General features: G+C 38.1%; 5 protein-coding genes across 13 annotated transcripts; all 5 read left to right on the top strand.

Moving 5' to 3' along the window:
• Positions 1-22,696: 22,696 nt before the first annotated feature.
• RAB32 (RAB32, member RAS oncogene family) lies at positions 22,697-43,814 on the top strand. The gene is made up of 3 exons (XM_021527018.2): positions 22,697-23,116; positions 39,841-40,118; positions 42,277-43,814. The coding sequence occupies exons 1-3, from the start codon at positions 22,888-22,890 to the stop codon at positions 42,424-42,426; spliced, it is 657 nt and encodes a 218-aa protein (XP_021382693.1). The 5' UTR covers positions 22,697-22,887; the 3' UTR covers positions 42,427-43,814.
• A 6,512-nt stretch (positions 43,815-50,326) lies between these two features.
• ADGB (androglobin) lies at positions 50,327-147,415 on the top strand. Its single transcript, XM_021527019.2, has 34 exons — positions 50,327-50,449; positions 62,525-62,669; positions 65,630-65,722; positions 67,878-67,949; positions 69,284-69,472; positions 72,126-72,265; positions 73,519-73,605; positions 75,473-75,684; positions 85,868-85,950; positions 88,266-88,443; positions 89,181-89,271; positions 91,898-92,042; positions 98,673-98,718; positions 100,243-100,408; positions 102,260-102,323; positions 103,932-104,034; positions 105,148-105,280; positions 106,760-106,874; positions 108,299-108,466; positions 110,424-110,562; positions 115,832-116,020; positions 117,366-117,459; positions 119,030-119,164; positions 119,991-120,144; positions 123,212-123,399; positions 124,898-125,082; positions 130,019-130,215; positions 131,370-131,481; positions 138,125-138,234; positions 139,764-139,919; positions 141,754-141,862; positions 143,946-144,033; positions 145,197-145,380; positions 146,998-147,415. Exons 1-34 carry the CDS (start codon positions 50,403-50,405, stop codon positions 147,145-147,147), a joined length of 4,467 nt encoding a protein of 1,488 aa, XP_021382694.1. The 5' UTR covers positions 50,327-50,402; the 3' UTR covers positions 147,148-147,415.
• Positions 147,416-288,427: 141,012 nt separating this feature from the next.
• Positions 288,428-395,490, top strand: STXBP5 (syntaxin binding protein 5). Of its 5 annotated transcripts, XM_021527026.2 has the most exons (28): positions 288,428-288,649; positions 290,437-290,534; positions 316,215-316,296; positions 317,081-317,181; positions 328,907-329,041; positions 330,128-330,191; positions 332,568-332,651; positions 341,503-341,626; positions 342,683-342,761; positions 348,616-348,770; positions 349,796-349,868; positions 351,974-352,121; positions 352,358-352,425; positions 353,450-353,490; positions 354,339-354,559; positions 356,091-356,269; positions 358,058-358,183; positions 358,665-358,816; positions 366,015-366,080; positions 369,468-369,527; positions 369,624-369,671; positions 376,463-376,513; positions 380,655-380,894; positions 382,879-383,242; positions 385,630-385,795; positions 386,559-386,670; positions 388,782-389,002; positions 389,695-395,490. In XM_021527026.2, exons 1-28 carry the CDS (start codon positions 288,497-288,499, stop codon positions 389,734-389,736), a joined length of 3,453 nt encoding a protein of 1,150 aa, XP_021382701.1. In that variant the 5' UTR covers positions 288,428-288,496; the 3' UTR covers positions 389,737-395,490. The 5 variants fall into 5 exon arrangements, with proteins under 5 accessions (XP_021382701.1, XP_021382698.1, XP_021382696.1 ...); XM_021527023.2 differs by lacking the exons at positions 369,468-369,527; positions 369,624-369,671 and having other exon boundaries at positions 366,018-366,080; XM_021527021.2 differs by lacking the exons at positions 369,468-369,527; positions 369,624-369,671.
• Positions 395,491-427,392: 31,902 nt separating this feature from the next.
• On the top strand, positions 427,393-953,781 carry LOC110468846 (SAM and SH3 domain-containing protein 1). Of its 4 annotated transcripts, none has more exons than XM_021527028.3 (20): positions 427,393-428,014; positions 855,559-855,687; positions 892,128-892,178; positions 892,298-892,347; positions 903,831-903,871; positions 905,141-905,218; positions 906,469-906,581; positions 908,159-908,260; positions 922,202-922,334; positions 926,345-927,180; positions 930,701-930,772; positions 933,171-933,314; positions 935,455-935,590; positions 936,476-936,645; positions 937,725-937,934; positions 938,609-938,759; positions 941,188-941,301; positions 946,932-948,070; positions 948,622-948,753; positions 949,563-953,781. In XM_021527028.3, exons 1-20 carry the CDS (start codon positions 427,565-427,567, stop codon positions 949,821-949,823), a joined length of 4,512 nt encoding a protein of 1,503 aa, XP_021382703.2. In that variant the 5' UTR covers positions 427,393-427,564; the 3' UTR covers positions 949,824-953,781. The 4 variants fall into 4 exon arrangements, with proteins under 4 accessions (XP_021382703.2, XP_021382702.2, XP_021382705.2 ...); XM_021527027.3 differs by having other exon boundaries at positions 905,132-905,218; XM_021527030.3 differs by having other exon boundaries at positions 427,399-428,014; positions 905,132-905,218; positions 926,345-926,691.
• A 38,194-nt stretch (positions 953,782-991,975) lies between these two features.
• UST (uronyl 2-sulfotransferase) lies at positions 991,976-1,141,082 on the top strand. Of its 2 annotated transcripts, XM_021527031.3 has the most exons (9): positions 991,976-992,431; positions 1,047,008-1,047,051; positions 1,063,513-1,063,668; positions 1,070,290-1,070,369; positions 1,082,359-1,082,439; positions 1,085,699-1,085,852; positions 1,108,733-1,108,830; positions 1,110,952-1,111,109; positions 1,136,969-1,141,082. In XM_021527031.3, exons 1-9 carry the CDS (start codon positions 992,176-992,178, stop codon positions 1,137,250-1,137,252), a joined length of 1,311 nt encoding a protein of 436 aa, XP_021382706.1. In that variant the 5' UTR covers positions 991,976-992,175; the 3' UTR covers positions 1,137,253-1,141,082. The 2 variants fall into 2 exon arrangements, with proteins under 2 accessions (XP_021382706.1, XP_021382708.1); XM_021527033.3 differs by lacking the exon at positions 1,082,359-1,082,439 and having other exon boundaries at positions 991,982-992,431.
• The last annotated feature ends 472 nt before the right edge of the window (positions 1,141,083-1,141,554 follow it).

The following is a 1,141,554-nucleotide window of genomic DNA, read 5'->3' as shown; positions in this document are numbered from 1 at the left end:
GTTACTACTTTTGGAGATTAGCTTAGAACTGCTGAAACACCCAGCTACTGTTCATTGTATTTCCAAACTGCTGTGTGAACCTGATGGTGAGATACTGAGCCTAAAAGTTGCATAATAGTAGAAAGAAATAAACTTTCATTCTCTTTTTAGAGTAAAAAGTGAATTTTAAATTATTTATGTCATTTGGATGAAATAATTCAAAACCCTTTTGTCAAAAAAAAAAATATTAGTACCATATATTTTAATGCTAGAATAAGTGAAGGCAAAGTGTGCTTTAATTATGTGCTGTAATCTGGACCACAATTAAATCATTCCATTTTTAATTTAGCCACACCACTGTTTTGGTTTAGATTAAAACAAGAAAAGAAAAAAAACCCTCAACCAAACAATCAAAAAGCCACAAAACAAGCAAAAAAGAAATTAGCTCCTGTTAGATAGACAATTCTTCACCGGAGGATGGACAAAGGCAGAGATCTCACTGTGTTGTTTATAAGGAACTTAAATCTAAGCTGAAAAAAGAAGCTGTCAAAAGCTTTTGTGCTACTGATGTCAGCTCAACAGACTGCAGTATTAATAAGCAAATGTCACAGATCAAAGCATACAGTTACAGTGACATTTGAACTACCATTTTATTAATGGCATCATTAATGGTATTCTTTGAAAGGCAATTCCAAACACAGGCACAGGAATAATTCAAGACATTATTTTAAAAGCACAGGGTGGTAAATCATGATTATTTTTTTTTAATAGAAAGAAGGCCATTAGTTTTTGCACACAATCTACTTTGGTAGGACTACTTGGAGGAATCCACAGTCTGAGTTTGTCCGTGCTAATGTTTTTAATGATGTTTCTCCCATCTATGTTACCCCAAAAGACAATTTCTTCTGGAGTTTGGAAGTTGGCTTTTCAGAATCACAGCAACATTCCAGTAAGGACAAAGGCTTTTGCAGGTGAGAAGGCAGCACAGTATTACAGAGATCTCCTTGCAGATGAGCCTCTCTGATGGGAGGTTGAGAGGTTGCTGTGGCTTTGATCTTGTTTCTTCCCAAGTGCACAAAGTTTACCAATACTGCAATCAGGCTGCAATCAGGCTGTTTGTAAAATGCACCAAACGTGACAAGGACAATTGTTGGGTCCAAGTGCCTGGCAGCAAGCATCAGGAAGGGGTGAGGCTTCTACAGCTCCAACTCCATGTACGCTGCTGTAGACAGAAGCCCCAGTGGCTACAAGGATGCTAAAGAGAATAAATCAGGTCTAACACCTGATCCTGAATCATACTGGAACAGCACAGCTCAAACATCTGCAGTTAAAATTTCTTATTCTCCAACACAGGCTTGTCATACTTGTATTACATTTGGGGATAACTCCTGTCCCATGATGGTATTTGACCAACACCGAGGTCACCATGGCTGGGGAACTCCTCACAGGCATATACCAAAAAACAAGATACCATCTTCCTTAATTTTGCTTTTACAAGAAAAAATATGAACAAATACGAAGTTCCTTAGTCCTTGATATTGGTTGGTTGGAGACGGATAAACTTAAGAAATGCAAAAATGTGTATGTTAGAGAAACACAGAACTGGACTTGAATGGTGGTGGGAGCACGATTCTCTTCAATTTTCTGGGTATTTTAGTGCCATGCACAAACAGAAGTTTTATTCTGCTCAATCACTGGCATTTTTTAGAGCATACAGGACAATAGGTATCAGCTGCAGCAAAAAATTCAATGAAAGCTTGCTGGAAGCCACAGCAGATAGAAACACCAATCCATAGATTAGCATTTCAGTGTTATTATCCTTCAGGCTGTGCAGATGGTGGTTTGCCTAGTGCCTGCTCTTTTCAGGCACTGGCCCTAATTTCAGGCACTATACATGCCTTATCTCATTTGCATCATTTTAATTTAAAACAATAGTCTTTAAATTTTACAATATTTTCAAGCTCAAAGGTGCCAGAATGACCTGCATAGTGTCAGACATCTGGAGAAAAATACAGACAGAATCTGGAAGTGCTATAGATTATGCTTATTCAAGCTCCAGATTTCCAGTCCTCTCTGGTTTAAAACTGTCTTCTCTCCCCAGAGGAGGTATATATTTCAGTGCACTTCCATGCTTCTGAAACTACTGTTGGCAAGAGCAAAGATGATTGGAGGAATTGGGTTACTGATCTTGGTACTTAATGGGTGCTGTGACCTACACTACACAGGACCAGTCTTGTTCATCAGATACTCTTCTACACGGAGAGCCTGAAAATATTTTTATGGAGCTTATTATGATGATTTATTTTTGTTGACACTACAGGATTTCAAAGTCTGCCAAGAGGTTGAAGTCCTGGAAATTGTGGCTAGTTTGATATGAAGCTCCTGCACTCAAGAGACATTGGATATTAAAGAGGGAGGCAGGTGCAGGAAACAAAGTTTGGCATGACAGATGATCCATCACATGTGGCAGGGATAGCAAATGGCAGTGCCAAGAGAGCAGCAGCACCCAGCAGCTGTGGATGGGCTATGCACAGGCCAGCCTGCATCAACCTGCTGTCAAGGAAAAACAGCTCTCAGAAACTTCTGATTTCCCTTGGGCTTGGATGAAATGCTCATCATGGCCCTCCTTGAGGTTAGTGCAGAAAACAATTCTTCTTTGTCTGTTTTCCCCCTCTATTAGAACCCTGGTTACTGAGAATTTTAGACTTTCTGTGCTGACAGGCACTGACCCCCAAGAGAACGCTGCTTTTGACCTGAGGCCGTGGAGAAGGCTTCCAAAATTGAATGACAGAACTGGGATTATGAGTGTGTAGTTTGAATAGAAGTGTGGAATATCACATTATGGAAAACTTAGAGTTTAGGTTTTAGAATACAGTAATATATATATATATATATATATATATATATCTCAAGATCTCAAGATGGAGGTCTTAGGGCAGTGTCTAGTCCTTCTTCACCTTCTTCTTCATGGGTTTGGATCGTATTGTGTAATGGGATAAAAAATTCTGCATTGCAGGCCATGGGCTATTGGGTTAAAAGTAAAAATAATTTAGATGTCCTTTCTTAATTGGACAGTTTATCCTTAAAAGGCCTTGTAGAGAGATAGATACACCTCCATTTTTAATTTGTTGGAGTGAAATGCTGTATAAGTCATGGTTTGTGAGACTGTAATATAGATCAGAACTAATAAACATCCTAGTCCAAACAAGAAATACCATCTCACACATTTAATCCCAACCTTGGCAAGAAAGAACCAAAGAATTCACACCCCTGCCCTTTAACTCCCCAGGGAAGAGTTCTCATCACTACAGTGTAGTTTTCAGTCCACACATGAAATCACAGCCAACTTCTGTGCTGGGTGTGATGGTGAGACCTTAGCCCATGCCTGTGATTGCACCTGGAGGCAGGTACACAGCAGCATTATCAAGAAGTGGCCAGATTGGAATGTGTTTTGCCCTCCTGGGAAGCACAGCCATTAACACCCTGCCCTGTTCCTGTGAGCATACCAGAAGGCAAGGCTAGGGGGAAGACTGGAGATTTGTATACCCTTCTGCATAAGTAGCTGTAAATTTTCAGCTAGAAGGAGCACTGCCAGCAGTATTTTTACTTTCTACAGAGTAATTACTAGTCCTACTTTGTATAGTGCTCTATTACTTTTCCAAAAGGTGAAGACCAAATACAAACAGACACTGCAGTGTGTTCAAGGGTTCCTCTTCAGTGGATATTAGGAGCTGCTCATGGAAAGCATTGCCAGAGAGGTTTTCATGTTGAATGACTCCACGAGGTATGTGGGTGAAAAACGCAGCATCCAGTGCATAATTCTGGCTACCTCCTTCCTTCTGAGCCATATGATGCACCAGGCTGCGTCACTCAGTGCAGAACAAGTTCAAGTCACAGAAGACCAATAACAATAGGTAGAAATATCTCTCTATTTTTTAACTCTAGTCACTTAGAAAGTGAACATTTAATTTTTTTTTAATACAAAGTATCAAGGTCCTGATAAGTCTTTGGCTGTGACTCACCTTGAAGTACAAAATAATACAAGAAAGCTTCATTTAAGGTCCTGTTCTGAATCTTCTGAATCAAGAGGTTCTCCAATCCATTATGTTGCCTGTACTTATATTGTCTGACAATTAGTAATATTGTAATATTATACTGATTTTGAACAGAAAAAACACTGTAGGTGCTACTACTTTCTCATGAAATTTTCTTCAAAACAGAAATATTGATTTCTTAGAGTTTTAACTCCTTAGTTTCCAACCAAAACTAAAATACCTTCTCAGTCATTTCTGTCTAAAAGTTACTATTACTGAGTTTCAGGTAATGCAGTATAAGCCTTAAAATTTGCAGGAAAACCAGAGTTGTAAGACAGTCTTGGAGCCCAGGGTTAGTATGGCACTGGTACTACATTTAGCTCCCAGCTCTGAAATTTATTTACTCTTCAAAAATAAGCATGCCTTTTCTTCAAATATATTCAATTGGAGTTCATATCCATGTTAAAAACACATACAGGTTTAACAATTTTGCTTTTTGTTCCAAGAGAGAAAGGCAAACAGAAATACTTAGAGGAAAAAAAAGCCAAACAAACCCAACCCCAAAGCATTTTATGTAATCTTTTTCAGGAAACCCCTCATCCTCTAAGTGCCAGTACTTTTTTAAACGTTCTGATGGTTAAATCATTTGACTTTTTGATTTAAAAGTCCTTTACCTAAGTTTCCTTCTAATCAATTTTCTAAGTACTCAGAACCCTCAAAATGGGATTTTTAAAATCTTTTTTACATTAGTATTTTTCCAGAAAAAAAATTTCAATTTATCCAACCTGAAATGAATTGAAAATCCAGTTTAGTACTGTTTGCTCTGTTGATAACTGACTTTGTGCAAGTAACGTCACCTGGTGTTTAGTTTACCTTCTATCAAATGAGAACAAGAATTCTTCATAATCCCGTTTCTCTTTCTGTCTCTTGGGTGGAGAAACTCCACTGTGCCCTGGGATCCCATGGAATGTCCATCCTCCAAGTGCTGTTGTACTTAATATAATAATAAATTTAATAACACTGAAGTAGAACCAAACAGTTTTTCTCTTGCCTAATATTTATATCCATGATCAAGTGTTTTCAGAGTGTTTCTCAGTATGTTTAAAACTGAGTCTAGCTTTCATTTTGCTCTTATGAGGCTCATTCCAGATTAAAACTACTTTATTTTGACCTTATTTTCATAATTACATTAATGTTTGTCATGTTCACTTTTATTAAACTGAATTAAGTCTTGACATTATTAAATTGTGATTCCCTTAGGTTAGGAGAGAGGAATGAAATGGCATGCAAATATTTCCCTATTGAACTGACTTATTTTTGCTCAGAGCTGTATTATTTCTTTTAATCACTTTCCAGTGATTAAAAAAAAACAGTTCCTTAGTATCATTCATACCTGTAAGATTTAGCATTCAGCTTCTTAAAAATAAAACCAGCAACATTCCAAAAGCACCAGAATGTATTTATACATGGTACTCACCTGAAAATACATGAGGGCTGCCTGGCCTTGAACACTGTGATCATCCCATGGCTACAACCCATGGTTCTGTCCTTCTCCTAAATTTTCTTCAGACCTGCACTGCAAACTCTGTTACATCACTGTAGCTTTTTGCAAACTCATCCATTCCTATGTGAATGGGTCAGGCTGATAACATCTCGGCTGTAAGTGCTGTATTTGTTTACTTCCTGAGTTCCAATTCTTCGGGATGTTCATTGCAAATTCCTGATCATTTTTAGACTAAAATGCATTTTGTGAGTTCTCAGTAGGATATGCACAGTATGTTGCAAAATAAGCTCCAAAAATGGAAGGGATGTTGCTGGGTGACCTTAATCATTAAGTGAATCAAAATGCCTGTGTAAAAACTGATGAGGGTTACTTGGTACACAATTTGTCTTTGGTCATGATCCAAAGCTTATTTAGCTCAGTGCTCAGTGCAAAGACTGCCTACATAGGATTTAGATTATAGTTTGCATCTCCATTAAATCCTTTCAGCCACTCTCCTCTTTCAGACAATCTGAGCTTCATTTATGTGATACTTGTTTCTTGTCATGTCTTAGCTCCCCTTTCGCTTTGAAGTGCCTGTGGCACGTTGTATCCTTATCCTCTTAATAAAATATTCTTCTTGTGTTTTCCAAGTCCAGGAGATATTTTTTAAATAAAAAGAAGGGCCCAAATATTTATTCTCACTGTAAGTTTTATGCAATTTTATTCAAAACGTTTAAGTAATCCTAGAGTCGAAACCAAAGGCAATGAATGACCTGATATAGCTCTCTGACTCTCATCTTGTGTGGTGCAGCCCCACTGGAGAAATGCCTTCTTGAGGTTTGGAGCTCTTTGCTGCACTGACTCCAGCTCCTGCCTCATTCCCACTGGGGCAGCTGCTTTGGCTCCTCAGAGCTCCTCTCCAGGTGTGCAGGGCAGAGGCAGCTGAGTTTATCCCCCTCATCCCTTGGGAGTGGGGTGGCAAAGATCTCCTGCTTGCACTACAGAGACTCTACTGCTGTAACTAATTTGCATTGTAGATGTCAGCAGGCTAGGGAGAACTGGGGTAATATTATAAATAAGAATGATCACGGCGCTTTGCTCAGAATTGACAAATAGGTGAGAAAAACTTATCAGAACAGATGGCTTGATGCATACCAAAAATACTTCTGAGCACGTGATTGGATGACAATCCTTATTGTTTCACAAACCCATATTTTGATGGCAGAAACGATACCAAAATTTTTGAATTGTGAACAAGGCTTTTTCTGCAAAGTTCCTGAGTGGAAACAGCATATATGAATAGCTTCCCTGTAGGTCTTGTTGTGTCAGCCACACAGATAACAAGTGGAGCTGACAAAAGCTGCCATCCTTCTATACAGTTATATCTGCCAAGGGGGCCTGGTTGCACAGCGTTACCCAGTAAGGGGACACAGGTCTGCAGCACTAGCTGACACCACTACCCTGCACAGCTCATGCTACACCTACCCCCCAAAGAAGCAGTGCTCAGTTGGACACAGCCTCACGATTCTGATCCAGCTTTAACCTTAAGAGTGCACTGTAAAAGTTAAGTCAGCCTGTAAAAACCGCAAACAGAATAGATAAGTAATTTTCAGAATAATTGTGAAGTATTTGTTCTGACAGCTATGAAAATAGGCCTTATCCCTTAAGAAGTGAAATAATTTGTTCAAATGCTCTGCTCAGGCACTTCTACCTGAGAGCTGTTTAGCCCAGCAATTGCTGACCTTGCACCAAGAGAAGATCCTTGTCCTATTTTAGTCAATGACAAGAATGTCAGGGAGGCACAATAATAGGAAAGAGCTCCATTAATCAAACAGAAGTCATGGTGTCTTCCCTTTCTCATAAAAACTGCTGTGCAAATAGAGTCAAAATAGTGATAGGAAGAAACCATAGGACAAGAAACACTTTTTGTCTGATGTGTACAATAGGAAATGATAAATGTGTTGGTTTTGCTAATGATTTGGTTTTGTTACAGTTGGCCATAAAAGCAGAATCTTCTCTGGAGATCTTGTGTCTTTTTGAGTGTGGGTGGAGATATCTCTTTGTCTAAATTGTCAGCAAATCAGAAAAAGTATCTGAACTTTGTACTTAAAATATCTCAAAATTGTCTAAAAAAGATAAAACTGTCATAATATTTTCAGGAGAAAGGATGGTCAAGATGGGAGACAACTGGAGTATGATTACAGTTACAATTGTTTTCTATGTGAACATCATTTTGCTCTTGGGGGGAAAAGAATCACAGAAATGAGAGGTCTATAAAATACTATCTAATTTCCTATATTTCATAATTCTTAGGCACAAGTCTGCTTTCACATCTTTCGGAATTTTTAAAAATTATCACGGCCTTACAGTTATAACATTAAAAATTATTAGCAATATTATGACTCTCCTTATCTGTCTCTTGACTACAGTTCAACAGCTAGACATGCACATAAACTTAGAACACAAGTAATGAAGTGACAATATGCTATGATAATATAAATTATAATTAGATATGTCATTGCTGCTTCAATCTTCTGTGAGTTGGGTCATAGTGAAAAGATGCCAAATTACTGGAAAGAAATGTGACATTGTGAATGGAAAATTATCATAACCCAGCATTACAGTGGACTTCAAAAAGGGTGAGAAACCTCTCTGAGAACAAGGGCCTTGAGCCATAAAAGTAACATTGCATTATGCCTCTGCAATCAGACAAGGTATCATTATGTAGCATATGCAGTTTTAAATTAAGAATAAGGATTATCACTCTTTGGATTTAAGGGAGTAATTGATTCATTCAAATAACTACACATTTTAACAAGTTAAATGAGGAAATGCGATTGGTTTACAGAGAACTGGAATGTGAGAAAAAATTTACACTTCTATATACTTCTTGTGCCTTATAAAATTCATCTTACTGGGGTCATTATTAAATACAAGTAGATCCTTGCAGACCTGTTTTTAATTTACAAGTGTCAAAGCTGAGGGACATGGTGTACAAGCAAGAGCTTGCAGAGTAGAAATGAATGATTGCATGATGAAACCAGATCCACTGGTGTGAAGTTTCTTATCTGCACAGTCTGTTCACTACATTTCACAGCAGCCCTACAATTCAAGAAACTCCTTGTCAAGCAAAGAATACATTAAGCAATGTTTGCAGCTCAACAAGAGAAGTCATTCCTAGTCATGCTTGTCCTTCCTAGAAGAAAGGGGAACAAAAAAGAAAGGACAGCCACATACTGTTCATTATCTGTAGAAAGGGTTTGTTTCACTGCAAACAGGGAGAGCTGTCCCAGAACAAGCTAGGAGCATGTCATGCTGTGTGGAAATGTTCTCAAATGCTTCCATGCCTATTGCACGATTTTTCTTGAAGCAATATGCTCCTTTAATTATTTGGGAACATTTTGTCTTTTCCCTTGTTAATATTATATTCATGAGCACAATTCACCCAAGGAAGTGAGGTTTTATTCATTTGTGAAATACAAACCAAAACAAAAGAGATTAACAGACCATATTCCTCAGGTTAGAATAATTTTATAATTCTGCTCAACTTGCCCATCAGCCTTGTTTAAGTTGTGAAGTTCATAGTGTAGGACAATTGCCTTCCTTGGTGCCTTCTCTATGTGCAAGTAGGCTGCAAACTCTTGGGGTTTACAATTACAGTAATTTCCCCTTGTAATTGCAAGTATTTCCACTGCTGTAAGGGGCTTCTCCACTCTGTGAAGTGTGTGGGGGTCATTAAAGAGATTTAATCATATGCCACACATATGCTAACATCTCTGCTTTCAGTCTTTATACACAGGCTGCATGAACTTAAAATCCAACTATTTAGGCATTTAATTTTGGGACTCTTTAAAATACTGTACCAGTTACCAGAAGCTCACAGATGATTGTTCTCACTGCTGTTCAGAGTTCTCACAGAGAGAGGATGCAAAATGGAAAACCCTGGTGTAATACAGTGATAACTTAGGGCAGGTAGAGAAGGTGAGCAGTCATCTAAACTTCGAGCAGTGTCTAATGGCACAAGAAACACCAAATTCTCTGGATAATTCAGTGGTGTGTTTTGATCATCATGAACTATTTGAAGTGAACATAGGATGAGACAGACAGCAAAAGCACATGCTAGTCAGTGCTGAAGTGGGAGGAGATCCACCAGACTTCACTGCATGTGTTTCACAAGTGGACTTGTTCTGGTGTTTGCCAACCTCCACCAAAGGCCAGTTTCTCCACATGCAACCACATTACCCACAAATGCCCACAGATCAAAGCACATAGGATGTAGTTTTAAAAGTCATCTGAAAATTCTATGGGGCATATACCACATCAAGCCCCATTAACTGCTTCCAAAAAGATGAAGGTTTGGCTAACTAGCAATAAATGCATATTCTAGACGAGCCAAATAAATGGATCTATTTTCTAAAATTCCTTTAAAAAATATGCCCTCCACAACATACTGAGGAGGGTATTTTAGCAAAAGAATGGACAATCAACATGAATTCATCATACAGCAATTATCATAGGATATACTACCTTTATTCTTTAACAAGTTTAACTGAGCTAAATTATATTAACCAAGAGGCGTATTTTGTCAGAAAATCTAAAGAAATTGCATGACCTCAGGCACTGGTATGAAAGTGCTCAGCTTTTAGTTTCTAGACTTTTCAAACCAATTTATGTACTTTTTTGTGTCTAAAACATATTAGCACTCTATTGTCTAATTTAAGAACATGACAGTTGAAAGAAAATTATTTTGATTTACCTATCCAAACATTTTCTCCTGCTATTATCCCTCAAATATCTGAGCAGACTTCATCTAAAAGAGACTGAAAGCACAAAACCTTGTATATATCTGTGAGTATTTTTGCCTTCCCAGAACTAGCAACACTTCTCTTGTTGAACATTGCTTTTTTCTTTTGTAGGAAATAGAAATTGCTCATGATTTACCAAGGATAGTCTATGTGTTTACAAGGACTGCATGTTCATCTGCCCATCCACCCTTCAAATACCAGGCATTGAACAAGTTCATTCATTTCAGTCATACATAGCCAGCCTTAATTAAGTTCTAATAACCTTCAGAGAAGTAAGGAACCAGATTTTTGCTACGTGCCCAAATCCCACCATAGGAAAGCAGATGGAAGGGTCCATCCCACATTCAGCTGGGCAGCAGTGTTCCAGTTCATAAGTTCTGGCCTGACAATTGTCCCGAGTGTAGCTCCCTGCCATCCCTAGCACAGGTGGTGTCTTCCCCAGTGGGTACACTAAAGAAGGCATCAGGAAGAAATACGGGTTTTGAAGTAAGAAGAAGGAAGCATTAGGACAACAAAAATACACAATTTCATCCCGTTTCATCATTCCACTGAAAAGCGTATTTAAATGAAGAATTTGCTTTTGTTGCTTCAGGCATAGAGCCACTGTATGTATTTGGGGTTTTATCTTCTGGTTGAGCTTTTTAAGATAACCAGTGCTGTGATGATGGTGAACAGGCACGATGAATGCTCAAAACTGCAAAGCCAATGAAAGCCAAGGCTGCTCAGTACTTCCTGGAGGAAAATGGTTTCACCCAGGAGAATGAGCACTGGATTGGGTCCCAAATTCCAGTTCTGCCATTGGCTTCCTGTTTGGCCTCCAGAGAGGATTTTCTTCCACTTTCATGTACATCAAATGGAGATAATGATGCATTTCTTCTCATAGCAGCCATATGATCATTAAGGTTCATGATTAATTTGGACACCGTTGCACTCTAGTATGCTCTGGAAAGGATCATGAGGAAAAAAATAATTCTGCACTCATTCCATGGTGTAGACACTAGTTAAGCAACAAGGATAAAAACAGTGAACAGATGCTGTATTTTCTAAGCATACTGCACTACAATTAATGGAGCTGGGAACAGGGAAAGAATACAGTTGTGCCATTAAGGACTGGCACGTATATGGTGCCAAATTAAAGCTGGAGGGACAGCCTCATTTCTGAAATGTCATAATTTTGAATGCTTGGCTTTTTAAGTAGAACATTATTTCTTAACTAAGCAAAAGCATGGTTTCAGCTACTTGTACTGTTCAAAAAAGTCCACTGAAAAATACCCATCAAAGTGACAGCATGTGGTTAGAATTCATGCTATGTAGAATGGGCAGTGGTTTCTGGCATATTAAACAAAGAACTTAAGAGACCACTGGCTGATGTGTGTTTAAATCCAGCAAATGAGGGGCATGGAAGAAATTCCCACTCCTGGAGGTGCCGAATCTGTGCAGGTAACCTGTAGTCTTTCCTCTCTCAGCAGTCATTTGAGAGACCACTGGAACATGTTAGCTCTGAGGCATGAGTCTAAACTTTCCTACACTAACTCATATGTTTGACACTAAGCATAATTTAAGTACTGTGTTCGATTGAAACTGATTTTTGTCAGCCTTGTAGTTTTCCAAAACTACTGGATTTTCTGCAGGCCTTATCCCTTTATAGATATGTCTTTGCTGTTATTGAGAGATATAAACTAAAAAAAAACATTGAAAATAAAATCACGACTCTTGAAATACATTATTGGTTTTAAAAAAATCAAAATTGCTGTTATTCACATTCCTCAGATTTCAAATACCTTGACTAACTTTCTGAGAATACACAGAATAGTAGGTCATCTGGGGGAAGAAAGACTTGAGACTTCTTTGAAGTAGTTTATGGGAGGCTGCTGGAAGAAATTTTTTCATTTAGGAGAAAAAGAAAAAAAAAGAAAGCTTGGTTGGCATCCACATATGTCACGTGACAAGCTGCTTTTTGAAAAGACTGTTTATGGTTGTTAAAACTTTATACACATCTGAGAACCAATTTTGATAAAAAAGCTCTGTGATCTTTAGCACACATGCAATCCCATGTAAGACAGAAAGTGTTTGCTAGGCCCAGCAAAAGGAAGGAATATCAACTGTAGCTTTGGGATATGTTAAATAAATACTTTCAGTTAGAAATTGAACTTCTAAATATGCAATCTGTAACTCTCTGTTCTGTAAGTGATTTACCTTCTGCCAAGAAATGGATTCTCTGGCGTTTTGCATCTATGACAGAAAGAAACTGAAAAAGTAGCTCAGAAGAGATGTATCCTGAGCGCGTCCTGAGGAAGAAAATGTCCTTCATCTGGAAGTTATATGTGAAGAACTTAGTATGTCTTTCACAGAGACAAATCACTGACTCAGAGCTACAACAGCTTTGTAAAGGGGTGGCTTTGCTTTTGTGGTCCACAATTCTTCATCCCATTGAATTTGCTGTGTGAATGTTTGAGGCAGGGTTAATATTTGAGAACTGTCTCTATGACAAAAACAAATAGACACCCTTAAATTTGTTGAGATCAACACCATTAGTTACGGGATTAGATTAAACAAACAAGGAACAAACTGCAGACTACACAATTTCTGAAAGAGTCAGGTACATTTTGTTTCTATAAATTAAATGACAGACTAACAAATAGTGTCTGTAAACTTATAAGGTATCTTAAAAAGATGTTTAGAGAAGTTACATTTCTTCAGTAGAATGTCTCGCCAGGAGAAAGTAGGAGAAAAAAATGAAAAAGAGACATTGAAGAAACAAAAATAGGTACTGATAGAAAATCAGCACTTCATTTTAGACTACAACAATTTTCATCATTACTGGACTGCAAGATATCTGTGCTGAATTAGTTGCTTTTGAATGATATAAAGTGTACAGCCTGAAAATATAATCTCTGACATAAACAGACTGTTCACAAAAAAGGTACTTGGAAGTAGAAAGATTTGGTACATAACTCATGTTACCATGGTGAGGTGGAAAGCAAGATAAAGATTGTAACTGTGCTCCACTTGGAAGAACAATACTGAATCTAAATATGCAACTCAGTGGCAGTTTTATGTACTCTTTTGGCAGTACTTTGAAAACTATCTAATAATAATATTGATATCAGACATTAAACCCTTTCCTTGCTCATGGAATTGGCAACATTTATATTCTAATTTTCAGCTTGTTATTCAGCTTGCAAAAAACATTTCCAAATATATTGATCTGATACAAGTGTGGGTCATTATTTTCTTTAATTAGTTCAGCTCTCTAGACATGGATCCTAATGGATTTTAAAAAAACCAAGCAAAAACCAGTGAAACTGGGCTTTTAAAACATTACATATGGACAAGTACAAAATTATTTACCAACAAAACCACCTGCAGCTACCTTTTCGAAGGGCATTTCAAAAGCATTAAACACAGATGTTCAGTTGCTGGGATTTATGCCTAGAGTGACGTGTTTATTTCCTTTTATGTTCAGTTTAGAGGTGTGTAGGCTCCATAGAATAGAGGCTGATGGAATAAAGTTGCGGCTTAACAAGATCCAACTGACAGCAGTTTATGACTGTTGCTAAAAATGCAGAAAACAGGCAGCGGTTGTTTAGATGGCCGCCACAAATAAAAGTAAAATTATGCAAAAATGATAAATAACTAGCAAAAAGAAGCTGTGTGTATGTAGAACAGCAGTACAGTGATGAAAACAGGCACTGAGCCAGGAGTCATACCAGTCTGAAGGACAAGAATGTCTTGGGAGCTGACCAGAGCAAGCATAGATAAGCTATTGTCCTTGTCCCTCAGCTGATCAGCCAGCTGGCAAAAGTGCTCAGACCCCACTCCCTGGCTGCCAGCTCTTCGTGGACTGAGTGGTGCTGCTCCTCAGGAAGCTCCTGGCAAAAAAGGCACATACAGCCAGGGGCAGGTTAAGAACTGGAACACCATGATGGAATACACACTCAAGAAAGAAAATGGCTTCAATAGCACTCTAATCCTGCTTACAAACCAATTAAAAAAATAAAAGAGAAAAAAAAAACAAACAAGCAGAGCTTTTCTCAATGAATGATGAATCTAAAGATTTTTTTTGTCTGCAAACACATGTAAAGTGATTAGGCGTTAAACCCAGCTTCATTCTCACACAGGCATAGTAGTCACACATTGTCTTCCAAATATATTATTTCCATACGTTTCCTTAAGAAATGATGACTGAAAAAACCCACTATTTTGTTTAGCAAAATACATTCTAATTAATTATTTATCAAATAAAATTTGACACAGATTGAGCCTGACAGATTTTTTTTGTTTGTGGGTTTTTTTTTTGTTTTGTTTTGTTTTTTGGCTTAGGGGTTTTTGTTTGTTTATTTGTTTTGTTTTGTTTGGTTTTTGTATGGTTGAGAGCAAGGCTATAAAACCATGGTCCAAATACCTACAGAAAAGAAGAGCCATGAGGATAAGACAATACAGAATTGCAGAAGGAGCTACAAGCTTTCTCAGTAATGAAGACTGGGAATCTCCATTATTGTTCTTTAGCCTGCTTGAAACCTAAGCAAACCTTATCCATGCCAGGTGTCTGCCCCAGGCTGAAAAGCTCTAAAACCTGTCAACAAGACCTGTTCAACCATTTCTCAATAATAAACTACTGGGTGGTGGGGGGCGGGGGGGGAGTGACTGTCCCAAGCCAAAGATCAAAAGCCTTTAGACTGGAAAGGTTTCAACTCCTGTCCTTCGCAGTAGGATATTGAAAATTGACAAAGGTTAGCATGCATCAAACTTCCTGTATCATTAAAAAACCCTTTCAAATTGGTCAGGTTTTGGAAACCTCAGCTCAAACATAAATTTTAACAACTCACAGTTAAAGCCAGTTGTAAGAAAGACACTTAGTTGCAATGTAAATTCCAACACAATCTGCACGCAAATATATACTGTTCTATACTTTGATCATAATACAGCTTGCTCCATTACATGGCTTCATGTTTAAGCCACACAGCAGCATTGAGGTCGACAAAAATGCATAAGTATGTTTGTTTATTTTGTTAGAGAACCTTGCCCTTTTGAATGTGAAGAGAGAGAGAAAAGGGCATTTCAATGTCTTCTATCATTGCTGTGCAATTGTGCAGCAAAGAAGGCAGTGGCAAACATCTATATTTTCAGCTGAACATGTAATGAGTGAATAAACATGATGCATATTTAAGTCTACATGCATATTAGCTGTATTTCCAGGTCTGCTGTAATAGTTATCTTTTCCATTCCGTGTCCCACCGTAAAAAATAAGAAGCTGGCTGCATGTGATGAAGTTCATGCAAAGGAGTGAACTATAGAAGGTGCAGAGGATAGGATGAGTCATGATGACTGAATTTCTCTTGCCTAAGTGTGTGAGCAGAATGGGGACTTACTACAGCAGTTTACAAAAGGTCATAGAATGCTTTTTGTTTCAGTTTTCCTACTTTGCTCCCCATGAAAGATGCAATAAATGCTGTTGCTTTAAAGGATTGATACAAATTAAATAAATTTTAGTGATTTAAAATTAAATGTGTCAATCAATATGGATTAATTATACACAATAGTGTATGTTTATTATACACAATAGTGTCTGGTTGTCACTCATCACTCTAAACTCTATGTAATTTGGTATCTATGTTTCCAAGTCATATCTTCAGTCACATTTCTGTAGCTACAGATATTATTCAGTGTGATACAGGAAAAGTACAGTTTTAAACCAAGATAAGCTAAGAATGATAAGGATTTTTAGTTAAGAGTGACACAAAACAATATGGTGGGATATCAAACATAAATAGTAATTTCTAGTGCCTTTCAGTACTTCAGTCTCAGAACAATTTAAAACATTTAAAACATACAAAAAATGCTTTCCTAGGGCAGCTTATGTCTGGGTAGTGCCTACTGCAGAGTCCACCCATGCCCAGCTGGAGATGCTACAGTTTGCTGCTGATTGAGTAAATCCTCTCATCTCTCTCCACCTTCATACTCATGACCTTTATGCAGTGCTGTAGATGCTAAGAGTTAATCATCACCACACAGATAATTGCCTCATCTTCCATGCTGATGAGAGATCAAAACAACCCTAACATTATGGAAGAGATCAGGTAGAGTCAGGTGGATGGAAAGTAAGGGCTTTGCATGGAAGAACCTGTTTCCTTCATAGCACATGGCTTGGGAGTACTGAGAAGAATGGAGGGCATAGCTACTGAATGTGGGAAAAGTTGTTGGGGGAATAAATGTCCACACACAAGCTAGAGTGAACAGCTAGCAAAGGAAGAAAGCTTATCATAATAATCCCCTCAGTATTTAAATAACTATTCCATCTTGCTTATCTGAATTCCAGTCAATGGCTGTCCTCCCACCTGGCCCAGTCTTCAGATTTGCAACAATGCTCTGGAAGTATTTACCTATTTTGCCACAAATCTGCCTGCCAACAACACACTGGGGGCTCATTGCACTGGTTCAATACTAGAGTACTGAACTACTATCTTCTTTAGAGTGCTCATAATGAAGGCAAAGAATTTAGCATTCTCATATGTAAAGAGGAAAAAAAATATTTGCAGTGGAAACAATTCAAAATCTGTTTATTTCAGTCTATTATCTATGCAGATAGAGAGTTACCAAAAGAAGTCAGGAAAGCAATCAGCATATTTGTAGCACTTTCACTACAGCTTGCTCCTGCTTTATGTGTTGCAGACACAGGCAGATGATGAGACAGTTTCTCAGCCACTCAGTGCCATAGCAGTATGGTATCCATTCAACTTCCTGATAATTGAAAAGGCACAAAAGACTTTTCAAAAAAACAGAAGTAACAATAAAATGGATATGGCCCAGAAATTGGGTAACAGGAAGCCTGCAAGTGGGGAACAAGTAAGCTTGATAGCTACGTGAAAATGGTATTCCAGGTCCATCATTTACCTACATAGATTACATGTGAGAAAGACTATCTCATCCCGTGTGCAAGACCATCAGGCCTCATTAAGGAGACTTCTGCCTGCTGATCATCAGGGACTCTCTCCAGGAGTTTGCCAGCAAATGTCACTGTTTGACATGGCCTCTTCATGGCTGGTTTCTCTTACTCCTCTAGACAGAAGGACTCTTCCATTACTTCACTTTTTTGCACCATTATTTTACAGGCTTTAAATAAAAATCAGTATTTATTTTTCTGGATTTTCCAACATATATTTATGGTTGTCTAATAATAGTTTTGCATGCATGCATCCAAGATATATTTTACAACAGTATCTGTATTTCTCCAACTACATTGTTTGAGTATGAGTAGAACTCTCCTATATGCTGAAAATGTTTCACAAGTCCAAGCCTGCATCACTCAGTTAAGTTTGTGGTCGGGAGACAAGAGTGTGTCATAGTGTCTGGCAGGAAACAAAGCCCCAGGCAGGCTTAATACTATCACATAATCTTAGATTTTTGTTCATGGATGCTCTCATACAGCGGATGGCATACAGTGGGCAAAAGTTAGGCATGCATTTGTAGACTGTAAACTCATATATAACTTTCAATTACTATTAATTCAATCAATAATTGTGTATTAATTATACACAATTAATTGTGTATATGCTTTGTTGTCCAGTGTTTTACTTGACCATAGAAGATTTTTCCAAAATATCCCCAGCCTTCCATTCCTGCTTTGGTCTCCACTCTATGTTACTAACACTAAAAGCAGTACTGTGGGACATTTCCCTCAAAATCCACTGTTAAATAAAAGCATTCAGTCATCTGTGCTGCTCCAGCAGAACGCTCTGGCTGTGATCATGGTATTCATGTACAATGTGGATTTATTTTCCCCTTGACTTCTGGGAAACACTACATGGAGCAGAGGAAGTGCTCTGTGCCTCCTCCATCAGATCAAGGAAGCACACAGACAACAGAGCGTGCAAACCTGCTCAGTCATAGTCTCCAAGCAGCTCTGCATCCTCATACACACAGGCAAATTGTCCATGTGTCATACATCCCACTTTTTCAGCCACTCACACCATCCCTTCAGCTATGAATTTGACTTCTAATGTAACTGCAGAGTAAGTTAAATGCATCCCTCCGCTTCAGGCAAGAATGTGCCTCTTTTAGCTTTCCCTGGTCTAACTGGCTGAACCTGCTGCTGGTCCCTTTCTCACCACTGGCTGACAAGTAGAAACATGAAAAATCTCCCATTCACTTCAGAGAGGAAAAAGCTCAGAAGAATAGGAAAGTGAGTATGAAAGAAAGAAATTGTAAAAAAAAAGGTAAAAAGTGAAAGGCCTGAACTGAGGTCAGGAGAAAAATAACATTAATGGGAAAAGAAATAAAAATACAGGAGGAACAAAAACAAAGAAAAAGAAGGCAAAAAGAAAAGTTATTAACGAATCACAAGAATTACAAGAATTGAAGCTGGTATGATGAAAATAGAAGCTGGATAAGGCAAAAATGGTGTGTAGAGGAAGCGGAGGAGAGACTAACATGGGAAAGATTAGAAGAAGCAGTTTTTCCTTTTGAAGGAAGAGAGATACAAAAGCCACTCCAGATCAGAAAAAAAAGGAAGCTAAAGTGCTGTCTTACAAGCTAAACTATTTCACCAGTTCATTGTGTAATGATCATGAGGTTATTAAAATTTCTGTAGCATTTCCAGTGGCCAGCCAGTTCCTTAAATCCAGCTGCTGTTGGAAGCCAGTGTTCTGACATGTGGATAAACATAATTTAGCAAAGGAAGCCGGTGGCTGGTCAGCCACTGGTTGCAACAAACAGCAACAGTAAAAAAAAAAATCAGACTAAACTTCAGCCTTTAGGATGAGAGGGTACCAAAAGCCTGTTTTGTAAGATACACATTTCTCTTCCTCATTCCTCAGACCTCCAGTGCAGAGAAAGGAAAAAGAAAAAAAAAAAAAAAAACCCCACCAAAACCAAAGAGCTTTTATTTTGTATTAGAGCTTTTATTTTGTATTTGAAATATGAAGCACTCATCTTATTTAAAGGCAACCAACCAGATAAGCTAGGTAAAATGGCCAAAAATAACCCTTTCCTGGTCTCCCAGTGCAGGCAACTGAAGGTAAAATGTAATGTTTTTGTCCAAATTATTGTAGCATAATGTCAATAGCCCTTGTTCAATAGAGTGTTTTTGCTGACATTCAAGTGATCAAGGGAAGTCAGTTTAAAAATGAGAAATATACGTAAAAGACCAAGTGACACAGAAATTAAGCTCACAATATGAAGATTAGGTGGATGTTGATTATATTTTATTCTATAACCTCATGCATGACTGATTGCTCTGCCCCGGAGATACTGGACTATAAATGACTGAATTTTTCCAAGCTTTTTCACACAGGTATCTGCCAGCTTGATGAAAATTAATATTAATGAAATTAAGGCAAATTATTAGTTCAGGCAAGATCTACTGCTATACGTTTGGCATTATGTAATGTAATCAGTACTGATTAAACTATTAATCATGGCAAATTATCAGTCACATTTTGCCCTTGGTTTTTTATACTGACTCCTCTGTGAACAGATCATGACTTTCATTGACTTCTTTGGTTTTAATATTGGTTCTAGTCACTCCAAATCAGTATGTGAAAAAAAAAAAATTAAATTACAGGCTTCTTTTTTTGTTGATATAAAACTGAAGTATCCCCAAGTACTTGTATTCAGTTTACTACTAGTAGTACAGTTAGTAATACCTCACTTAGTTGATATGATAACTCTATCCCAACCAGAACCAGAATATGTCTTGCCTTGCCTGTTAAAAAAAAAAAAAAAAAAAAAAAAAAAAAAAAAAAAAGAAGGAATGGAGGAAGTAATGGAATTAATTTGTATAGCGTCAACGAATTTTTATGACATGTAAAACAAAAAGGGTAGTAGGCAGGCCTACAAATGGTAATAAATACCTACAATTTTGCTCCCATCTTTGCAAGGGAAAACGATTTATCTAATGTTATGAGAGGCCTGCAGTCAACATACAAGCATTCCACAACTGGTATATATTTACAGAATGTGCCTATTAATCAATTAATACAACTCTTCCAGAAGGTAGGAAAGTAATGTAATTACTGAAAACAAGTGCGGAATAAAAGCTCAAAGACTCCATCTAGGCCTGTGGAACAAGGCCTCTGCATCCATCCTAACCCCCAGCCACCCTTAGATGAGCTTGTGACAATTCATTTCCAACCCAGTATGGTTTTTGCAAGACGAAGGAAAACTCTGGCACCTATCTGGAGAGAAATTTCAGTGCATGCCAGCCAAATTCCCTCTCTGAATGGATGATTGTGACGAAACACACCTCAGTCTATATATAGCTAGAGAGGTTTACCAGAACCCATAGTGGTTAAAGTACCTGTACCTGAAATAATATTGTCTCACATCTGATTTCAACTGCCTGGATAAAGACAGTGTCACTTGCTTGTCTCATCTCTTGATAGGAACCTAGGCTGCCCTGTGCCTCCCTCCATCAAGAAAAAAAAAATTAGTTTCTAAGTTACAGTCTTCCCCCAGTTTATATTCTGGTATTATTACTGCTGGGCAAGTAAATATTAATTACAGCAATTGTCATGGAGTTAATATAGCATGACAAATTAACAAATTTACCACACCAAAATCCCCAAACACAATTTTTCTCCAAGAATGCTGTCTTTTCTTGCCTTATTTTGCAAAACAGCTCTTCTTTTTACCTACTCACATCTACATTGCATGTACCATCTTTGTGTGGCATGGAAATATGCATTCTCAAAAATCCACCTGAAGATATCTGGATCATTTTACTGAAGCCACTAATTTAAAGCATTGTAAAGAAATTAGCATGTGCAAAAAACTGTTACAGTATCAGGAGCAATTGAGGATGGTTTGACAGATGTTACCATATATTTTAAGTGCTACTTTCCCACTGGGGGCATCCCTTCACTACTCAGATCTTCCCTTGGGTTATCAGCCTCTGTATACACAGGCTGTCCAGACAACCAGGTAACATTTCCCATTTGGGGTGGTTGCCATTGCTCTCCACCACAAAATAGTTTTGTTTAGGTATTTACATGATAAATGAACATTACATAATGGAGACATTACCACACAACTTCATCCACTTGTTACTGGCACAGACACCTGGGGTTGTGTGTTTAATTTGGCGAGTATGTTAGCAAAGATTTTTTTTTTTTTTTCCCAGTACCTGTAATTAGCACATATGGTCCTCAGATCAGGAAACTTGTTGTATGTTCTTCTCTAACAACGCGTCTGTTTCAGAGAGGCTGTGAATGCTCCATCCCTGGACCTGGCTTTGAGCAATCTGGTCTAGTGGAAGGTGTCCCTGCCCATGTCAGGGGAGTTGGGACTAGCATGATCTGTAAGGTTCCTTCCAACCCAAACCATTCCACGATTCTATGCCTAGGATAATTTTTAAAGCAATCAGAAAATAATAAAAATATTTTATTAGATCAATTTAGCTACAGGAAAGAACCAAATTTAGATGTAGGTGTTTGATGGCAATCCTGCAGTTAAGAAGGCGATTTCTTCCCTCATTACCCGAGCCTTTTCCGCAGAGCAGCCACCGCTGCGTCACTGCTGTCGGCTGGCTGCGGCCCCGTGTGCCCCGCCGGGCCCGGCTCGGCTCAGCACGGCCCGGCCCGCACTGCCGGCCCCGTGTGCCCCGCCGGGCCCGGCTCAGCTCGGCCCGGCCCGGCCCGCACTGCCGGCCCCGTGTGCCCCGCCGGGCTCAGCTCGGCCCGGCCCGGCCCGCACTGCCGGCCCCGTGTGCCCCGCCGGGCCCGGCTCAGCACGGCCCGGCCCGCACTGCCGGCCCCGTGTGCCCCGCCGGGCCCGGCTCAGCACGGCCCGGCCCGGCCCGCACTGCCGGCCCCGTGTGCCCCGCCGGGCTCGGCTCAGCTCGGCCCGGCCCGCACGCAGCCCTAGGCCGCAGGGCAGGGCCTGCGGGAGCGGGAGGTGGGCAGGGCGCAGCACCCTGCACCTACAGCTCCCCAGGCTGGCCCCTGGGAATGGAGACGGAACGGGCACGGGCCGCTGGCAGCCTCCCATCGCCACTCATCCTGATACGGCCCTTCGTCCCTCTCTTGGCCGGACGGTGCGGAGAAAACCCGGGCGCTTTCAGAGACTTCACCGGGACAAAACTTCTCTGCCGCCACCACCACCGCTGGAAGCCAAGTACCAAAGAATGGCACCGACAGAGTTCACACTTTCCCAACCCGAGCCCTCTTCTGACGCTCAGTCCCCGCTGCCGCCACCTCGCGCTAGCCGGCGCTCCCAGCTGCGGGGGGACTCCCCCCGCCCTGGCCCTGGCCCTTTCCCTTTTCCATTCCTATTCCCACTTTCCACCCGGTGTCCCGGAGCGGCGGGGCGGGCCGGTTCCTCTCCCCGCCCCTCCCGCCGCCCTCCGCCGGCCGCTATAAGCCCGCGGAGTTTCCGCGTCCTGTGACTGCAGTCAGGTGGTGGCTGAGGTTCCCCGCTCCTCCCGCCCGCCGTCCCGCTCGGTCTTTCCCCGCCCGGCGAGGGCCGGCCCTGCGGGGAGCCGGCTGGGGAAAGTTGGAGGAAAGTTGTTGGCTGGGAAAGTTTAGAAGCGGGAGAGCCGCGGCCCCGGCAGCCCGGCCTCTCCGCCGCACTCCACGGGAGGGAGGGAGGGATGGCCGGCGGGGAAGGAGCGGGCAGCGGCGTGCCGGAGTGCCGGGAGCACCTGTTCAAAGTGCTGGTGATCGGGGAGCTAGGCGTGGGCAAAACCAGCATTATCAAGCGCTACGTGCACCAGCTCTTCTCCCAGCACTACCGGGCCACCATCGGCGTGGATTTCGCTCTCAAAGTCATCAACTGGGACAGCAAGACCCTGGTGCGGCTGCAGCTCTGGGATATCGCAGGTACGGGACGGGACGGGCGGGCTGCTCCGGGCAGGGTGCGCCCGGCCGGCGCTGGGAGCCCGGCTGTCGGGGGCCTGGCGCACTCCCTCTGGGGAAGAAAGCGTGTTTGGGCTGGGAAATCTTTCTCTTCTTGTTTTTCGTCTCACCCCTGTTATAAGCAACCTCTCATTCTTACCTTTGAGCGGTACGTAGAGGGAGGTCTTGATGTGGGAGTAAAATTTTTCACTTTTTGCAGGCTTTGTGTTCTCCCGTTAGCAGACTTTGTGCGGCTCTTTGCTTGGCCCAGGGTTTTACAGCAGTCCTCGAGCAGCTGCTTTACTCTCATTGCTGAATCCAGGGTTCCTGCTCATACTGCTCTTCCTGCCCTGCTTGTTTGAGTGGTGGGTGGCCTTGGTTATGGCTGCTGCTGGAATTAATTCAGAGTTCTGGCTCTGTAATGCATCTAATGCACCATGCCTTACAGGTTTAATGTAACTCAAACAGCTAAAATTGTCCTCAAAGGAAGAATGCTTAAACTTTGCATGCCTGGAGTCACCTGGTTAATTTAAAAGTAGTTTTCATCCCTGCTGCATTGAGTGAGGGAATGGAACTTCTGTTATGCTTAGTTTTATATTTAAATCACAAGTTTGTGTATTAGACACATACTTAGGGCACATGGAAGCAGAAAAGGCCTGTCTACTTGTCCAAACCACGCATTATTCCTTTCCTTTCAAACCTGTTCTTCAGCATCTCTTGTTCCCAAGACTCCAGCTGTATACCTTACCACAGTTAAATTTTCTTATGCTTTGGTGTCAAATGCCACAGAACAATCTCTTGTTTTGCCATGGTCTCATAAGAAGTCTGTCCCTCAGCTCTATAATCACCTTGGTTAGTATTGCATTTCTAGTGTTGTGTGTGCAACGCAGGCGTTAGCCTGCAACTCTCCTTATACCCTATCTCCTTGGATCTGAAAAAGCAGACTTTATTTCAAATGCTAGTTTAAACTTACACTACTGGAAGACACAAGGGAAAAAACCCCATAGTTATTGTTTCCATAAACTTTATGCTTATCAGTGGAAGCTCAAAAATGAGGAAGTGTGACATGTGGCTGCTGTAGCCCTGTGACAGACCAGCTGTACCTCAGCTTCTGGTGGTCTTGCTCTAAAACGCTTCAAATATGACTCCTCAAACTGAAAAGCCTTCTTAGTGCCATATACTGAAATACAGCATGGATCTTTCTGTTGCTGGCCTGTAGGGCAAATGAAAATATTTTCTAATTGCTGTTTCAAAGAGTGAGTAAGATGTTGGCAAGCTTTCTCTTCTGATCTGTTCCTTTTGTGAATCAGTTCTAACTTTCTGTGACTCAACAGTATCAGCACAAACTACTGCAATCCTCTGGGTATATTTAGCCAGCCTGGGGTTCCAAAGATTGAAGAGGGGAGGCTATTGGCATCCTGGGGTTTGGCAGGCTGCCATCCTTGTGTTTGACTTTTCAGCCCTTCATTGCTCAGACTTGGGTAGGCTCTGTGCTTTGCCAATGCAATCTGTTTCAACAGGATAGGTGGAAACTTAGCTTTAACTTGTCACAAAGTTTGGACAGAACCTATTTACATCTTGGGAAGTTCTATTAATACATCCATGCATTAATGTAATGATCCAGAAGACAATATTTTTCACTCTTGATTTTTGCCCTTGGAGTGTTTTTGACACTGCTAGCTGTAGACTAAGTTAAGAACTGCTGATAAATCCCTGTAAACTTGTGGTAAATTGGTTGAAGAATTAAATTGATTAAGAATTAAAATTTTTCCTGTCACTGAAATATTTTTCCTATTTTATAAGGCTTTTCTATGAAACCCCTTACTAGTCTTTTCCTAGCAGAAATGAAAAAGGAAGACACAACTGTTCTGCAGTTTGCACTCCAAACTCTTAATCTAATCTACTAGTTTAGAGTATTCTGTTTCCAAAGGGCTGGGGGGGGGGGGGGGGTCTTGCCCAGTGAAAAAAAAAAGACCCAGAAGAGAAGTAATCTTGATGAACTTTGATTGGGTTGTGCTTAGCCAGCAACAATTTGGGCTCCTATAGCACTTGACATCTGAGAGTTAATTAGTAAAATAAAAAAATGTTTTATTATCAGTAAGGGTATTTGATGGTCTTAAAGCTGCTCAAGTCTTCAACCTGGGAGTGTATTCTGCAGCTGTTCATGCGTACAATTAGGAATATTTTTAAATACCTGAGGATGTTAACAGATTTATAGTGAAGCTATTAGTTAAAGAACCAGGTTGAAGATGCTTCTATAATCATAGATAACATTCTCTAAAGCACTTTATTGAAGTGTAGCAGTGTCTGAGCATGTGATAGTCATTCCTTTTTAACTCATCAGTCCAGCTGTCTACTGGCTTTCAACAGCTCATAGATAATTTTGCCTGCTGGTGTGTGCAGACAAACGGCTTTAGATCTCTTGAAGAGATCTGAATCTTATGGTAAGTAATGTTACATGTGACTTCCCTGCAAGCAATGTAGTGCTGGCATTCTGAATGTATTCTGATGCATTTAAAAAGGCTGTTGAATTAAAGTCTAACCCTTAAGCATAGAAGGGGATGTTATTTTCACTAGATCAAAGCTTGTACGTAACAGTTCATCATAAGAAGCTTTCTTTGAAGAGCTGGGTGATGCAAACTAAGGTTTTGTACCTAAGTCAATGACAAGAACTGACCCTGTAGCTTGTGCATCAGCCAAAGATCATAATGCATATACTATGCTGGCTTCTGATGTGATTGTAGGGAAAGTGATGAATGTTGTGCTGTTTATTGCAATGCAATAGGCTACTGGATGACTTCAAATTCTTGTGCTAGCTGAGATGGTTTTGGTTTTTTTTTGTGATTAGATAATTCTGTCAAATAGAGCATGACCGTGTTACACTGCTTATGCTTTTTATTTTTCCTGCTGAAAGTAGCCTTCTTGTTATGAGGCAAAAAGTGATGCAAATTCTTGCAGAAGCATCAAAGGGGAAGGGATGTAAAATAAGGAAGAGGGAGGAGGGTTACTGTTGTGCCTAGATGTTTGTATTTCAGAGATAGTCAGGTGTTTTAGTTTTTAGACACCGGTTGTAACTTAAATAAAGGCAATGAAAAAGGTTGAGAGTAAGACTGATCAGTCACTGTCAAATCACCTTGGTTACAGCATACAGAAAGAAGGTGAACAGATTATATGTGTGTTTATGCAGGAACTTTAGCTGCCCTGCCCTTAGGTATCATTCTTTTTTTTTTTTTTTTTTTTTTTTTTTGGCTGGCTTTTGTGGTTTGCTATTTTTTTATTATTTTGATGTGTGAAGTAATGAAAAGTTATCTTTCTGGATAAATTCTGAAAGTGTTAAAACATTGATCAAAAGGCATAAATGATAAAATAAATAGAATGTAAGAATGAGTCATTGTGGTAAAGAGATGCAAAACAAAGAAATCTTAATGATAGGGGAGTGTTTTTACAGTCTATTTCCAAACAGTAGAGATTCTTACTTGAGGAGTATGCTGTTTTAGTGAGCACTGCACTGACCACAGCTTGCTCAGGAGGTGTGTATGGCATATTGATGGTGTGCATGGCATATTGATGAAGCTGTCAGGTAATATTGAATGAGTGCTTAAAGGATTTTCAGTATCATAGAAACTTTTGAGCTAATCTAGTAAAACCAGCAACTGTGTTAGTTGCTGCTTTTGTGCTCATGGTGACTACCACTGTCACTCACATCAGCCTGTATGAAGTGCAGTTTGCTGGAGAGCAGGAGTGGTAAAGATCATAGATTGTGGCTTGAGTTTTGCTTCTCATGAAGAATGTCACTAATGGCAACTGGTAGATGAATTTGATTTTAAAGCTTTTTTTGAGGAATTCTGGATTAACATTGGTGTAATAGCATTTTGCCTCTAGGATTTTATTAGAATTTCTTAGTATAAATATTTAGTAAAACTGACATAATGCTCTAACTGGCAGAGTATGGCTATGAAGTTGGCCAAACAGAAGAGGAATCATTGTACTTTGGTACTGTAAACATGCTCTACAGGCGTTCAAGAGTTTAATGATAAGCATCATGTGCGTGTAAGTTTGTTACTAAAATCTTGCCGTGTCTCCTTGAGAGGAACTGAACTGTAGCTTGTTATAAGTATATACAAGTCCCCAAGAGGATGAAGAAATCAGATGAAGTATTTTGGTTAAGTACTAAGTTAAGGAAGAGCTGAAATAACTCTTTTGTATGAAGACAAGCGAGTGTTAAGATTTGTGAGTTGATGTTAAGAGCAAGGTAACTTTCTAAATAACTTTTAGGCTTATCTACAGGAGGCCATGAGAAATGGGACAGAGTACAGGAAACCATGGATATGGTTGACTTTCAAAGGCATTCAGGCAGTTATAGTATGTGAAAACTAGTTTCAAGCAGCTCTGTATTCCAGTTAGTCTGTGCTTGTGCTGCTGGCATGTCATAGAGGCTGCCGAGCTGCTTCTGTTACTGGGGCATTTACTTGTGTCTTGAATTATGGACTGATTTTATTTTTCTAAATAAGGTCTGAAGCAAGTGTTAAGTGATGCTAATACATCACTGAAAGTCTATAGGAAAACAACCAGAAAACTTTTGCTGTTCCTTATCCCTACCAGTGCCAGAGGCATGTGTGCTTCAGTTGCTTTGCAGAGAAGTCTCTCCTAAGTATGGAGAATTTGGAAGCAGTAGTCTCTAAAAGTAGTTAAGGTGTTCTTGTAACAACATGTCCTTAGCCACAATGCATGTTGAAGGGATTAAAATGGCAACTCTTGCAAAGAAACTATGAAAAAATTGCTTAGCTGTGTGCCTGTTACAAGTGAGCATAAGGTGGAGGCAAGACGATCCAGACATAACCTGCCCTCAAATGTGGGTTTTTTCTTCTCACCACTATAAATATTCTTAATGAGTGAAGGATGTACATATAAATAACCATATCAGAAATGGATGAGAACTTGAAGCTCAGAGTTTTTTCAGAAACTTGTAAGTTTTCTGAGGCTGTTTCCTAATTGGTATGGTGATGGAGGTTCCAGGAGCAACCTTGAGGTGGAGATAAGGAGTGCTATCATTTTGTTTACAGCTGAGGCAGGTCAGAAAGCTCTCAGTCAGGGCTGGGGAATCTTCTATGTGATTATGTCAGCAGACTCATGGAGATATGAAAGACTTAATTTCTGACTGCTTCCTGTGAATACATGTTTAAATATGAATCTCATGAGAAGAAATTTACTTAAGGATCGTGCTTACTGGAAACATGTAAAACTAGCAGATAAAGTTTGGGGAAGGGAAGTAGAAGGCCTGCTCACAGGTTTTGAACAGAGAGGCAAGAAACAGAATTGAAGGTGCACTTTGTTTCCTTCTGGAAACCATGCCTCTGTGGGAAATCTTGTGTGGGTGTCCTTTCTTATGACTTTGCTGGAATAGCTAGATTGGGGTTATGAGCTTTCACTTCAGAATGACTTGTTGTGCTTGGAACTCTACAGCTATATATATATATCCAAGTAAGTGCTGAATGTGTTAAACTTGGGGTTTTGGTGTTTTTCCAGCTCTCAAGACGTATCTGAATACAAACAGATTCTGCATGATTTCTTTTTTTGGAATCCAGTTTAAATACACTTTTAATGAAATGTTATCAAGGTATGAGGTATGATTGTTGGTCTAATGAAGAAATTTCCACATCTTATCAGTGGGGTACCAAAGCATTCATAGTAGCAAAGATTATTTTGCTTAGTACTATGTTATGTAACCCCTCAAAGTCCTGTATATGTTATCTTGGACTAAGCCTATCACCCTTGTGCTGATTGAATTCCATAAGCATATGGAAAATGCTACTGTCTTGATGTTTGTGTTGTAAGGTAATCTAGTATGGTAATTTTGATTATGCAAGGCAGGACTGGTCAGTTAAATGGGAGAATTGAGACATATGTTCTTTGAATGTATTAGAAATGAGCTTAGAATTTCCTCATATGGCATTTCAAGGTGTTTTGTGTTTAAGGGGTTAAAGATGTGATCCTAAACAACGACCCGGTCTAGTACAGGCTTAAAATAAAGTTCAGTGTATTTCTCTTACAGGTACTTTTAATTTGTGTCAACAATGGAAATGCACTTCATGCTTGAGCATCTGTTCAGTATGGAATAGATGGTGCTTCAGCCTTATTTTTTAAACATGTCACAAAGCTGTTGCTCAGCAGTTTTGTGCTTCCTACAAGATGACAATAAAAACTTTTTCCTAGTACTCTAATATAGAGAATAAAGGATGGCTGAATGGGTATACATCAAATAGACAGGGGAAATCTAACTTAAAGGCAAACAATACCTAAATTCTTATGTGCAATACAGTAGACAGGAGGAAAAATAGTTCAAAATAGAAAAATAAAAAATAGAGCTCAACAGAACTAATTTTCAGATTAGTTTGTAGAATGGGAAAGCCTTACAGAAGCAATAATCATACATGGGTCACCCACTTTTCTGAAGGCAAGTATTAAATTCCTGCTCTTCATATAATACTGACTCAGGTAGGCAGAAATTAAGCTGGTTTGACAAGTCAAGCACATTGCCCTTCAAAGACAAACTGGGACAGACAATATAGAATATACACTTTTCTCTTGATGTATGGCATTCACATGAATGTAAATCTAGCTTTATCAGCTCTCCTTGCAGCTTGAATCTTGGTGCTTAACCTTATTTACATCTCCACCTTGCCTCTTACCACCTTGGTTTCCTTTAGGTGCACATTAGGAACAGGGTGTTACCAAAGTGCATATCCACAAGTACAATTTGAGTTGGCAAGTGCTATAAAGGGGTAATTCTCAACTTAGGACATAAAGCAAAGAAAATAATATTAGCTGACTTGTTCCAGAAGAGGTATTAGCATGCTGTAAAAATTAGATTCTTCCTCTCAGTGGTGAGTGAAATCACTGGATTCAGTCTCACAGCTGTCAGACATACCCTCCAATGAATTCTAGTGTTAACCATTGCTTTGCTGTTGTAGTCTGCTGTAAATGGTTCCCTCCAAATACTTGCTTCAGAGGTTCAGAAGTGTGATATGCCATGTTAGAAAGAAGTGATTTGCAGGAAGGGAATGTCTAGTTATATTTTTGCATGTAAATATAGGAATATCTCTTGTGAAATTCCTGCAGATGTTAAAGCTAGCATGACCAGCAGTAAGTAGTGACAACAAAGCACAGAATGTTTCACGAGCTACTGTGGTACAATGGTCAATATTCAAAGATCTCTTCTGGCTATGGAGACACAAAAAGAGGATAAATGGAGTGTGATTATGCTTTGAGAAATGGAGGGATTTCAGGGCTTTATAGAGCTTGCTTAGAAATAAATGTCTTAACTGTCTAGGGAAGGCTGGCAAACTCTCAGTAGCAGTGACTTCTGCATTAGCAGGTAATGAAAACAAATATTCCTTATTGTATGGATTTTAGCAGCTTTTCAAATAATAGGTTGAGAGGTAGTCTCTGATTGTTACTGCAAACAGCTTATGGGAATCTATTCTTTAAATGCTCCCAGGTGAAGAGTGCTGGGGTGGAGCAAAGTGGCAGCAATTTGATACAAAATTCCAGTCACACACAATGTGCCATGACACATTGACCGTTTTAGAGATTAACATTTTTTCAGTCTCATGATAAAGTTGTTCTGGAGACAAACTGACTTCAGAATTGTTCTACTGTGTGCTGTGAAATGCTGTAGTACCATGCAGCATCACTGTGAAGTACACAGTGCAGTTCTGGCTGTAGGGCAGCACACCAAAGGATATGGATCAGAGGGTGGCAGGTACAAAATAGCTTAACTCTGGCTATTTAAGACTTACTTGTTTGGGTAAGTCTTGTTAAAGCAAGGTGGAAGTACCAATTCATGCTGTTGCTGGCACTAATTGGACTATGTCAACTCCTTTGAATACTAATGCAGGGGAATTGTTCTATACATGCTGCATTTGACAGCTAGTTAGAGATTGTTTAGCTTGGTTGCACTCTGATTTTCTGGAGATTGAAATCTAATGCTTAAACAGGGACTTTGTCTCTCACTTGCTGTTTAGCAAAGATGCAAAAAAAAGAAAAATAGGTGGATTCTTACACAAACATGACTTGTCATACTGCTGCATAAAACACACACACAATGTTGGACAAAACTCATTGAACTCTTAAGCCAGTTGTTGGCTCTCCTTAAAGACAGACCAGTAAGCTGTTGAAATCAGTTTGGACAATTAAGTAATTAGATTAGCCCAAGACTACAGGCAGCAATAAAAAGTTTGTCTTGCTGTAAAATTCCCAGTGAGGGCTGTGCAATTATCTGAGTGAATTTTTTTTGTATTTGTGGGAAGAATGGTATGCCTTTTCTATTAGGTTGGTAGAAGTAATCATAGCTCCTGGTGGAAATCTGGTGTCTACTTTCAGAACTTGCCATCTCTGTGCTCTTGGTGTTTCAGAGGTAGTGAACAGACTGTCCTGTGTTTAATGATGGCAAATAGTGAATGGAAGGACTAGTCATTGATTTTGAAGTTTCATGTAGTTAACAAATTATTAGGTTAGAAACTGGCTGGGTTGGGAAATGGAACTTTAAAGCAAACTCCTCCTAACATTTCAGAATGAAATAGTGACTTCTTTAAACATGTGAAAATACGTTGTGATATGATCTAAATAATCAAAATACTGCTGCACTTAGGCTGATATTTGTTAGTAACTTTTCAATGGCTACAGAGTCTCCATACTCTGTCTGTACAGTATATTGTCAATGCCATACCTCTGGCACTGCATTGTTCAACAGAACTGCTTCAACTGCACCCTGCAGCTTTCTAATATAGATATAAACAGGGGGTGAAAGGTGGTCTCAGAATAAAGTGTGAGTCAGTTGAACGGGGATTAACTGTCTTTTGCCCTGAAGACTGTTCTGAAGCATTTGGGAAAGGGTTAGTGTTTGGAAGAGGTCCATCCAGTGGTCAGTTAACTTACCTATACCACCCTTAGTAAGAAAGCTCACTAGCAGTTATAATTGTCTGAGGCTGCTTTTGTCTGTTAGAAACTCTAAGTACTATAGTCAGTGAAGCTATTTTTAGTCTCATACAGGAAGATATAATATTCTAGTAATTTTCACTTCCTAGCCTGTCTGTGTTTATCACCAGAACCACAAATACCACTTTTTCATAGTGGTGGAAAATAGATGTCAAGCTGGATGTTTTTTAACACTTAGAGGTTTCTAATATCTGCTAGAGCTGCTAATATCATAGAATCACAGAATGGCTTGGGCTGTAAGGAACCTTAAAGATCATCCAGCTCCAACTCTGCTGCCATGGGACTCTAGACCATAGGTTTTCAGAGCCCCACCCAACCTGGCCTTTAAACATTTCCAGGGATGGGGCATCCAGAGCTTCTTTGGGCAACCTGTTCTGGTGCCTCACCACCATTATAGTGAAGAATTTCTTCCTAATATCTTACCTAAACCTACTCTTAGTTTAAAACCATTTCCCTTTGTCCTGACAGTACATGCTCTTGTAAATAGCCTCTCTCTGTCTTTCTCTCCCTTTAGGTACTGGAAGGCCTCAGGTCACCCTGAAGCCTTTTCTTCAGGCTGAACAATCCCAACTCTCTCAGCCTGCCTTCATAGGAGAGGTGCTCCAGCGCTCTGATAATCTTCATGGCCTGCCTCTGGACTCACTCCAGCAGGTCCATGTCCTTACACTGGGGATCCCAGAGCTGGATAGCACACTCCATTTGGAGTCTCACAAAGGCAGAGCAGAGGGGCAGAGTGAACCTCCCTTGCCTTGCTGACCATGCTGCTTTGGATGTAGCCCAGGATACTAGTGATTCTTCTGGGCTGCAGGTGCACATTGCTGGGTCATGTCCAGCCTCTCTACCAGCACCCATTAGTCCTTCTTGGCCCAGGTGCTCTCATTCTGTTCATTCTCCAGCCTGTGCTGGGATCCCAACCCAGCTGCAGCACCTTGTGCTTGGTCTTGGACCTCACGAGATCCCCATGTGCCCACTTCTCAAGTTTGTGCAGGTCCTTCTGGATGGCATCCCATCCTTCAGATGTGTCAGCTGCACCATTTAGCTTGATGTCATCTGCAAATTTGTCTGTCATTAAATAAATGCATAGTTCAACACCTCCGTGGTTTTAATATATGGCAACTTTACACTTACAGCTTAAATAAATAAGACTGGGGAGTGGGGAGCCATCTGGTATTAACAGTCTTGGAGCCTGTCTACTCTTAATCTATGGCTACTATCTGTGGGGGAAAAAACAGGTAGACACACTTGAATGTGAGCTGTAATATTGATAATGGCTTGGTTAACCTACTTCTTGCGGAGTAACAGATCCAGTCTAATTAGGTAATACAGTTCTGGAATAAGATGTGGTGGTTTGGGGAGATGGGGGATAGCTGTCAGCAGTGGTAACTTGCCAGTTACATGTTTATATATCTCTCTAAAAAGGAACTTCAGTCACACCTGACCCTAGTAATGCTAAAATGTACATTAGATGTCTGGAGAGCTGGGAGATTCATTCTCGGGGCAGTTCTGGATATTTGCTGTATTGTGCCAAACATCCAGCTGGCATCCAAAGTGTGGTCTTTTCCTGTTTGTGGCTCTTGAAGGGCCCAGGTGAGTTTTGAAAGTGACAGTAGTTCTAAGTCAATTAGAGGCTTGAACTATGTTCCCAGCCATTTTAGGTGGGGATTTAGCTTAAATCTATCACACTGAACTACAGTAACTTCACTGAGAATTGGAATTGTAAATATGGAATTGTCACTCAGGTGCTCCTGAAAAAAAAACTTGCACTTGTTGTTCAGTTGGTCTTTTTTACCATCTACATTGAATAAAAGCACAAGTGTCTCATGGTCCTGGAAATTGATTCAATCAAATTAGTTGTAGAGTTTGGCACTGAAGTTTGAAGGCTGGAACTGTGCCTGCATGCTGGTCAGTAAAGTCAGAGTAGTTGATAGCAAGAACCTAAGAGCCATAGTGTTGGCAGTCAGAGTTAGTCTGACTGTCCTTGCATTTTGGTATGAGTGACTATTAATGGTCATGGTAAGTAGTTGTTATAAGAAGGCTTCTCACAGTGCAAGGAGATTTTAAAGTATTTCCAGACTAAAAAAATGGTTTATTACAATTGGTCACTAAAGCTTACTAAGCATTACATGATGCCTGTGATCACTAGCAGGAAGCTGCTTCTATGCATTTTGAGCTAAATGAATTTGGTTCACTAAATCTGTTGGTCATCTTGTCTACTACTGCAGTTATTGATGGATAGTTTTTTGTGTTGGTTTTATAGGTTAAACTTTTCCTGTGTGACTTATTCCTTCTTTCTGTTGAATTTTAACTGCCTTTTCAACTATTTGAATTCTCATCTTCAGTGTTCTGAAGGACAAAATTGATGAGAGATCTTTGACTCTATTAATAAACTGAGGGCTTTTTTATATTCTTCAGACTTCTGGCAACTCTATTATTTGGTCCAGGAAAAAGCTGCCTAGTTTCATTGTCATGGTCTTCTAGTTAATAGTAAACAGCCTGGGAGCAAAACTCTTCAGCTAGTTGTACACTGACTTCTGGGTGACTGCAGTCTAGACTATATATCTGCAGGTTAAGGTTTTTAACGTAGAACTGCCAAACTCATAAAAATCATATTGAGCTCTGGATACCCATTAAGCTGATTATCCTGTTAAAGATGGCTTGAACTAACATGGCTTTAATGAAAAAACTACTTGTTCATTTTTGTGATTGTCAAACATTTATAACCCTTAGTCATCTATGTCTTCCTCATTAATGACACAGCTTCTGGAGGACTCCAGAATTGTTAATCTCATCTGAAAGAAAAACTTGGAAGAACTTTGTCCAGTTGTCTCACTGTTCTTGATGAGCTATTAAGGTTTTAAGTGCAACTAACACAATTATCTTTTGTGTGGCTTCAGATAAGGTAAAGCTTAGATTTTTACAAGGTAGGGGAACTCTTGCTATGCTGTTGGTATTGACAGGGATAAACCAACATTTACCTTCATAGCCAAAAAGAATAGCTGGGGAAACTTCTTCTAGATGGGCTCTTTTACTCTAAGTTCTTGTTAGTTGATATAAACTGCCTATTAACTCATTAATATAATAAGTGGTCTGGGGGAAGGAAGCTTTATAAACTCACTGTGACTATCCTGCAGTCATTTGTACATTCAAATTGTTTTTCTAGTCCCAATTCTCATCTTGTATGAGGGGTGACAAGTTGAAATAATACGAGTGTAGGGTATCTTTTTTGCTAAATATATGCAAGGACTGCTACAATGGTAAGTCATACTGCTGTAATAAACAGGACACTAGTGCTTCTCCCTTACACTGGGAAAGACTACTGTAGAAACTCTTTAAAATGTACTTCAAGGCAAGGTTACAATGATAACTTATATTTTGAAGTAGAGGACAAATATAAAGCTTCTAGTGCTAAGCCTTAAATTACAGCCTGTAATTTATTTCATGTAGTTTTTAACTTGCTTTTCCACCTCCATTACAATGTAAGCTGGGGAGTGAGAATAGCTCCCAAGTTCTAGTGCGGTTTTAAACTCAACTCTATTCCTGTGGTGCTGCTGTAGGGAAGTGGATTAGTTCCTGATGCATGTCATTGTGCAAATTAAGGCTGTTGCAATTACTGGAAAATATGGTGGCAATAGGTGCTGAGTCATTTCAATATGAAAACTGGTTAGAGCATGCAGAACTTTGCATTACATTAAGTCACTTCCATACCTCCAAATTAAACTTCTGATCCCTGTGACTGTCCTGTATCTTAGCTCCTCACTTACACCTGAACTGCTAAAAAAACAAACTATACTTAAGTGGTACCATCAGATTTATGCCTAGTTGCTGGACCTACCAGAATGATAAATCTTGTGATGTCCTTTCTACACTGCTGTATTAAGCAATTAGTTATCTTCCTGATCTCTTCTTTCTAAGATTATACACACTGGGGATTTTAAGTCTAGTTTAATCTGATCATTTTTAACCTTTTTCTTCTCTGTGGATATGATCCATTTTCTGTACTGCTCAACACTATTGTCACATATGGAGAAATGACTATAGCAAATATCTTGCTGGACAGAGGATGGGGCATTACGAATCTCTGAACTGTGCATGGCAGAAGTTGAGACATTTAGTTTTAAGCATAAAGAGAAATTTGTTCAGCCTTGAGAATTTGGAGGCTTAGTATATTCTAGTTTGATTTTTCTGCATGAGGGTTTGTGGGTTTGGTCTGGTTTTTTTTTTTTGTTGGTTTTTTTTTTTTTTTTTTTGCAAGCAGAAAAACGCTTGCAAAAACTGTCTGAAATTTCTGTTAAATTTTCAAAAGGTTGTCTAGAATGCTCTGTGTCCTAAACAAGAAAGTCAGCATGTGCTTTGTCAGAAATGACATGATTGTAAAGGAAGTCCACTCAGTTTAAACTGAATTATTTTCCTGCCTCATGCTGTATACTGTTTAGCAAACAATACTCTTACCTCCTGGGTAGGCCATATTTTATTGCTTCTGTCGTTGTCTGAAATACAGTATATCCATCTTCACTAGGCTCCAGACAGAATGAAAGAGCAGTTGTAAGGTAGTATTCAGGTCAGGTTTGTTGTTAGTGGATGTGAATTCTAGAGGTGAAAACAGCTCTGTAAGACTCTGGTTTGGGTTACTCTAGAAACAGGAAGCACTCGTATTGAGTGGTATTTGACATATTAAAAGGCATTGATCTCTAAGGATCCAATGCTGTTGAGCATGTGTGTGTTTAAGGGTAAGAGATAGCAAATCTTCCTAATATAAAGCCTTAAACTAGTAAGTAAAAATAGAAGTTTTCGTGCTAATAGTAATAGGCATGTCAGTTTTCTACTTTCACCCAAATGAAAACTATGAAAGAATATGTATTGATGTTTTTTTTTTAAGTCTAAAACTCATACTGCAAGAGAGATAAGAGTTGCTGGAAATAAGAGTTAAATGATTGTTGTGGACAGCCAAAGCCCATGGTTTGTACTGTGGCTGCTATAGAATACCAAGCAATATACAGTTCCATGCTGGCTTCCATTCCTAACAGGACTGCTATAGGAGGCTCGTATGGCCACCTTGTCAACTGTTTTTGTATTTATAGCTTTTTTTTGGATGGGAGAGCAATAGGCAAGAAGGGATTCAGTTAATGATAATGTCCTTCACTGTGCTCAGTGATTGCAGCCTTGTTCATGTACAGCATGCACAGCTATCTGAGAAGTGGTAACTGTTCAGATGACCTTTTCTGCAATTCCTAAGTAACTTAGTTTTCATATATAGTGATCATGCTCTGTCTACTCCTTCTGGTAACAATCTAGCAACCCTTCCTACAACTAATCAATACAACTTATTTTTCTTATGTAAATGTTCATCAAGTGTTTAGAAAAACAGCCTTAAAGTAAAACTTGGAAGCCTTCCAGTCTCCAGCCACTGAATAGTGAGGACTACTGGGACTATTTCCCCTGCTGCTTCCGATTCATGTTCAGTCTCATGTAAATAACAGCAAGTGGTGTTCAATTCTGGACCATTTCAGGGCTGAATTGAAGAACTCTTTCTGTAGAAGACTGAGGTTAGTACAGGGCATTGTAGACCTTGAGATTACGCTGTTTGTTTTATGGGGCTGTCCTTTAGTGTGAAGGGATATCTCCCTGTATTGTATACTGGAGTCAGTGCTTTAGCATAGTCCAAGGTGTTCCCATGTGGCAGGAACTGGTGGTGAAACTGCCAGCTAAACAAATGGGGAAGCTGAGAAGGAGCTTTCAAAACTTGTGTGGTGCCCTATGCAGTGACTGGCTTAAGGTAACTAAATTTGACTGTGTAGAACTCCATTAAAAAACTTAACCAAAACTCCCAAACTCGAAATCCCTACATTCTAAGAGTAAAGCTTCTTTAAATGTGACATTACTGACATGCATTAGTAGTAAAAGCCTTCTGATCTAACTTCCCTAATGGTATTTGCGTAGTGGAAACAGTGGTCAGTGGTATGGTTTATAGTAAGGCTATTCTAAAAATCTCTTTTAGGCATAGAAGTCCAGCCTAGGGAGACAATGTGGATTACTTGTGTACTCTGTTTAGGAGAATTGTATTAGCAGTATGACTTTTCCAGAGGCATAGTCACAGAGATGCAGGCTTGGTGCCTGACTTGTTGCATGTCGTTAAAGTCCATGGCATAAATGCTGCTTCTAAACTTGAGTTTGGAGTATGGAGATAAGAGCTTTCTTTTTGGATCCTGTTTGTTCTTATACAGGATGATAAGCCAGTAGTGGGAAAAAAATCTCTGTAAAGTGTAATCTCTGTTCTGAAGTATATGCTGGGTAGTAATGCTGTTTTCTGCAGCATTATAATTTAAAATGAATGGACAGAAATAAAGCAGCTTTTTTATAGTTTTTTTGATCTTTAATGTGGCTGCTGTTTTCAGACCATTCTAGCAGCTGCTTAGGCAACCTTTTCTGTAACTGTCTGTAGGGAATGAGCTAATCATACTATGAATTACTGACATTAAAATGAGGCAAGTGAGCTGGAAAAGCACACTGCTGAGCGGGATCTCTTGTCAACTTCATTGGCAAGAGATTGAATGGTGGATTGAATGTTGGTTTCTTTATGAGAAGGTGATAACACACCCAATTCTCCTTGTATTTTTGTCCTTGCTAATTAAAGGTGGACTTGAATGTTTATAAACAGAGGACAACTAGATTTCCAAATACAGCTCTTCCTTTATCTTCTTAAAACTCATATGCACAGAAAGATAAAAGCTCAAGTGATGATACACTGTAAAACTAAATCATAGAGTTCAGGGACTGCTTTTCCCAGTGAAGACTGCCAAACAAAGCAGGAAGCTATTTTAGTAGCCCAGGCTTTCCAAACAATGTGCAAGGACTTGATACTGCTAGACGTGCACAAATGTAAACATACCATGATGTCTGACTTTTCAAACAGAAGAAAAAGTGAACTGGCACACTCTATATTTCAAGTATTCTGGCTAAAGTAGTTGTACTTAATAAGAAAAGGCTTTGATTTTTTGCTGCTTATGGGCAATTGATTTTTTTCCTGGATTTTTGCTGTGAATAATTGTACTCTTAACAGTTCTTGTTTTATATCCTGGGATTGCTGTAGAACTTCTATAGTTGAAAATTAATCCAGAGTAAATCTTAGACTTGAAAAAATTAAGTCAAAGTTAACAGATTTAGCCAGAACTGTTAAGCTAGCAGCTTCTTTTGAACTTGTCCCTAAGGAAAAAATCTGTAATATAGTTGACTTCTTCAGAAGATGCTTTGAAGCCTTGAAGCTTGCAAAACCCCTTGTTGCTCACTGTTCAGCAAACAGCGGAGTTTAAGTCTCAAGCTGAAGCAACTAGATTAAGATACAAGCCTTAATATTCTTTGATGAAATAATGATTTGTGTATGGCTGTGCTGGTAGTGTTTTTAGGCATTACTTCTCAAAGAACTCTACTCAATAAATAAGTTGACTATATCAGTATATAAGTTGAGCTCTTTTTAAGAAAAAATCCAAGTGGTAGTTGGAACTGCAAACTACTTTAAGCATCTGATTTGTCATATGTATAGTATACATAATAGCTGTTATAATGAACTTATATGAGATAGAGGAGGCAGTGTTTTATGCTCTAGGTGCCAGACCCAAATGCCAAACTTGTATGGGTTAAGCTGGTACACTAATCCATTTACACTGAATACAGTTTATGCTTCAATATAAATCTACTGTGACTGTCCTCTCTTTCAGGCCAGGAGCGCTTTGGAAATATGACCAGAGTATACTACAAAGAGGCAGTTGGTGCTTTTGTGGTCTTTGATGTCACAAGAGGTTCCACTTTTGAAGCTGTTTCAAAATGGAAGCATGATTTGGACAGTAAAGTACTACTTCCCAATGGCAGCCCCATCCCTGCTGTTCTCCTTGCAAACAAGTGTGACCAGAAGAAAGATGGCAGCCAGAATCCCTCTCAAATGGACCAGTTCTGCAGAGAAGGTGGCTTTGTTGGATGGTTTGAAACCTCTGCCAAGGTGAGCTTAATAGAAAAATATTTTTAGTCTCTTGAATATTGGCATAAGAAGGATGAATATAATCATGTAGGAAATAGGTCTATCAGGTATAGGAAGTAGTAGTCAGATTTGTGGTAGCAAAATTTCAAGTGATGTGCAGGCTAGCTTCATTCCTGAAGAAGATGAGGCATATTTGGTTTAGATTAAAAATGATCTCAGATTCACAGTGGATTGAAACGATCTGGAAACCTTGATTATCAGAGTTTGATAAGCTTTTTCATCTTGCATGCATGAGGATCAGTCGTTCTTTAGATGTTAATACTACTAAATGCTGATCAAGCTCCCCAAAAATATACAGGTCATCTTTAGGTGTGGGTTTTTAAATTGCATTTTATGTTATCACTGTTTTATGTAGGAAACAGCAAGATTTCAAGTGACGAAGCTATTTGCTTACTCATTACTGCCTACCCACAGTGGTGCTAAAGCACTTTTCTATTTTATCAGGCAATGTCAAGACTGAACGGGAGAAAAAATCTGGTATAGTAATTTAAGAAAGGCAGCTGCTCTGTTCAGTTAACTTTGAGTAATTTCATGTATGGTATAGTTTTATTCTACAGGCATTTTATCATTGCACAGATTAAACTGGCAGCAGCTTAGCTGGAAGTGAAACCAAATAGTTCTTTAAAGCCCAACTTATTCTTAAAATGAAGGACTCCTCTAGATGAAGACAGTGTGGCTGACAGACCAGATTACAGGTCTGGCTGGTAAATCCTTTATAAAGTAAGATAAGCCTCCAGATCCCACTTTTCCCTTGTCTTGCCTACTTCCTTGAGCTGCTGCTGAAGTGTTAAACAATGATGTTTAGGCAATTCTTAAAAGGCAAAGAATCTCTAAGAAAACGATAAGAAGCAAAAGTAATAAGTTGCTCTTTGTTTACTTTAAGAGAAGGATACACAGGCAAAGGAATTAGTTAAATTAGCTAACAGTTTGTTTGCATTTGAAAAGATATTTCCAAACTCACCCATCTGTTACTAAAAACTCTTTTTAAGGCTCTTTATAATCAAAAAGAATACCAAGAGTCTGCTTTGGTAAAAGTCTTCCCCAAACCTTTACCTGCCTGTATTACGGCTATGTATAAACAGCATTATGGCTTAAAAATAAATGCCAGTAATATTGGGAAAAAATCTAATGGGAAATTCTAGTGACAAGGTGCATTTTAGGTAGTATTTAAGACAGGACAATGTAAAACAAGGTTCTTGCTGCAGAGAAAATTCCAGGCAATAAGTTCTAGCTTGGGTATTAATTGACTTGTTTAGAACTCTGCATTGTAGTTGAAATAGCAAAAATTTAGGACAACTGTTGTTTTCTAAGCATACCAAAACAGTTTATGGCTTTAAGTCCTGCCCACTTGTATATCCTATTAATCTGCTTTTGCCCTTCCGTTGGAAGGGACAATTGGATCTTCAGTCATCAGTAATATATTGGGTTGATATTTCCTTTGGAAGCGAAGATGAGCAATTCCAACCATGGCAGCCCTGTGCTACCAGATGGCCCAGCCAGGTCAAACCTGTGGCCAGAAACTCCTTGGCACTAGGACAGGTTGGACCCTCAAAAACTGGGATATTGTGGCAAAGTACATCTCTAAGTGTCCTGCAAACTTACATTATTTAGGGTGTATGGGAAGGGAATTCTCAAAGTATGCACAAGAATATATAGAGTAGCTACATGAGGCCCTTGGAAATAGTTATGATTTTGAGGATCATGGAGAAGATCCTCTTACTTAAAATAAGTGCATCCAAATTCCATCAGAAACAGAAAAAGACTCCAAAAGGTAGGATGATACAGCAGATGATGTAATTGCCTAGGATCTTTCCTGATGCAGAAATGCATTTAGGCATTTGTCAGTCTTTCAAATGCAGGTGACATTCATTCCCCTGACTGCCTATTAGATTAGAATCAGATTTCAGCTTGTAATACAGATTAATAATTTTGTCTCCAACCTTTCTGCTAACTTGAAAAAAAAAATGCGAGTAATGACTTCTTGCATTTAAACTGTGTTCTGCTGATGAGACTGAAGAATTATTTTCTTTTTGGATAGCTTTAGGAAAGTGTGACTGTTAATAGGAATGTGTGACTGTTTCAAAAAGATCACTGACTTCCTTGCTTTCAACATTTTTAGGACAACATCAACATAGATGAAGCTGCTCGATTCTTGGTGGAAAACATCCTTGCCAATTACAAAACCTTTCCTAATGAAGAGAATGATGTGGGGAAACCAAAACTGGACCTAGACCCATTGAAAGCAGAGAGTAAATCACAGTGCTGCTAATGCTACCACCGTTCAGTAGATGTGATGGGATGAGCAGCAGGACTTCGCTTTAAATCCAAATGCTGCTATGGTGCTGCGTTGTGACAATCCATATGGGGTGTCTGGTACTCTCTGAATTGGTGACTTGTTTGGGTGTTTACATATTCTTGTTTAGCATAAAACTGAGTATCTTGTGAGTTATTCCACTTGCTCGAGTGTCTGCATCTAATTCTGATTAGTGTCTTGTTACTTGAGAACATAAGGTAGTGTTTACACTCCTAAAAGGAACAGAGACAACATTCAGTGTCTAGTTTGCTTCTAGGACATATGCTGCATTCCAAATAGGACTCACTTTTAGGTGAATAGACTCTTTCAGCTTTAAAGTAAACTTTTCCTTTGTCACCATTTATGTCCCACTTGAGCCTTCTCACCAGCACAATTGTCTCTATTTATTATCTCCACTGTGAGGATCTGTCTCCTTTCTAGTTCTCCTGGATCAAGACGTCCCAGAAATCTTGAAGAGACCCATGAAAGATGGGCGGTATCTTTCCTAGTGTGATCACTAAGAATGAATGGAGTAGATGTCTTTCACCACTGAGTAAAAGCAAGATGGTTGTTACTGTGTTTAACAGGGGAAAGACATGGTTATGGAGATACTAATAAAAATGCATCTCCAGAAATTTAAGGCTGAATATTTTCAGCTAATACTTTACATATGAAACACATTAATGAATACTGTTTTACTGCTGGCACATAGTTATGGTAACCTCACCCCTATGCACATCCAGAAATAAACATCTAGTAACTTTTTCATGCACTAACACTGAAAACTTTACCAAGAGTATGAAAGGTAAATATTTTACTGTCCTATGATGATGAACTTGCTTCTTTTTTTTTCTGTCTAGAGATGGTTCCAAATACCATGAGCAAGGAGAGAGGTCTTGAGGGAAATAGCTTTCTTGGTTCATGCTAGTCTGTCAACCTTTCTGCCCCAAGCTCTGTCTTTGTCAGTTTTAGAACTCTTTTGACTGCTTTGAACTAATACTAGTTTGTAACTGTATAGTGAGATACTTATGTTTCTTTGTTGTAACACTCATGTATTATTGGCAGCAAATGAAGTTCAAAAGGATTAGAGATGGTTCTTGAATGTATTCTGGAACTCTGGTTCTGATTGGCTCAAAGGCTTTGAAGCTCCTCTTATCTTAGGATTTCTTCTGTCCTGGTACCTCATCGCTGTTGACTTCTGAAGTCTTACCTTGCTGGGTTTGATGGTGCTGATGTTTAGGTAAACATCAGAATTAGGTATATGCAGGATTTGATATACTTTAATCTGTATTGAGATTTATTAGGCTGTCTTTTTTTCTAAAGAGTAACATACTTTTTAAGAGTTAAATAAATATATTTGGGCATCTTTTGTGTGTTGGTGTGTGCTTTTGAGAACATGAATACTCAAATATTTTGTACCCTATACGCAAATGCTTTTGCTGACATTTGAAAATGACTTTATCTTCTAGTATGTGCTATGTTAAAGAATTATTTAAAATTACCACAGTAAGGCTTGACCTAAACTAAAACTGGGTTTATTAAGCTTAGGATCGTAAGATAATTCAGATGAAAGGGATCTTAGGATGTCTTCTAAGCCAGTGTTTTTCTCCAAGCAAGGTCATAGCACCATGCTTAGATGTTCATGTGGTCTGAACTTGGCCTCAAACCATGGAGACTGTATGGCCCTGGGAAAGTTGTTTCAATGCCTGACTTTCCTTGAGAGTTGAAACTATCACAATTGTCCTATTCAATCACTTGAACAACTCCATTTTGACTGTAAACTCACTTTTGATGTTTAATCTCCACTGTCTTTTTTTCAACTTTAATTAAAGCTGCACAAATGTAAATGCCAATTTTACCTCCATGTGCAGTTTCACTAGCTGATTTATTTTTTTTTCAACAGCAGAATGGAGACCAAACTCAAGTTTTGTGACTGCCTGAATGCATGAATCTCATCTGGGTCCTGTCACTGACAATGTAATCCTATGCAGGTTATTTTCAAGAATGTCTAAACTTTTGCTTGAAAAGTTACTGCTGCTATATTTAAGCAGTTTCCTTATTTTGTTCATAGCTTCTTCTAAACCTCTGCATGAATGTAGAAAGCACAGAACTCTAAAATTGGTGGAATGTACTGGTTTTGATACAGGTTGTCATTATTGAGGCCAATAGTATAAAACTACCTGCAGGATGTAGTCTTTTTTTTAAATCTTCTATCACTTGTCTGAGGAAAAGAATTGGCACTTTTAATAGAATGGTAGTCTTGCTTTGTGCTACAAACTGTATTCTCACTATCCCTCTGTGGAGAGGGAACATTGTGGTATTTAAGACTTGAGTAGGTGGATTGGGAAAGCTGATCCAGTCAGAGCAAGACAACTGTAAGAAAAGACTGGCCTGAGGAAGGAAATGGTAGTGTCTCCCTGGTAGAGGGAAATGGAACTGCAGTTCATGGAGAAGTGTATAAGTTATGTAAACTAGTCATGAAGCCCTATCCTAATTAACCCAAAAACCTTATGGAAGGAACCTACTGTGGAGCAGTTAATGGAGCCCAGGGGAAGAACTCACATTGGAGAAGTTTCTGGAGGATTGTGTCCCATGGGAAGGGCCCCATGCTAGAGCAGGAGAAATGTGGAGTCCTCCCTTGAGAAGGATGGAGCAACAGAGACCAGTATGTGATGAACTGGCTGCAAACGCCCATTTCCCATACCCCTGCACCACTGGGTGGAAGAGGTAGAGAAAATTGTGGGTAAAGTCAAGCTCAAGAAGGGAGGAGTTGGGAGAAGTGTTTTTAAGATTTAGTTTTTATTTCTGATTATCCTAATCCGATTTGATTTGTAGTAAACTAATTTACCTCAGTCTAGTCTGTTTACCCATGAGAGTACTTGTGAGTTATCACTGCCTATTCTTACCTCAACCCAAAAGCCTTTTGTTATATTTCCATTCTTCCATACAGCTGAGAGGGGAGTGATAGAGTGGCTTTGGTTGTGTCATGGTTTAGCACCTGCTATCCAGCCAGGGTCAACCCACCACACAGGAAAACTACTTTGCTTGAAACTTAAAGAATTGTTGTTTTTGATGGCCCTTTGCCACAAGATCCCCAAAATCACTGCTTTCTTGTATTTTATAGTTTAAGGAGCAAGAATTTTCCATCAGAATGTCTTCCAGGATGCCATTTCATTTTATTGGGTTATTGTTTTAAGCACAATTAGATCAGATAACTTGTAGCTGAAATGGATGGGATGGCACTTAGTATATGGATGATGGCATAAGTATGACAACAATTTGTGTAATTTTTGAGTTTCAGAAGTTACAGACTGTTATAGATTTTTTTTTGCTATTTAGAGAAGACAATATATTTTTATTTGGTTAAAACAAGTTACAAGACATCTTACATCAATTAGATGTAAGATACCTTGTTTCTAACTTTTCATTAAGAATGTTAATCATGTTTCTATTAAAACATATTTATCCAGCAATCTTATGTTTTGCATTTTTCAACTAGTCTGCTTTTTGCTTTTAGTCTGCATATGCAACTGCAACCACACTTAAAACACACTGAAGTGAATTACTGTTAAAAGGGCTTTGCTGTGATTAACAGTGTGCCTTTACTTAGAACAAGACGACATAACTTTTTTAATCTCCTGCAAAAATCTTACATTCTTAATTATAAAAAGAATGTAAAAATGAAAATAAGTAAAACAGTGTACTAAGAGATTTAATAGGTTGTGCAGTCCTGTAGTTTACACTACATTAAGATTGTGTATTCTCAATTTAAAAACAAATGCCCTTCTGTCCCTCAGGCTACTGCCACAATTTCATTGTATCATTTTAGCCAAATATATAGAATTTTCTAAAGAGGTAATACTACTTCCTCTGTCCATATCTAAATTTTGTAACAGTTCCAATAGTTTAGAGAATCAGTTGTCTTATTTAATTCCAGATTTCAGATAGGGTTTTCACACTCTATCAAACCCAGAAAGCCTTTCCTTTTGATGTAGAAAGATACTCCTGTATCATCGAATGTAAATTTACAAAAGAAAGCCAATGGCTCTGCATGATTCTCTGAGGCACTTTGATTTTCCTCTGCTGCCTGCTCTTGGGGCATACTGTTATATCCCTATAGAAACAGGGGTTAGAGTGTTAATTAGACTGAAGAGATGATCCAAGTTGAGGTGATCCTCAGTTCACACTTTTACCTAAATAGGTGCCCTGAGCAGACTTGATGGTATTGCTGTATTTAAATTGGACTTGAACAACTGCTTGAAATTTAACAGAATGTTTTGGGTCTGTGTTTCTCCAAAATGAGATTATAGCATGACAATGTGATGGAACGGTGCTCTAGCAAATAAAGAACTTGAAAATAAAAAAGGTAAGTGGAAATAGTAACATAGGATTCTGATGAACCCCACCTTTCTGACACTGTGTCAAATTCAAGAGAGGCTGGAATGTTGGAAAAACCATGTCCCTGACAAAATCAGATGAGACATATTACCATAAGGTATTTTTGAAATGGCATTGTAGCCCTGTGCTTTGGCAAAAACAATTTTCTATTATGCATCTGGCTGTGGTTTTTTCCCCCTACTTTGTCTTATTCTATCAGTTTACCCAAAAAAAACTCTCATAATCCATTTTACTCCCTGGCCTCATGTTAAAGACTTAACAGACTAAAGCTGCCTGTATAGTTTCAGTCCATCTATTTGAGGATGGTTTTGCTCAAATTCAGTTCCCTGGCCTATGTCACCTCAGTGACTGTTCCTGACTCAGTGCACAGACTGCTCCTCCCAGGCTTTATCACATACTGCAGTGTTTTCATTTTCTCAGGCATTACTGTTCATCATTCACAATTGTTCTTTTTTTGATCACCCTTCACTCTTTTCCTGATATTCACTGCCTGCTCTTAATGAAATGCCAGTGCACTGCTGTCATCCTCTGTTCACTATTTCCCACTGACCTGTACTTTTCTTACATCTCTTCCACCTGCTCTTTCACTTAACAAACAGATAAAAGAGAGTATTGGAAGTTAAAGGGTAGTGGGGTTTCTTTATCTGTTAAGAGCATTCATTTCAGAAACTAGATTTTCCTATCAGTTGATAAAAAGACATGGGGAAAAAGTCTCAAAAATGCAACACCAAAATCCTTTCATCTTGTGACTGTTGCACCCTCATGCATGAAAATGAAGCATCTCTTTTTACAGAAGCCTCTAGCTGATTTTGACCTTAACCTGTTTTTTTCGTGGAAAACTTCTCAGAACCACAGAATAGATAAGGTTGAAAGTGGTCTTGAAGGATTGTGTAGTCTTACACCTGTGCTTAGACTTTCAGCAGGTTGCTCGTGGTTTGAAAAAAGCTCCACAGTCTTGTTGGAAAACCTGTTCAGTGTTTGACCACCTTCACAGTACTTAAAAATAAAATTTTGTTTTTAAGAGAAATTTCTTGTATTTAAATTCTCACATTGATTCTAATCCTGTCACTTGGCATCTCTGAGATGAATGAGTGTCTTTAGCATACTCATCAGTTATTCTAGACATTCTGCTTTGCCCCAGTCCCACACTTCTCTTGAGGCAAAAGCTTTTACTCTTGTTCTTAAGTCCTTGTGCCCTCTGTAAAATCAGAGGAGACTTAAGTATGAGTTCCAAGACCCTTGAGGGCTTTTCATAGTGTTTCTGTTCAGTTACACTTTTTCTATTCTCTCCAACTACTATGCGTTGCTGTAAAAAAGTACAAAATACTTAAGATTAAAAGGCTGCATTCCTGCAAGTGACTTGTATGTGCTGTAGCTGTTGCTGTGATGCTTTCAGGGGAAAACAAATAAGCTGGTGTTTTCAATGGTACCTTAGAAGAATGATGACCAGAAGGTCATCCATCCATTGCTAATCAGTACGTCCTTAGTATTTATTTAGTGACATCTCAATGGGTTCCCAATACTTGTTTTGTTGTCCTGTGCATTTTCTGTCAGGCTGCTTCTACCCTAACAATTTCTTCCCTGCAGGGAGTGTCTGTCAGATATACTTCATGGCTCAAGACATTAGGGCAGTGAAACAGCTGATGTGACCTTACAGATTCTTTGCCAGTTAGAAAACTATCTGGTTTGAAATTCAGATTAATTTCTCTTTCCAAACAAGCTGTCCTTGTCATTGCTGTTAGGTTATGGAATTCTAAATGAACTTCTTGCATAAATAAAAAGATGTAACTTGATGGATGTTAAACTTGGGATCTCTTTTTTCCTTCACAAAACACCTAGATACCTGCTTTTAATGCCATCACTCTTAGCAAATAAATTTAATGTAGGATTTTAAGGTAAAGGTCAGGTCCATTCTGAACTTCCTATGTAGTAACTGTCATTTAACAGAGCAAAGAATTAAAGGCTCTGTACTTAAATATGCTTTTCTGATTTCTTTTCTGATTTCTGTTCTTCCTCCTCTACCACCCCAAAATGTTTACAGACCCAGGTACTCAAACTTCAGTTACTTTTATGTTGTCATTCACCTAAGTGTATTATGGAAGTTTTATTTGCTGGGATGCTGCAAAACTCGTTGGTCATCTGCATTGGGATCAAAAAGGAAGATTTCCTACTATGAAAACTATCATAAGTGCCTCTTACATTTATACGTATCTTTCATAGTTACTTTACCATAGTATTTTGTCTGTCCAGTAAGTATAGGAAAGTAAAAGAGATTCAGAGGGATAGAAAGTCTGTAATTTCCATTGTGTTTTTATCTGCATTCTGTGTCACAAACTGAATCCTGTCTCCCATCTACAAGTTTGCATCAGCATCCAGCAAGGGTTTGAGGTGAGCAACACTGTGCTGGTACTGAAGAGGTGTAGCCAGATGTTTAAACTCATCTCTTTCTCTCCTATTTTCATCTGTTTGCCTGAATCAATATTTGATAGCATAACTGTATGAAGAGAAGACCAGCTGTTCAGTTTATAAAGAGATAAATAAAATTGAAATGTTTACTTGGCTCTCAAGTGAGAAGTGTCCCAAAGTACCTTGTTTAAAATGGATGCTCTTGGACATAACGCCAAAGGAAATGCCAAGCTGTGGAAGAATTCTGCCCTTTAAAATTTATGAGTGTGTATCTGGCTGCCTGTCATCTCAATATAAATAAAGATCTGAAATTGTCTAAAACAAGCCTCTAGATGTAGCAACCTCTGCCTATTTTTCCTCCTATTTTTAATCCGCTCATGCCCTCTGCAATTTGACAAATATATTTTCATTGGTTTTTATATTTGAAAAATCTTGAATAAGAATAAGCAAAGTATATTCTATTTTATTAAGGATTTTTCATCATTCACTACAACTATCTGCTGAATTCAAAACCAGCAGACTAATGCTAATTTAATCTGACCTTGGTAGAACAGCATTCACTTTGGTAATGATGGGCTTCATAGCAGGAGTTAGTTAATTGCCTCAATCTGAAATTAAAAAGAAAATAAAGAGTTGCATCATCTAGCTTAAAAATTTCTCTAGGCTGCCAGGGCAGAGCTGACTCGTAGTCAAGTTCCATCGACTAAGGCCTCCATGTCCCTTCCTGCACTGCTGCTGTCCAGCCTGTTTCCCAGTCCGTCCAGGGTTGCTCTGTCCCAGGTACAGAACCCAGCAGTGGTCTTGGGCAAACTTCCTACAAGTGGTGATGGCCCGGTCCCCTCACTTGTCCAGGTCTCTCTGTCTTCGATGGAGTCGACAGCATTTCACAACTGGTTATCACCGGCCAGCAGGCAAACTACGTTCTTTGGACGGATTCCTGAAGCTGCCACACAAAGCGGTATCTGTTACCCTCGAAACCAGGCTTCTGCTCGCAAAGCCCTCCCCGCCGTTCCTCGGGCTCCCCGAGCCCGAAGCGGGCAGGGCAGGCCGAGCGCAGGGCGCCGTGGCCGGGCCGGGCCCTCGCCCCTCAGCCGCCCGCGGCCCCTCCCGCGGGTCGCCCGGCAACGCGGCGGCACCGACCCGCGGCCATGGCCTCCAAGGCGAGCAAGAAGAAGGAGCTCCCCTCCTCCAAAACGTGAGAGCCGCGGGACAGAGGGAGGGCGGCGCAGGAGCATGGCAGCCCCGCCGGCCGGCCCGGAGACGGCGCCGTGCCCGGCCTGCGCTGCTGCGGCCGGCCGGGAGCTTCCCCCGAGCCTTCCGTGCGCCGTGCGGGCAAACAGCTTGTGCTGAGAAAGTTCACTTGGGTGCTTCGCTAAAAGTGCTTTCTGAAGCCGAGGCGGGGTTTGGTTGTTCTTGCGGTTCTGTTTGTTTGTTCAGACTGGGGGCGCAGCTCGTGTGGAAGTTGCGCTCCCTCCCTGTGCGGCCCTTGGCGCGCTCCTGGCGGTAGCGCCTTCCTGCCCTGGCACGCAGACCTCGGACCTTGCGCACAGCAAGGACAACGAAGCCTTCGGCTGCTGCTCGGGACCTACCAGAAGTTAAGAGCTCACTGGAATGATTTTGAGTTTAAAATCACTGTCAACCAGGACAATAATTTTGAGAATGGGGGCGCTTTATTTTCATTAGGAAGAGGAACCAAACTAGCTGCAATTTTGGAGACAAAATGATTAATGACGGCTATAGCACATCAGTTTTCCTTACAGAAAGGAAAGAAAATTCCCAATGTCTGGAAGGTTTGCTTTATGTTATGAGGAATCTAAGGAAAGCAAGTATGATAAAGAAAAGAATTCTTCCTATTAATTTCTTTAATACTTCTGTGTAAGTAGCATCTCTTGAGTTATTTTTAAATTATTTTCTATTTGCTGGGTGTTTAGTGTGAATTTGTATATTTCTGTGTAAATGTCTATTTCTTCCTGAAAAGACAAATAAATAGAGAACATTGACATTCACTGTCACTGTTTTGACTTTTGAGTTCTGTTTATATAATGTTAGCAGCTTTCTCATTCTAATGTAAGCCTGAATGCATGGTGCTGTCAGGACTCAAATGAAAAAGCTATCTCATGTATGTGCTTATGGCCCTTTTCTTTCTGCCATACATGAAGGTTTCAGTTATATCACTTATTTGTCTCCTTAAGTCAATTTCAAATGCCCCTTTGTGCTTATTTCATATCTAATTACACAGCCTTTACTACACAGTAGTTTCTTATATTTTCATGTTTCTACTTTATATTTCACACCTTGATTCCCATTTTGCTACCTTTTCTGTTGCAGGCTGCCAGTATCTAGTTCCTTCTCCTCACTGCACCCTTTGCTTAGTAACTCTGTTGTTCTTGTTTTGGCCAGGGAAGTGGTCATAGCATCAAGCCTGAGAGAGTTCAAGAAGTATTTGGACACCATTCCTGGGCACATGGAGTGACTCTTGGGGTGTCCTGTGCAGGGCCAGGAGTTGGACTTTGATGATCCTAGTGGAATCCAACTCAGAATATTCTCTGATTCTCTTTGATGTCTGTGTTCATTCTGTTCAGGATGTTTATGAGGCAGAGACAATTACTGTAAAAATTTTGTGTAAATCTATGAAAACTTAAGTAATGTAACTATTCCTGTATTTGAAAGAGAAATGGATATTCTCAGCCTGCCTGAGAAAATGTTGCCTTGTAAGTTTAATATTCTGTTGTGATTGTAAGATAGATTTTCTGTTTTATTTTAGAACGAAGCTTGCAGTTGCAAGGACAAAAAATGTGAAAAATACTTTGTCTTTTGACTAATACTGTCCTCCTGATAGTAAATGTGACTTGTTTTTTATATGTCTCTAATGATCAAAATACTAACTAGAAGTAATATAAAAAGGAAGAAGACTAATTTTTCTTTAATCAATTTGTAAAAAAAATCCTGAAATCTGTCAGTGCTTACCAAAAAGAATTAGTGTTACAGTTTCATCCGTTGTGGATAAAATTAATGCAGAAATCCTCTGAGAGTAATGTGTACAAACATCTGTGCAATATATTTTGATCACCTTTAAATAACTTTTCTCAATTTCTAGTGAAATCAGGCTTCTTTTTTTTTTTTCCTCACAAGTGGTTAGAACAGTCAGGACATCTGCACTTTGCAAAATTAATCAGGATTATGGGTGGATATATTGCATTGTTAGAGTGGGACCTCAGAAACATATGGAGAAGGCAAGAGAATTCCTCTGGACTTGCTAGCCAGACTTCCGTTGGGTCTCTGCAGGATATTCCATTGGGTCTCTCTTCATTATTGCTTTCTAATTAGATAGCAATTCCCTCAGGAGCTAGGCAGCTGCTGGAGATGATGGCCTGAAGAGCTCAAAAGAGCTGCAGCCCTTACAGCTTTTCTTAATTGTACCATTAGAGGCTACTGAGACTCTGATCTTTCCCAGGTTTCAACAGCTATGGTGAATAGGATTTGATGTCTTTCGTGGCACTGGAAGAGATTCTGGGTGGTAAGAATGGATAATGAACTAAAATGTTTTTAAATTAATTTGATGAAGCTCTATGCCATCAAGGCCAATCTTCTGAATTAAACCGTCAGCGTCTATCTCAATTAGGGTTTGGGCTATTAGGGACAAAAGTAAGGAGTTAATGGTCAGTGCTAAGAGAGGCAAGTGATTTAGGGGTAATTGTGGCACAGACAGAGGTCACCAATGTATATAGAGGAAAGCGAGATCCATGCTGGAGTTCTTATTAAAGAGGTCACTAACTAATATTTACTGCTGATATATCCTTAAGGACCAACAGAGACAGGCTGAAGCTGCACTGACTGGAAAAAAATATTTTTTTTAGCTGTGTGCCTAGTTGATTGCAATGAGTAGCAGGTTGCTGCACCAATGCCTAGGATTTTATAATATTTGTTATTAAGATTAAAGGATGGGACAATAAGAGCAGAAAAAATAGTGGCATTGCTAGTTCATTTTCAATTCCTGTATGCCTAGAATAAGGTCTCAGCCTGGCTTGTGATTGAGGTTTTAGCCACTGCTAGCATGTGTTCTTTAGTTTGGTAGTTTAGAGGATATAGACTGACCAGATTAATTTTTTGATGTTTTGGGCTTTTTAGATAGGCTGACAATTGAGAATAGTAAGAACTCATGACTTGTGGGTAAGAGCATGGTAATTGAACTTGAAGCTTTTAGTGGACCTCTCATGTTGGTTAATATAAGTTTTAATGGGCACTAAAAATTTATGTGGAATCTGTGAACAAGCCTTCTGAAAATAAACCCATTGTATAGCAACTACATCAATCTTGGAAGTGCTTGAGCAGTATTCTTAAAAATACTTAGGGACTGTGAAAGTATTTGACAAATATCCTAGATATGCCTTTATACTCTTTGCATAAAGGTTTTCAGTTGCGGTATTGTTTGAGACAAGGTGTTGGCCTACAGTTCACCCATTCTCTCACTCAGTACTCCTGTGCTCTTGTTTGTGGTCCAAGGGGGTAGCCCAGTGGTACATCTTTGACTTGCAACATATATTACAACATGTTTTATTTGAGAGAAGGGCTTGTTGTATTACAGTAGAAGCTGCTTTGGAGGTGCTTATGCTTGTTTTTGGCTGTGCATGAGCTACAGTCAGAGTTGAGTGTGGCTTTGAGGTTGTAACCAACTTCTGCTAGAGACTTGAAACAGAGTGAATGTTTTGGACAAAAGACATTGAGGATACTAGCCCTGATTTTGCATTTATTTGATTAGGTGTGGGATTTTTTGTGGTTAATTCTGCCCAATTTATTGGAAACTCCATTGTTTTTAAAATTATAATTTGTTTCAAATGCTGTGATTTAACCCCATCTGGCAGCTCTGACCCACACTTCTTGCTAGCTCATCCCTAGCAGGATGAGGGCAGGAATCTGGGTAAAAATGCAAAAACTTGTGGGTTGAGATAAAGGCAGTTTAATAGGTAATCAACAGAGCAAGAAAAATAATCCATTCACTGCTTCTCATGGATGGGCAGGTGTGCAGCCATCCCCCATGAAAGGAGGGCTTTATCACATGTAACGCTGACTTGGGAAGACCAATGTCATCACTGAATGTCTTCTACATCCTTCTTCTTCCCCCAGCTTTTATTGGTCAGCATGACAACATATGGTAAGGAAAGTCTTTGGTTCGCTGGGGTCAGGTGTCTGGGCTAAATCCCCTCTGGTTCCTTCTTGTGCACCCCCAGCCTCCGTGCTGGCAGAGCCGTGTGAAAGCAGAAAAGGCATTGACTCTGTGTAGTCATTGCTCAGCAACAACTGAATTATCGCTGCGTTATCGACACTGTTTCCATCACAAAATTAAAACATATCCCCCCTACAAGGGGCTCTTCTGTCTCAAACAGCTCAGTTCGGATCCTTTCTAGCCAAAGCCAGTTAAGGCTTCACAAGATTCTGTGAGTGGTGTATCTTGAGCTACAGCAGTTGTTCATCTCCAGTTGCAGCTACTGTCCTGACAAAACTGAGGATGTTTTGGGATCATGGTCTCCTTTAGCGTGCTGGTAATTGCAATCCAAAGATAAACAATTGTTTTGGTTTGAATGCCTGTCTGCAGCCTTTTGGAAGGCATTTCCTGGTCTCTCAAATAATTTAGGCACAACATAAATCAGTGGTGGCCCAGGATTCCAGGACATCCAGCTGCATAACTGAAGGGAGAAGTATCTATGTACCTTAAAATTTAACCATCTGAAATGCCAAGCAAGCGATGCCATCCTGCACATAAGTACTTTCTCCAGTCATAGCAGTGTTAGTGAATAAATGTGTTGTGATCTTAGGTTCATGATTGTTCTTCAGAAGTTATTTATTGCATCATTGACCCTCTGCAAGCTCTACTACTGTGCTATTGTGTTAATACATCAATCTAACCTGACTAAAGCTAGACATGTTCCTGAAGATTTTGCATTGTCTTTCTTAAGCTTGAAAGAACCACTTTTCATTTATTGTTTTTATTGTCTATTTGTTTTGTAATTAACTAATATTTTTGAGGGCAGTAATTTTGTTAATATCACAAAAAAAATTCTAAATTAGACCTAGAATTTCTGAGGAGAAAAATGAAGCTCTTTCTTTCAGTGCCTGTGCTTCATTTATCAAAATTTTTCAGTGTATATACACAGTACAACTTGGCACAACTTTTTACTCCCTTTAACTTTTAGCTTTCTTTTTAGTTTCATGCTTTGTGGTGAGATAATTTTTTTTCCCCCAGGTAAATATGAGAAGCATACTAGAGTAGCATATAAGCTGACCAATAAGTTTAATTTTTTTTTAAACTAGATTGCATATTAATTAGGAAATTATGTATTCAAATTAATTTTCCCAGTTAATTCTAATTAAAACAAGGAACCCCTGAGAGCTCAGCTTATTTGATCTGTAGATTTCAACCTTCATAGACTCATGGGCATGAAAATGTTAAGTAATTTTCTAGTGGCAATATCACATAAATGCTGTACTCCCTACTGATTTTAGTTTTAGATTTTTATTTCCATGAAACTCAAAGTGCTGTCAGAGAATATTACAGGCAAACACTCCATGAGCCCTTGGTTGGAGACTGTACAATCAGACTCTGCAAGAGGAACTTTGAATTCTATTCTGATGAACAGTGTAAGGAACAGTATGATGGAGAAAAGCAGCTTTCAGCAGAACTGCATAGCAGAAAATGTACTGTCAAAAGAAAAATACTAATAATTGTGCTTTGGAACTAGAAAGCATTCTTAAAGTATAGTGTTAGAGACTCTGTTTGCCAGGGGTTATTAATCTATTTAAGCAGAATGGTCTTTACTTCTGTGAGCTCTCTGTAACCACCATGGAAGATATAGGATTTCCTAACTTTCTGAATGCATGCAAAGTGCTTTTTAAATTAGTTGGCCTAAATCCTCAGAAATACTGGCATGCTCTGCCATGCAGAGACTTCTAGCTCTTGGTTAATTGTTCAGGTGCCATATGGAAGGCACAAGAGGCTTTTACAGAAGCCAACAAAGAAGCAATGCCATGCAGTTCATATTCTTCTACTTGATACTTGAGTATCAGACTTTAGTGTCAAAAGCAGTCCTCGTAGCATACTTACAGCTGGGTCTAAGGTCAGCTTATAACCTTATAATGCCTATTCATTTGCTGCTGGTTGGAAGAAGAGCACATTGATCAGACAGAAATTTGATCTTCAAATTGGATGTAGATGTTACTTGCTGTGACTTGGTGGAAAATGCAAGATGTGGCTTGAACCCCTTGTTGTCTGTGGCAGTCTGTTCACTTCACTTGTCACCACCACATTTTGAAGCCAGTTAACCTCGAAGGATTTGGACCAGCTCACAATCCCACCTGGAGCACAACTCAGAGTCTTGGTTATCTCCAAGATAACCATCTTGGAAGAATCTGTCAGAGATCACTTCTTTTGGGATTAGTACCTGAAAATGACAGGAAAAGACATTATTCTTTTCCAGGCTCTTGCTATGACATTATCTGGGTATTGGTATATTATATTTTCCACCAGTAACGTTGCATAGAAAGCCCACCTCTGTAGGCTGTTTTTGTTTCTGTACATTATAAGGGCTCATTTAAGAGCTAGATAATATAATGTTTCTGCCTTGGAATTAATTTCTCTTGGAATTAATTTTCAATGTTCTACTCTTGGGAATGTAATTAAAAAAAATAAGTTTGAAGGATATCTTTTAAAGGTTTAAGTGACCTCCAGTGTGGTGGAACATGAAAGGCTGTCAAATGAATGTCCTCCATGCAATCTGATACCTTCCATTCTTAAGAATGTTTTTCAAATAAGTAAAGGTATTTTTCTCCATTCTGTATTAAAAGCTTTTTTATAGCAGATCTTTGGCTCCATAGAATCGGGAGCAGAGAATTTTCACAACAGCTGTCTCACAGCACAGAAAATGGTAAGCTGAGTTTTCTGGCATTACTCTTGCCGACTACAGGGTCTTGGTCTGCCATTTGAAAGCAGCACATACATTATATTATTTCTCAAGTATTTAATGCACCTGATTTTACTTCTGCCTTTGAGCAGTTTACAAATGGTAGTTTGTGCAATAGAAACTATTCTTCCTGGAATGCAAAAATTGAAGGATCAGGTCCAAACTTCTAACATTGTACCTGAGCTTGCTATGAGCATGAAGGTTGAATTTTACAGGAATTCCTGCAAAAAAAAGAAAAAAAAATGTTTTGCTTTACGTAGATTTTGTCACACAAGATAAAACAAATCCACTGTGATGTATATTAAGTATTCAGTTGCTTATCTGTCTATATGTCACCAGTTTTTTTAATACATCTTCATTTTTTTCCCATAATGCATGGCAAAAGTCTATTTCTTGGTTCAGTGTTTAATTTATATTCAATTTCTGACTTCAAGTTTTTATATAGCAAAAACGTTTATTAGGGATAAATGGATCAAAACAGTAGAAGATACTAAATTTTAGCTGGAATTCTAAAATCAGAATTCAGATAAGAATTCAGACAGTATTTTTAGGGCAACAAATGGAATCAGGCTGAAAACAAGGAGAGCAAACAAAAAAAAAAAGTTTTAAAACGTACAGGGCTTTTAAACTACTATTTTCTATTAATTTTTCTTTCAAATAATGTCCAAGGCATGCTACTGTGTAAAATTTGCACAAGGGATTTGGCATTTAGGGGTTCTCTTCCTCCTAGAATCTGGAAAGCAAACCAAGAAGGAATAACTTGGTTTCCATTAATGTGAAGGCAAATAAAAGTAAGAAAACGTGGACTTCTAGCTGGCAAAGCTAAATGTGAGGCTAGGTAATCATCTCTCTTAGCAAATGTGTGTGTGCCTTCAAAAGAGGCTCGTTCTTGACAAGTTAGTGAGGTCTGTTAGTAGTTTGTCTGACACCTACAGGGACATCAGCTGTGTTTAGAAATGAGAGCACCACACTTGGAAGCAGTGACCATTACAGATGCCTTTAAAAATGGTATGTCTATTAAGAATAATCAGTTGGTGTTCCTCTTTTCTGTCTATCATCACTTTACTTTTCCAGTTTGAACTTGCTTCACATAGAAAGTTCTCTGTCCTTTTTGGGGAAGAAATCTTACCCCAGTACATAAAAATGAAATGACAATAAAACCTGTTGTCGTAGGCTTTTGCAAGCAACTGTGATTGCAGCATAGATGGTTTACAATTGTTTGTTCTGTTCATTGTACCTGAACTGCATCCATGGCTTGGGTCTCCCCAAACATGAGAGCTCTGAGCACATAGACTATTTACTTCTGCAGAGAGTCCTATAAGTTTTGGCTTCAGTATCCAAGATAAGACTAATGGCAAGGTATTGTAAACAACTCATTAATATTTTGGTTTTATTTTGTAATTGCTGCTGACTATGCCAATATTAAGAAGGAAACTGTATTACCTTATTAGCTGCTTATTAAATCATCTGATTGTGACACATTCTGTTAGTTTGTCTTCTGAAGAATGGCACTAGGTATGAAAAAAAAGAGCATATAATTTTGCACAGAGTTACTGATACTTGGCCAAACTTTCTTGTATCCTTTAGAGATTCTTATGAACTTGAGTGTTACCATGGTTTCTGCTCTGGGTTTCTAAGATATTCAGATGCTACTTTTTAAAAATCATTTCAGTGATTATAGTTTAAAAGAACTTTCTGCTATAAATAAGTTCTTCAAAGGAGTCTTTTGTCTTTGAGGTTGAAAGAGACTAGATAAAAACTTAAGTAGCTTCCCTGCAGCGCAGATTTGGAGAAAAAGTTGAAGGATCTGTTTGTTCTGTGCCTCTTTTTCCTAATATAAAAGTTTTACTGAGGACAGAAGTTTTTTTATGACTGTTCAAACAATCCACAGAAAGAGACACTTTTTTTTTTTACTGCCTCTTGGTGTCTTCATGATTTCTAAAAAATTACAAAATTATTGTTGTCTGATCCAGAATGACATGATTATTGGGAAAGGAAGGTCGGAGTAGCTATGCTACTTGAAAGTACCTACCAATACTTCTGTAATTCTTGACAAGACTCCCTTCAGTGTTGTTGGGTTCCCTCTCTAAGGAATGGTCATGGATCACTTACAATTAGATTTATCTGTTTTAGGAAGAAAATATTTGCTTCCTAGACTCCATTAACCAAGATGACAAGATCTTGCTTGCAGAATGTGGTAGTGCATATGTCTGCAGACTAAATGACTGTATTACTTGAGAGCACATTTCCAGTGGGCTTGTTTCCTGTCTCTGTATTAAATCTGAAGCCTCTGAAAAACTTAGGTTGCAATCTGTCTGCTTTTTCCTGTTGTGCTTGTCTATCATGCCGTCCCTTCTTTCCTCTATATCAATTATACCAGTATCCTTGGAGAAGCTGCTTTAAGGGTCAGAGGTGAATTATACCAACTTCATGGTTATTTCATTTGGCAATTAATTCTTCCTTTTTCTTCTTAGGGTTTAGCACAGGATTAAAAAGAAGTCTGCCAGTGAGTTGGTTTTTAAAAATACTGTTGCACAATGAACCCATCCAGCCTGAGCATAAAATAGCAGTAATTTACATTGTCCTTGTATCTTACAGTTCATTTCAAAGAATTCTCAGTTTATTATTCAATTCTTGTAATAGAGGAACTTCTTAATAGCATTACTCAACTGCAGTATTTTAATTAATTCAGCTGTCTTTTTTTCATTTATTACTATTTATTACTTATATTTGGAGACTAATTAAGTTGCAGTTATTTTTGAATTTTCCAGGTCTTATTGAATTATCCTTTTTGAGAAGCAGTAGCATTAGACTTCCACAACTTAGTTTAGGCATCTCAATCATAGGGACCATTGTTTCCATGTCTTCCACATTGTTAATGCTGAGGGTATTCTGTTACATCAAAGTGTGTGGAAAGTGATTTTCTGTCTTAGTGTGATAGTAAGCTAAGTAAGTAAGTCTTCCATATCTCACTGCTACATTTTGAAATTATGCATTTTTAAATCTGCTATTGTCCCAAAGCACTGAGAAATCTTATAGCAAGAAATGAGGAAAGGCTCTGAGTAATATGGTATAGTGGAAGGTGTCCCTCCCTACTCATGGCAGGAGGGGTGGAACTGGATGAGCTCTAAGGTCCCTTGCAACCCAAAACATTCTGTGGTTCTACAAATTATTGCAATTATAATTAATTTTATTTGTGAATGGAGTCAGAATATCTTTATATTGTTACCAGTAATTGAAATTTCCATGCTTCTCTATAAACATGTAGAAGAGAAAATGCAGATTTAGAAGTAGAAAAAAGATATTAAAAAAAGAAGAGTATTCCTTAAATATTTAAAATTGATATATATGCCATTTGTATTTCATCTGAAGTAAGAAAGACGTACAAAAAATGATAATTTTAACTTATAATTTTTTACTATGTTTTAGAAACTGCCAGGAATCATATTTAAATCACTGTTTGAAGTATTCAGATTTCAAAATATCACAAATGTTGAATCTGTTGATACAGCCAGTGCTTAGTTTTTCATTGTTCTTCATGCATGCAGTTAGCACAGATGCAGCAGATTCTTTGAAACAATTGGAAATGATACAGAGAAACTGATAAACACCTCAGAGTTTTTCAATTGCTTGTTAAATATTATTGAATACAGAATGAAGCATCATTTGAGTCTTTAAGAAAACACTAGAGAAAATATTGTGCCATTAATGTAAGATCAAATGTAATAAGAGTCAATTTACAGATTACTGAGGTGACAAAGATGAAAATATTTTAAAGCTAGGTATCACTCAACAGAATACATCTTCCAGTTAGAGAAGTAGAGGCAATGTTTGGGTGGTTTTTGCACAGCAGAAGGCACAGATGGTATTGAATTTTAACAGCTGTCTTCCATTAAGAGTTACTGGTAGTGTGGATGAAAGTAGTTAATGTCTAGACAGTGAGAAATCTTTATTTTTACCCATGTCTTTGTCCTTGCTATTGCTAAAGTATTATGGAATTATAGAAAAGCATTGATTGAAGGGTGCGTCTGGGAGCCATTTAGTCAAATTCCTTCTCAAGCAGGAGCAGTTTACATCAGATTGCCAGATCCATGTCTATTTGAGTTTAAAGTGTCTCCTTAAGTGCTGCCCAGCTCCTTCCTCTATTGTGGGTAATGCTTCACTCCCACAGACTCTGTAAATAGACTCTTGAACTGGGGAGAGCCAAATTTGCCAACAAAACCCAAGACACAAAAAGACATTCAGTATCTTGGCCTTTCTCGTGTTTGTCACTGTTCCCTGCCCCACTGAGCAGCAGACATGCGCTTCCTTATTTGCCTTTGCTGCCAATGTAGTTATGGGAGCATTTTATCTTGTCCTTAACATCCTTTGGTTATTTCTACTCCAGGTGAGCTTTTGCTTTTGTAGTTTCACTGCTCTACACTTGAGCAATGCCTCTGTTTCCCCAAGTGACTTGTCCCTGCTTCCACCTTCTGAGTGATGGAGCTTAATAGGATTTTCCGGTGTCATTTGCTAAACATTTTCCTCAGTCAGACTATTCATTTAAGTAGTCTGTGATTGACTTTGGAACGTAGTTACACATTTTATTGCATTTATATATAGGAACATTGGATGAATATTGTAGCTAATTCAGTTTTTCAGCCCTTTGTATGCACTGGAAAGATGAAGGTGCACTAGTGCTACTTTGTGGCTGTGAACATATTGTGTATTAGTCTTGTGAAAATCCTTTCAGCCTCAGCAAAATTATTGCCAGGATTGTAAAACCCAAGAGAAAGTAGTGAGAGTGCTGGTAGCACAAGAGCCCTGAGAATAAAACTGCCTGGAGACAGCACTGGCTGGTCTAGCAGCTTACAGATGCCTAGAAGTGGGAGTCCTTTTCCCCAGGGCACCTTTAATCCATGGCAAGCTCCTTCTGGTTATCCAAAGAGAATAGATCAGGAAAAATTAAAGAACACCTTCAGATGGGTGAGTGAGTTGAACTGAGTGATGAATGCTAGGAGAGAAAGGAGAACCATGTGGCTTGAAGCAGGGGAAAAGAAGAGGGAAGAAACTGTCCTTAAATTCTGTTTTTGTGCTTCAGCTACCCAATTTACTTCACAGAAGTATAAATGCATTAAATATTTTGTTTGTTTATACCTAATAACAAGCAGTTTCTAAGATAGGTTTGCTTATCTTAGTGATGAAAAGTTAACATAATTAAAACCATTAAAATTCCTATTACATTAAAAAATAATATTTTATAAGATAAAATAGTTTCTATTACCCTTGTCTAATAATGCTGTTCATTTTTATTTATGCTATTGTGTGTTTTCTAGGCCATCTGTGCTTTCCAGTGTAGCTGCTTCTGACAAGAAGTGTAGATTTCCTATTTGGCCAGAATGGAATGAAGCAGATATCAATGCAGAAAAATGGGATGCTGGAAAAGCTGGAAAAGAAAAACCTGGAAAAGGTCAAATTTCAGTAAGTTGTGTAACATGTATTATATCCACTTCATTTTTTGTGCTTGTATTTAATAGAGTATTTGTCACAACTTCAAAATAACGTGTTACTGATAAATATATTTATTTTCAATCATGTATTTTCAATATGTTTAAATAGTTCCCTACTAAACTACAGTAATAAACTAGAAGTATTGTGTATTGTTTATTTGCTGCTTTTAAAATGAATTGTTAACATATCTGTGTGCATTAATGTGCGTACATTAGTGGTTTAATAAAAATACAACCTTCAAATCTATTTCATGGCATAACTAAAAATGGGGATGTGGGAACTGTTGTAGTATGTCAGAGCACTGCACACTCGTCAGGGCACTGCAGTTTCTGTGGACTCAAAAGGTTTGATGCATCCATCTTTTTTATGGCAGAAATGGATGTTGAAGTAGTTTCTTTTGTACACTGCAGTTTCTGGACATATGAACCACTGTCTGCAGTTCTAGATGTAGAGAATGATTTGAGGGAATATTGTCATTTTGCAGAAAGTAAGCACCTGCCAGTTGTTGAAAAATTCCTGTTTTCCAACTTCGGAATGAATTAAAAATCTCACGGATTTTTACTCCTTCACACTGGTTATTATTGCAGAATGTATGGGTCTTCTATACAGAAAAATGGTAAACTTATTTATTAAAAAAATTCTTAAACTCAGCATCTTAGATTGAAATTTAAAATACATTAAATACCATGATTTATCACCTGTTTTATATGCAAATTCTGCATTGTTAATATATTTCTTCTGAATGTGTTCTTATGTACTATGTTTATGTTTCCATATATATTTCTAGATTATTTTTTTCTTATCCTAAGGTTGACTATATTATACTTCTATGCGGCCAAAGTATTGTTTTGAGAGAAGGTATGCATTCTGTACTGAAGACTGTCATTAACTTGTCAAGTAAATAATTTTCCTTTGTGTCCTTCTTCTGTTCCTTTGCCACTTTTGGTGTCTTTGGGCTGTACTCAGCACATATCTAGCACTAATTTGTCAGGTCTACCAGACATTAGTATTATCATACATAAACTTCAAATTAACTATATATGAAAATGTTCTATTTTAGCACAGGAGATGTTCTGAGTTGTTTATTGGACTCTTCAGTTCTTCAGCAACAGGCTGTATGAAACATTGCTCCTTTTACATCTTTAAAGGAATTATATCCCAGTCACAGCAGATGAATTTGCAGATCTAAAGTATTGTGCAACATGACCTCTTAATCCAAGCAGGTAGCCAGAATTCAACATTGTATAGGTTATTTCAGTTGGAAACAAAATTAGCAATGTCATCTACAACCTTGAAGTACACTTGGAATACAAATACAAACAGTCCTATTTTCTTGTGTGGACAAAGAAATCAACCTGATCTCTTTCCTTGTCACACTTAAAGTCTTTTACCAACCACCCATACACAATGCCTACTCTTAGAGCTGTGCACTGTCTTTCTGAGATTATGCATTTGACCTTTCTTTGTCTCTTGGGCTCATTTCTTCCATGTCCTTCCTGTGGAACTTTTGGTTGAGCATGAGCCCCTAAGACTTGGCACTCATCTCTTAGAGCCACCTTAAATAAAAGATAAGTTATACTTGATTTTTTCAGACAAGTTTAGCTAGACCTATAATCTTCTTCAGAGCATTTTTTGTACTAGTAAGCTGAAGAAAGGTTTTAGCTTTCCAGGTGTGGGTTTTTGTGGGGTTTTTTTGTTGTTTTTTTTTTTACTTTGCATGGTGTCATGCCATTCCTGTCTACCTCCTTTCTCTGGTTTATCTAGTGTCTAAGAGCTAAACTTTTCTGTTATGCTGGGAAGTCAGAGTTGGATGTTGCTGAAAGCAGAATATAAACTCTGTTAGTACAGTTTTATGTGGCTCAGGCTTCAAGGAATTCTTTAGGCTTTCAGAAAAAAAAAAAATAGTACTCCTAAAGCATTCCTTCCCTACCCTCCCTCCCGGCTTATCTTTTTTCCTTCAGGTACTGAAATAGCTTGTTGCAGATTATTATGTTGAAGGAACTTACATAATGAAAGAAAAACAATAAAAAATGTGGGGAAAAGGTTATTTGGGAGTATTTGATTTGTATTTATTTTTTTATGTTTTTGTGATGTACTTTGTTTTGCCTTCCTTTAGTCATTAAGAACTCAGAGTATCATAGATTATTGTTCCTGGCAATTCCTTTCTCTCATCTGTAGAAGACAGAGTGCATTGTAGACTGTGAAACACTCACAAATGTATAATATGCCTAGAAGCTGTTGAAAATCTAGGCACAAATAAAAGGCATTAACCATGTAACTGATTAGCTTCTCAGTCAGCACAACCTGTATCAGAGGCATGTCCTCATCACACATCTTTCCAGTAAGTAAACAGATATCACATATCCTGATGCCTTCTGTGCACATGGAGGAGCATCACTTCAAAAATGCAAGTTTGAAAACTGTATGAGCCTCTCTTTGTCATGGGCTAATGCAAGCTGTATAATTATAGGTCTCTTTGGATTCTATAGCAGAGCTAAATGCATGGAAAATGTTTTATTTGTGTCTTAATACTTGCTTTATATACTTTCAGTCTTCACATTAAAAAGCTATAGAAATAAGTGAGTTAGAAAAAGTACATACTTGGTACAAGAGTAACGGACTTAAAAATTTAAGGTTTTTTTGGATATTTTTCTGAAAGGGGGAAAGAAAAATAATCATTTCATACAGACCTCTTAGAAAAAGTGCAGACCATATAAACTTCTCTGGACACTGGAGGTGGCTTTTGTGCTGCATCTTCACCTGGGGCTTTGGACTCCTTGTTCAGTTGTATATACTATTAGTTCTTTTTTATGCTCTTTTGCTTCTTAAGTGATTATCCTGTGAACAATATATTATTTTAAATCTCATGGAAGATACAATACTGTAATTATTAAAAGTGGTCAATTTTTGTTCATGCATATTTTGTGTAGCCTGGATTTGATGATCCTGATGGGAAAATAAAGTTGCCAGCATCCTTAAAAGTGCATTCATGGAAACGTCCACAAGAGTTTTTAACAAAAGAGGTAAGAAACAAGCAAGGTCATGATGAAAAAATGCTAATTTCCTAGCTTGTAAAAAGTAGAATGAAATTAGCAGAGGAAGTTAGTTCAGCAGGTAAAAGCCACTTGACCACTCAGTCAGTCCTGTCCTGGAGACTGGTGTACATGAGGGCTCAGTGACACGTGTGACAGCTCACCTGTGCTGCACACACACCTGGGCCCAGGGTGAGCTCGCACAGCTGAGGGTGATGGATGAGCCTGCAGGCATCTCCTGCTCCTTACTGGCAATTATATCACCTGCATCACCTTGACTTTATGTAACCACAGCAGCAAGTTCTTCAACTTCCTTTCCTTTTACAGCAGAAATTGTGAGCAGATTTATTTTCTTGTAAGAATATCGCTTCATAACTTGAATTGTATCATGAGTCAGCAAAACCAAAATGGGTGGGATCTGCACAGAATGCTGCATAGATGAATCAGAGGACATAAGATTACCTATACTAATTGCATTCTTTATGGTTACCTGTAATAACAGCATTCTCAATGATACTATACAGAACCTGAGATTTAATTATTAATTAAATTTATTAATGGGATAAGACCACCATGGACCAGCACTTCCTGGTGCAAAACATCGCATCTGCTTCACTTTTGGACTCCCATGTTCTTTTGGAAGACAACTGGACAGAGAGATGCCTTTCGGTTTTTAGAGATGTCTTCTATTCCTCTATTCTCTATAATTTAAAAATTACTGTCATGGCAGAAAAAATTCTGCATGTTCCACCTGAGCAGGTGTCTGAAGTATTCATATTTATCATGAAACCATGAACTGACTTCACCAGAACTACACTTCAACTATCATATTTTTCTCAGTTACACAGAGTACATGTCTTTGACAGTACTTGTCGGCAAGGTAACCATAACATTTTAAAATTGTGCATAGCTGTTAATCAGTTTCATTTTAAAATTAATTGCAGAGAAAATAAACAGCCTCCCATTTCAAAGATTAGTGTTCTCCAATCCTGTTACTAATCTAATGGTTTACATTATTTACTTCAGATCAAATACTGAAATTTTAAAGCACTTGGACCACCCTTCCAACTGTTTCAGGCTCATCCATCAGTTTTCCTTTTGTCAGCTTGTCAGTTACATTTTTTATTAAATAGACACTAAACAGATCTAAGTTTAATTTTTAATGGAGGGAGAGGGAGAGGTCAGAGAAGTAATTGACAAGACCAAAAGATTGGATAGGAAACACTGCACAAACTGAGTGGAGGTATCTGAAAGATGAGGGTAAGAGAGCTGGCAGCACAGAAAGTCATGGAAACATGTATCTATATTAAGAATAGCATTTAAAATCTATCTCTGGAATACTATGAAAAACGCATTTGTTTTCTTTAGGACCTGATTAAAACTTTGATGCTTCTTTTGGTCTAATATATTTTGAATCAACAAACATGAATACCAGCGATTTTATATAAAAATTAATGTAAATGTCAAGCAATGAAAGGCTATTAAGAATTATTTGTTACCTGATATAATTTTAAGTAAAAAAGAAGGCATAAGCAAGCCAATAGTGTGGTAAGCAAAGAATCAAGCAACAAACACCAATATGTGATGAGAGGCACAGATACATTTGGTTCAATAAACTGCAATCCCAGTGTGTTATTACTAAACTGCTTACAAAAAGGAAATGTGCTGTACAAGAAGAAAGTAGTCATGAACACAATGTAATGCAGCCAAATGTTTGATAAAGTTGCTGTTCAGACAATATTACTATCTGACCATGAGCAAATAAATCCCTGTGAGCCCTGGTGGGTGGCTAAGGGAAACTCAAAGTATAAGACAATGTTATGACCATAATTTAAATGCAGAACTGCAAGTATCTTAAGAAATTGAGGGCATCTCAATTTACTTATATGATTATTCAATTTGATGCTCTTTAAATATCCTTATAAAAATAATAATCATTGTTTAAGAATTTTGAACCTACATTTTAAGGAAGTTTTCTTAAGAAATACCAAGCCATCTACAAGATGATTACTTCTAGTTTTCAAATGTGTAATGGATGTTTGCCAGATGTCCACGATTTGCATGGTCATTGCAGTTGAATGCTAATGTTAATGTAATATTTTCCAGATAATTTAGTTATGTACTTAACTAATTTATTTTCTACTAGGTTCCTGTGGTAGTCCAAAATGAAACCTCGTTTGACCTTGTTTCAGCAAATGAGCACATATTTTGCTGTGAGGTAGGTGGAAATAAATTCACGTCCCTTTAAAAAAATTATTTTATTTTTATCATCCTTTAACTTTTTGAATTTCACGCCAAATTCGTACAAAGAAGAAATAAGTTATGAGAAAAATTTTAAGTGGAAAATGAATGAAGGGATAAAGTGGCAAGAAATTATCTATATTATTACAATTTTATGTTTACCTTTTTTGGAATTTAAAAAATCAGTGATGGTGGGAGGTTTTCCAAACTTTATATATATATATATAAAAATTTATATATATATATATATATATATATATATATATATATATGTATATATATATATATATATATATGTGCAGTCTCTGAACTAAGGTAATTACTACTGGATAATATTGTATAGAGTAAATAAAGGCTGTATTAGAAAAGATTTATATATTTTATTCAAATTTTCTGGATGTCCTAGTGGACCTGCATGTGTGTGCAAATGTCTTTGATCCAGACAGTCTTTTTCATTTCTCCAGAGCTGAATAAAGGTTTACTGAATTTCTGCAGGTCATGGGAAAATATATGCCAGGCAGAACCAAGGCATCTGAGTGCCTCACTGAATGTAATATTACTTAATAATTTCTATTTCATTTGGTATGTCAATGTAAATTTAAAATTCAGCACCAGAGATACAAGGGAGGAAACACCAGAATACAGGTCATGTCAATTTTTAAGTCTGGAAAACTACTAATTTATTTTAGGACGAGTTTCTTAGTATATCCATAGAACCACTAATTAATTTTAGGGCAAGTTTCTTGTAGTAAAAGCTTTCTTTCATTCCAGCATATATAAATCCTTGTAACAGTTTGGTAATACTTGTGAAAGTATGGCATACATCATAAATCTGCATATTATAAAAACACATCATAAAACATGATTAGTTAAAGCTCTTATTTTAAGAATTAAAAATTTCTAAGTACATTTAATAATTTAGGATTTCTTTTACTGAGTACAAATAATGGCTATTTAAGGGAATAATGACTTTTAGCAGCTGGCTTTTAAAAAGCAATTAAACAAGTGACAACTCACAAGTCCTGTAATATAATTTATTTTAAGATCATATTTCTTAGTTTGTCTTTGTTAAATGATGAATACCTTTATTTATACTGTGCCTTTACTTAATTTCACAAAACCTTGTGTAGATAGGTATTGTAATAATTTTAAGGTAAGTTGTAACAGTGAAATTCATTTTTCCATTAAACCATAGCTATATTTTTATGTCACTTTTTTATTTACAACAGCATCTGTTTTATTCTTTGAGATTATAACCTGACGTTTTTTTCAAAATGTGTTACTTGAAAAGAATTTTTTTCTCTTTTTTAGCTGATGAGATGGATTGTAAGTGAAATCTATGCTGTCTGGAGGATATCTAATGAAAATTCCTTAAATAGTGAAACACCCACACTTGTTTGGAAACCTTGGGAACACATTTATGCCTTATGTAAAGCTACCGATGACCACATGCCACTGTACAATAAATTTGGAAAATATGTATTGAAACTTTATTGGATGGTGAGTAGTTTCCCCCCAACAATATAAAAATATGATGCAGCTAGCATGACAAATTTTAATGATTACTGGACATGCATTTTATTATTGAAAATACATAGATTTTTAGGAGTAGAAAAACTGACAAATTGATTGAATGCTTGTTAATTAAAATAGCTCTTACAGTTCATGTGATTTTTGTACAACTTGTGGCCTGATAAAAGTGTTATTACTTGCAAAGGCAATATTTTTGTAGTTTTTTAGGTTTGATGCAAATGCTTAGTAGAGTCAGACATGTGGCCCACACCTCTGGTGTATTAGGTTAAAGTATTTTTTTTTTTATATTTAAGTAATTCAGTTGTCTGACTTTACAAAGCTATTTGTCTCTAAGTGTATTTAAAGATAGTTAGATACTTCAAGTGTGAGGACCATTTTCCGAAGTGGTACTGGTAAAACTGAAACATCCCAAGGATTTCTAAAGATAACAGATAATAATTTCTTAACACATTTGGTAGTCAATAGGGAACACTTAATTGCATATTGAACCTCATTTTAATAAAGAAATAGTAACATATAAAAGAATTAAAAGTTATCTAAAAATTATCTATGTTGTTGGAGTTATTTTAGTTACATTTGCCTTTTGGAAACAGAAAATGTCACAGCATGCTGAGACATATAACTAACCCTACAAAACTTCCAGTAGCCCAAAGTTGAAAACATTTTTAGACAGTGAGTTGGAAACAAAAGCTTGAAAGTGACCTTCTCTGTAAGGGCGACACTTATCTGATTTGCATGCATGTGCTTTCCTCACTCCTTACTACTGCCTTCACTTGTGGAATAACTTATATTCATACAGAAATGAGTTGCATGAGTTTGAGAAGGCATAAATTGTGTTGTCCAAGTTCCTCAGCAGAGGACATTATTCTGTATGTGAAGTCATGTGGTAAAAGAGTACATTTCAAAGCATATCCAAGAGTTACACATGTGCTTCATTTTCTTTGTCACTTTTGTCACTTTTTGTTACATTCTTTGTGTTTTTTTGGGTTTTTTGTTTGTTTGGTTTGTTTTGTTGGTTTTTTTTTTGTTTGGGCCTGTGTGTTTATTCATTTTTTTTCCCTCTAGTATACAGCTGTATTTCATGGAAAGAAAGACAGGCAAAAAAGAGGGTCACCTTTTGGAAGATTAAACAAAATATACAAACAAGGAAAGATAAATATCAGAAGAGATAGAGGAGGAAGATATTTCATAGGAGAAAGTAGAAAAATAAATTAAAAAGAGGGCAAAAGGTGGAATTGTAATGAACTGATTTCACTAATGTTCTGCATTGAATCCTGAAGGCATTTTTGTGCACAACATCAAACCTGTGTATAATAATTTTTTTTACATAACTGACATATAACTTCTGTCCCATGTTCTACTTTCACTTTGCATTCCTGAGGTTTATTGAACTTGTTCCTGTAGTTATTTTTTTCTCACTTTTTTCCCTCTATAGATCTGCCCCACTATTTTAATTTTGTTTTAATATTTTTTTGTTTCTTTTCCTTTACTTATCAGCTTGTTTTGTTCTCCCTAGTGAATTTCAGCACTTATTGGAAGAGGAGATGAATATGTGATCATATCCCTGACTAGGTCCTTTTAAAACTAGGGAAGTTTAAATATTTTGTTTTGGTTGTCACAAAATGGTTCTTATCCTAGAAAATATTAGTTTATTTTATGCTTTTTGAATATCTTTGACCTCTGGCCTAAATTTGTTTTCTCCTTAGACCTATAGAATTCATAGCATTAATCAGCTGCAATTTCAGATTGAATCCATAGTTTAGTTACAAAAAGAGAACAATTATTTTGCACTCTCTGATAACACATGGTGAACACTTCAGTGATTTTGTCATTCTTCATCATTTTGTGGGCGAATTAACAGAAGTAATTGCTATTGGCCCACCTGTTTTCTATTATATCTCATCACTAGGACAGAGAGTTTTATTTGGAAAATGGTAGACAAGAGTATTTTGTGTAATATAAGCTCAGTTTACTAATTAAGTATCTGGTATTGGAGATAGCAGTACTTTGTCTTATCTGTTTGTTTCTGATCCTGGAAATTCAGCAATTTAAAAATTTTTCCTTTTTTTTTTTTTTTTTTACATTTGATCATTTTGTGTTGTTTAGTATAGTGTCTTGTGAAGTACTGTTGTAATGCTTAACAGGAGACTGGAGCCAGTCAATATCCCAGGTAGTTTTTGGGAAGCAAGGGGGCCTGTTTATATCACAAGTATTTCCCATACTGATATCTAAAGAGACATTTAAAAAGCTGCTATCTTAGTTAAGCCTTTTTTTAATCATTAGTGTTTCTCAGGCATCTGTCGTGGCAACTGAAGAAAGGGTACTGAATGCATGCACATGATGTACTACACATATGAGATGAAGTATATTTGGAAATAGCAGCAATTAGATTAATCTCTGGAACAAATAAGTCAGAGCAGTAATAAAATGGAATGAATGCTGTTTCCATGTTTCTCATAGATTATGTGAGAACTTTTTTTAAAGCCATCTGTGATGTAGATCAAGTTACTGTAGAATTGGATTCTTGAGAAAGCATTAAAAGTTCTCTTATGTACTTTTCAATTGCCAGCCCACAAACTAATTTTTTTCTTTCTGCTTTTCTCCCCTTCTCCTGTCACAGGGATGCTGGAGAAAGATCATTGTGGATGACACTATGCCATTCAGTGAAGAGGAGAATTTGTTATTACCAGCTACAACTTGTCAAAAGGAACTTTGGCCGATGTTGCTGTCCAAAGCTATAATTAAGTTAGCAAATACTAGGTATGTTTTGTCATCTCACTTTTGGTTTGTTTAGTGAAGTCACATGGTAACAGCAAAAAGTTGATTTAGTATACGTAGTAAATATATTTTGCTGAATTTTTGTAATGACAGTTATACACTCACAAAAGCTGACGGTGTAATTCAGTAAAACAAAATCTTCTATAGCTACAGAAGGCACAGGGTTTCATTTTCAGATGTGTCTGTAAATTTATTCACAGAAAACTTACAAAAAATTGGAGTATTCTCATTTTCTCTTAATTTGTTTGACATTATTCTTGAAAACTTCACATGTGGCTTTCTGCTAACAAAAGCACCTGTGAACTGTTAATTATTGTGAGCCTTGACCAGTATTGACTCAAACAATATTGAAAGTAGAGTTTTATGAGCTGCTTTTGATATCTTTGCTACAGTTGTGCTGTTCTGTACAGTGATCTACTTCCCTGGAACTGACCAGAAAAGTAGATGGTGGCCTACAATGCAGTAATTGACAATTATGGCTACAGGTTCCTATGAGATGAGGAATGAACACCAAGAATTTAAATGAATAAGTTTGAAAAAATAATTGAAAATACACACAGGATAGTGAAGCTTCCCTGTTCTTGTCATATCAAGTTATGTTTGTCAGAAGAGTCATCTAAAGTATGTTGACCAGGCTAAGGAGTTGCTGAGAGGCGCCTGTTAGGAAACTGCAGGAATGTGATTGACATACTGCATTTCTGCAGAGCACAAGGGTTAGCCATACAAGTGCTGGCTTCTGCCTTGGTCCTCTCAGGAAACTTCTCCAGAGCAGCAGACTGTCAGTTTGAAAGAGTGAACTTTGCTAGAGTGGAAGTGAACCAGCTAGAGTGAACCAGCTTGTTCAGAATAACCTGGGAGCTGGAGAAGCTGCTTAGGAAATGGAAGCTCTAGAATCATAGCCCTGTTTTAGCACAAGGGATTTCAAACCCAATCTCCAGCCCTGCAAATGTGTGCAAGTATACATAGTATGCTTGCTAGCAAAGTTAAAAAAAAAAAGCCATTGTACCAGAGGAAGCACTAAAATAATGGACTAAAATAATTGACTCTTTAGGGGAGTAGTCAGCAGCAGTTTGGAAAACTCCTAAAATTGCAAGTAATGACCTGTTTTTCATCAGACTATTCTGTGTATGATCTTATTCCTTATTACATGGTCTTATTACAGAAAGCAATGTAGACTACGGAGTTTACTGTAGTTGGTGACACTGTAATTGTAAAAAGTCTGCTTTGTCTTATAGTATACATGAAACTGGAAAAAGAGAGATGGAGGAATTTACAGTTCTACAAACACTGACTGGATGGATACCAGAAGTTATTCCTCTCCAGTAAGTTCTTTTATTTAACAATTTATGTGTTAGTTGTTTAATATTTAATTCTGTAAGGCATTATGAAAAATAAAGCTGAGCCCTAAAAGTCCTTCACCATAAATTTTGGAAAGTGAATGGTTATAGTTCAGGCACCTGGGACATGTACCTTTGAGAAATTCAATTTTATTGTGTTTTTCTTTGTAAGTCATACAGTTTCTTGTAAAGCTATTTATCATGCTGATGCCTCTTCTTTATAAAATTAATTTAACTAATATTAAACAGCATGAGGAAAACAAGGTTAGGGAAATCTATGTTTCATTTAGTATGCAGTTTTAAAATGTCTGCTGATAATGAATTTATATCTGAATATACCATAGGAAGCACATGTTATGGATTTGGAAGTAATCAATGTCAGCTAGTATGGTGTTTCCATCCTTTAAATTGTGACAGTTAGCAGACTTCTAGTTTCAATCAAAAATAGTGTTTCCTACCTACAATAACATTTTTCTTGTTTCTTGTGTGTTTTATGTTCATTTTGTATTTTTAAAGAAAGGCATTCTGACTCCTCAGCTTGACATTCTTTTTACTAAATTAATTACCCAGACACTGATACTAAATATTTTGACCTTTGTTTTCAATTACACCTTTTTGCCTTTTGATAGATACATTCAAATGAATATATGGATAACAAATAGTTATGTTTATATATAATTTGCTTAGATGTAGTTGTTTATTTATAACATATTTTGCTAATAAATAATTTCAGTCAAAGAATATTTTATTTAATTTTCAGTATTTTTTCTATCTCAAGTAATGCTTGCAATTTAGGTTTTTGATATATTTGTGTCCTACAGTAGTTGTATGTAGTTCATGGACTTAAAAATCTTAGTGTCATACTATGACACGAAATAACACACACATGCTCACTAGATGTAAAAGAGGGAAAAAAGAGTAAAAGGAGGGAACTTTATTTTTGACCTCGCAAATTCTAAAAGTGACAGTGGATTGGAGGATGAAATTGCTACCTCTCCAACTACACTAGTCAAACTAGCAGTCTACAAATTCTTTCTTCTTACAAAGAAGAATGCAAAACAATTATTATTTACATGACAGTGCGTGAGAACTCCAGTACAAATATGTAAACATCAAAAGGTATAAAAAACTTCTAGAAGAACTTTGAAACTTTTAAACAAACAAAGTGACAAAGTAGCCTAAATTTTTATTTCTTTCTACAGTTAGTTTTACAATTTCAACAGAAAAAAACGGTATTTACATACTACAAATACATTTTATCATGGAATAGGAGAATGTGAATACTACAGAGTTTTGGAATAGTAGTATAAGATTACTTCAGCTCATTTTACAATCACTTATTCTATTTTTTAACAAAAAGTTGAATGCAGTTAGCTGCATGAAACACATTCATGACTCTTTTTGAGATTATTTCTGGAATCACTGAGTTTCTGTGGAAAACAAACATGACTGCAACTGTTACATTATATCAAAAACTTTCCAGTTTGGAAGTACCTTTGAGAAGCTTTTTAATATACAGAGATAGAATCACAATATTATATGGTGTAGTTGTAAAGTGGTCTGAAAGTTTCTTTGCCACAACTTGTATCTGCTAAAAATCTTGAGAAAGGACGCTTTATTTGCATACTTCTCTAACCACCATCTCTTTTTTTATGGGTCTTTCCATAAGCTGTCTTAACAAATATTTCTGATACAGAGTGTGTTTTATCTACTAAAATAACCCAGTAGCATTTTTAGAGTTGGACTGTCAGTTGTGGTATAGTGCTGTCTAAACGAAAATCACACTTTCATCTCTTATTGGAAATATCCCTATGTCCATAACTGACATATACATTTATGTTTTCTCTTAAAGGCCTGAATACTTGGACAAAGTTTGGGGTCTTTTGAAAGAGATTGTGCCAGAATTCAAGTTTCCAGAGAGGAAGGCCCCAGAACTTGAGATTACTCAGGATGACACAAAAACTGAAGAGAGCAGAGACTCAGAGTTAAAAAGTGTAGGTTCATCTGTGAGTAAGCTGCCAGATACAACTGAGACAGCAGAGACAGCCAATAATGTTAGCAAAGGTCTGTAATTTTACATAGTCTGATCTTTGTAGGCCAAGCATAAATAATGTTAACATCATCTCTGTTTCAAATAAGTGTATTTTGCATATATTGTCACATGCAACTCTGTGGGTTTGTTGTTTCACCAAACATGTTGCAATGATATACATTAAAAATACTTTTGTTTTAGCTATAGATCTCACGAGAAGCAGTACTAGTCTTTTATTTTATAAAAATAGCTTCACTTTCTGTCAGAGATTTTTTCAGCTCCATGTCATTTCTCTAAAGTCTGGTTCCTTGCAGAGAGATACCAATCAGGTTACAGTTTCTCCAAATGCAACACTGCTCTGACCATCAGTTAATTATACATTTAATAATGGGTGTTGTAAAGTGTTATTACCTACAGAGTTATGACAAATATGTTCTAATATCTACCTTAATTTTTATTTATTGCAACTTTTATTTTATGCTATTAGGTATAGGCAATAATTTTCTTTAAGAGCTGCTAATCCTATTTACATTTAAATTTAAAAATTTAGATTTAGAAACTTGTCTGTTCTGGTAGATTATTCCTCATTATTTTTATTTGCAACTGAGTTTTCTTAATTACTGCTTTCAGCTTGAAGACATGGGTGCAAGTTTACAACACTTCTCATGCCTTTGGAGAGTAAAAAATCAGATGCTAAAATTTCTATTTCTTCCTAGATTTTTGGAAAAATCACTGACTTCCTCGCTTTGAATCCCTAATATTATGTCCCAATGTCTAAAGTGTTATAAAAGTCTTAGAAGTTACCTGGCTGAGGTAGTATTCTCTCTTCTTAGGAAATCCTGCTATCATTTTGACCCAGCCATCAGTGTGGTAGATATTTCAGAGTCTGCAGTGGACATGTCACTGGGAACAGCAATGTTGTTCATCCAACAGGGTGCTGTCATTTTTTTCCCTGAAAACAAAGTAAATGTAATCCTGCCTAAGACTTATAAATTAATTAGTAACTGAAATAGCTAAGAATCAGGGAACCACTGTGTCCAATACAGCTCTGTAATCTACAACTCTGAGGCTAAAAGTTTTGTTGAGATGTTCTGTTGATGTTTGGGATTAATGTTTGGATGACACAAAGCCATCCATGTCACCATGAGAGACAAGGACCTGAGGATCCTGGTGGGCAGCAAGCTGTCCCTGATTCAGCAGTGTGCCTGGGGGTCAAGAAAGCCGATGATGTTCTGGGATACATTAGGAAGAGCATTCCCATCAGGTCGAGGGAGCTGATCCTGCCCCTTTACTCAGTCTGCATCTGGAATGCTGTGTCCAGACCTGGACTCTTCAGCAGATTACAGACGTGGAGCTCCTGGGTGAGTCCAGCAGAGAGGGCAGTGAAGATGATTAGGAGACTGGAACATGTCTAACGAGGCAAGGCTGAGGAAGCTGGATCTGTTCAGCTTTGTGAAGAGACAACTGAGAGGAGACCTCATCAATATGTCTTAAGTGTCTAAAAGATGGGTTCCAAGAAGATGAAACCAGGCTCTGCTCCATGGTGCTGAACAATATGAGGAGAGGCAATGGGCAGAAACTGGTGCACAAGAAAATCCACCTGAACATGAGGAAGAACTTTACTGTGTGAGTGACCTAGCAGGAACACATTGCCCGGAGAGGTTTTCCCTCACTGGGAATGGCTTTAAACTGGAGATATTCAAGAACTGCCTGGATGCAATCCTGTGCCATGTGCTGGTGGAGCAGGGAGGTCAGTCCAGATTGGACCACTGTGATTCTGTGAAGCTCTATTGTGCAGTTGACACAAAGGAAGGAAGGAATGCCATCCAAAAGGACTTGGACAAACTTGAGAATTGGACCCGTGATAATCTAATGGGGTTCAGAAAGTCAAAGTGCAAGGTGCTGCGCCTGGATTGAAACAATCTGAAGCATGAGTACAGACTGGAAAAAGAACTGAGAGCTGCCCTGTGGAGAAGAACATGGGCAGTCTGGTGGACAAGAGGCAGTACATGAGCCAGCAGCATGTTCTCACAGCCCAGAAAGGCATTTGTATCCTAGGCTGCATCCAAAGCAGTGTGGCCAGCAGGATGAGGAAGGTGAGTCTCCCCCTCTGCTCTGCTCTTCTGAGACCCGAAACTGGAGTGAAGCATCCAGCTCTGGGGTCCCAGCACAAGAAAGACATCGACCTGTTGGAACGAGTCCTGAGGAGGGCCACTAAAATGATCAGAGGGCTGGAGAACCTTTCCTATGAAGGCAGTCAGAAAGCTGGGATTGTTCAGCCTAGAGAAGAGAAGGCTTTGGAGAGATCTTAGAGCACTTTCCAGTACTTAAAGGGGGCTTACCAGAGAGCTGGAGTGGGACTTTTTGCAAGGGCATGTAGTCATAGAACAAGAGTGAATAGCTTTAAAGTCACAGAGAGCAGATTTAGATTGAGTATTGGAAGGAAATTCTTTCTCACAATAGAGAGCTCCTGACACAGATTCCTCAAAGTTCTGGTTGCCCAGTTTGTGGAAGAGGTCAAGGCCAGGATGGGACTTTGAGCAACCTGCTCTAATGGAAGGTCTCCCTGAACACATCAGGGGAGTTGGAACTAGATGATCTTCAAGGTCCTTTCCAACCCAAGCCATTCCATGATTCTATGATTTTTTTTAAAATGCATTTAAGAAGTCTTTTCCTGTAGTCCAAGTTCTAAGACTTCAAATAATGTTTGGTCTGTGGGAGAGGTTCTACTTCCATGTCCATTGGGAATCTATACATTGTCCATGTGAATTGTTTTCTTTGTAATTGCTGATGCATGAGAGCAAGGACATGAAGAAAATATTTGGCACAGTGCCAGAAATACAATGATTTGTTACATTGTAGTAAGGACATAAAAGTTTTGCAGTAACTCAAAGGTGGAACTGAAGCCTTTCTGGCTCCTTCTCAGTAAATCTTCATTTACATCCTAAGGACTACTTTTAATTTTTTATTTATTTTATATTTATTTTAATTAAATTATATTAGTTTTTTATTATATCTCAACCCTTGACTTTAAAGAGTTTGTGGTTGATTGTTTTTAAAATTTATCTAAAATCTTATTAAAGCATTTATACTGTATGACATTTGATGATTGAAAGTTTTTATCTGAGGAAGAAAAATATTTAACCTTTATTTTGCTTAATAGAAAAAGCAGAGCAGAAAAAAGTAGGAAAGAAAAAAAAAGGAAGAGAGAAAGAAAAAGGCAAGGGAGCAGAAAAGCTGGCAAAAGCCCAAGGCCTTCAGGACTTAACTAAAAGTAAGTCCTGTTGTTTTGAAGCTAAAAATACAGACAAGAGTTATATGTAAAGTAAAAGGCTTTGCTTTTATTTGGTTTTGAACTTAACTGGGGGGAGGTTGTATTTACTTTTTTTGGTTTAAATCATAGTAGTTATTTATAGCTCACATTATATACTGAAGTCATTCTAACCTAATCTGCAACATAGATTAAAAATAGTATATTGCAGTATTTTCCTTTAGTGGCAAACTGCCTTACAGTTGTTCTGTGTTTAAAAAAACATTAATCCTTCCTCTTTTGTAATTTATTTGTTTAATATCTACTTTATACACAAAATTGCAATTGGAAAAATCAGAAACGCTTCTTTGTCAAAGGGCAGGGGAGCCGGGGGGGAGGCAGAAATATTTGATAGAATTCACTCCATGATGTAAATCTAAATTTTTTAAAATCTTTGTCCACGAAATACATAGTGGTGAATTTGATTCCTGTATTGATATATTCATAAGAGCATAAAAATTAAGTAAATTCTTGCTTTGTGCATTTATATTTAATGTTAAAAGCAAACAAACAAAAAAACTCAAGAAAATAAATTTTAAACAAATTACAAATAAATCTTAATCAGACAGCTAAACAACCAACCAAGATATTTCAAATTTATTAGCATAAACTATAGAAGATCTTCAGAAATGTACAACAAGTTTATATGCTCTTGGCTTTGCTTATGTTTGGATACATGTGGCATTTCCATGTGACTAGCAGCAAAAGCCACTTATTAACTGGAATAATTTGCAGTTGTAAATCAATAGGTGAGAATATGTAGAACATCTTCCCTAAAGGAAATAACTGCAAAGCAGAAATGAAATTTACTACATAAATGGCATTCCTGCTTCTTGATTTGAATAATTGGCATTCCTGCTTCTTGATTTAAATAATTTTAAACTACAGCAAACTAAGATTGTGGTTTGTCATCAGCAAATATATTTCTTTAAATTCCTACCTTACATACCACTAAATTAGTTAAACAGCAGTAAATTTTAAAATATATTGCAGGAATGTAGTTTGCTTTAGTGTAACTGTGGAATAGGAAATGAGGTGTTTCATGTGAATATAAGTAAAGTGACTAACTAGTACTCAAGCATGTGATGGAGAAAAGAAAGCACAAGGGAAGCAAAAGGATCTAAGGTATGCATTCTAGAAAGTGTGCAAAATGAGTGAAAGCGCATTAAAAAACAGAGGCAGTGCTTCTATGTGATAAGTGACATGATATTTAGATCTTTATCCTGCCACTTAAAGCACAATCATTGTTTTTTTTCTGAAAGCCAATTAGTGTCCTGTGAAGAGGTTTTTTAGAAATATTATTAATTCAGGTCTCAAGTACACTGATCAGAGAACTATTTTATCCTAAGTTTGAACCAAAAATGACTAGGGAGAAGAGGTAGGTATCTCTATAGTAATAAAGCAAATTTAAAATTATTAGAATGAAAGGGAAAAAAAAGGGAATTGGAAGTTTGATGTAATACTGAATTATGATGCATTTTTGTTGTGAGAGTGTAGCCAAAAGAGGGAAATCTTGCAAGCTTTATAAGACACACGGTCTGCAGAGTGGCCCAGGACAGCAGAACCATTGTTGTGCATAAAATAGCATCTGAAACTAGGTCTTGATTCAAAGTCAGAGTCCAGAGGTAGTAGTTGTAAAATGTTTCTGAATTGATCTGGTGGAATTTTGTAACAGTGACTTTACTTAATGCAGCAATACTTTTTTCTTTTTTTTTTTTTTTTTCATTTTAAGTAATGTGAAAACTGTTTCATTTCCAGCATGATAAAAGTGCTTACTTCCCTTCTGCAAGTTTTCACTCTGCCTGTTGACTGTTAACTTCAAGGGATTTTTTCTTCTTGTCATAAATATTGACTGTTTCTAAAGAGATACTCAACTACTCCAGATATTATTTATATTTGACTTTTAAAATGGCAAAACTTTCTGTATTTGTTGCATTGTATATTCATGGCCTTGTTATTCATGACACATTGAAGTACCAGTTACTTCTAAGTACTTGGAAACTTCTCTTACAGGCTTTTGATTTTGTGTGGGCTGTAGTGTTGTGGTGAATTGATGCTGTCAGCTAAGCCACCACCTGGTCACTCCCCACAGTGGGATGGGGCAGAGAATGAGGACTGAATCATTTGTCCACCCTCAGTGTTCTTGCTGGGGTAGTGGAGTGAGAAACAGAGGATTTATTGGTGTGTGGCTCAGCTCAGCAGTCACTGACATACTCGTATGTTACCCCAGTGTTTTGGTGATGTATCTAAAACAGCACCACAAAGGCTGCCCTGATGAAAGTTCAAACCTGGCCTGCTCCAGTATAAACATATGCAGATCTGAACTACTTGCACAGTCAGACCAATGCCTGCTGCACCCCACAAAAACAGTATGAGTAGCAGGATCATTGAAGCATTGAACTTGTTTCTCTATTCATCCAGTTGTGTGCATCCAGCTGAATAACAAGCCTTTGATATGGTCAGTCTGAACCTTTCTGGAGAGCAACCAACTTTGTCTTTGATAAAGGACTTCTCTGACTGACTTTTGATCTGACTTTATCAGTCACCAGGCTTTGGGAAGTTTTGGCAGACAATTCATATGTTTCTACTGTACTTTTCCACTCAGCAGCTTTTTCTTCTGGTAACAGACCTTTCATACTTACGGTATCCCTCTGTTTTATGAGCAGTTATTACACTGAAATGATATGATGTGAGATGAGGGTGCAAAGTGACACAGCGTCCCAGGCAGGTGCACAGCAGAGCTGCTTTATTGTAAAAAACAGGCCTTTTTTATGCAGTCAGGCCTTTATAAGATTTAAATCATAAAAAATATATATACTTTTAAATTATAAGAAACATAATTCAACCAACCACCACACACCACGATGTGAACACGCGATGGTGATGTACCTTGTTTTTCTGCCTCTAACTTAGCTGAGTCACTTTCCCGTAGTCCTTTTCTGCTTAGCCAAAGTAGCAGGCCTGAGCCATGATTTTACAGGGCCTTCCCTTTGTAAGGTTTTACCTATATGCAGCAAGGTACTCAATCACCTTGTTCCTATGAAGAATCACTGCTTTGCTTGCATTTAGGTTTCCAAACTACTATGTCTCTTAATAATTTCTGAACTGCTGCAAAGGGAACACTATTCCATTTGAAAGGGTACTAGCTAGGAATTTGGAAGTTTGTTCTACAAATCAACTATGTGTTTTGCTAATCTCATTGTACCTTGATAAAAATTCTGTAATTAAAGACAATATTTTCTATGTCACAGAAGTGTTGAGATTATTATTATACTTAGAAGTTTTTGAAGTCAAACAAGTAGATCTGTAATCATCTGAGTCAATGAGATAAAAGTCACATAACTGTAATGTTATTATAATTTTATTTTTACCTATTCAAGAGTTTTCATTTGCAAGATGGATTGAAGCCTAATGTTTTGCTTTTTGAAGTGCATATCATTATTCTGTGATATTTATGTCACTTCTGAAGAGCACACAGGTTATTTTTCTGAAAACTCAAGAATACCTTCCAGTATGCAAAGCTAATCTGTGTCTATCACAGGCAACAGAAGTTAACATCTGAGCTGCACACCTCATGGTCAGGATATTGGGTTGGAAGTGACCTTAAAGATCATCTAGTTCCAACCCTCTGCCATGGGCAGGAACATCTTCCACTAAGCCAGAGTTCTCACAGCCTTCCCCATGCAGCCTGGCCTGGAAAACATACAGGGATGGGGCATCCATAGCTTCTCTGAGCAACCTATTCTGGTGCTTCAACATCCTCACAGTAAAGAATTTTCTTTCTACATCTAAACCTGCCCTCTTTCAGAGGGGTCAATTAAAACAATTGCCCCTTGTTCTATCACCCCATGGCCTGAAGTATCTCTCTTCAGCTTTTTTGTAAGCCCCTCTTTAGATACTGGAAGGCTACTGTAAGATCTCCCTGGAGCCTTCTCTAGTTAAGGCTTAACAACACAGACTTTTCCAGCCCTTCTTCACAGGAGAGGTTCTCCAGCCTTCACATCACATTTGTGGTCCTCATCTGGAATCATTAGTCCTTGAAAAGTTATACTACACCATCAGCTCTTGTTTGATAGATAAATACTTAGTAGAAACATTAAGAGAGAGAAAATTATTTGCAAATCATATGTAAAACACATGATAAACAAATAAAAATGGTTAAGATCTATTAAAACCAACAATTTTAATTCCTGGCCTTTTTAAGGGATTGAATATGTATTTTACATGGATCAATTAAAATCTCTCCCTTCTTGAAGAGACTGAAGCATTTTTTTTTTGGTTGTTTTAGTGCTCATTCTCTGTAAGTGAATTTGCAAAGCTGCAAGTGTGAAATATAAGTACCTACATGGATTCAGAATTTTTTAACAAAGCACTCCAGAATTCTTATATCCACACTGATGGATAGAAATAATAGACTTTGCTGAATCTGTTTTGTTATACTGTGTATTATAACATTTTTCATCTAAGTGCAATTTTATAAAGGCTATCATTTTTAACTAGTTTCCCCAAATGCTGAATCCACACCTATCATCATTATACTTGGTGCCAAATAATTTTCATACATTGTTCCTCATTTTTTGTACAGTGAAAAAAGATCAAATAATATGTAATTTTTAAAGCTGCTGGTATAATGTACTACTGTTGTAATAGTATTATTAAAGTGGATATGATGTGTCTGGTTAATCATTTGCATGCTCTAAAATTTGTTCATTGCTGTTTATTGTCTGCCTTGCAGACATTTTATTTCACAACCCATCTGTACTGAATATGACAGCTTTACATTCCACCTGGTATTTGATGAAATACTTTTATTTCAGAAATACTTCTCACATGCAATGAGATTGGTATGCCTTATGGCACATACTGTTCTGTAATGTGCAGGACATCATAGCTAATATCGCTGTGTTTGTAGCAAATCAGATATATTGGTAAGAAATTAACGTTAACTATAGCCTTGCTTTTGAATAAGTTGAAACCCACACCTAACACAAGAGCTGTGGTTAACATAGGACTCACAAGCATGCAGTGAGAAAAATTAAGAATCCATTGGAAAGTAAGTCTTACTTGCCTTTAGCTTATATTTAATTTGGTAATTGAATTCCTGGAAGAATATATAAGATGCAAAGATATACTTTGAGAATAAAATATTGCATGCCCTCTAAATAAATAGAGTTTAGGTCTGAAAAATCATATTTTCCAGATACTTGCCTATTTATATGCAGATAGCTTTGTTTTATTTCACTTCACAGAAAATACCTATTAGTGCAACTTCCAGTTGAATATTTATTAGATGGGGATGGGATTTGTTAGATGGGGATAGAATCATAGAATCATTTAGGTTTGAAAAGACCTCTAAGTTCATTGAATCCAGCTGTTAACCTGTATTGCCAAGCCTACCACTAAACCACATTCCTCAGTACCACATCTACATATCTTTTAAATACCTCTTGGAATGATGGCTCAGCCACTTCCTTGGGCAGCGTGTTCCAATAATTAACAACTATTCTTTGAAGAATTTTTTCCTAAAAAACATTCTGCTGAAAAACAGTTGTCGCAACCTGTGTACTGAAATCTTGTCTCTGAGTTTTCTGAGATGACTAAGGTAAAGTAGAAAGAAGTAGATACCTTTCTTTTTTTTGATGTCTTTTTATTAAAACCAGAGATGTATATTTCAAGTTTTATGTTTTAGACTTTTAATTTCCCTTCAGCATGAACAGACTATTAGACATCCTTGTCTTCTTTTCATGATTCTTAGCAGTGGCTTGTGGGAGTATGGATTCTGAGAGAATAGAGACAGTGCTGAAGGCAATCTTGCCCCTGAGGAGTTGCAGCTGTACCAATTACAAAAGAGTAGGAACAGCCTTGCCTTTAATATGTCACAGCTGTGTCCAGTAAGGATGGGTGTTATAAAAGAGTGGCTCAGCTGGTTGAGAGAGAGTTGGAGTCACTTGGCTGTGCTGCTGTGAGGAGAAAGGGTCGGGCAGCTGTGCAGAAGGAAGAGAAAAGGATTCAGTGTTGTGAGAAGTCAGAGAGAAGGTATGAAAGTCTTACAGTAAGATAATAAACTAACAATGAGTGCTCCCATCCACTGTTGATTGGTGCCAAGCACCAGCACCAACAACTGGTAGCCTGTATGGGGATGAGTTCTGACAGTGGCTTCTTTCACAGATAAGAGTAGGAGATGATTATATGTTTGCCTAGTGTAACAGATTTCTGGGGTTAACAAAGTGCATTTGCCCCTTTTTATATTCCTTGCCTATAGCAAAATTACATGCAAACATGCTTCTATAAGGTATGTGGAATAAGAGCTTCATTCCTTCTGAGGCAGCTATTGTTATCTCTATTTTTTCATCTGCTTGACAAAAGTGCAGTAACCAGGCACTCAAGTTACTTATCTCAATCTTCAAATGTCTTGGCAGCAGTGGTCAGAGCTCTGGCTTTGGAGACTTTTGTTAGCAAGGTCAAGTATTGCCTTTACTGGTGAGAAGTGTTTAGCTAGTACTGACCAATCAGAAGGTTTTTACTTCATCTACACAGATTATGTGTATTGTTTTCTTTATGCTAGTATCTCCTGGTTTTAAAATTTTGAAGTAAAACAAAAAAATAATGTTGAAAGGTACCTCGCTATCTCTCATCTGTCATATTTTTAAATTGTATTTTCTGTCACTCATTTATGAAAAATAAGTAAATTATTTGTGCTGTTGATGATTTAAATGAGGTGTTTTTTTCCATCAGTGGCTTATTTTCAAAGTGCATTACAATGAGCTCCTCTTTTGAGTAAAATAACAGACAAAGAAAATAGTAATAAAAATAAGACAGAGAAAGCACAATAATGTAGTGTGAGCTACAGCTATGTTTTTTTACTCTGTACCATGTTCTAAAGCATTTTGATGTTTTCTGTGTAGAAACCCAGCCAGAAATGGTTGTGTATGCTGGCTGTATACCGCTTCATTTGTTTGAAGAGGACATTTTTTTATTAACACAAATGGTAAGTTCTGTGCTCTCAGGACAGGAAAGCATTACTTATTTTGTTATCAGAGTGTTTAATTTTATTGCAACAATATTGTAACAAAAATAATGCAGTTAGCACAGTGAAACAGTCACTAGATGATGACTGTCAGTTAAATTTATATTTTGGTACTTCTGTGTTCTGAACATGCATTTCACTGCCAAAGCCTGCTGATTTTACTGAGTTTTCCTCCACATTCTTCAGGATTCCAGAAGCTGAAGTCTCATAGGAGAGACTAGATATGGACTAGAAAATGTATCATGATGAGATACTTCCAAATGGAAAGTCTAATTATTTTAAGGACTAGTTGAAAAACAAGATTCCCTGTGTGTTGTTTGTTGTTATATAAGAAATAGTCTGTTTATATCTATTTCTGACATCAGTGTTGTAACTGGTAAAAGCAGCTAGAAAAAGTGTAGCGCTTAATGCAGCTGGGGTAAAAAGAGCACTTAAATTTCCACTTTGTCACTCACACTCCTCAGAAAGCTTTTTATAATGCCAGAGCAGGCTTTCTTGAGTTGATTATTAATTAGGTTTATTTTTTTTTTGGTACATTTAAATTAAATTTTATCATAGTTAGATCATTACATTTTAAGCTGCCTTCTCAGGAAACTGGTAAGCTTCATAGAGAAACTTCCAGAAATGTTTTGCAGGTGTTATGCTTTAGTGCACTTAATTCTTGCACTATTTTTTTTAAATTGTGCTGTGTAATTTATGCAATTTTGAATATTAACATGTTATCTGTAATATTATTTTAATTTATTTTAATTAAGGTTTTAGCAATATTGTCTTTTTGCTAATAATAAGTAACACTAGTCATCAAAAGGCAAGTGGAAGTGGGGACATGGGCTTTTATCTTTCCTGCCACCTAACATCCTGAGTCTTAAACTTGACTACAGTCTGTTGGGATATAGAGATTACTGAAAAAGAGGTATGGCAGACCAAATAAGATGAGACAGATGTATCTATATGTCTAAACTAGTATTTTAGCAGAGACTTGATCGAAAAATGGAATTTGACAGAAGTTAAATATAGAAGTGTAGAGGATTTCTTATGGATAAACCCCCACCATTTTCAAGCTGTATTAAAGGGCTGAGGAAAATGACACTGATTGAAATAAAGTTTAGAAAATTAATTCACTGGGGTAAGAGTTGCTCCCTAAACTGGGAGAAAATGTTGTCATTCACTGCAGTTGTGCCAGAATTTTTCTCCCAGATTTTTGCAGTATCCATTTTATCTTTACTTTCTAGTATGGATTTCCTTGGATTGTGGTGGCTTGAATTTGTCTTAGTTTACTCAAATAAAATGAAAAAAAAAAAAAATCAGTAATTGTGTCATACAAGTGTGTACTATACTCAATAGCTAAATTCTCTTTTATGACACCTAACTGGTTATCTTCAAAATCCTTTTCAATCTTGGATGTTTTAACTGGCATTTTTAATTTAAATCATTCTTCACTCTTCAACTAACTGACATCCACAACATTGTTCTCTACAGAGTTCATAAATACAGAGCCAAAGGAACATTTTTAAAATTAGCAGAAGTGATATGAGACTTGCTGAGGAGTATGTTAAAGAAATAAGTTACTGTTGATTTATTTAGCATGTGTGCTTTTAAAATTAAAAGGATGGTCTAACTACTGTTTTTTTTAATCTTGTAACAGATGTTTCAGTTGAGATGTTAAGTACTAGACCATTATTATTTTAGTGGGAAGAGCACCACTCGATGTCCACATGTAAAATTGTTACTAAGTCTGTTGCGAAGGGCTTTGGTATACAGGTCAACTGAACTGTCTTTAATATGTTTTATAAATGATCCATCAAATAAAAATCTTAGTTTTAGTGATGTGTTGGTTCAAAACAATACATTATGGAGTTTTTACTAGGTATCTAAATGACCAATTGATTTTAGGATTCTTCCACTTTATAAATTCAGCATGAAGTAAGGACTTTTTTCCCTAAGAAAGTGTTTTTAAGTATGATTATTTAAAAGAAAGTATTGTGCCTATTGCTTTCTTACGTATTCATTGTATGTTATGGTTATATAAGTAAGTTAAAAGTAAGTGATGAATCTATTATAAAAAGTAAAATGCATGTAAACACCAAAGTATAATTCTTGTGCTGAATATCAAATTCTGATCATGTTTTAGGATAGTTTTTCCAGGTGGACTATATTAATTTCATTTGTTATGCAAGCTATTAGATTCCTTTGTGTGCATACTGTTCTTGTGTGTTAGACAGGCATAAGGAGAAATAAGATCTGACCCAGTCAGGTTATCCTTCTGTGTTCCATAGGCTGATTCTTCAGAGAAGATGAGGCAATATGGGCTTTCCCATATACACAACCATCCTGTCCTGATTACTAGAACTAGGTCCTGTCCTCTTGTAGCACCTCCAGAACCACCACCACCACTTCCACCTTGGAAGCTTTTCCGTCTGAAAAAGCAAGTTGTTGTGACATCTGAACCCCAAGGTCTGTCTACTAAAAACTGCAAAATAAATTTGTAATTACATTGTAATTATTTCAGGACTGTACTTATCATCTGTTAGCTCAATTTCAATTGAACTCAATTTTGTATTACTTCCTCTTAGCCATATTTCCTATATGCTTTGCGAAATGTCTTAATTTATGTTGAGAAAAGCACTATAGTGGAGCAGATGAAGAGGGCATGTTATCAGAGTAATACAGAAGCTCTCTGATGCAGAACCATGAAAGCTTCTGAATACCTTTTAAAAATTTAAAGTATGTGACTAGTCCTGCTGCATCAACTCGTGGTTGTAGAGTAATTTTTTTTCTAGGGTTGTCTGTACTGCATAGTGGAGTTAGATTATATGAGATAGCTTGAGCATGAAAGTGTTACAGGCAGGCTTGCAAAGTATACTGGGATGAGAAATAGAGGAAATTGGCAAAGGCAAAAAGTGCTGTCATAGTTGTTTTGAGCTAACCTGGCCAACCTTATATGTAAATTAGGCACAACTAATTTGCAGGCCACTACTTTGCGAGCTGTGGATCAGAGTGTAAAGCATTTATTTTTTCATGATATGTCACCTGGAACCACCCCTGTTTTTTCTGTTCCATTCAAGTGCATGGGCATAATACTTGGAAAATTATTTAGGGGTGATTAATCCTATTTAGAAATTATTTCTCAACAATAATAGTATTAAATACTTTTATGAATGAAAATATTTAACAACTTGCTTTTTTCCCAGAGCCTGTGGTAGAGAAACCTGAAAAATATGTTGAGATCGCTAGCCTATTTTTTAAATACAAATTGGATATTATCAAAATTCCAACAGACATGTAAGTATATAATGTTGTTTCAGCATTAGCATTGTGAAAGTACAATGGCTTATCTTTACTTGTGTCACAAGGAAAAACTGCTTAGATCATGTCTGAAGCACATCAGGACAAAGCATTCTGTTGATGTTTTGGTGTCACATAATTGAAGAGCTATCAGTGAACTGTAAATTTAGGACCAATATTGGCAATATAACAGCTAAGTTTTTATACTAGATGCTTATAAAATGCTAATAAACACCTAAAAACTTCTGAACACCTTCCTGCAGCTAATCCCGAGAAGTTCTAATTGGGCACACAGATGCATATATATGCAATTATACTTACCCTCCATATATATGCAATTATACATTGAGGCTTACAAACACTTCCTGTTTTGGAAGTGCAGCACACACTTCCTGTTGGAGGTGTGAGTCTCTGGGCTTAGCTGTTTCTCCCTACATTCTCTTCATGACTGCACTGAGAAAGCTTCCTAGGGGGTGGACATGCCCACGTGTCCCCACTTGTCACAGCCAGTACACCTAGGCAGATGCACTTCTCAGGGCTTCCAACACTGGAGGACAGACAGTGGTGTCAGGCAAAGACACGGTACAATATTCTCTACCCAGTGGGTCCAAAGATGTATGATTTCTGCTAGATTACTTCTGCCAGAAATAAGAATATTCTATCAAGTATTTCAAATTTTTCCTCAAACTACTTGTCATTTTTTCATTCTAACACATAACAAGGAAATAATTGACTAGCCAGTCAGTATTTTCATGGGCATCTCAACTTTGATATGGAACATGTAATGTTTATGAATAAAAGAGGCTGTTCTCTGTTCATGATTGTTATTACAACAGGCCTCAGAGTGTAGATGAAGCAGCTTATGGTCAAAACACAGCTTTATATAAACACCTTGTGTTAAAGACTGTTCGGAAGTCCTATAAGACCTTGAAAACCAAAGTCTTTATATAGGGTGTCTTAGAAGTTTCAGAAATTGTTGTATTTATGACTTCTAGTCAATCTTCCATGTTCAGCATAATACTTGCTTCTTGACAACAAAAGATTACCATAAAATGTATCAGAGCTGTGGTTTTTTTTCCACAGGACACTTCTGTTTCAGCTTATGATGTGAACAGTCAGACAAGTTCTAGAATTATTAGTACTGTATTTTATTCTGATTTGGCTTCTGTCACAAAGAATTGAATGTATCTTATTACCCAGTGTACACCAAAAGGTTTATGTCATTTTGGAAATGATTTTCCTGAGACTTGAATCCAAAAATAGGTTGCGAATTGTTGGAGATCTTTGTATTTTCTTGGGGTGTGTACACTTTTTGTTGAGTACATCTCTAAATAAACTGACTAAATGACATATGTGGCAGGTTCTATATTTTTATCATCATAATTGGATGGACAGCTAATAAACCCATTTGATATTTTAAATTTTTTTGTACAGCAGCATTTGTCCATGGGTGACATGATCTTAAAATATTCTGGGAGTGTAATTGTTTTGCTGATACAGCTGCATTTTGTTAGTTAAAAGTACTTAAATTACTACTTGTTTTCAAGCAGTAGGAGTAGAAATACATTATAATGCTCTAAGCAATTAACAGGCTATCAAAGTAATGAGAGATTTTATAATGAAGATGTTGAAGTATTTGCACTTTAACAGATTTTATATTGTTTTTTCATATTTGATAGATTGCTTCATAGTCAACCCGTTTGAGGAAGGATAGTTTATTCAATATGCTAAGTTTCCATGACAATTAGCTACTTTAATCTTTGTGATTTAATTATTAGGCAGTAGCAAAAAACATATAGCAGGTATTAACATTTTGTTCAAATAATATAGCTGTGTAAATGAGATAAGGGAGTTAGATACACAGTTGGGACCGAAAGTTTTTAATCTCTTCCTTTTCTTCTAATAAATTATTTTGAAATGCTGAAATGCAAGATAATTTTGCCTGTTACTGCAAAAGATCTTGATCTTTCATTATCTCAGCCTTTAGAAAGTGGGCTAGATAACACATGTTTAGATTTTAATTTGTTCTTTATTGCTGTAATAGCGCAATTACATACTTAAGTCTAATTAGCATGTATGCAAAATTGTTTTGGTCTTGTTCTTCATTTAACAAGCAAAGAGTTACTTATATTTCCTTCAGTTTTTACTCCTGCCTCTAGTGAAGTCAGCAACAAAGCTTTCTTTTGCTAGTACCAGAATAGGCCTGCATAGGTTTCCTTGGTTATCCTGTGTTTTAGGTAGCTATGGAGACCCATTTTGAGGGAAAAGACAAAAAGTATTCTGATACAAAACACTTTAATTTTTTGCCTTACCTCCATTAAGTAGTATTTTTTTCTTGTCTAGGGGTCATAGTAATTTATTAACTTCTGACATTGTCTAGTTTTCAGCTGGCTTGGGTTTTGCTTTTTTGAGGGCTAGTTAAGAGGTCATTCTATCAAAAGTGTGTGTAGTGCCAAGCCAGTAATGACAAGAAATATATGAAGATATGGATTCTGTGCTTCCCTAGGAATCTTTCAAAATAAAGGAGACACAAATTAACTATTCTGTAAAGAATAGTTATGAAGACTGTCATTTGAAATAAAATATATGGATTGAAATATTTCCATTCTCTTTTATTATTTAGCTGCTTTCCACAGTCTATCCTCAAAAAAGGATTTAAGCCTATATCCCGTCTTACTACTGTTACTGAAACTGATGAAAATGAAAGTGGCAGTAATGGGGATATGAATCAAAATGGGAGACACTCAAATGCAGAAGATTATTCTAAGGTAATATTTCTATTTTTTTAACTTGACCTAGTTTTATATTACAGAGATTGAAAGACAAAATAGAAACTATTTAAGACTGAAATATGTTTTCAAAAGCATTTTAGAAAGCTTTTTCCCTTGCTATTTAAGTAACTTCCCTACCCTTTCAATTTTATAATTATATTGATGTGCATTGGGTGGGAAATCTTTCTTAATACCTTATCTTTATTTTTTATGATTTTCACTCACATTATGAAAGTTCTGTTGCTAACACTGTCATGGTTTTGCTCTTTAAAATCCTTTTGATGAGAGTATCTTAAAAAGATAGTCTGCAGTGTTTTAAATAAATCTTTGTTTATATTATGAATGGTTTTTTTTGACTGTCATGCAAGATGTACCTAGTCATGTGACTAGAAAAATGTAAACTTTATTTACACATGCCTTAAAAAGTCATCCTCATTTAGGACTGAATAGAAAGACTTCTGGCTAGATCTGGAAAAAGTGGCAGAGCTTCTCTGCTCAGTCGGCCTGCTCTTAAATTTCAGAAGCCCTGGATTCTAAAGGAATCTTCAGCTATGATTTAGACTCTCAGGCTTCCTGTGCAACTCTCTGAGGGAATGACATTCCTCCAAACAAGTTCACTAGATACAGCACTGACTACAAGTTGGCTCAAATAGTATAAGCCAATGCTAGTTATTAGGTAGAAGTCTCCACTGTAATTTTCCAAGATAGATAAGATTTATTTTACCTAAGTTTAATTAAACATTACCAGGATGACTTTGGGAAGTTGTAATTACTGGTTTTTGTAATACTTTTTTTTTCCTTGATTCTGTTTTTAAATTGGAGTGCGTATATGATGCCAAAGTCTGCTTTTAGATAATTTTTTAAAAAATGCTCTTCTAATATTTAATCTTACATGTTTAATAGAGAAAAAAATGATACTTTCAAAGACCTTCTGAACAATATATTTAATGAAAAATATTTCATATAGGGAAATAATTGGCAAAATAGAGAGATAAATACTCACTTAAAAAGAAACAGAGCTCTCCTCAAGTTATTTAATTTGCTCGACACCTACAAAAAAACTCAATGTGGCAGTGCCAGCATCTCTTGAATTTCATTCTTACTGCAGCAAACACTACTCAGAAGACCATTTGAAAGCATTTCTCTTTTGGCTTTATATTTTTAAATGAATAGGAAATAATTTTCTGTGTAATTTTTGGAGTGTCTACTTTTTCTCTGCACAGTACACTCATACCATTTTTATATTTCAGGTCTAAATGAATACTGTGTGTTTAGATAATGTACATGTGTGGATATCCTTAGTGGATTTAATGATTTTAAAATAAGGCAATTCTGCAGTGAAGAATACTTTACAATAGAATATATCTATGACCTGTGATTCTGTGATATATTTAGCTCTTCAGTATATTGTGTGAATTTTATAAACAATAATTTAGTACATCACCTTTAAAATACTTTTAATAATGGCATAATACAAAAATCATTACAAAAAGCAGCAGGGTAAAAAGGAGCTGTAAGTATGTCTTGACTTGGGACAAATTTGGAAGAAAGCTTCTGAAATTAGGTCCCTCTAGAAAGCAAATTGAAGTGGCCCCTCCTTCCCCCTAGTTTGGGAAGGATTTTCTTGGAGAAAAGTGGAAAAAACTGTTTATTTAACAAGCAAAGTATTCAAAAACATGAAAAAATCAAATAATATTGAAGAATGGAACCTCTTGCTGTTCTGAAGAGATGGCAAATTCAGAAAGTCCTTTTTGTGGGCTGTAGGTCAGCTTGCTCAGTCTCTTATCAGTGTCTCCTGCTCTGGAAAATACTGCGTCCCAGGCCCCAGTGGGCCACAGTGTGAGCTTCCAATATTTTTTCTAAATTTTCAGTCCAGAACAAATTTGAACAGTTCCAAAAAGTCCCAACAACCTACAGTCCAAAAAAGTCTCTGCTTCAGCTAGCAAAAAAAACTAACTAAAAGCAAAAGAAAGCTTTCTCTCACTGTCCATGCTGCAAACAACCAAAAGAAAGAATGCACCAAAAGAGAGAATGTGAACCATCAAGTGCAATTTCTGCAAACTATGCGCTTCTTCTCTCCCCACCTTCACTCTGGAACCAATCTTAAAAGTGCAAAACATAACATCCAACATAAACAGAACGGACATTTAGAAAAACAAGCATCAGAAAACCACCCTCAAAGTAGCATCCTATAGTGTGTAATAATTATTGTTTTCATTACTTCAGCTTCTAGGTGTACAAATACAGATTTGACTAGTTGCAAATTAATAGAAGCTTATGTACTGGAAGCATCAAAGGAGTGTGAAACAACCCTTAGATTTTTCTCCCCTAGTCCAAGAGTGCTTTAGAAGGTAGATCACAGTAGGACATACAGTCAAGGAGAGACAAGGGTGAGTATGAAAATACTTGAGAGAGACACTGATAAAGCAGGAGTTGTTGGAAGAAGATGTGAATGAGATGTAGGCAGAGGGCAATCTGATTCAGACATGAAATTTAAGAAGTTATGAACAGCTAATTGACTTGTACATGTACTTTACTTTTTTCCCTTAATTTAAACCTCAGTTGAAAAATGCTGTGCCTGTTAATAGCTAAAGTATGCAAGTAGAACTTCATTTTTACAGATTGGAAAAGAAAATGCTTTTTACTTGGAGGACAATCTTTTTTTCCACATTAAATCTTTTTTTTACGTTAAATCTTTCATCAACAAAATTATGTGGATACCTCTGGAAAACTCATAAAGAAAGAGCTTGCTTTCTGTAGTTTGAAAACTTGATATAATAATATATGCTTTTTAAAAACAAGTAAATTAGTGATTAAAAAGTAAACACGGAAAGAGAAACTTTGATATTCCAAATTCACTATATTATATATTTTTAGAATTTTGTATTGCAATATACTAAATGTGAATAACTTTTCCTCCATTTTAAACTGTATGATTACTAGTCAGGAGACATTGGTTTTAAAACCTTTGATACAGATTTGGTAGATCCTTGGGATACAGCAGTTGTATGCTTTAAGCTGACTGAAATTCAGTCAACTGCTGTGCCAGACGCTCGAAGTTTTTACTGGCGTATTTTAATTTGCTCCAATGTAAACTGCGTGAAGTAATGTTACTGAATATCTGATTTGCTGTTTCTAAGGTCTGTTGTCACAGAAACAGAGACTAGTGATACATGAAAGACAAAATTCTAGGAGCTGGATGTACTTTGTTTGAAAAATATGAAGCTGAAAGTATCTGTCATGTCTTCAAAGTATCATGCTAAAAAGTAGCAATGCTTCATTATTGAATTTTTCAAATTTTTTTCTTTTTTTTTTTTTTCCTTTCTCATTTGCTGATTTTATGGTCCTGGAAGCATTTGCATTAGAGAAAAATATTTTAAAATATATAATTTTGGCAGTTAAATTGATCTTGAACCACTGTTTTTAAGAATATGCATTTTGTTAATTTTTTGCTTAAAAACTCAATAACATCGGGTCAAATTCTTATATTGAGAGGTTCTCTTTTAATTCTTGTTCAATAGAAAGTAATTTAGGAAGTGTAGGACATATTGAAATACATGTGAAAGTACATTGTGTCCAGGAAAAAAAAACAAAACTGTCATCACATATAAGTTGCACAGTCTTGCAGATTTCTGCAACAGTAATTTTGTCAAACACTTCTGAGAAAAAGATGATCCTGGAGTAGATAGATGTTTCCTTGCAGATCTGCCATTTTGCCTATGGAATTTTCAGTCGGATTTGCCATTCATTGAAGGAAGTATTTCTCCCAGAATCTGTGTGCATCATTCCATGTTCACAGCTGGACCTAAGTATTGTCTAATTTATTTCTTTACAAGGTGCTGTGGCAGCAGAGCTGACTTTTCAGGCAATGTGTGCTCATTAAGAAGGAAAAATAAGTTTATTTTCTCTTTGTGTGCCATTGTCTTAGGTGCAGTACATGAGGCAATAGTATAATAGAATGAGAACTTGACACTCCAGTTGTCTCCAAGTCAGTGAAGATTAGGTAGATGAACACATCCTGTACCATTCAAAAAGCAGACAGCTTTTGACTGTGTTATGTTTGTGCTCCAAAAACTGAGTAAATGAGCCTATGGGATTCTCTATACAGCTGTGGTTAGACTGGTTTCATAGCTCTGACTGCATAAAGTTACTAATCATCCAGATTTTCCAGGGCGCATTCTCCTTCTTGACTGGGAATTCTGTTGATGCAGTTTTTGAGGATTTTCTGTATTTCTCCATGCTTTCCTGCTGCCAACTGTTACTACTGACAAAGTAGCTGTGTATTAAGCTACCTCATGTTCATACTAGAAGTGTGGATCATGTGTACTGTCCATGAGCAGCATATTGGGCAAAAAGTGCTAGATTTGTTGTACAGGTGTTGTAGTCTCCAGGGCTTATACAGTAGATCTCATACTTTTTATACTTTGGATATTCCCAGGATTTCTGAGAATAAACTCAATAAATTGTACAACTGACATCTGTTTGGTAAGTCCCGTGACTCCCACAAGAAATTTGGCAACATTGGAATCTTGAAAGTTGTAGGCTCACATGGAGAAACATGACAGCTCTGTGCATGTACTTCCAAAGTCACAGTTTAAAGGGAAGGGATAGTCCATGTGATTTTTCAGATTCATATGCTGAGACATGACTCTCAATGTGACAAGTGATCACAGCTTGACTTATTCTGTGTGTACAGAATTCTGCAAACAGAATGTATTTCAGTACATGGGTATTTGCGAGATTCTATGGTGTCCTTTTCAGCTCATAGAAAACCAAGAAATTAAGATTATAAATAACTGTCTAATGCAATATATTTCAATTACTAAATTCTTAATCCAAGTGTTAACAATTTCAGCAGTGTCTTAATTTTTCTCTTAATTGTTCTTAATTTTAGATCCATCCCCAGCTTTGACTCAAGAACATTAAAAAAAAAAAACCAAAAGCCCATAACAGATTTGGAATAGAATTTCAGATTTGTGCTGTGCAAAAGTACGACTTTCAAATTTCCATAATAAACAATATTATAGTTAAATTATGTGTATTAAATTATTTGCCACTTTTAGTTTTGGGATAGAGACTCTTAAATTTGTATTTTGTTTCCTCAGCTCTTTCCTTTGTTAATTCAGAGAATATCAAACACCTAAAATTTTGCCAGAGGTGAGATTCCTGAGCCTGTTCCCATGTCCTGAGCCCATAGAAATTCTGTAAAATGCTCCAGGAAGACTTTTACATAGGAAGCCATAAGTTTTTCCTCTAAGGAAGCATTCACAGGTCCCTTCACATAATGTATGCAGGGTAGTCTGTAATAGGAGGGTTGAGGCAGACCCGGATTTCCAGCACAATCACTTTGTGCAAGATTTAGGTACTGTTGTGACCTGCCATCCAGGTCACAAATTATGTCTAAATTATGTCAGTCTGCCCTTTATAATGTATTTCTTGGTTGTATTGAAAAAGCATAAAAGCTCCAAGTCAGCAAGCTCCCATAGCTCCTCTTTGAAATGCAGAACAGAAAATCACTCTGTGTGTCCAGCTGCTGGCCAGGTCAATGCTACCAGCTTCAGCATCAGCATCTTTAAAACACAAAAATATATAAGGGTATGCATGAGGAGTGGGGAGAAGGGTGACAAATCTAGGTAAAGGGAGACCTGGGATGAAAGGAAGCTTGCAAATTTGTTTGTAATAGGTTTTTTAGGCTTTAATATTTGTCTTTGCAAAGGCAAAGCTAGTCCAGCTAAGCCATTAATTGTACCATATTCAAATAGGAAGTAAACTGGAAACTGTGCAATCTCTTTCTCCTGCCCAACCTCACAAAATATAAAAAAATAGAGGTGGAAGTGACTTTCAGTGTACGTGATATTGCAGACAAGAGGGCAGTCCAGAAGGAAGGATGACTAGGCACACATTTTTAAATCAAAGATTTTAATCTCTCAAAAACAAGGACCCTGTCTTTGTAAATTTAATGAGTGGACTTTCTGAAAAGCAGGCTAACTTCATTTGAACTTCAAGCATCACCAGCTATATTGCATTAATATTCAGCAATTCTAGCTTGGAACTGGGGTTGACCAGGATAAAGTTGTTTGCCAGAAGCATTAAAAAAAGAGGTTACTTTTTATTTATACAGTGATAGAAAACAAAAGATGTGATTATAATAAAGGATGCTGTTGCTAATCACAGTTGTGTACTGTCACTTGCACAGCAAGAAACGCTTGTTGGAAAAGGAGTCCTCTATAATTTTTTCAAGAATGGAAACAAAAAAAATGGAATTGATTGTAGGATATGAACATTACTTCTTAGAATAAAACTTACTTTATTGTCAAAAACCAGTAATATCAATTGTTTTAATAGTGAAGTGGTAGGTATATGAAACAGCTTTTATCTCACATTGCAGATGACATATACTTCTCTAGAGAAACATCAGTCTGCCTGTTGCTGATATGTATGTATTATGATAAAATTTGCTACTTTTATTTTTCATTTGAAAACCTAGCCCAAGCTGATGATAACTTACCAGCTTGTTTCTCTGTCTGTGGAAGAACTGCCCCAAAATCATATATTTTCTCTAACAAAATAATGCAAGATTATAATCACCATAATTGTGTTTTCTTGTTTTATTTTTTCACTGTGTAGGAGACCATTCCCTTGTTGCAACAAAATGCAGAGGTACCCAGTAAAGGTAAGTGTGTGTAAAGTTAACAGTGAGAGTTTTGCCAGTCCCATGTTGTATGGTGTCCATGTTAATCCTCATGTACATGTATCAGCAGTCTTACTTATTTGTGGGTGTTAGTTTTACAGAAAAATGTTTCAAAGAACTGTTATAGCATGTATAATTATGGAGAGTAAAATCTTCAGTTTGGTGTTCAAAAAAATTCAAACACTTCTCTTAAGTTACTCTCAGGGAAAATGCAGTGGATTTGGTACAGAGAGCGCTTTTTTAATAACTGTGAATGATAGTATTTTTTTTTTTTTCCTGAAAAATGGCACAAAAAGAAAGATAACCAAAAAACAGCTTTCATTTTAATGCATGTTCCTTTGAAATGTGTTTTACATCACTATTTGAAAGGTATTCAAAAATGTTTTGAAACTAATACCTTGTTTTTTATATTACTTTGAATGTTTGAAGGATTTGGTCAGAAAAAAAAGAGGATCTTAAAAATAAGAGCACTATGGTTGTTTTACTGGAAACCTAATACCTATGCTAACTTAAATTGAAGAGAAAGTGTAGATTTTCTAGCTTTCAGGTAGTTTTTCTATAGTTGAAAGAAAGGAAAGAGACCTTTCCTTATATTGCATTTCTTTCAGTTCTTGAAAAATAGATGCAAACTATTTTATTTTAGAGCCACACATTAGTTCTGTATTAGTGATAATTAAATATTACAAAGCACATTTAAATATAAATTATGTATGTTTCTAATAGCTTTCTCATTTGTTATATCTTATGTTTGAATATAACCTCATCTTTTTTCCTCGACAAGCATTCTGTTGAGCTATTTTCTTCTTTTTCGGTCAGGTCAAACATTTTTAGTAACTGTTTATATGAATCTTAGAATAAATGCAGAAAAAGTTATATTACAACACAAAGTCATTGAGTGATTGCAAAATCTGTCTACATATGTCCATGTTTATATTTTGATATGAGTCTGATTTTAATTCTGATTTTCCTCCAAGAAAATTAATGCAATTTAGTTCAAATCTGTTTCTGTTTAGAAGTAGTTGGACTGACTTGTGTGAGTAGCATCATAGGGGTACTAAGTACCAGAGGCAACCCTAGGCCTTTGTGTCCTCCAATTTATCTGTATTTTTTTCTGATACTTCCTTATTCACCTTTCACTGAATGAGAGCTTTGGACAAGGGGATGTATTTTTCTTTATAGAGCTGAATTTAGGTTTGCAGAAATCATATGTTTGTACACCTAACAAGCTGATATTGAAGATTCTAGGGCAAGTTCAATATGTGGCAGTTTATTGAGGCAGACTACTTGAGCAGCTACAGATGCAAACCCTAAATTTCCATATAGAGTTGCTTCTGTCACCATTTGAGCTCTTTAGGTTAGTGTGATAGCTTTTAGTTTTAAACTGTATGCACAATAACTGATGTATGGATAATTTTCTAGTAATTTTAGGATAATTTTTAAGAATGATACTACTTTAAATTGCATATTGTCACTGTATTGGCTCTGTGTGTCTTTTTGTCTTTGCAGAAAAACCTGACAATATCAGTATAGATACAAAACAAATATCAAAAAGAGCTGATACGGGTAAGAAGAGCAAGACAGGGACTAAATCAAAGGATGAAACAGCATCAGAGAATATTTCAGTTTCCAGGGAAACCTGGATTACCTTTGAAGACTTCTGCATTTGTTTCCAGTAAGGAATAGAGTGTTTGGGTTTTATTCCATACAATATACTGTATAACAATGGTAAAATTCAAAACACTGCTTTATAAAAATTGTATCTTCTTAACAGATCTGCTTTGTCTATCCTGCCTTTCAGGGTGGCTTCAAGGCTACTCTTCAGATCAGATATACTGTCCCTGTTGACAGTGAGTCTGTGGCAGCAGCCCTGCTCTGTGCCTTGGGTGTGTCCTCCAGAATACAGTGGAGAACACAACCACCAGCTCCATAAAGCAACTGTCAGACTGTCGCTGGGGTGGAAGATTGTAGGTCATGGAGTGTTGTGAGCATTAACCCACGAGGCACTGCAGGCACAGTCTGCATCAAGACAACACATTTCTAAACAAAACAAAAAAGAAAATTGTTGAAATCTGTTGCTATCAGCATAGCTTTGCTTGATCAACTAGATGTTTTGTCTCACTCCCTTTTCAATATAATTCCAAGGCATTTATGTCTCTGAAAACATAAAAAAATCTAGTGTACTTGTAGCATCATATCTTCAGCTTCTGTCTTTCAGATTTAAGGAGCCTGGTACAATACATATCCTTTAGAGAATCTAAGATTGCTGAGGGAAGTAATTTTAGCAGGGAAAATTCACTCAGCTCTTTTCTTGTTCGAATTTGTAACTGAGATTTCATTGCAAAGCTTCTATTTTCATAAAGAAGTGTTTAGACTCTACTCACTCCCTAAAGGAGCATGTATAACTTTCACACCAGCCAGCAGTACAGGAACTTTAGGAATAAAAAGTCATAGATCACTTGAGGCCTTGTTAAGATTTTAGGTAGTCCTAGGTTCAGGAAGATAGAACATTCAGAAACAAAAAGAATCACAAGCCATTTAGTTTTCTTTAAAAGTCTTGTGCACATACAGAGAATGTGAAATATGAACTTTCCATCTTATTAGCCAAATGTTAAAGTATTGTTGACCTTTTGTAGACCAGTATTAATATTAATTAAGGCAAAAAGCATTTGTCAGTTACTTATCTCTAAATGAGTGAGAGTTTGTTTTCACAGTCAACTGGTAAGGTAGCTGTTAACAGAGCATCTTCATTGACCATTGAAGAATTTATCCCTCAGAAGAAATTAGGCACCTATAATTTTCATTTTATCTGTCTGTTCGGCTGAAAGCTTTTCCTTCTCTGTCATGCCTGCCTCTCAGATACATTGAACATATAAAGCATGTTCATAGTTCATATCAACTTTGAGGAGTAGTATTTTAGTCATTGTAGGAATTGCTATGTCAGCAGCAGATCGGGATCCCAGTGGAGTTTCTGAGTAATCACAACATTGGTTCAGATCTGATTCCACCCTCAGTTAAAGCTGAAGCCATTTATGTCTCTCTTGGTGAAATCAAAATTGGAAAATTTTTTTGTCAGAAACTATATAGCTTTCTGAAGGTCTACAAACAGCAGAGAACTTAAAAAAAATCATAACATATATAAAACAGTCCATCTTTCAGTTATACTTTGTATGAAACTTAATCGCAGTGATTTTTATGTGGGCATGGATGTTTTAGAGTAGTATTAGCATTTTACCCTTTACAGATTGAAAATAAACAAATTAGTGGCCTGACCTCCAATGGAAGAGTGTAGAAATGCAGTAAATACATGAATTAATTTCAGCTGCTTTCTCTGGAGATTAATTTTATTCACCTGTTTTATGACTAAGTGTTGAACCGTTTTTTGAGAAGTAGATGTGATTGACTTGTGAAAGTAAAATTAATGACTTCTGCTATGAAATAGGCATTTATCTAAACTATGTAATTTCTACTGATAGTTTTCTTACAGTCATATATATCTTATATTTCAATTCTTTATCCTTCTTAGGAACCTGTATGTTTTCCACAAGCCACATACATATGCCTATAATTATCAGAAGACAAGTTTTACGGTAAATGATTGTATTGTGCTTTTTTTCCTCAAACTGTTACATAATTAGATAATACATATATCCTAAAGGATATTGATAGAGCATATAGAACTGCTATTACTGAAAAATAATAATGCAGAAAGATTTCTGTAGTCAATACAAATGTATGTTTGCAAGCAAATATTCAGCATTATATATGTGTGTTTAAGAAAAGGAAAAATTCTGTGGAATGCTAATGCACGATAACAAAAAAATGGCTTATGTAAAGAAAAATGATAGAGAATTGGATCTCCAACCACTCTTTATTTTGATTTAGAATAACCTTTTAACAACTTGGTGTCTAAATTGAATTTAATGATGATTCAGCTACAGAATCTGCTGTTCAGTTCTCCTTCATCTTCCCCTGTTACCTAAAACCCAAATTGTGAGTCTGTTTAGCATAACACTCCATTTTCTCTGTAGATGCCAAGTCCTTTTGCTATTTACAGCATCCTGGTGTGGGGATTTAGAAATACTCTTTAGTTACATTTGAATAATGGAATTTCTCTAAACCTGCCATTAGTTCACATTATCAGAGGTTATTCAACATGCTTGAATATCCTGTCCCAGCTCTTACTTTATAGTGTATCTGAAGGGTAATTGTAGGGTACCAAAGTGTAAATTCCAGGCATGAAGTTCATGTAAAATCCTGTACTGAGAAGGTTAACTACATGGATTAATGCTCCATAATTGCAGTACACCTGCAATTTCCCACCTCTCAGTAATCACATCACAAGAAGTGTTCCTAATGACTGCAAGATATACTTTTGTAAGCCATAATCAGCATTAAGATTGTGTAAGCCTGTGTGCTCTTGTGCCAAAAAAAACCCTAACCCTTTGCTGTAAAACTGTTTTAATTTCTAACATTGAAAGAGATGATATGCTTACAGTATTAGGTAAATTCTGTATCATGCATATAAAATAACATTTTTTCATATTATGATAGGAAGATAAATATACAAAAAAAAAAAAAAAAAAGGATTTATGTAACTCTGGAATATCCAGGAAGACCTTTAATAGTTCTGAAGAAAGCTCATTCACCCTTAGATTTTGAAGAATTACTAGGAAAAATACAATCATTTTACAGCTTCTAATATTAGCATAGGAATAATGTATTAAGAGAGAAAGATCTTGTCCTCATAGAGATTTGTAGGAGAAAAACGCCTTTATAAGGGAGGATCACTCATATCTACAAATTCAGAGTATTTACGTCATTCAAGCTTTCTGTAATTAATTAGAATCAGAAAGTTGCAGCAAAACCCAAAATTATTGGTATTCTGTTAATTGTTATTTGACAAGTAAAAGTACTGCATTTAGGTACATATGATCAGTATAAAAGTAGATATATTCTAATGCAAAAAAAGTTCTGTTTCCTTTTATCTCATAACTGAACACTATTATACCTGCAGCATGAAGCTTTGGGTTTGAATGACATGTTTGAAATTTGGAAGAAGTAGCGACAATTAATTGCTTACTTCCCATACCATAGCTCAGGTCACCATATCCAAAATCTTAGTTCTACTTTGTATGAAGCCAGTTGGGACAGCATTTAATGCAAATGAATGAACAAACGACCATTTTTCTATACAGTCTTCTGATGAGGAAGTCTTCTATTATTTACTTGTGGACAGTCTGATGCCCATTGAAATCCTGGTTAGCTTTTCTGCGTTAGTACGCTGGAATGTTACTGAAGGTAAGGCCAACACACAAAAGTACATGTCAGTGTTGTATTTTCCCATTCTTGAATATGTTTGTGTTGTTGTGTTTATCTGTTGTGTACTTGGGCACAGTTTGAGAGTTTAGCAATAGTTGGAAATAGTCAAATTGGTCTTAAGAAATATGCTGATATTCAAGCAATACTTCACCATTATTTCATATTGATGATGAACATTTTCATGAAAGAATCCTTCCCTTTTCTGTTTATTGTGATTTGCTGGAAGTTTTTAATCTGTATATTTCTGGAATGGATTTCCTTGTGTTTCTTATGTTTCTTTTCTACAAATTCCAGTCTTGCAAGCTACTTTATGCCTTAGCTGATCATCATGCAGCAAAACCAGCAATATAACAAAAGTAAATTTCTGAAATTATTTTTAAACTGGTACACAACAAGCTCTCAACCACCTTTAAGTTGTCTTTTCAAGACCTAACAACTTCAATGATTTAAATATTAATCCTTTCTATGTCATTAAAAACATAGAATGGTATTCAGGAGAGTTATGGCATTTTATGGTAGTTGGCTTAGGTTAATCAGATATTTAAACACTTGACATGGATGTGATTTAATGCATCTGGAGTAGAATAGAGAGAACCAAAAGAATGCTTTAAAAAAACAAACTGAACATTCTGTTAAAATAATTAAACTGTAAGCTATAAATGTAAATAAATATAATTTTAATGGCTATTTACTTAATTTGCATGTGGTCAGAAAGGATTGGTTTGGAGTTTTACAACAGCCTTAAGTGACTTTGAAGATGTCTGATGTGATACCTTAAGTTTTAATAAATACCTACTTTATTTCTTTAATACTGTCTAGCCTCTGTTCTAGGTAGCCTCTCAAGGCAGCAGATGTATACATCTCGGTAACATATTTTATAACCATTATTTTCTAGCAAATAGTACAAATGAGTCATGCTTTGTATCAGCAATGCATTTTAAGTGACTGATCTGATTTTTTCTGTGTTAGGAAAACCTAAATGAATATTTTAATGACTGTGAAGTAGCTACAGATTCTGCATAGATGTGTCTGAATGTTATTCACCCTCCCCATATTATGTGGGCTGTGCTTTGTTTTGTTTTCTTAACCTAGGTGCTAAAGAAGAATGTCCAACAGGTGTGCTGAGGGTTGAATATTTCTCTTGGAAATCTGTGACTCCTGGAGAACTTGTGTTAAAGATGCGTACATCTGCAACCAAAGCTACTGTGGTAAATCTTCCTGTTGGGTATGTGTGAGGCTTCATTTCTGTCCTGACTCTTTAGTTAAGGCTTGAAATGATTGTTTACACAGTAACCCAGTAAGATTTTATTTCCTAAAACATAAGTTTTGGGAATATCAGACTGCTGGATAGCTAGGATTTGGTAAGACTGCCAAATTACTGTGAATTTACCAACACTTCTATAAAAATTCTGAGTTCTTTACCCTTACTTAGGGGCTTTTAACAAGAAAAATCACACTGACTTGCTAAAAAATAGATATAAATTCCTACAAATTCCTACTTAAAAGTGTTTCTAACTAGAATGATTTGAAATGTTCCCTGGAATAGCAAGAAAAATAGCATTTTTACTGGAACTGTAAAAGCATGATCATACCATAGGTGGTTTCAATGCTTCTTGAAAAAGGATTTAAGAAATATGACAGGAGAAATTCTAACATTATCCATTAAGTCTTGCATATCTTCCCATTCATGTATTAATATGATTTTTTTTCTCTTTGTATGTAACTCTAAATATTTAGTGTGAGGCATTGGCCGATTATTTAAAAACAGAAATAGATAAAAAGAGGCCTTGATATGTTATTTTCTGAAAAGCTTTCTAGGGAAACCAGGAAAACAGTATCTTCATGTCACGTCATAAGCATAATATTCCTGTCTTATTAACTGAGGCCTTCTACTTTCTCAGAAAGAGAAAATCATCAGTTAAAATTCAAAGAGGTGAAGCAAAATGTACTTTTACAAAATTGAGTAAGATGATAAATAAATAGACATAGAAAGAAAATACCCCAGCTCTAGCATCCTGAAATTAAATCAAAGATCTTTAATATTGCTCTTTATTTGTTTAGATTCAGAATAAAACTGGAGTAGTTATTATTATGTTTATAGACATTCACATCTAGTTCTGGATTCCCACATATTTCCTCAGTGTAGTTTCTAAAATCTGTATCTCTCTGTACTGTAAGGGGGCCAAAAATATATATCTTTTTGCATCAGTAAATTTCAAAGCTAACAGAGATACAGAGATAATTTGAGATCAGCTCAAATTTATAAACTTCCCACCTTTGATTCTCTTTACTCCAGTCAGAGACAAGAGGCTTTCAGTCAGATTTAATTTATACAAGGTGTGGGAAACAAATGGGCTTATTGACCACTTCCCCACTTCATTCAAAAAGAAGTCACTTGGGAAGAATGGAAGGCATTCTCTTCCCACTGTCAGTGGCTAAGGAGCATTTAAATTTCAGTTGAAAGAAGATGTAATTAAAAACTACCAGTATGTCTGGGGGGCATGAACTCTTCTTTCTTACTCTTGCTGCTAGATCTCTAGTTAACGCATTGAAGCTGTGGCCTGGATAAGTGGCTTCACCTAAATACAATTCTGACAATGATACTACCAATGTGTGAAAGGAAAAGCTTAAGAACTGTTGCAATTTAAAAAAAAAAAAAAAAAAAAAAAAAAGAAAAGTTCTTTGGGTTTTTTCTTGATTTTAGGCGACACATCCTGCTCTTCACAGTAATTTGTCCCATAGGGCACCACATTCAGCTGTGTACCATGGTGCCATGTGTCTTTGGAGAAGAGGATGCTGTGATACCAGCTCTTCAGAAGGTATGCATAATGCCTAATCAAACATGGTAGTAGTTTTTCTGACTACTAATTAAAGTAAACTAGTATTGGATTTCCATTTAGAGGTATTCTATTCAATGGTATAGTATTAATTTTTAATATTAAACTGGTAAGGGCATAAAAGATATTGTTTTACAGCACAATAGGTACTGGATGCATATTGCAAAAATTCTTACATAAATATGTAAGTTAAAATTGGGTAGTATTGTGATTTACATAGAAGTACAGCATAAAATGTGGAAAATGCTCTTGTTGAAATATATGTCAGGGTAGGGTATAACTCAGTCTTTGAGGCAGGTCATAAAATACATGTATAAATATTAACTAATATTAAAAAATACCTGCCTGTTTGAATAAAACCTCACATCAGTGAAGTATGTTTGATCCCATGAGATCGCATATTACTCACCAGGTCCGAGAGCAGCTTTTATTTATAAAATGAGCAATTTAATCAAACTTCTCATAGCTGAGATAAGAAGCCCAGGGGAGAATTTACTACAGCTTTTTTTGTTCCTTGTCTGTAGTCCAGACAGACACCGCTGTCATCCATATTTTCCAAGTTACTCTAGCAAGCAGTAGGCCCAAATAGTTGTTGAAGTCCCTGAGGGGAGGGAATATATTTTCTAGAGAACATTAATGCAAAAACGTTTTAAAAGATGAGTGTAACAATAAATGTATATAGTAGTGTAGATTCTATGTTCTGAGAATAGAACACTAAAACAGCTTGTGCAAATTTATCACATTTATTGTGGTAAAGAAGTTGAAATATTTTGAATGATGCAACTTCTTATATCTTGTGGCTGTACTGTCCCCTTACTGTCAATTTTTGGATGAAAAGCTATTTCTCATAAAGGAAATCAGAATTTTTTCCTTGGGTTTTCCATATACTTCTTTTTGAAACAACTTCTCTGCAGGCTGTCATTTACAGGAAAGCATCCACATTCTTGCATAGAAATCCTGATGAAGAATGATGCTTTAGGCAGTATATATTTCACCATTGCTTTCAGCAGACTACTAATACTAATTTGGCCTTACATAACAGAAGATGCTGAGGACTTCAGCTGTCACTATTATCACTGCAGTAGAAAATCTCTATATGGATCTTATTTTTGATTAAATTTCTTAGGACTAATGGTATAGGAAAAATAAAACAATGACTAGATATATCTTATGGTGCCTATTATTTATTTCACTGGCTAAAATCAGTGTGAAGTTGATATGCTTTTGAATATCAGAGACATAATAGATTTTACAGTTTGTAATATTAAGAACAACTGAATGAATTCCAAAAGTTTTATACTTAATCACAGAACAAAAGCTTGTATTCTGTCATGGCCTAGAAAGAAAACCAAAGAAAGTCTTAAAGCGATCTTTCTCACAATGGTTGCTTTTTTCTCTTTCCTCAGGAGAGCTCTCGATTTATAGAACAGGCTACAACTATCCTGAGAGCTGTTGGAAATGTGATAAATAATTACAGCAGTAAGGATGAGCTTCCTAAAGCCTTGAAGGAATTGGAAGTAGCTTATTGTCCTCCTGGGCTCCATGATAGTAAAACAGCTGAAGAAAACAGAAAGGTGAGCAAATAGTTTGAACGAACATGTATCTAAAAGCTACAGAAGCTGGATAACTGCTTAACACTGTCATTATCCTCTTCAAAACAATGCCTGTGCACTTAACAAGGACCACCTGCATGCTGTGAATATGGCATTCATTGTAAAGTGTAACCCCAAATGACATAACTTGCGACTGTATAATAATTATATTCTTTTAAGAAGAAAAATTTCAGTGCGCACAGAGTAGCAGATTCTAAATTGAGTCTATTTTTGTCAATCTAGTTTAGCATACTTTGGGGCAGAAAGCATGAGCTGTGTTTATATTACAATTTCATTTTGAATTTGAAAGATACTTCCTGAAATGCAGAAAAGTCTAATGGTTGCTTTCTATGCCTAATGTTGATGAAACAGGAAAACATTATTACAGCTTGTCTTTCTGAAGGCAGTAATGAGTTCTTTTGTTCACAGTATTCCAAGTTGGATTTCTCTGTTTCTTGAAACTACAGCATTCTTATTCAACTTTTTTGCTCTCTGCGAGCAATAAATTAAAGATACATGATGAAAACATTACACTTTTCTGATAGATATCTATGCTATAGCTTTCCAGTACTGTAAAAAGATAGCAACAAACCATTTTTGTAGAAGATACACGATTTTTTATGTGTATGCAAATTTTGATCATATTGCTATAATTTGATTTTTCTAGTCAGTATTCTATATATTCCAGATTATTTTTATCAAAGTACTAGAAAGCTCATGCAGTTTAGACTTTTTGTGTGTAGTTTAGAATACTGGAAAGAAAAAAGTGTTTAATATTTTTATAATCACTGAAATTAAAAATTACAACACTAGCACTTTTATACATGGGCTGGACACCAGCTCAAATTCACCAAAATAACAGAATTAATGAACAATTATTACAGGTGTATGACTCATGAAGGAGATAATTTACATACTAAGTCCACCAGGAAGAAAAAATTTTTTGAACTCAGGAATGGCATAAACAAATTTTAAATGTATATGCTCATGTGAAATATGTGCAAAACTTTGAGACCTTAAGAAAAATTCTGTAGTCATAAACACACATATTCCTTAATTTCTCCCCATCTAAGAAGACCAACGTATAGCTGAAAAAGAATAAAAAGACAGAAATTAGATAAATGAGAGGCACTGAGTGCCAGTGATTCAGGGATGAAAATATGGAAATTACCTGTCTTTAATACAAACTGTGAAAAATTGTTCTGAATACCAGAAAGGATCTACTATATTCTGTCTTCCCTAGTTTTACAATTTTAAAAATAAAGGACATGTTTATTAGTATTAAAATACATAAAATATGTTTCTGGAAAGCAGAAAAATCTGAAACCAAGGGCAAGGAAATAGAAAAATCTTGTCTTTTCCAGTAAGTTGTTAGTATGTTCTTTAACTCAGATTAAGAAGCAAGCTCTGTAAAGCACGCTCTAAAATTCCCATCTACTAGGAACGGGGGAGGAAAAGACTGGATTTCTGCCCTTTGAAGAAAAACAATTTGTCAAAGCATAAAAACAAAGCCAAATCTTCCCATGCTGTGGCACTTCCTAATCTCAAAAGGATTCCCAGTCCTTTCCTGTCTCTACTCTGAAACCTTGAGTTTAGAACTCCCATTGTCATTATAGCAATTATAATATGTTCTGTCCTCTGGTATGAGCCCATCAACCCCCTACACATAAACTAGGATGTTTCTGGGTGATGAACACACTGTAAAATGAATCCTATTTTATTATTTTTATAAGCCAGGCATGAAACAGGTGTTCTTTCTGTTGTTGTCTTGAAGCATTATAGTTCTGCAATTGGGATTAATTTTCAGATACAGTATTTGTTAGAGGAAGTTAAAGACTTCATTTATACATGGTAAGAGAAGAGGGGAAGCAGTTTTTGCAATAATAATGAGAAGCAATATAAATCATTCTTTGAATGCTTTTCTTCTTTCTGATTTTAGGCTTTCAATAATGCATTTTGGTGTTTGATCAAGTATGTATTAGACAAGAAGGATCTTTACAGATATAAATTTGCCTTCAGGTCCTTTACTTTGGATTTTAAAGACACTGATATTTCTGGGGATGACACTGTGTTTTCAGGTAATGTATTGATGTTGGTAATCGCCAACTCTTCTCTGTTTTTGTTTCTTCTTGTTTAAGTAGGCACAGTTAATTTTTAAGCCTTAGAGTTTTACTGTTGGCAGGACCTCTAAGGCTTATCTCAGAATAGAAATGACCCTTTTGTTTGTTACAAAAAGTCAGTATTGCAAGACATTAACACACATCTGCATTTTTTTACCTGTTGTACTGCATCTCATCACTTTCATTCAAATTTTCAGCTGAAAAGACAGTAAATGCCTATATTGTTAAGAAAATGAGAGTGAATGGAGACTCAAGTTAGTAGCTTCATTGAAAGTTCAGCTTTTTCTTAGTGTTGGGTTGAGAGCTTTTTGTTTGTTTTTTGGGGGAGGGGTATTTAAATTTTTGTTGTCTTGCTTGTTTTTTGAGTTTGTTATTTGGGTAGTTGTTGTGTTGCCTAGCTAATTGGCTGGCAAGTCATACCCATGTAGTGCCGACTACTTCTTCTCCTGCCTGTGGTCAGGATGTGCTGTGTGCCTGAGTATACTCTGGGAGGAACCATTGGAAGGCCAACATATTTATTACAAGCAGAGATAATTCTCTTCCCACTGTTTCTTTGCTTCATTTTTTTATGCAGGCTGGAGTTTTACAGTTAGAATTAAGTTTGCCTAGCAATCAAATATATGGCTCTTTTCCATTTTAGGACTTACCTTTCAGTCTCTGTAACATTTTAACCTATTAATGTTGGCATTTAATTTACCAATAAAAGCCTTATGTATATGGTTTCATATCACAACAGAAAAATAATTTATTTGATTGGTGGGATGAGACATGATCACCATTTTAAGGCTTTTTATGGGGACTTAGCTTTTTCTTTGTCTATTGTGAACTTATAGAATAAAGTGTTTTTACTTGATCAAACAAAATGAAACTAACTTTCTTTTGATTAGTCAGTTTATTCTGGAAAATTAGTATAAAAAACTGAATTCAAATGTAAACAAATATCTTTATTGACAGAATGTTGTAATACTTTTGTCCTTTTAAGAAAACACTTATAAGCATGTATACTCGTCTCTCTTTACTAGGAACTTTCCTCTGAATCTGAAGGTTATTCTTCCTGTGAGACGTCAGGTACTTTTCAGAGAATTGCATCCCATGACAAGAGTATGTTGCAAGGGTCAGCATATTGACATTTATCAAACCACTTAAAGTAAACAACACCTGTCACATTTTTAAAATATGACTGTGCTCCTGATTTCTGCTTTCCAAAAAAAGCCCCTTAAACACTTGTCAGCATTAGAAGACATTTTTTAAATAGATTTGAATAATTAGCACAGTTGACAGGTTGTAGCAAAAATCTCATATAATTACTAAAGTATAAGATCCACTGTGACAGAATAGTTTTTAGGAGTTGGGCAGTGAATCAAAAAAGTGGAATAAATATATGTAAAAAGAAAGTTCTGTTTCAGTTTTGTTTCTTCCAGTGTCCAATATATCCTTTTAAATTATTTGCTTTTCTAAAATTAAATTACAAGAGCTTCCTATTGCACTGGAAAGGTAAATGTTTCCCTTTTGTTTTATTGATATTGGACATTTTTTGACCTTTATTGGACATTTTGCCCTGCTTAATAAAGGTTTCTTTGGAGTAAATGAATGCTTTTGTTCAGGTTCCATCCAGAAACCTAAAGAAATAAAGAATAAAACCAAGTGAATTGTCAGGGAAAAAGAGGTAGGTAACAGGAAATACCAGTTGAAAACTGCATTCTAGAAAGGCCTCGAAGGATTGGCATCAGCTGAATGCCCTGCCCCCACATTAGCACTGCTGCATTGCTAGGGTAGTTGCTCAGGACCTGAGGTTATAATCCTTTGGAACCTAACAGACATCAATGTAAACTACCATAACTGATGAATGAAATATTTTTGTCATCTGGGTCTGCAAGTATATCAGGTCAAATATGAGCTTTTTTATTTGGAAACAGCACCTCCATTTTATATTGGCATATTAATTTTCCACTGTTTGCTGAATTAATCTCAAGATTTAGCATGGGCAAGGATATTATGATTTACTGCAGTTAGTCATCATGCCTACAAAGGTTTCTGAGAAGTCATCTTGAAAATGATCTAGTCATATTTATTTGACTGCCACGTATCATCCATCCCCAAGGAGCAATTAGTAGAAGAGCTACAAGAAACAAGTGGAAGACTGTGCCATGTGAACATATGAAAACAAACATGGAAGTATCTGGAGCTGAGTGCTTTCCCATAGCATGGCTCTTCTTTGCATTCTGGGAGGAGAGTGAATAAAGTTCTGCCCTGCAGAACTTTGGGCAATCATGAGGTACTGAATTTACAGAGGTATGTGATGTTTCCTGGGAAAGGAAGCATATCAGGATGCTGGCCTGCCCTCTGTTGCACATGTTCTTTGTTTACCTTGTCCTAGTTTCATTGGGCCCAATAGTGAGCCAGTGGAGGTCTGTGGTCCTGATTTTCAAGAGTCTCAATGACTTAACAGTTATTTAGACACATTTCAGGGGCTAAATTATTTTCTCATGGATAAATTCCAACTTTGAAGTTGGAAGTGGAGTGCCTTTTTGTGTACAGTTCTCTTAAAATCTTCTGGTCTGAAATTCTATCTAGAATTCAAGCTGTTCTTGATAAGTTTATCTTGACTGTGAAACTGTATTTGGAAAGTCCTGCTCAGTTTTTTTTCCGAACAAGCTTCTCTCTCCTCCAGAAACATAGATTAAGATGATTGATTATACAGTTGTGTTGTGTTGCATTGTGTGACTGAAAAGAGAATTCTGAACATTTGTTTTTTCTTGCACTTTAGATTTGAACTTGACTTCCAGTAAGTGGGGAGGAAGGGTTTGACATTATTTGGTTGAATATGTAAAATGCCTCTTGAGTACATGGAAAATACTCCTTTTTAAAAAAAAAATATTCCTGCATTGCCTTCAGGAACTGCAGTGATTTTATGGTGAACAGTGTCTAGCTAGGCTGCTTTGAAAGCTTTAGTTTTATTACTAGCACAGTGTCTTCTGATTAACAGCTAAGGTATGTCAGAGATTTTTGACAAATCTGTTTGCAATTATAATGTCAAATTTGAAGCATCCATTAGTTCAATAGTGATGGACTTACAGCATTCACTATTTCAAGATTGATTCAAAGCACTTCACAGTATACATTTCTCTGCTTATAAGAAAAAATATTAAGAAATGTTAAGTAGAAAAAGCTTTGAAAGATCAGAAAATTTAATTAAGACCTCATTTTGTCTTAAATGTTGCAAAGAAAATATTTTTGTTCTTATAACATTGTTTAAAAAATTTAGATCAAGAAAAACCTCCTTAGGAATATTTACTTTAGGAATATAAATACTCAAATGTTTGGGTTTTGGCCTGATCTGTGGTAACTTTTGACAGTTTCTATAAATTAGAATTTATTTTTGTGTGATATTCCATACAAATTTTTTATATTTCTGTTTTCAGAAACAGCTTAACATTTAACTAACTTTCTGTATATCCATATATTCTTTCTCCTCACAAATGAAATGTTTTATTTCTAGAGTTATAGGTATTTACTTCTAGTTATAGAGCATGCCAGTGGATGAAGTTTTTAGCTGGTTCACAGGGCAACACCATACCAATTCTTTTTGTATTTACTTTTCTGTTTTATTGATTCCTGCTCCATTTTAGGATATTGTTACCTAGGAGGTCAATCTGTGTATATGTGTGTTCACAGTTATACAATTGTTACTTTATAATACATTATTTTGCTGTATATGAGGAATTTAGGCTCTGCTGCAGAACTAATTTTTCTGAGCCAAAGCACGAGCTGAAAATCAAAGTCTATTTCCCTTCCATGAAGACAGTGATTAGTGGGTCAGAAGTCATCTTGCCACTGGGTTATTTAATTGTAAACTAGACAAGTTTGTAGATCGAACAAATTAATTTTGAAGTGTGTTACAGTGATGAATGAATGGGAGAACCAAAACCTTTCCAGAGATGCACAGACAGAACACATCTTAGAACATGTTAAATTCCAGTTAGATATTAGGAAAACTTTTTTCACTATGAGACCAGTCAAAAATTGGAAAAGAATGCTGCATTGTTATGGATGTATTAAAAAATGGACTGGACGTTTATTCAAGAGCAGGAGAAACCTGTTCTAAATTGATCGGGCTTTGGATGTGGGATTGGACCAGATGACCTTCAGTGGTCCACTCAAGTCTGTGTTATTCTGTGATTGAGTATATGTGTCTGTTTTATAAAAGTGGTTTTGCCATTCATATTGTTGACTTTTAATGTGTTTTCTAATGAAGTGGGGTTGTGTAATCTTCCAGTCCCCAAGCAATAAAGAGGCTTTCTAGGATTTGGAAATGCAATACTGACGAGAAATGATGGTTTGAGAACACAACCAGATTTAGCAATATTGAGTAAAAGTGATTGATTGAAATGTGTGATCTGGCTGATGAAAGCAATATTTTAAGATAGCTTGTTTGCCTGCAATGCTGTCTACATTTCTCAAGCAAATTCCTCTTCTTTTTGTTTATTGGTACTTCCTTTTGCAGCATTGTTTCCTTCCTATCACACTGTCTTGCTTCCTTTTTTTCGTATGTGTGCAGTCCCAAACTACCCCTCTGGCACTGGTCCCTGGGAGTGTTGCTCCCCAAACCCTTCCCTACGTCCTGGTGCTGATGGCTCCCAGGATGCTAATTTCTAGGCAACAGTGCCTTCAAAGACTTCTTTGCTAACCTGTCAATACCCACTGATTTCTGTTGCACTTTGAAACTCCTTGGTAACATAAAGTCAGATAAATGAACTCTCCCTTTATCATAGAATTTACTCTTATTCTGTAGCTCCTTTGTGAGGGTTAAGCAAAATGTTTTGAACAACACTGGTGTTGAAATTATTAGTTAATAAAATTATCAGATTGAGAGAAAAAAGTAATCAAAATCTTGTGAAGCTCTTTTAAGCTGTGCACAGAGTCAGGCTTTAGTGTATCAAATCCTCTTGGTTCATGTTTGGAAGAACATTTCGAAATTACGGTAGGAGATGTGATTTTTAAAAATGTCCTGCAGTAGCTGTCCATGGAGAGAAAAATTAAATTATTTTATGTTTGTAATTAGCAAAGTAGCTGGCATTTTGACTTTGTGTAATTATACAATATATTTTCTCCAACTTATGGTAAGAAAAAATTGCAAGAGTGATATTTTCATCATAGAAGATTTATGCTTGAAATCTGTCTCTTGCTGGTTTGTTTTTATTTTTTTTTCTTTTTAAATTTGTTACAGGCAGCAACAGGACTTCCAGCTTTGTTGATGTTACTCATTCTTCCAATCCTTCAGAGAGCAGTGAGGAGAAATCCCTTAGTAGTTGTGAGAATCAAACTCCCACATCTGAAGAAGAGGCAGCAGCTCTGAAAATTCAAGCCATCTGGCGAGGGACCTATATTAGGAAAATATTGAAGAGCAGAGAACCAGGTGTGTCATTTAAAAATGCCTTTCAAAAATGTTTCATACTTCATCTTATTAAAATCTTCACTGTAAAGAGTTTTTTACTAATTAATATCTAGGCAAAATTAACTGGAAGTAATGAAATAGAACTTGTAATTCTCTTAAGTACACCTAACCACCCAAGTTAGCACATATGATACGAAAAAGTATCTGAAAGATATACCTGCCTAGATTTGCATAGATACTAAACCAGAATTTTTATTAACATAGATTTAGGTCAGAGCTGGGCTAAATGTTAGGGTTTTTTTTCTGGAAATGTAAAGGAAATCATAAAAGCATAAAAGAACCTAAGTATTGTAATGAGTAATCAGTGGAACACACACAGTATCAGTGTAAATCTGTCTTCCAAAGACACTATACTGACACTATCCATCATTCTTGTGCATATAGATAGAGGAATCTTGCATAGCAGTTCAGGACTTGTAGCATATTTCCTATTCAGCAATTGTATTATCTCAACTGGAATACTGTGTCCAAGTGCAGTGTCCACTGTCCAGGAAGAAATAGAGATAACAACCACAAAATTCTGAGTGGAGTTGTAAGGATTGGGATTAAATATAGGCCCTGTACTTACAGGTTCTTAGTTTGTAATTTCAGAAAAACCAGATTAGAAAAGACTTTGCTATGATTTTAAGTGTCTTTAGGCTGATATCAAAAGGTTAACAAGAATATCTTTAGTCTGAGATTCCAAGTTTGTTGCTTGAATCCAGACACATTCAAGTTAGCAAAGTGACATTTATTTTTAAAAGGATAAGGTATGTACTGGAATAAACCAAGCTTTGTATTGTTCTACTGAAAACTTGAAAATTAGTCTAAGTCTTCATTGGTATTCTGTGTAGAGAAGCAGACACCTTGAGATGACAACACATCCTGTTATGTGAGGTATCCAACAAGGATGGAGTGAATTACCCATTGGAGCTGCCTAATTCTTTTCCTGTTAGCTACACAGATAGTTTAGGTGCACCCCTATTCCCTTCCTGGTATCTGCAGATGAAAGCTTCTGGGACTTAAATAGCATATTCTCTGAGGACAGAGATTGCCAAATATCACTACATGTTATAGAGAAAAAAATGTAAATTGGAGAAAATATTGATCACATAATTTTTGCGAGAAGTACAAAGATGGTGATGAATGGAATATACTCTGTCAAAGAAAAAGACATTTTCAGCTCAGTGAGACTTCTCCAAAACTCCTAATAAATAAGGCAATTTACTTGTGCAAGTGATTTTTTTCAGAAGTATTTGGCAGGTGTAAATTTAGAACAATAACAAAATTGGATGTTACATTTTATAACTTATTTTATTATCTCTAGGTACAAAAGAAAACACTGATGTTGAAGAAACTTTGGAAAACCTGTGGACTATGATTGAGTTAAATTTTGAACAGTGTGCTGTAACATTGTTAAGGTAATCATGGAATAAATCAAACTATTTTATTTCAGGCAGTTGTCATAAACTGTTTTTTCACAAAATAAGCATGGTAAAGAGCATTATTAGTGTCAAAATTGCAAAACCTGATGGAAGGGCTTAAATGTTTTTTACTAAATATATGCTCTGTATACTAAATATATGAAGCATATAGTAAATATATGCTGTGCTTTATTCTGTGTACCCTATATGAGTAAAATATAATTTTTAGATATGTTACCAATTTTTTCTGATTTTTTTAAATCTAAAATATTACCTTTGGCATGTATTTAATTTTTTTAGTATTTGGTAGGCTGATTCCATAAGTATAGAACTGATTCATTAGTTAAGCAGCTAACCACCTGATTTAAGGAATCTTTTTGATTTGTGCTATCTGTTAAGCAATCTTGATTGACAGTAGAAAGAAGATAACTTTACTATGTAATTGTACACAGTTTATCATCTCAATAGGGACTTTTTTGTTGCACTTGCTTGAAGTAGGTGCATTTCTAGGTAGTAGAAATGTAGTAGGTGTATTTGTATGCTTTCCCTGATATTTTATTACAGTTTTTGGAAAGATGACTATTCTAATTTCAGCAGTGTTCATTAAGTAATTTGCAAGCCTAATACTCTCTGGGAATCACATATTTCCATTAAGTCCTCAAAAAAACTTCCTGCAAGTGTTCACACAACTGATCTAGCAATAAATCACTTCTTCCAGGGGTGAGAAGTGAAAACTGGCAGTAATTACTGCCTGTGGGTATAAATCCTCATTCCTTATAACCAGCATTTTGAGCAACACTCACACCAGGTATAATTTCATTTCACCTTTTAGTGAAAAATCTTGTAAAGCCCCTGTGTACATTGATGGGATCATGACTCTGCAACCACAGCCTTGTTACAAATATTAGCCATCTATTTTATATTTGTCGCATTTCTACATCAGCAAAGATGAGATGCAGTTTTTAGCCTGCCTTCAGACTTATAAAACTTATGGGGTTCATAGGCAGTGTCCTGAGGGATACATTTGAGTGTTAAAATCATGCTAATGTGCTTGTGCTTTTTTTTTAAACAGCTAACAGATTTCCATTTAACATAAAAATCTAGCACTTTGGCCAATAAGTTTTGCTTTTATTCCTTTGTTCCAAAAAGTTTTAAAACTAAATGAAGAATGTTAATCTCCTAATGATTCCACAGCTTTAAGATGACAACTTACTATAAAGTGAAGATATGCTAACTGATACTCATTTTAAAAAATGAAAAAGTAAGAGGTACAATTTTGTAGAAGCCATAACATCTTGGGATATTAGAAGCAGCTGTAGTCACAGGTAGGCTGATGGATAGAAATAAGTGTATATATTTATCATGAGGTCTGAAAGAACTGATCCCTCCACAATTTTTTTTAAGTGTGAACAACTACTAGAGATACATTAGTAACACATTTTATGTTGTTTTGCATTCATGCACAAAGTAGTGCTCTTCATGATCAGCATAAGTAGAAGTTAGTGTATATATATATATACACCATCATGATTAGATTGAAGTATTTATCTTGTTTTCTGATTTCCAGAGGAATATTTAAAAGAAATTGTAATTCAGTTGAAATGTTTCCTTGTTATGAAGATGAATGGTGTAAGATGTATTTCACTGAATATGAAGTAACATATGCTGATCAACCACCAAATGCCTGGTTTCTGGTTTTCAGGTGAGTTTCACAGAGCCCTTTAGAACTCTTATGGGGGGAGTAGTAAAACACTGTTTTTTCACTAACCTGCTTAAAAACCTGTCTGCTTTCCTTAAATTCTGGCATGTGCTTGTTCTGGCTTGTGCTGGAATAGAGTTCATTTTCTTCTTAATTTCTTCTTCATTTTCTTCCTAGTAGTTGGTAGAGTGCAGTGTATTTGGATTTAGTGTGATAACAATATTGATAACACACTCATGTTTTGGTTGTTGAGTGCATACCCCAAGCAAAGGACTTTTCAGTGTCTCACACTCTGGCAATGAGGAGGTGCACAAAAATCTGGGAGGAATCACAGCCAGCACAGCTGTCCTGAAGTGACCAAAGGGATGTTCCATACCAGAGAATGTCACATTTGGTGTATAAACTGGGGGATGATTACCTGAAAGAGGGCTGATCACTGCTCAGGAACAGGCTGGGCATTGGTCAGTGGGTGGACACCAGTTGTATTGATCATCATTCATTTCTTTTTTTACTGCCTCTGCTTCTGTTTCTTTTGTTACTGTTCTGGTTCTGTTATGCCTCTCCCTCTCCTAATTGTTAAAAATATTCATACTACTAGAATATTTATTAGTATATTTTTTTTCTGTTGTTAAACTGTTATTAACACAAGATTTATATTTTCTTTCCGATTCTTTCCCTCAGGTAGGTTGAATGTGGGGAGTGAGTGAGCAGCTGCATTGTACTTAATTGCTGGCTGGGGTTAAACCATGGCAATATTCTTTGCTTTGTATTGCACATATCCTTTTATTTGGGAAGCTAATTATGATATAATTTAATTTTTATTTTTTAGAGAAATATTTATTGTCCCAGAAGACATGTTTATATTGACAAAGGTGTTTACCACTATCCCTTCCTGCAGACTTCATGTTCTTGATAATGACACACAGGAGGAAATTCCACATGTCTTTTTCAAAGTGACACCTCATGTTTTTCCCAAAAACAAGGTAAATGCAAGAAGTTGTTGTGAAAAGTGTAATTTTAAAAATAATAACAAATGCCCAAATTCTGTGAAGATTTTTAACTATGTCATAGTGTTCTACTTAAAAGCACACTCCTGTAAGCAAGTTTGAACAGAGACCGTCAGTGATCTACTGTGTTGAATATTTATTAGTCAACTTTTGATTATTCTCTCCTCTGTACTCTTTCCAGCTGCTGTTGTTTTGGGTTGTTTTTTTTTTCCTGTTCATCCTGCATAACACTGAGCACAGTAAACTTTGTACCAGTGTTTAACTTGTGGTCATAAAATTTTGCATAAGGAACTATAAGGACATGTATTTTCTAGGGTACAGCACAGTAGCCTCAATGATTCTGTCAATTACTAATGAAAGAGGCCCTTTTCATGGGTTTACTGCTCTTCCCTATTAAAGAATTCCTCTTTTAAACCCACAGTTTTACTACTATTTGCTAAACTAATGGTTGATATTTTGTAATATTAAATGTGTTTATAGCAGTAAAGAGTGATTTTTAGAGTATTAAAGCAGAATTGTGCAGGTATGCTGTATTTTTCTACTTGTTCTTAATGCAATTCTCAGTCACTGAGCTCTTGAGTTTCTCATTAAATATATAACCTTATGCTTTACAATTTAGATTGTTTCTTCCCATTTCCAAATAGTTGATTATTGTTTCAGTGGATCTGCACATGCTTTTGAAAGCTCTATTGATGCTTTAACAAGACATTTGTAATTAGCAAACACAATGGTATTACTTTAATCTGTTACATTTTTTTTGTAACAGTATTTTGTAAAAAATAGTCAACAATGTAGTACATCAAGCAAGAAATTATTCAGTATGCATGAATTCTGAAAGTTCAGTATTATTACATAAAAAGTAATTTAAAAATAAAAATACAACTACCAGTTCTGCTTCCAAACTATGACTCAGCAATTTACAACAGAAATAAAAAGGAATCCTGTCAACAGATACTGTTACTCTGCTTCAGAGACACTTCTGGAACACATTAAAATTCATTTCAGAATGATTGTCAATGAAGATAAAATCTGCACACTAGCAATAATGTCTGTCTTCTTTTTGCAGACTTTACAACTTTGATGGAAACTGGGTACTTGATAGCATTATTTGGATATTTTGGGTTGCATTAAAATTTTTTTCTGTGGTTTTTTTTCTACTCTGGATATAGTTGAAATTGTTTTAGTTATTGGGGTTTTTTTGGTTTGTTGTTTTTTTTTTTTTATTCTACTCTATTATTTACAAGTCTTTAGAACAGATTGTAGAAAAGGATAGAGATAAGCACTCAAGCTTCAGCTGACCTACATAGATAAAAGTTTAAGAAATCATCACTACCACCATATATAGTCTAGAAAATAGAAGTCTGTTTGAGCAAGGACACTGCTCAGTTATTTCTCTTGACTAGACATAGAAGGACATAAGGGATTCATCTTACTTTGCCATAAAGTTAATTTCGGTGGTATATTAGAAAACAGTCCTTTCTGATTCTAGAGACAGTGAATTGTAACAGGGTATCTAAGTAAGTAGTGAAACCTTTTGAAGGTTATTTACAAGAAAGACATAAATTTAATGTTGACATCTGTTTTCTTATTTCTCAGTAGTGACTTGATCCTCCCACCAGACACAAAATTCAGTTATTGTGCTTTCTAGTTGCTTGTAGTATTTACAAAGTGCTCACTCAAACTTTTGGTCCCAAGTCTGAATTTTCTGAATATTTTTAGTGAACATTACGATTGTATAACATTAGCTTTATAGATTGGTATCAAAGAGAAATGGTGTGAATTTGTTCTTCTCATGCATCCCATGCTGTCAAAAAGCAGTTGAATATCTAGCTAAATCCTTCTCTGATTCCAGGTATACTTGATAGGAACAGAGAGCCTTGTGAGTCTGTGCTTAACTAGATGTTTAAATAAGTGAGTTCTCCTGAATGGTTACTCTGAGTGGTTGCTATTACCTTGTGGTGATTAAAGGTTGTAAAGTGCCTTACTGCTACAGTTGCACAAATTGGAATAATGAATAATTTATTTTACTTTCATTCTAAATATTCAGTATTCATGGAGCCACAGCCCTGGATTATTGGATACTTCTGAAATCACAACCCTATTTATTATAAGGATTTTTCAACAAAGCTCTTTTTGCTGATAAATGATGATTTCTTTAAATGCAATTTAGAAGAGGACTGAAAGAAATAGAGCCTTTCAAAGAATTTTCATTTGGACTATTTCTGTGGTGGAACATGAAATTTTAATATTTGAAATAGGGAGTTATTAGGGCTAGTTAGACTACATGAAAAAGGGACTTAATTCTGAGTTCCCCTGCAACATTACACGTGGCCATTTCACTCCTTATATCTCTTTTTCTTGCCTCTGCCTTTCAAGTAATCACATTCACATTGCCTTCATTTCCACAAATACAAATTAATCAAAGTTTGAATTTTTTATGTTAAATCCTAGCTCCTCATATACCTGTTCTCAGGATTCATGAAGAGCACCTAAATCTGCATCAGCCTTATTAATTGTGTCACATTTTTTTACTTGAATTTTCTAATACTAGAAATATTTTTTCTTAATATATTAAGAAAAATAAGATTAATGTAGTGTCATTTCATGATTCGTCTGCAGTAGCATTATTAAATTAGGGTAGATGTTAATTTGAAGACTGAAGTAATCTGATCTCTAAATTTCCACACAGCAAACTCATCTGCTCCTACTTTCACACTGCCTAAGCATGAAAGGAGCATTTTAAATCATCAAATAATTTGGTTAGAAAATTACTTTTGTTGTATCTGTCCCTAAAAACACCTGCCAGCTTTCCAGTTGGATGAAATTGGGTTTGACTTGCCATGTAACTTTTTGCCAAATATAAATTACTAAAATAAGAGGTGCTCCATAAGTTAGAATAGACTGGAGTTATAAGATTCTTGCTGATGAAGGACATCTTATTATATCAATAAGTGTAATGGATAAAGAGTATGTTGCATGTAGTCTCAGAGTGCCTTTTGAGTCGTGTTACTGCCATGTAAAAATGACTTTTTTCCCTTTTCAGAAAGGATACACTTTTGTGGCTGAAGCCCACACTGGTGACCAAGCTGTGGCAGGTGGCAAATGGAAGCTCCGCTTCATCAGCTCCCACAGTGCCCTTCCAGTTCTCTCTCGTGCAGCTGTAAATAATGCCTTTTCTACTCTGCAGTTTAAGGAGTATTACATACCCAACAAAGAGTTCCTACTCTTTAGGTATATATTGAGAGAAGAATGAATAAATTCTGGGTTTTATATCGGTCATCCCTACCAGGAAAATATGTTCTTTCCTCTTTCTTCAAAGGGGAGAAAATTGATGCAAATATCTGAATGTTATGGGCTACCTAATTAACATTTGATTGTAAGTGTTATTTCAGAAATATTGCCACTATTTAATGAAGAACAGGTGTGAAGTACACAGACTGTAACTTTAAAATCAAAATTCAGTATTTTGCATTTCTGTAAGCTCTGTCTTATCTATATCCCATTTATTGAAATTCCATAATACTTTTGGGGAATAAACATATATTAAAACACTTTTTTCCCCTAATATATTAGACCAATTTCCATCTTACAGTATTGGCAAAAAAAAAATTATTTATGTTTTGTTTTAGCATGCTGATTCTTTTAGGAGAATATATTTAACAAACGTGATTTAGTTTTTATTAATCCTTTTTAATTAATTAAAGTTCATTAAAATCCATTCTGAGTTCAGAACTTACCATTCCTAAATTGCTATACTTAAGTTTTTACACAAAGACCTACACATTACACTAAAACAGGCCCTGTGCTTAGAGCTGATTGAATGTGTATATTTTCAAGGCTAATTCTAAAACATTTTCTCTTGATTCCTGAAAGCTTTTTCAATATTTCAAACCAACAGATTATTCTTAGAATACAAGTCTCTTTAAGAGAAGGAAGCAGTTTCAATATAATCAAAGAAAGCATGTAATGGAAACAAAACAAATGAACTAAAATTTTGTAAGCACTCTCTTGATGATTTTCATTCTTTTCCCTCTCCTGATATTACCAATCTTAAAAAAAAATTATGTATTTTTAGCTCCAAATATGCTGAAGTCAAGGTGATGAATTTTTTTGTCTGTTTTCATTTCTTTGCTTGTTTGGTGAGATTAGTCATAACAATTTGAATTTATGGACAAAAATCATACAATACATAAATCAATGGGTTACAGCGTAGCAACTATTGAACTATTTTAACATAACAATTATTTGAATTTTGTCCTCAGAATCTAATTCAACTGGTTTTTAATGCCACAGTCTTTTAAGCTGACCAAAGTAGCTACTGCTATCAAAGGAGATATCCCTTCCTTTTTGAAAGCAAATAATGCTTTTTTTCCCCTCAGGTACTTTAGTAATGATACAGTTCCTTAATCTGACTAAAGATATTCAACAAAAAAAAGGACAGTAGGCAGTCAAATGTCTATTTGGACATTTTATAAGGCAATGCAAAAAAAAAAAAAAAAGAAATAGCTGGACCACCCCATTTTTCAGCAGCAGCACTTGCTTTTTTCTGTTGATTCACTGCATTAAACTTCACTACAGGAAACTTAGCCATCAGATTCCAGGAAAACAGTTGATTTGTAACTCAATTTTAAGTGTTTGCTTCCAGTTCAGCACAACATTTAGGTACTTTGATAAAAAGAATGATCAGGTATAGTTGATTATATTGCTATAATTTTTTCCTCCTCTTTAGGTATTTTGTAAAGGTCAGAGCACCACATACTGCTACATTGCAGGTACAAACCTCTAATTCAGATGTGCTCATTAAACTACAAGTCCTAGATAATGAGAAGGAAATTACAAGTATCATTGGAAAGGGCAATGCAGTCATCCCAGTTTTTAATTTCTGGAGTAATCAATCACTTCTGAGCTCCCAGTGTAAGTATTGTATGCCATATTTAATAATTTTATTCAGTTCAGGATATACATTCTTACAGTAACTGTAGATAATCATGGAAAATACTATTTTTCCCTGCTCTTTTCATTAATTAATTTCACTGTTCAAAACCAATAAGTACAATTGAATGAGGTACATAATTCTTAGACATATTTTCAACAATGGACCCTGTAGTGCTCAGGTAATTTTAAACAAAAAATTAAGTACCATCTGCCTGTCTCCATTGTACTTCTTTTATACATAATAGATTTTAGAGGCAACTGCCATGCCATCTTCTTTGATAATCTACATTTGTTTTCCTGTTTTCTATATGTTTCACTTCTAAATCAAATTATTCCATTTCATTTGTGTGCTATTTTGAATTGTTCATTATACTTGTGTTTTAGTTTTACAATTAATTCTTCATAAGAATTACAAGTTTGCTAAAATAAATAGATGTTTATAAGACAACAAGTCTGCTACTGTACTCCCCAGCAAGACCACTATGCACAAGTTATATAAGATAGGAAAGTCTTCAGTCCTTCTATGAAAACTTGTAAATAATAAGTTTCTATAAATCTGAGTTTGCCTATTTGAGCATATTGAGAACCCAAGGCAAAGACAAATTGTTCAAATACTGGATTATTGCTTTGCTAAAGCCCAAAATAGCGTTATATTTCTTCTTCTCACCTTAACTGTTTTAAACTCTGGAGTTTCCAAAAATGATCCTTTAGCATAATGTGCAATATGAAATTCCAATGCTTTATGGGAAAAAATAATTAATTTAATAATATTTATGAAACAGCTTGGTTCTGTCTCAACTGCATCTTGTTATTACCAGAAATATATAAAAATATTTTAGTCCTATGGAGACCATGCTCTTAAAATGTCATTCATCCAATGAAAACATTAGGTTTTTAAAGGCAGGCAGAGAAAACCTGTCATGATTCTGAGTTACCAAGATAATCAGTAGCTATTTTTGGTTAATGGTTTTGGGATGTGGAAGTGGTCTAGTAAACTTAATGGTAGACTGGTGGAAATAGAAAGAGGAAAGTATAAAATATCTCAGCTTAGGATCAACATAACAGTAATGGCAATAAGTTGCCAAGTTACTCCATGTAAAGTGAAGGAGAAACTATCTCCTTGCAAAGGTGATAGTCTGAAGACTGAAATAAGATAAAAGGCACAATCAAGACAGAGAAGAGAAATGGATTCCACCAAATGCTGAAAGGGATAGGATGGGGCAAAATAACTAGAAGTGGTGTTTTGCTTTTGCCAGTCTACCAGGAGACACATGTGAGAAATTTGCAAAATATCCTCAGAAATCAGACACAAACATTCTAGCTCTAATGTGCAATGATACAAATAATTTCTGCTAATTTAAAATTATTTTAATCCACTTTGGATTATTTGGTGAAATGCCTGATACATTAAACTGATTGAAAATTGGAAGGTTTTTGAATCAGGGTCTATTTAGCAGTGGTAGCCCTAAAATCCTGTTATGATTTTAGGCCATATTTGAAGTTGAAATGAATATTCTGATGCTCATCAAATGTGTGTGAGTATATAGAGAGTTGCCATTTGGGGTGAATGATTATGAAGCTGTTACTGTTTACTATTATATTTTTACCATACTGGACCAACAGGTCTTAACACTGAAGTTCTTTTCCTATTAATATGCATCCTGTATATCACAAAGATACTTTGTGTAGAATCTTTCATAGTGTCCAAATTAAATGAAAATATTGTGAAATACTCTCATATTGGTTCTACTGAGTGTATTGTATTACCCAGTCTACTGAGTGTCTCTAGGTTCAGTAGGCATTTGATCTATGGCATTGTAAAAGCATGTTTCTTTGGTCAAAAGTGTTTTATGGCCTGTACAATAACAGTATAGAAACACTCAGAAATACTGATTCCAAGTTCTGGTGAAGATTTGTACAGCTGACAATCAATGCAACAAGATTACTTCTGTAACTAGTTCTTTGTTCTTTAAAAAAATGTGTTTTCTCAGAATAAGAATAAACAAAACACTGCTATACTATACCACTGGCACAAATCTTGTTAGTTAAGCCACATACAATTCCTAAATTTGACACTTATTCACTACCACACATGTTCTGCCTCTCAGGGCAGATCACTGTGTTGCCAGAATTCTCTTAAGTGATGTTGTTGCACAACCATCACAAATAAAACATCATCTCCCTGCCCACCCACGAACTGTTAATTCATCTCCAGTCACAGCTGTTCTATTAATGTCTTTTACGGCTCAAAAACTATATTAAACCAACTGATTTTGAATACATTTACCTCTTCTGAGATGTAGCATATTACTTGGACCTTGAGCATTTCCTTGACGATAAAGGACTTAGATATTGACACGGAGGTTGCAACCACTGTTTGTTTTGTTGATACAAGCACAGCAGTTGCCTAAGTACAGATGGGCAAGTGAATACTCACAATCCTTTTATTTTCCACAGTAACAGTCTCATACAATCCTGTTAAGAAGTATAAAAATATCTTTCAGATATTTGTTTGAATATGGAAGTGAGGTAGAAGTTTCTTCTATGCAGAACTTAGGAAAACCAAGAGTGACATATAGTTTTGTATGTAGTAAGACAAAAACTTAGTGTTCCAGCTCCACCTGGTGACCATTGCGAAAATTATTGGCTACGTCTGTATTTTGGGGAGCTTTTCCAAGGGATCTTTCCTGCAAAGGAAGAAGATTGACTCTTATGGGGGATTCCACCATTCTGAGAGGAATTATCTACATGGCAGGATTTTCCTCTGGGAAAATCTTAATAGAATTGTTCAATACTCAAGCTCTTCAGGATTAGGAGAGAGAGAAGAGGAGAATAGTGATGTATTCATGAAAACCAGTTGTAGCCTAAGGAATTCAACCTCCCTTGAACGCTACCTGTCTTGCTCGGTAGAGGTAAGGTTCTGCAGAGGGCAGTGCACATCTCCTAAAGCCCCACACACATCCTGGAGTAGAGTTCACCCCTCTCTTGAGTCTGAGTGAGTGTATCTAGGTGGCCTCACTGCTTTAATGCTACCCTTTTGTAAATTAGATCCACTGGCCCTTGCTAACCATGCTCAGACAGGCACTGAAGATCATTCTTGACTTGAAATCTTTATGCAAATATTGCAAATGGTAACCTAAAGGCAATTTGTGCCAATTAGAAAATGTCTTTATGTAGTTATTCTTCCATCTGGAATGCAAATTGTTTCTTTGAAACAGGTTTCTTACATATATCTATTATTCAAGACTCGGATCTGTGGATATTGATTCTTATTCATCCAAATGCACTTCTATTGAGTGAAAGCCTCATGATTTTGGTTCCTTCTGGTGAAAGACCTAGTAATCTAACCACTATGAGCTACATCTACTCTCACCTTCACAGCATGGGATGTTAACTGATACCTAGAAAGCTCAGCAGCAGCTGAGTGAGAAACTATTCCACAGTTACAGGCTGGCTTAGGCATACCTTTTACAAAATAACAGCCAGAGAGTTGCAGCACCCTAGAAATGGTTTAGAAGAAACCCAGTATTGTCTTCCCTCACATTTCTCTCACAGGCTTCCTGGCCACAGGGACAGCAATAGGGTGTTAAAGATTCTGAATGCAATGCACAAGTGCAACTCAGAACTTGTGATTAGGAGTTTGAGACCTCTTTAAGAGACCATCTCTGCAAGGTCTTACTTTGATTTTCTGACTTCTGCTTTTCTTAGGAACAGGAAGCACTGGCTTATTCAGAGGAAAGAGGCAATAGGAAATAATCCATGACATTTGGCTTTCATAAGAAACAATATTTCCTGGTTCCGTTTGAGTTTCTAGGGGCAAACTTAACCTCTAATTGGGCATTTATTTTTTGACACACCAGCATTAAATTTGTTGAATCTGATGTCTAATAGTCCTGCCACCTCCTGTGAATTTCCTGGATGTTTCATTAACATGCATGTAAGGGTGTATTTTTCCTTCAAAGTATTGCAGTGATGCAGTATCATTCTTTTTTAATACAATGAACCCTGGGAGGAGTAAAGCCTCTTGTCCACAGTGAAGTCAGAATAATATCGTTTTCCCAGCTGATGGTCCAGTGTAACACAGGTGATCTTTAGTGTAATACAAGTGAAACTACTTCCCCAGAGGTGTTATTCTTTATCCTTATTCAATTTTCTATGAGATGTTCACTTTTAGGGTACCTTTTTACTTCCTCTGTAGACATGCAGGCAAAATAACACATTTCAATGGCATTAAAAATGAAAACAAATTTATATTTTCTGAGTTAATATTTCTGTGCCAGGCCTTCTTTAGAACATTCTGGTTTTCACAGTTTTTCCACATAACATCTTCCTTAGGTGACAGTTATGTACATTGATAAAGGATAGATCACAAATAGTTTTATATCTCCTTTCAAGACTGGGTCTTTTTCAGCTCACGTTAGCTATGATCTTTGTTTCAGGTTGGCACAACGAGATAGGATACTTCTGTAAGGGTATGCAGTGTCAAAACTGTGGCCAATTCCCCTCTTCCCTTCACCCACTTTTACACAATTTATTAAATTAGGTTAGCTACAAAGGGATCCCACACAAGACTCTCTGTATTTTGTAGTGTATAGCATGGAGCTGTGATGGTTAGTGCAGGAAAGAAGTATGGGTTTTGAGGGGAGAAATTATATGCTTTATTAACAGTAACAACAGTCATGTATACACAGTCTTAAATTTCTCATTATTTCCTTTGAAGATATTTTTGATTTGCATGTGAAATGAAATCATGGTAGTATTTGGAATAAACATGATTTTAATTGGAAGCTTGTGAGTATAGTCCAGTATGAGAAAATGGACAATGTTAATTCTTTCTGATACTTTCTGAGAATATCTGTTTACCTCATACCAGTAATTCATAGAATTTCAGGATGTTTTTTTTGTCATATTGCAGTAAAAAACCTACAGATTATTCAGAGGAGCACAGTGAAGGGATTGGAAACTGAACAATTAAAAAAAGGAAGTAGTAATTCACCAAAGGACAGCAAAACTTCTTCCAAGACAGACCTGGTACAAGAATGCTCAGTGATATTAATAGATGAATCTTCAGTCTCAGAAAGCTTTGAAAATAATGTTGGAAGTCCACAACAAGTAAGAGTTTGTTAATCACTGGGATTTGGGAAGAAAAAAAAAGAAAACAAACAGTGAAAGGGTTATTGTTAATTCATTTGGTACATGTGGAAAGATCTTTTATCCTGGGGTAAAATCCAAAATTAAGATTTTTGATAGCTTTTGAATGAGGTGATGAAAAAAGGACAATATACATGTATGAATGACTAAATAACTAGAGGGTTTCATATCGAGGTGATTTACTCTAAGTGTTCTTCATTTGGCAAATCCAATACAAGTATAGCATAACTTGCTCATAAAGATCAAAAATTGCCAGACATGAAATTAAAGTTTTGATGCTTCAATATGAGCTTTCTTTGAAATATATTATAGAAGATCATCTGTAATAGTTTTCAAAGAGAAACACCTATTTCCAGTCAGCTGCAAGCTTTAGTAATAGACACATAATATCTTCTACTCAAGCCAAGTTTATGAGAGGCTAATGTCAAACCATTGTTTTTTCTTGATGCCATTTAGTATTGTTTATTTTAGAGAAATTGAGTATACTTTCTGAAATAGTTCTTGTTTTACATCTCCACATGTTTTTCTGCTGTGATTTTTTTCTTGATAGTTGAGTTCAATTGCAACAAAATAAAGAAAACAAAAATTATTGAGAAATAAACTCCAAAGTTATTTCTTTTGACTCAAAACTGGCCTTAGAACTTTGGAAAACAGTTTCTAAATATAACGATTTCCAATTCAGTTTAGACAATGTTTAAAACAGCCCATGGACCCTGTCACCTGTACCTCAAATGAAGGCATTATTGAGTGCTAGTACAAGGGACCAAAGCCCTGTAGAAAGTCTTAAAATCAAAGACAAAAGTCTTTGTTTTAGTACATGGCATACATAGGGAAGTTACATGGAAATCTTACAGGAATGTAGCTCCTTATTGTGTAGTCCAGTTTAGTTTTACTTGATAAACACATGAGTAATTGTTTAACTTCACAGGAATTAAAATAAGATCTGTGGAATTAACATTAATTTTTTAAGCTTCTTGTGAATGCTTATGTGCAAGCTTGTAAATTAATGATGTATTTTATTTGCTGAATTCAATAGCTGGCACTTTACTAACCTGCAGGTCTTGAATGCTTGCTGCAATTGTTACGACTTCAGCATGTTGCATTTTCTTTCACAGTCTCACCAGTATTCAATAGAGGCATTTGTGTTGCATGATAGTTGGCCACTCACTGAGAGTGAGTCTTTACTTGTTCAGGAACTGAAAGAAATGCAGAAAGATGAAATTAAAGGTAGGTTGATCTAAGTAGATATTTAGTCAAATGTATCATGTTACTGATAAAAAAAAAAATATTGCTCCAAGCAAATTTTCTGTCACTGAGTGAAATAACAAGGCAACAAAACTTTTTGTTTTGTAATTCTTAGAAATGAAGTTTGCATGAATCTACATCTTCAGTTCACAAAATACAAGGAAATCAGAATACACTGCAAGACTAATGATTTTAGGGCTCAGCTTTAGGCAGAGATCTGGAACAGAAAAATGCCTGCTGATAATTTAAGAAAATGCATTGAACAAGAAGCAGGGGAAAGGCCTGGTTTGGGAAATGTATTCCTTCTGTACTGTTTGGAGAAGATTTTAGCAAGAGAAAAAAACTAGGAAAGCTCCCAAGTACAGTCTGTATATCTAAGTCATATAGAAGGGGACAGAAATTACAAAAGGTTTTTGATTTTTCACAGATTATTATAGCATTTATTCTTAGGAGCAGTAAAAACCAATCCCAAGATATATGAGAATCCTAGTCACTATTCTGTAAATTAGATCAATGTCTTGTATTTGCATCTTCTTTTATCAGCAAATTTGGCAAAAATTATTTAGATCTTTATTATGTTCAAGTTTGTCCCTCCAGACCCAAGAGCCTGAGAGAGACAAGGCTCTGCCACTGCACATTCCCAGGTCCAGCTGTTTGTGAGGCTGAAGATGTAATCCCACCAAGCATGTGCACATAGACACACATACACACGATGTGTATGTGTGTGTATACACATACATACACATTGCCAGCTACAAGATCTCAGACAGACACTCGGAGCACAAATACAAACAGCACCAGCTTCTTTATCTTGCTTTTTCCTCTTGGGCTGGAAAGAATGGAAGTTCCTTGGATAGGTTGTACATTTCTAAAAAGGTGGATCTTTCCACAATCTGCACTTAGACACCTAATGTGCCCAGTAGCTTGCCTCTGCATCCCCTACGAGCTGAGAGGCTGCAGCCCTGCTCCACCTGCTGGTGCAGAACATCACACACACATGCAGCTGATTCTCCTGTGTTCTCAGCCCTAGGTTTCTGCAGAACCGAAAATATTACTACCCATCATTCAGTAGATTTTCGTTAATATTAAAGTTCTATGACTCAATTTTTAAAAGAAGCAATAAGAAGTTATTTGCTTCCTCATATGCATACACTTGCTAATACTCAAAAATTTATTTAGGATGTTTTGGGTTTTATTCACTAGTGGTATGTCTCACTTTTTATTCTATTTACATGTTTCTTTTTAAATGTCTGGTCAAGTATTTTTTTCTGTAATTCCTAGTACTCTGGACTGAACTTCAATTCGGCAGCAGTAATTGCTGATGGATAATTTTAAATGTCTTGAGTTTGGGATATATGCAATATTGGAAACTTTTCATTATTTCTTCAGTTTTATTACACAACTTTAAAAATACGTATCTTCTTGATTTACTGTAGTCTTTAGTCAATTTCAGTAGCATTTGAGGAGCTATGTCATGTAGGCTTACAGGCTTGTACGCAGCTCTTTCAATGATTTCACCTGCTTGGATTTTGTTGTGTTCTTCACAATATCATCTTTTCTTCTCAGCATTCATTCTCTTCATTTTCCCTGTCAGACTGCTTCTCACAACAGACATTCTGTTACATCCTCTTACACTTCTGAGTTGGCTACATAGTGACAGCTTACACTTGACAATATCCTTTTATACGGCTTCAGTGTGGTCTGTAAAACTGCAGGTCAAATGAGGTCACTTATTCTCTTAAGTTTCTTCACTAGTTCTCAGCTCACGTTGCTGAACCTTGTCAGTGTCGTGAGTGTTCTCATGCTGAATTCAAGGTAGCAGTACTCTGGTTCATAGCTCCCCTTCTCCATGCTAATTGATGCTCATCAAAAATGCTTAAGCTACAGTCAATGATAACAAGCATATTTTTTTCTTGGGATTATTTTAAAATGGTGTAAATACAATAATTTTTAAATGGTGTAATTTTTGTGCCCTCTCATAAATTCTGCCTTTCAAAGTAACCAAATCCATTTCGCAGTTTTTATTAACTGAGTGTTTCTGTTTATACAAGGATACCAGATTGCCTAGGCCACCAACAAATTTAAACACAACTTATAGAAAAAAGTTTAAAACCAATACTCATTTAATATTTAGTGTGTTATTTTTGTATCCCTATTAACAGCAATATTTATCTGAAGTGCTTACTATAGTTAAGTATTTTGGGGGAAAGCTCAAATGTTTATTTCTTCTTGATTGTGACCTAGTCTTAAATAATTTTGAAAACTGACCTTTACCATTTTAAAATTGGTGACACAAGTTGTCAAACACAAAATTCATATAATAATAATAATATTGGTATGTAACCAAAAAGGTATTGTTTCACCACGTGATTTTTAAGAATGCTGAACTGAGCCAGGTTAAAAATTTATGTGAAAAGTTTTCTCCTTTTCAAATATCTCTTTTTCATCTAAACCAACACTGCCATCTAGAGTTAATTTTGTGTTAAAGCTAATTTATCACACCAAAAGCATATTTCAACTTTGTATTAAGTTCTACTAAAATCTTTTAAACTAGTCTCCCTTTAAATTAAGACCCATACTACTATACTCTTGATATTCACCAATATTATAAATACTTATTTAGAACATTTTTGAAGACAGTAAATTCTCTGCTATACAGATGCTATGATAATTTGGTATTTCTTGATGTTTACACTTGTAAAAACAACTGTGTTAGCAAAAGTTACTTTGTGAATAATACTTAAGTCATATTTATTATATATGAAATCCCATTAAATGTTTAATTAAAGAGCACACTGCACAAACAAAACATTAAAAAGGCATTAGGCAGGAAAACCTAAGTACACAGAAATTAGGAAGTTCCATGTAGTTTATTTATACTTCATTTATGTCTTCATTCTTTCCTCTCTTTCTTTATCCCTTTTTTGTTTTTTTTTTTTGTTTTTTTTTTGTTGTTGTTGTTTGTTTGGGTTTTTTTGTTTGTTTGTTTTTTGGTTGGTTTTTTTTTTGTAGTTTTTTGTTGTTTTTGTTGTTTTTGGTTTTTGGGGGGTTTTTTGCCTCTTTCTTCTGAGAACTGTTATGGAGCAAGTCTACAATGGAAAAAAGACTTAAAAATGTAAGCTCAAGATTCTTGTGTAAAGGGGAAATAATTAGCAGGCAATCTTGCAGCTGCTAATACCATTTTCATTTGCTTGATTGTGTGAACAAAATAATTTTGAGGTTCATTTTGCATATAGGATTTTTGGCTATTATTTTTTTGGGTTCTTTGGTTTTATTTTTCTTGTGGTAAGATCATCAGTTTTATTGTGCAACTGTCACAGCCCCGAGCTGAATCATCACTGTGTTCTGAATGCTGACTGCAGCACGTATTTTACGTAGTGCCTTAAATTACCTTGGGAGTGTAAGCTGTTGGTGAGGGCTGTCTATGCAACTGGGAAAGCAGGAGAAGATAGAGTGCCCAGCCCAGATAGTAGAGGTAGGTTTGAAAAGGCAGGACAGGCAATATGCTTTGGAATATCCCTTTTTATCCTCCAGAGCGGTGAAAGTTTCTCCCACAGATTTTATTTTCCCACAGGAGGACTTGCTGGTTCATGCCAAGGAGAATATTCCATGGGACGTTTAACAGGATGTTCAGATCCCACTCTCTCTTTCACTTTCCCAGCTTGCCTGTCGGTAGTGATTAATCACTTGCCTGGTGTTCAGTGAACAATTAGTTCACAGAGGATACATGATGGTCCTCTAGATCTCTAAGCCACACCTTAACCCCACACTACTACTGCAACCACATTATTGGTTTGCTTCTATCCTGGTGTGATTTTTCTGTGACTTTAGTGTCTGGGTGAGCCCAGCTTTGGAAAGATTTTTGATGTTGCCATCTGTCAGGAATCCTTCTGAGGGTCCAGTCAAAGAAGGAAAAGCAACATCTGAAACTTTTTTTAATGACATCAGAAAGTTCCTTATGGGGCAACGTACAATCATTACTACCAACTACTGACTAATCCCACTAAATGCTCAGAGCCTATTTCAGATAGCAATAGCATGATATCTTCTCAAAGACAGCTTCAAAAGACTCCTCTGTATTATACCTATGAATACCATAGATTCTATGTAATTTAAATTTCATAAATCAGGAGTAGCTAAATTGCCTAAAAAAGAGAACTGATATATCTCAATCTGAAGCTGAGTTTCAGCTAGGAATCATTTGGTGCAATTGTTGAACTTGTCATAGACAGGATATCAGACTGGATGATCACTTGGGTCCCATTTGGCATTAGACTCAATTTTTGTATAAATAATTGAAAAGCAGTAGAGAAGCTAATTTTAAAGTTGCTGTCAGCTGTGTGTCATCAATGCGAGCCCATGTGATGACCAAGCTTTTCTTGGTGCCACACAAATATGAAAACTGCCACTGAGAGTTTGTGACAATTGATGCACAAGCTATGAGCTGGAATGGCCTTTTACTTTCTGTATCATCTGCTTGCCTTTCTTACCACATCCCATTCAAAGCATTTGCCTGGCTTTGCCCTTAGAAAAGCCCTGAGCTGCTGTTCACATGTCCCTTTGAATCAGAGTGGGTAGCATGCCAAAATGCAGTCATTGCCCCCTCCAGACATTTCTGGAAGTCGGTCCCTAAACTGGGGATACTGCTTGCTCTGCTGAGGAAATGGGAAGGGCTGGGGGAACCAGCACAGTGCAGTACATGGGAGAGCTTGGAGATCTCAACTAAATCTTGCACTAAGCCTTCATATCTGGAGTTAAAGCAGATTACCTCATTCTAGCCCCTGTCATTTTTTGTGCTTGCTTATTCTTTACTAACTTATCAGGGTATTCTATAAGTTCAGAGCATCAAAATCTTATAATTCAGAGTCACAAAATATTTCTAGAAACCAGACAAAGCTTATAGTATCCCATTATATAAAAAGTTTTTGTCTGGGATAATTTAGCTAACTATACTGAATGTCTTTGAGTGTTTGTGTAAACAACAAATAATTTATCTCTAAAAATTAATTATACCTTGAATAATGCATGCACACCAGCCTGATTTAAGGTGTTAGTATGTAATGATAATATGAAAATAAAGGGAAAGTCATTTATGCAATCATTTTATAACTTTGAATTATGTCATCACTGTTTTATATTTGCATTTCCTGTGGAGTTGTTTTAGTATATTCAATATTTGTGGAGACCACCTTAATTTTTTGCTTTCATTAATTAATATAGCAGCACTGAACTAATTTAAGCCTTACACTTCGGTGTAAAAAGTCACTGGACATGTTTTAAGTAGCATGAGGAGATAAGAATAATACCATTTCTAGACAAACATATGTATGATATATGATGTAATACAGTTATATACAATATATATGTATTGTATGCGGAGCTATATGTGAGTTATAAATATGTTTCTATATAATTAATATTTACAACTTTATGTATCCATGTAACCTCAGCCATGACAATGCAGATCTCATCCAAAGTTCATTAATTGTGCAGTACGATGATTTGTCCTCAGTGGAAAGAAATTGGAAAAGCACGAAGTGATAGATATCACCCTTAAAAGCATTAAGTGAAAGATATCTTATTATCATCAGACTGTGAAACAGTCACTCATATCAACATTTTCTGAGAGAAATCCCCTGTTTTACCATACTGGGTAAATCTAGGTTTTCAGCACTTCTCTCAATGTTTCAGGCAATAGGAAGGTGGAAGGAAATGGAGATTTCAGACTCAGGTTTTAAATCTTTCTCATAGTGTTTTGGATTCATCCCTGGTTGTTTAAACTGACACATTCTTTATGCTATTAAAGTTATATGCTCTTACATGCTTTATTTGTTAATTTATTTTAAAAACAATATGACATGGAAGAAGTCTTGTTTACAGCTCTCACCAGCTAAGACATTGCAAAATAACTGTTGCAAATGTCAATTCTCAGTATCATTAATTCAAACATATACATATATTTTGATAATATAGTTATTTTAAAATGTTCTCAGATAGTTCTGACAATGACAATTTTGCATTTCTTAAATATGCATTGAGTCTGAAACATGTTTCTTTGTTTTAACTTCCTTGCATTTTTATGGGGTGCTCTAGACAGTCTTAGGATGTGAGATGAGAACATTGACTTTACCAGTTTTGAGCTTCTTACTGTCCATAGCAAACACTTTGCATAACAAACACTGACAGAGGTTGTATAAGACTGTAGAAGGGAAATGAGAGTCAGGCTGTGATTCTGTGCATTGCAGTCTTTATGCTGACCAATACACAAAGTAGCAATGCTGGCAGGCACTGTGGAAAACTCTCAATTAAGCCCTAGCTAAAGTGTTATTTAGGACAAATAAGGCTGTCACAATGTGTTCACTTTGTAAGTATGTTTTTAAAAGTTGTTTGGTCCTCATACTCTTTTCTTGGTAGTACTTGAAATGTCAACTAATTAACTGGCTTTCCTTGTCTCTCTGTATGGCTGTTTTGTGCTGTTATTCCACCCTGGGTTTTATATGGAGAACTATATGTATGGATAATAATGACATTATCTAAATCATAATGCATTATAACTACATTTGAGTAATACACAGGAGAAAGTATGAGGAGCACAGCTTTCCCCTAATTCTTACTTCTTTCCAAGTCAAAAAGATTGCAAATATTCCAAAATCAACCAGAAGATCAAAAGACAAAGCATTTGAGAAGATAGAAAAAGAAAAGTTCTGGACAGAAAGTCCATCACTTGAATCTCAGGTGAGAACAAAGCCAAAGCCTTGATTTATTGAATGTACCATCCTTGCACTGAATATAGAGATATTCTCAGGTCTGCAAATCAGTACTGCTATGTCTTCTAACATCCCTTGTATTTCTCTATACCCTGCTTTGCCACCTTTTTAGCTTAGCACTTGAGAAATGTTGAATTAAGATTTTTGAATGTAAAATATGTACATCCTGGGTTTAGAAGTACAATTTGTTCATTTCTTTGTTTATGTATAAAGGAAAAACTGGTTGTTCCTTTTGTTGGTGTAGTTTCTGTCTCTGCTAAAAGCTTACTAAATTCCAAGAATTCACCATGTTTGTGTCCCATTAATCCTTCATTGTAGTGGCTTTCATGGGTTCCTAGAGAGATGAAATAAGTCTTCCACTGTAGTCAGTTCCTGTCTCATATATCACAATTTTCATTAGCATGCAGACATACAGTGGCAGAAAAAGCGGTGTGTACTTGCTTACTTGGAAGTTCTTGTCTCCTGGGGTGAATCCATGTGAGTGTTCTGTGGCTGTCTGAAAAGCTATTGCCAGCCTTTATGCTGTAAAAGGAATAATTGACATTATTGGTTGCAAACGGATTAATGGAAAGCAATGAAGGAACCGACAGCTTCTTGCTTAATGGCATTGCTTTTGCTGGGAATTTTGCTGCCTCATGGTGTTTAGTTTAAGCAAAGAGCCATGGAGGTTTTCATTAAGAAATCTCTAGTGATTTTTTCAGTTGAGTAACCTTGCTGCACAGCAGACTTCCCTGTGATTCATATCCACACCTAATTATACAGAGCTCTGGAACAGTGCCTTATACTAGAGGTGCTGGGATGATGGTTCTTGGGAGTCCACACTGAAACAAACAGATACAAGTTTTGAGATGGAGCCCTCACAGAAAGAGAAGATGTTCACCTTTAGTTTTAAACAAGAGCTGAACTCTTAACCCTAGTTCTAAGTCTTAGGCGTAAAGCTTCTTCAGATGATATGTTTTCCTGAAACATGCAGCACAATATCTCATTTCTTGGTCAGGCATCAGAATAGTGTACTAGTCATCAGGCCCTACTTACCCTGTGACTTTGGAGAAGCTATGCATTAAAGGGTTTTAGAGACTGGGAAGTGCTTGGGAGAGAACCTTATAAAACAGAGCAAGGTTTATTTCTGTACAAAAAATCCCACTTGAATATAATAAGGCTTCTAGTGGGAGGAGAGGAGATAAAACAATTGCATGAAAAAATCACACAAAGAACACTTGTTCAGACAAACTGTTCAGAAGAACTGGGAATGTGGAACATGCTGCATGGGGGTAGGGGAAAACATGTAAACAAAACACCTCAAAGAGCTTCCAGGCATTGCAAGATAATTGTTCTTTCCTTTGGCAGCCTCTGTTTGTGTCATAATGCATATCAGAGTCTGTCATTGTACAATGTATATTGGTCAGAAAAATCACCAGTATACAAAAACATGACTTCACCCTAAAGACTGATAATAGATGTATACAAGTGACTACACTATGTCTATGATACTTTCAGCCAGGAGATTCAGACACACCCTACTGGATTTTACGCATAGTTAGTGACCAGAAAGAGGCAGACTTTCTGGAGGTGAAAAAGGACACCCGGCGAGTAGATGAGATCAGAGCCATGAAAGAAGCATGGGAGTCTGCGGAGCCAGGGAGAGCTGTCAAGGTAATATCAGAGTGTTATGTCTGCTGTGATGTTTCTTCACAGGTTCCAGGAGTTGTTGTAATGGTAGAGCAGTTGCCACAACAGAAACCTGCCTTCATAGGGCTGATAGCTTCACTCCTCTGGAAGACAGGAAATTTTAAAGTTTAAAGAATTAAAAGTGATTATGTGCTTGAATTCTGGGTAGGAATCCAGATCATCTAGATCAGGCTTCTGTAGATCACTGAGACTTTAGATTCTACTTTACAAAACATAGAGAAGTTTCTCCTTAGAAAGCCCACTACCTCTACACATTTGCAAAACTGCTACTTGTGACAAGTTTAATGTTTAGCATTAACAGATTCTGTCGAGAAATACACTGCTATAAACATGCCAAAAATTATTTCTTCTGAAGAACTGGCACCTGGTCATATCAATACCCAAATTGTCCCTTGCAGCCAGGATTCCAAATTCAGTCTGCATTGCAGGTTTCTCAAGAGCCTGTAACACTCTCAGAACAAATTCACAGTTTTGGAGAAGCAATACTGATCTAGTTGCTAGGTACATCTGGGTGCTTTTGACGTGACATATGCTTGAGATGGAAAAATAATACATGTTCTTTCTAGCAAAGCAAAAAGTGCAGTGTTGATTCAGAATTGGAAGCATCATTACCAAAGAAAAATAAAAGAACCAAGTGCAGTCTTCAAACTCACCTGACAGTCATCCTCTGTCACCACCAATACCATTGTCCATTAAGGGATGTTCAGCCAGAATCCCAAAGCTTAGATATTTGGGGGTTTTAATATTATCTTTCAGAAATGAACCTCAGACATGAGCATCCCCATTTACACTCTCAGATTTTCTCAGTTCTTTTCAGTGTGTTCAAAGCTCAAAACTTTTCCTGACACTACTCCATTAAATTCTGAACTCAGGAGAAAATGCTACTCTGCAGCTTTGATTAGTTTTGCTGAGACTGAAAATGCAAGTACAGCCTCCTAAAAGTTAGCTGGAAATGAATTCCCTTTGATTTGTGAAGGCTCTTCAGAATCTGGTTCTATCACCATTATCTTTTTTAATCAGAAAATCAATTGAATTGCAACTACAGGGTTCCACTTTTGAAGCCCCTTAGGGCTTTTTTTGTGACTCTTTTTTGAACAGCTGTCGTTGAGAAAATTGCAGCCACAACAGAATATGCTAAAATAAGGTCCAAATTGGGGATATGCTATTAAGAAGCTTTCCCTCTTCTTTCTTCTTGACAACCCTGGCCCAATGTCTGCCTACTCCAGGGGTTACAGACCCTGTAACTCTGGAAATTGAGTGCCTGACTCCAGGCTGACCAAAAGCCAAAGGGTTTCTCTGTCCATTCTGGCAATGACAGCCCTTAAGAGAACTCCAAGAGGAGTCAAAGTCACCTTCTGAAAAGACAGAAGTGCTGATGTCTGGTTTTGGCAGCAAAGGTAATTGAGTCTGAAAGGGTTTGCATCCAAAGGTCCCATTTTTCAAGAGGAAGTCTGAATCATCAGGCTATAGGAGCTCCTAGAATGTGCATTAGCCATACATGCAGCTATACAGCTTTTGTTTTATTTTTACTCCCAATACTATTGTAAACTGTGCAGAGATCAGTGATTTCCCAGCATTTCATTGGACAGTGATCTTTAGTATAAGTGTGCAAAGTCTCATGACTGATTCAGTGGGGCCGTGGCATCTTTTCTGATTCCAGCACCAGGCAGACTTGCCCATTGCACCCTGGTGTTAGGTCTTATTGAAGACTGATCAAATCCTACTTTTGAAAATTCTTAGAGATTTAAAATATGCAATAAAAGTTTTGTTATCTGGATTATAAAATTTTGATCTGCAGGCTTTTCAGGAACGTGTGCATTTTATTAATAAGTATGCTGTGAGAGAATCAGAGGAACCCACAGCTGCGGCTGAGACTGCTGACTTAACACCTAGTTCAAGAGAAGCAGGTAAGAGTACAACTCTCTGTGTTTTCTGTTTACCATGTTCCACTCCTTAGGAAAGTACCTTCTGCATTAAATACTGGTAGTAGATAGATAGATCAGCCCCAATAAAGGTGTCCAAATGTGCGATGGCAGGCTTGCTCTCTATCTCCTTTATATTTCAATTGTTCCATTGCTGTATTTCCAGACACAGATACAGCCTCACAGCTCTTGGAGGCTGCCAAGTTACCCTTAAGCAAACTTCAGGTAGCCCTTCTGTAGTAGAATTCTAACCCTAAGTAAATCTGAAATGTTTGGGAGTTTAGTGGAAAATACCTTCTTCCTCAGTTCCAAGTATCAGTTAATTAGTGTAGAAATGCTAAAAAAGTGTTTAGCAGCTAAAATAGCATGTCAGTAAGAGACTAATACACCTGAAGTGCATGTTCATGGAAACTATTAATGTAGAGTGGTCTGGAAGTGAGGTGTCAAAAACTGCATATTGAGTAGCATCAGTTACCTGGAAGCTTCCATCAGTGCTAATTTTATTTAGTGATTACAACTTCTGTGGATTCTTCATATGTATTCCCTGACAATTTCTTTACTCTGATGAAAAGTTGAACTGGGTACAAGACTTCAGGCAGTTTGTTGTTTGTTTTTTGTTTGTTTGTTTGTTTTGCTTTGTTTTTTTCTTTTGTGATTATCCTGAGATCAGGCCATCACAGAAAGGAAAGAATACTTCCTGGTCTGATTGTTATAATATCTGGTCAAGATTCATGTGCAGTGGAACTAGAACCTGTGACCAGTGCTTAACTATAGATCAGTATTTTTCCATCCCAGTAAGTAATCTTCTCAGGAAAGATTCAGATTCAGAAATTAAAGTAGAATTAATCCTCACCTAATGCTTTTATCACAGGATTGGTTACTTGAAACAATATTGTTTCCTCAAAGTTACTGGCTAAAGGGATGTAACCAGTAAGGAAAATTAATGGTTGTCCACCAAGAGCTTTGTTCCAAATTAAGCATTTAGAATCTAATATAATGTCTTAGGAAGTAAAGACTGACACCCCAATGACTTTAAATTGTTGTGGTTCTATTCCACAGAGTGCAGCATTTGGCAATGATGAGATTGAACATTTCTGTAATATGCAGTATTTTTGTAATCTGGAGAGTACTGTTCTAATGGGTAGTGAGTAAGGCACTTTGAAAGATCCAAGTCACTCTTTCAGACCAGCAGAGAAGGCTGATGTATTTTCTATATATAGACAATAAAATATATAAATAGTAATTATTTTAATACTCAGAAACCTCTTCCTATTTCTCATGAGAAAAGTACAGTAATATTTTTAACGTAATTCAATTGGTTACTGCTCTAAGTAAGGTAATAAAAGAGTTTTTATAAAAGAAAACTAGTGCAGTCATCATTAAATCTCATCAAATTTCACACGTTTTTTCAGCACATTGAGAGAAATTGAAAGAAGGAAGCATTGAACTAATGACAAAGCAGCTCAGCCCATTGCCATAATTAATGGTAATTAATTATGGTGTAATTATACTGCAAGAATGCTACAATAAAATACCGCATGGTTATTTTCCATGTGGCTAAAAAAATAGTCTAAGATTTCAGAATACCAGTTTTACTATGTCATGGTTTTTCTTTAAATTGGTATTTCTTAAATTAAATCTTCTCCCCGAAAGGGAATATAATTTTTTTAAACTACAGCCAGGACTGGAGAATCATATTTCTATTGATTTTTTTAAAACAAAAGAATATGATATCCAGAAGTTGTTTTGTGTTTTTTGTTTTAGGCACTGCAAAGTCGATGTTCTTGCTTAGATTTACTGACTTTCTTGAGTAGAGGGGATTTTGCTTAAATACACATATTAGCTTCATTCTAATATATGTGGGTTTTTAATAGCATCTTTGATTCTGTCCTAAATGTTGGAAATAAAAGGGCAGAAATATTATGTCCTCTCCAGCCCCTATTCTCTTTTAATAATGTATTTTGCTTAGCCAAAGGAAGAAAAAATCTATGTAAGAATTTAGGTGGAGCTCCCTAGCATAACCACATAACCAGTTTAATCTGTTTAATTTTATATTTTCTTACCACAGGAAAGCAAACACCACAAACAGCTATTGACTCAAGATTAAAAACACAGCAAAAAAAATGGGAGCTTATAGACCTTAGTCCTTACATGAGGTAAGAAATTATGCCCTAACATAATAAATGTCAAAGGTGTTGAATCACTGTGCTGCATGTAATAAGTATCTGACATAAACATTTGAAGAAAATGAGCATTCAGGCAAACATGCTTATTTGTCTTCTTGAAAAGAGCATCTGGAATACAGGGTATTATGATTTGGAAGGGACCCACAGGGATCATCAAGTCCTACTCTTCAGTGAATGGCCCATACAGGGATAGATCCTACAAGCTTGGTGTTACCAGCACCATACTCTAACCAACTGAGCCAATCCCAGGGTCATAAAAAAATTGTCAGGATGTTATGCAGGTTTAAAATACCATATTTAACAAATGCACTTCAGGTAATAATAGTTTATAGCTGAAATAACTGTACTAATTACATTTATTATTCAAAAGAATTATATTCATTATTACAAGTGTTGACGTGAACTTATTGAGCTAATTTAAATGCACCTCCTTGTTTGCTGTGCTGCAGCTATAACCCACTTCATGCTGATGTCCATTTGTATTCAGTGTGGCAGTTTTGCATTTCATTGATCTTCAAAAGCCTTCAAAAATGCTGAAAAATATGCTCAAATTTAATTTTAAATTGAGAAGGAAATTGGTACATACTGTTTTAAACTATTCACTGAAGTGAATAGTTTAAAACAGTATGGCAGAAATATGGTAAAGTACCTTCCACAAGCTTAAATCTTGTAAGTATTTAATTTGTCTTCAACTCCTTGACTTTCATACTACTCATTTAGGACAAAATACAAAAGTATATTATCCGCTTATCTGCCATTATGCCAAAACCAGAAAAGCCCCTAAAAGATAAATTGCATTTGTCTCAATTATAGTATCAAAAACTTCTGAAAATATTTCTTGCAAATTAGAAGTGTCACATGTAAGAGTTTTTCATATGCTCGAAAATGAGCATGATTTTACAAACAGATTTAAAATAGACACTCAAGTATAAGAAGACCTGGTCTTAGGAATGTATTTTCTTATTGTTGCTATATAGAAGCAGAGGAAAAGTGACTCTTTACCCATATCCAAACATATGATGGTGATGTTGTCAAATATAAGCCAAATACTTGCAAATAAATACCAAGCAAAATAGACAACAACCAAAACTGGATTTGATATGAGACAAATATCTGGTTTGTATTTCTTTCAGAAAAACAATGCCTGAACCTGTGCTGAGAGATGAGTCTATCATTCAACAGCAACAGATACATAAAGAAGAAAAATTCAACCATTTTAGACAACTTTCCATGCTGGCTTTGGAACAAAAACAAAAAGAAGAAAATGACAGAATTTTATTGAAGCAAAATATACTTGAAATGTATGAGAACCTGCAGGTATGTTTTCAAGATTGCTTTCCAGTTAACTGCTGCTGTGATGTCTGCCACTAGTCTGAATATCCTGATCAACCATTAACAAACCTTTTGTATTCAGTACTAGAGATTAGAAGCAATGAACAAGCTTGAAATTTCACTTGGGCAAAGGTTGAAACTAAAAGTTCTAAATTAAAAAAATAGTACTGCATTACATCCTTAATATGATATTATTTTTTGATACACTCTCTGCAAAAACACTATTGTATCACCATAAAAAGATGGTTAAAAGTCAGAAAAAACTGACCATAAACTGATACACATGACCAGATGCTTATTAGGTAAAGCATCTCCAGTCTGGCTATTTTTTTTTTGTTGTTGTTATAAAAATGTATACAGCTTTTGAAAAGTAATAAACAATTACACAGGGGGATAAGTTGTTCTTAATGTGTCTCAGAAAAGTTAGAGAACGCAATTTTCTTGGAATATGCATGATGCCAGCAAATGAAGAATTAATACTATTAAACCTCAAAAAAACATGTTTGTAAATAATACATGTGAAAGCATTAGTGTAGGATCCATTGTGAGGATTAGCTCAGCCAAAGCACTGCACATGAAATTGGTACAAGTATCATACCAAATTGGCTTAACTGTTGAACATCAACAGGAACAAAATTGTTACAGTGGTGATACAATAACCACTATCAATCTGCTGGTGACTATTCAGTGCTCTTAAAACTGGATAAGAGTCAAAAAAATAATTTTACAACAAATCAACCTATTTGCAGAAATCATAATTGAAAACATCTCCTTAGCTAGTTCCCAGATAGTCTGATTTGTATTACTCAACTACAGGTCAGCAAGGAGGTGCAGTTCTCCAGCAGTGGCTGACCCTAATAAGGATGCCAGTCCAGGTTTTCAGATGTTGTTATGATTCTGGATGCCTAACATACTGTATATTAGAAGGGCAAATTTTTCACAAGAGTAGATCCTTGACTCTTTCTAGAAAGTATTTCCATTAAAAGTGTTTCACAGTATGAATTTAAAATGAGATTTATTTGTGAATATGCACACTCTGTTGATAAGCACTTTTGCCGTCCTTTCATCTGTAGACCAGAAAGAACTATATACAGATTTCCAGATATCCCCATTTTTCAGGATGGAAATGGAAAGGGAAAAGTTTTCAGAGGTGTCAAAGTCCCACTTGCTCCAAGTCTCATTAAAGGCCATTATGATTTAGGCTCCTTTACCCTCTTAAAAGGCTACAACTCCTAAGCCATTCCAGCATTTCTGACACCTAGTTTTTAACAGACTTGTTTAAGACTGCAAAGCAAACCAGTAACTGAAAAGGGACTACGGACTACATCCAGATAGGTAACTACTCTGTTGCCCTATTCTTCTTTCACACAACTAGCTTATTATGCCAGCAGTTTAGAAAGGATTTTCACCTCTTCTTCATGGTGAAAAGATTGATATATAGCTGTTTCTTTTGAGAAATCAATAAACATCCATGTAAAAAGGAGAGTTGCTCTCCTTGTATTTAGTCACAAAGTGAAACAGAACAGGAAGGATGCAGTTGCTTGTGGTGAAATCAAGACTGATGTGTTGAGCAGGGCAGTATTGCTGTTTGCTTTTGGCTAGGCATCCTTGGATGAAGCCCGAGGCAGAGTTTACAGCATTCGGGAAGCATACAGAAATCAGCTGCTGGAGGCTGAGCGTAGAAAAGAAGAAGAACTGGCAGCTCAGGAAGCAGCCCTGCAAGCAGAGCGAAAGAAAAAGAAAAAACGGTAAAGGTTTAGCGAAAAAAAGTGTAGTTGCTATCACTTGTGAATTGTATTTAACAGTTTGAAAAAGGAAGTTCATATGCAAAGATGAAAAAAAATGTTCATTATTTTCAAGTACTTTTTGCAACTATATCACATTTTATCTCTTTGCCTGTGGATAGAGAAAAAAATTATCTTGTATTCTACAAAGCTACTCACTACTATTAAAGTTTTTATGCTTTGCTAGAATAACTTTGCAATAAAATTCATATTCCATTCCGACTCTTCTCCCAAAACTCTAGTGTCTTTTGTCTTTTTTTTTTCAATCAAATCAAAACCAGTCAAGAATGAGAGTTGAAATAGTGAATGCAACATGACAGTTTTGAAAGTCATTTGACCTGGCTCCTTAAGTGAATGACAATTTGTGGAGTTTATCATTATTAAATAGTGGCAAACCACACTTTTCATATGCTGGCATCGGAAGGCTTAACAAAGCCTGATGGAGTAGGCTTACAATCTATCTATGTACTGTAATATTTTTCCCTTCCATCATTCTCTTAAAGTGTTTTGGAATCTCACAGTAAGTCTCTGTAGTAACAAACTCATGACACAATTTTCCAAGGCTTGTTAAACACTCCTTAAACCCCTATTATTCTCTTTGTTTCTCCTTCCTAAAATGTATTTTGCCCATGCTGATTCTGCTCAAATGACTAATTACAATAGACTCCCAACTGAAATTTAAAACTATTTCTTAAAAGTAAACCAGTGTGTGAATGAAGTAGCAATCACAGGCTTTTTACTCAAATGGTGAAATACTTCCTCTAAGCTCTTGTTTCCATTATCACAAAATTCCTGTGTTTGTCATTAGGTCATCAAACACACAAAAAGCTAACATCACATGCTGCTTCTCTATCCATCTTTTTTTCCCAAAAAAAAAAAAAAAAACACTCAGAAGTTATCACTATTACTGGAACACAATGATCAGACTGTTACAATTGTGAAAACTCTCTAGAACAGGCAGGTGTTCTAAATTACTTATTTTCCATGTATGTAGTCACAATCAGAAGATTGGAAAGTTAAACTAAGTATATCTTCTATACCTGAAATATGTTGAGGATGACCAAGAGCATTTAATTATCTAGGCAAGGCAGGAAACTATGAGACTCACCAATTTAATGTAAGTAAGTCACAAGAAATGTTATTCTTTGCATTTCTGGCCGTTGGTACTGGCTAACCATTGTCTTTGAAACTAGTCTTTTCTCTGCATCTTAATGACCAGATGCTTAGCTTCTGCTCACCTCTGTTTTATCCATACCTCACTATTTGGCTTGAACTTGACTCAATCTTCTGTCAGTTCTATGACATATGTGCCTTGTACCTCATCACACCTACACACCTGCTGCAATGCCAGTGCTTCCATTCAACCTCCTTCCTCCCATACATCATAAACTAAACTAAACTAAGTAGCTTGAGTTTTTGTCTTTGAAAAGGACAGATTGAAACCGGAGGCCTAAAACTACACTGGTGATTCTTATTCCAAAGAGCAGGAGCCAAGTTTTGACTTGACCAATACAGGTTGCAAATAAAAAGCCTGTCAGTCATTTGCTATAATTGGTCTTTGTACTCTCTATTTTGGAATATGGGATATACTGCTTCATAATATTCCATCTTGTTTCCATGGCAATAGCACGTGTTGGTTGTCTTCTTATGTGAATCTCTAATGAGCTTCTGTAGAGGAGGATCAAGTTGAAGTTCTGTTCTTCATGTCACTGCAAGCACCATAATGACATTGTTGTAAAAATCAATCCAGCTCCAAAAGCCAGCATTATCAATATCTAAATGTCAAAAATTAATATAATAACCTTCATGATCACAATGTGTCCCCACATGTAATCAGCTGTCAACTGACTTAAATTCAAGCACAGTGTATTCAGATCTACGTTATCAAATCTTGCTCTGATGTTAAACATAATTCTAAGTTTCATAATTTTCTTGAAGGGTAATGTGGCATCGTGGAAATCTGCTGTGTGATTTGTGAATGTCTCAATTGGCTCTTTTATCATTTCAGCAACGCAGATATGATGAGGGTGTGAATAACTGTCACACTGTTTAATTGCATGTACTTCGGAGTGTGTAATGTTTTAAGAGAAGCACAGTAACAGTTTTACTAAATCCCTGTGCATGTTCCAGAAGAACAAAATATTCACTTACCTCAGTGGAGCCTGGAAGAGAAAATGCCTTGTTTGGATTGTGTCAAAGAATATACATACATTGGACCAGAAACAGATGACATTTCATATGCATCAGTTTTACGCCAACAAAACAGCTTTTTCTACATGGTGCACTATATTACAGGCTAAGTTAGTGGGAAAAGATGTACAAAAACTTAAACAAAACTATTTCAAAACAGCCATTTTCAGTAAGTTCAAGAGCCATGGTGTTTAGCATTTTACTATAAGGAAAACAAGAATGGTACATTGTGTTTTAATTGATAGGATTTTTGCCTCAAGTTTGTAAACCAGGCTGCTCAATAGTCAAATTATGTGTTCACAAGGGTAAAACATGTTTATTCTTTTACACTGTAGGAGTAACACAATTTTTAAGCACCGTAACTTTATAATATTTACTGTAATGAAAGTACTGGACTTTGGATAGTCATGAGTCCTGCTTATACTTAGCTCAGCCATAGTGGGCCAGACTCAGTTGGGGCATAAGGACAACCCTGAAATTATGCACATGCAAGAACTTCAGCAAAGGACTCACACATGGAGTCAAGCACTTTACAGAACAGAACAGAGAGGGCAAGCTTTTCTGGATCAAGACACAATTGCCTTATCTTTCATGGTGAAATTCATTTTGGAGGTGTAATAGCAGAATGGCTGCATCAAAGCCTACTATACCAGGTATCTGGTGGCATCACACCACAAAAGAGGTTTGAGGGAGTGGGAGTAGGGACCTTCTAATATTTCTTAGAGAAAATAATCTCTGAATGTTGGCACAGTTCGTCACTTACACAGCCTCTCATTTTTCATTCATGAAAAGACTCTGGGTATGAAAAACAGCACATACATTTATATTAATCTTGAAAAGTTGCAGTTTAACTTCTTCCCTGAAATTTCAAGTCTGACTCCAGAAGAAGAGTCTAGCAGCCATTTCTTTACTTAGATAAACAGAATTTGGTAACTCAGCAGTTCAAAAATCCAGATCTGGGTCTGGCAGAAGATTGTGTGCTTCTTAGAGACAGTCTCCAATATAATAATAAGGATTTATTTTTTTATGATTCCCCCACATCTTTAAGTACCTCCAACTCATAAATAAAATACAAAGCTGATTCCACTCTCTGCCCTTAAAACACTTTTGAAGAGTCTGTTAGTATCTAAATATCAAAAAGAAGAAATTTCAAGAAGCAGCACAGTGGCACATGAGAGACAAGCCTGGTTTTCTTCCTGTGAACCAGTTATGCAGTTTGAAACACCTAGTGAGCTCAGAGTTTAAAGTAATACTGGAAATGTTTTACAAATCTACTTGGTGGTTGGCTGGAATTTTGAATATTGATTTAGAATTTTCTTAGAGCAGAGAGCATCTTTTAGCATCTCATTAAGGTTGATATACATTTTTTGTGTGGTAAAACTAAAAGAAGTTGCTTATTGTACTCTTCCCTGACACTCATTTCTCTTTCAGCTGAAGTGTAGCCAATTATACAAAGGAAAAATGTCACTATTCAGTAGAAATTTGTAAAAGTTTGGATGGAAGCTAAAAAAGTCACAGAAGAATGAAAACATGTTAGATTTCATTGTGAATAATCCCTAAAGAATTTATCAGAGTTTGATTTTTTTTTACTTTACATTTTAGGAAAAATGGTAGATTCACAGTGTGGTGCAGATAGCAGAGAAAGAAAAAAAGTCTTTGACCTGATAATTCTATTTAATGGGGATTAAGTCCATTAGGACTTATTCACTTGTAATAATTCTTTGTAGGTGTGTTCTACTAAGCTTTAGCAGTTTTCACTGCTTGATCCTTTTCTTTTGACTAGCTATTCTGAATTAGAAAGGATCTTTTCCATTAAAATATGTATCTACAGTTACTTTTAAAGGCAAGTAGCTTCATTAATCTTCATATTACTTGTCCCATCTGCTTTGCTTTAATTTGGCTGGCATTTACACAGTGAGTTACAGACCAAAAAGCAGACCAAGCCTCTTCCGTGTTGCCTTGCTACTGAGACCAGCAATGTGCTGTGAAACCAGGCTCAGTTCTGAGCTTCCAGTCTGCTCACCCCAGCAAAGTGCAATTTACCCACTCTTTAAGGTCTAATTTTAATTCAAGGAAGACAGAATTTATGCACATGCACAGCATTTCCCCTCCAAAAGGCAAGAAAAATGTCTACATATTTTGTCTGGCAGAAAACATAAGAGAACAGCTTTGCATAATCACATGGCAGTTTGCAGAAGAAATCTCACTCTCAGAGCCCTTTTTTCCTCTCATTCATTTCTTGAATCAGTCCTAATAGATTCGGAGTCCAGGTCATATTTTAATGATTTAAATATTCTTATTTTCAGAAAAACAAGACGCTGTTGTCCTCCATCTCAAAAGAGGACAAAGACAGTAGAGAAGTATGAAGCCAGGAAAAGAAAGGAAACAATTTGCATTGTATGAAGTGAGACAACAGCACAAAAGGAAGGTGCAGTGAAGACACCATTAGCCACAATAAGAAGAAATATTTGCTGGGGGGAATGGGGGGACATTGTTAGATAGGACTCAGATACTTTGATCTGTGTGGCATCAAGAATGTGGTTAGGGTCAGTGGTTCAGGGACTGGCAGGCTATTCTGAAAATGAGATCACGTACAGGCCCAAGTGTAGCCAGGACTTGTCACTTTGGGTCAGATCTCGGTGCATGCTTCTCTCTGAGAGCTGAGCCTCCCTGCCCAACACATGGCTTTCCCTCAAAAGGTAAGCCCTAAAATGCTCATTCTTCCATGGGTACATGTGAGGTGCTTCCTTGCACATGGCAGCCCTGTGGGCACAGCACAATCCATGGAAAATAATACCCAGGCTTGTCTACTCTCAGCCTGAGAAAGCTGGATTCCATGGGTGTGGGCCCACAGGCAGGACATTAGAGATGTATTTCCCAGACACCATGGGGGACCCATTCTCACCAGACCCATGCTCACCAGACCAAGCATAGGGCAAGAGAGATCCTGGCTCAGTGTATAAGACAGCTCATTTTAAAGCTGGAATATACAAGGAGGGGATAGGGCAGCTGCATGTTCATGGACTTCTGTAAGGTTTGACTTGCTAATATCATATATGTGAAGTGTCTTGCTAAAAGGAGATTACTGTTTTGCAGCCTTAGTGTGCTAGATTTGATTTCCATCCAATGTCTGGACATTCTACTCATGGCAAAAGCCAGTAGATGTCAGCTACAGACAGGTACAGAGGCAGTCCAAACACTCAGCAGTGGCACAGCTAGGAGCAATCAGAACTACATCAGACATACAGAAAGCAGAAAGTGCCTCAAGGGGCACAAAGGGACAGTAAAAAAAAATCTGTCCTTCCTCTTCTATACTCCACTCCTTCATCTTTAAGGCCACAATTATTATGGGTTTGTTTGTTTGTTTGTTTTTACTACAGAGAAACCTTGACTTGGTTCTGGAGACTATTGTTGCACAGGTTGGAATCACACATCCAAAAACCCAGGAAAGACAAACTGCTCCACCCATAGTCCACCAGAGCAGACAAAGGAATTAAAGCCTTTATATCACAGGACTTTATATACCCCATAAAAATTTTACTCTTGGGAACTGGAGAAAGATAAGGGACTAAATATTAGCCATGAGTGCCTATAGCTATGTTTGTACTATTCTTTCTAATACCACAAAAATGTGGCATAAGAGAATGTGAGGTTCAGTTAATGCAGGACTGAGAAACTTCCTCTTAGTCTTGGTAGAGTGACTCTCACAGCAAATCATCAAAAGCATTAGGAAAAGCAAGGAAATGCTTTTCTATTGTTCTAGTGCAACATGTGAGTTTCCTAAAAGCACATTTCTTAGACTTGATTAAATGGCTTTCACTTGAACTATTCAGAGTTATGATTTTAAAAGACTTCTTTGGAAACTTAGGTTTTTCAAGTGGTTTCTTTTTTTCTCTCATATATATTACTGGCTTAGCACATTGCAGCTGTGATGTAGCAGATGGAAACTGTTTTGATAATTGATGCTCTGAAGCACCATATGCATAGACTGAAATATTTAAGTTCTGTTTAGCGTGTTTGTCTGTCTATGTCCATATCTGCTTTCTCCTAGAGACTCTGATTTGTTTACCACAAAACAACAACAAAAAATCTGGAAACATGGCTAAGTGAGAAGAATGTAGAACTCTGTGGTACCATTTAAAAACTGGATGCAGAGACAAGTCCATATGAAGTCATTCTCTTTTCAGTCTTCTCACTAAACTTAGCATGAGCTGGAGGTCTGTTATTGTCCCCCACCTATCTAGCAGCACATGTGTGTTGAGTATATAATTCCTATAATTCAACATACAGCCAGCACTGGTACGACAGTTGGCATGCAGTGCAGAGCAATTGCAAATCAAGTGCGAGACATTTCATAGATTAAGTCCCTGCTCAGTGACATTCAGCAGGAGATTTGCAAGAGACCAGGAGTTCACCAGTGGGATGCAGCAGGCAGAACATTGTGAGATAGCACAGATAGCACTCTTGGCAGTCCAGTTAAGTACTTTGCTTTCAGATTCAACACAATGCAATCTCCTTGTTCCATCCTTTTTTACAGGTTCCACTGTATTCATTGCTGCTTTCATACTGTCACCTTGCTAGCAGTGTAATTGTATGGGGAATAATATGGAAATTAACTTAAATAGAAACATACAAAAATGTTGTGCCACAGTATTTTCTTTTTAATTTTATTTTTATTTATTTAATAAAAAATAGTGCAGATAGTATAGAGGATACGCCTAACTCCAGACATCCAAATCTGGAGGCTGAGTCATTCAGTCACTTTTAAAAATTCATAATTATGATTGTTTCCTGGTGGAATTTTTAAAACGCGATGTGAATCGTGTCTCTGCGAACAGGTAATACACGCTGCGAATATCTTACGACAGCACTCGGCTGTTTCCACTGTGACGGCCCGGGGCCGCCATTCCCTCCCGGCCGGGCCCGCCAGGGGGCGCTGCGGGGCCGCTCCTGCTCCTTCCCTCCCGGCCGCTCCCAGCGCTGCCCCTGCACCGCACCGGGACGGCGGCACTGCTGGGCTGCTCCTTCCCTCCCGGCCGCTCCCAGCGCTGCCCCTGCACCTCACTGCTGGGCTGCTCCTTCCCTCCCGGCCGCTCCCAGCGCTGCCCCTGCACCGCACCGGGACGGCGGCACTGCTGGGCTGCTCCTTCCCTCCCGGCCGCTCCCAGCGCTGCCCCTGCACCGCACCGGGATGGAGGCACTGCTGGGCTGCTCCTTCCCTCCCGGCCGCTCCCAGCGCTGCCCCTGCACCGCACCGGGACGGAGGCACTGCTGGGCTGCTCCTTCCCTCCCGGCCGCTCCCAGCGCTGCCCCTGCACCGCACCGGGACGGAGGCACTGCTGGGCTGCTCCTTCCCTCCCGGCCGCTCCCAGCGCTGCCCCTGCAGCGCACCGGGACGGCGGCACTGCTGGGCTGCTCCTTCCCGGGCAGCCCGGGGGGAGCGCCTGCTCCCAGCTGTGCCCTGGGGCTGAACACGGGCACTCAGCAGCTCCCGCTGCAGGAGAGAAGTGCTGAATTCTCGCTGACCGGGCTAATTTCCGAGAGGCTGGAGGCAAGGATAGCTGGGTTTTTTTTGTTTTGTTTTGTTTTGTTGTTGTTGTTTTAGTCTTTTCTTTCCCCCATAGCGAAATGTGTACTCAGTTTTGAGTAGCGCTATAAATAAAGTAAAAAATAATAACTGGGAGGCACTGGGTCTGCAGCATAACAAAGCCCCGTGATTTCATCTGGGCCCTGCAGAGCTCTGCCCCGTCTGCCCCTGTTCGGCTGGAAAGAGAAGGCATCTGTGTGACCGGAAGGATTTCGTGTGTCCGTCAGCCCCGCTGCCCGCTCCGGGCGAACCGCAGCCGGCCCCGGCCGAGCCCTCCTGCTGCCGGCCCCGGCAATGCGGCCGCTGGCTTGTCCGCCTGAGCTGCCTTAAGCCCCAGAGCCCCTGGAGGCTTTTCCGCTTTTTGTTTAGAGGGTTTGTCTGCGGGCCAGCTGATGGCTAAACTCGGCTGACCTTCCTCTCCCAGCGAGGCTGACGCCGGTGCACGGTATCGATCTCACTGCGGTACGGGAGGTGCAGCCAAAGCACCGAGAGGCACTCACCTCGTACAGTGTAGCACAGTGAACTTTCAGAAAGTAAAAGTGCTTGCTCAGGAGATTGATAATCAAAAACACCCGCTGTCCATTGTGCCTCTTGACATTCATTGTGCTGCAGCTGTGACTTGTTTTATTGACTCGTTATAGGGACGTAATGCATTGGGAAGTTAGAAACTTGCAAAGGGAAGTATCTGCTGTCCCATAAATTGTCCCTCTAATTTTGTAACACATTACATTTAAAGGCAGGTCATAATGTTCCCAATCAGTTACCAAAAGGTAGGTCTCTAACTAAAAATTGCTTGAGTGAAGAGCTGAGGAACTTGCATCAAATTTGAGCACTGAAAATCAGGCCAGTTTGAATTAACTGCTCATGGAGCCTAGCCCTGAAAACACGGTCTGCTGTCACCAAGTACAACGCTTACCTTTTGAAACAGATCCAGGGAATGAACAAGCATAAAAATATTCCAGATAACTTCAGGGTGCTATTCAGTGATACTGGCCCTGCCTGTTCCACTAAGAGGCCTGACACAGCGCAAGTGCCATCACCAATGGATATGCATCTGCTTGACTCTGGACAGGTTCTTCAGCTAGGACCAAATCCACACTCTGCTTGTTGTACAAGAGGAAAATGGGGGATTGGGATGAGCAAGAGTCAGTTTTTTCCCCTCCAAGTATTCTTGCATGGACTGAGTAGGTAACTGTACAGGTAAGCTGAATCATAATGGGGGCTGCTTAGATTTTGTGATTGGCCTTTTCCTCCCATTTATAAATCTTATACATATTAGTTTCATAATTTCTTTCAGGAAATGTTTGAGCTGCAGCATTGAAAGCTGCAGCAAATATTTGTTTTGTTTATTGCTTATTTTTCAAATGTCATCATGCACCAGAGGTCTGCAGGAGCTCATCACTTCCCAGGGACAAGAAGACTGCAAGAACCTTCTGATGTGGAACAGTCTGTGCAGTTTTCTGCCTACAAAAACTTTTTTCCCTGTATGTGGGCAAAAAGACAGAATATCACAGAAATTAAAAAACAGATTGAAGCTCTCATTGTGTTTAAGCTGCAGTATATATTAGGATATGGCATTTGTCTAATGATGAGTCTTATGGCTGAGGTGTTAAAAAAGAATTAGTCTAGGCAATTTAGCCACCAGACTGCTATTGATATAGCAAGCTGATTGACTTTGCAAGTCTCCAATTACAATCCATGCTATAATGATGATTATACTTCTGCATGGAGCACTACTGAGCCTCCAGTTTTGACTCATAGCAGATTCCCACTGAAGTCAGCAGGAGCTGTGCTTGAGATGGGGCTTTCACAGGCAGCACTGTTTGTCCAAAAGTAAACAAGCTGTTCCTGTAAATTGCTTCCTCAAAATGGACAGTTTTCTCCTAGGTATGGTCACAGCTCTGTTCAGGCACACAGCTTGTGCTTTGTTCTGACACGGGAGCAAAGTCAGGTTTCAGGCATTGGTAGTCTGGTATGTCTTCAGACTTGTCCAGCACTGTTCAAGTCTTTTAAATTTTACAAGTCTTAGAGGCTCCATCCAATAATTCATTATCAAGAATACCCTGCTTGCCTGTAAATAGTATTCTCATTAGTTTTTGTGCAGACAAGTAAAATGTATTTAATTGATTTCATCATGATTAGAAGAAGGTAAGTAGATTTATGCAAGAGGAGTAAATAATCAGTTTCATGTGGAAAGCTTACATGAGAAAAATCTATCTTCATCTCCTACCTTATTACACACTCAGGAAAACTCTACATATTGATTTTAAGTGAAGTTGTTGATTGTCTGGCCAGCACTACAAGTGAGGAAAGAGACTTGGGAAGCAGATTTCCATTTTTGTAGAAAAAGAGGAAGCAAAGGCCATAAACTGGGAAACAGCAAAATTCATAAGACTATAATTGTTCATGTTAAGATGCACAATTTGAGGAGAAGATTGTGTTAGGAAGTTTCTGTAAAGGCTAGCTTGCAGAGAAATTACCCCTATTGTCTTGATAATCACTTTCTAAGCCATAAAAAACTCCCATCTGTCAAGCAGATCTGTTGAAGTACAGTCCTGTGGGATTCTGCATGACACTACTGTAGAAGTTGATCAGAGGGTGATGTAGGGCTGCCATCTCAGGCTGTGTTTGAATGTTCTATTTTCTTATTTCTGGGAGGAATAGGAGCTTCACCCCTTTGGTATTTGTCTGGTAATCAAAGAGCAGATGTCAGAAGTATATGGACATTTCTTCATGGAGAGTTCTCAGAAATGTAATTACAGCTGTCCTTAAACACCATGTTCTGTATTTCCCCATGTCCTGTATAGTGCTCTGCTACATGATGGCTGTGTAACCTAAAGCCATACTAGCATTTTAATCTTGAGCTTTTTATTACTGGCTCTTTTAATCTCAGGCTTTTTTTTTTTTTTTCTTTCTTTTTTTTTTTTTTTTTTTTTTTTACTGTCTTGCCTTTCCAAAATTTGCATTATCAGATACTTATAATCAATTGCCTAAGCAGAATGAAGAGTATCACTCAGAAAGTTCTCCATCATCATGGTGGCTACAGTGTGTTACCCTGTGGTATTTGGGCACTTGTAAACAGGAATGATTTCTGTCTCCTGAGAGGGCTGGGACACAAGGAGCTGTCCTGGTTTTGCAGAGAGTTTAATTTGGGTATTGGCCATAACACCAGATAAGCCCTGTGGCTTTTTTTAAAGTGGTGTTAGGAGTGAGGCACAGCCTGGCCATGGTTTCATAGCGAGTTTGGGGTCTTGCAGTACCTGGGCCTTGAGCCCATGATGCTTTTGACAACCAGCTCAATGCATTCTCTTGCTAATCCACAGCCATGCTTCACAAGGCAGTAGGAGAAGCCCTCTCACTGAGCACTTGTTAGCTTGCTTCTTTTGGGAGGGAAACTGAAATTTCAAAAGTTGAGTCATCATTTTTTCTCTACCTTACTTTTGCAAAATAATAAGGTGCAACCACTTGCAATTAATCAGGCAGTGACTGTGTCTGAGGGACTCAGGGAGCTCCCACCTGGAGCCAGGTTAATCTGTTCTCAAAATTTTGTGACCTGCAGCCACAGTAGGGGTGGCAGGAGCCTTTTGAAGAGACAGGAGTGTCATCTAGTGGTGAAACAAACCCACTCAATCTCACCCCAAGGGCCACCACCTGCCACCTTCCAAACAGAGCACTGGGTAACACATTTTCTTTCTGCCACACTTCAACAGTCTAATGCAGAATGCATGAAGTAATGCTTCTTTTATCTTTCACCCTTGTGGGATTTCTATTATGCAGACTAATGGAAAATAATATGAGCCCATAGCTAACCAGGCAGCAGACACTAATGGCTCTCCAACTGAGGTTCTTCTGTCCCTGTGATGGAATACAGGGATGGTGTGGATACAGGTGGTCCCTGTTCTCCTTGGAAACAGGGACCACCAGCTCCCCAGGAATTGAGAATTTTACAGCTTTATTTACTAGTATTGTGTGATGCGTCCACTGAAGGAATGGACATTTGCGTTATAGAGTAGATTTTTTCCCCCAAACTCTTTTGCCTTCTTTCACACATAAATCCAGATTTATTAGTGAAGCAGAGCATAAACCTTGTATTTCTCTTGTAGTTGGTCAGATAGGAAAGGAGAAACATCTTCTCACCAGAAGCATCACTAGCAGGGACAGGGAAGATACAGGGACAGGTGGCTGAGCTGGTAACAAAGCGGAGAGGAGAAATCCTGGCTGGTTATGTACAATTTTCCTGATGTGACTTCCTGGCAGTTCATCACAGTAACTGTAATGGAACAAACCCAGCTCGAGGTGTTGTGCAGGTCTTCTGAAGGAAAACAGATATTGAATCTAGTCAGCTAGAACTGATAATGTAAAATTACTGCCACTCATTTCTCAGTACACATTTTCCAATGCAGAGCTAGAAACCCACCTTTTTTTGGAACAAAGGGGGATTCACCATTTTTACAGCTGATGCCGAGGCTTAAGAAAAATCCCCAGTGCTTCCCAGTTGATTAGGGGCTGGTGGATGGAGGATGTGGAGCTACCCAGCCTTGGAGCAGTGGGCAGTAAAAATCTGAGGATCTAGTCGAGGGAGTCTAAGGGCATGCCTTGTTTTTCAAATGGTTCTTCATTTCCCACCATTTCCTGCTAGAGTAGGCCTTGGGTAGTCATGGCATGTAGGTTTTGTGATCCTAAGGGTGAATACACAGGAAAAAAAAAAAAAAAAAAAAAAAAAAAAAAAAAAACACACACACAAAAAAAACCCAAACCAAACCAAACAAACAAACAAAAAAAACAAACAAAAAAAACCCAACCAACAGACAAAAAGCCTAATAAAAGGCACTGAATCCCCTTGCAAAGCTGGCGGCTGGCTGTGTGACAGGGCACTGGGCAGGGCCCGGATCAGCCAGGTAGTCAGGGGCTCCTGGCAAGCCGAGGGCAGCGAAGCATATGGGTCTTTTCCCTGTGTCGCTCTGCGCCCGGAGCCACCGAGGGAAGGGGCTCGGGAGCCGCCAGCTCTCGCTCTTTGCCAGCCCGTCAGCTCCCAATCCTGCTTCCCGGGAAAGCGCACCCGGCGGCGCTCTCATTTGTCAGCCCGCCTGCGTCAGCGCTAATACCGAGCTCAGCTGCTCAGCATCCCAGCTGATAACGTCGCGGGAGGAATTAGGCAAGGCATGCCGGTAGGAGGGAGAGAGAGGGCTTGAGGGAGAGTAATCACAGGCACAGTGATGGGAAATAAATGAGATCAGAGAAAAAACAACCCTCAAACAGACTATTCTCAGGCTAGAAGGGAGTGTAGTTTTAGGAGATGGGGTTGTTTCAGTCCCAGCTGTGGGGAGCCACGGGATAGTCCAGGTCTCCCTGGGATTTCAGCAGGGTTTGCTTCATGGCTAAAATAAGGGAGTTGCCACAGGGCACTTGGCGTTCAGCTGAGTCGCAAAAAAACTAAATGGGTGGGCTGAGAGGCTGGGTTGTCCTCTTGTCCACAGATGAGATATGGGAAGAGGCAGGGGAGGGCTCACAAATGCTGCCTTTTCTGCATGGGTGCTGTGCAGGATTTCCCTCTTCAGAGAAAAGCAAAAGGGTTTTGCTCAAACAGCTTCTGCCACAGATTCGGAGCATTCTTTCCCCATGAAAACAGTGCTAATAAGAAGAGGCCATGCCACAGTCTGATGAAACCCAGGGAGGCCCTGGACATGCAAGCAGCCCCATTCACTGCACGACAGCCAGCTGGAGTCCACTTCCCAATATCTCCCTCGACAGCAGACAGAGCAGAGTGCTCTGTTGAAAGAAGGCATATGTTTAATCAGTTCCTGTGGTACTGTAAAACTCAAATTTAATTTGAATTTTTTAAATACACCTTGGCATTTTAACTACTGCTGGCAGTAGTTTTATACTCCTTCTGGTTATTTCTCTACAGAATATATCTCTTTCCACTGAAATTCAGTAAATCTTTTGAAAACACTGCGGCAAGGTCAAGGATGTTTTGCAAAATCTTTGTCTGTGTAACCTAAATGGACCTGGCAACAGAACAGATTGTGCTGTGAACTTGGGGAAAAAGGTGAAATAGCTAATCCCCATCAGATTTGCTCTTTGTATGTGGCAGTAAATTCAGGGTGACTGTCTGTCTCCATATCCTGTGTGGCATCTGAAGTTACAGTCCCTGGATTGTCTGGTTTTCTGTACCTTGTAGCTGCTTGGTTCTCCCAAAAAGCCACAAAGGGACCCTTGAAGGAAAGTTGTGTATCCAGAGCAGGAGACCACAGAGACACAGACTAGAATTCTCAGCTTAGAAAGCTGCCTTTCATGGGCACCAGAGAAGAAACAAGTATCACAGTGCAGAATGAGCTTTTTTTTAATGAATGTTGTGTCATAACTAGCACATCTAGAACCAAATACTGTAATAATTTATGCCCATGTGTTGCTTTTTTTGTGTGTGTGTGTGCATGTGATTAGTTTTGGACATGCATTTTTCCATATCTCCAGAAGTTCAACAAATTTCAGAGGCAAATTATTATTTACCAATTGAAAAATTACTTTCTCACACTTTTTATTTTCCTTTTTCTTCTTGCTAACTGGCCTCCAAGAGAAACACCATTAGAGTGATGCTGGAATCAAAAGTTTTAGCTAAGATTTTCAGAGTGACAAAGGGAGAATTGTCAAGGGAAAGGTGTCTGTCTATCTGGCCTCAAAAGGTAAGCCCAAAAAGGAGATATCTTGGTGATTGAATTCTTGGCCGGTGGTTACATTTGGAGGTTCAATTGCCATGATGGCGAAGTCTCCCTCAACATGTTATTTTTGCTTGACACCCAAATTAAATTACATTTAATTTCACATTCTTCCACAAAAGTTATTCCATATTGTGCCTTTCCTTTTGAAAAATGCCTAGGCTAGGCAGGCATTGATTGCTAACAAGCCCAAGAAGAAAAGTCTAGATGACACAAGTTAAAAAAAAATACGTGAAGGGATGATAGTTTTGGCAGAAAACACTTCATGGCCCCTGAGTGAAAATCATAAGCTATCACCTGTCAGCTAGCTGATAAATCACCAGATCAGAGCAAGTCTGATTATTCCACTTCTAAAAATATTATTGTAATTTTCACATAGTTTATTAATCCTCTGTAATTGATTAATTAACCACAGGGTTATCCAGAGACTTAATTCACCATATAACACTCCACTTCCCCTCCAGGAATTCAGCACATGCAGGTGCTTCTAAAGAAGCTGTAACCAGCAGCTCACAGATGGAGCAGGCTCTGGTGCCGCAGGAAAGGATTTCATGGCAGGCTGGTCCTAATATCAAGAGTTAGTTGAGGCTTAATGGTAACCTTACCCCTCCTCAATACAAAGCTGGGGTCCCTCTGGCTCAGAAGGAACTCTTTTCTAAATATTTCCTTGTTCTGCTCCTGCTCTGCTTCTCACATGCTGCATCCCTGCTCTGCTCCACACAGTGATGTGCCAGCCAGGAGGGAGAACCCCTCTAGGACCTCTGCCCTCTCCTTACCTCAGAAAAGCTTAGTTCTTGGACAAGTTAGGGCATTCCATGGAATCTGGACCTTAGCAGGAGAAAGCTGAATGGAGAGAGTAAGTGAGGCCTGGTGAAAGGAACACATGAGAATAAGACTTGCCTCAGGCCAGCAGGAAATACAAAGTGACCTCAGAAGCTTCTGCATTGACATCAGGGTATTTTTTGGGCTGAATAAAAAAAACCAGCTCTAGGTTAGCTTCTGTGAATAAAGAGATTGAGACTGGAATTGAATGATGAGAGACTATTGATGAGGGAAGAAAATGACTGGCTACAGGCTGAAAGTCTGAAAAAAACCCCACACTTTTTCAGAACAGATGTGAGATGAGACGTGAAGAGCCTGGTATAGCATCCACAAAGACTGAAGCAAAGCCTACCAAAAGGAATGCAGTAATGATGGGACCATGTCCCATTCTCTGTGTCATAGAATGAAGATGTCTGACAGTAACCAGCACAGGGGCTTCTGCTCACAGGGAACAGGTTAGGCTGGGTTGTGTTTGGGCTTTCCATCCCAGTGGCTGGGGACAGCTAATAGTCTTGTCCCTTTCTAAAGAAACTTCAATTGCTTAAATATCCTGAAGTGCAAAACTTCTTGAAACCTGTGCATTACATCTTTCCTGCCTGTGGCATCTCATGAGAATCAATGCTTACAGGTCTAACTGGTGTCCAGATTTAGATGAGTGGATAAGTTTATGAGTTGTCTACCATATTTGCTCCTTACTGAAAGCTATTTATTCTCATTTTATAATACCAGCTAGAGGCCAGGAAAATCAGATTCTGTATATTTCTGAGTATATATCTACATAAACACATAGAATAAACTGTATTGAAAATATACAAGGTTAAAGACTAAGAGAAAAGAAGTGTTATCTGCATTTTATAGATGGAGTGCTGAAGGAAGAGATGACATGAGTTTCAGGTCATACTCAATGTCTGTGATAGATCAGGAAACTCAGTTTTAAGAAGACCATCCTTCCTTCATGGAATGGAAAGAAGAGAGCTAATACACACAGGAAAGATGGGGTTGTACCTTCTGTAGTGTATTTGTAATGTTAAACTATCCTTAATTCCCTGCATGAGACAGTCCCCTGTTTTTTCTTCATTTTGCATTCAGTAGTCTATAGCAGGAAGTGTGACACTTGATTTTATTTTTTTAAATATCTTCATTATTGCAGAAAATCTTCAATAAATCATGCTTGGAAGCTTCTGGGAAGTTTGCAAAACCAAGCCCTACTCAGCTCCAGGCATTTGTACATGACGCATACACTCATCAGTGCTCACTGCTGTTGTTTCTCTGCCAATCACCTTACCCAATGTGAAGATGTGTCACAACACTGAGCAAGCATGGAAACAGCCACTTTAATCAACCATATTTTCCCCATATGGTAACTTTCCTTTACCATAGTAGTCCAGCTTTCACACAGATTTTAGAGAGAAAGTTTACAAGCAATAAAAATTAACAGCCAGTATATATGCAACAAACAAATCAACATCCCCCCCCTCTCTATAGTGTGTGCCTGAGTGGATCTAATACAAACTAAACTGTGACTAAACTGTGATTGCATTTTCATGAGATATTTTGCCTAAAGATGTGCAGTGTACACAGCCCATGATTCATTCCAGTGAGAACCAGACCAGGGATGACAGGAAGTTCCAAGGACAAGCACAGAGAAACAGTCATAACAGAAGAGGAAAGCCACACAATGATTGTGTTGCCATGCCCTTAGAGCAGTAACAGGGCAGGGCATTGAGTGCCTTCATTCCCATGTGCCTGTGAAGAACTTCACTGACTCTCTTCATCTTCACCTATTCTTCCCCATAAAGAGAAGAAAGGCCAGAGTAATGTGTGGAATAGTTCACGTTTCCTAACACCCTCTCTGTCTCAGATTGCCTCACAGTTAGAGCTCCTGATCCTCCTCCACACACACCTGAAGGACAGTTCTGGAATGCACGTCTTTCCCAGAAGTCTCACTAGAGCTGAGGAGCAGGTACCTTGCTAGAATTAATCCTCACAGCTGTCTGGTTCATGTGTTGTTAATATAAGCACATAATTTCCACTGGCATAGATTAGGAGTATTAATGGCAACAGAACAATGAACGTCTGTGCAATCAGAATTTGACGTCTTGTATTTGTCATGCCCCCAAATAGCTTGTTTCCAAATTATAGAACAGTTGTGTGGTGAATGGAATTGGGCTGTGATAATTTGTATGTATGAACGATATTTTAAGACCCACTTGTTTTTCATCTCGTTCAAACACTGCCAGGGTGGATGTTGAGTGGATGGAGGAGCATACATACATTCTGTTTCAGAGAGGCTTTTCTTCTCATCCTGCAGTGTGGCTGAGGGATCTGTCTCTCCTCTGGGTATTCATTTTCAGTAAGACTTGGAAAGGAGAAAACAAACCAAACACAGCACAGCATCTGAGGACATAATGTTTTCAGAGTTGGCTGGCAGTGGTAGTCTGTTGTTCTGTCAAAACAAAGATGATGTGACAGATCTGCCTGTGAGTCTTTGCCCAGATTTCTCATTCCTTCCTTTCACTTGCCCTTCTCTTTTTCCATCAGCAGCATCACCTCAATCAAATTTGTTAAAGGAAGTGAGGGATATTATCTCAGAGATACTAAGTTCCTTCAGTTTTTGCAAAAATCAGAAAGAGACCCTGCTTGAGCCCACACTGGGGAGCAGCCAGTCATTACATAAACAGCTCCCAGGTGCTTCAGTAATTTGCTGCTTTTTGTCCAATGCTTTTCTGCTCTTTGCCCTTGAGAGGTCAAACACCAGTGTTGCCAGTGGGATGGAGTGGGACACAGGAAGTGTGTGGAGGGACTACAGGAGTGCTGGATGCAGGAGGTAGAGCTCTGCAGCAGGGGTAGAACTGGAGCTGAGAACTTGGAAGCACTTCACATTGGGCTGAGGATGTGTACAGTATGTGTGAGTATGGCTCCTAAGGTTGGTGAAAAGAGGAGGGAATCCAGAGGAAAAAACCTTTCCTATGATATTAACTGATCTTTTTTTTTTTTTTTTTTCATTAGAGTGAATTAAAAGCAGTAAATCTAACTAGGTGTTTCATAATTTATGCTTCACATAAACAGTTGTTTCTAGTGAGTGCAATGCAAATATATTTTAAGAGAAATGAAAGAGAAGAGGAGGAAATATCTAAGGCTCAAAACCAAGGAAAGATATGTATCTACATTTAAAATGTTCTCAATTTTCAATTCTTTATTCAACCATTTAACTGTTTGCTTTGATAACATACATTTGGCTAATTGGCATAATTTTCTTGGTTAGTAAGAGTGAAAGGTGATCTCAGACTAAGTTAAGAGATGCTTTGCAGCCTGGGGTGATTCCATGATAAGGTGAGCTTGCAGTAGCTACTGTGCAACTTGTATTTTTGGTTTAGTGGGGACAGGAGAGTACTGTCTCATCTTAGGTGCTTGGCCAGTTTTGAGAGCTAGTGGTATTTAATGCCAAGTCAGTAGAGAGGAATGTCTTATGAGCAAATGCAAATAATTATCTCCAAGCATGAGAGCAGTAGGAAAATAAATATGACCATAGGAAATATTTATGGTCCATGATTGGAATAGTGTAAATATGCAGAAAGCAATAGTTATTATGGCCAGAGTAGTCAGGGGATACCTGACACCAGTCTGTGGGAACCTAAACTTTCCTAGTTCCATACTGGATGGAATTCCTCATTCTAGCAAAATTTGCTGTCATGGTGACTGCACTGTTCCATTGTATAGTGACCAGAGGGTGTGAAGACAGTAAAAAGTAACTAAAATAAATTCTTAATTTACAAGCTTTCCTGGTAGGCATTTACAGTTTTCTTCAATGTACTGAAATACACAATGTTGTTAAATTCAAAAATAAAATAAATTGACAAATTTGACTTAAACAATTTCATCTCTATTCTTCTCTGAAGACCAGTATGCAGTGTATATGTGATCCAATATGAACTTCATGAATAGAAATTTAATTGCCAGCATATTATCATTTGAGACTTTTCTTCATCCTGGAATATTTCAGCATTAATCTTTGCAGCCTAGCTCTGCACAGCCAAGATGCTGATTGAAGAATGCCCTTTAAACAGCTCTTCCAAAAACAGTGGAATGTGTCCAGTGATCCTCTCCTGCAATTCCAACTGCACACTCAAAATGTCAGGACATTTCAGATCTGCCTTTTCCTGTGTGCCTGTGTTGCTGGTGGTGATGGTGGTGGTTTAGGTCAGCTGAAGCAGTTGTGCTATATCTGCACAGAGGAAACCACAGCATTTTTGCAGAGCAAGCGTGCGCCAGGAAGTTGTCTTATATTGTGTTCTGGCATTAACTCCTACATTTTCCCATTCACTTCTCTGATACAATTTTGTTTTAAAGCAATCTAACAAAAAACAGGCTTCCTGAAAACTGATAACCTTTTTCTTGCACTTTTGACAGTAGTGGTGCTGTGCTGTTCCAGCTTGGCTGATCGGCACGATCTTCATTAACTGCTAACCTTTCCAATGATATCAAGGGGAGACAGTAGTTTTTCTTTTCCTGATGAAAAGGATTTCTGAGGGCTACTGGAGTGCTGACGTTCTCATACTCTAAACCCTTTTTTCTGGTGATTTTCTTTCTCTTTTCTTTTTTACCTGGTGGCTGATGTCAGGGTTGAGAGTAGCTGACATTTTGGGATGACAAGCACCCCACCCAACATGATTACCCACTAGTATCAATTCACACAGGGCCTCAGATTATTCTAAAGATTAACCAACTAAATAGGAGTAGTAGGGGTGATTATCACATAAGTAACTGGCTCTTTTATAAATAAACCATTTGTCCTAAGATCTGTTAATTAACTTTCAAGACTGAAAGATGAATAAATGCCTTAGTCTCCAGGGGCCAGAAAGATAAATTTTGCTCATAATACTACAAATCCTATATGAATCCCGACTTCAATTTTTTAACCTCATGAGTTTTGTGTTTCTCCCTTGAATTTGCCCTGGTGCTTGACCTTTGAGGAGACACACAACAGCTGATGGGAGTTTAGAGCTGCCTGTTTGCAAAGTCCTTTTCTTGTAGGATGCAATTTCAAGTCCACCTATTTCACAAAACTCCTGAGTCATCCCATGGCTGTGTGTCTGTCTGTCTGCAGTATTCAACCAAAGCGTTGTGAATTCACAAGTGCTCAGACTCAGTTTTGGAGCTTACCCAAATACTTGCACTGGGCAAAATATTTCTTGACTTTTCTGTGGAGAATAAAGCCTGCAGGTTGGCCACCACTTTTTCATTGTCTGGCCAATTTTGGCCAAATTTTCTGGAAACATGAAGGTCACAAAATTATCATTGTCCTATGATTTCAGCAATTGTCAGTCACAGAGTTGTTTGAACTGCTTACTGAAGGTACAACGTTCTAGCAAGGGAAGATGAGTTTAGTTTTCTTTTGTATTAGTTCATTCTACTCATAAGCCAATTAATTAAGAAGGAAGACATTAAGTCACAGTAACTTTTCATCTCAAGTCTTATTACATGCCACATGCCTGTCCTTCACATAGTTGTCACTCCAAAGTCAAATCCTATAACTCTCCCATCTTGCTTTGAAGCATGGGCTGAAAATGAGGCCTCTGCAGAGGTTTCAGTATACGAAGGTTCACCATGTTGCCATTATGTATTTCCCTTGGATCCAAGTGGTAAAAAGTACAGCAAGTGTAGAGTCTGTTGCCTTTGCTTAACTTTTGTGTTTCCTGAGCCTTTATCAGAACAGCCATCAGCCTTTCACCTTTTTCATGAGGTTCTATGAAAATTGGTTCAGTCAGCTGCATGTGCAATTCTTCCTGTGGTTTTAGAAACAGAAGCAGTGGAGCAACATTTAATTTGCAGCTTCTTCTTCTTAACCTCAAAGGGAAAAGGTGGTAACTGTTAATTGCATCACAGCATGCATGTGCTGGCAAGCCCAGTTTGCTCTGACTCCAGGTGTCCTGGGACCACCAAACCTAATCAAACCATATTCTAAGCACCATGTGTGCAAACCTAAGCCCAAACCACACTGCACAACGTCTATGTTTATTGTTCCTGTGGACTTGGAGGCAAAAAATCGTTAACCATCTCTCAGAGCTCCTGGCTATTGCACACAGATATATAAGATTGCAGGAGTGCTGATATATGTTCACTGGTGAGGGCAATCACATGCTGAAGATATGTTTGTGGCAGTTCTTTCAGAAAGAGCTTGAAACTGTCCAGAGCAGCCATGTTGCAAGAAATAGGCTGCAAAATCTGTTTTTGAGGCACCATTTTTTTATTCTGAAGTCATACTGGACCTCAGGGATTTTTGTTTTTTAGAGATTTGGTCTTTTTTGTTATCTAATTCTGGATGCAGTGTGAACAGTGGCTAGGTGGTTTTGTGTGAAACGCTGCAAGGGCAAGATTCCAGGGTGAATTCTTCAAGGTTACAAACTCTTGTTTCTGCCAGGAGTGACCATTCTCCTTTCTCCCCTTCCCTCCTCCCTTTTCCCTGCTCATTCCTTGCCAAGACTAAAGCTGTCACTGTGTGAGGTAAGAGCTCTAAAGCTCTGTGCTGTTTTAGAGCATCTCACAGGGAAGCTGTGATGATGGAAGTACAATGAAAATTGGGTATATTCTAATTAACCTTGGGAATATTGCCATCAGGAATGCAGAGTATTCCCCTGGAAAAGTTGCTTTTAAGTGGCTTGATTTTGTGTTTGTCCATGAAGCTGTTAGCAGACCACATAACAGCTTTGGGGAAAGCTTGTGAAGACTGTTCTACTGTTGAGTAGGCTTCCATCAGAAAAGGAAGGCTGGGAAGTCAGCTCGGGTGCTGAGAGGCAGTCTGTTTCATTTAGGAAATACAGCAAACAACCTTATAGGGGAGCAAAAGAAATGGAAAAATACCAACAGGGCTCTCTGTTTAATGGCTCAAAAGCTTAAGGGCACTTCACCCAGCAATACCAAGCAATTCTAGATTGATGATTCCCTAATCATCACACACAATTTTTTTGCACCAGAACAAATATAAATCCTACTGCCATGCACAGCAACAGAATCTGGTAAACTATTTTAGTCTAGCTACAAAACTAATCTGAAACAGACTGACAACAGACAATAATAAGGTGTAACCCTGGAGCTTTACTGCTGTTCATTATTTTTTTATTAGTGAGTTCAGAACCTCTTCTGTGTAAGCTGGAAATGTCCATTTCAAACAGCATTGCAGGGTGATGTGGGGCATTTTCCTGGACTGTGTTGCCTGCCTTAGAGGCTTGTATTTAAAATGAGTTTCTCCTTTCCCCCTCGCCCCTTTCCAAACCTAGAGTTAATTTGTTCCCACACCTCAGTTTGTGTGAACAGATGCCTCCATCTCTGAGCTCACAATTGCTGGCTGGGAAGTGATTCAGCTACTAAACAGTTGTAAGAGAGCAGGCAAATAATCATTGGGTATTGCTGACATCTGAAAAAATAATCTTGTGTTCATGACTTTGCTAGCAAATGAAAAGGGACAAAGAGGCCCAAGCAGCCTTGGAGAACACCTCTATCTGAATTGAAGTTGCCTGTAGCAAGGAGCTGTTCTTGCCAGTTCCTTGCTACAGACAACTTCAGATGCAGCTATGTTCTAAGGATGAGCCCCTCAGCATGCAGCACTGGACCTGACCAGCTGGACAACAGCCCCACATGGACAATTCTGACATACAGAGCAGGAAGAGCACTGAAAGAACAGGGTCACTTTGGTAGCTATGGAGGTTTCCTCCATGTCTTCCCACCATTATCTTCTATCTTGCCTACAGTTCTCAGCTGGGAAGTTTGACTTATAAAGGAGCATTGCAGGCTCCATGGATGGTCACTGTAATGGCTAATAGATGGAGCCACAAGAGATGTGGGGATGTGGTATTCCTGCACCTGGGGGAGGTACTGCAAAGCACCACATGCTGCCTTCAGAGCAGCCAAGCTTTGCTACAGAAGATGCTATGAAGAAACAAGAACAAACAAAAACCCCCAAATTCGTGGGTTGCAATGAGCCAACAGAGGGTTGCAAATGTTTGTGACTCACTTTCTTCTTTTTTTTTTTAATCTCCACAATAAGCCATTTATTTTTATAGTCTTGAATAATTTTTTTTTCCTTTGCATGCAGTAAATACACTTGATTTATCTTGAATGTTGAGAAGTTTCTTAGTCAAAGTAGCTGAAATAGCTTTTCACAATTTATTAATCATTGGAGCTGCATATTTTTCCCTTTTGATTAAATTGTGTTCAGTTTCACAAATAGAAATTTGGAAATTTAATTCACATGGGGGTATTAGCAAAGAATATCAGTTTGGCAATATTTTGTATTGTTAATGTGAAGTGTAAAAGGATGAATGCAGCAAACAGCCAAAAAAAACCCAAAAAACTTGTACTAGAACAATAGCACCTCTGCAGCATATTGACTGCAGACGTGTCTGTTGTATTCTCTCCATTACAGAATATTTTGTAATATTCTGTTAAAAAATAGACAATTTTTGTGTGCCACAATATAAGTAAATAAAGCTATTAGAGATTACTGAGAAGAGGACAAGAAAAATGGTGAAGGGTCCTTAGGGGAAGCCTTATGAGGAACAGCTTGGTTTGTTCAGCTTGGACAAGAGGAGACTGAGGGGAGACCTCATTACAGTTTCCTCACAAGGGCAAGTGAAAGGGCAGACACTGATCTCTTCTCTGTGCTGGCCAATGATCGGGCCAGAAGAAACGGCCTGAAGCTATGCCAAGGGAATTTTAGATTGGATGTTAGGAAAATGTTCTTCACCCAGAGGTTGGTTGTGCACTGGAACAGGCTCCTCAGGGAAGTGGTCGTGGCACCAAGCCTAACAGAATTCAATGAGCATTTGGACAATACTCCCAGGAACATGGTGTGACTTTTTGTGCTGTCCAGTACAAGGCCAGGAGCTGGACTCAAGGACCTTTGTGGGTCCCTTCCAACTCAGGATATTCCATGATTCTATAATTCCTGTTACTAGTTTAGGAATCTGTGGTCCTCTCAGGCTGATAAATCTAAATTACAGCCAGTCATCAAAATAAAAATAATGAACACAGACTGTAGATCTAGTCCTAAATTTATTTATCTCTAGATAGGCAAAACTATGATCCAGCATCAAAGTACTAATGTGTGATGGAACTGAAACCTCACATCTAAGCCTCTCCAGACCTCCAGACATTAGTGTTCTTACATGGTGTGTGTGAAGTGACCACAACTTTGGAAGGAAATTCCAAGATCCACTCCTGGGTACAGGTGAGGCTTTCCAGGTGAGGATTGTATGCTTCATACGATTTGTCTGCTTTGAAGATCCAAATCTATCATATGGATATTACAGCTGACTTGTTTACTAAGCACTTTTTTGCCTCCACATGGAGAAATGGATTGGCATAGATGTTATTCTGCTATACAGGTTCAACAGAAAATTTCTCACTGTGCAGAGACAGTACTGGGTATTGCCACTCTTATTGTAGATAAGTATCTACACAAGAGCCTGTTTCATATGGCATTGTAGCACAACTACATTGATTTCATTCTTTGTGCACAGCAGCCAATTGCTGTTCTGTCATCAAGTTAACAGGAGGTCCACAGGGTTCTATTTCTGGTTTAAAAAGGAGTATTAGCTTTCAGGTGATTATTAGTTTTCATAATGGTAAAATCCCCTCTATAATTCATTCAAGGAAAAAAATATTTCAACAAGTAGAAATTATTATCATTACCATTACCAAATGATTGTGAGTGCTCACCAGTTTCTTGCTCATATAAATAATATACAATGATGTTCTGCAAGCCAACTTTGAACGAGGTGAATTAACAGAAGGAGACGTGAACATTTTACTACTATGAGCAAGTAAGTGGACTCCTATGAAAATTACAATAGAAAGAATGTTTTGCAAGGATAAAATGTTGTGCTTAAGGGAGCATTGAAGCTCCTTGACATAAAAGTACTTCAAGTAGAAAGAGTTTTCTGCCAGGAATTAAAAGAGGGTAGGTCAATTAACAAGTGTTTAACTCTGTCATCCTCTCAAAATTTATAGAAAATATAATTAGGAAAGAGAGGCATAATATACTCATCACAAAAATGAAGATGTTGTGATAGGCTCCATGCACTGACAAAGTCCTTGGAAGCCTCTGTGGGTACGTGGCCAGCCTCTGGGGCACACACTGAACCTTACATGTACAAATGTAGCTGTAAAAGCCACCTTCACACGTGGCCCACACATACTCCTACATGGTCCCAGGGTCACTGCTGAATAATAAAGAGCAGGATGATGTATATATGTCTCATGAATAAATCTGGAGTGAATTTTAGCAAAGTTCTGCATTCCTGGGAGGAACTCCAGAACCATTCTCCTGGATGTATCGCAGATCAGCTGAGGTGCCCTGCCACAGTTCCCAGCATGACCAGTATCTATCATATGGTCGTGTGGGCAGAACTGGATTCTACCCACTACTTCCTGCTGAACAGAACTCATTTCCTGGCCTGGCAGTCCAGCCTGGATCTTTGAAGTGCCAGCACAAAAGACATCTTGAGCAGCATCTTGTCACAGACGACATAATTATAACTGTATTAAATTCACAGGTTGCAACAGTGGATATGCAGGAGAACAGAATTATAAATCAAAATTAATTTGAAAAATTTGGTGAATTGAAGACTTACTTCAAAATGGCATAGAATGTGGAAGACTAAGGTGGACAAATGCAGAAACACAGGAATGTATATGAATTGCATAAATATCAGCTTTCCAGGGTTGAATTCCGTTAGCAATTTCAGAAGGAAGACCAGCAGTCAGAAAGATCACATTGAAAAGAAAATAGCATATTGCAGGTTGGGGTGTACACTGGAGCACAGCCTGAAAGGAACATTAAAAGTAACTCTTGACTGGACTGGAAGTGGATGTTCAAGTAAGATTTACTCAACTGGGCCTCTTCAAGCATCAAACCCCTCCTTCCTCTCCTGTTTGAAAGAGCAATATAGATGTTGAGTAAAACTTGTAAATTGGGATGAATTCTGTAAACAGCAAACAGTACCAAGAAGGGCCAAAGTGAAGCCAAAGATCATGCTATGGACTCATTTACCAGCAAAATTATTATGACAGCTCAATCAACCTCCCAAGTTCACTTTTCCAGTCTGAAAGGAAAAGCAGACATCCTCCTTTCCTGTTTCCAGATGGAAGCAGCAATATACACATATGAATGTTGGTCTGATGTCAGTTTTGCTTGCCTATGCTTGCGTGAAGAAATTCGGGAACTCTCATTGGCTTGAGTGGAGCAGACCCAGAAGACATTACTGTATAAACCCTGTTCAGCATATTTGCAAGATACTGTGTACAGCTACAAAGACCTCTCTTCAATGGGAGTATTAATTTCAGTCTTCTTTTATTTAATTAGTTCATATAAACTAACAGCATCTCAGTGAGGGCTCCAAAACCTCTGCCAAAGTCTTCAGTGAAATCCCTCCTTGGCAGACATAAGTCTCAGAAATTTGTTTTTATTTACCTCTCCATACTAACCTCTAGCATTGCTATGATTCTTATAATCTCAGAATTTGACTTATCACACAAAACCAACACTGTACAAGCCCAAAACTTCTTAATCTTGGTGGTAGATTTTGTATGAAGTTTTTGCTTCTTATTTTCTGCATTTTTTTCTCAGCATTTTAATTTACATATACTTAGCCCATCCAAGCTTTGTCATATTTATACAAAAGAAAAATTACATAAGTAAATCTGCCTTTAAGTAAATCTGTCTTTATTGGTTTTTCTGCCGGTTTGGGTCTAGTAAATAATATGATGTTATGATAATATTTTAAAATTGGTTATAGTATTATATAGTGATGTCAGCCCCACAGCAAAGGTCATTGTAGTGTAAAAACTGTTTTTTCTACTCAGTCATCTGGAGTGGTAGGAAAGGAACATCTGGGAAGGAGCAAATCACATGTGTTTTTTTCAACCAGCCCACTTCACAATAGCAATATCCAGCTGAAAAGCAAGTTCTGGACTGCTGAGAAATATGTGATAAAAAATAATTTGCAGGAGGTTTTAGGTTGACTTACCAGGTCTTGTATCTATACTGTTTTACTGTTTACCCACACTAGGATTTTTTTTTTTTTTTTTTTTTTTTGCCCTCTTACCTTGCATTTTACTTAGGCATTCATTTTGAGCATCTTTTGTATGAAAAGCGCTGTAGTGAAGAGAGTGGTGGACAAAAAGCTTTACCTTGAAAAGATCAAGGATGATACAGTGTGAAATAATTTTCCTTATTTAAAAGGAATGCTCAATGAAGCACATTTTGATTGAAAGAAAAATTAACCACTATCTTAAAAATCATAATAATAGCAGCTAATAGGCCTGAATGTGAAGAAGACTATGACCAGGAGACTGGTACCTAAATGGATCCATTGGCATTAGTCACTGTTATGTTGGATCCATTGGGGCCAGTGTTTGGGATTTAGGCTCCTGAGGCTAGCAGACCCAGTGCACATAACAACTAGGATATTTTATCTTTTTTTTTTTTTTTTTCTATAAATCAACAGCTTCTCTCCCAAATAGCTGGAGCTCAGACACTCCAGCTTTGAGTTTTTCTGTAACCCTCAAGGGTACTGCTTCCATCTGGAAGGTTAGGCTCTCAGTTCAACAGGCCCAGATAATAACTTAGAGAGGAGGCAAATCAGGGAGAGCTATGCAAAGTTTTCTGATGCTTTGTGCAATATTGTAAAGTAATCCAAATATCCCAAAGACGTCAGAGCAATATTTAATAAAACACTGCTGTCTCTCAGGTCCATAGGAAAACCGCTGAGATTCCCTGGCTTCAGAAGTCATCCTGAAAATTATTTTTGCCCCAGAATCCTATAAAATGATTAAAAAAAAAACCCCTAAAAACAGCTGTTTTATATGAAAGGATATTGGATTTTGGTAAAATTTATTGCTTAATTATATGATATGGAATCCTCCCAATATGGTTATAGTGGGAGTCAGCAGATGGCACTGTTACTCATAGTGATAAAACTTCTTTTTTTTACAGCTGTGCAAAAGTTGCTACGCTATTGAGAAGTTCTGCATTGCTGCTCATTTTCTAATAAAATGTCCTTGGCTAAAAACTAGGCACTGGCTCCCCACCTCACCTTATCAAACCAAAGAAAATACTCGAGATGGATCTGGCCTTACAGAAGTGTCATATTCCCAAGAAAGGGGGTTATTTGCATGTTCTCTGAGTACCTCAGCTGAAAACAAGGACTAAGTAAAGGGAATAGTGATCCCTGTCAGGACTTGTCTGCTGGGAAGTTGATGCTTTCAAGGATATGGTGCATGAGCCATATGGAGTCATTCTTGGAGGCCATGAGCACTAATGGAGATGGCAAAGGGGGTAGTTGTGGTAGAGCTGAGGCACATTAAAGGACACCAAGAAGGCCTTGGAAACGAGACTCGTGAGCAAAAAACTGTGGGAGCACTTGAAAACTCAAGGATTGAAACAAAGGTAGAGAGCATGGCAGGGGCAGCAAGACTGGAAGTGTACCCAAAGGTAAGGCCATGGGGCACTCAGTGATGATTATTCATTCCCTGGAAAGACTCAGCACCTCTCAGGAGATTTCTGGTCCAGTCTGAACTATTTACCACACTGAAGCTATGGATGGAAAGAAGCAGTGCATAACACCCAGTAATTTTCTCGATAATTGCATCTGTCTTCATTAAGGTTTCTTTTTTCTCCTATGAGTCTTGTAAAACCTCTGTGAACAAATTTCACTTGTCAATATTTCATTGGTGTTTCTGGCTTCTGTCATTAAAATTGTGACATCATGTACTTCAATCTGTCTGTTAATGATGAGCAGACACATGGATACAGACACAGAGACACTTTTCTTCTCAGAATTACTGTTCCTAAAATAAAAAGGACTTTACTATTTGACTGAGACAGCATGATGCATAAATCATAAGCAGGGCCCGTACCTGGTGAGGACAAAAACTGGATTATAAGAGTCTCACTGGGATGTTCCCATCTGTCTTCAATTCTTTTTACATGCAAATCCACAGTGATCCAGGTCCCACCAGAGACCATTTGAAATTCAGCCACAGCTGAGCCAAGAGCAGGGAATTCCAGGTGGAGGCAGAAGGAGAGTTAATAGGTCTCCTTCTTCCTCTCCTTTCTCATTTAAAAAATATGTGTCTTGCTGTGTTCCTGCTTCTGTCAGTTAATGTCAACATCCCATCCACAAGATACAATACAGAGTCTCTATGCCCTGTGGAAATTTGGAGAATGCATTCTTGCATCAGTCTTCACAAAGTGCTCACAACTGGGTAAGTTTATAGGCAATTAAGAAGCACAGTGTTCTAAAAATAACAGCCTATTTATAGTCTGTTTATAAACTATTGTGCTGCTGCCATAGTGGTTGTAGTTTTCTCTAGTTTGCAAGACATAGTATATGGAGTTTTTTTCTTAAAAAAAAAAGAGTTAATAAGGGCTTCTATAATAGTTGACTGGGTTAATGTTATGCTTTAGGCTCTTGATTTACTTAGATTATGCAGCCAAATTGTTTGTCAGTTTAAAATTTACTAAATCAAAAGGACTAAAAATTACTTTTAAAAATGCAGGAGGAGCAGAGGCTATATTCTCAATCTGCTTACAAATATCTATTGCTTGCTTGTGTCATCTGTTCTAGTTGCCTGCTTTAATCAATATTTGCACCATCATTGATTAGGGCAATAGTAGACAGTAGGAAAAACTGGTAACATAGACTGAGTTGCAGTACACAAAAGGAAAGAAAAACTAGAGTGTGTAACAGACTTCTATTTCTGTTCATGGGTTTCTGCAGCCAAATTAATATTTTCTTACATTGCCTTCTCTGTAAAATTTCCTTTAACTACTGGCTGAATTAATAAGTGAAAACTCCATCCAGGTCATGAAGGAGTGGGAACTGGATTCTAGAGAGCTCCCTATTTAGAGATTACAAAATTATATGAGTAACACTGCTGAACAATGTGCTGAGCATATGTTCAATATGAGCTGCAAGACTGAAGACCTGCTAAAATCATTTGGAAACAAGTCACTTGCATGGCTTCCTTCATAGGCCTTTAGGCAATTATATATTTAAACTCTCAGCATCTCTAGCTTCTATTTCAATGAGCAAAGGGCCACAAAAGAAATCCTTTTAAAATCTTATTCAGTCAATGTCCAGTTCTGGGTTTTTATTCCTGTTGAATTTTGGTAGGTTCAATAATTTTGGTTGAAAGAAATGCAGTCCACTGGTGCATAAAAGAAGAGGCTGGAGAGGTAGGGGCAAAACAGACATTTTTATAGTGAAGTATTATTATAGATAATGATTTTTGTAATCATTTGGATGAAAATTGTAAGGTAACGATGATTAAACCTTTAAGTCTATGTTTTGAACCCAGTTTAAAAAAGAAAGGCATCACCTCATCTAGCAGCCATTTGTTGTCATGTGGTGTATTATGAATTTGGAGACCACTTTTCTTGGTATGTTTTTTTTCTTGTACTTCATTGTTTAGGCTTTGTAAGGGTTTCATTGATAGGACCCAGCTCAGGTAGTTATTTGGCCTTTTACTATAGCTGCTGTTTATGGAGCAGTATCTGGAGGAATATCTGCTTTCAGGACAGGAGGAATGGCTGCATTACTTCAATGAAAAACTACTAATTTTTGGATGTTTTGCTGGGCAATAAAGAGTTGGGATGTGTTATCAGCAAGGCTTTGTCTGGGTTTGTATCAGATTTTTTCTGGGTTAATATGAATTGTTCATGGCGAAAGACAACTTGCAATTTAAAGGGGAGTTCTTAAACCATCTTGCCTTCTCCTCCCAGAATTTTTTGGTTTGGAAAAAGCCTCTAATACTATCAAGTCTAACCATTAACTCCTCACTGCCTAATCTATCACTAAGCCATATTCCTAAGCACCGCATTTTTCAAACACCTCCAGGGTGACTCAACAATTACCCTGGGCAGCCTGTTCCAGTGCTTGACAGCCCTTTTGGTGAAGAAATTTTTTCATAATATCCAATCTAAACTCCTGCTGGTGCAACTCAATGCAATTTACTCTTGTCCTATTGCTTGTTAGTTGGGAGAAGAGACATAATATGTATAAAAATGATTATTTAAGACCTCAAGACAAATCTTTCTGATGCAAGAAGATACAGCTGTGAATCCAGTCTTTCAGCTGCAAGGGTTGCCTCTGCACTGAGCAATACCTGCTTGTCTGAGCAGTCTCAGTTAGGAAGTTGAACAGGGCTGGTGATTTGGAACTTGGTTTTACTGTTCTCCAACATCCCTGGACAGCACACTGCAGCTGGTGGGAGTGGAAGTGTCACATAATGCCAGGATGACTGCTGTCTCCTAGCCAGGGAGTAGTTTCTGGCAAGGTTCTGGGACACCACAGAAATGCAGGATGCAGCTCTCTATGTGAAGTGTGAAGACCTAGGTCTAGGATATGCAAAAGCTGGGGCAAACCTTTATGGTTCTCCAGAGAGACTATTTTTGTCAAAGATGTGCTGACAGAGACATCTGTTTAAGAACTGGTAGCCCTTTTTACAGGCCTGGCATGGGATTTGTCTTCTGTCAACACCTCTGATGGGGATTTCAAAGATGTCATTATTTGGAACCAAGCAAAGTAGAGGGCTAGCTCATCCAAGGAGATGGCCTTTCTGACTAAATCAGCCAGATCTCTCACAGAGGTATTCTGTAAATTTAGGATAAAGGCACAGGGCTTCACTGCCATTTTGGTTCTTTTGCAATACAGCCCCTTTCCTTCTAGGGAAGGTTTGTTCACAGCCATTCTGTTTGGCACAGCCTTTTATTATCAGATTCTTGAAAACCTCAGCCTAAAGGCAGGTGGTCCTAAATCACTTCTTTTCTACTGAAATATTTAAGGATTATTTTAAACAAAAGCCTTAGCTTATAGTGTGTTTTATAGTAGAGGCAAACAGGAAAGCTGTCCCAGGCCATATTTTGCTGTAGTGCCCTGAGTGGTTAGTCTGTCTGTGTAATTTCAGAACTGCTGATTTATTTCCAGGCTTTGAAACTAGTGACCCCAATGTGGCCCTTTTCTAACCTGAGGAACATTTTTTTAATGGTATGTAGACAAATGACATGTTAATGTAAATCATCAGACATAAACTAGAGTTAATCTGATTAGCTTCATGGAAGGCAAAACAAGCAAATTCCTTCAAGGCTGTTCCTCCAGTCCAGACTCCAGTCAGAGCCCCTTTCTGGAGCTACTGTCAGTAATGGTCAGAAAATCATTGTGCTTCAGCATGGGGAGTGTAACAGCTTACAGGAGCAATGCCTGGCCCATTGCTCCACAGTCTAAACCAGTGCACAAGGACAGTGCCAGAGCACTTGCCAGACCTCTCTCCTTCTCCATTATTGCTTTTGAGTTGGGGCATGTGCAGAATCCAGTGAGGCAGAAATATCACCACTTCTTCCTCTCAACGCTTTTTCCCTCTGGGGCAGCTTGTTAATGTGGGGGGAAGGGAGGATGTGGGGGACTGGAAATTAAGCCTGTGAGTCATTCGGGGGAAGTTCATTACAGGTCACAAGGCTGTATACCCAGACTGAAAAGGGCTGCTTGCTTGCTGATGAAAGAATCTCTCATCGCTGGGGTTAACCTACACAGTAACGTGGAATTCTGTAGTTGCACAGGAGATTATGGTACAGAAGCTGTGTTTCTGAAATCAGATTAAAAACTGGTGTAGGGTGCAGTAAAAACATGGGATTGGTAATTTGCCTTAGAGACATGGATAACTGGATAGCTAAGTATTTGATTAAGAACTACATTTTGGAGAAGAGGAAAAAACTCCCAAGTAATTAACATCTAGTAGAGTGCTCTTCTTCTAATTGCTGGGTGTATATATTAGCTACCAGTGAAGAAAATACTTGCAGCTAATTGTGATAAATCTGTCTTTGGAATATAATCAATTAAAGTAATTTAAATTTAAGCAATCTAAGACTGGACCTTGGCTCCAGGTATCAAATCCCTTTTCCATATGCCTTTAGGTTGTTGTAATTTAATCTTCCAGGGTGTATGTGATTTACCAGGCAAGAATACCTATACTTTTATTGATATCTTAACTATTAATGTAGGCTATCGTTCATACTCTTCTGAAAACAAAATGCATGCAGTATATTCATGTGTGAACAGAAGAATGCTTTTTTCACTCTTCTACAACCATCCATGTTTGAAATGATGGAAAAATATACAGGAAAAGTAAAGAAGATAAAACTTTGAGGTTACTGTTTTGGAGTAAGTATTCCTGCCAGATGAATCAGAATTCAAGCTGCTGCTCACTTTGCAATGCCAAATGAAAGTCAAGTATCAGCCTCACTGATGTGAGAGAGTAGACCGGACTGGACTGAAATATCTTGGCAAAAAACTGAGGTGGACTTGTTTAGTTGTACACGACCATCCCATAATCTTTCTGAGCTTTCCTTCAAGAGGTACCAAAGATACTGTAAACCAAAGACAGAGCAAGAAAAAAGGCATACAGGGTCACTGCCTACAGTTTTTAATAATGAAAAATAGTTTGAATTGTCTACTATCCATCTTCCATAGCCTGCAGTTACCTTGGGTAGAGCATTAAGTATTTATCTGTGAACTTTAGAGTTCTGCCTGGACAGTATGATGATGCCCTGAAAGGAAACAGGTTGTTTTTTTTTTTTTTTCTTATTACTTCACATAAAATTCTTGTGAATTAGCTAGGGAAATGTGGTCTTTAAGAAACTGGGTTGGATGAAAAAATTGTTATCTCCAGGAAAGCTGCTCTCTGGATGTGGTTATCAATGTTAGAGCCTCAAAATTGAAGGAGATATGAGTTGGATCCTTTTATAAAAGGGTGCTTTCTTGTTTTGTTGGTTTAGTTTGTTTTTTACATAGCACAAATTAATAATATGACTTCAACAGTTCAAAAATAGAGCAAAAACCTCTGAGTTCATGGAGCATTTTGCATGGTGAATTTAATTACAGCAACAGAGGTAGAGATTGGGTTCTAGGAAAAAAACCTTAACTCCAAACAACAACCTAAAAGTAAAGGTAATGAGGTATATTCTTAGACCTCAGAAGCTGAGAAGGTCTTTAAGAACAGATTGGACAAACATTAATCAGAAATGACAAGACTGAAGCTGAACCTGGGCACACACTGTGCCACTTCATAGAGTCCTTTCTAACCATTCCTTGTATTGTGCTATAACTTATGATAAAGTTTACATTTGAAAAGTGCCCCACACATACTGCCTTCATGGAAAGGCTAACTTCTAAATGGCTGAACCTGAAGTGAGGTCTTTTTCTCCTAAGAAATTGAAAAATACTAAATTGATAATGATGTACTGAGTCATTCTTTCCACTGCACCCTCAAATTACATGCTTGCATCTGTCAGCCATATGCCATTCCAGTCTTTCCTGTCTTGATTTCATTAATAGCACTGGGCCAAACCAGGCAGAATTCCTGTTTGTGTAGGCAGGTGGCCTCTCTCATTAGTATCTTCTTGCTTTCTGTTTTAGTGAGTATAGCCCCAATAATATGACATTTTGAAATCACATACTTCGTTAATAGATGTAACTTAGAGTTAGTTCCTAGATGGCAGAAATAAAAATGTCCTCTTTATTTTCAGTTCCCTGCTTCTTGCACTTGCAGGTACCCCATTTTTGTTGTATTTTTCCTGAGTTGCTTGTTCTTCACCTCATCCCATACAGTGGGACTGCTAATCTTAGGAGAAGCTTTGTAATACTGACGGTGATTTTATCTGACATGAATATGAACTGTATGCTTTGTCTGGAAATAATTATGCTACTGAATTGATCCTCTACTGAAGTGATGGCTTGACCTCCCAACTCTGAGTTGTTCCCTTAGAATGCTGTGGGACACATGTGGGAGGCTGTTTTTGTAAGGCTGGATGACAGTTCAGAGATATGGGATGTAATTGTTCTCTGGCAAAAAAAAAAAAATCTCAGTAGGATAGATATGCCAAAAAACCTTTGATATGCTTTAATGAAAAGACACCTAAATGTCTGCTGCTGTGCCCAGAAAGCATTTGGAAGATAAAGCCCAGACCCTCTAATACAGATAAGTGACTTGGATATGATTGCAGATATGGGACTGGGGATGGGAATAGTTTTGTTTGAATTGGTGAATTTTATCCCAATTTTATCACCTTGCTAAGAAGGTATTCTGATGGGGTTAATTCTTAATCTTCCTTCTAAGTGCTTCTCAAGCTTTTCTCTGTGCCCATAATTATCATCTGGAAACCCTCAGACTGCCTTGTGAAAACCCTTGTGATTCAGGTGGGTAGTCAGGAATTGCCCCTCTGGTGCTGCGAGCTGTGGGGGGTGGACCAGCTACCACTATGTTTCTGGTTCTTAAATACTTGGGAAGTGCTGAGAAGAGGTAAAAGGACAAAAATCTTGACATGTACAAAAAGAAAAATGGTGCACTGCTGCAAAAAAAGTGGTAAAATGAGGAAGTTATTTATATTTATAATATTGTTCAGAGGTCCAAGACATGCTACCCCAAGACACTTTCTCCACCAGTGAAAATAAAGGGTCTGGGTCTACTGAATGTCATTTATCACAGAGGACTCCAAGTTAGTGGGGTTTTTTTTCTTGTTTATGTTTAAATTGTCTTGTTTACTGAAGGAGCTGCTTTTTCCAAAACTATGGTTTCCCTGACCTGTCTTAACGTTCAGCATAGTTCTGTGGTTTTATAGTCTCTTCACATTAACTTTACAGTAAAGTTAATGTGATAGAATGACATTGTGCCAGAATCTCTCAACATTTTTTTTATTTAAAAAAGCATATTCAAAACCACAAAACAAACCATATTGCTCTCAAAAGAAAGGGGACATTCAATCATTTCAAGACTCATTCAACTGATATGGAGGTGAGTTGTTTGCTTTAGGAGTGTATTTTGAAAAGACCCAGTCCCCACTTAAAGCAATTTTTTATATCCCTTCTCAGTCCTTAGTTTCACCACTGAAAATGCTTTTTCCTGGCATCAATATTGGCTAAGAGAGATTTACAGTTTTTTCCCAGAACCGAGTAGATATTTGGCCCACCTAAGTCTTTATTTACATACCGACTGCTTCTGATTTGGGAGTCTTTAGGCTCTTTGGGAGGAAATGTTATTATTTTTTTCTATTTATATCTCAATTTTATTTTTATCTCAGGTTTTATTCATCTTTATCCAGGGCTGTTTTGCAGGAAGAAAATGTTGACTTTAAATTTCTGTTTGTTGCAGGAACACACTTTAAAAATCCCCTTAACAGCAAATGCCAGTTCCTTTGAAATTATATTTCCCAACTGTTGTTTAATTTCCAAAAGAAGTAAAACCTCCAAAGACACATAAAAAGGTTCTAATTCTTTTATCATAGCTAACAGACTTTGACATCTGATGAAATGTGGTCAATTCTATTTGAATCAGTACCATTTCAGCATTTCTACTTAATATAACCAAACTGACAGAAAAGTTATTTGCTGGTGGAGATGATAGATATAATCTTTTTTTTTTTTTTTCCCATTGAAAAAAATAATCTACAAAAAGTCTCCTTTCTCTCTGAGAATAGAAGATGCAGAATAGGGTGTAAAGGCTGCCCTGAGATTGGCCAGGCTGGCTCTGGTGTGGGAAGGCATTGACTGACGTGTATTCTTCAGGTCTGAAGCAGCGGAGAGAAAACAAATAACATAATCCAAGGTGTATACTTGTATATGTGCAAAACAGTACCTCTGGCAGAAAAATACTTCCCTTGGATTCTCTGCTCACAAGGTTAGGAAGAGGCTTTGTGGGGCTGTCTTGCTATCTTGATGTGAGTCCCTGGATTCTGTTTTAGGTATGGACCCCTAGCCTTTGACAGCTCTTGGTGCTCTTCTTTGCTGCAGGGAAGAGGGAGGGAATGGACTTGCTTGGAGCAGATTGCTCATGGCATTGGAATGAGCTGCTGGAGTGAGGTCTTGCCTACAGGTGGGATTATATTATTTGTATACACTGACATATGTTGGAAGTGGATAAACCACTTTTACTTGGGCTAGTGTCACTTGTACAAATGCCTACAATGCTATCATTTAAAAGCAAGCCACTACTATTACTATACTATTTCTGAGCTACCTCAAAAAGTATGGATTTTCTGTGACTTAGCCAGAATATTTGTATTCAAGTGCTATGTAAGAGGGTCTTTCATCATAAACAAGTAAATGCCAGACTAAATCATGTAAGAATTGCAGAAAGTTCAACGCTCATAATGGCCTCATATGCTCAGAAACTGAGTTATTTTAATTGGATGGAGTTTCCTAAGAGGAGAGAACAGGAGAGATAAAGAATCTCAGCTGAACTAGCATTGAGTCAATGCCCAAGTGGCTTGAATAGGCACTCAGATAATGGTGTCAGAAACAAGGGAAAGATTTCTAGCATCCTCTAATGAGATAAGAAAAAAATTGTACCATCTTCACACAGAATCTAAGCTAGTTATTTTTTAAGGAGAAATAAAGTTTTATTGGGATGGCTTTTGTCTCAGTTTGTATCTGGAGACCATATGTACTTCTTTCCTTCAGCTGTTTAGTGTTAAGTTGGTGGTGTGTGATGATATTCCTGAAGTTATTTGATTAACTTGGAATGAACTCATCTTGCTGCCCTTTCTTCTATTTATGGAAATACCTATGTTATTTTTTCATTGCAAAGTAGCCAAAAGAAATATTAATAACATAAAGATTTCTGTCTCCATCACAGCTGGGTCAAATCTGTCACCAAAACCACTAGAGAATGTACATCAGAATGTACACTTTTGCTCACCCCCAGCTTCTCACTGGCTTTGAAGGAGTCACACATTCTGCAAAAGGGATTTCTAGAGGAGGGTGACAGGGATACTAGACAGTTCCCCTGAATCATTAGATCCTGTAAGGCTCAGCTCTAACCAGGGGAAATGCACTTCAAAGTGCTGGGACTGGAGATCTCTTGTCTTTTTCTTACATACCACTGACTTACTGTTCACAGCTGTCTCCTGAAGGGGGTGGGAGCTGTGCATCCAGCCCTTCCCTGGCCACACAAGCTTTGGATACACAGCACGTGTCTTGTGCAGTGTACAGTCTCAGTTAAAACTTTTTTCCCCTTTGTAAGTTAGAGACAAGGGCAAGACAGAAATTTCACTCATAAGCATAGGGGGAGTAGGCTGCATACATCTATATAGGTTACTGTCAAGTTCTGTACATGCTACCTCAAGTGCAAGGGGCAGTAGGAAATTGAAAACATTGTTAACTGAATAGATATTCATCCTAGAAACATGGCTTCCTAGTACTTCATGTCTATAAAGACTGGAATATTCCTGAAATTTTCCAGCTTTTCTAGCATTTGCATAGGCAACACAGACAATGAAAAAAATTGGTCTTGTTTCATATAACCATAGCTTCTTCTCCACAGGGGAGGCTGCAGATGATGAAGCAATGTGGAAAAGAGGATTTCAAGAGGAGCATTACATGTGGGAAAGGCTTCTGCCCTTAAAGCAGTTGAAGACCAAAGTGTTCAAGCAATAGGGCTTGCCAGGATACTAAGGCAGGAAGCTAAGAGAAAAATCTGTGGGATGGAAATTGCAACAGTGTAATGAATCTGATTCATGGCATGAAAGAATTTTAACCATCTCCTTCCCACATGCATTTCCCTCCTCCTCCCTCCACTCTCTCTTTTCTTTGTGGAAAAATCATGTCTTCTCCTTTGATCTCAGACTAGAATATCCATGTGCAAACTGGCCTGGCAAGGGTCCCTGGAACATCTTTGGTTTAGAATTGTTCTCTGTGAGGCTTTGTGTGGTGCTATTTGGTAGGCCAGTGGTAACAACAGTATAAACCATCACATCCCCGTTCCCAGGAACAGTCTCGAGGATCAACAATTAACAAGGACAGACAGCACTGGTATTTAATTTCTAAGATTCTTTGCTGAGTGTTCCTGGGGAGCTGCAGTGAAATGACAGAAGCTCTACTGATATCTAGCAACCAAAAATCTGATTGTCAATTGCCAAGAGGAAACTGCAGTGAAAGAGATTCCTTTCAAGAGATTCCTCTTATTTTAAAATCTCTTCATCTGTTACGTGCCTGGTTTTGTAGAGATGGTATTCAAATTAATGATACCTCTGCCTTGAAAGCTGTTGGGTTTCATAAACAGTATTTGTTATCAAATCCAGATAAACTGCTATTCTAGATCTGCAGTTCAGATGTATCTGAATTAATCTGGAAGTGAGGTGCCATGCATCTTAATATGACAATAGAAAAAAGACTACAGGTCAGACTAGGGATTGGCTAACTATCCTAGCTACTATAGTGTCCACAAATGGAGGCATGTGGGAAAGTGAGGAGTGGGAGCACAGGTAATCCTGAATATTCTCCCAGGTACAGCTATTATTTTCTTAAGGAATGTTGTAAAATGAACATTTATCCACTTGTTTGCTTGCAACCTGGCTCCAAATTGTTTTCTTTAATGCTTCATTTGTTTTATTGGCAATGAGGGCAAACTAGTGATGCCTTTTTAACCCGTTCATGAGCATCATGATTTTGTACACCTCTACCATAACCTGCTTTTGTCATCTCTTTCTGTGGCTGAGCTGTCCAGTCCTCATGTTCATGATCTTGGTTGCTTTCCAACTCTGAATCTGTTCCAGGCTCCCAAGAGAGATATGGAGATTGCACTCATGATCTTGTAATACTCATGAACCAAATAAGCCTTGGCATTACGTAGGTAATTTTTTTTTTTCTGTTTATCACTTAGTAGTGCCTAAACTTTAAGTTTTTAAGCACTGCAAAGAAATGAGCTGGTGTGTTCATGGAACTTCCTATTACATTTATATAGTTATATGCTGTGTTTCTATTTCTGTCATAGTCTCAAGATACCACTTGTGAGTGGTAATGGTCAGCAAAATTGTAAGAACCATCATTTACATGTGAAGCTGGAATTTGCTTTGTCTTCTGTGCATCCTTTATTATCACCTACACTGAATTTCCTCTGCTCCTTTATTGTCCACTCAGCTCTTTGACCCTGCTGTTTTTCTGTTGGCCCTCATTCTTAATAACTTAATATTAACAAAATAGTAACACTTCCTCTCTCCATTTCTCACCCTCTCTAGCACATTCATCCTTTATGCTGTACTTGCTTGTTTTTACCACTTCAGTTAGATATCCTTTTGGAAATTGAAGTAGTCATTTTCAGCTTTATGAGACTTATCTACAGAATTTCTTGCCCCCCTCAAAATATAGTTTTGCCAGGCATAATTTTTCTTCAAAACCCTATTGACTCCTGGAATTGATCATTGAGATTACTATTATTTCTGCTTTTTTTTTTTTTTTTTAAAGTTGCCATTTACTTGCCCACTACAGGCCAAGAGGCTTGAAGTTTCCTTGAAACTTTTTGTTAAAAAATGACATCACATTTTTCGTGGTCCTCTCATACTGATGCAATGAGAGGCTGCACACTATCCTTGGCAATTCAGTTATTTCATCCTTGAGTTCTTTTAAAGCTCTTGGGTGAATACCATCTGGACCTGGCAATTTGTTAAATTCATTTTCTGAATTTGTTTCATAACTTATTCTACAGTTACTTCAATTTCAGACAGCTCCTCTGAGTCACTAATTTAAAAACAAATTCCCTCAAAAGACCCCCAACAAACTTATTTGTTCTGGGAACATAGGAATCTTCCCATCTTCTCCCAGAGAGAAAAGCTGTGCAAGAAATTACATCTTATCTTCATACATTTCTGTTCTTGCATTATTATCAATTGACTTTGCAATCAATCTATATATTTGTGGATGTATTACTTTTATCAATTGTGCTTTGAAACATTTTTGTGTGTGGGAAGATGGATTGTGAGACAATAGAGATAGTGGCCCTGAGGAGTTGCAGCTGTACTAATTACCAAAGTGTAGGGACAGCCTTGGCTTTAATATGTCACAGCTGTGTCCAGTAAGGATGGGTGTTATAAACGAGTGGCTCAGCTGGTTGAGAGAGAGTTGGAGTCACTTGGCTGTGCTGCTGTGAGGAGAAAGGGTCGGGCAGCTGTGTGGAAGGAAGAGAAAAGGAGTCAGTGTTGTGAGAACTGCCCATGAGAACTCACAGGGAGAAGGTACGAAAGTTTTACAGTAAGATAATAAATTAACAGTGGCAGTTCCCATCCACTGTCAATTGGTGCCAAGCACCAACACCAACCATTGGTGACCCATATGGAGATGGATCCCAACACTGTGTTTAAGTTTTAGTCTGTAGGAGTTCATGTTCTTTTATTCTGTTCATTTGGACACACATCTTCCACTTTCAAAGGGCTGCCTCTATTAAAGTATCAGGAAGCAATATTGAACAATTTCTGTTCCCATTCTCAAAGATTTCTCTGTAAATGCTATTTATTGCCCCCTTGCTTTCAATATTGTGGATTTACACAGCTTTTCCTGTGTAGATTTGATTCTTGTCTTAACCAAGTTTTTCTTTAATTTTACAAAGAGTTGTGGCTTTCTGCAAATAATATTTTCTGCCGTGAGGAAGGATTTTCTTTTTTTCAGCTCTGGGCGATTGGGTCAGGGATTCCTTGTTTATTTACCTGGAAGCTTATTTTAGATATCAGCTACAGCTATGCATGCACTTATTGTGCATAATGGACACCTCCATGTGCTCACTGAACACTGAAAAAAACTACAGAAAAAATAAACCAGAAAACCTCCACATATATGTATATACATGCATTTTATATATATATGAAATATACATACACAAGAATGAAAGGGAAATTGTGTTGTGTTCTGAATCTGTAGCAGCATGTGAAATGTGCTGCCTAATTTTGGATCACTTTTATGACTTCATATAGTAGAGGTCCCAATGTGCTTGTTCCATAATCTTTTACATTTTTTTCCTGTAAATCTCTCTCACTGGGTTGCAGTGACTGTAGTGAACAGTTCAGATGGCTTATAGTTGCTAAGCACCAAGCAGGTCTTTAGTAGGAGGGAAAAGATAAGTGTGCAAATTTAAATATACACAAGAAATTTTATTGATCCCTGACTGCATCATTTGCTTTAAAATGATTTGATTTGGTCATTCTAAATCTGCCTTTTGCTTCCTTTGGTTGCATATGGCATGGCTTGGAGCATATTTTTACAGGGATCTTAACATAAAGCTAAGGTGACTCAGAGAGGCTTCCTCCTTATAAATTAACAATTTTTATCAGTTACTAAGAAACATAAGCAATATTATCTGCTGGTAGCGGCTCTCTGCATGTGGGCATCCTGAAATATTGACATCATTTGAACCATAGGGGTTCTGTGCAATTACATTTTTAAGGCTGATTAAAACACTAGCAGAGTTGCATGTTAGTTTTAAATGTTATTAATAAAAGGAATTAGAACCTCTCATTGTATGTCTGCCTTCCTGTTGCTGTGAGTCCAATTGATTTCTGGGCACATCCTTGTGTACTATACATTTATCCATGTCTTCTGGGAAAGATGAGGAAAATGCTTAGTAATGAGATGGATAAAGGAAGACATGTTGCTACCTTCCTCGTGATGACAGGTTTTATATCTGTGCTGCTTTTTCCATCACAGAAGTGATGTTTTGGGTATGTAATGTAAGTAATGCTTTAATTCTACTGGCCCACTGCAGTGAGCTTTGAATCCTATCTGTGCACTGAAAGTGGTCAGAATGCATCACCAAAAATATCAAAAAAGATTCACTTGTCATCACACACTTTTTTCCCATTTGTTTAAAATTCAGATTGTGTTAAAAGGCTTATGCTGAAGAAGGTCGAAAGACAATTTGGTTGTGATAAGGTTGGGGCATTTTAGCTCAATTTTATCTAGCAATCTCGTCTCTTACACTCAATGTTAAAAGTTCTATTTTAGCATTTGATCCAGCCTTTAATGCCATGTTGTGCTGTGACCAGAATAGTAGGCAGGGTGTCAAGCAGAGGACACCCGCTGCAGGCACCCCTCTGAGAGCAGTGCCAAGCCAAAGCAAATATGCCTGAGTCCCTCCAGCTACTTCTGTCATCTGAGAAGAAGGAAGATGATTGTTCCCTGTAAATATGTCTTGACACAATATGACCAGCACTTCCATGTGCATACACTATGTTATATAAAACAGTCTTTAGACATTCATAAGGATCTTTGCAATCATTGTCATATTTTCTTTTCCTTGATCAGATGTTGATTTACAAGGTCTTTCTGATCTTTTTCAGTAGTGGCAGAATCATAATTTAATTTTTCTTTTGGGTTCTAATTTTAATACCAGCATAAATGCTATTGCAAATAATAGTTTATTTTTCAGTGAGGTTGTTTAATTTTGTGTTGCACACTTTAATGTCTTGCAGCTGTTGATAGACCAGTGAGAAACTGCAATAACGTTTTCAGCCTCTTGAGTAAGACTTTTAGTAAGATTAAATTTGCCTGCTTATTTCTAAGAAGCACTACATATGGTGAAATAAGATTTATTTCACCTGAACCTTGCTCTCTGAAATAAGTCTAGGTGAGTTGGCTTGGACATATGTAGCTGATGCAGACAGGAAAGTTCTTTTGACACGTGAGCTCTCCCATGCACAGAGCCTGCCTCCTTTGGATGTGACAGATTGTCCTGTGGAGCAGGCTTTGTTTTTTCATTGGCCACATATCCAGTTCATAAATGGCTTTATGATTGGTTCATAAAATCAGAAGTGTAGTTGAAGGATTAGGACTTCAGCATCCTCTGATAGTATTAATCTAGGCAGATGTATCAAAAGATCTCTACTTTCATTTGCTAGCAAGCGATACTCTTTGCTCAGGTGTGGGGTAATGCTGTAGTACTTTTTTACCTTTCATCCATGCAAAAACAGTGCTACCCACTGCTCTCAATGTGAAATCCACAACAGACTTCCTTATAAGCTGCATTTTGTTGTGTCAGCCTTATTAACTAGCAAACAGTTATTTTCTGAATATGTCTCTCTGTGTTAATATGCCTGGCTTCTTTAAACACCTGTGAGCTTTCCTGGTGCATGACTGTACCATTTTTCTCTTTCTAAAATGCTGAATTGCTTCTGAAAGAAGGTTCTTCTCTCCAAATGAATGGTATTTCTGAAGCAATAACTTACAGTTTGAGTATTTGTTTACTTGACTTACTAAGAAACACTTTTTGCCCTTACAAAGGAGTGACAGCGTTCAGAGACAAATGGAAAATATGGGAGGCACTCCAAACCTCGTATAAACTGAAGCAATCTCTCAAAATGTGGGGGCTGCTTCTTGGGGAAATAAGGTCAAAGGCACTTCATATCCTTTTGGAGGTACTCTGGAAATAAAAAACTAAGGGCACCTTAGGGAGTCACAGTCTCACCTTGTCTGCCATCTAAGCCTCCCACACAAATGCATTCTGATATTGAATGACACTGCAATGTTAGTACTTGATAGTTTGCTATAACAATTGTTTTTTTGTCTCCTTTCCCTATATTTCTCAAGTTATTCTATGGTTAAATCATTGCTTTATGGCTGTTGCTGAAGTTAAATTGCAGCGAATAAGCTTTGAGGTTAAAAGGGAAGGAGACAGAACATATCCAACATTTTTTTGTAACTTAAATCTCTTTATGCAGAAATATGAAAATATTTTTGGCCAACTATGTATAATATCCCAGCAGGGATTTCAGTACTCAAAGTGATTCCTGCTTCCCTCTTGATTTGGCACTAATATGTCCTTTAGAAAGGCCTGTGAACATCTGAAAGATGAAGAAAGTATTCTTCAGCACCTGCCAGCTTTGGAGTTTGTTGCTAGCTGGGGCTTGAAATGGTAGCAGAAGAAAGGAATCGTTAGCAGAAAACGCTTGCTACTTTGAGTTTGTTGTTTGTTTCCTCCTTCTGCATTTTAATAATCTCAGCTATGGAACAAATTACCATTTCCAAGTAGTTCTGTCTGGTCAGGGCTGGAATGTCTGAGTGTGCTGAAACTGAGGTTAAAAGCACCACCACCAAAACCCAGGACACACTGTCCATAATCTGCTTTTGTACACAGCCATCTCAGAAATTAGGCAAATTAAATGGTGAGAAACCTCAAAAGCAGAAATGATGTGAGTTAAATTACTGTGCAACAGATGATATAATTTTGTGCACAAGTACTGTCTGCAAGACGTGTCTAGCTAGTAGGATGATTTGTGTTTTTAACCAAGTTGCTCTGAATTACAAAGAAAATATTGTTGACAAATTATCACTATTGAATTTCTGAGAGAGGCATTTTCAGTTGCAAGTGATAATTATAAAATATAACTATACTTATTATAAGTTGCATGTAAATAAATTGTATTTCAACTGCAACTCAAGTTGCTCTTTCAAGATTATTATTATTAAGTATGAAGAATGAGGCAGATCTGAAAAGAAAATAGACTTTATGAACCAACAATAAAATTCTGAATTATATTTCAAAATTTCAATTTTAACTAAATAATTAGTGTCCCAGGTGCATCACAGTTGAGAAGAGAAAAGAGGTTTTGTAGTAAAGACCTTTAATTTTCCATAAACTGCTTGATATATTAGATAGGAATAAAATTTGGCCCATTTAATAACTTTTAACAAGTTATTTGGAGGGTCTTGCTTGAAAAGGGTGAGCAATATTTGCTGGTCTGAGTCCAGATACAGTATACAGCTAATTAACTTCACAGAACACCCAGTCACAAAATAACTTTTACATCAGCGTCTAAATGCACATTGTATTTAATATGCACACTGGAAATATGTAGTCTGAGGGAAATTAAGAGGTAGGGAAGCAATACACTTTCAGAGTTTTGGGCTCCTCGATCTCTCTAATGAAACAAGAAACAGCCAGTTTTCTGGAGTGAATATAATAGGAACATTTTTAGTTTAGGGGTAGAAGAAACATATGCCCATCAGCCAGGTATGTGTTTTTTCCCCAGATGTCTTTTAAATTAATAACTAAAACGGCCTCCTTCTGCCTACAGTTACCTACTGAAGCAGTCTGGCACATAAGTGTGTTTCCCATGTTTGCGTCCATGAGGGAATTGCTTGCCACAGGCTCTATATTTTTCATTGCTGCACTGAAAGCAGGGCTGATCACTCCAGTGATGCATTGCTGCCGCTGTGATGCATGGCAGTGCAGCAGCACCTCCAGTCAAACTGCCTCCTGGCCTGTAAAAGCAGCTCCAAAGCCATTTGTTCCAAGGCAATGTCATGAAGTTGTACAAAGAGTCTGATTGCTACCAGGGCCCTTGCTTTCTAGGGAAATATTTTTCTTGGAAAACTTAAAATCATAAACCCACTAAGGTTGGAAAAGACCTCCAAGAGGGCCTAATCTAGTCCTTAACTCAGCATTGCCAAGTCTATCACTAAACCATATCCACACCCTCACAACATTTGAACACTCCCAGGGGTGGTGGATCTATCACTTCCTTGGGCAGCCCCACTGCTTGTTTATTGTGTCTGTGAAGAAGCAGTAGTTTCTTATAATATCCAGTCTAAACTCTGTCTGGTGCCACTTGAGGCCCTTTCTCCTTGTCCTATTGTTTGTTACCTGGCAGAAAAGACCAAACTCTACCTCACTACAACCTCCTTTCAGGGAATTGTAGATTGCAACTTGTAACTCGTAGCACTTGTCTTCATCCTTTGACCAGCTTAGGGTCCCTATTAAATAACATCAGTCTGTGGTCCTGGAAGGCCCTGGCACAGCTGCTCTCTGATAGAGACAAGAGGACCTGAAAGACATAAAAAAAAACTGTACAGAGACACATAGGTGTTCTGTCTGTCATCAGCTATAGCTGTGATCTGGTGGAATGCACCTTATTGATTTCAAGCAACAGGTTCTATGTTGCCTAATGCAACAGCCTTCTCTTTGATTTTTCTTTTTTTGTGTCCAAAAACTTTCAGAAGTGGCCACAGACAAGTTCTGTTACCCAGTTTAGAGGGTGTGAGGAGCCCAAGCCAAGAGAATTTGTTTTAAGAAATGCACAGGAAAAAAAATTACTAAGTACGTTTTTTCAGTAATATTTTGAAGTTGGCTCATTTCTACTGAACATAATCACACACTGCATACTACTTTTCTCACTTTTAGGGAAGAGAGCAACTTTCTTTTTTTGTCATATTGAGCTCTGATTTGTCCTAGTTTAACTTCCTTTATTGGGGAAATATAGATATATAGCATATATAACTATGGTACTGTGTCAGGGTACTGAATATCCTTGAGTTTCACTTCTGGAAAAGAAGTAGTGCAAGCACCCTATTGTGTTTCTGAGTGTACTTTTAAAATTATGCACAAGTTAATATATTTTTAATAAATCTTTTTAAATACTTATGGAATTTTTTTTTCAAATTAATTATAAATTGAAATAGATAACCATGTGTTCTCAATATGACAAAAAACAGTGAAATGTGCAGATGAATTAGAACATTTTAATGTAGAACTCTACAAAGATGCTTTTGTAGCTTAAGTTTTTTCCTGGGTGGCTCAGTATATACAGAATCAGACTTTGTTCAGCTGGCAAGGCCTTGCTTTTAATCCATTAAAGAGAGGCAATGCTTAGCTCTTCTTGTATTTGAGCCTTCTAGATCCTGTGTTCTCACACTAAAATATTTTTTCCTGATTGGAAGCAATCTGGGAGTTTGCTGGGATTAGCACTAGGACTTTGAGTTCCCAAGCTGATTTTTTGAGCTAAAGTTCAGCACAGCTTCAGTCTTTGTGTTAGCCAGTGCACAGAAGATTGGAGAGTCTGTGCAGGGTGTCTGTCTGGGTTGGATTTCTGTTCCCACTTTACTTACTCTTTTTTTTTTGTAACTCTTGCTCTATGCAAAATGCCATACATAAATGTATTTGTCCAAAGGCTAGCTGAAGTTAAGAGTTGACTTTGTCTTGCCTAGTTAAAGTCAAGAGGTAGACAGCTGGTGAAATCCTGACCCAGATGAAGATAATGGTTGTTTTACTGTTGACATGGAGAGACAACATGTTCTTTCACCAGGCTGTAGCACAGAAAGGGATATCTGTGTAAGAGACAGAGTACAGATGAATGTGCTGAGATGTGCTGTCTACTGGTAGTAAGCAATATAAGCAGCCCAACAGCCAATATTAACAACTGTCCTCTCTATCTAGAAAGAAAGGGGGTTAAGGGGAATTGGGGTTTCTTTTTTTAGGAGTTTTTAGGTTTATATAACCAGTTTAATTCTTCACTAATTTTGCTTCAGTTGGTACAAACAGTACACCAGTCCTCATTCCTCAGGGTCTCCACTTTACTTTTCTTGTTAAGCCAATTACAGATGAAATTAATACGTGTATAGCTTTGGTAGTCCTACATGTTGTATTAAACTGAGGCAGTGATGAATGATCCACAGCTCGTTTGCAGGGCCATATAGACATACAGGGTTCCTTTTCTCTTTATTTGCCAAAAAATTTTAAGGCTTGGTCCTTCAGTCTAAAAAGCAAAAGCAATTGGAAAAGCTTCAACTTCTGTCTAGTCCACTGGGCAACAGAAATAGATATTCAATTGCCCTCCACAGAAAGGTTTTTATAAGATGGACTGATCTTTAATGCTCCCGTCTCTGAGGGAATGCACTGACATCAGGCTGATGGAGAGGGTACCTGCAGTAGTGATTTTCTGCACAAGCACGTCATGCTTCCTTCTTCCAAAGTTCAAAAACAAGGACAGGACTCGTGAATTAAGGCCTCTAGAATATTTCATTCTTCCTGTATTACATGGCACATCTCCTTGGTTTCCTTTTGTCAAATTCAATTGAGGAAAATAGCAAGTTCCTAAAAGCTAATGTTACAACTGAAAAAAATTAAATACTTTTTTTTGTGAGAGAGACTTATTTAAAGATAAGCAATTCCTTTTTCAGTCAGAAAGTAGGTGAAGAGTATCCTCTGTTCCTCTTAAATTCACAGAGAACATATTGAGCTATAAAATCTTTCATAAGAATTTCTGGACTATCTGTCTATTTTTCTTCCTCTGGAGTACCCATTCTTCTCCCACTTATCTTCATAAACAGAAGAAAAATATTCTTAAAGAAGATGGTAAAATGCAACAATGTAATATGTGTGTTATTTTGGAAATGTGTGCATTGTAATTGATAGATGTGATTCTAAATGAACAGCAGTATGATGTTATCACATAAGTCACTCCTGCAAGCTAAATTCCATTGCTATTCATGAAACTCTGACATGAGTTCAGAAACCATTTTTATTTTAAGACTATGTGCACCTGTGCAAGACCACCTAGGAAATCAGTCATACACTCAAATACCTCTTAGTATGCAATGATGTTACAGCTCTCTGCAGATGTATTGCAAGTATTCAAAGGGCTACAAAAGTACCTGTACACAAATTTGACTTCCTCCAGCAGAGAGAAACATTTGCAGTACCCCTAGGCACTCCTTGAGGCACTCCAGACTGTTTTACTACTGCACTTCCTTGTGGGGTGAGGTTCCCAGCAGAATTTCAATTGTGCTTAGCTAAACACCTTTGCCATCTCTCCTGCCACTTATTACTACAAAGGTGTGCTGGTTGTAAACTCTCCATGTAGGGGCTGGATAGCTGTGTCAGTAATTGAAGACTAAATGGCTGGCATAGCTTCAGAGCAGCTGTATATTCAGGATTTAGAGGTTTTAATGATCTTTTTCTGATTCTGCAAAGTGCACTGCCTTGAGAGAGCTGGGTGCTAGCATGATGTACACATGCACCATTTTTATAAAATCTTTTTTTAGGGTTTATGGTAATATTTTTGTTACAGTTCTCACTGTAGTGATACACCAGAAAAGAACACCATACAAATATGCAATGTCCTGCTACCCTTGTACACTGATTTTGTCTTATATTTTATGGTTTCTGTTTAATTTTTTTTTTTTTAATAAAAAAAAGGCAGGGAAGAAGAATTGCAATCTGTTGAAGGGGACTTATCTATGAATTTGCAACCAAAATTTGAATGTGGTAGGACTCTGCATCTATTCAAGAAGAGTAAAAGAGGGGGTTGAAATCCTGTTTTTAAAAATAACTGGTTTATGTTTGCACTAACCCAAAAAGAGGTTGGATATTACAACTGTGTTACAACAGCAATATCAATGCTGAGGACTTCTGCAAGAAAAGTCCTGTTAGTTGCTGTGGATGGTATATAGACTTCCTTGTGCATTAGGACTTTCATAAAGCACAGATTATTTCCAGTTAAACTGAGGAGTTGTCTAGCCCTCCCACCCCTCCAAGAGTGTGGAGGAGAAGAAATTACTGTTTTCACACTCCACTTAGAAAAGAAATTCCAGCTAATATATGTTAATGTTAAAGAATATGGCTACTATGCATTGCAAATTTGATTTCTATAGACAGCTATGCTACACAAAGGAATATTCTAAAATGAGACCAATATGCAATCCTTAACAAATACTGAGGTGGATAGAAAGAGGAGGGCAACTGAGAACACAGCAAGTTGCTAATGATATCCTTCAAATAAGTAATTTACATGCCAACCCTGTAGTTATGTCCTCAGTCATACAGTATAGGTCTCTGAGGGGAAAGAACAGAAATAAATTGTGTTTTGCATCACTTGGCATCTCAGTATAATCAAAGCCCCAGATCCAGGTGAGTATGCTATTGAATTGGAAAGTATTCTTATCTTTTCCTAAAAACATCTTTTCACATGTATCAACTTTGCAGTCCTTGTTCTGCTGCTTAAGCTCTGCTGCTAAGCTACAGGAGAAATCAAAAGCTCAGTTCAAACCAGATGTGATCATAAATGGCAGTGATTCCAGGATTTTTGTGAAACTTGCAGCAATGGGATTAGAAGAAAAGTCTGAATTTGATAAGTGCTGCTGAGAGGCAAACTACTTGAGCTCCACATGAGAGGCAGGGGTCAGAATTTTCAGTCATGATGCATGTAAATTGGAAAGTAGATGCTACTCTATGACTTTCAGACATTTCTGAGAAGCCTGGCTTCCTAAAATGTTTACTCATGTCGACTGTGCTGTTTTGTTCTCTGTGTGTGCTGATGATAATTTTTACATCTGTATATTAAATCAGTACAACTTGTCTGAGTTCTAGGTGTAAAGGAGCTCTTTCAGTATCTGTGAGTGACTGAAGAAAATTCTCTCTTTTTCTTCTCCTAATTTCTTCCTCTTGAAATCTGGGTAATTTAAAGTTGGATGGGTTAGAGTTTGCCAAGTCAATGCTTTTTTTTTGATTGTATGCTTGCTTTCAGTGTTGCTGAGCTCCTGACCTTCTATATTGCCAGTAAAGTTTGGGTTTTTAACCTCTTGGGAACTTCTGAATCACCCCAGGGAAAAGTAGCCTCTTTTAAATAAATTCACCAAGTGACGACCAGGGCTTTACAGTATGTTTTTGTTTTCAATGTGCTCCTGAGATTTAAGCACTGGTTTAACTTGCCTTTAATTATTGTTTTAAACACCTTTCTGATTAGAAGTTTGACTCTGATCTGGCCCATTTCAGTTCTATTCTGCACTATCCTCTACAACTGGTAGTTTGTACAACTTGTACTGCCTTGCACAACCATATGCCAGACCACGAAGCTGAAACTTGGTTCCAGGACCCAACCTTGATATTAGTTACTCACTTTCATGACAACTTAGTAAAATGTGCATGACAAATATATCTATTCAGCAAGTTTACCTTGAAGGGGGCTAGAGGTAGAAATTCTATATTATCCTGTTACAGTGAGCTCATGGGCACTCTATTTCCCCTTCCCCAAAACCCTGTAACTCTGATCAAAATAATCCTAAACCCCCCTTCCTGCCCCAACAGGGTTAGTGGAGAGCTAAAAAAACCCACCCTGTCCAAAGTCTATATAGACCCCTGACATTTCCTATTCATCCTCTTTTGCCCTGCTCTCCACATGGACATCACAGAATAAAGAGAGCTGAACCAACATATATTGGGGTAAGAGCCTCTTTTAGAAATCTTTGCCATCTCCTGATATTCCTCCCCTCACAGCCTAAGACCTCTGAGCTAGCCTAGGATATTTAGGGGGCTGTGCAAGGGGGGGAACGTTATTATCCCTTATTTTTGTTGATACTCTTATGTTTTACACCTACAGCATCATTCACTGACTTTTTCTCCTGATGACTATGTGTAATGGCCAGCAACTCTCTCATAATTGCAGGACTATTGATAGCTTGCAATTTAAAAAAAAATTAGTTTTATAAACCTCAAGTCTTCCAGATGTAATTTTTCCTCAAGCTTGCAAGTTATGGTATGTACCATGTAAATGAATAACCAAGAAGCAGAAGGAGTATTGGCATTTGACCTTACTGTGACCTTAGGGATTGACCGTATTTTCTTTCTCTATTTAAATTGCCCCAGTGCATTAAAAATAATAGCAGTCCTGTTCAAATCAGATGTGACTCAGAGCCCAGATATACATAATCTGTCACAGGACTACTGCTAAATAACTTAATTCCTGTACAGCTGTAACTTTGTACTATTCCCTCTGCTGCTTCTCTACCCTGGAAAGCCTCAGCAACAGTGACTTGGGCTCCAGAAGAGTGTCTCTGCTTCTGCCACTGAGCACTACCACCAAGCTCAAAGAGGAGAAACTTCTCCACAGGAAACTGAAGTCTTGTCAGTTGCCCCAACTTTCCAGTCCTTCAAAGAGTGCTTTATGTTCTTGGTATCTTGCTGTAAGTCAGGTTCTTGTCCTGTTTTTAATAGCTAGAAATACAAGAGTTTTTTCCATACTACGGGGCACCTGAGGAAAATTACCCTTCCTGCCATGTAGCCCCACAGAGAATAGCAATGGTTAGAGCTCTGAAACATTTTCTGACCCAAAGTGCACTCCCAGGAATACCTGGGATACTCACAACTGATCATAACTTATCCTGCACCCTTTGACCAAGACTCAATCTCTCTTTGTTACTGAGTATGTTCAGAAAGTCGTGTCCTTCCCGTCGAAATATAAAAGGTCATTAAACTGTACCAACACTAGTTCTCAATACCAAACCCTGTAGGCTCTGCAGAGTTCAGTACTAGTTTATATTTTTAGATAGAGAAAGCAAAGCTAAATTTTGCTTTCACAAGTATATGCACCCTGCTGCTGCTGTAGGAAAAGAATGGGGAGGCAGGGGCTTAGAGAGGAGCAGGGCTGGGATGGAAGGTGGCTGTGAGAGGTCCTGGGGAATCTAGTCCTACTTCTTCCAAGGCTGAATGAGGAAAGGATGTGGGAAGGGGAGTTGACTATTGCCATGGTCCCCAGCAACAGCCCATTGTTGCACATGCCCTGAGCCTTTCCTTGGCAATGGAGGGTATGCCAGCCCTTCTGCCCATTGCAATGGCAATGCAGGCAGTGAATGGCAAGCTGCTTTGCCACTCCAGCAGCCTGTTGTCTGGAGAACTGTCCTCATCTGATAGCCAGAGATGTGACGTCTTACTGTGGACAGAGCCACTGTGCAGCAGATGAAGGCAGAGCTCAGCTCCAGCCATTCCTGAACAGCCTGGGATCTGTTCAGATCTGCTAAAGTTGCAAAATTTGAACCTCCATCTCAGAAAAATGTGTCTAGCAGATAAACATGTTTTTAGTTAAACACTGTGGTACTCTCCAGCTGTTTCTTTCTTTTTATTTTTTTAACATAAAAAAAAAGATTCACCTTTTTGTTGATTGATCAGTTCACCAGATTCTGTCCCTTTAGCAGATGTGTTTTGAAACACAAAGTAATTAATGGGACATTTGTCATTGGGTATCCCTGGGGTAGACATAACTGGAGATCTTTTGCTCCTCCTCTGTGGTGACAGTATTTCCAATGAACAGTGTATTTGCCTGTTTGCCAAAGCTTCTCTCTTCTTGTCTTTTCCCACACTTGGAGTAGAGCCATGCTCAGGGTCAGATGTCTGAATCTGCAGGCCTACTTTCAATTTCAACAGCAGTCAGAACTCAGCTTCATTAATAATTCAGGTTTTTTCTTCTGTTAGGAAATTAAGAGCTTTTCCTCACTAATCTTTAAAGATATTTTAGTCAATTTTATCAACTTTTTCATATTCTTCTATGTGGCAGTACCATTTCTGAAGGTTTTGTATTCTATAGCTTTCACTTTGAGGACCCTTTTAATAATGTATTATGCAATGTGATCTTCCCTATTGAGTGTCTGCTTTTTCCCCCGCATCCTCTCTTGAGACACAAATATGTTTAGGAAGTTTCTTATTTCAGAAGGAAAATTCTTCTCTGAAATAAAGGAAAATGTTCAGTTATGTTTTAGGGGTGTATTTTAGATTTACTTCAATACTTGGTACTTAATCCTTGAAGTACCATGTGACTGTGCTCTAGAAGACCAAGTTTGAGATGTACGTGCTATTTGGCTTGGAAACAAGTTTGTTTTGTGGGATTTTTGTTGTTGTGTTGATGTTGTTGTTGTTTTGTTGTTGTTTTTGGTTTGATTTTGTTTGGGGTTTTTTTTAAGTCCATTTCAGAATAAATGTGTTGTCCAGTTTCAGACTGGTCCTTCATCAGTTTAATGTGACAGCTTTATAAGGTACAAAGACAGAATTTCTGCTGCGACATCCCCAATCTTTAATAATTTATGAAGACTTGTCATGCCGTTTGGCTTTCTTTGACATTCTGTGCCTTTATTTAAGCTAAATTTAAGCTGGACAAATTAAAAAATCTTAGGAGCCCAGGAAGAATTAGTTCCAAGGTAAACATACTGTCCAGATGCATAAAATGTTTGGATATTACTTCGTTGAAGGCTTACATTCAGCTGACCTAACACAGAATGACATACTGGCACTTCTTTCTCACTGACATCTTGTTCCCAAGAATCTGATTCCTTTCATTTTAAATAGTTTCTGACATGGCCACTGAGAAAGCTCTAAAAGCTGAATGTCGCTGGTAGTGGCACTGAGGTGCTATGTCCACTGGCATTTTTGGGAACCTGAGAGAATAGCTTTGCAAAGGATGAGTGCTCCATTCACCACAGTGCCCTCTCCCAGTGTTATAAATGCCAGCCTCCTAACGTGCTCCTTCTCTGAGTGTATGGAAAAGTCCTGGTAGGGAAAATTCTGCCCTTCTGCAAAGATGGCTGTCTGCAGCAGCGGTACAGCAATGCTTTTCCTGACCATCGCAGTGAGAAGTGGCTATTCCACACTTGGAAACAATCAGATCTTTCTCCTTTTCCATCACTTCTACTTGATATCCATGCCTTAAAGCAGAAGATTTAGCTATCCATCCTGAAATGAACTAGCTTGCTCTGTGGAATGACATTCACTTGTGCAATTTCTCTTACTCCAGACTGCAAGGTCATCCATTTTTGCCAATACAAGTGTCTAACCCTATTACATCTCCGTAATGCCTCCCAACTTCACAGCATTGCTAACTTCACCAGCATGCTCCAAGCACTAACAAGAATATTATGTAAGATGAGACCAAATGACCAACTGCTGACAAGCTGCACACCTTTTTTTCCTTCCTTCCAGCTTTGTGCCCTTTTCCAAACCACTGTCTTTAGCCCATTTCCTGCAGTTTATGATTCTCACAGGTATTCCCTATCTTCTCCAGTTTAATAATTACCTATGTGGTAATAATTTAAATATTTTCTGATGTTAGATCAACCATATCTTTCCCTGTGTGAATACTAATTATATCAGCAGAGAAGAAAATCTGTCTAATCTGATCTAACACTGGCAAATCCACATTGTGTCCTGTCCTGTTTGCTATTCCCTAATTCCTTCCATGTTTATAAAATTATTTTCTTTAAAATCCAGTTTATTTTTGGTAAAAGCACAGCAAAATTGCTGCCAACATATTTTATGGTACCTATATTAGATTAAAGGCATTGTGCTATTCTCCAGTCAGATAACACTGCTGGCTCTCACTACCCATGTAAATTTGGCATACTGCCCATTGCTTTCCCCAAATCTCTGGGGTGTGAGTTGTCCTGTGGCTTCCTCTCAAGTGCATCACTTTCTCAAGTATTTTACTTGTACCTGGCTTGAGGGTATTTCATGTGTATACACCAAGTGTCCCATCCTTTCTTTTTCTTAACAAAAATTTGAAGTAGTTCTAGTATTTCGGGACCATAGTTGAAATGCCTTCATCCTGAATGTCCTTCTGTGACAGGGTGTATGGGCTCTGTAAGGGCTCAGGACAGCAGCTCCCCCTTGTAGGCACTGAGGCAGCTGAAGGAAGGATTCCCAGCTGGTGGTTTTCGATAGCATGTCATGGGGAAAAATACCAGAGGAAACTGGATTCTGTCAAAATTCAGTGAAAGCCTTTACAGGTGGAGGAGATTCTCATTCTCAGCTCCAGGCTGAATTAAGGCATTGAACCCAAACCCTGGCATCCACTGCTGCTCTTACCCAATTTTGAAGGTGTATCTGTGGCCAACATTGGTAGGCAGCAAGAGCCAATATGCTGACCTTTCCTAGCCTTAAACATAGGAAGGTGATAAAGAAGAAAAAAGTAAATTTGTTTTAAAGAAGAAAAGCATTTCAGGACAGTGTCTGTTCAAAATGGGACCACGCTCCCAGTACTAAAAGTGATTTCAGCATTTACTATAAAAGGCAAGGCCTAAAGCAAGGGGCTCATGGTCTGAGCAGGAGCGTTCCCATCAATGATGCTGTGGCGTCGCTGGGTTCTTTCTTGAGCAGGGATGTCCCCCCATGTTCCATGTTCCAGGTGGGGCAGCACAAATTCACTGGGTCAGATGCCCCTTTTTATCCTGTTTTATGTCACTCTGGATTGGTCTCTGTTTAGATCCTTTCATTTGCATGAAGGCTTAAGGTGCTCGACTGGCCCATTACAGTTCTGTCCAGACTGGCTTGTTTCGCCTGGGGGGCATGATGCAGTTTACTTAGGTGTATTATGGTATGTTGAGTACTGTATTTCTTATAACTACCCTTTTAACTCTTTTACAATATAGCATCCAAACTAATAATACATGCTTAACAATTATCAACTATTTTACAACAGTTTCTAACATATTTTTAATGCTGTCTGTTTTGGAATATGCCACTGTGTCTTTGTGGCAGTCTCAATGAGAGGCAGTAGATGCATCTGGGCCAGTCAAAATAAGTCTGCATTTCATTTTCTTTCCACAGTTGCATAAACAAAAGCTGAAATCTGTTCCAGCATATAACCAGCAGGGACTGTATCTTTTCTGGTGCTCTGAAGTCACACTAAGACAGGCCCAGTTCTGGGCAATGGTCTGCAGTGTTTCAGGGTGAAAAGCTTTATATGAGTATGGCAAGGTACATTGAGAAAGCTGTAAAACCTACTTCAGATTGAATAATCTGATACATAAATTGAGCTCTTAGGCTACCCGTTATCTACTTAAAATTACAAATGTAAATTTCTTTCTACAAACAGAAGTTGAGATTTTTTGGACCAATGTCTTGGGGTAGAAGGATGTGGGGAGCAAACAATCTCTCTCACATCCTCCTGGGAGCGCAAGACTGGGCTCCTTTTTAATCAAAACGAGCACCAGCAGTGTGAATTCTTTATAATGATACTGCAAGCACAACCAAAGGACCCCTAGGCTCCTCCTGCAAACCTCTCCTTTGCAGAAGCAAAAAGCTTCAGTGTCACAGTAGCATGATATACAAGACAATAAGCACAGATTGCTCTGTTGATCTGCTGTGTCCCTTGCCTGAGGGGATCGTGTTGCAATTGTTTAAGAGCCTAATTGCAGTACTAAAATGTAATTCAGGGTGGGCAGTGAAGACTGACTTTATTATAAAAAGTAAATTAAAAACAGAATGGAAAAAACCCCAAACAGTAGCACAGAGTCCAGGAAGGGGACCGAAGTTGTGAAGGGTATCACCTTACTTCTCTAACACTTGAGACTGATTTATAAGACTACAGTTAGGAATAAAATCTAGTTCCACATGGAGAACTATGATTTTACCTAATAAAAATTGGTCATACAATTTTATTTTTTTAACCTGGATCTAGAATACAAGAGGAAAAGGAAAGCATATGCATTCTTTCATGGGCAGACATCTGAATAGCAAGAATTCAGTGTTTTCAGTGCATACAAAGACTCTCAGCCATCACCTTCAAAATAAATTTGCTCCCAAAGCAGTTTGACTAACTTTGGGGCCTGCAGAACACAAAATGACTTGTTTTAATGTTGAGTCAAAAAATCAAGATTTAGAATAGATGCTGAATAACAAAATGCTAACAGAGTGACCTTTTTGTCAGAAGTTTTGAGAGCTTATGCTTCTTGACTGGGCAGACTGGACAATCAGAACACTTTTTCACTGGAGAAAACTGGAATTAAAAATTTAATGGGAGTGGCAAAAGACTGCATTCCTGCATGGTACAGGCACACAAGAACAAATTTGCAAAGGAGTGATCAGTGGTATAAGATTGTGAGAGGTTTTCTGAATTTAGGGGGAAAAAACATTCAGTGGACTTGAAATTTCTAGGCCAAACTGAACTCTGATATGGTAGAGAAATATTTTTTTTGCTAATCTTCTGCAAGGGTTTAATATATCAGTGCTTAACAAGAAATCTCACCTACACTTTGACCTATGAGATCTTGTCTTTGTGATTGTGAAAGTAAAATAATCCACAAGAGGTAATACAAGAGGTGTAGATGCAAGATTTGTGTCACAACAATTATGCACATGTAAGTACAGAGCAGGAGGGGTGAGCAGGATGAATACTGTCAGTCCAACTTGTCCAGAGGAAAGGTTTCCTTGATAAAGCAGAGCAACTTCATTTTTAGTTTCAAATCATAATATTGCAGTATTCAAAATCTCAAACATCTTGACTTTCTGTCTGATATATTTAATTAAGATTTCTTCTCCTAATGTTCTGCATGGTTCATTCTTTTTGTGGCCTTTTTTTTACTTGTCATCAGTGTTTCTGCTGAATGGTGATCAAGTAAGGTAGAAACATTTTGTTGGAGATAGATGGAAAATAGATTTTTTCCATTGTGTGATGAAAGGGGCACTTGGCTCCTTCTGGTCCATAGCACCTCAGAAGGCAACCTGCCAATATTAGGTCTCTTTCATGTGCTACAACAAACAGCAGCTCTAGGAGAAATATTATTATCTCAGCTTTCAATAAGCTTTTTAGTCTATGCTGTGTTTTTAGAGTCTAGTATGAAAACTCAAAAACTTGCATAAAAACTAAGCTATTATCAGCAATTCTTCTCAGTCATAAACCACAGTTCTTCCCAGAAACAAATTGCTGCAGACTTGGTCAAGCTTCACTGAAATTTAGCCCAGTCTTTTCATCAAGCTGTGGCTCCTGGTGAATCACAGCTGAACTGTGGAGCTGTGCTAGGGCTGCCAGGCACAGACAAGACAGCTTTGGAGATGCAGTGCTTTATCTGTTACTGAGCATGTGCTCAATTGACTCTAAAAATTGATTGAAAAATGTTATTTCCAAATAGACTAAAGGAAGTTGTGTCAACAGCTACTGTGAATAAGATCAGGAGAGATTTCTGGTAAGATTTGTCCCAAGCAGCCCCATTTGGAGGCAGATGTTAAAAGGGGTTTTCAAACCCTGAGCAAGTACAGATGGCAAGGCAGTGTCGTTCATAGCAAACTGCTGCTTTGGCTGAGCCCCTTTTTGAGGATTAGTTGGGAAAGGATGTACATGCAGGTGTCTTATAAAAGCAGACTTTCAGAGCTGTGGAGACATCTGGCTTTACATTCACAGGAAAATTATGGCTGGATTTGTTTTCCTGACTTGCAGTAACCCAGATCACATGTACAAGGTGAGCGAGTGTGCACAGGGGCAATGTTACACTGTGTATATACGTAAGAGATTTGGCTTCTGAGTATACAAATACAGGGTGCTGATGAGTGCTTGAGGAGGAAGGTACTTTTTGTTATTTAAATTTTAATATATTAGTTACTAGACTTTGTATTTTAAAAAAGGGATGTCATTTTTCTCTGGAGTCTGTGAGTTGCTCAGTGTCATTAGGATGTCTATAGCCCTGGCATTAAAATGACATCTCTTTTATCTCCAACTCTTTGATTCTGCAAAAAATGTATTTGCCCTAATGTGCTGTTTTGAAAAGCTGGGGCTGCATTATAAAGCATATTCATAAATATTAAGTTTCAGAAAATAAAGTATTTCCCTTGACACTATCAGGATTTAAAAGAGTTTAGCAACTCTTTTTCATTCAGAAAAAAACCAAAAGTATAGCTTTGTTGTTAATTGACCTATATTTCACACACCTTTATTTCCAAAAGTTGACAAAGGCAATGTGCTCTTGAAGCTGATAGGAGCTTGTACTGGAATTAGGCTTAAACTTTTTGTGGTGGTCCTCTTTCCAGAGGTTTTGAAGATCAAATAACACCGATAAAAATGCACATTGAAAGAGTTGGTGTGATAGGCTGCAGATTTAAAGAGGAGGAACAAATTCTAGTATTTATTACTGACAGGTTGTAAAATATCCTAGTTAATGTCCACAAGTAAACAAACAAATAAAAACCTTCATTTTCCTTAGCCAAGACATGATCTACCTAAAACAGCAGGGAAACTGTAAGATTTCTTTGTTGGTAGTAAAGGCAGAGAGAGAAAATCAGAAGTGCACAGTGAACCAAATATTGTGAAATCTTAAAAAAACCCAGTTTAGCTGTAGTCCAGAAATTAATCTACCTTATTTCTATGGCCTATAGGGCTCATATTTTAACCTGACCTAAAGATCTTGGATATGTATCCAAATATTTGCAAGTTTATCTCAAATATAAGTAAGTTTAAGCTCAACTTTTTCATTTTTATCTTGTTTTTTTTGTATCTCTGATTCAATCTAACTTAGCTTTTTCAGTATAGTAGTAGTCTCCATCCTTTACCAATATCCCATTTTCTTGAAAATGCCATTGGTTTCAGGTGGTGTTATGATCGTGAGATTTCTGACCTGCATATATAGTGAAAACATAATAGAGTAAGGAAGAGCATCTGCATCCCAAACAAGATCCATGCTCTCCTGATGGTGTGTCTAGCTGCAGAACTGAACTCAGCATATGTGAGGATGGGCTGTCTCCTAAGGTCAACACTCCCTGACAGCCTGGGGAAAAAATCCCAACTGCAGAATCATTCATGTCCAGGAAACAACAGCCTATGCTGTTAATTGCTGTTTTAGCTAGTTGGGAGTACAAGTCTTGTTTTACAGAATGAATTTAGACCTCAATGATTCGCTGCTGAGCTCCCTCTCTCAAGGTGGCACAGTCTGTCCATGGGCTCTGGGCTGATAACGTGTAAATAAGGTATGGCAGTGAAACCTCTAAAGACACATAAATTAATTGAACCAGGGCTTCTACAGCCTTAAAAGCAGTTACAGGTGGGAACTGGAGAAATGTCAAAAATAAGGAATCATATAAACAATGTGCTTGAATGAATTACATTCTACATTTTGGATTTTTCTATCTGGTGTAATTGTACTGTGTCATGAAATTGAGCTTGTGCTGTGAGAGCAGAAATACCTTGGGGTCTGTTTTTTGAGAAAATTTTGCATTTACGTTTAATATCTCTGTCTTCAAATGTAGGTTTTATGGAAAGTATGTCTTGATTTTAAAACTTATTTACCGCCAATTTCATTAAAACCCTGCCATCCAATAAAATCAGGTTTGTTTGCACCGAGGTTTTTTAGCCAGTTTTAGAAACTAAGTAAAAATTAAACATGTTTAGGTAGCAAAGAGTTGTTTGTTTGTTTTAATTTCAGCTTTTTAATGATATTTGTTTTCTAAAGCTCTCTTCCCCTTCCCCACCACAACCCACATGGACTGCTGTATTCATACATTGCTGCTAGTCACCTAAGGGAGACTAACTTTCCATAGAACAAGTCATGAAAGGAATACCAACCCGATGATGAAGGGAAAAACGAGTTTTTGAGAAAGAAGGTAATGCTGAAATGAGCAGTCTGCAGGTTGTCAAGTACCTCTGGCCTCTTCCAAGTGTGTGGAGCCCTGAATTCCTCACACTCAAGTGAAATGTCTTCTAAATGGACACGCTATTTTCTTTAGCCTTTTTTCAACAGTATTTTCTGTTTTGAGGGTGGTTTGGGGTTTGTTTGCTTATTTTTTCTTTGTTTCTGGGGTTTTTAAAATAAAATTTAAGTGAAATGCTCTCAATCTGGAAGAGAACATAGGATGCATGAATGTGCAGAAGGCTGCAGACTGATGTTATTAAGAAGCCATACTATATCACATGATTTGTTGTTTTGATGTGTTAAGTTAAAAACTAAATTCTCCTCCCCCTACTAAGTATTCCAGTCTAAGAATAAAACAAAGATCCACTAATTAAGACAACAAATAAGGAAAAGATAAAAAGGATAGTCAAGGAGAGAAATTTGATTTAATTATCAATCACAGATGAATATTAAAATAAAACGTGTGGGTAAAACCTGCTGGCAAGTTGAGTCTCAGATGCAAATATACTGGGAGTTTGCTTTGCCAGCCTGTTTTCGCTCATTAGGCACTTCCTTCTTAAATATGGAGCAATGCCTATTCATCAAAGAGAATAGCTATATTCTTGCTTAGAAGTACACATTCATTTTGATACCATGATGAGTTGTGAATACTCCAAATCATAATTTCTTTTTATTCCCTTAAAAATGCATGTTACAAAGCTTGGTTTATTACCAGGAAAGGTTTTCAAGTTATTTTTCATTTCAAACAAAAGGGAAAACATTTTATATTCAGAATTGACTGTAACTGAGTGTTCTCTAGCAAACTTTCTGAGGACATCTGCAGACATTCAGTGTGTTGACATAACGAAAAAAAAAAAAAGAAGCTGGGAATTTAAATTGGATCAAATTTAAAGATGCATGTGTGTATATTGAACACTATAAAAATACTTCTATTTTGGTGTGAACAGGTGAATGGTTAGTTAATGGTTACTGAAAGCATGATTGAGGTGGATCCAGAATTATTTAAAAGATCATTAAGCTGTGACCCAGAGGACACTTTATTCAAAATATAAATCTCTTCTGCATTCAGAGCTCAAGGGGTGACAGATATCTGGCACTGGGAGCACTGTGTCCTCTGCTCCCTGGTAAGGGCTTCTCCTGTCTCACCTCACCACTTCATCATTCAGATGACCTAGAGGAAAGTGGCTGTTCTTCCAAATCTGGTGCCATATTCCAGGTGTTTTCAAGACAAATCCATGAAAGCATCATAGCTGATAGCAGATCACAGTGTCTGCTGAAAAGACTGATTTCCTGACAAGGATTTTCTCACCCTTGGAAAAAGCATATTCCATAGGAAAAACATAATATTTCTAGTGTTCTTTTTCAATTGTCTTTCTCAGTCCATCTAGATCCCAGCTCTGACTCACATTCAGTTCTGCTTTAATGCTTGGAAGTCTTGAGTTCTTGAATCTTGAGTGCTTGAAACTCTTTGATCTCTTAGAAGGACACACTTCCCAGATAACAACAACATAGGAATAAAACTGGGAAAATAGCCATAGTCATCAAGCTGTTCTGGATAACTGTTTTTTCACCAGGTCACTCATAACAGGAGACTGTGTTTCTGATGCAGCCCACCAGCCACATCTTTGAGTTTCTACCTCTGCATCTGACACAAATATAAATGAGAGAATGTTTCTTAAGAGTACTTCAGCTGAAATAATCCTCTCCAATCCCATACTGGATCATGCTTTTCAATAAGATTAACTCAGGAAATTAGTTTTATTTCTTCTCCTAGCTTCAGCAGGAAAATTCCACTCAGTTTTGGGGTTGGCTTAAGTCTACAAATGCTTACTGAAAAAAAAAAAAAGTATGAGTTACTCAGATAAAAGTCTCTTCAAGCAGATGTTGGATCTTTCCTTCTTGCTGATATCTGGAATTCTGTGTGTGTCTCAACAAGTGCAGGAGGCCTCCTATTCCTTCAGTGTGCTGTTGGTTTGGTGTCAACTACAATGCTTCTCTGTACGAGATTGTGATGGGAGTAAAGGACACTGGTTTCTCTGACACTGAATTGTAAGGTACAGCTGGGAAAAAAAAAGTTTGTAGGGGTAAGGATAGTACAGATTTCTGATTTCTCTTCTGGTCCCTAAACTCTTATGAGGTCATTTAACATCCAAGATCAGGAGCCAGCAGTAACATGGTCTCTGCTGAACCTCTGGAGTCAGCAGAATGTGATCCTCCTCTGGCTGATGGTGTGAGCAGCATTTGACTGTCTGGAGAAGGATGCCATGCCAGTGCAGCCCTGAGCGTGGCCCTGCTGAGCCAGAGGATGAGCAGAGCCCTTTCCTGCAGGGTGGCCAGGGCCGCCCTGCCTGGGCAGTGCCCATGGGGCGGTGCAGTCAAGCATATACCATGGATAGGGATCAGATGCCCATCCACCTCTTCAAGAGCTGCTTTTCTAAAGTTAGTTTATGTGTCTGAAGGGAAGAATTGCTGTGCTATTTGCTACTCTGGAGCCTGCCACATGGGAGTGGTGTCATGAGCTCTGGCTTATTTAATGCTCTGCCGTTGTGTGTCTCCTGCTGCTCCCCGACTGGAACTTGCAGGAGAGTTGGCCAATGACAAATATCCAGCAAAGGCTTAGCAATATTTGTCTCACAATATTAGCAAGGGGAAAGACTTTCTGCTGTCTCATGCTCATAGGTCATGCCCTTTCTCCAGAAAACTGCCAAAAGGAGAAATTGGGAAAATGTTGAGGAAAGAGGAGAGAATGAAAGAGATGTGAATCAGTGATAAATCTCTGGAGTGGTACAAGATTTCTCTAAGTTATATTCTCTAGGTATTTGGCTATTCTGTCTTATTTTTGGCATGATACAGCTTCAAAAATTTCCAATGGCTTTTAAAATTCTCTCACAGAAATTGTGCCTAATATTTCTGAGCTACTGGCTCCCTGCCCTCTGCTTTGCTGAGTTGACTGCAGGAAAAATTGCTTCTCCAGGCAGTGACCGCCAGCCCACTGCCCCAGGAGCAGTGGTGCCTCAGAGCTGGTTTATGGCACTTGGCAGGGAATGTCATGCCTCCCAGGTCCTGCTGGTCCTCCACATGTACAGGCAGCATAGCTGAAGAGGAAACCTTCTTCATGTCTCAGTGCACAGGCAGCACTAGATGCCAAATTAACAAGCCTTGATGTCAGCATTGTCAAAATGCCTATGAAAAGAATAAGTTTAAATAGGCTGCTGATCCCACTGTTACAAATGGATGTGGCGGTTTTGATGAGTCCTTGTCTTTTGCAAAGGGCTCTGGCAGCAGCCAGGAGCTTTATTGAGGCAGCCAGCACCCCAAAACCCAAGTTCTCATTCACAAGTTCTTTAATAATGGCTGATTCAATCTATTATAGAATGAATTTTTGATTTCATAGATAGAAAACTAAAATAAGACTTAAAACAAGCTAATACTAAGCAGGAATAAGGGTAAAAAGAGAAAATAATAGTAGGTTCATACAGTGTGGGGTTAAAGATACCTATCAATGTTACTGCTAGCCAAGAAATAATATAACACAGGATTCAATGTATTTTACAATCCAACTAGTGGTGGGTCACTGAGATTCTTTCCCTCAATCCCCAGGGCAGTAACCATGGATTTGTGTCCAAACTCCAGGAAGAAGTCTCAAACATTTTTAGGGTGTGTGTTTGTAAAAGGCTTCTGTCTCTGTGATATTTCGTGTGTCTTTTATAGTTTATAAAGCAGCGTCTCTTAGTCAAGAATATTTCTTTTATCTCTTCTCATATCAGATCTCCAGACTAAGATATTGATTCTTAGCTGAGGCCTGAGCCCTTTTGGCACCAGAGAAGGCTCCTTGCTGGGCCTTCCAGCCTGGGTTATCTCTTTATTCACCAACTATCTGTGGTAGAGAGGAGGGGAAACAGTCCTGCCACAACCACAAAGAAAATGTCATAAAGTCTATTTGTGCCACCCAGTTAAACAAGAACATGCTGTGTCTTCTGCCCTTTGACACCTCTTACAGCACAAACTTTGTCTCTGTAGCTGGGGTGGTATCTCTGTGTTTGGGGACTGTAGAGCTATACTATTCCAGATACTCAGGGCCAGCGTGTCTAGTGAAACTTTCACAGGGACAGCAAGAGAGAAAGGAATGGCAGCGTGGAAAAGCCAGCTGGCTGCTCGCTGATGTTGTCAGCCATCTGCAATCACACAAAAGCTTTACTAGGGTTTAACATAAGAAATGATAGTACACAGCCATATCTGTGTAGGGCAAAGTGAGGAAACAAACCTGGAGAAAGAATAATTCAACTTCTTGAAGATTTTATTTCCTCCAGCTAGTAGCTCTCCTGCCAAAATCAAAGTGCAACCTGCAATGTCAGAGCTGCATTCTCAGCACTGAACATTGCAGCAGGGTGCTATTATTTGGGGTGGCCCGGGGAAGATGGGATATGGGCACAGCCAAAATGTGTACTTCTGTTCCTGCATGCTGTGTGCAGCCACAGCATTCAGACTGTGCTGTGGCCAGCATGGCAGTATGGAAAGACAGGTCCTGTGCCAAAGAGCTTAAGATTTTATTTATGCAGGAAGTGGAAGGAGGAGAGGAAAAAACAGACTTTGTTTCAGAAGTTTGCTAAAATTAGAGCTCTGGTATAGAACTGTAGGAGTGAGATCTTAATGCAAACAAGTTTTAAATATTCAAAATGTATTTAAAGGTTTTCTGGATACCTGGCTTCCTGAGAAGGGGTAAGTATTTACAGTGGGGTAAGCCAAAATTCCTTAATGTGACAAGTAATGAATGCAGAAACGCTGGCATCCCAGATAATTGTTTTATTTCACAAATTTTCACTTATTTACAAAGATGTGGATTAAAATACACCATATTCTTCAAAACATATAAGCAATGTTTTAAAATGGTTCTCACTGGTTTTAGAAAGGGATTGTGGGTTTTTAACTAGAGATAACAAGTCAGTTCATGAACATCAGGGAGGAAAATATTTCAGTCTTGACAAACAACAACAAAATGCCTCAAACTTAAATCCACAGGACCTGAACTTTAAACTCGTATCAGACCTAAAGCAGCAAATCCAACATTTGATGTAGGATGTAAGCCAAGCCAGCAGCCTGCTGAGCTGATGCCCTGCCTGGAGGGGAGGCCAGTGGTGCTCATGCCATGTATAATACAGGCCAAGCAGGCTACAGGCTTCAAAATGGGTAGAATGCACTAACCTGGAGCAAATCAGACCACAGAGCTTTGCACCAGTTTGTCAAGCTCTTACTAGAATCTTCCTACAGAGTATCAGAAGCAGGTTGACTCCCAGCCACAAAATCAGAGCTTGCTGTGTATGTGGCTTGCATGGTAAAAGGGCTGTTGGCTACTCAGCTGATGGGGAAGCAGTAGAGCAGGAAGATACTTCATTAAATAGTTTAAAAAGAAAAATCTTCAAGTATTAAAGTTGAAAAAATATATGAAAGCAAAATAAGTATGAACACAACGTGCAACCCATTTAAAGCTCAGTATAGCTCCATGACTGTTTTTAGAATAGAACTTTCTCTTCTGCAGCTGCAGAGGAACCAGTTTGCTGCCTCTGCATCAGAGCGCAGCTGGGAAGAAGAAATCACTCTTACTGTGGGTGCCAGCTTGCATAGGAGCAAGGCCTATGTCTTACAGCCCATTTACATACCCTCTTCTGCATTTGGTCATTTTTCAGAAGAGTTCAGCCTTTTGCTGGGAGCCACAGCTACAGGGCAGCCCTATAACCTGCATACCTATAGATCCCCTTTGGCAAGCGTGGTCTGAGAGGCTCAGTGTGTGTGTGTGCAGGGGATCAGAGACTTTTACCTAAGTAAAACACAAGGTTAGTTAGATGGAACTGTGACACAGTTATAGATGTATGGGCACACTGCTCCACAGAGTTATCACCCCAAACTTCTCTGAATTCTGTGTCACAGCCAAGGTTCACTTTACTTGTGCCTCCTACAGGGATCTTATTTTCAGAATTTCTATGTCCACTGCAAATGGTTTTTGGAAGTCTGGATCTTTTTAACAGTTGTAACTGAGCCCAGAGTAGCTCTCTACAACTACCTGAAAGGAGCTTCTAGTGAGGTGGGAGTCAGCCTCCTGCCAGGGAACAAGTGAGAGGACCAGCTGAAATGGTCTCAAGCTGCAACATAGGAGGTTTGGATTTGACATTAGAAACCATTTCTTCATTTAAAGAGTGGTCAGGGAAGTGGTGCAATCACTGTCCCTGGGAGTGTTCAAAAAGTCTGTGGAAGTGGCTCTCATGGATGTGGTTCAGTGGTGCACTTGGAAGTGCTGGGTAACCAGCTGGACTTGATCTTAGGAGTCTTATCCTAACTCAATGATCCTGTCACTCTATAAAATGACATAATATTTGCTCAGTCTCAAATAAAAGCACCAGAAACAGGTTCCTGGGAAAAATCCTTAGTCCCTAATCTTAATCCTACCCATAGTCTTGTATCTGTTTTCCTCTAAAATCTGTGGCTCTAGTATGGCTTTATTGTTAGAGCCAAAAATAATTAATTTATCTTTAGATTAAAGAGAAAACAGAACTCACTGAAAGCAGAAAAAAAAAAGTAGTTTACAGAAGACCTGGCTAAGATTTAAAAGTCAGTATTTACCCCTTCAGGTAATTGCAGAAATTTGCAGTTTAATTTAGATGGAGACATCAGGGCACAAGTGCAGCTGCTGAGTGCCTCTTAAGGGAGTGTTTTTAAGGTAACAGCTTCTCTTTTCCCCCTCCTTCACTAAGAGAAACCACACACAAGACAAGAAGAAAATTATTTGGTATTTTTTCACTAGTTGTTTGATGCTTTAAAAGCTCAAGGTAGAGTATTTCTTGTTAGATGTACCAATAACAGCAAAATTTTTAAATTAGCTTATGTTCTCTCCATGCTTTTAAAATATCTGCTCAAGTGCTTTTGATGTTTTGCAATATTTCACGGAATCCAAAACCTGAGAAGGTTAGAATTGACATACTTATTGGCTTGTGCTTTCTTTCTGCTGCAGAAGGGATAATTTAAGACTCAAAAGATGGTGAAAGGTTTTCATTTGGAAAATACTTGTATAGAAAACAAGTCACAGAAGAGACGCTGAACAGACAGGATTAAAGGACATGCAGGATTGCTCATAAATGCTATTTAAAAGATCGTGATAACAGACTAATTAAAAGAGCAGTGAAGTGTTAAAGGATTATGTAGTCTAAAACTAAAAAATAATTATTGATTTAAAAAAAGAGGAGAAAGAAAAACATATTACTTCTTGTACAGGAAGAGGAGAGTCTTTCAAATAGTAACTGAATAAAAGTGACATTTTTATTTCTATATTTGCCACATGGTAATGCTTGGTGACTTCCAAACACACGGCACCCACCAAAAAAAACTGAACCTAAAACACTTTTACCAGCTTCCCAGCCTGGGTAAACATTGCTTCTGCTTACTCTTCTTCAAAGCAGTAAGGATGTAGTCCAGGTCATCAGTTGTCTTCCATATCCAATTTCCAATCCTTTCCCACCTCCTATATCTCATGGTGTGTGCACATATGGCATCTCTAATTCTCACTTAATTGCATTCATCTTAAGTGCTGAGAAAATAATGTTCTACCTAAAGGTAGAAGAAGATGGACCTTCAGTATTTGTTTTAATTTGTTGTGAAATCAGAGCCGTACTGTGCTGGCTGGTACTTGAGTTGATGCGATTTTTAATGAAATGATAGTGATGGTTGTTTGCAAAAGAAGAGCTGGTGTTTTTTCTAAGGTCAAACCAAATCAATGTTATCTATTCAAACGAGAAAATTACAGATTATGGGGCAGTTCACTTGCCCAGATTTTCTACATGTATATCCCTGGATTATCTAAGTTCTTCCAGTGCCTTCCTATTCAAAATTTAGTTATTTCCCTTGCTTCTGGCCTGTGTTTTCCAAGATCCCTACTATTTCTTCAGTACAATTTCTATTGGGACTTCAGCTTTAAAATCAATCTGTGTTAGAAATACAGAATCTTTACTTGATATTGGCTTTCTCTGAGACATTAATCTATGAAAAATTCCAGCAATAACTTTAGACTTTTAATATTTCTTCTCTTTTTGTCTGGGTCAAAAACATTGCAGAGAAAAATCACCACTTGAACATTATCTTGAACATTTATCATGTAAGTTAGAAGAGCTCAGAGCAATTGAGAAAACATGTCTTTCTTCAAAAAAAAATTTTTACTAAAGAAGTACAACTGCACAAAATGTAAAAAAAAAATTTAAACAGAAAACAGAGGAATTTGAAGTCCTTCTCTAAAATCCAATTTAAAAGGAGACTTAATTATGTAATTTCTCACAAAGCTGATTCTTTGGATGGCTGAATAGCTGGAAGTGTAACCCAGCTTGTTCCCCTGATGCTTCATACCTCAGGGTGTTACTTACAAAAAAGCAGACTCTTTTTTTTCTCTTTGCAGCAAGTAGCTATAAATGACAGATTTTCAACAATAGCAAAAGCACTTGTCTCCCTCACTAGTTTGATTTCAGACAACCTGGATGCTGGGAAGAAGTCAGTGACTATATATGTGTATTCATGTGAAGTGAGAGTATATTCCTCATCTCTATAGCGGAAAGACACCTCAACTTATGATGCAAGTTTTGTGTCCACTCCCAACCAGCTACTTTCTTCATGACACTCTTGGGTTGGCTGTGGCCACTAGTAGAAGATGAGTTCAACAAAATGCTGGCAATAATTTACTCTCAGAGTTTATTTTAGGTCAAGTTCATGATTTTGTAGAAACTGCAGTTTTCACAGTACTGGTCTGGGGGCTAAAAATAAAGAAAAATCTCAAATAGGCAAAACCATCTCAATAAATGTGGATATAGCTTTATTGGAAGGGTGGTGGAAAACCTGATATCTAACATTCCATGGTTCACTTTATCATGCTGCAAAGGCAGGGGAAACAAGAAGATTACCATCTTAATCTGAAGTTATGGTGTTGTATCACAGTGGTGCTGCAGACAGCTGATCTCATGGTTGTGTCTCACAGGCTTGTGCGGTGGGGGCAGAAACCTTGGCACACAGGAGGGAAGATATTGTGAGTCCTCTGCATGAGGACTGTTTGCATTCCTTTCTGACTCACGGAGCCAGTTACCTTGATGTAATTAAAAGATAAAGCTACTTTATAGTGGCCAGGAAAATCTGGCCCTTGACCTAGAGCTATTCCCTGGGTGCAGTAACATGAACAACATAAGGCTTGGTTTTCAGCCACTGAGGCCAGGCCAAGACTTTCCAACCTTTGCTCACCTTGGTCTGTAACTGCTGAGCTCGGCACCCGGCTTCAGCTTTGCAAAGTTCAAGAGGAAGTTTAGATCTGACATTTTGGTTTGGATGTATTGTGAAAAGGAAGTCTGATTTTGAATGTTAAGAGTGGTCCAGCCAGCTATAGAAACACTGACTGTTCAGCTCGTAGTACTTGTCATTTCCATATGCTCTGAGTTTTAGCCAACTACTGAAAAAACAAAAACAAAAAAAATAGGCTCAGTGCCATACGAAATAGGTTTGGCAGCAGATTAGATGTTCATTAAATCTAAATCATTTACCTGGGTTCTTAGACCTATAGGCTTGTGGCAGAAATTAGAGAATGAAGGAAAAATCCCACTATGTTTCTCCAGGCTTGACTTCTTTTTATTTTCCATTTAGCAGGGCTTCATGATAGAGCTAACAAGGTGATATCACTCTGCTAGATAAACTAATTTAGATTCTCACCAGAAAGCTGGCAGTGAGAACCAAGGAAGAGAAAAAACTGCAGGAGGAGTGAGAAGGCCACCATCTGCACAGAGAGGTGGCAATTGCCAACTGGGCCCAGCGCTAAAGGATGGAGAGGAGGAGAGGATGACCAGTGTTACGTGTGCTTGGCTTTTGTTGTTTTCCTAGTTACAGAGGAGACATGCCCAGCATTTCAAAATTGCTGAAGGTGCTAGGAGAGAAGATGGAGAACCTGGTACTGCAAGCAGAAGCCTGGGGTACAGTTGTCTGGAGTACAGTTTTTGGTGTCTAAAGATGCATGTCGCAAAGAATTACAGCTCCAGTAATTACAGTCCTGTCCTTCTCACGGTATTTCTTTTGGAGAGTTGGAGGGTTTAATCTTGAGAAAATATTGAAGAAAGAATTGTTTCCTCATGCTTAGCTTTCATCAATTTGTTATCTGTCACTTTTATCAAAGCAGTATTTTCCTAGTCTGGAGAATTCAAGATTGTGATGATGTATAAGAAACACCGGAGTCTTTTCTCTGTATAACCCCATTCAGTCACTAGGAATTTGGTTTCAGCTGGAGACCGTTGCATCTTCAGTTCAGACACAGGCTGTTTCAGAAGAAATGCAGACTGTGCTCTCCCACAGAGTATTTACTTTCAGCTTCTTTTGTTGTTCCTTTTTATGCAAAATAAGTATTTTTGAATGTAAATACAAGATTAGGACTTGTACATGGAAAATGTGATTAGTGAGTGTGCGCCTACTAGCATGCGTATTATTTTCATTAATCAGTGGTGACAGTCATTTTGTTTTCATGGTTTTTGGCAATCCATTTGCTCTATTCTGAGAAACTCAGTACCTAAGGAGTTTGCTGGAAAACAGAATTTTGTGAGAAGATGCTGGAAAAACACATTCTTTCAACTATCTAAATGCTGTCACTGACAGTTACTCTCACATTATAAGCAAACCATGTGTGAAAGCTCAACATAAACCCACCCTATCCTCCTGTTTTGTCTGGTGAAGGCTCAAAGAGGTATATTGCACATATTTCAAGTTTTATTTCTCAGCTCCCTAAGCATTTTGATGTCCTTTAATAGCAAAAAAATAGCAAATATGTCCTTTATTTTGATGTCCTTTAATAGCAAAAAAAAATAGCAAAAATGATGTCCTTTAATAGCAAAAAAAAAAAAAAAAATGGCAGTTATTTAGCCTATTGCCACTTTTAAGCTAAGGCTTGTTTCTTGCTAGGGAGACATCCCTGACTGGATGGCTGCATCATTTGGCTCTTGGCCTAAATAAGCATACATATGACTGATGTGTCAGGGGTAGTTTTCTTCCTGATGAAAACCAGCTGTTTGAGAGTACTGCCTTTTCATCTCCTCTTGATAATGTTAAGCACAGATGTTCAATCCAGATGTAGCCATCCAAAAGATATTCCAGGTCATCCACCTAGGTTCTTACCATAAAACATTCAGGCACTGGTACAGAGTAATATGTTCAGCCTTTTTCTCTTCCCACCAACTAAGGAGATATGTACATGGCAAGATCAGATATCTAATTTTAACATGGCTAACTATAAGTGAGGTGATTCTTTTTTAGAGTGAACAGTTTAGTTCATTCTTAAAGTAGTAGTTTTAGTAGTAGCTGACATGTAGCCTTTCATTCCGTTTCCTACCCAGCTGGGATAGCTGAAAAGTCATATAGGGTTAAAACTGCGAAGAGACTCACCTTTGGTTTTCCATGGCCATTTGAAATCAAAGTCTTGAATCTGGTGCTTAAGATGAAAAAGCCTTGGATTACTTCTCTTCCAAGGGGCAGATGGCACTCTGGTGGATGTTTCTAATAGCTTCAGCATTGAGCTACAAATAGGAAATACTTCAGACAAAAGTTTGTATCTTAATTCTTTACCATGTTCTGAATCATGTAGAGCTTCATTTTGTGTAGCCCTCCAGGTGTTACTTGGACCACTTGGCCAGGTGATCTGGAGTACCAAGTCACTTCCCATAGCTGGAAGCCTAAAAGGCTCAGGAGGCATAATTCTTTTTCATTTAAAACATCCATCCCCAAGAGAGTCCTACCAATATAAACTAAGCCAGGCAGGTATTATTCATTCATTATTTGATGAAAAATAATTATTAACAGGTTTTAGGGCAAAATATTTGAGGTATTGCTTTGAGATTTTGAAAGCTTGAATGTGCTCTTGCTGCCCAGTGAATTCATATCTGTATGCTGCAGGGCCATGTTTGAAAGTCAGGACTGAGAGTTTTAACTGACATCCAGTGGTTGGGAGGTTTTGTGTATCCCAAGACTAGAGACAGCAACTCCAATCTGAATATCTGAATTACCCTTGCTACTGGATGGAATGAATATGTATGTGTTCATATCATGAGAAAGGGATACTCAGTATTATTCTCTCCTTTCTTTCTCTGTAGCTTTAAACAACTCTGAAGCTTCCAAAACTTCCAAAACTTTTTTTTTTTTTTTTTTTTTTTTTTTTTGTTATTGTTGTTGTTGAGGTCAAATCTACTTCTGTATATGTTTTCTGCAGAATGTGTTGAGGGTGGCTGTTAGGTCTGGTTTGCTGTGGCCAAGAAGCATTTAAATTGAGGAGACTGTCCAATTTGGGGATTTAAATAAATTTGCTGAGCCAGTGAGGTAAAGAACTTTCTCTGGAGCTAAAAAGCAACAGAGCTCCAGGGAACTGATCAGTGAGAATGAAAAAAAAACTAATTTCTCAAAGATCTAAGAAAGAAATTTGAGGAGCACCATTGGGACTCTAGGAGTCTAGAACAGACTAGTCACTCAACACAGACTTGTTCCTTTAGCTCCCTAACACCATCTAAGTATTAGGAGAATAAATTCTTGAAGTGGTGAGTTTTAAGTTCTGCAACAGTGGGAGCCACATAAGCACTCAAGAAATAAATAAAATAAAGAAAGAGAAGTCTCAAGCCCTGACTTTACCCACTCTCAGAACTGTTTTATCATATAAGGTATATAATTTATTACAGTTTTGAATTACTTTTCTGCTATAAGGGTAGAATTTTTTTTCTAAATCCAAAGTGGTTTTTGGCACCACACACATATTGAGGCCTTCTTGCGCTTTGGAAGAGGAACAATAAAAGTGGCAGAGACAGCATAACAAAAAGAATAAAGCAAACAATTTCTTATTGTTTGTCCCTTAATCTAATATTTTGTTCAGATTCCCTCCTCATTCTACCTGTAATATACTTATAAAGTTTAAGACAGAAGAATAATACTATGCTGCATTTCATAGCCTCCTGAGAGGAGTGGGCAATCTATTCCCTTTTCTTGCTTTAAATATATTTATCTCATACTATTTCACCATGCCACAAAGGAAATGCTATTTCATTCAGGTCATATGTTTCAGTCTCTCTTCCTTTTTATTTTGTAACTTTGTACCAGATGTCAGTGTTACTGCCAGAGCCAGACTCAGTTTTCTCAACAGTCTTTCTTTGAATGTTCCTAGTCCAAAAATTTATCTATTCTCATGGTTCAGAGTCTGAATCTGTGACCTTCTGGCTGGCTAGCTGTTCTCCTTATACAAGGAATCATTCATACCTAAGTGCTTACAAGTCCAACACAGCCCCAGTGCCCCAAGTCTGCTCAGCCTTCCATGACCACCTTGATCTTGTTGAATATGGCCAGCCTTGCTTAATTCTCTGTTCTTGCCAAGACTACCAATATGGAACTGATCAAAAACAACCTTTTGAAACCTCTTGTCTTCCAGAGACAGCTCAGTTATTAAGTGGAATTTTTTCTGCAACAAGACCTACCTTTATCCAACTTTTAATTTACAAAGCACTGTTGCTGTAAAGCAATTTGAATGAGCATTTCTCACCAGCATTTCTCAACAAAAACCAAGAAGGTTTTTTTAATGAGTTCATGGCAAGTGCTCTGGGCACATAGATAACGACTGCATCTCACTGGATAGCTGCCCTTAGCCTTGTTAATTCCTTCTCTCCTTAATGATTTTCCCTCATGTTCCCAGCCCGGATACAAAGAGAAAAATTCCAAAGCCACTAGTATGTTCAGATACAAGTACCCCAGTACTTACTGTGATTCTGTGCTTCCTCCTTGTAGGCAGGACCAAATTCACCTTTGGTGTAATTTTATCACTGTCAATGGAGTTCCATAATAAATGATTTTCAGGCAATTCCCAGTGGACAGCTCAGCAGGAGCTTACATTGATTAAGCTGCTGATTCCCAAAGATGCCTCTGTTACTTTTTAGGAGAAAAGCTGGAAAGAGGAGTTTTAATTTTTCAGTATGGTGTTCCCAGAAAGTATTTTCCCTCTGAGTGGATAATAAAATAGCTTTAAAATGTACAAAAAGAGACATAAACTGCATGCAGTCTCTTTTTATTGGGTTGCCATTACTGTTGAGAAGCTGTAAAAGACTGGGGATGTGATTGAGTTGATAATGTTATTGAGCTTCTCTGACAAGGGTATACCCATCAATAACTCCTGTTACTATATTTTTATGTTCTCCAAAAATAGCTGCTTGTTTGCCTTATGGGTTATTTTTTTCCCTCAGAAACAGTTCCCTGTAAGGAATAATTAATTTTAGTTAATACATTACAGAACTCCTTGAAGCTTCTCTGAATAGGTTTAGAAGGTATCATAAGTTGTTCTCTCTCCATTTCCTTTATTCATAATCTATTGCATTATGTATGGAAAAGGAGAAAACTTCCATGCTGGTGTGGAACTCAGTAAGGGAGTCTGGGGTTGACCCATGAGTCAGGAATTAACATAAAATAGGAACTGCCTGTGCAGGAACTGCCTCCTCTCACCTGATGATTTCAGGACTTTTACCAGGGCCAGTGGAGGAGATTTAGGAACCCTTTGGCTCATTCTGGCACAGAGAAAGAGATCACCGTCAAACTCAGAACACATATGAGAACAAACAAGTAGGCATATAGAAAACAAAACATGGATTAATCTCATTTCAAACAGCAACACCAGCTCTCATCAGGAATGTTCTCTGGAGATTGATATCTGCTAGCATTTAATGAGCCAAGTACAATGTGAGCCATTAACTCCTCCTGGCTGCTTCTCGGCTCCCCGGGAAATGTCCTACACCTCACTCGTAACTGTTCAATTATACCCACATTGCTGGGTTCTGCAGCCTTGCTGTGACATCACATTTCAAACAGCTGTGTCTGGCAGCCACTAAATAAAAGGCTGCATCCCATTTCAGAAGCCCGTGCAGAGAGAGGGACATGGGGGCTGGTTGATGATCAGCTGTGCTCAGTCCTGCACGCCCTGGCTTTCCATCAGAGCAGAGCTTACTGACAGCTTCAAGTGGAGAGGAAAGAAAGCAGCAGTCATGTTGACCTCTTGGTTTAGCTGGGGACAGGGATTAAGCCCATGGAAATTAGGAGCCTCCTCCAAACATCTGCCCTGCAGAGCATGACAGCTTGGGTCAGTGGTTTCCATGCAGAGTTGCACAGGAACCTGACTAGATGCATTGCATAGGTAAATCTGATTTCTCATTTTGGTATTTAAAGCTTCATCTTTCATACTTCCTATGAATCGGGTGTAGAAACTGCAGAGTGAATCTGCTAGCAAAAGCGTTGCATTGTGAAACCTTTTTCATAAGGTTTAATCACAAGATCACTGTAATGTCAGAATACTATGTAACTATATTATGTGTATGTAGCAGCTCCTTTATTATTTAAATGCACAGTAAATCAAAGTGATAAAAGTTGAGATGAATGTTTTCATGGCAGAAAATTGAAATGAAAAGCCTCATTTTTCAAATGGGAGAAGTCCAAATGAATCAACTCTGTCATTCTTTCCTTGAAATGTGTCAATTTTAATAGAACTGTCTCTTTAGTGGAAACATTATTCTGTCAGGAAATTTTCCAACCAGTCATATACCCAGCAGCAATTGGTAAAAATGGCAGCACTGGCTTTGAAGGCTGTCCCGGTAGCCCAGGGCAGTCTGGCCAGTGAGGCAGGCAGGAACCTCCTTTGCCTGTGAGGAGCTGCTGCTGCTGATCCCATGTGAGGGTGTGGGCACATCCTCCTGCCAGCCATGGTGGTGGTGCCTGCTCCTGCTGCACAGCTGCTTGCAGAGTCCTCAGTTTCCCTCCTTCACCACCTTGCAGCTAAGAAATGCATCATTTCTTGCAGTGTCTCATATCAAAATGCAAATACTCCTCTTTCAGTCAGAATGGCAAACCATGACATCTCAAGGATTCACATCCTACTCAACTGCTCAAATCTAAAGGGGTAGCTAGATAGGCACATTCTTATTGCATGGAATTTTTTATCTGAGTTTTTGTGAAGGTGAATTTGTAACATTCTCTTAATTAGGTATATTAAGTGGAACGAGTCAGCATTAAATACATTAATATTTAATTCCCTGGGGGAAAATGGATGAAGTTTTGAGGAGTCACAAGCAGATGGGACACTAAAAATTAAGAGTTTGCAAAGCAGATGGCTCTTTGTTGGCTTTTAAGGGACACTCTTAAAAAAATCCTAATAATGCCATGACATTTAAACTAACCTTCATCCACTGAGAGCTACATATGCAAGCACAGCAAATAATATCAAATTAAAATCTCAAACTGTCTCTTGTTTTCATGGATAACTTTGAATGTCCATGGGGACTCATAAAATATCTGGAAGTATCTAGCTCAGGGAACTAGTCTGGAAAGTTTTATCCTGGTTACTGATTGTGAATCAAGGTACAGTACTGTATCTTTAACACCTATTACATTCTTATTAGGCATTTTTGTTAGCTAGGTTTAATCAGAAAAGCTGTTCTGCAAGATGTCTGTTGTACAGGATCTACTTTTTAAAATTAAAAACTAAATAAGGTTTCTTTTCCTCAATGTAGATTTGAGGTTATATGTTCAACTGGAATTGTGACTTGCAAGCTCTAGAAACAACAGTATGTGTGTGAAATTAAAAATAAATTTATTTAATTTAAAAGCATCATGTTACGAGCAACATCTGTAGAGTGAATTCCAGACAGTCTCAAAATAGACTTTTGATCTTCTGTTCTCATTCACTGCAAAGTGAGAGGCTGTTGCTACAGCAGAATGCAAATCAAGAAGGCAGTCTATTTATCTGTACCAAACTTTGTAAACCTTAAAATCCACACGTACTCCTAAATCCTGTGCTCAGCTCATAAAAAGTAATCCTTAAGAATTCAGGAAGTTAGTTAAAAGGCATGAAGAGCAATGGTGCTGGGTGAGAGCACATGGCTGTGACCCTTGTGGAGCAGCGTCAGGGCTGAGCTCTCCCTTCCAGCTCTGTGCGGTGGTGGCAGTGCAGTCAGTGCCTGCGCTCATCCTGCCAGGGAGAGGGGCAGCTGGGCTGCATTCAGGCAGCGTTTTCCTTACACATCTCCAAGGCCAAACAGCTCTGCCTTCCTGACAGAAGATGCTTTTAAGGGATAGTTCTGGTAGATCTGTCTCCTTTTTCTATCCAGGATTTACCCTGGACTGGCCTTGCAGTATTCTCTGCCTTCGTTTGTCCCTGAGGCCAAGCTGAACAGAGTGCCTAGAAGGATGCAGTGGAGCTCAGAGCAAGCCTCACAGCTGAGGTCTTACCCAGTTGATCTCCGTGTTCTGCATTATGTTCATTTTTATTGTTAGCATTTATTTATTGTAGTTTTCTCAAAGAGGGTTTGCATGAACTGCAGTGGCATCCTCAACAGGAGTAGCTAGGAAATGTCCATTGCCTTTTGAATGTAAAGTGCTTTGTAATCTGCTCTCCAGAAAAAAATAAAGTCAGAGCCACAATGGCTCCTTCAGCAGTGATTCCAGGAAAGCTTTCTCTGCATAGCTGTCCTTCAGCATTCTTTCCTGCAAAAGACAACAAGAAGCTTCTGCCGTCCTTGGACTTCTAATGCATAAATTGTGCTCCGCTGTTATACTTTGCAAGCTCCAGCAGCAAGGTTCCCAGACCATAATCCAAAACAACTCCGCATAAGTGCTAATGAGGGTCATGTAGACAAACCTTTACTTTCTGCATGTTAAACTTACCCTGAAGGACAATTTCCAAGACTTTAAAACATCAGTGAAATGGGGAAGGAGAAATATTAAGACTCCAGTGACTCCAATGTCAGTGCCTTCTGGCCAGTTTCGTTACTTCCATTTTATTCCTTGCCACTGATCCTTAAACAGAATTTATAGTTGTTCACTTTACACTTGCCTTTTCACAGGGTCACAGATGTATCCATGCAGAATGAGTACTCTTATGAAGCCATAGGATATAAATGCTGTGGGAAAAAGAGCTCCAGGTTAAAAAAAAAAAAAAAAAAAAAAAAAAAGATAAAATCTCCTGGGACAAAAAAAAAAAAAGCTTCTGTTATCTACTGTATAAAACACCCCAAAGGGACTAAGTTTTCATTTTTGCATACATTATGGGGCTAGCTTTGTGATCAGTATTGCCACACATCCAATGTCATCCTTAGTAACAACACAGCTTCTCAGAAAGAATCTCAAGTTTATGGAGGAGAAGTTACACTTGCCACTGAGCTGGCAGAATATCATCTGCTATTTGTGTATAAAGATCACATCTTTCCATGCCATGAAAAATCATACGGAGCCCCAGGAGTGCCATACATAAAGTGAGGCAACACAACACACACACACACACACACTGTCCCAGTATGATATTTGACAAAACTTCATAAACAATAATTATACTTCACCCTGTTACTGTGACTCCTTCAAGTGCCGCTTCACTGGTGGTGTGATATCAAAGAAGCTTCTTACCTCACTTGATTGTGTTTATGTGTCAGATACAATGAGGTATCATTGTTGATGCACCCTTTCAGTGAACTCTTTTCTCAGGTCAGAGGTCTGTTTTCTATTGTGAGTGCCCTGAATGCCAATACTGGTCCAGTATGGTCGTATGTGAAATTCAGCTGTGCTGGGTTGGCCCTGGATGCATGCCAGATGCCAACCAAAGCCATTTGTATTGCTCTCCCTCCTCAGCTGGATAGAGGAAATTAAAAATAGAACTAAACATTCATGGGTTAAAATAAGGACAGGAGTCCTTATTTTCCACTCACCAGTTACCATCACAGGCAAACAGACTTGACTTGGGGAAAAAATTAATTCATTACCAATTAAATTAGAGTAGGACAATGAGAAATAAAATAAAATCTTGAAAACACCTTTCTCCAACACCTCCCTTCTTCCCAGACTCAAATTCACTCACAGTTCTCTTTACCTCTTCCCTCCACTGGAGCACAGGGGAATGGGATTTACGGTCACTTCATCACACATTGTTTCTGCAGCTCTTTCCTCCTCATAAGGAGGACTCCTTACACTCTTCTCCATTCCAGTATGAAGTCACTCCCATGAGATACAGGGATACAGTCTTCCATGAACTTTTCCAACATGAGTCCTTACCATAGGCTGCAATTCTTTGTGAACTTCTCTAGAGTGGGTCCCCTGCAGGGTCATAAGTCCTGTCAGAAAACCTGCTTCATTGTGGGCTCCTCTCTCCATGGTGTCACAGGTCCTGCCTGGAGCCTGCTTCCCAAGAAGCCACAGCCTCCTTTGGGGATCCACCTGCTGTAGCATGGGGTCCTCCAAAGATTTCATGTGGGTCTCTGTTTCACTGTAGACCCCCATGGGCTGCAGGGTGACAGCCTGCATGACCATGGTCTGCACCACAGGCTGCAGGGGAATCTCAGTTTTGGTGTCTGGAGCACCTCCTGCTCCTCCTTCTGCACTGACTTTGGTGCCTGCAGAGCTGCTCCTCTCACAGACCCTCACTCCTCTCTTCTCCAGCTGCACTTGCTTTTCACAGTAACTTCTTTCTCCTTTAATATCTTACCCCAGCAGTGCTGCTGCCATGGGCTCAGCCCTGGCCAGCTGGCATTGACTTCTCTGGACACAGAGGAAGCTTCTGGCAGCTTCTCACAGAAGTCACTCCTGTAACCCACATTTGCCGAAACCTTTCCACACAAACCAAATACACCAGCCTCTTACTGTCTAACCTGATGAGCCAGGGAAACTTTGCTGACAGGAAGCAGGGCTATGTATGTACTTTCTGTGAGGAGATTACGTAGTGTCTGCAATACCTTCTGCAAAGAAAACTTATACAGACCAGAAATGAAGAGGTTCTCACTGATTTCACTGTGTTCTTAAGGATTGGGAACATGAATTTTTTCATTCAAATTGGCTGAGGGATTTCAAAATTTTCAGAACTTCAGCCTTCAAAATGAAAGATAACAAAGTAATTACCCAAGGAAACTAGCACTACAAAATTATCTTACTCAATAGAACAGTAGTTCTTATGTGATCTCTGTTAACTTTTGTCATTGTCTTTCTGAGAAACAGAGTTTAGTGTGACACTAGCCATGTTACCTACTTATCGCCACAACATAGCTGGGTGTCAATGGGTAGAAAATTAAAAAAAAAATTACCATCTCATTTTGAGGAATTATGAAAAAGTATCTGTTTAAACTGGTCTTGATTTTAAGAAGTAAAATATAGGGCTTTGTCTTTCCTCCCTTAACTCCTGCATATCCTTTGGTCAGCATTGTGACTAGAATTAGAAATGTCAGTGCAACATCAAAAAGATGTTAGGCACACAGGTCCTGTCTCAGCTGGAGCTGTTTCAACTGAAGTATGGGGAGACCCTTTGGAAATCACAGTTTAACTACAAGTTTTACTACAATAGTCTAAGGAATGGAGAAAATAGGAGACACGCTTTAAAAGATGCCCACTGCACTTTAGGTAAGATTACTAAAGTGAAGCACCCAGTCTTCTCAAAGGAATAGTACGTGAAACCATCCAAACATTTGTCCTTAGGAAATTTCAGCTCTTTTCTCTTTTTTTTTTAATAGCTCAAGAACCTGTAGATGTGAAACAGCCACATGCTGTAGTACTTTAAGTGGGGGAACTGGAACTTCTTGAAATTTTTTCTCATTTCTTTCACAATCAGCAGAGGGTTGCAAATTCAAAGGCTGACACCTCTGCTGATACACTTGCTAGATACCAAACAGTTGCCAGTTTGTTTCAAGGACACAGAAATTGCTGGCTTACAGTAAGAGAGCTGCACACAACTTAATCAATAGCTCCTCTGCACAAATATTTACCCATTTGAAAGTGGTGTTTTTCACTAACTAGAGAATATACTGAAGAAAAAAATGCTTTGTATATATTTTAGAATAATTTATTAGCTAATTGTAAGATATTTTTAGGGTTTCTTTCATAACATGATAGTTGGATGAAAACCAAAATGCACAGAAAATGCATGGACATAATTCCAAATAAATAAACTTCCTCTATAACCTATAAGATACCTCTCAGACATCTGAAATTTCTCCTGAAAAATATCAGATTTCCTTCAGTACTTGCTTAGCTAGAGGAATTAGCGTGGCATTTGAAGACCTTTATGGCAGTAGGTAAAAAACTTACAAACCATGTAAGGTTTGCAGCTTCTCTTTGCTTTGTGTTTGCACTGATCACATGAACAGCAGAGAGTTTGTTTATGATCCTAAAAGAAATAGCTACTATTATATGTAATTCTTCCTGAATGAGTCTTCTCTATCGGCATATTTTTTTCTGCCTAAAAAGCTCTATTTTAGGATTCTCATTTGTAAAAGCAATGCAATAATGGGAAAGCTATCATCAGAGCTATACCATGATTCACAGCTAAGAGTTACACTTCAACTGATGGTCATTATTACTGCAGAGGACACAAATTACTTTCAGCTTGAGCTTAGGCTTGCTAGACTGACAGAACACAGTTAAAAGGAAGTCTCTGAGAGGAGGAGATAAAACCTTTACTAATAGCTGTTAAAAATTAACTTTCCTGAAAATATAAAACTTAAGAAATGTAAAAAATTCTGAGTCAAATTCTTGTCTCTGAGAAACAAAATTATTACCGATGGGCTAATTTTTTTCTGCTGCTTATTCCTCTCACACACCTCAGTCTGTAACACTGCAGTCATTTGCTGTGGTGATGATGGTGCCATGGAGAGCAATGACAACAGTTGACAAATTAGGCATGGAAGAGGATAACTGAAGCAATATTCTTGTTTTTATCACTTTGATTCACTTGCAGCCCTGAAACTGGGCAAATAGCTAGTTAATGTAATATCCTCTGCTTACCTTGGCTTCCTTAAATTGCTCCCTATTTCATCATGTCTTAATGTTGGCTTGCATATCCAAATCTTCTTATGGATGTCTTGTCACCACAGGCACAAAACAGATCTCTAAATCTTTGCATGACAAGAGTATTTTTTCTTTTGCAGAAACCATTCCATCTTCTTTGCCAGTTTCCTCTCTACAACAGGTCTCTCCTTGGTTCTAAAGCTACACCAGAGATGAAGTTTTCCCTTATTTCCTCTATGACCTTTCGAAAATTTGCTACCTGTCCTCTCCACAAGCACAGATAAATTTCTTGTTCCTATGCTGTGACCAGAAGGCTACAGCAACAATCCTTTTCCTGGCTTGTCAGTACTGTCTTGAGGAAGGCAGAGGTGTTGCTTTCACTGGTAGAATGAACTATCCATCTAAAAAGAAATTTTAGCAGCATTACTTGTCACTTTGACTATAATCCACTACAAACAATTTCTCTTTCTTTGCTGTGAAATACCTGCCTAGACTATCCTCTTATTTCTGTTGTTGACTGCCTCCTCACCTCTGCCAGCAATATCAGTTTTCTTGTGCTCTCCTCTCGTGTAAGAGGAAACCTCCAAAAATTCCCCTCCTTCAAAACAATCTCTGGTCCTAATAAAAATAAAAAAACATTTGCTTGTTAAAATTCAGGTAGCAGACAAGCTGGGGTTGCTTTGTTTCAGCAGTAGTATTGAGTCATCCTTATCTCCCTGTTCCCCCTCCTCACTCAGTGCATTTTTGGTTACCAGCACAACACAGGTTTTGAACTGCTCTGTGAGGTAGGTAGATACTCTGCCTTTTAGGCAGGCCCACAATCTGGATTATTTTTTGCCAGCTGCCTCAATGCAATAACAGAAATAACATGTTACATGTGAGACTTGCATTTATACGCTTGTCAGTCTAATTGGCACCTTCAACAGCCACCATAATTTACATTAAAATAGCTGATACAGAACAAATTCCTGTTTTACATTAAACATCTAGCAAACATAGGCATGAGGGCTCAGCCACAGTCATAGGAAAGCTATTGATGAAGCAATGTTTCATGGTGTTTGGTATGTTCATTATTACACAGTGTGAGGAATCTAGGGAGTTGCATAGATACTCTTGAGACAGCAGCTCTGCAGTAAGGAGTTTTTCTAGTTAGAAAGGCAAAGAGAAAATCAAATTAACAAACTTTACATGGGAGATGGTTACTGTTCAAAAAAATTCTCCTTCCTAAATGAAAAGGCAGTCTTTTCCTCACAGCCTAGTGCAGCTTGTAAGACCAGATGGGAAATCATCAGTTCCTCCCCAAAAAGGGTTCCCTGAGCTGGCCCAGTACTTTCTAAGGTTTCATGTCAGCAGGACTTCATGCCCCTGAGCACACAAAAAAACCGAGGCTGGGGTCCTTCAGGAAACCCATTCATTTCTCATTTCCCTGTTGTTTGAGAAGAGACAGGTCCATGTGAGGAGTCACATTTAGTGTCTGAGATACTGCACTTCATGATGTGGGCACTGCTTGTCCTGGCTGCCACTGCTGAGGAATGCTGGTGCATTCCTTTTGAACAGAGGTATTCAATATTTCTGAACTGGCTGCTTTTCACATCCCCATGAACTGATAGGTTTAGAAATATATTTTTTAAATAAGCTTTTTATGACAATGTGTGAACTCAGAGCCAAGTGAAAGCTTGCTATTCAAAAGCCATTCTGAAAGGAGAAAGTATATGCATAGCTGCATAAGAAGTGTTTGCAATTAAAAGAAGACCTCATGAGAAATGAGATCTATAATGTGAGCTCATAAACTCAATATACTACCAGCATTTGTACAATTTGTCCTGGATGTGTTGGGTTTTTGAGTAGTGTGAAAAAACACCATATTTTTTTCTTCTGATCCAGTGTTATAATCTCACACACACTTCTTGCAAGTCATATAAAACAATACAACCACTTTTCTCCACAGGCTAATGTGTATTGTCCTCATCTTTCCACCTCCTAATTTAATGCTCTCCCTAAAAGTTTTCTGATCCTGCTTGACCTTCATCTCACAGTTAACACCCCTTCTCAACCAACTTTACAGCCAGCTTCCAGAATCTAGTTCAGACACAGTCTGGGTCCTTGCTCCTCTGCCACACATTCATCTCTGCATGCATCAGTTCAGATTTTCCATTCCTCCGCTTCAGTGGAATTCAGTTATGTTTAATTGAGTTACCCCTGACATCCTCCAGTGATAGAGAAGAGACCTGGCCAACCATCTTTGTTTTGTCAACTCTAATTCTCAGTTACAGTTTTATAACAACTCTGATGTCCAATTCACTGCCTGTTTCAGGGCAGGGCTGGACAAAGCTCAGTTTGAATGGAAACAAGTACGCAACTGGCATATTAAACCAGTCCCTGGAGTCTCTGGCAGAGCACCCGCCCCCATCGAGCTGGAAGCTGTTCCAGCACCCAAAAGACTCTGCACTGAAGGGCATCCAGTTAAAATAGACAAAAAGAATGGCTGCAGGGAAAGTGGTAACATAACAAGGATGTGTAACTGAGGAAATGCTGATTTACCAGACTGATGTAGAAGAATAAGGAACATCTACCATTAAGGTTTGACTCTGTGCCTCTTCTCATAACTCATAAAGAGTACTCCTCTTTCCATCCACAAGGTCATTTTAAAAACTTATTTCTTCTCCATTCTTTTTTGCTTTTTTTATTTTTCCCCAGCTCAACAAGGTTAGAGATGGCCAGTTCATTACCCAGTGCAAGGCTCACTGTCCCTGTTGAAGTCAACAAGGGCACACTGGTACACACACACACCTCCATCATGTTGAGCCTGATGGCTTATATTTCCAGGAAATGAAGGGTTATAGAAAACGTAAGGATTTCTCAAGATTTTATGGACACTTAAGATAGCATTTGATAAGTTCCTGTTTTCTGAGAACATTCTAAGTGCTGTCAGTAAAACAGTATGGGAAAAATAAAAGCAGACAATCTTTTGCCTCTTAAATTATCAGAACAAAACTAGGCAACTGATGTAGGAAATACGGATTTGTATACATGTTAACTGAGAAATTAAAATGGCTGATAAATTTTTTTGAAGACACTATTAATTCCTCATCACATAACAGTATGTCAGAAAACCTTTTGCTGCATATGTGTGTTTTTAAGGATTAGCTTAAGTTCTTGCTTTTTAATGCAAGCAAGTATAAAGGTAGTTTGTATTTTATTGCGTTGCCATTATTCATTGTATTTTATTTGGTATCTTTATTTTATTGGGAATTTATTGTTAAAGTTTTGAGTATATTATGCTTTTTGAAAGGGAAGAAGTAGCTGCCTACTATTCCACAATAAACAGATGTAAAACATAGGCACCAATAAAAGCACATTGGTGTTTTAGTAAGCAGCTGGATGTGATATCAGGAGCAGAGGTTCAAGCTAAATAAATTTGATTTTTTAAATGAGAGATGAAAAATAATCCTTCAAAAAGTAAGACATAAATTTGGTAAAATATATGTCTAAACACATCTTTGCAACCATACCAACCATTGTAAAGCAAAGAGACTGTATCAAAATTTCTTAAGCCTGCATTTCCCTGGCATGCTCTGAAAGCATGGCAAAAAGCAAAGCTGATGGGAAACATTCCTGAAAATGTCAAATTCCAATTTTCTTACATTTGTGTTATCTTGTTCTAGGGAATGCTGTGATCTCTTTCGCTCCCCTGGTGCTGCTGTTTGTGCATATATTTAATGTTATTCTTCTGAACACTCTCATCAAATTCTCTAAAATTGATCAGAATTTTAAAAGGGAACATAATCCTACACTGCAGGATTTGCAGTGTACTTTACTTCTTCAGTCCTAAACTACAGCTATAAATTTTCTAGACTTTACCTTAAGTAGTATTCTTCCAATCCCTTGCAAGATCTTGAAACTTTGCAAGATTAGGGGGAAAAAAGAATAATTTACAGGTATTTTGGAGCCTTTATTTTTTTAAAATAAAGCATAATCAAAGCTGAATATTATCTTTCTCATCTAAATTTGCCTCTGCGTACCTCTAGACCTCAATATTCCTTGACAACTTCTAGTTAGAAGACAATATTTTCTGTTGCTTCATTTATGAAATGTTTGAAGAAACAAAACCTGTCTGGTGAAAAATTAGATTGAGATGTTGATATATTTAGTAAATCATTGCTTCTGAAAACTTGTACTTCTTATTCTGTTTTACACTTTTCTGTGTACAAAAATCATGTCATGCTGGTAAATGCTGCCCAAGAATTCTCCCTGCCCAAACTCCTGATTGTTTCCATTTGATGGTTTGGTTTTTATGTTTGCTTTTTGGTTTTTTGGGGGTTTTTTATGTCTTCTATTAATACTTAAGAGGAAATACTACATATTCCTTATAAGAAGATATTTTATGCAGAACACTCCATATTAAGTGTTTTGATTTGTTATTTGATCTATGAACTGATGGACCTTGCAAGAATCACAACCCCTCCCTTTTTTTTTATATTGATCGTGTAACTGAACCTCACTTTATTTTTCTTTAAAAAAAAATAAGTAAAACAGGGAGAAGCACAAAATCTATCTTCTCATCAGAGTTTTCTAATTTCACAAGAATTAAAATGGCACAATTTCCAAGAGATATCTGGGGTTTTTTTTAATCAAAACCTTTCCTGATCTTTTTCCTGTATCTGCACAGGCACCAGAATTTGTAATCCATTGACCCATGAATTCGCACAAACTGAAAAATTCAACTTTTGTTATTAATCTGGGCTCAAAAATGAAAATAACTTGATAACTTTAATGACCTAATGCAGGAACTGCAATATATATGATCATATAGGTGTGCTCCAGGTAGTTTTAATCCCTAACAATTGAGTGATTGTGTACTTTATCCTGGATAGTACTAATAATATTATTATACTTTTAAAAATAGGTAACAGATATATCATCATATATATTAATAGAATTACCAGCATGCTGTTATGCTGAGATGACATATTCTTAGGTTGGGCAGAGGTACAGATTAATGTTTATTCATAGGAGGGCAGCTATTTAATAGAAAACTCTAACAATGAAAAAATACTTGATGAGTGTTTTTAAAAATACTTTAAAAAATAATTAATGAGGCAGCACTGGTGTGAAAATCTGTCTGATGTCAGCCATAAGACATCAAAGCAGTTAAATATGTGCATAGCTGATAATCGCTGGAACACTACTTCCTAGGAAGTATGTTCCTTGAAGAACAGATTATCCATTCTTTGCCTTCAGTTTGCATTACATTGACATAACTTGCATTATAGAAAATAAAATAAGCCCTAGCAAGCAGCAGAGACCCATGTTAATCTAATAGATCATGATATAAAATTGTGGCTTCTTATTAATTATTTTAGTATGGCTAAAACCCTGTTCCTGTGTTCTAGACCTTTGAAGAGCATGTTATCTTCATCTTTGCCTGTTCTTAAAATTTTCACATATATTTGAGCTAAAAAAAAAAAAATTAAAATTGCATTGCATTTCTAAGTAAATGCATTGCTCATCCTCCTTAAAATGGGGCCCTCATTTCCTATGTCAGCTACTTCCTTCTCTATTTCTTTATGAAATGCAGCCTCAGCCTTGCTCCCATCCAGCCCACATAGACCACTGAGATTTTCCTGTGCTCACCATCCCTGGCCTTCCATTCCCTATCTAATCAAACCACGCTGTTTGATTTCCTTCTGTAAGACTGCTGATACCCATCCTGGTCATATGCACTTATTCTCATTTCTTATGAAAATGCCAGCCTACACTTCTCTTATTAACCTTCAAACACAGAGGCTTTCTGTTTCTGGCACATTTCATACTCTGAAAGAAAGGTCCATGATTAATCACAAGGCTACCAAAATTTGTTTTTTTTTTTTTCCCTATCTTCCCTATAATTTTCCTTTATTACAATGCCTATAGACTTTGGACAACAGTATGTTTAGATCATATTTTGATCAGTAAGTACTATTTCCTGATTCTTTCTTAGCCTTTTCACTTAGCCTAAGCTTTTACAGAGGGAGAGGATAGCTTTTGGTCCCTACTGTGCCACGTACAATGGGTCTTTGTCCATGAATTAGGCATCTAAATGGTATAATATTCTGAATAGTAACTTTTATTCCCTATGAGGAGGTCACTACCCATGAAGCAGACATATAAACAGGATTCTAGAAGCTTGAATAAGAAGAAATGTGTTCTAGGTAATTTTCATGTTAAAGCCTCAAGGAAGCAGCGTGGTTGACTTTTGTACTGGGATTTCCCATTGTACTTCTTAATGCCCAAGGAAGCTCTTCACATCAAGCTTTAGTTTGTCTTGTTGTGTAAAAACTGCTGACTGCTTCAGGCTAAGATTAGAAAAACCATGTAGAAAATAATTATGTAAAAAATATTATAGAAAGTTTGTTTAATCCTATAAGTTGATCACTATCTTACATGCCGAAGCACAAATGTTCAAAAATACTAATTTTCTCAAACAAAAAACAATTATTATGTGCATGATTATAATTCTGGAGATTTTAAAGGGAATGATAAGTAAAACGAAACAAAACAAAAAACCTGGAAACATTTTTTTTTATACATTTCTTTATTTTCTCCCATTTCCTCTCAAAGTAAAAACCCAAGACATGAAATACTGACTTTGGAACAGAGATTAGGAAATAAGAAGGACATTAATTACCATCAAAGAAGCAGGTGTAATGGCAAAAAACAGTAGTATTAAGTTGGAAAACCCAGTAAGTTAAAGATGAAATATATTCATTACATGAATAGTTGTTGCTACTATCTGCAACAAAGGAGAAAAGTACCCAAGGCAATGATGCCTTAGTCAGTCTTGCAAAAATGAAGGTTTTACCTTTCTTTTCTATAAGTGAATGGAATGCATCATGGAAAAGCCTTAGAGTGTATAGTAATAAAAAGAAATGGCTCCACGAATGAACTCTGTGGCACTAGAAGGCAAATAGAGCAATTACTATGTCTAAGGGATGACAAATACAAAATGTCAGCATATGTGCAGAAATAAAAGGTCATGAAAAATGACAAATAAAAGACACATGTTTTCTGTGAAAAGATATTCTAAGTCAAAGCTAAAAATCTTTATTTAAAGACACTTCCACAAGAAGAGTATGTTATTTATATCATCCACAGTATATGTCCTAATTCTCTCACTGTAGTATCAGTTAAGAGAAGCTATGGAGATATAAAATATTAAGTGTAAACTTACATCCTTTTGAAAAACACTCAAGCATGAAGAAACATCTTCATATACAATATGAAAAACATATTCATATATGATAAAGATTTTATTTGAATGAAAGCAAATAATTAAAAAAAAGAAAGAAATCTCTAAGGCCACTTTTTTAGCAATAACTTCAGAAGTGCTGACAGCTCTTGAACTTTTTCATGCCAATAATCTTTCTCTCTTTAATTTTGTTTTTGGTTTTCCAAACATTAAGTTTCTTCTCTTGTTTGACTAACATGTGTGTGTAACCTAGCCACATATGATGTCATTTTAAGTGTTACACCACTAAGATAAGACCAGCTAAGGGACTTCCTGAGCTAAAGATCTTATCTTTGACTATATCATAAAATCTGATAACTCTCTGCAGAGAAGTGGCAATAGAACTTCTTCACACTGCAATAAATTAATGTGGCCAGTGTTATTTGTTTTTCAGATACTTGTAATAGAAGCATATTTTGCTTTTGAGATTCCTGGCAGTGTAAGGTGGCGTTCAGAGGTCTGGTATCTAAATGCTCTGGGCTGCCTCTCTGCTTACTCACCACACCAAGATCTGGCACTGAACTTACCTCAGCAAAATGCTGTGGCCTTGCTCAGGGAAATAAGGGACTTCAGACATGCTGTTTCATTTTTCATAACAAAAAAGAAGTCTAAGAGCTCTCATTTAAAGAAACACTACCCAAACAGAGATTATCCAAACTCCAAGATCATTGTTGATAGAAAGAAGATAAATTACCTTATATTGAAGGTGTGTGCTTTTCTTATTAATACGTTGTACCAGGGTCAATCCTGAATCCTACTAGAAACAGGTCCCTGAATCTTCTTGAGGGTATCTTGCAAACACAGATGAGAGGGAAAGAATGCACCAAGAATGACTGGGGCCACTGAATGCCAGCATCTTGTTCTAATTCATGCACACTGATGTACATCTAGACATTCTCATTACCCAGTGGCAAAAATTTCACCCTTTGAATCACTGAGGAGCTGTCATCACCTTCTACCAGCACTAGGAGGTGTTGAACACCTGACTGAAAGACACCATGTGAGCAAGGAAGAAATCATTGTATAATCAAGGTGTTCCTTAAAAATAAAGTGTCCTAGTCAAATAGTTCCTGACTAAATATTTAAAGAGACTAAATATTTAAAGACAATCTGTTATTAAGAGAAACATTAATGCAATTTGTTGTTCTACTATGCTGTCTTGGGAGAGAATTTAATAATCAAATATCCAAATGTTGTTCCATTAAGAAAAATGCATATTTATACTTGACAAATTTTATTTGATAATTTAATGTTAATGTTATGGCTTATTGACAGTTTAGCTAATGCCTCTTGCATCTTCCCTGCAATTGTTTGACAACATTGCCTTATGACTTCCCTGAGCTGTCAAACACGCTGAATCGAGATCTTCACATGAGTGCACATGAATGGTTCAGTAGCTTCTGTGCACAGCAAAGCCAGAATGATGAAACACAGAAACAGAGTTAGAGGCACAGATAACCAAACTCAATTACTCCACATAGTTTTCACTCTGTTGACTCTGGAAATTTTAATTGTTTTCAATCACAAACAAGACAAAGGTCAACATGAACGTGAATCATACTGTGTCATGTGGTTCTTGCAGACTTACAAACAGGTTTGTCAGCATTTCTGGCAAACAGCAGCTGCAGGGTGATACCAAATGTTTTACGTCTAAAGCTCATTAGTTGTTCCTTTGCTTTACAAAAATAGAAATCGGTGCATGCTATAAACAGGAAGCTCTGAACTTAAACTGTACATCACACTCAGCTATCTTCTCTTGAAATGTCTCCTCAGGTAAGGCCACTAACACAGTGATCGATTTAAATTACAGAATGAGAAAGTAGGTTAGTTACAAAGAAAATGGATATATTCCTCATAGCAAGAATTGGTCTGCCTGGTGGTTTACTTGTAAATAAAATGTAGCAACAAGGAATGAGGAAAGACACACAAATGTATATAGGTTAGGAACAAAGATTTCTTATACTTTCTATATCATTGCCTTCATTTTCAAAGCATTCTTCCACTTCTAACTACAATGAATATTTTTTTTCATAAATCAAATTTTCAATAAATAATCAAATGAGTGAATGAGATAGATTGAAAAAAGAGAGATCAGATATGCTGTCAAAAATTAAATTCCTGTTGGGAACTGCTTAGAAGGACAATGTCCCTGTTTCTTTAACTTTCTGTGTTTGCTGATTACAGAAATAATTGTTTTAGTTGTTGACACATACAAGGGCTTGTCACACCTCACAATTTATAACCATTTGATTTTTTTCCCTTTGGCATTGTTTGTACACAGTGTAGCCAGAATGACTAAAAGCTAATGTATGCTCTTCTGAAAGTTTTATTTGGGTTACAAATATATCTTAGGCCTGATTTGCTCAAAAGCTATATGCACAAATAGATCAATGACACAGGATCCTGAATTATGAAATACCAGAAATTCTTCCAAGATGCCAAAGGAGTGTTCACTTTCTGGCTTGCTCAAGATAGAAGCAGGATGATCTGGAGGCAAGGCAATGCGATAATTAAATGGGCATTGCCCAGCAGGAATGGACACAGCCAAGCCGTCCACTGTACATCCTTCTAAGCTCCTGAAAAAAAACTGCAAATAAAAAGATTGCCCAACTCTAAGCCGGTGATGACCCACTTCTGACTAACAGACAGGAAAGGGAATTCTTTTTTGTAGCCACATGGATCTTCAAAGCTGGAAAAACTGGGGAAGATTGCCCCTCTCTCCCTGCCACTGCCAAAATATCAAGAGAAATGACAATGTACATCAGGGCCCAGATTCTGCCAAGATACCTTCTCTTCAGTGATGTCAGGAAAATCACAGTGAATCAGAACACAGAAAATCACGTGCAAAATTTAAGAATAACAATTCCTGTGCCAATCCTTGTGGACGGCAGGAGGAAATATCAGGAGGTACTAATTTGCCTGTGCAGACCTTAGCAATGATTGATTTGACACCATCTCAGTGCTCCTGTGAAAGTCCCCTCAGGGAGTGGGTAGGAAGTGGGTGCAATAGACACTGCCATGATTTCAGTGTGTGATATCTGAGCAGTGTCCATCACCTCTACCTCAAACCCTCATAAGCTTTAATGCAATTACTCTCTAGTGCTGCTCTCAGGACATATAATGCTGCTGCTCTTATTTATTTGTGCAGAAAGTGATGTATTGGAAGGCTCAGATCTACATATTTAGATACTTAATTCCAATTAGCTTCATTTAAAAAAACCCAATCAGTAGGATACAGGTATCTTTATAGATTCCAGGATTTTGTTGAAACAGTTTATCTATGGGTACCAAAAGGGCTAATGGGATCAGGAGAACTGAACCTTATTTCATGCCCTATTTTCAGATCTAGTCTGGTTGGTTATTTCCTGTATCTCAATATTTAATCTCCTTGTAAGGAAATCTGTATTTAGTGTCATAAGTGGAGATGAAGTTATTTACTGACTGTAAAGTCAGTACACCACCTAGCCTGAGAGAATTTGTACAAAGCTATTATTAACCTAGGTGTCTAACTGCATCTTTTTATTAGTTTCTGGCATATGTGTCCTAGCATGTGCTTATGTTACTTTACCTCTCTCCATTTCAAAACCTATGAACTGTAATGAAACTAACTTTGTGTTTGAATGAATCTTTAGCACAGAAGTGTAGTTCAGCAACACAGAGAAACCTTCTGAATCCTTTTTTTTTTTCTTCTTTTGACATATGCAAAGCCTGCTGTTAATCTGCTTGTCCTCATGATACAAGGAACTCCATGAAGGCTTATTTGTGGTTGACTGCTGTGAAAAAGTGTTCGTACAGATGAATGGGAACACGTCAGAAAACTGTAGTAGTTTTTGGCTACTACAGTTTTGTTTCACCTTCTGAGTTACCTCTGATGTAGTTGGCATTCTTAGTTTTGCTGTCAGTGCTGCTCATGAGACTGTTCAAAGAGAATTACTTTACTATTACTATAATTGCTTTTCATTTGGATTGCTCATGACTTTATCCAAATTCCTCAAAATCGACCAGTAGTGTTCAATGAATGTTTACTGGCTAGAATTTGGAATGACAACTTCCCTTTTATTCAGTGTGTTGTCCTGGGTACACCTGAGTTGCTGAGCTGCTGAGATGCTTTGGCTGACATCATAATGTGTACTTTATTGTAGGAGCAATAGGCTACTAGGACAGTATCAGCCTTCAGTGTAATGAAAGACTGTTTTTGTACTGGAGAGCAACACCATTTTCTTTTCCCATCCATAAATTCTCAGATTAATTCAGTCTGCATCATGCAGCTCCAGACTACTCTGTCTTTCAGCCCCAGGCCTTTGCCAGATGACTGAAAAGATAGAAGCCATCTGTAAAATCTGTATCTCTGTGCAAACTTCCTTAAGACTGGAGCCATTCAGATCTGAGGCTTTGATTTGCATGACACACTTCTGAGTGTTGACATTTGGCTGTGTCAAAAACACAAGTTAAGCCAGCCCAGATCTTTCCTCTCCACCTGTTTGTACAAAGCTGCCAAGCAGAAAAATTAAATGCTTATATTATTAAATAAGGAAGCCTGTTAAAACTCCTGGGCTGTTGAATTCTGCAGTTAGTTTTTATTTAATTGGTTCTATAAAAATGGTTACTAGAATCTCTTATCAAAGCTGGGTCTCTGTTCAAGGATATTGAGAAAACACTACTAAATCTGGCTTCTCTTTTGGAATACAGAATTACAGAACAGCAGAGGTTGGAAGACAAGGCTGGAGCTCATCCAGTCCTGTCACTGCAGCTCTGTGGTGGGGTCATGTCTAATGCAAATAAGGGTCTCCTGAGCAGCCCTAACCTGTGGTGTCACTTGGACCAAAAGCTTGGAGACAGGGATTGGGTAGCATTACTGCAGACTATGTTCAGAGCTCACTATGTTCTGCTGTGTCTGAAATTCTGGGGCAGGCTGTGCCTCTACTGTTTGTCCAATTTTAGGCCATTACATCTTTTTTACAGCACTAAAAAGAGCAGCACACAAGAGCATAATGGGATAACAGTTAGAAATATAAGGAAGGAGAAGGAGGGTAGGAGGATAGTGACTCTGGCTTTGAACAGAGGAAACAAATTACAATCAGCAGATGGGGAAACATCTCTGTCAATCTCTGGCAGCTTGGGGTGACACTGACCTCCCCCTGCCCCATCACATTAGGGAAAACAAATCAAACTGTTTATGGTTAAGAAGGCAACAGAAGTGATCAAGCACCTCCCAGTATGTGCCAAACAGTAGGCACAGCTGTATGTGCATGGCTAGACTGCTTCCTCTGCAGAGAAAATCAAATGGCATTTGTTCAGCTCCAACTGGGCTGGTATTTCATATATCACTTTCAACTCTTTTTAATCTTCAATCTATTGGCTGTGTTTTCCTCCAAAATAATGAGGAAACCTGCTGAGGAGCCACAGAACACGCAAGAGCTGGGGGAGAGAACAGCACAGCCCCAGGCTCACTGTAATGGCACTTTAATGGGACCTCGAGGGATGTGTACTTAAAGTGGTTGGGGGACCCCTTAGAGTGTAAATTCTTATTTCCCTCGGAGAAACTGCACTTTATAACATTAAGAGAATTACAGGGACTTACTGCTATGCTTCCTCAGTCATTATTTCACAGATGTTCATGCACTAAGCATCAAATCATGTTCAAAATCATGGGCTTTGGGACAAAGAAGCAGAATTTAGCACAGTTCGTCATTTGAAAAACCTTTCCTGGAATTTGGAAAGCAAATCCTTGCTACCTGCTTTCTAAGAGGGGGTCCTTTTCCTTCAGTTGGCCTGGGTCTAATTTTTTAAATACTGCTTCTGTTAAATCATCCCTGTTCAAACACCTTTTCTCCCTCCTTAAAGGTTAAGCTACATAGAGCCTATAACACATTACAGTTTGTCTCAGAAATGTTAAACTCAGTGTCTCAGTTCTCAAGATTAGGTGGCACAAGGCCAGTGTAAATTCATTCCTGCAGTGGATTCCTCTTTCACTTGAAAAGTAACAAATCCTGCTAAAAAAATATCACAAGGAGCAGTGCAACATTTGGAAGCAGGAGAGCCTGTGAAGAGGCAGCACTGCCCTCTGTATGACATTCATATATACAGTGGAAATATGTTATATGCTGATATTTTCTTTGAGGGATTAGACAGAGAAAGAAATGGTGGAGAAATTGGAATGAATTAGATTATGTTTTTGTGATAAGAAGATAATCTTGGAAATAATAGTTCTCTCATTGATTGAAAGGGGGACTACACAGGGACAAGGGTGGGAAGAAAGCTCTTGCAACGGAACACATCTCAGGAATCTGGGAGCATTTTGCATGACAGCCTAAGGAGGAAGAAAATATTTCTTAGCCCTGCAATAAAAAACTTTGCCCAGAAAAGAAACCAGCTGTTTCTGGTATTCCCCCATCCAGTACCACTGGCACTGGTATCCTGAAAGCTGTCTTGTCTTGCTCTTTTCTACTAGACATGCAAATCCTGGGGCCAAGCAGAATCTGGGTCTTACTTTTCCACTGCAAGAACTTGACAGATATTTTGTTCTTCTTTTTCCATCCACTTTCTAGATGTAATTTCAGAGCTATTTATCTATTCAGGATTAACTCTCTGTCTTCTGTCTGTAAATCAACATTGAGCTCCATCTTCTTATTCTTTTAATTAATGCTTGTTTACTGACCAGTATATTCAGAGAAATTTTACAAAAGACTGCTGCTGCATGGCAAATCAAGCTAATGAGCAGTGGTGGGAAGGGTTATTAGCAAACTGGGGGACACTGCCTTCTTTATTCCTTTATTACATTTTATATGTCTCATTTGTTATAAAAGAGCATTGCAGAAAATCTTAGAGAAATGGAAAGAAAGAATCAGAAAATACAGCTACCATCCCTAACTATCTGAATGGCCAGAGCATACATAGGAGAATACATTTATTTTCCCAGGCCAGCTTAGCTACAGGCTACTTTCAGCATCCTTTTTCCTTCTGGATGCACAGCTTTGATGCTGTCTACAAGGAGCGCCTGGAGAAAAAGTTGTTTATGCCAGATTAGAAGAGGAGGAAATAAGAGAAGAGGAGGGAGGGAAGAGAACCTAGGCTCATCTGCACTCTGCGGCTGCCTCAGTCTCTGCTCTCAACTCACTGGTTCCTGATTTTCTGCCACTTAAAAGATTTTTGCTCATTTTGGTTATCACCCATCCAGCAGTTGCCTTTACATTCCTAGCTGCCATCCACAACCTCAGCATCCCACTTGACCCTGTTGCTTGTGTAACTCACAAACCACTACACTCCTCCTGGGTGGCATCTACCTTCCTACTTTCACCCTAAATCCCAAACACCATCAATGTACCCTAGTCCCCACCCCAGAGACTACTCACAGCACCAGCTGATGCCTCATCTTTGGCCTGGTGACAGGTGAGTGCTGAATATGGGTGAAAAATCCAAGTTGCATTGTACAGTCTGACACCAGATGTTGGAATACCTGAGAGAGGCTAAGTCTTAGCTTAATAAATTTCATTTTAAGGAGATCTGTGCTTGTGAAACATGAACTCTGAGTGGGTCTCACCAGCAAAACATCTTTTGCTGGGCTGCATCTCAGAAGGCCTGGCCAGACAGCTGCAAAACCTCACTTTGAGGTAAAAAGTATTACTGCTGAGGGTCAGTAATAAATGCTGATCTATTGAGTTAGTTTAGCCCAGGCTGAGATGTGGAGGAGCAGTGCATGGAGAAACAGGGTATTTTTCTGGCAGAGGAGGACGGGAAACTCTGAGGGCAGAAAAGTGACTTTAAGCTGAGTCGCAGGGTCTTGGGGCATCCCACCAGAATCTCGGGGGGTTGTTTGCTAATTTGCATAACGAGACTCAAGGTGATTTGCAGAAACTGAGCTCATGTCACAATCTGATGTGTAGTAAAGCACAATGGGTGTAGGTCAGTGTGACACAGCACTCCTGCATTTCAGTACTGTCCCACAAAACTTATTCAACAGAAATGAAAATAAAAGCCACAATTACAGGAAGCATGCAATGACTCTGAAGAGGACTTCAGGTCACTGATGAACTGGACATGTGGGTTCAGCATTCTGATATGATCACCTCAGTTCTGGGAGGAATAAAAGGGAAATATTAAGCAGCACAGCTGACATAATTCTTTCACTGTATTCCTCATTTGTGCAGGCACTGCTAGAATGCTTAGTCCAAATTTGGCATTACAGATCAAACACTACACAGAGAAATTGAGAGATCAGAGCAATGAGCAACATGCAGAAGCAGCTCCTGGAGACAAAAAGTGAAAGAACTCAATGTATTTAGCTTACAGAAATAAACAGTGACTTGGTTACAGTCTGTAAGTACAAGAATAAAGAACTGTGGTTACAAGGTCTCTGAAGTTTAGCAGACAAATGAATAACAAAGTCCTGAATGGATGATGAATCCAGATAAGTTCATGAACCTTCAGAAAAAAAGCAGAAATTTTAATACAAAAGATAATTAACAGTTAAACAAAGTTTTGTATTTTGCAGTGGATCCTCTGTCCACTTGGAAAAAGTTTAGTCATTGTCAGACACTCTTCTAATAATGGCTTCAGTGCAAGCAGGAATTAATTCAGCTCCAGATTCTGTTACAGATAAGGTCATGAAAGGACATTGATCAATTTTAATACCGAGATTAACGAACATATATTCATCCCGTAGACTCTGGGGTGTACAGTTTTAACATCTGGGCTTAAAAGACCAAGATTCTCAGCAATTCTTCCCTAAAATTCCCTGGCAATTTAGTGAGATGTTCTCTAGAGGAGCTTGAGCCATATTATCAGGTGATTTTCTGAAGGATAAAACATTACTCAGAAAATCAAATTTTCCTCAAAACCTCGGAGGAGAAAAGATGGTGAGAGCTATTTAAGGCTCTTCTGCTACCACATGTCACACGTTGTGACGCACTCTATCAATGTGGTTACACAACACCGCCACCTCCTCAGACACAGCCGCCTTTCTATGGAGGGCCTCTGCCCGCCCGGCCACTCCCTGGCCCCCCACTATGCCAAAAGCAAAGGAAGAAAACTCTGCTGATACCTGTCAAACCCATCAATTGTGAAGCAATGATGCATTCTTCTCTTCCTACAGCCTTCTTGCCTTACTTTGGCACATAAAACCCATGCTGTGACCAAAACACAATTGCTATTTTATTTGTATTAATTATTTACTGACATTTGATTTGGAGTTCTATGGAAGTACTAAAGGATACTGGCATTGAGAGAATCTATCCAGCAGTCGTTCCATCTCCTGGCACTGGAGCATGAAGCTATAGAGAGAAGGGAAATAAGCTGCACATCCAGTTTTGTATACAGCCCTTCTGCAGCCTCTCACTCCTGAGCAGCCCAGGTGAACCACTGAGGCTGTTCCTTCTGTGGCAAAGCTGGAGGGCCCCGAAATGCTCTTTTGCAGCAGTATTTTAGTCAACATAAAAAACATCAAAAATTAAATTATGACTATGATAGCTAGCAGAAACTAGATAGAAAATCATGCAAGTAATTTAACAGGAATATTTTGGCTGGTTTTTGACTGAATGAAGAGCACTAAGCTTAAAATATGTACTGATGTGGTTATGATTTAGTTTTTTAAATGTTCCCAGGCTTTAGAGATAAGCATGTGTTTACATAATAAGCTATTGGCATGAATATGAATGTATGTATATGTGTATATATATATATATATATATATATATATATATATATATATATGCAACAAATAAGGCTACATAAGGCTAGCAGGAATCTCAAGCGATGGTTGCCCAATGCTTTCCAGAATAGGATCATGCCTTGAAGCATTTATGGTTGTGTCACTTTTTTTTTCCTTGAAACTATATTATAGTGTGGGTGTCTCATTTTGAATGAACTTCTAGTGGGAGGGAAAAACAAAGATCAGCTATTTCTGACCTTGAGACTAAAGGAAAATATTTTGTTCTACCATTTTTAAAGTACACATTCAAGCATTTCCTGAAGCAACTTAGACAACCTTGTGGTCCTTTGATGAGGGAGCAAATCAGGAGGAAAGGATCTGTCCCTTGGGTAAACTCTGCCTAAATAGAAATCAAAATACTTTCAAGATATGCATGTTCAACACACAATGAGGATCCCAGCTAAACACCCCCACCATTCTGTCACACTGAGAATAAACCAACTTGGGAGTCTCAGGAAAAGAGATGTGATGAGCCATGGGAATAAAGGACTCATGGGAATACGAGGAACTGAAAGCAGCTGTCTCTGCTTTCATGTCCAGCCACCAAAGACAAACATGACCTGACCCATGTGCATATGAAGGGAGATCAAATGAACATTAAATCTAAGTTTATAGGTGGCTGGATCAAAGGAATCTTGAATTAACTTTGAGGACTAAGTTAAAGTCTCATAAGTAACATTAGTTGTAATACTGAGTTTCCAAATTTACCATTCTCTGGAGAAAGGAAAAAACACTGAACTGGGAAATTTTATTTGTAACAGAATATCAAAGACTCTTTCAAATATCTTATCTTTAATTTACTTAAATTTTTAATCTGCTCTCTGCACAGACCAAAGGGAGAGGAATAGTCCACAATTATTTTGATAATTCAAACCCAAGAATGCCTTCCAAGGCAAGCTGTATTTTCTTTCTAAAACAGCTTCACATAAAAATCTCTTTCCTTCTCCTTTACAAAATACAAGTACAGCAAACTTTTCCAGAAACAAAGATCAAATGTGGTACTCAGATCTGTGCCCTCTGGGATTAGTCATGTTTTCAGAAGCTGCTAAGAGCTTTCCACCCTTCTAAGTTGGCAGGAACCCAAAGCACACAGGAACCTGCAGTAAGTTCCCAGTTTAAAACTGCGCAGGACTGCTTCTGTTTGGATGTCTGAGAGCAGTACACTGATCTTTGCTTCAAATAAAATTTTCCAATCTCTTAACTTTGCAGAATCACAGAATGGTTGAGACTAGAATCGACTTCTGAACTTTTCACTTGATCCAACTACCTCCTTCTCAAGCACTGTCACTTAGAGCCAGCTGCCCAGGATCAGGTCCAGATGGCTTTTTGGTGTGTCTCACAATGGAGAATTTACAACCTCATTGCTGACTGTGGCAGCACTCAGGCACCCTCACTGTGAAAAAGTGTTTCCTGAGGGAACTTACTGTACGTCAGTCCCTGTCCACTGTCCCTAGTACTGTCACTGATGAAAAGCCCACGGCTCCATTTTGCATCCTTCCTTCAGGTGTTTATGTCCTCTGGAAATAACTTTCCAATCCTTCTCTTCTTAGACTAAACAGTCCCAGAGTTCTCGGCTTTTCCTCATATGTGAGATTGTTGATCTCTTTATCATCTACATGGCTGTACATTGGACTTTCTCCAGTATGTCCATGTCTGTCTTGTACTGAAGAGCCCAGAACTGGAAAGAGTGCTCTAAGTGTGTGGCCTCTCCAGTGCTGAGTAGATGGGAAGTTTATTATTGCCACTTGCTGGCAATAATTTCTCTAATTGAGGATACTCTTAGACTTCTGTCCCACAAGGGTGCATTGCTTGCTCACATTCAACCTGGTGTTCACCAGAACCCCTAGGCCATTTTCTTCTAAGCTGCTTTCCAGCTGATTGTCTTCCAGCATGGGGTGGTTCTTCCCCAGGTGCAGGACTTTGCATTTTTCCCTGTTGAATTTAATGAATTTAATAATTTCTGTTGGCTCACTTCTCCAGCCTGTCAAGGTTCCTTTGGATGGTGGGACAACCTGCTGGTATATCAGCCATTATGCCCAGTTTTGTGTCATTGAGAAACTTTCTGAGGGCAAGCTGTCCCACCATCTAGGTCACTGATGAAGATATTGAACATGACTGAACTTAGTACTGACCCCTGGGATACATCAATATTTACTGGCCACTGATGTTTCCCCCGCTCTCAGCCCCCTAAATTATCAGGCTAGCTCTGAGGCTTTGAGGGGAGGAATATCAGGAGATGGCAAAGATTTCCAAAAGAGGCTCTTACCCCGATATATGTTGGTTCAGCTCTCTTTATTCTGTGATGTCCATGGGGGGAGCGGGGCAAAAGAGAATGAACAGGAAATGTCAGGGGTTTATCTAGGCTTTGGACAGGGAGAGCTTCTCTGGCTCTCCGCCAACCCTGTCAGGGCAGGAAGGAGGGGTCCAGGGTTATCTTGATCAGAGTCACAGGGTCCCGGGAAAGGGGGAACAGAATGCCCATGAGCACAATGTAACACCTCCCCTTTATTTGTTAAACAAGGTTACAGGAATTCACTGGGCTCGATTCAACCCTGAGTATGGGTTTCCCACCACCTACAGTTGGTGGCATAGTCAGGCCTCCTCAGGTTAGCCAGCCCTATGTGGTTGACTTCTGAGGTAGAAGGTATGAGACCCTTGATAACTTTGAAAATCAAGTGTCGCAGGATCCAGAATGCCAAGGTTACAAGGAACAAAATAACAAGGAGTAACAAAATTGATCTAACAATAGATGTCCACCATCCCGTGAATCCCCAGCCCTTAAACAGTTCTGTAAACCAATCCTTGGATTCTTGCCTCACTTGTCCAATCAGGCTGTTCATGCTTCGAAGGGCAGCATGGATGTTTGGAGCTTTTGAAGTCAGGTCCATGCAACAAAGTCCTTTGAATTCCTTGCATTCATGTCCATGCAGTAACAAAAGGAAATCTATCGCAGCACAATTTTGCAGCATGGCCTGTCTGGTAATTTCCTTGTCTTCTAGGAGGGAGCTGATGGCAGCAGATGTTAAGTTTGCCTGTTTGACTACCCAGCACTCTAGGTGGCCCAATTCACCTGGAGTTTTGGCTACTGTGACCCACGGAAGAAACAGGGACACAGCAACTCTTTTTGACTTGGCCCAATGAAAAATATCTGAGTTACAATTTGGGTCCAGATTGTCTGCACTCCTCTTTTGAATTTTGTTTGGCGATTTGTTTCTATGTGTCCATTCACCAATTAGAGTTTAGTTGGGTGTCAATACAGACAGCCTCCCAATTGTACATGGCCCTCCTAAAAGCCAAAACTGAATTCCTGCCCATGCTCTATCTCCACAAATTACAAACAATCCCTTAGGGAGACCTCTGGGACTGGAGTGAGATGGATCGTCTGCCCCAATATGGCTCGTGTTCTGACACCACCTCCTTGCAGTGAGCTCCCCACTATGTTGTTTTTGAATGTGGTATTCGTCAGTGTTAGAAGGTTTTGGGAGCACAGCAAAGGGTACACAGTAAGCTGCAGAAGAGGAACCCAATAGCTCTAACTTTTGGGGTTCCTGAGCCATCCTGGGCAAACCCCGCAATCACTCCTCTATGGATTCCAGGATCACCCCAGCTTGCTTCTGATCTTTGTGTGGTCGAGGGGTGTATGACTCTGGGATTTCGTTGGACCTATGTTTGTTCAGGCCTGTGGACAAACAAATGTTTTCCTGCTGTAGTTTCTGTGCCAGGGTCACCCATATGTTTTGACGTGGCTGAGGGATGATCCATGCAGCTGCCTGATTGTTGAGCATTAGCAGGATGATGACTTGGATGGGGTTCATCACAGGGTTGAGTGGGAGGTAGGTTTTCTCTAAAAGGGAAAAACAAACATTTTGAGAACATGTTAAGGTTTCTGTTTCTGCCGGAAGGAATTCACGCTTAGGAACATTCCTCTTCTTCTATCCAGCGGTGTCTTCTCTTAGAAGCATCAGCTACTTGCTTCCTGTCCCCTTTTGTCTGACCTGGATTCTTGGGGACAAAAGGTTTCACCCACTTCTGGGGAATCCACCAAGGGCCTGAGGGAGCAGCTACACACTCATAGCCTGATCATTCAGTTAGTTTTCAGCTCACTGTTGTTCATCCAGCAGCTTGTCTATAAGGGTCTTATAGGAAACAGGCTTAAGTACCTTACTGACATCCAGGTATACAATATCTACTGCTTTCCCCTCATCCACCAGGCCAGCCATTTCTTCATAGAAGCTTATCAGTTTGGTCAAGCACTTACCCTTGGTGAAGCCATGCTGACTGCTGCTGATTTTTCTATTCTTAATATGCCCAGAAATGCTTTCCAAAATAAGCTGATCCATTCTGCCAAGGGACTGAGGTGGGGTTGATTAGCCTGTAGTTCCTTGGTTTCTCCTTCTCTCCCTTTTTGAAGATAGGGATGGCATTTTCTTTCCTCCAGTCTTAAGAAACTTCTTCTGGTCACCATATCTCATTATAGATTATTGCCTTGCAATAAACTCTGGCAGCCCCCTCACTGTTCATGAGTGCACCCTATCAGTGCCCATGGATTTATGCTTGCTTAAATATTCCCTGAACCAATCTTTTTCCACCAAGGGCACAACTTTCTTCCACCAGCCTTTCTTCCTTGTCTGTGGGAACTGGAATTCCTGAAGGTCAGTCTTGCTAGTAATGACTAAAGCAAGGAAAGCATTTAGTACTTCAGCCTTGTCCCACACTCTGCATAATCAGGTCCCCCATCTCATTGAGTAATAGGTCCACATTTTCTCTAGTCTTCCTTCTGTCACCTGTTTATAGAAACCCTTCTTGTGCCTTTCACATCCCTGGCCAGTTTTAATTCCATTTCACTTTCCTAACTTCATCATAAATAACCTTACAGAATGGTGGAAAGAAAACACTGTTGTTTTGACATTCTTGTATGATTCTCTGTAGCACCATGGCCTGGTAACAGACTTTGTGAAAGCAATTCTAAATATGAACGCCCCATTCTCACACAAGAAATGTGAGCTTTTAATAAAAAAGGTCATGTCCATCCATATTTCACAGCATAATTTGAAAACTTTCTGTATGGAAATGAATGCTCAGAATTTCACCCAATAGGTACCTCTCTCATTTTTAGCAACACATCCTATTTAATTTTGGAAAAAAATATCCTCTCCAATAATCTTTATATGGTGAAGTGGAGGTAACAAATGGCCATACAAGCCAACTCAGCAAGTGGGGCCTTTGCCCTTGTTGTTTTTCCTTTTGCAAGAGAAAGCAAATCAAGCTACAAGGATATGCTGTGAGCATTGTGTCATTCACACCATTTTGGCCATGGTTAGCACACAGAGGGTAAGGAGGTCCGGGCAGATCGTATTTGCTGACTCACGAACAAGTTACGTTGAGGTTTGTTTTGGCATTGATGATATTTGCAAAACCAGTCAGATAGTTTCATATTTATTGGTGGCTAAAAACACCCTTCACATGTTATCAGCAGATAAATGGAAAACTGAGCCAAACACTTAAGGTAAGTTTGGTCTTGGAGACCCAAGTCATTCGCCACTTAAAAATTCTACAACTTTGTCTACTGGAGGCTGTACATCAGCCTGCAGACTAAAGTATTCATAGATACATGTGTTTGACATAGGAGATATGGTCTAACAAACTTTGAAAATTATTCAGTTCAGTAAACAGGTTCAGCTCAGCTGAAAAAGAGTAAAATCAAGCAAGATTGCTTCTGACCAGCTCTAATACTGCTTGCCTTCCCAGAACAATTTCTTTCTTTATTCTTCTCTAAAATAGTGATTTTATTGATTTAGAGATTTGTTCAGACAGACCTGTACATGTTATTTGAGTGAGCAAGCAGGCTGGGATCTCTGGGACTCTGGAAACAATAAAAAGAAAGGTTTAGTTGATAAAGGGAAAGAAATTAAGTGTGAGAATCTTGAAGAGCATATATCAGTGATACACCCATAGTAACATTTAGCTTTTCTCAGTACATTTTCTTATGCTTTAATTCCTCAAGTCACTTGAGGGAAGTAAGAGCAGGGAAGGGAAAGAGGTAGGATGTGTCTAGCTGTGACCGTATTAACCTTAAAGTGTACACCTCCCTGATTTGGTCCTCTTTTCAAGATTTTTGCTTGATAGAAGTCTATGGAAGTTCACTTCTGCAGTGAAACCAGCTGCACTTAGGACAGAAAAATTACTGTGGGGATAAATTGGAACCCAAAGAGAAGATACTGTAGGTTGCCCTTAAGAGTGTAACAGCTGGGAATGCTGAGATCCTGATTGCCATACTATGGCATAAACTAAAATAAATGAAGTGTCCAACTAGTTAAGAAGCAATTAAGAAGCAATGTTTAAATTGTCTGTGGTTAGAAGCACAAGCCAGCAAGGGGAACTCCTCTATTTTTAAATAGTTCCTAAATGTTTGGTGCAGTCCTTCTGCCAATTAAAGCAGATAGAAGCATGCACTTCTAGCCTGGCAGAGTAAGGTGTGAGTTGTCCACCTAGTTTAGCACCACTGGGATCTAGAAGGGTGTCATGGCCACCCTTTCATGTCATGGCCAGAAATGAAGGGAAAGGACTCAAAACTGTGTTTGTCACTGTAGGGCAGGGAAGACTGGCATCTTACACTGTATGTTCACAATGATGAAGTCAAAGAAGGGAGGAAGCAAAAGCTGGTGTCAATGCAAGGGCAAGCAAAAGGGTCGAGAGGACTGCTAAATGCAGCAACACATCCTGGCTGAACATCTCAGCAGGGAAAAAAAAGCAGCCTTCAAACTCTCCCTTAGCATCATGAAAGCAGAAATTTACTGCAATAACCAAAGTGTAACTTATCCAAGAATCACAGTCTGTCCCCCTTTTTGGTAATATGACACTTCACAGCGTCAGGCACTGCAAACTATAAGAAGGCTTTGTGGACCTCTGCAGATATTATGCAAATGTACAAAACTCCATATTAATCAACCTGGCAGTACAGCCACACACAAGCAAACAAACAAAAACAACAACAACAAAAAAACCCACTTAAAAAGCAAACTAATCTAGAAAAACTGACCAGATTTAAAAAATAAAGTGGCTACACACTCAGTGGAAAGGTTTCATCATGTTCACATAAGATTTGCACTACATAAAACTTCCTAAGATTATGTAACTTGAGGAAAAGACAAGGGTTAAATTCCCTTATTGCTGAAAGTTGACCTTTTTTATTTTTTTTAGTACTTTAAATTTTCCTTGAGTTTTCAAGCTGTGTTGAGAGGACAATTAAGGTACTCAAGTGTAGCCATTTTTATTAGCTGCTTATCCCATACACTTGTGTAAACAAGAGGGCAGAAAGCCCTGCTCTAGGAGACATCCCATATGGACACAGCTCCTGCTGCAAACTGCCACATAAAGGAGGTTTTCTCTCCATTAACTCTAAGGAAAGCTGAGAAACACAGGCTGGCTGTTTAGGTGAGTGGTTTCTAATATTTTGGGTGTGAAAAGAATATAAATACTAGGAGAATATGGGAGAAGAAGAGAGTTTTTTTTTGAAGGAAGAGTAAATGGGAGAATTTCTTTGGGTTTTTTTTCCCATTCTCTGACAGGCAAAATAGGAAATCTTGCTAACAGCAGTGACACAACAAAGTATAATCTTGACTTTTAACTAAAGGACTGTCTGCTATAAAGGAGTGTTTGAATAATTAAGAACTTATTTCAGGGTATGCTGAGTCATGGCCTGTGTTAATCATGAACTATGAAACCATCAGAGGGTCATATTGGAAATGAAATCTTGATAGAGTTTAGCTCTTCCTGGCCTTATTGTTTCTACAGCACTGTTTGATGAACCTGTTTAATACTGTGAGGTATGTTACATCTGCATAAGTGCCTGCAGTGGGATATGTTTCTCAGGCTCTCCAGATTCAAGTTTTCCCACTCAGCATGCAAACCTCTCCTGCTTTTCATCAAACATGTCCAAGTTACAACTCTTAAGATTTCACTCTTAAGTAATAAGGACAAGGGCTTTATCAGGGTACTCAGAAATGGTATTTGTTCTGTGGTGTTAATTCTCCAACTTGTTTGGGAGCTAGGTTTTTTTCCAACCCAGAAAAAATATTTACTTAAAACCTCAAGCACAGCTGGGTAGGGCTCTTCCTTCAAATTACAGTGATTCGCCCTCAGAGAATTTATGTAAATCTTTGTAAATAAACTTTAAAAGTCCTGCTCTGGAGTATCCATTTTATTCTCATAGAACACACAATTATATTAAAAAAAAAAATTAAAACCTCACCAAATCACTTCTAAAACAACATAAATCAATCCACAATAAATGGGACAAGTTTATTCCTTTCTAAAGGGCAAATCTTTGGCTTTTGTAAATAGCTATAACATGCAAGTTTTCAGAATGTACCAGTTTATCCTAGCCAGCCAACTGTTTTCAAAATCTGAATGTTCTGAGCCATACATTTAAATTTCATGTATTTTGAATAAGTATTTAATTACCATGTTTCAAGTTCAGTTTAGAGGATTGCTGGAAAACCTGCAAAAATTGCCAGTTGTTGGGCTGGGTTTGGTCAACATTAAATTAATGTAATGTTTCATGGCACATGAAGTAAAGCATGCATAAAACCGATGGAGCAGGTTTTGTTTTATGTAGGAACAAGGGAATCTGTTCTGGAAATAATCCCATTCAGGAAGTACAAATATCTTCATTATTAATCTGCAGTCAATGAATCACTTTCAAAGGTCATAAGCCTTCCTATAAGGTGTTAGTGTTCTCCTCAGCCTCATTTTTCCCATTATTTTTTGTTCTTCTCTTTACTGTACCTAGATTTTTTATTTCTAAAGGGATCTCTTCACAGTTCCTTTCACCTTTCATTGAATCTATAAATATATGTTCCTAGAGAACTATACTACCTTCTTCCTTTTCTTGGTGTTAATACACTGTGTATGTACAAATGGAGGTGAGGTTTTTATTCTGCCAAAAAATAACTACTATTCCTAGACACAACTAAACAATCAATTGGTTTGATCTATTGGTAATGATTACTTATATTTAATCAAATATAAGCTGATTACTTGCAAGTGCCAGTTTTATTCCTTTCATTATTAGCTTCTCAGTCCAGTCTAATACTTTAAGGGAAAAACAATTTATTTCTGATTGGCCACATTTCTGCTGTGACCATCTGAAACGTGAACAGAACAAGTGTGCTCCTAGAGGAAGGAAGCTTTGTAAACTTCTCTGTAGTCTGCTTTAAGACACCAAATCTTTATTTAATCAGCATCTTTATCACTCTTCCCAGAGGAAAATTATCTGAACTGCCTTTTGAGAACCCTTTTTACAAGTGTCAAAGGTCATCTCTACCAAAGTCATAACTTCACCTGGGGTTTGCCAGATAGTAAAATCATTAGTGACCTTTCCTAAGTGCAATGCTCCTTCTGTGGCTTCTGGGTTCATGAAGCAATTAGTCAATGAAAAGATGTTCTGGTTGGTGAGTTGTATTCATTAAAATCTTTGTCATTAGGTCCCATCATTTTTGGGGAAATTTTTTTCTCTGACTTCGCTCAGCTCAAAAGTGAATGTTTTATAAAATTTGATAAAATTCCACTTGGTCTTTCTTGAGTGAGCTCAGCATAGGAAAAATTATCTTTACTCATTAAATTTGTTAAGTGTTTCTTTTCCAGGCAACCAAAAAAAGCCAGCCTCAAAGAAACACAAAATGCCCAAATCAAAAACAAGTCAGTCCTTACAGATGACTGTTTTAACTTGTTTAAATTGGAGTATATCTCTTCTCTAAAACAAAAAAAAAAAAAAAGGGAAAAAATAGTTGAAGGGCAGTAAATACGTAATAGCATAACACAAACAGTGCATACCAATGATGAGGATCCATGCCACAAGATCTAGAACTCTGCTCAATGACATCTGTTTATCTATGTGTGGTGTGTTACATACATGCAAACTTGAATCCTTGCCACATGTGACTGAAAAGCGCAATCAATTAATCATAATTTGTAAACTCATTGCAAAGCCTCTCTTCAGCAGTGTCAGATCCATTTTACAAGAACAAGGAGTGGCACAAGCCAGCCATAGTAATGTAGTAACAACTACTTGAATTTAGGTGCTCTATCATTATAAAGGTTTTTGTATGAAGCTGCTGATGCCTTGGTAAAATCTTGGAGAGTGTAAATGGTGTCTTGTTATATATAGCTTCTAAATCATATTTCAGACCTTGTGGTTAGGTATCACCAGATCACACAAGCAGGACTAATCATATCACAGGTAATCTGCCAATTGTCTGATCCCAAATTTTGATGGTACTATCAGGTTTGCATTAAACCTCATTTTAATTATAGTTTCAACTGATTGTATGTGGACATGATGAATAAGGATGCAGAAATGGCTGGCTCACAATGCCTGATCTCAGTTCTAGGCATGGCATATTCAAACCAGGGAATGCTACTTGTGCCAGCTGGTATATGGTTTCAGAATAATAATGATTTTTATGTTTGTTTTCAAGGGAAAGATCAATTTCTGTTCTTTGTTTCTGCTTAAAACCAGACAATCCTAGTAAAGCCTGGAGAGGCTTGTGGAACTCTCTGATCTCCATTAGTTTTGGGCTCTGCATTTGGTAACTGACAAACATCTCCCTCCCAGTTTTGCCCAGTAACTTGCAGGTCACCTTGGCTTACAGGTCCCTCAGTTACCTCCATGCTTGTAGCTACCCAGCAATAATGCACCCAGCCTTTATTCACAGTGAGAATCCCACAGAGATGTAGACATAAAGCATAAATGTTCCCATGATAATCAGGGGCATACAGAAGGGCATATTTTTAAAAAGGGACTTAGACTTAATAGTGGCTCAATATCTGTAAGGGTTTGGAGCTTGTTGTTGTTTGTTTGAGTTGTGTAGGGACCTTTGTAGCTTCCTCTCCTGTAAGTCATTGCCATAAACATGAACTTCATCATGTTGTAATGACACAGGTTTACCTGGAGACTCTCCCATTTCCAGAATGAACCAATTAAAGATAAGCTGAATATATTGCAGTAATCTGTTCCTGTTCCTGGCTAATGTCAGAGAGTAACACAGCTGCTTTATGAATTTTTAATTTGTTCCTTTTTATTTCAGGCTTTATATTTCTGAAGTAGAGGGTGGGATTTTGGAATTTCAATGAATGCTTGCATCCAGTTGTGATTTGGACCCGATTTCATTTCATAACTGTAAATCTAAAGATGTTAGTGATTCTCCGGCCATAGGTCTTTAATTGATGGCCACATTCTGTATGTGATTTGGAATATTAATCTTCAAGGAGCTTATATGTAATATGGGGTATTTAAAAGAACAATACTCACAGTCCTCTGATATAAGGGCTTTTTATGGTTACACAGAACTGCCATCTGAAACACCAAGCTCAAAAATCATAGCTGTTTATTGTATCTGGGAGCTGTGAAATTGCTGAACATATAAACTTTTGATTTTCTTAAGAATGCATGGTGAGGAATAGTATGTACCTCTTAAGGTTAAATTGGTTGCAATAGACATGAAAGAGTAATTTTCAAAGCTAGTGGAATTATGAACATTAGGAAACTGGAATAAACAGCCCACAATATTGAAATGAGAATGCAATACTTTACAAATTGTCCTGAGATGACCCAACACACAAGCAGAGCCATTATGTTTTATCTTCTCATATGTGACATTTAGATAAAAAATTATGACCTTGATTTTTTTCTCTTATGTGTTTCCTCTTGCACTTGTAGATGAGAGTTGGAAGGTGTTCTTGTGTGAGAGCTACAGGGCTGAACATAAGTATCTAAAAATATTGTTGAAGAAGTAAAGGTCTTTCAGACAAATTATTAATAGTCTATTTTGGTTAAAATGAAGAAAGTGATCTCATATCTGTCAAAAAAAAAATCTTTTACTGAAGTAAGAGGTACCACGATTCAGACAGGCAAAATAACTTAATTATTATTAGAAAGCCATTTATATTTAAAAGTAAATAAGATATAAATAGCAGTGACAGTATGTAACATACTTGTGTCTGCAAAGATGGCAATTATGTTGCAACAAGTGAATACATTATTATGGAAAGAAATATGATGAAAGTGAGAAAAGAATATATCTGTAAAAAAACAGAAATTTTCCAAAGTTCAATCATAAGACTTCTTTTGCTCCAGTATATTTCTAAAAAAACATTATTAATCAATGGAAATCTTCATGAATTTAAACCAAAACAAATGGTAAAATATACTCAAAATCAAATGGAAAACTATATAAAACATATACTAACAACATCCTGTAATTAGACCAATTCCATCTGTAGGACTTTTTGTTTGTTTGTTTGTTTTTTTTCTCCACAAAATGCAGGAAAATTAGTTACTTTCCATAGTTTTACAGAGGCCAGAAGCTAAGGGGGGAAAAGTAATGAATGAGTAACGAACATAACAAAGCAAAATTTTAAAGTTTTTCAGGGTGAGGCCTCTGAGCAGCCTGATCTAGCTGAATATGCCCCTGATCATTAGACCAGAAGTCCTGTAAAGGTTCCTTCCAACCCAGACTATTCCACAATTGAACATGATGTTACACTGAAATTTGTGGGAATCCAATTTTTTCCTGTTAATCAGTTTCTGAGTATTTTTCAAATAATTGCAAGTTTTAAGGTTTACTTTGGGGAGCTATTGCTAAGTTTAATGTTCTTTTACTGTGAATAACATCACTTAGCTCCTGCCAAACTCTCCATAGCAATCTGTTGGCATTTTGTTATATTCTTCTCCATGCAAAACCTTGTTCAATTATTTCAACAGAGTACAGCCCTTCAATACACATCATGCTGCAGAAAGTTAACTCCTCACAAAAATTATTATTTCTCTTAAATATGCTTTTTTTTGGGTGTTCTTCCATCTGTTTCTCACATTTATGTCCTATATACATCTAAGCTATTTTACATACTGCTAGCGATGTCTAAACCTTGGTTATACAAACTAGTGACTTCAAGTTACATCAACTGAACATGCTTGAAACATTGTTTTCATATCAACACAACTTTACTTTGGAGGTGACTCATTAAAATTTCAGGTAGCAAAACTATTCTGTTACCCAGTTCATATAGCTTGATCAAAAAATTCATAGCTTTTTCTCTGTTTTCCTGACCAACTCCACCTTCTTTTGATTTTTTTTTTTTTAGGTGGATCTGCATGTTGTACCAGATTTTTCCCTGTGTATTTTGTTGCAAGGCAAACATCAAAAAATATAATAGAAATAAGCATGATACAATCTATATCTTATTTTCATCTGATTTCAGAAAACACATCCTTGGTCATAACATGTATTTATCTGAGTCTGGAGTAGATGTACTGGGATGATGCATAATTGCCTACTCTGGTGGCTTTTATACCTTGGTTGTCAGAGGGAAGCCAGTGTGTAACACACCTCGAATCTGCTCCTGTCTGTTCCTAAACAGTATCCAGCATTACTGAGCAATTCCACTCTGTACATCTTTGGCAAACAGAAAGAATTTATTGTAGGTAACAATATTATTTCCTCAACTCCTTTAAAAAAACCTAAAACCAAAATCAAATCACTTTTTTTTTAGGTTTCAGAATTATTGCACACACGGATTTGGTTTATTTCAATGAACATATTCATCAAAGGGCAAAGAATTTTTGTTGAGAGATATTTTCCATTTTGCAAAGTTATTTTTTTTGCCACCTGTATCTGAAAATGCACAAAAATGCTTCCTAAGCCCCTGGCTCTTAGGCATATTAACCATGAAGCGTCAGAGCATGCCATGTTAGTGAAGAAAAATTTGCTTTGACCAAGTGCAGGATTCTGTTTCTAACAGGCTGTAACTCAAGCAAATTGAAGCTGTTTTTCACTCAGTTTCAGCTTATAATATCTCTCCATTACAGATGTTCAAAATAACACCCGTTCCTTTTTATTTTTAATGATAAAAATCTGTCCGTTTTCCCATGCTCACGTTCTGAAATAAATTTCTGATCAAACATGTTAAAAATTCCTTTTGGGTGGAAACCAAGTAAGTAATATTCCTGCCAAAAGTTGATTTTTTTTTTGGTTTTCTGAGTTTGAGAATAATTGAATAAAAAGGAAAATCATTCTGTTTCCCCCATCAAAGATTTATTTGGGAGTATGATCAAATAACAGGCTAGCGTGATAAAGTGAGGTATGTGCCCATTAAAAAAAGAGGTGGAATTAAATGTAAGCTATTATCAAAGTATAATTGTAACACAGTGTTAAAAGTTGCTAAATCTCTTGTCAGGGAGTGTCACCCATCCTGCAGACATCTGCACAAAACGTTCCGAATTTTGCACTACCTGCCTATTCAACACTTATATGCAAACACAGTGAAATTCATAAAAGCAAAATAATTCTCCTTTAGTTCTTGTGAAAAGTTTAGCAAGGCAAAATTGACTTGATAAGTACCCAGAAGTATTTAATTTTCAAATACATATTTCTGTTTTAAATTCCCTTTTGGGGGTTAAAGAGGAGGTGAAAGTTGAGAGGTGATAGCTGAAAAATGTACTGACTATAGTGGTGCTAATTAGTAACTTTTGTTCTGGTCTATCTGTTGGCAAATTCATAAATCCTCTGAAACAAAGTCTACACAAAGACTAACAGTTTTAAAAAGAATTCAGAGTAGAAGAATTCTACATGAACCTCCACCCAGAGAGCACAAAGGTACTTCTCAACATGTAGGTTGTACCTATGTACACAGATGCCCTTAGCAGACCCACACTTACACTGAAGTGTTATGAACTTCATGGCAAAGTAAAGCTGGTGTTTAACATTTTATGGAAACAGACTCCAGTGTTAGACACAAAAAGAAAACCACACTAAATATCCCAGACCCAACTCCCCCCAATCTTAGTAGATAAGGCTTTCCTGCTTTCAGGTGATGTAAAGAATTCTGAACATTTCTAGTCCCACTCATACTGCCCTGCCAGGTAGCAGAGACTGTATCATGCCTGAATGGTGACTAATGGAGTATTTCTGCTACAAATCCAGACTAGGTTAGGGTTGGTACATTGTGAGCTTGCTGAATTTAGCTTTTTGTGGCGTCAGAACTTATGAGTAGCTTCACCCATCCTTACTTTGAGTACTTCCCCACTGGCTGTGCAGATTCATGTGTAGAAGAACTTTTTGAATCAGTTAAGGCTGAGTAAGTATGACATCCATGCAGAGAAAACTCTTGAAAGGAAGAAAATGTCAGATTATGGAACTCCTCTTAAAGGCACCTCAGTGCCCACACAACACATTTCCACTGGCATGAGTAGACTTCACACCTCCCCACAAAACTTCCTTCTGCCTCCCAAATATAAGGGATCCCATCCAGCTAATTAATTTCACACTATAGAACCCCCACACTGTAAGCCTGGCTCAACACTGGGTATTTCATAAAGTTAGTAAGGTCAAAATTATGTGAATGAGATTTTTAAATAAAGAGGCGATGGGGGTGTTCAAATTTTATTATGATTCAAATTTGTAGTTCTGAACTGTCCAACTGACAACAATTTTTTTACATTTTTTTTTAATAGAAGAACACAGATCTATTTCTAATTCTATATTTCAGACTACCAGTTTGGAGTAAATGTTCTGCATTCATGTAACAGGTGATATAGCAGAACAGTTGGTCCAAAGTTTAAATGAGCATAAGTAGTAACTGAGGAATTATTAGGCTAAGAATATGAATTGAAACATGATGGATAAACACTATGGGTGATGTTTAAAAAGGATAAAGATACTACTTGGTTTCTGCTGACTTACTTTTGACATTATCTGCTGCTTAATGAGAAAAAAAACATTTAATGTCATTTGATAAGGCAGCCAGTTCCTGTCTTTCATACACTACTCTGCAGTATTACTACTTATTTGTGCTACCTGATATCTGAATATGAAGCAATACTTTATAAAAGCACCTGGTCACATATATTCTGCCTAGAGTAGGTAGCTTACATGAATTTTGAATGAAAATGAGAAATAGAGTAAGCAGTAATGAAATTTTAATCACAGTTGCCTGAATATTTCTGTTGTTTTGTAGGCAAACCGGTTCTTTAGATTCATATTAGCACAACTATTTAGGATCTTCTGCGTACAGAGAGACGCCAGGGATAACTACAGATTTAAAAAATCATTCAAAAAGACACTTTTGCAAACCACCCTCATTTCAATAGCTTTGAAATTCTGGTTGCTTCTTTTTGTCTGAATTGTGGCAACATTCTTAGTTGATAAAGGCAGAAAGGTCAAAGGTGAAGTCCTTGTTAGGACTGTCTTTTAAAGGTGTTTTTTTTTTTTTAAGTTTTAATTGCTTGTTTGGTTTACCACTAACAGTCTGGGGAGTAGTTTCTATATTATATATCTAATTTCAACATCAACTGATATTTGTTAGAGTTCAGGTATTCTGGGCCAATCCCTACCAAACCAGGTAAGCCAGAATAGTTGCAAAAGCATCATCCAGAAAGTGCCTGTAGCAGTTCCATGTGACTTCAGTAATCTTTAGTAATAGGAAAGTTTAGAATTCCTGATAAAATGAGAGTTTTTATTTTTCCTTCAGTGACTGGAACCATGCAAATGCTACTCAAAATTGAGTTTTCTTACCAAATTTATGTGATCTTTATAAGCCTATGGAAGCAACACCTAAGAAAATTAACATTGATATTAAATCTTTCTTCCTCCAACAAAGTCCTATGCACCATCCATGCTGCTATTGACATACATTTTTAAGGTCTGACAAATATGTTGAGTCAAGACTGTTTGTTCACCACAGGTACAACTGACACAATAATGAGGAGTGCCAGTTTAAACAAGTATACCACACCCTCCACATCAAGGGTAAAGCCCAGATCCATCAGGGTTAATCCTTCTAATGTTTCAATTATAATGTTCTTTGTTTCAAAGTGTTTAGACTTTCTGTTTCGCTTAAAACAATGTATTAGTGTCACAATACCTGAAATATGCATTGGACGTAGCCATCATCATACAGGCATTCATTAATATAAATTTAAACTTCTCTTGGTGTCACATTTAATTGTCATTTGTCTCATCTCTGAAATTCCCACCTAAATAAAACTCCTCCAGTAGCTGCTGAGACTTCTGTTAAAATAACTGTACCAAAAATGGATAGACAATCATAATTAGCACAAAATTTGTTTGTAGAAAGCCATAGTTGATTTTTGATATTACTAATGCAGTGTTAGAATGCTTAAATCTTCTGCTGTTTACTGATGGCTCTTGTGCACTGTCTGATCTTTATAGTCTCATATGTAAAAGAAGGTGAAAATAGTTGTTATTATTTGGAGAGTGCGAAAGAGATACACAAATGATAAAAGGTACAAGTTGCCTGATATCTTTGTATCTGGTGTATTGTGCATATGCTCTTTGCACATACATATGAGCATCCACACAAATGCTTTGTTCCCTTATCTGCAATCTAGCAGTGATTTTCTTTCCCTCTTCTGGAAATCTACTGTTTTATAATGATTCTCATAGTGTCTAGTGTTTCTCTGAAATTTAGTCACCTTGTATTACCAAATAATATATGCAACTCTTCTTATTTTAACAAACCTGATCCTTGCATCTGGAAAAAAAAAACAAAACAAAACCAAAACAAAAAAAACCCAAAACAAAACAAAAAAAAAAAAAAAAAAAAAAAAAAAAAAAAACAAATCAAAACAACAACAACAACAACAAAAAAAAAACAAACAAAAAACAAACAAACAAAAAAAAACCCAACCTAAGCAACCACTTCTCTAAGACTTTCAAAAGCATACTTCAAGGTTCAAAACATGGACTTTGAAAACAAGGAATGAAATTTATCCTCATCCACTTACAAGGAATGTAGGGAAAGCTGATGTTTTAGAACTCTGTTTATCAGAACAGTAAAGCGCATAATTTAGCAGTAGGCACAAGCAACACATATGTTGAGTGCTTCAGTTTAGGTGCATGATTTTTGATCAATCAACATTAGTGTATGAATGGACACTTGCTCTAAAATACAAAGAAAAATAGTGAAGCAAATAATTCCTGCAGCTTCCCACTTTGCTATTCACTCATAAGAGAACTAGTTCAGGGGGTTAGTTTGTGTGTTTGGAAAAAGCTGGACTAACTAGCACACTTAACAGCTGTTTCTGACAACAGGGAAGCCACTTAGGCGATTTATATTTGCAATGTTGTTTACATGTGGGAATAATACTCCAGAGCACAGTATGTGAGCTAAGGAAAGCAAACATACACCCAATTTGTAAACCTTTAATACGCTTGTTTTACCACAAAAATAGATTTGTAATTAGTTCCCAGGGGTTCTGGTACAATAAGATGAAGTCTAATTTCATACAAGATGAACAGAAGATTGTTGCTTCAGCTGAGAATTGGACAAGCATGCCAAGAACAATAAAATGAATGAGAGTCTTCCTACATGTTTGAATGGCTTTACATCAGAATAAATAGCATGAAATTGAGAGTGGCTGACAAGCCTGACACAGATATAGAGCTGTATCACCAGACCAGAGGATTTTTTTGTCCTGTCCTCAGTATCTGAGGTTGCTGTGTTCACATAAGCCTACATTTTTTACCAGCTAAACAAGACAGGATGTCTGTTGAACTGTTCTGAGAGAGAGAGAAGCAAAGAAAGAAGTCCTAAAACATAAGAAAGCTTTAGATAAAAAAAAAAAAAAAACATTATGGTATAAAATGCCCTTTGATTCAGTCTTACTGGATCCAGACTAAAGATACTGTTTTGTAAAAATTTATTAATGATATCATGAATTACAGTCATCCCCACATGACTGTTAATATAAACAAAACACAAAAAAAAAAGCAGGCTTGCAAAATTAGTTCAAAATCACAACACAAAGTGCTGAGGCTCTGCACACATAAATTACATTTAAATATTTAAAGCAATTTTAACAACTCAAAACTGAGTGAAAATCAGAAACTTCAATCTTCATGAGTATATTTGGTATAAGAAAATGTCTGTGTGGAAGAGCTTGAAGCTTTTTCTGCCATAGGCATTAAAGACAGTTACAGTTTTGGGTTTTTTTTTGTTTAATTTAGATGATCATCACAGATGTTTCAGAGCTAAATTGTCTTTTTTTGTTGGCAGTATAGGCATGGTCTCATTACATCCTTCTCCCTCTCATCAACAGCTTTAGACATTCAGATGCAATTTTGAGAAACTTGAAGAAAACCATGAAGTTTCTTTTATTTTGCGATATTCATAATGAGCTCCTAGAAGGAGCCTCTTCAGCAACTTCCCTTGGGAAAATATTCCTTGTATGTATAGATAACATATTCAAAATATATGAGATATGTATTTCAAAATATACCTGATTCCTATTTCTGCAATGTCTAATACAGAATTTGATGACCTTTTCTACCCCCAAAAAATGTAATATAGATTTTTATCTAAATCTATATGATGTTTTATTGTTATTACATGCATATAATATATATAATATATATTATATATATTTTGAAGCAAATTAGTTACTTTCAGTTTCTCTGTGCAAAGTAGTTTAATTATTATCAGTTCTGTAATGAATCCCTCTCTTCCTACTGCTTTATTTTTAATGAATTATTTTGGTGTATATTACTATTTCTTAATCTGGCTTTCAAATTTATGGCATGGATGTAAGCTCTCAAACTAAGTCCTGTTTGTTTCTTTACCTCCTGTGGTAATGGACCCCTCCTACAGATGGGACACAGGGACAAAGATTTCCCAAACATGACCAGAACATTTTTACAGCAAGGTCTCTAGCCCTATCACGTCTATGCAGTTGGTGGTGTTTAATTTCAGAATGGATGTGTTCTTTACTTCTTGTTACTTGGTTGGTGAGAAGAGAATGTCTTGTACTAGTTTAATCAAGAAAGATTATTATATAACATCTGTCAGATTGACTTGTACCATATGGGCCCTAGGCCATCTTCTGTAAGAGAACTTACAGAGACATCTCAAAATGTCTGTGAAAATAGAGCATATTTTTAGAATTGTAGAATACCTCCTACACTGCCAAATGAACCTGTCAAAAGCGCATCTTGATTTCTTCAGCTCTAACAACTCATGCTTGTTTGCAGTAATGATATTTATTGAACAGAAGTGGGTGGTAGGGGTTTTTTGTATCTGCTTTTGCAGGTGTGAAATTAACAGTATGGAAGAATTTTTAGGAGGGTTTTTTTTTTTTTTTTTTGGTGGAGGGAGTGTTTTTCTAGAAGTTCAGAAGTGATATCTATTTTAATTTTACACGTGAGGAGGAAAGCTAAAAGAGACCAAGTAATGAGAAGAGGAAAACAAAAAGTAACAAAATAAATGAAAAGCATTTACAGAATCCAGTGTTGTTGACAGGATCCAAACACAAAGATTACACACACATACTTAACCCTATTCCTGGTCCAAAACAGTAAGAAGTAAAATTTTGATACAGTAATGCTCAGTTCTGGGGTGGCAAAATGCCATTTTGGCATGGAGCTACTAGAGCTGGTTTGAGAAGAGTGAGGGAAATAGGCAGTAGGAATGAAATTCACCTATCAGGGTTAAAGGGTCCCCAGGGATGCAGTGCAGACTGGAAGAAGAGGATTTGAGAATCTGGATATGTTTTATTTACCTGGCTAGTGGTCTTTGAAGGATAGTGCACTCCTAGCCTACTTATTATGGTAAGCATGGAATCTCCTATTGTTGAACAGGAAGGTGTTCTATCTAGCTCCGAAGAAGAAAGTAATCAAGCAGTTGGCTGCTAAAATCATGGCTGTTGGGATATGGGAGATAATGAAGAAGCCCAAGCATAATTAAGAGCAAACATAGATGAGGTTATAAAGAAAAGGAGAGTGAAGGTCCAGAAATTATTCTAAAGTGGGTGCTGTCATAAGACTAGCAGCAATCTGGGTCTTTCATTAAGTGATGTGTTGATGGAAGACCATTTTGTCTGGATGTATGCACTCACACCTTTCTATTGAGAATCTCAGTGTAAGGTGGGAAAGCATAATTCACATCTTGTAAAGGCATCACCCTATCAGCGGTCTACAAAAATGTTTCTTGTCCTGCAGTCACCTGGCTATTCTCAGATATCTATCAATTCTGGAAACCTACATTCATCGAGAACTAGATTTTTAAAGGCAGTAAGGGCAGGACTGTAGATGCTTACCAGCACCATGCATGTACTGGTGTAAAGAGCCACTGCTCAGTCATTAGTAACCCTCCCAGATACCTGGAGGGGAGCTACAGCACACAAGGAGGGGAGTGCACGAGTCTGAGCTCTGCCAAATGAGCTGGTATGACAATATGGTGTAGCACATGTGCCAGCATGTTGGTTTAGCCTCAGGAAGCAGCCTGCCTGTGAAAGGAAGCCAACGTGCAAGAACTAATATGCTTTACATCTCAGCAGGCCCAATGAGTTTGGGATGACACTGTGCTGATACGACTACAGTGTAGACCATGCTCCTTTTTGCACTATGGATAATTTTTCTCCATCCACTGGCATCTGTTTCCACCTAACATTCCAGCTGCTCAGAGCCTAAGTTCAAGGCACAGCTCTGAAGGTGCTAAAGGATTTTAAGTTAGTAGAGAGAGCATTCTTCAGGGCACACCTGGTACCTGTGATAAATCACATCTACCCTTGTATTTTGGCACAAAATCTCATTCTGAGGCGTTACACTAGGCACAAGCATGGCAGCTCTCCAGTGTCATGTAGTTCTGAGTAGGAATATGGAAAATTCCATTAATAAGCAGATGTACCAACACTTGCTCCAAGAATGCATGTCTGGATAGATGGATGCTGAAGGGTGGGCAGAAAGAAGGAAACCTGTAACCTTGGTAAGTGCAACTGGGAGTTGTTTGAGATTATGATGCTTATTGCCTCTGCTGACTGTACCTCTCCATGTAGCTACCCAAGTAATTCAGTCTGTTTAAGGCAAAGTCAGCTTCAGGGACTAGAAATACTTACACTGTGTTTCATCAGTTCTTACCCAAGAACCAGTAACTAACAGTTGAGCAACTTTCTGAATTGTGTCCTAATGCGACAGACCATGTTTGTTTGAGAGTGATGCCCTCAAACATTGGCCTTAAATCACTGGCACTTAGCACTGAAATGCAGTGTGGGAGAAACATTCTCAATTCAGGCAGCACTCTCCCTTGAGAGGCTGCAATAAAAACCTGAAGGGTGGTCCCTGCAACTTCCAGGATAGGTCTTCCCCCACTTTGGGAGTGCTTACTGCCATCTTCTAGAGCAAACATTGAGGAGCCACGTGATTAAGTGCTTGCCATCAGGAAGTAAATTTAGGCAAGAGTTCATGCAGCTGAAGCTACCAGAACACTCTGGACTGAAGCAGCAGCAGCAGACCATTGACTCAGAGAAAATAATGGAGAGTTAGTTTAGGATGCTACTGCATCAAAGCTGTAATTCCCTGAAAGCAAAGGATCATTTAGCCTGTGCTAAATACACGTTTGGCTGCAAACAACACTGCCATGACCTCTAAATTACTGAGTGAGCTGATAATATTTTAAGATGCTTTTAGAAGTGGTCCTGGTGCAGCTGCCAGAGGGTAGAAGGACAGCATGACTCCCATCAAAACATGTCTGAGAGGCACAGTTAGAACAGCATATCTCTGTGAGATGCCGCATGGAAAGCAAGAGGAATTCAGCTGCTGGTCACAAGCTACTAAGGACTCAGAGACCCCACCCAAACTTCCCCCAGCACAACTTACACTGCTGTAACTGTTCCCACATTTGATCTTCATGCATGTACCATTTGGTTAAAACTCTCTTCAACATTTTCTTTGGGGCTAAGGGACTTCACCTTTGTTTGTCACTGATATGTCTTTGATGTATAACCTACCCTCTGTTACAAAATGACATTTATGAGTTCTGCATATGTCCTAGCTTTCAGGAAATTTACATAATGTAGATTTTTGGATTTGAGCTCAATAGGGATGTGCAAATTGATTAATATGTGATACATGTATCAGGACCCATGGCTCCTGCCTTGGCAAATTAAGCAAGCAATCCATCCTGTGCACAGCATGCTACTTGCTAAAATCTATCAAAAATCCATCACCTTAGTGGAAAGGTGTTGTGCCACTGAAAAAAGCAGTCTTGTATAAAATCACCTAAAAATCTGATCCCTATTTCCTGTCACTCAAAGAACACGAGTGGTAGTGCAGGCAGTGGTTCCTAAGGTGTGTTTTTTTAAAAGCACTTAAGAGACCATGGCTGGCATAACTGGTTGCACGTAGGCAAGAGCTCTACATACCTGAGCTTCCACTGCAGATGTCCTTGGCCATTACACAGTGCAACAGGAGATAGCAGATATAACAGCTGATGGGAAATGTGCCCTCCTTTCAGAGGGCCTAATGTCAATTTTGCATTGATCCTCAGAGAAAGAAGAGATTGGTCGGAAGCCTACAGTGCTCAGATGAAGCAGCATCACAATGCTAACATGTGACATGTGCTCAGAATAACATATGCTGCTTCTTAGCAGAGATTTGTAGCTTGGATACAATGCCATGCTCATATGGCCATGTGTTTGCCAGAGAACTTGGAGTACAGGCAAAAGTCATTCAAATACCTGCCACTTAGCCAAACAGGCTAAAGTTACTTCATAAATTTTTGTTGCAGATATATGCAGATATATGGAATTTGGTGCATCTGCATAGTTTCATTAAAGACAAAGACAACATCTGCTTTGAACTTAGCAGAAAGAAAATATTGCTGGCTATGCCAACTCTGAAAACCTAATAGCAGCTTTTGAAGGCTGTTGTTGCCTTTGAGGTAGCATTCCAAAAGACAGGTTATTGACTGATAGGCAATTACAATATTTTGATTTATTTTCACAAGGAAGATTTGAATACAAATATAAATATTGCCAAAGCGAATTGCATAAATGGCAGACTGCTTATATAACTCTGGATATGTGTCATAGGCAAGCATTTATAGAAATTCAGCAAGTTTCCTTCATTAAGTACAGATTAATTCTCGCTGATCTCTAGCTTCATCTGCTTCAGATCCAACTGAAAATGAGTCTGCAAAAATGCATATTTTCTCATGTCAGTTTGAAAGCTTCTGAACTATTGATCAAACAAATTTGGAAGATCTTAAAACAAGCAGTGAAGGGAAAACAATCACGTGTATTTCTTGAGCATAAATTGGCAGGAGGGAAAGGTCATTCCATTGACAGGCTGCAAACAAAGGGCACTTCTTTTTCTGGCAGCTGGAAACAAAAGTCAACATTCTCTCAGAAGTGTAATATTTGTGAGCTCAAAAATACATTAAAACAGCAGGAAAAAGTCAAAAAATGGCTCAACCTGTCCAAGAAACAGAAGATATACCCTGTGCCTATTGTCCCCACTTTTTCTGCTTCAATGTCTCCCACAAGAATGGTGAGGCATCTGCCAAGTAAAATTAAGAGAGGAAAAACACCAAACTGAGCAGCCAAATACCTTTAATCTGTCGGCTACCAGTACGTAACTTCCTTGGTAACCAACCACTTAAGATAAGAACAGGAGGCTACTAAAAAAATGTGGGTATCCTGAAATAATGGTATTTGCAAACAAGACATAGCTTTGAGAAATTGAGCTCATAGCACATATTACACCTCTTGTTTTAGGCTAAAGGCCTGATGAATGCCAACACTCCATCCATTAGTATTTTGACTATTTTCCTTACAGACATGTGTGCAAAAAAAATTATGACCTTTTAAAATTTGCTCAAGACAAACAACTTATTAGTTTTGTAGTGATAATGGGTTTAGTGTCTAAAATGTGTCTATCAAAAGCACACAATGCTGAATGATGTCTTAGGGAATTTTATTAGGCTTGGCAGTGGCCTGTGGTAAGACTGTGTCTATATTTACTGAGATCATCTTGACTATTATGTTGCATAAGTTAAAAAAATATTTGCTCTGCAATAGCATTAAAAATAATTATTGTCAAAGATTGGCTTTTGCTGCTTTAGAGGTAAATATAAGGATATTTGCATTCATTCTCCTAAGTGGAACAGACACTGAAACTTCTTGTTTTTCAACAGCCTAATATTAACACTTACTAGGTTCAGCTTTTGATAGCTCTATTCTATTATTTATTGTGGGCACTACTTCAGCTGTGTTCTCTGCTTTTAGTCAGCTACATCATATCAACTTTTGTACAGTATACATTTCTTAGCTTTGTCACAGCTCCAATAAGACAATAGGAGAATGAAACAGGTTTTACACTGTCAATAATCAAAACACTTATTCAATTTTCCTTATGTACTGTGTGATTAAAATAGTATAATTAGAGACAAACGAACTATTTCTGTTATACTTAGGGTGCCAAGGGGGTGGTCCATTATCATGGTATGTGAGACAGTAAAACACCAGTCTTGGTTTTCTCCTCTCTAAAGCAGTATTTGCTTTGTTGCTAATTAGAAAAGTATTTTTCATCTATAAATCTGGCAAATTTTAGTTAAAAAAAACACAGATGGTCAATAGACACGGAATTCTAATTTTCAGAACAGTATCAACAAAGTTGAACACAAGCCTTGCAAATATTGCAAATGCAATATTTTTTAAAAAAGTATTTTTTTACATTAATATCAAGAGGCACCAGTTTTCTAAAGTTCACATTATCTTTTTAAAAAGTGCATATTCCTAATATTTTATGTAAGGAAGTTTTTTTAAGCAGAAATGTTTCTTTTTTATGTTACTCTCAGCTGCAGATAAGTGAAGTACAATTTCCAGTGCAGAGACTGCAACAACTACCTCACCAGTCTCTTGGTATATTTGGGAAAGTAAAACTCAGATTTGGGAGGCTGTCCACCCCTCAAAATCTACTCATTTCCTTACCAGCTTCAAGATCAAACCAAGGAACCTCTAAAGACTAACAAGAAAGTTTTCTGTAAATTTGGTTCTACCCATAAGTCTTCTGAGATTCTTTCACTGGGCAGGATATTAAAGACTCAGTCCAAGTTAAGGTTAATACATCATTTGTCACACAGAGAGTTTCTATTAAAAATTTCAGACCTACATCATTATGCACCATCTCACCATCATTAAATATGTTCTTCATGGCTGACTAAAGTTAGCAAAGACACACTAATAATCAGAGAGATATTACTGCTGAGAATTGTTAATGCCTCCTTTCATACAGACCATGCTCAAGCATGCAATAATTCTATCTTCCTCTCAGCTCCCTTTGACTACCAACAGCTTCACAAATCATTGTCCTGCCTGGTACCCATTCCCTGCAGAGAGGTGTCTCAAATGATGTTAGAAGGCTAAGTATAGACACCTATAGAGACTTCATTTTATTTTATCTTAATCAGACTGTACAGACTAACAGAATATTAGGCTTAGTGGAAGGTGTTCTCGCAGCAAGAATCAGAAGTAATTGTCCTGATTTTTTTGGGTCTTCACAGCATTGACTGCAATGCATGTCTGGCTTATACAGGTGTATTTCAGGGATTTCGCTTTGATAGGGGATTCCAGATGGCTAGAGAATTTATTTGTTCTTTGAACTCTCCCCAGGAGAACTCCCTGTACTCTCTTTTGACCCTTCTCATTTGATGTGTTACACAAAAAACTCAAGAGGATTCCTACTTTCATAGTGGGTTTAAGCTCTTCAATGCTTTTTCTTTAAACACAAAATCTCACTTTTTCATTCCTTTGCCAGATCTGAGAGCAAAGGACAGTTCAGTCCAAAAGATAAATTTGTGGTAGAAAAGAATATGGGGAAGTAAATTTTTTTTTTTTTTTTTGGCCTGTCCTTTGACAGCACTATAACCTAAACACTGAGTTTTACTTGCAGGGTGAGTTGCTTTTAAGATGTCATTCTGATATGAGTGAAGCCCTGAGCAATCTAGAAGAACTCTAAGGCAATTGATTAGTGACAGCTGTAGACTTCAGTCAACACATCTATCAAAAACCAAGTTTTTTGTCTCTGATTAGGGATTTTATAGTTTGTGCCACTCTAGTATCTCTAGTATCTGAAAAATGATGGAGTAACTCCTGTTTTATATCTGTGTGGAATTCAGTCATACCCAGTGGCAGGAATTTCTTATGTGAGTTATCCTACCATTGGGAAGTGCAGCACTTACAGGCCTGAATCTCCTACCTCCAGGGCATGATCCTCTGATTTTTCAGATTAGCATTTGATTCACTCCTTTCCTTCTTATTTTGATTACTAATCCCCACAATAAAAACATTCACCCTATGTGTGTGTGTATATATATATATATATATATATATATATATATATATATATATATATATAACACTGCATACATACATACATACATACATATTTATATAAAAAGCAAAGCATTTGCTTGCTTAGATACAAATAGTTCAAGGGTAAATTTCTTTGCAATGTTTTGGTGTGAAAAAAAGCATTGTGATAATTTGAAAACTTGTAAGTGAAATAACCACTACAGTGCTCACTCTCAAATCTCAACATAGCACAAAAACTCAAATATGCTGTTAAAATTATGGATCTGAATGGTCATGCTAAGTCTGTAATTCAGTAAAGGATATTTAAATACCCATATATATGTTCAGTGGTCTGTAAACAGCTTTTAAATTTAAAAGTGTGCGTCCTTCATAACTCCCTCCAATCCTGAAACAGTGCAAATATTTCACAGAAACAGACATTTCTTTGTACACACTGAAAATTTCTCCTAAAGATACCCAGGCATAAGTGCTGCTTGAATTTCAAGTGTCTTCCAGGATTCTTGTCCAAATATTCCTAAGTTTTTAAAGGTCAGATAAAGTGTTTGCGCAATATATATAATTTTAACATGATTTGTCAAACACATATAAACAATACAGGGGTTTTTTCTAATTTATGTTACTTAAAAAGTGATGAATTGTCCCATTCCTATTGTTTAGACGATGGCAAATTCTTGTTCCAAAATATGAAGGGAAATACCATAAATCAGGGAATTCCTAACAATAAAGAGATCTAGATACTTGTAAGTATTGTAAACAAAAAGAAACTCAGCCATAAGTAAATAAGCTATGACAAAATAAATAAAAGTTGCTTTACTTGGGAGTAGAACAGCAATTTACAAATGGAATTAATTCAGTGGTCCATATACTCATGTCTGGCAGCAGACAATACTGGACAGGAGGTTAGGAAGAAACTTCCAAAATGAAGAAATGCAACTCATCCCTCAGTAGAAGCAATTCTTTCCCTACTCCAGCAAAATTCTGATAAATTTGGTCATGAGTATCTATATGCAATATTTTTCAAAGTTGTCGCCTAATTATCAGCGGATGTGCTTTTTATTCATCCAAATATCTTCAAAAATCTTTCACAGCTCTTGGCTGATCAATTTTTTTTCCCATTAAATTACACCCCTTCATTTGGTATCGTTTAAGAGATACAGCCTGTTGTCAATTTTTAATTTGTTAGCTGTTAATTCAGTATTTTCCAATTTTTTATTTTCCATTTTTATACTATTTTTGTATATTTTTATGCACATCCCCTTCATATAACCCCTCATAACTATCTCTTTTTCACTACTATTTGTATATAGCTAATGCCTCCTTGATTCATCTCTTTCCTCAGTGACGTAGACTTATTCTCCGATATTTTACAATTCTCCTAAACAAGTCAGTTTCCTTACCTATTTTCATTTCACAATAGTGTTTAGAATGATAAAGTTCACTTTCAGTCCAATATGCATTAATATTGTCTAGAAATTTAAAAATAGATTAATTGATTTGCCATTACCAAGCATAGCATCTCCCTGAGATTTCTACAGGCATAAAGTGGTAATCCAAAATATGAAAATAAATATTCATATTTTTATTTGAAATTTTCCCACTGTATATATTAATTTACAAGCATTTTATTTTACTATTCATATGGCTCTTTTTAGTTTTGTGAAGTCTTCTGACTAGTTATCTTGCCTAGATGCCACGTCTTTTCAAGATCATAAATAAATATATATAAATGTACATATTAATCATATGCTGAAATATTTTGTTAACATTATTATTGTTTTGAAGTTGCTACTTATATCTGAGGGTTATTTTACTTTCATTTTTTGTCTTTTACACATGTCTACTCAATTAATTTTTTTTACATAATAGCTGATTGGATGGACATTGCTAGAGACTAAATAGAACACACAAAATTTTCCTTTATCTTTGACAATCTACATTTCACTAAATTGTTCCGGACAGTAAATCAGGGGAGGGTTATTCACTTTATTTGTAGAGGGGTTTTTCTCTGTTAAATTCTTCACCCTGAAGTTGCTCTCAGCGTAAAGTCAAGAAAGCAAATGTTCTTAAGAGTAACCTCAGACATGTAAAATAGTTCTTATGTGCACAAAGATACTTCAGAAAGAAAGAGTGCTCTTCTTTTCTCTCAAAACAATCACCTGTGATGTTTAAGTTTTCCATGTATAAAGTATATAAATTCAGATCGATTATTTTAATTTCTGTTAGGTTTTTTTGGATTTTGGTTGGTTTTCTTGGGTTTTGTAGTTGTTGTGGGTTTTTGGTTTTTGTTGTGGTTGTTTTTGGTTTTTTTTGCTACAGCCTGTGCTCTGTGTTGGGAAGGAAAAGAAATTGATACACTATGAAAAAAGTGATAATTATATGTAATACAACACACAACGCCCCCATTTTTTCTCTATTTTAAAGCCTAGCTTAGGTCAAGGACTTCTAAACTAGAGTAATAAAGTGAAGAGTTGAGGGGTTTGTGTTGAATAAGACTAACTGAAAAAAACCATTAAAATATAGGGCTGTGGAGGGTTATATAGTCCTTTGCATAGTTCTCACTCATGGAATACTGAGCAGTAGAGGTCAGCTGAAGTACTCACAGTTCCACATTCAAACAGGAAGAAGACCTCCACCAAAGGATCTTCAGTTTTGGGATGTGTTTCTTAATCCACTGGAACTGGAAGTCATTGACCTCCAGATCACACTATTTTTTACCCACTTGCATACTTTGTGTTATGCAAGAGAAATATCCATCTTGTTCTGACTGGAGAGAGTGGGGTATCTAAACCCTGTTTAAAGTTGCATATTTATTGCACAGGCATTACAGGATGCTCAAAAATTACTTCAGAAACTAAATATTAGGTTGTGGTAGATTAATATAATTTTAAAAATGTATGCAAAGCAAAGAAAAATCTTGCTTTCATCTATTTATCCTCTTCTTTTAATATTTAAGCATGAAAATACATTAACATAATTTGTTACTATTAAATTTTAGAATGTTTTACTTCTACTGGACATAAATTTCACTGCTTGAACTCTCCTATGGGTTTTGGGCAGCAAGAGTTCTATGGGGGAAATCTGTTTAAACAACACTGCTATTTATGTATTTACTTACTCTATGTACATTCACAGAAGAAATATTTCTCTCTGCTTTCAGCTTAATGAAAGCTTTTCTTTTATTTTTTTACACAAAGTCCTATTTCTTCACTAAATTAAATTTACAATTTTCACAAAATAGGTATTGTCACAAATATTATCATTTTCTGCTGAAGTGAAAGGCATATTTCTTTGATCATACCTCCTCTTGTACAGAAATACAGCAGCGGATATGTGCAACCGACTCTCCACCTCAAAGAAAACTACCAAAGGGAAGATTTTTACTGCTCACATAATTCTCTGTAGAGTCTGAGAGAAAACAATCTGCATATGACATATGAGAGTTACAGTGCTGAATGCAGAACTCAATAGCAGTAATACGGACCTACGCAGATCATAATAGGGAGATAAACTTCTTATTCCACTTAATCATTTACTTAGTTCAAAGACACCATGCTTTCAAAAGGTATGAGGAACAAAGCATGATTCCTCAGCATTAAGTGAACAGTTTCATATACAGGGGGGTTTAAGGCAATGTTTGTTAATGCTTATATGTTCCATTTCAGCAGAGCTGAAGTTACTTTATGATAAAAGCCTAATATGCTTGTTTTTTTTTTCTGGGAGGACACCTTTTCAATACATCTGTCAACACCTTAAGGCTCCAAAGTCACAGGCATTAAGAATCCGTTTCTTAGATATATACTTCACTAAATTTATGCTTAAACAGGAATAATTCTTTGAAAATACTATTCAGTAGCCTCAGATCTTGATTCTAAAAAACTGTGTTTACTGTGGGATCAGCAAGACAGACAAAAGTATTTCAAAGTACTTACTGAAAGATAGAGCAGCCTCATGGATCTTCCATGTGGTAGCTCTAAGGAATTCCTGAAATTCAGTTTGTCCAGGAGTGTCTCCAAACCTGAATGGCATATCCAGGAGCAAGATGGAAGACACAAATATATATATGCTGATATATGGAGAATATATCAGCAAAATGTAGATACAGAGTAAGAAAATAACTCACTGACACTTGATATAATGATTATTTATGGGATACACCTTTATCTTCAAAAAAAATTGCTTTTGCTGGACTTCTAGACAAAAATATTAATGACCTATAAAGATAAGACATAAGACTTCTCTTCAGATATGAATTGCTACTCTAGATGTAGGCATAAAACTGCCAGAGCTGTGGGAGCACTCCCAGCCCTGACTGTCCCTGCCAGCCTCCAGGGCTTCCCATGACACAGGACCCATGTCAGCACCTGGAGTCATTGACTCCTGCCCCAGAAATGTTGCAGCGAGGCCATTCTGCAGCTCGCCATGTCCCAGCCCAGCCTTGACACATCCCCATGGAGGTTCCCTATGGTGTCCAGGTTTTGGGCTGTCCCAGGGCCTCATGACTGCCTTCTCCTGGCTGGTGGATGTCTCACACCCTGGTTTCCAGGCTGTGCCAGTGGACTCCCTCCCATAAGCAGCCACCAACGACCCACAGAGCCACCAGCCCTCACACCAGCCCTGACTACATGTTAAACAATCTTTACAATGAAACCTTCATGTTCCAGAGTTAGTGCAGTTCAGTATTTATTATCACAGAAAAACATTGGGTTGGAAGGGAATTCAAAGATCATGTAGTTCTAACCACTCTGTCATGGACAGACACCTTCCACTAGACCAGGCTGCTCAAAGCCCTGACCATCTTGGTCTGGAATACTTTTAGGGATGGGAAATAGAGGGATATTAGTTAGGCTGGAGTGTTTTTCAAAAGCTCAGCTGCCATTTTTGCCTTAAAACCTTCAGAATGTAAGTAAGGAGCACTCAGGCTCCACCAGGAGAAAGCGTCCTGAGGAGAAGGACTGAGGGAGTGGGGCTGGCCATGGAGAGGGAAAACAGATCTCCATTTCCTAGCTGGGAGACAGAGCTGTGGGTAGCCTCAGGCTGTGCCAGCAGCCTCTGATTCCTCTAGACACACCTCAACATTGTCCCAGGGAAGTAACATGTAAGGAGAGAGATGCAAATCTAATGCAAATTAAAGGTCTCCTACTGCAGATTGTAATTTAGGCACAGCTGCACGCAGCAGTACAGGCTGTACCACAGACTTGCACAGCTAAACCAGCACCACTCGCCTTGTGTGCGTATCTCAATTTCCAGTTGCTAAAATTAAGGCAACCTTTTTTCCCATTAACCTATCAGTTGTGCCTAAGGAAGGGGGGCAGGGCTGTGCCAAGTTTTTCTCCCAGTGTTACTCAGGAAACATCTTCTCAAACTGAGCATCTACATGGTAATGAACTATATAAAAGAGGTATAATTCATAAATGTTGGCTATTCCTAACTGACGCTGGAACCAGTCTGACTGGAGTGCTACAGCAGAAAGGATGCTGACTCACAGGGAGATTTGAAGGAGCAGATATTAATGACTTCTTACACACCTTGCCTGAAGTAAAGCTGAAAACTTTGATAATACATTAAGTTGCTGAACCCAATCTCAGCAATAGCTCTGAATTTTAGTCATGGCAATGTCATGCACTATGGAGCTTGCTGAGCTGATCTAGTTAAAGTTCACAATTTACTTTAGACTTCAACTCAGTCCCCTACTTCAAAGGTGGTCAAAGTTCAATTGACTCAATTAGGACTTCAAAAAGTCTTAGACTAAGTGACCAGCTGGATCTAAAATCAACTCAAGAAGATCACTGATTAGTAATGTCCTGGGACAGACCCTAAAATGTTTAAAGGATGGGAGAAATGAGAATTGTCAGGATCACTGACTTTAATAAATTGGAATCTGTTCTGCATACTCTAGGCTTCTCCTACCCATTTACCTTGTTACCTGTTTACTTTCTCTGAAACAACTATTTACCTTGTTAATTTCAGATTATTATGTTGTTCTTAAATTGGAGCACACTAGCATTTTCTTTGAAATGTCTCAGCTGATCTTGCATCTCACCTCCTATCTCACCAGTTGGGAAGGAGGGGGGAAGATGCGGGAAGATGCAGGAAGAGGCATATGAAGTTCAGAGCATACTATAATGCATGTTAGAATGCTCATACTTTTATGGTGAATGTTTTAATTGTCTTGAAATCTAAAATTTTCTCACAAGATGGAGCTAATAATAAAATTTAGTTATGCATCTGATGTTATTATACTGAAGAAGGGTTTACAATCACAGAAAAATGGTCACATGGATAAAAATAACTGTTTTTAAAAAAATGAAAGCCTAAAATTAAATGAAGCATTGATGCATTTTGAATCTTCTAGCTTCAGCATTGTTAAAGGGATTGTCCACTTGCTTGCATGCTTGGCTTTGCGGTTTTTGTAATTCACCACTTTTAATTTAAAGCCAAAAGAGAAAGTACCAGTGAAATAGTAGCCATTTTTAACAATGGCCTAATGTTTCTGTAGTCTTAGTACTTGTCTAATTTGTTAAACTACTGTACAACAGACCTTCCAACTAATGCATTGCAATTAGAATGACAGTAAAAAAAAAAAAAGATTTTTTTTCTTGTTTGACAATCACTTTAAAATTATTTGCTGATGAAAGATCTCGCCTGAAATGCTATACTTCACACAAAGTACTGCATATAAACAGATCACTGCATTTGAAAGATATTGCACCACTATAATTCTGTTTTCAGAATGGATAAATTTGTTTTGTCCATCATATTTTAGCTTTAATTCATTTAGTACAAAATAAACCTTCCTTACTTGGCAGACACTCATACTTCATCTTAATTTGGCTACTTTATAAAGCTTTTGTTGATTTCACTTCTAATACTTTGCTGTCTTTTAATGGAGACAGATTGTAATTTATATTTACTTCATACAGGACATAAAATAGCACTGTAATAAGAAGCATTTGTAATATACTTGACTGAAAACTATAAAATGTGTATGATAAATCCATATGAAACAATATTCATTATTCAGTAAAGTATTGGCCCATATTTTTCCTGATGGGTAATAGCCTTAAGTTTTTAAAAACCTGTTCTGACTACTATTGTATATCTGAGGTTTTAATACTGACTTAGGCCTGCTATTAATGTAAAACCTAGAAAATCGAAATGCAGCACATGGAATGTGAAATTGTAATTTTATTTTGTAATAAAGCAAAAAAAAAAAAAAAAAAAAAAAACAAAACCCAAAAAAACAAAACAAAACAAAACAGAACAAAAAAAATCCCCCAGAGGTTAAAGAATCTCCATCCTAGGAGGCATGCAAAAATTAGACATGACTGTAAGCAACATGCTCTGACTTTGAAGTTGCATTGAATTTATGACTTGAGTAGACCAGTGGACCGGATGATCCCCAGAGATCCCTTCTTGCCTCAGTTATTCTGTGCTAATATGACTCTGCATTAATATGTCTCAAATATCCATGAGAATAGATGGAATTACAGAAGCAATATGATAGAAGGCAAGTAATGATACTGGTAATGAGCATGTCATCCTGTCAGTGGAGTAAACCATGTCTTCTCATGATGTAGCTTAATCTTATACGTACTGTTAAGAAGGTGCCCAGATTGAATTGAAGGAAACATCAGGTTAATTACTTGTTGAAGCGATTGCATAAATCATGTAAAAATTATAAATTCCTCTGTATAATTTTTTGTAATTTTGCATAGATCATGATAAAATTAGAAGTTCCTTAGTATAATTATTTGTAATTTTGCTTTGGCATCTAAAGGCCTACAACACGTTAAGCAAACCTAAATGTTGAATATGTGTATTACCTGCTCCTCCTGTAAATCTTGACCATCCACTAACACTACCTGAGTAATGATTTTCCTAAAAACATAGAGACTGAAACCCCTTCAGTTTGAGATAAATATTATGAAATCAACTCATACACACACAAAAAAAATCCATAAAAGCTATAATTAGTAAGGAATGGAATAAACTGACAAAGGGTCAGATTCAAAGTATAACAGATGTGAATTCTATGGGCCTAAGTACAACACTTCAATAATAAGTAACACGGGTATTTTCATTAGATGCAGTAAATTTTAGTGCACAGTTTAATAGCTGACACTGCCTTAGTCTGGTGCAGCATGACAGTGGTGGGACAAAGGTGCAAAGAAGCACATGAAATACTAAGAACACTGCACAACCTCCTTCTAATGTTTCCATTGTGCAGTGCTGCTGTCATTCCTCCTGTTTGCCTTATGTACTCTCCCTTGCTCGTACATCGCAGCTGCTCCCCTCTTGCCACTGCTAATGGCCAGCAGTCAGACACCCACAGTGCACAACTGGCAACAATTCTTCCAACTCTTCCAAGACATCCATGCCTTTCTTCTGCCATGCTATAGCTCTGCACAACAGCTACATGGGCACTTGTATATTATTTGCTGTGCTGGTTGCATAGATCCGTGCTACAGAGCCCTGCTAATTCAGATTTCAACAACCCATGAATGCACCTGTCATTCTATTTGCTGAGCCAAGCTGAACATGCAGGAATGTTGGTGCAGACTCTGCAGCAGCAGGTGTCTCTCTGTCATGTATATCCATACAGCCTGATGGCATCCTTATATACGTGCTAGTCATGCTGTTCCATGGCTCTTTTATTATGGATGCCCCATGATCTGTGTGCCTGCCAAGGACCACATAGGCTTCCAGATGTAGAAATTTATCATATCAGTGTAGGCATGGTCCATCAGGATATTTCTGAAATTGGTGAATTTACAAACAGTAGACAGTTCACCTCCAGCTGTGGTTCTGGCGAGCACTAGCATAGCTTTTTCTTCCTGGAGCTGACCAGCCAACGGACACATGCTCTTAGTTTCTGTCTTGTTTATGGCTTATTCAAACCAAGCTGCATAAAATGCAAAAAACTCATTTGCAGCTGGAATCCTCCTTAGGATTCATCACCAGTGAAGATTATTGTGGGGAAAAAAATCACAGAGGTTTGTTTGGCAACAGCTCTAAGTCTAGAAAGCTTGAGCAGTTTCCCAGCAGGCAGGAAAGATTCCAAAACTTACTTGGAGCTGTGGTTACACTGCCCTGTCCAATACATTTGAGTAGAACAATCTGAGTAAGATTAGTCCAGAAATGTTTCCAAGTTTCTTTCTATTTAAGGCAAGAAAATGTTTGGCTAGGGCTCAGTCGATCCTGACTGCAGTGACTAAGCACCTTAAGAAGTTCTCAGGAAAGCTAAGCGTGCTTCTTAGACTTCAAAGTCTGGATTGACTGACTTTCAAAAGCTTTAGTGCTGTTAGAGGCCAAGCAGGGATCTTGAGGTCACTTCTGATGATCCATTTCTCATATGCGCCGAGTATTGCAATAATTACCAAAACATTTGCAGGGTGTGCAAATCCCCTGCAGCCTTCTCTGGACACAACCAGTAATGCTTTTGAGGTTCACGTACAAACTGATGACAAACACCGTATGTGGACCTTTCACTTCATTACCTACCCACTGCTCTTGATTATTCCAACACATTGTAGAATACACTATAATTGGGTGGGCTTTTACTCATTCTGGCTCATGTGGGACTACAATCATTCCTTTCTTCTTCAAGATAACACTGGTGATACATCAGTCCACAAATACAAACAACCAAGCTCCCCAAAAACCAACCAGGAAGGCTCATAAGCACAGCAATAACTGCACCCTAGAGTCATCTGTGAAGTTATTGTGAATATCTTGAGGCAAAAGACCCAACAAGTCTGACCTACACTAACTAATGTTCTGTGGGCACTGATACATAAAACACTTAATGCCCCATTGTCTCAGACACCTATTAGGACCAGTGGCTGTTTATGTGGTATCTGTAGAATATCAATCAAGAAATGAGGAAGTGATCCCTCCTCTCATTTTCTAGCAGCCTTAGATAATGAGATCAGTAAGAAATGACAGAAAAGGGAACCATGTGGATTCATTTGATAGCAGGGATTTCCACAGCACTGCTGGGGGCCTAATAAACTTGTGAACATTTTACACTGGCTCTGTCCCAGCTGGACTCTGTCATAATTGAGTACAACAGTGTTGCACACTAGTTGGGTCTGACTACTTCTTGCCCAGCTCTGCAAGATTCTGGACTTTGTACTGGGGTACAAAACTGGCAAGTTATTTCTGACATTGGAGGTCAGAACATCTGAGTGGGCAGCATGAAGGAAGTTAAGCAGAATGGTCTTGTTTGTAAAACAGGATGTGGTTATTGTGTAAGTGCTAGAGGGTCCAAAGAAGCTCTCAATTACAGCACCTAAACCCTGAGGGATGAAGAGGATATTTACTGAACTATAATATTAAAAGGCCTTTTATTGTCCAACTCATGTCCCAGTGAAATCAACAATTTTTTTCACTAATTTGCTGGAGAAAATTAAAAAAAAAAAAATTTACAGGAAAAGTTGAAGTCCCAGACAGCATTGATTCCTTGAATGGCATCAACCTGAAAGCATGAGGGAGAGGAACTAGGGTTGGTCCAACCTAGTGCACATTGTATCACTTGCCTCAATGTATCAATACAAGGTTGCAATAATGAATGAGGTGCCCCTCTTAGGTGCTAATAATATAAACTGAAAATCAAATCCAAGCTTTCCTCTAAAAATATACAGTCCAAATAAAGAATGCATTCATAGACAAAGTATATAGAAGGTAAGAAAAAGAAAGAGACTGTAGTATGCAAAAAGATAGCTTTTAATGTCCTTAAATTCATCACCCAGTTTTGAGGGGGCTGTTGCTGTGATTAATATTCCTATAAAAAATCAGGTTAGTTGCACTATCAAAGTTGTATCTAGGAGTGTTTGCAGAGCTTGGCCCAAAACATATTGAACTGAAAGACTCAAAGGGACTATAACTTACATTCTTAAAGTTGTATGTGTACCCTTCTTTTCCCTGTAACAGCTTATATTTACCATTCAAACATGGCCAAGATCTACCAGTTTTCTTCCCAGTTCAGTGTGTTACAATAAGAATGTGGGAATAGATGGGAAAATAGACATTACTTCTGTAACTTATACACAGCTAAAATATGTTACAGATAATTAGACATGCTGAAACTGCACATATTTATCTCTTAAAATTAAGTTGATTTTCACCTAAGGTATTTACTGAACCTTATTTAAGTATACTTCTTTCTTTTTCCTAGGACTTTTGTTATCTTTGGAAGCATTCTTTCACATTTTACCAAGATGATTTCAGGAAATGTCAAACATTTCTGTCCTAGTAACAGAAGGAACAACGCTCTAAGTTCACTTTGCAAGAATATGTGGACTGTCTTGGTTTCTTTCAAAGGCTTGTAGATCATATACCTGCTAGCTATACAGCTAAATTAAACTATAAATTAACAAGAACTTACAGGTCTAAGAAGAATTTGTGGGATTTTTACTTCTGAGGTTTTTTACTTCTGGCTGCATTATAGCGATTCTGCTGCATTCCGATTACATTCATCCCTCAGTGCACTACAACGGACACTGGGCTAACACAGCGTGCCTGGCCACCAGGCTGGAAACACCACCTGAAAGGAGCATTTTCCAGTGTGCAGAGCCTTTTACTGCTAAGGCATTCGTGCTGAGGCTAGGAAATGTAAGCCATCATCTTGATTCACATCTCTACAAGTTTTCCCTCCAAAAGAGATTAATCAGTTTATTTTAGCTGAAAAGAAATTCAATAATGAGTCACAAATAATTATGACCTTCCTGAACAAAGTAACATGACAGAGACGAATAATATCTACTGCCTGACCAGGGACTAGATAATACCAAACTACAACCTAGCAGTAAAAGAAAAATAAAAGCAAATACAGAATACTGTAGAACAGGGGCTATCAGAAGGAAACGTTTGGCTCTGTGCCACATGTTTAAATTGGTTTTGCAGCCGTAAAAATGAATGGAAGCACCTTCGTAACCCCGGCGCTCGCGGCGCGACGCCAGGGCTGGTCGTGACTCTGCCGGGCGGTGTTGGGCAGCTCGGCCGCAGCCCTCTGTCCAGCCGCACAGCGAGCGCTCCCGGGCCGGGGCCGCAGAACCAGCAGGGCGCTCGGGCTGAGCGATACGGGGGGATCGCACACTTCCTCTGCCTTCGCCCGCAGCCCCGCCGCCGCTCCGCGCTGTCCCGGCCCCGCCGCCGGACCGCCAGCGCTGCTCCGGCCGCGGTCCGCACCAGCTCCGCCGCCCGGGACGAGCCGCAGCCGCGGGGATCTTCCGCGGGGAGCCACGCGCGGCGCCCGGCTCCGCCGCAGCTGTCGAGCGCCTCCGGCGCCGCGCCGGCGGCAGGGACGGCGCTGCCCGCGGCAGCCTCTGGCCGCCGCCACCTGTTACCTGCCGCAGCCGCCGCCCTGCCGGAGCGCAGCGCTCGGGCCCGGCCGCCCCGCCGCGCCCCGCACGCCGCCCCGGCCCCCGCACGGCGCGGCGGGGGGGCAGCGGCTCCGCCACATCCGGGCGCCGCCGCCCTCAGCGCGCATGAGCGGCCGCCCCGCCGCTACCGGGCCGGGCGCCGCGGTATCGCCGACGCCGCTCCTCCTCCCCGGGGCGCTGCGCTCCGCGGTGTCAGGCAAGGGGGAGCGACCGAGAGGCGGGGGAGGCTCCCTGCGCGGCAGGAGGAGGAGGATGGTTGTGGGGGCGGGCAGCGGTAGGCGCTGGCAGCAGCCGGGAGAAGCCCCGCTGGTGGCTGGCTGGCGGCACACGCAGCCGTGAGGAGGAGGCGGACGGTGCTGAGCCCAGCCGAGCCGCGGGCGGGCGGCTGCCGCTGCCGCGGGGGGAGAGGCTGCGGCGGCGGGAGGGGACCGGCACACGCACGCGGACGGGTGACAGCGGCGGCCGCCACGATGTGAGGGGATGAGCGGGGGGCGCGGGGGCTCCGCGGGGAGCAGAGGCGAGGCGGGGCAGCCCGCACAGCCCCGGCGGCGGGAGGGGCGGGGCCAGCTGGGCCCGGGGCGAGCCGCGTTCCCCGGCGGGCAGGGCGCGGGGCGGCCGCGGGCGGCGAGCGTGGGACCGGCGGTGGCGGCGCTCGGTGGGCTGACCGACTCCTGTTTGCTTGGCTCCAGTCTCCGTCTCCGAGCCCGCGGGCCTCGATGACAAGCGCCCCTGCGCTGCCGGACTGACGCCTCGCCGCCCTCCCCGCGGACGAGGAGGAGCGCGGCGCCCCCGACCGCGGGCCGCCCCTGCACCGCCCTCCCCGGCGGGGGCTCGTCTGCCGCCTGCGGGGCGGGCGGCGCGGCGGTGACAGCGCGGCGGCGGCGAGGCCGGGGCAGCGGGAGCGCCGCCGCCGAGGACCATGAGGAAATTTAACATCAGGAAGGTGCTGGACGGCCTGACGGCGGTCTCTGCCGTCGCTTCGGCGTCGTCCGCCGCGCAGCAGCAGCAGGCGGGGAACCGGGAGACCGAAATCCAGGAGACGCTCCAGTCCGAGCACTTCCAGCTCTGCAAGGTGAATGAATGCTGCAGCCCCGAGCCGGCGGGCGGCCGGGGAAGGGGGCGCGCCGCCGCGATGGGCGCTGCGGGCTTTGCTCCTCCGTACCGACCCCGCCGAGCCTGCCCGCCGCTCCTGTTTACTTGTTTGGATTGATGATTTCGGGGGCGAAGACGGGAAGAAAGCGGTGGGTGTAGCTGTACAGGTCTTGCTGGATTTCTTTAGTCGTCTTTCTTGGAGAGTTTCGGGGTTTATCTTCGTCTAGGCTCTTGCATGCGAGTAATCCTGACAGTGTTCACTAAGGCTTCGTGGAAGGAAGGAGTTGATGGATGGGGGAAGGAGTGATGCTTAGCTGTAGTGCATATCTGATTATCGCGGCGTTTGAGTAGAAACCTCTGCTAATGGGCCCGAAGGACAGGGAAGCTGGCCCTCTGCATTATTTGGAAATCACTTATCCTGCTCCTTTACGCCTGAAAAAGGCTTTCGATGTTTGTGGTGGTTTCATTGCAGTGTGTTGCCAAGTTGGTGATGCTACGTATCTAGATACGAAGTTCCCGTTTATTTATTTGCTTGTGTGTGATACAATAACTGCTGTTTGTGTCTGCACACTTCAGAAAATGATGCAGCGAATTAACCAGCAGCTGTATCAAGAGGAATATAAACTGATTGGAATATCAATACTCATTTTTATCTTTGTGGTTCACTCATGGCCTAGCTTGACATGGATGAGCTTGTTTATGGACTGTCCTCGGTTTTTTTGTGTATTGCAGGCATCTCTGCTGCTTTCAGGAATTGGTCATGAAGGATATGGAGAAGAGCAGAGCTGTTGCCAGTTAGACTTTATTCAGTTGTGGAATACAGGGAGTTGTGGGGTATGCCTGCAACTTCAGTGAAGTACAAGGAGTATATCAGAAGTTTGCTCTGTGTTTATGAGGTCCTGAAATACCTCTGCTTTAAACTAAAGCCTTAGACATGGAAAAGCTGGCATTTATATGGCTTAGGATGCATGCATTTAGAATGGAAGTAAGAACAGGTGACACTTGTATTATGTTCTCTCTGATTAATTGCAGCCTGAGAAGTTTAATGGAGTCATTGCTTGGTCAATTACCAGATTAGTCTTGGCTAACCAAGAAAGCTAAATGTGCCAATAGTTCCATATTAAGAAAGAATCCCATGGCTGGGGGGGCGTTTGCTGTTGTTCAATGAGGTGTTTTTTGGTTTGGTCAATTTTGGGGCTGCCTGTTCTCTTTGAGGGAAGTAGAGGCTGAGAGATTGGTTCTGTCAAGCTCAAGTTCATATTTTTTTCTTTACTGAGCTGAGAGAGGTTGCACTGTCATGTTGGGTCTGTTGGATTGAAATTTGAGTGATTCTCAGAAAAGCAAGTTTATAATAGTTCTGATGATTAGTCTGGCTTTATTGCCAAATTTGCTAGGAGCATCTCAGATTTTAATAGTTTAGTGTCTTTCTTAGAGCAGAATATAAGATTACTCAGGGAATGAGGTAGATGAAAAAATGAAATGCTGAGTTGATAACAGTCTTTACACAGAAGAAATTTAAGATTCAAATTAAGTTTCAGAAAGTCTGACTGTCACTTGATGCTCGAAGATGAATGAGTAATTATGACTTACTTTTGTAACTGGTTTGTATAAAGCAGGTGATTTTCTCAGTCTGTGATTAAATTACTTTATAGTTCATTTTAAAATTGTAATTAACACTGAATCCTGTTCTCTAACATACAGTCTTGATTCTGTTTATTTTTGCTATCCTGCTTGACCCATTGTTACTGCACTGCTGTGACTTGTTAGACGGTACGTCACGGTTTCCCCTATCAACCTTCAGCCTTGGCATTTGATCCGGTTCAGAAAATACTGGCCATTGGGACTCAGACTGGAGCACTAAGGCTGTATCCTTTTGTATTCTGAAGTGGATTTAGTGCACCTCACACAGGTGATGTCTTGATTCAGCTTATTGAACCATTCAGAAGTCTGGTGGGAACCAGGTATGCAGGGGGGGAGAAAACCAGCAAACTCTCTTTGCTGTTGGTGGGTGGCTTGGCTGTTCTAGTTGTTCTTTGTGTCAGTTTAAGTTGTGTATATGATGTGAGGTATGGCTGCTCAGTTGCCATTATCTCAAGGTAATAGATAAGTTTTGTAGAGGGTTACTAGTGTGCTGACAATTTACAGCAGCTGACTGCAAATCTAAAGAGAGACAGGGGCTGAGCTCTGTTTTGTTGTGCTGCTCTGTCCTCTGGGTGTTTAAACATTCTATCTATGCTGCTTGGTGAGGTGGTGTTTGTTTGGTTTTTTTGTGGGGTTTTTGGTTGGGCTTTTGTTGGCTGGTGGGCTTGTTCTTAAGATAAACTTTGTAATGCTCTAGTGACCTGCTCCTACTTCCGTGTTGCCAAATGAGGGTTTCAAGTGGCACAGTAAAAGGTACAGGGATTGTATCTTGCTAAAAGCTTCCAAGTGACAGAGAGAAGCAGAATGAATTTGTGAAGTAAAGCACTAGTAACTACCCTGCTCCTTCTTGTTCACTAAAAAGTGAACTACCCATATGTTTATTGCCATATGGTACCACAGCCATATGCTACTATCCAAGCCATGTAACAACATATGTGTTTAAACTTTTATTTTTAAAAGGAGGTGTCCTGTAGATTCTTTAATCCACACTGCTGTTGTCAGAACCTTGACTTGTCAGCATAAGAGAATGAATTGACTTCTTTGTTGTCCTGAAATTGACTGAATTCTAAACATTATGGGGAAGGTTTAGGGCCATCTTGCTAGAGAAATTGACTTAATCCTCTTTGAACATAGGTAAATCTAACAATTTTCTTTGGTGTTTATATTAGTCTCCAAGTAGACCTTTTTTGTTTCTTTCTGGTATATCACTACTCTTTCTATAAGGTTAATTGCCATAAGAGGATTGACTTTTAAAAGTTGAAAAACTACAATTAGAAAACGAGTTTTCTGTTATGAACTCTCCAGATTTTTTAACTCGGAGCATGAGGAATAGGGGTAATAATGCAATATTCTTAATGTCATATTTAAAATCACACTTAATTTAATACATTTTCTTTTTTAAGTGGTTATAGAATTGACTTAAATTAAGAGTGAACTGTGTGTGGGTGGTGTTAATTACTCTCATATTGGTAGAATAGACGAGAAAGCAAAAAGAGACATAGAAATAAGAACTTGGTTTGGAGGAACAGAAGAGATCAAAATGTATTGTTTAGACCTTACTCATCTGTAATTTTGGGGAACATGATGTTGCAGTTTGGATAATGATGACTCAACAAAACCTATTTCTGGGCACTCATCCATGGCTACACACACCTGTGAATTCATGGAGTGTGAATTGCTTTCTAAATAATTGAGAGAGGTATTACAAACTTGTTTGGGAAGAAAGCATTACTGTGACAAAATGACAGAAAATGTGTTTTCTAGAGGAAGGGAAGAAGTTTCATACAGAGCCTGAAATGTTAGTGCTCCTCTAACTTGATGAAGATCAATATGCTTGGTACTTTGATACAGCTCTTGCTTCTTGGAAGAATGGGTTAAAAGCCCTTAGCTGATAGAGTAGCCCTGTAACCAGACAACACTGCAGAATTTGCATCCCCTGTGATTATCTCCTCATTGTGATGGAGGAATGCAGGCAGAAGGAATAGACTCAGACATATTCCCAATGTAAAAGCAGCCTCTTACTTTCTGCTGGTTTGAGAGAGTGGGTAAGAGTGAGGCTTGCAAGAAGTGCTTATTTCATTCTGTTGCTCAAAGATAGAGCCAACCCTCAGGATGCTTTGCCTGCTAAGGTTTTTATGAATAATAAATTACGTGCAAGGATTCATTAAAGTGGGATCCACTTACTCTTTAAAGCTGCAAAAATGTTTTCAATTGAAATGAGCTATGGACTTGAAAGACTGAGTGTCAGTAAAGTGTTATTCATTGAAAAATTATAAAAGTGCAATGGAAGTCAGTCCTAATTTTTTTCTGTGTTCATGTTGTGAGAGTAGAAGTAAAGGAATGATAGTGTTTCTTTCATTGCCTACCAGCAAATGGGAGGTGGATATTAGTGTTTTCCTTGTGTCTTCAAGTATGGGTACATGTTTTTGTGCTTTCTGTTGAAAGTAATCTGAGGGACGGGGAAACAAGTTTGAGGGTTTCTTGGAAAGGGTATTAAAAGTAAAATGTTCTTAAATCAAGAATGTTACAGTCCTGATTTGGCTTTGGACTATTTATCAGACTCTTTACAGAGATTCTCTATATTTGATCAGTCTTCAAATTTGGTATTTGAAATTCCGAACCAGTATTGTTCAGAACAGGTAAATGTGAGGAGTTTTCTAAATCACACTCATATCTTAGTCTTCTTTATGAGGCCTCTTAACCACTACTAGAAGAACAGAGTGGCTTCTTATAGACAAGTACTAAATGTTTGCAGTACTATTAAAATGATTTGTAAAAGTGGAACTGAAGATTTTTCTGAAGAACCAAAATCTTGTTACAAATATATTGCCAGTTCAATGATGTTGTCTTTCTTTATCTTAATGGATAAATATACTTAAACATCAACACTGTATTGAATTCCCTAAATCCACAAAGTAATTGTAAAAATGGAAGTACCTAAATTATAGGCGTCATCTTGAACTGATGGGATTAGAAGTAGAATTACTACTCTCTTAATATTTTTTGCCTCTAGGTTTGATAGGTATAGTTGGTAACATAGTATGCCAGAGGGGCAGCTTTGCCATTCTATGCCCACAAGCAGCAGTTTTAAGAGGGAAAGATGTCTGTAAAAATACTAGGAAGAGACTGCTTTTAGTGTTAAATTTTAACCTTATGAGTCCTGAAAGTTAGTTTGGGGTTATTCACTGGTTTAACTTGAGCAGTATATCCCTCCTTTTTATTAATTTTAAACAGCTTGATTAGTTACTGAGAAACATTTCTAACTCTTATTTATCTAGGAGATTTAAAACCAAGATTTTTGGAGGCAGACAGATCCTTAATTAGAGAAGCATTTCCCGACCCCAAAAAGAACATTTTTAGCAATTAATAACAAAAGTTCTGTTCTCAGCTATGAACAACAGCTTGGTTACTTTATGGTGTATAAGGAAAAGTTAAAAAGTGTGTAGCTTAGAAACCTTGAGCCACTTGAAGTGACCCTCTTCCTGACACTAAGATGTTAAGAGCAGTTAAGCTGCTGAATTCTGTTTTCTCTGTTGCAGGGGAAATTGAGGGATGAGGGAGACACAAGGGCAGAAGCACTGTGCTGAGTGACATAAAATCTCAAATGATTTCTCACAAGTAGTGGCACTTACCTGGACATGCTGGTCCAGTTGTTCCTCTGAGTTTGTGGTGTGGTGTGGTTTATTGCAGCTGATTGAGGGGTGTGTGTGTGTCTTGGCTGGTGGCCTGCTTGGCTCTTTTGTGGCAATTCTGCCTCAGGCTCCCTCTCCTCTGTCCTGGATTTTTGTGGATGTGATCCCCACAGGGAGCAATTGTGCTCACTATTGATTTCAAACTGCTATGGTCAGTGTAAGCTGCTGGTGGCCTTTTCTGTCACTGCAGGTCAGTATCTTTGGTTTTCTCCATACTTGAAGGGATTTAGCTGCTGTTACCAGGGTGGCTTTCACCTCTTGATCTACTGTTCCAACATGTGAGATATCAAGTAGCTAAAAATTCATCTATGCTTTGCTTCTTTTCTGTGCATATCTGAATTATTGCAGTAGGAGATATAGTCCTTAGTCTTAAGAAAGCTTTGTGCATAATTGGCTGTGCTTTGTTTTCCCAGCAGATATCAAAACCTTCTAATGAGTTCAGTTTATCTACTCATAGTTTAACTCTATGTAATTGGTTAGACTTTACCCCATGATGTCCTGACAGTGCTCAGTGTCATAAGTAATAGCCCTGCTTCTGTGCTCTTCATTGCTTTTGCTCTTCTACTTAGAAGGGTCTCTGGAAGCCTAATGTGATCTGAACAGGGGCATGTGTAAACTCTGAAAGGGCTAGAGAAAGATATATTGAGCTTTTTCAGGATTTTTTTGCCTTTAGAATGGTGTTTCCTCAGAAGTTTTAAGTTCAGGGCTCTGTACAATTAATAATAATAGGTGGGTTTTTTAATTTGCTTTTACAAGGTAGGATAATCTTTTAAGGTAAAGCATAAATCTTTGAAGCTAAAGCAGAAATATAATACTGTAACATTAATTCTCCTGGTCCCTGCTGTTTAACTGTTCCATCTTAAATAAGTTTCTTTATTTTTCTGCACTTTAATTTTTCTATAGCAAAACTAGGACAATATATCAAATTAGATGTTTTGTGATAGTCTCCCAACATAAATACAATATCTACTGGTGCTTTGTGCCTTAAAAATATGCATTTGCAGCATGAAGTTCAGCCTCTCTCTTGCTAGAGGGAGTTCTAGAAAGGAAGACCATTTTCCCTAGAAATAATTGAGAATGTAGGGAATAAGAGTAAGTGCTGCACCTTTCACACAGACCAAATTGTGCCTCCCACACTTTATTCCCAAGCAGAATAGGTTATTTAATTAAAGTTTGGCTTTTTTTTTTTTTTTTTTTTTTTTTCCCTCTTGCAAACCAAGTTCACAGGAAGGAGAAAAATTCATCATTCCATCATTAAAAATCTGAATATTCCAATCAACTTGAATGTCAGTATCTGTTAATTTCCCCACAGTCTTTTCTGCACTAAAATATAGCTTATGCAAGCAAATGGATGAAGTTTTTATGTGTTTGGAGTGTATAAGGCTTGTTTTCTGGATTTCCATCATCCAGCCTTTTTGAGAATTCACTTTTTTTAAATAGCTATAAAGCCTGCATAAGTGGTTCCATGCAGTCAGTTTCTCATGAAGTTCTTGTTGCAGTATCTGGATAGCTTTGCTGTAGATGTATACTACAAAATTCAAGCAATTTGGTAAATTCTCTGAAGCTCTAACAAAATAGTACTTCCAAGTTGTGATGTGATTATAGCCATTAAAATTATTTATCCTTTTTATCATTCAGACTTTGCAAGGCTGATTTTGCTCCTTATGAAAATATCACCTTGAGATATTTGTGCCTTGGGGTTTTTGCTTTTGGGTATTTTTTTATTGAAGTAGTCCTATACTTGTTCTTTCTTCTCTATAGTAGCTCTACACTGGCAGCAGAACAGTGACTGGAGTTGTTTAGAATATGCAAAGATATCAGTTTTTTAAACAACTGAGCATGCAACTGATGTTGGCACATCTTCAAGTGGGATGCTGAACCAGATGAAGCTGGGTGATCCTTTCTAACCTAAATTACTCTGTAATTCTGTTAATTCTGTGAACACACCAAATTTGAACCAAATTCTTTCATGGATGGTCAGGGTCTTTTGACATTTGTACACTAAAGAAAATGGTCTCAACCCTTGTCACTGGTGTTCTGGACTTTGAACAAATATGCCTGTTTTGGGAAGAGTACTTTGTAACGCTATTAAAAATATTTCAGTAGTGTCATGTCAGAGACACACTGATTATTTATTATTCCTAAAATGTTTATTGTCTATCTTGCCACTCAGTTCACACAGAGTAGTTCAAACAGGAAAACTACTTTGCTTAAAGCATATGTTAATCTTGTCACCTTTCCGTTTCTTGTAGCACTACTGCATTTCTTGTCATATCATCCAGCATTTTGTTCACATGGCTGTTGTTATCTTAGTGAAAAATTCACATCCTCTAAATGAAGAAAATCAGCTACTTTTGGATGTTCTGAAATGAAATAGGGTCAAAATGGCATCGTGAGGCATGTATCTCCTAAAAGTGCATGGAATTAAAACAACTGAGTCCTACACAGAGAAAGCTTTGACTGAATTCTATATAATAAATAGGATGGTGTTATTTTTAAATCTGTGGTTTTACTTGTTGGGAAACTTAGTGTGCTGGTTTTGGCTGGAGTAAAGTTAGTTTTCTTCACAGTAGCTGGTATGAGGCTGTGTTTTGGATTTGTGCTGGAAACAGTTGTGATAATGTGGGGATGTTTTCCTTATTGCTGAGCAGGGTTTATACAGAGCCAAGGCCTTTTCTGCCTCTCACCCCACTCTACCAATGGAGCAGCCTGGGTGAGCACAAGTAGTTGGGAGGGCACATAACCCAGGACAGCTGACCCAAAGGATATTCTATGCCATATGGTGTCATTTTCAGGATATAAAGCTGGAAGAAAAAGGAGGAAAGGGTGTTTGAAGTGATGGCATTAGCCTTCGCAAGTCACTGTTACACATGATGGAGCCCTTCTTTCCTGGAGGTGGCTCCAGCCCACCCACAGGAAACAGTGAATGAATTCCTTGTTTTGCCTTGCTCGTATGCTAGGTGGTTTTTGCTTTGTCCGTTAAACATTTTTTATCTCAAACTGTGAATTTTCTCTATTTTCCAATTTTATTTCCCCATCTCACTGGAGGCAGTGAGCAAGTGTCTATGTGGAGCCTAGTTGCCAGATGAGGTTAAACAGCAACAATCCTTTTTTACACCCTCATGTGCAGCTCAAAGGATTTGAGATATTGGCAGGTTTGACTGGAATATGCTAGATTGAATTTATAGCTGTACTTGCTGATTAGCCATTAATTGGCAGGTGCTTGTCAGGAGCCTTGCTTGCCTGACTGTCCATTAGAGTCCAGTGCTCATTAGTGGCTGGTTTTCGCTCTGGCTGCTGCTGTGCTGCTTTATCACCTGGCTGTGCTGTGCCTGGGAACGCTGTGATAACAGCAGCGGGATGTGCCGGGCTGGCTGTGGCCAGGGACTCGCTGTGTGCCTGTGCTGCTGTGAACTTCAGTCAAAGGGACCTGACCCAGGCATGCATCCACGTGGGAGCAGGGGGATCTGTGTCAGTCAGGACAGTCTGGAAGTGGCTGTGGCTGTGTCAGTGCAGCAGCAGGAATACCTCTGAAGGGATGGAGGCCCGGGAATAAGTCTGTGCTGCAGCAGGCAGATACTGACACATTGGTGCCTGTGGTTAAGTCCATGCTGGAGCACCTGAAAGCGTGTGGCCATGGATAATCCCACATGAGAGCAGATATTCCCCTGGAAGGACTGCAGCCATGGGTAAAGCCATGTTAGAGCAGGCTTATCTCTGAAAGGACTGTGGGTAGGGCCATGCTGTAGCAAATGTGGCTGTGAGGAAGCAGCATGTCTTTCATTTGGGAGCATTATTGCATATACTTTGATTTTACTAATGCAACTTCTCTTAGTAATTCCTTTTGTTATAGAATACCTGAAGTATAACTGTATTGAAACTCATACTATAATCTACAAAAATTTACGATGAAAACTTCCCTCTAGGTATTTTACTGACAGAGCAGAAACTTAATGGATACAGCCTTACAGCTTCAAACTTGCTGGGTCATGGTGAACCCAGGCAAGGAGATATTTGAAAAGAGAGCAAAGTTTGTAAGGCTGCAGGTTACTGGGTTACTGTAGCACTAGCATATTTGTTTCCTTGTACCACTTTGCTATTTGTGAAGCACGGAGGTGATACATGTATCTTGTGACCTGATGAGGTTAGGCTAAACTGTAAGAGGACATTGGATGGCTGGAGCCCAGTTTAGGCTTTCAGACTTGTGGTACGCTGCTCAATTCACTAAGATCTTAATTTGGCATTTTACTAGATTTGTTCTTTCTTGATCATTGTGGAATGGCTTTTAGAACTGAAGTAGCATTATTTCTGCAGGAGATGACATAAGCAGTTTTAGTCAAGTCACATTTGGAAGAGTAGAAGCAGCTTAAGATTTGAGATGTGATAAAGGAAGCATGAAGGCACAAATCAAGGTTGCAAACCCTTCCTTACAAAACTTTGTTTGGCAGAAATTTTGTAACTGCATTAGACTTCTAAGTGTCTAGGTCCCATTGTTGTACAAAGGATTCAAAAGGCAAAAGTAAGTATTCTTACACTATAAATTTAAGGTGACTAGAAGTTGGCCTATCCATATAGAACCTCAGTGAGAAACAGAATAAAACTTGCAAAGTGTTACATTCAATATGAAGATAAAAAGAACTGCAGGATGTGGATTTTGGGAACAGTTCACTTTACCCTTGATCTTAGCTATCTGGTAGTGGTTTTACATTTTGAAAAATATTGGAGCACCTAATGGTTTTGAGAGAGTTAATACTGTGGTAGGTCTTTAATCTGTTGGATCTTCCTTCTTCCTCTTCCTGCTCTCAATGTGCCTATCTTAAAATGTACCATCAAACTGATCATAGTTTTTTTGAAAAATTGTGGTTCTTGATCCTGCTAAGTTCATCTTGTTAAGTAGACAAGACTGTTTTCCCAGAGATGTAGTTCTTTGTAGTAATTTCTTTGCCAGCCTGAAGAATAGGTTTGTGTTACTTTTAAGGCAAAACTGCACTGCTTACCCACTGCCTGTGTGCTGTCTGCCAGCAACTTTTGGAGTTCCCTTGTTTTGCTGACACATAAGTTTCAGTTGTAATTGGTACTTGAATGCCAGTCAAGTGCAGCCTCGTAGAATTCCTGATAACTCAGTGACCCCATTCATGTCAACGCTTCTATCGTAAGCACTGGGTAGTTGTACAGTTTACGTGTTTATCAAAGGAAGCACTACATTACTACCACTGTTGACTTTCAGTGCAAATACAGGTGATTGTCTAATGACATAATCTGTATCTCTGTCAGTGGTATTTGTATCACTAAATTTAGACACATTAAAATAATGAAGGTCTTGGAAACAGCTGAAATAGAAATATTTTGGAAGAGGACTGATAGAGTGGTATAATGCCTTATTTAGTAAATTTCTAAAATATGTAGCAGTTCTGTTAGCCTCTGGGGACTCATACTGATTCCTTGTGATTTTTACAATGTGTTCATGAAATTACTTTTTCTGTGGCTGTTGTTTAGTTCTGGAACAATGATGTTCAGTTTAAGACTGACACAAATGAGAACCATTTTGTCGTCCCCTTAAAAATCTCTCATTTTAAGAAATTCTAAAACTAGCTTTGTGTCAAGATCTGCACAACTGGATGATACCTTTGGTCTGTGTACTACTTATTTTACCTTCTTCACTTTGTGCAATGATTCAGTGTATTTTGAATCCCTAAGCTTTGCTTAAACAAAAAATCTGGTCATTGATAATGCTCATATTGAGGCAACTATATCAATTGCTGAATTAAGTTTGATTTTAATATTGTATTAGTAATTTTTTTTTTCAATATCAGGAGTAGGACCTGCATAGTCTTCTATCTGTAGTCTTAGCATTCTTAATGCTAAGATTTAATAGTTCTAAACTTACAGAATTTTTACTTGAAAGTTTTGAGATTTTTTTTTTTTCAGTTACTTACAGGTATTCTAAGTATTATAAACAATGAATATTATATTCTAAATTAATTCTATTTCAAGTACCAAGAATAGTGCAAGTAGGTGAAACTAGAAATGTGTGTCTGCAAGTGTAGAAAACAAAGTGCTTTTCAGGAATGCTAGGTTCACAGAATCACAGAATGGGTAAAGTTGGATGTTAGCACAGAAGGTCATCTAACACGTCCCCCCCAACTCAAACAGACCCTGTTAAAGCACATGACTCAGGATTGTGTCCAGATGGCTTCTTCAAAACATAAAACCAGAAGTTTTTATAATAATAATGATGCAGATTTTTGTAATACTAGGAAAAGGGCACTCCAAAATGTTGCAGTTTGCCAAATCAATTATTTGATTGCTTTTGTACAAAAAGGAGTTTACAGCTTGTTAGAAATAAGTCAAGGCTGCTTTATTTGCTGGTTTTACTAAATTAATTTAGTTTCATGAACACCTTAAAAAAGGTAGTAGCAAAACCTGATTTATGTTTAGAAAACCTGAAGTTTAATTTTCTTCTAGGATTGATATAATAGTTCACAGTATGTCTTTAGCCTGTCCCCCTCAAGCCACACAGTGCTCTCTCAAGCAGTGCTGCTGGAGAATGGAGGCTAGGTTCTCCACCAAGAAGGCTGTAGGTTAAACTTGCCCTTTTCTGAGGTATGTCTCACAGAATCTCCAAGAATTAATTGTCATTTCTTGTTGTATATTGTTGTGTACACTCCACAGGAATCTAACTTTGGAACTTTGTAAGCCAGGGAACTAAAGAGAGGGTGCGGATCCAAACGAAGCAATATGTTTGTACTTCTGCTTAGTGAGCTATTATTTTATTTTGTGTGATTCATATTATTTAAGCAGGGGTTTGTATTTTTTAGCCTCTTGAAGCGGCTGTCTGGTTTATATTCTGTATGTGTACAAGTAACCTTATTAGACTTTTGGTTCACATAATAATGATAAATGTAACATTTCAGGAGTAGCCAACTAAAGAGGTAATCCAGCTGGTGTCCAATGTTTTTGATAAGTTTCTGCTACAGGCCCTCCCTCTTTCCCAACTAGTAACAATGATTCCTTGTCAGTAGCAGCAGATGGACCTATTTGCATTTTGCAACTTGCTCATTAGGGAAAAAGATGGAATACTAATTTTTTTTGTGATCACTTAATGTTAAATTGATAGTATTAGCGTGCCTGTCTTAGTTTTTTAGCATATGTTCTATCCAGTCATACTACCTTGTTAAACAGAGCAGATGTTCATCCTCACAGTTGAAAAGCATTCTTAACTGGACTTTGTAATGTTGATGTTAGAGGTACAGTTACTAAGCTTTAGTGATGCTTATTAATATGGAGAACGGACTGCGAAACAATAACTTGCCTGGTGTTCCCTTTTATATGTGTTCCAAATCTGCTGTAAGATTTCTTCTACAGCCACCCCTGAAAGTCAGATGCAAAGGAAAGTCACCAAAAAAAAAAAAAGTAAAATAAATAAAGCTGGCATGGTGAATATCCCCTCATTCTTTTCAATGGAAAATACAGCCTTTTAGAAAATCCTGGTGAGTTATTAACACCAGGAAGGAGAGAGAGATCAGGTAACCTACATGTCGAAAGCAATGTTAGTAATTGCTTGTTAGTCAGGTGCCCCTGTTTTCATAAGGGCTGCTGGTCAAAGGAAATACAGCTCAAGTAGCAGCCAATGACAAAGAATATTATCATTTTCTTAAACTTCTCTATCTTTAGTTAAAAAAAACCCCAGAACTAAACAATGGTATAGGTCCACATTATTTTTTTTCCAATTACCCTCAGTATATACATCTGCTTAGGATGTGACTGTTATACCTGTTTTCTTACAGACCTGCTCCATGAAAGTATTGTGAATATAGTCTTAGTTATGTTAATAATCAAAGAGTTAATAGAAAAAAAAAAAGAAAAAAAAATTATTTATACATATTTTAGAGGAGAGGCAGCAGGAGTTAACTTGTACAATCCTGTTCCTTACCTGAGTAGCAAAGGACGAAAACTACATTTGAATTCTGCCAGTTTAAAAGAATTTTTTTTTTCTTTTTATTTCCCCTATGAATGCTCTGCCAGTAATTTCCAGATCAAATAAATGGTGTTCTGGATTTAAGGGGGAAAAAAAAGTAGGGAGGAAGTGGCATTTTCCAAATTAACTTTATTGACTTTTGATGATCTGTTCTTTCTGTTGGCAATTCCCAGTCAGAGAAGCAGCACATCAGATAATGCTGACAGTGAAGTTTGGTTTCAAAATATTTAGCAACTGCAATTTTATATCATAGCATATGACCAGAAGCACATCTTCATTTCAACTCAGTACTTCATATTGTTACCATTTTTTGTACACAACTTATAATTTTCTTAGCTTTTCCTCTTTCCTTGTTAGTAAGGAAACATCTTTGCTACTAAAGCTGAAAATTGTGATGCCTGAACAGTTGATGGAAATGTATTAATGGAATGGCAAAAAGTAAAATGCCGAGACTGCTGAAGTGGTGTAGTGGTGAGTTTATCAAGGAAGCTGTTGTGCAGATGGGAGTGTGATGATCACGCTGTGATCTGAGGATGTTCTCTGCCTTCAGTTTTTTGTTTGCAGCAGAAGTTACTGTTGCAATGAGAACACAGTGGTGGGCAAATTCAGAAAAAAAATGCCCTTGAGGAAGTTTTGAAGGAGAAATGCTACTCTATGCCATTACCCAGTGGTGTGTGCTACCAGAGTAACTGTAACCAATTTGACAAAGAAGATGCTTGCTGTTTTCATATACTGAGTAATGGACTGGCGTGTCTAGGAGTGTAATCTCACTTGTTCTAGAAGGACTCATACAAAGAAATAATCCTTGCAAAATATTTCTGAAATTGTATTTCATGTCAAACTTGAATTATGCTGGCTTTGATTACAATACAGGTAAAATATTAAAAAGCATAGTTTGAAAGCTTTTTCCTCATAGTTCATTCTACAAAAATACCACCCTAAAAGTTTCAAAATACCAGAGGATTCTCTACCTGTCTTTATTTGCTATAGTACAGACAATAATTGTAAATTATACAACTGTAGTTAATTTGGGGGAAGTTCACTTATGATGAAATTATGATGTGCATACTTGTTAGCATTGTCTTAGTGTTTTAATGGATAATATGTAAAGATGATCAGTGTAAGTACATTCTGTATGAATGATACTGAAGTGCTATAAATATATAATTTTTAGCTCCTAACAACAACTTTTAAACATATTTAGCAGTCTGAAGTATCTTAGTAGCTCAGTAGCTCACAGCTATCATTTGGTATATTATATCTCTGGCTGTCTTTTTTTTTTTAAATGACTACTAATAAATGCTTTCAGTGAACTAATTTTCTTGATGTTTGACTGGAATACATGTCTATCATGGTGGTTTTTAGAAAAATAGGTTTCATCCTGGATCTTTGCAACGGGCCACTAATTAATATTTCTTCCATCATTTCTATTCAAGGAGATTATTTTGCTTGTTTTAAAGTTGCTGTTTTTTCTTATTAGAAATTGTTGGATAATAGAAATAATTTCTACTTTTCCTTCAAAATCTCATCTTTAGATTTTTCAGCACCTTTGTGTAACTGGTTTCTTTTTTTCAGAAAACAATTCTTAAAAAACCACTTATATTAGTTTTTCAGGTGTGCTTTATAGTATAGTGCTTTTCCTAGTAGAATTAATTATAGCCTTTGACCATTAATAGTTTCCAGGAATGTAACTATTCTACATCTCTGGTGATCTGGGGTGAATGATTTAACTCTTTTTTCTGTGCTTCAGGAGGATCCAGTTTGTGCATGGATGTGGTTTATGTGGCGGGGTAAGGCTTAACTGTGTTGAAATGTTTTTGTCCTGACAGTGAATTTGAAGACCACTAGTTCTCTGCAGACTCATGAAGTTTAGGGAGTTGAGCAGACTGAGTGTGAGGGAAAAATGAGTTGTGTTAGAACTTTAGGTTGCAGTGCTTCATGTATGAGTTGGGAACTTTTATAGTCCTTTGTTGCAAAAGAAGTAGGGATGCTTTGCAGGTGAAACACTCAGATTTGCAGCATTTCAAGGAACTAAAATGAATCTCCATGCAGTTTACTGGAAAAGGTTTCTTAGCTTTTTCTCTTAATACGTATGTGACTTGAATTTTGTTCTGGTAGAGTACTTTACCATCAAGAAGTTTAATGCTCTTCTTGGTTGTTTTTTTTTTGTTTGTTTGTTTGTTTGTTTGTTTTTAATTCACACAGAACTATTGGACACTGTAAATATACAATGGGATTATTTGTTCCTCTTTCATTGCCATTCTGCTATGCTGACATTTGAAAGAAGAAATAAACTTTAAACAGTATCTTGTAAAAATAGTATATTCATCAAACTTTTCTAGTGAAATCTTGGAAACAGCAGTTTTCCCCCATGTTTTTTTCTTTTTCTCTAGTAAATGTTTGAGGGGCACCTTAGGTGACTTGTCTGACACATATCAGCTCAGATGTTCCAGCTTATATTTGAGCCTCATGTGTTTTTTCTTCCTCACCATGCAGAGCATGCATAAAACTTCCACAGTTTGCAATTTCTAGTGAGTTGTAGCTGGCTGACAATGAAATCTGTTTTCCTCTCAGATTTTTGATGGAAGGTATATTATAGAAGTAAGTTTCTAAAATTAATTAATTTCATTTTCCCTATTGCTTAGTAGAAAATGCTTCTGACACTCAAAACATTAAACCAAGTATTTGGTCAAAAAAACAGTAAACACTGAACTACACTGCATAAATGAAGGTTCTGACTCAAAGCAGGTCTGAATTTATCTGGGTTTGGTGCTTAGAAACTCTCTTAAGGTTGGGTGAAATGTCCTGCTCCAGAAAATGCTTTTCTTTTGTGTGAGCCCTTGAATATTTTCATGTTATGGCATTTCTGAAGTGCTCTTTTTCACAGCTGGAAACTTCTATTGAGAAGGTAGGAAGCCCTGTCTATTTGACAGGGCTATCTGTAACTACAGGCTTTAACATTAAAACCTCAATAAAGCTCTGGACTGTGGTTATCATTTGCCTCAAACAGCAAGTGATTTTTTTTTTTTCCTCCTTTTTTAAATTTTCTGTATAGGGTAGTACTGTGACTTGTGGTCATGATAGAGGTTACTTTTTTGGAATGTCCATAATTGGTTTTATCTTTTAGCTGAACAGCAGCCATTTCACTTTCTACTAAGTGGTTCTTGTGTAACTATGTTGCTGAAGGTTCCAGTGAGAACCAAATTGCCTGAAAAAGAGTTAAAACTTCCTTAGCTTTGTACTTTAACAACAGTCACTTTGTAGGTAATAATTTTGAGGAATCTGGCTGTATTTTTCTTCTAGCATATTTTGTGCTATCTTGCTCATGACATTGCCTTCTCTTTACCATGATAAAAAAAGTGAGAGGAACTTTGGAAATGTGAATGTGTTCTCTTGGTATTTGGGCAGCAGGGTGGTAGTGAAGGAGATGGAAGTGCTTTTTGGAAAGGAAAGCCTCTACTGTTTCTGCAGCTTTTCCTTTACTATGCAGAAAGTGCGCGTAAATGCTCAAGTTTCTTTACAAACCCAAAGCCCTGAACCTTTCCTTGATCCTAATCAGTCAGAGATCTTACTATAAACTTTCAGTGATTGTATTTCTTATTAAGACTGTTTTATGATGAAGAAATATTGGTAGATATTTCTGTTAAGTTGCAGGATTGTGGAAGAAACTAGAAAGTTCTGAGCAGCATCAGTAGGCCCTCTGTGTCATTGAGAGGCTCAAAGCAATAATTTGCTGTATATGGCACTTCTTTAAGTTCCTTTGGAACTGGAATGGTTTCAGTTATATGAAGTGAGTTGTAATATATGGACATCTATAATTTTGGATACTTTTATCTAGAGGAAACACAGACATCTTCACTGTCAAACTTGCTACCGTATGACTCAATCTTGTAGTGCTATTACATGTGTGTCGTAACTCTTGAAGCGCTTCCTGTGGCTATACAGAGCTTGTATTTTAGGACACTGAGGTAATGCTTTGGACAGGATATTGGCCTAATCTGGCTTTTTCCCCTTCTTTCCATCTTCCTTTCTCCACTTTTCAGCTTCATGTTTTCATGAAATTTATTGAAAAGTATTAGCTGAAGATTTCTTTCACTTCAGTAAAAGTTGATTGAAATAATTCTTCGAGACTTAGATTATTTGTTTCATCTGCTAGTAAACCAAACATTCTTGTAATAGCAGGGCAGATAAACACTGCCTGAAGTATCAGACATCTCTTGGAATCTGACAAGCCCTGGAAGTAAAGCGAATAATGGGGAGATTCTCTAAAGTATCAGAAAAAAAAAAAAAATCACTAAGGCTACAGTCACAAGGTAATACCTTCCCTCCATCTTGTAGTTAAAGCACCTACTAGGAAAAACTGCAGGAAAGATGTACAGGAGAAGTGTCTTGGACTGTGCCTTTTCTGTTGATGATTTGTATTCCATCTTGTTGTTGTCTTAAACTGGGCTTTGGGTTCTTGGAAATCCCATAACTCTGAATTTTCCCTTTTCAGCACTAAGAAAAACCATTGGGTTTCTAAAACTCACAGCTTGTGCAAAAACAGTAGCTCTGTATTTGTACTCCTGTGGGAACTCCTGGGCACTGTCCAGTGGTGAATTTCTTGGGGCTTAGGAAAGGACCCATCTGAAGTCCTCAAGTTCACTGAGAAAGAAGCCAACTACAGGATTTAATTTAGCACTTGCAACAGATTTTACGAGAAGAGTTAAAATGGAATGGGTGGAGTTATTTTTAGGGCTATGGTTATTATTATACTTAATAATATTGAAGATGCATGTTTTAATGCAAGTTTTTAAAATCTGGCAATTTCACTATCTTCCTGATAGTGACCACTTATCCTTTTTGACACTTAAAAAAATTAGGCTGAATAATACAAAGCATTTACAATTGATGTTGAGCTAGTGCATTAAATTTTAAAAATAAATTACCATCATGGATTTGAGGAAATGTGAATTAAGGTTGCATAAGCAACTTCTAGGGACAATGTCAACTTTTTAATATTATGTGTCAAATTGGATTGCTGGTAAATACAAACCGTAAAAATACTACTTTTTGCAACACTGGTATGCAGCTATTTTTGTGGTGTGAAGCGGAGCTCTGTATAATAGCAGAAATGCCTCATCAAAATAGCTAAGTAAAATTGCAGCTATTTCCACAAAACAGTGATTTATTTTAATGTTTTAGCATGTATTTTCCCATGTTCTATGAAAAACATGAAAAAATCAAGGCACTCTAATGAACAAGCATTGGTTTTTGAATATTTAAAATAAGAGTTCTAGCTCCATGGTACCTCTTGTTTATGTGAGGACATAGTTTCCTCTCAACTTTTGTGGAATAGTGCCATCTACTGAATTTTTGGAATTGTACCTTGGTTTTCATTTTTGGTGGTAATTTTGAGCAAACCTATAAAATGGTCACTACTATTTTGATAACAGTGAAATAATAAGTTTCTCAGTCTTTTGGTGATACACAAAACTAAAAGTTATTCTGAAGTGGAACCTGAGGAGGTTTAAGGTAAGATAAAGTGAAAAACAGTCTTAGAGTTACAAAATACTTAAAGTAGCAATTAAAGGATAGCTGTGATTGCTCACACTTGAGGCTAATTTTAGCAATTTTTTAGTGTCATTTTGAATGACACTATTTAAGAAGTCTCTACTTCTGCTTTGAGCAGATGAGGGAAATTTTGTCCCAAGACCCATTTATTCCATTATGTTTGAACTATTAAGGTTTAGAGACTGCTAGCTGCAATACTTAAAAAGCAATAGCAGGTTTTTTGTGATGCTGTGCCTGTGAACATTACATGGGATATTTGGAAGGTGTTTCAGCTTGTCTGTCCCTAGGCTCATAGCTGAAAGACTGCTATGAATCTGGGGACAGATTGTTCTATCAATTTGGTACAGACAGAAGAGGTAAACTTGCACCTGCCACCTGGATTTGGGATCTAAGTTTCTCCATCTTGCCTAGGCCATGGAAGTGTTGGTATTTGTAATCCTTGACTTGCTTAGTGTTTCAACAAGTGACTTTGCTGGTAACTACTTCAAAAAGCTGTGTAAGCAGAAACATAGTATATCTGTGTCACTGTTTTGATTAAACTTCCAGTGATTAAACTTCAGAAGCAGAAGAGGAAGTTATTTCCATCATTACTACAATGCAAAATGGTGTGGGAAGTAGAAGGGTAGATACCTCTTCCAAAAGTCAAGTGTTAACTGTGTCCAAAAGAAGGAGCTGATATCAGTACTGAGAGAGAAACTACAGCAATGTCTGGGGGAGAAATTCATAGATGTGACCAACTTTCATTTTAATTTGAGATCTTCTAGAAAACCTCTTCCTATGCCTAGGTCACCTGCTTTTTCTGCTGCCTTAATCAAAGCAAGTGAGTACAAGTGGCTGCATGAAGAGTGGTTGCAATACCTGTGGTCTTATTTTAAATAACCCCTAATGGTGTAAAGGGTTGATGAGGTACAAGTAAAATTGCTCAGGAGACTACACTCACTGCTATGAAGTTTGTGGGGAGAGGATTAGAGAATGGGCATATGTGTGAACAAAGTTGAGATAGAATGACTGGTGATTACAGTTGGTCTTCTGTAACTTCTATCCAATGGCTGGTGATGTGGAAATAACTGAAGAGAGTTTGCTTGCCAGACAAGAGTTAAGGGAACTATTTTAGGTCATGCTGTGTGAATGAAGAGAGATTTTTGGACCTAGCAAAATGATTTACAGTCAGAAATAGGTGATGACAGACAATAATTGATTGGGCAAGGGTTGGCTATGTTCTTTGAAAACGTTAAATTGTCCTTTTATTAGATAATATCCAAGGTTATTTATGGTTTCATAAGCTAAATTAAATAGTATATAATTCAGTTAGCATCTAGTTCTAGAACATTACACCTGTTAATGCTGCTCTTGGCAATGTTTGTACAAAATATCTGGACTCTGAGAGGAGACACCATTCTTAATCAAGTATACCTCAGTTCTAGGCACATGGAATGCCTCTGTCTTTATTCTTGGCCAAGAAGCTATGCATGTAAAGAGGAAAAGCCTGATGAATTATTAATATTCTGATATAGTATGTAATAACATTGAAATTTGACTTGAAACTAAACTGGATTAAATGGGTGACACATGAGAAGGTCTTGGAAGCATGCAATAGAATACAAAGGTTTTACATGTTAATATTGATGAAGTTCTTAAAAAATAATTATTTCCTGGATTTACTCTTACATATGCAGCCTTTGGAAAAACTTTACTGAATTAGCAGTTACCACCAATTTCACTGTGTCTTGTATAGTCATAGAAATCAGTATTTCTGATTTCCTACCTTTGTGTTCTCTTCCATCCCACCCAGAAAAAGTACAGGATTAGTCAGCTTCTTTTGCATTATTAGTGCTGAAGTAGAGGTCTTAGACTAAAGGAGTACAACCTGTATCAGAATGCAAAGTAAGTAAAATCAAGGAAAGCTTGTAGCCTTTTTAGTTTTTTTCTTGTTTGGTCTAAATTTGGTTTTACCTCTTCATTTAATAGCATGCTTTGCCATCTGTGAGTTGTGCATATAGAAACTTAGCAATAAAACCAATCTCTTTCCTTGTTTAATTTTCAGTTATGTGGGGTTTTTTGGTTTTTTGTCTTTTTAATCCTGTTTCCATTTGTACTGCTCGATTACATCTTGTTCCAATAAACAATTGCCTCTCCCTGGCAGCTCTGAGAAAATTCTGTGAAATACAGCCTTTAAAGAAAATTTGCTGGCACTTTTCATATTTGCTTGGGAAATGCTGTATTTGTGCATATTTATGTAAGCAATTTTGAAGTTTAAGAAAGTGCTTTGGCCCCTGTCTGTTGTTAAAAAGTGAATTCTACTTAAGTTACTGCTCCCTACCTGTTCCCTATCAGTTTACATGCAAACTAGTTCAGGCATTGTTTAGTTTTAAAATACAAAACTCATGCAAATTGAGAAAAAAAAGGGTGGGTTTGTACTTTAAAATTTTACAACTACTTTATATAAAACCCATGTAACCAACTTTTGCTGAGATCTGTAGACTTTGGTACTTTTGAAAACAGCTCCTTTTTATTAGTCCGAGATGGTTTTCTTTGCAAGCTAACATGGAATCATTTGGCTTCTAGTGTTTAAAGGAGCTGAGCATTGTTCTATACACAAAGTGAATACTTCAGGAAGCTGATCTGTACTTATGCAGGGATGAACATTATTGGTAGCTGATTTGGAAGTGAGAAATTCAACTTGCAGCCAGTTGTTTAGTCACCACTTCACTTGAAGTTCTAAAACAATAGCAAACAGCAGTAGTAGTTTGCGGTATGCTGTTAAGCTACTATGATATTTGTAATAGGATCTAATATCAATTTTTTAAATGTTGTACCTGTTATTGCCCTCGCTTGCTCCTTATCCTCCCCCTGCCACAAAAAGAACAAATTATATATTATCTTATTTGGTAGTGGTCAAAGTGTATATTCTCAAAAGCATTTGACTGTAGTACTTTCTGACTCTTTGAATAACTCTTTCTTGCTAAATAACTGTGTCTTGACAGATTGTTCTTTGAGATGGTTGCTGTAGATTATGTATGTGAAAGTAATAGTATTCATTAGATTTTGTGAGATAGTGTTGCATTTTTAGAATTTTTAATTATTCAGGGTCTCATTAAGGGGGAAAGTACTACACATACATAACTGTAGTAAAATATGCAAGTATATTATGCAGTCTTGGAGAGCTGTATGCTGTGGAGCGGTATATATAAGAATACATTGAGTAATCTATTGGTTTTAGTGTTTTGTATGCAATTCAAATCAGTGGTTTGCGTCTTTCTCTAGTCAATGATCTTTTTTGTCAAAATTGTCAACTATTTAAGGACTTCTAGGTGTTACTGCTATAGTTTTGAGAAAAATCTAGGAATGAATATTAAAATCTGCTGCAGTTTCAGATTTGTCTTAATACTTGTGAGCTATTGTAACAATGGCAAATCTGATACCTGGTCTGTCTTTGCTGTATTATCAAGACTTTTTATCACAGTGTAAAAAAGAAAAGATGCAAATATCTGTGTGGTGATAGTTTGGAAAATAAATTATAAATGTGTGTGTATACCTCAGGGTAACCAGCCCCCTGAGCTGAAAGACAGGGACAGGAAGCAGAATCCTGTAATCCAGGATGAAGTAGTGACCTCCCGAGCTGTTTAGGCACTCGTAAGTCTATGGGACTGGATGGGATTCAGCCAAGTGTACTGAGGGAGCTGGCAGAGGAGCTCACACAGCTGCCCTCCATCATTTATCATCAGTCCTGGCTACCCAGGAAGGTCGACTAGAGCTTGGCCAATGTGGCGTCCATCCACAAGAAGGGCCAGAAGAAGGATCTGGGAAACTACAGGCCTGTTAGTCTGACCATGCTGTCCAGGAAGGTTCTGGAACAGGTGGAGTGTGATCACATGGCACTCACAGGAAAGCCAAGAGGTCAAGCCCAGCCAGTGTGAGTTTAGGAAATCTGGTGACATGCATGAGGGGCAAGACTGTGGATGGTGTCTGGCTGGACTTTAGTAAAGCCTCTGTTTCCCATAGCATTCTTCTGGAGAAGCTGGCTGCCTGTGGGTTGGACAGGTGGATTCTTTGCTGGGTTAAAAACTGCCTGGATGGCCAGACTAGAGGGTGGTGGTGAATGGTGTCGTGTCCAGTTGATGTTCAGCCACACGTGCTCAGGGCTCAGTGTTGTGGCCAGTTCTGTTTTATATCTTTACTCATGATTTGAGTGAGGGGATCGAGTGCACCCTCAGTGAGTTGACACTTAAGTTGGATGGGAATGTTGATCTGGTGGAGGGTGGGAAGTCTCTGCAGAGGAATCTGGACAGGCTGAATCAATGTACCGAGGCCAATGCTATGAGGTTCAACAAGGCCGAGTGCCAGGGCTCGCACTTCAGTCACAACAGCCCCGTGCAGTGCCAAAGGCTTGGGAATAGTGGCTGGAAAGCTGTCCAGTGGGAAAGGACGTGGGGGTGTTTTGTGACAGTCAACTGAACATCAGCCGGTGTGTGGCCAGGAATGCAAATGGCATCCTGACCTGTATCAGCAACAGTGCAGCCATCAGGGCCAGGGCAGTGACCGTCCCCCTGTACTCAGCGCTGGTGAGACCACACCTCAAATGCTGTTCAGGGACCCAAAACTGAACATTTTTGGGACCCTCATTACAGGGGCATTGAGGTGTTAGGAGCATGTCGAGAGCAGGGCAGCGGAGCTGGTGAAGGGTCTGTAGCACAAGTGCTGCGATGAGCAGCTCAGGGAGCTGAGTGTTTACCCTGGGGAAAAGGAGGCTCAGGGACCTAGGAGACCCTACCATTTTCCATAACTGCCTGGAAGGAGGCTATAGCCAGGTGAGGGTCAGCCTCTTCTTCCAGGCAATTCATGAAAGGACAAGAGAGCATAGCCTCAAGCTGTGCCAGAGGAGGCTTAGTTTCGATATCAGAAAAAAAATCTATCATGGAAAAGGTTGTTAAACCTTTGGAATTGTTAAACTATTGGAATGAGGTTCCCAGGGAGGCAGTGGCATCACTATCTCTGGAGGTGTTCAGGAAAAGACTGGATTTAGAGCCATATTCTAGTTGATAAGGTGGTGGTTGGTCAAAGGTTGGACTTGATTAACTTAGAGGTCTTTTTAAATCTAAATGATTCTGTGATTTTTTTGATGACTGCCTTATGTTAAGGGTTGAATTGATATCTACAGAGTTTGGAATGTCTTTTATGTCAGATGTGAAGAAGTTGTCCCTGGGAGTCCCTAGGTCTACTTAGAGTAACTAAAGAGTTAAAAAAAAAAAAAAGATTGGTCTTCTCTGACTTTCATTAACATTATGGAATTAATGTTCTCTGTCAAAAGTGATTTCTAAGGGTGGATTGTCACTGAGTTGCTACTATGTAGCTAAGCTATAATAATGGTAATAACTTTAATAAAGAGTATTTTTAAGGAGACAACTTGCATATTGCTAAAAGAAATTCTTGAAGTGGAAGCTTAGGTCTGAAGATTGTTTGAAAAAATACCTTTAGGAAATGTTGCTTTTTCTCATAAATTGAAGTGAATTTAGTCTTATGTGATATTAAGGTCATATTGTGGTTTCCTTGTGTATTACCTGTACTTCTAGCAGTCATGAAAATGAGCACTAATGCTAGGACATGAGAATGTTAACTTTTTCTTCTCTCAGGCACAGCTGTTGTCTCTTGTTTTCTCAAGAAATATGGAATGAAGACAAATACTAGTGTTTTCCAGGGTTAATTTCCAAATGGCAGTGGGGAACATGGGAGCAATATTCAAAGGTACAGTTTAGAAGCTATTAATTTATCCAATTTGTTAATATTTTGAGTTGGGGATGAAGCAGGAATAGAATAAGCTGCTTGGAATTGAAGAAGCAGGGATGGGTCTTTGATTAGAAAATTGCTCAGAGCAGAGTATTTCCTCTAGAGCTACCCAAAGTCTTTGGTAGTGAGTTTTTCCTGTCTACAAAATTAAAATGCTTTGCTCGTCTTGTCATTATTCATTATAATTTTTGCCTGTTTTGGGAACGATGATGTAGTAGATGATCACTGCTTAGTACAGTGAGCTCTCTTGCCTAAAGCACACATACACAAGTGCAGTGGATTTGGGCAAACTGCATTCCCTGGGCTGCTGCCTGTTTTGTGTGGTTGAGAAATGCTTCACATGTAGCAGGCATGTATTATCCTTCTACAGTCAGTCTTTGTGACGTGCTTTTTCAATTCAGCATACCCCGCAAAACTGGGAGGCTTTGCATTGCTTTAGAAAAGAAGATTAATGCTGGTTAGAAGGATGACATTAATTTGAGATGAGAAGAATAATTTTAGCTACTAGGTGAAAAAGTGAAGATGACATAATCCTTGAGTAAAGGAACTAAATAAGACTAGCTGCAAGGACTATTTTTTTTTTTAATTTTTAATGACAGCAAGCACTACAGAAGAGGCCAAGCTATTTTCACATCTGGATGTGAGGTTTCCACTAATTTGTCAAAGAGAGATTTTCTCTGAGTATTTAAAACTTGGGTAATCTTACTCCTAGTGCTGCATATTTACTGATTTCTTGAAAATGGTTCAGGTGTCCTGGAAAAGGGGGAAGAATTTTTTGTTTAAGGAAACATAGAAACATTCCTAATAATGAAATTTTTATTGACTACTTATTACAGTGCTTCCAGAAATAATAGCATCAGAAGTGCTTGCAGAAAGCATCTGAGGAATAGAATTTGAAGTAAGAAGTAACTTGAGCAGTCTATGGACTTGTTTTTCTGGGTCATATTCCTCTTATTTTGAAGCAAGGTAGCTTTAGAGTCTTAATTTGAAATAAACTCTGGGTTTAAAAACAAGGTTTGCATTTAATTATGTTGGAAAATGTTCCAGGGAGGGGCTGGGAAAAGCTTTTATTAGAAAACTACCTGTGTCAGTGAAGATAAACAAGTTTTAAAATTCAATTCCTGAAAGCATTTGAATTTCACATTTGAAAATAATTTTTGTGTACTTGTGCAAATAATGATTAATTCAAGTAAATGCAGATGTGTGAGCAGGGCCAAAGGCAATCATCTCTGAAACTTATGTTATTTCTTGTGGAGTTTTTCAGTCTGGCAATTTCTGTAGTCATCCATAGTTAATGTAAAAGCAACGACTTCACATTTAAAATATTCTGAGTTTGTGTAGGAAGGTATCGTTCATGGGGACAACACCCCCTCCACTCTTTGTTTTCTAAGCTATAAATTGTGACTGGAATACAGACAACTTTGTAAAAAAACTTATTTGTAAGAATTTAAAATAAAAGCAAAAAACCAGCTGAGGCTCACTGACTCTTTAAGTCTTTCCATGGCAGAGTAAAATTAAATTACTAATTCTGTTCGGGAAAAAAGCTGGTATTAAGTTTGGTGGATTATTCAACATCTGTCTAGTGTATATCTCACCACTTAGCTGGATGTTATGCAGGTTCATTAGTCTAGAAGAATGTGATTCAAGTTTAAAAGTTAAATATAGCAGTGTGTTGGGGCAGACTTCTCCCTGCTGTGGTTGTACTTTATTTTACCAACTTAGAGGCTGAGCAGGAGATGTGTTTGAGTTTTGATTTGCATGCAGCCTAATAGTCTTTTCAGCCTTTCAACTGTCTGTTCCATGAATGCACATGTTTTTTAAGGGTGCACATATTATCTGCTTTGGTTTTGTTCAGCAATTTATCAGTAAATGGAAATTGCAGAATGGGTAAGAATTGTACTGTTTTATTAATTTTTAGTATATACTGAGAGAAAAAAAATGTACATATATTCCTGTTTTGCATAAAGCTTTGGAATAATTTATTTTCTTCCTAAAGCTAAGGTGCTTCTTTAAAACAAGAAGTGTTCAGCACTGACAAATTATAGTCCAGAAACCCTGGGCGCACAATGATGGTGAAATACTGACCAGCTTGCTTAATTCCTCTTATTTCTTCTTGATCTCCTAGATTTTGGAGAACTTAATTTTGTATCAGAAGCAGGTGCAGAACCACATTTAAAATACAGAATGTTTGCAACTAAAAAGTGAGTTAAGTATGGAAAAGTGAAATAATCTGTTTTGCTGCAACTTCCATCAGTATTTGTTGTGGAAGGGCAGGACTGATACATGTGTGAGAGTGAAAAGGAGCAAGCTTTTGCTATCTCATAGCTGGTGTGAATCCAGAAAGTCTTGATACAGAGATCCTGAAAATTTACATTGTACATAATTTCCTATTGACTCCTCCATATTTTGACTACTGATGTTCTCTGTCACAGGAAATTTTTTTTTTTTTAACATGCCTTGCATTTTTCAGCTCTTTTCATGCTTAAGTTATGTTTAAATGGAGAGAAAGATCCTTTGGCATTTGGAAAATGTAATAATTTGTTTATGATGCTTATTTAGATTAACTTCCTTTAACTCTAGTCCTGATATTTAACATTGTTAAAGTAACTGCTTTGTCATTCTTCAAGTTCTTAATGGTGACGAATCCCTTAAATCTCTGTAAGTTAAGCACTTACACATATTTGTTGTATTTCAAGGTAGGCCTTTTAATTTCTTTGTGTTACTTTGTGGCATTTATAAATTGCTGTTTTGGTAACTATTCAGCTCTGTGTGGTAAGATATGTTGAGCACACTAGCTAGAAACAGGATGTTAGCCTATGTGAAAGTGAAAATGTTGGTTATGCTGTGTGTTTTGTTTGTTACATGCAACAATTATTCCTTAATGGTACTAATTCCAGCTTTGGTCGGCCAGGAGTTGAATGCTACTGTCAACATGACAGTGGAGCTGCAGTAATCCAACTTCAGTTCCTGATTAATGAGGTTAGTAAAATGATTTATGTGTAATTCAGGGAAAATATGGAGCACATTTTCTTTAATTTTTCATTAAGCAAGCATTAAAATTAGCTGATAAAAGTGATGTAACACAAATAGCAAACTGTAATAACAATTATAATTTTTTTTTCTAGTTTTGGAAAATGCTTGACTAACTCTTGAAAAATATCTTTATCACTAGAGTACTGTTTTGCTGTAAGCAAGGACTAGGAATATCTTTTTGTGTCCTTGAACATTGCAAGTTATGCCTGTAAGTGGTGAAGTACTTTTTCAAAAGTACTACCAATTTCAGTAGGTAGTTAATTTTATTTTGATAGAGTTACTTAGACATGAACTGAATAATGTTGCCTCAGTTTCAGATGTGTGTTTCTAGCGATGTAGGAGCTGAGATCTGACAGCAGTGCTGTTCTTGAGCTAGGGACAGGTTTTTAGATGGATCTTGCTAGCTTTATCAGCACCCAGATGTCAGCAGTTCATTCCCTGATTTCTCTGCAGAGATGGACATAAGGAAACTAATGAGCACACACTGAAAGAAGCTACTTCCCCATCACCTCTCAGTATAACACTGAACCAAACTTGAGTGAGGTGAACAAGTGATCACATCACTTATCTCATTCCTACTACTTAGAACTTATCTGTGCTGTGGTGCTGATGCACATGCTTACACATTTTTTTAATCCTGGTAATAAATATATAATGTATTTCCACTGTGATGCTACACTGTTCCTAGGGCTATGAAAACAAGTTGACTAAAACGTTTTTGTTCTCCTAGGGAGCTCTTGTGAGTGCCTTGGCTGATGACACCTTACACCTGTGGAACTTGCGCCAGAAGAGGCCGGCTATTCTTCATTCACTCAAATTTAACCGGGAACGGTAGGGATTGGTCATTATTGCAGTGCCCCTTATACTGCATGCTACTCTAAGATCAGATCTTATTGGTGCGGTCCAAGTCATAACTTGGTTTACAATTGAAACTGGGTTTACACTGTATTTGAGTTTCAACCTGTGTGGCTCCAAAGTAGTTGTGAATAAGACACACTGGTGGCCTTAACTGAGATGCCTTTTCTATCACGTTGTGTTGCATTGCTGAACATCAATTTTCATATCTTTAAAATGTGGAGGGACAGAATATTTTGAATGGATGTCTTCAGAGGAATTCTGGAACAAGAGAAATTGTATATACCAATGAGACAACCAGGAAATCTGGTTCAATTTTTTACCTGTGATCTTTTCTCCCTCGATGGCAAAGCAGAATTCTGCAGTGTTAGAGCTCTTGTTTGTATCAGAGTAGCTGAAAACCACTTGTATTTTGACTAAAAATTTTTATACTCAAGTAATAGAATTGTAAGCAAGCTAGAGAGAGAGATTTAAAATTACATTTCTAAAACTCAGTTGACTAAATTTCTGAAAAACATGTCCTTTGTTTTAAAAGCAAGCATTCCTTTCCTTTTAGGAGGTATTCCTTCTTTTCCATTATATGTAAAGTCTCAGCTGGAATGCTGTGTTTGCCTTTGAACAGTATGAATTAGAGATGGACTGCTTGGGGAGCTCAGAGGATGTTAGCAAAAACACAGAATAATCTGTCACTTGTATTTCTTTTGAATAGTGCAGGAGGTAATACATTTTAAGTGATAGCAATAGAAAAAGTTAAATACCTATGTAATACGTTCTAATGTAGTGTCATACAAAGTGCTAAATAAACTGTTGGGTGGGTGAACTGCTAACTTTTTAGTTTTAAAGAGCAGGTTATGAACAAATTCATCAGGAACAATATAAATGCAGATTAGTGGGGTTTCTTTGTATAGAGGATTAAGTGATTCTAAGTCCCTTTTGAAATTATTTCGATGATCACTGTGCATAAAATCTGACGTGGGCCTGTAGGAATAGGACAAAGGTTAATGACTTTAAAGTAAAAGAGGGTAGATTTAGATTGGATATTGAAAGAAATCATTCACTGTGAGTGTGGTGAGACACTGTAACTGATTGCCCAGAAAAGTAGTGGGTGCCTCATCCCTGGAAGTGCTCTAGAACAGGTTGGATGGGGCTTTGCTCAACTATTTACTGAAAGATGTCCCTGCCCACAGCAGGTGAGTTGGACTAGGTGACCTTTAATGACCCCTTCAGGCCCAGACAATTCTGTGATTCTGAGCTGTTATACAGAAAACAGAAAGCTTTGTTGACAGAGGCAAATTCTCTGCCCCAAAAAAGTGGCAGTGTTCCTTTATGCAACATAGAAATCAAATGCAGGTAAATGCAATATATAACCACTAATTTAATGAGGATTGTCCAAGTGTAAGAGATACAATAGTGTGTCCAAACTTAATTTCCTACTTCTTTTTTTTCAGTGACTCTTCTCTTACTTGCAGTGTCTACTTAAGTGCCAGTGTAAACTTAGGGTTTGTATCCTGAAACCACACTTGAAAATGAGCTTCTTACTAGTGCATTAAAACAGATATCTGAGGAGGTGATTCTGATTGTGGGTGAATCGCTTGTAGGCTGGCTTAAAGTTTCAGATGCGTGGGTATCTTTGGATAAACAAAGTGAAAGTTTTTGACTATCCTTTTTCTGTAAATATCATTATGTCAGTAGCAAAATCCATCACAGAGAGTTGAGTAGGGGTAGAAAGGAGTCTCGGTCACTGATGTTTCTTCAGTGGCTCACTTAGTTACTAATCCTGTCTTGCCAAGGTAGGTAATGAGAACACCATGAGTGGTGTAAGGATAGCTTGAGGCAATGGCTTATTCTTCCAGCAATTTTAATTTTAAAATATCTATTTTAATGACATATAAAAGCAGCCAGAACAGTTAAGATTCCCAAATCTGTGCCTTGTCATACAACTTAGGTCATGCTGGATGATTGTTAAGTGTTATCAAATACTCTGTTTTCTTTTGAATAAAATACAACTTTATAAAATAACATGTAATTTCATTATCAGGCGACTATTTTGATTTGAACTTGAACTGCAAAAAAATCACTGTTGAATAATTCTAAATAGAGGCCTTTATAGCACTCAATTATTTGTAATTCATTATACCTAGTAGTTTCAATATGCTGTACGAATCCTAAGTAAATGGGCTTTCCTTAGGTCAGTTTTATGTATATTAACAACTAAGTTTATTGAGGAGAGTGTTCATGATGTAAGTTAGTTATGCAAAATCCATTCTGTCAGGCCTTTCTGGAAATGTGTCAGAGGGCTTTGGAGGTCTTTGGTGGTTTTAATCCCACCCTATAATCCATGCCCACTTCCTGCCACTCATTCCTGCATTGTACTATATTGTGTTCTTCCTAAAGGAAAAGTGCCTCTCTATCTCCACTTGACCCCCCTTCTCCAGCCAAACCTTATTCTTTCTCATGGTGTGTTAATACCAATAGTCCTTGGATTACCATCAATTCTTGTCTGTTGGTAATAACAGTCCTTGGCTGGCTCCACAACCATCCAGTTATCTGTGTTTGAGACATACACATTAGCCCCTTATGTTGTGGGAATCAAGAGCTCAAAGGGATCTCACTGTGGACTGCTGTTTATAGGCTGGTTAGACAATGGGTTTTAATACACATTAGTCCCTTATAGTCAGGAGCTCAAAAGGATCTCACTTTGGACCACTGTTTATCGGGTAGCAAGAGAGTGGGCTGTAGTTGTAATAATTTTCCATCCTGGCCAATTTGTGTTGGCAATTTTCTTTGACTGTTCAACAACAAAAATATTATTCCACTTGCATTATTATTCCACTTGCATTGTTATTAAAAAAAAAAAAAAATCCAAGGCTGTGTGTTAAAAGCAGATGCTCATTAGACACCTGTTAGTTCCTGGGAACAGACAGTGTTTCTGATAAGCTCAAGGGGAGTTTAGTCCAAGTGGAGTTCATCAAGGCTGGGGTCCTGGGTTTCCTGGGTGGCAGAGGCATGCAGCACCAAAACCCATACCACAACTAAAGTCAGCTCCTCTCAGCCTCTACGTTTTCAAGTCATGAAACTGTTATAAACCTGGGGATTAAGATCTGTTCATAAGGTAAACTAACTTCTCAAACAGGACTTATTTGAAGTATTTTGTACACTACAGAATACTTCCTTATATATACAGACTTATAACTGTCTTCTCTAATGTTAATTTGCCAGTTTGTGAAGGGAGATTAAATATCTTGGAACTCATTATATGACTGAAGCAATGATTGTAGTGGCATCAGTATTTGCTATAGGACTCTGTTGAGGGGAAGGTTTAAAATTATTTAACTGACTGAGTTTCCCTGAAGTGTGTTGAAATTGCAGAAAAACAGTATTTGTGTCTTATGTAACAGGAATTGAACTTTACTGTCACAGGCAAATTTTAATTCAGATTTTGTTTCTAAATAACAATTTTATATGTAAGGTTTACATTTGATCTAAAAAGTTATCTTGAGTATAGAAAGCTAACTGTGGCAGTTACCCAGTTACTCGTTACCCAGATGAAAGGATTTTCTTAGTTTTGAAAACTATTCTTTAACTGTGTTTAAAAAAAATGAATTAAAAAAATAAAGTGATAAGGCTATGACTTCATTAATTAATTATGTAGCCTTCTGGCACAGCCTTTTAACAGCTCTGCCTAAATCCCTTCTTTTAGTCATGTGGAAGAACCACTGCCCAATGTCTAAAACATAATTTCTAGATTTCTTATTTTTTTATCCTGTTGATAATTTAATTTTGTTACCTTACTTTCAGGTGTTTTAAACATCTTAAGATACAAACCCCAGAGCTAGCTTGTTTGTAAATGCTTCTGTTGTGTGTTTAAATATTTTGTAAAATTATCTGAAAATTTGAATTTTAAATCTGTAAATTGTTTCAGAATGCAGTCTCTAGTATATGACAGGAGAGTGATGTGAAGTCTTGCTTTTCTACTCACTACTTTTAAAAACAGGGAGTAGTGAGAAAGAGCTGATTGTTTTTAATATAACTCTATGCCATTACAGGCTTTGTTCTCATACATGGAAAATGTCTTTGGATAACTTATATCAATCTTAGATTTGAGCAAAGCATTTCTTTAAAAGCAGTAGCCAAGAGTTCTGAAAGATGCTGCTTTCTTTTGAATCATTAAATTAGTAAAGAAACTGTAGATAACAAACTGGCCATTAATGGATTCATAGCTCCTGACTGCCTATTGTAGCAGTGATGGTTAGTAATTTGAAGCAGGAATTGGTGAGGTTTTAGATGTCTAACAAATCGGCTAGCTGAAGTTACTGACAGATGTCAAAAGCTCAGTGCAAAACAAGCTAGTTTAAGTTTTTTAGCCTTCTGTTTGCTGCACTTGTGGAAGTTTTGCAGCTGCCTTATGTTCTAGTTATCAAGCAAGAGTTAGCAGATGGTAGACCAATGTCATGCTTGGCCACTGTTCCTTGACTGTGGGAAGCGGTGTGTAGAGGCCAGGACAAAAATGCATAGTGATGTGGAACAGTTGTTTGTTGACTTGTCATGCAAAAGTGTTTAAATACTACCTCTTTTCAGAATGCATAATTCAGTGTGTGAACTTAATATTTCAGGTTTTGTACTTCTCTAAGATGACTTCAGTCAATCACTATCTATTTCCTTTGCCACCTACATATCTAAGTATCTTAAATACAAGATTATGTGTTAACAAATAATGCAGAATTGATGTCAAACTTGCTTTAACTCAGTAATAAATATAAATGCTTCACTAGGGTAAGTCTGAAATAAGTGTAGTTAAAACATTTTATTAGAGTAAATATTGAAAGCATGTTGTAAGATAGATACATACATAACTAATCTGGCTTTAGTTTCCTGCAATGCAGAAACTGTTAAACTTGATGCTGATCTAAGGTGTGAAATGTCAGTCATGCCAGGGACAAGACAGGGACTTTGACAGATCCTGTTTGAGAGGGTGGAGTGACAGACTAACTTGACTGAAAAAAGAAAAAAGTAGCATGGAATGACAAATTTGAGGCCCATTTGCCAGCCAAAGGAAACCAGCTTTGTATACACGTATGAAAAATTTGTTTCATTAGCCAAGACTTGCATCCTTCCTGAGTTGACATTCCCTGTTCTAATGCCAAAAGAAAGTTTGTCTTTATGGTAAGTCACAAAGCAAGAATGGCATAATAATAGACCTGAGTGTTTTGTGCAAGTGCTCTGCATATCAATCTCTGAATGCTTGATAGCAGTTTAATTTTTAATATGTCAACTTCTGTACTGTGGGATTTAAATAGTTTTCCTCAACATGAAACTGCATAATTCAGCGTTACAAAATTATACTTAAAATATCTTTAGCTTTGTATCCTGTTGTAAACATCAGCTTTAGCATTGTGTTTGTCTATGGAGAGTGGAAAATCCCGCTTCTATTTACTTATTAATAATAAGGTTTTAAACTTCTGTTGGCACATATGTTATCTTGTTAGAGAATGTAACTTTGTACTCAGCCTGTGCCTTAGCAGACTTGGGAGTTTTCTTTCACCTTGAATTTATGAACTGGCCAATTCTGCCACTTTGTGGATAACATAAGGATATACAGGTTGTCTTGCCTGTGAGAGCAGGTGGTGACAGACACCACCTGACTTTCTTCAGAGTGAGAGGCAATGATCACCAGGTCTCCTTGCCTTGATTGTGTTGTGTAAAGACTTTTACCTAGTGAGCTTAAAATTTTAACTCAGTGGTGATTCACTAGGGCATGTAATTAGAAGGAATTTGATCTTGTTTCAAGAAACTCGCAGAAGAAAATTAACATATTGGCTGTCTGGATTTGTTATATATGTGAGTGTTTCTTTCACAAGCAGCAAACTGCTTTGAAAAATATTTCCTTGAGGCCATGCATGCATGCATAGTGCCACGTGTCAGTGTGGCTGATGGAACTGTAGTTGCGTCAGCTGCCTTCTTCTGCCTTTAGCACTGAGGCAGAACCAAAATGCCATGTCCTGTCACTCAGAAATTTAAAATTTAGGAGAAATGGTTTTTAAATTGCCTCAGTTGCCCTGTTAGCTATACTTTTTACACCAACTTCCACAGTGATATGAGGCATATAATGGCCAACTGCCACGTTCTCGGGCAGAATTTGATCTCTAGCCTTTAAGTTCTGCCTAAATGACAGGCTTCTCCATCAGTGATAGGAATAATTTTTCTGCCTCATGTGGTACATTTCTGATATAGCCATTTTTTTTCTGCAGTTTGAGTTTGTGACTCCCTGCATGCCTTTTGAGGCAACTGATTCGAAAACTAAGATAATTTTTCAGTATTGAAAGAATTTACACTAAACACTCAAAAAATCTGAAACCTTCTTATTGCTGATGCGATAATAGCTGATGCAATACCCTGCAATATAGAACTCTGAACTTTTGGTGTGTCTGACATGCCAATGGTTACTTTTTGTGTTGTCCCAAGATAGTTGAGTATCTTGCTCTGACACTAGGCTTTACTCCATCTTGACACCCCTGGTGTCCACCACAACTCAGATACTGAACACAGGTGTTTCTGAGCTGCCTGAAGAGGCAGCAATTCCAGTCAATGGATTTGGGGAAGCACCATTTGGAGTACTTTTGAGGGATGTAAATGGAAATGAAGTACCTGGTTCACTTCCTATGATATTCTGCATTTACCCACATGTTCTTTTGGTGGAACATTTTTGGGATACATTGAAGAGGATTTCTTCCTCTGCTTATACCTTCTGGTCTTTGAGGTCTTTTGTACAGGTAGATGTTCTAAGCTTATTGATGTTATCAGATGTGGAAAAAGACACTTTTGCAGCAGTCAGGAAGTATAAAAGCTACTCATTGCTTCCATCAGAATGTCATTTTGACACTGGCTTTTGACTTTTAAAGTCCATGGAGGACTTTGACAAGAGTCTGTGGATTTGGAGTCTACACCAATATCAGAATTAAACTTCTCAGCTTCTGAATTTTACATGGTGCTATCTCACACATGGAAGTTTGAGGATAAAGGTGTGTAGAATACAGCTTTGATAGCTTAATCTTTTGCTTTTATTTTGCCTATACAATAATGATCTGAGCAGCTGTATACTTACAGTTACTGCAGATCTATAATGAATGCCTGAGGCACTAGAAATATTTTAGTGACTTAACAATAAAACCTGTTATCAGTGTTTGTCATACTTCAAAGTATTTGTCAGTGTGCTTTGTTAAAGCAGTGAAAAATTCTGAAGAATGCTTAATGCTTCATAATGCAGTAGACTAGGAAAAGGTAAAGATTAATTTAGAGGATTTCTGCTGTCATAGTAATATAGGTAAGTTAACAGTCTGCCATTTTTCCTTAGTATTTCCTCTTAAAAACTAATTCTTTGAATAATGTTGTTTTCTCTAATATTTCTGTAATTAAATTCCTGTAGGGAGTATCATCACTTGCTGAATTAATTGTTTTAATATATGTTGTGAAACAGCAGCAATTAAGATTTATTTAAATATATTTGACAGATTATCAGAAAAGACACATGGTCTGCAGTTAAGAAAGGGAATGCTTTCAGCAGGTTAACAAACAACTTAATGAAGAATATCCTGTAATTTCTAAGACTTTAGGATAAGAAATATCGTAAATTAATTTTAATTAATGTAAGAACAGTAAATATTTTATCATTGTTTTTCCGTGTGGGTGTGTCACTTGTTTTTCTGTATATAATTTTGTATTCTTGAAATATTGGTTCAACTTTTACAACCTGACTTTGTAAGAAAGAAAAATCTTGGGTTTGTATTTTTTTTTTTTTTTTTTTTTGAGGGGTGGAGAGGGAACAGCTTTGCAAATATGTGTGGTAAGGATGAAGATTTTGTGCTTACAGTAAATTACAGCTACAGGAGAATTTAAAACTACCCTGACTGCTTTGGGGTTGTATAACAGTGCCTCATTTTAGTGATGATGTTAGTTTTTACTAAAATCTTGCTGTGGATTTCATGTTGAAAAAATAAATCTCCTTAAAGCATTTTTTTTCTATAAAGGGATCTTTCTCTTTTTGAAGATATGAGAAAGTGAAATATTTGAAATGACATGCTGTGCCCTGTACTGGTTTATGCTAAAACTTTGGTCTGTTTCACAAAACGTACTACGCTTACTGAGGGAGCTGAAATTGCCTTGGAGACAACATGAGGAATGTGTTGTGCCATGAAAGAGCTGCCTGAAAAAGCCTTTCTGTGGCTGCTGCCGCCGACAATCCCAGGCCGTCCCTTTAGATGTACAAAACTGAACGATTTTAAATCATAGATGCTTCTATTTTAGTATTTTTGGGCAGAATGGCTTGCTACAGGAGAAAAGTATGACAGTCTGCTTTTGACTGCTACATTGTTTTTGGGCAGCTGGGGTTTGTGTGCAAGAAAGACAAGTACAAAATTTTTTCATTTGTCTTCTTTTTGATGTGTTCTCAACAATTGATTACATTTTCCACTTCTATATACATATCCATTCACAAATGGTACGGAGAGAGGGGGAAGACTGCTTGAGTTGTAGAAATGGCTAGAGGATTATATGGCCAGTTCTGCTTCTGTTGATCTTAAAATACATTATGGATGAAGCATATTCTAATCTTGTGGCAAAAAGATAGATTTCTGAAAGAAAAATCTTCATTTTTCAGAACAAAAATATACTGTCTATGGCCAAGTGTCAAATAAGCAGGTATTGCATCACTACCAAGAAGACTCTAACCTTTTGTTTCCATCCTCTGAAAGGAGTTTGAATCCCTTCAATCATCAATCCAATTCTCACCAGAACTAACAAGCCTCCTCAGGCCATTCAGATGGTCGTAGCTTCACTGAGTTTTAGTTTTTAAGAGGGCTGTAACACTTCCCAAGCTGTTTAAAGTATATGTAGCTTAAGGTGAAGCCTTAATTAGGTGGAGGGAAGCTCAGTGCATGAACTTTGATGTTGGAAATATTATTCTGTAAATTTTCTTTAAAAAATGCAGTTATCGGAAGTAAGTCATTAAGTCAAAATATAGTGGAGTTTCTGAAAGTTGGAAGACATACAAATTTCTATTAAAAAATAAATTAGTACTTTTTTTTAATTTGCAAATGGAGTAACCTTTACTACATTCAGGGTGAAATGTCTTATAGCAAGATCAGCATGCCATTCCTTTTGGATTTAACTAGTTTTTCTGAGAAATAAAACATCTAGGAATAGTTTTTTAGTTTATAGAAAAATCACACAAGTCTGTTTGTAGAAGAATGGTAAAATACTTTGAAGAATAAAGTTATGAATTCTGTTATGTGCCTATTCTTTCAATTTTGAAATCTTCAACCTCCTGTGGTTGAGAGTTTGTAAATATTTTATTAAGCTATTTGCTCTCTTTGTTTACTTTTATCATGGAATCAGTTACTGTTAGCTAACTCTTGAAAAAATTGATCTCGGTTGCACAAAGGAGACAGTAAATTGAATATCCCTGCATATTCAAGAAAAGTATCAAGAATATTGAGGAGATTATTTAAATGTTACCCTTGGGCTATAACAGTCGGACGTAAAGGCCAAACTTATTTTACCCACTTTAAATGATGTGAAATAGATTGGTTTTCAAAACGAAGTGTTGGACAACTGTAATTAACAATATTAACTTGCTAATCAAGACAAGCCTATAACCCTGCTACTGATTATTTTTTCTGGCTGCTAGGCCATGATTTTGGATCCAACTGATTTCGTTGCCAGCTGCTTCTGGCATGTGGAGTGCTGGCACAAAAAGCTGCTGTGCTATTGCAGAGTGCTGAAGGTTTATGTTTATCTTTGCATACAGTAGCTGCCTGCCTAGGAAGAATGTTTATCATGTATGTGATTTAGCTTCCACCAAAATCCTTTTTTTTAAAGGATGTTGGGAAAACACAAGGTTTCAACCTGTGATTGCAGATTAGTGTGCTTTGTTAAATGTGCTACAACCTCTGCAAGTTGAGTTGGAAGGGCATTTTAAATCATGTATGTAGTATTTTGTTTCTGTCAAAAATCAATGAAAAAGTTAGTGCAGCCTTTTGGTATAAATATTCAAGTAAAAGAAATTGAGTTGGAAAGCAGATAGATGAGGTATTTGCTTGAGCGAAGTCCACTTCCTAAATAGGAAGATAGAAGTGAAAAAACCCCAAGACGGTACACTTCTGCATCTAGGTAGCATCACTACAGAAGTTTTAACTTTTGAAACCTGAAAAGTAACATCTCTTCAGCCACAGCAGTTTCTCTCTTTGCTGCTGTTAGCTTTTCCTTTCAGCTCAAGTTGGTGTGCATATGCAGCATCTAATGCAAAGGATCTAAAGCTGTTCTTTGCATAAACACTTAACAGGCTTGTGAAGTGATGCAATGGATTTGGCAATAAGCAACCCACTTGGGAGAAAACAAGAACATAAAAAATTGTGAAGCTAAGGATTAGAGCTGACAGAACAAATTCTTGTTGAATAATTGTTTTACCTTATCAGTAAAGCATTTATGAAAGCCCATGTTTGATAGCGGAGTAATTTGGCAATTTCTTTCAATGTCAGGCCCTGTCAGATTAAAATGGTTTAGTTTCCAGAAAGTTTCTAGACTCCAATTTCGAGTTAGCATTCTGTCAGTTTGTACAGATATTATTTCCTTATCTTGAAGAAATAGTCAACAGTAATCAGGACCCAAGGGTGCAGAAATAATCGGGTTTTCAAATGCTAGTATTTGGGCTGGAGATACAGTCAAAGAGGAGTCCTCTGCTGCTACATACCAGTTGTTAGCTGTTGAGTCTTGTGCAGGTACACCCTTCTAGCAGAAGAAAAAACTAAAAGACAGAAAATTAAAACATGATTGAAGTAAAGCTACAGCCTGAAATTTAAACTACTTTTAAAATTAGTTTTATAATTGTTTAGGATTATTCTAAGGTTTGCTCTTTAGGCATTAATTTGAATTACATGTGAACTTATGTGGGTCTCAGATTCAGTCAAAGAAAGAAACTGAGAGTTTCGAGCCAGGCAAAAGCCTGGGAAAGAGCTAGGAAAGAATGTAAATAATTCTTTATCTTTCTTGTTTTTCGCATTGTTTATAGTCAAGTTCTATCAATATGCGTTAAGCACTCTGTACCAATGGTGGTGGGTTGTTTTCGCTTCAGAACCAATGGATTTGATCCTTGTGAAGCTCTATATAAAAGAGTGGTGTATTTTGAATAAATTGGAGTTTTACTCTCACAACCTTCTGAATCAGTCTTCTCATTCCCGTCCTGCCTCGACAGCGACAACCTTACTTTTCTTGAGTTATATCTTTTGTCTGTCTCCTTACTTGAAATCATCCTTATCTGCACATGAAAATTCTAAAATCCTTTGTTCTTTAAAACTTGAAAGTAGATAGATTCCAAAGGGAGATTTATAGACTCTAAGAGTATTGTATTTTAAGTTTGACATGATAGCAATAAAATGCATTCAATAATTTTTAAAGTTGACTGTAATTTTTTTTAATGATTTATGAGTTTTAGAATAACTTGCTTTCTATTTCTTTATTCAGCCTAAGTTTCTACTTTGTTTATCTCTTACTTTGGTCACGTATTGACTTTTCTACATTACCTCAAACTTGTCTTATATATTCCTATTTTCCTATTGCCTTATTTCTGCCTTTTGGTAGCATAAACCCTGCAGTGTATGATAACAAAAATACAGTTTTTTAATACCTTTTTGATGGCTTTCTCTTCCAGGATAACATTTTGTCACCTGCCTTTCCAAAGCAAATGGCTATATGTGGGCACTGAAAGAGGAAACATTCACATTGTCAATGTGGAATCATTTACTCTCTCAGGCTATGTCATCATGTGGAATAAAGCCATTGAACTGTGAGTTTAACCAATTTTTGTCACTGGAGGGGAGGGAACAGCAATGTGCCAGATGTTAACATCTGTTGCAGGTATATCATTGTTATCTAGAGAGGCCTCCATATTCATCTTACTGCACTACATACATTATCAAACTGCATATTCATGTAGATATTTTTATTTTCAAGCATTTCAAGTGCTAATGTTAATATATGTTTCTGCCTTTTATAGCAGTATTTTATCATAGTTCCTGGGATAGACATGGAAATAGACAAAATAGTATAGAAATAGATGTAAAAATCACTATGTGTGGGGATAAAACAGAAGAAAAAATAATAAGCATTAAAATATGGTGTGGCTGGTACTTGGACAGACATGTCACTTCTACAGTTGAGGATTAAAGACCAAAGTGTAAAGATAATGCAATTTTTAAGAGGGCTGATATATTCTGAGTTGGAAGTGACTTTCTGAAATGCAGATTTAAATAAGTCTATTCCAAGACCAAGATACATTTTATAGCTATTGTCACTGCATCTCCTTTTTTCAATGTTAAAATTGTATGTACAAATATTGTGATTTGTGGGGGAAAGATGTAGTTGTGTGCTGCTTTTTCTTGTGCTGGTGTTTTTTTTCCCAGTACATCTTCTTTTAAAAATGCATGAAGTCCATCACTTGCCAAAGGGTGTTAAAGCAAACACAGTTCTTTATTAGTCTTTCTTCAATAGCAAGAAGTCCACATAAAGTGTTAATTCTGTATTATTGCAACAATGGCAATCTTGGGCAGTTTATTAATAATGTCAAAACCCTTATGCCAGTGTAAAAGTGAACATTTTATCCTACAGTGTCAATTCATGTTTGAAGCAAATGGTATTTTTATGTTGTCGATAGGCAGTAAATTAGTCTTTCCTTAAGACAGAAACTAAGTGTCTACAAACAGACATAGTATTTACGGGCTTGAAGATAAAAGTAAAAGTAACTCCATTTTGAAATGTCACAGCTTGCTTCTATGGCGTCTGTATCTGCAGAATGTGTGTTACTTCAAATCATTTTGAGATACCATTTAGGGCAGGGGACAATTTTTTTTAAATGGGAATATTTCTTTTTTAGGTCATCCAAGTCTCACCCAGGACCTGTTGTCCACATTAGTGACAATCCAATGGATGAAGGAAAGGTAGGATATTTTAAAGACTCTTCAATACGTTATTTTCACAGCAAGACTTTTCTAAAGAATAGATAGCACTGCTATTTAAGGAAGGATTAAGTATATAAGGACAACAAAGGCTTTAAGCCCTGAAAGTATCACAAAGCAAAGTACAGCTGTGAATGTAGGATACATTAATGGAATTAATCATCTTGTTATTAGAAGCATTTGAGAACACAGATAAAAATGATTAGCAGCAAAACTTTTGGAAATAAAAGCAAAGATTTTTACTTATTATGATAAAAATTAAAATGTTAGCAAAAAGCCCATCAATCATAACTAGAGTGCTTAAAGTGTGATGCAGATTAATTTCACTTTATCATGCTCTTGTGTGCTATTTCACAACTTTAAAATGCTTATTTATATAGCATAGTTATATAGAATACCATGTATACTTAGTCTTTAGATTAACTAATCTGAGGGTTTTGTGCAATTTGACATCTAACTCATACTCCCATATTAGGCAATTTAGTATAATCACTAGGTGTTGTTTGCTGATGAAACTGGCCTACAGAAAAACAAGATATTTCAGAAAAGTAAACCAAAATATGTGAGAAGGATCTATGTATTAGACTATTTTTTCATTCTTATGAGATAGTGTTAACATAATCATCTGTTCATCTTAACAAGAAGTTTTTACAGTGCGTGTTGTTGAAGCCCTTGCAAGACAAGAGTCCTTGTCCTGTGACATACCATTTTGCTTACTAGTGCTCTGCATATGCTGGAGAAATATTTTTTGTCTACTCTGTTTTTCAACAGTAGTAGATTAAATTGGAGAGAGGAAATGATCTATTGTCTTAGCAGTGGTTTGAAAGCTTTAGCTAGTTATCAGCTTGTATCCTAAACACTTGAGGTTTCAGTCCAGCAGAGAATTTAATGAGTAGAGGTTTTTTCATTAGTATGGTGCTCACTGCAGTAAGTGCGTAACTAATGGGTTTCTCTGTAGAATTAGGTTTGAATCACATTCCAGACTTATGGACTCTAGTATATGAATGCAATGAAGCTGTTGTAATTTCAGGAAATACAAGTGATCAATTTATTTTGATGTATTCCACCCCTCATCTAATTATTGTCAATTAAAGTTTAAAAATGACTGGTTTTAGTCATCAGGCTGTCAATCACTGTTTTGAAATCTTGACCTTATGCTTTTCTTATTTCTCGTAAGAAAAACATTACTAAAAAAATCCTGTGTAGTTGCAAAAGTCACCCATGTATGCACTCTTAAAATTTGTTCATGCTTTTAGCTTTCTAATCATGGTGGTTTTTCTACTGTTTTAAGTTAAAATAGAAACATTATAATATATGACATATAATAGGCAAGATAATTGAAAATAATAGTATACACAATGTTCATAGGAAAAATTGAATATTCACTTTTACTAGATTAAACATGTCTAATATTTATGATATTTTAGTGCTGTTTAGCACTGAAAGAGATTAAATATTTTATTTGTAAGCTTGTAGGAGATCTGTTATTTTTGTACTGGAGAGAACTGTGCACCTTGAAAATCTTAACATGCTGAAAAGACTGTCCAGGCAAAACCTCTAGGTCGGGCACTCAATTATTACTACTGCCTTGTGTTGGACATGGTTGTTTGTTTTTTTTTCCATTAAGAGTGGTAGCACTTAAGATAGGAGACCAAAACATTTAGATACTCAACAATGTGTTAGACCAACTATTATGAGCAATTTGAGTCTTCAGTCCCTGCAGTAAAGGTTTAAACTCACTTCTTGCAAAAAGATTATTTGGAAAATTGTCTGGTTTAATTTATCTAGTTTTCCTCCTATGAACAAATAATGTTTCTGGAGTTCCTTCAGTCTGTTATCTCAATTGTGATTAACTTCTGGAGAAACCTCATAGTACATGGTTTCTTTACAGACAATGAATTCTTAGTGAGAACTTCAGGGGGAATATTGTATTCTTCCAGCAAATTTAAGCAGAATGAATTCCAGTGAGGAGAATGCACAATGAAGTTCTCCTTTTCAACACCCCTTATTTTCACTCAAGATGGAATGCACATAGCAAGGGTTAATACAGTGATTTCCAAGGAAATAGCTATGATTTTTCCTCAAAGTGATTTCCAAGGAAACTTCAGAAGGATGCTTTCATTTATTTCTGATTTTGCGTGAATGTCCATTATGTTTTCTGGAACTTGAGGACAACAAGTGCAAAGTAAACCTTTCTAACACTGAGGCCTTTGCTGCTTTAATTTTTGTTTTTGTAACTACTTGCAGTTACTATATGTACTATTATGCTGCATATCTTTTGGGACAAGAACCTCAGGCATTGCGAATGATATCATTTTGATTTTCCTTATAAAGAATTAATGTATCTTCTTAATGCAGCTTCTGATTGGCTTTGAATCTGGGACGGTGGTATTATGGGACCTGAAGTCAAAGAAGGCAGATTACAGATATACACATGATGAGGTAACCTTTTTCATCTGCAGTACTTACTCTGAGGATATAATTCACTACTCAAATAGTGACTTTTATTATTTTTTAATCTCCTGCTTCTGTTATCAGTGGATCAATAAGTAGGTCACTTGGAAATTGCAAATACTGGAAATTTTCTCTAAAAGAACAGTAGGGCTTGGATAATAAACTTCAGACCAAATAACTTCACTGAGTTTAAGTTTGTGAAGTAATGAATGGTGGCATGGATTGGATTTCTTCACTAAGCTTTTAGATCTTTTTTCTGTTAATCGTGTGACTTTCACCTCTCTTAAGGGTTTAAATTGAAACAAGATGGTTTAGCAATTTGTGTAATTTGGAATCTCTCACATATTCTGGGAACTGGGAGATGAAAGTGCAGGGGGAAAAACTACTAAATAGTCTCATTACAACATTTCTCTAACCACCTTTTCTCTGTAGAATAAGATCAAGATAAAGATAATTATCTTTGAAATAAAACTTCATGAGGTTTAAGAAAAACAATGGCATTAAGTGACATTCATTTCTTTAAAACTTGTTTCTTGAGAGAATAGACTTTTTGATCAACTGAGATTAACAAAAATGAGTCAACATAATATGCAAGTAGATGTATTTAATATAAAATAATACAAAATTGGTCTTGATTACATTTTGTTGACTGTAAAATGGCTTTGTCATTGTTCAGTATCAGCTTTAGTTTTTTGTGGGGGGAGGGGGGCGGAGTTGTTGGGTTTTTTTGCTGGCAGCTCTGGCTCAGTACTTGTACTTGTGTGTATTCTACCAATCCTTGCTTGGAGGAGGAGGCTCTGAAGTAGTCTAACACTTAGATCATCAGAAATGTCCATATAAGCTGCAGAGTGTGGTATGCAAAGAACAATTTTTCTCCCTTCCGTTTTCATTGCATGAACCCTTTATATTTTATTTTCATGAATTTACTCATGTCTTTATCATCTTTTTCTTCCTAGACCTCTTACTTGTTGTGTTCTTCTCTAATCTTTTTATCCATTTTGTTTTGATTTTGTTTTGTAAAACAGAAATACAGCAGTATAGTATTTATGAAGATGTGGGCATGCTGGATTTATCATGTGGAATACTTGTCTTTGGCCTTGTTTTCTTTTTCTCTTGATCTTGGATTAGCCTTTTGATGCTGCAAGCATAAAGCAGATGCTTCCTTGAAACAACCAACTATAAAACCAGAGACTTGTACTTCAGGTGTTACTTGTCAGGTCGAAGTCCTGACATTTAGGCATTGTTTTTCATTGACATAGCTGGACAGGAAAAATTAAAGTCTTTCTGCAGTTTTTCACTGAAATCCTGGTTTCTGCTTTGAGTGTGGTTTGGTACTGTCAGCAGACTTTACCATCTTAATATTTTTGTTCTAATTTTCCAAGTTGCTTATGAATAAACTGAGCAGATGATATCCCTGCGGATCTCATCTACCATTTAGCTTCATCCATGAACTAATCAATTAGTGCCAGCCTGTCTTTATTCTAGATTCCTTTACTTCCTTAAACAGTTATTTTTTTGTTCAAAGATATCTAATCTGTTTAGTTTTAGCTTCCTTTGAGATGCATTGTTCAAGGACTTTGAAAATATTTTAGACAGTCTAAATGGTGTTTCCATGAACTTAATGCCTGTTACCATTCTTGGAGATTTGACTATAATTACCTCTCACAAAAATAATGTTGACTACTTTTATCTGATGTGTTATACTCATCCATACGTCAATTAACTGTCTTTATTAAAATTTTGTTGCAGTTTCTAGAAACTTACCTAAAGTAGACACCATGCTGCTTATTCTGTTTTTTGGTTTTTTTTTATTATTTTGTGGTCCATCTATTTAAAAATTGACTTTTAATATCTGTCTCAGTAATTTTGGAACAAATTCTGACTTGAGAGGCTGCAGAGATCAGTAAGTAATTCAGGTGTTGCATCTTTTGATTTTCTTTAGGATTTAGAATTGAATGCTTCTAGGTGTCCAATATGAGTTTTTTTGATTGCAGAAGAGGTAATGAAATATCTCAGGTCAGACCCTTGGTAAAGAAATGTGTTTATCATAACTTGGGAATGGTTAGGAAGGGAAGAGAAAAAAAAAATTACGATCTGGTAGTGTAGTGGTTTCCTTGCTCAGGGAGTGCTCACCCAGAACACTCAGAGTGGAACACTGGAGCATTGCCTTGTCTCAAGAGATCTCTGTCTCTGGGTACTGTGACGCAGAGCAAAGAAAGTTCTTTGCTATTTTGTTTCCCGCTAACAAACCATGTGAATTTGGACATTTCTGTGCAGAAAATCTTTCTAGCTAGTTTCTTGTTGATTCCTAGTTTCATGGTGTTGTTAGAGAACTTTTTTCACGCACTGACGGTAGGGGCTGTGTTCCATCATGAACATGTGTGCCAACCTACCCTCAAGGGACAGGGAGCATCTAATGTCACAACATGCTTCACCTCTTCTCTCACCGAGTGTAATGCATGTGACATTCTGCCTGGTAGCAGGAGCAGGATTTTAAGCCTCAGGATTTATATGCTTGGTTCTCTGCTTGTTCTTGATGAGAGCTCTTCTGAGTGTGGAGTTGACAACCAGTAAGAAGAGAGCTACTTAGTCCAATCTTGTCAGTCCTGCCATCTTAGTGGGTGGCTAGGCTTCTGCAGGCATCATGAGCAGGGTGGCCAGGACATTGATACCATAAAGAACATTTGCTAGAAACTTTGCCATTGGTTTGGTTTCCTCCTCTCTCATCACTTTGTAGCTGATATTATTCTTAAAGCGTGCAACTTGAAGGTCTGTGTAGTCTTTTGATGCAACTTTCTTAACTCAAAACTTCAAATGTGTGCGGGATCCAAATGTCATCCTTTCTTCCTTAGCTGAGGAACATCATAATGAGGGTCAAAATCCCTGTGTGTCCAGAGGTCTGTGGAAAGATACCTGTTATTTCCTGAGGGAAGATGTTCAATCCAATTATATGGGTTTGTAGCTTCCTGCTTGATTTCATTTCAAATGGCCTGACCTTTAGGAGGCTTTCCTGAAGTAAGTTCCTATGTTGTGGTAGGGCAGTCTCATTTGTTGCCTGAAAGCCAGGTTAATGGAATACTGTGCACACTTTCTTCCTGTCTGAACACGTGTGCCTTCCCAGCACCTGGGCTAGTAGCTGCAGCACAAGAACACTAGGACACTCACCCCAAGGACAGGAGCAGGTAGGTAACATTAACCATGGCTGGGAGATGCAGCTCTAGGTCATGATTAGAATATGCCAGCTGATTGCTGGCATATTCTTCCCTCCAGAACATTCTCTTTACACAAAAATTCAGATAATTCAGCTATAATTTATACTTTACCTTTCTATATTATTAATTAAATCCTTAATTTAAAGAAGTGTATATTTTTTACTATAACAGTAATATTTTGAATATTTGGAATTAGTTAAAATAATGCACAAATGTAACATTCTTTTTCAGAGAATTTGGAGGAAATGATTTGTACATAGTGGAACTGCAGCTCTGAATCGACTTTTATTTAGAAAATTTCTTTGAAACCCTGTACTCTAAACATCCCTTTTGTCTTGGGCAGGCTCAATTAAACAGTAAAACTCAATTCCTTTTCCACCATTCTTAAGCCTTTTTTATGCAGACATTGGGGATTTAAGGAAAATAAGCTGTGCGTTTGTTATGTGAAATGCAGTTTATATTGCAGTCATTTCCTAACCTTTATGTTCATGAAAGAAATTAAACAAATTTCTCAAGTATTGCTTTTTCCTAAAAAACAGACCCCTGTTCCCTCAACTGTAACTTCTGAAAACTAAAGCTGGTTTTATAATCAAGTCCCTTCTTCAAGTAATATTTTGTTTGTTCTGATGTCAAGTAAGCTTTGACAGCATTAACTAGAATGCATTATAGATGGCTATTTTTAGACTCAGTGTTCTGGTACATGGTTGAGTGTAACAGATTATTTTAGAGCATTAAAAACATGTCAAAGTAGCTTGTGGAATTAAGAGGACAGGGCAAAGAGAAACAACTCTGTTATGCGACTTGCAAGAAACCAAAGTGTGTCAATGTATTTCATTTCATCGAAACAATCTTCATTTAAATCTCATTAGTTACATTTTTTTGCTTATTTTCTTCTTTTCACAGAATTTTTTTCATTTCCTTAGGTTGTTTACAAGAGAGTTAACATAAGTACTCCCAAACTTTAAAATACTTTCTTTGTATATTTTGGTGAACTGGTAAAAAAGGAGTCAGTATCATCATCCATTCATGTTTAAGCAAAAATGCTACCCCTATCCATTATTAAAGAACTGTCATAATAAGGCTGTGAAATCTGGATAAGATATGCTAAATAACCAGTCTAGTTTGCAGAATACCTAATCATGGACTTTGCCAGTCACAACAGTGTATTTCAAGCTCAATTAATGTCACAAGAGAACAAAGGATCATTGAGAAATCCAAAGAATAATGAAATGACTTATCAAGGTCTCCAGTGCATTCCATATTTTCAGTAGTCTAAATTCAGTGTTAAAAAGCTGGGTTAAAAAATTTGTCTTGAAAACAGAGTAAACTGCTTACATTAATAATTTTTGTGTCTACATCATTGAAATCCTCCATGCACTGCTCTGGTTTTCGCTGGAACAGCTTTAATTTTCTTTCTAGTACCTGCCAAAGAGCTGTGTGTTTAGATTCACTATGAAAAACTTTGATAACACACTGATGTTTTAGTTGTGCTGAGTACTTTTTAAAATTGTAATTATTATACTGTTCTTACTTCAACTCATGAGTTGTACCATTTTTTCTGATTCTACCCCGCATCCCTCTGGTGAGTGAGCAGCTGTGTGGTGCTGCTGGCTGGGGTTAAACCATGACAGATGAGAAGAGTGATCTCAAAATGTTCCAAAATCATATGCATGTAATCAGCTGTAGGGCTAAAATAGGTCTGTATGAATTTAAAGGAATGGAATTGTTTATACCAGTATTTAATGAATTAAAACAGCTAAATTCCCCTTGTGGAAAAACACCATAAAAGCTTCAGTCTTTATTGATGAACTTGTGTCTTAAATTGCAAGTCTGCATTTAAATTAATTTTTGTACCTCTTAAAAGTACCAAGAACTAAGTTATTTCTAGGGATATTTGCAAGCTATTGCAGAAGTAAAAATAAATTTCATTAAATGTTTTTAAGTATGCAATAATCTCTTGAAAAGCTAGTGATCTACTTAAGATATTTCTGTGGGAGTCTCGCATATAAATGCTTTTAAATTTGTTCCTCAGACATTTTTGGATTATTTGTGATTGCAAAGTCTTCCTCAGTTAACTGCTGCATTTGCTGCAAAAGTGTTTCTGTCTTAAAATTGGGTATACTCACCTTCTGTGCAGGCAGCATTGCAGTAATTTTTCCACATGGGATCATCTTTCTGGAACAGATAGGGAATTGATTTTGTGTTTGTGTACATATTGTCTCTACATAAAACTGGGGGATGGTTTCTACGATTTCTAATAAAGTTTATGCATATGTAGGAAAGCATGGTCAATTGTGTTGTTAGTCAAAAAAGTAAGATTCAATTCCCCACTCCCCCAGAAAATGTATCAGAAGTTTTGAAACAAACTTCCATAGAGTCCAGAACGGGTACCTGAAATTTGAATTCAAGTTAAGAGGATAGTAGGAATACTTATAATAAGAAACCTTCAGTGGTAATTTATTAAATATAAAGTTTTATCTAGGTAAAGTTGGTTGCATTTTTATTAGAGTTCTTTCTGTTTGAGTTCCTGTAAAGATTCCCTGTATTTGGGTCATGTTCATAAACAGAGGGACTCAGAATAAGGTTAGGACTCTGTTTACCTGTGCAGACAACTCCAATTATGGATATAAATGCCTTAAATGTAACAACAATCCTCTGTGATACTTGGGTATGATCTTGTTATAAGGGGTTACTTTCTGGTCCCATATGACCAAAAAATATTTGAGACACAGATATGTACCAGCTGATACAAACATACTGCTGCATTATGGTATAAAAAAGAAAACAGGTAGTTTTAATCATGATGAGAATTAAGATTAAAACAGAGTTTTATTCTGCATCAGTAAGTTTTATGTAAAATATTAGAATATAAATATACTACTCCTAGTGGCTCTTTACTGTCTTATAAGATTTGTGTAGTTTTGCAGACTCAGTGGATTCTGCTTCATTTTTCTATTTTATGCATTCCTCCAAATTCCAGCACTAATATTAACTCTGGAAAAAATGTCAAAACTTTTTTGCTCTTGTGTATAGAGATGTTTTTTTCAGATACTGGTTTCATTTGGGAGATTGAGACTCTTGCTAGTCAACAACTAGTGCTATCAGCTAACTACTACTACTTAAGGTTATTGTACTCTTCATTATAACTGTCTTGACACTAGACTAGCTTGTTGTGTACCTTGAGATAGTGCTGCAGTTACTTGTGGAATTAGCTTTTATTTTTTTAGGCTTACAAGAATTTGTGAATTGTGTAATAGCAAAGGATATTACTCTATACAAAATTTTATCATACCCAGCCCACAGAGTTGTTAGCTGGATTATTTTAAAAAACATAAAGTATATATTTCAGTTACATCTTGAAGAATATTTAGCTGCATCACTAGATATAACAAGTGACTAAAGAGACTGAAACTAGGTAGTAAATAGCCATAAAGCCAAAAGGCTCATTGTTCTCTTTCAGAGTGGTTTTTATAACCTCCATGTTCCTTGCAGAGAGAGCAGTCATCCTTCTCCTTTGTGCTCAGATATTTTTATCTTCTTAAGCATTAATGCTGTTTTAATAGTTGCAAGTTGTTGCATTTCCCTTCAATCAACAGTCTTTTTCAAGAAAAAGAAGAAGTGATCATTTCTTAGATTTATTTTTCGTTCCTTTTATGAAGCTTGCTTTCTTACTAGTTCTTAAGACCTATTTCTACATAAATGTGGATCAGTTTCATTTACACTATGGGCTGCCTACTGTAGTCAGGGTTAGATTTCATATGGGAGATTATGTAAAATGTACTGATTATATTGTATTGCTATGCCTGCTGTAGACGTTTATTTTGTCAGTGATGAGCTTTTTTAAATGCAACCTTCTCTTTACTGAGTCTCAAAATTGTTGATCCCTTGCTTTATTTGGTATAATATTGGTAAATAAAAATCCAATATTTTTGCAAGATTTCTTTTATAATACCAGTTTTTTCTATCTAAAAATTTATTTGACAGGCAGAATGAGCAAGAGTGTTTCACTTTGTTAGTAGGAGACACCATGTGAAGCATGTAGATTTGTTTCGGAGCTACATGTGTAGATGTGATACTGGTACACAGAATCTGTCTTTTAAAAATCTATAATGATTCCACAATACATAGGGAACAATATTAAATTTCACAAAGAAATGCTAAACTTAATCTGTAGTTTACATATATCCAGATGTTATATTAATTTATATTGGGGAAATTTTTACTGGAGACTATAGACTCATGCAGCATAGCCATTTTCTTCTGTCATTTAAGCTCTGGATTCTCCCATTCAGTTTGCTGTAAACTGTCTTGTCTCTCTGTATAACTTCATGAAATATGAAGACCTCATGTGTGTATAATCAGTTTGAGCAATGCTCACTTGCATCTGTCTTGAGATGTGCTCTTCACCCAGTAATTACTGCTTTAGCTGTCATTGCTGGTTACAGTTTGCTACTGCTCATACAGCCAGGTTTCCTCACAGAGGAAATCCCAAAATCCCTGCAGAGCTGGAGTGAGTGTAAGCCCTTCTTACAGACAGAATCACCATTGAAGGTATCCACTGAGGGTATCAGTTTTTACTTATTCAGCACCTGCTTTTCTATTTCACCTAGAGTAATGTCTTCATCATAAAATTTACCTTTTCAGTAATACCAAAGCTCTGTGTTTCTTGCCATTAATAGTGCCTTTTGCACCTTCTGGGAGGTAGAGAAATACTTTCAGGTTTCATTATTTACTCATGCTGTCATGCTATAACTAGAATTTCCTTGAATATCACCTAATGCTTTCAGAATATCTACATGTACTAACAGAGTTGCTGGGAGCAGAAATGACACCAGTCTTCTCTTGCTACGTAATATTTTTGTCTTATTTATATTCTTTGCATCATTCTTTACTTTCCTCTTGCCTGAAGGCAGCAACTAGATTTTATTTACTTAGCTATTTTCTGCAGCTTTTATGAGGCATGTTCTATTGTTCAATTCCTAATTTTAGCAATCTAGAGATGATTTTGTATTTATGGAAATATTTATGAGTAGATTCCTTTGCTTTCCTGCACCTCGAAGCTGTCATTGCAATATTAGAACATCCAGGCTAATACTTTGCTTTCATCATCATAATTTCAAAAAAGTTTTGTTACTTCAATTCTTGCTTTATGGAAGTTTTGACCCAATGCTTGCCTCTTATGCACATCCACATAAACATCTCAAAACAATATGTAATACTTAAACTTAATAATCTCATCCCATGTTTTTTGTCTGGACAGTATATTTTTCCCAATACTGAAAAATTTTGGTTAGCAAGCTTTAAATAAGTGCTTGCAGTTATTCTGTTCATGCTAGCCTTCATGGAAGAATACTTCAATACTATGCTGAAGAGGATGAGTTCCCACCTTGCTTTCCCCTAAACAGGTCACTACAGTGAAGCCAGTATTTTTGATGGGTCAAGTGTCTGAAAGTGCTAGTTATGTAAGGAAAAGTTGACATGGGTAAATTAGGACATAATAGGGATAGGTATTATTTAATTAGTAATTTTTCTAATTGCCATTTTCTGTTTAATGTCATTGAGGAAGGTGTAATAATAAAATGATAATTAGATACATGACTTATGTTGTTCTGCTTTTTCTTGCATAGGCTATCCACTCTGTGGCTTGGCATCATGAAGGAAAACAATTCATTTGTAGTCACTCAGATGGTACCTTGACCATATGGAATGTAAAATCTCCTACCAAACCATTCCAGACAATCACTCCACATGGTAAGATGAAAATGGTTACCCACTGCACTTGACAGCTCTTAAATCATAGAGAACTTGTTTTTAATACATGCCAAAAGCATGTATTAAAATGCACTTGCAATGCAGTAAAAATCTTTCTCAGTCATGCCAGTTTCTCATAGATATCACTTGAAAAATCTTTATGAAATAAGAATCCAAATCAATGGATAAGAATCCAAATCAGCTTTCTCTAATTCTCTAAATTTTGAGCTTGTCGTTCACACAATGCCACTGATCTCAGAATTAACTAATGCATATTTTTCAAGACTTGGTTTTTGCTCATATTACAGTCCCATATATTGTTTAAAATACATATGAGCAAGTACCTATTTTATGTATAAATGTGTAGATTACCACATAGATTTTAGAAAGGGTTTGTAACAGAACAAGAATAACATCTAGTAAGATGTCCCCACTTCTGAGAGGTCTTGCATTAATGTTCATCTAGGAAATTAACATTACTTGTTTTGTTCTTCTGCGAATTATACTGCTGCTCTTCAAGTAAATTGTACACAAATGCCAGGCTTACATGCTGTGCTTGTCTCTATTTAATGTCTTAGCAACTTATTTACTTAAGATTTTTAAATGTGTCTGTATCAGTGAGGTAATTGAACAGTTGAGACAGGGCAGGCTTTTCATGCTCAATTGAAGACTTAGCCTTAAGAATAAGACTCAGGATAAAGCTCACTTTACGTTTAAGCTGACCAATTTTAATTGCAAACGGGTAGACACAACATAAATTTTAAATCTCTTAGTGCTACTTGAAACAGCACTTTAGGGGAGGATTATACATTTGAAAACAAATTTTCTACAGTAGTCAGGTTTAGAGTTGTTCCTTTTCCTAAACCTTCTAAGTTGGTGTGTTGAGAGCTTTAACAAAATTTTAATTATATTATTCCAAGGCATACTCTATAACTGTCAAAGTTGTTGAATATATGTTGTGTGAATTTTACACTTCTCAAGCTGCACAGTGAACTTCATTACTTGCCATAATGTTACGGAACTGCAAGATTAACACAGGAACATCATTTACTTTAGGAAAGCAGCTGAAGGATGGAAAGAAGCCAGAACCCTGCAAACCTATCCTTAAGGTGGAATATAAAACAACTAGAGCTGGGTAAGACTTGTTTTGTATACAAAATGAACATGAGTGCAACACTCTGGGAATGGACTTTGTTTCCCAGTTGTTGGGGTGCATATTCTAATGGTACAGCTCTATTTTAGCTTTGATAAATCAAATACTGATGAATAAAATACAAAAATTTGGGTGAATGAATTACTGTATACAAAACAATGATGCTGCTAATGCATTATCTACAATCTTCTTTCATGCTACTAAAACTTGTATGTGTTTTTGCTCAATTTTTTGAGACTTGTGGCTGATAAACCACAGAAGACACAGACATGATAAATTGATCTTTGACAAACGGTATCCCAAATTGAATAGTCTTAATTTTGAATACATCTTTCTCCCCCACAAAATGTTATTAACAGAAGTTTTTCTAGTAGTGTGCAGTAATTTCTGCAGTGAAATATTCCTAAATATGCACATTGACAATGTAACAAAGCAGTTATTGCAACAAGAGGCTCAGATGGAATTACAAGATTTATAGAGCAGCATGCTTTGTTACCAAGACTGTGATTAGGATGGATGGATTTCCTGAACTGTGTGGAATTTCTTTCCTTTATGGTTCTAAAGTGTTTGAGTTAAAAGTGCAACATAAAGATAAAATATTCATGGAAATCTGTTTGGCTATTCGCAAAAGCTGATTTTTTTGTTTGTTTGTTTTCTTTTATATTTGGGAGGGTTTGTGTACCATTTTTATTTGCTTTTCAGGCATTCAAATCTGTAGAAGATGGTTAATTAAATTATACAGTACAGTATTGTGTTTATATACTCATCACTGGCTTTAGGTGTTTTTATTTTCTGCTAAAAATGAGGTAAATAGAAGCTTAAAACTGCTGCTAGCTCCCAGTTTTATAAAAATATCATCATCTGCAAAGCTATATTTTACTTGCAAAAGTCTACATCTATCTGCATAATCCTTTCTCAACTGAAATATCAAAAGCTGATCTAAAGAGAAGTAATCAAAAAATCTCAGCTTCAGCAAGTTACAATTTCTGCAATCAAAAGCTTTCTTTTATTATGAACAGTTACTCTGAAGGAGACAGTTTGGAGCTTGTTCTGTGACATAGTATTACAATGTGAAAATAACTTGACTCTTCACATAGTTTAAGGAGGAGTTTATTCTAGTATAATCTGTAATTATTCCTGGTGGTTTGGGGAAGCTACATTTTCCTGATTTGGCTTTTTTTTTTTTTTTTCTGTTGCACCTCTCACTTTCTAGTGTTTATCCAAACTGAATGTTTTGATACATTTTGATTTATTCTTCTCTCTAATGTTTTCTGTCATCGTTGTACTATTAATCTACAATTATTGATAACCCTTCCTGAACTTTAAGTGAGAGATGGAAAAAAAAAACCTGCAACAATCAAAACATCACCAGGCTGCACTATGGTAGAGAAGCAGAGCACTGGAAATCTTCTTTCATTTAGTACTATGTATACTTCAGGTTGCACTTCAATTTTCAGTTTCACTTGTAATCTTACAAGAATTTTAAGGCAAGACAGAACTATCCTTCAATACCTAAATTTTTGTTAAATTTTCTATTTATTTGTTTAAGTATATGCAAGATAAGATTTTAACTTTTATCTAAAGTGCTGTCATTTTTTTATTCATGGTTTAATGTCTGTAGCACAGAGGAGAATCATTTCTGGACAGGACAAAATTTTTCAGGTTACTGAAACAATGTAAAAAGCATATCAAATGAATTTTCTATAGCAGTTCACTATAGCTGTACTTTAAAAACAAATTATAAAAATCAGAAGAAAACAAAACAAAGCAAAAAAGCTTACATTTAAGAGATACTATTTAATGCTTAAGTTATATTTCAGATCTTTATTAGGAATAAATGTTCACTATTTCCATGCTCTATTTTGAACATCTTTCTGTCACTCCTTTTTTGTGTCTCCCTTATCTATCTAGAGTGCTCAAGTATCTATGTCTGCTTCAGTATCTCCTCCAGTGGAAAAGTTTCCACTGAAAAGTTTCATTGATATGATCTGAACTGGTTGGTTTTTTTTACTGCTTCTAGTAAGCAGTAAAATTGGTTTTGGGGAAAAGGGGTCCAGAACCATGCAGAAGGAAGGACCATAACCAATGGCAACTTATATTCAGGGCTACAGACACTATTCTTTTTACTGTTGCAGCTGTTATTAATTCCTTCTTGCTTTTTTTCCCTGCATTTTGTTTTCCATATTGTAAAACTGGGGTCAGGACAAAAGGAGGACATGAGGCTGTTCCTGGGTTTTATGGGCTGGCTATTTATTTGCTAACTTTGAGGGGTTTTCTCTTACTTTTTGGTTGGTTTGGTTTTTAAATTTACTGCAAATATTGCAAAAGGTGAAGTGTCCCGAGCCAAAGTAATTTATCCTACAACAAGAGTATGTCTGTAGCTTTATTTCTGGGAGAAAAGTAACTATCGATGAATAAGGGGTGAAAAAGGTACATTCTTTGTATATTTCTAGTACAAAGTGGCATCATTTTGCAATCTCAGAGTATAATGTCACTGTACTGCAGCCACTCTTCATCTAAAATGCTTCATCCTTTTCAGAAGCACTGAATTTCAAAGGTAGCTTACATTTTGAGCTTTCTGAACTGGTTCATATATTGCTATTTATGAATACTTTTTCTGTCTAAAGTGAATCTAGAGGCACTATCAAGCTTCCTTGTGCCACTCCCTACCCCTCCAGATTCAGTCCTTCTTGATGCCACTTTCCATGCAGGCAGGTTCAGTGCCCTACAGTATTTACCCTGGTTGGTATTAGAATTATGGTAAAATTGCCTGTATCTAATAGAAATTAAAGCTCCAAAGTCTCCATGTAAAACTTAATTCAGAAGGGTTTTGTCTTGGTAGTTGATGCAGCTGTCATTGACTGTCTGAGTCATCTTAGTGAGATGGTGGTGTGTGATGGGGATCCCGAGGTTACATTAGTGATGATGCCTCCCACTAAGGAAAAGTTGTTAATCTGTTCGTTTAGTTTGAATAGTGCTATTTTCTTGTGACAGCTTATTGGTTTAAAACCACACTTCCAAAATAAATTCATAGTTTTATCTTCACTACTAATTCAGGACTTCAAGTATTAAGATAAACTAACTCTTGAAGTCTTCCCCATCTTCATACTAGGATTAATTTCTCCACAGATTTATTCATGGTTTGAAAAGTAAGCCAGATGGTACCAATGACCTGATTTTTCTGTATACCTATCTCTCACACATCTGAATTGTCAGAAGCTAGCTCACACTTGACAGTTTACTTCTAAAATTGAACAGAAATATCCTCCTGGGTTGTGAGCCACTCAACTCTTAATTGCATTATGTTTTCATACATTGCAAGACCTAATCCTGTGTTTTCTTAAATTTTTTTCAATGACCTCCTGCCCCCTTTTTATAGTCGATTTCATATAGTATTCTCCAGGTGATTGTACATATTTCATTGATGAGAAAATTCATATAAGGGGATTACTTGCAGACCTGCTGAAGCTGAACTGTTTCAAAGAATCTCTGTATGAGAAGCTGCTAAAAATGCTATAAAGCAATTCTCTAAGACCTAACTCCTGTGTTTTTTAAATATCTTCCATTCTTTCAGGTAGGTAAACTGTAATTAGCAAAGTTGAATCAGTCTCATCTATTATATAAAGTACAAATCTTCTAAATTTTTTATTTTAAATTATGTATTTCTAATTGATGTGCACTAACCTTTTAATATATATCACAGTTGAAGTGCAACACTTTAATTAGAAAATGCACAGTTTGCATTCATGGTAAATCTGTGGTTTCATGAAAATATGAAAAATTCATACACAAACTTTTAGTGGCCTTTCTGGCAGACTCAAGTCAGGTTTAATCTTTGATTAATTTGTGGAAAATCTGTGTGACAGATCAGTGTTCTCTATTTGTAGCTCTTCAATTCCTTGCATCTGGCAGGCCTGCCCAAAGCAGTTTGATTACCTTGAGAAATAAAACCTGGAGAAGCTGACATACAATTGTCACTGTGATGTATGAAAATTAAAAATTGTTATTTGTTACTTTGTTACTGTCAGTTGATCCCAGTGAATGTGCAAATCTGATAGCTACTACAAATTGTCCTGGCAGCATTATTGTTTAAAAAACCTGATGATTTCTTTGGACAAAAAAATACTGCAGTAAATCATTCCAATACAATGAGACCTCACCAGTACTTTTCTCTTCACTGACATCCTGAAAAATACCAGACTAAGTTCAAGTGTATAACTTCCTTGAAATTTCTTCATGGACCTGACCATAAAAGATTGTGTGAAGTTTCAATATGAAGAGCTGAGATTAAATTAAGACTCAGAGAAAACTTAATTCTCTTCTAGAGATGCATTCTGGGGTACTGTTGGAGGCAAGATATTGAACTTGATGGACCCATAGTCTGATTTATGGCCGTTCCTTTGAGGTCTCTTCCTCAGTCAGCAGTGCTCCTTGGTCCTATCAAATCTTTGGTCATCAATCTTTCTGGATGATCAAGCAGATTGTGAAACACTTGTAGAAGCTGGAGGCTTATCTCAGTCTGCTTTGCCTTCAAGTGCTACAAACACAAAGTACATTTCAGCCAAGTCTTAGACTCATGAACTGCAGCGTGTTCATAAACCAAACCCCTAATATAGAGCTTTCAAGAATTCAGACGTATCTAGTCTCACTTTGTGTTTCAAATACCAGCTATGAAAAGCCATTTAGACAGTATGGAGAAGATGGTATTATAGGAAAGGATTAAAAAAAAAGGTTTCCTCTCTTTTTACAATATATAAGGATGGGGTTTTTGTCTGTAGAAATTTTCCCCAAATACTGATATACTAGCTACTTCCAAGGAAGATGCAAATTAAGGGTAGAATTTCTACTGAAAGTGAGCATAAAAGTAGATCAGAGGGAACTGATAGATATGCAAAGTGCCTATTTTTCCTTCAGAGATATAATGTGAAATTTCAGGCAATAGTCAGTAATGAGTAACATTTATTTTTTGAGTTGCATACTTACAGTCAGTCTACTCTTATAAAAGGATTATGTCCTATTTGAAATTAAAATGAATGATTCTTGACAATCAGGAAATAAGAAAATACCTGGTAAAATGAACATATATACTTAATCTTGTTTTTCAATAAATTAAATAGTAAACTGTACATTATGTGCATATTGGAAATATATGGATATATTTAAAAGTATGTTGCTGCAAAGGCTTTTTAAAAAGTTTCAAGGGAATCTTTTAATTTCTTCTCAAGACCAGAAGAAATATCTCTGCTTTGCTCTACTTGGCTGTTTGATTTTACAGTAAGAATAGTGTATGACAAAGTAGTTTCTTGAATTTTGCGCATGGTGGTAGGGGGAAAAATAGATAAAACATCTAGACTAAATGTGTGATGTTACTTAAAAGATGTTATGTCTTAAAAGCTTAGCAAGCAGTTGGTTGCGTCTCCAACAGTCATATTACTGTGCAGCAAGTACATGGGACTGTTTCTTCCTGATTTTGCTGGGGTGCTTTATGTATGGACAAATAGGACTGTTGGCAAATCTGAATCTGCAATTCAGTAGAAAAGAAACAACTCTAAAGTAATACAAATTTTTCTAAGAATATCTCATCTTGCCAGGAAGTTTTAAAGGCTGATTAAGTCAACAAAATGCTTGGAGGAGATGTCTGACTTAAACATGAGTTAGAATAAGATTTGAAATACATACCCAAGCTGTATATTTCATGAGAGCTGGTTTGCATTATTTTCATTCTATCTCTGCTTAATGATATTTCATTGAACTTTATCATAAGGTTGCAAAACCTGACCAGTCTCTTTTAGCATGTTATCCTGCCTTGATCCTAAATGCTTCTGCTTTATTCCAGGGAGCCTTTCATCATTCTCTCAGGAGGCTTGTCATATGACACTGTAGGAAGAAGACCCTGTTTAACAGTCATGCATGGGAAAAGTACTGCTGTGCTAGAAATGGATTATTCTATTGTTGATTTTCTAACCCTGTGTGAAACACCTTATCCTAATGGTAGGCTCTGTAAAGATTTTTCTCTGTACCTTGACTTCTTATCTTTGGAGTTTTATCCCAGCAGAATATTCTTTACTATTGTCTTTCTGTTTTATCTCTGGGGATCAGACTGCAGCAGCAACATCTGTTATCCCTATTGTCTGAAGTATGGTTTACTTGCCAAAACATGAATAGAATAGTTCATTATAAAGCCAATTTTGCATCTAGAAAAAAAGCCAATTACTCATAGCATGTTTCTTTCTTTTTAATCTCAAAAGCATGTGCAGAATAAAAGCATTACAACTTTAAGCTGTAGTTACTGGAGCAGATGTGTGCATCTCTGGATATTTGGGCACGTAAAGCTTTTCCAGTCAGTGCTAAACCATGAGCAGCATTCTTGTATTATTTTAAGCTTTTAGTGGCTTTATTCATTCCAATACTTAGATTTCATCACTAGCCTGTAATCTCTCTTCTGCAGCAAGGAATTTCTTACCATAGTTTAGGTAGTTATCTCAGACTTATAGTATTCTATTGCTGATGATTCCAATGGTTTTAGCTATCAGCTTCCATCAGAGTATATTAAACTGCTTAGCTTGGAATTTGAGATCTGGCTGAAAGAAGGCAATTTAAACTTTGGAAACTTTTCCAGGTTTCTTATTTTACTGTTAAGTCAGCTGTCTTTTGAGCCATTTTGTAAGCAAGTAAAACTTAAACCCCACTGAATATGAGAAAATGCAGTTTAGGGGTGGGAGGATGTTACTCAGAAATTGGCTCTTTCACTCATATCACCTACTTACAGAATTTACTCTGCATGCTCCTTTTTCTGTTATTTGAGCTGTTGAGAATATTGAATAAAAGAACATGATTTTTACAAACTTAACTTGGATGATTCAGGAGTCTGTGTGTATAAAATATCTTCAAAAACTATAGTAATTTAAGTGGCTTTCTAATCTGAGCTGCCAGAGTGCAAGCACTGATTCCATTCTTGAGGCTGTACATGCATGGGCTCCATTTACCACTAGGTAACATTTTGTTGTTGTTTTCAGACTTTCAGGAACCGTATGCTGTAGTTGTTCTCCTAGAAAAGGACTTAGTACTGATTGACCTTGCACAAAATGGGTAAGAATTTTCTGTAGCCTTTTCAATCACTGGCTGCAGTAATCAGCTTACTGTTCTGCTTTAAAGCTTTTTAGTCTAACCTAATACCTCAGAAAATAACATTTTGAATATTAAATATAAAATTTGTGCAAATGAACTGAAAATCCTGTTATATCAACCTTTTTCAAGTTAATGGAGTAGAGTATCATGTGACTTTTTCCAGGCTTGACTGACTGACCAAAATTATTTATAGATCACTTCTGCTTTTTAAGTATCACAGTTTATTTTCAAATTGATTCCTTAGTGTTGTGAGGGGAGTTTGAAGTTTTGGGGAGCCTCCAGTTTTGAGGAAGAAAGCACAGAAAAGAACTGATCAGATGACCCAAGTAATATTGGCTGTTGTCATCATTTAAATATTTGCTGATCTTATTGCCAAATAAATTACTACCTGTATTGTTTAAAGTAACTCCATACGGATGCAATAATATATATAAAATTTGAATGATAACATCTACTCTCTGATTTACATCTGTGGTAAGAAATTGCTTAAAAGGAGTGTGCTATTGCAGTATTCACAAATAATATCTGCCTAAAACCTTGAGTCGCCTTGTTGCTCTGTCCGTGGAGTAGTCCATACACTGTTACCAGTGGTGATTAAAAATTCTAGACACTATAGTTTTTTTTTTTTAATGAAGGGTATTGCAATTTGTATAGGCAGTAAAAACTAGCTGTTAAGGGATCAGGAGCAAAGGAACTAGGTAAGACCTTAGTACTGTTCCTGATTAAAAATCTCCAATGGTCAATGGAGAAAAATCCTTGTGGAGAACATTCTTCTAAGGCAAAACAAACACCTGTTAATATTTGTCCTCAAAGTCAATGGTGACCCCTTAGATAATGAAGACTATATGGAATTTGGAAGAAGGTCAAGTTTTGTCCTAATATCTCTGCAGCTATTGAACAATTTCATTTATGTTTTCCAAATGTTACCTGGCTATATGCTGTTATCCAAAACTTGTTTCTGATATATCAATAGCATGAAGTGTCAGCATTTATATTTAGTTTGAAGTGCCTGAAATTTGAAGTTATATTAAAGCTTATTCTATTTCATACTAAAAGATCGTCAGCAGTTTATGTTTTTACAATGGTCTTTGTTGTGATTGACTTGCAAACTATTAGCTGTTTGACACCTGAAAAAGAAATAAAATTAATGCAAAAAAATCTACAGACTTCTTTTTACCTTGTGTTCTCAATGATTTGACATATTTTGTTAAGCCTCTTCTGCATGTAATTTTTAAAATATATTTGTAGCTTTCCATATAGCCCTGTATAAAGTTCCAGATGAATGTTTTCATCTGTTTTTAATTTTTCCTTTAGATGGGTTGAGAAGCTGTGTCTTTTCACCTCCACCAAGAAAGGGGAGATAAAACATATAGCAAAAAAATATAAAATGTATAGCATGCATTTCTCTGGAGATAAATATTCTTTGAACACAGATACATTTACCTCTGTTAATATTATTGACTTTTTTCCTCATTAAGCCTCTGTCACTTTTCAGACGGAGGTAGTGGTGGGAAGCATGTTTGTATTTGTTCTTCTAATTGGTAACTGAGTGTTGCTATCTGTAATTTTCAGAAAGTGATCCTGGAGTTACAAGTAGATTAAGCAAAATTTGTCCATGCAAAATGCTGGATAACTTTCTGTTTTAGTACAGTGTGTTAATACAAAGTGAGATGGGAGTCTTCCTGTCTTTATCCCTAGAAGAATAGACTGAAGAGTTAGAAATAAATTCATATCTCCATGTTGCTACAGCTGAGACTTGGCAGCTTAATTTTTTCCACAGGCCACTAAATTTGTAAGCTTGAAAATATAAAGCAGCAGGGAATGCTAGTGTTCTAGAAAAACTCTAAAAACTGTACAAACTTTAGAGTCCATGTAGTGTACTACACTATCTTTATAATGTACTGGATGAGCAGTAAAGTTGTCTAGTGTATTTGTTCATAGTCTAATTTGATATTTTTCTCTGTACAAAAAGAATGCCAGCTTAGTCCTTAGTGTTTTACTTGTATTCTGCACTTAAAAAAAAGGTTTTCCCTAGATTAACAGTTAACCTTTTTCTTCTTTTAAAGGTACCCTATATTTGAGAATCCCTATCCTTTGACTATACATGAGTCTCCAGTTACCTGTTGTGAATATTTTGCTGATTGTCCAGTGGATCTCATACCTGCACTCTATTCAGTTGGTGCTCGACAGAAACGTCAAGGTTACAGTAAGAAGGTACAATATCTACTATACCCGTTTGCATTTTAACATGCTGGGAATCACAAGCTCTAAATAACAAGAGTGGCCATAATAAGACCAAAACTTCACCTGACTCAGCCTGCCTTTGACAGTGGCTAAGAGCAGGGGAGGATGGATCTAGGTGGCTAATGTCTGGGGAGGATCTGCAGTAATTTCCCTTAACTTTGCACTGTATGATATGTTCTTCCTCAGTGTATTTGTTAATCTTTCAGGAATGGCCTATCAGTGGAGGCAACTGGGGTGTGATCACTCAGAGCTATTCAGAGATAATTATTACAGGGTAAGTGATACCATAGTTTACTAATAACTTCCTTAGCTCATTAAGTAGAAATGTAAATTTTTTGTTTCTCTTTTAAAACATTGTTTTGTATGAGTGGTTTGAGTGATTCATAAAATTGTGATCACAAGACTTGTTCTTGGCATAATCTCCTTGATGTGTGACTGAGAAAGTGAAGCAGAAAGTGGAAGGGAAGGTAGCAACAAAATGATAGCAGGTGTTTCAAAAGGCATTTTATTATGATGATGATAATGTGGTATTGTGATTACATGTACTTACTATCAAAGTATCTTGGATCAAAATAATCTTTTTTTCTTTTATTTTTGCTAAATACTTGAGTATTGTTTTAAAGCATGGTACTCCGTTAAGTAGTTCAGTTCTCAAAGAGAAGCCAATTTTTTATCTCAAAAAGGACAAGCAAATACTTAAATCTGATCATTTTGAGACTGATCTTTTTAATAGTACTGTAAGGAACATAAGTGAAATTTAATTTATAACTGTTCAGTGTATCACTGAAAGTGAGAGGACCACTAAAGTGGTTTTAGAACAGTCCATTAGCCCTAATCAGGATTACTGTTACCTTGTACTACACATTGCGGAGACTTTGAGACAGTCGTGAAAAAATATAGTCATCTGATTCTCAAACTCAAGGCTAAATAAATAAGTTAGGTGACTCATTAACAGTGGGATTCTATATATTTAGGCATCATCTTTATAAGTGCTGCTCCTAATATAGGGCATCTTTCAAAAAACAGTGCATGGTAAGGTATGCCTCATTATTTAAAATGGTAAGTGAATATGTTACTGTGGGATCATCAGGAAGTTAGCTTCTAAATGGTTTTCTAGTCCCTTTTTGTCCAAAGTGATTGGAGCACATGTTGGTAAAATATCGGCTTTTAATAAATTGTGAAAATAAAGTGTCACTAAAAAGACTAATAAAAATAGAATGTTAACTGTGTACTTTCCCATAGAGGTCAAGCATTCCAACTAATGATTTCATCATCTTATATTTTTTAATATTTCATAGGCATGCTGATGGATCAATCAAGTTTTGGGATGCATCAGCAAGTAAGTTTTCAGTAGAGATTTTTCCCGTGCAGTTTTAAATTTTTCCTCTTCAGTGAAAGGGTCAATTACATCTGATATTAGACACAAGTCACAGTGAAAAATGCAGCAAGAATTCAAAGTGGAAACGATTGCACAAAGTTAGATATTTGAATTGCTCTAGTTGGAACTAACCTTACTCTTGGTACTTAAAAGCTGTTTAAAGCAGTCTTGGAATCGTCATCAGTTGTCTTTCAAAACTTGTGGAAAACTGGTGAGATTCCAAAAGGCTAAGGCATGTGTGGTTGTGGGAGGAAACAGATGCAATGTATATGTTTAAAAGCTGGGAGGAGGACTGTTTGAAGTGTTACAGATCTTTAATTTCGGTTTGGAGTGGGAGTGGAACCTGGGAGAGGGGGGTGGGTAAGTCAAACCTGCTTGATTGTATGCTTAAAAATTCTGTTCAGCATAGATCTGTCAAAAGGAGATTCTGTTACTTAGTTTCTTTCTAAAACAGGTAAATAAACATGTTAAGGGAGAAATTGCAAGTATCCTCATTTTGATTAAAAATCTTGTGAGTCTTTCTAATATGACCGTCTTACTGATGAACTAGGGAAATGTGATCCAGATAAAATTGATGAAATATGGAAGAGAAGAAGGGATGCTGTAATTTAGGTTTTACTAATGTTGTGATTAGTATTTATTGCAGTAATTTGGGCCATTGATAGGATGCCTGTGAAGTTTGAAATCAGCATGAAGATAATTGAAAGAAAATCTAACACAGAATTAAAATTCCAGTTGAGAAGGATACACTTCAAGAATTAGCTATGTGTTTAGGTCAAAACTAATCTTTCTCTTTTGCTTTGTTCTAGTAACGCTGCAAGTACTCTATAAGCTAAAAACAGCCAAAGTATTTGAAAAATCACGGAATAAAGATGACAGGCCAAACACAGATATAGTAGATGAAGATCCATATGCTATTCAGATCATCTCATGGTGTCCAGAAAGTAGAATGCTGTGCATAGCTGGAGTTTCTGCACATGTCATTATTTATAGGTTCAGCAAGCAGGAAGTGACGACGGAAGTCATTCCGGTAAAGAGTTATGACCATTTTGCAACTTTGTAGGATTTAGCTATAATAAGACTGTTCTAGCAATTTCTTTTTTTTTTTTTTTTTTTTTTTTTTTTTGTCTTTAATTATAAAATGAAATGGACAAAAATAATTGACTCAAAACAGAGATGTAGGTTTTTGGAGAGAAAGTAATTAATTATGAAATTCAACAAAAGTAAACATTGCACACCAAAATATTGGTTTTCGGCGACTTTTCGAGGTTTTGGGGCCGATAATCCTTCTTTGGTGTATCAAAACAAATAGTGGATCAAAACTTGGCTGTATCAAAGGTAAAATAATAACAGAAGTGAATGAGCTATAGAGTTGAAGAATTGCAAAACTTTTGGGGAGTTGGTCCCTTGAGTCCTCATAATTACCATCTGTCCTGTCAAAACTTCTGCACTATGCAGAGCTAGAAGAGGAAAAAATGTGCCAAACATGCCCTGAAATCTGTTAACTTTGCTGTGTCACTGTTTTATTCTGTATAAGATACAATGATTCTATTGCAAGAAGAGTAAGTTGAGACGTTTCTTGTTAAATCAGAAACACACTTGTGAATTTATTTAATTGAATGTGTTAACTAAAACCTAACATTTAATTATAAAGTATTGCCTGTTCTAAGTGTTAATTGTAGTGTAGTTGGTTTTTTTCCTCTCACCTCCTTCCTCCAATACACACATACACACCATCCCCTCCCTATTCTGCTCACTTGTAAGTTGTAGTTTAAAGACCTGAGGTGTGGGGCTTTTTTTTGTGTGTGGTTTTTTGAATGTACAAATACATTCCCTTCTTACGGAATAGGTTTCTTTCTAACCAATTTTTGTTAATCAACCCCAATTAAGGTAGTCTTCAGTACTCTTCAATGTTTTAAAAATACTATATAGTTCTATGTTCTATAGTCTATGAGTTAAATTCTGTTTTGCAGATGATAATAACACACTTGAAAACTTCCTTTATACTGCACTGCAGTTACTTGTGATGTTATTACAGATCCTGGAGAAGGAAATCTAAAGTCATTATGAAAGCACAGTTCTTTAAAATGTATGATCCAGTTCAACACAACATCAAACATTGAACTAAGTCACCATGTGTACAGAATTGCATCAGCAAAAGTTTAGCTGTCTGTGTGGCTTTAGCTCTGTTTTATGATTCCTGAAGTACATAAACCAAGTCATATTCATAACTGAGAATGTATTTCAGCAGAATGATAATTAAATGGGTCCAGTATTTAATTTCTTTTGCTATTAAGAAGCAAACTTTTAAAAATTGGGAAATACATTAGTCATTCAAGTTCTAACAGTCTTCAGATACTCAGTCTTTAATAGTATGACTGTATTTCTGAAAACTACATTTGTTTTTGGTACACTGCTTATTAAACTGTTATCTTTCAAAAGATGGAAAAATTTTGGATGTCACTTTTATTACTAATACCCTCAGTTGCATTTCATTGATTTCATATTCAATGTTTTGAAAGACAGACTTGACAGGTATTTTTCTTTCCTTTCATAAACAGATGCTGGAAATACGTCTCCTATATGAAATAAATGATATTGAAACTCCAGACGGTGAGCAGGTGCCACCTGTACCAACTCCAGGCACAGGTTCCAATCCCCAGTCCATTGTTCCTCAGTCTCATCCATCTACTAGTAGCAGTTCATCTGATGGACTTCGTGATAATGTCCCATGTTTAAAGTAAGTATATTCTGTTACACTTTCAGTGTCTGAAACATTGCAAGAATATGTGATTTAGAGTATATGTACTTTGATATTGTTACAAATATGTCATTGCTGGTGAAAATGTGTTATCTTGTAGAGCAAAGTTTTCCAAATATCGGAAATTTGAGCTCTGTTTTAAGAAATAATTATTGTAATACTATTTTTTTTAAATTTCTAAAGCTGACTTAAAAAATCCTTGCCTTCTGATTTACCTTATTTTAGGAAAATATGGCATAGATGTTAGTATAGCTGTAGATGATTGTGCCTTAGAGCAAACAGTTTTTAATAGCAGCAGTTCAGTCACTTTGCTATTTTACTGTCCTTGAAATGAATAGGAAAATTAATGTTTTGTGGCTCTCTTTAACTTTAGACCAAGTATGTCTGAATATGTTTCATTTATTAGTTTTGCAGCACCTTAAGTTTTAGAAGTAAATCAGAAGTGAAAATTCTTACAGATAGCTAGCTGAATGCTAATTCTTTAGGTTTATAAATATATATATTTTTTGAAAATCCTCCAGGGGAAGGACTGCATATTGGAAAGAGAATTAATTAAATGTCCCTTTTTCATGGATTTTCACTTTGCATGATGCCTAATAGTGCAGGTCTTTGACAAGTTTTTTGATCTTTTTAAATTGTGAATTTTTTCTGCCAGCTTCTTTGTGTGAGTTTTTAACCATTTAGAGAAATTAGTTAAGAAAGTCTGTCTTTTTTTACTCTCCTACAAGAGTGCATTATGTGACTTATGAGATGTGACTTTTTCTAACAGAATGTAAGGAATATGTAATATATATCTAGAGATATAAAGCTAAGTATATACTTTGTTTCCTGAAGTTTAAGATTCCCAACTTGGGTTTTTATTCTTTGAGTGCATCCATCCAGAAAACAATTCTGATAGGGATGCTTTATTTGGGTAAGAGTTTTCAAATTGTATTGATTATACTGAGTTGGAGAGGTGTATTTCTGATGGAAACTCATCTAAGTAGAAAAACTGAAAATAGAATAATAGAATAGAAAATAGAATATTAATATATAAAACAGAAATTCTAGACCTATGTAAAATATTGTTAGACCAAAATATCCATTAATGAGAATAAATGGGTAAAATAAGTGGAGTTCAGGAAACAGGAGCTTGTTCTACATAACATTTTTTCGTGTAAAAAAAAAATGTATAAGTGTATTTGTCAGCATGCAAAAAAAGTCTTTACAGGAATTTCAATTTCCCCAGTCCTAGCTTCATTGCATACAATTGGTCTACCATTGCAGTAATTGACTTGTTTTCATTTTGGTTTTGCCATATCATCAGCTTTTTATTTGCATTTACCTCAATATATTATGCTTCTGTTTCCCTTTTCATTGTGCTTATTCCATGTAAACCTCTTACCCCCTTCCCTTCTCTAAATCAGAGTTGTTTTGGAAACTCTGAAAAAAAAAAGAGGTAGCACTTTTTTTAGACATTGACTGAACACCTGTATCTTTTCAAGGAAATGCAGCATAATAGTGTTGTTATGGCTTGTTCTGAGGTTGGAAAAAAATGAAACATATGTGGTCATTGTTCAATTAGTTTTCAATTAGGTAGTGAATCAAAATAAGTGAATTCCCATTTTTAATGTGGCTTTTTCTTCTGGTTGCTCTTATTTGCTTTTGATCATAGTTTTTATCATTTTCCAACATTTTAAAATCCAGTATGGTATAGAATTTAATGAACTCTGATCCCATAAAGAAAAATGGAGACAATGGAGACACCATGTTTTGTTTACTTTGCAGAGTTAAAAATTCTCCTCTCAAGCAGTCTCCAGGCTACCAAATCGAGCTTGTTATACAGCTGGTGTGGGTGAGTGGAGAACCTCCTCAACAGATAACCAGCTTAGCCATCAACTCAGCATATGGCCTGTAAGTATATCCTACACAGTTCTTTCTTTCATTATTCCATCAAAGTGGTCTAAAACAATCCATTAAAATTAAGTCTTCTGTGTGTGTTCACATGAACTGCACAGCAACATAGAGGTAATCAGTTGTTTGTGCTTCTGAGAAGAATTCCTTTTGGGTCATGGCAGATACTGATGGTGCTAACAGCAGAGGCAAATCAGCATCATTCTTTTTCACCTGGCACTGTACAGCCAAGAGTGTCACTTAAGACTCTGTGTCAGGTTGGCAAGGTCACTGACAGTGGTCTGTTCTACTTGACACCATATTTTTACAAGAGGACAATTAATCAATACTGGATTCTAAAATACAAATATATAAATAAATACAATCTAGGATAATTCCTAAAAATTAGGAAGTATTAAGTGCTGAACTGCAAAAAATAGTTGTGTGAAACATTACCAACATTTAATTAGCATTGTCTTTCCTTTAACTTCTCTTTTTCCAGAGTAGTTTTTGGAAACTGTAATGGTATTGCCATGGTTGATTACCTCCAGAAGACAGTGCTCTTAAATCTAGGCACTATTGAACTGTATGGCTCCAATGATCCCTACCGCAGGGAGCCACGGTCTCCCCGAAAAGCTCGGCAACCATCTGGAGGTGAGTAACCTAAAACATATTTTAAGCTCAGAAGAAAAGCATGATTGGTCATCTTGTCTTTGTGTGTGCTCTTTGAATACAAACATTCTTCACTGTGGTTTTCATTCTTCTTGATCTGTTACTAGTGTCACTACTGCAGCTTTGTTAATTCATCTTTCCTTAAAAATTGTTGCGTAGTGGAATGTACTGATTGCTTTATACTATTACTTATTTTTCAGTGTAATGTGTATTTTAAGAAAAAAATATAACTTTACAATGGATTTATGCAGTTTACAAGAATTTGCACGGCATGACGAAATATCCTGATATTTCTGATAAACCTAGTACCCACATGTTTGTATAAATCCATTAATGTTTGCAGATAGCCTGAGTGTTTGCTGAGATCTTGTGGCTTCCTGTTTTAAAATTTGATTAGAAATGTCCCTCATGAGCTAAATCATGTTATGTTGTTAATACTGTTATGTTATGCTTGAGAGGAAACCTTTGATTGAAATGAACAAAATAAACTTCTACATACACACCAGTAAAATAAATCTCTTTGAAATAGAAAAAAAGGACTTTGATTTTAAAATATGCTGAAGAGTGTTCTTTTTCAGCTAAAATGAAAATAACTTTTTGATCAAAATGCGAAGCTTTTTGTAACCAAAAGAAAATATAGTGTTTTAAAATTTTCTTCTCCCTTATGTGTCATGGATACTCCTAAGTTATTTCAGAAAACAGCAGAAGACATAATAATAAACTGTTGAAAAAAACCCTTCCTCATGATTGAGTGTTAATTTCTTTAAGAGATCCATAGTAAAGTCCTTGTAAGTTCTTCAGGTGATATTTTATTAAAATTGAAATGGATGTTCTGGGAGGTGTTTTAGTTAAATGAATGGTTTGAAAAATATCCAGTTAACATCAGTCAGCTTATTTCAACTGAGGAATTGGATCTAAAAATCATTCACGTAGAGCAGAGCATAGACAGTCAGTATCCTGTCAGATAAAATATTTTCTTTTATGATATAAGCTGTTAGAGAAAGAAATAACTTTAATGTTTGACTGTGTTAATTTGTCCTGGGAGTAAAGGTCTTAAATTCTGCCTCATGCATATAGATTATAAACTGCCTTTTGGAGCTTTAAACTTCACTTGCCTTTGTTTTCTTAACTGTTGTTATTTTAATCCAGTAAATTGGATTCACATACCTCTGTGGTCCAGCTATGTCTATAAGTTGTTCATGATGAAAGTCCTTTTTGCTCATTAACACAACTGTTTTATGAAGTCATATTTTTTCATCTTAACTTCTGGTACTAACAATCTGCATGGCAATGGCATTTTAATAATCTGGTTGTAGAAGTTACTTGGCTGGCTTTTCTGTCTCAAATGTACTGTTAGTGTCTCCGTCTTTCCTTTTCTCATTGCTTCATGAAGGTATGCTGACTGTGGCTTCTTGCATGTGCGGCCTTTCTAACTTATATTCAGAGTCTGTGAAAAAGCTTCGCACCTCTTATATAAGTAAGTCATCTCATAGCATTCAAATATTGTTTGAGCATCTGAAGTTGATTTTTTTTGTTTTCTTCACTCACCATAATTAATTTTCTTTAGTTCTATTTAAGTAGTTGTTTTACTTATAGAGCCTGATTTCAATCCGTCCTGCATCCATTGTATTTCTCATTCATGATATCTTTAAAAAAAATTTAAAGGAAAAAAGCAACCATAATAGTCTCTGTATTTTGTGGTTTTAAATAAATAAATCTCAAAATCAAAAAGAGATCCTATCTCAGAATTTGCTGATGTTTATACAGCTAAGATCTTACTCACAAATACAGTTATTTTACTAGAAACTTTCCTTGTTTGGTTCCCTTTCTGGCAGAAAAAGCTTCAGAAGTCCAGAGTTAGAGTATTAGTAGCAATGATAAGAATAGACATTGTGATTGCAGAGAGATTATTCTTCTAAAAGTGAAAAGTTACTTTTACAAAAATGTTGTTTATAGGGATTAAGAGGTATTTGTGAACAGCCCTGTTCAGTTCCCAAGCAGTTTTGAAGTTCAGGTATCTGTGTGAAAAAGATAAGCCATCAGAACCATGAATTGCCTGAGAGAGTCTGACTTATTACATCATTCACAGCATCCAAGAATCTGGAGAATGTAAAGCTTATTTTTTAAAAGCAGAGTATCGTTCCTTTTCTTAGGATACCAGTTTTCTCCAGCCATCAGGCAGAGGTAGGTAATCTCAGCCTTTTTTTAAATGAAGTAGAGCAGGTTAAGCTACTGTATAAATGGAATTTAAAAAGAAAAACAACAAATGAACATAACTGCAAAACAAACTTGAAATTGTGGTCCATGTCTTAGTTCTGCTATTTCTTTTCCCCCAACATGAAAAAAAAAATACATCTCAGAGGATAGTCTCAGTTGCCAAATACTGCTTTGTCTATAGCCTTTCCTCCTCTACTGTCATGGCAGAAAGGGAGCTAGGCATAAAATAAATGCCTCCACCTTAAGATGATACAGAACTGAAAACCAGGATCTGGTGCTGATTGATTATTGTTTTGAAAAAAAGAAAAAGATGGGTAGAAATCCTCAAGCTAGTGAATATTGTAAAGGTGAATTTATTTGGACTATTTTATTTAGGAATAAGTTTAAACAAGTTTTGTACCCAAGAGTTAATTTCATAACCATGTAATTCTCTGTTTACCATCCTGACAGTATCTGGGTTAAATGGAGCTACAGTCATTTTAAAAACTGAAAATAATATCTTTAGTTATCATTTAACATTTCTCATTATTTTTAGTTCTTTCAGTGTATGTGTTGCCCAAACTTCAATAATTGCTTCAATAATTTTCCACAAATAATGAGTCTGTTACATTTAAGTACTACCCTTCGATTTATTTATGGGATTGGAACTATATAAGATAGTAAGAACACTTGGATTTTGCATTCTCCCTTTCTTGGACATTCACTTTCTGCATTTAGTGTTTACAAAAATGCAAGGAGCTTATGCTTCCTTGTTTTTGCTTTGAAAGACATGCCTTCATTGAATCTCTATCTTGAAAACATTTCTATTTTAATACTTCAAAATTATTTTTATTTATGAATAAGATATTTTCAATGGCTGTATTACTAATAATCTTCAGGGAGTAATAGTACTTAATATTTAAATCTTCCTAGAAAAAGTAGTTTTCTATCTAATGCAATTGGTTTAGAAAATTCCTATTCTTTGAGACAACAACAGTGTATTTAAGGAAAAAAAAAATCTTATTAGCTTACATATGCATTCAGGCAGCCTGCAACAGAGCAGCATATTGCTATTGTGCATTCAACCACGTCCAGAAAAGGCAGGAAGGATTGGTCCTTCCTCATTAAAAACCTGGATATTCTGTATGTTTCAGCATAAAGTATCAATTCAATAGAGTATCAGTAACTGTCAACGTACTTAAGATTTAGTAAATGGTATGTCCTTAATCAAACAATTAAAAGTTTACGAAGGCATCTTTTAAAAAATTTCATAGAGTAAGAGTTACGTATCTTCTAAAATATGAATGGAAACGTGAGCTTTTTTTCCCTTCTCTTGTGTTGCAAGAATATGATGTATTTCTCTGTCATCTTATTTTTTCTACTCAGAAAAGAAATTCAGATTCCCGTCTTAAAGCAGCATCTATTTAGAAACAAGGCTCTCTACACTAGCTAGACTGTAAAATGTCATTTCAGGCTAGCTCTACAGATACAAGCTCCCAGTTGGGATCGTGTTTTGGAATTTATCAGTGATTCATACCAGGTATACTACTCACATGTTTTGGGTGGCAATTTATAGTTTGTGAAGCATGCAGTATATGTGTTTTGTTAAGGCCTGCCAGACAGTGTCATCAGGTGTTTGTCAAGGTTAAAAGAAAAATCAACGTTTGCCTTTAGAGTCTAATAGTGAGGGGGGAGGGTCTAGAAAATCAACTTTGGCCATGTGCCCAAAGACATGAAATGCGTAAGTGAAAGGTTATGGTGCGATGACATGATGGAGGCTTACACTGTTAGGCGACATTTCCTTGATATACTCTTTGCTAAATAAGGCAGGAGTCATTAAATCAGTACTGATAAAAAGAAAGAGACAGGTCATAATTTGATAATGAAACACCAAGACTTATATAGCTGTTATTTCTTCCTACTTAGTTCCATAAGTTCACAGAGAACATGAATCATAACTCTTTTTTTGCAAATTACATTTGGTGAGAGTTACAAGATTTCATGTGACTTTTTGATTAGTGCAATTTAGAACAACTCTTTAAAAGTTAGGATTTCTTAGTTCTACCAGAGACAGTTTAGGTTTCTGACAAAACTGAAGCAGTACTTACATGCATGTGACTTTATTTAAAGTTTTTACTTTACATCAAAAAGCTTTTTGACAGTAATCTATGAGTTATTCAAGAAGTGGGGTTGAGACAAACTGGAAAAAAATATATGCCCACAACTCTTCTGGAGTTGCTTGGTCATTTTTTTTCCCCTTCCTCCTTCATGCACTATTTGAATTTTTATCTTAAATGTCATGATACCAACATCAGCTGTGACTGACATCAGCCAAGGCTGAAACTGTATCAGAAAGTTTGGTTGTTGGGCTTGGGGATCTTTTTTTGATCCTGTTTTTCAGCTTGTTTTTAATTCTAAGTTTTATATCATATCAAGTTACTTTTAGTTATAATTTTTAATTTTTTTTTTCCATTTTCTTGTAAAGTTGTAGGTACTTCTCAGATGTCTGTTTAAAGCTTGTGCAAAAAACTAACTCTCATGAAAATTTATATATCAGTTAATTTCAGGTGTAGTTCTGTGGAGCTTTTAATGCAGCCTGGTAATGATGTCTTTAATGACATTCTTTGATTTTTGGCAGTTTGGAGAGTTTTTCATTTTCTTGCTTCTAGAGTTTGCAGAGGTAAACTAAAAGCTTATTAAAAGGTCAGTTGTACATATATTAGTGTTATAGAAGGATACAGTTTTTGTATTTCTGAAACAGAAAGTCTTAGATCAATTTTCTACTGAATTTTTCCAGGAGAGCTGTCTTGCTGCCAGTGCTTCCATCAGGATATCTGGGGTTTTAAGATGAATAGCAAGTTTCTTCAGCTTGGTCATGAGCAGAGCCTCCTAGTTCACAAAATTAGATCATTCTTGTTATACTCTGCTTGGTTTAATTACCAATACAATAATAGCTAAAATTACTTTTCATCTATTCCTGTTCTTTTTCTCTCTGAAGTAATGGCAGTAATGGCTATGAACAGATAGCCAAGCTTTATATTCTATAATGATTACCATAATGCACACTTATTCATATTAATTAAGATGTATATTAATCAAAGTATAGCATTGAGAGTTCCTACAATGAATTCAAGTGTGCAGGTGTCTTCATGCTTGGCTAAAGATCATTGCTGTCAATTAATGAATTTTCATAGGAGAACTAGTACAAGAAGTTAAACTCATCCTTTGGAGGTAAAGAATTAATCTTTATTGGAAAAGAGGAAATTGTGTTCCCGAACTGCATGTGTGAATTTGTTTAGTTTGGCTCCTGAGAGGGCAACTACTTCTAAGAGCACAATATGGGTTTATCCTCCCAGCACAACTATCATCTGAAACTTGTATTGCTTGTTATGAAAGCAACTTTAGAATTTTTCAGAAATCTTTTTAAATAATCCTGTCTAGGTCAAAACATTTAGTCTCCCATGCCTGTTTAAAATTCTGATGTAAAGCTCTGATTATCCCGTAGTGTTAATTGATTTACTGACAGATGATTAAATAAATTGCTCTTTTCTTTCTTCTGTGTAGTGGAAAGATATAGCTTCCACCTGGAATTTCATTTGACATTTTAGAATTTAAATTGGGTCATTTGCCAATTCTAGTCATTGAGTTTTGGGGTTTAAGTTATTCATGCTCTTAGTAATTTTAAAAGAGACTATTTTGGATAAATGGAATTGTTAATCTAACATACTTTCAATGTGTTCCACATTGCTATGTTATTTCAGGAGAACCTTTTTTCCCTGTAAACTATTAACTTCTGGTTTAATGTTTGGAAATTTTAAAGCTTTGGTGTAGATGGAGTAGAGCTGTTGTATTTTTTTTTTTTGACAGATATGTACAGGTGGCACTTGTGAATGTGTAGTGTGCAATTGTATAGACAGGCTTTTCATGTGATACCTTTCTTGCTTTAGCCATTACCATTGCCCCGCAAACTTTTTGAATATTGGAAATATTTGTGTGCACGCAAAACTCTGTAATTTTAGCAAATATTTCTTAGCTATTACTGTTACATGCTTGTTTGCCTTGGTATCACATAATGAAATTTCTGTAGGAAAGCTTCATGATATAAACCTGAAATGTATTACTAACCTTAAAATATCAACAAAATGTGCTTCTCTTAATTGTGGGCAGTCCTGACAGCAATTTCTTGTCAAAAAAAAAAAAAAAAAAAAAAAAAAAAAAAAAAAATTTCTTGTATACTTTTAGATTATTTAATGGAATAATATTTAGGACCATTTTGAGGCAGCTTCCATCTTTTGCATCTGATTGTGTATAACTAGGTTTTAGTTCCTTCACTGGAATGAAAGGAATTAGCTTTCAGATGTTAACATACTGCAGTTTTTTCAAACTGATCAGATTTGATGATGTAAGAAATTTAGTTAAATTCCTCCATGCAAGGGAGAGCACCTATCTAAACACCCCAAGACCTGAATTCTCTAAGTGACACCAATAAGGAGTTTTTATGGAAAATTAACTTGGCAATACAAATTGGCAAATACAAGGCATATCACTGCAGCAGTGGAAAAGTAGTTTGAAAAAAGGCACTGTAGTTTCACATATCATGTGCTTGTAATCTTCAAGACCCTCTTTTATATTATTTTCTTTCACAATTACATTTTTAATTTAACTCTGATTTTTTTAAAAAGAAATTGTGTCTAGGCTTAATATGTACCTGTAGCATGTAAATAATTAACTGTTTTGATAAGTTTGTCTAGCTGAAAGTATAGAAGTTTTCACTGAAATTTATTGATTATATTTTGCAAAGAAAACTTTAGTAGTATGAAGTGACTCTACAGTTACTGTGGATAATGTCAAAAAATGTAGTATGTAACAGAAATTCTGTCACAACTGGCTTGTTTGTCTCTAATAAGAAATGAAGTTCCTGACTGCAGTGGAAGTAAAAATAAAGTGGGAACTGTATTTATAATACACTGTTGTTGTGTTTCAGCAGGTCTTTGTGATATAAATGAAGGTACAGTGGTGCCAGAAGACCGCTGCAAGTCACCCACGTCAGGTAATCATAACTTTCCCTGATATTCAGCTTCTTCTTTTCCCAGAAGATGGCATGCATGAAGTTAACACTTACTAGTTAAGTAATTATATAAGACCTGTTGTCCTCTCACAAACTTGTGGAACTGTCATAAATTTTGCTATCTTGCACAACTACATTTTTAAAACAAGCTGACTTAAGAGATGCAATAGGAATATGTCATAAAGATTGTTGAAGAGAGAATAGACTGAAATATTTATGCTTCAGGGAATATACTGCACAATGGAATTTTGAAGCATTGACAAGAGATGCACAAATTCCTGTAATTGTTCATGTGATTGTGTTTTGTATTCCTCAAAAGTGGTAGAGATTATTTCTGAGCAAATTTACTTCTGCTTCCTCATAAGTGGCAAATTACTATTTTTTCTGTGGATCAGAGGTCTTCAGACACCACCATCCTAAGAAAGTAGGAGTTCCTTACTTAATATGCCTCCTCTTGCACCCTTTTTCCTTTTTCCTTTTTCCTTTTTTATTTTTTTTTTTCATTTTCCAATTGCTACTGCTGTATGTGAATATTTTAAATGAAACCTTCAAGATTTATTATTTTCATGTAGGCTAGTTGAGGCTATAACCATGTAAAAATTTAATAATGCATGTCAATGTATAGAGTGAATAGTTTTTGTAGTAGCTAAAAATTGTCACTTATGTTTATTTATTGATCTGAGAACTTTTAAAGATGTCATTTTGTTTCATTCAAAACTACTCAAGGTTAAAGGACTCAACTGCAGATTTAAATGAAGAACATAAAGTAGTATGTAGTGTAAAATGTTAATTAAGATGGGAGTCTAAAGATAGGTTCCTTTTCTATTGTAGCCTGGATCTTTCAAAGTCAAATTGAAAGTGTAACAAACCAAAACATTGTTTTTTAGCACTAGTGGAAATTTTAACATAAATTTTAATTTCTAATTTGACAATTGTCTTTTGATGTTCCTTTTAAATTGTGCAAAACACTCCTCTAGATCAATGTTATTTTCATTTTTGCTTGTTCTTCTTAGAGTAAATTTGATTTATTTAAAATTAAAACAAAACCTAGCTGTGAGTTTTAATTAAAAGACATACCCAAAGATGTGATTTCATGACAAATCTGTGTTGCTAAGTATTGGCATGCTGAAGTCATCAACTTCAGTATAGTTTATAATGAAAGCTTTATTTATAATGAAAGCTTTTTTTTATGTTGTTGAGAATAAGGTGCATGTTTCCTATTTCATTTCTACATATTGAGACCAATGCCTGTAAACAATTTGCTGTGCATTGCTGCAGGTGCAGTAAATCCTTTGTCTGTCAAGGTTGAGCAGAGTTATCAATTCACTATGGTATTTAATTTTGACCCCACTTAAAAAGTCTGGGCTAAATCTAGGTTCTGGAACACTGCTATAAAATGTCTGCAATTAACAGCTAATGAATCATAACCTTTAATGTGTATCATTTTTTCCCCCTGCTCCAGAATCACGCAAATGTTAGCCCAAACAACTCCTAACTTATGCCACTTAAAGCACTGTGTCATTTAAATAAGAGCATTCTTTCATAACGGGGTGTTGAAGTGGAGTAATACTCAATTCACCACTTCTGCAACAGTGCAATTAAGGCAACTCCAAAGATAAAAATTAAGGTTTACGGAAAACTCCTAAATTTAACAATTGGCTTCCCCTACCTTCCTCCTGCCTGCTTGAGTGTGAGCTGAAGAAGGTTAAAAAATAATGCCTAAAGTATTAAAAATAGTGAATGGACAAAAGCTGGAGGGGGAATGTAACCAGTGCATTAGAAACTTTTAGTAGCAAGACTGGACTGTGCCTTGCTTCCTGTGATTCTGTCCTCTGCTCTCAGTGAATGAGATTAAGCTTGTGGTAGACTTCTCAACTTTTCTTTTGAAAAAAATCTTGGATGCACCACCCTGGTATGGAAATAATTTGTTAATGTTTGTGAAGAGAGAAGAACTGTAATTCTTTAGGTTTGGTTTGAGTTTTGTATCTTTTCTGGGCAAAAGCACAAGACTGGAAACAAGCTTGAAAGTGGCATTTATCTTTCAGAGGTAAGAGAGGGCCTTTTTGAGAAATTTGCTGCAGAATATTGGCAAGCTTGAGAAGAAGGATGTAGACAAAATTTAAGGAAACTTTTTGCAGTCTAGGGGCTTTCTAGTTAAGTAGAAAATACACAAACACAAAATGTTAGTGTGTTACTAGCTCTAAGATTAGAGGATGGGATTGGCAATTGAATGCCTCATTGGCATTCATTGCTACAATGTAATCTGTGAAAGACACCAGTCAGTGTTTGGACTGAAGTCTGCAATTGCTGAAATCCACCTTTCCATGTCCACGTAAAGCGAAGTGGAAGGTAACTTCCATTAGGCTTCCTCCGGTGGGTGGCTATATAGCTGAGAGGATTGTGAAAGGGACTGCCTGCCTATGCAAGTTAGGAGAGTGTCCTACAGTTTCACTTACACAGAACTGTAGAAATACTGTGAAAATGCAGGAGGAATAGTCTTACCTCCTGCTTTTTCTATAGATGTCAAGCAGTAAATAGGCTTAGACTCTGGGAGCGTTTATCTGACCAAAAAGATTGTACAGCATTTAAACTGTCAAGTTTTTGTCTTCAGAAACGCCAAAATGCTTGTGTTCTAGTCTGGTTTTACACTTCCACAATATAAAATCCAATTAAATTTTAAATTTTTTTAGATTAATTGTTTTAATTTCCTGGCAATGTTTTAATTTCATGACAGTAGTAAGCCTGAAGTTGTGGTCTCTTGCTAAGATCAGATTTTCAGGGTTGGGATACAAAAAAATCCAGGTGGCACAATTGGCTCAGAGTTGTCTGCAGAGTAGTTGAAGAATTGTGGTCCAATAATAATTTACTGCACTGGAAAAACAAAAAACCAAACAGATTTATAGGACTTGTGTTTATTGTTACAGCTGTGTTTTGTGAATCATAACTTAGGCTAATTTCTGTGTCTGGAGCAATGATTAGTAGAGCCATTTAGTTATTCAGCGTAAACATTTGCTCAATGTGGTCATTATTTCTAGCAATAAACTCACTGCAATGTGGAGTGTTGTACCTTGCATTATAATTTCTGTGGCTAATTCCAATATGCCGGAATTGTGTATAAAGTAATTTGTACTTTATAATATCTAATACAGCTACAGATATCAATATCAGTATTTGATATTTTTGATATTTTATTTATATCTTTGTTAAACTCAGATCCTGTATATAATATTGTATAATATATGTATACATATATTGTGTAATATATGTATACTTTAAGTGTATACATTGATTTTTGTGTCAAAGATATATCGCCTTCATTCATGTCAAATGTATATCCATTTCATTATGTCTTCACTTGTTCACTTGTAGGTTCTGGTTCACCAAACAATTCTGATGATGAACAAAAATTGAATAATTTTATAGAAAAGGGTACAGTATTTTTCTTTTCTTTAGTCTTATTTTTTCTTTAGTTCACCTTTTGATACACTTAGGTTGATTTTTTTTTTATTATAATACTATTTACAGTGAAGACCAAAAGCAGAAAGTTTTCCAAGATGGTAACCAATGACATAGGTAGGAACTAGAAAAAAAATCTACTCTTTCTAATTCAGTGGCTTAATCTATGCAGCACTAACCCAGCAGCAAAAAAACAGGCAAAATAACAGTCCAATTTCAATGCATTCCATTATTAATTCTTTCATTCTTTATGCTAATTGGTAATTCTATGGTCTGCTTAAAAAAAAAAGAATCAAGGATTTTGGTGATTCAAATTCTCTGATTTTGCAGTTGCACTTCTCTGTTTTTCTGGATGGGTGAAATTCTGTTACATAGTAAGAGTTCAGTCTATGCAAGTCACAACATGATTCCACTGCTTTTGCGAACGTGCGCTGGTTTTGGGAACGTATGGCTGATGCCATTTCTTTTTTATATGTTGTATTCATAGCCAAATGGTCAGATTTTCACATGGCTATGGTCAGGAATGAGGTGCTATCAAAGTTACATTTATTTATTTGGAAGAAGACTGGCTTGTATATATAAAGTATTCCCTACTTCTGTTCCAGGACTCTCTTTACTTTCTGCGTCCAACAATGACGCAATACCCTACCAGCTCTAGACTTGTGTCTTAATTTGGCAACAAAATTGCCTTGGGATATGTTGTATGCAGGTAGATTGAACACTTTCATGGCTGAAATGAAAATAACTCTGCTTCTGACAACTGGCTCATTAAATACATGAAAGCAAGAGGCTGTATGATTTAGCTTTGGGAAAGGGACTCCTCTTCCTTAACTGGGATATGGTTACTTTGATTGCAGAATCATTTTGCTAATGTTTGTTTTGTTTTCATTCAGCAAATTAGTATATCATTGTAGGATAATTTCATTTTATCTCTTCAGTCAGTTTAGGTTGAAATTATATAGTAAAACTGGTTGCTAAGCTACTATATCACAGGTTGTGTGGAAGCCTAGCTTGAGACAAGGGAGAAAGATATTTCTTTTCCTGAAGTCTCCTCTTGGTTTTTCTGTTTGGCAATTTAAATTTTATCCTAAAATATTAGTCCCTTTCATCATAATTCAGTATTTGAGGCAAAGAATAATTCAAAATTGAGGGAGACAAACAGGAGTATGACAATTTAATCCTTGAAATCCTTGATACTGAGGTACAGAATGAGAAAGTACTCCTCAAGGATTTCAAGTAATCTTTGAAATTTGAAGTACAGAATGAGAAAGTACTGTATATATTTTTGCTCAATGTTGAGACCTTCTTTCAGTGGCATCAGAAATGGCAGGGAAAATTAATTTTGGGGCAGCGAAAATCTGAATATGTCAAGAAAGCAAATGGCTGTCAATAATACATTACATGAATTCATCTGTAATTAAAAAAGAAATTAGTGTCTTTTACATGAGCATTAATTCCCCTAAAGGAATTTCAGGGTAACTGGAACCTAATGTTCAGGTTGAGAAAAACAACACCTAATCTTGTGCATGTTATATTAATGTCTTTTGAGGTAATGTTTCCCTTTTGTCTCTTTTGAACATAAAACACATTGTCTTGTGCAAAACTCATGGAAAATTTGACTGTGACCTCTTCCTTTTTTTTTTTTTTTTCACTTCTTTTCAAAGAGTTATGTTAGAGCATTAATAAAGTATGCCAATGAGGATTCTGTAGAGCCATTCACAGCTGTTTCAGCTGGAAGCCTTTCAACTGAAAGTATTAGGAATGTTTTCCACTGCTAAAAAAAGCAAAACATTTACTTATAAGCAATGCATTCTTCAGGGTGTAAGTTAGACTGTGATTTGTGTAATTTGCACAGTTTATTGGAAGCTTAAAGATGATTATTTATTTTGCATTTTCCTGAATTTGAGTGGTTTGCTGCGCACTGAATGTGGTTGTTTTGCTACCATGTTTAATATAGCTTATCTGACATGCTCATTCTAGCTCTTTCTGAACCTACTTTTAAGCTCTTTCATGTAAATAAAACACCTTTCCTGTGTTAATAGTTGCATGTTTTTGCTTTTCATTGTTTTAAACTGAATTGATAACCAAAGGTGCATGGATGATGAGTTTTGTGAAATATGTCACTGTCATCAACAACATCCTGTTGTATGAAACAAATTATTTGCCATCAACTGTGTTCTCAGGGACGAATTTGATGTATTTGATGTATTTGGCATGGTTATAGCTCTCTGCACTGGTACACAGAGCAGTCAGCTCAAGTTCTTTCCATTGCTTGTCAATGTGTAAAATACAACCTGCTAAATGTGGTGCAAAACAGAATTACATTCATTTCCATTGGCAACTTCAGTTGCTGTTAATATCACTCCTGTGTTTGCCACATGGGAGCAAGAAGCAAGGGAATGCTGCTAGCAAAGTGTGATGTAATTTCATTTCAGTGGTAGGGCTGCAAGGTGGTAACGTCACACACACAATTATAAACATGAAGCCATTTTCAATGTATCACTTTATTTCATTGTCATTTCTGCAGATTTCTGCAAAACGATATGCAAATGCTTCATGCACCAACATTTAGATCAGTTGGTCTGGTTTGTTGTCTTCTAAATACACAACTGTGAATGCTCTGTGTTAAGGAATGGATAGTAAATCAAGTTAAAGACCTGTTGTGAATGTGTTGCTTTTGGGTCATGTTTCCCTTTTGTTTGCATCAAAGATAAACCTCGAAAAAATCATAGTTAATTGTTTCCTTGGAGATGTTCAGATAGTTGATTTAACTAAGCATTTCTAGAAATTTTAGGAAGTACTGTGGCCATTATTGAATCCAGCCCATTCTCTCATAAATGTCACATACTTGAAGGTATTAACAATATGCTGTGAAGTAATATGAAGGAATATACTAAATGTAAATGAATTTACAGAAAGAAGAATTGGTAGGAAGTACTTATTTTCAAAGGCTGTGTCATTTTTATAGAAAGACACTGGGATTCAGCTCCAGTGGAAGCAAAATCTTCAGCTTTTTTACTCATAATTTGGTTAATTAAGTATTTGGCATGAAGAGATACAGATGGTTACATATTATAGCTGCAAATTGTGTTGGAAGTGAAGATGAAGCAACCATTTCTGGAAAAGTCTTTAGTAAATGTGCCTGCAAAATATGGTAGATTTTAAAACCTTTTTAACTATTCTAGTAGCATGTGTCAAATAATTCTCAGGAAAATTTGTCTTATTTATTTCCTGCACTTTACAAATTTAAAAATAATTGCAAAGACTATTAGTAAACAGACCTAAGCAGAGCAGATTTAGTTCCAAACTTTTGTGATCCCTGCTGTTAGTACTGACAGAGGTTTCTCACATTTCTTATATTCTAAGTGTGTATCTAAATTTTTCAAACATTGCTATAATAATTGAATGCTACACCTGTTTTCATTGAATCAAATTTTAAGATGTTTATAATAAGTTCTTATTTGCCCCAGTGTCAAAGACAATTTATTTTAATGTGTTTTTAATACTTTGATCTAATTTTCGATGTATCCAAGTACATGTTTTCTTACAGTTTCTTGTGAAATAGTTTTATTATTCTCATGTGAATTTTAGAGAATTCAACATTAGTTAATTGGTAATGTAAATATTTCACTTTGTGTAGCTGTCAGATATAGAATAATTAGGGAGCTTTGGTGTCTCTAAAAAATTCTAAGCTGCTTAGTTATTTCTCATGTGATGTTATATGAAATAGGCTTCATGAGTTGTTCTCTTGGTTGTCAAAGCTCCAAGATACATGTCTTTTATAATCTTTAGAATTTTATTTTAAAATAAAAGGAATGAAGGAGAAGTCACTGTATAGCTTTCAAACTGATGTGCTATACATTTTAAAGTATCAACTCAGGATAACTCACTGCAAATGACATGTAACTGTTGCTTCTAAGCTAAAGCTTCCTATTGAGAAGCCTTCTCAGGCTTCAGGTTTTCTTCATCAAATTGAAGGTTGTTCCTTCTGTACTGACACTTAACATGCTATGGAAAGAAAGTCTTTCATATTTTAACACCTACCTTCCCAAGCCTGACCTGAGAGAAATCTCCAAGAATTCCTGAGTTTGGACAGTTCTCTAATATGATACCTAATTATATATATTGACAGAACGTGTGTGCACCTATGTATTACTCTAGGTTTTCTAATATAGGTAAATATTAAATGCAGGGCTAAACCCAGGCAAAACAGTCACTGTTGCCTTGAGCAGCCTTTGCCAGGAGGAGCACAACAGCTCCCAGATCCCTCTCTCTGGGCTGTAAATGCTGCAGCATCCACCACCCCCAAGGGAGATACTGAACTCTGGTATGACAGCTACTACTTGAAGTCAGCCACGTGCAGCAGGAGCAGTCAGCATCACCTCTGCCCTGTTGCACAGCTGGAGTGAAAAGCCTGACACTGAGATCTCTCTCTGTAGAGCTCCATCCTGTATCTTCCATTTTTCTGATTTATATCTTTTGCTTTGTACAGGGTATCTAGCATGTTGCTGGTTTTTATCTGAGGCATAAAAAACCCTGAATTTATAAAAAAATTTAAAATTTAAGCCAATGTGAATGCAAGCAGGGTTTAGTTTTTTTTATACTGAGTAATTAATGTTAGTTAAAAAGGGCTTAGTTGGTGAAATATTCCTATTTTCTTACTGCATATTTAGGCGGTTTTTTGTTTAAACACAAGATGGCACTATTGCTGTTGGAATAGGTTCTTATTTCTCATTTACATTTGAATTATTGAGGTTTCTGACACATTAACATATGTTTTGAAACGTTGGGGTTTTTTTGCATAGCACAGTAATTCACAATTTCCAGTAATTATATCCTTTTTAACAATTCTTGTATCCTCTTGTCCTATTAATGAGGCATAGTTCAGTGTATGTTGAAAATTGTCTGACAAATTTGTTTTATCTTACCAGCCTAGTTCACACAGCTGGCCTTTCACTAAGGAACAAAAAGCTAAAACTGGATTGGCTCTCAGAATCCAACACATTTGCCTATACTTGCTATTACATGTTATATTATCTGTGACTTTCAAATTTTTTTTGTCAGTTTTCTCCCAGTTGTTAAGATTGTGCCAAATGTTTCTATTTGAAAAGCCAAGAGTGACTATACTGGTCTTCAATTAGTTAAATAGGTTATTTACACATGGTGAAAGCTGTTAGAAGCCAAAAATAGCTCCAGTTATTTTCTGAGTATATACTTGAGGCTTTGTTCAGTATCTCAGCTCTTACTATTTAAATGTCTAACAGAAAAAAAAAAACAAATGTTTTGAGGAATGCCCATCTTGTAATTCACCATTCCAGATGAGATTTCATGATCACTCTGGAAGCTGATTTAAGTTCAAGCTGATAGTAAAAAGAGGGCCTCCTTGTCATTAGTGCTGTTGTGTACCCTGGTGTTCTGTTCTTCCTGTCTCTGAGCTCTGATCTGAAATAGGAGTTGATCTTGTTTGGAAGCAACCCTTGGCAGAAACCTCATTTAGATGAGTTTTGACCTCACCATTAAGTTAGGTATTTGCCAGTGCTAAAGCAAGGATGAGGGTAGAAAACATGTAGTCAGGCTGCCTTTTTCAGTTTCAGCCTGCACTAAAATAGGTGATTAGCATTTCTGCCTGAGAGTAAGTAATTTCAGTTTAATTCAAGCATACTTTTAACATTGACACATAAAGGAAATTAGAAGATTATTTCAGGAGTCTTGTATTCAAATTTTTATGATGTATGACAGGAATAAAACTGTTCAACTATTCAGATAACTAGAATTTGCAATATTGATGAGCATAATTGATGATACAGTGAAGTATTTCACTTTTGGAAGGAGTGGAACTAACTTTAAGTCACATTCTTCAGGATATGTAGAAATTGGAATGATTTCCATTAAAGTGATAATTAGAATGAGGTAACTCCAATTTTAACAGAGAAAAGCAGGATTCAGGCTGCTTTGAGTGGGATACATTACAAGGTACTCATAGAATTATGAGGCTAAGCTCAGTACCTACTTTATGAAAAGAAGTATTACCCATGCAGGATCATAAAGAATTTAATGATACATCAAAGCTGAACCATGTGGCTGGGAAATAAATTTAGAGTGTAGTCCTGATCTAGCAGATGATCTGTATCAAAATTTTTTTCTCCAGTAATTATAGAAAGCAAGATGGAAGTGGTATGTATGCCTACTAGTTTGTGGTGGTTTTTGTAGTAGCATTTGTTTGTATTGTACTGCAGTTTAAACAGACTGCAAGATTTCCATTCCTATAAAAAGAATTTCTAAGTCAAGAGTTAGTTGAAGTGCTTTTTTTCACTTGAGCAGTATTATAAAAATCTTTCTGTTTTTTTGAATGTGTTGCAAGCATTTGTATGCTGCTGATTTTATCATTATTCTCTGTAATGTCTTCATTCTTCCCAGGTTGTGGATTTTCTCTCAGGTGATTAGCTTTTTACACATGTGTATTAATTTTAGAGTTATTTCAAATTCTTTTTTTTTCGATTTTAAATGTCCCAGGTTTGATTAGAAAGTAGGGTATAAGAAAGGGGGTGGGATCTTAAGTTTTTGTAACTGTAAGAATCAGTGCACATCCTTGCAATTCTGACTTCTCACCTGAGGAGTTAAAACTTGAGGTTGAGCCAAAGCCAAGTTCATCCAATCCATTAAGTCCTGCCTGAAGAGAAATCAAGCTCAGGAAAAGTCATAAGATGCTGTATTTAGGGGTTTTGCTGTCTTCCATGACCTAGTTTGCACCCCTCACTTGAGGAAGCGTGTCTCTGCTTTAGTGGAAATCCTTTAAAGTACCTCAATGAATGTAATAAATTATATATTAAATATTGGAAAAGAAGCAAATAAGGACCAGCAAAATTATGCTTATTCTTTTTAAAAAAAAGATATACTTCACTTTTCAGCAAAGATGTCCAGGAAGCTAAGTTTGCCAACTGAGTTAAAGCCTGATTTAGGTAAGTTTATATAGTTGATTTTATTTTTACTAAAACTGAATGTGAGTATGTTACAGTAAGAGGTCTAAATTATGTAAGCTATCATTACTTTATGTTGCATTTATCTGAAGTGTAGAAATAAAATTTTAATTCCACTCTTTTTGGGGACTCTCAGGCACAAAATGTCATTGCTGTCATCATAAGGTAAGCCTGCAATTCCTGTATATGGCTTATCACACTTTGATAATAATTTTTAGGTATCTGTCACTCATTTTATCAGTCATGCTGTGATAGCAAAAGCATGAATAAGCAGACAGCTTATTAGGAAAACTGCTGCCGGTTTAGGACCATCTGATACACTTTAAATTGAAAAATGAAATATCTTAACAGGATATGTTGAGGTGCTGCCAGCAAATAGTTTGGTATAGTTTAATAAATGTTAATTGTCTTGTGACCACACTCTCTAAAGTAAAGCAATATACAGCTGTTTGGATGGATGACCAGTCTGAGAATTTATTTTTCTTGAAAACACACAGTAACTTTTAAAATAAGGATCAGTTCAGTTGTGAGGTCTGTAGTACTAAAGATCATTGTGTTGCCTAACTAAAACAATGTACAAATGAGTCGCTTGGGGTTTTTTAAATACTTTGACTGCCAGCTGTTAGATCAGATCCAGCTCCTCTGACTTCTTCTCTGAAGATGATGGGGGACAACTGCAGACCTACAGTAATAAATGCAGGTGGCTTCTGCCTGCCACAGCTTGTTCCTCTCTCTGCAGCAGAGTTGCTACCATCAGCCCAGCAGAAGACAGCCAGGATCAGATAGCAGCTGTAGCACTGTGTGTTTGCCAGGTGCTGCTGCTGTCGACAAGGGGACAAGTCCGTGGCACTGGGATATTCTGAAACTGAGCTGGACCACCCTGATTTACAATTACAGCTTGCCCCTCTCGGAGAAATGTTAAGTTGGAAGCAATTCTCAGATGTTCTTTATCCAAGGATTGGCAAGGATCCTTTGGCAGGGATACAGATATTTTGACAATTTAACCTCTGATCTATTCATGAGCCTCCAATAAAAAAGCTTTTTAGAAATATACCAGACAAAGTTTCAATGCTGTATAGTCTAATTAAACAGATTTCCTGTTATTTAATCCAACTTCCTTGCTTCCATGTTAACTTTTTCTTGTCTTTTCCATGATAAACAGGGATAACATGTACTCCCTATCTTTTTTAGTCATTTTTTTATGCTGTTGAAATCTGTCATCATATCTCTAATTTCATTTTTACAGATTTTTTTTTTTTCATTACAGAATTCAGTTTCTTCTTTAGGTTATGTTACCTAAACCTGATGTAGCTTCTGTTAATCTCACATGGAATTGGAATTTTTCCTCATCTTTCTAAGCTCACTGTCTGGAACTAGAGTAATTTGACCATGGCCGTGTTAGCACAGAAGAGCTGAAGAATTTGATGACTCTCTTCAATATATTTCTGTGGTTCCATGCTATGTTTACTAATGGTTTAGGGATAATTTTGGTGTAGGGTGAATTTCATACTTGGCAAACTGGAACACATTTATACTTAAGTATCAACCAATTATAATTCTACTGTTTTACTCACAGTTCTTTGATGGCAATAAGTACTTGGAAGTGTTACTCTTTCCTAATGAAGGGTGGTGAAAAGTGAATGGTGAAAGTTTTTTTCAGCATTTTCCAATCTTGAAAGTGTTGCAGTGTTTTCTACATCACTTAATATTTGCTGTTTCTTCTACTGAAAAAATGGAAGGGATTTTTTGTCACATCATTTCTGATAAACACATAAAATAGTTTGTACCTTCTGAATTTTAATAGCCTTTGACTGGTTTTGACTTTGCATGTATGTGAATATATGTGCTTAGAAATCTCATTTTGTTCTGTGTAAAATTATTCTAGATCTTCAGGTCTGTAAATCACTTCCTTAAGCAGTTACATTTAATTTTCCTCCTATCTTTTCTCATAGTGATATACCTTTTGCATAGTGTTCTTCAGTGTTGGCTTGCTTGTGTTTTTGTCACTTATGTGGCCATATCTACTGGCTGTAGGAGACTACTGAAATGCTTTTCTCCTAAATTCATTACCCTTATCATTGTCTCTTGTTTCTTTCCATGGCTTCTTGAAACCTACTCTTCCATGATCTTGTTCTTTCAAATTAATTTTCTGTCTTTAGATCTTTAACCAGCTCCTTTTCCTCTCTGACTAGATAAAATCCAAACTATGTGTTTCTGTATTTATTCTCCACTTTCTAAAACAGAAGTTATCTTGATCATACCCTTGCTTGCATTATACCATTGCTTTTCAATGTTCTAATCCAGTGATTAAGATGCTACTGCCACTAGGTTCTGTTTCTTGCTTTACTTCCTCAAAAGAGCCTCATCTTTCCATCCTTCTGGTGGTGTGTAGTGACTCATCTGCTGTTTCTTCCTCTTCATCTAAATCAAATCCATTTACAAACTTCTTTCTTGACTTGAGGATATATAGTATGCACTAAAGCAATTAAACCTTTAACCCTCTGTTCTCTTTTCTGAATGGATTGTCCACTCTCAAAAATGTCCATATGTCTGACAGGTTAGTTTTAATTGGTTTTCTCCTGTCCATTCCAATGCTTTGGAATTTGTACACATGCTCTTCAAATCAAATAGGTAGAACACACAAATGCACATGTAAAGCTATGCTTATTGGAGTTACTGTATGATTGATTATATTCAGACTGATTAATCCATGTTGAAGTTGAAAAAAATCATTAAATTAAAAAAACAATTGAAACCGTTGGAAAAAACTATTAAACCATTCAAGCCTGAAAAAAAATAAGTATCATAAGAGGTGGTGGTCATTAGAATACTTATAAAAACAAATTATTGTTTTCATTGTTTTACACTGGATTTATTTTTTTTAATGTGAAAACTTAGTATGTCAACATCTGATTGATTTACTTCCTATAATTCTTGTTTCATATTTGACAGCTAAAATTCAACAGGACAATTTTTTTTTTCTATCCTTGTTGGAATAAGGCAACTCCTGAGAAGATTCACTGTTTGTGTTAAGTGGATGTGTGTATTTAGTCAGTTGAAATCTAGTATGTATGCTTTCCAAATGCATGTTAGACATTCTTTGTAGAAAGACAATAATAATTTAATGAAACTAACATAGTAGTAGTTCCAAATAGTACATGGTTGAATGTTGTTCTTTAGCTCTTAATCCTGCTTTAAAATGTCAATTTCATCTATACCCTACTCAAAAGATTTTTTGAGTTATTTTTTTAAAAAAATAATATAAATTGCATACAACTTTTGCTGGTGAGGGCTGTCTTGTGCTAAATTTTGCAGTTACAAAATAAGAAAGTACAGCATTAATTTGTGAATGCATAGATAAATTCAGTGTCTGCTGATGTATCAGGTACTGCCACACCTACAGATAGCATACAGCAAGAGTGGAGCAGTACATTTACTTTTGCTAACATTAGAATTCACTTGTTGATAAACAAGTGAGCAAGACATTCAGAAGAGCTTTAGTGCTATTACTGGCACTATGCTACAGCGTTCCCAGTGGAAATCTTCAGCTTTGCATAGCATACCAAGTGGCATTTGGTAGCATTTGTTTTCCTCTTACTAAAAGATTGGGGGTGTGTAAATAGCCTGTTAGATCTCCTGCACACAGTTTCATAAAGTGGAACAATACTGTGAGTCACTACAGGTTCCATGATATCATGCTGTGCAGATGTCACTGCATTAGTAGAACAGTTATATCTTCCTGAGATTAGTTAACTGTGTTCCATGGGAGCCAATATTTTTTCATCTGCTCAATCAGCTCATTGGCAGGGAGGTTTGTAATTCAACCTTTTAAAGGAGTACCACTTGATGACTATTATTGTCTGGCTCTAGAAAACAGAAATATGCCTTAAAATTGTTTGTGATAACTACCTAATGGCAACCTCTGCAACAAATATTGGGTGCTTTGCTTAAGAAACAGCTGGAAATTGGGGAATAAGGAATAATAGGAAGAATAGGGCTACAAAAATAAAAAAAATCAATAGCATTATAGTTAGTATACAGTTGATGCTAAAGAACAAGAAAAAAAAATCTCTTAATCCCTCCAATTTGCCATTCTTTTTAATTAATACTGATTTATTTTCAGATGTCAAAGACAACTCTTTCAGTCGATCCCGGAGTTCTAGTGTAACTAGCATTGATAAAGAGTCCCGCGAGGCAATATCAGCTCTTCACTTTTGTGAGACTTTCACAAGAAAGGCCGACACATCGCCTTCCCCATGCCTGTGGGTTGGGACCACGCTGGGTACAGTGCTTGTCATTGTACTGAACTTACCCCCAGGAGGAGAGCAAAGACTTCTTCAGCCAGTAATTGTTTCTCCTAGTGGTATGTACAAAACAGACAGGCTAAAGTAGACTTTGATAAAGTATTGTTGTTGTTCTTAATATTTTTTTAAGAAACTGTTTGGGGTTTTCTTTTCAATTATTAATTAATTAAAAATATATATTATGTTTATTTAGCTAGTAAGTTTAACAAGCTAGATTGGTTACTTTGTTACCAGAATTTCTCAACGTGGAAAAGTGGAGAGTACAATTTCATAAAATATAGCTTCAGTGTTTACAATGTTTGCAGTTGTTAAACAGAGATAGCAGAAGAAATGAATAGTATCACATGCACAGTTTGTTACTGTTTTTCAGTCATGAGGTAAGAATCAATCAGATTTCCTGCAGCTAGAAAAGGGAATGTAAACTAAGTCTGTAAATTGAACAACTGGCTTGAAATAGTAATGATAAATACGTTCATTTGGATTGCTGTGTAAGGCCTTGTATCTTGTTTTTCTGATGCAGCAACTGATTTTGTTGTAATTATGTATTAATGGTTTATTGGATAGACTGTTAGTCATAGATTGAGCTTTCCTTCTACCCCTGTCTCATGCAGAACATGCTGCTCTAGTCTATTTTGCTAAACAGATGTTATTAAACATAGAAATTGCAATGCTATTTGATTGGAGGAATGATGAGGAGTGGACATCTATGTGGGAATCCAGGACATCCTTCTGGCTGCCCTGGATATCTCAATACCCTGGCAGGGGGCTCGGAGACCCTGGCATGTTGTCAGAAACATCTGTGGCTTCGATTTTAGCCCATGGAAAAAACTGCCAACTTAGTATGAGGAATTACAAGCCACAAGGGTTTGAGTAGTGTGGTAGTTAAATTAACACAGGGTGAAAAAGTAGAATTTTGGCGTTCTTAGAATGGAGTAGAAGGGGACAAGATGGAGGGATTTGGGCGTGTCCTGACTTTCTTCTCTTTCTTCTTGTCCTCCATGTCTTGCTGTGATGGTGACACTTTTCTATTGTTTTAAGGTAGAGACAAACTAACATAAATGATAGATATTGGCACATTATTGTAAACATAGTACATGTAGTTTTTGATATAAAATGTAAACACTGCCCTAGGGGGCAGGCAGAATGCTGTGAAGAACTTGCTAGAAGGAGCTCAGCAGGTCAGAGAAAGCATGTTATAGATGAGGAAAAATAACCTTGAGAAGCCAACCCTACGCATTCAGACTTCTTTGGCCGTGTGGGCTGGGAAACAAGGACTTCTACATTCTTGGGGTCACCTTGACACTCTGACCGCAAGAATCTAGACCATATATGAGATTTGTGCCCACTGGATGAGGTATTGGCAGCAGTGGTCAGATTTGGTAACATTTGGTCATAAAGACAATGCTGCAGGCTAGGCAGTTGTGTTTCCCCTTTGGATCTGCAGCATAATCTTAAAAATATACTGCTTTATATTTTGTACTTAGCAAATGTTCATGTTGTGTGAGTGAATTAAAGTAAAATAAAATTTATTTGCTTAAGGTCTGGCTTACAGAGACAGTGATTTGAACAGTAAGGAGGGAAAACTTTCATTTCAAGCTAGAGAAGTGGATTCAAGTGTGAGCTGCAGGGGAGTAATAAAAAAAATGCATGTTTGTTTCTAAACCAGTTGAAGGAAAAAGTGGTGCTTGCTTTTGACTAGTAACATTTATTGTTGATATTAAACATACTGTGTACTCATCAGGAGAGAATGAGTTGTATGTGAGACACTGAACTTAAATACAAATATATATTTCCCTTGAAGTTAATGAAAGAGTATGCACCCACTTTACCCTTGAAAACTGGTTTAACATTTTCCTGATTACATTTGTGCTTCATTGGTTTTTAGATAAATGACGAAGGTTGCTGTACATCTGTTTTGCTAGGGCGGCAAACTGAAGTTCTTGTGTTCTTTCCACTCTCCTAGCTTCTTAAAGGAATATTTTGTAGCTTGAAAAGCAATTTAGGAGAGCTGTTTTAGAAATGTGCTCAACTACTCTTTCCTAGGAACCATCCTGAGGCTAAAAGGGGCAATCTTGAGAATGGCTTTTTTGGACACCACAGGATCTTTGGTCCCACCAGCACATGAAACCTGGAGAGAACACTATGAAGATAAAGATGAAAAAGAAAAAACAAAAAAGCGACGACCTGTTTCAGTGTCCCCTTCTTCCTCTCAGGAAATCAGTGAAAACCAATATGCAGTGATATGTTCAGAAAAGCAAGCAAAAGTTATCTCACTGCCATCCCAGAACTGTATTTATAAGCAAAATATAACAGAGACTTCTTTTGTTCTTCGTGGAGACATAGTGTCGTTGAGTAACAGTATCTGCCTTGCATGTTTTTGTGCCAATGGACATATTATGACTTTTAGGTAAGACCTGCTTGATAGTAACTTAAATATAGAGAGAAATAGGCTTCTGCTATACAGAAAGGTTTCTTTTCCACAGGATGATGAATTTTTTAAAATATTACGTTCACTAAGGGTTGATGATTCTCTAACACTTGAGCCTGAATAATTTTGATTTCACATTCCTATTAGTTATGTCTTTAACAAATGAGTTTACCACTTTTGCTCAAGCTACGCTGCTTCAACAAAGGTGATATAGGTCCATGACCTTAAGTTTGTCTAAAAGTTGAATTTACTTCCTGATGGAGAAAACTGCATTGAATCAGACCTTTAGTTTGTACCTGACCAGAACTCTGGCTGGTTTGCTGCAGCTATTTGCATCACACTTATGCCTCAGTATTTTCTTGTGTAGCTTGCTTGTGTCTTAAATGCCTTAAACTCAGGCTAGGAAGATCAACTACTAGCGGTTGTATAGTAATAAGTCATCTAAAGTAAGGGATTTAAGTTATGAGTTTAAACATGTGTAGTAGTAGTAGTGTTTAAATTTACTTACAGGTCACCTATGTCATTTCCATGTCCTTTATGTTAAATATTTCCAAGTGCTGTTTTATTCTGAACCAGCAGTCTGTATATATACTTGCCCCTGCAGTTTAGTTGTGGCCTGATGATAAGACAAATGTGGAACATGGCCCTATAACATAATGCCAGTAAAGTTCCTGAAAGATAATTTTAATCTTGCCAAAAGAAGCTTTCAGCCTAGAAGATTCTGTAGAAAATATTTCTTTAGGAAGTTGTTAGGAGTAAAACTAAAACTAATATAATTGAAACTTGTTTTTTAGTTGTAGTATGTAAGTCTGTAACTCCATATCCCATGTTTTATGCATTCTAAACATCTCTCCACAATGCTGCTCACCTTGCAGGGCAAACAGTATTGTTTTTCCTAATTAAAACTAAACTTAGTAATGTTTAGATACCATATGTTGAAACAAATCCTGTCTTCTTCAGGATTCACCTTGTTCTCTAATAACTCTACATATGTGCTAAATTATAAATGCTAAGTTTTTACCTTGTGTGGGGAAGTTGGACTCCATTGTAAGCATGAATTGCTGCTGGGGATGGACCTTATGTGCAGTTAATGTAAAGTTGTCAGAGCACTGTATCATACCCAAGATGCCCTATAACTATTGATATAGATTCAGATAGGACTTAGTAATAAACAAATCTGTAACAGAAACAATGAAAATGCTCTCGTTGAGGTCATGCTTGTCCTATCTAATCAAATGTTTTTGTATTTTAAAGCTGTAAGAAGTTTTGTGGTCCCATTGATCTGAAGAAAAACACTTCCCTGTTACTGACTCTTACGAGTGTTTTTAAATTAGATACATGCATGGCAGAGGTGTCATATCTGGGTGATATGTTTGCAAGAGAATATTGCTTTTTATTTCTTTTAAAACTTGCCTCCAAAGGCAATCTCAGTATCAAGCAAAAAAAGAAAAAGAAAAACAATGTAAGGCAGCCTAATACTGTTGTGGTTACTGCATCTTTCTTTGGTTTTAATTTCAAGTTGCCCCTTTGCTGCTTTTTTAGTGTCTAGTATTAATAACCTTATGTGGATGGTATCTGCAGCAGAAGCTAACAACTTTTGTAGTTTTTTTTAGAAGAACTTCACAGGGGGTGTTTGAGAACAGTGGTTTATTTTGGGCTCTACTTGTCAAGAAATTAGGTGTTTTGTCCCGTTAAGGGAATACAACGTTTGGTAGGAGAATACTGTTCTAGCCTAAGTGTTCTGTCTGTTCTTCAGTAGATTGATACAGTAAGTTCTGCAGTTACATGTGCAGAATCAGACAATATAAGGTAAGCAGACTTTGCTGTAAGAGGACTTTCTCTCCAACATCTAGTCAGAGAAGAAAGTGGGACTTAATTCATAAGATTGTTTGAGGCTACTGTATTCTGCTTTCCTTTGACAGAACACTCATATTTCTAGATTTTCTCAAGGAGAGATCTTTTAGAGTTGTATTTTTAGTCAAGGAGAAATTATTAACCTGAGAGAAGAGACAGGATGTTTAATTATAAACTATTGGTAGATACTTATCAGAGTACCTTGGTAATTATTAAACAATGCCTAATTCATTAAATACTGAATTTGTGGTTTATATGCTCAGACTATCATTTTAAAAGATGCTTTTAAATGCATCTGTGATGCTGATGTTTAAATTTCACTTTTGAGGTGCTGCCTTGAAAAATATGATGTTTTGAGTTTCTGTAATGTCATTAAATGGCACCTTTTTATGTGGTACTCATGCAGATGGTGAAGAGAAAAAAAATATGTATTGCAGTTTAAAAATTAGTCATTTGATCAATAGGAGACATTTCTGCTATATTTAATGGGCTTTTAAATTCCTTTCCTTAAGTTTGCCAAGTTTAAGGCCATTGTTGGATGTATATTACCTGCCACTCACCAATATGCGGATAGCCAGAACATTCTGCTTCACTGATAATGGACAAGCACTCTATCTTGTCTCACCAACTGAAATACAGAGGCTCACCTACAGCCAAGAAACGTGTGAAAATCTTCAGGTAATGAACTCTTTTAAAAATATCACTTTTTTTCTTAGATACATTCTGAGCTGAGCATTTAGGCTTTCGTGCTTTGATATTTTTTTCCCTTTTGTTCTCCTTCACTCTAGAGTCTGATTCTGAATGAATCACTTCTACCTAAAATTTTTGGTTTATCCATTCTGTCATAGCTGAATCTGTTTCTTGCTTAATTTCTTTTTGATCAACAAGAAATTTCCTCCTTTAACATGGAGTTAAAATTCCCTTGATCAGTTGACACTGGGGGAGGTGTGTGCTGATACAAATGGGGAATGCCAACTTAGGATATTTGAAGAAAGCTATTATGTTTCAGGGGTATAAACAGCTTGAAAAAGTCTCAGTTATGCTTTGGGTTGGTAGTTGTATAGAATAAGAAAATAGCAGAGTTGCAGGCTCTACTTTCATACTACTATGTGGATATAAATATTTGTAGATGCAGTTTCAATAGAACAAATTCAGGAGTCTTGCCCTAGCTGTTGAGAGGCAAATAAGCTTTACTTGAATGTATTTCTTTGCTTCTGAATTCCATGAGCTCTAAGCTTGCAACCATCAAAAGCAGATGGTTTGGACAAATTTATTGATATGTTTTTACTTTTTTATTTCCTACATCACCTTGCAAAGACAGATGCCCATTAAAGCATATTTATTTTGAAATTCAAATCCATTAAATAAATCCTGAAAGTAAAAGAATACTCCATTCTTATTAATAATTTATGCCTTGTTATGTCTCTTTTTCATTGCAAAGGAAATGTTGGGTGAACTCTTCACTCTTGTAGAAACACCAGAAGCACCAAACAGGGGGTTCTTCAAAGGCCTGTTTGGAGGTGGGGCACAGTCACTTGACAGAGAAGAACTCTGTAAGTTACTATTAATTGTTATTTTTCTGGTATTTCTTCCCAAGGAAGCTAGTGATCCTTGGTAAATGTATTACCTGTGTTCATGGAACATTGCCTTAGTGAAGAGGAGTAAAATAGGGAGCGACAAATATTTTTTTCTTAGATTTTTTGTGTTGCACACCTTACCAACAAGATCAGGAAATCTTGGTATGTTTTCTTTTTTCACAGGTTCTTTTAGCTCATTTATTCAGCAGTAGATGAATTGTCCCATTTCTTGTTTTATAATCTTATTTTTATTCATCTTTATGAAGCATGTAACACTGACCATGATTCTATTTATACTGGTGAACTGAAAGGCACTGCTTTTGGACAATTCTATTCTGGACAGTGAGAAAATTAAAATTGCTCTCTACTTCAGTTATATGCCAGATTTTCCTTATTTTGTGTGTGCAGAGATGCCTTAGAAATGACAGCAAGGGCAGAACTGTATGATATTTCAATTCACTCTTCTGTTTATAGGACAGTAAAATTCAGATTTGGCAAAAAATTTCATTGTACTTTAATTTTCTTGTTGTTTTCTTGACTACATTTTTTTTTTTACTGTGGTGGCTTTAAGCACTTTAATATATTTAAGGAAAATAGCTTCCATTTATTTATTTAGGTATTTGCTAGATCTAACATCATATTATGCAAGCTTCTTTTTAAGAACGTTTTTCTTATTAATGTGAAATGTATCTGTCAAAATGGACAAGGTGCCTTGCCAATCCTTGCTTTTATGGTGGTTCTTTTGATTTCTACAGAATAGAGCTCAGACTTCATTACTTGTGCCTGTACATTTTGAGCAAATATCAGATATTTAGATATTTAGAGGTCACTTTTTGTGCCAAAGGTTCCTTTTTGGATGTTTATATATATATATATATATATATGTATATGCAATACTATGGAAGGTTGGTTAAGTATTCCAGTAGAGAAATTTATGTACACAAATTATAATTTAATATGAATGAGAAAGTTTCTAAAGTTGCACGGTAATTTTTCTCTATCTCTTTATATCACGTCAAGTTTCCACCATTAAGTTTTGGCTTGAATCTTTAGAAGGAAAATAGTATTGAATGGAAGAAAAAAATCCTAGCTTAACAGAGACTTCAATGAAAATTCAAAAGACATTTGAGACTATTTTTAAAGTAGCTATATTTACCATGAGGGTCACAGCAGAATCTGTAATAAGTGAAATAATTTCTCTTATTTTGGGAATTCACAGAAAGATATTTATGCTACTAATTTAAATGTATATTATTCTTAATAGAAGCATAAAATCCTATCAGAGAGTCTTGAAATACTGCATCAAAATGTACTTAACCAACTAATATTATTTTTCCTAGAGGTAAAAAAAGGAAGATATTCAAACAATATTTCACTGTTTAAAACAAATACTCAGATTTCTGTAGTCTGTACAATTCTGCTTGAGATTGTCAAGATTGAACTGGGTGACTGATGTCTTATTAAGAGCAAAGTTAATGTAGTCAGTGCCATCACTGGAGTCTGGACCTGTTCACCTGACCACCATTTGTGCTGATTTATTCTTACAGCCATACTTTTTGTGGGTTTTTTTGTAAGGTTTTTACCATAGTGGCAGCATTGACACCTAATCTTCAGGTGTCTGCATGTAAAATTGAACTTCCATCAAAAGAAACTTCTGCTGGCTGCCTTACATATCAGCAAAGCACTTCCAGAACTAACCACAACTTTTCAATATTTCATTACCTTGCTTTGTCTGTTGAAATCAAAACATATTCCTCATGAAATAAGCTATATTGTGCTGGTGAAGTGTTTTTTTAACAATTCTTTTAATGAACATCAGAATTTTAATTTCACACTTGAGCTTGAAGAGCTTACAGTTTTATAAGCTACTTGGAAACTTGAAAATATGTTTGAATGTCTCACTTCTAATGAAGAAACAACTGCTAATATAGAGTAGTGAGTGTTGCTCATAGTCATACCAAGAATAAGCTGTTTGGTCTCCATGCAAAGAAATTGCACCTCTATATAAACTAGTTTCAGTGATATTTATGTCACAATGTTAGAAAAACTTACTATTCTGTATTTGCTGCTTTTACAAATGTTTCCAGTTGGAGAATCAGCATCTGGGAAGGCATCAAGGAGTCTTGCCCAGCATATTCCGGGACCTGGGGGTATTGAAGGTGTCAAAGGAGCAGCGTCTGGTGTAGTTGGTGAACTGGCACGAGCCCGGTTGGCACTGGATGAAAGAGGACAAAAACTGGGAGAACTGGAAGAAAAAACTGCAGCTATGCTTTATAGTGCTGATTCTTTCTCAAAACACGCTCATGAGGTGAGTATGTTAAACTGACCTGTTTGTCAAATAAATGCCAATTGTACAAGTGATTGAGTTCTGCAAAGGCATGTTAGAGGTATCTAAAGGGCATGCAGTATCATTGATAAAGGATACTCCCCTTTCATCCATCACTTGTCACTCCTAACAATTAAGTACTCATCGTAAGCAGCCTTGTCTCATGGCACATTGCTCTAGAGCATGCAGTCTGCTGGAATGACACGTAAGCTTCTAAATGTGCAACTCAATCCCCATTACTGAAAAAAATTACTTATTGTCACTGAATTAATAAGAAGAGTAATGCTTTATGTCAGATTCCTGCTGTCCTTAAGAAACATCCAGTTGTATGCAAACCCTCTGAGTGTGGCTTCGTTTTTTTCCGTCAGTGACTACCACAGAATGGCTGTTCTCATCTGTTTTCATTCTGACTTCTTTCCACACCCTAAACTCCTGTGCAACCTCTCCATTCTCTCAATAATGTCTTTTTCTGAGGCTAGATCACCAGCAATGATGCTACCATTAGAAAATTCATTATGCTAAACACACAGTGTCAGTGATGTTTGTGACTTTGAGAAGCCTTGCTAAAATCCTTCTTTCTCATGCTTCTTTGTAAGCATATTATTTGTTTGTGTCATTGTACATTTTGGTACATTACAGAAACAGTAATTAGATTTTTTTTTTTGTTTTTTTAGATGATGTTGAAGTACAAAGACAAGAAGTGGTACCAATTCTGATGATTCTCATCAATCACATCTGTTTAATTTTGTCCTGATGAAAAAATCTTGTTTTTTCATTAATTTTGGCAGGACCACTGGAATTTAAAGGAGTATTCACCATCAGATACTGTTGTTTCCTAGCACAAATGACACACTGTTTTACCTCAGTCCTGGCTTTAACTGAGGAGCTTTATATCTAAGAAACACACATACAAAAAAAGAAACTTGAGTGTTTCTTAGCTGTTGGTTAGCATAAAGTTGGAACAGAGAAGGAAACTGGAACATGTGAAAAAGAGAAAAAAGAGAATAAAAGGAAATTGTGGTGAGATGGGCAGGGGCAATGCAGGGTCAATCCTGTGTTAGTATTTCATATGCCAAAAGTTTTTGTGCTATTGTAATTGCTGCCAGTGTTATACCCTCCTGTAAGGAGAGGTAATAAATCAGGGGTCCAAGAGCTGGAATCAAGCTGTTTGTCTTGCTGGACAGTAGCTGACTTAAAATTACCCTCTGTAGGACTTGCTATATTTGCCATTATTGTTGAAGAAGAGTTGAAATTTCCTGTCATTTCTTTCATTTAAAAAGCGGGAAGCTTGGAAGATTTCTTATTGAAAATTGTATACATAGTTGACCTGTGCATAGTCTTTTCTTGGACCCCTGATCTAGTATTCTTGTATTCACATCATATTCTGTGACGTGCAAAACAAAAGAATACGTAATTTTTGCATTAAAAAGTCAAGTGAATAATATGACTGGAATGTGTCATGCTGGGAGTTTTCGTTTGTGTTCTGGCCGTGCAATGTGAAATGTGGTAACATCTTCCTTGTGGTAAAAAATTCTTCAACTTCTGTTCGGTTAAATATTATTTTTGCCAAAAATAGTTATTGGTTCAGGTTGTGTAACATTGAGAATTGGCTGTGGGTTCCATTCATGCTGTGACTTTTTATAAATGTTTAACAGAATGTATCTTTACAGCCATTAATTAAAATAGCTGGGATAGTTTTGCTCAAGACTTAAGTTCTAGATGCCCCTTTAGTCCTTTACTAGGAAATCAGCTAACCTTGGACTCAGGTTTTCAAACTTTTACACACCATGGAGATGCTGATGCATGAATAATGGCAAGCAAGCATCTAATACTTAATAATTGTCAGTATGTTATTTAGCAAATCTCTAAGTTCTGCCAGTAGTGCTATTTTACAAGTACTTGTCTCAGCCCCACGCAACCGTAAAGGCACTTGTCCTAAAGTTTGGATTTAGTCTCTAAAGCAGTGCTTTCATTGTAAGCAGTGGTAAAGTGTGCATAAAAACTTCAGGAATTGCTGAAATAATGTTTTTTTTTTTTTGGGTGAGGTAAATAATACAGCTGAGCTAACTTGTTAATGGCTACTGCACGAAAGCTATATCAGAGTGAATGACCAGGGCTCTTTTTTGAAAGAGAAGATTCCTTAAAATAAATGCTTGCATTTCTAAAATTCCTTTAGACCTTTTTCCTCAAAATAAGAATAACTATTGACTGGTCTTGTTTTATAAAAGGGAGTACTTAGAAGCTGATATGTCTACATTGTCTGAAATTAATCACTTAGATTTGCTTCTCCAAGCATTGCATTTTGTGTACTTTTTTCACAAACTTTCTAAATGTTCCCAGAGCAAAACCTTGATTATATTTGTATTGTGAAGTGATGTTGCATATAAGGCAACCTTACAAAAAACCTCAAATATGCAAAGTATTTAAATTACTTATGATTCTTGAATCACTTTTCAAATGAGAGGCAAATATGTCTGGACTTTGAAGCACAAACTGATAAATTTTCTTACTTTAGGTACAGCAACATTTTAAAAAGACAATTGAATTGTGTTGCCAGTTAGAGGGCATGCCCTACTATGCCCACTGCTCAAAGGACTTAAAAATAAGAATATGACAATTCAAACAAGCAGTATTATGGTTTCTTGATAGCTCTGTCCCATAGCTACTGAGGCAATGTTTACTTGAGTTACCTAACTTAGTTTGTCATGCAATGTTAATGTTTGCCTCTGCATGTTAATTTATTTTTAGTGTCTAATTAATGCCTATTTAACACCATTTTGTGAGACATCCAGGTAGAAGAAAACAAGATAAACCACTACCCATACCACATGCAAAAAAGCCCACCCTAGCTGACACTTGTCCCCTTCCTTGTCTCACATTTCTAAATTGAATTGATTCATTTTATTTGACCTGCTGAAGATAAAGTACATTTCAGGGCAACAGAATCCTGGGGAATTAATCTGGGCAGGCTCTGGGGGAGAGGATTGCAAAGGTATTCTTCAACAAATTATGGTATCATTCAATGGAAGATGACCTTGACTTGAAAGGAAAGCATATTTTTGTCATCAAGATGCATTTGATAACCACCAGCAAGCAAAATAATAAGAGGCAATGAGAGACCATCTGGCCGTACCAGAAGAATAGTGGCTTATTTGGTGTTACAGAATCTATCATAGTTGAATCTCTCCTGGTGCTTATGTTCAGGGCATGCTACTAGATAGGAAGACTAATGACATGGTTGCTTATGAGATAAATGCACAAATGGTTCTTGTTCAATAAAAGGGGCTATGTAAAATTTTAGTCTAAAATGTTACTTTTTCCTTCCCAGTGGAAGGAAGGCTATCACACACACATCATTGCATCTTATTGTGCTATTGGTGGTGCACATTTTGTACAGCAAAGTGTATTGAAATCCTTGCAGGGAAGCACCCCTGGTTTTTTCACTAGCAATTTAGTTATGTGACATTTTTTAGAGTGTCTGGAAAACTATAAAATACAATTGAGCTTTTTTTTAATGAAAGTAAGAAACTACCTGCTGCTACCTATCTGTTTATATGTAGTGTGTCTCATTAGGAACTGTAAACTGAAGAAGCTTTTCTTCACCTTAGTCCTGCCAAATTGTAACTTTTGAATCCTGGTATGTGTAAATATGTGTGTATTCCAGATCAGTCTGAAAGTGTTATACCACAGGCATCTCCAGTGATTTGTTCTTCAGCAAACAGTCAGTTATAAAGTAGAGTATTATATAGCTGTGTTCCTTGTCTGTCTTTATGCAAAGTTTTTGTGCCTGAGGTGGTACTTGCATGGCAGGTGATTGGAAAGCTACATCCAAAGGAGGATTTTTGGAAGCAAGTTCATTTTCTTTTTTTTTCCTTTAAGTTTTCCTATATTTTTCCTTTCTGTGTTTTGCTTTTGGTGTATTGTTTTTTTTTGTTTTCTTGGGTTGTTTTTTTTTTTTTTAATTTTGTTTGGTTTCAGTGGTGTTTTAGTTTGGGTTTTTTTTTGGAGGGGTGGGAATTTTTGTTTGGTGGTGGTGTTGGTTTTTTTTCTTTTTTTTTTTTTCTTTTTTGCTTAATTAATGGCACTGATCTTACCTGGACTTTTAAACTTGAATTTTTCCTGCACTTTAATTCAATCATGATATTTTATTCCTTAATTTTGTTTCTGCATTTGTGCAGTTCAGGTTCATTATTTGTATATAAACACAAGTTCAATAAAGACTTTAGAACAGATTACTTTCAGGCACCTTTGCTAATTATGTGATTTATTTAGAATGTGTGTTTTCTTAGCAAAATATGTATATACAATATAGAATCTAACGAAAGGCACGTATTCTGTGTCAGCGTTCAGTTTATAAATTACTGCAACACTTTCACATTTGTTACTAGATAATACAAAAGAAATCTGTTATATTTATACATACTGCTTAAGAATATACTTTTAGTTTTAAATAATTTTTATATGTACACTTCTACCTTTAATTTTAAGAAGACTTATGTTCAATTTTTAAGTCAAAGTACTTAAAGTATGTATATTATCCATAGAAGTTGTTTTAAGCTTATGAATACATTCATATCTCATATCGAGATGATACAATTACTAAGCAATTAAAACAAATAGCCCATTTTGCTTTGCAGAAAATAATGAGTTATTTTTACCTCCCATTATGAACATCCTTGAACAATTCTCCAAGTATGAAGCAAGAAGATAGGGAACTAGCCTAATATTAACATTTTCTCAATAGCTGCAGTCCATGGCTGACTGGTTTTCTATGGTTTGGGTTTTTTTCTGGTACACACAAGAGACTTTTTTCAGCTCTATTTCTTAGACTTTTAAAATTCTCCAAAACTGAAGTGAGGTTTGTCCAATAAACATTTTCTTTGAGTAATCTGTGTAGTTTGATTATACATCAACTCTTCACACATAAATCAGGGTTGGTTTTTATGTGGGTTTGTTCTGTTGGGGTTCTTTGTGTCTGAAACATGTGTTGGAAAACTTAAGAGTCTGTGGCTGAAGTGCCCTTTACTTTCTGCTTGTGGTTTAACATGTCTGGGCAGGCACTGACTGCAGAATCTGGTGTGGGAGGGAAGGACTGCGGTGCCTTGCCTCCCTCTCTAGGTAGAAGGGCAACTTGTCACTTGAATCTTCTCTCATGCCAACCAATTTCCTGGGTAATTGATTTGAGTCTTTTTGGGTGGATGTTGATAACTTTGCTACTACCACAAAATCTTCAAATAATCTGTAGACAGAAATTAACGATGCATGAGGGGTGGAAGTGAACAGAAACGGGGAAAAAGGGTGTCGTGTAGGTGAATCAGTTAAACCAGTTTTACCTCAGTTTTCATTGAAAAGCTGACCTAGGCCAGTTTCTTCTTCTTAAGCCCATTATAAAGATGTGCTGTATATCTACCTTATTACTGTTTTAAGTTCAATGAGTGTACTGTTTCTGGGTTCTTCTACACCTTGTAAAGTTTACACTTAAAGATGTAGGCATGAATTTTTAAAAAGTGGAGAAAAAGGAAAAATATAAATGAGGCAGAAGCACCAAACAATCAAATGAAAGATGTCAATCAGTATTTCTTTCAGTAGTTCCATGTGCGCCTAGAAATGTTTAAGCTAACTTACAGCTGCAGGTTAGTTTGACGCTTTTATTTCTTTCTGTTAGTACCTAAATTCCATATTACCAGGCAAATAACTAGAAGTTAAACTGTTTCAATTGAAAACATGTAAGAAGTTGTATGTGGATTACCACTACCATTCAGTCATAGGTGATGGAAAGGGAGAGGGGTGGGAACATGTTTTAAATATTCCCTTTTAAAACAGAATTGTAAATAAGCAGTACTGTGTTATTTTAGACCTGAGCTCTGCTATCTGTAGTGGTTAGAACTAGGAAAACATGCTGCTTTCTAGTTATGCTGCTGTTTCATTGTACCAACACCATGGGGGAAAAAAAATACATCCGTAAATTTTTCTAACATTGCCCACACCTGGGTAAGCATGCTTGATGTGTAGCAGTTCTCGTTTCTGTATATGTTAGTGTGTACGTGTGTGTTTTCTTTTTCCCTTATGTTCATTGCAACTTATTCTTCAGTTAAGTCTTGCTGAGCCCCACTAGCTCTTCCGAGGATGATTACTGGAATATGCATTTTTAGGTAGGGTTGCAAATCCATCTGTCTACAAATATAGTTTCATATGAACTGCAAATTGTACTGTTACAAACTCAACTATGTTAGATTGCATAGAGTTATTTTACTTACATGTACTTGGACTATGTCATCATAATGAGGTTAAAAAATTAAGTATGGAATATTTTTGTAAATAAAAATACCTGTGCAGCTGGTATTTTAAACTTAAAATGTATTATACATTAATGTTTCAGAAAAAAATGTTCATATATGTGTATATGAATGTGTCATTATGCTGAAGGGCTCTTGATCGGGCAAAATAAACTATTCAACTCTCTCCTGAAATGAGTGTAGCTTACTCCTTTTCTTCCTGAGCAGTTGTTTTTCTGCCGACTGGAGCAGCAGGAGGGTGTGAATTGTGCTTTATAGCAAGCAGAGCAGCCAGTCTGGCTGATGAGGAGTAGCCCCGAGAGGTGTGAAATGGTTCATCTGCAGTGATGTCCCCAAGCATGTCTAAAAATGTTCTGAAATGTGTATACTGATGGTGACAATGTGAAGTCCTGTTATCTTTTTAAGTTACCAGAAGAGTTAAGGGCGTTCATTGTACAGACTCAGTAAAGCAAAGTATTTTCTGTAGCTGCATTTTGTCACTTAAATGAAGAATCCAGTGTGTAAGGGGAGAAGAAATGAAACTGGTATTTTTTTCTTTGCTATGTTTACAGTACAGCAGATGGATTATTTTCTTGGATTGAGGTGCAGCTTTGCCACAGAGCAGTTTCTAGCTTGCAGTCTTATTAAATATGCTGTCTTTTGCTGTTGGGGAGAGCTTTGTAAACATGCTCTCAATTGTGGGTAAATAATGAACCCAAAGAGAGGCTTGGACAGTAAATCTGAGAAGTGAAATTGCTGTACCTTGGAGAAATTTTTGGAATCTCTTGATGTCAAATAGCAAAATATTTCACTGTTGGTTGTTTTAGTATGTGAGAATACAGATTCATCTGTAAGTCTGCTAGTTCCAGACTTCTTGGTTGTTTTTTCTTTAAAATTGATGGTTACACATAATGAACTGGAAGCTCTGCAGTGCATGGAGTTATAAAAAGAGTAATGCATTGGAATGAAAAAATGGTTTTATCTTCAGTTTAATTGGATTCAATATATTTGGAGCTGCCAGACTGCCTTCAGCTACTCACTAGGTCTGGTAATCTCCAATAAAAGTAAAAAAGCTACAGAAGTAGCTCCCTCCTATGGGTGCTGTAGGACTGTACAGACTAATGGACTGACAAGAGAGGATGGCCAGAGTGAGGTTGCAAAGTGAAGCATTTTCATCTAGTGAAACTCAGGATTTGATGACACCCATATAAAAAACATGGTTCCTTCGCACATCATGTGTTTCAACAATTTTGGTGCCAATGTACTGTAAATTAAATGCATTTAAGACCTACAGACATGATTATATGCCCATCAGCACTTTTCTTACCTGATTTTTTTAATTGGGAATTTTCATGCAGGCAGGGTCACTGAACCAGCCCCTCCTTGTTGCCCACTGGGCTGGGGGTGCTTGGGACTTGCCTGCTCTCTCCTGCTGCCTTGCACACCTGCACTGCTCCCTTGGGCTCGGGTCAGCCGAGCGAGAGGCGCTGTCTGCGTCCTCTTGCAGGAAGCATCCCTGCCTGGGCTGAGGAACTGGGATGTTTTCCCCCATAGTCCTGCACTGAGGTAAATCCACAAGAGCAGGATGGCCACTTTCTCACCTCCTAGTTTGCTGGTTAATTTTTCTCAATGTGTAATTAATATTTTCTCAGTGAGGGCTTGGGGGCTTGCATATGCGTCTCATTATAGTAGCAGAGCTCTGCTCACTTGCTGTAGCAAACAGCTTTCTGCATTTGCCAGCCACAGGCTTATGCACAGGCTGCTCAGGAGTAAGCTGAACCCATCCCCACTGCCCCTGCTGAGACCTGGGGAACGTTCCTTTAACCTCAAACACTCCTTTAGAGCTGTTTGGTTCCAGCACTGCTCAGAAGGGCTGATAGAGGACTCTAACAAAGCCACGGTCAAGATAAAAATGGAAAGGTTGAGGTGTTTTGGAGCAGGTAACAGCATTTTTGTATCTTGCTGCAGTCTCAGTGTGAGCAGGACTTGTTAGAGAGTTGAGTGTTTGAAGGGGTTTGTAATCAAAATGTCAGACTGTGCTTATGTTTTGATAAGTTTATGAACTCTTTTGCCTAATTAAGCAGGCATAATGAGAAATTTGATATAATTCTTGTTTCTGTGGTGCAAGACACTCCTGGAAAAAATAATGTGGAATGCAGTCTCCCGTGACAGAGTGAATAGAAAACAATTTCAAGCTGGTATCCCCTGTGCAGCTGCAGCTCTCTTACCACCACTTGAGTTAAGTACTTTTTTCCTGAGTGTTAGTGTCACCTACTGACTGTGGTGCATTTTCTTCCAGGATCTCCAAGGACACAGCAGAGTGGTCTGAGGTCTCATGAGACTTCTCTTCCTGAGAGTTGCTGTCTTCAGACTGAGTATGCATGTCTGTTGTTCAAAATATACATCAGAACCTAATATTAATTTGTAGAAGGAAGAACTGTTGTGTTTTTCTTTTTTAAATATGAAAGGGTTAGAAAAAGGACTAATCAAGGTCATTACATCATGGTTTCTTTTTAATATGCTCAAAAGTCAATTCTAGCTGTGAATTTAGAGGCCCTTTGCCTCCTATTTTATCTTTAGCAGAGCAGTTACTGGTTGGGTTTGAGAGTTCCCAACCACTTCACAGATTTTTTTTTTTTTTTTTCAAAAACATTCTAGAAATTAGCTCCTACTGTTATAGTTAAACCTCCTTAGAAAACTTTTTTTTACACATTTTAAAATATAATTTGTAGTCAGAGTAGGATCCATGGAAGTTGCATTGACTTCTAGAGCTTTCCCTCATTTTTAAAAGGCTAGTAGTTGGTTTGGCTCTATGTCTGACATGCAATTCCTTGCTCTTTTTAGGATTCTTCTGTAAGCAGCTTCTTTCTCTCCAGTAGACTAGTTTTGCTGCATGAACCAGTTTTGGTAAGTAGCCTGGGGATTGGAGTCACCAATGCAAACTTCCTCCAGGTAAAAAAAACTGAAGAATGCCTAAATATGGCTGGGCTTATGAGGCTCTGGCACCAGTATCACAACTACTTCAAAGTATTCAGCAGATTGTGGCATAAGGGACAATAGAAAAATCTCTTCATGTGCCCTCCGCAGGGAACAGAGGAGTTCTTGGGATTTTGTATCATGTTGGAGCTGGGGACTATTGCATCTGAGGCCTTTGGCTATTTCAGTATATTTCAACAGTAGGAGTAGGGATGGCTGAAGTGGATGCAGAGTTTAGTGAGCATTGTAACTCAGACCATCAAGATGTCTTTCAAAGTATAAAGTGACAGAAACTGGCCATGTCCCACATCCTAGAGACAAAATTTCAAGCCTGAAAACCTCACTCCTTTTGATTTCACCTGGGGAAAAGGCAAAGCTTGTGTGAATAATGGTGGTTTGCTCTAATCCCTCACTGGACTGATGGGAAGCAATTGCCTAATTTTTTTCCTGTAGGCGTTAAAGGAATTGCTTAATATTTGCACTATAAGCAATGAGGGTGTCATTTGTTCTGTCAGAGCGTGTGAGTTGCATGTCTTGCTTTATCACGGAGCTACTATTGTTGGTCTACTACCTGATTGTTCCAGGCAATGTAAAACCATGGGAAATACATGAATCTGAGCCTGTGGTCCCATAGGCTTCAGCTTGGTAAAAGAATTTGTAGCATAGCTCAGAGAGGCAAGGAGGCAGAAAAAAGTAAGAGGCTTGAGCTGGTTGCACAGCACCAATTCTCTTCTTGGCACGTTTTTGCAGCTATTGTTCCAAAGAAAGTCTTTAAGAATGTGTTTTAAATGAGAAAAAATGATGGTTTGTGCATTTACAAGGGGTTGCTCCCTAACATAAACAACATAGAAAAAGAGAAGTTGGGCTGTTTGAAAAATCCAACCAGAAGTGGTAGTGTTTGGCATAATTTACTGATCATGGGAGACCTGGCATCACACTGAAGGAGCAATGATAGCTCTGGAGGGGACAGGGTCCTGAGAGGGCAATGGATATGGAGACAAGCTGCTTGCATTTGCTGCATTTGAGGGAAGGCAGCACAGGGGGAGACTACAGGTCTGACAGCCAGCTCTGAACTTACCTGTGTGGCTGTGTTTTGTAGGATGGTGTTTGTCAGATCTGAAAGAAAGCACCTAAGTGAGTGTTGGCATGGAGCTTTGTCCTGGGGATGTATGCAACAGGATTTGCTTTAGAAGAGGGTTACAATAAAGGTCCCACAAGGCAGCAGGTAGCCTCATTGTGAGCAGCTGGAAACAATGCCTGAGGAGACACCTGCTTGACCAGAGGACCCATGTTATCCCAGGCATTACTTCACATATGGACACTATCAGACATGGGCCATGTGTTTCTAATCACATCTGGAGCCAACCTGTGTGACAGCCCAGGAGTGACTGGCCTCAAATTTGTCTGGCAGCCAGGATGAGGAGAACACTGACCCAAACCTCTTCTGTTGGTGGTGAGAAACTGAGAGCCAGAGTCTGACATTGCAGCCTTGTCGCCTGGCTAGAGACCAGAATCTCTGTCCCCCTCAAAGTGATGCCAGTGGGTTCTTGTCCTTTGTAGATGATTACAACAGGTAATCAGAATTAATTACAGGGGTAATCAGAATTAATCACCTCACAGGGAGGTGACTCAGGTACCCCTTGTGTTGTCCTGCTGGCTTCTCTGACTCTGACACTGGGGTTCTGACCCCTGAGATCTTCTGAGGTGGCTGTGAACTGAATATGAATATACAGCCTTTGATTTTTACAGTTCTTTTTCTTTAAGAAAAGACCCCTACCCCTACTGCTCAAGGCCAAATTAACTGGAAGTGTTTCTTAATATAAGAAGATTTGCAGCTTACTTTAGTGAACTGATATGTGGCCACATCTGTCCAAAGAGCACTGCAGATGCAAACACCCTCTGGTGCAAAGAAATTGATTTGCAGAGCACACTTTCTTTTGGCCTCACAGTTGCTGTTCTGCATGTGTGCCATGCCTTGAACATGACACAGGAGCAGATTTTTTCATTGATTCCTTCCCAGAGTTTTCAGTCAAGTGTCACATTTTGGCTAAAGACTTGTGAGACAGGGCTTTCGTGGGCATGCCAGGTTTCTGAGCTTCACTGCCACGTCTCTGTGAATGGGATCTGCAACAGCCTTACAGACTCAGCAGTGAATGTGCCCTGTAATAATAAGTCCCGTTGTTCTCAGGCACCAGATGGCTATTCATGGGATGAGTAGTGGTAATATTGCAAGTTAACAAGCAAAGAGTCATCCCCTTCCCATCATTACCACCCATCCTGCTCTGGAGTGAAATAAAAGCCCTTCCTGCTCCATAGTTTTAATTAAAAGCTGTGCTGGTACGTTATAAGGCATCAAGAATGACTGAAATTGCACACTCCTCTCCTCCTACATGGGATGATTTACTGCATAGGAAATAGGAAGTTGTATATCTTCCAAACAGCATTATCCTTTGCTCCTCTGCACACGGGAGTAATGCAGTAACTCGTATATGCTGTAGTAGAACTTCCCATTAAAAGTTCCTGTGTCACTAAAATATGAGTCTCTAGAAACTTCCACTTTGATCGAGTCACTTGAACACTTGAAAGATTCACGCACTCAGTTACTTTTTATATTAACTCTTCCTACCACTGTGTAAGGTACAGCAAAGCAAAAACTTGTGTTCCCTTTTTTTTTTTTTTTTTTTTTTTTTTTTTTTTTTTTTTGATGTATCAGCATGGCAGCTCACTGGGGAGGGTTTTCCTTGCATTCTGTGCCAGAGAAACAAATGCCACTGAGCTACAGGAGTGGAGGTTGTAGGAGAGGAAGATTTCTCCAAGACTGCCTTTTCACTAGCAGCCATCATTTTCCCATCAGGTGCATGAAGAAGATGCTGCTATACCATGAGGTGGAGAAATGAGAGGCAGCAGGATGGGATGTGTAGAGTTTGGGGTTTTGCAGGACTGTTGTCCCTGTGCTTTACCCCCTCCCATGTGAGGTGACCCCTGGGGCTGGGCAGGATGCACATATGGGGACAAGGGACTGGGTTACACAGGAAGGGAGTATTTGGAGAGACCTGGGCTCAGGAACAGAATTTATATTGCCGTAGGGGCTGGGCAGGGTTCTAGCCAGATCTGCTGGAGCCCAGGCAGGGTGCAGCTATATTTTGGACAAGTGAGGGATGGGAAGAAGAAAAGCTTATGGATTGCCACCACAGGAGTGCTGTGTGCAGCTGATTAATTCAAAGGTGGAGAGGATGGGCCAAGGATGGCAGGAAGAAAAAGGTTTGTGTAGGGAGAGTCTTTGCTCCAATGGCTTGCTGGGATCCAGTGTCGTGTTTACCAAACACTGGGCATCCCTGGATACTGTGAGATGTGGTCTGGCTTCTCTGACTCCCCCACCTCATGCTATTACCCTTCCATTTAAATTTGTTCTCTAACAGCAGAGTACAAGAGGGACCAGCTATGCACACAGCCTTTCACCTCTCTTAAGTTCTGAGAAAATCTCTCCAGGACAAGAAGAGTAGTACCAGTCTGTGGGTCACCCAAAATTTGACTGAATCAAACACTTGGGTATGCTGCACCCTGTATAATCCTACTCACCCCTAACTTGTGCTTGCCAGGAAAATCTTGTTTCTCAGAGGATGCTTTACACAGACTTGTGATTCCTGCCTACCTGGAGGGGACCAAGAGGCAAAGCAAGAGGAAAAAATTACCCCTAAATACATAATGAAAGCAACAGTGTTTGTTTTTTTTACATAGGTCTGATGGCAATTAAGTGAACCTTGGGTCATTTAGCAATTATTATGGTTGATCAATAGCACTTGAAAAATTATGGGACCAAGTTCCTGTGCAAGACAAAGCTGTATCAGATAGCAACCTTTGCCATATTGCAAAAACTCTGATACAACCATCCCAGTTTTTTCTGGAACTAAAAAAATCGGCTTTCAGCTGTCAAAAACACAGTGGGGTACTAGGATGCTTGCTGGTCTGGATTCAGAGACATCAGTTTTCTCAGGAGTTTTTTTAAAATAAAAACAAAATGCCTTAACTTAGTCTGCTATTATAAAATGTCATTGTGTGTATATTACAGATTTTGCTATAGTCTAACAGTCAATTTTTTCCATATGAGTGCATGCTTTTGGCTGGGAAAACTATTATCTGAATATAATAGCTTTCTTTTCAAGCCAAAAGCTAACTATGGAAGGCACAGCCAACTGAAAAGAGAAACACTGCATTATTTCAGTTTTTGTAAAACTGCTCTTATTTCTGACAGTGGTTTTGCTGAAGACAGTGGTTTTGCAGAAAAGATGCAATCTTTTAAAATAGACCACAAATAATGGCTAAAAACTGAATTGGAAGCAGAATAAATAGAGACAATTAATTCAATTGGAAAAGGATAATTTTCATTCTGATTACCCATGGTAGCACAGAATTATCACTTAATGCCATTACAAGACTGTAGGATAAGGAAAAAATCATAGAATTCATTTGATAAATGGTACAATGCATGTGCTATTCACTTCAATCTGTCAGTAATTATTCTCCACTATGCTACACAAAAATATTCCCTTCCAGTTTGAACACAGTTTCAAAAGCCTTATTAGGAACTTTGAAACATATATGTGGGTGATGTTCCATCCTCTCCATGTGTGTTTGTGTCTTTCTGCCTTCACCTTCCAAACAAATAATTGGAAATTCTTGGTTCGCAAGTATTTCATATGTCCCCTCTACATTCTGAAATACTTTGCTGAGGCTATTCCTCAAAATTCAAACAAATCTTGCTGCTTCCCCTCATCCAGCTAATTTTCCAAGCTAAACAACAGTTAATTAATTTTTTGTCATCCTACTGTTCTGGACACATTTCATTCCTACCAGCAGCTGCCAAATGAAGTTCCCTGTAAGTGGCAGCTGTCACGCAAAATTGGGTCTGGAGGAAAGTCTGTGCTGTGCTCTGCTGGGAGGACCCAGGGGTGCGAGCAGCACGTGATGCTGTGTTGGTTTCACACTGCAATGCTGATGTCCCCTGGACATTGCAAGAATGCCTTTTAAACAAAAGTCCTCAATTCTATTGGTAGGGTCTTCATTTTCTGTTTTAAAGCATCACTGTCTAAAACCTTTATTTCACTGTAATACTGATCTTCCCCATGCTGACTGGTTTCTGCCAGACCAAACACTCTTCAGGACTCAGCATTTCTGCCATGGGGTGTGGGCGTGATGGTACAAGTGGGATGCTTTTCTCATTCTAGCGGCTGATGACCAGAGAATGAATCAGAATTTGGAGGAGATTGCTTCTAGTGTGATGTGAAATTTAAGAGAAATTTTAAATTGAAGTTTGAGTTCAAAAATAATTTGCTCAGCATAGGCAGCTAGACAGTATATACACATAACATTTGTTTTTTCTGAGAAACTGGCATAAAGACCCAGTTTGAAACCCTCAGTACATGTGAATTAAACAGTATTGAGAAATCGATTTGAGAAATCATATAAACAACGGTACCTTAAAAAAAATAAAAGTAAGTAGTAATTTCTAACTGGTTCAGCAGTGTGCTCCTAAAAATATTCTGTTAGATGGCTGAAAACTTTTCAAGCCTGCCTTTCAGCTTATCTCTCATCTTTATAGACTCTGGAAAGGCATGTTAGTCTCCAGGCGATGAATATGATTTGTTTACCCAAAGAGTCCCTGAAATCACAAAGCAGCATTACTGTATGTTATTAAAAGATAAAAAATGTATTACTGTCAGGTGAAGGGTCAATGTCAAATCCTTGTTATATCAGGCAAACTCAGATTTAAAGCTGAAGCTGTCTTGAAGATGCTCAATTGAAAGTGTCATATTCAGCAAAAATATCTCATGATACCTCATTGTTTCCTATGTCTGGGTCCATCTAGTGTTGTCAGGAGAGAAATATCACCCTAACATGCAGCTGCCTGTCAATTTACTTCCCTGGATATTTGCAATAAATTACAAATTGTATGGCAACAACAAAAAAAAATGTTAGAGAAATGCCATTCTTACAGTGTGTGAGCCCAGGCAGCAGGAGAGGAGAGCTGAAAGGCCTTGCTGGAGTCTTTGTCTCTTTCTAGCTTCAAGAGGTGGTTCTGTACTGAAAGAAGACTTTAAAAAGGACATTGGTATGTACTGTATCTCAAGGGGAAGAGGCAATAAAAGTACTTTCTGTCAAACAGCTAAGCAGATATGACTGGATATTGTAAGAAGTCACTCAGTCAGAAATCAGAAGTAATTTTTACATAGCTGCATTCTAGAAAAAATATCCTCTAAGTTTTGACTGCAGGACTCAATCAAGTCTTGTGTATGTCTTTTCATTCCATTTTACATGGAGCCTTCTTCATAAAGGTTGCTATAATGCATTTTGTGGAAACCATGATTATAATCTGCATAATTATTCTTGCCCTGGGAAATTTTAAAAAATATATAGGAAGTCTGGTTGAAGTAGTGATAGTTACAGTGATGTAATGAAGGTGAAGTAGCACAACTGTAACTCTTTTTTCAGAGACTAAACCATAATGCCTCTTGAACTGGGAAGGGGGCAGCTCACAGAGCAGTGAGTTAAGACCATGAGGCAACTTGTCCTTTCAGATAAATTATTGGAATCTATCACTTTGCAGTGAGGTTCTCTGAGGCAATTTAGGTAACTTTGTTTGACATGCATCTCAAAATAGTAATGGTAACAATAAACTACATAGAAAACAATTTACTCTGTTTCTTACAATTATTCTGTCAATACTGCAGTGACCCCATTAACCAGCCACATGCATTAGCAAAATCCAGCATTTCAGCTAAGAATAAATGTGAGAATAACAATGTGTAAATGGGTTCATTCTAAATCTAACAGCCAGTTGAAAATCCTATAAAGTTTTTATCAAGCATATAGATTCATCTAAATGGACAAGGTTCTTACTTATTTTTCCCCTATAGAAAAAGATGAGGTCCTTAAATCCAATGCCCTTTGCATAAAAGCCTTGAATTTGTATTACAAATCTTAGCTACTGGAAACTACCTTTGTATTGACATTTTTCTGACAGCAGAGGATCAACTATTTAAAGTGCCTAATTTATTATTGCTCACATGCAAACAATTTCACTCTTGCAGAATGAACAAGTGTAAATAATTACTTATGCATTCCTGTCAGAAGATGCCCTTGAATTTTTCTCCCCACTTAGCGAGGCCATTGACCCATCAGGTATTTCTCTGGCAGTTGCTCCAAACAAAAAAAAAATTGATGTCTTTCAGCACCTTGGATATGATACTGTATAACATCAGCAGTTTATGACAAGCCCTGTTCTCAAAAGATTTTGCTGAAACAGGAGTTCTGCTGCCTTTCCATACGAGCAATACTCATTGATGCATTTCTGCCACGAGCAGCTACTGTGGGTGTTAACAAATCACATTTTGTCCCCTGGGACAAAAGTGGAGTTTGTATCATGTTTCATTCTTGCTTCTGTCTACTCAGATATTTTATTTGGGTTGCAGATCCCATTTACTAACACAGTAACAGACCATGTTCTCACAAAGCTGCTTGTGCTTTTATTCCAGTGACCCTATGTAACCCCAGGTTCATTTCTATGTTTTGTGCGTTATGGTAGAGCTCCTTGGCCAGTAGAAGATGTACAGGGTGTAGATTTATTAATGCCATCTGTGAAATAGCAACTTGTTAGTTTCAATTCAATTAGAACATTAGAAAAGTTTTAGAAGTTTCCCTTCGAGAACAGATGCAACAGAGTGTGATTATTTCAAACTCTTCAAGTTGTACGACAGCAAATTGTGAAGACAATGAGGAAAATGTGTGCTAGTCAATTTTAGTGTGGTCTTTGAAATATTTGGGTGTATAAGAATCATTCTGGAGTTTGCCTGCTAGCACTCCTCTGTACACCAGCAAAAGAACCAGTGAATGCTAAAGAAAACCCAGAGCAGTACATACTTAGGGTCTGGCTCCATCTTATGCTGGAATCTGGAGTTATAAAGCAGTTAGAAGCAGATCCTCAATAAGCTCTGAAATAAGTGGAAATCATGTCATGCTTACCTTTAAAATTTTGCTTCTTTGCACCTTTCCAGAAGCACTTAAGCACCATTTTTTTCCTGAGAAAGCTGTGAACCTGTGGGGTTGAGCATTGCTTTCGGGTACCTATCCATATGCTTGGGTATTTACATCTTGGTATCACCAAGATTCCTGCCTGTGGAGGTATGACCTCATTGAATCACAACAGGCATCACAGCTGATAACTACTTGAACAATCTCCCTGATGCACCAACAAGCAGCAGCAGCCCTCTTGTGCTAGAGATGTCCCGTTTTCATTGCTTGGGATCATTCATAATCCCATGGCATTTTTCATTAAATATCTCAGCCTGCAATTTAATTGCAAGCCTAAGTTGCTCTTTGAAATCGTAGCTGAAGATGGTTTGGTGATGCTGAGGCGAGAAGGCAGGCATGGAGGAGGGGAGCAGGGAAGAAGGGCTGGACCCCAGTTAGGTGGCAATGGCAGGGCCACTATCAGCTCAGCCCAGCTCCTCCCCCACCAGTCAAGGACAATACAGCCCATGCCACTCTTGTCTGGATTTACTCCCTGTTGTGATAAATTATTGTCATTATAAACAAAGAAAAAAATTTTAAACTGCAATAAATTAAGCAAAAGCAAAGTCAGAACTTTTTTTCATAAACAAATTCCAGCACTGATGCTTTGTAGCTTCCAGTCCTTTTGTTTCTCTGGATTTGAGTCATTATATTAAGTCTTCATGTCAAGCAAAGCAATTGTTTGTGACCGCTGTGAAAATGACTGTACTGGCACTTGATATTTTAATAAATGCTTTCCCTGCATTTCAGAGCAAGATCTCCGTGATGTGGTGCTATAAATGCTGTACTCTGCTGGAGTTTACACCCCTGGTAGGAGCAACCCTGAAAAATGTAGTTTCCCCCCAGTGTAAGTAAAATTTGTAAACCCATAGTGTTATGTGGGGTCTCATACAGCTGCTTTGCACTTCATATTCACAAGCCAAAAGCTGAATGTGGTGGTTGCATGAGGAGGGTTTTTTCCTTTTTTTGTCTTCAAAGTGGTATGGTGGTCATACTGTTTCCTCTTGCTTTCCATCTGTGAAACTACTTCAGATTTCTGCAAAACAGAGACTGGCAGACTGGATCCACTTTACTTCATCCATGACCCTTCTTGTCACATTCACCAGAGAAGTCTCTTTTGTGCCAGGCTGAAGGGTTTGCAGTCCTGATCAATTTCTGTTCCTGTGACCTGTGTGCCATTCCCAACCTTGCATACTATTTATTTAGCTTATAATTACCCATTCAGCTTTTAGGAGTATACATCTGTAGCTTGGACCTTCACTTGTTCTAAATAGAACAAATTTAAGAGAGTTTGCATGGAAGGGAAAGCCATTTTGATAGAGCAACAGTGTCTGCTCTCCATTTTCTATCAAACTTTACCCACTATCTGTTAATCCAGAAAAAGAGCTTGCAGGTTTTATATTTACCATTTCCATTTTCTTTGCTTTTAGAATTTTTTAGAAATTTCTAGAAAATTAAGTAAATGATGGCATAGAGACACATGGAAAATCCACTTTAGGCTACAGAGATCTGCGGGCAGATGGGTCAGCATGGCTTATTCTGAAGGAAATCCTTAGAGGGTAAAAATACCAGCTTAAAACAAATAAGTGAGTTTTTTTTCCTTTCAAATGTTGAACAGAAATGCAGAGAGCTATGTTAGGAAGCTGTATTTTAGGTGTTAAATTATGCTAGCCCTTTATCTTTTATGCATATAAGATTTGTGTATTTTATGCTAACCTGAAACATGGCAAACAGATCAGAATAGATTGGATTCCTAGCTTGAAAAGTGAAAATGTAAGCCACTTAAGGCAAAATAGATTTGCTTTATATGAGTGTTGTAAAAGCAACTCTGGTTGCAAGGCAGACCTTTTCTCCTTGCCCCTGTTCCCACACAGCAGGTTTTCAGACAATGCATCCCCATCACTGCTCCCCAGCCCACCCCAGTGTCCTGGCTGGCCTCTGGGCACTGCAGACCCCGGGCAGAGCAGTCTGTCCCCATCACTCCTGTCCTGTTGCTCCTTTTGCCCTACAGCACCTCTCAGACATGCACTCGTCTCTCTGTGCTAGGAGAAGCCTAGAAGGTCCAGACAGGTTCCTATTAACCCTGCTTTGCTGATTGTCCCCAGTTTCCCAGCATCTGTATCCTTGCCAGGCATTGCCCTCTTGGACAATCTGCTCTCTCTCTGCTCTCCTGCCCTGTCACTCTTTTATTGTTTCTGCCAATCCAACTTTCTTCAGATCCTGCTATATTCAGGTTTTGTCTCTCATTCTAAAGTCTGGCATTGACTTCCCAGCCCCAGCTAATCCTCCTGAATCAATACTTTTCTGCCTGAAAATAAACAATCCTTGATAACCATTTGCAGAACTGAATAGAAAAGGTTTCGAAATTTGATTTTCACTAATTCCCTCAGTGTTCTCTAACTTAAAATACCATGAAGAGGGGTATACCACGAAGGCTCACTCTGAAATCAGGAGCCTGCCTTTTACCAGAACCTGTTGCCAGGTATAAAGTGCTCTTCTCCCTCCTCCACCCCACAACTTTGCACAGCCCCAGTGATGGGTGTAGGCTGAGCCCCATGAAAATCTGATTTTTATCTGCTTTAATAATTGCTCCGTGCGGCTGTGTCACTTCAGTCACCAAGCTGTAAAATTGCTTTTGTTATTTATGTTGTAAAAGCACTTTGAGTGCAGCCTCAGCAGGGCTTTCTGTACTAGATGGTTGTTTGTTTTTTCCTCCGGTTTTGCCTTTGACTTGCAATTTATTGATTGAGGTCCTTACACAGGTGACTAAAATCCCAGCACCTCCCAGAACTATGCAGAGCGTGGAAAAGTTTCATTTTATTCTTTCTTCAGACAAGAGGTCAAAAAATTGGCCTGTGTATTTATTTCTGAATATGGCAAATGTTTTAGTCATCTCAGTGTCATTTTGTAGTGAGCTACAAACCTCAAACCCCTGGACCAGCTGAGAGGAAACAAAGCATAGGTGGTCCCTCAGTGCTACTGCACAGAGCTGAGTGCCCACTGTTCTGATCCAGCTACAGAGCCCAATACCAAAACCCAAATTTGGACTCTAGAGACACAAATTAGAACTTGTTCACAAAATAACATGAATCAAACCTTTCCTTTGATTTGTAGTTACATATAGAATTGCTAAAGACAGAACTGGGATGATAGTGCTTTGATAACCTGTGCTGCTTAGCACGTGTCCTTTGGTCAGCAATGCTTTTCTTGTTGCAAACAATTTACATTCATACATCAAAGTTTCAATTTAAAACAGCATTTATCACTCAGCAGCCTGAATTCAAGAGGAAAATTGCTGCTGCCTTTCCAGCTGTCAGTTGGATCACAAAAGTGTCATCCTCCTTTCTATCAAACTCTCCCATGAGACTCTTTCAAAGCCTGAAGAATATCTTTAGAATTTTGATGGACAAGTAAAGCACTAATGTAATTTCTTTCCATATCATATATTTACCAAATATCATAGAGTCATATTTTATAAGGGTTAAGCATTTTTTGTTTCTATCACAAATTATGAGTTTTTTCAGAAAAAAAAGCAAAAACTGTTTACAGTCTACTATTGAATTTCACATTCCTGAGAGCAGGATAATCACAGAAAAGGATTTTTTTTCATTCATTGTTTAAAAGTCCCTTGACTGTTCATGCTTCTCCATTGTTTTCCACCAGGGATGAAACATACCTGAAGGCCAGGCTCAGAGGCTAGGATCTTTTTAAAAACCCAGTGAGGGTTTGTTTTTTTTTTTGGTGTTTAGAATACCAAAATGTGTGACCACAAAGATAATTACTGGTTTGTACTGCAAGGTAGCATCCATTACTGTTTTCTTGTTTTGGGGTTCGGGTTTTTTCATGACATACAGAGCCTCTCAGATCTCTCTGTCTATACACTTAACCTTCCAATAGGAATTCAGATTTTCCTTTGGTCTGGGTCATGAATAAAATAGTCTTAGGAATGTAGAGCAGGCTCTGGCCATCCTCTGAGTATTGTCTTTTCTTTCAGACTTTAAGGCTCTGGTCAGTAAATTACCTGGCTATTGCTTGCTCTTTCAAAAGTCCAGCAAATCTTAGTGCAGGGAGTGTTAGAGTCCTTGGATTAAAGAAAAAACCTGAGCTAGAAGAAAATAGGATGGGGCTGTTAAGGTGAATAGGAAAATACTGATGGTGACAATGGCAAAAGTCAGGCCATAGCTGCCTTTAAGGTAGATGATTTGATATGTAAATTCTTCACTTGGCTGAGAAAGGCAAGGAGAGAGGGGAAAAAAATGCACTGGAAATTATAGTCAATTATGGATAAAATGAAAATTTGTTTTGACATTTTTTCTGCATTTTTGTTTAACCACTAAACTGTCCTGAAGTTGTGTCTCACATGCTGTTCAATTTTTCAGGATTAGAATGTGGCTTGTTCTTGTCAATGTCCTTGGTGCAAAAGTTTCTCTCACGAATCTCAGTGCTTTCTCTCTTGTAAGTATTTAATGGGCTTTTTGTATGCTTTTTGAAGTTGAGTGACCTTGTGCCACTCACAGTCTTCAAAGGAATGTGAACTGATGACAGTGAAAAGGCCATACTTTGGGCCATGACTTCATTTTGGAGATCTGGTATTGCTGCCGTGAGTTAAGCACAAGCAGCAATGCTGAAGCCTCCTTCCCCTGGCCTTCCTCATCATAGAGAAACAGCTGTGACTTCAGAAAACAGCCAACACCAGATATTAATTCACATTTCAGGAGTTTAATTTCAAATAATTCCATGAGCAGTGTTCCAGGATAGTCTCTACCTTTGTGAGCTCCATCCATTTAATTTCTTCATTCTCAGCACTAATCCATGTGAATGGCAGATGACACAGAGACCTTGCAGTAGTCTTGTTGCTCCAGTTGTTTCTACTTAATCAGTCATGAAAATCAGCCTTGGGGTAAAATTTTCCACATTTCTCACCTTCTAAGCTTGAACTAGCTCTTTGTCATTTTACCTCCAGTATTAACAAAGTTTCTACAGAGAAAGAAACTGAAATCAAAACAAAGCGGAAAAACAAAGGACTGCACTAACCTACCTTGGAAAACAAAGAATAGTTGGACAAGGACAAGCCAACAGTGGTATGATTCTCCTCTGCTCCAAAAGAAGTACTTGGGATATTGATCTCCTGAGACTTAGTTTGCCCTGACACTGGAGGAAAAGAAAATCTCTAAATTCTATGAAAATACACCTGGAAACTCAATCATTATTCCTTACTTTATTTGTTTCTGTGAAAATAGTTCTGGTTGACAGCATACATTGCAGTAGAAATCATCTTGACAGGTTGTAGGCAATGGGGGGGTTTCACAAGAGTCAATGGCTCTGTCAAGATGTAGTCAGTATTATGAAAGCTACTTTTCCATGGTACTCTGACCCTGCTTCCTCTTGCTGCCTTTCAAAATACAGACCTGCATGTAAATCTGTGTTGGGTTTGATTCTTTTTGTTGGTTTTGGTGGGTTTTTTTGTTTGGATGGAGTTTTTTGTTTGTTTGTTTTGCGGGGTTTTTGTTGTTGTTTTAGTTAGGGTTTTGTTGGTTTGTTTTGTTTTGTTTTCTTTTCTTTTTTTTGTTTGTTTGTTTTTTGGGTTTTTTTTGTTTTGTTGTTTTGGTTTTTTTTTATCAGCTGTGCAGATTGAAGATTATGTCACTGCTGCTGATATTCTAATCCTCTGGACTGGAATCTTCGAAAGAGCTTGGGTGCACAATTTTTACCTTACAGTATTTCAAACCACTTCTATGGCTCACTTAAACAGAGCCCCTACCTGCAACTTCCACTCCCTTGTTGGCAGTAGACTCTTGTCATCCAGTCACAGTACTTAAAAGAATTTGAAGTAAACAGCAGACTTTGTTAGTAAATATAATAAATATCCCATTAAAAAAAGAAAGTAAGATCTATCTGTTTTGTCACTGTCTATGGAATGAGAGCTCATAAGTCCCCTCTTCCTTGTCACCATGCAAGCTTCCCAGAGAATAAATGCCTTATAAAGACTGCAATAAGTTTGAGTAAAATGCATTGTATTTAAGCAGGGTAAATCCTTAAAAATAATTTTAATTACATAAATTTGTACTTTTGAAGAAATGATTGTCTCTTATTCTGTTTCTTAGTTATGCATCAGCAGCACCAAAGTGCTCTGTGATACTCTGAAAACTCCTGAGTAAGGTTATTTTTCTTTTAGCTCTTCCTCTTAGCCACTCACACAAGACCCTGTTCTTCCTTGTACCCAATATGAATTTTTAAGCCTGTTTTCCAAATCTCTTCTGACCAAGCTAACTCTGGGTTAGCACGTTGTGAGGAGTGGGGAGTGGCTGACTGCTATCACAGCTTTTTAAATGCAAATATGCAAATGACCTTCACTTTGTCCTTCTTCAAATGCCTCTAAGCATAGCATGAATTTCCCCCAATATTTAGACTGCTAATACCACCACTTTCTCCAAATCTCTAATTAGTATTTGCTTCTGTGTTGGTGCCTGCTGGAATTAATTGATATTTGTTAGATGCTGAAGGGCAGGAACATATGGTGCCACCTTGTGTGCTGTGCTGATCTATATGAAACCCTGCTGCTGTGACTGCTGAGTCAGTTCTTTCCTTTTCTCAGCAAAGGCAATAGCTTCAGGACTGACAAGTAGAGAAGGTGAAAGCATTTAACCCATCGCCTGAGCAATGTGGCTGCAGCTGCATAATAGTAATAGCTGCAAAATAGTAATAGATACTGGTAGTGAGAAACACTCAGTGTTAAATACCTGCTTTTCAGGCTACACCCAAGTCGGAAAGGCTGCTTTGAAATAGATTGATTTGGTCCCCGGGAAGAACTCCAACATGCAGATGAAGTACATTGATGTATTTCTGTAACACTTTTCTTTTTTAAAAATTTTATTTAATCTTATTTTTTTTGACCAGAAGGAAAACAACTCATGTGCTCCAAGGCTGCACTGCAATGCCCACCAAGCGGTTGCTAATCCCTACCAAGTTTATCAAAATTTATCCTGGCTATGAATTACTGGGTCTTCTCCCACAAAGCATGTCTCAGTGCTGCACAGGAGCCCAGCTCAGGAATACATTATCCTGGTTTCTATGTTTTGAAGAGATGGAAGAGGGTACAGTGGCTTTATGTAGAAGGCAAATATTATCCGACACTGTATGTGGGCAGTGAGGTGTGAGCAGAAGAGCCACACAGCTCAGAGGCAGGAGGGGCTTCCAGAACCACTGAGCCATTTTTATTCCTGCCCCATGACAGGTGAACAAAGTCTGAGCTGCTCAAGCTCCTTCATGACTGACAGGGGCCAGGTGCCACTTCTGCACTGCAGTGATCCATAGCACAGCTCTGCTCCCCAGCAGTCTGCCACGGAGCACAGGGCACACATCCCTCCTCAGGAAGCTTTGCCCTTGGAGGGATCCTTGCCCTGCTGCATCCCCCAGGCAGGGATGCTGTACATCATTAGGCAAATGGATTTTCTTAGAAAGCAAGGGCTGGATTATGAATCTACTGATGTGCTGCTGTAGGATTAAGGGATCTGGTTTTGTACTGCACTTACTGTGGGTGTTTGTTTTCTTTTAGTTTGTTTGTTTGTGTTTTGGTGGGGGTTCTTTGTTTTTTTTTTTTTCTAAACCATCCTATTCAGGAATAAGTGTTAGTGGTATATGTAGAGTGTATCACAGGCTTCCCAACTCCTTTGTTCACTTTCTTTCCTTCAGAATAAATAAACTGAAAATACACTGAAAAACCCTAAAAGAAAATGGAAAAACCAAGTGTGCCACCAAACCTAAAACAAAAACTAACTTCCCTTTGCAAACACGGTGGTTCCTGGAAATGAGAGGTACTGAAGAACTAAATGGGCCATAGCTTTTGGCATTGATTTGCTACAGTTTGCTCCCAGGGCTTCAGCAGATTATAGTACCAGGGAATTAGTGCAGAGCTGGGGAGGTAATTTAGCTTTGTTATTCCTAACCCATCCAGTTTAATCCCTTCTTAAAGAGAAGAAATGCATTGAATAAAAGTTTTTTTGGTTTAAAGCTGACCAATTTATTGAGGGGTTTTCGGGGTTTCTTTTTGGTTTTTTGTTGTATTCTGGGTTTGTGGGTTTTTTATGGACTTAACTACAGACTAATAGAAAGTTCCATCCACATTTTTCTCAGCTGAGGAAAAACACAAGTGGCTACATTTACAGACAGAGGAAGGTGCTGTTAAGGCAAACATTCAATTTGCTGCCGAGAGGCTGCGAATCATAGCTCACAAAGCAATACACACAGAGTTTTTATTCTGTTGCAGAAATACTGGGGTGAATTTGTTGCCTGGAAGAAATTAGATGCAGTGAGATAGTGCAAAATGCTTTAATTTGTTCCTTGCTGACATAATGTGTTTTGGATAGCTTTCCATTATATTACCCTAAACAGCTGGACATTGGAGTTGATTGGATTTTTTCAAATTTTCATAATTAATATAGTGGAGTTTTTCTGAGGGAATGGTATTTCTAGCATAGCAAAGGCTTATTTTGTTTTCCTTATTTCACTCTCATTTATCTTCACATCTCTCTCACTGACTTTTTATTTCAGCACCTTTTGCTTTTCATGGGTCTTTAGTTCCGTTAAACATCCAGTGCTAATTAGACTCTGTTGTCTAGACTGTACCAAACACTTCACTCAAAATCAAAGAGCATTTAATTAGTTAGTCTACAGGTTACACCCTATCTTGCAACATTAACACAAATGAACAGTTGAAATGCTTGTTACAGCCTAGCAAAAATGGAAAAAAAAGCTTCTTATAATGGCAATCAAGATTTTAATTTCGTTATTGATGAAGGCAGGCATGACAAGTCCCTGTTACTCAGATGACTGTCAGGCTGTTTGTGGTGGAGGGAAGGCAGGGAAGCAGTAATATTTATTTCTATCCTTTCCCAGGAGCAGCTACACAGATAGAGCCCCTTCTCTGTGCTGAGCACCCATGGGGTGAAGCCACATGGTGGCTTTGGCTTAGCAAAGCCTGCCATGACCATGGGCAGGATCCTCTGGGTATTTATTCTGGCATTCAAATGGGGAGCAATGAAGTCAGAAGCAATGGCTAATATAGTCATATCTTACTGTTTGCAATGACTACAATAATGGAATGCAAACTGTGTCCTGGGATGCTTCAAGAGGTTGAGGGAGGTGATTCTGCCTCTCTATTCTGCTTTGCTGTGATGCTACCTGCACTGCTGGCAGTGCAAAATTTACTAACGTTTACTAAAATTCCAGATCACCAAAGCAAGTGGTTTTGTGAAAATCTTATCTTTCTTTCTTGAAAAAAAAAACCAAAAAAACCCAAACAAACAAACAAAAAAAAAAAGGAAAGAAAAGAAAAGGAACTCCTCCTCACTCTAAGCTGCCCCTGCAAAAAACAGCTGTCACACAAAATCATATGAATGACATCAAATGTCAGACATAGTTCATGATTTCTGAATATTCTGGATTGAAAACAAAATGGTGGCTACAGAGGTAAAGGATAGTGAGCATTTTACTGAAGGAATTAAATCTCAAGTAATTACTATTCAACTGCTCAAAACTATGAATAATTATCTGTGGTCTGAGTGTTACATTGAAAAAATGGAGATGGCTGAACAGAGCCAAAAACTTAATCTGAAAGTGCTTTAAATCTGTATGATTTCTGTAAAGCTAGGAGAAAAATATCTGCTGAAGAGAGTGAAGAATTGTTCTCAAAGCAGTACAGGCTAGTGACCAGCAATGTTTTCCAGGTATGCTTTTCCCCTCCTTCCTTCTTTCTTCAATAACAATCATCTAGCAGCATTCAAAAAGGAAATTACTTGAGGTTCAGAGTCGGCCTCTATTTTGCAAGATATTTAAGTGTCTGTTGAAGTCAAACTCACCAAATTAGCTTCTTCTCGCAGATGGATTTACGTAAGTCATCTTTTCTAAGAAAACTTGTGCTGAAATATGCAGAACTGCTCAAGATGTACTTGAGATAATTTGCTGATGGTATTGGTTAGGCAGTGCAATCTACAAGAGCTAGTTCTGCAACTAAAAAGGAAAATAAAATTAACTAAACTATCAGGTTACCCCTTCAAAAACTTGAGAAAATTTTTTTGATAGAGAAAATAACAGAAGCAAAACAGAATTGGATTTATAATGCCCAACTCATTTTAGTGAGCTTCAGAATGCTATACTTCAGTCACTTGCTTTGGTTCACTAGCATTGCTATTAACAGCGGCAGATGCATTTGTAGTGCCCCTGCAAAAATTATATTGGCATTACCAGTTTCTAAACATTATTATCATCTTTACAGTGCTCTGCTGTCAAGAATGATTGCTGCAAGACCTCTCTCTTGTTTATTCTAGCAGTAAAAACCTGATGAAATAAGGAAAATAAGGAAGCTTTAACTTTCTTCCTTATGAAATTAAAATCTTCAAAATTAAGCTGAGCTGTACACTGAAAAAAATAGTATATAGTTGTGCTCAGTGTGTTCCTTTGTTTGTTTGTTTGTTTGTTTTCCTGTAATAAGATCTTGCTACAGCAAACTTTTTATACAATTACATGAAATGCAAATAGGGAGGGACCGCATATACTGCTGCTTTCTCTGCATAACAATTTCCAGTGGATGTACAATGCCATGAGTATAAGATGTCTGCCACTTCGAGGGGAAGGTAAGTAAATAAAGCAAAATGTCCTTGTTTTTATATATTTTAGCATATAAACCAGCATGTGTGACAGGCAGTTGTGACATGTTAACAGATATGTCTTTAAACAGCTATCAGAATTAGCACTTTAGAGGCCACATCTTTGACTGACAACTGCAGCAATGTTTTAGGGGTGTTACATCTCAGGGGCACTGTGGAGACTGTTGGAACACTGGCTAGATTAGAAAATACTAAAAGAGCAGTATTGAATATTTTCAGTTTGCAGTGTAAGAAGACACATTTTTCTATTTGTACTTCAGGCAGGGGCAAAATGAAGATAATATGGTGTTCTACCTTTAGCTCTGAAAACCCCCAGCACCATTGGTCTGGCATCCATAAACACTGTTAAATGTTATACACCTCATTTAGGAGTGAGACAGTGTTCAGATTTAGTTTACTCTGGAAATTCAGTGATGACTTCTAGCATAGCAAAGGTTTATCTACATGCTTTGTGCAAAATGCTCTTAAAATTTTACCTAACATTTTTTTATTAAATTAATTATGTATTAAAATTTATATTAATGAGGGTTAAGGTTGAATTACTAGGCAGAACACAGAGACATGCATGTCCCACTTCTACAGTTTTCTTTGATCTCATTGATAGGATCTCCCATTTTGTATTCCTTATCTAATTCCCAAGAAACTTTGGCATCTCTCTTGCTCTTACTTCAAAAATGTGCCAATTCCAATGATCCTCCTACAGTTACAGTAGACAGGTGGTGGGTAGCTCAACACAGCAGTGACTAAGGGAGAAAATATCCATGAAATAAGGACTTTAGAGTTTAAAAGCTCTGATTGAAAATATCCATAGATGCCAACTATCCTTTCCTGAAAGTAAAAGAGCTCATTTGTGTGAAATGGGATTTTGTTAAAAGCTTGTAACACAAAACCCATGAACCCTTTACTGAAGGTAGGGCATTTTGCCTGAGCTGGAGCTGATGAAGTTTCCTTTGGTTTGATTTTTGTGGCTGTAAGAGAAGTGATTTTTTAATTGTGAAAAGACAGGGAATTTCCACAACCAGAAAGGTAGACTACAGATTGCCTCATACACCTATTGACTGGCATCATTAGAAAGAGTTGGCTTTTCTACATCTTCTGGAAAAAGGAAAAAGTTCTTCATTACAGCACATCTCCTCAGGATACTTCTGACACTTCAGCTAACCAGCCTGAACCAATTATAGTTTTTTAAGGCTAAGACTGGTCAGAGTCAAAGATGCATTATCTCCTACTTGATCTTCAACTCGGCTTGAATGAAAGAGGAATTGCCCTAATATTTGATTAATTCAGTGTAAGATAATTCATGATTTTGTTAGCTTTAGATTAAACCTTGACTCTCAATTCCAAATCAGAGTCTTGAACTTAGAGGACACAGATTGATCTGTCTCAAATCACTAGCAGGATTGCAGAGGCTTGTTAGATGGAAAGGTGGGTGTGTTTCATGACGTACTTTGGACTCCTGTTCTCTGAAACATCTGAATTGAGGTTTTGGTTGACATCAGCAACAACTGTCTTCCAGGCTGTATGACTGCTGTTCTTACCATAAGAGTTACCACAAAGATAACTAACTGGTCCTCCCAAATTCTACTCTGGTAAGAGAATTTAACTGCACAGAATCTGGGAGCACAGAAATGTCCCTGGTCCTCCAAGCTGAGTTACAGCCTTTCTAGGATATTTTAAAACCAGAGCTATAAGCTTAAAATTGTGTCTTCTGAATGTCACAACCTGAAATGACAAGAAGAATCAGAATGTTGACAAATGCCAAGGTGTTGTCAATGACGCCATTTCTGGGCTAGGTTTGACCCATGTCTAGATAGAGTTGGTGTCACAGCTTGGATTATCTCATGTGCAGCCCCTTTCCACTTCCACAACACTTCTATATTGCATACTCAACTGAAATGGGTGACATGTGAAAGTCTACAGATGCTCGGAAGGAAAGAAAACATCCCTCATCCCCCCCACCAACACTTCTAGAGTTAAAAAGCATCAGTGATTTGTATATATGGTATTTTTTGAATTTGAAAGTTATTTGCTTTATAATTAATTTTCCTCTTGTCTTATCCCACCAGAGGTGCAGAGGTTAACTCTCAGATCTGTCTTTCTTTCTGCAGGCAAGGTCTCAACCCCTCTATTCCTCTTCCTGGATTCACTTGAAATATAAACTGATAATTAAAGATGATGATGGTTCACGCTGTTGAAAGTGTTTGTATGTTAATGGAAACTGCATGCATGCTATTGAGAAATGAAGGCCCAGGAATACAAAGTTTAAAAACTTCTGTTGAGTTACTGGCTGTTGAATAAAGAATTAAATTCTGTGACGTCAAAAATATAAAATGGATGTGTTCTCTGGAGACAAAACCCATCATATCCATTTTGTATTTACAGAAAAACTCCAGGTTCTTTTAGTTGTCATGACTCAGAGGAAGACTAAACCCAAATTACTTCTTCCTTTTTCTTACTCATATTTCTAATTATACTGTGGTATCAACTTTTGCAGAAATATGTGTGGTGTAAATGAACTTATATGACTGTGAGAACTCTTGTTTGGTAATTCCCTGACCTTATTATATTCTGCTAGCCTTGTGTTTATCCATCTAAGAAGTTAAAACCCCACAGATGCACCAGATGTGTCTGCTTGTGTCAGGAAGATCCAGGGTATCAGCTGCAGGAAGGCTGGAATCAACACTGACATAATGAAGAGCTGGTGGCGTGTGGTGCAGTGGAGGCAAGGAGGGTGTGATGGGTTGGGCTCCTGTGATGTGTGATTGACTCCTGACATATCAAGGAATATCGGAATTAGTCCCAGACAGAAAAAAAAAAAAAAAAAAAAAAAGATCATTGAAAGGCAGGAGATGAGATGCAGTGCTGTCTTTTGGGACACCTAGTTGAATGACTGACAAAAATCTATTGTGTATAGAGGGGTGAGCATGACTAAAAGGTCTCAGAGCATCTATTTTGACAGGATGATTAATTTCTCATTACTCATCCAGAATGGGGATGTCTGAGGGGAATTAGGGAAATATTTGATTCTTTCAAAGATTGATTAGTTGGAGAAAAGCTTTTGCACAAATCCAAACATTTTATTCTATCTTTGTTTTGAAATGGCACAGAGGAAGCTTTCTGATTTTTTGGTGGAGTTCTTCACAGTCTTTGCAGTATCAGAACTCTTTATTTCAAAGCCAGGAGCCAAATCCTTAGCTATTTCAAATGATCTAACATACAAAGCTCATGTTTTCATGCCAGCTGGCTCTTTCTCTTCCTCCAGAACTTATGGTACTGCTGATGTGATGGATTTGGGTCCATAAGACAACAAATCCTGACTGCTAACCTGCAGTACTGCTTCACTCCAGTAATTTTTACCTGATAGCCACCTGGGTAATAATGTTACCTTCTTCCTCTGAGGAAGCATTTTAAGTTCAATGACCTTCAAGACATAGAATAAGTATTTGCTTCTTTGCTCTTGCTGATTTCTACCTTGCACCACTCCTGCTTTAAGACCTTGTGTTTGAAGGACCATTCAGGAAGTTCTGGTGTTTGTAACATCTACAGTAGCTGAACTTAAGAGAGAAAGGCAAAGCTAGGATAGTGTTTTCACCCTTCACAAAAACCATACATAGTAATAGCCATGGTGAATCAGATGTGAAGCCTCTCTAGCTCAATATTTTGTCTAGGTAGCAGGTGCCTAAGTAAAACATAAGTACATGGACAAGGGAAATGTTACAAGGAAATTTTCCCACTTAACTGTTTTTATTGGAAGTGTAGGGGGAAAGAATTAGATCTGGAAACAGCAAGAGGAGGAGAAAATAACTGAAAGTGAGAAGTGTGAACAAAATAGCTATTCAGAAGGGATGTTGTAAAGGAAAAGGGGAGGAATTGCAGAAATAGGAGATGGTGAAATAACACAGTCCATGAGGCAGAGAGAACTGCAGAAAATTGCTGTGGATAATAGATATGGAGGAAGGATGGAAGAATGGAGCAGCTGGAGAAAGAGCCCATAGAATAAGGGAACCTGAGCACATATCAGTGGGTAATAGAAACAGCCAGTCTCTACTATCAGCAATGTACCTAACAGAAAGAAGTTTAAGGGCACAGTTGTATAGCATATTTCCTTTAGAGAGTGAGTTTTGAGTAATTTTGAAAATCTCATTATTTTCTATCTTCCCCTAAATGCTTTCTAAATCTGGGCCTTTGTGTGTATGTTGCTGAAGAGGGCCAGAGTAAAAACAAACATGGGACAAACTAGGACCTGTCTGTCACAGGGCAGCTTTGATGAAACTCTGTAGGGTGAATGGGTGACACTGCTCTGGGAGCACACACAGAAGGCTCAGCAGGTCTGACCTGAATGGCAGGGGTCTTTCTCTGGTATCCACCAGGGCCAGGATACTACCTTGAGATCTTAGGACACCAGAGGACCCTTTTGGAAGGGAGAGGATAATTTCTTGAGGGTTGAAGGGTTCTACTCTTCCCTGGCATATGGTCCCTCTTCCACAGGAATTACAGCTGGTAATCACAGCTAGTGCCACAAGAATTAGGACAAGTTGCACAGGCTAGTTAGAAATGATTGATTCATTTCTGCCTATTTTATTAAATCCTTTTCTTCCCTTTGGTTTCCTGGAAACCAGGTGTTTGATGTTTGTGAATTTTCACAACATATTTGTTTAAGCATGTGGCTGTACTGACTGTGAGTTCAATCTTGTTAGGCATCAGCCAATGCTTTAAATTAAAATTGTGTCTTACAAAGAATCTCTTCTTGATAAAGAAGAGTAAGTAGAACTTAATAGAAAAAAAGAAACAGAAATAAATTACCAAGAGAGCAAAGCTTTAAGCTTTTTCTTCATTATGATTTCCAGACAGTATCACATGGAAGCTCTAGATTTTAAATTGTGAGGGTGTAAATATTTATTAGTTTTCTATCCACCATGCTGATATTCAGCTCGTATTTGTAGGGATTTCCACAACTTATGGAGTAGTAAAATGCAACTATTAGTAATAATTTAGGATTTCTTATATTTATCAACAATAAAGAGTTCACTTAAAGAGCATTTAGTGTGAAGCAAAATGTTTTGAGTTCAGGTAAAATTCAACCATATCAGCACTACCTTCTGGCTCAAAGCTAGTAGCAGTGAGAGCTGGTCAGTGTTTTATGTTTGTAAAGACAAACCCACCTTGAATTATTATAGGGAACCATTGCTTTATGAAAATAGGTGTCTGTCAGCAGCTGGTAAAATAGTCACAAAATCTTTGTTTTCATTTAGGATAATTTTGTTTTCTTTCAGGATAGAATATTTGTTACAAAAAGGCAAAGAAAGTAAAATTTGTTCAAGCCCATTTATCTTCTCATGGACTGTGACATCAAATATAAAGTGTTTGAAGCTGACTGGTGAATGGAGAATTTGCTTGTTTGTTGAAGAAGCTGGGCTGTTATACATTTTATTTCTGTTGCTAAGAAAAATAGGATTACTTTTAGACTGAATTGTTACAGAACTTGTTCTGATGAAATCCATTTCATTAAAAAGAGAACTGAAATTAATGCCTGTAAATTTTTATGGGAAAGGAGAGTCACAGTAAATAAAATAACTGTTCTGTTTCAAATGCACTCTCAAATCCAAATTAATTTTATATTCATAACAAAGAAAAATGGATATTTCATCAGCTAGATCCTTTCACATTCCCTGTTGTATAGTCTCAGTGAGTATTATTACAAACATAGTGAGTAAATTTAGAGAGGGGTCATTTTTTGGTATATTTTAAAGCTTCCTTTATAATTAAAACATTGCTTTGTTTATATAAAATTCTAAGTGATGGATCTGTTTTGTAAACAGTTCTATTTCTACATTTAAATTTCACATAATTTCCTGATTGTAATGGTCTCATTAGTCTTCTTTTTTTGTTTGTCTTTTCTGTGATAAAACTTTTACTTACATAACTCACAAACATGTTTTCAAGTTTTTGCCTGCTGACAAAATATGAGAAGAGGCTAGAAGAATTTGGTTTGTTTATCTTAGAGATGAAAAGGCAAAGGGAATCAGACTGCAATCTTTCACTGCTTGTGGGGAAAGCCATGGAGAAGACAGAGCCAAACCATTATTAGAAGTGCTCAGCAAAAGGACATGAGACAAAGGTCACAATTGCTTTGACCAGACAAGAGGAAGAAATTCTTCATGGTGAGAGTAGGTCAGTACTGGAAGAGACCACCCAGAAAGACTTGGGAACCTCCATGCCTGTGGATTTTCAGAAGTCAATGGGGCAAACCCGTCTGCAACCTGATCAGAGTTTGCAATTACGTCTGCTCTGAGTGGGGTATAGGACTAGGTGATTCCCAGGGGTCCTTCCAAACTAATTTTTCTAAATCTTCTATGAAAGAGCACTTTAAATAATGGCCATCTGATTTTTTAATGAGGAAAAGTCAATTGTCAATCTCCAGAACACTTAATAGATAGTACTTTCCATTAGAGTTAGTACAGCTGTGGGAATTGACATGATGCATGCCAGTTTTTGAAGTTCTAAGTTTATTTCTCTGCAGAGTTTACATGGCCAAATATTCCTTTAGACACTGAGTTATGTTGCTATCTGTGTTTTAGGATTAACAGTTCGAGTAACACATTGGATACATTCAAACTTTCTCTCACAGTCATTGTTATTTTCTTCTGGACTCTGGCAATGTATACCACATACAGTCAAATAATGGCAACATTTTACACACAAGTATAAATAGATCTATTTACCTGAACCTGGTCACCTTATTTACCTTAGCCTGTTTCTGTAAACATTTGCCATTGTGTATGAGGAGTTCTAGTGAATTATTCACCTTGTGCTCTAGTGGAAACCCTAAAGAAATATTGTAGAGTCTGGTTCTATTCTTTTTTAAAAAGCATAGAAATATTAGCTTCCACTTGTTCATTGCACGTTATTCTTTGCGACATAATCATGGGATACTCGTTCTGTGTGTGAATCTGAGTTACCTGCTCTACCTGAATACCTTCACAAATATCTTGATGGATATTTGTGAAGGTGTTCAGACAGACAAGTGAATATCAGATGAATGATATTCATTGATCCTATGAATGTGAGTAGTCAGATGTAAATGTTTGTGTTCTTGTCTAGGTTATTTTCAATCATCAAATATGAGTGCATGACTTAAAACACTGATCAGTAGTTAGCTATCCAGAGCAAATGTTGTAATTCTTCCTTAATGTGTCAAAAATAAAATAAATCTTGAATGTAGAAAAAATAAACAACCGTAAGTGTTCGTGTTCCTGAATAATATCACTGCAGTTAATAAAAAGCACATAAAGGAGTTTTTCAAACTGAGTTTGTTGTTACCAATCAAAACATTCCTCTATTTTCTGCTCTGCCACTTCTTGACCTGCTTCTTTCTTTACTCTTGAATTACCTTCCCAACATGTTGACTACCCTGCCCCTTATTTGGTGTTTTCTGGGAACTCCTTGAGTATGTATTCCACCTTGGCAATGGGAGCGTCAGTGACAATGATGAACCCTGAGGAATATTCCTTCTAACTACCCACCCAAATCTCATATAAGTCCTCACAAAGACTTGTCACAGATTTCTCTGTGGGGTTGAGCTGAGGTAGACCAGTCTTTTGTTTCCTGGACTTCTGATTGTTTTTCTTTTTTAAATTGTTGTTTATTTTTGTGTTTCAAAGTCTGATAAAACTTTACTATATTTGCTGACAGGTGACTTAATTTTGTGAAACCAAAATCAGTGTGAAACAACCAGGGTTTCACAATGTTGCAACCTTGCCAGCCTCCACAGTCCCATGGGAATGCACCACTTCTCCTGCCGCCCCATCAGAAGGGTCTTGCCCTTTCACCAAGCACATCCAAATTGTAACATATGCAATATCTTAAAAGCCTTTCAAGACCCTTCCAAAATGCAAACATAAAAATGATATAATTCAGTATGTATTGTCAAAAAGACCCATGCACAGGGCGCCTGCATCAGTCAGTTTTTCCTGCCTCTCATACCATCAGCTGCAGCCCCAGATCAGAGAACCTCCTTGATAGTTTTGCTGGTGCTGTCAGTCTTTCACCAGGTCTGTGAAGAGAAGATAATTGCTGCATCAATCTGTCTCTGGGCTGAGAAGAGAGTTTGACATATTATGTGGTCTGGAAGGAAAATAAGATTCAGGAGAAAGAAAAAAAAAAAAAAAAAAAGAAGGATGGAAGGAGATTTTAAAAGCATTAAAATGCTTTTCCTCCTTTCCTCCTTCTTTAGCAGATGAACCAGTGGTTCCTAGGTTTTATACACAGAGGTTACATTTTAACTGCTGGTAGGTAGCTGACCTTTCCAAAACACCTTTCAGTGCAGTGCTTTCTGTGAGAACGCCGCTGTGCTGCGCAATCCTGTGCCGTGCTACACGAAGCCTGAGGATAAATGTGCACCTAACTCTGCTCAAAAAAATCCTCCAGGAGAGCCGGTACGAATAACGCCCCCTGCCAAATTACAGAAGTGGAGGAGGGTGCCCCTCCTCTGACACGCCTGTGCTGCGGGAGGCTGGTGAGTGCCCTACCGCCGGTCCCCAGCTCCCCCCAGCCGGCATGAGGAGCGATCTTCGCAGGAAAGCAAGCTTCAAGCATTTAAAACGAGAATGGCAGGGTGTGCCGCCTCAGCCCCGGGGGTCGGCGAGGGCAGCCGGGCCGGGCCGGGCCGGCGGCGCTCCCCGCGGCGGCCTGGCGGGGGCGCTGCGAGCCCGGCGTTCGCGCTCAGCGGCCCCGGGCGGCCCCGGCGGCGCGGGGGGAGCGGGGCCGGCGCCTCCCGCCCGCGCCGCCGCTTCCCGGGGCAGCGCCGCTTCCCGGGGCAGCGCCGCTTCCCGGGGCAGCGCCGCTTCCCGGGGCAGCGCCGCTTCCCGGGGCAGCGCCGCTTCCCGGGGCAGCGCCGCTTCCCGGGGCAGCGCCGCTTCCCGGGGCAGCGCCGCTTCCCGGGGCAGCGCCGCTTCCCGGGGCAGCGCCGCTCTGCGTCCCTCCGACCACGAAGGGTCCCCCTTCCACCGCGAAGGGCCCGCGGGGCAGCCAACGCCGCCGTCGGTCCGGCTATCCCAAGGGCGCTGGGGGCAGCTCCCCGGGCCGTGCCCCCTCGGCGTTCCCTTGCCGCGGGGAAAACGGGGAGGGCAAGCCCAGCGGAGAGCCCGCGGAGCGGTGGCAGTCCCGGGCCGCTGCCCTGCCAGGCTGCCCTGCCCCCCGGGCCGGCTGCACGCCGCCTCCCCGCGCCCCCGGCGGGTCGGGCTGGGCAGGCGAGAGGCCGGCGGCAGAGACCGCGGCTGCCGGCAGGGAAAGTTGGAAAGGCCTGGGGGAGAGCCGGGGCAGGGGGCTGGCAGCGGGGTGACGGGCGCGGAGGAGGAGCGGGGAGAAGCCGCACCGGGAGGAGCCGGGGGAGATCTGCGGGCGGCGCATCAGGCGCCTCCGGGGTAGAGGAGAGGGAGGACGCGGGCAGGGAGCGCCGCTCCGGGTACCGGTGGCCGAGAAGGGAGAGCTCCGCCGGCATACGGGGAAGGCGGGGGCAGCGTCGCTGACCTGCCGCAGATCGGCTCATCCGCCGCCCCCGGAGGATGCACGAAGCGCCGGCCGCCCGCACGGCCCCGCCGCCGCCGCCTCCTTCCCAGGGCGGCAGCGGGCAGCGGCGGGAGCGCCAGCAGAGATAGGGGGACGCGGGGAAAGTTGTGCGGGCCGGGCGGAGGACTGCGTGCCCCGCTGGGGCAGGAGGGCACCGCCGGCATCAGCGCGGAGAAAGTGGGGCTGGAAAGCAGTTTCTGGTCGCACTGCCAGCGAAGCGCATTTAACCAGCATTACGGGGATGAAGGGAAACTGGGAAAGTAACTCAGAAAAGTGAGTGGGATTTTTTTTTTTCCCCCCTCCCTCTATTTTGCTCCTAATCCGAAAAGAGCCGCTTAAAAGGAAAGCAAAAGCTTCCGTGTGCGCCCGCTGCTGGGAGAGGCACGGGAGAGGAGGGCACTCCACACCGGCACCCCTGCCCACGCTGGGCGAGGGTGCGGGTTCCTGCGCTCGACTCTTCCCCGGCACCATCGTGTACCAAAGCAGCTACTTGTAGTAAACAGATTCATCATACAACAGAGCGCAGGAAGGTGAGACAGAAGCAGAAACAGAAACTAACACTGAAAGGAAGAAAGCAAAAAAAAAAAAACCCAAAAAACCAAGAAACCCCAAAAAGACAGCGACTGCGAATTACTTCCAGAGAAAGTGGGTGGATGTTGTGCAGCAGCGACCTGGGATTTTAGGGGATGCACCCTTATAATTTGCATCTCTCCAGTCCGAGCTTCCCTTCTCCGGTGGCAGAAAGCGGCTGTACTCGGTACAAGAGGAGGAATAAGCAGGAGGGGTTCGATCAGCAGTGCTTGCGGTGCCCTACTGATCTGTTTTAAGGATATTTTTTTTTTTTTCTTTTCCTAGTGGATGTTTTCTTGACCTTGATTTTGAGACCTCTTGCTTGCATCGCAGTTTTTGTGGCTTTATGTCCTCTGGGGAGAAGTGGAAAGGGGGAGGCTGGCTTCAGTGCTGAAAGTTGCAATCGTTATTATTTTGGAGCCGGTATGAGCACCAACATAGTCTACGAGTGGCTGAAGACCCTGCAGCTACCCCAGTACGCGGAGTCCTTCGTCGATAATGGCTACGACGACCTGGAGGTCTGCAAGCAGATCGGCGACCCGGACCTGGATGCCATCGGCGTGGCCGTGCCCCACCACCGGCGCCGAATCCACGAAGCCGTGCGGCGGCTGAAGGAGGCGGACGAGAGGGCGGCGGGGCTCTACTTCACCCTGGAGCCGCCGCCGCCCGCCCCCGCCGGGCGCTGCCCCCGCCGGGCGGGGGGGCCGGAGGAGCCGCGGCGGGGGGCGGCCCCCAGGACCCGGCCCGGCGGGCGGCGGGGGGCGGCCGGCGCCGGGGGGCTGGTCGCGTACCCCAGGCTCAAGCTGAAGATCATGATCCGGGACAAGCTCATCCGCGACGGCATCAACCTGAGTAAACCGCCCTACTCCAACAAGGTAAGAGGGTCCCCGCCGGCCGCCACCCCAGGAGGAGTCGTGGCTGTCGGGTGTGGAGGAGTAGTGGGGCGGCTGGGCTGGAGACTGGGGGTCCAGCACGGCCTGGTCCTGCCCTCTGCCATGTACCGGTGCTGAGTTTCTCCAGTTGTGCAGTGGCGTTTTGGAGGGGAATATGATAGGCAAGGTGTGAAGAGTAGTGGGGTCAACAAAGGTGAGATCCACCAGCGCTTTTTGACACTGCTGGTATGGCATGATGCTGTGTTTTGTTTTTTCCTCCTTTTTTTTTTTTTTTTTCATTAACTGTTTCTTTTAATGTCGTTTAGTTTGAGGTGGGAAAGTGGAAATTGACAGGTTGGTCTTAATGGTTTGCACATTTCTTTGTCTTTTCTGTGAAACTTTTCCATTGTGTCCAAGAGGGATGGCTTCGCTCATCTTTTGCTAGTGGTCCTGTTTTAGTCAGTTTCTGTTGGTGAAATGGCTCCTGAAATAAGTGGTCATCTGGCTGGAGGAAGAACTCCAGCAGCTGAATCTAACTGTTGCCTGGATTTATTTGCTGGAATATGGTAGTGACTGGTGAATGTCAAAACTATTCATCAGGCTCCAGCACAGGTCAATCAGTCTCCAGGATGCACAGCCTGCTGAAGGACCATCTGAAGGATACATCTTAGTAGAGTCCATTCCAGCCTCAATGTTTATGTAATTCTTACCTTTTGAAAAGGTTATAATGTAAGATTCATCTGTTTTGGAAATTTGAATTTGTTTTGTCTGAAATTTTTGGTAGGTTTCCTGCTGAAAATGTAATATGCAGAATAAGTAAAACAATAGAATAAAATGAATAATACCATGGAGAAGAAAATTATTTGTGAGAGAAACTAAGGTATTATAATGCATGGGGGGTTAAGAGTTCAAGATTAAGTTCTTCAGAGTAGTTTGATGACCCAAGTTGCCTATATTTTCTTCAATGATTTGAAGTCTCATTTTTCAGAAAGACTGAGCAGTTCATGTTGTCCTTCAACTTGTGACTGCTTTTTCTCTCTGAAATGCTTATAAATGTAAGGAAGTATGGTGATGGGGAGGGCTGCAAGTCTGGGTTTAGAGAAATTTGAGGAATTAAAATTGAGAACATATCTACTGTCACAGACATGGCTGTGAGGATAATGGGTAAAATTCAACTTGGATAACATTGTGAAGGTGCAATAAAACTGCAAATTTCAGTATTCCAATTTTTTAACATCTCGGTGACAGAGGCCCATAGTCACTTCTCAAGTACAGCACAATTATCTGGTCTGGGATATTTATTTGTTCCCTTTTCCTGAACTTCTGGCTGAGGACATGGTAAGAGATATTATGTCAAATTTAAGATTTGTGAACATATAGTCTAAGTACAGCACCTCCCAAAAGTTACTGTATCAATTTGTGGAGATTCTTTTCCCTCCATGGTTTGGAGTAACACACGATTATATTGAAATTACCATTACATGTCTGATATAAAAGAAATTCCATGGAAGTTGTGGCTTGTCAATGTAGCTGCACCACATTACCACCTCCATAGTTATGTTTCATTTTTTCCATTTGACTTTGTGTGTGTTCTTAGTTACCAATTCAGTCTTTCCAAGTGGATCATCTGCCTTATCTCTGTGGTATTTTAAAGTTGTGTAGAAGTGGCACTTTGGGACATGGTTTGGTGGCAGAATTGGCAGTGCTGGGTAATGGATGGACTCAGTGGTCTTAAAGGTCTTTTCCAACTTAAATGATTGTATGATACTCTTCCACGGGAATTGTAAAATTTATAAGATGTCAGCATATGACATCAAGGCAATTCAAATCCCTGGCATTGATTTCTTCTTTAGCTCACTTTATTTTAATTTGATGGGCCTGATAATGCAGATTAACTGTCAGGACAAGCTTGACTTAAACAGAAAGCATCACTCAGCTTTAATTTTTTTTAAATCTACATGTAATATTTTGAAAGACAAAGAGAAACAAAGTTTACTTTCCTAGTTTTATTTCAGGCTGTAGTGTCAATGTATTTATTTTGGATAATGAATGCATATAACATCATGTTTTACAGTAAGAGAAAAAACTTTTCTCACTTCACATTGTAGCATGTTGTAAGAAAACATAAAGCTGGCAAGATTTGAGTATCTGTTGCTCAACATGCATTATTCTGAATGCCACCCACTATAGTAATATATTTCCAAAATGGCTTAAAGTGAATAGCAAAAGATCACGTCACTGTGCATTATTCATTGGATGTTGTTTAAAGCAAGAAAGATGAAATACTGTGTTTTTGCATCTGGGAAAGAGCCATATTATAGCAGTGTCTCTAAAAAAAAAAAGCCAACAAGACCTAAAAAAGCTAACAAAGCCAAACTTTAGAAATTTTTTTTTGTGGGTATAATTTAAACATTAGAATTTTATATAGAATATACAGCATATGTAGAATATACAGGCTTCTTCATGTCAAAAGAAATTGAATGTATTTTCTGCAGCACACAGGATTGAAGAAACAACTTGAAGTTTATGTCATGTTTTTTTGTACACATTTACCACTCATCCTTGTCATGTGGACATTCTGGAGTGAGGCACTAGACCACTGACCTATTTGATATCTATTTGCATTTCTGGTTGTGCTGAGCTGCATACTAGTCTTCCACTCCCATGGTTTACATGGAGGATGCCATCTTTTCTTCTTAATATCTACACATAGAAATTAGTATCTATAAAAGGAGGAGCCTTCTGATGTGTATGTGTGTTTATGTGTACATATGTATATGCATTTCACTTGCTTCCTGAGGAGTACTTCTTGGACTCAATTAAGAAGTTCTCAAGCAAGATTTGGTGTTTTATTTTAAAACATCCCTGAGGACTGGAAGTGTTGCTCCTCTGGCTTCTTCAGAGTCTTTTGCTAGCTGGCTGAGCTGTAAACATGTCAGAAGATCAAAAATTAATATTGTATGTGGCTGTGGAGATGTTAAAAGCATCCTTTTGCTGTCTTTCCTTTTTGTTGTAGTTTCAAATGAAAGGTGGAACAACAGAGCGGGCAGAATAGACATCTATTGCTATGGTAAATTTTAGTTTAACTTAGTTTGCAGTCAGCAGAAATGGCTAACAGCTACTTAGCAGAGCTTAATATAAATCCCTTAAAAGATGTGCAGACTTGGAATTGAAGCCATGTGTGTGGGTGATTTCAGACATAGAGAATTATCATAAGCCATCTTGATTATTTCCATGGAGAATTTTAATGTGGCCTCACCTCCTTATATTGTATCCTATGTGTATTTCAGGTAAGCCAAGGAACATAACTGTAACTGAGGAGAACTCCAAAGGAGTCAGATTTTGTTCCATGTTGATAATGCTCCATAGTACTCAAAGCTTTATGTTTTACTGTTTTCACCAAGCTTGCTATTGCTAGGAATCCCACATGTCTAAGAAACTTCTTGTGGAGGTGATGGGATTTAAGGCCCATCAAACAAGAGCCCATGGCCAAGTGAAACATCTTGTCACCTTGAAACAATTAGCTGCTCAAAGAAATTATCTTTGATGGTTATAATTCTGTCGTTAATTAGCACGTGAATTATGTGCAGTGTAGAAAGACATTTCACAGTCTTTTGCCCCTGGAAGTTTTGGGAAATGAATTGATGGCAGAAGGAAACCAAAATGAGCAGACGCCCTGCATTACAGTGAAGATAAATGCAGGAAAACACAGAACTGATCTGAGCCAACAGGATCTGAGATGTATAGCCATTAACTCCACACAAAACCACTTCTTTCTTTGGCGGGCTTATTCCAAAATGGATAATGTCCATGCTGGGTTTGAGAAGGAGTAAAGTCACTGTGGAAGAGAGAGCAGAGGAGCATTAAATTTTGTCAATAAAAAGACAAGTAGGGTACCTTGTTGTGGAACATGCCAAGAGAAATTTAGTACTCTATTTATCTTGAATATAGATTAAGTGACATTTAATAGTTTACTGTAATTTAATTATTATTTCTAATTTAAATTAATGGCCTGACCTATTTCTTGAAGAACTTTATTCCATTTTTCATCTGCATAGAATTGCAAGTACATTAAAAACATACATGTTAAATCTCCCACACCAATTAAGATTATTTGCTTAGCCTCAGTAAAGTCATAGTCATGGAGATTTCAATATTTATTAGAGAGAATAAAACTGTAGTGTGACATATGCACATGTACGTGACCTCATTGTCACTCACTGTGCTTTTCATGATTATCAGCATGCTTGGAAAACAAACACTAAAAATTCAGATGCATGAGATCATAATCTCAAGAGTTCAAGCAGATGTAGAAAAGTAAAATGTCAGATCCAAGTGAGTATCTGCTTAAACACCCAAACACATTCTTTTTAAGTTATGTGCTGATAATATAGCACAGATTTGTGGTTCTGATTAAGTCTTTGTTTAATCCTTGCCACTACAAAATGAGGAATATTTCACGTAAATTAAATTGTCAGAGGTAAAGCCAGCAATACTGCTTTGAAATACACTGGTTCAAGCTGGAGCTGGATAATGTACTTTAGATATAGACAGAAGTGAATTCAGCAAATTAAAAACTGTTCTTAAAATATTGTGCTTTGAAGAAATGTACACTCACCTGTACTGCAATTAAACATGAACCTTTTTCTAAAGACCTGGCTGTTTTAGAATAACTGCATCAACTCTGATTAGCAGAGCGTTCTCAAATATGCCTTGGGGAAAGCTGCCTATTGACAGAAGTACTAGTGCATTAAGTAGTAACAATATTTTCATGGCAATAAATTAGCAAAGCTACAGGCAATGTTCAGGAAGTGAAAAGGTATTTTATATAGATACCACAGAATTTACCTTTTACTTCACAATTCTGTTTTCTTTTAAAGAAAATGTAGCACCTCATATATTTGGCAGCTGTTTCAAAGTCCCAGTTTATCAAACTCATAAAAACAACTGGGAAAGATCTTCCAATAAGCCCATTAAAGCAAAATGCTGCAGAATGTGAACAATACAGTACTATATTGTATTTGCATTTGAATTGTTCATGAATATTTTAAAGTGTATTCAATCTCCCCTGGAAATGTTGAATGCCAATCTTCATGGATTTAATTATTTTTCAGTTAAGAGGGAAGGCAGATCTCATTCAGGTACATTACAGGTGGCATCCTGATAGAAGACAGTATCAAGTCCACAGCTTTCTTGCCCTCTTTCAACAATTGTGTTAAGAGTAATTCTGAGCTCTGATCGTGGTGTGGGCTGGCAGAGGACCTGTGTGGGACTGAACAGCTGCCCTGCAAGGGGAATCCTTCCTACATCCTCCACAAGGCTCTAAGTTTGAAGGAAAGGCTAAACTTAAAGGTTCCTGGCAAAAGAGAAATGCCTAGCCTCTAGTAGTTCCTTGAGGGCTTTTTCCTCCCCACAAAGGACTTTATTCAGTCAGAGTTCTGTAGTGCAGAGCTGATTTTTCCCCACCTACTGTGAGGTTTTATGTAAATACTGCACCTCAAGAGAGACACTACCAGTGATGTGACAAAAATCTGTCTACCAATTTCACTTCCACACACTGATAACCTGTCTTGTTTTAAGTAAGCTTGGTGATCATGTCTTTTTGAAACATAAATGCATTTTAAGAAAAATATTTATCTTGATAACCCTACCCCCATAGCTTCTGCCTCTGCTATATGTATGATGTAGATATATACAACTACACACGTGGAATACAAAAAAAACCCCAAGATAATTTCTCACCAAAGAAGTAATCTTGTGAGCCATGTTTCTAGTTTCCGTATTACCAATATTCAATGTCTCACATATCCCATAAAATGGGCAGCTGTGTCCCTGATTTCTGAAATGGAATTGAATAGTTGGTTTAAAGTCATGACAGATTTTAGACAGATGAGGCACTGGGACCACTTGTCTATTGCCTTAGGATTAAGAGTCAAGTTCCTTACATGTAAGTAACAGAAAAGTGATCAAGTGATCACCTGGCTGCATGACGATTAGTTATGCCTGTTAATTCTCTGTGTTAGTTATACCCTGTGTGCATATGTCATTCTGGAGGGTCCCTATCCACTAAGGTGTATAGATCCATACATAGCCTGAAACATACTGAAAACCATTACAGAGTTTTTGAAAAGTGCAGCAGAGAGGTTTGAATTGACAGGAATACTATTATTTTAGATTAGGAATAAATTTATTATATTACTTACAGGAACTTGCTTACTGGTTTGAGACTCTTCTCCAGCAGAAGAGAAAGGAATGTGTTAATACTAGAATGTAGGTTCAACATTTGAATTTCTTGCTTTGTCAGTTTGAATGAGCCCCTCTGCTTGGTGTTTGACAAAGCTATCTGTTCAATCTCTTTGTCTAGGCTAATATGACATCTCGTATTGATGTGCTTATCTTGACAAATGTGGTGGCTTGTGTACTCTGCAGGAATTGTCTTTTATTAAAAGAGCACAACACGGCTATGTTTAGCACTGCCACGTTATTTTGGGAATGGCTGTGCAGCAGGAAGGGGAGAATCGGGTGAACCTTCCATGACACTGGCAGTCTGTGAGCCCAGCCGGCCCAAAGCTGTCTCCAGTGACTCATCCAGCCTCTCCAGTTTGTTACTTGCAGATATAGTAAAAAAACTTTTCTTATGATTTTACAAAACAAAGAGAAGTGGCGTGTCATGTGAAACACAAGTAGAAGAGTCTTCAAACAGTATCTCATCTTAATTCTCACAAACTCAGCAACATGGGAATGACAGTGATTCATGTCTCTCATGGGAGCCTTGTTCTTCCAGTTGGTCTCATTCCCAGCAAAGTCAGTGGGGGTTTTGCCAGGGATTTCATTTGTTGCTGCTTTTTGAGTGAGATATTCAAATTGATATCAGCCAACAAGCATACCTTTACAGGCTCTAATTGTGGTGGCGGATAAGAACAGGATTACATGAGTTTAGAATGGTAAATACAACAGTAACATGAAAATAAAAATCAGAACTTTTCAGAGCTTTAAGTATCATCATAAGCAGCTCAAATAGTAGCGAGGCAGACTTTTGAACATAGATCTTATGGGTCTGTGCTAGAATAAATATGTGGTAAATATCCGCTGAAATCTCCACTAATGTGCATTGGTTGGAGATAAGATAGTTGTTTACAGCTGTCCCCTCAGTAACTTAAAATCAGAGAGAAATAGCAATAATATATGGCAAATAAACCTTATAGGCAGGTACAAATGTATGTCTTCTACACATTTGGGTTTTTTCACAGAATAATTGCATTGGTTTTGAGGAAACACACCCTGATGCAGGCATGTGGTGTTATCACTGCATATGGTGTCAATCTTTTGGGGAAATTAAGTCTGGTTCTGAAGTCTGTGCCTCATAAATACACAGTAAACTAGGCCTGGTTAAGAAAAGGGCTAAAAGGCTGGGGAAAGAACACTTGCCTTTCAATCAGGGGCTAAGGAAAGCTTGTACTGTTTTTTTTTTCCCAGAGTTAGTTAAGTGGCCACTTGGCCATGCTTTCACATGCACAGAAGGAAATATTTTTATTATGAGAAAAAGGCATTGAGAACTTCAGTGGCTGAGATCTGGAAATAGGCTATTCATGCTGTGAAGAAGGCCAAAAGCCAGTATAAACCAAAAACTTAGTAAGTATATTCCACAGAGGAAAAAACAAAACAACCTCCAGAAAAAACTAGGAGTGTGTGCCATTTTTGCATCAGTGCCCTTAGTTTTTGGGTCAAGATGCTGGAAGTGGAACCTCTGCACTAGCAAGCTCCTGTCCTTGGGACTCCACATTTACCAGCCCTGCTGTCCCACAGCCTTCTGTGTACCCTGGAGCTACACATTCCCTAACTTCTACTAAATTATCTCCCCAAAGTCTGCCTCAAGATACACTATCTTCTTTCCTAAAAACAATCTCTTTGGTCTTCCTAAAATTTTTTTCTCCTAACCTATATTCTGTATGAGTTTCAGTCCATTGCCTTCTCTTGCTGCCCAGTGTCTCAGGCTGCTATTTGGATCCATCTCTCTCTTCCCTTTTGTTCTATTGAGAAGAGAAACTTTCTCTTCCACTCAGGAGAGTGGAGCAATCACTTCTCTGCCCATTGCGCTCAGTGTCCCTAGCTGATTCCCCCCTGACTTACACAGGTGGCTGAAACCAGATTGTTCTCATAAAATGGAAGTCTAAACTTTGATGTTAAAAAAGTCAATCTTGAAACTGCCACAAGCAGCAGTCATCCAAAGTCCCTCCAGCCCCAGTTTTGTGGCAGAAAGAAGGGACTGATCTAGGAAAAGGAGGATGTATAATAGCTTTTGAACTGCTGTATGATTTGGTCTTTTTGAAGCAGGACTCAATGTATTTTTAAAGAAATAAGTTGTAACCTCAATACAAAATGCCTTCAATGCAAAAATTTTGAAAGGCTTTTCTTTTTGCATAATTTTCTAGTTCTAATACTATGATCATAATAATTGCTTCTAATTGCAGCACCTCTGAGTTCTTGTCCCGTTGTTTTTTGTTTGCAAAAATGTTTTTCCTGAGCTTTTATTTAAACCTTTTCTACTTATAACTGCTTGTATTGTACTGCATTAAAAAATTTTTGTACAAATGCATCTGTGACTTCTTTTTTACCTTCTAGTTAAGCTTTCCTCTAAATATTCAGCTATTAGTTTAGCAGAGGTTTTTCTGCAGTTAGGGATTTAAAAGTACCAGAATAAAGAATCATCAAGACAATCACAGGTTTTCATACGCTAGTGCCTAAGGTAAAGATTTCAACGAAAATATAAGGGTAAATGTCTATTTCAGCCTCTGAGTCTGCATTCTTTCTCATATCAAACGTCAGAAGGGAATCTCATTTTAACACACTAACCTGTGGAAACTAATGGTGGAAATTGAAATTGCTAACCCAAAAGATTTGTTCCTTTTAAGGTATTAACACTTAAAAGAGGAGAAAACACAAAACAAGGGAAAGGAACTCAAAGAAGAGTAATTTTGATTTAACCTCATATTTTCATGTGAAGAAAATTTATTGAACTTACATGTGATAATTCTAAATAAAATTTTGCCAAGAGGGTGTTTCAGAGAGAGCATTTTCACATGCACTTAGTATTTGCACAGTGTTAAAAATAATGCTCTGTAGTTTGTAGAGTAGGATGGAGCAAGAGGAAGTTTGACAAGAATACCACTAGCTGTTTTTTGTCCAGCTCTAAAAATTACACACAGTAGGGACATACTTCATAGAGCCAATGATTAGGAGTGATAAAATGTGTATATGTCATTGCCAGTAATGTTGAAACCAAACATACTCCCTGGTCACTCATTTTATACCTCTTCAAGAAGCAACATTTGTATCCCTAGCAAAGGTTAAGGCAAAATTCTTCAATATTTCTCAGGCTTGTGGTCTAAAAACTCCTAGTTTGAAACAATATTGAAAAATTCTCTTTTCAGGTCCTGATGCAATAGTTCCTCAGGAAATTTTTTTGTTCTCTTTGATAGAAAGGCATGCATGTGCCATCAAGGGAAGGGATGGGAGCTTATTTGCTATCAGGCAACAATGGGAATCAGCTGAGCCAGGCTTGCTCCTAAATGCTTCCAGGCTGGTGGCCTCAGTGCTCATTTACCTCTATAAATATGAGTAGCACTGCACAACCTTGAGCCATGTGGAGGTATTTTTTTAAGGGAGTTCTGCCTGCAGTGACTCTGGTTATAGGTAAGTTTTATGCATGCTATTGAAAGCAGGGATTATCATAATAAGAGGCGGTCTGAATCTCTTGTGGAGGTTGTTTTATGCTGATACTCTTGCAAGTATGTACTGGTTTGGGTGTTGTGCTTTTTATAAAACTTTGTATTGCTTATGAAATTGGGTTGTTTTCCTTTGAGTCTTCGGTAGCAGGTGTAATTTCATCTCTATGAGAAGTTGTAAAGAACTGATGCATTTCCCTAAGGAACTATTTCATCATACAGCTGGAAACACACTTAAAAGAGAATTTTTATTCTTTACTTATGTATGTTAAAAATAACTGCTTATGCAACCACTGGGTTCATTAAGTCAAATCCTATGGTGTCTGTCGGGAAATAAGCTGTTGCTGTATATCCTTCCTCTTTATGTGTGTGATGTGTTTGGAAAAAGCATGGTTTTGTTTAGGTTTTTATAGAACTTGTTTTATAGACCTCTCAGTGCCTGAAATTGATGTAATAGCTAATATTATTGATCCTATTTTGGAAAATAAGGCAGAAATTCCTTTGTGCTGAGTGTGTTTCTTCCTACAGGGACAAAGAAATTAGTATCATCTTCTCAATAATAAATAGCAGCTTTGTACTTACAGTGAATATGAATTAAATTCAAGGTGAAGGTAGTAAAGGAATTTCTAGAACTTATTGTTCTTTTCTTCTCCTTGTATCACTTGTCATGTTTGCAATGGAAAAGTGTCTTTCTCTAATTTGATTTTGCTATACAACTAGACAAGAACAATTTGGCACTTTTACTTAGCACATTCTGACTTTAAAATATTCCTTTTTTTGTTTTTTTTTTTTTTTTTTTTGATAGTTTGTGCAGTATGACCATATGCTTCATGTACTTGGTAGTTTTTAATGTCATAGATATTTAATTGAAAGTGTGCATGTGTTATTTCTAGGGAAGTGCTAGCTTTGGTTTGTGTTCAAATCAATAACGGTACCTAAATTCTGCTCTGAACTTTTAGAATTGGCATCCGAAAAATGACTTTTAGAGTGACTCGGATGTTCTCACTAGCACCTTACTACTTTATACAGCCCCTCCCAGAACTTATGTGTTCTTTGGTAGTTGTTTTTTTTTTCTTTCTGCTGCCCTTTTTTTTCTGTTCCTTCTCTTTTTGACCTCTCTTCCTTTATTTTAGTATGTATTTGTCTTGCCAAGTGTTCCATTTACCAAAAAAAACAAAAAGCTCTAATTTTCTCTAGGCTCTTTCAGATAGCTACTTGATTAGTAAATATCTATTAGTGGTTATGTTTATCTCCTGGAAAATAATATGCTAACAGAGAAATATTTATGGCTTTAATATTTCATGGGTTTAGGGGCATTTATGAATATTTTAAAAGAATTACAAAAACCCTTAAAACTAATACCTGAACAAACTACAGAATTGAATTTTTGTCTTGCTGTACTTTCTTGTGGTCTGCTCATTAGCTGCTTGAAGGTGAGACCAGTAAAATATGTAATTATATGTTGCTGGGTAAATCGCTCTTTGATAGAAGAAGAAATATCTACAGTATAAGTGTTATCAGTTATCTTTTCTATAGTAGGGTTTTCAAATTAAAAACATATTTGCAGTAGATTCTGTCAGGTTTGTAGGCTGTGGCCATTACTCTTATCATGTGATGGGAAATTTTGCTATTGATTTTGTTGAGAATGAACTGAGGGTTTTTCCAAGGAGCTACAACTGTGCTTTCAATTGTACTAAATAAAAAAATGTAACCATTATGGTTTCTGGTTGAAATCTTGCCTAGATTTAAATGGTTTTTAAAACATATTTTTATTAGCTGCTATTTTCACAAGCTGGAAAAGTCCTTTCTCCTTGGAATCAGCTGCTGAGATTGTGGGTGCCCCTCCTCCCCACACCTAATGCTGTCAGTCAAATGCTGTTAAATAAATCTGTACTCCTTTTTTTCTGCTTATTTGCTTCTTTTTCACTCTCACCAAACCACCCCCTCCCCCCAGTGCCCACTCACCCCTTTTCTTTTTCCAGTTTAGAGGCCCTTAAGTTGTGGCCTGTCAAGCAGTCTGGTGAATTTCTGGATGGTTTTCCATTTTTTCAGCTTTAAGTTCAGGAATAGAAAGTGTTGTCAATAAGAATGAGATTTTTTTTTTTTTGGTACATTAAAAATATTGAGAAGTCAAGAAGTGGAATAAATTGATAATTGCATTATAATTATCTACTGATGCCATATATCTCTTTCAAAAGCATTTTTAACCTATTTAAGGAGAAGAATAATTTTAATTATTGGTGCCTTACTAGACTTAAACTGCTTGGGAGGAGCAAAACTTGGAAAAACGGTATGAGCTATAGTAAAGAAACTGCAAGAAAGCTAGGCTGAGGAAAGAAGGGTTTTTGCATTGTGAGTTTGTATCATGCTGTTCTGGAACTTTATGCCCCAACCACGAGATCATTCCAACTTTGGTGAAGGGGTGGAATTTGTTTGGATATGGGTAGATTGGTTTGCTTTTGTGTCTGGTGGAAAATTTCCTAAAGGTGGAAATTTTGCCGACATTGTAATTAGTTTCCTGTTCTTTTTTTAATTTAAAGTTGTGTGCAGAGGAGTTGTTGGCTGTCTGCCCATGTGCTCCCTTCCCTTGCTTGATCTTCAGAATCTATGGTTTCTGCTCTCTCTTCTCATAAATACACACATTTTTCAGACCTGTTAGCCCATTGCTTGTGCTCATGTAGACCATCAGCCTGGGAAAAAAAAGGCCTGAAAGGGTATGCTAGTAATACCCGAAGGACGTTTTCTTTCTATATCCCCAAAACTATGTATAAAGAATATTTAAACCCTGGCTTTCCAAATACTGTCAGCATCTTTTAAATACAAGAAAAAATTGGAAAAGAAAAGCATTTTTTTTCAGAGGTTCATGTTTAAATCACAGCTCTGGATGTTGTTTAGACAGCTTGCAGCTGAAGAATGTTTCTTGCAGTTTTTTATAAGCTTCTTTTTTTCCCCTGTACAAATAAGTGGTAATGCTGCATGGAAATGTGTATTTCTAAGTACCTGAAAAAGTTGCTGTTTTCCATGTGTTCCCTTTCAATGTATCTAAGATTTGACCAAGTGGATGTTGCCTGAGTTGTAAAAATAATTCTGTTTATGTGACGTCAGATCTACACAGGAAGCTAAATGTCCTTCTGCTGTTCAGCTAATTGGTAGCACTAACCCTTGGAAGTTTGTGTGACTGAAATACTTGTCCAATACCTCTGAGTAGAGGTGACATACTGCTAAGTATTTTTTTCCTCAATTGTAAGCTGTATTTTGAAACTGGTGATTGACAAGCAGTAGTATAACTTTCCAAAGGTCACATTACTGGTGATAATAATCTTGGCTATTAATTGTTTGACAGCTAAGCTGTCTTTGCTGTTATATTTTTTTCCTGACTCTTTCATGCAACAGTTTTAGCTTGTTAGTTCATGCCATGTCTGCCCTGTTCATGGAGAATAAAGGTTTTTGTCTTGTCTTCTGGTGACAAGCTTTAGCTGCCCAAGGGTGTTACTGAGTTCTACCTAAAAGTGTCTGCTTAACTAATAAAGATGGTTCATTAATTCTTTGTTTAGGTTTTACTTGCTAGGTCAATCCTAGTTCTTTGAAGTTGGTCCCCTCCCTTGCTGGACTGAAGGGCTCTGGCTGTTGGATCCCACTGGGGCCTTGCTGGTGTTGGGCATAACTCTTTGCAGTTGACAATTTGGTCTGTTTACCCCCATATGGCTGTTACCCTTTTCTAATGTTGTAATTCTGTGGATTCATACCTTGCATCCACAATGACCCTGATACCTTGGGTTGCAGAGCCAGAGGTTTATTTTACATCACTGGTGTATGCAATGCTTTGTCGTTAGTTGTATTTTCTTGGTGTTGTCCCTGATGAATAACACTCCTGTAGTTACCAGGCTCTCCCTCCAGTGTAAGCCATTTGGGAGTCTAAGCCTGTTGTTCTGTACACTAATGCTCTATCCAGTTGAATGTGGCCTACTGATATAAAAAGTAATTCTCTTTCTCTACCCAAATCAGCACTAAAACCAGTGATTATTCCTGTAATGAGGATAGCCCCCCACAAAACTTTTCTTGATCTCTTTTTATGTTTGTAAAAATACATTTTCCACATATTTTATACTCATTTGTTATTTTAATTTATACTGTGCTTCTCTACTCCAAATGTCTAGTGAAACAAAATCAAAAGATATAATGAAGTTAATTTCTGGCATTTGCTTATTTCCTTTTTTGTGGTAATTTTTTGTCTAGTATACAAAAATAGTTTGAGTTGACATAATCAATTCTAGACAAGTCTAAGTTAACTGTTTAACATCTTGCCACTTTTTGATTAATGAAACAGAAGCATTTTTATGTGGGAGGATTAATAAGTGTTCTCTGTACAGCATAAAAATCTTGTTCCAACAATACGCATTTGTTTCAACCTTCTGTTATCTTTGTTTCCCCAGAAAGTTACAGCTCTTGGTCACTTACACCACCAGTTTTGGGCAAGGGTAGCATGTTTTCTTGCTGAGCAGCAGACCATCTCCTTGTATGCAGTCTCCATTTCCCCCCATGCTGTGATCATAAACCCAGCCTTGTAGGTGAGCGCCTCTGCACGGTTGTTAACCCCTACATGGATGAGAGTGTCTGTCAGAGACACCTGTGTGTCCTCTGTGTTTCATCTCCTGCTGGTTTTCTGGTGGGTAGAGGGAACTGAGGGTAACTTTGTTCTCCACTTTATACACTTTATTCCTGAGCGGGATTAGCCGGTAGGTGCTACAGGAATATGTGTGTGCAAAAGCAGAGTCTGCAAAGGATTTGTCCATAGTATCGTGAAATGTTGCACAGTAATTTAGCCAGGGGAAGGGATACGCTGCTGAAAGAAATCAAGTTCATTGGAAAGCCCTGGACAGTTCAAATGCACAGGCAAGAGAAAAGAAAGCCAAAAATGTCATTCTTGTTTCCTCAAGCCTTAGTAATCGAAGGGATAAATGAAAAAAATCCCCATGCACACATCTCTGTAGTGCTGTATATCTTAGTCCCTACTTGTATAATCAGCAGATCTTCTGTTTAATGCAGTGGGAGTCCATGTAGTGTCTTTGAATGTTGTCTGCATTATTATCCTAATGGACTGAATATGTTTTGATTCACAAATGCTGATCTTAATAAGAAGGGGACAAGAGGCAGCATAGTGGAGATTTTTTTGTGCTAATTGCTGAACCACACATTCATCTACTTTTGTGAACTTTGGTGTTTTCAACAGTTTATTTTTAAATAGCAAACATTCTTAAATAATACTGATGTTACCCACTTTCATCACAAAATTGCTGAAAACAAGCAGTTCAACATATTGCTTTTAGGGGAAACATTTTGCAGTTGCTCCTAGCCTGGAGCTTTGAGGAAATTAGGAAATCACTTAGAGGAAGTTATAAATCTGTGTAAAGGGGCTTTTAGATTAAAGAATACTTTTTCAACCATGACTGTGGCTTATAGTAGGATGCTGTAGAATAGAATGTATAATCTGATTGTGTAGAAATTACTGTGTTGAAGTTGGGGGATGTAGGGGTGAGTAGGGAGGGAAGGGAAAGAAAGGTTGATGAGAGGAAAGGAAAAGAAGGAAAAGAAAAGGCAAAGTGTAGTTTTTACCTTGTTTTCCTAAAATTCTATCCCTGGAGGTTCTGCAGGGAGGATCTGCAAGTTGTCTCTTACTGTTTTTTTTTGTTGTTTTTGGTTTTTTTTTTTTTTGTTTGTTTTTTTTGTGGTGTCATTGAGGAAAACCCTCACCAGAATAAAAGGCAATTTTTATTGTGCACTGAAATACACTTCAGTTGAAGCAGACTATGACATCAGTATGTAGGTGTGGAGGAATCTTTCTGTCTTAGGAACTGGTTTATTCCTATCAGTCACCCTAAAAGAAGCTCTGCAAGCTCCTCAAAAGTGCTTTTTCAGTTTTTTAAAATAGAAGCTGTCTTCTAATTTTCAGCCTGCATTTATTGAGAATTTGGTTTTTATGTTTTAAAAAATATGAATGACCTTTTTAAGTTTAAGTAGGTTATTGTGTAACAATAGAATGACCCAGACACAGTGCCCTGTGCATATTCTCCAACATGGGTGTATCTCCTTGCATAAAGAGATTAATTGCAACAATAGTCCCCATTTGAGGGATAGCCCAGACTTGCAGCACAGTAAGAGCAGGTGTATCTTTTCAATGCCTTTATTCTGCTGGCTGAAAAAAGGCAAGCTCTCCTGCTCTCTCCTTGTTCAAATAGCCCACAACCACAAATACTCCGATATTCCTTTCCTGCTAACCCCATTTAAGTTTGAATGTGGTTTTGTTTCAGAATTTTTAATCTGGTATTTTATGAAATGTCTAGCTAGCATACACTTTCATATCTCTAGAAACATTCAAGTCTTTTTCTGTTATGAGGTATTTAATTTTTCTGATTTCCTTTCCACCTCTCCTTAAAAAGCATACATTTCTAGAAGCCAATTTTCTTTTTACTACTGAGGAAAAGCAGGAGATTGCTCAAGTAATGTTTAAGCATTTTCTTTTGTTTCCTGGCTTTTGTCTTGTTTTCTTTTTAAAATGATATACAGTGTTTTACTACTTTGTGGAATATTCTTGGACGGTGCTGTAGGGGGTAAGTTATCCCAGGTGTTACAAATTGTGTCTTGAAGTTTTAATTGCAGATCCAAACTGTGTGTATACCACTGCTGACATTTTCAGTTTTTGCTTCTAACACTTAGAACAGAGGGTTTTTTTTTAATTAGTGAGTTTGGTAGCCACATATATTACATAAACAAGCAGGGGTGCCAAATCTGGTTCTTGATGTTCTTAAATTTTATTTATATATCGCAAGGCAACTACTACAATCCCTGCCCCTACTGGTTTCTTAGATAAAATAAATGTTTGTAAAGTCAATTTTGCAGGGCTGCAATTTTTGGCAACAAAATAATTTTGAATACTGGTAAGGGAATTTATGGATTTAAATTAAAGTTTGTAGTATATCATAATTCTAGTTTTATACCCTGTGCAGTTCAGTGTTTTGGATTTTTAATGGGCATAGAGCAGTAATCATAAAAGTGATTCAAAATGCACCCAGTAATTACAGAGATTTGCTGTTGCTTTTGCATTAAAATGATTATGATTTACAATCAACAAAATTGCAGTCTGTGGTTTTACTTCAGATACTCATGCTATTACACTGCTTATTAGTTATGGTCAGTGATTTAGAGCTTAAGAGCTACACATTAGAAAGCTGTAAAAATTAGTTATTTTTAATAGATAATAACAGTAAATTTCAAAAAGACTTTATATGAGTTATTAGTTATATTAATCTTGTATATTAAAGAATATACATGTAGTCCTTTGTATCTCCTTTTGTTGCTGGAAATTAACTACAGCTAAAATGACTTAGATGGACTGCAGTAGCCAGTCACATACATATGCATATGGATTTTTTCCGCTCTTTCTATTGTGGCCTAAGAATTTAAGGTTAGCTACCAGCTGCCTTTCTTTGGCATGTAAAGCAAGTAGTTTTCTAGCCCCTTCCCATAATACCCTAAATGCCTATCTAGGTATATATGAGTTATTGGAAAGGTAGCTAATATACTGAAGTTCTGAGCACTTAAAATCATACAGAAAGAAGGAAGAGCTATTTTATTTGCAAATTATTTTAGAATGCCTTGTGAATAGAACAAGTACTTAGAGTTTTGCTCACGCTTCTTTCTGTCTATTTTCTCGCTTTTCTGTATACTTTTTCGTACTTTCATACATCAAAACTCAAGAAAAGGCAACTACCCTTAAGTAGTATTAGTTGAATGGACCCTACAAGTAAAATAATGACTGTTTACAGGAGCATGTAGTGACAGGTTGAGGGCAAATGGCTTCAAACTGAAAGTGAGTAGGTTAAGATGAGATATTATTCTTTGTCTTTAATTCTTCTTTAGGAAGAATCTTAATTACTTCTTTAATTCTTTACTGTGAGGGTGGTGAGGCACTGTAAACCATTGCCCAGAGAGGCGTATCCCTAACCCCAGGAAGTGTTTCAGGCAGGTTAGATGGAAACCTCTGAGCAACCTGGTTTAGGAGAAACCTGGAAAGGTGTCCCTGTCAGTGGAGTTGGAACAAGATGGTCTTTAAGATCCTTTCTGACCTAAACCACTCTAAGATTCTGAGTTAGGCTTTGGGAACTCTGAGTTAAAGCTGTTATAATAATAACATGTTTCTTGAAATAATTCTTGAGTGTTAGCATAGAGAGCACTTTTCTGTTGTTAAACTTGAATTTTAACTAATAAGATAGAGATCAGGTACATTAGCAGTCAATTCACAATGTAAAACATGCTGCTATAGTTACTGATTATATACCTGTTAGTTAGGAATAGTGAATGAAAAACTCAAAACTAGAGAGGTTTCTGAAATTTTGAATGACAGTGGTTTGTTTCTACATGCTCTCATGCAGGGCCTTTATTATCTTTGACCAATAGTATTGCAAGAATAAATGTAGTATTTTATCTTGTGTATTATGTGCAATTCTACTGAATACAACCGTTGAATTAACATTTGTATTAATATCACTGATGTAAAATGTTCTTAAGAATGGTCTTTAGAAATTTTCCATATTAAGCTTCTTCATCAAAAAGTGGGTTTTGAAGTGCAACAGATATCAACTCTGTTGCTTTGGTTTCTTTGGGTTATGCACACTCTGGCAGATACTCTCCATCATGGCACCTTGTTTAGTGGTTAGGATAGTGTGAGACAGTGCATTGGGAATTAAAAATAGCAAGATTTTATCTTTATGCTTTTCTTAAGCACTTAAGTATTTGTAAAATCAAGCAGGAGAGATGCCAAGCAAAATTGAACCTGAAAAATTTTTTTTCACCAGTCTATTTGTATTTAGAGATTTTTTTGATTAATGAAGTGTTCCATTTATATTATGCCATTTTGAGTGAACTTTTGATTTCCATGCTCCCTGCAGAATCTCTCTGATCTGTAAAGCCTCATCTGTTCATTTCTCCTCCTCAGTTCCTTAACTGGAGGATCTGTGAATCCCTAGCTGGTATCCATCCCCAGTTTCTGCAGCTGATGTCTGATATATTTGTGAAGCCCAGATGGGTGTCTAGGGTGTAGCCAAAACTCCAGTGTTTGAAGCCCAGAAATTGTCAGGATGAGTTGGAGTTTGCCTAGGAGCCATTTATTGTGTAACCTTATAGCTGCTCAGTGAGATTGCATTCTTGCATGACTAGAGATGCTTTTTGCCAAATTAGATTTTAACTACTGTACTTTCACTGCATTAGTTGAAGTAGTCTGTATTAGAATAAGGCCCTCATTTTATAAGAAATTTAAACAAAGCCCCAAACCCAACCTTTTTATTAGGCTGTTAATTTAAATGTCTACTGCCTTCATCTTATCTAAGCACAGACACACACACAAAACTCCTCTTTGTGTCCTTTGAGAAGGGTTAGTTTTGATTTGGATAAATCCTGTGATGTGAGCAAGTCCATGGTCATGTGAAGCTGGGTGGCATATGGAGATGAGGACATAAGTGATGGGGAATTGACACATGCCTCTTTACAGTCAGAGTTTGACTCTGCCTCACTGTTCTGTGTGACCCTCTGTCCTCTGCACTGGAGATTCATGTTTTGTGAGCAGGGTTATTTTAGCTAAGTATTAACTGGGAGGGGTAGTGAGTGATGTTTGAGTAGCCAAAGACCCTAACAGAGTCCTTTGCTCAAACAAGCTTTTCTGCCATTTGTCAAGGGAATTCAGACTTGCCTGTTTAATAATAGCTCTGTATTTGTGAAAATAAAACTGTTGGGTAGTTTATTTTTTGATGATTATTACAGTAGATTGTGTTGGATGGGTTAATACTTGATGCTAGTAATTCAGTGGTTTCTCTGTTTAGATTCTCTTTTCCATGTAATACAGGAAGGACAAAAAAACTAAGACCTTAAGTTTCCACGAAGTCTGTAAAGCACAAACATCTGCTGGAGTCATGAACTGTGTATTGACTGTGTTTGGTAACAGGGCAAAGGCAGCTGATCATGATCATCCTTCTCTTAATTACTTTGTCAAATGTCACTATAGTTCCATGTAGGGAAAAGAAGCATTTCCTTAATGAAAAGAAAATAAGATAAATAGCAAGCAAAAAATGAAATAGGCCGGTAGTATGCATACTGCAGCTCTTAGTTTTGTTTAATCATAATTTTCAATTGTCATGTTAAATTCTTTCTTGCAAAGATCTCAGTACCTTTTTTCTCTACCAAAATATAGAGTCTCTAGTTTTAGTTTTACAGGCTGTTGGCCTTTTACCCTGCTAGTAACCCTAAGTGAATGTAGGTCAGAGTTTAAATTTGGCTGTTTCTTTTGATGCTTATTTTCTCTAGCCTTATACTTATCCACCAAATATTAATATTTTTTAGAAGGTTCTTAGTGTTTTTATGGAGCAAGATGAGAAGGAGGTATACTTTGTAAATGTGAGTGTCCATTTTACATTCTGGTAAGCCAGATTTCAGATTAATCTATCACTTGAAGCTCAGCCTAGCAATAGAAATTACATTTGAGGCCTTTGGACCTTCATGTGACAGTAGTAATCTGTAGTTAATATTTATGTTAGCAAAATCAAAGATGATGTTAATGCATATTTAACCCTGAAATACTTTTACATATTCAATCCCTTTTGGAGTAGAATATAATGTAAAAAGTGTATTATATCCTGTTAATTCTATTTTGATTTTTTAGCTTGTGAAGCTTGAATAAGGAATTTGTGGTCTAAAAAACCAAGACAGACTCATGACTTTTTCTACAGTCATGATCTCTGCCTGTTCAAAGGGAAAGTGACATTGTTTCAGGTTAAAGCTAACTAGATTATTAGCAGTATTAGTACAATTCAGACTTGGGTGTTAATTCTGAAATTCTGCTAGGAGTGTTCTGGACATCAAGCCACATAGGTAGATGGACAAGTTACACTTCCACTGTCCTGGAGCTGAGCTTAGTCTTTTCGATTTGTTAAATAATGTTGAGTCCCCTGAGCATTTCTCTCTGTGGGAGTATGACAGCAATAGTTTCCTGTGCAAAACAACCCACTACAGCTGTTTCCTAATACTTACTATAAAAGTGTCTGTGTGCCTTAAGTCATGTTTTATGTTAGCCTTTTAAAATGAAATATTCTAATACCAGCTGCATTTACATACATTAGCTGAAGCTGCCTAATTAGCTTGCTTAATTAGCATAATTAGCTAAGTCTTCATTGTTCTGTAGAGGTAGACTGCTGGGTAAGCCTTTGGGCTCAAAAATAGTATTTAAAGTACTTGGACTAAACTAGGGTAGACAGGGATGAACTGACTGCTTTTAAGATTAATCTTGGAAGTAGTAAAAGATGATATGGAAACTACTGAAGGTACAGGTGGGTTTAGTCTGTATGTATAAAGGAGATCCTTGAGTCTGCTAGGATGTAGAGATCTCTAATATAAATACTTAAATGAACCTTATATGAACAGTTTTCCTTGGGGCAAATACAGAACATGAGTTTGAACTGTGTTGCAGTGACTGTATATAAGATTGTTGGGATTGTTTAATGAAATTTATCAAAAAAGGTCAAGTCACTTTTATCTTCTTTTTACATTAACAATTCCATATGGGAAACTTTTAGGTTAGGCCTGCAAATGACTTTCAGGACACTGGAGATTGCCAGCAGTGAAAGCTGCCACATTCATCTCTGTTTTGGACATCTGGGCAGTGTCAGTTGGCTGGTGGTAGAGCAGCATCTTGTCTCTGTCTGAGAGCAGCACACCTGCACTGTTGGTGTGCTTGCACCTGCAGCCTGAGGCTGTGTTGGGCTTCCAGGTCCTTTCACATCAAATCCACGTGCAATACAGGCAAACAATGTGCTGCCATCAAGAAGCGTGTGCTGATTTTCTCAGGCTGTCGAAGTGACTGGTGCTTACTTCTAGGTCAGGTTGCTTCTGTAGGGATGTAGCTGTATTCTGTCTATGTATTTGCATGGCAACAGTGTATAGGGTTGGGATTTTTGCTTGAGGGGCGGGGTTTCCTGCCCATGTCACAGAACTTTAGCAGAGTCAGTGCAGAGTTGAATTTGGAATGTTTGTCTTGTGTGGCTTTTTTTAATGCTTAAAAAAATAGTAGCAGATGAACAATATCAAGTAAAACAAATAGCGATTTATGTTGTAGATACTGTAAATTTTAGGGTATGATGTACAGTAAATCAGTTTCACAAAATAGATTTATAGAGTCTAAGAAAAATAAGCCACTTCGTTATTTGCTTTGGGATAATTATTTTGGGTATAATAATGAACTGCATTACAGCCATACCTTCTGTTTCTTATTGAATCAGAATTTTAATTTCTTTGTCCTTGAATGACTTTTGTAATAGACCTTTATATTAATGTTTTGTAATGATGTGATTAAGTAAGAGACAGGATAGCTCATGTCATTTTTTTCCTTACTGTTTTCCCTCTTGATACATTGCAAATGATCTGAACATTTTTGAGGCTTTATTGTATGTTTCATAGCATGCGGTACCAAAGTGTGCAATGCCCTACAACAGCAACCAAAATATCAAGGCTTGTATGGTGGAGATGTGAAAGGGAGATAAGGCATTTTGATTACTTAGAAGTTCTAAAATATTATTAAATGAGGGAAATCGAACAATAAAGAGAACACGTGAAATGGCAGCAGCTGGCATGGACTTGCATAATTCCAAGTGTGATTGGGATCACGATAATTGCGTTATTAATGCCTTGTGTGTTGGTTCCTACAGCAATAGTGCTATCACTTGTCTGTGAAGCAGCATATATCAGACACTTTATTTCAGTGATTAGCCTAAACATAATTGTGAAAGGTGCACATTTGGGGACTCGGATCCAAACACTTGTGACTGATCAGTCCTAGAACTAAGCTAAGCTTCAGTACTGAATATATTCTTTCTAAATTGTGACCATTTTAAATAAATGGGAATATTGTTTTACTGTGCAAGCATTTCCTTCACCAGCACCTCTTGTTTCAGAAAACACTGTGGATTAATGATGAGTGTGTAGTAGGGGCCATATGGATGGGAGAAGTAGTGTTGAAAGCCAGATTAATTTATTATAATCAGCTTGTGTCTGGAACAGGTGAGGTAAATCATTAGTTGCCAAGGACATCTCATGAGTGTGAATAGAAGCAATACATTAACTGAGGAAAAGGCAGGCCAGAACTTTATTCTCTCGTTCCAAGTATAAAGGAGCAGAATGGTACAAACAGGACACTGTGCCTTACAAGGACTAGAGAAAATGTTTTGGGGTTTGTTGTTGTGGCAAATGTATATTGCTGTGAATGGCTATGTGTTATTTGTTTTGCTACTTGTCACTGATAGGTAAATGAGCTCTTTTGAGTTTGCATCTTGCATTCTTTTTGCAGGGCTTTTTTGCTTCTGACTATAATCCCAGAGCTTCAGAATCATCTGGCTTCCCTTTCTGTTTTAGAACCCGTTATACTTACTTGGATGGTAATGCCGGTTCCATTTTTTTATGACAATATTTTAGGGAAGCAGTATTTTTATTAAGTATGTGAGGTATTATTTTTAAAGTGTTTTGGTTTATCACAAAAAAACAGCAGTCATAGTGCTTAAACAAGAACTTAAGTGGTCGCGTAGAATAGAGTACTTTAATTTGAAGTACAGACTTGTTTAAATTGTGTGGTGTTTTAGGGCTTGTTTTGTCTCTACCCCCTAGGGATATAGTGATACTCTTTTTTGGAAAGTTGAAGTGATAGTTTGACTTTGGGGGAGAAAAAAAAGTAAGTTGATGTAAGACTTGCAAGATGAGGAATGTGGGAGATGGAAGTAAGGGATATTATGGGGTGGAGGCCATGCAGAAGAGTCATTACAAGTTTGTTCTTTGTCTTTTGGAAACTAGGAAGGCAATGTAGCAGAGTAAAGACAACACATAGAAAGATGACTGTGCTGGAAGTATAGGTTAGGATAGCCATCCTATGCTCAAGTACAAAACCTTGTGTGTGTGAGTATGGTGGCTTTTGGGGAAAGTTGGTTTCATATTATAGGGAATAAATAAATATTATTGTTTAATAATAAATATAGTCTGTCATATACACTGATAGTTATTGTTGAATGTTTGAATAGTAGCTAAATGCTGGTAGATAAGAAAGTTACTTGCTTTAGGTAACTGGGATCTTCCAAAGCCCATCTACATTTTCCCTGTTTATACCCTTATGTTTTGTATATCAGTATTCATGGAATATCATGGAATCCTATATCATGGAATGCCAAGACCCAAAATAAACTTGGGTCTTGGCATTCCATGACAGGTTGCCTGTCTGCTGACAGCCTATACATGTGAGGTTGTCCCTCTGCTGAAAACCTAATTTCCTAATGATCAGAATTTGTTGCAGTTGATTGCTTTCAGAGCTCTTTTTATTCTGTGATGAGTAAGAGCAACCTTTATCCCCATCATCTTCCTTCACGTGCTCAAAGCTAGGACTCGACTGCAGCAGTGTGCACAATGCATCACACAGTTTGCATAGAACTGTTCTTGTTACATTCTTACAACTCAGAGCAGACCTTGACTGCTGCATGGGAACTAAAATGTTGAGATTGCATACTGCAGATTTTAGCAGCATTACAGGTGATAGTGCTAACTGTGTTTTTTTTTTTGGTACCATCAGTCTTCAGTATGTGATGTGCAGAAAATATCTACATGTTGCTTGTGTTTATCTTGATCATTTCAAGAGTGAGAATGTCTAGTTTCGTAATACCAGTTTTGAAACTTCATTGCAGATGCTTCTTGACATGCTAGGAAGGGTTTCAGCCCAGCCTAGGAATGGTGCCTCTCAAGATTTCCATTTGTCCAGACAAGATGACAACCTTTCCTTCTTCAGGAGAATGTTTGGCCTGGGTTCTTGGGCCCTCTTGTTTCCAGCCCTTGCTCTTTCTGTGTAGGTTGGTGTGCTTGGGAGAGAAACTATGTTCTGGGTCTCTTTGGCCTTCAAAGAAATCTGTGTGGAGATAAGACAGCAGAGAATTGCATCAATTGTTGAAGAGCCCTGATACTGGAATAACTCTGTTTAGCAAATTTGTTGTTGTAGAAGGGGGAGATTTTTTTCTTAACATAATAGTCATTTTCAGTCTCTTTTGCCTCTTCTCTAATAGCCTATTAAGGCATCCAGATGACTGAATTAATAAATAACGTGCATCTTCCTCCTGCTTTGCATACTAATCTAGTTCTCTGCAACTGCTGTGTCCAGTAGGCAGTTGTGATTGGCTCTGAGGGTTTTTCTAAACTACTTAGATCTCCTCTGAACTGCTCAGCTGGTGCTTTCCTGCTGCAGTGGAAGTGAGGAAATGTAATCCCTGATTGGTGTTGAGGAGCTGCAGTCCTGCTGCGGGCTCTGTCATTAGTCTTCCTCTTCTTCTTGAAATCCAAGGCTTTCTTTCGTAGAGGTAAAATATCAATGATTGGAATGCATGTACAGCAGTGTAGAGAGGGTAACATATGAAACAAGTAATTTTCTGATGATGAATTCAAGAAATATGATCTGTCACAGATGGTGAAGGACTGTAACAGAGATAAATAGATGCAGTTTAATTTGATAGTAAAAACACCAAAAAAGCTTGACAATAGCAGACTTGGTTGAACCCTTTGTTGCCATGTAAGTGAAAAAGCAAAACATTTGAAAGTGAAAATTCTTTAATGAGTGTTAAAAACTGATAATAGGAAGGTTTACTGAAGTGGACATATTTGGTTGTTTGTTTGAAATTTTAATTTATCTTTAATTTAAAAGACACTGAGGTGTTCCACCTTTAAACAGTTGATGGACTACGTTTGAATTCCTGGAGCTGGAGTCAAAACAGATACACAGCTGCAATTGAATGGGATGCTTCATATGTTTTTGTTTGGGTAGTTGTGGGGTTTTATGTATTTTTAATCAGCTTTACACTACTTCGGTTCCAGGACTTCACAGATAGCACAAGACTATTCTTTACGTCATGTATTGGTTTTCCAACTAGAAGCAGGGGGTTTTAAATGATTTAAATGATAAGAAATTTTGGAGGATGGTAGAATGAGAAATTGGAGGTTAAAGTGGACCAAGCTATGCTGTTCATGAAATAATGTGGGGATGGAGGGGGGGGAGAAATGCATGCTGTTCTGACCTTGAACCAAGTGATCAATATAAAGAGGCAAGTGTAATTAAAAAAAAAAAATCCAAATAAATTAAAAAAATTCTGAAACTCCAAGATTAGTCAATGCATAATTATTGTGGGCAAATGTTTTATTGCAGTATGTATTAGATAATGTCTTCTAATTTAGGTATGCCAAGTACAGCTGACAGTGAGTGTTTTGGGAGACTACTGGCAAAAAACTTATTTGCAACCTAATGGAGATCTGAATTTATTATTTAATACCTCTGTATCACCCACTTAGCCTACAGGATTTATGACCTGAGGTGTCAGGCTAAATACTAACAGTATTTAGTTTGGTACTGAGTGTTGATATTTGTTAGTGAGAATTATCCTTATGCCAGGTTATCTTGTGCTGCTGTCTTGAGGAGCCCTTGGGCTAGTCATCTGAATGGGCAAGATGAAGTTTGAAAGAGAAAAATTTGTGAAAGGTGGAGCTTAACTGGGACTGGATTTTCCAGGTTGATTGCCGGTCTTTAAAGCTCTGCTGAAAAAGGGAAATGGGGAACTTTGTCTTAGCAACTCCTGACCTTGGTTCAGCAGCCTTGTAGTCTTGTTGGGAGAATCTTCTTTTTGGCAGATTGCAAATGTATGAAGCCTAATGGCTTCATACACTGGGGGAATATAGTCTGCACTTAGTCTTCTGGTGCTGTCATTGTACCAAGTGATGGAATTTTGTGTTTTGCTTGGAGTATCTTGCTGAAGCAATACAAGAATTTTCCTGTTTTCCCCTTTTTGTGTAGGAAGGAGTAGAAGTGACAGCTGGATGAGCTGGCTGGCAGCCTCCCAATATAAACTCTCAGTGACAAAGGAAATGTAAAATTTGGAGTGTTATATAAATTATTTTCAGTGATAGAATAACCTGAGCATAAATGAAATAATAATTTTAAAAATATGCTTTTGTTATATTTATATTTAGCAAAGGCTTGGTAATATCTCCCCAAAGATAAGAACACAGTAATTCTGCAAATCATAATTACCAACCACTTTCTTCTGTGCTAGTTGGCTTTTTCTGTTTGTTATTTTAAGTAATGTTGTTGCTCAATGTCAATTTTTTCAAGTTAGTGTTTAATATTCCACCAATTTGATTTTAATAGGAGTTGAGAAAGGGGCAGTTCATAGTAATAAGTTTTTTTGTTTTCTAGCTAGTGCAGTTGTATTTCCCTAGAAGAAGAATATGTACAGATTTAAATTAGTATGTGCTTAAACTGAAGTATGAGATTTTTTTATTTAAGAAAGCTATAGCTGATTTTTAGAATAAATTAATCACTTTCTGTCAAAATGGTTTTTTGATAATGGGGAACAATTATTTTAGTAGGGTTTTGGGTTTTATCTGTATTATCTCAGCAGTGATACTCTCAAGGCTGTCGGAATACTTTTTAATACTGCATGTGATAAATTTTTTTGTTCCTTAAATCTTAGTTTCTGTAATCTCTTGACCTAGATGCCTACTTAGTGAACTGAAAAATAAAAGTACTTGATTATGTAGAGATCTTCATCAGTACATTTCAAGTGTTTTACAATGGAAATAAGTACCATTTTACAGGTGATGAAACTTATGTGTAATAGCAAATTAAATCACCTGAATGTGCTCATTATTAGTTGAAGATCTTGAAATAAACCACAATATTCCTGTGCTGCTCTATTTTCTTTTCAGTAAGAAAATACTTTCTTGTGCAGACAGGTTATTTTTCCTTGGAAATAATAGATGGCAGTCACTGATAATAGTAACAAGTATCATACATGTGTGTAGGTAGTGCTATATATAGAGCATGCCTATACATGGCTCCTTGCAAACACCAAATATTCTAACACTCTGTGAAGTTATATTTTATTATATATTGTAAGGATCATTAATAGTCCTAATTATCTACAATCCTAATATAATTTTTGAATTTAATTTGGCAAAGCTGTCTTTATTCCAAAGACAGAATCAATCTGTATAGTTTAAAAGATTGAGGGGTAAAAAAGGGAGATTTAGTTTATTGCATAAAGTGAGTTTGCTTTCTTCCATAAAGTTTTGCTGTTTTGGGCTTTTTTTTAAAGTTTGGTTGTTTTTGGTTTCCAGCATAGCTCAAAGGATGAAATTACAAAGTGGGATTAAAACTTTTTCTATCTTTATCATAAATGCCCCATATACATATATTGGATTTATTACAGCTGGAATAGAATGTTTCCATGGTATATACTTTGCTGATCCATCGTTGTATTGCATCTGCTTTTCCTGTGAGTGAGATTGTCCTGCTGATACTCATTGTTAATTACAATTTGATGTAAATACAGATCTCTAGTGTTTTGATATAAACAGACCTTTCACTCTTGGGTGTTGTACTTGTCTGTTTTCCATACAATAATCCTTGAGTTAATTATTTTGTGTGAGACTGACCCTCATGTGTGTTGGGGAACCTTCTATGCTTTGTAACATTCAGAAACATGCTTATATTTTTCATATTAAATCCCTAATGAAATCGATGCCGAGTGCTTTTTTTTTTTGGGAGGGGTGGGGGTGAGTTTGTTGATGGAGGTCTTTTTGGGGTTTTTTTGAGTGCACAGATTCTGTGGTGATGTTGAGAGGAGCTTCAAAATACCATGTCGGCAAAAGGCATCAGATATATATTGTTCTGCACTAGAGCTAAGTAGTACATTAAGTGGAAGAATAATCCAAACCAGACCTCCCTGTTTCTGACCTTGGAAGTGACAGATACAACTTGGAAACATCACAACTTGACAGAGTGGATTTTCTATTCACCAAATCTTGTGATGTGAAAACGACAGTGGGCTCAAAACTTGTAGGTCATGTGTGTAAAATGGATAAAGCAACTGTTCCTGACATAGCAAATCAGGAACTTTTAAAACAGCAGAAATTGTCTGTTCACATGCCTGTTCTAAAACCCCTTTCCCATTGCAGCTGCTGCTGCTAGGAACAGATTAGATAACTGAGTGGTCTAAACCACTGAAACATATTTCCTCTGCAACAAATGATCTGTTTGCTTTGTGCAAAAATCCTCTCACTGACCTAATGACTATTATTCCTGCTCATGTTTGTGGAGTACTGTTCATCGAGTTCTCCAAATCCAAGCATAAGCCTCTGCCTTGATGAGTTCAAGAGCTCAGGCCTCTCTTGTTCATATCTCCTGCCTTTGTGTTCTTTATTCTCTGCTGTAGAAAACTGAGTCAAAGTAGGTCTTGCTCCATCCCTCCCAAAACATTTTTTAGTAATCTACTATATAAGATTATCTTCAAGGGAGAACATCAGGACTTTTTTTTTTTTTTTTGATATTTCACTTGCATGTTTTAAAGTCAAAAAATGCAATATGTGCTGTAAATAACAGGTATTTGTTGAAAAGTATTACTTGTCATAATTTGACTTTTGTCTCTCAATTTCAGCTTTATATAGAATACTGGTGTTTGGTATATACTTTAATGTTTATTCTTTGTCAAATAATTTTTCTACTAAAGGTTGCCCAGTGGTTTTTAGTTTGGCATGGAAAACTACAGTGTCTTTTTAGAATTTGTATTTAAAACACTGATCTATTTTTTCTATTTATTCCACTTTATTTTTCTTAGTTAAATGTTTTAATACCTATTTTTCTTTTCTAAAAATTGCTTAAGCAGTAGTTTGAAAAGATGCATGAGTAAAATTCTCTGTGTAATCTGTCTAGCATTTTGTGGTTTCACTACACAATTTAGTTGGACACAAAATCAATTAATAACAGCCTCATGGTTAACATACTGGCACCATCAGACAGTTATGTGAAGTGTGACTTCTTTTTTTAGCATAATGAAAATAATATTGGATAAAAATATGCTTCTAATGTATCCGAGTAGGCTTTGAAATAAAATGATGTGGTCTATAGACAGAACTTACGTTCCTTATGGAAAGGCAAAAATTAAAGTCTAGAATAGGAATACTTCAGAATGTTGATTGCTTTTAATAGTAAGACCAAGAGGTGATCCTGGGTTTTGGAACATAAAAGGTAATTGTCAAAATGTCTTTGTATCACTGGCAAAAGAGTGTCTCCTAATTTCATCTATGTCTCTGTACTCTTTGTGGAATCCTAGAATAGTTTGGGTTGGAAGAAACCTTAAAGATCATCCAGTTGTGCCCCCCTGCCTCCCACCCTGCCATGGGTATGGCCACTTTCCGCTGGACCAGATTCCTCAGTACCCTGTATAGCCTGGCCGTGAGCATCTCGAGGATGAGGCATCCACAGCTTCTCTGCGCAGCCTGTTCCAGAGCCTTGCCAGCTTCATAGTAAACAATTTCTTCCTAACATCCAATCTAAACCTACTCTTTGGAGCCATTCCCCCTTGCCTTGTCACTCTATGCCCTTATATAAAGTCTCTCTTCAGCTCTTTTGTAGGCCCGCTTTAGGAATTAAATGGCTGCAAAAAGGTTTCCCTGGAGCTTTCTTTTCTCTGGCTGAACAGCCTCAACTCTGTTTTTCCTCTCAGGAGATGTGCTTCAGCCCTCTATTTCATCTTTGAGGTCCTCCTCTGGACCTGGAAATCTTTATCATATTACAAACTTAGGCCGAGTTCTCTGGCATAGCAGGTTGAAGCAGAGACTTATGTGCCATTTAAACTATGCGTACGGCTCTTAGTAAGATTTTTCTTGGTGACTGGATGTTAGGTGAAATTGAAGCTTACAGGGACTGCTGAGGGCCTTCTCCCCAGCCCCCCTCCTGGTTCTGGCCCTGACTCCCCCTTCTCACCTCCCCCAGAAAGGTTGGGGGAGATGCGCCTGCTGTGACATGTGCTTCAGAAGGGCTGACTCTCAGCCTTGGCAGATGGGTGGTGAATCGTAAATTCTGCGCGTGTTCAGTTTTGCAGGGCTTGTTGTTCCAGTAAAGGCAGTTAGAACTGTCAACACCTAACAGTGCTTGTGGATAATGAATGTAATGTAAACCTGAGAAGCCCGTGAACAGCACTGGCTTCCCACTCAGCAGATGAAATCCACTTGGTCTCTTGTATTTCAAGACAGCCTATTAATCCTATTCAGGCGTTCATAATAACGCAGTGCTTTGGAAAAATAATTCTGCTTGTTCAAAGATGCATGTTAACAAAAGAAGTTAAAAATATTTAAGCATTTTATGTTTAACATGTTTGGAAAGCCATTTCAGGATGTTGACAGCTGATTATTAATTACAGTGCCATAGATAACTATGCCATGATTATGCAGCACATAATTTTATGTAACTTGCATACATTTTCCAGCACTTGCTAAGTATTTTTCTGATGGATTTTAGTAAAAAGTATGATATGGCAGAGGTTTTTTGTATTCTTCACTAATTTAGTTGCTTTTAGTTGAGTGCAACATAGAAGTAAATATCATTACCCTTAGAGGTATTTGTGATATTTGTTTATTCTTCTAGAAAAAGAGGCCTTGTATCAAAGTAGTTTTTCTTCTTTGACGGAGGAAAGTAGAAGGAATGATCACTTGGAAAGGCAAAGAAGTTCCAGAAAGACTAAATGCAGGAAATCAAATTGTAGAAGAGGCCTGGCTTTCAAAATCCTTAGAAATGAAAAAGGATATGGGTAGTGTAGCATGAAGTATACATTAAGGAAGCATTCATGAAATGTGTGAAGTCATTTCTGAGATTAATGAGTACTGGAGGTTTTTTCTTTTGGTTTGTGTGGCTTTAACTAGAAAAAAAAGTTTGAAGATGCAGATGCCATTAGCCATGAACTATTGTTTTTCATTTGACTATTTCAATTTAAGTGATTCAAGATTTTTAGCTATGTGACCCTACATGATTGGCGTGATTTATAGTGAGAATGCTCTTATTTTACAAATCATATGCTGCTCTAGAAGTGTTCAGTAATTATTACTAAAACTGGTCCAAACACTTATCCACACACGCATTACATTTATAGACATGTAAGATTCTGACAAGAATTAATTTTACCATAATAAATTACATCTGTTTTACCTTCAAAATTTTTCCTTGGTTTCAGAGGTGTGTTTATTGTCCATCCTCAAGCAGTAGAGTACTTACATATATTATTAGTCAAAACAATAGATCCAAGTTTGACATTGGAGTGCACAGCAGCAGCAAGTGTGATGAATGCACTTGCTGAGCTTGCATGCTCTTGGTAAGTCATGTTGTTGTGGGAACATCTGAAAAAGAACAAATGAAGCTGTGGAGAATTTACACTGGCTATGAAGGCAATAACCCATTTCATGTACTTCCTTGAAGGTGCAATTCAGAAAGGACTTTTCCTGAAATAGCAAGCTTCTCCAAATTAAATCTACATAGGGGGAAATGAATTTAACTTCTTTCTCTCCGGGTTCTTTTGAGGCAAAGAAGGCAATAATTGTTTTATCTTGGGTAGTTACATGCCATACAATGACCTGACTGATATTTTCTTATAGCCTCTCTGTGGAAGCTCATCATAACTACTTCTATTTTCTCTTCAATACTGTTTCTACTCGTACAAACTCCAAGCATCAGATTCAACAAGTGACAGCTTTGTATGATGAGGCTGTACAGTAGAGGTCTTGCTTAATTTTTAATTAATACCGAAATATATGCTTACATTTGGAGATCCCAGTGTTGAATGATCCCAAGAAAAGCTGCAGAACTTCCATGTAAAATGGCATAAGCTTGCCTTCATTTCAGCTATTATTGCCTACAAAATGAGGGTTTTTTTGCAATTTATACTATTTACTCTTTTGTAATGTAGACAGAACAGTTGGTTAGGAGAAGAACTGCATTGACTTCTGGAAATTAATAAGCAACTAACAGTGAAATACAGCACTGGGAATGCCTCCAGCTAGTGGAGGATATAGATAAAGCTGCAGTGCATTAATAAAACTGATACACTGAGCAATTAACTGGAATAAAACAGCTATTCGTATTAGCTATGTAGTTTTTGCATATTCCACAAGACAGACAATGCTTATTTGGAGAAAACAGAAGTTTTGACCATGATTTTGGGAATTTTTTTTGTTTTGTTTTTTTTTGTTGTTGTTAATTTTTGGCTTTTTCTTTACTTGAGTATTTCTTGGTTTAATGTGCTGCATGTGCTTTACTGATATTTCTTACTTTTATTCAAGGGTTGGGCATCTTCCCTTTTGCTGTGGAATATAATTAGTTAATTTTTTATACCACTTTGGTCTTGGACCAAAAACTACAGGCCTTAGTGTTCAGCTTGTTATGGAATGGAGAGTGTTTTACATGGATCTTTAATAAATGTATGTGTTTAATTCTAATCCTTGTTTCTGTAATAGTAAGACAAAACACTAAATGGCTGAAGTGAATAGCTCACTACTGAGTTAGTCTGGGAGGAATTTCTCCCAACGGAAAGGGTTGTTGAGAGTTATGAAGAAATAAATTAAGCAGCTGAAAAGAAAAGGGTAAGTTGGACTTTTCAGTTAGTTTCCCAAATAATCTTCCTATAATTTCTCAGGAGAAAAAATGTCAAAAGGCAAATAAGGTCAAGTGATTATTTTAAAGGAGATTATTTTAGTAAATTAAAGCTTGAAAAATACTTCAAAATTTTACAAATATTAATGCTCATTTCAGATCAGAAATAAATGGGTTAAGCTCTGCATTTAAATCTGCTTTCTACTTTCCAGCTAGTTCTGCCAAAAAGTCATTCCACTGGAACATTAGGAAGGAAATAATTTTTTAAACAGAATTTAAGACCGGAAAAATCTATTATGGTTGTATTTTGTATCATGACTTTTATAAAAATGACAACATCTATTATTTCAACAGTGAAACAGTCTTTCAAATATGTACAGGGTAAAATAAGGAACCATCCCTGGGCCTGAATGTCATGGATGTAACTGATTTCTGCATTCATTTTAATGATTGAAAATTAACATTCTGTCAGAAGTGGTGCTAATGGCATAACTCAGTGAAATCCTCCAAGAATAGGAAATCTGCCCAGTCCCTGAAAAATCATTGTGGGGCTTGCTTAACAATGTGAGTGCTTATATAAGAGTGTGTGAGGTCTTTTATTTATTTAAATAATGTTCTAAAAATATTTCCCTGTTGATCTGGGTTTTTGAGGGACATGTATCTCTGAAGGTTTTTGTTTAGTCTTTTCAGACAGCATAAATGTTACTTTCTCCTTTCTTTCTTTTTACTAAAAGCCATTGTGGCAGTAGAGCAATACTTGATGCCATTACCTCTGTTGAACAGCATGTTATCTTGGAAGTATTTTGAAATTTTTATTGCACCACCACTGAAAGTAAAATGTGCTTGTGGGCAAAGCAGGTGTAGGCTGGTGGCAGTGGTCTGCAGCCTTGTGCCATCAAGGATGTGGGAGGCCTTGCATTTATTAATAAAAAGATACAGTTTATCAGATGTTAAAATTACTGCTTGACTGGAAGTTACCTGATTGACTGGAAAAGGTAAACCAGAGACATACAGTCGAGGCCTGTTGTTCGAGAGGCAGAAACAGATGATTTTGGCCTCTAAGTCCATTGTGAACTGAAAGAATATTTTAACATCTGGTCCTTATTGACTGATTGCATGTTCAGTGAGGGGATAATCTGGGACATATGAAGAGGGTAAAAAATTAATTCCAAGTCTTCCAACTAAAACAATTTCCCATAAGTTTGGCTGAGCCTATCAAAAATTAAGTATTCTTCTAATTGACAGTAAACCAAAGTATTTTCAACCAAAATGATAATTTTCAATAAAGGATGAATAAAACTCTCTCACTTGAGCTATAGCTGCAGGCAGTCTCAATAACACTTGAATGTTATGGGCATCCTTAATGCTTATAATTAGGAAGAAGGAGATAAGCCAGATATCCTGCTTTGCAAGCCCCTGCCTTGGTAGTGGTTTATTCCGTTTATTTTATTCAACGTGGTGCAGTTTTACCTACTTTGACAGGGTCCTATGTAGTTCCAGATTTGTTCAAAAAGCCATTGTGAAATGATCAATTTCCAGGCTTTTATTTCCATAACTCTGTGCGATATTCTAGCAAAACATATATGCATCTGTGGTTCCTTCACTCTATGTGGTTCCAGAAGACTCAGTAGATCAAAAACCAGAAAATACCAAAATCTAAGACAAAAAAAAAAAAAAACTTACAAAACTAAAAAAGTATATATACTTTAAGTAATCAGAAGAATCTGTGTTCCTGGAAGATGGAAGGTAAACTTACTTTTCAGCCATCCAAATGAAAGGGGTACAGATTGAGGGAGAAAAGCTTGCAGAGCTGCATCTGAAAGTTCTGAAAATAAGAATTTTGGAAGGCAATAAGCAAAATAATGAAGCATTCTCCACAGGGAGTATATTAAATAAGGGCAGAAAACAGCTCTATGTTCAATGAACTTTAACATGTGCTGGAGAACATATGATCTTATTTTGCTATCTAGTCAAACTTCTTGCTGTTGAAGTAGAATATTAAAATAATTTAGAAATAATTTCTCATTCAAATACCTGTTTCACATGCCATGTTCTTTCCCATTAGCATACAGAACAAAGGAGATTAAAAAATCTATCTGCAGAAACAGGTTGCAGCATTTCCTGACAAATTGTAGAGAGTGTATGTTACTTACTGAGATGAGACTTAAATCAAATGATCTGAAACTGAGCACAATGAGTGATACTCAGTGCCTGTGTTTATCTAGTTAGTATTATTGTAATGCATGTGGTAAGGATGTGATTGATTTTTTAAGTTAGAAACCTTGAGTTTACATCTCCACACCCTTCAGCTTCCATCCTGAGAATCCTTTTACTCTACTGGATGCTCTTATTTTAAATAATCTCAATCTTGCTTGTTCTGTATTAATGATACCATTTGTCCTTTACTGCCTAGATGGAATTCAAGTTTTTCAATTAAATTTATAAACTCGGTTTCTAAAACTGCTTACTTCTATAAATGCCAGTTTCTAATCACTTGATCATATTAGTTGAGCAGAATTTCTTTTATTAACTGTAAGCATACAATAAAGAGTTCTTAAAATGTTTACGTTTCCTGAAACTATTAGTTATTTTTAATTTTTAAGAGGTTTACAAGTCATGTTACTTTATAGAATTTTTTAATATTTCAAAGAAGACGACCGTTTTTCAGAATGCACTAGTTTACACAATCTTATGTCACTGGGATAATTCAAGATCTAGCCTCATACAACTCAAAAAGAAGTTAAATAGCATGTTGTTATATGTTTAATATGTGATCTGCTTGCTATGAGAAGGTTAGTTATAAAGGATAAGCCTTGAGCAAATTGTAAACATGAATATCAATAATTTTGCAGCCTTTCTTGGGAGAAATGTGCATTTCTGTAATTAAAGGTGTGTGTTTAACTGGCACAAACATTAGGGAAAAAGGTATCAATGTCTTAATACTGACTTTGTGAAGCTGTGCTCATTTTGTTTCTGAACTGGGCTATATGAAGCTGTTATATTCAAATCAAATAACTGTATTATTTTCAGTGGTTTTAATGAAAAAAAAGAATAAAAACCAAGTGAACTTCCATGGTGGTGAAAACATTTTGGTTTTGCAGTGTAATGCTGTCTGTCAGTCTTGGGTAAAAGATGACACTCATTAAACAACAATCTCAAGGGGAGTTAAGAATCTGGATCTTGGTTTTCTAGAGAAGAAAATACTACTTTTATTCAGATGTTAGTTTGCTGAAAGAAAAATTCCATCACTGAATATTGACTCTCTCTAAATCTTCTTGTCCCTATTCCTTCTCCTCCCCTTCACCCCCCGCCCCCCCACCAAATCCTTGCATCATTGTACCTGAGTTTTGTATAAAATAAAATTGTATTTGTAGGTCTTTATTTGCTAAGGTCTGTTTTTGATTAACCCAGGGCAGATTACCCAGTTTTGAGATTAACCTGACCACAGAGCAGACAGACCTGTGGGCAGTAGGCTGGGGGGGCTCGGTCACCCCAGGCTGTCCTTGGGGGCAGCTCTGCACAGGAGCTGCAGATGCTGCTTTGCTTTGCCACTTGCACCATCCTCTGTTTTGTAGTCTCCTTATGAAGCGTGGTAGAAAATCTGAGTAACCTAAACGTGTAGGAAAAAATAAAGTGCATGATGCTTGAAAACACAGTTGGAAACAAAAAAAAAAATCAAATCTGTAGTTTCTCCTTCCTGAAGTTATTTGTGCTTTTGCTGTGAAAGGAAACTTCTGTGTATTAGAGGTTCAGCCATCCTAACATCTGATGTTTATCATGAAAGACAGTGGCTCTTCTAAGCCAATTGTGTAGCAGAATTGACATAGATATTTTCTCAGGCTCCTGGTGTATATAAAGAAGAGTTAAATTGGATTATTTTATGTTACTGTAGATTGTACCTGTGTCTCATTGATCAATTTCTATGGCTACTGTATCCTTTTCTCTTCCATTATTTCACCTTACCTTTTTAGCTCCTCTGCTTATTATGTTGTTAATTGTATCTTTTCTCTCATTTAATCCAGAAGTCATTTCTTATTTGCTATCTGGAGATTTTATTTAGGTTCATAAATTTTGATACCACGTTGCGTCTGCTTCAGTGGGTACAGCCATTTTGCTCAATGTTTCCACTGGGCTGTAATAGTTCAAATATATTCAAAAACACTCTTGTGGGTGTCTCGTAACACTGTAACCTTCTGAATAAACTCATTGCAGTTCTTGAAGGTTAAAAATAAGAGTAGATTTAATAGAAAATAATATACACAATTCTGTGGTTGAATTTAATTCCCTTTCAAAAAGCAGAATATGAACATGACAACTGTGGTTGCCTACAATGTCATTCTGAATAATATTAAATGCAGTGGCTGAATGTTGTCTGCTTAAACTGATAAGAATGTGAAAGTCTTTTCTACTTCAAACTTCTCCCTTGCGTGCACATACAAAATATGTCAAGTGAAAAAATCTAGTTGTACAGTGACTTGGACTCTTTGCAAACCTTCTATTTTACTGCTTTTTGAACTGCACACTTCATTAAAATTGAGGCAATAACTTTGGCAAAAAGGGCCTTTTATACAATAAAAAAGGAAAGCAAATGGAATGTCATGTCACTCTGCAGCACTAAACAAATATAACATATGTAGATGCATTTACATCAAAACAATATGCTTAAAACAAAGTTTAATTTAAAATTCTTTTGGGTTGTGTACAAATAGCCAAAAACTGAGACCCTTGAGATCTGTACAGGAATATTAAGTAAATGACTGCAAAAAAATCAGATACATCAAACAAATAGAACTATTAAATAGATGATATTTAAAGAGAGAAACTGTGCATTTGACAGCCCTTTACTGTATAAAGCATTCTGAAATACAGTTCTTTATACAAGCCTGTGTTCTTTTATTTCTCAAAGTATTTCAAAATGCCCATCTTTGATCTACCACTTGGCAAAATGAATTAGTTGGCATCTGCCTTTGTAAAAGATTGCAGACATCTTGCAAAGTTGGTTTAAAGATTTATTTACACTGATTACTAGGGAGGCTTGCAGTATAATTAATCTGTGTATTATCATGGCACATCCGGAGTTGGATGGGACCCACAAGGCTCATCAAGTCTAAATCTTGGCCCTGCATGGCACCATCCCTAAGAATCACACCCTGTGCCTGAGAGCATTTTCCAAATGCTTCTTGAACTCTGTCAGGCTGGTGCTGTGGCCACTTACTTTGGGAGCCTGTTCCAGTGCCCAACCATCCTTGGGGTGAAAAACCTATTTGTAATATATGATATTATTATGCTTTGCACATTGTGTTGTGTAATAGTTGTGAATTTTTCTTGAAGAAAAAAAATCCCCAGGTTAAGTGACGTTAGTAGAGTGTTGATTTAGAAAATGAAAAGCTATGTTAAATGTTTTAGTATGATAATGCCATTATATTCTTAGGGTTAATATCTGCATTTATTTAAGGGTATATACAGTAGAAATTGTATATAAGGGTAGATACAGTAGAAACAAGTTAAGGCTCATCAGGTTTTATTCTTCAAAAGTTGTCTAGCAGAACTTGAAAAATACCAAAATGGATTCTTGCTTTTTTTTCTTCTCAGTTGAAAATCTATATGTTATAGTAGGAAATATTGTTTTGGAGGAGAAAGCTGGCACTTGTAAATTAGTCTCATTGGGAATTGTGATGGGGAGAAAAAAGCATGTGTGTACACTTACAAGGCCAAGTTATGTGCTTATGACTAATTTTCTTATGATGACTGTAACACTTTTCCTGAGCCTGACTCAAAATATCCTATTTTCAAAATCAGGAGAAAGGATGTCAAGAGAAGAGTGTCTTAAGTTTTTAAATTCTATAAGCACTTTGGGCTGTTTTTAAAGGGCAGAGTTTTCCCAGCAGACAATCTTTTCTTGTTAGGTACTGTTTTATGTAAATAATACTGATTAGCATTGAATCTCCCTTGCACCACTTGCTTCGATTCACATGTTCCTTGCAGTAATGTTACGGCAGGGTTTGAAATGCTGTCTAGAGAAGTAATGTGACCTAGATGAGGTAGTGCAAAGGTGTAGACTTTCTGGGTCTGTGTGGACTCACGTTCAAGGAGCATCAGGCTATGGCTTGTGCTGCAGGCTGTGCTCTTGGAAGTTTGGCAGGACATCTATACCAAAGTTGTACTGTTCAGTGCCTAGACATCCTTATTGGTTTGAATGTCAACTCCTCAGATAGTTAGAGTCTTTGGAGCATGCCTCCTGGTGTGATGGTCCTAAAGAAGCTGTGTTCAGGTGATGCAAGTGCAGTGTATGCGCAGTTTCAATGGATTGTGCTTACTTTGGTAGTTGTTTGTCAGATCTAGAAAGGTAAGAGTGAAATTTGGAGAATTATACTCTTGTTCTCTCTGAAGAATATGTGTAGGTGACATTATTTTCTTCAGTGCTAAACTTAATTTGATTTTTTTTTAAGAGTAGTTCCTAATATTTCCATGTTTAAAACATTTCTTTGTTTTGCTGAGAAGCTGTTTCTGCATTTAATTTTCTTATGCTGTGCTGTATTGTTCCCCCTTTTCCCTTCACATGCACAGGTAAAGCAAGGGATTTTCAGGAATACGACAAAGTCTTTTAACCTTTGGGTTGCAAGGTCAATTTTTTTCCTCTGCCAGAATTTGTAGGTGGTGTCATAGTTATTTTAGAACTGCAAACACAGTATCTTTGCTAAGTGCTAAATTAATTCTTACAAAACGCTTTTTAAAATAACAAGAACAATGAGCTTTGTGAAAATTTGCTGATGATTCATGGATTAAAAAAATATATATGATTTCTTAATAGTGCATTACTTCTAAAATATTGTGAAGACAAATTACTTCTGAAGTGATTTATAAGTGTGTAATAAGTATACTGATTGGTTTGACTGTATTTTTAGGGATGAAGCAGACCACAAAAAGTTAAAGACCTTGGCTGAAAAGGCCTTAGATTCTTATCCTTGTATGCTAAAGGAATAAGGACACGTGAGGGAAGAAAGCTGGGTTATGATGAAAGAAGGAGTGTTAGGTTACCCTTGATTATGTTTACTTTGGCAGAGTAGCAAATGTGGATTCATGGTGAGATATGTTTTTTTCCACTTTCTGTTGCGCAGTGTATATGGACATGTTTTCTTTGGAACTGGTAGAGAAAAGTAAATGTCATAGGATACACTAGGAATACTGGTGTTTAAGTGTACTCTTCTCTCCCTGAAAAGCTTGTTACTATGTTACTCAAGATGAGAACAAGTTGTTAAAATTCTCCAAATGATGTGTGTTTTTATTATGTTTTCAGTGTAAAAAATGCAAGTCATTTCTTTGTGGGTTGTGGGTTTTTTTGAGTGTTTTCTTATGGATATTATAGAGAATAGAAAATGAAGCAGATGTTTCAACAGATGTCACAGGGTGCCTCTGGAGGGAATGGATGTTTCATGTGCCAGAGGAAAGAAAACTCCTGGAAGGGGGAAATCTAGTGAGGTCCACTGAGCTCAGCCATTCATAGATTTTTGAGGTTGCAGCTGTTAAGAGTGGAAAGTTTTTGCTTATTATTCAAGTGTCAGGACAAAGATTCAGAAACCTTCATCACAAACAGTTTCTTCTCATTTAGCAGCTATGAAATAATCTGTAAGAATTTCAGGGGCTGTGTAAAGTGCTCAGTCTTCAAGTGGAGTGTCAAAAGGAGATTCTTTTGCCCTGGGAGGAAAAACCTTACTCAGGCTACTGCAGAGATGTGCTTCTTGGAGAAGTTGCCAGGAGGAAATGAGGCAGACTAATCTGGAAATGTTTTCTGGACTCAAGAAAACTGCTGAAGTAGAAGGATGAAGAAGAAAAATTAAAGCCAACTTTAAAAAAGGTAGAATGGGATATGAACTTAAGACTCTTGCTGCACACTTGCAGTGGTTAATCAGCTCTAAATTGAGACTAATTTAATTTCACAGCAAGGAAGAACTGTAGCAACCTCCACATCCTGTTTAGTAGTGCTTTGCTCAGGAAACAGCTTTCCTATCACCCTCCTGTCTTTCTTTTTCAAATCAAGATGTCTTTCCTGGTAGAAATAACTACAGCAAGGAAAAAAAACCCTAACATCTTGGAGTTAAAATTAGGTGATGGACAACTCATAATGTCTTTTACACAGTATGTGGATATCTGCTCCAGCAGTCTTGAGTCAGCACAATTCTTTGTTAGGTGTAAAGTACTGTGGTCTACTACATTCTGTAGATGCAGTTTTGTGAAAAAATGTCATCTTGTTAATTAATACAAACACATACTAAGAAGAAAAAGCAAGACCCCATTTAATTTGGGAATAAAAGCTTTTGTCATGAGGCCCTAGTAGCTTCCAAGTATTTGAATCTTCTGTCTGAATGACACAAAGCTACAGGGAAGATGAAGTGGTATGTCTTAAGAGGCAAGAAAACGTTTCAAAATATAAAACAAGTCTTTGTCTTTTTAATTATTCAAAGTGGACTGTTAAAAGGAGAGAGCAAAGAGCAGCTCATGATTTCTCAACAGCAGAACTTGCTCAAATCTGCAGAGGCAGAAGACACATTTTTCCAGTTCATTAAAGGCAGCAAGCTGTCAATCAGATGCTTGAGCCAGCTCAGTTGAGAGAGGGCTTTGGCTATTTACACAGAAATCCTGAGACTGGCAGAGGAACACTTTCACAGCCACTGTTGGCAGCACTTAACACAGTGGCACATAGCTTTGATTTCAGTCATCCTTCCTGGTTTGGACCTACTTTGCCGTGTCCTCATAAATTGGCTCAGAGGGATAAAGAATACCCTCAGCTTTTCAGTATTTCAGAACTAAAATTTACATCTTGACTTCTACCTGAGATTAAATGTGTATCTACTATTTTCATCTGTGAGTTACTGCTCCTAAGAATAAATTATATAATGGCAATCTGTAGTACTGAAATAGAATGGTTTCCTGTAAATCCATTCTTTTTCCTGCTGCATGCTCCAATATGAAATACAGCCATCATCCTAAAAAAGAAATGCCAGGTCAAGAGAAGGAAAGAGATTAAGATTTTAAGAAGATTTAAGAATTCCTGACAAAATTGTTTTTGCCTCATGCTTTTCAAAAGTTTGAGAAGCACAAAAAGAAGGGGAGAGAAAAAAATCAGAGCAAAAAGGAAAAAAAGCCCAGAAACATGGAGCTGTATTTGGGTTCTTTTGGTATAGGTTTATTTTCATGTGGGATTTGAGAAGCATCTTTGGGCAGTAGAGAGCTACATGAGCAGCACCACAAGAAAGTTTATAAAACAGTAAAGAGCTCTGAGAGAAGAGGAGCAGAACCTGGGACCAACCTGGGCTACCATTCCCAAAACAGTGTGATGTCCAATAGAGAGATGACATCAAATGGAAACCAGCAATTTGCTGAGAAAGTACCCTAGGGTAGCAACACACACTAATCTATTATGATATGAATATACTGTGTCACAGCATTGGAATAATACAATGTTTTGGTGCAAGTATTGTGAAAAAACTACTTGTGTTATCTGGTACCTGAATAAAAAGACATGTTCTGCCAAACACTCGGAAAGATACCTTCTGTTACTTTTTGACCATTTAGTAGCTCCTGAAAAAAAAATAGCTTAGCTGATTCAAGGGTTTTGGAGATGTTTGTCGCTGTTTTCCACGTGTACCATAAATCCTATTAGTTGCATTTTCAACAGTAAGCAAGCTCATGTGCATGTGATATGTAGACTGAAACTTACATAAGAAGTACAGGACTCCAGTGGCTTTAATAATGTCTACAGCTAAATAGAAATAAATCCAGAGCAATCAAATTTAAAGGCAGTAGTTTCTTCAATCTTTTTAAATTGGGTTTCTTTCAATTTTTTTTAATTGACATTTATTTAGCAAGAGTTATGTAACTTGAGACAATTAAAAAGAATCAAGAATTAAATGTTTTATATTTGGGACTCTTACTTGAATATCTGCTTAATTCCTGAAAGTCAGCTTGTTGTGGTGGCAGGTTTGGTTTTTTTTGGTCTTTTGGGGTTTTTAGCTTGCTTGCATTTTTTAAATAATTCAGTGAAAATATACAAAGATAGTCTCTTATGTGGTGGAGATTTATCCAAAACAAATTGTATCTATATTACACGATACATATATGTATATATGTTTTTGTGATTTGATTTATAAGCTCCAGTATAAGATACGCCATTCCACACTGCAGAGCCATGAAAAAAGCTGTTTTTACACTTAAGTGCCAATGCACCTTGAAAATTAGAAATTAAAGCATTAAAGAATCATAATTTTTCCTTTTTATCATAGGGTTTAACATTTTCATGCATTTGTGTTATGAATGTAAAGCATGTGGTGAAAGTGTGATTATACTTGATATGCACATTGAATAAACCCTGCGTATTGTGGAGGTATAAATGTATTTGCTATAATGCAGTTTTGCTTATGGTGAAGTTTTGCATTGACGTACCGTGACAGAAAATCCTATGTAAAGATATGGGATTTTTGAGATAAGAATCTGCTGCAGAGCAGTGGCATTCTTTCCAAAACTGTATCTATCAAAAATCAGGCTGTAGATGTTGAATACCTAGGATAGAATGTCCATAAAGTAGTGAAAAGAGGGAAATTTGTATTACTTTTTAGCAGGGCCACACTTGTTGCCCAGAGCACAGTTGGCGAATTCATGCCATGAAGAGGCTGAGGTGAATGAGGTAGAAAGGATGCTGTCCTTAGGACTTCTTGATGGTGTTCCAGTTCCATTCTCTCCGCTCTCTTTGGGAGCCAGGGACTTTTTCAAGCCCATGAGTACAAACATGTCCCTTTCAATAAAAAGAAAGGGGGGAAAAGTATCACATCTGTTGGTGTGTCTTAAGCCATTAAGATGGCTCATAATAGTTGTGAAAATTTATATTGCAAAATCCTTATAAGTTCATTCCAGAAAAATCTCAATTGCATTCTGAGGAATAGGAGTGCTGGTCCAGAAGTGGGCATAATTTAACCCGGTTCTGGGTAATGGAGGGTATTTGCTGCAGAGGCCTGCACAAAACTGTCTGCACTCACCAGCCTCATTCTGCAGTAAATCTCACTTGTGCTGGACGTGATGATGAGCTGCCATGATTTTTTGGTCACATGAGGAGCACAGATTTTGAGGCTGTGTCCATGTTGGTGATACTCGTCCTCTTGATGATGCTTCTTTATTACTCCAGCTCCTTCCTAATTAGTTTTAGGGCACTGCCGTCCACAGATTTTACTGAGTGCAATAGCCCATTATTAGCTCTTCTAGACCACCACAGCTGTGTTGTCACTGTATTATCATCAGTTAACTTTTGTCTGTTATTTTTGCTTTTGTGCTTTTTAAGCACAAATAACACATTATTAAAAAATGGAAGCTTGTTGGGTTGTTGATGAACTTATATGCCTTGAGGGAAAAAGTGCTGTTAATACTTTTGACAGTGTTGTAGAAGTTGGCAACATGCTCGTATTCTGTGTGTTCTTGACAGAAATGCATTTCAATTTTGACACTCTAAATTATTTGGCTGACATGCATATTAGAAACAAAACAAGAAAAAACCCAAACAACAACCAAAAACCCCCCAAATTCTATTCTTTTCACTGCTACTATCTAAACAAAGAATTGAGACTCGCATTCAAATATACTGGTGTCATGAGACTTTTGTTATGGTCAAGCATAGGTATAAAATCCCATTGTCCCAGTTTTCTCTCTTCCCCTTCCAGTCTTCAATTTTGTGTTTCCATATGGGTTTGTGTCTTAATGTTTTAATTTTATATGACCATTTTTTTCCCCCAGTGTTAACTACCTTTCCTTTTTCTGCATCATCTACCATAAAAATTAACCTCTCAAAACAAATACACATTTGTTGGATTGGTGGATTGGGTTTTATTGCACTTTGCTGCTTTCAATACAGCATAATGATGCAAACAATTTAAGGAGACGGTGTTTTAATAATAATTAGTTCAGGTGCAAGAGCTTTACTGGAACTGTAGCAGTAACAATATTTTCTGTGTATTTTTAAGATCTTTACTGAACTTTTTTGCAATAGCAGCAAGGGCCCCTGGCATTGCCTTTAATCTACTGACATATCACCTGTCATCTGTGGTGGTGACCAGTTACTGAAGGCTGAATGTAGTTATGCTTCAACATAGCTAGAAGTTGTCTTCTCTTCTAAGAACTCAATTGAAGGAGGTGAAAAAAGACTCTTAGTTGTCTTAATCTATACCACCCTAAGTAATTACATAGTTTGGGTAATTTATTTTTTAAAATTACAAAATGCCAAAAAAGACAGAAGGGCAAAGGGAAAGGTAAAGGACCTTAGAGATTCTACTTAAGCCATCAAGAGCAGTCTCTGTGCTCTTTGTTTAGTTTTAATAGTTTGGTTCACTATATATATATTTTAAGCTACTTTTCTGTTCAGTAAGTCTCTTCCATGTTCAGAAAATCAAATCTACTTTTAGTTGATGTTTGCAATTAAATGTAAGATTTGGTAACTCTTATATTAGGGTGATTTTTATGTTTCTGAAGTGAGCAGAATCATTGGCTATATGTGATACTTTCTTAAATAGGCATCAAGAGAAAAGGGTGTCCAATGCAGAAGAAAAAGTAATATAAAAAAGTCACTTGATGAGTTATGGAAAAAGGTTATTTCTAGAAATGCAATGCCAATGATTTATTTTTAACCAGATGATCCCACTTGGTTCATCTTCCTTTAGACACTTCAGTTATTGATGTAATGCAAATAATAAATCATTCAGTTTCTCTTTATACTTGTCAGACACATTTCTATGCTGTCTTTTTTGGCAGCAGCAGTGATGAAATACACCTATTGACTGCAGTCACCACAATCTAAATAGATATCTGTCTTTCCCTAACACTGTGTAATAAGAATTTGTGGATTTTATCCCTGAAATAAATCTACTTGAAAAATTTTTCTACCATAGGCTTTAATGTTTGTTTTTTCCCTAGAGTGGTTTTGTTAACTTTTGGTATACTTAGGGAAGGCAGGAAGGTGGTTTCCCACACACAACATTCCACTGAACATATTTTGCTGTGTTTTCTACTTGTTTCTTAAAATTCACATTTGTTTTTTCTGTCAGTTAAAAAGAAATCATTTGCTCTTTTTATAAACATGGCATAAAAGGAGACTAGAGTAACATGTGTTTTCCCTTCATCCCAGTGCATGATTCATCTCATTTTTTGATCATTTATCTTCTTTCCAGGTTATTCAGAGGACTTCTTCACTTAATTGTAGTTGTGCTTTGAATTGTGAAAGTTTCTAAATGAAATAGACAGTTTCAAAGGGGAAGCTCTCAGTATTGTGGATATTTTTTCTGCTACCTGTGTCTTTATTCTGTATAAAATAGAAATAACAATTGCATAAAACAAATAATTCTTTTGAGAAAATGTATTGTTGGTAGAACAGTGGATGGATGTCTTTGTCTTAAGACTGTGGAGTTATTTACTTTTTTTCCCCTCTTCCTTCTCTATTTTTAGCCCTGATTGTGTCATTGTAGAGACAAACTTTGCAGCTACAATTCAACAAGGGACAAGAAATGTTCTAATGTGTTCTGCCCTATAATTTGTTTATTAGTATGTGCTCTGGGGAGATGTGATGGTGGAGAGCAAGGGGATGCGTGAAGGAGGCTGTGACAATGTGGCAAGTCTGCACTAGAGCAGGCTCCTGGCAGGAGCTATGAATGTGTGTGGAGAGTGGAGCCCAGACTTCAGCTGGTTTGCTGGCAGAATTTGTAACCCTGTGGTGTCCTGCACTGGAGCTTTCTATTCCTGAAGGACTGCACCCCATGGAAAGGACCCATACAGGAGCAGTTTGTGAAGAGCTGCAGCCTGTGGGAAGGACTCACAGGGAAGTTCATGGAGGACTGTCTTCTGAGGGAGTGACCTCACACTGGGGCAGGGACAGTGTGAGGAATCCTCCCTGTGAGGAGGAAGGAGTAACAGAGTGTGATGAACTGACCACTGTCCTAGTCACTTCTTGTGGAAAGGAGCTGGAGAAATCAGGAGTGACACTAACCCTGTGAAGAAAAGAGATGTGTGGGGGAAGGGGTTTTCAAGATTGGGTTTTATTTCTCATTGTCATCCTCTGATTTAATTGATAATAAACGAAACTAATTTCCCCAAGGCAGATCTGTTTTGCCCATGGCAGTAACTGATGAGTGACCTCTCCCTGTCCTTACCTTGACTCATGAACAGCTTTGGGTATCTAGTGCCCAGATGTGGTCAACCACATTATCTTTCTACCCCATTCTTACCCAAGCAGTCTCTGAAGGTTTCTCTAAGTGCTTCTCCCACTCCCTACTCAGTTCTTGCTCTGCAGATTGCATTTTGGGTGAGTTGCAATGTGTTTTGGAAGCGCTGGGCATATGGTACACACAAGTGTGCAGGTACTTGGTAGGATGGAAGTTAATGGCTAAAGTTACTTGATCAATATTCTGTTAAGAAACTTCTGATTTAACTGATATGGAACTGAAAGTTCTGATACAACTGCAGAATTTCCAAGTGTTTGTGAGAAGAAATATTGATTTTGGTTTTAATATTCAAGCTTTACATTGCAGGCAAAATAAGCACTGGCCAGAGATAACAGCAAGATTTTTATGTATTTAAGTCATAGTTTCACTTGAGCTATCGGCTTCTTTCCTAATGTCATGCAGTTTATTATGATAATTTGGCACACATTCATTAAAAAATTTATTTTACTCAGAGGAAGCTGTGCATAGAGGGATGCTGTAGAATTTTAAAAACGTACTTGGTATCTCTTCCCCATTAAGATTCTATAAGGAACTACATGAATTTTTATGTAACTAAGTAGCTTTTATAATTTGATGTGGTGTGGTTTCTTTCAGTCTTTGACTTAGCCAATAAACTTCATTTTCCAAAACTCCACAGCATGCAAAGACCTAAAAAGCTAAAGAATTCATGAATGCAGGAAGAGAATTTTATGTCTACAGAAGCAAGTACTCAGAACGAGAAAAAAACATCAAATTGTGGCTTCCTTTGCAATTTTAACTACTTTACCCTATCTCCTTTCCTCTCTAATTATTTCAGAGTTAAGTATTTTCCAACTGGTTATAAACTTTTTTTGTCATGTGGGAAGTTTGATGTGCAAACTGTTTTTTCCTCTCTATATTCCTACTATATAGGGATATAGTTTTTATGCTAATTAAATGAAATTCCATGCAAAATGACCCATTTATCTGTGGGGTTTTGAGATGAATGACAGTAAAGCACCTTTGTGCTTCACAAAATTCTTTAATTTATTTTAACTAAACTCCTTGATATACTACCTGCGCATTATACATTTGGCAACTAAGACACAAAGGAGGAAAACGAGCATGTGAATTTTTAGCATATTTAACATCAAACAGACATACTATCAGATTCAACTCTGTTGACAGGAACATTCTGCAATGAGGTCTTTAGCTCATTATTAAACAGAACTCTAAGCTGGCTGTCACATATTTTAGATGATTATGGCTCATATTAAATACCTCATATAATTTCAGCATTCCTTTTTAGAAGGGGCTATGTCTATCTTGATGAGATAAGACAAATAAGATTATTCACAAACCTACAGTCCTGTCATGATTTTGCATAGGCTCCTCTTTGCTGTTGTGTCACTTGCATACCTTGATAATTTAAAATTTAGTAATATTCATAGACTGCCTCAGTTTTTATGTAGCCCACACAGGCTTACTGTTTATAATTGTTTTTCTCAGATTCCCATGTCAGGGCCATATTTCAGACTCAAGAAATAGGTAAATTATTATGTATATATGCTATATACCAGAAAAAACATAGCCTTTAGATTGGCTCTGGGTGTTCCTGAGGCATATACAGTCTTGTAAGTCTGTCAGTACTTAGTTAACACGTTCTGGAAATGTGAAGTTAATCATGCAGATGGGCATTTAGGAAGTCAGTGTTTTCTCATCTCTATGGGTAGATGATGATTTTCTTTAGGACTAATTAGTGGGGTTATTAATCCAAACAATTAAATTCTCTTCTAACACTACAGCTGTCTAATTAATGAATCTATTAATTAATCAGTACGTTTTCCAGATGTCTACTGAGATACTGTCCCTTGAGCAGCAATATTAGCTGTTGATCTTTTGCAAACCAAGAACTAGAATCTTTTGTTTGTTTAGTTGTATATGAAGCAAGAGCCTGATTTATTTAAGTTGTATCTTTTCCTCTAAGTAAAAAGCTATTTTTATTGTTTTTTTTTACCTGACGTACATGTGTCTAGATAAGTGTTGTTAAAATCTATGGGAATGGTATTCAAATGCTTCCTTTCCAATGAACCAGAAAAAGCTCATGCAGAAATGAATGTTACCATGCTAACATGCAAATGTCTCAATTGCTTTCAATTTCAAAACCTACTTACCTTGTGACAATAAGTCATGATCTTACCACAATGTTCTTATCTGTGGCATGCTACTTTGCAGTGCAGCTTGAAAACATGCTGTCATTTGGGTCAAGTCTGGCAAAGTCAGCCTATGTGATTCAATCTGACCATTTCTCCATTTCTCAGACAGGAATGAGAACTGTTTTGAGCACACGCTATGTGCACAGGTTTGAGCAACAAAAAAAAACAAAAAAAAAACCAAAAAACAACGTTTTTCTGCATACTACAATAGGTAGGATTCATTGTGTCTGCTGTGCTAGTCTGCTTGGTTTGTAACTTCTTTTGGAAAAGTGGATTTTTTTCAAAGACAAGTGTTAAAACCTGTTATTTGGCATTTTCTCTTGCACAACTAAAGCAATTATCAGTTTATTCAGTAATGAAATTGTGGTCAGCCAAAGGTACTGAAACTAATTCTCTTGCTTCCCTCTCTGTTCCATAGAAGCCAAGGTATATGTGAACTAGTCAGCTCTAATAATCGTACAACAGGCTGGGATGTAATTGCTAAGCTACTATGGCTGCATTTTTGCTAGCACATTGTCTTTCTCACTGACAAGGATCTATTTTATTTTTCTCATCCCTCCTTCCTCTTAGAATTTCCTCCCTTTTAATTTATCATGAACAAAAGAAGGTAAAGAGAAGGATTTAAGCCTCAAGCAAATGATATTAATTTTAATGAAATCCTAGAATGCAAACCACACCCCCTCTATTCCTGTGTTGGTGTGCGCAACACTCCAAAAACTTGCCAGCCCACAGCTGCTAGTGTTGCTGTATTATTGGAACATATGCAGAGTTGGCTGCTTTTCCCAGTGCCAGGCATCCATGCTGAGGAAGGTGCTATACTGTGAAAGGACATTGTCAGAGGAGCCAAAGGCATATGTTCTCAATTGGCATTTGTCCGTACTGACATTTTGCTGTGGGCTTGGGCTGTTTGGGAAGGTAGTTTTACTGAGGTGACAGGCTGAGTTTTGCCAGCTGGCATCAAACTCAACACAAACTACTGGCAACAAGAAACAAGTGCTTTGAATTAAACATTATAGGAGTTCAGACCTGAGCAAAACTGGCTTTATGGAGGAAACACCTTGTTCTTGATCCTTCAGCTTCTGCTCATTTTATTTAGTGTTAGCACAGATATTTTAGGGAGCTTTGAGATTACATTGGCTTGGTTTCCAGATGAGTTCTGGGAACTGAAGACTGAGCTGGGGTATAATTCTGTTTCTAGCTACAGACTGAGCTAAAGATAACTGTTAAGTGTTCATTGTCTGGACTATGTTGTGCAGAAACCTACAGTTGCATTGTATCAATAGCTGTCTGCATGTGATTAACCAAGCAAACAGGACTATCTGGAAAATAGAAATAATGCTGGCCAAGCAAGGAAATAAATCCTGACTCTATTAAAGGAAGAAAATAGAAAACCTAACTCTATAAAACTCTTTTGAATTAACAAGACCCTCAGTCTTCTCCAAGGGCAAAAGCTTTATGTAGCTCATCTTTAAGAATCCTCAGTGTGCCTGTAAATTTTTGTGCTGGAATTTAAAAGACAAATTTGACCAATTGTTAATGGAAAAGCGTCAGTGGCAGCTGAAGTAGTAGTATTTTGGTGTTCAGCATTTTTTTTTCTTCTAACTTCTACAATATGTTTCTATACCTATAACTGAAAAGAAGTACTTTAAAAACACCAACAAATAACTGCTTCCCCTTTCACCTCCCCCCCCCCCAAAAAAAAAACAAACCAAAACTCAAACAAACAAGGAAAAATTTTAACAATCAAACAAATCAAACAAGGAAAAATCTTATGTAAGCATTTACTAGAAAAGAGTAACCAATAATATTATCATTTGATTTAGGAGTGGAGAATTTTGTGTAGTTGCATCTTGCATATTTTCTTTGACTAAAGAATCTTTAGAATCTGGCTAATCAGAAACTCAAAAAACATTTTTCTTTCTCACATGTCCCCACACCCCTCCTTGATTTCCTCTTGTTCCTCTAAATGGACCACCCTACCTTCCAAGCTCTATTCATTACCTACTTACAAAATGCTACTAAATATCCTTTGCTATTGGATTAGCCCTTGTATATACTGTAGATTTAAGGCAAGCAACACAGCTAAGATTTTTTTGAGTAGTTCAGTGAAATGAGCAAAACTCACTATTCACCTGCTTACTTTTGTTGACATTCCACTATGTCATAAAGATTTTCACTCTGTGGTTCACAAGTTACTGATGGTGTAGTAAGCGTATGTCAAGTATTTGATCCTTAGAGAGCTAACTAATTGTATGTGTTATCTTCATTTTCAATTTTAAAATTGTGTCAAAATGAAGACAAAACCACTTTGTTAATGTTATTCTTGTAAGTAACTTACCTAGTCATTGACAAGATGCTGTAAGACCTGTGAAAAGTTGTCAGCTCCTATGAAAGGAAAGATGCATGTAAGATTATGCTAAGGCACAGTCTGTAGTATAAAAAGCATTTGGAGAATCCTTCTCTCCAACCTAGATCTCAGTGTGTTCATGGATTCAAATCCATGGACCAGTGCAGCGTAAAACCTGCTTCTAGATGTTTTTAAAGGCAGAATTAAGATCTGCAGATCTACAAGACTATTTGTATTTTGTGCTTTTGAAATTGTTTTCCAGCAGTGGAAGCAGTGGTCTTGCCTCTATTAATATCTTGATTTTCTCCCTTTTTGTGTCCTAATCAAAGCTACTTCTATCTCTTTCATCTTGTTCAAAAAAAAGCACAACTTAACTATCACTGCTGTGTTAGTCTGCACCTTACACTAGCACTAATAAGACTACTTGAATGAGACAGAACTTTTTCCCTATCTTGTGTATTAGAAAACACATTATAGATTTTCACATTAAGTGCTGAGAAAATACAGTTTTGTTATCACCACAACTTAATGAGAAACTTCCTTCTAGGAGAGACAAAGTAGATAATTTTGTTGAACTGAACTCTATTTTTGGCTAGGGTTGAGAGCTCCCTGAGGGGCATAGGTTAAAAGCATGTTTTAAAGGTGAGATTATTTCAAGAAATAGTAGTCTTTATCTCCCTGACAAACTCTTGTATGGTCTTGAATTTTTGACTTCCTTACTTTGGTTCATTCCTTTGACATTAGCTGTTTGTAGTGTTTAGTTTTACTCCATCAGGATGTCTCCAGTACCGTAGATTCTAGCTGTACAGATAACGGGCTGGGCAACAGGGATATGCCAGCTAAATTTCTAAGCAGGCATAAATAAATAAATTCCAAAATGGGTCTCACAAAAATGGATGTGTGTCTTTGGTCCCATTTCTTCGAAGTGTAGGACAACATGGAGGCTACACCATTTGGCAAAAACAGGTTTTTGAAGACATTTCAGTCTGAACCTTTTATTTTTTGATGTATGTGCTAAGGATCTTTGAAACATTAATCAGTTTTTGTTCTTCCAGACTACCTAAACACAGCTGCTAGGATGTCAGGTCTGTGCTGAATGAATGTAGAAGGACCCCTTAGTCTCCTGTTCAGGCAGACTCTCTCAGTATACAGTGCATGACACTTCAGCACTTCAAATAAACATGCTGTGTCAGGCATACTTGATCAAAGGTAGCCTCCTTCTTCTTATTAGGGCAGATAAGCTCAGTGTCTGCTTTTTGAGAAGTGCTGATCATCTACAAAGCTCTGAGTCCCTTGGATTTGCAAAGATTCAGCATCTTTGGAAGTCACACCACTAGCAATGACAAAATTGGACTATCCAATTAGGTGATCTCATTGTAAGTCCAGTTAAATTATAGATGTTAGTGTACTTACAGACTCAGGTAATCACATGAATGCATGCTTCCATTGAAATCAATAAATGTTAAATTACTCAGTGCTTTTAAAAATCCAATTAGGCACTGAGACAGCTGAATAACTGTAGAAATCTGATGTATGGGAACATGAATTTATATGTATGGCATCCATTATGCTAGGAGGCTGTGAAGGAAAGCTGAGGAATGAAATGCCCAGTCAATGGGGCATGCAGTGGCTAACTTTCATAAGCTGCTTTAAAACCTAGGATCGCTGCCTCTGCTTTCAGTAAGTTTATGGTCCATATGTGGGAAGAGAATAACTTGGCATACACCAACCCTGAAGCCCAGCATTATGTTTATGTATTCAACACTCTATTTCCATTGGCAGAGAAATCTAAATATTGACCCACTGCCATACTTCGTAACAACTTTTTGCTGAATTCTCAGATATGTTCATCCAACGCCATTAAGTCTGGTAGATTGAACCTAATAAACACAAAAAGGAGCAATATGTGGGAAAACAGGAACAATCTAGAGGGGTTTTTCCTGATCTCTGTGAAATATCAAAATATAGCATATTCTATTTCTTGTTTGTAAGAAAGAATTATAGTATTTTTGGAAGGAAGGGGTAATTATGGATGGTAATCAGAAAGCCTGAATGGGAGAAGTCCAGTTTTAGTGAGGAGATACTTAGCCAACATGAGTCAGACGAGACAATGCAAAGATATGCCATTTCATTTGTCTGGCAGATTTTCAAAAGCTTATTTCAAGGACATGCCTAGAAGCCTTCAGTAAATATATATGTATTAACATAGTTAGTCTTTTAATTGCTTAAAAAAACCCTGAAAACATTTTGGCTACCACATGACTATCAGCTCCCCATGAACTTTTCCAAAACCCAGCCACAGATAATAGTAAGAAGTTTTTCATCACATATTATTAGAAAAGTATAATGTCTTTCTCTGTATTGAAATGAATGGCATATAGGAAGGGATTCAGAAATTTTTTTAAATTTCCTTCAGTTGTGTAGTAGTCTTGCTTTGCCTTGACTAGTCAGGGCAGCTTTTTAAAAATGTATTTTTAAGATCCTAAGATATTAAGAGACTTTTTAATAAAAATTTTATAATATCATTTAATACACTTAGATGCATTGGTTAAATGTTTGAATACAGAAACTGCTAAAATGAAGGATTGAATTACAATTTTATATGGTCTGAATTTGTTTATTGTCTCATTTTGTACTAATAGCAAAGATACAAATCTATACCTAAGAACATCTGGTGAAATGCAGCTGTTTACTTTTCCTGGGGCAAGGAGAGAAGGGAGGAGGGGGTAGATCTGAGAACATTGTAGTGGTACTGTCTTGATGGGGAGAGATGTGGTTTTTTTGGAAGTTTTGAGAATGGGTATTTAGCAGAGCTTTAAGCCTTCACATTATTTTAGTTTTAGTTTTGAAGATAAGGGTATGGGTTAAGAACAATTCATTGTGCTTACATTTAGTAAGCAAATAATAAATTCTGTGTGCTTACATTTAATGCTGATAACATTTAATAGCACTGCACAGTGATCCCTGAGAATGGATTGCTCTGTATGATTCTTCCCTGTTGTGTGGCCATTTTTTACCTCACTGGAATGACTTACAGCAGTCAAGGTGTAATATTTTTGGATAGGGCCTGATCACTATGTTTATACATGTGTGTATATTAAACTTTGTTAAAATTGAATTTAAATAAATTTAAATTGAATTTAAATAAAATTTAATTTTTAAATTTTTGGACTAAACTATTGCACAGTTTATGGAAATAAGATGAAGAGAAAGAAATGTTTTACATTGAAAATAATTCCAGCAGCTAATAATAATAATTAGCTTTTTCTACTGAGATCAATAACTGGAGCACTGCCTTCAAATTCAGAAGCCGGTGGCCTTTTTGACAGGGATATCTCTTCTATAATTTATTTGCCAAATTACAAACTTTTAAAGTTTGCTTGCATGGGCTGAATAGAGACAAAAGGGAGATTTTGAAAAAAGTTAATCTTCTCTGTAATTAATGGGAGACAAGTTTTTTCCTGGACTGATTCAAAAGATCAAAGTTGAGTTCCTGCCGAGTTACTCTCTTCATTCATTACTTCTGGGGGAAGTCAAGGGAGAAAAAACTTACTTGACTGAAGTTAGTAGTGGTGAATTCTTATTTCAGGATTTTCTGAATTCTCTGAATTTGTGTGTGAGTATTTTTCTGCATGTTTTAGTTCTGCTAGTGCTGACCAGTCTGTGCACATATCCCCCCTGCCCCGAGATACTTAACATGCATTAGCCTGGAGCTGCGTTATTAAAGCTGGATTCATTTTGCTGCGATTGCTGCTCCTGGGTGAAGAACTAGCGTTGAAACTGAAATCATAGCCCCTGTTCTGCTGTGCTCCTGGTGAACCCTCTGCTGCCCCTGAGGCAATGCTGTGTCAGAAGCTGTCAGACAGGAGTGTGCAAAGCAAGATGGAAAGAGTGGGGCTGAAGCATTTTGGTGGCAGTGGAACAGTGCTGGGAGGAAAAAGAACTCCTGAGAGTTCATATCTTTTTGTGATACTGGGGAGGACAGGGATTGGAATAAAAATCAAAGCCCAGCAAACTGAAAAAGACCCCACTAACCCAAAGCAAAAAAAACCCCTAGTATTTCAACATATCATGTTGATATTTCAACATATCACTGAAACCCCTGCTCTTATATATTCTCTTTTTACTTTTTCCTATATTGTTGCCCACTGCTTTTTAATCTTAGATTTCCATACTAAACCCATTTACACTGAAATATATTGAGAGAATGATGCTTTTGTGTATTGAATGTGCTTTGACATCATTTATTTAGAACTTGACAGGGTTTCCATCCTTGTTGATTAAAAAGGCATTAATGAGATGGGTACTTGTCAAGACTGGATTATAGTCATCTTCATGTTGGTGAAAGGTCAATGGAATGACTACTGAAAACAAATGTGAAGCACATATTTTTGCAATGAATTATTGATTGTGCTTGATATAGGAAATAAGAAATTGGAATGTCTAGGAAGCAAAATATAATCACTCCTTGATATTTTAATCAGGACGTTTTATGACGTTGTTAATGTAAGATAGAAAGCTGTATGTGATACAAAGTATTTTCTTTTTAAAGCATAATTCAGTCTAGGAAGAAAAAAATGGGTATATGTGGATTTTATATTTATTAAGCCATAAGGCACTATGGCTTATGTAACATGCAAATTGATTTCTTCAACATGTACATGAGTTCTTAATTACCATCTGATAAACTGATGATAATTCAGTTAGATACCAAACACATGGTTGACAATACATCTATAACAATTCTCAGAGCTTAAAAATTTAAGCATACACTAATGCTGATTTAATTTCTTTATTTAGCTATTTGTATTTGACAAATTGTAATAGGTGGCATCCTGGGGAACCAGACTAAAATCTGATCTGTAAAGGCTTATTATCTTTACATAATGCATTATAGACACTGCTTTGCTGTGACAGATTTTTATCTTGTAATGTCAAAACAATTAATGGGAAAATAATAATTTAGGATGCTTCATCTTACTTGTCTTCAGTTTGCTAATGAGTTCCTGCCTCTGTCTCTGGAAATTTTTAATATGGATGTGTTAGGAAAGATGGAGTGCAGTGTTCCTGCTGCTTTAGTAAGATTTCAAGAAAATTGTAAGCATGAACATTTATTTCTACACAGACACACAAGCACATATCTAATCTCAGAAGTATGCGATGTGAGATGGAGTAAATATTTCCTGCTCACCACAATTTGTATGTCTTCCAGCAGGAAATAAACAGCAAAGTATTAGGGTTTGGCATTTGCAGGATTTTGCCTAAATATGTGGAGATACTTTTAGGGTATGTTGATCTCTTAAATTGGAGAAAAAAGGATTTCTTACATGCAGTTGCAGAAAAATGCAGCAAAACAGTCTTAATTCCATTTATTTAATTTAATTCTGCAGTACATATTTTAATTTTTCTTGTTTGCATAAAATCAGCAGTCTCTATCTCTCTGAAATATCCAACAATATTTTATTGTTCATTGCTGTACTCAGTGTGTTTTCCTGTTTGAAGCCCCATAAAAAAAGTTAGCTTTAATTCTGAGACATGATGAATGTTTCTGGGGTTTTAACACTTGATATGAGAATTTTAAAAAGCCTTTATTTTCACATTTCTTTTTCATTATTATAGTAAACTACAACAAAGTAGTAGTTAGGAAGATCCAGCACTGACATTAATATTGTCTGGACTTGTGGAATGGCAAGCAGTCCTCCATTCTGAGGTAGCCACATACTTAGGTTGGCACGTGGGTTTTTGGGTTGCAGCACAGGGATTACAGGATTACATCATCCACTAGGTTGGTAAACGATTCTTGACTGGCTGCAAGGAAAGTATGTTGTAAGGAGAATCTAAACTTTAGCTGTTCTTTTTAACTTTTTTTTGTTTCATAAAGGCAATAGCTTGAAAAAATGCCTCCTATCTCCTCTCTTTATTCTAGCTGAATAGTTTTTTCATAGCACGTAATTTCTCTTAGAAATATCTAACCGTAGATGTGTTCTAAGATATTTATGGGTGTTGTGTGCCAAAATACCCTAATTAGCTTACTAGAAAGTGTGATCATAATGTGTACAAACATTATCAAGCACGTGATTGCATCTTGTGACTTCAGTTTCACCCATTTGGCAATAATATGGGATAATCTGCTTCCATTTAAGCAGTGCAAAGGGAACTAATTTGTTTCCTGTTCCCTGGCCAAGCAGTAACATTTGAAGTGAGTGTGTGGGTGGTGGTGGGGGTGAATAAAGACCACTTCACCAGGAGAAGAGTTTGGTCTGCTGTCTTTTTCAGCTAAATTAGTTCTCAAAGCAAAGGGAAACAACCTGCTCAAACTATAAAGTAACTGTTGGCAGGACAGTAAATGGTTTCCTGTCTGGATTGTGCCAGGATATGAACAGATACATTTTAAATATAATGTGTAAAGTAAAATCCGTTCAGTTTTGCAATATACGTTAGCTTTTTCACTATGAAATGGTAATTTACAGAGACTTGATTTTTCTTTTTCCAAAGTTTTCTGTTAATATAAGATTTCCCTGTTTAGAGAGGGAGACTAATTTTTCTGGTTTTGGATCATTGTGTGTTTTATCTTACGGATTTTTAAAATAATGAGAGTATTTGGGGATTAAAATTCTTCTCTGACTGAACTCAGTCAGCAAAAATCAAAAGCTTGGTTGGGAAGAGTATCAGGCCAGTAATGGGTAGGAAAAAGCTGGTTCCACTTGTGCACAAGCCCACAGCATTTTCTCATACAACAGTTGCTAAGAGGTTGTGTGTGGTCAGCACCACACTGGTAGCCTTAGGCTGACTGGAACTGCTTCAAATAGACCTAAATATCACCAGATACAGAGGAATCTGTTCCATGTTCCCATTGTTCCTGCTCTTAAGAAGTAATTCATGCATAGGCAGGCATAAAAAGCCTGGTTCTCTTTAGTTTAGCTTGTAATGATAGTTTTAGCAGGTCTGCCACAACATTAAAATTTAAAATAATGGCATTTTATACCAAAACCTCTTTTAATACATCTCTGTTATACACATACATCTGAGTGGTTTAGTCCTTGCTGAGATTTAAGCTAATATAACAAGTTCTAAGACCTCATGTTAGCAGTTTGCACTTTAATAATCACAAAACGCTAGACTCACAAGAACTGTTCTTAATACAAGTCCAAGCATACAGTGAAAATTGTTTCCTATAAAAATTCTCTCAGAATATTAACTGTGATTATTCCACTATTATAAGTAGTTAAATCCTATTTGGTTGAAGAATATTTTGGGAAAATAAGTGACTATTGAGTGATGAGAACTGCAAGAGAAAATAGATTCTTTCCCCATCTGGTAGATTTAAAAGAGAAATTATGCTAAATGAGAGGTTTATGTTATCATTTATTGATGATATTTTTATGCCTCCATAACACCTTAAATTTGAAAATATTGGCGCCTCAGGAAGCTAACTCATTTCTCTGTAGGTGCTAAAATTTCCACAAATGTGTAGTATGAAATCTGATACATTTGTTTCTACTGAATTGAGATGTAATTGACAGTATAACTTGGATTATAATCCATCTGCTAAACTGGGTTCTGCATGTTTTCTCACTATTACGTTTCACTATGCACTGTACTTATTTTAAATATGTAACTCTGCAAATGACTGGGAATAGTTTTGAAAAGGTTGTTATAGTCTCTCTTGCATAAGTAACACATCTCTAGGAAACAGAATTAGGTCATTGGCATGCATGTTTAATTGATTTAGCTCAAACAGAAGAACTGGAACTCGGGAAAGAGCAGTTTTCTGTGTCCTGAGGTTCTTCTGACTTTTCTTCTTAAGGCTACACATTATAGCAACTGTCTTTCCTCTTGAGGACAATTAGATCTTTTTGGTCAGTGTTTAGCCTTTTCTCCTGGTAAATGAAGCAAAAATCAGCTCTGGGGTATTGCTGTGGCTGTACACTAAATCAGTAATACAAGAGGTAAGAAGGTCAGAAGTCCAGACTGTTAAATTATATATTACTCCTGAGCTTCTAACTGAATAACATCTAAAAGTCAACTGAAGATCCAAAACTGCTAAGGAATTTTAAAAGTTTCTATAAGAACTTTAGCTTTTTGAAGGGTCTCAGTGGTGTGAAATTATTTAACAAAATACATGACTGATGCAGGATGTTGGCTGGCTGGAGTGGCCCTTGTCCACACGAGCCCCTCAGTTAAGGTGTGATTTGCTTGGTCTGTGTGTGTGGTTGTCCCTCCACTCTGCAGGAAGCAGAGCATCAGCACAGCTGTGGAAAGTCACATGCATAGATCTCAATGTTCCTCCTTCTCAACCTCTGCACTGCTTTGAGTGTGAATTGTTACATAGAGTATCATCTATAAATCTCCTTTCTTTTGCTTGCAAGAGACCCTGTTAATGCTGGTTCTTTGGTAGTCAAGAACAGTTTTATGGTGCTTTCAAATTTTAAAGAAGATTTCACATGGCCTCAAGTTGCATTCCCACTGATGGGAGTGTGTCTCCCTAGTGAGCTGAAAACACTCTGTAAGCTGCAATGCAAAACACGAGCAGGTAAACTTTGCCAGACCTGCTCTAGTTTTTTGCATGGTCAGTTTGTTATTTCAGTCCCTAAATCTTGATGAAGGAACTCATAGCCATGAGTTTCCTAAGTGCTCTGGCTATGAAAAAGTTCAAAGCAGTGCCCCATAGAAGGAATGTATAGGAGAATGTTTCCAGCAGTTAAAACCTCTTCATCGTTATGCTGGTCAGAACAGAATAACTTAATCAAATTCAGTTTCTATAATCTGGACTGGCAAATAGAGCAGAATTGTCACTTGCTCTTTTTGGAGTATTCTGTTCCATGCTTCATACAATGTCCCTGACAAAAGGGAAATTTCTATGTAATAAGAAAATCCCTGGACATTGACCTGGACTGTAGTGTAGATTGTGTAAGAATCTCAGCATGCTTTAAAAATAAATATATGAAGTAATGCTATATGTAGCAACTGTCATATAGTTTAATCATAGCTTAATACAACTGAGTTCAGTCTGAGTCCAAGAGATAGTTATCCTATTAAAATCCTGTGTGATTACAGAGCTCCTTTCAGGAAAGAGGAGAAAAAAGGCTTGTCAGCTTTTGGCAGTGCCGAGGTGTTGGACTTTGATCAGAAACTCTGATCTCTGTGGCTTCTATTACACAGGGAAGGAACTTGTCTTGGCACATCTTCTAACGGGTTGTGAAAGATCTGTTGCTCTTGCCTATTGGAAGAGCTTTCTTCATTATCTAACATCTTGGTTTGATTAAATCCTTCCAGAGAAATCATGAATTAGAACCTGAACATTCACAAGAATGGTTTTAATAATGATTTTCCAGGCACCATATTTATGAAGCATGGGAGAATAGCACTTCTCTGACTAGCAGATATGTGGAAGGACACATTGATTGAAGGCTCTAAGGTGTACTTAACTGGAGATGAAAACATAGAAAAGGAATGGAAGGTTAAAAGTAATTTGTAAATAGTCCTATGAGAACTAGAAGCTACTGTATGTAATTTATTTTTAATAAGCATATTAAACAATACAAATGGTTGAGATTTTGTTTTTTAGATTTTACTTTTTCTGTTTCCACTTGGTATGTTGTCATTCCTTTCTTAAAATCAGCATAGTGCTGCAAATGGTCAGGTTTTTCTGGATTTACTCTGAGAGCCACTGGAAGACTTGAAATAGAAATGTACAATCCCAAGCAGTGTCAGTAAAAAGAAACTAAATAGTGAAAAGATACTGACTGAATACACACCTTCTATTTTTTTAAATAGAGCTGAACACTAGAGACACTTCACAGAGCTCCACAGATAAAGACTGGATATTTATGGAAATATAGCTACCAATTTTTGAAGCCTTTAGGCGGGCATGGGTTTTCTGGAAATGGACATGTGTTGCTGCTTTCACAGCACTGCTTCAACTACTCCCATCTTGCCCATGTGGGATGGAAAAAGCTGTGTGTGATCCCCACTTACAGAATGAGCAGCCAGCCCATTTCTGTGGCTGCAGGTAAACCTTGCCACCTACCACAGTTTTCAGAGATGTGGGGCTCCTATGGCTGATCTCACCCAAGGCCTCAATATGTCTGGAAGTTGATTCTTAGGTGGCCTTCCCAATGTTTCTTACTAGGGCAGAGTGTTAATTTAGGGTGTAATAGTTCTATCTGATTGGCTCCATATCCTGACCCTACCATCCAAAGTGATAGAGACAAGGAAATGGATTTTCAGGTACTGTAAGTTCATGCTTGTAATCTTAATGTTCATTTTATCTTTTTCTTTAAATGTAGCTATTGTGCTTGTTGATGGACAGTGTGGTCTAACCTCGTGTCTGCAACTATGTTCCCAAGGCCTGAGATATCTTAAGGTTATCCCAGCCAGATGTGTAAAACTAGACTTCCTTATGGGGAAGCCTTTCTAAAGCTAGCATTTCTTACGGGTTGCAAGAGGGGTAGTGGAGGATTCTGAGTGTTTCTATTTGTGTTCTTGCTACAAAATGGGCAAGTGCTAACCGAGTATAAACTAGAACCTGGGCTCTAAGCCATGCTGCCATCTGTACTGGCTAGTCAGGATTCAAGATATTCAGACTCAAATTAACCTATCTCTGTGGAAGTAGGGGGGGTTTCAGCCAAGATTCAGTAAAAATTTTAAACTATTTATGGCACAAAAAGACAAGTCTTATTTTTCATTGATTTTCTATACTGATTTTTTTTCTTTCATCTGTAATTGTAGATAAAACACAGATTGCAATGTTTTAAAAAAGCTTGAGGTAGCTGTTAGTTTCTATGCAAAATAGTAATAAAGATAAAATAACCTCAAGATCTGTCCGGAATCAGTAACTTTTGAGTTTTTTATTCTTACCATTCCAAGGGAGAATTTTTCAGTTCAGATCTGGGCTTGATTTTTCACACTGGATCATACAGCTCGTTTTTTAACTGAATAGTTAACCTGACCTAATGCTATAATAGATATTTAAGACAAAGGTGCTATATGCAATTTTTTTAAAATGTTCCCTGGTTTGGAGGAAAAAGAAAAAAAAATGAGGATAAATTTAAAACAGAAGGACTTTTTTTTTTCCAAAGTAAGTCCTTGCATGTTTTGTATACCATAATTTCACATTTAAACTTTTAACCGAAATTCAGTGTACTTAATGAAGTACAGCATAACAACTTTCTGTTGTGTGTGAATCCAGTTCTAGCAGCACAGTATTTTTTTCTGGTTTTTCTTTTGGTCTGTTAACCCTGATTTAGGAATCACTGACTTTGCAGAACAATGGCTATGGGAAGCCTCAGTGATGAGGAATGAGCCCTTTGTTTATGGGAATATCAGTTTCCAGTGCTGCCTTGGCTGGTGTTCTGGCTCTGACAGTGTACTTGACAGCATCTGATAACTGAAGCTGTAAAAATGGCACAGTAGGCATATAAGTTCTTCTTCCAACTGTTTTCACTCTAATTACAGATATTTAAAGACAGGTTTAAACCCATAAAACAGAAGATTTTAATAACCTTTCAAGATGTTATGTTGGTTCTACAAAATCTGAGTATCCTTGACAGCTGTTCAAGTTACGGCTGTCAAAACTTTAGGTATATTTTTGCTCTTACTTTGATTTTTTTTTTTTAATTCTGCAAAACAATGCTAATCAGTTTTTGCCCCCTGCATTTCTATGCCTTCAGTTTCATTGCACACGTTGTAAGATAAGTCACACTCATTCTAACTTCTCTATGCAATTACTGATTTTTATGTTCTGAGTTTTTTTTGTTTAAAAAAAAGCAAAAAGAGTTAAAATTGTAGTCTCTTCAATTTAATACTTCCAATTTTCTCCCATTTTCCTTAATCAGAATGTACCAATCAGGTTGCTGGATGGACTATGACAGATCATGGCACATTTCCCTGTATATAAGGTCTTTCCTTCTTTCTATTCACAATATTCCCAGTGGCACGTTCCTGTATTTTGCCTCTGTATTGTCCCCACTAGTTCCATGACATCCTCTTTATCTTAATGTATCTCAAACATTCGGCCTTCTCTGGATGGATGAACATGCATTCAGGCTGGATGAGTAATGGAGGTGGCTGAGAACTGCTGGACCAACTGGCTTCTGCCTCTTGACTGTCAAGCACTTGTGGCAATGCACTCTTCCATGGTGTACTTGTTTCCATAGCACAGATGTGATACAGGAGGGATGGATTTAATCTGAGCCTGGTTTGGGTAGCTCAGTATGTTGGTGTATTGATGGGTTTGCTGTCTGAATATGCAGCCTCAGTTTAGAAGGGAGATAAAATAAGTAGTAATGAAAAGGACTATCAGATGTCAAAAAACTTCTGGCCATTTCACAGGAGAATGCCCTTTTTTTCAGAAGCTCTGGGAATGCTATGTGTCTCAATCTGGTCACAAGCAGCTGAGGGCACAGCCTGAGACTTTGCAGTGCTGAAGCCTGGGGGTGCAGTGGGGTCTGTGATGTGATGGGCTCTGCCTTAGGGACTGCAAAGGCTGCAGGTCTCCAGGCCTGACTGGACCCATCCTGCTAAGCAAAACAATGCTTCTCCTCTCTGAGAGGGGCAGGGACAGACAAGGGAGCTGCGACAGACTGGCTACTAGGGAGGGTGGGTCTGGCTTTTTTCTGGCCCAGACAGGAGTCACTGCTGTGCAGAGGAGTCACTCCTCTTAGTCAGCATCACCATCAGCCATCTCACTCTTTTGAAAGCTGGAATGGGGGAGTGGGGAACGGGGACACGACTGTTTTCCTGGCTCCAGGATCTCTTGTTGGGAAGAGTCTGAACAGAGACTGGCTAACACTGTGGCAGCCAGTGAGCTGCCAAATGCCAGCATATAAGCAAACTGGATTTGAGGAGGGTTGAAATTTTATTGTATCTTGACTCAAGATGTCAGTACTGGTTTTTTACATTTTTATATCCAAATAAATATATAGGTGTATGTGTACACACATATATACATACATATGCAAAATATTAACAAATCTGTTACAATGGGCTCATGGGCACTCTATTTCCCCTGTCCCCAGGACCCTGTGACTCTGATCAAGATACCCCTGGACCTCCCCATCCTGTCCCAACGGTGCTGGTGGAGAGCCAGAGAAGCTCTCCCTGTCCAAAGTCTACATAGACCGTGGACATTTCCTGTTCGTTCTGTTTTGCCCCACTCTCCCCTAGGACACTACAGTATAAAGAGAGCTGAACCAACATATCTGGAGTAAGAGCCTCTTTTGGAAATCTTTGCCATCTCCTGATATTCCTACCCTCACAGCCTCGGACCTCTGAGCTAGCCTGATATTCAGGGGGCTGTGCGAGGAGGGAGAACGTCACAAATCCAAAGGGGAAAATTGCTGGGATTATCAGGTCACAGAACAAAGCAAACTGAGGGACTCTACCCTGGCTTGGGATAGACATCATTTCCCAAAGTTGTAGTTTATTGTGCACTTCTGGGTATGGTCTTTAGTAAACAGAAAAAAACCAAGAGAGATACTTTCTGAGCTTGCTAGCAACTAGGGTCTTTAACATCTGTCTGTTGAGGAGATGTAAGGTTATTCTACTGGGTATTTACACTTCCTTTCTGTTCAGCTTTGGTGTGTGTGCTTTGCCCCATAATTTTTGAGAGCAGTGTTATACTCCATTTGCACTTGTAATGGACCCCAGTGTGGGTGACCTGAGCCCTGTGCGGCAGGGCAGCCTGCTGCTGGCTAGACCACAGGTGCCTGGATAGCCTAATAAAGTCTCCACCAAAGGACAGGAGGACTCTTGAGGCAATGTAATCCACGTGGGTTTATTGAGGAGAACGAGGATGAAGGAGATGGGAGTGGGAGCAGGGAGACACTGGGACACAGGGGAAGGAGGCTGCAGGAGTGAGCAGGGAGGAGGGGCCAGAGGATATAACTGGGAAAGGCAAGGGGGTGGATGGGGTACAAACAGTTCAATGGGAAGGGGGTTTAAGGGGGGAGCAGAGATGGAGTGGCATAAACGGGACTAACAAGAACAAGGGAAAGGAGTGGTTAACTCGACAGAACTAATGGGGAATGGAGAACACAGAACTATCTAGAACTAAAGGATGGTACAAACAGTGATGAGCATAAACTGGGGAGGATACAACATATGATGGGCATATCTTCATTTACATGGGGAAGACAGGAAACCAGGGGCAATACTTTTCCTTATACCACTGTGGTTTCTTATGGTATTCCTGGAGAATACCTCCCCAGGACCTCCTCCCCAGAAATTGTTAGATGGAATTTTTTGGCTGGGTTGCAATGTACATTTCAGTAAGTGTTTCTTATAGTAATACTGTGATAAAAGATCTGCTCTCCAAAATATACATGGTTTTTCAAATGCTTTGAAAAGCAGATTATTTTTTTTTTATTCCCAGCAATTCCAATAGCAACTTATTACTGGAGTTTTTTCATTAAGTTGTTGGAAGCAACTGTACTGCAGAAAATGATAAATACACTATATTATTCTGAAAATTTTGCACTGTAAAGCATGAACATAATTTTCTTACTTAGTAGATACTTTCCATGCTGTGCACAAATCTCTTATTATGTCTTGTGTTGTGGTTGTCCTTATTTTCATTTAAATTTATTGCAGTGCTTTGTCTGAAGAAAATATTTTGATTGGTTAGTAAACATGCCACAGGGGGTAGGTAATTTACATGAACAGCAATTCTGTTGAAATTGCTATTCAGCAATTTAAACTACCTGTTTCATCCTTGCTGTAGTTAAAGGAGGGGAAATATCTCCCCAAAACATGGCCGAGGAGAAGAAAACAAATAAATGACCCCCCAAAAAAACAACTGCCGTTTCCAGAAATATTAAATAGGTGGCTTTTTTCTAATAAGGGAGTAACTTTTTCAGAAAATAGTAGGACCATGACTTGTTAATTTCTGTGAGCAGCCCAGCAATTGTTTTTCTATTGCAATAAATTTCTGTAGCCTTCAATGCTGTTCCTGTTCTCTTGAAAAACTAAATGGGACTGAAATTCTTTACTTGTAGCTTGAGACAACAAAAGTTAATTTCTCGACTACTCCAATTTATGCTTACAAAATAGCAACTTCATTAACGAAATGGAGATGAAATACAGTATGAAATCAAGTATGAAGATCTCTGTTTTTTCCAGAACATGAATTTTCCTTAAAAACTTACTTGTGCTTAATCAGGCTGGAGTAAATCTGTTAGTTAGTTAATTAACAGCTGAGACATTATGAATTCTGTAAGAGCATCCAATATATTAATGATCACCTGAGGCTTTTAAGAAAGGTTTAGGCTGTGAATGGTCTCCCAGCTCTGCTGCAGTACTTCTGAAAGTTTTGCATTCCTGGACCTCCTTTTCCCAGTCTTTGAGGACTGTGTCAGGTTGCAAGTGAAAGCACTTCTGTTTGGGGAACCACTGAAGCACACATAACTATGATCATTTGAAATATGTAAAAGATTCTGCTCTGGGACATGGTGTGACAGAAGATGCCCATTATCCTTGGGCATTGCAGAGCACCTTTCACTCTATATACACTTGCTGAGTGTTCACTGACAAACTTCTTTCTGCTGCCTCACTCCTGTTTCCATTTTCATGTGTTTCAGTGACATAGTAAACCCTTACCCTAGTGGGCCCAAAACTTGGTAGAGAAACACATTTAGAAGCCTAAACATGCTATTGAGGTATGTCTAACATGTTTCCAGTCAATTAATACTCAGATTTTGATGAGTAAAATTTTCTGAGAGCTGAGAGATCTGGTTTTAGGCATTAAAGTGTCTGCTGTATCCACATTATTATTTCTATCCACTTGCCACACTGAAGAATTACAATGGGAGTGAAAGATAGGAGGGAAAAAACACCCCAAAACATGAGGAAGGGGAAGCCTTCCCATCTCTGGTTTCAAATCCTCAGTGAAGATGTGAATGACTGAAGATTATTTCTCTTGCATCTGGGAGTATGTTAGTCCAGACTCAGGAAATGGTCCTGCTTTGCAGATGACATTCATCTGGGCTGAGGGACAGTGTGAAACTGCGTTTTTTTCACACAAGAAACATGAGACTTACCTAAAAACATTAAGAAACATTTTAGATTTATAAAGTTTATGTATCTAAATTTGATTACATGCCAGGTAGCCTTAACAGGTATATTGCTGTTTGTGCTCCCCTGACAGGGGATGGGGAGTTGAAGATGCACCAGTAGGCTCTCCTGCGAGCATTTTTGGTTCCTGTTGGCTACATGGGACATCTGTCATGGAGCTAGTCTCTGAAACGGAGGCATCTCCTTTTCCTGTGATCTTAGAGTGCAGTCTAGAGGTACTCAGGTCTGTAAGGACAGTGCCTGAAAATTTGGCAATGATATCTAGGCAGCAGGTAGTTCAGCTGTGCAGGGGCTGATAAATACCAGATAGCATATAGATCAAGTTGTATGCTGTGTCCAAGGGAAAATATTCCATAAAATTCCTGAAAATTAGTATTTTCAGCCTACCTAAACACTTGAATTTCAAGGTTAATGTTAACTCAGGACATTTCCACATCTGAAATCTGTGGAACGTTTGTACCAGGACGCGTGTTAAGCATGTTCACATATAACATAGGCGAAAAGGAAAAGATTTTGCTTTTTCTAGAGAGTCTTCTCTAAAACATAGAAACACTCAAGACCTGCACTTGTAAAGAATTTTTTGTAAATTTGGAAAACAGCTGTAACACATCTGAATATTAAATGTGCTTGATCCAGGGACAAAATAATTAATTCAATGCTGAGACACAGATCTACAGCATCCCTTTTTGTATTTCATTATCCCCGTGGATGATTTAGAGTGTGAGATTGACTCACTACCCAGAACATAAAACAGAAGCTCATTAGCTTTTCACTCGTTTTCAAATACTTTTTGTTCCAATAAAAGCAATGAATTAAAAATCAAAGCATAAGTTGCTGTAATGTTACTTTACATAGTTACTTGCAGACAGTTTTTGGTTTTTCTTTTATTCCTTATTTAGGGTCTTCTGATTCAGTGATAATTTATTTATGTAAATATAGTTTAAAAAATATACTCACAGTTCATTACCATTTCTAAAATGGTTGGCTTTGGAATGCTATCTCTTCACTGCAGTTCCACATTAGAAATACTTCATGTCATGCACACAAACAGCCCAAGCAGCAAGCTACACCAGAATTTTCCTGGCTTCAATCTTAATTGGAAGTGATTGGGAATTTCCTGTTTTGAAATGTTTCTGATAGAGTTTTGAAGTTGTTGGGATGTCCTAATTTAACACTATTTAAATTAAATCATTCTCTTTAGTGTTTATTTCAACAGCTATAATAATTAACATTAAAATGGAAAAGATGGCAGCCATCTAAATTAAACATTTTGATTGATTTTGGGTTCCTTTTGGCTTTAGGCCATGTTTGGAAAATACAGTAAGACTATTTATTAGACATTAGAATTAATCATTATGAATGACATGAAATCTTCTAACTTTCAATTGACAAAGTCAGTGTCATAAATATATGGATATATTTGTATATACTCAAGCCTTAAAATATTTTAAATGCAACAGCTGCTATTCCACTTGGGCATTTTCTCACAGTTTAAAAATCTCCCTGTTTTCTGTTTTATTCCTTTTGTGTTTCCTTATGGAAATGGATTTTGGTATTTGTGGTATTGTAGTTATACTTGTGTTCCTGAATTATTAAAAGCTCAGTTGCTGATGAATATACAGCATAATACCAATCTTGATAATTTATTACTCTGTCCAAAGCCTAATTCAATGTAGTTGTCAGTGTCAGATGCCTGTGAGATTGCTCTTCTTTCCTTCTTAACAAGTTAGGAAAAAATGGAGGGTTGTCAAAAAATGGCAGGAACATTTGCACTCAAAAATCAATTTCAATGTTTATAAAATTCAGTCTTTTACTCTTGGTGTGATTTCTGTGAAGGTATGTTGGTTTTAAAGCAAAGAATTCTCTGTCCTAGAAACTATACTGTTGTTTTGAAATTTTGTATAGATGTTGGATGTGGTTTTATTGGAGTATTACTATAATCCACTGTAGGTATCAGAATGGTAGAAAGTCTATCTACAGCTTTCCTTTTTAGCTTTTTACTAGTATATTTGGAAGCATCTATTTTTGTAAACATCCTATTCCAATTGGCTGACTTCTGGGTAGCTAAACTTCAATTATGGGAGCACAATTAATTTTTGTTTTTATTGTCTGCACATGGAGAGTTTTAAAGCCCAGCGTAGAAGAAGGCAACATCAAACCTCATAAAAATGGCAGCTTGGGGAAAGTGTGATGTAGTTATCACGAAGAATTAATGCCACTAATTATTTTACAGGCACAAAACTAGTTATAGGTCACAGCTGTGGATAGGGATGGAGAGAGAAGGAAGCATGCCAAGACTGCAAAGAAGAAATTAATTTTTGTCAACAAAGCTTAAGATGTTCAAGGCAGCCTCCCAGGTCACTGATGCATGGGTTATTTACCTACCTGAGAAGCAGAAATTCACCTACCAGGGAGATGCTGACAGTACTACCTACCATGTTGTTAACTGTAGTAATTTAAAATGTCTTACAAATAGTGGTCATTTGGAAGGCAAGGAATTTCAAGGTGCTTTACACTCAGAGTAATTTAAGCAGGAGGAATCTCTGGAGAATTAAGTCCAGTTGCATCTAGAGAAAGTACAGCAGGTTGCACAGAGCCTCGTCCAACCAAGTTTTAAATTTCTTCAAATATAATCATTCAACAACTGGACCGGCCCCTTGTTTCCGTGCTTAACTATTTCATTTTGAAAAGTTATTTCCTAATACCTCATTGGAATTTCCTGTATTACAGCCTGTGTTGGTGTCACTCATCCTGTCCCTCTGTGCTTCTGAGAAAACTCCACATGTTGACAGCCCCACCCCCAATCTAGCTACCTTATTTTCTGTATTATCATATTTATGCTGTGTGTAATGGAAACAAAGAACCAGCAACCTTGTTTCCAAGATGAACTGCACTTTCCAACTCTTATCAAATTTAAGGGAACCAGAAGGAAAATAAAGAATACAAGCCCAACATCTAAATTGAAGCATTTTGTTAAAGTGCAATATTAAACACCAGTAGCAACAGAGCAATAATGCTGCATCTGTTTTTTTCATGTTTTAAAAAGTGCATATCTTAAAATATAACCTACATCAAGACAGGGTCAAAATATTATTACTGACAGTAGTGTAGTGAACACTTTTTTCTATGATTTGCAGTCTAATTCTGTGTTGATAATAGTTAATTAGATTTAATAATGACGTGTCTTAGTTCAAACATAACTTTGTCTTTAGATGCTCCTTGATACATTTCATAGCAGAAGTGCCCTGTCTTGATCATGGTCTTAGCAGGTTCTTTGCCTGCCCCACTTCACTGTGCAGCTGCTGATTTATAGGATACCTTTTGTGCCAGTTACATAGTGTCAGGTGGCAAATTCATGACTGGTCAAGAATATGTACAGCTGATCACTGTAAAAATTGATTATTTTAAATCTGATGAAATATGGAACAACACTGGTGTTGTGCTTCGATGAGCCAAGGACAAAATGCCCGACATGTTTTTGTGTATATAATTTAGCTTTATTTTGTTGCCTAGGATGCGTTTCAGGTCACCTAAATCTAGCTGTCTGGGCAGGCACTAGTGCTGAACAACTCCCTGCTGTGATTTTTTTTCTGTCTTCAAAGAAGTTTATACCTTGTCCCTTTCATTTTAATTTTTTTCAAGCTGGCCAAAGCCAGCTAGACAAACCATGTCCCTAAGCAGTGTCTATCCCTTGTGTGGTATCCCAACTTCATTTTCATAATAGCATAGTTCCTTTCATATATTTTCTGCTTCTCATTTGTAGAGTCCAAAGCACAGTGAAGACCACTAGCAGTACACAAATATCTGGGTGGGAAACTGAAGTGTCATAATCTGAAAATGGAGGCAGATAGCAAGAAAACTGTAATTAGAATCTCTGTTTTATATTGCCCATTGTACTACCCCAACTCCAGGGGAAACTTGAACTTAAGTCCTCATTGGTTTCTCTTTTTTTCCTGCAGAAATGCTGGAACTTGGAAATCAGTTATTATGTGATAATTTCCAGTTTCTTTTAAAATTTTAATTGCCCTCCTGCCTTAAAGATATAGCCTCAAAACTCCAAATGTATGAAGAAAGTAAACACTGTGTGCATTGTATACATATGTGTACCTATGTATTCATTGCTTTGTATACATTCTCAAAAAAAAAAAAAGAAGCATGTTTTAGGTAATCTCCTGATCTTTGAAGAGGACTTTAGTCATGGCTGTCCCCTCCTCAAATGCCTAAGATTTCACTGTTTCCCCCCAACCTTTACAGTCTCTTATGTGTTTGTATTCAGCCAGTACAGTATGCTCTGTTTATGCAGGGATGGTAAACAGTGCAGCATAGCAGGTCTTTACATAGAGAGCAGTGCTCCAATCTGTGTCATGTAGAGAGATTCAGTTTAGAAAAGCTGGGTGGTCTTGGAGGGAAAGGAAACAATAGCCTGATATAAGTAGCTGTATTTCAAGAGACCACCTCCTTGCCTTTTTAGGGGCTGGGGGGGGCAGGGAGAAGAAGGATAAATGACATAATTTGATCTATCTTCAATAGCCAAGCAAGTCTGTAAAGGGTACCTTTTCAAAATCTGTCACTTTTTTTTCCCACGTTGGAAAACAAAATGAGAACTTTGTTGGAATTTTTTATTGGATTTGGGGGTTTTGCATGATTTTTTTTTTTTGCATAACAGTGATACTGAAATACACTGGAGGGAGTATCTCCTGGATCACTGGCAACATACAGTAACGCTCTGCATCTGTTGGTGTGGAGTATTTAACAATACAGAGCAGTACAGATTCTTATGCCTGAACTGAAGTCAATGAGAACTTTTGTGGGTTTAGAGCTAATTGCAGTAATTCTACATAGTAGGGCATTATACTGTAGAAAATACTTCTTAATGTTGTGGTTTGGTCCAATAAGAAAGAATTCAGCAATAAGGCTGATTAGGATTAAAGACTCATGTGGATCAAAATTATTTCTCTTGATTATTATTTTAGACTAAAATTAATATAACTTTGCTAGCGATTTTCAGTCACCTGCGAGGATGTAGACACTGTCTTTTTTGCCTAATACACTACGTGTAATGTTTTGTGTAGTGTTAAATAATGCTGGCTCCCTAAACTTAACAAATGTAAGTATAATATATATAAAAGATGCATCATTCTGGTAGTCTGAAATGTTTTTCGAGGGTATGGAAGGGAGTTCAGAGAGGTACTGAACTCACACACACACTCTGTGTGTGTTCTTCTGGGGGAAAAAAATCTAGTGAAGAATACATAACTGCTTCAATGTGTGTGGGACAATAAAATATATGTACTCTTGTTACCACCTCAGTATATGTATATGTTTCATTGCGGTAAAGTGAACTTACTGCTCACGATGCAGAAAAAATCACCATTAAATAGTATTTAAGAAAGTTCTTAGATTAAATTTAAGCCTCTAAACAAATTAATAGGTTTTGTTCCTTAGTGGCTCCTAAATAAAAGGGAACTTGTTTTCTGTTGAAGAACACATAATTTCATACATAACAAGCTGCTTCAGAACTTTTCCTTTCTAAGTCTTTAAAGGCTGATTTGGTCTTTACAGAAAAAAAATTCAGTTATGACTCCCACTTGTTGCACTGCTGCCAACATACCTAGGGTATGATTAAGATTGTAGTGCATGTTACTGAACAGTTTAAAGCAAACAAAGAATTTTCAGTACTATTCATTATTTTGCATGTGCACGCATGCAAATAATATATGGATAAAAAGTAAAGAGTAAGATTTCTAGCTGAAAATGTTTATAAGCATTTCTTAGTTACTTTTTTTCCCCTAAAATTATGGCTATATTGTGATTTAGATTTGGAGTCATTTTAGATACTATTATTTATTTCCCTTCAGTGGATGTTGGATGCCTCCCTTCATGTCTTTGTCTTAGCCAATGAAATTTCTGGACACATAGAGCTGTCCTTTGGAATCGAGCTGTTGTAGATCAAACATTATTTTATTAGAGACTTAAAGGGAGCAACTCTACTGTTATTTTGTCTGAGCTGTTGCCTTTTTTAATTGGCAATGTAATGTATACTTTGCCACATATTTATTAAATCAATTTAAAAACAGATTTTCCCCTACTTTTAAAAAAACTTTTAGTCCCTGATAATGATCTGAAACCATAACTACTACTTTTGTATTTATTTCTTGCATTTCTTCTATTTGCCTTATACAAGGTTTGCTTGCTCTTTTTATGTAAAATCTTTAGATTCAGTGCCTTGCTTGGAATACGATAACCAAATTTTATGGTATCATATTAAGCAAAGAGATGCACTACAGTCCTTGTTATAAACTCAGTGCGTGGCTCAGCTTTATTTTCTAAGCCAGTGCAGCCAACCTGGAGAAAAGGAGAGTTGCCTCGTGGGGATGGAGAAGTCCTTTTACAGCTGGCTGACACACAGGTTGCTGGTAGAAAAACAGGAATAGAAACTGGATCTACAAAAGAAAGTCCACCACCTAAGGAACTGGATAACAGAACACATTTTCAGATGAGTTTGTTCTCTGTGTCATTCAGTGCAATACATCAGAGGATGTATATTCCAACAACACAAACACAGTACACTTTATACTGGAGCACAGGGAACAGAATTCGAGTCCGTGTCCCTTAGCCTGTTTCTGAGGCTGTGAAACGGCATCCTATTTGCTTGTGACCTGAATTGACTGTAAACTTAGAAAAAAATGCCATTTTAGCACAAAACAAAGAAGGTCCAGAGAGCAGTTTATTTGCAGGACTGCCCTGCACAAGGCTGTATTTTAATCCTAAGTAGTTAAGCTTGTGTAATTGAAAGCATGTGACATAGCACTACTTGCTACACCACCAGGCACCCAGCATTTGCAGTGCTTGTCCTGAGTAAATCATAAGTATGTCAGTAAGGTTACTGGCAATGGCCTTCGTTTTGAAGGCTGGGAAATCAAGGCACAAGGTGACATGTCTAGTCAGTGAGGCATTGTGAGGACATCAGTGCACAGTGTAGCAAACCATCACCTTCTGTTTGCTTCATCTGCTGCCAAGGACAGCATGATTGATTCAAGTGCTCTTTGGATAAATAAGAGCACTGTGCGAATGGTCTGTTTACCCCTATAATGTTACAAAAGATTTTTCTCTTTAAAGCTGTGAAATATACATCCATGTTTTGGAAATCAGTAATTGTCTTCAACTTCATCTTTTGTTTTTATATTGTAGCTAATCCATCTGGGTTTTTTTTGGTTTTTTTTTTTTTTTTAATTTGCTAGTTTAAAACTTTTTTCCAAGTTGGGAAAGGTTGGTAGACTTCCATAGTAGTCTTTATCCTTAGACAATCTTAATCTAAAATCAGTTTTCAACAATAAGGATATAAAAGCCTGATTTTAAAAGATGGAGTAGAAGTTTCTATGTATTCTGTGATTTTAAGCTGTGGATAGCAGTGGTAGGCACAGGTTCTGCAGCTCAACCAAGAGAAAGGTATTTGTCACATGGCACTGCTCAGGAAAGGCAATCCAGCGATGTAATACTGCACACCCTGCTACAGCCTTTTCAGCATATACTAAACATGGTAGTACTTGAAAAAGATTTTCAGAGATATTTCAAATGGACACTTAGTTTTATATAGTATTGAGGTCAAGTGGCATGCAATTTTACTGAAACCAAATTGAAGGGTGAGTTTCAATCTACATGGGAACAGATTTTATTTCCATATGCTGCACTAGAGAATGTGTTAGCAGTGGAGGGGGCACTTGGAAATCATGTGCTCTTTACTGAGGTAAGAAGAAGCAAACAAGCCCAAAAGTAGTCTGATTGGTGCTCATCACAAAAACACCCTTCAAAAGATATTTAAGTAATTCTAAAATAAATTTAAAGATTTCATCTCTCACCATTTTTCTATCACCACAACTTATGATTCAAGTCTGCATAATTATCTTTTTATTTTTCTTTTTGGCAACAGTTTTTGTACCTTCTCTGTCTATGCATTCCCATGAATTTTGGAGAATCATGGACTTTGGAGGCAGAGTGTAGTTAGTGAGACAGGGTGCAGGGAAAAAAGCCTGCAGAGCCATTAATGTAGACTTTTTATGTGGTGTAGGTGGTAAATTTTAAATCTAAAATAATTTTACTTTTGTGATAATTAATTGGAGAGAAAAAGCAACTGTATAATCCTTTAATCCTTATATTGCTGATAGAGTACTTTTATGCTTCAGTGTTTGTTGTGGGTTTTTTTATTTTGTTTGAGGGATTTTTTGATATTGTTTTGGGGGTTTGAGGTTCTTTGGAGTTTTTTTAATTTATTTTTTTTAACATATACAATTTTACAAGAATGACAGATTACCCTCAGAAATCATGGGAACAAATCAAGCATAGAAATTTGTCCCAAAGGATGATCTTTCTAAGAGAATGCATGAATATACCTGACATGAGGACTTATGATAAAAAATTACTTATTCACAGCTATGACATTGTCCCTCCTATCTTAGAGTCTGTGTTCTCAGTGAAGCAAACTAGATGGGATTTTGTTTTGTTGTGGCAATACATTGCTGCTGTTCCTACTAATCATTGATGCAGCTTGTTACAGCACTTATTCTGTTACTCTCCTGAAGCATTAACTTAGTTTTAAGTCTGTTGTGCCTCCTGCCTACCTGCACAATTCCAGTTAAAATGGATGTGGCATACTGTGCTTTTAACAGAAAGGAAATCTTCGTGTTGTCAAGTAATTGGAAAACATTTACATGCTGGGGTAGACTTTGGCATTGGTAAAAATTAAATTTTGATTTTGCGCCAGCTTCATTCATGCTGTAACATCATTCTTCAATGGCATTGTAGCAGGTCAGAGTTTACTCTATTGTTATTATGTTGCTTGGTTTTTCCAGGCACAGATACAGGAAGGAACAGGGTGGATTTAGAATAGCTGATATGGTCTTTGTCTTTCCCATGATTCATTTTCCTTGTAAATTAGTTTCACTGAAGGAAATGATATAACTTAGTAGATACTTGGCTCAGCTCTTCATACAAGCAAAACACATTATGGAAAAAAAAAATACATTGTCCATTATAGTTTGACAGCATTGTGATCACAAGACATGTCTGATATCTGAGAACATAATGGGGATATTCCATCTGAAGCAAGAAACAAACAAAACATTTCAAATGGGATGGCAGTGACTAAGTAACTTTTCACAATATGGGGGTTTGTGTGTGTTCTTTTGGATGTTTTATACCATTGTGGCAATTTTTTTACAGAGCCCAGTGAAACCAAAGAGCTTACACAATAGTTTTATTTGGAGAATTGTCAATGAAAGTAGGACACAGAGTGGAAAAATAGGAAAATTTAGTCGATGCAACAAATTTGTCTAACCTGATGATTGTTACGATCGTGTTTTTTTTATGGAAAGAAATTAAAGAAAAATAAAAGCAGCATGGTCTTGAATTCTACCATGTAGGCAAACAAAGTGTGAATTGTGAGTCTGAATATTACATTTTTGGGAATCTTTTAATATTTCAATTGTTTTTCAATTGTTACTTTAGCAGCAGCTCTTGGAGCTGGCAGAAAAAAATGAAGACAGACTTAATTTCATCCTGGCTCTTCTGCAGGCACTGATCCTTCTTTTTGCTTTGCAGAGGAAGCTTGCTTGCCTTACCTCCTTTTGTGTTGTGGCATAGTATGTCCTCTTCATGACCTATTGCATGGACTGTGCTGCTTTTCATGTTGGTGCATTTGCTCCTTCTTTGCTATACAGGAACTTGTCTTTGCTTGTTATTTGTGATCCTTCATCATTTGTTACCATCCTGCTTTTGCACTGCGTAGTTCTAGTGTGAACCTGCTCTTGTGGACATCTTTCCCTTGCATCAGACTGACCAGTAAGTCTCACATGCAGCTTCCCATACTTGTCTAGAGTTCAGCATGGGGATCTACAGAGGTACTCCACTGCTCTCCATCATGTTTCTTCTTTAAACTGCAATGAGGCTGATGGAAAACAGAATTTAGAGAGGGCCATTGGGCTGACCTGCACTGCTCTTGCTTTTTATTTTTCTGGTTTTACAAAGCCATTGCCCCTCCTTCCCTATGGAAAATATTTTACTAAAAGGAAGAAGTATACATTTCTTCTTCATTATATTTTTACAACAGTTAGATCTTGATCTATGGCTAAGGCAGAAGGTGAGTAATCTTACTCAAATTATTAGTTTGTTGTATTACGTAAGGACTCAGTGAAAGGATAATGAGAGCAACACTTGAAAAATATGCTGAATTAGAAAAGTGGTTGAGGTATTAGGATCTTTTTTCTTTTCTTCCTTTTAAAAAACTTGCCACATGGCTCTTTTTCTATCAATAGGATTAATTTTGGGACTATTATCCTTAATTCTTTCAGTTTCAGTGTCTATGCTCTGCATTATTTATCACCAGTCATTGTGAGAGAAAATTCTTCTGTGGTTTAGAGTTGGCATGCAAATCATAAATTAAAATAGACTGGTAGCTGAGCAGCTCTTTGAAAGCAGCATTACTTTGAAGTAAAATCTGTTCTTCCTGCAAACCATTTAAAATACAAAGGACAGGTTTGTGTGCAGGAAAGCCCAGCCATGATATATACAAGTACAGATAAGCATTTGTGAGATTTTCTTTGGGGTGGGAGAGGTCTGGGAAAAGGAGCAGTGGGAGAAATTTTGATTATAGATTTGATTTATGTCCACTCTCCCACTTTGCTGAGCTGTTTGATAGGGAACTGGTGGAACTCCCTTTAAGACTGTATTTTGGGAAGGGGCACGCTGTCTGCTTCTGAGCTTGCACAAACCCCTTCTCTAAAACTCTTTGCTATTCTTTCTCTGCCCATGTCTTTGTAAGAACTGTGCATTCTTGCTGAGTGCTGTTGTATTCTGAAGTAGCTGCATATATTTTTTGAGATGTATAACTCTGGGATTTCTTTCTTTTTTCCCCTCTGTTGTCTCTATATGAGTAGACATAATTACAGTGGTATATTCCTCTGTTAGAGAGTTTCAATATCTACTCTTTTTGAATGTAACATTGCAATTGTGTAAGATTTTTAGGTGCAGTAATTAATTTTTCTCTGAGTCAACTGAAAAAATTCATAACACAATGAAGTAGCACAAGTGTGTAGGAACTATTTTAACAATTCTACTAAATGGCAAAAACCAAATAATGTTCTGTCTTATACCAGTGTAATGCAGAAGTAAAAGATTTTCTGGTCTGTCATGGATTTACACTAATGTTGTATATATATTTGGCTTTATAAAATTATGCTGCTTTAAATTAAGCAGTATAATAAAACAGCACAAAGCAGACAAAAACCTCTCAGTATTATATTTTAATTTTTTTCCAGTAAGTGCAAATAATAATGAGCCTGTTTTATGAAAAAGTAATTTGAAAACAAGGTAGTTTTTATTTTTTAAATAAAGATGTCTTTTTATAAAGCTTTATTGTACTAACAGTGCTTTAAATGAGAAGGAAAAAATGTCCTAACAAAATGTAGAACTCATCCTCTAGATTATTCATGGTTTACTGTCTATGAAAATCAGGAATTGTAACATTTATTTGGAGTGGTGATAGAACTTAATGGTGCATATGAGATTGGAGTCTACTGGAGCTTAATTGTTAGAGGGATCTTCCTTTGCTCTTTTGTGTTGAGAAACAGGACATTTGTTTAGTAGCAGAGGAGAACCTGGTGTAGCATCAGCTATGCCTTCCCCTACAAGTGGGCAGCTGAGAGGGCTGCTGAGTTTGCTCTTGGACTGTGACAGGTGAAAAACACTACTTAATGAGTTTCCTTCCCAGACAATTAGCAGAGGGAGAGAGCTTTCCCATCTGTGTCCTACACAAACAGGGTTTGCTGGTTGCCACATTTCCTTTGTGAGAATGATGGGTAATGCATTGAATGGGGTAATGACAATGACATTGCTGGCTGCAGTCAGTCTCACTAACTGTTCTGATCTGTTTAATCTCAGGGTTTTTTATTAAATACTTCCTGCCAGAATAAAAGGGCAATGTGGAAGAAGGGTTCCCACTAGGGCAGTGCTAGATGAGGACTGTGGAGGTCTTGCAGTAAAGCAAACATAAATACAGACAGCAACTCCCAGGCTGTACTTAACATTCTCATCTACATGTGTAACATATCAGTAAGACGTGTGTGTTTTGATTGTTTACTCTCTGCCTCAACTACTAAACGTTGCCTTACTTTAAACTGCTGGCTTTCTTGAAGCACATTAGTTCAGTAAAATATACATAAATGCTTCTGAAATCTTTATTAATTTCTTCCTAACTCTTTTCAGAGTACCCTTATAAAGAAAATTTCAGTCTGACACCAGAAAACACAAAAATGCAGTAGATTGCCATTCATATGAATGTAATGTGCCCTCCTCTCTGCAAATTCTCTTCTTAATTTAAACAGTCTTCTAATTGCGTATTTTATTCATCCTAGAATATTAATCCGTCTAATGCGCAGACTTTAATTTCTTCACACATCAGTTCTGCTGAAGTAATCAAAATTAGAACACATTAACATATCACATCCTACTGCTGATACTTGGTGCTTACTTGCAGGGATAGAATTTTCACAGAGGAAAGGACAAGAGGGATAGCTATGTTTTCTGTACAGCAAATGAAAATTTCTTTGCAGGCTGTCCTGGAAAGTAAGCTATAATTATATAGTATTTGGCTAAGAATTTATATGGGATGGCATTCAATTGCCTGGTAGCAGTGTTATTCTTCTTATGTGTTTTTTTTAATATTTATTTTTCACTTTCCAAAAAACATTTTTGTCTTGAAGTCTACTTGAGCAATTTTATTTCATATGTTTTATTGCCCATTTAGAAAATAGAATAAATACAGTTTTGAGTAGAGGGGGTTGCTTTGGTTTTCTTTTCTTTTTCTTTTATTTTAAACCTTCAATTCTGTGAAATATAGCTGTCTTGGGGATTCCTTTGAAAAACCTGATAATGAATGTAAGATGTGAGTGACTGGTGTGTGATTGTGTTGATGTTTTCCCTTCTCTTGAGCCCAGTTTGAAATTCAGCTCTGCACAGCAGGGATTGTCCTCAGCCACATATTACTATTTTGAGGATTGTGTGCTTGAGTAGCTGTGCAGGCTTTGGGCAACTGGCAGCAGTTTGTCATGGCTGCCTTTAGGCTAGTAAACCTTGGGGCTTTTAATCCCTGTCCCTCTCTGTCAATCAAGTCCGTTTCACTTTTTAATCTATTATATATTTTCAAATAAATGGTGTTCATTCTACAGTAGGTGCAAGCAAACGAAAAGGCCAAGTGTGTAATGTTTACCTATTTTCCCCTGGCTGTGTATCTGAAAATTATTTGCTTTGTGATAGAATTGTTCATATTTAAATCATCAAGCTTTCTTGCCTGTTTTCTCATTGCTTTGTTTTGATTGAGTACTTTGATGCTGTGAATCTTGTCTGCATTTAATTCATTATAATCATGTGAAATGAAACCCTGAATGGCTTCCAAATGAATATTATTTAATTTTCTTTGGCATTCACACAAACAGTGGCTTTGCCAGCTGAGCAGTAAGTAGAGACATGTTTTTCACTTCTGTGTGATCCAGTCAGATTTTAGACCTGTTATCTTCTGCATTTCCAAAGTTCTGAATGTGATATTCTGAATATTTTAATTACAAAATTTCTTTCCTTTTGTTCCCAAAATGTGAAAAATAAAGAATAAATGCATAAACTGTTTTTTTCAAGGCTGTGAAAGTTGAAAAGTGAGTTTCCATATTTAAAAGCAGATTATCAGGCATACTGATGTCCAGGAAGAATAATTTTAGGTTTATTTGTAACATATTAAAAATATCATAAACATGGAAAGAAGGAAAAATATATTTGTATGGCTTAATGTATATAGCCATGTTACTAAATAAACTGCAAAAACCTCACATTGTAATGTTGACAGGACTTCCAACACCCCAAGTGAATTAGTTTTGATTTTAGGCTACTCTTTGTCCCTTGTTCCTTCTTGGACAAGTCAGTGAATGCAGTTCACAGTCTTTATAGGTAATTTATACTGAAACATTGGAATTTTCATTTCAACAAGTTAGTTATAGAAAAACAACTTAGGAATAAATTGTGCTCAAAATATAAGTGATTTCAGGAGGAGACTAAAATTGTGCTTTATTGTCTCATGTAGTAGGAGAATCAGTGTGGCTTTCAAAGGCTCTTTTGATTGCTGAAGTCATACAATTCTTTTCATGTTTGAGACAAGCAGGCAGCCAAGGAGTCAGAGGTTGCTCACACTGAGCCAATGGAGCTGCACTGCTAAGTGATGTGCTTAAAACAACCAACAAAACTCAGCCTCTTAGGATTTCTCAGCAAAAATAAGCATAGAGTATAAAATTATTAGGAGTTGTTACCCATTTTGTACAAAAATGAGTTTGGATATAATTTTGATTTTTTTTTTTTTTCTTTTTGGTTGTTTGGGGTTTTTTTGTTGGTTTTTTTTTTTTGCTTTATTTGGGTTTTGGTTTAGGTTTTTTTGTTTGTTTGTTTTTTGTTTTTTTTTTTTTGTTGTTTTTGTGCTCCAGTTTTTGTTGGGTGTTTGTTTGAGTTGTTTTGGTTTTTTAATGAAATGCAAGATCATCAATCTTATTGCAAATTATATGATGAGCAGAAACTTTGATATGATGATAGGGCTTGAGTCCAAGAATGGTCAAGTCCCTAAATCCATTGCTTAAAAGACTGGTAAGATAAAACCCCTTCATAATGAACTCGACATGGAACAAAAACCAGAGCCTTTCTTCAGAACATGGAGTTCATCCTTTAATGGTGATTAACAGGGGTTCTCTGGTCACCGTAGTATATGTGCTGCTGTGAGAGAATGTCTTGCCTTCAACTCTGATTTTCTCATTTGGGTTCGAATATATAAGAGCTACAGGCTATGTTACATCTGTTTGCGTGGCAATGGCATCAGCCCAAAAGAGGAATCAAGTGAGAGCCCAAAGAATTAAGAAATGAAGTGGCAGTCAGTTCTGATAGATGAAAAGGATCTCATGAGATGCTGTAGACAAGTCTTGCATCCCATTTAAATATGATACTAAGAAGGTATGTTAAATACAACATACAATGTTTGCCCTTCTTGTGTTCTGTGAGTCTGCCCTGACACCTGAGTTTTAGAAACCTTGGTTATGTTCCCTGGCTGAGGGACGTGTTTACATGTCTGCATTTCCTCTAAGGCTTTTCCATAAGCTTATTTTCCTTGTAATTATCATGCTGTCATTACTGTGTTACCTACTCAGTCACCTAAACACTATGTGTTCTGCAAAACTTTGACCCAGTATTCATTAGGCTGTCAGACTCCCATGGCACAATTACAGGATTCATGAGGGAGGTTTAAAAATTATTTGGTCCCTTAGTTTTTAACAGTTTTACGTATGATTAACTACTAACTGTCTCAAAATGCTGCTGTAAGCACAATCTTTATATTCCACCAGAGACATGCTCTCTGGAGAACAATGAAACATTTATGGTGTTTGGATGGGAGGGAGATTAGAAAGTGTAAAATAATTTCTTACTCATAAACTCCCAGTAAATTATCTTTTAATTTTGTAATAAGACACTTAGTTTCAATAAAGATCTACATCAGTGGATTACCAGAAAAAAGTACTAACAGTGCTATTATCCAGTCCTTACTGAAAAATAGCAGTGAAAAAATCAGGTGTTTTTTGTAAATTTTTTCTCAAATCCTTGATTCTGTATTTGTGGGAGTTCTAGTGCTGAGCCTTTTCATTTATATTCTGCTCTCATCATCCCATGTTCATTAATTTAGAACCTCAGGTTACTGAATTGCAAAGTCTGCTGTTGTTTTCATTCAAATTGCTGAATATTAAACAGTAGCGTTATGTTGTATTCAGATGGCAGTGCTGTTTTTCTCCTGAAAATTGAAAATGTACAGCCAAAACCTTCCTCTGACATAAGAGTAGGTGGTTCCACAGAAAGACAGGGTTCTAACCATCACTGTCTGCTGTAAAGCATCAGTCTGGTGATGCTTTACATGGAAGACATAGTCACATGTGCCCATGTCACTTTTTGTGATGTTCTTAGTGGTGACCCTTCTCTGTAGCCTACCTGGTGTTTTTCATGCTTTTCTAAAGAGCTCCCTAGTCTGGAGTAATTTTGTGTGGAAAAAAGTAATGAAAGAATGCTAGATGTTATGAGTTACTGGAGACCTCTTTCACTGTTCATTTGTAAAGTTATGTGGACTGAATATGCACAACGATGTTAGAACAACTCAAGTTTCACCTGCAGATGAAGTTACTGCCTTTTTTAAAGTTGTCTTTCTGGAGCAGACTAGCTCACTTTGAGCTGGATTCTCCAAGTTGCAGCACTCCATTTGCATAAAAATTGCCTTGTGGGTTGGAAATTCTTCAGGCTTAACCCTGGGAGGAATAGAGATATAATGACCTTTACAAATTACATCAAAGACACTCAGTAAAGAGTCTGAAGGCCGTGTTCTTGAGCATGAAGGTGTTTCAAATCCCCATCTTTATGCTGGGCTTATATTATGATTTTTAGTCTTCCTTACACTTACCTTTGGTAAGGCAGCCTGCAACACATGGTAATAATTGCTTAGAGATCTTCAATGTCTATAAGGCACTATTTTGCAAAGAAAAATATACAGTTGGATGTCTAGTTGATGAAGTGAGGTACAGGTGATATTCCTAATAATGAGCATCCTTCTTTCATTATAATTTTTTTTATTCTTCTATTTTTAAAATAAGCAATAATACAATTTACAGATATTAGTGCTGTTGACTTTTACTTTAAAAGATTTACACAAATCTTCTGTTCTGCCTTCCAATTCTGCACTAAAGCAAAGTGTTAGTAAATTAATTTTTCTAGATGGCAAGTCTTGGGCTTCAAATTTTTTCTTCCTCTCCGTTGATTCACGTTGCTGGTGTTGACACTTAACATCCAGGATTCCATAGCCCAAACCAATGGACCTGTGTGTGACTTCCAATAGCTCACATCAGCTCAGTTCTGAACAGCTGGAGAGTCTTTCAGCAGTGCCTCTGCCCAGTGTTTGAGGCATGTGCAGCTCCTGGCTGATCTGTAGGTATCTTCTTAAGTTATGAATGTTTCAGATGGGAAGAATAAATTTGAAAACGTGTAATTTTTTTTAAGGAAAGTTCAACCAATTAATTTTTTTCTTGTCTTTATGAATTTCAAAACATACAGACAGGCTTCAAATAGCTGATTAGCTTGTTTGATAAGATGAACTTGCATAAAATTACAGTCATGTGTCTACTCTTCTTTCAGTCTAATAGAAAATATTAGATTGAATATGTGGGTGGAATACTCAAAGCAATAGCTTCAGGAAGTGATCACAACTGAGTACTGCTGCATTTACCAGTCTTAGAAAGAAAAATAATACAAGAATTGAGGTGCTGTGGATTTGCATGAGCACAGTTGCCATGTGGATAAATACAAAATTGCTCTATCTACTGTCCTTCTCCCAGTAAACTAAGCAGCTCATTCTGTACTCTTTTTGCCCCTCAGTTTAAACTAAAAAGATTTTTTAAAAAAACCCAAAACCAAGCCAAAACACAAATGAAAATAAATAAAAAAATAAATAAAAGCCCAACCTAACAATAATGCCCAAAACCCACCAATGCTATGTTCAAGTACAAAGAACTAGAAACTATTTTGCTATACTATCTTTCTATGCTTACATGTAAAGTAGTTCCCTGTGGAATTACGTGGGGATTTTTTCATTTTTTAAAAAGGACCATAGCAATTATGAGGTCTTCTACTCAGTTGTTTTCTTCATCTGTAACACAATACATATTTATAAAGTAGTAATACATATTTATGGCTTGTTTCTGATACAGCAAGTGTTCCACAGTTTATAAAGAAAATGGTTAGGGGGCTCTACTATGTATTTTCAGAGCTTACAAACACATAACTTTCTGTAGCCTTCTTCTAAAGAGACACAGCCTTAGCAGATTTCACTCTTAAGTTAAAAACATCCACCAAAAACGGCAACAATTGGAGCTTTCCTTTATAGCTGAAGTTTTGTTTTTGAAACATAGAAGGAATTAAATTTCTCCAAGTGGTTTTTTTTTTGCCCCCTTACCTCCACAAAACACAAGGAATGGAGGAGGAGGGAAGTGATGCATGTGCACAACATGATGAACAATTCATTGTGCTTGGGAGGAAGCCTGTGGACCAAAGAGACTGCTGTGGTGCTTTTGGGGGGATGAAACTGAACGAGCTGATGTGAGTTATCAATCATCCTTTAAACTGTTTAATACATCCAAAAACAGGGCTTTTGCTTCTTCATTGTCCTAGACTGAGTGAGGTCTGCTGTATTTTTTTAGTTCACGCAGCTGTTCATGTCTGCGGTCCCCATTAAACAGGATGAAGCTTGTGGGTCAGAACCAATCAGTTTTCATGCATGTCTTTTTAGCCACTTTTTAAAAATTCAGATATTTTAGAGAAAAAAATATTCAAGTCCTTAAAAAGTTGTTACTGAAGGTGTTGTGCCTGCTTTTTAAAACTGGATAGCAATTGGGAAGGAGTAATTTCCTAGACTTGAAATGTTCTGCCTCCATAGTATGGTATTACTGATCACAGTAGCGTTTCACAAGGGGGAAAAAAAGGATGGGGTTATCTGATTGCACAGTTATTTCATCATTGTAGTGTTATCACCTCTGCCTTAAGGCTCACAGGGGCCAACAGTATGTCTCCCACATACCCAGGAATCAAATATTTTAATTTCTGTGCCTCTTAGTTGCTCAAAATACACATCTCCTGGCAAGTGAATCTGAGTCCACATAATGATTTGAAAAGAGATTTTTCTCTTGCACGGGGAGGAATATATTTTGTACCTAACCTGCGCATTTTGTTTGTGCGAAAGCTCACACTGAGTGAATGGAGAAAGTGAAAAAGATGAAAGCCTATTTCATCACCTCTGCTCATCTTTAAATTATTAGTCTTGTAATGTCCCAGCTTCATGTTAGGACAAGTCTAGACCATATAGTGATTCCTTCTAATTGTGTTGTCCCTTTTTTATTTTTTTTTTTTCCTTGCACCCATACATGCTTAGGTCAGATACCCTGCAGTTCAGGCACAATCATTGACTAACAAACCTCAATGCCAATCAGAATTTCCAGCTGCCTTATTACTGCAGTAGAAAATATATATATATATATTTATATTCTGAAACCCTTTATAGTGGCTGAATCTTCAATAATTTATGTTTTAAGTTCTATTTTTGTGATTTTTCTATATTCTTTTTATTATTGCTTTAAAGATAAATGCTTATGTTAGTTTTCTGGAGGCTTTGCTACAGTACTACAGAAACGTTTGAAGTGCAAAGAGAAATGTTTTCAAAGAGATCTGAAATTTACAGAAGCTCAGATCCTTTTGGTACAGTAATTTATATTCAGCTTTATTAGAGTCAAAAACTAGTGGGTTTGTGAACCCAGCTTTGAACTTTGGAGGCAGTTGGTCTCTTACCTTCTTTCAGTAAAAGTCCTATTTGGAGATCACTTTGCTTTATAAATTCTGAAGAACAACTGAAGAAACTATGGCAATTTTGCCTTTATGATGCATTGTCCTTCACAATGAGCAAGGACCTTTGTGCCAAGGGGAAGAAGAAAGTAGCTTTCTAATAAAAATTCTGGAGAACCTTGGTCACTGTGTTTTGTTTAGATAACATAAGCAGAGTTAATATTTCTTCCCAAAATTTAAACCCTGTTTTGCGTGGCTAATCATTGTAGACAACAGTAAGAAACCAAACAACAAGATAAAATTATATAATTTCGTAACCTTGACTGCAGCAGTACCAATTTGATGCATTTGAAAATAGAATTTCCTGCTTCAGGGCTTGGCACAAAGTCTGGGAACATAATGCCTGATATTAAAACCATGGCTACTAAACTCCATGGTAAACTAAGCTGTGATTCTTAGCAGCAGTGTTTCAGTTAGCAGCATCCAGACAGAGAGCTAAGGGCTATCTTGAAGTGAGTATGTAAACCTTCCAGTATACAAGGGAATTCACAGCAAGGCTGAGGCATTAAGGAGAACCCTGGGTGGCAGATATATTATGTTTCCCATCACTCTAAGGGGATGAAAGTGTAATAGTGTTTCAAATGGTTCTGTATGCAAGTTTGGTAGGTGTTTAAGTTGTCTTAATTTTTTACTGGCTTTATGAAGTGATTTTTGCTCTTTGTATCTTTGCTCTCCTAATTGAATCTGTTACATGTAGCAAGAATGAAGAGTTTTATAGTACTAGGAAATGGACAGTAAGTTCATGCTGCCAGTACAGTCCAGGTAACCAGCCACTGTGATCCAGTGTACAATTCCCCCACCACCCAAGTTTACAATCACTGATGTTGCCACACATGTTTTTGTTAGTGTGTTCCCTCTGTTTTTGGGTGCAGACTTTGTGAGATAAATATCTAGGGTGTACACATCCACAAGTGAGTTCAGCTACTTTTGCTGTTCACAGAAGTGCTGCTTGGGGAGTATGATTCACACATCAATCCTCTGACAGTTGCCTAGCCTTGGTCAGGTGAACCACAGCCCAGAAATGCCCTTCTCTCATGGGGAGTCTAGGCAGTTAGCCAAGATGTGAATGTCTGCAGAAGTCTGAAGCTGTGTCCTTAAAGTAAAATGTCATTGCTTTCATTTCCTGAACAATGCAGCCATGGCATTCTAATGCTGTTAGCCTGTTTAGATAATTCTGCAGAAAAGGTTTGCTTTCAGAGTCTGAAATTTAGGAAAAAAAATTAAAATTAGTGTTGAGTAAGTTAAATAGACAAGAAGGCATATTTATTTAAAGTGATGGTTTTATAATATTGATATTTATTTGTTTACCTTTCATGGAAAAGGTAAGACTTGTACCTTATACACAACATGCAAAAATATTTTTGTGCATAATACAGAATATATTGTAGGGACATGGAAACATTTGTTCAGTGACTGTAAAGGCAGATGCTCCCTCTAGTGCCTAAGACTATTTTCTTGTAATGGCAATAGCTTTGTTGGGCTTTCTGCCATGTTTTATTATGCAGTTGCTTAAGTCCCTCAGGTATTGATATTAAAATGGGTAATACGAAAGGAGGAGAAACCCTTTAGTATTGCATGCTTCCTTTATCTTTCCTCTTGTGTGTAGCAGAGTCAGATAATACAAGTGGATAAAGAAAGTAATTCTAAATATTTTCTTCTAATTAAAGATTTTTATAGCCTATCAAGTCAGTAAACTTACTGAAATTGAATACCACCTGGGAAACTTTGTCACTTGTGAGTATTTTTTGAACCAAATGAGGGTTGACTGGACCATGAGGGATTCAAAAATTACCTGGACACTAATTGCAAATTCAGGTCATTGTTCTTTTCTTGATACTTATGTTAGCTGGTGTTTTTCATATGGCTATTGAATATACCCGACTAAAGTTGTGTTGTGAACCAGTCTATGACATCACTGTGTGAAAGAAGAAACGCCTGAACTGTTGAGACATGCAAAAACTTTGTTTAGTAGGAAAGTACAACTCTGAGCATCTGTGCTGGCATCTGGGAGGAGGAGAGGGATGAATGTATCTGTGGGCCGTGTGAGGTGCCCAAGGATGCATGCACTCCTTGCTTCTTAGGCTGTGGCTGCCTTCATCCATTCTGAGGGCAGCCTTTCAGCATTGTGGGGGTTCTAAAGTTTTCAAATGCTGTCTTTAAAGATATGCATTCTACAGTTGTGTGTCTATCTGTAAATCATGCTTAAAAATCAATTCTCTTAGAAATAGTATGTGTAGAGTAATAATTAGTATGATACAGCATGTCTCGAAAAATATTTATGAATCGAGGTATTTTCCTAACAACATTTGATACTAAACTGTAAAATCCAAGGTTATGAATAGTTCTGCAAAAATGCATTGCCTACACTATTATCAAGCTCTTGTAGATATGACAGAAGAAGATTTGAAGGGGATTTGAGGGAATAGAATAGGTGTTTTTTTTTTAGAAATATTTTATGAGTGTGATGATGAATAAATATAGTACTTTGTATTTTTTCCTAACTAAAAGTTGTCTGAAGTGGTGGGCTCTTAGTTTGATGGGTTTTCTATTATTTTTGTAGGTAGCCTGTGCATCCCTTCTCCCTTATTTTCCTTCTTTCAGTCTTTCTCTCCATAAGGAAAACAAATGAAAAATTTATTGTCAAGGCTCTGTGGACATCAGCATTCAAACCCAGGAAAAGTGTATACAAGTAAATTGTGTGTTCTACTTTGGTGCACTGGGAATATCAGTAATATTTTTCATTCTGTATTTTGCATTTATACAGCTGAATGGAAGAGTGATGCAGTACAATTTGAATCAGTAGCCAGCAGCAGCCTCTTTTCCTTCTGGATCCTTGAGTGTTTTTTGTCTTTCCCAGGGAGAGGGAGTGAGAATGTGTTTTAGCAATCTTTTTTTTCAACATATGCCACCTATACACAATGTAAGAACAAGTAACTTACAGTAATTAACTGTGCTTGATTGCATTTTAAAGTAGTCTGATACTAGAGCTGAGTTTAAATAAAATATATAATTCAGCAATTTGTTTCAATTGTAACAACTGACTATTTGAAGTTACTTTCTCAGTGTTGCCACTGGCAAAGCTTTTTGTCTGCTGTAAAGATTTCTTTTCCCCTTGTGGGTGGCATTTTATCAGTAGTAGTGAGCATGGCTGTTAAACAGCAAAATCATGTTGTTTAAGAGTTAGACTCCACTCTGAATAACCCCTCCATAAAAAGGATCCATTTTAAATTATTTAAGTTGTAACAAGGTGTGTTTACATCCTGTTGGATGCCTCTGTATGCCTTTAAACACTTGGCAGCCTAAATGCTGTCTACTCTTTTGTTTCCAGCTGTGCATTGTAGATTTTGCGTGGTAAAATGTACCATCTACCTGCTTCAAAATTACTAGGTAGGCTAAAACCTTAGCCAGTTGTCCATAGTTTCTTGTGATCTTTTGGGTGGTCCATGACCTTCTCAAGAAGAACACATCTTTCTTAGGAGGGGAAATCAGCCCCTACCTTTTTACTATGTGCTACTTGATTATCTTTGCTGAGGTTCTCTCAAGAAATGGAGTTTCTTGGCCATTGCAGTATAATGTTAGGAGAGACAAATACGGTTCAACAGTCATATTCAGGAATTTTAAAGGTCAGGTAACATGTCAACATCCTGAAATACAGTGGAAATATATGGAAATTATCATTCATGAGGATGCTATTTGCATGCAAATATCACATTCCTCTTCTTTGAGGAAATGGGAAGGAATTTATCCATCAGGAGTATTTGCCTTCCTGCTTCAAATATAGGGCTTTTTTTGAGCTCTGAGTCAGCAGGATGTGACCCATTCCCACAATTCCATCCTTGCCCCTTCTGCCTAACAAGACTATCAATTAGCTGATAACCTGTTGGAATAGCAAATCATTACTTTGTCTCCTGCTGGCTCTGCTTGAGGGAAAAATGAGGATAAGATTTTGGTTGTGAAATGCTGAATTACCTGGTTTTCTAATCTCATGATTAGCCCTTGTGTATTCAAACCAAAGATGTGGGTGCTGTTTAAGAAATATTTAATGAAGTAGACATTGTAATATATCCTTAATGTTGTTTTATAAGGATTGCTGTTGTAGAACCAAAATGCTCAGCCTAGTGATCTTAGGCCTGTTTCTGCTATGCTGAATGTGATTAGCTTCTTACTTCTTAGTTAAAATTGTGATTATTGTTTAGAAATATCTAAGAATGGAAGTGCACAGCAGGGTGCTGCACTGATGTAGTTACTCTTGGTACTTCTTTCTAAACATCAACTTCTATGTGATTCAAACTTTAACAAGATTTTTATGTCTATGTATTTGGTTTTATTATTAAAACACTAAGTATGTCCTGTAACAATGCACTAGCTTTTGGTTTAAATGCTATATAGTAGTTTATCAGATAACGATAGAATAACTTAATGTAGCTAAATACATATTTTAAAAAATACTGGTTTATTAATTGTTCCTTGGAGCTATTATATTTTCACTTCCTCAGTCCCAGGTATGCCTGAGCAGTGGGGCACTGACCTGACCTGTTGTTCTATTATGAATTCAGGTCCCATCACAGCTATTCTGATTTATACCACTGCTGAAGTTCAGTTAACACTTTGACCATTTATATGTCATTTAGTGATTTTTTTCCGTGTAGTTTTTAAGTCCTTGAAAATGTTGACAGTTGTCTTTCTTTAAATAGTGGAATTCTAAATGTTTTCTGCCAGTCCTCTTCTTCCAAGTTAGACTTCCCCTGAATACATTTGTGAAAGCTGATTTTTCTATGATGGAACACGAGGGCAGTATTTATGTTGATTTTATTTCATTCTATTTATGATTTATTTGACACAGTTTGTCTTTTTATCGGCATAAATTAATTCCTTGCATTTTATATCATTGATTTTGCCTGGATTATCTCAAGCTAGACTCGGCAGGAAATGCTGTGTTTGACAAGAGCTTTAAGATGCTAAAGTTACAGGCTGTATCAGACCTGTATTTTCGGCAAAACAAAACAGACATAATAATGAAACAACCCAATAACCCCTTTAGTGTTACCCTGCATTCCTAACTTAAACCATAGCATAAAGCCATTGCTATTTCTCTGTTTTCTTTTGTAACAGTTTATCATATCACTAATCTCATTTACACCATTCCTCTGATATGTGCTACCAGGGGTTATCTTCTAAGTGTAAATCTGGCTTTTGGAAATAGTCCAGAATATGTCAAAGTGTGGTTTATGTCATTGTATAAACATGCTGGTCAAGCTTACATCAGTATAAACACAGTGAATTGAAATTTTGAGCCACTGTTGTTTGTCTATTTCCAATAGCTATTTTCTCTTTCCACACTTTTTTATGATAGTTGACCTGCTTATCTTGTGTTCTTTTCTCTGATTTGTATGCTCTTTCTCTTTTTCCATCCAACTGTTACAGTGCTGTATGCATTTCCTGACAGCCAATTAATTGGCTGTCTCCTCACTCAGCCAAGAATAGAGGTAGCAGTTCTACATGAGCCCCTCATGTCCATTGATGTGCACAGCAGACATCCTAAGAATGGGGACACATTTCCCAGGTCTTGTGGCTGCATGCTGTTCACATCAATTTCCCATTAAAAGGTAATTTAAAGGTATAGCCCCAGGCAGACTCAGGAGAGAGCTATAAAAAGAGTTTAATTAACAGTTCAGAATAATATAATCTAAGGTTGAATAGCCTGTAACCCGTTCATTTTTTTGTTCACACTTGTCATTTCCTTTACTAGCAGATTAGAGGAGATTTCCTTGTTTGGTAAAGAATGCAATGAAATAAGTCTTTGAAGAAGCCTTATTGTATGTGTCTTGGAGCTAGATCACTGCATTATCATGAGCTTTAAACCTGCTAGTACTCATCTTCTGGTCAACATATTTTAAGGAAAGAAATGCAAGTCATCTCACAGTTGAGCTCGCATGATTTTTGAAAGGTAGTGAACCTTTCAGCCATTCAAACACACATTTACCCCAACTTGTTCTTAAATAATCTAAAGTAACTATTTTTATATAGAGAAATGGTAGAAAGTTGTGCTAGAGTAGATATGGGAGGCTTTGTATCCAAAACCAAGTATCATTACCTTCTTCCCTCGTTGGATGTGTTTTTGGAGAACTTACTTTGTGGAGACTTTGTTTCTTGCTTTCCCGCCCCCCCCCCCCCCTTTTTTTTTTTAATTGGTTTTTTTTGGTGTTTGGGATCTTTTATTTTCCCTCCATCACACATCCTCCTGTGTTTTTGCATAGTGTATGTTTCTGCACAAATCCAGCCTGGCTGAATATAGCAGGATATGTTACTTTCATGACTCCTAAAAGCCTTTCTGTCACTTTGGCCTGACCTTTTCCTGGTAAAATTTATTACCTAAAAGAAGGAGGAAAAAAAGACATTTTAAGGAGATCTAAAGTACCCTCTTCCTTGAGGGTTAAAGATATAAAGTACTTATTGTCATTTAACCATCCACCCATCTAATTCATTCTAAAATAGCAGCTACATGTGCAACAATTTGTGGACATGACATATCCTGTATGCTTGGTATGTAAGAGCTAGAAGTCTGACAATTTTATTCTCCTGGCGAAAGCTGTCTTGCTTTCTTAGATCTGTTTCCTTTTCTCTATTGGTGGAAAACATGTAGATTTCTTTAAAACTTTTGGGGTTTACCTGGATCACCTTTGAGGAAGAGTGGAAGCAGTAACTGAACTTTTGCTTTGTCCTAGCATGTGAAATTATTCACTAGCTAAATATGGCTGTGCTGGGACATATTGTGCACAAGTCATATAGGCCTGGTGTTTCAAGTATTGTATTTGTTTTGATTGCAAAGAAAATGAGAGGAGGCATAGTTTGATCTTCACTCTTTTGTGTGCCAGATTTTTAAGTATGTTATGACAGTTAGGAGAAAAAAATAAAGAAGCAAAACATTAATCTTTTTGTAAGATTGACAGAAAGATCCCTTTAAGAAGTGCTTGAAGTGACTACCTCAGTGAAAATTGTTGTGGAGCTAAATCAGCTTTTGCAGTATCTAATTAACAGTGCCACAACATCCAGATAGTTAATTACTGTTCTGCTTCTCCCTCTAGTTGCTGTGTCAGGCTCAAAAGTTAACATGCACCTTCACAGTATACATCAAATCTGTTAATTTTCATCATGCTCTAAAAATAGAAAGCTGTAGTGGTGACCAAAATAAATTTTAACCATAGCCATTCTGAAAGCTTAGTAAGGTAATATGGGTCTATTTCAAACATGCAGTGGGTTTATGATTGTAAATGTAGAAGGTGTGGGAGGCTTCTGTCTTGTAGAGCTGAGACTAAAAGCAACTTTTTTCAAACAAGACTGAAAAATTTCAATGGTGCTGACAATAAGGAATTACTGAAGTGAGCCAAGCCCAAGCAGGCTTGATCTTCAGTGCCAGGAAACTTTGACTTCAGGGGTCTCCTGCTCATGACTTATAGGCAGTGGGTGAAGGAAATTAAAATAATTTAAAATATAGCTGTGTTTCTCTGCTGTAGTGTAGACATGCTGTCTCATGCAAGTAGTCACTGTGGAATCTAGTTTTTGGGGTTTTTTTCTCTTTTGTTTTTTTGTCTACCCCCACCCCTTCCAGTCTCAGTACAGAATTTCTGATCTATATCAGTCCTATACAGCAGACCCTGTATATTCCTTTGCACATTGTTTCCGTATGGAGATGAGAGCACTACAGTAAAAATGGAATTTACTGTCTTGTTTGCGTAGTCCCTCACTGCAGGAAGGACTCTGCTGAGGAAGAGGTGTAGTGCTCAGCTTGTACCTGTGCTGAAGCACACTGGAGGTGATGAGAGCGTGATTGGGCCCATCAGCAGCTGCAGGTTTTGTGTAGCTTTTGGTTTGCTCACAAAAGTTGCTGACCTATACACGCAGCACTTAAGCTACTCACAAAGCAGGTCTGGCTAGTGTATGCAGTCATTTGGAAACAAATAGCTGCTTATCTGTAGTAAATATCTGCTCTAAGAGGAAAGAGGACAAAGCAGACCGAGTCTCTCCTGTGATGTAGACTTGAGGACTTGATAGGTGAAGATGAAAAGGAAAAGACAGGAAGCTTCTCACTGGGTTGCATAGCAGAAATCACTGTGTAGATGTAACTCGTACAGGCCTGAAACTACCAATTTTCAAGGATGACAGTAAGATACATCTCTGTCAAACTGTCACTGTCTTACTTTAGGATCTCCATCTTGTATTACTGCAGGAACAAATCTATCCTTTGGCCAGGACTATATTGAAGTTGTATTACCTGCTGAGAGGAACATTTGACAACTTGTCCCCGAGAGCCATTGCAAGGTGATCCTGAATTTGGGATGTGTCTTGAAGTTGGCCCGGTTGGCAGGGACAGTGAATTTTCTGAGAAAACATCACTGAATAACTAATAATATCTGACACTTCTCAGCCTTTCTGCATGGCAGAAAGACAGTGCATTCAAGAGCTTGTTAACCAAAGATGCAAAGATGACTGGAGAACAAGAAAACAAGACGTTCTGCCTGTCCTAGAATACTGGAAATTTGCATATTCTGGAAACTGAGTTTAGACAAGAGTAGGCAATCCCAGTACCTTAATTATTATGGTTTGAGTTAGAATTTCCAAATCCTGTAGAGTACAGAGGGGATCAAATCATTCCCTTCTTTAGCCAGAATTGGTAAAACTAGCAACAAGGGTAACCTGCACTCGAAGTAAGGACTGAAGAAGAGTGAGTTCAAAGCAGCACCAAAATATTCAGAGAAGGTGTGACCCAGACCTAAACAGAATTGAATCTGTTAAGAGCTAGCGAGTGAGCCTGCAGGTGCACAAACTGTTCAGTGGTGGAATGGGCCAAACTGTCTCACTGAACATCTTTTGACGGATAGCCTTAAGTGCTACAACTGCAATCAGGAGAAAATCAGCACATTGCAGTTTTGAAATCTATTTGCAGTGTGTTTTCATTTTGCCAGCTGTTCTATCCTTACTTCATAGTATCTTCAAAAGTTTTAATTATTCTGGCCCATAATTATAATTATGTTTGTGTGGCTAAATGCAAGTGTGTTGTATCTAATGTCAGAGATAATTGCTGGCTGCCTCAAGAGACTTGATAGATTCATTACTTCTACATATGGTAGGAAGAAAAACTGTCAGATTTTATTTAAGCTTTGAAGAGCCTTTAAAAAGGGTTATAAATTGTCGCAGAAAGAGCATCAGTTTTCCAAACAAGGTCCCACGCATTGCTACATTAATGTAGGGTATTTAAATCGATGCATCTCTTCTATCTGTCTTAAGAAAAATAGACTGGAAGCAAAATATAAAGGATTTGTAGCTGTCTTCCTGATGCTCATAGATCTTCCAAAATGAAAGCATTTTATGCTGGACTCTGTCATTTTGAATATCTGTATGAGATCTGTTAAATATACTGACATATTTTCTAAGCCAAATCTGTGATGCATCTGATGCTATCGCTTACTAGGAATGTGGCTAGTTCAGCAAACATCATAAAGTGACATGTTCAATTTGACATCTTATTTTATCTGTTTTATTATTTTTCCAGTGTGATTGCACTTAATGGCCTTATTGAGTTTAAAGTTGTATCATATGAATACAGATGAGAAAAGTTCCTGTCTCAGAAAAATAACTGAAGCTCTTGCAAGAATGTAACAGCAATTTAGGTTGGTCTCACTGTTATCTCCATTGTCACAATCTGCTCCTTTCATTGCCACACATTTCGTACTCATATTTGACAGTTGTTTTTTCTCCTGCATTTCACCACACTGAGCCAGGGAAGCACAGATCCAAGTAAGCAGTAGCTGTTCTGCTTAGCCTGCTGTGGAGCCACAGCCTAGAGAGGCTAGTTAGCCCTTGTGTCAAATTCAGAATGACATTCCCTTGGAGAAGAGTTGGATGATGATGCACAATTGTCTCTTTTTTTTTCACCATGTAATGCAAAAGAATCTGGTTTTCCACAGAAAGCCTATGCATAAAAGAGGTTCTTTGTGTCTTATCTGTAGTAAGTCATTCAGAAACTGGAAATGAAAAATGGGGAAGATACAGCAACAAGGTTCAGAGCTTTTCTGGTTTTGAAGTCTTTCCTTGCAGTCAGTCAAGCACCACACAAATGGATTACTTACATATGAGTTTTATATAAAAGTAAATGTAAAAGCACATAAGGTTACTATGCAGAATAATCTTATGAAGTAGTGAAAGCAGTTGTGAAATTTTCTTCCAAATCTGAGACACCTGAGAAAGAGGGATACTCTGCAGAATGACATGGCAAAGCAATTTGTTTATGTTGTGATATATTGTGCATAATCATAAAAATATTCATAGAATTTTGTTTAGAAGCAAAAGTATTGTTTGTTGTTGTGCAAGCCTCCCTTCCTTGGAGAGAATTTATGTTGGTTCTTTAGTCCTCAGCTTTGTTATTTAAAACATTTTTGTGCATTCTGCACATTACTCAGCTTCTCTATGCTGCAGTTGTTTCTGGTACTCTGGGAGGAGAGGTTTTGAGGCCAATAACTTAGAGATTTTTTGGATGCCAAATGGAAAGTGAAATTTATCTCAGTAGTGTCTGAGCTGTAGGAATTAGCTTGCAAGGTTAACAGTGAAATAAAAAATGAGGTTTGGTGGTTTTTTTATTGTTGGTGATTTATTTGTGGTAATAACCTCTGTCATATAACTAATGATTTTACAAGTGTTCAAGGAGGACGCTCTTTGCTCTAGGGAACACAGAACATAAGGAAAACTGGGCAAGGGAGCAAGGGGACAGGGACAGGCAATTTAAAGCTTTGACTGTGATGACAAGAAGCTTAAATTTGATGTGATAGAAATGGAAAGCTTCAAAGAGGGAGTTACTTGACATGATCAATTTGACAGGTGAGGAAGATGGCTATTGCAGCTGTGTTTTGCATGAATGAGGGGAATCTTTTGACAAGTCAAGGAAGAGGACTTATATATTCTTAAGGGTTAATAAGGGTCTGAGTAATAGACTTGTCCGTAGGAAGCACAAACAGGGTCTTGGGGATGCTAAGAATGAGGTAGCTGTAGAATTGGAGCACCTCAGCTGTGTTGTAGAGGAAAGAGTGAAGTGATAATTAGCTCTGAGGTTGTAAGTATCCATGATGGTGAGAATCAGTTCATTTGTCATCTTGCACAAAGTGGAAAAGCATAACAAGGTGTTATAGGGGAAAGATGTGGCTATTGTTGCTGCAGTATTGTACAATATCCATGCACTTTGTTAGTGGACATTGAAAAATCTAACTGGAAATTCAATGTCATTCCCTTCAGTTTTCCATGCAATAGGACAAAGGCACAAGACAAATTTTCCACTGTGTGAAGTCTGTCAACAGTGCAGAGCAGAGCTACTGCAAAAAATACAGGAGTAGTTTAGACAAAGAAAATTCAATTCACCATGAACTGGGTTAAAAACTGCTCGAAGCAAAGTCACAATAATTTTACTGACAGGAAAAAGTTCATTTCAGGTCTCTGAAGACAGTGAGATGCAGAGAAGCTGTGTTCATCTGAAACATAGCCTCCTTGGCTGAAAATCTGACTCAAAGTCAAGCAAAATAATTTTAGTACCTCATGTCAAGTTCAAAATATTTCAGTTGTCTTTCACATGCAGCCAGAACCACCCTTGTTTGAGCAGCAAAGATCTAACCAAGTACAGAGAACTGATACAAATCACAGCAGCATAGTAATTTGAAACATTATTTTTCCTTGTTGGTAGTAGATGAACTTTTTAGGGGATTTTGTTTTTTTGTTTCAATGTGGGTAATCAAGGCTTAGGGAGAATTTCTTGGCAGCATCCTAATAGATTACTGGGATTTAGAGCCACAGCTTGCTCTTATCAGGAGAGTTTTCTAACCAAATTACTTCGGAAGGGCGGTCTTTGGGCAAACATCTAATTATGTGGCAGCACCTATGGAAAAGATGTCCTTTTCACGACTATGTTTCTCAGTTCTTAGCTTCTCTGAAGTTTGAGGGACTGTTTCTTCTTCATAATGTCAGAGGAGTATTTAAAATTATGAAGTGTTTGTGCTCTCTAGATTTAAAAAAATAAATTTTTGCTTGCTTGCAAGATATGAAGTCTGTGACAAAAATTATTCTGTTGCAGGCTAATTATGCAGGTTACTTTAAAAATAGTTCTAAAAATCTTTCTAAAATCAATTAACAGTCAGATGGCACTTACAGATACTATAATTTTGTTTCCCATAAAGGAATAGATGGAAAGCCAAGCCCAAATTCTTTTAACCAGGGTCACTGCATAAGAAATAATTATGGTCTGCCACCCTGTATTTTTTGTGATTCTTCTCCTAGCCTTGAGCTTTACAAAGCATGTTTATTTTAGCTTCATTTTATGTTACCATCTGAATAACATGGTTGCCGAATGTTAGACTTGAGTAAAATATGCTCTCTTCTGCTATGGGTTTTCACACAGGCTTTTAATTCCTCCTGTTACTGCAGAGTACTGCTTGTTTCTTAGCTCTTGTAGTGAAATGTGCTGCAGTTCTCTCTGGCTGTGTTGGATATTTATGGAATGCTGCTCTAGGAAGTAGAAAAGTTTGCATTATTCTACAAACACAAGCCCTAAGGTAATGTAAGAAGCAAGATAGCCCTGCTAATGCTGTAATGACACAAGTGTTGATTTCCCATTGCACTTGTTCACGGTGGCCAGAACATCCTAGTTTTCTTTACAGGAGCAAGTGGACATGGGACAGGACTAACAGAAAATGTTCTTTAAGACAGGGAGGAAAGAGAGATTGTTTCATCAATGTGATGGAAATCACGGCCTTCCTGGGAGTCAGTGGCAATTACTGCAAAAATTATTGGTGGGCAGGAGCTGTATTGACTTATGAATATGAACATGTTTTGTTGTATTTTTATTTTGATGTGGTTATAGATACTTTGCCACCATCCATCAACTAGGTTTTAAGGGGAAATAGAGCTTAAAACATTTGTGCAGATACATTGTGTTTTCATTGCAAGAATAATGTAGTTTTGTAGATGCTCCCCTGTGTTGGTCATTTCTTTACTTCAAAACTTGCAGAGTGAAATTTTTAAGTATTAACTCCCTTGTTCTTTTGTTATCTCCATGTTGCTGCCTGATTGCATAATCCAGCTTTCAGTTTACAAGGTCTTTTTACCCAGTGGCAGTGCCTTTGTGGGATCCTTTTCCATGCATATGTCTTGGAAAAGACAACATGGGAAGGGAAAATGCATAAGGGGATGCCTGAATGTTCAGAATAAAATAAATATTTATCTGTCACAGTAAGTCATATTCTGTTTATTTATATATTTTGAACTTCTTTTTGCAAAGTAATTGTAATTTGCAGAGGTTTTAACCATGGAAAAGAAAACATTCAAAACACAGACTGTAACAGAGCTATGTAGCATAAAGGCTTTTCTGCAATAGGAAAGATATTATTATCGTGCAAGAGGAAAGCCCTTTGTATTTTAACTTCTCTGTCTCCAAGAGTTAGTGCTGTAAAGTGTATGTATATTAAAACAGACTTTGGATATGTGTAAAACAGATACCCCAATTATTCCATACAAGAAAGTCTGTCTCCCAAGTATCACATCTTTGTTTTCCATAACAAATTCTAAAATTATTTATATGTTTTGATAAACACTTGGCACCTTCTCCTCTGTGTCCAAACTAGTATTATTTGGATGTACTCAAGACACTGTAGTAAAGAGAGACTTTGCAAGAAAAGAATTTACTTGTGATTTGTCAGTTCCATATTCTTATTTAGTAGTAAAATTGAAGCCAAAAAAATGTATAGCAGATGCATCATTTGGAAAATGTACACTTGAATGTAATAAACTACTAATATAGTAGTTATTAATAAGTCCATTTAAATGTAAAATTTTCAGAAAAAAACTTTAAAATTTTTAGAAAAAAATTATTAATAAAGACAGACATTCAAGCAAACTTGTATACCTTGTTTTTTTTTTCTGATGAACATGGTTTTCAAAAAGGTTTATATATTCTTGGAAGAGGAGTTTAGCCGTATATGTTGAGGAGATATTATTTAGAGGGCTTTGTCCCAAATTCTCTAAGACACATCATGTGCTACCCTCTAAGTAATAGAACTGACTTTTGAGAACTCAGAGTAGCAAAAGATTATCTATTTGTGAGCTTCCAGAGATTTAAATAAAACTGATCATTTTTTTTTAAATTTTGATTTCACATCAGATAAATGTTAACAAAATCTTTATTAGTTAAAAAAAGAAACCCCCAATTTTTTATTTGGAGGCACAAAAAAAAGGCATATGGATATGTTGGTAAAACATATGGAGACCCTTATGTAAAGACAAAACAAAAGCAAAATAAAGTTACTGACTGGCCCCCCGAGGTGCAGCACATAAGCACATTTGGTGGAATGTTGCCAATTCTCTTTTCTTCTGAAGAACAAAACTCCCTTTATATCCTAAACAAGTAAAAATAACACAGACAGTATACATCTGGTAGCAGCACGCTACTTGAATCTGTTTTTATACCAGTTATTTTCGCTCAGTGCTCAGAAAGTAGTGACCTTGGGTTCATACCAATTAAAATGTTAGAGTAGTTGGTTTATTCCACACAAATGCAATGAACTTTTTTTCTTAGGTTGGGCATCAACCATATAAAAAAAAAATCGTTGCTGTGGGAACCTCCTTTCTGTTAACAAAGATCTTTACCCTGAACTGATGTTTTCCCACTGTGTTAATTATATTTGGAAATAGACCGTTCACTGACAGAGTCCAGAAAGAGAGTCTAATGCACTTGAAATTTTAAGCAAATCTTTGGTAAATTTTGCTTCTTTAGTATGGTTCATATCTTTTGTCTTCATTTATGGCAGCTATTTAGATATACCAGCTGTTTTAAGTTAAACATGTACTTAAAAAAATTGCAACATCTTTTGCTGAACAGAGTGCCTATTAATAGCTTGCTCTAAATGTATTTAGATCAACCTCTGGGATCTGCTATAACTGACACACACTGTCATTACTAAATTCAACATGCCAGAACTGTTATGGAATATCCCTACACCCATAATACATGTTCACACTCTTTTCATGTTCTCATAAGCAGGGCCAACATGGCTGTAGGCAGACAGCCTGTTAGAAACAGTCTTCAGTGTGTGCTGACTCCTGACCTGTGGCAGGAAATTGTTAGGGAACACAATGGTCATCACAGCCCAAAAGCATATTCTAGTGATTTAGTCATAGAGAACACTAAGGCCTAGTACCCAGGAATATTCTATGGCACAGGATAAAATGTACTACTGTAGGTGTAACCAAGGAGTACTTCTACCAAGTTGTTTCTAGGCTACTGCTGTCTCTCTATTCTGAGTTATTTTTAGAGACTGTTGCTCAGATAATAGATAATACTTATCTATTATCTTAATATGTTTGGATAAAGATACCTCCTCATTGAGAGTTGCCTCTTTTCAGAGCATGTACATAGACATGTGATACTCATGTATCACTGTGCACACTGTTAACCTCAATGGAGGTTTTGAACTATGAGAGCTTTCCAACATTGTTTTTTATCAGATAGCTAATGGATTGTGCTGAAATTTTTTGAAGGACTCAGATTACTCAGCAACAATCAATAAAGATGAGTAGAAAAGTTCAGGTTCTTTTGAAAATAAGTCTCCATTTTTATGCTTTTTATTATGTCCTTAAAATTATTAATTTAAAAAGCCCCATAACAATTGTTGTTGCATAATAATAGTTTATTTCTTGCAAAAGGGAGTCAGAGCTCCTGATGTGTAGCTGAGTTTATGTTCTGATATGTGGAAAATACATTTAAGAAAGCTGAAGAGTTGCCATATTCTTTAAGACAGACATAATATCTTAAAATATATCTTCAAATTACAGACCACTGTGAAGTAGGAGAATGAAGGGACAGGACAAGGGGGAAGAGAAAAGGATATTAAACCCTCAAGGTGGATTAGATACCAGAAACAATATCAGAGTTGTAGCTAAGAAAAAACAGTTTCTGCAAGGGCATCGAGACAGGACTTCCAGCGCACCATTCCTACATCATCCGTAAATGGATTTAAAGCACACCTTTGTCTCAGTCCTGCCCAGCCTAGCGCATGAGACAGGCTCCTGGGTCCAGCTTCTCTCAAACTAGGATGACATCCTGCAGGCTGGAAGGGTGGCACTGGCCTTTTTTTCAGTCTGTGACCCCTCACACCAGTGTGAGAAGCTCACACATCTCCCTCTGACCCCGGAGATTGCTGCACTCTGCTGCAGCCCTGTGTGCTTCCTTGTGCAGCCCTGTGTTGAAGCCACCCCTGCTAGGAGGTTTCTTGTTTTCACCCCACCATGTTTGGAGAGGACTTGCACTGCCCATCTCCTCTTAGGTGGCCAGAAATAGTTGCTGTGCACACCTCTATTGTGTGGGCCCTTGAAAAAGAGGCGATTAGTCTCAGCCTGTAACATGTCTCAACTTTTTGTGGGGTTTCCACTTTGGTTTTGGAGATCTGTAGGTTATAGTGTTAAGCATAATTCATTAGAAAGGTCGTTTACCATCCATAAGAGTGTCCAGCTGTTAGTGTGAAACAGACAAGCAATGCTTGGCCCCAAGCCATGACTGAGAAGCAGTTGGGCAACCTATGCTACATGTCATAATTTGTTTTGCTATTTTTTGGATGTAATTCCTCTGATACAAACATTTTATCTTCTGTTCCCACCTTAGCTTTTTAAATGGCAATAGAATTTAAATTGAGAATGGTTTCTGGACAGGCTTAGCATTCCCTAAATTCTAAATGCATTTCTGCTGTTTACTTTAAATGGGGTAGAAAAATGTCTCAAAATGCCATGCCCCATTTTATGTCAGTCATCTTAGCAATCTGCTGTGATTAGATTCAAAATTCTTATGTTATATTTACTTCTATTGCCTATCAGTTGCACCAAGTGGAATTGCATATTTTTTGCCCTGTGGGTGTTCTTGAACGTCAGACTGATGGAAACAAATGTAAAATATATTTTCTTAGAAGGTTGTATTAAAAAACTCCAAAATGAAATGCTGATAACACAGTTGTGGTCTTGAGAGTGAAGTTCTCCTGCAGACAGAGCAATTTCTTCATTTTTCCCCACCCCTGATTTGATTGTGTTGATAAAAATTAGTTATAATCCTGTATTAGTGAGATTAAACTAGTTTGGGGAGCTTATGCATAGTGTCCCTGCAAGGCACATCTTTTCACATGGCTTTGCAATCCCATGGAGCAAGATTTGAGGTGGAGACCAGGATGAGCAGAAGGAGATCAAGAAAATTGGTAGGTCTGTTCCCACACAGATCCCAGACAGACTTTAGGCATGGGAAAAACCAAGGAGCTGCTGCTCTGCAACACAGTTAAGGAAGGAAGGTAGCTTTACTCTTGCTTTATTACTATCAAATGTTTCTGCTAATAAATGTTTTTGTGCCATGACAGTATAAATATGCTGCATTATTAAAAGGCACATAAGAGAAGAACAGAGGATCTGGAAATTACAAGACTGTCTGTGCGTGAAGGCAATTTTCCAGAAGAGTTACATTGCTAATACATTTAAATCTTTCTAATATGATGCTGAATTTTATTTTTTGAAACTTCTGCCAATTCAAATTATTACAATGATATGATAAAATAATGAAGACTTTTTCAGTGCTGTAAATTATCCAAGCAGTAGGTAGTAACAGTGTTTCCTCTATAGTTAAATTGTTTCTTTTAAGGCTTTACCCACCATGGTTTTATCATGGGTTAATGAACAAAACCTTCCTATTTCGGAAGCAGAAGATGGCTGCATCAATTTGAAGGCACATGCTGTCAGAGTATATAGCTTCTTCTGCTGAACACTTAGAAACTTTCTCCAAGTCCCTATCTACTGACCCAAATCCTTGTTTTGAACTTTTCCTTATGGTCCTATAATACTGGTAGTTTACAGTGTTACTGCTTTCTTTGGGCTCAGTGGCATATGGTGGTGAAGGCTCTTTGCTTGTTAGTCCTCTGAGACAGCAGGTACTTTAGCAATTTGGCTGTGTTACAACCCCAAAATATTTCTGGTTCCTCAAAGATGTTCCAGTTGTGCAAGCACCATCTGCAGAATTTAACCTTTCTTATGGGAGTAGAATATTACTATTTAGGCCATAGCTGATACATTCCAGATATGGTGAGTCTTTCTCTAACAGATGGATAAATTAGCCAAAATTATGAATACACTTGTGCATATAAAGTTTATAAGAATATTTGGTTCTACAAACACTCCTCAGACGACTTCCCAGTCTCCTGAATATGACCAACAGGTATCAGTTGGGTGGATTTATGAAGTGGAGTTTTAATATTGAAATAAAACATAATAATAGATTGAAGGAAATTGGAAGATGGCAAAAGGGAGCTGTTTGTTGAAGTAGAGTATCAGGGCAATAGCTGACATTGTGCACCCAGCAGCACCACGGTCTGCCAGTATTGCATGTTATACAGAAGAATTTTAAATAACTTGAAATAATTCTCTATAAAAACAGGGTGTTCACTATCAGTTTTAATGAAGTAGAACATCTTGGTTACAACATTTTTTCTCCTTATTTCAATTAACCTTTGTTAATTTGGGGACTTTTGTTGTTTTTTGGTTTTTTGGGTTTTTTTAACATTGGCAGCAATAATAATTACTCCTAATTTAAGGCAAGAAAATGTATCTAATGGGGAAATAGTATTTTAGATATATTAAAAATGTAATCAAATGTGGGGATTTTTATCTTCATATCAAAGAGACAGTAATTTCCATTGGTAAACTGCTTTTGTCATATTAAATAATTTAGAGTATACTTTAGGAATTTTTTTGAGTCTTGAAAATACCATTACTAATTTGAATAATGGTAATAGTACTGGAAGAACAGGCTTCGGATAATATGCTTGTCTTCAAAAATCAGAGGCTCAATTGTAATCAGCATTAAAGTAAGACAATTTTCTGAAGGTGAGCTGTGATAGATCTGTATTGGTGCACATGTGGAAAGTCTGCTAATATCAGTGGGTCACAGACTGTGAGCGGTCTCATGGGTTCTGGTAATTTGAAGTCTTCATCTCCCAGTGTGGTGTTTTTAATTTCCGTTGTTGGGTATATGAGCATGTGCAGAGATGCAAAGGAATGAATATTCAGTGAATAATTTCCTCTCCCTTTCAAGGAAATAGATCTTTTTATCACCAAGTGATTTCTGAATCTCTTTTTTTGTATTAAGATATAGTACATTATTTTTTTGCTTTTCAGAAAAATTCAGACATAAGCCCTAATTTTAAAGTGTCGCTTTTCAGAATGGAAGTTGCATTTAGCACCTCTGGCTTCCTATGCAACACATTAGGAAGAGATTTGTATATATTTACCAAAATGCACAACATTGTTCAAGACTATTAATCCCAGGCTATCCAAATTATTTTTTAAAGCCAGAATTATTTAATATTCATAAGGCTAGTGATGCCAAATTAAAAAAGTCTTAAGCATAAGAGTAATTTTACAGAGCTAAGATGAGCCAGAACTTAGTCGCCCTAAATGTCCTTAAAAAGCTGGGGACAAGTGTGCTCTGCCTTCCTACCAGCTCCAGCTTTCCAGAGTTGCTGTCCAGGTATTATGAAGCATATCCTTGTGACAGAAAAGTTGTCACATCCTCCAGCTGTGTAGTACTCCCACTCACAAAGCTTCAGCAAGGTGAAGATGATTTTCTAACTTGAAAGAATCTTGGGAGTAAGATTAGTACTAAAATTAATTAAGCTATTTATAGCTCCTTCTTACCACTAACATGATCATGTGTGCATTCTACTCCTCTGACCTTGCAGCTTCACAAGAGGATCTTTTTTTCTTTAGGAATATATGATAAGCCACACATTTGCAAAATTTTGTAAGTATTAGGTTTTTTTGTGAAAAAAATGGTAATGCATAATTTAAAATGAAAGCAATTCGCATTACATAGAAAAATGTCATTATTAGAGAGATGAGAATTATAATTGGTTGTTAGTTTGATGTAGGTTTTAAAAGAAATTATAATAATCTAAGCCATATGGAAATTCATAACCTTCTGCTATAAAACAGCTGCAGTTTTCATAACTAGTAAAAATTATGCATATTTTGTATTTGTCAGATTAACTGCTGGGTTTGGTTTTTGTCAGAGCTTCTTCTGCAAGATACTACACATATAACCAGTTCCGTTTTTTAGAACTCACTTTCTCATTGCTGCTGTTATTTGTTTTTACACCCTTCTCCACTCCCTTATCTCACTGTCATAATTCCTACACAATCTCCAAAGATATTTTTTCACACAGGCTTAAGACTGTTGTTGACATTGGTGGGACTGTGCTGTTAAGAAGGTGATGGAGTGATGCTCCTGGGCCTTTGCAGTAGAGAAGTTATGAAGGATTAAATGTTTGATATTGAAAAGTGTTTCAGTTCTTATTTTTTTAACATTTTTCTGAATCCTTACCTTTCAATGCTTATTCTGTGTCTACACATTTTTTTTGTCTTCTGTGTAATTGACTCTGAGAGGGAGGCTGCTTGTTTAGTAAGGAGTGGTGTTATCCAAACACCAGAACAGCGCTATCATATTTCACTACAGGACACTGATTTTGGAGCACAAATTTTGTACAGCTCTTCCAAGGAACTGATGTTTGTCCTTCAGTTATGTGCAGCATGGAATGAAAGGCTTCTGCACTGACTCTCCATAACCTCAGCCTCCCATGTCCTCTATAAACATCAATGTGCTGTGTCTGCACAGGGTATTACCTCTAGATCGTGTTCAGAAGCTTTGTATGTTATATCATCCTGGGAGAAGTAAGCAGCTGATGCTGAGTAATAAATACCTCGTTCCCACTTTGCAAAGGAGAGAGGTGGGAGTTCTCTGTTTACTTGCCTTCTCTCTCTGCAGCTGCTCCCCTTCTCTTCCATTTCAGACTGGGAAGATGCATCTTCTCAAGTGCTGGTATTATAATACTTGACCAGGGGTTTCAGGTTGCTTCCATTTGTGTCTATTAATTTAGATTAAATTAATTTTGAATTAAGAGTTACTACACAGCCTTTTCAGCCTGCTTGTCTTTAGAAAAACTCCTCAACTCTCTGTAATTATTGTTTTCTACAAGCTTATTATACATTGGTTTAAAATAGAAAATCCATTACTCAGGGAAGAAGAAATCTCCCTATCCCACTTTTATTATAGTTGTTTTTTTTTTTGTACCATCTGGTTTCTTAATAATGATGGGTTGTGGGAAAAGGATGTTTGTATTTACAGCTGTAATGAACTGCATGATCACATGAAGAGTTGGCAAGGTTTTGCTGGGGATAATTCAAGAAGGAGGAAGTGAGATGCAGAACCTAAGTGCCAAACACTGTGTAATTAGAAAATCTGCAGCATATTCTTAAGAACTTCAACCACTCATCTGTCCTGAAGGTTTGTCCTTAAAAGGCCTGATCCAGTGAGATATTGACTGTGATATTTCCAGGGTATGGTTTTCATTGGCATTAGTAGGAACAGAGAGCATATGTCACCTCGCATGAAAATATGCTTAGAGGGATTACTTCCCTCCATGTGAGTGCCAGGTTTGATCCATCACAATTCAGTTTGCCAGATGTGTCCTGGGTCAGATGTCTGTGCTTAGCCAGTTCACCTAGAGGGTGAGTGTCCCATATCACTTCTGTGTACCTTTCTATGCATAGGAGGTTATTTAAACCAGCACAACTAATTCACTGTGGAGATATCCTGTGAGATTTTGTGGTTGAGTCTCTGTTTGTGAAAAGTAATGAGCTATTTACTTTTTGAAAATAAAAAAATTGGTCAGAGGAAAGAAAATATGAAGCTTAATTCTTCTGTAGGAACTTCAGGCTGATGGAATGTTTTATTCAACTCTGTTTAAAAGTGCTCAAAATGTACTTATGTCACCTCATTGATTATCATGACAAAAAATACACAGGAGGACTATTGCTGGAGGCTTAGACAGCACCAGAATGCCTGGCAATTATATTGCCACTTAAAAAAATGGATCTTAAATTCCACTTTTAAACAACATCTTCAGCAAAGTTGCTTGTTAGGATGTGTTCATGTCTGTGTCTGTCTTCCTTCCGCTTCCCTTTCAATGTTGTAATGGAAATGCAGGATGCCTGTGTACAATCTTTCACCTCTGACAGCATGTACTGCATGCTGCACACAGCTGTCATGGTAATGACAAGTCTGGTGCACCAGGATAATTGGGTACTTGAAGAAGATTCATAAGGCAATGTACTGCACTGTACTGTGTTGTGCCCTGGGGCAAGGGGAGGAAGAAGGGAGGGTACCAGGCAGAGTAGGCAGTGTATTTGCGAGAAATGATGATGTAGTAATGTGATTTTGTTTCCTTATGAATTTGTTTCCCTCATGCTCACTCACCCCACAGAATTACATTAAGTTTCAAAGTTGGTTTGTTCTACCAAGGAAATTGGGTTCCGTTTTAAATGTAATGGAATTGAAATATCCCAGAGGAGTGAAGGAGATGAGTGTCGTCACAACACTGTGGCTCTCTGTGAGTAGCTTGGTGTCAAACCACACTGTAATCCCACCATCTGACAGCTCGTTATTAACAAACAAGAACTGACTTTATTACTGTAGACTATAGTTGGCTTATCTGCAAATTAGCATCTTTTCTTCCTTTATGGCAGATTCTGTCTGTTTTTCTGGCATCTGTCGTGAGGTGTTAAAGGGGAGCATATTTTTAGAGTCTAATGTGATAACAATTAACCTTTGATCTCTTTCTGATACATCTCCTTTTTCATTATTGCTGAATTTACTTGTCTTGAAGTGAAGACGAAATGCTTGGGTGGCGATGTATTTATGCACACTGATACTGGTAGTCTGTGTAATGCACAATTAGATATTTTACAGATAACCCATTAAAATTTTTATGATTGTTTCTTTCCAGCAAAAGGAGAGGAAGTGTTGGTCATCAATAGAAGCAGGAACTGCGAATTCAAACCTTGCATCTGAATCACTGATTTGTTTCTGCATCCTTGAACAAGTTATTTAATCTCTTGTTAGGATGAAAATAATAGCCATGGTAGCCATAGCTCACCAGAATGTTGAGAAACATAATTAATTAGTATTTATGTAGCACTTGGGTACCAGTGAATGACTTGTGGCAGAAATGTGAAGTACTACTAGTAATAACAGGTTAGAAAATCAAAAAATGCCAGTATTATTTTGTATGGAGACTTATTTTGAGATAACAAGCAAACAGAATTTTCATTCAAAGGAAAAAAGTCATTAAAAATAAATCTATAACGCAACCTATGCTGCAGATAATATGGATAATGATAGCAGCATAGCACAATACCAGCACTTGTAAACAAGAGCTGACTTGCAGTTAGATAGATGGAGGTCATGTGCCTAAAAGCTTCTCCAGCATCACCAATTTTGACTATTACAGAAAATGAAACATGTGTCAAGGCATCCTTATCTTATTAAGAATAATGGGGTTGACACAAGCCACAGAGGAATGCTGAAAGAAGCACTCCTTAACTGCCTAAGTGGTGAATTAGACTGAGCTTCCTTTTCATACATCTTTACAAACACCTTGTAAGATGAACATTTATTGTTTTGTAGACATCACCCTTTGGAAGTCCAAGTTTTTGGAGACCCTTCAAGGAAACTAATTTGTGAAGCTTTTAGTTTTGCAGTGCCATATTTAATTAAAAAAAAAAAAAGTAATCTAGAAGCAAGCTGTCTTTACATATTCTCTATTTCTGGCTGAGTGTGTGCATGGTCCTCCTCTGAACAGATGCTTGCCTTCATGCCATTTCATTTCTCTCATCAAAAAACCATCTTAGCTTTTTCATTGTGTCCCTGTCCATGTGTGTTTTAACCATCCAAGGATCACAGTGTTGGGACAGGCCAGATCCCACTGGTTTTAAGTGAAACTTTTAGGTGTGATCCTTCCAGGTGCTGCCACTTCCCATTGTCCTCTGTGAGAGATAAGAGTTCTTCATGCCCTCAAAAAGTTTGTGCTGCCATGAAGTATATTGTTATTTGAGTCATTGTGTTAGAAATGTGTAATTTAAATGTGTGTCATTTAAAAAGCAGAATGCAGGTGGAAGTCAGGTACCATTTAGTTGCCGAGTTGCTGTGTTATCTTTGCATTTTGATGACTTCTGATTAAACCATTTTTTTTCTTTAAGTATTGAAGGAGATAACCTTTTACTAGTCTGTGCTTTATGTATCTTACTAGCATTAGTAGCTCCCTTAGGTAACACATAATATGCATGCAAGCCCTAAATACATAAGGCCTTTGATCAACAATGGATTCTCTTGGCAAAATTTTTCTGAGAATGGAATAGAATTTGTTTTCAGTCCTCTGAGACATCCATAACTTGAATTATTTCTTTGAATGTTACTTTGATTGCACTGATGAAGTACAAAGGGTTATTTTTGTAGTAATACCTCTGCAATCTGTAATATTCAATTTATTATTGCTTTAAAATGAGATTATTTTGGCTATACTGTGTGACGTGGTACACCTAGGTCTTCTAAGTTTTGAAGGCACATAATGCAGGAAAATTTCACTTCCCAGCTGATAGTGCCATCTGGATATCTGGAAAGATCTGAAACTGATTTTGGTGGGGGGTTTGTCACTCTGTTTTGGCATTTTGTTTGTGTCTTTTTTTTAAATTCATTGTTCCTTTTTTAAATATAGAAAGATTCAACCTTAGAAACACTTAGAAAAAGATTGTTTTGTTTTTCAATAGGAACATGAATGCTAGCACAAATTAAATGTATTGTATGGAACTTTATTTATGGTGTGTTACAGATAAAAGATCAAAGTAGTAAGGAATTAAATTTGTAGCAAATCTGACACAATTCCCTTAAACTATTCTGTGTGCTGTGAACTAAGAAGCAAGCTTTAGAGAGAATCATGTTTTGTCCTCTGAGGGCTTTTAAGGCTTTTCATTCGTACTCCATTGGCTTTAGTTCACCTTAAAGACTCTTCCATGAAATTGAAAACTCATCTTACTCTATTATTGTAAAGAATGTTAATCTGGGACCTTGATTTTGGGAATTTGCTGAAGTTTAGTGATCATAGCAGGCAGATAACCAAAGTCATTGACAAAAACAGGTGAAGACAGTGGCCTAGATTTCTGTTAAAAATTGCTTGACTGCAGCTCCTGATTCTGATGAAGTTTGTTCTGATCGTCCTTTTGGAGTCTGTTCTGTGTCTGAATTAATTACAATACTTAGTAAAACAGGCCTCTGACCATATTATTTCCTTTAATATACTAGTTGTATTGGGTGATAGAAAAGTGAAGTTTTGGGAGTGCCAGGCAAGACAGTCTGCCTAATCTGTCCCTATTGACCTGCCCAAAAGGCAGGTTGATGCATCTGAGGATTTGACACAGCTTATTTAAAGTAATAAGGCTGAGCCTTGTGAACCCTACAGGACAGGCTGTAGGTGTGATAGCTTTTACATTTTAAATCTCATTTACAGAAAGAGTGCCAGTTCCCCAAATGAATTTAAACATCTCTTTCCTTTGAAGAATGGTTATTTTCGTTGTCATTTATTTGCACCATGTTAAGAAGTCTTTTGAACCTCAGGAAAAGAATATTCCAATTCAATATTACCTAATGGATTAGTTTTGCTTTGCTTTCCATAACTCTTCCTAACTATAAATTTACATGCGAAGAACTAAACTGTAGAAAAAATATATAATTAAAAAATTAATACTTACAAGTGCTTTCACTCACTGCTGTTATTAGCAGTCTTTACTCATTAAAAAAGGTATAAAATACTGTTATTCAAAGGTCTATTTCTCTTATATTTTGGGATGCATTAACCATATGAGCTTTTAACCCTTAGTAGAGTAAATAAAACCACAGTAAAAAATTGTTTACCCAACACAGCCAATAAAACACAAAATACTGTTCAGTAATAGCTTGATGTTTAACATCTGTACAGTTTATACACATAGCAAATTATCTAGAAATAATAATCTGTAATCAATATTTTAATTTTAATACCAAAGAGGATCATGAAATGTTGGGATGAGAGAACCTAGTTTTAAGTGAATACACCTTTTAAGTCCCAATTGATTCATTATTTATTCATCTTTCACCAGTCATCTCATGTTTTTCCTTTCTTTTCTATTGAAGACCATTGTTCCAGCACCCTTTTGTTCAGTGCCTTGAGCTTATATGCAAAACAGTCAGATATTCATGTCAAACCAAATAATTTTACAAATTATAAATATCATGTTTATAATGAAGAGATGCTTCAGTCTTCCTTTGGTTTTGTTATTTTATGTATTAAAAAATCCTAATGATCCTTGTTTCCCTATGTCACAGAAAAGCAGGTGACAAAGGAATTAAGCGTTTGAGGAAAGTACCCTTAAGTTGCAAACAGAGGCCTAGAAATAGGAATATCTTAGGAATATTTGCAGAGACTGTAGGATCCCTTGTAGGGGTCTCTTTTGTTGTGACTTAGGGTCCTTTTCACCTCTTTCAGTTCATCCCCCAAGCAAGGCTGTTAGCAGCATTGGTGGGTGGGAGCTCCATGAAGTCTTTCCTGCTGCTGGTACTTCAAAGTGGAAGTCACATGAGTGGCTCTTTGCCATAATCAACTTGAATAACCTTGAAAATCAGATGGCATTTTTATTGTGGTAACTGCTCCTTGGCTATTTCAGCTCCTGTCCTAGACATGCCAGTCAATCACTGGGTATGTCAATATTGCAAAGTAATGATAAAAGGTGCCTGAGGGGAAGCTCAAAGCAGTGGCTCTGTTATCTTTTGTCATCCTTACCCAGCTCACACACGTTCAGCTGATATCATTGGGAGAGTTGATGTCATTTTGTTGAGACCATTTGGACCAGTATCCAGAAAGTAACAGAACTATAACTGAGGTAGAAAAGTCACTGTCCTGAGGCATTACTTTAAAATTTGATTATGTTTTTAACATGTGTGATATGTTGTGGAGTAGTAGAGAGTTGGACCTCAGGAAGCTAGCTTATTTTTTGGCACAGATTGAGGCCTAATGTGACCAGACTGACAATACTGAAGACACCACTTAAAAAATGGAACACAACAAAGCACCACATAGTTGAAAAACATTATTGGAAATAATGACAGTAAATGTGATTTGCTGGTGGTAAATTGAAATCACTGATTAAATTACATCTTTGGCTAATAAATTCACTGGGGTAAGAGTGCACAGCAAGTGCCAACACAGCACAGCCCTAAGGCATAAATAAAAGATGTCTAATTGATGGTAAAGATAAATCAGAATAGAAGTAAGTGGCTTGTTAATGTGCTTGCACCAAATTCATTACAGCTGGAAAAGCTCCCCCTCTCTTCACACTTGACTGCACAAGGCAAATCTGGTGTCTGTCGCTTCTACCCACCCGGATTTGTTACCTAGCAGTTTCTCTTGCATGTGAGTATCTTTTTCATAGATACCTGTTCTTTTACAACAGGTATCTATGAAATAACTCCATTCTTACTAGACCACATTGTGATTAAATTGACACTTATGCTAACTTTAATTGCTTACATAATTTATCTCTCTTGCTCAAGAAGCCGTGAATATTTTACCAGGAAGAGAGTTGGCTTTGATTAATGGAGTGAGTCAGGGACCCAAGCTGATTCCAAACTTACCACCAAACGGAGTGAATGAATTCCTCAATGAGTTCTGATGGGGAGGTGCAGTTCCTAGTCAGTGCAATTACCTGTGCACAATGATGCACTCTTCAAAGATGGGACATGATATCCAAGTCATCAGATTGAGCAGATGGCATTAATGTGCCATTAAAAAAATATGGCATGGAAATTTTCCTTTCCTTTAAAATAATTTGTGGTATCTGTGGTTGCTGCTTTGGGCTGTATGATCATGTGGCTAGCAAATAAAAGCTTAAAAACATCCATTTATCACATCAAAAAACATGAGTCTGATTCTGCAGCCTCTGAGGTTCATCTCTAGGAGAAATTAAGGGAAATTTGGATATCATATTTCTTCAGATCTGTAATAATAGCTCTTTTAGATGTCTCCTCCAGGAAAAACAGATAAGCATCCCTGCATGTGCTTTCTCATCTGCTGCTATTTATGGTCATGTTGTGATCTCAGTGTCACTGAGTATGGCTCTCGGGTAACACTGATGAATTTAAGGAATTTATTATTTCTCTACATATTGCTGAACAGAACTTGTCCTGCTACCTTAAGCTACAATTAGCAAGGACCCTAGTCACTTCACAGAGGTTATATTGTGCTGCTTTTTTGAGATGGGACTTTAGTGATTGTTATTCACAACGTTTCTGTGGCCATGGAGCATAAATTGAATATTCATGTTTGCTTAAATAATAGCAGCAGACTTAAGCTTCAGTTGAAATCCCAAAAGTGTTTTTAGTTGTGTAGATAAAGGCAACCATACGCTCCATATAAGAGAAAGTCAAAAGAAAATAAAATTTTACTTATGCAAGTAAGTTGGATTTGGAAAAAAAAAAAAAAATAAAAAAACACACACAATTCAAACCTGACAGTGATAAACCCTGAAAGACTTTATGGACCTTCTATGATAGCCCTTGCAGTCTAGTTTTATCTTGTTCTTTGAAAGTTTGGAGCTGCAATTTAGTGAGAAAACCAAGTTATCATCTCTCTTCAAGGATGAAGGCTCAACTTTTTTCAATCTTAATAGCTTAAGAAAAGAGGCAAAAATTGCCTTACTTGAAACAATTGTGTAGTTCTCTGGAAGCCGATTGACTGAACACTCATGATAACCATATTGACTTATTTTACCTGCCTTGTTGAGTGTACACATTATTCAAATGAATCCTAATCAGCATTGCACAATCCTTTGAAGCATATTGCAGATTTTTCTTGTTCATCATGAAGTACAAACTTTCAAAAAGACTTGATGAATTTGTAAAGAGAAGCAGAGTGAGTATTAGGGAAGATTATAGTAGTGAATTGGAAACTGGAATAGGAGGAAACTTAAGAAAAATATAGTAGGTGTACTTAATAAGTGGGACAGCCTACATTTTCATCCGGGGGAAAATAAATTGCTGTTGCAGTATCTTTCACCCTAATGTAACTTTTACATAGATGTATCAATTGATTGTGAACAAAAACATTCAGTTTTGTGTGCAAGAAACTAAAATTAGATTGAAACAACTAAAAGAGATGTGCCCTGATTAAAAATCTGGTGGTCTTTGCTGGTGCTAAACAAATTTGAAAAGAGTTTCTTTTGCAGGGTGGGGAAATTGAAGGTTCTAATCTCTGAAGTATAAATGGACATGTTTTATACTTCATACACCCATTAATTCAGAGTCTAATGTTATATTTGCCATGTTCAGGTATATCCTCAAAGCTATCCATGACTGGGTACAGAAGGTTCTTTTTTCTGGTGAGACCCCGCGCGCACACACTCGGTGGCAGAGTAGAGCAGTGAGTCCATGGCAGTTTCGGAGTGTGGTATAACAGGAGGAAGTTCTGAAGGTAAACTAAGAGAGAATTTTCATTTGCTCCTCAGTCTAGATGCTGAACAAAAAGAGGTGATGGAGTGACTGGGCCTTTCTGGAGGACTCCAGAGCCAGCTCCCCTTTTGTAAATGGCTTCTATTCCCAAAAGACCTCCATAATTCCTTGTCCAAAGCCAGCTGCTGCTCTTGCTCTTATGCATGGGGAGGAGTAGATTTCCCCTGTAATGAGTATGGCTGTCTCTTTAGTACTAAAATGCATTAGTTATTATAAATGGCAGCAATAGATAACCTCCTGAGATGATTGTCATGGCTGTGTGCTATCACATGCCTTGACATCCCCATTCAAGGGATTAGAGGAACAAAGAGAATGCTCAATGAGCTGATTAAATCAAATAAACAGATTCTTAATTCTCATTAAAAAACATTAAACAGCTACTGCTTTTACCAACAGAGAATGTGTGTGTGAAATAATAAAAATCTGCTGTGGTAATTCAGAAATTTTAAGGTAGTGTTTTTATTAGAAATATTGGGCAAATGTAAGTCTATCTGCTGAATGTTGCAAACCTTTTTCATTATAAGCAGCAAAAATGCCATGGTACATTTTGTATTAATCACTCAAAATGCAAAAAGTAAAACCTAAAACCTTGTAGAGCAGCAGAGGATGTCCCTCAGGGGCTGTTTCTGTGAATTGCCTGACTTTTGCCATTTCACAATCCAGATATCCAGCTATTGATTTAAGTCTAATTATATGCTTTTTAGTAATGGTTTGCATATGTATTAAACAGGTTTCAAGAATGGAGTAAGGAGGTTGAAAAACAGAGATAAAAGGCTGGGATGATCAGGAACTGAGGAAGATAAATTCCAAATATTTTTGGACTGTTGTGAAAAAAAAATTTGCCTATATGATAGGAGAGTTACATAACCAGAAAGCCCTTTTTTTCAGGAATAGGTGTTTTGTTTAGCATTTTCTCTATTATCAGTGCACACTTACTTTATTCACCATTTTGAACTCCATAAAAGCAGAATTAATGTTTTTTATTTAGTTTGCTTGTGAAATTATAAAATGTCTTGAAAAAGGGCAACTGCTTTTCAGTCTGGAACAGACAGAGAGAGACAGAAGGAAAGAAACAGGAAAATAGAACCGTGAAGAATTAGATTAATACCATCTTGGATTGTTCGTCTGTTTCCTTCTTTCCTTAATCCATCTTCTTTTCCTTCTCCTCTTGGCCATCTGCCTTGGTAGCAGCTCCTACAGGTGCTGGGGACACAAGCACATACAGCAACTGGTTTCCATTTACTAGAACTGGCCAGAGCATGTGTGTGTTTGCTCTTCATAAAAGTTCTAACTACTTTTGACCACCTTCTGAACCAAAATACTTCATTAAAAGTTTAATGGGAAATTAGCAAAAGAAAATCCCCCAGTACAAGGTAAGCACCTGGTGGTTGGTCATTGGCTTTTCTACAGTTCTCTGAGCAGGATTTCAAGTCATTGCATTTGAAAAGTTCTTTATTAGATGAGTGTAACAAATTGAAGAGGGGGAAAAAAAAAAGGGAAAGAAACTCTTTCCAGACTGGGATATTACTGTGAAAGTTCTTAATGTTGAATAATAAGTGTAGTTCTGAACATAACTAATTATACCTTAGCTCTCTCTTTCAAGGTCACTAAATTAGTGGTGAGAATGTTGAGGGTCTGAGTGAACAATTGGTATTCCTTGAGGGCCCATTATAGCAAACACTTAAATGACACAATATAAAAGACCCAAAAAAAGAAATAGAATGAAGTAGTCAAATAATAATTAAGGTACCTGGAATATACACACAGCAAGAAGGAAGACACACTGCATATTTCTCAAAACCCTTAGCTTGATAATTTACACACATTTAGTTAGAATAATTAGCATATTGGGATAATAGTGGAAAATCAATATTTTGAGGCAATATTTTACAAAGGGAATTAGAAAACTGCAAAAAATAGTTGATACATCATTTCCTATCCTGTCATTACTGCAAGAATAAAAATAACTTTTTTTCTCTCTTTGAAAAAATACCTAGTGATTGTTCCTTAGGGAGTTGGTCCAATTGCTTCATTTTCCAATAATTCAGAGCATGTTTCATCACAATAAATATTTATTGTAAAAATAGTTGACTTAAATAGCCTAAAGTAGGAAAAGATCATATTTTCAGGGAAAATTATTGTCAAAGGTAGTCATTTTAAGAGGGCCCTGAGATGCCTATCTGTAGCAGAGAGCACTCAAAGATCTTGACAGTTCTGGTTGTGACTTACTTTGAAAAATAGCAGTTTGGATGTGGAGGCTTTATTACGTACTTTAAGCCAGTATTTATTCAGAATTATGACTACGTTATTTGTTTTTTGCTTAGTACAGTGAAATCTGTCAACAACTTCCCATGCTCATAGCTTCCTTATCTTCTCTGAGCTTCCTGCAAGATAGTAGCTAAACACTTTATTTAATAAAAGTTTTCAGTTGTATGGACATCTGACCTTGTTCCTAGATAATTTGATTGTACTGTTTTACCAAGTAATTATCCCCATTGGAGATGGTCCCAAAATATTAAAGAATGGGTAAAGGTACCATTCCACTGAATGATACCATAGATATTAAGTGACGAATGAGTCATGCAGAGTCCATTTACAACTTGGGTGATATCCTTATCAAATTCTTCCTTTCTGAATCACCTGGTTAACTAACTGTGTTTATTGTTCTCTATGGAAGAACTCTACAAGGTACTGCTCAAAAAACCTAATGTGGACAGAGGTGATCTATAGACTCCTGAAGAAATATTAACAGCAGACAGAACGTTTAAGACAGAACATTTTTCTGTCTTAAAGTTTATATATTATTTGTTGGGTTGTTTTCTCCCCTTGTCAATGTCACTCTATTTTTTCACTCCATTTGGAAAAAAAAAAAAAAAAGGATAATCTGTGTCTAAATTATTGCATGGAATAAATATATAACTGCAAAATCGATTGGTGTTTTTTTATGACTATGCCTTTCCATTTGCCTGTTGAATTATCAACTTATGTTTATTTCTAATTAGAAAAGCCACATCAGACTAAACCACAAAGCATGTCAAAGAGTTTGCAAATAATGCAGAGTACTTGAAAACCTAGGGCACTTTGCCTTTAAATGCCCCGCATGGTTTATTAAACTGTAATTGCACTCTCTGAAATGTCATATTGCAATTATATCCTAGGTTATTAATTAAAAGAAGAGAAACTATAAATGGTAAAATAATTTTGCCTGTGAAAAGCTTTAGTGAGATTTTAGAAAAGAGCATTCAGGCAAAAATAATTTGTGATAAAACCCACTGAAAGAAAATGAGATGTTTTGGTCTCCTACTGGGGAAGTGAACCTGAATCCATCCTCAGTAGCTTGGGAAGTGTAGCTAAGATGCAGAGACCCACAGAAGAAGAATTACAGATGGTAATGACCAGTTACTTATATGAATAATTCATTAACACATAACCTATATAAAAAAGCTATATTTTCTAGAATTTTCTCTAGTCACATTTTTTTGGGAAAAAAAATAGAAAACCAATCTGCAACAAAACCAGTTTGCTTTTTAAAAATACTTTGTTTGTTGGAATTACCATAATAGGGGAGTCGTTAATACTCTTTAAAAATAGGTGCAGATGATGAAATTTCTGAGATTTTCACCAGCATTACCAAGTTCTAGTAAAAGTGGAGTGAATTTTCAATATTTAGGAAACAGTACTTTGAAAGAATAAGTGTTAGTACACCTGATAGGAGATTATTTCTCCTATTCTGTAGAATAATATGGCTTTTCTGTAGTGGAATTTAATTTTGTGGTATACAGAGAAGACTTAAATAGCTGTTTTTCTGAAGTAGAATTTTTTTCCCCCTGGAATCTCTCTCGTATGACTTTCCTTTCGGAGTTTATGATTTAATCCATCCTGAGGCCAAGGGATTTCAGTCTGGCCAGAGCTGGTATAAAAGGATGAGTTATTTTTCTGAGGGAATGTAGGGCTACTTCTCAGAAATTATTGTGCTTTTGGACAGCATTGCTGAGATGGAGCATATTGAAGGATTTGCTGGTTCTTTTTTTGTATGAAAGCATTCCTCCAGTGCAAGATGCATGCTCACACATATTGCTTTGCATCTGATGTCAGAAACTAAATCTGGCAAGGTGCAGTGCATGTTTCTGCGTACATGGATATTTTCAGGGAGACCATAAATAGACTGTGTTTTTGCCTCTCTAAATGTAAACATGGGATTTATTTTTTTTTTCACAAGAATTCTTCAATTAGCTGTCTTTGGAAGAGAGGAAGGAACATCCATCTGATTACTTGGTAGATTTGGCTCCCAAACCAATTCTTCTGTGCTTCTACACAGTAGTGGTAGGTCAGGAGTTGTGCAGTGCTTCTAAAAAGTAGCTTTTTGGGGTTTTTTTCTTCTAAGTGTTGTTCTCTCAGTGCGAGTCATAATGTTGCTAATACTGAAGGAGTTTTCAAGTTACTTATTTTCAGCATATGGCTTTCATTTAATTCCAGAGACAGAGGAGCTTGGTCAAGAAGTTTTGGCAAAGAAAAAGGATCAAAACCAACTTTAAAAAGTAATCTTTTCCTTTAGTCTTGCAGAGGTAATTATTACAGTCAAAGGGAATGGTAGAATGGATGGAAGAGTGGATAAATAATGAATAAACTGCCTCATAGACTGTACAGACAGAAAGCTTTTTAATCATAAAAAGTCTCTAGCTTCTATTATTTTCTTTCAGTTGTTCAGAGGTGAATAAGCTCAGAGGTTTTTGTTATTTTGTGTAATAATTATTGGGATATGCTTTTAGTTATACTGTGTTTTTTAATAGAACAAGAGGTAAAAAAGAGAAAACATTCTTAAAGGTATTTCTTAATTTCAATGAATGAAGAAAAAGCAAATCCTCTCCTTTTAGGAAAAAAAAATCAAAACCAAAACAACCCAAAACACTATCATGGAACTAGAGGCACAAAACTCTTTAAATTCACATTTGAATAGTTACCAAATGTGTCTGGCACAAACAAGTTTAGGATAGTAAAAAGTTTCTCTGAATCTGGTGTCCCAGTTTGAGATTTGCTGGAGGAAAGGAGTGCTTCTTGGAGATGTGCCACAGTTCAACCTATTCCCTTCACAGGGAAAAGGGACCAAATATGTTTGCTTTTTTCCACTAAGCAAATTTTTGAAAAGCAAAAAAAAAAAAAAAAAATAATCTACCCAGACTGCCAGGAAGTGGAGTACATCCTGGAATGAATCAGAAGCTCACCACTTCATTTCAACCCATGGTCCCTTTGCAAGCTTGTAAATGCAAAAGGGTAAAATCCCTTATCAGTGTATGACCTTATCTGCTCCTCCCCTGATAGAGGCTGTATTTCACCTTCCATTTCTCAATTACTTCTCTTAGAGATATGTCAAGTTCAGGAGCTCGTGGAATTGGCTAGGGAGACTAGCTGAGAAGTTAGTTTTGAAGTAGAGTGTTTATTTTAGAAAAAATAATCTGTAGTCATCCAAGTGATGGACTTAACAATACAATTTGGACTCAGCAGAAGCGCATCCCTAGGGTCAGAATCTTAAAAGCTCAAAAAGTTTCATGAGTTTGTTGTCAGCCTACATTACCATTGTTGTGAGGTTCTGACGCAAAGCATATGTTTAAATAACGAATTGAAGAGTATTAAGACAGCACAAAAGAGACTGCCATGATAGTGTAATAAAAGTTGTAGTACTGTAAAAGACTGATTTACACTTTAGGCTTCTTTTAAATCCTTATAAAACTTTAGCTTTTAGTTTTTCAACTGTGTGAATAAAGGAGTAATGAAGAAGTGGATTTTCTGTTCTATAAGGCTGCACTGATCAAAAGCACATGGGTTATAGATTGTATGAGGATGGGAATTACTGCATCTGAATTTCTAGAGCTCGATATGTTCAGTTCTGGAGAACTACAAAACTTATATTCCAGATTTCAGAGGATATTTGCAAGTAGGTTTGTTGTTTTGGAATTAATAATTTTGAGGGAATCTGTAATGACAGGAATATTATTGAAGTGTAATAGGTAGAGAGGAATAACAAAAATTACTTATTATAACCAGGGAAGATGAAGATTAGTATATGGGAAACATAGGAACTGGCTAACAAGATGTAATAGTAGATGTTATTAAAAGAAAATTGGTTTGAGGGTGAAAAAAAAGTGAGATTTCCTAAAGATTAAGAAGTTAATGGAGTAATTAATATTTTTCATTAAATTCTAGTAAATTTTAGTTCTCTATTTTTGCAGTTGACACAAATTTAGGAGGTGTCTTAACTGTCAACAAAGTGAGAAGATTGAGATAGTAGGATGGGGAAAATCAGTTTAATTTGAGGATTATAATAACAGAAATGTAATGAAACTCAGTTTTAGGAAGTGTAGGATCATTCCTTTGGATTACTTGTAGACTGCTAAATACTTGTGTAAATTGTTCTCCTTGATTTTTAGCATGGTCTCTAATTTATAGCATGCTTCCTGATGAGCTTTATGCTCTCTTCAAGACAATGGTAAAGTATGGCTTAGGAAACATAGAGCTCCAAATATCTTCCTGGCCACCAGTTTGAACAGTGGTGGCAATCAATTAATTCCCACAGGCTTTGCACTTTCAAACAGTCCCATATGCTTTCATATGGCATCTGTGTGCTGCACATTGCAGATAAGCTTCATTTTGTAGCATAAAAGTGCTACAGTGGTGGGCTAAAACATGGGGTTCATTTTTTGGTTTGATATGAGTATGTTGAACTGAAAAAAGTTCAACATACTCATACCAAAACCCACACGCTAGCAGTAATAATATTAATAGTAAAAATGATACCAATTGCCATCACTTTCATCAACATGTGTCCTTGGATCAAGGACTTCCAATATGGGCCCAGCCTTACACTCTAATGCTGTGTGCTGTGTACATGTCTCTAGATATAGAGAAGTTCTGAGACTTGGAGTTTTTTTAGCCTTATAGGACACCAGTTTCTGCACTGAGTTGGTCCCTTCAATGACAAATAAGCAAGTAAGAAAAAACCCAAACCTACTAGAACCCCAGAGGTATCTGTATGCTGAGTCCATAAAAAAAGGCGATGTTGTTAGCCACTCAAAAACTGCATTTGCGTAGAGATAGGTGAGCATTCATCACGTACAGCATGGTGCAAGGAGTCACCTGACAGTTTTGTTTAGCCATGCTCATGGAAAATGCTTTTGAACTGGGACAAGTGGAGCTAGGGTAATTAAAAAATGGAAAGTCTACAATGTACAGGGTACAGAGAGTTTGGCTTGTTAAATGCAGTACAATTAATGCCGAGGAGTGTGATTATTGCTTTGGAAGCAGGCACCAGAAAAGAAAGTGAAGTAATTGTTTCAGATTAAGGGTGGTAGTAGCAGGAGGACAAAATGAATGTAACTGTTCCTGAATATATTTGGTTTGGGAGAATTAATTACAACTACAAAATGGTAATGCTTTTATAGGCTACATGAGAGCTATTAGCTTGCAACAATTTTCTGATTTATTTCTTTAGAAGTTGATTAATATTTTACATATTTGCAATTAGAGTCTTCTTTTAAGGAAGCCTGTTTGTCTTCTTTTAAGCAAGATTATTTAATGCTCTATCTTCCCCTTCACTATTTTATTTAATTTTACAGTAGTTCTGGTGATTGGCTAATCTAATATTATTACTTTAATACCAAGATGTACTTCTAAAATCAAAGTTTACTAAATAAAGCTTTTCCCCCAAATTTTAATAATAAGATAATATTCAACTCTACAATTTGGTAGTCTTATTTTGTGTGTTGCTACCTTTTGCAGGTGTTTGAGGTATTTAGGGAAGAGAAGAATTTAGGAACACTTATTTTTAGAAAACTTGTGACCAGTTATGGTTTCCTTTCCTGTACAGTGATATGATGCTAACTGGACTAATTCCAGAGGCAGGAGGTCACTAAGAGGGTAAAATGTATTGTTCCTCAGGAAAGCAAAAAATATCACAAACACATAATTTTAAAAGGAAAAAAAAAATTAAATTCCTGAGAGAAGTTTAAGTTTTCAGGGTATAACCTGGGGTCTGGGGTTGTACAACCATCATTACTGTTGGTGGAAATATTAATTCATTAGGGACCATGTCTGGACATCTACCAACCTGAGCTGTTATTTGTAGGATATGCTGCTATAATCTCAGTTTATGACAGTGTAGTTGTGTGGAAATTTCTTTTTGTGCTATGTTAAAAATACCATTCTAAGCAGTATTGCTGGGGTGGGGGGAAAGGCTAATTTAAATATATCGATGCATTGTCTTTATATATCAGCATCCTCAACCATTCTTTATGTCTAATGGCTTCCTTTGAATAAAGAACCCAAATATATGCAAATGTATGAGAGGCATCCAGTTTTTGGCTGCTTTTGTGCCTGAGGACGCTTTATGAAGTGTTGGTGATTACAGGTGCTTTTGTTTCAAACAACATTTGCCCTAAAATAGCAACAATCACCAGTAAGAGGAAAAAACAAGTCTTGCCAATATCAGCTGCATAAATGAAGTCAAGGGTGTTCAAGGGCCCTTCTAGTAAAGATAGCTGGTAGGGAGATAGTCTCCCCTAGCATATGAAATGAGTTTTATTGGTTTTGTTTTGTTTGTTTTGTTGTTTTGTTTTTTTTTTTTTTTTGTTTTGTTTCTTGGTTTTTGTTTTTTTTTTTTTTGTGAGAGAGAAGAATTACACCTCTCATGCACTCAGGGAAATGACACTGCTGCATAATGAGGGTTTAACTTTAATGCCTCCTCTTGAAGAACCTCATCACAGTAGTGGGAGATTCAGGAAGTGGGAGCTTCTAACCATTGCTTGCATACAGCTCCCACTGTGCGAAAAAGCTGGACAAAAGCTAAGATCAATATAACAAAAGCTAAGAATTGCTAAATAAGGTAAAAGGCTCTGTTTAGAAAAATGTTATTTTTTCACAGAGACAAGAACTTAAGCATTCTCCCTCTCTCCCTGGTTGCTGAGGTCTCTGGGTGAGGCTGGTTTTGAGCACTCCTGCCCCTCCTCCTCCTTGTGATTCTTTTACCTTGGTGTTGGATATGTTGATTTCCCATCTAACCATAGCTGCAGGTATTGAAGAATGAATAAAAAACTCCATCCTTAGACATGAATGTTTGTATAAATTTAGATGTTAATATTTAGGCCTTAATACTTATCACTAACACACATTAGAATTTGAGATTGCAAAATACATGAAAATCAAGATCATACCATCCTATTCTTTTGGTTAACTAATTTTAAATATTTTTCTCTCTACTACATCTTCTTACACATGATTAGGACAATTGCATGACATCAAAGCTTGGATTCACTCTTAATACAGACTCTTGCTCCTAGGCTTTTTTCACTGAGTATAGAGTCCTAATTTGAAGATGCTGGGTTTGTTACATGTCCAGATACAGCTAGGGTGCCAAGGATGCTGTTGCCTTCTCTTCCCCCAATTGCTTTTCCACAGAAGACAAACAGAATAAGAAGTATGACTGAATGCAGTGCCCAACTTCTAGAAATGCAAACCTGGATGTGGTGACAATCTCATGTCCAGACAGAGAGAAAAATGTGTAACTTGGTCTTAGCATTTTAGAAATACCCTGCATTATCATTAGTTCATGCTAAGGTAAATCCTTCCATTTGATTCACAGGCAGTAGCTCTCAGGTCACATCATTCATGCTCCAAGAACTAAATTTTCTGTACAAATAGACACAGATTCTTAATACAAGGGTGCATTTAAATATGAAAAATGTACCTCTCTCATGAATAGTTCTTAAATAAAACTAGAACTAGACTTAATGATAGCCATTCTGAAGAGAAAATGTATTGGGACAAAAAAATGTTGTAAGAACTTTTTTTTATTATTATTAGCTGTATTTTGTTGGACCAGCAGCTATTTTGGATACTGCTGCATATGCAAAATAGTAAAATAGGAATCAAATTAATATGCTCTTCTTTACATAAAACAAACATGAAAGGCTTATTTAAAACAATCATAAGTAGATTTTTAGGTTTTTATTTTTAATTGCGATTCACTGGTAAGAAAAAGAGCTGATGTTAAAGTATAGCTAAATATTATTAATAGGTTGCACAGATGGAAAATTTTGCAGGCTTTCACACTGGGAGATGAATGATTGTATAATCCAAAATCTAAATAGCAGAGAGCAAAAGAGATAGGTGTGCCCAGCAATGTTTCAGTGTGCTAGGCAACTGTGAACAAAAATGTATGATAGCTCCAAAATCAATAAAAAAATCCATTTTGGGGAAATAAAGGATGAAAAAATCATGGAAAATGTTGGTTCCCCAACAGACACTAAAAAGACATTTTCAATTTCTGGTGATGCATCAAAAGAAAGATAACACCATCTTCTGTAGTGGTACTCTTATAAGACAGAATACATGAGTTTCTATAATGAAATAAATGAAACATCAGATGCAATTAACTTGCATCTAACCCCTTATTTTTGCATAGCAGTAAATGCCATTAGCAATTCTGATCTTTCCTTTATGATAAAATATATCAGCTCCTTTGTCTTATTTTGGCATCTGTATGGAGACCAATTAATTTCAGATGAGTTTTTACCAAGGTTCTCACTGAGAAAGTTTTTATTATAATGCATATGACTTGCCAGAGAAAAATAATGTCACATGGTTTTCAAAAGACTATAGTAAATAATCCAAGTCCCAGTAATGCAGTTGTCAGATACTGAGCCAAAAAAATAGTCTGGGATATGGATACAGTCTCCTTTCAACAGTGTTAAAGACAGGAAGCTAAAGAGTAGAGATAGAGAGATCTTGCAGTATAAGGTACCTACAATATATGAAATAAATTAATTTGGAGCCATGTATTTTTGTGCCAAAAGCTAAATAGCTAACAGGAGTTTAAATTGTTTTCAGATTTCTAGAAGGTATTTTGGCATACTCTTTCATTAAATACAAGTTTTACAAAAGTTCTACAAGCACTTTCATACTGTAAATCATTTCAAAATAGATTAAGAAAAATCCTCTAAAGCAATAAATATTAAATAACAACAAGTAATTCCAAACAGGAAACTCCTTGCATGAGCTACAGTTAAAAACAGTGTTTAAGAAGGCTTTTCAGTGTTAGGTTAGTGAAAGAGTTGTGGAGCACACAGAGCCCATTTTCTTTGTAGGGAAAATTTCCTGGGCATCTGAGCAGACATATGACCCTAAAGAAGAGAATTAGTGATTGCAATCATGTATAGCTAATCAAGCCTTCTGCAGTGAACCGTATTTGAAAATCTTCCGCATACACAGGATGTTTCAATTGACTTCTAATTTTTTTTCACACATTTTCACAGCAGTCAAATGTTGAATATTTGCTAATATTCCCTAATCTCGTTAAACAGAGCATGGAAGATGGTTGGGGAGAAGAATAATGTCAGACTTCTGTAAACTGAAGCTGGGCTGCTGTGGCTGCTTTATAAAAACTTGTGTTTGTTCCTCTGATGTGAGAATTGAGAATGCTCTGCAGTGCAAAACCAACATCATTTCTGAGTGAAGAACAATGCCTGATCCCCTAGAGAAATTCACAGGCTCTGTTTTTACCTCAGTTGATTTTTCATTTAATGAAAATCATGACAGTGTGCTAGATACACCCAAATAAAAATCTTATGAATAAAAATTGTTCATTTTTACTGGCAACATTCTTGATGAGACTTTTTCTTAGACACCTCAGCTCCAGTCTAAAAATCAGTTTCTTCTAGCCCAAGCTGTCACATGTATTCATTAGGCAAATGAGTATTTTTTGGAGGTTCTGCCATAAAGAAGCAATCTTATATGATTTTAGACAAGGGAAAGAAGAAATTTCCAAAGGGAAAAAACCTAGCCCTCAAATATTCAAACTATGACAGAGGTCTTTCTTCTGATGGGTTCCAAGCAGTTATTTAATGAAGTATTTCCCATACACATGTAATGTATGCCAGCTCTCTTTCCCATTTTAATTGTCTTACTGTAGAAAATGGGTTTTTTTTTCTGTCTTTGCTGGCTGAGCTACAACCAAAGACAGCAGCACAGGGCAAGACTGTTTTATCTGCAGTAAAACATTGTCTTCAAGGCAAATTTTCTATGCCTAGTTCCATAAATTAACAGGAAATTGAGCTTGGAGTTTGAAATCTTGCATTCTTGCATGGCAACAGCAGTTTTCTTGATTGATTTTTCACTGTCCAGCTTTGTATAGAGATGGTGGAAAATCTAATATCAGATCAAACAATCTGTGGATAAAAACACTCCAAACACTTTGTTCCCCAGTTTTTCCATTTTTAAATTGAAATCATTCTCAACACATGGATTATGGGATATACTAGGACTGGTCAGTTTTTGTGAGTGCAATGAAAATAGAATAAAATAGAAATATTCAAATACTGTCAGAGATTTGGTTTAAACATTTATCAAAGTATCATCTGGCTGTCAGAATTAATCTAATATGATTAACAATTTTATTATTGTGATTGCAGTGCAGGCATTTCAATACAAGTTCGCAAGGGATTCCTCCTGCTTAATTTGTATGGTAATCCACAGTCATTTATTCTACTTTGTGCCTGTTTGTATGGGGTCGTTATAGTCTATGTTAAGGTGTTTGTGAGCTGGATAGGCAGCTGGATTCATGCTCATTAAGCCTCAAAGCCTCTCAGTTTCTCCCCTGCTAGCAGCATTCAACGTGCTGTGGTTTTGTGATTTGGAAGTACAGCACTGAGGGAACTGATCTGAAACCACCAGTCTAATTTCACTTTGGTCTTTTTTCACTTGACTGATCAGAATGATTTTCAGTCACTCCAGTCAGGGCTGGAATCCCAGAGGTGAAAAGTCAGCAAGTAATCCATTTAGCCACCAGATCCTCCAGGTGGAGCTTGGCAAACTATAACAATTATTGTATTCTCTTCTCTCTTATCATGGCATGGCCACTGCTAATGTTGTATTGGAGCTTCCATTTTAAACCATGCTTTGCAGGAGGTGTGGAATTTGCTGTAAAAATTCCCTACATGATGAATCCGGATGCAAAAGGTTGCAATGCAAGAACCATTTTTGGCACCAATTTAAAGATAAGCTTCAGTGACTTTTAATGAAAAATTGACTTTTCCATCCAGAATAGTCTCCCTCAAAATACAAGCACAGAAGGCACCTTCTGTGAAAGAGAAAGGTGTATTTGGTAGATATGTGTCACTGTTTCTCTCCAGCCACTGTGTAAGTTGCAGAGGCAACCTCCATATTGAAAGAAAGTTAGAGTAACAAAAGAATATCTGTGGATTTCCCTGTTAGTTAAATAAGGTAAAACAAATATCTTTCTTTATTTGACCAGCAACGCCAGATTTTTTTATGCCTAAATTGCCTTTTAACCACAGAAATTGCTGCTCTCGTTTTATGGTTTTAAATTCTTGCATTTCTTTCAGGGTCAACAAGGTAGAGCTGAGAATTCACTTGTGTGAATAGCCAGAGGTTTTCTTGAACCTCTGGGAGGCAGATATCACAAAATTGTTTTGTAAAGTATAAGATCATGGAATCAGGATGACTTTGGGTTTTTTTTATTAAAAGCATTTTTTGAATCCCTGTATTAAAAAACCCTTTTTATAAATTTAAACTATACTAAAATAATACCGATTATTTAAAAAATAATCTTGGGAAGTCACGTGTGCATATATGTATATATATATATGACATATATTTTATCACATGTGAACTTTTAACTTGTAAAGTAACCTCTCTTGTAAACATGAAATTGTGGAAACCAGGTGGAACTTGGAAAGTTTAATTATTATTTTTAAATCTACAGTTTTGTAATCAATCCTATGTTTTGGGAGGCATACATGTAAAACTGAGGTAACTAAAGAAGAACTAAAATCACTCAAAGGGGATGTTTCTGAATAGTATTCAGTTTAATTTCAGTTGTCTTTTCAGGACTTGGATTTTGGTCTCATCTCCTTATACTCTTGTCACTCCCAATAAAAAAAAAAAAGGCAACAAAAAACCATTTTAAGGTCAGTGGCATATTTTTTTTCCCAGTCAAGCAGCAGGATTATACCCTTAACTTGTTTCTACTGTTAACCAGGCAGATACCTTCCCATAGATTCTTTTTCCAGTTTATCTCAAGTATTGCTATTTCTCAGGATTTGATTGTCTCAAAAACAATATAAATGGTGGGGGGGGAAAATCCAGCAGAAAAACCCCTCTTCTATTTCATGTTACTGGGCTTTCATAGGGTTGCTATGCAACCCTTATAATTTTATCCCAATTTCCAGTAAATGATGTAACATTTAGCAGTATTAGTTTTTGGTTTTTATTCTCTTAAATCTTTTGCACTTTGATCTACTTTTGTATGTGGCAACAAGAAGATATGCATTAATTTTATGTACCTAGGATATACCAGGTGTTTTGTCTTTGGGAACCAAAAAATAGGGAAAATTATTGAACAGGAGGAAATATTTTGAACATGTCTTTCAGTGTACAGAACAAACTAGGAAAGCTGACAAAGCATTCCTCAACTGAAGATCCTTTCTTTATTACAAGTCTTTAACACTCTTGGCTGTTAGAGGCCAAATGGATTCAATTATTTTGAAAGTGACAAACTCTAATCAATATTCAGTTGTTGGTGTGTTAATTAGGAGATGACACCTTGTCTCTTATTAGTACAGGCAATTGGTGCTGAAGTTCTCTGTTTTGACTGCCGAGTCTCTAGTTAAGGGAGTACCAGCACTTGTCTTCTTGGAGCTTTAGGTTAGCATTTGACTAGCCAACACTCTCAAGAAACATAAAATTTCTCAGAAAAAATATTTCTGTGGGATTATGTCACATGAAACACTTTAAAGAGCCTTTTTTCATTCATTAGGCAAAGACAAAACTGCAGGAGTTGTTACCTTATCTGTCTGAGCTTGTTTCTGAGGGGCAGGTGCATTGCTTTGGAGTCCTTGACATCAGTGTAAATTTGCTTGGATTGTTTGTGTGCGATGTAGTTGGGATGGTCTTTCTATGAAGATGACTCCCTATTAAATTCATGTCTGGACTTTGTTTTCAAACTATTAGGTATTGTACGTACTTTTGTGTTTACTGAAGGCACATTTTAATTTAAGAATCAGGGTGGAGAAAAGCAAGAATTGGAATTATTTCTTACAGTCGAAAAAGTCTAGAAATGTACATCCTATCAAATGACTGAATTAATGTTTACACAAGTAATTTTAAAAAATGTTGCTAAATTTAGGAAACTATTAATGTGTTTCTGCTTTTGAAAGTTTTTTTTGTTTAATTAGGGCAATAGAAATAAACCATATATTTAGGAGCATCATCCAGAAACTTCTAGTTATACAGATTAGTTCTAGGTAGTTTGGAAGGAGCAGGGATTTGTCTTGGTGATTCTTATGGCTGCCTTCCAATTTGAGATATTTTAGGATTCTATGAAATGGTCTCAGTTAAGGCTTATTCATAATGAGGTGAAGTCAAATACAGGCTCATTGTAACGTGTGGGATGTAAGTACTGGAGCTCTGCAGCAACACACTTCTTGAGAATCTCCCTGCTCCTACAGATGTTGGACTCTTGATACATTAGAAATTTTGTATACTTTCCAAAAGCATTAGGGTACTTCACTTTTTTTCTTAGTGGGAAGCTGTATAGTCCTAGAAGATAGGTGGTACTTAATAATCTATTATTTATTAATTATTAATAAATAATATTCTATATAATAATACATTAAATATAAAAATAGATATATATGATATAATTATACAATAGGTTTTATATTTTAAATAATTTATTATATTATTAATTATTGTATTCCTTATTATTAACAAAGATATCTTAATTATGATACCTAGGGAAAACTGTGTGTGATGTTAGCATTTAGCATTATGGCAAAAAAAAGAATCACCCATTTGTTTTAAAAATCTATGAATTCTGAAAAAGATATTTGACTACCATCCCTTTCCAAACCCAGTATAAACCTGGTACCTTTTTTTCCATGGTGATTCCATCTGTGTTCATGTCTTCTTTTTTATTTCCTAAAGACTTTCCTGCTAGGCTACTAAATGTGCCATGCTTTGTATATTTTTTAAGTATTAAATATTAATTTGGATACGTGCAGTTCATCCTTACTGGTTTTACTGCTTTTCTCCAGAAAATCAATGTTGCATGTGAAGAGGGAGGAATGAGAATGGGAGCTTTTGCTCATCAAGAAGGGATGGTGCTGTATGATCAGTATATTTTCAAATACAGTCTTTTGCCTGGCGACTCTGTCTTACTAACTCCATGCAGAGATGGAAGTTCTCAGAATTTTTACCACTTCCCTAAGCTTTTATCTGTGTGATTTAGCTAGGCAACACTTAATTAAACTCCATTTCCTCTCTTTATGCTTCAGGTATTATTATGCATCTTCCTTCAAGAGGTAATTTGTAAGCTGTTTATCAAAGCTGTGAATTTAATAATATCAAGGCATGCTACTGCACTGTCACTTAATAAGATGTATTGACATTTCTTATGAACAGAATTTTCTGTCCATAAATATGTTGTTCATCTGTTGAATATTGTGGGCTTTCAAAATAAGTAAAAAATCCCACAGTATATACATTATTTAGTCATATTGTTCCCTTACAACATTCATGGTTTGATACTGTTGTCTGAAAAGCAGAACATTAATGCTGTAGTACTTTCATTGCAATAGGAAAACCATGTTTCATTTAGCAGTGTTACCTGCAGCACCAGCCAATGGCTCTGATTTGAGGCATGAGGGAAATTACAATGGTGCTCTGTCAAACTGTTGGACACACAAGTAGTATCTGTTATGGTTCCAGAGCAGCTCAAATTCAAACTCTGATTTCCTGTGGGAAGTGGGTATGACTTGTTAAAAAGTTGGGAATTTTTTTAGGAGAGACTTCTCAATAAAAATAATCATTGTATGGAGAACAGATGCTTTCTTTAATATAATGTAAAATTATGAAGTGTTTTTTTCTGTGTAGGTTCACACTAATATGTAGCACAATTACAATGTTTGGTTTTAAGAAAGCATGAATTAATTATTAAAGCACTGAGAACCAATGAATGTTTATGGTAGTCTGTATGGACAGCTCAATTCTTGTCTTGTTTTCTCTTTGAAGAAATGTCTAAAAGAGTCTATATTTGTTTAATGTGTGACTGATGTACATGAGACAAGATTTATTATGGGTTCTGCTGGAGAGGCTGTGGCTTTGGATGATATTATTTGAAAATTTTTGGCATAAGATTGTCCTTGCTTATGTGAAAACTGTTGACAGAGTACTTTGAGAAAATGCTGTTGTGTACAGGCTGCAGAATCTCTGATAAGCTAGTTCTAGCTAGAAACTGTGACAGAAGATGCAGTGTCTTGAAAAGAGCCTCAAAATAACTGGTGTGTTCTCATCTGCACAATCCTGTTACCTCATCTGCTGCCTCAGTGACTGTAGGTGCTGGTACAATCACAAAGTCAAATCCAGAGGGCTTTCTCACCTGCAGTCCTCCAAGATGTTCTTCAGTACTGCACATGATCTAGGGTTTCATTTGCATTGGGCTGGGTACATACAGAAGGCAGCACTCTAAGATTCCCAAATGGGACTTTTGCTGCCAGTTACCTAAACAACAAAAGAGGAGCTGAGGTGTTTGACCAGCTCAGCAGAGGAAGTTATGCAAGGACAGCATAACCAAAAGTAGATCTGCAGGGTAGACTACAAAATATTTTTAGGACATCCTAAAATGGTCCTTTGAATTAACCCAGGTAAATTAGTGTCAGGATATAGTAACCAGAGGCTTGGGTCTGAGAAAACAAATCAATTATAAGATGACTGTAGTGTTTATAGGTGATGTATTCAGGAGAGGAGAAAACCTTCAAAGAGAATTAGTCATTACCTTTCAGTTTGGCTTATTAATTTAGTAGACTTGTAAATGTGTTTGTTCCTCAAATATTTGTCTGTTCTCACATGAATGTAGAGTTCTGTTCTCTCATAGAATGTAATTGTACATCAAGTGAAGAAATTGCTGTTGACCACAACAAAAGACCAAGTCAAGCTTAGTGTGAATCCAAATACTGGCCATGTGCTCTGTCTCTTCTATGTCAGAGCTTACTTATGTGAAGGACAGTTGCAGTCTCATTTTGTGACTGGATTTTATTTCTCCTCTTCTTTAAATTCTATAAATTTGGTATTTCAGAGGGAAAAAAGTGACTTTATACTTCTTTGTAGACTTACCTTCTCCCTACTGATTGTGCTTTTCAAGAGACAGCTGTGGCAGATCAGTAGATCCCTGGCTCTTAGGGCTGCCTGCATAGTTCTCCAGCTTGTAACACTCTTTGGCTTCCTCAGCTTTGGACACAGTTGAATAATTAATATATTACTGCTAGAGAAGATGAGAAGCCTGGAAACACTTCAGTTTGCTGTTGTCAAGGGCTGTTCTTGATCCTAGGCTCGTTATTCCAAGGCCTGAATATTTTCTTTTCACAATGGATTGCACAATGGTATTTTCTCCTCTGCAGCATCTCACACCCAGACACCTGTGATTTCCACAGGCTTGGTGTTAACACATGTCATCTCTTACCCAGCCACATAGCTCAGCACTGAGCATCACAGAATATCTTGAGGTGGAAGGGCCCCACAAGGATCAGACTATCCCCCTGACCCTGCACAGGACAGCCTCAAAAATCACATATTGTGGCTGAAACTGCTCACAATATTGGCCAAGCTTATGAGTTAGTTCTGTGTTTGCACTACTAAACTTCATGAAATATATGAAATTGAGAGAGAGGGCAGCTCAGTTGCTCTTGAAACAGCATGAGGTAAAATTGGAACTCTGCAGATTCAGGCCCTTAGCTGGTGATTTTGTTCCTCTTCCAGCTGTTTCTTTGAAAAGAAACCACAGTGCTTTCTCCAGGCACTTCTCTGTCACAGATCTCATAGAAATAGGGAATGCACTGAGCCATTTGCAAAAGATAATAAAGGAGGCATTTTCGTCATATTTTCAGTTCATCTATTCACAGTGTCCGGTGTTCTTTAGGAGCTGTATAGGCCTTGGATTTCTAAGACTATGCACCATGAAATTCTTTTAAAAAAAGTTGAATGATCCTATTGTTCCAAGGTCTCTGTCAGAGGAACTGAACTACATGTCTGCCTTTTGGACCTCTGTTTTTCCAGTGTCAGTCACTAGAAACCAAGAACTACTTCAGAAAATCACTAGAAAGCAAGAACTACTTCAGAAATTTAATAATGGTACTTCTTCTTTTAATGACAGTGCCTCTTCTAATTTATGTGGCACTTATCAGGTGCTTTCCATGCTTAGTCTGCTACTGAAAATACAGTTAAATCACTTATGAAAGGATAAATTGCAAAGATATGTAGACATGGATAACTGGGGAGAGGTACCACAACTTTTTTGATAAGTTTTTCTAATGCTATAGGTTATCTATTGCCAGAGTGGAGTTTGAAAGGACTCCAAAGTCACAGCCAAGACAGAGGAGAGATCTTGGATGGTAACATTTAAGGAATGGCCCATACACTGGAATGTATGTTGGGATATGTACATGAAGAATGCAAAGCTGATCCCGTGGCAAGAGACTGCTTAAAGGCACAGTCTGTGTGCTTTCCTTCCCAAAACCATATTCCCACTTCTCTACTTTGCATTCGCTCAAGAGATTTTATCAATCATCAGAAAACTTGCCTTCTGCTTTTTCTGTACTGGCAGAGTTAGTTTTCCAAAGGATGAGCCAACTGAACTAACTCACCATGTAGTTGTATCATTCCCTTTATCTGACACAAGAAAGAGAACAAGAATCTTTGACAAAAAATGCAGAAAAAAACCTGAATTCTTTTGGCTGTAAAATCGATTCAAAACCTAATCTCTAAAAGTGAGGTAGCCCTTGCTCAAGGCCTCAATCTTTAAATCTTTCTCCTGGGGCCCCTTAAAAAAAAGAAGTTGATTTTGTATAAAAAATATAGATGCTATTAATATCTTATGCAAATAATGTAACACAAATCATAAAACTATCTATTAACTTGACATTTTAATATAATGAACATTTAAATATTTTTCAATACAATATATGTTTATTGCTGGTGCTCTCTAGGACACTTTTTTTGGATACCCATCTCTTTAATTTTTTAATGCTTGTTTTCTCCTAATCACACATGAGCTGTATTATGGGTCAGCTTTGTTTTGAGCCAGACTCCTAAACTTTTTATTTTACATGTTTTCATTACTATTTCCCTGAACTAAGTTCTGGAATGAAATAATATTTATGCTTTTCTGATGCAACAATGCATTCTGTAGTCTCTTGTGGTGGTACTATTTACTCAAAAATGAAAATATAAATTCATTACAAGGAAGGGCCCATTACATTTTTAAACTTCTCTTTAGAAGATGAAGGCTTATCTTTGAATGTGCTGCAGCTGTCCTATAATCTTGTGAATCAAATTCTAGGTTGCTGAAAATGAAATGAAGCAATTTCTTCTTTCTAGCCAACAAGAAATAAAATTAAGTCAGATGTCACAGCTTGTAAATATTACTATGCTTGTCCTTTGAGTAAACCAAGCAAAGTCTAATCCCAACTTTCCTTCTGCTTCGCTTGTTATTCTTCTAAGGCTACTATGTCTTCTAGTCCTGTACTGTAGTATAGTATTTGAGGGGTGTTTTTTTCATATGTGCTTAAAAAATTTAGCAGCAGAAACATGTATTATTCTTCAATTATATATAAGAAGGAAGATGAAAGGTTAGCATGTGCCACAGATAAGCACGCATTTCTAGCAATGTTGGAAACAATTCTTGAAATGAGAAACCTGTAGAAAACATAAATTTATCCTTCATTGTGATGTTTTTATTTTCCATTGTAAAAACTGAAATATGGGAGCTATTAAATGACAGTTGTAAACTCCTTACAGTAAACATAGAAGGTTTTAACTCTCTGTTAGGCCACAAGGTGAACTCTGGGAATGTTGTGTTTTCTCTGAGCTGATCCCAAGGTGCACTTTTTATGCTCTAAATCAGGAATAAGAATTGTGTGCACAGGAGCATCTTACTTAAATAATTCTGAAAATATCTTCATTTATGTCTCTGGGAAAATATTCTCATCCGCTGCATGAAAACAGCAGTTAAAATACATCAGGACACTGCCCTCATTGTCCTTTTCCAGATTGTCAGTGATGGTCAATGCAGTGAAAGCAGAAACAGAAGTGCAAGCTCTCTTCCTTCCTTTAGTTTGGAAATCTGACGAGGACAGGCTGTGCTCTTATTCAGTTATGTAATTTTATGTTTCACAACTAGGAGATACATTTATATTCTGATAACTTCTCTGTGTCCACCAGAAAAAGTCATCTTTTTGTTTTCTTTCTGTAGCCCAAAATACTTTGTCTGTGGCTTACTCAGCCTGCTGAATAATATTCATGCTACTTTTTGGTCTTCCTGTTTTGTCCTACTGAATTGTCTATTGATTTATTATCTGTGTCCCCCATGGGGTATCACAGAATGAGCTCAGCCTGACATGGTGAGAGAAGGGCTCATTCAGCCTTTCTCCCTTGCACTTTTCCTGATGGATTTCTGGGGTAGTTTTTTTCTTTGGTTGTCCAGTCACCTTGAGAGTAATATCAGGAAAGGAGTTAAACTCAAGCCCATAATAAGGGCAGGTATAAGTACCAGCATGGCATTCAGGGATCATTTTGAAGACGGCTAGAAATGTCTAATTTAGATTTCAGAAAACCAGAATGTAGAAGTGATACATAACAATGTGAAAGTGGGATAATATTTTCAGTGTTAGGAAGAAGTACAAATGGAAGAAAGGAAAGATTTGGACCATGCTGGATAACAATGGGGGTTGTTCTGGAGAAATACAGAGGGAGGTAGAAATAGGTCTAATCATAGGGCCAGGAATTGCAACATGACAAAATAATGGTAGTTGGGAGCAATAAAAAATTGTATAACAAAGGGAAATAAGAGGAACTAACTGTAATTAATACAGTTAGAATGGAGGAAAATTTCAAATAAGACATAAAGAAAAAGGGAATGTGCAGGAAATGAAACCAATTTTTTTTCCACATTTTCTGTTAAAATACTGAGCAGCTCAACTGTAATGATTCTGAAGAAAAAAAGAGAAAAATATTTGGAAAACTTGGATTGGAATGTGTGGATGCACATAAATCCGAACAGCAGCATTATTTGTGGAAGGTTTGTGGAGCAGCTGTTCTGCAATGTCCAGTTTTATTTCTAAATTCTTTATATATTCTAAAATTCTTCTATCTTCCTGGTGATCAAGTTTCTTTTGGATAAAATTGTGTTTAAGGTCAAACCACTTGTGGAAACAGTGCAGTGGTCTTATCCAAAGCTTTATTATGCACACTTTGGTGGAAGGTCCATTCAGAGCTTGCACTCTTGACCAAAACAGTCAAGTCAGAGAAAGGTCATAGCATGCAAAAGGAACAGGATAGTAGCAGATGTCATTTGTCCTTGTGTGCATGCACCATGTACTGCTGTGGTGGCCTTTTCAGGAGAAAACAAGTGAGGGTTTGTTATTTATTCCATGCTTAGTTCTTTCCTTGTTGCCATAGATATTGTTGACAACCATCGGTCTAGTTTTGTGGAAAACTTAACTTTTGGCCAGATTTTAATTAAATAAAGAATATTAATTAATATATGTACATCATAAATGCAGAAAGTGTTAATATTTTAAAATCAAATTACTGGTTATGAAATGTTCCCCAGAAAAGCACAGGAAGGCTTTTAAACCAGCTTTTACTGCCATGTGGAACATCAGTGCCCTATAGTAGGCTTTATAGTACAGGGCATTTTATATTTCTCCTCTGGTAGCTCCTCCACATGTGCTGCCATCAGTCATAGAGACCAAAATATTCTGAGAACTCATCTTGCTCTACCAGGATTAAGCACTCAGCTGTCTTGTCAGCTTCAAGGTTGTCCCATGCTATAGGTAGGTAGCCATGGCATGGGTGGCAAACAGCAAGCTCACTGCTCTAGCAGCCTAGTGCACTCTCATGGAAAATTTCACATCTTCTGTTTTTTCTCAGTTTTGCAGGAATTTCATTGTCAGAAATAGGCAAGGGATTGGGATTTTTTTAGTCACAACACAAGATGCTTATGGATAAATTAATTTATTAATTACGAAATAAAGTCTAGTGCTGTAGCAAAACATCCTGTTCATGCTGCTGCCAGGTAATGCTGCTAAAAAGAGAAGGAAAACTTATGCTGTGAGGTACTTCTGGTCTTAATACTTTAGAGGAATATTTATAAATTTAATTCAAGAATATTTTTAGTTCTACTGCAGTTACTGGCAATATTAATAATTTTCAGTGTCGTATTTCTCAAATCCACCTTCTGTAGTTTTGCTTATGTGTTTTTAAATTATTTTCAATGCATGCTGTAGTTCTGTAAGTAAAAAGAATTACAAATATATTTAATTTCTCTACCCTTTAAATCTTAAATCTATTTCCAGTTATTCACAGTGACTCTTTTCTCTATTCTTTCATCTGCTTGTCAGCAAAGAGCTCTGGCAATGATTTTTTCGGGAGATCTGCCTCAGGCTGTAGCACTCTGAGACTGTGGTTCTTGTCTCTTCTGTTCTCATTTAAAAGAAGAAGACAGGATTTAACTGTGAAGAAGCACTTTTCTGAACTGCTTTTCTATTTTGAAGTTAAAATAAATAATATGATCTTAAAAGGGAAACACATTATTTTGGAATTTATATTAAGTTATTGATGTAAATTATAGGATGCTTCAGTGTCTTTATTAGGCTTTCCTAGAAAGCGAAGGCTTCAGAATTTGCTAATTTCTAATAATTGTATGACATATGTTTTTTATAGTATTTCCTTACATTTGGTATTCTGTGTAGCTACTTTATTCCTCAGCTGTAGATACCTATCAGGCATATGAAGTATCATTCCAGTTAATTCCTTGGATTGGGAATAGGTACATATCTTCCATTGTTTTTCAGTACTGGATTAAAGAAGAAAACAAGGTGTGGAGGTACAGTGTCCTTTCTCAAATAAATTCCTATAGGCAAAACTAAATATTAAATATTGTTAAGATTGGCAAATTTTCAATTATTTGCATCCTTTGTAGAATACTGTTTAGCCAAAGATTTTGCCATTGGAAAACTGTTCAAAGATCTCTGTTACCAGCATTGCTATTCCCCTTAAATCACTCCTTACCCTTTGGAGTATTATCTTTTTTTTTCCTTTCTCTCTCTCTTTTTTTTTTAATTGCTACTTTTAGTAACATTCTGATATGAAGTGCCATCTGTGTCTTTTTCAAAGCTTTTAGCTCATTTCCTTTGTAAAATCTTAAGGCACATGCAGGAACTGAGTTATTTTATGATTTTCCAACTGTTCAGGTTGTTGGGTCTTTCTGAATCAGCATTGGATAAAACATTTTCTTGAAATGTTATTTGAATGTTGAAATAATTACAGTACTTAAAAATTACAGTCTGTGCATTTTTAGTGAAAACATGCAGAATTAAGGTTCAGAGTTGATTATTTTATAATAGCCTCTAATTATATTATTGTTTGCAAAAGCGAGGTAGTGTTTGTACTTGCAGCAATTTGAAAACTATAATTTTCCTACATAATAGCCTGTGTGTAATAAGGCAAAATTGACCCCAACAAAGCATCTAGCCTGTGATAACTCCAGCATAGCGCCTTTGAGAAAGAGTGAAGAGGAAGGAGGGTGTGTTCAGCTGCAGGCTGAGGCATGTTGAGGTTTGTTTGGAATTCAGACCTCTCTTTTCAGTGATGCTCAGTGTGTATTTAAGGTAGGAGCACATTCATCCTGGTCAATTTGAGAATTACTGTAATTTTCTTTTACTACACTACCCCATGCCTGGTAAATTGCTTTATGATACAGAAATAATGCAACACATTACCTTTGTCATATCCAAGAAGACTTTCAGTCCCTGAAAGATGTGATTGACTGGCACTTAATATATCCCATGATAATTTCCAAGAGGACAGAATGCTAAAAAATAACTTGATTCTCCTCACAGCATCAGCTGAATTCAGTTTCTTGTGAAATTTGACTAACACAGTAATACTATTAAAAGTATGTCTGAGAAGTACTTAGGCCTTTGGTAGATAATATTTTTGTGTAATGGCCAATAGATTAGGAGTGTTCAACCCTTTCTTTCTGTTCCAGGGCTGTTAAAATTTAGTTGCATATTCACAGACAGTTTCTCTGCTATCCTGTGTCTTGTCCAAAAGGAGCTGTTGGGCGGGAACGTCTTAGTGGGGTTTTTTTGATAAATAATAAAATTTTGTACACACATAAAATGGTAGGTTGTAGCATGCACAGAAATGATATAAGGTTATGTGGATAGAAAATCTGGAGAGGTTTTCCAGTATCATATAGTGAAGGGTCTGTGTCAGTGTCCTTGTATCCTCCTTATCTCCTGCTGTTTCTGTGCAACTATAAAGGATAGCTGAGTCAGAACCAAAGATAGTGCAGTATGAATAAGTGATGACCCTGCCTGCACACTGTATAGATACCATACTTGTGATTATATGCATTACTGAAATAATGTCTTCTTTTAATCTCAGTAAAATATACAATAAGGAACAGCTGCTGAGTATCTCAAGAATGTTTTTTTTACTCGCCTCTGTAATCTGGTCAAGTGCCCAGAGACATTGTTCTTAGCAGAGAATATTTCAGAGTGGGTTTCTGTTCATCATGACTTTCAGCCTTACGTTTGCATGGGAATTCATCTTAACTTTTATTAACCCAAGTATTTGGACTGTACTTTCCTGTAAGGTGCAATAAAATTGAACATAAATATATGGATATTAAAACCTGATGAAATATTAGTGTATCTTGGCTGCTGACAAATAATTTTTGGAGGCTTTAGTGGTTTACAGATGAATGAAATGGTGAAACCAAACTGTTAGCTACTTTGATCAAAAGTCTGATTATCTATCTGTACTATGACTTGGATTCATCACTGCCTGAAAAAAAACTTCCTATATCTTCTTCAAAAATAGTAGGGCATAACAAGACCAAATTATTTTCTAAACATTAAAGTGGTTTTAAGCACATATAATATATATTACCACACAAGAAAATGTCCTAATTTTCTAATGTGGGGCTCAGCAATCAGAAAGGATTATGTGGAAGAAGGATAACTTCATGACCTTGCTTTAAAAATGGAGTGTTAGTTTACCATTTATTTTTGCAATTGCTTCCAGTTTGTCTACGCGTGATTATAGTTTTAGCTAAGGAAGGACCAGTGAGTGAGAAATTCGAAGATATTAGCAATGTTCCATTAAGTTACCTGTCCTTCTGTGTGCCACTGTGCCATTATTCTCCACAAGCAATTTTCCAGTGGTTTGTCTAATTTGCTTTTTAAAACCCAAGGCAAATTGTGCTTTTGCTATTTCCTATGGGAAGATGATATTGAGCAGTCTCAAAAAAACCTTATATATAATTTATTTCTATTATATATTATTTAATCAGAATTTTATCATCCAGATAAATTTATAGCAGAAAAAGTATTTCTATATTTATTTTTCAGAGAAATTCTGGTATTGTGGTGATGTGTTATTCTTCATAGTATAAATTTTATACCTCAGTGCACAGTAGCTGCCTATACTGCCATGTCCTGCAGGACATTTCAGAGGAGATAGATTTATATAATACAGTCATAATTTATAGGTATTATAGGAAGATGTTTTATCAATTATATAAAGAAAAATACCCTGCAGAATTTATACATTTAGTTATTAAAAAGCACTGAGTTTCCTAAATTAGTTATTGGAAATAAAGAGTTCAGCAACAGAAATTAATCACTGTCACATTCCTGTGCAAGTCTGGAGGATGCTAGGCAGTGTGGAACATTTATTTGGAAAATGGAAAAATATGATTATGATATCCTTAATAGAAACAGACAATCAAACAAATCTTAATGTGAAAAGGTTTTTGCAGTCATAAATCATAATGAAAATGTGCTGTAATGGAGGAAAAACATCTTCATAACTGTATGACCTTGGTGGAGAGGGCCACATTCTGGGAGGGATATGCTCTCATCAGATATTTTTCCATTTCAAAGACAGACGATGCATTTACCAAAACGCAGAATAAAAGACATGCATTGTAGCTCCTGGTAAGATCACGTTGTATTTATCCTTACATTTTCTGTCACCTAAATATTTTTCCCCTTTGTTAAGATTATCTCTCTTTAAAAGAAAAAAATTAAAATGGAACTTAGGCTGTGCCATCCTCCACCTGGGATGAAACACACCTTAGCTGCTATTCAGCCTACCTGCCTATATCATTGAGAGAAGAATTATTTTTACATATGTGTGCATATGAAAGCTATTTAATCTCTAATAATAATTTCATAATTTCATCCCTATTGAAGGGGAGAAGATAGTAGAATACTGAGCAAATTAAAAGCTGAATGGTGAAGATATTTATCTTCAGCCAAAGAAGAGATTAGTATGAATTTAAACTAATGAAGAACCAGGTAGCCAATTAAGATAGATGAATAGTTATTTACATACTTTATTATTTGTTTACAAAAGGTCCTGTCATCTTACCTAATGTAGCATCAGTGGGAGATAAATACCACCTCTTTGGCCAATCTTTTCCAATGTCTCACCAAATTAATTGTAAAAAATTTCTTCCTTTTATCTAGCCGAAATCTACCATCTTTGAGTTTGTAGACATTATGCTCAATCACAACAGGCCTTACAAAAATGTGTCACTATTGAAGCAATGAAGGGCATAGCAAAAGATCTGTGCCACCATTTCCTGATGAAGGTTTGTAATCTATCAGTGTGTGAACATGTATGGTGCACGTCTTCTGACCATCTTTCTTTGTGTAATGTTATGCTCTTCCTGCAGGTTTTCTCAAACAAGGATGTTTGGAGTAACATTTTGGAGTAATTTTTAAGTGTGACAGGCTTTGTGCTGTGAAAGGAACAGGCCCCATAATAAATAGCTCAGCAGTATAACATATTTTTTTTCAGGTCACCTTTAAAGACAGACATGGTGTTCCTACTGTGCTACATGCCCCCAACAAAATGCATCCTTAGCAGGAGCTCTGTTGTTTTATTGATAGCACAACTAACTACAGATAAATCCTCTGATTCCGAAAGTCCCTTGTTAGCTCCCTGGTACAAAGCATCTCCTACTGAGTTTTCTGACTCTTAGATGATCAAAAACCGGAACACTGAAAACAACAGTAACTGTGGGTCTTTTTTTCAGAATTCAGTTTTTGAAATAAAAGTTTCATAATAAATTAATAGATGAATAAAATATATTTCATTAATATACATTAAAACAGTGAGAGGGAGCAGATTTTGAGCTAATTAAGGAAATAGAGGAAGAAGAGTTCAGCTTTGCACAGTTCCTAATGAGCTATATGGTGTGGACAGTTGGTCATTTAAATTATAGTGTGGTATGTGATTCAGATGACAACTACAATTGTAGATTCAAAGAGTAGAAGAATAATGATTATATTTTAGGTGGTGCAGTGCCCAGCTTTTCTGTACACAGGATCATGCCGTGATCTTGGCGTATTTTTCAGTGAAGAAGCACTCACAAGGTTTTAGCACCCACTCTGAAGGGAGACTCCGGGAAGGTTACTGACTTGATTGTATCAACTGTTTGTCAGAGCTTCATAACTTTGCTTTATCAAATCTCCATTTTGGGATGTAGTCCAGTCAGATTTTCTCATGAAATGTCACTGCCAAAAGTATACTGACTGTGTCTGTGTCTCACACACCTTGTGTGGCCCTGTCAGAGGGATTTTAAGAATGCAGTCATAAATGAGTTATTTTGCAGATGCACTTCAGCTATTCTGTGGTATTTACTCTGTAGGGGTAGGAAGTGGCAAGTCAGAAATACCTTAAAGAAATTAAGAGGGCTTTGACCCAGTCTTGGTAATAGTCATGTCACATATTAAAAGGGTTGTTAAAGTCTCTGGAGTGGCTCTTCATTATAAGAAAATTGGGTAGTGGGTTAGACCATAAATTTGTATAAAGTAGGTATTGTTTTTCTTCATTTTTGAATGACAGTGTTAGCTAATAAAAGTGACATTTGCTAGAGTGCAAATGTTACTTCTGGAAGAATATCAAGCAATTTGAATATATTTGCAGAAATCTAGGGGAACATTCAGTCAGTGCAGATATTGACTCCAACTCCACAAACCAATCAAGCATAACTGAAAAGAAACCTATGCTTTTCATCAGTCTGGCCACAATAACTTGTCTGATATTTCTGTGATCTGGAGATCATAGGAGAAGAAAATGCTGATGGGAAAAATCTAGCCAAGTTTTTTCAAAGCTCAGAAAATGTTCCGTTTGACTGTGATTTGGGTTTTGGATAAAGCGACAATGAAAAGAAAATACTTCTCTATTGTCAAGACTGGGTTTTTTGCACATCTGATTTCATGTTACTTCTGGGCCTTCTGCGTTATGAAGATCAAAATATCATTACATTATATTTGTAAGCAACATATATAGCTCTATAAACACCTCACATTTCTTTAAGGACCCAGATCTGCATTTTGTGTCTGAAATAAAATATTTAAATACAAATTATTTAAAGGAATAAGTTAATATTCCGTGATTGTATTATAATTAGAGTACCAACATTCTGTTTCAGAAACACATATATGTGGAAATATTGAAATACAGAACAAAAGGCCTCGACATTGGCTGTAATTGCTTTTAGTGTTTTTTCTATGCACTGAGAGGAAAAATGAAGGGACATTAAGAAGGAGGAGGTGGACAAGAAAGTAATGAAAATCAAGAGGCTACTGAAACTTCTCTAAATGCAATAATACTCTAATGAGCACCTATCCACTATCCCCTGAGTAATGCATCCCTGGACTTAGGAAAAGAGCAGGAGAACTTGCTGTAGATTTTTCTCCTATTGGAGAAAATCTTTTCTTGTTATTTTATTGATGAGGTGCTTTGGTGAAGCACAGGAAGCTGAAACTGTCACTTTGATTACTTTATGACATTAAAGGGCTCAGCATAAAAGGATTGAAAAATGCTAGGTATCTTTTTATCTTTTCATAAATTATCATTAAAAATAGGGCAGTCTCTTGAAAATAGAGAACCCTATTGTTAACAGTTGGACACAGTCATTGTAATCATATTATCTTTTCACTAAGGACAATTACATTGATGATTTAAGATCCAAACCCATAAAGTATCAAAACAAAAATGTATTTTTCATTCTCAGAAATCCTATAAAAACCAACTGTGTGATGTTCAAAACTGAAATTGTCCTGTGCCCTGTAGGAAGAGACACAGAACACAGCTTTCATTATGCACTAATCTAAAAGCCTTATTCCGCTAAATTTATTTTATGATGAAACAAGTTTATTATGTTTTGATTATAGATAAGAAGAATAAGGATAGCGTATGACAGTTGGAACCTACATCTGAACTATTTTCTGCTAAGCAGGAAATTATCAAATGTTTGTCCAGTTCAGACAGTGTCTGAGGTTATCACATGCTGGAATTCAAAACATACAGCAAACAGGCAAAAGACATCCAGGGAAGATATTCCTGCTCTCTTTTGCTCAAACGCATACATTCCAAATTCACAAGATTTGGGGGGTCTAACTATAAAGATGTCTTTGTTTCACAGTAATATGTAAATGTTAGAGAAGCAATGTATAGGTGGAATGAAAAATGCTTGTCACTTTTCAAATTCATTGGGTATTGTTAATTGCACAAGATGCTATTTACAATAATAATTTCTGAGCCAGGTAATGATCTTTTACACTTTATGTAATAGTTTAGATGTTGCATCATGCTCCAATGCATTTGGACTTATTACCAAGTCATTACAACAGGAGTAAGGCTTTTGTAATTTACAGAAGTGATTATGCTGTGGAGTGTAGGTTGTCATCAAGTAATTAATTGAAAATAGTGTTTCTTTCCCTCAGGTCCTCTGCCACGAGCACATTTCTCCACTCTGACTATTGGAAAACTAGTGTCTAGAGTAACTGTTCAGGCAATTCAGAACATGGTTACAAGCATCTTCATTTCCATCAGTCTGAATGTGATATGTGTTGAATTCAATCATGCAAACTTTGTATGCTGGTTGTACTCTCCTGATAACTTCTGATGTAGAGAATGGAGTTTTATTTTTTGTTTTTCAGATGCTTGATTATTTCACTCCATCACTTTGTTTTAGACTTATGTATGTTGTACAGATTGTCACAGCTTTAGTTCTGCAACCCATATCTTGCCTCAGGGCAAACCATAACCGTCATGTTTCTTTGTTTAAATTAGTTTGTTTAGAATGTATTGCTGGAAGAGACTGAGTAATGAAATGTATTGCTGGAAGAGACTGAGTAATGAGATCCTAGCTGTTAAAAAAGGATTTTTTCCTCATTGGGAGATTTTAACTTGTGTACTAATTTTGGGCTAGTTGTCAGAAAGTCTGAAGCACCAGGGCTAGACTTGTGAGCAATCCTAGCTGCACACTAGACCAAACATGCTTCAGAGATCAGCCTGGCTTCTGAAGAAGCAAATTTGGCTCCAAATTTTAATCTTGTATTTAATTTTCAGCTTTTTACAATTAAAATCTTAAGTGTATGTCACATGGTAATCAGCTGCAAAAGTTTAAAAGCAACCTCTTAGGTGTGCCAACTAGTTATGAAAATGTTTATCAACAGTGCAAAATTAAGTGATTTTATTTTATATTGTCATGAAAATGTGGGTTGGGCTAAGCTGCTGGATTTCAAACAAAGTGGCTGAAGAATTCAGGTCAATGCAGTGACCTCCAGCACCAAGGCTGTAACATATTGCTGTGGAACAGCAGCATCTTCAATTACTGCAGGTGCTTGCTAGGCAAGATATACATGTAATCCTTAAAATCTATATTAATTTGCTAAAGACAATGACTCATGGCAACTTTTGCCTCAGTTACAGTACATAGTTGTACATTGGATCTTTGAGCCAAAATTTTAATTTACTTTTTTAAAAGGTGTAGTTTTTAAAGTTTCATCCTCTTTTTCTCTGTCCATGCTAAAAGGTTAATGTACATCCCTACTTTCAGAGATCTAGCTGCTCTGCAAGGAGGATTTTAAGACATTGACAGTGTTTTGCTTGACAGCTGATATATAGTTTTGCATATGTACATATGCAAGAGTGAAGTGATATGTTCATTAAAAGGGTGTATTTAGAAGTATAATAGAAGATTAGGAAGATAGACTAGAAATGGAGAGGAGTATTTAAAATTAAAATCAATCCCCAAAGGCTCTTTCTGACCATACCAATGTACAGTTGCTGGCTTCTGCCATACTCATGAAACTGGAATGGGTTGTTCTTGATTACTGGTTTTTCCACAGAACATCTTAATATTTTCTAGAAAGAAAAAAGTATAGCTAAAGAGAATAGTGTGGGCCACATACCTGCAAGGTGGTCGGTCAATAAACCAATTAAAACTATGTGCATGAGTAGGGCGTAGTATCAAGAAAGGTTAATGAAAAAAACAAATTTGTTTGAATCTTAAGTTAAGAAACACATACTGAACAAACTCATTTGGGATTATGAAAAATAATAAAATGTGTCAGGTTGGTAAACTGCCGCTTTATTTCGAGGGCTTAGCTCTGCACTGCAACGTTCCTTCAGCAGTGTCACCTTCACTGGCTGTTGGGGTGGCTTACAACAACAATTATGTCATAGGTGCTTGGCAGCTGCTGCAGTGACAGGCTCCAAGTGGTCACTGTGCATTCAAAGGCCTTCAGCTGAGAGACATTGCTTTATTACAATGACATTTTCTCGTTCGTTAATAATCCTTACAGGAAATAGAGGAGAATGTGTATGTTTGTGGGGAGGTAGTATGGGGAAGGCAAAGCCCTAAAATTGTCCAGAAGAAAGAATTGTCCATTGCGAGAAGTAATCACAGTTAGAGCAGCCAGAAGTTAAACTTGATTGCTGAAACTCAATTATTGCCTTCTTGCCATGTTTCACCAGGAGTTCAGCACATTTACAGGGAACTAAATTATGTAGGGAAAGCATCTATGGGCAAAGCCGCACTCCTTGGCATTAAGCTCAAGTAGCATAAAAGAGTTTGTACTTACATAGTATACTTTTTCCTGCAAAAAAATATCTTGTCCTCATTTACACAGGCTATTAAGAACAACCCTTGCATTTTGCTACAACCAGACTATTCCTCAATCACACCCGTGCTACCTTTTGTAGGCAAAAGCACCAGACAAGATATTAATTACAGCTTTGACAGTAAATGATCATGGAGCAGTGCTAGAGCCTATCCCCAGCCCTATTATCCACACATATTGGGGGAATACAGATAATATCTCAAGTGACAAAGTAGGAAATACTCTTGACTCACAGAGATGAGTGAGCCTTCTTTTTTTCTGGGATACCAGGAGTGATCAGCGCAGTTGACAGCACTTGAACTGTGGGACTTTGTAAGTCACTAGATAGGCTCAGTGGCACTCAGTAGATCATGTGGGAGGAATGCCTATCCGAGAGAGGACTGACTAGGTAATTTCCATGTTTTTACAGCAGCTTGGTTAAAAGGCTATGGAAGCCCAGGTGTGATAGAGGAAAGCCTTTACAAAGAAGGTAAAGGAAATCTGCTGTAGCTGCCACAGTGTCACATCTTATTCATGTTCACATAGTGAAAAGACCAGGTTTACTCATGCTTATATAATGCTTTAAAATGTTTTAAAATTGCACTGACTGATGGTTCTTTCATTCAGTCTAATTTTCAATTGAAAATGATTGTAATGTAAAATGGAACAAACCTACGAGGTCATACAGTTACTATAAGGGTATGTTTGAAAGTTTTTAAAGGATTCAGAGTTGATACACAAAATTCATCCTCTCAGTAGTCTTTAATATATAAAATGTAAAAAATATGCATCTCTGTGTCTATATAGGTTATCTTTGACTTTCTAGACTGCTTGATTATAGGAATTCTAATCTGATAGCAATTTTCATCTTCCCTATTTCTGGCATGGTATACTCTATCATAAAAATACACTGTGTTTTCAAGTACATTTAGAGTAGCTATAGGGAAGTGGATTTCATGGTTTTACAACAGTGCCTCAGATTTCACAAAGCAACTGTATTGGGTTTTATGCATCCATTAGCATCCAAGTAACTTTATTCAGTAGTAATCATGAATAAAAGGCATTGCAGTCTCTTGAGATGTGGAGACAGTGATTGTTAATCATAGTTTTGTAGTGGTTCATTACAGGAGCTAGGGATATCAAAATATAGTATTTTTATTTAAGTGCTTAAATTATTTTTTTTATGTGACTAATGGTGGGGGTGGAGGGTAGAAAGACTAAACAGAGAGTACAGACATAAGACAAACTTCCTTTTTCCATGTTCAGCATGGTTTTAGATCAGTATATGAAAGTGCCATGACCACAAGTGACACAGACCAGGATGCTGTTTTGTAGGCGTGGGCTGTCTTTGGCAGCTTCCTGCATATTCTTACTCTGGTTTTGCTGCTTGAAGTGTGTGGAAATTTTTTCTCAAACCAGCCAGCAAATATGCTCTCTTTAACTGATATTCTTCCTCTACTTTTTTTTTTTTTTTGTTTGTTTCTCATGTTTGATCAGGATTACTGTTATTGCTAATTTTTTTTCAAGATTTTTTAGAACCTTTGCAAAAGTTATATGCTGAGTCAAACGTAGGAGGGGGAAGAGGAATGCTGCTTCGTGGACAGGACAGGAGTGCTTGTCTGGGTGTTAGAGCAGGTTTAACTTGGCAAAAGTCATGGATCTACACTGGGTATCTGTCTGTCTGTCTCCCCTTCCTCTTATCAGAGTTGAGGACAAGACTTGGTTGATGTGTGGGTTAAGAGAGTAGAACAAGGTTCATGCTTCTGCAATATTTATAAGTGTTGCAATCACTATAGAGCAAACCACCCTATTCTCCAGACTAGATTCCACTGTTAGAGCAATGCCTCAATTTAATGTGACAGCAAGACATTTTTGGTCCATGTCTACAAGGGTAATATATATATATATTTTTTTTTTTGAGTATTAGTTGATTTGGCCTTCAACCTCTTGGCACTTCAGTTCTTGAACTTTGCAACACAAATTCATTTTTTTCTCACCTTTCAAGGGAGTCTTAAATAAGGTATATATTTAAAACTGAAAATTCAAATTCAAAAATGTGAAAATTGGCCCCTTATTGTTTTGAAGAAAGAATAAGAGATGGTGGTTGAATGGGGGATTTGAAGATAAAATGCACTGAGAAAATGTAAAATAGGGAGAAAATACAGCAAGTAGAAGGACCATTGAGGTAGTCTGGGAGGCTCTGCCTGTAGGAGACAGTAGCGTTCTGGATTTCCTTATATAAATATTTCACAGAATTTAAAAGTAATGATGATTTCTTTGATTCAAGAGATAATAGCAAACATAAAGCCAGGTTATAGTTTGGTCCTTCTGTGAATATACCAAAGCTTTTGCCCCAGTAGGAGCAGGCTAGCTGACCCACTTTAGCAAAGCATATTTCCCCCCTGATGCTTAAAAGAGCAGGTTCTGTTGGCAGGACCTTAGCCATTGTAATCGAGACTGAATGCACCAAATTTCAGACCTTAAAGCCTTCAGAAAGACCCAGCACATTGGGAGCATCTTTCAAAGGCTTTAGGAAAGGGTTCCAGCAAACAAAACTGTAGCTCTTCTCTAAAACAGTTATATTAGAAAGCAGAAAGGTATTTTTTTGTTCATTTCTTATGAGAATAAAACTTCTGTAAATTACTTCATAGAGGTACTGCTGACATCTGGAAAGGTTAACACCTTGCAGTGGTCCTTGTTTATTTCATTGGTCAGTAATTTCCAGGAATGGCCTGGAGCAACCAGTAAGATAATAAATAAATAATGTAAACCTCATAAGCGTTAAACTTAAAATATAGCAAACTGGTATTAAAAACTATAGTTGTGCAATAAATAGGGTCAGCAGTATTAGTCAGCTATCTGGGAAGACAAATGCTATCACTCCAAACACTCCCTCTTCCTCCTTCTTCCACCCACTGGATATAAGGAATATCATGTCCTATGGTCTGGAATAAGCCTTTGGTCACTTTGGATCACCTGTCCCGGCTGTGTCTTTTGCCAGCCTCCCATGCACCCCCAACTTCCTCAGCAATGTGGATGTGTGAAAAGCAGAAAAGGCCTTGGCTCTGTGCAAGCCCTGCTCAGCAGTAACAAAAACGGCTCTTCATTATCAACCCTGTGTTCAGCACAAATCCAAAACTGTTGCCAATAAAGAAATCCATTTCTGGATTGCTTTCTCCTCAATTAATGTTGCTACTTGGCCTGCTGAATCACTTCTGCTATTGAAATTATAGGTACTTTTAAGTGAATAGCACCAGTTTTTAGTGGGTTTAAGTTTTGTATGTATTCTGCAAATAATGTCCTTCAAGACATGAAATTAGATAAAATAATTTTAATTAAGATCTTCGCTTTGGACATTGAATAATCATGCTGGCATTTTCTTACTGAGATACTTAAACAAGACATCTAAGTCCACACTTGCACATCAGAAACACACACTTAAATTGATTGCCAAAGGATCCAGATTTCAGAAACTTAATTATATTTCTGTCATCAGGGCAGCTTTCATTTTTATAGAACTTGGCCATCCAAATTTGAAAACACTGATCAAATTTTTTCACAATACCAACAATGGCTTGATGCTTTTTGGGAAAAAATGTAAACAAAAAAAATCCTTTAATGCTTTTGGGATTTTTTTTTTTCTTTAGTAAGAACGTGCCTGCGCTCTCTATCAGTACATTGATACAGATAATAAAGAGTCCTGGGACATTATTTTAGCTAAAGACTCCACACTCCTTCTACAAACAGCCCCAAAAAACCCCCATTGTTTTGTCCTCTCCAGTTTTTTCTACCTCGGACACAGCTGAGCAGAAGGTTCCTGAGCAATGGGAGCATAAATAGAGCAGCTTCTGGCCATTCACCCTTGTGCAGGAAACCTTGTATTCGCAATTCATCTGATCCCTGTTCTAAGTGAGGATCCAGAAAGGAGGCTGCCCTCTCCCTGACTACTCAGAGAAGCATGAACCACTGAGGACCTCAGAAGAGTCCAAAGGCCAGTGGAGCTCTCCATGATGCTGCCACATGCTACTGTCAAAAGCTGGACTGCAGGTCTGTCTCATCCCCTGCCATTTTACTGATTGCTTTTGCCTTAGGAATCCATCTAGAAGCTGCCAGGGTCAGGTTGACTCCTTTCTCAGTATTCAGGCAAAGTTTTTAATTAGCAACTTCCTCATTGATTCTCATTTTCTCAAGCTGCCACTGGTCAAGCATCAGATTAAGAGACTCTTGCCTACTTCTACCCTGCCAGGGGTGGCTTTTCCCTCAGCCTGAGGAACAGTACTGGGTGTGAGCCTACCCAGATGAGGGATGAGCAGCTCCTTTTTTCCAAAATTGGGGGCTTGGTGGGAATTAGCCAAACCAGTGCAGGAAAGTCTCTGGCTTCTCACTATCTTGTCTTCCTACTGCAAGTTTATTTCTGTCATTTGTAACCTGTTAATACCTAATCAACTTCTGTTTCTAAACTTTGGAGGCAATTACTGTTCCTGGAGCTGGAAATCTCTGCCCTGGGAGAAGAGGAAGGGAGCAATTATAATTTTACACTTTTTGTTTACTGCTGGCCATTTTTTCTGATTGCTACTGTTAAATAGCTGGCTCTCTGAATTTTGAACTTACACTGAAAAGGCTTGATCTTTGCAAATTTCAGGGAGACTCAATAGAGGCCCCTGCTGCTTGTGCTGTTGCCAGTGCTTTCAAGAAGAACATCAAACTGTGTCTTTTGTTCTGCTTGTATGGGTTGTGGTGGTGGTTAGACATTTTTTTCCAATTATTTCAGATTCCAATATATTTTAAGGGGTTTGCTCCATTATGTTCTCAAGAAAAACTAAGTACGTTAAAAAAAGCAAATAGATACATTATTCTTATCCATATATGCAGAGGGAGGATGGTGACCAACCAACCTAGAGCGGGTGGATGGATGGGCAGAGTCCAATAGGATGGAGTTTAATAAGTCCACGTGCCAAGTCCTGCATTTTGGCCACAATAACCCCCTGCAGTGTTACAGGCTGGGAATGGTGTGGCTGGACAGAGCCCAGGCAGAAAGGGACCTGTGGGTGCTGGTGACAGCCGGCTGAACATGAGCCAGCAGTGTGCCCTGGTGGCCAGGAAGGCCAATGGCTCCTGGCCTGCATCAGGAATGATGTGGCCAGCAGGAGCAGGGAGGTCATTCTTCCCCTGTCCTCGCACTGGTGAGGGCACACCTTGAGTGCTGTGTCCACCTCTTGTCCCCTCAGTTTGGGAAGGACGCTGAGATGCTTGAGCAGGTCCAGAGAAGAGTGACAAGGCTGGTGAGGGGCTTGGAGCACAAGCCCTGTGAGGAACGACTGAGGGAGCTAGGGTTGTTTAGACTGCAGAAAAGGAGACTCAGAGGTGACCTTATCACTGTCTACAACTTCCTGAAATCTGGTTGTAGTCAGGTAGGGATCAGTCTCTTTCTCCAGACAACAAATGTCAGAGTGAGAGGACACAGTCTCAAGCTGCATCTGGGGAAATACAGGTTGGATATTAGGAAGAAGTTTTTCACAGAAAGAGTTTTAAAATGTTGGAATGGCCTGCCTGGGGAGGTGGTGGAGTCACCATCCCTGGATGTGTTCAAAAAGACCAAGCACCATATTCAGTTATGTTAGTTAAGGTTTAGTTAAGGTGTTTAGGGCATGGGATGGACTTGATGATCTTGAAGGTGTCTTCCAACCTAGTCATTCTATGAGTCTGTGATTTTGTGATTTCTTGTCTCTACTGCAACTCTCCATCTTCAACTATTTCAAAAGAGACCTGCCCTAGGTTTTGTTTTGCGCCTAGCTTTACCAAGTACTTTGCTACAGGATTGGCCTATCATTTTGAAGGGGGTATCTGATAGCCTGTTAAGCAGTTTTGAGTTTATTTAACTGTATAGGACACAAATTGCAACATAAAAGTGTAAAGTCAACAAAGATTTTTCTTTATTTTGAAGTGCTGTTTCAGATAAAGCAGTAGGAAGTAGGAGCAAGGTAGCCTATGAAAACCTCGTATTTGTTGCATATGTGACTGCATTCTTCTGTTCTTTTAATACACAGAAAAGGGTTTGAGCTCAGATTTGCGATTCAGAGCAAAGACTACTATAATAGAAATTATATGTTGAGATTTAACTGCTCTGTGAATTGTAGTACAATAAAGTAGAAATTCGTCTCTCCCATGGTGGTTCTAATTTTTTATTCAGCCGTGGCATTCTGTATCATGCTGTTTATTTTGTACTTTCATTCACTCATGGATCTGATAGTTGTGAAATTGGCAGATGGCTTGTGGTGCTTTTCTAGGAGTGGTTGCATCAATCGCAGTGATTAAAAGGCTTGCTGATTTGCTTACCCAAAAGGATTAATGGCAGGCAATGAAGGCTTTGTTTGAAAAATCCATGCTATGTAATTCAGCAAAGGGTCAAAAAAGTAGACTGGAAGTAATCCAGTATTAGAGCTGCATTATAGAGAAGCTTTTTAAAAATCTTACTGACTCAGCAATTGGTTGTTTCTTGATGAGGACTGAGCTATCAAGGAAAATGCAGCTTCACAGTTTTCTCAGTCATTCCATGAGGATAAAGTTCAAGTTTTTAAGCAGGTCAGCACCAGAACTGAATGACATGTAAAACTTTGGAGAGCTGCCCTGCACATTTTGTTTCTGTAAAAAATCAGAAATGTAAAGTACAGAAGTATGACCTTGACCTGTCCTCTCCCACCTATGTAATTTAAGCATTTATAAACTACTGGTTTTTTTGTTGATACAGTCAGATGCTTAGGCAGACCAGACTGAGCATTTTGGCCTGATGCTTAGACTTTCATAAGTTACTGTGATGGTTTCCTAGGAAATTATAGTAGCAAATTGCAAACTACAGCCTACTATAATAGTAGACTATTATATTTAAAGTTAAATGTCCAATATGCAACTTATAGCCCAGTGAGGAACAAATTCCTTTGGGAATTCAGGAAGCTGGTCCCAGTTCTGAAAACCATTTTAAAGCTGTATGCAATGGTCCATTAATAAGAACAAAGCTACCATATCAACATTTTTCATGCTCATTCTCTCTTCAGCACTTTGCCTCTATCATTCTTGGTTTTCCCGCTCTGAACAGAGGCAGCTCCGTCTCAGTCGTGCCTCTTGTCAGATAAGCAGGGCGCTCTGGAGCAGTGGGTTTCAAGTATTCTCAGGCTGGGAAGGCCTGGGTCCTGCCTCTGTTGGCAATTGTGCTAGCTACTGGATGTCCCACTAACGTAGGCTTGGCTTTGTCTGCCCAGTGTGAGCTTCCCTTTTCTGTCAGTGAAGGTTGCCTTAGTAATTTTTAGATTTGTTCTAAACACATCAACTGACTTTATTTGCTTGGAGAATTTAGGTGGAGGTAGGTGCATGCAAGTTTAGGTGGTAGACACCTCTCTACAAACTAAGGTGCTTCTCCATCTCCATTCTGTGGTTAGAGAATGAAGTTGTTTCTCAACTATGTATTTCTGGAAATGAGCAAATACACCTATTCTGAGTCCCTAGCATACTGTAGGCAGTTGGTGTACGCTGCCATACAGACACAGTGCTGCCACCATTCCTTCTGTGATTCAGCTGAATCTGCTATTGGTATCCTTTCTCAAAAATAAATTTAATCCCTTATATTTGTTGTTTTGGTTTTTGGTTTTTTTTTTTTTTTTTTTTTTGCCTCATTACATTTTCTTAGTTTTGGCACTTCAGGCAAGCTCCGGGTATTATTAAAAAGACATTGAACTAGCTCCACTTGCTTTTTGCCTCCAGCCCTTCCTGTGATACCTTTGCATTTTTAATCTCACCTGTGCGGTCAGAAATTACAGCCTGATCAGCAGGAGGGCTGTTCCTGGGCAAATGACACTCTCCCTGTAAAGAACTAATTCTAAATGTCCTTGAATTTCACTTTGAGATTTCTGTCCTTTAGACTGACCAAGAGTTGGTCTTCTATCTCAGCTAATCCTCTCAGAGTTGCAAATAGCTTTTCAGTCCTGGGTAAGCTACAAACATTTTTCAAGGTTTAGGTTTTCTTCTGTTGTCAAGTGCAAGACATACGTGTTTTAAAACAAAAGTTGATCTTACCTGAGCTATGAGTCTTCTCAGTCATATACAATGCATCTGCACAGTCAGCTTCCTCTATGTGATTGCCAACCAAAATACATCAAGAACACAGGAACCAGCTACTATCAGACTATTCTCTGCTGGTTCTTTTCACCAGGAGCTATTTTTTAAGCACATAACATGATTTAGATATCTTTCAGTTGTCTTTATTCTATCCTGAGTTTCCATCTTTGCTGCTGAGATTGTTTTCTGTAATTTCATTCTCTCTCTAGTGCTAGATACTGTTCAGGTATCACTTTGGACAATAGTGCTTGAGAGGAAGATCCTTATTTAGGGGTGCATTTTCAGTCACTTCTGCTTAAATGCAGCAGGTGCTTCATTGTGAGATCTTCCTGTATCTTCCAGAGAAGGAGCAAAATTATGTAAAGCTTCAGTTCTTCTATCAAGTAATATTTGTGATGATATCAACCAGATTACTCATTCTGAATGTTATCTACAGATTCTGTGGCCCAACTAGGAAACCTGTCTTTTAGACCAAAGATAAAATGGTTAAATGTGCTCAAATAACCTAAGACCCTACCTGAAAAAATATATAAAAATAATTAGGATTCTAGATTTAATTGGAAATATTTCCACATTCTTTTGCATTATTTGCTCTGCTAGATTTTAATCCAGGGATTTTAAATATGCATGTTTTCCATATTGTTTCTCTATACCCTGGAGATGCTCCATGTAAGCTGTTTTAATTAGATTTGTGGTTAAAAGAATCTACCTTTGTCCTAGTTGAGCAACTAGATGTGTTGAAAAATTTTAATGACACTCTCCCTCTATTCTGTGTCTGTGATCATTTACTATTTTTTTCCAAGCTGTAAAAGAGACAACCAAAATTAGCTTCAATTAATAGAGGTGTGATACTGGTGTGATTCTGATCTCATGTGTAGTAGACGAGAATCAGCTAGGGAATAAACACCTGAAAATTGAATGACCTTAAGATGCTAATTTACCGAAAATGTAGGATAGCTTCCATAACCAAATGATTTTCCTTTTGGTTAATCCCTTCAGGTATGGGCAGTTCAGCACTGCCCAGATATATTTTGCCATTTACACACTATGCCTTTCCCAGAGAAATGTTTGCCAGTATCTTGCTGGATTGCTAGTATTTTGGCCAATCCTGGCTTTGGACCACGATCTGGTATCTCACTTTGGATCTGTGTAATGTAATGATGAAAGAGAGGAATTCTTAGTCTTGGCCTAATGAACTCTGCTTGTTTAATGACATGACAGAGTAATGTGATGTTCATATTGAAGCTAGTTGGAAATGACTTCATGTTAGACGGAGCCAGCCTTGGGCTACAAAAGAAGGCCAGCTAGATATTTTGGGGTTTTTTAAGAGATCACAGAATTTTTGATGGTATCTTCAGCACCCAGCTGCAGTGAAGGACTTTTCTTCCTCGCCTCTTTTCCATGTCTGACTATATAACATTAAAAAGCAAAAAATTTCACACTCACACACCACTCTTCCTTGCCCCAGGTTAATTCTCAAAACTGGATATTTACAAATCGAGAATCTGTACTAAATTTGGAAACAAGGTATTTTGAGTGTATAAAGAGATAATTTTTCAATAACCAATGAAAATCAAAAGCTAGAATATCCTACTACTTACTAATGAGAGACTAGGAATGTAGTTTTTTGAGAGAACTTTCAATTAAGGACTGGAAGTACAAAAAGAAAAAAAAGAAGAATCACAGAATCTTTTTCTTTTTTTGTTTTCCTTTCACAAAGTAAATCCAGATTATCCATTTGATTAACTCTTTTTTTGGGAAAGGCTAGCTATAATTTTTGCCACTGTAAGGAATCATAGACTGATATGAAACGAGAGTTGTATTACAGATGAAGACCATAGAACTGGTGCACTATAATGACAGGTGCATCAACTTCAGCTGAAGACAGTGTGAATCTTTGTGTCTGTTGCCATGATCATGAAAAGGATGTATTTTTGTAACTTTTCCAGAATTGTAGTGTCTCTCTGTCCCCTTTGCAGATAGTGGTATCTTGTCTGCAATAACAAGATGGAGACAGACCTATGATTTTTGCTTCTTGTTTTCTGCTGGTTATTATGTGACATTTGCAAGCTCAGCAATTTATATGTTTTCAAAAGAATATTTTTGTACGATATTTTAAAAGTAGTTAAGGCTTCAGTCTGATTTGGAGTGAGTGACCATGAGACTTAAAATAGAGTTTTCTTTTTCTTTCGGTAAAAAACTACCATACCATAGATGACTTTCAGTCAAACAAACCTATAAAACAAAGTTGCTGACATGGGTGGCAAATGGTTTCTGCCAAACATCCACAGAGAAAGTGACTTCTGTCATCACAACATGATACAGATTAGGCTTCCTCGTGCCTTTCCTTTGTGAAGGAGTCGGGTGAATATCTTTGTAATGCTATTGAAGAAGAGATTACATCTCCTCACCTGAATTGGTAGCTGTCATAAGGTTTTCAAAAAACTATAAGATAAATCTTAGTTTCTGATGATTTCTGAGATTGAATTCAGTTGAGCTGAAGTCTTTATTGCATTGAATTGAAATGAGAGTCAAGGACCAACAGATATGAATAAGAATTAGAGATGCAAGAAAATAGCCCCAATAAAAAAGCGCAGCACTTGGATGCCACAGTTAGATTGAGTCCTGAATTGCCTTTGATGGGTTTCTCAATCTTGTCAGTAATGATGGTCTCCCATGGTGCCAGCAAACCACAAGCAATTTTCTGCAGTAGCTGCTGTGACCAGATTGTATTAAGATGAAATGTTGTCAAGAGACATATACAAAATCTTCTCCTTGCTTGTGTCTGATGCAAGGAAGAAAACCATCTTTCTCTGCCTGGTGAAGCATAGAGAACCTGCCTCAAATCAAGTCTGGGAGAAAATATGTTTATGTTTCACTCAGAGGCTGTTTATTGTATCTTTATTAGAGAAAACTTTTGTAACTGGAATAAAATTACATTGTACTGACTATTTTCAATATACTAAATAGCATTTGATAATGAATGTGGATATATTATCAACAGTGATGTTTTTCAAAGTAACATAACCTGGTAGGAACACTTGTAGATAGTGCCTAATACTTTCTGTACATAATTTAAATTTTTATTTCTTAGAAGTAAGCCAGATTAGCAGTGGATGGATGCAATAGGATATTTTAGTTGGAAGGAACCTAAATGATCATCTAGTCCAGATGCCTGACCTATTCAGTTGCTGATGAGAAGGGAGAAGAAAATTGTTTCGATGTTTATCAAGGAGCACTGGCAGAGATGACAGGTATCTACATCACAGATGTTCAGTTCTGTGAAATCTGTTGCAGTCTTCCATATGAGACCTTTAAAGTTCACAACTAAACAGTTCTCTAATGGAAATTTAGTTATTTTAAATTAAAATAAATATCAAACTAATTACGCCAAAATCTGGAAACAATGGGAAGTCATATCCAATTAAGTTTAAGTAGGAATTCTTGGGCAGCATTTTGGTTAAGGTTTCTGTTCTTGTAATTCTTTTGCCAGTAGTGAAAGAGACATTCCAGCAGGTACTGCATACAAGACAGTTTCTGTCTTAAATGCTTAATCAGAAAATTTCTATCTTTGTATAATTGTGAGGGTTATTACTTTCAATTTTAGGTGGATAAAGTGGATAACCAGTCAGATGTAGCTGAAAGTAGAACAACAGTTCAAAATCCTTTAGACATATCATTAGCTGATAGAATTAATGGACACATGAATAATTATCATGAACTCTTATGATGGTTATTTAAATAGAATGAACTCATAAAGCCACTGGAGTTGTTCTAAGTTATTAGCAAGTATGTGGTAAAGGATATTGTCAGAATTTCCAGGTGGCTTTCAAAAAGGTGACTTCCCAAAAGTTTTAAGGAAATTGAGTGACTAAAGGATTGCTGCCTATACTGTTCCTTTAGTAGTCAGGTAATGGATAAAAGAAAAAACAAAAAAATTGAAATAATGAGACTGGCTATAGATACGACCAAGTCTGTTCTTGATATTAATGTTAACTCAGCATAGTAACCATAATGTTCATCAATAACCAACTACAAGATGAACTTACAGAATGAGTGACTGAGCAGTGAAATGGCAGATGAAATGCAATGTAAACAGATACAAAATGATACAGGAAGAAATTCAGATTTAGTCAAAATCTAAAGCAGGTAAAAATTCTGATACAGGTAGAACTTCTCACAGAAAGTGAAGACCTTAATCTCACTATTAGTACTCAGGAGGGCCAAGACTGTCCTAGCCAAGCTGAGAGCATCTTCCTCTATAAGTAAGAGGGGGCTGAATTGAAGCCAGCAAAAAGAATATTTGGATCATTAAAAGGAGACAGGTTTTCAACAGCCATATTACCTCTTGAGGCAGAACAAAAGTTCTTATGTGTTAAACCTAAGGAGCTAAAATTGCCCTAAAAATAATTTTAAGGATATTTCTCTCTCTGATGGTGCCAAAACATGGCCTCTATTTGTACTAGCAGGTGAAAACATAACCACCTTCTGTGGCTGGCACAGAGAGCTTCTGAACTATGCTGCTGTCAGCACCTTTCACAAGCAGCCATACAATAATACTGACATACTGTGATGTGTTGCTTCACAGATACTGTTTTCAGTCTTGCAAAGATAAAAAAGACAAATCTCTCAGGTGCTGTGCTGCCCTGCATGAGAAAGAGGCCTAAACTCTGAAGCTGAATCCCTCATGGGTTGATGAGGTCATCTGAACGAACAGGATGCTTCTGAAGTGGTGAAAGGGAGAAATTGCTTTTCTGAACTCCTGGACCTAAAAGCTGAGACAGAATAAAATGAAATCGAAGAGTTGAAAATATGGGAAATGGACCAGCCCAAGGTGATTGAGGTTGATGGATACACGTGAGCAAAGTGCAATAATAGGTCCCAGACAGAGAATCCCTGAAGTTTAGCAGGAGTAGGAGAATGTCAGTTTCTGATTCATAGGCTTGAGCGAGATGTGAGTAACTTTTCAGATCTCTGCCAAAATGAGTACTTAACACATAAACACAGTTTATGTGTATTTGAGTATGTTGGAAAGAAATTCTTCCAGGGAGATTGTGAGTTTTTTTTTTCCTTTGTCACAAGATGTGACAGCTTTACAAGTGCAAACTCAGAGAAGGAAAAAACCACTGTTTTTTCTTCCTTTTATTGTGTCAACTAATTTCCTGTTAACTGAGTGGAAGTAATAACATTTTTCATATCAATATCCCAGTGCATGTCTACTCTCTGGCAGGTCCTAAAACACTACTAAGTGCTTGCTGGGTAACATTGCTTATTATCATCTTCTAAGATTGTTTTGAGCCCTTCAGTAATTTAAGTTGCAGCTTAGACAGGCAGTGAATATATACTTCAATAATCAATTTGAGGTAACTGTTTGGAAAGAGATGTACACACCTAAGGGCTCTTAGTATACTTTTTATCCTGCAGGTGTACAGCATATGAAAATAATAGAATGTTACAGGTGGAAATGCTAGACCTCTGGAAGTTGATGAAAGTTGTGTCTCTTCATCCTGAGAAAATATGGCACTAACTACTGTTAAATACAATTTTTTTATATGTTGCCTTTATTGATTAATTGCTTAGTTAGGAGGCTTAGATTGGTTAGTATTGGTTCTACCATTTGTCATGGATGAAGGTAGTATTTGTATCTCTGGCTGACAACATTCATTTAGTTCTTTCCACTTTCTGCATTCCTGGTTTAGCTTTTGATGTTTCTGTAGGCCCATTCAAATGTTTCATCCCAATCTTGTGTACTTTGGGCATCTCTCTTGAGTAGATAGTCTGCCTTTCCAAGTGGAAAATCCCATCCAATACCAATTCCTTGAACTGTCTACCTTATACAACCCATATTTTCTATACAATTTTTCTGTCAATTGTCCTTTATTAACCATTCCATTTTGAAGATACTTTTTCTAAAAAAAAAAAAATCTGCAAAGCATTTACTTCATTCCCCTTCAAGCCAAAATTCTATTTTCCTTTTGCCTGAAGCCTCCTAATATTTTTCCTGTGAATCATTCTTTATACCATTCCTAGATAGTTTCCACTTCAAAATATACCTTCCCATCTGCCTTCCAGGAGTTTTGTTTATTCCCTTTATTTATTCTCTCCTTGCAAGCTCTGACATCTTTCTTCTTTCCATATCTCATGGCTACCCAATATATTTACACATTTTTTGCCTCTCATATGTATATTGCTGTATTTTTCTGGTCAAGATCTGCTTTAAAAATGACCTGTTTGGTTTGCTTTCATGTATTGCCTTTCTAGCCTTCTGCCTCATCTCACTGGGTTTTCTTATGTTTTGTCCTTGTGTTCTTCTCCATATCTGAGAGGGCACTTATATTTTCTCATCCTGTGAAAGACCTTCTGTCCTTGAACAATCCCTTTGCTAGCTTCTTTTTTTTTTTTTTTTGTTTTTTTTTTTTTTTTTTTTTTTTGGTTTTTTTTTGGTTTTGGTCATCTCATTCTCTTTTTGTATTTCCTTCTCAGTCGCATAGAATGTAAGCTATGGGAAATGAGTTTTTTTAAGAGCAGTCCTAAAAAAAGTGAGACCTATATTTCTCATTCTCCGTTGTGGCTTTCATGTTGTGTATTTCTGGCATAAAAGGATGCTCCTGTTCTCTCATGAAAGTGTAGCTGCCTTTTTAGGGTCTTGGTATGAGTAGAATTGCACTTCTCAAAATCTGAGGCTGTATGTGCTGTAGTTAGTGCCCAGCCACAAGATCAGTTTGTGGACCAGAAGATTAATTTGAACCATTTCTTACTGTAAGATGAGTTCTTTGGATACTGGCTAACCTCATTTTTAACTTGGAGTGAAACAATCTGTGTGAGCATTAACAAATAAAGCCTTCGCAGCCACAGAAGCATTCTAATATTACTTCCAACAGTGCACAACCTGAATGCTGAATCTGTAGGACAGGTACACATAAAAATGATTGGTCAAGAGATTAAACTTTTCTGTCAGGTACTCAAAAGATATTAGCTGCATAACATCTAAAATATCAGCTCTCAAAGTCCTTAAAATTCTGCTTCTTGAAGCAGCATGAAGCAGAGCTAGGGTGAAAGGAAAAGTTGTCACATGTAGGACTCTGAGATGAATGTGTATTATACCAGTTTAGGTAATTCCACTTTGGCCAAGCTTTCTGTGTGCAAAAGAAGAAACAAATTAAAGTGGAATAAAGACTTTAAAATGCATGCTACCTTAGAATTTAATTTGATTTATAACTGGTTACAGTCCATTCCCCACCAGTCCATTTGGGTTTTTTTCATAAAAACACACTGTTTTTCAACTTTCAATAGGACTGCAAATAACAGAAGACTGTCTATTCATTTAATAGCTTTTAAATATTTGCATCCTTTTTTCTGAAAATGTATCTAAATGCCTTATTTGATAGGCTAATATTTTCCAATGCTAATGCATCTAACTGAAAGCAACTTTTCTAATGTATAAGTCTTTAATCTTCTGTGGTATTTGTAGTTGAGTGAATCAAAAGGTGCTTATTAATGGATTGACAAGTGTAGAGAAGAAAAAGTTCCTATTACAGCTCAAATTTAGCAAGTGTCTCCCATATTCTGTATATGACTTAGGAATAGGTATGTAAGTATTCTGTTTCTAAGGGGGAATTTCCTTGGCTTTTGTGACCATAATCATTCATAGTTCACACAGTCTGCAGTCACATGGGAGGTGTTCTTGACTTCACTTGTCATGTAAGTGATGGAAAGTTACTGTTGTGTTTCCAGAGAATCTGTAAGGCAAATGCTCAATATCTTACAGTAATTACAGAAAAACCTAAATATGTTTTTCTCTTGATCTTTTAAAAGCTTTCATAATAATCTATGTCTTTCCATATCAGAAATAAAATTTGAAAAGATAACCTGTAAAACATGGCTAAATTTTGAGTAGATTTTTCCTTTGTTAAGATTTTTACCTGAACAGGGTCAGACAAACATCAGTGTTTTTGCAGAGCAGTTAATACTGAATTTACTCATCATGAAAAGCAGGTGAAGATATGTCCTGCAAACACAGCATGACTTTCTCCCAGGCTCCCCTCACTACTGCTTCCAGACTGAGATGCCATTCAGTGGGCACAAACAGGGAGACTGAAGTGCCAAATACATGAGCTCAGTGGTCTTGATACGTGTGCATTCCTATAGTTAAAATGTCATGCCAGTTTGCCATCTGACCTGTCTGGCTCCAGCTATTTCTTTCTTTTTTCAGGGGTTAGCTCTGGCCATGGCAGCCTGAGCCAGGGTTGTTTCCAGCTGAGGAGTCCAGTCTAGGTTCTGCCTTTTCATACAGGGGTCAGAAAATATGTGGCAGGTAGGAATCATCCCACCATTTCTGGGATGATTCCTACCTGCAGAACTGCTGTGTGAGGCTGTAGCACCTTTCAGGCATGGGATGGGATAGAAGCACTGGGGCAGGATAAGCAAGAATTAAAAAGCTGCTTATCTGATCATCTTTAAATAAGTTTCTTGATGTGTAGTACATATGGGTTGGTTCTGAATATTTTATGCAGCAATATCAAGACCATATTAATTTTTTTTAATTCTCTCTAGAGTTTCTTCAGTTTCTGAAAATCATTTTTGGCTTATGCATGCCAAGTACATGTGAAATGTTCTTATGTCAGTTTAGCACTGTGGTGAATTATTTTTGCTTAATATGTTTTCCTCCTACCCAACAATTTCATTAGTACTTTACATCATAACATCAACCTGCAAGTTTTTGTTCTCTCTGAACCTTTACCAGCCTCATAATTTTCCAGAGTTCAAACTTCCTGTTCCGTTAATATGAGTTGTATTTGTGGTTCCTAGATGTGCTACCTGCCCAGTAACTTGTTTCTATGCACTACTTCCTTCTGTAGATCTGAATCTACAAGCATCCTTTGTGTAATTTGAAAAATCAGCAATCTCATTTGTTGGGGTTTGTTTTATTTACTCCTTCATGCTTTTAAAAAAATTTTAGAGGGTTGTGTCTAGTACTGCACTTTTGTACTACTCTAGTACAGAACTGCACTTTCAGCATTTTGACAATCATTAGGTATTATTAGATAATTTTATGCCTTGTGAATTCTTTACTGGTATCTGTCTAGTGTTGCACTATTTTCTAGTTTGTAGTTAATGTGATTCTAGCTGAATCAATACAAAATTCTAAGAATATCCTAGGATTGTAGTTACCAATTTATAACCTCTTAGAATAGTAGAATTAGGTATGGCTGCCAAGACCTTCATTTTACAACCACAAATGTAGTGTTTAATTGTATTCCCATCCTCTAGATATCAAATCTTTGGCAATCTTTTCTTTCATTATGCACAGTATTCATCATACTTCTTTGTTTGCCTTTGTTGGATAATGAAATACTAGACTGCCTTCAAATTTCTTAAGTATCCTGAATATTAAGGGGTTTTTATAAAAACTGGTAGTAGTGGTTAAAATATGTCTCCACTCATCTCTATATAGAGTTTTGAGAGGTCATTATAAAAAACAATCTAAGTAATTTTTTCCCTAGTCCATATTGTGTATTTATACCTTTAATTTACTCACACAGTGAAAAAAAATCTTTCTGCAGTCTCATGTGATGAGAACCACATTTTGCTATTTGTAAGTTCAAGTATTACTTGAGTATTTTACTCTCATTGGCATGTCATGAAATTTTATCATTTCCATTTGTAATTGAAGTTTTTACTATTTCTAAGTATTCTCATGTTACTATACTTAAAAGCCTTTTTCATAGTGGCTGTATACCTGCCATCTGTGATTTTATTCTGGTTGATCTTAGATTGTATTCCCATGTTTCTGTTAACATCCATCCTACTAAATAATTTCCCCTTGCTTTATCATTCTCCAATTTGGCAAACAGCCCTTGGGGAAGTGGTGATAAAAAAGGAGAAATGTCATGTAGTTCAAACCTATTATTTGTTCCAGTTCAGTCACTGTGTAGTTGTGCTGGAATAAAGAACATAGCTCATTTTTAGGTTTACCAAAGCAGTGACATATTTAAAATTTTGTTGTTTGCACAGAATATTAAATGACTTCCTAAAAGCCATGAGAAAAACAAACTCACAAATGCAAGGATTTTTTTCAGAATGAACAATACATATAAAATAAAATAAATTTCAGCAAAGCAACCATGTCATTTTAATCAAAGATATGACATAGTCTTCTTGGAGATCATTAAGTTCTGACATAAAAATTGTGTCAAAAATTGTATCTCGTGGAACAAGCTTTTATTGCCTTAAACTTGAGTGTAGTTAAATTGCTTCCATTTTCAAACCCTTTTCTAAATATGCCTGTATCAGTAAGCCAGGCATCACATTGAGAATCAAAAATCATGTTGCTTTTTGCTCCCTCTGAAGACAGGTGTTGATATTTTCTGAGGAGCTGTTTGCTGTGTAGTTGCTGTGCTGGAGCCAGCCTGAAGACATATTACTGTGGAGTCTGGGGGTTTTTGAACATAAATGGAACACCCCTCCATCCTGCTGTGACGAATTTCCCGCACAGTCATGTCCTTGAATCACAAGCAATCAGTGAACCATGGTTGCTAGAGAAGGTTCTGGGAGAGAAACCTGGGGGATAACTACTTTTTAGAGGAAAAATACATAAGGAATAAAACTATAGCTCAAATACCACACTCAGCTCCAGGTTAATTGTGGAAATTATGTCTATTGAACCTGCCAAAGGATCTTGGGCTTTAAAAGGCACACATCAGTTGCAATGATATTAATCTTAAATGATACTAGAGTTGTCCTGCTAAATTAGAGATGCTTTAATTCTTTGATAGGCATGGAATAAAAACCTACTTTCAGTTATTTTAGCAGGGGATGAATGCCTTGTTGTTAGCTACTCATGCCAAAAAGCTGAACTTCTTGGATATCAAAGTATATAGATTTAGTCTGATTTTAGGCACTCCTAAAATAGGGCATTTTAGGACATTTCTAATTCTCATCAGGGTAAAAATCTCTGTATCTCTCTGTTGGATAAATGGAACTAACAATAGCTGATACAACAGAGAATAACAGTATATTAGGTATCCTAAGCACAAAAATGCAATCACATATATTTTTATTGCATTCCTCAAAGGGAGCAGGTTTTTTTGTGCATACAAGAACTGATTGGATATCTTCTTGTTCTTGTTTTATTTTATTTTATTTTTATTTTAGTTTATCTCAGCACCCGTTCCCAACAAGTTTCCATTTTGACATGGACTTCCATTGGGAAAAGGATTGAAAGTCCATTTTTTTTTATATAATGGAATAAGGTAACTTATAAGGACAAAAGAATAAACATAGGTGCAACACAAAACAAAATGTTAATTACTGAAATACAAGGCTACCATTTTGTTTTTAGAACAGGTCTTTGGGATAGAATATTATTGTGAAAAGTAGAAAATCTAACCTGAAATGCTGATAAAATCTTTTCATAATCCAAAATGAAGTCTCTCAAATGCTCCTTTATTTTTATGTGCTCTTTCAAAAAAAACTTGCCCAGTAGACCATAAAAATCTTAAATGACATTGTAGTTTGTTAGTGTCTTAAATATTATTAATTATTAAAGTAGCTGTGTTGTCGTCTTTAAAGTAGTTATCCATCTGAATAATTGATAACATAATTGGTTGTGTTTATTCCTATTACCTAGGGGCTTGTCTATTTGCTGTTTTAACATGGCTGTCTAGAAAGAGGGTATTGATAATATATAAAACAGTTTTTAGTGCTTATTGAAGAGGATAAAAGTGTATTATACTGATTTTTGGTGAAGGATTGCTACACATTTCTACAAAAACTATGCTATACTTGTATTTCAGGGAGGAAATGTCACTGTGATTCACCTTGGGATATTATACTATACAGCAGGGGGTTAGGACATTTTTGCATTTCTTTCATTTTTTTTTCAACCAAGCAATTGTTGACCTCTATCCCTTATGCAGTGGCTTTGTCTAACAGCACATGTAATCACACAGCACTCTGTTTCCCACATCTCAGATCAGACAGCAGCATGCAAAGCAGCTTAAAACCAGTAGAATGCCTGTCAAGGGATCAGAGTGGCAAACTGGTAAGGCTAGGAGGAGGGGAGTGAAGATGAAGAGGGACTTGAACTGGTCTCATGATACATGTAATTAATGGCAGCCATTCTTGGGTCCTTCAGACTTGGCATATTTCTGGCTAATACTGTGAGAGCATTATAAATTGTGAATAGGATTTGCATGGGCATTGTATGAAATTTTCTCTGGTTGTGTGAGAGGATTGGCTGTGGAGCACACAGGCAGTGAGCTGGGTCACCCAGCTATTGCTGAGCCTCCAGTTCATTCTGCAAAGTGCAGGTTGCTGTTTGGACAACCCCATTATTGCATTGGACACCTGCAGGAGATGAGATGTGGTTTTTAAACTTGCTACTATTAGCAGCAAGAAGAGCAGCCAATGCAGTTAAGTTCAGCTCCACCAATAGTCTACAGGAAACATGGTGAGTGGCTCACCATTCATTCTTTGGCTTACAGAGTGTTTGACCTGGGACCGTGTTGTATGGAAAAGGAAGCAGCTCTTGGCCTTCTGATAAAAACTGAAAGCTGTCTCAGCATGGCAGTAAAGAAATTATTAAAAAAATATGAAGACATAATCTCTATGATAAGTGGTTTAATTGTGATGCTTCAGGAGGGGAGTTGTACTAACAGCTTGAGATTTTTCTCAGCTTCTGTGTTAGGTTGCTCAAAATGGATGTAAGATTATGGTTTCACAGTACATTTTTGTGAATATCTAAAGGCTACTAGGTCTGGAGAAATTCTAGGTGTCTATTTCTTTGTAAAGCAGTGGAGAATCCGTTGCAAAATTTTTTTATGAAGATACTTTCTTATTTTTACATATTAACAAAAAGCTACCACTTCTTAGTAAGTATAACTGTAAGAATTGAGAAGTTTGCTCCTAAGAGTCCCAGTTAAGCCACTGTCATGCTGAATATATAAAAATGTCGGGGCTGGTTGCCTCCCAAAACTCCTTTGTCAGCAAAACAAGTACCCCTTCCATTCTATGCCCTAGCAGTGGAAAATAAATGTCTGTCTGTTTCTTCAGAAAATGTAGAATGAGAGTGCCTACACACTCGCAAGAGCACTCTTTTGCCAGAGAAATAATGCTTTATCTAGGAAAAGGAAAGACAAAAAAACTTTAAAATCACAGTGTACAGAATTAACATCTGCTTTCAAGTGTGTTAAGAGCCAACAACTCAATGTCAATTTGGTCTGACTTTACGGTATTACTTTCTTGATTATGGCTCTCACTGGGGGAGCCGAGCATTTCGATATCATCCAAAGCCCCAGAGAACAATTCAAACCAGCTGGTATTCTCTATATTACATAATTACAAAGCACACGCTGCTGTTTGGCAGACTGAAGAGGCACTGGGGGCCCACTTCTCAAAATATTTACAGCCTTTTATTCTTCTCTAAACAATCATTTGCACAGTAAAAGTGATATACAGCACACAAATGTGGGTTTACTTTATTTCCACTCTCTCAAACTTACCTGGAAGTGGCTGTGTGTAGGAGTGAGTAGACAGAAGTGAGATGGGACCAGCAGGGGTAAAGGCTGTAATATTTTCCGGGAAAACTTTGTGTTGACTCGGTCAGTGAAAGATGGTGAATGTTTCAAAGAAAACCTGAAATATGTATTAATATTTTGCCTATGTGAAATCATATCCTGACATGTCTGCCCTGGAAGTGGAGTCGTTAAGAAACTAGGAGAAGCTGCATGTGAGCACGCTGGTCATGACAAGGTTGCTAATGTGTAGATGAGATGCGGTGTGCATCTTGCTAAGAGCTCTGTGTGTGTGCATCTTTAAGTAACATACTTTTGATTATGAGATTGGTTTATTTCTATGGCCAAGTTGGTAAAATTCTCTTTTATCTAAAGTGAACAAAAAGCCATGGAAATTATCAATAGCTGAGATGCTGGGGGGAAAATAAAGGGGGAAAAATTTTTAATTTTGTGAAAAAAATCTGTTGCAATTTCTATCCTTATGTATCAGTCTAAAAGAATAAAAGTTGTAAAGGGATAAGAGAGTGATTAACAGTCTATTTACTCCCTACCACACCAAGAAAATACATACACTTCTTGTACACACACAACTTTTGAGTTACAAACTGCTGTCTGATCTTAGCACCCACAGCTTTCCATCATGCTATGTATGAGAGGCATTGCACAATGTAGCTAAATTCCTTTAAAGCTCTAAATTCTTCTCGTTTTCTCATTCACATTGGTACAAGGGAATCACATATAGTGATGTTAAATGATTGATTAATGAATATTTAAAGGTTTCTCTGCTGTGTAATACAGGGGTTTTTTTATCTTTTGTAATGGCTTTAATGAAGTGCTCATCAAAAGTTATATTGTGCTTAGTGCTAAATTCATGATCCTTTGTCTTTTTATCCACAAAACTTAAAGTCTGATTAGAACCAAACTTTTACATCTTATAAAATGGTTTCGAGGTGGAAAAGCTAAAAGTGAGCATAGACAAATTTTAGAGACCCTATAGGGAGCCTGGTATTTACATACTGTCCAGGACCTGTATGGTAAATTATTGATATGAACAGATATGATTAGCTGTAAATCTCTACATCCCTGTGGGGAGTGTTATTATTCAATTTCCGCACAGCAAGGGTTACTGAAACTAATTTTTTGTGCTTGTTTGTTTCCCACTTTCAAGATGTTTTATTGCACTGCATAATTTGGACTACAAATGAAGGCGTTTTAAGTGCAGATTCAAAATGAGAAATGTAGTGGCAGTCTGAGTGGGCTCCTGTAAACAACTGCCTGAACACAGTGACACAGCATGGCAGCTGTCACTGTGTAAACCTGCACACTGCAAACCTTACTGAATTTTGAACTATGGTTTGCTGTCTGGTCTACTGCAGAATTTGACTGAGTGCCAGTTAGTTTCACAGCCAATTTCCTAAGACAGGGCAAAGAAAGGATTCTGCTGTCATATGGAACAATGAGACAAACACTTTCATCACGCAATGCCATGTTAAATTACCAGAATAAGCAGATCACCCATTGCACTATTTCTGAATTTAGGAATACCACCAAAGTATCTGCCACAGGAGATGCTAGAAAATTTCTTTTAAGCCTGCTGAGCAGCTGGAGATGAATTTGTGTAAGAAAATACCTGACTGCATTTTAATGTATGCTGGTTTTTCAAGTGCTGCATGAATGCTCAAATAGGAAAACTTACCACTGACAGTTGCTTGATAATTCCTCTTGTCCCTTGGCTCTCATTCTTTACCATTCTGCTGGTTTTACTTTGAAATCTTTCCTGTGCAGAGACAACATCACAGAGGAAAAAAGTGAATTGTAGGGGGAAAAGATTCACTTATGACAAAAGTGATCAGTCAACAGAAATACCCTTCTGCAGAACTACATACTTACAAACAAGGAAGAATTGCTTGGGAATTTGAAGCCTGGGGTAGGCAGCCTTTTCTCGAGTGATCATGAAATAGAGAAGTTGCAAGGCTTTAACAAGGCAAAAAGCAGAATCATAACACTGTGCTTAGGGGAACAGGCTCTTGCATGTTGGTGGATCTTCTTGGAATAACACCACAGGATATTGCCCTGGATAGAAAAGGTCCAGGAGATTTGGCTGATTTTCCAAATTCTCCACTTTCAAGCTTGGTAGTGGCCCTGTGTAACGTGCAGGAAGTGAGGCAATGTTAGCAAGAAACCTGTGTGGATGAACAAGGAAGTTGTGACAGAATCCAAATACAGTAAAAGAAGGTAGCAGTAAAGAGGTGGAAACGGGTCGCTGGCTGAGCAGGGAGATAAAGGCGTCATCAAGTGCACAAATCCATCTGATTCAGGAAAGCCAAAACCCTAAGTAATAGATGTCAATATAGATTAAAGGCTTAGGTATGGAGTCTCATAGACTAATTTCTGTTCAGAAGTGGATCTGTTCATCCTGGAACCTGTTATCCTAGTAATAGCCACAAAGCATAGAAGGCAATCCAGATAGATTTATTTATTTACTCCCCCTAAATAAATAACAAGTACAAAATTTACCTCTTTATGAGAAAAATCTAATGTTTGTGAAGAACTGCAACCTGTGGGAAGGAATCGCATTGGAGGAGTCCATGCAGGACTGTCTCCTGTGGGAGGGACTCCATGGGCAAAGGTATGGACTCCTCTTTCTGAGAAGAAAGCAGCAGCACTAATAATATGTGGTGAACTGATTGTAGCCCTCAGTTTGCTTGCCAGAGTGGCAGTACAAAAAATAAAAAAAGGCCTTAGCTCTGTGCAAGCCCTGCTCAGCAATAGCAAAGCTTCTCCTCATTATCAACACTGTGCTCTGCAGAAATCCAGAACACAGTTCCATACTAGCCACTAGTGAAGAAAATTAACTCTACCCCAGTCAAAACCAGCATGGCCCCATTTCTTATCTTCCTACATTGCTGAGGAGGAGGAGGTAGAGAATCAGGAATAAAGCTGAGAATCTGGCACCCAGCCATGATCAAACCACCACACAGTCTAAGAACACTTCATAATGGAAGCCTGATTTCTACTATTAAGATAGATCCCTTGAAGAAGGCTGCACATGGATCTCTAACCAGGCAATGGGTTAGCAACCAACCATGTTGCTGCTGTAAGGTTGTGTACTGAACACTCACCTTCCTGAATGGGCTCTGATCTGAACAGCAAAGTAATGGCTTTGCCTTTCACCCTGACACTTCAGATACTTATGTACATAGTTTAAAAAAGGATGTGACACAAGAGTCAGATTTAAAACAGGTTTCTGTCCACTTGCTTGTAGGTTTTGCTCAGCAGTCAGTGCAGCATTCAAAAGCCGGACTTTCTGTCACATTTACAAAATAGTATTTCTTTGCCTTCTTTTAACACTTCTGCTCCCTCTCCAGCCACATTAACAAATGTGTGACACCTGGTTCCATACTGTATGATGATGTTGTTGTTTATGGAAATTGGAAAAGGCAGTGGTAGCTGGAACCCTGTCTGTCTTGATGTAGATAGACCTTATTAGTAGTTACTGAAGGCTGGCTGAAATTCCATTAATTACATACAAGTCTTCACAAATCTAGGATATTTTATAGTCTATTCTGTTGCTTCTGAAACAGAAACTTCAATGAAAAGTAGCCATAATGTTTTCTAGTGATAGAGGTAGAGTAGATAATGAGTTGCATGTAGAACAGACAACATACTTCCCCAAACTTATGTAAAACAGTAGTGCTGCTTTGTTCTTTGCTTTAAATCCATTTTTAACTATCAGATTCAATAATCTCTGTGGTGCTACTATGTAATTTAATTTTATATTTAATGATTGCATTCAATAATATTATTAATATAGTTCAACAAAAAGAACAGTATTGTGAAAAAGAAATAATATCCCTCATGACAGCTCAAAGTAAGTGACCCTTATTCTATTGAAATATGCATTGTATCTTGATATGATTAACATTAATTCTGTTTGAAAAGACTTTTCACCTGTTACAAGACAATAGGCTTTTCACACATGGTTCAGTTTCTTCTACTGGCTTTAGTAATTATATTTATTAGGGTACTAATGTTTCTCCTTTGTAGCAACATGTGTGGTAATTTTTGTGTATATGTATTAAGTTGAATGGCCTAATTTCTCAGTTCTGTAAAACTGTACTTTAAAAGTCTGTACATCTTGCAATAGGAAAAGAACTTATTTTTTGCACAATGAGTGTCACGATACTCAAGGTGGATAATGCAGCTGGTGTTCTTCTGAGTAGTATTTGTGCAACCTATAAAATGTTCAGTGTGCCATTGTTCTAAAGTGTGATTGAAACCTTATCTGCTGAAAGTTTCTAAGAAACACTACTTTAAAATTTGTCTTAAGCCATTGAAAGTGATCTCTCTTTAAAATGCATGTCAGCTAGCATTTTACTACTTGAAAAAAGAAATAAAGCCTAAAGCTTAATGAAGCAAATGCATCAATTAGATAATTAGCTTAAAAAGCAAAAGGGAATTTCATGTCACTTTTAGTTACTGAACCTTAGGATGTCTTACTAATTTACACATTAGATTTTTCTCATAAAGAGGTCAATCATGCACTTGTTACTTTACTTATGAAGATGTCAAAAATAGCAGACAAGATGATTTCCTTTTTAACACCTGAAGAATTGTGGACAAATACTTTGCTCTAAAATAAGTCTCATATGTGAAATTTAAATGTTGCTTAATAAAATCATGCTTAATTCTCTTGCAGAAAGAACTTAAGAGTAATGCGGAGAGAATATTATGTCTTTTTTCATCAATGCTATGTGGCAGAACTGATAATAATTTTTATAGTAGAACCTTTTAATTTCCCTGTCTTAGAAGCTGATTAAGGAGGTAGTTTCCAATCTTTCTTTCTCTGCCTCTATTTTATGAGATCAAAATATGATTTGCCTTTTGTGACTTTGCTTTCTTGAACTGTTACAGGTTCTCAGTGCAGGGTGAGGCAAGTGCAAAGGGTTCCTGCAACTGTGTGCTGGTTTATAAACTGATGCAGCCTCCTTCAAAACAGTCAATAATCCATATCCTTCATTAAAAAGCACCTATTACATCCTTCTTCCTGCAAAATAAATACGCTGGTTTTTTGATGGGTGAGGGTTTTTCTTTTTATACACATGATATTTTTCAACTTCAGAGTTCTAAGAAACTTGTGCAAGACTGCATTGGAAATTAAGCAAAAAACTTTTTTTCAGTTTCATCTATTTTTTAGTACTGTAATGCAATCCAGGAAGGGCCAAAGAAAGGGGCATCAGTATAGAAGTGTGATATTTTTAAAACAATGAAATTACTAAGAAATGTTGCATATTTTTCTAACAGGCTTTTGATATAATCTTTAACTACTGTGTCCCTAACTTGCATAATTATTTTATATTCAAGTACCCTGTCTGTTTTGATCCAGTGCTTGATACTGTCATTAGAAACTTCCTTTGGGTCACACTTGGATAACTTCTATGCTTTTGTTACTGCTTTCTCACATTGATTAATATCCAAGGAAAATAGCTAGTGAAAGAGATTTTACCTAGTCAAAATCCTGACCTTGAATTCTGATATCCTACTTTTGCATGCAGCATCTACTCTTGGAAACTGGTTGATAACTGACTTTTCTTTAAAGCCCTAGGTCTTACCTCTTTTTCTAAGAAAAGGATTTTCAGAGGCTTTTTAATTCTTCTAGGTTCTGTTCAAATCCCAGATAAATTCTTGATTCATTTGGCTATTGACTGCACAGTTCCTTTTCCATTATACTGTTGGGCTCTGAGTTCAAATAAATTAAATTGTGTTTAACTGGATTTTATAGTTATCTTTCTTAGAGGTACTTGTAAGGGCTTTTAAAACCCAATTTACAACAATTCTTAAAGCTTAACTCTAACTGAAAATTGTAAATTCCTCAGTCTGACCAAAAATGCGAGTCAGAGGAAAAGCTTCCCATCAGGCTGTTCTATAAGTCAGTTTCCTGTAGATAAGCTGCCAACCTGGCTGTGTTTGGGATGCATCTGTACAGTCACTTTAAGCCAGAGCAGGGCTTCTGTGCTACAGCAGAGATGCAGCAGAAATGCAAGAATTTGCTTTACCATATCAAATTTCTTTGTGAACACTTGTAAGCCTATTTGCAACCAAACCACAATTTTTGACAATAAACCCTTGTAAAATAGACCAATATGTTTCAAAAGTCAGTTTGCAGTTCCATATATCATGAGGCAGTGTGCTTGAACCAAGGTCACTGAGATGCCATCAATCTATTTCAGTTCCCCATTTTACCTTTGCTTTCACCTCTTTTCCCTCCTTCATTTTCTACATCACGGTTCAGCTACAGACCAGAAAGCTCAAGAACACTCTGTGAGCCTGCACAGCTGCCCAGGGACCTCTCCTCTCAACACCTGCTTTTCCTGCACTGCCAATCTGCATAGACCAACAGGCACAAAAGTGACTGGAATATGCTTGAAAAAGTTCAATTAGCTTTTTAAAAATTGCTTTCCTTCTTCCCAGTTTCTCTTTTTCTGTGCCAGATTGGCTTCACCTGCAATCTTACTAAGCCTAGCAATGGCTGTTATCTAAGCAACATAGCTGAGTGTTAATTTCTCTCCCCATTGGTCTGCCAGCTCCAATGGATGGGCTAAATAGTTGTGGACCTTCAGCACCAAAGGACAAGAGGGTAATAGTTTGTTGAACAGCTATAAAACTACTCCATCAAATCTTTAAGAATTGCAGAATTTTATTGTACTCGCATACACAGTATCATGTGAAAATTTCATAGTATTGGTACTAAAAAGTAAGAATCATGATACTGCAAATTCTGTGATGCCCTGAAAATATTTAGATTATGTTTTAAAAATCTGGGGGTCTCTTTCCTCTCTAACATTGTCTTCTAGAGAGTCTTGGTTTTATTGTGGACATGAGGACATTCCCCTGGGAGATTTTTGTTGCCAGCTCTTTTTCTGCAGCTTTTGTGCACTCTCTCTCTCATCAGTGACCCCTGAGCTTCTCTCCAGGTCTATCCAGCAGCCCCTGATCCCACACCTAGCATTTTGCTGGTACAAGACCGTTTTGCTGGTGTGCACAAGCTATGCTCCCAGCACAGTCCCCATGCTAGGCCCAGCTTGGGATGGGATTGGCATAACAAAATGTAGTGGCTCAGCAAAGGGCCAGGCCACATCTGGGACTACAGAATGAGACACAGGTCAGGTACCACCAGTACCACAGTGACATTAATATGTAATGCTCTTCATAACAGTAACAGGTTTCAGGGTATTGCTGCTCCAGGAAGAGGCTTCAAGCAACCGAGTTAATTCCTGACCCATTGTCTAGTACATGTATCCTCCTTATCTTCCCAGAATGATGAGTTATCTTGAAAGTGGAAGTATTTCAGGGGAAGAGGATATTAGAGGAGTTCATCAAGTGAACAATCTTATTTAATATTCTCCTTAATGACCTTGACTCACGAATGAAATTTGCTGATAAAACAGAGATGGGGTCAATCTCAATGCAGAGTAGGAGTTGAATAGCAAGTAGGGTGAACTGGGTAATATGAAGAGCTGAAATGAATAAAAAGAGATGGATTTTAATAGTACAAGAGACAAAGACGTGTATCAGGAGCAAATAATAATGTCTGCTATATTCTGAGCCCTCAGCATTTAGAATAAAATAGACTTAAGTGCATTAAGCATTCATAGGATGTTTATGAAAAACTGATGAGATTTTATTGTGCAAAACACGCAATAGCAAAAGACATATCATAAGGTGTTTCTAGTTCTTGTACTGAGTAGTATCAACTATTTAAAATGTTGATGGAATTCCTTCTGAAATGCCATGAATGTGTGTATCTTCAAGAAGGATAAAAATTATATTGAAATCACTATAAATAAGGGCTAAGATTGCAAGTTATCAAGGAAATTGTTTGTTAAGAACAAACAGGTGTCAGCCAGTTAAATATTGTGTTTAAGTTTCTTTGTAATGAAAGGAGAATTTGCATATTATTGCCTCTTCTCAGTTGGTGAGAAAAACCTTTTCTTCAGAGAATATGAGTCACCCTGGTTTGAAAAAAACAATATTTATGTCCTAGAGTTTCATATCATCCTTAAAGGAAACCTGCCTTTCTGTGTTCATTTCTCTGAGTTGAATTTTGCCATAGTACTGACTGATTCAAGGCAATTCCTTTCTGTCCACTTGGTTTTTTTTTTTTTCCCTAGCTCCAATGAGTGTTTGGATTGTGACAGAAAATGCATACGCATGTTGATAATGATGTGACAGTGACAGAATCATTCAGTGACAGTCATAAAGACACCTTTCAAAATTTTTGTAATTTTTAATTCTCAGCCCAGGTTTGGCTGTTCTAAAAGAATTATTCCTAGTTTTACTTTAGATAAATAAAAAATTCCCACTGCTCTTTTTCTGAGAATTTCCAAGTATTTGACCTCAAGGAACTCTAATTACTTTGACAGTTACCAGATATAATGCTGGTAATTTTCTACGTTCTCATTAAAGACCATTTCAAAGACCTCAGAAAATAGGCATCTAATTATTACAAGTGCCTCCATCTGAACAAAAAAGGTTAGTGATTTTACTGGATCCAATAGGATTCACAAGAACGAGAATAAGAGTCCCAAGATAGTTCATAGAGAGGTAATAATTCAGTTACTGTGAGAGTTTTAGTAGATACCAATTCAGTATCAACAAGCACTTTTCTATCACTCTCCTAAATATTCATACCTAGGTTTCAGGACAAGAAACTGAGGGATTTATTTTAGAGACAACCAGTATCATTATATTTCTCAGTCAGCATTAGAAAATGTACACATTTTTTACTAACCCTTATTGTTCTTCAGAAAGGACAAGCTGTCCAAACACAGCTGAGGTATACCTTTGTACACTGGTACTGTATAATAATCTGCTTAGAATAAAAGTTTGCTGTTTGTCAGGATTTTCACAGGCTGCTCTGTATTAGCTGATAGGAAAGTTGCTGAAGTATGAGAAATGTGTGGCCCTTCTTAAGCATACTTGCCCTCTTGACCTTTGCTACAGAATGTCTTCTCTTGGTAAGAGCTGTTCCGAGCAAGTGGTGGTGATTGAATGTGTGACAGAAGTAAAGGAATTCATTGACTTAGGTGGTATAAAATCTGATGAGCAAAATGAACTGATTTTTTTTTTTCTTTTTTTCTGCAGTTCTCTTTTTATTAAGTATATCTGGTAATTTTGAGTCCCTCTCCTAAGTTTAAAAACCCTATAGACTTTACTCACTGAGAATGTATCAGTGCCATTTTAATTAAAGCTACTTTTCTCCTTTGGTTTTTGTGGCTTTAGTACCTCACTCACACAGTTTTAAACTCAAAATTACTCTCTTGTGGCTATTGCACCATCAGGTAGATTATTATGTTCAATAATTACCAGCTATGAATGCTAGTTCCACTGAAGAAAATACTGGGTGGGTTTTTTTTTCCTTCTTTCTCTTGCATGTTGCTCCAAAAGACACTGACACCTTATACTACAGACTTTAGTTGCCATGGGAATCTGAAAGTTTACCCCCAGGCCCTTTACAAAAGTGCACCTTCCTCGTGGCAAAGGTGTTTCTATGGTAACATTTTACTGGAGGCCATAGAACTTACATGGGATGTGCTATAAGGCTTCTTTTGCACATTATCTCTCTTAAATTTGTCAATACAGGTTTAGCTATGTTAAGGTAGGAAACAGTAAGAAGAAATGTTTCCCTTGCTGACTGGAGTTATTGAACACCATCCATCAGAATTTTACTTTATTCCATGTTTTTATGCTGTGCTTTTTCATTTTTTTTCCAATTGAGTGTCCTGTTATTCAGTGGTAGTCATTGTCTAAATAATATGGGCTGAATGCATTGTTTTCAAAGAACATTCTGTATCGGTGTGACTTCTACCTCCTCTTTAATAATCCAAATAAGACTTTTGATTTCCAAGAGGATGTTGTTGATGTTTTTCAACTTCCTAAGATGTTTTGGTGTTTGTGAAGAAGTTGCTATCTGTAGTAAATGTACAAGACTCAAGGGTTAAGTATGGGGGTTTATTGTTTCTTTTCATTCACTATAGATCATTGTCACCTCTGATAATGGCTTTCACCTTAAAAAATGAGATGACACTTCCCAAATTAAAATGGTCCATGTTTTCTCACTGAGAGTCATCCATTGATGTCAGCTCCCATTTACAGCAGAGCCTGAGCAAGCAGCAGCATTCTTGCCTTGTAATAAATAATTTTAGGTTATCATCATTGTTTTATTACTGTGCTATCAGCCTCTATATTCATTCCTATCCATCAGTGAAAGGATTCTTATTGCTGCCAGTTATGTGGGCCCATTTTGTTACCCTGCCTGGTTTAAAACACTGGTCCTGGCTTTGCATCAGCCATTGCTTTGCTTTAACTATTGGGAGCAGCTACAGTCTGGGTTTATTGTTAATGTCGATCATTCTCTGCTGGCAAGGGTACAAACGAAGGTTTCAGCCAATTCCAACGTGCTACTTTAAAAGGGCTTTAAATTAGATCTTTTTCCTCGGCCAGGGGACGGTGGAGAAAATGAGATGAGCTAACAGAATTAAGACAAATAAAAGCATTTTGTGGATGCGTTTCTGACAAATTAGCTCAGACTGCAAATAGAGATTGACTTGTTTGGGTGAAATGAATTAGTATTCAGGAATGTAAGGATCTGACTCTTCAAGTTTAAGGTGAAGGAAGGTATATTTAGAACCAATGTTAGCTTTTCTTCTGGCACTAACCCTAAACTGAAAATTCTGTCTGAAGTTAGCAGTGTGGAAGTTTCTTCCATAAAAAGTCTTCTCAGGTAAGGAGCAGCTATTCTCATACAGAAGCTGGAGAAAACACAGATTATGAAAGTGAGAAAGAAACTGAGTCACACCCTAGGGAGTTAATACCTTAAATGCCTGCCACCTTAAATGCTGTGCCATGACAGGGGAAGGTGCCAGCAACCCTAATGCTCACTTGCCCAGAAGACTGCAGTGTCTTTCTTGTTCCCAGTGCACTTGGATTTACATCGACTTGAGATGAGTTTGCTCAAACTAAATATGCTGAGCTGTTTGCCAGTGTATGATCAATGCTAATTTTTATCTTTGTCATGTAGAAGCAAAAAGAGGGAAGAGGAAATTATTTCCATCCAACCTATTGGCATTTGGAGTATTTAATTCAGACAGCATTACTTTATTCTGATTTGTAACATAGGTGTCACACAATTAAATGCTTTAGATGTGAAAAATTCATGCACACATGACTTTATTTGGCATTAAATCTTCTACTTGGAGTAATTAACAATTCAATAAAATAGGAAGCCATATTTTCAGTAGGGGCTCAAAGAGGCATTTTAAATTATTCAGATACTTCTTAACATGCATTCATTGCCACACATAGGTTAGGTGACTGTGCACAATCTGATCATTATTGTACCATTTGGTGCTCAGTTTCAGACTGAATCCAAATTGGAACGTCTGTTTACTTAGCTGGGTTTCTTAGAAATGTGTTTTTCCAAGAGTTTAAGCAAGCCAAATATTTACAGCTGCTATTTGCTAAGGATTCTTCCTAGGGGAGAATCTGCCAGAACCCAAAATTTAAAGCATGAAGTCAATTTATATTAAAAGGGATGAGAAATGCTCTGTGTACCTATCCATCTTCTCTTTGGTTTATTTCCATCTGTGTATCTTTACTTCTCTGAAATAAATAATTTCTGTCTTTGAAATCATCAGTTGAGCCCTTTTCTAATTGAATTGTGCCCAGCCAAATGAAGTCACTTAATTCTAGTATCTTCACCAAATCAAATTAATTACTGCTGGCCTCCACTCCTTCCTCAGGTTTTCTCTGCTTTTACACAAAACTGCACCCTGGATATGTAGCAGGCCTTCAGGGCACCATTTGTATCTCTTAAGCCTGCTGCCCCCTCTTCTCAGTAGTTCAGAAACTATTTAATATGGCGTTTTTGTGCCCATAAAGAAGGATGAGGCACAAAGGTTAGTATAAACCTTGTTCTGATCTTGTAGACTGTAAGACTATAACTGCTACCTTGCTTCTTTCTACTCTTCCTTTAACTACTATCTCTAGCAGCACATGTATTGCTGGTTTGAGGGGAATTTTTGGGTTTTTGTTTTGTTTTTTGTTTTTTTAAATATTTATTCTGTCCTCCTACCCACATTTGTTGCTTTTGGAGTATAGCTCACTGACAGAAGACAGGTCATGTGATAGCAAGGCTTTTTTTTTCTTTTTTTCATGGCTTTCAGGAAAAGGATATTTTGATGTTTTGTTTAGTGGTTCTTTTCATGGCATTAGAAGACAATGATAAAGTTGAATAAGGAGGTGATACCAACTCTTCAGTTTGGCATGCAGGGAATTCTCCGTTGAGTTTTCATAGCTCCATCTGTGCCCTATGAGCTGTGAAGTGTTACAGCAGTGGAGGCAGAGAGGACCTGGTGGTAAGCCAAATTCCTGTGCTTTTTTCCCCTTGGCCAACACAGGGTTCCTTATCCCTTGAAGTACTGGGTGTTATTTTTGTCCTGTCATAGGTGGGGAACTGGCACAGGGAAACCCTGTACCTAAGGAAAAGGGAGCATGTAGAGAGGGTACAAGTGCTCTGGGCTGCAGCCTCCACTAGGGAGTTTAACATTTCCTTCAGAATCCAATTTGAAGGGTCCAATTTAAAGCAGAAAATGAATTTCCTGACTTTGCTCATTGTCTCCTATAATGTCCTTGAAAATTTTTTGTAATATTTCCATTTAATCCATGTGGAATTTTGGTGAGAAGGTTCAAGTAGTATCACTTTGGATATCATTGAGACCCATGGTAACCTAAGTAATAATCTTGTAATGAACCTTCTCTTGTGGCATCAGTGTTTGGTCCATAATTAAAGTAGAAGTTTCCATTATAAGTTGGAATTTGTATCTTTCAGTGAAATCTAACAATTCTCATCAGCTTCAAAATGGGTTAGATTTCCTACAGGACTGAGAATTTTCTTTTCATTTTGTCCTTTCAAAAAGGACAGGAATGATATAATATTTACCTGAAGATGATATTCATTAAAAAGAGGAAGATGTGTATTCTTTTGTATTTAAACAAGAAAGAATAAAATAAAAAAGTGGGATTTCAGATTGACATGGGAGAATAAGGATTTTCATTGATAAATGCTTGTTAAGTACTTCAGTTTCATAATAGTAATTTATAAGAATGTGATGTAATAAAGATTTTAATACAGTAATTCTTTAGAGTTACATTACAATTTGATGGAAGATTTTTCCATCAATGCACTTTATGGTGACTATGCTGATTTTTGTTTCTAGTCCTCATTTATGCAAAATGAGGGAGTGATGACGTGTGTGTGTGTGTGTGTGTGTGTTTTCAAAAGTTAATTGCTGGTTGGGATGAATATGGATATATATACACCTAGTACCTTGGCAAACTTAATCATAAACTTTTCAGTACTCTCATGGTAGCATTCCTTTGACAAGTTAGGTAGAAAGTTTCCCCTAAACCTGCTGTTAATTCAATCACCTTGAAATCACTCTAGATGGAGAGAGAATTAAATCCAGTACTCTTAACTTCCTGGGCACATTATCTAGCCACTAGACTGAGACTTCATTCTACCCTTCTCCTTCCAAAACCTTAAACCAGGTAATTAAGCACAGCTCAAACTTTGGAGTTTTCCATATTTCTTGTGCTGATGTCTGGGACAGGGTTTGGCTGGGGGGTGTCAGTCACCCGCCTGGCCAACAATTACAGTGTCTCTTGCAGTAAGATGTGTAGACTCCAGTAATACAGCACTCAGTCATGCTGTGGGTGTCCTGTGCAGCTCGGTAACATGAAGCTCTAGCAGTACACTCTGTGAACTCAGCTATGACTGACACAAGATTTTGAAAGAGTTGTTGTGACTGGTTTTGCAGTCTCTTAGCTAGAAGCCAAGGTAGAAAACCATTTTTGCTCTATAGGAGTAGAATAATTTAAAAACATATGAATGAACAGAATTTATTATTCTTGATTGTACCAGATTCTTCTCTAATGAATTTTGGCAGTTGGATCTAATTAGAGTAAATAGTAGTAAATTGTAACAGTAATACATGGAAGCATGTCAAATAAAGAAACAGGTATCTTGAGGACTTTGCTGAATGTGTGTCGTGGCCTGTTCAAGCTGAAGTATTGTATAGTGCTGTATTTTGTATGTTGTGTAGTGACACTTTATTTTAAGAGGTATTTTTGGTTTGAGAATTTTTTAGGTTTTTGTGAAAGTTAGCTATTTTTGTACAGTCACATTAAGTCTAAACCAAAGCTCTACTTGTCATGTGTTTTGTTTCCCAGTAAAACAACAATATGGCCTGCCCTATTATTGAAATGTAGCTGGCTAAGTTTTCTTAACTGTCATTTTCTTTTGGAAAATATAGATTTCGTGTTCTAAACCTTGGTACCATGATACTGATCTCTTTATGTAAAGACATATGGGGTGGGTGCATTGTAATCTGCTAAAATAGAAGTAATTATTTTAGAAATGCAGTGCTTGGAAATATTCTCTTGGTTTTCTGAGTATATCTGGAGTGCAGACTGACTACATGTGACCATATTGCTAAATTTAAAAATCTTTTAATTGCAGTTGAGTGTTTTCTGTCTGTATGTGTTGGGCTTACTTCATATTAGAACGCCTGTAGGCAGAAGATGTCTTCTTGAAAAAACATGCTTATTTCAAAGGAGAGTTGAAAACTTCAGACTGTTTTTTTTAGTAGGAGCTGTCATGGCATCCAATGCTCCAGTTCAATCCAGCCCTTATTAAAAGTTAGTAAGTACAGAGAGGGAGCTACCATTTTATCCAGATATTTAAAGTCAACAAATTTCAATAATGTAAAAAAAAATTAAAATTAAATGTTTCTTGACTTCTGCAAGATAATTTTAAGAAAATCCCATCCTAGTTTCTTTCTGGTTTTGGCTTTCAGTTATATAATACTATGCTGATATTAAAAAAAAAAAAAAAAAAAAAAGAAAAATAAGATCAGGAGATTAAGATGGAAAAGGACTGTTGAGTTGTCTTTGTTATCTCAAACGCAGTGAGCACACTGGGTAGGAGGCAACATCAAGTAGCAAGGATTCAGGGAATTGCCTTTTTTTCTTTTTTTACACTATTAACTTTGATTCTGCATAAATTCCATGTGCCTCAGGGGCCTGCTATTTTGGACAGAGGTTAGCCATTAACTGCTAACCTTGTCTGCATTACTATTGATTCTGCACCATTAAAAAGACCACTTTCTAAATAAAAATTGTGTCACAGTCCATTGCAACATGTTTATCAAAGCAAGAGTAAAAAATGCCTAAAATGTTCCCTTGTGTCTCTTCCTTAAACAGTAGGATTAAAGTAAACGCAGATGCTTTCCATGTGCCTTATGATAAATATTGTAATTGGATATGGTTTTCTTTGATGAGCAGTAGAGGATGTTTCTTCCTATTTACTGGGTAAATATCAAATCTTAAATCATTAGGGAAAGACAGGAGAGAAGAACGATAGATGTCCTTTAGACCTGGTCACCATTCCTTCAGTTTAGCCTTTTGGAGGAGACTCGGGAGAAGGTTGCTTTTTCCCAGGAACAACCAAGCTTTCACTTTTGTCACTTGTTTAACACGAGTACAGCTCGTCAGCCAGTAGGGACATTCACCTGTGTCCCAGCCAAGGTGATTTGGGTAAAGGTGGAAGCTGGTGGGCATTGGGAAGCCCAGGTCCAGAGCTGATGAAAAATATGAGAAGCTTTCCCTCTAATGCAATGGCAAGGAATTTAAACCATTATACCTGCTGAGTTGAAGGCCAGGCAATAATTTGTCTTCCAGCCATTTTGTTTAATTTTTGTCATTCTGCAATTTTGAATTTCTTTAACTGCAGTTATCTTTTCCTAGTAATTGCTCTTATTAAAAAGAAAACAAACTCAAACCAGCAAATCTTCAATTAAAGACTGCAAATACTTGGTGTCTTTATAGATGCTGGGAAAAGGAGAGAGACATTTGTATCCTAGGACTCCAACTGGCTTGAAATTGTGTCAGGCTTTTCTTCAGTCACTCTCTTGGTTTGCATAGTTAACTTGACATTCTAACCTTCCTAACTGAAAAGGGTAGCAGGGGCAGGCAGTGAGATGGTACTGATCTATTGTGTCTCTATTCCAGGCACTGTAGGTGCTGGAATAGAGACACAATATTCGCACACAATTTCCTTCCTGTGATCACCTAAATTTCATCATACTTTCATTTTTGCCTCTTCTTTACAAGCACCTTTAGTATATTCTATCTGGTCTACAGGTTGGTTTTGTACCGTTTAAAACAATTTTAAAATACTGTTTTGCTGAAATACCTGGATGCGCTTGTTTGCATTTAAATAGTTAAAATTTTACCCTAGTCTCCAGATGTTTATTGGTGATACTGAAAATACCTAGAACCACTTAATCAATGTATCAAGGTAAAACTTGGACAGCTTTAACCATTTTTCCTGTGGCATTTCCCACAAGTCAAAGACTGGTGAATGAAATTCTCTGGTCCAATGTCCATCAGCACATAATCACCTATCCTGTTTTTCATTTACTTGGATAAGTCTACTGTGACAAGTCTGTTTTACCCATAATTGGATAGAGGAGCATGAGGAATGAGGTTGTCATCTGAGTCCCAAGATCATTGACAGCATACTTTTCCTCATGAAAAAACTAGTTCCAACACTTAAAATAAATATCATGAATTCTCACATATTTTCTGTAATGGCAAATGGTAAAGTTGAGTCTTTCCATAAGTTGCTTCATAGTAATTTATTTCCACATAACAGTTCATGCTATGCATTTTTCTCAGCTGTGTAGTAAGAGCAATGTATATGGAGTGGCTTGGGCAACAACGTTAGGGGAGAAATGGGATGGAGAAAGCTCAAGAGAATCAGTACATCATCTTTCTACAGGAAAATGATGTTGCAGTAGTAGTGATATTGTTTTTACTGAAAGCTATTCTAAATAAATGGAATATTTCACTAGAGGAAATGGAAAGCAAATTTGTTTTGGCTTTACTACATACTAATAAATATTATATTTTCAGTGGTGTGAAAGGAAACCTTCACTAAAGCCAAAGGAGCAATATATTTCTATTGTAAGAAATAGCCTTAAAAAGCAAAAATAAACCCATGCAATATCTTTCTTTTCCTTTAAAAAAACAAAATTTCTTTAATGAGGAAATGGAGGGGAAAAAAGTCATTACTTTCACTCGACAACTAATCATTATGCCCTTGCCTTGGTAAACATATATTTTTCTCAATTTAGCTACATTACATAATAAAACATTCTGGTTTCAGCAAATGTGTTTTCTGCTGAGTGTTGTGAAATTTAATAGAGAAGTAATGTCTTATTGATGCTTAGTTTTTGTGACCTTTTCAGTCTTGTATTAGTGACATATTGGTCCTCTGTCTCCAGTACTATGGGATTCTAATGGATAATATAGAATGGGTCAGATAATGAAAGTCCCTGGTACATTAACTTTCAATTTCATGAATGTCTGAATACTGCCTGCAAGATGAATAACAGGCATTTCCTTCCTTTTGCATTTTAACATTTATGACCTGGTTATGATTTTTTTTTTTACTGTGTTACCTCACAACAGGTCCTATATTATCACATTAAACTGTGTACTTCTGCTTTTTTGGCAAAGATCAAATGCAATTTGCAGAGAGAAGCAGATAATGGCCAAATTCTGCTAAATGAGACAGTCTAATACCCGTGTTTTTATTAGCAAAAGCAATTTTTCCCCCAAAATTTATGTTCCTTGTTTAATAAGGTTTCACTCAGATGGTTAGGAAAGCAGTTAGACTTTGATAGTGGTTGATCTGTAACTACAAAAAAAATAGCAATTACTGTTATAAGCAGCATTTGAACTTTGTAGGGCTGTAATAGTAGGCATAATATATGGAAGACAACCAAGGATAGGAATTGCCCAGTATTTGTAGGATATATGCAAGTCTAGATAGGATACAATATTACACATATAATGTACATATTACATTGTATATATTCTATAATTTGAAGCTAGAAATAGGTTCATATTGCCAGGGTTAAAACAAATAAATAACTGTTAATGGTAGCACTGAGGATACAGCAGGTGGGAACTCAGTCTTCCACCTCTTCATAGTTTATTAATATAGAAATTTGCCTTAACGCGAAGTGTGTAAGAAACAATATGAATCTTTCTAGGTTGGATTTTTAGATAATGTTCTAGAAGGTGTTACCTTGTATGTCAGAGCAGCATCTTTGCTGCTTTCAAGAAGCCTCTGCAATGTCAAGTTCTACAGAAACAAGCACCAGATGTTAAATAACATCAGTGTAGCACATTCAGAATCTGTCAGAAGCACTGTACAATACTTTCAGGAGATGAGAACAAGAAAAAGCTCACAGTCCATAGGAAACTTCAGCTGCACTACTCTACTTCCCTTCAGTCCCATTTGGAAACTGGAAGCAAAGTTATTAGTGTCAGTACTTGTTTCATCCATTGAGATTGATGCATGTAGATGAATAGGGTGGTTAACAAGGTCGGGGTATAGTCCATGAATTATGTCTAAATAGAAATTGGGCTAGACTTCCTCATTAAAGCAAAGTCTCTGGGTCCTGTTCCAAGCAAAATGAAGTGAGATTGGGACTAGTGAGAAAAAGATGTTTCTCCCGTGTCAAGAAGGAAGAAAATCCACAAACAGATTTAGGTGAGATTTTCTAGAGGGAGGTAAAGAAATGTGATTCTGAAAGCAGGGTAGATTACATCAGAATGCTTTATTGTTTTGTGACTACAACAGCTGAGTCGGTTCACAGTGCATCTCGGAGACAAATAGTATGTCAACGATTTTTCGGTTCCCAGCATCAACTGTATTTACGATCACAAGAATTCAAAACGTTCTGGAGCCTCATTGAATCTGCTGCCTAGGAATCCATTCTTTCTCTGAAATAGTTTTCTGTTGGAGCAATTCAGAAGTGAGCAGCAGTGTGAAAATAGAAGAGATTCTGTGGAACCAAACATAACACTGCTGTGGTTGTGTAGGCATCTTATAACAATTGTTACAGTGTGATAGACATTCTTATTTTACATTCAAATTTGTGAGAAAAAAAAAAGGCTTCACCTTTTTTTCTTTCAAACAATCCATATTGATATTTTTACTATTTCCAAAGGTATAATTTAATGACCAACTGGAATTTAATAATGCAGTATAAATACTAAACAAATTATGCATTTTAGAAGACAAAGGCAAAAGAAAGTACTGTTTGGGAGCCTGTATGTAGGAATACCAAATTTTATCTGGAAAATAAGACTTGAAAATAACATCTGTGTTGTGCTTTTTCATTTGAAAAGTTTCAAAAGTGCCTGTTTAAATAAGGATTTTGGGAGGAGGGATTCCTCAGTAGGGTTCTGTTTCCCTGTCATTCACAGTCCCATCTGTTGCAAGAGCAAAGACTTTGGACTTTGGGAACCTGCCTGCTGATTATGCACATGCTGCCTCTTTTACAGGGGTTCTGTCATGAAGTAAAACATGGGTGTGTTTGCATGTGGGACATCTTTTACCTTGGTTTAGAGGATTGCTTCAGCTTTGGTTAAAATAAGTTGCAAAGCCTGCATTCAAAGCACTGTGTAGTGTTTTGTGGAGAGATACTACCTGACAGGCCATAAGTCCTGTTCATGTATTTGGCACCTGTAACAGGCTGCCTCATACAGTAGTAACTTGTTATAAATAGCTGCCTAACTGCTGTTCTGGTTAATTCTGGTCAGCAACCAGTGGGAAAGCTGGTGTTTGGAGGGTTGGTGCATGTGTACAAAACAATTCATGTCTCAAGTTGTCCTCATTCCATCCAGGTCTAGATGCCTTAGAAAGATCACAGCTGGGCTTGGAAGGACCACAGTTTTCTCAACACAGTGAGATTCCTGCCATCCCTTTCAGGACAAACCTGACTGTCACTGTAGTTGATGACATTGCCAAAAGCATGTGTAAGGGCATTTGGCCAGAGGTAAATTCTACACAGTACAGATGCCATTTATTTAAATCATCTAGTTAGAAAGGATGGCCTGCCATATTCAGTGTGAAGAGCAAATATGTGATACAAGAGAGACAGCAGATTAGGCTGCCAGCTCAATGAACTGGATTTAAAAATGAACTGCATTTTAAAATTAACTCAAATGAACGGGATTTAAAAATGAACTTCATTTTAAAATTAACTCAAATTAACTGGATTTAAAAATGAGCTGCATTTTAAAATAACTGGTTGCATCAGTCGGTCTTGGTCTATTCTTAAAATGCAATTTATTTCAATGCACAAACAAAAAGGTATTTAAAGTCATATTTTCCCAGATATAAGAAAGAATCATTAGAATAAAAAGAGATAATCTACAGTTTAATTTTGTTACTTTTAATGCAGATACAATAGAGCCAAAGAATAGATACACTTTGGGGCAGAGATGAATATCCAGGTGTTTAAAATGAATAAAATACATCTGTTGAAATAAATATAATAGGCTGTCTGAAAATCTATTTTCAACCAAGGCTTGCCACACTATGCATTACATGGCACATTCATGATATCAATTCAGACAAATACTATGAGATCCCATTTTCAGTTTTAAAAGGAAGTTTAATTTTTGTTGTGCTGCACACAGATCTGAGTGACTTTTATGTCAGCGAGGTGACTTTTACTGTTCATCATCTTACTATGGCTGTGATCATCATAGCTTTTCTTTTAATGGTGAAGATACTGACTTCTCTCTTTCTGGGGTGAACACTGTTTAAAGCCTTGTGAAAATCAGAGGGGAAGCATACTGGGGTATTCCCGCAACAGCACACTTACACAGATCCTAAACAGAAGACCTAACTAGTTTCATGATGAAGCTCTTGGAGACCAAGCTCCCAGGGGATGTACTTTAGCAGGGAAGAACTGATTTCTCTTTCCAGTGATTACAGCTACAACCTGATGGATTATTGGCTATAAATTCATCAAGTTCCATTTGAAAACTAACTAGACTGGTTGCCTCCCCAGCTTATGCAAACTGGTAATTTTATTTTAATTCTTAAACTAAATTTACTTATATACTCAGTTTTTCTCATGCCAGCATGACCAGTTAGCTTTGATTTCTTTTGCTCTTCCCTAATGTCTGTGTGTCTGTCTGGTTCTTTGTATTATTGTTTGTCCAGTTTAATTTCTAACTTTCTCAACTGGAAAAATTTTCCTTGACATAAACATATGTGTACATACCCTCACTCACAAAAAAAAAAAAAATCCCAAAATTTAATTGCTTATTAACTACTGTGCTGTTATGTGTTAAAATTAAGTCCTTTCTCCCTGTAGCTCCACTTAACCTTTCTGCAAATATACTGCCCAGTGCTAGGAACTGAGGCTGAAAACTTCTCCTCTCATAAAGCAATATAAAATGCTAATCTTTGAACATATTCCTCCCGCCCAATTCAGTCAAAGAATTAAATGTAGAGATGACATTTAACTTTCATTCACCAGAACAGGGAAAAATGCAACTAGGAAACTCTATGACAGTTATCATATTTCTCTCATTTTCTTGTAAAGTTCCCTTTAACCCATATTAGCATCTTACACTAATTGAGAAGGAAGCAAAAAATTACTCCATGGAACATTCAAAGTCTGATGATGCAGTGGCATACAAAGATTTTCTCTTATGATTCATTAACTAAATATCTTTGCCAGAGCCTGAAATTCTGTATTTATTTCTAGGCTTTTTAAAAATACTTAAGTGAAAGATGTGATGGTCATATCCTGGAGATGCATTGCCAGAGAATTAACAGTGAATGTATAATCAATATTTCCAGCATCTATTGATTTATGTCAGTAATTACTTCTGAACCCATAATGCTGACTGTTGCCTTCTCTCTATAGTGAAAAATACTATTTGTGCCAAGGGATTCCTTATTTATCTCAATAAATTAAGTATAATAGTGATAACTTTAAACAAGTGTTTATATTATATGGCACCTTTGACACTGACCTGAGAGTAATTAATTCAGAAGTTTTCTTGGCATGAATTAGTAAAGAAAGTAGTAATTCTAGTCAGAGTCAGACAGCAAAACCCATGGGCTGAGCTGGCTCGGGCATTGCTGATGTAGAATATATAGTTAAAAGATAACAAGTCAGCTCTCCTGAAAACTTGCACAGATAAGCTAAGAAGCAACGGTCTAAGTGGTATTGCTGGGAAACTTGTGTCACAAAACCTTATAGCTTATGGAAATTGAAGTACAGTACTGAGTTTCTCTAGGTTAGTACTTCATAACTGAAAAAAGAGACCTGCAAATTTACCAAATTTACTCTGTCTCTGTAAAGAACACTTCTAAAAATCAGAGGCTTTACTTGACCACTACATTATGCTTTTCCAAGGTGTAAAGTGTTCCAAATTTCATCAAAATTCATAGGACTGGAGTAATGGATTTTAGTACCTTCTATGTATACTCAGATCCTTTCAAAAACAAACCCACAGAAACTGTGGCTGTGTTTCCAGTAATTGAGAAGCAGTATTGAAGACCAGTGGTTGGTACAATTACCGTTCAGTTTTGTCTATCTTAGAATATTTACAGAGTGGCCACAGCTTTATTCCTCACTTGGTTGTAATCATGTTAATTATCACAGTGGTAATTCGTCTCTTGAACCACTTGATTATTTGAGCATTCACCTGTTGCTTAAATGTGTTCTTTTGTTTGTGATAGACACCATCCTTTCTCTGGCTCTTTTTTTTTTTTTTCTGATAAAATCACCAAGATTTTAAAGGAACAAACACCATAAATCCTCATATTTTTAAACTGAAAAGAGCTCAAAGAACATGGCTTCTAATTAGGCATGATGGCAATGACTGTGTGTTAGTACTCTCAGAGATAAAAAACACTAGAGCTTAAAATGCTTAATGGGAGTTAAACTTTATTTTTCTAGCATTATTTAACATTGACAAAAGATGTTGCTTTAAAATTTATTCTTAAAATTAGCAGTGTGGTTTGAATGTTTGAAATTAAGCATAAGTGTAAGAAATGTCTTTTGCCACAAAAGTTACCAAAGATACAGAAAACATTTTTATAGCAAAAATCCTCTGCTTAGAAATGCTTGTCTGTTATGTGTTTCCCCATATTTCTGGGTTAATGAAATACAAAGCAATATCCTTTGATAGGTCACAATCTACTGGAGTTAACAAGAGAAGGAAATGCATATGGATGTATTGAGCTGTCATTCAGCATTTATTTCTGATTGGTAATGCCATAGTCAGCCCTTCTGTAGTAGAGAACTAAATTTAAAATCTTCACATAAACTCACATTATTAATACTACAAAAAGTTAACTGGGAAAAAATGCTGACAAAAGGTATTTTTTTGAGTTATCTTATAAAAGCACTGAAATTTTCATTTTTGCTTGAAAATGGATGTCAATATTTTAATTACCACAAACTGGCTTTACCTGAAAGAAGAAAAACCATGGCTCTACAGTGCTAGCAAATAAGTAACACTGCAGGCTAATTTTAAGATTCTTTTCAATTTTCTTTTTTATTGATATAACCTATTCATTACAGAAAAAAAAAATAAAACAAAAAAACCCCAAAAACAACAGAACTACCAAAAAGCCCCACTGCAACAACACCTACCCCTCAAACCAAAACACCTCTAATATCTCCAGAAAGGTTTCATCTGTAGAAAAACATTCCTCTTTCTATGATACTTCCACTTGTGACATCTACAGGTTTTATCAACCTTAGTGTCAGAAGTATTTCTGTGAAGGCTGCAGGTAAATGTGTATTGTAGCTGCAGCTGAGATCAGCAGGTTCTGCTGCCATGGCTATTAGTAAGACTCTTCCTCAAAGAGAAAAATATCTTTTTTGATTAAGAACTTAATACCTTGAGCTCTCAGCATGACACATAAAGTCCCAGTTACCTAATGGAAAGATTGAGATGGCAGCTCTCAGAAGAAGGGCTTGAATTCCCATCTGGTCCAGAAAAAGAAATAAGCAGAAATTTCATACTCACCTGTCTGCCTGTATGCCAAGGTTTCCACTCAGGCTGGAGACATAGGGTTGCAATGGCTATGTTTATATTTTGACAGGATATGGCATCCTTTGCAAGCAGATCCTTCTCTGCCTAGTCATTGTCTAATATTTCTCTTTGTTTCTGAAGACCATGGGCTACACAACAGTAATGTTTTTCTTGATTTGGAGGAAAAAGCCCCAGTGACAGCTATTTGTTTTTTGTTTTTTTTTTTACTGTTACATTTTCCAGAAGTTAGCATTAACAACTACTTTGAAGTGTTCCTTCCAGTGTAATTAATTTCTGAGAATTTAATATATCTGAAATATATCTCTACCTTTAAGGTTTGACACATTTGCTTTATCACCTTGCAAATGGCAAGTCCAGGGCCAATCTCTTTAATAAGTATAGAAGAAGTTTATTGTGCTTGTGAAATATGTGGGGAAGACAAGCAAAGCCAGAAAATACAAAATAGGAAGGTTTTGTTAATAGGTCGTTCCAGGCTAAGGAACTATTAAATAGTTGATAGTAAGACAAAGTGCTAATAGGTATAATTGTTAGATGAGTGCAGACAGCTAGCAGAACAGCTCATAAAAATAAGTTGTTCCTGAGAGTAAAGAATGGGCCAAATCTTACATTTACCAGTGACATAAAGATGTCTAGCTACCACCTTACATTCCATCAGGGGAGCTCCTGTGAATGAGTGCAATGCAGCATGCACACACTATTTTTCTGAAGTCAAACTGCAAAGCTGTAACTGGCATTGCTGTTGAATTCATCAAAGGTGTTCACTAACTTGACAGTTTGACCTCTTGAGAAACACATGGGAAAATGCATGAGAAGTTAGCTTGACTTGACTTCTTGTTCTTTGGTGCTGTTGCTGCTGCCTTTTGGCTTTTGTGAGGGAAATTGCCCTTTTCTTGCATTCTCAGCTCTAGCTGTAAAGCAGACTGCCATGAACAAACTTCTGCCTTGGAAACCTAATGCATAAGATTTGCTTGCCAGCAGTTTGCTAGTTGCTATTAAGCGCAAAAAATGGTGTCTTAGGATATGATCAAATTTTTACCTTAGCTTTATAAATATTCATTATCTTACATTTTCACTAATTGCTCTAGAGCAAGAGAAAATGTTAATTTTTAATCAATAATACAGCATCCTTGAGAACATTTTACAAATTAGGACTTCATTACAGTCCCAGCATATGTTGTTAATGTTGGTTGTTACATGCTAATTAGTTGGGATTTTTTTTTTTAATCAGGAGTAATACTGGAAGTACGAGCTATGAAACTGTCATTGTGCAGAAATTCTCCAGGCAAAGGTCAAGTAAAAACTCACATATAGAAGTGGGATGTAGTTATTTGCTGTCTGAATTTACTCTGTGAAATTAGTTGGTAAGGAAATTAAGTTCTTTTCCTAATATAGGTTAACCAACTGTATATGTGATGCGCAGGAATTTCTTCTGATTTCTGATTTCACCATTTTAAGGCACCATGATTATAAATTGGTGGGTTTTTTGAAGGCTAAGCATTCTAAAGCACATAGATTTATTAATGCAGACTATCAATTACTTTGATATCCTTTGAATTAGCATTGAAGTTGAGGGTCTTTGAACTGAAAAGATTTCATTAATTGAAGGCAAAAGATAGGGAGCCCATAATTCCTTTGGATGTAACTGCCATGAATCTTGAAATGTGTCAGGAAGAGTCATTAGCAGAGTGCCATTCACATTGGCTCATCAGAAAGGGAATTTGATGTGATTGCCTCAAGCAGAGTACAGAAGGTCAGCACGGGCCAATACCCTCAGCTAACAGAAATGTGGAAAGTTCACAGAGCTGCATGACAGCTAGCTCCAGTAATCCTGACTCCTCTGTCTACATGAGTTGTTTCTCTGGGAGAAACCTATCGTCAACTGCTCAAGGCTCTTGCCATTTAAATTCTTAAAGGGATTATATTTTTTATTAGCTGACATTTCTGTAATATTCTACATGACTTAACGTTATTTTTAGGGATAGTGGTAAGGTTCAGTAAGAGCTTACAGATCAAGACAATGACCTGCTCCATCTATTCTGCGTGTTTCACTTCTAGTTTTTCTCAGTGTCTAATGCTCTCCTACTATAGCTCTTCTGTAATTTCACATACTATTAAATGCAAATAGAAAATCTTGAATCTTTGCACACAGAGAAGATATGTGACCGGTCAGGAAGGGCCATTTCTACATTTCATTTAGCAGAGAGAACTGGGGCACAAAAAGGATGGATGTTTGAGAGCAGACAGCACCAATCACCAATTTTCAATTCTTTCATGCTTTAGTTTATTCTGCTAATACCGGACTGGGAAGGAAGATACACTTGAATGACTGTAGGAATTTACCTTTCTTCCTCCTGCAGCACCAACTTGGATGGGCACAGTTCTAAGAGCAAATTAGGAAGTGTGGGCTGGCAGAACCACCCAGGGCAATGAAACATGATGGGGGTCCAAGGGCCTTTGTCCAATACAAGAAATTTGGAAATACATTAGTGGGAAGGAGAATGGTTCTCTAAACTTTTGTTTTTTGTCTTATCCAGCATCAAAAATATGAGTTCTGCAGATGTTTCACCTCCTTTACTAGATTTAAGTTACCAAAGTTTAAATCTTAACCAGTTCTGTAGCAGACAAGAAACAGGTCACTCTTTATATGGCAGTTGAAATTATATACACAACTTTATCCCTGCTGATTGACCTCACTGTTCCCTGCTTATTAATCCTCCACCATCCCATTTTACCACATTCATGTTAAAGCAAATATTCCCCAAAATAAGAAGTTGAGACACCAAATTGATCCAAGTGATGTGGTTTTCTGTCTGAGAAATTGCATGTGACTTCATGCCTACAGAGAAGTCAAGGGAAGAGATCACATTTTCCAAAGCTCAGTTATTTATCTTACTTCTATAGAACACCTACCATTTCTTCAAGTGACAGTTCCTGGTCTCAGCTTCTATAAGAAGGACTGGAGTCTGGAAGTGATCGAACTCATTCACTTTATTAATAAACCTTTCAGATTACTAAACTGATAAATCTAGAAGAAAACATGGAAAAGGCTGGAGCTGACTGGTAGCAAAAATTGCTTTCATGTAAAAACTACAGTGCAGACAAGGTTCTTTTGTTTGGTTTGGAGGGTTGGATTTCTGTGGGGTTTGTGGAGTGGGTTTTTTGTTTGGGTTTTTTTTTGTGGGTTGTTTTTTTTTTTTTTTTTTTTTTGGTTGGTTGTGGTTTTTTGCTTATGGAGAGTAAGATTTTCTGTGGTGGTTCTAACTGTGGTTATTACTTTTAAAATTGTTGCCTTTTAAGAACTGTGTGAGCTGCACTAGGTTGTGGTCACATGAAAGTTCACGCTTAGCCTCTGAAGCTGTAAAAAGGTAGAGTTGATAGTTAAAATAAAAGGTGAGTCACTCAGTGCTAGTCATATCTTAAATCTGGTGACACATTTGGGGAACTACCTTCCATGCCATTACACGCACAGGCTCTATTGCCCCTTTCAATTGGCATTTCAGGCTGTAGCTGTATTTTCTCTGATAGTCAAGTCTTGAATTTTTATGTCTCTTGTCACAGTTACAAAATGTTAATGATTTCATTTAAGCAATCAGTCAAATTAATATCTCACACCATTTATATTGTTTATCCATCTTATTCTATCTCTCAATAGTACTTTTGATCACTAATACTCAGTGACTATTAAACCTTGACCAAAGTCCCTGGATTACTTGGGTGTTTTCTTCTTTATTATTTAATTAAGAATACTAGGTCTGTGACCTATCACAGTACCTTCTTTATTCATTCAGTTTCAGAAGTTTTGGTGCTGTGTATACCCTCAGATTCAAGCCTCACATGCAAGTTTCAGACCTAGAAGTCACCTCTGAAAAACAGGAATCAGAAATGGTAGGGATTGGAAAAATAAGGAAGTCACAAATATTTCATTTTTAAAGTAACACCTTCACAGCTCTTATATGTATCTCCTATTTTATTCTTGCCTGGCCTTATTTTGAATCAGCTATGAGTACATGCAGCCTTCCATGTGGTAAATTATGTGATTTTAAAAAGTGGTAATTGGTGACACTACTACCAAACAGTGGAGCTCCAGTATTTCTCAGTCTTTTGAATCCAAACTCAAACACATGCAGTATTTGGAAGTACTGTTATGCTGCCTGTCTTATTTGCCTCTTAGGAGATGTTTTTTCTGGCAAGATGCATTCCTTAAAAAAAAAAACACCAAAAAATTTTGGAAATGGTGGGTGACTTGGCCAATGGCAATCCAGCTTTTTCATATTTCTTCATTACAGTCCAATAGGGAAGATTCAATAAGTTCATTTTGTGGGACCAGAGATGACAGTATTATTGTGAGGGAAGAGAGCATAGTGAATGAGGACTTAGAGGGTATATATAGAGGTGTGTCTGTGTGTGTGTATATAATGTATAAGAGTACATACATCTGATAAGAGCGAGTTATTTAATTTAATCTGATTTCCTAGTTATCCCAGAAATCCATTGAACAACCTTTTTTTCAGATGCAAATTAATTCTAAACACAAAGCCAAAGCAAACTGCGTATCCATTAATTCCACACAAGGGAAGAAAATTCCATAAATAAACTTAGAATCAGCTTAGATTTTTTTTTTTTTAATGTTCATTTTATTGCACATGCCCCTTGATAGTTACTTAATTTTAAATGTTTTGGGTTTTGAATCATAAATTTTGAGCACATATCTCTTCAAAGAGATTATCAGTCCTTCTGCATTCTAAAATAAACTTTGATATAAGTAAAGTAAAAATCCTTTAAAGGGACTTTATGTTGTAGTTCAAAAATCCCAGATAATTTAAAACACCATTCCTTTAATTTCTAGCTGTTTTCTTCACTTTTTCATATTAAAAAGGTAGTAAAGCAGAGTTTAAATTATAAATGTAAATACATATACAATGTATTTAATAAAAATATATTAAAATATTGTATACACTATATACATATTTTCACTTACTGTTAGCTGATTCAAAAAATCTGCAAGTCAAATTTAAATATTCCAGCATTGAGACCCACTCACTTACTAACACGAGACTTATTTTGATCCATATCTGTATAACTTGGTCTAAAATGGGGGAAGGTGGAAACAGATATGGTGCTAGTTTAAGTTAATTTGAACAGACATCCAACTGAGATAAAGCTATAGATGGAAATATTTCAATTCAGCAACTATAATAGGATACCTAAGTAATGTTTGCTTATTTTTTTGCGGGTGTTTTCTTTATTTTTTGGGGTTTTGTTTCATTTAGTCTCTGAAGAACAAAAATCAGGACTTTCTTCAAAATACTACAGATTAAAAAAAGGGGGTGATGGACAGGCCCAGAGAAACATACTGGGAGGTTAATCAGTTTCCTAGAACAAACTTCTCTTCATGATAATATATTAACTTTTCCTAAGGTTAGCGTCCACCTTTGCCTTGTACTTCCTCAAGTACCCACATCAGGATGTAGAGAATTCTTAGCATTCCTGGGATAAGCCTTATTGGTAAAGAAAAAATTAGCATGGAAACACTCAAAACAGTAAGAAATGTCACTGCCAGACATTAATTTTATAGTGAAGATCCCAAAATACTGATTATTTTCAGGTATTTCAATATTTTCAAAGCCACCAAATGATGTCTCTCAGGCTATCAAAAGCTCTTTTAAGATTATTTGAACCCTTTGTAAGAAGAGTTCTTGAGGATTCACTGCCATTTTTGATCCAAATGTTTAGCTTTCATATTGATTGAATTGAAATTTTCATTAGAAGAAATCTTGTCTCATCTTTCTCTTTTATACCTCTGGGTAAAGATCTGATCCCCACATCTCAATTAAATCAGCATTGACCTTGCAGCTCGCCGTAGAAAACACAAAAGTTTGTCTTGTCCCATTTTTCCCCTGCTGTTTTCAAGAAGTTTTTGTGCTCTCCAGAACTGTAGGATCAAACCTTCAAAAATATATCCAAAGCACAACATGGACATACTACAAATACAATCTCTATATTAAAGGTTGCACAACTCTACATTCTTCTTCTGGAAGCAGTTAAAATCATACAGGGGCTCATCAGAATGAATTTTACAGTCCTCATTTGCACTACTGGCTCACCTCAAGCCTCCATAAAATGCTGTCTAGGAAGATGGTGTGCCATGAGCCAGGCTGGACTTGGGGAGTGGGGATTATTGGGATAGAACAGACACATTATAGCTAGAGCAGGTGTACCATAACTGGGTTTCATTGCCAGTTAGTAACTGGGTCTTGTAACAACAACTTGGAGTAGAGGACAAGCTAGAAGTTTTCTTAGTGTCCAGGTCTTCACATATCACCTGTAAAGACTTGAACGCTGAGAAAAATGGATCCAAAGTTACTCAGGACTTTTTTTTCCCTTCCTGTCTGCAGAGGGGCTTGTGCACATATGTATTTCATAATAAACACAGAACAGAGACCTACAGTGAAGCTGATGCTCCCTGGATCCTAGAGATGGAGGGATATTTTTATAGAACATTCCTGAATAGGGAATGAATAATAAAAAGACAGGTATAATTGATTTGAAGGTACTATAATTCCTATGTTATTCTCTACATTTTATTGAGCATTTACTCAAAAAGAAATTGCAGCATATTTTGCATTTTGATTATTCTGACTTTTAAAAATAGAATTCTCCAGTAATTTTAACAGCCCTTTATATTTTGTCATATATCAAGGGTATGGTACAGGTGTTTTATTTTCAAAATCCCTTATTAGGTACTGGAACTTATGCCATACTATATTCTTAGAGTACAACAGATCAAAACCCTCAAGCCCATTCAGTTAAGTTTGCTAACATTTATGCTTTTAACTATTGCATGATTTTCAGTCTTCTGTTGTATTATTTTGAAGAGCTGTTTCTTCCATAAGAAGCAGTTTTGTTAGGTTAGGTATTTTAGAGGCTTATTAAAGGCTTGGTCAGGGAGGACTGTTTCTTGAATTTGAAATTTTTTTCTGTTTTACTGTTGTATTTAGATGAGTATTAAAATCATGTATGTTACAGATTGGCTTCTTCAGTAAAATATATTTCTTCCCATAGACTACAGAAGTCATATCCAAATTCATCAGTTCTTTTCTATTTGCAAGCCAAGTAAGATGCTCTGACTGGCTATTTTTCATCTTTCTTGGGGGCATTTGGTGTATATGAGTGCAGATGGTTTTGCTCAGCTTTGTCTTTGATAATATGTGTATTAGAGTTTACAGAATCAAGGCCAGAAAGACCTAATAAACTCTTTATGTCCTTTAAGCTTTTTCTTTTTTTTGTCTTGATTCAGATTGGAATATGTATGTTGATTGTAATTTCTTCTGCAGATAGTAAAGGGGGATAAGAATAGTTGATACTTGGTTTTCATTTTACTAAAACTGTGACCTGGTAAAAGCAGGACATAAAAGAGAGCAGAAATAAGGTCTGAAAATCTGGGACTCGGAAGTTGTCCAGTCATAGCCTGATCCACTGTGCTTAGCAAAAATAGGTCATGTAATCAGCAGAAGAAATATTAGAGCAGCAAGCATTTTTGGATAGGTTTGCTCAGTTGTCATTAGCTGTCATTAAAAAAATGTCAGATACAAGATATATGTATATATTACAAGGAGTATAAAGCAATAACTGGGTAGCACACAGAAGACAGGTAGGATTCAACGAGCCCTTAGGCTAAGCCCCAGTCCGTAAGCATCAGCATCAGCCCTTGGGCCGAGCGTGCGGCACCTGCGGCAGCACGGCCGGCGGGCAGGGTCAGCCCTGCGGCCCCAGCACCGGCTGAGCTGCCATCTGCCACCAGCCCTGTCACCACTGCTGTCACTGCCGGCTCAGGGCTGTGACCTGATGATTCCCAGCTCCCTTGACTGGCATCCCTGGCTTTTTCCTTCAGGATTTCTGACGTCGCTGTGTTGGTCCAACTTTCCCTGTTGAAAGTAAGCTTACTTTTCCTCTCAAATTCTTGCACTGGTAGCAAGCCCCAGCTCAGCAACTGTCCCTGTTTTTAATCTTTATTTTCTCACTTTTCTACTCTTTGAAACAGCTCTTTATCCTAACTTAGTCATTTTCTCAAAAGCCAGAGGCACAGCAACATAGTTGGGTTGGATCAGAGCTGGGCCTCGAGTTCTGGAAATACCAGGCAGGGCCTTGGGAGTCAGAAGCTTTGAAAGTGTTGTTGTTGAATTTTGCTATAGCCTTTTTTTTTTCTAGTGTTAATATTTAGTTTTATCAGTTTTTTGACAACTAATCATTAACAATTCTGAGCACTTTGTTTGTGCAAGCATAGCCTTACATCCTGCTTTTCTCCTTATACCAATATAGGCAGTTTCTCTGTATTGACCAATATTTCATATTTCCACATCGAGCTATATATTGACCTATTTCGTCTTTCTGTACATTTTTCAACCATTTACATTGTTTTCTCTTCGCAACCAATTTGAGGTGCATAGCATATTCTGTAGGCTTATGATACAAAGTCTAACACCAGGAAATTTATCTATTGCATGCATTACAGAGGAAAATAAGTTCCATTTCCATGAGGAAAATGGAAAATCTGTGTTTTCATTCCACAGCATAACTGTGTTATCTTGCTCTGTTCACAGAAGCAGTCCTTGTAAATGTATATGGATGTAAGTACTGAAAGTACCCAGATAGTAAACTATTTTTTCTAGTATAGATTTACTTTTGGTACAGATTCCTTTTTTGAATGCAGATTTCTCTATTTCAATGGATTTTGTATACTTATGCAAATTACTACTCAGGTTACATGAATTTAGTTTGAGGTCATTTTATGGATAATTTGCTACTTAGTAAAGTAGTTTGCCAGGTTATGAGACATTAATCCTCCAATAGGTCTTTAATTAGGAGAGAGAACTAAATAATTCATAGCAAGACTTGGCCTGAAAACATTTATACTACATGATTATACCATTTTACATGCAGTGACAAATTGTTTTGGTGTAGTCTGGAAATAGCAGGACTTAATTAATTGCTTCCAAGGTTTTAGACATCTGTGATAGGTTCTGTAAATGCATTAGATTGGAAATTCATACAAAGGCTAAAAATAGAGTTCAAGTCATTGGAGTTAAAAAGCTGAGATGAAAAGGGGGCTTGCAGAAAAAGAGCAGCAAAAAGCTGAAAGAACAGAGGAATGGCAGCTAACTTGCATGTCCAATTCCGCAAATATTATTTTTGAAAAACTGAGCTGGAAATCATTAAATATGGGAAATAACATGGTTTTACATTTGAGTAAAAGGAATGTGCCTTTGCATATCTGGTCCATTAGATGGAAAAGGTGGCTGAGAAAGGAGCCCTGAATAGTTTAAAGAGCACACAACAAGTTAAAAAAAAAAAGAAGGAAAGGTGAGATAGTTTTCTATTCTGAAATCACATGGCAGATGAAATCAACTAAATTAAAATAATTTATTAGACTTAAAGGAGATACTCCTTAAAAAAAAATCCAAACTCAAGCAAAATTAGCTGGATTTTGTAGTAACCCAAGGATCATTATTTGTCATTAAGTGATATTTTAGGATGATGAATTGGTGGATCATGCTGCTATTGCACCCACAGCTAGTGGGAAGAGCAAATAGCAAGGAATCATAATCATATCACCATATATAGCTGAGAAAAAAACCCTTTTGGTAAGAATATTTACCAATTTATGCTGAAGGTATTTTTCCTACAAGTTAGATACTACATTGAACACTTGAATTGTGAACTTGAGAGGATGGAAATTCATGACCCAAGCCTGGAATTAACCGCTGAGAATGGTCCTTTCGAGTATGGACAAATACTAATTTTTTTTCTTTGCAGATAAGTTACTGACCTTTACATGTAGCCTCACAGCTGGAGCACTCATCCAGTGCTCCCAAGTCTGCCTTTAGTTTCCTTTATGGCCTGAGAAGACTCAAATGCTCATTGATACCTCTCTAGAGGACATATGGGTTCAGTAAAAGGAGCTGCACCATTGTGCTGAATGCACCTGTGAGAGACCAGGAAATGAGCAATCAAAAGAGAAAATGGAAAAGATAAGTCATTTGCAGAGTACGTGATGGGAAAGAGCAGTTTGAACATGATACAGACTGAAAAGTGTGTATTATCTGGGACTGCTTTCTGACATCTTGCTGGAGATAACTGCTGTGCACCTACCAGCAGATCTTGAGGTTATACCTGTTTAATTTACTGGTATGGATATGGTTTGTGGGGATTGAAGTTTGTGAAACGTCCTGTCTGAGTCACAGCCACTACCTTCCATTTAAATCGCATGTTAGTTGCCTTAACACTTGTGCTGATTTCGACCTTCATCACTTGGATTTCAGGTTCTCTGTCAGTTTGTGGAAGTACTGAACTGAAAACCTCCTCTGCCTGAAATACTGGTATAAGGAGCAGTGCCACTGAGAACAGCAACAGGTGTGACAACAACAGGAGGTGTCTGAATGGAAATAAGAAGCGAAATAGTAGCCATACCTATTCATAATAAATTTCACTGGTAAATCTTTAAAGCGATCCTAGGAATTCTCAGACTATCTGCCATTTCTGGGACTATTTTAGACATTTATAGAAAATTTCAAACATATTTGATAAAAAAAGTATCCGGCATCCCCCTCAGAAGCAAAACCTCTCTATGTATTACAGAAAGGTACTGATTGTAGAGATGCAAGAGGTTGAAGAAAAGGAACCTGTAGCATCTCAGTGAAATAATATAGCAAAAGGGACAAACAGTCAAAGAGTATGTACTGATTATGTTTGTCCAATGCCCATATGTGAGTTAGGTTGAAGCTGAATTTCATGGGTTACGTGTCACATTTCACAACTTCAAAGCAATTGCTTCACTTCATAATCATCCAAAATCAGATTAAGTTTTCTTGTTCTATTTTTCAGTCAGAAACACATTTTTACAGAAGCTACTTTTTAGCAAGACAGGGCACTTAGAAGGAAATGCAGTAAACTCTTTCAATTCACTTATCAAAGCAAGGCCCATTATAAAACCACAATAGATGGTAACAAAAGGAAGTTAATCTGTATTCTATAAATAAAAAGCTAGAGAACATCAAAGCTACTTGCAAAATCTTATGTTTCTTTTAAGTTTTGTTCAGTTCTCCTTCTTTGCATCCATATGATGGAAGTTTATTTAAGGAGCTCAGCTAAAATATTCAGCCTTAGAGAAAAACAAAAGAACAGCCTCCATAAAGGAGAAGTTAGAAAAGTGCAGCTGAGAGAGGAAGATGTCTCAAACAGCTTAGCTGTCAGTAGCTGTGATATGTTGCTGAGGCAAAACCCTGCAGACAGGCCTTATTTATTTGGCTGCTGCCTTCGTTAACATGAGAGGTCAGTGCTCTGAGCAGCTCCAGCAGCACTCTGGTAGGAATCACAGGAGCATACTCTGTCCCTCCAGCATTCACAGTCCCAGTGCCTTCTTGAAACTGAACCTGGATTTCAAATTAGCTGATTCCACCAGTATTGTTCCTCTCAGTTCACCTGAAAAAAACACATGAGCTGTTGGTCTTGCAAGGCCTGCTCCTGCTTTCTGTGTGAAGGTTCAGACCCTGCTGCAGGTCTACTAAGCTGTTTTGAGTTTGTTCTGAAGAAATTAATTGATAGAAGTGATGGCTGCTCATGTGCCTCTGGTAGTAGGAGCAGCACCATTGTCTGTGGCATTGAAGAACACATGACAAGATAGCACCAAAGCAGTGTGTACCAACATCTTAAAACCAAAATCAAGAAGAAAAACATTAAGTGGGACTCTTAAGGCAAATTGGCAGTGGAGGGGTCAAGTAGAAAAGCATCCTCTGCCAAGATGAAAATGTGAAGGATGCCAGGAAGAGCAGCCATGCCAGTAGAATTCAACATGATCTGTCTCGCTGTAGCCTGGCTGCTGAGAGACAACTTCAGGCAGTGGCAGATACAGCCCAAGATTCCTTCCCTACAATAGAACCCATAAAACCTGAGACGGGTGTTCTTCCAGGGCTAGATTTCTTCTCTCATTCTCTGAAGTGTTTTTTTATTGTAAACCTTGTTGTGTGTTCTCTGATACTGGTGCATCTCAGTTTGCTGTGTAGGTTTTTTGAGGCAGAACACGTGCTTGGTTTGCCTGGTTGGAGAAGCTACCAAGACAACTAATAGGGAAGTCCTGCACTGATGCCACTCAGAGGTTAATTGCTAGTTATGTCATAGGTGAAATCAGCCTGTGAAACTGTTTGAATGTAAGTTAAGCATTTGTAGGATTTATGGTTATTCAGAAAGGTTCTTACAACTGGATAATATAAATACTATTTGGTTCTTTCTACTTTGTTTGGAAAAAAAGCCCCTAGCATGCAAACCAAAAATCCAAGATGCATCTTCAAAATATTAGACTGTGTTGTCACATATTTCTTAGTAGTCCTTATTAAGAATGTTACAAAAAAAGAATACTGATCATTTCTCTATACTTAAGTATATTTTGCATTTCTCTTATTTTTCAAACCATTACTTAGATGCATACAACCATCCTAAGTGTACCACTGCAGTTGTGAGATGGATCTTAAAACAAGGAGATCTTGTATAACTCAAGCAGGGTTTGCATATTTTGCTGTCTGCAGAAACACTTATTCAATATTTGGAATTTCAATAAATACAAAACCTTACAATGAAAGGGGGGAAAAAAGGAAAAAAAAAAAAAGAATAAAAGGCTGAGCCTTGCAGGAGCAGCCACACAGCCTCCTGGGAGTCCTGTGCTGCTTCAGAGGCACAGATGGGAATATAAAAGTCAAATTGAACACAATGCATCATATAGATAAAGATAGATATAGATTATATAGATGATATAAATATAGGTTAGATATAGATATTAATAGATACATATTAAACTTTTAAAGAGCTCTTGTCTTCCACAGAAAACTCTTCTGTGTCTATGAATCAGGAAAGGCTGAAAAACACTGAACTAGCAAATAGACAGCTGTTGGTATTACCTGAATTTCTCTTCACCCTGGTTGTAGTGTGGAGAGAAGTTTGCAAGGATGTATCTTAAGCTTCCTTGCTATAACACTGCATTAACTTTTGGGTAGAAATAAATCAAGTGCTAATGCTGCTTTTGTGGAAATATGGTATCCATGATTACTGGCAGTTAGGAAAATAATTCACTCTGTTCAGAAACTCTTGACTCTGCTTTCATTTACTGCTGGTTGTCAAAAACAAGATACTGTATAAAATACCTGCATAATAAAGTAATCTGTAAAACCAGCGGTTATATTCAGAAGACACATTCAGAATGCTCTGTGTTCAGAACATTAGGTAGCATATTGTAGCTTCATGGTTCTGTGTATGTGCTAAATTTACTCACCAATATTCAGTGTTTTAAAAGCTTAATTAGGCTGGAAAACAGAGCTAATTTTTATACTACCTTCTGGTACCCTTGCAGAAATGTTTCAAAAGTGAAATAAAGCTTTTGAAGCCTGCCTGTACTGAGCCCCTCAAGGTGATGTTTCTTGATAGCTCCTGCCAGACTTCTGCACAGCCAGATCATCTGGTGGATTAAAGTTGGTCTGTAATTAGGCACAGTCCCATGCCTGGTCTCTGCTACATGATGGCAGCCATCCAGTAGTGACTTTAACCTTTACAAAGCTTCCTGAAATTTGCTTTCTTCAAATCCACATGTAAAAAACAAATGCCAGTCTCCCCATTAACCAAGAGCCACTATCTTAGAGCTACTTCTACATCCTGGCAGTTCTTCTTCAGTGCCTTTCAGTGTGTTAAAGTTGTATCTGAGATAGTGTCATCCACACAGACCCTCATAAGAACTCCCATGAGCAAGGAGTACTGACAAAATGTGTAGTAAAGTCTTTCTGGGATGTCTTCTGAGCAATCCTCTGACCACAGGAAAGCCATCTCACTCCCGTTTGTTTGATATGACCTGACCCTAGCTATTATGACACTGTAATTCTGCAGTCATTAATGTTTCTCTCTGCAGTATTTGTTTATAAATTTGCATGGAGGCCTTTTTGCCCTCCTTAACCTGTTATTAGAGTGGGAAGTATTGGTGAAGGAAGCTTCTTGAAAATATTAATTGGGAATGAAGGAAGAGGGAGGTGAACTTTGCTTCAGTCTACAGAGCAACTTCCTTTGACTGGCTTGTAAAACTAACATTTATTAAAAATGCAATTTAAAAAAATACTTTGAAATGTCCACAAACAGGAGTATATGAAACATCCAGCAGTCTTTGGTTTTAAATATGTTATGCAGCAGTCTTTAGGTCAGCATTGTTTGGGCTTCCTGCCTGTAATGGTGTGTGCCTGGACCTACTTGGTACAGAGAGCTCTCCCTGTCCCTTGGTATAACTGTAACTGCATGAAATGTAGATTGGCTTTGTCCTATAACAACATAATAATAAGAGAAATTGATAGTTTTGTAACTTCTAATACTTCTTTAATGGTACATTATATTGTAATGGCAACTAATCAGTCTCTCTAAACCAACTTGGATTCATGGAACTGTTTAGTTTGGAAGGGACCTTTAAGATCATCAAGTCCAACCATTACAACTAACATGGCCAAATTCACCACTTAACCAAATGTCTAAGTGCCGCATCTAAAGGTCTTTTAAATACCTCCAAGGATGGGGACCTAACCACTTTCCTGGGAAACCTGTTCCAATGCCTGACCAACCTTTTGGTGAATAGTTTTTTTCCAATACCCTGGCTATCTCTCTTGGCACAACTTGAGGCCTTTTCATCTTGCTCTGGTTCTTGTTGCTTGAAAAGAGACTGATCCACTACCTGGCTACAACCTCCTTTCAGACTCTTGTACAGAGTAAGAAGATCTCCAGTTATCGTTTAGACTACAAGACTACATATGTAGGGGTCTCTTATACTGATGTATTTATTTTTATGCCTTTGTGGTATTAATTCAATGCTATTGGAGATACGTCAGGTATTTGTGTGGACAGACCCAAATGGCAAATGTCCAGTATGGCCTGGGATCCCTCACATCTGAGTAAGGCAGAGACTTCTGCTAAAAACTCTGCAAGAGCCATGAAATATTTTGGGGGTAAAAAAGCGTAAGCAAGTAGCTGGGTTTATAAAAGAGAATCTTTAACAGGTGACTTGAAAAACTGCTAGTGATATGTGCTGGAACCAGCTGTCAAAACCTAAAAAATATGCTAATTTGGTGTAGCAGCTTTTCTCTTTTAATTGTCCCTTTTATGTATTCCAGGCTTTTCTGTGTGAATGGGAATAATTGTATTATATACTGCAGTGTGCTATTTTAACTATGAGTAAAAGGTGATAAATGTGTGAGAATGAGAAGAGACGTGGTGAGATGCATTACATAATAAATCACTTTCAGGGCTTGCAGATAGTAAATGCATGTAAAATGAAAATGTTTCCTTAGGTTTCACTACTTGTCAATTAAAGTTCTGCCATATTCTCCATAACAGGAGGCAGGAAAAACCATGCTGGATCATTTCTTTGAATACAACTTGGGAAAAAAATTTTTAAATGGAAACCTCCACTACACAAATTATCCTTTGCTTATTACATTTTAATAATAAAAGAAGAATATGTTCACAAGTTGATTAGGTAATTCATATTATTGAAATGCTGTTTTCAATCAAAAATGACCTTTTCTCACATTTATTAGGAAACCAGCTTTAAGACACTTTAAAGTAAAGCTTTTATGCTGGTGCTGTAAAGCTGCTGTCCACAAAGATGATCTTCAGTTTGTTTGCTCTCTACAGCCCTTATTACAGGCAGCTGGCTGCTTGATAAGCTTTTGGGGAGAGAAGGGGTTTTCTCATATTTTGGCTCTGTCTTCCTGGTCTTTCAATCTCTGCTGCATGTTATTAAGTCAGCTTTACAAAGCTTTTGCTCTGCTTAAATTCTGTGCATAAATAAGGATGAATAAGAAGGGGTTTTAGGTAAAAGATTGTCTGCTGAAGATTATGCAGCAGTCTTATTACATGGGGTACTGCATCAATGTTATTTTTAGATGTTGAATAACATGATTTTGTTTTAAATAAGTTATTTTAGAGTAAACTTCCTATTTTCAAATTTGATTCTCATCTCCATTATAGTTCTACTACTAGTTTTCTAGTAATGGCATTTTATAATGAATAAACTTGTGACTCCTTTCTGAGCCCTTCTCATCCTGCTAAACAACATGGGAAGTACAAACAAGGATCAAATTATGCTTACATTAGAAAGAAGGAGAAAGAAATTAGAGGAATATGGCGTTATTCGAGAAATATTTTCACCTGCTATCTTTTATGCTTCTTCTTTTTTGCTCAGAGATTTTTTTCAGAGCAGATTTTTTTATGTTTGTCTAGAATTTCTTTATATGTTTTTTATTGTTAATTATCCTGGTAGGGAGTTAGAATACTGGGGTTTGTTATAAACCTTTCAGTATTTCGTATTTTCCTGCAGTATTTGAAAGTGCTTAAGCATCTGGTTTTCTGTAGATCAGTTTCTCCTTTTTGTGTGAAAGTGAAAATAGAGATCTTACTGAAGATTTTAGCTGTGTATTATCTCAAGCTGTAGTTTTTCCATAGTCAGTCATTGCATACCACAGCTATGGTACATGAATTGCACTCCTCTACGTGTTGCTAAGCAAAGTTTTCACTATATTTTATACCTGTGATATTCTATACTATGTCATTTACAGCAGTGCTATAGAGGATAGAGATGCCTCATTGTTTTGCACTGAGAGTAGGGTCTATCCTAATGCATTCCAACACAGGCATCCACATGTGAACCAGATGATCCCCCCTTTATTATAGTCAGTGCAGAGAAAAAGGCCTTTCTAGGATGTGGTCAAGATCATCCTAAATTTAGTGCCAAAAATACAACAGAACTGTTTGTTTCTTTCCACTGACAATAAAAATAATCTAGAAGTTGTCATTTTCTAGACATTTAAAGTGACATTTCTATCAACCATTCGCTCGGCTGTGGAAAGTGCAGAGAAACAGAGTTGAGAGCATTTCTTACTGATGGTCCATAATGCCTCTGTGTGTTCAAGTTAATTGCTGTGTGGTTTTTAAGCACTTTTGAAAGAAAACATTGTGGGTTCGGGGACAAGAGGGCTTTTAGATGGGTGATAATTTTTAAACAGTAGCCATGCCTTATGGCTTGATACCTAGGGATGTCAGAAATAGCACAGTGAGAGAGGGAGAGAGGGATTTGTGGGCAGAGGGCAGGTGAAGATAGTCAGAAGTACCAAGTAAAAGCTATTTATCAAGTGGTTTTACTGCACAAAGAATTCAATTTATTCTGTAGGTAGTTACCACGTAACTTTTTTTTCCCTGTGATTCATCATAAGCGATGCTTCTGTCCCTGTGAAGGAGACTAGGCAGACAGTGACTTCTGTCCCTGTGCAGGAGAATGGCAGAAGCTCCTAATTTATCGCACATGTTCTCATGAGGCTTTGTAGAGGATCTTGATGGTAACATGCTTTACCTAAGATTTTGTGGAATACCTCTGTCTGCAATTTCAAAGAATTATGATAGATCTTTTATGCCTGACTGCTTGATGACCTGACAGAAGAATGCAATCTCTCTGCTACTGATGTACAAGCTCCTTGGAATTATAAAACACAAGCTTTTTTTGTTTAATGTGATAAGGTATTAAATGAAATAAACTGCAATTTGGGTTGGAGGTTTTTTGGTTTGGTTTGGTTTTTTTGGTGCTTTTTATTATAAAAGAAAGGCTTAAAATCTCTTTTAAATCAGATAAAAATCTCATAGAAGACAGAGAAAAATCTTTTTAATAAAGAAAGAATTCTGTTATGTATACATTGGACGAATTGACAAGATACTGAGGCAGCTAAGTCTTCTAAAATCATTCAAGGGACAAATGGAGCACAAACCATGAACTATACATTTCTACCATGTAAAGTTATTCACTCATATATAAGTACATAATATGAGGGGTAGACTGAAATTCAGGCTGTATGTCTCAATGTGTTTGCATAAGGAAATTGTTCTCAATGCAGTATAATTAGCCACAGTATCTCAAAATTAGAGGAGAACTTTTTGTCAGAGAGGATAAAGTGCTCTGTGTTTGACTTTTTTTTTTATATGAAACGTTACCAGATTATTCTGACATAGACATTGAATTTATGTGATGTTATTATTTCAGATGCTACCATCCCAAAGACTAAATTTAGGCAGGTTTTGACAGAAACATGACTAAAGTTCAAAGCATTTCTTTCCTTCAGGCACGTCTTAATTCTAAAATCAACTATTGGTTGTGTGATGTCTACAGTAAAACCTATTGGGCCTTTTAATTATGCCTTAAAAAAACAGGAAAACAGCAAAGAAAGTTTTGTGCAAAATAATTCCATGTACAAACAGAAGCTATTAATGTTTGGATGCAATGTTGTGTCATAAACTGCATGAGAGCTACAAAGAGCAGTACTTATCAATGATTTATGTAACCTCCTAGGGTTACATACATAAATAAATTCTGGGCTGGCTTTCAACTTCAGCATTACAATACAGACATATAACCTCTATATAGTGCCAGTGAATTGGGTGCATGAAGAACAGCTGATGCTAGTATATTTTAAGACTGAGGAAAAAAAATACAGTGCTCAGAAGATAATTGTTTTCTTCCTTAAAAATTAAAGACCAAAGGAAAATAAGAGTAGACAAACACCTCAATTTGCTCTTAATTTATTCAGATGTGTGATTCTGTGACTGGGTAGGATAATTTGGTTATTTAGGTGAATTTTGACTTTATGCAAATAAAAATTCAATGAGGCAGAAAATGAGAATTCCACAGTAAATAGAAGCTGTTCTTTTTACTCACAGTTAACTGATTGGAACAAGTGGAAATTAAAAGCTAGCCTGGAATTTAGTGACCCACTGATAAGATGCCTCAATTCAAGTGGCACAAAAGTAGAAGAAAAATTCATCAGGTTCAGGAAATAATATGCAAGGGTGCTAGTACTAGACAAAGAAAGGTCAATTTTCAAATTGTGTGATCTTCATCAGGAGTTTCTCACAGACTCACAAATCTATTATACTTACATATATATACAAACACAGACATATATGCATTTATATTATGTATACTGTAATGTCCATTTTACACAAAACTTTTCTTTAAAAGCACATTCATTTTCTGGTGGCATATTAATCTGCAGTCTTTATTTTAATCCCTCGGTAGTTTTTAAAAATAAAAGGTTCTTAATATTACATTTCTGGCTCCTCTAAGATTTAAAAGGAGAATTGTAAGCTCCACAGTTGATTTCTGTGTGTATGACTAACCATGTTAGGAAGCACATCTTTCTTGGATGGTTATTGCAGCAGGAGTCCTGAATTCATAGTTAAATATGTCTGGTGTGCAAATGGTTCTAAAAACTCAGTTTTGACGTACTGACACTATTTTTTAAATTTATACATTTTATGATTATGCAAGTGCATCTCCAGAGAAGGGCTTTAAAATTAATGTTATTCAGGCTTTTCAGTCACGTTTTTCATACACTTCCTTTTTCTCAATTGTCTTTATAATATAATTTCCCTGAAGTAATTATATAACTAGACAGACTAGCCTTCGTCTAGTCTCTGCTGATCTTTCTCAAGCTAGAAACAAATTCATAGAGAGAGGGTGAAATTTCTGTCTGGTGGCAAAATTCTCAGCTGAATCCTAACAAAGGATTTTGAAATCTGCACTAAAGCTAGATACTCAAAACCCTTTTCTGGATCTTATTTCTTAGTAGGGAAGCATAAAACTGCTAGTGAGGGAACCGATTTTTTCAAGGAGGCAATCATGACGTTTCCACACTTCTCCTCACCTGTTTAAATTAACACTTTATACACTGTGGAGGTAAATAAAGCTGAAGGCTTACAGAATTCAAAACAATGGGGTTTTCTTTGTTGGTTTGTTTCAAGTCTGATTTGTAGATAATGCTGAATTAAGGTTTCTGTATTTAAAAAAATGACACTTGATATTATGACAGTACGGAGTTCAGCTAAAAAAAAAATAAGAGATTTTTGTTACAAGTTCCAATATACAGTTGGAACTGGTTTAAACAAAAGAAAAAAGTGGGTTTGTTCTTACTTTAATAGTGCCTCTGATTTGTACTCTTTGTTACAGACATTTGCTTTCCTGACAAAATGAGAGTATCAGGTTTGGGTTTTTTTGTGTGGTGGATTTTGGTTTTTTCCTTCCGTGATGTGATTTGCCAATTGTACATTACTAGAAGGAATTAGCATTAATATCACCTATTATTGAGTTCTATGAATTTTTGCCTCTTACTTACATATTTAAAAAGTAATAATTAAATTTTATCTTTTTCACCCCTTTTACTAAATTTAGAAGGGAGGTTTAATAGAGAAGGGTCACATATGTGTAAATGAGGGCAATATGTGTAACCCATAGAGTGATGGATAAAGGCTGGGAAGGGTATTTTTGCTTTTATTCATATGCATTTCTAACATTATTTTAGAAACCATACTTCAGACCACTGTCAAATCTGCTGTAGCTTTTCTAAGGTGGTGAGTGGAGAGGAGGTGCATTGTAATTTAAAAAAGGACTCGCGGAATCTACCTGACAAAAAACAGAGCAATGCTTTCCCTTACTTCACACACATCATCTGAGAGGTCTCATCCTTCCAGAGTTCACTCTTTGAGCTTTTTCTCTGGTGTGTAGGCACAAGGCCTTGGCAAAAGTTTGATGATTGCACTTTGCTTTCTGTTGTGTTCCATAGAATTTTTTGATTAAATGGAATATAATCCCTGTGAGTTCTCAGGGAAATAGTGTTTTGATGTTGAAGGGTAGAAATCTTCTCTGACCTAAATTTTTGAAAGTGACTAATGCTTTGGGGAATTGCATTTTCTAATGCTTGAGCTGAGGTTATGTAAGGAGACCTTTTATGTCAGATAAGTGCTAACAATTGGGGAATTGACAAATCCTAAATTATCTAAATTGGTTGCCTGAATATTCATGCCATAAAAATGGATGCAGTACAGTTTCTTGTCTTAAAATGTGTACAATAAATACATTTTTTTCAGTATTCCAAAATCTACTCATATTAACTGGTGCAAAAAAATGTGATAACATGAATTAAGGCAGGATTATTTTTTTTCTATTCTGATTGAATTGCTCCTCATATCTTTCCCTCTCTCTTTCTGACTTATTTTTTAAAAGCTGCATTAATTTTTATGGAAAACATTAGGATATGAAAAAAAAATGCAAATCCATAGAAGTCAGAAAAATAAAAAGCAGGGTTCTTTTTATCTCTGTCATTTTTCCTATCCTGTGAAGATAGGCATCATTTTGTTACTGAGATTTGCAGTAGTAAACATGAAGCAGAAAGGACCTGCTGCTGGGAGAAATATTTTTGTACTTTAATTTTTGTGCAATTTTTATGTCTATTCAACAAGAGTACCTCAAATTTTGTTTGTTAGTTTTGCTGTTTAATGTAAATTACTTTTGTTAAATTCCATTGTAATTCCATCTTTTCCCCTTGCAAAGAAAATTTGAAGGAGGGATGTAGAGGTGGATGTAAGGTTTCTTTAGTCTCTCATGGAATAAAATTTGTGGACAGTTGGTGGGCCAGCAAATGTAAAGTAGCTTTTCTAATTGCATTTATTGTAGCCAGTTTTTCACACAGTTATTTAGAATTTCAAAGAGATTCTAACATGCCAATAAAAACTGTGTTCCCTTACACAGATTAAGCAGCTGGGAATCACACCTCTTTCAAGGTGGTTCAAAGTATCATGACATCCCTGAATTAATTTGCTTACACTGTATCAAGTGTATAAATCTGTTTTTAGAAAAATGTGTATCAATATTGAAATGCAAATATCTATTTGTCCTCTAATTTGAGTACCTTCAAAGCAGGTGATGCCAGCATCAATGTCATGTAAAAAGCAATGGATATTACTTACAAAAAAGAGATTCATCCTGAGAAGCAAAGTATTCTTAACTTATTTACATCTTTTTACATGTTGTTCAGGAGGTTGGAGTTTAGTGAAAAAAATGGAAACATAATCAACAGAACTAAGGGTAGCTAAAAACTTGTCTCCAAACCCTTTAAACTTCCATGGGTTTCATGTTTGGTAGATTTAGAGGTGCTGCTATACTATAATTGAAGTTATTTGTTGTATATGAGAACTGACAATGTTTTTAAGTGATTTGTAGAATAAACTGCTGAATTTTAGAAAACTTCCAAAAACTGCACGTTGATTACATTGGATGAAACTTAAGTCAACGTGATGAAACTTACATCCAGAAGGAGTGTGCATTTTCAGGGCGATCCTTTGATACTTAGCACATCCATGCTCCTTTTAAAAGCTAGTTTTTGCAGTTAAGAAAAAATTCTAATGTGTGGGATGCCTAAAGGTGCAGTGAATGCCCGGCAGAATTTTGGAGTCACATGCATCTGAATGCTACCAATTGGCAAGGCAGCTCCTGAAACTCAGTGTGGAGGCAAGAGTCTACATGAAGTTGCAGCTACATAAGAGTTCGATTATACTATATGTGGCTGTAGGCACTCAAAGTGATAGGAAATTGCAACTTTTCATCTCACTCTGTAACTTGGAAAATTTTCTCATTGTCTTACACATTGAATATTGATTTGTACCTTTATGTAAGATTTAATGGCAGATAATAGCAGAGAGGAAAATCAGGAAAAAAAGAGTGATACAAATACTCTAAGGACAGAACTCTCCCCCCTGGGAAAAGGAAAGAGATACTGCAGTAAGTGGTATCTTTGTAAATTTTCTTTAAGGACCTTATAAATCTGAGTGCAGAATTCTGATGCAAAATAAGCAGCCACAATAGCAGCTGTTAGGATTTACTCAGTAAGGTGATTTCTTGCTGTTGAATGCTACATTCAATGCAATATATGGATATATCCTTGCTGAACACTGTTTTCTTGTCACTTTTTTCTTTGTGAAGAGCTAAAGAAAAATTTTTCTCTTCTTAAATTTTCTGGTCCTTATAGTGGCTTCTCATACCTAAGGGAGATTAAAAGAGCATCCCCTTTTCACAAGGGCATGTAGTGATAAGACAAGAGGAACAATTTAGGAGTGAAAGAGTGTAGCTTTAGATTAGCTATTCAGAATAAATGCATTACCGTGAGTGTGTGGAAGCACTGGAAGAGGTTGCCCAGAGAAGTGATGGATTTCCTGTCCTTGGAAATGGTCAAGGACAGGTTGGATGGGGCTCTGAGCAACCTGGCCTAGTAGAAGGTGTTCCTGGACATGGCAGGGAATTTGGAATTAGATGAGCTTTAAGGTCCCTTCCAACCCAAGTCATTATATGATTCTATTATTCCCTATGCAAAATTCCATCACAAAAACATACTTGGGGAGAGGGGAAAGAAAGTTAACATTATTAATTTATTCAACACATCAACCCCCTTAATCTCATAGGATTTAGTAGTCTTCTGCATTATTAGTTCACTTTTACAACCACTGAAGTAATTATTTCTTGTTCCTTAATCTGGCATAAGAAAGTTTCTTGTTACTTTTGTGGATACTCTTGAGTATATAGTCAGCTAGTTTGCAGCAAGTCAGCAGCATCAGTGTGTAAGTTGTATATACTCTTTTTAGTTCTAGCTCTTCTTGCCTTGAAAGCCTCTCTTTTCATTGCTGAATACTGAATATATTCAGGCTAAAACTGGAGAAGGCATAGCATAGAAACTGGCACATCTAGTAGTTTCTGATGGTCTGACTCAGTCTTTGATCAGGGCTATCCAGGGATGCATCCTACAGGATTTAATTCAGTTCACTGTGTTCAAAGAAACCATATGCAGACGTGTACAAAAATGTCCTGAAGTAATGTTCATTAAATCACCTTCCATAGTAAGATACTGGTAATTTGCTTGCAAGTATTACACTAAAGCACCTATAAAAGCCCTGGTTAAAAACACCTTTCCAGTGATGTCCCTGTTTTGAAGTGATGTGGAAATGTTTCTAACTTCTTTGAAACCCCTTTATGTCCATAAAACCAGCAGGAAAGAATAAAATGTGAGGAAAGATAGAGGGTTACATTAAAAATCCATTTGGGAAAGAAAAGACCAAAATACATTTGAACTGATAATAAAATTACTCTTTCCTTTCATCATGGAATTGTTTAGATCTTTGGCTTGTGACACCTTTGAGAAGTGTTATTGCCATTGCATCACTCCTAGTCCTGAGTTTGTAGTTTCCTCCTGTGCGATGTGAGCTATGGAAGCACAGTCTAAACTGTAGCAGTTTCCTTTATTATATGGCAACTACTGATCCTGTGAAAGGGCTGTGTCATGCTGCATTGTGTGTGTGCATTTTTTCTCAAAGAGAATCACCATTCAGAATAGTTAATCATAATTAGCAGCAAAGAGGCAGCAAGGTCAAAATAATAACCAGCGGTTTTTTCCCATACACATCAATCACATATATTTATTGTGCAGTCAGGGGAAAAAAGACATTTTTGAGAATGTATGCTTTTGTAGCTTGGATCCAGCAGTAAGAGATATTAAAATGCAATTGCTACAGCTGATTTTATGCCAGTTTTTTTGGTGGTTTTTTTTTTTTTTTTGGTCATCTCTTAGGAATTCTAACTAGGATGTTGTCATCCTATTCAGGCCTGTAGGTTGCTGGAGTCTTTTTTAGATCCTTATCAGTATGTCCTCATCAGTGCTCATGAGATGTATTGGCACCACAGAGTAAACTACAGAAATTAAAACAGAATTTGAGGCCAGCTCATTTGCTAAAAGCACTGAAAGAGACATCCTTAAAAATAAGAAAGAAAATAAGAGGGAAGATCACAACAGGATTTTTTGTATATCCTCCAAACATGTACTGAGGTTATAAAGCTGCACAAATGGAAATAATACCCCTAGGCTTGACTGCAATGACTGATGTAGGAGGAAGAACAAATCTGATCTGATGGCTGAAGAACTGGAGAAAAAGTTATGACTGATTTGACCCTGAATATATTAGGAAATCAAGCTGAATGCATGACCATTCAAAGATTATTTTCTCTGCTGGTTACCCATGTAGATAGAAACCAATTGACTAAAGGCACATTTGAAAGAACTAGATAATTTGTATTTAATAGGTCAGAGCACTCTGAAAATGTTAAATAAACTTAGTACTAGTTTAGTTGCCATGCTTCTACTGCAAGGACAAGAGGTTTGACAAAAGTAAATAAGCCAATAAAATTTCTGTCTGCTTTTGAAAAGTTTATAAAAAATTAATTTTCATCTTTGTCCCTTTCCTCTTTACATCGGCTCTGTACACCAGATGTTGTAAGTACAACCTTTGATAACTTGGAAGCATAGGTTTTTGAATGCAAATATATCAATGTACTGGCTACTAAAATTCAGGAGGGCATACTGCTGTGACATATCACATATCACAAATTATTGAATCAAACCAGGGAACACGATGAATTGCTCCTTAAGTAACTGCAGATCGTATAAGGAAAGGGAAATATTGTTGAAATGCCTCAATTTGCAACAGGCTTGTTAGAAATTGATGCAAACAATATTTTCTACAGCTGATAGAAGTGTTAACCTCTATAATTTTTTAACCTAGTCAAGCTCTGTAAAATACCCTCTAGAAGTGACAGTGTTTCAGAAAGGTGAGAAAAATATATAAATAGGAAAATGCCAGGAAAAAAATTCATATAAGGCCCTGAATGACATATACTTGGGGATAGCATTTTAATGTCAATGACACAAAGCAATTTAAGCTCTAAATTAGAGGTTCTGAAAGAGATCTAAGAACAGTGTACCAAAACAGTACATTTTAGTGGACTCGAGTGGCACATTGCAGATTTGGCCAAGAGACTTCTCATGATAAATATCAATCTTTAAATCTGATATTGGTGTCAAGTGGTTCTCTATTTCCCCCTCTCCATCCTAGTATCTCTTTTAGGTGAATTATTTTAATTATTAGCTTTTTAGGCTGTTTTCCCCTTGTGGAAGGTCTGACATGAGATTTCTGAAATGCATCCCATTTCTTTTCCCATTATGTAAATATCAAACTGAAACAATACAACAGTACAGCAATATTTTTTGCATATTTTATATACATTGTGAGTATATATAATGAAATATTTTAAAAAACCAAACAAAAATAAAAATGAAGGAAAAGTTTATCCAGTTTCCTTTCTCTGAAGGGATACAGATAGATAAAAACTCAACTGTACTCAGCTCAAACTGAGTGGGGTTGGAGAAAGTCATCTACTCTTCACCTTTGAGTATTTTCTCTCCTTGTATATTAATTTATTTAGTTACTGGATAACTTAAAAAGCACTGAGGACATGATTTGAGACAGGAAATAGTGGACATGAGCATAGCAAATACTAATTATGAGTGCTGTTGGCTGTAAAACAGATGTGAACTGAAATGCTGTTGTTTGAAGTGTTTGTGCCCTCTTTATACCCTACTTCGGGGATTTTTTTTTTTTTTCATTACTGTAGAATTTTTTATTACTGCTGTCCTCTGTTCCAAAATGCTTCATCATTCTAAAGTGCTCTAGGGATACTTCCCCAGCACCTAAACATTGTGTTTTAATGAGCAGATATATAAAGCATACTTTTATTTTTTCATTATAATCTCTTGCATGTTAATGTTGCTGAGATGATTTCTGGAAGATTATTAAAGTAAATTGTTCAAAAGTAACAAATCTGAGCCACCAGGGCAAGGCACTCTAGGAGAATTTAGATGAAAAGCATGAAGTCAGCTTTACAGTTGCTTTATTTTGCTTCAGCAGCCAATATGCCCTTGACTAGATAGGGTCTAACCATCTAGTACAAATTCTTGTACTTGCTGCTTCAGTGGGTTTTGTTGAAGATACTGGCTTCTTCTGTATGAGTCAGCAGTGTTTATCAATTTTTCTATCATGCCTCAGGAATATTGCCACTTACACTTTAATATGACTTGGCTTGTCATTTCAAATCTTGGAGGCTTTTTTGCAATTTCAGATCTCATGTTCTCATGATTTATAGGGCTCTATGATAATTAAATGATGACTGTCAGTTCTCAGATAAACAGTTTAGGGAGATGTGGCTTTTTGTTCTGACAATGAGATGATTTATTTGGCAGATTTTACTTAAAGGTATAACATTGAGAAAACTCTAAATGCAAGTTGAAAAGTTCATATTTGGATCAAGTGGGCATCGTAATTGGAAAATGCTCCTGTAGTTGCCATCCTCTAAAGATTTAATTCTTGTTGCTGATGTGCCCTACAAAATTCCTTCTATATTCATGTATTCAAATAGCAGCTTTTATAAGCCTATTTATGTGGGAAATTATACCTTTTGATATAAACTGATACCTTATTCTGTATCACCCATCAAAACACCCACCGTAAGAGTTCTGTTTCCCAGTATGTGCACAGCCTTGAAATCATAACTCCTTGATATAGCCTTTGGTTCAGGATTTTGCAAAATCATGCTGAATGAACACTAAATCCCCAAAGATTGCTGATCATTGAATATACTGCTGAATAGTAGCTTTCAACACGTTTGAGTCTTGATTATGGGGAGAGGTGGAGGTGTAATAAGGGCTTAGGGTTTTTTTTGTTATTCTCTTACCCAGCATTTTTCCAGCCCCAGTTTTTTTGTTTACCTATTTTCTTGTATGTAGCCCACGTTCTCTGTACATATGCAGGTTACTTAGTACACTTTTTTCTATCCCTCCTGCTACCAAGCTACTTGGTACCATTTCCAAGGTGATATTTCAGGTGCATAGATGGTAGCTGGTGGTTAAAACCTTTGTCAGCTGTAGAAGAATAGTTTAAGCAGGAGGTTTACTGTGAAGTATTTACTGCCATAGGGTGACCTCAAAGTATCTGCTTTAGGAAAATAGCATTTACAAAATACATTGCTACTATACTGACAGAGAATTTGTACACCCCTATTGTTGGGTATTGCAGTCTGCAGGCTTAAGCTGACAGAATAAGGAAAAGCAGAAGGAGTTCCAGGATTTAATTTATAGTATATGATAAAGTTATAAAATTGTAATCTTGTTTTATATGTTTAGTTTTCTCTAAATTGAAGTTTATGGGGTAAAGAATATAATAAATCCCTATATATCCCTTTCCTTTATTCCAAATTTATGACTTCAGAAATCTTCAGTGAAAAGCTGTTTGTCTCAGCTCTGTGCATTTTGACATACAGGACTCATGTGGTTTCATTTATTTAATCTAGAATGCTTGTGAAAGAAACACCAATTGCAACTGTGGATATTCAGAAACATAGAGCAATCATATAAGAATGGGACATCTTCTATACTTTATGGTCTTGATTTTTCAATACTCTGACTCTTTCATGAATAAAGTAAACATGTAGGTAAAAATGGTAGAAATTTAGGATAAATATTTTTTAAAAATCTAGATGAGGAAATGAAATGTTTTGTGGTTTTGTATCTGTGTATATACAAGTATGTGCACACTCTCATTTATTAAATAGCAAATTTCAGTATCTATAATGCTTTTCATATTTACAGATTATTATTTCAGTGGAGCTACATGACAATAAAACTTTAAAGTTGTGCAGGTTTTCTTCTGTGGGCATCTGCCTTTGCCGTTCCACAAAATAAGAATGTCTGGAGCATATTAATACTACAAAAAGACAAATGAAAGGATCTGCAATATCACTACGGGTTGCTGCAATTTATTATTTCTTTTGGGTGCTTTTCATTTATTGTTCTGAGAGTAGAGCTAAGGGAATTAATGAGCTGATCTCTAGTTTTATATTGGGAAGGTAGCAGAGGTGACAGGCTTGAACTGTAGGAAAAATAAATTTGTGATAGCTGCTTAGAGTTTGTGTAGAGTTTGGGGGTCTTTTGGGGTTTGTTTTTATTTCACAATGCTCAGCACTTGATAATCTTAAGTGTCATTGGTGTTAAAATCAGCTCTTCTTCCTTTTTCATGATCTTCATTACAGGCTCATCTCAAGAAATGATTGATTTGATGTTTGTGATATTTACAGTGAAGGTCAATATACTGCTCTCCTTAGATACACATAAGCATTGGTTCTATGAACTGGTCTGTTTCCTCTGGGCAGTGCTCTTACATCTGGGTTCACACAGAACTGAACATGCTCCGTGGTCACTGCTGCCATGGCGCTCAGCCACTTCACAGATAACATCACTGCTTGATGTGATGCTTCTAAATACCTCCTTGCTCTGAAAACAATATTCTACTGACCCAATCTTCCATCTCTTTCCTGATCCTAAATACCTTGGTTTTTCTCCTAGAAGTTTAACTTTCTTGATTTTGTAACTGCTTACATTCTTGGCTTTTCCGTGCTCATGTGCATGCAAGGAATACTAAATATATTGAAAGATCACTAAATATACTAAGTATATGGAAGGTGTTCCTTCCTTCCTAAAGCTCTGTGTTTTGCTCCTTCCTCCAAACTAAACGTATCCTGGAAATGTCTCATATTTCTGAAATGCAATCTTCTCATCCCCCTCCTTGTCTGTTTGTGCAAAACCCTTTATAATACCTGGATGATCACAGGGTAGCTCTTTTTTGCCTTAGAAGACTACCCTGACTGAGTTTTTAATCTGGACAGTGCTGTGATTTAACACCAGCTGTAATCTCTGCTGCTTCCTTACTCCCTGCAGCAGGATGGGGGAGAGAATTGAAAGAAAACTCATGGGTTGAGATAAGGACAGTTTAATTGTTAAAGCAAAAGCTGTGTGTACAAGCAAAGCAATTCATTCACCACCTCCCATGAGCAGGCAGATGTTCAGCCCTCCCCAGGAAAGCAGGGCTCCGTCCCACGTAATGGTGACTTGGCAAGACAAATGCCATCACTCCACGCGTCCTCGCCTTCCTTCTTCTTCCCCCAGCTTTATACATTGAGCATATGGTATAGGATATACCTTGGGTCAGATGGGGGCAGTGTTCTCGCTGCATTCCTTCTCGGATTTTTGTACACCCCAAGCCTCTTCACTGGTGGGGTGGGCTGAGAGGCAGAAAAGGCCTTGATGCTTAACAATAGCAGAAACATCCCTGCGTTATCAACTCTGTCCCAGCACAAATTCAAAACACAGCCCCTAGGAGCCATTCTGAAGAAAATTAACTCTACCCCAGTGAAAACTAGTGCATGTATTTAAATAAACTCTATGACCTGTACCACATGAACAGTGAGGGGATGTGTCTTTTAATAGCAGTGGATGAAATTACTTAGGATGGCCCAAATTTTAAGTAGTGGTCAGGAGAAACTGCAGCAGCAGAGAACATCTCTCTGGGCTCCCCTGCCAAATAAACATCTGTCTTGGCTCTTGGGTAGATTACAGCGGTTAGTCACTTCTAGCTGCCCTGCAGAGATCAAGCACCTTGGCTCAGTGTTTCTCTCTGTCCTGCTCTAGGGAGCCTGGTGAGCTGGTGAGTGACTGTCTTCAGTGTGATGGCCTTGACATATGCTAATGTTCTACCACACAGTTAAACCAGCATTTTGTGATATTGCTTGTCTACTGTGTTTCACTGTAACTTACCTAGAGAGGTTCACACTGCCCATTTTAATGGTCTAAGTATGTCTGAATGGCTCCTGACCTTCTCTTCATGATTTTCTGTGCATTTATCACAATGAGGCATAAATGAACTGCGACTGTCAGTAGCACCATTTTTCAGTAGCAGTGTATAGCCCAGCTGATCACTAATCAGCCCCACAGCCTGTTTTACTCCTGTAGATGAATGCAGAGCCACAGCAGTCAGCTGTAGCTATGAATTTTGATCAGAGTAAACACCAAGGCTCATTTGTTATGGAGATAGGTGGGAGCATGGCAACAGGCAGTGATGGAGGAAAGCAGGGCTACATGCTGTTAAAAAATGAGACAGTCGAATAATGTTACACTTCACAAATTTTCAGACACAAAATATAGTATGAGGGTTTACAAGGTTAGTATATTGCACATTATCTGGTAGCAGTAGGAATGTTAATTCTGGGTAACACTGTGCCCATACTGTTCAGATAAATCTTTTAGGCAATGCCTCTAATAAAAAATTAGAGAAAATAGAAAATGTTTTTTGAAAGGCATTTACAAATGACCTATAGGTGCACTCAGTTTACAGCTGTTAGTATATGTCAGAAGAACATCTGTGTTTAAATTGACTGCTTCATCAAATGGAAATCATATCATGTCCAGTTAGATGATGATTTTGCTTGTCTGTAACATATTCTTTGACTTCTCTTCCCAGTCTCAGTGACATCAACTTGGGATTATACAAATTCCAATCTTGAACATTGACATGGTCTGTCAAAGCAAGAGATCTCTTTTCTGCACCATTCTGTCATGTTCATTTTCTTACTTTGTTTACATGCTTAGGATAAAGATTTGCTAAAAGGAGGCACATGGAGACAGGTGGAACTGCATTTGAAAGAGGTGATAGTCATGATCCAGGAGGATATTTTCTCTCTCAGGGCCTTTATTTACTCATCTGTAGCAGCCTGAACTGCTACAAGTAAAGTCCAGGGTAAAGAAGCACTGCTGCCACACTCATCTTCAAGCAGCTCTCAGTTTTACACAAATGACTTCTTGTGACAATTGACTTTAAGGAATATTAAGCTAATTGGAAGAGATACTGGTTTGTTCACTATTTGCACTGTGGATTATTTCTAAGGCCCCAGTGAGTTTATACATTACTACATTTTAACAAATGTTCATCCCTGCCTCTGAAGGGTTACAAAGTCTCTCTAAAAGAGCATTGGAAAGTTAAAGGTTCAGGCATTACACTGCCCAGTTGCCTAGGCTGCTTACAGCCAGCTCCTTTCTGTGAGAATCACGCATGCCGTTCCCTATGTTTGCTGCTCCCCAAAAGCCACTGCCTCATTTAGTACTCAGGATCTTGCTGGGTGTGGTATGGAGAACTAATGGCTGTAGATCATCTGCCTTGTTTGGTCTTGACTGCATGTAAATAACTTCAGTACCTGCAATTGCACAACTACCTTGGGTATGTGTGTGTGTATCCTCTTCAATGGAACTCTTCAGAGTTCATCAGAGTTTTTACACCACTCAGATTCTTCTCTGATTGAACAATGCATAATTAACCACAAACAATTTAACAATTCTGCTGGGATTTTGCTAGAGTGCCACAAATATAATTCAGGCCAACACAGAATTTCACAAAGATAAACTCTGAGCATCCACTGAGCAGGTGCTGCACAGAGATAAATCTTTCGGCACCAAAATTTCACAATCCATACTTTTACTGTCATGGGATGTATCCACGTAAGCAAGTTTTATCTGCTTGGTGCTTGGTATTTATTTTTGGGTTTATATTTATATGCATTAATGGGTCATTCAGTTGCCAGGATGGCATATGCAGTACTGAAGGCCTGTTAGTGAAAAGGAAAAATTTTGGTTATAAAGAAGTTATACATAGAAACAAAGATTCCTCAAAGAAGGACATGGTTTGGCAGGGATTTTGTGATTAGCACTGACTTATATGCATTTCTGTAGCATGGCTGTATGCTACAGAATCAGGAATTGGGTATTTTATGTAGTGACATCTTTTATACTGAAGTGGATTCACCCAACATTGGCATTAAGTCTGTTCACACTGTCACTGAGCAAAATGCTGAGCAAAGAGGAAATATTGGAATTTTTTTAAGTAATTTTCTTTTCATATTTGTATGGAAGAATTGAAGAAATATGCCAGAAGTAACATCCTGTTTTATCAAACAGCTCATACTTTATTAAAATAATATAGACATGTCCTGCTGTCAAATTTACAAATTTTGGTTTGGTTTTTTTAATAATAAGTGGAAGGATTAGTCTTGAAAACATGTTCTCATAGTTTATACAGTGTGTTCAAGAAGTTCATTCTCAATCACTGGGCATCTGTCAATTTTTTCAGTGCCACAGTCAATACAGCTCTCAAAATATGATGAAATTGTATTTTATCAATTTCTTTTCAGATTTTCTTTTTTGACTTTCACTTGATTTAGGGTAAGTTTTCGAGAACACAGTGCCCTTCCCAGTGAGATGATATATGCAATAACTACATTATTTTAAATCTGTTTAATTTAACAAGACCTCAGAGACTGAGCTGACATTATCTGACTGTTTGCATTTCCTGCTGGTGGATTACTGTCAGGAATCAGTGAAGAAATTCTTGGTGAGACAGATAGAATCTACCTATCAGTTTTGCTGGAATTAATGTAGAATTTACAGCAAAAAATACAGACGCTCAGTGATGTGTTCAGTAACTCATGCCAAGGCCTTGTTATCAATAATTCTTATCTTTGGAAGAAGCACAGTTAATTTCTTCAGTAGTCTGTAAATTACTGCAGAACTTACAATCTCCTATAAAATCAATGCAATTAATTATAAATTAATAGATTTTGAAGTGTGAAGGAGCATGTAATAGTGTAGATGAGTCTTCGAATGAGCATGCCAGTTCTGATGTCAGGGGTGGGAACTTCCCACTGTTTTATGCGACATCTTCAAGTGTAAACACATTTCTTTTCCTTCCCCAAGCTGATTTAGCTTGCTACTGTAGCAAGTAACATTTCCATTAGCCTCCCACCGTTAAATCGTGGAGTAACTATAATCACAAAAACATCCACCATGCAAGCAAACTAATAGAGCAGCAACTGTGGTCATAGCTTATCTCCATCTTACAGACATTTTTTGTGAGTTCACCACAGCTGGTGCAGAAACAAATCCCTTTAAACTGAGTCTAATGAAGGAGAATAAAAATGGTTGGCTGCAATACAGATTAAGGGCTTATAGATATTCTTGAGTGAGCTTGCTAGAAGGAAAAAGGTTGTGTTGCTTCCCTTATGTGCAGTACTTAGCAGCAAGGCAGTGTCCTGTGTCAGTGCCTAGACTGCTCAGCCTTGATGGGGCAGAAGAGAAATAGTCTGATTTCAGGATACTTCAGATTTTATTTAAAATAAAGTATATGTAGATGTTGACAGGTTTAGCTTTAGTACAGGTATCAGGACAGAAGCAATCTTAAAACCAGAAGTATTCTGTTTATTGCTTGTAGTACTTTGGTTCTGGACTGTAAGAGACTGTGTTTTCATATGTGAAACAGCCAAATTTTTCTGTGATTTAACTTTACTTTGAGATAAAATTTTAAAAGACAAAAGAATAGCCTTAACTGCATAGCATAATCAGGTTTTGTTTTTCTACAATCCCGGTTTTGCAATGTAGACTTGAAGCTGTAGTGACTCTGAGGCAAAGTTAACTTTTGCATACAAGTTTTTCTGATCTGGGATTTCAAGGTGTCTTTATCTTCCTCTGAGGCTGAAGCCTGGAAGCTTGGCAGAAAGCCATTCATGCCAAGGGCTTATCTTGCAGCGCAGCTTCTCCTGGATAAAGCTATAACTGTTCATATTAGTGAATTTTACATCAGCACCTTGATTACCTATGCACTTTGGGTTTGGCTTGTGAGGTTTTTTAAAATAATAAAATAGTGAATAGGATGGTGGCACAAGGTAATATAACGAAGAGAAGTCTGTATGTTAAATATATGTAGTAATAAAACATTTACAATGCCGTATTTTGGAGGGAGAACAGAGCCTTAATAAGTTTTGCAATTAAATACTAGAACTAAAGTGCTTTTGTTGATTTTAAAAGCAAAATACGGGATTTTTCTAACAGCATGTTAGGTGATGTAACAGCAGGGTGACATGGAGGGAGGAAGGACACTCTCTGTGCAGACCTGCCCAGGAGGAAAAACAGCAGCAGATTTGTGAGATAATTCCTAACAATACCAGATGCCACACAGTCATTCTGACAGCCACCCAACTTGCACATTTTGATAACTCTTTCCAGGATTGCTGCTTACAGCTAAGTTACTCTTAATACTTACATATGTTTGTTAAAAGCCAACAGTTGTTCTGGGTTTCCAAGTATCTTCTAACAGTATGATAGTGGTAGAAAGAAGAGGTACCTTAGAAAGTGTATCAGACCTGTGCTCTATATTCCCAAACCTAGTTTGCCAAATGCATCGTGAATGTGTTTGTTTTTGTCCAATTTGAGTGTTTGTTTAGGGCCTTAGCATCTGAGTCCTCTCCTGCAGAGTGTCTCTTTGGATGAAGGGATGCAGGAAAGCAATGTCTTAGCTATGAGTAATATGAAAATATTAAGCAAAAGGCTGAAGGGAAATGTATTTCTTACAAGGTCTTAGCTTACTTACCAATGATACAATTTAGGAAAAAAAATGAGAGTTAATTAAGAGCTTTACAGGGATTGACAAAGAGGGATTTTTGGTGTTCTGTCATCCCCATTGTGCTTTTTTTGGCCCCTGACCCCTGTGCCCCTTTCTCTCTCGGGAGAGAGGAGCTGGGTAACAGGTGAAAAGGGCTCTGCAACTGTACTGCATGACACAGCCTTATGCTAATTAGATGGCATCTCTGTCTCCAAAGTAACAGGAATATTTCTGCTGTGTTAAGGGGGAAAAAAAAACCCAAAAGGATGCATTTAAAATATATATTGGAGGGGTACAACTGCATGCAAACTATTTTAAATCTTCTGACAATTAGAGGTTTATTAAATAGTCAGCTATACTCTGTAGGAAATCCTTCTCTTTAACAGGCTTTCAAAGTTTCTTATTTAAATGTACATCATGTTTTAAATTATTCAAACTCTTTGTACGATGGTAAATTTAGAAAAGTAGTGCAGTTCAAATGTGGTATCAATTGTAAATGAGAGATTTTGTTCTTTTTCTTTTTCTCTCCTCCTAACCTCTCTTTTAAGTGTCCTTACACATTAAGTATTTCATGTTGAAATGTTGAAGAGTGGTGTACCCTCGAATAACCCCTTCTTTGATAGTACATGCCAGTATTTAGAAAGGATTTAAATGTCTGTATACACATTTACAGTGGAGACAATATGTTCTGTTTTTTAAATTTCATATCCCAGGAACTCTCAGATACTACCTCATTTCATATTTCATATTTCATGGAATTAATTTTTTATCACAGTTTTTGCTTACAAAGTTAATGAATTATGGAGGACTTCTGATCTAACAGCACTTCAGTTATTAGGAACTATTTAAGCAGAAGGGATTAAATACTGTGCCAATTTAATAGTTGCTGGGTTTATAACGATGCATGAATTTGGTTTCATTTTGCTTTTGAGTAAGGCCACTGAAATCAAGGCACCCATTCAGAAGGGATTGTGCATCAGGTGTGCAGTGACTGAGTGACCTTTGGCTGTTGCCTCTGGCAGGGGGGTTTGTCCTGACACAGCCCCCTGAGGGAGTGGGGAGTGAGATGTGGGTCTGGCCCCCCAGCCAGGGAATTACCCAGAGCAGCTGCTCTGCCCATCCCTGCTGAACAGGATTTGTCTGGCACATTGACAAAGATGTGTGTTGATTAAATATATATGCTGGTTGTAGTACATGCAGACTATTATAGTTTTTCATCCCCTGTAAAATTTTTTTCTTTTTTAATGGTGAGAGGGTTGGGACAAAAGGAAAAATTAAAACCAAAAGTAGTTAAACTAATTATTCTCTCCTAAATATTGTATCTGTAACACTAAGTTGCTGATAAGTTAGCTTTATCTTATTTATTTCCTTTTTCTTTTTTTTTCATTTTAGGTAAGTGGGAGCTTTCTCTTCATGACTTGGGGCCACACTTAATTGCTGTGGTAAGTGTTCATCATAAGAATGTAAGGATCAGCTCTGTGTAAATTAACACTTTAAATTAGCCTCACATGTGGCAGGGGATTCTAGGAGGCTACATGTATATCTACATACTACTTCTCCTGCACAAGTTAGTGCTGTTTTTGGGCACAGAAGATGATGTTTCCTCTTCAGACCTGCTCAGTTGTACAGCTTGCAAGTATTCTGTCTCATTTTTCCTGATGTAACTATGGTTTAGCATTAGCTTGTTGTGTTTGGTCTTACAATACAAAAGCTTGTTAGCTGAAGTGGCTTATTTATGTTTCTGTTTTGACAACTTATCCTCCAAATTTCTTGTGTTAACTATAGAAATAATGTTTATTTTACACTGTTTTATAACAGCACAGTTTGGATTGTTACTGGTTTGGGTTTATTGTGGTATGCATTTTTTAAATTTACATTATATTACTTTATAAATTACATGCAGGTGTGAAAGAAAATTTGAACACCTAGCCATGACTTGTTTAAGAGAAAAAATAATGTTTGAAATTACTTGTGTGCACTTACTATCCCTGATGTATCATAGCTGGGTGAAAGGAAAGGATGGATTATTTTTAGGAACTTGGATTTTAGATGATAAGGGGGAATTTTTCTGTTGAGGCTGTGCAAATTCCACAGAGGTTTTATCTTTGATAAGCAGGTGTATGAGGCAGTGGACTGCAGGAGTGAAAAACTTCCTTTTGCATTTCTGGCATTGTCCTGGGAATAGCAGTATGTGTGTCCTCCTCTTGTTGAAAGGACTGTGAACATGTCTTGTAGCACATCCATTCAGTTGAAATTAAGTTTTATTATTCTGTTTGAGTTTTTGGTTTCTTTTAGAGGATTTAGAAGTTTTGTGATTTTAAATCTTTATCTTGTGTGGATTTTGTTTATACACTGCATTAAATAATGCACTGCTTACAGCAATAGTATTTTAAACATATCCATCATGTTTAGCCTATGCCAACAGCATTATTTATATTGATGGTATTTTTGGATGTAGAGCAAGAAGTCTGTGCTAGTGAAGAACAGTTCCTCAATAAAATGGCTTTTTTGTTTTTAGCATATCACCTTTTCAACCAAATGAAGTCCATTTATTTGTGTTGTTGCATTATCAAAAATATAACAATGGTGATACTTCTCTTATTTTTTTTTGTTAATTCATTATTAAATTATGAAAGTGATGGAGCTGTAATATGTCCTGATTCAGAATGATCATCAAAGGCTTAGCACAGTCCCTCTACACTGGCATGGCTATTTAATATGGAAAAAATTAATTGTATAGTTTGTATAGTATAGTCTGTACTTATAAAATTCATGTTTTATGCAAGGCATTTGTGAATTAGCTGGAGGATACCCAGGTGCACTTTTTTTTTTGTTTTTCCTGGGTTGTTTTGGGATTTTTTTCTTTTTTTTTTTTTTTGCTTGTTTAAGGGAAACATTTTTTCAATACCATACATAGTTCAAAATTGGATATATTTTTAAAAAGGTATAGGTTATGAATAGTGGGGTTAAAGAGAAACTAGCACAACAGACAAAATCACAACCAATGTGTGATTATGTGCATACATAAATATATGAACTGTTTATTTAAAAATGTTGTCCAATTAATCAAAATTCTTTCAGTGCTTAAAATAACTTAAACCATACAGAAACCTTTCAGTAGCATAGAAGTTAATAACAAGTTAATAGCAAATGTTGTATTCAAATAATTTTTATTGGATTCTGTGACCTGGTAAAAAATGTGGTCTACTTTTTACAGAAAAATTGAATTTATAATGGAATAGTACTTCCTTGCTTCCAATGTCCTTTACCCTCCTCCTTTTTTCACTCAATCATTGCTAAAGTATTTGATGAGGCTATTTAAAAAAAAAAAAAAAACAACTAAATTTTTGTCCAAAAAAACACAGAAAAAAAATCAAAGTAAATAAAACAATTGAATCACCCCTTACCAATACAAATAATAATTTATTGCTTGGTGATGTAGAGTAGAAAAATGTCAACTCTAAGTAGAAAATGTCCAAAGGGGAGAATATTTGGTGTCAAAGTTGAACAAAAACCTCGTGGGAATTGTCATGCCTTGTTGCATTAGTTGAGCATGGGGAAGGAAGCCATATGTGTGTGTAACATTATATACAAACTATCTGCTGAAGAGTTGCCAATGGCCTATGCATAAAGGAAACTGTGCTTGAAAATGCAGTTATATCAGTGTCAAAACTAGTTACATATTCCTTTTCAGCTTTTAAATTACATCTTGTTGTGTAGGAGGCTTAAAAATGAATTCCTGGCAGACAGATAATTTTTTTCTTGAAACATAATAAAGACAGCAGATTTTCCTTTAAATGCCACATTGAAGTCTGTGCCCCATGCTGTTCACCAACCTTGTTATGGTTTTATTTTCTATTGAAGAAAAAGGACAAAAAAGATCAGAAAATAGAAAAATGCAAAGGTGAAGGCCAGTTTTTCTGCTTGCATAGGCTCTTTATGTTTGTGCTTTGAACCCTTGTGAGAAGGACAGAGGCACGCAAATCCAGATGCTGTTTGAAGAGCTACCTCAAAGGAGGTTGGTCAGAGGAAATGACACAGTGTCAGGGCAAACCTGTGATTGTGGTTTTTCATGACCTTATACAGCTTGCTATCCAACAGCTTGACAGCTGTATCCCATTTCAAGTGTTAATGCTGTACTGATATGTCTGTCTTGCTCTATGTTTCATTTTGGGGTGCTGGTTCTTGACACCTGAATTTATTGGCAGACCTAGCTGCCATTAAAAATCTGTCATAGATTTGGGTTTGATTTTTTTAACACTGCTCGCACAGAGTGATCCTCATTTATATTACACAGCATTGTACATAAAACTCGGTTTTTTTAGTAGCAGTAATATTCTTAATTTGCACTGTGTTTCAAAGGTCAAACTAAATATTAGAATGTGAATTTTGGATTAATGTAAATAGTCAAATATTTTCAATTATTTTTTCACCTCAGGTTGTTTTCAAATTTCTGTGGAGGAGCCTTAGTAAAACAAAATAGTGATATAGAAACTGGGAATTGAGACTTGAATCCGTTACACACAGCAAAAATTCTAATTAGCATGGATTTTCTGGCTTCCTTGGTAATGATCATTTTAGGATGCAAATGCTTCTAGCTTTACTTTTCCTTATTCAACCACCTGTTACATGATTCTTTTTCAAGTTTACTTTTGCTTTCAGAAATCAAGTAACTTTTTATAAACCTTTAGCTTACAGCTTCTATTACCATGTTGTTTGCTCTCCTTTATTAGTAGCCACATCAAGGGCTGCAGCCAGGGCATTAAAATACAGAAAGAAGCTGCCATGCCTTTTGCAGCTGTCTAAAGGAGAGGCCAATTGAAAAGTTACATTATCAAAAACTTGTAAACGCAAAAAATATCATGTTCCAAAATAGCTATTAAAAATAACTATTCCACTAAAAAATGTTGGGTTTGGTGCTCATGCAAATTGCTTCAGACTTGTGAAGGCTGCTGTGTGTATGGGAAGAGAAAGCATTTCTGACCTGCTCCATGGGTTACTTCAGGTGAATGTGACTTTGAGGCATGCCTGAAGTGCATGTAGTCCTAGGTGGATAAAGGCTATTATAAAGTTTATCCATCTGGCAGCTTTCAGAAATAATCCTGCATTGATGAACTTCTAAGGGTGGGGAGTGTTAAAGGGTTTCTTGTGATAATCTGTTGTTCTGGTTACTTCAGTTACTACATTTCTTAAACTACTTAAAAAAACAAAAGTGCTAGACTGTTTGTATAATTACTTAAAAAAATAGGTTTTCAAAAGTGTTTGGTTCCAAAAAGTGCTCCATAAGCTTTTATCTCGTAGGATGAATCAGTGTTTCTCAATATGTTTCGTGAACAAGAATGAAGCAAATAAGATCTCAATTTTCTAACAGTACAAGGTGCAAAATCAAACCAGTTCATCTTGTATTTTGGAACAAATGAGGAATTTGCAATGACAAATTGCTTCTAATAAATTTACTTCCACTTCATTAATCCGTTTACTAACATTGAACTTTGCTTTTCATTATTATACTATCAAGATTTTTCTAACCTGCCTTATTTCTACAGCAGGTTAGTTAAGGTTATCTCTCAAAGAAACTTCCACTGAGGAACATCCAGTGTCTTTGACTAAACCGAACCATGAAAATAATAATCTAAATGTTTTGAAACATTTTTGAGTTTGTGTGCATAGATGTGTAAACATGTATGTAACAGAGCAGGCTTATAATACCAATCTGACTAGATAATTTGTTTCAATTTGTTGTTTTGACATGCATAACTGCATTACCTTTCTGATTATTTACACATACATTTTGTATTGCATTCTTATCTCTTGTAGTCCATGACTTCATCTTTACTATGTCATTTTTTGTGGAATTAGTTAGGATTGCGTTCCATAAAGCAAAAAGTGCATAATTTACATTAATTCAGAAGTCCAGCCCAAAAGGATTGTAGTCATAAGCTTATCATTGTACTTTTTAGTCTATTAAATTTCATTCAAAAGGCTTAACAATAACCAGGCTGGGGTTTTTGGTTTTTAATCTTTGGTTTCCTTATTTTGAAAGTGAGGAGTGAATTTGTATAGAGATAATCAGTATAATCTCAGAAGATGCACACAATCCTCCATAGAGGTTTTGTTTCTTTATGCTGGAGTGAGCAGAACCACCATGGCAGCAATAACAGTGAGTTTATGTGTGACAGAGTTTCAGATTGCTAGCTTTACTTGGCTTGTGCAGTGTCCCTTGTACAAGCCCACTGTGGTGAGTTAGCAGTGACAAACTATCTTGTTAAATTGGCCCTCTCAGATGTGACTGAGACCCTATAGAGAGCACTTAGGTGTTTGTTACCTGCCCTTATTTATGCCACTCAAAGCAGGATATGGAAACGCAGCATCTGCTGGTTTACATGCTAATGGAGTATTTGGCTGCCCTTGCACAGCTTATGAAGCCTTGATCTCTTTGTGGTTTTGGTTTGGGGTTTTTTTTCCTATCAGCTAGTGAGGAAAAACTGAAAGGGAAATAATCTGGTGTTGTGCATGAGTTTTGGGTGTTATAAAAGAACCATAGTGTTATTTATGAAGCAGAGTAACTCCAGAATGTTTAATTGCTGTGAACATGATAAAATTAAAAATCACAGTGTGGATTGCCAGATAAATATTGATCTATGCATTTTATTACTGTGATTTTTTTTTTAAACAAAATGAAATTTATTAACTGAAACTGAAATCCAACTCTTAATTATTTCTGAAATATTGAATTAAAATATTTTATTTTGCTATTATTAGTATTTGAATGAGCGCTTTCCCAATTATATGAAATATGTTTTCCTCAAGTTTTGCCTGACAGGGAACAGTAAGATGATATTTTATATCCTTTAAGTAATTGGTGTGTGGGGGGGTTGCTTTTGTTTCGATTTTATTTTTATCATCTTTGAGGATTTCTCACTGTCTTCCATATTCAGAACTTAACTTTTCTTCTACGGAAAAGGAATGGGAAGAGAAGCTTCCAATTGTTGTTACATATCTGTAACAACACCAGAATGAAGTGACAGCAGAGGTGTTGACAACAAATTGTTTTAACCTTTATTTAAAAATGTAATTAAGAAATGAGAAGATTACCTTAAAATAAAATTATGGGGGAGAGTCTTATGCATGGCAAAATCTGCTTTTTCATTACTGCACACTTTCAGCACTAATTTACATTGTTATTTCCCTAAGTCCCTGTAACTGTTAAATTATGCAAATCAAGTTGCCATAATATTCAGTGCCAAAATGTTTTATTTAATAGCAGTCATTAATTTATTTCTCTAATCGAATCCACTAGGAAATCATTTTAAATGTATCATTTTGCTTTAAATAGGTCCCAGTTCAGCAGAAAGAAAACCTGTTGGGTCTTACAATCATGAGGGTTTTTTAACACATGCATGACAATTCAGCAGTGGTGCCTCCCTTTTTCCCTCTCATTTACCCATTATTCAGTAATTTTGCATAATGGAAAAATCAAACAACATGTTTAAATGTGACATGACCAGCTATTTTATAATGTGGAGAATAACTAGTATTGTTAATTTTCTTGCTCAAAGTGAAGCATTGTAAGTAGGAGGAGAGTTGAAGCTGACCTGAGAGAACTAGGGTAGCCCCTCTGAGAGATTGTGAAGGCAATGCTAATGAGATTGAAAAAGGAAAAAAGGAGAAATTCTTGTATAGCTCCAGGTCTCTTATTCACATGATATTTAGAATAGAATACAAGAATATCTTGAATGCAGCTGCTGCAGTAAGGTAAGTTCAAGTGGCTTCTGGATCTCCCCAGGAAAGTGATATTTTTCAGTCTTAGCAAAAGGTAGGCAGGAGAATTTTCTGTTGTTTCATCCTTCTGTGAAGTGTACTTCAAATGTGCTGTTTAGAGGAGGAAAATTTTAAGGAACATGATTTAGTTCACTGCAATCACAAGAAAAAACACTATGGAGCTAGAACTGCCCTAGGTTTTGGGAGGACTGAGCATAATTTATATGTTCTGTGATCTGAAAATATTATATGAGTAACATATACAGAATTTATTTTTGTCAGAGGAAACTATGGCATTTGAAATCCTAAATTTTAGGTATAAAATATAAGGATTCGGATGCACTTATATATAAGCAAAACTTGGATGTGGACAGATATTCTTTCACTTAACTTTAAACCTTTTCACCTCCACCTTCATCCCAATACCCTTATGGAACTGTGACAGGAAATTAAATTCAGTGCAGGACTCAAGATTGCAATCATCTTTTCTCCTGTATCTGACACATTTTTTACCTTGTTCTGTTGCAGGGAAGTTCTGACAACTTGTTTGAAAATGCAAGTGAAATATTTTTGCAGGTACAACTAAGGTTACCTTTGCACCATTTAAAAGCCACAGGAAGCAGAATATCCTGTTGTCTTTGAGAACATGCAAATGAGATTCCTGTCTAATTGAAAAATAGGACAGTTCTGGGTTAATTGCTGGAAAAGACCAATTATCCAAATACCTTTAGTAAAAGAAACAGCACAACCTCTCTGCTATCTTTCTTCAAAGAAATTATCATCTTTAATCTGTAGCACATTCACCAGAAGACTACATGACTCTTATTAATCACCTTTGTGAATAACTGGCGAGATTGTTTCCCGCCTGCCTTATTGAAACTAAATGGAGCAATAGCTCTGTTGTCAGTGCCTTCCCTGTGAGTGTCCCTCCTGATGACAAGAGTCACCATTAGTTGCAGATCCTTAAGCACATGGAGTGATGGGAAATAGTAGGTAGAAGACCATCACCTCTTTTCCCCATCTTCCATCTATGCAATTTAATCCAGCCCTAAACAGGTTGATTCCTTCCACATCCATTCTTCCTTCTCTGCTTTACCTCTAGAAGTATTGCTATAGGAAGGAGAGGAATTAAAGGGATGCCCCTTCTTGAGTGGGGAAGGGCAAAACAAGGCTGCCCTGGGCTCCTCATGCTTCTTCTTTCCCCCTTCTCAGCAGCTGGGCTTCAGATAGATCTTTCAGATAGACACAGAGGAGGACAATTCCTGGCTTTCATCTTAAAACACAATTTGTAAGTGCATAAGCTTCTGTGTATAATTTTGTGCTTTTCACACAACCCTAACATGAACAAGATGATGGGGTGTGTGCATCTTTTTGTCTAGTAAATGTCGTTTACATCAGGTAACTTTATCCCTTTTTATGTAAATTATCAGGACATAAAATACATTGGAAGAATAAGTAGGCCTTTTGGACAAATCTGCTTATATTTTGTTGGTTTGAAAACTAAGAATTTCATCACTCTGGACACTTACTTTTATGCTCAGGATAGGTTATTTAACAATTATTTTTAAGTCAAAACCAAAATCTAAACAAGAATGGCACATAGAAAAAATTAACATTAGCCAAAGTAATGCAAATTAATTTTGACTAATTTCCCCATATATATTGATGTTGTGTTGTAGCAGAATTAATTATTCAATGTGTTTTAAAATAAAACAATAAATAAAAGTAACAAACATAATTGGTAACTATCTCCTCTCTTTCTCTATCTTGACTTTGTTCTCAACTGATTTCCTGTCTGTGATAGTGTATTTCTTCATTCCCAAGATATAAAGCTCTCTGCTGAATCTCAGTGACAGGAAAGAATCTCAGCAGATTTATTCTTTAGTGGTCTGACCTTTCCTCTGTCAACTTGTTTACTTAGAGAGAGTTCTGCATCTTTTATTCAACTTGCAGTTTACTGAAAAGCAAGAATTAAAACTTTTCAGTTTGCCTCTCTACTTCTGTGTTCTTTAATTTCTGTAGCAGAATAATAGTTCAGAAGTATAAAGGAAGGTTTTTTTTCTTGGTTTGTCTGTTGTTTTTTTTCCTGGAGCATGGGGTCTTGGGCTTGAAATTTTGTCGGCATTTTTTGTCTCTCTTGAAGTGCTGTTTGACTTGATCCAATATTAATTGGATCAAATGGAGATAACGAGCGGCTAATGCCTCAGCTCCTGTCACTTCTACATGGAGCTAAAATACAGTAGGTAGAGTCCTAGCTCATCTGTCCTAGGCTTTTTCCATTTTCCTGGCTGAATTTCTTGAGGGTGATCTAGAAATACTTCTGCAAACTCACCAACGTTAAGACAAGCCAGTTGTGAGGGAAACGTGTTTGTGGGCATGAGGAATGAGGGGAACCTCTGTCAAAGCTCACTCTCAGGAATAATGGTTTCATCTAGATCCCTTTTCCTCCTCACCTTGTTTTCATCTGTCCTCAGTTACCAAATTTGTCTTAGTTAAACTGCATCTACCTAATCTGCCTGCCTCTAGCACCTCATATGGGCATACATGATTTCCTATTGGTTTTGCTGGTCACGGACAATCATGTGTAATTTTTGGACTTTTGTAATCATGATAACAGGGTAAAGACTAAACTCATACATACAAGAGGATTTTTTAAAATCTAACATAACTTCCTTAGCTGAAAACTGTCCAAAGCTCAGAAAGCACTGCTTTTATGATGATGTTTATTCTTTTCGTGTATCACAGATTGTTCTAGGAAACAATCCAGGATTTTCTTTCCCTTCTGCAGCTGACTTTACTGATGAGAATTTTATTTTTTAAACCATATGACATGGACTTAGAAGGTCTTTAAAGATACAAGTGTTTGCTTAAACTGTTTACCACTTTGGTAATCATTTGTAGCTGTTGCTAGCCTTCTCCTTCCCCAGATTTCCCTCTAAAAGAATCTCTCTGCTCAAGGCTTGGGAGGATGTTTGAGGACCTTTCCACTGCCTGCAAGTTCTGAGCTCTGAGCATACCCAGGATGGCAAGGTGGGCTTCTCTACCTGCACACAGTGAAGACAGTGGGGAATAAGAAATTTTTTTCAGAAGTTCAGATATTCCCTGCCCTATTGCTGACCCTCTTAACAATTAGCATTATCTAAAAATAACATCTCAGATACTTATGAAAGCCCAGATGCTTGAATTTGTTTGTATGACCACCTTCTTCAGATTTCAATATGGAAAACTCTCAAAAATTTTGTGAAAATGTGACTTCTCAAATATCTACACCCAGTTTGCACTCAGCTTCATTTCCCTGATAGCCATCTGCTCTGCTGCTGCACACTCTTGCCTATAAGAAGTGGACAGAAAAACTTAGTGTATTTGCAGATTAGTTTCTTCTTTGTTGTTTCCATCAAGAATACAGTGCCTAAGAGATTTCTTTTTGGTTTCTTTTTTTCCCCAAGCATTTGGTGTGAATCACCTGAAGCTGTGCAAATGAAAGATACGTGTATTTTTTTACTTACAACTTTTACTGGTTTGTATGATTTCATTTTTCTTCATCATCAGAGGGGTTTGTGTGCTTAGTTCTGAGTTTATTTTTACCAATATATGATTATTTTGTATATAAGAAGTAGTAAATTATTTCAATATCCCTTCTTATCTGCAAAGACTTTTGTTCAAAGTGTACAAAGGATAGATATTAGCAATGGTTAGTACTCTTTAATGACACTAGTTTCAAGAGCCATATAAAGCCATTAGTACTTGTTAGTAGTCTTTGGACCAATCCAAATGAAATTCTGCAGTGGTTTCGAATTTCTATATTTCATCAGGTATGTAATTTAATTGGTATTATTCAAAGAAATCTATGTAAATTAAATATACTCCTTTCTCCTGAAAGAATTAAAACTTCAAATTTATAAGAATTTTTTGTAAGAATAGGCAGAAATTTTGTGTAACTTGGCAAGGCAATCATTTGAAAAGAATGCTGAAAAGATATAAGATATCTAACTAACCTTATTCTGACTGAGTTACAGATAGTGCTGGTACAGCCTGTATGCACCGTCAGGCAGAAATTTAATCTGTTAGATATCTGGTTTTTTTGGTCATATGACTTGGAATATTTCTTGCTTGAAGCTATAGTGCCCCTTTTGATTTCAGTGAAGACTTAGCATGAAAATGCTTTTTGTGAATGTATTTGCTGGATGAGGCTGAAGCCTGACTACTGAACTAAATTTTTTATGGCACAGAACTGTACTCAAAAAGAGGTGGGAAAACTTGCATATTTGTAGGATTCAAATGCTTGGTTTCTAATAATGTTGTGTTTTTAACAGAGTGAAACCATGTAGAGTTAGGGAAGTTGAATGGGTCTTTGAATGTTAAGGAGCAATGTGTTCTTAAAGTAATCTGAAGAATGTTGAGATAATGTTGTGTGAGTGAGATGTATGTCCTCTGTAATTATATAGCAAATTTGATTGAAGAAGGGATAAAAGAGATGAAAGTCCTAATTCTATTTTAGCAGCTTGTATAAGGTTGCTGTCCATGAAATATAGCAGAGCCCTTTTGACTCTAAACATGAAGAAATGAATTATATTGGTAAACAGTAATAAATAAAGTGAAGAGGCTAGAAAGCATATAATGATAGTGATTTGAATATTACTCCATTTGGTTTCATTGGAGTTCTAGAAACTGTTTGGCAGTTTTATAAACTGAAGAAAATGCTCTGACCAACAAAAATGCATCAGCAGGTAGAATTTATATTTTTAATTTTGTAGGAGCCGTATAGAATCCTTTCAGCCTGTCTTGTACCTAACAAGCCAAGGAAAAAAGATGCCTGTTTGCCAATATCTTTCCTATTCTATGTTTAGCATTATAAACACCTCAGACTTTTATTATTCTTTTCTACTAAACTTTTTCAAAAGAAGGCGAAACACTGCAAACAGCACAGCATTTTGGTAATTAAATGTGTGTTACATAATATACTCAAAACCATGGTTTCTTTTCTGATTCAAAGATGCTGGTCTTTAGCTGACTACGTGATTGCTGAAAATAGACATTATTAGAAAACTGATAACTATACTCACCTCTGTTAAATGTGTTTGTTCACCAGATGTGTAGCTCTGAAAATGAAGTTAAATTCATGTGTATATCTGAAAATGAAGTTAAATTCATACTTCACTCAGAAATCTAAGGAAGTTATCTTTGATATACTGCAGTCCTGAAAACTGAAGTGATAGCTGAATTAAACTCTGATGGGCATTTTTTTTATATTTAACACATGGAAATGCATTGCAAATCTAGAAAGCCTCTGGTATGTGTTGCTAATTATTGTTTAAGAAAAGGATTAATCTATCATCCACATAGATGATATTTTGTTTGTGTGATGAATGCATATTTCTGTGAGAAGTGGGGCATCCTGTTTCTATTGCATACATCTTGACAATTACTGTAGTGCTCTCTTCTAAGAACCATTTTATTTGCAGATAAATATTTTTACCAAAGTATGGTGCTTAGGAAGTCACAGGTACTTGATGCTCTAGTGAGCCCCAAGAGAACCTAAGAGTGTGTTCCACAGTGCATAATTGTCCCTAGAAGCAGCAGTAGGTCCTTACAACCACCTGGATGATTTCTTAGGTTGGGCTAGTGGCCACAGCAGGAGGATCTCAATTCTCCTACACTTTTTTGTGTTGGTGTGCCTCCAACACAGCAAAGGATTCTTTACATTGATGAAGTGCAATGCATTTGGAATTATTTTGCCTTTTGTGTGGCCATGGTGGCAGCTCCAGTATTAAATGTCTGATATCTTTGCCTCATGGAGTCATTTGTTTAACTGTGTAACATGAGCTTTGCTATCAGCTATTCATTGTCCTCAAAAGAAAAGGAGTAGATCACACAACAGCAGGCCAGGTTGTTCTCACACTTCCTTTAGAGCAAGGAAAGTTAAGAGGTGTAGATCTTGAAATAGCAGAATTTGTGATACCAAAGAAAAATTGAATTGACATATCAGATTGTTTTCCACATTAAACTCTGTTTGCAGTTCGGTTTATTGGTTATCTCTCAATTAGCTTGCTCAGAAATAAAAAAAAAAAGTAGGCAGATTATTTCTAGAGTTTTAATTTGTTTTCTAATTTCTTGCAATAGGCTCTTAAAAGATGACATTTTTGTGTGTATTTATTTATAAAATATGATTTGTATGTTAAAGTGCATTTAATGTGTTACTTTGCTTGTTAAAGCAATAGTGCACCAACTATCCCTAAAGTGCAAGCCTCCATTTTTGAAGCACTCTCTCTGATTAACTTACCTGCCTTCATAATTAGAATAATCACATAATGTAATTTTTAATAAAGTGAAGCTACAAGGAATGAGGTAAGATCTATAACAGAATCATCTGATGTGGTGCTGATAATGGTGCCAAATTGTGACATGATTTGGAAATGTAGAAAATTGTTGCAAGTATGTAAAAGTAATTTGTTGTTTGAAAGCAAGGACATGTTTTCAGTGCACGTGGGTGTTTTGTTTGATCATGGGAAAAGAACAGAATATTTTTGGAAGATCAAACAAGCTCATATGCAGGGTAGATTTTGTCGTTCACCTAATGTCTGTGCCTTTTCTTCTAAAATTCCTCTGACACCTGTAACTTCAACTCTGGGGGTTTTCAGTTTATCAGAATTTTGTTCTATGTAACAGTCAAGTGACTGCACAGTCAGGCATGCCATCAATGGGAGAATCTCTCTGTGTTACCAGAACAGCCACTGGAATACTTTAAAAGATGGCCAAGTCTGTACTTGTAAAAACATTCACTGAGTTTTCAGTAATAGTCAAGTTATCACATAAATTAGAACCTGATCTTAAGGGTTAGTTCACATTTCACTTTGATATTGTTTGGAATGTTAAACAGTGTCACAGGCAGTCCTCCCTGTGGCTGGATAACTGGCTACTCTGCACATAGCAGATCAGTGGCCCACACTCAAGAAGAATTTCGTTAAGTATATGTGCATGTGTATAAAGACTCGGTAGCTTTACAAGTACGAGGTAAAATTTAACAAACAAAAAAAAAAAAAACAACCCCCCAAAAAAAAGGAATCAAGTCCCCTTTTGTTTGAATCAGTTGCTGTGCATGCTGAGTAGTTTAGAAATGCCCTCACTTAATCATTAGTGAATAATACAATAATCTTTCAACATTCGAGTTTGTTGTCTCCTGGGGGAAATAAATATTTTTGAGTTTAAAAGAAATAATAGTAAAGTCAAGGATATATTTAGGATGTATTTCTGTTCCAGTTAGCATTTTAAACAGTAGACTCCTGATTTGTTGGCTCAGGTAAGGGAGGGGGATTCCTTGCAGAAGGGCAGAGGAGATATTCCCGCACATATTCCAAAAGCACCAGCAGAGCTGCCCTTCAGTGACCCTGCCATTTGTCCTGGCCTTTGCATAAGCCTTCCTCAAAGCGTAGGCGTCATGACAGAGCCTCAGCTCCTGCTGTTCTCTGGCCTGTCTTAAACCCTGCAAACACTTGTACACTTTCCTGAATCTGAAGAGGAGACTTGAGCAAGTACTAACAAGAATGTAGTGCGTGGCTTCTTCAGTTGATGCTTCACAGCTTTTCTCTGAACTGTTATTAAGGCTCGTATGGTAGCTGGAAAATAAGTTTGGTGTTACCTGCTTGTTTGTTTTACCTCTACTGTGTTCTTCAGCTATCAGTCCATATAGTCTGTTGATAAAACGAGTTGCCAGTTCAGCCACACCACCACCATATTTGTCTATACTCTTCTGTTTGAACTCTGGCTTCTTCATATTTCACTACAATTAATACTGTTATCATGACATGTGGCAATCTGTTTGCTTATCAATGGAAATAAAAAGGCCAAAAGCAACTCTTTTTTTTAAGTGGTATGCAGCTGAGCCAGGTGCAATACTAAAACTTCCTAGCTGAACCCTTAATATCTGCATTTCAAACCATTATTACTTTAGCTCTATTTCAGTTTGCACAGACCTGCTCCTTCAAATTTGCTGTTATCCTGTGCTTCAAGTACGTGATCAGATCACCCCATAATCATGGTTGTCTCTCCTGACACATAGTCTATGTACTTCCTAGAGAGAGGAATATATTATTGCTCTTTCAAAGCTTTTTTTAATTGTAGGAGAGGATGATGGTATGGTAAAAAGTGTGACAGAACTGGATTCATAAGTCTGAGGAAATACAATACTCTAATTCTAGGACTAATTCTATAATAATTAAGTTTTCTTAAGTTGTAGGCTACAGGAAACTTGATTCATTCCTGCATGTCCCATTGCATATAGCTGTTTTTTTCTTTTTAAACTTGTGTGTGTGGCATGCATTAAACTGTATGTAAAATATGATATGGAGATTGTATCAATGGCATTTCTGGTTTCCTTTCCCATCTTTGATGTCAGGGTTTGACAATTGCCCTTTAATTGTGTGCCTACATGCTGCATTTAGAAGCCCAGCTAATATGCCATATTCTATCTTTAAAGCTATATTATTTTTCTTTTGTCATTTTTTATCTTTTTTTTTTAACTCTCAAATGGTTTTGTGTTTTCATGCTGATTTTCGGTTACTCTGTTTTTTTTGTACTAATCAAAACAAGTCTACTCAGGCTCAGTACAGAGGTTTTTTTTTGTTTCTGTAGTTTTCCAGCTTTCCTGTTGTTCACGAGGTGTTCACAGTCATGCTGCACTTTACAGACTGCATGGTCTGGTCTAACATTATACTCTGTAATAATTTGTAATCAAAATGGCCTCAGATGCTTTAACAAGCAACACTGGATGCAATTGCTGAGTACAGCTAGTATGGAAGCAGAGCTGATTTAGAGCCTGCTCCTACATCTCAAGGCATAAATCTCCTGGTGCTAAGATGGTAATGTGGAGACAACTGTTAGTTATCTGAGCCTGGCATTGCAGAAGCCTAAATTAGGCTAGTGCTGTGGTCTTCACATGTAACAAAAACTGCTACACATGAGGAGAGCACAGAGAGAAATAAAATCAGGGGTCTGTCAAAAGTAAATTCACAGATGCATCTCAAGAGTATGGGCAACGTATTTGTAATACTCTGTTCCTGATGATTTCCTTGTTCTGAAACAATGGGATTGCTGGCTGTTACTTGGAAAGGCTAAGATGGAGGGAATAGTATTTTCCCTTGTAAGAAGAAAATAATTCCTGTTAAAAATGCCAAGGTTATGAAAGCTAATGGGGATAAGTGTGATTGGGGTTTGTGGTGCAGAATGATGAAGAGAAATATTCTTGCACTCTGTGGTTGAATAGGTTACATATGATTTTTACTTCTACAGGCATCTATAATAAGTGTTATTCATTATATTTCTCCACCACAGTCTCTGAATTTAACTAAAAGAATTCAAAATGTAGTACTTACTTTAATGGTGATTTGCAACAATTGATTTGCAATAATTTCAGATATCTTAAATGTGTTTTTAAAACAGGCTAACATGATGTTATATTGATGTGTTAATGAAGCTCCTAATTATGTCATGGTGCACTAGGACAATATTGTATGATGTGACATGTTCATCTGAAATTATGTGTTTGAAAAAAGAGTAGGGGGGTTGCAGGTAGGAAGTTCATTACCACTTAGATGGTAATAATGCGGTTTTTAAAATCAAACATATTTTGGTTTTGTGTGAAGAGATACAACATCATATTATTTGCATTTTGTAATCTAATTATTAAATGGGCTTTTCTCTTTGTTTATGTTTATTTATTGTATTTCTCATTCTTTTGCAGTAAGTTTGTCTGTAATTGAATAGGTTTTCTTTAAAAAAATAAAAAAGTTTGTAGAAAGGGGAGGTTAGCAGTGCTTCCTATAGAAATGTCCAGGTAACAAATTTAGCACCCTCCTGGTGAACAGCAGGGAAGAGAAAAGACTTCCTCGGGAGCATTTAATTTGCCTAAGAAGACTGTCTTTTCAATTGAAGGGAATTTATTATTATGAAAAATCAAAAGACATTCAACCTTTTTGGTGATAAATTGGCTTGTTGCAGTCAGAAAACCCTTCTTCCAAAGACAAGGGAAACTATTTAAACTGAAAGGTGTAAAAGACAAAAGGGAATGTGAACTTCTAATTGTGTGGTTGCCAAGCCAGTTTTGGCAGGGGTGGGGGGTGTGGTTTAACTTGAGGAAGTTCAGAGTGTCCCTACCACTCTGTGCAACTCCCTGAAAAGAGAGTGTAGCCAGGTGGGGTGAGTCTCTTCTCCATGGAAATCAATGACAGGATGAGAGGACACAGTCCTAAACTGTGCCAAGAGAAGTTTAGGTTGGATATTAGAAAGAATTTATTCACAAATGGCATTGGAATGGGCTGCCCAGGGAGGTCACAGAGTCACAATCCTGGGACGTGTTAAAGTAAATAAGAGTTTCTACTTCTTTTCCTCATGAAACTGCATTAAAATTTGAACAACAATAAATCAACTGCTGAAAAAAATGGCAATGTACAGCTGGGCTCCCCTCCTGCATAGAAATGGCATTGGAAAAATCACACACATTTCCCTTTCCCTTCTAATTGACCTTGTAAAATTTAAGCTATAGCCTCCCTAAAATGCCTGGACGTGCTCCCTAAAATGGCTGGACGTGGTCCTGAGTGCTATGGTCTGGTTGACACAGTTGTGTTAGGTCATAGGTTGGACTCGATGATTTCAGAGGTCTTTTCTAAAGTACTAAATTCTGGGATTCTGTGATCTTAGGGAATACATCAGTGAGTTATGCCAGACTCAGAAGCTACTGATGCTGTTGTTTCATGTGTGGTGGCAAAGACAGAAGATCCAGTGTCAGGAGTTTCTCTGCTGAGTGATGTAATTGTGCTCAGGCAGTAGTATGATACTGGGGAATAAAGTCAGACAGGGTGAAATGGTCACAGAGGATTGTGGTTTAAATGCTCTTTTCTGCTGGTCCTTAACTACGCTTTTATTTTTTTAACGTCTTTCCAAAGTTATTTCTGTCTGCACAGAATAATGGTGGTAGCATTGGTGTGGAATGACACAGCTGCCCTCTGAAGCTGTTTACAAATACTGCAGTCTCAGTAGCTGCTCTGTGCACTTCTAAAACTGATACATGCTAACAGGTGATACAAATATTTGCTGTCCCAGGAGAAGAAAAAGAAATGTTCTGCTAAATAAGATAATAGTATATCTGTATAGTACCTTTGATTCTGTAATTACATATTAAGGCTGTGAACAATAATTATTTAACCCACCTCCAGTTTACAATTTGACAACACTGCTATGTAAGCCTAGAGTTACAAGAGAGGATAATTTCAGGCTTCAAAGCTCCCAGCACAGATGTGTCCAAAAGTCCATTCTGCACTCTAAACTCTCTGTGCTTTTCAATTACTGCACACAAAGGTCATGATTTTCAACCCTATTGTTGTGCTCTCCACCAGCTTTTCCAGCATCTGATTTATTATAGCAGAGAGTGAGATAAGAGCCAGTAAGTTAAAAAGTGTGTGTGTTTTGGTGGGGGATGTGAGCAAAGGCTACAAATGCTTTTAGTGAAACAGAATGCTCTCCTGGTGGCTGCTTTTCTGAGGTTTATTAGTTCACCTGCCTTCAAATGAGTCCTGCAGGTGCTTTGACAAATGGATTGAGAGATTGCCTAGTAAATTCCTCGGCTTCTTGTAAATACTTCTGTGCCTTATGTAGATGATTTGTAACTTCCTATGCCAAAGTGAACTGTAAATCACACCAGAGACCCCTGCACCTTCCAAAAGCCAAAGTGTGACTTGGATGAGGAAATGAATGAAAGCTGAAGAAAAATACTGACAAAAAAAAGTGTTAATAGAAAATTAAGGTGTTGAAATTCTAAATGTATATTGAGGAGAGATGTCTTTTACCCTTGCTAGTTTCTCCCACTCATGCCAATACGTGCTGTTTTGCTCATGAAGTTGTAAGACCGGTTATCTCTTCTGCCAAGTGCCAAGGTCCTAGTATGAATCTCCTCCTCAAAAGTCTCATTTCTGTTGTGAATTCTCCCTGAACTACTGCTGATCACAGAAGTGATGCATCAGACACTTGAGTTTGGATCATCCCAATGCTACCTCTGCCTTGAAAAATAAGTTCAAACTTGACACAGGTACTTAAATAATTCACAAATTCTGTTGACATGATAATGTACTTGATCTCTCCCAGTAGTTGGAGAAGAGATGATAGCTGTGGGTGTTTCTGATGCATTAACAAATTGGGGAACATAATATTTAGAAAAACTAAATAAACCATTACTTATACAATACTCAGTTTCATTTCACCCTGGATATGCTTTGAAAACACCTAAGTTATCTTGTATACAGGTCTGAGATAGACAAATAATATTTTTATAGAGGGAAGAAGTGGGGAACATAGCATGAACTTCAGTGCTAAGTTCAAGGAGTTGGAAATTCCAAGGCTCAATTTCAGGAGCTGAAAATTCTGGAGTCCCTCATTTCAATTCCTTCCTTGTTTGAAAACATGTTTTTGGTTTTCTGTGAGATCCTGCAGGTCAAAATTCAGGGCTGGAGATAGTTAAAAGGTGTGTAGATGTGGCACTTAGGGATATCATTTAGTGGTGGACTTGACAGTGCTGTCAGAAGTATTTTCCTATCTAAAGAATCCTTTGATTTAATCAATTCTGGAAATGTTTCCTTCTCTATGTGAACTGCATATGTATATGTGTGTATATATCAGTGTCTTAAGGGTGGGAATAGCATTGCTATAATTTTTGATGTCAGTTTCTTTGTAGATATTCTTACCTTATAATTTCTTCTGAATTGATTACTGTCAAAGCTGATCTTCACATTTTAAGATTGATATAATTAATTATATTCAAAATTAGTACTGTTAGAAAGATAAAGATACTGATTTTTTTTTCCTTGTCCCTAGCAGAAAAAAGGGTTTACAAAGAAGAATTTTCAAGTTTTAGATATTTTTTGCAAATTGTTGAGGTACTTGGTGTCCTGATTTCATTAAACATATTCTGAAATGTTTCTGAAGTCAAAATGAGAAGACAGATTATTTCTAAAGGAGCACAGAAGAAGGTATTCTAAAATCTTTGCTCATTTTATAATTGAGAACATTTTGATATGATTTTTTTTCTTATTTACAGAAATTAGTGAAGTGGCAGGGATACTTTCTGATTCCTTCCTGGAACTCCTAGCCTGCACTCTGGCTGGACCTTAGTAATTTCCTTTTTACATCTGTAACATTTTAGCACCTAGTAATTTCAGAAAAATTAGATGGGTTGAGCAATATTTTACCTCCTCTTACTCTTCCCTGTTGGTACAAGAGGACAATTTGCTAATCAGCTGTATTTTCCTGTGTTATCCAACTTGGGAAAGAGTTTTCTATTTGGTTTACCATTTCTCCTGTTTGTTTTGTACCTTAAAACTTAGTCTGTGGCTAAAATATGCTAGTATGCAACAGTTCCTTGCTTTTAAAAAAGTTGGTGTCAGCTCTTAAAATTCCTGATGGAATGAAATTAAGAAAGCTTGTTCAATTTTTAGAAATGTTATTTTATCTACTGGGAAAATTGCAGTGCTTCAGTTGATGATGTAAATGATAAATGCAGTCCCTGAGAGACCTGCAGGTTGCCAATAACATTTGACTGACTATGTCAGCACATAAAGTCTTAATAACTGACCCCTTACAGACACAACTTGTAGCCCACTGTAGAAAGTGAGGGCTGTTACAGTCTGATTGATGTTTGGAGGCTTGTACAAAGTGAGGTGGCTCTTTCAGACTAGACTGGAGTTGGCTATAGTACAATATACCCATAACTCTCTATCTTCTCTTATTGGCAGATGCACAGCTTGGCCAGGATTGATGTAAATTGTCTTTGTGATAAGATCATAAAATAAGGACATATTTTATTCGCTGGCCAAACAAAATCATGGGTGTTTTTTTTTTATTTTGTTTAAAATCAGAAGTGCAAAAGAACTGATACAGATATGAGTTAAAGAAAAATATTTAATAAATAGAAATCGACATCTAACTTAAACAGCAGTCATTATTAAAAGATAGGTCTTTCATATTGGAATTTCTAGTTATTGATGAGGTCATGTATTTAATTTTCTGTGTCAGGAAAATCTCTAATGCAATTTAGTTTTAAAGCGAATTTTCAAGTGTCACTGTAGACCAAAAGTAGGACTAGTGCTAATAAAAGAGCTCAACGTCTTTCTTTCATGATATGCATGTGCACATATACTTGCAATATGCTTACTGTTTTCTCTTATACAGTGCTTGCTAAGGAATGGGCACTTTCTAATGATTCTTAACTCATAATAAGATACATGGGCTTGAAGTCTAGTTTACTTTTTATTTTCCTTCTCTTGCATGAAGTTGAACTAAGAAGATTGTCTTTCTTTGCACAAGAGAAGAAAAAAATGTTCACTATTATGTTTTATCAATGTTGTCATTTCTACAAGCTTGAGAGGTGATAAAATTTAACAAGAATGGTGTCTTTTTCTGAGGCATTTGTTAATGGAATGAAGACAATAAAAACATGGAGTTATAATTTTGAAGATATATGGTGGAGCACTGTTTACCTTTCTTGATCCTTCTTCAGCACTCTAACAGGGAAAAATCTGAAAGCAGTCATCTCACTGTAATACAATATATAATTTTAGAAATTTCTAAATAATCTGAACAATCTATTTTTTTTTTACACATTCTATTTCCCATTAAAATAAATTGTTTTCTGGCGAGTACTTGTTGCATTTGACTTAATTTTTTATTATCCTTTTGGTTTTTAACTCTTTAATGTGGGCACTGTTTCTTCCTGTGCAGAGGAAAGAATGTTTTATGTTAAGGTTTAGGTTACTGAAAGTATTTAGAAATAAGAGTTTGAGCCAAGGACAGGGTTGATTTTTCACAATGGCCTTGAGGGAGAGGAGCCTGGAGCTGTGTGGGCATGGCCAAGATGTTTTATTATTTGATACCCTCTTATGTCATAGCCAGGGTGAGGGACAGGGATTCTCACTTCCCAGAATGACTGGGGTGTTTCTTTTCTGGGGGAGAAAGTGGTAAATGTAACTATGGTTGTGCTGGTTCCTAATGGAATGTTTGTCCACCCTTGATTTTCATTGTCTCAGGCTTGGGGGAAAAAAACAAAGGGTCTGGGAGCCATTTTGTTCTTTGTCTCAAGGGCTGCATAGTGCTGGGTCAGTTGGTCAGTGACCAGTTTTGTACATAAATTACCATCTTTTCTGTATAATTTTTTATTACTATTGTTGCTGTTTGGTTTTTTAAGCCTCATTGCTGTTTCCAAAACTTGTTCTTCTATCAACTCTGGATCTCTGCCTTCTATCTCTCTCTGATCAAAAAGGGTGAGAAGTGGAGCAGATAGGCTCTCTGTCTTTCATTTTTGTGGGAACACTAACAGCATTCTTAAGCTGTAACACAGAGTAAAGTCCTTTTGAGTTCAAAATGAATACAGCAAACAAACCAAAGCAAACTCATTCAAGTTGACATTTGTCTTGACGAATCTGTATGCATTAACTGTAGAAATTTGAAACTATGCTTCACTAATGAGTTAAAACAATTTCATTTCCACTTTGCATTTTTAGTGTCTAGTTTTGTATTGTGAGTACAAGGCATATTTATAGTAAAGTTGGGATTGCTAGATCAAAAATATCTCAACCATGGTGAACAATCAATCCCTGTTCCAAGTTGTTTAAAAGTTCTGAAAGAATAACTTTGTCCTGACACAATTCCAATTGGATTGTGGCCTTTCTGCTTTCTTACACTATTTGGTATTCAGGCAAATTTTAAACTGGAACAATGCCTGTCTTGTTACAGCACAAACACTTGCATGGACTTGGGTTAGATGGAAGGATGCACAAGTTTCTTCATGCTTGGCCCACTTTAACTGCTACTACATGGTCTGGCATTAGTGAACGCAGCAGCATGGTGTGAGCAGCCTGTGTGAAGAAACTGAATGCCCACTCAGAAAACCTTTGTTGTACCCCTTAATATAAAACAAAGTAAAGCCACTGCGGTCAGTAGAAGTAAAAATAGCAGTATAGATGACAGCACCACAGTATGATCTGTCTATTGAGGAGAACTGAAAGCCGTGTTTGTAGTGGATGCTTTCTGGGTTCTGTCTCAACCTGTACAAATAGATCACAGCTGGAGTATTTGCAGAGCCTCAGATCTTTGGGGCATGCTCAACAATGGCATTTAGTATAGATCCGTTTTTCCTTTTGCTGGCTTTAAAGTAATTGAAGTACAGGTCAAAAAGAACATGTGACTGAAAACACTTGTGTTGAGATAGCTGGACAATTAGAACAGAACAGAAGGTGGAGGATAATAGCAGGACTCAGCAGTCACCAAAGCATGGTAACCTTCGTTGCTGATCTTGACCTCTTTGCCTCTTTTCCTTTCAACTTCCAATGTCATATTTTGGGAACATGTTAACTGAAGAAAAAAAAAAGGAAGAGAAGGCAGACACTAATCTAAGGATATTAAAATAGCACTGCAAAATGGGATATTGATATTGCAATTTGAATGCTATTTAAACATTTTTTAAATGTTAATTTTCTATTTTTAATCTTTTTTTCCTAACTGAGCACAGATATACCCATGAAAAATGACACTTGGCATGCAGTGATTTGAAGATCACTGTCTCTCCCTTGATGTCTTCATTTGACAACATCTATATGTTACCAGGTTGCCATGACAACTAAGTACAGTTGTAATTGCAACCCTGGAAAGGTAATTCTTTCACTCAAAATCTGGCATACATTTAGCCTGTCTGAAGTTTCAACAAACCATCTTTTAATGACAAGTATTTTGAAAGGCCTGAATGAGGTGCTTTCTTTGATGTCATTTTTTTTATTATCTTGTGTAGTTTAACCAGAAAGATATGTTGGCTTTTATTCAGTGGAGTCTGTGTTTTTTAATCTTTTTATGTCTTATTTAAGTTTCAAATATATGGTATTGACTGTGAATCTGAAATTAACATATGAAAGCAAAATACCACACGAAGTTCATTGATTTCTATTGCCAGTTCTGAAAGCAGATCTTGATACCTTCTTCATGCTTACTATCCTTTGGGTTAAGTCAGTGAGTTTTGTATGGCTGACTGGTTTTTCTTAAATTAAAAACAAAAACAAAACAAAGAACCAAACGAAAAAGGAAGAAACATACAAACAAAACCAAAAGAGAAACTCAACCAAATACCGAAAAAGCATTAATTTCCTCAAATTGAGTTACCACTCCATGAAGACATGGTAGGAGCATTTTCTAGGTTTATGAGTTGTTGCTCACTAAAGGCTTGTGCTGTTTTGTGGGATTTCTGGGATAAATCATGCAAGTTTAGCAATCCAGTTCATTAGAGGTTCAGTGAAAGCCGAGCATAAATAGTATGGGTTTAACTTCATATGGGATAAATGCCTACATTTATCTGTTTGTTTGTCTCAGCAATCTCCAGCACTAAAATCACCCTCCATAAAGCACACACAGATATGTTTGGGATTAATATTTTTCCTTCCCTCAAAAACAAGAACAGGGAGGGGCTTTGAATGTGTTTTCAAAGTCAAGTTGATTTTACTACAACAGCTTTGACTTTTCAGCATACATTTGTCAGTTGAAAAATAGTTTAAATGCATCGAGGTCATTCACACTCCCATGCTGTTGTTCAATCCCAGCTGGCAAATAAGCTCCGGAAAGACACTCACTCACAAACTCACTCCTCCCCAGGTGGGTTGGGGGAAGAGAATTAAAAGAGTAAAAATGAGAACTTGTGGGTTAAAGTGAAGACAGTTTAACAGGTAAAGCAAATAACATTCACACATAAGCAATGCAAAACAAGGATTTCATTCACTAATTCCCATCAGCAAGCAGGTGTTCACTCATGAATAGGAAGGAAGGAAGTGAAGGAAGTTCTCCTTGGGAAGACAAATGCCATAACTTCAGATGTTCCCCCTTCCTCATTCTTCAACCTTCCCCTTCAGCCCTAAAAAAACGACTTTGTGCCCCCCTAGCCTACTTGTTGGTAGGGTTGGCTTACAAGCACAAAAGGTCTTGACTCCATGTAAGCACAGTTCAGCAATAATGAAAACATCCCTGATTTTTTCAACTCTTCCCAGCACAAATACAGAATACAGCCCTATACTGCTTGAAGAAAATTAACTCTCCCCCAGCCTAAACCATCACATCTAAATATGGAGGTCTCCTTGCAAGTCTATGCATCCATGATAATTTCAGAAGAACAGGTCCTCTGCCACAAGCGTGGCACGATGCCAAATGACTTGTTCTTTATCTCTTCTTTTGCATTTGAAATTATTCAAAATATTTTTCTTTGGCTTTTTTTTTTTTTTTCATTGCCTTCTAAAGAAAGAGAGGAAAAAACCTATGGTATCATTCGGGAAAAGAGAACTTGTATATTTTGAAACAAGTCACAGAGACATCACTTGAGAAGTCCTAAAGCTCAATATAACCAAAGTACCGAGATAGGCTTTCAATATTCTACACATAACACAGTGGTGTAAATTGCAGAGAAGGAATCATGATTGTTTAATTTGAAATAATCCTTTTATCTCTGAGGCCTGTGCTTTGCTGTATCATTTGAGCATTTTGTTTGATCTGGTAAACAGTGTTCTAATTGTTTTTGCAGATCACTAGTTTAAAAAGCCAGGTACACCTACACAGGGTAGAAAACAACCATTCTGTGATTAAAAGACATTGAACATCAAATACATAATACCAGCTGGTAAGGGAAGAGGATTAGGAATGAAACAGCAATCCCCAAATCTCTCAATGCATCTTATCCTGAATATTCATATAGGAAGATAGTCTCATGCCTCTGAATAAGCAAACTATGGTGTTCTGGTATAATTCAGCTCAGAATTTGCTGCTTAGTATATATTAAATCTATGATGTGTTTTATGTTGAAAGTTTTTCTTTTTGGAATGGATATTTATATTTATCTAGTAAATCCCTTATTTACTTCTTCCTATAAACTTTAAATGCTGACTTTAGCACACAGGGAGATCAATGAGGATCTTATATTCTTATTTCTGGTTTATGCTGTATTTGTTAGCTTTCTTTTTCTTAAAGATAAAAAATTTGTCCCAGTGTTCTTGCAGGAAGACAGGTTGTTTATGTTTTGAAAGTTTATGTGTCTTCAATTTTTTATTCCAGTTGTCAGTATTTCCTGGCAGAGGCACTGTTTTATGCCTTTTAAGTTTAGAAGTTCTCTCAGTTCTGTAGTAACTCCACAAAGTTTGAGACTTCACCTTAACTGCTGTGCTCTGAATTTTCTCTTGGCATATGAAGGGACCAAAACCATTCCTTCCCTCTTTTTTGTATTTGTTTGGCTTATAGTTGCATATTTGTTGAGTACATGGTCTTGCTTTCCCTTCACCAGAATTGTGCATTCTGACTAACCTGGAAATCTTAGATGCTATTGTGCTCTTCCCCCTGAATGCTCTGTACCTACAACTTACCTGTTTACAGTTGCATGGCAGGGTATAGCTTCTAGATATGTTTATGTTGCATATGATTAGAATGTAACTTTTTCAAAAAGTAGGGATCCATTTAGTGTGTTTTCTCAGTTGCCTCGAAGTCCTTCAGAACCCCTCTATTTTAAACCCTCTTTTTTTCCCCCTTTGTCTGACTGTGTACTTAGGCAGGACTCCACCTGCCAGGAAAGTAGGCTCTTCCCTTTCTGGGTTGTGCCAAGCTCTCTGGGGGCTTGGCTGATTTATTGTTACGCTGACTTCATCAACCACTCCAGCACTCCTTTGCACAAAGCCTTAGACAAACTGTGCCCACCAAGGCAGCCTGCTTAGCCTCCCACCCTGGGGTCAGCACAGCAATGTTGAGAGATAATCACTTCACCTGAGCCTGCTTCTCACAGGGAGGTGTTGCAGCCCCCTTTCCCACGGACACACTCTCCTCCTTAAAGCAAATACATGTCAACATCATATTGGTGCCAAGAATTCATAAATTATATATAGACTGCCTGTATCATCATATTTCTTCTTTGTCAAGGAAACCTCATTAGGACGGAGGTGAGCTAGTCCCCTGGGTGCCTATCTGATGTTCTGGCATCTCAGTCACAACACACCTTATAATCCATATTAATTGAGATTTCAGCTTTCACTCAGTCAGTGGCCCCCTATCATGAAGTTTTTTAGATCTGTTTTTATGTACCCCATGTAAATCTCCTTTCTCGTTACATGTGGGAAGCTGTACAGAAGGAAACATGCATAGCTCCCAGTTCTTAAGTTCATTCATCTATGAAATTTGCATTTCATATGTTTCACACATGAATATTAAAGGAGAAGATTTACATGACGTAGGTGTGAATTAACCTGTAATGCTTTTACAAATCTGTGTGTGCTTGGGCAAATGGGTGGTTGTAGTGTCTGTATGAGAGAAGCCACTTATGTGCAGTTTTATTATTGCTGTAAAGCCTTCTTGGAGAAGTTTCGAGTCCAGAATGTGTTTGTCTGCCAGTCAAGGTGAGACCTGTAGTTAAAAGAGAATAATGACTACACATTTTCTATTGCCCATTCAGCATGTATAAAGTTGTTTCTTGGGTAGTAGTGTGATATAGTGCCTGGCATACTCCGTAACAGTTTTGTCTTTAATATGCATATTTTAGTTTATACAGTCCTTGCAGCCTTTGGTTATAAATGTGGAAACGGGCTCTCACCTGTAAGAATCAAACTTTCAAAATGTACAATCCATGTCTATAAATCTGAGAACCCATTTTGGCAATGACAACCGTGTTTGAAGGGAAAACAGTATTTAAATCGGAGGGTCACACAACATTTTCTTGAAATTATAATTCAATAAAGAAATTGATGCTAATTAGTGTTTAAATCTCTCATCTTGTCAGCTCTGTGTGGTGCCTTGTTTGAAGTGAAATGTTTTTCAACAATGCCTTCCTAATGCAAAATTCGTTTTCCTTAGTTCTTTGATGTTGTTGTTCTTAAAGGGAAAGAAATAAAAATCCACTTTTTTTTTTAGCAATAGTAGTAAAGGAGGGGAATTGATTTTATTTGATATTCATATTACTTTGTATGCAAAGCCCCAGAGGATTTATCAACAGCTCTGACCTATCTTCATGAAGAATGGAGGAAAATGATTTCTATTTTGTATTATATTTGCACCTTGAGGCCCCTTTCAAAATAAGTTTTATCAAATTTGTTCTTATATGTGTCAGTGAGCATATGTCCTCCAAAAATTCAAAAATAGGCTAGGCAATGACTATAAGTAAAACTGGTGTTAAGTGCCCCAGTATATTGCTTTGTGGAACTGAATGCAGCAATGGCAGTATCAGCTCAAGGTGAGTTGAAGGAGGAGAAAATGGTGACAATAAAGGAATAAAGGCTTCCTCCAAGAGCGCTGGTGCCACACCAATTTGCACTGCTTCTGCACGACATACTGCTAATGCACTGTAATATAAACACATATGTGCTTGCTTTAAATGCTGTGAGAGTGCAGCACATTGTTATCTGCTGTTTGTCGTGCACCTGGCAGATGCATACAACAAAATATTCCAGGTGCAAGTGAAACAAATTATAAAATATGCATTTTGAAATAATAGTGTGAGGGTATGTTTGTTGGGGAATGTATGTGTGCATACAGACATTGTGTAAGTCATAAGTAAACCAAAATTATATAATATCATGCACAAAAGCAGTGTTAAAGTAGCTTAATTAAAGTCAGCAAATTTAGCTTTTAGGAATGTGGAAATATTGTGAAGGTTTTCTTCCTGGTCTCTGTTTAATCTTTTCTTCCCCCTGTCCTGTTCGTTCTTTGTCCCTGTACCTACTTTATCTCACCTCACTCAGTTCAAATAGAACAATTTATATCCTTGTGAGTATTCCAAGTTGTTTTGTCATTACACATATAATATTAAAAATTGGTATTATTATCCTCATTTATAGATTATTTTTTCTGGAGTTTTATCATAAAGAGGACGTTTGAGTAGTAGGAAATCGAGAACTGAGGCAAATAGATTAAGCTCAAAATAGCAATTTATTTTCCTGATCTCTCTGGGATCATGCTTCTCTGGGTACTGTTTGGTTCAAAATACAGCTCCTGCTTGGATCCACAGCTAAGAAGTTTGGATATATATCCCTTCTACAGATAAGAACTGGACTCTTCAGCTAAAAACCTCAGCAATGGAAAATGCAAACATTTAACCATCTATGAAAGTTAGCATTCTGATTTTGTCCAGTATCCTGTCTTCTCGCTCAGTGAATATGTAAATGGAGAATTAAATTCACCATGGCAACATCCTTAAGTCATGACTCTTTTTTTTCCTGCAATATCTCTCCAGCTTTCATAGGGACATCCAAGCATGAAACAAATATCACAAGGATTTTGTGGGTGTTAGTAATCTTTATGGATCCCCAAGGGGAGGTACATGATATCCAACCACATTTTTCATGCAGAGTCTGGTAAAACAGTGTCTGGTCAATTTTAAAGATACATGATGCAGCTAGCAGTCAGTGTGACAGATTGTTTTATTATCTGCCTTATGTCATTGTCAGGGATGGAAACTGTAGGGCTACCCACAAATAATGACTGAGTTAACAGAACACTCAACAGTAATGGAAAGTTATTTTTCTTTAAGTCAAACAGAAGATATTGAAGGACTGGTAGGGGTGGTTGGGTCTTGGGTTTGGGTTGGAGAGTGGTTTGTATTTTTTGGTTTTGGTGAGGTTTTTGTGATACTTTGGGTTTAGTTGGTTGAAGTTTCTTTTCTTCTTGAGACACAGTACAGAAGACAGTTGTTCACAACAGAATAGCCTGTACTTGAGCATATTATCTTCCATTTTAAAAAGAAATCAAATTTTGGTAGTGTATACAAAAAAGGTTTAAAGCTTTTTCTCTGAAATAAAATATAACAAAACCAGTTTTTTTTAAAAAAGTTATATTAAATCTGAGTGTATCTTTTTTTTATACCATAGGGGTTTTTTTAAGACACCCTGACCACTCTTGAGTAGTATAAGAAATCATAAGCTGGGCTAAACTTGGTAACCAGATTTGGGAAAAAAATAGATATCTACATTAAAATAGATTCTTTTTCTCAGTACATAGCATAGAATTAGCTGGACGCATGAGAATACATCTAGAGAGTATTTCAAACACTGTATTAAAAATATGTTTCATTTCTAGTGTTCTTAGATAATAGTTGCATGAAGCCTAAGTTTCTAGATGGATTGATTAATTCTATCTGTATTGTTAACGATGAATTGCAGTTGCAGTGCTTGTTTATATTAATTATGCATCTTCAGTCAATAAACACCTTCCAGCAAATATTTGAAAATGCTATCAAATCTGTTGGTATTTTCCATGGATTAGCTCTTATTGTATGATGCTGATTTTCTGCTCAGAAATTTTCTCTCAAAATGGCAATTATTATAATGTGAACTTTGTGTGGAATATCTTTAATTAAGAAACCTAATCATAATTGCTTTCCTTATGATATGATATACTTTTCCTTATGAGCCCTGTTATTTGTTGATTTGACAATCTGGAAAGTTTCACTTCTCCCTCACATCCTAAGGCAGCTCTAAATGTATTATGATAGTGCCAGAGACCAGTGAGTGTAGAGAAACTATCTCAATGAGCTGTCTGAAAATCAGTGACATTCATTAAAAATAAAGTCTCATTTTTATTGCTACTTCCACATATTTTCTCTCCTTGCATTAGATTATGTTGCATTTGAATGTTTCTTCTTTCTTGCTGTGTGCTGTAAAAATACAAAAGTATTCAGGCTATTTTAATCATCTTTTAAGTACTGCTAATACTGTTGGTTAGCTGATCCACACTGGAACATTATTAATCAAATGAGTCATTTCCCATGCTCTAGCAATAAGTGTCATATTTAGCGATATTAATAGCACCTTCAGTTTGGGTAGATGTGTCACTCTTATTTCAGTGGCTTGGGAAGGTCTCAAGTCTTGCTTCCTTAGGAAGAAATTATTAGTGTGATCTCCAGGCAAACTCTGCCTGGAAAAGTGTGCTTTGGCAGTGGGCGTGGGGGACAGCACAAAGCGAGCTCCCCGTGTGTTTCTTCTCTCATGTCACTCATTTATGTGGTTCAATCTGTGAGTGCCACTTAGGTCAAGGGCAAGCTTTGACAAGCTTGTGCCTTTCTGTGACTGGAGCTCCAGGCTGTCTGTTCAGGCCTAAAGAACTAATTGTAGCACTAGCGTGGTGTGTCAAAACATTTTTACAGTCAATATTCATGGATTCTTTAATATAGTACTTGCTTTTAGAGTTTCCTCAAAGCAGATCAGGGCAGAACATCACTGATTGTATTTGTAATTACTACCAACCCTGCCTGCCTATGGAGCCATGTGACCACCCACTGTTTGCAGGAAATTCTAGGGTTGCTCAGCCCAATTCAAAAATGTCATTGTTGTCAGACAATACATCACCATTAGTGTGACCGCTTAAATGGCAGGGAAGTTTCCTCTTGTCTTAGGGTAATACGTTAAATAGAAAATGCTAGTAATGTCAACCTTAATAAAACAAAATGTTCTCTGTGTGGGTTGTTTGGGTTTTTTTCCTTACATTACATATCAAAAGTTCATGTTTAAGTTCATGTACTCTTTGGTAGGATTCTGATAAAGAAACTTTTTGATTACTGCAAGATCAGTTTAGCATAATAACACCACAGATATGAGTGACTATTCATCTCAGACCTTTCCCTGACTCTTCATGTTGCCACCAATGTTTCCACCAAGTGCTGCCCATTTCTGAATTAGAGAGAAAATAATGGATCTGCCAGAGCAGTTTAAATATTTAGAAAATGTAGCCAGGCAGGAAGGATATTCTAACGGTGCTGCGGCTGCAAGCAGAGAACTGCTTGTCCTCAGGTTTATCTTCTACAAAATATAATTATGTTGAAGGTCTGGGTGTATTGGCTTGCTGAACCCCTCTGACATCTATACTTAAATCTGTTTTCTATCCATAGTTAATATTTCATTTGCCTGCAAGCATAGAAACTTGTTACTTTTCTCTGTGATAATGTTGGATGTATAGGTTTAGGGTTTTAATCAAGAGAGTAAGGAATTTTGCAGGATTGCCATCTGAATTTAGTTAATTTAGCGGAGGATAAATCTGTGTTCTACACAGCCCTCAAGGGCTCCAAGTTTAGATACTGTGCCTACATAGTTCAGACCCGTATCATGTGGAATATCCATGTTATCCTTAAAACTAAAAGCTCTTGTATACTTGAAGCTAATATTGCCTATGGCTGTGCAGGTAAATAACAATTTATAATCAGTATGCTTTGTATTACATCAGTTTGTTTTTTCATGAAGAAATAAAACGCCAATATTTTTTTTTATTTGTGAGCAAAATTAGTAAATCCTATGACTTTTTAAAATCAGTTCATGTGTATTTATAGTCCGTAAAAAGTTTGGGGAGGTTCTGTTCTCATATTTTCCATATAATTCTAGTACTGACAACATGACCTCTGGTTCACCTCTTTATTGAAAGTGTGACTAACAATATGTATTAGTAGATAGATAGATCTAGACATTGCATGTATATCTTATCACATATTCAATTCATTTAAATGTAGAGGTAATTTTTGAAAATACTATTAATATGACTGACTACATCTGTAGAAATTATATCATGCTTGAGTATCTCTGAACTTTACCAAAAACTAGGAGAAATGTGCATGCAGGAAGTCAGAACACTTGCACATACAACTTAATACTTTTGCTACTGAAATATTTGAAGGAAAAAATAAAACTAAATGCATCTGCAATTACTCAGAATTAGGAAATAATCACAAGGTAATTCTGTAATACTTTCTCATTTGTTTTCTTCTTGAGATGTATTTTGATGTTTTGGGTTCCTTTTAGCCAGTTTATATGGCAAATATTTGGAGTTCAGCCTGCCGGAGACATCAGGATAATTCTTCTCATTAACCCTCAGACTAAAGGAGCTAAGAATATGCAGGGTGTGGATGTGCACGTACCCCAGAGAATTAGAAAGGCTGCACCTCTTTCTTTTGTCATGGGAACAAACTTCTGTGGGTTGAAGGAAAGGAAGCTCAAGTGGGGAGAGTTCCTTTGGCAGAAGGCAGGCATTTGTAGGCCTCTGCAGTTTTATCCTTTAGGGAGAGCATTTGAAGGTACCTTTACTATGCATTGGCTAGATTGAATGAGGAAGATCCAAAGGCCCTTAAACTGCAATTAAAATTCCTGGAAGAGAGAACACAGTCTGGATGTCTTGTCTCTGAAAGCAGTAAGGGTAGCTTGTGAATAATTTTGCTTTTTTGAGAAAGCACAGTCCTCAGGCCCAAAGATTTTAAATCTTGATTAGATTCAGGCCTCATGGGTTGGTCTTGAAATAAATTTATGTATTCAGTGCAAGTTAAAAGAAATCGCTCTCTTGAAAAATGAGACTCAGCCTTTGCTGAAGTCCCTTTAATTATATTTCTAGTCTACATTTTTTTCTTTTCAATTCATTCAGCAAAATCTTCATTGCTGTCTCCAAAATAAAACTTAGTTTAGTTAATTGGCTGCTGAAAGTGAACAGGCTCTTACATAGCTGCTGCCTGACTCTTTCATTGATAAGATGGGGAGTGGGCTGTTTCCCCTTTGAAGAGCTCTCAGGACATGCATTTTGCTGCTGACAAGAGCTGCTGCGCTTTGGTTTAATACTTGCTTTCCTTCTGTCTATATTCCAGACTGGCTGTGAGTATTTGTATATGTCTTCATGCACAGCTCTGTAAGAATCTTTTGTCCCTATTTCTCCTTTATTTCTTTGCAATATCCAAGCGTCAAAGGGCAAAATATTTTTCTGCAGTGAAGGTTAGATGGCAGTGATTTGTTGGAAGCCATCGAGTCTTTAGCATTGGCCAGAAACGGATTTTTAAGCCAGATTATGGTGATAGAATGGCAGAGTAATTAGTACAGAAGAGTCATAGCTGATATTAAAGTAATAACTTAACATTCTAGTCTCATTATTGAACTGCATATGAAGTTGCAATAAAAAATTGTGACTAAAAAATGTTTAGGAATCGTTTTTTTAAAAAAAACTTCCATTAAGGAGAATTTAAAGGTTGAGAAGTTCTGTCCAAATTCAGTTGCATGATTTTAAATACTTTAGAATAATTTCATAATATATTATTTAAAAAAAGACAGGTCCTTTGTGAAAAATGTTATTAGTGGAGTCCTTGAAGCAAGTGCTAGAAAATGGCTTTTCCATTACTTTGGAGGCATCATTAAAGTACTATGAAATTCAGAGCTTCTGATTTTATTATAGACATTTTTATACTAGTATTTAAGCATTTCCTTTATAGCCCTTATATCTAACATCCAGGATTTTAAGAGAACTTATATACCTGGAGATGGATCACAAAGTGATAATTTAACAGCAAGCTATAAATCTATCAGATTTTCTATGTGTTGTATATACTTGTATATCATTAACTTATATTAAAAACATATTAGATTTTAATTAAAATTCTACTATACATAGAACTTGCTTATATAAAAGGAAGTTGTAGATTTAGTTCACCTGAAGCAAGTTATTCTTTTGTTGGCTTTTTTTTTTCATTTAGGTGGATTGTATTTAAACTTCTAAAATTACAAGATAAGTTATTAGTTTATGTTGCATAAATGAATAAATATTCAGAGATAATTTCAATTATAGTCATGATTTTCACGAAGTTGTCTTTCCTGTTGCAGTGTCATCTGCAGTCTGTAGAAAAAAATATTTGCATTTAATTCCTCCCTGGAGACAGTTTACAAGAAAGAAGAATTAGTAGGTAAAACAGAGCAAGTCTGAAATACAGCACTTGTGCTGAATTTCAGCACCCTGATGGGAGTGTGCTGTCCACCCTCCCATCAGCCTCCTCTTTTCAGCCAATTCACTGAAGCAATATTTTTTTAGGCCTGCAGATTACTTAAGGTAGCTGTGGCTGATGACTCCAAGAACACAGCTGCTAACACCTGGGTTATAAATAGGGGTAAGTGCAGGGGAAGAGCAAATGCATACCTATCTCCTTGCCAAAATTTTCTACTCAAGGAGCACTTTCAGAGAAAGAACAGACTAGGACAACGGGAACAGTTTTGAAGAAATACGCGCAAGGGCAAGAAGGGATACAAAATAAGAGCAAAGGCTTTTCTTCGTGTCCAGAAGTATAACTTGGAGGAATCCAAAAGGACGGAGGAACTGGGCAAGTCAAGAGGTGTTAGATGGGCATTGCCAAACGTTTGCTATGACACTTCCTCTTAAATACTGATAGTAGAACATGGCATTACAGGTCACTTCCTTTTGGGAGATGTTTGTGTGCCCACCTAGCACATCAGGCAGATGTATTGTTCTGTTCAGTTACTGGTCAGATGACTGCTCTTTGAATATTCTGTTTAGTGTTATCAGAGAAAAATATCTTATAGCCATAGTGTTTTGTTGTCTTCTTTCAGCATGATAAATGGCACAAGGAAGCCTGGTCAGTCCTTGATTGGTAGATCTATCCGAAGCTTTATATAATTCATAGAACTGGTTGGAGAAGGCTAAGGGGTGTGAATGATTGCATTAATAGAAGATTGCATAAGGTTTTTTCCTCTTGGAAAAATTATAAACCTCAGGTTTGATCGCTTGAGTTTTTACATTCTATTTCACCTTGCATAAGGTTCTTTCAGAAGTAACAACTACTGACAATCACACCAAATTTGATGTTAGGCAATTGTGTCTGTATTACAATGCTTCTCAAGCAGTGTAATCACAGCCTCTCACAAAATATGGTCTGGTATTATTGCATATTTTATAAAATAATTGTTCCTTCTTCCCTAAAGCATACATCTTGAAGGAGAATAGGCAAATTGTTTCTGATGGAATAATTTTAGGCAAGCTAGCAGGGAAATAAGGTTGGCTAATGCTTTCCATCATTAAAGTCTGCTTTCTGTAGCTTATAGTTTTACCAGACTTAAATTTCTGGTTTGAAGTTTTCCGTGCTTGATCTCTGTTTTAGGGCAGGTATGAATTGTTTGCATAGAGCAAGGTCTACAGGTGTTTACACAGACCTATAATTATATTATCAGATCACTGCAAATAAATTTAGGTTGAACTGGTGGACTTATGGTTACATTTTTCTTTGACTCCTGTTTAGTTTAAAAAGAAGTTGAACATTTCAGTAAAATTAATGTGGGAGTCTTGTGTTTGGATAATGTAAAAAGTAACTGAAAGCTGAGAAGTCTGAGAAGGCAAAAGTTACCAAATGCTATATTTTGTATAATATTCTTTCTAAAAATTTAAGGTCATTCCTTAGTATGGTGAATTCATAAGATTGAAATTAATTCATTTGTTCAGTCACCAACAAGCTAGGGGAGCCACCCAGAGGAAAAGCAATGGCCTCTGTTTCATGGTACTCTTTCATTGGATCACATTATTGTGGCTAAGAAGGAAAATTACCTAGGTTTAAAAATTTTTCATTTGTTATGAGATCATATGAAATATCACTTGAAAATGTAATTCTATTTGACTTAAATACCCTTTTATGGATAAAATACTGAAAGCCAGTAATCAAAAACTACTGAATGATCAATGACAGGAAGCAGGATCTATTGAGGGCAGCTCCAGTTGTTGGCACCACTGCCTGTGCTGAGCAAATGGTTTCAGTAGTTATTTCATGTGAAATAAATGCCCCATTTATAAAACATGTCAATCACACTAAACTGGAAGAGGAAATAAATAATGGATTGCAAAGCAACTATTAAAATTGAGAGGCAATAGCAGATTTAAATTTGTTATGCAACGTAGGTAAGAAAAACAATTGACAATTTACCTTTTTAAAAAAAATATTTTGGTAAGGGTATCCTTTTTTGTAGTAAGTATATAGTTTAGTGCTATCAGCATCAACATCAAAGTGTGCAACAACATCAAAGCAGTGCAGCGTGGTGTTAGAAAGTTACATGCTGAAATAAAAAATCACAAGTTGAACCTACAATAACCTAACCAATCTCTCATTGGTTAGAGATTGATCTCTGACTTGTAGAATAAAGAGGTCTAGGGTGCCTCAAGTTCAGAGCATTTACATTAAACACCTTGATGGTGCTCCTGCCATGTACACATTGCTCTCCCCTGGGCTATATAGGGCCCCTATGCCACTCCCAGACATACTTATGTGAGTATCAGGTGTGGGCAGAAGGGAGAAGTTTGTAAGTTTAAACAAAGATGAAGTCACAGCCCAACAGAGTGGTGGTTTTTGGAGCAATGGCAAGGTCATGACAGAGAGTAGTAGTCAGCTTCTCTAACAGGGGAGCTGGTCCTGGCAGAAGGTGACATTTAGTGTGCTGCCTCATTCATACTGCCCCCCAGAAGGAAAGCTGAAGTCCCCACAACATCACCTCAGTAGTGTCTGAGTGAATACTTTCTTCAAAGAAAGAAGCACAGATAGGCAGTGGGATGTCACCCATTAGAAATATGTGTTGTTTGGTGACATATGTGCATGGATATATCATTGTTTGTGTAGGCCATGTTAAACATTTGTCCCCATCTTTCAAGGCACACTTCATGTACTGACAGACTGCAATAAGGTCTCCCCAGAGCTTCCTCTTCTCCAGGCTGAACAATCCCAACTCTCTCAGCCTTTCCTCCAGATAGCTCCAGCCCTCTCATCATCTTCATGGCCCTTCTCTGGTCCTGCTTCAACAGGTCCACGTCCTCCTTATGTTGGGGGCCCCAGAGCTGGATGCTGCGCTCCACGTGGGCTCTCACAAGGGCAGAGCAGAGGCGAAGAATCACCCTGCTGGCCACACTGCTTTGGATGCCCATTGGGACTCTGAGGCGTGGACCACTACCCTCTGCATGCAACTGTGCAACCTACGCCTCATCCACAAGGCGGTCCACAAATTCAAATATCAAATTCATATATCTCCAATTCAGAGAGAAGGATGTTGTGGGGGTTCATGTCAAAGGCCTTACATCCAGATAAATGACACCTGTAGCTCTTCCCTTGTCCACCAATGTAGTCCCTCCATCAAAGTAAGCTGCTAAGTTGGTCAGACAGGCCTTGCCTGTGAGGCACTTAGAAAAATACAAAATATTCTCATCATTAAGGTGTAGCGTATTGTTTGTGAAAAATACTCTGCAACTTGATGGCAATATATATGATGTTGTTATTGGCCAATGAGGCAGATTTTCTACAGTGAGAGTTACCATTACAAGGCATTTTCTGTGACACTTTCCTTTAAGATGCTACTTGGTCTACAGGCAGTTGCCAGTGAGTCCCTTGTTGTTGTGTAAAAAATAGATTGTAGAAGTTACTTGTGAATATGTTCACATCAGTCACTTCGTATGAAAACAGAAATTCCATCTGAGCAATGAGCTATGGAGAGAGGGCTAAAGAATGAGCAGTAGGATCTGTGCCAGTAGTATGTCTTGTATCTTGAGGAGAATGACTTTCTAAGATTAATTCATTTTAAGCAAGAGGAATCACTTTATTTTATGAGCATGCAGTAATCTGAAAGTCTGTACATTACATCTTGTCATTATGAAAGGTTTCTGAAGTCACATATAAAACATGACCTGTTTGAATAATCCAGTGTGCAAAGCCTATTTGCAAAAAACTGTTTTATAAATCATGATTTGTGATCAGTATGTAGTAGAAAAAAATAATCTTAGTGTTGTATTCTTTTATGGCCTTCTTTTTATACAGTTAAATTGGTTTATTACTTTGTTCTTCATCTGAGTTTAAATAGTTCTTAAATCTTTGCTTGCATGTGTTCACAGGATCTATTTTATAGCACTGAAACCTTTAAAAGAAAAATAAAGTGGTTTTTTTTTCTTTCTTTTGTGCTTTTTAAAGCCTTTCATTTGCACTCATGCATTAATGTTTCAAACACAAGACTAAGCATGTTTTACTGAAGCATCACCCTGCTCATTTTTGACCCAAATTGTGGACAATGGCTATTGGCAGGAGATTCTCTAAATCATCTGCACCACTGTCCCGGTCTATAAGTTGTAACCCAGAGGGCAGCAAACCCGTGCTGTCAAACAATGAATGAGCTGAGGTAGAAATCCTTTCTCACTGCTCCTTTTCTGCTACAGTGTACCTGAGCTGTAACAGAGGTGGGAATGATTTGAAACACCATAAAACTGTCACTATGCCCCTTTCCTTTGAGTTACTGCCTGATACAATTGCAACTCAGAGTTTCTCCCTTGGGGTTTGTATCAAAGGTAGAATTTAGTCTCTTTTATGCAAGCCAAGAGCATAGGTGTTTTCAGTCTTTATGAAACCTTCATTTTCACTGATTCTCAAATAATTTAAAAGTATAGTTCTGGTCTAAAACGTGATGACAACACAGATTTGTAACTTTCCTTTACATGACATGAGATCAACTTACACCTCAACTTTTTTTTTATTCTTCTGTGCTTGAAGTACTTGAAAATATTTTTCTCTGCCAGCAAGTGCAGATAGCTTACAGACCCTCTGTATTTAAATACCCTGTGTATTTAAGAGTGTTGCCAGTTACCAAACTTCAACAGTGTAAGGAACAACAGATGGAGAGCATAATAACTTTACTATCTGGGTAAAAAGCCAAAAAGCATCAAACTGTTTGACACACATGCTCAAGAGCACATCGAATGATACATGTTTTTTCACTGGAGAAATTTGAATCTAAGATCTCATTTGACCCACAAAATATGAAAGGCACACTTGGACATATACAGTTTTCAATTAAAAAATGCAATTTGCTCTAAGCTATTTACATTCACATCAATACATTCAAAGAGCTATACCCATAAAAAGTAAAAATAAGTAGTTATACTCTTTGCTCTAAAAATCTCTGATATAGAGTACTCTATTGTTCAACTAAGACATAAATCTTTCATTTATGTGCAGAATCTCCTACTGCACACTATCAAGTTAAATGTGCTTTCTTCTGCATACTACAATTAACAGTGTGCAGGCCTTTGAAACTCTAAGCTAAGCTTTTCTAAACATATCAGTGACTGAACTTTCTTTCTTTTATTCCAATGACATGACCTCTGAATCAAATCATGCAAAGCTTGCCTTAGAAATAGTCTCTGATGCTTTGAGAGCAAGCCAGCAAGGGATGTGTAAATTATGCGGAGAGCAAATCCCGACTGTGTGTCGTTTACTTGCACAACAAGCTCAACTTTAATTAAGCCAGGGCCTAAGATCCTTTGCCAAGTTGTTCTCAATACTGATTTTACAGTTCATAGAGCAACATCCTCACCTGTATGAAGCCTTTTTAACCCTTCCAAACCCTGCCTGTAGTAAAATGTGTGTCATAAAGGACAGTCATAATTCAGCAGCTGACAGAAACACTTTGCTAAATATAATTATTTTAGCAGATTTCAGACTTGAATTAAAAGATGTGGATTTTTAGACTTCTTTGGTGTAACAGGTATAATGATTGACATGACCTACCACTGTAGTATTGGTTTGAAATCTATGAGATTATCACCTGCTAACATCAAATGGGAAGGATTAGAAAGAGGTTACCTAAAGGGCATACCCAGGATTTAGAAGTGAGATAAATTCTCAAGACTCAAGAATAATGAACCTCCCATGTGAGCTGAGGTGGTGTTCCCCATTGAATGCAATCCATTCTAGGGTTGCACATTACAGTGTGAATTCTTTCCTCCTTGAGCAAATAAAATATTAATCCATTTTGCTTATATCCTACAGAGCTATATTTTTCAATTCTATTACAGCTGCCAGCTAGCAGCTGTCACTGTTTCATTTTAGAGGGATTGTGGTTTCAGTAATTTATATTCTAATGTGTTAAACATTATTTCTAAAACTGATAGGGTTTGATTTCCAGTAGTAAGATTTAGTAGTGCACCCATCTAAAAGAAGATCCATCTAAAATCTTCATTTCAACACAGAAGAAATTTTTTAAAAATTGATCACATTACAAATTAGTGATAGATAGCTGTAAATGGTTAAACTTGGCACATGCTGCTAGTGTTTTATACCTAATTCAAGAAAATGAAAGAGAAAGAAGTTTTAAAGAAGAAATACAAGAAAAAAGATTTGAAGAATTTTCCCCTTTTTTATTGTTTTGTTTTTTAAGACCACTGTACTAGCTCTGATAAAGGACTTAGTGCAGAAGCAGAGCCTAGAAATCTGTAAAAAAGCTAGTCAATAATTGAGAGGTGTGGCAGGGATGATAGTGGGGGTTTTTATGCTTTTTTTGGTGATTGGGGGGATGTTATGGTTTGTTTGGTTTTCTTTTTCAATATTAGATACCTCATGAATGTTCCAGTGCTCTTTCCCATTGTCATTAATGAGCTTCAATAGGCTCCCCTAGCTTACTCAGTTAATGTCAAGTTTCTGTTAGATCCCAGATGACGATGGGGACATGGATTTTTAAATAAGACTAAAGGGAAATTTTGGCTGTTGGCAGTCTATTTTAAAGATGCTAGTGTGTGTCAAATACAGCCAAATTTGGTTCTTTCATTGGATTTCAAATTCTTTCATTTATTTATTAGCAATTCCAAAACTAGTTTAAGCTTCATTATGCCTCCAACCTTTTGAATTAAGTTCTCTGAAGCTTGGTGGTGATGGTTAAAACTACAAACTGCTCCGCATCCTGGTCATTGAGCTGAAAACCTTTATCAGGTAGTGCTGTTTGTAGCACATTGCTCATATTTAGTTCTACTGCATGTTGTAATATCTTTTTATGAGAGGTTTCCCTTTAGTGCAATCTCTAGAAGTTTAAGTAATAATGTAATAGTAAATGTGTGTAAATAATAATGTCTAGTTCAGATGATATCTGCAACATTAGCTTATGTGCCAGCGTTGCTTCCTCTGTAATTTCTGTGAGATACTCCGTGAATTGCTTAAGTTATATGTTTGTGTTGATATTTTAAAAACTCTGTATGATGCTGAATAAGTAAGAAATATTCTACTGGTTCCTTTTAATTTTCAGCTCCTGGTCATGCAGAAATTCAAAAGTTGTCAGTTCCCCACTAATCACCTTCTGTTTTACTGAACTTTTTTCTAGGTTTTTTGGTTCATGAATTTGCTATTGCTAGTAATATAAATATTAGGTATAGGTATATAATGAAAATCCAGTATCTAGTTATCAGATATACAGGTACAATCTGCACAGATATTTCATGCCTTTTTGTTTCCTTTTGAAGACAGTACACATCTTCATATCTTTTTTCCAGTTCTTTATTTTCCTTTCAGTAGCTTCTTTTAACATCTTTTTTTCTAGTCATTATCTGATCTTGTCATGAAAACTGCACTCTTAATTCATTAATCAAAACAAATTGTCATGGTTTCCTTTTCCATCTTCATAAAACTCTTGTTCTCCTCACCCAAATTCCATGCAATATTCTTCTCTCTACTCAATATAACTTATGTACCAACTCATCTTAAGAAGATGAAGCCTAAAGAAGAGAAAGATAATCAGGGATATAATTGCAATTTTCAATTAAACATGGGGGAGGAGTGTTCAAGAAAAAGAAACTGGATTACTCTTGGAGGTGTGCACAGAGAAATAACAAGTAGCAGTAAACATTTGGTTGGACATACTGGGGGAAAAGTTGCCCAAGTATGACCAAGACTGTTCATTGAAGTGCAAGTTTTTGGATGAGCTGAGATAGACATGGGAGAGAGAAAATGCTGGCATAATTCTTGGTTCTTTTGCTGAGCTTGTATGGTGGGGAATAGACAGTTATCTAATACTCAGATAATGTTACTCATTTTTTACCTCAGGCTCATATGAGGAATGGCTTTGAATATGCCCTTAAGAGACTATCAGATAAATTTAATGTATTGGATTAAACCCAACTTAGATCTCACATGCATTGCCAGAAACAGGAGGGAGAGGAGGAGGAAGGAAAAACAAAAAAGAAACCTTCAAAGGATTATGCCTATATCAGAAAAAGTTATGCCCAAGAAATAATGTCACACTCATGCTACAAGAAAAAAATGTAATTAAAATAGCATTATGTAGCAGGAATTTCTATTTGTAATGTTTTTATTTGCTTTAATTTTTCATTCATGCATCACCCTTAACCTTTAGGGTAAGAGGTATTTCACATTAGCATAAATATTAAGCAGATGCCATTTCTACTACATAAAGAACTTTCAGCTAATCATTTTTCCATGCATTTAAATAGGAATATTAGAATGAGGGTAATTACTTCAGTTTTCCATGGGTGATCCATCAAGACATTGAATTTCACTGTATTTTGTTGCACAGATTAGTAAGTGCAGAATTAAATTGCAAACCAGTGTTAAAATATTAGAAGTATTTTGACAAGTTTGATTTTTTCCCTAACAAAGTTAGGGTTATATTTTTAAAATGTGTAATATATAATATTATGACCTCTTATGAAAAGGTTATTTTGGAAAAGGTACATCAGATTGGATGATAGGAGAAAATCTTAGGTTTAAGGTATGTTCAGTTATATGAAGGAATAACATAGGAGTGAATTAGAGTGTGTGAAAAAATTGGCTAGAGAAGTTGCATTAGATATAAAGATTTTCAGATTATTATTGTTGTCGTCATTATTTGATTTCACATCAAAGATAGCACTCTTGGCATTGGGGAAAGACAATGTTGAAGCAAATTTTATTGTAAGAAAATCATACAACTTCAACACAAATATCTTTGGGAGTTTCAAACTTAGCTACCTTCAAGTAAAAAGAGCTTTCCTTTGCTCTTCCAGTTTTTGGCCATACCCAGAGAAATTTTATTTTCCAAGTCTTTACAAAAAGATTTCACATTAAAACATCACACTGAAATAAGTGCAAGAATGTACTGTTTACCCCCTTTCCAAGTGGAGAAGCAAAGCTTTTTTTGTGCCCCTCTTTTTTTGTGCCTGACTTTATGCTTGAAAGCCAGTCATCAACTAAGCAAGTGATGGGACTTGGAAAGAAATTTGCTTTTTGAGTAAAACAGACTACATTGCCAGAATAATGAATCAGAGGAACTGCTTATTGCATGAGAGCAGATCTGATATTAACAAGATGCTTTGCTGGTTGGAAAAATCCTAAGTAGGCACTGACTTGTCTTGCCAATATCAAGATTTATTGGCATGAGACATATTGACTTCAGCAAATCCATGACATTATTATATCTCAAAGACTAATAAATCTTGTTACCAGCCAAAAACCTAAGTCAATATAATTATGCTTGATGATGCATGTTTTCCCTAAAGAGCTCAGTGTCATGTTATACTTCCAAGAAATATCAAAAGATCAAGGAAGAAGAAAAGGAGAAGTCAGTATAAATAGCCATGTTCACATGAACGTTAGTCTCTGGGTATTCACAAAAGTTAATTGCCTGTTTCTGTGTCATTTCATATGCTTTTTGAAACAGATTCTTTTCTCTTCAAAAGTTGGATTCCTTTTCAGGAATAGGATTTAATTGTTATTATTGAAAAATAACCAGATGACGCATACATGTGTCCACAGGAATTTCTAAATTCACAGATAGTCTTGTTTCCAAACTATATTGTAAAATACGTAGGCCTGTTGGGCCTACACAGGGCTGTGGTCTGCTGAAGAGACCATGTTTTATAATTCACAAAGGAAAACAGTGCCTCAGCGTGCAATTTAGATAGAAAATCAGAAACATGCTCCTCACTAACCTGATCTATTTTGAGTCAATTTATTGTTTTATGAAAACAAAAGTAGTTTTTATTTTAAAAAACCGTCTGCCGTTGATTATACCAAAGGTTTATATTTGTTAGGCTCTTGTCTTGGATTGTGTTCTTTGCAGCAGAAGGAAGGTGGGGGAAGCCCAGGAGGGCTGCTCAGCTGGCCTGTGGTGGGAGGGAGCCCTCCCTCACCACCCTTCCTGGGGGTGGCATGGTACCCAACTGGGATCTGAAAAATGGATGCTCCTTGTTGGGAGACATGAACAAGCTAGCTGCTCAAGATTCAAAATTTTTGCAGCTAGTATTTTTCCATGGGAACGGCATCCCTCTGGGACTGCGTTTGTGGTTGTACATTCATTTGATTCTCTAGGAACTGTTATGAAAATTTCTTTGCCTGGACTACTTTTGACTTATTTCTTAATTTATAACTGGTTTTTAAAATTCTGAAGAAAATGCTATATGAAAATACATAAATACTTCTCTATTTCTCAAACTATTACATATTCCAGTTATGTCTTTTTAATTATCCTCTTGCTCATCTCTTCTTCATTTTCTTTTTTGTAGCATGGTATTTTCTTAACATCTTGACATAGCAGCTTTTCTTTCTGATCAACAAAGTAAGTGAAAATCATCTTATCGTGGAAGCTTTGGTTTAATCTCTTGATTTGCAAAAATATATTACATCAAATGTAGGAGCTGTATGGAAGCAAATGCATAAATTTCTGAGGAAAAAAAGGATGGTTCAGAATATGTAACAATGCATTAAATTGCATGTTTGTATTTTTAAAAAGAGGATATTAAAAGAAACCCTGATGTGACAACTTAAAATCACACAGCAGTGATGGTAACACTTCTACACAGGCGTTTAATTCAGTTTTGCAAAAAGAAAAACAGTTATTGAAAATGCATTTGAATGAAATTGAAGATATTGCTGGGGTTGAGGAAGAAGGTAAGTTCAGGACATCTATTTTAAGAAGGAAAAGTGTTAAGAGCAGGTGCTCTGTCAGATCTGATATAGTTGAGGTCACAAAACAGTTTCCATATAATGTGAGGGGTTGTAAAATATTAATGGTTCCCTAAAATGTTCAGTTTGAACTTAATTTGGCAACTTGTGTAAAGGATAATAAAAGATGTTTTTACAAATGCATTAACGGCAAAAGGAAGAGTAAGACCAACCTTTGTTCTTTATTGGATGAGGGAGGAAACTCAGTAACTGCAGATGAGGAGAAGGTGGAAGTGCCTAACGCCTTCTTTGCCTCAGTCTTCAGTGGGAAGACGACTTGTCCTTAGGACAACTGTCCTCCTGGGTTGGTAGATGGTGTCCGGGAGCAGAATGGTCCCCCTGTTATCCAGGAGGAGGCAATCAGAGAACTGCTGAGCTGCTTGGATGTTCATAAATCTATGGGAACAGATGGGATCCATCCCAGGATGATGAGGTGGCAGATGAGCTTGCGAAGCCGCTCTCCATCATTTACCAACATCCTGGCTCACTGGTGAGGTTCCAGATGACCAGAAGCTGGCCAATGTGAGGCCCATTCACAAAAAAAGGTGGGAAGGAGGATTCTGGTAACTATAGACTAGTTAGCTTGACCTCAGTACCCAGTAAGGTAACGGAGCAGTTTGTATTGAGGGTCATTATGCAGCACTTACAGGATGGCCAGGGTATCAGACCCAGCCAGCATGGGTTTAGGAGGGGTAGGTCATGTTTCACCAACCTGGTTGCCTTTTATGACCAGGTAACCTGCCTGGTGGATGTAGGAAGGGCTCTGGATGTTGCCTATTTGGATTTCAGCAAGGCCTTTGACACTGTCTCCCACAGCACACTCCTGGAAAAGCTGCAGCCCATGGCTTGGACAGGAGCATTCTTCGCTGGGTTAGGAACTGGCTGGGTGGCTGGGCCCAGAGAGGAGTGGTGAATGGTGCTGCATTTGGCCCTCAGGTGTCTGTTCTGGGGCCAGTTCTGTTCAATGTCTTTATTGATGACATGGATGAGCGTATTGAGTCTTTCATTAGTAAATTTGCAGATGACACTAAGCTGGGAGCATGTGTTGAACTGTTGGAAGGTAGGAGGGCTCTGCAGAGAGACCTAGAACAGTTGGATGGATGGGTGGAATCCAATAAGATGGAGTTTAATAAGTCCACATGCCGAGCCCTGCATTTTGGCCACAATAACCCCCTGCAGTGTTACAGGCTGGGGATGGTGTGGTTGGACAGAGCCCAGGCAGAAAGGGACCTGGGGGTGCTGGTGACAGCCGGCTGAACATGAGCCAGCAGTGTGCCCTGGTGGCCAGGAAGGCCAATGGCTCCTGGCCTGTATCAGGAATGATGTGGCCAGCAGGAGCAGGGAGGTCATTCTTCCCCTGTACTCGGCACTGGTGAGGGCACACCTTGAGTGCTGTGTCCAACTCTGGTCCCCTCAGTTTGGGAAGGACGTTGAGATGCTTGAGCAGGTCCAGAGGAGGGCAACAAGGCTGCCACTTTATCTGCAGACTCAGACATCACGGGTTTTTTCATATGAATTAGTACATGTTCTCCAAACTAAATTTTGTTAGATTACCCTTTTTTATGTACTCCAAATATTGTACTTCATATTTTAAAGACAGTTTGAGAACACAATCCCTGTGAGGATCAACTGAGGGAGCTGAGGTTATTTAGACTTCAGCAAAGGAGACTCAGAGGTGACCTTATCACTGTCTACAACTTCCTGAAAGGTGACCAACCCAGTGGGGGTTGGTCCGTTTCTTCAGGCAGTAACTGACAGAATGAGAGGACACAGTCTTACGCTGCACCAAGGGAAATATTGGTTGGATATTAGGAAAAAGTTTTTTACAGAAAGAGTGATGAAGTACTGGAATGGTCTGCCTGGGGAGGTGGTGGAGTCACCATCCCTGGATGTGTACAAAAAAAGACTGGATGTGGCACTTTGTGCCATGGTTTAGTTGAGGTGTTAGGGTATGATTATCTTAAAGGCCTCTTCCATCCCAGTCATTCTGTGATTCTGTAAAATCAGGCAGCAAAATCCCTTCCCATAATCTTCCTGTTTCTCCCAGTAATTAGCTGGAGGATTGCTTTACTTCAGAGCAAGTCAGAACTGTCAAATACTTCTCAAAAGCATGGATTACATCAGGGAAGTTTAACATGTTACAGAATCATATCAGTCAGTATTTTAATATTTAGCCCCATTATGTGCTTATTTGTTATTCAAAAGTTGAGACAGTTGGTTTTACATAATTTGAAGCAATTTAGAGATTGGGGCTTCAGTATAAGAGCATGAAGATAAATTTTAAAATCTGCATCTAAACACTCACAGAATTGCAACAGCTTTTTTAACCCTGTCTGTCCTGTGCTACTCAGAGGGTTTCAAGGTGGCACCCCCTCCTAGAACTGGTGGTTTTTGAGCTAATAGAGACAGTATTAGCGCTGCAGGAAGAAAACTGTTGCCACTTTATCTGTAGACTCAAACATCACAGGTTTTTTAATATGAATTAGTACATGTTCTCCAAACTAAGTTAGATTACACCTTTTTACATACTCCAAATATTGTACTTCATATTTCAAAGACAGTTTGGGAATACTGTTTCCCCTTTAATGTGTTGTATTTGTCACAGTATAGAACATAACACACGTGATTGCATCAAAAAGAGGTAATTGAGTGTATAGTAAAGTGTAACTTTGTAATTTTCTGTTGTGATTTTAACTAGTGATTCAAGCCTCTACAGTCCTTTGGTATAGATCACAGCTACTAGTCTACATGCTAATTTGGAGGGATTTGTGGTGGTATCGCACTATCCTGTTGTGGTTTAGTGGAACATCACATTTTGAAAAATGTGAATGCAGAGTCAAATTAACTGTTGTCTTCTCAGAAGGTCCTAGGAGTGCAAAGGAATGTGTAGGAGATGGGGATGAAGCAAAATTTATGGAAAAGCTGTACCAGAAAAAGGGAAAAGCATTATACTGTATACAGATACAGACAGTTAACCCCTTTTTGTGAAGGTAGTGAGGAGTAAAAAAAATAACCTACCTGTTAAAAAAAATAACCTATCTGTTACCTGTACAACAAGAGGGTTCCATGAAAATGAAAGATAAATCTTTATCCAGCTAGGGGATATGCTCTGGCATCTGTACGTATCTCTCATGTAACCAAGGCAGAACTGTGATCTGCTGAGGTACATATGACACGTAAGAATTTCATTCTTTTACAAAGCATGTGGGTCAGCTCTCTACGAGGTCCTAGTACGATTCTAATACAAAGCCTCTAAACTACTGAAGTCTGTAATTCAGCTGCATGTCTACAACAAAAGAATTTTTCATATTTCTAGTAGCTCTTCATAGCAAACTTCACTGTCTTTTTAATTTTAATTTCACTTCTTTGATTATAATGAAGATTGCATTGGATGGCTGAGATACTATTATAATATTACATTATCCTAATTTTGCTAACATATATTGTCTTTTTCAAGGTGAAACACAAGTTTTCTGAGTAGTTTATGAAAAGATGAAAACGAAGATGGCACCTGCTCTTTTTTAAATACTTTAGAGTAGCCTGGCTACAGCCAGTTTACATTGCAAATACCAAACTACTGCAATGAGTTTCCTGATTAATTAGTGATTTCTCTTTTTGCTTATGCTGTATGGAGAGACTCAAAATACAGAATCCTCTTAATACAGTATCCCTGATCTACTGATCAAATCATTTTGTTTTTGAACAATATAAAATAATGGTATGTTGTACTGTGCACATAACTAGACTATAAACCTTTGCTGTCTGCTCTGGTAGGGGCTTAATTTGTAATCTTTGATTTCAAGCTATTGCTCATTCTTTTTATATTCTTTGCTCTCGGCTGGCTGAGTTCCGACACAGTTTGTTTTTTAAGCAAGCACTGGGAGCAATAGCCATTAACCTTTTTAAAGTGGCTTTTTAGCATGTCATGAGTTTATGTCTTGCTTCTTTTTGCCATTAACCTTTCTGATGGGACAGTGTGCTTGTGCTGTGTTTTGCTTACTTCAGCATGTCATGCCCATTTTTACCTCTTGCCCATTTGCAGGCAGTGTATTTCATTACAAGAAAGATGGGAGAATGTGGTGGGGAAAGGACAAAGGCAGCACATGCCAGGCCTTTTTCCTATGCATACAAGCAGATAGCATGACCCTAGTTAAGAAAGCAGCCCATTGAAAACATATCCTTGTTTAGGTACAGAAGCAGTTCTTCTGACACTCTCCCTGTGCATCTGCTACAAGGCCATAATTGTCAACCATGATAAGGCATTGCAACCAGAGCCCTCAAAACAAAAGCTGTTCATCTGAGGCCAGCATCAGTGAAAGGTTCAGTTATTCTTGCTTTACTGAGCATGAAATGGAATTGAAAGGCAATATTAAATGGGTTATTAAACTTAAGACATGGCGTCTTTTGATCTCTTACAATTGCCCTTACCACATGCATATATAATGTATTCTCAGTAGAGTTAGTCATTTGTATGGCCTTTGAGTTTCAAGAAATGTTAGCTTTGTAATTATTCAGTTGTTTAGAAAATATGGTTCCTTTGGAAATTAAATGTTTGTCTTCTGGTTATTTTCATCCTCCTGCTACACAAGCAAGTATCCACCACAAATTATTAAGAAGCAGAAAGAATATACATATTTCTAGCACAATTTCCCCGCCTCTCAAAAATCCTTAAAGTGTACTTTTGTTTCTCTTCAGCCTTAACACTTGTGTCTCAAAGTTTGAGTATATTTGAGTATATTGAGTATATTGAGTATATTTTATATAGATATATGACTTTCCATACATCCTATAGGAATCGTTCTAGGACAATTGATGTGCTTTCTGAAAAAAAAAAAAAAAAAAAAAGAAAAAAAAATAACAGAACAACATGAACTTAAACAGGAATGCCATTTTTTAATACCATCTTTATCAGAGCCTTTTCTCCAGTAAACATGGAACAGTGGTTTCAACTGACTGTAGCTGTCTTGAGGGCAGGCCCAAGGGAATTGCATGAAAGTACATTTCAACTGCTGGATTCAACATTTTTTCAGCTTACCTAGAAACCAGAAAGGGCTGGAACAACAAACAGCAGGAATTATCTAAAGAACATTTGCCAGTTAAACCCAGCAGCTGGTAAAGGCGCCTGGTAACAGCATTTCCACTGCTTGCTCGCAAACTACAACCAAACTGGATTAGAAAGCTTACATAAAAATTTGTCATTTACCTGGCAACAAAGTATTTTCTAGTTATTAATTATCTCCCTAAATACTTGAACAGACTGGTCAGTTATCATCAGTCAGGACAGTAGCACGAAGCAGAAGGTGGAGGAACTGACACCATACCTTACTGGCAATTAATCAGAAGATGGAGCATGAGTTAATTTTGCTAAATGAAGCTTAGCTGATATCCAGTTTGTGTTTAACCATTTACCTTAGAGTTCTTGCTAACGATTTGCAGAATTTAGAAGAAGGGGAAAACTATTTTCTTTGTGGATTGAAATAAATATTATAAGATAATTCCCAAAAGATATTGCTAGAAATGTAATCACTTCTATGAGGATTTGTCTGTCTTATTTTGACAGTTCATATTGAAAATGTCATCTTGATTTAGGAGTGGCTGAGAAATATGGTGTAAATGGGTATTCCTGTATTAGAATTTCTGGTATGTATAGCTGCAATGTATTCCTAAATGTGTTCCTAAAACAATTGTAGAGTAATTCCACTTTTTCTTTAATTACTCTAAAATACTTTTTTCATCTCTTTAGTACTTCCCCCCTAGTTCTGGAAGCTTTGCCAAACAATAAAATAAAAAGAAGTGCCAATACAGTCAAAACATTCACAGATAGCCTTAGAGCATGAAAATATTGTATGGAATTAAAGATACCACTGAGGGGGATTTGGGTTTAATCTAATGAGTTGGCTTGGTTTATGTCTGCTGACAGGCAGGTCAACTGCCACAGCTTCATTTTAACACTTCACAAAATCATCTTCCAAATCCCTAGAAGCACAAAATACATTTAAAGGCAACTTTCACTTGAAAAATTTGTGTATCAGAGGCTTCAGGTTTGCATTGCTTGGGCCAATACAGGTGATGTAATTTTACTCTAAAAATGCTCTAAAATTAGCATTTTATTTTATTAGCATATCTTATGCTCAGCTAAAACTACTTAGTTGCAGATATTTAAGGTCCTATCAATTGTTGGTGTGTTCTGTGCTAAGATTTTGGCTTATCTTAGTGGTCTTCTCACAGGAAATCTATACTGTGACTTTTGATTATGGTGGCACCTCAACCTGTACCTAAATTCTGGATGTATTATTCATAAACTATTTTTCAGTCATGTATTTTACAGCTATACATAGGGGGATAAAAGTATTTATGCCGATGATTTTATGTATATGCTTATTTTGATTTGCAGTAATGAAATCTCAAGTTGTATTTTTTTCATACCAGGCATTTTCTTTTCCACCATTAAGTTTTTCTTTGTTCTTCAGCACAAGTGCCAGAGTCTGGGGAAACACACAGTAATGCTTTTTATTTCAAACACTGACACTAGTGATCCAACTTTCTCTGTTAAGGAAATGGGTAAATCCACCCTTTCTTCATGGCTCAATCAATTTCCTTTTGAAAGGGAAAACCTATGCTTCTTTTACCTTCAGACAATATGTCAGTATATCTACCATTACATAGACAATAGATTTAGAGGGATTTCTTTTCCCCCATAAACCATCTAGACCCACGCTGCCTGTTTTTCTCTGAAGTTCATGTTTGAAGTGTGAAGTTTGTAGCTACAATTAATCCTTCAAGGACTGGTTTTAGCATTGCAGTTTGGCTTCTGCCTGCACAAGGTTGTTCTCACTACTTCTGCTCTCTTCTCTCACACTGATTCTGCAATATAGATTGGTGCTGGTAGTGCAGGGCTCTGTGCAAGCAGTGGTGCTCAGTGTGTTGTGTTCTAGTGACTCTGTGCATACAGTGAAGAGCAGGTTTTGAGTGCTCTCCACAGAGCTGCCAGTAACCTCTGTGTCCGAGCTATGCATCATTCATAGATGCTGAGATCCACGCAGAGCAGTAGTGCAGTGCACAGAGATGTTGGGAGTGCTTTTGTGATTTTGTATAATTATCTTTTCCTTCTAGTTAAGACATGAGATCTTAGAAGTTTGCTCTAAAACTGACAGAAATACAAAGTTTCTACTTTGTGGGAAACTACAGTTTGGGCCTAAAATTTGGATTAGATCAAATTGGGCTTGAATGCTTCAAAACTACCATTTAGCTACACTGTAAAAACTTTAATTTACTATAGCAGGTGCAGGAAGCTCAGCCCAGGGAATCCTGTCAGGAAGCCAGGTTTGTTTTCTTTAAACATCTTTGTGTTCAAGAAACACAAAACATTTTAAAAACCCAAGAAACTAAACCAGAATCCCACCCCAAACCAAAGTTTATAAAGATGGATTTTTGCAGTTTAATTTTTAAAAGATCATTTGTGCTTCCCTGAAAAATTTTTAGGCCAATTCTGCCTGATGCCAATTGCTGCTCTCTGACACTGGGAAGGGTAGGGTCACAAACAGGTGATGTATTGTCATACTACACGTTGACATCCAAGAACTGGACACATTTATTTTGATTTTAGCTCCTACATCTTTTATATATGTTGTTTTCCTTTTATAATTTGCAAAGCATATCTATTAATCAAACCAATAAAATATGAATAATATTTAATCTAAATGCACATGTTTTTGAAAGAACCTCAGTTTAATGTCTAAAACTCCTCACTGAGGAGAGAAGTAAAAGTTTATGTTGGTTTTCAGGTCTAGGATGGTATTCCAAATATGGGAGAGCATAATAGAGAATATAAAACAGGATATGGTTGTCAATCTGTCATACCCCTCACTGTGTTCCTTTGGTAGAACAGTGACTTCTGTAACCTGTCAACAAATTTAGGGGCAGTTTAAACTCAACAGCTTTAAAAAGATTGGAAATGGTTTTCTTTTTATTTTGTCCATTTTTAGAGTACATCTAAATCTCACTAGTGTCTGCTGTCATATGCAACAGGGATTCTTTTTTACTCTGAGGCAAGGCCTGAGGCTCTAATCCATGTCTGCAGGTGACCTGCAGTAAAGGCTTGTCAGAATAATTACATCTTGCTGTGGATAGGAATAAGCACTCCTTCTCTTTTTTAAAGATTCTTCTCTGTAAAATACCTGGCCTGAGCTGACTACTCTTCACAAGGGGGGCAAGGAGCATAAAGCAAAATTAGCTATGCATGTCCTGCTGTCAGCCTGAGATCTCCATCATTGACTTCTGTCAGCCTTCTTGGCAGGAAAACAATCTATTCTTCCCATGCTTGTCCTTTAAAGTAGGGAAGAAGAAACAAAAAAAACACTCTGTCATATGTTAGTTGATATCAAATTGTCCCAGAAACCAAACCCCGCATGTTTATTAAGATGTGTCTCCCTGTTACTGTGACCACCTGATGTTGGCTTGAATTGCAAAGAACAAAAGTGATCGAGTGTGGATTTTTCCTCTTTATGTATTATACTTTAGTTTAGTCGCAGTCTGGCTCCTAAATAGAATAATCAATGCCATTATCTCTTCCTCCCTTATCTAAATCACATCGGGAGATCAATAGCTACAACAAAGAGAGCCAGTGCTTTCTTTCCACTGGGACTCATTACTTTGTTGCCCAAGATGGGGGTATAGATATTCTCGGGAAGGTTATCTGGTGTTCCCTGGTAGTTAACAACAACTGTCAGGTATTAATGGTGCTCTGCAGCCTCACCTTTACAGTGCTGTGACTGATAGCAGGACATGTTTATAACAAAATGAATCTCTGCTGCCTTTTTTCCTCATCCTCCTGCATCTTGTTTGTTCTTTCGTCTCCTTTCTCCCCTCCTGTCTGCTGTTGCAATCCTAGGCAGTATGTTTGAGAATATCAAATGTTGAGGACCTTCTCATTGAGATTCCTTACACAAGTGCAGGTTTGCTTTTATACAAGCTAACATCTGCTGCAGTATTACGAAGACTAATTAAAATAAATTCAGATCCTAAATTAGTCTTTTCAGTAACATTTATTACACAAGACACTGGGAGATAAAATGTATTATATGGTTAAGCTGAATCAAAAGTCATATTTTTATTGGATTTGCTGGCCAGTCAGGAACAATCTCTGCAAAGAAGCTTACATTTCCAATATGGTATTTTCTACTAGACTAATAAGGAAGTCCACTGCAATGTTCTCATGTTTATTTATACATATTAACTAAATGTAAAAAAATATGTTTAAAAAAAGAAGAAAAATGCACTTCTGTTGGTTTGGGCTACACTCCCCATTTTTCTTATCAAAATCAGAGTCAGTTTGCAAATCCAAGGTGAACTGATATGACAGACAATTTGCACATTAAGTCATCAAATCCTCAAAGGGTAGCTGTGCGCTAATTTAATGGCTTCACTCTCTGCAGTGGAATAGCCCCATTTAAGTGCACATCCCACCCTACATCATCATTCTGGGAAGGAAGGCAGACCTGGATCTCAGGTAACCCCAAATTTCTGACAAGCAAAGAGAAACAAGGCAATGGTACCTGAAGTACAGTTTGTACATGTCAAGTGCTTACAGAAGTTAGAAATACATGGATAACCAGGACTGTATTTATTCCTTATTAGGTGTGCCAGAGAAGCAGAACAGGGTGCTGAAACAACAGCGTTGTCGCATTTCTGACCTGCAAGGCAGTAAATGAATGAAAATGAGGGGAGAGCAGTTGTGAAATTGTGCCCTCCAGACATGCTAAGCTAAGGAGCCAAAACATAAAGCAGTCATGCTGCATCTTTTTTCTAATACAACATCAGAATTTGCTTGTTGAATCTTATAGACTTGACCTTATGCCAAGTGTAAATAATAAAAGTTTAGTGGTTGGATTTGATGGGAATAGGAGTCACCTTTCTCTGCAGGAAAATGAGGGGGTTTCTGACAGATGGATGAGAAAAGAATGTTGATATTTCAGGCCTTCAGATCATCAATGAACATTTCCATGATGTGAAATATGTAGCCATAAAAAAGCTTATCCTAATAAAAAACTAAATTACTTGTATTTCCAGTTGTTCTGCGTATTAGGAGAGGTTATTATGATGGGGTTTCTCTGACTCTGTGTTAGTAATGCCTTTAAATTTTTGTTGACTACTTTTATCTGCAGTCATGGTTAATTTTTGATGAAATAGACTGAGAAAGAGCAGAAAACATTTTACTTTTATTTTTGTTGTTTCTCAATGTACCTAGGAAAATACATATCAAGAATTCAGAGTGTTGGGTATATTGTTTTCCTTTGCCTGTGCAGCATTTCAAGTGCAAGATATCTTTGCCTGGATTGTTCCCATTTTAGTTGCTTTTTTGGTCATCTTTTTTCTTTAGATAGTTTGACTTCTGCAATTCAAAATAATTACCTTTGACAATAACTTGGCATCTGTACTATTACACAAAGAGTTTGTATGCTTTCCAGTGGGTGGGAAATAAGTTAGTTGGCAAATATCTGTGGTTTTTTTCTATATGAAAGAGAGAGGCCTTGCATATACTGTTTGCTTTGATAGCTTTTATTCAGGGCCTAAAATAAAGCTCAAGCACATAATTTTCAGTAGCTGTCCGTTGGTTACATGGTTTTCCATACATGAAAGAGGAAAGCAGTGCAGGAGTTAATAAAAATGCAGGTCTGTAAAAACACAGTATAATGTGTTGCAGACAACTCAGCAATGATATTTATGTTTTCTTTTACTCTGACAGTCCCCAGATTATAATATACAGATTGAGTATTTCCAAGGACACCACAGGGAAACGTGCACAGAAATTAAAATGGATTTTGGTAGGACATAAACAAAAACTGTCCAAAAAATAGCCTTATAAATAATCAAGCTTCAGAATAAGAAAATCTCGGCAAAATACTTAAAAGTAACATAATGAAAGAAAGAAATGAACAGCAGAAGTGACTGAAGCTCTTTTCAATTAGAAAAACACAAGTGAAATGGATATTTTTGTGTCTGAATTCTTGAGAAATCTGTGTAAGGTTTCTCTTTTCTCTGACAGTTTTATTTTTTTGGGGTTTTTTTTGTTGGTTTGATTTGTTGTTTGTTGTTTGGTTTTGGGTTTTTTTGGTAATGTAAATAAAATTACTTGCATCTAGTTTGTTGCCTAAAATCAGTCTGGCAGAAAACATGAACTGATAGTTAAATTTTGGATTGGCCATCTTTGTTACATGGGTGACATACTGTCTTCATTTCACATGAAGATGAAAGGCTTAAACCTGTTTGAGCAGAGCAGTCTTTTCTTCATCTGACAATATTTTTGAGATTTTCTTTGCTGTTCTGGGACTTCCTGTGCCATCCACTGTCTTTGCATTACTCTCACTGTCAATACTGTTCAAGACCAAGGAAAGATGACAGCAAATATCTTCAAACCCAGGTATCACCCTTAACTAACACAAACACACGTCTGTGCAGTGTAAAACTGGGAAGTTATATTAACACACCCCTCCACCATTGCCTCACTGGAAAGTGAGTGGTTCTGGATTTTGGATTCAGTCTGGCAGGAATAGTACTGAAAGTTTGGTCACGTATGTGCCAGCATGGTGTTTGGCTACAGTTCAGTAGGAAGCTGAGAAGGGAGGAGCGAGGCAGACACGCAGAGCACACGGGAGCGCTGGTGCTGATGAGACGTTTCACTCGGCTGATTAATACCCATTTACAAAATTGGGCTATTTGCAAAATTGAGCATGCAACTTAAAGACTGCCTGGGTTAAAAGGAGGTGTCCCTGCCTGCTGACACCGCTTTCATGCCACACTGTTCCCTCTGTCCCAGTGTGCCATAATTATGGCTGAGCCTTATACAGTGGCCTGTCCCAGGTGGCATTAGTCCAGGTCCTGCTTGCAGCAACTGCTCCTGTCCCTCCTGGTGGGTTGTGCCAGGCTGTGGGAGAGAGGGGACAAGGGAAGGCAAGAGGTTTCCATTTATGGCTGTTATTTCACTGTCATTCTGGGGTAAGAGCCATTATAAGGGTGTTTCAGAGCACAACAGGAAAAAAACTGCCATAACTAGGAGTGATGGGATAAGGTTGAGCAAAGGCAAATGGAGGCTTTTTCCTGACAGTGAGATCTATTAGGCTGTAGAATAGGTAAGTCGCCTAAGGGAAGTGATAGAAGTTCAAGCACTTGAGTCATTTAAAACTACAGTAGACAAAAAGCTCAGGAGTATGTAATTGGGAATGATCTACCAGCTACCACAGAATGAAAGACTGATGTAGAATGTCCTTCCATCTCTGCTTTTTGGAATACATACAGTCTCACAGCAACTTTCTAGCTTAGTTTCTGGCTAAATATGTTTTGGAAAGTCCCATTTTCAAAGAAAGATAAATAGCTTCAGGTGTCTCTTAAATGAACTACTGCTTGTTTTGTAATGTTGCTCCATAACCCTTTCTGTAGATGTTTCCACTTCATGTGACAAGTTTCAGGCTTTTGCAGTTGAGTGAACTCCAGCTCAGGGGACAGCTTCCTTTTCAGACATGCCGTTTTTCCTCCTTGTAGCCTTGTGGTTCATCACACCCTGTACCTAAATACATTTAACAGTGTTAGTTAAATTAGTTTCAGGCTCTTCTTTTACCATGTTTAAAGGTTTCTATAATTAACTTAAAATGCAGAAGTAAGGTTTCATCTCTGTGCTAATCATCTCCTTCACCTTACAACTGTACACTGGCATGATGGAGTGGGCTTTGCAGCAAGAGGAGTTCATGGTCCTACACTGAAAGTCAGGGGAGGGAAAAGCACATCATGCATGAGGGGCAATAAAAGAGGGAACACAAAGACAGTAGCTGTGAGAAGCACAGCAAAGTTCAGAATTATTAAAAGAGGAAAAGATAGGGGATGGTGTGGTGCAAAAGGGTGGGAGCAACAGAGTCTGTAAGTCTGCTTGAGCATGAACATCTGATGCAGAAGGATAGTGATGTGTGTGATGCAGTGCCCTAGAGCAGTAGACCCAGGGTGCTCTATAAGACCCAAGTTATTATAACTTGGAGGTAAAATGAAATGTGCTGAGCAAGGGTCAGTGAGGAGGGCAAAGAAACTCATGAAATACTTCTGATTTTGGAGATTCCACTGCCTCCATTGGGCAATATTGATCTTATGATGCACTGAATTAAAAACTGCATCTAACCTGTAGCCTTCCTGTCCTTCTTTAACTGTTGTGTTCATGGCGTAAGCTTACATTAAACCGCAGACTGCAGAATTCACAAGCAGACTGTGCAATTCATTTATGACTCACTCCTCCCCTCAGGCTTCTACCCCTTAGTGGGTATTGATAGAAAATACTACTAGCATAAGAAATGGCTTGATCTAATCTGCAGTGTTATTTATGCTAGAAAATTGAGAAGAAAATTTAAATAGATTATTTTCAATAGGCCCTAAGGGTGAGCTAATATACCCAGAAATCTTTAGCACCCTGTAATAATTTGCTGTCTTCAAAAGGTTGGTTTCTTCTTAACTGTGACTTGTATTTTTTTTAATGTTGCAAAATTAATTTTTAACAAACCAAATCTGAATATTGCCTTGATTGCTCCATATTTTTCTACCTTCTTTCTGTGCCATATTTTTTAACACTGATATGTTTCATTTGTGCCATTCATATCTAAGCACACATGCATTGCTATCTCAAGATTCTCTAGCTAAAAAACTTATCTGAGAACTGAAAAAAACTTATTAACCATCTTTGAACTATGTACATATCTCATTAAATCTTTTTTATCTTGTGCTGTGTTTTATAGATATATAAATAAAAGGGGCTTTTTTATGTGTGAGGAGTTTATTTATATGTTTCGTTTTATTAGCTATGATGGTTGATTCTGAAATTTTGACCTCTGAGATATTCATTTGATCAGCACATGCGTTTCACTGATGTAAGTGGTCAAGATTTTGAAGACAATGCACTGAGAAGCAACTTGGTCTGCCAGAAGACAAAATCTTTATCGGTCTTTTTCTAGTTCAAAACCTTTATTTTGCTTGATGTGTAATCTCAAACTAACAATAGCATCTTAAGGAAATTTTATGTCTTTTCTGCTCTCCATATTAAGCAGTCATAATTTGTTTCTCACTAGTTTGGTTTTTTGGAGGGCAAATCCACAAACGTTTCATTTCTTGCTTGATATGTATCTTATATTTCTAATGTTCTTTTATATTTAAAATGATAAAGAACTTCTAAAGGAGGAGAAAAATTTCAGTGACTATACAGGTATTTATCCACTAAATGAACACCTTTATTGTATCATTTATATAAAATATGGGTATATTAAAAAGCTTATGGTAGGATGCAGAGTGTGTATGCATACTACATATAGTCCAGTAGAAAGCTGTGCTGAAGTATGTAAATGGATTAACACAGCATTCATAACCATAATCTATCTATCTATATCTATATATATATATATATTTCCATGTAATTTCTTGCAAAGTGTTTTCCAAGAGGGAAAAATATAAGCATGTGACTGGCATACTGATTCCACTGGTGGTCATGGCATCTGATCTAGAGAAATTGCTAGTAAACTCAAATTGTTATCAGCTCCTGCCTTCTAGGCAGCTATTTTTCAGTGCAGGATTTACCATAAAGATCAGAAAAACAGCTGGCAACTATAAACTTGTTATAAAAAAGACTTTTAAATGTCTTCTTCTATCTAGCTGTGATGTATTGCAACTTGCTTTAAAACCTAGCTATTGAATGCACTTACTTATTCAAAACCCAGAACTACATTTACCTGGTAAAATCCTGCAATGGCTTTAATTGTTTTAAGGTGTCTCTGGGGATTATGAATCTGTGAAGGACTGAAAGGGGATAGGAGGAAGGGATGGACTGTGTTCTGGTAATTCTGTTTCCAAACTGTGATAAGAATGTTTCACTGGACATATTTGCACTGTCATTAGCGAGCAGGAAACCACGTGGGAAATATTACAGAAGGATAAAATACAGCAAGCTGCAGAAAAATATACCTGAAAAAGAAAATAAAACTGGGGGTTGAAGGAGATGTTGGACATTTAAAGCAGGGGAATAAATTAAATTTTGATATATTTTTTCTGTCACTCAGTTGGAGCAGCAGCACAGATGTACAGTCCGTGTCATTCTCACTCTACACTGTGTGTAGGAATGGTATATCTGCACCCGAGTCAGTGCTGAGAGAATTGGATTGGGGTGATTTTGAAGATGGATTTTCAAGGCACATTCTGTCCAAAGCAGAAAGCTATGAGGAAATGTTGTTGCTACCAGGTGGATTTTTATTTCGATTTCTTTTGTAGGGTGCAAACTTTCTTCAGTTCTCCATACTCATCCCTTTTATCTTCTTTTTTTTTTTTTTTCTTCCACAATTCCTGGAGCTCTCTCTGTGTTGACAAGTGTCTAATTCAGCTTTCATATCTGTTTTAGCTATCTCTTTATTATAGCTACATTTCAACAAGCTATCCCACTAGAATATCCTGTCTGAAAACTCAGCCCAACAGCTGAGAAGAGTGAGCTTGGATAGATGAATGGATGGATAGATAAAGAGTTATCCAGAATAGCTCTTAGAGCTGTCTCTTTGAGCAAGCTATTTAAGCTGTCAGCCTATGTGTATTTATAGCCTATTTATGACACTGGTATCAGAGCACCTATCAATTTAGCATTAGAAATCCAGTCAAAGTCTCAGTCCAATTGTGGAGACTCACTGACTGTTGCTTGCTTTCTTTAAATGAGTAGAATAAAATATGTGATATCCAACCATGTTTTGCTTTTTCCTTCCTAGCCTATTACCTGAAAGCTTGATCTAGGACTTCCTAAACTATCAGGAAAGACTCTGATGATTTCTTAATTGTTCACAGCTCTTATTTGAAAAAAGGTTTACCTCTTTCCGAAAAGGACTTTTCATTAAAAAGTCTTGCAAAATTTCCAAATTAAAATGTCAATTTCCAATTTTCCCATTTTTTTTCTCCTTCCTTAGGTATTTTACTCCTTCCCATTTTTTTCTGTGGAGGTTTTTATTTGTTTTTGTTTTTTACATTACTACTTGGGCAATATGTCAAAGAGAAAGTGAAGAGGGGTTTATTTCAGTAGCAAAAATGGATAACACTTTTCACCTGACAGAAATGTTAAGCTTTGTAAGTGAAGCTCTTCTATAGGTACTGAGCTGAGAGTCATCTAGAGAGGGGAAAAATAAAATCTTAAAATTGAAAGCATCACTTCTGATAATCTTGGCACTTGTTTTTTGGACTTGTTTAGGGTTTTGGTTTTTGTTGGGTTGGTTTTATTTTTTGCGGGGGGGGGGCGGGGGAGGGGGGCACTGTTTCAGTTTTTTCTTCATGTAGCAGTCAGTCTTTATCTTGACCACCAAGACTGGGAGCAAGCTTTTCTTGTTTTTACTTTTCTGATTCTCTGCCTTGTCCCACTGTGGGGCAGTGATGAAGTGGACTGGGTGGGAGCACAACTTCCAAGCAGCCCCAGCCCACCACAGTCCATAACTACCTAACTTACTAAAAATGTAAAAGGTCAAGTCTCTCCTGTTGGAGATAAGAACTTGGTGTCAGCTCCTCCCTGCTAAGCAGCTATATTTACTACTAACATATTTGCCGTATTTGTTGGCTGCTTGCAATAAAAATATAAAGGGGAGAAAAGGACATGCATATAAATATAAATGTGTGGAAGTGTTAATGACAAGTTGCTCTCAGAGGAAACAGCTGATCAATGTATAGGGAAGATGAAGGGGTGTGATCATGATCAGACAACAAGGTTAACAGTATCAATCAGGTCTCCTAAAATAGATGGAAGAGTTGCAGTTTCACGTCTTCAGCTACAACCTGGCCTTGTTTTCTGGCTTCAAATATAAAATAGCAATAAAGCATCCATCTACCTGACATCCATTTATGTTCTCTTTCAATCATGGGCTGCAAAATGTTTCTTTTCAGGTTTACCCTGGTTTGACATCCCTGTTATTGCCTATCACTTTAAGGAGTTGAAAGGCTGGGGATTGGTTTCATTTTCTTTCAGCTCTCAAGGTTTTTTATGTGGAATCTGTTTCTCACTTGGTTTGCATTTCATCTAAGATAATGCTGGGTATCAGTGCTTGAATAATAATTGAACTGAAGCAAGCTGTTCAGCCTGAGGTCTCAAGCTGGGAAAGCTGTGTTTGTCATGTGTGGGTATTTCAAAATAATTTAACATTCCAGAATTAAGTTGCAAGCAAACGCAAAAGTAGGAGAAAATCTGTGCAGCTCTGGCTGTACAGCTGCACCACTGCCTTCAGTAGTTCCTCGCTGAACGTGAGCTAGTCCTTCATGTTGTTTAAAAATTTTCATCAGTGGTATGTAGTAAAGCATTATAGTACTGAGAGGTGGAAAATTACATGCTGGTAATTTTGAAACACAGATGAGCCTTGTGGAATTGTTTCTCCCATCCCCTCAGATGCTGTTGAATGGCCATTTAATAGTTACCCTGCTTGAAATGGAAGTTTTATTTTTATTGCATTAGTTCTACTAAAATATAGATGATTGTAGCTTTTATAATTATGTTTCTACACCTTTAGTTGACAATAACACTTTACTATTACAGTGCCACCATCTGAAATCTCTGGTAATAAGCATTTGAAATTATAGCTCAACTGGCAGAAAAAAGCAAGCTTATTTTACAATATCAGTCTGTAAGTGGATGAGTGACCATGCAGTTTGAATATTGCTTATATTGAATGCCACTGTTTGACACACCCTACTAGAATTTGGTAGATCTTGGGAGCTGGAGATGCACAGTTCTGAGTTGCAGTTTGGGTTCACCTACAGAGAGTTTGATGATAAGCACCAAGTGCTGAGAAAGCAGCATGATTCAGCTGTGACTTTGGGGTAGAGGAGCAGAAAACTTTTTACTTTGTGAAACTTAACAGCTATGTACAAAACTACTGGATGGTTCTTTTTTTCTTTCTTTCTTTTTTCATTAAATTGCTCATTGAGCCATTCTAATAGTCTTTATACTCTCCTATGTGAACCATTTTTTCTTCAGCTTGGGAAAAAAAATGTTTTAATGGTCCAAATAGTAATCACATAAGTCACAAACTGATGGCTTGAAAACATGGGTTAATTAAAATTTTGCAGACTGGTTTTGAAAAGCTTTGATTTTCTTCTGGCATATTTCATCCAGACATAACAGTGAAAATTCACCAGTATATAAGCACTTTTTACTAGGTATTCACATGCACAGTTACTGTGCTGCCAGTTAGACTATGTGATTTCTATGTGTTCCAGAGACCAGTGGCAATGAAAGATGTGTTAAATATTAAGGAAAGGACTTTCTATGAGAAATCCTGTCATTAGCATAAAAGATGCCACAAGACACAAAAACAGGAGTTAATCACAGAGGTTAAATCATAAAAGAAAAAGTCATGCTTAGAGAGAGAGATATTCCTGTTGTAGCTATCTGTGAATTTATGATTCTGCTGATGGATATCTTTTAAACTTCAGAATTAATGAGTACCCTGAGGACAATGAATGACAGTTGGTTAAAAAGGAATAGAAGAGTGAATGGGCAGTATTGACTATAGAGGTTTTTGCTCTGCAGGGGTAGGCATGCTAATGTTGCTGATAAATATCAAATAACTTCTGTTTTGAAAAATATTATGCTTCAGTCACATTAAAAATTATACCAATAAGTACAGTATAGCCCCCACAGTTTAGATCCCTTATAATGTAAAAGAAAAGAGGTAAATAGCATAACTTAAAACAAAACTCCTAGCTTTTTCTTTACCTTTGAAACTTCAAGGAGAAATGCCAAACTTTTAAATGTTGGATTTTACCCAAAGTGTTAGTGACTTTCTTTTTTTGGAAAGAAAGAGTGGAAGAGAGCTGCACTGGGACTGTACTTTGTTGTGTACCTGAAGTTAGGACTGCAGACTCTTGAAACATCCCATTCTGAGCAAGTGACTACAGAACATTGCCTTCCTGAACTGTTAAAATGTTGCTATTCAGTGTGAAGTACTTGCTTAGTATTTCCTTTCTTAGGTTTAAAGTGCTTCTCATCAATTTTGAGCACTCCAAATCAGCAATGAGGTTTACTGCTTTCAGCACTGCTTGTGTTGATCCACATGATCTTGATGGGTTGATGAAGATTCTGACCAACCTCAGACTGGTATTTATTTTAGAGTCTGAATACCAAGTAATATTAGTTACACCTACAACAATCCTCCAGCTTTTCAAAATTCAGAATTCAAAATTCAGCTTTTTAAAAGGTTGCGAACACTTGCGTGGGCATTTCCTGGTGGTGTCATGGCGCAGGGGTTTGGATTCAGCTTCCCTCTTGTAAGCACATACTTTATTTTCACCCTCATGCAGATTTGTGTGTTGCACCTGGTCTCTTGCCTGGCTGTACCAAACCAGTGGGCATAAATGTGTCAGCAGCCCATCATTTTTAGGTTGTAAGTCTGTTACCTGCCTTATGGAAAATGAGAACATTGTATTTTATGGAGTTGTCTTGGTCACATAACAATGATTTTTTTCTCCATACCATATGCCTTCATCTTTTCTCCATTTGTAGAATATTCTGGCAATTGCCTGCAGTTTTTCAACTTATCCAGCATTTAATTGCAAAAGCAATTTAATTTGCTGAAGTTTTTTCTCGCCTCTAGAAAAACTTTTATTTTAGCTATTAAAACATTAGTTCAGCAATTTATTGAAAAGCTCTGTATGAATGACAAACTCCTTTTAATCTCACTTATCTGTTCATTCATCTGCCTTGTCAGCCCTTGTCATAAGAGTCCCTCTTTCGTATGGGTATCTTTTCCTTATCAGTGCTGAGCAAGTGCCTTGCTGTTTAATATAAAGCAGTAGGATTTCCCTGTTTTGATGGGATTAGACAAGTAATTTCAACAAGCCTCATATTTTCGAGTCTCAGGCTGGTCAGTTTTTTCTTTGCCAAAAGAAACTTGTGACAGGTGAACAAACAGATGAATACGTAACTGCAGTAAGTAGAACAAAATCTTCCCTCTCCTTGCAGGAGGGAGTTCAAATGGTGGAGAAGGAATGTATGCAGCGTTCCTCTTGTTGGGTTATGTTATCAGGGCACACAGCAATGATGCATCTCTCAGTCACAGCAGCTATCAGCTGAACATAATCTCCTAAGGCAGCAGAGAGGCTAAAAAGTGGATAATTGCCACCTTTAGATATTGAATTTGGTAGAACTGTGTATGGTCCTGATGTCCTAGGTACAAAGAGGAAATCAGCAATTTGAGGTGTCAGGTGAGAGTCTTGCTGTGACTCTTTCTAGAAGATCTCCATTGGCTCAGTTGGTCAAGGAAATGATTAAGAAAGAACCAGATTATTTTAGATTAGTATTGTATAAAGAACAGAAATGTGATGTTAGAGGGCTTTGCAGTCCAGCTGACAGATATATCTAACAAGCTAGAAAAAATTGAGATAAACACAGTGATTAACATTGGCAAAATATGCCACAATCAAGGATAGATTTTCTAAATTACATCAGTGGTAGAACTTGACTCAGTATTTTCAAATTCAAACATGCATTAGTTGCAGGAATATCAGAGGTTCCTTCTAACCTCACATATGAAAATCTTCTAAAAAATCATCCATAATATGCCTTCCACCTTGCTCTTTAATTCTTCCATTCTTCTTACTATAGGATAATGCTGTATTTCCAGACTCCCCAGCAGCTTCTCTTTCTTCTAGGCACAGAGTCTGTGTTGGATATCTGGGGCAGTCAGATCCTGACTGGGTTTGATCTGAGTGCAGAAATAGCAATATAAAATGGGAGAGTAATTATTTGATTTTTTTTTTTTTTCTGGGCTTTGAAGCTGCTGTCTTAGAGGACAAAGGAGAATAGAAGAACATGAGGGCATTTTTTTTTTATTTTTTCAGACCTGTCACAGACCCTACTTGACAAATAAGTCTGTGCCTGTGTGAGGTTTGAAGTCTTATCATTTGACTGCCCTGCTGGTAACATAAAGTTATATAAAGCCTTCTGTCCAGCTTCCTACCTTAATTAAACATGGAGTTTTAAAATAATGGTTCCTGAACCCCATTCCTTAACTCTACAATTCACTTACACCCATTGCATGGATCTCTTGAAAACAATCCTTTGCAGTCTCCTGAGCCTTCCGCAGGCCTAAGGATGGCAGCTATGCCTGTGATTTTTTTTTTTTTAAATAAATATGGTTGAGTTCCTGCAGTACTTCATGTTCAGAATTGAGAAAAAGGCGATGTGCTCCCAGCAAGCATCAGAATATTTAATCCCAAGGGCTAGGAGGTATGGTGTGTATGTCTATACCCATTTCTCAGGAGGTTTTAATGTCTTGGGTTCTTTTTAAAAAACAGGGATGTTTGCACTAGATTTTTGTTTTTTTTTTTTATGATGAGGAGAATACAAGTAAGACAATAACAACTTCAGTTTTCATTAGCTGCATCTCTGCCTATCCTGACATATTCTGATGAATAGAATTTCAGCAGCAGCAGGAACAGCAAAAACTACCACCTTGAGTATCTTAGCAGGTTGAGAAACAGGGAAGGAGAAAAAAAGGAATATTCTAAAAGTATATTTACTGTGCCGGAATTTGGGTCTGCTTCAGATTAATATAACCAAAAATACACTTGAGAAATGCGTAGGAAACTATTTATGTTCTCAGACATACAGTTTGTATATCCTCTCTCCCAGTTTTCAAAAATATGAAACTCCTGAGTATGAGAGCCACTGTAATTTTAAATGTTCATCTGATCTGTGTGTAAATGGTATAAACCAGCTACAAGTGGTGCCATTTGTTTCAAACACCCTCATTTTATGGAGAATTGGCTGACAAGTGGCTCTAACTAATGGCAGGGCCAGGAGGGCAGCTATGCCTACAACTTTCTTAGCAGTGCTGAGTTGCTATTTGGTCTGAGCCCTCAAAATACGTATGAGCAATTCCTGCAAAAAATTTAGTGGCTATTCCAGCCTTTGCCTTTTTTTTTTTTTAAGTATTTCTAAATTTGATCCATACAATTATATATCTGTCCCAGTGTTTCTATCTCCAGCAGTGGAGAGTATTAGATCTTGGAGAAAAGTGCTAAAGCTCCCACAGTGGACAATTATGGAATAAGCTGCTCTAAGGAAAAGTTCTTTCCTAACCGCAGGATGCCTTGAAGTATTTCTGTTCTGTTTAATATAATTGGAGATCTTCATATTAGTCCTATAAATGCCAAATCCCTTTACTAATCCTTCTGCAACGTTAGATCTTTTAAAAGTCAGTTCTGCACAGTGGCTGTTCAGAAAAGTAGAAATTCAACTAAAAAAAACATCTTTCTGTTTTCAAAGCAGGACAAGGTCTAACTGATAATTTTAAAATGCATTTTTCTTCATGACTGATATATTCCAGTTGAAAGACAAGCATGATAATTCATGCTGGTTGTAGGAAACTGAATAAATTTTGTTGCTATTAGAGAGAATATTCTTGAGACTTCTTTTTAATGTTGCTATTTTTATTTGCCTGTTCCATCTATTCCTGTAATTCTTTGTGTAAGACTCATTCCCTAATCCTTTGAAACACACCTCAGATTCTCTCTTCAGAGCATGATGCACCTTTTTTCTTTTCTTTGGGTTCATGATCTAAGTTTTAAACATCTAATTCACTACTAATCTTTATAAGAAATAGGGTCATAAATTCAGGCATTAAAGATAAATATTAGGTAAATTATGAGGCTAATGTGTTCCCAACTAAGTAATTTTCTGGTAAGCATTGACATTTCAGAAGACATTTAATTATTGATGTGCAATAGATCAGGAATGATTAATCAAAAGGGTATTGTAAGTTCAAATGGATATAAATTATAAGTTTTATAATGCTGACATTATTTCATTTACTAGGACTTTAGGTTAGTAACCATCTTGGATTAGAGAATCTATGGGTACACTGTGGGAATATTAATTTTTTTTTCTGACTTCCCATAGATTCTGAGCTGGCAGGAACTGGCCACAGCTGCCAAGTCTAAATCCTATGTTGTATTTCAACATGCCTTAAAGACTGTTTAACATGTATAATGGTGTCAAACACAAGCAGTCTTTTAAAAGAAAATTACATTAGCTTCAGTTTTCCAGGACTGGTGGGGAGGTGGTGTTAAACCTTCTAATGATCTTACAAGGAAGAACTATGTTGTACCATAAGGTGGTGAAAAATACCATCATCTATTTTTATCTAAGATGGCATATTTTAAGGTTACACTGAATAGTTTAGATGCTGTAGATTCGATTTTTCTAACAGAAATTTTTCTCTGATAGTGTAGTGCTGATGCTGCTTTCTCATGAATATGTAACAGCATAAAGAGCTGGACAGTATGTGTTCTATATTAAGAAATCTATTTTCTCATCATTATAAAACACAAATGTGTTCCTAACAGAACTATCATACTGTTAAGTATGTTTAAATCAGCTGTTACACACGGGTTTTAGGCAAAAATACAATTCTTGTCTATTCAGGTTCTGAACATGCTCTCTGTTGTGCACACTATGTGCTCTCTGACAGCTCCATTGCTATTATGGTTGAGTCTGTCGTGATGATTTCTCAGCCTTTTTGAAAGTTGTATAAAGATGTGGCCTTTCAACTTTGAAATGAGTTTGGGTTTCAAAGTCAAACTCATCTCTAAAATACCTTTTCCAACTCAATAATCAGCTTACTAAAAATTTTCTAGGTTAGAACAGTACTGAAGTCATTGTGAATCTAAAGCTTAAAAAAAATAAAAAACAAAAACCAAACAAACAACACTAAAAAAATCCCAATCAGTAAAAAGAATGGAAACATTTTAGTGCCCTTCAAGCAACTTTTTTTTTTAAATGAAAATTTAGATACAGTTTTAGCTAGAGAATCTGTATTGGGAAATGTCAGCAGATAAGAATTTTTGAGCAGTTTGGTATTTTCCCTCAGTCTGACTTGTGAGATTGAATAATCTCAATTATTCAAAGAAGATAGGAATCCCACTATAAGGACCTTTGGTTATCAGATCCCTTTAGTGTGTTCTGTGGTAATATTCCTCTTCCCACAGCTTCCCTGGCAACTGAGGAATATTTAGATGTTCCATTCTGTGGCGCACATCAGTGATATCAAGAAGACAATGGCTGTCTGACAGTAACATCTCTGTTCTCGGTCACCCTGGAGAACAAGCTAATGGTAGAAGAAATGCCCCATTTCTGCTACAGCTCAGAGTGCTCCTGGGCTTGCCAACATCTCGTGAAGTATCAGTGACTTCTTAGGCATTTTCCTTTTCCAACATACTATCCAGCCATTACTGGAAGTCATGCAGACATATATAAATGCATTACTTTTTTGTCTTTTTGTTTTCCTTGGAATAGGTGACAATGACAGTTGTGCAGCCAGTATTTTGTTAAAAAAAAGGTCATGTCCTTCATATGGCAGACTTCAGCATTTATGATAATGAAAATTAGTGTAATATTTTTTATTACTAAGATATCTGCACAAGGACTGTGATAGCATCTTCAGTTTGGAAGAATTAAAGATCAAAGCCTCTTAGAATTTCCTGAAAGATCTTCAGTATGTTTTGCTTATGAGTTTATAATTTTCAGTAAATTTTTTGAAGTGGTGGGCTGGACAATGCAGTAAGATAATAATTCTTTTTCTCATCCATTTCCATTAAAAGAAGGAATATGTTCCAAGGGCGGGGATCAATGCAATTTTAAACAATTGCATCAAGTTGCATTTTTAGAGGAGACAGATTTCTGTATCAAAATAAAAATCACCCAACAGCCTAAGTATTGAACCTGGCTAGAAGTTATTTAACCAGCTGAAAGGCCATGACTGCGTAACAAACCTTTCTGTTCTATAGCTATTGGCATGGGATTTTTTTTTAATTGTTTGACTTCTACTATGCTTTTTTTAGGCTCGTTGTGCCTTTGAAAACACCATGGTACAATAACAGAATGAGAACATTTTATGCTTAGTATCACCCAAACCCAGTTCTTATCTCTAGGGTTAAAGAATTCAACTGCCATTATTAACCAGCATCAAGGAAAGATTGGAAATAGCAATCAATACTTAGTGGAATAAATCTTAAGGGTTGTATATAAGTTTGTATACAGTAATTTTTAAATTGTATATTTTAATGCACAAAATGCTAAGATTGGTTTGTAACTTCAGAAGACACTGCAGAAATTACCATGATAGTTACTGTATTTTATAGAGTATCTATTTTCTTCTTTTCTGCTTGTATATTTTAAGAACTTTGAAGTTTAAAAAAAACCCTCATACTTTCATCTGGATTTTGGTTGTTTTATGGGGAGTGAACCTTGTATCCTAGAAATGAAACCCACAAGCTAAACATTGCATTTGGTCACATTTAACTTCAGATTTTTGTTTAAGCTTCTCTCTGCAGGGATCAGATGGCCGCAGTATTCTGAAGTAGGCTGCATTTATCTAAAGAGGTTTTTGCTATTTTCTTGTATAAAGGCTCACAAGCACAGAGCTCATGAATTTGGAATGGAGAAAAATACAGAAGTGAGTAAGCATTTTGCACTTGAGAAATATTGGTCTATTCAAGGATGGCCTTATTTACCAGTAGAGATTTTCTAATTCCTTTCCTCTTACACACCATGAAATGTTGCTTAATACTGCTGATCTATTGCCTGGTGTTTATGGTGCTTGGCTGCATGGAGAGGAGCAGGGGCCAGTGTGCCTAGCTGAAGACAATCTATTAAGGACTCATTCCAGTGCTCCTGAGTTAAAATTAATCTGTTTGGGGAGAGAATTTGTCTTAGCACTGTTCTCTAAACAGGCAGGAAAAGGCCACTTCTGTGAAGGGTTAGAGGCTTTTCGGTAGTCAGAGTTGTCAGCCAAGTGAGTGCTCTGTTTGCTTTCCCTCTGCAGGGGCCTGTGTGCAAAGTGGAAATTCAGGGTTGAAATGGAATCTCTGCAGTCATTTATGTGAAAGTTGTACGATGATGCCCCTAGATGAAAGAATACATAAAAATTCATAAGATACATGAGGAGCAAATTTCATTAATATTTATCAGCCTTATTCTTTGTAGAATATACAGATGTTCCTCATTGTTGCGTTTGAATGTAGTATACTCAAGACAGGAAAGAAGTAATGGGCAGTAAATTCCAGCACCCTAATGCTTCTGAGTACATGCCATGCAGCCAGAATGATTGTATCCCTGCTTTTAAAACAGTAATTTCATCTACTCTTCTCATGTGAGTTTGTGAAAATTAATCAAATTTATTATCATCCTAAATTAAGTATGGCATTAAAGCACTTCAGTTTTTAAGGGTTGACCTTCATACTTTACCAAGTTTGCCATTGCAATGCCAGCAAGACTGGAACATTAAACTGTGGTGGTAAGACACTATTTCTGTTAACACACCTGGGTTTAAATCTACTGCACTCTTTCTGAGAGAGGACAAAAGTTCAACCAGTAGCTCATCATTCAGTGCTGCTTCAGAAGCATAGCTGAAGGAGAGAGGGTTATTTGGAGTTACAAATGTGCTAAAGCCTATCAAATTCTGCTGTGGCTACTCATGTTCTCATGCTAGGGGGTAATTACTTGGAACCATTGTTCTTGGCAGATGTACTTTGTGCCATACCAGAAAAACAGGCAGAGCAGTGCAGTGTAATAAGCAGTTTTGTGTAACACATTGTTCCAATTAGCTCATGCCAGGACCTATTAACAGCACTTTCTCCCATTTTTATCTCCCAGAAAACACAACAGTAGTACCCCTGGAAAACACAAGACAATTGCAATCAATCCATCAGTTCTTACTAAATGACAACACATTATCAGTTACTGAGGAGTCCTGCATTGTTTGTGATGACTGACGGGGCTACCTTGAAGTAAAACCAGAGTGTGAGCAGTCTTACTGTGGCAATTCTTCTTGTGCCTCAAACTTAGCAGTTTCACCTGGCAGGGTTCTCACCCCAGACTTCCTTGAACAAAACAGCATTCTGTTCTCCTGGGATGTGGGGAAGATACCACCACCTAATTCTGTATTTAAAAAGCCTATATTGATTGAGAAATTCATGCCCTGCCACCAACTTCTTGTGATGTCCTGCTATCTGTAGTCATCATTCCCTGTTGTAGGCTTTTGTTTTCATGACAGCCTCCAGGAGCCATGTAGTTTTGCTTTTTCCTTCTCTCTCCTTAGCTGCTGCAGGTCCTGGCTGCATCTGATGTGAGTTTCCAAGAGTGCATGCCCTCTCTTTGGAGTTTTGGGTTGAGCAAAATGTGATAGCTATTGAGAGAATTTCTCCTCAACCCATGTTTTAGATCAGATATTTGTGCAGATCCAGGATATATTGAAGTGCAGGAAACATCTGTGTGAATTCCTGCTAAGTGGCCCCTCCACTTTCACACTCGATTACTGTGAGAGTCAACTGTCAGCTGTAAGATAGCATCTAGACCCATACACGTTCTCCAGGCTATCCAACAGACTTCAGAGAACTACAGCATTAATCTCAGTGTCAAAGATGGAAAAAATTAAATAAAACAATCAAAATTGATGCAGTTCTCCCCACAGCAGAGGCCAGCTCTAATGGCCTGTCAGTCACAGAGCTGTGTGTGTCAGACCTGGGCAATGCTCACTGCACAACAGGCTATTGCAAAAATAGTACCAGAGGAGCAGTTTCAAAAAGCCCTAAGGGGGAAAAAAATAAGCAATGATCTAGAAAAACAGAGTTGAAAAAATGATGATAGGACTGTAAGAGTCCTGAAGGAATTGAGGACTCTGACCCTCAGAGGATTTTAACTAAATGGCTGCTTAGCTGATTGGATTTACTTAGGGACAGAGGGGCAGAGGAGCAGGGAGGAAAAAAGCTTAAATAAAGCTAGATGGAGAAAAGATTCTCTAATAGATCAGACTGAACAATAGTAAGAGCTTTATTACAGTCTTGTTAAAATTCCCCCAGGTGAACAGTTATTCAGTTATCATGTTAAGATCCCACTACAATGTGTTCCTAAGGGGATTTTTTCAGTCTCAGAGGTTGTATTCATGCCATAGCAGAAACAAATCAGTATTTCTCCAGTTTATATGCCAAGGGAAGACTCGTTCCTTGTGAGACATGTGTGTGCAGAGCTCATCAGCTCAAAAAGAGCCAGGTATAAACCATTTAGATAAGACTTGTTCAACTATCTTTTCATCCAAGCCATAGAGTGTGTCTTTAATTTCTTTCTTTCCTGTGTACATTCAGTTTGCTTCATTTTTCTGCTGTGAAAATGTCACTCTGGTTTTCCTTCATTGAAAGGAACATGTATATGAGTCATCCCAGCAACTCTTGGATCTCATTTTTAAAAATCTGCTACTAAGACCTACTGCTTTGTATTATCCTGAATACATTCCATTACTCCAAACATCAGTCTCCCTCTTCCCTTCTCTTCACTTTGGCTGTAGCTCAAAAGCATTCTGATCTTACAGTAGAGTACCTCACCTCAAGTGATGGCTCTCCATCTTCAATGATCTTTCACTTTCTTCAGCCAGGAAATTAAGTGTATGTGATGACCTTCCTGTGCACCAAGGTGTTGCTAAAGGAGTACTAACTGCCTTACTTCATAGTCTGTACAGGCAAATTTGTGACACTGGGTCTAGGAGGAGGGTGGTTAGGTATTCCTATGCAAATGCAAGGATAAAACATGGTGCAAAGGATGGTGTCAGATTAAAATGTGTCAGCAGATGGCAACCTGCTGCTGCTACTGATTTATTTGTTTCCATAGCAAAAAGTGTGTAGGAAAAAAATATCTTTGGTCAACTAAGCACGAGGTGCCATCTGGATTTTTTAGGGCAGCAGTTTACCTTTTATGAGAGTCATAATGGCAGAGTTTGTTGTGTGATATCAGCAGGGAGGTTTAACTAGATGACCTCCAGTAGTGAATTATTAGTGATGTTTCTACAAACTATTTCCTTCCATAATTTTAGTAGCAGCATTCTGAAATTGTTATTTTTTTAAATAGATCACATTCATAAACTATTTACTCTTAAAATTACTAGTAGAAATTTTACTGTTTGCTGTAGTGCTTTCTAGGATGGAGATGGACCATTATGCTGACAATGAGTTGACAAGACTTGTAGATATGGGGGTGAAGTCTGTGAATTTAAATAGGGATATAGGAATTAAGCTTTGCTTCAACAAAGACAATTGATGTTAGTTCCTTTGGAAATGCTGCAATCTGTTAAAGCTGAAATGACATTAAAATACACATATTAAATATGTATTAGATAAATATTAATACTGAAATATGCAAATTTTGGAGCCTGTAATTGCATTTTTTGTTTTTCCTGATGTGTCTATTGATTTTTTGATGGCATCAAATTTTCCTCTTCTGATCTTTTAACACCAAAAAAAAATGTAGCAATATCAGGGTTAGTTGCATTATTGTCAAATCCTCAGTGGGTTGTTCTGTTGAACTAGTGACTCACCTCACCTTCAGTATTTACAAAGAACATTTGGTAAATCTTAGATGTTAAGGGAAGTAAATAGATATATAAAACCAATTTCCAGTCAAATGTCATTTGAGTCTTTGGAGTAAATATTGCATTATTTTATGCACTATCGTTTATTATTTACACTGAATAAAAATAAGACTTTGACCTTCAGTGATTCAGTTGTTTTCTAGAACACAATGAAGGGTTTAGTAAATGTAATTTAATGGTCTAGGACATGGGTAAAAAGATGTGCTGATACAGCCTGTAAAGAAAATGTTAATTATCTTAAATTTAATTACAGAAAAAGATCATGATGAGAATACATAAAAACCCTTGAAATGCAGCCAAAACATTTTCTGAAGAACATTAAAAATGACTGCTGTTTACTAATCACAGATTATGTAGACACAAATCTGCAGCAAGAAACAGGTTTAAATTCCACCTATGTGGGTAGCAGTAGAGAATCTGGGCCAGATGTACAGAAACTGGGGCCTTAGTGTTATAGAAGAGTAATTTGTTTGAGGCTGAAGCTCAGACTTCCCCATTGCCTCCCAGCTGTGCTGTGCCAGCTGAACATGTCAACAGCCTCCATACGTGACACGTGTCTCCCCACAGACTCCTCATCCATGAGTACCAATGCACACAAAATTGCATGATCTTTGTGAGCAGTCCTGCAGCTTTTGGTGGTCTCCTTTTGTGTTTAATGTAAAGTCTGAAGAGTACAGGTAGGAGCGAAATGATGGTAACATGACAGCATTACCTACCCAATAACTGTGGCTGTTCAGGGAATACTCTCTTACTTGTAGCTTGGAGCTTCCTTCATCATGGCAAAGATGGAAAGTTTCACAATCCTGCATTTTCAGGCAAGAAATACATGGTAGCCAGGGGTGAAGCAGAAAAGTCTGTTTATTGAAAGAATTGTTTGGGACAATTTATTTTCATCCCAGAACTCTGACTTCCACTTCCCTTGAAAGTACTGCTAATTTCTGAAAAGTCTCATTCTTACATTTTTAATCCCAACCAGAATGTTGCCTCTTCAGACAAACTGAATCCCAGAATGTTAATTTTGTCCCTATTACTTTATGTATTTGATAAATCACTGAATTCAAATAAAGATTAGGATGTTCAAAATTATAGTTTCCTTTCAGACCTTTAGTTTAAGCCACTTCTTTACCCCCGTTCCACTAAGGGAAAAAAGTTGGGCTGGCTGTTTGTCTGGTTGGCTTCCAGTTGTCCTTCTTATTTCAAGATGAATAGGAAGAAAAGACAGCAAATAAAAATATCCACAGAGACACACTAATGAGAATGGATTGGTCTTCTCATTCTTGTTTAACATCCAGTTGGTTTGTTTGAACCTTTATTTTCTCTGGAATGCTACTATTTCTCAAATGCTGAGTAATCTGATCTTAAACTTCCCAATTCTGAAAGTGAGGTAAGTACAAATGATACAGTAAGACAAAGGAGAAATCTTCAGACAATTCAAGGACAATCCTGAGACACAGGATCAGGATCTTCCTGATGGTCTCTAGTACAGTACTTGAAAGTATTGACTCCCTCATCCCACCAATTTCCTTTTTGTATCGTCTTGATAGGTGAATTGATTACTCAAGTGCCAGTTAAGGAGAAAAGGATAGAGGCCTGAGATACTGCAGGTGAGAAGGGCAGCACTGGAAAGGAAGGCAGTGACCAGGGGGCAGAGTGTGGGCTGAATGCAAATGCAGAGCAGTGCAGGTGAGCCCTGGTCCTGCATCCCTCGCGTGCTTTCTGCTAACAGTGAGAGCTGGCCCGTCACTAACCTACCCCTGACATCTGTTGAAAAGCATGATTGGAGAGTAATGACCCAGAGAGCACAGTTAGAAACCTCATGTAGCCTTGGCTGTGGATTTGGCATGTGCTTGCAGGATGTTTTCAGGAAGCCTTTGTTCTGACCTCTTAAACAATGAGTGCTGTCAGCTGGTGTGGGGCTGTCCCCCATGCCCAAGTGGGAACAAAGGGAACTAGGGGAGCAAAACAAGTACCTGTCAGACTCCCTGGAAGGCCGCTTGGACTGCCTTATTTGGGGAGAAAGGATTCATTATACTTTAGGCAAACCAGAAAACACTGTGGTTCGTAGACCTTTCAGGCTGTGCAACAGATGGTGTTGTTTTGGCTGGTGCAGGAGGCAGGTGTTAAAGCAACTTCCAGAGATAATGGAGCTGCAACCAGCAGAGTTGAAAAGAGTACAGAGAATTAGAAGGCGTAACACGTTTACATGGAGAAGAGATTTGAAATGAAACTTGGACTTTAAAGGCAGGCATCAAACTTGTTCACTGCTTCTAGGCAGAGTCACTGGTGACTGGAAAAAGAGAAGCATTGCATGCATTTTTTAAAAAGGTAGAAAGGAAGACCCTGGGACTACCAACCTGTCAGACTCACCTCTGTGCCTGGGAAGATCATGGACCAAATCCTCCCAGAGGATATGCTACAGCAAATGGAGAACAGGGACATGATTCAAGACAGCCAGCATAGTTTCACCAAGGGCAAGTCCTGCCTAAACAACTCAGTGTCCTTGCATGATGGAATGACTATTTCAGTGGAAAAGGCAAAAGCCATGTATGTCGTCTCTCTGGAATCTCTAAGGCCTTTGACAGAGTCCCTCGCAACATCTGTTTCTCTGTGTTGGAGAGATATGAATTTGAGGAGTGGGTGTTTGGTGAATGAGAAATTGGTTGGATGGTCACATCCAGAGAGTAATGGTAAACAGCTCAGAGTCCAGATGGACGTCAGTGACATGTGGTGTCCCTCAGGGATCCATATTCAGATGAGTGCTATTTAAGGTCTTCATCAATGACACAAACAGTGGGATCGAGTGCACCCTCAGCAAGTTTACAGATGACACCAAGCTATGTGGTGCAGCTGGCACACCTGGAGGATGGGAGGCCAACCAGAGGCACCTGAACAAGCCCGAGAAGTGGGCTCATGCAGTTTAACAAGACCAAGTGCAAGGTGCTGCACCTGAGTCAGGGAAACCCCCCATATCAATGTAGGTTGGGGATGAACAGATCAAGAGCAGCCCTGCCAAGAAGGACTTGGAGGTGCTGGTGAATGAGAGGTGGGACATAAGCTGGAAATGTGCAATTGCAGCCTAGACAGCCAATTGGATCTTGGGCTGCATGAAAAGCAGCATGACCAGCAGGGTGAGGGAGATGATTCTGTTCTTCTACTCCACTCTCATTAGACTCCATTTGGAGTACTTCATCCAGCTCTGGGGTCTTCAGTACAGGAAAGACATGGATATGTTGGAGTAAGACCAGAGGTGGGCCACGAAGATTGTTGGAGGGCTGGAGCATCTCTCTTAAGAAGACAGGCTGAGAGAGTTGGCCATTCAGTACTCAAAGGGGGCTTATAAAAAAGATGGGGACAAACTTTTTAGCAGGGCTTATTGTGATAGGACAAATGGTAATTGTTTTAATCTAAAAGGGAGTAGATTTAGACCAGTTCAACAATTCTTACAGTTCAAAGAAGTTCCTTACAGTAAGGTTTCTTACAGAAGTTTCTTTCTGAAGCAGGTTGCCCAGAGAGGTGGTAGATGCCCCATTCTGGAAACATGGTCAGGTTGGATGGGACTCCAAATAACCTGATCTCACAGAAGATGACACATGATCCTTAAATGTCCCTTCCAACCCAAACTATTCTATGATTCTAGAAGGAAAGGATATATGATGACATGATTTGCTTTGAGATCCCTCAGGAATAGTGTAAATTGCTGAAAATACATAATCTTGTCAGGACTGAGACATTGTACTTATCATCTTTTATTGCTGATGTTTTCCATCCTCATATATCACTGAAAGAAGAGATTTGCTGACTGAGAGAAGTAAAAGTTGTGAAAAACAGGTCTAGATGATCCCTGCATGGTGCTATTAATCCACCAGAGCAGAGAAAATATGTTCAGCCAGGGAATGGGTCTTGAGTCTGCAGAGGATCTTGTCTTCAGTGATTAATCCCAACCTGTCAGCTTTTGGGGTTTGTTTCTGTAGTTGAATTTTGGGTTATAAACCCTTGCTGGGCACACCTTTTTCAAGCTATAGCTCCTGCTCTGATGGTGGGCCTGACCTGACCTCTCCAGTGTCTGAACTGCAGCTTCACCCCTCCACTGTAGTGTCCAGGGGATCACAGACCTGCTGGGCTGCAAGCCCTGGGGGCAGGTGCCCAGACAGGGCCAGGCACTGCCTAAGAAACATGCCCTGGAACACATCCTGTTTAGATCATGATCAGCATTTGCTGCTGTGACCAAATAGCACTGGCTAGCTAACAGTATTCATTTCCTGATTAATTGAATGCTTGCTTGACTGCACCTACTTGAACTGCAACTATGAGGACATACCTGATATTCAAGTGAAAGTCCCAAGGCTTGTGGTACATGCTTAATAGAAGGGCAATATTGAATCTTATTAACTCTCTATTCACATTAATTTGCCCCTTGGCAAATACCTGCTGCCAGTCTCTCCAATTTATTTTGTGATTCAGGTATAATTTCCCACAAAGGGACACTTGAAATTAAAAAAAAAAACAAAAAACACAAGGCTGTCACACTCTGTGGGAGTAAAGGAGTGCTGGATGCACCTGCACAGTTTTCTTCCAGGTCAAATACATATATTGTTGCAACCTCAGGTCAAACAAGCCTTAAGAACACAGATAGCGTATGTGATGTACATACACTCATTGGTGTGTGCCCAGCTTCAGAGCCCCCGACTGAGAGAATGACTTTTTAGGTATTGCTTTTGAGCTGTAATTTCAAGGGTTATTTCATCTTCTCTGTCTTATTTTAGCTAAATTTATTTTCATTTCATTGTGATGTATTTCATCATTGTTACAGCAAAAGTAAATAGCAACACGGTTGCTATAATAGTTGCTATATACAGATTATTAAAGTAGAAAATATTATTCTACTCATTTCCTTTCACTATGTTAATGAAGAGTCATTGACAGTCTCAAATGCCACTTACTGTTTAAGATGCACTTTGTGCTTTTGTCAGCTGCTCACTTGGCAGATAGTATAAAGAAATATGAGCTATGTGTCCCAGTTAGAGAACTGTGATAATACTTGGGTTATTGCATCATGGGGATTCTTTTCCTCCAAGGATTGGTGTGAATAGATTTTAGAACTAGAAGTCTTTTTACTAATTTTTCAGTCACTTGATCTGCTCTTGAGTGTGTGCATGGATTGTAACCAGTGTTTATAGATGAGCAGAAAAAATAATCTAGGAAATACAACATCTCTTTTCTAATTTAGACTGCTGCAGTTAGTGCTGAATGTTGGTTATCATCTGCTAGGAAGATTGATGCTCAAATTGCCTAAATAGGCAACTAGAAGTCTCCCTTTACAAAGAGAGCTACAAAACTGCTTATTTTCCAGTGAATGAATGATACAAATATGTATTATTCTTGAAGTATAGTTCTATATTTTAAGTAATTTGAGGACTTATCTTGCAGTAGGACATTTTGCCTAAATTATTATTTCTAAATATGGCAACATTGTGATATCATGCGTGTTAAAAGGTGCAGACCCAATTGCCTCTTAGACTTGTCTGTGAGAGAGTGAGCACTGTTGGAACTATCTCTGGTCTGTGCATATTGGTTTTGACTGTGTGTTGCCTCGTACTCCCAAGCCCAAAACTTTCAACATTTGATACTGATGTACCAAATGACAAAATAAATGCAACACCCACCCCAAAAGGAAAAAAATCTTGCATAGAAACACAATGCAAAGAATATTTAAATAGTTTTGTTGTAGGACAAAAAACTTACAGATTTAAATTTCTGTCTGCTTAAAAGCATAGGCATTTATACTTCATTTCTTGTTGTCTAGTCAAGCAGACTTTCCCCTCTTTCAATTTACAGTTACTATAATAGGAGCTTTGAGGAACCCTTTGTAGTTTGGTTTGTCATGTAGTTTGTATATGCTGCACAAATTTAGAATATGTGGTACTTAAATCACACTAAAGGTCTCAGTCTTACTGATTTGCTAGGTAAAGAAGGATGAACAAAATCTCACCATGAGTCTTAAGAAAAGTCAAAATGCATTCTTCCTTCCAGGTAGTGTATTTGTCTTGCCTCTGGCCTAAATTCTCAATAAAATGTGAGATTTTGCATGGCAGTTGGTGAGATGCTAGCAAGGTGCTTTATTTCTTGGCAAGTATTATTGACACAATATTTGTATACTATCATTAGTTTAGAAAATTTTAATTGGTTAATATTCAAGAATAGATGGGTCTAGTTTTCCTTCTTTGAAGTGTGAACTATCACAGCATAATGCAAGTTTGAAGATCAGGAAGCATGTACTCCAATCTCCTGCTCAAAGTAGGGTGAACTATGAGTTCAGATGAAGTTGCTGAGGTTTTTTTTCCAGTTGATCTTGAAATCCCCCAAGCATGGAGACTGTTCAACCTCTCTTGGCAGTCTGTTCCACTGCTTCATTGTCCAAGCAGTAAAAAAACTTTTGTATGATAAACAATCTGGACTTCTCATTTCAGTTTATGTTTTCTCCCATTCTCCTGCTATAAACTACTGTGAAGAGCTGGCTTCCTCTTTTCAATAACTTCTTTGTAGGTTCCAGAAGCTGCTGTCGGGTGTCACCAAAGCTGTCTCTTCTCCAGATAGAACAAGTCTAACTCAGTTTGTCCTCATGAGGCAAGTGTTCGAGGCCTGACCATGTTGGTAGTCCTCTTCTGAAACTGGTTGTTAATCAGTGTCTTTTGTGTATCAGAGGAAGTGCTATGGTTATGGGGTTCTGTACCTGCAGCCCTGGGTGCCACTGGCTGTCTGTTGCCAGGACACTGCTGGCTTCTGGTCAGCTCATCCCTGCACTCCCCAGGAGTTATTCCTCCCCAGGTAGCAGGGGTTTTCATTTGTCCTTTTTGAGTTTCATAATGCTTCTGTCAACTCTCCTTCAGCCTGCCTAGGTTTCCTGGAATGGCAGCTCTGCTCCCAAGTATACTGATGGCTCCCACTGCTCTGGAATGAGCTGCAAACCTTATGGCAGTGAGCTCTGCTACCTCCTCTTGGTAACTGATGAACTGGGTCACTGTTAACCACAACAGGTCTCAGGACAGACACCCAGCACAGCCCATTGACCCAACCCTCTGAGCCCAGCCAGTAAATTTTCTACCTGCACAGGCTGTAACATCCTATCATGAATTCAGGAGTATTGTGGGAGATATGTTGCAAGCCTTACTGAAGTCACTTATTTCCTTGTTTGGCCTTTTACTTCAGAAATATCTGTATTGTTTCGTGTTTTAAGTGCTGTTTGCTGACACTGTGTCCCTGTTCTTTGGAAAATTTTGAAACAGCTCTTTTGACTGACAGGATCAGAATGTCTTCTAATGAATGACTTTTCACTTTAATTTTATTGATTGAAAATCAGAATGAATGATAATTATCATTTAATAAAAGAAGTAAATGGAGATTGTTCTGAAAAGGAGTACTAAAATTTCATAGTTTCTTCAATAAATAATGACTTACACTGCCAGACTCTCTTTTAGGCTTTTAAGAAATGCCTGTGATGGAAGTTACTTTTATTAATTATAAAGAAAAATTATGACACAAACTACTGGAAGTCTTTATTTTCATAGAACTACCTTTTAAAAACATCATTATTCAGTTTCAGGCAGACTGTGTTTAGGCTGAGTTTTACATCTGTTCTCACAAATATCCCATCCAGCTAAGTCCCATTAGAATACAAAATTTCTATGTAATTGCAGTCCCTAAATTACATAGGTTTGAATATAATCTTTGGAGGTAAGAAATTCTACATCTATATGTGCATGTACCAAAACTTTGATCTTTGAGACCAAACTACTGAAGAACCTGAATTTCATTTCACAGTATGGCAGACACTGCAGGTCAGGCTTCTAAAGCTGCCTGGGTACCAATGGATTTATGAAAGCACTGAGATTGTTAAAAGCATCTGTTTATCTACCTCCATCATATTTTATTTCTCTCAACTTCAATCATCTTGAGCATGTAGTCAAATAGAGTATCCTAGATTTCCCCAGCCATCCAGAGAGCAACAGATCCATCAAAAAGTGAATTCTTCAATGCAATTCAGATACCTCTTAGATGGCTTGTGCTCTATACAGTTTTAGATTACATGGTCCTGCTGCTATTAAATATAATATTGTATTTTTTCCCAAATAAAATTATTGTATCTGCTTAGTAATTTGGTATTTAAGGCCTGAAAAATCCAATGCTTGTAAGCAGTTATAAGATCATGTTTAGGAACTTCTTCAGCCCTGATTTTTATTGCCCATATCTATTGCAAAAGACCTATAATTCTTAAAGACCTTGTAGACTTCTTTTTGCACGCAAAAGCAAAATGGAAAGAATAAAAAAGCATTCATAAATTGTTTTAAAACATACTTGTATGTATATTGGAGGGGATCTTCCTTTTATAGTGTTTGTGTGGCAGTTTTCATGAAGGTAGCTATCTAGTTGTCTTCTGTTATGTATGCAAGAAAACAGGAGCTTGGACACTTTTCACTTCAGAGCTGGAATTGAAAACAGAACATATGCACCAACTACAAAATATCTGCTTTGTCCAAAATCCACTCTATTTTGCTAGTTAAATTTCATTTTTCTTCATGCTTTGATATAGTAAGAAAACAATGTATTCTAATTTCTTCATCCTGTTAAAAAATAAGTATATACGCATCCGAGACTAAGATTTTATTAATATTAAAGTAAAAAAGTGTGCTTAGACAGGTCAGATGTACTAAATGCAAATTCTCCAGAGAAATATTTTGCATTATAAGGAAAGCTTTATGCATGCAGTAAAAGGCTGCATAAACAGGCTCTTTTTTATTCTGTGTGGTAAACGGTAATGAATTTCTTATAGAAAGGTGTCTAGCAGAAGCTATGACAGGATAAATTGCAGAAAGATTCTTGTTTGGTATTTGAGCTCAAAACAACCAGATTGTGGGCTCTGAGTCCACAGCCATTTTTCAGAGAACAGCACCTAGGGCTGGAAGGTAAATAGGTCCCACCTGTGTCAGCAGGCACTGCAAGGAGGCAGTGATGACCCAGTACTGCCACTGTGAGCAGAGCTTGAAGCAGGAGCCCTGGCTGGGGGGTAGGAGAGGAGAGGAGCGAGGTGGGGAGGCACTAATGGGTACCTCGAGGCACACTGCAATCAGGATGAGCAGCCAGTTCTCAGGCTCCTCAGCTCTGTCACCCTTCAACTTGAAAAGCTCTGGGAAAGAGATAAGTCAGCCGGTTAAATACAATAATTATATTCCTTCAAAAGCCAGTGAAAGTGGCACATGTTCAACACAGATCTCCTCCCCCATTCTTGATTGTAACAGAAGATTTGGGAGGATTTCCTATTCGGAGGCAATCAGTGAATGTGGAGAGCGACGGATGAAGGATGCCCTGGCTGACCTTCAGAGGAATTATTGTTTCTTTCACTCATAGTTTCTCCCCCCAGCCCCACCCCCATCTCCCTTGTACAAGGCTTGGGAGCTACAGATGCTTTTTATTTAAAAACAGGTGCATAAGTGGAGCTATCTGCTGCGGGGATGTAATTGATTCAGGACAACAGTGCCCCTAATCAGACAGCTGCTTTTGTTGTCCTGCCATTTTGTATGAGGGAATAGGAAAATAGCTATCACTATGCATCTTAGTCAGGAAACGCTCAGCAAATATTTGTCAAGTAAAGTGTGTTTAGAATATTGCTTAAAATTGCACATATATTTAACACTTTCCCCTCCTTTTCTGCTCCAAACTGCCAAGTTTTAAAGGATACAATTTAATTAGCAATGGCATTTTAATACAGTTACTTGCACTGGTTGTGCACTATGCAAATAATTTATTTCATGGAAATTGTATTGGGATTGAAAACGTTTTTTCTTTTCCAAGAAGTATTATAATTCCTAATTGGCTGAAGCTTCACCGATTTAGAAATGTGTTCAAAGAAACCAAGGCGCAAGTCAAGGGTATAAGGGGGATTAAAGTTACTGTCACTCTTATGCAAATGTCTGTCACCCCATACAAGGCTCACAAATTAAAACTGAAGTACTGATTTGCTGCTGCAGTCATGCTTTTGGAATAATCAGTAAAGAATGCAGCTACATACCACGACTGTTTCCTTAAACCAGAGCGTTATTTTTGTGTAAAATTCCACATTTATATTCTTAGAGAAAATTTATCCCCATTTCATCCTACATTCAGATCTTTAAAGTTGCTAGATATAAACCAAGTGCTTTTGCCTGCCCTGAAGATGAGTTTTCCATGTGCAGCACCATGCTTGTCATTACAGATTAGTGCACCATTTAGAGGGAAAGGGAATAGATAGAATAGATAAAATATTTTGCATATGCATAATCAACACAATTGCAAATAAAGGCAAAAGTCTTGGGAGGCAAAACACAGCTGTAATGCTAATGCTGAGTGAATAATTTTCTTGATGAATTTAGCCTCTGTGTCTGCTCACCAGATAGCCTCAAATATATTATGATTTCTGAAAAAATTGGTTGTTCTTTAGAATTGCTGCACTGTTTTGTGTGGGTTTTTTGTTTGTTTTATTTTTAACTCTTTGGATTGCATTCAATTGGTGATTTAAAAATATTTACTATCCAGCCTGCAGGCTTTATTAGGTAGTACTGTCTATCACATAAAGATACCTACTGATTGTAGTGGTATAATTATTTTAGGAATACCCTCTACAGTTGGCCCATAGCAAAGAGTTAGAACATTATTTGTAGTGGTTCATGGTATGTCCTAGGAACAGTTGCTTTCTGTATGGAAAATTTTAACATTTATGTAGCTCCAGTCTTTGAAGGAAGCAAACTGCTGGTATTCTTCCCACGGAACCTATATATATATATGCTTTGCTTACCACGTTTTCATTTACTTGGTCTGGTTGGATTTGCCATTTTTCTGTGCAAGGGAATGTTGATATTTATCAGATGCTTATAATTTGATTTATAGATAAATTGATATTGCCCACAAGCATTTTGAGAAAGGCAGTTCTTGCAGATTCTATCTGAAAAGTGTTGTTCTTTCTCGTACAACATAAGCTATTTCTTAGCAAGCAATAAGGGAATAAACATTCTTTCAGAGCAGTTATTGTCCTTCCTAGAATGATGAGATGATTGCTTGACATTTTGTGGTGGGAAGTAGTACTTGGTTTAGTAGTACTACTTGCTGTAGTAGTAATAAGTATTATTTCACTTTCTTATTCTAGTTATTGGAAAGCTCTGTGCTGAATTCTATAAGGCAGGCTGCCCTATGATTTGGGAATAATTTCTGTAATTGTGTTCCAATGGATAGCAGACAAAAGCCATTACACAAAATACAAAGCTATGAACCCCTTGAATCATATGCATACAGAAATAAACCCCTATGTTTTCAAAAACAGTAAATCAAAACTATGGGTCCTTACAACCTGAAAAAACACCAAGACAGTAGATGGACTTTTATTAGTTCATGCAATTTAAAAGTGTTTAGATGTACAAGCACCAAAGAGGCTGCTGCTTTTCCCAGTCGTGTCTGTATTCTTGCATTTGCTTTCCCATAAATCCATTAGTCAGGCACCACTCTGCAACAGCCTCTCTACTGGATTTTATAAACCATTACAGTCAGTTATTCTAAAATCAGCAGTTTATGTATACTAGATAAAACCCAAACACTGTGTTTATCATCTGCTCTGTACCAGTGGTAGGGCTGGAATCAAGCTCCCATAAATACAATATTGTTAATGGTTCTGATTGTGTAATAGCCACCCTCATAACACAGGAGGATGAATGATTGCCCAAAGCAAAGCAGTGTGTGCAAAGAGCTCATTGTATGACATTTTCTTTCGTGATGCATTTGATGACAAAGTCCAAAACCTTTCTAACTCCATAGCTGTTATTTGTGAACATGATTTGTTTTGATGTGAGTAGGAAGGTCAGACTTACTTGACAACACTGCACATTCCCCACCTGTGTCTTTGGTATGTTTAGTGCACAGATCCTGATTAGCAAATCATGTTTCTTAAGACCTTATTTGAGAAAATTATCTGGATGCCACTTTTACATGTCTTTAATGTGCACTGTGTTTTCAGGAACTATCACAGGTAAATCAATCAAATGGATTCCTATAGCACCTGTAATTTTTGTTATCCATTTTATGGCTTGTTGTCACCCTACCCACAAGCATTCATCTCCAGTGAGGTAGGCAGTGTTGCTCTTTGTCCAGCAGCACTATTGGCTCTGAGGGATTTGTTTGGAGTAAAGCCATCCTTTACAGGACCAGCTTTAATTAAATAAATAACATAGTAATTTTTTAATTAACAGCATATTGGCTATTGTTATTCTTCTACATCACAAAGCAACAATTTACTAACTGGAACTACCTTTCTTTTCCCCTCTGGAAGTAATTATTAGCTACAAAGCTGTAACAAATCAGACCATTTAAGGACACCTCAAGGTAGCTTTCATGTTTGTAAAACATTGTCAGTCAGGGTTTGGTTTTGCAAAAACTCCAAATGAACCAAAGTTTTTTATTTTGATTTTATTTGAACTTTCAGAGCAATGAAACTGAGAAAGTTTGGCTTAAAGCTTTTTGTCAGGGTTTTCTTTTTTCTTTTTTTTTTTTTTTATACTGTTATCAATGATATGTCAGATATCAGATATAGTAAATTGGTTTTCTTTAATTCCCAGACTGGACAGCATTTAAGCTGATATGAAGAATAGATATATGTTTTATATCCTTCTTACAACTAATTAAGTGAACTCAGACCGTTACTTGCTTGTTACTCTGTATTTGAGGATTGTCTTCCTGGAGCAGAGGGATAACTTGCAGAATGAGATGCATTGTGGAGAGTGGGAGAGCTCATGCCAGACTGACAGCATTGGAGCTGCAGACATATCATGCACTCACAGAGGTTACTTTAAATGTGGGCACCTTGGTTCATTGCATTACAGCAGCAACTTTATTTTACATACTACAGATCTACAGATGTATTTCACACATATGAAGGTGCCTTGAAGTACTTCTGCTAGAGGACGCAAAGTATACTGTAAGGGTGGGTAGGAATAAATCTTTTGAAAGGAAAATTGTCACAGAACATTGGCAAAGACTGTGCAGTTACAGTGATCAAGGCAAAGAAATGCGGCATCTTTATTCCTGAGCCTTTAGTTTTATCTCAGTAGAATGGATTCTTTTTTATTTTTTCTTTTCTTTCCCTTTTTTTTTTTCTTTTTATTACAGTGAATTAGGTCAGAGTTTCCAAAGTTGATGTATTTGTTCTTTTAGCACCTGAATGGAACTTAACCTAATGGCAGTTTTAGGTAGGACAGACAAGGTTAAAAGCATTGGTGGAGAGAGCAGAGTTATAGCCTATCTAGAGAATATGTATTGTATTAGTTTGGGTTGTTTTAGCAAGGAGAATTGTAGTCACAAGCCGTAATTTGCTGCTTACTGTCTTTCTTCTTGTTCAAGAATCATCTGGACAACATCAGGGACATGGTGATTCCTCGGGCTGACCTGTGCAGGGCCAGGAGCTAGACTTTGATGAGCCTTGTGGGTGTCTTCCGACTCTGGATATTCTATTATTATAGATGGTGAATCTGCCAACCAGTTTGTACCTGTGATGAAAAAAAAAAAGCAACTGGGGTATGGAGGGGGAGGTGTACAAGTGTTAATGCACTCATAAAGGTATAGGATGACTATGAGAGATATAAAGATTAATTGGCATATCTGCAGAAGGAAAAGAACAGCCCTATAGCATGGTTCAGATGGCCACAGCCTGGAGCTGTTGATTTCTCATGTTCCAAATCTTTCTTGTCCATTGCCTCTCTGCTCCACTGCAGCAAGAAAAACATTCTCTTTCAGTGAGAGAATGTATATATTGTATATATTATAAGCAATTTTTAGTTGATTACCTAATCTGGAACTGAAGTTGTTACTGTTATTCCTACTGTATTTGTAGAGTAGCTGCAACCCTGATAAATTTTTTTTTTTTTTTTTTTTAATATTTTTAGAAAGGGTCTTAAATTGGTGGGAGTGTTAAACTGCTGGAGGACTGGTTAAATGTATTTGGAAAAACAAAGCATTACTTTAGAACAGTCTAGACCTAGGCATAGTGACAGCAATACTCAGGACTGGCTATTTAAAAACACTAGACCCTCATTAAAATAGACACCATTTTACTATTATTGAAGAGTCATTGAAGTATGACATAGAATGGCAGAACAATCAAAAAGGAAAATTAAAGAACTGCAAATAATTCTTCCCTTTCAAATGCTTTGTAATTAAATGCCTGGATAATTTCTACTACTCATTAACTGAGATCAGCTAATGAAGAGTCCACAAGACAGTTGTGCTGTAGCTCCGCAGTGCAATTGGTCTTGTGAATAAAATTGTTATCCAAGAGTAACAAAGTGTTACTGAAGCTGGCTGACAGTAAAACTCCAACTGACTTTGATGGGGAAAGAGAACAGCCAGGATCTTATTCCCCATGTTTAGCTAATGAAGAGATGTCTAACATTATTGAAAAGGGAAAGATATTCTTCTTCAACTTTTCTTGGAAACACCTTAAATAAATAATATTATACATGTATAAGCTGTTCTGATCTAAAATAATTTATCAGACAAACAAGTGCATGCTCAAACAACTAAGTCTGTAGCCTGATTAAAGAGGGTGAATGGTAACTCTGAAATAAAGGCAAAGTATGTAAATTCAAATAATTCCTTTTTTAATTTCTCTACATGTATACTGGGAGAACTAGTGAAAAAAAAATTGTTCTCAACTGCCAGTGGATTACTCATAAAAGTATCACAAATTACTAAAACAGACCCACATAGAATTTAATGGCACATTTCCAAATGACAGCAATCTTCCCCACTTCTAGCATGTTAAAATATACACACAAAGTCAGGATTTGGGTGAAAAGGAGCAAACCTAAAAATGACTAGATGGAAGGTGAAATACTGAAGAACTAAACCAATATTTTACTTTGGTCCTTCAGTCCTTATTCAACTGAGCAGTGAGAAGCGCAAGCTCTTTTTTGATTCTCCGCAAAACTTGATTTTGTTTTGGTTTTTTTCTCTTCAGGCTCTCTTGGAGATGTCAATCCTTCCTCCCTAATAAATATTTGAGAGTCATGCACACGCTAACTCCAGGCTCAGCAACCCTAATTTATAGGCTTTGTAGCTGCATGTGAAAATGTGTGCAGCTCCCAGCTGGCAGGCTGTCCAGCTGCCTTCTGGGACAGCCCCTTGGACTGCACTCAGGCTGGACTCCTTCCAGCAGCTTTAGTCACCCCTTGCTAATCCTGCTAACAAGGATCTGGTGCCCATTTTTGTGTGAAGGGTGTAGTGACAGCAGCAACAGCTTGTTAGTTTTAGGTTTGTTTGCTGCTTTTTGGCAACTCCCTTCCCAGTTCAAAGGCACACCTGAGGGGTCATAGTTGCAGCCCTTCTGCTTCCCTTCTCCAGTGCAGGCACGTGCATTGTCTGTTTACCTTGCTTTAACTAGGTGAATCTTTTAATCTTCCAGTTCAATGCCAAAATGTGAGGAAGGGTGTTCAAAAGCAGTAATTACTTTGCATTTTTCTATAATGTCATCATCTTAAAGATCGTATTAATCAATGAGCTTCTGTGAGAAAGTCTAGAACATCTGGTCATGGAAAGCTAAGTATTATGTGAATGTCTAATCTGACCTTTGTTCACCATGAAAAACTACTTTCTGTCAAAAGAAGATATTTACTTAGTATTGCCCTATATTCATAAATCTCAGCTCCTTCTACTCTTGCCAAAATATAGTTTTTATTTTGAAAAGAAAATGTCAGATAGTTGAAAACTTGAAGACTATTGTCTGAATTTGTTGCCATTATATGGAAGATACATGAGTGCAATAATGATAGGGAGAAATGTAAAAACCTTAAAAGAAACTTCTTTTGGAACTGAAATGTTCCAATGGAATGAGTAGAATTACTATGGAATGAATCATGGCTTGGCCCAAAGTCTGAGTATTTCTGCAGGCCCTTGTAATTTTGTCAGTGTAGAGTGCATGCAGTCAGCATTGCCATTTCCTTCAGGCTAGCCCTAGTCATGCTTATTTCTGTTATTTTCTAAATGCGCTTTTAGGGTGAATGGTGGCAGGCTTTTTCTTCACCTGTAAAGAAACACAAAAACAGGGAAAAGAGTCCCAAAATGCTTCCTTAAAGTGGATTGTTGACAAACTCTGCCTAGTTTCCAGAGAAAGCAAATATTCTCTTATGTTTTCCTAGCACAGAAGCTATCATCTCAAACCTGGAATAGTGCCAGCAAACTCTGGCACTATAGAATAAGCAGTTTACTTGCTCAAACTGCCAGGCCATATGGGAATCGGCACTCTTCTCCCCCACCAATACCTCTGTCACTTGAAAGAAGTAGTCCCTGTGTTGCACATATTGGTGAGCAAGGGTTCACACTTTGAATTCCAGTTGAAAGGGTTATTTTATGTAAAGCCTTTCCTTCACTTAGTCTCTACTATGTATTCCAAGTTGGTTAATAACAATGTGCAACTATGCAAGTATGGGATATTTTTCACATGTTTTTACAGGATTAAATTGGATGTAGTCTGATGAAATTAAAGAAAATTTTATCTTTGATACATTTGGTGTGCCTGGTTTCAGAGATCAATATTTTGGATAGGACCAGCACTGCTTGAAAGCTGCTGACAGAGGTGTCCAATCCTCTGTCATAACTTAAATGCCAGTGTCAGTGCAACATCCAGCATAAAGTTTCTTCAAACCTACCTTGGTCTGCTTCTAAAATTGTGAAAGAAGATGCTGAACAGGCTCAGGCACAAGATCTGGGGGTATGTATTTGGTCACTTGCCTTTAAAGCAGCAGGAACAAGGGGAAGTGTCAGGGGATCACCTGAGACCTGTTAGGAGCTTGTGACACTGCTTGGCACATGCTGTTGCAGTTGAGTCTGCTCTGGATCGCTGCCAGGCTAGAAGAGAAGTCAGGGGTGCTGTTAAGAAGCTGCATACATCCTCCTCAGTGGTCCTGTGGGGCTGGTATTAGGGGGACTGGGGATTTTTTTATCAGTTTCCTTAGTTTCTCTATTGGCTTCCTGTAATTCTCTGAAGAGAACAGAAAAGCTTTAATAGGTAATAAATTAGTCTTTTACAACAATAGTGAAAAATTACATTCATTTCTCCAACTATGTGATGTTGGGGGAGGATATTTTTTATTTTTTTTAGCATTTCTATTTTTCAATATTTATTGCATAAGTGGGAACATGAGAAACTCAGGTGTGATCCAAAGGCACTGTAAAGTCCAGGGTTGCTATGGGTGAAGGCACTGTAAACACTCAGACTTCACAAAGTGATTTTCTCCTGGAAAAGAGTCAGAATGAGCTGTCTTGGTGCTTATCTGCAGGGAAAATTTGCTAGTGTAATTAAACTGCTCTAGTTACACAGGTATAACTCCTTGCTCAGTCACTTTTGTCTCGGGAGTGCCCAGGCAGGGAGTTCACACCAGAGTAACCACAGCAGCACGCTGCCCTACGAGTGCAGCAGGGCCATTTGCCAGCTGCTGCATGCCAGGTGTTGCCATCTGAGATGCTCAGGACAGCACTGCTCATGGTGAAAAAAGTTACTGAGTTGTGCCAGGGCCTTAGGCAGGACACACATTCCCATCAATGCCCTGAAAATAAACATTTTAAATCACAAGTCAAATTACTTCCCTAAATGTAGAAGCTCCAGCTGCCATTGAAAACCTCCAGTCATAGCTTTCTTTTGCAGTTCAATCTGAGAAAAATATGAATGTAACTGTTAACATTCGACAAGGCTTCTGAAGTTTGATCCTTCACTCAATTTCTCACCACCCCTCTTTGCTACTGCCCTTCTTTTTCTCCACCTTGCCCTTGGCTGCAGAATGATTCCTGACTTCTTCCTGACTGAAGAACAGGTTAGGAAAGACATGAGGTGACTAGGTGGAAGTATGGGCTACCTGGCTCCAAGTCCTTGATTTGCTGCAGAATTTCTGTTTTGTCTTGGGTCTCACCAGACTTTCTGCAGTTTGATTTCTGTCCAGCAAGGGTGAGGAGCAGCATGTCCACAGCTCTGTGGAGAGCTGCAGGTTGTGGTAACTAAGTCAGAGATGGGAAGTTATACAGGTTGTGCAAGATGAGAGATTATGTCAGTATCTCAGCTGTGTTGCATTTCACAGGAGATAGAGACAGCAAAGTTGTTCATTCCCCAGCCAGACTGCTTTTCTGGAGCAAATCCAGAGCTAGTCCCTCCTCCTCTTCTACTGAGCAGTCGTCCAGAGCCTTAACTGCCCAAAGCATGTTTCTGTTTGCCCTAATGCACTCAAAAGTATCTTTCCTAACAGAGATAATGCCCCTTGGAGCCCCTTGTGACCTCTGATTATTACAACCTGGAGAAATAATTGATTTTAAAGAAGGAAGGTTCATGAAACTTCTCAGGTCATTTGTCTTGCAGTGAGATTTGGCTGGAGAAAGACTCATTCAGAGAAACAGACTGAAAAAGAGAGAAGGAAAAAGTAGGGAGTGGGGGGGGACACACTAGGCTGGTCTTCATTTCTTCCTCATCCATGTGTAGCATCCCTTCTTTGTCTTGTCTGGCCTGTAGTTACTTTTATGCTTAGTGGGGTTTTGCAGGGTATTCCTGAACTGCTGATTATCATCCTGCATAATTTCCTTTTACCTACAGACCGTAATCTCTGTCTGAGGAGAAAAAAAAAAGGCGTATCTTATGTGGGAACTTTATTATACAGCTGATAAAGGCACCTGTTTGAATCCTACTATCCAGTCTTTCCTTCATTTTAAATGGGACAATTCAGATTGCGAGTCTAGCACAAGGATATACGAGGGTAATCAAATGTCTTTATATGGCCTCAAATTTGTGCTATAAAGAACAGCAAAAAAGGCATCCAAACACAACACTGGAAGTTAGATGGCATTTTATGTCTACAGCGTAACCTGGCAGTCATTTCCCTGGCCTACAAATGGCTTGGAAGTGCTCTGCTGTGGTTTGTAGAACCACCCTAGAAAGAAAGAGATCCTCATGAACGTACACACATGCTGATGTCAAATGTACCTTCTGTGTTTCAGAATTACTGCTTGCTGGTGTCACTGTAGGTGCACAATATCCTTGACACAAAAAGAAGGGATAGTCAAATGCTTTATCTATAACCACCTGTGTTCCCTCCACAGCTGTGCCACTTTTTCAGGGTTGGACATCTGGTGATGGGACAGACAAGCCATAACTTCTTAACAGTACATCGATTGTGCTGGCTCTCCAGTCTGGTCCTTGAACAGAGTAATGGATGGGGTGATGGAGGGATGGAGAATACTTAGCAGGGGGAACTGCTGGGTCCAGTCCTTTTCCTTATCCAGACTTTGGTGGGGTTTCTCTCCCTCCACAGATTAGTGAGTAGTCCAGTGGGGGTGGGGACACGCATCTCTGTTTTCTCTTTAAGGCTGCCTCTGGTTAATTGTCCCTTTTATTTTTCTTTTATTTTCTCCAGAAACTGTTTTTCTCATTTCTTTCAAGATGGAAAGCAGCACTCTGTGCTTTCAGGCCAGTGACAGATCTTTGTTGCTTTTTGTGAGGAGGCAGCCCAGGGGGACACAATCAGACCCCAATCCAACGGGCATTATTGTCCAGAGAAGGGGAACAAAGCTGGTGAAGGCTCTGGAGCACAAGTCCTATGAGGAAAGGCTGAGGGGAGCTGGGGGCATTTGGTCTGGAAGAAGAGGAGGCTCGGGAGGTGATCTTATTACTCTGTACAACTCCTTGAAATGAGGGTGGGAGTTGGTCTCTTCTCCCTGGCAACCAGTGACAGGATGAAAGGATATGGCCTCAAGCTGTGCCAGGGGACATTTAGGATTGACATTTAAGTTGGACATTGGGAAGAATTTCATCATAGGGTGATGAGACACTGGAATAGGCTGCCCAGGGATGTGGTGGCATCACCGTCGCTGGAGGTGTTCAAGAAAAGACTGGACGTGGTACTTACTGCTATGGTATATAGCTGACAAGGTGGTGTTTGGTCATACATTGGACTTGATGATCTGAGGTCTTTTCTATTTGATCTATTTGATTCTGTAATTGACATGTGCATAAAACTAGAGCTGCTTTTGCAGTGGAAGTGGTTTAGCAAAACCCACAACACAGAGTTTTGTAGGATTTCATGAGTGTGCTTGCTTGGTCTCTGTGTTGGCTTAAGCAGCGATGGTGAGGACGTTCTGCTCAAAATTTGCTTTTGCTGGGAAAAAAACAAAAAACAAACAACAAAAAAAAAACACAAAAAAAAAAAACAAAAAAAACCCACCCGGTATTCCTGCAGAGGTGTGAATCATTGTCTCCAGCCCGCTGCTGAGTTTGCGGTAAGTTTTCTGCGGGCGCGCTGCCTGCGCTGCCCGCGCCGCCGGGCAGGGCCCGAGCCAGCGGCGGCTCCGCGAGCGCGCGCTGCCACCTAGCGGCCAGCGCCGGGCAGAGCCGGGCAGAGCGGCGGGCAGAGAGCCGGGCAGAGAGCCGGGCAGAGCGCCGGGCAGAGCGGCGGGCAGAGCCGGGCAGAGCGCCGGGCAGAGCCGGGAAGAGCCGGGCAGAGCGGCGGGCAGAGCCGGGCAGAGCGCCGGGCAGAGCCGGGCAGAGCGCCGGGCAGAGCGGCGGGCAGAGCCGGGCAGAGCGCCGGGCAGAGCGCCGGGCAGAGGCGGGCAGAGCCGGGCAGAGCCGGGCAGAGCGGCGGGCAGAGCGGCGGGCAGAGCGCTGGGCAGAGAGCCGGGCAGAGCCGGGCAGAGAGCCGGGCAGAGCCGGGCAGAGCCGGGCAGAGCCGGGCAGAGCGCCGGGCAGAGAGCCGGGCAGAGCCGGGCAGAGCCCCGGGCAGAGCCGGGCAGAGCCCCGGGCAGAGCCGGGCAGAGAGCCGGGCAGAGCGGCGGGCAGAGCGCCGGGCAGAGCCGGGCAGAGCGCCGGGCAGAGCTGGGCAGAGCGGCGGGCAGAGCCCCGGGCAGAGCCGGGCAGAGCCCCGGGCAGAGCCGGGCAGAGAGCCGGGCAGAGCCGGGCAGAGCGCCGGGCAGAGCCGGGCAGAGCCGGGCAGAGCGCCGGGCAGAGAGCCGGGCAGAGCCGGGCAGAGAGCCGGGCAGAGAGCCGGGCAGAGAGCCGGGCAGAGCCGGGCAGAGCCGGGCAGAGCGCCGGGCAGAGCCGGGCAGAGAGCCGGGCAGAGCGCCGGGCAGAGCCGGGCAGTGCCGGGCAGACCCGGGCAGAGCGCCGGGCAGAGCGCCGGGCAGAGCGCCGGGCAGAGCCGGGCAGAGCGCCGGGCAGAGCCGGGCAGAGCCGGGCAGTGCCGGGCAGACCCGGGCAGAGCGGCGGGCAGACCCGGGCAGACCCGGGCAGCGCCTGAGGCGTACAGGGCCGCAGGAACGGGAACCAGCGAGATCCAAAGGGCAGCAAACCCCAGCCCGGCTGCCCAGCACGCCCCGCTCCCCCGGCACTCTGCCTCTCTCCTGAGGTGCTCCCCGGGCTGCCCGTCCTCTGGTGGGTATTCTGGCGGCTCCCACATGATCAGGTGGGCGATCGGCTTTGGCGCTTGCTTTTGTGTTTGCAAATGAAGTAAGCGCTTGCTGAAGGAATACTCCAAGCCCACCGGAAAAAGGCCATGCCAAATAGTTTCTTCCGTGCCGAACTCGGAGTGAAATAAAAAAGATGAAAACCGTAGAAAAACTTAGGTAGAAGAAGAAAAGAAACCACGTTTTGCTTATGTGCAATGTACAAGATCACAACGCAAACACAAGATAAAGAACTGATATTTTGTCCTGATGTAATAATCATAATTCTACTTGAAATCTGGTTTGTTTGTTTTTTTTTTTCAAAAAATTAAATATGTCCAACTCAGGATGATGGTGCATCAGGTGATGCAGCTTAAATAATTTATCTATCTATTCAAGCTGTTCCTTCCAATTATCTAGCATTTAATAATTGAAATGAAGTTATGCCATTGGCTTTTTTCAAAGCCTAGATTTGAAACTACAGATTTATTAGCCATTTACAGTCACTTCACATAAAAACATCCCTACTGTAAGGTTGCCAGCATTTGCACTGTCTTTTAGTATGAAGCACTGCAAGATCGCTGGGCTGCTTGTTGCACAGGAATGTTGTTTCCTTGTGTGCTTCCCGCCACACCACACTACCTTTCTGAAATCTATGGAACTCAGCACACAGGAAGACAGAAGCCATCGTGAGCTATTATGATATTCTGCACAGATGCGAACAAGATCTAGGTGAGGCATCCATTGTGGTTTATGATAGAGAATTGTAGATATAAACAAAATGCTAAGGGGTTCTGTTGGTGCTAAGAGATTTTTATTTCTCCATTACTAATGCCAGATATGGAAAAACCTCAATTTTATTTACCTTACTACATTTTTTTACCTTTTAGATTATTAGAGTTTATGGCCCTTCTCTGAGATCCTGAGTATTTAAAATAACCTGATTTTCCTCATGAAAACTAAACTTCTCATAAATAGTGTGATTGCATGAGCTGAAAGCTTAAAGAATAAAACTCTGCTTATATACATATGAGAAAGTACAAAGTTATGAAACCTATATTAATTAAATAATATTATTCTTCGTGGGGCGTATGTGTCATTTTTAGTTATCTGAGCATCTATGGATATTATATACAGATAAACAGGAATGAGACTTACAAAAAATACTTCTAAAACTTGTTCTTTTAAAGCCAGATGCTGGGGGAGGGGTGGGGGCACAGCCATTGCTTTTGCCAAGAGCCAGGTTGGAACTATATTGACATCTAGCCTTAGACCCTTTTCCCCCTATCAACTATCAAACCCTGAGTTAGCTTTGAAATAGTACTGTCAAGGATTTTGATAAATATCTTGCTGATTATTTATATACTATGTATAATTCTGCCTTCTTTTTGACAAGTAATCAGTCTTTGCTGCAATCTAGCTTAGGCTATAAATGTTTTTTCTCGTGCTGCCCAATGTTAAGTTGAACACAAGGACTGCCTGGCACCCTTGTGATGGAGAGAAAGTAATGCTGCATGAGAAAATGGTGTTTAAAATTCTGTGTTTGCAAGTCTGAGCAAGGGAGAGGAACAAGATTGTTTACTGCTGTTTACTAGGGACTTTACAGAAGAACAAATCAATTTCTTTTTTGTTTCCAGTCAAAATTTCTTGACTGAAGTATATTTTACCATCAAAGATTTAGGGTTGTAAACCCAGTAATTGGCAGCAGCCTTTTAACAATGGGTAAGAAAGTTGTGTAGGAAGCCAGCAACATGAACATGATTTAGAGAGCCATTGGAAAGTTCAGAATAAAATTACTTTTGCCTCTTTTTTTTCTGTCTTGTTGTTGTTGTTGTTGTTGTTAAACTGATAGCTTTTTTAAAAAAATCAGTATCAACCTTTACTAATTTTTTTTCAAAAAAACCCACAAAATGTCCATGTGTGGGTAGGCCTGACTGAGCAGAGTGTCAGTGGTTTTCTGTTCTGTCTTCTAGCATGGGCAAATTACAGAGTACTGTGCTGTATAAGAAATCCAGGTAAGCACAAACCCACTTTTCCCAGAGATTGCTGGCATCGCTCCTGCAGAAGTAACAGAGCTGTATAATTATTTTGTCTTCCCACTCTGAAATGGCAGTGCTCTGTGTACATTGTCTGCAACACAGATCACACTATATATTGTGAACAACCTAAGTAAAAACCTAGGTCAGATATAAATAAGGTAGTTAGCAGACATCAAGTATTTTCAAAGTAAGTTTTTTTTCCTTTTGATTTGGTTTGTTTTGGTCTTTACCTAAGCTTAAAATTGCTGTTATCAGTCTATCCAAGATGGTGAACTCTGCTAAGGAAGAAATACTGAGCCACTTCCATGGAAGACAGCTAAAAACACATCTTTAAAAAACAGTAAGTGTTTCATGTGCACTCCTTTGTTCAAGACAAACCCTTTCTTTGCTTGTTTTGGTGCCCAAGTGTCACGGTCTGTGCATTGGACATTTGCGCACAGATACAATTCTTGCTTTACTGTGGCTGCAGATGGAGAGCAGTGTCATCTGCTACCTTTAACTCACAGCTCCAAAAACCATAGATCTGATCCAAGGAAATGATTTTGTGCTCCTCTGCTTGCAGTATTTAATGTTTCTTACATCTCACACAGGAGTTGACCTTGAGGCCCCATCTGCGTTTCAGCAGGGAAAGGTTACCTGCTACTCCAAATTCTTTTTCATATCAGAGTTTTCTGTTACAGAATCTATAAAGAAAAGAGCAATGGGGGCTCTTCCTGTCAGCATCCTGATTTCAAAAAGTATCATTGTTCCTGGAAGGGAAGAGAGAAAAAAACAAACATAAATAGCTAGAAAACTAAAAGCGGCATTTTCCTATTCTTCTATTTTGGCAGAAGTATCTGGGAACTTAACAAATTTTAGTACATGTCAATGCTGAAGTCGTCTGTAGGGTTCCTACAGGGTGAACATGCTGACCTCTGCTTTGAATTCCCAAACCTGCTATGAACATTACCATCCTCATTAGTGTCCCAACCCCACTGAAGACTCCATGTTCTTATACTGTTGTAAATGAATGAAAACAAGCACTGAAAAAAATTGAGTAAAGGGGTTATAAAGTTTTTCCTAAGCAAATTTTCTTCTGATCCTTATAAGTCTCTGTAGCATAACAAGCAAGAAAAAAAAAAGGCAAAATTTAAGGTTCCCTTAGCACAGCTGTGTTCAGATTTACTATACAGTTTGCATTTGGAGTCACCATCAGAGATGTTGAAGACCCTTTTATCCCATTTTGTCTTTATTAATAACCAGAGTCCTTTCTGTTGTATTCTCATATATTCTTCTGCAATAAATACCAAAAATAATTTCTCTCACCCCTCAAACTTTTTAGTTAGAACTGTTGTCATTTCATGTAATAATTCTCAACTGTAAAATTGAATCCAGTATTAGAGAGTTTACTTAGAGTTTAGAACTGTGCCATTTTATGATCAAAACTTGCTATTTTGTGACCAAGTGGTATTTTGGGGTGTCAAAGGATATCATGAGCACAGATAACAGCGGGGACCTATACCAGGTGTTTAATCATTTACATTTGTCACAAAGATTCAAAAATAATTCTTTTCAAGGATCTCTACAGTGGTACATAGTGAGAACACAATAACTTTTAATATCCAAGGTTAGAACCACTGTTGCATCTTACGCCCATACTACACATTTAGCTCCTCTCTTATATTTTAGTTTGATGAGTCTGATTCAAATTCCATTGGCATTAATGAAGAACACTCATTGACTTCAATAATCTTTGAATTGTGTCTAGTATCAACTACATTACCATAATCAAGTGAGAGGCAATTGTTATGGATGCATTATTTAGCTCTGATTGGGAAGGTACTGTCAGTTCCCTTTGTCACATGTTAGATGTTATTTTATAAGGACTTGATTATTAAATTATTGTTGTGGGTTATAAATCTTGCAGTTGTGCTTTAACTTCTTATTGTGGAATAGTCTGTATTTGTATTATAGTTCTCCTAAAGTGTACATTGAATAATTTAGCCATTTTATGTAATTTCAGAATCTGTAATCTCTTCTGTGAAGTGGCATTTCTTAGAAACCAGAGCAAACTGAGGCCAAAATGTGCCTCGCATACCTCTCCACGTCCCATAGCGAGATGCATCCTGCTGTAAGGCAGCAATACCAGGTACCTGTCAACACTGATTTGGGCATAAAGCATTAAGAAAGAATATCAGAGTGCTGATGGCACATCCTGGAATATCTTCCCCAAGCTGTATTCAGGGGATGTAATCAGCAGTCACAAAACAGGCAGTTGTAATTAGGAAGCAGGACACTGGCAGTCACACACATGTGGCAGTGCTGTGGCCCAACTATTTATCCTGATGGTGTTAGATGTTGCCCTGTCATGAGAGGATCTGCCTGTGCCCTGGATGAATGGGTTTAAGATTTTTATATCAACATTCAGTATTCAAGTCACAATTATAGCGCATTTTGAGGGAGCAAGTTCGGAGCCACAGTGCTGTGGAGACCAGATACTTTCTACAGTGATAATCTCAGTTTTGTTACTCTATATGGGGCACTTAAAAGTAGTTTTGTTGGTGATCAGTTTTCCTTCAAAGAGCTGCAGGGGACATAGGACTCTTCTGCAAGTTAGCTGCAAGTCAGCTGTTTGCCTTAAAGGAGCACGTAATTTGGTGTTAGTGAAGTCCAAAATTATTATCTGTCATGTTAATCAATGCATAGACTTGTTTCAGCAGCTAGAATTTCACATTAGATTCTAACTTTCAGACTGATGAGCTTTTGTGCAATGCTTCTTCAGTCAATAAAAGTCCATCTGCAACCTTATTTCATGTTGCAAACCCCATACCTCCCCAAGTAAATCAGATATGAAATCTTCCTCAGTTTGTTAGATTGGAGTGATGATTCTGGAGAATAATGTGATTTAAATTTTGGGATAGAGAAATGTGTGCATGTTGTATTGAGAACAATACTATTACAGTGGACTGTCTTAATCACCCACAGGATAAGGAAATTTTGAAGTGTGAACACAGTGGGTAAAGAAGGCCCCTCACTGGGGTAAACTGCTCCACTTCCACAGCTCAGAAAGGAGTATGTGGCTGCAGGAACAAGCTCTGCTTCAGAAATAAGGCATGAAAAAACAGAACATACTTGTACTTACTACAGGAACCAAACTTCAGAGCTAGATGATGAACATGTGAAAACGTTCAAACCACGTTTTCTGAAGGGGATCAATATAAAAGAACTTCAGGAAGGGTACATAAAGTTGATTTACATTGCACCTTTCTCTGGCTTACTGCAGAAAAATGTAATTGAACTTCAACTGGTCTCTGAATTATTTGGCCTTCTGTTAAGGCAGCAGAGAAAAATCTCTGATATCTGATAGATGTTTTTTATGATCCTGATGAAAGATTTTATGTTGTTTAGCATGAAAACCAAGAGATTAAAAAAAAAAAAAAGAAGAAGAAGAAGCAAAGAAATAGACTTTTAAAGATGGTTTCTACCATGACCATTTCACCTCTGTGGTTTTCCTTGCTATATCTATGCTGAGTGCCAGCTTACAGGATCCTGCAGTGCACAAGCTGCCATCACTCACCCTTTGGTGATCACTCTTCCATCCTCCCTCCAAACATTACTTCAAAACTAAGAACTCAGTCACTTAGCATTTACATCACAGCTTCTCACCACAATATTTCTAGCTGTAGAAATTGTTTTCTCATTTTTTAAATAACTAATCCAATATGAATTAATTCTCAATGTAAATTAAGTTTCATAGCACAATCTTAAATGCATCTCAAAATAAAATGACAAAATAAAATAAAGTAACATTATCATGGTAATGTAATGCATCTACAAAAATTTCTTAGCACTTTCAGTGGAGACATATTCCCAACCCACTGGGTACAATGAACATGGTTCAAAGCAACAGATAAGGTATTGGAGATATTCTGTTCATAACTGGAAAGCCCAGAGGATTAAGGATCCTTTGCAGAAAGACAAAGATGCCTATGTTCCACAAAATGCCAGAATTATATTAATTTGCTGAGTTGCAGGATCCAGAGAATAAAGCAAGAAAAATGTACATACTGATAACAGTTTGCTAGTTTTTGCAAATCAAAAACCTTGAAAAGCACTTAAAATAGATTTTTTGCTGAATGACATCCTTTGAAGTTATTTATATCTGGACAGATGCAGGATGATCAGTATCCTGTTTAATTTTGTTTGATAAATAGAACATGGGAACTATTAACTGGGCAAAAAAGTGCTGATTAAAGGTCCATCTAAATTTATTCCACATTGTTTGGGGATGGCAGAGATCAGGATACTGAAATCAGGTAGCTGGATTGTAAATTTGATAATTGTGTTAAACAGCCCAAGTATATCCCAGGCCAAAGTGTGCAGTCAGAGTCCAGTATGGATATTTTAGTAGCGTGGGAAACTTTATTGTGTGTAAACATGGCATTTCTCTTCTCCTTTTCATTTAGGACCACTGATCTAATTAAATACTGTCTGAGAGTGTTATTAGTTCAGGTTATGGTAGCATAGATTTATGCTTATATATATATATATATATATATATATATATATATATATATATATATATATATTAGATGTTGTGTAGAATTTCCTAGGCTGCAAGAAAGCAGAAGGTTTTTCTTATGTTCTCAATTAATCAGGCTGGTAGCATTACTGCTCTCTCACCAGTGAAAACCAAAAACCACCGCATAGGAGTTTCATGCCCCAGCTGTTGAAGGGTCGCCCCAACCATGAGGCTGAAGTGCCACAGGCTGGCCCAGCCACCTCCCACCACTCCAGCCCCAGCAGAGGGTGGTGAGGCTCCCTTAAGAGCCACTCCTAGCTTTAATCCCTGTCCTTACCTAGTTTTTCCTGCCTGTTCCTCTGAGTTGTGAGAAGAACCTGCAAGCACAGCAAAGGCATCAGAGGAAGATGTTAAAGATAGAAGCTTGGAAGAAAACATGAGCTTTTAAATGTTAAAACTTGTAGCTGTGGAGTTCATCTTGATGCATTTTCCAAGGCAGTAAGTGCTGCAGCACATGCAGTGCTCCCAGCTCATTAGGAAACGTCAAGTGGTGTAGAGGGAATACTACCTCAGACCTCAGTGTGTCAGAAAAAGTAAAAGCTGGCCAAGGAAAAAAGGTTATTCAATGAATCCGGTGAGGGTTGATGGTCTTGTAAAGGTCTGCTGCAGCATTTATTTGCTGATGTCTGTAACTTGAAAGATTTTGAACCTTCACAAGGTTTACCTGTCAAGGCAGCTGACATAAGCTTTAAAGATTGATGAAATAAATGACACATCTTGCACTGGAGGCCCCTACCTATCAGGCGGTCATTAAGTTGTTATGGATTTCACCCGTCTTCCTCTTAAGGCAGAGGTTTGTTTCTAAACTCTGCCTGCTCAGGCGGGTTTACGCTTCTGTGGAAAGGAAGATACAGCTTTTAGATTTTCTCAGCATCTTGTTATCCCCTTTTTTTAGAAATTTACCCTGCAAATTCTTCTGAGCTTTTCTTGGCACTTGAGGGAGGAGGGTGTAAATTGTTAAAAGTTGCAGTTATAAACCTATTTAAATACCTTTTTGTAAGTTCTTCCTATCACAGTAGTTGTGTGCATTAATTTGGTAATGCATTGTGGCAGACTCTATGTTTTTAATGTGTGGCTTATGATGAACTTTATCATATTTATATATGCAGCAAGCAGGAATCCACAGTTACATTCCATATACAGAATGTAATTTCGTACACCTTAGGGACTTAAACTTCAGAAAGTTTTAAATACAAGCCTCTGGCTTGGAGCTGTCTTTCTTTTGGCTGCACACAGCACCCAGTAGAAGTTTGTATCTGGCTTGTCGTTTTTGAGGTGTGGCAGACTTAGAGATGGTAATACAAGTAGAAGTTTTACAAATGATTGTGTTAGAGACGTGTATGAATCCCTGAGTTCCTTTATTATATGTTGTGTGAGCATTCAGTTAGCTGAGGCATACTTCACTTTTGAATCATAAGGAAAATGCCACTACCCAGCTTGCTTGCAAACTCGCTCGTTTGCTTAGAAGCCTCATTGCATCAGCAAAAACAACAGTGCGTGTTTAGAGTGCTCTGTGGAGCACTATGTTTCCTTTTCTGCGTTCAGTAATTTAAATGATTGGAGTGATACTTTTCACAAGGAAGAAATAATTTCATTGTTATGGATCATTTTTCAAGTGAAACTGAGTTTTGGAATAAAGTGATGGTGAGTAAACCATGTGAATGGGGAAAGGGATCTTTATTGTTCTGAGTTTTATTCAGCAGTTTCTGAAAAGTAAGATGGAAGTGATTTTGCTATTCTCTCTGCAGGGTTATATATCTTATTAAGCGGAAAACATAATGTAGCCATTATAGGCAGTAACAGACATGTTTGCTGTTGTGTTCTGTTGGGAAGTGGAATGTGATTTCTTTTTTAGTATCAAGATACAAATCTGATTCACAGTTAGTTCATATGGCTTTCAGAAGAATCTGAAAGGGAAACACATCAGGTCATTAAACAGATGTATTTTGTCTAAGCAGCTGCTTTTAAGATAAAGTATAACCCAGATTTTCAAAATCATTTCTGGTCTTGACATTTAAAGAGGTGGGTATTTTACTTGAAAAAAAAGGAAAAAGAAGGAAAAAAATAAAATCATAACCTAATTTTATTTCTGATGGGGGAAAAATTTTTAAATGTTACTAATTATGATTATTCTCTTTATCAATACAGTATTTTGCATGTTCTGTAAGTAGCTGGGTTTTTTTTTTCTTCTTTCTTTTTTTTTTTTTTTACTATCAAAATGTAACTAATATTTCAGTTGTTGAATTACTGATTTTATCCAAAGAGACACTGTGGGTTTTTTAAGTCCTAGTTTTGGCTATAAGAGCAGAAAGGCCAGACAGAATAATGCTGCTTATGTAAAGGGGGTTTACTTATATGCATAGCTGCAGGTTAGGACAAGTGAAGTTTATTGTGCCTTCTCTTGTTGCTGATGGTAATCAGAACTTGCATATTAGCCTGACGAAAAGGAAAAATCAACTGAAGGCTTGCTAAAGTAACTTAAATAACACTTTCTTCTCTGAGGGAGAAAGGGAGCCTGATCTATCTGGTAAAGCTTATAATCAGCATGTCTGGCTTATTGTCTCAGGTATTGCCACAGGCAGCCTTAGATCAGTTTGAGGAAGCCACAGTACAACCCATTTTACTTGCTTACAAGGGGAATTGTTCTTTGTTCATGTGGTACACTATTCCCACAAAATCTTTTTGTTCCCATATTCTTAAAATGTCAGGTTTTTTTTTTTTTTTTTTACTCTACTGGTGTATTTAATCTGATGGCACTGTTTCAGCTGTCTCTAGGTCTTTTCTACATGGGCAGCACTGCAGTTGGGAGAGCATGATTAATATAAAACTTGTTATTTGTGATGGCTTATTTGTAGTTCCTTGTTTTAAAATAGGTGACTAACGTAACCATTTGGCTGTCCCACTGCTGAAAATACAGGAGTACACAAACAACCTGCATATTAGGGATGTATGAGTTAAGGTAATCTTTTTCCATGTAATTTAGCTAAAGTCTGCAAGCTATGAAGTTCTTAATTTTTCTGTCTTGTATATGTGATTTGTGCTAACATCATTAGCTCACAACAGCAGGTTTTCAAGTGGAAATTATTGTCCTGTTGAACCTTTAGGCTACAATAATGTAATTAATTGTAAACCAAGAGTTTTATGGGTAAAGACAACCTCTGTGGTTGTCTGAGCATATATATTGAACAGGTTCCCATGCATGGGAGTTACCTTTGCAACTTAGTTATATCAACTTCAAGTCCAGCGACCACTTTGGAAATGTCTCCTGCATGCTTTATTTGCTTAGTGGATTAAATATCTCTTTAGAAAGTAAAACTAGGAGAAAATCTCATTTTGTTCTTTTTTTTTGCAGTGACTGGGGGTTTTTACAACCATTTTCCCAGAACTGTAGCACTTCCATCATCATCTCAGATAAGCTCTCTCTGCCAAGAGCAGAGCCCTGCTCTCAAGACTGAACTTTAGAAACATCACATGAAAAAGTTGCAATGAAATCTTCTGTCTCTGGGATTTCCCATTTCTTGAAATTAAAAATGGGACTGTGTTTGTGTGAACATTGTGATTTTAAAGAAGTATTTAAAAAGAAAGGTGCCTGGAAATATTGGTTGTAATTTCAAAAGAGAACAGCAGATGCTTTGCGTTCCTGTGGAGGAAGCTAGCTGATTGTCATGAAGAAGATATGCTGGTGTTCACACGGGTAGAAAGGTTTGCAGTAACACAGCATGAGCCAAGATCTGGAGGGGATTCTCAAGTTGCCTGGCAGAGTATCTCAGCACTGGAACTTGGTGAACTGGTTCCCCATGTGTCTTGACTATGGGGTTATCCAGCCAGCTTGGTGAGAGTGAGTCAGGATATCTGGTCTTTACTGGCTCATTGGTCTGAGCCATATTCCCTGTCAAAGATAGAAATACAATTTGAGGCATGCTGGATGTTTCAAAGTCAGTAGTGGACCCATTCTCCTGATCCACAGGCATTTTGCTCCCTCTTTTGAGTTTTAGTAACAACATACATAGTAACAGAATGTGGCTTATGATGTCAGGATAGAAATGGTAACGGTGGTAGAAAAGCATTTAGCCACAAAGTCATTTTCATTGAAAACTGAGAATGGTAGGAACATCACTAGAGCAAAACATCTGTTTGATGCAGGGACACCAAATCCTGTGGAAAAATTGGGTTTTTTTTCCTTTGTTTCATATTAGATGCTGATTTTCTGCTTCTATTTATATCCATGGGTTGGGTCTAGACTGTGATTCTCAAAGGATGATGAATGTGGAAGGTCTCTTGACTTCCTTCATAGCTGCTGGTGTCCTGAGGTCAGAAGTCACTCCTGTGCTCTCAGAAGTGCACTGCCTTCCTTATCATTGTCTCATTTCATTTGGGGTGCAGTAGTCACAAACAAAATCTCTTGCTGATGGGGATTTTCTTCATGTAAGTTCAGAACCACTCTGTTATGCCATTTGGTGTCAATGTATGGTTTGATACAGGTTGAGATGGGCACAGAACAGGAGTGTTAATTGCCAAGTCATGGGTTCTATTATGGGGTCTCTCTAACCATATGAACAGAATGTGCCAGTGTTTGCTCCTGGCAAGTGCAGTGTCCCTCTGCTATGATTTTTGGGGTGTAGTTCAAAAACATGGCTCTGCAGAACTGTAAGTTAACTGTGTGTGTTGTCAGCTTCACCACACAATGGGAAAAGTGATCACACTTTCCTTTAATTAAAGTGCTTGAAGCAAAAAGATAAGATAAACAGTTCTTTAGAAGTAACAAAATAGAAGCACTAGCAGGTTTTAAACATGAACGCTGAAGAAATCATGGTTTAAAATGAAAGCAACCCTTAGCTGGGGCGCAGCAAGGGAGTGGACTGCATCTTCTCCTTGTTTCTAGTTCTGGGCACATTGACTGTATGAACTTCCCTTACCAAGCAGAAGTCCCATCCTTTTTTAGAGGCCTGTTCTTGTCTGAATATAATCCACCAACATCTGAAATGCTTTATGCACCACTGACCAGGTGGAAAGTTCAAGTTTACATGCATGAAGAAACTGCAGATCTATTTGCATGATAAGCCACAATCATGCTGGTTTTGTGTAGTTAATTAGTGATAGCAATATATTATTCCATAATTGCATATAGACTTTTTTCCCTCCTAATCATCTCTCCCATTTCACTACCTCAGTTTATATTTTGTGTCTCTTTCCCCCCATCTATCAATCTGAAAATGCTATATCTGCTGCACACCTATGTATATTTTCTGTTGAGGTATCCAAATTCTAAAAATCGAAACCAAATGTTAACAGGTATTCTGTTCATCTGGAAGTCAATAATTTTTTTAGCATCAGTTGAAGACTATATTCTTCCCCAGAGGAAAAAAAGAAAAACATATATATTGATGTGCTTGTGCTTTGCAATAATAATATTTGTCCATGTGAGAAAGTGTGAAGTTTTTTTCTCCTACCACGCCATATGGCTTATGACTATTTACAATCCAAACAGTAACAGCTGCTGCTGTGTAAGAGAATCCATTCCTCTGAGCTGGAGATGCGCTGAATAGGGAATGACAAAGTATGTGTCCACAGATGTATTCCAAATATCCTCATTTACCACTCAACATCCTGTCTATCTTTCTCCTCTTGGAAACCAATGGAGCTTTTTTCTTATATTCATAGCTGCTGGGGAGAGCTTTGACAGCTTTGTTTAGGAGTTTGGGAACAGATAGGGAAGCAGTGTTCAATAGTGACTATCCAAATGTGAGAAGTCAAGGACATTCTGGTTGGGTGCTCAGCAAAATGAAAAGATGAATCATGCTCTTAACACCTTTCAAAGAAAAACCAATTGACTCTCTAAATAGTTGACTCTCCTAATCAATAAATTAGAAGTTTCTAGTTGGAAGATTAAAATAAGTAGTCTCTAGAATTTTAAAATATGTGTCACTTCATGCCCTTCATTGATGGCATGCTTAAAGCTTGGAACTTCATATTACAAAGATGTATTTTGCATTCCTAAGATGGCATGAGTAATTTTGAATTCCTATCAATAACCTGTTTGAACCTCTTTTTCTTTCCTGCATTTTTCTGCTGGCCATTTTGGTAACTCCTGACTTTTTGTATCAGGCATTGTAAGAAAATACTTTCTCTTGTCAGTTCTTCCTGCCAGTGGCAGGACGGCACTTTCCAGCTATTACACAAGTGATCTACCTGCCTGGCCTTTACCTATAGTGCTTTCATTGCAAATGGCATTTAAAACACGTCCACACCTGTCAGCAGGTTCTCCCAGATTTGCACTAAGTTGTTCATGTACCTGCTCTTTCCCAATAGGTTAGACAATTGGCACATTATATTTATTATGACTTATCTCACAAAAGCATATTCCAGGGAGGATTAAATGTTCAGCAGGGTATTCCCTGGACATATTCTTCCTGTCACACAATAATCTAGCAATGCTCATTAGGAAAGAAGAATTGCAGGTTTCTTGCAGTGATTGCTTTATCTGCCATGAAGGTTTGCTGGTAAATAAAACCCAGCGGATTTCGTCCAGCTTCAGAGTGTGTTGAAAGCAGCTATGAATAGAAGTGAGCACACCTTCTAGCAGCATTTTCTGTTACACTGAACCCTTCTGATTGAAAAGTCTTAAAATTAAACCAGATTAATTCCCTCACAGCATACAATGATATATAACATTTGCATTTCAGCTTTCTTAATGTATCTGCAGTAGTCCTATGCCGCTGGGATTTTTTTTCATGTCAAGGATACAGCTACCATAGAAACAAAATAACTAAAAGGAACTTTCTGAGCTTTACAGGTCGTTAGGCTGGCAGCCCCAAGTCTCACTGCTTCAGCAATCCTTTAATTTAGATGCCCTTGTGGTCATCTTACAGAGACATATTTTTAACTTTAATAGTTTTTTTTTTCCCCTGTGCTTGGTATGTGAGTGAGAGTCTAGCTCAGACTCCACTTACCAAGGTCAACAGCCTCTCCTCACCTCTCCTCATGTACAATAGATGCTCTGCTGCCATGATGGCACTGCTTGCTTACAACTTCTCTGTCATGGCTGTGCAGTAACCAGAAGGGTTTTGAAATAGAGACCCCACAGGAATGAATACACCCTTGTGACCACTGATAATGACCTGTAGGGCACAATCCCATGTACCATTTCAGCATATAAGTAAAGTGGAAGTCCAGGTGGATATAGATCAAATCCCTTTATTGCCCTAGCAATGCTGCTTATAGTTAAGGCAAAATCTTTATAAATCTAAGCACTATAATATGGCACCATGTAGTTGTGACTCCATAATTCATGTGCTGAGTCAGCTCATTCCCATGTGAAGAAAGAAGTTACTTAAGAACATGCTCCTTGGTGTGAATTTCATCTTGCTTGTCACAGATAAAAATGAAATTATCAGAAATATTTTTATCAAAAGTCATAAGTGCAAGCTTTATCTACATCAGTGTTACAGCGAAGAAGGTCTAACATATTCCTACCAGAAAAAAATATGTGATAGGTGCCATTTTATCCCCCATTTCTGTTTCACTAGAAGAGAAACATTACTTCAGCTTCCTTGGTACAATGCAGCTCTGCCCGGATTAAACTTGGAACTTCATGGAGAGAAATCAATATAAAACAACTGACAACAAAAATGGCAGATGGGAAGAATTTATCTTTATGAACTACAGCTATGTTTTGTCATGGCCTTTGCTTGCCAGAGCTGTTCTGTGAGCAGTAACAATAGGTTGCATAAACAAATTTAAGGGATTGATGGAATTTGATTTCATGCTTTGTTCTGGCTAGCTGTCTGCTGTGCTAAGTAGAGAATCTATTTCAATACTCACTATGCAAAATTCAAGAAACAGCTTTAAGTATTTACTTCTAAGGTGCTGCCTAGGGATAGCTGAATTTCTTGGCAACTGTGTTAGATCACTCTGTCTAGAAATTACCTGGAGAAAAATTTTCTTTTTGCTAACCTCTGACATGATTTGTACCTTCAATACCAGATATTAAAATCTCTGCTCTTCCTCCAGTCCTGCTCTTAGTTAACAACACTGAAATGAAAATTTGCTGTTGAAAGCTATCTCTGCTTCCTAGCAGGGAACCCATGAGTGGGTTTACCTGAACTGAATTTACACTCATTTCTTTCTGCTACCCCTTGGCTTTGGAAACACTGCAGAAATAAATTGCAGAGGGTCTGTGCTTTACTACTAGCCTTATAAGCCTGTGAAATTTGCCTGTCCTGCACACAGTCAGCCTTGCATACTAAAATTGTTTGGCTTTGGGACTTCATAGGTGTTGTCTGTATTTTGGCTTCTGACCAACAAGCTAGAATCACAGACAGTAATCTCTCAAATCCCATACACTTGCTTAGCATAGCAAGTTAGAGCAAGAAGCTGTATTTGGACAGCATCCCAGTGAGACACCATGGAAAGTATGGAACCGGTTAATGTCAGAAACCTGTACCTTGATGTGAATCCTAGTGCTGCTGAAGCACACCTCTCAGAAACCTGCTTCTGGGAGTCACTCATTGATTTGCCCAGAGACCTCTGCCAGGACCCTGAATGCACTTATGCAATAACCTTGTGAAAGCACACCCTGTAGCATCAGGCAAGCAACTCCAACAGGGATTGTTTGTATGTTTTTTTCTGCCATGTCAGAAAACCTTGAAGTAAAGGGATGAGGTAAAAGGGCATTTGGGGAGGTCTTCTATCTGTATCCTACTCTAAGCAAAGAAAGTCCTGTTCCTTCCATCTCATATGTGTAAGGGTTCTTCTTTCCTGTGCTTCCACAGGCTGATGATATGAGGTCTCATTTTATTGGAAAATACAAGGTAGGGATAGTAAGACAAGGCAACAGCAGAATCTCACAAGAGAAGAGTTGAAGTGCAAATGCTGTGTATTCCTCATTTCCCCTGCAGAAATGTCCATCTTAGCTCTGCCAAAGAGCAGGAATACCAGCAGTCAGGAAAGCTCATCAGGGCTGAGACTCTGGGATCCTCAGCCCCCCCTGTACCACAGGAGAAGAATTTTGGGTCATTTCCCCTAGTGTGACTGTTACTCCATATCTTAGTAGCACAAAACAGTCAATCAGTGGCCCAAGTGAGGGTCTGACAGGCTGAGAGCTGTGCACAGGCAGATGGGTTGGGAAGACTTCAAGCATCTGCATGATCTGTTTTAATGCAGGCAATTTTAGATTTAAAATGCACTTGAACAATCATCCTAGATTAATTCCTGTAGCATGAATTGCACTTTATAGTGCCATTGAACTTATTATTTCTTCAATTTTATTCCTTTTACTGTGCATTTTATCTGGAAAAAAAAATTACTGTTCCCCACTTTGTACTGTCACTGGATAAACTTACTTTCTCCAATACCTCTACTAAACCAGTGGTGCAGATCCTATGTTAAAAACCTGCAGCTGTTACAAGAATTTTGTCTGTACATCTTCAAAATCCATCTTTTTCCTCTTGATTTAATAGTCTTCTAAGCCATTACTTCAAAAAGGGATGTTGCCTATTTTTACTTCTCAGGTTCAGTAGCTAAATGATAAATGAATCTCAAGAGAGAAAAAAGCTGAAGATGATGAATAGAAGAAAAATGTTCATTATTAGCTCAGGCAGAAAATGAATCCCTTTTCAGAAATTCAGGAAGTTGATAATAGTGGATTTTTTTTTATCTAGATGATTACCCTCATGACAAATCTATCACTTTGCCTTCTCAAACAAGTATGATATGTTTTGTCTTTTTTTTTCTTCTTGACAAGGGGATTCATGACATAATGTCACCCTGTTGGAAAATGTGTATGTTTCTGGTAATTACTGGAAATGATGATGCTCTTAATTTCCATATTATGCAGGGTGGTTGTGATTAAAAAGTTAGACACTGACATGCAAGAAAGTGCTAGGATAAGTCTGTTAATTTCTCTTAGCTGTAGCAGATATTTCTCTGTGAGGAGACACACTACTTCTCCTGTGTGCTTTTTTTTAACTGTGGAACAGCAATCCCTGTACAAATCAGAGCTGTGATCCCTCAGAGATGCTGATTTTTTTTGCCCATCTTTGGTGGATGTATCCCATCCCTGATGTAAATTTGTTCAGGAGCTCTAGGGTATTTTTTTAGTATTCTTACACAAAGCAAAAAAAAGACCAACAAGACAAACCAACCAAACAAACAAAACCAACAAAAACAAAAACAAAACAAAACAAACAAACAACAAAAAAACTGTCTTCTTAGCTATTTCCAGGTTTATATGGACACAGAAGTGAAACTCCATCTAACCACCTCCCCCCACAGTTATCTGCTGCAGTGGAAACTCAGGCAGAGAACAGGGTGCCAAACTGTCCTTCTTATCTGTAAATCAAAACAGGATCCCTGCCTTCTTAGACATACCCTACCTTTGCACTTCAATTCATATTTCTCTCCAAATTGATCTGTTAAAAAATCAAAGCCCAGGGTGACAGAACCTCTCTCTCACCATGTGTACTGGTCACTCCTTGCACTTAAAGAATGAAGTTACAGCTTGTGTTAAATCCTGCCCAACCCTTTATAACTCCTCAACCACATTTAACATGTCACATCTGGCCACCCTTAGGCGTGGTCGGCATCTTTATTCAAAAAGTGTGATGGAATGCTTACCTAAAATGTTTGCCAAACTAAAAAAACAAACGAAGCAAAGCCAAGATTTAAGGCTGCTTTGGGAAGTGGAAAGAGAGGCTGGCAGCAGGGCTGCTTCTGAAAACTGCTGGGAGAGGAGTATTCAGTAAAGGAAGAGGAAGGAGAAGAAGGGATGATCCTCCCACCAGTATGTCAGAACAAGGCAAGGTTTATGTTAATGGGTTGCTGCAACACAGACAAATCCTGAGAGCTTTTTGAACTCATAAAAGGATTTTTTTCTGATTTTTTTTTTTATTAAAGGAATACTTCTCTATTCATGGTAGAGAAGTAATTTTTAATGCAGTGAGAATTTATGGTATTGCAACATTTTTCATTCTCCAAGTAAGAGGAAGAGCCTAACTCCTGAGAATCATTATAAATTCACAAATTAAAAGTAATTAAATAAAAAATTAATCATATCATCTCCTTGTGTTTTCTGCCCATTTCCCTTCCATTTTGTATCTTGTTTTGCCATTTTTTTTCATTTTAAATTGCTAATCCTTAAAAAATATTGCCATGGGAAATACAGATTTATGCAATAAGTGCTGTTCTTAGTAAATGGAAATATTTTATAAACATAGGATTTGTTTATTGAAAAAAATTTGCAGTTGACTCAACTTTACTCTTGAAAATAGTCCCTTTAAATTCATTCAGAGTGCAGGTAAATGGCCCTTGGTCATCTCTTTCCCTGGACTATGGTTAAGGAGTCTGGGTCCCGTGGGCTCAGAACACAAGATGAAAATGATTATGTAGACTAGATCACAGTATAATCTAGCTTGATCAATGGCACTGATTTTTGTAGCATGTGGCCCAAAATGTTCCAAAATTTCCTATCCAGGGCAAAGGAAGAGCAAAGAAACCTTGTGTTAGTGCCTAGATGAAATATCAGTAAGCCACTGTGTTATAATTGAATGATTGATAAAGGAATAACACACTATAAAAGTATATGAAAAAGATGAATACTGTTCAAAAAGATTGCTATGCTAATAAAGGGCAGGTTTTGCTCTGAACTAATTATAAAATCCACCTCCTGCAAATGACTGAATAGGCTCAAGTTGATTCTTCCTAGAATTTCTTTGCCGTTGGTTATCTTTTAGCAGGAAAGTTCATTATGTGCAGTGTAGTAGTATAATGAAAAGCAAGAGAAGGAATTGTCATCAGTTCAAGAGGATTTCAGTGTTTTTAATCTTGATGGGCTTTCTGGCAGTTTAATTTACCTTTCAAGCATGCAGAAAATGTATTTAGATCTTGGATGCAATGTACAAAAATTTCAAGCAGATGTTTTTAGCCTAAGCAAGCACCAGTCAAGAGAAGACAAGCTCTGCACATACGCTCAGGAAGCTGATGTGTGATGATCCCTGCCTCTGTTCCAGGGTGAATCACTTTGGCTTATTGAAAAGGCTTTTTCAGGTACAACTGACAAAAAAATCCATTCTGATATCGTTCCTATGAAACTGTGAAGTACAAAGAGCTGTAGGGGTGGAGTTGGTGGAAACACAGGACAGCTGAGCCAGAGAAAGTCAAAGACCCTCCATCCAATCCTTTGCTAGGAAGGTAGTAGAATGCAGTTGGTGCTGCATAAACAGGACAGATGTGTGGCAACTCTCTCAAAAGGTTTATTTTTCTCCTACAAGACCCTCATTTGCAAAGTCACCTTGCTTTCACACAGCTTTTGTCTGATCTCACCTCTCTCATCTAGCATCAGAGGCCTTTTGGTCCTACCAAAGGCTGCCTAAAACTTGTGCTGCCTGAAAGAAGCCCTTCTTTATCTTTCTAAAGCATCTGTTCACCATCTAATTTCAAAGCATAGCTGAAAATCTTTTTTGTTTGTTTTCTTTTCTCCCCCATGCCAGTGCTTTTAAATTTCTTAATCACTTTGTTGTTGTTTAATTTGTACATTTTTGGATGTGGTCCCTTCTTTTGAGAGCAAAAAGACTGCCTCAGGTGCTGCCTTATGCGTGGCAACGTATATCAGAAACTTATTAGTTAATAATACTTAAAAAACACCCCATGCAACATCCTCATTCTGTTTAAATCAATGTAATGATTTGAACCTGTTTTGTTTCACCTAACATAAAAGCACAAGAAAGAAACCAGTTCTTTACGAAGATGAAATAGTTAAGCCTGATGGTTTTCACACACATCAGTTGTAATCAATTTTTTTAAGATTTTTTTTTTTTCCCCTAATGCTATATCTCCCCTTTCTGAAAGTGGGATGCTTGTCATGACTCTGTAATTTGTGGCATACAGAGAATTTATCTGCTCCTTAGTGCGTGGAAGAATAACTTTGATTTTGGTTTCCTGTCCCTTACCTCCCCCTCCACCTCACTTTTTTTCTTCACCTATATTTATACTAACAGTGACAAAATAAGAGGAGTTACCTCCTACCATTTACTTCAAGGCTTAAGAAATTGGGGTACATAACCAGTTGGGTTACACATTTCAGTTTATGGGGATGTTTTTATTCTCTCAGTTTATAGACTGAAGTCAGGAAATGCCTTCCTCTTACAACTAAGGTTCTTAGAGACAAAAGAGGAAGGGCAGCAAAGCTGGTGAAGGGGCTGGTGCTCAAATCTTAGCAGGAGCAGCTGAGGGAGCTGGGGGTTTTTATCCTGGAGAAAAGGAAGTTCGAGGAGAATTTTATCACTCTCTGCAACTACCTGAAGGGAAGGTGTAGGCAGGTGGGGATTGGTCTCTTCTCCCAGGTGACAAGTGTCAGGACAAGAAGGAATGGCCTCAAGTTGCACTAGGGCAGGTTTAGAATGATCATTAGGGAAAAAATATTAATGGAAAGGATTGTAAAGCATTGGAACAAACTGACCAGGAAAGTGGTTGAGCCACCATCCCTGGAAGTGTTCAAAGAGTGTGTGGACATGGTTTAATGATGCACATGGTTCTAGGCTGATACTTAGACTCAATGATCTTAAAGTTGTCTCCTTCCTTAAAGATTCTATGAGTCTATAACCCTCAGAACTTTTTATTTCCCTTCTCCCTCTGCCACTTTCTCTTCAAATCACTGGTCCAGACATTCTCATCTCAGCCAAACACATCTTTTAAATGGCATGCATACATGCCTGATTTTTGAAAGTCATTTTTCAAGTAAAACTGATTTCCAAGTAAAATTCCCAGTCTTTAGTGTGGGAGGGAAAAGCCTTGAGAAGAGATATCCAAACAGACCATGCTAAGTTTATGTCAGACACTGCTTCCCCTGAGCACCTTCTGAGCCATGTTACTTGAGCCTGCAGTGCAGCTTTCCTAAACATTTTGCCATGTCGCTGGCTTGTAAGTTACTCCACTAAGTATGTTTGAAATCTCAGACAAGACAAACTATATTTTCACCAGAAAACTGAAAGTTTTATCTTATTCCTCTATAAATAGGTTTTTTTTGTACCAAATACTTTTCTTCTCCTACCAAGTATTTGGGGATAAAAATCTCCTTTTAAAAATATGTTAATAATTATAAAAATAAGCATTTAGGTTTTCATAGTTCTCCAAAATGCTTGAACTATGAAAAATTCATCCTCCAAAAACAAGAAGTATAGATGATGTGAGTGTAAAAGTAATTGAAGTTGTAAAGGTATGAAAACCAAGAAACTCCACTAGAAGTATTTGTGCAATGTGATGATTGCTGTTCTTCCCTCTGTAACAGATACCAGTGGCTGAACATCAGGGTTTGGATGTATACATACACTCAGTTGCTGTAAAACTTGTCTTACGGAATCCAATAATCCTGAGAATTCAATTGAAAAGTTTGGAAAAAAATATGTGAATATTTGAGTTACATTTGTGCCAAATAAGATTTCTGCATCTATTGTCTGTGCCGTAGTTTAGAGGGGAGGAAATCTCATCTAAAAGCAGGTACAACAAGTATGATTTGCCTGAGTTTCTTCTTTGAACTTAGAGAAAAATGGTCTCCACCTAGGTGAGCAAGAGCCAGCTGCCTTCTTGCTTATACACATGCATGTCTGGTCCTGTAGAGCGGGCAGAAACTGAGCTGATGCACTGAGCAAGTGTAATTTAAATAACAGGTTTAATTATACTCGCTGAACTGGAGTGTCAAGTTTGTGACAAATGTGTCATAATTTCCACTGCACCATATAGGGCCAGCAAATGTTGACCAACAGGTACTGCTTATTTTGTTTTTTTGAAGTTTTGATTTAAAATAACTGAGATCAAACCAGTTCTAAAAACAAGATATGCCTGCACTGGATTCTTAAAGTTCATTCATTCATTTTATCAATTCATTGTTTTTCATGGTACATATTCTTAGTAGCAACAGAAGTTGCAAAGTAATTGCTATGAAAAGATAATATGGTTTTAAAACACAAAGTTTTGAGTGCTAGAAAAAAAAAAAAAAAAAAAGAGAAGTTAGTAGCTTTTGTGCAGACTTAAATATTGTGTGTGGTGACAGTTGATTTCCTGGATATAAGTGGTTGTCAATAATCACATCCTATTCAGGGATATGTCATCAAACAGTCTAAAGGCTAAAAGCTATAAATTTTCATTAATCAGCCAGAGCTGTATTCCCACAGCATTTACAGCATTTGACAAATCTGCCCTTAAATCTTCCCTTTTGTTTAGGTTATGAAGGAAGCCTCTTCTATTAAAATTATTTTGCCTCTGGTTAACAGAGAATAATGCTGTTAATAAAAAAAAATGGTTGCATAAGCAGTTTATTTTTAGAAACCATTTTCTAAACATTTCATTTGTTTTATGTCCATTACCTACACTAAAAATGAATGGAAATTGGGAATTATGTTTTAGAAATAAACCTTTTTTCCTCATTAAAATATACTTTAGGCATTTTTAGGCTCTCTGGAGAATTAAAGCAAATAGCTGTCCTCAGGAGGACCTTCATTTGCTTAAAAGTGAGGATTTTTCATTTTGCTTTTTTACAGAATATGGTAGTTTAAAAGAAGTTATTCAAGCAATATGGGTTGTTGAATTCCTTTTCCTTTGTTTTTCCCAGCACCTTTTGCTTTTCCAAAAGAATTTTCAAAAAAACCACTTCCATGTATTTAAATATTTATTTGGTACTGTTAAATCAGTGTTAGAAATAAATAAATTACTCCAGGAGATACTTTGAAATTAAAAACCTGTCAATTTCATCTTGTCCTCTCTAATTCAGACACACTTTTTCTGTTCCCTTGATTTTTCTTCCCTGTTCATCTCCCCTAAATCTCTGGAGAATTTCAAAGAAATACGTTGATGACTGCAGGATTTTTGCCTTGTTTCTACACTCCAGTATTTGAATTCAAGAAATAGGTTGTATCTAATCTGTTCAGTTTTGATGCCTCTGATGTCAAAACCCAAGGAACATAAGAATGGATGCCACCTTGGTCTCTTCAAGATGAGAAGCCCGTTTTGTATTGTCTTATATCTGCTCCTATGTTTTTCATAATGCTCAGTTAATAGAAAAGGTTGTGCTTTTAAATCCCTTGTGCTTTTAAATTAATCAGTTTTTGAAAAAAAAAATTAACTGAAAAAAATTTACTTTGTGCTAGTTCTCTGCTCTTTTCCTTTGGCAAATTTTAGATAACCTTGCCAATTTCAATCATACTTGAAAAATAATACTTGAAAAAATACTTGAAAAATCCTTGAAAATTTTTGGTTTTAGTTTTCCAGCCATATTTGTAAAGACCTATAAAATAACAATAGAAAACATATGCTCCATTTACACATGAGCAGATTCTTGCTTTTCTACTTGCAGCATGAGGATAAGCAATTCCATTAATCAGATGTTGAATACAGGACCTGATGGCAAGACAGACAGTGAGAGCTTGATGAGCCCTTATCATTATGAGCCATTGCAGTTAATCACAGTGAAAGGGCTGTGGCTTTGCACATTCTTCAGGCCCCCAGCCTTGTTCTCTTATTTTTATACCTTTCCATCTGAAAATTCCTATATTCAAATAGTATCTCAATATCCAAAACTGACAAGATTGTGCACTATCTTTCAGTGCTTTGGTTCCAACCTTCCTCTACCCCACCCTCCAGAAGGGACCCTCCCAAGAAGATTTATGTCACTTCTACCCCAGAATATCTTGTGTAAATGTGAGGCTTGAGCTTTTCCCCACACATAAAATGTCATGAACTTGTCCCAAGACTTGATTTGACAATTGCTACTCCATAGTGTGACATGACATCGTGACTCCATGCTCCTCTTGGGATTACTTCAGTAAGAGAAGTTGCAGTGCATGCCACTGCACCACAGGGAGAGTGGAACTATGTATGATCCCTCCAGGCTTTCTGCTTCTCTTAAAGCATTAATCAAAAAGCAGCCTTGGATCCAGAAGACTTAGGGGATGATGCTTTGGAGGTGTTCATGACTTTCTGTTGCAAGGTGGAAGAAAGATCTTCAAGAGTCACAGCAGGACCACCTGTGCTAGTTTTGCACTCTCATATTATTGTCTCCTCAAGGGATGATAATAGCAATAACTCTCTTATATACCAGTGGCCTTTTTCTGTCACTTATATAAATCTTTTAGCTGCTATTGTCCATTCAGAAGCAATCCAAAAAAGGCTGGCTGATTAAGAAAGACCCAGTTGTTCGGTGTTATAAATACTGGCTTATGGCTTAGCTAAGTGACCTGAGAGGAACCATAGGTTGAATTTTTATTATCAGTACTTCCCCAATAAAGCTATTTTTCCTCAAACCTCACATATTAAATTGATTATGCACCATGTCATTTTAAAAGTATGCAGTTGCTGTTGATTTATATGGTCAGACTGGCTGCCAACTCAGCAATTTCCATCCTAAAATAACAGATCCAAAAAAAACCCCAAGTACCAAAGTCGGCTGCTTTATGTTGTAATGAGTCAGCTGCAGATCTGTGCAACCACTAATTTCAGCCCATTTGTCCAAAGGGACAAGCAAAACCATGCAATTTTCTAGCAATTATAATCAGTGAAGAACTCTACATGGAAATGGTCAGCAGAAATATCAAGAAAAGGATTTAGACCAGGAAACATCTTCTGCTGTTTTCTACATGCACTCTCTCTATATCCATATATATGCTTCCAGTAAATAATTAGATGACAATCACAGACCTAGTTGGCCAGTTTTAGGAAAGAAAAAAGAATATAAAAAGCTAAAACAACAAAACCTAAAAGAAAACCCAAACCTGATTAAATCAATGAAGTTGCTGAAGGTTTGCAACTAAGTGTGTAGTTAAGTGAATGAATGCTAGCAAGGCAGTGCAAGTTTTTGTAGTGTCTCTTAACACCATAATAAAATAAATGAAAAATTTTCTACATGTGGTTGTTTCAGATGTAAACCAGTGAGGCCTTTGTGTCTGCCACTGAACAGCACGCAGACTAACAGAGAGCAGTAGTAAGTACAATATTTCTAAAAGCAAGGAGAAATAGAGAGGCAGCCCACAAAGCTAAATAAGGCTGCTACACTCTTCATGTGTATAATATTAGTATTAATTGGTATTAATTAGAAAGAAGTAAGAGAAGAAATTCATCTATGCTTACTTGTCATAGTTCAAGATACAGATCTTGCTGATCTCTTCCAGATATCATTGTAGAGCTACCACATACTGATCACTTAAAACCCACTCCACTGAAGTGACACAGTCCTTTCTTTGTGACTGAAACCTGGAAGGCTGTAAATTCAGAGAAAGAAATGAGAGTTTTCTAGTGGCAGCAGGAAATGAAAAGAACACAACCTATAGTGTAGTACAGGATCTATACTAATGGCATAATAGAACCCATTTCCATTATTTTCCCTTTTGGCACAATGAAGGGCACCAGGCTCTGAGGTATCCTTTTTGGTTGTGAAAGAGCCAATGACCATATGACAATCACTGCAGACACCAGCTTTTATCATTCCAATTACTTATGACCATAATCTTGTGTGACTGTGTCATTTTAAGGTGATCTATAGAGCTTTACACTTGTGCATTGTTTCTGTTAATGATGCATAGTTAAGCCTAGAGCAGTAATGTAATGAGATGAATCAAATAGAGTTCATTTGTAGGGCCTGTGAAAAAAACATCTTTAACAGACCTTGCATTTAATGAGAATATGGTATTGATTAAATTAGATCTACAATGGTATAAACAATAACACTGAGTTTTCAAAGTGTGCTGATTGAGCTACTACTTCAGATTTAGGCTCTGGGGTTAGAAATGGGGTGAATGCATATCCATAAATATTCTTTGCTTGGCATCAGTACTAATTAGTGTAATTATATGCCAATGTCATTTGCTTAATTTATGAGTTGGCAGCATGGCTAAAAGTAGGGAATTTTTTCTTGCCTTTTCTGTTTAGAATTTGGTTATTAGGATGAGGTCGTTAGTTTACAATTAAGTCACTTTATTTCCTCTAGCTTTAATATTAATGGAACACTTCATCACTGGAGCCCATATCTTGCCTTTCTGGTAAACAGAGGGAGGAACTCCTATGGGTTTTAGCTTCCCACTCCATCATTAAAGCTGCAGGAGGAATTTCTTATATGTGTTATATGAGACAATGAGGCAATTTCTTATTAAGTCATTTTTGAATACACATTCCCATTTTCATGCCTCCAGTGGGCTCTTTGGATCTTAACCCTAACCCTCTGCTGGCACCAGTTCAGATCTGGAAGAAGCTTTTTTTGCTTTAGGGAGAGGACAAGAGTGAAACTGGCTATAGTGACAGAGTTTTGCCAACCCAAACCAGCTCTAAACATTCAACTCTAGGATATGTGTCTGGCAGCGGTTAACATCAATCCCTCTGATGAAAGCTTTTTCTCCTTGATGTGGAAAGGGGATAAGGGAGGAGACCTGTTCCTTGGATCACGCTTGACTTTGAGTGTGCCACATAAATGACCCCTATTGTTATCACCGTGTGATGCTTAAAAATAACCAAGCAAAGAGATGATAAAAAGCTAGGAGGGATTCCTTTTCTTCCTCTCTCTCCATGCCGTTCTCCCTAGTGGTGGATCAGAGGAGGAGCTGCTGCTTTCCCGCAGAAGCTGCTGCAGAGCACAGCAAGCTCCTTCCATGGAACAGCAAATGTTTGAGTTGCCTTTCAGGACACAATTTTAGAAGAAATTGTTCCTGTCATTTTAAATACTGCATTTTCCAGACAAGTATTCATATCTTTGCATAGTTTTTCTTTTTCTCTCCCCAAACTTAAATAACCTACAGGTCCATATTACTGTTGTAAAGCACACACTTCCCTTTTGCAGTTCTCTTTGCCAGCAGTCAGAATGAGGCATGCTACTATAGTAGAAAACTGTATTTTAATCCCAGTTCACTAGTTGTGTCTTTAATTTTTCTAGATATCTTTTAAAAGAATCCCAAATCTAATGCCCTCAAGAGTGCATACAATGGCTTTTTACCAGCATAGTTCTGTTTTGAGTACAGTTTATGTGTCCCTGCATATAAGCTCTGTGCCTGAACCTTCTGAACCAGCTATATGGAGTTCATTTAAAAAGTTCCTCTGTGCAGTTCCTGATAGAAACCCTGGGCAGTTATAGTGGTGACCATGTGAGGATGTGTCAGAGTGGGAGCCTTGCCAAGGCTGGCCTCCTTCCACCCTCTCTGGCTGCTCCTCAGCCTCTGGAGGAAGGTGCACACTGGAGAGCTCTGCCCCTTGACAGTAGGATTGTTTTTGCAATTTGCTGAGGTGGGTGGGAGTGCAGAAAGGCTGAAGCCGAGCAGCTGGCAGGGCTCTGAAAGCAGTTAAAGGGAGAGCTGGGGATATTGCATGAGAGTGGAAGTCCTGTGCTGGCATTCCTTCATCCATCCTACATTCCAGCCTTCTGCATTCATCTCAGATGTCTTCCAGAAACCTTCCCAGGAGAAACAGCTGCCTCACTCTTAAAAGAGGAAATATTCAAAAGCCCCTGAAGTATTAAATCTTGGAGGATTGATTAATTTCTCCATTTTGACAACATAGTTTTTAACTCATCTCTTGCTACAGTCAGAGGCTGAAAGACTAACATAAAACATGTTTATTTGAATAAAAGGTGGTACCTTCTGCAGGTTCTCAGTGGTCTTAAAAGTGGGTAGCTCTTTGATATTAATCATATAGCTTAACAAGATTTGAGAACCATATTGAGAAAAGGATCACAGTGATGTGATATTGCCAATTTTCAAGATCTGTAAGTACTTTAGGATTAATCATCTAAAAGTGGCATTTCGATGGGTTTTTTTAAGTATCCACTATTGATAGATAATTTCGCAAATATACAATTTTTTGACCCTTTGATATCTTAAAAATATCTGAAAAAAAAAGAAATATGGAAAAAAAATGTTATGTCTTTCTGTTCTACAATGGTTGAAGTTTTACTCCAATGCCATTGGAAGGTAGAAGCAAATTTTGATCTGATATAGGACTGACTCTTTGGGATTGCTCACAGACAGAAATAGGAGCCTGACAAGAGTCTGGCAGAGAGGCTGAAGCCTGAACATCTATGCACATGGATATGTTCATACTTGTATTGTTGTAAACAGGCAACTTCTGAGTTGGACTTGCAGCAGATTAATGTTAATTGCAAGTAAAATTTTGGGTAGATGCTCTGAGTCATAGACGTATGGTCCCTTTCTCATAAGAGTGTGGGTCATCTTGTGTTAACACTTGCGAAGCTGTAAACCCAGAGTAGCTTCCTAGAGCATAAAATTTGCCAGGGTATGAAGGGGAACAGGTACCTAAAGAAGGGTGGTTAAGATATGGAAGGGAAATTAATTGCTGTGGTATACTCTAATTTTGCGAGACAAGGTAGAGATGACATTGATATTCTTTAGAAAAATAAAAAGGAATTGTTCTTAAAGATAAAAGACTTAAAGATAGAAATCTTCTGTAACTAAATGCATATTAAGTATTTTTCCTTCTATATATTTCTTCCAACTTGCTTGCTTCACACGTTTGACAGCTTTTTGAGGATGGCTGTGTTTGCTGCAACCCCTAGCAACCATTAAAACTATTTAATCAGTTTTTAGTATTGGGCCCAGGTCGCTGCTGTTAAGTGTTTGCTCGAGTACCAGCTGTATGCCTGGCATTTCCTGAGAACATGAGGATGACAGGTTGGAAAACTGTGAAGGCAGTTGAACAATCAGTGTGATTTTAAAGCAGTGTGTCAGAAATGGATCTGCCACGTTCAGGTAAAGCAGAGTTTTGGGGAAATTTGGACAGCAGAGATGAGATAGGGCGAAAGACAAGGAATCTCCAAAAATCTAGGTAGGCAGGAGGTCTGGGAGGAAAGGGGAAGGTGTGGAGGGAAGTAATAAATTAACATGAATTGAAGATAAGTTTATATAATATATATATAAACAAGATAAATTAAAAGGATCCAGAATTATACTGAGCTTGAAGGAGGCTGGTGTGTTTTGATTCTGAAGGAAAGCTAATGGTGAAGAAAAAATGGAGGGGTGGGAGAAGGAAAGCAAAGGGTGATTAAATTTTCAGGCAAGAAATTCGTGTTTAGTTGGCAGCACTTTGATTTGTATGATTTTTGTGCACACAGGAAGTTAGAAAGGAAGAATGTAGGTTGCAGAAAATGGGAATATGTACTAGAGCGGAAGCAAAGGATTGCACTCTATGGGTGGAGATGAAGAGGTGAATTTTAAAGTTGCTGAAGAGATTAGTTTAAAGACTTGGAGATGGTTTGGATGTAGCAAAGGGAAAAGAAATCAAACACAACCCCCAAATGTGGGCTGGAGTAATCAAAAGAGAAGTGGTACTGTCCACAGAACTAGGAAAGTTTTGTGAGGAGAGGTAAATTTGTTTTGGCCATAACCTATCAAAAATTATGGACAAAGAATTATGGACTTTCTTGGATAGCTTATTCATACTTAAACAATGATTTTTTTTTCATGGAATTAACAGCATAAGCTTCCAGCAACTGAAACATTTGCCAGCTTATTTAAAACAACTTTACACAGATTTGTAAAAGGCCTCACATTTCATAGCTCTGTTGAAATGGTTAGAAGTTTGGGGATTTTATGAGTTTTTCAGATACAAGTGGCGTAGGAGAAAAGGAAGAATGTAATTAAAAGATTGGAAGTAGCTAAGAAAATTTAAGGCAAAAGGTTAGTACCTTAACTAGGTAAGCTGTATGTGTGCAAAGTGCTCAAACAGGGACATTAGACCAGATGTCCCCACTGTTGTCTCTTCCAACCTTACCTATTCTCTGGTCCTTTGACTAGTTAGAGATCAGTACTGCTTTTTTTTTTTTTTTTTTTTGTGCATTCCAGATGGGGTTTGGCCTTCCTTGTTTCATTTCTACTTACAGAGATAACCTTTTTATATTCATTTCAAGCAGCCTGACCATGCTTCTATATCCTGTGTATTTTCTCCTCATGCTTAAGTAGTAACAGGAGTTCTTTAGTCATCCAAATATCATGGCTAGTATTGCACATGATGCCTTCCTGGACCACAGTTCAGAAAAAAGCTGTCTCTTGGCCACTGTTGATACAGCTACATAGAGCTGTTTATTCCAAATATTTTTACAGTAACACAAAATTACCAATTTTAGTCTATATAGCTGAAAGCCATGGTTCTTTCTTTCAGGATTGACAGAAAGGTTTGTTTTCTGCTAGCTGTCAGGTCTAGGGTATCCATGAGAAAAAACCTCCTAATGAACCATTGTGGACTACCCAAGTGAAGAGTCTGGCAGCAGTTTGACAGATATGCATCAAAAGTGGCACCATCCTGACTCAGCTGATAGACAGCATTGAAACAATCAGTTTCATAGTATCATGGTATTCACACTACTAAAGCATACTGTATTGTGCATTTCTGCCCCTCTTCCTTTGCTGTCATCATCTCCAAGTGGGATGGTGCTGCTGATGCCAACCTGGCTATTCCCTCTAGGGAGGAAGGGCAGCCCCCGCTCCTGAGGAAGGTGTGAAGGCAGCCACACTTTCCTTCCATTCCTTCTGTCCGGCCCCATGCAGAGTAAAGTTCTGCAGGAACACACCTGGGATGCCAGCATGTAATTTTAGAAGCAGACAAGATAGTGCAGCAAAGAGATTCCTGTGCCAGTGGGATACTCACAGTCACTGGTCTACTGTGTGACAGTACAGATGGAAATTCTTGAGGAGTGTGATCCCTTTTATTAACATACAGATGACTGTACTACCTCTTTTTCTTGGTGCAAAAGAGTCTGTAGTGTGGTTGAGTTTAAAATGTTAAAATGTATTTATAAATCTAATGCTTCCTCCAGCCGGGAGCTGGAGCAATTCCTTTTACTCAAGGGCAGTAGTGGCTGGTCTGCGATAAGAGAAAATTATTCATGTGAAATGTCTGGAATACAGATTGCATCCTTTATTTCTAAACTATTAGAGGAAGGACATGCACATGAGAGGTGGAAGGAAATAAAAAAAGTAAAAGTTTTAGGAAAGTCAGTCCACCTCCTGCCCCTCCCCTAAGCAAATATTTCCTTGCACAACATCAAGGCCACTTCAGTAATTTATCAGCACTGCTGGCTAACCGGGGAGTTCCTGGTAAACAGGAGATCAGCACATGTCATGCTGTCTAAAAGAAATGTTGGAAGAAGAATTTGTACAACTATAGGCCTGTCAGTCTGACCTGGGTGCCAAGGAAGGTCATGGAGCAGATCATCCTGAGTGCCATCATATGGCACATGCAGGACAACCAAGGGATCAGGTTCAGCCAGCTTGCATGTGTGAAAGGCAGGTCCTGCTTGGATAACTCTGTCTCCTTCCATGATAAGGTGACCCACTTCATGGATGAGGGAAAGGCTGTGACTGTTGTCTACCTGAATAAATCTATGATTCTGTGATCAAGAATTTTGCTTTCCTTGGCATTACTGTATGCTATCATCAACTTACAGTATTCATTATTATTATTGAAAAAAACTGAGCTGGAAACTCCCCATTTTTAAACAAAACATCGCTTGATAATCAGGTATTATATTTCATTTAAGGAAATCACAGTGCAATTTCCTGCTAAGCAATCTATGATATTGGCGTGGGGAGGAAGCTTTAACTGCTGCTGCTACTGCTGTTTTAAAGTACTGGTCTGCATTTTCTGTAGGTAAAGTTTGGGCTTGCCTATTTCATATGTATATAATGATTAGAGAGAAGGTATTTTAGAAGGTTCTGATGGATTTCCTCGTGAACCAGACTGTACTGTTCCACCCCTTCTGGGACTCTGGACAGGATTTATGGCAGTCAGAAGTGCAGAGAGCAAATAAAGTGGCAGCTGTGAAGAAGCACCAGCAACAAAGGTCTGCCCTTACCCCTTCAGCTGCAGGTTGAAAGTTATTCAGTCCATGACAGCTGAACATTTATTTCTTTTGTAGCAATTACTCTGAACATAAGTTTCCTCTTGGACATAATTGGGTCACTTGCAGTGGGTTTTGCTACCTGCCTGCTATGAAGCCTTGCATGAAATGTAGGAATGGGTCAAGAACATTAAAATCTTATGGGGAACTTTTCTCAGGATTAGACCAGGATCTATGTGTGTATGTTTACAGAGACCAGACATAAGGCATGTACTCTTGTGTACATGGACTACATGCTGGCAGATGGGAGGTCTGTGCATGCTAAGAAGATTGACTTCTTTCCTCTTGGACAGTGACAAGAATAAAGGAACATGCTAGGATAGCCAGAAAAAATTGAAACTAGATTACCCTATATAAAAAATGCAAAGAGCATCCCCATTCATATAACGTTTTTTTTTCACTCAGGCATTCAACTAAGGAGGCATGAGGCAGTGCAGCTTTATGCTTGTTAGAAATAAAGCAGCCCTTGTCTCCTGACTCAATAACAGTGCTCTGTGGCTTCTGCTTGGCTGAAGCAGTAGCTCCTGTCTTGTATCCTTCCAATTTTAGTATTGCTTACCTATATATAGCTTTGCTTATCACAGTCATTGAATCCTTTAAAAAAAAAAAAAAAAAAAAAAAAAAAAGGCTGATATTTTTTAAGGAAAAGAATCACCTAAAGACGTTCTATTTCAAAGCTAAAACCATCAAACTCATTGATTTCTTGCTTTGCTGCATTTTCAGGTTACCTTATAAGATCACTTCCAAACATTTTTTTGGTGGAATATCAGAGTTTAGTATGTACTTGCAGTGTCCAGGACTAGAGTTGAAGGATGCAGTCATGTCTTAACCTCTACCTCTAAATGTATGGTACTGATTTCTCCCTTTTGCTGTCACTCTGCAGCCTGTGCTCTGCTTTAGTTGCCTCCACTATTCATGGTTCATGTTGTTCTCTGGTTGTAATGACTCAGCTTCCAGCATGGTTCTAGTGCACAGATGTTAATGGCAGAGAATCACTGGTACAACTGCATAATACTGTGCCAGGGATTTTGGCATAGTGCCCATTAAGTCTATGATTTATACTGGATCAGTGCTAGGGGTCCCAGATGCAGTCTGGTGGAGAGAGTTCATCTTTGTCTGTCCTTGAGTTACAGAGGGACAGCTGTGAAACCACAAATAGTTTGAATTCAGCACTGTGATTTCATTTGTTGGTAAAGACTGAAGAGGACAAAGATGAAGAGGAAAGCTATGGCAGAGGCAGGACATTCATCATTTTCCAGGCACAGTTTATCAGGAATTACCTATAGAATGGCTGAGCAGTAGTGGCTGCTTTGTCCAGCTCTGTCTCTTTCCTGCATGCATGCACACACGTGCACATATGTATTTGCACACGCATACACAAACACACACACACCCTCAGTTTTTCATATAAATAGAATTTGCTCGGCTTCTTTACCTGGTGTGATTCCAGGTATAACATATGGTTCTGGGAGCACGGTAACATCACTGTGCCAGCGGAGATCTGTGAGCAGTCGTCGGTCTCTGCTAAACAAACGTGCTCTTTGTCCTGATGAGGTGCCATGTTTCATTTACATCATCCCTCTTGCACTACTGCATCCTTCAGGCTGGACTCCTAGGAGGGCAAAGGAAGAAGGATGGCTTCAGCAGAGGGATTGGCTCATCTCAAGTTGGCTTCTGAATGTCCAGGTGTTATCTAATAGAAATGTAACCCATCATAGTGTCAATGTCTGCCACTATAGATCCCATTACTCAGGAGGTGCCTTAAAATTTTATGTATATTTACTATAAAACCAAGAGATTCTTTTAAAAAAATAGACATGTGGCTTGCATCTGCATCATGAAGTAAGTGAGCACGAGCGCTGATGAGCAAAGTGTAAAGCATGGTAAGGAATACATGCAAATCAAAACATAGTACATCAGATTTCATGTGAGAAAGAGGGAACAAAGATGTGAGAGCTTTTCTTCAAGACAATATTGTAAATGAGCTTGGGGAAAAGGAGGAACTGTTTTGAAATACTGAAGCAGCCCAGACCCAAATGCCTAAGTCCATGTTCAAAGATTATATTATTGTTTGGTTTTAATTTTTGTGACCCACCTGAACATCAGGAGATCATCATTCTTGCATTCATAAAAGTTGCTCTTTCTCTCCCTAGCGCTGCCACAGAGAAGCAGAAGGCTGTGCTTGGGTTCACTGAGCTGGAACAGCATATTGATATAAACAGAGCTGGGACCTGCCGAAAGAGATGCTGCTTGGCACTAACATCTCCTTGAGTTCAGACAGGATGTGCATCTGTGCCTCATTGATATGTAATAGCCTTCATTACATTTTTGGCTGAGAGCACCTGTGCACAGCCCAAGATGTCAGCCCAGGGCAACCATTTTGATCGAGGTGATATTAACAGCTCTCATTAAAACTGATGACTATAGCAGTGCCCAATAGCACTGCTATACTAAAACGTCTGTGAGCATTTCTATTACAGAGCTCTGTTTTCAGGAGTTAATAATTTAGCCATAAAAGTTCCAGTCTGAGCTGGAACTTGAATGCATATTATCAAACTAGGTTTTCTTAAAAAAAAAAAAAAAAAAAAAAAAAAAAAAAAAAAAAAACCACAACTGTTACCAGTCTGATTTTCACTTTTTTTTCATGAGTCTGCTTGTGCTTTGTTAATAGTGCAATTGTAAGATGCCAAACAAAGTCATCTGTCTTCCTAGGCTGAAATGGGAGAGCTGAAAATGCCTGAAAAGTCTTGGAAGTCTTTTGGAAGAGGCATCCTCTGTTGGCCCTGGGAGGGACTGAAGCAGTCTATTACCTAACCTTTAACATTAGACATTGTGCTAAAATATAGCAATGTGATTAGCTTACTTGTATTTGAACTTCAGGTTTTGGGGTTTTTTTAACTGGATTTAAATGTATGGACTCTAGAGTAGTATTACATGTCTGGGTAATAATGCAGCAATAATGAAGGAATAATTATTTCAGATAAATATTCCTGGTTTAATTTCTGTAGGTAGACATGCTTATTCAAAATAAAGAGTATCATCTTAATACCAAGTTTTCATACTTAGTATAGTATATTTAAGTAATTTCCAAAACTTAGTCTTTCTGATTTTGGAACGTAAATTTTTCTACTAAGCTATTCCTGAATGATGTTCATTTTAAATATACTTGCCTCTGGGGACAGGCCCAAAAAGACACTTATATTTATTTAAACATGTAAAGCTAATGCATAAATACAACTCCTGAAAATGTCATCTTTCCCATGCTTAACTTCACTGGCGAATAACATTAATGTGTTTCAAGGGATTAAATCACAACATTTAATTATACAATTCCTTACAGACACAGAATGACCCGCTAAATCAGCGGGGACTGCAAGACAGCAAATACATGTCAGCAAAAAAGAATGTGGATAAACAGCAATTATGAAACAGATCTAACAAGTCAAAAATCCAGCTGAGCTCTAGAAGTTTATATTTTGGCACCTGGCTCTTTGCCAGCACCAGTGTTTCATGCTTGACACCATAGTATGTGCTTCTGAGAATATTCTTACACAATTATGTGCATCTTGGTGAGCCAATGTCCCCCTTAGGGAAAGGAGGGGGTGGGAGAAAAAGAGAAGAGAACAAATAATGGGAACATTAATGATGCCTCTTATTAGTCATATATTATATAATCATATAATAATTTAAATTGAAAGGGGTTTATGGAAACAATTTAGTCCCAACTGCATACTTGAACCAGGGCTAATTTCAAAGATGGATCAAGCCCTGTCCACTTTTACTGTCTTCAGGGTGGCAATTCTGCTCATTCTCTGGGTTCCCCTCTCAGTGCTGAGCCACCCTTGCTGTGAAGAATTTTGTCTTTCTGTCTAATCAGAATTTCTCTTGTTGCAATTTTTGACTGCTGGCTCTTGTTCCATTGTCATTCATCTTTGAGTAAAGTTTGGCTCTGTCTTCTCTACATTCCTGCTTTAGGTAGATGAAGACTGGTTAGGTTGCCCTTCTGCCTTCCTTTGTCCAGGGTAAGCAGACGTGGCAGCATTTGGCTTGGGCCCAGCCTCTGCTGCAGTAGCCTCTCACTACTTTGTGAGTATTTCTCTTCTGATGTGTGGCCAAACTGGCCACGGTAGTTTGGATGTGGTTTCAGGTTCTAGAGAAAAGGAAAAAAACTTCTCCCTAGACCTGCTGGGTATTATCTTGCTCATGCAAGCTGGTAAAAAGCTAATCCTTGCACCACTGCAAAGGTGCACTGCTGGCCCACTTACACTTGTTCAACAGGAGACCACAGTGCTTTTCTGCAAGGCTGCTGCTTGGGCAGGTCAGGTGTACCAGTGCCACCTGTGGTCTCTCAGTATACTGATGGATGATATTGTAGGGGATGTTGAGGTGTTTGTTTGTTTGTTTGTTTAAAAACACAACAATACCACTCTGAGGTTTCCATGTAATTTTCTTTAAAAAGCATTGGAGATGAAAGGACAGAGGGAAATTATTTTCATTATTCTATGTAATTAAGGCTATCAATGAAAGAAGGTTACTTCACCAGTAAGTCATGTTCATTCTAGAACTGCTTAACACACATTTATAAAGTTTCATCATCCAGAAAATTTGGTTTGTATACAGGTGGGTAAAACCAGCTAGGCATCCTTTCCACATATGTTACCTAAAGCACAGCACAAGGGTTTGCTAATTTAGCATTCCTCCAAATGATTCAGCAAGATAGGGGAATAAACATTATGATCACTGTAGAGGGGATGGGAAAACTAAGACATGATGTTCCATTTTTACCAAAGGTCCATGCAGTAATCATTAAGTAAAACAATCCTCCTAAGCATTGTAGCAATCTGTCACCTAAGCTACAGATTATGTGTATTTTAAATCTAGTATCTTTAAGGTTTTAGTAAAAATCATTTGAGGATGGTTTGAGGAATGTGTGAGTGATCTGCATATTTATGAGTTAACCAAGTGGTTTCTATTTTTGTTTTAAAAAAGCAAACACTTAGGAGAGGATAAATAAACTACAAATCAACAGAGAATTAAAAAAAATCTTTTTCATATTCACAAATGAAAGTAGGATTCATGACTTAATAACTACAATTTACAGGAAAAAAACTCCTCCAAATTTTATTTAAAATAATCTTAACAGCAGTAAAATGGGCAGTAAATCTAAAGTTGAAAGACTGAGACAAAAAAGCTGTGATTTGAGGAATGTGCTTCTCAGAATGCCAAGACAGATCTTTAAATCTTCACTTTCTGGAGAAATCAATCTAAATAATGCCTTTGTGATCATTCCTTCCTAGAGGAAATAGATGGTGCTCAGTGTATTGGGTGGTTTAGATTAATTGACATGGAATCTCCTAGCCAAACCAGAGAGATGGGAAAACAGATCAGTTGCTTGGCATTCCTCTGAAGCTGAACATAGCCAACAAGCTGTTCATGATGGCAGCAGATGTTCCTGCCTTTGCCTTACTCCAAAGTTTGCCATGTGGACTTAGTTCATGGTCTGGTCCTCCCAGCTGCAAATTCCAGTGCAGGTAAAAATGCATCAGAGTAGAAAAATTGGATGCTGAGTCATCAAGACCTGGAAGTTGTTGGTGTTTTCAGATAGGTGAACGATAGGATAACTGTAATCTGCACTGTAGAAATGAGGTTGTGGGACCGGCTTTTCCTTCCAGACTTTGTCCAGGCATGGCTCTCTTTTATTCCAGTGCATAAACACTGAGGTTTTTGTGGCTGGACCCCATTAAAACTTGCACTTCACAAAGTCCATGTTTCTTTTGATGTAGGCCATGAGTGTTCAGGGACAAGGTTCCTCAAGGCCATGATACAGGCCTACAGAAGAAATGCTGGCATGGGTTTGTATAAGCAAATAATAATAAAGGAAGATTTTTTTTTTTTATGTATACTTCATTTATCCAGAGAAATCTTGGTTTAGCTAATGAAGGGCTTCACAAACAGCAAATTAAGGCCATCTCTGTTGCAGAGGAGATTATCTCAAGAGGGAGATAAACAAACTCCATCACGCGCATCAGGGAGTAGGATACAGGAGCAAGCCCCTCTCTGTGAGCTCTCCATCCCTTCCGAGCCTTGGAAAGGCGAGCGTGTGTCGAAGCCATACGGAGAGCATGTGAGGAGCCTGCTGCCTGTGCCATGGGGGAGCAAGCAAGGCTGTGCTGGCCAGAACAGGGCTCCACCCAGGAGACGTGACTCAGGCTGTGGGACTAGAGCCTGTGCTCACACAGGAATGGCCTTCAAAAATCATAGTCTTAAGTAAAGAGTTCATAATTTCTGTTTAACTTGGGGAATTTGTGGGGTTTGGAGTGGGTTTGGGGATTTTTTTTAGAAAAATCCAGCACATAGCCTGTAATTTTAAAGAAAATAGGTAATTTTTTTTCAGCTGATCATGAAACCTTGCTATAATAAATATATTCATTGTTTCGTTTTTAAGTATGGAAAGTCAAATGGCTGGTTTTAAAGTGCAGGGGTTTTACATATTAGAGGAAGAGACATGGACCCATCTTCAATTTTATGTTCCATTTTGTATAACCTTTTAGAGTGTATACAAATAATGATTTGTCTATTTTACTTTTAAAAAATCAGAAAATATCATGCAAAATTTCAGAAATTCTGATCATTTTCCACAAAACCCTTTTTTCTTGCACATATTGTACCATGAGGCTGACTCATCCTATAGAAGAGGAATGCAGAAAGCCCACAAGGGTGTTCCTTTGGAAATATGACAGTATTTCTACATCCATTACTGCAAGGGCATTTTTAAATATAACATCTTTCACAAATGGGGATTTTGGAGTCCCATTTGGGAATTCTGGCTTTTATTCAAGATAGAGAGAAACCTAACTGAACAGTATTCCAGAGCCTTTGGAGGTCCATTCCTGATTTTCAAAACTGAAAGCATTTAAATCCCTTTTGAAAATAGGTTGCAAGATCAATGGTGCCTCTGGAATGGCTTGCCTTTCAACTACACTGCACCAGAATCACAGGACCTGGTTAGAAAATGTTTAAAATGTACAATGTGTCTGGCACCTAATGACAGTGTATAACATTTGTTTGTTTTTTTTAAAGGATGCATTGCAAACCCCATCTTTTTTCCTTAATATTGGTTTGTTATATAAGCTTTAATTTTTCCACATACTTACTGACAGTTTGACAGAATTTTAAGTAAACCTTGCATGGGAATCAATTCCTCTGTTTTATGCACTGTGCTAAGAGTAATTTGATTTTCCCTATGGCTGCAAAAAAAAAATCTGCATCTGTCCTGAATTGAAAACAGATCCACTTTAAAGAGCATTACCTCAGCATCACTGATACACTAGAGTCAGCTGGGAAGTACATTTTCAAATAAAATACGATGAAATTACAAGCAATTAACTTCTTCCTTTGAGTAACAGAGATATACGAAATACATGTTTTGTTCTTTAAAAATACCTCATGCTGTTGGAGAGTAAAAAACAGGAATAATGGGCTTAAAGAATGGGCTATGCAGGTAACAAGGAAATACGTGCTGCAGTGTCAGGGACTGCTTCAGCCTCACCCATGAAAGCCGTGGATGTTCAGCCAGTTAAGTGGTCATCACTGCTTCCTCCTCCAGCTGAAAACATGGCCTGACAGATCTAGTCATGCTGGTGCCTTGATAGCATCATATCAGAGTCTAAAATGTATTTTAGATTTGCTCTCACTGCAAGAGACTACAACTCTGTAGGGCAAACTTTTTTTTTAGTTCATATAATACAATTCTTAGGATTGAGTTTATTTGGATACAAACCAAAAAATTACTTACATCATAAGCATTTTTGGTTCTCTTGAGAAACAAGGAGAACCACAATAGTTAGGTCTTCTTGATAACCACCAAAATGTATTTTAAAATCCTCTAGAAAGATAGGTTTTCCATAGCCCTTTCTCATTTTAAACATGTGTGATTGACCTAACTTTTTTTTGTGAAAGGAAGCATCATTTTAGCAAATTAAAATGCAGTATGTCAGTATCTCAACATTTTAAATCTATTTAAGATATACTATAATCATTATCCAATTAGGATGTATTCAAGGATCAGCTTGTGCGAGAGGTGATGGAGCAAAGTTCAGAGAATTCTGCTGTAGCAAATCATTCACTTTGAATCTGCCCTTGACTGTTTCACCTCCCTTAAAAAAAGCCAAAGAGTAAAGTTACACTGCTTTGCTATTTTAGTCCATTGTTTTGGCATTTTCATGTGAAATGAAGTCTCTTCTTGGCGTCTGGGACAACAGTGACAGAAATTATAACTGAATCATCTAGATATATGTTGAGTTCAAAAAGTGGTTAGCACAGATAGAGCAACCACCCTGTTGATTGCTTTTGGATCGCCTGTTTGGGACAGGACAAGCAATTGTGGGAGGCAATAAGCCTAATTTTTAAGGAAATTAGGCTGTGAATCAAAGATTGACTCTCTGCAGGAGGTATGAGTTACATCCAGTGACTAAACCATGTGAAGGCTAGGGAGCCAAATAGCTGACAAAAGTGGAAAAAAAGGATTTTTGTTGATTCATTATAAGAGAAATAATGAAAGCTAAAAAGATTTTGGAAAGCTGGAACAATAGCCACTGGGAGATTTTCTTCCTTTCTTTTACAGCTGTTGGAAAAGTGAGAGAAAAATCTGATCTACTCAGCTACCACTTTATTTTTCCAAAGTCTATTCATCATAAATATTGTGATGGTGTTACGAAAATTTATGTTACACGAGATTCTCATTACTGAAGTAATGATGCATTGGCCAGGAGGTGATATGTTCTTTGGATCATCCAAAATTTTGTTTTGTTTTGAGAACCTGCCAGCATCTGTTAAATGATGTCAGATTTTTGTGTGTGCCAGACATTACTGCAGAGTACCACGGGACTGTCTTTGCCTTAGAATCAGCCAGATTTTTTATTTGGGTTTCTTTGGTGGCTTATTTGGCTTCACTTAACACTGAAATATCAAAACTGTCAACTGATGGAATTAAAAGATTACCAGTATCTCAAACCTTTGAGCAATGGGTAGTCAACAGTCAGTGAAGGAAGGAATTTTCTCTGAAAATCCAGATCCTTCAATTCATTTTTCATCAAAGTTAAAGAAACATTCCTTGTTTTTGACTTACTGGCCATGCTGGTGCCAGTCTTGTGGTGGCAGAAGAGCACAAAGGCCAGAGAAGCGCTGTCCTGAGAGTGAGATTGGGATGTGCTCTTTGTGCTCAGAAACATCTTTCTGCATTACTTATGCAAAAGGAAGAAAGCTCTTACTTAAATGTTTAACTAGTGCAAAAGCTGGGGTTTTTAGGAAGATATACTGCACTGTTATCATTAATTTAGGCTTATGTGTATGCTGTTACAGAAGAAACACGACAACATTTGTGAGAAAAAAAAAACTCTCTGCATTTATTTTGTTTTCTCTGTACAGTTATCTTGTTTGTGTGTGTTTGTAAGATTACCTAGTATTCACAGAATTTGAGTTATACAAATGTTAGCAAAATCCCAAAAATTTCACAAGTTATTCCTGACCTTGCTTTGCAGAGTGTTATCAGGCATTAGTCCCCTCTATTCCATAATCAGAGAGAAGGAAAAATAGCAGAAAAATAACCAAAAGTGGCAGTATTGTCTTAATAAATGTTTAAAGTACAAGTTATTAACATAAAATATGTTTTCCTTACTAGACCAAAGGAAGGTACCACATAGATTAGGGGAGAAACACAGAACAATGAAAGGATGTGGCTGTTGTGCCATCACACCAAAACTGTTACTTGGTATTTGTTAGATCAGGGAAGATCCTTACCTTCTCCCTGAGAGATCTGCATTTGTCATCTGTTAGATTAGATAATGAAGCTGTTTTGTGGAAAAACACATCAACTGCACATAAATTTAGTGGCAGTGATTTGGCTGCAGCAGCCCTGCCCAGGGTGCAGTGGTAAGTGGCATGATGCAAGCTCTGATAATTCTGCCATGATAAAATCCACCAGCTAATTGACTCAAAAGGTTACACCATATACTTAAGTGACTCTTATTTTGTCATCTAATAAAACTGGAGCCCAGTCTTGCAGGATATGGTATTTAAGAATGCATTTAATTGTAATAAGATAAAGAGTTGAATTGAGATGACCCACATTTTTATTCTTACATAGATGAATAATTAATTGTCCTGTTGGACTGACACCACAGCATTTTCCAGCATCTTGTCAGAACAAGACAAGGTTTATTATTCAGCAAAACAAAGTAACATAAACCATGTACAAGTGTTTACACTACACTTGGAATCATTTCAGGACATCCAGCTATAAGACCATTATGGGCCTTATATTTCTTATTTACTTGGTTGGCTGGTTGAAAGAATTTTTATTTCATGTGTGTTGAACCACCATTAGAGTGGCTGAAGAATGACGTTTAATTCTCTTTGTAACCATCCCCAGAGATGAGGATCTTTCCACATTGCCATTACTAACAACATGCATTCTTTCAACATTTCAGAAAGCTGATACTCAATAAAGAGTAGCTTTCTAGTTTTGACTGGCAAATGTAGCAGAGAAGAGCAAGAATAACAAACCTGATCATGACTCTCTGTTGACCATATCACCAAAACTTTCCTGTATACCAGTGCATATCCCTATCTAGTATACTGCTTTTGTCATCAATGCTTTTTTCAGAAGAAAAAATAAAATCCTCATTTTCAATGAGTAAAATTTATATTATTCCCAGAGTTTTATTGTGTGCTTATTTTTTAATATATGAACTTCAGGAATAGGCATTTATTTTATAATTTTTGAACGATTCCTGTCATCTGAGTATTCTAAAGGGAAAGAGGTGATGTGTATTGATTAATACTCTATATGTTTTTATAAGTTAGCAGCAATGCCAAATGATTGGAAAGCAGGTTAGTACCTTAGAGGCAGCTATCAGAAAGGTTTTCTTCATTTATTCAGTTATAGAGCACATGACATAAAGAACAAATAAGTGTCAAGAACTCAGGTGAGAATTATACACTCTGTTACATTCTGGAATGTTTCAAGAGCCTTGTGATTTTGATCTCTGTTTGCTTGGCAATATACAGAGTTTTTAAAATTCAGTATATATGTACATTTGGGCGTGTATGTAGAAGCTGTTGCATTTATTCTCTCTATTACCACTATTGTGAGCATCATTGCAATTATTGCTTTGAGAAACCCCAAATTTCTCTGGTCTGCAAGGGATGTAAACTTTTTCAGGCTGTCAGACCTAACGAGAAATTAAATTTGAGAGCTTTCAAAGGAATTCCTGGTGACATTTTAAAGTTTATGACTGAAAGACAGATAATAAAGTTCTGTCTAAAGCAAAAGCACCAAATGAAGAACCATGTTTGCCTTTTCACAGGCTGTTCAATGTCAGCCTCCTCTCAGGAGGACCCACTGCAGTGTTAATAACATCAAGATTGCTTCAGGTAATTCTCTGGCTTCCTTAGGGTAAATTTCAACCTGAACTAGACTGTTTGAAAAAGTGCAGTTTACCTAAGTAGTCTGTAATCTCTTCTTTTTCCTAATCTGACCTGAATTCTCACCCCTTTGTCACTCACCTTAATCATATTAGACACCTGATAACAGTTAACATCATTAGCAAATGAGAAACAGCAAAATCTTTACAGGCATTAGCGGTCTCTGCAGTGCACGTTTGCTTTAGGTTTCTCTTGATGTGTGGATCAAAGCATTTCCTGGTCCCTACAGTTTATCTACTGTGCTTTCTTATTAGGCTTCCAAACACAGGAAGTTTACAGCTCAGGCTGCACTTTGATTCAAGTATATAAGGTGTGTAAGTACAGGGAAGATATTTGCCCACTCTTAAGCCAGTAATTATTCCACAGAGTAATTTACATTTTAACTGGTGTGTCGCTGAAAAAAAAAAATATAGCTTTTCCCTTTTGCCTATTATGCATCATTATTTACTACTATTCTTTGCATGTCAAAGTTCATCTGCGAAGATAATTTTATAAAGGTATTCTGCAAAGAATACAGGGGTGGGGGGGAAATCATGTTTTCTTTTTTGAAATGTCTGATACCTCTGTTTATTTTTGGGGTCTGGAAATTACATCCCTAAGAGGAAAAAAAAAGTCCCCTTGGAACAGTTGTTCCTTTCTGTGGTGCAAAAATACAGTGGACTAACCTGGCTACTGCAATAGTTGCCTAAGCCAGCAGCTCTTCGGTCAGTCACGTAAGGTTTTGCAAGCACTCAGAGCAAACCTCACTGGAGAAGCAGTGCCCCACACTGTTGGGAAAACACTACTAAATTGCATTATATGAAAAGTTAACTGTTCTTCAAGCATGAAGACCTCTTTGCAAATGTTTTCCATTATCTAAAATGTTGGCCCAGATCCACTAGCAAGAGCAATAGTGGGAGTGTCGAACAAGTGGTGAATATGGTCGTCTCTTTTTGGTTTATTGCATTTCTCATTATATTTGGTATTTCTACTGATCCCTAGTTGCTGAATACAGTGATCATATGGGAAAGAACTTTCATTTCAATAAAAGAAAGGAGAAGTTGGTAAAAATCAGTGGTAAAATTCAGCCATTCCTGTTGCAAAGAAACATTTGAAAACATACTCTGGAGGTGGAAAACTCCAAATGGAAAAAGAACCCTGAAATCTGCCATTTATGCAGTAATTTAAGCTACTGTAGGACAGTGGGGAGTGCAAGCTGCAATATTTGAGAGTGGGATGTCCACAATTTAGGGCAAATTCATTGCAGACCATCCATTCCTTGCAAGCTCCAGAAAGTGGCACATAAACCAGTCACTGCCAATTCACCACATCTATGCAAAAACCTCTTTTTCCAAGTGAGATGGGAACAGATGAAGTTGCTGGGGGAGCAGGAACTTGCAGATAACACCAAATGCATGTTAAAAGTGATATGCAGCATTCTCCTGCTCTTTTAAAATAGCTTACAAAAGCAGAAGGTGGTGGTGTTTGCAAGAATGAAAAAAAAATATCATACTTTAAGTACTAAACCAGTATGATTTAATTGAGATGACATAGTTCATATCTGTTCACCAGCACTAAAATAAGACAAAAAAACAAATCTTTAAATGCAGGTTCAATGCAGTGAGTGGTGTGGGTGAGCAAAGCAATTTCTAAAATCCAGCTGAATACTTCAAGAAACTCTGTTGATGTGGACCGGTGCAGGAATTACGGCCGGCAGCAGGGAGCCGGTGTCCCCGGGCAGCGCTATTCGGCTGTCCCAGTTCTGAGCCCGTGCTCCAGGGGGCCCTGCACAGCCAAAAGTGATGCTCCCTTCCCTCACCATCTGCAAGCCAAGCGGCTGTGCTGCTGCGAGGGCTGTGAAACGTCTCTCTGAAATCCCACATAAATAAAGTATCTCACGGGCAGCCTCTTCTGCCTGGGTCCTGCACACTTCCAAGAGTCACTGCTTGGTTTTTACAGGTTGTTGTAGGAGTGATGGTATATTCAGAGAGAAGTATTTTATTTTCAAATAAGAAGACAGCCAACATGAAGAGCAATGAATTCTGTGTGTTGTGCTTGCATGGTTGTGATTGTTTCCAGATTAAAAAAAAACACAAAAGTTAAAAGTGGTCCACCAGGGGCTTGCAGTGCTTGTTATTTGTTTTCTGTTTTGAACTGAGGTAGAAGGAAAAGAGGTTTTTAGTTATTGGTTTTATATGGCCTTGCTGCCTCACACATTTAAAACAAATGTAAGTGAACCTCTTGAAGGATTCCTGATCTTTATCACACTGGGGTCTGTATGTCTGCTGCCCTCCTCTTCCCATAGTCTTTCAGGTCCTACCTGCAAAACTGATGCACATTGCAAAGGGTGAGAGCAGCTGATTCAGTTAGCTGTAAAATGTTTGGACTGTCCAGCACCTTTAAATAAAAGTGTGTTTCTATATCCCTAAACGGAAATTCAGACTTCCACCTTTTCTTTTTGCTGCTTGGGTTTCAGCTGTACTTGGTCATGTGGCCTCTGACACTGTACAAGAAAAGCAACCTGCCCCTTTAACAGTTCCTGTCATTGAGACGGAAGCCCTTCTTCAGGGATATACTGGGAAGTTTTAACCAGCAGTATTCCCTGTGGCAGAAGAGATTTGAAATGACACTTCTCAGAGCTTGGTTAACCTCAGGAGTCACAGACTTATTCCAAATAAGCTTTAGTAATTTCAAAAAGCAGTGATTTGGAAGTTGAAGTTTTGGAGTTCAGAGAAAGATTTTTTTCTTTTGTATGCAGCCTCTAGTTTTTCTGTACACAAATAGATACAATGAATCAGGCTTGCCTGTTATATGTAGCTGATTTTGTGTACTCAGATCAATAGAAACTGTGACAGGTCACAGATAAGACTTAACTTCTTCGGCTATCTGCAGATTTCTATAAAAAGCTTACCTAGTTTTGTCTCATAGATGGCTGCAGTCCAGAAGATATAAAACTGCTTAGTCTTAACAACAGTGATCACTCTCACTTCAAAGACCTTCAAAAATATCTGTGTGGCAGACCTGGGACGCCACTTAAAGATGCAGTTAGAGACTGCCATAGTCATAATCATGGCCTGTTTCCACAGGGCACTATTACCAAGCTTATAAAAATCGTGCCCAGCTTTATTTAGCTCTATCTTCATTCTAGCAGAACTGCATGAGCCTGTTTAAAAACGAGGGCCAAGCTATCACTAATGAATACCTGAATTGCACCCATAAATGCTACTTCTCAGGGACACAGGAGAGGACTTTGCCTGTAGCTCCACATCAAGGAGCAGCACTGTTGAAATAACACCTCCCATAGAGCAGCCTTCTTCCTTTGTTCTTACCCACCCCAAGCTATGCCAACAAAACTGTTAATGTGGCTTCCTGATGTACCACAGAAGTGATCAGGATGGATTTTTTTTTTTTCAGGTTCCTTTTTTTCCCCACCCAGATCAGCTCCTTGAAACATTTTACCACACAGCTGCATAAATAGTTGGCTTTGGCAGAGCACAGGAAGGGAAATGGGGTGGACACCAACATCTAAAGATGGAGAGCCAGGGCTGTTTAAACTAACCTTGCCATCAGAGAAATGCTCCAAGAATCACAGGTCCAGCTGCATGAAGTCCAAAAGCACAGGTCTAGATTGCCAGCTGCTTTCAGTGTGCAAGAAGGACCTGTACAAAAACTGGGAGGCCCCTGCATACAAATGTGAGACTAGCTCTGAACTGTTTCTCTTGTGGGGGCTGCTGTCAGTGCTATGGACCATGCTGGTTGTTTAACATTATATTGTTGGATAGCATCCAGAAGTAGCTTTGTGCCTCTAAAAAAGAAGCTTCTAGAGGTAAATTAAAGTGACCTTAGGAATGAGTGGTGCAAGCAGTGAGGTTCCACAGACATCCATCCTGCTTACCATGCCATTAAGATCAGGTCTGTAGAACACCAGATCCAGATCAACTGGCTACATAGATGTGTCCTGTATCAGACATGGGTGCATGGTTACTCAATTAGCCTGCAAAATCACCTGCAAACCAGCATGTATTTCACACTTCTGTTTACGCTGGATTCAGAGGATAGACCATTCTTAGTCAGGAGTAATGCCTGCCAGAACAAAAAATGCTATCCTTCAGAAATACTTCAAAACAAATAACCAGAAATGTAAGTTTGGACAGATTTGGTGGTTTGTGCCAAATGTTTTATTTTATTTAGTACTATGTGCCCTAGAACCAGAGTTAGCACATTGTGTGACAACATCCTGATATTCTACACAAGAATTACAATAGGAATGAAAAAAAATCAGCTAAAAAAAGCCCAGCTAGATTCAGTTGGTTAAAATCCAGCTAACAAACTCTAAAACACCAGTAGCTCATGAAGTCTAGCATGATTTCTCTATTTTTAATGCCTCAGACTTACAAAATGCCCTGAGACAGATGAATGAAAAGTACTAAGAGCTTCTTGTTTTGTTTTCATGGTGGCTTTCTATGGAGAGGGAGACTGTTAATGTTGGTGGCTACAGCAATGGAGGCCAGCATCTCTATATATTACTGAGTCAGTGGGTGTGTAGTTTTTAGGAAAAGACTTTTTACACGATGAGTTAAGCTCTCTGTGATTTGAGGGTTTTGAAGATGTCTCTGGAGGTGGTTGTACCGTAGTCTGTGTGGACACATTGCTGAATACCTGCCAACTGTCTGCATCTGACTGAGCAGGGTGTTTTGCAGTATCCTTCTGGAAGGAAAACTGGTCACAGAGGTCTGTTTGAACACTTGGGATGATGGCAGAAAGGAACAAACCAAATTTTTATGGAGTCCCATCCTACAGGTCACAGAAAGCAATTTGCAAACATTGAGGAAATGTCAGGGAAAAGAGAGGTAACATGGTCCATCCAGCTCCAAAAGCATCTGTGAAAAATTACATAGCCCAGATGGCTGAAATTATTTTCACATTCATTGCACATGTAGTCTGGTTTTAGCTATCTCCAGTGCAGTCATTCTGCTGATCTATGGAAGTTATTCCCCCCTCAGTGCATGAGCATGTTTCCCATTCCCATAAATAAGAGTTATGTCTTTCTATCCAGGGAGAGGGGATTTTATTTGTCTAGTGCCTAAGCAGCTTCTCACAGGACTGTTTTCCTCCCACATTCTCAGTTTTGTTCAGCTCTCTGACCTGTGTTTTCTTTGTTTTGATCTGTTTGAACTTTTATATTTTAGGTAATAAATGTTAGTAAACTATGGAAAAGGTGACAGGCTAGAAATGAGATCCTTACTAGGTTAAACCACCTCAACCTAAAATATGAGAGGTGGCTAAAAAGAGAGAAAAAAAAATTGAAAGTTTTGCAGCATAGATGTAATTTGATTTTATGTTATGATATCACCACATTTTCCTCTCTCCTTTCCCCTGGTACCTATCAATGAGAACCTTGTTTTGCTGTATGTGGGAAAGTTTGCTCTTATTTCCAGGGCTGCTGTCAATTGCTTTTAAAGTATCTGTTATAAGGTACTATTCAAGCAGAGCGAGGAATTACTATGGCTATCACTGCTCAAGTGATTTCTTTAGCGAATTTAGGTGGCTTAATTAATGGAGTGCAATACTGATGACCAGGGTACCTCAGCCCAAACAGGCACTGGTGCTGCACCAGCAATGACAGGGTCTCATTTTGACAGTTCCCATTTATTTTCCAAGATTGTTGCTGGGAGGGTGGAGCTAAGGTTTACTCAGCATTAGGTTTGATGTACCAGGGTTTCTGAAGCAAAAGTCTGTCAAGTTGGAATAGTCTATTTTTGCCATTTGTTCTTCCTCTGTTTAGTTCACTTGGTTAATAGTCATGTAATAACGAGATTAGGTGTACTCTTCTCCCTGTGACTTTCTAGAAGTGTTGCTGATCTGTCTGCTTCTTCTCCCCTTTTTTTTTTTTTTTTTTTTTTTGGGGGGGGGGGAAGAGGGAAGAGATGGGAGAAGAGGAAGAAAGCAGCAACACAATTTTTATAATTTTTAATTTTTTCATCTTAAAAAAAAAAATATTATTCTGTTACTGTTACAGACCAGGCCTTACAGCCACTCCAACCTGTCTCCTTCTGTGTGACAGAAGCTGCCATATAACTTTCTGATGATGATATTTATTTTTACCTTTTCTGTCTCTTCTCTTTGCAGGCAAGTTCTCCTAACATGCTCATTGCCTGGTTAATCAAACAAATTGATACACTGCCACCTTGAGAAACAATTGTTTAACTGGAGAGACCGGGGAGAAGGCAGGGGAGGTTTCAACAGCACACAGTCAGTAGCAATGTGGGATGAATGAGCTCCTGGATCCTGCAGGCCTGTTTGCATCCCCTCAGCTGGCTCCTGTATGAATCGGGGTCAGCTGAAACCACTGGGGAGGGGGCTTGTACTTGCACTCTTAAGAGAGTGCTCTATAGGGTCTTTGGTCACGGTAGCTCTAGAATAACTTGGCATCGGCGTATGGATAGATCCTTCTCTTTCATCGGTACCTTTCTCTGTACCGATGAAAAGCAGTTTTTCCTCAACTCCTTGAGGCGCTGGACAAGCGTCCTGTTTGCCCGGCCGCTCCCCGGGTTATCAGGGGCTGCAGAAGAAGCCGATTAGGGCCATTCACACCGGCAGTTTCCTTAGTGCCTCTGCGAGACTGATAACCCCTGGCGGAGCGGCAGTGACGCCAGCAGGCTGCAATCTGGTCTCCAGAGAGAGCTGCCTGCCCTGCATGTGTGTTTATCCCCGCAGGTGTGGCTCCTGGAAACCCTGGCTCTCCCTCTGGTTTTTGGCGCCTGCAGGAGTCTCCCAGATCGGTCATCACGGCTTGTCCGGCTCCAGCCATTCTCCCTGGGGAGCCTCTTCTGGGCAGGATCTAGGGAAGTGTTGCTCAACAGCAGCCTCGTCTTTCACAGGTGGCTCTATGGCGCTGCCAAGGGCTCTGTGCTGAGCCAGCCTGGCTGTGCCACAGCACGGCCCGCACCCGTTTCCTCCCTGCTGCTGGCAGCCTGTTGGGAAAGGTGTTGGCTTCAGAAAACAAGACGGGCTGGGTGAGCAAACAAGAAGAGGCACGAGAAAAGCCAGGTGTAATCCCCGAGCACTTCAGCGCTGCGAGGCGGGCGGCAGGCGCGGCCCGGGGAGCCCGGGACGGGGTCAGGGAGGCGCGCCCAGCCGGCGGCGCGCTCCGCAGCCCCCGCCGCAAGCGCCTGCCCGGCCCGGGGCTGCGCCCGCCTCCCGCAAAGCTGCTTCCCGCAAAGGCAGCGCTTCACCTACTGTCCTCACCCTCGGGAAGCTGCGAAAGCAAAGTTCGAGGATTTTTGCACATGGCTGTGAATGTATATTAGCTTGCTTGGCCCAGGATATAGTGAGCCACTGAGAAGGAGTGTTTACTGAAGTGTACCCTGGCATCCTTATCCTTCCTTTGCAGCTGCTATTTACCAGACAGCATTTGTGGTGAATGTAGCTGGCAGGAAACATCGTCTGGAATGAACTGGATGAGTTAAAGAATTTTTCACACTAACATTGTTGCAGGCATTTGAAAATACTTCACATGAGGGCATATTTTTGTAACACTGAATTAAATTAACATTGCATGAAGCTGGCTCAACGAAATCGAATTTACCATCAAAATGTTTGGTGTTTTTGTTTTCAGTCCCTGCCTTGTTTACAGCTGCTCTGTGATGCAGAGAGATCATCTCCAGCCACTCCATTGACACGTTGTATCACAAATGTGGCAGCAGCCCAGCTGATGCATCTCCGCTGGGTGGGGGGTGTGCATGGGGGGTGGAGGGTGAGATTTAGACTTTCTCTTGGCAATTTAAGAAACTGATTATGAAAATGCACGTATTCTAGGTTTAGTCAAAATGGCCTGCTATTTCTTTAAGAAACTTAGATTGCTTAACTAGAATGGGAATGTCTTCTTTAAACATTGCTGGAATAAAGTAGCAGGATTGTTTCTTCTATAGGCTGTTCCGAGATTGAGAAACTTTTTTCCATTCTGGGCTTTAACTTGACAGTCAGATATAATTATTTTATTGTAGTTTGGTAATCCACGACTGGAATTTTTTCTTTATTTAACTATCATTCCAGAAATTGAGAAAACTGCTTAAAAATAGATCTAAAAAGAGATCAGATCCCACAAAAACAGACAGCCATTAATATGCATGTCACCCTACCATGCTGAGTCTTTCTTTGTAGGTTGTGCAATCTACTCCTTCCTTTACCCATTGCCTTTTTTCTTCCTTACTTTGTTCCTTGTTCAGATTTCATGCAGTACTGTTATTCTCTACTTTTTTCCTGAGAAAGTTTCTAGCAGGTTGTGGTTGATATAGCTGTATGGGAACAGACTATTTTGGTCGAGTTATTTATTTGAATTGGGACTCTCTAAAACCCCCTCCTTGTCATCAATCTAACAGAGATGTTCCGATAGTGCATTAGTCATTACTGGGGTGACACGAATCAGTGTAGTTCTGGATACACCCTTCCAGTGAAAGACACTGAGCTTTAAACCCTCTTCGCAGATGTGCAGAGCTGCACTAGCCATGCCTAATTCCCTTGCATGCTTAATAGGCTTTTTGCCTATAAATCCCCATGTGCCATTGAGATACTGGATCCTAGTTGTAGGGCTGGATTTAATGGGAAGCCTGGATGTCTCTGATTTATCTCACAGCCCCTGCCCTCAGTGTTGCTTATGGGGATGGGTGGGGTGCACTGCTGTTGCCACCCTGGTAAAAGCAGCAGAGGGATAAGATCTCCCTGCCCAACACCCAGAAACAGGCTCAGAGCTGGGGCTTTGTCCCCAGAGCTCTGACAGCAGCATGGCCATGCAAGGGATGAAGTAAACAAACCAACAATACAGGCATTTTTGTACAGAATAGGTCTATTATTCTTCCTGACAGCATGACTCGGAATTTGAGTTGTCATTCTTTGTATTGTTCCTTATTTAAAAAGAAAGAGAAAGCAGAACAAGGAATAATACAAATGAGACAGCCTGGGGCTTGTGCTTGCCTATAGGGTATTCTTAAGGTTCTGTTGGCACTACAAATTGGAACAATTTTGTAACCAGGTCCCTGAACCCAGCTGTATTCTTAAAGCAGTCAGGCCTTAAAGTCTGATGTGCTGGTGTGATTTATTCAACCAGGACTGTTATGCAGACTAATAACCAGGAATCCACAACCAATCACTTGCTAAGACTAATTCATTGACTACTCAATGGACAGTTTTCCTTAGCTGGTTGATGCAGCTCACAGTCATACAGAGTAGCATCTGTATATTAATGCCCTCTCCGTTTCAGCCCTAGGTGAGGCTCAGGCAGGAGGATGTTGGGTGGGCTGTGGCAGGGATGCGCACCGCTGCTCCTGGGCACTCTGAGCAGGGAGCCTTGTCTGTGGTAGGCTGCCAGGTTGGATTCTGCCCTGACTGTCCCTGCCAGGCAATGGCTTCTGGCAGGAGACCATGGCCAGAAGGCTGCTGGAAAGGTGCACGAAGCTGTCAGGAATTTCAGACAGCAGTTTGTTGCAACCCTAACTCAGTAAAGCTTCAAAAATTTGCATTAGATGAATTTGGAGCCCTTTCTGGTCATTTGGACTGGAAGTCTATAGTGTATGCTGGACACAGAAAAGTCAAGATGGATTTTGGGAAACAGCCTTTTCTGCCTTACTCCAGCAGAGGCTGGCTATGCCTGAAAAGCAGTCCTTGGGCTTGCTGAAGTATCAAGGATGGGGATGTTTCACAAAGATACATCAAAAGAATATGGAGTTACACACACCTGAAAGCACACAAACTCCCAGCCAAGGGTTAAGAATTCTGTCTTACCTGCATGGTAACCTACTCACCTGGCCAAGGAAGTCTCTGGAGCATTCCCTTGGCTGGAGTGGGGGTCATGGCTGCAGGGAAGCCCTGGACAAGGGGGCACATGGCATAAATCCTTATTCCACTTTTCAAGACTGTGTAAACCTCAACTGGAAGGTCTTTCATTCCACTAGACCATTTCTGTTTACATATCTGTAGCATTTAAACATTGCAGGATTGTTTAAATGCATTTAGCATTTAATGCATTTATGTTTAGGTTTAAATACATAAACAATACATAGATTTTGTTTAAAGGCATAAACATTGCATGAGAAACTCAGTTCACGGTCGTAAATAATTGGGGGATTTGACCTGAAGCAAACAAACTGACAGTGGAGGAATTAAGGGGAAGCACAAAATACCTCTCCATTATTGACAGGTAATAGATAACAGAATAATTTTATTGGCAGATAAATGAATAAATGATTGAGAGTCATATCCATTCATGGCAACCAGCAAACTTCTTGCCCACTTAGTCTCTTGATACAGTTTATCAAGTCAGTGCCTGGATGCCCAGGAATGCCTCCTGTCTCCCTCTTGCAACAGGAGGTAGGAAAATAGAGTGGAGAAGCAGTAAGGGTGCTTGAGAGAAGGAGGAGGAGTATGAGGGACTCTAGTAGGCAAGTCAGATGTAATGGAAAAGTCTTTGACTGAGAGACATGAAAAAATGAGGAAGCAAGCTCACAAAGGCATCCAGCAAGAGGGGCAAATGGGAGCAGACACACATTCCGCTATAGGAGGGCATTAAAATCTGGTCAGGAGACATGGACGGGAAACATAAGGAAACACACAAATAATTTATCTAGTGCAGACTGTGGCAACCAGCAAGGTCAAGGGATGGATGCACAAAAGAGTCACACATGAGTTAATGCCTCATGCTCACAGACCCAGGTACCTGGATGCAGGCACACAGTTTGTGGAAATTGGGAGTGGGGCTGTGGCCGAGCCTCATCCCCCATGGGCTGCAGCTGTGAGGAGCAGGTGAGCGGCACTGAAGGAAATGAGACCTGGAGTGTCCAGGTGCACTGACCATCACCAAAGGGAGCAGAGGGCACACAGGTGCAGTGCAGGAACATGAGGGGTATGAAAGGCTGGGCTTAAGAACAAGAAGGGGTAATGCTTGCAGCCTTCTGAAGTGGTGTTGCTGTGTGTGGGCCAATGCTTGAAGTCTTCTGAAGTGGTATGGTGTTACTGTGCATGGGTTGAAGCTTTCTGAAGTTGTGTGATGATACTCTGAGTATTGTGGCCATCTCAACTGCAACATGTGTTTATGCTGTGACAGCTGGAGGTGTTAGAGAAGTTTACGCTGGGAGGACACAGGGTGCACATAGGATTGGTGGCATGGGGACATCATGGTAAGCTGCAGGAACTTCTTGTGTGGCACTTGGGGAAGTCCAGTCCCGTTCTCCCCATATCTTTGTTGTCTGGTGCATAGTAGAGTCAGCATATGCAGTGAGACTGTCCTCAGCAATGCACTATACAAGACTGATGGCAATACAATTTTCTCAGGAATTTCTCATTATGCATTTGTTATTTTCAATAAATATAAGATGGGAGAGTCAGCTAAAGGTAGTTCACTGGCTTACTTCCTACTCATATTTTAAATTTTGAAGCCTAAGCCTTTTCTTTTTGATGTTGTGGCTGTTCAGCAGAGGTTGTAAAGCTTTGCTTTCAATGAGGAAATTGATCATCTTGAAAACTGAAAATTGGTTCTGTCTGACACTACCATACAAATAAGACAGAGTGCAGTGCATACTGTTCTTTTTGTCCCTTTTATGCTGTAGATGTCCTAGTGTGGGGTAGTTGTACCAAGTTCGTGAATGCATACTCATTTTTATTTGGATATTTGTTATTAAACATTTATAAAGTTCAAAAACATACAAAGCATATGGGAGTCTTGTTAAGAAGGATTTAGTTGCTTTGTGACTCTATACAAACACTTGAGTACTTGAATCAGACTGAATCATGAGGTTAAAAATAGATTGGTGAAGGCTTCAGATTTACTTTCTAAATTTTAAACCCTGCGGAGGCATATGGAAGATTTTAATCTGTTTCCCTGCTATCAGAAGGAGTAAACAAGGGGGTTTTCTTTCCTTTTAATGAAAACGGGAGATTCTCAAGACTTGAAATGAAGCCTTGAGAAGAGGCAACAGCTTGTTTCCTGCTTCCTTCCTGTTTTGTTTCTGCCAGGGACCCTCAGCTGTAGGGCTTGGCCCCCAACCCTCCTGCACCCTCATCCCACATGCTGTCCCTTTCCTTGGTGCTTCTGCCTCTGGTCTCTCATGGACAGTTGGCATTGTGCTTGGATGTTCTTAGGCTGCTCCAATTCACTTTGGCCACAAGGCCATGATGGCCACTGAATGTAAATGTGGATGTAAATCCCTGGTCTGGACTGTGAGGATGGCAGCTGTTTGGAGTATGCATCTCACCTAATCTCAGCCGTTGCTCCTCTTCCCACAGCAGCAGGGAAGGTTGGTGGTGTTGGGATGTTGTGGAGTTGTAGCCTGTGCTGTTTGTCCCTGTAATACTGAGGTGAGGCCCTCTTTGTCCTCGTAGGAGTGCAGCAGAACCTGACTCTCCAGGAGTTGCCCAATTTAATAGCTGCAGATGAAAAAGTCACCTATAGCAGCTGGAAAGAGCTGCTGCTAGAGCACAGCTTTGGTTTGTAAATGCAAGAGTTGCTGAGTTGCAAAGGTGAGCCTATGCAAGTAATGGGGTGTGGGGCAATTATTTAAAATCGTTAGTCACCATCATCTGTAGAAAGTGCTTTTCTGCCACTTCTGGTACTTCAAAACAGCAATGCCATTTTTGCTCTTCCAGGATGGACATCAAGACATTTTTGACATGAAAGGATGAAGTCTGAAAGCATCACTGACTTGCAACAGTGTAGTGGGACTTTACATATGACACTCCATCTCGGAATCATTTTTCCCCTTTTAAGTTTGTAGTGATAGGTCTTTGATACATTGTGTTGGTTTTTTAATTTGCTTCCAAATAGAGCTAAAAAGGTATTTTAGAAAGTTATATGCAGGATCTTGCTAAAGGCCTAACACTTAAAATCTCTCATGAGTGTGTGTGGGCATATGCCAAAGAGAAATTTTTCTGTGTATGTGTACATAGGAATAAGTCACACAGTTTTCAACACATTTACTTGCTTTCTGCATTCCAAGCTCACTTTCATTTGTGCAACTACAGAGCTTCTACTGTTTTTAGTCCTAGATAAGATTCAGAGGGCCACAACAAATTGGCGGTACAATCCTTATCAGCCGTTTTCATAACCGGCAGAACTCGGGTTGGTCCAGTCTGGAGGGGAAGCTGTGAAGGCACTGCCTGGGCTGGGCCAAGGCTGCAGTCTCTGGGTGAAGGGTACCCTCAGGGTGATGCTGCAGGGGAGCAGGGCTAGCTGCTCCCTGCTCAAGCTGGAGCACCTGTGTATTCCAGGTGCAGATCTGCAGCCCCAGCAGTCAGTGTCAGCAGCAGCCGGCTCATGGTGGTGGAAGTGACACATGTCTAGCAGGAAAGCAAGAAGGTGTTTGCAAAGGGGGGGCTGCAGCCAGACAACTGCAGCTGGGTGGCTCTGCCTTTGTTTGAAATGTATTGCTGGGGAGTCAGCAAGGCCTTTGGCTCAGCTCCCGTGAGCCTTTGTATGTGCCTGTCAATAGACTTTTTCATATTTTAAGGAGTGGTTACCCAGCATTTTTAGGACACATGGCTCTTCCTCAGGAATGGGACTGTTTGGCTTGTTGATGCTTTTCATCTGGAGTATGAAGTACTGCTTTGATGGCTGATGGGGTTTTTTGCCTTTTCTGGGTCTGGAAGTTGATGGAGAAGTGAGTGGCACAGATGCTTTGGAGAATAAGTCTAGGCTGTAAAGAAGATTAAACTTAATCCTTGTCAAGGCAGTTATTGTTCATCAGTGTCAGATGGTAAGTCACTGAGATCACTCCATCTTCATATATTTCTATATTGTATCTTCAAATTATAGATTACATTGATGCTTTTTAGGAATCTATCATATAGTTAATTAGCTGTCATAGAAATGAATCTATCATATAGTTAATTAGCTGAATTTAGTAGTTCCTGGCATTGAATATTGCTTTCAAACTGGTTTCACCTGAGAAATAGAAGCATTACAATTCTGCTTCTTCCTGTCATCACAAAAGGTAAGAAATTAAATTAGACAGTTAATTATCATTGCAGGTAAGATTTAGATGTTGGTTTAAACATTTAATTTTTCCCTTAGAATGAAATCTGCAGATAAATTTGAACATGAGGAATGTTTAAATTGAAAGGAAAGGGAATGATAAATAAAAATTTTGAGAAGTAGGATGTGGATAAAAAGTTAGTTACACAGGATATTGTTTTCTCTCTCTGCTTTAAATATTAGTGAAAACTTCCTTCTTGAAGTTAGCTTGAATTCAGGTTGTTTTCTGTTTGCTACATCTTCTAATTAATCACTTATTGACATTGTTTTAGAGACAAGAGAAAAACTGAATGTTGCTTCTATGTGTTCACTTAGTTTAGATCTAATTTTCTATTCAGGGCACCCATATGGAAGATCATAAAAAAAACTTCAATGATTCATTGGGTGGCTGAAGCTGTTAGTGCTCCCCAGGGATGGCACAAGGAATGAAATCTCAATTAAGAGTGACTTTCCCTTACAAAGTAAACCCTTTGAATCAGAGCATACCTCTGAGCCTTTTGTCTGCCAAATGGGTGGGGGTAATTCAGTTGAGAAAATGCAGTCAAGATGTGAAAAAACGTGCCTGGGGGCATCCAGTGTTTCCAATGATGCACGGATGTTAGCAACACGCTGAGCTTTAAGATCCCAGAGCACAATACGACAGACTATTCCCTTCTCAGTCTCTGGGAATTGAATTAGGTGTCAAACCAAAGGCCTTTAGGGAACAAAAATCAGCAAACGTTTGGGTTTCAGATGGAACTTTTACGTGTCTTACAAACTTTCTGTGTGTGAAAGCTTATGGTAATATGGTTCTCTGCTGACATTGAACTGAGGACTTGTCACTATTTTAATGGCACTGCCTTTTGCATGAGCCAGTTTTGTAACTTTTAACTTGGAAAGTTCAAAAAAATTCAGGCTATATTTCAGCAAAATGAATTCTAAAAATTTTGAAAATATGATGTGTACTTTATAGTACTTTACAGTATATACACTTTATAATAGATGGTATAAAATTGATCTTAAGATTCTTAATTCTTCAAATTATGTGTAGACCTGAACTAAATTATTTTTAAAGCTCCAAATAAATCCACAAGCTGATAATTTCACACATTCTGTTACATAAAAATTTTAAAGAAAAAGAAAAAATACAAGCTAAATGTGTATTCCTCTGAAAGGCGAACGTAGACAAAGTCAATAAAGTGAAATACGTTGTAGTGGTGCTATACATTTGGTTTAAATGAATTTGAAGTACACCACTTCAAATATCGTGCATGAAGGTATCACTATGGAGGGAGGATCTCTTTAGTGCAGATTATCTATTTTAAGATAAAATAATAAAAATATAAAGAAACTGGATCTTATTTTATGGTTCTTCATAAAATATGAACAGCATCTTTAATGCTTTCAATTGCTTCCTCTTATAGACTGTTGTAAATAGGCTGTATTCTTAATCTCAACTGCTCAGGTTTAGGTTAGGTCTCCCAAATAATGAGAATTCTCCTGTAAGCTATTCTCCCCCAATACATTTTTTCGTTTCTTTATATGTTCAGTGGATTTTTTCAGTATTTTAAATATGCCAAAATTGTATTTTCATGCGCTGTAAAATCAAGAGGACTAAAAATCCCTGCTTTCCTCTCCATTTCCATTAAAAAACAAAAAAAAAAGGTCTATGTAACTTCATATAGAGGGGCAAGGAGATGTCAACTGCCATAAATTCTTCAGTTACAGATCTTCCAACTGAGCTAGTGGTAACTCCCAGGCAATTGCGTTTTTTAGAAGGACATGTTTTGTAGACCTAATAACTAGGCCTCTAGGTTATTTAAGGTGTTCTTCTCTGGACTATTCATAACTGGTTGAGATTTTTTTTTGAAGTGCAGGGTCAGGCAGAAGTCTCATAGCCCAGATGATGGAGGTCTTGCAATGCTGAGGAGAGCAAAAGATTTATTTTATGTGCCATCTGTTTATAAATCTTTATTTAATGGTTGCTTTTCTAGGACAGCAGGAAAGAAGTTGACTTATGCTCAGCCTGAAGCCTGCAGATCCTTGTGTTGAGAACTGCCACAGGGCCAGCTGTCTCCCATCCCTGCTCATTCTCCTAACTTATTTCTTCCCAAGTGAAGTATTTTGCAACAATATGTCCTTTTTTGCATACTGCTTCCCCTTTGTCTTAGCCCATTTCTCCAATTTCCATATCCATCTGTTTATCTTATCTGCTCTGTTATTTCTGCAGCTCCTTCTAGCTTTCTGCAGTCTGAAAACTCAGAAATCAGGTTCCATCATTGTCATCAACAGATATGGTCCTCTCTTACTCATGTTTTTTAGTGCTTTTTGCTGTCCTCTGCAGGCTCATGCACTTCTTGCAAATTTCTGCTAAGCACCATCATCTGGAGAGGATGGTCACTGAGGCTCCAGAAGAGCCTCAAAATGGATGTCTTGGTCACAGGACTCCAAATGTGAACAGTTCCTAAACAAGTACGCTATAAGAATATTGAATAGTGTCAAAATATCTTGAGAGATCTTTCCAGTTTGATGAGAAACTTCTGGCAATTACTTTTTGATGTGGCTTCCCTGACCTGCACAGTTTCATGTAGATCATTCTCTTCATGAATATGTCATGTGAAGCAGCATTGGGAACCATATAAAAATGGAGATATATCTTATTTGTCGCCTTCTTATTTGTAAGGTGTATTAATGAACAGAGGTTAACTTTATTTGACAGTACTTTACGAAGTTTCTCACAAAGGCAAGTGACTTCAAAATCTTTGTGTTTATAAAATAGTATATGTGATTCTTTTCGGACTGAAAGGTCAGTGGGGCCCCTGTGAAACCTACTTTTGGCCCATAGAGATAAACATTTACTTGCCTTTTCTCTGTCCTCTGCATGTTGTGCCTGGATCTGTGCTATTGACCTCTCCAGGCTTGAGTGGAGGAGGATTTTGCTGGCCGTGGTTATGACAGCCGGAGGGCAGAGGCAGCGTGGACCAGGGCGCCGGTGTGTGGCAGCCCTGCAAGGGGCTGGTGAGCCTGTGCCAACCCACACCGCTCTGGTGACCTCTCTGGGAGTGCCAGGACTCAGTTTCTCTACCTGATCATGCCCAAACCACATCTGCCATGACCACTTCCTCTCACATAGCAAAGATATGTGCTATTTGATATATGCTTAGTGGACTGTGGTGTTTGTGTTTCAGCAGCACTTGGATAGCTAGGTCTTTCTGCTTACCAGCAGGTTCTGCTGTGTGTGATACTATTCAGGAAAAATCTTTATTCAACCTGCTTTATACCTGATGTAGTCATCTGAAGTAGGTGTTAAACAGTATCAGAACCTTTGTTATTTTCCTCCCTTTTTAATGTCCCCAAACTAACTGGGCTTTCTGCTCTGTCTTTCTGAGTTTGGGATGAGTTTAGGTTACCTCTGAAATACAACAAGCTTCACTCCTGTCTGTCATTCCCAAACAAGCTGTACATTTTCTGTATTAGTACTTCAGTTGTGTGAATTCCAAGAAAGTTTCTCTTTTGCCAGTTAAATTTCTTACTTTTTTTAGCAAAAAGACATCTAGTTTGTCCTGGTTTATTCTTCATGGCAATTTTAGTGGCACACAGGCTTTTAATATGATGGCCAGAGTTTGCTATTTGTTCTTGTCTCTTTTGTGACCTTACAGTGAACTCCAGTATCTCTTTTCCCCTCTTCATAGTTTGTGCTCTTTTTTGTTTCCTTTTTCCATCATTTGCTTGGGTTTTGACTGCTAGTCTGCTTTGTTTTAGTTGAGAGGGGAGAATTTAGTTCACTTTGTCTTCTGTCTTCCTTCACTAGATGGATAACAGCAGAATAGCAGGGAATCTGTCCTGGAGCCATTATTCCATGATCAAAGAAGTCAAAGCATTCTTGGCAGTGTCCTCTGCACAGCCTGTGCGTGCAGCCCCATCACATCCATGTGCATGTGTGCCCACAGGTCCATGTGTGCCCCTCTCTCTGCCTGGTGTTTTACTCGAGTTGGTAGGGTCTAAGGTGATGCTGAGGCAGCCCCTGCACCTTCTTGCTTAGCCCAGTTATTGTCCAAATTTGTCCCACTTTCCCTAGGAAAGCATGGGTTTGTTTTTATGCATTTTCTGTTTCATTTTTTAAAGAGAAGCTTTCCATCCTTCCTGACAGAGACCAGAAGTCTGCATGGCAGGAGGTCACTGAAGTGCCTGAGCACCTGGAGAGGAGCAGAAGCACCTCCCACACAGACAGGGCATGCCTGGGCTGCTGATAAATTGAAGAGCAAAGAACAGCAATGGAAGAAAATCAAGATCCTAACCAAGGGAAACAAACTTCTAAATAGTTTTTAAAAAAAACTTGGGAGAAAAATCTTGTGACATCTTAGATGTGTTTGTCATTTCCTTGAAAATATTGTGGCCGCTTCCATGCAATATTGTGACCACTTGATTGTTCCTTCCTCCTTACGTTAAAGATGGTGCAGTTCAGTGCAGTGTACTTGTATTTGAGGGCCTCTGTGCTACTTAGTCACCTCACTCCTTGGACTTTGCCATGAGAACTGATTATTAAACTCACCCAGAATAAGCAATTATCCCACATACTTTTGATTGCACCACTTTCTATGGATTAGCTGTGTCTGCCATTAGTACATACTGTTAAACATCATTCCCTGTTTAACCATTGATCCGACATCGTGGCTTTTCTAGTTAGTTTCAAACTCTCAACAGCAAAAGTGATTTGCAACTTTTCTGTATTCCTGAAGATGTTAAGACACAGATGCAAATCAGTGTGGCGAATATAAGTCTATTAAAAACTTAAGAAATTTTCCTATGACTTTATAAGGAGTTCATTAAAATACTTAGTAAGGTCTCAGAAGTCCATGAACCACAAGTGGAAAACCACAGCTTCAGATACAATCTGTTAGGAATTAGTGGTGAATTCAGTGTTTGTTACCTGCATTGCTGCTAGTAAACAAGAGGAAGGAAGCATCTGCTATATATTTAAGCAACAAAGATTAGCAGCAGAAGTTTCAAAAGCAGTCACTTTCCACTGCTGATGGATTCCACTGATGTTGATCTGGAAAGGCTTTCAGGATCTAGATTATGCTAAATATCTCGTTTCTCATTTCTTCCTTTCACCATACTGCCGTATAGTTTTCATTATGGAGGAGCGTGAAATCCAGAAAGATGCGAGTGCCTGAAATGAAGAGATATCGCTGTCAATAATATAAACCTAGGTTAGTGTAGTTGTAGTTAAATTCTCTATGATTCTTCATCTTCCGTACAGTGTTAGTAAATTATGACTATGGGTCCCTATGATGCAGTATCCTCTACTTCTATAATTATCATTAGTGTAATTTTATATGGAAAATACAATTGAAATATAACTCTTATGCTACCTTCCACAATGATTATGGTGCTGATAAAATTCTCCCAAATATAATACTTTTAGTTCTAACAAATCAACTTTCCTTGCAAAAAGACTTCAAAAATATTTGATATTTCAGTTTCTTCTGGAACTCTGCATTTTGCATGCACTATGTAGTACAGAATTACTACTTTCCAGCAAGTGCTTCCATGTGTTTGCATAATTTGGGACTTCATTACAGAGTATTTCCCTTTCCCATTTATAAGTGTCTCCTTTCAGTTGCTTATTTTCTCCTGTTGTTGCTGTAATTTTTTTAGCAGGTTTATTTCTGTTATGCTTCATTGTATAAATGTTGCACAGCAAAATAGATAATTTCCTAAAATATATTTGCTTTCCTAGAGTCATGGAGCATGTGATGTGCAACCTGTACTGGTGCATGATTATTTACAGCACAAGGAGTACAGACAGTGTGGTCCAGTTGGCAGTGTCCTGGACCACAACTTTGGAAGACTCTGATTTCCTTTTTGTCTCAGTTACTTTTTTGCTGTGTTTCTCATAGCAGATAACTTTAACTTCATGCATCTTCACCCTCTATTTCTGACTCAGATGTAGAATGAAAATTCTTTTAATCTATAAGCAATGCTTAGTATGACAGCTCTTGTTCTTTAGGTGATGCTTCTGTAATAAGCACTCAGTGCATGTTAAGTAATATTAGAAGAGGTACCAAAACATCTTATAAAGTGAAACAACATAGGAGATGCATTTGGGCAAACATTTATCACAAAAAATTTGCAGTGTTCTCTTGGGGGTCAGTGCCTGTCCACACAGAAATCTAAAATTCTCAGTAACTGCAGCTCCAACACATGGTCCCACTATTCCTAATTTCCTACTTCTGTATTTATTCCTGCACTATTTATTTCTAGACTTTTCAGACCCCTATGTGTACACAAAAGCTCCCATTTTGCTTCATATGTTCCTCTGACTTTGGTAACTCTAATTTTGGTAACACTGTCACTCATTATTACTGCAAGTATAATATCTTGACTTCTGGGTGTCTGGCATCATAGCAGGTTGGGCAAGTTGCTTTGAAAAGAGGGAACTCCCTTTTTGCAGCTGCCAAGGTAATTTTCAGCTATGATAAAGTCCAACCACTGATGATTTTATATTGAGTTCAGTTTTTAAGAGAAAATAGTCGTATCAAGGGGGGGAAAAGCTCTTTTCAGAAGCCTTCATCATGACTTTGTATCCATGTCAACATTAATTTTCTGTTTTGTGCAAATTTCATTAGTTTTTGGACATTTTAAAGTAAGCATACATGGCTAATGCTGAGAGGCTGCAGGAAGGGAGTGCTGGGATTTCTGTCTGTTCAGTGCAACAGGGAGAGCCCTGCCTGGATAGTAAAGGAGAAAGGAAACTTCTTGCTGCTCCTTTGCACTGCTCTTGTTTCCAGGGAAATGAGTGGGTGAATTATGATTAACATTGTACCTTTTGCAATATGCAAACTTAGAACTTACCACAAGTGTGTTTAGACCCTTCTGGAAGGGAAATGAGATACATGAAGTGTAAATTGTCAACTTAATTCTTCTTTCAAAATTTGTTCTTGAGAGGAAGGAGTGTTTTCCTATCAGTGGAGTCTTTAGCTATAGTTTTTGCACCTTCAAAGTTATAACAAAACTGACTCTGACTTTTGTGGTATGGCAAAAGTGTGGAGTTTCTCTTTTTTCACCTTCTGATATAAAATACTACTGCAAAAAAAAAAAAATCCAAATTTTTCTGAAGTAATTTTGCTGCAGAAAGCTCTATCACAAAGAGGCCTTTGTTTCACATGATTATTTAAATGTGTGGTAATCTCCTGCTCTTTTGTGGTTGGTTGTTTTTTTTCTTCCCCAGACAGGTGCCATGGAGCTCTATGACATTTGTAGTGCAGATGGAATGCTATTTTACTGTTGCATCTAATTGACAGAACCTTACATACATTCTCCATGCATCCTGCCTTGGAAAGTGTGGGTCTTGGAGTTTTAGCATTTTTTTCCTCAGCAACAGCTTGTTTAACTCACTGCTGGATGAAGAGTGAGGGTGATAACTCACTAACTGGCCTGTGAAACCTCTTGGGAATTTGTATCTTCTTGGTGCTGAATTTGCCATTTTGGCTGATTGGTCACTTTGGCTTCCATGCTTTGTATTAGGTATAGCCACAGAAGCTACTCTGTGTGTGTATATTAATATAAATAGTAGCAGTGTCTGTGGAATCCCGTAATGACAGACAGAATTGGGTATGTGTAAAAAACACAAATATGTCTGTGAAATGCTATCTCTGGAGATGTGTAAATGCACACATCCCTCCATGACTCCTTCCTATTTCAGACTCCCAAAGAGGGGATTTTGCAAATGTCCAGTTTGGGGATTCCAGAAATGGTGGGGGTCTTAAAAGCCTGGTGGGTGAGAAGGTCTCAGAAGAAAATATGTCCCAATTATTTTTGCTAATCTTGGCATGCCACCATCATGCTCAGCTCTTGCACGTACCTATGTCTCATACAAAAAGCACATAATAACTGTCTCAAATGTAACTTCTGCTGAAGGTTGTACACTCCCTGGCAGGTCTGGTTTACACAAGAAAACCCATTTGCAATGTGCTTCCAGCTTTTAAATCCTGAAAGATACGTATGTTTCCTCAGAAATTGCCTCCTTGGAGAAAGCAGGTGATGACTTCACTTCCAGAAAGGTAGCTGTAATTAATAGTGATTGTCACCAGATATGACCAAGAGGGGTAGGAATACCCAAACAACTATTTAATGCATTTCAGTTGGAGTATAAAGGAACAAACAAACCCCTTGCCCATGAGCAGCTGTAATTTTTAGAATTACTCTTATGAAGCATATTGAGTTTGAGATTCTTGGCTTCCTTGTGCAGCAGCCTGTCCCTCTGGCAACTGCCATCCTCAGTCATATCAGTTACATGCTGCCACAGCCACTCAAACATCTTGTGCAAATGTTAATATTAAAAGCAGGCCAGGTGGTTGCAAACTCTGGAACAGATCTTCAGTAACAAAATTACAGGATTTACAAATAGCCTGTATAAAAATTCTTCAGTTCTTCAGGTGACAATGGTTGTTTCTGTGGCACTATCATGCGAAGCATTTAAATGCCCTTTGTGGTGTCCTTGATGCCTGTAAACTCTAATTCTAAATTGCAGCATTGTATATTGGCCTTTTGGCATGAGCATCATTCAGTCTCCTTTGGAGTAAGTGCTGGCTGCTGTGCAAAGGACTTCCACAGTCTGGTTTTAAAGAATTAAAATACAAAAAGTATTTATTAAAAAAAAAAAAAAAAAAGCCTGGAGAATCTTAAGAGGTTATGTAGCCAGCTCCAAGCCCCAGAGCAGAATCTGTTGTACCAAAATAATGGGTTGTTGGGAGGCTCTCAAGAACACGTTAGACAGTGATGAAAGCACCACACTGACCCTAGGCAATCACTTCCATTACTTTTATGAACCTTGCAGTTGGAAAGCTTTTTCTAGTGTTTAATTGAACACTGCCGCAGCTGCAATTAAACCTGTTCATTCTTGCCCTATCCCCAATAGAGAAGTTTGTTTTTTCTTAGTGAAGCAAAAGTTTTACATATTTGAAAACTATTATCCTATTCTCTGGCAATCTTCTTTTGTCTTGGATAGAGCATCCTCATTCTTTCAATCTCTGCTTGTAAATATCTCATTTATGTGGTTATCTTTACATTCTCTCATTATTCTGTGTCAGTCCTGACATCTAGGGCACACTGGGTCAAAACACAACTCAGAACTCCAGCTAATTGCTTGGGCTTGGTGAGTAGTGCAAAGCTTGCTATGTCTTGCAGGTAGTTCTGTATCCTACTGACTGTACTGGGTATTCTCTTGCTCTTCTGTAGCAAGATGACTTTTTTTCATGCACATTCAGGAGCCATTTTCAAGCACTCTGAGCTGTTATCTGTAAATTTAATAAGCATAGTCTCTATTCAACTGGCCAGCCTGTTAATTAAAATATTGAAAAACAGATTCCTGCAAAACTTCACTCAATATATTTTTTTCCTTTGGTATCAACCACTGAAAGCTAATCTTTCAAAGTGTTTCTTTCAATCAGTTGTGTACCACCTTATAATGGCATCAGCTGTGTTGAATAAGGTAGAAACCTTATGAAATTCAATATATAATCCAGCTGCTGCTACTTCTTATCCACTACCAATTATCCTCCAAAGTAGGAAATTGGATTGATTTGACAAAATAATTTTTGTCAAATCCACTTGGCTGTTTAAAACTTTTACAGGATAATAGGGTAAAAAAGAAACATTAAATAACTAACTTGTGTATCTTTCCAGCCCCCTGCTTGCCTTCCCTTCACCTTCTTGAACTCTCTTCTCCATGAGCCCTCATTTATAATTACCATGGCACAGGAGTGAGAACAAGGCATGGAGACAGCAGTCATTATTACTGCCAAAATCTTTGTATCTTGAAGCCAACCTGGTCATTCTTGGATGAAAATGAGCAGATTAAGTTTATTTGAAACCACTGAGCTCACTATGTATTCTAATACTGTTTAGCCCTTTGACACTGCCCTGAATTTTCTGTCAAACCTGAAGACTTTTACAATCCTTTCTCATGCATCTGTCTAAAATGATCCAGCTATTTAACCTCTGTTACCTGTGTACATACACACTTTGAGAAATGGGTGCTAAAATATTTAAAACCTGTTTCTCCCTTGCTGGAATTTATTTACAGATCAGGATAATATTGTGCATGCTTGGGGGGTCATTTGAATAATTTTCTGTTTGCAGACAAATATAAACACAAGCTAGGCAAGTACAGGCAATAGAAAGCATATGTTTAAATCATGTTTTGTACACTGAAAACTGATTTAAGTAACTATCCAAGAGGATGATTATATTTCCGTTCTATTCATAAGAAGTCCCTATCTATTAGTATGTATTTGGAAAATGCTAGGAGTTAAAAAGGTATCACAGCACTTGGAGAATGCTTTTAGGAGGTAAGGAATTTGTCTTTTTGACAAATCAAAAGACAATATTTTCTTAGATCTGTCTGCACATGTAGTTTACATATATAAATATAATAATATATAATAATATAATAGTTTTTATCTCTAGGTGTTTTAGATTTCTATATAAACACCTGAAATTTGGTGAGTAATGAGAATTGTCTTCTTACTGTGTGCTTATGTATTCCCTAAATGCCTTATGTGTTACCATGGGAAACCTAAGGACCACATAGGCTTTTCAGACTTCTAAGCAATATCTCAGATAGCATACCCCTTAGAATCATCCATTAAAACCACCCAAAATAATTTATGGAGCTGCAAGTCATGTGAAATTAAGTCATGGATTGTATCTAGCCCAAAGCCTCATGGGCTCACTGCCACTCCCTGCTGCTGCTGCATCCTCAGCAAATATAGAGTGAATTCATAAGGTCACTTGGCTTATCCCTAAGACACAGGGCTCCTACTGCTTTCTCTTATATTCCTATCACTAATATAGCTAATATTTTTCATTCATTTTAATTCCCTTTCACATATTCTGTCCTCAGTGACACATAACAATGACCAAAATGACCAGTTTGTATACACAAATAATGTAATTGTTTTATGAGCCAGTACTTCAGAGCTTAAAAATGCATACATTTATCTCATTGCCCTGAGTTACACCCTCTTGAGCTTTCCTCTGCAATCTGGCTTTCCCCTTGGTGTTTACACACCCTTCATGCTTTCAGATAATTGCTGCATCCTTTCCAGTCCCTTTAACCTTCATCTAGCCAAGCAACAGTTGTTTGTTTAAATGTATTCTCACAAATAACATCTTCCCACAGAAGTTAAAAGGAACATGTGATGCACTTCTGGGATCAAGTATATTAGTAATTTTCAAAAACCCAAGTGTCAATTACATTTTCTCAGTAATATGTTGCTACAGGATACACATTGTACTGAAGCAGCATATTTGGCCTTGTAAAACAGAATTGCCTAATTATTAAATCCTTGCAAAGGAATTTTTTTTTTTTCTGAGAACTAGAGCTACCAGCCTGCTCTACATATACTTAAACAAAAAACCTTCCCTGTAAAACTTCATCAACATGAAGCCAGTGCAGTAAGCTCACTGCCCTCAAGGGCTGTTTTATCATCATTGATGCAGTTGGTTGAGTTGTGGAGGGTAAATTCCTCCCACTCACACCACCACAGTCACAATAATCCTTCTGTTCATGAACTTCCCAAAATATTTATTGAGAGACTAGCTTGGAGGTATGTTTTCAGCAATACTTAAGCCTGTTTTTACTTGTCTTTTTTTTTTTTTTTAATTACATTTTGGGAGGGGGCTGCCCATTGCTTAGAAGCTGGAATCTCAGATAGATCGGTTCTTCTCATTTTAATTACTTTGACAAGCACCTCTCCTTTCCAGCTGAGTTACCCTAACTGGAAGCAGCTGCTCTTTGGAATTACTCCCCCTCCTTGCTGTGTTGCAGAAGTAATTAGTGTCTCGTGACCCTTCAATGAATTTATGGACATGAAGTGCAGTGTGGGCCTGCTTGTATAGAGATACTTCTCTTTTCTCTAGGATTTAATGAAGTTTTATGAAGTGAAACATGCCATTAACAATATAAGAAAAATGAAATTTAGAGATTGGATATGATTCTCCATTTCTTTCATAACTCTCATTAGAGAGTGCAAAGAAGATTTTATTATATTTTTCCATGGCAATTTGAAACTCTGATTTGAGAGAGTCCAGAGTGATTGGTGGTACAGCTTGCTGGGCAGTGAAGAATAAGAGTGTTTCTCTAGAGGAGGACAGACCCTCTGAATCAAGCTCATGCCTGTGTTTACAGTCATAGCTGAAATGAATACTTATCTTGACTACGTTTTCAGTCTTGTGAATGCTCCAGATTTCATCACTGGCTTGATGATTTATTTAACATCTTAGCACCTGCAGCCAGTGATGTAAAAAATTCAATTCACTGCTGTTTTGAAATAATGGAAATGTAAATTCCAGGTTTTATTTTTCAATAAAAGGATGATGTGACCAAAGTGCACCCTAATGACTTAGACAATTGAAGCTGAAGCACTCCAAAAGTCTTACTTTTAAAATTTCATTATATTTATATGCAAGTGTGATATTCAGGTCCCTGACATCTGTGATTTTTGAACATTAATCATTACAACAAAAATTGCAACACAACTGCTTTTCTGCTTGCTGGACAGCTACCATTTGTTTTTCCATAAACTCTCTCTTTATGTACATATCTGGGCTTGCTGCATGGCACGCAGGTTTGCCAGGGGCACAGCTCTGACATGGGGCAGACACCCTTGTTTTAGTCAGATGTGGTGCTTTGGAGAATGGGCAGAAAGCATTTAAAAGGAAAGATAGGGCAGCTATTTGGAAAGTGAGGGAAGAGAGCTGATGAGAGCTGTTTCTAGGGATGGAAGCAAGAGAAGAAGCTCTGGTGATGGAGCAGAAATTATTCCAACATAAACTGATCTGAAAGAAGAGGTTGAAGCCAGTACATTGTTACCTAGTGGCTGCAGTAGGGAGAATTGACCTCAGGCTGACATGATATGCAAGCAAACATCAGATTATCACATCTGGTCGCCTGTGCCTAGCTGACAGCATAAGGCAGGTTTCTTTGGTCAGCTTCTGCATTAACTAGGCCCACCTACTCCTTCACTGCTAATATATTTATGAGACTTACAACATAGGCTTAAAAAGTGCAAAGCCTAAACTCAGTTCTGAATCCTTGTGGGTTTGACCAAAGTCAGGCTTTGGTAGGGTCTGTTTTCTGCTGGTTTAGATGGAGAAACATTTCAGAGAAACATTTCAGGAAAAATTTTTGTTCTGCTATGTTTTATGACAGTATTTAATTGTTAAATTGGGGAATGGGTGTTAGGTGAAGTATGGAGGGGGGGTGACTTTTGCATGGAAACAATCTGTTCTGAATGAGAAGCTAAGCAATTCTTCCACCTTTGTTTTCCTCTAACTGTCTACAGTTGACATGTTTGGGTCACACATATTTTGCTGCAATAATATTTTGTTAAGGGCAACTCTGTAAAGTTTTATCTCCATAACAGGCAAATAACATTTTTTTAAAGATCTACATTTGCATTTCATGTTTGGTTGCTTTTGCAAAGATACAATTAATGAAACTGAAATTATGGAAAGCTCTTGGGTTTCTTTTTCCAGGGAGTATTTAATAAGGGATACTTTTTAAGTATCCCTTATTACTTTTCAAAGGGAGATGCAATAAGCGTCATCTCTGAGGTGCATACATTTTTATCTTAAAAACTTGTGCTGGTCACAAAGTGAATAATAACATAGGTGTCACTCTGTAAGATTGGTCATCTGTGTTGATGCTGTTCTCATTTTATCAAAGCTAACTTGGTACTTGATACTTGCATCACTGGGCATCTCTGAAACACAGTTGCCACACACTACTGAGTTGTACCTTATGCTAATTTTATGATGCATTTTGGGGTGATAACATCAGACTCCTTTTCATTAGTAATTTACTAAGAGTTTCAACAAATGAATCAAAGGACACCACACTTGGAAAAAGGACAGACTGAAGTTCTACTCCCAGTTTTGAGGCTAGCTTTTCACATTTTTTACTTCCATGGTTCTAAAATTATTTGGGAAAAGAACAGCCAAAGGACACTGAGCTAAATACTTATGTTGCTATGGCCTTTGTAAGTCTCTTGCAAAAAAGACTTCTATGCATCCCTTCTAGCAGCCATTTACTAATTCAATCTGTTGAGCAACTTCCTGTGAATGAAAGTACAAAGACTACTCCTAGGTATCTCAAAGGATGCTGAACTCCTTCCTAAAAAATTAATTAGGATTTAGAAAAAATTTTGTAAAAAGTACTGCAGTCAATGTTAGCTATTTCAATGTTGACAAGAAAAAACAATACATCAAAACTGACTTTGCTGTGCAGGTAGAGGAGATGCTGAGTTTAGATGGAGATGGCAGAAGTAACACAAAGAAGAACAGTATTAGTAGCTTCTGGAAAATCTCCAGACAGTGCCTGACATTGTGGGAAGCAGTTGGAGTTCTGGTCGGCAGGCACTTCTGGAGTGGCTTGATGTGCACCTAAGCAGGATCATGGCTGTGGTTTCCCTCAGGATGTGTTCCTCACCAGGCATGCTCCGGCTCCCAGAACACCTCCATTGGCTGAGCTAGTGCTACTGCCTCACAGTCAAGAAATGTGATGCTGTGCCCCATGACAGACAGGGGAGCTGGGCAGGATATGAGAGGCCTCTGAGGGAGCATATCTGTGGGCAGGAAGGGAAGGATGTGAACCTTTCCTTTCTCCTTATGAGTCAAAAGATATCCTTCCAGGAGGGCTGTGATGCTTGCTGTGTTTAGTTTTTTTTTTTCCCTTATATGATTTGTCATGTAACATCTCAGCTACTGTATTTTAAATGCAGAATCCTGACATGCTTCACAGTACTTCTGTGTCTACTGAGTTTGGCTACAGGAATAATTCTGCTGGGTGTATATCTCTCCCACCTTCTAATTTTTTAATCTAGTAGCGTACTGATATCTAGGAGAGTGTAATGTGCAGAGTTCAGGCTTCTATCAGAATAAAGCAATAAACTGCTTTCTACTGGTAGAATTAAACAGATTTAACTCCATCTGGTTTGTACTGGGCATATTAGTGTGCCACTCTCACTGGAATGTGCTACTCTGGTCATGAAGGCTGGCAGCAAGACTGGGAGCTGACAGCTAAACCTCCAAAAGAATAAATAATGATTTCTGACCATGCAGCATATCGTATGTGGTCTAAATACCATCCATTTTAAAGCCATTGGATAAGTACTGTCTGTATCATTTCTAAAATCAGGAACATTTTATTTTCTATAGCTGTCTAACTGGCAGATGCTGAAACATGATCCTTTTGGAATATATTGAAGTCTGATGTGCAAATGGATGGATCACGGATGCAGGGTGAATCTTGTACTCTCTCACAGCTTATGCATGTACATTCTAGGGGGCTCTGACAGTGATAGCCTGATTGTCAGATCGACTGATGGGTCAGGTGTGTGGGTTCCCATTCTATCCCACAGCAGAGAGCGGTTTCTGAAGCAGCTGTTGGCATGTCTGCTTTCTGTTGGAGAGCAGCTGCTGGCCCCTTTGGCTGATACAGGTGATCCCTACTCCAAAGAACCATGCTACCAGAAATAATAATACTACTTAAACAGTTCTGAAGGAAAATAATTCAGAAATGAAGTTCAGGGGAGAGGTAAAAGAAATTATATTTTAGAAGGACTTTGAAAAAAAAATGCAGCAAGGACAATGAGATAAATTGTTTTAACATGGATCTTGATTAAATTGATGGGATTGGAGCCTACAACTACTAAGAGCTGCATTTCCAGTCAAAGAGTGTGATGTGAAGCTTTGGGTGTTTCAATTTGATGACTTCCACCAAGCAGGAAGAGGGAGAGAGCTGAAAGAAGATGCAATCACTGGTAATAGGTGTTCCATTGTAATGTGCTTGAATTTTAGGGCTTTGGCAGGTCACCTGCAGGAGCTAGCTGGAATTTTTATTTTTCCCTTTCCCTGAAGCCTCTCTGCATACAATGGCTTGCTTATTTATTCCTCTGAAGCTTTGATGTTCCTATTTGGACTTGATCTATTGGGCAGGGTTTTGTTAGTGATGTTGAGAAACCTCATGTGTTTTGTTCATGGATGCAGAGTTAATGGCCAGGTCTCTGAGCAGGAAGCTGCTTCCCTCGGGTCATTTATCAGGACCCCATGAAGTTTGGTGTCTGTTTACTCTGTGGAGCATGATCCCCTTTCCAAGGCAACCTAATACCACCCTCTTGCATCTGGTTTAAAATTGACATCAAAGTGCTCAAGGTTGTATATTTCCTGGATTAAATGCATTTGACATGGGTGACCACAGTTGTGATAGTCTGGTTAAGATAGCACATTTGGGCTTTTCCAGTTTAATTTAAATTTTTTCCCTATTAAATGTTTTGTTGAAACACTTATATGACATTGTGGTGAGATGGCACACACTGCTTTGGAACAGAAAGTTTATCATCTATTGCCTTCATGACTTAGAGGTTTATGTTTGAGGTTTGTGCTTTTCACAGAGAAAGAATTTGTCCTGAAGGGCATCTCCCTAAACACTCAGCAAAGAAAGGAGAAAGATGAGCTTCTTTATGGCCACCTTAATGTGGAGCAAGGATCCTGCTCTGAGTATTCTTCTAGAAGAAAATCCATCTCTCTTGAATACAGACAACTGCTCTCCAAGTTGGTTGATCCTGCCTGCTTTGTATATGTGGGGAACTCGTATTAACTTTACACCCATGTGTAGCTGATGGACTGATAGGAAGACAGGCTCATATGCTCAGGGCATCTGCCACCACTCGGCAAGACTAGATTGACCACATATGTGTCAATTGTTTCCATCTCCTCTTCAGAGATTTGCAGAACAGCCACAGGGAGCTTCATAGCCACTTTGCAACTGCAACACACAGGGGAATCTTACCAGGACTGCTACCTAGTGCTGCCCTGAAGGTGAACAATGATCATTTTTTGCAAGATTTCTGAAACACACCTGGTCAGAACTCTTGTGAAATGTCATAAACATCTCAAAATTGTACAGATTTATTTCTTCTAATAGCCATAGAGAGGTCCAGCACAAGATGCTTTTAGAGAGCAGTCTTTTGTAGATGTTGGAGTTATCATCTAGGCAAATACAGATAAAACTGAAAACAAAAACTGTATTCTAATATGTCAAAATTAAAATAATTTGTTATTTTGTAGTAGCAGTTGTAACAGAAAATACTGCACTCATAGCTGGGCTTCAAAACTCTTTTAAGATCTGAGTTCCTGCTTTTTCTAAAACTCCCATACACTTGTTGCAGCTGACTTTTGTATAATACTCCTGGGATTTAGTTCTGTGGGACATTAGCTTCATTAAAATAGAGGACCCTTGTCCTATCTAGAAGGAAGAGGTGAGAGAAGAGCATGGAATAATTTTAGCATGACATATTCATTGAATGCCTTGTGAACATGGCATGTTGCGAATGTCTGAGAATGTGTAAATACTACAGTTGCAAGACCATAGAAGATGGTAGCTATTGTAAACTGCCATGGATTTGTTTTGATTCTCTCACGTCGACTTGGTTTTAAAGCAACTGCTCCTGGACTCGTGATTTTGCAAGATCTTTCTCTCCTTATCTAACTTTCTAGAAATCAAATGCTCTGTATCTCCAATTAAAAGTTGAGGGGAAGACTGCCACAGCCAGGGATCATGCTCCTCTGATGAAAGCAGCTGCCTTCACAAAAGGGATGACATAATAGTTCAGGAAGCAACTCTGGGACCACCACAATTTACAATCTAGTTTGTTACCTGTACTGCAAGGCTGAAAAGTGTGGCTATCCAGGACCCGTTTCTGTAAGTGATGTAGTCATCATTGCACAGAAACAATGACCTCAGTCGGCAGGGAGGGGCCAGGCAAGTGGGAGTACCGCCCCTTGCACCTATTTGATCTTAATCTGTTGCCATCCAAGACACAACATTGAGGGGGTTTAGGCTGTGTGCTGTAGAGTTGTTGTTTTGTTTGTTTGTTTTTCTTAATATGCTTCCATCTATAAAAAAGATAAAGTACAGAAGATAGTGTATATGACGAGCCAGAATAATTAAATCCCAAGATCAAGTGAGCCTTGTTCAGGTATTTTAAAGTAGATTGACATTACTACTCCAAGTAGTTCAACATGAATTTCAGAGGGTCAGTCAGTAAATTACCCTGACTAATTAAACCAGTTTTGAGTTATGCAAGCCATCTCAGAGTACCAAGAGACTTCACTGACACGCCTTTAGTCTCGTACTTTATAGGCGTATAGTTGTGTACAATTTAAAGGTCACTTAGAAGAGATTTTATAACTGGTTTGGGCCTTTCATTATTTCTCATTACTAGTCAATAAGATGCATTACACAGGTGTATCCTACATGTGCATCCTAAAGGAGGGTCAGTCATCAGTGGTTTCTTTACCACTTTCTCTTTACCACTTTCTCTCAGCATAATTCTCTTTTAGTTTTTCTGCCTCTGCTCCCCACCTTCTTTTCTCTGGTCAATATGTACTGTTGACCACTTCAGCAAAAGCTGCAATAGCAAAGTGCTTAGAAAAGTCTTGTCCCAGTCTTTGTGTGGCAGTTGATGAGAAAACAAGTGTTTTGGCCAGCCTGTCTCTCCAGTGCTAGCCCACAAACTAATTTTTAGCTTTGAGGACAGAAAAAGCGCATTGCTGAGACATTGAGAGAAGATTAGTGCAATAACCACACTTTTCCTTTATTCATTCTCCAGATACTATTTTTACCCCTGACAGCAAATGGTATCATTTGTTGCTCCAGCCCCCCCAGGCAACCAGTGCTGTGCCCTCAGTGGGAGCCTTGTCAGCTGTAGGGCTGGTGAGTGGGCTGAGGGGAACCTGGTGCCAGGGGACCCCAGGGCTGAACAGAGAACCTGGAGGGGAGCACAGGTTATAGAGCAGGCTCTGAGTTGTGTTTGGGTGGTGCAGGGCATGTAACATACAGCCTGGCAGTAAGCAGGGTAGGAGGGATGTTGGAGGATTCACTGGCTGCTCAGTTTTGTGAGGTCTCAAAATGCTTGGCTAGTGTGTGACAGCTGCATATCCATTAAATACATCACTTTCCCTGCCACCCCGTGCAGACAGGTGCTTCCAATAAATGGCAGCTTGAAACAAGAGCTTTTCAAGAAATATCTAAACATTTCAAAGCTTAGGAATGAGCTCTAAGAGTAAAGGATTTCCTTACTCCTGGTCACAGCAGAAGCTGGAAGTAAGGTGTGAGGTGGTGGATAGGCCTTCAGGTCACTCTCCTGCTGACCTCTGCCACTCCTTCCACAGGCAGGCTTTGGCCACTGTTGTTTAATGTGCCTTCCACAAGAAGTACGTGTGCGTGGGTGCTTAGCAGTTTCCCAAGTAGAATGCAGGAGCATTGCTGCTGCTGTCTGTAGTTAGTAATTATTTAATTTGACTATAATGGGGATTGGCGGTGGTATCAGGGAGCATGAGGCACAGACGTAGGGGTGGCAACGTTCTCACAGCCCCACCCCAAGGGCGATAGGTGACAGACCACCGCTCCTAGGGGAGTGATGCGGTCCCGGTACCCAAACTCTAAACCTGAACTAATAGGGTGTCCCTTGCCCTGCCGCCGTGTAACGCGTGCGGCTGACACCTCTTCCTAGAGAGTCTTTCCCGGTGTTAAGAAAGCGCTGTTGACTTGGGCACTGGAGCTCCCGGCCGTCAGGCGAGACACCGGCACGGGGGTAACGAGGATGGCAACAGCAGGAGCTGCGCCACCGACCGCGCGTGTCCCGACGCCGCTCTTGACTTTCAGGGTGCGGGCAGCCGCCGGGGCGGCGCTGGGCCCTTCGTTGCCGCCCTGGGGCGGCCACATGCGCCGGGCGAGCCCCCGGGCGGGAGGGGAAGGAGGGGTTTTGGGCCGCAGCGGCACCGCCGGCCGCTCTGCCGAGTCGAAAGTTGGAGGGGCGGCGGGGCCGTCCCGGGGCGGGCCGGGGCGGGGGCGGATGGCGGGGCGGGGCGGGCCGGCCGCGGCGGCGGGGAGCCGGCGTTGATCCGACGGCCGGGCCGGGGCATGGAGGGGGACCGGGCGGACGGCCCCGCCGCCCCGGCGGAGAGCGGCACGTCGGAGGTGTTCGCCCAGCTGTGGGCGGACGTGATGGGCATCCTGGTGAGTGCGGTGAGGACGGGGTCTGAGACCGGGGCGGCCGTGGGGACAGCCTGCTGCAGGACGGGGTTGGGGTGAGGGATGGAGATGCTGCGGAGCGTTCGCCGGGTTTTACTGGCACCTGCTGCTGAGTTTGCCCGGGCTGGAGCGTGCCCACCCTGTGCGGGCAATTACGTCCCAAAACAACTAACTTCACGGGCAAAGCCACGGGTTGTGTCGGCGACCGCCTTGATCGCGGTTCTGGAGTGGAGGTCGCTGGGCTGTCGCGGTGGAAGGGGCGGAAGGGCCGCGCCGAGCACCGCCACGGAGCGGGTCCGCGCAGGGGCTGCCCGCTGGCGGGGACGCACCCGGGAGCGCCGTTCAGCCGGATCAATGGGCTCATTGTCCCCCGCTGCCCCGGCGTGCCGCCGATGCAGGGCAGTTTGGGCTGCAGGCGGTGTCGTGCAGCCTTGCCATGCCCCGCACGCGTTTCGGGGTGAAGCCCCGCGCGTGGGGCGCGTTGCTCCGGGGTCCCCGGCACGGCCGCCCGGCCCGCAGCGCTCCCGGGGCGCCGCGGCACTCCCAGGCGCCGGCTTTGCAGCTCTTGCTCTCGGTAGTTTTTTGGAGACGAGTTGCTCGGCTACGGCCCGTGGAGTTTCTGCGCCGGTGATCTTCTGAGGAGGGACTAATCCTCGTAATTCACTGGTTACAGACAAAAGAGATGGCCCCAGTAACGAGGGCTCAAGGAATTACGTTTAATGGGCACGTAGCGTGCCGACAGGACGGACTGGATGGCAAACAGTAAAAATACAGGAAGAGTCAACCCTTTATTTCTACTTGCAGCGAGAGAATAATATTTACTTTAGTTGCAAGATGATAATTACCACAGAGGATTGCCACTCAGCAAAAAAGCAAATACTAACGTTATATACGTACTGGAGCTGGCAGCCTTCCAGCGATACAGGAATGTGGTAATCAATAGTGGAGTGCCTGTTTATTCATTTTAAAAGCAAATAAATAGGCTTGATGCGTGTTAGTTTTCGTTCTTAACATTTAACTAGCAGACATTCAAGAATATTATGAGAAATACTTTTCAGAAAACTGCCATGGAATGTAATGAATAGTAGGCCCATAGGATCTAATTCAGAAGAAATGTTATAGAATTAAACAGAGAATTTAATTAGCATGTTATGCTGCATTTTTTTACACCATGGACTTTATTGTTGCTATTCAAAGTCAGATTCAAAAACTTGTCTTATTCCTTTTCTTCATAGAAATTCTCCATTGACTTGACATTCAGTTTAATAACGCCCAACTGCATACATTTTTTTCACTGTTAATGATTTTAATCTAAGAATGCAAGTGGAGTCAGTTCTGCCAGTTTGCAAGGAGCACACAGTTGGTACTTTATAAACAATCTCTTTCTGTCTTTTTCTGGCAGGTTTCAGTACTGCATTTAGTAAGAGCAAAGTGCTATTGGATGCCTGGGAAGGAGTTTTTGAGGAGGCCAGACCAGCAGCCTAGCATACTGAAGCTCAGTGCAGAAAAAAGATCTGATTGTCACACAACTAGTAATTTGAATAGGTTTCTTTTGATAATACAAGCTAGTTTTCTTCCTGAGAAAACAGATATTTAATTATTATTTGTCTTCTAATAGAACTATGCTAAAATAATTTGTCGTAGAGTTGGTCAGCTTTACAGAAAGGAATCATCTTGTGAATATGAAGTTGCTGGTTTATATCGTTGCAAGCATCAGCCAGCATTATTAGTATTTCTTACTTCAGTGTTTTGTGTTGCTACACAGTTGCAAATACTAAAAGCTACCTTCTGTTTGGTGTCTTATAATTGGGAAGACAGAAGTTCTCGCTGCGTACTGTTAGTTTTCTTCAGATGTAGACTTTTAAAGAGTTTCTGTTCTTTTGGGCTGCAAAATAAGGTCCTAATATGAACTAAGTATAAATTTACTTAGTGCTCTGTCCTTGTTAGAAGGCAAGGATGATGTAGCTCCAGTGCCATTTCCACTGCTTGTCTTTGTGGTGCATTGAGCTTTGTCTCTTTCAAACCTGTCCTGCAAAAGGCAAACAGTGAACTGGAGTTGTGACTTCCAAATAGGAGTCAGTAGCTGGTTGGATGTAGTCCATGATGCCACATCAGTGGCCTGTGTTTGCTGTCTTACTTCTTTTGCATTGTCAATTATGTGAGAGCATAGGTCTTAATTTCCTGGGATTTGTAGCAGTTCATGACTCAAACTACCTGGGAAGTACGGATGTAAACACCAGAGGGATTCTCTGGGGATGGCTCTATAAATGAAAAAGTTGGTGCAGTGATATGCTGGCCAGGTTGACCCTGCAACAGTCTGGAATCTGTGAAAGGAATCCACTAGCACAGGGAGAGAGGCAGGAGAGAAGAGCCAAGATCGCTCTTGTATGACTCCCACTTGCATGCCTCCATCCATCTCTGGGATCCCCAATACAGGAAAGGACATGGACCTGTTAGAGCAAGTCCAGAAGAAGGCTGCTGAAATGGTCAGAGGGATGGAACATCTCTCCAGTGAAGAAAAGGCTAAGAGATTGGATTTGTTCTGCCTGGAGAAGAGAAGGGTTCAGGGTGACCTAGTTCCAGACTTTCAGAACCTGCAGGGAGCATACAACAAACATGAAGACTTTACTGGGGCATGTAGTGACAAGACATGGGGGAGTAGTTTTAAACTAGTAGAGTGCAGATTTAGATAGATATTAGGAAGAAACTCTTTACTGTGAGGGTGCTTAGGTGCTGGCACAAATTGCCTGAAGTTGTGGGTACCCCAGTCCCCTGAGTGTTCAAGGCCAGCTTGGATGGAGAGCTCTGAGCAAATTGGTCTAGTGAAAGGTATCCCTGCCCATGGCAGGGGTGTTGGAACTAGATGATCTTTAAGGTCACTTCCAGCAGAGACTATTCTATGATTCTGTGATCTTGGAAGGAGAAAATTAGAATGAAATTCAGAAAGAAGGCAATCATCAAAAGTTTGTTGATGGAATGAAAGAGAAAAAATGCATTCTTAAGCCATGATTGTAGGATGATGCAGGGTGGAAAGAACCTCAGGCAGCATCTAACCTATCCTCAAGCTGAAACAGGGAAAGATCTGAGATCAGGTGAAGTTGCCTGGGGCTTTACTCAGTGGTGTCTTGAAAACCTCCAGGGACAGAAACTGCACATGTCTCTGTGCAGCCTGTTCCAGCAATTTGCTGGAATGTCCTTATGGTAAATGTCCTTATGATAAAAAAGATTATTTTAATAGAAATGATAAAATGCCTGATTCTTCCCTCCTCATACTGGGAAGTTAGAGCAGTGGGGAAGAGGAAGGAAGGTGTTGCCTTCCTCCCACTGGCCCTGCTGGAAGCCTTGTGGAGTGTGGTGGTGTCTGCTCTAGGTGCTGAATTAGGAGGAGAGGCCATAGTGTCAGCCCAGCTGGTATTCAGTACTGAAGTTACTTGAAATACAAATTGAGCCCCTCTCCATATTTATATTTGATAAATATATTTCATTGTTTGTATATTTTTAGTTACATTCTTTAAAATATGACCTCATTAGGAGGAACCTGTGATGGCAGATCCCAGGTCTGGAGGGGAAACAAATAGTTGTCAAGTGCTGCTTGTAAGGAGCATATTTTATGGACTTTGAAGTCACATAATAGCCCTATACTTGATAAATACTGAGCGTATACTTGCAGCTGTACTAGGTCTTGCTGAAGTAAATGTGAGTTTTCCCTTTTGCACTTTTCTAAAGAAATATTCTATACATACAGCTGTGGTATAAGCACCTCAAGCTATTTGTTCTGTTACTGGATAACAAAAGATGACCCAAGATAGATAACAAAATTATACCCAAAAGCTTTTGCTTAGTCTGTAGCAAGAACATGCTGGAATGTATTGGATAATTATAATTTTCAGTGTTTCAGAGCAATAATGGATATGGGAAGTGTATTAAGGTTTTAGAGAGAGGTGGACTGCGATTAGTAGTAAAGAAATTGTGTCGCCAAAACTCAGTGCTATAAAAAGTGATATTTTTGGCATAGACTCACATATTGATGTGGTGATAGCAAACTCTTTATTTACTATATGGAGGTCTAAAAGTTTCTCTGTTATGAGATCTGAGAACAAATTTTAATACGAAATTAAAATAATGAACTTCTGTGCTCTCAAGACAGGGTCTATTGACCTTAGTACAAGGAAGTCATTCCAGTGCCCCTTTTGTTTATGCAAAGTTCTTCCTTTGTATATACATAGGAGAGATATCTGGATCAAATCCTGGCAATAATGAAATCACTGTCAAAACTCTGATCAATTGTAATAGGAGTTTCACTGAAGAAAGTGTCTTATTTGCGTGAGGAGATTTTGTCTTAAATGGCCAAGATGAAAAAGATACAACAGAACTTGAAAGAGATGCCATGAATTAGAAGTCTTTCCAGCTTTTTATTTCAAAGCAGTACCTAGTTTCTTGTTTCAAACTACTGTATCAATTGTAACAGCTGAAACAAACAAACAAAAAAATTCTGTAGTATTTTGCATTTATGCTGAGAGAAAACCAGTCCTTTCCTACCATCTACTGTTCTTCGAACAGAACAGAGTATTTTGAGGACAATAAAGCTTGCTTGGCTACCAGGAGCCCTATTATTCACATATATAATCTATCTTGGTCTCCGTGTTTAAGTGACTATTTGAATTTCTTATCAACGTAATAAAGAAAAAACCAAAAGAGAAAAGATGTCAGCTGATAATGCTACTGTGATAACATGTAATTGGACACTGGCTAACATACTTTGGGAAGAGGAATTTGATATTAAGCCAGGGAGTCTGGGTATCTGGAAGGATCAGGGAAGTAGATCCCCAACTGATAAAGCACTTGTAGAACTGCCAGGAGGAGTTGTGGCAGCTAAGACCAGCCAACGATTTCTTCAGAACTGCTCTTCCTTAAACCCTCATTAAATCACTGTAACCTCCTATGGAAATCTCTGCTCTGTTGCTCTCAGTTTCTCATTGGGTAACTCTCTTTTTTTGGTGTCAGATTGGCACCAAAAAGCCACTCCAGTTGAGACCATGGATGCTCAGCACAGCTCTGTGAAAATATGCAGGCAAATGAATAGCTGCTTCAGGTAGATATGCTTTTGAAAGTGCAATGTATTTGCTTTTTATGATTTGTATTGATGATACGTCATCAAAGTGCCTGTGGCACTGTGTAATTAACTCAACGTGCTTTGTGGGACATTCTGATTCAAAACATTTTTGTTCCGACTTCTATTTGGAGCATGTTTTCTAAAGCATTTCCCACTTGCAACAAGAAGGATACACCTGGAAGGCCTGGTCTTTGCTTTCAAACTGGCAGATACTATTTTTTCTATTTTACAAAACCATGGAGGGTATTTTGCTTTCAAATAAAGAAGTCAAAAGAGGGAGTGACTGACTGTCAGTTTAAGTGTTGGATTCAATTTTATAACTTAAACTTAACCTGTTGCACCTCCTTTGCTCTTTCCATGAAATGTTGTGCCTGGCAATGCTAATCCCTTTGTGAGGAAAGACAGCTCACAGAGATAACCTTTGGTCTAGGCTTTTTCTTGCATGTCAGGGCACATAAAACAGATGTCTCGATCAGAGAGTTTAGTCCCCATAAGACCCTACACCATGAGGACTGATAAGAGCTTTTGGTTCTGGTTCCTTCTTCATTCTTTCTTGAAAGCACATTCTTACATTCTTCCTCTTGCGGATTTGCTGTGAATACCAATTTGGAAATACTCTTTTTCTTCATACTTTTTTCATCTTTTGAAAGTCAGTCACCCAAACTCTCTGTTTTTCAAGAGCAGTGGAATACAAGGTTGCTAGAATTTGCCTGTAATGTTGCCTTCTTCCTTTTGTGGATATGAAAAGAATGACAGTCTCTAAGCAGAAAGAAAACGTGAAATTTGATGTGGAAAAAGAGAAGGTGTTGCACATGAGCACTTAAAGGATTTTTATTACATGGAATGCAATATACTATGCTACACATGTTGGCTACCATTATCTACAGTCAGGTGAAAACCTCTTATTTTTAGTGTATCTTGGACCAAATTACATTTTACAGAAGTAGGTAATGGTTAGTTTAACTTAGTCTGATGCTGTGTAGAAATCTGGGTAAATTAGTGCTGATTGTATAAAGTGCTGTGCAAACAGGAGGAGAATGGAGGGATCAGGACACAGAAATGGAGCACAGGGTCACTGCTGGATGTGGCACAGGGCCAAGGGACAGAGGGTACAGTCAGTGCCCACGGCAAAGGAGTTTGAGTCAGATTGTCTCCTCCCAGACCTGGGTTGAACTGTTCCAGTTTTGGCCCTGGGCTATGTTCCTTGAGAATTTTTTTCCCTTCAGAGGTGGCATTGTGGAGGAGAGGATGCTCAGTGCTGTTGCACCCAGCCCTGCTTCCTGCACCTTTCTGGGTCACCCTCTTGTCATTTGGAACCTGTGGTTGTGGGTTTTCCTTTGGGCAGCAGCCCAGGCCTTCTTTTTTTACGCTTAGCCTGTTGTGACAGTGTTAGTGGCCATAGAGTACACACTGTGTTCGGACTTCAGGAGGTTCAGAAACACAGGAGGAATGGGAATTACTTTGTAATGACCCGGCAAAGTGATTTGTCACAATACCTGTTTTAACACTGGATGCTGCTAACAATTTTTCTCTTGGTGATTGCTTGACACAGCTGATGACTAATGAGCCGCCTGGCATTATTAGTGGTGGGAGGATGAGGAAGGTGCTTGTGACTGCAGGGATGCTGAGGTGGCTTTGCAAGGATCGGGATTCCATGTTTCTCATTCAGAAAATGGACAGTAGGAAGAAACTGGGTTTCATATGCGCAAGTCTGAAAATCAGGTTTCTACTATAAAAAACATGTTCTCCATTCAAATATACATAGACATGTGTGATAAGGAGATATGAAGGGGTTTTATTTCTGCCTGGCGACAAGAGACAACTCATTGGCAGGGTAAAATTACAACACATTTTGGGCACAAGGGTTTACAACACAGATTTCTGTTATTGAAAATAACAACATTAAAAACAAAAGAAGCTACCTGTGCCCTCTCCTTCCACAGTCCACTTGCTGTGGTGTGGGTCAGGTGTGAGCATGCTGGCTCTGCTTTCATCTTCTCGAGGCAAGGGGAATGTTTTTCCTGGCTTATGGTAATAGCACAACTTTCTTGTCTACTGCTGTGTTTTGAAGCACAGACTTATAATAGACTGGGTTTATTTGAACTAAGATTAGTATAATAAAATACTTGATATAAGTTCTAATGACTCCTGTATAAGCATTTTTGAGCTATATAGTCGTTTTAGAGGGCATGTTTTCTATGAAGAGCTGGAGAATGGGGATTGTATAACCTATTTGGAAAACAGTTTTAATTAGGGTGTAGCTGGAAAATTGGATGGACAAGCTTAAGAGTATAATAAAACAGTAACTTATAAATAACACTTTCAGGCTTTTTAATGGAAAGTCATACAATAAATTGGAGAACTGGTTTCTAATATCCATGTCACAATCTGAGTGTGATCTGGTTGGAATGCTGTTGCAGACCTGTTCTCCTTCAAGCCCATTAGACTTTGGTGATTTGACTTCCCCATGGCCCTGCATGGACATGGGGATATGCTTTTGACATCAGTTTGCATCATCAGGCCTCCAGATGAAGATAAATCTTTTCATGTGTTGGTGAACATACACTGTAAAGGTTACAAGCATGGTAATACAGTTATCTAGAGTATGAATGCATCCTTTTATGTTTCATTATTGTCACTGTCTTTATGATGATATACAGTGCTTTTTGCTCTTTGTAGGTAACAGCCTACTAATATTTAATCTCATAGTGTTCTCCACCTGGACTATAGTCCTTGTGCGTGGGAGTGTGTGTAAAGGAGATTAGGTAACTGTTTAATATAATAATAAAAGCAATGCTTTGAAAGCTTTGCAGCAAGCATGACAAGAGCTGATAGAGGATAGTGGAAACAGTACCATGCTTATTACAATATTAAATTGAGAGTACCTGAGCAATCCCTTGATTGTGAGATGCCCCAAACCCTCTCACCTGCAACTTTGTGCAGATGCAGATGCTTTGTGCAGTGCTGATAGGTACGATGAAAACAAAAGATAAACAAAAGATAAAGGGTCTACTTTCTGCACTGTTTACATAAAAACTTCAGGAGCCTAAGGCACAAGTTTATTTATAGTGGAGGAGTATGTGGCCTGTAGGCTTTTTTAAAAAAAGGAAAACGCATCTTTTGTTGCTCTTTCAGAAGTTCAGATGAGCTGAGCCTCCTGCCCTTTCAATGCCAGCATCAGGCTGACCCTGCTCTGCAAAGCTTGCTCTTTGCTTCACTGCAACCCCAGCACAACCGATGGAGGAAACAGGAGAGCTCATTGCACCATGGTGGCACTGGTCTGTTAGTGAGTGCACATCCACAGCTGGAGCTTGGATGAAAACACATGCTAGAGCTGATTGCATAGCAATATGTTGCACTTCAGAAAAAAAAAAAAAGGCATTTTAGGCTTTTAAAGAATTCTGCTTGTCAGAGTAATATATTGTGAGTCTTAGTATATACCTTTAGAAATTATGTCCCTGCTGAAGAATCTGTGGGTTTTACGCATTTTACACTTGCAGGGATGTTTGGATGTTTGTGTTCTGCCTATTTGTTATCTTTGTTTATCCATATCTGTTACAATTCTGAAACATTTTCCTTCTCTTTTGATTCTGTGCTTGCTGTTTTCCAGCAGAAACTTGTCTGTTTTGCAGACACCTGCTGCATATTGCAACTCAGCCGAAAGGGGGTTTTACACCCGACATTTCTAGTGCAATCCTAGGGGTGGAGTGCAAATTGAAAATACTTATTTTCTATTGCTAAATTAAGAGTCATCTCCTTTTACCATCCATGTCAGACATGCTTCATATTGTTATCAATATCGCTGCATAGACTTAACGCAGCCTTCAGTTGTACAGAATAATATTTAATACTTGTGAGTCTTGAAGCTCTAGAGGTTGGCCATTTTAGGGGAGTAGCTCTGAAAACTGATTATAAATCCTTTGCATTTAAACTGCAGTTTATAATCTCTGAGGATGAAAATAAGAAAAATCCTGGTTTATAAATAAATGTGTTTGTATTCATACGTAATATCCACCAACACTTAGAGGTTGTGATTTCCACTCCATTATTAGGTTTCTTTCCCACCTTAGAATTAATAAATAACCATGGGTAAAACAGGAAGAGGTGTGGGCACGTTGTATGTCAGTTGTGGTTCCTGTCTTCAAGTTTCCATCTTCAACACAATTGTATGTTTATGCTTTAAAAACATGATGCTTCAGAGTATTTTTTGGGATATATCATTTTATACAATGGTTTGAGAGAAGGATTTCCCTGTAAAACATTTCATCAGAGGACTGAAAACAATACCATACTTCAAAACCAAAAAAACTGGTAAGGAGAGGAAATTTCTTTCATCTGAGGTTTGGGGGAAAGGTCTGTTTGTTTCTTGTTTAATCAGTGGAGACTGCTCTGTTGTAGGTAATGCAAAAGGACTGCCCCTCCTTAAAAATTTTGTTTTCCTCTCTAATGACACCTACCTTTATTCTGAGTGGTTTACAATGAGACAAGAAATGGAGTCTAATCCTGCTCCACTGTGGTGCAGTGTACTGAATTGATGTGATACTGGGATGTTTCTGTTCAGCGAGGTGTATTGTTCCCTGCTCAGCCCAAACCCAGCAATGTATTGTTTAGATTTTGTGTCAGGGAGTGAGTTTATATGTGCAGATGGATAAACTTTCTAAAACCTAAACTTTGTAAAACATAAGCTTTGCATGATAGCTATCTAAACTCAGGAAGTTAACAGGGAACTTAAGGTCAAGGACCTCACCAAAATACTGGCATGATGGTGATGATAAAGAATAGCTTCATACCACATGTGGTGTGTGGTCACACATAAGTGAGAAGGGAAAGGGATTCTTCTGCATATCCTTGTTATCCTAGTCACAATTAGTCTCACTGGGTTTGGTTAGTGTAGAGTTTGAGTTCCTAAATACCAAAAGTAGGAGGAAAAAAAAAGAGGTGGATGTTCTCAGTGTTGCTTTTACTCTCTGATGGAGTGGTACTTTCTTCAAGTAATGTCTGCCAAGTTACTGTGGGTTTTATTCCTTCTCTCAAGTGTACATAGAATACAAAAGATTGTACAAATCTTAATTTTTCATCTGCCAAACCTAATAACAACTACTTCAGAACGCTTACAGATAGTTAATTAATTTATAAACTGCCAAGAAAGAGAGAGGAAAGGGGGATAAAATGGAATGTTAACTCCTGCTGACCCTTCTGCCTCTCTTAGGCAGCTCTGTGGCTGGGGGGGCCTTGAGAAGTTTACAAAACCAAAAAATTAAAAAAGAGTGAAGCAGGGATTTTTCTCTTGACTCATGCCTCTCTTAGGAAAGTACCTCTCATATAAAGTGGAAACAGGATGGCAGGGATTGGAGGTGCAGTGAGTCAGTATCCAGAGTTGTATTTCTGTTACCAGAAAAGCGAGGAGAGTCCCAGCTGAGAAGGGTAACTTGCAACTGCTAGGAAGAGGGATTTAGAAGGATCATGTGAAAGGAAGAATTGCCGCCTTCATGGCAGGAAATGGCTGGAGCACGCACTGGGATCTTGGCTGGGGAAGGTCAATGTGCAGGCTGACTTCCTGGAGACCCAGAGGAGGTGGCTGAATGGTGTGGACGTCAGGGAGCACGTGGGAAATCAGTAATGGAGATTTAAGCTTAGTTCAGAAATGAAAATACTTATTTCAGGCGCCGAGTAGAGATATCATAGTGCAAAGTAATCCTTCACGTCTAATTCATCACACCTTATTTTGTTTTTGCTTAGAGACAAATGCAGGCTATAGATGGGTAACTATTGATGTGTATATGAGTCATGTAAAACTAAACCATCAAGATATTGCCAGCAGATGCTTTGAATGGGTAATTGGTAGCAGAGGGCTAGTTAGCTGCAACAAGCTGGGGATGCAAATGCAATTTATTTTTTTTTCAGAGTTTGGTGCCCTGTTTTCCTGTTCACATGTTAACTCCTTCTAACCAGCCGCTGCACTTCTCAAGCTTTGAAGAGATTGCTGTATCTGAAAATATCATTATTTTCTTTTCCATTTGAAAGAGTCATACAGCAAAATCTTTGTTTTCTTTCAAATCCTAATTCTCTGTGAATGAAGGAGATTATTTACTATGCATTCTTAGTTTTGAAACTGATAATGGTGCAGACTGTGAAAAGTGGTGTGACATGCTGCTCAGAGAGAGCTTCCTGCTGGTTTTGTCTTGCTTCAGATGCTGCCTGGTACAGAGGCTGTCCTGCCACTCTTAGTGGGTTTATTGGGTGATGTTCCCTGAGACTGCAGTCACTTTTTTCATCTGAGAAGCAGAGTCTGTGAGGAAACTCCATCCATCTGAGACTTTCTTTTCATGTTACTGTCACTTTTACAACTAGGTGAGATGTTTTTCTTTGGCATGACAGATGTCCTGACAAATGGTTAGTTAGCAGGACATTCTCCTTTTGATGTTCATGTCACTGTGCATAAAGAAGTTGCTCAAGGACTTTGCTTGCCATCCAAGTCCAAGTGTCTTTATCTATGGTACTTTCAACCTGTGGTTGAGGGCCTTGAGTCAGTGAGAATCAACTACCAGGTTTTGTAGAGACACAATTTTTTTTGTGAGCTTCATTATCACTGGGGTTCTGCCAGCTTCTGCTTTTTATGACCTCTTTAGCCATATGAGGTTTTTCAAATTGTTTTGTGCCTCAGTTCAAGGTGCATCTCTATGATGTGCAACATTTAAGTAACTAATTCGGTCTCCAGTAAAAGCAACATAGAATCACAGACTATCTAGGTTGGAAGGGGCCGGTAAGGATCATTTAGTCCAACTTTCTTCTCCTCACAGGGTACCTAAAACTGAACCATAAGAGTACAAGCATTGTCAGTGCTCCTTGAACTCTGATGGGCTTTGTGTTGTGACCAATTCTGTAGAGAGCCTGTTTCAGTGGTAGACCACAATCTAGAATCTTTTTCTAATGCCCCATCTCAGCTTCCTCTGATGCAGCTTCATTCTGTGTCCTCTTGTCAGTGGGCAGGGCCACTGGACTGACAGCAGCCACAGGATTAAGCACTTCCTTGAAACAAGCACATGGCATCCTTCATGTCCCTCCTTCAGAAAAATGGGCTTGAAATACCTGGGAGATACGGCAACCACACAGTTATTGAAGCCCAGACTGTAGGATGTGCTCTGTTGATAGGCAGAAATGTTCCTCTTTTATTTGTGTAAGAGGTCTATTTAGCCTAATTAGGAAGTGCTTTGGCAATGATGAAGCAGTGTGAGCACACAGGAACACAAAAAAGCGCTTCTTCACTGTACACAGATAAAGGGAAATGAGTAAATAAAATACGGAATCCCAGAGTGGAAAGGATTATAAGCTGGCAAGCGATAGAGTTCTTATTGCTAAGTTGATATCCCTAATTGATATAAACATGAAGCCCTGTGCAATCTGTGGTACTTAAAAGACACGCATCTAAATAATATTTAAATAGATTCTTCATTTTTAAGACCCACTGGAGTATAATTGTATTCAACTTAATTAAATGAACTGAAACCCCTTGATAACCGTGCTGTACTGTTTCTAAATAAAACACTCTCCAAAGAGACTTGAGGAAGCTTAGTTAAGGTGATAAAAAACCTGAGCCCAGCACCATGAAGTTTTGCATGAGAGTATTATATTTAGTTCATCTGTATGCTACCTACAGTGGTTGAGACTGTATTAACAGTGCTATACCTCTGTTAAGAGTCAAAAGCTGAGGCTTCACTGGAGTGCTTTAAGGCAGTCAGCCTTTCTGGTTTCAGATTTGTATGAATCTGAATTGTGGGTGTCTATTTAATAAACTGTTTAAGCTAGTTTATTAATACTACCCCTCTGTGCCAGCACAGAGCACAAGGTCCCTGCAGGAGTGAGGGTTTGTAGGGGTTGCACAGGCAGGCAGGATGGGTGGCATTGGTGAAGGGGAGCCTGGGCACAGCTGGTTTACGGGAGCTACAGGAAATAATTTCTTCTGGTGCTAAGATTACAGGGGGAAACATGGATTGCTGCCATGCTCAATTACAGTTGTTTCCTTTCCTGGTAAAATCTGGCCTGTCAGGAAGCAGTAGGAGTGAAGACGAGGTTAGTCCCTGCTTTACGTAGAAGTGTTGGGTGTATCCTCTAGGCTGCAAGCTGCTGAATTTCTAGCAGGAAAAACCAGAAAAATACCAGAGTTTGAGAAAGCAGTTCACACATCAGCATTCTGGCTTTCCATGGCTGGCAGCTAGGCTGCCCTCTGCGCTTGAAATAGTAAATCAAGGGCTGCATCTCTGGGACACACGGGGCCCTGTGCTGCTGGGCGCCTCAACCACGATTGCTGATTTCCATACCTACTCCCAAAAAAGAGGAGTGATCCTCTCATGCCTTGGTGTGCAGAGCAGTGTTTTTTCATGCTTTGTAAAAACATTTGGAAGTGAGGGCAGATACTTGAGATTTCCTTTGCCCGTTCTGAAATCTGAACATGGATAGCAGGAGAGCACCTTGCCCTTGGAAGTCAGTATCTAAAATGGGAGTGAGTAATTGTGCTTGGTGTCACACCCAGCTTCCTAAGAGCAACATTTTTAAAGGCTGGGATGCTCCCTGCCAAGCTGAGTGATGATGCAAGGTGCAGTGCTGCCCCACAGCTCTTGCCCTATAAGTGCACATGAGGTAACAGGCTCATCCAGGCATGAGAAATGTGGGGCAGGCAACTGCATCCCTGCTGGGCTTTCCTGGTGCTGCAGAGTGGGAGAGGACTGTGCTCTCTTCTCTACCTTTCAGTAGTTGTAGTTGGGGGAAAGGTCCCATGCAGGATTTAGCTGGTGGGATGGTAAGAAATGAGGGAAGGCATGGAGTGTTCTCCTTTATTGGTGCATCTCCAAAGCCAGTACTGCTGGGTTTCGGTGGCCTGGGGCAAACTGCTGTCCATAGGGACCTGCCCAGGATCCTGCGCTTGGACCTCAAAGAAGCAAGGAGCACACAACAGTACACTGAAGGGGCATGGGGGGTGGGCAGGAGGAACAGAGAAAGAAGGATGAGAAGCTTTTTTGAATGAACTTTACTTTTTCTGGACAAGGTATGTCTTCCTTCTGCCAAACTGTCCAGGGGAAAAGCGTAGCACATGTCAATTTAAAGACAGTCATTCTCTCCTGCCTTGACACTTGAAAAATAATTTTGTTAGTAAAACTAGCACATAACCATTACTAAAGTTTGCTTTCTCTGAACAACTTTAACACCTTGGGGAAATACTGTAAACAAGACTTGCTGAGCTTACACACTTGTCCTGAGATACTGATGACTACTCAGTTTGTTTTGCCTTCAAATATCCAAATATTTTATTTTATGTTTTCTGCTTAGATTTTTTTTTAGACTACTCTTTTAATTATTACTCATACCTCAGTTATGTAGTCCATATATCACTGAATATTTGGTTTTATCATACTGTGGTTTTATCATGCTAAATATAAGGAAAAGAGCTTTAATGAGACCTCCTTCATATTGCAGCTGATATGGCTAACTCCCTGAAATATTTATTTCATCATCTACTTGAGATATTTGCCTCTTCCATATCTATTTCATTAGACCCTAACTTATCTCAGATATGAAACCACCCCCGTAATATATGGTAAATTGCCAAATCTGAAACAAGAAATTCACCTCCATCTCCTTAATGGTGCTTTTATCAGATATATGTACATTCCTTAACCCTTGCCATTCTTTTGTTTACCATTTGTTTCTGCTCCAAGTCTCAGGCTAGAATGCACTGCAGCTGGTGCACATGGAGTGACAAATTTTCACTCAATGTGAGAAAAAGCCTCAGCAGATTGTGGAAAAGGAGGAGGCAGTGAGAGCAAGGGAGACAAAACTAATGAGAGGTGATGTCAGGTGCAGCTATTACATGACTTAAACTTGTTCTACTTTACAAGCTGACAATGGCAGCTTGTAGCTGGCTGCTGACCAGTCTCGTGGATGGTGGTGGCTTTTAGGTATCAGAGCAGGCAAGGGTTTTAAGTTACATTTTGATGAACTTAGTGCAGAGACCTCAGGGAAAGGAGCATAGAAGATAATATACTGACTGTTATTAGGAAAGCTGGACATTAAGGGTGCTCTGAACTAACTGTCATGAATAAATTTTGCATATATTCTTGTCTGTCAAGACCTGGTTCTACTTGTGATAAATACAAACTTTTAAAGTATGTTGAAATGTACATTTGCATAGATGCAACTTTTTTGTTAGCATGCATATATTTTTATTTTTTTTCCATAGAGGACTTCCTTGGTTGCAAGCCGCAGAGAGGGATCCCAGCAGTGTGATTTTAAATTTATTTTAATTTACAGAGGGAAAAGTGGAAATCACATTCAGAATGATTTTTCTGGAATGCTTTGTTATGATGCCTTGCCAAAGACTCTGGGGCTTTACAATAAAAAGAAGGGGGGAAAAAACTGTGGTGCTACAGGTGAAGGAAACACTTCATTTGCAGAATTTTGAAAAGAGTAAGAGGGGTTTTTAATGTAAAGACAGGGCAAAGTTTAGATATATAAATATATATATAGCTGAAAAAACTTACAGAACTGTGGTTTAATATGAATTTTGTGGGTCTAGAGTGACTGTGCTCTGTGCTCGGGTTGTATCAGTTATTTCAGATAACTGCTGCAAAATCTTTGATATCAAAATATACCATTGTACTTTCTGCTTATTGTGCAGAACCTATAAATCTATAACCATGCTGCAGAGAGCTTGACACAGTAGTATCACATCTATTTTTGTAAGTCTGTCTGTAAAGCCACATAGTTTAATGACTCAACCCTCAGATGCCATAAAAACTAATGGAAAGTCTATTGGATCAGTCTGGTCTGTATGTTCTTTTTGTTCTCCTAGTGTCTGGCTATAGGGAGGTCAAGGGAACCATGACAACTTTTCAGCAACCTCAAAAATAGCTGTTCTCAATATAAAAATGTCATGACTTGTACACTGAGTATTTTATGCCTTCTTCTGAATATCAAGGGAAGGTCTGGCTGCTTGGCCTTGCACTACTGTCTCACATTTCTGACCCTGCTGACTGTCAAGACAGGCTTTGAACCTGTCATTGCATGGATAGTGGAATTGTTAACTCTGCTGAATGGAAGACTGTCCTTGCTGAGTCCTAGGAATAGAAGGGAATATTTCTCTAGCAGTTTGTTGGGTTAATTTTTAATGCAAGCATTTTGAAGCTGTGCCAGAAGGCAAAACATCAGCCCTATTCCTTGCAGAAATACATTGGTAGCAAGAGGGTCAGAAATGTGTAATAGAGCTCTGCAGGTTTTCCTACAGATGCCTGTCCTCACTGTAGTAAACTGAGACACAAGCTGTAGCCAGAGAGGTGGATGCAGGTTTAACTCCTATATTTGGAAAAGGTTTGGATCTGATTTCAGTCTGCCTCCTTAGAAAGAGCTGTGAAGGAACCTGGAAAACTCGGTCTCAGATTTATCAACTGTAGCCTGAATTCAGGTATTAGTTGGAATTATTTTGGAATGCAGGGAGTTGTGCCACGAGTCCAAGGTCGCTTAGGAAAGGATGCAGAGTTTCTCAAGCTTTTGTGATTAGTAAAAATATCTAAAAAGGGGTGGCATCTTAATCAAAGTTGTCCCATGAAAATCTGATCATTCCTTGCATTTATTAGGCACAAATATGTTTTCCTGCAGTAGATATTTTCATTTCACTGCTTTTTTGTCCCTCCTCCCTCTTACCCGTCTCCCCTCCCCAAACAAGCCTGTTTGCTCTGGCCCACATTTTGGCTTTCATTTATGTACTTCTTAGAGCCATCCAAACCAAAGGTATTATTGAAATGCAAGGTCATGTTCCACAAATTTTTAGCAGGCGTCCCTGTTAAAATCTAACTGCCAGAAATAAACTGCTAATGTTTACAGTGACTCTCCACACAGTAGTCCTGTGTTTCAGGCATGGAAATGGATTTTTCTCATCTTAGCTTGTAAAGGTCAAAAAATGTGCCTTTGGCAGGGTAAGACTGCTGCATGTTGTGAAAGAGCACCTTCCCTTTGCCAGTGCCATTTCCACATTCATTTATGCCTTATTAGGAAAAAAATGTCAGACTGTCTTCCAGTTTCTGACCAGTTCCTAAGATCCCAGATTATGCATGTGCTGTGGCCATAGCTGCAGTGGCTTTTAAGTTTTGAACTTGTGTGGTTGCATTGTGTGCTGTAACCTGCATTTCCATGTGCAGATGGAGACCCATCTGTCTTGATGAACAAACAGGCTTGTAGCATCCACATCTTTTTACATTTCTGAGATTCATTCAGTTACATGAATTTCACCCAGGGGCTGGGAGAGTGAGCATATATCAAGACCTTTTTCTTGACATTCCTAACATCTGCCAGCATTGGAGGAGGATATGCTGGAATATGCAGCTTTTTCATTTTTCAGATTCTGAGACAGAAAAGTGCAGAGTGAAAAAGTTCTAGTTTTGGAAGATTTTTCTAAAACTCTTATTTTGCAAAGAAATGTATGCAGAAAGTATGCATGCTCTGCTAGTGCCTATTATTTAGGTACACATGCAGGTTCATCAAATGTATTTGTTACTTAGCAAAGTCTGTTATTCCTCCTTAACTATTTGTGGTTTTATTTAATTATACTATTAAAATATGAATGTATTTGTACTTAATTTTACAGCCAGCAGAGCTCTCTAGCAAATAATTTTTCTCTTTTACTCTTTCAGATGTCAAATACAGAGGATTCTGCCAAGGCATTAAATTAACTGATGTGCAATGACCGATAAATTCTAACTGTGTAATAAGTGCCAAATCGTTCAAACTTTTCTTTGTAGTCTCTCCATTAACAGGAATCCCAATGGATTCCTTTGGTATTCACATGCATATCAGAACTAATTCTCTGGGAATTTCAGGGCAATTAATCATTTTGCTCTATGTTTTATGATGCCAAAAAGTGTTACATGCATACATTATAAAATGGAAATCTAGGAACACACTTCACAACTGAAAATAGAAATCTGAGATAACTTCTGTTTTCATTATACTATTAAATCTTCATTTTACATTTAACCCTTTGTACATAACCAGTTGTGTACTTTCCTGGCTATCAAACTACTTTGTGGAAGAGTCTGTGCTGTAGCAAAGTCTTAGGGGAAACATGTTGTAACTTCTTACCAATGAAGTGTTTGGGGAATGGTTTCCCTGCTTGATATTTGTATTGCTCACAATTTTTTTTCCATCAGAGAAGATCTGTGGTATTATATAGCAGGAACATTGCAGTTTGCATGGTAATAAACACAATTACCATGCAAACTGTATGGTGTAAAATAATATTCATGTTAGTGCTTTAACTGTTAAATTTGTAACAAAATGACAGAGTTTATTATGAGGTTTTGGTTTTAAAAATGTTGCTAACAATTCGGAGAATTTCAGAGGCTTTTAAATTATGAATATATCAGTAAGGATAAATTTGAAAGCTATGTATTTTTTCATTGCTTGCATAAGCTGTCTCAAATATGCAGCCCATCTATATCAAAATGGGACATAGTGGTACATGATTGAAGGCTTATTATAAATTGGCTTATTATTTTTTGTATCAAATAATTGTATGCTTTTTTCCTACTTGTGAAACTAAAAGGGTATTGCACATTTGTCTTAACTTATGAAAATTGCCACTGGGTCTTACTCTTTGTGCATTAGAGTGAAATATTTTTAAAATATTGTGAGTTATGCTTTTAGTGTTCTATTTTGTTAATAATTCTAGAGATTTTTAGAAACATCTCAGATTTTTCCTTTGACTCCATTTGTAAGGGAATGCATAACTTATCGAGATGGAGCTAATGTTTTGCATATGAATATTTTTTAAAGACTCAAAACTGAAATAGCATTGCAAAGTACACTGCTGGTCATTTTGTGTGAGACAGTTTAGAATTATTTGGAGGCATTGGGGGGTCAATTTAAAGAACAGACAAAATGTCATGGTTCTTCACGTGAGTGATACTTGTGGTTTGATGATATCTAAAGCAGGTCTTGGCCATTATTTGTGCAGTAGAAGAATGAAGCATCTTCTCTTTTCTAAGTTTTGCCATATTTTTAGTAGTGCTTGAAGAATAAAGGACGATGATGGAGATAACTCTATGTAGGGATCAAATTTGAGGTCATGTAAATGAAATATACAATCCTTTGTTATGTTATTTACTTACATGAAATCATGAGTGGATGCTGCGGGTCATGAGATGCTTGCTGTCTTTGGCTTGGGTTTATTTATGTATCTGTATTTCTTTTGATGAAACCAATGCTTTCTGCATTGCCTGTATGTATAAACGCATAAAAGCAATTCTTGGCCACCACCACAAATCCTTCAATTGGCATTTTCCACTGCACTTTTCTGGCAAGTTGAGGTGCAAATGCAAATGCTTGTGATTTTGTTCTAATTTTGAAGATATGGGGCTTCAAACCCCAAAGCTGTCCACATCTAGTAAGGAGGGTGCACGTGGCCTTTGTGGAATGGCAACTGCATAAAGCTGTAGCTGCCCTCGGTCTGGACCCCCAGCAAAAGCATGTGGCAGGGCTGCAACGAGTATGTCAGCTGTCTGTTCTCTGTGTGTCAGCTGTATGTTCTAACGTATTGTGGGTTTTTTCTGTTCCTTCCTCTTTTTCTGGACATCAAGCTTGTTTTCATTTGCAGCATAGCCCCCTCATGCGAGCCTGGAGCTGTCAGTCAGGCAGGCTGATGCCTGCAGCTCTGGTGGACTGGGTCACTTGTGAATAGGCCTTTCTTTGCAGCCACGTGCTTGCTGGCAGTAGAGCCACCCACCTTCTGTGGACTTTAATTGGGGTGCTGCAACCCAGCTGATTCTATTCCAGGGACAGTCAGAAGCCTTCAGCCTTTCAGAGGCTACCTTTAAAAATAGCTCAGTGAACTGCACGCCGGCACAAGTGAAAAATGAGCACTTGTTTGGCTGTGTATGATCCGCTGGCAGTGCCATTGCTATCCTGCAAATGGTCCATGACCACGTGTCTGAGGAGTGTGGGGAGGAGCACTAGAGTGTGCTGAGATCCTCAGCTCTCAGCTAAGCTAAAGTTCACATTATATGTTTGGATTTAGAGTCTTTTAAGGTAATTTCAAAGTCATTAATTATCTTTGAAAATGATGAGTATTTTGGAGCAGTTAACTTTATGGAATGTATGGTTTCTAGAACTGTGAGAGATGGACAATAGGCAATTTTTATGTTGTTTAGTAAGATGATGCTTCCCTGTGTTGCTCTTACATCATTACTGTTTCCAACTTTAATATTCTTAATGGGCAAAGCTATTCAAGGAATAAGCAGACTCTGGCTGGGGAAGATACTCCAAAGTGGGAATTTTTGGTAACGCTTAGAGACAGATGTTTGTTATGATTGAGTGGCTGGGATTCAGATGTCATGTCATCTCTCTGGAAGTCATGCAGGTTCTTCTAATGCCCACAAAAGTGAGCAAATGAAGGTTAAGTTTTGGGATTGCTTTTTCAGTTTGGTGTTCTTTTTTTTTACCCCAGCAGTGGTTATTCCTGCTGAATGTTTAAATACTGAAAGCAGCACGTAGTCCATGTGGGACCAGAAAACACACCCTCAGCTACTAGAGGAGTGTCCGGTGTCACAGGGAAATTTGTGGAACTTGTGGTACAGGCAAAGAGTCCAAGTTTTTCCCCAGCTTGTTGGCAAGTGATGAATGTCAAGGAGGTGTTTGGAGGAAGACATAGGCTTCTACTGTGAGCAGGTAGCATTGTGGCTCCTGTAGAAAGGGAGGGTTGGGTTCTCAAAGGTGCTGTTTTTTTCCCCATGTAAACTATACATTTGCTTAGTGTAGATATAGATTTAGTGTAGCTATTTTGCTTCTGCTGCTCCAGCAAATGACATGCAAGTTGTTTTCCACCGGTACTGAACACAGTAGTGTTGAGAAAATGCATGCTGATTTAAATTTTGGCAATGTGAGCTCTGCAAAAGTTTCTGGGGAAACCTAAAAAAGTTTCAGGAGATAACTGTTCCACCTGTGGAATTACACTTTAAAAGATTAGAAAGTAGTTTTCACAGACAGCTCTGAAATTTAGTAGGCTTTCACTTTGATTTAAGCTGGAAAGTTTTTTCCAGTTCTCTGGAAGTGATACTTCATTAGAGCAAACCTACCTCTTCAGAACCCTGAGAGTGGGATCACGTGCTTATTTCCAAGTAACAACAGCTTCATTAAGGTGTGGTTACTAATTAAAAGTTCCTCCTAGATTGTATGCTATAACTCAACCTTGCAATTTATGTATATTATTAGCATAATTATTTTTACATTATTTCTCTATTGCTTAGCTTTTTCTTAATAATCAAGTCATAATTTTATGTTCATATGTGTGCATATATTAACAGCAGCAATGAAATAATAGTCTGCAATGTATTCTTGTCCTTCTCTCAAGATAGGCATAGAGAGCCTATCTTCTTTATGTATGTTACCTTCTAAGGAATGCACACAGTGACGTACATGCTCTTTCATAAGTTAGACAAATAGGGATACAAGATTATTCCATCCCATCTTTTGGACCTATCTTAAGTGTGTGTGCATATTGTACCTGCCCACCCCCTCGCTTCACAGATAGATGCAGCATACATATCTGATGTTTAGAAAGGTTTCTCATGACACTTAAAATTCAGCCTTTTTATTGTTCTGGTCTTATTTTCTTCATTCATTATTTTTAAAGTATTAATTTGGACTGTAATTAACAGATTATTACAATTAGGTTTCTGGCTATAGCAGTTTTATTAGAAGTGTAGCAATCCTGCCCTACAAAGCAGACATTCGGGACTCAGCAAACCATGTTGCCACCTCCAGTACATCTTAAAAGGCCAGCTGGCAGAGTGTCTTTGTGGGGGGTCATTGTTTGCAGTTTGGCTGATTTGGTGTATTGGCAAGAAATGTTTTAGTTGCATTAGTCATTGTCAAAACGCAGGGCTACTCTTGGTAGCCCAATGATGACTGGCTCTTGGAAGAGCGAGCTGCTGCTTGGGAGAACCAGGTGCAATAGGAGCATATGCTGCTGGAAGGGGGTTGGGGCAGATAGTGCCTGGGGATGTGTTGTTCCACTGCACTGTTGCCCCTGCCTTCTTTCTCTCTGTGGGACTTAAGAAAGTCTCACCTGATTGTGAGGACCTGTTCTGGTAGTCCAGTTCCCAGTTGTTCTTGCTGTTATACCGTGCTCTGGGATAGGGGTGGAGAGGATGACCTGAGCATGATGTGCTGCAGGGGTGGGGGTTTCCTTCATAGTTGTGGTGCTACCTTTAAATTAGAATTTTAAATTTGATTAACCTGTTTTCTTTGTCTTCCCTGTAGGATGGGTCACTGGGAAATATTGATGATCTGGCACAGCAGTATGCAGACTACTATAATACCTGCTTCACAGATGTGTGTGAGAGGATGGAAGAGCTGCGCAAGCGAAGGGTTTCTCAAGACCTTGATTTGGTATGTAGAACAGTTACAACTTTATTAACAAATAATTGCCATTCATGCTCCAGATGAAGAATCAATATTACAGCTTGAAGAATTCTACCCAGGGAAATAACTGTACATGGTTGTGTTCACGCATGCAAACGTTTCAGCCAACTCAATTAAATGCTTGGAATTAGCCAGATTAGTTTTTTTCTAGGTATTTTTAATGATTCATTAAGCCTTGGAATCTGCATTTCTTATTTCTTCTTTAATTAGAGTACTTCTTGCTTGCATACATTTGGTTGCAATCCTCAACTCTCGGAGGGAAAATACTGTGTGATTAAAGCATTGTTTCCTTGCTCCAAGATTCTCCCAGTGTGAGCACAATGAAACTGTGCAGGTTTTCAGTTGCATTGTAGAAACTGTAAAGAGGTGCTTCTCAAAAGTCCAGGGTGCAAATACTGGTTCCAGGCTCCCAAATGTAAGCAGTTCTGCAAACCCCTTTCCATTATTTTATGCATTGTAGAAGCTGTAGCAGGTGATATGGGGTCATGGAGCCTTCAGGATGGAAGGGACCTCAGGAGGCCCCTAATCCAGCATTCAGCTCTAAGCAGTGTCAAGACTGAATTCAAACCAGGTTGCTCAGGGCTTTATCTGATTGAGTTTGAAGACCTCCAGGGACACAGGCATTGCACGATCTCTGAGAGAACTGTTAATACTGCTTTGTTATCTTCATAGCGAACTTCTAGTTTTAAATAGTGTTCTGTGAGATCCTCCCCATAGCAATTTATACCTGTTGTCTGTGGTTCTCATGCCACACACCTTTTTGATTATCTCCCCACAGATACCAGTAGATCTTGAAATTGTGGTTTTTGACAGCTGAATCTCCCAAGTCTTCTTGCTGGGCACAGGGACAAGTCCTTGAGAGTGCCTTGAGAGTTCCATCAGCTGTACCTGATGATGTGGATTATTTAAGGTTACTTTCTATTTGGTATTTCAGGATACTAACTGAGAGGCTTCCAGGGTTTGTAGAGACTACAAACTTCAGTTACGCAATTAATGGCAGCAGAATCAAGGCAGGGAATCATCTTCTGCCCCACTGAAGTTTGTTAGCTCCTTCTTTATTTTTAAATAGAGAAAAAAGTAAATGTTTTTGCAGATCTGTTGCTGCAAAGTTCCAAGGGTTAAACAAAAAGCTATTACAGGCAATTCTTTTGTAGACAGATCCTTAAGGCTTCTGTGCAGAGAAGCTGATGGCACAGAGCTGTGATTCTCATGAAAACCTCCACGCCTGGCAGGCCTGGTATTCTCGGTAGCTGTTGGCAGCAATGAAGCCCCCTTTCCTGGTGCTCTTGGAAGGCAGCTCCTGTGCTGGGTAATGGAGTGTGCCTTATGGCAGGAGAGCACCCCTTCCATTTAGACAGATGGGCCTAATTTGGCTCCCCTTACTTCTGAAGCTGCAGAAGCCAGGCTGGAGAAAGCCATGTGAGCTTAATTAACTCACATCAAAGGTGCAGATCTTCACGCTGGTTTAAATAGATGTGAGCTAACCAAAGGCAGACCATCGAGTGAATCATTCTATTCCAGAGAAGCTGTAGTCAGAGAAAGTGGCTGTGTGAAAAACAGCCTTGAGATTCCTCTTCAGCTTCTCTGATAGAGAGTTTGGTTACTCTAGAGGTCCAGTGATGACTTCTTGTACTGCCAGGTCAGAGAGAAGACAATGCAATTGAAAATTAAATTAGTGCTCCATTTTTGCTACATCTGTCACTCTTATAATGCAGTTTCTAGACATAACCATTCTGCTGATAACATGAGCCTGTAGATCTTAGCTCTCTTGCCCAACAGCCACATCCAAACAGTGCTGACTAAAGCTGAAACTTGCTCTCATTAGTGAACAGACTTGACTTAGTTACTCAGGGAGGGGGAAATGGCCATGTAGACCAGAATGTGATTTTAGTGTGATCAACAGAAGAGTGAGTTATATGTTGTGGTATTTTTTGTCTCTATACACCTTGAGGAAAGGTAGTGTACTGGCAGACATTTGGGGATAGTGAATGGGAGGTAATGCTGGGGTAAATGCCCAGTGCACATCCCAGATGTGCTATGACAGCAAAGGAAAAAAAATGTACCAGATAGCAAATATATGCAGGTCCAAAATTATTATGCACCAGTATTGTTGGTCTGCTAGTCTAGGCTGACCTTGCATTGCTCTTCTAGCAGGGATGAAGACAGTGCTGTCTCTACACCCTCTCTTCCCAACAGTGGGTTTGTGTGACAGAGCTGGAGGTGGGCAGCTCCCCTCCCCAAAGGTCTTCTCCCTCTCTTTAGTGAAGTGAACATAGCAGAGTAGACATGCATGGAGTATTAGTGCAGATTTTCAGGGGTTTGCTGGAGTGATGGTTACTGAATCCATATGAAAATGCAGTATTGGGTGTATAATAATACTTAGCAGAAACATAAAAGGCCAAGGTTAGGTTCCTTTACTGTGTGCTCTGAACAAAGAGAAAGAGCAGGTCACTCCAGGAGTCAGAGGATCCTCTAAAGGATCCTGCACACAGAGGCCCTGTCAGGAGGAGCAGTGTAATAACAAAGACAAGCCTGAGTTGGCAGAGCTTTGGCAGGAACATGTATTTAGCTCTGGCTTGCCCAGATTGCCCTTTGTAGCATGTCTACTGGAAGGACAGAAATATGAACTGTTTATTGCTGCTTCTGTACCCTTTGAAATGATTTTAAGCTGTTTGGGTGCAAGTGTTGATATCTTGATTGTATATTGTACTTTCTAATCAGCTCTCCAGCCTTTCTTATCAGACCATGGCCATTTCAGTCTAGATATCCTGCTCTGAAGTTGAATTTAAAAAAAAAACACTTGGTAAAATTGTTTGGGAAAGCAACATATCTTGTAACAAAATAGTGAATGCAGATGGGGCTCAATCCAGAATATTTTTCCAAATGGTAATGTTGTCAAGGATTGTTTGTTGTCCCTAAACACGATAACCAGTTTCTGAGTTTGGAGTTTTGCCTATGATTTTGTAATGGAGACTGTGCTTGGGTTTGGACACTAATGTTTGTGAACAGCATGGGAGTTGCCCACATTTCCTAGCATTTGGCCTATTCCTGTACACCATGTGTGCTTTTAGCTGAAGAAAAACTGCAGGTTTAGTAGATAGAGTGTATTTTCAGGCCCATAATAATGCATCACTGACAATATTGAGTTGGACATCTGCTAAAATATAGTTATGGCCAGAGAAGTGACTCTGTGAAGATGGTATTTTCTAACTGTTTACATGACATCCTTACCTTTAAATTGGAGAGACATGAATTAGGTGGATGAATCCCTCAGGTGTATAAAGAATTGGCTGGATGGCCAGGCTCCAGCGGCTCAATATCCATATGGAGATCAGTGATGAGTGGTGTTCCTTAGGGATCAGTATTTGGATTGGTGCTGTTTAACATCTTTGCTGGTGACAGGGAGTGTAGGATCAAGTGCACCCTCAGCAAGTTTTTTGATGACTCCAAGCTGAGTGGTGTGGTCAACACACTCTGGATACCATCCAGAGCAACCTGAACAGGCTTGAGACATAGACCTGTGAAGCCTCATCAAATTTAAAAAAAACAAGGTCCAACAAATTTATTGGGGCAATCCTGTGCACAGGTACAGGCTGGGAGGAGAATGAATGAAGAGCAGCCCTGGGAATAAGGTTTTAATGGTGTTGGTGGATAAAGAACTTGACATGACTTGCAGAATGTGCTCACAGCCCAGAAAGCCAACCAGATCCTGGGCTGCATCAAAAGGAGTGTGGCCAGCAAGTCAAAGGAGGTGATTCTTCCCTTCTACTCTGCTCTGCATCCAGTTCTGGGGTCCCCAGCACAGGAAAGATGTGAGAGAACTGGGTTCATTCAGCCTGGAGAAGAAAAGGTTCCAGGGGGACCTCACTGCAGCCTTCCATAGCTAAAGGGGTCTAGAAGAGAGCTGGAGAACCACTTTTTACAAGGGCATGTGGTGATAGGGGTGAGACACTGGAACAGAGAAGTTGTGGGTGCCCCACCCCTGGAAGTGTTCAAAGACAGGCCAGATGGGCTTTGAGCAACCCCACTGCAGTGAGGCTGGAACTAGATGATCTTCAAGATGTGTTTCAACACAAACCATTCTATGACCTGCTTCCTTTGTGTCTCTGAGGTCTTATCTGCCTGGCTTACTGACAAAAGCAGCTTTGCCTTGCCTGTCAGCAGGGCAGGACAGCATTGACTTAGCCATGAGAGAGCAAATTGCATTCTGTTGTCTCATCTATCACTGACAGCGGCCAGCTAACTGCTGCTGCCAAGGTCTGTATTGTAGCTGATGATCTTGAAGTCAAAGAACGGTTTGAGGTTTTCTGATGGACTCTAACAGCTACAGATGGGGCACTGAGAAGTTGTGTCCATTTTTTGTCTTGCAAATTATATAAAATTAATGCCACTGAAAAGCTAAAGGCGTAGTAGTATACTTTTCCCCCCACATTTGTGTAATTCATTTCATTGTATAGAAGGGGAAGTGTTCAGAATCTCTCTCTGTACACCGTTGTAAAGTACAATGAATGTATTTGGAAAAATTACTTTGCCTAATCCCGGATGTTTTTACAGTACCTGCACACGTACACAGGCAAAGCCAGAAAATAGAAATCATAAGTTTCTTGTCCTACTTTCAATATCAATGTAGTCTTCCTAAGTCTTGTCTGTGCATGATTTTAAAAGATGCTCAACACACAGTTGTTTGATCACAGATGGAGTTGACCATCTAGGTAATGTCATCACATATAAATGGTATGTCCAGCAAGAAAAAGGGGAGGAAAAGCAGCAAGAGTAATTAGTAATATGAGTGATAGAGTAATAATGATTTTTCCTCTTTAGAGGTGCATTTGTCTAGTATAGTACTACTGGTTGTCAATTTCATCAGGCTGTTTGCAGAACTAGCCAGCCTTTGCTGAAGCACACTAAAACACCCAGAGTAGTTGCAGTCAGTGATTGATGTATATTTAAAAAAATTTCAAGAGAGTTAGCCATGAAAGCTGGAGTTGGGATGCTGAACTTGTTTGTGGAGTGTACCTGTGTCTACTCAAAAGCTGACAGTAGTCATGTCCACCATTCTTCACATCATACATTAATATTTACATTAATATTTCAGGACCCTAGAATAGACTGCTTATTCCTGCTATGAAGTGATCACCTCTGCTTTGCAAATTCAGTACTGGCTGCTGATACCATTGGTCCTGAGAGGACACCTCTGTATCTCACTGGAATAGGATCTTGCTGTTCTGTTTTGTCTTGCTGGCTGTAAGAGGCTCTCCAAAGTATAAACAACATCTGAGTTTAATTAAAAGGTATCTGCAGCATAAAAAGAAAAAAAAAAAAAAAAAGAGCTGGAGAACACAGAGATAAGATTTCCTATTTTTTTCTAAGTCTCCAGGCCTCACGGGGCAGACATGCAGAGGAAAAAGTAGCAGTAGAAAGTGTGGACTTTGAAGCATCATTGTGGTAATTTTTTTCCTCAGTATAGATTGAACTAGGAGGGACTTTAGCCTGAATATGAGTTACATAAAGTAGATTCACATAGAAAATAATTAATGGAGATTTTTGAGATTTACTGTGTATGCAGTCTCAGTCTCTCAGTATTTTAGGCTTATCTTTTTTATAAATTAAATTCATAATGACATTTCATCATTAATTTAGCTTTTCAAAGGTAGACAAAATTGAAATTCTGGAACAGACAGGCTATTTTTAGTGTCTCACATCATAGACCAAGGCAGCAAAGGCATTTAAATATAGAGCTAGCATTAAACATGAAAACAAAGCAAGGCTTGTTCCATATGCAGCAAAGTGAATACCATTCTTAGTTCATTTAATACTAGCAGACTAAGTAAAAATTTCTCCCTTTTCTAGACGCTAATGACCTCCTGCACTCTCACCACTGTTTTTGTTGGAAGGCCATTTTTGAATAATCCCTTAGGCAATATCTGTTCATTTACAGGCTGGAGGCTCAGTGGACTTTGCATCTGTGATGTTTTGGGTGACCTTATCTTCCTTTCATACCTTTGGAGGACCCTTATTTTTTGGAGTAGGATCTTTTGTTTAACACTTCTGGTCTTCTGAAGCATATTTGATAATGTCAATGTTACAGGAAAAATAGGTTGTCAAAGGTAATTTTTTTTTTTTGTTTTTTGTTTTTTTTTCTAAGCTGGTAATACTGTTATAAACAAAATAATAGTTATGTTATAAATAGAAAATATAACTCACTTCTGGCAGTCTGGTAATTGTGGAGGGGAGAAATTCTCTTTAGCTTTATAAGGGTTTTCCTAGGTATTCTTAATCTTCTAACATCATTTGTAATCATTTTCTTGCCCTTTACATGCAGCAGGAATTTTTCAGTTGAATATATTCTTACTGTGCTCTTCTTTTATCCCAGAAACAGCACAGATCTGGTGGAACTGACAGACTAGATTTGTATTAACTCTGTGATTTAATCTCATTGGAGCCTGAGGACTAGAGGGAAGGAGTAATTGATTGACTAACTTTAGCTCCCTTTATGTATTTTTTTTTTTCCTTTCTCCCCTTAGAATTTAAAAGTGACAGCAAAACTGGAAATGTACAGCAGCATGCTGGTAAATTGCATTGCAGTGGATACAATTGTTTAAAAGGAGAGCTAATTAAATTGTCATTTAAAAAGGTGCATCTCTGAGGGGAAAAAAAGCAACAAAACAAGCAGAAAAACCAAAACTAACAAACAAAACCAACTCAAACCCACCCAACCTCTGTAGTGAACAGTTTATGTGATGTGCAGCCCAACTTGCCATTCCCATATTACTAGATTTCCAAGATACCCAGCTGAGTGGCATTACTCTGGGGGGACAGCAACGTGTATTGGCTGTGTCAGAAGAGCGTCAGACTTGTGTAATGTGACAACAGCTAAACCAACAGAGGAATGAACCTAAAAGATGCAATGTTTTCTATTAAGATTACTCCTCTTTGTCTTTGCATAGTGTCAGCTTGACTCCCTGGGCAGCCTTTCTGTGCTTTCCTTCTGTGGCTCCCCAGCCACTGCTCACCAGTCCATCTATGTGTGTTGCAGACAGCTGACAGCAACTTCAAATGTCAACTAATGGTAGCACTTGCTTGTGCTTCTTCTAAATCCCCAGGTAGGGAAATACCACCATGTGTCCCCAAGGAATAGTAAAGATACTGCTCAAAATGGATGTTGTGAGGTTAGCTGAAAAATCTCACTTGTAAGAGCCATAACAGCCCTGCAGGTCATTAGGCAAAACAAACAGGTCTTAATCAATAATAAATCAAGAGCATGTTGTGAGGAGAATGAGAAACACATCATGAGTATTGGTGCACATCTGGATGTGCTTTGGAATGTCTGTTTCTCTGCAGCAGAAGGACACTCTTCCAACAAAGATGCCCAGAGGAAGGCAGGCCTCCATCTGTGAATTCAAAGGGACTGATTCCTTTTTTTTTCATCTTCTGCTGGCCTGGCCCCTGCTCTTCATGATATAGGTTCTGATGCTCCACAGCTACTCTCCTTTGATGTTTCCATGCTTTGTCTTCTCTGAGTGTTGTGTAGGTTTCCTGTTTCAGCAGTGTTGCCTGAAGCACACAGAGAAATGCTCCATTTCAAACAAGATGCTCTGTGAATGTTGTGTTTGAAGGAGAACTCAAGCAGTTTGAAGAGACATGATTTCTTTGGTGAATGATCAATCTGTTTTCCACAAAATAATGAAAAGAAATGGCTATCAGCTGGAAATCCCTCTTCCTGACTCCCATATGTCATATCCCTTTTGATTTATGTGCTTAGGTTTTCCCCAATGGTATAGATTGCAGCTTTATTTTACATAAGAGAACAAAGTAATCTGGGATTACTACATTCAGTTTTCCCCTGATTCTAAGGCTTCTTTGGTTGTTCAAGCAAATAGAGTTGGGAAAGGCAATAATCCTGTAAAAAATACATATGAAAATGAACGGGTAATATGTTCAAAAGAATTCTATTTCAGTTCCTTATCAGAAGGATTAATTTCTTGCATTGCTTGTGGGCATGATGAATAAAATCAGTTATGGATTAGAAACTAATGAAAGAAGAAAGACTTGAAATGATTAGCAAAATTTGGAATTCATAAGCTCATTATGAAACACAGACTGGTAGTTTTTTGTTTATGTCACTGTTTGCCTGTTGCTGTTGAAGTTCCTGATAAGACCACAGTTTCGATTGTTTGGTTTACAATTCATGTGAAACTAGTGGCAGTAGAATTGTGTACCCTGATGCATTTAAGGCTGTAAAGATGATAGGAATCATAATGGATCCATGGTTATAGATGTGGAATAATAGACAAGCTTTTCATCATATAAGGCTTTATTCATGAGACATCTGGATAAATTAGACTATAAAAAAGTAGCAAAAGAAAAATGAGAATTTGTAAGCTTTCTCTAAGACAAAATAAGATGATACATAGTATTTGAAAGAAGTCCATGTCCCCTTCCCTCGCCAGAGGCACACAAGTCAGGCTTCTTACAGCTTTCTGTCTTGGTGTGTCCACACATCACAGAATCAGAATCTTCTGAGTTGGAAGAGATCCACAAGGATCATCAAGTCCAGCTCATAAGTGAACAGTCCATACAGGGATTGATGCTACAACCTTGGCAAGTTTTATTTTTGGCACCAGGCTTTAACCAACTAAATTAATCTCAGGGTCATGGTAGCCCAGCAAAGATTAAGCTGTAGTTGAAGTCCATTTTGACAAAAGAGAGAGATTTTAAAGTTTTGAAGTATGTGCCAGGTGCTGAAATTCACACAAATGAGAAGTAAAATGAAGTCAGTCATCAGAGGAGTTTATTTTGTTCATGTGGTTAACTGTTGAAAGCTGCATAATTGGAGCTTCAGTTGCTAGCCTACACAGAAGCTCACCAAATAGTTTTATTTCTCCTTTGTGTATCACTTTCCACCCTCAAAACCCTTGAAAAAACAATTAATTAGTCTTTGTTGTTTCCTTTGAAGCTGGTCATTTTAGTATCTTTATCCCTATTTAGGCCTCACCTCCCTGAGATTCAGCCACTGATGAAGATTTACCTATGTAATTCCCTAATTCCTGCTCTGTAACTAAATTCACAACAGAGTAACCTGAAATTTATAGTAAATTCAGAAGAACTTAATAACACACAGGGGTGTAGCTGTAAACAAATCCTGGCCAGTGAGGCCAGTGGGTGACAGACACTATGGCTGACCTGCAGCTCAAGCCTCAAATGCAGTCCATTAGACCACACTTCAAAAAAACAAAATTCAGATGTACTTCAAAATTGTGCCCGACTCTGACCTGGTCTGGCACTTCCCTTTGCAGCTGGAATGTGGAGCTCTCTTGGTCAGTAGCTGGCTGCCACATCTCTCGTTCCTACCATCCTGCCTTTGCTTGAAATAATTGTCTGACATAATTGTCTGGCAGGGGTAACAGAAATGCAGAGGTGCTGTGGAAGAGACTCTTGATTTCTTCAGCATGTTAATTTCACTGGCATAATGTCAGTTGCTGATGACTGAAAGAAATGCTCTTGTTAAACCCTAAATGGGATATTTCACTTTGAACACCTGTGGGAAAGCATGAGAAATGAAGGGCATGGTGTGCAAAGTAGTAGGAGGTGGTAGTTTGATCCACTGCTATAGAAAACCAAAGTTTGGTTCTTCCCTCTGCCTGAAGAAATCTGAGCTCTTATCTCTTATCTTGAAGCACAGTACTCTGCAATTTAATATTCTGTCTTAACCTTATCTGTTGATCAACCCTGTGCACATATGTGAACAGTTCCTGGTGTAGCAGTGGGAATAGCAGCATCTCATCTTCCAGGAAGGCATCTTCACAAAGTTAGTGAATCTTTTCTTTTTCACTTGCAGGTTAAAAAATTCAAATATTTTAAACATGGTTCAACAGGAATGGAGTAGCAATGTGAATCTTAGCCCAATGTTTTCTAACACCTTTTTTATTTTTATATTATATATATTATTATATAAAATAAATAATAATATAATTACATTTATATTTTTAAAATTATTTTATATATTTTGGTTACTTCACATCAGAATGATACTATTAAAAGGAACTAAGATGCGGACCCTCTAGCCAAATTCAAATTTCTTTTTTCTTGATTGCTATTTTTTTACTCCATAATTAGTTTGGCTAATGTTTTGTTTGTAGGACAGACAGTAGCAGAAAAATTATCTCCCTTGATCTCTTTCACTTTGAGTAGCCTCTCAAGTTAACAGCAAGACTACCTTAATGCTAGGCTGGTAACTTTCTTTGGTTTTCCTCCTCTGAAGTAAGTTTTATTTAGCCTTAGTGGTTTAGTTTTCTTGTGGCTATTGAATTGCACGTGGTACCTGTAAACTCACACCTTTGTTCTTGAAATACATACAGATGTTTTGTAACAGTCACTTTAATTTGCTAAGGAATGGCAATGTCCTTCAAATTTTCTTTAAAGAGTGGAAATGGACTAACACCAAAAATTGCATCAACTCTACACTTGTATTTGGTAACATGGAAATATGAACTATCTCATAAAGCTTTCCATGACTGAATGACAGGGCATATTTATGGAAAAAATGTTGTTAAAAACATATAGATAAATTAAATGCATTCTTTTCTGTGTTTTACATTTTGGCTGAGATAAAAAGTTTCTACAGTAGCTAAGTAGACATAAAGTTTTGCAACTGAAATTTTGATCTGAAGGTAGAAAAAGACAGGAGGAAACAAAGGTGAATGCAAATTTTAGCAGCTGGACTTACATTTTTCAGAGCTTCCTGCTCAGGTTTTTCATCCTTGTAGGTTTTCTTTGGATTTGGGGTTTTTTGAGACACAGGAGATACGTGCTCAAGGAAGAAGCCTCAAATTTGGGGCAAAAAAGTGTGAGGTAAGGAGTCCGAGAACACCTGTAGCAGGTGTCCCAGGAGCTGGGATCTCTGACTGCATTTGTCAGGTGGAAGAAGAGGAAAGAGGGAGGTTTGGTCATTGCTTGCTTACAAGGGTAAGGAGTAAAATGTTAGAAATTACCTACTCACTGGGTGAATAGGTCATTAGAAAACTAAGCTGGAGTAAAGAAGAACAGGTGATGCACTCTTGTGGCTGCAAAAGGCAAAATGTCTCACAAGGCAGCAAGATATCTGTGCTTATGTGAGCCCTGAACTGTCTGCATGGACCAGAATATTGTAATGCAACATAATTTATGATAATAAATTGCAACTAAAAAAAACCCACTGTAACATAGCACAACTTGTAATTTTAAGGCACAAAAAAAAAAAAAAGTTATAATCTATTAAGAAATTAGAGCTAGAATTGTTGCCAGTTCTTGCCAGAAACATCTTCATACACCAGTGTACTCTTTTTCTGTGAATCTGTCATGGTCACTGGCCATAATGCAGGCTTGCTTTGATAAGGCACAAGGTCAAAGGAGGAGATTTTGAACAGCAGTTTTGACCTTTTCATTATAGCTACTGCAGAAGTGGTGAGCCACAGTCAAGGTTCTGACTGCCACTACAATAGCTTGCTCTGGAACTTTGCAAGCTCTAAGATTAAACTAATGAGAAAAGAGAAATGAAAGAATTGGAAAAGAAAGTCATGTCATGGTTGAAGAGTTTTTTCTTTGAGCGTTTTATACACCTGAAAACACCTAGGGGCAAAAGAATAAAATTGAAGTTAGCCCTGTCTTAGTCCAGCTTCACAAAATGACAGAAGGAATTAAAACTGTTAACGTTTAAGAGTAAACTGCAGAAGTTCTGTGAAAAAAACTAAGAATACAGTAGATACTGTAGTTTTATTTGGAGCAGTGGAAGGGCATGAGTATCCCTATGCATCTTAAATGTATTTCTTCTGCTCTTTAAAATTACAAAAACAGAAATACCTTCCTGACCATAGTTCAGTCAGCAAATGGAGAAGAAAGCAGGAATATATTTTATCTGAGTGATACTGAACATCTGAGATCTGCTATGAAGTTAAAGGAGATGGGCATTTTGCCAAAAGTCACTTTCATGGGAAGCATAGCAAAGTATGGTGGGAAACACTCCATATCCATGCTACATGCAACAGGAAATACTATTGTTTTCCATAAATAGTGTGAACACAGTTGATTTTCTCTTCTTAGTGATCCATTGAGATTCTTCTGATTGAAACTATTTAGATCTCTAAAACAAGCATTTTATAGTGGCATTATGTAACCATTGGGTTTATAGCAGATTACCTATTGTTTCCTTTCAGCTTTTCACATAAATGGCTTTTTTAATTTTTCTCTGTTGAATCTTGAGGTCCTCCTAGCACTGAAGAATGTTTTATAATTAATTATCATTGACCTACTGTGAGATGATTAATTCCTTTGAAAGGCTATTTCTTGCACAGTAGCAGCTCTCCAAGTATGAAAGCTTTCTTTAGAGATTATCACAGCACTTTTCAAATCTCTTCCTATAAACTTCAGGACTCTCTTAAAAAGCTAGTGTTCTTGCATCTTTTTCATGATCTCTGGGACATGTTTTCTGTGTTACACCTATTTCCCTTAACCATTTTATGACCACAGTCCTTGCCACCCTCTATCAGTCTTGAAAATAAAAATATTTTCTGTATGAGGTCATTTGCCATGAGCTGAGGCCTATCAATTTCAATCTTAAAAAAAAAAATCTGAATTTAATCTTATGCATTAGACAGTGCTATTATAGTTCCTACTGCTAATGCAATTCATTGTAATTGATCTCTTACCTCAGGAACACCTTGAAAGTTAGCAACTTTCATTTACTTGCTGGGAGAGATATTTTGTCAATGAGTAAATCCTAAAATTTGGTGGCAATGTTTATCTGTTTCCTTTTCCATATAAATCAGTTTCCTTTTCCTATCATGGTAATACATTACAAAATGCAACATTTATAACACAAAAATGCTGACCCCATAGTACATAAATTATTCATAGCCCAAACCCACCCAGAATGGAATGATACAAAATGAGCTGTGTTTTGTCTCACCTTTTTAACTGGAGGGAAATGGCACTTTTTTTCACTTCACACCCAACAGAAACACAAAAGATTTGGTACTCTAAAAGGGTGTCTTACCTAATTTGCTCTTTAAGCTTTCTGAACAGTGGAATGAAAACAAAATGAAGACTTCTTGTGAGCAAGCACTAGTCAAGAGTATTTCACATAATTTTAATAGCTCCTTTTATTAAGAATAGCCTATTAGAATTTTTTAAGGAATCTATTTATTGTCTATGTCACTGGCTTTGGTAGAGTTCAGTTATCTATAGTAAGAGTATGCAAAAAATCATCTTATGCATCATACTAAGAAAATTGACTTGGGCATGAATCACACTGCTTATCCTTGTCTTACCTGTTGTTGCTTTCGTCAGGACTGGACAGGTGAGCAAGGCTTACAAAAGTCAGACCTGTTCCTTATCCTTGTTCATTATCTTCAGAACATGGTAAATTCTTTTCAGCAAGAATTTATAAGCGTGCAGAAAGGGATTACACAAAAGAAAGATAGTTCTTGAAACACAAGCATATCAGTCTTTGTACCCTTTCTCTTTGTACCCTTTCTACCAGCAGCTTCAGATCAACAGAGATGCCGTTTTGTTGAATGGCAAGATATTTTCCAAATGGGGAATGTTACAGATTCTTTATCTCTGGGTTTGAGCATAAGACTTCAGTTTCCACCACTGTGTCAGAGCAGCTAAGTGGCAGATGAAAGGCTTTGATCATCAGTGCTGGATTTGTCAGCCTCTTTTCCAGAGCAGATAGTGGGTAAAATACCAGAGGAAGCAGCATTGTTCTAGGTTAATCACATCTAGCCCTCAGTGAGAGCTCAGGTATTGTCTCTGTACTGCCTTGTTACAGGAGACATGAAGTTATGGAGGATCCTCTGTGTTTCTTCTCTACTGACTCTCCTTCCATGACAGCATGTTTTTTCTCTAGGCTGTTCTTATTACTTGTTGCTATCATCTTTCCCTTGCATCCCACTCCTTCGTAGCTCAGCCTATGCCCTCCTGCCTTCCTCAATTTACTCTACCCATGCATCTTTTCAAAGCTTCACAAAATTTTCTCTTCAACACTCAAGTAAAACTCCTTACAGCACCTCATCTCCACTCACTTTGTTCCACATACATAATTTTAGTTTCCTTGTGCACCTCCTATACCCTACTTTTTTTCCCATCTTCTTATAGTGCTTATTCTTTCCTGTGTTTGTCTCCCTCGTTTGGATGTTGTTACCTCTTGAGGAGCAGTGTTTTTGTGCTACCAGTTATGCTACTTCTGCAGAATAGCAATAGAAGGAATAGAAAAGATCATAAATCTATGCAAATTCAATCCCTTGAAGACTAGGGAGTTGAGGGTAGTGCACATGTAAAATGTCCCTTAAAACACAGAATAAATGAAAAGTGAAGCTGTTTATTTAACTTCTCTGCTTACAGCTTTGGATTAGACATAACTATAAGGAGTCTGCATCTCAGCTCTAGCAGATTAAGTTTGCAGCACCTGCTCTGGGAAAAAAATTCCAGTTATTGCAAAAGGAGGCATGGAAATTCTTTCTGTAATTATGTGTGAAATGCATAAACCAGAAGTGAAACACAAATACAACAATATCAGATTTTTTGTTGTTGTTGTTGTTGTGGTTGAAAGCATGTTACCAAACCTATTTTTTATAAGTTGTATTTCATGGTTTTTACCTTGGCTTTGTTTTATAATTTTGAGAAATCACCTAGTGCCTCCTTTGCCCCAAGATAGATTCAGCTGTCCTTATCTTGCTTAACAGATGATGATCAGACCTGTTTTAAACTGTTCCAGCATGTTAATTCTACTGTATCTCTAGGCAAACTATTTTAGCATTCATATCTGTAATACAGTGATGGTCCTTTACACAACAACATGGGACGAAGGCTTGTGCTTGCCCTATGATTCACTGTAATCCCTGCATCATTTTTAGCAAACCTGTTAGCTCCTTAATGTTCCCCACCCTGAATGTCTTTGGGTAATTCTGTTTAAATGCAGTACCTTTCAGTTTTCAATATTACACAGCATCTGAGTCCCAAACATTATTCCAGAATAACCTGCTTTTTCAGTTATTTCCCTAGAAGTGGTGGTGGATTGACATGTTTGTTTCTTTAGAATGGAGCCTTAAATGGAAACAATCTTTGCCTCTCTAATGGGTAATGTCAGTACCTTCCAGCCCTGTGCTCCTCAGTAACAGAAGCAGGCATCAGTCTCTTCCTTGCACCTTTCTCATTTAATCTTTCACCAGAGATCAAGCATATATTTATTGATCTAATATGTATGTGTGAACCAATATGTATATATTCATTTAGATTTCATTAGCTTTGACAAGAATTAATTTTTAATTGCCCAATCCCATTACATCTTCACTGATGGAGGTGGTTGTTTCAGTTCCTTCTGAAAAGCATATCCCACTGTGGATATTTGCAGGAAAGGGTCAGTCTCTAAGACGGACAGTGAAGGGTCCAGAGAACACCCTGTATTTACATGTGGCCTTGCACAAAAATGGAAGATGGCCTGTCTCCACACAGAGGTCATGTGCAAAATGCTAAATAGTTTGTTCAATGCAAGTTATATTACATGATTGATTTGGCATGTACTTGCTATGTAGAAAATTTTGTCATCCTCTCAAGTGGAGTCATCAGTATTATGAAGTTGTTTTATTCATAATGCCTTCTTTAGTCAGTATTTATTGATTTTTTTAGTAGAACCTCCCATAAATTTAGGAATTAATTACTTGATCTTGAACCCTGAAGGCCATATTTATTGCTTGAAAATTAAGAAATCAACTCAGGCTGTAAGACAACTGTTATCCAACCTTCCTTTCAAAAGAATTGACCTGAAAATTTAAGTGGGTTTGTTTTTTCTCAATATTATGTAGTAATAATACCTTGTGTTTTGTATATGCTTTAAAATTTTCCTGAGATGTTTGTAAAATAAATGCAGTTGCATTCTTTCTGTGCCTGATGACTTTGAAATCAAATTGCAAACTATATTGCACAGATTTACATTATGTAATAGCTTTGTGAGAAAAAATTATTTGTGTAACTTGTTTTCCCTTGTCAGACATTCTGTTGTTCTGTGGAACTGCATTTTAGAATCCTGACTTATTTTTTATTGTTAAAAAATCAATATCCTGAACATATGATGGGGAAAATGCTATTGTTTTTAATACAGTTTTTATGTAATTATTTATATCCATAAATACATATAAATTCCTGTTATGTGTGGTTTTGTATATTTAATATATTTTTAATATATTGTCTGCCAGTTTCTTAGCTCACAGATGATTTTATAATCTGGTTTTCATTAATATGAAAGAATACCATATTCACAAACTCCTGCTGAAATTAGTTTCATATTTCCCCACCAACGCCTCCGTTCCTTTCCTCTGGAAAATACTATTCTCCATCAAAAGTTTAAAACCATGCAGGAAGGCAGATTTCTGCTGTGCTCATTTGATTTGTCTGTAAAAATCATTTTAGAAGTGTAAGGACATGTCATGTAACATACTTTCAAGCCTTTGTCATCATGAAATCTCTTTCTGAAAACACATTTTGAGGTAGTGGTTTATGCCTGTTACGAAGAGGACAGACTTTATAGGAGTTTTGTCTTGGTGGGGTGTTGCTGTATAGGCAGACAGATTATTGTTACATATGATTTGCTTCTGTATATTGAATGCTAAAATACCCATTTTAGAGAGAGTTTAACAGAGGTATTAAAATGTTAAGTAATTTACTGGAAGTATTAGGCTTTGATGTAGCATCTACTGACAAAGATCATTTTCTTGATTCGGTATGGAACAAGCCTGTGATGAAACAATGGAATTGACTGGATTTGACAAATGATGTTTCTTCAATGACACTGAGGAATTACACAGCAAGCAGGTGTTCCTGGTGTTTGGCATACAGGATGTTCTGCTGTTTTTGGTTTCCCCATTTTCTTGACAGTTTGCTGTTGACCACTCCTGGATTTTTATTTGCCAAGATGAATTTTCTCAAAATTGCAAGAAAATAAATTAAGCTTGCAAGTGTTGAATTGTAGCAATGTTCATTCTCCAAACTTGATGAAAATTTCAGGACATTCATTATATGTGCTTTCTGCACTCTCAAGTGCAGAAAGCTGCACTTAACCAAAGGAACCTTAATTAGCATTTGAAGGAGTTGCAGCAAAAATTAAGGATATGCTGTTTAAGAGATGCTAAGTCATAAGAAGGGAAAGAGATGTATATTCATGATGCTGTCCCTTTAATTAATATACAAAAGGTAACATCTTTATGAAGTCAGGAGATATTTTTCTGGAGGAGCAGAAAGCTGCCTGTGAATGGTTTCCTTTTCTCATTAATGTGTGACAGAGCCTAAGTCTCCTTTGCACTGCTGGATGAGGGCCTTATCTTAAGCAGTCAGCAAGGCAGTGCTGATAATTTGAAAACATTTGTGTGTACCAGGAAATTGACATATAGAAGCATTATATTATAGCTGCAGAGGAAATTTATGTAAACCATAAATATACTGGTTTAATTGGGGGCACAGTGCTAATTGTTGACACATTCTCCTCAAATTCTGCTTTCAGAGCACAATTACTAAATGTTTTTTTTTTTCTAAACATAGGAAGCTTGAGGATGAAAATTAAGTTTGATAATTCAGCTGACGTTTTTGTGTATTTGAAGTACTGTCACAGTCCATAAAGTTTACAGGGCTGCTCATGGGTGTGTATCCAGATTCACAGCCAGAGCTGAGAAAGGGCAAATAACGAATTGCTGCATAGATTAAAAATTATAACAGTAAGAGATGTTATCTCAATTTGGCAAACACACTTTTAATAAAGAAATTGAGAAAAATTATTTTTCAGGGACTTTGAATGTTATTAAAAAAAACAATTGTACTTTTTTTGTTTTCCTCCATTTATTTTTTCAAAATGGCTAGTTACTGTAAAAATCAAGGACCAGAGAGTAGCCATACAAATACGCAAGGCAGCGTGAACTATTTAACCTACTCAACATGACTTTATCTGTTTGCTGGGGTGTTTGTAAATTTGCTTTCATAAAGACTAGTTGCAAAATAGTTCCTTTCTGTCTGTGTTGTCTCTTTCTGCTTTCTCAGACCACTAGAGATAGCCACCCCTGCATTTAATCACCAGGTCTAATTAAAATCTAGTCTAATGAAAATACACGGGCAGAAACACCAGGAGGTATGCATCTCTCTAAGAATATGGAGAGAGGTTTGTGTGGTTCTGAGTGGGAGACAATCAGAGTGTTTTGTGGTTACTTCCTCAGTGATCATCTCAGGCTTTCAAGGCTGGTTTTGGCAAGTTGCTGTAGCAGAGTCCTCTCCTTTCCTGCAAATGCAGGACACCAAGGAAAGGAGATGTGCACTGTGATTCCAGTTACTTACACCTCCATCTGTCTTTTTTGAGGTGCGTTGGCAGCTTGAAATACAGTAAGTATTCAAAGCTGTGAAATACAGTAAGTAGGAATTCTTGTTTTCAGGCAAATACATTGAGACACAAAGGATTTAAGTAACTTCCTGAAATAATACAGAAAGCCAGTAGTAGAACTAGAAGAGGGACTGCTTGCTGTTTTGGGAGTGCCATTCACAGAAAGTAAGAGGTAAAACACTGTAGTTTCTGTGCTGTGTTTATGGTGCATTTGGGTTTTTCCCTTGGGTTCATAGCCCAAGAGGACTCCTTTTTGTCTTTTAACAGATTATTCTTGTTCTTTTCTTTGGGCACTGTATGAGGTATGTTACAAATGTTTTTTTGGCAATTCAAGGTAGAATAGGCACAAGTAAGAGCTGCATTTTACTTTCTGTGATGTCATAGTCTGGGTCATTCAGGCTCCTAAATCCTGGAGGGGCTTATTCAGATTGTTTGCAGCCAGACCATACAAAAATAGCAGAGAAGACTCTTTGTCTTTATAGGTTTGCTGGATGAACTCTGAGTCACTCAGCACTGTGCTGAGCTAGTTTATGGTAAGAATTAGGAAAAGCCTTGCTGTCCATTGGAAGACCACACCAGTGTGAGTAATGTCAAGTCTAATTTGAATGCATCAGCCCTGCACTGCTGCTGATTCTGTCTCCAGGTGTTTCCTCTCAAGGAACAGCGTTTTCTGAAGCAATCTCCTCTCTGTTTGGGCTTTGTGCCTTGTTCTCTTCTGGCCGTCACACCATAGTTTTCCCAGTTTTTACTGCTTAGGTGCTGATCTGCTCCTCAGCGGTACCAATGAGAGAATTCAAAGCAGTATGACAAATGTGAGCCCAGTGGCTGTCCTGGTGGGAGGTATAGTCTTGAAATTGAGTAGATTTGGGATTAGTTTATCTCTTCCTGGGAAGAGAATAGTGCACTGCACACAATAGCAGTGCAATGTGTGTTTCACAGTCACCACAGAAATCATGACTCTCACATGTGGAGCTGTGGAAAAAACCCTTTGGGAGCAGGTCCTACAGAGATTAGGACAGTGCATAGTAAAACAGCTCTAAAAGGCAAATATTTCACTTGAGGCAATACAAAGAGCAAAATATGCAGAAGAAGACTTCAGGGGAATTTTTTTTTCTCTCTGAAAGCTTTTGCTTTCCCTTTTCATAGTGTGGAGGACATCAAAATTTATTGCTTTGTAGTATACCTGGAATTGGAGAGATGGGAGAAAAGATAAATGGGCTCAAATTAACCTTGCATGCCAGCCCTTAAGACTGCAGTGGTCTTTCTGTAGCTCATCCTATTTTACATGGAGTGCTAGGCAAAACCTTCATTATTTTAAAGTTTGTTGAAAATAATTATTACAATCATATTTAGAGCTACCAAGAAACTTCCAAGATTGTAAAGCAAATAGTTCATTCATTCTTTCATTCTGATCACCTAGTACATTTTTTTTTTTTTTTGCAGTAAACTTCAAAATGTCTTTTTGTCCTCTAACATTGAGACTTGAAGTGATAGAAAGGAATGGTGTAAAAGACAAGTGCTTGCAGTGTTAGAGAAGCCAAGGACGTGCAAAGAAAACAGATTAATTTAGTGGCAAACAGGCAGAGACCATGAAGAACACTTTTTACAGGAGATATCTTGCATAGCCAGCAAAAGGACTGAAGCAAGTGTGATCTACTGAGACAACCTCACATTTTAGTACCTAAACAACAGCAGCAGCATTTTGAATCCCTGTAGGCATTTCAAGGCCTTGTCAAGGGAGGGCAGATGCAGAGGAGTTGTGAGAATCCATTCAGTGGGAAGCCTTTTGCTGTAAAGTGTTGGTGCTTAATTAGATCTGAAGGATACCAAAGGAGTGAGGAAATAGAAGTGTTAATATGAAAAGCTAATAATTGAGTTTATATAATTAATAGTGCCTGATTCAAGCTGAGAGCTGGGAGGCAGATTAGTTACTGTTTGAAAAGTTTAAAGATAAAGATCATGGTAAATCAATTCTATCACCTTATTTAACCTTGAGTTTTGGCCTTTTTGAAAGTCATAGTAAGCTATATTTGATATCATATATATGATGAAAACAGCTCTGTTACAGTATATTTTCACCATGGATTATTTTCAAGAAGCTAGAATTGAGTACTTTTGGGGGATAGGGAAAAACAAGAAAGAAGCATTGCTTCAAATCAGAAATTAATCAGATTTTGGCATTACAATTTCATTAAGGCTTGGAGTTTGTGTTTTAAAAATGCAGGGTACCAGTAGATTTTTGACATCTAAGAAATTCTCTTAAATCCAGTTTTGCAGTCAATAGGAGCCCTTGTAGAATTTCAATGCATAAGGGGTATACCTGGGTGTTAGGATTTCCATTAATTTATAAGGAATGTTGAATTATGAAACAGGCTTCGGGTAATCTCTCTATCATTGCTGCAGCCCCCACTCTTTCTTAGCACTGACCAGTTTCCACCCTTTGTCTTCTTTCCTTTTGTGATGTGATGCACTGATGAGGGGCCTCTAGATATGCTGGGAGAGACAGCAAGTGATTTACTCTTTTTCCAAATTTAAAAGATATATCTGTCCTCTAGAGGCTTAGATTGTTGTATAGAAACTGCAGCTTATGCACTGTGAAATAAAAGCTGCAGTTTCTACAGGAGCTGCAATCCTGTGCAATGAAAAATGAAGGTATCCTGTATTATCTACTAACTCGTCTTACTGCTAGTACTGTCCTGTGTGATCAGGACTTAATACAGTAAAGCATGCAAAAACATGCTGAAGCTTAAACACACTAGTACTGTTGCCAGGCATGTGCTTAAATACTTTGTCGTCCTAAGCCTCAATTTCTCTGAAATATTTAATAAATATATATATGTAACAATTATCATAGAGTAAGTGAAATGAAGCTTAGATGAGACAGGGAATAAAAATTGATGCTGGTGGGCTTCAGTGTGTCTCTGTTTTGAAAGTCAGTGGAAGTGCATAAGCCCATAGTTTCTTTATAGAGGTGAGTAGTATGCTGAGCACGTTGCAATATACTTAATCTAATTCCTAGCAGATTAGAGGGACCTGTTGGTGTATCTGAAAGTCTAGTGTAGCATATGGGATCTTGTACTGTAGTTTCAGCTGCATTTACTAATGTACTATTTTTGTTTCACTTGTTTTTTAACAAAACCTTGTGTAATTGACAACTCAATTCTATATCCATTGGCATGCATTTATTCACAGACTACACATAACCTTGAATAAGAGACAGTATTGTTGAGGAGCAGTTTGTGTTAGAACTGCATCTGAAATAATAAATACTTAAAAATAAATGTACGCACTAATAGAGCCTCAAGATGTTGTAATGAAACCATAACCTGGAAGAAATCCCCCTAAGGTATGAATAGGAGTGTGAGCAGGGGAAAAAAAAAAAAAAAAAAAAAAAAATGCTTTTTAGGTCAAGACATTTTGTTGCTGTCCTGCTTAGAGCAGATTTGTTTCCAAGAAGTCTGGGCTGCTTTCCCTGCTGAAAACAGTTGAGCAGAGGAATTTGTACCATGGACACTCAGGTAACTGTGGCAGCACCTGCCCAAACAAGCAGGTCTTGGCTGCAGAACCCCAGGCATTTAGAAACTCTTGCAGGTGTTTGTACAGCTTAAGTTTTACTTCTCTCAGGTTTTCCATACCATGGTAAATTAATTTAGTTGGATGCCTACCAGCAAACTGAGTCATACTGCTTGCACAAAGACATTTGCAAAAACAGGGTGTTTGGTGATTTGTCCGTGGAGCTTTGCCTTCGTAATTTACATTTGCTGGAGGGAAGAGGAGACAAGGCTGAGCACGCTCCCTTCCCACAGCAAACCCTGGGCTTGTTGCAGGCAGGCAGCCGCAGTGCGCTTGCTCCCTGGCATTGCAGCAGTGACAAAGCAGAGCTGAAAGTGCTTGGCAGCAAATCATTAACTGAAATGATTTGACTTCAGTAGCTGTTTCCCGGTCTAAGTCTTTGACTGCCATTTGGTTTGGATTGAAATCGAGAATAGTTGTTGCTCACAGTGGTACTGCAATGTTGAGAGGCACCAGGGTTTCTGGACTAGTGGGTCTCATTTACTAGCTGTTTGTGAGTTTTATTTTTCTTTTGTACCTTTCTCACTGACTCTGTGGGTTTTGTGCAGCTGATTGGGGTTTGTTATGGTTTTTTTGACAGTATTTTATTCCAGGTATTCATCTCCAGGATGAAGTCTGGCTCAACACTGCTTACCTTGAGGATTACAGTGTACAGTGTGCTTTGGTCTTTCTCTTACTACAAATTCCCCAGCTGTCAGCACTTTTTTTTTTTTTTTGTCACTTCTGGTCTTGTGCTTTGTTATGTCATTGCCCATAATATTTAATTTTTCCTTCTGGTTTTTAGTGGGTTGGTTTTTGTCTGTTTCTGTTCAATGCACACACTTAAATTATTGCAAAGACTTAGTTACATGAAGTAGGAGTCATGATGAAGCCCCCGTCATATACCATGACAGTAACAGATAGCCTTTATAATGACCTTAAATTAACTGGGCTTAATGTGGAGCTTGCTTGCTCTTGCTGCCCTGCAATGTGTTGTGTTTTAACCCCAGCTGGCAACTAAGCCCAGCACAGCTACTTACTCACTCCCTTGCCCTGGTGAGATGAGGGAGCCAATCAGAGGAGTAAAAGTGAAACATTTTCATGGGATGAGATAAAGACAATTTAATAGGTGAAGCATAATCTGTACACACAAGCAAAGCCAAACAAGGAATTCTTTCAATCCTTCCCATGGGCAGGCAGGTGTTCAGCCAGGAAAGCAGGGTTCCATCAGGTGTAACAGTGACTGGGGAAGACAAATGCCATCACTCCTTGTGTCCCCACCCTCTTCCTCCTTCTTCCCTCAGCTGTGTATGTTGAGCATGATGCCATATGTTATATCCCTTGAATCAGTTGAGGTTAGTTGTCTTAGCTGTGTCCCATTCCACTTTCTTGTGCACTTCCAGTCTGTTTGCTGGTGAGAGGCAGAAAAGGCCTTGACTCTGTGTAAGCACAGCTCAGCAATAGCAAAACTGTCCCTGAATTATCAACGCTGTCTCCAGCACAAATCCAAAACAGAGCCTTATAATAGCCACTGTGAGGAAAATTAACTCTATCCCAGGCAAAACCAGCACATTCTCCACTCTTCATTCATTATCATTTACGTCATTCTCAGGTACCACACTATCCAACACATGTTCATTATTTGCCACCCCCTTCTCATCCCTTAATACAATACACAGATATTATTTCCCCTAGCCTATGGAGTATGCCTGTAAAATATCCATAAATGTCCACTGAGTTTATTGAGGACAGGAGAGGTGGTGTGGTGTGTGGAATTTTTGGGCACCAAAGCCAGTTCAAATTGGTTTGCTGCTACCCTTGGAACTGCTTTTTGTAAGACTTGTCCTCCAGTGTTCTGAGGTTCCTGCTATAGCCATTCCTCTGACATGCAACCCAAATCATGGGTTACAGTGATTTAAACCTATACCCATTAAAATCTCTGCTGCTTGTCCCTTTGAGCCAGACCATAACATTGAACATTGCTTCTCTTGCTCCTAGCCTGCCTGGGGTTTATCCACAGGCTGCAGTTCTGTATGGCTATGCTTGCTCCAAGCGGAGCCTTTATCTCTGAGCCGCAGTCACTTTGGGGGTATAGCTGCTGTGGCATGGGCCTATCCACAGTCACAGTTTCTGCTCCAGTGTCGCCTTACCCACGGCCACAGCCCCTTCAGGGATAAGCCTGCTCCATCCATAGCCTGACCATGGCTGCAGTCCTTCCAGGGGAATATCTGCTCTCATGTGGGATTATCCATGGCCACACGCTTTCAGGTGCTCCAGCATGGATTTAACCACAGGCACCAATGTGTCAGTATCTGCCTGCTGCAGCACAGACTTATTCCCGGGCCTCCATCCCTTCAGAGGTATTCCTGCTGCTGCACTGACACAGCCACAGCCACTTCCAGACTGTCCTGACTGACACAGATCCCCCTGCTCCCACGTGGATGCATGCCTGGGTCAGGTCCCTTTGACTGAAGTTCACAGCAGCACAGGCACACAGCGAGTCCCTGGCCACAGCCAGCCCGGCACATCCCGCTGCTGTTATCACAGCGTTCCCAGGCACAGCACAGCCAGGTGATAAAGCAGCACAGCAGCAGCCAGAGCGAAAACCAGCCACTAATGAGCACTGGACTCTAATGGACAGTCAGGCAAGCAAGGCTCCTGACAAGCACCTGCCAATTAATGGCTAATCAGCAAGTACAGCTATAAATTCAATCTAGCACATTCCAGTCAAATCTGTTGTTATCTTGAACCCTGCAAGACCCATGTTGGGCACCAGGAAAGACTGTTGTGGTTTAACCTGAGCTGGCAATTAGGCTCCACACAGCCACTTATTCACTCCCCTACAGTGGGATGGTGAAAAGAATATAAAGCAGTACAGGTGAGGCATTACTTCCTTAATGTCCTAGTTTTGTCTACTTCATCAGCCCATTGTTGTAACTTTTGGCCAACTCTTGTCCTGCTAGATTGCCTGCATAAGTTCACTGTTTAGTGCTAATAGCAAAGGGGCAGGGTTTTGAATGGACCTCTGAACAAAAGCAGTTATTCATTGCGGAGGCCTCTGTTTTGCTTCATATGTGTTTGAAAGACGAGCTATACAAATTCAAAGCATGCTGGCCTTTTTAATGCCATAACCTGTGACTGCAGTACTCCTCTAACAGTAAAACATGGCCATTTGTGGAAAAAGAAGGTGCATGAGGGAGGCTTTGCTGGAATGAAGTGCAAGTGCTACTTGTACACACTGTGTCACTGAAAAACTATGGGTGGCTCTTGGAGTGCAAGACTGCCCTGCACTTGTGCTTCATTTGTTTCTGCAAGGCTAGTTCTGTGCATCCCTCTTGAAGTCAAGTGTGACCCACAGTGTGGCGGAGAAAAAGACTGAAGTTTCAAGTGGAACTCTGGAAGAAGTCTGTTGTAGTTGCTGCTTCAGGAGCAATTTCAGGAGAAAGCAAGGAGAAAATGTTACGCCAGAGAATAATTTGTAAGGCTTTGCTGCAGTACTCTTAATTCTCCAGTGAAATGTTGTAGATAATGATTGCAGATGATTTGCTTGGAACAGTAGTGGCAGCTTTCTTTGCAGATTCCTCTGGCCTGAGTTATCTGTACTGACTGAAGGATGGATGTTTGCAGAGGTTCAAATGCTTTGTCTGTAAGCAGCAAGTGTCATTTTTTTCCTCTGCAGACATTCTTGGTACTAAGTTGCTCATCATTCAGCTATTGGGCTTTTGTTGGGAAGGGTGGGAAAGGACCCTCACATAGTCTCTGATGGGATAACCACATGTTGCATAAAAACCCAACAAGGCAAAGCAAAATTATGCATTGCTGCCCTGTGCTAGCCTGAAAGGGGGCAATGCCCCTGGGCTGGAGGGAGCAGCACTCAGGCCCAGGGACTGCACAAGCTGCTCTTACCAGAGGCTGCTTTGGCCCTGGGGGGACGGTTCTGGCCTCCACTGTCCTCTTCTGGGGAAAATGTCTACTCCTCCTTCTTTGAACAAAGAAAGGAGGATTTTACAGCTGCTGGATAGGGCCTCAGAATTCAGGTTTATTACCCTTTAAATTTAAAAATCACTGAAATTTGTGTTAAGAACTTCTGTTTGCCTGTGTGCCTGGGCAAACCTCAGCTTCTACCCCAACTGTTGGTCATGTGGCAGGAGCCCACTTGTGCATTTTCAGCAGAACAGCTGAGCTTTTCAAAAACTGGCTGGAGCTCTGCAGCTGGGCTGGAGCCTGGCCCAGCAGCAGGAGCTGTTAATAGCTGATTGAAGCCTTTAATTTAACCCCTTTCCAGCAGTTGTGCTGACTAGTGGTGGAGCTGTCAGATGTCACTGTCGCACCATTACCCTTCAAAGGAAAGCATGCAGCAGTAATCCCGTAGAGCAAGGCTCCTGTTTGCTGCACCTCCAGTTGGGGCTCTTTCTGTTAACTACTACATCTGTGGCATATGAATCTCTATCCCAGTCTTACTTTAAATGTAAATAGAAAATGGAGAATATTTCTATCAATAGTTGTGTAGATAAAGATTTTTATCATGAATGTGTAGAAGACAATAATTACTTCTTAATTTTCTCAAATAGGGATGTTGCAAATCTTCTGTGTAAATAACCCAATTGTGCCAGATAGTCTAATGGTATTCGATAATAATTTTTCCCTCAGATGAGAGCAATCTTCCATGATGACTTAGAGATCAGAGTTGATTTGAAATTTAGTTTTGTAATAATGATCATGTGATGACCAGTGATGAAGATTTAAGTAAGGTTCTGGCCCAAAGCATCCATCAAATATAGGCTTCAATTTCAAAGATAAAGAGAAAACAGCTAATTTAAAAGTTCTTTTATCAAAGGTAGTTTTTATAGCAGGAAGAATGAGTAAGTACAGACTAGCAATTTGTGGTCTAGTCCTTTTTTTGCATTAATATGATTAATTTGTTTTTCGTTCTTTTGTTCAAAGAATTAATTTCTCTTCTCACTTTGTAGGAGACTTTGAAGTTAGCATCCAACTATCAACCTTTGTCTCTCTCCCCTCACCCACTCACATTCCTGGAGTGTGTTTATGCAGGTTGAGAGCAAGAAGTGCAATGCCCAGCTCTAGGGAATTAATTAATATTGTCAGTCTTAATTTACAGGTGTTCAGTTTCACATATCAACCTGCTAAACAGAACCAGTTTGATTTCAAGTTATACATTTATTCTGCTTTTTTAAATGGTTGTAAAACTCATATTTTAAAAATGTGTATTTATTATAAAACTTTTCCCAGTACGACCAGTTTCTTTCCTGCTTCGAGTGCCTTCTTAAAAAGGATCCTGAAATAAACTGTTTCTCCAAAATTAGTTTATTGTCATAAAGAATGTCATCAGAGTTAGTTCCCAATATGCTCACACAGGTTTGTCTGATAGAATTTTTTTTTCAAAACCTTTTCTCATTTGTATTCCTGCTGTTTCCATTGTCAAAGTGGCTGATATGGGGGTCAGACTCCATCAGCCCTGCATGTTTTTAAGTCCTGAAATATGCAGCATATGTCATGTTGATACAGCTTTTCAGCTATGGTCTTCTCATGAAATAATGAACATCGAAACCATTAAGGGGGAACTGAACTGAACTAAACAAATTAAAGTAATAGTGCAAACTAGCAGAAAGGGCTTACCCAGTCTCAACCTTAAAGAATGGATGGCTCGAGAGCTTGGGCTGCAAGGCTTACTGCCAACAAAGACCTGAGTTCAGGATGTCTGCTTTTTTGAGCTAGCAGCTGTTGATGCTTTCAACCTTTGAAAGAGGAAAATAGAGGTAGGTACAGTGTTACTGTCAGCTGGAAAGCAGGAATCTATTTTGCCCAAATGTTTATAATTTTGATGTAATTCTTTTTTGCACAAAAAGATGCAACAGTAGGCTGTTTGAATTTTGTCATGGAAAGATGAGAAAACCAGTAAATGTGCGTGTGGGCATAGCCTCGTGATAAGACTACTTGCAGGGATAATGTGGCTGAGATCCTGACTCAGCACAACTCTCTGTTACATGATTCTGTTGTGTCTTTTTTGGTGGGGTTGGTTTGGAATTTTTTTCTCTGTTCTTAGTTAGTTTTTGTGTTGTTTGCAGTTTTGGGGATTTTGTTTTTTTTTTTTACTGGATTCTTTTACTTCTCTAAAAAGTTCAAAGTTAAATCCATTTCATTTACAGTAACACTAAAACTTTCAGAAATTCTGTGCTGGGTGTGGGAAATTCTTCAATTGGTTTTCTTGAATTAAATAAGGACTTTAGTCATGCTCTGAAATTATCAATTTAATGGTAAAAAACACAGACCAGGTATATGCAGATCCATATATACAGACTTCTTAAAAATGGAAATCTGGATGTAGGTGCAGGTTTTTCTAGAGGCTTATGAAGGAAGAGGAAGTCAAGAGTTCTGGAGAGCAAGACCTGATGGCAGCCAGAGGCAGCCCAAAGAGCAGCAGTTACGGAAGAAAGGAGTTGTGTCTGATTTCTTCCATTGCCCACAGTGCTGTTGAGTTCTGAATTTTGGGTTTGCTTTCTACAGCTAGAGAACCTAACAGAAAGATTTGGATCTTTTTCATGTATACTTGGGTTTGGGTTCAAGTCTCTGCATGTGAGGTCTTAAGTAAAAAAAAAAAAGGGAGAGAACTGTCTTATTATACTGGACATTGCAGTGACTGTATGATAGAACTTCTTGACAAGAAATGCCTTTCAGCTTTTCAATTTTTCATAAATTAGAGAAGAAAATAAGAAAGTGTGGGGAAGTTTAAAACTGAAATATCCTTTGTTTTCCACAACATAACATTTATGATTTTTTAAAAATCTGTCTCCTTTTTAACAAAGTAAAGCAAATAACTGCTTTCACAGAATGAAATTAATGCAAAATGTGGGCATTTTTCTCTCCTTAATGGAGGCTTCATTGCTGATACTCCATACATCTGTGGTAAAAAAATGTTTGTAGGTCTCTTAATGATCAGTGCTTTCTCTTGATTTACTTCCTCCTCAGTTTTACCAGGGTTTTTAAGTATCTCAAAAGTTGACTTCATTTCTGATTTTCTTCGTAAATTATTGTTTGACACAACATAAAGTGAAAGCAACATATAGTTTTTAAATGTTAAATGTCATAGTAATGATGTGAATGGGGGTATACTTGCAAAAGGTCATCAGTATTATGGTAAAAACCCATTTTACAAGAATCCCTGAGGCTTGAGCGTATTGGTTCATCCAGCACAAAAGCTTCCATTCATTTGCAGTATAGATCATCTCACATGGATATTGGCATGTAGGCACACAAGTATAGTATCAATACAAATATGATAGTGGACCTGTGTTAGCCTCTGTTTCCATGGTGCATCTGAAGGGATTTATAGCATGGCTATAGAAATTTTCCAAGAGGCATTGGTCTAAGTCTGAGCTTCCCATTCTCCTTCCTTGCCACTTTTCAAAAAGAAAATACTATTTTTGCTGTTCTTGGAAACACTGAAGAGAAATTGAGAAAATGGTAAATAGTTTTAATAGAAATACTATCCAGCTTTGTGTACATGAAAACGAAGACTTAGTAAGATCGGAAAAGTGTTATTTAGAGAATTGGAGAACATCATTCACCCTTAGGAATAGGCAGCCTGAACTTGAAGAGCACATACAAACAAATCAAGACCATTGGAATTCAGAAAGGTTTGCCATAGTCAGCCATGGCTTTCATGGCAAGGAGCTCCTCATCCTTGTTTTCTCATCTTATCAGTGAGTGCTTCACTTCAGAACCACTTGAAATTCCTAGCCCCATAGTTACAGAAAGCAGGCTGCAGGGTGGTGGTGATAGGGACGTGTGGCTCACAGAGGTGCTGCTTTCCTCATTAATTGTGGGTATTTATTCAGGAGCTGATTGAGGCCAAGGTACAGCACACTGCCATTAGCTATCCTTGCCAGAGGGCCAGCACCTGGGCAAGGAATCTGACCAGACTGTTCCTACCCCAAAGTACCCTGTAGCAAACTGTTATTTGCATGTTGGTTTATTCATTTATTTTCTCTCTTCCTTTTGTTGTGCTTTTCCCACAGGACAAAATGCTCTCACTGGGGGAAGTGGTGGCTCTTCCCCAGGCCCATTGTCAGCTCTTGAACAAGAAGGGCCCCATTTGGGCAGTATCCAGTTGGGCTTTACCTCATGACTCCCTTGTCTGTGTCACATCCTGAGTCCTCTGGCTTCACATTTAACCATTCTTGATGTGGTTTGTTTAGAGTTTTTTATTCCGCTGAAACATTACAGCTCTTCCTGATGCCAAAACCACTCTCTCTATCTAAAAGTCCTCCCGGGAAACCTCTGTCTTTCACTGTTTTACAGCATTATTTCACAGAAGTTCTTTTTGGCCTTACCTGTACAATAAAAATGAGTGCTGACTAATGTAAGGATTTTTAGACAAAAGTGGCAGGTCTTACTCATCTTTTTTACACCAGCAAGAGCTCTAGGACAGAGGCAGTTCCTGCCAGCAACAAGAACACTTCAGTATTGTACCGTTTGAGTAACAAGTGTAAAATGCATCAATCAAAGGCCTGCTGTGTCTCAATCACATATTGGCCTTTATATTAATATGGTTTTAGCACAAAGATAGCTGCCATAGTTCTGGGCTTGCTTCATCTTGTGTAGAAAATTGATCAGAAGGTATTTGATTTCTCTGCTGCAGAATGCTGCATTCCTCCTGTATCGACTTTCCTTTCTCTGAAGCCTGTTTCTATTTAGTTGGGTTTTTTTTGGTTTTTTGTTTGTTTTTTTTTTTTTTTTTTGTGTTTATGCCATAATTTTTCTGGACTCTGTTTCTGTTTGTTACAAGTGAATTTATGTCTTAGCACTACCTCACTTTTTATTGTTAAAGGGCTTTACAAAGGCTGCAGTTTCTCTATAATTGCTAATGAATTATGTTTTTCAAAATCATTGTGAAATTTTTTTCAGCCCTGTGGCTCCCAGCCTTAGTGTTGAATGCAGAATGTTTGAGATGGATTAAAAAAAAAAATCCTTCTGCTTTGATTGTTGGCAAATGGGAGAGAGAGGGTCCAGTGTTTGCCCTGAGATGTGTTAGGTTCAATAGATTCTGGTGTTTGCATCAAGCTGAGAGGCAGGATATTTCTTCCCTCTCCAATACTAAAAGCAGTGAGTGCTCCAACACTGTGTTCTCTCTGAAGTGACATTTCATCAGTAGTTAAGCCAAGTGTTTACCTATGTCTGCACTTCTTTATGAGGTATTGAGACACTTGGACTTTAGTTTCATGCTTAGAAGTATTTATTATTTGAAATGCCTTTTTCTTTTTTCTTTTTTCTTTTTTTTTTTTTTTTAACCATCTCTTCTGCTTAACTCATTTCCTCGATCCAGAGTTTTGCTGCTGCAGCAGGATGCTATCATTTAGCATGTGTCAGCTCAGGCTCTAATGTGCAAGAGCAATGGTGCAGAAAAATCTTTCTTCACTGAAACAGCTAAAGGGATGGTCCAGAGGTTGTGGTTTGAAACTCAGAATGAGACTTTAACTAATCTGTACCACTGGAAACTCACTGAATTGTTAGTTTCCTCAAGCACTTACTGAGGTGGTTGACACAGGAATAGACCTTTATTTCTTTATTCTGACCTGTGGCTCATATCTAGTGACTCAGAGGCAATTTCCATTACATACCTGTGCTGTCACTTTACAGGGTCTTCCCTGCTTCTTCCCCAGCATCTTTGCAGAGGCTGAAATACAGTGTGGTGGAGGACTTCAGGCAGAATTACTGTTTTCAAAGTAAATCAAAGTCTTACAAGCCTTCAGTGCTCTGCTGTCTTTCAGATACATCTTTGTTTAATCATTTTAGAAGCTAGACTAGAACATGCAATGCACGTTCAGAGCAAAGAGAGAAAACATTTGTGTTGAATTGTGTTTGGAGAGATGCAGCACATTTGGGGAAAGATTAGCAGAATTATCTAACAGAAGTTGTCTGCTGTATATACCTTATTTACACCTGCTGAAATGGCTTCATAAAATTATTTATACATCTATAAGCTTTTTAGTCATCCCCTTTTTACTTTCCCAGCAGTCATCTGAGTCTCACTTTGCACACTTTCTGTCTGCACAGTGAGATTAATCCTGTCTTGGGATCTGCAGAGGAGTGCTTAAATTTATGATTCAAATGTATATAGCTCCTGTGGCAGAAATTGTCAAGAGGTTCATGAATTTTTCATTAGAAGGGATTAATTCAATTAATACAATTTCCTAAACTAAGTTGTGGTGTGGATCATAGATGTGGCTTAATGGTTAAGTATTTAAAATATGCACATTCCCCCTAGAATGTGTGAGCCAAACCCTGGATAACCAAGTTTCCTTTCAGATGCTCTTGTCTGCTGTGCTTGTGTATTTCAGGAGCAGAAAAGAAATGCCTTCAGACAGGCTGTGATACACCTTTTACCTGTTACATTACATACAGAACTGGTGAACTGAAGTTGTCATGGAAGAAAAAGTCCCTCATGAATTCAAAACCTGCCATTCCAGTCAGGAAAGGGTTTTTCAGCTTCTTTCCCACATATTTTGTGCTTTGTACTTTCTTCCCAGTTGAATTTTTCAGACTTGGCTCATAAATGTTTGCAAAACCGTTTTGAAGATTTTTACGAGGAAAGTAGTATTTAAAACCAAAATCACAATATTTAGAAACCTGCAATAATTTGAAAAGAAAATGTATGCAAATGATCACATAAATTCATTCACAAAGTAGGCAGAAAAAGCTACCTGCGAAGGAAGCTTCTTTCTTGGTCCCTAAGGCAAACAACTAAATGTTTGAAGCGTAAGCTACAAATCCTGCTTGTTAAGCTTACTACGTTTTCTTCCGAAACAAGGGAATTGTAGAAAGCACTTCCCCAACTTGCACTTCTGCACCAGAGCTCCCGAGGTTGCCACTGTGGCTCTGTGGCTGCTCTCTGTGGCATTCATGCTGTGGAAGGGCTGGTGATCCCAGGCAATTCCTGGGCAGCGCAACACCTGGCATCCGTCCCTTCCTCCAGCTGCTGGATCAGAGCTTCTGCCAGGACATCAGGGCCTTGTCCTGCGCCCATCCTCTTAATGGTATTGGCTTTGGATGAAGAAGTAAACAGGAAGGAAGTAGGACTGCAAAGAAATGGGAGAGCAAAAGGTGGGAGAACAAAATCCCTCTGCAAGCTGAGATTGTTTTAGATCAGGTGTAGGTGACTTGGTGGAAGAATACCTACTTTAAATTCACTGGGTTTACTTTTTAAAACTTCCTCCTGGGTTTATTATCAGTATTTCAGATTATGTGCTGTGCTGACCTTGGACCTCAAGGGGAGCTGGACAAGATAATGCTAAGACACTGTTTTCTTTCCGTCTAATGTTCCCTGGGGATTGGATACAATTTATGGACATCTCGGTTTCTTCAGAATCTTCAGATCTTAGTTGCTGGTTTTAATAGTGTATTGGACAAGTTCAATATGCACCAACAGTTTCTGGGTACAGGATAGGTGCCCTGCCTATCCAGAAACCATGCAAGTTAATCAGTCACCTTTGGGAAAGAGTGGATTGTAGCTTAAGGAGTCTGCACTTGTTCAGTTCCTTTCGCAGATCATTGGGTTTCTTCAGAGCACTGTAGCATCTGAATGATAGGAATTTTCTGGGACATCTCAGACAAGCCTTATGGGCACATAAGGCATATGCATAAGTGGAGGGCACTTATCTGGGGCAGCAAGGCTGCTTGCACAGAAGATACCTATTGCTCTGATGCCTGCTTTGTCTAGACAACAGCTCTGGAAAGGCAGGCTATGGATGTCTCTTACTGCAGCCACTGTTTCTGTAAGCCCAGCCTATCCTTGGTTTCATCTTTAAGTTTTGGCTCAAAAGGATGAAAGATGAACTTTAATGAAACTAACCTTTAAAAATATTTTAAGAAAAGATCGTGTAGCGTGCTAGAGAACATGCCAACAGTACAACATTTGCTCAACCTTATAGAATTAGCCTTTGGTAAGAAAGGGCCCTGATCCTGATGGATTAAAGTCAACATAGCCTGTGGATTTTAAAGTGAGGTTTAATGTGAGGTTTAATGGATTTTAACCAAAATAAATAGAATTGCTCGAGGCTGATGAAAGTTCTGTGATCTATGATACAGATCTAAGCCAGAAGTTTAGTTGAAAATACTGTTTCCCCAAGTATTTTCCTTTTGTTTCTTGTGTAAATAGCAATAGAAAAAATACCATTCTGCTGGAAAGGCAGGTAGGAATATTAATCATAACAGTGTAGGACTATCAGGTGTTTTGCATTCCAGCATTGCAAAGTAGTGCACTGGAGGAGAGAGAGGAAAGTTGTCCTTGCTTCTGCCCTCCACAGTCATCTTGTTCTTATGAAACAGGTCCTGCTCTAACAGGGTGACCTTGACATCAAATGAGAAAAAAGAAAGTAAATACAGTCAGGTTTTTTAGGATTTAGTTACATGGGATGCAGCTGACTGTTCAGCTGAGTAGTTTTATGCTGAAAATAGGAACTTTTCATGTAATAGTTGTCTCAGGCTTCATGAGCAACTGCTCAAGAAGTTACACAAATTTACACAAAACAACTACATTTAAAAAATAAAAAACCAAAACACTTGAAGCAAAGCAGCTTTTTATGACAGCAGATAAATATCAGGAACTTGGGATCAGAAGGCCTGTTGGGGACATGGTGGGTTGTCCCTACTGGCATACTGAAACTGTAACATAAAACTGATTAAATGTTCATTTTCTTATCAGTGCAGCAGAGTATGGACAAATGAGGTGCTCATGAATGGCAAGTGTTTGGATCATGGAGCTCATCTTTCCCTCCTGGCAAAGAGCTAGGCAGGGCTTGGAGAGTGTTTGAGGAAGATTCTCAGCAGTGTGCCTGCAGCCTTTTCCAGGTGTAAAACTTAGATTCCATTTTGGCAGAAGTAATGGAGAAAGAGAGGGATGCCTTTTCCCAAGTAGCTAGTTTAATTTCTCTTATCTGTGGACATCTCTGGAATTTCCCTGGCCTTGGTCCAGCTTCTGTTTGACTAGAGGAATCCCATTGGATCTCTCAGTAAGTGAACATGATCGCCTTTTCATGTCCACTTTCACTCAAGGACTTCATTTCCCTTTTTGTGCTACAAAATCAGCAAAAACAGATACGGAGACAATGCATGGTCAGACAAAAATCCCCAGCAGGGCACTGACCTGGTGTCAGCCTCACACATGACATTAGGGGCATGGCCGTGAGCCATCCTGTGCCCTCCCTGGCTCCTGTGGCCAGCAGTGCAAGCTGACTCAGTTGTGTGATGGTAGAGCAGGATCCTTTCTACTCCAGATCTTGCAGATTCCTGAGTGGGTTAGTCCAACACCACCTCATGGCAGTCAGTAGTAAGTTCCGGTTTAGTATTAAAAGGGTGCATTTCCAGAAAATTGTGTCTGATTTTCTTTTTTTTTTTTTTTATTAAATCCCAAGAATGTTTTGTCACCCTCTGTGTAAACAACAAGAATAGGAAGTATAATTTCACAGAGATAAGAGTTTTACATGTAGGCTGAGGAATGCGTGAACAAGAAGTCCTTCAGTACTGAGAAACAAATCCATGTCCTTTTTTTTTATTTTCTTGAAGTGTGTACACCACTGCTTACCCAGCTATGATGAGTAAGTTACAGAATTCACTTTGCAATAACTTCACAAGGGCTAGGGCTGGCTGAGAATAAAGTAGGAATAAGTAGTTTACCCCAAGATTTCATATGTAGATCCACCAACAAAGTGTAGTTCTCAGTACTGATGACTGTATTATCCTTCTCCATTCTAACTGGAGTTTTCCCACTAATTTCAGCTAGACATGTTAATAGTAGCCAACTTTTAAGCAGTTGGCTTGCACTCTTCAATTAGATACCACCAGTGGGACTCCCTCATCTAACTTGAGGTAGCTGAAACCTGTCAGGCAAGTTGTCCTGTGGGAGTTTCTGTGTCTCCCCATCAATGGCAAAGGGAACCTGGATAATAAAGTAGATGGTTATATCCTAGATGTTTGTAGAAAAGTGGTTTGAACTCCATATGTTGACATGCTTCTGTGTGAGAAGCTGGTCTTGATGAAAGGTATCTGCATCTTCTCAGTATTTTTTTCCTCAGAGAATTTTCTTTTAATGCCAGATTTTTCCTGAAGGTGATTTCTTGGAAATTGCACTTGAACTTATCTAACAAATTGTGTGATGATCTAGTGAAAGTAAAACACCCCACTTTCTATTTTGTTTTGAAAACAAAACTATTTTGGCAGCTTTACTTTCTGTCTTCTGCAGTGATAAGTATGAAATTAGCTGTTTTACTGGATTATTTCAGAATTTATTCTGAAAGCAGTTCTTTCTAGAGTAGTTAATGTTTCCTGTATGAACTGTTTTGAAATAGTTCTTGGTTCTGTTACTCTCTTTTCCCTTTTTCTCCCCTTCATATTTCTTCTTTCTGGTATTTTGATATTTCATTAACTTGAGTTTGTTGTATTTTAGGAGAAACCTGATACCAGCCCCACATCTCTACAGCTGCGATCCCAGATTGAGGTAAGCACTTAGAATTTGATCATCAACTTTTATTTGTTTGTTCTTTGATTTGATATCTGCATCAATTGGTAAAAGCTTCTCTAGTGTCTGCTCTCAGTGCTGCATGTTTTCTCTTGCAGGAGTCACTTGGTCTCAGCAGCACCGCATCAACACCTGACACTGAAAGAAAGTAAGTGAAGGCACAGGAAGTGAGAAAGGAGGGAGGGGGAATTTGGTATGTTTTATTTTTCCTTGGAGTAAATTAATTTTAGATTGTACTGATGTACCTAGATTTCAGATCCAGACACCATAAATGAAACCTGTTTTGAAACCTGCTCCTTCTCTTCCTCACTTTTGACCTATTATTTTGGGTTTTTGTGTCAGGGGAGGATTATTGTTTCTCTTTTCTGTGAGCACTTGGGATGTTCATACACCAAGATGACTGGTAGTCATTTCTGAGGAACATCAGTGATTGCACATTCTCTGCAAATTATGCCTGCTTTAAAAATCACTTTCTTTGACCACACCTAAATGCAACCAAAAAAAGACAGGTGACAGGAAGAGAGAGTTACAGACTTCCATCATGTTCCTTTTCCTGTGCACTCCTGAGTTTCTGACTGTGCTTTTGAAGAAGGTGCCAAGGGCATGAAGTCCTTAAAACCAAGCTAAAAGGAGCTTTAATTTTAGCATCCTTAATGAAAACCTCTCTGTGAGGACTGAGAGGGTTTCTGTTTACTGTCACCTCCTGCTGCAATGTGTGTGCTTGTTTTCTGTGCCTCCTTCCTTTGATCCCAAGATCTTGGATCCCTGCTGCTGAGGGTAACGTGCAGCGGTGCATGAAGACAACTGACACTCTATGTCCAACTGCCTGCACTTCCATGGGGTAGTGCCAGCTGGATGAGTACAGAGGGACTACATGGAATTCATTTGTGACGGGACATGCTTTTGTAAGGCTTTTATAGTCCCACATTTGAATATCTTCCAGTGACTCACCACTGGGCAGTAATAGGAAGGTTTCTTGCTTCTGCTAGTTCAGTAGAAGGACTGTCAGTCCTGGAGCAGTCTTTGGTGGATGCAGTGAATGGGACTTTGCTGGGCACTGACCATATAGAAGTCAATTGTATGGCAGTGAACAACTGCTTAATTGTTGCACTATGTTACAAAATAACTTATAGATGTATGTTATGTAAAAGAGGGAAGAAAACTAAAAGAGAGACTTTATTTTCTGACTCCACTATATATAGAATATTAAAAGTGACAGTGGATTGGAGGATGAAATTGTTACTTCTCTAACTATACTGGTTAAACTAACAGTACAAAGAAGAATGTAAAATAATTATTGTTTATATGAACAGTGTGAGAAAGTTCTAGTAGAAATATATAAACATTAGAAGGTATAAAAAATTTTTAGAAGAATTTTAAAACTCTCAAAAGAACAGGGTAACATTTAAGGTCTTCCTTTGAGCTTGTCTGGAAGCTGATTTGTGCTAAAGGTTTAAGAACGTGATATATTGTCTTTTAGAGGTGCCTTCTCTTGCTTCATCACTCAGAGAGAAAAGCAGAGATGGTTTGCTTGAGGTAGATGCTCATTTTCAAAACAGCCTAAGATGGATAAGGTGAATTACCCTGAGTGAATTACCTTAATTCTCACTAACCTGAGATAGATAAGGTGAATTACCTTGGGTGCCATCACTGTCCTCATATTAGATGCTGCTAAAAGAGAAAGGTTTAATACTTTGTGCTTCCAATACTCATATATGGAAAAGAATCTTTGAAGGATACGTGGCTGTCCAAAATTATAATGAAACCAGAAGTGCCAGGTAGATGGGAACTGTAATCTGGGAAGTAAACTTGCAAGGTTATCCTATAATCATACAACTTCTCTCTCAGCCTCGAAGCACTTTACCCATAGGTAAATATCATCATCCCACCTCAGGTAATAATGAGATGAAGCTCTCGTAGGAGGACAGCACAGAACTTGGAAAAAACTCCACTTACGAGTTCTAGCCAGGTTCCTCAATTCTACCACAAATAACTGAGTGAGAAGACAGTATCAGTAAAAATCTCCTGAGTGACTCCTCTGAGACAGGCCATTTATCTCACTTAAAGGAAATTATATTATCTTGGTTCAGATGAAAGGGACATGTGATTTTTACGGACCTTTGAAGAATGGAAGTGTACCATTTGAGGATTTGTGGAATGGTGTATGTGATTAACCTGATCATATATTTGAAATTGGTGCAGGACAGGTTGTGCCAGATACTTGCACAATAAGTACGGCCATGTGACACATGATAATTGGACAAGATTTTGAAAACAATAAATTGTATCTACTCAATACTGTACAAATTATTGAAACCTGAAATTATACAAGTCTGTGCCTATTTGTGACAGCCGGCCATATCAGTGTTGGCTTCACCTCTCTACCTGGAAGACTGAACTGTCACAGAAATCACCCCTTCCAGGGAGGCGGGGTTCATAAAATTGATCTGCAGGAAAAATGTCCAGTTTAAGCCTATCCAATACACCTGTATTTGCTACTTATATGCTGAATTTGATATTTTTCAGGGAAGGATGTTGTGTTGGCCCCAGGGATTTTTGTGGTGTTTAGTATATGTCTTTAATCTGAATTTTCTGCGTGGGCATGCTATTAGACATGGAAGCTTGTGTCTTTGGGGACACAGTTTTTATGTCACTCTCATGCTGCATGAAAGATGGGTGGTAAACCTTCTACAAAACTTCTTTTGTTGTAAGAAGACTAGTTTGCCAAATACGAAACTTGATGCAGATGTACATTGGTTTCTCATATTCACAAAGGATTTGTGGGGCAAAAGGAAAGATTTGTTCAAAACTCGACATGCAGACTTTCATGAGCTGGAAAAAGTGGTTTTTTGAGTACTCTTCCACAAGTAAGAGCTTATCCAAGAACAGTTATAATTCTACATATTGAAAATACAAATGTTTTCCTAGGGTGAAGTTGCTTCTGGTCTGGTGTTCTGAGCAGGTTGCTTTAGAAAATAAGTGCAGTGCCAAGAAAAAAAATCTCTACGAAAATAAGGAGGCAGCAAATGTCTGGCTGGAATATGGTCACCCTCAGTAGCACCCTCACCCGGCACTGCTGCCTGCACACCCTACAGCTTAATGCTACCCAAGTCTAAAGTTTTAAAATAACACATCTGGATGGTTGTTTAATTTGCTAGAGTTTAGACATTCCAGACAGAAAGAAGCTTTGAGGGAAGTTGGGAAGAGCAATGTTTGCTTTAACCTGGTTTGGTTTTCCTTTTCTGTGCTGCTCAGCTGGAAGAGAGAGCCCAACAGGCTCCACTGTATGCCACACTGAAAATAGATTAACCTTGGTGGTCTGTGGTAGGAAAAAATTCTGTTTGTGTGGACAAGAAGTGTATGTTCAGTCTTGCCTTGAATCTTACTAACCCTGCTGCCCAGTCTGCTGTAAAGTCAGTGCAGAATTAGTCAGTGCCCTCAGTCCATCAAGTTGCTCAACAAGTATCTGTCTAGTGAGTGATGTGCTCTAACATAGATGAGCAGAAGCAGAGTTTGTAGGCAGGCAGAAGGGATTAAATGAGCCTGGAGGCAGAAATGTTTGTCACTTCGAGTCATTGTCGTCACCCCCCCACTCCCCACCCCCAAGGCATTTGGGGCAATACTACCTTCCCCTGTTGCTAGCAACACTGTTCCTGTTAATTAGCTGAAGCTACAAAAGACTGCATATGTGAACCTGCTCAGTGCATTTTATGTGCCCTACCAAATATGCCTTTGTTTGATTGGTTCTGACAAAGAAAGAAAAATCTTCACTCAGAGGCAAAAGCCTCTGAGATTTATGTGAGTAACAGCAAGGGTACTGATGTGGCCTGAAAAGCTAGCCATAAACAACAGAAAACAAAGTCGTGTTTGTTCAAGCTTTGCTTCACAACTGCTCTGGTTTTTAGCCTTACTGTATGGAGTTCCTTCTGTAATTTGAAACAGTTTGCCAGGTTTCTAAGTTATGTCATATTCAGCAACTAATGCAGAACATGGAATGAGGTGTTTGTACCTTTCTTCTCTGAATAATAAATTTCACTTCCCTCTACCCTTTCCAAGATTTCCATCTTTTAATCTGCAGTCTTGCTGACAGTTATGGTGCTAGTGTAACTTTGCTGTTTCTCAGTGTGCCTTCAGTAAAGTGGCAACAGCATCTTTAACAGTGATATTATTAATTTTAAACAAAAATCTCCCTAGAGCCACAGGTGCTTCTATACAGACACATTGACATCTGCTTTTGCTGGAAGAATCATTAGTGTAGAAAACACGCAGTAAATGTGTTCTTCAGCAATTACTGTTACATCTCTGACCCCATACCATGTTCATCTGGGGATGTATTGTATATACAATTCCTATTATTTCGAAGAGATGGCAACACCCCAAGGATGTTTACTCAGATAAAGGACTGAGCAGGGTTTTCTCATAATTGTAAACAGAGCACTTAAACAATGTTACCAGCTTTTAGCCTGTTCCCATTTTTGAGCATTCAAGTCTACATGACAGACTGATGAGCTCTGCATGTTTGCCAGGAAATCCAGGTTAAACCCAGTCCCCTGAACTCAGGCTTCTGCATCCTGACTCTCATCCTGTTTTTAGAAAAACTGGGGGGATGTTGCAGAAAGGAAGTTGTGTGTTTTCCCTCTTTGGAAATAGATCTGTTTGCTGTCACTGTTTGCTCCATCAGCCTGTGTTTCAGATGTGGTGTATCTGAGATCTGCTGGGAAAGAAAAGGAAGTGGGTGAGAGACTCAGGAGCACTGCATACAAATAGGATGAGGTACAGACATTCCTATAAGGCGAATATTTTTCTTAAGAGTTGCTAGAGAAGGGAAGGATGAAAACAATGTATATGCTAAGAGTTGTGCCATGTATCTGATGTTTCAGTCATTCCCACTACTTTTGTGTGGCAGTTATGAATTGTCACCTCCTGTGTGGATCACCTGTGCTTTCTTGAACTGTACCACTCAGGTGCACTTCTGACCAGTAAATGGTCACCCTTCGTATCAAGTGCCACGACTCATCCGGCTGTACTCCTCACACTGTGGCTCAGTACAGTTTAAACATTCTTGACCCTGTGATACTCAAGACCTAAATCTGAGACTCTGCCAGAGGAGGGAACTGGCCAGACACAGACAGAAGGATAAAAGCAGGCATGTGTGGGGTGCAGGTGACACAGGGCAGCATTGCTCAGGGGCTTTGCATTCCCCCGGCGTGGGGGAGCTGCTGTGCCTCTGGCAGCTGCACCTCAGCTCCCTACTTCAGCTGCTCCTGAGGGTGAATGGCTGTCACCCTGCGTGTGTGCAGGATGTACCGAGCCACTATGCCTTCCATTCATACAGTTGGGCCAGGTCTCTTCTGGTGGCTTGTTGGGAATGTCACGGCAGGGGCTGTAGGCTCCTCGGGCATGAATGGCTTTCTCCGAGGTTGTTAGCAGGCAAGCAGTGAGGCCACAGCACAAGTGGCTGCTGTCTGCATTGAATCTGTTGTCACTGCAGGAGACATGATTGACTGAATCTGTTTTTAAGAATTTTTTGCAATGAATTTGCCACAGTACAGCCATTCCAGTGTCCCGTGGTATAAACTGGAACTCTGTATCAGCCTAAGGCTGGGAGAGAACCTGCATTTCAGTGTTCCTGTTTTCCACAGTGGTTTTCAGTGTAAGCTGCAGAAAGGTTCATCCAAGCCTCAATTCTGCCCCCTTTGGTACACTCATCTACTGGCCTTTGCCAGTGGTTTTTAACAATTGATTCCCCAGTCTTCTTTTCCTGCAGCATCCAAACTGTAGGTCAAGATTTGAATGCAGGAGGTTATTATATCATCACTCCAGGTCATGGATAGGGGGGTTTTAATTCTATCAGTTTAGATTCTGGCAACTTCTTAGAGTGCCCAGATTAATTCTGGCAGGTATTTGTAAGCTCATCTTCAAAGAGGAGTGCACGTCTGAAAGAGGATGTAAGGCAGAGACAGGGCAGAAACTGAGAAGAACAAAGCAAAAAACAAACAAATCCCCCAAACTGAGGTAGCTAAAGGCTGCACTTAATTGCTAAGAGAATAAATTCTTCCTTTTGCATAGTTTAAAAATGGAAAAGAATATTGGAAGAAGAAGTAAGAGCTTTTTTTACTTGAGATGTTTTAACTTAAGATTCATTTTTTTATACCCTGTCCTTGCAGGAATTGAAAAAAATCAGTGAATGTGTATGGCCCTGTTTTCACTTGTTTGAGGCTTGATTTAGTCAAAGGCAAATTATTCATGCTGCCTTTAAACAGCCTCCTCAAGAGAAGTAGGGCAGGAAACTCCCACAATAACCCACACAATGGGAGTGAGAGGCCAGCCAAACGCTGCCTGGGACACGTGAGGAGGGAAACCAGTGCTCCTTTGAGCAGCTGGAAGATTTCAAGCCTGGTAATTTCGTACAAGGAAGTATGAAGGGCACATTTCACAAGAAAGTCTGACTTGTCACAGCGAGTTGAGATGGCACGGAGTGAGCAATAGACAGAGGAGGGAAGCATTGCCTGCAGCGCTGGGCCCGGCTCTTTGCTCTCAAGGAGTTTTTAGCTGGCAATTATCTGCCCCCTGGCTGGGAGCAAGTATTCTGTTATTAAATCCATGGCCTACCCCCATCTGCCTGCTGCCAGACCATGGACCGAGCCCACGGGACCAGTGCGGTGGCTTCCATGCTGGTGATGCTACAGAGTACACATACAAACGCACGGCCCACAAGCAGCTCAGTGTTTGTTTCCACTGAGAAAGTTTTGACCTGCTTAAAGAGCCATTGCTATGGAAACCTAATGAGAAGATAATTGAATGAAACCTTTTTGCTTTCCATCCCTTTCTCACACTGGTGCCAGCAAGGTCAGAACCTTGCAGGCCTCCTTTCTCTTCAGGTTCATGCAAATTTGATAAAAATACTAAAGGCCCATTTTCTTCCCTGTGCCAGCGCCAGTTAGATAAATTACCTTGTATTCAGTCAGGAGCAGTTACAAGTCTGTCAGTTTTTCATACTAATTATGTAAGTGGGCCATTTCTAATGCACACAGATAACCAAATGGCTTTTCAGCAGAGCCAGCATGGGTTTTGCATTGGTTTATCACTGCTCTGAATATGCGTAAATTTCGTATACTAAAAATCCCATCTAAAGCATTTTCCAAAGAGTACTATAAATAATCATTGGTAAGGAATGAGAGGGGCGCTATCAGTTTATCGAAGATGGTAACAGTAGTGGTTTCATCATCATATGCTGCTATGCACCTGTGGATTTTATGGCCCATAAATGAGACACAGACATTTGTTGAAGCACATGTGCATTTAAAATATAAATGCCCATCATTCTCAGTTCCCATATTTTTTCTGAGAATGATGAGATTTCAAAAATCAACAGGCACATTCATGAAAGTGCGTGGTGTCATTTGTTTATTTTCCCAGTTCTGTGGAGTACCAGCACATTCCCGGGGCACGTGTCTCTTGTAGTGTCAGCCACTCTCTGTGAAAGATTAGCCTCAGTGTTTTTCTGTCTGAGATTAGAATAGTTGAGAGTTAACTGGAAAGCTGTAGCCTAGTTAAAACCAATCTTAATAATCAGACAGGCTTAGTTGGCTTATGACCCAAATGTGTGTATTGGGTCTTCCTTGCACACCAAGTTTTGGAGACCACCTCTAGGTTTCAAAGGTATTGCTTAAGTGTAACAGTGTTATCCCCACTGCACCACTTTTATGGAAAGATAGATTCAGAGACCATTTTAGATGTCAGGTTTTGACATTGCTCTTACAAAGCCCCCAGACTGCAAAACAAGAACCAAAAGTGCCCTCCAGAGGCAATCCTTATGACAGTGTCTGGTCTGGTCTGTTTAAGATGTCTGGTCTGGTCTCTTTATCTTTCAAGCAGCCTCCTGTAAAAGCAGTTATATAAGTTTTTTGAGGTTTTTTTTGTTTTCCTTTTCTCTACCTACTGTTGGCAGTTTGTCCAAATAGGAAAAGCTACCTTCTCTTTTCTACTTTTTTTCCAGCATGTGTCTGTTCCTGTGCCTGATTTATTTATAGACAGTAAGTTAATCTTCTTGCAGCTCTCCAATTTGACAGACAAAACTTCTCTAGCTTTCTTTTTTAAGATCAGCTGTCCAGTTCCCTGTCTATTCAAAAAACTTTCTCTATACCACATCTAGTTTGAATTTATCTTTCTTGAGCATGAATAATGGTTGTACAGCCATTCCCATATATATTTGTTCTTTATATTCTTTGTACTGCCGTTGGAATTTCCATCCTTATGCTTTTTAGGATTAATATGTAGATTTTTTTCTCAGCCATCCTTTTCCACCTGGTATCCCCAGGTACTCTGTCATTTGCAAACCACCAGCATTTGAAAGACTGACTTTTGTGTCCATCTTATTTGTATACTTGAACACTTTAATGTTGAAAGTAAACTCATTTCTGTTAATCCAGTCTTTCTAATCAGCGAGTGCCTGGTCCAGGTTCTCTGCTCCAGCTGTTGCTACTAATTTTTTTGTCACTGATCACTGAGTGGCCTGATGTAGTTTACTAAATTCTCTTCAAACCCGTCAACTTTCTAAGGCAGTAATATTTGAGTCCTCTCAAAAGCAGCTCCATTTCTGTTTTGGGTTTTGTGAGGTTTTTTCCTCATTTGTTTATTTCAGGCTTTGGCTCGAAGAGGCACAATGTACTGGCTTAGAGATGGCTTTGGATTTGTGAGACTAAAGAATTATAGTTTTGACCCCATCTCCTGCCCACTTCCAGAGATTATGGGTTGATAAGAAAGTACTCCTTCCCTCTGGCTGTAAATCTTGTTTTGTTCCTTGTTGTGTGAACATATACCCATACATTTCTTGTGTTTTATGCAGTGGCAGTACATTTCATGTGAAAGCTTGCTAATGAAGTTGTACATCAGACCACAACAAAAATGAAGGCCTCCATGGTGGAGTAATGGCATTTGGCTCTCTTTCAGACACACAGTGCTGAAACTTCTGCCAAGTGTCACTGCATCATTAACTTTCAGTACAAGTTATCAGTCTATGAATGGAAGAGCACAAATCAGTTTCAGTGCACGTTCACAGAAGCGCTGCAGATTTAACAGAATAAGGGAGTGTAATTTGCAAATCAAACATACAGCGACACCAAGGTGGTCTGGAATTTTTCACCAGACATCTAGGAAGTAAAATGCTTGATTGATTTCAGTGAGGATTTTTAAGCATCAGAATTGTCGGGTAGAACTAAAAAACAAGTGCCTTATCAGGCACTATGTGGTAAGTTTTGTTGGCATTTCCATCTCTTCAGAGCAGCTGTTAGCATTTTCAAGGTCAGCCCAGTCATGGAAGATTTCCTCTTGAAGGAATGCGTGAAATGATAATTGGAATTTGCATTCTCTGATGAAACTCAGCATAGTTCTTAAATCAGTTATAAATGAGAAGATGGTCTGCTTGCTGTGGATCCTGCTTTTCTCCTCAACCTCTCTGGTGTCAGATGTTTGCTCCTACTGCCCTTCCCTTTCTTTGGAGGCCAGTTTATGGTGAGTTGGTGGCCTCAGGCTCACTCATACTGAACAGATGTCCACATCACAAATGTTGCTGCTACACCTGCTGCTTCCTTGCATCGTTTTTGGCAACTGTGCAAGAGAAGAAAAGGATTAAAATGGATTTGGAGGCCACAGAGTACAAGAGACTGCCTCTCCACTTTAAGGGTGATTTCACTAGTGAGGCAGAGTTCTGATAATGAGCAGATTTTATTTTCTAAGGATGGTGATTTGGTATTTCATGGATACTAAATTCATTTAAAATAAATTGAATAACTGCTTGATGGGTGGAGTCCATGCTCATCTGCAAAACATGTAGCGGATTAATTCTGTCAGTTCCAACAGAGTTTGGTTTTCATAAAAAGAAAAATCTCCATTACAACTCCACGTACTTTTTAAATCTGATTTATCTTTATTTAGAAAAATACTTACGGACAACTTTACTTTGAAGTGTCTGGATTGATTTCTGGCCCTCTTGAAAGGCTTTTTATGGAAATTTTTATCCAGAAAGTATGGGATTTGTATTTTTCACCTTTTCACCGGGCTTCTTAAAAATTAAGCATCTGGTGGCATATTACTGACTTTTCCCCTTCAAGAGTAAACAGCCAGGAAGACACTAAATGTCTCCCTCCTCCTGGTACACTAAAAATTTGGAGTTTGTTTGCATCAATTAGTTTGCAGTTTGTGCTGGATTAAATTTCTGAGCAGTCTTGAGTTTTAAAAGAGGTCGTATTTCAGAGCTTCACTTTTGCCACACCCTCCTTGTCTAGATTAATTACTGAATCACACTGAAACTTCGTACTGTCTCGTTTCCCCTTTAATGATACCTTTGTAAATTGATGCGCATGTGTTTCCTGCTTATAAGATGTTGGCCAGTAATTGCTTGTGTCTTCTGAACGCCGACCTGGCTTGAACTGTAATTTCCCTTCAAGTGGTTTAGTGAATTGATCAGAAACTCTTTATTGCCCTCTGCTGGGGGTCTGAGAGAGCTAAAGGAGCCCGGCAGACATTGTGCGTGGACAGCAAGAGTGTGTCGTGTGTGTGTTGTTACATGGCCTCATTCAGGGAACGATTTGGCTTTCGGGCTCCTTGGTACTGGGCACAGCCAGCACATCGGGACATTGGCGTGTCACGGGGCCGAGCCTGCAGCAAAGACACTGCAGTGGTGCTTTGCACATGGAGCCTCCTGCAAAGCCCTTGATGCTTGCAGAAGTCGTTTCACTGCCTTGCTGCGGTGTGGTTAAATGGCAATTCCCACAGGAAGGCTTCAAAGAATAATGCAAGGTTTGGTAATTTCTATTAGCTCCATTTATGCACACAGAGTACAAAAGGCAGTGAAGCGGGGTGATGTCGTCTCATCAGAGATCCCACAATGAGTTGGCACTGACTTACAATCCATTCTGAAAAGCTGGTTCAGTGAACATAAAGACCAAGAACAAAAGATATACTTGATATTTCAGTGGGTTGTTTGTAAAGCCCATATTCTAGACTTGGCTAAGTGTCTCCAGCTAGCTTTTGAGGAAGCACACAGAAGGGATTTGGGAGAAAGAAGCTGTAGTCTCCAGTCAGTTATGGTTGTACTATACAGGGTCTGGACAAACTTTTTCCGCTTTGTCTTTAAATCTCTACTACTGTCTTCCATATGGTGGTTTCTGGTGATGTAATGAGCACATACTTATACAGATTGTCAGATTAAAACCAAATAGGTTGAAAACTGATGTACAGCTAAACAAGTGCAGCATCCCAATTCTACAGTTTTTAAGGCAACAAAATTACTGTTTTGCAAATGAAAGTGGGCAAACTATGTGAATAAATGTTTTTCTGAGGAATCCTTGGACTGAGGAATCCTTGGACTCCTTTGCCTGAACTGTTGGTTTCTGTCAGTATATATTTTTCTATGCTGGTCACAAAAGGTACATTTCAGAAGGAAACTCAGTTACTGTGGTCAGACCAGTAGGTTCAGTTTTCGTTTCCAACTTGCTGTGTTCGGGAGAAAAGGGAAGAGAAAACAGCTCATGATATATTGTTTGGAAACTATAATTTACTGTAACCAGACAACTCCCCTGAAATGTGAAAAGCCTGCATCAATAAGTCCATTTCTCTTTTGTGTCCTAGGCTCTCCATTCATAAATCAAGTTCAGAAGAAGGCTCTGTAGGTCAGTATATTTCATTTTATTTGATACTCCAATGGAATTCTTAAGCAGCTTTTGAGTTTTGCTTGTGCTGGGATGTGAAGAGCTGGCAGAAGTCAGCAACATTTGTGTGGGTGAAGGGCTAGTCTCAGCAGCTTTCAGTTTGATGCTGAGTGTCTCAGTGATCACTAAAACTGCCCAGCCAGCATTTTCATGTGATAAATATGCATCTTTGGACTTGTTATATTGAATTGAAAATGTTTGCATGTTAGATCACTGCTAGCCTGTCCTTTTGTATTCCAAAAATTACCACCAGTAAATAATGGGAGTTCTTTGTTATTTTTGTTTGTGTCATGCCAACATCTCTCGTTGTTTCTGAAATTGCTTATTGGAAAAGAAAGATGAATTTGGGAGATTTTTCTTCTTTGTTTGCTTTTATTGCTGTTCTAGGGCCAAATCCACACAGTCTAAACTTAAGCAGTATTTCAGATAGTCAGGAAGCTCAGCTCTAGGTCATCCAGGGCAAGATCTTAAATACTAATAGCTCTTTGTCAGTAGCATTTCTGCCAGATCAGGCACAGTGTGTTCATTTGTAGGTGACATAAACTTTATAGTATGCACCCTGGTTAATTCAACAGAACACAGATATATATGCCCTACCTTGAGCTAGGTCCCATTTTTCTTTCTATAGCAAATCTTTGAGGTCATCAATCCATATGGAAATCTGTTCCTTGTGGGCATGGAGACCCAGCCTTGTACAGTCCACATACAGAGAGCAAGAGTCAGGTGTAGCTGATGATCTCATGCTAAGTAGCAGAACATGTGTGTGTATATCTTAATTATTTCATTTCTTGATAGGTATGCACAGATATACTAGAAAATCACTTTTCTGGGCTGTGGCTTAGGCTGCATAATTTTGATTCAGTTAAAGAGATTAAACCAACAAAATACTTAAAAAACACTTCCCAACTTGACATTAACAACTCAGCAGACATCAAAATCAATGTAAAATATTTTCTATTTATGATTAAAAATATTTAAGTTACTGGCTTATTTCATTCCTCTATAGCATTGGCAGTTATAAAAGAATGTGCATTGCCCTGAAATAGCTACATCAACATAGTTCTAGTGTGAATAACCAGAAAATTTGAGGGTTTTTTATTCTTGTTTCTGATTTTAAAATGCAATGTAATGTTTAAAAGCTTCTCTAGAATTTACTAACTAGTGTTTCTTTCTAATTTTTTTTCCCTTTCCCCTCATCCTCCCACTCCACTTTCCTTTTAGGGAAAGCAGACTGGAAAAAGAAAAATAAGTTTTTTTGGCAGAATTTCCGAAAAAACCAGAAAGGACTAATGAGGCAGACTTCAAAAGGTAAAGCTTTTTCAATAGTGCACATCCTATCCTATAAAATGTAAGGAGCCAGCATCACAAAGGAATAAAAAGCATTTGTAATAGTGTGGCAGCTGGGGTCTGTGGCTCTGGAAGTGTTACAAGTTTGGTTCATCATGACAGTGCTCAGAATGCCAAGTCAAATTCTTGAGGCTGCAGAGATGAGGCTGGGCTGCCTTTGGTCCTGACTGTCAGTGATGGCACACATGTGAAGTGATGCAGCTAATATATAAAATAATACGTGTACCTAAACAAAATGCTTGATTTTTTTCCCTAGTCCCAACTTGATAAGAGAAATACTGTCCTGCTTGAATTAGAAGGATATTTCTCCTTTCTTTGGCATTTTGTTATTTTGACCTGTTTGCTTTAGGCTTGAATCCCGCCTGTCATTGTAGAAGATACTACAAGAAGAAGCAGTAAAAGTGTCTCTGGTGATCAGTGCAAATGTAGGATTGATCCCACTTAAACCAAGGTGTCTTTCTCTAGTTCTTCTGCAAAAGATGCAGCTGTGGATTGCATTAAGTATTTCTTTTCACACAGAAAATTTCTCTTTCCCCATGTGTATCTGTTAGCTTCTTATGTTGCAAACAGATGTTTCTCTCTGTGTTCAGGTAGATTGTGCAAGATGACAAAAGCCCATTTAGTAGGTCCAAAAGGGACACACTTGCACTTAAATGTGGGTCCTTGCTGGTTCTTGAGGCAAGTCCTGTCTGTGCTGATGTGCCAAGCACATACCAGAAGGAGAAGTAGTTGAGAGTGCAATACATCTGGCACTGTGTGGGTGATTAGTTTGGAAAGATCACAAGCAGTGGCCAGTTCACAGCAGAGAGCTGCAGGGGCCAAACACACCATTCCTAAACAGGCAAGTTCTGACAGCTGATTCCGGTATTCCTCAGGGCTGAGAGTGCTTGACTTTTCCCGCATTAGCACCTCCTCTTTTAATTCTTGTCTTTCAGGGTCAATAGCCATGTGATGATGGTCAGTTTTTATTTCTCCTTTTCGTGCTTGCTTGCTTTCAGTATCAAAGTAGAATTCATTTTTTAGTTCTAAATTACTTCCTTTTATTGCTCAGTTACTTCAAAATCATTCTGCTCTTTGAAATCATACCACGAGCCTGCTCTGGGGAGGGTCTGTTTCTGACCAGCCAGATTTGAGAGCACTGGGTAAAATGCAGTTTCAATGTACCCAGCCCTGTGCATGTGCTTAAAATATTTGTGCTTTTTTTTGTGCAGGAGAGGATGTCGGTTATGTGGCCAGTGAGATCACAATGAGTGATGAGGAACGGATCCAGCTGATGATGATGGTGAAAGAGAAGATGATCACCATTGAGGAAGCACTTGCTAGGGTATGATATGTGCATACTTCAATCTTCTTGACAAACATATTTTAGAATGTAGGATGTATCAGTCTGGAGTTTTGCTTCATTCACAAAACATAGGAGAAGGTGGAGAAAGTCTGCCTGTTTGCCCCATTGCAATGGTAGCATAAATTAGACAGTAATTCCTTTGTTTATTGGGAAAAGTGAGATTTAGCTCAATGAGAAATGGATGGATATAGTAAATTGAGTCTTAAAAGCATTGCTTCTCTCCAGTAACAATACAAGGTGCTAATCAGAGAAAAGATTAAGTGCAGACTTTTTCATTGCAGCTGTCTAAATTGAGGGAGAAGAATCTCTCTGACTTGTACTAGCTCTTATTTATTATGTTCATAGGTTTAAGTACCAATAGAAATGCTTCAGGTTTTGCTGAGCTTGCCTTACTCAATTCAAAACACATATATGTCTTACTATTTTCCTTTAAGCTAAAATTTTTCATGCTTATTTCTTAGCCAAAAAGGTGATGTTTTACTTTAATAACATTCAAAAAACCATATTCAGCCATTTTTAGCATATATCATTATGTCAAATGTACAACACAGGGTTTTTTGGTTTTTTTTATACTTAAGGTGGCTGTCACAAGTGTTTCTTTACAAACTCTTAAGTGTTAATAAGCCACAAGAAAAAGAACGTCTTTTAGTTCTTAATAAAGTATTGCATTTGTGCAGCAATAGGGCCAGGGTTTTAATTGCCACAACCTTTGTGTAGAATTCTCTGATGGAACACAGGATTTTTTTGTACGTCCTCCATTAGAGAAAACATCATTTAGATTAGTTAGCAGTCAGATAAATATCTTTACTGATATACTACATCATGAAATAGATTATTGTAGAATATAAATTTATGTTATAGTCTAAAGAAAATATTGCTTTTCTGGAAATCATACAATGAAAAAAATGCAAGATTTTAAAATTACTGTGTTGGAATATTGAGAATTCTTTTTCTTCTCTGCTGTTAGTTTTGTGGGGTGAAAGGGTAGTACCTAATCTGATATTTCATATGTGGACTGGTAGATTTTCCCTCTAGTGGTCTGAGCTACTAGCAACAGCCTTGTTTTTTTAAAATGCCAGTTCTTGATCCTTACAGCGCTTTGACTCCTGTAATATTGGTTTTATCTGAAGCCTTTTATTGAACAATGGGAGAGATTATTTTTTTTTAATTACAGAGGATGGTTCCTAGTCTTTACTGCAGATAATTTTCTTTATGAAGGAAATTGGCAAGTCATTGTGATTTAGTCTGTCCACTGTAAACTCTGCCTCTGAGATGGGGACATGTAATTTATGTTTTACCAACAATAGGTAATCAAATGCCAGTATTTACAGATAATTTCCTTCTAAGAAAAAAAACCCCAGCAATTAATTTTTAATACTTCTGGTTGTTGGACAGTTTATTTTGAATAAGTGAGTCATGCAGTGGAAAAATTCAGATTTCCCCAGATCCACAATGATACATGGGGAAAAAAAATGAAATCACATTAACTCTTACGATATTAATGAAGCTTGATCTCTCCTTGTCACTGAAAAATGTTCTGTCTTTTCAAATTTCAGTTGAAAGAATATGAAGCCCAGCACAGGCAATCAAGCACTGTAGATGCTACAGAATGGCCTGATGGTTCTTACTCGACACTTGATGGGTCTTCCAATTGTAATGTAAGTACTGTCATTGTGATATAGCTCCCCAGTGTCATTTAATATTTAAATTCTTTCATTGAAGTACTGAAATATCCTGATTTACCTGGCAATTTCCTTAATGGCAAATACATCACTGACCTTGTGCTGCTCTGTTCTGTCTGCAGAGAATCTTTAACTTGCATTTTAAATCTTCAAAAGCTGTTGTCATAGACTTCAACAGTCTTCCTGTATAATTTCTCTCTCTCTTTTTTTTAATCTCACCCATTTGTCCCTGAGCTTTTGAAGCACAAGTTGGCCCAGGCAAAAATCCCCTTGTTTCAAAATGCACAGGAAAGGGCTTTTAGGTCATTTAGAGGGAAGTTGTTGATTCACCAGTAGAGTTTCTCAGGCTTTTCTAACCCTTGTTGATACATTCTAGATGAGGATCTGGCTAAGTCTTAGCTGTCTGCTGCCTTCAAACACTTCTGTCTCTGCATTTGCAAACTCACAGCCCAGAGTTTGTGGCTTTTGTCAGATCCATAAACAGTAAGGCAGCTTTCCTCCATTTTTTTTTTTTTTGCTTCTGAGCTGTTTAACTTCTGTTGCTTTTATGGGCACCAGACAGTCTTTGTGTTATGCCATACTGAATTAATTAATTTTTCCTTCCAGATATCTTCATTTTTACTGAGTAGTTTATTCCACTTCAGTTCTCACATTGGAAGTTCACAGATAAATCTTAGAGAAGAACACATTTGACTGTCAAATTCAAGCTCTTTGTAACCCATATAATTGAATCATAGGCTTTTGAGACGATTGGTTGATTTATTTATTTTATTGTCAATGGAATTTCCTGCTAACTGCAGCAGCCAGTTAGCTCCTCCTTCCTAAATGAAAAAAGGAATGCAATGTCGTTTTATGAGATGTTTAACATATTTGGTGGCAGAGAAAGATTTTGTTGTGTTCAAAAAAAATATGCCCATCTTTAGTTACACTGGAGCAGAGGGGAACTGATGTTGCCTTATACTCTGTTGTGATATATCAAAAATATGCAAAGAATAGAGAAGGAAGGATCCTGACTCTCCTGAACTCATTGTTTAGCCAGCTGAAAGATGTTGGATCTTTCCTCATTAGTATTTATAGCTTGAACTTTCCCTTCTTTTAAGGCTTTTGTCCAGGGTACCTATAGCATAAGCCCCTCAAAACTCACATTACCATGGTCAAATCTCAGAAGGATAATGAATTTATCTCTTAAATCCATTGCTAGTGTTTTACACTTGTGTTGAATTACTGAAAGCTGTGTGTATCTCTTGAGGACTGAATATGATTCAGTATTTCTGCCCTAATGGAATGACCTGGCACCTTTTCTCTAAAGTTGTTTTCCAAAGCCATCTTTGCTCTTTGAGCCAACAGTTCGGTTGCCTCTCTCTGCTGTTCTGGTAGGATTTGAACCAAATTTCTGCTAACTTCGGTGGGGGATCCCTATTCAATCACTGTAGATAATTCTCAATATTTTTGCCCTCACTCCTGATTTTTGTCCCGGTTGCGTTTAACAGAAGTTGTGAAACTGCTTGCCTTCAAGGGAAGAGGATCATCTATAGAAATGAAAGTTCAAAACTCAGCTTGGCTTTATTTTTTGTGGACAAAAATGAAACTGAGGTTAACTGGGGTGAAAGACTTCAGTCTGTAATTGACAAAAAGGAAAAACAAACAAAGAAAAGTATCAGATATGTCTAGAGATAGGATTTGTGTTCACTCTGACTTTTTTGCCAAAGGACTTCTCTACTAATCTGAAATGACCAGCTTTTGAGGCATGCAAAGATGATTCTGTTTTCAAGCCCTTTCTTTCCTAAATGGTTTGAGTTTCAGTGCTGTTTGTGTGATTTGTACTCTGATTATTTGGAACCTTGACTTAAAATTACCCTACTCATTTTATATAGGCCATGAAGCACAGATGGTTTTCCATATATTAAAAATATATGTCTTATGCTTAAACTCAGAAAGTAATTGAAAATACAAGTCCCTGAACTAAACATTTCTGCTTTGAATTTTAAGTCCTTGGGCAATGGTTCTTTTGCTTCTGTTTGCTTTTTAAACTTATTTATTTTTCAGTTTCACAGACAAGTTGTTACTAAGCAGTTTTTAATGAAACAATGTGATCATTTTGTAAACAAAACAGAAACAAGTTAGAATCTAAGCAATGAGAGAATCTAAAAATGAAGGCAGAATGTCTGGAGTGTTCTAAGGTTTTAAGTAATCCTTTCCTTTCAAGTCAGCTGTGCCCACAGCATACAAATAATATCTAAAATGCATATATCATAAGTTATTGTTTTCCTTTTTAGAAAAAGACTACTTTTTTAAAAAAAGCTTTAATAGTTGTCATGTTTATGACTAACATAACTGGTGTTGATTTAAAGATTCTTATTTTAAAGATTGATTTGAGGATTCTGTTTTCCAGGTTCTCCTCTTTTAAATTACTCTACCAGGAAATGGAAACTTGCATTTCATACCCTTAACAAAACTAAACCCTAAAGATGAATCACAAAGGAATGAGGAGTAGAAAGGTCATTGCTGTGCTCTTAATTGTATGTCCTGTTTGTTTGTTCTTAAGAAACAAATAAACAAACAAAAGCCTTGCCAAGCCAGTAGGTGACCTGGTTTTTTTCCATTATGGAGTAATTAGTAGCATTCAGTCTCACTGCTGTGGTCCCCCTGTTTCACAACAAAATATGTGTGTTCTTTATTTGCTAATGTGGGTATGCAGTTGAAACTGTTTTTCTTTTCAGTCAGATGTATTAAAGCTCTAAAATACCTCATGATTTTCTTACAAATTTATTTCTGAATATTTACGTTTCATCTCTGTTGCAATGAAGGCAGTTCACATTAACACTAGACAAGCTTTCATTGCCTTGTGCCAGGCATTGGGGTGTAAAGCAGGTGCAGATTACAAATGGATCCCTTTCTGGGTTGTAGATAAGGCCTTGTTTGTCCTCAGGAGTCAGAAAGTCCAGGGAAAGAGAGGACTTCAAAATTGTATCACATTCTTTCTTTACACTGAGGTGCCTTTTATGCTTCCTAAAGATAGAAGAGCATTTGATAACTTTTGGGGGCTGACATTCTCAGTTCATCTAAAATAGAGCTGCTTCATCCTCAGAGCCCTTGCTGGTATGGCACCAGCCCAGCCTGGAGAACCAGCACAAGGAGAAGTCAGTATGTTCAGTGTGTCAATCAGTTTCTTTCCTTTGCCCTCTGCTAAAGAGCGATAATTGTACCACTTGCCATGTTTCATGCCAGAGCGGGGAAATGGAAGAGGAAGCACAGAGAGCTTGACAGAAGTGTGTATCATATGTGTGCTGACACTGACAAAAACCAGTAATTAATTTCACTGACAGTTGCTGTAGATGCAAGTTAAATGAAGTTGTAATTATCTCTAGACTAAACTGGTTTGTTGGTCTCATCTTCTGTATTTTGGTTTTCATCAGCAGGTAATGCTCACCCATCCAGGAAACTTCAAGGTAGTGTAGCTGGCCTTCATTTGAAAGGTGCCACAGTGAGCTGTACCATGCTTGTCTGACATCACCCCCCCTACCAGATGTGCCTTAGGAGCCTCAGGAGAAAGGCCATAATATTTGAGTGGAGAGAACAAAAGCATTATTTCCCTCCAACAATATGGCCCACACACGGGCAGTGGGGGGGGCCTGCAGTGCTGTTTTACATCCTGCCCTCCCAGCACTTGTTTTCCCAGGATCATTACATTACCAGTAGGAAACTGGCACCCCATTTGTTTTCTCTGAGGAGAGTGGCAGAAGTGGTGTAGACCTGTAAGTGTGCTGTGTACGTCTGCATCTGCTGTGAGGCTGATGCTGGGTACAATTCCCACCTGTTTTCTGTCTTCTATAGATCCCTTTTTTAACAGATGGCAGTCCATTGAATCCACACACCAATAGCTCTAGCTGGACTGAGATAATAATTTGTTGCTCCTGTACTTACTATTATTTCTTTTTTTTTTTAACAAGTGGTTAAATAGGGATAAAAGTTGAAATGCTGTGCTGAATTGGGTTTGTATCTGCTGCAGGCATCAAAGGCAGAGTAACAGGTGAGAATGAACTTTGAGCTGTATTCATTTCAGTCCCAGATATGCTGAAGCTGTTGAATCAGGATTATGTTACACATGGTACAAACCTGACTCTGAAAAATAAGGCTGATATAATTATCTCTGACTCATGACAGTCATTACTGTGTTTGGTAAGTATGAAGAATAGTAAGAAAAGAAATAATGAAAGTGTAACTTCTGTAGCAACAATTACCTCAAGAGTAAATCTAAGCATAATTACAGAAAATCCACATTATTCAGGGTTATACTGTATTTCAGTATGTGGATGCCTTCTAAATGCAGCTATTTTTAAATTGATTTTTATTCATACTACTGATGGATTCTTAAAAGTTTTAACCATTGGTTGACATTATTATTGCTCATAAAACAGAACTGTTAGCATAAACAGAAAAAAGTCTTTCTTTTGGTATATTCAGTTTAATTTGTTTGAAATCAGCTCAGAGTCAATGTATATTGGGAAGCAGCATTGAGCATCCATAGCGAGTGCGTATGATGAGGTTTGTTTTACTTCAAACCATAGCATTTTATTTGAATCAATGTGAATATTTTGAAATCTTATCCCTGGTTTTGCTGTTATCCCAGGACTTACCATTTTTGGTAAGGTTTCCATGAAAGGCTAAAGGGTAGAAGAAGATTTTTCTGTGTTTTAGTTCTCCTTGGAGAACTTGTTGCTGCCTACAGGCCCTGCATGCTCTTTCAAGTAGCAGAGGGGAGCTGCTGCTGAGTATGGCTGTGAATGAATGCAGAGCTTTCATCTTTGCTCCAAAGAATCTTGTGACCCAATTTCTCTTAAGATTTCCTGGAAGGCACTGATGTGCCTTGTTGTATTGGGTGGCATATTTATTATTACTACTCAAGTTCCTGTAGTACTGTTAGTGCTTAGTAACAGTTATGAGGAAAAAGAATCTATAAGAAGACATGCTTCAAAATGGTAGTGGTGAATTCCCACACTATGTGCCTGTCACAGAGACCTGTCCTGGGAGGCATTGGCTGCCTTCCTTTTCCACTGATCACAGGGATGGTGTCCAGCACCTCTGGGTGGAAAGCTGGTAGCAGAAGAATTGCAGTATATTTTGTTATGATCTTTCCCCTCTATCTATGCATAAGAGCAGGAATTCCTATGGGTACAAGAATACAAAAACATTCATAAGAGAAGTGCAAATTGTTAATACAGTTCCCATGACACAACCCAAAGTAAGGTCAGTGCTGGGGAGTGATGATAGCAAAGCATGAGACCATTAATGTGTTTGTATTTGGTTTTGTAGAACACTCTTATGGAGCTTCTTACCTATTTTTTTTTTCCTGAAATTTTCCAGAACACATCAGAATTTGCAGGAAAAACTGCTGCAAATTATTCAGAATAAAAGTGTGTCACATCTTTAAGTTTTATTTACCATGCAAGAGCCACCCATGTTGTTATCAGATACAGCCTGGCTAGGTATGTGTCCCTAGCAGGATTAAACATTGTCACCACAGGATTGTACTGAGCAGCTGGAAGTCATGTAGCCCAAGTAAATCTCCTGCTTGCTGCCAGCAGGAGTTTCTCCTGTAGTTAGTCTGTTGTAAAGTCTCTGAGAAAAATCTTTCTTCTGTCATGACTCAGAGCTTACAGTAACACCCAAGCAGTGGCTGCAGTTAGGCGTGTTCATAACTGCTTCTGTTTGCCTGCATTCAGACAAGCCCTATTGCTTTATTGCAAAATGTTTGGCCATATGTTTGAAGAGGATGGGAGGTTGGAAGGCAAATTAATATTTATTCTAAGATAGCAGTTAACTTTTTTATACCCTTCTTGCCTTTTAGCAGGTGCCTATTTTTTCTGTTTATTACCTTGAGGGTGGGGGGATAGTACCAGCTTTTTCCTGTTCTCCATGTATCAGCCAGCAGGAGATGCTATAATCCATAATGTGGTTTCCCTGCCCCCAAGCCTATTAAATTAGAACAAAGCTTTGCTCAGTTCAAGAATTAGGAATTTCAAAAGCCATGTGTTTCACTGCCCTATTTGGCAGACATAGGCTGAATAAACTTTCCTTGTGGTACAACAGAAAATTTTAATTGCCCTCTCATTGGTTGCCACTTGTGCCCCTTCCCCGATGCTGGTGTTTCCTTCCTTACGCTTTGGATGGTAACATTAACAGCCTGGTTGCTTGAAGGTACTATAAGAATGTAATCTAAGTTACTACAGCCTTCACTGAATAGTTCTCATTCTTCCTTTGTTTCTCTGATAAGAATTTTGCTGTGCTTCACATATTGCTGTTTCACCCTTGGTTTTTCAAGAAGTCAAGAGTTGGATTTACACCAGTAGAGTATTCCATTAGTTAACAGTACAGCCTATGCCAAAGTATAGGAATTCTCCCTAGAATTTCTTAGCTTTGCCAAAACATAAGATTCAGTTGAGAGAGACTTGTTAAAGACTTTTGATTTCATGTATAGAGGAGTCTGTGGGAGAATTGGAAAAGAATGTTGCATTGTAGCACATACAACATAATGTAACACAGCTTCATTCTGCTACCTATACCTATCACAAGTGGTACATGAATACAGTTGTAATGTCAATAAAATTAATTATGCTAATCAGTGAGAGAAGCACTTTGCCATGAGGAAGTGTGTCTGGCTTGCAGATACAAATGTCAGCAATGTGCTTCTCAAAATTAAACTAAAACCTGGAAACAGTTAACAGCTAGGAATTTGCCTAAGCAGCTATTCTTGTATCAAGACAGACCTCCTGGGAGAATTAAACTTTTATGCTTCGTTACTTATGACAAATATTTCCCACTAATTTCAGCAAGCAGTGTCGTCACCAGTTAGTGTATAATATATCTCTCACTAAAGTAGCCGTTGGATGCTCCTTTGATTTTCTTATAAGTAATCACAGACCAAACAAATCCAGTGTCAGACCCTGTGGTTACCTACAGGGTCTGACACTGCACATTTTAGACTTGCACAACCCGTGCAATTCACGTTCTTGGAAACAACTATATTGATGACCCCTGTTAATTTTCTTTAAAATTTTGGAGGCCATTGTTTGTAAGTTCAGGGTATGATGTAGATTATCACATCTTAGTTTCATGCAGTTTTCTTAAACAGCCTGTGCAAGAATTAGAGGTCTGTGAAGCTTTCCTAATGAAACCTAAAACCTTTAAAACTCAAGTTGCAAAGCCCCAAACTTAGATCAGTTTCACTCATGGCCATGAACTTTTAAGGGAATCTGGGATGCATTTCAAGGAAGTTGCTGTCATGTTTCACTTGATGTGGGCTTGTATGTTATTGAAATTGGAGAACACTAGCTGGTTTTATCTGAAGCTTAGAATTTTCTGTAGGGCTTTACATCAGAGTTTTGGGGCTGAAGTAACTCAAGGGTAAGGACCCAGCTACAGCACACTAGTCAATCTAGTTTACATGACCACTTGGGAGTAGAAAAGCTGTGTGCAGTCACTACTAAAAATGAGATTTCAGAAGTTGAAAAAGGCTTTTTGACTGGGAGGCTCATTAAAGTTAGCCAGCCATCAAAGGAAATAGATGTTTTGTCCAGCTGTAATTTCACAATGTGATTGATTTGCAGTGAATCCAGATTAACAGGCCACTTATAGTGTGGTCCTGATAAAGGAGAGTCTTCCATGGTTTAAATAGGATGCATATGCTACTGCTTTCCACCCCTGGATAGCAGTGTTGCAAATAAGCAGCAACCTTGGTTCTTGTTTTCATGTGCTCTGAGAAGAAATGTCCAAATTCTGGATATTTTATGAGGCTTGGGATAAGGTGTGGCTGGTAAAAGGAATGCCAATTTACTTGAGCATCTCAGAATCTGTTTCTTAGGAAGGGAGATCAGAGCCCAGCCTAAGCAGAGAACTTGTAAACTTCATAAAGCCACCACTTCTGGGCCAGCATTTCTCTTTCCATTTTTTATTTATGTTTTTTTCTAGTACTGAAACTGAGGGGCAAGATCAAAAAAAGTATCTAAGTTCACCAAAAAACATTTTAACAAATTTATTTTCCCTTCAAATTAGCCCTTTATAAAGGGAAATTATCCAGGGATTTTTGTTAAAAGAATTAAAAATGAGAAAATTAAAAAAAAAAAAAAAAAAAAAAAGCCTGGTAGTGGGTTTAAGTTACATTTCCTATAGACACAGCCTCCACTCTAGTGGTGGTGTTTGAGGGTCACTCTTCGTCCTGGCTTTGCAGAGATTCTCTGTATTTTTTTCTTTCACTGAAATTCCATAGACAGTAATTAAGGAACTGGAGGCCAGCAAGAGGTCAGAAAGTCTTCGTCAGTGAAAACAGGGATTGTTTGCCATGTACAACACTCCCTTTTTTCCTTGTGGTGAATAGAAGATTTGCTTAGAGCTGATGACTTATGCCTTTCTTGCAAGTTATGCAGCTAGCAAGTAACTGGGGGAATCAATCAGTGAGCAGAAAACAGCTAATTGAGTCCAGCATCACGCTTTTTTCTTCTTTACATATTCAGCACTGGAATCGGGGCCAGTTTGGTGTCTGATAATGTAACTCGAGAGAAGAGGCATTTTGTGCAGGATTCAGAGCAAATTGAATACTTAAGAAGAAGTGTCTGCTCCTAAATTTTAGGGTTACACAGCTGACAGCGGTTGAGGACTCGGTGGAAAATATTTGAAACTGAGCTTTAGGCCTATAAATGCCGAAGCTGGTAAGTCACTGTGCATGTAGCATGATGGGGAGAGGATGTGCCTCCTGTTTCAGAGAGGGAGAAAGAGAAAAGGCTTTTGTAGTTATTCTTAGGCACAGCACAGCATGTATAGCTTTTCTCAGCTTTCCTTTTCCTTTCCTTGGGCTTTTAAGTTCTTTTCTGTTCTATTTTCCTGTCTCTGACTTTATCCAGGCATCTTTAATAAAAAACTTTTTAAAGTTAGAATGGTTGGGATTTTTGGCAGATGGAAACCCTGTTAGAAAGAAGAAAGGACACGTGTAGCCACATCTCCTAAAGGGAACAGCAAAGTCTCTTTTAAAACCACATTTACTATAGAGCTTGTAGTTCTGAGGTGAGCTAGCCAGGGGTGGGGGATGTGATGTGATGTGTCTATGAATGTAAACGTGGTTTTTTGCCCCACTTTGCTGAACAAGAATTGTCTGATAGCAAAAAAGAATAGCAGCTTAACTTTAATAAGGTATTAAAATATTTCCTTTTTTCTTAGACAGAAGGTTTCCTAGAGATTTCAGTTTGGGCTGAACTATTACTGGGCATAAAGCAAACTGTAAAATTTTAACATATCTTGAAATGGCTTCACACAGCTCATGTAAAAGTCATATATGTTTGGGTTTTTTTCTGGAGCTGAAGCAAATTAATCCGTTATGATAGCTTTAACTGGATGTTGTCCTAGTGTTTCTTACACATTTTTATTGGGACATGGCTACCCAGCTTTGCCTGTTTTTAAGGGCTGCTGATATAACCATGAAGTGTTTCCAAACATAGTTCTGTCGAAAGCCACCCACTTCTGGTTTACATTTTACCAATTAATTCCAAGAACACTAATAAATGTTAGTTCTCTCTCACTCTCCCTTTCTCTCTGTGAAGCACTAATTCAAGGAGGAAGGTTAAGATTGTTATTTCTGTGGCGTGTGAAATGGGTTGGATGATAAAGAGCAGCAAAGCAAGGCGTGTGCCCTCCCTCCCTCCCGAGCAAGTAGTAGCAAAAAGCCTGCGTGAGAAAAGCAAGAGAGAAAGCAAGAAGGGTGCCAGAAGCAGGACTGCAAAGAGCTCCTAGAATGTCAGAGTACATGTGCTAATTTCCTATTTGTTCCAGAACATAAAGCTCTTTACTTTGATCTTACATATGAGGTGATGCAAAGCGTGGCCTTTGGAGGTGCAGAAGTAGGAGTTTTCCAAGGTAAAGGGAGGCAAGAGGTGGCAGAGGGGATTTATTTCTTCTGGATTTGAGAGCATCTTCATTGTTTGTGACCACATTTGTTTGCAGCGAAAAGCTGGGCAGTGGGTATGGGCCTTGCCTCTCTGTAGTTTTCCAGCCGTGTGGTACGTGGCTGCAGTCCTCTGCATGCAGTTCTTGGTATTTCCAGATGCTGTTAATATATTCCCTGTTTCCCTGCAGTCCTTCGAGCGGCTGTGCAGCCAAGCTCTCGGAGCTGGCGGGTTTCCTCCCCGTGAGAGCATCGCAGATGCGGGATGCACTTGCTCCAAGGCGCGGGGAAGGGCGGCTCCGCCAGCCGGCCCCGCCAAGGGGCCCGCGGGCTGCGCCGGATCCGCGGCAGCCCGGCCGAGCCCTGCGCTCGTTTTCGACCAGCGCGAGTTTTGTGCCTCGGCTTTGGCCAATTTGCTATGGTTTGGGGCTGTGGAGCCAGCTGTCTGCAATCTGATGTAATGTTGCCCTGGTAACCAGAAATGAAACACTGAAGCATTCACCACAGAATTACTACATACAGCATTAGCCAAAGTAATTAAAAGTTGAGCCATATGGGCTTTCGGATGGAAAAATTTGGAGCAGAGGAGATGGAAGTGAAGCTGTTCCTATTTGCAGTACTGCAAATCTGTTTGTTGTCCCCTTGAGGGCACAGGGAGAGGCCTGCCTTGGCTGTGCTCAGGGGGACAGGGATCTGGAGGGGCTCTGGCTGTTTTATCAGCACATGAAGGACACCGAGGTTTGGCCTGGTGGAAGAGCCATGTGCCAGGGGCCAGGAGGCATTGGTGGACAGGGTGCAGCATGGATTCCTCCAGTGCCAGAGAGCCTGTGGCTGAGCATCTTGCAGACTCAGCCACTCCATAACAGACCATGTTTACCCTTCTGCAGGGCTGCAGCACACTGCAGTGCCTGTAAAGGGGGAAGAGAGCAAGAGGGAGCTGGCAGCTGGCTACTTCCAAGCCCTGTGCCAAGGCCTCACTGCTAGAGCTGTCTAGGAAGCCATTTGCCCAACCTGCCGTACTCTGGGGACGTGGGGGTAATATTCCCATCTGAAGTCAGGGACAGCTACCAAAAAAAGCAATTTGGTCACCATGAAAGAAGGGGAGGGTAGATTGGGTTGGAGAAGTCAAAGCATGCAAGTTCAGTGATTTCCAGATATCTTGGTAATGGCCTGAATGCTTTACATTTCTGTTTTCTCTTTAATATTAGCTGTAAAAGAAAGTGTTGCTTGAGCTGTAAAATTAAGTTTTGTTTCCCATGTGCCAGAGTGGAAACTTTTGATAATTCTAAGACTTTTATTAAAAAGTTGATTCAAAAGCAGGAAGTAAGTGAATGGTAACCCTTTCTGAAAATGCATTCATTTTCAAGGAATTAGTATTATTTGACAATAAAGTTTCCTGAGCAGCACCACTGGTGTAGTCACAATTTTTAGGCCTTTTTGCATAAACTTACTGTCCTTCCTTTTTAACTGTAGATTTCTCTGTCATATGCTACCTGGTATGATAGGAAGTAGGATTCTGGAGGGAGGGAGGGATTCTGTCTTTCATCTACCCATAAAGCATGACCTGTTCTCGCGTACCTGCGAAGCTCGGGTGATAGAAAGGATCTTTTGCTGCTAGTGGAGGACCCCGGTTCAGAAGGGTACCAGGAGTCCTGAAGAATTGGGGAAAAGCAGCTGGCACTTAATTGTGATTGGGCTTTATTTATTTTTAAGTATGCTGAGCACCTTCTGTACCGACCTCAGCACCTTGTGCTGAGGCTGTTTTGACACTTGCTCTTGCTATGGTACTTGTGAATGCAAATGTCAGATGTAAAAGCTCTTTATTTGTCGTTGTTGAGTCTTCATAACCCTGAGGGGGTACAGTTCCTTTACATAGCTCACGGTTTCAAAAACAGTAGTCTTGCAAACTGAGGGTGTACAAAAAGTAATGATGGAAAGCAATCCCCTCATTGCATTTAAAATAAAAATATATTGAGTGCAGAATATACATGATGGTTGCTTGCCAGGATGCACTTAATGGCCCAAGAAGTCTTGACTGCACTTCTTGATTACAGTCAATAATCCATTCATCATGTTATCTAAATGTGTCTCTCTTGTTTGACATATCACTAAGTTGTCCTAGGCATAATCTCTGAATTAATGCTCATGTTGTTGTTTAATTTACTTCATGTAAACAACCCTGGTACTCTTTTCAGTCCTGTTTTTCCCAAAGGAAGTTTATTAATTACCTAGCCTGTCTTTAACCACAGTAAAGGCATTTGTGCAATTCTTGGATGATAGATTGACAATTCCTACTGCCATGTGTGGTCAGTTTGGTATTCTTCTTTATTTTGGAGTAATGCAAAGTTTTTGGGAAACTGGTATTGGACAGTGCCCTTGCAGAAATTTGTTGAAGTGTGCTCTGGTGTGGTTCTGGGGCCCTTGTGAGGTGCATGCCTGGGAGGTAGGCTTTCGGAGCTGCCCTGGCTCTGTCAGGCACTGTGTGTGCCTTTGGAATCATTCCAGTGCAGCTGCTAATTGGTGTCCTGCTCCATGGCATCTGCGTTGGATACCTCATCCTGGTACTTAAGTGCACTACAAAAGTAGAAAGCATTTGTATATTTGGCCTCTCTTATTCATCCTCCAGATAAGCAGACAGCATTTTTACTGGGAAGAGAAGGGGATGGCTTTTTTTGGTTTGTTTGTTTTTACTCAGCTTGCATCTCTTGGGGATCTTTATTTTTAAAAGTTTAATTAAGGAGAAGGAGAAAAAAGGATGAGCACATTGTAGAAACCCAGATAGCTGCACTGACAGGAAGTTGCATGAGGGTTTTTAGAGCTGACCATTAGGAATGCTGTGAATTGGCCGGGACTATGAGTGCACAGTAAGGTATACGATCCATACCGCACTCCAGCTGGAGCCTGTGCTGTGCGCAGGAATGTGCAGCGGCGCAGGATGCCAGGGCTGTCCTGGCCAAGGCGGAGAGCCCTGCTGGCCTCCTCTCCTCTCCCCTTCCCTGCCCTTCCCCCCGCCGCCTTCCACATTCTGAACTGATTAAAACAGAGGAAGTAGCACGTTGAACATTGGATCTGGCTCGAAAATCGAAGTTGTCTTCTCGTTCACAAGGAATGGATTGTTTCAGCTTGTTGTGTCACTGCTGCTGGAGAGAAGGGAATGTTTTTTTGTCTCTGTAATGTTTGATACTTGAGGGAAAACAGCTGGAACTGAGCATACTGGATCAGATGCAAAACGAAACGGGATGCTGGGGAATATGGACTGCACTGTATATCTGAAAAGGTCAGAGTTTTCCCTTGGTCAGTGCTGGAGGAATGCTCTGTCCATCTTAATTCGAGCCTCAAGAGCCTTAAGGAGGAGTGAAAGGATCAGGGAGGAGGAAGGGAAGATTCTGTAGCTGTGGCAGGCTGTGAGTGAGGCAGATGAGGTCTCCTCCTTCCTTTCCTTCCCATCCCTTTCTTGTGCTGCTGTTTTTGATTTTCTGGGAAGACTGGCGGGGGGAAAAAGAGAAGTCGTCAGTGACAGATTCAGTTTGGAAAAGCTGTTTATAACCAGGTTTAAATAGCAAGTTCTGAGATGCCAGACAGACCAGGGACTGACTAAACCACGGAGGCATAACTGGTATGGTAAGAAGAACCCTGGAAAAGAGCCCTGCCTGAAACATACTGGAAGAGGACGTGGAAGTAGTTATTACACAATGCATATGAAGAAAGACACGGGCAGGAATGCATTTCGGTGCCTAGGATCTTACGTTGCACAGATTTAGAAATCAAAATGGTATGTCATGCTTTCAGGAAAAGAAAAAGAAAAAAAAAAGAAAACAAGAAAACCCTCAGTAATTTAAATGTTTCTGTCTGACCCGAGCTGAAAATATAACACCAATTACAGAGCTGCATTGACACAACGCAGCAGATGAGCTGGGTTAACTTGACTTGAAGGAGCAAGCCATGGAATTGCTGCTTTATTAATATTCCTTTTGTTTCTTTGCCAGTCAAGAGAACAATCTGATGATGAAACAGAGGAGTCAGTGAAGTTTAAGAGGTTGCACAAGCTGGTGAATTCTACTCGCAGAGTCAGGAAGAAACTCGTAAGAGTTGAAGAAATGAAAAAACCCAGCACAGAAGGTAAAAAAGCAACATGGTTAAAACTGTTTGTGTGAATGCATGTTTCTGTTGACAGGGGACAGAAAGTGGAGGGTTGGGGGAGGGAGGGGTGGAGTATTCATAAGGGATGGTAGGAACAACTGCCTTGTCTAATTGTGCATGCCTTAAGTTATTGAATTTTTAGGCTCTAGAATGAGGAAAGTGACAGCCTAGAATGTGGTTACTGCTGATCTGGTATTCTCAGAGCAGTGCTGGAGAGCCCCTCATTAAGAGATTAGAAGTTGGCTTATGTTTTATGACCCATGCTGGGGAGGGAACAAGCCTGGGAGCAATCCCAGCCAGCTGCCCCACAAGCTCACCAAGGAGGTAAGTGGAGCTATTACCAACTGCTCCCTCCTCCTAGGCCCTGGGTGGCACACAGGTGAAGCTCCTGCTCATTTTGGGAGGGTAGCAGCTGGCTGGTGGTGCAGTTGAACCATATGGCATCACCCTGTGACAAAAATACAGAGCCTCTATCAGACATTTTTGTGGGATAGAGGCTGCATCGTGGCTTCTACTTCCAGGGGTTCCTGTCTGCAGTTTGGCTTCTGAATGAGCCCTGTTCCCTACAGAAAGGGGGAGAGAAGGGAGGAGGAGGAGAAGGGTGGGGAAAGGGAAGTACAGTTCAGGCCCTGGGAACACGATGCTGCAGAATTAACTCTGGATGACCTGTATGCATGTGTGAGCACTCAGATTAATGGAGCCTGATTCTCAGGAGCCTCTCTGCACAGCTATGCTTGAGTCCTCACTGGAATCGTGGGCACCACTCTATGTTGGTGGCCTTCCCGGCATCATATGTCAATTCCCCTCAGCTCTGCAGTGAGCTGAGCGGTGTGATGATTTTTCCCAGTGCATTTAAGGAGAACACGTGCGTCTTGCGTATGTGGCAGGAAGCTGCTGGCAGATCTGCGATCTAGCCTGTCTCTTCTACATTATGGTTGGTATAACTGGCTGGAGTGAAAGGCACAGCCTGTCTAGAGCTCTGGAACGGGCAGCTGTCTCAGTCTGGAAAGGTTTTATCACCTCATATGGTGAGCATAAAGCTTGGATACCTTGGAAACAAAGATGTGGATTTTGAGATGGGACAAACAAAATAGGACTATTTTTCCACTGCTCTGGGGAAAGTTGGCCCTCAGAGAAGTCTGTCCTACCCTCCTCCTTCTCTCCCCAGGGGTCTAGGAAAAGCTGCAAGGAGTAATCAGGGGGAGGCTCCAGGGATGGGAGCAGAGGAGATGGCAGCTCAGGGGCTGCTGGGAATGCAGATGCCTTGCTGCAGTTGAACCAGACTTTCTCTTCAGCATGCTACGTATCTGTCTTGCCCTCTGTATCCTTTCTTACAGGATTTTACCTCCTTATTTCCTTTCTACCTCAGTCTTTCACTTAAGTGTGCCACTCCTTCCAGGGTTTTTATTTCCTTAGAGTTTTTCCACCCCTGCCCCCTGCAGAAAAAGCACTGAACTAAGAACTGTATTAAAAGAAGAGTTTGTTCACCTTCCTTCTTTTCCCCTCTGCTGTCTGTCTTCTCTAGCTATAGGCTTCTCTGATTTAATTATCTACAACTCTGAGTTTGTACTTTATCTGTCACTCTGGAGTTTCTTTGTAGATTGACTCTTGGAAACAAATTATTGCTAAATAATGACATGGATTAATTCTGCATAACTTCTGTATAACTGGAAAGCCCCCTAAGTAGCCAGGTCTACCTTAGCAGTAGATATCTATGACTTTTCTTTCAGGAAATCCGATACCCAGATTTTCATATGGCAAATTAAAAGTGCTTCATAAATGTTGTCCATCTCAATCTCTTATAATGCAGGTCTGTATTCCCAATTGGATATGTCAGAGGGCTGTGCAAGATCACAAAGAATAGGGTGTTCAGACTTGGGATTCCTGTCTGACCTTCCAAGTTACCTGCAATTGACTGGATTGGTTTTTGAGCTGTTTGCTATGGTTCCTTGAATCTGTGTTATGAATATGAAGTAATGTGGAATCATAGGTGACTAGATTTTGGGGAGTTGGCTATAATATTTGATTGAGTAACATCAGTAACATTTAAATAAATTCATTAATGTTCAACAGCCTTTAGTATAGTATAAGAGTAGACTTATTTGAAAACTGACAGTTTCCTAGAAGAAAGATCCTGCATAATCCTACTCAAAAATTTCTTCACAAAGAACAGCTTTGATGAATTTCCCTTACGTGTTCCTGTAGGTTTTAAAGAAAAGCACACTAGTCTCAGATTCTTCTCCCATATTTCTATTACTGACTCTGTTATCACAATGAATGTACATTTGGCCGAGCTGATACTCACTAGAATTTGCCAATATCTGAATCCATATGTATTTTGTCTTAATCTGCTCCTAAGTGAGCCAAATAACTGAAACTTCCTAATTCCTGGGCACCATTCTTACATAGCACTTAAAAATGCATCACATCTACATCTGTGTCATTATGGCTTTGTGTCATGGACTCGCTCCAAATAACATCTGTTACAGCATTGACACACAATGCATATTTTACAAGCTGTTTAAAAACATATTTACTTAGTGGACTAAAATTGTTTATCAGTACATACTCAGTCCCAGGAGAATGTCTATTTTCTGTTCAAATTAAGATGCAAAGGGGGAGAAGCACAAGCTGGACAGTCCAGAGAAAGTGGTGTCAAAACAAGACCCCAGTCTACAGACCTACCCCAATAAATTTATAAAGAGTGAAAGTTGTATGTTAGATGTGATCCCATCAATGTCATGATGAGCTTTATCATAGTAAAATAGCATCTTAGGCTTCAACAAATGTATGTCAAATATGTTTTGCCAACAGAGTGAACTGAAGGTGAGGCAGGAATCCTACAGGGCTGCTAATCTGTCATTGTGAAAGGAGTCCCTTGTTATTGAATGAGCCAGTTCAGTACATGGTCGGTATTTTGGTAACAGTTCAAATTTTACTCTGCTGTAAGACTGTGGAAGCAATCAAAGATGAAGGCAAAGTTAGGTCATAAAGACATTTATTTTGGCAAGAAATAATTAGAGTCGTATTTGTGTGTGTGTGTGCGTTTGTCTGATACATAGCTGGGAATGCTGTGAAATTTGTTAGGGAGACCGAGGAGGATGTGTACTTTTTTTTTTACTCTAACCTTGTTCCTGCATCTAAAACCTGTGCCTATACTTTGCTCAAAAGAAAGCACCAGAGAAAAGTTTCTTATATGATAAATGCTAAAAGGGATTGCAGTTTCAAGTTCTTTATTCCCTTCTCTCCACTCCAAAAAGGAAACCTGGCTATCTGCCCATGTCCAGTACTTATGTTGCAAAATATTCCTGTGAAATATTTTCTGGAAAAATTTGGTTAAAACTAAGTGTTTATTTCATTACCAGGACACTGTTGAAATTGGCACATCTGCAGTTTGACCTACTTCTTTGTTTTTGCATCTGCTAAATAAGTTCTGTGTGATTAAAACTGGTGTCTCTTCCCCCATCAAAACCCCAGAACTTTAAATTTCATCCTGGAGTTCAGCTCCATAACTTTCTGCAGCCACAGGAGTGGCAGGTGTTGGAAAACTGGACCTGAGAGGTACTTGTTTGGGTTTTAATACCTGGGTGTACTTCTGATCTATTGTAAGCTCACTAGAGCTGAGCATCATATGCAGGTATCAGAAGAAAAACATGAGAAATAGATCCCAGCTCCAGCTTTTAAGGGATTTTTAGTGGGAACATCTGTGGTCTTAGCTGCAGATGAAAGAGAGAAACTTAAAATAATGATGAGTTTACTTTCAGGATGTTGTCTTCTGTTAACTAATCCCAGCATTCTCACTTCACAAATGGAAGGAACTGCTTCAGGTTTATCCACTCAAAAGTAGCTTCTGAGCAATTTACATCAAAAATAGTTTTCTTCCAATTTAAATGGCTGATATCTTGAATAAATACAGCAAGAGTCTACAGGGAAACATCTTAGAGAATTACGAACACTGACAAGTGTTGTGCTGCTTTTGTCCCCTGTAGGTGTGGAAGAGCACTCACTTGACAACTCTCCTATACTGGATGACAGATCAGCACTTTACTCTGGAGTTCACAAGAAGCAATTCTACTTTGACAGCTCCTGTGAAAAGCAGCCAGAGGACGACTCGGACTCACTTACTACTTCTCCTTCATCCAACAGTCTTGATATGTGGGGAGCTAACCGGAAGCTGGTAAAGACCTTCAGCAAAACTGATAGCCGTGGCCTAATCAAGCCTCCCAAGAAACTTGGGACATTTTTCTCTTACCCAGAAGAGGAGAAGTCCCAGAAAGTTTGCCGCTCCTTGACAGATGGGGAAATGAAGAAGAGCCTCGGCTCACTGAGCCATGGGGTAAGTACAGAAAGCATTTGCTTATATGACAGCAACAGGCACAAGCACCATCTTCTGGTGTCCCTGGAGGAGATTCAGAGTGTAAGGAAGCAGATCCGATTGAAGAAAATGGATACTAACTATTCCTGTTCCAGAGCTTTTCTTTGCCAGCGCCCTGCTAGGAAAGGAGCATCCCCCACAGCTTGCGACCTACAATTACTGCGGCACAAAACAAAAGGGGGTGGAGGTTGTGGCTTCCCAAACAGAAGGCTACGAGGGCGCACCTCTGTCAGCGAGTTCAATATCACCTATGTGGTGGAGAGAAGCCTGTACAGTCACCTCAACCTCTCACAGCTGGTGCGTCCCGTTACTGACAGGACCCTGAGCAAGGCCGACAAGCAGGACCTGAGGAGATGCCTGCTGGAGGAGGATGAGGAGGCCAAGAGGAAGTGGGCTGCCACAGTGGATCGCTGTACTAAAAGGGTTCTCTTGAGAATCCACCAAAAGTCTGTGAGTCAAAGAGTTGCCATGAAGGTGGTCTTCCAGTTTCTGTGAGGTTGCAGTGAACACTTTCTGCTTTGTACTTTTAACTAAAATGCAGTGCTTCTCCTTTCTTTGCCATTAGAAACTCTTAAGCACTGTAATGCAGGTATAAGGGAAGAGCTTGATAAAATCTTGTCAGAGAAGTTTTTTTGAGTCTGACGTTTCTGTGTGTACAGAATGACTCAGTGAGAGAGAGCAAATATAAAATTCTGCTTTTTTAATTCACCTAGTGCAGAAGCAGAGATCACCAGTGAACAAAGAAGGTTTGAGATGCTACAAATATGTTCTTGGTGATGCTTTGGGAGTCACTATTCTCTTCAAGGGGTACCAAGAGATGAACAAGATTTTCAGAGTAATAGAGTATTGTTACTCAGCTGTGCTCTATTTCTTTTCAGCTGTCATTGCCTTAAATTGGCCCTTCGCTTCTCAGATTGCATCTCACCAGTTCACTCACCCAATCAGTATTCTCCCTTACATACATAGCTGCAGAAAGAGAGATTTGCATTAGGTATCACTGCTCTCCTGCTGGGTGCTCACCACCACTATTGTCACTACTGCTCCTTCTTTCTAGGAGGGAATGAAGGTGGCACCTTCCCTCAGAGTGTTACAGAAAAGGAACAAGAAGTGGCCAAAAGAGGAAATTGTGCTTACAGTGAGAAATTTAAGCGATTTGAACACTCCATAGGGATCCAAAACTGTTTTCTGATTATATGACCCAGTTTTGAACGGTTCCGTTAACCATGATTCTGAGTTTCCTAGGAACTTGCCTTTGGTGCCAGATCTCCAAAGCTAAGCCAGCTAGTCTGTTGCCTAGTTGACAATGTTCCCTACTTTAATGGATGGAAACAGCAGCGCACCCGTAACATTAAGCAAGATATTCCAGTGAACAATACAGTAGAAACAGCTTTTCCTCTTAAATAACAGGTTTTTTGGGTTTTTTTTGGAGAGGTCTCTGCTTAATTTCTTCTGATATAAGGTACAATAGTGACAGCTGTGGTCTCCTTGAATAGCCTGTTGGAGATGACCAAGTCTTCATGATTCACTTTTTGCTCTTTGGCCACAAAATACTGGGGTTCTTTTCTACCCAATACCATGAATATTTCCTCTTGGCAACTTTACTGTTTCTTCTGCATTGACTGCTTACCCTGCCCCTCACAGCATACTGTTTATTGCTACAGACATTGTACTCAGAAGATGTTATTTTCCTGTAAGGATATTGCACTGATAGGAGAAACCTTACCCATACTTCTGTGGGTTGAATAATAAGGTTATCTGGAACCAAAAAGCATACTTCAGATTTTCTAGAGGTGCTCCATAATTAAAAATACCCTCTGAAACTGTCTTGGTAAATACAGATGACAGAAACAAACTCTTCAGTTCTAAGATAAGTTAGTCTTGTCTTGCCATAATAATTTCATTATGAAAACTATCTGCACTGACCTTTGCTTAATCACAGAAATACAGTTAAAGAAATGGACAGTGTTTTGTTGTTGTTGAGGAGCTTCTCAGTCAGCTGCTTCTCCAGCCTTGTGTGAATGGGATAAATGTTGGAGACCTGCTGCCCTTACTAACTTTTTCAATGCACTTCCTGAAACCACAAATAGCTGACAAGCTTCAACTAATGCTGCTCCTTCCTAGAAACGCTTAATGTTTGTTTGCTGCAACCTCAGGGAAATTGCAATGCCTCTGTATTCAGTGGAATTGGTCACTCTGTCTTGCCTTGCCATTCATTTTTGTCATTTATATTTGTTTCAGTGGCCTGGACATGCATGAAATTTTCCAATGGCATCAGTTTTTCTTTTCTCCCAGAAGAATAATACTGTTGATTGCTTGGCCATTCCATTGAATATCCCTCTCCTCATCCACAGACCTTTTGTTTGCTGCAGGATTGCCAGGGTCCCTACTGGAATCTGGAGGTTAAATTTTAAATATATGGGGAGGTCCATAGTGAAACAACAAGCATCCTTAATAAGGTGCATTTACTCAGAAGCTTTTAACCAACAGTTGTCTTGCTCTCCAAGAAAACTTCCTTCGGAGGAGCTCTGGCTGGTTTGACAGACAAGTTTGCTCAGAGCAGTTCCAGTTGTCCTCTCTTCATCATCTGGGATTATCATATGCTGTAGGATAAATTATAATGGTTGTTCACAGAAAGACCAAATTACTTCTAGCTAAACATGCTGTGCTTTAGAAACTGATCTTATTACTTGTGGTTGGTCTCAAATGTTTTATAAAAACAATTTTTAAAACCTCTGCCATAGTCACATTGCCTTCTGGAAAAAAAAATCACTTAGAAAAATTCTACATCGCAGCATTCTCTTTAATGTGTGTGGGGCCTAGACAAAACTGGCTTTGAGTTCCACTAGAGTTGTAGTGGGTACAAAAACTGTCATCCAAGTTTTTTGGGTGTAAGCAGCAAGAAGCTATAAATAAAACCTTTTAAAAGCTATTAATATGTATGCTTATAAGTGGATTATTTTAAAAGAATGAACTCTTATAATTGTTTATTAAGTGTCACAGTTTATACAGCTTGCTTCTTCCTAATAGACAAAGCGGGCTGGTAGTTTTCAGCTGGTGGGTTTTCACTGACTCACAATCCTTTGTAGGTCTGAGCCAATACCTAATTTATTCTTAAAGTATCTTTCAAGTTACTCTGTTGGGTAGTTCAGACCTTAAGAACTTTTAGTTCACAAGCGTTGATCTTCTTCCTGCTGTTTACCTCAGCTCTGACTCTGAAAAGAATACTTACAGTAGGCATCTGCCTGTCTTCCAAAAACCATACTCAGAGCCCCGAGTTGAAGTTGTGCAAGTTAATTGTAATGGCCATACCTTCATTTCCCAGCATTGCCCCATGGAGACTTCTGCCAAGTCCAGTTACTTGAGTGCAGCTGGTTGTTCATTGGTTAGAAAAAGCTGGCAGTGACTAATCTGGAATCAGGGCCTGCTGAGTATCTGGGAACACAATGCTTATGGATAGCTGGGCTGGGTTTTCCCTGCTCTTGCCAAGGGCTTGCCCTACTAGGCTTCCAGTGATTCCCTGTATTTCAGTGGAAATGCAGCCTATGCAGCTATTCAGAAGGTAGGTTATTCAATGCTTTGAAAGATTTAGAAGATTGGTGGTTCTCTGTTTCAGTGCTGCTATGGACTTAGTTAGGGGAGTGAAGAGATGGAGTTGCCAGCACCTTGGAAAACTTGATGCATAAGATCAGCAGTTTCCTCAGACCAAAAAGTCTTTTTTTCTTTTTAAAAAGAGGAGTAGGCAGTAGATGACTCAACAGCAGCAGACCTTAGGCCAAGGAGTTGCCTCTGGAAAAGAGAGACTCATACTGCCGTGCAACAGATTTCCTGATTTATAATCTCTCATCCCTTTGTTTGTTTGTTTCTTTCCATTTTTGCAGACATTTGTATTTTAATTGGTGTTCTCCAAACTGCAGATGTTCTAAGTGAGCTAATCATGGTGATAAAACTATCTATCCTTTGTTTTTTGCAGAGAACCTGTAGCTTTGGAGGCTTTGATTTGACAAATCGTTCCCTTCATATTGGAAACAGTTCTGACCAAATGGTGAGTTTGAGAAGGTGCAGACTGGAAATAGCATAAAATGAAATGCACAGTAGAGTTATAATAGACTGAAGTGTAATTTAGGTCTGTAAGAATAGTTTGGGGATCCAAGAAAACAGAGCATCTTTGTTAACCTCAAACTTCCTTAGCTTTGAGAATAACATACCCACCCAGATCCATGTGTGTATAGGTATTTATATACAGTATGTGTAAAGAGGTAGCAACAAGTGATCAAAGCACAGATATGGGGGCACATCTGTGGGCTATTCTGGTATCTGACTTCCTCAGAGCATCACCCAATGTAAAACATGTGCTTGCTATACTTCTTGGTAAAAATATTTACTATTTGGAATGATGAGGCTAACTTCACTGAAGATCTGCAAATTATTTGCATGGAAGTCATTATGTAAGAAGTTCATTATTAGTTTTTTAATTGTATCTCAGAGTTCTGGAGTAGACCAAGATCCCATTGTGCTGGGTGCTGCACAACTGATCTTAGAGCATTCTTGTGTTTAAGAAAAACCACATTTCCCCTGAGAATTAATTCCATTTTATGTTAGTCATGTTGATCCCACTGTTACTGTTGGTTGGTCTGTGGCCAAAAATAACAGAACAGAAATGAGCCAGAACATTATATCAAATGAAATTGCAAACATATTTTTTCCTTTTGCCCATATATGCTTTTCTTTTCTGTTTCACATTGCATTTGATAACCTTCCTGTCCACTTAAGTCTAAATGGTCAACCATTTTATATGTCAGCATTATATTATTTTTTATGTCAGTTGGGGTTTTTGGGCATGTTTTTTGGTTGCTTTTTTTTTTAAGTCATCATAAATTACCCCTAAATTTGCTAAATCTGTGGGTGGTTATTTTCGTCATCAATTTTCAACTCAGCAAACAAATTAACTTCTGAACCTATAGTGTTTATCTTTAAACATTGGTACTTGTTTTGATCAGATTGGTTTTAATATAAGGAAGTGTGAAGTCTAGATTTTATATTCGTCCCTGGGAGCATTAGTAGTGGGAGAGATGCAGTGCACTAGATCAACACGTGTGTATCAAAGCAGGTTTTTTTCTTGAAAACATGTAAGTCCATTAAAGTCCATTTTTTTCAAAAAAGATTAGGCACAAAAAAAAAAAAATGCTGTCCTTAATTTCTGTTTGAAGACCAAAATTACCAATGAAGTTGTGATTATTAACAACTTTTAAGGGGAAAACCAATGGATTGTCAGAAATGAAGTATCAGTTCAATTTCAGAGAAACTTTTTGTAAGAACAAAGATGAAGTAGAAAACATACATAAATGTAGAAAAAAAAGATAAATCTTTAATGCACAATATAGTACATTAGTTCATGTACAATATAGTGCATTTATTTTAGGGTTTGCTGTCTTCTTGTAGCTAAATTTAACCAGATCAGAGACCAAACTCAGTAGTCAGTCTGTTGGGCCAGATGGATTTTGGTCCTTTTTTGTCCTGGGATTTGTGGTGCACCCTTGCCAATGGAGGGTGCTGGAGTACATCTAGTAGAGCTGCATTGCTCAGTGGTTCCTGAAACAGAGTAGAACATAAGGCCAAGTTTAATGTCCTGCCTGGACAATCTGTATAAGGGCTGAATCATACAAGTTTGGTGAAATGTCAGCTGATCCATATTAACTGTGTACTTGTGATATAAGTACACAGCTCAGTACCTTAAGCAGGTTTAGAAATGGTTAAATGAATTCAAAGCAGCTGGTCTCTGTCATCCACTATATAGGGACTAGCTAATTTAGTTCATCAGTACCCTGCTGTGTGCCTTAAAAAAAACAGTGCTAATTTAACCTACCATGGTTGATGGATTTAGTACATTTTTTGTGGTGTTTGGTTTTTGTTGTATTTTTTTTTTTAGGGTGAATAGTAAAACCACAGAGGTTAGCAGAATCCTGTCTGAAAATAAAAAGTAAATTTAGGTGGCCAAATGTAGATATCCACATATATATATATATATACACACACATAGAGATATATATTTGGCTAGTATCTCAGAGATACCTTTATTCCTGCTAAAGTCTTTGTAGTATTGAACAACAGGAGCCACAACTTCTGTCGTGTGTCCTGTTAGAAAGGCTTAGCCTGAAACATAGGGCTTTCTATCAGATCAAATACTTATTGAAATTCAAAGGATAAAGACATCCTAACAGTCCCCAGCATATCTACACACAATACTTTGACAGATCAGGCCTTAAGAGTAAGCAACAGTGAACTGCTACAGTGGTTTGCCCAAAGTCTCAACAGTGAATTTGGAGCAGGCAACAGGACACTGTGCTGTCCTGCGTCTGCCTGGACATCTCTGCAATAACTGCTGGCTGAGGGAGAAAATGGCTCTTCTGTTTTAAAGGCTTAAGCCCTGTTTTATTTTGCAGGGCAAAGAAGGAGACTTTGTTTATAAAGAAGTGATCAAATCACCCTCTGCCTCGCGTATATCTCTGGGCAAAAAGGTGAAGTCTGTAAAAGAAACCATGAAGAAAAGGATGTCAAAAAAATACAGCAGCTCTTTGTCTGAGCAGGTATGTAAGGTCTGCAGTGGAATCCACTTAATAATGTAGAGGTGATAATCAATATTGATTCCTATGCATCAAGGCATCTCTGATGAAATTTCTAACAAGATTATATGGTGTGACTTACTCCTATGTTCTTATAAAATCCCTCACTGTGAAATGGCTTCCTATAGATGCCAGTCCCATGGAAAATGCATTTTCAGATTTTCATTTAAGTAGCTCATCAAAAGTCTGTCATAGATGGCATTACACACTTCACTCTCTATTTCCATTTCTTTTCTATAATAATTTATTAGGGGAACCAAGTCTGTGACACAGGGTCATAGTAATATATTTAATCTGCAATTTACACCCTAGTTTAAATTCCCAGCATAACTTCACATATATGCAGCTCTTCTCTGCTATTTCAGGTCTTTTCTCCATCATAGCTTGCCCTGTGCAGCAGCCCATTAAAACAAAGCCCAGTCTAGTCAGAAAGGGGCATCTGACAGAAGATTTTCCTATAATTCTTTCATTACAGATTTTTATAGTCTATTCTTAAAGGCAAGAACTTTTTTGTACTTCAAACCTGAAGTACATTAGTTCTAAATTAGACTTTGAATTTCAGTGGCCTAGAAACAATCGCTGTTTTTTTCCCTTTTCCTTTAGTGGAGTGTCAAAAATCTTCGGCATTTGTTTAAAACTGGGCTTGCCACTTGGATTGTGTAAGGAATAGGTCGGAAGCCGCTGGAAAAGCAAAGCTCTTCCTGGTTAACACCGCCCCCCAGTGGGCTCGGTCCGGTCGCGAGGGATGCTCGCAGTTATGAGAAATGGGGAGTGGAAGTTTTGCTCTTAATGCAAAGCCTTAGTGCCTGTAAAAGGAGCAGTTCATAACATTCATAGTAACAACCCCAAACTGAAGAATCAAAATGCACTAAGAGAGGCCAAAATATGGCCAGTGTTATGCCATGCTTTGTGATTGCAATATCTCCTCCTGCAGAACTGTTCATTAGTCATACTTATTTATAACCAGAGCAGTGCTACACTTATGGTTATTTAATTTAAACTTAAAATTAAAATATTTTAAGGTGTAACATGATTTAATATTTATAAGAAGATAGTTTGGTGTCTGATTGGCTTTCCAGTGTGTCTCTGCAAAGTCTGCCAAAGAAAAGGGATCTTTTGAGAAATTGCTTTACAGTGGTTTAGCAATACTTCTGCTCTCTGTCTCTCTTAAGATTCGCTTTTCCTCTGAAGTCATAATGCTGGGATGAGATTTTCCTAATGATTCTGCAGCATGCAAATAATAGCGTTCATCTGAAAGTTTTGTGGACATACATCTCCACAAAACACTCTTGTATGTGAGCTACAGTTCTTTTGTTTTCAAAGTTTTTGGCACAGTTGTTTTAGAATATTTATAATTTTCAGGCATCATGATTCAAAATATGTTCCATCATCTCTTTCTGCATGCATTAAACAAGCAAAAGCTATGCTGGCCACATGTTCTGCTTTGTTTTAACTGTGCTTCACAAAGTCTGACAGAATTTCAGTTTAGGAAAACCCTTTTGATTTTCTGTAATGCTTGACTGAATGAAAAGAGAAATTGTCTCAACTATTGCACACTGTAGCAACTAGAACATACACGTAGCAAAATCTTTTTATATTTATGCATTTATAAGTATTTGTACTATGCACAGGCTGCATTTTCTAGCTAAGTCTTTTTTGGTTCTTATAGTTAAATGAGCAATGATATAAAAAATTAACAGAAAAAAAACCCCAAAAACATTGCTTTGTGTCTCACTTGTATTGTTTGATTAGTTTGTGTTCATCTTTGTACAAAATTCTGATTCAGAGACCTAAATTTGGCACTAGCTATTTTGCAAGTGCTGCTGGCCAAAATATAATGTGTTGTGAAAATCCTTGAATTGAGAGTTTTGTATACTTACAATGCTAGCTTTTTTAGACTGGTCTGTGTGCTCCCATCACCATTATCATGCATAATAAAGTGGAGTTTCTACCACAGCTGGGTACTGCTCAGTAAGTAGACAGAAGTTTGCAGGCTGTCTGGTAAAGAGCAGGAAAACAGAATCTTTTTCCTTGGAGGTGGACAAGCAACTCCCATCAGTGCCTGTGTTCATTTATCAAACCTTAATGGTCCAATCCCTTTCAGGAGTGCAGCCCTGGGATCGTGCCAGGTTCCCCACAGTCGCCACCACCAGACACTGACTCCCTGGACAAACCCAAGCTGAAAGCTGGTGGCTCAGTGGAGAGCCTGAGGAGTTCCTTAAGCGGTCAGAGCTCAATGAGTAAGTTCAGTTGTAATTGTGTTGCTCCATTTTTGTGGCTTCAGGGAGCAGAGATCTCCACCATAAGCAGAATCAGAGAAAGTCAAAGCAGAAGCAGTGGTTAAAACATGGAAATGCTTAGGGGTTAGTCATTAGGTGTTTACAAAGAATTTTAAGCTCTTTGGTGCAAAGATGGGGTTTTTTGCTTTGTTTATACAGTACCCTGGAAAAGTGAAAGTCTGCTTTCTTTCTAGTGGGTTCTGCCTATTACAATATAAATATTCTAATATAAATGTTATGTAATAATGAACCTGTTTACTACTGTTCAAGTAGTAAACAGACTCATCTTTACTCTGGATTTCTCCTGAGCACTGGGTCATCCTGAGATGGGCTTTCTACCCTCCCTCGAGAGAAACCTTGAGTTTCTCTCATTATCTGGCTAAAGGAAGAGTAGTATTTAAAACCTCTCTGGTTTTGACTGTCTCTACAAGAAACAGCCAAAATGAAACACACATAATGTGAACTTGCTACACTATTCACCAAATTTCTGGGCTTGAGAGGGATTCTGGAACCCCCCTTGCACGTTTCAGAGCTTGTTTTCCTCACAAACATTTTGTGAGCAAAACTTCCCAGAAAGATGTTGTCAATCTCTTGTGACGTGCCATAGATGAGACACTTGTTAAACAGCTTCTTGGTTAAATATTGAGAGGGTGAATTCAGGAAAGCACGAATGTAGAGTAGATAACTCTCCCATCCACATGTGTATAAGAAATAGCAGCATTCGAGGGCTTTTGACTTTAATTACCATGTTTTGTGGAAAGAAGACTCATTTTCTGTCTTGCCTCTGTTTCTGAACTTCTTCAGAAAGAAACTTTTTTGTGAACTGATACTATGTCTCTCACACAGGTGGTCAGACAGTGAGTACAACAGATTCCTCAACCAGCAACAGGGAGAGTGTGAAATCGGAAGATGGTGATGATGAAGAGCCTCCTTACAGAGGACCTTTTTGTGGAAGAGCCAGGGTTCACACTGATTTTACTCCGAGTCCTTATGATACAGATTCTCTGAAGCTCAAGGTACCAGCTATATCTGTTTTTAAGGAGTCAAACATTTATTTTGCTAAAATTCAAAACTAAGACCTTTTTACAATAACTGTAGAATTCTTAATCTTTTAATGAATTTGTATGTTTTTGAAGCCCTTTAACCTGTCTTTGACATTTAAGATTTCCTTCTATGGCAATTATAGGATAACAAAATGTTATAGAACATAAGTAACTACTAGTGTTTCTCTGCATCCATGGAAAGACACTTCTGTCTTTAGTTTCTGGAAAACTAAAGATGTGCCATGAACTCATTTCCATTTTGCAAGGGTTTTGCTTGAAAGATTGGAAAAATACTTTGTCTGCCACAATGAAATAATCCTCAATGGAAAAATTTTCAGAACTCTTGGAAGAAATGTGCATGCACCTGCACACAGTGTCTCTTAAAAGTATTTCAGTTAATATAACTTGGTTTGAATTAATATTGAAATATTTTGATAACTGAGTGATCATCCCCCTTTAATTTTTCTGATTGTTTTTAGTTATGCTATATTCAACTCAAACTATCTGACTCCTTACATTCATTACTTAAAATTGCAAGGGCAGCTAATTCCTATTAAACCAGATGTATGTAAGGTAAGCTCTTGAGGCATGCAAAAGCAGTCGTGTCTCCATTTCTTTATTATGGTCAGGAGCACATTAGGAAAAGCAATATTATTGGTTCCCTCTGCATTGGCTTCCTTTGGTCAGGAGATCTAATTTGAAATTCTGCTCATATACACTGAGCCTGTTCTTGTTTGCACAAATTTCAGGTAGTTGCAAGCAAAGAGACTTTTGTACCAAATGGCACTGATGCTCCTACAGAGATGTCAGCAGATTCATGAATCTGGACAGTTGGAGTCTGTTGTTGACTTGTTCAGAGACATGTCACCTAATTAATTCCTTTTTCTTCCATTTGTAAAACATATATAATCAGACATCTTTGCAAAAGCTATGGTTAACCTTTGAAAACTGAAGTGTGTTGTCCATCCCATGTATCTGGAAATCTAAGTGGGTGTGTTTGCTTAAATATCCAGCAGAAAACTAAATGGCTTTCTTGCTTCTTTGGTCTGCAGAAAGGTGACATCATTGATATAATCAGCAAACCCCCCATGGGCACTTGGATGGGTCTGTTGAACAACAAAGTTGGCACCTTCAAATTTATCTATGTGGATGTGTTAAATGAAGAAGAAGAGAAGCCGAAGCGGCCCACCAGGAGACGTAGAAAAAGTAGACCACCCCAGCCCAAGTCTGTTGAGGATCTTTTGGATCGCATCAATTTGAAGGTCCAAATTCTCTCTCTCTCTCTGCTTACCCTTTCACTTCTTCTTGCAGGGAAAGGGACCTCTGAAGTTGTTAGTTTTGGAACCTGCACACCAGATTGTCACACCGCTTAGCAGAATCAGGTCTTAGCTGCAGAGTGAAAATAAATGAAGTGCAGAACTGCCTGTCAGGCTTGATGAAGTGCCACAGGCTGTGAGTCGAGTGCACTCAGACACCGTAAATCGTTGCACAGTATGACCACAGGCTAGCATACTCCAGAGGCAAGCAAAAAGTATAAAATAACAACAGCTATCCTGTCTTTAAAGTGGAATATTTTTTCCCCATGTTTCTATTCAGAAGTGCTTGGGATTAATTGGTGGGGTGTCATTCACCCCTCATACTTTCCCCTCAGCCATGCCTCGTTGTGCCTTCAGGTAGCAGGATACCCAGGCCATCAAATACCCTGCATTCCAAACACAACAGTACGTGCAGCATTCTAGTTCTGGCCCAGCTACCTCCCTGAAATCAGACCAGTGTTTAGGCAAACTACAATGCTATCGTTTTGTTTTTGTGCAATGGTTTGCACTTATTTAACTTCTTAATTTTCTTGCTTATTGCAAAAATCTTAGTATCTTTATTGACAAAAAAAGTTGAAGAAATATGTTGTCTTACCACTCATTGTTTTCCCTTTGTGCAGGAGCACATGCCCACTTTTCTGTTCAATGGTTATGAAGATCTGGATACCTTTAAGCTTTTAGAAGAAGAAGATTTGGATGAACTGAACATCCGAGATCCTGAGCACAGAGCTGTTCTCCTCACAGCAGTGGAACTTCTTCAGGAATATGATAGTACGTGGGATGTTTGAGGTTTTCTGTTTTACTAGAGCTCTGCCAAGAACCTTGTGAACCCCTTAAACCAGGAAACTTGTTCCAAGATTTTGATCTCTTTTTTCCTAATATAGTTATTTCCAGGGTAATCCTGTGTAACATTAGATTTTTGAGGGGTGACATAAGACTTCTTTTGTTCTGCTGGAATTACTCTGTTTGTGTAAGTTTTACCACCCAACTTATTTAATTAATATCAACAACACATAACAATTTAGAATACTGTTCAAGAAGAAATCCTGAGATAACCTGCTCTAAAATAGGAGGTTGACACATAGAGGATAAGGAAAGAAGACATTTCCAGATTAGAAGGGAGAGATTATCAAGGGTTAAAAAAATCAAAGCCTAGAAGGTTGTGGAGAAAATGTAATATGAATTAATTTCATCTGCACATGCTTTTGGTTCTTGGACTCTTAATTGCAGGATTGTAAAGGTAGCTTCAGGTTGTGTACATGACAACACAGAAATTTTCAAAGGGAGCAAATATATTAGTCAAGTGCAAAGAATGAAAAACAGCAACCAACCTACCTATGTACAACAGTGCAGTTTTGTTCACTGAACCACATGGTCTTGGGTGGGTGGTTGCAAAGACAAGGAAAAGTGGAATAAGCTATGGCAGGTAAGGGTGTCTTTGCTGCACAGGCATAAGCAGAGCCTAGCTGCAGCAACCTAAGACAGTACTGAATTTACCCTACATGCCCAAGTGTCAGTAGAAGGTTGGTATCCACCAAGCAGAGTCAGTGTAATGGATTGTGTGAGGGCATTCTCAGCTGCTTCTGTGCAAATTCCTATGTTTTAGCTTAAACTTCCATAGCAGCAATTTAAACAGCTGTTATTAAGTGGGAAAAGCTTAATTCAATTACAGCAATATGTGTGGTGAATATCTTTTGACAGTGCTGTGTGGCCTGTGTAGTTTTCTTGTTCATTTCCCAAAGAGGCATCCACTCTTTCCTTGCCCTTCTTTAGCTACTAATAAAGTTGCAGTTACATAATGACTTTCTTTTCACTTAGAGTAGCTTTTTGTCACCTAAGATGAGCTTCTCTTCATTATTTGGAGACCTATTTTGGATGCTAAACTTCCCTGAAGTAATATTTTTTTCAGGACCCTTCAATTTTGGTTTGCAAACTTGAAGATTTGGTGGTTGGAAAGTACAAATTCCAGCTCCAAGTCAGGATGATGAGGAGAAAGAGAAATGGGGACCAGACCAGATGGAATCTGGGATGGGCAGCACATAGTTCCACACCATAATTACCTGTCATGTGCTGAGAGTAGGAATTGGAGTAGCCATTTCTGACATTTTATTGCAAGGGGAAAAATATCACAGCATAAATTGTATTCTTGGATCATGACACTGATTTTCTGTATCTTCAGCTCCAGATTTAGCTTCTTTACAAAATACGATTCCTGACAAAAATTCTGGGTAAATTCCTGGAATCCAGTGTACGCAAGCTGAATGGACCACACTTGAGTGTTGGCTTTTTACACAGACCAGGGAAGGAGGGAACTGGCACCATTAGTCTCCTTCATGTCCCTTCATCCTTTGTTAGGGGACAGCATCTAATGTGCCAGACTCAGTCCCAATCCTTCCTTTGGGTCTTCTGGAAGGTAATTCAAAATTAGGATTTTTTTTTTTTTCCACTACATTCATTTCAGCTCTTTTCTTCTGGTTTGGGTGTTGGAGGATTTTTTTAAATCTTAGAAAGAACTTTGATACAATCAATTTAAATAAATTTCTGTGGTGGTAAGTTGCAGAACTTGGTCCCAAAACAGCTGAGGAGCACAGGAATTCCATTCTGCTTTCATTGTGTACCACACTGCTCCCTCACACTCCCGCTGAGGCTGTTGTTAATCATTTACCAAACAGGATGAATGTTTCCCACAGAGTCCACCACTAAACCTGTCCCTAAGGGCCACAACAGCAAGTCCAACAGAGTCCACCACTAAACCTGTGCCTAAGGGCCACATCTACATATCTTTGAAATACCTCCAGTGATGGTGACTAAATCACTGCCTTGGGCAACTTGTTCCAGCACCTGACCACCTTTTCAGTGAAGAAATTTTTCTTAATTCACAAACTAAGCCTCCCCTGGCACAACTTGAGGCTGTTTCCTTTAGTCTCGTTGTTTGGTGCTTGGCAGAATAGGCCGACCCCCACCTGGCTACAACAGTGCAATTCTAGAGGGCATTTAGGTCTCCCCTGAGCCTCCTTTTCTCCAGGTTCAACACCCTCAGCTCCCTTGACCACTCTTCATAAGGCTTGTGCTCCATTCCCTTCATCAGTTGTGTTGCCCTTCTCTGGACACACAAGATAAGGGTGTTTGAAATGGAAGGTTGAGAAGTTCAGCTGCATTTTCTGTTGCCTGTTTTTCACTGTATTCTCACATCCTCTAGGTAACAGCGACCAGTCAGGATCTCAGGAGAAACTTCTCATTGAAGGCCAAGGCCTAAGCGGATGCTCTCCTCGGGATTCTGGCTGCTACGAAAGCAGTGAAAACCTGGAGAATGGTAATGGTGACAGCAATGAACCTAATAGTTCCTGCAGGCATTTTTTTTTTTTTCAGTGGATATCTTCATATACTTTTGCTCCTGTTCCTAGTTAACACAAACTGCTTCTTACTTGACTTTGTCCTTTGCTCTGATTTCCTCTTTCCCTCTTGGCTTGAGCCATTGGTTTTCACTGCTACTGTTACTAATTTATTTGCATTAGTAGGAAACAAATCCCCTTTCACAAAGAGTCATTGTTTCATGTCCCTAAAGCAAGTCTTTCTCTCTGCCATTCCCCTGCCTTCTTCGCTCCCAGTCATATTTTCATGCCACAGTGGCGCATGAGGCTTGCACGGGTTACACAGTGATGGCCCAAGTCTAAGAGACCACCAGTGGAGAAGTCTTTGAACTTTACTGAGATTAGAAGGATTTCTTTTGAGCCCATACAAAAGCTGTTAAGAAAAAATGTTCTTTATTTTAGGCCATATTTTTCTGTTTGCTTTGGTTTGCATGTTGCGTTGCCATCTCCTCAGAATGCAGCTGAAGAGATGTAGGACTTTTTAGTGTATGAACACTAGAAAGTTAAATTACTGAGAAGGAAAATAAACGATAAAAAAAATGCTGATGATATGAGTTCCCATTGCCTTATCCTGCATCAGTGAAAAGTGATGCACTGAAAAATTACCAAGACAGATGCTGTTAATAGAGATTACTGTCTCTGATCTGAAGAAACAAGTTATTGTGCTGATTGAGCATGTTTTACTTTAGGGATGGTCTAAACTTGTCATTAGGGATGATCTATTAAAAGAGTTGAAATGGGTTTGAGTTGGGCATTTTCACTCCAAAAATTTGAGCTATCTTGGCCTCAGACTGCCTGGATTCATTGCTAAGATTCACCATAAATAGGAAATCAAGAACAATATAGATGTATTCTGTACACCCCTTAGAGTGGCCATTTTTCCTATTGAAAATAAGAGCTAAGAATCCTACTCTTAGTATGTGCATGTTAGTCTGCCACTGAAAAATAACCATTCATTGAGGAAAATGGCAATTTGCTTTGAAGCTGAATGACTGAATTTGACAGTATACAGTATATAATTCTTGAAAGTGTGGAGGGGAGGCTTTTTCCTTGAATAGGAATCCACATTCACTAAGCATTCTGGAATAGAATCATAGCTAAATATATGGCATGTGTGACAATTTTCTTCTCTTTTTATCTTTAAGTACAATCATAGTGATATCTGTAACTCTGAAGTTAAAGTGCTGCCTGTACATTTTCCTTATTTTAACAATATAATAAAACCTTTAGAAAGTAATTGGCATTGCCTGTCTGGTTAGATACTTATGTTTAAACTAATATTTCTGTATGAGTTTTTCAGAATGTGAAATGCTGATGATTTTTATATTGTTTTTTATGTATGACTTGCTGCATTTCTGCATCATTTTTGCTCACAAATGCATTTACTGCTTGTTTTGAAAACTACTACAAAAAGAACATTTTATTCACTCTGAGATTTTGTCAAGGCTATTTAATCTGAAAAGTACTCCACCTTCTTTGCAAAGTTCATGGTCCATAGTTGTTTATATGCATATTTTTTTCAAAGCACAGTATGGTCTCATTTAGGATAGTCACTTGTCTGGTATAAATATAACGTGCAGATCTGTACTTCATGAAGAGCAAGTGCATTCTGAGAAGATGCCAATCTTCAGATTTTCTGGGGAATTGTTATACATAATATTTTTATTACTACTACAGTGTCCAGTTTGGGGTTGATATTAGATCCTTTGGCATCAGTTCAAGATTTTAGAGCTGCTCTTATATTCTGGCTAGAAAATGGTTTGCAGTGTACTATAGCAGAGTATCTTTGTTAAGTACTTTTCTGGGTCCCACTGCAGAAATACTGGGATATTCTTTTAGGTATCTACAGTGTACTTGCAGCAGCATTGTCATTTTATTTCAATTCACAGAGAGCAAGGTGTGTAGTCTGTGATCTATCCAGTGTTAGAAAAAACCTCAGAGGAGGAAGTAACCATCCTTGATTAGGCAATTAGTCCACATAGCACCAGGGCAAAGAGAGCAAGCTGTCCCTTAGACTTGTGACAATGGTGCAGTTTCTGGGCTTGTTTTGCATGCAGGTGTCAACAGACTGAGGTGCATTTGGAAGTCATATCAGAAATCTGGTTCTCACAGGACTGGCCAAAAGCAGATAGTACAGAATAGTATAAGTACAGAGCATGTATATCTGATGCTTCCCAGGACAGTCTTGGGGAATGACTCATTTAAGGACTTAAAAATATGGAAGCTGTTTCCTGGCATTCATCAATTTTCTTGAAACTTTTTATGAATGTCTCTGGTCTTCCGCAGAACCTCCATACCTAACAGTATCTTATATAGACCTCTGTCATATTCCCTCCCAAGTCATCTCTTTGCTATTCTGAGAAGGCCTGTTAATTATTCCCTGTAGGTCATTCCCATCACTGTTCATGACTGGCTTTTTTGAACCTTCATTTTTTATGTTGTGTAGCTTTTTCAGGGGGATGTGAAGAGATAAGAATTGCACCTGCAATGTGCAGTCTTGAATGAGCAGACAAACCAGGCCTTTATCAGGCTGAGTGAGATAAGGGTGTTCTCTGATTTGTTCAGAAACAGATGCCCAGATTCCCGTAGTACCAGGCAGTTCAACAACCTAAGCAGTTCAGCATTCAGTCCTGATTAATCAAAAAAGGAAGCAAAAGAACATGTTGCCTACATTGCTTAATGTCATGTGTATTTCTACTAGTTTGTAATCAATAGCAAAAGCAATGAGGCCAGTATATCTAAGATACCATCATCTTTGTTGTGTCAACAGAGCAGTTTGAAATGCACCCAAAATATACCCACAGAAAGCAATACCAAAATGAAGTTAGTAAAATCTGGGACTTGGACACTGCATTCTGTGTCTGGTTTTGCATACTTAAATTTCTGAGGACTGTGAGGAAAAAAAAATACTGTGAGAAATGCTATGGTACCTCCAGAAAGATTCCCCAAGATAGTCCCCTCTGTTCTGAGGCAGATGATGACAAGGAAAGGAAAAGTTCCTTCCCTGTATGGTAATAGCAAGTATCATAAGAGGTGGACAGTGCTTTGTTTAGCAAGAATTGCACTATAACATCCAACAGAAGAGTTGAAGTATTGCCTGTAGCTTGAACTGAACCTGGAAATAATATAAGCTTTGCATTCATTTTGTGCAAGGACCACTTTTGTAGTCTTACTTTTTACCCACACATCTGTGTCATTCTGCACACATTTGAATCAGAGATACCTCTATGGTTTACAGCCCTATGAAAGGCAATAGTCTGCATAACTGTACCAGGGCTCAAAAGACTTATTCCCAAAATACCAAATTATCAAAAATCACTAGAGTTATTATTAAAAAAACATAACATTTAAAATGTCATTTAAACTTTACTAGCTATGCACTTTAACCCTTTCAGGTTGTTTTCTTATTTTTTTTTCTTAAGGTAGGGAATGTTGCATTTGTGGACATTATTTCTGTAACTCTCCATTCTGTGAAAACAACTTTAAAATATATTTCAAAATCTAGTTTCAGGAAAGATTACCTTCCTGTTTTAGTGTCTCAGAAGCATAATGAAATTACACCTGACAGTCAGGATGAGGGAAGGAATAGATGCAAAAAGAGAAATAAATCATAGCTCCCCTCCCGATACTGCTCTTCACTTAAATAACATTAAAAGAAATTACATTCTCAGCTACTGTCCTTTGTTCAAAGCAGTAGCATTGAACCCCCAGAACTATCTATTAAACCATGTTGGAGCTGAGAGTTTAAAGATTGCATGTTTTGTTATATATGTTACAGGCCTATATATTTTGAACTTCCTCCCATTCTCGCCTCATTTTTGTATGTATGCCTAACAGGGTTGGAATGAACTAAAGATTTGATTTTACTTTCACAAAATTTCTCTTTCCTTTCTTTTGTTCTTCATTTTCTGTTTCTCTTTTTTTTTCTTTTTTTTTTTTTTTTTCTGTTCTCAGGCTACTGGCTTTACACAGACATACCCCATTTTTAAAGAAATTAAATGCTGCTTACTAGATACTCTTCTGGTTTCAGTAAGAGTTTATATTGCACAGCAGTAGGGTTTTCCACAACTTTTCTTCTAGTGCTGAGGTTCCTGAATGGGCTTTACTAAAATCAGTGTAACCCCTGATCAATATATCAGATTGAAAAGAAGGTATATGGATTTTGTATAATGAGCTGTGACAGAAAGTCTCAGACAACAGGGTAAATTACTGCACAGGTCAGGCATGTGCTAGCAATTATGAATCATGGAAAGAAAACACTCCTTTCCATGCTCATTAAATATTGTCATTAGTGCCTGGAGGCACTAAAAAATGAATGTAACTTTTCTTACACATCTTTCTAATGTGATTTCAAGTTATTTTCAGAAGGCGATGGCCTATCTCCAGGAAGAGTGCAGACAGAGAGGTTCTTTCTGCTGCTTTTCTGAGTTACCTGAACTCAAGGTAGCACCAACAGCAACAACTTCAGTGTGGGATGTGTCTCTGTTAGCATTTTGTGGAAATGGTGATATTCAGCTGCAGTTGAAGTGTGAGCTTCTGAGAAAGGAGTTGCTGTGTGCCTGCATTCGTCCTTATGGGCTCACCTTGATTTAAACTGTTTTGGATGGGACTGTTTTCCTTTTATCTCCTTGAGTGTGACCATTTTCTTTGCTAGTTTCCCGGATACTTGGTTTTTAAACTCCTTAAGCAGAGTAAGAGGCAAGAGAAAGCAAGGTATTTATTGTTTTAGGTTAAATGTGTCCTTTCATTCATATGCAAGGTGAACAGTGTTTATTATTCAAAAGCCAAGCACTGAATTTCTATCAGGATAAAGCTCTGAAGGCAAACAATACAAGAAGAAAGCATCCATTGCTTAAAAGTTACCACTATGACTTGTGACTAATACTAACATTAGTCACACTTGAATCTCCTTTTTGAAACACTTTTCCATCTCATAAGATCTTTATCTGTAAAATGCTGCTGTCCTGCAAGTAGTTTTCCAAAGGGGCTGATGCGAAACCAGTCTTCATGCACTTTCTTCCTCTCTGTATTGCCATCACAGATAGTTTGCTGCTCATTTAAAAGAATAAATTACACTACTGGCATATAATTTAAAAAAATCATAAACAGGATGTTTTTAAAAAATCCTATGTGAACTAGTAAACTTTTTAAAAATATGAACATTATTATTTATATAATAAGATTAGAGACAAAATTAAAAAATGTATGTCTTTTGAGGTGTTTCAGGAAAACCTGTCAAACTACTTCATACAATGAGTATAGGGTATCAGTTCTAACTGTAGGATACAGTACTTCTACACTGAACAAAGTTTATATGAGCTAAACCTCAAATCTGTGCCAATTGGAGAGTACAAAGGATATTAAGTATTTTGGATGTATTTTACATAACAGATAACAGTTAATAATAAAGCTGAAGTTCAAATCAAATGTTTATGCTTGAAAAGGCATTGAATTCTTCTACGCTTAAAATTAACAAAAAGGGAATATATCATTGTGTTTCAGAAGCATTTGAAAGGGACCTGTTATTTATGCTGCAGATTTTATTTTTAATGGTGGATTTATTTGTTCCTAGGTAAAACTCGAAGGACCTGTCTTCCGCCCTCAAAATCAGCAATTGAGCATAGCTTTAGGGATTTCAGCAGAAACCAGCTATCAAATTATCCCACCCTTCCACTGACCAAGTCAATAGAAACTCTGCAGCCAGGGGAAAAAGAAAGCCGGCTGGGTTGTGGACACCATGCTCTGAAGAGCTCTGTCAAGCCTCTGGCTGTCATGGCTCTGAAGAAGAACCGCAGAAGTTTACCAGTTGCTGTGTGTCGAAGCTATGAAACTCTGGATGGCCCCCAGGGTGTAGATACATGGCCAAGATCCCAGTCACTGGATGATCTCCAGGGAGAACCCAATACTAACTTACAGGGCGCTAACAAGAAAGTAGATTCTTTTCCTCAGGATTCACTGGATGTTGCTAAAAAGGCAATTGGCTCTGCCTTACCGCCTCAGTGTCATGGAGGCAGCTGTAAGGTAGATGATGTCATGGCTAAGCAGGGCAAAGGAGCTGCTAATTCTCAGAAGGGAAAAGCTAAGGAATTGAACTGCTCCGTAATGGAGACTGCAGGTGGAAAGCCTGCTCCATTCCCCCTGAAAAACTGTGAAGCTCAGCCTGCCTTAGTGATGCATCATGCAACAAGGACACCTCTGGAAATGCAGAGTAAAGGTTTTCATGACCTTGCACGGGCTGATTATGCTCCAGTCCTCAAGGGAGGTCTAGAAGCTGAGCAAAAAAGCACAAATGAGGCAAGAATGCAACCAAAAAATCCTTCTCAGCCACCACCTGTCCCTGCCAAAAAATGCCGAGAACGCCTTTCTAATGGATTATATCATCCTCCCACGACCACAAGTGGAAACCACTCAAGTTTAGAAGCACCATGTTTGCCAGTAAAAAAGACCAGTTCATCCATTCCCATTGATTGTCATGGAGTACCTGTCCATAGGACATCTTCTGAACTGGAGCCCAGTAGCCCTCCTAGCCCACTACCACCCTGGCTATCAGAGCTCCCAGAGACTGCTAGTGTTCAGCAGCATGTGGTAAAGCTTGGTCCTGCATCAGCAAGGAAAGTCTCTTGCAGCAGAGGAATGGACCTGGAAATGGTGATAGAGAGCAAGCTGCAAGCTGAAGACATTGATCTTACTGAAGAACCGTATTCCGACAAGGTAAGTGGTAATCACTGCAGTGGTTTTATTCCACTAGCATTCCAAGGGACAGTCTGTAATTCTTTGTATCTGTCATTTTTTTGTGGGTAACTGACCAAGATAAACCAACAATCATTGGGAAATAGACATTCTACAGCTCTTGTTTGTCTTTGCTATCAAACTTTACAACTGAAGTAATTCTTGTGTTGCGGGGGACTCAGAAATCCCAGACTTATTCTGAACCTTCATCTTTTCAGACAGCTGGTGCCTTGGTGGCACTGGGCATGGGAATGTGTCTTTCTCTGCTAATGTGGGGGAATAGAGCTGAAAAAGGAAGTAATGATTAGATTTCCAAGAAACTCTGAATTGGTAGCATCAATTAGTACAGCTTTTTGTGGGTGGGGGGAAGAAAGGAGTCTTTCAGGGATTGCCTTTTTAGTTTTCCTGGAACCTTGAGGGAAGCTCCTACTTGGGCCCATCCTGCACTTCTCTTTCTGTTGCATTGATTGGTCTGTATGGCTACATTTCTTTAATCTGTCCTCTCTCCTTTGTGTCTGGCTGGGGACATTCAGCATGGTCGCTGTGGCATTCCTGAGGCTTTGGTACAGAGGTACTCTGAAGACTTAGAGCAGCCTGAAAAGGAGGTGGCTACAAACATGGACCAAATCCGGGTAAAGCAGCTGAGGAAGCAGCATCGCATGGCAGTGAGTATTTCTATAAAGCAGATTTTCTTCCTTGTGAGCAGACTTTTAAAAGGACTGGCTAGTAGTAACGGGAGATACTTGAGAAGTCCTGCTACAGAAATACTCCTTACATTGATCCAGCAGATACAAGATAGGTAGAGGTACTGCAGGGGCAGAAGGTACCTCCCCAGTCCAAAAGGAGGACAGTCAGTAGTTGAAAGGAGAGCAGATAGTTCTCTCTTGACCAAATAATGATCTTAAAAGCAGACTGCAAGCAATGGTAACAGAGACTTCCTCACTAAGGGTGGCATGTTTTAAATGCTTCTCTATTAAAATTTCCTTTTTCCTTTCTTAAACTATACTAGTGTCCACTTCTCCTTAGCAAAAGCAGAAGGGAGAAACCACCAAAAACTTTAATGTTTTTTTCTGAGAGAGCCTGGTCTATCTGAGGAGGTAATAGGCAAAATTGGTATTCTCTTGCCTTACTGATAAATTAAATGGATCACTCTGGAAAGTCTTATTACTGGGTATTCTTTGCTGATCTCAAAATAATTCAGAATGGTACATGAAAGTCAGCCAAGCAGTTGAATGCTGCCCACTGTGTCTATACTGCCAAAATTGTTGTCAGTGCTTCTGGCCAAGGGATCTGAGCCTTTCAGCCCACACCACTCTCATACTGATGAATGTGACATGAGATAAATTAGAACATCTGCTATGAAATTCTACCATTTTGGAAGAGAAAACAAACAAACAAACAAAAAAAGACTTGTAAAACAAGCAGATGTGTTTAACATTAAGGGTTCTCTGTTCTTTCTTTTTTAACTCCCCAGATTCCAAGTGGAGGACTCACAGAAATTTGCCGTAAACCTGTATCCCCAGGACTCATCACCTCTGTATCTGACTGGCTGATTTCCATTGGTCTGCCTATGTATTCCAGCCTGCTCACAGAAGCAGGATTCAACACACTGAGCAAAGTGCCTTCTCTGTCACAAACTTTCCTTCAAAAAGCTGGCATCACAGAGGAAAGGCACATAAGCAAGCTCCTGGCAGCAGCAAGACTCTTCAAACCTCTTGATCCAGAGGCAATTTAACATGCTCCATAGTGTGACATTGCCTGGTTGAGAATCTACTGCTTCTTCCTGCACCAGTATCACTCTAATTACTTCACGTAGCTAAAGGGATCAAGGAAGTGGCTCCCCAGGACAGGCAAATATCTTCTTCAAAGGATATGAAAGTCTTTGGCCACTGAAGAAGAGAGGAAACCACCATGTAACATAGATGTGGTACTTCCCTCCCCCCTCACTCCCATCTGAAGTATTCCTATTTCATAAACTGCACAGGGTTGGCCTGAGAATCAGACAGCTTCACAGACCCTTGCACATTTTCCACGAGTTTATGATAGTGATACTAGTAACAGGTCTTTTGTACCTCTAGGTTCCAGATACCTGAAATCAGTCCTAAAGACCAGGTACAAATCAAGGTGCAAATTCCAGTAGAAGCCGTTTGGCAAATGTCTTTTGTTTATTTTGGCAGTCTCTAGCTAAACACAGAGTCCTCCCTAGTCATCTTTGCTGTTGCTTGGTGTAGGTCCCAGTTGCCACAAAGCCTTTAGCTAGGCTGAAGTTGATGCCTGGAATTAGTTTTCAGTGTGGTCCATCTCTGTCACTTCAATGCAACTAACCCACAGAGAGTCAGAAAGCTTCTTTTTATTTGTACAGAGCTGCGGTCATTTTTATAACTGCTTTCTAGCAATCAGCTTTTTATTTGCCTTAAAATAAGCTTTTAAGCAGTTACCTAGTGTTCACTTTACCTGTTTTCACATTCCCAAGCCTTGTTTCAACCTGTCACATTTAAGTTGCATTTAGAGTGACTTCCAGCTGAAGTAGCTTCTATAAAATGCCTCATCATAAAATCTCCTGTGTTGCAGAGGTGCTTTTACAAATGCAGGGTTATGCTAGGTTTTGGTTGTCAGGTTAACTCCTTGTTCACTACAGTTTGCATTTACTGTTGTTACTAAACTTTCCAAGATATACTGCCTTGTATATATGTAACTGCTTTTCATTTTAATCATATTCTGTGTACTGTGTTATATTGTCAATCATTATACTGCAGCTTTGACTTGGTATCCTGACCATATTGGTTCCAAACAGTGGGTTTCTGCAAATGAAAATTCACTTGCATTGAAAAAGCAAATTGTGTCCCATAGAAATCATTAGATCCAGTAATTCCATTGCAGGGCCAAGAAAATTCCTGGATAGTCTTGTGAATAACACTGTGATTTTTAGAACAGTTAATATCCCTCACCACTGCGTTAATATTACCTCTCACAGGAAAACAGCATTGTTCTGGCAAATGTGATGAGCCATTATTCATGATGCAATGATATTTTTCTGCCTAACTCCATGTGAAACATTCCAGTTGCATATGTGACTAATGACAGATTTTATTTTTCTATATTGGGTACATGTTTTACATACCAAATTCAAATTATCATGAATAGCATATAACCAGCTTTTTCTTTGGAGTCTAAATGTGGTGTGTCCTTCAGCTTTGTGTAGGGCAAATGCTGTGTGGAAGACAGATCAAGCTTAGTCAGGCAGGTAAAGGGAGATAGAATAGAAACCTGGGCACAGGCCAGGATGTGTGGCTGTTTCCAGTTCTGACGTCAATTTACTGTATAAAACCAGACAAGGCACTTCACTGTTTGGTGCCCCAATTATCCCCGTCTCATACTGAGCTAATGACTTCTGATAAAATGCTGTCAGACTGATGAATGAAAGATTGTGGTTACTCCATGACTCCTTACTATATCTGGCTCTTTCACGGTCATGTCTTATGTGGATGAATATGCATTTTACTACAGATGATAGCTAATTTGCCTTATGGTAGAATTGATAGCTGTTAGGATTATTTCCCACAGTTTGTATTTCACCAGTGTCTCCCACACACCATCATATGAAGGCAGCTAAGTCACTGATGCAACTTGAAATTGTTCTCAAGCAAAGCTCTTTAATATTCTCTTTGTTGTCTGATAAACAGCATATTCTGATATGACAGAAACAGGAGAGATACAGCAGACATGCTGTGTACAGCTGGTGAAAATCTGTGCAGCCTCGCCTCAAGTCCTGTGTGCAGTTTTGGGCACCAGAATATAAAAATTACATTAAGCTATTGGGGAGCATCCAAAGGAGGGCCAGGAGGATGGTGAAGGGTCTGGAGAGGAAGCTTTGTGAGGAGCAGCTGAGTCTGTTCAGCCTCGAGGAAACTGAGGGGAGACCTCATTGCACATCCTCACAACAGGAAGCAGAGGGGTATGGATCTCTTCACTCTGGTGACCAGGGACATGACCCAAGGGAACAGCCTGAAGCTGAGTCTCAGGGGAGGTTTAGGTTGGATATCAGGAAAAGGTTCATCACCCAGAGGGTGGTTGGGCACTGGAACAGGCTCCCCAGGGAAGTGGTCACTGCTCCAAGCCTGTTCAAAAGATGTTTGGACAATGCTGTCAGGTACATGGTGTGACTCTTGGGGATGGTGCTGTGCAGGACCAGGAGTTGAACTCGATGGGTCCTGTTTTGTAGCTCAGTAGATTCTATGATTGTAAAAAAAAAGAAAAAAAATTAAAATTAAGTGTTTTTTTAATAATTATTATTTTTTTCTTGTTCCTCTCTGAGGCCTACATGGTGACTATCAGTAAGCAGGAGATGGAAAGAATATTGAGACTTCTGGGATTCCTAACAGGGACCAGAACAGAGTAGAAGTTAAGTGGACAGCAGTTATATTGGAGCGAGGGAAAAATCCAAGCTGACTATAGCAATAAAAAAGGAAACAAATTTCCTTGTGTTGCAGGGAAGAGAAGTCATATAATAAAGCTCTCTCATATTAATCACTTCCCCCTCTCTTAATAACAGAAGGAGAATTATGGGAATAAGCTGAACCTGTTTGCCAAACTCTCTTTGTAAATCCATTCTTTTTAAGTGATTGACCCAGGGAAACCAAATCACACCCATCAGGACTGGAGTGAGCAGTTTGAGATTTATGAGTTTTAATATTTGTTTTGTTTCCTTTTATAGACAGTGCTTTGTAATCTTACTTGAATTACAATTCTAGTTTATGTTCTAATAAAAAAAAAAAGCCTTAAGCTTCTCAGTGTTTGAGCTTCCCTGCTGTGGTTTCAGTGACCTGTGGCATTCCCCAAGCAGGTGAGGTGGCGCATTGCAAGAGCCATAACCTCCTGCATCTTTTTGCAACCTTCAGTGCTCTAAGCAAAAGTTCACTCATTAACTCTTGGAAAGCACAGAAGAAACCTGCTGCTGGAATCCTCATCTGCTCTGCTCAGGTTCACCTTGTTAAGTATCTATCCATTGTATCTTAGTAACTCAAACAGCTATTTAACAGTAGAAGCAGCAAGCCCAAAATATTACCAAATACCATCATAATCATATACTTTGATCAATAACCTGCTATTGCTGCCCAGGTGGCAATTCCCTGTGCTCTTCTATGAGCCTGGCTGTGGATGCAGACTGGGAGCATGATCAGAAGCATTAAACATTGCATTATTCAAACAGGTCATCATGTCTAAGAGCAGCAGTAGTGGTCGATTCACCAAGTCATAGCTGTGCAGTTGTACTGTATTATTTTTAGAATAAATAATACTTTCAGTCCAAGATACTTTTAGCATTAATTGACACCCTTTGGGGAATCAAAACTGTCAAGCAAGTTATGTAACAACTAACAAAGTTGCACTTTCTGTATATGAAATCAATATTTAAATAACTTATTTTTCTCCATTTGCTGTTCTTAAATGATGTAAGTAGCTGTAATATACCAGTACTCAATATGTCCTGCAGTTTGCTTCAACCCAAGAAAGCTGTGTATTGTAAAGAAAAACAAAACAAAACAACAAAAAATATGAATGTGTAAAGATTATTGTGCTGTTTCATTTAGCAAAAAAAAATGGTTGACAAAAGGGTTTTCCTGTGTATCAAAACTTGTCTATAATTATGTCATATTGTTCATAGATAAAAAGTAAATAAATTTCCATGGTCTCTCTCTTTTTTCTTTTTTTTTTTCTTTTTTTTTTTTTTTTGGTTGTTGTTTTTAATTTTTCTCTCTTTTAGTGCTTGGGTAGTGGTGTCCAGTGATGTATTTTTTTTTGCTTATTCCTTTGGCCCTCACCCTGTAGCTTATCAAGCTTCTAGTTCCTCTCCTTGTAAGCACTCTCAACACATCTACAGCAGGAGGAAAAAGTTTTAAAAATTTTAAAATATTAAAAGCCCTGATAATTCAGGATTAGAAGCAGCTGTTAAATTATATTATGTGAATCAGCACTGTCCAAACTTTGTCTGTTTTATCCTGTGAATGTCCAGCTGCCGGGCCCAGTGAGATATGTGTGAGGAGCCTCCCAGGTCTCCCCTTGGGAGCTTTACCACATTACAGTGGAATAATTCATAATTGGTGAACCCAGAGGAAGGGAAGGGCCCATGAGTACAATGCTGTGGAGCTGTAGTTACAGTTCTTGCCTGCAAGAAGGGATTTCAAGCCTGCTTTGCAAATGCAGCTCTGCTTCGTTTGGTGAGGTGCTGTGACTCCTGAGCAATCAGGTAAAGACTCCAGTCTGGAATAAGATGCCAATGCCCAGGGTTTGGGGCAGAGGATGTGACTCTTGGCGTTTCCTTCCAGCTCACTTGAGTAACTTCTTGCTGACTATTTTGCATTTGTTGATCTGGGTAAATTTGCTGTGTAATTAATGGATGTGCTTAGCTGCCCAACAGCGCGCTGGCAGGTCCTCATAGCAACAGCTTGAACTTAATCCTGTGTGGATTTAGCCCCAAGGAACGAGGGGGGCCTGTGTCTGCACGGGTTGTCCTTAACTAGAAGCTGAACTCGGGAAACGACACACAGAGGAAAACAAAAGAATCTTTTGGGCTGGATGCAGACAGCTGAATGAATCCTCGTCCTCCCTGGGCAGCGCTTCCCGCGGAGCTGCGGGACGTCGGCGGGCACCCGGCAGCCATGAGGGGCTGAGAGCCCTGGGGGCTCTGCGCTGCCCGGGGGCTCTGCCCTCCCCGCGGGCTCTGCGCTGCCCGGGGGCTCTGCCCTCCCCGAGGGCTCTGCCCTCCCCGAGGGCTCTGCGCTCCCCGGGGGCTCTGCGCTCCCCGGGGGCTCTGCGCTCCCCGGGGGCTCTGCGCTCCCCGGGGGCTCTGCGCTCCCCGGGGGCTCTGCGCTCCCCGGGGGCTCTGCGCTCCCCGGGGGCTCTGCGCGGGCGGCAGAGGGCGCCGCGCCGCCGGGAGCCGCCGTTTCCAGGGGTCTCTCAAGTAACAAAACAGAAATAAAAACAAAACAAACGCCGCACAACATGAAAAGCCAGGGCGCTTGCCATTTCTGCAGCTGGAAGGAGTATTGCTTCCCTTCCAAGATTGCTGTGGTCCAGGATCGCGTTGGGAGCAGCTGAAGCACAAAGCCCCCATCTATTGCTCTCAGCGTTTTGCTGCTGTGTGTGATCCAAACGTGTGCTAACCACAGTAGCTGCTGCCAAAGCCAAACAGCACCACCCCCCAACACATACATACCTATCCTTATTCTAAAAGTTCTCTTTCCGCATGGGTTTGCACCAGAAAACGAGATGTGGGAGAAACATGCTAAAAATTCTTGCTGCTAATACTTAGAAACTTTATGCCTGAGCAGAGGTTTCATGTGTAAGCCCAGAGAGACTTAAAAGCCATCAACGTAATGTGCCATGTACCACCAGAGCTGCCTCAGGAGTCCACTAAAGGATGATCCTTTAACATTCAGGAAGAGTAGAAAACAAATGGTGTGACTCTTGGGGATGGCACTGTGCAGGGACAGGAGTTTGACTCAATAATCCTTGTGCATCCCTTCCAACTCAGCATGGCCTGTGATTCTATGATTCTTACTAGTTCTTAGCCTTGCTCTTTTTCAGGCACTGCGGTCTTTCACAGCATGAATGGACATGATTATTTGTTTCCTTCAATTCTGAAGTCTGTGCTGAGCTTGTGACTGCAGGTATACTGGTACTGTTCAAGTCCTGACCTCAAAGCTCTGACATTACTGAGATTCTGTCATTTCCAGTGGGCTTGGGCCTCTCTCCAAGCAGAATTTTTGCACATGTAAATGGATTTATTAATATTCTATACCAAAAAGACCCCAAGCCCTCTTTAAAAACTTTTCAGGACATTTATTGAATTAGTATTCTTACAAAAATAGTCAGATGAGAGCAAAGCCATAGGTCTTATTTCAAAGAAATACTGTTTCTTGGCCTGCTGCAGTTGAAGTCCATGGAAAATATAGGTGCCTATGGTCAAACAGAAAGATACCTGGTGGGATTAGCTTCTTCCAAGACTAGACAAATTTGAGTGGGAGATAAAGGTAAATTGGAATTACAGTTTCATACTCCAAACAACCTTGTTGTTATTGAATTTGGTTAAGTTCACCATCTCTGAGATAAATCCTGCATAGCTTTGGAGGTTCTGGACTTGACTCTCCCAAGGTGGATCCATTCCCTTTGCACCCCTGATAAGTTCTACATTCCTTATGCTACTATGCATATGCTTTTCTGAAATTCCCACAAGTTGCGTTTTTTAATTTTGCCACAAATTACATACAGAGATTTGCAAGTTTGTGACAACAAGGCTGGTGTTTATGTCCACAAATCCTGTCTTAAGGGGACACCCTTGTGAATTAGACTATCAATCTACTGGGTTTTTGTTGGTTTTTTTTTGTCTCTTAGGCTCCACTGACTCCTATAGTAATGAATGTATACTCACTGGGTACTAAAAATGGAAGTTACAATTTTTTACTTTTTTTTTTATGTTTCTGAAGCATGATTAAGCTGTTACCTAATACTGGCACTCACTTTTAAAATTCTGATTTGAGTGGTTCCATTTGCACTTAGCCAAACCAAAAAAAAAAAAAAAACAAAAAAACCCAAAAAAACACCACCATTTCTCTGCCTCAAAGGATGGAACTGGATTGTCTCTCTGGCAAATTCAGTGTTGAGTAAAAACCCCATGCAGTGCCACCTCAACCTTGTGGTGAGTTGTTCCTTACATCACTAGCAGTGTGACAGTAGCTTGCCTTTCATTCTGTTGTCTTGAGTCCCCACTGGAACGAGCTTGGTAGTGAGAGCTAAGGTGTGTTCAGGTCCTAGCAGTCCTAAAAAGCCAAAGAAAAAAAAAAAAGTATTGCAATCCTGCCGACCACCTACTATACCCTGAGGTGGGAGCAATTTTATAGCTGGCATTAGCTATCTGAAAGCAGGATTAGTGACACTACTGAGGACTCTGAGACTACAGCACTACATACTACATACCTTTTTGGTTTTTAGCAGCACTGAATTGTCTGCCATCCAGAGGAGCTGCTGAGCTGCTCACATTTGCTGATAGTGAGAAGCAGGATTGCCCACCTTGTGCCTCCACGGTGATCAGATCTGCTGCTGTTACAGAGCAGCACAGGCTGCACTTCCTTATGAACATCGAAGCATGAGCATCATAGAAGCATAGAATGTGTTTTGGATTTGGAGCAGTGCAATTTCTGGAGAGCAGAAGAATGGCTCAGATCAATTCAATTACAGAAGAAAGTGCTCATGTGCTTCATAAAGACATCTAATGAAATGAGAGATGAGAGGCTCTCTCAATTCATTAAACCATTTCCTTTTGAAAGAAACTTTTTTTGTATTTAGAGCATGCCTTGGGACCAACTGCTGCCTTCTCAGATTTTTTCTCCTCATCCTGATGACAAAGTAAGGAAAGGTTTCAGGCTGCTTTCTAATACACATGTGATCCTGAGTCAAAAATTTGCTTTTTGGCCCATAGGAAGACTCTGGAAGGCATTTGAAGACTTGTTTGTTTTCTTTTTTCTTTTGTGTCTATTTTAGCAGTTTCATCAGTTGTATTTTGATTCAGGAATATTGGAGGCTTCCACCTGAGTCTGTGAATATTCATGGAAATTCACATCACAAGCAATAGCCCAAGGTTCCACACAGTGCCTGTCTGTGTGTAGATATGTCTCCCCTGAAGCTGACAGGTGTCTGCAACACAGTGTTTAACTTTGCAGGCAAAGCTTCAGAGTTGTTTCATACCAAGGAACAAATACACAAATTTCTCTATGCTTATTTGCATATACAGTAGACCAAGATTCAGCCTCACTCCTTGCATCCTTGTGGGCTGCATCCTACTGCCTTCTCTGTCCTTTTACATGTTTGGCCTCTGAGAAGACCAAAGCCAAGGTTTCGTCAAGTTCTGGTCATTGTCTGGTGCTCACTTAGGAGTGTGCACAAGCAAAAGTGACTCGTGATGCCTTGTGCAAGCAGCCCAAGAGGTATAAGTGGCCTGGGGAAAACACAGTTAACAAGACACTGATCTGGTGAATACCTCCTCAGGGCCTCACAAAGATCCCAGGTTCATCATGGAAAGGGAGGCAGGAAAACAAACTAGTGAGTGGAGACCCTCCCTGCTGGTGACTATTTCTGCTCCTTTTTCCAGGCATATCTACTTTAGTAAAGTTCTGTGAATTCAAGATGTTATTTGGAGAAGAGAAACTCAATTCAATCAGGTAATTGAGAAAGCATCCATAGCAGATGCACTCTTTAATTCTGAAAAATACTGCTTTTACTGGGAGCACTGAGTCCTGAAGCACAAGCAGTGAAAGGCCCAGGAAAGCAGGAAGCTTTAGTGGCAATAGTGAAATCCTACAGATGTTGTCTTCTTGATGTAAGTGAAGTAAATCTATATAAATCCTATTTAGAGAAAACTGCAAAGATCTGTCAGGTTGCACCCTGAAGCTTGTGCAAGGTTTTCACAGTGCCAGAATAGGAAATATTTGATTTCTCTTACTTGTTTTCAGTTATTTCCAGTATCAGCCCCAAAGGGTTCCTTACCTCTGTTTAATCCTGTGTGTGCTGTGGGAATAACATTTACAGGCTGTGCCTGTCTTCTTCCTTCATTCCCTCTCAAGGTGTGCCTGAACAGCCCGAGCATTGCAGTGCCTCCAAGCAGCCAAAGGGAAAATCCGTCTCTCTAGCATTCCTGGCACGTGTTTGCTCTAGCTGCATTAAGGGCATAGGAGAAAGGAAAAGGGATCAGCCAGCTCATGGAACAGCTGAGGTAGTAGTGAGGCTTACTGGGAGAGACAAGAGGGAAAGAAGGAAAGGCTGCATGAAGAAATTAGGGGAAAGCCAATGAATGTCTTAAAAACAAGAGCAGCATTTCTTACCTTCTAGAAATACAGAGATCTGACATTCTCAGGCATTTATTTGGTGTGAATTAGGTGAGGTTGTGTCTTGCCTTATTATGCATTTAATAAGGTAGTTTGAGCATATATTTTTTTTTAAAGGAGAAACTCCTTAAAAATATATGAAGAATTTAAGGACAAGATGAAAATTCTCCTTTACTTACACTTGTGAGAGCCACATGCTGTTCTCCCACAGAAGAGGCATCTCTTAGCTCAGAACAATTACCACTGGACAAGGTGAGACATCCGGCTCTCACCATGGGCCATTATTTTATGTTTCTGTGCTGTTCTGAGCAGGCTATGGCTAACTCTGAATCTCAACGTCCAATTCATCCTCCCTCACACATAGCAGTGGGAACACAAAACAGATTGTTAGTTTTCCCAGATATTCAGTTTCTGCTCACTGGCTTAATCTATAAAGGAAGCAGCCACTACAAGGTTTGGCACCACCTTTGCATCAATTATGTCTGAAACTCAAGGCCTTTCTAAAAACCAACCAAGCAAAAGCCAAATGACAGCAGACCAAATAAGCAACCCCACACTTGTTGCTAGTGAGCCAACTAGCAAAAAAACAGTGTAAGCCTCTCTGAGCCCCATTTGTACAGGAACTCTGCCACTTGCAGCCATTATCTCCATCCCATGGAAACCTGCGATTTCCTTCAAGCTCCGGCTTGATTCAAGATGGAGTGCAAATAGTAATTGATGGCTGGTACAAGGTTCTGAAAATGTAAACTGTTCTGCAGGGCTGCTGCTTTCATGTCTGCAACACAAGGGTCAAATATTTGACAAAGGTGCTTACTGACTTGTCACTCTTTTTCACAGAAGGGTGTGTCCTACCTCTCTCAGGTAACCTCACTGGAATATGAGTCTCCCTGCTTGTGCAGCCCTGAGCTGGGACACAGCCATTGGATGATGAGGAGCACTTCAGCCATTCCTGTGTAATGCAATGCAGAGCTGGTGCCAACCCCTTTGATCTCCCTTCTGGTGTTCCTAAATCCATACCTTCCCTAGCTCCCTGCTCTGAAGGGAAACACCACCACTTGCACCCACCCCAACCCCTAGAGAAGGCTCTGGTGACCTGGGCATGTGGGACAGGTGAGTAGGCAGGCTGGCAGCTGAGGCAGGGTCTGTGCCAAATCTAACATATTCTGTGGCTTTGATCTTCCAGTGACAACCCCAGAAACAAGCAGCCATTAAAGTCAATAAAATCTTGCCCTGATCTGAAAGGCCATTTCCACATTCACTTCTCAAGTCTTATTTGTTCTGTCTCACATGTGTTTTCTCACATTGGCCAGAAATATAATGAAACACTACTTGAATTATTCACTTTGATAAAGTTTTCAGTCCAAGCTGGACTTAGAATATATAACTGAAGCCCCCACAGACTTGTACACAGAGAAGGGTCTCCACATGACTGTTTTATTGGCCAAGTGCTGGATTGCCATCTACTGGAGAGTAAAGAAATGAAATACAATAAACAGCTATTTCATAGTGAGGGAACTATGTTGTCTGCATTTTTTGCTTTAACTTTCCCTGCTTCTGTACAATTAATACAAGTCTGTGATGGCCTATAAAGTTGTTTCTCTGTTATGGTAAGCAGCTTCTGGTCTTCACTATCTCCAAAGTTAGACTGCATAAATATTACTTTTAGAATGAGGCACTTTAAAAGTTTTTAAAAAGGTTTCTTCAAAATGAGCATATATGGTCCATTTAAAGCTGTAATTACTGGATAAGTAGCAAGTAAAAATGTTGCTAAAGATTAAAGTTTTCTTAGTTCTGATCTACTGTATTTGTGTGGCCTTTTTGTTCTTACAGTTGTAAGAATGGTTATTGGACAGCTAAATAGTATTACTACTGGGAGATAAAACCACTGCTGGCAGAATTTATGCCAAAGGCAAATCAAAGTGAAACATTTAAAGCTTTCTCCCTCTATCTCCTTTTGTCTGTGAAATGAATCTGTGTGTTTAAACCTATTAATATACAGTAATCTCTTGCTGTCTTCCATTTATTTTTTTTAAAGACTATGAAGCCCAGTGCTCTTAGAAGGTAGAGAGAAGAACAATTACAGTTTGTGGTGCAGCCTTGATTCACCCTACCTAGTGCACTACAACTGCCTTGATGATCTGAATCTTCTTCCTAGAGGATGTTTCTCTCATTCATTGCAGATCTTGATGCTGACCAGGTGGCAGATTTAAAAGAAGGTGGGAAAATGAATATGTAGGACTGTGGACTACATCACTGAGGATGCTTGGGGCAGATATTAAATGAGACATGTAAGTACAGTAAGAGAAAAGAATGGTTTCACGGCTGTGTCAGTTGAGGCTAGTCTGAGTCATGCTTGTAACAGAAAATAGGAAAAAACCCAGATACTTTGTTTAAAAACACAGATGAAGATTATTGAAAAGTGGGCTGTATTTCAAGAAGAACAAGCTCCAGCTACCACAGCTCTTGTGAGTCCTGCACGCCCACATGCCTGCCTCCTGCCCATCTTTCCTATGCTTGTTCTTTGATGATCCTGTGTTTTCACTCCCCCTTTTCTCCTCATGGCCTCTCCTTGCTTACCTTGTCCTTGGATCATCTGTTGAGGTGCTTGTTCCAGTCTGCTCCTCTCTGGTGAACACCACAGCCCTGAGTGTTGTCACTCACTCATTGCTGCTGAGGCTCAGCTGGTGCAGCAGGGGAAACCCATTTTGGAGAACATCCCATCCAGATCCTGCAGCATAATGGCAAATCTGTTGAACAGATTCATATGGTGCACAGTGGCTGCAGCCACCATTAAGACTCGCTTTGAGCTGGACCATTTTCAGTTCAAAATAAATTAAATCTTTTCATCATTTAGCTGTTACATTTTAGTGAGTAAGCAAACAGAAAGGATGAGACCCAGGTTTTGCCAATAGCTGTGATCCTAAAGAAATGAGGCAGCAAGTTCTCAGTGGCAGGAGTAAGTACAGTTGGGGGATTATTGTTATTGTTGCTATTGTATAATTTTCCCTATTTTTTTTTTTCTTGAAATGGTTGAACGAATTTTCTTTCGGGAAGAAACAGATCAGTCTGCAGATTAACCAGGGAAGACCAGCCTCCCAGGACTGGACACTAATACATATTAGAATGGTGTTTATCCCATTAGTTTGGAGATTTCTCTTTAAAAAGTAAGTACATCTCTCCTCCTTCCCTTGAAAACAAAGCATGTTTTAGTCTCTGCATCTCATACTGGTGTGCTGAGCCTCTCTGAGGAAAATCTGCAACACCATCTGACTTTTGCAGCAACCCTTAAGACAGGCGTAAATCTCAGTGTTGAGCAATGTATGACTGAAAGGGAAAAAAAAAGCCAAATCAGTTTGCTATTAGTGCAGCTATCCTCCAATCTCCAAGTCAGGTGACCAGTCTATTGGCTCAATTTTCTGTGCAGCAGTTTGGATATTTTTCCATTTTGATGAGACTGTATTTCTTGAAAACAGAGACAAAAAGCCAAACAGGGTGGGGAGCTGGGGAGGTTTCCAAGCAGCTCTGAGAGACAGCATGGAAGACACAGAAATTCTGTAAATAATAGTGTATTTCCTTTTTCCAATAAAATTTCTGAGTGGCATCAAAACAACAAAACAAAAAAAGATCTGTAATTCATTGCTATGTCATTCAATAACATTTCATATAGGTCTGTCCCAAGCCCTTTTATTTGCTTCTTGTGGCTCCTACAAGAACCAGGAACATGTTAGCCAGCCATGTATGCCCACTGTGCCACCACCTGTGCCCGCCTGAGTGTCTGCCTCCAGCCCAGATGTGCAGGCCAGGGCTGGCACAGCTGGCAGCTCAGTCAGAGCTCCATTAACCACCAGGTTTGATAGGAAGGTGCAAAACTGAGGAAAGTCCCATGTCCCATGTCTGCTAGAGCACTTCCCTGTCCTCAGGTCTAGAATCTGGGCTTAACAGCAAATTATCACTGTCTTGACTTTGTGTCTTGCTGCTGGGTTACTTTATATTTGTCTGAAAAGGAGTGTTTATGTTGGCCTTGCCTCATCCTGAGTCAGCTCATACATCCCTCTGTGGTGGCAGAGCAATTCACCTGGATAGCCAGCTGTGCCTTGCAGAAGCTGAAGTATCTTACAGAAGCACACATAAGGCTGTGAACTAATTTTTGCAAAACCTTTTAATTGCTTTATTCAGAGACTGCAGCCCAGCCTACATGTCATTCCTTTAAGTTTTGTTACTTTCTCTTTGCAGCAACAAAATATTCTGATAATCTACATACTTCCATGGGATGCCCTAAGGCACTATTTTGAAACTAAGGCACTTATTTCTCCTGTCCTGATCCATAAAAATTATTAACTAACCTATTGCTGGCACCAGTGTCATAATGAGACCTAGCATATATCTTGATAAAATTACCTAATTATGGGTTTGTGGATTTGCTTGTTTGTTTATTCTGTGCATACTTTGCCTTCTTGAGGACATGAAGACAGACTTTTTCCACCTAAAATATTCAGCCTTCTTTATGCACAAATAGTGCTTCTCTGTAGCTATCCTTCTCTAAATCTTCCAGGGGCTCCAATGACCCTACCCACTTTCTTTTTGGCTATTATGGCTACTGTCATTAACCCTTCACTCAGTACTTTCCCTCCAAAGTATTAATCTTATTTTAGCCTCAACTGTCTTAAAAATTAACCCCATGAAGTTACATCTACCCCTTTTCTTCCCCACTCATAGCACTACCATGCAGGCATATCTGCCTTCCTTGTGCCTTTGGAGGGCTGCCTTTCACAGAGGAAATGTGCTTTGGGCAAACCTTGCTCTGTGCTAGGGCAAATGTAGGACTTGGCACAACTGGAAGAGCCCAAAAGGACATTTCTGAGCTTGCTGTAAGGCAAATGTGAGTCCCAGAAAAGCAGTGAGGACATTGTTCTTTCAGTTGTCTGAGTTAATATTTAATTGAGTAACTTCCTTCCTAACTTAAAAGTTTGTGGAGTTTGCTTGTTTATCTTACCTACTGCATGTCAGTAAGGTCACTGCTATCCCAGAAAACCTTGTGTTTTAATTGGATACAATACAGGATGAGGGCAAGGATGGTCAGTGCAGCACATCTTTCCTATAAAGAGAGCCTAAACAGCCCTGATGTCTGAATGGAGAGACTGATGCAGAATGGGATGAAGAGCAGTGAAGTGATAATGGCAAGGGAAAATAAGAAGGGAGAATAGTTTGCTCAGGGTCTTCACAATGCCGTGAAAAACTGATATCAAATCAGCAAAAGGAAATACTGGTTCATGACTGTGTATTTATATTGTGGTGGTTTCTTCAGAGGCCACAAGAATTAATAAATTGAGGAGATTGTGGAATTAAGCTTTGTTTATGGCTGCTAAAAAGATTGCGGTGTGAGTACAGGCTTTACATCAGGATATACTCAAACTACAGAGATCTGGAAGAATGTACAGGGGAAAAGGTTTCATACCCATTCCACAAACATAGCTAAGATGCATCTGAAGGAAAGATACTGCGAAAAATAAACCCTTAGTCTGACCTAACACAACTGTTCTGATGTTAATGAATTTAGGAGACTTACTGGAAGACTGGAAGGTGCAGCTTGTGCTTCCTTCCTTGTATCTCATTTCTTTCATAGTTAGGACCAATGGTAATGACACGGATCTAGCCACAGTGGTCAAATATGAGCTCACTTTTCTTTTACCTAAGAGCAATCTGTAGTACCTCAAATCCCAGTTAAACTGTCTAGAGCCCTGTAAGAATTGAAATTGAACAGGAAAGGGCCTTTCCATTAAAATTGAGCAGTTCATTACTGTGTTACCCTACAGGACATCTCAAACTTCAACAGTTGCCAACAGCAGCAGCTGAAGAATGATCTCTCCTGGCTGACACTCCATACACAATTTATGGTGCTTAGTGTTAATATATGGCCATAAACAGATTCTGCTTTTCTCCTTGCATGTGATAATGAAGCTTGTGACAAAACCAGGAGTACCTGATGAGAAGGAAAGGAAGCAGAAGTGTTTTCATTGTAAGGGTCACCACACCACAGGGAGACTTTGGTGAATTAAGCACCTGCACAGTGGGTGACATAAATGGGGCTCAGATGTTGTCTTTGACCTTCCACCCTTTCCTTGCAGCTTTCCACTAATGCCTCACAAAGTGGGAAACAGAGAAACTATCCGTGCCACTTAGTCCAGACAAATTTCAGATATCTACTTTCTCACTCTTATTCCAATTACTAATTTTTCAGGGTAGAAACAATTGAGAAACAACCACAGCAGACATGGCCAGACATCTAACTCCTCTCTGGGAGAGGCTGGGGGTTGCCACAGCTTGGAGGAGGAAGCCTGATGGAGTATCCTCAGCACTGGCAGCCAGCCCACGGTGCTCACTGACCTCTTCTCCAGCAACTTCTCCTGGTACATGTTGCTCCAGGCTCTGCTTTGCCACACTTCCCAACAAATAAATGGCTCTTTGCAGCCCAAAAAGCCCACGTTCACCACCCATAGACTCCTGCACACCCTGCTGTTGTTTCCTACAGGGAAGTGGCTAACATTCCCTCCTTCGGTGCCACGTTTTTCCACGGAAAGCGCCTGTTGTGATTAAGTATGTGCGCACGAGGGAGGTTTCCAAGCTTGAGCAATCCATCTGGCAGCAGCACGCACTGCTATAAGATCGCTCCCGCAGCACAGGACCCAGAGCTGATTTCATTGCATTAGTCACCACCAGCAGCACCGCTGATCTTGGACCCAGAGTGCTGGCTGGCCAGCAAGCCTCATGGTTATTTTAACTTTGTTTGCTTGACCTTTCAAGTGGTCCAGACCCCTCGAGGAGCTAAAGAATGCTTCGTTCCCTGCTGCTGCCTCTGAAACGCAGCGCAGCCAGGGCCAAGTGTTAGGCTAAATATCAAAATGCACAGGCTGAGTAATGGTTCATCTTCACAAGGGGAAAATTTGCCTCTTCCTGACTGACTTTAAAGAAACTAGTTTTAGCATAGTGATTGAATTTGATAGGAAAGAAGGAAATGGAGCTAGCTAATGTTTATTGTTCTGAGGATCATTAAACATTTCTTTATTTTGTTTATTAGCTGTGAGATTTCTTTATAGGCAAATAAATTCACAGATCTGCAGAACAGAACCAAAACCTGACATTTAGAGCCAGATTCAAGTTTTCCCAAAGTCTGTGAGTTTTCAATTCATGTTATCAACTAATTTAAGCACGATATAAAGAAAGAAGCTGAAAAAGTTGTATCCTGGAAGAAAGGTTTGGAAGTCCAGCAGGTATCAGTCTCTTTCAGGTAGATCCTTCAAAGATACATATTGTACATATTGTATATCTAATATTTTACTTGCTGTGATTCCTAACACTGTAGACAAAGCATTGCACAATTTTAAGTTAGTCTCCAAAAAGTACTTCTAAAAAGCTGTTTACTGCCAGACCATTATTTTTTTAACCTCTTAAGCCAAACTCTCTCATTCTGCAGAGCATCTGGGGAGGAAATTATTGCTCAAACTGCCAATGTCAAGACAGATGCCAGACAAACTTAGATGCATAGCAGTGATTTCTCATTCATTGCTGTCTGAACAGTACACTCGTCCTGGAGTCCTGTGCTCAACTTCCAAGAGAGCACTTGTCAGAGCTGAGCTGACACAAGAATTTGTACATGAAGGAGCCATAACACAACTTGCTTTAATTTGGGAAGATTTACTTCTCTCATCCAGTGGGTTACTGCCACATGGCAGGTTCAAAATTAAGGCAAAACTAGAAGAAATTCACACCAAATGATCTATAAAACTGTGATACTAACACATAAGTCATATAGAAATAAGTATAAAATAGATAAAATGTATTAAATTATACCTGATATTATGCAACTCCATACCCTATGGCGTTTGAAAGACCACCAGAAAATCCATAAATCTGATAGCCCAAAACAGGCTACTACAAGAATCAGATCTCTGTTTACATAATCTTTTTCTCACAATATCTTGGTAAATTCTGACAATTTATTATTTTTAAAAGATCCCGCACCACTGAGTTTTGAGGATAACAATGATGATCTAAATGTACTAGTGGGATATTTGTTCTTACTTCAACAAGCTCGTAGGTTGATGCTTCTGAAGTAGGACCAGTTACCCCTTGGGTTAAGGCTGCTTTTAGCTGGAAATACTTTACTGTTTGAAACTTCCTGATTAACGCTTCTAGGGATTCTGTAAATAGCTGGGGAGGAAAACATCTGTGCTCAGATAAAAGACATTTGTGGATTTGCTCTCGGAGATGTGCAGTTCCCAGAGCAGCATCACTAAGTGATCCCTGTGAACCAAAGGAGATGGCTGTGAAAATGATGGGAGCCAGAGGGACAAACAGACTGTCACATGCAGACCCTGGTTCTGGAGGTCAGTTACTCTGGCAGACTATCCAGTGAAATCTGTAATAGGAAGAAAGATAACATTTAAATTCGTCTAGATTTGTTTTTGCTCAGTTTTACTCTAACCAGGGAGTCAGGGCAAGCAGCTGTGTTTTCAAAGTTCACATTTTTATAGTGTGAAATTGCTTCACAGTCTTAGGGGAGGGGAAGGTGCTGAGGTTAGATTTTAGCAGAAAGGTAACTTTTCAGACTTCTTTTAGCTAACTAAAACATGATAACCTTTCTTCCTGTACTGCCACATAAAAATATATGGCATGGCTGTGTCCCAGCTTCTGAGGTTAAGAGCTCAAACTCCAGCTCTACTCTGAAATGTTACTCTGTAAAAAAAAAATACATCCATATTTATTGGTTCTAAGTCACTCAAACCTCAGATCTGCTCACTTTAAAAGAAAAAAAAAAGTTTTTTCTAGATGGTGGTGCTTAAACTGCACCTGACTCACAAATCATCTCTCACAGGCTTCAGCTGTACCTTCACTGTGCCTGTGAGGCAGCTCAGTGGGACGGGATTATGGATGAGGCATCAGTGCCAGGAGGAACACAGCCTGTCTTTCACAGCCCTGAGAGAGTCTGCAGGGCTAGCAAGCCTATAAAACAGCTTTTTTTAGTCATGAGCTGAATGCATTCAATCTGCTGGTCAGCTGAAACATTCTGGAATTCACATGAGGTTGTGCCAAATACCCCAAGAGCAGAGGTGAGTGGTGGCACGTGTTCATCAGGTAGTTAATGGAAAAGGTCACTATTCTCCCTTTAATAAGCTGGGCCACCTCCCTCACAACACCTCTGGCTTTCTCTCCAACATGCCTCTCAGCAGAGACAGTGCACTTATGTTACATGAACCACAAAGTCCTGCTAGAGGGAAGAAACCTCTCCATGGTAGGTAACTTAAGTGACACTATTTACTTTTTTTAAATGTGGTTTCATGAACTTATAATGGGCAGTCATCTCAGAAGACAGATCTCTCACAGCTTTCTAGCACACCAGGGAAAGGCAAGGACACTCCCAGGGAAGGAGCTGAGCCTGTGGCCACAGCCATAAGGAGGATGTGCCATCCAGGGTACCATCAGCCTGACCCTAATGCTACCAACCACTAGGTCTATCTGCAGGAAATGCTTGGGCCCTGCTGCTGGAGAGGCTGGGAGACACTAAAATATATATGGGGAATGCCAAGCCCATGCTGGGTGCAGAGGGGAGCATAGAGCAGAACAACAAAAACTGAAGCAGGTTCCAGGAGCCAAGCTGAGAACACAGGCACAGCAGCACCTGTAGGTGGGCTGGGCTGAATTAAAAAAAGAAAAAAACAAGGTGGGGGAAAAAGGGCAGGGATGGCTTGTGTGATTATTGCTAATTGGCTCTTGTTTGCAGCAAGTTTGGGGGCTTGGTCAGAGGCAGACAGCCAGCTCTGAGCTGGTTTTGTTGAGGTAAGCTCTGTGCTGATGTTAAGGTACTCTGCAGTGGGGTCTCTGCTCTGGGGAAGGTGAGCAGGTTGTAAGGTCTTTTAGCTTTAGTTGTAAGCTTTCATTGCAGTTTAACTCTTTCTGGTTGCCCAAGCATTGGGGAAGTCTCTTAGCCTGTTTTCCTTTTCAATGTGTTGTATTTATTTTTTGTTATTTTTTGAATTATTTTTCTTGTTTATGCACTCTCCTACAAGGTTTTACCTTTCATATCTGCTTTGCCCCTTCAGGAACATGGCAATTTTTCTCTCTCATCTATGTATGTGTGACTTTGCCTACAATTAATAATAGGGTTCAGTGCTTTGCCACACAAAGTAATTTTCCTTGCATTAAAAATGTTCATAAATTAGGTATTCTGAACTGTTTTCATCTGTGCTCTCACTCAGCAGGCTGAAAATAAACTCTTTTGCTGAATAACTGCCCATATATTTTCAAGCAGTCCACTTTGGAGAGGAAAAAATTTGGTAACTTCTTATTTTATTAAATCAATGTCAGTGCAATTATGCTTTTAAATGAGTGAAGTCTTTTGTTGGAGGGAACAATATCTGCCTAGTTTTAGGCCATAAAAGTCATCACAAATCATTTTTAAGTGCCAAAACCATGGTAAAGAATTGCTATGCGACTACTAAATATATTGTCATCTTTAAGCTATAAGAACTAAACCATCTCCTACCTCTTTGGAAGGAAGATATAATTTATAAACCACCACATTTTCAACATACAAAAGTTTAAGATGGTCTCTGGCACTGTAAGCACACATTTTGCACAACGCTGAACTAGGAAGGAGTTATTTCTGTTTTATTTTGAGGTTAAGAGGCACCTGAACCTTTATCATGGGTCCTAGGAATACACATACATGTATATTGTTTCTAATTCACTTAAATCTCAGTAAACTTTATGCTTAAAACAACAAAAATAATTTTGGCAGCTGTAGTAGAAGGCAAGAGAGACTAAGTAGGATAGTTCACAGCACAAAGGAAAGGATAATGCCTTCTAATTAGGATAAAGTGTGTGACTGTGAGGTGCATGGGACCAGCCTCCCATTTAGCCTCACCAATGGCACAAAGAAGAAGTTGAGTTCCCACCAGCTGCTGCTGCACTATGTGCTGTGGAAATTAGAGAAAGGTTTTTTCAAAAGAGGGGGGGAAATGCATGTCACAAGATGGATGAAGACTACAGTCCTTGTTGGTTTTGTTTTATTATTGTCATAGCTCCAGGGAGCACATACTATTGACTTCAGCCTGACCCGAGCTATTGGTGGCTGTAATTTATACCATCCCTTACTTTAGGGAAATTTACCAGAGCATCATTTCTTGAAATGACAACTCTTGTAAGCAGATGATGATGGATTACTTGTGGGAATTACTTCTCCTGTATGTAGTGCTGTTGGAAGGTAATAACTGCCAGGTAGCTGGCAGCTGCAGAAATCCAGTGAGAGCAGAGGGACTAAAATTCCACTCTTCATGCCCTGCAACAGCTTCACTTTTGGTGGATAGCTGTGGGACTAGTAGAGAAAACATGCTGTTTGAATTGCCCATACAGTGATAATGCTTAAACACCACATCTCCTGGAACAAGAGGCTGGGATGTAAGAAGACAAGGGAGACAACTGTAGCTTTCTCCCACGCAGAGGTATCAGCACTGCACACTCACTCATACTGCGTGTCAAGACCCAGTCTAGAATTTCAAAGGATCAGGCTGGTAGAGCCAGAACCTGTATCCATCTCTCTCTGGAGATGAATACAGGTTTTCAGGGATGGAACTGCATCCAGTTTCAACTTCTGCCAGCACTCACAGATGCTCTCCCCACCAACAGGCAATCCTTGCTTGTGCTGCCAACCACCTGGCTAGACAACACCTCAGCTGCTCCACTGACACCCCCTCATGTAGCACCACACACCCCCATCCTGCCTGCCAGCCTTCTTTGGGATATGCTCAACAGCTTGAGTGTTGCGAACATACTTAACATGGTTTAAGAAGAGAGTTCTTTAAAAATAGAGAACAGGTGTCTTTACTTTTATTTTTTCCCCCCCAAGTGTCTCAAATAAGCATGTTGAGTAAAGAACTGTAAAAATTATGCTGTCTTCTCCCCTTGCTTTCAACTCTAACAGACATCTTTTGATTCCAGACTGGTCAAAAAAAGCCAGAAGTAGCAAAGGTTTCTTTCCCACCTCACAAAATTGCAGTCTTCAGATGACAACAAGATCATGCGTCTGTTGCTTGTCATATTAGTTCATGGACTTAAGCACATTTCAAGCACCTCTCTTGACATAGTGAGTTTTCTGTATAACTCACTGAAGATTTGAGACACACCCACAGTAAGCCAACAAACAACAGCTTTTGTTTAGTTAATTCTATAGAAGAGTATTTTATTTATCTTCTGTATTGTGGGGAAAACCTGCTTTCATTGGAATACAGAAGGCATGCAACATTCTTCTAGTATTAAGATATGAAACATGTATATCTTGGCTTGGAGTTTGTTGAATCTTACCACAGAACTCATTGGCAGTGTTTCGAGGTTGGGGTTGAGGTTTTTCTGTTCTTATTTTTTTAAGTGGACACATTAGTAAAAAAGGGCCTAACATCAGGGAGGACAGACTATGGTAATGTCTAGGAGCTAGCGGGTATCCATGTGAATAGCTACATCTTTGCTAGTGAAATTCATGGCCCTCCACTTCTACTAGGGCCTGACAGAAAAGTTAAGAGGCTGTGCTTGTGCACCATCATGCTACGTATGCTATGTCTGTGATTTCAGAACACAGCTGCCTCTACCCTACCCCAAGAAAGACTTCTGTGATGCAAAACACTGATTAACATTTTGTGCAGGCAGAAATGCAGGAGTCCCATTTGTGATATGGCTGGTGCTGAAGTGTGAGTGGGCCCACCATACAAGTGGGCACACTGGTGCTTACCCTGGCTCCATGGCTAAAGCACACAGCTGCTCAGGTTGCTCTGTGCTTCACAGCTGTGGCATCCCCGGAGAGCTCTCCTGCTGCAGCACTCAGCATCCTACCCTGAGACAGGCTCCAGAGAGTCACACCATGTTCTGCACCACAGCAGGAGCCTCTGCAGAGCTGGGCAGCTGAGCAGAGCACAGCAAAGGTGTCCAGTGACAGCACACACTGGGTGTAAGAGCTCCTGGGTGGGTTCTGACCCGAGCTGCTGGGCTCCCAAGTCTCTGCTGTGCTGGTAACTTTTTAGCCCAGGACTCCTGCCCAGAGCCTCCCCAAAGCTGGGCAGTGCTGTATTAGCGGGGCAGTTGAAGGGAATGATCCCACCCCATAATTTAAATATGCAAAACCACAGGAATTCGGTCATAAGGGTGTTGTCTGCTACACTTCTGGAGATATTGAACTGTTTGTTATGATCATACTGACTTTTCTTCTTGATACCAGACTGAAGCCCTCTGGGAATTTATTAATTTTTGAATATGTAGATCAACATACATATGGACCAAATGATGTTGTCTTGACCCATTTTCTGTAATGCTTCTAGTTGTGTGCTGGATATAAGAGTTTGAGGAACATTATTCACAAATTAATGACAAATCCAAGAGACCACATAGTACAGCAAACTGAGCAGGAGATTTCATCCGTGACCTGTGTCATGTGGTGTCCCCAAGCTCCTGAATCTACATGGAAAGAGTGAAATGCCAACCATGATATTTTCAGATTGATGTTTGCAAGTGTCCATCTTGACCTTTCTTGACTACCTGTTCTACGTTTAAATGCTACAAGAATTCCCTGAGGGCTCCCACATGATAGAGCATTAGCTAGTGGGCACTCTTCTCTTCCCCTTAAGTTAGGAAATGTGAAAGAAGAGGTGCAGAGATGGACTCCAAAAACACCTTAAAAGCTTCTGGGAGAAGGTCCTGCATGAACCTACTCAGATATATTATTTATTAAATGTGCTCTGGAGAAAACTGCAAAGTATGTTCCTTTTCTATCAAATCATGCTGAATACCATGGAGGTTGCAGTGTTTTGTACATGGCACAGGAGTAAAGCCAGGTTAAGGAGGCATTCAATGAAACCAAGAAAAAGCTCGATTGTTGGATTTATTTTTCTCCCATTGAAAAAGCAGATAAGGGTTGAGGATATCTAGCAGCATGCTAACTTTAGGCAAATAATGCAGGAAAATCTATGAGGGGCAATGACAAATAGAGTTTCTATGAGCACTACCTCTTGGGCTTTTTTATGTTTAGATCTCTTTCTCAAAATAATCTCTTTTATTGCATCTGAATGTTTCTCCTATCCCCATTTAAAACATGAGAGAGACCCCACAAAAAAAGAAAAGGATTGAAAAACAGTTAATAAGTAATAGCATGCAAATAAAAAGGTGATGTAGGAGTCTAGCACATTTTTGTAACTAGCAATTTTTTTCATTAGAAAGGAAGTAGCATAGTCCAATATAGAATACATATATACTATATGCATACTGTACACATACATTCCTACATGTAGTTTGGCATTTAAATTTGGATAATTTTCAATTAATGACCTAATCATCTTGTCTAAACTCCACCTTGCATGTATGCCTCACTGCTTCTTGGTATATCTTTAGATTTTCTTCATCACTGAAGCTTGTAGTGAACACTACAAGCTACATCCATTGCCAAGAGCAGCAATGTTCCTCATGGTGTTTTTAGTGATAGAATTGGGGTTTTAAGGCTCAAGCACTAGTGCTAAATTCATTTACAATTACTTTTGGCATTGTAAAATGTAGGGCAGTGCATTCTCTTCAGAAAGAACGTGACAAATTAGGTAACGAAGAAACACTTTTCCACTCATTTTTATCAAACCTTCTATACAGGAAGGAGGCAGCCTGCAGAGAAACTTTGGAAACTTATTTCAAAGGCAGGTTATAGATGATTGAGGAGAAACACAGTAAAATCTGGAATGAATGATCTGTGCCAAAGCCAAAAGACTTTGAAGGAAAAAGCTTATTGGAAGAAGACAACAGATGATTTTGTCAGCTTGAATCAAGCAGTAGAGTAAAACCCAATTTCCTGGGATTGCATGAAAGTAGGTATTTCCAAAAAAAAAAAAAAATGCTGTCTCCAGATGGTCAAAATCACACAGTGAAAAACTGTCTTCAGAAACTGTCTTCAGCAGGTGGAGATTGCCAGCCTTTTAGAAGTGATAATGTCAACCCTCATCAGCCAAGGAACTGCAGAACTGGGTAGGAGGCATCAGAAAAACATGGAAGCACCACATTTTCCCCAGTCACTCAGTAGATTTAATTTCCCACTGTCTCAGTGCTGAAAGGTGCTATTTTCAGAGTGAAGCAGTAAAACTGAGCTGCTGACCTCCACATCCATTCAGGGGAGATTACTGACAGTTTTGCATAACTAAAAGTAGTGATTTCCATTCAGCCTTTTTCTTCTTCTTTTTTTTTTTTTAACTCTTACTTTTCCAGGAGGACAGAATGCCTTAGAAGTTTCAAAAACAATAATATAGTAAATGTTGGTACTGAAATTTCTTGAGTTGAAGAGGAAAATGGAGGTACTACAGAAGTCCTGGCTCCAACTCCTTCAGGATCTCGATGCCCTCTCTGGGGAAAACCACATGTGGTTCTGTGACTGCTGTGGGATTGTTAGGAGCCTCTGGCAGTCAAGAAGGAGGGATTGCTGGCCTCAAATGTTCCAGATATGTAAAGCATTCCTACCTTGTAAAGTAAAGATCTGAGAAGAGCTCTTGTGACTGCCTTACCAGGTCTTTAGGTACTGGTTTCATCAGCTCCAGCTCTGGGTGCTGGCTTAAAATTCCAAGTGGAAACTTTTTCCTTCTGCACTCTCTCCTGAATCTCCCATCTGGTCCTCTCTTCTACCAATGTTTTTTTTCATATAAACCCTAAACATCTACCTAGCATTCCACATTTGTATTTCTGAGACAATGACAACAAGATGTAATGCTTCCAGTCATCTGCCTAGACTGTTGATGTGAAGACTGAAGTACTCTGCGTGTGGGGTTTGGTTTGGTGGGGTCTTGCTGCTGTTTTCATGGGCAAAGGTCACTTCCTGTCTTCTGTTCATGCCTCAATAATCTGGGATGCAGATGCCCAGCCCAGCCGAAGGACATCAGTGGGTTAGGAGTTATTTTGATACATACTAACTCTGTTAGAATCCAATGACCAGCTGATTCACATGAGAGCACTGACTAAATAATAATAAACCTTCAAAAAGAAACCACTTTTCATTTTGGGATAAGTGAAGCCATTTACATCCCCCAACTCTAGAATATTTTTCTAGATGCCCTTGAAAAATTGTTGAGCTCATCACAAATATACAGAAAATAATAACTTATGAACATACTTTTGGTAAATTTTTTATATTCAGAAATACCACGTAAAATCAGTTTGATTGTATAATCAGGATGATTCAGTGCTCTTAGTGGAACGTATACATATTATTGTCTTTAGTTACATTTTCTTTAATAGCTAACTTCACTAAAATGATCAGCAGTTGGACAGTTAACAGTGTTCACATTCTATCTGTCATCTTCAGATTTCAGTCAGTACTGTAACGGGATGAACAGGTCATATAGATTGAAAATTATTCTTTTGATTGCCTTTGGTGTCTCAAACATAAGTCTACATCCATCCTGTTTGATGTCTTCAATGATTTCTTCACAGCCATGACCCTGAGAAACATAATTTTATTTTAAGCGGGATGTGAGAATTCAGAGCACTGACTTTACACCAAATTTAGTAACAACATAAAATACTGTGTGAATGCAGCACAAGAAATTTAAGAATTCAACTGAACATGCCCTTCTTCCTTCCACCTTGTTTTCTCCCTGTCATACTTAAGTTCAGACTGGCATTTGTTTATGCAGTAAGCTAGCTCCAGCTATCATTTCGCAACTCCTCCTGCCTGTTTATTTCCATCTCTGTGAAATATTTGTTGCTGTTTCTTACACTCTTTTATCCTGAGGCATATGGCTTTTGTTTACATCGTAACAGAAGTAAGTAGTAGGATGTGTTTGCTCAAGCCTTACAGGCATGCTCCTGCTTGGGTTTCTCAGGTGTTAATTACAGCTGCTGGTATTTTTTAAGCAAAGGCCTGTCTTTCTGGTCAAACAGAAAGTTTTATATACATAGAAAGAGAAAATGTGTCATTTTGGGACTATTAACTAAGAAGAGAAGTTTATTTTCCTGCAGTAATAAATGTATTTAGCATATTTTTTCTTTTGACATGATCTACAATTCTGTACCCTTGCCTATAACAAGGTGTAGATACAGATTAGTCATTTGGTAGAAGCTTTGCCAGATTCAAATCTGTTTGCCTGTCCTTAAAGCTGCTGTCCAATAATTTGTCACTTTATATTAAAATTACAGAAGTATATAGTGATCGTAACACTGCAGTACTTGATTTACAGGGGAGCATTTCCCACCTGTGCAAGTTGTAGGAGATGAGTGTTGAGCCTTCCTCTTGCCTCAAACAATTTAAACTTGGATTTACCATTTTTCTGCAAAGCTTCTTCATTCAGAGCCTGCTGGTCCCTGCCCCTGGGCCCAGGGATCTTTGAGTCTTTATGCAAAGTGGAGCACCTGTAAAGAGGGTCAGGGTGGGAATGTCACCATGGGGGAGAAGGGATCTGAGCTCTCATGTTCAGTTTTCTGTGTGCACTGGGCAGCCTGATAGGAATCACCAGTAGAAACAAAACCTCTTTGCACATCTGTCTGTCTGCCAGTGGAGAGCTCTGAGGAAGATATTGTCAATCTACTTTTGTGTCGAAAAACTGGGGATTTGTTACACACCCAAACGGTGCATACAAACTGCTACACCCACAAACTGTGCATACCATTACTTACTTCTTCCAAGAAGTACTGAAAGGATTATGCATGAGGAATTGTATTTACACTTTAATAACTCTTCTGAGCTGCTTCTGGGCAAGTCTCACTGGTTATGTCTGTACTGCTTAATAATTGTGGAAGAAAGCAATGCAAGATGCATCCTGTCATAGTCCTCCTGCTGCCCAGATTCCCTCTGAGCAGAATGTTCTGCATAGGATTCTGCCCTGCATCTCCTTGGGGCCTGCTGCACTCAGGTCTCAGGAGGCAACAGGTAGCTTTTGGGGAGAAATCTCAGTATTTCTATTGCTGCAATGAGGGAAAATAGAAGGATTTTTTTTCCCCCTAGCTTACATTAATGGCTGCTTATTTGAGCCATAGGTGCTAATGGCTTGGGAAAAGAAAAACAGACATGACTTGCAATTTTTTTAAAATATGGACCTTTACTATGGCTTTAATGCTCAAGATCATTAAACCATATAAACAGGGTTCATATAAAATGGATCTTAAACAACTGAAGAGTCATGGGCAGCAAAGCAGTGAGTAGAGCTGGAAGAAATACAGGACTAGTGACAAAAGTCACCAGAATTTGGTTTGTTTAGTGTCACTGTTGAAGCAGGGATGGGAATAATGAGACTCCAAGATCAGAAAGAAAAGAATGAAAAATCTTTATTAACAAGCAGCGTTCTTCTTTTATAAACAGGATCGCAAAATGTGAAATATGATTGGTCTCAAAGTGAAAACATCTTACACCATTGGTGCACTATGAATAGCACATGGTAGTAGAACATATCTATAAACAATATGAACAGAAAGAGAGATAATAAATGGTCTACATTCCTCTCAGACTTTTTGCCAGGCTTAGCCTAGCAAAATCTCTCTCCTTTTCTCTCTGTCTGAACAGAGAGTATCCATAGTTTAGCACAGAGAAAAGGTGACTTAGAAATACGGTAATAACAATCCCCGGGAATGCAACAGACCACCAGAAAAACAAGACCAAACAACAATAACAACAAAAAAAGATTAAACTGCTTTTCTGTCACCTATGTGAATAGGGGAAAAAGTATTGATCTCAAACTGTATTAAGTGAGATGTAGATGAGACAACTCAAGTCAGGATAGCAAAGGACTGGGAATTGTGTGTCTGGCGATTACAGGGAAGGTAGGGATGGATTCTCAGGTTTCTGATCATTGTTGTCTGTTCCTGTGCCTCTCCATCCTCTGCAGAGTAATAGAAAATTGCTTTATATTTGAGGACATTTGAGGGGAGAGAAAAAATTGCATGAATGCTCCACCCTCACCACAGTAACTTGGAAGGAGAGATGTTTTATATGGTCAAAAACATGTCCTTCTTTTTCGAAAGTGTTTTTTATGCATATGGGCTTGACTGCAGAAGAAGAGTTAGTGATATATAGCTGTACCAATTGAATATAGGGATTTTCACTGAAGGTAACAGCAGAAATCACAACTATAGCAGAGCTTTTTTCTATTATGCCCTCCAGATTCCATAATTGGTTGGGCTTGTTCTTGGAGTCAGTCCATACACATTCAATTTTATTCAAAGCAGTGAAAACTTGTCCTAACTCTGTAATTAAATCCTCTTGGCCTTTCCTGTTAAAGTCTATAGGAGGTAGATTTTTTTTAGATAATGAGATGGTTATGTGTTCAGCAAAATGTGTATACATGTCTTTTGGAATTAATTTAGTTCTTGATACCTGGACATATTGAGGTGGGAGCCTTGCTGGATCACAACTACAATGCTGTTGGCCTTCGCTGGTTCATAGTTTTGGTGCTGGGAAGGACAGTGCTCCCTGGAAAAACCTGAATGCCTCCTAAGTGTAGAAAATACCATGAAAATGCTAGGTACAGAGAGCAGAAACTTTATTTTCTTCCAGTCTACTTATATGCCTTAGTCATTCATGTTAGGAAGATGTCTTAACACTGTTGACTTTCAGTTCACCATTCATCACAGCTTCTGCCATACTGTCCCCATCTTAATTTCAGTGTCCTTCATAGTTCTCTTTAGTTCTATGATTCCTTCTCATTTCAGATCACCTTAGATTAAGATCAAAGCTTTTCAGTGTCCTCTCTATCTTAATCTATCTCATCATCAACACCTTGCTTCTGTCCCTTGAAATGTCTATTCCCAACTACATGCACAGACAGACAGCCTTTCTACTTTTCTTATCATTGCTGGTTTTCACTTTTACCTTTTGCTGTTCAAGTTATTAATATAGATTCAGTCACTTCATCATACTGTTATATACCCTAGGGTTTTAAATTTGAGGATTCATTAGGATCAGAAACTCTACAACAGGGGCAGGAGGACACTTACAACTCAGATCTTGGCCACCACAAGACAAATATCACCCAAATGCTATGCCTGTAAGTTATACAGCATTATGCACAAGAGCTCTGACCAGAGTAAAAAACAATAATTAGGCCATGAAGTGATTAAGCCACTCTACTCCACCTGAGCACTTCATTAGGACTGCTGAGTGCTGATGGGACCCTGTGTCTTCATATGGAGCCCCAGCCCACACAAAACCACTTGGGGCAGAGTCCTGCTTGCCCTTTGATTAAATGTAAAAGTTCAAAAATCAGTGTTTTGTTTCAACAGAATAAATTTCTGGTGTTCAAAAATCAGTGTTTTGTTTCAACAGAATAAATTTCTGGTCTTCTCTCCAACAGTTCTTTTCCTTTTCTTCCATTATCATATCTTTTCAAAGGGACAAAAATGGATTTAACTCCACAGTTAATGCCTCCTCTCAAGTTCTGCTTAAGCTGTGATCAGAGAAAGACAGAGAAATAAAAATTACCAAAACTGAGATAGAAAATAAGTGCCAGGAGTTATTTTAACAGAATGAATGGCTAGGCAGAGCAGCTTACAGAATTGGGAATGTTTAGGAACAGCCTACGCTGTAGAATGTGAAAGAGGTGCAACTCAGAAATAGCACCAGATATTAGGTCTGAGAGACTGGCAGGGTGGCAATATGCATGAAGATCAAAATAGGAAAAGATATATAAAATAGATATATAAAAAAGTTATATAAAATAGAGGATGACTGAATACTTTTCCTACTGTATTAACAGCTGAAGATCTATGAAGTACAAGGGAGATGGGCTGCAGCTTGGACAGGAGACTCATCTGAAGTGAATCTGCAAGACCCCAGTAACTGCATTTGTGATCATAGCTCACATTGCCCAGAAATGAGGAGCAGAGGCAGGAAACAGTGTCCACAGAAAGCTGAGGAGGACAGAGGAGGGAGAGGTTTTGTTTCACAGCAAAGCCTGTTGTGAAAGCTGGAGAGTGCCTGGCTTCGGGCAGAGTCAGCAGTGTCCACAACATCTGGCTGGGCACTGAGAAGTTCTGCACCCAGCATTGGATTAAGGAGATGGGCATATGAAAACCTGACAACAGCAACCTGCCTGTTCTGTAAGCAGGAACCTTTCTAAACTTTTTAAGGAACATTTTGTGTTTCTAAATCACTTCTGACTCCCACAGGAAAGGCCCCTGTGTCAGAGCTGAATATTACAGTTTGATCTGCACCACTAATGTACAAATAAGTTTTGCTTATCACCTATTAATTTATTCATTCTTTCTATGTTTGGAAACCACTTCCATTGTAGATTTATCTGTAATATCAAAAGACCAAAGGAACTGTAGTCCTGTAAACTCTTACTTCTTTAATCAGATAGATTATATTCACCAAATATGCATTATCTTAAAGAGAGAATTTATCACTAAAACGTGATAAACAAGCTACGTTTTTGTGGTGGAAAGGGCATTAAAATGCAATGCATAATATTTATATTTCCATAATGCATAAAACTGGAAGAAACTGGAAGTTTTGGGAAGAAAACATTAACCTTGCATCTTGAGTTAGAAAAAATCATCCAATCATTCAGCTACTTTAATGTGATACATAGATGACAGAAAACACTACTTTCTTTTCTCTTTTGCTTCTATTAATAATAGCAGTAAGAAGTAAGAAAAACCTGTTAGAAAAACTAAAAACCAAGCTATGTCAAACCACGACAGCAAGGTAAGTTATTCAGTAAGCTAGTCATAATTCATATAGAAAGACAACATTGATTTTTATGAAAAGGCTGAAATGAGAAGACATAAAGCATCCTTTTGTCAGATAGGCTTTGGGAGCTAACTACTTCAACCACATTCAGAAACAAGAACTGCACTTCTAAAAAGAAAAATACATCAAGAAATAAACAGAATGACCATGACACATTTATCTCAGTAATAAAACTTCTTTCATGGAAATGACAAAAAACAGAGAAACATTTACAGTGGGCAGAATGATCCATTGGAATAAGATAATAGATGCAAATTTTGGTCTAACTTCTGTTTTTTTCCATGGCAAAATCAATGAACTATGGTGTACAGTAGATTAGTTAATTATGTAAGATGTCAAATCCCATAAAGGATGTAAGATTTGATTTTACAAATCAGCTCAGCCTGTGAGAAGTTTCACAACAGTAAGTACTAGTGATTAAAGTGTCAACATGAGGGACTGCTGCAGATTCTACCAATCTAATAATAGACTGTAACAATTACATGCTTGGAAATTCCACATAATAACAAATACAAATTTCAAGTTATTTAAAAGAGTGATTTAAACTGAAAATTTAAAAAAGAAGCACTAAGTTCCAGGAAGGTGGTCTCCACATGAGGCCCTTGTTTAATCAGTACATACTCTGCAGCTGCCATTGCAGCATGTTCACCACTCTGCCAGACAGAGAACCTGTGTTTGGGGACTGTGTCAGATTTTCTGTGCCCAGCTTTTGCAAAAATTGCACACCTTCTGAACATGGTGCATTTGCAATTTCTTAAAATACTCTTCAGTCCTCAGTTATTTGCATTTTTCAATTACCATCCAGCCAAATCCCAACAGGACTTGACAGTTTCAATGACAGCAGTTTCTTCTCACTTTCTATGGCATAACATAAACCACTGCAGAATTCCTGCAGGGTTTACTTTACCTCTTAAAGTACCACTTGCTTTCAATATAAGATCCAGTCCTTTCTTCCTGATAAGTCTTGTATTACTATTTTCAAGTGTGCAAGGAATGTATTGCATCACCCAGTGCTGACAGCTCAAAAGTGAACTTTGCAGTGACAGTTTAGTTTATTTGATAGTCAGTGTCTTCTTTAAAAGATGAAATGATACTATGTGTATTTCATATTTATCAAAATGAAGACTGTTGGAAAATAGTGGCAATGGAAAGTTTTGGGGGCTCAGAATTTGGAAATTTTCCTACTGTAACTTTTTTTACATTCTTCTCCCATTTAGTATCTCCTTCTTTTTGCTTTCATTCAACTAGCACTCTATCTGCTTGCAAGAATACAGCTCATCCCTTTTGGTTATTATTATGGCTGTTTTCTGCATACTTCAAGACTTCTGATACTTTCTCAAAAACTTTTCTTTAAAGCACTGCAGCCCCTGAAGCAACTTCTTTAAAAATTCCAAAGTGGGTACATGATTACTCCTTTCAAGATGGAGGCTGCTACAAAGCCTGCTCAGAGTGCAAACATCTGTCAGCTTCTCTGAAGCAAAGAACTGAGTTACAGACAGTTAAAGTTCAGTGTCTCATCTCAACTTCTCACCACAGACATCCCCAAAGCATTAACACGTTTGCATATTCACTCAGTAAAGGGCAGTTAGAGTTTGACTTTGGAGACACTGGACAAACTTTGAGAATTCTCACTTTGCTCTCATCAGCTGATCTTTCCCTAAGTTAGCGTGCAGTGCTGCAGGAGAGAGTATATTTCTACCCACTGTAGAAATCACACTATGAGTAATTTCCCTTGAAAAACATAAAACAATGATGTAAATGTTATAAAATGTTTCACAGTCATCCTGCCAAACTTTTTTGTGATCTTCCAGCCCTGCTTTAATATACAAAGGTCTTGAGCTGTGCACAAAAACAGCACATGGGGTACTCATGTGCCTTCACCATTCTCCATTTAATAACTTCCACCATGTTATCCCAAGTCTTCTGAAACTATATTGATTTTTTTTGCTTCTCAGAATTTTCCCAGCTGTGAAACTTCTGTAAAATTACTATCATCACCCACTTCTATCTTTGGTTTTTTACATACATTCCATCTATTCAATGGAAGAGACCTTTAAAACAGAGCTAGAGGGTGAGAAGTAGAGGCATCCTAATGGAAGCTGTATCCATCCAGTTGAGATAAAGGTATGTGACTGTCTTTAGGTGAGTATGTCTCTACCCCAACTCACCTGTCATATGTAAATGGATTTAGACTTCCATGTCCACAAGCTTAGAGAAGTTGAAATGTCTCAGCTATAGTACAGGATGAGGTGCAGTTACATGAACTTCAGCTGCTTATTAGTATTAGAAAATGTGCTTTGTAATTAATAGGTATTAAGAGTCTTCATCATATACTCCCTTAAGAATTCAGAGAACACATCTGAAAAACCTTTGCAAAAAATAGAAAATACAGTTAGTTGCAAAAGGAAAATGGAAGAGAATGTATTCTCTGTAATAAGAGATGAATGTTTGTCATTAGTTTAATGAAGGGGCCACAGAAGCCTCCTGCAGCCCCCCATTAGTCTAACAGTTGGTCCATTGTGTACATATACAATACACAGTCACTTGTCCTTGTGAGGGATCATGTCTGGGGTAAGTCCAAAGGCTAAAAATAAAGCTATTTCTACAGTTCTGAAGCTTAGAACATCAGGAATTTAGAAACAAAACAACCCAACCCAACTTCTGACTGCTCTTTTTTTCTAAAATTGCATCTCATCCCTACAATAAACATTCTTCTTTGATTTTGTGTGAGAGCTTGGTCTAATCATTATATATTTCCACCTAATATTTATGTTTCGGTTAAAAGGAGAAGGATTTTCAAGACATCAGTGTTTGGCTTTGCACCTACCTCCCCTGGCTTGAACAAACTTACCACATTTATATGTTAAAGACAGACATTTTGGTCACTTATGTGAGCAGTACATGCAGTTATGCAGAGTAGGACAATTTTAGCTTTCCATCTTGAGAACATTTAGAGGCACAAAGCTGTCATTTGGAGGGGGAGCTCGAATGAAGATAAAAGGTGCAGTTTATCCGATAATTGCTATAGGATCCACATGTGTATGGATGCTTATGCTGGAACACTCAAGCCAATAATAATTAATGTAACTATTCAAATGTAATTTTGAGGAAGATTTTTACTCTTACAGAGACAAGCAAGCCAATCAAGTATTTTAATTCAATGGGAGAATCACACTTTTGATCCTGTATCATAATTTCTTCCATAGCACTTGCATTTCATACACATGCAGCTCAGTGTTGTAGTTTTTTCCTGACCTGGGATCAGACACAGATGATTGCAGCAAGAATAATACTTAATCACATTGTGCTTGGCACAAGGAACACAGGCTGAAATCCAGAAAAGTGGAGATGCAAATGGTGCAATGTGAAGATTTTGGAGCAATAGCCTTGTCCTGCCACCCTTTTCTGGTTATCTGATCTGAAGGAAAGGGGAATTTACATACCATATAATCTCCATATGTATTTGGGGATTTCCATTATGCAATTCAGGGTGAGATTTACCAACCAGATGCACATCTGTCATCTCCCATCCTTAAACCAGCATAAGACTACAAATGTGAGAGTTCTGAGGGTGTAAGCAGGGACTGTCACACAGAGTCTTTGAAACACCCTGCTTTCCACGGATAAATATCATGAAATAAAGGGCAAGGCTGAGGAGAAGGCAAAATGATCATTCTTTTGTGGTAAATTAACATTTTTAACATTAACATTAAAGTTACAAACATATATACTCTTTTTGATTTATGCTGTGAATATGGAAAAACACAATTTAAGCAAATCTTCAAAAGATCAATGTACTGTTCTTATAATATAAACGACATATGGTTGAGCCTGCTTGTGTTAATTGGACATAAAAAGAAAGGGAAAAAAAAGGGGGCATCTTTTGAAAGAGCCTCCCATTAGGGCAGTCGGAGCTGCCTTTACAAGGTGTGATGTTGAAGTCTGGCTTAGCTCAATCAGCAGCACACGTGCAGTCCCACTGAAGCTGCTAAGGGTGCTGCAGCAAGAGACAGGGAAGTAAAACCTATTGCCAACAAAATACCAGCAGCAACAACAGAATTATTTTATTTCATCAAACAACAGAAATCAGACCAGTTTATCATAATTGTTACTATTTTTTTAAACTTAAGTCTCTAAATCAGGAGATTATTCAGCTGAAACCCCAGTATAATGAGAATATATGCTTTCTTTTTCCACAAGGATTGGAGGTGGTATGATCTAAGACTGACAACTCCAGCATCTGGGAGTGCTTAAAGCAATTCGTAGTTTTGCTCCAGTCATGTGGCTCTAGACAAAGACTGAACAAAAATCAAACTGGTTCAGAGGAAGTCCCAATGTTGAATAGGACTCAATAAATTGAGCAAGGAGACTTTGATTTATTTGCCTTTATTCATTATAAATTAATTACATTCTTTCTTCTCTTGCAAATGCTTGGCTGCTATTTTTGTGTAAACATTCATTGTTAACTATGTTAATTACATCGTATCTTTTTATAGTCATTTTATAGATTTTATTGCTCTACTTTAGAGATCCTAAATATTTGATTTATATAGTATACTTTTTCAACAGGCATTTTCATAAGCATTATCTTCCAGATGTACTTTGTATAGTTTCAAAAGAAATGCATACCACATTCCAGAAGTACTGTTGCCAAAGAATCTAATTTAAACTTGGAAATACTTTATGATATGCAGATCTACTTTCTGCTTTGCATATTTCACATTTTAACAACAACATGAAACTGCAAGAGTAGCAAGAATTAATTACTTGAGAGCTATTCTCACTGAATTAAAAAAAATAATAAATTCCATATTTCCCACAGTTATTCTGTAAGCTGATACTAAATAAAACTCTTAATCTGACTGTATAGAATCAAAATGAAACTTTATATACAACTTCAAAACCTTCAGGTCTATATGTGTGTATGTGAAAGAAGGGGATGGGAGCCCAAGATTCTATATATAAGCATCTGGGAAATTAGTCAAAAAAACCAAGTTAGAAAAAGAAATCTCTGAGCTGTTGCAATAAGATGCTTGAACCAGTCTAAGTCAGCATTTTGCACCTATAGGTACCTCATATATGTGTCTGCATACTTATATACAGGACAGTGTTTTCATCTTCAAAGCTGCACTGTTTACCTCATGTGAGGGAGGGGGAAATTATCAGCTATTGGTATGCAGTTGGTATGGTCATCTAATTGCTGGCTTGCTGTTTTTAAATTTTGACCTTCCATTTCAGTTCTCAGCTGTGCATCACCACTCTGCAGTCAAAAGCTTGCTGATAGAACAGAGTGCCCAGCCAACCAAGTTACCTATGCAGCAAATGCAAACAGTTCTGAGGAACACGTCCTCCACTGTGGCTTAGGAGGGAAGCTTGTATCCACTGAAAAATGGTGTGCTTCTGGTTTGGGGCTGGGAGCAACAGGACCTGGGCAGCCAAAGGAGGAGCAAAGGCAGTTTCACACAACACGTGCACGGAATGGCCACCACTCTTGTCGGAGGTTAGGAGGTGAATTAGCCTGGTTCACAGGTTTCACAATAAACTCCATCTTCTGTGTGAGTCCTTTTCTGTACACTGTTTTTTTCCAAAATTTGATGTGATGTATGTAATAAGATCCCTGTGGCAGATTATACAAAAGCAGCCAACGCATAATTCTATTTTTGGTTAATACCAGTTTTCCAAGCGAGGGATCCATGTTACGGAACTTGACATTAGATGACTTCTTGATATGTGAACATTTTTCTGAAATACTTTGATTACATCCAATCTGTCTATGAATAATTCAGTAAAATAACTTTCAGCTTGTAATATTTTTCATACATAAGGTCTGAGATGAGCTGAAAAAAACAGGACCAAATTTACTGAGGGATTTATGCCTGTTGTTTGGACACCTGCCTTTAAAATCCTATCTGGAGTCTGAGACTGCTAAGCACTAAAGCCATATCAGCTGTTGTTTTCCCATCCCAATAGGAATGAATTTCCTTCTTTGCTGTAAATACAAATCACCCCTCCACCTTGCACACCACACTAGGTGTAGGATCTTTGGTGGACCACTCTATTCCAGTCCCTCATAGGAACTTGCTTCCCACTTCTTTTTTAACTGCACTTTGGATTTTCACTTTCCTTCTCCTTACACTCCCTGACCCTTACCCCAAAACCTTAAAGCTGAACAAGTGGGAGAGTCATCTCACACTGTGACAGAGAGTGTGTCTTCAGGTCTGCCTTATTTTATAAGACCACAGTGGTGGCACTACTCTTAGTATAATATCAGAAGTTAGAGTATTAATTTTAGGAGTAGTTTTAGACATCTGGATTGGGGTTCCTTACAGACTAGGTAAGCTTCTTCATCTTCCCACCATGTTCCCAGCTCCAACACCAACACACCTCTCAGTATATTAGCTTAATTCTCCCTGAAGTTTTTCCTATGCTACAGAATATGGTGCTGTACAGGAAGCTGTAAAATGTCTTACAAATTGGCTGAGGTAAATCAGTGCCAGGATGGCCCCCTGCCCACTCTGTCTAGTAGTGCTGAGAGCCCCTAGCTAACCTGTCACTGCTGCTCTCTGGTGTTGCAGTGCTGTAACACTGCATGAGGTTGCATACATGCACCAACTATTTTGGAGGTAGCTGTGTGTTTCCAATATATTTTGCATTTCCTGGATTTAGATATTCCTGCCTATCTACTTTAATTGGTGCCTAATTAGCACCAGTACTGTGCTTTCCCCATGTGACCTACTCCATTTTTGCATGTCTAAATCTGTCCAGTCCATCGTATGGTGTTACTCTGTTAACTGTCTAAACAAATGTAGCTTTTAATGGGTCTGTTGTGTGAAAAGTCATGTTTACACACTGAAACCGCTGCCTTTCTATTAGTAGTTTTTGCAGACAAATGCAGGAATTAGACTGCTCTTTGAAAATCAATACAAAGAAGACACAAAGACAAAGGGAACACAGTCTGGGTGTTCTGAGTGGATATTTATGAGGGGAAAGGATTGATCATCAAGACTATATGTTATAGAGCATCCTCTTTTCTATCTAGCTTTGATTGCCCCTTCTGAATGATATGCATGCTGACTAAAAAGGAAATCAATCTGGCTGAATTCTCTTGTTACCCATTTTCTGAGAAAATTAACCAAACAAATAAAAACAGTGGTATCAGGACTTCAGATGGCCCTGTAAGCAGCACATTGCTGGAGATAGCCAGCCGTGCCAAGGGATTAATATAAATTCCTTGTGTCAAATCCATCATACTCCAAGCGATATTGATAGAACATGCTAAGGTAATTCCAAGTACCATTTCAATTACAAATTATAAATTTTTCTTCTGCAGTGACCTGCTCCATCAGAGTGTCACTAAATTGTATCAATCTGGCACACAAGCTCATTTCCCTGTCTTCAGATATTTGCTATCATATTTTTCATAGGCATATATATTCCTGAACCTTCCACAAAGGACAGAAATTAATACCACCAGCACAGAGCTTCAATTCCAGTTCAGCCGAGGCAGATTAAACTTGAAAGAATTCTATATGAATTAAATGAAAGAGCATGGTGTATCTTTATTTCATCTTCATCAAATTATCAACTGTTGCTGAATAAAGCAAAATAAAGCTTTCACAGTTGCCATCAATTACTCTGTTATACTCTGAACCCTTTCTGAATCACAGAGTCCTGGAGGAATTGAAATTTGAAGTCTTTCATGGGTGCTTTCCAGATGACATTGCATTATGTCATTCTGTTATACCAGTGAACCTTTACACAGTGAAGCCTTATATCTAGATTTCTTCTATCTTCGCTGTCTTGTGAAAACTAGGGCCCAGTCTGTATCTTATTCATTTCTAGTTATTTATACCTTTGCAAACTGTCAACTCTGAAATATAACAGCTGAGAAATTTTCCTTAATGAGAATTTACTTCAAAAATTGACTTAGAAAATAATAATTTAAAAAAAGGTGTTCAGATGTTCCTAGGAATAAGAAAAATATGTTTTGCCTAGCAGATCTCACCAGCTAGTAGATAACCCATCCTGATCTGTCCAAATGAGTCTCTCTGCAAAGAATTGCCAGACACACAACCTTATTGTAGTCTTTATTCTCGCTCCTTGAACTTGTTTCTGAATCCATGCATTTGGAATTATGATTCAGTACAGGAATATCTAGCACAGTTTGAATGTGGACTCACTTAGAAATTTTAGGCAGCTATGCTCTCTGTTCCTTTGTAGAGAGAAGCATCCTCTCCCAGCCCTGGGGAAAGTGCCTCTGTGCTCACTATGTCCTCCTTGCTGCAACTATTGCAGCCAGGAGGGGGATTCAGTCTGAGCAAAAGCTGGACCTAGTCTGGATGAGGTCATGGAAGAAAAAACAGATTTGGACAAAGATCTCGGAGCTGAGACCAGATCTAGAAGGGGAGGAAAAACAGCAACACAAGGTCAAGACAAGCAGAGGATGGGGACTGCTGCAGAGAATACCACTCTGAAAATGATTGATTCTGTGTCTGCTAGCACCAGAGCACTCCTACATGATATCAGGTGCATTTCTTGAACTACAGGTGGCCACCAAGTGCTCTTTTTACACTTGGTGTTAGGTTTGAGAGCCTGGGGTCCGATATGTAGTACTTAGCATTCACAGCTGCATCTGAAGTCAAAGGGAGCTATGCTTCAAATGTACAAAGCACTGAGTCATGCTAACTCAAGGCAAACCCCAGTCACTCAAGGCTGGCAACCAAAATTAATAGGCATATTTAACCTTAATCTCTCTGTCTCATTTCCCAATAAGTAAAATATTGATATTCCCTACATATCATGAATATAATTCATAAGCATTCATTGTATGCTCAAGGTACTGTAACAATAAATGCTGTAGGAAAGCCTGCTACAATGTAAATAATTCCACATTATAAACAGGATTAAACAGCTTTAAACAAAGCCTGAGGACACATGCTGAACAAAGAGATTAAATGTAAACTGAAAGGCTGCACAGTGTCTGCTCCATGCACTCTACAAGGCAGTGGTCCTCTGAACAAAACAGTGACATCACACAATTAAAGGCTAAATTCTAAGTCATACCCTCTACAAGTCAAAACAAGCTTGTTCTGAAAACTCTTACCTTTGGCCTACCCTTAAGTGTCAATACTTGACTTTTAAATCATAATATTCCTTTCATGTGTGGCTTGTGTTTTGAATTCTTAGGGGAATGTAATATATATAGAATGTAATAATTTAAGGAAATATATATATATAAATAAATTGCTTTACACTGTGCATGCAAATTCATACTGGCTTTTTTAAAGCGGATGAGTTATAAGGATTAGTTATAAGGGAAAAACAAAAATAGGAAAACAGTTGCATTGTATCAATCTGTAGCACAAAATAAATTGTATTTATTTTCCTGAACATTGCCCTAACTAGGAATTGTAATAATAGGTGTGATAGTTCACATATATGAAAGTAAATAATTTTACAGCTAATTTACATGTTTAAGCATATGTTTCAACAACAAAGATTTTTATTTCTTCTTCCTCCCAAGAGATAGGTTGATGCTTAAGCATCTGTTGATGCTTAGAAATATGGCAAGAACTCTCCACAATATGGCCTTCCCACTTAAATTTTGCTCAATTGATTGGTCTCTTTTTCCATTCTTTTTTTTTTTTTTTTAATCTCTGCCTAGAGATCAAAGACATTCTTTGCAACCAGAAAAATAAAGATTTATTGATTCGCCTTACAGGTGTTGTCTGTCTTCTCATCAAAGCATCCATTTTTCTCAAACATTCAGTGTAAGAGCTGTTACTTTCTCTTTTTCAGAAATGATATGTCATACCTCACTTTGCTTTTGCTACAGGTTTCATATGACTGTGGAGCATCTGTGCATTGATGTCGTAAAATTGTGTAACAAAAACCAAGAGATTCCTCTCCAAATTAAGGCCTGTTTTTTCAGGCAATATGAGAGTTTATTTATCATAAATAATTTTTTTATCAAGGAATGCAAATGGGAATGGTTCTTTATTGTTAGACTCTCTTGTCATCCTCTTATCCACATCAGCAAGATTAATTTCCCTATTTTACCTTTGCTGCTTGTTGCCAACAAAAAATCAAAGTCAGTAGCATGGAAGCATTTACCGAAGCCTTTCAAGTGGCAAAAACATCTGAATGCAGTCTCCTGAGCAAAATTTCCAGCTGTAAGTGTGAAAAGATTAAGAGTCAGGTGCCCTAAACCGGAGTACTTATTTTTTAAGCCTTAAAAGGAAACGTGGCGAGTTATACTTGGCTTCTGATTTTCAATTTTTCTTACAAACTACAGCAAATAGAATTTCTCTCTTTCTTAGAAATGAAGAGTCTCATATGACACCATGAGCAGGATCTTGGGAAATCCCTGATTCCAGCCAGGTCCATAAAAAAAATGGTGAACATAATTTACCACCCCGATCTCTCCTCCCTCCACTGCTGAGCTGGCAACACAACTACAAGGGGAATGAAATACATTTCTACATCAGACAATGCCCAAGAACAAGAATAGCTCCGAATAAGCCATCAGGACACATTGGGGACATATGTTGTATAAATAGGATGAAGCTATTACACAGCTCAGCGCTGAGCGAAATGCCATTCACCCACCAGTCACATGGCTGGAAGTGGCTGTCTAGGAAAAATAGCATGATCGAGTAATTAGAGACTGTATCATAAACCATATGTATACAAGGGGGTCAAATTAAGGCTGCGTGTGCAATCTTAATTTTGTCGTTTCTGTATACTGGTCTAAAGCCTTGTCTCCAGCAGACAGCAGCTCTGCTTTAATCACCCCAGCAAGGCTGCAAGGAGAAGAGTGTTCCCCTTCGTCCCTCCCGAACGACGTTACACGACTGTAAAGGCAGCAGACCTTAGAGCCGCTCTAGACTTCGCTCGGCACGGCGCAGTGTCCGCGCCGGCGGCCGGGCAGGTGCGCTGTGCCGGCGGGGCCGGCGCCCGCAGGGGTCGCTGGCGCGGAGGCGGCGGGCGCATGGCGGGACCGGAGGCGGGCGGGCCGGGGCCGGCCGGGGTGGGAGGGCCCGGGGCCGGGCCGGGCCGGGCGGGGGGCGGCGGGGCCGGGCGGCGCGCATAAGTCGGCCGCGAGTTGCGGGCGGCCGGTGGCGGAGCGCTGGCTGTAACTTGACACCGGGGCGAGAGGCCGAGCGGAGAGAGGGAGCGAGAGTGGCGGCGGAGGAGGAGGAGAGGAGCCCCAGGGAGCGGGATGGTGACCACCTCCTTCCCCTCCCCTTAGCGGCGCTCCGTAGCAGCAGCAGCAGCCGCCGCCGCAGGAGCGCCGGGGACTCTCGCCTGCCGCGGAGCCGGGGGCAGACGGCGATGGGGACGGGACGGATCCCCTGAGCTCCCGGGAACTTTCCCGGCCGCGGGCAGCTGGAGCCGGACAGGCGGATGGAGGATGCGCTTCCCCCGGCGGGCTGCGTGAGCCGGCGGCGGCGAAGGGGAGGATGAAGAAGAAGCAGCAGCACGGCGGCGGGGAATGCCCAGCGCCCTGGCCCCCCGCGGCAGCGGCGGCGGCGGGAGGGGGCCCGGGCCAGGGCGGGGGCTTCCTGAGGCGGCGGCCCCTCTCGCTGCTGCCCTTCCTCTCGCTGCGCGACTATGTCTTCTGCATGGCCACCCTGCTGCTCTTCTGTTTGGGCTCCCTCTTCTACCAGCTCAACGGGGGCCCCCCGCACTTTCTGCTGGCCCTGCGGCACTGTCTGGGTAAGGGCAGCCGGCGGCGGCGGGGACTTGTTGCGGCTCTCCCTCACCCCCGTGGCTGCTGGGCTGGGGCCTCCCTCCGCACCGGGGACACGGCGGCGGGGCTGGGGCGGCCGGAGGCCGGGGCTGCGGGGCGGGTGCCAGGCGGGACGCGGCGCCGTGAGCGCCGACCCCCGAGTGGGACCGGCCGGCGGCGCCCCGGGAGCCGAGCGTGGGGCGCGCCCCGCCACAAGTTCATGTGGCCAAAGCAGAGTCCCCTCGAGACTTTCTCAGCCCCGGGACCGCTCCGCACCCGCGGGCGGCTCTTTGCGTGCCCGGTGGCCGCGGCAGAGCGCGGTGTGCCGGCTCCTCTGGCCGCCGGGTCGGTCCGAGGCGGAGCGGAGCGGAGGCAGCGCTCGCTGCCCGCGGGTCGCGCACCGGGGGAGCTCGGGCGCAGCCGGCCTGAGCTGTCAGCGCCTCCCCGCCCCGTGCTGTGCCCGGAGGGCCGAAGCAGGGTTACGGATGGCCCACAGTAGAAGATGCTGATTAAAAAAAAAAAAAAAAAATAATCCGAGATGCACTTTGTGAACCACGCATGCATCCTGGTGCAGGAGGTTGGAGGCTGGAGAGAAGGGTGTGCTTAGGACGGTCAGCGCAGCAGCGCTCAAACACTCGAGCTCGCTCTGGTGCTTTGCCACCCCGGTTGCCCGCGTAACCCCGAAGGAGATGCCCCGGTGGAGCGGGTGTAAGCCTTCGCTGTGGCCTGTAGTTCTCACCCTCATGTTGACCGCAGGTTTTCACGTGGTTTTTCTTTGTAGCCAGTGCCCACATCGCTGAACGTTGCTTCCCTGCTCAGCAAAAAAGTTGTGTGAAAAGGAGTTTATTGTAAGATTGAGTAAGTACCTTAGGCTGGCAAGACTAATTCAGGTGGTGGTAGGACAAGGGGGAATGACTTTAAACTGAAAGAGAGCAGATTTCGTTTAGGTGTTAGAAAGAAATTGTTCACTATGAGAGTGGTGAGGTACCAGAACAGGTTGCCCAGAGAAGCTGTGGGTGCCCCATCCTTGGTATTGTTCAAGGCCAGGCTGGATGGGGCTTTGATCAACCTGTTCTAGTAGAAGGTGTTCCCTGCCCATAGCAGGGGGATGGGTTTCGATTGGAAGGGACCTTAAAGACCATATAGTTCCATTCTGTGATATGAAATAAGGAGCAAAAACCGAGTGTTTCTCAGTATAGGAGGATTACTACAGAATAATTTGTGGTGCCAGTTTTTGCCACATTGGCTGCACTGCGTTACTTGCATGTGAAGGTGAGGCTTTGGTGGTTCATGCTGCAGAAGTACAAGCCATAGGAGAGAATGTTAGGTTACAAACAAAAACGCAGTTCATGTATTTCAGAAAAATTAGCTGCAGATCCTGTTCCATGTGTCCATATTTTGTGAACATTTTAAGAATACAATCCTATGTGTAGATGTTGCTTTTCCTTATGGGAAAACTATTCCATGTCTCCAGTTAACTAGTGACAAAGTATGGAGAGGCAGTAGGACAAGACACAACAAACACAAGTTGCAACAAGGTAAATTCCAATGAGATATCTGGGAAAGAAATTTCAATTTGTAAGGAGTCAGGTGTTGGAACAGGCTACCCAGGGAGATTGTGATGTCCTTGCAGATATTCAGAACTCAGCTGGACAAGCCTCTGAGCAGCCCAAGTCAATTTTTCTTGTTTTGTTGGGGAAATAGGACCAAGAGAACAGAAGTTACTTCCAGATAATGTTACTCTGTGATTCTTCTGTATGAAGTCAGTGAAAATTCAAGTGAAAACAGGAGAAGAAAAATGATTTGGATATTGCTTCATGAACACAACAGCAATTTTGACTTGAGTTTTAATTACTTTTTTCCCTTTAATATTACAATTAGGAAGAAATTCCTCCACTGAAGAGGAAACTGACAAATTTTCTGCCATAGAATCACAGAATTGCTAGGGTTGGAAGGCATCTCTGGAGATCATCTCGTCTACCTCCCATCCCAAGGCAGGGTCACGTAGAGCAGGTCAACACAGGAACGCATCCAGGTGGGTTTTGAATGTCTGCAGACAAGGAGACTCCACAGTCTCCATGGGCAACCTGTTCCAGTGCTCTGCCACTTCTTGTGTTGTAGCTTATGGCCATTGCTCCTCATCCTGTCCCTGGGCATCATGGAAAAGAGTCTGGCACCATCTTCTTGGCACCCACCTTTGAGATATTTGTATGCGTTAATGAGATCCCCTCTCAGTCTTCTCTTTTCTGGACTAAAGAGGCACAGCTCACACTTGTAGAATATTTTGTTTGCAATTGATTGGTACTTTAGTGGGATTAAACACAATCTCTGGTTTCAGAGGAAAGTTTTTGTCAATTTTTAAAATTTTCATCTTCAGGAATAAATATTGCTTAACTTGGGTGAAAATAGACTGAAAGAAACACAGGGTTACTCAGTTTTTGACTTTGTGGCCTTTTGACTGCTTTTGTGGAATGGGGGAAATTAAACTAGGATCTACTACCCTAATCGCTCTAGCCAGTAGTTGCATGTCTGCTGGAAAATCTTCTGAGGCTTGCAGATGAAAGGCTTGAAAACCACTGCATCTTGGAGATGCAGTCATAATAATTTTTGTGAGGTGCTCAGCAAGTGCAGAAAAGCCTTTGTTGTGTGTGCCTGAATGTGATGAGCCCCTGGGGATGGAGTGCAATCTTACTGAAAATGTTTTGGGGTTCTTTTGAAGTGTAGGATTCTTGCAAAAGAAAGTAGATAGATCTATTAATCTCTGCTAATGAACTTCTGCACTTGTTACATGAATTAGTGTAGGAATTTCCTTTCTGTGCCTGAGTGATCAGGGATGTTAAGGAGATGCAGACTTGGCTAACATCCTGCACCAGGCTGAGAGAGAAGCAGAGTCCTCATGGCTGGCTGGAGTCCTAGTACCCACTAAGCAAGTGGTGCTGCTGCCTCTGCAGACAAGTGGGATATACTTTGGATACTGAGGTGTCTTTTTGCATGCAACTTTATGAAATTACTTTATACTTCCTTGGTCGGCAGTTTCATTTCAGTTGTCAGAGTTGATCCACATGGGTGATATTGCTGAACATTTTATTTTAAAAATTTTTTAGAGTGGTATGTGCTCTTTGAGGTATCCAGCTGAGAAGGCTTTCAAATTTAGAACAATTATTTTTTGTAAATAGAAGGCTTATTGTCTTCCAGGGAGCTAACAGAACTGCTTCAAGGAATAGGTATTGGGCATCCCGTCTTGCGAACTACTAAAGCTGTACATGTAAACGTGTGTCTTCTACAGCACCGGCAAGTGTCATGACATTAAAAAAAAATAAACTGTTTTCCCCCCCTGAAGCCACAGATTCAGTATATATGTATAAGCAACTCTTTCCTTGTACTCCTTCCAACCCACAATTTATGGTGTTAAAATTCGCCTCTCCAAACAAAAATGAGCAGTTAGTTTGTAGACCATGTTTGCAATGTGAATGTTGAAGTTTCCTTCACTGTATTTAAATCTACAGAAACCAAGGATTTGCCTAAAGAGAATATTGATTTCTCTATTTTGTGCCCTCCATAGTGTGAAGGTGTCTTGTCTGACTTCAGAGTTTTTGTTTGCATTTGCAAGTTTCAGTGCATTGCTCATGTTTAGTTATGTTATTGTGAGGGGAATGCTTGGATTTTTTTTACCTGAGAACTTGAAAGGAAGTTCTTGAGCAACAACACAAAACTTCAGTAGTGATCTGGACAGAAATCACACCTGCATCAGACAGGTGTGTGCATAAAAGAAAATCATGACAGTGTGAAAACACTTGGTTTGAAAAACTTTTTTCATTTTTTTTTATTAGGCCTGCATCATATGCTGTGGAGGAGGTATACATTTATTTTCAAAGGAATGATGTGTGAACGTTTGCTATTTCTATTAACTTTCCTTTGGAGGTGGGGAAGATTAATGTGTTTTCAGAATATTCAGACTATTAGTAATTTTTTTTCTCTCCCAGACCAGCTTCTCTCATGTCTTGTCCATATATACCTCTTTTTGTTTGGTTGCCATACTGATTGGAGAGAATCTTGGAAAAACATTATGGCAGTTTGTAGGGTAGACAATAGCTGTAGTCAGTATTTCCACTTGACATCGTCATTTCTTCTATTTTGTAGCAGAGTCATCCTGAGCAAATGAGAGGAGAGTAGTAGATATGAGGCTGTGTTTTGTTATTTATCCTATTCTGACTTCAAGCTCACAGTAATTCAGAGTTTAGAAGGTCTGTGGAAAGGTGGTGTTTTCTGCTGTCTGTTCTGGATGTGGTTCACAGTGAGAGTTCCAAGTTTCACACTGCAGTCATCACATCAGGAGGGGATCTAGAGCCCTGTTTTTCAGCATGAAATTATTGGAGAGGGCATAGACATATGTGAGTTATTTCTGAAGAACCTGTGGAGGATACTTAAAAATGGATCTGTTGCCAGTAGGCTTAAATTTGCTATATGGGGGTGCATACCAGTCCTGGACCAAAAATGAACTTCAAAAACCAGGAAGGTTTAAATACTGACAGGTTTTCCTGTAATGAACTGCAGTATTGGGATTTGCATAAATGAGGTCTTGCTTGTTGAATCTGCCAAAGTAATCCTGGCTCACTAATTGAAAACCAACTCCAGCAGTGGAAGGAAGTGAGAAGAGTCTTCCCTTAGATGAGTAAGACACAAATCGTAAATCTTGGATGGCCCAGTGGCTTTTGGGGAATGTGCTAGGGACTCCACTCCCCTGCAGTGGTTTTACATTGCTTTGTTCTCTTCTGCTTTAACTTGTGATTGCAGAAATGAGAATTTCTAAGGGCTGGTAGCAACCCTCTAATGGCTAATAAAAACGTAAAGCCTTTGTATCTTCAGTATTTGCTGTGCAAACTTGTTCATGTCAATTAAAATATTTCCCCTGTTGAACTTGCCAGGAGCCTGTACAACAAGTATACTGGTTTGGTTGCATGTGACAGTTGCCTTGTCCTGTGGTTTTGCAAGGCAAAAGTCTTAAGTGTCCACTTGTGTACCTCAAACAATTTCTGTGTTTCTCTCCCTTGTCATGACACTGGAAGTTCTCAGGTATTTTGGCCAAGATGGGCCTGGTAGCTTTAAAGTTGTGTTTATTTTGGGCACATCAGGGAATGTAAGCATAAAAGATGCAGAAAGAAATCTGAGTATTTGGGGAGGTGGTCACAAAAAAAATCTTCAAAATATTTAAAATGAAACACCAAGTGAAAGTTCTTATTGAAATTGAGTTAGTATGAATTGGCTTAATTTTGGTAGGGTGTTGTGGTTGGATTTTCCTGTTTGTTTGGTTTGAATTCCTTTTTTTTTTTTTTTTCTGACCTATCTGGTTTTTTTCCTGTTAACCTATTAAGAGAGGGAGAAAAAAGAAAACCCGACTATCCAAAGAAAACAGATAAAGTAAGTGTCAGTGTTTTGTATGCAAATTTTTTTATAAGCTGTAGAAGAGAGAGACAAGAGTAGGGATTTTTTCAGAGGAATTGATTGGGTTTTTTATTTTGGTAATAATGCATTTATATATAGAATGATGTAAAGTGCAGAACTCTTCAGGGCAAGGTTTTCTGAAAAATAGAAGCACCTACTATGCTTTGTTTTTGCAGGTAGACAGCATGCTGCGTTTATATGGCCAAAAAGGGTTGTGTCATGCAGTTTTGTTTTGCACATGCATGGATCAGGAATCCTTTACATTTTTGAGGGCCCTTCAGGTGTGTGAGTAGGGGAAACACACTCAAGGGAAGACAGTCAGGTCTCTAGGTGAGACTGACTGTGGTGTCACAATATCAATTTCTGAGATGCCTAAGCTTTTAAAAAGGCCTGGGTTATGTACTTATTCACAATTTTGTTTTTCTTATTGTTCTCAAAAGAGACAGCTCTTCTGTACTCTAAAGCATTTTGATTTTGGTCTGACTTCTCAGAGGATTATTTAATTGCCATACACGTGGAATTAATTACATTTCAAAATTTATTAACATTGTAGGGAACTGAAAGGTCAGTTTGGAAGCTACTTCCTAAAAGCCATGAAAAGAGATCGTCTGACCTAAATCACTATATGTAACTGTATCTTTCTTAATTAGCTTTTCTGTCCTCTTTGAACTTCCTCATTTTGTTATTGTGAAAACCCTGTTTTATCTTTTAGATAAAATGTATCTGGACTTCCATTTAGGGTAGTAAACTCTCCAATTATAAATGAGCTTCTTTGGAAGACAAAAGAGGAGCCTCATCTCCAAGTAGCTTTTGTTAAAAGACTGCTCATCACTCACAGCTTGTCTGATGGTAAGATTAACAAAGCTTTGCCTAACACAAGGTGATGTCAGGAAATACTCTATGGAGAACCACAATGCATCTACTTTTACGACAAAGGTCATAAAACACAAGCCTTTTCCTTTCAAAAGGATTGAGCTGTCTCTGGTCTACATTGTGCTGGCTGGCTGAAACACTCTGTACAGTAAAGTCATAGCAAAAAGTGCTTGTGCAGATGTGTTGTGATAACATACTAAATATGTTTGGAAAATTGGATAGCATTTATTCAGTAATGTATTTTCTGCTTTCAAAGTCAGACTCCAGTCTGTCAATCAGGAATTGCATATTAGGTGTCTGTGTACATGTTTATTTTTCATATTGTTCACTTTGTCATTTGACAAGGGATTTAAATAATTCATTCAGTCCCAGATGAGAGGGAATAGTACTACAGCTTTTTCAAAAACTTTGTTTATTTGGTTTACTTTCAGGTTATATGGCAGTGTGGTATATACACGTGTGAGAAAAGTCTGCTGATTAAACGGGATGTTTGACTTGGGCCTGAGGAGATGAGAGAGGCTTCAGTTCTCTGCCCTGACAGACTTCATGTGCCATTGAACAAATCGTGTAGAAATTCTCTCTAACCCCCTTTTGTCCAATTGACATTTTGAAGATTAATGTGTGACAGAGTAGGATAGTCTGAGATAATGTGGTGGTCATAGCCACAGAAATACTGAGAGGAAAAAGATGCTTTTGATAAACCCTTTTGTTGTGTACAGGCTTTGGCTGCGTCAAAGAGATAAGGCAGATAGTGTTGGAAGGGAGCTCCTGCACAGACTCAGGCAAAGTCAGTGGTCCAGCTGCTTTTCTTTCAAGGGTGTCACCACTGCTGGCTATCACAGTCTCTGTTCAATTTTACTTCAGGAGTTATTATATTTGGTTTCCAGAGCCTCATCAAAGGGTTTAAATTTTTAGATGTCCTTATCTAGAAGACTTCACATCCACAGAAGTTACCAAATAATTTATTTCTTGTTTCCCGTGGTGCTGTTTAGACTTGATTTGTGAAAATGCAGTTTCTTGAAGCCTTGTTCATCCTAAGTGAATGGCAAGTTCTCTATTGGAGAGTAGTCAGTCAAAAGGGATTGACTATTAGGAGGAAAAAAATGGTTGTTGCAGTGATTCTCATATTTTCATACCAAATTAGGGAGAAGGAAGGTTGCTTACTTGGGGTTTTACAAAGACTGATAAACATTCAAGGTGCTAGAATGAGAGACTGTAGCAAAAGTAACTCCTACAGAAGCTACAACACTTCATGCTCTCTGGGGAAAATAAAGGCTATTTCCCCCCTCTTGCCACTAATAAGAGATTTGAGATTAATTAACCTCTGTGCTAGCTCTAATGGCTGATGCCTGATAAAAACTCTTGAAATCAGTGGTGTCAAAATCACCTGTGATAGTAAGTGGAAGTTCTTAGTTCATTATTTAAGCACAGGGCTCTTTTAGCAAAGTTTGTAGAACGTATGATAAAGGTATAATGGAAGGAATTGGATTTTATATGATTTTAGGTGGGAACATTCTGTAAAATGGTTGAGCAGGTATCCTTTTTTCACTCAGCTTCCAGATGGTAATTGGTCCTTTCTCTCCCATCATTTAAATTCATATGTTAATAAAAAGTGTGTCTGCTGTCTGTTGTGTCTAGGAAAAATCTGGGGTTACTAAAGTTGCTCAAGTGTATTTTATATGATAATCACTACATTTTTTGCACATAAATTTTGAGCACATGAAGAAGCTCTTCTTTCAAGGTTGTTTTCTTAGTTTCATGTGCAAGTATTTGCCCATTGTAGCTTCTGGCTCCTGTAACCCGTTCAAGAGGAACTGGATGTTTTGTTTTCATAGCTGTCCCTCTCTGCAAAGACAGGTTTTCAGGTAAGATGTTAGAGTTTGTTGTCATCTTGGACTGGGCAAACAAGGCTGTTATATGGGGTTTTTTTTAAGTTGCGACTTTGCACCTGCTGCTGAGTCCCTGTGAGCTGTTTTAAATTGCAGTGGTGTGAAAGGAAGCCTTGTGTTTGCTGTTACAGGTACAGCCAAGGGGGTCAATAACCACTCTGTGCTCACATGAGTGTGAGTGAAACACACTGTAAAAATCAGCTACTGCATTGTTATGTGGGGCAGATAACTTCTGAGAATATTTGTATTTGAGTTGTCTTTCCTGAAGGACTGGGGAGCGGGGGAAGGCCCTCCTATCCCCCTTCTGTACTTGTGCTGCTGGGGTTTGGTTTTTTGGTTTGGTTTGTGTTTTTTTTTTTTTGGTTTTTTTGGGGGGGGGGGGTTTGGGTTTGTTTTTTTTTTTTTTTTTTTTTTTTTTGGACCAATAAGTTTTGAAGTTAGGGCTTGCAAGGGTCTGGGTGCTGCTCATTCATACCATGGGGGCAGGGAAGGCCAGAATCCTTTTGAAGTTGGCAAGAATTAAGTTCCTCTTTGAATATTGCTGTAAGATTCATGGTCCTCTCAGCTATTTATCTGCTTTTCTTGTCTCATCAGTGAGGGGAGAGAACCATTTCCAGGCCATTACAGTTTATTATAGACATGATACAAGTAGCACCAGCCCTTTTTGGAGATGTCGGTTGTCTATAACCTGTTAATGTTAAGTTAGAAGGAAACACCAAGCTGGGATAGGCTGCCACGGCCTTTCCCTGGGCAGCAGGACCTGATCTTTCTGGTATAGCAGTGGCTCCTCAAGATTTTAGCTTATGTTTTTGGCTTTTTTTATAATTTTCAAGTGAAAGCTGTGGAAAGTGATGACATGATTTTTTTTCTTTTCCACCAAGAAATGTTTCCTCATCATTGTTGGTGAGCAGACAAGTAGATTTTCAAACATAACTTGTGTTTATATAATGAGGCATTTGTTTTTCCTTGTTTTAGAATCTGGGTTAGAGGATGTTTGGAGACTGGAGGGGTGGATAGGAAGTGGAGAGCAATTATTTGACTGAAATTTATTTTACTCTCTTGCTCTTTAGAGCTGCACTGAGGGAAGCAGACCCTTTGTGTTGAAAATGGGTGTTCGGCTTTGTTTGTAAGCATGGGAGCACAGTGATTAGGTTTGTGTTACGGTTTCTGAGTACTAATGCTTTAGAAATAGACATTTGGATGCTTGCCAAGGCTTGCTACTTATCATACTTAATGCTTCAGAGTAGAAGTCATCAGGAGACTGGATGGAGATCATAGTGCCTGTGCCTGTTTGAGTGGGGAAGCATTACGTCTCTGCCATAAGTAAATTGCATGTTTCAGCACCCCTGAGAGTGTTTATTTTAAAAACCTCTGCTGATCAAGCGGATGGTTGGTTCAGTTTAATGTAGCTGCCTCAGAGAGAGGATGCCAGCACAACATTGTATCTTACAAGATTGCTAGCTGCTAGCAAGTGACAATTCTGAGAGATGAGGTGCTGGTGCCTGGATTAGTAGTTGCTAGTTGAGGAGATTTGATTTATTATTTCGACTTTTTTTTTTTTTTTTGTTATTATTGTTTGTTTGTTTTTGTTGTTGTTTTGTTTTCCTAATGTGGAATATCCAGAGTATTTCTGGGAGAGGACTTGCTCCTAATAACTCTTCTTGTAGTTTACTAATAGATGTTTCTGAAATAGAACAGAGTTGTTAGAATAAGTGAATGTTTCTTAGCATTGGCTTAATTACTGCTGGAAACTATTGTGAGGGTTCTGTCATTGCTTGGCCTTTGAATGTAATGGCAGATTTCTTTGGATGATACTTTGATTTTTCTCAAAGATCTTTATATGGTGTTTTAGGCCAGATTTCAAAGCTTGCTTTTGAAATCCAAATTCCAGTTGCATGTCTTTTTACCTTCTAAAATGCCCTAAGATTTGGGAATTCTTGTTCAGATTAAAGCTTGAATTGTTTCTCTGGATGTTCTGTGGGTTTTTTTTTTTGGTTTTTTGGGTTTTTTTTTTAAATTCTATCTAGATTATAAAGTTTTACGCTTTTCCTTCATGGCAGTGTCTTGTGTTGAAATGGGCATGAGTCCTGAAGAGGTTGAGGCATGAGAAGTCTTATGACATTGTTTCAGAAAGAGTTTGAGAATTATCTCACAATATACAATTCTGGATTGAATTTTGGAAGACAGTAATTTTGTGAATGTTTACAGTAAATTATTAATATTTATGCCTCTGATTATCTCATGGCAGTTAGGAGGAGATTACATCAATATTTGCCATACCTAATGCTGTCTTTTTGTTCAGTCTTATTTTTGTTCTCTATTACCTTCTTAAGAACCTCTTTTGCCTTCTGCTGTCCTTGTATTTACAGATAGTGTAACAAAAGGAATGGGAAACTATTCCTTTATAACACCAAACCTTGTTTAGCAGATGATGATTCCCCAATAATGAATTGCTGGTGATCATATTTCCTTCAACTAGGTGTTCTTTCTTCAGTGGCTTGCATCATAGAGCAAATACTCTTGCCTTTTTTGCTGGCCTGCATCTAGAGAAGAACCACCTGAATCTCTGCATTGAAAAGCAGAAAAAAAATGGGGTCTGAGAAGTGTCCCATATGCAGACCATGCTTTTGCATTCTTAAAATGTAAGGAAAAAGGCTACTGGGGTGCTGTAAAATACACAGAAACATCTTGGAGAAGTGATGTTGGTAGACCTCCTCTGTACAAATTTTATGAGATTACAGGTAGAAATTGCATTGAGAGTGGACAATACAGTGTCAAGAAGAAATCGTTAAATAGGAGAGAACTATAGGGGGAGCAGGGGACAGACAAGTGTCTTGATTAGAAAATGTTATATAAGATTTAAACTGCGCATGGCTTGTCTGTAAGACCTTTACACCTTGTTTCAGAGGTTCTCTCTGAAGTCAGCAGGGACAGACAGTGGTATCTCCAAAGACTAACTCAGGCTTCTTATGTGTCTATGGTGGCAGAACCCCTAACTTAAGCACAAAGAAATGCTTGAAGTTTGGTGGGAAGGATGTGAGTTGTCATGGTACTTATTCTGAGAAAGACTCATTGATGACCAGTGGTAGGCTTCCAAAGAGAAGGGGGAGAAGGATGGGGAGGGGAGAGAGGAGCTGGGAAGTTACACTAGAAAGATTTTTAAATAGAAAGGTCATCACTTCATGTCAGCGGGTCATTGAAAGCTGAGTGCTTAGGATACATAAAATAATGACTACATAAGGCACGGGAAAAACAGCACCGTGGGTGTATCTGTCCCTGCTTGATGGGTGGATTTGGTACCATGTTTGTTTCTCCCTAAATCTTGCAGTTCCATGGAAATGGTGTGTGACAACAGCTTTGATATGATCTGAAATGTTGCAGCAGATATTGTAAAGCAAAGGCTGTGAAATTGCTGACTTCTCAGTTCCTTTCATGTCTGCAGCTGATTGTTCTTTTCCTAGCAGAACTCCCCATACAAATGTGCAGATTTCTTTTGTGTTGCCTGTTGGGAGATAGCACAATAAGAAAATTAGGGTGAATAACAAAACAGCAGAGCCTAAACCTTATCACCTGTTTATCTGAGGCTTTTTTCGTTTATCTGAGCGTTTTTGTGTAAGGGGGGGTTGGTTTGGTTTGGGGCTTTTTTTTTTTTGAGGGGGAGGATTGTTTTTATGAAGTAGCTATTTTCAGAAGTGTGATTAAATGAAAGCTGAAATAGAAAATGCTTCATTGTCTAACTGTGAGCTCTCTACCTTGCCTTAATGAGCAAAACCTATCGCTTAATATCCATTCAATGATATTTTTATGGGGAGTCAGTCAAATTCACCATGAGTTATTTAGTTTTCTGATGAGCAGCCTTACTTCATTAGGCCTGTTGCATTTTCCCTGTCTAGTTTTGAATCTGATACTTGCCTCATCTAATCAATGAAGCAAATTCTGGCAAAGCTCTGCGATTCTTTATAGCTCAGCACTTGTCTGTTTTTTGCACTGTGCTATATGGAAACAGCTGACAGCTTCAGTTCTTTTTCCTCTGCAACTCTTTGGTTATGAATTTTAGAAGCTGAAAGGCTTTTAAGTAGAATATAGTATCTTTCACCTTCTGACCCCGGCTCAAATACAGCTGAGGCTGGCAGTAACTGGATCTTATTATTACAGTCTGAGGTGTTCAGTTAGCTGTGTGCAGTAGGTTCATGGATGTGGCTGTGACACTGCCACTCCCCTCTTGGCTCTGCTGGCTCAAGGATACTGCATGTCATGCCAGTGTGAGAGTGTGCCAGTGGAGGATCCAATGGCTTTTATGTGGTAGGGATCCCAATGGGCTGATGCAGTTTTCACCCTCTTTCTAAATGTGCTGTGTGATGGTGTATATGCTGCTCATGCTTCGTGCAAGAGGACTTGAGATTCAGAAAGATTTTAATGAGGGTTACAAGGCTTGGGGGTGGGAGGGGAGGCATGGACCCAACTGTCCTCAAGATAAGAGCTGTGCCTGTATGCTGAATTTCTTTGTACTACTCTGCTGCATAGTTAGGCCTGTTTGTTTGGAGCTATTGTATCAATGATAAATTTATTATTTATAAAAAAAGGCAAGCCTGAAATTTTATTCTCAAGTGTCCTAAACAAAGAAATTTTTCCATCATCTGTAAGAGTGTCCTTCTTGCTTCCTCTTCACTCAGTCACAACTGACTGGAGAGTACAACTCTTTTTTTTTTATCCTCGTGCCCCAGTTTTCATCTAGCATGTCAAAGAGGAAGAAAATTATTAACACTTTTTATATCATTTAGAGGGCACAGAGAGGTGATAAGTCTTTGGTGTCATTTGCCTGATTAATAGTGGTATCAGGAACAGGGTTATGATTCTCTGCACTCTTAGAAGGGCAGGGATTTTCCCAGAAACCTGTGCATCATGTCCAACAAAACACTCGTACTCGGCAACACAGAAATACTTCTACTTGCCCTTACTTCAGTACTTGCCTGCCTCTCCTGGTTGGAGAGGTTTGAGTTTGTTCAGTTTGTGGGCTTTTATCTCTACAGTGTCCCTGAAAAGTAATGAAGTTATTTTTCTGAGGGGACTTCTGAGGCATAAAGTAGTTCAGGGAAGTATGGAAACAAGTCTATCAAACTGTATGCAGCTTTTGCCCAGCAGAGCCTCCATCCAGCCCAGGCATAGAAACTCATATTTTCCTGTCTTTGAGGAGCAGCATTTTAGTTTTTCTTCACCCTGTTTCCCCTCAGCAGGGAAGCCTGCTCCTGCAGAACTGTGTGTTGGGCTTGACTCTCAAAATGACAGGGAAGCATGTGGGAGGGAGTGATAGCTGGGAAAAGAAAAAGTGGGGTGAGAGAAGCAGAGGTTGCTGGGCAAAACTTTCCTGATTTAAGCTAGAATAGCATATCTTTTAATGTATTCTGCCTAAAATGAGCTTGTGAGAGACAGGAATAGTACTGGGGGAGCAGACAAGTGATAAGTGGCATATTAAAGAACCTATACCTATTGAAAAGTATTTCTTGCTCCTTTCTGCAGCTGTCTTCAACACCTTTGTGGAATATGCTCACCAAAGCCTCTACTGTGAGTGGAAAAAATTGTATTTGTGACACGAGTAGATGTTAAAACAGCTGCTCTATACAGACAGCACAGCTTGAAAGCTGTATAGTCAGCTTCAGAAATGTTTCCTTAACTTACTTAGTCTCAAGACAAAAATATTTTTAATACAATGGAGCTCATAATGCAAGGGAGTTGATTTGCTCAAGTAAATTTTATTCATCTGTTAAGCTCTGATTATTTTAACTGAAATTTTACATCTACATTTTTACTTCATTAGGAAGTAATGGTTGCATTGTATGAGAAGAATGACCAGAGAACCTGTTCTTGCACTCTAACAGAATCATTACCATGCCACAAGCAGAAAATAATTATGAAAATGAAGGCAGATTAGTTGAATGGCTGCTGCTCTTGCAACATGATTGTTTTGGCTTGCAAAGCCTGAAAACAGAAGATTTTCATACAGACTACTCTGGATCCACATCCAAGCTTGAAATCTAATTGTTGTGAGAAATAAATGTGCTGGTCTCAGGCAATTGCTTTGTGAATATGGTCAGCATCAAAGAAAATAAGAAACCCACACTGATTAAATATATAGTTAAGTCTGAGATAAAAATGACAGGTTTAGCTATTCAGCTAAATATAATATGTAATGTGGCCCTGGCTAAAAATAAATATTTCCTTAGTCATACTCTATAAATAAGTATGGTTTATACTTTCTCCAAACCCCCATTTTTCACTTCTGTTGTAGAGTGTTTGCATGCCTTATCTCTGACTGCACTGGGTCTGGTGTGGCATCTCATATTTTCAGTGAATCTCTTTTACTAGCTTTAGTGGCCAGTGAATGGTTCATGCATTGCAGAATGGGGAGCCTTTAGTTCCTGATGCCACACGAGCAGTGGGATTTCTAAGTGCAAGCCTGTATGTTGCATTTGGTCCTATTGCACGGAGCCCTGCAATACTGTGCCAGTCATAGCTGTGGGTTGGCAAATGCTCCTTCTCAGCTGGGAAAGGAGGTGGGAGGCAAGAGCAAGGAAGAAGAGAATAGCAAGCATTCTTTCACTTTCCTTCCTTCACTGTGTTTATGGACACTTAGAACAAAGTGGTGGTAGCACTAATGTGTTCAAACTCCTGAAGCCGCACTTATTAGCGAACCACAAAAAACAATTTAGAGGAAGTATAAACTCATGGAATGTTCTTTTCTGTCCTCTCGTGTGTATTGTAATTTCTTTGAGAAATAAAAAGAATTGCTTTACTGCCTTAATCCTGGAAAGAAAAATAGAACTGGGAAAGTTTGTAGCTGGTCACGGAAGTCAGAGTTTGCACTGATGGTTCTTATGTTAGTCTTACCAACTTCAGTGACATGAAAGTTAGTCTCCTACTAAGAATTACGGTTCAGTAGAGCCTGATATTTATTTTCTTCTACTAGAAATAATAGTGTGTGACCAAAGTAGGGTTATTATACTGGCATATCTTGAAATTTCTTAGAATTTGCATTTCATTATTTAATATTTTATTTATGTAACTCTGTCTAATGTTTGTTTTATTTGGAGATCAGTCTGTAGTGCAATATTTTCTTTCATAGGAGGAGGGCACGTTAGATTTGTTTCATTAATAGTAATATTTTTCCTGCATGTGTTTTAGTGTAGAGGTAGTTCAGACCTTAAATATTGTGTTACTATAGGATTTGTTCTGTCTGAGAAATAAGATATAGTCCCCTTCTGGAGAAAACAAGATCAGTAATAGATGTGTGAGAATATAAAAGTAATATTCCAGCTTACACATAGTTTTATCAACATGGTAAGGATGCCAGTTTTCATGCGTGACTGACATGAAGCTGAAGCACATGTAATAAATTGTTTAAAACTTTTCAGCTTTCTTCCTTACCTTGCTTGTAAGAATTTGTATCCTCCTGGTAAAGTAAAAATGAATAAGGAATGGATATAAAGACTTAAAACACTTACCAATGGATCCCCTTTATTCGTGAGGTTCAGATGAGACAGTTCTGATGTTTCTCCTGTGTCTGTGGTAATAGATAGCTATTATTGAGCAAGGATTGGAGTAGTTAATAAGTTCTATAGATAAGAAGAGTTAAATAACCCAGTAGATTGAGCCAAAATACTTTCTATGTATTTCATACAAGTTCTTCTCAAGGTGGAAATGGCCAGCTTGAATGTAGATACCAATGTACCTATGAAGAAATTGATATGATGTGCTGTTGAAAGTAACTTTGATTTCTCTGGGTGCCCTCCCCTTGGAATTTGGGAGCTCGGGCAGCAATGAATGTGCTTTGTGCTTCCAACTGCTTAAGTATTTTCATTATTTATTGCCAGTGAACTCACTAATGGCTTTCTGATAAGCTCTCAATTGAATTCACCCTGGGAGGAGTATAGAGACATTGTTTGAGTGTGCAAGGATGGGCTTAGGACAGGCAAAGGTCACCTGCAGTTGAATCTAGCGAAGGATGCAAAGGAGAACAGGAAGGGCTCCTACAACTGTATCAGCAGCAAGAGCAAGGAGAATGAGAGTCTGCTGCTGAACATGGCCTCAGAAAACTCTGAGTTACTTAAAGCCACCTCCAACTCAGCTTTAATGGTGAGATTTGCCTTCAGAAACCCCAGGCAAGGAAGACCCATTGCTAGGGCCAGATTGTTCCCATTACTATCCAGAGTGATAGGACAGGAAACAGTAGTGACAGGTTGAAATACAGGAAATTCACTGAAACATCAGAAAACCCTTTTCATATAGGGGTAATTGAACACCAGCACAACTTTCCCCAGGATATGCAAAACAATTCCTGATCACCCTGGTCTGGCTGGCCTCACTCTGCACAGGGGATTGGAGTGGACCTCTGCTGAGGTGCCTTTCTGCCCCATTGCAGTGGAATTGTGTGCCTGGGATTTCGTGGCATATGCTGTCCTTTTTGAAACTTGATTAGGTGTAGGAGTAAAAAGTCAACTCTAGTGTAAAGTGTGGAACATGATAAATATGTTGGTGATTAGTGCCAGTTCTGGGAGCAGAGGTTGGGTCGTAATGTCAGTCTCAGTATGAAGGAGATTGATATGTCAAAATTGCACGTCACATTTATGAATCACTTGTAAGACTTGAATATTTTCCAGGACTCTGGAAAATTATTTTCTAGGAACTGATTAATTATGCAAGAACATAATTTTTGTGTTGCAAAAGGAAAGGTAAACTACCTGGCTGCTAACTGTATAACTTCAGACACTACAAATTTTACTTGCTAAGTAGTAAGCTAAAAGGCGGAATATGCTGTTGCAAACGTTTCTTGATCATGGTGTCCTTTGTATAGGTTTCTTTTAGTGGCAGTTTGAAATCTGCCTCTTGTCTTGCATCATGTCATTCTCAAGGAAGGATATACAGTGAGTGGCTAAAGAGAAAAATAAGTAACGACTTTGGTAAAAACACGAGTTTGCTTTATGCACAATTAAATATCCTGTTGGATTTGAGCCTAGGAATCAGGAGAATGTATGCTTCTAACATACGGTAGTTGAAAACATTTAGAAATGGTTATTAGCTTCTGTATGTATTCTACAGAAAGAAGTTTTTCCAAAAAGAGTCTTGGATGTTGTCTGAATGTGAGGGAGAGAAAGAATGGATAGCTAATCAAAGAGAGAATGCATATGGTTGTGCTGGGAAGAGAATGTTCTTTAGCAATGCTGGTTATCATTTACTACTTTTAGCACAATTCCTTTTCGCCCCTTCGTGGTATGTTTTCCATCTTGGGTCAGTAGGAGAGCAGTTTCTTAGAACAGGGAAGTAGAACAGTAAATCTATTGTGCCTCTAGGATGTATTAACTTCAAAAGATATGATGTCTCAGTCTCCTAGTGTAAGATAGACATAAGCTAGCCTGCTTGTTTGTTGGGTTTTTTCCCTTCTTACTGCAATGTGATTTTATCTTGCAAAGGCATGGTCTAATTCTTTCAAGTGAAAAATGTTGAAGCAGATTTGTTTCAATGAAATTGATACCTCTGGCAAGTTGGATCTAATTCAGATGGCTGTGCCAAGGATGGAAGTCCTGAAGCTTAGGGAGACAAAGGAAAACAAAGAATTTTTTAAATTAAAGCTTAACTTCTTAAAAAATAGAGCAAACTGAGCTTAAAATTACATGTGAATTGAGAGCTATTATGTTAATTTATTTACTAAGATGCCCAGCAATATTCTGAGATTTTCCTTCACTCAAATGACATTCATATTTGGCACTGGTAAGCATTCCTATCTAAAGGAAATTTTCTTGTTTTTTGCAGCACTTCTGTTTGCTGGAGTGAAGGAAGAGGAATTTGAATACTTGTGCATTCCTTTTCCTACAATCCCCCTGTAACTGTGTGTGTTAACTAGATCTTGTCAACTGGCAAAGAGATGCTGAAGAAGTTTTAAAGGACACCTTTACAAGGGTCGAGACTGAAAGTATCAGTGCAGGCTCTGATATCTTTGTAGATCTTTAATGGATACAGTGATGTTGCAAGTTGACAAAGAATTCATTTGAATAATTTAAGACATAGATTTGAGGTATGTAATTGCATTTAATTGATTTTTTTCTTAATTTTGCCCACTCTCTTTTCCTCAAGTATCTAAATGGATTATAGAAGTCTTACTTGTGATAGTCTCCATGTAAACAGATACCAAATACTTTTAAAAGGTAAAAACCTAGGGTTTCTACTCTCTGCACCTCTCCCCACTGGGTTGCCTACTGATTGCCTAAACCTCTGAAAAAACTGAGTAGTAGGAAAAAGACAAACCAACGGTGTCACATCTCACCCTTTAACATGGTGTCTGAATCAGCACTGGATGAGAGGTGAAGGAATTCTGAAAAAATAATCAACAGCCCAAAACTAGGAAACAAAGGAAAATAAAAAGGATTGAATACTTACAAGATGTCTGGTGACTTTAGTAGAAGGATACCTGTCTGGTAACATTTTAATCAAGTAGATTAAACAAGAGGGTAGCGATTCTGAGATAAGGGGCCTGTGTAATTTTACTTTAAAACATTTTGCCACACCTGGGAGTGGGGACCACCTCTTAGCTGCAGGCCATAAAAAATGTGCATTTCCTTTAGTGGGGTGCAATGTCCTACTTAAAAATGGAATTAGAAGTTTTTCTGGTTTTTGCACTCCCTTTAATGCAAACCTCAGTTACATTAGTGGGTGATAGCACCCAGTCTGCAAGCACAAACCAGGCCAAGGGGGTCTTCTTGAGAAGGAGGGGGGGAACTGTGGTACTGCACCTCTGCCCAACAGCCATTTGAAGCTGATTATTCTTTTCTCTAAAAGTAAGCTGTGGCAATAAAGAGAGTTTGAGAATAAATATAAACATTGATACTGTAAAGTGAATATTAAATCCTGCTTTATATTGTAGACTTATATGCTGTTTTTACAGGGCTGTGCTTTGTTGCCCTGTGGAACTATACAGACTTTAGCAAGTCACAGAAAATTTTCCTCGAGTAACATTTTGACAAAAGTAGTTTCTCAGCATTTTGAGATGGCAACTTTTGATACACTTGCAATGAACATTCCCTTAACCGCTGTGTTTGCTTTTCTATTCTATCCCTTCTTGGGAAGGCAGAAGTATAAACAAAAGGAGAAGAATTTCTTCTGAAGTTGCTCTGCAAATTAAATATTGGTCTGCTTAATACACATACAGTACCTTACACTGTGACTTAGTTTTACTATTTCAAAAAATACTGATCAGACTTCTTGTTGTTACATATGGGAGAATTTTTTTTTCTAATTAGTTGCGCCATAGTTGGATTGTAATTTCCTTACAAACTGAAGGGAGAAGGTTGAAGTTGAAAATCTAAATAATCAGAGCAATGTTGTGATAAGCAGTGTGTATGAGAACTAATGCTAAAAACATAGCACAAATATCCTAAAAAGAATGTTTGAGACCAGAAAGAGGAAAGCGTCTCGAGATAGTGTTCATATTTATTAAATAAAAAGATCATTAAATGCAAACTTTTGTTTTAGATAGAAAAGAATTTACAAAGAATGTACATTTTATAGCTATAGGGGAGAATGAGGAACTACTGGAGTTTTAAGCTTATTTCTGACAGTATGCTGTTCTCTGTGCCACATGAACAAGTACCTAGAGAAACAACTATGAATCAAATGGTATTCCAAAATGTTAGTGGTGTTTAAAGCTCCAAGGAAGAATGTTTGAAATTGTAGGAATTTTTGGATATCTCTTTTGCTACTCTGTTAAAGAAATAATTTGAATCTTGGATCTTTGCTTGAATCTGGATTTCTGTAAGTAAATATCAATATGGTCTGTTAATTTTTAAATATATTGAAATTGTCATCACGTAGTTGACAGAGACTACTAACAGTTAAGAAAACCCCATGATCTGAAGAGAACAAATAACTACTGCTTACTGTTGGACTCTCATCAAAATCCTTCTCTCTCTCTCAAAAATGCAGCTGACTGTAGCTGCCAGCTAATGTACAAACAGAACCGAGAGAGGGAACAGCTGCGCTCTGAAAAACAGCATAGCTCAAAGGCAGCAGCACCCGCCTCAACTCCTCTGGTATTTGGTTTCAGGCTAGAATTATATATTTTGGGGTACTTTATATATGTAAGTAAGCTTTTCTAAGGGATCTGTAGGATTATGGGCTTCTCAAAAAGGGAAGAAAAAAAGAGTAGCAGCATGTTGATTTTAAAAGTAGCTTAATCCCATTTTTTTCTTACCTTTGTACTTTAACATTCCTTACAAATTTCTGTAGCAGTCAGTGTTTGTTGAATAGGGTTTGTATGTTGAGTATTATGCAGACAGCATCTCTGAACCTACTTGGTGAGTGCATGTTGGCCAAAAGAGTCCTATGCCTGGTTCACCTGGATCTTGAGGAATGCTATCTAGAAATAGGTGGCAGGTACCTAATAAAATATTTCTGCTTGGTGAGCTTCTATGCTGTGGGAAGTGGGACCCCCTCATTAGAGAAGAAATAGTGTGTATCATGTTTCATGTGGGACTGGAGCTGAGTCTGCATGTGGCAGATATAAAGAGAGCAAGTGGTGGCTAAAATAACGTCAAGTACACTAAGAGAAAAAAAATTAAAGTGGTGAGTATGAAGAGTGGCAAGTATAAAGGTGTGCATTCATGCAGCTTTTTGTGTGCATTGTGGTGTACCAAATATCATTCTATATCTCACTGAAACACACATGGAGCTTTTTATAGAGAAGGAAATTTGTTAGACACTAGAAATTTCTGACAAACTGTTCTAGTAAATGTAAATTCAATATTGCCATAAAATCAAACTCCAGTGACTCTTTAAGTGGCTCTAGATTTTTGTGTAGTAAAATGTCCTTGAGTTATTACTCTTTTGTCTCTATTGCTTTTGTGTGTTTTGCTCCAGAGAAAACTATACAGTATCTTATTTTTGAACACCATAAAAATAAGCTTTAATGCTTTGTTTGCTTCAAGCCAAAAGAGCCTTTATTTCCTGTTTGTTGTGGTTTAGCCTGTGGACTGTATTTTAGAAAGGGTGTAACACTTGTATTTTCTAGGTAGTATGACTAATTTTTTGCTTAGGAAAGAAAGTGTATTGTTTTGATTTCTTAAGAGGTAACGTGTTTCTGGGTTTGTGTTTACAAAATTCTGGTTTACTGAGAGAGTAGGCTTTACTCTTCCTAGGGAGCATATGGTGTGTTTTCTGCATAAAACCGGGTAATTTTCAAGGGCAAGACAATTGCAACTTGTTTGCTGTTTTTAGAAACTTGGGTGTTGTTGCTAAGCATACAGAGTAATGTTGTACATTGGTTTTTCATGGGGACAGTAACATGGAGCCAGAATCTGTCTGCTCCTTCCCTGACATGTTGTTTCTGGGAAGTCTTTCCTTGCTGGGAAGGTGGCAGTCAAAGTCTGTCCCCAGCCTTGCTGCATTGGGTCCTTCACCTCACCTGGTTGTGGGGCACCCTGTGGTCAGAACAGTGGACCTCATCATGGAGTGTAGTTTTAAGGACAATTTGTCTGACCTAAGACATTTAAGTTCCTCTGTAGATGAACAAGCAGTGTTAACTTGGTTGTTGGTAGTGAATCTTTCAAGGGATATGTAAAAAATAGGCATCAGGGTTTAGTAATGGCTTCTGTGAACATTGCAATGCATTGTAAACTTAACTGATAGTGTATTTCAATTGACAGTGGCCCTAAATAAATTTTCTGAGATCACAATTATGGTAGTTTGGGACAAAATGAATACTTAAGATAAACTTACTTTTAATTAGCACTATTGTTTGTACTTGCAGTAACATTGGACTTGTAACATTTGATAGTTTAGGAAGAGGGGCGAAAAAGCAATGGCAAAAGACTCAAAACTAGTAATTTGTTTTTAGTGTTATGCCTCATAGAAAATCTGTATTTCTTATATGAATACAGATGGTATTCTCTGAAGAAAGAAAATAAGTATTTTTCTTTGAATTCTATTCATAGGGAAAGAAAAGAACCTGATTACTGTCCACGTCTAGTTTTCTGTGAAAAGTATTTTAAAATGTTATAATGGCAGGTGTAATCATAGAAGTTCCACTAAAGCAAAGTTGAAGAAAAGCAAAAGAGAAGGTTGACAGTAGCAAGATAAAGCTTTGAAGGTTTTTCAGAAATTTTAGTTCAGATTCTTTGTTTTTTGTTAATTCGGTGTTCTGGAATTGTAGTGACTTGGGAAATTTGTTCTTGAGTTTTAGCGTGCACTCAGTTGTTGTCTTCTAGCATTCTGGAAGCTGGATGGCTCCTGGGCTAGGTACATCTTGGACAAATTCAAAAACTCAAGTTTTGTGAAATGATATTAATAACATAATACAGATTTTTGTAGTAAAGCTTTCAGTAATACTGAACAGCTGGAAAAAAATTACGAATCTTTTAAAACTGTTTATACAGAGCAAAATATTGAGCAGAATATTGTTTTGGACCTGCTGTGCCATGTCTTCTTGTAATTGTGTCATGTCCTTGTTATGGTGGCTGGTAAACATCTCCTGTAGAGCTGAAGAAGAATGATGGTTGCTAAGGAAAGCCAACTTCCCTTGGAGTATACCTGTGGTGTGTGTTGGGCTGAGGTTGCCTGTCAGAGCTATGATTTTTCTGGTGGTGACAATGACTTGCTTAAGAATAGTGTAATCAGTATTATCTGTTAAAATATTGAGTTATGTTAGCTGAGTAATACTAATTGTCTGGGTGCTGAATAATTTTTGCTGGCTATTGCAGAGTAACAGAAGATGCCATAGTAGGCTGTGTGCAGTTCTTCCACTGTTGAATGCTACCATGAACACTGGAAATGTCTTGAGGGCTGTGAGAGGAAACACACAAGGACTTTGTGGGTTATTGAGCAGAAGGTGTTTGTTCAGCCTTGCCAACAGTAGACCTAAGCTACATGCAGAATTCTGGCTTTCCTCCAAAACAGCTCATGCCTCTTGTGCGAGGTTCCCTGTCTGTTCTGGGCTCTGACTGAGAGTCTGGACAGCCGGCCAGTGCCTCTCACAATGGCACCGACTGCATTTGCACCAGTACCCCTAGCTCTACATCAGCTTTTTTTAGGGTGTGTGACAATAAGTTGTTGTATATTGCAGTGAGTTTTGAAGCTGTTGACAAGGTCTTTGGGTTTGGGGGCTGAGGAGGATGCTGTGTCATGCAACACTTGGATGCCTGCACCAGTCCTGAAACACACCAGGCATATGTTCTTCCTTCCTATCTGAAGTCGTGGAGTTACCAGTGGCAGACTAACAAGCAACTGAACAGACTCGCTGGGTCACTTTGTGAGATGTGGAATAAGCCATGTGCTGGCTAAATATAGAATATGTAAACTGTATTTACTTACATTTAACTTTGGATAGATGCAGATGTTGGGAGCCTGCACTCATGAATTTTCTAAACAAAAAATCTCTTCCTTGTCAAAAGCCAAGAGATTGGCCTTGATTATGATACCAGATCCCATGTGTCCTAGCTGGTTTCATTGTGTTGCTTCAAATTGTGTTAATACTTGAATGCAAAATTAAATGTTTGCTAGGGTTTGGGGTTTCTTTTTGCGATGATAATAAAACTGGGAATTTAAAATTCAAGAAATCTGTTACATTCAATGACTGAGCCCATTTTGCAAACCTTGAAAATGGCATTTGCAAAAACTGGAGATGATAGACTGAATTTAGTTTGGAGATTCATTTTAGGTTGGTGAAACCTGATTACAGCAGTCTTCTTGATTTGAGAACTGCCAAGTTCCCTTGGAAGGCTGTCTTTGTCTTTCGAACTTTATAGATGTCAGATTCTTTTGGTGCATTACATGGAAGCATTGAAAATATGTGCATCAAATGGTAGTATTATGGAAGCATTTGTAGCATAAAGCTAAGAGTGAAAGCAGTGTTCTGTCATGTGCATCTGCCCAGACACCAAAAACCTTTGCAATACTGTAGTTAAGATATTTTCTTTCAATTTTTTTTCCTGTGTGTTAGGGCTGTTGACATTTTAGGAATTTTTGTGGCAACAGTTCAGTGGAGGAAAATATGATTAGAGGCTTGGGATGGGGGAGACAACCCACGTCCTATATATACCTCTACTACTGGATATATTTGGTATGCTGTTTAAAATAACTTACCTTTATTTTCCCTTTCGATAAGCATATGGGCTAAACTGTTTGTTTCTGAGTAGTAAGCCACACAGTGGTGGTTCTAGATCTGTAATTACTGGAAAGGCTCTGAACACAATCAAACCTACTCTTTTGGCATTGCCTGCATTGGACTGAAATAAGCAGCTTTTAATAGCACATATCAGCAAACCTGCCTGTTCAGAAGTTGTTGACTTTGTCTTCTTGCACTTGAATTTTAAAATTCAGCTGGAGCTTCAAGATGATATGGCATAATTTTCTGAGTTTTTTCTGTTTGTTAGTTCTTGTGTTGTCAAGAGTAGAAAGTTAGAAATAAGTAAAAGAAAAATCCAGTGCTGAACCAACACCAAGTTTGATTAGTATTTTCAATGGCATAAACAAGGTTTTTGTTTGAGGAGATTTTTCACCCCTCTCATAGGGATAGTGGCCATCAGCACGTATGGAATCCACTGTTCATCAGAAGTCTGCAAGCTTGTCATGTTTTCTTGATACGAATGACTTTTTTCTTTTTTTTTTTAATTGCTGATCACCATACATTATTTACAGATTGAATATAATGGAGAGAACAAAAGTTAAAAAAAACCTTGTGATAAATATTTTGGAAGTATCTGAAGTGGGTTTTATTGAAATGGAGATTAATGTCTGTATCTCTGAGGCAGCTGTGGCTCTTTTGGTGCATTTTGTACCAATTGATGCCTCTCTGTTGATTGAGCTGTAAGGTGAAGGACTGAATTTGGGTGTGTGATGTTTTGAGTCTCTCTCTATCTGTTTAGGTATAGGTGGAGCAGTAAGCTGTGAACACTAGTAGCAACAGTAATAGTGGTAAAACCTTTTGGGGCAGGTCTTTTAACTCCTGGTGTTACCTGAACAACAGCATGAGATTATGCAGGGAGTTGGATGGGGTGGGTGTAGCCCAGCAGCTGAAATCTCTGCCCTTGTATTTTCTTCTAATACTCATGATCCATAAAGAAATCACTACATTGTAAGAAGATATTACACTGTCAGAGAGCATCCAGAGGACAATGCAGATAAGCCAAGGGCCTTGAGGGGAAGTCACATGGTAGAAGTGGCTGTGGTCACTTGGTCTCTTCAGCATGGAGGAGACTGTGGGGAGATCTCATTGAAGTCTACAACTTCCTTGGAGGAAAGGGACAGACGCTGACCTTTCTTTTGTGGTGCCCTGAGGGAAGCCTGAAGCTGAGTCAGGGGGGCTAAAGTTTGAGGTATCAGGAAAAGGTTCTCCACCCAGAGGGTGGTTGGGCACTGGAAGAGGCTACCCAGGGAAGAGATCACAGCACCAGCCTGTCTGAGTTCAAGAATCATTCAGACAATGCTCTCAGGCACAGGGTGTGACTCTTGGGGATGGTGCTGTGTAGGGCCAAGAGTTGGACTCTATGATCCTGATGGGTCCCTTCCAACTCAGCACATTCTGTGAAATAAACCTTATAGGCTTATTCCTAAATGCTCTGTTTGAGGATGCTTTTATGGAGATCGGCTTACTGGGGAAAAAATTAACTAATAATATCAGGTAGGTTGTCCAGCTGCCAAACAGCAAGGACAAAATTGTAGAATGCTATTTTAATATTTCTCCTGACTAGAGCTAGAGATGTGAGGGATGTAATACAGAAATCAAAGCTAGGAATACAGGAGGGTAAGACCCTACAATCCAATTCTCTACTACTGAAAGCAATTGTCTCCTACAATCAATTCAATAACTACTTTAAAATGAGGTAGATTTGTTTACTTCTGCATTCTTACTGAAAACTTATCACCAAACAACACTGCTCTTATGTTTAGAAAATTCCTCTCATACCCAACTGAAACTTTTTGCTCTGGCTTCTTTATCTTTGGTTTTGTGCCACAGTCTTTTTGTAATTTAAATAACTCTTGTTTCTATGAGCCTGTAAAAGCTAATGTAGCCCTTTCTCATAAAAACCCCCAAAACAACACTTTTAGTTTCTGGCAGGACTTCCTCCTTTCCTCTGATGGTGCTGGTAACACCTCTTGCACACACCCATTACAGCATGAGTTACTTTCTGGAAAAATGGACAGTAGTGTTGCACAGTACTTTATCTGTAACCTCACACAAAGGTTAAGTGGTGTTACTCCTTCCTTTTTGCACTTGGACTTAACTTTCCTGAAGCACACTATGTTCCTATTTGCTTTTTTAACATTCATTTTCATCTAGATATGGGCTTGTTGATCTGTCTGTTCCCAGGTGGAAAGCTCTTGTCCTGTTAGGGAGGATTTCTCAGTATGAAGTTTTGTAGTTAGTTGCTTCTCATTTCTGGTAGTCTAATCCTCAGCATTGTCACAGTTCTCCATAGATCAAGTTGTAATCCACCTCTGATGACAGTTCCTTCCAACTTGTGTTACCAGGGAGCATCATTATGGCTCTCCTAACCTTTGTTCCAAAGTAGTTACCAAAATGATGCCATTTTGATTATAGAGTGCAACATATCCAAACTAAGGTGATGCAACTTTTGGTTCTTACACAATTACAAACTTATTTTCTCTCTTTCCTAGGAGAGGGTGGAGGGCCAAATTCTGTTGTGTTTTGGTTTGGTATTGATTTACAGTAAATATAGGAAACTGTAACAATTTTGTATTCCTTTGAGTGTCAGACTAAGATCAAACGAGTTCTTCCCTTTCAATATGCTATTCCAATTATTTATAACTGCAAATGTATTTGTAATATATGAACACGCAAATGGAAATCGTGTAAGTCTGAGATGAATGACAGCAGGGAACACTCTTAAGATTACTAATTTGAACTAGGTTAAGTGCTGCCATTGATTTTTTCCCCTGGTTTCATGTGTGTTTTCCGCCCTATACTTGAAGATGCTCTGTTGCAGCTTTTGTGTCCAGTGCGTTCCTTCCACAACCCTGGCAGAGCTCACAGAAGACCAAACTTAAGTTCAAAGGATGACATTTGTGCATGGCTGATTGCTCTGACTGGATCTTGAAAGACTCGTCAAAACATTAGTTATTTATTTCTCAAGCAAAAACATGAATCACTGTTATTTTTTAAAGCTAGTACATCACTGAACTAGAGGTATTTAATATTTTTTCTAATTAATTTTAAAATATTGCAGTGATATTTTTTATAAAGCTCATAAAGGAAGATTAGTTTTGTAATCTACCATTTTAGAAGATCGTGATGAAGAGTAGGATACCTGAACTAAATGTGAGCAATACTTACCTGGCATGGCAGTTTCTTTGTCTGTTCTTTGGATTTAGGGAAGGGATTGAAATGTTTTTTGCCTTAGTGTTCTGAAAAGTCTTCTTGGTGGTATGAAGCCATTTCAACACTTGCTATAAGATCTCTCTGAATCTGCTGATTTCATTTATGAATAAATACCACAAGTAAATTATTAGTGTGTTAGGTGTAAACTGCTCATCTTTCCCTTTCCATGTACGAAATATAATGCATCTGACTCTAGTTATTATTGGTTGCCTTCAAAAGACTTTCTGAGGAACATATGGAGTCATTTATGTGAGATATCAGAGGTCAATGGTTAGAAGTATATCACATTTTTTAATGATGAAAAGAAAGATACTTTGTCTCCTCCTATTTTTGTATGTCTTTGGAATCAAATGAACTCTGCATGATGAGGATCAATGTTTCTACCTCATAAAACCTATGAGATCTGATCTGTTATGGAAAAGGACTGCACATGTGCAGGGAAACTTTGCGTAGAACTTTAACATGTGGGTGGTCTGGTTTCCCTCCTGGAGTTTTCCAAGGTTGCCAAAGTACCTGAGTGTTTTATTGCAAAGGAAAGCTTTATGATGTTTTCTTGTGCTGAAAATAGGAAGTGTTTGTCCCTGAATTTAAAGGTAGAGGGAGAACTAGGATGAGTTTCATTCTGGGGCAAGAAAGCCATGTTAAAGAAACTTGCAAGTATGTTTTGTGCAAGATTGGCCTAAATCACCCTAATTAGGATATAGCCCTGGAATGGCTGTATCAGCTCTTGTTCCGCCTGTTGAAGTAAGCAATGATAACATGGCAGTTGGCTGCTGGAAAATAACATCTGCTATTAGAAAACTTTCTAAAATGCCTGAAGTGTATTTGGTTTGCTTTCTTACAGCAGTTGTTTCTATCTGCTAAATGATAAAAACACTGTCAGATGGTGGGAAGTGCACTAAATTTTCTGAAAGATGTGAACAGTCTGCTCAGTACTTCTGAAACTGAGCTGCAGGTTTGTCCCATCAGGTACTCTTGCTTTCATTCTGAACAGGGAATTAGAGCAGCTTATCTGATGCAGAGAATTTTGTGCTCCAGTAGGTAGGGTACAGTAAGATTTGTTGTAACAATCCTTAAAGTGTTTTAGCATATGCAGCTTTGGCTTTTGCATGGTTATGCACTTCTCTTGCTTACTTGCATGTGGTGAGAAAGATTTAAACAGCAGTGAATCTGGATCAGCAGTGATGCTTTTGTCAAACAGTTGAAGGTCTCCTCTCTTGAAACAAGATTTTTACTCTTTGCAAGTTGATATTTCTTTGTTATTAGTTTTTCTAGTATGGTGTGGCAGAAAATGGGGGGGACTTTGGAGTGCAGTTACCGGTACTGGTGGTTCTCTGGAAAATGACTACTGTGTGAAGCCAGCAGAAAACTCTTCTGCTATTAGTGTGCTCATTGCAGTTGCTTATGTAGTAGGTCAAAGGGGCCTGAAGATACACAAAAAATGAGACACACATGCTGGGTTTTTCATAGTTAAGGGATTAGGTAAGAGAGTAACAATAGCAACAAAAGACAATAAACTGGACGGCTTGCTGGAGTCCATAGGCTGTGGCATTCATGCATGTGCCTAAGGGTCTTACTGTAGATACAAATAATTTGCCTACAACATAGGGACTGTATAATAATGAAAGCTACTACTTCAGTTAATGTTTCCCAGCAAGAATAAAAATTTAAATCCTTTATTTAGGGAATACTTATTTCAATAAAATGCTGTCACACTCTTGTACTCAGGAGGTGGTTGAATTAGCTGTTGCAGGAGAGAGCTCACATAGATGCAAGAGGAGTTGTTAGGAGATCAAGCTGCAGAGAATGTGACACTTGCCATTGTGGCAGGTCTTTTCAGGAGGTGTGATACCTTCTGTCCCTTCCCACATTCTGTGTGCAGTCTTTGTTTACACAAGTGATTTTACTCACTCTGACAGACTTACCCTGAGAACTGCGATGGTGGTTGTCTCATGGCTACTACTATTTGTGTGTCCTGGTTTGGGCTGGGATAGAGTTAGTTTTTTCCTGGTAGTTGATAATAGTGCTGTGTGTTTTGATTTAGTATAAGAATACTAAACACACTGACGTTTTATTGTGGTAAGTAATGCTTAGAATAAGTCAAGGATTTTCAGTTTCTTTTTAATGAGGATGATGGGTGAAATGTAAATCTGGGAAGGAAGAAGGGGGAAATGAATCTGCAGAATAGTAAAGTAACTAAATACAACAAATAAAGTTATTTGGTGTTTAAGACTATGTATCCTTTTTGGCTATATCTGGTCAAATATTTCCTCCATAAGAAAGGAAGACTTTCCATAAATCATGAAGATAAGTTCTGTGAAAATACATATATCTGTGTGTGAGGAAGACATATGCTGTTCTTCTGTAAAACATTTTTTTTTCCATACAAAGGGTCATGCCTGTATGATGATCAAAGATAAGATTTAATTTGAAATCATGCTTTGACTTCTGCTACTATAGACTTCATTCTTTGAATGTAGATGTTCTGTTTCACTTCAAAAATGCTTAATTACAGTGCCTTACATGTCAATATGGCTATCGGCAAGATAGCAGTTGTAACTTACAGCTATTAACTTGCTACATAGAGGTGTCTAGTTGGAATCAGTCAGTACCTACCATGTATTTTACTAAAATATTTGATACTAAGTGTTGAGTCAGTAGCCAAATGGAAATTAGTCCAAAGCAGAACATTTAAGGACTCAAGTATGACTTGTAGAGTAATATACAGCATAGTCCTGTTAAGCTCTTCTTTGCTACTACTTGTAAATCATTGCTGGTATCAAGTATAGCCATGTAAGGAGTACAACTTGATTTGGTTGTTTAAACCTGAAGAATCATCTCAGTCATGCAGAGATAAATTGATATTTTATATATTTAAATACCTGTTTAACAATTTTGGCCTAAGCAGCAGTCACTATTTCACTAGTATGTTTGTGCCATTCAGATTTAGAATACTTGCAAATACTTAAATATATAAAATTATGCAATTGGGTAGGTCAATATTCAAGATAAAGCTTGTGTTATATGTAACTGTCTTTTTCCTGTATATCACCATGCCCCTCAGACTGATGCTGTGGTAATAGAGGAATGCTTTTCTTCTAATATATGTGAGATACCTCTCAATAGTGAAATGACACCTCTGTGTAAAGGAGGTACAGTTTTGAAAGCCACGTTTTTAGGAGGGTAAAAAAAGTGATACAGTAGTGGGAGGGGAAAAGCATAAAAATTATTTGAAGGCTGGAAAAAATGCTTTGAAATGTGAAACTTGGTATTGATTTTGCATAAAGAAGACTGGGACATAACTGGCTTACAGTGTTCAAGTACCTTTGCAGAATGAAAATTCCAAGGAAATTACAGTATGAGAAAGTAATAACAGGAAGCAATAGCTGGAAGCTGCAGTCAGTTAAAATTGAATTGGAAATAGCAATGATAATGAGATTACGTGGAGAACTGGGGACAATCATAAGATATGTGACAAGAAAAATCTGTTGTGGAGAATCTGCCCATAACAAGGTCATTATGAGTAGCATGTTCTTTATAAAAAGTTACAAGAAATATTTCAGCCTTCATATCCTGTTTGTGTAGAAGCTATGGAAAAAAACCTACATTTTTTAATTAAGGGAGGAGAAAATGTTCTGGGAGGTTATCAAAAATGCAGGACAAAAACATTTCTTGTGGCAAAGGCTCAAAGATACATCTTCTCTAAAAAATAACATGCAAATGTTTTGGCAAATGCTAGAGTTCTAATACTCGGTGCTCTAAAAATCAGTCATTTTAATGCAACCTCATTGTGGCACTTTAGTTTTGAAATAAATCTTAATTATCTTTGTCAAAATAGTCTTAAGCTGTTTGAGAAGGATCAATGGCTTTGCTTTTGCCTTCAAAAATGGCAACTTTCATGAAAGGAGGAGTACTCTGTAAATGCTTTGGAAGACTCTACACGTGGGAGAGCAAGGCAGTAATTTGGAGGTAAAATTTCCTAGCTTGTTGTACATGACTATGATATGAGAATAACTTTCTGGCCTTTGGGAGGGGAGAGAAGTCTGATTTCAGGAAAGAATCTGAACTTTATGTTATATTTTTGGCCTTGTTTGTTCACTCTATGTATTTTGCCCAAGGGCTATTTATACTCTGTGTGCTTGAGCTGTATGCTCATCCCTTTACGAAAATAAGGGTTCTGTGGAGCTTGGTATAATGAGCAATTGGGGATGATAGCTTTCATGAAACAGCCTTAAAGAAGTAGCTTGTGTGGGAGTCAGAGAAGAGCTCATGGGCTCTGGCAAACATTGTTACCATAAGATCTACAGAGATGTCACAGAAGAGTTCCTCAAGAGAGCTCTGAAAAAGCTGTGCAAGTATTCACTGAGAAAGTTTTTTTTTTTAATGAGAATGGTTTCCTATCTGTTCCTTCTTTAAAAATATTCATCCCTTTTGACTACAAGGGAGGAAGAAATATTGCAGGCAGAACATGTCTGGTTAGAAATGTGGGCAAGGAATGGTGATTCTCCAAGTCTGAAGCTGATGGAGCTGCGTTGGACTTTGCAGATAAGGGCAGAGAGGGGAAGAGGGCTGGGGAGGAGGCAGCAAGAGCCAGGGAGGCTGGCAGAGGTGCTGCAGAGCACAACCAGCGTATGAGGGTTGTCTTTGGTTGCACCAGCCAGCCAGGTCTTGCAGCAGACAGCAGCAGTGGAGCAGGACTGTCCCAGAAGTGGAGCCAAGTGAACAGTGAAACAACCACAGCTGCTCCTGGGAAATTCTTGTACATGCCAGGGCCAAGTTTTGCTTCTGCTTTTCTTGGATATCTGTCTTGAGCTTCTCATAGAGAACACCAAGAGAGTTGTCATTGCATTGAATTGGGAGTTTGACCTCCTGAAAAAGGAGAGTTGAAAATCCAAAAGCAAAGCATGTGAATTCTTGTGGTTTAAGAGCAGATGTCCAGTTAAATATAATATAAATCCCCAAAGCACTACATATTTCCAACCAAATCTAAACTAGTACAAAATACACGTCAGAGTTAGTGTCCTCCATTAGTTAGTGCCTTCCATTACTGGAGTTCTCTTCAGATGGTCTGCACTCAGTCTTTTCTCATAATGGTAGCTGTGTCTTTTACACTTCTGTTCTTAGTGCCTTGAACAACAGGACTAAAATTACTGATTAATGATTCTTTCCTTCTATATTCCTTAGTCTAAGATATTGGGAGATGTAGGGAAGTAGCCTTCTTTCACAACTAAGTGATCCCAGCTTCTTTTTCTCAGTATTTCAGTTAATTCTAGGGCTGCATGCTTTAGGAGTAACATGTATGCCTAGCATTACCAGTGTAATGTGCCTGGAGATAGCTGTTTTGCTTTAGCTTAGGGTCACCAAACAAGCTAATTTTCTATATATAGAGTGGTTTTAGAAAAACAAACATATGTGTTCATGTGAAAGTACTGTTCAGTCAGATGTGAGAGGTAACAAATTTGGAAAGAAATATTTTGCCATTTGATACTGTGTGTAACAAGGCAGGGAAATTATTTTCCCAAATTTAAAGGCAATAGTTATTTTTCATAAAGACACCCCAAAAGAAATGATACACTGTTTCTTTCCAGCTTTATATGGAAGTTAATGATGTTCTGTAGTGCTTGCTCATCTCATTTGAATATGTGTGCTCTAGTTACAGTGAGCATGAACCAGCTTTTCAAATTTTGAATCTGTTTATTTTGAAACTGATGTTTGCAACTTTGGAAAAGAAATAATCCCTTAAAATTGAGGTTGGGTTTATCACAACTGTTAGATATTGTGATGTTGTGTCTGCATATTTTGTTGTGCGCTTTGTGAGGTATTTACAGAGCAGTCACAGATCAAAAAAATGCAAATCCTCACTCTCACAACCCAACCTTTTATTTCCATAAAGCTGGAGATCTAATAGGATCACCAGTTTATTAGCCCAAGAAAATTTGCAAAAAAAGCTAGAGGAAAGAAAGGCATAAATGCCTTCATTTAAATAATGGAATATCACAAATGAGGCTGGATTTAGTTACTTTTATTGGACAGTGTAGAGACAACAAAAGAAGCTAATGGCCTCAGGCTGTGCAAGGGAAGTATTTACATGGACAGTGCTGGAAGGCTTATTGTTTGCAGCCTCTTCTTGATGAGATCTGTACCTCTGTCTCAGCTTTTGTTTGTGAACAAATACTTCTGGGAAAGCATGCATCTCTGGTGTAAATATCTTTTAGTATATTTTTGTCAGACATTAGAAAGGAGAATGATCTTTTTTTTTTTCCTAAGAAAAAATAGGCATGGTTCCTATGCTCCTTGTGCACAGAACAGCCTGAGACATCTCTGTGAGTACAACCTCTGGAAGAGCAAGGATATAATGATGTAGGTTATTACATAGCAAGTGTCATCCAGAGTAGCACACCTAAAAAGTCTGTTATGATCTGTTAATAAAATAATCAGTGTAGAAAATGTCTGAAATGGATATTTTATCACAATTGAACTAGTTGATCATGAAGGTCATGAGGCCTTTGTGATGGAAACAATTGATCATGAAGGTCTCTTCTGTATTGAGTGACTTGACTGCACCAGCAGCTAAAATCCACACCTCTTAAAGGAAGCCTCCTGTAGATCAACTTCAGCCTGTAAGTTGTCTCCAAGACATATATCAAATAAATATTGGAAAGTTGACACAACAACTGGGCTTACAGAGAAACCCAAGTTGTCATGAGTGTTACCAGAAAGAAACTTCAGACTATCTCTGTATTGTTGCACCAGAACTTTGTGTATCAATATCCTCATGTCAGGTACAAAACAGTATCTGGAAATATTAGGCAAAAAAGAGCTCTTAATTGCATGCATTTTTCAAGCTAATAGATTTACTTGAGTGGTCTTTATATTACTAAGGACAACTAGAACATTTATCTATCTTCTGAAGTAAAGTCATTAAATTTGGAACAAATTAGCATATCATCTGTGTGCTCAAGACTTTGAGAATAAACAACTACCTAAATTCAGAATACATGAAATAGTAACAGCATGATTCTTGCATCTCACTGCAGTATATCCATGTGATCACATTCCACTTTTAATTTGCACACAAATTTTCCTAAGGACTTATTCAAAACTTGGATTATACTTTTACCATCCCGTGATTCTGACATTCAACAATGATGACTTCACATAGTTAAATTTTCAGTACTTAAAATAACAAAACAAAGCCACTAAAAAAAAAAATGCAATCCTCAAGCCAAAACTTCTGTTAATTGAATTCAGATGTCTTGTTTGGAGAACATTCAATTAAGCACAAGAAGGATAAATTTTAGTTTAGTGAAAAGATGAGTTGTTAAGTTTTAATTTGTTTATTTCTTGTTGTATAATTGTGTTTCTTATGTGTCCTGAAAACTGTCTTGGTATCACAGTATCAAGATTTTGTTTGTAGTTTCTTACTTTACTTTTTTTCTGCTTAGTCAAAAGCTAGGTTATGTTTCCAGCTCTAATTTCCATGTCTAGCTTCAGAGTCAATTTCAAAATAGGTCTTTTGTTTTTACAAGTCTTCATAAATTTGAGATTTTAAAAGGAAAACATTCAATTGTGTCTTTAGATTGCAGAAAATAATGTCATCTCTAAAAATTCACTTTGTTTTTAACATTACTCGATGCTGGAAATAGTATTGGCATTATAAAAATAATGGTTTAGGTGAAGGTGATTAGAAGTGAGTGTTTATTTGTAATAGTGCCATGTGAAGCTGCAGATGCACAGTAGTTGAAATATTGGTGATGTTTCCCTCACTGTTTTCGTGAAAAGTAGTCACTCTTCATAATTAGCTGTTCTGTTGTCAGCCTGGGAAGATCACTGAGAGCAGGGAGTCTCCTGTGACCACCTGGGCAGTGACTGGGCAGTCTGATATGCCATCAGGACTGCTGCCAAGGACTAAGGAAGTAAAATCAGTAGAGAAGCTGGAGAATGGGTGCAGGACTCTGTTGCATCAGTGATGCAGGGAGCCAGGCTGCCCTCGGCTTCATCAGGTGCCAGTGTGAGACCAGTCCCAGGAGAGGCAGAGAGCAGGAGGGTGGGAGAGGAAGGCCTCCCACTGGCAGCCCCAGTGCCCCACTGGAGGCTGGCATTCTTCTTGCCTTTGCAGTGGGTACTCTTCTGGGCAGCTTGCTTTTGTCAGCATTTTTGTAGGTGATTCCAGACTGAATGTTCCCTGTCTTCTGGACCTGGAAGGGAGGATGTTTCTGTCAGTTTTCTGGAAGCTTTAGGTGCACAATTAGCACCAAGCTGTAGTTCAGGCAGGGTGTTTATTTGCCTTGAATTGTTGGAAGATTGTTTTATTGACTGTTCCATAACCCCAGCAGCCACTGTGTGCATGGATTGCTTGCTTCCTGATGCATCTCTACCTTGGCTTGTCCTGAAGGATCTTCCTCAGAATAGTTGCTACTGTAACTGCCCATGTGGTTGCTGCAATTACGGGGCAGCAACAAGTCTGAGAGTTACTGCAGGACCACGGTGCCGCTGTGTGACATGGAAATCCCTGCAGGCATCTGTGAGCATGGGGAACATTGTTTTCCATGGTGGCCTTGCACAAGGGTCCCTCGTGGCCAGGCTTGCAAAATGCTGCTGTGGGACTGTCAGCCAGGGCTCTGTGGGGTTTGGCTCATGCAGGCCCTTTGGAGGAGAGTGTGATACTCAGCTGGGGACTCCACTTCTTGCGTGAAATAGGAAGGCAGGTAAGGTGCTGATGGGGCTGTAAGGAGGAATTGATGCCCACGTGCCACAGGTTGTTCACTTGCCATGATGAGCAGCCTGAGGCTGTTTGGAGGTTTAGGTTTGGTTTGTATTGCAGCAGAAGGCTCTCAGTCTTAGATATTGCATGGTTTTTGGTAGTTTGGGGCTTTTCTTTGTTGTTATTTCATTAAAATACCATTCCTATCAGTTGAAAAAGGTGCAAAATTGTCACAGTTCAAGTGTTCACTGGAAATCTAATCTGGAGGATGGAGTATATTGAGAGATCAAGTTAGCAGACCTTCTGTTTAATTTGGCGAAATATCAAATGCTATTTAGTAGTGGGTTGTCCAACTTTGGATTTGAATGTTCTCTCTCCCTGTACTGTTCTTTCCTTTCTTGTTGCTGGTCAGACGAATGACTGAATCAAAAGGCCTTTGGGAAGAAGCACATCAGCAGCACTAGCACAGGTCTCCCACTGTATGGCACAGGATGCTCTTATGAGTCAAAAAGTATTATTTTTTAAAGTATTTTGCAGAGTAGGGGTTTCATCTAAAGTGAGGGCAGGAGTTTAAATAAATGTGAATTTGAGCTTTTCTAAAAGCAGCAGTAGGAAGAGAAAGCAAATGGGTTTCAGTGCAAGCAAAAAGAAAATCTCAAAGCAGCTTGTAATCCCTGTGCCTCCTTCACACTGCAAGATTTAAACAGAAGTTTCTGAAGTAAGCAGCTTCTCAGGATTCTTACTTTCAAAATGCGTTGTTTCAATTCAGAGCTGCTAGAAATGAAAATGTAGTCAGGAACTGTATCTCGGTGAAATTTTTTCATATATTCATACATTTCAGTTTTGGACTATCCAAAGATGCATTTGCTGATTTGATCATTAATTCAAGTTTAAAAACACCGTTGTTTCTAGCATCCCACAGTTTGCTATCAGCCATAAAAACATTGCTGTTCAAGTGCTTTACACAAAGTGTGGAGAAGCCAGAAGATGAACGCTGCCTGCTGGGAATAGTGGATTTGATGTATCTGTTCAGCACTCAGATGATGCGTTGGTGTTCAAGAGGTCGTGGTGAAAGCCACCCATGCAGTGCGAGATGTGGCACTCCTGGAGCTGCTCAAGAGTGGAAGGTGGCACTGCTGAGGTGCCTCTCTGGTCTGGTCACTGTGCCTGGGCGAGGTGGCTGGAGGCTGCTGCCAGGGTGTCACCAGGGCTGCAGAGTGGCACTGGCAGCCCAGTGATACAGGTGCCATGTTTGCACCCAGGCACAGCTCAGGGCAGAGGGATGGTCGCATTCTGGTTGCGATGGTCTCTTGGGATGCTGCGGGTGATGATAGTTTGAAATAGGATCTGGTTGCTGGGTAGTATTTCTTTCAGGGTGTGCTAGAGTGCAATAATGCCATTATAATCAGAAACCTAGTAGTATTTTATAGAAGTAAGTTTTCGTTACTGTGTTTAACCCACAGTCTCCATTAGGAGATATTCTTTATTGACAACAATACTAGAAATGAGTATAATATTTTTCATATACTGTGGTGCTACAGCTGTTATGACATATGTGCATGTTAGGGAAGATGTCTATTAAGGATCAGTACTCTAGTTTTGAGCAATATCTGTTCTAGTACTTAGCAAGGGGAGATGTAACAGTTTGATTATATTTGCAGATGATGCTGAAGCAAAGATACTGTAAGGATACCAGAAAGGGCAAAGACACATTTCAGAATAATGTAGAAATAATACATTGACAGTAAATAACAGGTCAGTTGTGGAAAAAAATATGGGACTGTCATCCTTGCAGAAAAATAGTTAAAATGCCGACATTGCATAATGTTCTGGGTCCTAAATGGTATACTAAGAACGGAAGTCAAGTTGAAAAAACAGATTGTATGCCAGATTGCAAGGAAGTAAAAAAGACTGTAATTTTAACTGTGTGAAAACAGTGTTATGTTAAATGTGAAGATACTCTTCCATAACAAAAAGTCTTCTAATCACTGCTCAGTTATCATCATAGCTCAGTTTCTAATACTCTTGTACTGCCTTTATGAGTTTCCTGAAAAGTGTGAACTGCCTTCACTTACTTCTGTACTGAAAACAATTTTTGAGATTGTAAAATGCCGTTTTCTCTGTGATCATTTTAACAGAAACCGTAGTTCATCCAGGATATTGCTCAGCAACTGGGAGGAGTAAATGTGCTCTCCCCTTCATGATCTTGCAGTGACTAAATTGTTCCTAGATTTTAGCTGTACTGTGAAATCACATTTCCCAGCCTTCCATAACTACTACTAACATACATTGCTGTCCTGTCTGGGTGAAGTGCTGACTAGCAATGTAGTATAAAGTAATACAAACACATTAAAGTTCTTGAAACTTCAGAGCTGTCTTTTATTTGTGTTGTACACTTACAGGTGTATGCATGCTTTGGAAAGGGTGCCTTGATTGCCTGGTATTTTTGTGTTAATATTGTCAGAATATTGTACGAAAAGTAAAGTGTCAGAAAAGACTACTTTGTAACAGCTCAGGTTTCTGCAGGAGATCCCTCTTTCTTTCAGAGGAGAAACTATTCTGCATAACCAAATCTTGTGGTGCTGAAAGTTTCCAGTGATTTCAGGACTGTCTTCCAGCAGAAATTATTCTGAATGTTCATGTGGGTTCTGATAATTTGAGAATCTGTTCTGCAGAACAGCTGAGAAACTAGCATCAGAAATAAGTACCTAGGTAAATGGTGGCTTTCATTAGTTTTCTCTTTCTGGGCTGTGGGTGTTGTTTTTTGGGTTTTTTTGTGATCTGTGGTTAGAACATCGTTATCTAATGTGATGATCCAGTTTGCTTCTGGTGCATCATCTGCCTTAGCCCCGTACCAGTGTTGGCCAAAAAATAGGGCTGGCTCTGTTGAATACACAACTTGGAGAAACAGCTATGGAAGTCCAAAAACTTTTTAGACACTGTTCATCTTAATATTTGTTTTCTTGTTAATTTGTGTTGAAAGAGGAAAGGGGTCCACCTGATGCTGGAATGTTTTACTCTGTTTCTTTACCCTGATGTGCGCTGCCCTTTTCCTTTGTTGGCTGCCACAGTAACTTTGAATGTATTTACATTTAAATGTATCCAAATTATACACCCAGAAAAGATGAACAAACCTGGTGAAAGGCCTAGAGAAAAAGTTCTATGAGGAGCATCTAAGGAAACTGGATGTTTAGCTTGGTGACTCTATCACTTTTTACCTGAAGCTAAAGAAGGTTGTAGCAAGCTGGGGGTGTTATAACTCTTTTAAGTAACAAGCAATAGGACAAGAGAAAGTGGCCTTAAATTGTGCCAGGGGAGGTTTAGATTGCATGTTAGAAAAAAATCTCTCCACTGAAACAGTAGTATTGGAACAGACTGCCCAGGGGAGTGGTTGAGTCACCATTCCTGGCAGTATTTAGAAGATGTGTAGATGTGGTGTCTAGGGACATGGTTTAGTGATGTACTTGGCAGTACTGAGTTAATGGCTAGACTTAATGATCTGAGAGGTCTTTTCCAACCAAAATGATTCTATGATTCTGCAGTCGAAACCAAGGCTTGCAACTCCTGGGAGCTGTGAACATTGGCAGCTGTGAACACTGTCTCCAGACTCTGTAGAAGTTTAACTTAAAGGAAATGGTGCTGCTGTTGCTGGTAGCACTCACAGATTCAGCAATGATGGTGGAAGAGGTTGAGGATATGGCCTGATCCCTTGAACAAGGCTGGCATTTTGCATGGAGTCTGGGCTTTTCCTGGGATCTATGTACCTGCAGTAGCCCAGGAGGATGTGGCATAAGACTGAGACTTTACAATGTCAGTGACAAGGTGCTGATATCCATGTTTCTGCTTCTTTGTTTTTTTCTTTTCTTGGCAAATTCATGAGAGATTACCTCTGTTAGTTAAAGCTTTCAGACATGGTACTTAAAATTTGACAAAGCATTCAGAAAGTGCCATGAGAATACATGGTGAAAATGGATCCTGTCATTCAGCTGCTTTATAAAAAGGGAGAATATCATCAAAGCTGTGGTTTGTTGAGTGCAGAAAGAAGCATAAGGCTCTGAATTTTTTTCCTTAACTGAAAGTGGCAGGAGTATGCTTACCTTGTTGGCATCCTTCCCAGGCCAAGCAGAAATGTAGTAGCTTAATATGACATGATGAATCAATGCAAAGTTGCTTTTCTTCCAGTCAAGGTTGTATGTAGAATATGATTACATTATAATAAAGACACACTTCTGAAATAGCAGGTGAGTTAGAAGGAGAGAAACAATGAACAAACCAAACCCTGAAAGGATATATGAGCACAAAACTGGTCTTCCTAGTTTCGCTTTCAAGCTCTAGAGTTTTTGATTTTATTGAGAGGGGTGAGATGATGGTATGTGTGTTTCATGCTGTGATTCATGTACCAGGCCATTTGTTTTAAAAAGAAAGCAAAAGTGACACAACCACCCTGGTTTCAACTTGGGGTGATGTGTAGGATTCTCTGTCTTGCTGTAAAATTCTGTCATTTTATATATGCCTCATATAGCTGCCTATCAAAATCTTGTTTGTGCACACTCAATTCATGTTCTAGCTGATGGCACTCTATTTATGCTTTTTTCTTGAAGTTTCCATGATCTAAAATGGCAGTATATTGCAGGGTTTCTTTGGAGCTAAATGCATTGCTTGTTTACGTGCCAATGAAAGAGTCAAAAGTGTATGAGTTTATGAAGTCTTGGGCTAAAATAAATGAATAGTAAACTTTTAGGGCTGTTGGAAACTTGATGTGTTTTAGTTAATAGTGAAGAATTAGTTGAGTATTGGGCCCTACATGAGTGTGTCAGAAGGCTGTATCCTCTTTCCAAAGAGGTGCTAATCTTAAGGCTCAGTCCTGCAAGCACTGCTGGTGCAGACCTTATTTTAAAATATCAACTCCTCTCATGTCTTTTCAGAAACTATTGTATTAAAGTAACCCCTCACAGGGCTTTTATAATGGTTCACTTCTATTACTCTTGCAAAATATGTCAACAATGATTTGTAGTTAAGGCTGGCTGAAGACAAAATTGATATTAAAGATATTTGAAGTGATGACACTGTTTTGTCTTATTTAATGGAGGACTGCAAAGAAGGGAGGAAAGCTGCCTGGCAAGGGAGTAGGAGCTCTGGGCCCAGTCAAGTCATTTGAAGTACTTTATTGCTTGTGCCTTGGCTGCAAATTCAAATCTCAGCCTGAGTAAATACACTGGTGTCTTCTGAAATACAAGTATTGGTAATCCCAGTGCTGTGGCGTTTTGTCAAGTCTTCTACCTCAGTTTTTACCTTCTTAAGGTCCCATTTTCAGCTTTCTAATTTTCAATAATTTAGACTAGTATATTTTCCACATCAGAAAAATGTCTAGGGCTGGGTTTTCTTTATCTGTTTGTTCCAATTTTATTAAAAAATAATGTACTGTTTTTGACAAGACAGCTAGGGGAATTACATTGTTTCTTACAGTTTGACAAAAATAAATTCAGAAGGACTCTTGATTGTTAAATGCTGTGGGAAACGAGAAGAAAACAGTGGAGACCTCTTAAACAGCTTGTGTGAAGCTGCAGTGGCAGCAGAGAGGAGGTATTTTCACAGCTGTATTTTTTTTGGAGTTAGGGGAGCTGAGGAGCTGACACTGGCTGACCATAGCATGAGAGCTGCCGATAGCGGATCCATAAGGATGTCAAGACTTGGAACAAAATAACTTGTGGTAGGAAGTCTGAGATGAATTTTTGAGGTCTAAAGAGGAAAGTAATGCCACAAAAGTCCTGACACGTGTCCCAAAGCCTGGAGTGTTGTCAGGCCAAAAGACACAGAAGCCCAGAGGAAGCTGCTGCAACTTTGCTCAGAGGTTATTTCACGTTTATATCAGGGTAGTAAATTGCCATGGCAGTGCAGTCTATTGAATGTGCCCTTTTCAAATGCACAGGCTGTGATCAGATTTAAACAAATTTGGTGCTGGCATTATAATGATTTTTAGTGTCTTTTTTTAAAAGGATCTCTTTCCCATAGGAGTCCATTCCAAGGGCAGAGTTCCATCTTTGAATCAGAGGTCAGGATAATTTAAAGAAGTGTTAAATTCTCTATGAATAACTAATATCAGAACTGCAGGCACTATCTCCATAGCTGCTTGTGTGCCTGATGATTTTTACACTGCAGTTTCTATGTCAGGTTCCTTAATTTTCAAGCACCTGGCTTTAAACCATAAGAGTTAAAAAAACCCAGCCCAACAAAGAACCCAGTAAAATATTTTAAAAAGCGCACCAAACAAAACCTGTGAGCAGTGAACGCTTGAATACATGGAATGAGATTTGACTTTGTTTCTGCAGAGCTTGTATGAACACATTTCCTGATTGATGACTGCATCCTAGATGGGGCTTGCTTAGAAGTCAGTTTTGCAATCTGTTGTTGCCTGGGGAACTCAATAATTTAACTTCAGAGTTACTTGCTACCAATTAGAGGAATACTTAGAGAACCTCATCTGTAAAGGGACAGAAATCCCATGTGAAGAAAGACAAAGCCATAAGAAAATTAATCAATAAGATAATGGATGTTCTTGCCATGTAAGAATGCTTTTACTTAAGGAAATACATAACTTGCAATTGTGAACTGATCTGTAATTGTATGTAAGTTTGTATTTAAGCTTGTAATGCACAGAAAATCACAACTCTAACTTGGTAATAGGGGAGAGGATGCTTCTTATGTTACATTTGCATATGATTTTTTTGTATTCTTCTTGCATCCTTGGGGATAAAACAGAAGGACATGTTTAGTGATTAATATTTTAAATATATACTATACAAATAATAGTTAAGAATAACCTTTTCCTAGCACCCAGTTGCTGTTGACAGTAGGATAGCATCAAACAGTGGCCTGGCTTAGCTGTAGAGGGTCTTGAAGTGGTTGTTTTTTTTTTTTTTGGGTTTTTTTTTTTTTTTTGGGGGGGGGTTTTGTTGTTGTTGGGGTTTTTTTATGTAAAACAATATAAACAACTCTTTAGATTAGATTTATCTAGGAAGATTTCCCTATCTTTTTTGATAATGTCATCTTTCAGAGAAATGTAGAATAAAGGATGAAGGTTTGCATTTCTCATGTATCTGAACATTGATTTCAGTGTGCTGCAATTTCTTTACTCTCTAGTTCAGCCAAACTCAATGGAAAATTGTAGAAATTAAATACTCTTGCTGAAATTACCCTATGAAATGTAGAATAACACCACTCTGCCTGCTGTATGATTAGAACAAGAAGCCTATTCTCACCTTTCAGCAAAATTTAAAAAGCATTGTCATAAAGTTCTGGCATTAGAAAATACTTTTTGCTCTTAAACAGAAGGTTGGCAAGCATGTCCTTAAAATGTTACACCATCATACATAATAGTACATCTAATTTATACTGGTCTGTAGGATGTGACATTGCTAGTACCTTTGCTGTAACTTTTGAAACAACTAATTTCATGTTGTATATAAATTTCTGAACCACTGAAGCAAAGCAGAGGTTGTTGCTTATATATATATTTATATATTTAGCTAGTTATATGTAGATATAGTAAAAAAATTACTTTAATCCCTATGTACATTGAGAAGTTGAATTTAGATAATGACTACTATGTTATCATAGTCTACATGGCACAGATGTTTTTCATATATTTTAAGATGTCTCATGTAAGAAACATTGTCTGCAGGAGGCCTGGTGAGTGGCAGTTAGAGATCTATTAAAGTGCCACATCTTAGTGGTGACATCCTGATGTGGTTCTCCAGGCTAAATAAAACACAGGAAAATGATATAAAAAGAAAGAGCACGCCTAGGTAATTGTTACCAGTAGTGAATGTTTGCAACTCAGAGTTGATGAGTGCAGTCAAAGCATCCAAGAGCAGTCCTAAGTAAACACTTATCCCAGTGAGTTCAAATGCATTTTAGACCTCTTAGTCGCCTTCAAGTTTGAACTCTTCCCAGTTAGGTTAGGAGTAGATATATAAAGTGCAAATCTTTCCAGGATAGCTAGAGAGCACAAGAGAAATAATACTGATTTAAAGGCTTCTGCTGAGGCTGATGATACTTGGTCTACTTCTCTAGTTTTATGGCAGTGCTACAAGCGTAGTTACCTTTTCCACATAACAATGTTAATGCAGAACCTTCCATTGCTGAGACTTTTACAATGCTGTTTTAGTCAGTGGAGAGCTTAAGGCAGCCAGAATTAATCAATACATCTGAAAACTTGTCTTCTAAAGATTTCACTCAAAGTTTTGAAAATTAAAAGCATACAAAATGCTTATCAAAAAAAATTAGACAAATTTTTGCTGTTTCAAATTGGTACATGTTTGTATTTACTGCTGGATATGCCTGAGTTGATGAAACTCATGAGGGCTGTGTAGTGTCTTTGACACAGGTAAGCCTGGTTTATGCATAGTGGGTTCTCAGCTGCAGTAATGATGACAGCATTATATTATGAAGAGCAAAACAATGCATTATTTTTCTTTTCATAGAGCATCCTACCAAATGTTTACTAATCAATCTGACAAATCATGCACTCATACAAAAATGGGTAGAAATCTTATTTAAGAACATGAGAAATGAGGCTAAAGGCTGAAAATGTAATGCTTCTAGAAATCATAAGGTTTGTGCTGGATACTTGAAATGCTTTGTAGAGGAAGAAAATACTTCCAGAAATACTGACCAAAATGATTCTTCTCAGTAAAGACTGAATTCCAAAGTAGAAGTTATGTATTGTAAGGGTTTGGAATGACAGGGACAGGGTTAATACTGTACTTTTACAATAGCAGGAGATGAAAGGGTGCTGAAATAGAAAGCCAGGTCTAAGTCTAATGCAATGCTTTATGTTTGCTAAATCTCATCCCTTGTTTTTGAACATGCAGTTTGTATACAGAAATTCTTAAAATACAAAAATCTGCATGGAGAAGTCTTTATGTCGCTCAAATGCATCTGTTTGGGACTGGGGTAGAGAGGAGTTAAAATGTCTTCATGAATGGAAGTTGGATAGTGTGAAAAATGAGTAGCTTGGCCAAAGAATTTATAGTAATGGAAAACATTTCTATTAAATCATGTTGAAGTCTTGAAAGTCATCCCAAACTGTAGTATTTTTAATAGTAGAGATTAATAAAATTTTATGCTAATATGTCATAAAGAAGAAATAACTCATTTAGGTACATTATGTTCCTTATCTGACCTATTTATATGCTCCATTTTGCAGTTAGAAGTGGCTAACAGACTTGGCAAGAAATGCTGCTTTTAATTTTTTGTGTGTTAAGACCTTGGAGGATGGGAAGTTAATAATGGTTAAACAATTTGTAATTTTTTTTTAAATTCTATATTCAGAAAGAAAGCAATACAAAGATAGCTGCTTCTTACATAGAGTGCTCTTGCTTTTCAGGAGGCTATATGTATATAAGTATATGGAAGAGTTCTACAGTGGTTCTCCTGTGGCACAAAAAACTGGTTAGGAGGAAAAGGAGACAGACTTGTAAAAAGGCTCTTTTTTACAATTTTCATTTGTACTTTTTAAAATCAGATACTAAAAGAACCTGAAATATGGAGGAAGTGAAAAACAGACATAGAGCTCGATCTTGTCAGGCTACCTCACATAGGGGGTCCATTTTCCTAAATGCAGCTGTCTCTGTAAAGACGTGTGACAAAATCATAGCAACCATATGACTCAGATGTTGTGAAAAGCACATGCAAGGAAAACTCATTTAGCTTCAGCACAATACAAATATAATTCTTTAGAGATCTATGTGACCAATTTTCTGTGAAGCATGTTCATTTTTTCTCTGCTAGGAAGGTGCCACTGGGGTCAGACCACAGACCTAGGCGGCTTCTCGGAAATGTGCCTCCAGGGGCAGGAACTTCAAACCAAACACCCAACAAACCACTCCTTCTGGATAGCATTTGCAGTGTAGTACTTAATAATACTAATAATAGTAATAAAAGTCTTCCTTGAATAACTGGTGACTTGCCAGCTGGGTGTTTTCCAAAATTCATTGACTTGCTGTTTGCCAGGATTGCCTGTGCAGGGGGAAAGGACAGAACTATATCTGCATAAATGCAGCGGACAGGAATAAAGCTTGCAAGTTGGGGTAAGTTTAAATAATAAAACTCTTGTCTCTGGAAAAGCATCATGTGAAAGAGCAGAGCTGATGTCTGGCACTGATGTAAGAGGAAACTCTTGAGACTGGTATCATCTGAGAAGGTGTCTGGTCAGATACAGATTCCCTGGAGTTTGTAGCCTGAATGGCAGAGTGAAGTGAGACTAAGAGGCCTTGCACTTGACAAGGTCTTCATTGAAGCTTCATCATTATGTACTTTGTCCATCCCTCAGCCTCAATGTCATCACTTTGGTAAGGGGAGCCTTGTAAAGACAAGGTTCATCTGTGGAGTTGCAGTCCTGTACCTCAGCTGTGCAGAGAGAGGGAGGTCTCCTGTGTTGGCTGTGCTGTTCCCTGTGTGGCAGAGTGTGTGCACTGAAAGGGGAAGTACTACGGCTGTGCCCCCATCACTCCCATAGAGTTTCTTCCTCTGTGTCATGCATTCTGCACAGCAGAGGGGAAAAAATTTTTCTCTGAAGAATTCAAATATTCTTGCAGTTATTTCCCATTTAGGAGGAAAAGGGGAAAATGGAGTAATCCCAAGTCTTACAAAGTTTCTTCATATGACAGTCAAAATGAACATTTTACCAAACTAGTGAAACTATCTTTATACATTCAGCTGGAGTGGAATGATCTTGAAAAGCTTTCTAAGAGTACTCAAAGAGATCCAAAGGAAAGGAACTGATTTTCACCTCCCATCATGGATCTTTTCTGTAGTTTCCACTTTGTTTCCATTCTGCTTTTATGAAGATGTTGCCCTTTTCCAAGTTGACATTCTTATGCTTGTTTTTACTGGATCATATCTTGTCTTTTTAGACCATTGCTGTAACAGATCAGTATGTTTCTGTTCTCCTCAGAGTTTCAGCAGATTTTAAGTCCCTTCATTTGGTATTGTTATCAAATTTGATACCGGTGCTCTTTAATGCATCTTTCAAGTAATGAATGAGAATATTGAGTAATAGGATCCAGAACAACACCCAAGGGATGTTTGCCTGACTTAAAATAAGGAGATAATCATTAAAAAGAAATATTGCTTGAATAGGACCTGGTTTAATTTGCCTGTTGGTTCTAAAGCAGCATGATAACATCTGGGTCATTCCTGGCAGATGCTTGACTAATTTCCTCTTGGGTATCTTCAGTGCTGTCCAGTCTTCATCCCCTGATTGTTTTAACACTTTTCTGTTTCCCATTTAAAAGTATTAGGTTTTGATAGCTAGTTGGAGAGAATTTTCTTTGAGCCATATTTTGACTTATTCAATCCCTGTTAATTCACAGATACAGTTCTACTGCAGCCTTCCAAGTACTGCAGATTCCCAAGTATGCTACCTGGATGTCGTAGTGTCAAGCTTATTTACAACTGTCAGATATTTTTAACTACTCTCTAACTTGCTGGTTTCTGTGCTACTCTGCTTATTTTTGCACTCAGTCATAACAATTTGATACAGTGTCAATTATTATTCTCACATTATTCAGTTAAGAAGTGAAGACCAGTGTTTGTTTGTCTGTGTTGTTTCAGTGGATGCCAATTCAGCTGTTGAGATTCTCCTAACTTATGCCTTTCAATTTAGAACAGGTTTGTTGGTAGCTGCGTAGCTGTAGGTATTACTTGACCACACATCTTGAGAGGTTTTTTTTTTCCTCAGGAACACCTGTGTATATTTATAGAACTGACTGCATTTTGTTAAGCCTTGTTGAGGAAATTAAGAAAATAATAGAAGTCATTACAAAATATTTGGCACACTTTTTGACAAACGGTAAAATAAAAATCTTTGAGGAGAAAAAAAAAGGACACTGTGTTTAATCTGTGCCCACTTGCTGTGTGATACCAGAATGCTGAATTTAAGAACCATCTGAAAAGCAGACTGAAGTTAACAAGAGGTTAATGGATCTTTGAAGTGCATTTAGTAAGGAGCGGCCAGGCCACAAAAATAGATCACAGTCTTTGTTTACATAGCAAAATGAATTAAAATAAAATTTCAGTAGTTTGGCTTAATGGCACTTTTTTTTTGTCATTAGGTTTTCTCTGCAGTATCTCAGTAGAGCTGAATATGTGCTTTTCCTTTGCATGTAGGAAAGTACATGGTGGGGCTGTTTTATTTCTTGATTAAATGTTAATTTTTCCCCCCTCCCTTCCCCCTTGCTATTAATAAAGCAGTTTATTGACAAAACAATGAAATGAAACACCTGTCTGTACATTTTTGTATGCTCACAATTCAGTGAGGCTCTGTGATTTTGGAGTAGCTTTGCCTTCTGCATTCTTCTCTCTTTGCAAGAGGAGGGCCATGTATATTATATCCTACACTGGTATAGAACCTTCTGTTATTCAAACCCTTCATATCTATGGTTGTATTCCAGTGGTACTTTCATATATAATACGTATGCAAAATTGTCAGTAAGTTTTCAAAAACTCTCCTTAAATGTGCCAGTTTCTCTTCTAATTGTGTTAAAGTATGAAACTTGTGTGTAATCAAATCTGAATTATATAATGATGAAGTTTCTAGGGGTCAGGTCATTGGGTAATAAAGCAAAATAGGTATTTTTGCCATGTTCCAGCTTTTTTCCTTCATTGTGGGCAGTCATGTAGAGTGCATTGAATGTGGGTGTGGTGCTGGTTTGGTTTTGGGCTTTTGGCTGTAGGTTGGTTTTTTGTTGTTGTGGTTTGTTTTATTGCATTTATGATTTTAAAAACTAGAAATAAACAAAATTCTTTTAAAGGCAAGAGACGAAGAAAAAAAATGTGTTGTAGAATGCTTTGAAAAATAATGTCTATTTTTTTTGTGGTTAAAAATAAAAATGTTTATAGGATGTTAGTCTTGCACAGAGGAAACCAATTATAGGTATGCAGCTTTTTACATATGATGAAAGAAATGGCAATAAGACACTTTGTATTCTAGTGCAGACTGGTCAGTAGGGTTTTTTACACCTCTATGAAAACTTTCCTCTGTGAAAGCTGATGTGGCTGTGCTGACCTCAGCAATAGTAGTGTTTTTCCTCTTAGGTTTGATTTGAGCTGTGGGCAACATCACTCTGCTCATCTGCTGTTTTTTAAGTTGTAATTCCTAACCCCCTTCCTGCCTTTGGACCACAAAGGGCTCCAAGACATGATGACTAAGAAAATCATATTATTTCAGATGTAGAAATATCTATGAAATTTCTAAGGGTGTCTGCTGCTTAATTGGGAGGGAAAAAGAATAAAGAAGGAAGCACAGCAGAATTTATAGTCTTCTGATAACTCACTGGCACTTCAGTTTATTTTGAAGGTGCAGCTCTTAATGATTAGAGGGGCTTGGTGGGAAAATTGTTCTGCAAAGTCTGATTTCCAGACCAGAAGACTCCTCAGGCTATTAAAATTTTCTTTTCCTTTAGACGTCAGAGGGTCTAAGGGGTTGTTTGCCAGTAGAGGTGCATTGGCACCTGGAAGTTTGAGATGGTGACTGAGTGAAAAGAACAAAGGATTTTCACATGACAAATTAAATTTGGCCTTAGCTGGATCCCAGCTCTTTTAGGCTGCTGCTTGTGATTCCCTACAAAGGAAAACCCTGGTCCAGAAAAATCATCCAAGCTTCATGTTTTCAGTGTTGGCTTTCTCTCCCTGTCTTTACACAACTCTTTCCGTGGGATATTGGAGTTGTTCAAGTAGAGTCACACTGTTTCAGTTGCTATCAAAGAGTCTTCAGTTCATGCACAAGTCCATTTACTTCCTATTCCTGTACTCTGCAGTATTTTTTGAAAAGGTTCTTTTTCCAGAATTGCAGTTACTTTCATTATCTGTGGTTCTGAACTGTACACAGCAGTATTTGTTCTTCATCCTGGTTGACTGACCATCTTTCTCTGTTTAAACTTGGCTTACTTCAAGCAAAACCCCCATACTTCAGTGATTCCAAGAAAAAAGGAACATAACCACAAAGTTTCCCCAAAGATTTTGCATACAACTGATTAACTCAACCTCAAAGATAATGAAATATGGAAAAAATTGGACTGCCTCCATCTATTCACCATTTACTATAATATAGCCGACTCCTTTTTTAATCATCTCTGACAGAGTATGGAGGAGACATGTTCAGCCAGCCCAAGTGTGCTGTTGAGCATGTTTGTGGAATGCTTAATATCACTTGTTTTGAGACTTGATTATTTTGTCTGACTTGTTTCTAATGCCTTAGACTTTTCACGCTATTACAGGAAGGCAGAAGATTTCCTTTTTGAAGAGTAAATATTATTCTCCAGTGGAGAAAAAAACCCAAGAAACAAACCAACTAAAATAATATTGTTATTAGCAGACAAGAGCAATGCTATCTTTATTAAAGCTTTATTAAAGGAGTTGTGAGAAGTCATACTAGTACTTAAATGCCATAGGTTGCTTTGGGTCAATGGACAAGGTTCTTCATGAGGAAAATTTACTTTCTCTTCTACCACTTTGTCATTTCTACCACAGAAAGCTTCTTCTTTTCTTGTGGCATTAGTGACGTCAAGCTCTTGTTGTCTGTGCCATAGCATATAAAAGCTGTAAAATAATGTTCTCTGGTTTAGATAGGCTTGTTAATGCAATTGCAATGAACAATTGAGGTTAACTACAGTACTTTTGGTATCCATTCCTAAATCTCTGATTTTTACTGTGCAACTCACCTATTGTGTCAGCTGTTAGCAGCTGGTACTTCATGGATTGGCTTTACCTTGTACTTTCCAATGGTTGCAATTTCTATAATGCTGAATTTTTCTTTTGTTTTTAAACTAACCTAATTTGATATATATTGTCTGAAAAGTTGCCCTATGTGTAAAATTGTCACCCTGTTTTAAGTTTTTAAAACTTGCAAGTACCCATCTTGGGAGTAATAAGATTACTCCCAAGTTAATATTAATACGATTAATAAGATTTTCATGGCCTCTTGTGTTAGAAAGTCATCCTCTTTCCTTCAGACCTTTTGCATGGGTTCACATTTTTCTTGACATTTCTGCATTCCTTGAGGCTCCTGTAGTGTGACCCCTGTTTTACAGACAGAGGGGAATCAAGCTGAGATCTAGAATGCAGTGAACAATGAGGGCACTGCTGGGCTTCATGGGGTTAAGGAGCTGGCTGGTGTACCTCACAGGCTGCTGCTGCACTCCATTGCAGCTGGATTTGTGGAGTTATTTTAGTGTATTTTACTTAGTGTATGGTTTGAATCATGCAGCAGAGAGTTTTGCTTTTATTACTGAAAAACATTTCTCAATTAAAACTTGAACCCAAAATTATTCAGAATGTTGTTGTGGCAACCTGTGGACACTGAGATTGTTTGTGGCTCATGTGCCTGAGGAGCAGAAGGAGGAGCTGTGGCATGAGACAGGAGCCAGCGCTGCCCATGGAGTGTGGGGCGGTGTAGGGGTGTGGGGGCTGTCTGCAGCTTTCCATCCTCTGCTCTTTGTAATTCTGACCAGGTTTCAAATCTGTTTGAAATCTGGATACTCTGTTTCCTTCCTCACTTGTGTTGCCTGGGCAATTAGTTTCTGTCAGTTTGTAGCTTCTGAATTTGAGTAAGCTACTGCATTGAAAACTTTTCTAAAATGGCCCATAATTCTACAATTGTCTTTTAAGTGGATACACTAGACTGTGCTGTGAAAAAAAAAATTGATTACTGAAGACAAATCTACAAGGCATATGTTCAAAACTAGAGATATTTCCATGTTGTTTTGATAATTTAAAAATTTCCAAGGAAGGAGAATGCAGTCTCCATACTGAGAGTGTCCATTACTGATACAGAGAGCTGAACATAGTTATAAGTTCTTTAATTTTAAGGAATATCTCAAAAATTTTTCTGTGATATAACAGTGACACTCTTGATGCTGCACTATAAGATGCTGTGTAAACTCTTGACTAGTAATTCAAGTCCTTCTCTACTGTGAAATTGGCTGTGATAGGTGATTGGTAAATATAGTTAATACATACGTAATTGATACACTTTATTTAGCTAAGCATGAATTGCATTTGTTTTGAGGAGACAAAAAAAAAAGCACCTGTTACTCTTGTAACCACCTTAACACTGATTTTGAAACTTAAGTTTTACTAATTTTTAAAAAAATTAGTAGTTTTCATCTAGTGTTTGACTTTTCTAGTGTGTTAGCTTGTCTAGACAACAAACATCACTTTTTAGTGGTGTATCAAAATGAAAATATTTTCCTGACACAATGAGAAAACTGTAAGGAATGTTTTTATCAATAAATGCCAATCTTTCTGCTTGCCAAATTGCAAAGAGTAGAAAGCTGCTATGAACTAGTAACAGGTAAATTCTGAATGAGAAGTTTTCCTTGCTCTCACCCCAGATTAGGTGGGAGGAGAAATGCTTGAAAATGCTTTTTTTCAAGTCTGTGTCACTGTGTGTGGAGTAGCTACTCTAACAGAAACCCAGACTGCCAACTCTTCTAGCAGTCTGGGAGCTGAATTTCTTCCCTGGCAATTAGAATAATATCAGAGGGATAGATAAAGAAATTATCCTCAATGTAGGGCAATTAGCCACATTATCTATGGCATTAAATTAAGTCACTGGATTGTTCAAAGGGTGGGTATTTGTGTCAAATGTATGGAGAGATGAGTTTCTTATATGCTTCAGAAGATGATTTGTAGTTTCAGATGACCATAAAAAAAGTTACTCTTCAGACTTTTTTAGTTGCACAAATTCTTCCAAGATCTGTAAAAATATGCATGGGTATTGGGACTTCCCTTTAGATGAGTTGGAAGCCTTTTGACTGAAATTTTCATGGCTTTGTAACGTGCTGGAAAAACAGAGGAAAAGCAGAAAGCAAAATACTCCTGAGAAGCAATCCCAGCTTCTTGTTGTACATAGAAATTCATCATGCTGCAGCAGCAGAGGTGGTCTGCAAAGCTCTCTCTCTCTCCCTGATGTGGTCCGGGTGGCAGCTGCCTCTCCCAAGAGTCCAGCAGGGGAATTGTGGCCCTTCCACTTAGAGCCCCCTGCTCTTCCTGCTGAAACCAGCCCCCAGCATTGGTGTGGGTGCTACTGAATATTCCACACTAAAGCTTCACCTCCTTGTCCTGTAGCCATAATACTCAGACACAAACACCTTTTTCTTGCCTCCTGGATCCAGAAACCTCTGGGAAGCAAGTTTTGGCACTTGGAATAATGAGAGGTTTGGCCAGATTGTAGAGAGAAAAGCCCTTTGGTTCTGAATTATGCTTTATCCCACCAGCCTGTGTTTCTGTTGCCTATTCAACACGCTTGGAGCTCATGAGCAAGACAAGCTTTTAAAAGTCATCTTCCATGTGCCTTTAGGATGTCTAGTAGATACCTGTAGAAATAATTCTCATACCTCCTACTGATGTAAGGTTAGAGCAGAGGTACTTTTTTTTGTCTTTGGTAGGAGGATGATTGAGAGAAGAGGCATGTGTGGCCCAAAGGGAAATTTTAGGCTTGCTGCAAGGTTTTATCATCTGCTGGAAGGTGTTGGGAAAGCAAACGATTAATACTTTTGGAGACGGATTTGGGAAGAGCAGTTATGGAAGACAGCCTATGTGTGGTAGGGAGTGTGTGTTTTATGTATCAGTGTGTGTTTGTAAAGAAGAGGTAAAAAGTCTGCAATTGTTCTTTTTTTATTGTAGCTAAGAAGGGTGAACTTGTTTAGAAGCTTTTATTTTTTCTGAAGCTTTTTGTATGAATTTAATGAACATCTTGAAAAGGCAGGTGCAATTACATCAGAATATAACTCCCATTAAATCAGTTCTGTTTAGGAACAAAGAAGTAGCTTGGAGGTTGGGGAAAATACAGTTGGAAGGGAGAGAAGTGAATACTTGTCAGTTCCATCAGACCAAAATTTGATAAAGGCCTTTGATACTTGATTATTTAAGAAATCTTTCTGAAGTTAACCATGGTCACTTGCTTAAAATGTAGAAGGATGCAGCTGGCAATTTTTTGTCATACAAATGGTTGAATACTGATTGATTTATTAAAACTGCCTTAGGCCATGTGATTTTTTTGTTAAAATGACAATGTGCATCTAATCTTGTGGTACAAATGTAGTCACAATAAATTATTTGTTAATCAAAAATTAAAGCAGAGGGAATTTATTTTCCTTTAATTATTTGACACCACAAAACTAGTGGGATAGAGATGCACTGGTTCCATGAATTGGAAAGTTTGGAAGTTGCATTGGATGGCTTTTGTTTATCTCCATCCTTCTTATTTTTGTAGGAAATTCCACTTATCTGGATGACCACGGACCACCACCTCAAAAGGTAAGCTGCTGTTATTTTGTATTATCCTTACTTCTTTGGCTTTTGTTTTTAACTCATTGTGTGTTTACTTGTGTGCCAAGCACCTCTGCTGAGTTTACATCAACAGCATGTGGCCTTTCTGACTTTTTTCCACCGCAGTTGCTTTCAGAAGTTTGTAACTTGGGTTAAAATGCATTAAGCTAATGGAATTTTTCTCATTGAGTCAATGGGAGGCAGGGATTTAGTGGTTTTGTTTGTCAGCACTTTCATGTAAAAAACCAAGACACTGCAGTTGGAACTAATCCAGCAAGTGAAGATGGCCTTTGGCTGGCAGCATTTTCTGGAACATGTATTCTGCTGCAAAAACAATACCTGAAGCAGGTCAGTAGGATAAATTTAATGAATGTGTATTGTAACCCCTTGTTTAGGAATAAAGTTCACTGTTCCTATCATATGGGACTGTCCTGCATAAGCTTTTCCTTTGTTTTACTTCTGTCATCATGGCAGCTCATGACACTTTGGGTTAGGAAGGGCATCATGATAGTTTCTTTAAGAGGAAAAAGGTGGGAGTAGGCATTTAGGGTCTCTTGTTTTTGTTTGTTTTACCCTGTGTTGGTTTGTTCTCTAAACACAATTTTGTACTATATTGTGCCTGTCTTTCCAGCCTGTTAGTTCCTTTTGCACAGTGCAGACATGTGCAGATGTGTGCCTAAAAGGGCAGATTATTTCACCAACGTGGCTCACCATGGATGCTAGTGCAGCAGGTGACAATGAGTAGTTAGAGAGGGGGTAGGTGTGAATAGCCACTGCCTCTGGTGGTAGCCCCCCCTCATCTCTGTTCAGCTGACCATGAAGTCACATCCTGAGCTGCAGGCCTTGAGTTGAAGTGATCAATCACAGATGTGCACCTGTGTGGTGGAACAGTTGGCTTCTGGTCAGCAGGAGAAGGATAATGTGGAAAGCAATTCCACTTAGCTTAGTTATTAGTGAAAACAGACAGGAATCTGGGTTTCTTCACTTTTTTCTGGGCACCAAAATCTGCAATTATCAGCTGATATGTCAGTATTTGTACATTGTTAAAGTTCAGATGGCTCACTTGGAGGAATGATGTACATTTGATTTTCTTTCTGTCAAGACAAATTACTCAATTGCAAAAGCAAATGGATGTAGACAGAAGTGACAAAACCAACCTGTTATGTTTATCATTGCAAACATAGGACACAGGTATTCTAAGGCTAAACAAATATTTCACACTAAAATCTGTTTAGTACTCTCTGGTTCTTTTAAAATACTTTTTTTTTTTTTTTTTTTTTTTAATTTAGTACCAGCTGTTTCTCTTGTCCAGGAGTACAGCAGGCTGCATGAAGTAAAGAATTATGTTTGTTGTGTCTCCACAGTGGGCACTCTGCTTTGAAGAATAAAGCAGTGCTTATTCCAAACCTATATTTCTCATGCTTTTATTAGCATTCAGAAATGCCAAGCTGTTCTAGTAAGGAAAGGCTTCCATCTGTATGAGAGTTTTTAACCTTGAAAACTTTATTCAGATTTTGGTACTTTTTCTTCAGGAATTTTGCTTTACCAATTAATAGTGCCGTGGATGGGATCCATACTCCAGTGGGCAGCAGCAATTGGACAGATTTATCCAACCCAGGCACTTTTCTGTTTACATTCTGAAAATATCTTTTGCTTGTCTAAACATGTAATTCTGGGCTTTGTTCACATAGCCTCATCCAGCTGCAGCTCAGTTGTCTGTAGAAAGGCCAGCTGAATAGGTATCTACACAATTGATTGGTTGGGTAGATACTCTTTGATTAGCTACCTGCAGTCTGTAAAGTTTGTGGGCTTCCTCTGTAATCATCCTCACTCCTGGAAACTTGGTGAGAGGCTCAACAAACAGAGTAACAGGCAATACAGGCTTGTGTAAGCTAAGAGTATTTTGTTTTTTGAAGTATTTGCCTGTGTTTCAAAAACATTGATAAAATATGGATCATTTTGATCATCCCTTGGACAAACCTGCTTATTCCTTACTGGTTTGGATTTTTTTTGGTTTTTTTATTCCTCTGATCAAAATATGGGTGGGGATTGATAGATCTCCAGATAAATCCTGGTATTTGCTTGGGGTCATGTTTTGAGCTAAGATGCTCTTGCTTTGTAAATCTCATGCATTGCATTTTTGGCTGTGTGCAGTTATTTACCCTCTTACAGCTTCATAGCTGAACTGTGAACTCTGCGGGTGTGAGCGAAATTCACTGTAATTGTCATTATCTTTCAAGTAGCCTCCATGCACATGACTTGATAGCTGCCTTTGTTTAAACTAACATGGTTAAGGTCTATGCATGCTCTAATTTAACATGCAAAAATGCATCAGCAAAAATCAATCCTGACTTCAAAATTTAAAATATTTCTTACGAAATGCGTAAAAGCTAGAAGTGGAGATAATGAACAACAATGCATTGCCTGAGGTTGAAAGGACTGGTAGCTAATACAGGCAGTGTGTAGTTAGCTGTAGGGGAAGGCCACCAGCAGTTGATACGCACTGGACCGTAGCTGTTTTGCAGAGTACATTCCAGTGTTTGTAGGAAATCATATTAGTTTTGGCTCTTTGTCATGGCTAGGTGCCAGAGCTTTGGATTTTTTTAAATACCCGTGTGGGTTGGTTTTTTTTTTTTTTCAGTGGAAGAACTGAAAATAGCATTTATTCTCTGAATAAGGAATTAGCATCATCACATTTCAGGAGAACAGGGTACTGTTTTTTTCAAAGGTAGCAGCAGCAATTTTCTCAGTGCAAGCAAAGAATGAAAGCCTGGCTCACATCTGTACCTAAGCATTGCTGGTGTGGTTCTGATTCTTCCTTGAAGACCAGGTGAGCCAGCTTTTAAGGTATTCCCTCAGTAAAGGTTTACTTGACTGTTGAAGATTAGCAGTGGTTACCTTTGCCAGTGATAGGAAGGTAATGTGTCTAGGTGTCGTGGTTTGATCCTGGCTGGAGGCAGGCACCTACCAAAGCCTCTCTGTCTCTCCCATCTTCAACTAGACAGGAGAGAGAAAATATAGCAGAAGGCTTATGAGCTAACAGAGATCACTCACCAGTTATAGTCACAGGGAAAAACAGATTCAAATTGGAGAAATTAATAATTGAATTTACTGCCAATCAAAATCAGAGTAGGATAATGAGAAGTAAAACAAATTTTAAAACACCTTTCCCTCATCTCTCCTCCCTTCCAAGCTTAACTTTATTCCCAGGTCCCTACTTCTTCCCCACCAGCAGCACAGGGAAGCAGGGAATGGGGATTAGAAACATGTTGTTTCTGCCTCTGCTTCCTCCTCAGGGAGAGGAGGCCTTCCCCCTCTCCAGTGCACAATCCCTCCCATGGGAGACAGTTCTCCATGAACTTCTCCAACATGAGTCTTTGCCACAGGCTTCAGTTCTTCAGGAGCAAACTGATCCAGTCAGCATGGGACCCCCATTGAGTCACTAAGTCCTGCTCTTCTCTCCATGAGTAAAAGTGTCCTTCCAGGAACCTCCATGGGCTACAGGTGGACCTGTGCTCCTCTGTGGACTTCTATGGGCTCCAGGAGCACAGCTGCTTCACCATGGTCTTCACAATGGGCTGCAGGGGAATCTCATCTTGGGCACCTGGAGAACTGCCTCCCCCTCTTTCTTCACACACTTTGGTGACTGCAGGGCTGTTCCTCTCACACATTCTCATGCCTCTTTTCTCTGGCCACAAATTATTTCTGTGCAATAACATTTTTTCCTTCTTAAAAATATGTTATATCAGAGACAGTACTACCATTCCTGGTTGGCTTGGCCTTGGCCAGCAGTGGGCCTGTCTAGGAGTCAGCTGGTGTTGGATTCATTGGACATGGGGGAAATGTCTGGCAGCTTCTCACAGAAGCCATCCCCGTAGTCCCCTTAGCAGTAGCAGAACTTTGCGTTGTACACCTAGTACACAAACATAGGCTGCTCTTCTTTGGTCCTTAGCCACCAAAGACTTCAGAAGATTGACTAATCCTAGACTTTTCAAGAGTTCTGAGACAGATTTATGTGTGCTTCTCTGCAGGTAGATGCAACCTCCAGTAGCCCTAACACACCTCTGGTGTTTCTGGTGTAAGTATGTGACAGATAAAAAAGAAATGCAGTTGAGCAAAACAGTCACTGCTGGTGGTCCTACATTGCCAGTGAAAGTTGTCTCTTTCCTATTTCAAATCTCTATATCACTTCCTCCTGGCTTTTTTTTTTAGGTAAGTGCCTGAAAAATGTAAATTTTAAAAGGTTTGCAAAGAGATAATTTGTTTATCCTTTTTCTGTAGATTGGTGTTTAATTGATGCCTTTAAGATGATGCTAGCTTTTTTAACATAGATGTTCATTAATGGCTGATGGTGTTCACTGGATATATTTCATGTCTGAGCATTTCTGCATGTAAAGTGGGTGTATTTTTTTCCCGTATTTAGACCAGCTATTTCCTTATCAAATCCTCTCAAGATTTTTTTTGTTCCATCCAAGATGGTGAAACTTGCCTTGGAGGACAAATGATACGAACTTTATCGAACCTACAGTTGTTCTTGATTGAAAACTTTTCCCTGAGAACTTGGCAAGAGCATCAAGATATGTCCATCTTTCAGTAGAGATGACATATATTTGTGGGGGAGCTGTGCACATAGCTTACAGATAAATAAACTGAAGTAGTCTATTCTCCTTTTCTTGATGGTTTTCCCTTGGGATGCCTGTCGTAGACCCAGTGTATCTTTTGGCATCTGTTTAGATGTCAGCAAGACACTATGCTTAGCATGTGTGACAGTGCTTCAAAGCTTTAAATGAATACAAAAATGGATGGGGGATCAGGATCAGGTCAAAATGAATCTAAGAGGCATACTCAAAATAAATTGTATCTGATTTTATTGGTTTAAAGGTGGAAAGTGGATAAGTACTCTTTTCACCATTCTTTCAGTTCTTAGCTAGTAATTATGTGCTAATTGTTCTTGTTTTTCTTATGTAGCAAGGCTATCAGAGCATGATAGAATAAACCATATACCATAGCATAATAGAATCATTTGGAAAAGGCCTTTAAGATCTTCAAGTCCAATTGTTAACTTAGCCAACACCATGTTCACCACTATGGGAAAAGGTAGCAGAATCCGTGCCTGGTCTTTGGTGTGTCATACTATACCCAGTCCTAGTTACTCTCCATTGTCAACTAGATTATTTATTCTTTTTTGACTTTAAATCTTACCAAAAGATTATTTCAGCATTGGCTGCTTTACACTGAATTTAGTGTTCATCAGGTTTATGCCAGTTTTATTTTTTTCCTAGTATTTTTATAGCAGCATTAAGATAATGGCCAAGAGCTGTGTATTTTTTTTGTTTTGTTTTGATTATGTATTTTTAGTGGATACTTCGTGTTTTATTTGAACTAGTGTTTTAGTTCTAGCCATCCCTTATGAGAACATGGCTTTAACGCTTCAGCCCTCTACAGTCTTAAGTGATTGATTTGTTAGGGATAAAGTGCTTGATTTAAAGCAAACCAAAGAAACAAAGAATCAATAATTAAAAAAAAAAAGCCAGCAATAAAACAACAAACTCCACAACACTTAGAAGCAAGCAAGATTTGTTTTCTTTTATGTATATGCTTACTAGAGATTTTAAGAGCCTGAATAGTAGTGTATTGTTTCTGATAGAGTTGAAACTGTTGTGTTTAGCTTGAATTGAAAAATGCATGGATAATATTTAAAGTAATCCTTCCAGGGCAGGTTGGGAAAGATTTTAGATAAAAAATATTCTACCCTGCTTATAAATAAAGAGTTGATATTATTGTGCAATGTACAAATTTTCAGCTAGCAAAAATCATCAGAACTTAGCAACACTAAAATAGAGTAAGTAATTTCCTGTGGTTACCAGACTTAGTACCTGGCTGATAAAATACGAAGAGAGAATTCACTAAGTGCCTTAACCACAAAGATCCCCTTTATAGTTTGAAGCAGTTTTACAGTAAAACTGAGCTTTTGAGCCTAGTACAGTCAATAAAATACTGTGATTTTAAAAACCCATAAAGCATTTCTCCACTTCCCTCAGTTTACTAGAAGCAGTGTGTTGTGGTTTAACCCAGCCAGCAACCAAGCCCAACACAGCCACTCACTCTCCCACCAGTGGGACTGGGGAGAAAATGGGAAGGATAAAAGGTAGAAAATTCATGAGCTGAGATAAAAACAGTTTAATAGGGAAATCAAAAGCCACACACACAAGCAAAGGAAAGCAAGGGATTAATTCACTTCTTCCCACGGGCAGGCAGGTGTTCAGCCACCTACAGGAGAGCGGGGCCCCATCACATGTAACAGCAACTTAGGAAGCCAAATCCTGTCACTCCAAACACCTTCTTCCCTTCACCCTCTTCCTCCTTCTTTTCCCCACTTTATATATTGAACATGATGTCACATGGTCTGGAACATCCCTTTGGATATCCCAGTTTGGCTCAGCTATCCAGCTGTATCTCCTTCCAATTCCCAGGCACCCCCAATATACTTGCCCAAAGAAAAGCACAAAAGACCTTGGCTCTGTGTGAGGCCTGGTCAGCAATAACAAAAAGTCTCTATATTAGAATACCTCTATATTTGTTCTGTATTCAGCACAAATCCAAAAATAGCCACTGTAAAGAAAATTAACTCTACCCTAGCTAAAACTAGCACACAGTATAAAATATTTGTTGAATAATTGGTTTATGTTATTTTTAAACTGTTTTCATTCCTTCTAAATGACAGTATCTCAAGGGAAGAAAAATCTGGTATTTTTCCCATTGTCTATTATTCATAATTCTTCAGCAGTCCTGCTGAAGCAGGTGGTGAATGATATAGTACTATAATAGTATGGAGATATATTCAAAAGCTGGAATTGAATCTCTACTATTAAGCATGAATTAGATCGTAAAAATACATGAATTATACTGGAGCACTAATTTGTTTGTTTTGTTCAATTTAATTTATTGCTCAAGAATCTTAAGGATAAAACAATTACTTGATGACATGATTTATCAAAATAGAGATGATTACTTACTTTCTAATACATCTTCAGTTTATAGCATATCAGAAAGTTGTTGATATGGGGAGGCTGTCTGATCATAAATGGAAGTACAGAGAGACTTGGGAAATTAAAACCAGATTGCCTGTCACAAGAAGATAAATCTGTGAGGGTTACTGTGCATGCTGATGTCCTGCAAAAATTTAAACAGTAGTGATCTGGGTTTTTACTAAACCTGACATTTGCAGCCTTTAAATTTTGAAAGGCTTAGACAGCAGGTATGTCGGTTTTGTGACTACTGCAGTAGTCTGTAGTTTTCATCTAATTTCAAAGATGCTTGGAAAATAGTTTGCATTTTGGTTGGTACTTTAATTGTCATGCTGTGTGTATGTTTAAAGGTGAATCTTGCTTATCTCTGGTATTAACGCAGCAGCCTACCCAGTGTTACCCAAAATAGAAAAATTCTAATATCACCAAATTTGCAACCTATAGGTTTTGTTCTTTGTCACACACTGTACCTAAAAAAGTACACAAGGCATAATTACCATTTCTGAAGCTAGTAAAGTTCTGTGCTTTCACTGAAATTTAGAACATAATCCATTCTGAAATCATCTTTGTTCACCTGCAGATTGTTACACAGCACATGAATATCTCTGAGATTACAGTTTTAGATTTCCATCTGTCTAGTACATTCCTCTCTTCTTTTCCTTCTTTCCATGATAGGAAGGTATTCATAAAGTAGCATAACATATGAGAAGGTCATGGCAACTCAATCATAACCACATTCATTATCTTTTTTATTACGAAGTGCTGGATTATAATACCAAAGTCCAATTGCAGCTGGGTTTGGATGACCTAAACCTTCAGTGGAAAAACAAAAATCTGCCATGCTGCATCTTTTCAGTGACAGTTTGATCTTCTGAGTGACAAATTAATTTGGTTAATCTTGCTGAGCCTTGAGACTCCATTAAGTATCACTCAGGTTTCTACCACCAGTCTTATATTTGTTAATGGTATTCTTAAATCCTGAACTAAAATTATTTTCCTAGCTCTGATGTTTGAAGGAAAAAATACTCTGAAACTTGGGATACTGGAGAGTCTTACAAAACTGAAAAAACAACCACCAACTAAGAATTCTAGTATAATTTTGAAAGCCTTTTGATTTTGAAGATGAGCTGGTAGGTCCTGTGAGTCTTCTACTCAGGCTTTAAGAAAAGATAAAGTTTAGTTCAGGAAACTGCGAATAGCAGTGAAGCATTCTGATAAGGGCCATGAGCTTTAATCAGATATGAGATTGTGAACATGCCTACACGTGGTCAAAAGCAGAGTCAAAACATCAGGCAAAGAAGACAGGGCTTCATGAGTGGGCTGAAGAAGTCACTGTGAGAGTGGCAGTATCAGGGTGATAAAGGTGAAGGAATAGTTTGGGCCAGGTAGTTCTCAGGACAGCACCTACAGCATCCTGATGTCCTGGGGGAGTGTGAAGGCCTTTGTGGCTGGCCCTACTGGGGATTTTCAGTATCTGCAAGGAGAGCCAGCCTCCATCTGTTAAAATGTAAAGGTCAGCAGGAATGAGGTTTGGTTTTCCTCTGATCAAGTCAGATTAATAATTTCAAAGTGCAGAAAAGTGAAATGGGAGCACTGGATGCTGGGCCTCCTCTAGTCCTGATTCTGTTGTTCCATTTTCAGCACCACAAGATCCATTTGTGATGCAGGATATGGCTTGTGGTCTGTAAGGGAAAGTAATTTGGGCATTTGAGTAATTTTAGTGTTTTCTGCTGGAAGAGTTGGCTAGCAGCATGTTGTCCTTCCTGTAGGTGCTTCTTGGTGTTACTTCCAGGTAAAGAGATCATGCCATGAACTAGATTTGAATCTGTTACCTGCACGAGCTGTGAAGGAACTCTCCTTGAGTTCCTGCAAGCATGCAGAGCAAGAGCACCTCAGAGACAGCTCACTGGTAATGAGCGTGTGGGTTACAGTCCAGCAGAACTGACCTGTTTTACAAAATTAAAATCCAATTATGGCTATAAACGGCCTTTCTTTCATACTGTGATTGGTTGATGAAATATCTGTGCAAAGTACAGTGGAAAAGACAAGCATGCTAGAGACTATAAAACTGAGTGTGGAGTTACTGAAAGGGAGCCTAAAGTAAAGGGCAAACTGAAACGCAGCATGATACATCCTTGTAATGGTGAAGCTGAGTTGCTGCACTAGCTGCAGCCCAATCAATAGTCAACCATAATAGGTACCAAAGAGTTAAACCTTAATGTGAAGAAAGACAAGTGCATACAGAGGAATAAATTATTCAATCTACCAGTTGCCACATTCAAATCCAGTATTATTGGCTCCCAGGGTGAATTTATGAATATTGCATTGGAAGGATAGAAACAAGCATAAGGTAGTGAGGTTACTTAAAGGAATGCCCCAATGCTGTGAAGTGTTACAAAAAGTTTTAAAACCAGGTTTAGTTACTTAATATCTCTCATTTTGCAAATATCCAGTATAAACATGTGTGTTGGATATGATAGGATTTACTTCTTAAACAGAGAGTAACTGTGCTAGTGTGTTCTGAGCACATCACAGAATGTACAAAACCCTTGGCTCTGAGGGAAAAAAAAGCAGTTTTAAGCTTTACAATTCCAAGATACATATGTGATGCTGCTCTGAAGTTAAAATCAGTCTTGCACAAATTTTGCAGCTTAAGGGATTTTTTATGTGTTAAACCTTCCAGTGGAAAATGGGGTAATTAAAGTGACACCAAAATTCTTAACCTACTTGAACTCATGCTAGTTCTCTCAACAAATACCAGTATCATATTCTTAGCTAATTTGTCTCCTTTATCTTTTTATGAGGAGGTGCCTACCAGAAAGATAACTTCCACAATGTGATTAACTTAAAATTAGATAACTTCCACAATGTGATTAACTTAAAAAAGAGATAAATATACCACTTTTCATAAGAAAGCTAATGAAGGTCTTCCAGTTCTTCTTTTGTAATCTGCATTCACTCATGTAGGGTAAAGAAAAAGAGCAATAGCTTTGTTCTGCATCCCTCTGCATCTATAATAGTGACAATGCCATATTCTTTGATTCTTCTAAATTCTATCCTGAGATGTATTAAAAAGAGATGTCTCCAAGACATGAACAAAAACTGTTTAGTTCTCCTTGGCCCCAGGGAGACAAGATATAGCACTGTATCTGATTTTGGCCCCAAAAAGTTGCAAACTGCAGAGGAAAGAAGGAGGTTGAAAGGTATGCTATGTTAAGAAGGACCAAAAGGAAAAGTTCTTATTAATCTAGAGGTGATGGTTGTACCCTATCCCAAAGCAATTATCCATTTCATAGGGTGAGTCCCTGTCACCTGCTTCATCCCTAAAAGGAGCTGGAACTGAGCTGCTATCACTTAAGTGAGTGCTGCTGAGTGATGAAAGCCAGGAGTGCCACTCGCACCTCCAGAGGCTGACGAATATCAGTGAGTACCTACAAGTGCTGAGTGACCAGAGCGTGGGCTCTCTACCAGCCTGTTTGACTTCATACACATGCGCCGGGTTTGAATGTTGCTATGTTGCTGTAGCTTCACATGCCTGAAATGAACCTGGTTCTGCACTCCTGTGGTGTGGGGAGTCTTGTGCAGCAGATTGGAGGTGCAGGGGTTTTGCTCTTCTGAAACCTGTTGTTGTAGACAAATTGAATCAGGTGTAAGGTATAAGATGAGCAAAAGCCAAATGTGGTGACAAGATGAATCCAAAACTTTGAACATTAGAAACAGGATCTTTGACCTTTTTTTTTAACTTTCTCAGGTTGTTATTAATATTATTATTGTTTCTGTAGCCACAGGATCTTGTAATAGGACCTGATTGGAGACTTAATGGGGATACTTTACTATGCCTTGAACTCGGGTCTTTTTAGATTTGTAAGTGTGCAGTGCTTCTTCACAGGAAAATTACTGCAAGTTTTGATCTTGGCTACAGGAATCTCTCTTGTGGGACACATCAGGGACCATAGGCTTTGGCAGACACTTCATAGTAATGCTTTTCTTTAGTCTTAATAAATTTGAGGACTGTCTACAACCAAGTTTCCTTTTGCTGCTGGTGCTCCGTGCTTATGTTTTCAATTTAGCTTGGTACTTAGGGATGTTGAGCCATTAGAGAACACATTTTAACTTAGTCTTCCAAATATGTCATCTGTCTAACAGATGAAATGCATTGTTTGTGGTGGTGGGGGAGGAAGTCACCCTTTTTCAATTAAATTAGTTTCTTAATGAGAATTCAACAGATGAATATTCTGTTTCTTCTTCTGCCTTATTTTCAATGCTCCGCTGCAGCTATACGGCATTTAAACTTTGAAAACAAACAAATTTAATTTTTGCCTTTTCTTGTGGTTTCTGGTGTATTTTCAGTGACCCATAAAGATGACGATGCTGTCTGGTCTGCTTTAGAGTTGATTAATTCAAAAAGCTTGTCTCTGTCTAGCTTTCCTACACTCCACAGGTGAATGCTTATGTAACTGGAACTGTGTGGTTTAGATAGGGATGCAGGATTCTAGATTCTAGCTAGTAATATATTTTGTTTACTCCCTTGTTCATTCTTCAGTCATGTTTTCTGCTGACATAACTTTGTGTTAGCAACTTTTCACTGTGAGTGCTTTAAAAGTGAACAAGTTGATACTTGTTTGAAATGAGATTTCTGAGCAGCAATTCCTGAACTTAATTTTGGAAGGCTGCCTCTTAGTGGCCTTTGAGTTTGTCTTTAAAGACCATGGCAGACTTGTGAAAATCTTCAGTTAAAGAGAATATCCAGTGTATCTAAGAAGATCTTAAAGCTGATGACTGAATTATCTGATCTGTCTTCATGAAATCCACAATGTGAAAACAGATATTTATGAAAATCATAGAAGATTAACTAAAAATTTAATGCATGGTGGGTAACAAAATTCTGGAACAAGTTGTGTGAGAAATTTTTCAGGCAGCATGGAAGGATGTGCCTTCTAATGCCATATGTAATTTTTGGGGACAGTGGAGAAAGAGAGGCACTGGAGAGAAACGGACTGCTGACTGCTCTCAGGTTTGTAGTTACCTTATGTAATTGTAGTTACCTCCTCTCATGAGTCAAAAGTGTCATTCCTTTGACCAATTAAGCCACTTTTAAAATTTTTATAGTTCTGTTTTAGTTAGACAGGAAAAGTAAATGAAGAGGCTGGACTGGGAAGGTGTAATGCTGTATAAAGATATGCCAGCAAATGTTTGTTTCCACAATCTTATCAGTACTTCTGGCGTTGGTTGGCCTTATTCACCTGATAAACATGGAGCACTGCCTGACCACAGGGTAGTGTCAGCTCAGAAAGGAGAAGTCAGTTCTGGCATCCGTTTCTGGCCCCATTTGTGTGGAAGGACACAGGTCACTTACTTCCAGAAGGTGTGAATATAGCATCCACTACACTGCTTCTTGAAGTGAGTCAGACACTGATGCCTGTGCAGCTTGTACCTGGATTGGCAGATTTTTGGCAAATGGGCAAAATTGTACTGGATTTTTCTCAGTAAAAGTGGAGATTTAGGCCTACGAATGAATCTCTACATCATTGACACTACAAGTAATTTTTCAGCCTAATTTTTTTTTTTTTAATGGTGCAAAGATTTATCTGTAGACAAGGCCCCCACTGAAGGTGAAAGGCTGGGCTTTTATCAGGTTATCTGTTGAATGGCTCCCTTTCTGAGACTGGCAGACTTCTCTGCAGAGGTACTTGACAGTCATTTTCTGCAGTGCAAGTTTGTTTGGGACTAAACTTGTTTTTTCTTCTTGATTTCATCTCACAACGGTTCTTTGCATCTTCTTTAACTATGAAACAAAAGAAAAAAAAAACGTTTGAACTGACATGTAAATTGTCATATGACTTTACAAACCTTTGGAGAGAGCTGTTGTAATTATACTGTGGGTTTTACTTTTTTATGGCTGTAAGTGCTAATTTGTGTAACTCCAAAGTGAATTATATGTTTGAATTGTTTATATTACCTCTGGGCTTTCTTGCAGTGCTCAGTAGAGTCACTCTGCAATTATTTTGCACTTGTCTATATTGTTACATGAATATCAAGTTGCCAGAGCATCATCTCAGCAGTTAGTCAGTCTACATGATACCTACTCTTAGGTAGTAAGTAATAATAAAATGTAATTCCATTAGCATTTTGTAAATGTCCAACTGCTGTTTTTCACCTTGTTTCTACTAATACACTATGAGTCTTCTTTCCAAATGCCTTCTCTGCCACCATCTCCTATATTGTCTGAGTGTCTTGTGAGTATCATGAGGGGGAAAAGAAAATTCCTCTCTGGAGAAGTTTTCAATTTATTGCATTTTTAGTTTTGCCTGATACAAACTCATGGCTTTGGAAGTGGTATTTTTGCTCCTCAGGAATAACTTCAACATTTCAACATAAATACAGAAAGCAGATTTGCAGCATCCTGAGGGAACTGGTCATGTTAAACAAATACTTGCTTGTACACCAAAAGCCTGTGTACTGCATGGCTTTGAGCACTGGACACACCTTTGGGACATTAGGGTGTGATGAGTGCAATGGTGACGTAAATGGATGAAACATGAGCAGAGTCTCAGGAGCACATCCCAAAAGCCAACCACACTCAGCAGTGCTACAAGGGAAGTTTTGATTACCACTCGTGATTGTTCTTTGGAAGTGAGCTTTGAGCTGCAGCACTTATCTTGAATCTTGTCCAGTTAGACCTAGGTGCATTCACTGTGTACTGAAACGAGGCATTGTCATACCAAAATACCAAAATTGGTCTCCTTTAAGCTAAACAAGTGTCTGAAAATAATAGCCCTTTATTTCAGGTTCCTTTATCTGCAGTGAGTATTTGCTGTGGTGTCTTTTGGGGGGTTACCATGGTTATTGCTTGTGTGCAGAACAGAATTGTGCTACCTAGGAAGGTGACTTTGAGAAACAAATGTTATAATTGGCCAAATTTGGTAACCAATGTCATTTTTCCAAGCTGAAAAAATAGTTTGCACTTAGAATAGAGAATTTACAAAGGCCTCCTTTAATTTTATCTAGTTTTTAAAGAATTACTTTTATAAGATTCACCCAAAGTTACTGGATAATCCTGTCAAGGATTTAATAATAACTTGAGTATAATTGTATGCAGTAAAATTGTACTTGACTGAAGCACCAGTAAAGAAAAAAATTGCTCACTGTTGTGCCTAGTCCAAACTGCTAGGAAAATCAAAGCAGTTAATAATTAGGAAGCATTTAAAAATATTTCTGTTAATTCATCTAATTTCTGGGATGCTAGGCAAACATATAGTGTATGTACTTTTGCTCCTTCACTGACACTTGTCAGCATCTACTTATCATCTCTCTTGAAGGGTTTCACTTACTTACACAGGCAGAGTATTCCAAAAGCATATGTCTAAGAAGAGGAGCAATTCCCAATCCACAAGTTGCAGTGATGTGCGGATGGTGCTGCAGGACTGTGACAAGTAGTGATGCTAGTGTTTGTTATGCAAAAAGTGAACCAGAAAGGGGACAATCCAGAATAGGGCTCATGTTATCTTTCATTATGGTGTGATAATCAGCATAATAAAATGTGTTCCAATGTTAACCTTTCAGACACCATTAACAGTAGTTTTGGGAAAGGTTAGCTCAGAGATGTTAAATTCATCACCTCTGGAGTTCTCTAATAATTGAGGCTGAGGTTTTGCATTTCATAGGAAGCAAGACTTCTGAAGGAAAGAATGATAAAGAAATATGGGGACTCTGTTTCTCCCAGAAAAATGTTACAAAATAGTAAGACTTAGTGCATTGTGTGTGGATTGTACAGGCCTTGAGAGCCCCTTTGCTTGCTGAATCAGCAGATGCGATGTCCTGCAACTTGGAAAGTTTAACCGAGGCCATGATCACCCAATACTTACTCCTTCCCAGGGTAATGGCCTCCGCATTTATGTTGCAGTGCAGGATATCCTAAACATTGCAACCAGTAACAGCAGTAATGTTCATTTGGTCATGAAATACAACACTGAGTACAAAGTGCCAGTAGGTTCCCATTAAATATAAAGGAATACAGATTTTTTTCCTTTTTTTTACTTTCTATTTGGCAGTTCTCTTTGAAAGTAGTCTGAACAGTTGCCTGACAAATCTTTTTGCTTCCCTGATGAAGATGTATTAGCAGTTCAAATGCAGTGAAGAAGTACTCTGCACTGAAAACTGCCATATGCCTCATCTGACTGCTTTTATGTTAGAATTCCTTCTGCTAGAAAAACATGATTGCATAAAGAGCAGGAGTAACTATACATTGAGACACACCATCACTTTTGCCTTTTCTTGTGCTGAACACAGGTTGCCTGGAACACAGGTGCAGATTCTATGTTAAGAAATGTTTTGTGCCATTGTCGTAATAGAAAAATCATCTTTCCTTGAGTGCTGTGTATACAACACTGTGGGTGAAACTGTGAGCTCCTAACTGTTAGCCAACTTAAAGGCTTGGAAACAGTTTCCTCTGGGCCTATGTTATCACATGCTGCTATATGCTATAGCAGCAAATTATATATATATATATATGCTATGCAGCAAATATTTGTGTAGTGCAATAGTGTGACTCCAGAATGCCTTTTACTGAAACAATAGCCCATAGATGTGATCCAGGAAGAAAATAAGGCTGCATCTGACATACTGTGAGACACTGAGTTACTTTTTACTTGTTCTGGTTTCCTGGGGAGGAGAGCAGGGTGAAAGAGTTAGTGTAGGTGGGACACCATTCTCAGTGGCCAGGTTGGATGTTGCTGATCTATTTTGAGATTTAATGAACATTACCTGTACAGAGGTGATCAGACTGTGCCAGTTGGCTTCAGGCCCCCTGTGGCCCTATGTTGATTATTCTGCACATAGATTCTTGATTAGTGGCATGATTTGTTCTCTGAGTCTATTTGAAAGATTCATGTTTATATTTGAAATTAAAAGGGTTGATTAATTTTAGATCTGTGCAACTGGTTGTTATTTGGTTTCTTTTGTTTCTTTTCAAGCTGAAGTTTTGCAATCCAAGCATTCATTCCTCCTGCATTATGTCAGCTTGACTTCAAGTTGCCAAACTGTAGTGCAAATTCACTCTTTTAAATTCTTTTTATGGGAGATAGTCAATAAAGATGAGTATTTGCATTGAGATTACAATCAGTAAGATCAAGATCATTACCAACGTAACAATAATTACCAACATAGTGTTTCTGGAGTAGTTGCCAATCTGTTACATATAACTGCATCTCAAGGGGGAAATCTTACCTTGCCACCTCCCTGAGCCTTGCTGTTTCTCTTCTGAAGAGCTTCTACCTTGCTAGAGGAAGTGAATGCTTCTGACCTGGGACCTAGAAATTCTCTTCTATGTGTCTGTTGGCTTCAGATAAAAACATGTGATTGAGAGGTACACAGAAACAAAATATCAATGTACTGACTCCAATTTTTTTCAATCTTTCATTAGGTACTTCCTTTCCCCAGTCAAGTGGTCTACAACAGAGTTGGAAAGTGTGGAAGTCGAACTGTGGTTTTGCTTTTAAGAATTTTATCAGAGAAACATGGATTCAACCTGGTTACATCTGACATTCATAACAAAACAAGACTGACCAAAAATGAGCAGGTAAGTTAGTCCTGTTTGTCTTAGGTCCTGTTTAATTATTACATGTATGAAACTGAGAAACAAAGGCATATACTAGCAGACGATCCTATTGAAAAGATGTATTGCTACTTTGTCCTGAGCAATCATACGGAATTCATCATTCTCTAAGTGACTTCATTTAATAAGAGAAATGGGTGGCAGAGCCAAGAACAACATGATGTGGCAGCTAACCAGAAAAACTAACTTCCAGTGAGACAGCTCTTGAATTTAGTCAGCATAGCAGTTAGACTACCAGTGAGGCAAGAAAGGATAGTACAGTGAAGTGCTAACAGATCTGGGACATGTATTAATGTATCTGCAGCCATTTATCCTATAACCTTATTCAGACCTAGCTTGGGTCTTAAACAGAGTGGGAGTAAGTAATTGCCAAAAAGGTCCTTTCTGATAACTTTCTTAATTCACTTCTAGTAATCAGTTGCTTCAAAAAGTTGTTTCCCAGGGTCATGTTAACCCATGTTTCTATACTATGACATGTCCTTGATCCTATCTCAGTTTCTTGCTTATCTATCTTTTTCATGTTTATTGCACAATCCTCACTGAGGGAAGTGGAAATACATGAAACCTCTTTACGCAGACACTCTTTTGCACATTCCCTTAGAGTTGTAGAAGGACTACTTTTGCAGCTTTGTTTCTATGACAGATCCAGTTATTTCAATATTATTCTCTTTATGGGTACGTATGTACCCACTGTAAGTATCTCCTCTGTTAGCAGATTGATACAAGCAGTGCAGGAAAACCTCAGACTCAAAGCCCACGTCTGTGGTCGGATGCTGCACACGGTGCCCACTGCTGCTGTTTTGAGCTGCTGGTCAGGTAAAGGCTGCAATTGCTGCCCGTGTCACTTCTAGAATCTGCAGCCTGCAAAGCACAAAAGGATGTGTGCAGTGATCAAGATACAGATGTGGGCCTGCCAGTGACATTGTGATGTGATTGGGGATCATTTACTTGCAGCCTGTTCATGAGCACAGGTTTGTTATTTTAGATGCAGCAGTTCATTCAAAATGGAAATTTAGGAGCAGATATTGCTCCTGCAGTTCCCACCTTCCTCCCCTTCAGGGTGTCCATTGGGATCCCACCGCAGCTGGCTGACCTAACACTCCATAACTCAAGTTCAGCCAGAGGTGGGCTCCAGCTGGGCAGGGCTGCCATGCCAGCCCAAATGTGGCTGCTATGCATGGTTGGGTGTGGCACACCAGTGACAGGCTGCGGAGGGGGGCAGAGTCCCCTCACTGCCCCTGCTTGTGGCACAGGAAACGCCTGCTCTGCATCTGCTGCAGCATCCTCGTGTGTTTCCTACCGGCAGCACCGCGCAGCCTGCGAAGGTTGCACTATGGTCCCATCAGAAAGGAGTCAAACTATCCCGTGCTACAGAGCCTGTCTGCTCAGTTTTTTTGCTGGGATATGGGATTTCTGTGGGTAGAAATGCTTTTGTGTTTTGGGCAGTTTGGGTTTCGTTTCTATCTTTCATCAGTTTTCATTGCTGATTGGGGGACGTACCATAAATCCCCAAAATTTTTCAGGTGCTAGTAATCATCAGCTTTCATCATGATCAGCTTCTTCCTTTCAGTTCTGTTCTGTCCTTCTCTGGTATGTGGATTTTCCTTTGTTAAAACATGATACAAGATTACTTCTTCAAACTTTTTGGTGCTTTAGTCCAGTATGTGGAGGCTCCAGAGAGGCCAAGACTTACTTTTGATGCAATACACTGACAGAAAATTGTCTTTGCATTACCTTTTGCACTCTCTAAGTGGTTAAGTTACTAAACAGCAAATGTGCTCAAAGTATTGCTAAAGAGCTGATTATTTACTCTATAGATTGCCCTGCCATAATTTGAATCTCTTTATTTTTATTTATGGTTTATTTCCATAGTTACAATAGGCTCATAATTTCATGAGTACTTTTCCTGAAAAGTGCCTTTGATCACCAGAGAACATGCTTGGAGACAGTAACTATTCTGTTGTTCAGGGCATTTTTAGTTGTCTTCTCATTTTTTAAGAGCAGATTATGAAAAAATAAATTATGTTTTCCACCTTTAATGTGGTGTAACAGGAGGAAGTTAAGGCAGTGAATGATCTCAGGCTCCAGGCATTGGAACAAGAAAAAAGAGAGCTGGGCTGGGCTGTAGGCTTCCAGTATGAGTATGGGCTTCTCACTTGAGATGATATGTCTCTCTTCCTTCTGTCAGTTCTCTGTCCTGTGTTTGGTTAAAGCCCTGATCCAGCCAAGACTTTTCTGTAAATATTTAGCTTCTGCAGTCTGCTGTTGTTAAATAAAGTTAAGCATGTAGGTGTTTTTAATGACTGTGGGGATTGCACATAATTGGAATCCATATTCTCATTGCCTTTTCCAGTCTGCTTCCTACTAAGAAATTTTCCCAAATTATGTGTGTCTGCCAGCAATTAGAAGTGCAGCCTTTGAACATCTGTGGGCATAAGGGAGTGAGTTCTGGAAACAGATGTATTAATATATGGCTTGCCATTTACTATAATATTTTCAAGTGAATTAAATCCAGGAAATAACACATAATATTAATATAATTGATGTGGCTTTATGTCACTCAAACTGTTGCAAAATGAAGTCTTCCCCTGCCCTTTGTCCTTTACTTCCATTTTATTGCATTCAGGGAAGTAAGAATGAGTATCCTTATAGGTATAGAAATGTCAGTCACATAAAAGAGTAGTTGGTAGTTTATCCTCAAATTGTTTCCTTCTACCACTCATTATGGCTGTGCAGCCAACTTTATATGCAACTCCAGTTCAATGCACTAAAACTCCATCACTAATTTTTCTTAAATGCTTTTAAAGACAGAAAATTGGTCATACCAGCTTGGGGAGGTAAAGAAATTCTTGAAACCATTCCAAGCTTTTGAGAGCTGAAAATGAAGATCTAGTCTCATTCCTGGGTGTTGTGAGTTGTTTATGGAAATGAGTACTGAGATGAAAGTGATATACCAAAATTCTTGTAGGTACTTGTACCTCCTGAGCCCTACATGCCTTTAGTAGAGAGTGAAAGCAGTGAAAGAACATAAAGAGCTCACAGGGAAGATATAATTTTTTGTCCATTTTTTGTCAATATTAGCGGAGACTGTAGTGTAATACAGAAGACCACATTAGAAAATCCCAAATTCTCACACTGAAATACAGCATTAAAAAAAGAAAATAGTAACATTTTGGCTGTTGTTTTTGTGGGATTGTTATCTGATTATTTCCTTTTGTTCCCAGTAGAATTTACTTAGTGCAAACCTCAAAGTGGGGATTCTCTGAGTGGTTAGCACAGGGACTGGACTAGCCATCTCCAGCAGAGAGAAAGGTGTCCTGTCTCAAAGGCCAGAGTTGAGTTTTTGTGCAGGAACAAGGCTGTGGCTAGGGAAAATCCATCCCCATCCATCTCCAGCCCTCCTGGAGTCACTCCACGGTGCCATCTGCTGGAGCATTTGCAATGCAGCAGCACTTTGCAAGTTAATTGAAATTAACTTGCAAATTTGGGGTTTTTAAAATTAGTTAAGTTTTTATTAGTATTTTTTTTAATTATTATTTTTAAACATTTCAAATTAGTATATTTTTCAGTAATGTTTCACTGAAGCTGCCTAATTCCTTCAGGAGAGCTCTGGGCAGCAGTGAGAGAATAGTTCCTTATGGGCCGTAATCCTAGGAGGTACATGTGCCTTTTGTATTTCTCCAAATATTTCTACAGAGTCTCCCTCCAACCATAGATGTGTTCTGACTTACCTCTTCCCTAACAGGTTTGCCAGGGCTGCTTATCTTCTGCTGCTTGTATCTTTTTATTTCTTTTCGAATTTAGGGTGATATGACCATCTGTACTTGTGTGTCATTCTCCTTCATCACTGATTTCATCCAAAAGCACTTGTTTTCTTCAGCCCTCATTCTCTTCTCACTGTAGCTCTCTGTGGGTCCACTACATCTTATTTTCTTTCTTTCTTGTTTTATCTTACATAAACAAACATACAAACAAAAAAAAAATCTAACAACTAGAAACAACCAACCAAACTTATTCTACTGAGAGACACTGGAGATTTTTCTTTTTGTTGTTGGTTTTTTTGTTTGTTTGTTTGGGGTTTTTTTTGGTTGTTTTTTTTTTTTTCTTTTATTAGCATAGTCTTAGAAGATGGGCAAGATCAATATGTTTTTCTGAGCAATACATTTGAGTTGTTAGCCTGAAAACAGTTCAGGACAGCATGATGAGAGAGGGAGAGGCCCATGGGAAAGACGGCCACAATTTCCATGTGGCCATGAGCCATTACAGTTACTTATTTTTCCCTCCTGACATCTGTGTGTTGTTTCAGTTAAGCCTTACTTACCCTTTTGGCAGGGTTTTTAGAAGAATGGATTTTGCTTGTTTGTTCTTATGCACATTGTAGCTTCATCCACATCTGCTTACAAGTCCAGTTGATCATTAAGTGTCTAAATATGAAGGTACTCTAAGTCAAAACAAAATTCTGTTTCTGCTTTGGAGCAAGCTGTTGTCGTAGCTCAAGAGACTGAATTTGGTAGCAAGACATAAAAAAAACCCCAGGAGCCAGACGCTGTCCCGCACTGTGAGCATCTTTCCAGCTTCCCTTTGCTCCTGAGGCTGAAATGCCTTCAGAGCACGAAGCAACAATACTCAGTTCATTTGTGCTAAATATTGCAAAGCTTCCTAGGCTTTCTAATTCTGATCCGGACAAGCTTTGCTTTTCAGGTTTATGAATTTCTTACCCAATGCATTTATAATGTACTGAAGAAGCTGTGCAAAGTCCAGCTTATGCTTGAATCAAGCAGTCCAGACTCCATATATGAATAGCTAAGGAAGGGATGCTATTCCCTTCCTGACTATTTCTTTAAATTCCTTGTGTTATTTTTTTTTATTGCACACGTTCTCTCCATATTTTCTTGTTTCCCTTTTCCCTTTATATTGTCTTTCTTTTGGTGATCTTGTTTTACATTCCATTTCTTTGGGTTTTCAGCCTTTTTTAGATGTAAAATACCTTGCTATACTTTCTCAAATCTAATATGTTGTTATGTATAAGGTCTGTACCTAATATACCTTGGTGTACTCAAACTAGTTAGACAGAAAAAAGTCCATCCTGAGCAGATGGACAAGCTGAACTGTTTGCTTCAGTAGCCATCATACATGTATGTGTCTAGAATTGTTGAAGACAGAGGGAAAGAAGAGAAAATTGGTAAGTGTGTGCACTTTCTGGCTGTAGTTTATGTTGGCTGAAGGAAGAAGTCAGGGTATGTGTACTGGGAAAAAGTGGAGGATGCAAGATGGATAAGAAGCAGTAAGATGTGACACAAATTATAAAAATCATGGCTAAATATCAGTCTATTGAAACTGGGCATTAGAAGGGGAAAAAATGTGGCAACCGCTGTCTCTTAAATGTGGTTTGGTATTTGCTATGGTATGGGCAGAATTTTTTACCATGCTCTTTTTGTTGCTAGTAACTCCACACATGCCAGTTACTTTATTTTGACCACAAAACAGGCTGGACTACAGGTTTTGCTTATTTTATCTATGTCAACTATAGCATTCAAGTTTTAGGAAATACATTTTTATTACATTTTATTTGATTACTGTGTCGTCACATCGATTAATATGATTTAAATCAGAACATGTAGTTCATAGACTTACCTTTTTTTTTTTTTCCAGTGTATGAATTGCTTTCTACTACCCAGTTTGTAAAATCAAGAAACCTGTCATTTCAAGTGTATTTGTGTTCGGTTCCATAGCATAGCCTGCATTTGAGCATAGAACAGAAAATTGGAAAATAAATCTTAGGAAATTATTAAAAAGGAAGTAAAATTAACTGAAACATTGAATTTCTAGCATGATACTTCATTAGACACTTCCAGTTTCCTGTAAATCATAGCTAGAGCTCAGCTTACATAAAATATATGGTCATATCTATTGTGCTGTTTACATTTTTCTATCTTAATGGTATGAAAACTCAAACTATTTAGTTATTTTTTTAAAAAATTAACATTATGTGAATGGCCCTGAACTAGAATTTAGCATCATCTTTCTAAAAGTGCCCATTTAGTTTATACTCCTCATTTATGGTAATAGGAAAAGGAATTGCAAGTTCTGATTTCTAGATTTAAGCAAGCAAATCAGTTGGTGTCTTGACTGTGTTGACAGTGTTTATTGTTACACAAAAATGACCATTGGTTCAGCTCCCGCTTTCTGTTACAGTTTTAGACATTATGCATTTTTGGCAGTGGGGTGAAAAGATCTAGTATCTTCAGAAGGTACCTGCCATTTGGAAGGCTCTTGCAGATTTAGAAAGAGTTTAGATTTTTCCTTTAGTTTATGTCTTTCTTTAAACCCACTTCTGAAAGCATTTTGGAAGTACATAAGCTCCATGGTAGCAAAAAGGTTGAACTGCAGACACCATTCTTGGTTAGACATAAAATATTCATCATGCTATCTTGATGACAGTGTTTCGGAGGGATAGTGGGGAAGGAGGTCCTGAGTAATTCCAGGCTTGAAAATTATATCATCATCTGCAATTTAAAGTTTTATATTTGTCTCAAATTGTGCATTGGTGTAATGTGGAAAATTTGATTTGTTAATTCTTTTTAGATGGAATTGATTAAAAACATAAGCACTGCTGAGCAGCCCTATTTATTCACTAGACATGTTCATTTCCTCAACTTTTCAAGGTAAGGCATTTTTTTGGTCAAAAATATTTTGAATTTATTTCTATTTATTGTAATACATAAAACTTTTTCTCTTTTACTCATAAACAATACAATGCCCTTTTTTTCCCTTCCTTCTGGCACTAGAATTCGCATTCCAAAGTTGTTGGTTTTTTCCCCCCCACACTCACTTTTCTGTAGAATAATTATGCACATGTTTGTGAAAAGCCAGGATACTATTATATGCTTTTACCTCTTGAAATGATTGTGATTTACAGTGTTTCCAGTCAACATGCAAGATATGGTAGGTCTTTAAAATGAGGACTTGTGTTTTAAAAGTGACAGAACACTTCTGTTAGCATTTCATCTGTGTATAGGCAGACACTAAAAGGAGATTCAAGACTGCACTGAGTTCATTAATTTTGTGCCTGGAATGACTCTTCACCAATATAACCAATTTAATTTTGTTCTGACAAAATAGTCCCCATTCCACAGGCTATGGAAGTATTTTTAAACCATGCAAACAGATTACATTCTGTATCATGGGAGTGCTGTTTTTTCTGGCAGATATTTTAAAAGTATGCAGCAAGACTCTAGGGACTTTTATAGCACAGAATGTGAAGAAAATTGAATTTGGATGAAACTTCTAAAGAATTTTTGGAAGGACTTGAATGAGTAATGCCAGTTAGCATTTAGCCAGGATGCAGAGGTTAAAGCTGACTGCAAATGGTTATTGCCCAGGCTGTAAATTTAATCTGGAAATTATATTCAAGAATCATGTTATCTGTGCCACCAGATTGGATTCTTTGCATTTAGATTTTAAAAAATTCTGTAAAATTATGATCGTGCTGCAGATCTTTGCCAAAACTTGCCTAAATACACAGCATGGTACATTTTGTTTGCATGGTAATGTGAGTGCATGGTTTCAGGCTTCTGTAGACAATGTAGTAAGAAATTATAAAACGGGGGCAGGGTGTGTTTATTTCTTTTTCTTGGAGAAGAAAATATTTTGAGCAATTGGAAATTCACTTGATATAGAACTTAACTATGGCCATGATTTTTTATATGGAAACAAGAGGAGTTAAAATTTTGATCTTCTGTGTTCTCTCTTCTGATTCCTTGAGAGTTCCATTTGTATTAGCATTAAAAAATAAAAATCATTATGACTTTAACATTTTTGGTAAATTATCTTTTTTTGTCTTCCAAACTGGTAAATCAGAAGAGTAGCCTCATGTGAGGGTCAAAGGGATGTTTCCTAATTAAACTGATTTTACAGAGATGGCACTCAACATTAGGTATGAGAGAAAAAGATCAACAGTCTTGACCTCTTGCTCCTCCCTGTGGATTCCATTTTCTGTACCTATGGTACATCCTTTCCACTAAGGTATCATGTTTCTTCTGTAGTGTATACATTATGTATATACAATGTAGTTACCTTACTGTACAAATCTGTGAAAATACAGAACAGTTACATAAGAGGTATAGAATTATTTGTGTCTTCTCTTTTGGCTCTTCGTTGCAAACCTGAAAACATACCTTTTGTTTTAGTGAGAGTATCCTTGGCTTAACTAGTAGGTGTCAAATAGTGAAAAGGCTGATGAATCTTCTAGATCAGACAGCATTGAATTGCAGCAACATTGCATCGTAGTGTTCAGCATTTCTTTGTGCTTTTTGATAAATTAAACATTTTTTGTTTCAAAATTTATTAGCAGTGTTATACTTAACAGTGAAGTAGCATGTTTTATATTTTCTTGATTATTTAATTCTAGGGTTTTTTAAATTTAATTCTGGGATTTCCATTAGGAAATTGTCAAATATTGCATTTACAGAAATTTCAGGATGTGATTAAAATACACATTATAAACATTATAATATTATGAAAGTGTTCTAGTTTTGCTTGATTTCTTTAAGCAATTTATTTTTACCTTCTTATCTGCAGTGGTTGACTGGACACAGATTGCCTGTGCTTTAGTGTTTTCAAGATGTGTAGCGTTTGCATTAAGCCATTTAGAGCATATCACCAAGGTACCAGAGGAGGAGAGAAAATGTAAGCAGAGCCATGAAAAATGTGAATCTGATTTGCTTTGGCTTAAAATAGAGATGTAAAGTCATTTGGGGTGGAAAAGATCCTTAAGATCATCAAGTCCAGCTGTTAACACAGCACTGCCACATCTGCCACTAAACCATGTCCCTGAGTGCCACAGCTACACGTCTTTTAAACACCTCTGGGGATGTGGACACAATCACTCTCCTAGACAGCCTGTTCCAATACCTGACAACCTTTTCCATGAAAAAAAAAATTTCTGAACATGCAATCTAAACCTCCCTGGTGCAACTTGAGGCTGTTTCCCTCTGCCTGGTCATTTGTTACTTGGCAGTAGTAACCAACCCCCACCTGGCTACAAACCTCCTTTCAGATGGTTGTAGAGAGCAGTAAGATTTTCCATGAACCTCCTTTTCTCCAGGCTAAAGAACCCCAGCTCTCTCAGCCACATGGCTTATTGCCTAGACCCTTCACCAGCTCTGTTGTCCTTCACTGGACGCACTCCAGCACCTCGGTGTCCTTCTTGTAGTGAGGGACCCAAAACTGAACTGAGGTGTGGCCTCACCTGTGCCGAATAGAGAGGAGGGTCACAGTGCCTGTCTAGCTGGCCACACTATTGCTGATACAGGCCAGGATGTTACTGGCCTTGGCCACCTGGGCACACACTGGCTCATGTTTGGCAGCTGTTGACGAGCAGCCCCAGGTCCTTTTCTACCAAGCAGCTTTCCAGCCACTCTGCCCCCAGCCTGTAGTGCTGCTTGGGGGTGTTCTGGCACAAGTGCAGGACCCAGCAACAGGCTTTGCTGAACCTTATACATTTGCCCATTAATCCAGCCTGCCCAGAGCCCTCTGCAGAGCCTTCCTACCTTTCCGCAGATCAACTCTCCTGCTAACTTGGTGTTGTCTGAGGGTGCACTTGATCCCCTCATCCAGATCATTATTAAAGCTGTTAAACAGAACTGGCCCCATACTGAGCCCTGGGTATCAAACTCTGCACCCATCCAAGCCATGAGCAGCCAGTTTGTCTGGGAGAATGCTGGAGGAAACTGTCACAGGCTTTAGACAACATCCACAGCCTTGCCCTCATCCACTGAGCAGCTCATCTTGTCGAAGGAGTAGGTTGAGTTGGCTGAGTGGGACCTGCCTTTCACAAACCCAAGGTGGCTGGGGCTGGTGCCCTGGTTGTTGTGTGTGTGCCCTGTGATGGCACACGGGGTCATGTGTTCTACAGCCTTCCCTGGCCCCAGTGTCAAGCCGGCTGACAGGCCTGTGCTTCCCTGGAGTCTCCTTCCAGCCCTTCTTGTAGGCGGGCCTCACGTTTGCTAACTTCCAATAACAGGGACCTCCCCCTTAGCCAGTACTTACAGTTGGTAAGTGATGGAAGGAGGCTCCCTGAGCATTTCTGCCATCTCCTTCTGTACCCATGGGTGGAACCCCTCTGGCCCAATAGACCTGTGTGTAGCTAACTGGTGTAGCTGCTCACTGACCATTTCCTCTTGAATTAAGGGGACTTCTTTCTGCTCCCTGTCTCTGTCTTCCAACTTGGGGCAGGGTACCCCAAAAACAACTAATCTTTTATTAAAGCCTGAGGCAAAGAAGGCATTAAACACCTTAGCCTTTTCCTCATCCTTTTTGGAGCTTCTCAGTTTCCCAAACAGTAGTACAAAACAATAAACTTGTTGGGTTTTTTTAACATTGCTGATGTGAATAACAGCAGTGACAAATCAGTCGTATTTTCTGCCTTTGTGCCCTGTACCTGCTTATAAACCTGTCAGCACTTAAAGCTCTCTGATTATTCAGAAAAGTATTTACTTATGATTGTTTCCAAGTGAAAACAAAAAAAAGGCTATATCTTCTTTCCAGAATAAATCTCCAGTGGAAGTGAGCTAAGCCTTCAGTGGTGAGTTTGAGTACATGCATGTTTCTGAAGCACCATTAGTTTTGCTGAACAAAGTTCTAAAACCTTGAAAATCTCATCCTGGCCTGAATGCTTGCCAAGGCCATTTCCCCCTCATTCTTGAACAGTTTTTTAAGAGCGCCTGTAGGTTCAGCCTAGTAAATTAATCCCCCTTTACTGCACCTTCATCTTTTGATTTAGTACTATCTTTTCTCAATCCAAAGTAGTACAAAGAAGGCAGACAGAAAGATAGATATTAAAAGGAGACATGAAAGCAAATCTTATGTGAATTTTTGCAGACATAACTCTACGTAGTTCCAGCTTCAAACAGAAGATAAAAAATTGTTGAACTGTCTTGTTCTTCTTTCATGTTAGTGAATTTCTACATAGCCCTTGTCACAGAGAAAGCTTTTATTCAAAGTGTTTTGCAGCTTCTGTTCCCAGTCTATCCAATGCAGTGATGGTTAGCTTTAGGAGATAACCCCATGCTTCTGGAGGGTGGCTATTCCTTCCAGTCCATTTCAAGACTATTTCTGTTGTAGAAAGTGCTAGTTTGTGCTGGCTTTTTTTTTTTTTTTTTTTTTTTTTTGGATTTTCATTCTCTTTTTCTAATTTGAAGTTTATATACTAATGTTTCTGGGAAAAACATCTGAAGTGTTAATCAGAAGCAAATATTCAATAATGTCTCTAAGCAGGTAAAGATTTATATGTTGATGTATTTGCTGAGATTCCAGGCATTGCTGGTAGATCAGGCAGTCCGGTGTTGGAGTGCAGAAGCTTTGAAGAAGCAGAATAACCTGAAGAGAGATAAAAAGCTATTTCAGAATAGCTGCAATTTGTTCACTGTGCATTACCATAAGTGCCTGCTGTCATCTACTTAGTCCAAGAAAAAATTAATCAGGAAGAAGCTTCAAATTTGTGGAAAAGCCCCCCTTGATTTCTCAGTAATCTGCCGAATTAACTGTAACAGTCACTGGGCAGTGAATCAAGACACTTGGGTGAGTGCTCCAAGTGTCACAGATTTCAGAGAAGTGGGAAGAACGTTTGCAGGAATGCAGAGGCGAGTGGCAAGGCCATGGTTTTGGGTAAGGGTGAGTCAGAGATGTGGAGAATTGCACAATATCTGTTTTGGCCACAGGAAAAGAAGCATGTCTCTCTCCAACATCAAACTGTTATCTTCCAGGCATGCACTTACATACCCCAGTTCGGGCAGAGCAGGGAGCTTCCTGTCTTGGGGTGAGTGGTGCAGGTCACTGTAAAAATCTAATGACATGCCTCTCTCAGTGACTGGTGAGTTTTGCCTGTTTGAAGACTAGCTGATCAGGGCAGGGTTAAGTCAGAGAAGGGTGAAGCATTAATACAACCACCTAGAAAGTGAAACACGCTTTTTTACATCTCACTGGAGCAGAGAATTCTTTACTTTCTGCAGTAGCTATAGGCCACTGAGGAATTAATTCCTTTAAAATTTCCTATAATGTGCTAAGAAGATGCAGAGATAAAGCACTAATTCTACTTAATTTTACAACTTAATTAGCCCTTATAATTCAGTTCAGTATATCTTACTTGTTTAGTCAGGATGAATTATCACCCAGCACTGCTGTGTCAGGAGCCATCCTTTCTGTGCTGTCAGGTTGGTGCCCCCTTATTCCTTTCAGCTGCAGTTTTTAATATCTTAAGTGTGTATTTAACATATGTGCATTGCTTGAGGGAGGGGACAATACTTCACTTTTGGCATGAGTTTCTAAAGAAATGAGAGCCATGCAGCAGTTTCAGGTGTTCTGCCTCTCCTTCTATCCTCTCTCTCCTGAATTGCTAAATAATTTCTGAACATGTTGGCCACTTTGAAACCACATGGAGTAGGTCACTAGACTTCTGAGACAGCCACACTGCAGATACATCTGCTGAAGTGAAAGCCATGCAAAAGAGAGCTGGTGGACTTCTGCTAGGCCACAGCCAGCAGGCACCTCCTGTGCCCTGCTTGGATGCCAGCCCCTGCTCTGTTGTGTCCTTGCTCAATGTGAGAGGTGTGGGGAGACAGGTTTAGGAGAGGAGAGAAAGGTCTGTTGGGTCTTCTGCTTGGGAAGGAGCTTGCCTTTAGTCCCTAGAATCAACATAAGAAATATTTCCAGTTTTCTGCTTTTCATTAGCAGAGTTCATGTGTAAAGTTCTTGTTTTTCTTGAAACAAGCCTTTTTTTGGTAGACAGTCTGTATCAGCATTGCTGATTTTTTGTTTGTTACTTTTTTTCACAGATAAAATGGCCAACACCAACTAATAAAAATGAATAAATTGAGCTGCTTTAGTGGCAGACAGTGTCACATGCAGCAGTGATGATCAGGTTGGCAGTTTTCCTTCAACTCTGACCTGCTGGATAGCAATAAATCACATGCTATGTGAAGGCAGGGATGAACAGAGAAAATTGGTCTGGATATGCCCAAAAGGAAACTTGATTTCTGAATGCTGCTGAGCTTTTTTTGTTAGCTGTTGGTTCTATGTTTTTTCTCATGCAGAAGCAGCTCTAAAAATTGTGGTTTAACACAGCACTTCGATGTTACACCATTCCCTTATTCTTGCAAAATGTATCTATAGCTAACAAACAAAAAGGAGGTAAATCTGGATTAATTAACTTTGTCATGTGAATAAGCTTCGTGTCTGAAAGCTGAAACACACTGTGCTGGCAGCTTGTGTTTGGAAGCCTTGCATGTTAGTTTGTTGATAATTTGGAAGAGCTGGATGATACATTTACAATCTTTTCTTGGCAAATAAACATATTGCTTTGCAATGACTTAACCTATGTATGTATATCTTTGGTCCATTGATTTGGAAATAGAATTTCACTTTTTTTATAGACTGACTGGAGGTCAGTAAAACCAGAGTGATTCTGTGATGCTGTTTTCATTGTCTTAGAGTCGTGCAATTTTTGTCACAACACCCAGATTTTTTAGTAATTTGAGGATTATTGTTTCTTTTTTTCTGTAGAACAAGTAATGCCACACAGTGTGTTCATGTTTTATGGAACATGTCTATTATGTCTGTTAACCATGCTGCACTAGCATTTGAAAAGAGTGTGTTGGGCAAATGCATGGAGCTGGCATAGCAAGATGCTAAATGTCCAGGACCCTTTGAATGCAAACTCAGGTATACTTCGTACAAAGAGCAAAGTAGTTGGGTCAGCTTGCACTGACTATACAGTTCAGCTGTGGGAGGGATTAGGTTCTTTGAATGCCTCCTTGAAACAATGATTGCAGCCCAAGATTATCTATTAAACTAATTTTGTGTTGTGGGATTTTCTTCTCCTTTTGAAAAAAATTACGCACTTAGGGAAATGTCATTAATAATATGGTAGCAAAAAACAAAATTACTCTCTGGGTAAGCTGTTAAAAGTAGGGAAATGTCAGCTAAACTCATGTGCATGGCCTTAACACTGTGTCTTTATGTGTGTTCATTATAATCTGTACTTTTTGCTAACACATCATGAAATACTTTCTACCATCATGGGAGGTCTGCCTTGTAAAGTACACATTTCATGAATGGCCACATGGTGCTGTAATCCCTCCTACATATTTTTTTCCTTTTTTATACTACCTTTTTTTAATTATGTGAGTGTGTAATGATGCTTTTTAACTGTGACTTGATGGAAGGCTAAACACAAATCTAATGTGCTGTTTGACCTTTATGTGATCTAAGCAGAGTTTTTTTGGTGTTTATTTTTTTAAAAGGCATTGCTTTCTGGTGAGTTTTTCCACACATTTTAAGATCATTTAGTTTAGATTTTATTCCCTGAGTTTTCCTGTGCTCTTTGCATAATGGAATTTTTATCTTTTGTTGAGCTAATAACATGATATTCTCAGAATAGAGATTGTTGCTTGAAATCTAGTTACTGATGGTGAGGCCAGGCATAACTCCATAATTATCCAGTTTTTACTGTTGTTCAGCTTCCATGCTCACAATCACTTCAGATTACCAATTTGAGAGTAACTTGATTTAAGAAGGATGATTATTAGTCCAGAGGGATCCAAAAGAGAATAAGAAGAATAAGAAATTTTAAAAATTTACCTAAAATCACAGGAAAAGAAAAGCAATTAGAGAAGACAGGGAAAGGGGGGACTGTTATAACACTATGCAGTTCTTAATGAATAATGATAACACAAGTGGTGGACTGGAATTGTATCGAGTCCTAGATCAGACATTTAGGAAAAGGTTAGAACAACAAGGACAGCAAAGCAAATACAGACTAGATTGTACTTCAGGATTTTGAAGGTGGCAGTGGCAGTTGCATAGCTGATCTTGCCTTCAGACAAAAAGATTGACAGTGACAGTTCTGAGTAATTTTGAAGCTTTTTTATCCTTGATAAATAAGTTTAAACCTGAAACTTGCATCTTTCAGGAAGGAAATGTAAGTCTTGATTCTAAATCACCAGTACCAGAGAATCTGCTGCACTTGATAAATTCTTTCAATAGAGAATTGTTCTCCCAGACAGTAAATTATGAGTTATTTTCATTCCTAATTTTTCAGAGAAATCCAATTGACTCCTTTTCCTTAGATCTCAAGAGGGCATTTGTCCACTATGTAAAGACTCGTCAAATTTTTCACCGGTGTACTTTCATGTATAATTTCTTACACACTGTCATGCAGTCAACTCTCAGCCTTCTCTGTGTTTTTTCCTTCTCATTCTTTTTGCAAGCTGGAGGCTTTAATTTTTTTTTCATCATTTTTGTGATGCTGCACTGTACTTTGTTCATGTTTTTCTGAAATTGGACTCTGTGAATGGTCACATGAGTGCTGTGTCAGGCCTTTGCTCCTCTTTCCTCCTGCTTCTCAGAAAAAGGGAAACTAGGATTATTATTCTGAACTGTAAGGTTTCCCACACTGCTGATAATATGTGGAAGTATGCATGTCCTTGCCAGAACTACTCCTTCTCTGTGAAAATGCTCTGCTTCAGGTTCTAGATGCTTTGGGTTTCATTTGCTATACTACATCCAAAATGCTTCCTTATGTCTTTCTTGCCTGGTAGCTCAAGCGGCTCTTTATCAACAAACCACTCCCTTCATTATTCCCTCTTTTTGCAGCTTTGTTTTCTGGAAATATTACCACTTTGCACATAGCTTCTAATCACAGATAATCACATTAAACTGTGTAGGTTCATAGCCTCAAGCAAAGTGATGTCTACATTCCCTCTCTGACGACAGATTTTCGTATCTGCGACAGGGCAGCCATGTTATAATTTCCACTTACATTGATTTTTATATTTTGTAGATTGTACACATGATATATACTGCTGAGTTACAATGGTTTATTTTTTTGTTACACACAGTTCACTGTATTTCAGTTCCCGTGTGGACATTCCTAACATTGACTTGCTCTCTGCAACAGCCATTTCCACACGATGGCTGGAGTCTCCCATACTCTCTTTGATAAATGTATTCATACAGAAAGTTGAATATGCAATGCTGAGTACATTGCAGCATCCTTTGCATAATAACCTTCCTAAGAAGTTGAGCCCTAAGATTTTATGCTAATGTAACTACTTCAGCCAAATCTGTGGTCTCATTCAATTTTGAAAATACATCTTTTCTATCTATCATGTTTGTTGATTTAATATTTTCCAAAGAGCTGTATCAGCTATTCTACTACTTGCAGGAAATTTATTGTAATACTTTGTAATTACTTTTCCTATTCTTCTACATAATGCACAACATTTGCATCTCTGAATTACAGTGAAACATTAATCAGAGTCCAGAGAGATCCTGAGCCAGACCTTTGGAAGAAAGTCTTAAATACAGAGTATCTGGAATTAGGTGATTTTAATTAATGCAGAGTTTAGCTGCTGTTAGTCTTTTATGGAGAGTTAGTTTTTACTCTCTTACTTGATTCTAGCTGTAACTTTGCATTACATAAATGAAAACATAATTAGTATTTCCTTTACTTGGGACCTGTGCAGAATACTTATCCATGTTGGTGCTGTTCATTGTGAATTTATATATTAAACTTCTTTGATATCCTCAGGAGAATGAAAAGTATAGAGTAGAAAAAAGACCTTAATTGTTTAGCACACATAAATGACTGACAAAATACAGCCTAAAATATTCTGGTAGATTTACAGGATAGAGAAATATAAGGCTTTTAGCCATTCAGTGGTCTGGGGCAGCTTACTAAACAATTCCTAGAGGACTTGGTTGTAATTTTACTGTGATGTGACCCAGACACATCATTTCAGAAACTGAAATTTCTACTATTGAAATCTCAGGTCCAGAAAGGGTGATTGATGAGGAGTGTGCACTGTTTTACTGTTAACCTTGAACCACTGGGCATTTTGTATCCCTGCACATACCTCTTATTGAAGGGCACGTCAATCAAAGATAAAGTTTTGAAATGAAAATGCTTATTTCATAGCGTCATAGGTCTGTTAAGGTTGGAAACGACTGCTAAGGTCATCAAGTCTGACTGTTAGCCTACACTGCCAGTCCACCACTAAACCATGTCTCTAAGTGCTGCATCTACATGTTTTTTGAATGCTTCCAGGGATGATAATTATATCACCTCTCTGCCATACTTGTTTTGTGTCTAGGATAAACTAGAGAGAGATAACAAAAAAGCAGACTGGCATAACTTTTAGTTCAGTTTGCTGGGGAGAGGCAGCCTAGTTAGTACTCTGCAAGAAAGGAAAAAGACCTCATGAAGCCAAAGTTTTTAACTGAAGTCTGCTCTATATAGTCCTTGTACCAGTTCAGCTATGCCAGTACTACTAAGACTGAAATAACCATGTAGGTGACATAGGTGCATCAGTAGTGGAATGCCCTTTATTAACGCCCCCAATTCTAAAGAAAAGGTTAAAAACATGACCACAGCATGAGGGTGAAGGCTGCAAGAGAAGCACTTACAGGCAAGAGCAGGAATTTAAACAAACTCTTGATTATGGAGGCTGGAAGTACCATGTACTCCCAGGCAGGCAGTACCTCAGCCTGTTCCTTTTTGCATCTCATCCTTGAGGAGGATCACTGGAGCATCCCAGAAGTGCCTGGTGCCTTGCGTGCAGGGGATTGCTTTGCCACAGGTTCATGCTGATGTAAGATGTTATAAAAACTAATAATTCAAAATAACTTTTTCAGAAGATAAATGTTGAGATAACTGCATCTTATGTAAATCCTAAAAAGGTGAAAGTTCTATCTTAGTGCTTTTATGTGACCTCCCTGTGAAGCTGTGCTGCAGGGCAGGTAATAGGGCTCTAACATAACTGATGAGTAAACATGGCTGGGCAGTTGTACTCTCAGTGTGTGATTCTCAGTTGTATGGCACTGGAAAAGGAAATTGTACTGCCTTTATAAGAAGGACACAATATGCCTGTTCCTATTAATATTATGCCTGTTCCTATTAATATGGCTGTTAATTCTTGTTTTCTTCCATTATATTGAATTTCTAGCAACCACCCTTTTTGTTTAAGGGGAAACAGTGTATGCTAAAAGAGTAAGAGGCAGACAAAGTTTTTACAGAGAACAGGTTGGGAGTCATCTTTTCCTTGAGGAGTTGTGCTTTGCCTGCAAGGATGAAGAAACCATCTTCTGCTTTTGTGAAGTTTTATACTAAATGCAAAGCAGCAGCCTCCTGAAGTGAAATGAAAAATAATAGGAGCTAAGAGAGCCTCCATTTTAAAGTCAAGAAAATCACTTTGGCTGATTTTTTTTTCCCCCTAGCTTGCAAGAGGTTTGTAAATGGTTTTAAATGAAGAAACTCATCATGTAAATAGTAAAATTAGAATTCATCAGAAATGCGAAGGGGCAAGCTCACATACTTCTCAGGCTTTTTTAAAATTTATTTTGTTTTTATTAAAAAAGTCATAGGGGAATATATTATTGATGAAGATAAATATCATTGATGGAGCTTGCAAATGTTTTTTTTTTTATGAGGACTCCAAAAATATACCTTCAACAACAGATCACTTAAAACTAATGGGATGTACTAGTACATATAAAATAAATCAGGAGACATTAATTCCAGGAAGAATGTTGTGGGGGTTTCTGTATCCATGTGCAATGTTCTGGTGGAGTGATGGTATCCTGGCCCACTCTTCCCAGTTGTGCCGATGTGCTGCTGGAGATGAGAATATTTGTGCAACTTCATCATGCAGGATCCAGTCATGATCCCACTCAGAGAAGGTAAGTCTGCTACTCAGGCCTAGAAAATATGATCGTGTCCCATTTTGAATCTTTCAAAATAGGGGTTTGAGTGCAAATAAGGTGATGTCATGTATAATGAGAGCATATATCTATTTTTTTCCAAGAGCACTTTCATGTGGGTGTTGTTAATCTGAAAAGTTTCACTCGGGAGAGCATTTAATATGTTGTGATTGATAAGTATCTAAAAATATGTTCTGAACATACTTGAACAAGTGGAGCATTGATTTGCCCTTTTCTTCTTTAAACAGCTTAAGGTACTTGATTTTTTTTTTAACCATTAGGATTTTTTATGCTATATGAGTGCTGCTTAACTTCCATAAATGACTCTGAGTAGAGTTCATAGAAACAAATGGTTGGAATTTGAAATATTATAAACTGTGTTTTTTTAAAAAAATGCATATTTGAATAAGGACCAGAACAGACTTGATTTTTTTTTTTTTTTTCCTAATAATTCCTTGCTTGTTGCCTGGTGGAGCAACCTGCAGCTGGATGTATAGCAGCTGGTTACATTATGCAGAAAATCAGAAATTTGAGCTGTCCTGTGTTTGGGGAGGTGGGGAGCACACACAATCTGCATTTTGGAAATGGAAGTTCCTCTGTAGCATTTGTGAAAGAGTGACCTCCTGTCTCAGCTGTCCTCTTGGGATGATTGAGCTTGTGTGAGCCTCTTTTCTCAGGGCTTTTGGCCCTGAATTTTCTCATGTTCAGAAACATGACCTTACCAGCAAGAGGATGGGCTCTGGGAATATGGTTGGGGGTTATGGTCTGGGGTTGGTTATGCAATCTCACCCCTCCTTTTACTTCAGAAAAGACAATAAGTATTGAAAATTTCTATCAAGACAGCTCTTAGCTGTCTGACTTTCATTTTTCAGTCTTCTGATGAGTGATTTAGGTTTAACATCCTCTATGGAGCCTGGAGAAGGACATCTCTGCAGTCTTGCTTCTATAAATCTTGTGCTTTTTTGTCTTTATCTTAAGACAACTCGCTCCTGTCATCACTTCTTACTCCCTACTGCTTCCCCTTTTCTTTGCCCTCCTCCACTCACCTCTGTCTTTTGATTATTGTTATCTGCATCAAGTAGCAGGAAGATAATGTATTCAGTAATTTAGATCCAATCCGTTCTTTCCAGCAATTTCACTTGAAGAGTTTAGTTTTCAAAACTACCAGGCCAAAGCATCCACTCAAAGCTTTCTATTTGAGTAAATATTCTTGAAGCTTTATGCCCACATTGTCCTGTAGTATTTGCAGGAATGCTTTTTTTTTTTTTTTTTTTTTTTTTTTTTTTTTTTTTTTTTTTTTTTTTGAAATGTAGGTTTTATTTCTGTATAAAGGTATAGAGATAAAAAGCAGCAAAGATAAGCTTAGAGAAGAATCCAGGGTACTAAATTCAGAATATTTCACTTGCACATCCATGTCCAAACTGGGTTGTGCACTAATCAGGAAGCAAGGAGCATATGCCTTCTTTTTAATGAGATTGTTTTAAAATTTTATGCTGTCTGCAGTTTCAAATTATGGCAGTAATCCTGCAACACTAAGGTAAATGAGATTACTGATAGGCATAGTTACTCATGAGATAAGCCTTTGTAGGCTGTATTTAGGAGTCTGGGGAATTATGCAGGAGAAAAATCAGGTTTAAACTCTATGAGATTTTTTTCTTGTGTTTTACTAGAATTCGTAATTTTAAACAATTTTGCTGCCTCTTCAATATTTATGAGAAGCCCTGATCTTTTATTATACAAATTCAATTATTATACAAATTCAATTATTCATTGCCTCAAAAGATGAGGAGAAACTGAGAATTTTTTTTAATTTAAAGGATTTTTTCAGTTTTCTCTCTTTAATCTAGTATTTTACACTTTAGAAGAAATTGTATAAATTGTGACTCAGAAAATCATCAGGATAGTTTTTAAGTGCTTCAATATGGCTATGTTCTCAAGCTCCCAAAAATAAAGTATAAGCTAGTGCTTAAGTGAGAATTGTTCACTTAAACTGGGGAAACAGGAGAAAGAAGTATAATCGATGTTCTTAGATGAGGAAAATTCCAAGTTGAATTTATCCTGTGAACTTCTCAGTCCAGGAGGGTTTTATTTTATTCTTTGTCTCACAGAATTTCTAGTCCATAAGTCTGTTCCATGAATGTCCATTTTTAAATTTTGACCATGGAATAGTATAAGCAACTTGCCCTTTTTTTTCCAGTTAGTCTTGCCCTCCTGATGCTGTATGTTGATCTAAAATATGCAATCAGTATTTTAACATTCTGAAAATAAAGTATAGTCTCAAACATTCCCAAGCTTCTTTTTCTTCCTTTTCTCTTTTGGTATCCCAACTATTGACCTCAAGATGTTTGTCACTTGGCACCAGGAAGAGGCGTACAAGAGGGTAAATGCAAGGTGGTGAAGCTGCTCTGGTTTATATTCTCATCTCTAAGTTGCAGATATCTATACCACAGTTTGCTTATGAGCAAGCCTGGTCACAGCTTGTATTACCCTTTCCTTTTCCTTGGACTTGCATGTATTTGACATTGATACTTAATTTCTTTTTTGAAGCAAGAATTTTCATATTGATTTTCAAAAAAAAGTTCAATACATGGATAAGGTATTGCATAACCATGAAATAACCTCAAAACCAGCCAGTGGTGCAGACTGGGGATGAGGGGATGAGGTTCTGCACAAGTTCCAGCAAATAAAAATTTGGAAATCCCATTCATATCTATCAGTTCATCCAGAGAAAGCTTTTATAAAAAAGGTTTCAAAGTAAGCTGAGAATCCTTTGCACATTACTACATTACTGTACAGGCAAAGGTGATCCAAGGCTGCCTTAGAGCAGCTACTGTTGGGTGGTGCCTGTTCTAACATGACTGCCCAGATAAGAAGTGTGTTGAGAAGAAGAAATGCTCATTCTCTGATTCGTCTGCAGAAGGTTCTTAATCTGAAAACAGCAAGGAGAAGACTCAAGAAGCAAAACTGTTGATACAGTGTAAAAAATGGTTTTCAACTAAAATGTTTGTAGTACACATATAGCTTAATGTGATTCCATATTTACTGTTCATCCTAAAAAGATCTTACATGCGTTTACAAAGGCTTAGAAACTAGTTGTAAGATTCTCAGTTTCATTCCTCACCTTGTTAAAGGTCTGAATTTCTGTAGGAAGTAATTCAAAAGCATTCAGATGAGAGATAATAGATACATGTCTGTGTGGAAACTTGTGATGAGATTCACCCGTTTGTCTTCCCACCAGGTTTGGAGGAGACCAGCCCGTGTACATCAATATTATTAGAGATCCTGTCAACCGATTCCTATCCAATTATTTTTTTCGACGTTTCGGAGACTGGCGAGGAGAACAGAATCACATGATCCGTACCCCCAACATGAGGCAGGAGGAAAGATACCTGGTATGTTTAAATAAAAGGATTTGGTTACCAATTTCCCATCATTGCTATGTAGTGCTGTTATTCAAACTGGATGTGTGAAAGGTGGGAGACTGAGGCATCTTCCATCTTGTGTTTTTCCTCTGTCTTTTCTTGCCTGGTCCTTAGTTTGCTCAGCTTTACTGTGTAGAGTGTCGCCAATTAATTCAGTTCAATCTTGAATAAGCTGACTGCAAGTTCCAGATTTCCACCACTGAATTACGGTCCTTACACTGAGTTGGATTTGCACTGCGTAGTAATGTAATAATTCTGCCTATGTTTATCACTGTGAATGTTCAGACAGATTTTTAGGTTCAGACTATGTCTGTAACTCTTCAGCCTCAGAAGAAAATTGAGAAACAGAGCAATTCAGGGAGCTCTAATGTTCTTGCTGCTAAGTTACTTGTAATGTTCTTTACACCAGGCTTCTAATCTCACTCATCTCAAGTTCTTGATTTTGTTTTGTTGTTTTTTGTCTTTTTTTGGGTTAAGATAATGGGAATAATGCTGACTAAGCTATCCATAACAAATTTTAAATTTTTACAACTGCTGAACTGTCGTAACACCTGCCAGCTTTTGTTGCATACCAAGGTCCCATAGCAGTAGGTGTTGAATGAATGTTAAATGAGAAACTGAGAAGCTAGGGAGGTGGCTAGTTTGGTTTATATTGATCACTTTGCGTGTACACAGACATCTCTCAAAAAAGGCAAAATGGTGGAATTTCTTCTTGCTCTCTGTCTAATGGAGATCCAGTTGGATTGGACTCAGCCTTCAGGCATACTTGAACTGCAGAGAGCTCAGTGAAACAGCAGTGACAGAACAGCTTGATGGTCTGCTATGAGATGTTGCAGGCCAGACATAATGTCAAAACAAGATATGTCTGTGGCTTTTGGAGAAGAAAGAGAGGATGTTTTTCTGAGGTTTCAAAGAGGCAGTAGAGTACAAGATGTGTGATGAGCCATAGAAAACACAGCTCTGAACAACTGCCACACAACACCTTTCAGCCCTAGCTGAAGTTAGATGAATGCCAGGAGGGCTGGTTTTTTCCCATGTTATAAAGCTGTTTAAATTTCATTTGTCTTCTGGTTTTGCAGAGCCCTGTGAACAGACAAGCTTGTACATTATGCGTAATTGAAGGGGGAGGTATCAGTGTAACTGTCTAATAGCCTTAAATTTAATGACATGTCCTATACAGGCATAAACTGTGAAGGGTTTCTTATTTGCTATGTGCCTATAGATCCCAAAGAGGTCCCTCTGTCAGCTGAGTGGATCTTGACCTCCTGGTGTGCAAAGCTGGAAGGTTTTTCATGTTGTGTGTGCATGAACTTCTGCTTCATCATCTCTGAATGGGACAAGAGGGTTGAGGAAATTATTGATTGGTGGGGGTTTTTACTACGACTTTATAACACTACTACATTTTCTGTTTTGGAAATGTTAAAAGTGAGTGGTAGAGCCTGCACTTTACTTTGATCTTCTTCTCATTTGGAGTGCAATGATTGGCATCTCTTACAACTGACTCTGTAAAACCTGGTGTTATTTCAGTACTGACTGTGAAGTTTAAGACATGTTATAAATAGCCAATGAAATTTTACTTTAAGCAGAACTGAAACAAATAGATCGAATTAATATTGTCTTGGTTTAAAAGCTAATAGAAATTACCTTAAATTGTCATTGACATTGGTATGTTCGTTAAGAAGTTAATTATTTATATGTATATGCATTTTTAACACTTGATCTATCCAACCACATTGTATATTGCATACCTTCATTTTAATATTTTCCTCAGTGGTGCAAGAAAATCAGCTGGCACATTTCTTAAATTCAGGTATTGGGGATTTTGGAATCATAGCTTCAGAAATCTGCAAAATCAATTGTCAGATCTAGCTGTAAAGAAAGTAAGCAGCTGGTTTGATCTCTGAGCATGAGCCTTTAGCACAGGACTGATGGGTGGCCTCATTGCAGGTCTCATAACTTTTGCAGTTCTTCCCTAATATTCTTTAAAATGCAAAACTCACCATGAAACATTATTCTTTTTTTATAGGGGACTATTTAAGGATAAAATTAGATTTAGCATATTAAATATTTTCAACATTGATCACAATATTAAACGTAAGTTGTTTGGGATGAGGTGTGCCTGACCATGAGCATATACATGAAAGCAGGGGGAGGATATGAACTTTTAATTTTCTTCTCCCATCATGCCTCAGATCAACAGTCAGGAAAACACATAATTGCTAATTGATCCATGACAATTGCTGGAAGCTTTGTGTTGACAGCAGTTACAGACTTACAGAATGGACTGGAGAAGCTTTAAATATTATTTTTCTATTTGACCAGAAGAGATGTCTTTGCAGTCAAAAGATACATATCTGGAAACTTAGAGGCTAAGATGTTCTTGGCTTCCTATATCTTGGAAGGTGGTGTGGGCAACTGGGCACCTTTCCAGGCCATCTTGGCATCTTCATCAACAGTCGCCAACGCTGGCCATCTCCATTGAAAAGCTGAGGGCAGCATCCATGTTCCCTCAAACTGCAGTGTGAAGGTGTGGGAGCTCAGCTGCCCTAGAAAGCAGGCTCTTAAGGGTGGAAAAGCATTTAAAGATCAGGTTTTGTGTCTGATGAACTCCAGGTTGTGATGCCCTTGATGGAAGCATTCCCTCCCCTCAATTCTGATCCTTAAGAAAGAAAGAGTTGAGAAGAAACCAAAACTGTCTTGAAGTCTTGTAGTACTTTGCATGCTGGTTTGTTAATATGGAAAATCTGAACTGCTGATATTGCAAAGGTCAGAAACAGAGACAGAAATTTCTGCCATTCACTGATCATTGGAAATTTTCTCTGAATAGATCTTCAGGCTTTGACTTTGTTCCAGGATGCACAACCATTCATTCAGGAGTCAGATAAATTGTTCTAAGCATTTTGGTAAATGTCTGTGTTTACCAAAATTTAATTGAAAGTCAGGATAGGAAACAAGCCTCTTATTCATGAGTCAGATACAACAGAGGCAGCTGCTGTGATGTGAGACTTTTTACCCAGATCTGCCAGCTCTTTGCCCTGACTTGGCACTTTCACTGCTGGAGTGAATTATTGTTAGTCACCTGAGGAAATCACTTCCAAGCTTCCCCCAGAAAAATAGTGGTAGTATGGAGTATGACAGGTAATTAATGGTGAGCACCTTGAGTCAAGTCACAAGCACACTGATGTGACTGTCAGCCCTACATTATGGTCCTGTAAAATGAGATAAATGCACAAAAGTTAATTTAAATTCTTTGTAGTGAATGTTTCAGATCGAACTAGAGTTCTTAGAGTAAATCTGCTTCAGTAAGGCAAGCAAACCATTATGAGTGCAGTTATGAGTGCTGCAGGTATCAAGCAAAAAAAAAAAAAATATGCCTGAGATGCGATATAGTTCAGAGTTTGGAAGTGCAGAAGGTAGGAAGCACCCCTGATGAAGAGAAACTACTATTAATATTTTAAAGCTTTATATTAAAATTGTTCCTTCCAGGAGGCTTGTTTGTAATTATCTAGTATTTATTACAGCTTCGGTTTGAGACATCAAATATAAAAAAAGGCATCTTTTTTTTTTTTCATCTTTTCTTAATACTTGGTAAACCTTTGATCTGAGGCTACTAAGGCTAAATGAGAGTGTGAAGCAGCATGGGCTGTGTATTGTTGCCTGAATTGCAGGAAATCTGGTTACATGGGATTCTGATCTGTTAGGCTCATGAATACCATGAGCTCACTCCAGTAAAAGATTTCTGAGCTAATGTATCAGAAGTGAGAAGTTTTGTATTTAAAAAATCATTCTGTAAGATAAGAACTTGTCACCTTCCTATAGGATGTTTCAAATTTTCATTTTAATTAGCAGTTACATTTGCACGGCATCTCTGTATGGCTCTGCATAGTTTTTCAGCTTCATCTCTGAAAATAAATATGCTTCTCTCAGCAAAAATTAAAAATACCCGAACAATGTTCAGCCTCATTTATGTTAAAGATTACTAGTGCAAGTGATCCCATAAAGGAGCATCTGTCCTTTTGTCCTCTAAATGAAATGTTAAAATAATTGTTAAAAATGTATTAGGATTACTTTAAAGGAGAGAAGTAAAATTCAAGTGAAGGCAGGGAAATTTCACGTAAAATTTCTTATAATAAGGAAAAAACCATTCCTTTTGTAATGCCAGCTTTTATGGCTAAATACGTAAACTAATGTTTTTTAGGTTAATTGATAAATTTCAAGCAAAATAATAAGAAAAGGTGAATGGGCAAACTCCATAGAACATTTTTTTTTAGTCCTGAATCATGAGAATTTCCTTTTGTGATTTTCATGGTTTTCATTGATATAAGAATATTCACTAAATACATTTAACTAGTTTTATTATTTATATCCTCAAATTTCTATCTAGAATGAAAAATATTCATTTATCAATTACACCGGTTTTCGTACAGCAGCTGGCTGTCTTATTCCCTGTGTTTATCTGCATAATGTCATGGGTAATTATATTATGAATTGTCATCAGCTGTCATCACTGAGCTTTCTCCTTTGTGACTTCAGATAAGTTTCTTCAAGCTTTTCAGTTGCCAGACACGTGGCCTTGAGGCAAGACCAGGGTATGGAGCCCGTACCTTCATCTTCTGACTGTCACTCTCATGAGTGTGTTTCTCTATTAAAAAAAGGCTGAGAGAGAGTTGCCTGCTTGCAGATTTGGTGCAGTGAGGGAGTGGAGGGTTCATGACACTGATTTTCCTGTTGATGACCTCACAAAAGGGGCTACCAGTGTCTGGTGATTGAACCTGGGAAATTCTGGGGAGGCTTTGATAACTTGGTTAACATTGTTCAGACTGGAAATCCAAGGCATGCAGAGGTTAAAATTATATGCCTTTCTCTGTGCAGTGCATACTAGATATTGGGGATTAAATATATAAATTAAAAAGAACATTTTTCACTTACTGTGTTCTGAGCTGTCATTGAGAGACCAAACATTTTGTGCACTCTCAGTGTTTTCCCTGACATAGCCCCATACACACAGTAGTTATTTTACTGCCTCTGTTATGCACTGGTGCTGAGGTGGTTCGAACTGGTCACTGGGTGTGCTGCAGCACAGCTTTGCAGCTGCAGGTCTGGTTTGGGGATCACACAGTAGCACCCATCCCTGGACAGGGCTGCCGGGAGGGCACTGCAGAAGCACAGCCACCTGTCAGCTGACCCAATTAGAACAGTTTGCTGCTTCTTCCCTCTAATGAGTGCTTTTAATAGTCTCCAGCTGTTCCCTTTTGCTGCATTACCTCTTCACAGCAAAATTTCTGGCCCATTTTTGCAGCTCTTCATCTATTGTGTGTGCTCTAAAGCACCATTTTCCCCCTTAGATTCTCCCATTTTGTATTAATAATTTATTGAAACGCAAAGTTAATGGTAATTCAGACCTCAGCTGGAGGAGGGACTAATTGAACAACTTATAATATTAAAGGAAATATTTTCATGGCTGACATTTACTTTTCAGTGATTTTAATTTACAAACCAATACTTTCTTAATGTTCCCCTGTGGAGTTTGCATTCCAAACATTGCAACATTATGCATTTATACAAAAGCAAGAAAATGCGCCTTCCTAATCTGTTTTCATGCAGTAGTCTGAGTCATTTGCACATAGTAAATATGCAATATAGCATTGGCTAAGATTGCAACTCTAAAAATTTCCATGTAATTCACAATGCATACTTATATTCATAGAAAATTTAAGATTAATACCATGCTTTTATTTTAATGATACCATTCTGTATTGCTATTCTCCATTTTGTGGAGACAGGATACAGGATAGCAACAATATATTGCTTCAGAAAGTAAAAAGATGAGGGTTTTTTTCTCGCAGTATTGTAGTGGTCTGAAAATTTCTGGCTGTTGTAGATTTTAAGCAACTGCACATAAAACCAAAAACCAAGCAGCAGAAGAGGTCCCAGAACTCGGTACCAACAATCTTATTTAAATGTAACGTTATTACAGGGTCTTACCATATACTGTGTTTCAACAGTGCTTTTAAGACATTTATATACATGAGAACTTATGATCTTTTATTAAAGGACCTTGCTGTATTAAGTTTAAAATTATGAATCTTCATTTTTATGGTGATTTTGTCAAGTTTTTTATTTTTGCCTTCTGACCATGAATACAGTATAATACTCAATACTCTTGATGTTCTCTCTTGTGCTGCTTTTTAGGTTTTATGTGTTGTGGTAGCTTGGGGAAATAGTTTTCCTTAGCTTCCCTATAGGAAGATCCTGTTTGTAGAGTGGAAAATCCCAACCACAGAACAAAGATTCTAATATATTGATGCCAGCTTTTTAAGGCCATGTAAACTGTATATGTCTGTGTCATATTTTCAGGAGATATATATTTTTGATCATTAAACAAGAACAGAAAAGAGCATTCTTGTGCAGCCCAGGGACAAAAGCCAGCCTTGCCTTCAGTTTGAGGGGTTAAACCTTATCTCACTTAGAAACTGATGGACTCTGACAAGCCTTTTGCAGGGTTAGGAGTGAGATCTTCTGTATGTCTAGGTTGGTTCTACCATAGCATCTGCTTGTTTCTCAGTAGCAGTCAAAAACGGCACACCAAAAGCAATAGAGAGCAATACAGAGTATTCACTGTATATAAATCTCCAGTGTATCTGCACTTAACTACTTTCATTTGACATTTGTGACTTCTGTCCTAGGCTATTTCCTCCTAAATTTGCCCTAAACCAGGACACCTCCCGTTCCCAAAATGGGATTCAAAGAACCGGAAAACACTCATAAATGGGTGGGAGAAATTATTAAATAATTTCCATATGAGGAATGGCAAAGATTAGGACTCTAGAGGAACAAGTAAACAAGGGAAAGGATATGAGAAGACAGATTTTTGGGAGGCAAGAAAAAATGGCCTCAAGGATGATTGCTTTTGAGCTGTTTCAGTGTAAAACTAATATAAGTTTACAATTGGAATGGGTAATTGCTGGATCCAGTAAAAAATAGAAAATGCAGTGGTTTGGACAGCATGTAATGAAGCTGTGGAAGTCCTTTCTGGTCATTGTTGTGAATAAGTTCTGATGTATTCAAAAAGGAAATATTTTAGAATACATTGCTTTACAGAGGGGAGTGGTCAGGCACTGGAACAAGTTGCTTAGAGAGGTGGTCGATTCCCAGGGCATGTCAACGTTTAAGAGTGATTTGTACAATGCCCTTAACGACACACTTTAACTTTCAGTCAGCCCTAAATAGGTTAGACAGTTGGACTAGATGATCCTTGTATGTCCCTTCCAATTTAAATATTCTATTCTATTTTTAAAAGTGCAGCTATGTAGTCCCCAAGGGCTTTTAATTACCAAAGCAACACCTCTTCAGCAGAAAATATCTGCTTGGTAAAAATCTAAAGCCTCAGGGGTACCCAGAAAAAGGTCCTGTGTGTATAGTAAATGTTCCTCATAACCAGTAGTGATTTTTTGAAATTGGTTCTGCTCTGGGTAACTCAAAAGCAAACTTTAAAATTATATGCTTACAAATGAATTTTACTACTAGGTGATTTATATAAGGTAGTTGCAGTTATAGACATCTCCAGTTGAATGTGTTGTTTCTTTGCATTAAAATAGTTGAGTGTTCTTGGGTACATGCCATAGTGGCTAAGACTGTTGTCTTACATCTCTGCCAATCAAATTAATTTTTGTAAATCCCAAACTGATGCTGAAGCTAATAATTGTTAACACTGTCATGACTATTCTAAAATTCATTGTTAAAAGCTAAGATACAAATACATTTAAAGTATTAACTGCATCCACAATTTTAGATTGTGCACTGAAATAATAAAGGTACCAGAAGAGAAGATATAAAAATCTTTTAAAGAGAGGGATAAAACATTTGTTTCAGTGCATGCTGTTCAGAAATGTGAAGTCTCCTTGGTTTGATGTTTCAGTACGGGTGAATTTCAAGTGTTTGATAATTTTTGTAAGCCTCGACTTGAGTATTTGCGTTTTCAGTTCTCACGTACTTTGTTAATGTGAAAGTAACAGGAACACGCATCTAAGCAGAAAACACTTGCATGATTCCCAGAAAGGGATGACTTAACAATTATAATTAGCTGACAAATAACTATTTCAGGTTAATGAAAACAAGAGGATCTGTGTGTAATAAGAATGTTATCTTCAGTGCATAGTCTAGCGTTTTGGGCATTATGAACCCAAAAGCAGTGTTTAAGTAAAACTAATTATTGATTGATATTTTATCTTAAGTTGGAATACAATGGTTTTTAAAACTGGAATGTTTTATCATCTGGAAAAAAAGAATGCTTCCAATTTCTGTTAATGAAAATTTTAAAAAAAATATTTTTAAAGGTTACATTTTGTACATGGCATAAATAATGGAGATGGGACATTGACCAGCAAATAGTGTGTTTTAAAAATATGATGTAAGAATGTATATATGTGTGCGTGTGTGTGCTTAGGAGTAAGACTTTTTTTTGAAATTATGTTTAATTAACAATTTTTTGAAGACTTGTCTAATGAAATCATGGTAGCTGTCCCTGGAAAACCATACTATAAAACCTCCTAAGTAGGAAGGTTTTATACTCCATACTGTAATAACTCCTTGCTAGGAATTTGCCTTGCCTGTTTTCTTTTCCTTGTTGCATTATGCTTTAACCACCTTAAAAGAAAACTCTTTTATTGGCAGTAGGATGGGAAAGGAAACTGCAGAGCCTTTTACTCCTCCTGACAGAGGAAGGACAGAGAGAGACAGCCCTCCTCATACTGCCAGCATATTGAATGTGTTCAGGCTGTGGCATGATAATGTAATTTCAGGCAGTCAGATACTCACTTCACCCTGTAGGTGTCAAAACCTGCAGGAACTGACAACCCATGAAAATAAAACTGAATTTATTAGCCTGTTTTATTCCTTGTCTGTCATTCCCCTTCCTCTTTCCTTTTTGTGGTTTATACCTAAGTCTTCTGGCTGTCAGAGCTGCCAGCAAAGTGAAATAAGCAGAGATCCTAAACTCTAGAACTTCTTAGCTAAAACAAAGCTGAAGCTTTGAGGTGGTGGATGGCAAGGAGAGTGCAGGCAGTAGAATTAGGAGAGCTGCCCGCCCATGGTGCGTGGCTGACGTGGTGAGGGATAGACATGTCTTTATACGGGCATCCAAAGCTGTCCTGAGCCTTAGGTGTTTGTTGACAACAAAATATTTTCCTATAGTGTAATTTTTTGGTGGTGGTGTGGACTCTTCTGTTGACTGCAGGATGGCTGGGTCACACTTGTCAATTGTGTATTTTTAAGACTGAAGTAGTTTATGTTGAAACCATATGGAAGCAAAGGTGACATTTTGTGGAAAAAAGGGACATCGGTGCTCAGACTTACTCAAGACTTAGTTTATTCTAGTTTTTCTGAAGTTTTTAAGGTTTATTAATTCCTGCATAGTAAAATCCTGTGCCTTATCCTGGTCCCAACTCACAGGGACCCCAGGGCCTGCTGGAGTACTGTGTGCTTCCTCCTTTCTGAGTGGCACCAAGGCTCATGTTTGTGGAGATGGGGCACACGTGGGGTGCCTGAATATCCTATTGGATACACCTGGGCGCTTGCCCCCCTAGGGAGGTGGCATGTTCTTCCCAGCAGGGAAAGAACCCTTAGTACAGTGAAGATGAAGGACAGAGGTGCAAATTTAGGTTTTGTTTCTGTCTCATTACAGAATGAATAGATCTGAACTGGGTAATAGTCTGCCTAAAACTCTGGTGCTGTCTGTCTATTCTTGCTTTGTTTGCTTCAGTATGCTTCTGTGATGGAAGAGATGAGTGTTTGTGTTTTTCCAAAAACAAGCAAATGCCATAGGTTTGTGTTGGCAAATGGATTGTAGTGTTCTCTCTGGTTGCTTGGCCCTGCCTGGCAAGGGCTGCTATGTTTTCCCTCAGGAGTGCTCTTCAGTATTCCAGAAATCAGATTTTCCTTCTTGGAATAAAAGGTATTGCTACAGTTGCTCCTCCCCCATCTCCTCTCTCCTCTCTCCCCTCTCCACTCCAGCCAATTTTTCATTAATAATCAGTCAAGTTAAGAAGGGTACTGATGCCAGGAAGTAATTTTTTATTGTCTTTCTTGTAATTCCACAGTGTTTAAAGAAAGAAATGTGGAGGACAAAAAAAAAACCTCAAGAAACAGGCATCATCGGTTTCAAATGTGGTTTTAAGGTTGAATTACCTTTTTCAAACATACGTGTGTCTGACCAGTTTGCTGATGATACTATGGTTGTGAGTTATCACAGTGGGTACATGTCTTGAATGAAATAGTAACTCCATCTTTCAGGATAAGCAATAGACCTGCTGTGTCAGCTGAGAAATACATTCCCTGTGTAACAAGGTAGTGAAATTCTCCTTTGAAGTACAAGAAGTGTTCATTTTTTCTGGCTATTATTCCAAGCATTACTATGTTGTTTTTGTTTTTTTTTTTTTTCTTGTTTGCTAGAATTTTCAAAATACCTCTGTCCCTTGTAATGTAGTTGCTTTATATAAAATCAAAATGTCCAAAGCTCCCAACAAAGGGTGTCAAGCTGACTGTTGTTCTGACTCTGGAAAACGGACTGCCATTGTTTCAGCAAACCTGGCTACTGCTCAGTGAGTTATTGAAACACAGTCTAGTCAGGCTACCTTGAACACAACTTTTTCCTATGAACTCTGATCCAAGCAAAGCCAGCCACTATTCATAACTGAGCTTGTCAAGAGTAATTTCCTTTTTCTTTGGGAAAAATCCACTAACTAGTGGCAAATAGGAAACTTTCCATGGTGTACATGGATTATTAAATAAGATTATTCTCTTCAAAATTAATTTTCTGTTCTCTTTGAAAAGAAAAAAGAAAACTAAAGTGTTCATCAATGGCTGAAGGGAAAAAAAAATATTCTGAATTTATCAAAGAGATTATTTCTTTGATAAAAAGAAAGGGGGGTGGGGGGGACGTATATTTTACACTTTTTTTCTTCCAGATTTTTTAACCTTCATGATTTTATACTTGATCTTGTTGCTTTCTGAGGTTTTTGAAGCCATTGTACTTGAGATGAAGGCATTGGGAGATTTCTGAGTTTCTGTGTAGGGAGGGAAGTATGGGGGTTTTTTTAATAGTCGTAGAAAAGAACTTACGCAAATGATTGAAGAGTTTAAAAGTTTTTAAAAAAACGCAAATAGGAGCATTATTTGTGCCTCTGAAGCTTGTTATTTTAGGAGGTTTTTAATATTGATCTTGTCAGTATGGTGATAGTCTTGTCAAACTGAAAAGTGGAATCGATATGTTCCATTTTGTGCCTGGTATTCAGGATGGCAGTGCTATGAATAATGCAAGGTATTAGTAATTTTCCAGAAAAGCATTAGAACTGTTCAGCAAGGGGAAGATTTTAACTAAGGAAATTATATAGGGGCAACAGAGCAGAAACCATCTCCAGTTGTAGCAGCAGGGAAGCCACATGCAGAAGTAGTATGATTTTCTTCTCTGTTCTGCAGCTTCTTTTGCATTTCAGCTCTGAGAGATGAAGGGAGAGATTCCAACTCAGTCAACACTAGGCAGAAGTCTGATAAGAAGGTAAAATTAGCCCACAACTCAAACTTCTAGCTGTTTTCTTACCATTCAACAGGTTTGTGTTAAAGTGCCAACACAAATGTTGTAGGTCAAGGGGACATAAAAGACATTTAAACCTTGGTACAATGAGGAACTTTTTTCTTAAAAGTTAGTACTGTGGTTTTTGAGATTTACCATCTGACTTAAAGAATAGTCAAACCCAAAGAAAATTATAACATGTACTGTATGATGAATCATATATTTTCTCTTTTTAAATTCTGAGATCAGCAGCAGGTTTCTTCTCCTTTTTTTGCTAGACAATGTATTTGATGTGACTGGATTATTTCAGGGACATATGAAGAGCTGTTGGATACAACTTCTCCAACTTCAGCAAAAGAGAGTTGTATCGCTGGAATTTGTGACAGCAGATAGTCCAAGCTATAACTGAGCAGTGTGTTGAAATGAAACATGCATTAGCTAGCAAGTGGTTATTTTCTCAAATGATAATTTTGCTACCTCTGCAGATTAGGAGAAGCTTAATAATTTTTTAACATTCTTTCTTTCCTGATGCCTGAAATATTTTTTTTTTAATTTGTGGAGCATATATTTTCTTCTCCTTCACTCTTATTTTGAAGATTTATATTGCAGAAAGTAAGCTTTTTCCTCCCCAACTCTTGTCACATGAAGTTCTATTAAAGAAAAAAAAAAAGCAAATGGAATGATTTCTTGTTTGTTTTACCTTTGTCCTGTTGAGATGTATGAAAGCAATAATATCTAATGCTCATTGGTAATTAAACTGATTTTCTTTTTGGCTTATGGATTTATTTTCTCCAGTGATATATTTAGTATACAGAACTCTGACAATTGTTCTAATAAGTCTCTTTTAAATTTTTATATTGTTTAAACTATTTTTGTGGACCTCTGCTAAAAACAATGTGTAATGCTGGCTTCGAGATGCTGAGGCATTCATGGAACTTAAATGTGTTTCTGTTAATATAAGCATTTTTGAGGTTTGGGCTAAAATCTGCTGAGTATAATTTCTGTGTATCCAGTCAGCTTTTAAAGGAATGGGAATGTTTGACCTGGGAAAGAAAATGGGAGAAAAATGTGAACTACAGAAATATCTCATTATTTAAATGGGCTTTTCTATATTGTAGGAAATGGGATATTTTGAAACATTTTAATTCCTTGGTAACTGTGCAAATGATATTGTGTCATGTGTAGAGGCATGAACTTTCTGCATTAGGCCCTTCTTCAGACATGAGCACCATCCAGCCCAGCAGAGGGAAACCAGAACAAACTGAGGCAGGGTAAAAAAGTGCTTCCCCTTGAGTGTCCTCCCAGGTTCTGACATCCTTCAGCTCACCAACAGACATTGTTTAATAGCCCTTGACAGACCTCTGTTCTATAAATATATAATTTCTATTTTATTGTTATTATTCTTTTGGTGATTTGGGTTTTTCTTTTTAAATCCAGTTACATCCTTGTCATCCAGAGTATCCTGTTGTAAGGATCTATGTTTTTTAATGCTGAATGTCTTTCAGCATTATAGAGTCCTTTTGTATCTCCTTGATACAAATACTTAAGATTTCTTATCTGCTCCCATTAATATTCCCTGAAAAATTTGCTACTTAGCTATTAACCCTTCTTTGTTATTGTCAAGAATTGTCTCAGAACAGGTGCTGTGCAACCTTACTCGGTGTCTCATTTCACTAAGAAAACCAGCTATTTTATTCCTGTCTTTACCTTCCTGTTCTTAATCATCTTATCCTTTCTTTTTTGTTTCCCTTTTTTTTTTGTACTGGGAACAAAGGATGTTTATCACATCTTCAGTGACTGGATTAAAGACCTGCTGCAAGATAGAGAGGCTTTTCTGCTGCTGCTGGTTCTTCCCCTTGCTGACTTTGTTCTTCATTACAGTGCTGTCTAATGCTATCTAGGTTCTGACAATCTTCTGTTTATTTTATGCATTTTTTCTAAAGTGTCTTATACTGTCACTTCATTTCCAGACTGTTTTTCGTGATTTATGCTCTTTCTAGAGAGCCCTTTTCTGTATGTGAGCAACTTGGTAAAGTGGAAGGTGTCCCTGCCCATAGCAGGGTGGTTGGAACGAGGCGCTCTTTAACTTCCCTTCCGATCCAATCTATTCTATTATTCTGTGACTTCCTGTGGCTTTTGTCATTACATGATTTTTCATTCTGAGTAATCTGGTCATGCATATTACTGCTCAGTTGTGGCCAGGACTTGCTGTTAATACAAGTCACGGAGTCTTAGTTTTACAATATACTTGGCTGAACATTGATGCTTTTAACAGTAAAAGAGTGGTGGTAGCGAGGTGATGATCCACAGTGTTACACGATTTCATCTGTATCTCCTCCAATCTATTTTTTTAAAAATGTTTTAGCACAAGTGGTTTCTGGGATACAGCATTTCAAGCTAAACAAAAGGTGCTGGGTTCCAGGAGCCAGAGATGTGAAATGATTCCTTAATTCCCTTCATGAACTACCTTCTTCAGGGAGAACTTACGAGAGCACTGGTATGGTCTTTTCTGGTTTTACTGAAAAAGCCTAAGTTTATAATTGTTCTGTTTTAGGATTTCTGAAAAATTGAAGAGAGTCCAGGAGATGGTCTTAAAAATGAATTGCTGTAGGGAAATATATATCTTCAGGTGAATAAAAATGTGCTGTGAAGCCGATATCCTGCAGTTTTCCTTGAGTTTATTGAGATCAAGACAAAGCAGTTTTCTGAATTATATTAGGGTGGTTTTGTTTCACATACTAGCAAAGGTTTCCTGACAGTAAGAGCAGTAAAGCATTGCTATGAATTGGAGTGAATATGAACTTTTTTTTTTTTTAACAGATTGGACAAATGGTAACCTGGTATGGATAAACTTGCTTCTCCTTCAGCAAAGGTTGGGCTAAAATTCTTCTCAAAAACCTGAGTCTTCTGTAGCAGCCTTTCTTGCTGGGACAGGAGCAGCCAAGGCTGCACTGCACTGCCAGGTGTGGTGAGACCACCCTACGAAGATCACCCTCACCCACCAGTGACATCTCTGTCCACTTTTGGCCCCCTGACTTCAGCCTCACAGTCAGCTCCAGGCTGAGGCTGTTGCCTGTCAGAAATTAACTTTGTGCTTTGGAACTATCATTTGTGAGCATAAATTGCTGGCTTTATCTGTTGACTTGTGCAAAGCATTTGACACTCCCGCACAACATTCTTGTCTCTAAACTGGAGAGGTGTAGATTTGATGGATGGATTCGTTGGTCATTAAGGAATTGGCTGGATGGTCACACTCAAAGAATTGAGGTCAGTGGCTCAAAGTCCAAGTGGAGACCAGTGGCAAGTGGCATTCCTTGGGGTCAGTATTGGGACTGTCACTGTTTGACACGTTTGTTGATGACGCTGACAGTGGGATTGAGCACAGCCTCAGCAAGTTTGCTGATGATGCCGAGCTGTGTGGTGTGGTTGACATGCTGCAGGGAAGGGACGCTATTCAGAGGCACCTAGACAGGCTCCAGAAGTGGACCCTTGTGAACTTCATGAAGTTCAACAAGGCCAAGTACAAGGTCCTGCACCTGAGTCAAAACAATCCCTCTGTATCAGTACAGTCTGGAGGGTGAATAGATGGGAGCAGGATGTGGGGGTGGTGGTAGATCAGAGGCTAAACATGAGCAGAAATACGCACCTACAGCCCTGAAAGCTAATTGTATCCTGTACTGCAACAAAAGCAGCATGGCCAGCAGGCCAAGGGAAGTGAGACTCCATCATTTATGACTCCACCTGGAGTGCTGAGTCCAGCTCTGGGGCCCTCAATAGAAGGACATGGATCTGTTGAAGCGAGTCCAGAGGATGTCCGTGAAGATGATCAGAGGGCTGGAGCACCTCTCTTATGAAAACAGGCTGAGAGCATTGGGGTTGTTCAGCCTGGGGAAGGGAAGGGGAGATCCTAGAGCAGCCTTCCAGTACCTGAAGGGGGCCTACAAGAAAGCTGGAGAGGAGCTTTTAAAAAACTGAATGTAGTGACAGGACAAGGAGCAATGGCTTTAAACTGAAATATGGCAGGTTTAGAGGTTGGGAAGAAATTCTTTACTGTGATGGTTGTTGGAACAGGTTTCCACAGAAGTTGTAGATGCCTCATCCCTGGAAGTGTTCAGGAGGCCAGGCTGGGTAAGGCTTTGATACACTGGACCTAGTGGAAGGTGTCCCTGCCTTGCCAGGGGGTTTGGAACTAGGTGATCTTAAGCTCCCTTCCAGCCCAAACCATTGTATGACTTGCTGCTTTTCTCATAGGCATCAATTTGCTGGAGTCCATGTGCCCTTCATTAGGGAGGGCTGAAAAGTCCTTGAGATGGTGGGTATTTCCGGCTTGGCATTTGCAGAATTGAATATATGCCATTCCTAATTGATTTTATTAAAGCTTGTTATCCAAGCAGACAAATTTTCCAGGTTCTTTTATGAAGAAATGTTAGTAAACAGAATTAGCAGATGTATTGTCTCCCTCCTGTTAGTTGCCAGTGGGATTCATTCTTGATTACAGTATAATGATCTTCATTTTTGGTCTTCCCTGGATCTGTGCCCTCTGTAACAGGATGGTTATTTAATGCTTACACACTGCTTCCAGCTGGCAGCCACTCATCCTTTTTTTGGCAATTTCTTTCTATTTTTTTTATATATTTCCCGTACTAAGATGGTTTGAGGTGAAAAATACAAACGCAATGGAAAAGAAAGATAAGGTGCCTACTTACAACTATGAAGCAATTCCATTTTTAATGGTTAAAACTTCCTTTTGACAAATTGCTAACATTCTGATAACAGAATAGAGAGAAATATATCCACCTATATATTTTCCTGATGTTGTACATGATTTTAAGTTAGAAAATAGTGATGTACAAATGTGTTTTGTGTTTGTCACCTCTAAATAGTAACATTGTGGGCATAGTTCATCACTTTTGCTATATCAATGCCAGCAAAAATTTGTATATGAATGAATAACTTGTCTTCACTTAATGAAAATGTAGATGGTTAGCAGAAGATCCTGTTTTGTTAGTTGCTGCTTCACTTGTTAAGATGCCAGAAAGAAGAGCTTAATACATTGTTGGCTGAAAAGTCAAGCAAATTAGTCCAGGCAGAGGAGTCCAGGCATATTAGCCCAGCTAATTCCCAGTGGGAGTTAAACTTGGCAGCCTGTTTACTTATGTGGTGGTGGGGGAAGGAAAGTAAAAACATGCATTTTGCCAGGAGAAATTGGAAAGTCAATTCAAAGAAACCCCAGAATTATCCTCTACAAAAATGTATTGAGCTTGCACAGCAGACTTTTGGTGGCAGTGGTGGGGGATTGAGAGGCAGAGGGGCTACAGTGGTGGCTTCTGTGAGAAGCTGCCAGAAGCTTCCCCCATGTCCAGTGAAGCCAATGCCAGCCAGCTCCATGATGGGTCCACTGCTGGCCAAGGGTGAGCCCTTCAGTGATGGTGGTAGCACCTCTGGGATAATCTATTTAATAGGGAAAGAAGTTACTGCACAGGAGCAATTGCAGCTGGAGAAGAGAGGAGTGACAGTATATGAGAGGAGCAGCTCTGCAGGCACCAAGGTCGATGCAGAAGGAGAGGGAGGAGGTGTTACAGCAGCAGAACTGAGATTCCCCTGCAGCCCATGGTGTGGGCCACGTTGAGACAGATGTCCCCCTGCAGCCCATGGTGGTCCACGGTGAAGCAGAGATCCACCTGCAGTCCATGGAGGAGCCCAGACTATAGAGGGTGGATGCCCAAGGGAGGCTATAAAAGAAATTAATGCAGTGACTGAAGTCATCCACGGTGACCTGTGTTGCCCTGTGCAGCTGGAGTGCTGTGGTGGCATTAATGTGAGCAAGCCCCATGTTGTTCACTCTTCTGGTAGAAGACCAGAAGGCAGTGGAGGAGGAACAGAAAAGGGTTTCTGTTGCTTTTTGAGTTGCTGAGCCTCACAGAAGTGAAGGAGCAATCGCAGCTGGTACAGGGGGGCATTTGGGGACAGAAACACTGCATTCTAGGGTTAGCTGGATCTGCTCTGCCATCTTGTGGAGCTTCTCCCCAGGATGCCCATTGGTCACTCTGCAGCCTGCCGCTGGTGTCCCAATAAACTTGTCCAACTTGCTGTCATCTCCAGAGACAATCATCCCACACAGTTTGGCACAGTCCACCCCACCACTCCACCTGGCAACCCACCTTGGAGGGCCTCAGTGCCACATCAGTACAGGATGGGAAACATTTGTTTTGTCTATGTTGGCAGTGCTGATTTGGGAAGCAATGCCCAGCATCTGCCCACCTCACAGTAATCTGCTGCCAGTGCTGTTGGCATAGATGCACAAACAGATACCAAATATATTTGAAAGAAAGATGTGATTTTGCTGCTGTGTGGCTCTAGTTATCCAAATACTTGATTGAGATTGAATAGAAACTTTAAACATCAGCTAGTGAAGTAAAACTCTCTCTAATTAGGGTTAAAAATGTGTTGCATTGTATCTTATGTTTCATTAAAATGTGTAAATAATTCGTGCTCCTAAATAAGATTTAGTAAATTATGTTACCTTTATACTTGGAAACCTTCATGCCAACTAAATCTTGACTTTTCAGTGTCTTTCTGCAGCCTTCCAAAGTAGGAAGTTGTGCTTTTCCTTCTTTCATGTCGTATTTGTACTCACAAGCCCTTTTCTGAGACATCATGTTTATATTTTCTTTCCAATCTAAAGCCACCCAGAACTCCCCAGCTGGGGCCAGAGGAGGTGGGGAATTATGATGGGGTTTTTTCGTGTGGTTGTGTTTAGTTCATATGATGTGACATTGTCCTCAGGATGTAATGGTCGGTTTGACCTCTTTACAAACACCAACTATGTGAGAAAACACTTCGCAATCTGTGAGAGGATTCTTGGTGGCTCTTGGGAGAGTGGAAGAATTTTCCTTGGCTGGCAGCAGTGAGGACTAGGCTGCGCTGCTGACTTTAGTGGTGTGTGAAGAACAGCCTTGTAAGCAGGAGAGGTCAGTGTAGACTGGGCTCAGTCACTGGTTTTCCACATCTTTTTATTTCATTTTCTTTTATGAAATTTAGGTTGCTGCTGACACACCTGCACATCTTTACGCTTCAGACTGAAGGAGCACGCACGGCTCCTAGGCTGTGAGCAAGGTCTCCTGGTTTCACAGAAGTTGTGGTATCTCACAGGGGCAGGGCATAGAAAGAGGATGTGTAATTTTTATTTTGATTGTGAGAGAAGGGATATTTTTGTGTTTTTCCATAGATGAACAGATGGAAATGGAATGGAAATTATTTGCAAGGCATGTAGGTATTTGAGTTATGATTCCTTATTTTAAATTGTCAGGGCTACTAATAATTGTAATGCATCCAGGGCAGAATGTGGTGTTTCTGTAATTTTTGGCTGAGACATTGATAATCCAAAAAAAGGGAATGCCTTACAACTCAAGATGATTTGGTTTTGGTTTTGTTTTTTTTTTTTTTTTTGTGGGGTGGGGGGGGGAATGTTTTTTTCTCCTGGTTAAAAAACAAGTTATTATTTCTGTCAGTATTCTTAGGATTTTTTATTAGGAGAAAAAAAAGTTTTCATATCTTCTCACATCTTTTTGTATATGGTACAGTATTTGTCATAAGACATTAACTTCAGTAAATTGCTTATTGTTCTACAAAAGAACACCTTAAAATTTGCTCTTTTTTTGACGGAATTAAAATTCCCAAAGGAATTTTGTAGCCCTTCACTCTCTACAACTACCTGAAAGGAGTTTTAGTGAGGAGGAAATGAAAGGATGATTGGAAATATCCTTAAATCAGGGAAGTTCAAATTAGATATTTGAGGAAAAAAAACTTAACTGAAAGAGATGTTAGACATTGGAATAAGTTGCCCAGGGAAATTACAGAGTCACCATCTTTGAAATTGTTCAAGAGGCATTTGGATGTGGCACTTGGGGATATGGTTTAGGAGTGATTATGGTGGGTACTGGGTTAGCCATTGAACTAGATGATCTTGAAGGTCTCTTCCAAACCTGATGATTCAATGATTCTATGAAATATTTTCAATCGGGTGCTGACTTCCTCTTATAGCACATATGAGCTCACTATGGCAAATGAAATAGTTTATTACTGATCTCAAAAAACATATTAATAATGCACCTTTGATATATTTCTGATTGGTAGTCTGACTCATTGACAGATTAAAGGATTAAGGCAAGTTGTGATTTTCATTTCAAAGACAATTTTAAAGAAGAAGGAAACAGAAATTGTCGGTTGAACTTTTCAGAGAAAATTGTTACATGAGTAGGAAAATATAGTACTGTTTAAAAGAAAGACACTTTCTGTTGTGACTTGGAGCCACAGGGCTGATTCCCAGGCCTGCCACTACCCCGTTAAAGAGACAAGCCCCATGGGATGTCAGTGATATGAATTGTAGCCAGGAGCTGAGGAATAAAGTAAAATACTGCTTTGTTTATTGTGAAAGGTTATGATCAAAGTAGCTCTGTGTGTTTCCTTCTGTATCTTTCCTGACTGTTAAAATATTTTTTACAAGGCTCCTCCAGTGATTTAAATGAGCAAGGCTGTCAGCTGTCACCTTGTGAATTTTTGTCTTACATAGAAACATTTCTGCCCTGAAAGATCTGTGTTCTGCTGAGAAAGCATGTTCTTACTGGGAGATATAGCTTAATTAATGTTGCTTAGTATAGCAGAGTGATACTGCCTAGAATAATGTCGTTTCACCTTGGCTTTCCATGCTGGGAAAAAAATCAGAAATCCCTGAGTGCCGCTGGCACAAAAAAAAGCATCTTCCTGTAGGTGTGTTTAAGTTTTGTAATGACTAGCACACCTCAGGCTGACCTTTCTTTCACCCACTTTTTTGGTTGAAAACTGATTTCATATCTCATGGAGTGAGCAGGGGCTGCAAGTGCACAAGAACACTCCAGAAGCTGGAATTCAGATCGTAGCAGTGGTGGTAAACAAAGCCTGGGAAGAGGCAGTGCTTCTACTGCGGAGAAAGCCTGGTGCTTCTGATGTCAGGAAGGGGAAGGGCATGTCCTTGTGTGGCAAAAGATTGGAGACTTGTATGGAAGCTCACCTGGCCTTTATCTTAAACCTTGAGTTATCCACAAGGAATGGGGAAGATTAGATTAGAGTCAGCCTGGTTATTTCAATAATTCTATGTCAGTTTACCTTAAAAAGGACACTAGAAATCTCTTTTTGAGTAAGTATCAGCTGTCTACTTGCTAAAGCTGCAGGATTTTCCACATGAATTTACATTGCTTTTATTGTACAGATGTTTCTCTGGCCATATGAATCAAATACTCTTTTCACAATTACAAGAAGGTCCCGGTTACACTTTTGTGTTGGGTATCGATACTCATCTCGGGGAATATTTTCTGACTCATAATATTCATTATTCTTGCAAAGAAATGGTGAGTTTCTTTGTTGGGAGCTAATGTCCTTTTGCCTTTGTATGAGAGTGGGAAAAGAGAAAATCTTCTTAGCTGGGTGTTGCTAGAGATTTTTAAGTCTTATGTAGGTGTTCTACCCACCTTCCATCTAATCTGTCTACCAAGCGCAAGCCAGCTTGGACAAAATTTAAAGTATTGTCAGGGCAATATTTCAGATTTTTTTAAATTCAAGTGATTTATTAATTCATTGCAGGTCTTTAGGTTCTCATGAAAGCAAAAAATGTATGTAACTGAGAACATCTCTGGTGGTGTACATAGTAAAAGCACAATAAGCCTTTGAAGAAGTGGAATTTGTAATTCATGTTCAAAAACCCTATTGGGATGACAGGAGAGACACATTGCCTGTGCAATCTAAACATGCACAGTAAAATTTCTTAGTAATCATAGCATGGAGAATGGGGGGCTGGTTAACTTCAGCTCAGAGCCTTTAATGTCAAAATTCAGGTCTTGACCATAAATCTTCTGGCCTGTATTTAAGGCAAGCCCTGAATATACTGTGGGGAACAGGGAAAATGGATTGTTTGTATCCCAGTTGGCAATTTCTATGTTGTTTCCTTTAATGGTTCCTCACAATGTGATTTACTTCCTAGCCCAGGGGTCTACTGGTGTCCTTATAAAGTTGGATTCACATGACTGTGAAACAGAGTAGGAATCAGAAATGTGCTTTGAAGGCTTACAGACCGAAACAGGGATCTAATGAAGTTAGGTGAGAGCACTGAAGTTCTGAGAAGAGCTTTTCTCTGATGAGGCTTCGGATGCAGATGCTGTGGCTGGAGGCCTGTGCCCTGCCCTCCTCTGGGGAGAGCAGGGGATGCTGTCCATGTCTTCCATGATGCCAAGCATATCTGCCTTGTGGAATGTTCTTGATCACATTTTATTTACGTGATAAAATATGGATTTGTTTAGTTGTTGGTTCGATATTGATGTGTATAGCATCTATAGCATTGTGAAAGCACATATCTAAATAACAATCAAAATTCATTCTACACAGGTGAGATCCTTCCATCCTTCCTTTAGTTGTCTTACCCATTTTTTTGCCCTGTATGTCTCTGGAGAGGGTGTGTCTGCTTGCAGAGTAAGGTTCTATTAGATTAGAAAAGGATAATGGAATTTAGTCCAACATGTTTATTATTGAGCTGAAGTAAAGCTATAAATGGAATGCAGTTCTTCAGGGTTCAGTGGCTATGCCTAGTCTTTGAAAAATGATAAATAGCTTCTAATTAGATGAATGATATTTCATGAAAATGATAAACAGTTTCTAATAACCCCTTTTCTCAGGAGGCTTTGCACAGTTCAGTTCTGAAAATCTGAGTTTACAGAATTGTAACCAGAAGTGAGGTATGTTATAATGAGTGAGATGTACAAAATACATCTTATATTTGTTTATTCCAATCATTGCATGCAGCAGAATTAAAAAAAAAAAAGGAGGGGGGTGGGACAAGTAATAATTGTTGTCTCGATTTTATTTATTTTGACTACTTCAGGTTTTCTCCAGAGTGTATTTAGAAGAAAGAAGAGCCTGAAAATAATCTTCTCAATATTTTAAATGTTACTCAGTATGAAAGTTGATTAATGTGTCCCACTTTGGCTCATACAGTAATCTCAGTATAATAATTGTGGGGTTTGCAGCAAGGAAGAAAAAATTGCTTTGTGCATTCTAGGACAAAATAACTTTTTTTTTCCCCTGCTGATATTTAGAAGTAGATGAACAAACCAATAGATGACTTTTAAGATATTTGCTATAGCCTTGGCACAGTTCTTTGACCCTGATATGACTATAAAAAGTATGAGATAAAGAAAACAGTTGCTAATAGAGAAAGGAAAATACAATATTTTTTTTCTTTCCTCTCCCACAGGACATTAATGTATGTATCCTTGAAAACTACCCTGAATGTTCTAATCCCAGGTTATTTTACATCATACCGTATTTCTGTGGACAGCATCCAAGATGCAGGTAAATGTATGCAAGGTATTTCAATTTGTTCAGCAATAGCTATTGCCAACATTTTGTCAGAAATTGGTAATAAAGAGGAGACATTATTTGAAGTACAAGAGAAAAATGAAAGTACAAGGAGTGTAGCACTGCATGTAGTAACTGCATGCATATATTTTGAAGTAAGGGGCCATTGCAAATGTAGCACCATTCTTCTTTCTTGATTTATAATTCAATAATTCATCAAATATGAATGTATTTATGTGAAATTTTTTTCTGGGTTCCTAATTTTATCTGCACAGTAATTTTGTAATATATTTTTCTGATTTGCTCAGATGCTTGTTTGAGGTCTATATGTGGAATACAGGTTTCTGTGCCCATGTAAGAAACCCTATTCATGCTTAAAACTATGTAAAATGCAGCCTTCTACTGCTTTAATTGAGCTACCTCATATTTAACATCTGTGTATGCCATTCTAATATTGCTGTATTACTGATACCATAGTAAATTTTTATGCAATAATATATGAATTATTTTAAATTCTTTCTTGGCTTTAAACACTTTAGTATTGTTGGTAACAAATGTTCTTTATTAGGTGTATTCAACTTCAAATTATTCTGTTTCTGTATTATTCAGGCTTCTCCATAATGAAACAACAGAACATTTTCCAGAATTTCTTTCAAAAGCCATACTTCTTGTAGCAGTAATAACAAGTGAAAATGTGTTGTTTCTTCTGTATTAATTTCTAAGTATGTTGCAAAATCCTGCTTTTTTTTTTTTTTTTTTTTTGCTTAACTGAAGTTATGTGTAAGAAACAAAACAGGTTAATGACTTCATTTTCATTGCACATTTTTTAAACACATTTTGGCCTTATTTGCAAATGCTTCTGGTTGCACATTTAACTTGCATGTGCGAGCAATCCCATTAACAACAGTCACATTTCTGAATACTTTCACAAAATATCTCTCTGAGGCTCCCAAGCAGCATATTGAAGTACTGCTTTGTACCTTGTTTGGTACCTTGTAGGTTTTGCTCCTGCCATGCCCTTGCACTCACTTCAGCTACTTCTTAGTCCGATAAGGAGCTACAAACAGGAGGCTCATAGAGTTTATTAGGACACTTTGCTCTTCCAGAAAATAGATCAGTGCCCAGAAGAGCATGAGAAACCTGCTACAAGTCTGCTCTAGTAGGAGTGGAAAGTAGTCAACTTTTCCACATGACACAGAAAGAGCTTCAGACAAATGTTAAATTCACTGTTGCATAGAATCCACAATAACCTAATGAAGTCACAGAAGAGGTGTGATTTACAGCCACTCCCAGGCAGTGTGGGCAGCTGATTCCTTTAGCCTGGGACACTGACATTATATCCCATGTCAGTATGAATGATGGCTGCTGCTCCCAGAACATAGCAAATCGAGTTATTATAAGGGATTTAGGATTCATGTGGTTGTCTAATTACATTGTGCTTTTGGGAAGCAGAGAAGCATAAAGATGTAGTGAAGTCCTGCCAGCTTTTCTCGCTGGGAGAAAAGATAGAAAAACCCTAAACTTCAAAATCAGTATCAGTCACGGCAAAAAAAAGTGCTGTAGCAAAGCTGCAGGGCAACAAGGGGTAATGACAGGGAAAGGGAAGCTCCTGGAGATTTTGGCAAAAGTTAAAATGAAGGACAAGGTGGAAAATGGTAGTGTCCTGTGTAGGATTCACCAAGTAACAGCAGGCAATGCTTGGTCCCAACAATTCTCCTGATGTAGTTCAGGAACACCACTACCCCTTAGCACCTTCCAGCACCAAGGGCAGTCATCCCTCTGATCAGACAGGTTGTACTTCCAAGTTGGAATACCAAATTTCAAAGTTTGAGCTTCTAAACAACTTGGCAAAAGATATCTTCAGAATGGAGTACCTTCACACAGTGATTAGCCTCCTTTTAATGTGATCCTGTTTTTACATGCCAATTCAATTTTAGATGTTGCATGGAAAAGCTCAGTTAGCTACTCGGGTTTGGTGGGGGGGTCTTTCATTGTTCTAAGTATAGCACTGAATATTTTTTTATTCACTTGTGTTCTTGGCTGGAATTTGAGAAATAAATGCATATTTATTTTTTTCTTTTCCCTTCTTTGTCTTCCCCCAACAATTTCATACAGGGAGCCTGGTGAATGGGCCCTTGAAAGAGCAAAGCTGAACGTTAATGAAAATTTTCTGCTTGTGGGCATTCTGGAGGAGTTGGAGGATGTGCTGCTTTTATTAGAAAGATTCTTACCTCATTATTTTAAGGATGTGCTTAGCATCTACAAAAATCCAGGTAACTTTTACCATTAGAAAGCTATTCTTACAGAGACTTCAGCTAAATATGCATAGCTGCTGAAGGGTACATTTCTTTCTTGTTCAGTCAGTGAAGTTCATCTCCCTTTTAGGAAGCAGATTTGATGTTGGGGAAGGTAACATGTTCCACTTTTATCTTTAATGTTGATGTTCAGTTTTCTTTCCTTGCCTGCACTTGTTGCTCAGTGATCTTTCCACATGCCAGAAGTCTTCCCATTTTCCCCTGGAGTGGCTTTTCTTTCTTTTAATTGTGTCATACTCAGTTCTCAAATAATATTGTCAAAATGGTGTCAGCAATATGTACTTAAATAAACCTTCAAGAAATGGTTTGGGGAGCTGGACATTTTTGAGATTCTCCTGGACCAGGTTATTTATTTTCCCTCAGCCTTGACCATGAGTGGAAATGAAATAAACCTTCAGCTGAGCTGAGTTTAGGTAAAACACAAATAAGAATGTGCATTTACAGCAGTTAGAATGAAAAGCATGCTAAGTGAAAAGACTTAGAAGTCTGGAGTAGAGAAATGAAAATGGAGAGCACTCAGCCTACCCCTTAATTTGCACCCCATGGTCAATCTGAAAGGGTTCTCTGCATCAATCCATCCCTGCAATATTGATTTATTGCTGACTTCTTTAAAAGGCGGTATTGTGTCCTATGCCTAAAAATAAATATGATGCTTTGGGAGGTCTGTGCATGTCATTCCAGCAGAATTGATTTCTTGTTTACATTTGACTGGCCCATCAACACTGTGTGCACTAAGCAGGGGTAAAACTTCCCTTCTTCCTTTGTGACTCTGTTACATTTTTGTCAATGTGAAATTTCTACAGCCATTATTATGTGTGTTTTGTACCAAGCTGTATATTCAAAGCACATGCAACAAGGATTGAATTTCATTTGCAATGCATGCAGCTGATGGCTGGCTTCTGACTGAGAACAATATTGCAGTAGAGAGTCACTCTGGAGAAATTAGGGGCTTCTGTCCATAGCCAGAATTTAGGCATGGCTATCTGTCAAACCCTTCTTCTGGGATGCATCTTTGGAAATTCTGTATTTAGCTGTGATACAGGTACTAGGGAAAGTATGGCATTCCTTCTCTGAACATGTTTGCAGTGGGTCATTGTCTGCTTGCAAGCAGGCAGTTAAGGCAGCTCTTTGGAAGGTGGGAGTGTAACTTTGCGGTGCCACGTCCAGCCATAGAGCGATTTTGCTTAATAATAGACATAAAGAGAGTATTGTACTGACATAAGGGCAATGCCCAATTTGGGATCAGGTACTTCCCTTGTTTTTACAAATTAAAAAATAAAAATAACTATGTTTGTACTATGTTGAAGTCATCCTAAAGGGTTGCACAATTTGGTCTCGAAGGATTCTCCTTAGGGATGTTAGACAAAAGGAAGGCAGGGGGATCAATAGAAGGATATGTGGTCTCTGCCATGAGAGTTTTCCTTGAGTTTATATGACTTCTTCAGTTGCTCTGTGCACCACAAATTTTCATTTCTTTTACAATGGGGGATGCGAATAAACAGCATGCAGGGTTTTGATTTTCATCAGGGTGCCCTAGAAATTGTCAGGTGGGAAATAAGCAATCCACCAGAATCATTAAGTGCTGGGTAATCTTTCTCATGTCTTTATATTTTCCGGTATCTGGAGGAAATTTGATCACTTGTTACAGGACAGTAATTTCCTCTGGGATTTCATTTGAAAGATGGGTCTTGAATCTAAAGATTCACCACTTTCTGTCAGTATTCCCTAGGTAGATTAAATCTTTATTTTATCTTTCCCATTCACTTATTGACTGGGCATAATAGTAAGAAAACAGTTTCCTTGTGTTAACTCTCTCCTCTTTTCATACATGCATATATTTGAGGAGTTTTTTCCTATCATAATTATTTTGTGGTTATTTCTGAGTTGATGCTAATGCTTACAAAAAAACACCCTTAACAGAATCAGCCAGAAAAATAAAAAATAATTACGTGGTGTGTAAGAAATCCTACATTGTTCTCCTCAGGGCATCTTAGACCTGATCTGCAACACCCTCTGCTGTTGCATCATGAAGTGCTTGGAAAAAGATATTTTGTTCTGCCAGCTGTGTGGTGGTCCCACAAAGCAGCAGATAACCTGGGCAAAACTGACCTTTTGTTGCAACTAACACTTGCAGATTAAATCTATAGAGTTTACAGTCCTGTAAACTGCTGGCCTGCTGCTCCACTTGAGATTCTCTTATGGCAATCTTTTCTCTTTCCACATAAAGAAGGAAAGTTTTCTTGGAACTTATCTTTTGTCAGCTGAATATAACAAGATGAGGAAAACACAGAGAAGGATGTGTAGAGAAAGGTGATTCACTTCCAGAGTCCACTGCAACAAGCAGTTCTGAATTAGAGGCAATTCAGAAACAGGATTTGTAGGGCTGCCTTGAATCAAAAAGTAGCTGAAGACATTTTCAATTCCGTGTTGCTTTAGTGGATTACACAGATTAGAAATCACAGTAGGAAACAAGCAATTGCTGTCCCACTGACATCATAATCTAAACCGTATTAAAAGCGCCTTCCTGCCATAGGAAGCAAAATGCCTGATGGTATCAAATGCACAAAATCACATGTGCATTTGAGATACATCTGCAGGAGTTGGGAATTAAACCTCTTCCTCCTGAAGTTGTGACTTTCCTCACTCATTACAGGTGCTTTGGTTTGCCACCAGATCACCGTAGGTCCCATCTAAGCAAACTTTTTAATATTGGAAACCTTCAGTATAGGTTGATAATACAGAAATCAGGAAATCTAGAAACCTTTTTTCATCTCTGTTCCTTTGAACTGTGCAGGCCATATTTAAAGCTTTCGGTTTCTTTTGTTTCTGTAGCAAAATTTCTCATCTGAAGTACTATAATAACATTTATCAAGAAACTCTTAGTGTTGTCTTAGGAGAAAACAAAGCCTGTAGTAATATTCAAAAATATTTTTCTGCTGTTGTTCTGAAGTAGATCATTAAAACTGTGGCTCTCTGATAAGATAGTGTGACATTTTCATCAGAGAGCTACTGTCTGTGTATCTGATGACACAGGTAACTGCTTAAAGCAGTATTAGTTGAGTGCTTTTCTTTTGATGCTAATGACTTGTCTGATATAAGCTGGCAGAAGGAAACTGTGAAGAAAGGTAAAGTTTTAAGAAAACTTGGCAGTTCAGCATGATAGAAAATTTTTATGTCAGAGGACACTAGGAGGGTAACTTTCTTCATTGCATTAACAAAAACGTTGCATTCAGCTATTCCACATGCCAAATATTTTGACTTGTGTGTTTTATAACTACATGTAACAAAATGTGAAAGCTCTTTGTGATGCTAAGTTTTCATTGGAACCAATGTGGTTTTATCTTGTACAGTACTTTAAAGCTGTGGGCTTCCTGTTTTTCTGTGCCTCCACATTCTCCTTGAAATGAAGCATTATCTTAATGTTAATACCAAGTCAAGAATTGCAAAAGGACTCTTTTTTTTGATACCTATCTTGTCCAAAGTTACAAACTTGTCTTGGTAGACAAAACTGGCTTTGACAAGAGATTAAAAGGGCAGGAATGAGGGCAGCAGACAGATTGTGAAATCAATAGATAGATTAATAGATGGGTAGAATAAATTTTTAAAAGACATTTCTTTGCTAACATAGTAAAATCTGCTCAAAATTTTGTCCTGTTTTCACCAGCATTGAAGTAGGTAAGATCCAATTGTAGATTAGATTTATTGAAAAATTTAAAGTACTCTTTACTCTTTGAAAGGCTTGAAATAGTTATAGCAAAACTTGATGTGTAAAATCTTTCCTCAGTCTTAGGGGCTAAAAGAAAAAAAGAATTGGTCAGTCCTGTTCACTTTTGCTGGCTGTAGCTCTCTTCTGTAGCCTGGCTGGTAGCCAGAATTCAGAGAATATTTACACAGTTTCATTTGAAATGGGCACATGTCGGTTTCATATCTTCGGTGTTTTTAAGAGACAAAAAATACATACTATTCTCAGCAAAACAGAGTTTTCTTCTGTCTTGTCAATTTCTGTGGCATGGGGTAAAAGTTAACAGCATCCACTGTAAAACAATAGGCAATGAAATGGTTTTTTATCACCTCAGAAATGAGCCATATCCTCACACCTCAGGAGTTCATAAATTTTCTTTGGCACCAGAAGCCCTATAAAAACACTTCTTCCCAATACCAGGAAAAAACCCTTTGTTTCCTGAAAGGTTCATTTAGAATGGAGAATGTATAGGTCTTATGCTACAACAAGAAGACTGACTTTAAGCTTTTCAGACAGTGAATTTTATTGAGTGCAATGAAATAACTCACACTGTCAGCTGAAAGAAAAGATATTGTTTAGGCAAACTGTGATTTTTTTTTTAATGCAATGAAAATGTGATTCCCATAAGAATTGCATTTACAGGGAATGTTTTCAACTGTAGTAGTAATATTATCACACGTAATATAAACCCTCTTGTTTTTTTTAATCTGCTATGTTCATGAATATTAATGATACAGTCTTGACATTTTCTATTAATGAGTTTCCCCTTCTCTTTAAACCCATTAAGGAGAGAGATGCTGCCATTTGTCTTTATTGCAGAGCTGAGGTCCTGAGAAGCAGAGCATTTTTGATGGAGTCAGGAAAAGGGTGAAATCAAGCTCAGCAGTCTTTGTGCTGTGCTGAAGTTCACTCCTGTGCCAGGCCAGCACTAAAGGTGGGATGTGCCTCCAGATGGTTCAGATGATATGCATTTGGTAAAGTTCAGAAACAAGGAGGTTTTCCCTCTGAGAAATTGTAGTGAATGTGTTTACAGGCACCACCACCAAGAGCAAAAACTTTGAGCAAGCAATAATCATAGGACTCTAGTGGAAGGAGGCAGTGCTTTTTGTGCAGTGTCTTTAAATGGAGATCATATTATCACCTTGTATTCTACTTTTGTTTAGCCCAAAATGAAAGAAGAAATTAGAACAAGTTACATGAGGCTTCTTAGTCTGCTGGCTTCTTGTGAGCTGTACTTTCCTGAGAGGGTTGTGATGGTAAATGGGAAAGGAATACACTTGCTCATCTCCTGTGCTGAAGTTCCCAACCCTTGTCTCTCCTACACCTGCACTCTTGATGAGAGAATAAAATCAGCGTGGATTCGTCTTAATTTAAATACTAAGGGGGTTTTGTGGTGAGGTTTTTTTGTTCAGTTTGCTTTTTGGGTGGGGTTTTTTGTGGGTTTTTTTTTGCATCACTTCTAAAATTTCAAACACGTTCAAATGTTTAAAAGCTTTGGAAACTCCAAATAGACTGTCTTTTATTTCACCTTGCACTCTAGAAGGATTTTGTGATTTTGAACGGGAATCACTGACTATTAAAATTTTCTACAGAGGAGGAAAATTCTAAATTTCACATGGAGGTAAAATACGAGTTTGTACTTGGGAATTAACACGTGGGTAGCACGTTCCCACGTCTGATGTGGCGCGCTGTGCGTGTGAGCGGGGCCGCTGTGCCCAGCAGGTGGAGCGGTCTGCCCGCGTGTGCGGCATTCCCATTCCGCCTGGATGGCGTTTCCTTATCGCCCGGCATCCTGCTCTGCAAATAGAAAGCTCTTTTCTTCCCGCTTTGAAGTCTCAACTTTCAGTATTGCATAGAGGAGTGCTGTAAAACAATATGAATGCTAAAGCATGCAGCTTAAGATCTAAGAAAAGTGTTTAATAGTACTTTTGTTGCTAGTAAAACAAATTCCCTGTTCTCTATGTGCAAGATGGGCAGGGAAAGAGGAAGAGTCACAGTGCATATCCCTGAGGACATTTCTTTTTTATTAGGTTGATAGCATCTAGGACATTCTGCACTACTAATCTGTTCCTTGGTTTGTTTTATAAAACTGAAGGTACTATCAAAAGCTGTAGATACATTATCTAGCTTTTCAGCCATGAAGATACAAGGTTTGGAGAGCAGGGACAAAACCAGACTGCCTGATCCAGGATGCCTTGAAGTTAGTGGATACACCAGTGAGTGATAAGGGTAGTCAGTGACAATATCCTTTCTTTTCCAGTCCTATAAAAGAAAAAGATGTTGTTTTGTCTTCCAGAGGTTTGAAATCCTTTTATGAATAAGCTAAGCAGTTTTAAGAATAGGAGCTCTTGGAAGGATATGAGCACTTCTGGGCTTTCTCATGACTGTGTTTTTCAAAACAGCCACTAGATCTTGGAAAAATTTGTCTCAGAAGCAAAATTTCTTTGGTGAGTTCTGAAGCTTATAACAGCATATAACAGCTGAGGTTCTTGTTCTGCTGAGGAAGGTGAAGCCACACCAGACAATATGTGTGCGGCATGAAAACCATAACTGTGGCAACAAAAGATTTATTCAAGATAGTATCAATCTCAATGCTAAAATGTGATCAGGAGTAAAAGTGTGGCAAGCAAGTTTCTATCACTTTCCAACCCACATGGAGCTTGTGTACATCCAGGCTCAAGTCCTAACTATTTACTCTTCCTTGCTAGTGTGTACTCGTTAGATTGAGTTAGCTCATATGTGCATAGTTACACAGCAGAGCAGTTGCCTATAAATTTATCTTGTGGCCCTAAATGAATGGCATTTTGAGATGAAAAGTGAGGCAGCTGACAGCCTGACACAACGTTTGTGCTCAGTCTGGGTGAATCTGCTCCCTGGGCCTACAGTGCAGGGAAGTGGGATTTACTTGTCCATTTGCCAAACGCATTGCTATGACTCTGCTTTCTCCTGGAGTCAAGGGCAGTGGTTGACTTGGTAAGTACAGCAGCACCAGCAACAATCACTTAGATCAGGTGAGAAATTTACATATTTCCTGTTGGCAGGTCAGGATTGTGGGCATGATTCATGAACTGGTGAAATGAGGAATGAGGCTGCTGTCGATCCATAGTTCTCTTTCCCAGCACTTCTGGCATCCAAGAATATTGGCTGCCATCCAGATCTTACCACTGATTATGGCAAAGAATGATATAGTTTTTCTTCTTGCTAATTACAGTACTGATTTTTAAATCCTTATTTTAGGCTTGAATTTTCATGGACGTTGAATTTGTAAAGGCTCTGCTCAGAATCAGTTGAATTGGAAAGTGAAGTCCAAGGTCCCTTAAATCATTGTTTGAAAAACCTGGATTTAATATTTCTCTTCTAGTACAGTTTCTGGACACATGAGCTCATAGACTGGCTCTGACAAACAGCAATGTATTGTAGAGATAGGCTGAGTGTGTTGTGTAGAATTACTTAATCTTCTCTTTCTGTGAGCTATACCCAGCTTGTGTTCTGCAATCTGCTACCTTTTTCCTATTCCTCTCCTCAATCTTTTTCGTATTTCTCTTTCCTGTAAAATGGCAAGGTCTTTACCTGAAGCCAAACAATTTTTTTTTTTGCATGCTCATCTGAACCTCTTTATCATTAACAGAGATTCCCCTCTCTAAAGTTTGTGTATGTCTGTAGGATTATGAGGACTGAGACCACCTAATGCATTATCTTCATCTTTTAGTGCAATTCCAAGATTTCAGCCTACAGATTTTTCACTTTATCCCACCTATTTCTGTCACTTGCATTCAGTTTCCTTTCATCAGATCTATCAATGGGCTGTCTGATTTTGGATTAAACACTCAAAGATGTAATTTCATACTATGTTGCAGTAAAACCAAAAATTATTTATGTTCTAAATCCCAAGGGACCAGTCAAACAAGCTGTTACATCTCACACATCAAGAATCCATGTGGTTTTGGGGTTTTTTGTGTATGTCAGGAGATCATTTTGAAGGCTTGGTGCTGATATCTTCCAAGCAACAGTCGTGTTTATCTAATGAGCATACCAGTCACTAAAGATGTTATGGTTTTAAGTGTGTTCCTGCTGTTCATCTGAGGTTGATTCCCTGATGCATCTTTTGATTACTTCCTGTTCCTAGTATCACAAAATGGAAAACCCATGGATATCCAGCTTTGTTAAAGCTCCAGCATGGAAGGAAATCTGCATTCAGATATAGCATTAGTGATATTTCATAAATAATCCAGGGTTACTGATGACAATATACCACAGACATTTTAATGACAGGCAGGTCAAGCCTGAAATGACAGTTCTTTCCTTCTTAAGTAACTTAGTAAATAAAATCATATAGCTATTTTAATCAGTAGCATTTCAGCTAAACCTCCGTTACTGCTTCTGCTTTAAAAATAGCATTTTTAAAGCATTTTCTGCTTTAAAAATAGCATGGTAGAAGTGCAGGAAGACAGGCTTAGGGAAGAGACATTCCTAAGGGTGTACCTACAGGGTACATCTGTAAAGGGACCACTTGCTCCCAGAGTACACAGTGTATTGTGCTCTAAAATCATCTTAAGGACACTGTTGCTACCATTAAAAAAGAAGGGAAAAAATTAGTAACACGAATTTCAGCAAAGTGCAAGGGTCAGCCCTTGATGACAAAATTGTAAGAATTAAAATGAAGTAAGTATGTTAGCAGTGTAGCTCTCAGCTGCTGCACAGCTGGTACTCTCAGCTGGAATATCCCCAGCCATCACTCCTCACTTGAACACAGCTTCACACTGTGCCTGTGCTCCTTCCTGTGAACCCCTTTGTTTTACCTGCCCTGCAGGCAGTTTATGGTGCTGGAGAGCTGACCGCTTGCTCTTCCAAAAGTTGTTCTTGGAGTTATGTTCCCTATTTCCTTTCCTTGTTGGAATTTCCCAGCCTTTTTCATCTGTCCCTCTTGAAAACTTGCTCTCCTGGAAGCTATAGTGAGAAAAGAGGGTTTTACTAAATATAGCTATGAAGATTCTGGTTTTCTTCTTTTTCTCTGTTCCTGGAGCTGAATCACAAATTTTCAAACGTAGCATGAAAGAGCACCTTCCCCTCCGTTTTTGTCTAGGCTCATCTTTGCAGTTTCCTCTCCTTCCAAACTGCCTTCCCATTGTGTTCTTTTATTACTATCTTCTCTCCAGTTTTCTTTGTCTATCTCCAACATTTGCACCATTGTTACTGCCCTTCATAAATCTTATCTTTTGAGTTGTACTATTTGCACTCTGAATATCTTCTCGGTTACTTCCAGATGCCATGTATAATGCAGGTAAGTGTTAGCGTGTGGTTTTTACTCCACAGTTGTCTTTACTCCTTGGCAGTGTTAGGGATGCTGCTGTGAGAGCTAGTATTCATCAAGGATTTATTTGAAACTGAAATTGCCAACTCTGTGGTGTGTCTTCTGATTCAATCAGCAGCTATTTTGGAAGAATAGGTAAGATCACTCTCAAGCTTTTAGAAGGCTGCAATTATCACTTAGACACCAACAGATGAAAGAATCAAATTGATATACTGGGAGGAACTATAATAGAGGATGTGATTAATAGACAGTTGGGAAAAGCCAGTATGGCATTTGTAAAATCTTTAAGGACTCAGCAAGCACAGGGATATAAGATGGTACAGGTGTGATTTTCAGCAACATCTCTGTCCAAAAGCTCTTTAAGCAAACTAGTTGTCAGAATTGGAGAAAGAATGGTCTCCTGCAGGAAAAAGCTGGTGAAAGAGGTAGGCATTCATTGTTTGGTAGTGCCCTCTTACTTTAAAAAAACAGGGAAGTCTTGCAGGGACTGTGCTCCAGCCTGGGATAAATGTTCTCTTAAAAAGTTATGTCTGAGGTAAGAGAGGTCAATGCTGATATGATGTTACCAGGGAGCAACAAAAACAAGACTGAAGTGGTTTACTAATCATAACAAAGCAAAACATTAAAATTCAGCTTGTGTGCAGTTGAGAAGGTCTGTCCTTGGCACTCAGAGCTGCAGTCCACAGATGCTCTGAGTCCTGATCCATGGTAGGAAAGTGCAGAGATTATCAGATGGGTGGGTATTTTTCTCTGCACGGTGAAGCAGTCTCCTATAGAAGAAATCTTTATGTGAAGCTAGATTAAGTGGTGACTCAGTTTTTCCAGATGGCAGAAAATGATGATGCAGGACAGAAGGGTTAAATCCCGGCTGAATTGCAAGAGCAGCTGAAGGAAAGGCATTCACATTGGAGGTGCTGCCCTAGCTGCAAAGCAGGGAGTTCACACAGCTGTAGCTCTGATTTGTGTTTAATGGTAGGTGATTCAGGAGCATCAGAACGTGCCTGCTCTTGTTCTGATTTATCCATTCTCTTTCAAGTTTGCATTCTGGGTAAGCGAAAGGTGGCAAGGATGACAGCAAAGCCAAAGAAAGGTAATTTTCTGCATACATACCAGGCCTCATTTTCCAGCTATACTCACCAGAGAAAGAAAGAAACTGTTGAGTTGGCCTCTGGTTTTCTAGCAGTGAGCAGCAGCTGTTTTGGTAGCAGTAGCAGCAGCTCATATAACAAATGTTTCTTGATGAATGCAAACAAAAGCCAGCCCTGAAATTCCAGCTCCACTATGTACACATAAAATATAAAACCAGTTCAAAATAACGTAACTAGTCAACTTAAGGGGTTTTTTCTTCCCCTCTAAATAAATTCCATATGAGAATTAGTGTTTGGTCTGCTCAGTTCTCCAGGGCTCACCCAGAAAATTTTTATCATAAAGGCTGAGGGCAAAATGTGAGCACAAAAACAGAACAAGAAAAAATATTTTTAGAAGAAGTGCACGTGCAAGGAGGTTGTGTGGTTTGGGCAAAGGTTTTGAGAATGCCAGTCGTGCTTACTGAATTGAAATTACTGCTGATGTTTGTGAGTTGGCTGCATTCACTTGCCTCCAAAATAGGTCTTGGAGGAATTCTTTATGCATCTCTGTGCAATTTGCTTTCTGAAGATGACTTGTGGTTTTAAAGGCATCTACATGTTAGAAGAGGGTTATGCCCTCTAGCATAAATTTCTTTCCAGATAGCTAGTGGGAGGATTTCTAGAGAATGCAAGTTGCTTGTCAGTGCATACTCAGGGGAAATGAGGATAGTGAACAGAGAGAAAAATATAATAATTGGAGACTCAGGAGAAATACAAAAGCTATTCAGGAGGCAGTGTCTTAAATTGTTATCTTCCTCCAATTGCTAAGAGTTAAAACAGCAAGTAAATGCCAGCATTTACCCATCCCTCCCTGCTCTGCTGTTTGCTGGAGCAGCATCTGTTGTCTGCCCACGCAAACACTCCTGCTCTGTTCTCAGGCCCTGAAATACTCTCCTCACAACCAGATTGCTTTCCTCGTGATTGTTTTTTCTGAGCTGACTTCCATGTAATTGTGAAATTTTTCAGCTCTATCCATCCAGCATAGGAAAGAAACTAATTTTTCATGTTCCGACAGATTAATGATAAAATAATATAGCTTATTGTTGTGCCTTTTGCAGTATGATTCTATCTAATACCTTTTGTGTAATGCAAGTTTTGAATAAGGATTGTCTTCTTCCATTTTGTTTCTTTCAAATTGAATTTTGAAGGGCCTATGAAGTTGTGTTGCTGTGTGATGTATTGCTGTTCTTGGGGTACATGTGTACCTCTTAAGTCTTCAGTGTAGCAGAGCATGGAAATGTAGGGCTTAGAACAAAAACTGTGTGCTTGTCTTGTCTCTGCTTCTCCTGCTTCTTGACTGCTTGGATTCATTTCCAAGCCATCACCTACATTATTTTATTTCTTGGTATTTGTGGAGTGGGAGGGGGAAAAGGAGACTGATAAAGAGTGCTGTTGGATTTAGCAAAGAAAAGGTAACAAAAGGGATGGGCACTTTCAGGTTTTGCTTCTTTCTTACTAGAAGGAAGTGCAGCACAAGCTACTGGGAGAGCCCAGCAGTTGTGCTGGGCCTTTGTGGAGGGAAGACAGGGACAGGGAGCACATGGGTGTTGCTGCAGCAGAGTTTGGTGCATGCAGGGAGCCATGGGTGTGCACAGTTGGCCAAAGCCCACAGTGCTTTGCAGAGCTGTGCTCCTGTGGCTTTTAGGATGTTACCAAGTTTGGTGGTTTTCTGCTTGGGCACGAACACATGCTTTTTCTGTTACACAAAATGAGAGTGTGGAATTAATGGGTGGCTGATATATAATATACATCTTCCAAAAGCTAGTGGAAATTGGACATGACAGATGTGACAGCATAGCCAAAGCAAATTTATTTAAAACACTGAATGAAAATATTCACCAAAAACTCTGTTTTATCCTAAATACTGCTAAATATTTTCTGGGCATTGAAGCCTTATTTTTATCTTTTAAGTTTTCTTCCACTCTCTACTGTTCCATGAGTGCTCTGCCAATTTCACAATAACCATGACTCATCCTTGAAGGGTCTTCAGCCAGCTGACAAACCTACCTTACTTCACTCGGTATTGACATTATTTAATGTCAGTGCTTAAATTATGTATTGGGGAAACTGAACTCTCTGCATGGCCAGTGAAGAGAGGTAAATGGCTGTTTCCCTCTCTGGGGGCTGTTTGGTGCCCTGAGTGGCTGTCTGGAGTTCATTGGCAGGAATACTCCTGGCTCATGCTGTACACTGGTACATAGTAGGGTAGACAGGGATGCTGGCTAGGACTTGGCATGCAACAGTGCTTGTAGGAGCAAAGATGAAGAATGCATACAAAACCAAATTTTATGTCATCCTCCTTAGTGCTTTCCTTGCCCATCCAATAGACAGATCTATGCATCGAGTGCTATTTGATTTAAGTTTTGGTGGAATTGTTTGAGGTTTTTTTGTGGGCTTCACTTGGGGTTTTTTTAGCACTCCACTATATTTTTCTGCAGAGATTCCAGGAACAAAGTCTATGTTTAGGCTTAGTTCCCCTGTGGGGCACGAAAACACAGCAGAAGCCCAGGACTCCCTTACCAAGAGCAAAGGAGGTGAATGAAGAGGAAGATCTATTCCAGTAAAGTCTCAAGAAACCCCTGCATGGTGACCAAAGCAACTGCTAGAGAGTGAATGAACTGCAGAGGATGGGGAACCTGGGGAAGGATTTTGGCCAGTAAACTCTAAAGAGATCTTGAAAAGGGTGAAGCATGTAAGGACCAGCTGGGGTGAGGGATGGTGGTTAAACCAACCTGGTATTTGGCAGTGAGGTAATTTCACCAGTTGCTTCCTCCATATTATCTCCAAGATTTTTGGATTAGCAACGTCTCTGGCTGCTCACTGCCCACAGCTAATGTTTCAGTGTTCAAGAAGTCCTCAATGTATTTTTCTGCACTGAATCCTCGTTCATAGAGACTAGGGTTTTCTTCCACTCTAGATTATTATCCTATCTATTTCCATTCTTGATTTAATTCAGTAAGTGGTAAACTCAGTGGTAATTTGTGAGTGTCTGTGATGGCAATTAAGAGCTATTAGAGTCAGGACGTCAGCTGGGAATCCTGGATACAAAATAGCATTTTGACGAGTTCATATTCTTTTTAGAATTTCGGAACTTTGTCTAGTTCATGACTTTCTGTGCAAAGCCAACTCACTGATTTTCTGTAATGACTAGGTGAGATGCTAAGGATGTATTCTTTTTAAGCACAATGAAATGGATTTCGTCTGTTAAGATTTTGTTTTGTTTGCAAATGGCAAATTGTTCTTTCCATTCAACACAGTGAAAAGGGTGAGATGAATGCTCTTAGTCTAAGCCCTTGAAAGAAACACATAATTATGGGCATACATATACACATATCCTGATATACATATGTATTCATCCAGATGTACCAAAAACAGCTCCTGGAGAACAGTAAGCCCTTTTTATAGTCAGCCATTTTTAGCTCTTATTACTTGAAAATAACAATAACAAATTGCATCTTGCACAACTTTGCCTTTTGGTGTAGACATGCCAGTGCAAGTGGTTGATAGTGAGAAAACTCAGTCTTTTGTCTTACCAAAGGTGTCAGCCCAGTTCATCTTGAGCTTTTACTAAGAGAAAATCAGTGAAACTGCAAAGCATGTCTGTCTGTATATTAAATTTCAGGATTTTCTCAGCACTGCCTTCTGCTGCTGAATATGGTATTGGGTCCCTGGCAAGCCCCAGTACATTGTGCATTTGCAAAACACCTTATTTAGCCTAGTTTAAAGGCTGACTTACCACTTAGCCAAAGGTTCTACTTTGAATCATTGAAAATTATTTTCCTTGGTGAATGTTTTTGCAAGCTACTTGTAGAAATCAGTGGTTTGAGTTTCTGCTTAATTCATCTGTTCAGTTCACAGACTGCTTCTGTTACCCTTTCATACCACATCTTGGTGTGCATCCCACTCTTCAGAAGTAATGAAAAGTAAAGCATATAGCCACTTTGTATCTCATGTGAAAAAAGGGGAAAACTGCTTGTCCAACACATCTTTTCATACTGTGTACATGTGTGAGTAATTTAGTGAAGAAATAGCACATGATACATAAGTATATTTATTAGCAATTGGCACTGCCAGACCAATATTTTGCTTTTGAAATAGTGGCAGAACTTTCCCAGATTGCTGCTAAAATCAAAGGTCAAATCTAGCACTACATCCCTGTTTCTGAGTCTTAGCAGGAAAAGACGAAAAGCAAAAGATACAACAAAAGTATTTTGATAAACAAATGTCACCCACTTTGAAGTGTTGAATCTCAGTTTAATTTTTCCCATGCTACATAAATGGTCCCTTCACTTCCTTTAGCCTTGCTGTTTTTCATTTCCCACTGTTACTCAAACAAAATGAAAAAAACCTAGTTATATTTATGAGGACGCTATATTTACTCAGTTTAAGTGTTTTCATTTCTTCAGTAAATGTACTTAATAAAATTAAATGCTCTGGGAATATGCCAGAAATGCTGTCAGCCACTATGGCAAGCAGAGGGATGAAGTTTCAGCTGAACATGATGTGCCCAGGTTACTTTGTTTATTTAGAAGTTGATGACCGCAGTCACTGGACATACTAGAGTAGCCTGTGAGGAATGTATTTTTAAAGAGCTCAGAGTCACAGTTTTGTACTCCCAGCACCTAGGGATTTACTGACAAACTTGGCCCCATCCAGGCATTGAGTTTTGTTCTAGGACCTGCATGCTCAGCACTAAGACTGGCTGTGAAGGCAATCTAGCTGCAGCATCTGTCCCCCCATTAACTGCCAGGGTTGATTCTGCTGCTTTGACTGCCTAGGCTGGATGTACCCTTCCTCCCTCAATGGCTCCATGTGTATTGTCCCTCCCAAAGCTGTACACCCAGCTGTAGAGGGCAACCTCCCCAATAGATTTTTTTTGGCTGGAAAGTGGCCCAGCAGAGAAGGACCTTTGAGTGCTGTTGACAGCCAGCTTAACATGAGCCAGCATGTGCCCAGGTAGGCAAGAAGGCCAAAGACATCCTGGACTGTCTCAGACACAGCATTAGTGCACACACACATCAGCATGGTCAATGTCCCTTCTACACAAATGTATACTGAGCCAGAGGTGATTTTTTTTTTTCTAAAGTTGGCTTAATTGTTTATTTTTTCATTGTATTTCTTACTTTGGAAACACTGAATGTACTGTTCTCTCAGATAACTTTTTCATTATGTTTTCCACAGAACTTCATTAAAATATTCTCTATTGAAAAAAAATATTCTTCTAGTAAGCTTAGCAAATTGAATAGGATTTTGTAGATTCAGGCTCGGATTTATTTTTTAGAGGAATAGGTATTAAAATATGGTCCTGAAGTATTGACTTTGGGTTCTTAATGGTATTTTCTGTTTTGTGTTATCAAGTTAAATTAACTTACAGAATTCACACAGCATCACTGCCTTCTCTTCTTGTGACTTTGCCCATTGGTCAGGAGGCTGGGGATGAGCAAGAGGTTGAGAGCGGACACAACTGGGACAACTGACCCAGATGGATCAAAGAGATAGTTCATATCACACAACAACATGTTCAGTAATTAACAAAAGTAGAGGTGGAGGAAGGAGTGGGATCTTTGGTTTCTGGGATGGCCATTGCTTTTGCACTGACTGGGGAGTGGGGAAGGGATGTCATTTGCATCACTCCATCCTTCCCTGCCTCCTCCAGATTAAACTGTTCTTGTCTCTAGCCATGAGTTTTCTTGCTTGTATTCCTCCTGTTCTCTCCATCCTCCCACTGTGGGAGCAGCAGGAGAGAGCAGGTGGCCGCATGGGTGCTTGACTGCTGACTATGTCCAGCCTTCCTCAGCAGGTTCCTCTCTTTATCTTGATATAACTTCTAACATTGCACATGTTGTGAGTAATGTTGAATGTCTTTATTCCACCACTCCTGAAGATTGCATTGTAGAAAATTGCAATGTTCTTCAACAAAAGCCTAGGCTGTTGCACGCATAGTGTTCCTTTTAGTAACTTCATTCCTTCCCAAAATTCATTTACCTTGTAGAGTTTTTCCTAATTGCTGTCACATTGCCTGGTTTCTATCTCATTTTATTCTTATTCAGAGGTATTAACGTTTACGAGTTCTCGTAAATACTGAAATGGAAAAAGACAGCAGATCATTTTATCTCCTGTTTTGTTAATCACAAGGGAAAGGTTTGTGCAGTATAACTTTGAAGCACAGTAGTCATTATGTTAGGTCTAATATTGTCTTTAAGCTAACGTGCAGACTCTCCTGGAAACTTTGATACTAGCCAGTCTCTCTAACACTGGCATGAAACTACCGGTTGAAATACTGCAGACATAAGACAATTTACAGGATTAAGTGCAGAAGCAATGGCTTTTCATGCCCCCTAAGTCTCTAATTCTGATTCATGTGTGCTTTCAGAGTGTTCATCTAAGTCCTTTAACAAGCAATAGAGTTAAAGCTACTGTGAATATACTTCCTGTAAACGAGGTGATAGATGGCAAAATGATGCACCCATGTATCTCTTCCCTGTCTGTGCATTAATGTTAAATGGGAGTTGAATTAAAAAAGATCATTGAGCAAGCCCTGTTCCCCTAATATATTGTTCTTGGTGCTGATACACAAGCAAGAATGGTAAAGGTGTGCTGGAGCTGATTGTGTCCAAGAAGACAGATGAGAGTTACTACAGAGTCAGCTATCTTTGCTACTGGCTGGTACAGATGCATGGAATGAACAGGGAAGCCTTTATCTTCCAAGATCTTAGTCTCGTAAGTATGTCAGAAATGCTGTTTTCACACTCCTTCTGTAAGAAAATATATTGCTTGGAATATAGAGCAAGTACATGCATGTGTAAATCTTGATGGTGTTTGAACAGCTTCTAAGCACCTAAAAATGTTTTGTATTAATTTATAGTAGCCCAAAGAGATTAAGATCATACTTATCCTTGAACTGGGGCCTGCTTCCAAAAGCTCTCATACCTATAAGAAATTGCCAGGGGAAGCATCCTGTCGCAGGTCGCTGAGACACTACATCCTGTGATACAGCCTCTGAGGGAGTGCTTTGGCACCTGGGACCAAACAGGTCACACCAGACCTAGAGAATTTCTTCTGCTTTTCTCAAGCCCCCATCCCTCACCTGTGGCTGCACTGCTAAAGAAGTGTTGAGGTTGGCATGAAGAGCCAGTTTATCACTATAATTTCTGCAACAGCATCTGCCTCCAAGATTTCCAGGAGAGACTCAAACTCTCAAATCACAGCAAATCCCAAATGTTCTAGGTTTCTCATTGCAGACATGGCTGCAGGCTCTGTAACAGGCAGTGAATAACACAAGCATAAATTCACCTTGACTTGGGTTGTATTTGTGGAAATCCAGCAGGAGCTTTGGTCACTGTGAAGTCCTGAGATAGCTAAATGTTGGGCTTATCTGTCAGACTCTTGGATGTCTCCTAGGTGCATAGGAATTACTGTCTTTTTGTGAGTGAGGACACTTGCCCTTCATGTGAGCCTACTAGTGCAGGCATGGAGGGCAGAGTGGGTTGCCTGGAGCCTCCTGGAAGGAGGCAAGATGGATTCTTGTTTCTGGTTCATAGTGACTTCAGGGGACATGAAGACCCTGGCAGCCTTAGGCCTTAGTCCTGTTGGGACATTATACTTTGCTTTCTAGACTGAACAGGACAAAATCAAGATGTTCCCTCTCCAGGAAAAGCACAGGGTGAGAATTGCATTAGCCACACTATGAGATTACTCTCCTCTCCCAGGGATTCTAGTTAATATAATTCCCTTCTTTTTATTTTTTTTTCTCTTGCTGAAACAAGTCTGCCTGTGTTAAACAACAGACCCTTTTCCTCGGTTTTGGCCAGAGGAGGAAGCCTTTGTCCGGATCTCCTGGCAGCTGGCCAAGGCAGTTGGGATGTGGGCCAGGAGGGGGTGAACTTGAAAGGAACAGTGTGTTGTTTCTGCTCTGGTAGCATTCTTCCTTCTTCAGCAGTGACTCGGCCCCTGGCTGCCTACAGTCATTCATTATACACAGAAGAACCTAAGGGCAAAAGAGACAATTTTCTCTTGACTGCCTGTAACTTGAAATAATAAGAAATTAAACCATTTTGAGGCTTTCAGTTGTGTGTGTGCAGACATGGTTGGAGAAAATCTTCTTGGAACAGGCAACTTTCTCACAAGAGAGAAAAGAACCAATAGTACCTTTTTTTCCCCCACTTTAAGAGCAGCCTTCATACTGTAACATCCATCTTCCAGTCCTGCATCTCCTATAAGTTGTGATTTTAGCTTGGCAGTGCATAAGTTTTATTACTGGACATTACTTGTATCCTAGTTAGTATATTTGCATTAATTTTTCTTTTCAGTAGTTATATAAAGAAATAAGCAGTCATATGTATACTCTTGGAAGACTTAGGCTTAAGTCTAAGATGCTAAGAGTATAAGAGGTAGCATTTAGAATCAACAGTTTTTAAGTGTATAGTCTCAACATTTTTTTGAAAAAATATAGGATTATTTCCCATTCCTGCAAGGCCTGATACTACAGGGTGGTGACCACTAGGTTTGAACAGTCAGGAAGTGGAAAACATAGTAAACTGGGTGTTCAGACATCTCCCAAAAAGACATTCACACGAAGGTATCTGAAATGCAGTGACAAGAAGGCTTTTGTATGTGGTGCTTCTGACTTGAAAGCTGACACAAGCAAGATGTTTGCTACTTGAATCTGCAAAAGACTTAAATGGATCATTGGATCATTGAGCTTGGCTTCCTGTGTGCTACAGGCCACACAGTCTCTCTTCTGCATAGAGACAGTATCTGGAGTTCTTTAAGTTATCCATCATTGATGCAGGACTATCAAGTGATAGCCAACCAATTGTGTTCATTTTGTACTAACAATTCAGCACCTTCACCACTTCAAGAAAGCAGTGCCATACTTCCAGTCCATATTTGTCTGGTTCCTGCTTCCAACCCTTCAGTACCTGTGGTTTTCTCACCATGAAAGTATGCAGATGCTGTAAACAAGTCACCTCTCAATCATCTTTTTTTGGTAAGCTGACCAGAACAAATTTATTACCTTTCTCCAAAGTGTCCCTTTCAACCCCAGTGTTCATTCTGAGGCTGTTTTCATACTTTTTCTGATTTAGGATGTGGTTACAAACTGGATGCTATATGCCAGTTTTTCTATTACCAATACTATATATGGAAATAAAGATATCTCCACCTCTCTCCATCACTTTTGGACATCTCAGCTTGCACAGCCTCTTCATGATTTCTGTTTTGTGGACAAAAATCACAGATAGCAGCCTACCATGACTTGAAACACAAAGGCAAGATGCCTGCTCTAGATTCTCAAGTCCTGGGCTGTATTTCTGCAGGCTTTCTGCATTGCATAGCTGTGGTGAAGCTTTTCCTGCTCGTAAGCTGCTGAAACTTGTCTCAGTCATTGCAACTCTCTCTTCTGTCTGTAGAAAAGTGATAATGTTAGTATCTGATTAACTTACTATGCAGTACTGTTCACAAGCCATCTGTAAGAACCTATTTTTAAACTGTGGTTTTGTCAGATCCAGATTTGACTGGATTCATTCAATAATTCTTAAACAGCTGTAAAAGATACATTAGAAATTGCAGCGTATGAGCTGCAACCGTAGCAGTTCTTTCGGCAACTCAAACTAGACAATGCTGGCATTTCCTCTGCAGATGACTTTGGTTTTGGCACCTCCAACTCTGTCTAGTTCAACTTAAAAGTTGTTTAATGGCCATAAAAGTACCTGACCACATTCTCATAAGAATCTGCCTGTTCATTCTACCAGTGTGGGTTATTTTTCAACTTTCCTTTTTCTTCTGTGTTAATCTACCTGAACTGGGAATGCAACATTAAAATGCACCAAATAAAGGAGTCACTTAGAAGATCCTGCTGAGATTTTTTTTTTATCTGATCTTATGTGAGATACAGCACATTTCCAGGCTGAGGACTGCATCGGAGATAGTGTGTGGTACAGGAGGTTTGGCTGAAGTGTCCCATGCAGCTGGAAATCCATGTTGTTGGATCCACAGCTCTAAACTGGTAGGAGCAAAAGCATAGCACTGTGACATTTCCAGGAGGAGGGTTTCAAGATTTTGTTATAATACTTACTGGTTGGAGAAGAAACTTCAGAGTGTAGTAGCTGGAGAAAGTTTTATATTTGCATTGCTGAGTGTGTTGTATGGCAAATGTTTCATAATAATGATATAATGCCTTTAGCAGCTCAAGTAGTATGTAAAAGCGCTGTTGAATTCATATTGCTGTTGCATTGACCAGTTGACAGTCAGAATAATGCAGTGCTGGCCTCTGCAATATTTTTCAAATATATGTTGCTTTGTTACTTGCATGGCATAGGAAGATGTTTGCTATTTGTGGCTTTATCATCCCAAGGTATTCCTTATATTTATCACTTACCACTGACTTTTATTTTCTTTTTTCTTCCTCTTTCTTCCTTGCTGTGATTTTATATCATGCTTCCTTGGTGTTTACATCCTTGAACATCAGTAGTTGTTTGATTACATGTTTTTCAGATTATCTCTTTCAGCTCTTCCAGGCTAATCTCTGTTTTGGCATCCCTCCATTTTTCTGTGCCATCTTGTCATTATCAGAGCTTTCTGCATTTTTCTATCTTAATGTAAATAATGAAATTCTATAAAGTTAACAGGGAGACTATTCTTTCCTCCGGTTTCTTTATTCATGGTAGTTGTAAGGAAGAAGAAAAGACATTGCTGTCTCGCCTACTTCCATCATTTTACAGTATTCAGGGCAATTACAGGCTAGTGTATTTGTTCCCAAGATCCTTGTTTGATAAATAATAGAATGTTCCATTTCCTAGGATTGCAGATCCCTGAAGTTCTGGGAGTTTCCATGACTTCCGGAGATCTGCTCTTTCAGAGAGATCCATACGTGACCTTTAGGAGATAGGAAATGGCTGTGTGCCAGTGTGCAAGAGTTCTCCTAATCCCCTTGAGTTCGGAGTTGTTCTGTGTCAGCAAAGCACCACAATAATTCAGGACAGAAGGGCTAAAAACAAGCAAACATTGCTGTGAGCCTGGCATAACTGTCCCCAGTAAACATGTGAGGGTCTAGTCTTTATCTACATGTTGTTAAAACTTGCACCATATTTTGTTGGTGTGAATAAACTGAGTAAACTAGTGGTAAAGAGGTTAATAACCGGGATTCATGATATTTCAGATGAAATTGGTAGATACTGTGGAACAAACTGCTACTTTGTTTTTCCATCAGTTTTGATTTTTAATATATTTCTGCCTGGTCAGTGTGTCTGTTAGATTTTCTCTACCATCCCTGCTTTCCATTAACAAACGTGAGCCTAAGCAAGGTGCTCCATCGTGTAGTGTGGCTGCAGCACACCATCCTTCTTCTGGCTCAGATCCAGGGACCTGCCCTGGGCTGAGACTCCTGAGCAGCAATAGCCCAGTGGCCAGTGGAAAGATATGCAAGCCCAGCAAATGGGTGCCTGATCCATTCTCCCCGAACTGCCCTTTTCCAGATATCCTGCAAGAGCCAGGCTAAAAATTTCAAGATTGTGAAACAAATCAATTGTGCCAGAAAATTTTTTGCTAAGATGCAGTTGAACATTGCAGGGGAGATCATTTCTAGCATAGCCATCAGAGCCCTGGTTAGCACCACAGCAATGAGAGGCAGATCAAGCAGAGACCCTCGCTCCTTCATATGTCACATCTAACCACAGTGACATATATTTATTTCCATTTAAAACTCTAGAGAAGCAGGTATGTGGCTTCATCCAGGAGTGGCGCTGAGGAGGCCTCTGCGTGGCACCCCCCAAAACAGCAGGACACTGGAGAGCACATCATTCTTAAATTTTCTTAAGAGGTGGAGAATGCCTTTAGGATCATTTTGTCTAAATATGGCAATTCAGGGTTTTTGGAGCCGCAAGTTATAAAACTCACTTTTCCCTATGGTTTGGATTGCTGCAGTGAGTAATGTCCATTTATTAGTTTAAAAAAAAAAAAAAGTGAGAGTGTGGAAAGTAACAGTAAACACTCATCAACTGGTAACCCAAAAGAATTTAATTTTCTTCATTCCTATCTGCATACCAGTTTAGTCTTAATTTAAGGTATGAGCAGGCTGCACTGGGAGGTGCATTTCTGTGTAGTACATTACTGTAGTACTTTTCTTAAAATAATGCCAAAGCAAACACATTTTTAAAAAATAAGCCTAAGAAGTAAATGGTATAGTTTGTTGCCCTGCATCTGGCTAGCTGTCTCAAAGGTCATAAAATGGAGGTCCTTTGGTGGGGCAGCTGCATTTATGGAGCATATTCAGATTGGTATTTTGGCTTTAAGCCAGATCTACCTAATTTTCCATTTTGCTTCTGTGATGAGGTGGTTGAGTTGACTTCAAGGGGCAGTTTTGTGATTTGATCCATATTTGTATTAGAGAGCCTTTTAAGAGTATTTAAGATTAAAACGAAGTCTAAATAAAGTTCAAGCACAAAATAGCAGGGTTCACTTGTTTTATCAAAAGGCTGAGCTTGCTGCCAGGCACAGGCCCAACCCACTCCATCCAGCAACCCACACCTCACAGCTCTTCGTGCTCTGCAGTTCCGATGCTGTTTGCTGCGAGGCAAACACACAGGAGCCAGAAGATTTACACAGCCCCTGCAGCCTTCCAGAGTGTGGCTGTTTCTGTCTGTTCGGATGTGTACTTCTGTAGTCATGGGTGAGTGCACAGAGCAGAGAATTGGGCACAGACTGAAACCCCTGTGCCGCTGCAACAGCAGATTCAGAGGAGTGTATTGTGCTGCGAGGGTGGCACCTGGAACACCAGCAGGACATTGCCTTTGGCTGCTCCTGCCCCCACAGACTGCCCCTGAAGAAAACAGTCTCGTACTTTTCACCTTGTCATCTTTGGCAGCACTCCTGGGCTTAGCACAAGTGCCTCTCTCTGCTGGGAGAGCAGCCACCGAAGGGGGCTGGAGCTGTGAAAGTGGCTTTCCCCACTTACAGTCCTGGAGGGACCATATAAGTAAAGAGCTTTTTCCAGTGAGCTAAATGGAGTTTTCTGTAGCAGAAATAACTTACGTAAAATAAAAACAAAGTTGGCAGGCAGTATAAAGGCTTAAGCTAATAAATGCAATATTTAGTAGGGTATATTTGCTGCTGAATTTGTAAAGAAAACCAGACTGCAAAGCTGGCAGCAGCGACCAGTTAAGCACAATAAGGAGGAATGTCTTGAAGCACTCAATAATCATAAGAAAGTTTTCTCACCCAAGGACAGACTGAGTACATTGGCCTTTCTGGAATGTAGTCATCTCATACCCATCAATGGCAATTTGAAGGTAACTTGAAAAACTTGACTAAAAATTTAACAAGATGAGATACTTGTTTGTCCCGGTCTATGTGTGAAGGTGGTGCAGAAGAAAATAAGGTCTTGGGGAACCCAGATATTTTCACCAAAAATACTTCACACTATTTACTAACCACAGGTCTTGCTTCCTATGCCAATGTCTGTTTGAAATGCAAACATTTCCTGATCCTTCCTCTACACATTTTCTTAGCTAAATAGCATGTTAAATATTGCATCTCTCTTCCTGCTTTTTTTTTTTATATTTTAATAATTTCATTACTATCTAAATAAAACTAAGCAAATTGATAAGCAGTCAGTAAATATAGAGCATATTTCACTGTACATTACTGTAATTAAAGAACAGAGAACTCTGTGTACTCAGTTGCTTAATTACTTACAGAGAGATTTCAGTGTAGAACTAAGTTTGGTGTAAAAGTTCAATTTAATTACATAGTAGTATGTTTTAACAGTTACCAACTAGTAAAAACTATTCTTCCTTTTGAGAAGGAATTAAAAGTATAGATGCAAAATAGAATTAATGCTTTAAATATTTTTTTTGTGATTTAGAACAGTGTTGCATTGGGTAGGCTAGTCAACATATCTTCTCTTTGTATCATTCTTCCTACATTTCAGCTTACTCTGCTGCAGTTGATAAGAAAAACTATTTCAGATATAACTTTTTTCTTCTGCACCAGATGGGTGTGACACAGTGAAGTCCAGTGATTACAAGAATGTCCACCCCAGCAGCACTTGTCTCATGTAGTATTATTAAAATGTTCTGAGTTGTTTTTCTCTTAATTCTTTTACTCTAAAGGAAGAAAATGTGTGTTCATCAACTGAAAGTAGAATTTTTTTACAAGTGTGGATACCTTAAGCTATATGAATATTAATATTTTAAAATTTAAAGAGAGCAGTTCACGTTCAATACTGTGCCCATCTATTGTACTTTTCAAGATTTAAAATCTTGTACCAACTTTTTCCTATAAAATCATTGCTGTTGTGCTTGCTAGATGGACTTCTTAGTAAGTTATTACCTCTTGGGATAAAAGGGTTTGTCTTTGTTTAAAGTTCCTCTCTTCCCTAAAAACCTATTCTTGACAACTTCTCTTGGATAAATATATAGCTTGTGGGATCCCAAGAACAACTTACTTTTCCTGCTAGAACCAGCATTGCCTCCCTTAGCTTTTTGTGTAGGCAATTGCAAAAATCTGTTTCTCTGTAGAGATGCTAAGCATTTGTTAAGCTTTGCTGGCAGGTGCTTCAGAAGACCTCCATTTGTTCTGCTCACATGAGCAAAACTCTGCCCATGGTAAAATTTTGATTCAGGGACTCCCTCTGGAAGTGAGGGTGATTGCTGCCACTGGAACCCAGTTGGAAACATGAAATGTTCTTTGGTGTTTGCTTCCTCCACGTAAGCTTTTTGTTTGCTGTCCTTCATAGCCTGACCCTTTTGAATACTTCTGACTTGAAGAATTGCTGTTACAATAAGAATTAGGTTCCCATGCTATATACTTAGGATGCTCTGGCAGCCAATTGCCATCTAGAAAAGAGCATAATTATTGCCTTCAGAGTTTGCTTTACACCTCATTCAAATACATTTATCTCCAGTGATAGAGTCATCGATTGCGAGAGAAGGCAAAGAGACAATTCAGTATTTTTGTTAGTAACTCTAATTCTTTATCAACAATAAAAGGTTTGTATTTCAGTTTACCAAAGCAAAAGTTGTCAGGTGAGCAAAAAAGTAGTGAAATCTTCCAGGGCATGACCGGAAGATGAGTCTAGTTCCATTAACAGGTATAACAGGATGAGAAAGTTAACAGGCACAGTTGATCCTAAGGTGTCATTTGGTGATGCCAACAATCCTTCAGTGCTAACCTGAGATGGATTCAGGGTGACAAGTATCTGTTTAGAGATGAACTATAATAAAGCACAACTGAGACAGGTCACCATGTGCCACATAGGAAATAATTGATTACTTAAGCTCGGTGGCATGCCTGATGTCAAATTTCCAAAGCTAGGCAAGATTGTGGGTTTCTCTACGTGTAGCTCAGGCTCTTAGTTCATGTGACATCATTTGCATTTTCAGATAACCATTGACAATTAGGGTCTTTGGTGACTGCAGACAAGACATGTATGAACTAGCCATATCTTAACATGCAAGTCTGACTTCAAACATCTATCTTTTTTCTTATCTTGTTAAAAGTAAATCCACTGTTAGAGACAACTTGAACTCATTTGTATTGGTAATGTAGTAGGGCCATGCCTTAATGTTTAAATTAAAAAGTTTACATCTGGTCTCAGTAGTCAGCACCCACCATATTGCTTGTTGTTCTTTCTTTACAGAACATAGGAAACTTGGCAATCTGACTGTGACCGTGAAAAAGACCGTCCCCTCTCCAGAAGCAATACAGATCCTCTATCAACGCATGAGATATGAATATGAGTTTTATTACTATGTCAAAGAACAATTCCACCTGCTAAAGCGCAAGTTTGGACTGAAGTCTCATATCAGGAAACCAAGTCCCAGACCTGAGTTCTTCATTCCTTCTCCCCTGGAAACAGAAGAACCAATAAATGATGAGGAAGAAGATGATGAAAAGTGGCTAGAGGATATCTATAAAAGGTGATGGATGGAAGAGCTATCCTTTCTCCTCTGGTGATCCCTCCAGCTTTCTTAAGATTTTTTTTTTAATTATTATTAAAAGTAATTCCTTAAGGAACTGAGTTAATACGCAGCGGATTTGAAATGGAACAGAAGAGACCATTCCCACATGCTGGAGCCATTGGGAGATACCTGATTTTGCAGGTTTGATTCATTATACAGTGTTGGCTCTATAGCATCCTTGCTATAGCATAGAGAGAAGTACCGACCATCTGTCACAAAATAACTTTTGGAATACACAGAAGTCCTTCATGAACTGCAAAATACAAAAGAATAGATTAGGCATTCTTGAAAAGCAAATCTTACCGATTCTTGTCTCTCTCTTTGACCAGAAAAAAGTCTTCATGGCATAACACTGTGGCATGAACTACCAGCAAATTAACTACAAACAGTGAGCCGTTTGGGAGGAGTGCCTCTTTCTGTCCAAAGCACACTGATATCCCAGTGGTATGGTCAGAGCCATTGCTTTGTCTTCAGTCCAAAGATACCAAGCTCAGAAGGAGGCTAAGTAACAGCTCTTTGAATTACCTGTGCTGGAGGAGCAAGGCTGCTGTTCTGCCAAATCAGTACTAGTGAGTGTAAGGCAAGCTACAGGAACCAGATATTTTTGGTAAAACCTTCAAGTTCACAGAGTGGGAAAAATTACCAGGTCAGTGAATGGCAACAAATTTAAAATGCTAGGCAGAGCTTTATTTCAGCAGTTGAGCATGTTTCTATTAGACTCTAAAGGCAAAGGTGTAATATATGGGGTTTATGTTCAAGAATGGTATTTTAGATTTTTATTATTCTTTTGGGTCACAAATCCAAAGAGAGGTGGAAAAAGCTACCCATTAAAAAGCTTAGGTGATCTGGAGCTTCTATTAAGTACGACCTGTATTTCTGCAACTGCAGAATTTAATTGTTCACATTTGAATCTGAGCACAGCTTCCCCACCAGCACAAACACCAAACTCCTGCTTTTAGTGTGGCTAGAAGGAAAATTAAAAAATATGAACATACACAGCTTCTCTAGTTGAAATAGTTCAGAATCATCAAACAAGTACAAGAAGATGTGCTCTCTGAAACCAAAGCTGATTCAGTGATAGGTTATTAAGAGAGTCACTGTGAAAGTTGCCCTTGTTAATCACTACAAATATTATCTGCCACTGCTAGAAAAGGGATCGGTGGAAGCTGGTGAAAGAGAAGTAGCACCATTATGTGAGGTGCTGCTGTTGTTCAGGTGGGTGTCCCAGGAGTGGGATTCCCTGTGATGTGTTGGTGTGCTGGCTGCTGGCCAGCCTGCCAGCCCTGGAGGTGCAGTAGTGACAGACCCACAGGCAGCCCTGGGCAGAGCTCTTTGGCCTTCTGCTGCACAGCAGAATAGGGGAGAGTCTGGGGTCTTGATGAGGCCTTGGCCTCTTATGCACCATTATTGCTAGAGAAAGCTGGACTAATAGAGAATAAGAGCAATAAATTCCTGTCCCCAGAGGACAGGAAAGAAGCAGGTACAAGATGTTGCAGCTGCTTGCCAGGATAAGGACAATCCACCTCTGTCTATCTTATATCCTTTCTCAAACATGTACCAGAAAAATTTTGGTTCCTATTCCACAGCTGCCATCTGCAAGGTCATACTTCAGTTTGCTACATCAAGCAAAAGTTATTTTGTGATGGATGAAGCATATAAACTCGGGATCAGCTCAGGTGGGCTTTCCAAGGGTTTCCTCTTCCATGAGCCTGCTGAGAGCCAATAGAAATTATGGTCGATCTTCTTCACCCCTTAGTCGTTACCTATACACAGAGAATGAAAATAAAGGAGAGTTAAGACAAGATGCTAACTTACAGAAAATACTAGGAAGAAGATTCTGTTATCATTATTAACATCCGAGGTTGGTGGTAGCAATGCACTACTGTGGAGGAGCACATTAAAGAAAGCTGAAAATGGCACAGATAGTCACTAACATATTAGCTACAATATGAATCTGCTGCATTGTATATTTTAAGTGGTTTCTATGAAATTACATTGAAAGAGTAATGATTAGTTTACACATTGTGGAGTTGTTATATTTTGGAAAGAACTAGTATTCTCATGTTTCTGTAATTCTGTTTGAATCCTTTTTCTGCCATAATTTTAACAGAATATAGTCACTTAACACATTCACCTTCCTGAGAGTTCACTGCCATTTACAGTAAAGTCTGTTTCTATCTGTTTGTTTATTTAATGGTATCTTCAGCCATCACTACTTATAATCTAAATACAGAAGCTGCTTTGTGATTTGCTCGCTAGGTTTTAATACTGTTGTATTTTTGTAACAATCAACCTGGCCTCTCCTCCTCAAATGGTAGTTCTTAAATTTATCTGGCACATAGCATCTAATATTCCTGGTCCTATGGCCTATTCCTCAGTCATTAAATATATATTTGCTTAACTTTTAAAAGGTACGTTATAAACTGGTAAATCTTTGACTTATTTATTGAAACTTTTCAGCACATTCCAAATTCTAAGTTGCTCAGGAAGAAGCTGATTTAAATAATTATATTTGGGTCTGATGAGTATTCTTTTTAAAAAAAAATCACTATTTGTAAGCCTTTAGTCCACAACAGCTTTGTAGAAAGTGCCAACTTGGAGATCATTGTGAGGGGAAAAAGGTGGCTGTTCAACACTTACAAAAATAAGAAAATATATGTCTACATTAGTTTATCTATAAATGAAGCAACATATGTTTTGGAATTAAATCTTCTCTAACTTATTCACTTCTATCTCCTGAAATATCAGTAAGCCATATGATGCTTTATTTTTCAATCCAATGTTGTTTAAAAATAAAACTTGCACATTTCTTCCTGGTGCCATAGTCCTCTTGCTTACACTAGTTTTCCCTCCTGGATGCAGTGGCTGTGGGTAAGGACATTGGAGTTGCATCCAACAGAGCAGGGTTGGACACGGCATAGGGCATCCTCTGAGCAGTAAGACTGGAGCTGGTTTCTCCTGGGTTATTCCATCTCCCAAGCTATCTGGAGGTGTGAGCTGAGGTCTCAATTGTTTTACTCACCTGAGATGTGAGATCAGTACACTGAAGTACATTGTCCAGTGTTCCGTGGCTGCCAAGTAGAAGTTTTATCCAGGAGAGGAACAACTTAGTCTCCATATACTGCATTTTTACTAGATACAGTGTTTGATGGCCAGGCATAAAAGCTTCAATAGTCAGAGTGATGTTGCAATATAGGTGAAGTATCAGTGCTTTCACACTAAAGAGAGAATCAACTGTTATTGAAATGCAGCATTCTGGAAAAAAAAATAAATTTTAGTCTTAAGTTTCAAGTGACAATGACAAATTGTACCATTTTTTGTTTGTATTCAATTTACTTCTTCTCCACATGAATTTTGTTGGTGATGCAGAGCTAAGTCCAAGTATCTCAAATGTTTTCTACTTGTGTGTAACGAAGTAGCTTGGCAGAACTGAAAGTACATGAAGCTGATGGTGTATTTAAAGCATTCCAGTTTCTTTGCAATTCTTTTATCGCAGATCTTTGATGAATCATTTGAGTGTTAGTATGTAGAATGGTACATTGTAACATAAACACACGAGCAAAGCCACAAATTTTAAATATTGGAGAACACATCTGTGAATTCAAGCCATGGAATTTTTCCTCCTTTCAGTATGTGATACAGTAAAATTGAATGTACAGGTACATTTTTTGACTAGCAAATGAAACCACACTGCATGCTGGCTTTTATCCTCATCAAATGAAAAAACATTGTCTGCCAAAGAACGAAATTCTGCATTCTTTTAAAAAATAAAGACCTGATAATAAATTCTCAGTTCCCAGTAATGGTGCTCTGATCTTTCCCTCCATTTTAAGAAAGGGAACATCTGTGATGTTAGAACATTAGCCTAAAACAACTCAGCAACATTTTTGAGAGCTAAAATACCGTAATACAGTACCACAACATTCCTTCTGTTTTATTTTTAAGGACTCGGCCTTTTTTGCAAGGAGTTCAACTAACGCATAAAACACTGTTGATCAGTCTGCTTGCACGAGCCAAGACCAGAGTAAAGAACTGAGTGTTGCTACATATAGACCTCCACACACAGATTCCATGGGAAAAACAAGGGTGTTACCGAGCCTTGGAAGTGCCTGCCTCCTGGCAAGGGAATCACCAGAACCACCTTTGCAGGATCTGTCCCAAGGGAGGGTTTGCAAAGTTAGGCTCTGCTTAAGTACCCACAGGCATGGCAGGAAGGTGCCTGAAGGCAACTCCATGAGAAATGGCCACTGGAGGGTAAAAAATC

The sequence above is a fragment of the Lonchura striata genome, chromosome 3 (assembly GCF_046129695.1).
Source record: "Lonchura striata isolate bLonStr1 chromosome 3, bLonStr1.mat, whole genome shotgun sequence".
Classification (NCBI taxonomy): Eukaryota; Metazoa; Chordata; class Aves; order Passeriformes; family Estrildidae; genus Lonchura; species Lonchura striata.
Note: the sequence above shows the minus strand (reverse complement) of the source record. Positions and strands in the feature narration are given on the sequence as shown.

Coding starts and splice junctions, on each gene's coding strand:
- RAB32 (XM_021527018.2), top strand. CDS start 22,888: ATGGCCGGCGGGGAAGGAGCGGGCAGCGGCGTGCCGGAGTGCCGGGAG. Junction 23,117..39,840: donor GCAGCTCTGGGATATCGCAG/GTACGGGACGGG, acceptor CCTCTCTTTCAG/GCCAGGAGCGCTTTGGAAAT. Junction 40,119..42,276: donor GGTTTGAAACCTCTGCCAAG/GTGAGCTTAATA, acceptor CAACATTTTTAG/GACAACATCAACATAGATGA.
- ADGB (XM_021527019.2), top strand. CDS start 50,403: ATGGCCTCCAAGGCGAGCAAGAAGAAGGAGCTCCCCTCCTCCAAAAC. Junction 85,951..88,265: donor TTTTTTTATTAACACAAATG/GTAAGTTCTGTG, acceptor TGTGTTCCATAG/GCTGATTCTTCAGAGAAGAT. Junction 104,035..105,147: donor ACGCTGGAATGTTACTGAAG/GTAAGGCCAACA, acceptor TTCTTAACCTAG/GTGCTAAAGAAGAATGTCCA.
- STXBP5 (XM_021527026.2), top strand. CDS start 288,497: ATGAGGAAATTTAACATCAGGAAGGTGCTGGACGGCCTGACGGCGGTC. Junction 330,192..332,567: donor ATCCAATGGATGAAGGAAAG/GTAGGATATTTT, acceptor TTCTTAATGCAG/CTTCTGATTGGCTTTGAATC. Junction 352,426..353,449: donor TCAGAGATAATTATTACAGG/GTAAGTGATACC, acceptor AATATTTCATAG/GCATGCTGATGGATCAATCA.
- LOC110468846 (XM_021527027.3), top strand. CDS start 427,565: ATGAGCACCAACATAGTCTACGAGTGGCTGAAGACCCTGCAGCTACCC. Junction 903,872..905,131: donor TTCAGAAGAAGGCTCTGTAG/GTCAGTATATTT, acceptor CTTTCCTTTTAG/GGAAAGCAGACTGGAAAAAG. Junction 933,315..935,454: donor GCAGCTCTTTGTCTGAGCAG/GTATGTAAGGTC, acceptor AATCCCTTTCAG/GAGTGCAGCCCTGGGATCGT.
- UST (XM_021527031.3), top strand. CDS start 992,176: ATGAAGAAGAAGCAGCAGCACGGCGGCGGGGAATGCCCAGCGCCCTGG. Junction 1,070,370..1,082,358: donor CATTTCCTCAACTTTTCAAG/GTAAGGCATTTT, acceptor CACTCTTCCCAG/TTGTGCCGATGTGCTGCTGG. Junction 1,111,110..1,136,968: donor TAGCATCTACAAAAATCCAG/GTAACTTTTACC, acceptor CTTTCTTTACAG/AACATAGGAAACTTGGCAAT.